Source organism: Manis javanica, chromosome 8 (assembly GCF_040802235.1).
Source record: "Manis javanica isolate MJ-LG chromosome 8, MJ_LKY, whole genome shotgun sequence".
NCBI classification, from domain to species: domain Eukaryota; kingdom Metazoa; phylum Chordata; class Mammalia; order Pholidota; family Manidae; genus Manis; species Manis javanica.
In genome coordinates this window covers 25,632,029-26,723,042 of record NC_133163.1, presented here as the reverse complement: position 1 = coordinate 26,723,042, position 1,091,014 = coordinate 25,632,029, and the positions used below count along the sequence as shown (strand labels likewise).

The 1,091,014-nt window shown below is 42.5% G+C and overlaps 15 protein-coding genes, 9 long non-coding RNA genes and 1 pseudogene across 99 annotated transcripts; 14 read left to right on the top strand and 11 right to left on the bottom strand.

Annotated features, from left to right (window-relative positions):
• Nucleotides 1–31,238: 31,238 nt before the first annotated feature.
• EIF2B2 (eukaryotic translation initiation factor 2B subunit beta) lies at nt 31,239–57,567 on the top strand. 3 transcript variants are annotated; one of them, XM_037026724.2, is made up of 9 exons: nt 31,239–31,482; nt 31,602–31,722; nt 31,881–32,029; nt 32,907–33,070; nt 33,708–33,803; nt 34,412–34,549; nt 35,598–35,664; nt 56,185–56,293; nt 56,400–57,567. In XM_037026724.2, exons 1-9 carry the CDS (start codon nt 31,320–31,322, stop codon nt 56,428–56,430), a joined length of 1,038 nt encoding a protein of 345 aa, XP_036882619.1. In that variant the 5' UTR covers nt 31,239–31,319; the 3' UTR covers nt 56,431–57,567. The 3 variants fall into 3 exon arrangements, with proteins under 3 accessions (XP_036882619.1, XP_036882666.1, XP_017519360.1); XM_037026771.2 differs by lacking the exons at nt 56,185–56,293; nt 56,400–57,567 and adding an exon at nt 36,780–37,365 and having other exon boundaries at nt 31,240–31,482; XM_017663871.3 differs by lacking the exons at nt 56,185–56,293; nt 56,400–57,567 and adding an exon at nt 36,800–37,365 and having other exon boundaries at nt 31,243–31,482.
• Nucleotides 56,667–80,975, bottom strand: MLH3 (mutL homolog 3). Of its 17 annotated transcripts, none has more exons than XM_037026183.2 (14): nt 80,806–80,936; nt 79,405–79,481; nt 76,154–78,849; nt 74,306–74,404; nt 73,375–73,460; nt 72,489–72,593; nt 71,348–71,450; nt 67,628–67,699; nt 66,278–66,389; nt 65,106–65,265; nt 60,540–60,563; nt 60,369–60,447; nt 58,059–58,210; nt 56,667–57,054 (listed from the first exon to the last, which is right to left on the bottom strand). In XM_037026183.2, the coding sequence occupies exons 2-14, from the start codon at nt 79,416–79,418 to the stop codon at nt 56,932–56,934; spliced, it is 3,825 nt and encodes a 1,274-aa protein (XP_036882078.2). In that variant the 5' UTR covers nt 79,419–79,481; nt 80,806–80,936; the 3' UTR covers nt 56,667–56,931. The 17 variants fall into 17 exon arrangements, 16 of the variants coding, with proteins under 16 accessions (XP_036882078.2, XP_036882423.1, XP_036882317.2 ...); XM_037026528.2 differs by having other exon boundaries at nt 78,767–78,849; XM_037026422.2 differs by lacking the exon at nt 79,405–79,481 and having other exon boundaries at nt 78,767–78,849; nt 80,806–80,975.
• A 1,400-nt stretch (nt 80,976–82,375) lies between these two features.
• Nucleotides 82,376–85,645, bottom strand: ACYP1 (acylphosphatase 1). The gene is made up of 3 exons (XM_017663861.3): nt 85,514–85,645; nt 85,021–85,118; nt 82,376–82,792 (listed from the first exon to the last, which is right to left on the bottom strand). The coding sequence occupies exons 2-3, from the start codon at nt 85,108–85,110 to the stop codon at nt 82,577–82,579; spliced, it is 306 nt and encodes a 101-aa protein (XP_017519350.1). The 5' UTR covers nt 85,111–85,118; nt 85,514–85,645; the 3' UTR covers nt 82,376–82,576.
• A 4,629-nt stretch (nt 85,646–90,274) lies between these two features.
• On the bottom strand, nt 90,275–95,918 carry LOC140850722 (uncharacterized). The gene is made up of 2 exons (XR_012133759.1): nt 95,646–95,918; nt 90,275–92,806 (listed from the first exon to the last, which is right to left on the bottom strand). It is a non-coding gene; the product is annotated as an uncharacterized lncRNA (long non-coding RNA).
• Nucleotides 95,620–105,276, top strand: ZC2HC1C (zinc finger C2HC-type containing 1C). Of its 4 annotated transcripts, XR_001853601.3 has the most exons (4): nt 95,962–96,484; nt 97,242–98,584; nt 102,897–103,679; nt 103,773–105,276. XR_001853601.3 is itself a non-coding variant. In XM_037025484.2 (3 exons), the coding sequence occupies exons 2-3, from the start codon at nt 97,262–97,264 to the stop codon at nt 103,158–103,160; spliced, it is 1,587 nt and encodes a 528-aa protein (XP_036881379.2). In that variant the 5' UTR covers nt 95,620–95,710; nt 97,242–97,261; the 3' UTR covers nt 103,161–105,276. The 4 variants fall into 4 exon arrangements, 3 of the variants coding, with proteins under 3 accessions (XP_036881379.2, XP_017519349.3, XP_073098220.1); XM_037025484.2 differs by lacking the exon at nt 95,962–96,484 and adding an exon at nt 95,620–95,710 and having other exon boundaries at nt 102,897–105,276; XM_017663860.3 differs by having other exon boundaries at nt 102,897–105,276.
• On the bottom strand, nt 98,604–104,492 carry LOC118973775 (uncharacterized). The gene is made up of 3 exons (XR_005063302.2): nt 104,355–104,492; nt 102,895–103,026; nt 98,604–101,304 (listed from the first exon to the last, which is right to left on the bottom strand). It is a non-coding gene; the product is annotated as an uncharacterized lncRNA (long non-coding RNA).
• A 444-nt stretch (nt 105,277–105,720) lies between the features above and the next one.
• Nucleotides 105,721–140,079, bottom strand: NEK9 (NIMA related kinase 9). The gene is made up of 22 exons (XM_037025317.2): nt 139,705–140,079; nt 136,754–136,931; nt 134,971–135,026; nt 134,362–134,432; nt 132,998–133,103; nt 131,528–131,659; nt 129,682–129,792; nt 128,804–128,868; nt 126,658–126,708; nt 126,029–126,221; nt 123,855–123,999; nt 123,145–123,345; nt 122,907–122,953; nt 121,318–121,473; nt 119,910–120,018; nt 119,231–119,392; nt 116,014–116,184; nt 115,192–115,251; nt 112,882–113,090; nt 111,583–111,744; nt 110,202–110,414; nt 105,721–108,799 (listed from the first exon to the last, which is right to left on the bottom strand). Exons 1-22 carry the CDS (start codon nt 139,921–139,923, stop codon nt 108,677–108,679), a joined length of 2,940 nt encoding a protein of 979 aa, XP_036881212.1. The 5' UTR covers nt 139,924–140,079; the 3' UTR covers nt 105,721–108,676.
• Nucleotides 140,080–144,311: 4,232 nt separating this feature from the next.
• On the bottom strand, nt 144,312–179,148 carry TMED10 (transmembrane p24 trafficking protein 10). The gene is made up of 5 exons (XM_017669138.3): nt 178,867–179,148; nt 162,550–162,661; nt 158,631–158,704; nt 147,826–147,952; nt 144,312–147,391 (listed from the first exon to the last, which is right to left on the bottom strand). The coding sequence occupies exons 1-5, from the start codon at nt 179,089–179,091 to the stop codon at nt 147,270–147,272; spliced, it is 660 nt and encodes a 219-aa protein (XP_017524627.1). The 5' UTR covers nt 179,092–179,148; the 3' UTR covers nt 144,312–147,269.
• A 36,044-nt stretch (nt 179,149–215,192) lies between these two features.
• LOC140843250 (uncharacterized) lies at nt 215,193–223,494 on the top strand. Of its 2 annotated transcripts, none has more exons than XR_012120857.1 (4): nt 215,193–215,295; nt 218,734–218,826; nt 222,080–222,226; nt 222,695–223,494. It is a non-coding gene; the product is annotated as an uncharacterized lncRNA (long non-coding RNA). The 2 variants fall into 2 exon arrangements; XR_012120858.1 differs by having other exon boundaries at nt 218,734–218,848.
• Nucleotides 223,495–246,864: 23,370 nt separating this feature from the next.
• On the top strand, nt 246,865–250,252 carry FOS (Fos proto-oncogene, AP-1 transcription factor subunit). Its single transcript, XM_017669139.3, has 4 exons — nt 246,865–247,160; nt 247,904–248,155; nt 248,588–248,695; nt 248,807–250,252. Exons 1-4 carry the CDS (start codon nt 247,020–247,022, stop codon nt 249,446–249,448), a joined length of 1,143 nt encoding a protein of 380 aa, XP_017524628.1. The 5' UTR covers nt 246,865–247,019; the 3' UTR covers nt 249,449–250,252.
• A 3,596-nt stretch (nt 250,253–253,848) lies between these two features.
• Nucleotides 253,849–260,331, bottom strand: LOC140843249 (uncharacterized). Of its 2 annotated transcripts, none has more exons than XR_012120855.1 (3): nt 259,853–260,331; nt 255,005–255,124; nt 253,849–254,156 (listed from the first exon to the last, which is right to left on the bottom strand). It is a non-coding gene; the product is annotated as an uncharacterized lncRNA (long non-coding RNA). The 2 variants fall into 2 exon arrangements; XR_012120856.1 differs by lacking the exon at nt 259,853–260,331 and adding an exon at nt 258,207–258,533.
• Nucleotides 260,332–272,714: 12,383 nt separating this feature from the next.
• Nucleotides 272,715–305,095, top strand: LOC108386892 (uncharacterized). Of its 8 annotated transcripts, none has more exons than XR_012133755.1 (7): nt 273,515–274,462; nt 292,822–292,934; nt 298,098–298,190; nt 300,676–300,817; nt 300,992–301,820; nt 302,229–302,434; nt 302,543–305,093. It is a non-coding gene; the product is annotated as an uncharacterized lncRNA (long non-coding RNA). The 8 variants fall into 8 exon arrangements; XR_012133758.1 differs by having other exon boundaries at nt 273,517–274,462; nt 300,992–301,268; nt 302,543–305,094; XR_012133756.1 differs by lacking the exon at nt 273,515–274,462 and adding an exon at nt 272,715–272,781 and having other exon boundaries at nt 300,992–302,434; nt 302,543–305,095.
• A 23,602-nt stretch (nt 305,096–328,697) lies between these two features.
• On the bottom strand, nt 328,698–343,905 carry LOC140843248 (uncharacterized). 2 transcript variants are annotated; one of them, XR_012120853.1, is made up of 4 exons: nt 343,145–343,905; nt 339,836–340,015; nt 335,119–335,251; nt 328,698–329,423 (listed from the first exon to the last, which is right to left on the bottom strand). It is a non-coding gene; the product is annotated as an uncharacterized lncRNA (long non-coding RNA). The 2 variants fall into 2 exon arrangements; XR_012120854.1 differs by lacking the exon at nt 339,836–340,015.
• A 24,944-nt stretch (nt 343,906–368,849) lies between these two features.
• Nucleotides 368,850–406,885, top strand: JDP2 (Jun dimerization protein 2). 4 transcript variants are annotated; one of them, XM_037024778.2, is made up of 4 exons: nt 368,850–368,982; nt 378,566–378,789; nt 399,068–399,172; nt 405,813–406,885. In XM_037024778.2, exons 2-4 carry the CDS (start codon nt 378,589–378,591, stop codon nt 405,996–405,998), a joined length of 492 nt encoding a protein of 163 aa, XP_036880673.1. In that variant the 5' UTR covers nt 368,850–368,982; nt 378,566–378,588; the 3' UTR covers nt 405,999–406,885. The 4 variants fall into 4 exon arrangements, with proteins under 4 accessions (XP_036880673.1, XP_036880740.1, XP_036880845.1 ...); XM_037024845.2 differs by lacking the exon at nt 368,850–368,982 and adding an exon at nt 369,152–369,385 and having other exon boundaries at nt 405,813–406,884; XM_037024950.2 differs by lacking the exon at nt 368,850–368,982 and adding an exon at nt 369,586–369,851.
• A 13,924-nt stretch (nt 406,886–420,809) lies between these two features.
• LOC140850721 (uncharacterized) lies at nt 420,810–424,626 on the top strand. The gene is made up of 2 exons (XR_012133752.1): nt 420,810–422,364; nt 424,254–424,626. It is a non-coding gene; the product is annotated as an uncharacterized lncRNA (long non-coding RNA).
• A 25,973-nt stretch (nt 424,627–450,599) lies between these two features.
• Nucleotides 450,600–470,738, top strand: BATF (basic leucine zipper ATF-like transcription factor). The gene is made up of 3 exons (XM_017666586.3): nt 450,600–450,918; nt 453,224–453,328; nt 470,198–470,738. The coding sequence occupies exons 1-3, from the start codon at nt 450,856–450,858 to the stop codon at nt 470,405–470,407; spliced, it is 378 nt and encodes a 125-aa protein (XP_017522075.1). The 5' UTR covers nt 450,600–450,855; the 3' UTR covers nt 470,408–470,738.
• Nucleotides 470,739–487,567: 16,829 nt separating this feature from the next.
• LOC140850720 (uncharacterized) lies at nt 487,568–492,236 on the top strand. Of its 2 annotated transcripts, none has more exons than XR_012133750.1 (3): nt 487,568–487,677; nt 489,312–489,400; nt 492,100–492,236. It is a non-coding gene; the product is annotated as an uncharacterized lncRNA (long non-coding RNA). The 2 variants fall into 2 exon arrangements; XR_012133751.1 differs by lacking the exon at nt 492,100–492,236 and adding an exon at nt 489,876–490,369.
• A 355-nt stretch (nt 492,237–492,591) lies between these two features.
• FLVCR2 (FLVCR choline and putative heme transporter 2) lies at nt 492,592–539,539 on the top strand. 6 transcript variants are annotated; one of them, XM_017666588.3, is made up of 10 exons: nt 492,598–493,977; nt 514,673–514,814; nt 517,257–517,397; nt 526,724–526,791; nt 528,046–528,149; nt 531,050–531,160; nt 532,337–532,442; nt 532,592–532,703; nt 533,276–533,331; nt 538,837–539,539. In XM_017666588.3, the coding sequence occupies exons 1-10, from the start codon at nt 493,267–493,269 to the stop codon at nt 538,903–538,905; spliced, it is 1,620 nt and encodes a 539-aa protein (XP_017522077.3). In that variant the 5' UTR covers nt 492,598–493,266; the 3' UTR covers nt 538,906–539,539. The 6 variants fall into 6 exon arrangements, with proteins under 6 accessions (XP_073098214.1, XP_073098213.1, XP_073098212.1 ...); XM_073242114.1 differs by lacking the exon at nt 492,598–493,977 and adding an exon at nt 497,864–498,138; XM_073242112.1 differs by lacking the exon at nt 517,257–517,397 and having other exon boundaries at nt 492,595–493,977.
• Nucleotides 539,073–551,239, bottom strand: ERG28 (ergosterol biosynthesis 28 homolog). 5 transcript variants are annotated; one of them, XM_017666591.3, is made up of 5 exons: nt 551,087–551,239; nt 548,553–548,716; nt 546,058–546,148; nt 543,448–543,566; nt 542,576–543,315 (listed from the first exon to the last, which is right to left on the bottom strand). In XM_017666591.3, the coding sequence occupies exons 1-5, from the start codon at nt 551,197–551,199 to the stop codon at nt 543,239–543,241; spliced, it is 564 nt and encodes a 187-aa protein (XP_017522080.2). In that variant the 5' UTR covers nt 551,200–551,239; the 3' UTR covers nt 542,576–543,238. The 5 variants fall into 5 exon arrangements, with proteins under 5 accessions (XP_073098218.1, XP_017522080.2, XP_017522079.3 ...); XM_017666590.3 differs by having other exon boundaries at nt 542,576–542,994; XM_073242117.1 differs by lacking the exons at nt 542,576–543,315; nt 543,448–543,566 and adding an exon at nt 539,073–539,256.
• A 150-nt stretch (nt 551,240–551,389) lies between these two features.
• On the top strand, nt 551,390–966,150 carry TTLL5 (tubulin tyrosine ligase like 5). 18 transcript variants are annotated; one of them, XM_073242095.1, is made up of 35 exons: nt 551,390–551,716; nt 551,861–551,945; nt 553,038–553,206; nt 558,794–558,900; nt 568,158–568,240; nt 569,577–569,683; nt 575,560–575,690; nt 582,221–582,303; nt 588,595–588,664; nt 589,112–589,196; nt 598,292–598,393; nt 600,184–600,275; nt 601,030–601,137; nt 617,270–617,351; nt 618,932–618,993; nt 620,145–620,239; nt 629,332–629,445; nt 629,746–629,837; nt 645,403–645,465; nt 650,209–650,247; nt 656,984–657,141; nt 658,120–658,420; nt 662,949–663,069; nt 665,738–665,884; nt 666,934–667,037; nt 669,539–669,666; nt 672,057–672,140; nt 672,706–673,104; nt 679,975–680,162; nt 698,954–699,108; nt 745,630–745,825; nt 762,593–762,810; nt 779,228–779,310; nt 783,161–783,279; nt 823,360–824,027. In XM_073242095.1, exons 3-35 carry the CDS (start codon nt 553,133–553,135, stop codon nt 823,438–823,440), a joined length of 4,071 nt encoding a protein of 1,356 aa, XP_073098196.1. In that variant the 5' UTR covers nt 551,390–551,716; nt 551,861–551,945; nt 553,038–553,132; the 3' UTR covers nt 823,441–824,027. The 18 variants fall into 18 exon arrangements, with proteins under 18 accessions (XP_073098196.1, XP_073098198.1, XP_073098197.1 ...); XM_073242097.1 differs by having other exon boundaries at nt 553,020–553,206; XM_073242096.1 differs by having other exon boundaries at nt 551,390–551,754.
• Nucleotides 714,484–718,637, bottom strand: LOC108404605 (small ribosomal subunit protein uS5 pseudogene; annotated as a pseudogene).
• Nucleotides 805,755–853,439, bottom strand: TGFB3 (transforming growth factor beta 3). 6 transcript variants are annotated; one of them, XM_073242116.1, is made up of 8 exons: nt 845,731–847,161; nt 838,094–838,257; nt 837,682–837,811; nt 832,934–833,041; nt 831,067–831,238; nt 828,814–828,967; nt 827,794–827,938; nt 805,755–806,377 (listed from the first exon to the last, which is right to left on the bottom strand). In XM_073242116.1, exons 1-8 carry the CDS (start codon nt 846,080–846,082, stop codon nt 806,370–806,372), a joined length of 1,233 nt encoding a protein of 410 aa, XP_073098217.1. In that variant the 5' UTR covers nt 846,083–847,161; the 3' UTR covers nt 805,755–806,369. The 6 variants fall into 6 exon arrangements, with proteins under 6 accessions (XP_073098217.1, XP_073098216.1, XP_017527757.1 ...); XM_073242115.1 differs by lacking the exon at nt 805,755–806,377 and adding an exon at nt 818,067–822,910; XM_017672268.3 differs by lacking the exon at nt 805,755–806,377 and adding an exon at nt 853,302–853,439 and having other exon boundaries at nt 826,729–827,938; nt 845,731–846,956.
• On the top strand, nt 850,535–929,235 carry IFT43 (intraflagellar transport 43). Of its 3 annotated transcripts, none has more exons than XM_017672271.3 (9): nt 850,535–850,637; nt 853,375–853,467; nt 881,547–881,611; nt 906,292–906,324; nt 906,943–906,989; nt 927,815–927,887; nt 928,148–928,220; nt 928,716–928,778; nt 928,932–929,235. In XM_017672271.3, exons 1-9 carry the CDS (start codon nt 850,584–850,586, stop codon nt 929,049–929,051), a joined length of 621 nt encoding a protein of 206 aa, XP_017527760.3. In that variant the 5' UTR covers nt 850,535–850,583; the 3' UTR covers nt 929,052–929,235. The 3 variants fall into 3 exon arrangements, with proteins under 3 accessions (XP_017527760.3, XP_017527759.3, XP_017527761.3); XM_017672270.3 differs by having other exon boundaries at nt 928,145–928,220; XM_017672272.3 differs by lacking the exons at nt 850,535–850,637; nt 853,375–853,467; nt 881,547–881,611 and adding an exon at nt 901,832–904,339 and having other exon boundaries at nt 928,145–928,220.
• On the top strand, nt 906,998–927,808 carry LOC118973583 (uncharacterized). Its single transcript, XR_005063008.2, has 3 exons — nt 906,998–917,982; nt 919,024–919,081; nt 920,752–927,808. It is a non-coding gene; the product is annotated as an uncharacterized lncRNA (long non-coding RNA).
• A 65,820-nt stretch (nt 966,151–1,031,970) lies between the features above and the next one.
• Nucleotides 1,031,971–1,087,421, top strand: GPATCH2L (G-patch domain containing 2 like). Of its 8 annotated transcripts, XR_001851590.3 has the most exons (12): nt 1,031,971–1,032,128; nt 1,034,288–1,034,959; nt 1,049,501–1,049,565; nt 1,053,528–1,053,704; nt 1,055,234–1,055,313; nt 1,058,431–1,058,498; nt 1,061,466–1,061,520; nt 1,063,431–1,063,516; nt 1,074,582–1,074,676; nt 1,078,740–1,078,876; nt 1,079,760–1,079,870; nt 1,082,586–1,082,722. XR_001851590.3 is itself a non-coding variant. In XM_017650017.3 (11 exons), the coding sequence occupies exons 2-10, from the start codon at nt 1,034,298–1,034,300 to the stop codon at nt 1,078,859–1,078,861; spliced, it is 1,410 nt and encodes a 469-aa protein (XP_017505506.1). In that variant the 5' UTR covers nt 1,031,971–1,032,128; nt 1,034,288–1,034,297; the 3' UTR covers nt 1,078,862–1,078,876; nt 1,082,586–1,082,721. The 8 variants fall into 8 exon arrangements, 4 of the variants coding, with proteins under 4 accessions (XP_017505506.1, XP_036879096.1, XP_017505487.1 ...); XR_005062582.2 differs by lacking the exons at nt 1,078,740–1,078,876; nt 1,079,760–1,079,870 and adding an exon at nt 1,087,302–1,087,421 and having other exon boundaries at nt 1,082,586–1,083,070; XR_012133748.1 differs by lacking the exons at nt 1,078,740–1,078,876; nt 1,079,760–1,079,870 and adding an exon at nt 1,063,631–1,063,704 and having other exon boundaries at nt 1,082,586–1,082,630.
• Nucleotides 1,087,422–1,091,014: the final 3,593 nt, after the last annotated feature.

The following is a 1,091,014-nucleotide window of genomic DNA, read 5'->3' as shown; positions in this document are numbered from 1 at the left end:
ACCTTAGATGGCCTATCCTATCAAGGACTTTCAGGCATGAAAGACTGAGCATTCCAGAGAGTTTCCAGGAAGTCCACAGAGGGGGCAAGAAAGGCTTTGCATGGAGAATGTAACGTGTGTGCAGCACCTTACAGGATGAATCAAAGTTTATCAGGAACCAAATGGCAGAAAGCATTGCAGTCAAGGGGTGCTTGGTGAGGTGTGGATTATTTGAGGGACATCAAGGAATCTGGTGGGACTGGACTGTGTGCAGGGCAGAGGAGGGACTGTGCCTGGAGATGCGGCTGGAAGGGAAGGCTGGGGTCAGATTGTGAAGTGCTTTGAAGGCAGTGCTGAGACTTCACAGTTTATTCCAAGGACTCCAGGGAGCCATTGCAAGTCCTTGAGCAGGGGAGTGATGTGGCCAGATGTGTATTATGGAGAAACAACTCAGAACAGGTGAAGGGTTTGGCCTATAGGTAGGAAGACCAGATCTGTGTTTATTGCAGAGTTCAGAGTGGCCTGAATCAGGATAATCGCTGAGCAATTCCTTCTGGGCAATCCTTACCCCTTGAGCTTGTTAGTGTTCTAGTTATAAATGGGAGTGTTGGCTTTAACCTCTAGGAAGGGAGGTATTATTTCTCTATCTGCCAAGCTTTTGCCTGGAACTCAAATATGATGGTAGGATCTCTTGCAGTCATCTTAGACCATGAGGATGAATTGAAAGGAAAACCCCTGAAAATTTTGCATGGTCATCTTACCAGCTCTGGCCTACTTACATGCAGAACTACTTTAGGGATAAATAAACTTCTCATTTAAATCACAGTTATTTTTGAGTTTTCTGTTAACACATGTGCTGTTCCACAGTTTGCCTTATAAAAGTGAGAAAATGAGTTCCACTGCTCTATATGAGATTATAGAAAAAAGCTGCATTCTTCCATGGCTTATCCTGGGGAGTGAGTCATATCACTATTTCCTGGGGAAAATTGGGGCTCTCCTATCCCCTTGCAGCTCGAAGCAGGAATGGGGAGGCCACTATTAAGGATACAGATGTTGTGGCCCAGCTGAGCTGGACCTGCTTCCTCAGCCACATCCCTCCCTTCCCAGCTCTCATCTTCTCCCAGACAGTACAGGAAGGAAATTGTGTTGGGGGCAAGAGGTGCAGAGGGGAGCCAGATTAGTTCCTCTTATGGTTGGATTCCCAGGGGTGGAGGAGACAGAAAGTCTAGCAGAGCCTTCAGCAGACAGACAACGGACCTCCAGCTGGCCATTCCAGCCCCAGGCTCCTCTGTGAGTCAAACAACACTGGGCTGCTTCTCCAAAGATACTCCTCTGCCTCCAGCTCCTTTCATCTTGGGGAACAGGGGCCTCGAGAATGTAGCCCAGGTGACCCTAAAGGGCAGAACTGGTTCCTGCCTTGGGTATGATGTGGTGGGTGGGGGTGCAGGTGGAGTTGGGGCTGGAAGCTGACACCTACAATTTCACTCTGACTTTCCAGCTCTAGCTTTAGGTCAGGAAAGCTTTGGGGAGTCCAGTTCTCCCAAAATTTGAACCAAATGCTACAGATGACCTCATATACCTTGAATCACTTCCTTCCCTATCCTTCTGCTAGGAATGTACAAGAGTTCCCTGGAGCCTGTGCTTACTGAGCCCTCACTCTGTCCACATATGTGATACATAGTGACACACATTATGTCCACAAGTGTGATCTCACTGCATCCTCACAACGGCCCTGAGAGTTGGCATCAGCCCCATTCCAGCCATGAGAATGATGGGCGCAAACAGGTTAAGGAACTTGTCTCAGGTCACCCAGCCAGTAAGTGGCCAAATTGGAACCTGAACTCTAGGCATGTGACTCCAAAGACCAGGCTTTTTGTCCTGGACAGCCCCACGGTAGGGCAGGTCTATGCCTAAAGTCACAGAGGGCGGTTTCCAGGTCATCTCTGGATCAAGTTGTGAAGAAGGCCAGTCCTTGGCATCTCCACTTGGCAATCCCTCCAGCTTCTCACCACTCCCTCTCTCTTCTAGCCTTGTCTTCACTTCTTACTGTCTGCACTCCAGAGGTTTTGAGTGACACTGGATTTGTGATTTGATCGATAATAATATCAATCATCCCTTACAGGATTTACTGATCTCAACCTCCTTCCATAGACTTAGTGTGCTGAACACACGCCCTGTGAGGCAATTGAATCAGGAGATGGAAGGGACTTGTCCAGGGCCACATGGCTGGTGAGCATAGGGGTTAGGACCAGCACTCAGCTGGTATTTGGATTTGACAAATGCCATGCCACATGGAGCCTGACCTCTGACCTCAGGCCTCTAAGCACTTTCTGAATGACACCTACCCTTTTCCAGGCCCTGTGATGGGTACTGGGGAGATTCTGAGGCTTAAGATACACTCTCAGCCCAAGATGCTCAAAACTTCCCAGTACTAGGAAAAAAAGCTGAGAAGTCACCTCTGTGACCCAGAGCTGGTATGAGCAGCTGCCCCCAAGAGTGTCTGCATCATTCCAGGGACCAAAAATCATCCATAACTATGTGCCACATTCATGATGCTCTGCATATCCAAATACCACCGACACTATTATTTATTTGTTTATATTGATTCTTTTTTTAACTTAAAAATATTTTTAAAGAAAACTGCATATCACTACCTTAAATAGAAATTAAATTACAGCTGGATGTTGCTGGTGCAGGCTGTGAGCCTGAGGCCTGCGCTCTTCTTGTTAAGAAGGAAACTTAGCAAGTGTTAATGAGGTGTAGAGATACATCAACCCCTAGCTGAGGCTTTCTCCTTGACTCATTAGAAGAATGGAAAGAGGGTTGGAAAGGGGACAATTTTCTCTCTCTCGTGAGTTAATGTTATTAAAGGCTAGCTAAAAGCATCTGAAACACACACCAAACCATCTCATTCGGTCTCCACACTTTGAGAACCGGTGGCATAGACGAACAGACACGCCCATGCCCACAGTCAGGGGAGGAGTGATGTCTGAGGAGTGGGCCCCTCAGAATGACATGGGAGAGGTCATGTCATCTTCTCTCTGAAAAAGAACAGAAAGGTTAAGCAGGCTTCTCAGATTTGGAACACGCTTTCACAGCTTGCAAAAAGATTTTTTAAGCACCCAAATTTCCCAGACTTGCAAGGCCCACAAGATTCCCGGGTAATTGTCCTCCCTGTTATGGCCTAGAAAGCTCATATAAAGGCCACAGGGCCTACCTAAGGTCATCCAGCAAGTTATCTCCCAAAATACAGAGCAAATGCCCTCTCAGGGAGCAAATGCAGCATCCACTGTGTACAGGAAACTCGTTCCCACTGAAGCAAAGCAGACCCTCGGAGGGTGGCCCTGGGAGACAGGCTTGTGGAGGAGCCGTCTCTGAGTCTGCTCTCTGCCCCTGAAACCGGACTTGCCTTCCCTTAGGGGCTCTCTCTCTTCCTGCGTCCCACTCTCCCGCACTGTTGGTTCCAGTGGGTACTCAGAGGAAGGAAGGACAAAGGGGACACAAACACTGCAGGAACAAGAACGGGTCACCATCCAGAGGCTGAGACATCTGCCCTCCAGTGGCAAGGGCCCAGGGGTCTCAGTTCCTGGCCTGTGCCTGCCTCCACTGGCCCAGCCCCTGGGGTTCCTCCTATACTCTGCACCCTCTTCACGGTCCAGGTCCGAAGAACCCCGTGCCTCTTCCAGTTCAGGACTGGCTCTTGTGCCAAGGGACACACTTTTCATGACTGGCCTCCACAATGCTTCCCCTTCCAGTGAGACCCACCTCTTACATTCAGGGTGTGGCCTAGCAGTATAAACACTTTGTTTTAATTAAACAATATATATCCATTGGAGAAAATATAAATTAGCATGAAGAATAAAATAAAAATCACCCAATCTCGTCACTCAGAGAAAACCCCTGCTAATATTTTGTTGTTTATCCCTCTAGATTTTTTCTATGCACACCTTTTTTTCTTATAAAAATTGTGTCATATTGTTTTGTGGTATTCTTTTCTTCATTTAATCATATTTTGGTAATGCCTTTTCATATAGTGAAAATTCTACAGCCTTGCTGTTCAAAGTGTGGTCTGGGGACCAGCAGCCTCGGTATCACATGGGAGCTTGCTAGAAATGCCCAATTTTTGGTCTCATCTCAGACCTGCTGAATCAAAATCTTCATTTTAACAAGATTCCCAGGTAATTCTTGAGCACCTTAATGTCTGAGAGTGCTGCTTCGTGGCATCATCCTTTAATGACTGTACTCCCAGGGAATACTTACCACTGCGTTGCTAAATTTTTCTTTTCAAATCTACCTATGGTTGTACATTTATGTTTTATCAAATGTCTTCTCTGTTATTAGCAATGCTACAATGAGCATCTTTAAACATATTTGTTGCTCATGTCCCTTAAATTCCCAGAAGTAGAATTTCTGGGTCAAAGGCTTTAAAGCTTATTTTCAAGTTGCCCCACAGGAAGGCTGGTCCAGTTTACACCCCTCCCTGAGATGTCTACTAGTGGTGAGATCCCTACACCCTGGAGACCCTTGGTATTTTCATTCTTTCATGTCTTTGCCACCAGATCTGTGAAAAAAAGCATCTCCTGACTGGCTCTGGATACATTTCCTAGGTCACTAGGCAGTTTCTCCATTGGAGTATTGGCCATTCGGGTTTCTTCTGGCTTCATGGCTGCTGGAGTCTTTTATATCTCAAGCCCACTGAGACAGGGAGAGATGCTGCCAGTGAGGGCTGCATGGTGTGGCCCAAGCCCAGTCCCGGTATAGAGTCCTGCGCGCAGTGAGCACACATTTATGCCTGCCTGAGGGCACAGTGGCCTCGGGGCCAGCTCAGACCCAGCCTGACTCTTTCGTAGACCCCAGTGTCATGCCAGTGGAGACCCCAGAGTAAGTGCTCAGCCAAGCCCCCGCCTCTTGGCCTGTGAGGCCTGGGAGCTGGCTGCCACCCAGGATGGTGTAGGCAGTACTGGCTGGGCACCCCACAGTTCCCCAGGCAGGCAGGTCAGCCAGCTGTGCTGAGGAGAGCTGGTGGCAAGGACAATTCAGGGAAGTGACCCTGCCCCACTGCAGGGCTCCTGCCTTCACAAGCCTTCTGAGCCGCCCACTGGCCACTGTTGCTGGACCTGCTGACTGGTGGCAGCAGGAAGCTGCGCTTACTCAGCCCCAGCTGCACGTGGCTGTGTTTGCTGCCTCCCTCCACCCAGCCTTCCTCCCAGGCCCAGCCTGCCCAGCCAGCAGCTGGGGGAGGAAACAGGCGAGACCACCCCCACATCCCCTGCAAGGCGGCACCTGTGTGCTGCTGTCCTGCCACCTGTTGCCTCTGACTAGGCAGGGGCTGTCCGGGCGGGGGCTGGGAGAGGGGGCACCCTACGGCAGCAGAGAGGTGTGGTTCTGGGACACAGGGTTGGCTCTGGCAATGGGGCAGGCAGGCTTGGAGTGGGACTCGCACTGACATCTACTGAATGCACCCCTCGCTCCCATCGGCCAGTGGGATGTATGTATTATTATCTCCCTCTGACAAAGAAATCAAAGCTTGGAAAATAAAAGTAATAGTAGCCTGACCTTATTTGGTACCAAGAACTCTGCTGAGCACTTTTCACATGTTAACTTACTCAGGTCTCACAAGAATAGCAGATGCCACAGTAGACCATTTTCCTGGAGGAAACCGAGCCACAGAGAGGTCAAGACACCCGTTGTGGGTCACACAGCCTGTAAGGGGCAGACCTCAGTGACTGACTCCAGATCTCACATCCTTGGCGCCCTCAGCCTACCAGGTGACTATTCCAGAACCTTAGCCCTGGCCAGTGAGCCCCTCAGGAGCACCCAAGCTGTCTCTCATGTGGCAGTGCTCAGCAGGAGCCCCTGACCCCTGGCCTCTGTCTCACCCTCCTCTTCTGTGACTCCTTCCCGCCGACCGGTGTCCCTGGGGAATCTCACATGCATGTCCTCTGGATATCTCTATCCTGCTCTTTGGAGCCCTGACTCTGGGTTTCTCTGGCTCTCATTGCAGTCGAAAGGGACAAGGAGGGAATTTGCATGGAATGTGGCAAACAAATGGTGGTACCCAGTTGCCATGGGCAGCAGAAAAGTGTCTCCAAGCTGAGTGGGAGCTGAATGGGTAGAGAATAAAGCAGAGGGGAAGGGAGGGAGAAGCCTGTGCAGGGGCTGGGGTTGCCAGCAGGGCTGGTGTCTGAAGGATCAGAAGGTGCCTCCTCCCAGAACTAAAGAGAGTGCAGCATCCCTGGGCCCCCTTTCGCCTTCCACTGTGGTGGTGATGGTGGCCTGAGGCCACCCTGAGGGCAGCAGCAGCTGTTGCAGCTGATACAAGCTGTTGGCTGCTGAGGGCGGGGAGGAAGGAGGGAGTTGTTCTCGGAGTGAGGGTCTCTGCGTAAGCCTGTTGACAAGCTTTCAAGTCTGTGAGATGGGACTCCGGGTTCTCAACCAGATTCATTTCTGTCCCAAATGGGGCTCAAGGCCAGACCTCCAGGCCTTTGGCAATCAGGGTGCAGTCTAGCTACCAGCTGTCATGACAACCTGTATCTCTTCGGTACTGCGCAGTAAGGCCTAGAGTCTGCAGCCCAGGGGACCAGGGGCTCTGAAGGATGTGGCAATAGGCAAGCTCATGAGTGTGCCAGGGGGAACCCTACAGGGTAGGCCCAGTAAGGGACCCAGTTTTGGTCCAGCCACTTCCTTCCAGTTCTTGCCTGTTCCCAGCAGTGTCTCCTGGATCTGGCCGAAGTTGGGCTTCAGCCAAGCTGGCTGGCCTCCAGGTGGATTTGGGACAGACAGCTGGGATGTGGTGTTTCCCGCTCTGAAGAGATGGAGGCTGGAGATGGGGCCATGGAGGGGCTGGAGTCTGGAGCGCTGCGCCCCTTGGCTATGGATCTCAGCGGGATGGTGGGTCATGGGTGGGTGGAGGCTGGCCAGAATGTCTGTAGTGAGGTTTCCCAGGGAGGCGCTGTGTCAAAGGAGCAGGGCCAGGTGGCCCCATACCTCCACCCATTCTTTATTCGGGTATCCCTGAGACCTGAGAGGGTCCCTCTGAAAGGTCAGCCAGCTGGCTCTGACACTGCTGTCTGTGCCCTCGCCCCATGACCCTCACTCACTCAGGAGAATAGTTCCTCTCCTCCCCGAGGTCAGGTCAGCCTGCCCCAGGGTAGCATCAGGCACTGTTCACACACGTCTTTTTTGCATGTCTCAGTGGACTGGGTCATAGCTTCCTGGGCTCCTGATTCTGGCAAAAACAGCTTCTCAAGGCAACCTGTGCTTGGCTCTACAAGGTGCACATGAATAATAGCACAGCCCATCCCTTGCCCCAAGCTACCACTTCAGCTTCTGTCCTTCTTCCTGTCCTGCCTTGATTGGACAACTCCTATCCATCCTTTGAGGCCCATGTCATTTGTGGAGCTGTTCCTGCTTCCCCCCATCTGTTCTTAGTATAAAGCACTGAGAGAATGAAGCTTCCCAAAGAACCAGTCTGCTCTTGACACTCTCCACCTCAAACACTTTCCATGGCTCCCCATCGTAAAAAGGCCTTTTGCACTTTTTGGCTTGATCATCCCCCAGGTTGCACCAGAGAATCCTTCACTATAACCAAGTGGCCCCCTAGCTGTCCTGTCCTCTAAACTTGGCCTGAATTTCCCCTCTCTTCCCTGTGCAGGCCATCCTTATTTCTGGAACACGCTCCACCAAGCTCACCTATTAAAATCCTATCCACATTGCAAAGGCTCTCTTGCTCTGGTGGCTTCTGAAATGGCAGGAGAGAAACCTCACTGGGGCCCCAGGGTTCCTCTTCTACCCACTCCCCTGCTGTCCACAGCCAATGGCTTTTGAACAACTCCCATCATATATTCCATGATTTGAACCAAGCAGCAGCTGACAGCCTCCCATTAATATCCCATGTGGGTACGCACAAAGTGTGTCATTATATATGTGGATGAATATATACATGTTCATGGGAAGATAGAAGCAAGCATGTACAGGGGGATCTATGTGTGTGTGTGGAAATGTGAAAGTGTGCGCATATGTGTGTGAGCATGTGTGCTTGTCAGCCTGTGCAGGCAAACCTGTACCGATGTACCAAAGCACATGGACACATGTTCCTCTGTATGGGTGTCTGTGTGTGCTGAAGGTGTGAGCCTGTATATGCGGGTGAATAAGTACTTGCATGCGGTTGACTGTCCTGGTGTGCCTCCTCTGCCTAGCCCCAGGCAACAGCGGAAGGCCAAGGCCAGTCAGTCTGCTTTCCACACATCCCCAGCCTCTTGGGGCACCAGGAGGGGCTGCACGCTGCATCTTTACTTTTGACCAAGATAAGGAAGCATTCTTGTAGGCTGGGCTATGGTGATGAGCAACTGTGAGTGGCAGGGGTTGACCCATGGTGACCTGGCCTCTGGCCTCCCACCCTCAGGACCCCCTGTCTCCCACCAAGATGGTAACCAGGACAAGGAAGGCTCAGGAGGAGTCCAGCAGGAGATAATGGCTCTGTCCTGGGCCCTGGGCAATAGGACCCCACCCTGGGCCCTTGGGGAGCTGCATATGTTGGGCTGTGGCAGCCGGGTGCTGATGGGACCAGAGAACACCAGGTTTATATGGTCTCCTCTGGGGAGTGAACTTTGGAAAAATAAAGCAACAAGTTAACATTGAGGGAAGGTCCTTTTATAAGAACCCACCTTAGATGCAACCAGGAGACAGGGGTTTAAAGGGCAGCCAGGAAGCTCAGGCTACACCTAAGGAGGGAGTGACCTTCACTGGCAAAGGCCACAAAATCCAGTCCACAAAGATCCCAGTAGGACCCATATCCACCATAGGGCTGAGGGGGTCGCACACAGGAGACTGGCCGGATGCCCTTTAGAAGTGCCCCACGCCCATCCTGGCTCTGTTCCAGGCAGCTCTGAGGGGCCCAGATGACAGCTGAGGAGAGGCTTAGTCAGGCACACTTCTATGCACTGCTCCCCAGTCTTCCCTCCTCCAGAACCTTCTTTTCCTCTCTTTCCTGCTGCTCCCCCTCCCCTCCAGAGGCTGCCCCAGCCTTGCCCCAAAATGGCCTCCTCATCCCCTCCCTGCTGCTCCAGAATTCAGGGAAGAAGCCACACATTCTCCCAGCAGACCACCCCAAAGGCCCAGCCAGCCTGCGTGGTCCCCGGAGGGTAGCCCTGGGCCTCCCACCCACAAGAGGAGGGGTACCTGGTGGGTGGGGCAGGGGGCAGTGGGCCTGGGTGCAGGACCCCTCACCATGGTGGTCCTCAAGGAGCTGAGGCCAGCTGACCATGAGAGTCTGCCCTGACATGGGGTCAGAGGAGCTCCTGGGCCACCCCCTAAGTTCTGGAGTCCCCCTTCTCTGAGGGGCTTTGGGGTCCCCGCCTTGCTTTCCCAGGTGGCTTCCTCCTGCTCCCTAGGGAGTGGCCCCAGGAGAAGACAGACAGAGGTGCTTGTGGAAGACGTGGAGGCCCTGCCCACACCCTGGCGCCCGCCTCCCCTGCTCCTGGAGCTCCTGTGCTTTCCCTGGGAGGTCTGACCCCGGGGAGCCCAGGGATGAGGGGAGGAGGTCATTAATCACCGTTATTTATCATTTCTTATGTAACTGGTGTTATGAAACATGGGACCTTGTACCAGGCACAACTGGGAAAATGTGAAAGGTGGTCTCTACCAGTAGAAGCTTCCCGTGGGATGACCAGGTAGTCCCAAGACCCATCAGGCACCTGCAGACTAACCTGAGCAGGAGGGGTGCAGACCAGACTGGGCTCTGGCTGGAGGTGGGTCGGGCCTGATGGGGCTGACCCACACTACCTCTGGGAGCACCAAGGTTTGGGGCCTTGGCTGGGTTGGTGGCCTGTGCCATGACAGGCCCAAATCAGCTCTGGCTCCAGGGTGGCCTGGGTCACAGCTGGAGTTGTCAACATATTGACCCAGGAGGAGATAACATCCAAAACGTCTTGGAGTCCCAGTCGGACAAGAAGGGGGATGTCGCCAGAAAAGATCCCCAGCCCCCAGGGGGATCAAACTAAATGGGGCTTTAATAGGTCTCTTCCAGCTCAGATTTCACGGCTAATTGGAAACAGGTCTTAGGCTGAGCAGAGTGCGCTGGCCCTAGTGGCCTGCTGGGCTGGGGACTGCAAAGGGGCAGGCCCTGCTGCCTCCATGCTACCCCCACAAATCACTGTGGCCTCCCTGGGGGTTGCTGGGCTCCCTTTGCTCTGCTTCAGAAGTCTTGCTGTTTTAACCGTTTCAGAGCAAGAAGGAGGGTGAGTAGGGAGAGAACTGAGTCACAGGTAACTTAAGGGGAAATGAGAAGCATGTTCTGAGCCAGACACACACTAGGCCTCCATTCATTCATTCAACAAATCTACATGAACATTTAAAGCTGGCATCAACCCTTTAAGATCAACCCTTATATTCTAATTTACATTGTATTCTTTCTAATTACAAAAGAAGTACACACTTGTTGAAATAAAATTGAATCAAGGTATATTAAGCATAAAGTGAAAATTTTCTTCACCCACATCCATTACCTGTCCCTCCCTCACCACTCCCACACTCCATACGTCACCCCTGTGTCTTCAGTGTATTGGATGTCCTTTCAGAGCACCTTCAATGCATTCTGTTCCACATCCTGCTATTTTCATTCAATGATGTATCACTAATATTCTCCCAAAGCAATAAGTAGAGTGTGGATATCCCTCACACCCATTTTAAAGATGAGAAAACCAAGGTTCAGGGAGGTTTCCTGGCTGTCCCAGGCTACACTGCCAGGCCTTGTTCTCACCCTGCCATAGCTTTCAGCCTTTTCCCTGGGGAGGGTGGACATGCTGGAGCAGAGAGGCTGGGATGGGAGACAAGCCCCCATGGAGAGCTGGGGTGGAGCAAGGAGCTATAGAGTGAGAAGGAAGCAGCAGGCATGGGAGGGGAAGCAGAGTCTGCTTGGAGTATAGTGTGCCCTGGGAGCCCATACCATACTCATGCACAGGAGACCTGGGCTGGGTAGGGCTGGGCAGCTGGCAGTGGAGGAGCTTTCAAACCAAACCGGGCAAGAGGGAAGGAAGGATAGCATTTCAGCTCCAAGCGTTCCTGGTGCTCATACATTCCTCCCCTGGCTGCCCCCTGCCTAGGCCCCAAGACAATTTCTTGACTAATACCACTGGTGGGTGCTGGCCACTGCCCCTGCCTCTTAATGTCAACCAGATGGGCCTGTGTTCTTCCTCCAGGGCTACCATCCTATATTCCCTTGTGGCCTCCAGCATGTCCACCAATAGGGTGAAGGGCCCCTTATCCGAGCTGAGGCCCTGAGTAGCCAGTACCAGCTCCTACTCACAGAGGGCTTGTGGCAGCCCCTCAGGGAGGGGACTGAGGGGACAGGCAGGTGGGAGGCTGGCCCAGCCTGTGCCCCAGCCTGCCATGTAAACAAGACCAGCTCTGGGAAGGTCGTGACCCAGAGGCCTCCACAGCAGACCCCTAGCCTTCATCCTCCCTGCCTGTACCTGCAATCAGAGGGCTCCCCAGAAGCTGAGAGAACACAGAAGATTGGCAGGGAAGAAAATACCCAGTGTTCCTTCCAGGCAGACACACGTGTTCTCACCCTGGCACATGCACACACATGCACGCTCATGATTGCACACACTAATGCAGAAAGGGAGAACTTGCTGAAGTGTAGCACAGCTGCCCATCAGAAACGGCTTACAGGATCCTCCCCATAGAGGCAGGCGCATGGAGCAGGTGGCCTTTGGAGAACTCTCCATTCGTGAGACTGTCTGGAAAAATGTGCCCACAAGGACCAGCCAGACCATGCTGGGGATCACCGAGATTCTCCCACAAGGCTCTCAAGCGAATTGGGGAAAAGTACACTGACCCAATATCCTTGGCAAATCTCTCCTGTGCCAGGCACTGTGCTAGGCCTGGGAGCACAGGGACCACCTGCAAGGCTCAACTTGTACCAGGTGCCCCTGGGCAAATGGGAAAGAGGGTGTCTACCAGCAAGAGAGGAGCTGATCCCGCCGCATGAGGTTGGCCTGCAGAGTGGTCTTCCGCCAAGCTGAGGTCATACCTAGGCTGAAGACCGTCTGCCTAAATCCCAGCTAATGCTCAGCTTAAAAGGAGCCCGGGGGGGCGGGGCTGATGTCTCCTCTCTGCCCACAACCCTCCCCACCCCAACAGTTCGCGCCCTGGCTGGGGCCCCAGAAAGGAAATCACTGAGGAAGATTGAGTGTCAATTCACAAACTAATCCAATCAGCGCAAACAGCTACAGCACACGCTGTTCTGTGCGCTGCAGCCCCCTCCCCTGCTCTACAGACCTTGGCGGCTGCTGGCTGGCAGGCCTGGGCGCTGCCTGGCTGTGAGGCCAATTACAAGCGGCCTTAATCACCATAGTGCCGGCGGCGCGGGGTTAATTCTGTCTGCCCATCAGTCTCCTTCCCACGGCTTCGCAGAGGGGTTGACCCCTTGCAGTTCTCGAAGGAACAGGAGCGTGAAACTGGATCCCAACAACACCCGGTGGCTGCCGTCCAGGTTAACACCCGGCTCCTCTTGCTGCCTGCTGGTCTCCTGTGTGTTTGCCTGGCTCCTCCTGCCCTGGGGTGGAGGCCAGGAGGACAGGCCTGGCGACTGCGCATCCCTTGAACACTAACGCTGTTGCTTGGGGAGGCGGGCTCTCCCTGCCAGCCAGAGCAAATTAGGTGCCCGGACGTTGAGGTCTGCTTGGCATTTCCTGTGTTGGCTTTGGCTAGTGAGGCCAGGCCAGTGGGCTGCCCTCTTGACCTGAGCCAAGTCAAGCAAGCACGTCCTGGACTCTGGAGCCCACTGACTTCTGCTCTGTGCTCCACAGGGAATCGTGTTCCAGAAAAAAAGATCACTCCGCCCCGCTGGGTTCCCACTGAGCTGCCTTACCTTGCCTTGTAGGGTGCTCTGACGGCCAGAGGCCTGAACATTCATCTCAATGTGCGCTCCTTAGGTCAGGAATGGAACCCACAGAATTTGCAGATCTTTGAGCCTCCCAGTGCCTCCTGGATGTGGCAAGGCCCCTCTGCACTCAGGCCTCCAAGGTTGGAGTTCAGCAGGGGATTCTGAGCTCCTCTGATCTGCTTCCATCTGTCCATGGAATAATTTCCCCAGCCCACCTTCTGTCCTTCACGTGGACCCAAGCAGCCATAGGCAAGGGGACCACTCCAGGCATCAGCACCCAAGTTCCAGTGTGGAACCCATGGAGCTTCCATCCTCATCCATGGGAGGGCCAGCTTCACCTACAGACTTCAGCATTGCGGGCTCCAGTTCCTCAGCCTCTGTTTTCTTTGGCTTTGGGTCTCTGGGACATCAGATTGTCCAAAACAAGACGACTTCATGATACTTATTTTCCCAAAGAGCAGAGTCTGTAACACAATCAGTCCTTGGTGTACAAGCAATCCAGCCACCCTTCCCCACTTGCTCCCATACCTGCCCCAGCCAGTCCCCTTCTGCATAAAGCTCTCTTCATTACCAGTCACCAGAGTCTCTGGCCTAGGATTCGCAAGGCTGAGCAGAGGAGGCAGAGCCATTCCCACCCCCACAGACCATCCATCACTGGTCCACAGGTCTTTCCTCTCTCTTCCCTGGACCTGGAGTGCCAGCAGAGTCCATGTGAGAAGCAGGAAATAGAAACAATCTGGAGCACAAGCTCTAGAGCTAGAGACACCTGAGCACAATCCCAGCTCTCCACACCAGCTGTGTGCCTTCAACAAGGTACCAGATGGCTCTGGGACTCAGTTGCCTTGTCAGTAAAATGGGGACAACAGAGGTACCTATAGCACAGGGTTTTTGAGAGGAGCCTGGCCTATATAGCAAGCCCTCAACAAAAGGCTACCATTTACACAGCTATCCCTCTGCATGGCACTGGCTGAGTGGTCACTAAGGGGCCTACAGAATTGTCCTGGGCCAACCCTAAGTTACACCTAGGATGGAGATCCTGTACCCCTACTCCACTGGTTGCACCCTTATTCCCAGGACGGCTCCACACTGCCAACTCCCTAAGTAGGCTGTAGGCCCAGGCTGCCTTCTTCTGACCCACTCTGCTCCCTGGACCATCAAGAACTTACCACCTCAACGGAACAGCCTAGCCCACCAGGGCACAGCAGTCTCGGGGGCATCCGAGGATGGTTGGGCGCCCTGAATCCCCACTTGTGGAAGCTGTCTCCTTTCTCTAAGGAAAGAAAAGGCATGACACAAGCTTCCCTGGCTCCTCAGTGCCAGGCACAAGAAGTGGTCAGAAATTTGTTAAATATATAGTTAAGGAAGGAAAAGGCTCTGTTTTCTACACTGCTGATAGGAGGAACAATAGATGTAATTTTTCTGAAAAGTTTGGGGTGATATTTATCAAGAAGCCTGAGGAATGTTTATCACCTTGATGAGCAATTCCATTTCTGGCACTCTCCCTTGGGCAATGATCTGAAACACCATAAGTCAGACAGGGTTCCAGAAGGATCCATAAAAATTTTACAAAGATGTTCTTCTTGGTGTTGTTTATAATAGCAAACAAACAAACAACACAATAAGATACCTCAGTATCCAATGGCAGGAGACTGGTTAAGTATCTTATGCAATATTTATCCACATAAGGGACTGAAGAGAAAGCATTGAAAACTATGTTTAGGAAAAAATTTTAATGACATGGCAACATCTGAGTTTAAAAAGAAGTTAGGATATCTAACTGTTTTAGACAAAGTACGATCTTAATTATGTGAATGAACAGTTTATGAATTGATTAATACATATATTATATATAGTATATATATATATAATGGGTAAACTATATATATGTAATAGAATATTACTCATCCTTAAAAAGGAATGAATTCTGACATAGTCTACAACATGGATGAAGCTTGAGGACTTGTGCTAGTAAAATAAGCCGAACAGAAAAGGACACTGTATGATTCCACTTACATGAGGGACCTAGGATAGTCAAAATCATAGAGACAGAAGGTAAAATGGTGGTTGCCAGGGGTTGGGGGGAATGGAGAACTATTGTTTAATGGGCACAAAGTTTCAGTTTGGGATGGTGAAAAGTTCTAGAGATGGTGATGGTTATACAAGTATATGAATGTACTTAATGCCACTCAACTGTACACTTAACAATGGCTAGAATGGTAAATTTCATATTACAGATATTTTACCACAATAAAAAGAAGGAGGTCATAGGAAAACACATCAAAATGTTCTTAATGAATTATTTTTGAGTGAAGGGGTTATAGGTGATTTTGATTCTTCTTAATTTCCAACATTTTGCCCCTAGTAAATGGGATATTGTTTGTTGTTTGTTTTAAAGAAGCTTGCTCCAGTGTCTCCCAGATGTGTGGGGATGGGGGAGGGGAGAGGCCCATTCTGCTGCAGGAAGTTAGGGGAGAAGCACAGCCGGCTGGGGGAGGGCTGGCTCAGAGAAGGCGTGAGGTCTCCCCCAAATCCTAGCTCCCTACTGGGTGGCCTCTTTCTCTGCCTGCCTTCCGCACTCCAGGCCTGCCCAGGGGCCTCTCTGCAGGAACAGCTCGGTCACTTGCCTAAGGGGCTGTCCCAGCTCCAGTGGGAATGCGGGCTGGGGCTCAGAGCTTTATCAGATGGTCAGTACCCGTGACGCCTTCTCGCTGCTGCTCCGCCCCAGCCCAGCTGCGAAAACAACAGCCCATAGCCAAAGCCCTGTTATTATAGCCCAGAGAGGAGCCTCAGGGTGCAGCGAAAGGAGAGGGGTTGGGACCTGGCCGGCCTAATGGGACCTAGGGGCAGGGCCGCTCTCTGGAGGCTGCGGGTTCCCTCCTGCTCCCTTGGGAGATCTGGCCCTGAGGGGTGTGGGGAAGGGGCTTGGGGAGGCCTGCAGGACTGGGGGATTGATGGCCAATTTTGCCAGTGGCCTCCCTGCTTCTCTGGGGACTGCAGGGGGTGGGGACAGAGTGGGGAGGAAGTCAGGCCACTTGGGAACTTGCTGAGCCAAGCCGTGGGCAGGAGGCAGCACCACCATGGCTCCCAGGCGGGCCAAGGCCAAGGCTTTCCCACGGGATGCGACTGGCCACCGGGCCACATGGACCCATCCACTCCAGGCTTGGGCTTCCAGTGTAGTCTTCCCTTCAGCAGTTAGGGGCTGGCCAGCAGGATTTCAGAGCCCAGCAGTGCTCTTCCCTGTCTGCTCCCCCAGCACCCTCCGTATGTACGGGGCATCCTGGCAAGGCCAGGGCCCAGCTCTCAGAAGCCTGACACTCAGCTTTCTCAGCCTTCGCTCCAGTCTCATCCATTGGCCCCTGTGGGTAAAACTGTAACATTTCCAGAATACCTCGCCTGGCTTCAGTGAGTTTGCACATCCTCAGGGGTGGAGAGAAGTTCAGCTCCTTATCAGTGGGTAATTACCTGGGCACCCGAGGGCGTGTCTGAACCTGAGAGGTTAAGGGGAGGGGGCTCGCTTGCTTGCTGGCTTCTTCTGGAGCAGAGGAGAACGACTGCCCTGGACCTCAATATTGTAAGCAATAAACGGGTTTTAAACTTAATTTCTACCTTTGACTGATTTCGGTTTTTAGAGGTATTTTGCCCCGGGATTTCCTCTCCCCGGACTTACAGCTGCTTACTCATGTGACTGGGTAGGGACACAGAGCTTACATCCCTAAGATCCTGAAGGCCTGAGACTGGTGGAAGCCCACCCGTTAGACTCCTAGAGGTCATTCCTCCCACTCTAAAACGAAGAGCATAGATGTTGCGGAATCAGGAGGCACTGTGGGAGTCTCCGCGGACAGTCACACCTGGGTCAGTGCCTAAGCTCTGCGGCGCTAGCCGTGCGACTGGGCTTGTCACTTCACCTCTGCGGCCTTGGCTTCCTCCACCGTAAAATGAAGAAGTTACCCTTTACCTGTTGTCTCGGAAGGTTCTGATGTAACGGTCTCTGGCACAGTATAGGTGCTTAATGAGTGGAGGACACTGATTCATATTCAAGCCCCAACAAGTGAAATAAGCTGAGGTAGGAAAGAACTTTTTGATCTCAGTGCTCATCTCACGCAGTTCTCCCCACCCGCTACCCTCTGTACAACATAGACATCGTGCTTGAGAAGTCGCCCATCTTTTCATTTTCCACTGGTCAGGAACCAGTTAATCAAACTGCCCTTTGAAATCAGATGACTGTCTCTTGTTAAGGATGTTCCTGGCCACAGGCATCAACCAGAGATAGAAACTATTCCAGGGAAGGTGGGGAGTCAGATGGCAGAGGGTGAGCCTCAGGCCCCTGGGAGCCCCCAGCAGCCTCTGCTGCATGGTAGTTTACTGAGTGTCACTCAGGCACCAAGTGTGGTGGGAAGCTGCTCAGACCCAGGACCCAGGCTTCCTGACTGGGCTGCGCCATCATGCAAGGTCTGTTGCTGTTCTGGAATGGTCTCAGGTAGTTGTAATAATGGATCCATTCTTAAAAGAGGAGTTATAGAACTAAAAGCTGGCATATTTTTATCTGGATTATCTGGTCTTCAAAATTACAAGCAGATCTTTATTAAGTACATTAGAATCACCTTTTATGGAGATCTTAAAATACTCTCTCAACTATGCAATGGATATCCAGACCTACTACTTTAAAGATCAACAATAGTACAATGTCTTTAAGTCTTTGATTTCATAATCATTTTTTGATTGTCATCTCCACTGACCTAAGATCTGAACTGAGATTTGTGACTTTGGAACACAAGCTTCTGAACAGTTGAACAGTCAATGACACTGATACCACAGCAAAGAGGATAACTGCTTAGTGGACCTTGGTCTCCATATATGTATATAATTTGTTTTTGTCTACCTATGTGCATGATACATTTCTCTTTTAAAATGAACCTATCAATTGCGGAATAACTGATCTCTTGATCAGAACCAGCCCACTTCATGGGACTGTTTAGAGACCAAAAGAGATAAGGAACATGAAAGTCTTTAACTGAAAGGCAAAATCCTCTAAGTGTAAGGAATGATGCTGTCTATTGCATTTGCCCTAGCACAGGGGCTGTTTCCAATATGCAATATGGTGCCTGGTATAAAAATGCTCAATACATATTTGTTACATACTGAGTATGTTGATTTATGAAGAGCATCTGTTAACATGCAGTCCTAATAATAACAGAGTAGTATTTTTTTTTTCTAATCACATGCTCTGATACCACAACCTGTGACTGTCATTAAAATTTCCCTCCAAATTCCTAGCAATTGGCCATGTTCAAATGACAGGGAATCTCAAGACAGAGCCAAATTCCACAAAATTTCAAATTCATGTTTAGACCAAGATTAGCTTCTAGTCTAGCAGAATCAATCAAATAATGATGAATGCCTGCTAGGCTGAAAATGGGGTTGGGTCCCTTGGAGGATAAAAGAGAAGTTGATCAAGGCTCTACCAATCCAAAAAGTTAAGTCAAAAGGGAATTTTCTGAGAAGTCCGAGGGTAGCTCTACCTTCAGGCCTGGTGAGAGCTGAGGCACTATGTGAGCTCCCAGCAAATCATCAGCTCATTTGCTCTTTCTCTCTCACTCTAGGACTTGGCTCTGCTTGCTTCTTCTTCTTCTGGAGCAGTTGCCTAACTGTCTCCATGAGTCAGGAAAGCTAGCCACTGATAGTCTTAAACTGACCTCCTTAGAGCAGATGATCTAAAGAGAGGGACCTGCTTTCTTCCAGGTACCGTATAGCAAATTGTAGAGAAGGAATAAATGGCTTTGTGCAAATAATCAGCATGGAAGTGGGGTGACTGACCATAACAGAATGTTGCCAGGGCCACTTGGGGCACCAAAAGGCCCTGGGATTGACAAGTTCCACTTGAATGTCATGGGATGAGGGGGGCAGTTCCCAAAGGAAAAGGGGTACAAGGCAGACAAAAACAACAGGTGTCCACTACAATAGCACTTGTTCTCAGGTTGCGTAGAGACATGACTTATCCACCAAAACAATCAGGGAAGGATAAAAACAGTAGTGCATTCACATGCCGAAGCATTGAGTCAAAGTCCTTCAGGAAAAGGAAGTGATCTGATGGAGATTCTTTAGAACTGAAGGAGAAAGACACAAATATTTTGGCTGGCCTCCTTTCCCCCAGTTAAGAATTATCGTCATAATCACCCTACTCTCCACATTAAGTTTGAAACTATGATTTGATAATTATGTAGACAATTAGCCAGAATGTTTGAAATCAGATACTTTGGGAAAATCTGTAAGATTTGATCAACATAATCATACTCCTGGTTGAAAGAATGGCCCTGATGAAGGATTTCATATTTTTCTCCTTGTTTTTCCAAATAATTCTTCTGATTATAAATATGTGTTTATTGTAGAAATTTTAGAAAACACTGAACAGAACACAAATGAAAATAATCGTTCTTGTATTTGTTAGGATTGGGCGTGACTGCAAGTAACAGAAACCCATGGATAACAATGGCTTAACAAGATTGGAGTTTATTTTGTTCTCAGTTAAATGAAGTCCGAAGGCTGGACTAGTAAGGGAGTTCTGCTCCACAAGGTGCGCAGGCTCCTTGCAGTTCCCTCCTCTGCAGTGTGGCTGCATCATCTAAGCTGGCAGAGCAAAAAGGCAGCAAGAAAGAGAAAAAGAAATGGAGGCCAAGGACCCACGCCAGCTATCTCCTAGGAGGGTTCTCAGAAGCAGCAACACAACACTTCCACACCATTCTATTGGTAAAAAGATAGTTACATGGCCATACCTACTTGCTGGGGAAACTGGGAAATGTAGTCTTTACTCTGGGTGGCTATTTTCCTAGCTAAATCTCTATTAATATAGAAGAATGGCTTTTGAGGCAATTAGGGGTCTCTGCTAAGTCTGTGATCATACTACCCAGAGATAGCTACTGTTAACATCTTGGTATATGTCATTAACACACACACATATCCATATACCCACCCACATCTGTATATACATATATAAAGGCATATGTAGATATATACAGATACATGGTATATATATTATATAGGTATGTGTATATGTGTATGTACGTATAGTATATGTGTGTATACATATTATATATAATACATATGTAAATATGTAAATATTAAGTGAAATTGAAACCCCACCAAATAAACTTTTTGTATCGTGCTTTTCTGAAAAATTGAAGGCTCTTTTATTATGGCACTGAGTCATTTAACAATTTAAGAGTAATATAATGTAATGCTTCATAATTTCCTTCTAACAAAGAAGTTCTTCTATGAATCCTGGCTTATGAAGTTTTTGTTTAGCTATGCATTTTTAAATAATTGTAGGTTCACAGGAAGTGAAAGGAATGTATCCTAAACTCCCATGCACACTTCCTCCTGCCTCCTCCAATGGTAACAACTTATACTACTATGGGACAGTATCAAACCAAGATATTCATACTAGTATAATCCACAGAGTTTGTTTAGATTTACCAGTTATGCGTTGCAACAGTGGTGTTTCCCTTACAACAATAATAGTATACAGCAGTATAACAGTATTATGCACAGCAGTAATAGTATAACTCCTTTTGGGTTCCCAGACCTAATCCCAATATGTGGAGGGGAGGGGGATCTTCCCACACATACATCACCAACACATTCTCAGACACCAGCAGGATGTTGAAGAACTCAACTCAATTCTGACACCATCTGCCTGGAGACATCACCAGATTCCCCAGTTAAGGGCTCTGTCCTATAAGACTGCCCTCTACCCCCTACTGGAGTGAGGTGGAGTGTGACTCTGGGGACTCTGGTCGCAAACCCCAGGCAGTTACCTGTGCTTCTGACCTATCGGCTACAGATTGGAGGTTCTCACGACCTCCCTCTTAGGTTCCATTCATTTGCTAGAGCGGCTCACAGAACTCAGGGAAACACTTGTTTAATATAAGTTAACAGCCAGATGAAGAGATACATAGGGCCAAGTCCCAAATAAAGGAGCTTCTGTCCTCATGGAGCTTGGGGCCTGGCTGGGTGGCACGTGGAAACATTCTGGTAAGCAGGACCCGAGAGGACAAGCTCTTCACAGGGGTTTTCTTGAGGGTTTCATTGCATAGTCATGATTGACTAAACTATCGGCTATTGGCTGATTCAACCTCCAGCCCCTGCCTTTGGGTGGTGTCCAAAAGTATCTCATTAATATGACAAAACACCCATTTCACCTTTAAGACTGCAGTGTCTTCAGGAACTGTGAAGACCAAATATACCTGGAAAATATATATTTGGTCATGTAAATTCTTATATTCTCACATCACATACATGCACTAGCATGTGTTTGCACATGCACACACAATTATAGGCAATTTTGTCACATGTAGCCTTGCATAACCATCACAAGAGACTACACTGTACTATTCTTTACAGCCAACCCATCCCATGCTACAACCTATCCCTAACCCTTGGCAACCACTAATCCCTTCTTTATCTTTATGTTATTTCATGAATGGTACATTAATGGAATTATGCACTATGTATACTTTTTTTTTTAGAGGGCATCTCTCATATTTATTGATCAAATGGTTGTTAACAACAATAAAATATAGTATAGGGGACTCGATGCACAGTCATTAATCAACCCCAAGCCTAATTCTCAATAGTCTCCAATCTTCTGAGGCATAACAAACAAGTTCTTACATGGTGAACAAGTTCTTACATAGTGAATAAGTTCTTACATGGTGAACAATGCAAGGGCAGTCATATCACAGAAACTTTCAGTTTTGATCCTGCATCATGAACTATAAACAATCAAGTCAGATATGATTATTCGTTTGATTTTTATACTTGATTTATATGTGAATCCCACATTTCTCCCTTATTATTATTTTTAATTAATAAAATGCTGAAGTGATAGATAGATGCAAGATAAAGGTAGAAAACATAATTTAGTGCTGTAAGAGGGCAAATGTAGATGATCAGGTCTGTGCTTACAGACTAAGTATTAATCCAAGCTAGACAAGGGCAACAAAACATCCACGGATGCAGATGATTTCTCTCAAAACAGGAAGGGTGAGGTTCTGAGCCTCACCTCTGTTGATCCCCAATTTCTCACCTGATGGGCCCCCTGCGACTGTGCTGGTCTTAGGTTGTTACTCCCTTGAGAAATCTTACCCGTCTCTGGCTAACCAGTCATCTTCTGGGGCCATACAGGGAAATGTAAAGTTGGTAAGTGAGAGAGAAGCAATATTGTTTGAAAAGGTTAGCTTTTTACTTCTTTGCAGATTTATGCCCTGTGGCTTCTATGCCCAGCATTTGTCTTGAGGTATCTTTACCACTTGGAAGAATTATGATACTCGGTAATTTCTATATGAGGCACCAATTCTACTAAAGGGTTGTAATTAGGAAGGAAGAAGAAAAGCTATAGAAGTAGCAGATGGAAGAAAACATGGGAAGATTGATTATTTCTTTGACGTATCTTCTTGTAGAGAAACATAAGCATGTATAGGTTTTAAACTACTAATTAAATTGCATACACACATTAACATAATAGGAATGCAGCTACATAACAAAAGCAGACCTACAATTACCAGCCATATCCAGTGAAACCAAGAAAACCAGTTAGGTACCCTAGGCATTTGTGAAAACTTATCAATGATATGATGGATATTGTCTAACTGAATTTGAATAGTTTGAGAAAAATCAGACAAATTAAAACAACACATTCCTGGGAACTGTTCACATCCCATATGTTCTTTTAACAGTAGATAGTCTATAGTTGCATGATTTTGGAGCACTGCAACTTGCACTTCTCCTAATTCTTGGTTGAGTTCCAACAGTATAGATCCAGTCAAATTTGTTGTTTTACTGTGTGCACAGGCCAGCTTAGATATCGCCTTCTTCATTCCAATGGCAAGTCCAGGAACCGGTGGGATGAATGCAGCTACAACTGCAACAGCACCAGGATCTTTGTTGAAGTTTTTTGATGATCATCTTCTGGAATGACTCTTCCAGAGGATGTTGATGTTGGAAGTTCTTCTTCATAGCGTATCTTAATTCATTTTCTGGGTAGCCAAATTAGGGTTTGATCCTCTGTATAAACACAAACAAACCCTTTGCCCACACTTTGATATGACCTTTATACCATTGTGAAGAATCTATTGGAGATCACCACACAGGAACTGCTTTTTTTTTTTTTAAGAGAAAGGAATATTATCAGAAAAATGTACTTCCATAGCTGATTATCTGACACCCTTTAAAAGATCAAAATTAAGGATATGTAAAGCATGCATTAATTGTTGATTTGCAGTTAGTTTTATCCTATCAGGGAGTAATCCCCCTTTTCTTTCTCTCTCTTTTTTTTTGTTATCATTAATCTACAATTACATGAAGAATATTATGTTTACTAGGCTCTCCCCTATTATGTTTACTTTTGAGATTGTCTTTTTCGCCTCAGCATGAATTCCTTGAGGTTCATCTAAGTTTTTGCATGTATCAAGTGCTTGTTCCTTTTTATTGCTGAGCCATATTCCAGGATATGGATGTACACATTTTATTTAAATATTAACCAATTGGAGGACTTTTGGATAGTTTCCAGTTTTTGGCTATTATGAATAAAGCTACTAGGAACATGCATGTATACAGTTCCTATTTGGACATAAGTACTCATTTTTCTGGGATAAATGACCAAGAATACAATTGCTGGTTTGTATTATAAATCCATTTTTAGTTTTGAAAGGAGCGACAAGCTATTTTCTAAAGTGACTGTATGCAACCTGCTTTTTAAGCTTAACTATATGTTGTCAACAATTCCCTTATTGTTAAGCATTTCTTACATCATTAAATATTCTTCTTAAACATGATAACCCATTGTGTGGCATTGCTATAATTTCCAAACCAATTTCCTAATTTTGAATATCTAGGAATATTTCTGATTTTTGTGTTATAAATAACAAAGTGAAAAATGTTATTGTGGATTTCTGATTATTTCTGATTATTTCCTTAGGCTAAATCTCTAGACATACACATACTGCTTTAAAATGGCATGAGTGAACATTTTAAAGTCTTTTGTTATGTTTTTTCAAATTGCCCTACAAAAAGGTGTTTCAATTTACAATCCCACAGCAATATACGAAAATTGGGCAAGTTTCTAAAAATACTAATACTGCCACATAAATTTTAGCCAAGTGATTGGGATCCTTAATATATAAATAGACCTTATAAATCAACTAGAAAAAGTAAATACCCCTCAAGATGCTTTGGGCTACAAGTGACAGAAAACTCCATTCAAAATTACAATAGAGAAATATACCACTTACATATAATAAGAAGTCTAAAGGTAGGACAGCTTCTGAATTTGTTGATTCACATAGTGACTTAATAAATGGCATCACAGTACATAGACTAATAGCGCAGGCTCTGAAGCTAGACTCTTCCACTGAATGTGTGTGATGTTGAGCTGGGTGTGTGTCATTGAGCAAGTGACTTATTCTATTTATGCCTCAGGTTTCTCTTTTGAAAATGGTTATATTAATAGTATCTGTAGCATAGTGAGGTAGGGAAGGGACATGCCACAGCATCATGATTAATTTTTCCTGCCTATGATGAAAAACGTCAAGATATAAACAGTAAAGTAAGAACAGGAAGGACTCCATCGTAGGGCTAAGATTCCATTTTAAAAAACAGGGAGTTGGGAGGTAAGATTCCTAACATATTTTATGGTAATCAGGCAATAATGACCCTGTCTTAAGGCAGTCAAGCAGTACTAAATAATATGTCTCCACTGTTTGAAGAAACCACTATCTTGGAGAAGAACAGGATCAAGAAATTCCTTGTGTTAAGTTTACCATGCAGAATATCTAGAGGACTGACTGTGGATGATGGCATAATGTCTCTCACTGGAGTCAGACAACATGAGACCACACGTCAAGCCTGTTCCCCGCTACACACGCGGCCCTTTGTCCCATTCTTGAAAGCCTTAAAAGACAGAATCCTAAGCCTTAGTGTGCCTCCTCTCTAAGGTTTCCCGCACTTCCCTTTGAGTCCGTACTTTGCCTTAAATGAAGACGTTTTGCTGCTCAACTTACTGTGTTTTGTTTCTGCTCTCTTTCAGTCATAAGCATCTTTGTTACTTCACTATTTCATTCTATTTTCTAGACTTAAGCACAAGTCTTCATGTTCTCTATCTTACTTCAAACAAGTAGGGAAGGGCTACTGAGATCTCTGGTTTGGGCTTCCAAGTTCCCATTGCCTGGGTGACCCAGACAAGACTGCAGCTGTATGATCACACTCTTTAGTAGCCTGACCAAAAATCTCCTTTCTTTGCCTTTGGCAAGTTCTCAGAACATAGTCACACTCTATTCATGCTCTGCAGCTCCCCAAATCCTGGGGTGGTAGGGTCTTGGTTCCCAGCTGTGCAGACTCAAGCAGACACTGGACACCAGGTGACCCTGGCTTTAGGAGTTGGCAAGGGATTTCCCCTATGCTGAGCAGGAGTTTAATGAGCTTCCCTTTCCTCCCTCTGTTCTTCCTTACTCTCTGTTGCCTGCATAGCTGCTGCCATCCACCATCACTCTTGCTTTAATGAATTCCTTCCTTACCTACACTCGTCTGACCTGGTCAAGAATTCTTTCCCAATTAGCATCAAGAGCCCTCCCCTTCCAGGCTGAGGTTTCACCTGGTGCAACCCAATGCACAGGAAGAGACCTCCCCAGAGGCAGGTGCCTGACAACAATAGAATTGTTATAAGTATAAAGAGTTAATATATGCAAAATAACCATTTGGTGTTGATGTTATCAAGAGCCTAGGTTCTTCCTGTTTTTCTGTTCTGCCATCCTGTCTTGAGTCCTCATGGTCACAAGATAGCTGCAGTGGCTCTGGCATCATATCCAAGAATATTAGAGAAGACTAAGTACCTTGTCTGTTTCTTTGTTAAGAACAGGAAACCTTTTCCAGGAAGTACCAAACAGATCTCCCTCATATTCCACTGGCTAGAAAATGGGTTACCATAAACTAATCTTTAAAAAAAGAAGAATGAAACTACCATGACTGGCTTGGACCAATCAGGATTTACCCATAGGCTGAAACCACTTTCCCTGTGCATAGAAACTGAACAAGATCAGCAATATGTGAAAATTGCGCAGTTTCTAAAAACACTAATATCAAAGAAGAAAGAAATGGATATTGGGTAGATGACTAGAATGTCTGCCATATATCACCTTAGAAAAATAGGCAAACCACATGCATCAGCAAGTCATAAGAAATGCAAATGGTAAATAAACATGAAAAAGTTCCTGTTGATTAATGAGCAAAGAAATGCAAATTAAAAGGAATTTTTGTATTTTCTCTGTCAATTTGGTAATGGTAAAAAAGAATGATAATCATCTACAATAGCAATAAATACATAAGATGCCTAGGAATAAATTTCCCACAAGTTGTGCATAATTTATATCTTGAAAATTATAAAATTTTACTGAATGGCATTAAAGAATACCTAAATATGCCATGTTCATAGATAGGAAGACTCAGTATCCTAAACATGTCAATTCTCCTCAAATTGAGCTAGAGATTTAAAGCAATTCCAATCAAAATCTCAATAGTTCTTTTTTTAAGGAATAAACAAGTTATCTCTATAATAAATATGAAAGAACAAAGGTTCAAAACTAGTCAAGGCACTTTTAAAGAAAGGAATATGGCAAAGGAATTTTTTTTACCAGATAGCAAGACTTTTATTAAAAATACAACAGTAGTAACTAAGACAATGTGATGTTGTTTCAGGGATAGGTAAATCTGGCAATAGAACAAAATAAAAGGCCCCAAAACACACATTACAGAGATGTGTCATATTACAGTGGTAGCATTGAAAGTCACTAGAGAAATGGAAAAAGAAAATAAAATTGGATTCCCATCTCTCACTCTACACAGAAATTAATTCAAAATATGTGTGAAAACAGAATTTAAAATTATTTAGACTATAGGAGATTATCTTTATGCTTTTAGATTAGGGAAGACTTTAAAAAATTAAACACAAAAAGCATTAACTATAAAAGACAAAGTTGACACATCTGACCATATTAAAACCAAGAATTCTGTTCAAAGGCATCTCAATGTGAAATGAAAATCTATAAACTAAGAGAAGGTATTCATAAAACAAATAACTGAAAAAGATTAGTATTCAGAATATATAAGGAACTCCTACAAATCATTAGAAAAAGATTTTTTTTAAAGCCAAAAGAAAGTAATTTCACAAAGAAGAAAAAACACACAGCCAATGAACATGTGAAAAAATAAACAAGCTCATTAGTAACCAGTAAAACAAATGAACACAATGATATATGCTTTTATATCCACCTGACTCCTCCAAAATAAAACAGTTGATAATACCAAGTGTTGGTAAGGGGGTAGAACAACTGGAACTCTTTAAGTCCTGCAGGAGGGAGCACATGTTGATTTAACCACTTTGCAATACTAGCAGTATTTGTCAAGTTGAATATTCACATAACCTACGACCCAGCTGTTCCACTTGTAGGTATGCCAAAATATATACAAGAATATTTATAGTTTATATTCGCCCACCCCCAAAAGAGATTGGAAATAACCCAAATATCTGTTGAAGGAAAAGGAATACATAAATTGTAGTTTATTCACATGGTAGAATATTATGCAGCAGTGCAAATGAGCAAATTACAGAATGGATGAATTTAGGAATGTCATATTGAATAAAATAAACAAATTGTAGAAAATTACATTATAATACCTGAGTTGTTTTTTTCTTCTTCAAGAAAAGTGTTATACAGCAGTAATAGTGTAACTCCTTTCAGGTTCTTGAACCTGATGTGTCTGGAGGGGAGGAGGCTGGGAGAAAGTCTTCCCACACATAACAGCAAGCAATTCTTGAACACCAGCAGGGTGTCCAAGAATTAAATTGTGACACTATCTGTCTGGGGACATCACCAGATTCCCCAGGTTAAGGGCTCCATCCTACAAGACTGCCCTCCACCCCCTACTCCAGATGCTCGTTTCCGCAGGCAGTTACCTGTGCTTCTGACCTATAAGCTACAGATTGGAGGTTCCCACAACCTCCCCCTTAAGTTCCATTAATTTGTTAGAGTGGCTCACAGAACTCAGGAAAACACTTATGTTTAATACAAGTTAACAGCCAGATGAAGAGGGCCAAGTCCCAAATAAAGGAGCTTCTATCCTCCTAGAGCTTGGGGCCTGGCTCGGTGACATGTGGAGGCTTTCTGGTTCCTCAGGCATGGAAGCTCTCTCACACAGAAGTGGGATCCAAGAGAGTGATAAGCTCTTTGCAGGGGTTTTCATGAGGGCTTCAGTGCATACCCATAAATTAGTGGTCACTGGCATGGAGTCCAAAAGTCTCTCATTAAGATGACAAGACCCTAATTTCACCTTTAAGATTCTGCAGTGCCTTCAGGACTGTGGATGAAGACCAAATATACCTGGGAAATGTATATTTGGTCATGTGAATCACCAAATATGAATTTCTTATGACTCATTATAACACAATACCATTTGTAAAAAACTTAGAAATAAGCAAAACTAAACAATACGTTGTTTAGGAATTGTAAATATATAATATTTTTTTATAAAGCAATGAAATACTAATCAAAATTTAGTTGAATAGTTGTCCTTGGGTGTGGGGAGAAGGCAGGGAAATGGGGTAGAAGAAGAGCACACACATCACTGTGATGGCACTAGCGGTATTTTAGATTTTTTTTGTACATATTACATATTATTTTAAGTTGTAGTAAAATATACTGTGGGGTAAATGGCAGAATTTCCAGAATCTCTGGTCCAGCCTTAGTCCATTTACATACCAATGGATGTTTCAGAGCCTCAGGAAGATCCGGGGCGAGGAGTGGAGAGAAAAGAGCCATTCTCTACCCATCTCCATTCCTGGTGTGTTATCAGTCTGGTGTCTGCCAGTCACCAAGGACCTGCCCACGGAGTTCCTCCTGGAAGGAGTGGGCAGGGAAGTAGAGAGTGTACCCTGGCTGCAGAAGAATGGAGCACGGAGCAGGTTTTGCTATTGGGACTAGAGACAAAGGACTTGGGCGGAGTGCGTGCCATCGCCAGAGTGGACAGACAGAGCAGGGCGCAGGGCCTGGCTAGTGAATTCGAGCAAGCTGTGAGCAATAAAAACGGTTTCTCCCAACCTGCCCTTTCCCTTGCCTTACTTCAATTTCACTGGATTCATAGGGGAAGTTGTTCCAGGAGGGGAACCCCTTACTTCTAGAGCTACATATACACATAACATAAAATTTATCACTTTGACCCTTTTAAAGTGTGCAGCTCAGTGTGGCATTAAGTACATTTATGATGTTGTGCAATGTAAGCACACATCCATCATCCACCATCCATCATGAGAACTCATTTTGTAAAACCAAAACTCTATACCCATTAAACAATAACTTACCCTTCCCTCCAGACCCTGACATTCATCATTCTACTTTCTGTGTCTATTAGTTTGAAAATTTGAGTTTTTAAGTTGAGAGATGGTTTCATGGGTGTTCATTTTGTTGTCATACTTCATAATGTGCATATATATATATGCTAAACACACACATGCACATATATTCTTCTGTATATATAAAATAGTATGCACCTTATTTTTTAATGGCTTGATATCTAGAAAAGTAAAGAACAACAATATCCAAAATTGGCCAGAGCGCTAAGTGCTAGTAGACATGTGAACTAATATAATGTTTAAGACACTTTAAACTTACACAGTAAAATTGACAATATTTATGGCTTTGGGGAGCTATTGTGTTTTTAGGTTTGGTTTCTGATTATTCACTGCTAGTGTATAGTTATAGATTGATGTTTGTTTGTTGACCTGTATCCTTGCTAAATGCACATATTAGTTCTAGGTTTTTATTGTTGTTGATTCTTTGGGATTTTCTGTATAGACAATGTTGTCTTCTGTGAATAGAACAATTTTCTTTCCTCCCAGTCTGTATGTTTTTAAAATTTCTTTTTCTTGTGTTATTGTACTGGCTAGGACTTTGAGTGTGATATTAAACAGGAGTGGGTGAGAGTGGAAATCCTTGCCTTATTCCTGGTCTTAGGGAGAATGCAGTCTTTCTCCATAAAGTGTGATGTTGGGTGTAGGATCTTGTAGATGCTTTTTATCAGGCTGTGTAAAAGTTCCTTTTCTTTCCCAGTTTTCTGAGAGTTTTAAAAACTCATTGGCTTTTGAATTTTGTCAAATGTTTCTTGTATCAACTGACATAATCATGATTTTTTTAGGTTAATGTGGTTTATTAAATTGATTTTCAGACATTTAAACAGCTTTGCATTTCAGGTTTAAATTCTACTTAGTAATTATGTATTAATCTTTCTATATATTGCTGGATTAGATTTTTGCTAATACTTTGTTGCAGATTTTTGCATCTGCATTCATGAGGGCATTGGTCTGTAGTTGTCTTGTGCTATCTATCTGATTTGGTATTGGTATACCTTTTTGGAGGACAATTTGTATTGCAACAAAAGTTTGCATGTACCCAAATTTAAAGAATTTATCTTAAGGAAATAGACATTTTCATTACACACAGAATTTGGGTCTAGATCTACTTGGCTTTGAAATATAAACGCATCCTCTTACTAAATGCTTAAATTCTGTGGCTGTTTCCTAATCCGCAAAAAGGATAAGAGGACCTACCTCATAGACTTGCATTAGATAAGGCGATTCACACAGTGCCCAATACCTAGTAAGCTTTAGTAAATGGTAGCTCTTGGTATTGCATTATACTCTCGAGCTTTTGTAGTGTGTCCATATGTAAGGACATCATATTTGCTCATATTAGCTCCCACTATGAATCTCCTAATTGGTTAGTATTCGCTCTCATCCCTGATTCTTGTTTTTATATTAAGTGCTAGGCGTTGGGAATGCAAAGGCAAAAAAGACCATCGTCTCTACCGTCAGGGAGCTGAATCTATTTCACGCAGGCGCAAAGGAACCAGTACCGTGCAATGTAACAGCACTGTAATGGGGCATCTGCCCAAGGGGCAGCGGCCCTGGAAGTTCTCTCTTGAACATTTCTGTCAGGAGACTGGGAGGTCACCAAACAGGGGAGACCGAGAAGGAGCGCCGCAACTTATCCAAAGTAGGGTCGGATCGTGGGGAAGGGCTCAGAGACAGAGTTTCCACAGAAACGGCACTAGCCACCCTTTTCAAGCCTCACGGGTCACCTCCGCCGAGCTTCCGAGGAGCCCAGAAGTCACTGCCAGTTCTCCCACCCCGAGAGCGCACAGACCTGGCTGTAACTGAACCACTCGAGCTCCAAGTCTCCGATTGGCTCAGGCAGAAGAAGTAGGGCGGGGAGTCAGCGAGGGGCGTGGCCTGCCGTCTCCTAAAAGGGGTTTTTTTTTTTCTCAGAACGGAAGCCGATCTCGCTCGCCCCGGAAGTGTAAACCCCGAGCTCTCGCAGGTGTGGATTTCGCTGGCCAGGCGGTTCCTGTAGCGATGCCAGGAGCGGCGGCAGAGGGTGTGGAGTTGGCCGAGAGCATCGAGAGTTTCGTGGAGGCGCTAAAGCGGGGCGGCGGGCGGCGCAGCTCGGAAGACATGGCTCGGGAGACCCTGGGGCTGCTACGCCGGATCATCACGGACCACCGCTGGAGCAACGCAGGTGGGGCAGGCCTGACTTCTTCGCCTTCCACCCCACTACCTGTTCCTGATACCCAAGCGGAAAGTCGCCCAGGCCTCACCTCGCGCTTGCTCCGCTCACCCTCTCTCGTTGAACTGCAGGGGAGCTGATGGAGCTGATCCGCAGAGAGGGCCGGAGGATGACGGCCGCGCAGCCCTCAGAGACCACCGTGGGCAACATGGTGCGGAGAGTGCTGCGGATCGTCCGGGAGGAGTATGGCAGGTCAGGCCCACGTCCTGGGCCCTGCGTTGGACCCAGTGACGCCTTTTGCACTGGCCCCTGCCCCTTTTTGGGGCCTTTATTGGAGCTGAGCAGCTCCTGTGGCTTAAATGACCACACCTCCTCCCCACCTTCCCCTCTGGGTCTTGTTGCCTCCGTAGACTGCATGGACGCTGCGACGAGAGCGATCAGCAGGAGTCCCTGCACAAACTCTTGACATTCGGAGGCCTGAACGAGGATTTCAGTTTTCCTTATGCCCAACTCCAGTCCAACATCATTGAGGCAATTAATGAGCTGCTTGTGGAATTGGGTAAGAGTCCTTGAGTGGACAGGACAGGTTGCAGGCAAATGAGGGAAAAGAAGACCAAGCAAGTTGCTCATCAGCAGAGATGGGATAACCGGTCCTGTAGTTCTCACAGGTTTGTCTTACTTCCTGATTAGGAAGGGTTGGAACAAGTGGCAGGAGGAAGGTAGTTAACTCTTTCTACCTTTCCTTGCAGACCAGCCCTTTATGGAAGGAACACGCGGTGCACAGGGACTATTAGGAAAGAGCTTTCTGTTCATTTTAAAGAAGATGAATTCCCTAAAACCACAGCTGATAAAGCCTCCTTCATTAAACTTCCTTTTGAACTTCTATACACACACACACACACACACACAGCCTCCAACCGCCTTGTCTTTGTGACCCAGGGGACCTACAGATATTCATTACAGTCAGAGGAGGAAGGGGGGAAGCTGGGCCTGTCTGTGCCCTGACCTGCTGCCTCCAAATTCTCCCATTTTTCTTATGTGGCCTCCCTCTCTCAGATGGAAGGGTTGTAGCCATCTTCCAGAGGAGTTCTTTTGGGGGAAGCTTTGTTTACTTCACTCTTAGCACTTTAGGATTTCCCAAATTGGGCCATTTCTTGCCTGAATTCATTGTGTCAAAATCAGTATGGAGCTAGTGTCATGGTAGCATGTAAGGGGATGAGTAGGGGTACTGCTGGGAAAGAGGTTAGGCTGAGAACTTGGGAGGTAGAAGGTCCCAGCAGAGCAGGGCTTTTAAGAAAATGTGACATTTCACATTAAGTCCATTATCAGGGTCTAGTGGGTGGGCATAGGGCCCATGTCTCTTTCCATGCTCTGTTATGTCCATGCCGTAGCATGGCAGTTTCATATTTTCCTTGTAAAATGGACTGTTCTTGCAGAAGGGACAACAGAGAACATTGCAGCCCAGGCTCTGGAGCACATCCACTCCAATGAGGTGATCATGACCATTGGCTTCTCTCGAACAGTAGAGGCCTTCCTCAAAGAGGCTGCCCGAAAGAGGAAATTCCATGTCATTGTGGCAGAGTGTGCTCCTTTCTGTCAGGTAGGGGGACTGCTGGAGTTCCTAAGAAAAATTAAAAATGAGGAGGGAGTAAAGGAGGTGTAGATGAGCTCTATGCCAACTTTGAATTGATAAGCAAGACACTGAGAAGATAAAGGAAAACATTAAGGGAATTTTCAAGTTGTTCATCCTGTGAAAATCCTCAAACTTGGGTGTAAGAAGGTTGGGTGAACTGCTGGGTCCAAGCAAAGATAAATATTGGTACTTTTAGGAATCAAAATAGGGTAAATTACTTTGGGGATGACCGGTGCTTGGTCTGACCTCATTCATTCCCTAGGTAAACAGTAGGTCCCAAAAAGGGAAATATGTAAGGATGTGGGATGTTGTAAAATAATGAGCCAGGAGCTGTCTTGTCAGATATACCTGATTATGCAAGCACGTAATATTTCCAGTTTTGTGGCTGCTCTAGTGATGCTGTGAGGAATTAAACATTTATTAGCTTCCCCTGGGCTTCCCTGCAGTGTACCACAGAATACATAGGCAGAAAAATGAGTTACTTGTAGGAAATTATGTGTTGGGTATGCCCAGTGTCACAGAATCCCCCAGTTCAGTTATGTTTGAGAGGTCTTTCATGCTGTCACTCTTTGTCCCATCTATCAGCCTTTCTCTCCTCTTGCAGGGTCATGAAATGGCAATCAATTTGGCCAAAGTAGGTATTGAGACAACTGTCATGACTGATGCTGCCATTTTTGCTGTTATGTCAAGAGTCAACAAGGTGTGTATATTTGGAGTTATGTTGAATTCATGAAGATTATACTTACATTGATTCCCACTCCCCCAATCCCTGCCTTTAGTATCCATGAGCAAAGAAGAAAGCTTCTAGCAAATTTTGAAAATACATCCTTTGGCCTTTTTTAAATCCATTAACTAAATTTCTTCTCCCTTTATCCGTATCATCATTCCTCACTTGGAGTTGCCTCTTTTTGGTGCAAGCATTGAAAGGAATGAAGTAGGGCTAAGCTGACTATGTCAGCTGCCAGGGATTTGGTAGAGTGCTCCCCACCTTTTGCTCAGAGCTTGGCTGTAGTGAATGGTAAATAGAAAGGTTTCCAGCTTCTCAGGAGGTATGGCATATAGACTTTCAGAAAATAAAGGGCTAAGAGCAGTAGATACTGCCGTTTCCTGTCATGTACTATGTTCATTCTTTCGTTGGGAACCCACTCTTATGCTGGAACTTGTCCTGAGTCTGGAATCCCTTACCCTTTACTGGTGTGTGACCCCTCAGGATGCCAAATCTGAGGACTAAGCATGCAGCCTGTTGTGCCCAGTGGCCCATTTAACATTCTGTTCCAAGAAGGCTCATGGTTTTCTTCCTGTCCCAAGGTGATCATTGGCACAAAGACCATCCTGGCCAATGGTGCCCTGAGAGCTGTGACAGGAACTCACACTCTGGCACTGGCAGCGAAACACCATTCCACCCCGCTCATCGTCTGTGCTTCTATGTTCAAGCTGTCCCCACAGGTATGTTGGTCTGTTTGTAGTCAACAGAGAGAAGGAAGCCAAAGTACAGGCTTGAACTCTGGGCCTTAAACCTACTCACAATGGGGCTTCTTTTTATCTATGTTTATGCTATAGATCAGACCCAGTGGAGACTGGAAAAGGACACAAAGTCTTGAACCAGAAACAATTGATAGTGATAACCTGTTCAGCTTTAAAAAGATGAAATTGTAAGGTCAGGACAGTACAGTGTTGGGCAAGGACCTTCATTTAAGGTCAGGACAGTACAGTGTTGGGCAAGGACCTTCATTTACTCCCCGTTACCCTGACCATTTCTGAAAATGCCAAGCCAAGTAGAAATGAAGAATGTAGAATTGGTTGATTTGTCATAGTTCCAGGGACTGTCCTCTGTAGCCTGACTACAAGCAGTTAGTAGGTGAAAAGCCATTTCATTAGTGATAGAAGCTATCTGCTTTGAAAATAGCCTATTTAAAGGTCTCAATTTTTTTTCAGTTGAGCTGAAATTCACATAATATACCATTAACCATTTAAAAATATACAGTTCAGTGGCGCTTACTACATTCACAGCATTGCACAACTACCACTTCTCTAGTTTAAAAACTTTGTCATCATCCTGTGAAAACACTCCATGCTTGTGAAGTAATCACTCCCAGTTCCGCCCTCTCCCCGTCTCCTAGTAATCGCTAACTGGCTTTTTGTCTCTGGGTTTGCCTTTACTGAATATCTCTTAAAAATGGAATCATACAACATGCCCTTTTGTATCTGACTTCTTTCACTTAGCATCATGCTTTCGAGGTTCATCCGAGCTGTAGCGCAGTACTTTGTTTCTTTTTCTTTTTATGAATAATACCCTATTGTATGGGTGTATGCACTTTATCCATTCATTTGTTGATGGACATTTGAGTTGTTCTACCTTTTGGCTTTGTGAGTAATGCTTCTGTTGGCATTTGTGTACAAGTTGCTGTGTGAACATACGTTCTTTATTTACCTTGGGAATATACCTGGGAGTGGAATTGCTGGGTCCCTGTTACTTTTTTTTTTCCTTTTCCAGTTCCCCAATGAAGAAGATTCGTTTCACAAGTTTGTGGCTCCTGAAGAAGTTCTGCCTTTCACAGAAGGTACAGAAGTTTTGTATGTGCATGTGCGTGTTTTGGTCGTTCTGTTTTTGTTTTGGGGGTCAGTGGGCCTGGGTGCCGCCAGGTTGTCCTTTTTATGATACTGCTTGTGGGGACTGTTCTCTTTAGCAGTTGGAGTGCTAATCCATGTTCATTTTGCTCTGAGACTAATATATTTGAGTTATTGGGGCCATTGTGGGTCAGATGACCGGGATTAGCTTTGCACTTTGTTTGAGACACAGGCAGCAACCTGGTGGGAAAATGTACTTGGTTTCAGTTGCTCTAGGAGTCTTTCTGATGATGTGGCTGCCAGAGGAAGCAGGCTGTAACTGTTCCTACTTATAAAACTTGCCTGTGCCCTGGATGCCTGTGTGGGTTAGGTCCTCTTCTCTGACTTCTGAAGGAAGCAGCTTTGCTCAGTGAGCCTGCTGCCTCACAAGAGTTAATGTGGGAGCAAAGCATGGCTCTTGGTGTGCTGATTCTTCTTGGAAGTTGCACAACTTTATCCGTTTATTCAAACATGCATTCTTTAAAGAAACATGTCTGTTGAGTACTCACTATGTGTCAGCACCATTCTAGGCACTAGGGTTGTAACAGTGAACAAGCCAGATAGACACAGAGCATATACCGTGTTGCAAAAGACAGACAAGAAAATGTCAGGTCATGAGATGTTTCAGGAAGAAAACCAAGAAGGATGATGTCATGGAAAGTGCTGAAGAGACTGCTTTAGTTTGGGGAAGGGTCTTAATGAGATGACATTGCAGCTGAGTCCTGAATGTAGCCTGCCCTTTGAAGATCAAGGGAAGAATTTTCCAGGCATTAGTGCAAAGGGCTTGACTTAGGTACATGCTTAGCCAGTTAGAAACAGATTATAATTAGTGTATATCATTAGTATAGTGCTGTGAGAAGGGGCCAGATTTCAGAGGTTGCAATCCCGAGTTTGAATTTTATTCTAAGGGTGCTGGATAGTTGTAAGCAGAGAGTATCAAGGTCTGAAGTCATCTCTTCTGGTTTCACTTTGCTGCAGCTTCCCTTCCTTGGGGTAGCAAGTATGTCTTTGTTTTTGAGCCTAGACTCTCTTCTAATTACTAGAGCAGAATCTTTAGTTTTATCTTTAGCATTTGTGATTACCTTTCAGGCGACATTCTGGAGAAGGTCAGCATTCATTGTCCTGTGTTTGACTACGTGCCCCCAGAGCTCATTACCCTCTTTATCTCCAACATTGGTGGGAATGCACCTTCCTACATCTACCGCCTGATGAGTGAACTCTACCATCCTGAGGATCATGTCCTATGACCACCCCTTCTAAGCAGAAGCTGCTTAGGCAAAGGCAGAATGGGGAGGAGACCTCAGTACTACTGCTGAAACACACCTTCCTTGTAATGCGGGAATGAACTGGAGTCAACGTAAAAAAAAGCTTGATGCTGTTTGGTCCCTGCCTTTTTTAGTCATCCCATAACAAGGATGTACATCCAGGACTGTTTCTTGCGTTACAGAGTCTTAACAGAGCAGCAGGGCTTGACCGATTGATTTTGGAGCCTCTTAGTGACCTGGGCGTCTGTTTCAGGAACTTAAGCTTTGTAGTTCAGTGGTTCAGTGGTGTGCTAGATAATACTCTAACTACCTTGCTGGGATACAGGTTTTGCCCAGAAATGGCTACCGCACCTTTTCCTAGGCTGTGCCAATAAAAGATGTTTGAAGGTCCCTGAGTTGGTTTATTTATTGTTCTGCTCTGATTGAACTTCATGCAGCAGCTGCAGAAGAGCCCTTTGTGTTTTCACAGAGGCTGTAATTAGAAGTAACACAGTCTAAAACAAATGCAAATCAAAGTATTTAGTTTCCTTTATAATTCACTGGAGATGGCCCCAAACAATTTGTTAATAATCTAAGACAGTGATTCCAAAACCTTTGATCATCAGAATCATCTGGGAGCTTAAAAAATACACAATCTTGTGCTCTATCAGAAGCCTACTACATCTGATCTCTCGAATGGCACCTGGGAATCTGTTTAAAGTTCCCCAGTAAAGGACCCTCTCATGTCCTGTGCAAAGGATTGTATATTGGTACAACCTTTTCTAGGGCAGTGTTGAACCTGCACTTCTAAGATTATTTGTACAAGCACACAAAGATATAACAAGAATATCTACTGTAGTAGCCATACTATCACAATGAAAGTGTATAGCAATGGCATTTTGCATTCCATTAATTAAAAACAAGAAAGGTTTTTAAGTACAAGTATGACATACTAAAACAATAATGTATACACTGCCATAGAAAGTTTCAAAAAGGTGACTTGAGGGCGGTGTCTGGATTGAACACATTTTCACTGGTTCAAGTATTTAATTACTAATATTTAAAAATCCAGAGATTTTACATTAAATTCATATTTCTTTCTTATCCTAAAAACAAGATTTGGCAATTCTGGGCCCACATTCCCAAATGGCAGCAGTTGACTGTAGTTGGGTAACTTCTGACTCCATTAAATGGAAAACTCTGTTTTCTGCAGTTCCTCCCAGGTCCATTTAACTCACTAATGTTACCTAACCCCTGTAGACCTTTGATTTGTGTCCCTTGTGTTAAAAGAATGGAATAGATTTGTAAGGAAGTCCATCTTATAGTCTGTTAATTAAAAACAAGCTGAGAAAAGGCAATATGCATAGTACGACTCTTAATTCATTAAAACAAGACAAAATGTCTACATGTATAGGATAAAAGTCTGGAAGAATAATAAGAGTGGGTGGACATCTAATTTTACTTAGTATTGTTTCCATTTTTCATATATACTACTTTAATTCCATTTTCAAAACTTTCCCCAAGTAACCCAAATGGTCTGCCACATTTGGAGCTAGCGGTCCAAAAGGCTCTGAGGGAAAGTCCTCTACTCTTTGATACCTGCTTGAGAAAGATCTGTGTCTTCAGGCGCTTGTCTTCCCTGGGAGAGGAAAAAAGGAAGATGGAAGAGTGTCAGGCTAAAAGACCAACCTAAAAGCTCCATGACTCAGAAAAGCCTGAGTCACTCAGGCCTCAGGCTGTCAGTCACTTCTTAAGGCATCTAAGACCACGTGCTTTCTCAGTGAAGTGGCTTAGAGCCACCAATTAGAGCAGTTGGCTCCTCTGAAGCCACTAGTTCTAGCAGCAGCTCACTTGGGTACAGCTGTGGTCTGCAGTAAGAACAGCAATGAGTCAAGGAACTTAAATCTGTTTCTGGCTCCGAAAATGCTTTGATACTTGTCCTTTGTGCATCTTAGTCTCTGTCTAAAATTAGCGCCCACATTCTTCCCAGGCATAACTGAGATGGATGAAGGTTACAAGGGTAGAGGCTCTGTTTCTTTCTGGTCAACTCTTACAGTGCCTAGAACAGAAGAACTGCACTAGGATGTATGCTTTGGAATCTTTAGGACCTCCATTAAGTAAATCACACAAAGCTATTTATATGCCTCACTTTTCTGTTTCCCACTTTCTCTTTTGCTGTTGAGGAGGAGGAAATATTGAAAAGAAAGAACCTGATCTGAACAGGGAGAAACTGAGGCATTCCATGTCAGCTTTCTAGCTATCAGCCTTTGTGCCTGCTTCTCACCCCTGCCTTTGCAGGCAGGACTCAGAAACTAAGAAAAAAACCTGTCGTAGCTTGGAGAGACTTAATAGAGGATTCCGTGGATGTAAAAGACTTCATGAGTATGCTAAATAAACCAAGTTAGATAACTTAATACAGTTTGTAAAGATACTTTTTCCCACGGTTTATATCTTCTAGTTTGGGCGGAGGGCAGGAAAGGCTCAATTCTTGGAACTCAAATAAGGAACAGAAATTCCTAATTTAGCCTCAGAAGAGAAGTCTCTGAAAAATACCAAGAAAAACTTAACTGTAAAGTGATACCTCAAAAGAAAGAAATGTACCCATAGGATCATAAGTACCACAGATGTGCTTCAAAACCATTTCTTAAAGCAATTATCTTTGGGTTAATGAAAGCCCCCATTCACACAGTTCCATCATTGAGCTACAAGACTATACCACTTACATAGAACTCAGTGCATCAGAGCTGTTTTGCCATAAAGGTAGTACCAGGTAATTATGTAATTATAGTAAAGGCCCCATGCTATCCACCTGTACTCACAAAACTCCCTGTGCAGACATGCATCTAGTTGACACAAAGGAGCTTTTTGAAATGTGGTTGGAAGTGTTTTTTTATCCAGCCTACTTTGCTTTGAATTATTCTTTCAGGGAACAGCTGTTCCAGGTTTTTGTGCAATGGCTAAGCAATCATTATTAATAAAGAGCTACAGTCAAAGCTTTCAGTCTTTACAACACTCACAGAATGGAGGGCAGCGTTTGAGCCTAACTGCACTGGAAACAGTGACGGCTTGATGTTTATATTACACACTGTGCTGAAGAGAAGGAGCCTTTCAGTAGTGTTTTTTTCAGGCATGTTATATTTAGAATTAAGATCTGTCTAGAGTAGAAGGAAGCTACTTAAAAACTTGACAAGATTCCTAAAATTCGTAATTTATACATAAGATTCTGCAGTTGATTAGTATCAAAGAGAGGTGATGACATATCTTGAAAAATGATAAACTAACAGTATAGCTAACTCCACATCACCTTTTTTTGGGGCTGTGATTGGATACTCCTTACTTTTGAAGTAAATAAAAGCAAGCTGTTTAGTCAGGCAAGTTGTAAGGGTAAAGTTAGGCCAAATCTAGCTTCTTGAGACTGCTACTTGAGTCACGCTAGCTTACTGACTTGATAGATTCCAGTATGTGGACACTCAGATTCCTGTGGCTTCGGTTCAGTTGCCTGGACTTTATCAGATGTTTCTGGGTAGGACTGTATGCTCTATAATAAACGGGCAGGTGGTGAAAATGATCCAAGGGTTTCAAAAATCCTAAGCCACAAAAGAACCCCTTTTTTCTTTATATCCCCCCAAACTTCTGATACATTTAGACAGAACTCAATAAATAATTACTGAATAATGAATAAATGGAAGGCTAGAAGGAAGGGTTTATTTAGTGCAGATTATCCAGAGTTTTGGCTTCTTAGACTTCTTTTCCTCTCTTCTGAGCTACCTTTTTGCCATCTCATTGTTGCTGAGCAACTTCAGCTGAGAAAGGGTGAAAGTAGGCATAATACACAGTGGCAAACATACCAGTCAGTTCTCCTTGTTAGTCTGCTTTATTTTTTATTTTTTTATATTTCTTATTTTTTTAATTTTGGCATCATTTATCTACAATTACATGAAGAACATTATGTTTACTAGGCCGCCCCCTTCACCAAGTTCCCCCCTCATACCCCTTCACAGTCACTGTCCATCTGCATAGTAAGATGCTGTAGAATCACTCCTTGTATTTGAGCCCAACCCCTCCACAATATACATGCTAATTGTAATGCCCCCTTTCTTTTTCTCACCCTTATCCCTCCCTTCCCACCCATCCTCCCCATTCCCTTTCCCTTTGGTAACTGTTAGTCCATTCGTGGGTTCTGTGATTCTGCTGCTGTTTTGTTCCTTTGGTTTTTCTTTGCTCTTATACTCCACATACGAGTGAAATCATTTGATACTTGTCTTTCTCCACCTGGCTTATTTCACTGAGCATAATACCCTCTAGCTCCATCCATGTTGTCGCAAGCGGAAGGATTTGTTTTCTTCTTATGGCTGAATAATATTCCATTGTGTATATGTACCACATCTTCTTTATCCATTCATCTACTGATGGACATTTAGGTTGCTTCTGTTTCTTGGCTATTGTAAATAGTGCTGTGATAAACATCGGTGTGCATATGTCTTTTTCAAACTGGGCTGCTGCATTCTTAGGGTAAATTCCTAGAAGTGGAATTCCTGGGTCAAATGGTATTTCTATTTTAAGCATTTTGAGGAACTTCCATACTGCTTTGCACAATGGTTGAACTAGCTTACATTCCCACCAGCAGTGTAGGAGGGTTCCCCTTTCTCCGCATCATCTCCAGCATTTGTTGTTCTTAGTCTTTTCGATGCTGGCCATCCTTACTGCTGTGAGGTGATATCACATTGTGGTTTTAATTTGCATTTCTCTGATGATTAGCGATGTGGAGCATCTTTTCATGTGTCTGTTGGCCATCTGAGTTTCTTCTTTTGAAAAGTGTCTATTCAGATCCTCTGCCCATTTTTTAATTGGATTATTTGCTTTTTGTTTGTTGAGGTGTGTGAGCTCTTTATATATTTTGGATGTCAACCCATTATCGGATCTGTCATTTATGAATATATTCTCCCACACTGTGGGATGCCTTTTTGTTCTATTGATGGTGTCCTTTGCTGTACAGAAGCTTTTCAGCTTGTTATAGTCCCACTTGTTCGTTTTTGCTTTTGTTTCCCTTGCCCGGGGAGATATGTTCATGAAGAAGTTACTCATGTTTATGTCCATGAGATTTTTGCCTATGTTCTTTTCTAAAAGTTTTATGATTTCATGACTTACATTCAGGTCTTTGATCCATTTTGAATTTACTTTTGTGTATGAGACAGTGAAGCAGTTTCATTCACTTACATGTAGCTGTCCAGTTTTGCCAGCACCATCTGTTGAAGAGACTGTCATTTCCCCATTGTATGTCCATGGGTCCTTTATCATATATTAATTGACCATATATGTTTGGGTTAATGTTTGGAGTCTCTCTTCTCTTCCACTGGTCTGTGGCTCTGTTCTTGTGCCAGTACCAAATTGTCTTGATTACTGTGGCTTTGTAGTAGAGCTTGAAGTTGGGGAGCAAGATCTGCCCCACTTTATTCTTCCTTCTCAGGATTGCTTTGGCTATTTGGGGTCTTTGGTGGTTCCATATGAATTTTTGAACTATTTGTTCCAGTTCATTGAAGAATGCTGTTGGTAATTTGATAGGGATTGCATCAAATCTGTATATTGCTTTGGGCAGGATGGCCATTTTGACGATATTAATTCTTTCTAGCCAGGAGCATGGGATGAATTTCCATTTGTTAGTGTCCTCTTCAATTTCTCTTAAGAGTGTCTTGTAGTTTTCAGGGTATAGGTCTTTCACTTCCTTGGTTAGGTTTATTCCTAGGTATTTTATTATTTTTGATGCTATTGTGAATGGAATTGTTTTCCTGATTTCTCTTTCTATTAGTTCATTGTGAGTGTATAGGAAAACCACAGATTTCTGTGTTTTAATTTTGTATCCTGCAACTTTGCTGAATTCCGATATTAGTTCTAGTAGTTTTGGAGTGGAGTCTTTAGGGTTTTTTATATACAATATCATGTCATCTGCAAATAGTAACAGTTTGACTTCTTCTTTACCAATCCGGATGCCTTGTATTTCTTTGTTTTGTCTAATTGCTGTGGCTAGGACCTCCAGTACTATGTTGAATAACAGTGGGAAGAGTGGGCATCTCTGTCTTGTTCCCAATCTCAGAGGAAAAGCTTTCAGCCTCTCGCTGTTAAGTATGGTGTTGGCTGTGGGTTTGTCATATATGGCCTTTATTATGTTCAGGTACTTGCCCTCTATGCCCATTTTGTTTAGAGTTTTTATCATGAATGGATGTTGAATTTTGTCAAATGCTTTTTCAGCATCTATGGAGATGATCATGTGTTTTTTGTCCTTCTTTTTTGTTGACATGGTGGATGATGTTGATGGATTTTCAAATGTTGTACCATCCTTGCATCCCTGGGATGAATCCCACTTGGTCATGGTGTATGATCCTTTTGATGTATTTTTGAATTCGGTTTGCTAATATTTTGTTGAGTATTTTTGCATCTATGTTCATCAGGGATATTGGTCTGTAGTTTTCTTTTTTGGTGGGGTGTTTGCCTGGTTTTGGTATTAGGGTGATGTTGGCTTCATAGAATGAGTTTGGGAGTATTACTTCCTCTTCTATTTTTTGGAAAACTTTAAGGAGAATGGGCATTATGTCTTCTCTAAATGTCTGATAAAATTCAGCAGTGAATTCATTTGGCCCAGAAGTTTTGTTCTTGGGTAAGTTTTTGATTACCGATTCAATTTCTTTGCTGGTAATTGGTCTGTTTAGATTTTCTGTTTCTTCTGTGGTCAGTCTTGGAAGGTTGTATATTTCTAGGAAGTTGTCCATTTCTCCTACATTTTCCAACTTGTTAGCATATAGGTTTTCATAGTAGTCTCTAATAATTCTTTGTATTTCTGTGGGGTCCGTCATGATTTTTCCTTTCTCGTTTCTGATTCTGTTGATGTGTGTTGACTCTCTTTTTCTCTTAAGTCTGGCTAGAGGCTTGTCTATTTTATTTTCTTGAAGAACCAGCTCTTGGTTTCATTGATTTTTTTCTATTGTTTTATTCTTCTCAATTTTATTTATTTCTTCTCTGATCTTTATTATGTCCCTCCGTCTGCTGACCTTAGGCCTCATTTGTTCTTCTTTTTCCAATTTTGATAATTGTGACATTAGACTATTCATTTGGGATTGTTCTTCCTTCTTTAAATATGCCTCGATTGCTATATACTTTCCTCTTAAGACTGCTTTTGCTGCATCCCACAGAAATTGGGGCTTTGTTGTCATTTGTTTCCATATATTGCTGGATCTCCATTTTAATTTGTTCGTTGATCCATTGATTATTTAGGAGCATGTTGTTAAGCCTCCATGTGTTTGTGAGCCTGTTTGCTTTCTTTGTACAATTTATTTCTAGTTTTTGCCTTTGTGGTCTGAAAAGTTGGTTGGTAGAATTTCAATCTTTTGGAGTTTACTGAGGCTCTTTTTGTGGCCTAGTATGTGGTCTATTCTGGAGAATGTTCCATGTGCACTTGAGAAGAATGTGTATCCTGTTGCTTTTGGATGTAGAGTTCTATAGATGTCTATTAGGTCCATCTGTTTTAGTGTGTTGTTCAGTGCCTCTGTGTCCTTACTTATTTTCTGTCTGGTGGATCTGTCCTTTGGAGTGAGTGGTGTGTTAAAGTCTCCCAAAATGAATGCATTGTATTCTATTCCCTCCTTTAGTTCTGTTAGTATTTGTTTCACATATGTTGGTGCTCCTGTATTGGGTGCATATGTGTTTATAATGGTTATATCCTCTTGTTGGACTGAGCCCTTTATCATTATGTAATATCCTTCTTTATCTCTTGTTACTTTCTTTGTTTTGAAGTCTGTTTTGTCTGATACTAGTATTGCAGCACCTGCTTTTTTCTCCCTGTTATTTGCATGAACTATCTTTTTCCATCCCTTGACTTTTAATCTGTGCATGTCTTTGGGTTTGAGGTGAGTCTCTTATAAGCAGCATAGAGATGGGTCTTGCTTTTTTATCCATTCTATTACTCTGTGTCTTTTGATTGGTGCATTCAGTCCATTTACATTTAGGGTCATTATTGAAAGATATGTAATTATTGCCATTGCAGGCTTTAGATTTGTGGTTACCAAAGGTTCAAGGTTAGCTTCTTTACTACCTTACTGTCTAACTTAACTCACTTATTGAGCTATTATAAACACAGTCTGATGATTCTTTCTTTCTCTCCCTTCTTATTCCTCTTCCTCTGTTCTTCATATGTTGGGTGTTTTGTTCTGTGCTCTTTTCAGGAGTGCTCCCATCTAGAGCAGTCCCTCTAAAATACCCTGCAGAGGTGGTTTGTGGGAGGCAAATTCCCTCAACTTTTGCTTGTCTTGGAATTGTTTAATCCCTCCTTCATATTTAAATGACAGTCGTGCTGGATACAGTATCCTTGGTTCAAGGCCCTTCTGTTTCATTGCATTAAATATATCATGCCATTCTCTTCTGTCCTGTAAGGTTTCTGTTGAGAAGTCTGATGATAGCCTGATGGGTTTTCCTTTGTAGGTGACCTTTTTCTCTCTCTGGCTGCCTTTAATACTCTGTCCTTGTCCTTGATCTTTGCCATTTTAATTATTATGTGTCTTGGTGTTGTCCTCTTTGGGTCTCTTCTGTTGGGAGTTCTGTGTGCTTCCGTAGTCTGAGCAACTATTTCCTCCCCCAGTTTGGGGAAGTTCTCAGCAATTATTTCTTCAGAGACACTTTCTATCCCTTTTTCTCTCTCTTCTTCTTCTGGTACCCCTGTAATATGGATATTGTTCCTTTTGGATTGGTCACACAGTTCTCTTAATATTGTTTCATTCCTGGAGATCCTTTTATCTCTCTCTGTGTCAGCTTCTATGCGTTCCTGTTCTCTGGTTTCTATTCCATCATTGGCCTCTTGCACCTTATCCATTCTGTTTATTAATCCTTCCGGAGATTGTTTCATTTCTGTAATCTCCCTCCGGACATCATCCCTTAGCTCTTGTATATTTCTCTGCTGCTCCATCAGCATGTTTATGATTTTTATTTTGAATTCTTTTTCAGGGAAACTGGTTAGGTCCGTCTCTGCAGATCCTCTCTCAGGGGTTGTCTGGACTATTTTGGAGTGGACTAACTTTTTCTGCCTTTTCATGGTGATAGCAGTGGCTCTAGGCAGGTTGCGGATGTGTCAGCTGGGAGAAGAAAGTCTTTTCCTGCTTGCTGGATGCCTTGCCCTTCTCTGCTACCTGTGTCAGCTACCCGCACTCCTGGAACAGCCACCGGGTTAATCCCCTAAGCTCCTGTGGGCGGGGTCTCCGTCAGAGCAGCGCAGAGCCCTGTGGGGAATGGCAGGCATGCCAGGTGTGCTCCTCCGCAATAGCAGCGCCCCTTCTGGGCAGCTGTGTGCCAGCAGCGGCCTTTGGGTCTGGCCTGGGCGACTGTGTGTCGGGCTAGGATTCCAGTTGGCTTCTGGGAGCGCGGCTGCTCCCTGTGGCACCGTTGCAGGTACACGCAGGCCTCTCCCGTGCCCCTCTGGTGCTGCCACCGCTGGCACGCATGGACCTCTGGCACCAGTACCACCGGCGCGCGTGGGCTACTTGGTCGCCACCGCAGCGGGCTCACACAAGCTGCTCCTGGTCCCCTCTGGTGCTGCTGGCGCATGCGGGCCGCTCCCAGTCCCCTCCGGTGCCACTGCCTCTGGTGCGCGCTGCCACTCTCCCACTCCTGGGCCGGTGTGTCGGGGTCCGCGCCAACGGAGGAACGACCGGCAGGCCTTTTAGTGCTGTGAGGGGCTTCAGAGCTGCGCTGCCGCCCAGGGGGTTAGGGCGCCTAAAGTTCCCTGGGATTCCCAGCTGCTGGCTAAGTGTGCCAGGATGACTTTCTCCAGTTGTGGGGTCCCTGTCTCTTTAAGACTTGCAAAAAGCACTCGCTTTTCTTTTGTCTCAGGGGCGCTGGTTGCAGGGACCTGCCTGCAGGTTTTGCTTTTCCGTTTCTCTAATATCCAGCACCCCGTGCACCTTGTGTCTGCATTCTGGGTGCGGATTTCTAGAGCTGGTTGTTTAGCAGTCCTGGGCTTTCACTCCCTCCCCGTTCTGACTCCTTTCTTCCCACTGGGTTCTGGGGTGGGGGTCGTTCAGGTCCCGCCTGGCCATGGCTTGTATCTTACCCCCTTGTGTGATGTTGAGTTCTCATTAGATGTAGATGTATTCTGGCTGTTGTACTGTATCCACTGGTGTCTCTTTTAGGAATAGCTGTATTTATTGTATTTTCATAAATATATATGTTTTTGGGAGGAGATTTCCACTGAACTACTCACGCCACCGTCTTGGCTCCACCTCGTTAGTCTGCTTTTATAAAGGGTTTTGATGGATTGTGTGGTACTTCAGGTGGAAAATGTACAGGGAGAGTCCGGTTCTCTGTGCCAGAAATTGCTCTTGCCTTCATTCAGACAGGCCAGTATCAGCTCCTGCCTGAGGCTTCACATGAGCTTGGTTGTCAGTGCTTTTGAGGAACCACTGGGCTGCATCTTCTCCCTTGCCTCTTCTCCCACTGGGCTGTTCTTCTCCCTTGTCATGGCCTCCTCAGCCACCACCACATCTTTAGAACTTGGCCTTGGACCCTCCTACCCTACCTCTGCTTTGGCTGGCTTTTTTTTTTTTTCACTGTTAGGTCCAGATCCCAGCTGTTCATCTGGGTCTGTCCTTTGCCTTGATCTGACATCCAAGAGCTGGAACCTCTCCATACTCAACTACTCATGGGGTTCCAGATCCCCACCTAAGTTGTGGACCTTGTCCTGGTCCCCTGCCCAATCTGTCCCCTTGCTTTTAGCCTATACTCTAAGCTTTTCTGATGCTAGCTCCATTGCCATCTATAGTCTTAATTCTGACAGAATTATCATCTCCTCTTATCTCAATAATAAAGATGTAGCTGTAACTCAGTGTTCCCTAAACCTAGAGGAAAGTTATCATAATCTATCACCAGCTTTCTTATCTCCCTGACTAAAACTAAGATTCCTGAAGGCACACACATCTTTTATTTCTCAACAAAATTGTGAAGGATGTTACTGAAAAAGGAACTCTTAAGAATAGCTTTCCTGCACATCTTATCTTTCAAATCTTGACTCTGAAGTTAGTGAAGCCTCGACCAACCAGTATCTAAAAAAATTGACCCACTAAGTTTACAAACCGATTAAATCCCTAGTCAGTTAAAAATATATAAAGTAGGTTACATGATGTAATAGTGGGAAGGAGTGTGCAATGTCAAGTCACACAGACCTGGGTCTGAATTCTGGCATTCTTAGCTGGGTGCTGAGACATAGCTAGGTGCTGAGACCCAGTTAACATCTCTGAGCCTTTGTAGTTTCACTGAAAGAAAGGTAGTGGCTTCCTAGAAGGATTGTTGTGTAAGGATTAGAAGTAATGTATACAAAGCACTCCATATGTAGTAATCCCTTAATAAATGATAACTTTTATTCTTGTGAATACCTCTCTCACCTTTACTACTTACTAGCTGTGTGATCTTAGACAAAGCAGTATTTTTTTGGCCTTAGTTTCCCCCTTTGTAGGACGGTGAGAAAAATACCACCTTACCTCATGGGTGGCCAAGAAATTCAAATAAGATAAGGTATGCAAAAATTATTTTGTAAATCTTAAGGCATCATATAGATGGTGTTAATGATTACTGTCATGTATTAGAAGACTGAATGTAGCTATTCTCATGGCACCTGAGTTAAAAACAAAACAGAGCAAAACAAAACCCTAACAGGAAAGAAAAATAATGTTAGATTTTTTGGCTGATAGGTTGGTTTTATGCTGATGCATGCTACTGAGTTTATATATTACTGAAAAAGAGTAATTCTCTCTTACATTGCTTGAGTTAGGGAAGCCAGGAGGATTGATTTATGTAATTTATGGAGAACTTTTTCTAATCTGCTATTATCAAAAAACCTGGTTTGGGATTATAGCAAATCCTTTTGAAATTGTACCCCATCATCCTAATATAAGAGGTATTTTAACACTTTTTTTAATCCCATAAATTGATCTGACCTAAAAAGGATTTTGAAAGCTCCCAGGACAGCTGGCCTTCCTGTAGCTCTGGAGAGTGGAGGCAGAGGTCCCGAGGCCATGGCAGAGCCCCTGACAACCCTGCAGATCCCTTGAAAACACCCTCCTTTCTAAGGTCATGTTGTCTTCCGGTCTATGAAACCATTTATATGTATTTAGAAGAATAAAGGCCATTTTTAGACAGTGGTGCCTATTCTTCAGGGTTCCAATTATATAATTCTACAAGGATCCTCTTGAAAACCAGTGAAGGCTCCCTGAACCTTCTCTGAGGCACACACTAATGAATGCAATACTTCATTGCTCCTGTAAGATTCACTGCAGGGCTGCTGGCAAATGAACTTTTCTTCCATGAGCACAAATTTGTTCCCTGGGTTAAAAAAGGGGAAACATCATTCCATTGATACAAAGGCCAACTTGAGCAGGCTAGTCAAGAAATACAAAAGTGGAAATTCTCACTGCAACATCTTTCTCATAGTAAAGCTTCCCAGTTGCAGTAAATGTTGCCAGCTTTTTCTTTTCCTTGTCTTTTTATACAACTTTAGTCTATTGAGACTTACTAACCAGAAATCAAGTCATCTAGAAAGTTGGGAGAAATGCAGATTAATAGTAGCATAAAAAGCATTTGCAGAAAAATCAGTCCTTGTCCCTAATAAAATCATGAGGCCATTAGACAGACATACTCTAATAAAACCAAGATAGCATCTGAAAGAGACCAAAAGAACCCATCTCCTGAAAAATGTAGAGAACATATCTGGTTAAGGTGAAAGAATAAATGCTGCATTTTGACATGAAAATTGCTTTCATACAAAGAGAGATACTTTATAAAGCACAAAAAATATTTAAAAAACAAGCTTAGAGAATATAGTCAGTAATTCTGTAATAACATTTTACTATTTTGATAGATAGTAACCACACTAGAGGGGGTGAAGACTTAATAATATGGATAACTGTTCAACCACTGTGTTGTATATTTGAAACCAATGTAAGATTGTATATCAATGACAGTTCAATAAATAAATTAATTAATGAAACTCCTGGTACTTGCACCACTTTACTAGTTTGGGATATGAACAATCTCAGTCTCTGAGTTTTTTTTTTTGTATCATTAATGTACAATTACATGAACAACATAGTTACTAGACTCCCCCCATTATTAAGTTCCCCCCATATACCCCATTACAGTCACTGTCCATCAGCATAGTAAGATGCTATAGAATCACTACTTCTCTATGTTGTACTGCCTTCACTGTGCACCCCCCTACATTATGTGTGCTAATCGTAATGCCCCTTTTCTCCCTTATCTCTCCCCACCCTCCCTCCCCAGTCCCTTTCCCTTTGGTAACTGTTAGTCCATTCTTGGGTTCTGTGATTCTGCTGCTGTTTTGTTTCTTCAGTTTTTGCTTTGTTCTTAAACTCCACAGATGAATGAAATCATTTGATACTTGTCTTAATCTGCCTGGCTTATTTCACTGAGCATAATACCCTCTAGCTTCATCCATGTTGTTGCAAATGGTAGGATTTGTTTTCTTCTTATGGCTGAGTAGTATTCCATAGTGTATATGTACCACATCTTCTTTATCCATTCATCTACTGATGGACACTTAGGTTGCTTCCGTATCTTGGCTATCATAAATAGTGCTGTGATAAACATAGGGGTGCATATGTCTTTTTCAAACTGAGCTGCTGCATTCTTACAGTAAATTCCTAAGAGTGGAATTCCTGGGTCAAATGGTATTTCTAGTTTTAGTTTTTTGAGGAACCTCCATATTGCTTTCCACAATGGTTGAACTAGCTTACATTCCCACCAGCAGCATAGGAGGGTTCCCCTTTCTCTGCATCCTTGCCAGCATTTGTTGTTCTTAGTCTTTTCAATGCTGGCCATCCTTACTGGTGTGAGGTGATATCGCATTGTGGTTTTAATTTGCATTTCTCTGATGATTAGCGATGTGGAGCATCTTTTCATGTGTCTGTTGGCCATCTGAGTTTCTTCTTTTGAAAAGTGTCTATTCAGATCCTCTGCCCATTTTTTAATTGGATTATTTGCTTTTTGTTTGTTGAGGTGTGTGAGCTCTTTATATATTTTGGATGTCAACCCATTATCGGATCTGTCATTTATGAATATATTCTCCCACACTGTGGGATGCCTTTTTGTTCTATTGATGGTGTCCTTTGCTGTACAGAAGCTTTTCAGCTTGATATAGTCCCACTTGTTCATTTTTGCTTTTGTTTCCCTTGCCTGGGAGATATGTTCATGAAGAAGTTGCTCATGTGTATGTCCAAGAGATTTTTGCCTATATATTTTTTCTGAGTTTTATGATTCAATGGCTTACATTTAGGTATTTGATCCATTTTGAATTTACTTTTGTGTAAGGGGTTAGACAATGATCCAGTCTCATCGTCTTACATGTAGCTGTCCAGTTTTGCCAACACCAGCTGTTGAAGAGGCTGTCATTTCCCCAGTGTATGTCCTTGGCTCCTTTATTGTATATTAATTGACCATATGTTTGGGTTAATACCTGGACTCTCTATTCTGTTCCACTGGTCTGTGGCTATTCTTGTGCCTGTACCAAATTATCTTGATTACTGTGGCTTTGTAGTACAGCTTGAAGTTGGGAAGCGTGATCCCCCTGCTTTATTCTTCCTTCTCAGGATTGCTTTGGCTATTCAGGGTCTTTTGTGTTTCCATATGAATTTTAAAACAATTTGTTCCAGCTCATTGAAGAATGCTGTTGGTATCTTCATAGGGATTGCATTGAATCTGTTGATTGCTTTAGGCAGGATGGCCATTTTGGCAATATTAATTCTTCCTAGCCAAGAGGAAGTGTCCTCTTTAATTTCTCTTAAGAGTGTCTTGTAGTTTTCAGGGTATAGGTCTTTCACTTCCTTGGTTAGGTTTACTCCTAGGTATTTTATTCTTTTTGATGCAATTGTGAATGGAATTGTTTTCCTTATTTCTCTTTCTGCTAGTTCATCATTAGTGTATAGGAATGCAACAGATTTCTGTGTATTAATTTTATATCCTGCAACTTTGCTGAATTCAGATATTAGTTCTAGTAGTTTTGGAGTGGAGTCTTCAGGGTTTTTTATGTACAATATCATGTCATCTGCAAACAGTGACAGTTTGACTCTTCCTTACCAATCTTGATGCCCTTTATTTCTTTGTTTTGTCTGATTGCCATGGCTAGGACCTCCAGTACTATGTTGAAAATCCACTATGAGTGGATATCCCTGTCTTGTTCCCGATCTTAGGTGAAAAGCTTTCAGCTTCTCACTGTTAAGTATGATGTTGGCTGTGGGTTTGTTATGGCCTTTATTATGTTGAGGTATTTGCCCTCTATACCCATTTTGTTGAGAGTTTTTATCATGAATGGATGTTGAATTCTGTCAAATGCGTTTTCAGCCTCTATGGAGATGATCATGTGGTTTTTGTCCTTCTTTTTGTTGATGTGGTCGATGATGTTGATGGGTTTTTGAATATTGTACTATCCTTCCATCCCTGAGATGAATCCCACTTGGTCATGGTGTTTGATCCTTTTGATCTATTTTTGAATTCGGTTTGCTAATATTTTGTTGAGTATTTTTGCATCTACATTCATCAGGGATATTGGTCTGTAGTTTTCTTTTTTGGTGGGGTGTTTGCCTGGTTTTGGTATTAGGGTGATGTCGGCTTCATAGAATGAGTTTGGGAGTATTACTTCCTCTTCTATTTTTTGGAAAACTTTTAGGAGAATGGGCATTATGTCTTCTCTAAATGTCTGATAAAATTCAGCAGTGAATCCATTTGGCCCAGAAGTTTTGTTCTTGGGTAAGTTTTTGATTACCGATTCAATTTCTTTGCTGGTAATTGGTCTGTTTAGATTTTGTTTCTTCCGTGGTCGGTCTTGGAAGGTTGTATATTTCTAGGAAGTTGTCCATTTCTTCTAGGTTATTCAGGTTGTTAGCACATAGATTTTCATAGTATTCTCTAATTCTTAGTATTTCTGTGGTGTTCATCGTGATTTTTCTCATTTCTGATTCTGTTGGTGTGTACAGATTCTCTTTTTCTCTTAAGTCTGGAAGGAGTTTATCTATTTTGTTTATTTTCTGAAAGAACCAGCTCTTGGTTTCATTGATTTTTTTTTCTATTGCTTTATTCTTCTCAATTTTATTTATTTCTTCTCTGATCTTTATTATGTACCTCCTTCTGCTGACTTTGGGCCTCATTTGTTCTTTCTCATTTCAATAATTGTGACTTTAGACTGTGCATTTGGGATTGTTCTTCCTTCTTTAAATAGGCCTGGATTGCTATACTTTCCTTTTAGCACTGCCTTTGCTGTGTCCCACAAAAGTTGGGGCATTGTGCTGTTTTTTTCTCCATATATTGCTTGATGTCTGTTTTAAGTTGGTCATTGATCCATTGATTATTTAGGAGCATGTTGTTAAGCCTCTGTGTTTGTGAGCCTTTTTGTTTTCTTTGTACAATTTATTTCTAGTTTTATACCCTTGTGATCTGAGAAGTTGGTTGGTACAATTTCAATCTCTCTGAATTTACTGAGGCTCTTTTTGTGGCCTATATATGGTCCATTCTGGAAAATGTTCCATGTGCCCTAGAGAAGAATCTGTATCCTGCTGCTTTTGGGTGTAGAGTTCTGTAGATGTCTGTTAGGTCCATCTATTCTAATGTGTTGTTCAGTGCCTGTGTCCTTACTTATTTTCTGTGTGGTTGATCTGTCCTTTGGAGTGAGTGGTGTGTTGAAGTCTCCTAAAATGAATGCTTTGCATTCTGTTTCCTCCTTTAGTTGTGTTAGTATTTGTTTCACATATGTAAGTGAACCTGTATTGGGTGCATAGATATTTATAATGGTTATATCCTCTTGTTGGACTGAACCCTGTATCATTATGTAATGTCCTTCTTTATCTCTTGTTGCTTTCTTTGTTTTGAAGTCTATTTTGTCTGATACAAGTACTGCAACACCTGCTTTTCTCTCCCTATTGTTTGCATGAAATATCTTGTTCCATCCCTTCACTTGCAGTCTGGGTATGTCTTTGGGTCTGAGGTGAGTCTCTTGTAAGCAGCATATAGACGGGTCTCACTTTTTTTATCCATTTTGTTACTCTGTGTCTTTTGATTGGTGCATTCAGTCCATTTACATTTAGGATGATTATTGATAGATATGTACTTATTGCATTTGCAGGCTTTGGATTTGTGGTTACCAAAGGTTCAAGGGTAACTTCTTTACTATCTAACCGTCTAACTTTAACTCACTTATTACACTATTATAAACACAGTGTTTCTTATCTCTCTCCCTTCTTAGTCTTCCTCCTCCACTATATGTTAGGTGTTTTATTCTGTACTCTTTTGTTTCCCTTGACTGCTTTTGTGGATAGCTGATTTTATGTTTTGCCTTTAGTTAGTATTTGGTTTGTTTACTTTCTTTGCTGTGATTTTATTTTCTCTGGTGACATCTACTTAGCCTTAGGAGTACTTCCATCCAGAGTAGTTCCATTAAAATACCCTGTAGTGGTGGTTTGTGGGAGGCAAATTCCCTCAACTTTTGCATATCTGGAAATTGTTTAATCCCTCCTTCAAATTTAAATGATAATCTTGCTGGATACAGTATTCTTGGTTCAAGGCCCTTCTGTTTCATTGCATTAAATATATCATGCCATTCTCTTCTGGCCTGCAAGGTTTCTGTTAAGAAGTCTGATGATAGCCTGATGGGTTTTCCTTTGTAGGTGATCTTTTTTCTCTCTCTGGCTGCCTTTGATACCCTGTCCTTGTCTTTGACCTTTGCCATTTTAATTATTATATGTCGTCCTATTATTGGTGTTGTCCTCCTTGGGTCCCTTGTGTTGGGAGTTCTGTGGGCTTCCATGGTCTGAGAGACTATTTCCTTCCCCAGCTTGGGGAAGTTTTCAGCAATTTTTTCTGTAAAGACACTTTCTATCCCTTTTTCTCTCTTCTGGTACCCCTATAATACAAATATTGTTCTGTTTGGATTGGGCACACAGTTCTGTTAATATTCTTTCGTTCCTAAAGATCCTTTTCTCTCTCTGCCTCAGTTTCTCTGTATTCCTGTTCTCTGATTTCTATTCCATTACCAGTCTCTTGCACCTCATCCAGTCTGCTCTTAAGTCCATTGATTGTTTAATTTCTGTTATCTATCTCCTGACTTCATCCCTTAGCTCTTGCATATTTCTCAGCAGCTCCTTCAGCATGTTTATGACTTTTATTTTGAATTCTTTTTCAGGAGTATTGGTTGGTTATATCTATCTCACCAGGCCCCCTCTCTGGTGTTGAGTGATTTTGGACTGGACCAGGTTCTTCTACCTTTTCATGGTGATAGAAGCGATTGCTGGAAAGTGGTGCATATTTCAGCTGGGAGAGCAAAGTCCCTTCCTGCTTGCTGGTCACCTTGCCCTTCTCCACTGCCTGTGCCGGTTACCCGCACAAAGGGAGCAGTCTCTGGGTTAATCCCCTGAGCTGCTGTGCACAGGTGGCCCTCGGGATAGCCTAGGGCACTGGCAGGGGTCGCAGAGTGGCATGTGTTCTCCTGTGAGAACAGCACCCCTGCATGCCTTCCAGACCTTGCGCCACCTTCCTCTGCCTGTGCCAGGCAGCTGTGTGTAGGCAGCAGCCTCTGGGTCTGGCCCAGTTACCTGCACGCTGGGAGGACTCTTGTGTGGTTGCTGTGGGCGGGGCTGCTTCCTGGGTGGTCCGCATCAGTGGCGGGTCAGCTGGTTTGTTTGCATTGCCAGGGGTGGAGGGTGGGGGTGAATGAACAGCAGGTAGCTTATGACTGTGAGGGGCTTCAGAGGAGCTGCATTGCCACTGAGGAGGTTAGGGTGCCTTAAGTTCCTTAAGATTCCAGCCTGCTGGGCTGAGTGTGCCAGGGCAATTTTGTCCACCTGTTAAACCCTTGTCCCTTTAAGACTTTTAAAGCACCCGCTTTTCTTTTGTCTCGGGGAGCTGGCTGTGGGGACCCGCTCAGTCTCCATCTTGGATTTTACTTTTCTGTTTCTCTAATATCCATCATGCAATGTGTGTCTGTGCAGATTACTAGGGCTGGTTATTTAGCAGCCCTGTGCTTCCACTCCCTCCCCACTCTGATTCTTTTCCTCCTGCTGGTGAGCTGGGGTGGGAGCAGTGCTCAGGTCCCGCTGGGTCACAGCTTTGCATCTTATCCTTTTCGTGAGATGCTGAGTTCTTGTAGATGTAGATGTTGCCTGGCTGTTGTACTGTATCTTCTCGTCTCTCTTTTAGGAATAGTTGTCTTTGCTGGATTTTCAAAATACATATGGTTTTGGGAGATTTCTGCTGCCCTACTCATGCTGCCATCTTGGGCACCCCCAGTTCCTGAGTTTTTAAAGAGGTAATAAGACAACCAACGATGAACAGGACTTTAAATTTTCTCTATTATATCCCATCCTTGTTTATCTTTATCAATTGTTTTTATCCCTAACGTAACCTAACTACAGGCCTGATGGAAGACTGCAGAGAAATTCCTGAAGCCTGAGATTTAGAATGTAAAGCAACAGCAGAGAGAAGTGAAGAGGACATGAAGGAAAGGAGGGAATGAAGCCCGGCTGTGGGCAGTCCAGTGAGGGAGACTGGGCCCTGAGAGTTCAGCATCATGTAAATCACATTCATACAGATGATGAAGCTGGAAAAATTGCAAAACAAAACCCCAAAAAGCCCTTATCCCCCACCCCCAGAATACCACAAACCAGTCAACCAGACAATCAGACAATTCATCATTAAATTTTATCCCTAAATAAGTTAGAAAAAGTAGATATTATAGGGCAACCTCCTGGGACCATGGATGAAAATGAATGAAATGTCTTCAGGCTTGAATTCCATCTGGTTACCCAACTAGAGGAATTGTCTGCTCAGGGAAAATTGACATGTTGCTTGGACCCATGGTGCTGAGTCAGTCAACTGCTGGTGCTCTCTGCCCAGAGGTGAGCAGTTAGCATCATTATGGTTCCTTATAGAGCAATAATTCTGTTCTCATGGTGGCTCACAAGTAGGCAGAGATGCCTGCAGGCTTTGCCTAGTATCACATCCTTCTGCTTTTCCAAAGAGACGCCAGGCCTGAGCCATTTTGTGAAGTTTAGCAAGATTGGGTTTCATCTATTGGAAGAAAGAGAGTAACTCCAATTAGCAGCATGAAAAGCCAAGTAGCATATACATATTTACTTATATGAAAACACTTACATTGAGTTATGACTATTCAAATCTGTTTAGATTTCTAATTTCTGGATTCATTATAGATTTCCTTAGGATAAATGGGACTGAAAATTTAAGTCTTGATTCCCATCTCTCAAGAATGAGGACAAAACTTTTTCATTGTCAGGTGAAACAAATAAGTTTTAATGGAGTAAAATCTATTGGATGAGTCAGAAAACACAAGTACCTGAAAACTCCTTGCAACAAAAGATTTTATAGCCCTTAGTGGGAAAGACAAGCCAAAAAAAAGAGTTTGGAAAGCGGCAACATGGACATTCCTATTATGCTCTCATGTTCTGTTTCATTTCAGTTTATAACAAGGATAGAAAATGTTTTTTAACTTAAATCACTCTGTGCCTTTATTGCATTATCCACATCATTGTTCTGGGCTGCTGAGTAATCTGGGTCAAACCACAATGTGGAAGTCTCCTAAATTTGGTTCCCCGCCTGATGATCCCCAAACCGTAAGTATAGAGAACCTCATGAATGGCTACCATTTCCTGCAAGGCCACCAGTTCCAGCAAATCCCATCAAGCAACTGGCTGTTTAAGCTGTATTTGCCAGCAGTGAATTTGCTATGTTTCTACCAACTTTTTATAGCCCCGCAGAGAATTTCTACATCTTATCAAACTCAGGGCCAGTAGGAAACAGATGTTCAGATTACGTCAACCTGTATGTGTTAAGCTTAAAAAATACAAAGGCATCATGAATATGACAATTCAGCCTAAGCTCCATTTTGAATTTGAGCTAGAAAATGAAATAGCTGGACTTTACATAAAACTTCCAATGCATATTTTTCAAAGCTCTCATATTTTGGGAAAGATAAAGATAGATTACATTTGGATAATAGGAGCTGGAAAAGAAAGAAGATAACTTTTTCCCTCTTCTCCCATTGGTTATTACTATACCTGTTTTTCCTGCTCCAAGTGGTCTATGTCAGCTAACGGCAGCATGGAAGGCCTCCCGTGAGCACACTGGAATGGCAGCTGGCACCGGGACAGAGCTTCAATAAGGCGATAGCTCTCCTCTGGGCTCAGGCCATCATTAAACTTAATGGCCCCTAACCAAAAAGCAGAAAGAAGGTTATGGTGTGTACAGTGGCAAACCAATGCTGACCCTAGTGAGAGCCAAATATTGGGAAAAGTAAGATGTTTTTCTTAGGCTCCTTTCCTGTTACCTTAATACTGCTTGAAATTGGCACTTATGGCCATGGATGAAACTAAGGCTTCAGGACTGATTTGTCTCAGCTTTTCCTTGTGTAGTCATTGTCTTTCTAATCTCTATAGGAGACATTCCTTAACTTGTTAGGATTTTGCCTTCAGAGTTTTTCCCAAAGAGGCAAGAGCAATATTTATGCCTGTTGCTTACAGGTTTGTAAAATTGAGGTCATCTTTTGTCCATAGCCAACTTACCACCAAGCTCTCTGATTATTCCCCACAAGGTCCATTTTATTTGCTTCTATTTCCATAATAACCTTCCCAATATAAACTCTCATTTATCAGAATCTGCTTTTATGCATATGCTAATTCACTCAGTCAACAAATGTTTGTTAAGTATATACTTTGTATTAGGAGCTACACCAGGAAGTGAATGAGACAGATGATCTCTGCCTCATGGACCTTATAACCTGATAGGTCTAAGAGGTGAAACAAACATTAAACAAATAGTTACACAACAACTTACATTATAAATTAAATTATAATTTAAATTATAAATAAATACTATGAAATACAGAGTATGAAACAATATATATTAGGAAAACCAAACCCAGTTAAGGAGGTCAGGGGAGGCTTGCCTGGCTAAATTTAATTTAATAATTTTAAGAAAGATAGGGCTACTTGAAAAAGCAGCAGAAAAGTATTTCAGACAGGAAAAGGGCAAGTACAGAAACTTAGCACACAAGAACAAAACCAAGGAAGTGGGCTGGAATGTGAAGGGCAAGGTGGAGAGTGACACGAGATGAAACTGGCAGGGGTGGATCATGAAGACCCTTGGAGGCCATGGTAAAGAATAAAATTTTTATCCTAAGAACAATGGGAAGTCATTGACACATGTCAATTAGAGGAATGGCATGCTCAGAGGGATGTCAAAAAAATTCCTCTGGGTGCTGAAGCTTGAAGGGGAGCCAGATGGGACATAAAGAGACTAAGTAAGAGGACTCACAGGGCAAGAACTAGGGAGGTGGCAGGTATGAGGAGTAAAGATAGGATAGATGGGCAAAGGAATCTTTAGGACATCTGCAGGAGACACACTAATGAAGGACTATGGCTACTGGGCCAGAAGACAAAGTGAAGAGAGGAACAGGTTGATGAAGAGAAAAAAGGGTGGGAGGGTGTCAGCACACTGGAGATGCCAGTCTGGTCAAATGTTAGTTGCAGGGGATTCTGGAGCTGTCATGGTTCCTAAAGTAAGTTCCTCCAAAAATAGCAGTAGACTCATAGACACCGAGAAGGGACTAGTGGTTCCCAAAGGGGAGGGGTTGGGGAAGGTGGGTGGGGAGGGAGGAGGAAATTAAGGGGCACTACAATTTGCACAATGTAGGTAGGTCATGGGACAGTAGCACAGCACAGAGAAGACAATGACTCTATAATGACTCTATTACAATTAATGTTGACAGACAGTGACCACAATGGAGGTGGTAAGGACTTAATAATATGGGTGAATGTTGAACCACGGTGTTGAAACTGTAAGATTGTATAACAGTGATCCTTTAAGAAAAAAATAAGTTTCTCCAATACCATTTTCTATATTTTATCATATTACCCTACTCAAGAGCCCTCAATAATTCTAATGCCTTTTGTATAAAATCAGAAGATTTTATTGTGACTTCCTAGGCTTCTATTCTTTCTTATCAGCCTAATTTCTTGACACTTTGCTGCTCTTCAAATAACTAATTTGTTTCTTTCTTTGAGTCTCTGCACAGGCTAATTCCACCCCCTGTAGTAAAGTTCCCCTTCTAACCTATGAACGATGTCCCTCAGCTCATTTAAAACTTGACTCAAAATTCATCTCCAGGAATTAATTACTCCTCCACTCATGTAAATCCATCTGCATTCTGGTCAGATACATGTGCTGGTATTTTGCTTTCTAAAGTAATCTTCTAGTGTACTCAGTCTCTTGATCTAAGTTGTACCCTCAGAGGTGAGTAGTAAATGTGCCTTTTACTCCTTGCCAGCATTTAGCAATATGGAGACACTCAATAGCTGGCTGAGTCTTACCATGGCAGGCTTGGGACGCCAACACCTTCTGGACAGTCAGTGGCAAAGTCCCTTGGATGCCTCCTGTGGTCTGCAGTAGCTAATGCATAAACACATTCTTTATTAATGGGAAGAGGAGCCTTTTGTGTGTGGTGCCTCTGTGTGAAACCCCCAAATAGGAGAAAGGTTTACCTCCACTTGTTCTCGAATAAATTCCTACAACAGAAAGAAAAACAGGCATTAGTCCACTGTTGTAACTGCCCTTTGATAGTTTAAAAAAATGTCTCAATTTTCTTCTTTTTAAAAGACACCTCCTAAAGGGAGAGTTCTCAGCAACATAGCACTTAGGTACAAATAATTTATTTGTTACAAGGTACTTTGAATATGAAATAACAACACAACACAATTGAATAGAAATCTTATTAAATAGAGAATATTTTTAGCTACTGAAACTTCCTCCAAACATAGCTCAACAACTCATGAGGTTATGTAACTAGTGAGAGTAGCCTTGAGGATTCAACTGATCTAAATATCTGGGAAGCTTCTCACTGGGAGGCTGTCTGTCTGTATTTATAATCTTAGCCAGAACAAGTATAATATTACACACAAACAGAATAAATATACAACAGTCATCAACCCAACTGTGCACTCAGTGTAATACTTGCTTAAATGTCATAAACATAAATAGTCACTTTAGTTCCCACAGGCTTTTTTGTAATGTTTTGTTGACAGTTCCCTTCAGGTTGGAAAGCTTATTTTCTGAAGCATTTCGTTGAGAAGTTTCTCCCCACTAGCAGTACATCTCTGTCCCTAGGGTAGTTCTTTCAATAGTTATCCCTGCAGATGACAACAGTTACAAAAGGACTTTAAAGAAATTTAAAGCAGACACTATTTCATGCTACTAATTTGTTTAATCTCTGGAGATAAGAACAATTTTGAGATATGGTACATTTAACAAATTCTTTATAAGGAAACAGGATTTCTTTACTCTTAGACATGGCTATGTATAAAACATCTTCCCAAGATTACAACAAAGTAGATTTTCTTTTCAGACAAGATTGGGTGCATTCAGGGTGGTATGGCTGTAGACTGATTTTCTTTTCAAACTAGTCTCAGAAAATTCTCTCCTTTCCCTCACATATTCTCTTGTCCACCATGCTTACAAATGAGCACAGTTAACAAAAGCTACATGGTAGATACATTTTTAAGTCACACATTTTCCCAAACAAACCTAAAAAGAAAGATGTCTCATAATACCGGACCCACTAAAAAGCTTTGTGTGGGCAGAGATCTGACTTAGCTCCTTTGTCATTTTCTCTTGTGCTTGTGTATCTGGGGCTTGCAAAACATCAGTCTGGAAGACCGGTGAGGAGGAGACAGATCTTATTCTTTGTTTATTCCATATTTCAATGGCTCAATTACTGCTAGATGATTTAAGTAATATTAAAAAGGCTCATTCATCAGTCTAGAGTATAGAACTTTATAGAAAGATCTATTAGTGACCTTTCAACTGCTAGGATCCAAGCAGCTACTACCTCTTCAAGACAACAAAACTGTTCCAGCTTCTTCCAGAATCAACAAAATCTCTCCTGATCAGCCTGACTTAACATAATCAAGATTTTCTGAAGCCATAGCTTTGTTTCAATTTGAAGTAAACTCCTTACCAGCAGTGTTTGAAGTCACTTTAGAAAAAGTTTTTATTGTAATTTTCTGGTTAAATACTTAGGGATTGAATTACCAGAAAAGACCTTAACAGATCCTATCTTTTGGATTTAAGACAATTTGGAGGAGAAGCCTTGGAGAAAATAAGTTCTGTTAGGAAAAAAAGCACTGCTGAAAACAAAGCAAAGGTTGTCTGATCAAAGGGTGATTTGGGACAGGGTAAAATCAAGGTAATCTAAAAGCTGGCACTGTTAACTGCCTCTTCCTCTCCAGTGTCTTACCACACTTAGCCTGCAAACATGCGGAAGCCTCTCTCACCTGAAAACAAACAGAAATCCTTCCTCAGCCCTGAGTCCTGCCCCATCCTTCCTGACCTTATGACTTTCTCTTCTGAATGCAGCCGGAGTTCTTGAAAGAGCTGTCTACTAAGCCCCTCTCCCTTTACTCCCTGATCCACTGCGATCTGTCCTCTGTCCCACCCCAGCCCCAGACACAGATTCCACAGGGTAACCAATGTCTGTAGGATTGCCAGATCCAATTTTTCAAAGGGCTTTACTCTATGGCCACTGTTGACCATTCCCTTCTTGCTTACAACTTCTCTTGGCTTTAGCAATATTACTTTTCTGACCAAATATTTTCAATCATTGCTTAGTTTCCTCTTCTCAGACGTTTAGTTTTCAGACATTTACCCAAACATATACACCCTGAATGCTGGTATCCCACAGGCTCCACCCTGTGCTCTCCTCTTTTTTTCTTCTTTACATTCTCTCTGCACAACCTCATTTCCTCTAGACCCTTCTCCATCTTCTGATATTGTCCAAAAATATACATACTGTTAACTCCCAAATAGATACATACAGCCCAGAGGTCTTTCCCAAGTGCCGATTTTTGAGTCAGCCTATCCACTGGACAACCCGTCTAAGGCACATACAGTGTGTCTAAACCTAGGCTCACAATCTAACTCCCCAGCCAGGTGTAAGTACTCCTCCTCCACTTCCTTTTTCTGTCAGTGGCGCCACCATCCTTCCAGTCATCCAAGCTAGATGGATGTATATAAAATATAAATATATTATATTACTGGGCCCTCCTGATTCTGCCTTCCAAATCACGTTTCAAATATGTCTCTCCTTTTCTCCATTCCCACTGCTGAGTTAAATTCTCATCCTCTCTTATTTGAATCAGTGTAACAGCCTCTCAACTGTTCTTCCTACCTCCAATCTTTCCCATATCAATCTATTCCACATTTATCCACTCTATCTTCTAATTTTTATTTTTAGATATTACTTAAGTAATTCAGATTTCTAGAAAATTGGTAGACTGAGTTCATGTGGATTTGCCTGTGCTGTAAACAGAAAGAGCTATCGATACAGAAGTAGAAAGCATAATGAATTAAACAGGACATCATGAAAAAAGTGCAGATAGATTTGAAAACCAAATAAAAATTCTAGAAGTTAAAAATATAGTCACTGAGATTTAAAAAAACTCAGTGGACAAGTTAAACATCTAAAAAATAGGTGAGGAGAGAATTAAGTTCACTGGAAGTTCAGTGAGAAAATTTCCCAGAATGTACCACACAGATAAAACACTGGGAAATACAGAAGTCAAAAGACAAGGAGAATAGAAAGATAAGATCCAGGAGACATCCAACATGATTTCTAGGAGATGAGAGAGACTGGAGGAAGAGGCATCGTTTGAAGTGACAATAACCATACATTTTCCAAATTGAAAAAGTATAATGAATCCCAAGAAGAAATGAAAATAAATCTATACAAAGATACATCACAGCGAAATGACAGAACCCCAAGGACAAAGAAAATCTTAAAAGCAACCAGAGAGAAATCAGATTACCCCAAAGTAATGATAATTAGATTGACAGTGGACTTTGATGGCAAAAACAGAATGACAAAAGTAATGTAATGTTTTCAAAATGCTGACAGATACCTCACAATGTGAAATTCTATTTTTAGCTAGATAATCATACAACTGTGAAGGCAAAGATATTTTCAAAGATATCTATCATTTATGGACTCTTCATAAAAGAACTTTTAGAAGATTTATTTCAGTAAAGGGAAAATTGAATACAGTAAGTAGGATGCAAGAAGCAACAGTGAACAAAGATTTTTGTTAACTAAACATTTTGGTTAACTAAACACTGACTATAAAATTAATGACTACCAGGGAGATTCAAAACAAGGTAGAATTAACGATACTAGGCAACAACATGGAAGACAGGAGGGGAATGATGGAAGATAAAGGGCTGTAAGGTTTTTGTAGTGTAGGAAGGGAACAGGAAGGAATACATATGGAATATGTAACTTCTAAACCAGTAGAGGAAAAAAAAGAGAAATAAAACTAACAGAAAAGAAGAAAGAAAAGGCAAAAAAGACAAAAAAAAAGTTTCTTGTAAAAGAGTGCAACACATAAGAAGTAATGATCCTCTTCAACACCTCCAATACCACATCCCAACAGCAGCTTTCCAGACCTTCACCAAAGCATCTAAGGAGAGTAATCACATTTAAAGTGCAATGCTTACGTGTATCTTTACTCTTCATTGGCTGACTATAGGGTGAAATACAAACTACCTAGCAGACTATGCTAAATCCCTTTATGATTTAGTCTTGACAAACTATCTTAGCCTCATCTAGTCCCACAGCTACCCCGCAGATATTGTATTGTAATCCAAGCCGTGTGTGTGTGTGTGTGTGTGTGTGTGTCCTAAACACGGAATCTATTCTGATATCTGTTGCTATGTAAAGAATGCCCTTTTCCCCTCTTCTGTACTTGGGCAGGAAGACTTTTCCTGAAAAACAGCTTTTCTGTGACTTTTCCTTGACCTACATCCCACTGGGTAAGGTTATCATTCTGTATTTCCATGGTACTTTTGAATATATCTCTACAGGGCAAATTTCATAGTATTTTAATTCTTTAAATATACTTCTTCACCTTGAACTAATTCATCTCTGAATCCCTAGCACCTGTCACACAGCAGATATTTCATAAATGTCTATTGAAATAAAACATGAATAAAGAGAATTTCTAAACAAAATAGGTTACTGTCACTCAGCAATTTCCTTAATATCTGCTGCTATGTCTTACCTCCACAATACTCTTGGTTACAGTAGATCTTCCTCTTCGAAGTTCATTGGCTTCTCTTTCTACAAAACAGAGTGGTACTTTTCCTACAAGGACCAGAGAATCACTAGTGTCTGGAAATATAATTTCAAGGCCCAAATCTTCCAGATTTTTGTGGTAACACCTAAAGAGATAACCTCAAATGTCAAAGTATTACTTCATTCACATTTCAGTACTGGCTGCAAATACTTGATAGCTTTTCAAAAGCTGCCACAAGCTTTACAAGTTGTACTGTTTTTCTCACACTTGTGGTTATTTGTTTAGAATTTAATTATCAAATTTCCCTTTTGATTTAGAGTAACCTTCATTTGTCTTTTTTCTCTTTTCCATTGAGAGAATCAACTTGTTTCTAAGTCTTGTTCCTAAGTTTTTATTCTTCACTGAGGAACTGCTAACTTCTCCGTGTTGCTGGCACTGAAGAGAGTTTGGCACAAACAAAAGGGCTGAGAATGTTTTGAATCAGCATTAAAGCAGGGAGGTAATTAACAATCCCAGGAACTGAGAAGTCTGATTAACGGGATGTAAATAAATGGATCTGCCTCTAATATAAATTATGCCTCAGGGAAAAGGATTTTTCGGCAGTAGCATATTCGCAGACCTGAAACAAATTCAGAGACAATTTTCTCTTTTTCATTTCCAATAATTTATGCTGCCCCAAAGTGGGAAAACTTCCTATCTTGTGACTCACTATATGATTTGCTCCTTCCTTGTGGCCCAGTGTTTTACTTTCTTCCCAGTATGATTATGGTAATGAAAACTAAGAGTCTAGAATGCACCAAGGGAAAGCAGAATGGAAGCAATTACTGCAGTAACTTTGCTTTCAGAAACAACACAGTATAAACACTGACTGTTCCAAGAAACTGTAAGAGTATTCTAAGCCAACTGCTGGAAAACATTATCAGGGCAACTCTATCCTATATTCAACAGTTGTGATATACTAGGAAGAGCAACATTTGAAGTTGGAAGACCTGCATCTGAGTACCTGCTCCACTACTTAATAGTTGTTATGACCTTGAACAAGTCATGCAACCTCTTTTGGTCTCAGATACCTCATCTGAAAAAAGGAACAATAGTTATGCTTATACCTCATAGAATTGCTGTGAGAATTTACACTCACACACACTCTTGATACTAACCATAAAAGTCTCCTTTGTTCCTCTGTCACTGTTACCTCTAGCGGAGGACTTACAGTGGAAGACAGTAATTTTTTCCGGCCAGAGCCTTGTGGCTGTTGCTTCTCATAGGACTCTATTCGAGGAAAGATGAACAGGGTAAGAGTAGAAAGTGAAATTGTCAAAACTCAGACAAAAATGAAGCATGGTAAGAGGCACAGCCATGTTCACTGGAGTGCTTAGCAGTGTGTTCCATGTTGAATTTTATGCTTTGAATTTCCATTATTAAAGTCAAACTACTAAATGGCCACTCTGTTTATTCATTTTAGCAGTATTTTCCAAAATAAGAAATATGGCTTCAATCTTACATTCAAATGAACAACGCAATATTCCTGTAGCTAGTCAATAAATGTGGTTTTATAACAGGTGAATAATGTGGATCACTGGGGAGCTAAAATGGGTTTACTGCACAAATCCTGTGGCTCAAGGAGGCATCCCCATTCCTTCAGCAGGGTTTCCCAGTCTCTGAAGAAAATCAATTAGAACTACGGTCAAATGGTCCAGGGCCTCTAACAAGGAAGTTTTTTTTGACACCGTTTTTAACTGTATCTTTCCCAACAACTAGATCTTCATTTTATAAGGAAAGTGAACATGAAAGTATTACTACTGTCAGCCTCATCCATGAATATCTCCTTAGGACCTCACCTACCTCTTTGACAGTATTTTTCATTATTTGGCCCCAGGAGTAAAGATTTTCCTGGCATTGTACCACTTGGAGAGCACACTGCCATATGATGAGAAAAAAGGGTAGCTACATTAAAAAGTACTTTGGAAGGACACACAACAAATTAGTGATACTGGTTGCCTCTGGGGAGAGAAACTAGGTGAGATAATGGACAAGGGCAGAACAGAGACTTTATTATATTTATATTCCACTTGTACTTCTCAGGTGAACCTATTTGATTATATCACCTATTCTAAAACAAATTAAAAAAATATGTTGGACCTTCTGAGTTGCTATTGTTTTCTGCCTGATGACCTGCAAAGAAGGTATACAAAGATAAGATGGGCATATGAGGGTCTATCTTTGTGCCAGATGTTATAATAGAGTAGCCTAATATTAAGTATCTAATCCTAGGGGCTGGTGATAAATATATAGCAAGTCTGTCTAACCGTATAAGACCCACATGTTTGACTTCAAGTGAATGACTACATTCTTTCCCCTATAAAAGAAGTCAAACCAGAAGACTTCAGCTTAATTTTTTAAACATTTAATTCATCTTTCCTCACAAGTCACAGTTTGAAAAACTGTTTGAGGTATACTAATTCTGCTGTGCTGTCCCACATCTTTTTTAGTCCCATTCAGATCCTTACCAATAATAAGCTGCTCCAAACGGATACGCTCATGGGCAGCATGCTGATCTACCAGGACTAGCAGGTTACCACCTAGAAGATCAGCAAGGATTACCGGAGTGTCACATTCTCAGATCAAGATTCAAATAATCATATTGTATTGAGGGAGAAAAAGGTTAATTCAAACTATTTAACAACATGAACATGAGAGAAACATAAATACTGTAAGGTAATAATGATCTTTTATTTCCTGAAAAATATAAATGACATGGTAACTACAATAAATTGATCCCTGATAAAAAAGCTCTTCAGTTCATTTAAAAACAAGGTTAAAGCCCTAAATTCCTAATGTTTAAATACAGATTTTGCTTTATTAATTCAAGTTAGGTACAGTGAAGGATCATTAGACACATTACTGTAATCAGCTGACCCTGATTTTCAGGCCATTCTGGAACTCATGAAAAATGTGATTCTAGTACACTTTACATCAGAGATCAGCAAACATTTTCTGCTAAGGGCCAGATAGTAAATATTTTAGGATTTTTGGGACATATGGTTTCTATCACAATTATGCAACTATTCATTTGAAACAAAGCAGCCACAGGTAATATGTGAACATGGTAGCTGTGTTCCAATAAAACTTTATTTATGGTCACTGAAATATTAGTCTGGTATAATTTTAACGTGTCAAGAAATATTCTTTTTTTGCTTTTTTTCAACCATTTGAAAGTGTAAAAACCATTCTTATCTCTCTAGCTGTACAAAACCAGGTGATGGCTGGATTTGGGTACAGTCCATAGTTGGCCTTGCTTCAGACTCAGGTTTCTCAAACTTTGATGGGCTTACAAATCACCTTAGGATCTTATTAAAATGCAGATTGATTCATAGGTTAGAGGTGGGATACAAGACTTCTGCAATTCTAAAAAACTTCCGTGATGCTATTTACAGACCATGGTTTTGAGTAGCAAGGCTTTCGATTCCCAAGTGCAAGAGAGAAGGCAAAATGTTCTGACCCAAAAAGCCAAGCCTAAAGGGAAATCCCTTTCTTATTGACAGGATGACTGATTCTCAATTACATCAGTAATCTTTTTAGCTTATCATTTTATTACTTTTGGCCAAAGGGTTGAGGTTTATTGCTATTGGTTATATTGTGGAAAAAATGAATTTGATCAAAGTAGATAATGCCTGTTTTTCCTATTTCTACTAAAGATTAAAAAGTTTCTATGACACCAAATTCATGGCATGTCTTAAGGAAAAAAAGTAAGTTTTTCTGCAGCATGTTCAACCACAGGAATAGGCCCCAAAATGCTGAATTTTAAACTCCTTTGAGAATAGGAGGAGTTGCAGCTGATTGTGATGGATACTGAACATCCTGTATTGGGCAAAACAATGGAATAAATAAAAAACTGTGAGGGAGTAACTTCAAACGAGAGCCAGTGAGAATTACCAAGACTTGGGAACCCTAGGAAATCAATCCTACATCTGACTCTGGAGGAAGAGCTCATAGTCTACATAGTGTTCACCACATTTTTGATTCCTGGAATGAAGTAGAATATATGAAGGTCATTTACTTATGTCAGAAGCTATACTTTTATATTCCAACAAGCTATACTGTTCTATATTCAATAGAACAGAAGCTTCATAAGTGCAAGGATTTTTGTTTTACATTTCAGCATGTATAACTGTACCAGGCAAATAATAGGCATTCGATATTTACAGAAATGAATGAATCTTTATTCCACAGGGCATCAGAACTGAACTGTATTTTATTGTAGGTAGAAATATGCAATATAAAATGCTAATATATGGCATTAATTTCAGTATAATTTAAAACATGTCCATTTCAAAAATTTGTGCAAATATTAAAAGTGAATAATTTATAGGAATAGGTTGCTTTTGGTATTCATGAATTATAGTAAAAACACATTTTGATTTAGAAAAATGTATCTAAGAATTCTTTTGGGTGGTACCTAATCCAATGATAATATAGAATTTTAAGAGAAATTTAAATAGGTCCTTTTTGCTTCTTTGAACATCTGGAGATTCTGTGGTTATTAACCATCTCAGGTGCCAGTTAGAGATTTTAGTATTAAACACAAGAAACTCCAGGTAATCAAAATTTTAGAAAAAAATTGATTCATTTTTTAGAAACAGTAAAACTACTAGAATATGACTTTCACTTATTCCATATTTATGACAATTCTGAAAGGATTTTAATTTGCCTTTGATCTATTACATTTACTGAATATTTCTATAATATAAATAAGGTAAAAGGGAGTATTTTGAAATGCAAAGAGAATGAACTTCTTTCAAACTTTAGAAGCACTCACCTGCAGGTTATCTATCAGGAGTTAACATTTCCATTGGTGCTCAGGGTCTCAGCCCTTCAGGCCTTTTCTGGAATCTTACACTATTAAGCATTCCTTATAAAGGTGCTCAACAATCTCCCAATTTAAAAAAGTCTTCTTTCACTCACACCCTACTTTAGTCCCTGTGTTTCATTCATAGATTTCTCAGTCCCCTTGCATTCTCTGTCACCTGGTCCTGCAACATCATCCAGTCAGTTATGGAGGTAAGAAAACTAGAAGTCAATACCTTCCCCATATCCAATCCATCACCAAACCCTGTTGACCTTATCTCCTAAATATCTTTCCAGTGCATTTGCTTCTCTGGTCCACCCTGGTCCTAGCTAGCCATCATTTCTTAGACACTGCAATATCCTCCTAATATCCTTCATCCTAGATATTGCCACAGCCTCCTCTCTGTAGTTACTGGGATTCTACCCCCACACCCAACCATTCTCCCACTGCAATCAGAGTAGTATGTTCAAAATGCAAATACAATGTGACGTGTGCCACTGTGAAAACAAACAATAAAAAAAGAAAATGAAAAGCTTTCAGTATTTCTAATTGGTGCTGGGACAGAAAAAACTTTAACTGGCAGTTACGATCTGGCTACAGGCTTCTTCTCCAGCCTCCTCTAGCTCTCACTCCAGTTGTACTTGCCCTGCCTCCAAACTAAAGGAGAAGAAATCACAAATCGTGTATGTTAACTCCTGCCGCCAGGCATCCTCCTCCCTCCCTCTTACCAAGAAAACCTTCCTTGACCTCTCTGACTAAATTACATCTCCCAATACAGGTTCTTACAGCATCTGTTTCTCTCCTCCCTAACGCTAGAGTCAAAATGTTAATGTTTGTATAATTATCTGTTTCTCTTGCATGTATATGCTTTTCCACCATTGTATCCCTAGGGCCTAGTATTGTCCCTGGCATGCAAAAGGTACTCAATCAATATTTGATGAATGAGTTAACATTATTTACAAACTATTATCGTTTTATTAAAGCAGGTTACCAAGATATTGTATGTAACTCTTGGTAAACCTAGCAGAGTTCATTATATAAATTTTCTATTACTATAAAGGAAATACATGAAAACATTATTAAAAAGTAAAACAATTCAAATATTTTAAAGAGTAAAAGATGGAATTTCCCCTTTGACGACTCCTATTCTTGCTCCTGAGGTAACTACTATTAATAGTTCAACATGTTATATGTGTGTATGTATATAAAACTAAATGTACTTAAAACTGTTATTTCATAATAGTAATTTAGATTGGTTTTCCCAATTGGTTTTTATCTGTCCAAATCATTGCAACTGTATTATATATATTTAAAAAAAAACTTAAAAGGAGGCTACCAGAAGACCCACTGGTTATTTATCAAGGCTAAACTCCATTCTTACCTGCCTCACCATTCTTTTCAGTCTTGGTAGTCATTAAACAGGCAATAAACTTGTTATCCACTTGCTGGAGAACCTGCCATACATTCAAATAAGCAGTAAAACACTAAAAAAAAATTAATAAAGCCTTATGCAAAAAAGAGACAAAAATTTAGAGTTGTTTGCAATACACATTCATATCTAAGATTGAGGCAAGGTGCTGATGAACCTGAGGGAGTCATCAGGATGGGCAGGTAGTGACCAGAAAGCATCAAGGAAGGAGACCTCAAGGGAACACAGACAGAGGCATCTAAGAGGGATATGCTAACAAAACTTCAGAGTAGGCCTGAAATGTTCCCAACAGAATGACCAGGGACTTATTAATATGACCAGAATTGCTAACAAATAGGGCTGAAATGAATTTTGGAAATTTATGCAAAAACAAGGAAAACCAGCTGGGAGTAGATAGTCCTTTAAAGCCACTGGTGGCTTTAGACCTTGGTGGCTTCTCTCTGTCCAAGTACAGATAAGGTTCTCTGCACAGGCCCTCCCACCCCATCTATACCACTGCCCAAGGACTATTTCTGGATCAATTTCAGACTGCTCTGGTACAGCTCATTGCCAGATGAGGAGTTTACTTGGAGTTGCATAACCTCCTAATTTATTTCCATACTGAAAACAAAGAGACAAAGATAGCCTGAGAGGTATAGAGAGAAGGTAAACTAAAAAAGCAGAGAAGACAGGGGTCCCTCTTGTTAATGGAACTCCTCTATCTAGGGTCTCCTAAGCCATGTCATGTGTAGCCTCATACAGTAGAGGGTCATTTAAAAAGGGGCACTGTTGCACAGTTAAGGACAATGCCTCTGCAGTACTTGTTATTTATAAATCATTGTCACAAATCATAAAGTCAATACATAATCCCTGAAACTGTGAGCCTGAAATGCATAATTCATCCTCAAACCTGCTCACACTAGTAAGGACATTTTTTTCTTTGTAATTATAATAAGTCCTTTGCTTTTTCCTCTATGATAAAAGTTCCATTAAGATTTTAAAAAACACATGTGCCTTAACGAGGATGGTTGATATTACTAAATAAATCCAGTTTAAGAGAGTTAGGCTTAGGTCTTATGTATATTTTTATGAGATTTCAAAGTCAATCTGTTACCTGTACTGAATGAATCATTTCTTTGGTGAAACGATAAGGATACAAGATGTTGTGAATTTTAACTGCTAGGCTCTCGGCCTGGCCACTGCTTACATCAACAGCAACCTAGAAAGACCCAGCACAAACATCATATAAATTTTAATTTTTGTGTCTGCATAACTGTTTTGCCAAAATCTCAAAATGCTTTAAAAACATTTGTTTTCACAGAACCTACTAGAGGTGGGTTGAATTCGGGAACTTACAGAAATTCAAAAGGCTCTATGAACTGTTAGTCTTAATAATTTTTTTGTTTATAAACAAAATTACTGACAAAAACTGATTATTGTTTCAGAATAACAATTTGTCTATGCTCCAAGATCAAGTCCTTAAAGACATCTTAACTGAAGAATCAATAATCAAATGCTCATTTATTCTACACCCTCATTACAACACACAAGGTACATTCTGTGATAATCCATGAAGACAGAACATACACTCAGGTTCAATGATGAACTGTTCCTCCAGCACAGGATTCAATGCTTTGTCTAATCATAACAGTTTTTTTATTATCACCACCCTAAATACGTTGCCAAAGCTGTCAGTCAGGGTTTCTAAGAGTGGTAAAAACACAAACACATTCACTATTCACTGATGACACGTGTTTAATCCAAAATGTCTGAGTTCCCAAAATGCTATGAATCCAGATTCTTTCTTTCCACATTAAATATTAATTTCCATACATTATTTGGGAACAGTCATAAGTATACTTTCCATTCATAATTATAAATTAATATAGTTTTATACATATAGTCATATACAAAGTAATATAGTCATTCATGCCCATACCCAACATAAATGAAATTCAAATTTTTAAATAATAAGCAAAGAAAAACTGCAGCAGACCCACCTCTGGATAACGGGCAAATACTGGATTGTCCCATTCTGAGAACAAAGACTGAAGCGATTTGCTACCAGCAGCATCATCCACAGTATCTAGAGCAAGAAGAGACAGGTAAAACTGACATCAAGAGCCTCAAGGAGAAAGGTGAATGGCATCTCCTATTTGGTATGGTGTGGTGTGGCCTCAAGAGAAAAGTTCAGACACATTGTTCCAATATTCTACAAATGTTCCCAGTGTTAGCTTGATGTCTAAATTCTTTTGATCTGTTATTTTTTAAAAATTTTACTTTGATATTGTTAATGTACAATTAGTTGACATTATGGTTACTAGACTCCCCCTATTATCAAGCACCCAACATACCCCATTACAGTCACTGTCCATCAGTGTAGTAAGATGCTATAGAATCATTACTTGTGATCTGTTATTTTTTAAACTAGAGTTGATGACTCTGGCATTTTAGCCTTTTCTCCAAACTAGTTTCAAGAGATATTTCAGAATACAAGTCCAGAAAAAACTGGTTCAAAATTGTTCACTTCATTTAGGTAAAAATGTATCTTATCTATGTTTAGAAACAAAGGAAAATAACAAATAACAAGCATTTTTTAAGACTTTAACTTACATAAAGCTACTGCAATATGGAGTGCAACTCGACCTTTAAAAATAAGAACACTTTCTCAAACACAAGATACCACAGACTGTGCATAATTACCCAGTATTGACCTCAAGTCTGGAAAAGTAATTTCAGATCTAAATGCATGCACTGATTTAGTTAGTTCTGCTGTTTAACAGGACTGTGGGGAATTCCTGGTTGCAGTAAGGCACAGCTGGCACTGATCAAGCTTAATAATACAACTCTTGCTGTTTTTTTATTTTTAGTTTTTGAGTTCGGTGGTACAGTATGTACTAGGTGCCCAGCAATCTCTGTTACTGCTCCTACCTCTGTTATTCTGTCTCATCACAGTCCTCTCTTCCCGAGCTCTAGGAAGGAAAGGAAGAACAAGGTCGCTCCTAAAAGGATGGCACCTGTACTGAGATCCTAAATATGAAAAAGAAAAACCTAGATATTTGAATTCAAAATATAAACTATTAAAAAATTATTACATAAAATCTCTTTATGCAAAAATTGAATCCAGATATGTCAGACTAACCACTAGATTCATCTAAGTTAAAATATCCTGCTAACTTACATTAATGCTTAGTCCCATTATCCATCTATACCAGACAGAACAAGAACTTAAAACAGATCACTGATTCTCAACAGGGGTAATTTTGCATGGAGGACATTAGGCAGTATCTTGAGACGTCGCAGCTTGGGTGAGGGGTGCCACTGGCAGCTGGCAGACAGAGGCCATGGATTCTGCTACAAATCCTACAGTATGTAGGACAAACCCGACAACAACGAATTATCAAGTCCAAACTGTCACTGGTGCTCCAGCTGAAAAACCCTTAAACACACAGTGCTACTTGTCACTCTTCACTACTTGCTGTAACCTTCTCAAGTCCCCAGGTTTTGTCTCTTACACCCAATATATGTGCCTATTATAACATTTACCTCATCATATTATAATTATGTTTAGATAGCTGTCTTCCCTATGAGATTTTGAATTCCTGAAAGCAAAATCAGTTAACCTGTAACAAGGCAGTACCTAGCACCAGTGCGAACGAACAATCAAGAAATGAATGAATAAATGAATAGGTGGGTGAATGAAATGTTCTCAATTTAAACTTCGAAGTCCAGTAAGACCTGGCTCATATTGTCCCCTCCTCTCTGAAAGATGATCAGAATTGAGTTTTAGGAACAATGCTGAATTTGACAGTTTTTGAACAAGGGCAAAACATATTAAATTATTACTTCAAAAAGGGTACATGTATTGCACAGGAACTGGAGAGAAATTAATTCAAAATGATAAAATTAAAGTGTGAGGTGAAAAAAGGTAATAGGAAGGGCAGAGTCAAAGACATTTTAAAGAAAAAATTGCTAGAGCCTGGAGACTTGACACTACTCCCTGAAACTACCTCTAGATCCTCTCTGTATAGTTAAATTTACTTCTTAACAATTCATCTTAAGGTTTTATAAATGGTTCAACAATGTCCTAATGTCCTGCCATTTCAGAAAGGTAACACTGCATATGAACGGAGAGTGCTTAGAGCCCCAAATTCTTCATTTTTTGTTGTGAAACTCTGAGTTAATATGACCCTCAAAAGTTCACAAGGCTTAACCTTGTGTACATACTTATATTCCAAAAAAATTTATGGTCAAATCCTATTTTCTTAAAAAGAAAAGTCGCAAGAGTGCTGTACTGAGCCACATATTTTACTGGGAAAACGGAGGATGGATATGGGATCATTCTGGCCCTTTTACCTGAGAGCAACTTCCAGAAAAATACCACACTGGCATGGCAGGTGTCTTTAAAGACTAATTTCTAGGAGAACTGTGTTTAGGAGCGAGGGGAAAGTAAGACAAGGGAGCACTGGGGATCTTCTCAACTATTAATAGTACCATTTTCATTAACAGCTGTCTCACCCTCTCACATATACACACACCCACAGACACATGCATGTACACTTCCATTCTACATATCAGTCTTTTATTGTACTTCTGGTTTTAAACAGTATTAGGCCTAAAGAATTTTCATAATCCATAAAATACATGTTTTATAATTAAACTTAAAAATGTTCTATCTGCTGAGACAACCTTTCAGAACAATGATTATCTCACTCCTTGGACATTATCCCATTTTCGAAAGCACGTCATGCCAGTGAATAGTGAACACTATGTACTTACCATTCTCAAGTATAACATCCACAGCTACTGTTGTCAGGTCTTTAGTACAAGCAGCCCGAGTGTCCCCAGTAGGAGAAATGAATGTGCTAAGTCCAGTTATTTTGTTGATGTAAACCATTTTTCCCAGGGCCACATCAAAATGCTGCTGCCAAACCAGAGAAGACTCTTCATTTTCAGAACAAGTTCTTGCTGTTGATTCCTCACTCTGAAAACAAGATCCACTTTGGTGGGCTGCAGAATCTTCTACATGACTCGTTAGCATTCCACTGGGAGAATTAGGACTTTCTATCTGTCGTTCTGAGGCTATAAGAACATCTGAATTTTTAGTGATAGCTTTAGAATTATTATAGGATAATGCCAAAGGAGTTTCTGGTATCACAGGGTTCTCTGTTGTGTTGTCATTAGAGTATGTCTCACTATTTTTATTGAAGGAATTATCCTCTGTGACATGATCCAAGATTGGAATGACGCCACTCTCTGTTTTTTTATGCTCATTTTTAAATAACTCACAAGATTCTAGGATTAACGGACGGCACAAGTCACTGTCTTTCCTACCGGAATCTGAGTGTGGACATTCATTAAGATGACTCATCATTTCCATTGTTTGACAGTCTGTTTTGGAGTCTTTCATCCTGGATAATTTAGAGGCTAGAGATTCAGATGACAGCTCAACATCCAAAGGGTTTCTGTTAAAATGAGTTAGCTCCTTTATAGGACTTTCTCTTAAAAAAGGCATCTGTTGTTCCAAACAGTCTTCTTCCTCGGAGAATGGGAACTTCGAGTAGAGGATGTGACTGACTGACTGACAGCTACTATTTGAATCATTATGCTTCATAGTCGTGATATTACAAACATCAGAGGTGTCTACATGGTTCTTGTCTTTCCATGGGATGTCAGGTTCAATTTGAGGACTGAGATTGGTAGAGATTTCAAAATTACCTTCCTCTACTTCAGTATTCAGAGGACTTTTTATCTTTCCATATTGTCTTTTAAACTTCTCTAAAGATCCTAGTTGTGAACGTAAGCTTAGCTTCTTATGGGTTATGGGTTTGAAGGAACCAATCCACTCATCTGTTTTCTTACTACCATCGGCAACATATTTACACCAAGGGAAAGAAAAGGATGTGTTGGGTAATAAGCAACTTGTGTGTGATTTTATACTACCTTTCTGAAAAATATCAACCTTTTTATAAGTTGCTAGAGGTTTGTTCCCTAGCCCATAACTTACATTTGTTCTGCACAATTTTTTGTTAGGTAGTTGAACAAATTCTTTACTTAAAGTACTGGTTAAATCTTTGACCTCTGAAGTCTCAACTGAATGGGGTCTTCTATTTCCAAATGTTTCTTTGGTACTCACAGGCCCAGGATGAACACAATTTTTAAATAAGTATTCTCTTTCAGTTGACATAGTTTGCTCGTTTTGTACCACATGAGTTATAAAGCCAGTGGAACGTAATTTAACTTGCCCATAACTAAAAATGTTTGTTCTTCCACAATCACTAGGTTCTTTTTTTTTTCCCTCTGCCTCTTCATGAGCACCATGTACTCTCAGTGGTGTCTCAAAAGGCAGAGGTTGGCATCCCATTCCATAAGCACCTTTACATCCCTTGAATTGGTTCTGAATTCTATTATTTTTCAGGATGTTGGCAGGCATGCCATTACCAGTAGTACTTATTGTTATTTCTAGATCCTCACTCTCCTCAAAATGATACGATGTTTGAAAAGGGCTTGCAAACATTTCTGAACTGGCTCCACATGGATTTTCTGAAGAGGTAAGTTCCAAGAGAGATTTTTTATGTTTTTCATTTTCTCTGGATTCTGATGTCTCAGCTGTCTCTTTTTCTAAGGTCCTTGATTCTGAGCAAGAGTTATCTTTGTTTTGTAAAGACAACTCTGTCATTTTACTATGGCTTGGGCCATCTGATTCATCAATGTACAAAAATGAATCACTTGTCTTTGGTCTGATAGCTTCTGAATCTCTAGAATTTTGTGTGTTTACATTTCTTATGGTAGCTTTTCTTTTTACAGCTTTTGATTGCAAATTAAACATTTCATAGGAATCCAAAATATTGTTACATGCTTCCTGGAAACTGACCTGGTCACCCTTCCTGTCAGAGGACACATGGTTCTGAAGAGTAGCATTAAATAAATTAAAATCATTATCTTCACTAAATTCTTTAATGTCCTCACCTGATAATTCCACAAATAATTTTTCTTTCTTTAAAAACATTTTCACTCCTTCCTGAATGCAAACCAAGAGAGTATCCCAGTTCTGAAACTCAATCAGAGTCTTTGCTGGCTCCATGCACACATCATACTCACAGAATTGGCACTGCATATTGATTACATATATCCCATAGAGTTCTGGGTTAGACCGATGCCGAGGACTTGAGTTCATCTGCCTATTGGCAGAGCCACTCTTTGGCTTGCATATAATACTTTCTTTCCTTAATAAAAAATCAATGAGTTTATGCAACTTTGTCCTTAAAATTAGTCTTTTGTTCACGAACAAAAATTGCATATTCTTATTGTAATGTGCTTCAGAGCTGATAAAACCACTAAGCTCAAACACCTTATACTTAAAATTTATTTCTCTCAATTTTTGGGACTTACCCAGTCCATACATTTGACAAAATCGGGAACATATGTCTTTGGTTTTAGGAAGTTGAAGAACCATGGAACCGGAAACATCGTTTCTCAAAGAGAAAGAAATGGAAGGGTGCATGAGTGAGAGAGCTTCTATCCTTTGCCTGACCTTCTCAAACTCCAGTCTAGGGTCCATGCATTTCCTCCTTACAGGTAACTGATAAAATAGGTTATACACTGTAACTGTTGTCCCGGCACTTGGTCTACTCGAGTCAGCTTCACAAGCTTTCAGGGCATTTCCGTTCTGAAAGAGTTTCACAAAAGTTTTCATTGTCCTGTTTTTCTTGGATGAAATTTCCACAGCACTGGCCATGTTAGCTATACTTGCCAAGGCCTCCCCGCGGAAACCATAAAACCTTGGGTTCTCCAAGTCTTGTACAGAGTTGCATTTACTAGTGAAATAACGATTTCCCACCTTGTCTACATCATCACTTCCCATCCCGAATCCATTGTCTATCACTTGAACTTGGAAGGTTTCCATATTCACCCTGACAGCCACACATTTTGCTTCAGCATCAATACTATTGAGGACAAGTTCCTCAACACACTGGCCTAAAGAGCACACAGACAAACCAGAACGCAATTTGGCTTGTACTTCAACTGACAAGCACTTGATCATGGCAGGCAGAAAGGTGGTGAGAATGCCAGGGACTGGTTTCCTTCTCTGACTGGAAATAATTGCCTATGGAGGAAAAAAAAAACACACACACGCGCTATCAAAGCTTCAGAGTTATGTAGCATTATCCGTTTCTCTCAAGCAGTATAAATAATAGATAAATTAATCTATTAATTAATTTCAGTATAAATTTCAGATAAATTAAATCTCTTATTAAACCACATTTTAAAACAAAACAAATTCCTGATCTCTAGGCAGATTGCATGGCTTATGTTTCTCTGCAACCAATTTAATATCCAAGGCAGCATTCATAATTTCATAATTTTCACTGCTCCTTTCTAAATCCCACATGCCCTAAAGTGAAATCATTATCACACTTGAAGCTGACCCATAAATGCACTGTTCAAAATTCCAATCACTTCAAAAAAACAGATGCCTAAATTCAGCTAAGAAACATTAGCTAGAAATTATTCATGAAAAAAAGGTTCAAGCTAGTTTCATAACATTTATACATTACAGAATAACCATGACTTTTAGAAAAACTCATAATGAAGTGTTAAGGCTGGTTAAATAGGAAATTAAAAAAATCAAATTGCTCTATAAAGAAGAGATGCCAGAGATTATTACTGGTTAAATGCCCCAGGAAAGAGAGACTGGGAATGGGGTAGGATAAGGTGAGAAAATGCATTATAAGCCTTTCTGTATTACTTGATATTAAATCTTAATGTATTACTTTTTAAAAAAGTTTTCAGAAGTTTCATATTAATATTGTTTTGGTCTTTAGCGATGGCTACAAAATACCGTGGCAATAAAAGTGATGGTCAGGGGCTGTCAGAACTTGATTTTAAGTCTTCTTAGAGATTAAAAAAATTAAGATTATAGTGAAGTTATTAAATGAGTTATAATCTCCTCCCTTCTTCATAGGTGAGAGCGCATGGGCGGGACTGCCCCGCAGGTGGGAAGGTTAGTTTTTCAGACCCGGGAAAATCAGAGCTACAAAAGCTGATCTGATGATTTTTAAGATTCGAACTTGTCAGCCGGCAGCAAATGAGTGGTAAACGTTTAGTAACTATTCCGAGTGTTACCCAACTCAACGATTTCCTGATTACATCTCCAGTCTTTCCAGGGCCTCCCTCAGCTTTAGTGGGGCGGAGACGCTGCCACGGTCCCCCAGGCTCAGGCTCCACCCCGTTCCCTCCCGCAACTTGCGCACTAAACGCCCACCGGCCGGCCCTGATTTAGGCCACCGCGCCGGAGGAAGGCCCGGAGGCCTGCTGGGGCCCTTGCGCAGCCGGGCCCGAAAACTACCCCGAAGCGGTGGTCACGGCCCCTCTGCTGTTAGGACAGCTCCCGGAATCATCCTTTCGTTGCGTGCTTTCCCCCAAGTCACCTCGAGTCGCGCTTTACCAGCTCCCGGATACCAACCGCCTCGGAACGCCGGCCGCGCGCACGCCGGTACTCGAGGTTTATGCACGCGCGAGTCGCGAGCATGCGCTTCTGAGAGTCCCCAAGAACGGACTTTCGTCTTAACCTCCCAATGGGCATGCGCACCAGGTGTTACCCCACCCCCACCCAAGAACGGACTTTCGTGCGTAACGGGGCATGCGCACTAGGTGTTACCCCCCACCAACAAGAACGCACTTTCGTCTGTAACCTCCCAATAGGCATGCGCACCAGTTGCTGCTTAGTGGGGACCGCTTGTGTTCGCGCGTCTCTTCACACTTGTACCCCGAATTCTCAATCCTTGTCCCCATTTAGCATGGTGTGAAAGCTGTTTCTAGCAAATATAACTTTTTCCTCTGTTTCTCCTTTCTCCTTTGCACGTACTACTACACAACTCAATATACATGTATTTTATTTACCTATTGTCTGCTCTCAGAAGTATTTGAAGGTAGAGATTTTGTCTATTTTCTTAACCGCTGTATCCTCGTGACCAAAAAGAATACCTGGTCTGCATTAGGCACTCAATGAATGAATAAATCCAGGGCTTTCCAGTTTATAGAAGTGCAGCATTTTGGAGCTGGAAAACACTTGAGAAACAATCTGGCTCGGCTCTATGTATTTACAGATGAGGACACCAAGGCTCCCTCCATCGACTTTTAAAAATACATTCACACTGCCACTAGCTTCTTTTCTCACTGAGAGTGGAACCTCTAAGAACACTATGAGAATAGGTGTTTTGGGGAAATTGTTCACTGATCCTCAGTTTTTGCTGTCTCGTTTTCATTGAAACCTTTAGGAATTTATGACAAATTTGCTAAACACAGTAAACATTCGATATATACTTGTTTAAAGGCTGACCAAAACAAATCAGGAAACTTGAAGGGCTAAGGAAGCAACATCCTGATTATTGCTTATATTAGTTTGCTAGGGCTGCCATAAGAACATAATTTAATACTGGGTGGCTTAAAAAACAGAAATTGATTCTGTCACAGCTCTGGAGCCTAGAAGTCTGAGATCAATCATGTCAAAATGGTTGACTGCTCCTGAGGCCTCTCTCTTTGGCTTGTGGATGTCTCTCCTCTCTCCCTGTCTTCATATGTTCTTATCTGTGTGCACACACACATCTCTTACAGACAATAAGGCACACTCGATTAGTGTGCTAACAACCTAATTTTAATGTAATTACCTCTTTAAAGGCCCTGCTTCCAAATAGTCACATTCTGAGGCATTTAGAACTTCAACATAAGAATTTAGAGGAAAGGAATGAAAGAAACTCCAGGAAACTAACATCATTTAAACAGCTAACAAACTGAACTTGGGGTATTTGTTCTTATTAGGTGTCCAGTTCTTGAAAACTTCATGGAAACCAGTTAAAGAAATGATTCAAAGTAACTGCTAACTTTTTCTTTCATACCTCTTTAAATTGCCTCAAAATTCTCCTCCCACAGATGTTTATTGAGTAAATACCTCTTTTTTTGCCCCCAAGTCAAGTTCACAAACGGTAAGTAGCCTATGCAGAAGGTTCTAAAGTGTTTTTATTGACTAGAATTGTGTATGATATAATCCTCCTATACACACATAATATACAGTAACATTCAAATATCTGCTCCTAAAATAACTTGACAAATCCTAATAGTAAACACAAAATAGTTTTATCCCAATTAACAATAAAAGAACAAAACCATTGAGTTTATCTTGGAAAATTTAAATTCATATCATTATTTCACAATTTGGAAATCTGAATAATCCAACTTTAAGATGACTTTCTCATTTTTGAAGTTTGCTCTGTCGATGCGTGAATTGGGACTTCCTCTTGTCTCAAGCCATTCCTGCATATGACGCACTTTGGAGATGGGACCTTGTAATTGTCCTTGCACTGTGCCCTGGTCAGTGTTCTGGACCCAGCCTACCAATCCCAGCTTTTTACCCTCAGCCTAAGGGAAAGAGACAAGAGAGAAAAAAAAAGCCAGTGAGACTGAACAAAACAAAATGAGACTACAATCTGTTGCCAGAATCTTGGCCTAGAATCAAGCCACTGAAACTAATTTGATATTGTCCAGAACAGCCAAAATGGAACTACAGCAAGGAGGATTTCACGGCTGATCTTAAGATGAAGTGTTGGCTACTTGAGTCCACTTTCTTCTTCTACTCTATAAAACCCAAACACTAGAATTTTTCACTATGTAGTCAATTTGGTTAAGTACCAAGTACATACAACCAAATCAGATGCGTTGAAAATGATTCCCTAAGACTGACTGTTGTTAGGATACTGGGCTGTATCTTGCTCATTTTCCCTTTTCCTAATCAAGAATCTATTGGGTATATTAAATAGAAAAAGCATGAAGTTATCTGATCCTTCTTTTTATCTTTAACCAGGACCACACCTAAACAAATCCAGATGAATAAATGTCTATTATATCTTTGAAGATCATTATTTCCTGGGCAATTTGTCTAGTGCAAGGTCTTTAAGTTGCCTCGAAAGCCCATTTCTTCCTCCTGGAAAAGGAAACAGCAGCTGGTGATCAGTTTCTCAACATCAAAGTTTCATGAGACTACATAACTCTTCAGTTTTCACTTGCTTTTCTTCTCTTCTGTCTAGTAATCACAATGCCTTTAAAACTGAGTAAGTTTATGAAGATCACCTAATTGTTGTAACTGCTCTTTTCTTAATCTTTCCAATGTTCTTTCCTTTAAGTCATTAAACTATGGGATGACCGAAAATTAGCAATTTTTAGAGGTAATTTTATTTTTGTAAAATTTCCAAGTAAGGATATTATAAAAGTTATTGTTAAATGTATCTAAATAGAAGGGGTTGGATTACAAAAGAATATGGGAGCTAACATTGATTACATGTCCAATTGCCAGAGTAGTGCTCATAAATGTGGGAATTTGCTGCAGTTGGCCAAAGAAAATGTTATGTATAGCAAAACCATGTTTGATGAAGAACTGAAGTATCCAGCAAATCAGTTACATTAAAAGCACAGACATGTTTGCGTGATGAACAAAAGAGACTGAAATAAAATAAGTTTAAGGTATCTAGAGGAAATTATAAAGAAAAATTGCAAATACAGTATGCATTAAGAGCCAAAGACTATGGCATAAAAAATGGACACAGAGAATGGATTTTGAGGAAGACTCCACGTTCAAGTGACTTGGTGTAACAATTACACTCTTCTGCTTCAAATTATACAGGAGTTGGCTACTCCTAGTTCTCAGTTACCTTATATGATAACAAGCTGTAAGATGATTGTGTTGAGTTTTGGGGAGGAGGTTTTAAGAGTCAAATAAATCTTTAAATTGTCATGTGATTTCTCTGGACTCCTGAGAGTGAACAAAACATTCCCAACTTTGGTGTTGAAAATGAGAATTTCCTATGGTTTATATTTGTGCACTCAATTCTGTTCTTATTTTTTAAATGATAATGTTGGTGACTCATGTTCAGTTTTGAATATCTAGCTACAGAAGTATACAGTATTTTTCCCTAAGAAAATTCCAAAAATCTAACTCTCCTTCATAACCATATTCTAGGAACATTTTAAGGAATATAATCACATACTCTCTTCTCAATCTAGCAGGAAAGTTCTTTCAGATCGATGACCTAGACTTCCACCTTAGGAAACTAGAAAAAGAACAGCAAACCAAACCCAAAACAAGCAGAAAGAAGGAATAAAGATTAGAGCAGGAGTTATGAAAATACGAATTAAATGGGGTAACACTGAAGAAGTGAAACAGGTCTTTAGAAAATGCAGCAGCTACAGAGGAAGCAATTATATAAATTACACAAATGTGATGAGTTCATTCAAATGCCATCCCCTGGATCAACATAAGCTTTCCTACAAGAACTGTGACCAGGATTGATGATGCCACATGCGGAGAAATGGGAAAGCTATCTATTCCCCCTCAGCAGAGGAAAGCTCATTAAGGTGTCTAGGTACTCAGGTTCCACTGTTAGAAAAGACCAATAGCAACAGCGGATGAATCTGCCTTTTATGATGTGTTTAACCCATTGCAAAGTATTTTCACACTCATCTCTCTACAAACCACCTCTTGACCATGCAGCTACCAAACAGCCCGCATCTCCTAACGCATGTTTGTCAGGTACATGTCTCCTGTTCTCATGCACACAATCTAGGTATGTCCCCAAAGCCAGTAGGCCACATACCTGAGTGTACTTGCGGAAAAACACCCCTTGCACCTTCCCAAAAATTTCATAATCCACTGATATCAGGGTGTCCCCTTCTGCCATGCTCATGTTCACACCTATCAGAGACCAGGAAAGCAGAAAAGTAAAGGACTCATCCTTTTCCAGGACCTCTAATCCTGATGCTGAAAGGGGTACACCCACACTTCCCCATCCTTAACCACTGCGTCCTCTCCATGACCTCAAGGTCCCCGAACTTGAGAGTTCATAAGCAAATACATGTAAGCGCAGGCATGTGAATTAACAGGAAGACACCTGCTTTGAATCGCAACTGCCCACAAGACGCCTCTTTTGTGGCAATTCCCTGTTTATCCAATTACCTCCCAAACCTATCCCCGGTCCAGCTCCCTGTCCGTCCCTTCATCTTCCAATGCGGCCGCCAGAATCCCCGTCTATTAACATTTCAAGGATAATGGAATCGATGGGCATGCTTCAGGGACCCTCCCAGGCTCACCCTCCTTGGCCTCCTCTCAGACAACCGGGACTACAACCGCGACCACCACGCCAACGATCCCCCGCCCTCAGCGTAACCGTCGTGAAAGGAAGCTTAGAACGCGGCTCCTCTTTCGCTGTCTCTTGTGCCCATCAGCTCCGTCAACTAATCAGGAATGGCACGCTGGGCCCCGAGCCCGCCCAGAGGGTGGGATTTCGGGACGTGGTAGTCTGCGAATTTCAGCAAGCCTCAGTTTGGGTATCTGTCCGCTGTCTCGGCTTGGATGCTACAGGCAGAGCCCTCGCCCCCACCCCACCTCGGTCACTAGCCGCACCCCTTTTCTCACTTTCTCGTGGGGAGAAAGACATAGACAAAGAAGCACTTTAGATAAATCCAGTCATTCTGGGAGCCTTCTGTGTGACAGGCACAATTCTAGATAGTTGACATAATTCGTGAATAAAAAGGATCCTTGGCCTGAATGAGCTTAAATTCTGAAGTTGGGAGACAGACGATAAACATTAAACATAAGAAAAATAAATTGAATAGGAACATACAACCTTTCTGCCCTGATGTTTTCTTTCAGTTCTGCTCAAATTTTGGGTCATGTCTTAAGTCTGAGATTGGTAGGAGGGTAGATAAATGTATAGGAGGTCCGCGTGGAGGTTATTTCTCCTTCTGTGCTTCTAGAGCTTCCCACCAGAGTTTACCTTATTAAGAAGACTCCAAATAACGGTTACCTCAATCCATCCACCCATCAATCATAAGCAGAAAAAAAAAAAATAACCCACAGCTCCAGAATCACAGTTGAATTATCAGTCTAAGCCAAAGACCAAACTGCATGAATTTCATTTTGGAAAAGGGAATCGTGAAGGGGAGTTGTGGGTGACAATTATTAAAAGTAGGGTTCCTTGCAGGCATTTCAATTCAGCTACTTGTATGATTAAGAATGTCTATGAAGGAAAACTGTGGTGTTTACTGTTCCTCCCTGGATTGCTTGTATACATTATATCCCCTTATAACATAAGACTCCAAATGGGAATATTGCAGGGTGGCTGGCTTGGCAAGGTGAGATGGATTTGCAATGGAGATTCATCATTCCACTAATTCCCCGCGACAAAGTGAGGGATCATATAACTTTAGGGCTGGTGCTGGGATGGGGTGAGGTGGGAAGCTGGATTGGATGTTATGCTTGGCAATATTTGAATATAATGCTAAACAGAGTACATAGCTGATACTTCTTTCTCTAAAATTTATTTTTAAAAACTAGTTTCTCTATAGAGTTAAAAACCTATTGAGTGTCTATATTGGACACTGTAGAAAATACAAAGGTGAATAATATATAATCTTTGTCCTCAAAGATTTGTTTCATGGAAGGGACAAATATGCATGCAAACAATGACACTACAGTGCACAACATGCTAATTCAGTTCTATGAACACCCATTGGAGCTCATCCTTATTGTGAGCCAGACCTATGCTATCATAAGGACAGAAAATATTGAGAGATTCATTCTGACTGTGAAGATTGGGAAAGCATTCTTGGAGGAAACAGCATAATATCCAACATTACATAGTCACAACCAGTAAGTGGTGGAGCTAGGATTTTGTTCCAGGCAGGCATGCTGAATGCAGAACCCACTCCCATAAATGCTATGCTCTACCACCTCCAGTATGTGGAGCTTGGGGTAACATAGCACCACTGATGTAAGAAAGTGCAAGTAGTCAGGTATGTCTAAACCAGGATTTCTCAACCCTGGCTGCACATTAGAACCCTAGGGGAATCTTTTAAAAATACTGATATCCAAGTATCACCTTGCTCCCACCCCCTGCCCCACCACCGCCAAATTTCTTTCCAGGTAGTCCTAAAGCATAGCCAGGGTTGAGATCCATTGGACTAGATAATGGAAGGCAGGGAGGCTGGACCCAATCTGGAAGGTTGAAACGCCACATTAAATTGCACACTTCACCTTTATTCTATCGGTAGAGAAGATGACGCTGGATAGGAGACTGATAGGATCAGAAGTATTTAGGATAACTATTCTGACAAGCAGCATGGAGGATGAGCTTGGGGAGCAGAAGTTGAAGGCAAGAATAGCAGAATGATGCTGTCCCCATGAGGAGTGAGGACAAATTCATCTAGAGCAGTAGAAATGTAAAGGAAAGGTCATACACAGGAGACACTGCCAAGTAAATTCAAAGGAGCCTGCTGACCAGTTTGAGGGAAAGGGGTGACAAAGAGGGAGGAGTGAAAATGACTGAAGCTTTTCAGCCGGGGAGGGAACACTGGAGAAGTGGGTTGGGGGAATGGGATCTGTCTTCTGTCATATGGAGTTTGAGGTTCCCCAGGAACATTCATGTGGAGGTGCTAAATGGGCAATCGGAAATTTGAATCTGTAACCAAGGAGTCTAAGCTGGATATCATTTAACCATAGGTGAGACATGAAACTTCAGCATTTGGTTGAAATCATTAAGGAAGAGAATTCTGGAACTGCATATATATATAAGAAACAAGAGGGCTTTGGAGAACAACCTAAATTTAGGGGCAGGTGAGGAAAAGACATAAATGCCAGAGACCTGGAAGAAGACGGAGCAAGGACATGACAAAAGAAACCAAGAAGGCACAGAAGCAAGTGAGAAGAGCATTCCATGGGAGTGAAAAAATCACTATCAAATGAGTAGGCTGAGAAATAGCAGCTTCTGTCTTTGCTCATTGGAATGTCACTGGTAGCCTGGTAGTCAAATAAAGTGGAAGGGGTGGAAGTCCTGCCACAATGGACGGGACAATGAAGGGGAGATGTGAAAGTGGGGACAGAACACATAAAGTTTTCAATTAAGTCTTGTGAAAAGACTAGAACACAAATGCTGGTGAGGATGCAGAGAAAGGGGAACCCTCCTACACTGCTGGTGGGAATGTAAATTAGTTCAACCATTGTGGAAAGCAATATGGAGGTTTCTCAAAAAGTAAAGATAGAAATACCCTTTGACCCAGGAATTCCACTCCTAGGAATCTACCCGAAGAAAACAAGTTCTCATATTCAAAAAGACATATGCATCCCTATGTTTATTGCAGCACTATATACAATAGCCAAGACATGGAAGCAACCTATGTGTCCATCAGTAGATGAACGGATAAAGATGCGGTACATATATACAATGGAATACTATTCAGCCATAAGAATCAAATCCTACCATTTGCAACAACATAGATGGAGCTAGAGGGTATTATGCTCAGTGAAATAAGTCAGGCAGAGAAAGACAAATACCTAATGATTTCCCTCATTTGTGGAGTATAACAACGAAGCAAAACTGAAGGAACAAAACAGCAGCAGACTCAGAGACTCTAAGAAGGGACTAGCGGTTACTAAAGGGGAGGGGTGGGAGAGGGCTGGTGGAGAGGGAAGGAGAAGGGGATTGAAGGGTATTATGATTAGTACACACGGTGTGGGGGAGGTCATGGGGAAGACAGTGTAACACAGAGAAGACAAGTAGTGACTGTGGCATCTTATTATGCTGATGGACAATGACTGCAATGGGGTGTGTGTGTGGGACTCAATAATATGGGTGAATGTAGTAACCACATTGTTTTTCTTGTGAAACTTTCATAAGAGTGTATATCAATGATACTTTAATTAAAAAAAAGTCTTGTGGAGAGGAGGAGAAATGAATGGGACTTTAAGATGAGAGAGCAGCTCAAGGGAAATAAGGTTTTACAATTTGTTAAGCATATTTTAAAATCAAAGTGGAGGAGTATGTGGATAGATACAACTTGCAATTAAAAAATGGACGAGTAGAGTGATGGAGTTAATTCCTGGAGGGTACTGAAAGGGACTAAGTCAAGAGAACTCACTGAAGATAAAGATTCTTCTTTCTTAGCAGCAAGAGGAAAGGAAGTCAAGAAGGAAGAAGGCAATCTGGAAAATTCTGCCAGACTGGGAGACCAGCGAGGACAGGCAGGCCAGATGCTGAGATATTTGGGACCTTGAAAAGAGTGGGTAATATCTGGGACTGCATATATAGAGAAGGCAGTAGAAAGTCAACTAGGAAAGGAAACAAAAAATCAAAGGGCTGCTCTGGAAGGCCCACCAAAGAATTTATTTGTAACATATAAAAGCTGTAATATGTAATGTTGAAGTATTAATACCTCTAATGCTCTCTGAGCATGACTTTTTTGAGCAGTTGCAATTTTAAAAGCCTGCCTGTTCCAAGCAGCTTACATAAATCAATTGAAGCATGAAGACAAACTCTTCCGATATTCACAAGTTATAGAGTATCACTTCTTGTTGAAACTAGGTTATTTTGATTATTTCTGATCTAGCAGTTAACTTTACTACATTTGGCTGAGTCATTCTTGGGTCCTAATAAGAGATGGCCAGAGTTACCAAGTGAGAGTAAAACATTCTATCAAAGTAATTAGATTGGCTACAAAAACTACTCCGGAATGATACTGCGTAGCAAAACCTAGCAGAGTTGCTAAAATTTGACCGCAAGCTCCATACTGGGGAGGAAAAGCACGGAGAGATAGTATATAGCCATACCTGGTGCCCGTACAAAGCAGCCGAGCGTGCTAAGAAAGGCTATCAGCAGGCCCACTCTCGCTAAGTGCACGGACACCAGAATCCTGCAGCAGAGTGACTCCAGGGTACTTCTAGGGATTCTGTCTTTTGCCAGGGAAGGGTACACTCCAGGGTCTGTCCCAGCCCGCGGGACAAACGTGGGGTGTAGCTGGAGACGCCTGCAGAAATGAAACAAGCAAGGGACACAAAGAATGACCAGCAAGACAGGGTGTCTGATCAAGCTGGCAGTTTATTGTTTGCAGGCTTAATTTATACAGGTCAGCAAGGAAGGGGTGGGTCAAAAGACAATTGGACCTTAGGTGGCGCCGGCGGGAAGGTGTAGAGGGGTGATTGGGCCTTGGTTGGTGCCAGTGGGAGCAGAGGACCCAGAAGAGAAGCGGGAAGTACGCCATTTTGTGGGTGAGGGCCCTTTGGTCTCCGGCGTCTCCTCCCTTTGTTTTTTAGGAGGGGTTGGAGCACTACTTAGGGTGCTTTGAGCCACTTATCTTCTGGGTAGACGGTGCCTGTCTTAGGTTTAGGTCTTATACCTGGCCTGTTTCCAGGAGCTTGCCTCCTCTCGGAGTCAGCCTGGTATTTTCAGGGGAGCTTGCCCTAATACTGGATCGGCCTGTACATATAGGAGCTTGCCCCAGTGTTATATCGGCCCCTTTTAACCAGAGGTCTTATATCTGTCCTGTATTCTTGCAGGTATATCCTCTTAATTATCCGTCATTGACTACCCATCTAGTTGCCCAGGAACATTGTCACGGAACAGGATGAGAAAACCTTGACGTGGCTCTTTTTTTATTCCCAAGTTATTGCTGGGTCTCTCCTGGCGCAAGGCTCTATGTAAGGATCTACACCCTGATCAGCTAATGCAAGGCGATGATAATGAACTTGGATGGGCTTTGCTATAAGAGAGTCGATTTGCTGTTTGATTAGCATTGTCTTTTAAAGGCTCAGGGGCCGAAGGAAAGTATTAGTATTAATCCTAGGAGCAGGCCTAATATGGGAAGAAGGTAGGGGAGGAGTCCATTTAGTCCTGTCCAGAGAGGGTTGTCACGGAGCTCTTTTTTCCTTCTTTCGAGATCTTCTTGAAGAGTCTTTATCTTGTCTCGGACGACGCCTGACTTGTTAGCGTAGAAACAGCACTTTCCCTGTAAAGCTAAACAGATACCTCCCTGTTCTGCTGTGAGGAGGTCTAAGCCTCTACAGTTTTGCAAAACTACTTCTGCTAGAGAGTCTATTTGGTCTTGGAGATCATTAATTGTTCCTGAGAGGGCTTGGACGTCGTTGATTAGTTGATGGGACAACTTATGGTAGGAATGTACGGCTATCCCTGCTCCTGCTGTTCCTGTGGCCACTGCGGTAGTAATCCTGAGGCCTACTAGGAGTGGGATAAGCTGGATGGCTCTTTTAGAGCGTGGATGCTCTGCTATATACTCAAGGCTGGGTATAGGGATAGGTTCTTCTCCTGGGATAATATTAATATCTGGGAGAATACTGGCTTGCACACATAATCCAGTCCAATTTGGGGGTAGGGCGGTGAAGGCTAGGTTTCCTCCACAGATAAAGACTTGCCCAATAGCGGGGCAGAGAGATGAGGTATAATTAGAAATTTGGGAGCAATCTGTGAAAGAGGCAAATCCTACATTTACATCATCACTATTATTCTGGGGCTGCTTTAGTATGCATAGGGATGTGTTAAATCCTACAGGCTGTACTCTAAAGGGTGAGTTAAGAGTACAATTTTGTTCTGGCAGTGTATTGGTAGCGTTAGTGGGAATTGCGAGGGGCATAGGCGTACCAAGGGTCATGCATAGCCAGCAATTTTCAGCAAGGCTGGGATTAGTAGCGTTTAGTGCGCTATGGGTGGCTTTTAGAATATCAGCAGTCTGGGTGTCAAGATCTATGCCACGAGACTTGGGCAAGGCTAGAGGGTGATACTCTAGGGGAGGGTATTTTTCTTTGATAAGATCTTCAATTTTTTTTTGAACTTGGGCTTCTCTCACCCTGTCTGTTGGTCCACTGCCATCAGATATGTGAATCGGTGCTTGCAGTGGCCAGCAAATCTCTTTGCCAACTTGGCCATGGCAAGAGGCCTGTGCATATTTAGAATGTCCTCGGGGGTTGCTATAATCATACTCGCCTCCAAAGGAACCAGTATAACTATTTTGTAAGATAGCTGTTAGATATTTTTTGCCATCAGCACCGGTGCACTGTTGGGACAGTGCGGTAACAGGTAGAGTGTAATTCAGTGGCCTTTTGGCAGGGGTTGGGACAAGGCCCTGGTTTGCCATTAATTGTAGGTATAATTTTGGGCTTTCTTACACATTTCCAAGACTGGGGCTTCCAACCTACTCCGTATGAAAATCCACCTGCAGAGATATCTGCTGTGAGGTATGCTATTTTGTCTTGGCAGTCTACGGGTCTTCCGGTAATAAATTGAGGTCCAGCTAAGTATTTTGTCCCTTGAGATGTTATTTATGTCCTCCCAGACTGGGTTCTAAGTCCATTATTCCTCCCTTACAATCACAAGGGCTTCCATACAACTTGGTGAGGACTTCTTATTTACAGGGGGTCCTATTCCTCCTAGGACAACAGTGACTATTACAGTAGCGATAAGGGAATGGATAGTAGACATGATGACTTTTTAGGGTTCAATGAAAATAGTCGAGATCACTGGTAGTGGGCCTACAACTGTGCTAACAAAGGTTAGGTGGGCTTACCTTGTCCAATGATGATGAATATTTATCTTCTTCCTGAAAGGCAAGGAAAAACTGTTCTCAGGGAGGATTCTCCTCCCTGGAATGTATTGGGTTATTATTAATGGGTTTGACAAGGCGCTCAGGTAACCATCGAGGTCCATTTCCCTGTGTATCATATACACAGGCATGGCCTCTACTCCAGATAAGAACTGGGTCAGGACCATGCCATTTAAAGGTTAGAGGATCTTTCCATAAGACTTCTGCAAATTGGTTTTTCGTTTCTTGGTGCCACAACCTGTCGGTGGCAGACTTGTTGTAGTTGTCTAATTGTAAAAAGTTGAGCATGAATAGTGCATAATTAAGGAGGTTTTTTGGAGAGCTTTTTATAGTGTTGGTTTTAAGCTTATTAATTGTATTCTTTAGTGTCTGATGGGTTTGTTCGATTATTCCTTGTCCTTGGGGGTTGTAAGGAATACCCGTGATATGCTTGATTTGGAATTGATGGCAGAAATTTTGAAATGCTTGTTAAGTGTATCCAGGCCCATTATCTGTTTTAGTAGTTTGAGGTTTACCAATAATAGTAATGCATTGGAGAACATGGGCTATGACATTTTTGGTGGTTTCGCCACTGTGGAGGGTGGCAAATATAAAACCACTGTAGGTATCAATAGTCACGTGAGTATATTTAAGAGTTCCAAACTCAGGGATATGGGTGACATCCATTTGCCAGATTTCATTAGGGAGTAGGCTTCTCGGATTAACTCCTAAATGAGGGAGGGGCAGTAAGGTTACACACCCCAGGCAGTCTTTAACAATTTGCCTAGCTTGTTCTCTGGTGAGTTTAAATAAAAGTCGAAGAGTGTGAGCATTCACATGGTGAAGAGCATGGTATTGACTAGCTTTGGTGACTGCATCGGTTGTAATGGAATATGTGAAGTGGGTATTTTTGTCTGCGAGGGCATTGCCTTGGGAGAGGGAACTAGGAAGGTCGGTGTGGGCTTGCAGATGTCCAATATAGAAAGGGGCTTGTCTGAGTAATATAAAGGTTTGGAGTTGTTGGAAGAGGGAAACAGCATTGGTAGAAGGTTTAATATAAGGGACTGTTTCTAGAATAGGAACTGAATATGCTATGTAGGCACTGTCGGTATACAGATTAAAAGGGATTTGGCTCAACACTTTAAAAAACTTGTAAGATAGCAAATAATTCTACAAGTTGGGCTGATTTAAAGGGTGAATGAATACTGTAACTCTGTGAGTTTATAGCATAGGCAGCAATACCAGAGGAGGAGCCATCAGAAAAAACTAGAGAGGCATTTTCTAAAGGAGTGGATGAGGTTATTTTTGGGAAAATAAAGGGATGTAGTCATGAGAATTGAAGGAGTTTATGTGAGGGATAGTGATTATCGGTTTTACCTTGGAAAGAAGCAAGGGATATAATCCAGTCATCTACATTCTGGGACAGCCAATCTGTTTGTTCTTTTGTATAAGGAATGATGAGCTGATCAGGGTCTCTGCCAAAATGCTGGCGGCTTTTTTCTCTGCCTATCTTTACGATCTTTGCAACTAGTGAGGGGTATGTGATAAGAACTTTAGGTGGGGAGGAGGGCAAATGGATCCATAACAAAGGATTATTTTGCCATAAAACTCCAGTAGTGGTATGTGGCGTATTACAGATGATGAGAGCAAAGGGTCTGTCATAGGATAGGAACATAATTTGTTGTTGTTGTATAGCTGTTTCAACAATGTTTAAAGTTTCTTTTGCCTCGGTGGACAGTTTCTGAGGGGATGAGGGATTGGGGTCTCCTTGTAGTATATCAAAAAGAGGTTTTAACTCTCCAGTGGTTAATTTAAGATAGGGTCTGAGCCAATTAATGTCTCCCAAGAACTTTTGGAAATCATTCAGTGTTTGTAAGTGTGATGTTTTTAATTGGATCTTCTGGGTAGTGATTTTGTTTGAAGTTAATTCAAAGCCAAGGTAGTAATAGGGATCTGTTAATTGAATTTTGTTTGGAGCAATTTGGAGACCGAAAAAGGTGAGACGGGTGGTCAATTCTTGGCTACATTTTAAGACTTCAGAGTTGGATGCTCCAGCCAGGAGGATATCATCCATATAATGAATGATACAGATGCAAGGCCACTGGGGTCTGAGGGGATCTATGGCTTGGGCTACTGAAGGACAGGCAGAGGGCGGTCGGGAGTTTTCCATAAGGGCTATTTCTCCTGTTTTAATTATATCTTTAATGTCAGGATCTTGAGAATGGACCTCAAGGATGTCGTGAATAAGGTTCCAGTAAGAAAATGCTGAAACAGGAACCTTTTCAGGGCCAAAGGTCTGATAAAAGTCTTGGAGGGCATCACCAACTCTCTTCCAACGTTTATGATCGAGTGCCTTCGAGGGGAAACCAGGGGCAGGTCTCATGAATAAAGGAAAAAAATTATCTAAGATCTTTTAACCCTTACACCTCGTGTCCTGAGGGACTCCTTGAGTCCGCTAAGAAATACCTTGTGGGAGTTCAGTGAGTTGCCCATTAAGATGGCTGGGATTTCTGCTCTATGTAAGTTGGAATTATACTAATGCAGCCGCGACTACGCCAATGTACTTAACTACTGGAGCTACTCTCATCAGCTCAGACGAGCCCTTGCTTACATAGGGCGGCCGGCAGGTATAATCCGCCTGCTTGGACCCTCTAGGGCAGGGACTCTGTAGTCAGAGTCCCCTGGGTATGCCTTTGAGGTGAACGACCGTTAGCCCAAAGTAAGCACAAGGTTTTCAGAGAGGAACAACCAGAGGACAAAACAAGGAATAAATCGCGGCAGCAAACTAGAGGGAGGGGATCAGTGAGAACTCACAAGAGGTATTTAAGATGCTTGCTTGGGGGATTCGTCTACTCACCTCTCCGAGGATCTTTATTACGGACGGGTGAGCCGCAGTGATCCTCAATGCAGAGTCGACATCAGGTGAGTACCTGTGCGATGACTCAAATGAATGCCTGGCCAGGGCTTCAAGCAGACGTTTCAGCAGGAGTCCCGGGGTGCCCCACGTTGGCCGCCAGTTGTCCCGGCCCGCGGGACGAACGTGGGGTGTAGCCGGAGACGCCTGCAGAAATGAAACAAGCAAGGGACACAAAGAACGACCAGCAAGACAGGGTGTGTGATCAAGCTGGCACAGTTTATAGTTTGCAGGCTTAATTTATACAGGTCAGCAAGGAAGAGGTGGGTCAAAAGACAATTGGACCTTAGGTGGCACCGGCGGGAAGGTGTAGAGGGGTGATTGGGCCTTGGTTGGCGCCGGTGGGAGCAGAGGACCCGGAAGAGAAGCGGGGAGTATGCCATTTTGTGGGTGAGGGCCCTTTGGTCTCCGGCAAGGGTCTAGGAGCATCGTTCTGGGAATAATATAAATTCTTTGACGAGGCCCCAGAAAGGCCTCTCTTGACTTCCGCCGTTCTGCAAGCGCAAGGCTAGACGGAGCTACACAGTTGGACGGACACCCGGTCAGGCTAACACTAAACCGACCCAGGCAACGCGCGATCGCGTGAGCATTGCGATGCGCGCGCTTCCGGCGCGGCTAGAGGCTGGGCTGCGCGCGCACGCGCTCCCGTCACTAGGCAACGGGAATAACAGAGGCCCCCTGAGAGCGCCTGCGCGGCAGTCAGTTGTGGGGCGGGGGCGTTTGGTCAGGAAAACTAAGTCCTGGGGTTTCCCCTGAACTGGAGCGGTCAGCGAGAGCCTCAGGTACGCGGAAGGGCGGGGAGACGTGGGGTTATAACGTTGACCTCCCAGGGGCCCGATGGACAGAAGAGCAAGGGCTTGTCCCCAAAGCTGAGTCCCCAGTGGGGGCGCCCTGGCTGCCCCTCCAGAACAGAAGGTGACTTCCGCGTGTCGGATCTAAAACCCCGGGCGGCAGGGCAGGTGGTCAGTGCCTTCCAGATTACAGACCAGCTGCGGTCGGCTCCGGGGGAGCTCGTTAGGTGAGGGTTTTACAGCCAGGCACCTGCTGTAGGGCTTGAGCGGCCTCTCTCAGGAGGGAAGCCCGGAGAGCTCTTTAAGCCACTCATTTATTTCTAGGCCAGTTGCTCACCTGTAAAATGATGAGGCTGGACTTGGAGTCTTAAGGTCCCTAAATTCCAGTCGTAACTCTGGGAGAATCCCTCATTTTGTGAGTGAAGAAACTGGAGCCATAAAGGGAAGTTGCCTGTCCTGTGTCGCAGGCCTAAAACCTGACTTTCAATCCAATAGGAGCATCACTGTGTATGGAGAGGCTGGTACTGGTATACACGGAAAGCTAAGTAGTATCATACTCATTTTTCTATCCTTAGGACCTAATAAGCACTCACAGGACATAGTAAGCATTCACCAAATGCTTACTGAATTAAAGCTATGGCAGACCACTGTCCCTAAAAAGCACCACTGGACAAATGTAGAAAGTTTGCTTTAGCAGCTTGGGTGAAATTCAAACTCCTCACATGTATCTGGTTTAAATCTCCCCTAGGCTTCAATCCAAGCCCTTGAATGGCTGGTCTCCAGCTGGCGCCAACTCTGCCTGTGGGCGTTATCTTGCCATACAATAAAACGGAAGCTTCAGGGCTCTGCTCAGCTAATCAAGACCCTTACGAAAAGGGTGATTCTTCCCAGCGGACCCCAATGGGGCACCTGAGAAAAAATTTCCAGCAGAAGCTTTTAACCAACAAAGAGCTGATGCTGGATAACCTCTACACTCACCCCAAATGGAACACAAAAGCCCGGAGCTACTCCTATCCCTGCTGTGCTGGAATTAGCCAGCAAGATTCAAGAAGCAATCCCCAGGGCCAAGCAAAGGGTTTGTTTTACTCATCAGGCCCTCAATTCCGGTATCCCAAAGCCAGTAATCAGGAGTTCATCCCCTTTACAAAAAAGCAAGTTGGAGTGGACCGGGCATACCCATTGAAACCCGTGTTCCATAGGAAGCCTCACAGTCCAGGCGAGGCTGGCACTGATGTGGACCAGAATGTCTCTCCAAGATCTCCTCAGCCAAGAGAGTTTTCATACAGCAGCTTTGGTTCGAGGAACTGGGTGAATTCATCTGTGGTTAGTACTGATGCTGCCCCACAGGAAGAGAGGGCTGTGGTGCAGCCCAGCAGCACTGAGTGGATGCAGATCCAAAGACTAGAAGCTGCAGGGGAGAGCTTAGGGGAGGAGATCCGAAGAAAAGAGACCCTTTTGAAGGCAAAGCTGAAGAAGACAGAGGAGGAACTGAGAAGGATCCAGAAGGAAAAAGAACAGACTGAGGAAAATGAAAAAAGAGAGCTACAGAGAATGATACTCCCCAGAAGGAGACTTAAAGGTCATAGCAACCCCATGTACAAACCCGTCTGCTCCCTGGAATCCAGGTCTGAGAAGGTCTTTAGTAGAGACAGGGCAGAAGATGAAACCTGGGGACAGTCTCACAAAAATTTGAGTCCATTCCAGTTCTCTAGTCATGGAATTCAGAAGCTTAAAAGGGAAAGACTTATAGCAAGCAATAATAAAATCCGAGACCATGTCTCAGGGCCATTGAAAGAGAAGTTTTCTCAGCCTTCAGAGGCACAAGGCAGTGCTTTGCAGAGATCTACCAACAATTCTGGTTTGTCTAGGGCCCCAGACTCCTCAGATTCCGGCCATTCCACTGATGAGCCAGAACTTGGCCAGTGCAGCCACTGTGGACGCAAGTTTCTCTTGCTCAGGCTGGAGAGACACTCCAGCATCTGCAGCAGGATGCAGAGTTCCAAGAGGAAAGTGTTTGACTCCTCCAGGGCCCGGGCTAAGGGCACAGAACTAGAGCAGTACTTGAACTGGAAGGGACCAGCCTCTGTCAAGGTAACAAGGGTCTTACGGATTTAACTTGAGTAGGGATCATTGCAAGGGCCTCATACCATTTATTAGAAAAATTCATGTGTCATACAGGGAGGGAGGGAGAATTACCATTTGTTACTACTGGGTACCAGTCACCGTGATGGGAGCTTTTCATACGATCCTCACATCTCTGTGGGGATTTCATTATCTCTTATTTTTTCAATTCAAAAGTCAAATCTCGGGTTAAGTTGCTTGAGATCACAAACAGCTTTGAATAGCATTCAGCATATAAATCTGGGTTGGAATGACTCCAAAATTTAGATTTAAAAAGTATATGTCCTTTTGATTATGAAAGTAATGAATGTTTACTCTAGAAAACTTAAACAGCCACGAAAAATATAAATAATTGTGCAGCATTTCACCCCCGAGAGAATTTCTTGCTCTTTTCAGTATACTCTGCCACTTCCCAAGAATAGGATCTGTTACCACTCCTATAACTGTGTCAGCTTTCTCAGGATTAACTCAATTTTGAAATACCTTCTTAGTAAACAGATGAAAGTTTAAAATTCTTTTTCTACCATTTAGAGTGTAAACACTTTAAAGGTAAAGGACTTTATTTTTGGTTAATATTCCTAGCTGCAGAAAAACTATGCTTTAAAAAGAAAGGACTTTGAAACACTTTGATGATAAATTTAGGGGAACTTCATAATTCCCCTAGTTTGGACAGTCAGATCTAGAGAAGATTTTCTCCTGAAATAAGTCCACCATCCTGTCAAAGTTATGCAAGGTTTGTAAATGAGTGTTTTTCAAAGTGTGATGTGCTGACAAACATCTTTTATTTTACTGGTTTTAGTGTACATATCAAGCCCTTGATTTCTAGGAACCATGAATTTAAAGAAAAATAGTAAATAATAAATAGTAAGGGAGATAAAGTGGCAGTGGTATGCACATGATCAAAGTTCAAGAGCCTAGCCCACATGATCTCAAAACACCATCCAGCTCTAATATTCTGTGTGAAAGTGTCATCCATTTTCATTTCTTTCCAACCCTCCCTTTGTTGCACTAGTACCTCTTGTCCACTAACACTTTCCAGTTTATGTGGGTGTTTGATGGGGCCTTTGAAAACTCACATTTATGTGATGACTATTAGAAGTCATTTGCAGTTAGAGTTATTTCTAAAGTACAGTTTGGGAGATCACGAAGTCCCTTTCATGTTCAGAGATAATCTCCCTTAAGTCCAATTTCCAACAAGAAGTCAGCCTTTTGCTCTTGTAAATAATGATATGATCACTAGTTTCTGCTTTTTCCTGTTTTCTTTCTGTTGAACTTAGTAATCCACTGTCCCCCTATAGCAGTTTATTTCTGGCCAAAACCTAAAAGAATCTGTGTTTTGTAAACCCTGAATACAGTAGCAGTGAAGCTAAGGAATTGGGTTTCTGAGATCAGACACCCTAGCTTTGTGTAGACTTGTTTGGGGAAATATATTGCATTGAGGCAGAAAGGATCTGAACTGAGATGTACTTCCCTCCTTGAAATGTCCCACTTTGTGCCTTTGGAAGCTGAGTGGTTTATGTCTTCCGGTTATTCCTCTAGTGTATTCACAAGAACAGGTGATTTTCCTTATATCCTTTTATCAGCATATAACTTTACATAACTTCCAGCATACTCCTACCTCTTGTCTCTCTACTGGATCCTAAGTATTTGAGCACAGGGTCCACATCATTGTGCTTTGTGATTAGTGTTAATTGAATAAAATTCCAATGTGATGAAGAATTAAAGTGTATGTATCATAAAGGTGAGGAACTTTCCCCCAATTCAATTCTCTTAAAAGGTTCCGGGACCATCTGACACTCTGATTCTCTGCCTTCTTGTCTGTTTCAGTAAAACTCTTCAGATGGCCCCTTCCTTTTCCCTGGATAACATCTCTTCCTACTGTTCATCGGTAATGATGTTAGATGACCAAGCAGCTACTTACTTGCCTTTTCCTCTTTTTAGAACTAATTTTTAAAAAATCTAAATAGTACTTGAATATTTTTAAAATCATGTAGTACTTAGGTGACCTAAAATGCTTATCAGCAATGTCCTGCCTCATCCCTCTCCAGCCTCTAATCTAGCTCCAGAGGCAGCCAGTTCTGATAGATGACTCTTTTGCTATACATTTCCATATTTGTAAATAACATGCTTATTTTCTTGATTTATCAATTTTGCATATTATTTATTGACTGCCTCTTATGGGTGCTTTGCCTTAAGCTCTCTTTCTATTCCCTCTCCTCCTATTTTTCTTCTTCTTTCATTGTAGTAGATTCACAATTTTGGGTAAACCAGTAATCACCTTTTACATTTTAATAACCATGTAGCTTTTGTTCACTGGTAAGTGGAAGAATGCTGCCCTTGCCTGCATACATCTGGAGTTAATAATTTACTCATGTCTTCATTTGCTTGGCTTCCTTCCTCTCTAATTGTTTCTATTTCTTTTTTGTCTAAAAGATCCATCTGCTGTCAGACACCTGTTAATGTTTTTATAAATGCTCTAACACTTCTTATAATCCATCCATTTAATTTTTTATGTTCTGGAAATCTCCTTCCCACCGCTTTTTTCCCTCCTGCTCCGTCTGGGCTGGTTATTCTCTAGGCCTGGTACAGACCTGTTGATTTGGGATTTCTGTTTCTCTTCTGTGTTGGGTCCCATTTCCAGTAACCTGTCTTCTTTTTTCTTGTTTCACTCCTTGCTCTGCTGAAGGTTACTAAGAAAGATATGGGAGGCATATTTTTTGTCTTGGAATTAATGAAAATATTTATATAATAGTTTTATATTTGATGATTTGGCCAAGTATAGAATTCTAGATAAAAATGATTTTCTGTTAGAACTTTTAAGGCATTTTCCCACTGGTTTTAGCATCCAATGTTATTGTTGAGAAATCTGATGCCATTTTGATTCCTGCTCCATTATATGAAACTTATTTTTTCTTTTTCTGAAAGCTACAGGATTCTCTATTCTGAAATTCTGAAATTTTACAATGTCTGTGTTGGGAACTTGATAGGCCATTTCAATCTCAAGAGTAGTGACCTTTAATTCTAGGAATGTTTACTGTATTATTTCTTTAATAATTTTCTCCTTGTGCTTTGTGCCTTTTGGAACTCCTACTGGTCAGGTGTTGGATTTCCTGGATTTATCTTCTAATTTTCAAATCTTTCCTACTTTCACTTTATCTTTTTCCCTATTCTGAGTAATTTTCTTGATATTATTTTACATTTCTATTTTCTTTTTAGCTATCACAGCTTTAATTTGTAATAGTTCTTTATGGTTCTCTGGTTATAAGTTTTCTTCTACCTGCCTAGCTGCTGCTGCTGCTGCTGCTGGGGGGGGGGGGGGGGGGGGGTGTGTGTGTGTGTGTGTGTGTGTGTGTGTGTGTGTGTGTGTGTGTGTGTGTGTGTGTGTGTGTGTGTGTGTGTGTGTGTGTGTGTGTGTGTGTGTGTGTGTGTGTGTGTGTGTGTGTGTGTGTGTGTGTGTGTGTGTGTGTGTGTGTGTGTGTGTGTGTGTGTGTGTGTGTGTGTGTGTGTGTGTGTGTGTGTGTGTGTGTGTGTGTGTGTGTGTTCATGTGCTTGTTTTGGTCTCTCTTGCTAGAGCTTTATTCAAATATCTGGTGATCGTTGGCTGACAATTGATATTTAAGCCCAGTTTTAGTGGGCTTGTTGACTAAGGGCCTTCCTGTTAGGATTTTCAAGTAGTGAGCCTTTTAACTGGCATCCCTCAGAGTCAGCATCTGATAGCTTTTCTCTCAACTGCTCGGTGCACCCAGAGGTCTTGTCTCCTATGAGGATGCCAGCGTGCTGGGTCCTCTAGACGCTGAGTGGAAGGAGGCTGACAGTTGCACAATTTGTCATGTACACTGGCACTTTATCCCAATGTTCGGCTCCAAGATGAACCATTCCCCACTGAGTCTGTAACCTGGATGGTTCAGTTTCTCCAGAGAATAAACCCATTCTTCTGTGGGAGTGCTGGAAGTGAAGGACACTTAGATGTAGGAGGTGGGAGAGGAGCCCTGAGGTCCAGCCTATTTCAGCCCTGTGTCTCCTCTCTTTCTACTACCTGGTGCTTGTAAGCACTGAGCCTCTCACAGGTTCTGCTGGGAAAAATGGCTTGCCTCTCAGTATTATTATCTCCCTTTACAAGCCCTTAGTTTAAGTGCCTCCACTCTGGCAAGTCAGTTACCACTGCTCCTTTCCTGTTATTTGATCTTGTAGATTCACACCCATTTTTTTCCTTATGGTCATTCTATTGGAGACGCAGATGAGATAATGACAAGTTGAATATCAGCCTTCTTTCTACTTACAGGCTGAACTTCCTCGGAAGAGCAACTGGAGACAGAAGCATGAATCTTTCATCCATTCCCTCCGTCAGAGTCGAGAGGTCCAGCAGGTAATTGCCAAAGGTGGACACCCTTCAGACTTGCCTCCCATCCTGCCTGCAGAAAATCCAGATTATATTCAGTGCCCTCACTGTAGCCGCCACTTTGCTCCCAAGGTGGCTGAATGGCACATTCCCAAGTGTAAGACCATCAAGAACCGTCCTCCACCTCCAAGGAAGTATTACGATTGAGCATTCAACAGCAGAAACCTTGATAGTCTGGGAGGCTCTGGTTCTCTTCAGCACTAAATGGAAATAATTTGATGCAAGTGGAAGTAAAACTTTTACATTCTCCAGATCTGCCTACAGAGATGAAATCAGTGAGGAGAGACCCATTGCTAAGCAGCAGGAGGCAGATGGAAGCCTCAGCTTCCCAATCAATTACCACTTCAGGTTGGCATGCCTTTTGTTATTGCCCTAAGAAGTGATGGGTGAAGACACTTAAAGTGAGCAAGCTACATTAAAGCTCTCTTCTCACGAGCCTGACTTGTGGTCTGTGCTAGTTAAGTGCCTTCCTGCCACTGCCTCTGCCTGTATGCCTGTGGTTCCTGTTAACCCTTCTTACTCTTGCAAAGAAGTTGGCTCATTAGGGTGAGTTGGTGTCAAGATCAAGGTCACCCAGATGGTATCTCTTATAAAAGAAAATATGATTTTGCTGTAAGGCAAACTGTCCTTCACCTCCCTTGTGCATGGTCCTGGCCAAAAACCAATGTAAGTATGTAAGGTTAGGGCACCAGTGTATCTTAAACCCTCCTTGTGGTGTGCTATATAATAAAGGGAACCTCATCTTTATGTACTTTACAGGGGGAAACACACCATCTCTCTGCAGTTGTTCTTTTCTAATGGATTTCACATGCCAAAACAGAACAAAACAACTTCAGCTTCAGCTATTCCTAGCACTCTGCTTTCAGATCAGGTTGGCTGGATGGCTTTTTAAATGAGGCAGCAAAATCTACTATCAAAGTAAGCTTGGGACACTGCAGTGTCACATCCCTGCTGATGATGCCACAGTAAGCTTCTGTTTTAGAAAGTAATTTTGATGGAAAAGATGCCCTATCTTTTAGTTTCTCTGTGCAGATTTGTGGCTACTCCAAGTACCTTCATAATTAGGCCCTCAATAAATGGGGTTTGGGACTTAAAATTAATGAGTGAGTCCTAGACGTGTTAAGTGAGAGAAGGTTTACGGTTATTGTCAGGGTATATCAGTGCAGACAGGATGAAGCTAGCACAACAGATATGAAATATTGTGGGACTGCTGTCCTGAGAGCATCACTCAGATTGTGTTTTAATATACTGGAGAAAAACCACCCAACCTGACCTGGGCAAAGGGGACTGTGGAAGACAACAAAACAGAAATATTTGACCAAGTAACAAATGGCCACTCACTCTTGATCCATTTCCGCTGCAGCTTCTGCTGTGTGGCTGGGCTAACAGATCAGACCACTTTGAAATGTGAGTTTAAGGCTTTATATGTGAAGCTGCAGAATGCTAGGCTGAAAAAAAATTATATTAAAAAGTTTATATTAGATTACTTTATGCTCTTCTTAATATTACAAAGAAAACGAAGTATCACATGATGGTGTTTTGGCTGGCCACTTAAAGTAACCTCACATACAGACACTGGATAGTTAACCCAATTTGTATACCCCACCCCCCACCCTCCAGGCAAGTTTAGTGAGGTGCACACTTTAAGGTTCCCACTTGATGGTAAAAGTGATAGCAAGAATGAGGTATGGCCAAGGTCACAGTGGTAGCCTGTGGGCTGCTTTGTACTCCGTATCTTTGACTGGCACAGCATTAAAAATATTTGACATTTAAATACTGGGATATGTAGGAACCCTTGAAACACTGCAAGTTCTGGAAACACCAGTTTTAACACTGAGTGGGTTTGAGAATCAGTTGCTCCTTCAGATGGGTCAGAGCACTGACCACCAGTTCCACCTGGCATGCTTCACTTGTTTGCCCATCTGCCTAGCCCCCCAGGCCTTTGGGTTTGGGATCCCTGGATGATGTTATTAAGGTCACAGATCAGGGCCCTCTAGGAAGAACAAATGTGTGTGGAGGGAGTGCTTTCTAGAGACACAGGAAGCAATTATTCATTCTTATGTTGCTAGAAAAATAAATAGTCATCAATTGTCTTACTGTTCCCTTCAATCTCAACATTAGTTAGGCCTTGATTGTACTAGGAATCTCTATTAGTCTTTTAAATTTAGTTTGTTATGATTTTGGAGTGATGCTTTTTTCTATCTAGTCTCTTCCTGGTTAAGAGAGGATGATAATGAATAAATAAATGCTGTTTGTTAGTGTCCATTTGTTATATTACTTTATCCAAGAAACTATAGTGCAAGTAAATGTTATAAATTTTAAAGCTGAAAAGGTTAGGCAATAGGAAAAATCTCATGGTGAAACTCAGTTCATTTAGAAGTGTATGCAGACCTGCTGATAAAATATTTCTTAACAGCAGCGTATTTAGTGAAGCACAGTACCTTTTGGCCAACATTTGTTTTTGGTCATCAATTTATCACTCTTCACAACTACACAGGAGGTAGCAGAGATATGGTAAGGGTGTTTTCTCCCTAATATTCATGATTCTGTGAAATTAAGCTATCGGTATGTTTATTTCCATCGTGAATCATTGAAGCAATAAATGATTTTTGGCTTTGCAGCAGGAAGGAACATGTTTTCTACTCCTGACTACAATCTGCTTTGTCCTGGCACTATCATGAGTAACACTTTTTTGGAGGCCCGGGGATTCTCATTTGAAAATTATTTATTTATAATACATCCTTGCTCCAGAGTTGTTCTATTACAATGGTTTCCAAATACATAGCAAACCAAATGAAATGTGAGTTTAAGGCTGCTTTTGCTTTAACTTTAGTGAAATGCTCAGTCACGAGAAGTTATAACTTGGCTGTGCTATGCCAGGGAAACCACAACAGTTCAACCTCTTGAAGGGAAAACTTTAATAAACATAAACTGGCATTATCACTTGAAAAAGTCCACAGTGACTGAGGAGTACAAGTTGTGATCTTTTCTCTTAATGGTTCCCCCCCCAATTCCTGCCCTTCTGCATTTTAAGCACTGTATTTTTTAAGTCTTGGAGGAGAAAAGTTGTAGCAGCAGAAATGATTCTGTAAGCAAGAAAAAGAGTGGAAAGAGGCAAAGGTTATTTCTGTGTAATGTCCCTTGTGTTGTTTCTGTTACAAGACCTTTTATTTTTATAAAGACTCACTGACTCAAAGATTCATGAAGGCCTAAAATCTGGGTGTTTCATCCCCATGCCTAAGGTCCGTGTGCAGGCTTACTGAGGCACAGCACTGATTGAGACTTTAAATGTTTATTTGGAACAGAAATGCCAAACCACTCCACCCTCAACCTTTCAAAATCTGGCTAACAATAAGCTAGTTCTTTAGCAAACAATGTCAGAGCAGAGGAGTAACTCAGGTTATGCTATAACTCAAAAGCAATACTACTGGAAAATTTAAAATACCTAGCACTGAATAAAGAAGAAAAGTATGACAAAATTTAAAAGAATTAGCTACAGAAAACCATTCGAAGGCATTCCACTTTTTATCTAAGGCATGGCCTCCACCTTTGAACTGGTTTCTGTTTGCATAGCTGTTTGGTGGGAAAAATCATATGGCTGTCCCAGGCACAATTTGGGAAAGTGCAAATTGTCTCTAAGGCACAGAACTTAAGATTCCCAGCCAGATTAATAGCAAACCTAAACTTCCCAAGGGAACATGCTAGAGAAAATGACCACAGTGTTCCACTGCAAGAGAATGACTTCCCTCTGGAACAAGAACAGGCTCTTACCCTCCCTTCGATGCTCATTTTCATCCCAGTCTCAGCAACATGCCCATATTCCTTGGTTTCATAGCAGAAGCAATACTCATGATTAACACCCAAACTGACCCTGCCTCTCAGGCCTGCTGAGATAGAGAGTATGAGGGATACAGGAACGTGAAAGGCCAGTCAGTCTTTAAAAAAATCAAAGTTGCATTTACATGGTGAGCTAAAACCCATTGTTAGGGTTTATAGCAAACCCCCAAGTCCCCAGAACTTGTAACTTTAATCCAGGGTTGGCCCCTTCCCTTATTTTAAGAAAAGGCTTTGGTGATTACATTAGTACCACTGTACTAGGCTTCCCAGAATTGAGAAAACAATGGGAATATCAAACCAAAGATGATCCCATTGAACAGAGTTGCCCATCCCCAACCATCAGGTTTTCCCCAAGCTTCACCCTGTACACTACCGGTTTTAGGGAAATGGCAAAATTTCCATTACACAGGTCCTTCCAAAATACTAAGCAGATACCAAACATTCTTTTTTTTTTTGGTTTGGGGAAAATGAAAAATAATTAATTTTAGCTGTTTCTAGGGAGGTAGGATGTGAGACGTATCAAGGGAGACCCAAAACACTAAAGGAACATTTTGTAAGGCTAGGTAAAACACAGAGCTCACATCCTTATGTAAAACCTTCTAGGATGCTTCCCCTCGTCGGGAAAGCTAGCTTGCTCCTGTCTACACGGACATAAGGACACAATGACTACGGGCTTAGAAGGGAGCTCACAGCCAAATTCCTTTCACTTGGCAGGTTCTACCTGTTCTGTTAGGCTTCAGGGACTACCAGGTTTGGTGCTGGCTTTGGGCCACTCAAGTAGGAAAGATTGATACCGATTCACTCATATGGCTTCATAAAACACCAAAAGGGGAAAAATACTGATAGACGTATAGAAAGGGAGCAGATGGGGCTGCTGATGTCAAGATTAGACCGCTAAGAGCCATGAAGGCAGAGGCACAGGAAGCCTGCTCATGGGTATAAGACTTGAGTCCCCCTAGGTCCTCTTGAAGATGCTAAGTAGAGGCAACTAAAGAAGGACCTCTCCCCCTTGTGGTTTTCTCTTAAGGCTGTTTCTCTTGCCCACTGACCCAATTCTCCATAAGACACCTCATCTCTTAGAGGTATCTCCAAAGCTAGGAAACCCCACCCTGCGTCAGCACAGCCTGAAGCTCCAGCTGTGGGATGAGGAGGGACCTGCCCTTCTTTCCCTACTCCTCACTGAAGAAATATCAATTAATCCTCAGGGGAAAAGCAATCTAAGCCCACTTTTCCTCCTAAAGCACTTAGCTGCACGAAGTAACTGAACTTTCTGAAAACAGCCCTAGATTGACTCCACCAGACATATTTCCCTGGACTCAGGGTTCCTGAAAGGGCTCAGAACACTTCACCACTCTCTAGATGACCCTGGATAGGCCACACCTGGTTCCAGCCCACTCCAGCTTTACACTTTGCCCTCCTCCACCCAGAGGTGCAATCCTGGTGGTGAATTCCCAAGGCAGCTTCCAACTAATGGTGAAAATGATAAATGGGACATAAACTGCTACCAGCAAAATTAAGGTGAGCATTGTGTCTCCTCTTCAAAGGTGGGATCACCAGATGAGGTACAGAGCTGCTGCTGTTATGGCAGTCACTGAGGACAAAGTCAGGGCCATGGGGCCCTTCCATTCCCCAAAACAAAACCACTCCTAGATCCTATCTAACAGGCAATGCCACTCTCCAAGTGTATATGGAAAGTGCTTCAGAGCCTCCGCCTCGCACTCCTTGTCTGCAAGTGAACAAAGCCAGGAAAGCGCGCTCTGCATTCGTAAGTGTGCCGTGAAGTCCTTTGAATCCCCATTTCCTGGAGGCTATACAGGCTCAGGAGACTAGAGGCTGGGTCGACAGGAGTCTGTTCCCAGGAGGCACCAAGAATCTGAATCTAAGTCAGGCTTTGGATCCATTTCCATCTCTTCCTTTGCTGTTTGAGTTCCTTTGGAATGCATCCCCACCTGTCCAAATAAAACACAGTTCCACATTAACACTGCCACCTAGTCACGGCAGTTCCCGACTAGATTTTCAGTGTCAACCTCTAAGGACTTGTAGCAACACTTGTGTGAGAAGCTCATACTACTAAACTTGGATAATACTACCTTAGATAAAGTCCAGAACTTTACATTTGCTGCAGGAATGGTGACAGGTTGTCCTGGTTGCCTAGGACTGCAGAATTTTCTGGGATGCAGAATTCTCAGTTTAAAACTGAAAAAACTCTAGGCAAAACAATCCTCCTGCTTGCTACAGCCACCAGTCACCTGAGGCTTACCTCAAGTGTTATAGTACTTTCATTGACCTGATTTCATTTATTTTCCCACCAATACAAGATGGGTGGTGTTACTTTCTTCTTTTAGGTGAGAAATCGGGGCTCACAGAAACAAAGTAATTTGTGCAAACATATAAAGCTGGTAAATAGCAAAGCCAGGATGGTTCTAGTTCACTCTGTTATAGAGAGTAATACTATGGCTCTTTAAAAACCATGCAAGCAGCATCACCTATATAAGTATTTTTTACCAAAATGTTTAACTTGAATCTAGCCAAACCTTAAGTCCAACTTCCAGTTTACAGATGAGACAGAGTTACAAAGGAACAAGTTAAGCAACATCCCAAGAAAACAGGACAAATCCACAATATGGGAAGTAAGAGCTGACCCTATTTCTTCAATAGGTCAATGCCATGAAAATTAAAAAAAGAAAAAGAAAAGGTGATGGTGGTGGAGGGAACTGTTCTAGAGTTGTTTCTAGAGAAACAAAGAGACATAATTTGGGGTTCTTGACTGGATTCTGGTCTGATAAAAACAATCATAAAGGACATTTTTTGGTGGGAAACTAGGAAATCCATGTATCAACTGGATACTGGATGAGAATTGAGAATATCCATGTTAATTTTGTTAAGTGTGGAGATAGCATTGTGGTTATCCAGAAGCATGAATGTCTTTATTTCTGGATATATGTAACAGAGTATTTAGGGGGGTGCTAAGTCATTACTTTTTTAATTTAACTTAAAAATGGTTTAGCAAAAAAAAAAGTACACACATATACACACACACATATATATAAATACACAATTTGAAACAAATACACATATTGACAATTGCTGAATCTTAGATGTGAATATATGGTGTTCACTGAACTGTAATGTTTGAGCTTTTTCATAAGAAGTAAAAGAAAAAACAATGAAAGTTAGGTGATGAGAATGATTCAATCCAGGTGCCTGAACAAAGCCCAAAGCTTCTGGGATTAATTATGAAAATCACATCACCAAAAGATAAAGCAGTAAGTCTATTTCAGTCCTTGATGTTTTGTTTCTGTGATTCTTCAAAACAACATAAGAAACTGAATTTTCTTTTAATGTTCTCACCTGCTGCCCTCCTTCTAATTTCTTGTTCAGCTTCTGTAGTTGGGTAAAAATCTGGAGGTTTTCTTGCTGTAGCTTCTGTTGTTCAGCCAGACACTTTAACACCAGACCCTGTAATCTCTCAACCTCAACCTGTAGAGTGCTGCACGTACAGGTGGGGGGAGTCAATGGTGTTCCCTTCTCAGCACATGTTTCTGCAGTATTCAGCCGATGTGGCTAAGGAGAGAAGAGAGGAAGGTAAAAGGAGGTTCTGTTCAGACACCACAGCTCCCCAGTCTGAACTACTTCTATGTGCTATCAGATTTTACTTTTAAAGTTAACAAGATTAAACATACATACACATGAAGCAAATGCAAGAAAGATAGAAAACTACTAGGATTATAGTAGTACCTGGACCTAACATAACAGGGCAAGGCAACTCTCAGTGCCTTTGACTCATTATAAGGTAAAAAGAACTCATATATTTTGAAGGACTTTGTGAAAAATTTTAAAGTGCACTGGTATCTTCCATTTATAATGCTAAACTGGGGGAAAACATGATTTGGTTTAACAAGTCTTTCTGATCACATTGAGGACACTGTGACCAAAGGGTCAACAGTCATAAAATGCAGTGGATTATACTTTAGAAGAGATTTGAGAACTGTTCAATAAACAGGATCACCAAAACAATTCAAGAAGGCTGACTGACAGGAATTAAAATATTCACTTTGAAGTTTCAAAGGTTTTACCTCTTCTGGGAAACTTCAATTATCATAGTCTGGATTTGCATCTCTCCTTCTACCATACTTTGTTTTTAACAAGGGTCAGCAAATGACAGCACATGGGCCAGCTCTCACCTACCACCTGTTTTTATAAAATTTTACTGGAACACAAGCATGCTCATTCATTATGTATTATCTGTGGCTACTTTTGTACTACAGTGTCAGAGTTGAGTAGTTACAAAAGCGACTACATGGTCCTTAAGCCTAAAATATTTGCTGTTTATAGAAAAGTTTAAGAACCCCTGGTTGACAGTTTTATTGAAGTGTTTACCACAATTTGATTTCTACCAAGGTTATTAGGTATATATGTGTTCCTCCCTCACTGGACCACAAGCACTGTTTCTTAATTATATTTAAAGCCTCCAACCCACCCTAGCAGTGTCATGAAAAACTGGAAATGAATTTTGGAATTTCAATTTTGGTACTTCTGAGGCAGAGAAAAGAGATCATCCTCTGGTATAGAATGGTGTTGGCCTGTCAGAAATGTGAAAAGGTAACTACTTCTCCAAGGAACTCAGTTTGGCCTTGGGTAGTGGCTTTAAAGCACTACCGAAGAGATAGTATAGTGAGTTGATGCAGCCACTGTTTACCTAGTTGTGATTTAAAGCAAAAAGCTCAGTTACCCAGGCTCCTACTGGGGGCTTATGTTCTGAAGGAGCTTCAGAGGCCACTTTGAGTTCTTGTAGCTCTTCATAGGGCAGGGTATCTTTCTCAGATTCTGAAAATGCTGCACTTAGGGGAGATGGGCTGTCAGGCATGGGGATGAATTCTGCATTTTCCAACTCCTGTGTATAAGACAAAGAATCTCATCAGTTCTGTTGGAAGCACTTACTCTCCCAAATTCCCATTTTGCTATAGCGTTCACTCTGTTGTGACATCAGCACCCTCTAGTGGGGCAGGACATTTGTGGTTACAACAGAGCTCCCCTACCTGTTAACAGCCTGCCATCTTTTCTCAGAGGGGTAATTAACAGTGATGTAATTCTAAACACAAATTCAAGAACATAGTCTGGAGTGTCTTCACTACTTTCCATACTTGCAAATTCAAGAACACAGTCTGGCACATTTCCCCAACACATTTCTTCTACACAGGCTATCCAGTGAGTGGGGAAGCTTTAAGGTGATGGCTCTGAGGCCCCTGCCAGCCTGCTAACTAAGGGCTGAGGCTGAAACTTCAGATAGAGCAGTTGCTGCTTCTTCCATTCATACTCCTAAATAGCTATCATGTTTAGTCTTATTATACAGGGAGCTTTAAATCTATAGGTACTTTATTTGGGGAGTAAAAAAAACTTCGCAAACTATATATGATCACTGTAGAAAATGAGAAAATACAGATGGGCAAAGGGAAATGATTTAAAAAATCACCAAAATTCCATTACTCATCGATAAGTAATGATAAAGTGATCAATATACAGTCTTCACAGTAGACATTTTTCTATGTAATGCCTATTTGCTAAAAGAATGGGATCATACTGCACATGTATTCCATCCCTTTCTGCACAGCCATATGTTGTAATCAACTTTCTATCATCTTTTGTCTGAACTTCAACTTTCATAAACCACTCCTCTATTGTACGTCGTTCCAACTGCCCCAATATTCCACTTCTACAAACCACAGTACAAAATCTATAAGCTTAATCTTTGCACACATGCATTACAAAAACTGCCTTCAAGAGATGTTATACTAATTTACATTCATTTAAGTAATATAGCTATGAGAACATTCTGTACCTTTTCTTGTCAGGAAGAAAAAAGGATTAGAGATTTGGCTATTTCATTCCAAGTGGAAATCAGAACCTGGAGGCCTGCTGTAAAACACTTGCACAGGGCGTGGGACACTGAGAGATCCTGACAACTCCTTTCTATCGTCTCTGCAAAGGGCCTGATCTTAGTTATCTAAGGTACCTCTACCAAAGGAATTACCTTTCGAAGCCAGCCAGGACAGGAGCTGCTGGCCCCACTACTGATCCCCATGGCCTCCGTGGGACTGACTAAACCTTCCATTCCTCGGTCTGCTTCCATTGTTCCTCGGAAGCCTCCACTTGGATCCGGAGTTTCAGATTCCTGCCGACTGTCCTCCTCTTCTCCCCCACCACTGCCGCCGCCACCTCCTGGGCTAGAGCTCTGAACCACTGACAGATACACAGCACAGAAATAGAGCTTTGCCACGCAGCAAGGAAGGTTTACCACCTTATAGCCCCAATGACGCCTGGAGAGGTTCCTAGAGTTGCAAGAGGTGGAACTGCACCAGTCTAAGTCAGATATATGGGACTAAGTTTTTACTTTTTACACAAGGTATTATATGTCAGTATCTCCATAGTGATAATTCACTACTTTTCATAGTCGCTTATCTCTATGTTCTTAGCAGATTAGCAATGTTCTAAAGCATTAGTGAAGAATCTCTCCCACCAGATTTTACCAAGTCTAGCACCCATGCTTTAACAGATATATCCAGACTCCAGCATCCTCCATAGAGGTTAATCTTATATACAAGATTGTATTTCACATTTGAGCCAAACACCTTTTAAAGTAGCCAGGAAAACTCACCAATAACTCCCTTTCTGGGGAAACACACAAATGGAGAAGTCTTCAACCGTTAAATTCATTAAATTTTTTGATGACTATTTCCAAGTGTTTTTAAAATATGATGGTTGGTTCTTTCATATTATGTAGCATGTTCCAAGTTACCTTTATGAAGGTATTCCCATGGAATTAAAATGTAGACAAAATCCATGATGATGTAGTCAGGAAAAGGCTAAGACTATTTTTAACATATTCGTAAGTTTTGATGCCTAACAAAATTAACATATGTGAATCTATCACTTGAAAAACTGAAAGTACTTTCCAATATGGTGGCCACTAGCACTATATGGCTATTTACACTTAAATAAAAATTTAAAACCCAGTTCCTCAGTCACAGTAGCCACTTTTTAAGTGCTCACTAGCTGCAAATAGCTAGAAGCTATCAAACTGGACAGCACAGATATAGAACCTTTCTGTTACTGCAGAAAGATCTATGGGACAGTACTGAACTAGAACACTACCTATGTCATTCTACCTGCTCCTTCTCTGGCTTCCCACTCAGATGTAACCACTGATTAATTTTATATCTATCATTTCTTCTTTAAAAAAAAAACCCAAACTTTATCCCATGTATGTATCCTTAACAATGTATTATTCTGCTTGTTTTTGAACTTTATAAAAAGGCATGTAGTCTTCTGCAACTTGATTTTTACATCTCACTGGATGGCCATAACACATCCAAACAACAAATATTTATTAAGCACTTACCATTTGTCAGGTGCTCTTCTAGGCAAAGTGGTAAAATTAATGAATTTTATTAGACAAAAATCCCTGCCTTTAGAGTTTACATTTTCCAGCCAAAGGATATGTGCTTTTAATCTTGTTTTTCCTTTAAATACTGTTCAATGAAACAAAGCTGTTAACAAAACAGCTGTGCTTATTATTAGCAAAACAGTATTTTATCATCTGTGACATATTAATATGCACAAATAGATGCTGAGCAATGGATTACTAAATGACACTAAGAAAAGACGTGTGTGTGTGTACAAACTAGAGTTCAACACATCTAGATTAGATTTCTTTCTTTTTGGAGGACTGATCTGCTTTTATTTTGGGTCTTTTTCTGCTTTGATTCCACAGAAAGTCAAAATACAGATTCTGAGATATCAAAGATTAGAGATGCTCTAGCATATGGAAAACCAAAGAGGAACACAGAGCAAACTTCCTGGCAGGTCCCAAACAACAGAGAAACATGAAGAAAGCAGCCAAAGGAAAACTATCACAGAGCTTTGGGCTGATTTTCCTAACCATATTGACAATTGAGCCAACTTTCAATTCTGAGGCCTTGTTTTGAAGGACTATTCCTATAGACAGAAATACCCTTGGGGATACTACGGATTTAATGGGTAAACAAACCCCGTTTGTTACTACCCTATTCCCTAGGATAGTAAGGAAAGGAACCACACATAAGTCATCTTGCAATGCTGGGCAAGCCACTTGATGACTACAATATGCTTGGTTGGCAAAGATGACCACCATGTCAAGTTATAATTTACTATGACATCTACCAAAATATGATCCTCCCTCTTGATCACTCTATTCCTCACTTCCCAAAGATATTTCCTATTTCCTTTTTTTGGAGACTGCAGGGAATCCAACCCAAAGACACACACCCAGAAATCCCCTGGTACCTGAGACAGTGTTACTTACCAGTTCCAATGGATAAGCCACTGCTATTGGAGCGGATGGTCTTAGAATTCAATACTTTCTCTGAGGAAAAATATTCAGTTGGTAAGGAAAGTAGAATTACAGCCAGGAAAAGTGAGAAGACTAGGATAGGGAGTTAACCTAGGAGATAATTGTCCTCACTCTGTATAACTTTATAATTACTTATTGTTTCAGGTATTAATATCACTAGCCAAGCAACACTAGCTACTCTTAACTATATTCCCTAGGTAAAGCAGTAATTCTCCACCTTGACTGTTCTTTAGAATCATCTTCAGAAAGTAACAATGGGACCCTAGGTTCCACTGATTTAATTGGTCAGGACAATGGGATTTCTAAAAGCTTCTCAGGGGATTCTAAGGGGCAGTCAAGGTTTTGAACCACTTATCTAAAATAACTGATTTGTAAACCTTCAAAAAGGCCTTTATAATGTAGCATAATTTTTATGAAGGAACCAGTTATGACCATTTCTTATTAAAGGTGTACTGAATGTTTCTCACAAAAGCACGAACACCGGCAATAAATTAGTGGCTAACTAGAAGTAACAAATTCTATGGCAAGAGGTGCAGAGCCCCAAGTTATCATGTGAAAAATGGACAAGAGGTTGCAAGTGACAAATCTCAGGAAACGACAATGTTCTGCTCCTACCACTTAGGTATGGCATCACTGACCATTATACGACTTACAGAAGTACCATCTTTTCTTCAGGACACTTCTGTTTCCAAGAATGTGATTCATCATCAGTACCCTACGTGTGGGTCTTTCCTCTGTCAAAACCACCACAGCCCACACATAATAAACCCTTACCAACAATGAGAATGGTATGCCAGCCACGGCAAGATAGATCTGGGACATGATGCAGAGATCCAAAAATTGGCCGAGGCCACGAGGTGCAGATATCAGAGCCATGTGGTCTCTCTGTGGGGGTCATTGCCAGGCGACCATTACCACCATTGCCCCAGGCAAAAATGTGATTATCTAGAAAAAAAATTAAACAGCAGATAGTTTAACAGAACACTGGCTTCCCAACTGTTTGGGCTCCATCTTTATGCCCTAGAGCTAGAAAGATTTCCCATGTACAGAACAAGGGAAAGCTGTTTATTCCCCTACTGAAGGCCTAAACAATTCCTCATGCCTTGAGATAAAATGACTACAACTCCTACATACTGTCATCCTTCCATTCCTTCATTTGCTCATTCAACTTCTTTTGGTCATTCCTTCAAATATTTATTGGGCATTTACTTCATGACAGGCACTGCTCAAAGTGCTGGGGATAGAGCAGTGAACAAAAAATGTCACTACCTTCGTAGATCTGACATTCTAGGTGGGGAGGCTGATAAGTAAATAAATATCTAATACTTCAGGTAGTAGTAAGTCTTACAAAGGATGATAAATGGTAAACAAAAGTAAGTGGAAATAAAGAATAAGAGGGGGGTACCATTATCTTAGGGTAGTTTATTATGATGGGATAGTCACAGAAGTACTTGTTGACACTTGAACAGAGATCCGATTGAAGTGAGAGGGAGACAGCAATGTGTATTACCTAGGGGAAGAACTTTCCAGGCAGTGGGAATAGTGAGTGCAAGGTCCTGTGTAGGTAACATGAGTATCACAAACAAGGAACAAGAGCATCCTAGCAGCTGAAGCAAAGTAAGAGAGGGGACAAAGATCAGAGAAGAGGTGAGAAGTGGCTGGAGTCCTAGTCATGTAGGGCCATGTAGGCCATTGTAATGAACACGGCTTTTATTGATTGAGATGGAAAACCACTAGAGTTTCTGAGCAGTTGGTATTTAAAAGGAAGATCCCTCAGGGTACCAGGAGGAGAATCAGTTGCAGGGGACCAAGGGTGGAAGCAGGGAGACCAGTTCTAGCGGTGCTGCTGGTGAGAAGTGGCTGGATATATTCTGAGGATAAGCAATAGGATTTGCTGATGGATGGGATGTGGGTTGGAGGTTGGGGCTGCCACTTACTGAGAGGGAGAGGAAGGTAATGAGTTCACTTAGGGAATAAAAGGGGACAGAGGATTGAGTCCTGGGTACTCCAGGGCTCAGTAATTGGATACTGCTGTCATGAAACCTGAGCTATTTGCCTGTCTATTTATATTATGTCTCCCCTGCCCACTAGTTAATGAGCTCCTTGAGGATATGGACTTTCTGAGACTCACTTCTGTATTCTCAGAAGCTATAAGAAGACCTTAGTAGGCACTCAGTTATGTTTGCTGTGTGAATGAGGTGGTCAAGTTCAGAGGAATACAGGAATGTTTATCAAGAATGACATGCCCAGCCACAGACTCCAGTTCTACCCTCCTCATTCTGAAGTTAACTTGTGAAATACACAGACCTATTGAAGAACATTACGTCTTTGAGACTCTGCCACAAAGTGCTACTGGATCTGCTACACTAAATTTAATTCTCAGTGATTCTGTCTTTCTAGGTAACATTTCCATTTATCTAGTCTGATCTAAACAGTTTGCTCCCCAAAATCCCTTGTTTTGGGACAAGCAAGGAAGGCTAATGTGCCACTCTGAAAGGTGGTTCACTTACTTAAATACAGTGATAGATTACTTATCTGACATTATCCCTGGATCTCTCATGTGTGTACAATAGGCACAGACCAAAACAAAAAACATCTGAGAGCATGAGCAACAACAAAAAAGGCTGAAATGAGTCAGAAGATAGTAAGATGAAATATGATTTGCTGTTTACCAATCAAAGAAGTAGCTAAAAAAAAAACTACCGAAAAGTTCAGGAAGAAGAGAGAAAAAAAGAAAGCAGAAGAAAGAGGGCAGGGAATGAAAAACAGCAGAAGTGACAGTAAAGAGAAGCAGTGAGAGGATCAAGAAGATGGCTGTGAAGAAGAAAGAGCTGAGATGAAAGAGAAAAGAAAATTTGATGAGAATGATTCAGAAAGCAGAGAGACACATAGTATACAACCCTTCAAGCCTTAGCAGCCTGAGGATCACTGCCAAGCAGCTGGCCCCAACCAAGGAGCAAAGTAAAATTATGTTGCTCTCCTCATCAGCGACCCAGCCAACATTTACTGAAACCAACATGGTGCTGGGCAAAGTATAGATAGAACCATTTAATAATTCTTAAAACATTTTGCCAAAAACGTTAAAGTGAAAAAAGCAGGGGCTTAGATTATTAATTTGTCATTATCTAGAGATCTGACCTTTTTATTTTTTTAAAAATAATTTTATCTGTGGCATGTTCCCATTTATGAGGTTACATTACAAAAGTTTTCTGTAAATTGATTATTTGCAACACAAAGTGAATATTCCTATAGAAACCATTGTAAAAGCAATGGTTAGTATCCTTTAGGACCACAGAAGCTCATGGAACATAAAAGGAGGCAATTCTGTGTATTTTTCCTTGAGTGTCTTAATGAGGGGACAGCTGGTATGCATTCGTTTCCTACTTAAGACCTCCGTCAAGACTCACATTTTTCCCTTTGTTGCCAATGCTCTCCTGATGGTTCCTTCACCCCTTCTTCCCTTGCCTGCTCACTCTTCTCATTCTTTTTTTTTATTAAGGTATCATTGATATACACTCTTACGAAGGTTTCACATGAAAAGCAATGTGGTTACTACATTCACCCATATTATTGAGTCCGCACCATACCCCATTGCAGTCACTGTCCATCAGTGTAGTAAGATGCCAGAGTCACTACTTGTCTTCTCTGTGTTAGTCTTCCCCATGATCCCCCTCCACACCATGTGTACTAATCATAATACCCCTCATCCCCTTCTCTCTCACCCTCCCCCACCCCTCTCCTTTGGTAACCACTAGTCCCTTCTTGGAGACTGTGAGTCTGCTGCTGAGATGTGACCATTTTAAAACAATCACTATGTTGGACACACAAAAAGTTAATGAAGCTCCATATGCTAACAACTGGCCACCAATCTAATACAATAAAAGTTAACATATGATCCAGCTATACAAATAACTAGTCCACCTCTTTTCTAACCCCAAATTAAAACACAGCCATCCACCCAGAAAGCATGAAGTGATGTGTACAGACTCACCATCAGTGGCAGCAATGGTGAACTCATCACCACAGGAGACTCTGATCACTTGCTTCCCACCTAAAGGTCCCCCCAAAAGGTTGATTCCTAGACGCTTCTTGTAATTCCCAACACCCAGCTGTCCACACTTGTTGCAGCCAAAGGTCAGCAGCCGGCCTCGCTCTAAGAGAGAATAAAAAATAAACAGCCAGGTACAAACGGGTCCTTGCAGAGAGGGACAATGCAGCCACCGCAGTGTTCCATGGACCAGCCTCTGGTTGTCAGATGGCACAACTACTAAAGCTGGTAGCCACATGATCTTGCACTAGGGCAGCTACAGTACCTACAACTATGACTAATTAGACTCTGGAAGTGACTCAATATTGTATTTTCTCTCTAATACTGTATTTTAAATGTGGGAAATGGATATCACCTAACTCAGAAAACTTATAAACAGTGCTAATTAGAGACAGTAGTTGCCTGGAATTCTAGGCATGGCATTGTCAGTACAGGACTTATTGATTATACATTTATAATAATATCAACAAAACATTTACTTGAATGACTAACTTGTTAAGAGAATACTGGAAGCTATGGAGAAATCAGGAAAATATATATATTGTTAAGAAAAGCTAATACTTGATGGAATAAAAGCGCCTGAGCTACTAAGGCCTATATATACAGTTATAGATCAACTCACCATCAATAGCAGCTGTGTGAGTCTTGCCTGGAGAAATTGTACGGATCTTATAAAAGGACAACTGTTTGGCCAAGGTAAAGGAGGTTGTGTAGGGAACTTCATGGTATGCCTGAAACAAAGTAAAACAAACAGCGGACTCATTAAGTAAAAAATGGAGGGCTAACAGGCTGAGAAAGTTGTCATGGTGACCAAAAGGCCTTTCAAGCAAACTGTATTACTAAGAAGGTGCCAGGTAGCTTTTCATCTCCCACAGAACACAAGAAGAAATAAGCTCCCTATGTGATCAGAGAATTTAATTAGTACATGAGACAGGACTTTCTGACAACAAGTTTTCGATTCCTAAGTAAGGTACGCAGAACATAAACTCTCCACCCCAGAAGGTATCTATGTAAGGATAGAATTGTTGACATTTGTCTTGGTTATGCACTCTGCAGACCTGACAAAGGCAGCGTGAAGAAAGAAAAGAATCCTTTCAAGTAAGTTTAAAATTCACAGCAGATCCAATGTTATAATAAAAGTCAAATCAAGTAATGGTAATTTTGAATATGCCTTTTCAAACTACATACACACCCTCTCCAGGCTTGCACTGAATATGTACTCTCCCATTTGAGAATCACTACGTCAGAGACTGCTTAAACATTACCTCTTATCTTTTCCATTGGGTTAGGAAACTTTTGTATCTTAATTTGATTCTTCAGAAAATGACAAAAACTCATAATACTAACACAAAGAGGAGATTAAGACTTAATATGAGTGGTGAATTTCATGATATCCTTGAAGGAGATGAATGGTAATTACATTTAATAAGCCTATACAGGATCAATGGTTTGGGATCAATAAATCTAAAAGACTCTTCAGGGAGGTGATACATGGAAATATGTTTCTTTTCATAATGTTCATTTTCTTGCATCTATTTCAGTGATAAGGTAGAACCTGAATTCTATCCCTTGATTCTTTGTAATCAACTTACTGAGGTATAACATAATCCTATACTAGGACAGCTACAGTATCTACAATTTACAATTATGTAATATAATACATATATGGATACATTTTTCTGTATCCATATAAATGTAAAACTACCACCTAGATCAAGATATAGACCATTTCCAAAACCCTAGGATTCCTCCTACCCCTTCTATTAATATCCATGTCCTTCTTCCTAAAGTAACCACTACTTTAACTTCCACCATCATAAGTTAATTTTGCCGTTCTTAAACTTCACATAATTGGAGTCGTGTAGTATGTTCTCTTTTGTGGCTGACTTCTTTTGCTGGACATAATGTCTGTGAGATCTTCACTTTATTCTTAAGTCAAATTCTATGGTCACTACCAATAATAGCATTCCCAAAGAAATTCCAACCTAGATAAGCTCTGATAATGTTAGGACACTCAAAGGGATACTCACTTCATGGTTGATAATTCCAGACATACACTGATTCAAACCTAGTTTGTTGAACTCATTGAGTCCACAGGCCAGCACTTTGCCTGACTGGGTCAGCAGAAATGTCCCATCACAGCCACACTGAACTGCAACAATAATCAAGGCCTTGGGAACATCCACCTGCAAGAACAAAAGAAAAAAAAATCCCGAAAACGTAACTTGCATTAGGAAAAAAACCTCAAAGTTTCAAAAGTGATGTCCTGCATTTAGCAGAGTGACTACAGCAGAGTACAGGTTGCTCTATGCTCTTCAGATTTGCCCAGCAGCTTACAGGCTACTGTTTTCAACAAGAAGCTCAAGTTTTATAATAAAGTAAAAGAAGGCAGTTCCTGGCTGGCCAAACACAGCCCCCTGTCAAAGTTTGTTTGAGCAATAGGTCCTACTTAGGAAGATGTCTCAGAAAACGTTAGGAAAGGAGAAGAATCAATCCATTGCTCATTTTATCCTCTGGGGTGGCAAAACCCCATAACAGTTTTAGAAGAAACTCAGTAGCTCTGTGAGGTCCCAGTGTGGTCATATGATAGGTGAGACGACAGAGTCCTGAGGTAGCAGCCAGGACGTCCAAAAGCTCACCTCCCTTGGCAGCTAACCAGACAGGGCTGGAGAATGGTGGGGGGCTGTGATGGATGTCTGTGCAGCCTGAAAGCTCAAGCCTCAAAGTTCCTATTACAGCCTTTACAGGAGAAAAGGAATGGCTGTGAATCCCATTGAGAATGGTCCTACAAACATCTAAGTTAATAAAAATGTGAATGTACATTGTTGACAGTGAATGGAATAATCAATTACAGTCTACTTTCCAGTGGGTGAGCCCGTGTCCTACAGTGGGTATGATAGAGATGTGACCATGCTCCTCCCACAGCTGGTTTCAGCTCCTGTGCCAGCTCCTGCAGCTCTGAGAATCATCAGATATCATGTTTCATACAACATGACCCCTCAACCCAACTATTTCCTCTGTTGTTCAACTGCGGGAATAGGAGGAGGAAATAGCTGTGTTGCGGTAAGATATAGCATACTGCTTTCAAGTATCTTCCCAAGGAATTTTCCAGGGTACATTTAGCTGGATATGACTTTTTCATTGTACATGCCGATTTTAGCTCTCATCCCTGAGAAAAATGTGACTCCAGAGTGTCCACAGTGGCTGGATCTTCTTTCTCAACTTATTATGACTTGTCAGATGACAAGACCACATGGTGCTAAATCAGGAATTCTGGATTTTGAGTCTCCCAGACAAGCAATATCAAAAATAAACACCTTGAGAATACAGTATGAAGACATGTAATGACTCTACAGCCTTACTACACTGATGGCAGTGATTGCAATGGGGTATGTGTGTGTGTGGGGGGGGGACTTGATAATATGGGTGAATGTTGAAACCACAATGTTGCTCATGTGAAACCTTCATAAGATTGTATATCAATGATACCTCAATTAAAATAAATAAATGTAGAAAGAATGAAAAAAAAAACCTTGATATAAGGAGTCAGGGAAAGAGGACATATTACTGGAATCTGTGTGACCTAGAAGCTTTAGGAAGAAGCTGCTTCTGATTTTACCTTTTGAGGTGTATAATAATCCTCTTCTGAATCCAAACCCAGTCGTCCTGAAACACACATAAGAAAGAAAATCATTAAAATGAAGACCTCTTTCCTAATAAAAATGTTCTGTAACATTCTCTTTCACTGAATTAACACTTCTCAGGTAGAGGCTGCATGATATGTGTTTAGAGGCACACAAGCTTGAAGTCAGGTTGTGTGCAAAGGAATAATTGAACAGAGACAAGGTTATACCTACCATATTCGCCACAGCCCCAGGAATAGACTTCTTTGTTTCGTGTCAAAACCACCACATGATTATCTCCACAGGAAACCTGCTCCACAGGGTTGTTCAGGAAGAAGTTCAGCTGCATGGGTTCCAGTACTTCAGGGCCAACAACCTTATCTACCCCCATGCAGCCGTAATAATCAGACCCAAAGGCATAGAGCTGACCCTCATCTGCAAAAGGAAGAAAAGCAGGACCCATTACAGGAATGACTTACTTTGTCCAATCAGAAAGCAGGGCTGGAATGAGGACTACCTCAGCCAGTGATCTCATACGAGATGATTATATCAGAGAAATCAAGAAGACAGACTGTGCAAGTCTAGAGTGGTTTGTATTTAGGAGGTCAAATGTATTATTACAACAACAGTTTAAAAAGTAGTAGTATTACTTGATAATATGGACGAATGTAGTAACCACAATGTTGCCTATGTGAAACCTGAGCATAAGATTGTATATCAGTGATACCTTAAAGAAAAAAAAAATAGTAGCAGTATTATCTTGCTAAAAAAGCTTAACATTATACTGGGGGCAACTTCAGCATGTTGTCTTCATGTGTGTATTTGCTCCTTGACTTTGGTTCTTTGAATACTGTCTTTTGTTGCACAATTCCAATTAAAATTGCACAGTATTAAGTACAATACCCCACATTAAATGCACTTTGGTGCTTCTGCTGGTGGCTTACCCGTCACACAAACAGTGAAATCATCGCCACAAGACACCTGATGGATAGCTTTGCCTTGCAACTTTTCCACATGCTTTGGCTGTCGGTAGGAGGCTTTGTCTCCGTGGCCCAGTTGACCATGGAGTTTTGTACCCCCTTGCATGTTCTGTGAAATAAAAAGGTATTATGAGGTTTTAACTTGTCATGCTGAAACCTAATCTTCATTATAACTTATTAAGAAAAATATAGGAAAAAAACTATGGAAATTTGGAATTAAAAAAAAAATGGGGAAGGGTTAAACCTTTTAATGGTGTATAGGATAAAATCCCTGCCAACAAGATTTTAAAAGTATACAGATTATTGCAACAACATGCATGGACCTAGAGGGTATTAGGCTAAGTGAAATAAACCAGGCAGAGAAAGACAAATACCATATGATCTCACTTATTTGTGGAATACAAAAACAAAGCAAAAAGAATGGACAAAACAGCAGCAGACTCACAGACACTGAGAAGTGACTGGTGGTTACAATGGGGGAGGGGCTGAGGAGGGGTTTGGGGTGCATGGGTGGGGAGGTTGAGGGGGATAAAAGGGTGTAAAAATTCTCAATCATAATGTAAGTTGGTTTGTAGTACAGCATGGAGAATACAGCCAATGATTCTGTAACATCTTCCTATGTTGACAGATAGTTACTGTACTAGTGGGGATGAAGATTTAATAATATGGGTTATAAACCACTGTGTGTATACTTGAAGCCAATATGAGATTGTATATCAATGATACTTCAATTAAAAAGGAAGTATCCAGATTTAAACCCCAGGCCTAAAAAGACCCATTCCCAATTTTGTCCTCCTTCAAATTTAAGGTGAACTACATATTTAATGATGGGTGATAGTGAAAAGAAATTCTTTATATGCAATGATTATTATTATTTTTTTTACAAGAGTACAGCCTCTTAACAATCCTTTCTAAAAGTTTTACAAATTTTGGTCACAGTTTCCCTGAAAAATAGAACAATTATAAAGAATCTGGCTACATCAAAGGTTGCTACATAGCACTGAGAATAGTCCTAAATTACTTTTCAACAGTTTGATATTATGTACTTTTTTTCATTCAATAACTCAAATGTAAGTCCTTAATAAATTTTTTTTAAGGTACTAATTTCATTCCACCTCCAGCATTCCCCCAGGGGTTGGTTCTTTAAGGGATAGGGTTTTAGAAAATAAAAGTAAGTTTACACTCAGTAACAGAGGCCAAAGCATTCATTCATTCTTTCAATCAATCAGTAACGGAGTGTCTACTCTGTCGCACACTAGGATAAAGCCTGACGCCCTGGAGAAATTATCTAGGAGAAATGACCTCCTTCAGGAAGAGGAGGAAGAGTGAGAGGAACTGAAAGCCCAAGAGGAGCAAAAGCAAAGCAGCCTGACATAAGCCTGAGAAGACACAGCTGAAGAGACAGGAGGAAAGCCAAGACAACATACTCTCACGGAGGCCAAAGCTCCCAGGAGGAGTGGGCAACAATGTCAAATGTTGCCGGGAGGTCAAGCAAGGTTAGTACTAAAAAGTATGTTTTATTTTCAAAATTTATAGATTATTTTGTCAAGAGTAGTTTAATTGAGTGGCAGGGATGGAAGCTACCATTGTAGGTGAATGAGGAGCAAGTGGGACATAAGGAAATAGACAGTAAATAACGGGCTCTTTGTTCAAGATGGTGAGAGACATGGTGGAATCTAGAGGGATCACACGAAAATTCTACTCCAGATATACCTAGCCATCTTCAATCAGAGGGAAGTCTTAGAATTTTCCTGACATGTTACATTTCATTTGTTTCATTTGTTCACAAAGCAAATTCAGATACTTGTGGCTCTGAATCTTATCACTAGAACAGAATAATTAAATGACTTTCTGAAATCACCCAGTTGTAAATGAGACGCCAGTTTCCTGAGTCTAAACCTAGGGTTCTTTCAATCCTCTCTCCTTTCTCTCTCATTCACTCAAAATATTTATAAGCGACCTACCATGTACCAGGCATACAAACCAAGACAAAATGCCAGCTCGCTAAGAGCCTCATTCCACTGCCCCATGCTGCCGCTCCTGCAGCACACTTTCAGCTAACAAAATACTCGGGGCTCCTGGGCCCAGGAAACAAGAAGGTTTACATCACTGTTCCAAAGTAGTGAGCTTCCACTTACCACCCAGGTGTAGAGTTCCTTCTCCACTGTGACCACAGCAAAGTGGGTATTCCCTGCACACACCTGCCGGGCACTACAGCCACTCTTGATGACATCCAGTTTCTGGGGAGTGGATTTCCCACCACCCCAGACATAGACTTCGCTGGTTCGCGATGTTACCACAGCAATGGGTGCTTCAGTCACAGTGCTTGACCTGCCAATAGGCCCCAGAACAAAGGCACATTTAAACATAAACACTGTTATCAAAGAAAAATGTTTCCAGTCTGTTCCCTGAGAAGAACTGCCATTTATGGTATGAGGAAGTATGTTCTTTCTTGACTACTACTTTCAATCCTCTGTCATAGCAGGCTTGCAATTCTTGGTTTCATCACAGATCAGTCCAATCAGATCCCAGTCTGATCCATAACACCCACACTTTTCAACTTTTCAACATTCATCATGGCAATTATGTCCACTTTAGGATGAGGGTGAAATTATAGTTTTCTTTTTCTCAGAAATGAACTAGCTGACATTCAAGCAGATGTCAGCTTCTGAAAAGCTACTTGCTTATCAGGATCAAATCATGCATAGACCCAAGAAAGACCCTCTGATGGCAATTTATTAGTTTTCAAGAGTCTCTTGAGCATTACCTTGGTCTCTTTGTAGGTGCATTAAGCAGCTTGACTTTTTCCTCCATCTCTCTACCAAAAGAAAAGCAAAGATATATGAGGAAAACAATAGGTTCCTTTATTGCACCAGCATCTCTTTAATACATTTCATAGGTTTAAATCCTCTATAAACCATATGCCTCCTACATTAATAACTCAAACAGTTATACTGGCCCTGGCATCAGACAATTCATCAAATATGAGAGGGCTGGCATTTGGGGGCCATTTGTTTTCTCTTTCCAAGAAATGTTTCAGGCTAGAATGGAGTGCCTTGAGTACTTCAGACGCACATTTTTAAGTACCTGCTGACATCTCCATCTAGTCTGCCCACTGACTCCCCAAAACTCAACATCTCTCAATCTCAGCTCATTATCTTTCTTCCATGCAGTTTTTCTTTCTGACTCTATTCCTGTATCTGGCACCCCACATTCTCCTAGTCAACAAGGCTTAAAATCTTAAATCATCTCTGACTCAGCTCTCTCCCTTTCTTCAATATTGAAGTTCTACAGATTCCACCTATACAATGGCCCCATATACTCACCTTTCCTTTCCATTCTCACCACCTTAATTCTGGGAAGCTTTACTTCCCACCTGGACTGTCACTTACCATGGTTCCAATCCACTTTAGTCAATCCTATACTTACTAGGCTCACCTCTTATCACATGAACTGCTCTCTCATAAACATCCCATAGTTCTGTACTGTCTTGAATTAAGCAAAAATTCCTTTATCTGGCATTCAAGATTTCTACCTGCTTTTCCAACCTTCCTTCCCTCTGCTTACTTCCATGTTAGCCCAGCGTTCTTATTTGGCCTCAATCAGTTACAGCTGAGTTCTTGGGGTGGTACTTAGGCATCAGTATTTTTTGAAAGCTCTTGAGGTGTTGCTATTACTGGTGTAGCCCCAGTTCTATAGCCGCAAATCTAGCCAAACAGGACTTACTGTGTCCTGAATATTTTCCAAATTTCCTGTGTCTGTGCTTTATCTGGAAAGTTCATTGTCTTATCATTTTCCACTAAAATACAAAGTTCTAATGGTATTACTTTGTTAGAAATCTGTAATTATCTCAATAAAAACTGCAATTAAAATTATTAATAGAAATATTTAAATAAGAGGTTAAAAGAGTGATTATATTGTTGGGAAATAAGCCAGATAAAAGATTTAAATATGCTTAACCAGCCCCAAAGGGTAATACTGCCTAAATATGCCTTGAACCTAAATGGAAGGTGATGGTGCTATGTCTCTAAATTATTATGCATAATTCTAGGTACTAAAACACTAGCTAGAGATCAACTGGAAAAGAACCAGAAAAGATTAAATGACAGAACAGAGGAAGGGTACTGACCAAACAGCAAATATTATGGAATCAGGTATATACTTACTGTATCTAAGAACAAGTTGAAAAAGAGCACAGTAAGTGTTTGCATATATTGGGAAGATATAGAAACAAAGAAATGGTAGGGGAGGAGGAAGGGTGGTAAGGCCAAAATAGTGTAACAGGATAACATACAGACTAGAACATTTAAGAAGGATAAAGAACTTCTTTAGGGGTTGGAACTTCCTACAGGAAGTGAGGGCTAAAGGACCTCCTTCCTTCCTATCTCTAGAGACCTCTAACAGAAAAAGTCTCAGAAAACCACCTGTCAGGAATCAATCAAGCTCAAAGGCCTGGTCCAAATCCATACTACTAACCAACAACTGCTGGACACTTTATATGCATTACTTCCTTTAATCCTCACCCTACTTTACTTTAGAGAAAGCTAAGGAACAGAGATGTTAAATAACTTGAGCAAGACAGTAGCAGGGCTCACCAACAAACCTAGGGATGCCTGAATCCAGAGCCCTCCTCTCTTACTCATTACACTCTATTGCCCAACTCTAGCTTAAAACTCACAGGTGGGGCCAGTGCAGGGCTCTAGGGTCTCATCAGTATAAATTTTGAACAAAATAGCACAGGCTGAGGAGGTGAAAGCTAGGAGCTACCTTTAAGAAATGAAAACAGCAATATTGGTAAAAAACAGCACTACACTGGCCAAGTCAGGAGGCACCACCCTCTCTTGTGGTACTCTGATCAGAGCTCTAACAATCAACCATCTACAGGACAATGAAGCAACCTCTTTGTACTTTACCTCCTGCGTTTCCTGAGAAGCAGACGATCCAAAAGTTCATCTGCAGTGGGTCTCTGCTCAGGATCCTAAAAAGTACAAATGGGGTTTGTTTTAATTTAAAGGAAAAGGGTGAAATGGGATCCAGAAAGCATTTTAATTCTTCTTAGAAGCCTATAGGTTAATTATTCAAAGGCTACTGTATATTATCCTTTTATTTCAAAAAATATAATTTCTTATATCACATCCCCATGCTTCTGCTTATCATTTCATTATCATCAACACTTGTACATGAATGAGAATGCATCTTCCTCATTTGCTCAGTTAGGGCAGTGGCTCTCAAATTTCTATATATATAGCAAACATCTCCTTGAGTGCTTATTATAAATAAAAATCTGGGGCTTTATTCACATAGATTCTGATCCAGCTGGTCTTGGGTGGGGCCCAGGAATCTTCAATTAGTTTACTTGTGAAACTCCCCCATCCCCTGGCAGTTCTAATGCCTATGGTTCAGAAACCATCACTGACCTAGAGCCACACTGCAAGGCAAGTTTGAGAAATTAGAACTAAATACATCCTGAAGTCCAAATTACCTCTGGCTATAATATGATAAAATCAGTTTACAAAAATTAATCTTGATCATAAAAAATGGAGCATAACTTAGATGATAAAGTCATTTCACAGATTAATAAAGTGAGAATAAAGCAGAATAAAGTAAGAGTTAGTTGGCTGAAACACATAGCTATCATGAATTGCCAATATCTATCCTGGGTACAGCCACAAATACATCCTACCCTGGGGAAGTGGATGTGATTTTATGCAGGTTCATCTATGCCATACCCCAAACACTGAGGCTGGAAAAGAAAACACTAACCTGAAATCAACATGTAAGTTACACTCACCTGGTCAAGGCATGCATGGACCATTTGGATCAGTTCCAAAGAGTACTGGCTAGAATCAACTTCCATGGCCCGGATTCCTTGTACAATTTTCACACACAAGTTCAGTGGGTTCTATGAGGAAATGATGATTACATTGTTCTTGGTTATATAAAGATGACATTATAATCTACCAGAAGGGGCTCAGAAATGTCTGTAACTATTATTTAAAGAAGTGGCAATAGTTCTACATTAGGTCTGACTTTTTTTTTATTAAGGTAGCATTGATTTACACTCTTATGAAGGTTTCACATGAAAAACAATGTGGTTACTACATTCACCCTTATTATCGAATCCCCCCCATATCCCATTGTAGTCACTGTCCATCAGTGTAGTAAGATGCCACAGAGTCCCTACTTGTCTTCTCTGTGCTACATTGTCTTTCCCCATGTAGGTGTGACTTCTTTTTATAACTATTAGTACGCATAAGCAGGAAATGGTTAGGGATGCACTCTTGACATCAGATGGAATGAAGCCAACTGGCCAACATGGAGACTGTGGCCAATAGCATAATACTCAGAGTATATTATAATCTGACCCTTCAACTCACTCCCAAGAAAAAGGAAAGCAAGGTTAGCCATGCTTTTTGGCTTTAAGTACTTCCTCTGCCAACTAATCTCCTAATTTACATACCCTAGTAATAGTTATACAGGTGATACTCTGTTGCAACAAAGCAGTGAATAATAACAATAATTTTAAGATGATATTATAATAATACCACCACCATCACATTTATTGAGACCATTACATAGTAGGCAGGCATGTTACATATACAATCTTTCTAAAACCCTGGTAAACATCACATAAGGAGGTTATTATCATTACCAATTCAGAGGTGTAAACTGACTTGCCAAAGACTATACAGATAGTAAAAAAAGGAGCCATAATTCCAACCAAAGTCTAACCAATGCCAAAACTTACTTTCCTTCCACTACGTTATTTAGGAGAATTATGATATGCCAGAATAAACTTAAAAATTTCAAGAGATAAATGGTCTCATGAAAGGCCAATGAATTTGCATTATCTTATTATTTTTCATATATACTATCAGAGCATTTCTATGAGATAGATATATACATTTTTCCTTGCTAGAGAAATGAAATGGAGGACCAAGAAGATGAAGTGATCTGCCAAAGTTTTCACACCTGGTTTGTACAGGATATTGGATATGAATCCACATTTGCTACTTAAATTGTGATTCACGGACTAGCAGGATCAGCATTATCAGACAGCCTGTTAGAAATACAGAATATCGGTCCCCACCACAGACCTACTAAAATGAAGTCTACATTTTAACAAGATGCCAGGTGATTTCCTATGCACATTAAAGTTTGAGAAGCACTGCTTTACAATGGGCTTTACTTAGGAAGGAAAGAAAGACTTAAAAGGATTTGTTGCCCATAAAAAATAACAATCTTTAGTCATAAACAATCTTTATGTAATTTTTCATAAAAAAGATCAAAACACTTTAATGAGTATTATATAATTTGCCACAGCCAAAGCATAAGACATGAAATGGTTTATCCAAGCTGATCCTAGAGTCAGTTTTACAATTATAGTCAACAAATACAATACAGCGTTCAACTTGCTGCCTGATCCTTATTATTTCCATAGAGACTTCACATTGGAGATAAATCTGGTCTATATTTTAGTAATACACTACTAAGCCAGTACTTGAATACTAGTTGTCATTTTTGCCTATAGTTGATTTCTGTTAAAGACATCAGAAGCTAAGGAATAAATGAGGTTCATTCTCTCAACCAAGCTGTATCATTTGCAAAGACAACTTGGGGGTAATGCATCAACTTACTGTAGCATCAAATGTTCTCTTTAGCGTAAGCAGTTCAAAAATGACGCAGCCTACTGCCCAGATATCAGATTTGAAATTGTATTTAACTCCTTGGCAGAGCTCTGGAGACATGTAATACGGAGTTCCCACAAGCTGAACAACAAAGACAACAATCAAAGAACAACTTCTTTTCTGAGGCAAAACTGTATTAATATTTCTACAACTAAATTAAATTTCTTAGGAACTAGTTGATAACACCTATAAAACATTCATCAGCATATCCCAAAGTGGTTTTTATGAGATGACACCCCTATGGGGAGAAATCTTATTCATATTAAATTTCTTGGGACAATCTCTGTGGTAATTTGTGAGGCACAACAGCTCTGTGATTCATAGAAGCTTTAGGCCTTCAAGGCCCACAGAAAACTTCATGCAGATAAAGACATGACAATGGAAAAATACAAACACTGGCAGTAAGGAGATGGTAATTCAATAAAGAGGTTAAAAGTTCTAACTGAAATAAATGCACAAAAATGAAACTTTGTAAATGGCTCAATCTAACATTTGCAATACTAACACAGCCACTGAATTTCTTTTGAATTTGAAAAAGCAATTTTCAGATGGCTTTCACAGCATTTATAAATTTTCCTATCATTCTTTCTTTGCACTTAACTGGCTAAAAGAAGTCAAATCCTAATTTTTTCAGATTAGTCTTGATGAGAAAAATCCATATAAAGACATGATTTCTTCCTCAGATGCTCACTATGACACTATTTACAAACAGACTGAGTGCCTCAAGCAAAGACTCCCAACCCTGGCTATCAGCGCCCATGGGTATCTCTAAATTGCTTGCAAGAATATCTCATTATTAATTTTATCAACCTAAATTTTCAAATTCTTCTAAAGACAGAATATTATGAAACCAGAAGAGTAATAATTGAGTTTTATAACTCCTAAAAGGAGGCCATTATTGTTCTTAAAGATCACCTCTTTGCCATGGTCTTTCTTAGGATCAGGTTAAAAGGGAGCCCAGTAGTTCAGACTGTGTATGATATTAAAAATCAGAATGTTCTCTGAGCATTAGTCTTTATTTGTAATACAGGGCCTTCTGAACCACAAAAATTCAAAGGAAACACAAAAAAGAGATGTCTAACATCCTAAGTTCACATATTAAAAAAGAGATAAAGTGAAATCTAGAAATAAAGAACCTAGGCTGGGAAAAAACAGTAAAGCATTTTATTACTTTTACTAAAAGTCCCTAGTTAGTGTTAGAATGGGCAGTCAGAGCTCTAATGTGGATTATGGCTCTTGAAAGAACACCTGAGCTGTTAGTAAGCTCAGGAAAAAGGCTCCTGAAGACTTGCTTTGTAAGTGTGGAGAACTTGCAAGAATATTGAGGAAAGTGTGCAAGATTTAGGGGGGTATAGTTATATTTCATGGTGCTGTACAGGAAACGAAAAAAAATTTAGGACAAAGGCAACACATACTTACCGTTTCAGCCATGGAATATTCAGAATTAAGTTTCTTTGCTAGGCCATAATCTCCAAGTTTTATCAAGTTTGCCTTGGTCAGAAAAATATTTAATGTCTTTATATCTCTGAAAAAAGATGCTGTATATTAAACCTATATAATCAATTATTTTATCTCATCCCCCACCCCACCCAGGATTAGTACAGAATAAAAATGTGTTACCACTGCTCACTGTTACAGGATCCCAAATGAGTGTTATCATTTTCACATGCACCTTAACATTGAAAAGGGGATTTGAGGGGGGTGGAGGCAGAGAATGAATTTCATCCTCTAGACTTCATAGCACAGACATGTCTCCCGTACCAAGGAAGCCATTAGGAAAAGTTGAGAGGGTCAGATGGAAAAAAAAAAAAAAGGTGCCATAGATAATCATAGTTCTTCTAAGTTGTACTGCCTCACCAGTTATCACATGTCTTGAATTAAGTGATATGAAGGCAACTTTAACACTTGGTTGGTGTTAAAGTTTTGAATCTGTTAAGGCAAGAGAAGATGCTGCTCAAATCCCTGCAGCAACATAATTAGGCTGTGCTGATTACCTAAATAAGATTATAATTTTTCTAAAGATGAACTGAACATGCAACAAATAAACTGCCTGGTTCATACTCTGGCTTCCTTACTGAAAGAAGTTAAGAAAAAAAAAAGATATTCTTTGTAACTCTGGAAAGAAAATAACAATACACAACTGTAGCCATTCAATAGCTATCCAGAAATACATGTTAACTGAATGAACAAACCAACAAAAAAAGAAATACTGGTGTATTAACATTAATCTCTAGCAAAGGTCAATGACTCACTTAAGAGGGGTATAACAATATGGAAATGTTCTTTAATGGTTCTCTCCTATAGTTAGAAACAAATAGAAAAATGTCCTTCCCCACAATCCTACCCCTGCCAAGAACTGGTAAAACTGTATAATTAATTGTACAAAATTAACAGTTTTTTATTTAAATACTTAATTATAAAATTAAAAACAACTGCCATTTACTATTGCTCAGAGAAAACATTTACTATGAATTCCAACCAATCTAATACCAAGAAGGTGGCTTCTTGGCTTTACTGAAGAATCAATTAATTGAACTCTAAAATCTCTCTTAAAGAAATGACTGAGCAGTACTTAGCTACTGAAGAGATTCTTCCTAGATCACATAGCTTAACTTCAGGAAGTGAAGATAACAACCCTCATTACTCATTCTTCCCTTTCTAAATTATATAAACGGAAAAGCCTTGACTGCTTAATCAAGAATATAATAGTGCTGATGGGAGGCACCCAAGGTGGGGGTTGGACTGGTGGGAAAGAACCTATCCCATATTACTTCACTCATTACCTGTGAAGGATTCCAGCTTTATGGATACAACTCACTGCTGAAACAATTTGAAATAGGTACCACACCACCATCTGCAGAGAAAAATTAATTGTATTTGGACTAGAAACAAAAATTACATTCAAATAAACACACACTCTCTCTCTCAAACAAAACAAAGGAAGCTGCAACCGGGGGTTATGATTCAACTTGAATTGATATCTCTTGCTTGTAGGTTGTGTAGGCAAAGAAAAGTCATAGGGGTAAAAAGAAAAAACAGGTCATCACAAAATAGTTCCAATGTCATTATAAAATACAGTATGGTAAAGCAGATTTGTGGAAAGAAATCCGGGAAGAATGCAAAGATTCAGAAAACTGGGCATACCAGAATGCAGTGATAGAACTGGGAAAGAAAGCCCATAGAGAATCATGATGTACAAGTAAACAGTTCAGGAAGCAGCTATAGACAGCTTCCTTGTTGGAAGTTTCCTTTCTCTTTAATGTCAATCAGAGCCTGGAAGGAGTCTGAACAAAAGGAGAAAAACTCTTCATTGCTAGAAGAGTAAATACAGAACTAGAATTCAAGAATCACAACATTCAATTCTAGCTTCCTTCCATAGAAATATGAATTACCTCTTCCTCAAACAACTTGTCCTTCTGACGAAGGATTTTGTCATACAGGTTCCCTCCTGCAATTAAATAAGAGACAGGTTTGAATTGCTTGATAGAGATCAAAGCATGGCTCATGTATCTACTATAGTTTTAAAAGGTGACATAAGGAAATGAAGGATTCTGCTTCCTCTCCAAAGGAAACCTCTTCTTCCCTCTTGGCTCTTAACAAGAATAAAAAATTCCTCCCATCTCTCAAGGATTGTATCCAAAATATTCTTCTAAGGTTCCCTCCCTAACAGAAGAGGCTCAATATAAAAACAGAAGTACGACATTTTTAGAAATGAGAGTAAATATTATTCCTACATTACTCTAATTAGTAAAATTACCTTGTATGTCTTCAAAATGAGATGATTTTCTTTTCAAGAATTCCTTTTAAAAAGAAATCTGCTATATGTTTTTAACAATTCTCTCAATGTGACTACTAGAACGTTTGAGTTACACCTGTAATGCAAAGATATATATATATACAGGTGTATATGATTGACAAGTTCTTTTTCTTTCCACCTCACACTGAAAGGTTTCCCCAAATTTAGGGTATACCCTGGATTGTTTCCAATCATTACTCCCTTTACTAAGGCCTTACTGCAGAGTAAGTCTGAATTTGCTTCTCCTTTCCTTTACCAAGAGACACAGACTGGAAATGATCATGGTTCATTTTACTTTCTACCTGCAACTACAACTTACACTAAGTTTCACAACTTCCTTGCCCCTGCAGTTTAGTAAGGTGGAGTTTGAGTAAATGTGCCATTTGTTCTAGTTCCTCCTAACCACAAAGGAAGTTAACTGCTTGAGGCTTTTGCTGCTTCAAAAATCTCTAACATAGTCTTGTACATTTAGGGTTGACTATAACCAGGAATGATCATGATATATAAGAGCCTAGCAAGAAAGTCATAAGTCTAGGAACTTTCTCTTGGAGACTAAAGTAAAGAATATGCTGTAACCTCATGAACATGCAGTTTAACAAAGGGCTTTGGAGGCTCTTTTAAATATGAAGAAGGTAGTATAGCATGTACCAAACATTTACTACACACCAAGTACTATGTTAGAAGCTTTACATATTTATTTAATACAGCAACACTAGAAGGCAGGTACTGTTTATTAACAAACTCATATTAAGATGAGGAGGCTGAGGGAGTGAGAAGTTAAGTTTCTTGTGCAAGGTTAGAGCTAAAAAGTAGTGGAGCTTGGGATATGGATTTAGAGTCTATTTTCTCAACAACTAGGCTATAGGGCTATCTTAAAAGCAAAATGGTCCAAAGAAATCAGAGACCAGATAAGTAAGGCCATGCTTTACTACATCATTTTCATTCAGCTATGATCATTAGACCAATTTTTAATAGGACAGCTTTGGCTGCAGTCAATATAAACAAATGCCACTTATAAGATTTCATTAAATATTATTACATCAGGCCAGTGTCAAGCCACACTATGTCTCTAATGCCTAAATCATGTCATTTCTTGAGAAAAAAATCTTGAAAAATGAATGTAAATTCAACTGAGCAATAGTCTGAACATGGAACTATAATCACAAGGGAGAATTTCAATATGCAGGAGGAAAATCCCTCCCCTTACTTTGTACATCTCTTCAAAACTCTCCAGGGCCTCAACCATTTCTCTTAAAACTCTAAAAATCCATTTAACGTTCTTTATCATGGTATATGCCTCTTCTTTTTCTCTCTCCATCAAGGTAAGTATGAGCACAAGAATGTCTTGCCAGAGGAAGCCTCACTGAATTCTATCTTACCATTACAGTACTCCAGCTCAATCAACAGGGTGGTGTTGTCCATGAAGTGATTGTAGTAGGCAATAATGTTGTCATGCTGCAGCAGTGCCAGAATAACAATCTCATTCAAGGCATCACGACGTTCCTTCTCAGACAGTCGGGTCAAATCAACTTCCTTCCACACAACCAATGAGTCATCCTACAACACAGTAATAGAGGTATGGTGCTTTCCTCTTGCCTGGCAGAGAATGAATCCACATCTGCATTTGTACACCTAGAAAGAACATTTCCTAGATGGGCAGAACCTCACTCCTTTTTCTTTTTTTTAATTAAGGTATCATTGATATACAATCTTACGAAGGTTTCACATGAGCAAAATTGTGGTTTCAACATTCACCCATATGATTAAGTCCCCCCTGACCCCACTGCAACCACTGTCCATCAGTATAGTAAGATGCCACAGAGTTATTACTTATCTTCTCCATGCTATACTGACTTCCCCATGACCTACCTATATTGGACTTACTGTTTTTTTAACTGTTTCTTTAAACAAAACATGAACAGACTTTAGAGGCTATGCATACAGCTGAGCATCATAATTTACTGCAAGACTGGGAAAAGTAAAGGATTAAGATGCTGTCACATTTAATTTGAATGACTAAAAATATGAGATGGAGGTAGATGCCAAAAACTCTAATGAGGGACATTACGACAGACTGCTAATCACAATGAAGACTGCAGTAGGGCTAGAATATGGGGAGAAACAGAACTGGAGAGTGGCTATTTATAGCTGACCAGTTTCTTATAAAATGTAAATATTAAACTTGCCTCTAATTTTATACATTTATACTTCTATAGTGATTTTAATTTGTCTTTTTGGGATAAGAATAACTCATATTGTATAACAACGAAGCAAAACTGATGGAATAAAACACCAGCAGACTCAGATCCAAGAAGGGACTAGAGGTTACCAAAAGGGAGGAATGGGGGAGGACGGGTGGGGAGGGAGGGAGGAGATTCAGGGGTATTACAGTTAGTACACACTGTGTGTAGGGGGTCACAGGGAAGACAGTTTAACACAGAGAAGACCAAGTAATGACCCTGTGGCATCTTACTATGCTGACGGACAGTGACTTCAATGGGGGTATGGGGAGGACTTGGTAATATGGGTGAATGTAGTAACCACAATGATTTTCATGTGAAACTTTCATAAGAGTGTATATCAATGATACCTTAATAAAAATGAATAAATAACTCATCTAAGGGCTCTAATTCACTTCCCTCACCTTGCCTCGTTTTGCAACTCTATCTCCTGTCCCTTTCATGTATCCTTTTCCTCTATTCATGAAAACTTATCTGCAGCTCCCAATACCACTTCCATTTATAATCTAATTCTCTATTGATACTGCTCTGAGCCCAGGAGCATCCCCACTTAAACAACCTTTAGAATGGCTCTGCTAAGGCCTTTAAAACTTTGGGGAAGATCCAGATGAACCTTCTACTGTACGTTTACTCAATACAATAATCTCCTTAATTTTCAGAGCTCATACACTGAAACGATATTCATCCATTCTTTTTCATTTATATACACATATAAGGTAAGAGCTGTTTTTTTTTTACTAACAAGGCTAACTGGCCTTCCCAATGAAATGCAAGCTTCCTGAGGGAACAGGCTGCTTCTAATTAGACCTTTGTATTGCAGATCTAATAAACTTTTGGTGGTATGCAGAATGCTGTGCAGTTTTTGAGAAGGGCAATCAAGCTTAACTTAAAACAGCCTCAGTAATCAAGTTCAACATAACAATGGAAAAGGACTGGCAAGGGATGTGCAACTGTTCTAGCTCAAGATTTATTTCTAATTTAAGTGGGCAAATCATTTAAATATAGTTTTACTGTAAAATAGGAATATCAATGCTCATCCCCTCTTTCTCACATTGTGAGTATATCTAAGAAAACTGAACACTAACTCTAGCATCATACAATAATGTTGCACTAGAAATCCTTTTCAAACTACCTCTCTCCTCCATCTCTCAAACTTAAAAAAATGCCAACTTAGAACACACACTGGCAACTGCAAATGGATCACTTTCAACAACCCCACCAAGTTCTCATTAAATGCTGAACTATTCCAAAGCCAGAGTTTTAGGACTGTAGGGATCAAACCCAGTTGATGGTTAGTTTTTGGGAAAAAAAATCAGCACTACAGGGTTTTAGATCAGTATACATTTTGAACTTTAGGGTCAGTGATCCATGAATCTCTTAAAGGATGCATATATGTGCAGTAGTGGATGGGGTGGGATTATGTTTACATTAGGTTTTCAAAGGAGTCCACAAACTTAATGGCTTAGAATATATCAAAAAAGTATTTCCCATGCATAGACGCTGCTGGGTAAACACTGATGGAGAAACCAACACACTAAGTTTTTCCAGCGATCTTCAAAAAAACCCTCCAGTTGAGTGTTCATATCTGAATGGCAAAGATAGTGGAGTTGCCACTGATGTGGGAATTTTGAAGCTCTGTCCCCTCCTCCCCAACCCGACCCTGGAGAGAGCTATACAGCATGAGAGGAAGTTTTGACAATACCTTACATACGTATACCATTTTGCTTTACAGTTTGCAAAGTACCTTAGTTCGAGTCTCAAAATAACCTTAAAAAATAAAGATTATTTTTGAGGTAGCTATCACTAACCCCCATTTACAGATGGGAAAACTAAAGCTCAGAGAAGGTTCAAAGAGTTCCTCAGTAACGCGGGCTAAACAAAAATGACCCGTTAGTAAAACCAGTCATCTAGGAATTCCTAGTGTGCAAGAGAGTTGGAAGAGTGGAGAAGACCCTGCGGCATATACGCTGCGGGCGCCCAAACACTTGCGAGTCCGAGGCGCGGGACGCAGGGAAAGCCGGGAGCCGGTCGAGGCTGGAAGGGCGGCCGCGAAGGACGGGCTCGGGGCGGCCGGGGCCAGGGCCCGCTACCTCGGTGCGGCGGTACAGCGTGGCCTCCCCGAAGGCGCCGCGGCCCAGGACGCGGATGGGGATGTAGTGCAGCTCCTCCTGCTCCGCCGCGCCGCCGCCGGCTCGCGACCCCGCTCCGGCGCTGGGCCCCGGACCCGCGTCCCCGCCACCGCCGGACTCGCTCCCAAAGTCCGAGTTGATGGAATCGCAGTGTCGCTCATACTCGCCCAGTACCGACATGGCGGCGGCTGCGGGACCCGCCTGCGTGTCCCGAGGGCGCTGGCGGCGCTGCCCCTCTCTCGCTTCAGACGCCGGCCCGCGGCTCCGTCAGCCCCACCAACCCGCGAGGCTCCATGGTGGCTGCTTCCCCCTGACCCGGAAGCTGTTCTGGATGCTTCCGGCCCCGCGGGGCCTCCTTCTCCGCTTAGCTGGCCCACTCGTTCAGTCTCAGGGCCGTGGATTGTTGGCCTCCCGGGCGCCGTTAAAGTGAGGCCTCGGGCAGAGGTTTGGGGGGCGCGTGGTGGGGACCGTGGCGCGCTAGGGCTCCGGGAGGCGCAAGAGTGTGCCCGACGGGTCTGTAGGACGCCCCCCTCCTGCCTCCTCGCCGACTTCTGGCCAAGTTCCCAGTTTTGAGGTCCAGAGATCGTCCAGTTTCATCTTGGCGTCAGGCCTTTCTCAAGGGCAGTGATTGGGGAAGCAGTACTTTCCCACGTTGGACAGCGCTCTTTGTTTAGAGGGATATTATAGTAAGCGGAAATAGTAGCCTCCTACCATCTCAGTCAGTGGACCCAGTTATTTCTCCCAGAACCACCCACGGTCCCTTCCACACAACCCCAAAAATATTTTGAGTCAACCCTCCGATACCTTGCTGCCCTTTTTCTATATTAAACATTCTTCGTATGTTTTTTCAAATCTTTGACCATCTGATTTCATGCAACATTTGAGCTCTAGGTGCTGACACTGTATTTGGGGGTGGGGAATCTGCAATAAAACGCTCCTTGCCCTCAAGTCACTAAGAGAATTGCAGTACAGTGAAGTCAAAAACAAAAACGTGTTCCAGTTATGTGACCTTGGGCAACTTCACAACTCCAAGCTTGTTTTTCAATCTGTAAAGTTTTGGGAAATAACAGGTAACGTTTATTGTTAGGTTCCTGGCTCTCTGCTAGAGGTTTTATTTTCGTGTGTCATCCCACTGAATTTCCATTCTAGAGAATTGAGATAGAGAGAAGCTAAGTAACCTGCTCAGTGTTAAACAGTAAGGTGAGCTAGGAGTCAAACCCAGCAATCTGGCTCCACAGCTCTTTCACAAAGGATGTGTTGGGGTTAAGAGAGGTATGTGTGGTTGGAGGTTAGGGGTGTGTGGGGTGGAAGAAGGAAAGATGGAGCCTCAAATGTTTTATGGAGTTTGGCTTTTCCTGTAGCCAATGAAAAATTATTCGAGATTTTAAAGTGGAGGAGTATATGATTAGTGTAACTATGTCCCAGTTTTCCGGGGAGGTCCCAATTTATGCATTTTTCCCAAACATAATTAATAAAACCTTCTTTTGCTCAAGTGCTCAGATCACATTATAAATAGGTCACCTTCCATAAAACTGAAGTTGTATTTTACAAGGAACTCTGGTATGTGGAGGCCAAAAACTGAAGCTGGGGATACCAGTTAGAAGGCAATTTATATTCTAGGAAAAGAAGAGGCATTGAGGTACTATCAATGGGAGAGGAGAGGTGGTCCAGATTTAAGAAATACATCCAAGAAACATTTAGAACTTTATGATGATCAGTTGACACACAGTTGATGAGGTATATGTGAATAGAGAAGACTCACTTCCCAGTTTTCAACATAGTGGAGAGTAATGGGAAAGATAGGAGGAAGAAAATTGGTAGAATGCAGTGAGATATGAGGGCTAATGAGCTCACGTAATTCTGACCTATCGTTCATCAGCGTTCCTTCCAAGGTATGATATCCTACACTCTGCGTAACATTCCACATCGTGTCTGACTAGAGGAGTACAAGGGGACTTCTGTCTGCCTTGATCTGGGTCCAATATTTCTATTCGTGTACCAGCTTTCATAATTATGGTCAGCTTATACCATGCTTGTACTTAACTAAGCTTCTTTTCCACATCCAATTCAAAGTAACACATCTTCCCACCCTATCACATCTCATTTCTTCACAATGCTCAGCTCTAAAATACTGATGTCTTGTTTATTATTGTTGAGTTTATTGACTATCTCATTCATTAGTATATGAGCTTCACAGGAGCTTGGATTTTGCACTCTTGTTCACAGATCTGTATCGTCAGTGCTTTAGAAAAGTGCTTGGTATTACAGGTTTAAAGAATGAATGAATGAATGAATGAATGAATGTCAGGTCATTACTGCCTCGTATGCTTGTATACATTTTTTAAACCTAAATACAAAACTGACTAACCCGTTAAGTATTTTTTTGTTGGTTTCCTTCCAGGGTTATAGATTATACAGGTATTTTTGAATTTTCAATTAATTTATTCAACACTGACTACCAATTTATGCCAGGTGCTGGGTTACGACACAGAACAAAATAAACATGGTTACTCCTCTCATAGAGTTCACAGCCTATACAACAAATAATCAGGCAATTACAACAATGTATAAGTGCTATTATAAGGAAAGTACAAGCTTTGAGAATGGCATTTAGGAGAAGGGTATCTTTCCAAGCCAAACTTGCTGGGTTATTAGCAAAGGCTTCCTGGAAGAGTATCCAAAATGGTTAAGTCAATGATAGATAAACATAGTAGGGAGATCTGAATCCTTAAATTTGTGCCTACCCTTAGACATAGAAATCCCTCTCACAGGAATTTATTTCAAAGGAAAAAATCATGTATGTGCATAAGGATATTGCTGCATTTGGGTGCAACACTGAAAAACAGAATCACCTGATTATTAAAATTGGTTAAATGAAAAAAAAAAGTAGGGAGATCATTCCAGGCAGAGGCCATTCTATCTACTTCCTCCTATTGATTAGAAGGCACGGTGGGAATAGGTATTGCTTCTTATTTACCTGGTTCTACTACAGAGTTTAGCTTAGTATATTCAGGCAGAGTAGATGGTCAATAAATGGTTTTTTGAGTTAAAAGAATGGAAAAAACAATTATTAAAATCAGAAGTGTTGACTTACTTTCAGAGAAGCTGAATAGGTTTCAGCCAACTTGAAAATTTTTTTTTGACATATTTGCAATGAAGGGCTAACTAGTTTTCTGTAACTTGGCTAGCCTGGTATTTTGGATTTTTCTAGTTACAATGCATATACTTAATAGGCGTCCTGTTCCATCTTAGAGAATACAGAACAGAAACACTCCTGCTCAGTTCTTCATTATACTGCATGTAAATGAAACTAAATATCTGACCTTTGATTATTTATCATTAAGTCCAGACATACTCAACATTCTAAAAGCATGACTGATATTTAAATGCCTTTGTTAAAAATGTGTATTTCCATGTTACATTTTAATAGAATAGCTAGTAACTTAGGATACCTAAATTCCCACTTGTGAATGGCAGATCCTATGGGCCACAGAATTAAGTAATCTACTGAAGTACCAAGCAAAGACTATACCTTCATGTTCAATGAATCACTAGCTACATACAGCTTCGAGAATCTTGAATTTTGGCTAGTCTCTATGGAGATATGTGCTGTAGCTGTAAAATGCATACTGGATTTCAAAAACTTGATATGAAAAAAAAAAAGTAAAAGAATCTCATTTTCATATTGACTACATATAGAAGTGCTATTTTGGATATATCAGACTAAATATATTATTAAAGTTAATTTCACCTGTTGCTTTTTACTTTTTAGATTATAATTAAAAATTACACAGGCTCGTTATATGGGACACCACTGATTAAGTTTGCAGGACATGTATTACTATTTAACAAGTATGATACTATTGAGATTATTAAATTTAAATCCATTTATTGTTTTTCTGTATTATTTATATTCTCTAAAAGTAAAGGATCAGTGAGAGGTAAGACATTTTTGATGTTAAAATATTTAACTCAAATGCTGGGAACTACTAGTTTATAGACTATAGATTCACTGATAAATTTATTATGTTTTTGGGGGAATGGAGGTGGAGGGTAAATAAGAGACCAGTCAATGAATGTGCAAAGCACTTCAGACTGACTCTTGGAAAGGAGCTTTATATGAAAAATGTTGAACTGTAAGTAAAAGGGAGAAAATGGCTTTTACCTGTTGGGAGGGGTTTTGCATAGATGCGATGGTTCAAAATTGCAAGTCCTGAGGAGTTGTAAATTGGGACAGGTATTTTTTAAAATAGAGGGCAAGGGAGACGACCCTCTATAGGAATAATTCCAACAGCACTTTCCAAGAGAAGCCATAGAGAATGCATGGTGTATAGAACTGTATTTGGTTTTCCTGAAGATATATTATGTGTAATTTATATATTTATAAAATACAATAAACTTTTACTGGCTCACATAAACTTTATGCATCTGAAGAAAATTATGGACACTACTACTTTTTCTCTAGTTCATCACATAAAATTTGCCATACTTCAAAACGGATAAATAGAGGAAGGATTGCCATTCCAGACAAAGAGCTACTCAACAGTAATAGGAAAATACAGCTAAGATGGTTTCTGCTAGCCTTTATTTGAGAAAATTTTCACAAAAAAAATCCCCAATCCAACATTTACAAGTGAATCTGTATAAATTTCACGTGCCTCTTTCCAAAACAAGAAAAATAGCTTACAACAGGGCTTTATGACAGTGGTATAACAGATCTTAATTAGACTGTATGTATCATTCTCGTCTACATTATACAGACTGTTGAATAACAGGCTCAAAAATGGAGAAAAGCAGGTAAACTTGTTTTTAAAGCTGATTTGCTCTTTTACTCGCCTTTTATCAAAGGCAAATAATTTTATTTTCTAGGTAAAATCAAGGTGGGACATCAATGAACTTTAAAAGTACAGATGGCTGAGTTGGCAGTTTTGGCATGAGTAAAGGGAAAGGAGATGAAAGAATTTCAGTTTCACAAAGTCATATTTGGGAAAAACATCAGCAAAATAAAGTATCTTCCAGTTTAACTATCTTCTTTGACATTTTGTCAGAATAGAAGACTATAACCAAGTCACTTTCATTGCTGCTGAAAAGGGGAAAGGCACCAGTCAGAAATACGAGAGTATCCTGTTAGGCTAATGGCAGAGAACAGAATTTCACCTTTAAAAAAACGTCTAAGGATGAATCTTAACCCAAAATCTGGTTAGTCTCTTCGCTATTGGTTGCATTTCTGTGTCATTTAGCACATATAATACACATAGACTTTCTCAACATCTGCTGCTCTCCCTTACCAAAAGGATTCGGCTGCCAAGTTCTCAGAAGCTGTACCTATCAATTCTTAACAGCAGATGGCAATGCTGCACAAATTAATGAAAGAATCACTTTTATGCCACATCAGAGGGATTCATACAGGGAGTCAAAAGAAGAAACAACACTTTTGGGTTCAGAGTATGTGGGACATGAACAGAACAGCTGGAGATTTTAACAACACAACTCACTCCCTCTTCCATCTATGTACTTTATCCAGGTCATCCCAGCAGTGTTCTCTGTTAATTCTAACATGCTGCTTCTTAACTATAAGCTGTATAGCCCTAAGTCCTATAATTCTTGCCACTGCAATTAGATGAAGCCCTGTAACAGTCAACAGAGTTAAAAAAGAGATTACAGAATGGACAAATTCCTATCCTCTTTACTGGGAGAAGCAGCGATAATTTCAAGTGACAGTATTTTCATAAGTGTTTACAAACATGGTCATTTGTATCCAAGTTTCTCTTATTTACATCAGTATTGGCCTTGAGGCACCACATATACTAACAGAGATTCTTGGCTTTGCTTTCACAGCATGTATTTTCGAGTATTTAATCTATTCATGTTCCTCCCAGATGTGTTATTTTTTTATAACTCATGTTTTAATCCTCTAGAGGGAACAAACATGTCAGGACAAGAATTAAGTCAGTGAAGTGATGGAGCACATAAAAAGACTTCGTAAATTTTACTTATTTCTTCCTTGACAGAAATTGTTAAAAATTCAAGCAACCACAAGTCCTCTCTGATAAAGGATTCATATCTAGAATCTGTAAGGAACTTTCAAAATTCAACAGTAAAAAGAACAATCTAATTAGAAAATGGGCAAAGTACATGAAAAATATTTCACTGAGGAAGACATACAGATGACAAATAAGCACACAAAAAGTTATTCAACAATATTAGCCACTAGGGAAATGCAAATGAAAACTATAATGAGGTATTACTACACAAGCCTATCAGAATGACTAAAATAAAAAAAATTTTAAAAAGGCAAATGCTGTTGAGGATGTGGAAAAACAAGATTGGTCATACACTCCTGGTGGGAACATAAAATGGCACAATCACTCTGGAAAACGAGTAAGATGGTTTCTTGCAAAAACAAATGTGCTTACCATACAACCGAGCAACTGCCCTCTTGGGTGTTTATACCAGAGAAATGAAAATTTATGTCCACATAAACACTGTACATGCTGTTCACAGAAGTTTGTTAGTAGTGGCCAAAAGCTGAAAACAACTCCAATGTGTTTCAATGGGTGAATGGTTAAACAAACTGTGGTATATCCAAACCATGAGTATTACTGAGCAATAAAAAAAGAGTGAAAAATGTCAATCTCAAAAGGTTATATATTATATGATCCCACTTACATAACATTCTTGAAAGGACAAAATTAGAGAGATGGGAAAAGATGGGTGGTTGCCAAAAGCTGGAGCTTTGGGCTAAGAAAGGGAGGTGGCTGCTGCCATCAAACGATAGCACAAGGAATCCACGTGATGCAACGGCTCTGCATCTTGTGGTGGGCACATGAATCTACACATGATAAAACTGCATGGACTAAATATGCATAAATGCAGAAAATGAAAAAAATTCCAATAGTTGACACAAATATTATAATTCTCTAAAATGAAATTTGCCTTAAAAGTTATCCACAGGTCAAAGCTCACTTTTATGAGATGTCCCATCCATCACACTTTTAAGAGACATAAACTTATGAAAGAGGATCACCAGAAGCTACCTAAACATTTCAGCTAAGGTTCAAGAGAAAGTTAAGCGTGTTTTCACACGGCAACCAAAAGAGGACAATCAGAATGAAACAAGTTCAACATGGTCATACAAGTCTTAGTAAAGGAACCAGAGAGGAAGCCCAAGATGTAAACAAGTGGGAAAAGGAAAGAAAACACGGTTCAAACAGATCACATGAGGAAACCCAGTACAAATGCTGGCTTTGGCATTATCTAGGTAACCCCTATTTTTTTGTCATAGGTGCCTAATAACAGCCCAACTGTTGCAAAACCAGTCCAAATCCTACCAAGTTAAAAAGAAGTCCCTTACTGACTTGCTGGGTGTAGGTGGTAACCCACAGCCTCCCACACCAAAAGAGATTAGTTCTGGCAAAACTAATGTTCCAGTGTTCCTTGATGATGCTGTTGGTAGGATGCCTTAGGCCACGCAAGTCCCAGTGATGTTCTGCTGGCTGAGACACAAGGTAGGATACTGGGCCTGATTACTCAATCAACTTCTTGGCCTTGAAGAAGCGACGCAGGTAGAAGACCTGCCAGGTGGCTAGTCCAATGAGGCAGAACATGGAAAAGATGCTGAAGTATAGGACCCGAGTGTTTGTTGACTCTGAAAAACCAAAACCATTGTAAATATAAGGAGCAAGGTTCAGCAGGTACAACAATAGCTGGGGGAAATGGCAAAATAAATCATTTCATCCTAGGCCTCACAGTAGGACTTCAGATAGTTTTTTCTTAAATACTCACTCTTCTATATATAAATATTAGAAACTACAAAGATGAGTACTATCAATTTGATACACTGTTATAAGCTATATGCAGTTATGAGCCTATATAGGTCAACTGCCTATCACAGAAGAAATTTCTATTCCCTTGAAAACCTAACAAGGCTTGTTTACAGCAGCATCACTGAAGTAAGCAATTATCCTTCCACACACTCCCTCTTTGGTAAAACTGAGAAAAGCCTATACCCAAATTTAAAGTTCAGGGATCTGCCTCCCTTATGGTTCACCTATTAAGAAACAAGAGCCGTCTCCCCCTCACCATTGGTATCACGCATCTCCTCTTCTCTCTTCTTCATGTAAGCAAAATCATTGACAATGGATTCCGAAAGGTCTTCAAGGCGCCGTAGCTCCACCTCTAAAGGTTTCAGCTTCTCAACTTTTGCAATCTGGAAAAGAAAGAAATTATGAACCATTCCCTGAAAAAACTGCCTTAGTCAAGAACACAAGGCAATGGGGGAATCTTTCAAAAAGTTTCACCAAACTTAAAATCTCTTATGTTATTATTCTAATGTATTTGAAAACTTCGGCTTCTTCTCTTCTCTACTAATTATTTATATGTGCTTCCACCTCAGACTTTCTTATACTTTAATTTTGATTTAAACCTCCTTAGAAGTACTATAATATGGTAGGCTGTAAAGTAAGACATACTGTTTTCCCAAGATTTGATTTTAGTAAAACATTTTACTTTGCCCTTAGACTCATATCTAAGAAATAAACAATATTATTGGCATAATAAATGTGAGTCACAGTATTAGTTAAATGTGGTTTGAGAAGAAAACCTACAAAATTCCCAATAGGGAATGCACAGGAATGAGGGAGAAAATGTAACTATAGCACTGAGATAATAACCCAAACTACCAAATTAGAGAATTCTGGTTTGCTCTATTTAAATCCCACAATAGCTTTAAGGTTTACATCAGAATTCCAGATCCCAGAGGAATCCCAGGTCTGCTAGAAAAAGGCTGCACTGTGTTTTTAGAATTACACAGCCTGTTTTCAAAAGAAATTTCCAAGGACTTCCTTGTATACTAAGAACGAAGGGTGTTGAGAAAGAAATGACTGTCTTCCTTTTTCAACCTAGAGAACTGTGAAGCCTCCAAGAGCTTACTCTATCTAGTAAGTACAGTTATATATGACAAAAGCAAGGATTTCATCATTCTATTTGTTTTTAATTTTCAGGCTTAAATTATGATTTGCTTTAAAAGGTGGGGAAATGCCACTAGAGCTTTCCAGATCTTAAGACTCATATATAAATTGCTCTTAAAATTTTCCCCACATAGCTACATATACACAATGGAATATTACTCAGCCATAAGAAGTGGAAAAATCCAACCATTTGCAACATGGATGGAGCTGGAGAGTATTATGCTCAGTGAAATAAGCCAAGCAGAGAAAGAGAAATACCAAATGATTTCACTCATATGAGGAGTATAAGAACAAAGGAAAAACTGAAGGAACAAAACAGCAGCGGAATTACAGAACCCAAAAATGGACTAACAGGTACCAAAGGGAAAGGAACTGGGGAGGATGGGTGGGCAGGGAGGGATGGGGGGGGGAAGATGAAGGGGGGTATTAAGATTAGCATGCATGGGGGGAGGGAGAAAGGGGAGGGTGGGCTGCACAACACAGAGAGGACAAGTAGGGATTCTACAACATTTTGCTAAGCTGATGGACAGTAACCGTAATGTGGTTGTTAGGGGGGACCTGATATAGGGGAGAGCATAGTAAACATAGTACTCTTCATGTAAGTGATGAAAGATTTAAAAAAAAAAAAAGAAAGAAAGAAAGAAAGAAAGAAAAGGGGGATTACTCCTTGATAGGATAAAACTATTGGTAAATCAAAGATCAATGCATGCTTTAAATATCCTTAATGTTGATCACTTAAAGGGTGTCAGATGATCAGCTATGGAGGTACTCTTTTCTGATAATATTCCTTTCTCTTAATAACAAACAAAAAAAAAAAAGCAGTCCCTGTGTGCTGACCTCCAATGAGTTCTGCACAGTGGTATAGAGGGCATGTCAAAGTGTGGGCAAAGGGTCTGTTTGTTTCTATGCAGAAGATCAAGGCCTAGCTTGGCTACCCAGAAAATGAACTAAGACACGATATGAGGAGGAGCTTCCGGCATCAGCACTCTCTGAAGGACTCGTGCCGGGGGATGATCATCAAAAAGCCTCCACAGGGATCCGGCCGATGCTGCGGTTGTGGCTGCGTCCACCCCACCATTTCCTGGACTTGCCATTGGAATGAGGAGGGAGATGTCTAGGCTGGCATGTGCATACAGTGAGACAACGAATTTGACCGGATCTGTACTGTTGGAACTCAACCAGGAGTTGGGAGGGGTGCAAGTTGTAGCACTCCAAAATCTTATGACTATAGACTATCTACGGTTAAAAGAACATATGGGATGTGAACAGATCCCAGAAATGGGCTGCTTTAATTTGTCTGATTTCTCTCAGACTGTTCAAGTACAGTTGGACAATATCCATCATATCATAGACAAATTTTCACAAATGCCTAGGGTGCCTAAATGGTTTTCTTGGCTTCACTGGAGATGGATGGTAATTATAGATTTGCTTTGTTTATGTCACCGTATTCCTATTATGTTAATATGTGTGTGCAAATTAGTTAGTAGTTTAAAACCTATACATACTTAAGGTACTCTACAAGAAGATATGCAAAGAAATAATGAATCCTCCCATGTTTTCTTCCATATGCTACCTCTATAGCTTTTCTTCTTCCTTCCTAATTACAACCCTTAAATAGAATTCGTGCCTCATATTAAATTTACCGAGTATCATAATTCCTCTTAGTGGTAAAGATACCTCGAGACAAGTGCTGGGCATAGAAGCCACAGGGCATAAATCTGCAAAGAAGTAAAAAGCTAACCTTTTCAAACAATATGGCTTCTCTCTCACTTACCAACTTCACATTTCCCTGTATGGCCCCGGAAGATGACTGGTTAGCCAGAGACGGGTAAGATTCCTCAAGGGAGGAACAACCTAAGACAGGCACAGTCGCAGGGTATCCATCAGGTGAGAAATTGGGGATCAACAGAGGTGAGGCTCAGAACCTCACCCCCTCTGCTTTGAGAGAAATCTTCTGCATCCGTGGATGTTTTGCTGCCCTTGTCTAGCTTGGATTAATACTTAGTCCATAGGCACACACCTGATCATCTAAATTTGCCCTCTTACAGCACTAAACTATGTTTTCTACCTTTATCTTGCATCTACCTACCACTTCAGCATTTTATTAAAAATAATAATAATAATAATAATAAAGGGAGAAATGTGGGATCCACATATAAATCAAGTATAAAAATCAAACGAATATTCATATTTGACCTGATTGTTTATAGTTCATAATGCGTGATCAAAACCGAAAGTTTCTGTGATGACTGTCCTTGTACTGTTCACCATGTAAGAACTTATTCACTATGTAAGAATTCGTTCACCATGTAAGAACTTGTTCGTTATGCTTCAGAAGATTGGAGACTGACGAGAATTAGGCTGGAGATGGATTAATGATCGTACATTGAGCATTGACCCCTATACAGAATTTTATTGTTGTTAACAACCATTTGATCAATAAATATGTGAGATGCCCTCTCAAAAAAAAAAAAAAAAATTTTCCCCACATAGATACCTCTTCAAAATTTCTTTTCCTACATCTGTTTACCATATATTCTCTATGGAAGTTCCTACTTCTTCTCCTTTGTCCAAGTCACCTTTCTTGTTCTTTTTCTGTTAAATATTAACAGCAGTTAACATGGGATGAATGGGAAGAGTATAAGGATGTTCTTATGTTCTCTTTGCTTATTTATATTTTTCACTAAACATGTGAAGAACAAGACAAAAGTTATTTAAAACTAGAAATTGCTATTAAGATTAGGGTATAAAAATTGTATTTATATTTAAGGTACATAAAATGTGGTGATACATTTGCAATGACCCACCTAAATTTTCTTTCACTGGATGTACATTTTCTTATATTTGTAAAATGTTGGCTAGAGTTAATGGTGTGACTGACATGTACAGAAAGGCTAAAGCTAACTGTGTATAAGATTTACCCAATGGCTACTTAATGCACTGACCTAACTCTTCTAGCTGAATGTCCAAATGCCAGGTTTTACCATTAACCTAGAATATATACATTGCTGACTGATTTCATATAGAGCTGAAGAGCAAAAAAATTCTCTAGGAAAAAGACACCGATACAAGAGATAAATAATAAGCTGAACCTTGGTCTGTTTGACATTTTCCCTCCCTGTGTCTACTTTATCTTCCAAAGGTTCCTGAATCAGTCAGTACAAAGGCAATGGCATGATACTTCATTAAAGATAAATGATATAAGGCTACCTAAATAGAAACTTACAAAAAGGAACAGAAAGTAAAACTATAGCTGTACCTCTGCCTGCTGAAAATAGTATTTTAAAAAATTACACTGAAGAGTTCTAAACACCCCCCTAATATATACACCTTTGTTTTTGTTTAAGTGAAAATAGCTCAAAGACCTAAAACCTGAAAGAGGATGATGGAATTAAAATAAACTTGGTACTGAGGATGGCCTTTGTAGATTATAGCTCTTCCCAATCCTTTTTGTTTTTAGTGTTTCATTTATTTTTTAGTTGTACAAGCAACACACAAATATGTTCTCCTGCTAAGGAATTAAACTATCCAGAAGAAAATTAATAAAAACAAAAGCCCACCTTCATAGCTCCTCAATTCCTTTATTCACACATTCCTTCCCAGAGGTAACCATGGTTATGAACTTGGTGTATATCTTTCTAGACCTTGTTAAAAGATACACACTATTTATGCTTTTGTATGTATACAAAAGTATACAGAAAAATGTAACTAAAAACATATTTTTAAATCAGATCATAATATAATATATACATTGTTCTATAGTTTGCTTTTTTCACAAGCTCTTTCAAAAAACTTTAGTGCTTGCAGATTCACCAATTCACCTCATTCTTCTTAACAGTTGTACAGCATTCCATACTGCATACAGGCCACTGCCTGCTTTGTCATCAACTCCCCTTTTCTAGTATAGATCCTAATCCAGATTATACCTCTATTCTATTCATAACCAAACAGCCCAATTCCTATCTTCCAAGTTGATTTTATTTCCTCAATGAAATCCCTACTCAATATTGTCCATAATTCAGTAAATTATTTTTAATTTTCAGACTTTTGTGACTGGGATGAAGGTCTCTTTTCCTTAAAAAAACTTCTACCTAATAACTCTATTCTTGGTATTAATTTAAAATCTAAGAAACTTAAAGGAATTGCCGAGACTAAAACAATATTGAAAACCAACTTGCTAATTCAACCATCTAACACATCCTGGATACTCAATGGTAAATATAATGGATATATTTCAATGTTGAATCTAAACTTAGAAATCAAACAAAAAAATTTTTTTGAACATTTTAAGACCCTAATAACAATGTTTTCTTGACTGCTTACTATGTGCAAGGCACCAAGATAAAGTATGATCTCTGCTCTTAAGAAGTCCAGTGTGGTGGAGAGGCTCCCATAAAGAGCTTTAATGATAATATGAGGCATTATGCATTTGAAGAATAAAGGAAAGCTTAATAGGAAGTGAATGAGTTGGGTCTCACAAGTTGTGCAGGATTTTGAAAGAGATGAGAGAGAAAGACATTCAAGGTTGAGGGGAACCTGCAAACCAAAACACGGAGGGAGGAAAGTGCAAGGTGTGCTCAGGAGACCATGAGTAGGTCTAGTCATATGGAGTCTGATAAACCTGTGTGTGCGTGTGTGTGTGTGCATACATGCGTGCACTCATAGATCAACATACACATGTGTTTAAGGGGAAGGTCGTGGGTAAAAGCAAATGTAAGATTCAAATGTTAGGCTGGAGTTAAACTGAGGCAGAGAATTAACAAATTAGTATAATGAACTAGATCTCTTAGTAGATACCCAGAATGTGATGTGTATTTTATATCTTACAATCTTACTTAATCCTTATAACCTTACATAATGTAAATATTATTACTCCTCAATTTTTCAGATGAGGAAATTAAGGCTCAGAGTATTAAATAATTTGCCCAAGGTCTCAAAGCTTGGTGGAGCTGGCAATGGAATCCAAGTCTGGGTTTATTCTGTAGGTACTAAAAATTTGATGAAGAAAACCAGATGACAGTGACACAAAGTTTTTGTAGATCAAAGGTGAAATGAATAAGCTATATTAGGCTGGTAAGAATCTAGGTAAGTTGTCCAGTTTATTAGTAAAATTTCTTGGGTTTCATACCATTAGTATTTTAATGTTTACAGATAAATAGAGCAAAAATTTAAAACAAATCATCACAAATATTCTCAGGAAAACCCTCTTTGCTTGCCCAGGACTAACATTTAATGAGTATCATTAAGACTATGTATCATAGTCAGTACAAAAAGCTAATAAGAAAACCTCCAACAAAATCCCCACTGACTATTGTTTTACTCCTCTAAACATCTGATATAATGTTCAAAGTATCTTTAAGAGTGTGAAATTACACAGATTTCATGAAGCCAGGCCATTATTCTTCTAATCTACTTTTCTTTTCCACGGATGGCGATGATAAAAGAGTTTTGCCAATAGCTTGATGAAAGCAAAGCCTACCTGACAATGTGCAACGCAGGTTCCCCACTAGGGGGCAACATTCCCCTTGCAGGCTACACTTACCTACTATCAAAATATAGCTACAAAGGACTTCATTTTACAAATAAGGAAAATGAAGATTACATAAAGTTACTCAGTAGAAGGCCAAAACTAGCAGAACATGGTCTCTTGACTCCCTACCTAGGGTCATCAAAGCATTTATTCAGTATCAAAACTACAAAGCTCTGCTATAAAACGCAAGCAAAACCAAACCTGACTTCAAAAGGCATACTCTCAGTGTGCCCAAATCCTACCAACCTCACAAGCATTAACCACCAAGCCTCCTTTAACCACTCCTGTCCACACGGATTCCCTCTTTCCTAAAGCTCTACAACACTCAGACTGTGCCACACAATTAATATATTCACATTGTTTTTTATTTTGATCATTTTCTTCCAAACTACTTTGGCCCTTGAACTCAAGGAAAACAATGTACACTAGTTCACATATCTGACACATGGAAAACACTTGCAACTGACCTGCTATGTCCCTTATATACCTTCTTCAAGGAAGCCAACTTTCTTATACCAGATAATAAGTGCTGCTGGCCCCCTGAAGCAAGTGCTTTCCGTATGTTAAGAGTCCTCCGAGTCTACTTTCACTCAGCATTCATTTTCACAAGGCCCACTGCCTAGGTGAAAGCCCTCTCTACCAGTTACCTATCACACTCATTTGCAGTTGTAGGTACTGTTTGGAAAAGCTAAGTTATAAAGCCTTTCCCTGCATATCTACAACACCTCCAGAATAATGTAAATTTACTCTTTTTAAACCATATCAAAATCTTCCACTCCTCTAATGATGATTTCACTCTAAAGATTTCAGAGTTAATGTAACTGTAGCAAGGAAAGGTATTAACTCTGAAAAATTACATCTTAAAACACACATGTGAAAGTAGCTTCTAGAGAATCGCTAGATTATTTTTTCTGGTGGAACAGATACTTAAGAGAGGCTTTTTGTGGTACACCAAATTCAGGGTAACGACTTTCTTACCTCCATGCCCCCCCCCACTACCTACACACTGTAGACTCACAGCATTAAAAGCAACCATCTAGTCTAACACAATCAAGATAAAGCAGACAGACCTATACCCAAGAACAAGTGTACTTGTGCATGGGAGTATGCAAGCCACTTCACAGATGCTCAAAAGGGCAATATGCCAGAGTAAGTCCAGATAATACTGCCAATCTTAGATCTGAATGAAACTTAGCAAGATCCTATTTACTCTGTCATAGACACTTGGCAGTCTCCAGAAAGGGAAGAGAAGGGAGCTAAAATCTACTGAATTGACCAACTATGTGTCAGATGCCTTACCCATGGTATTTCATTTAACTTATACCAAGAAAGTGATTTTGGATCTGGTATGTAGAACCAGAGCTCCTCCTTCATGAGCACATTCAGGGAAACAGAACTTTTGTAAAATCTTCAGCTGTTACTCCGGTGAGGGCAACTGTGTTTTTGGTGTATATGTTGACAGCAAATACCAGACTAATTAAAAACCCTAGGCAAAATAAGATTTTAGTCATGTTGAAAACACTGACATCCATGGCAAGAAGGAACATACACAGCCCAAGAGTTAGAGGATATTTGAGATAGCTAACTGCCTTCATTCCCAAAACTACACAATTACACAGTAAGTCCCTGCAAACAGCTGCTCTAGTTCATGGACCACAAACTAAAAAGAAAGTGACTCAATTCAAGTATCAATTCTACAAAGATGCCCCCCTTCTAATGGGCAAAACATAGTGGCGATAGGTCCTTAAAAATATAACAGAGAGAATCAAAAGTGCTTTATTTCTGAGGACATGAACATTCATTCTCTCAAGAATCCAAACTACAAAACTATAGTTCTTTACAATATGGCAAGCATTCTTTCAAATATCACTTTCATTTCTATTATGTTTACACAGCAATTCTATGTGTATTAACTAATTAAGTCCTCCATAATAATTTATTAGGGAGGAAGTGTGGTACTCTGCCTAGCTATTAGGACACTGATTACTACTCAATTTTACAGAACCAAATGGGAATTCAGAATTATGAAGGCCACAAATGTGAGGGAGAGAAATGTATAAGAATATTTTTAAATGTGCCACCTTCCTAAATCTAAATAATACTGATGCCAAAAGACCCAAATCCTCTGGAGAGAAAGGCTCTCCATTACTTCAAGAGCCTGAAAATAATGCCTCAAAACCTCTACATATGCTCAGTGCTCTCTGGTAATTAACCAAGGAACAAGCTCTTTCATTATTCATTTTCTCGTCACAGGCATTAGTCCAGAGACAACTAACAGCTATTTCTCAGTAAGGTTCAAGGGAGCCTAGCCATAAGCTGAGAAAAGGCCTGGTCTTTGGCCCATGTCATAACCACTTCTCCTGTGTCTCAATTTGATCTGCCTTTTTTGTTGTTGAGGGGGGTGGTGCAAGGAGTGAGGAAAGGAGTTTTGTCGCCAAAGAAGTAGTGGCAGGGGTTTCTTGATTAAGAAACAGTATGTAGAGCTGTGTTGTAACCATGTACGCAAGTAAAGAAAGGTTTAGGATGTGCCAGACTTCCAAAGCAGGAAGCAGGCAAAGGAAGTGCTGTGGTTTCCTTTCTGCTAGGGATTCCCCTCTTGGGTTAAGCAAAAGGTCAGGAAAGATAAAGGCCTTTTCCCGATGTCAACAAAGTCCAAGGATGGGGAAATTCCAGGAAATATAGGGGTTCTAAAATGCTATAGGACAGTGATGTCCACACCACTCTATATGTAAACTCACAATACCATCTGTTTTAGTAGAGAACAAGCTATGCCTAATGTCTAATCAAGTGCCCTGTTATTTAATATATACCATTTAGTGATAGCCATCATATTAGGGGAAAGTTACAACAGGTAAAATGGCACATAGTAGGAATTCAATGAGTGCTTCCTTAGAGAATGGTTTGAGGTCAGGTAGCAGCAGGAGTAATCAAAAACCGAAAATCATTTTACCTATTTCTCCACCTCATAACAGCTATTTTACTTACTCTATCTCACAGCAGCACTTTAATATACACTACCTTATTTAAACATAATTAAGATCCTTCTGAACTGTGAAAGCTTTAAAAGTACTTTTACATTTATTCTTAAGTTCATCAAACAGGATCTCTTTATTTCTTTTAATTAAACTTGCCTGAGACAGAAATAAGCAAATCAAAGTCTCTACTGGGAACTATCTTCCATTCACTACTGTATCACTCACTCTTGTTTACTGCCTACAAATAAATCAATCTAATTTGCTCAATTGAACACCTGAAGTGGAAAAAGAGGGAAGACTGGAAAAGCTGCACTATCCTACTTCTACTTCCTGTTGCAGAATTAGCCAGTCACTTCCGATCTTCTTCATCTGAGGATATTTCCCTTCCAAGTCCTGACCAAAGACAGGGCAACTTCTGTTCCGTCATTCCCAGAAAATTCTCTTATATCACTTAAAATAACCTCCCTTCATTTATTTAGCTTACATTCTTCAAAAGCCATTTACATTTCTGGTATGCCACGACTTCTTCATGCCCTCACATACTCACCGTTGTAAAAAGACTCTGATCTGGGTAAAAATACTCTTATCTTTCTGAAAAGATCAATCCTTCAGTCTTACATTGTTCTTGTGGTTTTTCAAAGGTGCTTTTCATTTGAAGAATCATTCTGTGCTGCCCCCAAAGTCTATCTTAATAGAAATCACAAAGGCTCAGTCTCCTTTCCCCTTACTCTATGCACACCTCTACTTCCCTACCACCCAAATATCAGTTTTTATACTCTAAAATACTTTCTGTTCACAAAATTTTTATTTACTATCACTATCCCTAGTCTCTTGAATTTTCTTCTTCCATCTTGCTCTCTTCCTTAAAAGTTTGAAATAATTTTAACTAAAAGCTACTTTTGACTATTATTTTTCTCAACAGCAGAACAGTTGTTCAAGTCTAAACGGTACTGAATTTGTGCCCTGGACATAGAGACAGGGACATATATGTATATGTATATATGTATGTATGTATGTGTGTGTGTGTGTATATATATATATCTGTCAGTTTAAGAATAAAGGCCTTAGGAATTAAAAACAAATCATTTTTCTTAACCTTGGACGTTATCACAGAAATGAATTCCAACTTTAAAAAATTATAAATAGTACCTGGCTTCCGTCTCAAGAGCACTATGGCCTGTGCTTGAGTGTTTTATCGCACCACATTTCTATGACACAGTTGGTTCAGTCATTTGGCTGACAGCTCAGCCAGAATTATTGTTCAAGGCTGTTAATACAACTTTTTTGTATCAAGATTGTAGCTGGTTGTCACAGGACTGCTGAGAAAACCACAGCCTGTTGGCCTGACTAGGTCCCAGAAACCTCCTAGCACAGCAAGCTGCTGCCTCCTCTGGCTGTTAAAGCAGGATGTACCTCTTCGTAGTTTTTCGCCTCCACTCCATGCTTCATGTCTAGGATCACGAGCTGGTCAGGTATCCGCCCTGTTCCTGAGAAAGAAATCAAAGGATTCATTGTGTGGAATATTTAAAATTCTGGGAAATCACCCAGCCGCCCTCCCTCTCTCCCTAACTCCTACCCTCTCAATAGAGGGAAACAGCCGCAATGCCTCCCCCACCTCAGCTGCAGAAAATTCCTGGCTCTGGCTAAAATCACAAGCATTCCAGACAAAGCCTCTATCTGTGTGGGGTGCCGGAAAGCAAGAGAACATGCTGTTGGCAAACATCTCTGAGTGGGCAGGACACAAGATACTGTAGCTGGTACTACAGAGAAATAGAATAGGAGAAGAGGAAACATATAGGCTTATTGGGTTAGGAAATAAAACTCACAAGTCAAAACAGTATACAACTGAGTGGCATACTGACCAATAGGCACCAACTGAGGTTGAAAAGGTACTCTTCCATATCTGAAAAGGTTGCCCTGTCAAATTCTGAGAAAAGGACTATTGAGTACACGCTAAGCTTGGATTTACTTAATACAAACATGAGTACTGAAAAGAACACACAATCTAATATTCCACTTTAATTCAAACGCTTTGGTCAATACAAGACCACTTCAATGGATAAATACAATGTTACAGATAAAACTATTTCCACAAACCCCTTAAAAGAGAAAGCCCAAGAAAATACTTGACAATAAGAGTATATTTCTCAGAGATGCTTCTTAGGAAGAGAAGTGTTTATTTGGGATAGTAGGGCCAGCAGCGCCTGTTCATATTAGAAAAGGTAATCTGATGCAGTGTGATCAAAACAGATTTCTTATCTTAAATCATCAAGGAGATGAAAGGGACAGAGTCCCAGAAAATTACTCAGCCCCACTCCCCTGGGATTCACCTGAAGATTTATAAAAATAAACTGCCTACATGAAATTAGGAGTTCTGAGAAACAGTGTCACTTAAGCACTGGGATTTCCATGAGACCATAAAGTACAGAGAATGGTACTGTACCCTCTGCTGCCTGAGAGATACTAGAGGTTTTCTGAAATGAGCCGAAGTCACTGGGTGCCACAACTGTGCTAGAAATTATCATCTCTGCCCTCAAATATTTTGATGGGGATCTAAGACATAAAATATATGTTAACAGTTATAGTGAAAACGTAAAAGCAATATAAAACTTTACAAAATAACAAACTTGGTTCAGAGAATCACTGCTATGGAGCACAGATTAGAGAGGGGAAGAGACATGGACAGGCTCTGCTAACGAGGGAGCCACGTGAAGGGAGGACAATGTATTCTATTCAGAAGGCAGAAGAAGCACGGCCAAAGGCTCAGATTTTGAAATAAGTATATGTTTTCAAGACAGTAAAGATGTTCTTTTGGATAGACTAGAAAGAGCAAGTTGAAAGCAACAGAAATAAGACTAAATAGGTAGTATTACGAAATTAAGACAGTTGTACATCTGAAACCAATAAACTAAGACAGCTGTACAACTTTATTCCAATAAAAAAGAAACTATGACAAGTCACAGATAACTTCTGGGCATTAAACTACTGTCTCCAAACAAAACTAACAACACAAAACGGCACCCAGAGCGTCTCTTCTCCCAAAGCCCATGTGTAATCCTGGTCAGAGCGCTGCCCCTAAGAGATGCAATGCAAATTTTTGCTTCTCCTTCCTCTTTAAAAAGTTGCGAAATCCAAACAGCTTACAGCCCCACCAGGTCCAAATGATCAAGATATTCTCTACCTAAGACTCTTCCCACTATCTCTGCCACAGCACAACATTAGCACTGTTCAAACACAAGTGTAGCCACAAAACCACATGTCCTCCGCTGCTGACTCCAGACCTTGCAATCTCTTGCACTGAATAGTCAGCCTATCCCTTAGCTGACATCATGGCCCGAAAGGGTATTCCTTGTAAGAAGACCCTTCAGTAATTATTCTCTTCATTTGCCTGGCAAATAGACAGTCTTTTAAAAGTTCTGAAGACTGTAGGGCATCAGGTCTTCATTTAGAAACAAAAAGAGCACAAATGAAATTAGAAATCAAATGCTAACACACATATGCAAATATATTTTAAATTAGTTCCTAGTTATCTACATGCATAGCACAGACATATAAGAAATTCAGAACAAAAGATAATCTCTACCTTCAAAGAGTTTAAAACTGGGAATATAAAACATAAAGCTTATACACATGAGACATTCAAAGAAGGCTGTGATACACACACACAATATACATAAATAAATACTTCAATCAGTAGGTGACATACTATTTAGAGGAAGCCACTAAATGGTATTTCTGAGACATGCTTAGCATCTCAAGGTATTTGCTTTTTCTCCAAAGCCCTCATTACCACCTGGCTTACACCTATTTCCTGTCTGTTTGTTTCAATGAAAATATAAGCTCTATGAGAGCAGAGACTTCTATTTTATTCACTGATATCTCTCCAACACCTAGAAGAGCTCTTGGCACATAAGGGCATTTAATAAACAGATATGTTTCAGGAGATAAATCTGATACCAGTATTTGGATAAATTAAAAGCAGGGCCATCAGTTAGAAGGATAATGACATAATTCATAATTAAAAAGAGGTCAGATTTGTATGGTAACAAATAAAGAAGATATTTTGAAAGAAGTATCAGTATAACTTGATGATTGACTGGAAAAGACAAAAATAATTTTAAAATTGTGAGCCCAAGAAACTGGAAGGATGGTGGTAATACTGGTGAGAGAGGGGAACTAGTCTGAAAGAGAACACACTTCTATAGACAGCATCTTGTTCCATTTCTCCAGTTTCTGTAAGTTATCTAAGATATCTTGGTTTTGAGGCAAGAGTGGCACAACCATGTGGACATGTCTAGAATATTGTTGACACATCCTGGAACTGGCAGGGGCAGGGGTAGGAAGAAGGCTATTAGTCATGAAATCACTGTTAAAGTCCTTTAATTTTCTATTCTTAATCTATTATTCCATTTACCTCAGGCAAACTCCCTTAGCTTTTAGACTAAACTGACCAACTTTAGATCATGAGAGTCGATTCTTGGTTTCTGTCAAAAGCAGACAATTGATCTGCTATTCCTGGCAATCTGCTGGCATTGGTGGTACCTGCTCTTCTTCTAGGATCATATGTTCTGAACAGTCTATAAATGTAAAATTGGTAGAAGTCCTTTTCATACCACGCAAAGAAGTAGTACTAAAAGAGAGGTGGGGTTCCAATAATACTGTTAAAACTTCAAGATCCAGCAGTGCCCAAGGTCAGCACCACACTGCCGACTTCCTGGTTCAGAGAGTAAGATGGTCTTTTTTTTTCCTTTAAGCCAGTTTATGTTTTTTGTGTCTTGCAGCCCCAAAGGGTCTCCCAACTAATACTATAAATATAAATGCATACAGTTTTTAGAGTCTAGTGTCCTTGAAGCTAAAAAATGGGGAGTGAAAAGGAATCTGCTTTTTCACCTACCACTGAGCACAAAAGCCATCAGGTAATCAACCAAAAGGTTGCTAGGGGATCTTGGCCTTGAGATACACAGAAGAATCCAGAGTAAGATATTAAGACTAGGAAATAGCAAGTGTTCTAGATACCAAACTGCTTCTACCTTGTCATATATTGTCAGACAGACCCTACTTCTAAACACAGAAAAAAACCTGTTATTAGCATATAAATGCACTATTTTCTGGCATCTATACCAAATTCAACTCTATCATTCAAGTCAAGTACATCATACCATTCAAGAAATGCCTACTTTTGCATGCAAAGAACTCTACCGAATAGCCAACTTTCACTTATATATGTGTACAACCCAGCAAATGTAGTTTTCATTTCCTCTTTCTGCTGGCTGAAGAGGGAAAGTTAATGCTCTAACTTGAGGGAAGATCCTAATTCAGGGAAATTACTTACCCTTGCTCTCAAAACATACTTCGAACATGTCATAATCTTCAGTGGTAAAGGCGAATTTCCCCTTGGTTGCATCTTCCTTGGAGTACAGAATATGGCCAGCAGAATCTGTGATCTAAAATAAAAAGAGTATGAAGAACAGGTAGCAAGTAAAACACAAGAAGAGAACTTACAGAAACTGGAGAAATGGAATGAGACACTGTCTATACAACTGGTATTTCTCCACATTTCAGGCTAAAATACATTGCTGCTCCTCAATGTCTTACCATATCAAGAAGCTGATGTAAATAGGACTTATTTGCAAAAGTTCCCTATATAGAATGCAGACCCAGTATCATTCCCTAGAAAGGGAAATGCCACAAAAATGGAAGCCTACAATTACCAAAAGAACAGACTACAGAAAGGAGAAAGATATGTATGAACACATTTCTTCTGTAAAACAAATCTTGATGCATTGGAGGTGAAGGCACAAAGTGGAAATGAAACACCTGCTATAGAAGAGTAAAGGAAAAGAAGGTGTGCACAGAGAAGAAAAGATCTGGGAGATTATTCCCACAAATTTCATATCAATTATGTCAATGGCTACATGGGGTGGGAGAGAGACAAGTGGGATAAACAAGTTTCTCTTAAGAGAGACATTCTTGGCTTCCTCCAATGGTAATTCCTTAACAACTTGTTAGCTTTAGTTCTCCAAACTTAGACTGCTCCATTCCTGAAGAATGGCCTATAAGCACAGAAGTAGTAGCATATATTGGTAAGTGAATGGTCACATATAAAATACAGGAATGACACAGTAATATGACAGATCAGATCTCAGTCTTCTTTTGTAGAGCACATGGCTGTCCAACAGAAGGCACATTTCATTACTTAAGGTAGGAAGCTACTTGCAATGTGGAACACAAAAGTAGTGGCTACATTATATTACACTGGATGTTTTAATGATGTTCGTAAAACAAGATTCATTTATAAATGAAATTTTTAATACAGAAATTTGAACAGCACACAGATAAGCTTATGTATTGAAAGCACTTTAATAACATTAGTTATTTCTTAGTGAGATTTCTTCTTTATATGTTGTTTTCTTTTGATTTTTCTACAAAGGCACATATAATTCAATTACAGTCAGAAATAGTTTTATTTTTGGGGAAAAAAACATACTAACTGAAGAATAGTTATCACTGCTAGACAAACTTGAAGTGATGAGTTAATAAAAAAGGTTTTATGGCACAACTTTTACATTTCCCCAAAATAACAGCAGTAATATTAATCAAATATCTTCTGCCATGAATGAAGTGGATCATTCATTAATATGTCAAGCATCTAAGATGCCTAGATCTGTGCTGATCACTGGGGATACAAGGATGTGTAAGATAGTTCATGAGAAGACTCCACTGCAATGTGAGAAGTGCATGCCTACACATATGTGCAGATGCCACAGGATTATAGAGGGCCAGGTTGTATATCACGGAGGAGGGGGACATAGAGCTGGTTCCCGAAGGATGAGCTGCAATCAGGGGAAGAGTAGGGGTAAAGACATTCAGTATAGAAGACATGGCAAATACGAAGGTGTGGGGTCCAGAAAAAACAACAACAACAACAACATGGTATCATCATAATACTAATAGCTAATATTTACTGCACACCTACTAACTGTTGAGTGCTGTGTCAAATGCTTTACATGCATTTTAAATTTAGCCTTCATTATAACCCTGTGAGAACTATTATTTCCCCCATGTTCCATAGGAGGAGACTGAAGCACAGAGAGCTTATAAGTGGCTAGAGAGGTAACAGCCAGATCATGTAGAACTACAACAGCATTTAGTATAAACTAGAAAGACAATGAAGAATTTAAAACAAGAAGGTGATGTGACTCAGTTTGTAGTTTAGAAAGATGAGCCTGACAATACTGCAAAGACAGATTCAAGAGGGACAATACTAGAGATAAGATGATGGGTTAGGACACTATTCCAGTTCTCCCACTTAGATATGGTGAGATATTTGGGTATGGAGGAAAGAGGACATATTTGAAAGGAAGGAGGGGGAGCCCACAGGATGAGACTCAAAAGTGAATGCCATAAGGATCAAGCAAGCAATGTAACTGAGTTTAATGGACTAGTGTTAAGTCCACAGGGTGTGGTGGACAGTGGGGTAGACAAGACTAGATAGGCTTGTCTCAAGGGAGAAACCAATGACTGCCATTAGCATGCCAGGTTTTCAGATAATCCTATTTTTCAATAGAAGTTAGATAATTTAACTTTTATTTGAAATCTCCTTATTTTTAAATAACTTCCAATTAATACCAAATTTGAAAAACTATCTCAAGGCCAAACAAAAGATGTCTACAGAATCAAGTTCTTCTGGGCCATGAATTTCTGACCTCTGCATGGGACAGGAAGAAAGCTGACTAGAAGCACATAAAAGAACTGCTAGGTACCACTGAGGTCTCAGCTCAGATCACAGACCACAGATTTCTAGTGGCAAGCCCTAGTAGCCAGGATGCAGGAGCAAAGAAAAGTATTAGGTGATTTAGGCTTGCAATTAAGTGGTTTAGAAGGATAAGGGGATCAAGAAATTATGTTATCAACTTTACATATATAATTGTTCATCTTCATGACAATCTCACAGAGGCCAGTCTTATTATCCCTATTTTATGGATAAGGAAACTTAGCAACCCGTCCATTCTCACACAGTTAATACATTGAGTAGGTAGATTTGAAGCAGTCTAAAACCATGCTCTTTCCACATTTAAAGTTGCCTCCCCACAAAAGGAATGTCTGAAAGGAGTAGAATGCACAGAAGTCAACAAAGACCAACAGAATATGTTAAGATTCTTTAAGTTGGAGTGAGTCAGAGAGTCTGAGAGTCCTGTCGAGTGGGACTTAGCACTGTCCAGTTTGCGTTCTCCACTTTAGAGGGATTAGCAGGCAGGCTAAGGTAGAGGCTGTGAAGTCAGCAATTACCAAATAATCTGCAATGGAATATTTAGCTCTGAAGACTCCTAAAGGGCTCTTGTTCATGTGATACTTTTTCTGAATCATCAACTAAAAGAAAAAGCATAACAAAGAACTACTTTAGATACACACATATAAGCCAAAAAGACTTGGGAACTCATAAAATCCTAAAGTAATGTGTAGTCACATGTGTGAGGTGATTCTTTCTTGCTTCAGAATCTGTCCACCTATCAGATACTCACACTTCCCATTCCCTAGCCCCCACAAGCACAATGCAATTTGTAAAAGCAAAAGACAGGCTGGAGGAATAACAATTTTCACATTCCAAGCTGACCTAAAAATTCTAATTTGGATTTGCTCCTATGAATAAAGTTGCATAAAATGTAGAACTTCTCCAAGGCATATCTGAATAAAAATAAACTCACTGCACTAGTTTAACTCTTAAAGGGGAAGGCAAGGACTACAGGTTGCTAGAAATGTTTAAAGGTAAATGAAACCAGAAAAGGCTAGCAGGGAATAAGCATCAAGGGTGCAGCGTTGAACAGTTATCACAGATGTCATCATCTCCATGGTCAGGCAAGCAAGGAGGACAGGTTACTGGCCTAGGACAAACAACCCAACTTAATCTGGCTTACAAGATGTGGCACATATTTGCCCAACTTTTTATTTCCTAAAATGATTGTCATTCGCCTAAGATATTAAAATGGTTCTTCGAAAAAATTATTAAAGACAGGAGACTCTCTAGATGATAAAGGAGCCTGCCTAGGTGCAGATAAGAAACCTCTCATTAAGGCACTGGCAAAAATCTGTCATCAAGTACTATACTTGATGTAAATTAAATCAAGAAGTCTGCCATGTGTGTGTGTGTGTGTGTGTGTGTCTCTCTCTCTCTCTCTCTCTCTCTCTCTCTCTCTCTAGCACAGTCCACACCTCCGACTAGTACGCAGAAGGGGTAAAAATTGTTCGTGTTGTCCTCTCCTACATTGTACTGAGGAGCTACAATCATGGTAGAACCACTGCTTTGTTGGTTCTTTCTATGATATCCGAAACTGTATTAGGCATTCATGCTAGGGCAAAGACTCAAATGCCTTACAAGAGGCTGAAGGCAAAGGACCCATCATTGCCTGTACCTTTTATCAGCATGAAATTCAGCTCTCAGAAAACGTGCATGATAATGATCACAATTCCCTAAGGGACTCCATATTTTTATTCTTCTTATGATCTGAACTCTAGCTGACACAACTATATTAGAGCATTTACCCAGATATCAAGAAATTAAAGCAATCTGACAACTTAACCTATCATGTAAGGCTCTTATGGACTCTTGGACATTCTATGATTCTAGGATTTTCCTGAAAAATCAGTAGGTCTCTCATGTAGTTCATAACTTTGCCACAATTTAGGAACTAAGCCACTGACCTTGAAGTAAAGAAAAAAATCACATGCCCTAAGCCCAACCTAATTACATAAATGAGCAGGTAACTAAAATTAGAGAATAGAAAACTGGGCCAAACTCAGTGACTTGCCAAAACTGGCAAAGTCTAATAGGCTGAAAAGATGGTTTAAAATTTCCTCCAATTAAAATGTTCTGGTTACAGATCACATTAAAAGATTATCTGGTTTCTCAAGAATTGAGAGGTTGTATTTTTTCTTCTTAAATTTGACTAACAACCACCTTTGTAATATGACGTGACACTCTCACCTACTCTAACAGCAAGCCTTTAAAGGATTCCCTTTTAACAGTAAAAAACACTTACAGTATTTATTATACAGTTCTTAATCAAACAAAGGTAGTATTAAGCCATAAAATTTGCCCATTTGACATCAAGGAGTGGGAAGTAATAAAGATTTATTTCTAGATAACATCTTCTGAATTAAAGCAAACCAAAGTTCACAACTTAAAAATTAGGTAAAAAGTGTTAACTGTATATGCAGAATAGCTGATGTTAAGAAAATGTGAATACTCACACTGAAACTGTCAAGTAAGTGAGAATACAGGTCACTGGGAAGATAAAACTCATTTAGAAATGGATTTTTTTGGACCATTCTAGGCAGTGGCTGGAAAACAAGATCTTGAGCAGGTCCTGCTTTTGAAGTCTGCCCCCATTCCTTTACCAAACATTCAAGATAATACCCTACCTACTTCAAAAGGATCTTTAAGAAGGTTAGGCCCCAACACCAGGCAAATAAAGCAATAAAGAATAAAAGAGAATAGAGTTCACCAAGAGGAAGAAATAACTAGGCACTAAACGATACTGCACAATAAATCTGGCTCTAAATTTTCTGCGAGCCAGATTAAAAGACTAAAAGAGAAACAAGTTGGGTTACACATCATTTATTTTCTGACGAAAACTCAAATTTATCTTCAAAGATAACTTTTCTGGAACTAAACACAAAGAACAATTTATCAGGAAGGTACTCATAAAGGACTGTGACCAACCAGTATTAGACTCTCCATTTTCAACTATGGCCTTGCTAAAGATACAAATACAGTTAAAATGGATGCTTTCACAGTGACCATATGTAACAATCTGCTGGACCTAATGCAGAGGAGGGATCTGATAAACTAGATGAATGCTCCTATGCCCTGGTCTCTGCTCTTTCCAGCACTACCACTTCTCCCTTGCTACTCACAGAATTCCCAGCCTTATCTTAAACTTGCAAGAAGGATGGGACTACTTTTGGCCACTTGCTGGTATCCCATGTGTTTAAAAAACAAAAAACAAAAAAAAAACCAGGAAAGATTTTTAAAAAATAATACTATCCACCCAGATCTTGGTTTCTAATACCATTAACTAATAAAAGGAACCAGGGCTCCTTGGAGAAATGGCTGATCTCAAGACTGGAGCAGGAAATATACAAGATGAGCCTGGAGTACCTTGTAGTGCCAGAAAGCACAGTGCTCAAAACAAAATGGAAAACAAGAATGGGGCTATGTCAAAGGGATATAGGAGCCAAATGACAGCACTTCCCGTGGTCAAAATGGAAACAATTTGAGCAAACAATGTGAACAAATTAAAGTAGTATTGGGTTGTAATCTAAAGTATAAAATAAATATCCATGAATCCATACTGATACAAATGGTTAAACAAACAAATGGGAGAAGAGACAAAACTCCCAAGCAGAAGACTCTCAATTTACGTATAGTCAGGTCAGGCCTAATATCCCACTCCTTAGGTGTGCGCTGCACGTAGTGATGTCCTGTCCTCCCACAGAGCACAGTATGGAAAAAGGAAAAAAGTAACTTTACAGTAGAGAAACTTGACAAACACTACCTCTGCCAGATGACCAAGACCAGTATCAGCGGTGATAAATCATGTTGACAGTATATATCCTTGATATGATGTGATGAAAATAAAAGCCTTTACCTCTTGCAGTCTTCCTCCCCCAGACCTGCAATCCCAGTTTTATCATGAGGAAGACATCAGATAAATCCCAACAGAGGGGCATCCTGCAAACTACCTGACCAGTACTCCTCAACACTCACAAGGCCATCAAAAACAAGGCAATCCTTGAGAAACTGTCATAATCTCTTTGCAGCCCAAAGAAACATGACTGAATGTAATATAACCAGGATAGGATCCTGGAACACAAAAAAGGGTGTCAGGTAAAAACTAAGGAAGTCTGAACAAAATAAGGACTCTAGTTAATAATAATGCATCAATACTAGTTCATTTACTGTGACAAATATACCATACTAATATAAGATATTAATAGCAGAAACCAGGTGTAGGGTACAGGGGAACTGTATTACCTTTACTGTTTTTCTGTAAATCTAAAACTATACAAAAAAGCTTATTAAAAAAATGCTATGCAGAAGGATGAAGTTAAACACATATACATATACACACGCCTATCTCGATTCCCAAGAAATTTACAGTCTACTCAGAGCCAAGTAACCAAACAAACATTTCACAAACTTTTTATGAGGCCAAGTCTATACCCACTCCTGTAAGATGACAGGTGTCCATGGGGGATGTGGCAAGTCTGTGTCTCCCTACTGGCACACGTCACACATTGCTTTCATTTGCTGAATCGGCTGCCTATCCTACTAGTCCAAGAATATGTTAAAACAAGACCACCACCACTTCTTCGCCAGGAGTGCTACCACTGCAGCAGAGGTCAGCAAACTTGAGTCTCGGGTATAGCTGGTGAAAATCTGAAGATGTAACTTCCTTCAAATAGCTCTAACCTACACTCTTGTCTTCCTCAGGTTTATGAAGTCTGTGGTGTAACACTAAGTACACAATGTGTACCTATTATTTTAAGGATAACCATCAATCTTGTAGCTCCTGTATAACCAGCTCAGGAATTTCAGGAGCAGGAAGTCCCTTGCAGAAGCTCGATACACTCAACAAAAATGAACAGCAACAGAAACACCTATCCTTTTCTCCCTTTCAGAGACAATACAGCAAAGCAGTTAGACTGAAGGTTCTAGAGTCAGACGTCAGGTCTGTGTTCAAATCACAACTGTGCCACTTACAGGCTGAAGCCTTGGATATGTTCCTCAACTTTCTGTGCTTCATATGTAAAATAAGAATAATAGAACATACTTCATGAGGCTATCATGGGGATTAAATTTAATATACGTAAAGTGCCCAGAACACTGTCTGGCACGTGGCAAGCATTACCATTACTGTCATTGTTATTGTTAGCATTACTGTTATTATGATAACTTTCTTTTAGTGGTAACTCAGAATTCCAACATTTAGGTCACTAGCCATTCTTTCAACCCAACAGTCCTAATGGATGGCAAACTAGATAAAGTACACTACACTGACTCAACCAGGGATGATTAGGGCCTGAATGGTTGCTGCATACAGAGAGAAAAAGACTGATAGGTAAACTCTCAAGGAAGCAGCAGCAAAATTTAGAAATTGAAGGGATACCAAATGCCTAAAAGAATAAATATTCAAAAAAACTTGTAGCTGTTAACAAGGGATAGTGAGAAATATAAAATGACTCCAGCATTTTCTGCATGTGTTTTTTAACCTGATAAGTAATAAACTATACAAAGGACCCAACAACATTAGGTGTGGGGAGAGGGAAAGACATGATTGGTTTGCATACATAATGATCAGGGGGTGTGGGTCTATACTTTTCATTTGGTAAGTGAAATTTGAGCCATGGGGGTTTTAACTCTAATATATAAAATTTTTTAACTAAGACATCAAAGAGTAGAAAGAACACCAAATCATTTAAGATGCTATAGTGTTAGACTAGAGAAATAGTACAGTAGTCCTCTCTCTTATCCATGGTTTCAGTTACCTGCAGTCAACCATGGTCCCACAAGCAGATGATCCTCCTCCTGACATATCATCAAAAAGTCAATAGTAGCCCAATACTACATCACTCACCTCCCTTCATCTTATCAGTAGGTATGCTGTCATGTCACTTCATGAAAAGAAGAGTGAGTACAGCAACAATAGGATAGCTTTCAGAGAGAAAGACCATGTTCACATAACTTTCATTATAGTATATTGTTGTAATTGCTCTATTTTACTAGTTATTGTTAATCTCTTCTGTATCTAATTTATAAATGAACCTTTATCATAGATACGCATGTATAGGATAAACACAGTATATGTGGGGGGTTTATTCAGTTTTATTCAGTATTATTCAGTTTCAGACATCAGGGGTCTTGGAACACATCCCCCCACGGATAAGGGGGGACTTACTCTTATTAGAAATAACTTCAAAAGGCTACCACAAGTCACCACTGTTCTCAAACATGAAGTACACAGACAACTCTGCTAACCTAGAAGCTATATTAAATAGGCATAACAGGAATTTACCCTCATCTTTCAAATAAGAGCAAGTACCAAGTCTATCAACCACATCCTTGAAATCAAAGGATCACATCTACATTTTGCCCAGAACCAAGTGAAACTTCAAGAGGCCACAAGCAGCATTTAGCAAAACTAAATTCTTTCAAACTTCCAACACAATTTAGCAATGGAATAACACAACACGGAAGTAGGTATTGCTTAAGGAGGCTTTTGGAAGTGTTAAGAATTAGAAATGGAAAATTTCGAGGCACTGGTATAATGGGTAGATGCTCTCTTCCTGCCTCTATCAACATTTGCTACACCAACTCAACACAAGCAAAACGTCACCCCTGACTGGCTGGGAAGGAGGAGTTAGGGGGATAAAGGGGAAAGAAGAGAGGGAGGAAGGGTAAGAGGATGAGAACGAAAGACCAGTTGCTGCCCTAACAATACTACTGCGGGGGTGAAGCCAGATCAAATGTTTTTTTTCATACTGTGCCAAAGTTATTTACGGTAAAAACCTCCAGCGTGACCCTTTTAGGCACAAACAAAGCCTTGTTCTTTCTTAACAACTAGTCCCTTGATTTCCCACACTTTACGCTGAACAATGAGGTTGGGGGCACAGGATAAAGCAGATGACATCAACCTCCCTCAAGTTGAAGGCTTGTTTGGGAGCCCAAATTCTGGCCTGTGGCCAGCTGGCTGATTTCACAGAGAGCTCTACTGTCCAGACTGCCAGGCTGAGTATGCATGAAGGAGAATGGCTCTGGATCAACCACCAGTCAGCAATTCACAGAAGAAACAGCACAGAAGTCACTGCACCCCACTAGATTAACTTTATAAATCTGTTCCTTTTCCTGGAAACTAGACTCAGTCTTCAGAAGTCATCATAAAGATATACAGTGCAGCAATTTCAAAATCTAGCAGCCCCCTTCTCCAGATCAGTTCAAAACAGAGAAGGCTGTGGACAACTGCTCACAGAATAAGAGAGACTTAAATGAAGTAACCTATTGTTTAACTTTCATGGAGAAGGAAACACATGGTCAGGTTTTAATTTAAGGCTAGAAATTTTGTATATAATACAAAAAAAAACCTAGATTTTAATACTATTAAATGTTTTAATGTACCAATTAGCCTTCTATACTAAACCATCTATTTATGGACCTGTTTCTAGCCATTGGACAATATTATCAATATAACATCAAATATAAATTTGAAAGAGACATATTTTTCCCCACAGAAAAAGATCATCCCTCAGCACAGACAATAATAATAATCTGAAATATAATTGTTCCAAGTGAAATCACCTCAAAACTATAGCATAAAACACACATACACAATCTTTTCATACAGTTCTTTGTGTGTGTATGGGGGGGAGGGGTTGTAAGCCAATGGTTTCCCAACTGCCAAGATGCTTCTTAAAAATTTTTTGGCTTAAACTGCGGTAGGCCTATGACTCAAGGCTGGACTCTTCAAATGATCTGCTTGGCTGTCTCATCTATAAGCTAGTTAGGAAAGACTGGGACCATAACTGGGCATAATATCCAAAATAAAAATAATCTTATTTAACAAAATGAACTGTTTAGTTAGCAATAGCATTCTGGGAAAAGGACAATGAAAAAATATTAGAACAATTAGATTTGGAAGAGGCTGAAAAGGTGTAAATGATTTAAATTATTACCGTTAGGCTTTTCCTTCCTTTCTGGTGACGATTACGACAACTCACAATTGTTTTTTCTCTTTCTGCAATCTATTTCCAGAGTATAAATTGCGCTCAGGCAACAACTCATCTCATCCCCTAAAATTAATTCATCCTCCAATTTTCACTATTAACAAACATTCTAAATAATAAATGGCACTGGAGCCTATTAAACAATTATGATATCAATTAGTCTTAATGAAAATGTGGCTTTCAATTCAATATCAAAAGGATTGAGATTCTCAATCTCCACAACAGACTTTTATTATGGACCTGAAGTGATGAGGAAATTTCTATATTCACTGTGAATGATGAAATGGTACTTCATGCTTCAGTTTCATGCACCAAAGTCTTTGAATCTGATACTATTTAGCCTGGTTTATTTGTGAAATGCTTTTGTGAAAAATCTATGAGATAAGTAGGGAAGGATGGTATGGGATAAACTCAACTGGACATCTCAACACAAAACACATCTCAATATAAGCCAGAAGCAGAAATCTTTGCAGTAGAGACCCACCCATCATTTCAATACATTTCTCTCTCTGTTCAGAGAGGCCTTCCCTGACTACTCAAATACTTGTTGCCCAATCAACTACTCCCTACCCACCACTGCTTGATTTTTCATTATAATTCTTATCACTACCTGAAATCGTGTATATTTTTTAATTTGCTTTTTGTCTTTGTTCCCCACGAGAGATCATGAACCTTGCCAGCCATTCACTCCCATGACCTCAGTTAGGTTTCGCATATGCTAAATATTAAATAAATATTTATTGAATGAATAAGAGAATCATAAAATACTCAGAATTCCTCTCTTTGGTCACTGCAATGACATAGGGCAGAAGAGTCAGATTAGCAATTCAATTTTCATTTAACAGAGAGGACAGAAAAGACTAATATCTATGGCCCACTATAATGAACTCTGAACAATAACCATCTCAATCAATCATTCTAACAATTCCATGAAATCTATCATCCCCATCGTACAGACAAGGGACCCAAGGAGAAAGGTTAAGTAATACCCCCAAGGCCATATATCCTTTAAGTGGAGCTGCTGAGATCTGAACCAAATCTGACTCCAGAGCCAGGCTCTTTCCACAGGGCTTCACAATAAGACTACAATATTTAGTACAACAATGTGTACAAAGTACAATAAACTGAAGACACAAAGATGAAAAAGGAGTTCACAAAATGCCAGGTAGAACAGGATGTAATGGAAGCACACAGACTGGTTCAGGTTAAGAGGACCCTGTATTCAAAGAACTGCAAGGTGTTTAGACGTTTAGAATGGGGAGTGGGAGAGAAAAGTAAAAATGAGGGAAAAAGATGAAAGTTCAGAGATGAGGCAAGGACAATGCCAATTCATCTGCTCGTTCATTCCTTATGCTACTGTATGCCAGACCTACTGTATGCCAGACACTGTAGTAGATACAATCATTTCAATGATGAATGAGACACAGTCTCTGTTCAAGGAGTCTACAGTTTATCGGAGGAGACGGGTAAACACACAAGTACAACATAGAGTGATATACAGCACTGATATATTTGTTGGACGTAAAGGTGCTCCTTGATGAGGGAAAAGGTGTATTAGGTCAATCAAGGCACTACATTCACAAAGGAGACTGCCTCATTCAAAGCAACAACTAAATGCCAAGCCCAGCTTGCCAGGTTTTGCATTACAGGAAGTCTCCAGTTCTCCTCCTAACCTCAATTCAAACCACGGCTGCTTGAACCAGGGACAGACATATAACCAAAGACGACAACAACAGTCTGTTCAAAGACCTAGAATGTGGCTTGGCATATAAAAAGGAGCTGAGCCAATCAGATTTCTTGCACACAGGAGCTGCACTTCAGAAGCCGAAATGATGCATAGAGAGAATCCTTGAGGCACAGTCTGGGCCACGAGAAGTTAAAATTTAAGAGCAAGTGGAACTAAGGGAACAGACACTATGGTACAGGCTGCAAACCATGCTCAGGGATGGTTCAAACCCACAATTTATTCTGTGCTCTGCACAGTTTATTAAATTGTTAAAAATGACACCTTGAGGTCTCTATAATACCATTCCCCACAAAAATGAACCAGAATTCCTTGGAGGAATAGCTGCTACCAGGTCAGAGAATGGACATACGAAAGATGAGCCTAGGACACCTTGCTGTTCCACAAAACAGGGAAGCTATCAAAACCTAATGAGGTTGTGTCAAAAGAATACAGGAGCCAAAGCGGTGTGTGAGCACAAAGAACAAATGCAACTGATGCAACTGACACGACGACTCTAAAAAGTGAAGCAAACAACAACAAAAAACGATTTCAGTGTAACACTTAAGAAAAAAAAAAACTTCTTTGGACTACATTGGGAATGACAAGGGCAACAATTCCTTATTCTGAAAATTGCCAATTAGAAGGAATGAATTCTGTATTTATCCTGCCTTTCTTACATGAATTACAAATCTCAGGGTAACCAAGCCCCTTGATTGATGAATTCTTAAGGAATAATTCCAGCTAATAAATATGGAAGGAATAACAGAATTAGAAAATCAGCATTTCACAACCTTAATGCAACAATACATTCAGAGAACAGTCATCAATGGATTCCTAAGTGAAAGGTTAACGGGATGCTTTACAATGGAGGCTTCAGACTGTTACCACGTTGGTGGGCAGAATAATGCCGTCTCACCCAAGATGTCCATATCCTAATTCTCAGAACCTGTGCTTATGTTCTTATGTGGTAAAAGGGGTTCTGCAGATGTCATTAAATTAAGGGTCTTGCGATAAGGAGGTTATCACAAGGGTCCTTGTAAAGAAGAGAGGGAAGCAGGAGAGGTCAGAGAAGGAGATCATTATGGAAGCAGAAGGGGAGAGGGATGGCTGGATGGGAGAGAGAAAGATTTAGAAATTCTATGCTATTGGCTTTAAAGATGGAGGAAGGGGTCATCAAGTACCAAATGACTTCACTTATTTGTGGAATATAACAATAAAGCAAAACTGAAGGAACAAAACAACAGCAGACTCACAGACTCCAAGAAGGGACTAGCAGTTATCAAAAGGAAAGTGGGTGGGGAGGGAGGGAGGGAGAAGGGGATGAAGGGGCATTATGATTAGCACACATTATGTAGGGGGATCACAGGAAGGCAGCACAGCAGGGAAAAGAGAAGTAATGACTCTATAGCATCTTAGTACGCTGATGGACAGTGATTGCAATAGGAGGGTAAGGACTTGATAATACCGGTGAATGTTTAAACAACAATGTTGTTCATGAGAAACCTTTGTAAGATTGTATATCAATACGATACTTCAATAAAATAAAGAAAAGAAAAGAAAAGATGGAGGAAGGGGTCATCAACCAAAGAATTCAGGCGATCTCCAGAAACAAGGAAATGTATCCTCCCTTAAACCTCCAGAAGGAATACAACCCTGTTGACACCTTGATTTTAGGAATTCTGACTTCTACAACTGTTAATGTGTCTTTTAAGCCACCAAATTCATGGTAATTTGTAATAGTAGCAACAGGACACTAACACATACACACCTGAACCCACTGATCAATCACAGCAGCTCTAAGGGGCACAAAAGATACTGCTGCTCTGCCTTTCTGCCACTTGAAGTACACACCACAACCCATAAGTACCCTCACTGAAAAGGTAAACCCGAATCTAATTATATCTTTACAGCTAATTCTTTTTACAAGAAATATGGGGGACAGAACTGGTTAAATGATACCTCAAGTAAGCAAAGAGACCAAAATGCAGGACATTCTTTAAGGAAAATGACTCTAACAATACAACTGCAAGCAAAAGAAAAAGGGAAGGAAAGTAGTCTGCTGCAGATTAGAAACACTTGAGATACAACAAATTTTAAATAGGTATGTTTGAGACAAATGGAGAAATCTGAACATGAACTGGGTATTACTTCACTGCATTATTGTTAATTTTGTGAAGTATGATAATAGCCACATAACACTGTGATTATGCCCATATTTTTAGAGATTCACGCCCCCTTTAAATGAACAGTTTCCACTACTCCCAATTACCCTCATTTATCAATCAACGCTGCTGTTTTTCTTATACTTGACCCAATTCATTCCCTTATGTTCCCTACTTGGCATTTGGGTTTAGGACACCAGGAATACTCCGATTAAGCAAGAGAACAGAGCAGATATAGGGAGAGCAACTGAGTGACGACAAAACGCTAGCTTGTAGATGAATGCACTTCTGCTGCTGAGGTCCCTTTAGCCACCTTGGATACAGATGTAATTCCCAAAAGATTACACTATACTTCCTGTATTTAAGTGCTTACTAGAAGCAAGGCAGTATGCTTGACATTCTGGAAAATATGAACATGAAAATAATTCCTGTCCTCAGGATACTAACAGTCATTAATAAGGAAGACAAAATATAAAGTTACAATACAGATGACAAAAATAAGTGATCTTAGGGTACTATTCATGGTGGCTTATATGAAAAATGCAAAGTGGGGAGTGACCAAGTACCTAAAGTGACCAGATCATGAAAAGCACTACAGAGCATGCTGGGAAATTTAAACTTAATCAGATGAGCAACAGTGAGCCACTGAAGGGTTTTAAATAATAAGGACACTCAGGGGGAGCAACAGTAAGAGGAAAGTCCCCACTGCTCAATTCTTTCATTTTATGCACTCTATCCTTTGAAGAGTCAGAAACGTGACCCCCAAAACGTTACATCTAAATCTGTAACATTATGCCATCACTGCCTTTCCTGGCCAGACAGAAATTTGGTACCAGGAGAGAATAATAAAAGGATGAGTCACTGAGCAATAGCCCTGAAAACAGTTTCTATCTCCCAAACAAAGTAAAAATAGCTACCGGGTTCCAATACCTTAAACATAAATTACAGTCTTATTATACCTGAAGCTATTAAAAAGTAATGTTTCTTCCTATTTAGTCTCAGATCCATTCTGTTGCAAAACAAAAAAACACGTGGTTATTGTGAAAGAATAAAATTACCTAAAATGCAATAAAATCTTGACTAGTATCAAATTACACTTTTGTTTCAAAGATCAGGTCCCATCATCCAAATTGCAAAATGGGACCAACTGACATTATGGTACTAGTTGTCACCATCCAAGAGTATCGTGTAAATTTACATAAAACTTGGCCAAGTTCAGACTCCTCCGGAGACCAGAAGGGTAAAGACTAGAAGAGACAGACCATTTTGTGGCCAATGCTCAACTTTAAATCAACGACAGGCATTACAAAAAAAAAGGAGCAAGGAGAGAATAAGATTGCAGCACTTTTCCTTTATCTTACCTAATTCCCAAATTAAGAATCAATTCCAGCTCTGACAAGTTTTATTTCGTTAAGCCCCACGTTCCTCATGTGTAAATGGGGCTAACTCTACCTACTTCACAGACTAGTGTATAAACTAAATTGCAGTGTATGTAAACTAACACAGGACCTGACACAGGTAATGGTCGAAAAGTAGTAGGTTTTATTCACAGTAAGCTTCAATGCCTCCATTTTCCTCCAGTTATCAACGTGTCTTGTTATGCCAATCCCCACGAACACTCAACACCCAAAGACTTCTTTGGAGAACCAAGTTACAGTTCAAGATAACGAAGAGCAAAACAAGCACAGGGCCCTGTAAGGACCCAAAGTCGAGGCCGCCGCGCCTCAGCCGTTACCACATCCACCAAGGCGTCGCGGCCCTCCTTGGGGTTCCCTAGCGCTGGCGCTGAGCCCCGCCCTGCGAACGCCAAGTAGAGTGAGGGGGCGGACTCGACAGCCCGCCCTCGAGCTCTGAAGGAGACAGGCCGCCCTCCAGGCCTCCACCCGCCTGATCACCACCACCCCGCCCCCACCGATTCTCGGCCTCCCATCGCGGACGCCGGTGGTCTGCTCTCCCCGCCCCGCGCCGCCCAGTGCCGCACCTTGAGGTGGGTGCGCAGACCGCCAGCGCCCCCAGACTGGTCGGTGATCTCGTACGCGCCCGTCACCAGCAGGTCCTTGTGGATCTCCTCGCGGAGGCACTTGCGCGAGTTAATAGGAAGATGGAAGGAGATGGCCAGGACCGAGCTGGGGCCGAGCAGGAGTAAAAGCAACAACGCTAATGGACAAGGACCACGCTGGGCTTGTGGGCCAGAGAAACCAGACATGGTGCCGGAGACTGTCCACCACCCCCGGTCTCTACTGCGCCGGAACCGAGAGAGTCCACGTGACTCACCTTTGACCTACTAGTGCCGTCAGCGCCATTTTGGAGACGGGCAAATAGAGGGAAAAAATATATTAAATCTTCCGAAAAGGAAGAAAGGATATGGTACCACGTTATAACCACAAGTTAAAGTGGTTAAATGAGGTTTTCCAGAAGTTTCCATAAAAGTTTTGGTTTTGTTCAGCCTAGTGCCTACTCAGTCGGCCATGACGAATATAGGAAACCTTGGAAGTAATTCTCCTTTAATTTCCGGAATTGGTACCCGCGAGTTTTAAGGTCGGTGATACCATAGCAACCAAGTCCCAATAGGAAACAGCCACAAGGCTCTCCTCTGGGTCCGCCCACCAGCCTCGAGGCGCACGGGGCGGGGGCGGGGGGTGCACAGTTACAGCACGTTGCTGCCTTGGTGATACCTGGGACTTTGCGCACTTGAGAGGAAAGCTTTGAGAGGCTGGGCGGAAAGATTCTGATTTGGTTATTAAACCAGTACTTAAGAGAAGATGTAGAGGTTACCTCGTGAACTGCAGAGAGCAAGTTATTTAGGCTCAAACCTTTTGCTTTTTGAATGTGCGTTTTATTTAGCAAACATTGGGCGCCTGTTACACTAGGTAAGATTCAAACTAAATTTGGATTTTGCATTTAAATTGAATAAAAGTTTCAGTCCAGCCTGAGAGAGGTACCCAATGCAGTTTACCAAATAAGCATTGTCAAGGGAAGACAAGTATTTGTGTTTTAAATGAACAAACACTTCCTAGAGATCAAATTAGCTAGTATATATACGTAAATTTACATGGTAATCATTCATGTTTTCCTTTAACAACTATTTATTGAGTACCTATGTGCCATACACTATACCATGCATATATTGCCAACATGTTTGTTGATTTAGCAAACTGCTCTTGGGATGCTATCAAATATTTAGGACAAAAGAAAATAAGAACATGAAAAAAAGAATACACAACAGCCTGTTTGGAATCATCTACTCTGATTAATGTTTGTTGAACATCTACAGAAATAACCAGAAGAGGGACTATCTTAGTAATTTAAATGATTGTTCTGTATATACAACCCTTTTCCTGGAACTGAAGTCCTACAAACAAAACAAGAATAAACATAAAAAGCTATAAAGCACTTTAAAAATTGACAAATGTCATATAATAATTATTTAATGAGGTGTCCACTTAGGAACATTTAGTTTGATTATTTTATCCCTGATCTAAGATAAGATTGCTAGTCTATTCAGTACATACTGATAATCTGCATTGGCTTTTTCCCTGCACAGTGCAGGGAATGAGTACCAAGAAGTTATGTAATTCATTATTTGCTCTCAGTCCTGAGGCTCTGCTGACCATCAGTGAGAGATTTGCAACCCATTGAGTACCTGAGCGTATTTTTTTTTAGATTTCCATCTTATATTAATATAATAGCTTATATGTTTTTTAATTTTTTCACATTTTATCTCATTCGACATTTTCAAGAACCCTGTGACAGTCTGGGCAAATCTGTTCATTTTACACATGAAGAAACTGAGATTCTATGATGCTAAAGAACTTCTGTACCCCAAATCCCATAGTTTAAAAGTGACAAAGTCAGTCTGAGGGCCTAAGCCTTTTTCAGGAAGGCACTATAATTTATTATTTTACAGATGAAAAAAGTGAGACTCAGAGAGGAGTTATTTTCTTAAGTCACAGCTCTCAAGTCCTTTCTTGTCCTGTATTCTCACTTATCCCCCATCTCAACTCTTTTTGTGTCCCTTTCCCACTTCATGTTTTTCTCTTTAGCATTCACCACTATCTAATACAGCATACATTTTACTTATTTATCATGTTTATTTTTCTCTAGGATATCTGTTTTGTGAGTGGTAGGGATTTTTGTCTGTTTTATTCACTGCCTTATCTTCTGAATCTAAACTAAAATATAGTGCCTGACACTTAGAAGTCACCATAAATAGTTTCATGAATGCAAGATTGATTCCATAGCTCCTAGCAAATTCCTTCCATTATTCCCTGTTTACACACAAATTTATATAATCCATGTGTAGGTACATTTCAGTTTCACCAACAACATGCATATCTTTTTTTTAATTGAAAATTGTGTTTTGTTTCCAAAAAAAAAAAAATTCTTCTCTCTGCTGTGGAACTTAGAGTGCAGAATAAATACACTTAGCAACCCAAACTGTTAAACTCTGCATCTGTCTTAAAGAAAGTACTGTTTTTCATCTATGTGGGGAGAAGAACTCATTCTTAATTGGAGAGCAAATGGGAAGTGTTCCACAAGCAGAGAAAATGTTTCTTCCTGGCCTAACAGTCTTCTGCCGTCCCATCATCCTGAAACTTTCACAGCCAGACCCACCTATGCTTCTGGAAGCCCCCAAGCCTAAGGAGGACACACCTTTTACCCAGTCTATCCCTAAGTCAAAGGGTGCTCAACCTTCTGTTTATATGAGAGGAAGCATGTTTAAAACACACCTCACCCCAAACAGTGAATCAGAAGCTCTTAATGAGAATCTGCATTTGTAATAAGCTTGCTTGGCAATTCTGTGTTGGGAGTCCTTGGAAGTGTTTCAGTCCCCTCAATGCCTCCGTTAGTCATCCTAATCCTCCCCTGTGGCTTAAGGCTCACCAGCTCCAATTCAAAAGCAGTGAAGGAATCCTAATTCCCTTGTCCTTGCCCATTCATGTGTACAGCCCCACTCACAGTGTTAATAGCTAAAACAAGATGGGTTCTGGGAAGATACAAAAGACCCTTTTGAAAATCAATTTGGTGATATTTGTCATGTGTCATACTCTGACCCAGAGAGTGATTCCAAGGGCCTCTTATGGGTCCTCTCAGTTCTGGAGTCCCATACACCCTGGTCCTGAAACCTCCGAGCTGCATTCTGAGTGATCTCATCCAGTCCTATGACTTTAAATGCATCCATAGGCCAGTAACTCCCAAATGTGGATCTCCAGTCCTGACCTCTCCCCTAAACTCCATAGTCTATGTCAGGTTCCTTACTTGACACCCCTTCTTGGATGACTAATAGGCAACTCATACTTAACTCTTAGTTTTTCCTCTTCCCCCACTCCCATATCTACTTCTTCCCCATCTAAGTTAATGACACCACCTTCTACTTCTTCACTGAGGCCATCCCTGTTTCCTCTTTCTTTTACACCCTCCCCGCACAGGGCCAGTTCATCATCAAGTCCTACCAGTTCTGTGTCCTAAATACATGCCAGTCAGTTTCTACTTCTCTCCAAGCTGGAGGTCAGCAAACTGCTGCCCCGCTGGGCAGGACAGATCTGGCATGCAGTCTCCTATGTTTGTATCACCAAGAGCTAAGAATGGTTTTTACATTTTTTGAGGGTTTTTAAAAAAAGAAGCAGGAGAGAGAGGAAGAAAAGAATGTTTGGCAGCTTATGTGGCTCAGAAAACCTAAAATATTTACTATCTGACCACTCTTTGAGGACAAAGTTTGCTTCTCTCGCCTAAACAAAACAACAGCCTTCTTACTGTTGTCTCTGCTCCCATTCTTGTGTCACTATAATCATGCTCCTTAATACATCTTGAGGGTTAAAAAAAAAAAAAGTAAATCAGTTTAATCAAAATAAAGCCCCAAACGCTTTCCACAGCCCAAAAGGCCACTGTGGTCTGGCTGCTACCTACCTCTCTAATCTCATCTTATTGGATCGTCACTCCCCACTTCCCCACCATTCACTCTCCTATAGTCATCTGGCCTTCCACCTGGCCACTTGTCTGTATCAGGGCCTTTGCACTTACCTTCTACCTGGAGCTCTCTTCCCCCACCTTAGCCTGTGGACAATGGACTGCTGGTTGCTCCTCATCATTCAGGTCCCAACTCCAATGTCACCTCCTAGAGCCCTGTCCTGGGGTTACTTTCTATCTATCACATGATCCGATTTTAGTATCTATATGGCACTTGTCACTATTTGAAAGTATCTTGTTATTTCTTGTTTATTATCACCCAGCCCTACTGGAATTTAAGCTCTAAGAGAGCAAAATCTTCATTTGTGCCTGATATATACCTGAAGGCGACACAATATCTCATATATAATGGGGGCTCAACAAATGTTTGTTAAATGAATGGTGAAATGATACAATATAAAAGCATTTAGCCCATCATCATAGAGCAGTTGCTTAATAAATACTAGTTCCTCTATCTAGTATTTTAATTGTCATTTTTCACATGGAGAAGCTGAGGTCCAAAGCTGTTAAGTGATTTGCCTTAACCCACACAATGAGTCAAGTGTAAGAGTTAAGAATAGAAATGAGAGCTCCTAACTGCAGACCAGTTCAGACATAATTATCATTGCATTTGACTAAACATGGTATTTATTATTTAGCTCCCACTTTACTAAGAATTTTGATTCCTGGGGAGTCTTTTTCTACCCTCCCTTATACCCATAATACAACTTTTGTGGGGTTTACATGAAATTATGTCTCCTGGAACATCCCTGAAGATATTAATAGTTAATGTGAAACTTGTAGCATCTACTAGCATTTCCCCTCAATTCACTTTGATTGAAAAAACAAGATTTTTCTCCCTCTCCAGATTCCCATGGTGCTAAATTTTCATCTTCCTAGGTGGGAAACATGAACCTCTCACCAACTCTGCATGACAATGCCCTTCATCAATGTTGTGTATAGAATACTGTCAAGATATATTATCAGGACCCTGCCTTGTATATTCCAGCCTGTAAGATTGCCAGGATCAAAGTTCTAGTGATACATGCGAGCTGAGAGCACTAAGAAGTCTGGATCTAGCAAAAAATGTATTAGGAAGAATTTTAGAGATGATGCAAGCAAAAGACACCAAATGTGTCCCAAAAGAACATGTTTCAGAAGATGTAAGGACCATCACATGAACCGTTACCACTGTCCAAAGGCCTTGAGAGCAAGCCAAAGTTGAAAAGGACAGAACTAGAAGGGAGACATCTCCTCTGCCCCATAAGCGCTTTTTGCTTATGGAGGACACCAGCCCTACAGCCCAGTGCAGAGATACGAAGTCTTGAAGGACAGGAAGGCAGAATTCGAAGGCAGGAATGAGATGGAAAAAAAACCCCACTGGGCCAGGTGAAGTGAAAGAGCCTGTGAAGAACTGTGAAGATGAGACTCCAGGGGTGAAGGAGGGAGGGTCAGGGAGGTAAGATGGGAACTGCAGGGGCCCCCTGTTTACCTTGTGTCTATAGCCACTTTATCTACAAAGAAGAAAAAATTATTGAGAAAGGAAAATTGCCTAGTTCTTTGTGCAGTAGCCCCAGAATTGAGGCCCTCCAAGGAAGGAGAAGTAGAGAGCCGCATGGCGTTTCCCCTCAAACATTACGTACGTTGTGCACCGGGACATGTGCAGATCCTCAGAGGGCTTGAGATTGTTTGAAGAGTCCTCTCCAATCTTAAAGCCTGGTAACCTAGAGCTGAAAACTATACTGTTTTCAGCCTTCACTCTTGATCCTGACAAAGTTTTGGATTGCCTCTCCACTGTGTTTTCCTTGGTAGGACACTAAGTGGTCCATATCTGGTGTCCACCACCACCAACTGTCTCTGGATCCACCCAAAATTCTCCAACAAAAGCTCCATTGGTGAGAGATGTGGACCATGAACATGGGAAAAAGCACCAGCTGCCATCATCTTGATAATGCCCATAGGACATCCCCTTTATTAGTACCTTCAATAACCCCTCCACATTGGAATCACCTGAGCATCTTTTTAAATACTGCCAATGCCAGGACCCAACCCAAACCACTGAAAACAATATTTGGGCATAGTCCCTAGGAATAATGTATTTCAGTGAATCCCTAATCTTGCTGCACACTGGAATCATCTGGCATTTTTAAAAAATGTTAATGCCTGACTGCTACCCTCAGACAATCTGATGTAAATAGTATGGGATGCGACCTGGGCATTGGGGTTTTTAAAAACTTCCCTGTGATCCAACATGATCAAGGATTGAAAACTGACTCCAACCTAATCCTTCCCTTTTCCTATTTCAGCACCAAACTTGTCCATGTCTTTCATATAGAATGCATCAGTTTGATTTACATCCTGTTTCTCCTGCTGAAGAATGGCTGCCCATTCTCCTAGAACATGACATGAAATTAGCCCGCTACTAATTAGGGTATCTGAAACACCAGCTTGGGCACAAGGTTCATTCCTTGGCTAGTCAAGTTTCAGCAAAATGGCAGGAATGGGAAGGAGGAAGCTCTGCAGGCACATGAGGGAGGCTTTTTCTTCTCCCTTGCAGAAAATCATTGTGGCACGTGGACAAAGGAAGTATTAATAACCTTTCTAAAGAGATACTTCTCCAAGATTTGGTGTTTCACAGACCACAACCAGTGCTGTCAGTGCTACAGATGGCCAACTTCTGCATTTCAGATAGCAGCTTCCAAAGATAGCTCAACTTGCAGCGTTAAAGCAGAAGACCCTGTTATGGGGGAAGGAACCACCAGAGTCTCTAAGCCAGAAGTCAAAAGCCACCACCCACATGTTGGTCAGGGGCAAGAAGACCTATCACCAAGCAAAATCATTAGAGATAACTGACTCTTTTGGAGTGAAATTAAAAGTAACAGCTTTGCAACATTATAATAACCAGGCCTTCATGGCAAACCCACATTAGAAACCATGGACTGGGTACCCCATAGGGCGTGTGCACTCTTGACACGGCTCCTGGCTCTACCCTGCCACACACTCAGTGGGTGACCTTGGGCTGGAAATTATACTTTCTAGGTGTTGATATCCTCCTTTGTAAAATATGAAGCTGGAGACTGAGGACAGAGCCTTTCTTTGACTTATTACAAGCCTGCATCCAAAGAGAAGTGGACAAATTGCAAGCCCGCAACGGCGATGTCACTCCATCAGTAAGAGCTGCACTCCACCACCCTCCTTTCAGGGACTGGTGTCCCAGCTGGGGACATCAGTAAGCTCAGTGGAGCTGTCTGCAGGCTGTGACCTCCACAGCTCAGTCTCTCATCACAGACTTCTCCAGGGTGAATGATGTGACTAGAAAGCTGCTGTATTAGTTTCCTAGCACTGCTGTAACAAATTACCAAAACTTGGTGACTTACAACAACAGGAATGTATTCTATCATAGTTCTGTGGCCCAGAAGTGTGAGATCAAGTGTTGGCAGGGATGTACTCCATCTGAAGTCTCTCAGGGAGAATTTTTCCTTGCCTCTCCCAGTTTCTGGTGGCTGCATAAGTCCAGTCTTTGCCTCTGTCTTCACGTGGATGTCTCTGTGTCTCTTCTCTGTCTCTTATAAAGACACTGGTAATTGGGTTTAGGATCCATCTGGATCACCCAGGATGAGCTCATCTCAAGATCCTTAATTACATTTGCAAAGACCTTTTTGCCAAAGATCACATTCATAGGTTCCTGGGGTTAGGACTTCAACATATCTTTTTGAGGGACACAATTCAACCCAATAGAGCCTCCAACTGGAGAAAAGTAGAGGGATGTACAAAATCCTATCCATTCTTAAAGCCCAGGTTATCATTTCACAATGTATACAAATATCAAATCATTATGTCATACACCTGACACTAATATAATGCTTTATGTTAATTATACCTTAATAATAATAATAATAATAATAATAATAATAATAATAATAATAATAAAAAGCCCAAGTCAAATGCTACCTTATCCAATGTATTTGCCACTTTACGCCACCCAGATGTTATCCACTGGGCCATCTAGTTATTCCTGCACTGTCCATGTGTTCTCCTACCTCTAGACCACCTGCATCAGAATCATCTAAGGAGCTCATTAAAAATACAAATTTCTGTCCTCCCTGCCCCAGCCCTACTGCTGTCACTACTATCCGAGCTAGGCTTTCTGGGCATTGGGCCCTGGAGTGTGTATGGTAGATCATGTCCTTGCAAGATTCTGAGACACCAGAAGTTTGGGAAGCCTCATGCCGTGCTGTGACCTCCATGACCTATTCTCTGCTCTATCTCTAGATGTCTTCCATGTATTCAAGCTGACGAGAGGCAGCATGTAAGGGTGCAGCCCTGGAGTTAGAGTGCTCAAGCTCTGCTACCCACTGTGTGACTTCAGTCTAGACACCTAAACGGTCTGTGCTTCTGCTTTCTAGTGTAAATGAGGATACTTACAGTGCCTACATCATAAAGTTGTAGTGAGGATTAAATGAAATAAAACATATAACATATAAAACACATACAACAGTGTCTGGCACATAGTATGCCCTCGGTAAATTAAAACTGTCATGAAACAGAACAGGTTGACAGTGGCTTATTTTTTCACTACATGTCTAGATATATATTTCTCCCAGGAACATACCCCAATCTTTTCCTCCTCATCAAATATTGCTAACATAAAGAAAACATTGACTCGTTTTCTTTTCCAGGCACTGTGCTAGGCTCAGTACATGCTTTATCTCATTTTACCTGCACATCAATGGTATAAGGCAGCTGGTATTATTATCTCCCATTTTATGGATAAGGGCACTGAGGGTCAGACAGTTTAGGTAACTTGCTCAAAGTTACCCCAGTCAGTGAAGGGTGAGGTGAGGATATGAAGTATCAGCCTGGGTTACTGCTACCCTGCACATCTTCTCTCACCCTCAACCCCAAAGGCATTCCCTCTACCCTCATCAGGCCCAGCTATCTCTCTGAACCAACTTCCTAAAACTCCCCTTATGCTGCTTCCCCATATCAAGTTCCTTCTTTTCTAATCCTTTCAAACCATGCCTTTTCCATGCTTTGCCTTCTCGGTCCAGGGCTCTCCAAGAAAATGTCCTCTTCTTAGAGGCACTGAATCAAACCATATTTCCCCTCCATCTTTTTGGGGAGCTCCTTCAGGTCCTACATCTGTCCCCAGGAGCTTTCAAACCCAAATCCCTTGCTCACGCACAGGCTGGTTTCTCCCTCAACCCCTAGGTGGCCCTTGTGTCCATCAAGAGCTTGCCTCCCTCTTCCTTCCATCTCCATAGCTCCTACGGTGGGTGAAACCTGTAGGCCTGCATGCCCCAGAAGCCAACAGCCAGTCAGCCCTTGAGATGTAGCTCCCATCCTCCACTAAATCCCAGGTCTCCTGGCCACCCCATATCCTTCCCTCAGCCCTGTCAGGGAGGCCTCTCACCCTGCCCCATGGGCTGCTCACCCTCCCTCTTCTTGTCCCAGGCCCAGTGCATGGGGCCACCATTAGGCACACAGGCCTTATCACTACGCAAACACTTCCTCTTTCCTCAATACGGGTTCTCACACAAGAAGTAATCAGAGTAAACTTCCTCTGACAATTTATTGAGCAAACACTCACTGTGCCCCTGACCTCTGCTAAGGCCTGGGGGAACCCAAACCTGGTCTTCACCAGGAAGAGCCTTGAATCTAGCTGAGATGAAACACAAAATGAGTATCAGATGCCCTGATGCTTTACAGCCCAGCACACCTGTGTTCTAATGCCATTTCTGCTCTTTACAAGCTGTCTGTTTCTTGGGGCAAGTTACTTATGCTTTGTGATCCTGAGTTTCCTTAGCTGTGAAATGGGAATAATACAGCCTAGGTTTGTTGTAAGAATTAACTCAGGTCAGGTCAGCAAATAGCCTGGCAAAGCACCTGAGATAAGGACATTGGCTCCTGAATTGCTGGGGGAAAGGGATAGGAGGGGGAAGGCTCTGCCAGGAGCTGAACGAGGCAGCCTTCAGGTGGGAGAGGAATGTGATTATGAAAGCAGCTTCCTCCAGGGACTGAATTCTGCCTTAAAAGCTAACACCATAAAGAATGGATTTTTTCTCTAGTCTCTGCTCTTTTGGTCTGTGAGTAGGTATGGTGCCACCTTTCAGGTATAAACTGAGTGGTCACTCCAATATGACAGGTCAGCCAATCAGTTAGTCAACAAGCATGCATTAGCAACTCATGTGTTTGGAAACACAAATGAAGGATAAAACACAGCCCTTAGGTTAACATGGGGCGGTGGTGGTTAGTCATAACAGGTCCAAATGCTACAAGAGAACATTTCCAGATAAGTTGATTTCCTAGGTAAGTGATAACTCTGTGGGCATAGCCTGTAAATCAGAGATCACTGTAAGCCTGGAGTGGTTGGAAAATTTCTCACTGTTGAGGAATTGACATGAAAAATCACAGCAACCCATGGAAAGCAGCCAGGGACATGTTAAAACACAGGAGTAAAAGTAGTTCCCTCCTTTTGCCCCTCCATCAAGTCATGCATGCAAAATGGACAACCTTTAAACCTCCATGTTTGGTTCTTTCTTAGTCCTGTTTGCTCTCTTGTCTGGGATTGTAGGAAACGGATGAGGAAGAGGAGAGGGGCCAGAAGAGCCTGGGAACTAGTAGAGGTCATGGCAGGGTGGGGCACCCAGGGATGGACAAGGAATTGGAGAGCTGGCTTCTGGTCTCAAGTGGGGTCCCATGGGGAAAGGCTCACAAGATGCTGATTATCCTTCCACTGAAGGAATATTCTAGAAAAGGATACCAAGAGGGAGCACAGTGCAGTGGTGGACAAAGACTGAGCTTTGGTGTGAGGCCAGCTGGTTTTCATCAGGCCCTTAGCACTGACTGACTATATGACGTTGGCCAAGTTACTTCATCCCTTTGAACCCCAGTTGCCTAATCTCTAAATGAGAATAACAACATCTGGTTCATGGAGCTTTTGTGAGGACTGTAAATTATGGAACACAGAGCCTGCCAGAATGTAGGTTATCAAGTTCCCTTCCCCCATCTCAAGCTTCTAGGAATGCCCCAGAAATACAGCACTGATTATATATTTAGTGTCTGGCTCCCTCCTCCACTAACCCACGGATAAATTAGAATTAAACTACTTAAGCTAACGTCCCTTCCAGTTCTCAAATCCTCTAGCAATACTTGTGGACTGGGTGGGAGAGGACAGTCATCAGCTCACCTCTTGGGGACTTGTTGGTCACTGCTGCCACAGGGTGGGCTCTGAGCAGGACATGCGGTGCCCCTGCATACAAGAGCCTGTTAGATGGGGCCCTGCACGGGTGGGGGGAATGCCCAGAAGCCTGACAGCTCCTCCTTTCCTGTTCAGTCTTCCGGGTGTCTGGGTTCTTTCACTCCCCTTTGCCCGATTTGCCAGGTGATGGTGGGTGTGGCGATGGGCGTGGAGGGAAGGGTAGCTTTAGTAGAAGAAAGAGAGGTGCTGGTTGGCCCCACAAGAAGCTACCTGGACGCTGAGTTCTACCCAGTCTAGAAAAAGAATGTTGTACTGATGGAATGTCCAACGCTGGAAAGGTATCTCCACCAACAGGGAGAACTTGGGCCCCAGAAATTTTACACAGAGTGATTCTCAACTCTGAGTGCATATAAAATATCCCCATGAGTTCTGTAAAAAATTCCATTTGCCTGGTCCCTATCTGTGGGATTCTAATTCTCTTGGCCCAAGTGACAGCTGTGGGTCTTTGGAATGTTGTTATTAGTGCCCCCAGGTGATTGCACTATGCAGTGGGAATAAGGACATCAGTGTCCCTCAGGCTGGTAACCCCCCCAGGCATTCCTGCGCCTTTGGGCCAGAGCTCCTTTGAGCTCCTTTCTGCAAACAGGGACAGTTTAAGTTCTTCCTTGCCCATCTGAATGCCTTTTATTTCTTTGTGTTGTCTGATTGCTGTCCACAGGTCTGGTATGGTGTGTGTGTAGTAGTCACATGAACTTGCTTCCATCCTGGCCCATTGCATTCTGTTCTGAGGCATAGCAGACAGAGTGATGCTTTTAAAATATAAGTCAGATTCCATCCCTTCCCTGTTACAGCATCTCCACTGTGGTACATTTCAATCCCTGTTCCTCACTAACAGGGCCCTGCCATTCTCCCTCACCCCACCCCACCCCTGCACTAGGCCCTTTCTGCTCCTCAAACTCCAAGCTGCTCCTGCCCTGGGGCTTTGCACTTGCTGTGCCCTCTGCTCTGGTTGGCAGCTCACTCCTCCTCAACCTCTGGGTCTCACAGGCCCCCCTTTCAGAGAAACCTTCTGGGCCTAGTGCTCGTGCCCCCCTCCCCACCACACGCAGTGCCTCCCTAGCATGTCACCAGGAAAACTCCACTGCTAGACAGAAAGGTCTTTGAGAACAGGGAACTTGTCTAACTAGTTTACCACAGCGACTGCCACAAATGGATTCTCAATAACTATTTATTGAAGAAATGAATGAATATGTTTATACAGAATAGGTTTATATATAAAATCATGTGACTTTATGTACCTGTACCTGTTTATAATGTGATTAGAGTTCTGCAGTGGAACTGGTATTAGGGACAAGGGCGTCGGAGAAGGGAAAGGAACATTTATTGTACACTGACTCGATGCCAGGCACCATTCTAGGGTTTTTCTTACATTTGATCCTCACAACAATCCACTATGAACAAAATTCCAAGGATCCACAGCCACTGTGGGCCAACAGAAGCAGAGTCCTGGAGATGGGAACAGCATTATTGTCCCTGTTCTGTAGCTAAAGGAACTGAGACCTAGAGAGGGGAAATAACTTCCTTGAAGTTAAATCACTAACAAGTACCAGAGCAGGATATAAACCCAAGTTTATTAGACTCTAACGCTGTCTTGCTCATTGCATCATACTTGAAGGAGAAATCACCTTAGTCATTACCTCTCTCCATTATCAGAGAATAAAAACCTCTGGTGAGTGCAGCCCCAGGTAGCAATGGCTAATTGGTGACTGGAGCTAATAACCTTAGTAGAGGGAGCATGGTAGATAAGGAAGGGAGAGAGAATTTACTAATCATTTTGCCATCAGATCAATTTAAAATGAACCTTGTTTCTCAATTTTTTTTGTGATCAGTCAAGAATTTGCACTTCTTTTGTTTTGTTTTAAAAAATATGTATAGTCTACTTGATTTAAGTTTCCAGAACTCAACACTTAGGAGTAATATTTCCTGGGTAATCAGGATGTCCTCAGGGTACAAATAACCTTTCTGAACAACAAAATGAATAACCCAGAGGTGACTGGCTTCGTTGAGTGTCAGTGGGCTATCTATCTATCTATCTTAAACTTACAAATCTAACTTAAACCCAAAAGAATAAAATATAAACTTCAGAATATATTTCTAAAAATATTTCCAGAAATTGGTTTATACCCAGATTCCCTAATAATCGTAGTCTCTGGGGACCATTTCTGCTCTGAGCCACAGAATATGTTTTGTTATTTTTAAATATCAGAGCTGGTTCTCAATTAAATCTGATCAAAATACATCACACCATCTAGCATGGGACAAAGATGTGCTAGACATCCTCCTTGCCCATAAAATGCAAACAAGCTAATAGCTAGTTTGCTGAGATTGTTACACAGGGGCTTAAGCTTAGTTAGGGAGAGGCCATTAAGTGAGATATAAACACAATGTGGAGGATCTCTAACACAGGATGAGAAGTTTGAATGCTTCATTCTGTAGACAATGGGGAGCTATATTCGGTAAGGCTCTTTAGTTTCAGAAGACAGAAACTGTTCTGGACTAACCAAAAAGAAAAGGGACAATCTTTTGAAAGGATATCGGGAAATTTACAGAATTGAAGGAAGAAGTTACCAGGTAAGAAGGATGAATTCATGACGACTTCAAACGTCTTGTCCTTTCTCCATTCAAAATTCAAATTTCCAGGAGAGAGTCTGATTGGCTTAGCTTGGGTCATGTGCCCACCTCAGAGGATCTGGGATTGATGTCCTCCAGAACAGGGAAAGGGAGACAGCTCCCAACGGAAAAGATGCCAGACGTCCAAGACATGTCTGTCCTTAGTACCTGTTGGATGCGAGGATGCGCCTGATCGTAGAAATGATGTGATTAACTTAGATCACATGCCACTAGGTGCTTGAATCCATAGTTTAGTTTAGGTCCTTATAACAACCCAATAATGAGGGCACATTTATTAACCCATATTTTTAAAGATGAGGAAAACTGCAGTTTCAAGAGTGCCTTTTCCCAAGAGATAAAGCTCTTTGGGGACACTAAGTCCTGTTTATTAAATCTCTTTACTATATAATTTTTCTGTCCTTTAGTTATTGGTTTGGCTCTAACATGTTTAAAGAAAGGGAGATGCAGCTGATGGGTTAGCAACCAACATGGAGTCCATTTCTGACCTGAATCAGAATCCTCTCTGGGTGGTGACTGGGTTTAAAACACACACCCATCCTATGGCGGTAATCACTTTGTAATATATAAGTATATCAAATCTACATATTGTACACCTTAAACTTACACAATGTTATATGTCAATTATATCTCAATAAAGTGGGAACAGATTAAAAAAACACACACCCATCCCTGATATAGGTGATTATTCTGTAGTCAGCTGGACGCTGGTCTATAGACAGGCAATGGAAATCATTGACCTCTTAGATCCTTTTTTCTAAATGTCCTCTAGTCCAGTTTCTTGTCTTATCTCTCTGCTATTGCAGTTAAGCATTATCAAGGTATAGCTTTTGAGTAGTTGCAATTTGTACTTACTGCATTTAGAGTCATGTATCTGCTGTATCTGAGGTCTGAGGGATGAAAACAAGGACAGAGAGCGTGGCTCCTAGCCATCCCCTTATTCTGTTAGTGTGTCTGGGGTTTGTGGCTTTTTGATAGGGACTCTTGGGAAGTGACTTTGCCAGCTTTCCCTCTGAGGAGAATAATCCTGGATTCTTACCCTCCCTTTTGATATAGGAAGTCTCCATAACAAACACACCCAAGTCTGGTATTTCTTAACTTATGGCTCTGTTCTGAATACATGCTGTTCCTGGAGCTTGGCTCTCTTTGCAGTTCCTCCTCCCCACTCCACCCTTTGGTCCTGCTGATGCGCTGCTCCAGTCTCCACATGTGATAACCCCCAGGTTCTGGGTGTTCTCTGTATGATATTGCAGAGCAATAGCTGAAGCTAAAAATAATGGTGTCTTTGGGAGTGGGGGTCTGGCACAGGTCGGACAACAGGAGTTATGGTCCAAGTCGCTCCCACATTCATACAAAGAGGGGACTCACTCCTAAGAATGAGTAACTAAGAAAGGGTTTCCCAAACCTCAGTCATCTGAATACTATCCTCACGGTATTTGTGAAGTCTGTGTGCCATCTGTTAACTACTCAGTATTTTTTGTTAAATTAATTAAATGTTTTGCTGGAGTACTCATTATTCACTCTAGCCTTGCCAGAAACAATAACAATATTCATGAAGTTACTGTTTCATAAAATCAGATCTGATACACTAACTGTAAATTTTCTTCTCATACACATTAAAATAAATGCACATTTATTAAAATTGTTCAAATGTTCACCCATGTACTATTTAAGAGTTTCCCATACATTATCCCAGAAAAGCTCGTGTGCTAAGAGGCATGTGATTCCAGACTCCTCAATTCATCATCGTTCGGATGTCATCTGTAAGACTGTTTTTTGAGTTTATTTAGTGAAAACCTGTGCTTTTATATCTTCTTCCTTCAGAAGTTAAAGCTCAGAGCAAACAATAGAAGCCACCCAATGTATTTTAAAAAGGAAATGAATACTTTTATAATGATCAGAGCATTGGAGAACTGACCACCCTCTGCGAATGAATGTAAGAGCACTGCAGAACTGACCTACCAGGAGAGCGGCAGCTCCTTCATTCCAAGGAGGCTACTAAAGAGTGGGTTGGTTTAAGAATGCACCACCATGACTGAAATCCAGGAATCAGATACTACCTCCACCTCTTCTACTACAAATTGCATTTGATATTTGTGGACCTGGAAATTGAACAATGGACTGCTGCTATAGATGTCCACATGGCCTTGATATTGCTCATCAGCAGAGCATAGCCAAAGCACCAGGAAGATGACCCCTGACTCTCTTCTGCCTTTTAAATCCCTCATGAATGCATCTAATTATTGGAACCTAATTTGTATCATCCAGAGCCCTAGCCACATGGGAGTCTGAGAAACATCATTTATAGCTAGCTAGCTAGCTTTTAAGAAGGCCCAGTAAAATGTGGGACTGGATGCTGAGAGCCAATTAATCATATCCAGCTCATTGTCTGTCAGTGGTGGTTCTGCTGCTGATTCCCTGTGAACTAAGGAATCACTAAGACAAAGGGGAAAAACAAGATCAGTGCAGGTTCTTCTATTACCAAACAGTTGCTCTTTCATGAATTGGAGGTGTGTGTGTATGTAAAGGTAGGTTTTGTGTAATCTGAAGGTATATACTTGCTAACATACTGGCTAAGTCAATAAAAGTGACCTTGGCAGCACAAATTGACATGCCACACCAAGAACCTCAATGGTTCCTCACTACCTGTGAAAGTGAAATCCAGTAATAACTTTGTGTTCTATGCCTTTTACAAGTTGGCCTTAACACCCAGCATGTTCTGTGACAGCTGTCCGAAGAACAAGAAGCAGCCAAGCAATTCTCCTCCCTGCCTTTCATATTCACCAGGGCCCTACCTGGAAAGCCGTTTCCTCTTCTTTTCTGCTTACTCGAATCTTAATCTTCCTTCAAGGTCCAATTTGTGTTCTTCCTCACTTCCTAAAACAGGCTTTTCTCTCTCAATTTCTGTTCCTTCCATTAGTAAAAACTATTCCCCTCAGTTCAGACCTGGTTTCTACTCTCCAGCCACCCATTCAGGTGTATCCTTCCCTGTAACCTCCCTGGGGAGGTGCTCACCTGGCACTTCTATCCATAACGTGAAACTGGAAGGAGGAAACCACATTCACCCTCACACCCATAGGGAGACAAAGACTTGGGAGGAGGGTGGTCTTGACTTAAGGACTGAATCTGGGAGATCCTTACAAATGGGGACAGCAAGGCTTTAGCTAAATAATTAACCATGCAGAAGAAGGTCTGGAGCTGGAGAAACTGGAATTGCTCTGCATATGGTAAAGAGAGAAACAGGGCTGACTTGAGCTGCAGGAAGACATAAAGTAATGTAAGAAGGGAAGCTGGAGAGAGAAGAGAGCCAGGCATCAAGAAGGACCATTAAGAGAGAGATTTAGTGCTATCGGGGGAATGGTAAAGCATGTGTCTCATACCTCAGTAAGTTCTACTGCTCCCACCAAGGCCATAGTGAGCGGCTTTTTGTGCCAAGACTGCATGGGACTGAAGGACTGAGCTCCAGATCTGGCTGGCATGGGTCAGAACAGAGACCCTTTATGGGGATGGTGAGAAGAGTCACAGACTGACCTAATTCAGAGGAAGGAGGATCTTTGCCCCAGAAATAACCATGATCACCAAAATCCTGCAAGAGATCAGATAAATCAGATGGTGAGATCTCTGACTGCACAAGATTAGAACAGTGCAAAGACACAGCTCCTGGGAAGTCACCAAAATGCACACTCCACTTGCTCCCCACCATCAGTCTCATCGGGGACTTTGGCTGCTGACCAAGGCTGCCAGTTAGGATTTCAGACCTCTATTTTGATCCCTGGCTCTTATAGTAGATGGAATTTCTAAAATTCTAAAATTTCTAAAATGGTCCCCCACACTGTCCCCACAGATGTTCTAATCCCTGGAACCTCTGAATATGATGAGATATCACTCCTGTGACTGTGTTATAAGGAACAGTTGACCTTAGATAGGGAGGTTATCCAGGTGGGCTTGATCTAATCACATGGCCCCTTAGGAACAGAGAGCTTTCTCTGGCTAGCAGCAGAAGAGGACGTTGGAGATTCAGAACAGGAAGGTGATTTGATTTGACTGCTGCTGGCTTTGAAGATGTAAGGGGCCACTTGAGAAAGAAGGTGGGCCGCATATAGGAGCAGAGAACGGTCTCTGGCTGAGAACCAGCAAGAAAACAGGCAGCTAATTTCTACAGCCACAAGGAATTGGATTTTGCTAACACCTGGATGAGTTTAGAAGTGAGTTCACCCCCCCTCAGGCCTCCAGATAAGAGCCCAGCCTGGTTGATACCTTGACTTCAGTCTTGTGAGAACCTAAGCAGAGGGCCCATTTGAACCCACTGGACTTCTGATGGACAGAACTGTTAGCCAATACATGGGCATCATTTGTGGTGACTTATCATGCAGCAATAGAGAACCAAAATATCTCCCATTCCCTGCAGAAGTTGACATAGACATCACTTCCTGGCTCTTTGGGATGCATGTACTCTTTTATTATGGGATGTTTACAGTACAGCCTCTTTCTATATGAACACAGGCCTGGCTCCCCTTACATTGTTCCATCTGGGGGATCCTTGAGTGGTACCTGCAAGACCTCTGATGTATTGGGCACCTCTACTCTCCAGTTGTTTAGATAATTGCAACATCTAACTGACCTGGACTGCAGTCCCATATTTAATGGGACTGTGACATTTATTACCCATATCCTAAACACCTATTATGATGCCTAACATATAGTTGGTGCTCAAAAATATGTGTTGATGCTAAGATATAAAGTTGATAAATATAGAAAAAAGGAAACCGCTGGACCATCCCCATCAAACATTTCCAGTGTTGGCACTGAATGCTTTAGCCACGTCGCACTATGGGTGATTTCCAGGAGACACCATGGTCTCCTTTGCTTCTTAGTTCCTTCATCCCTACCTGCTTTTCCTCCACTTTCACCTCCTGTACCTTTCTCCTTCTCTCAAGAATTTTACTTTTCAGGTCTCAGCTCAAATATGACAATCCCTGAAAAGCCTTCTCTGGTCATCTTTTGTTCTCTGGCAGTACCCCATCGCCACAACTGCCTTTGTAATTGTCATTTTGCTTGTCTGGAATTTCTACTAGACTGTATACTCTGTGACAGTAAGATATGTTTCTTTTTTCCTTTGGAGACTTCAGTACCTTACAGAAGGTACATTCTCAATAAATATTTGTTGAATGGCTATACTTCTTCATCACCTGAGGATCCTATAAAAGTGCAGATTCTAATTCTTTGATCTGGGTGGGTCCTGATTCTCTGCCTTTCTAACAAACTCCAGGAGATGCTGATGCTGCTGGTCCATGAACCATACTTTAAGCAGCAAGGTAACTGAGTAGGCACTCACTCCCACCATTGCCCCATTGTGGCAAAAAGTTCGCATTTAAGAGAAGATAAACAGGATTTAGAGTACAAAGAGTGGCCATAGGACAAAATTTCCCCTGTCATTGCTAAGCCAGCTGACTCATTTACAGAGAAGAAGCCAGTAACCTTGGCCTTATTTGCAACTGAGCTAACTGCCACAAACCAATAAATAACAACATTTGGCTAATTTACATTTTAAAATTGTTTCCTTGCCTTGCTCACACTCTAGAACAGGTGCTAATGAACCATGAAATGTCTAAAACATTGGCAGCAAGGAGGAAAAGAGGCAGAGTTGACCCACGTCTGTAGAATAATGATCCCTAAAAGTCAAGAGCTACAAAATGCAATGCGGTATCCTCGATTGGATCCTGGAACAGAAAAAGGACACTTAGTAGAAAAACTGGTGAAACCAGAATAAAGTAAAGTTTAGTTAACAGTAATGTACCAATGTTTGTTTCTTAGTTTTGACAAATGTATTATTAGGAGAAACTGGGCAAGGGTTCTGTAGGAACTCTCTGTATTATCTTTGCAACTTTTCTGTAAATCTAGAAGTATTCCAAAATAAAAAATTTATTGAAAGAATCAAGAGCTAGACTGTATAGGTTTTCTTTACTTTGGGTAAAAGAACTACAATCTTCTGAAAATGCTGAACAGTTGCCATTGACTTAACAAAAAAATTGGACTTGTGTGTTCATGGGAACAAAGCTCCAACCAAAACTAAACAGCAACCAAGGAAGGAGTTAGAGGGTGGCTGGTGGCAATAGCATACCCGGCAAGGTAGTATACAAGTGATACCTGATTCTATACTCTTAGGACTTAGGGTATCTTTTGTTTAATTGTTTGTTTATTTGTTTGTGTAACTTACAGACTTAGTTATGGTATCACATTTTGCCTTAACTATGTTTTCTTATGTGCTAGAGACTCTAAGCCTGCTGAGGTCATGGACTTGAACTTTCATCATTAAATGTCTAGCACCTGACTCCAAACTGGGTGCATCGCAGATGCTTAATAATTATTTGTTGGATGGATGAATAAAGGAGGAACTTCAGCATTTCAAATGAATTCCTGCCTGAAAAACTTGAATTTTCCAATGACATTTCATTATGTAAATATATACCTTTGGTGGAGTTTGATAGAACTTAAAAGGTCTTCAGATCTTGTAAAAGAACTTATTAGCAGGCCTTTGCCCACTCTGATGAATTCATGGAGAGCCATGAAGACTCTATTAACTTGTACAGAAACCATGGTTTTAACAAAACAATGCATTGTGTGTATGCTCTGGTCTCAGGAAGTTGCTCCCTGGTACCTGCACTGAGGCCCAAGGTTCTGGGCAGGCCACGGACGTGTGGTCAGAGGCTGTGTGATCAAAGGTTTGTGTACTTACAGCTTCGTCTGTCCTGCAGCATCTGCTCCCCCAAGGAGGCTGCTCCTCTCCCACTGCAATGTGGTAGGAAAGGAACTTGTAGTTTGTCTGCCTCCCTGGTAGATCTGTAACCTCTGCCAGGCCAATTAGAGCCTTCTTTGTGGTTTTGAAAACTTGAAGCTGGAGGAGAAGAGGCTTTTGCCTTTTAGAGCATGGAATTGAGAAGATGTGATATAAGGCCAGCTGTTGGCCACTGTCCCTGCAGTGCAGAAAAAGATCTGTAGAAGAAGAGAAGGGCCTTAGTCAAGATATGGAAATGGAAAGAGAAAGAGGGACCCAACATCCATCTTTGGGTGTCTGGATTCAGTTGTATGTTAAGCCACCTCAATCCCTTGAACTTCCCAGTTATGAGAGCCAACAGATGCCCTTTTTTCTTAGGCTGATTTGAGTTTCTGTTGGTTGCCACAGCGAGTTCTAACATCCTGGAGAGACGTGTAGTTTTCTTTCCATGCCTAATGGAGACCAGCTCAGTCAGAGAGCCAGCAGTGCGGGCCTCTGCTTGGACTGGGTGCTGTAGCAGCTGCCTTCCCATGACTCAGGCTTTCCCTTTCATTACATGACACTGTCACTGAGAGTTGGTCCTTCACCCATGGCTGTATCTTCTCTCATATTTTTGGGAACATATGATTAGTTCTCACCAAAGGAATGTGAGTGGAAGTGACCCATGTTGCTTCCAGGCTGGGAAGCAGTTAAGAAACATGTTTCCTTCACCATTTTCTCTCTTTTTTTTCCCCACTAGCTAGATAAGGAAGCTTCTGAGGCCCTCAAGTAAGGCAGAGCCACAGCTGGAAGAAGCCTGGGTTGTGTCTTTAGGCCAAGAAAACTCCCATCTGACTGTTATTTGAGTGAGAAACAAACCTTAATATGTTAAGACCCTGAAATGTCGGCGATTTGTTTGTTAATAGCAGCTAGAATCATTCTAATACATTTATAAGAGCTAGAGCTGGATTGAGTTGAAGATTTTCTAAGTAGGAAGAGTCATAAGCAAAGCTTAAGAAAAAGAGTTCAAGACTTGAAACAAGAAAAGGTGAACTCTATGGTCAAGTCCAAGGGATGATTTCAAGGATGGAAACAGGAGACAAAGTTGAAGCAACCAGATGGGCCTTGAAAGAAGTGGTGAGTCGGGAATAAGAGCAGGGACAGATACAAAGTGATAGCAAACCAAGTAGGGGTGTCTGTGGCTTGGTTCTGTGGCTGCCAGCAGCATGGAACACGGGTGGGTCTTCCTAGTTTAGAGGGGCAGGGGCAGGGTGGGCAGGAAGCACAGGTAATGTGGGGGAATGGTATTAGGTGTTGGGCCAGAGGGATGAGTGGAATACACAAACAGGAAATCAGTCAATGACATCAGTCCATCCAAGGCTTGGGAACATGTTGGGTTGGAGAGCAGGAAACAGGTCAAGGCAAGTAAGTGGTTTAGAACTAATAACCATGGTATTTTGGAAGGCTCATTCTCTGTGAAGTCTAAGGATGGGCCTGGTAGGTAAAATAAAGGAAGTTAGCAGGCCAGGCAGGGATAGGGCCAAGGGAAGGGCACATGCCTGGTCTAAGAGGACAGCTGCTGCTCAGCTATGGTGGAATATTGCCCTGTGGGCATGCAGCTCCAATGTCTTCAGATCTTCCAGTTATTCAAGAAAAGCAGGAAATCTGGATATCTTTTTTGGGTGAAATCTCCTGATTTTTAAATGCTGGAAACTAATTGAAAATTTTAAAAACACCTGTAGGCTAAATAAAACACATTCACAGGCTAAAATGGCCCACAGGCTGCCCGCTTTGGCCTCTAGCTTAAAGGAAATGAGCAGAATCAGAAACATGGAAAAAACAAAAACAAAAAATGTGAAAATCATTCAGAGTTTCCTCTGATTTCCAAGCACCACATGATCCTACTGGAAAAAGAGCTTTATGATAACTGCTCACAAAACCTTCAATACGTTTGGTCTTCCAAAAAGCTGTGGGCTTCTGGACGTTGCCAGAGATATATACATTTTTGTTCCCCAAAGCTGTTGCAGTTTCCTCAAAATTGGATCTACAGCTTTGACAGTGTGAGCTGATTTTCTTTAATTTTTCTGTTATGTGCATCTCCTTTTAGGTTTAGTTTCTTTTCTGAAACACCATCAACTCTGTCTTCACAGCTGAGTTTCCAGTAAAAGCAATCACTTGAGTGAAGGCAATTTAGAGAAACAGAACTTGAGCCAAATAAGAGCTTGGCTAACTAAATTTTATGGTAGGAAATGCTTTCAGACCCAAAACCTCAAAAAGTGATCAAAGGTTTTCAAAGACTGGATCCAACTAGTTCAGTTTATTAACCTTGGCTTGTGTCCGAGGCAGGGTCAGGCTCAGAGGAAGTGGCACATGTGGAATCTGATTTTTTTAAATACATGGTCTCTTAGAAGGTATGTATTGACATGACTGGCTGCTGAACCATTCATTTTTGGTGCCTCAACTTATTATCTAGCTCAAGGCTTGAGCACATCCCGACTGTCCAAGACTGAGATGTGTCTTGGGATGTGGGACTTTCAGTACTAAAACTGTGATGGTTGGGCAAACTAGGACAGTTGGTCACCTACATCCCAGAGTCCTTTTCTCAGGGTTCCTGCTATGAAACCTTGACACTTGTTAATTGTCCCTTAAAAACAAACAAACAAAAAAAACCTTCCCTCCTCAACTGCAATATTGCTATGCTCTCTAGGTTTTCTTCTTATTTTTTCTAATTGCTCTTACTCATCTCCCTTGCTGCATTCTCTTCCTTCTCCTACCCCTCAGCTATGAAGTACACCTGAAGGTCCAGTCCCTCGGTTTCTGTTCTATTTTCTGCCCATCTCAGTGGACTCATCTTTAGGTTGAAGATTTCCACATTTAGATCTGGAGATCATATTCTCACCAGAGAGCCAACCTTCCAGCTTCAATAACTTCATGAACATTTTCCACTGGAATGTCCTTGATCATCTCACGCCTTGAGTCATTGTCTTCCAGCTCAATCCAGCTCCCACTCACTCACCTAGAAACCTCTTCTATTAGAGCAACACCATCTTTTCAAGCCTTCATCTCAGAATCATAGATTTGCTAATCCTGTTAGCATCCATGCCCAATGTTATATACCCATAGCATCTACCATACTGCTGAGCACACCGGAAGGGCTTAGCAAAAACTTGCTGAATCAAATCAGATCAGGGAAAGGAGTCCAATGAGGACATATAACAGCATTCTACCAGATGCTCAAGATAGTCAACTAAGTACCTAGGCTCTGTAGGTAGAAGGAAAGTGAAGGTCTGGCAGATTTGATCCCTGCAGGCATAGTTAATTGAAATCTTCATTGATGCAACAACCATAGACATTTGACCATACATTAGTCAAAGCAACTCGAGTGTTAGTGAACTTCTAGTTCACCTGGTATTGGGTTGCTATAGTCTCAGGCATAGCGAAAGATATTTCCAAGGACCCAGACAATTATATGGGTTAACACTATAAATACGGATTCTACTCTTTTGCCTTATTTGCTGTGTTCCTCCCACACACAAAAACTTATCTTAAATTTTCAAATGCTCACAATAGAGCAAAGCTAGTGGCCAGAATCCTGTCTGAGGCCCTTTGCCATATTCTTCTTTTTCCTCAAAAAAAAAAAAAAGAAGCGGTGGGAGGGAAGAAAGGAGTACTGGTAAGACAATCACTTAAAAATACTTTTGAAATAGAGCTAAGCATGCTTTGATGGGGGCCAGCAGCTAGGAAACATTGCTCTTACATTTAGGAAAATCCTCTTCCCAGTGGGTCTTCCTGTTCAGATAGATACCCCCAAGTCTGGGGATTCCCCAAAACCCCTTTCCTTTGCATCTATAAAGCACAAAACACACTTTAGACCTGAGTTTCCAAACCTTGGTACTACTGACATTTGGGGCTGGATGGGGAATGGTGCAATTCTGGGCATTTGGGGTGTTTAGCAGCATCCCAGACCTCTACCCACTGGATGTCAGCAGCACCCCTCAGCCCCCAGCCAAAATGTCAGCAGACATTGCTAAAGGTATCCTTGGGGACAAATGGCCCATGGTTGGGAATCACCAAGTTTATTTCTTTCACTCAGAAACAAAAATGGAGCCTGTGTCCCTGCACTTGTGAAATGTCTGTTCTTTGAGTCCCTTCACGTTGTGCCCCGGACAGTTGCATTCCCAGAGCTGGGAGGAGAGGATTATCTCCAGGCAGGGCGTAAGGCTAGACCTGACAGGCCCATCAATCAGGAGGCTCTGATTGGACCTATTACCTTATCTGAGCAAATTCTCCTTTGGAAGATCACCCTGCACCACGTGCCTCTGGGATAATTAACCTTCCCTTAGGGGGGTGGGATGGAGCAGGTGCTGGAGAAGGAAGGTCGGCTGGGATCTGAGGCGCCATCAGAATGGGTGGCTTGAGTCAGCAGAGCTCCTCTGTGCCTCGGGGATTTCCAGGGGGAACTGTGTGGACAGAATTCCCCCTGGATGGTGGTCTAGACAGGGCTCACCCTTCCCTCTGTACACCAGGGTTTTTGCTTCCCCTTTAGGAAGAGGAAACACCCCAGCTGTTTATTTTGGGGCTGAAGATCTGCTGTGACGAGTCCCAGGAAGGACACCACGACAAATCTTCCCAAACTCATGTGAGGGCATTTCAGGAACCAGGCATCCCTGGCTGCAACCCTTGGCCATAGTGATCCAGGAGGTCCAACAGATCAATTTGGGAAATAAAGGGATTTAATTTAATCAGGACAATTCCTGAGATTAAATCCAGTAAATAAGAAAATGTAATTTAAAAACATAAGAATTCTTGCGAATTTTCCCAATCTTAAAAAAAATACCTACTTGTCGAAAAAATATAATCCCACAGCCATTGACAGCTATTATTGAAGTGCCTTTCATGTGCAAATTAACGTAAGGAGCTGGGCTCACATATTTACTCTTAAATGATTTTTTTCCACTTAAAAATTACTTCTTCTAAACATATATCGTGGTAGTTATTACGCACTTTCTTCATCATTTTTCAAGGCTAGAAAGTTTTCTATGGTATGACTATGCCATAATTATTTTAACTAAAATACTAAACATTTTGTTGTTCACATTGCAAAGTATGCCTGTAACAAACATTTTTATACATACAGTCTTATGCTGTACCCAACTGCGTTCTCTAAAACTTTCTGTTCCTTTTTCTCCTGTGTTGCCTTCCTCCTGTCTTTCTTGCACCCTCCTCTGCCCAGATGAATGTTGACAGCATGGTACACACTTTTTACACCGTTCTGTATGCCTCAACAGCAGTATGCAGCCTATAAGCACACAGAGGGCTGAGTTGTTTGGTCACTTGTTTACGAGTAATGGCGCATTGCTCCATATTCTTAGTGACTTGGTTTTCTCTCTTGATGAGAAGTCCTCTGTCTCTACCCGTGGGTTCTTTCTCAGATGTCAGCACCTATGGGCTTCGGAGCACTTTCTCTTTCCTATCTTCCACTGCTACTGGGAAGCCTTGGATAGAAATCATTATCGCCTCAGACTTCTAGTTTCTCCACCTACGAAATGGGAGCTTGCTACTGCCTCTCCACTTCACAGCATTACTCTGAGCCAAAGTTTTAAGCAAAAACAAAATGTTTATATTTATATAAAATAAATCTTTACTTGTTACCTGTGGTGTCCAAGAAACAGAGCACCCTTTATTTGCTATTTTCCAAACACCCCTAAGATACCCCTGCCTCTGTGCGTTTGCATATGCTGTTTACCTTGTCTGGAATACCCTTTCACCTGCTCCCCTTATCCAAGTCTTACCCACCCCTGCTGGCCCAGTTCAAATTCCATTTCTTGCATATAATGGCCTTGGGTGCCTCCAGCTGAAAGCCATCTCATCCTCCTCAGGACCCTTTATTTTCTGCATTATTTATTTCCTTGCAGTATTCTGCTTTAAGTTTTTACAATCTGAATTTAAGCTCCTGGGGACAGGAACTGTATCTAATTTGTCTTGTGTTCTCATAGTGTGAACAATAATACCCATTATGTACTCAAGTAATTGTTGAATAAAAGAATGAATGAAATGAATGAATGAGTAAATGAATAGGTTTTACTATCAGTCTCACACAAAAATTCCCACAGATACAGTTTCAGAAACAGATTAGGATCAGGAAAGACTGAGCACTTTGAAAAAAAGACATTTTGGAGGTTTCTTAACTATAATATTTTGCCTCACTGGAAAAACACTACATTGTAGAAAATACAAAAAAGCATAAAGATAAAATTGAAAATTACTCATAGTTGAGCCACCCAGAGAAAACTCATCTTTAACATTTTAGTGTATATCTTTTTAGTCTTTCTATGCAAACATGCTTGTAAAATATGACATATATGTATGTATGTATGTATACCCCCCCACACACATATATAACTTAAAAAAAGATTTGCTCTTGTGCTCCGTTGGGGGCGAGGCAGACAGGAAGAGCAACTCTTAGGTGTCCTGGCCCCAGCTCATTGGTTCTGGTTACAGGAGGTCCCGGAGCATTTCCCCTAAAGGCAGGCTGAGGCAAGTTCCTGGGGCCCTTTGTGCTCCCTGAGTCACTGAAGTAGGGGAGGAACCCTGGGCCTGAGCAGCCCATTTCTGGGGGTCCTCCTTTGTCCCTGGGTCCCATTTGAGACAGAGGAGTAGTGCCTACAGGCTCCCCCTCTTACTGCGCCCCTCTCGCTCCCACCCCTCTGAGGGGAAGTCTAGATCCCCTGGAGCTCTGGGTCTCATCATCCCAGGAAACCTTAGCCGGGGGGCAATGATTTCCCTGTCATTTGAGCCCTTTCTTTTGGAAGCACCAGAAGCACAAGAATTACCCAAAAAGTGAGCGGGTGAATTTGTTCTCCCTCAGAATTGTGACACTCCCAGTGGTGAGAGGAAAGTACACCCACTCCCCCAAACCTGCAAGGGTGGATCCACAGACAGGTGGGGCTGAAGGGTGTTTTCGGGGTGGGGCAGTGGATAAGAATTCATATTCATTGTGTGTTGATTCCATGCCAGATACTCCTGGCCCTTTACACACTCTCTCATTTAACCTTAGAAAGAAACCTTCAACATACCCATTTGGTGGAAGAGGAAACTGAGGCTGGGGTGGACGTCTTTAAAACAAAACTATGCGAGCATAGCTGACTCCACCTGGTGTCAGGTATGGCCACACTGCTGGCGCTTTCTGATCACCTCCCCTGCCACTGACACCTCCCTCATTCTGTAAAAGTGCTGTTTCTCCTCCTCCTAAGAACTGTCCTTGACTCGCTCACTTTCAGGTTCAGCCCCTCAGCAAGACCTGTCGACTCTGGTTCCAAACATCTCCCGCATCTTCCATATTCCTCCATCTTCCCAGCCCCCACTCTGGGCTAAAACCCTATAATTCTCTCCTGAACCATTCAGTTGCCCTGCTGCCTCATGGTTACTTCCCACACCACAGACCAAAATGATCTTTTATACAGATTATATCAGTTCCCTGCTTAAAAGCCTTTAATGTGTACCCAACAAACCTCCAACAAAACCCCAATCCTTGCCTTGGCTTATAAAGCCCAGCAGGATGTGGCCTGCTTGCTCCTTGGACCTCAGCTCCTGCCACTTCCCCTGGCCTCTCGCTCCAGCCACACTGCCCTTCTCTCTGTTCCTCCAACGTTTGTCAGCTCCACCTCAGGGAAACTGCAGTTGTGTTTTTTATGCCTGGACCACTTTCACCCCTCAGCTACCCACACTGGTTTCTTGTGCCCTTCAGGACTCAGTTTAAAGGTCACCTCCTCAGAGGGTTCACTCTAACCTCCAGGACTAAGCAGCCACTCAGTCACCTCCTATCACATTGTCCTGTTTTAATGATCTGGTACTTATCACTATGGGGTATTTAAAAAATGCCTTCATTCCTTCATTCATTCCCTGTGTTCTCCAGCTACAATCTATCTTCAGTGCCAGCAGAGTTTAGCATACAGGTAGCTGCTCAAAAAGTCTTTGTTGAATGAATTCGTGAATGAATGAATGAATGACTTTTTTTTTCCTGATTAATTCAATGAACATTCATTATCCGTTTGGGCTATATGTTAAGCTAAGGGCTATGTGAAAAGTAAAGATGAACAGGACACATCAACCCTCAGACAGTGCTTATGGTATCTGAGATATGCTTTAAAATAATGTAGGGGGAATAGGGGAGAATGGATGAAACAGGCTGACCAGATGTTGGTGACTATGAAGCAGCACGATGGGAAAAGCAGCTCATTATTCTTTTGACTCTTGTGTCTCTCTGAAAATATCCAAAATAAAGAGGTTTTATTTTTAAAGAAGCTTAGGATTAAGGTGAAAAGTGCACACAAATAACCACTTTGCTGTAGACTGCGACAATGCTGTGCACAAGGGACTTGCTGGTTAAAAAATTTAGTACATTGACTGAGCTTCAGTGGGTATGCCGGGCACTGTGTCGTGCCATGCGTCAGGGATGTACCGATGAATGAGACACACACAGGGCCTGATTTCTTGCAGCAGGCAATCTAGCCTGTAGACATAGGGATGGATGGACAAAAGTAGCTCAGTGGTATGGAAATGCCTGGTGCACCTCAGGAACCAGAGAAATCCAGCGTTCTAGGGCAGAGAGAGCAAGGACGAAAGTGAGAGACAAGGCTACACCAGTGAGCGAGGGCCAGATACCACAGGGGTATGAAGGTCCCATTAAACATCTGGGACTTTATCTCCTACCACTAAAGGAGGGCACAGGAAGGACTCTTAAAGTAGGTTATCTATGAACTAGGCTTTGAAGGTTGGGGAGAATTGCAACAGGCAAAGGGATCCCAAAAGGCATTCCTGGTGAAGGTAATGAAGTGAACTCTGACCTGGAGGGAAAGAGTTCAAGGTATGAGGAAACAGTGGGTGGCCTGGTGTAGGAAGGGCAATCATGCATGCAGTAAGGGCAATAAGCCTAGATTGGGAGGTCAGAGACAAGCGCCAGACATGGTATGCTAAGGAATTTGGACTTTATTCCTCAGACAGTGGGGAGCCACTGAAGGTTTTTTGACCACTGCACAAATCTGATCAGCGCTGCCCTTAGGAAGGATGGATTTGATGGGGCAAACAGGCAGGAGATTATTATTTATGTGAGAGGCAATGTGGGTCTGACTTTAACACTCAATCAGTTATTGAGCACATACCACGTGCTGGGCATTGTACTGAAAACCAAGATGCAGAGAGGACAAAGGGACTGCTGCTGTCCTATGTCATGGTGCTCATAGATGGCTGAAGTGACAATGCTAATTGTGTGTGGTCATGACATGACCAGGATACTGTGGGAACCCTTAAGAAAGGGGCCACTGAACTCTGCCTGAAGTAGGGCTGGTGTCCCCAAAATGCCCTCGGAGCGATATGAAGCTTCCCTGAGCTTCCTGGAGGGATGAGTTACCAGGAAAGGGCGGCGTGCAGTGTTTCAGGTGGTTGCAGCCCTTGTAGAAAAGCTTGGAGCCTTGAGAGCAGCATGATTGTAGACTTGTGCTGAGGATGGGGAAGCCCTGTGCTGAGTTCAGCAAGTCCCCCAGGGAGATTCGCAGGACACAGAGTGAGGGTTTTGCATATCAAGCTAGGTTGTTTCTTGTCATTAAGGTAAGAGAAATGCATTATCCCAACTTCTTCTTTCTCTTCCTGCACCCCTGGGGGTGGGCGGTATCTTCTTCGTGCAGCTGCTGTTTCAGGGATACCTCAGCGTTCTCTGTGTTTTTTCAGTTTCTTGATTGACAATTTTAGATTTAGCAAACCACTGATCTGGAATTAATGTTAAATCTTAAATGAGGTCTGGTAGAATAGCTGGCGTGATTTCAGTTCTGTGGCAGGATCCTGACCACAGAGAGGGCTTGAGGGACTTGAAGAGGACATTTACCTTTTAGAAAGGTCTTTCCTCGGGCAGTTATGGAAAATGAAGCCTGGAGGCAGGAGTCCACTCAGGCCATGGCTGCAGCATTGAGGGTGAGATAGATAGCCTGAATGTAGGCATCTGAATGGTACTGGAAAGGAGGGAGTCAGGAGAGACTGAGGAAATAGAAGCAGCAAAAGATAGAGCCCGTAACTGAAGGTTTGCTTAGGCTCCTGGCTTTGCATGGCATGCCATTTCCTGGGGCACAAAGGACAGATGAGTTAAGTGGGTGTTGAGGAAACTGAGTTTGAGGGGCTGTGAGACCATTGGTAGAAATGTTCCAGCAGCAATATATACACAGATCTATGGGCAGAGGAGGAGTATGAACAGATGGGTGGATTAGGAAATCAACAGGAATTGTGGTTGAGGTCCTGGATGAGAGCATCCAGGGGACATATAATGGAGGATGAGAAAAAAGGGCTGAGGGTGGAACCCCTAGAATCCTAGCACTTAGGAGACGGGCTAAGGAAAAGGAACCCACAGAGTGTCCTGCAGAAAAGCCTGGGAACCACAAAACCGGTGGTGGGAGGACCACTCAGGGCATTCAGAAGGAGGACGATGGTGCCTGGGCACCTTAAGGAGGTAGATTTATCAAAGGGTGTGTGTTACAGGCACATAGATACATATGCATTTTTAAAGTAATTCCTTCTCATAGGTTTGGAGTATTAAACAGAGACTATTTCACATCAATCCTGGTGCCACCAGGTGAGAGGGCCCAACCCTTCACCACTGTCCAAGTACGTCAGGGGAAGCCACCTGGCAGGAAGGAGCCAGGTGGAGTAGAGAGCAGGGAGTCTTGCAGTCAGTAACCAGTGATAAGGCCAGATGTGTGGCAATACCAAAATAATCAAGAACCAGCGTCATCCCAGGTAGCAGGTAGTGGTCAACTATCTTCAGCCAGGAGACAAGGAAGGGGTGGAGCACTGTCCCAGACAACTGGGAGGGGATGAGGGAGGGAGCACACATTTATGAAGTGGAGTCAGGTTCTGTGCTGGGCTCTTTGCATGTAATCTCAATTAACCCTCCCAATAGCCCTGCCCCTTTCAAAGATAAGGAAGCTGAGGCTCAAAGAGGTTGAATAATGTGCCCAAGGTCACATAGTAACTGGATGACCTAAGATTTGAACCCAGCAGGCCAAAGCCTGTGCAGTCTCAAATAAGCTCTTAGTCTCTATCTGGATCTACTTCCCTGGTGACCTGAAGGGCCACATTCTTTAATTTTTGGACACTGATAGAAATCTTCCCATGGAAGCTTGGGCCGAGTGATAGCTCAGCACCCAGTTGTGCCCTGAGTTAGGTGTGCTACATGAGTAGCTTACTGCTGGCACTAGCTTCCAAACCAGACTTCCTGTTTCATCATCCACACCTATTGTCTCACTCCCTGATTTCATGCCAAATGCCTTCCTTGCCACTCCCAGTACAGGGGTGAGGTGACTGTGGAACAGGCTAGTCAAACATACTTATCTGTCAGACACCCTAAGACCTGACATGTAACCAGCAACTCTTTGGGTAGGCCCATTTTTAAGACCCTGAAAGACCCCCTTGAGCTAGATTACAGGCCAAATAATTATAACAGCCAAAGGATGCTGTGTGCCAGGCTTTGAGCTGTGTGCCTCTCATGCATTGTTTCATATAATCCTTAAAACAACCCCACAAGGTAAGTCTTACTATTACACCCACTCAGAAGCTCAGAGAAAGGTGTCTACACCCAGTAAGCATCAGGAATGTTGGAATCAAAGGCACAGAGAGGTGGCTGCCATGCCACCCTTGCTTCTTCTTCAAGGTCCTTAGCTTATTCCCTGATCCATGAGAAATCCCTCCTCCTCTTTTTTCAAGGCAAAAGGAAATTCTGGCCAGGGTTGCAAAATGGTGGCAAAGGAAATGTGCACCCAGAGTGCCATTCAGAAGGTTTTACTCCATAAATCTTTTTATACCGAGAGAAATAAAAAGCTCTGTTATCCTGTTATAGTATTTTATATTATCAGTGGGGCTAATAAAGAAGGGCTGTATGTGCATGCATGTCTGTGTATGTGTACATATGTGTGTATGAAGATGGGATAGGAATGAGGCAAATGAACCTTATATACTTGTCCCCTGTTTCCACAGTCATATGTGGCTTTAGTGACAGCCAGAACATATGGACTGGCTGGTATAATTGTCTTTGAGGGGACAATACAGCAACAATGAAACTGATACCATCCACATGAGAACAGAGGCTGTTGGCTAACAGATCAGTAGAGATGCTCTGGTGTGCTTTGGGGATGTCCTAGAGGCCTCCAAGAGAGACAAAATTTGGTTAAGAGTTGAAGCCTGGATGCATAAGTATAGGTTTGCCAGATGCTCATGACCCATTAAGGGTTTGCATTTTTACATGTGATTTTAAAGATGGTGTTATGGAGGAGCTGATATTCCCAGAACATTCAAGAGAAATACTACAACCTAAAGCTAGAGGGAAGACCTGAAACAATATACTGTTTCAGGGGTTATGGGATGAATTACATTAATAATTGAATCTATTTATATACATACAAAATGTCATGGAGAATTGAGCCAGCCCTGGCCACACATGAGGTCAAAAAGACTACCCCGGCTTAAAATACCCAGTGAGTGGAGACAAAAGTGATTTTTGGTTTTGTTTGACATGAATTCAACAGACATATATTACTCCCTACTATTACTACTCCCAGTTCCCAGATATTAGGTGCCAGGCCCACAGAAACCTGAGAGTAGAATGGCAGTGATAATGGGGATGACAGATATGCAGGGGATCATTATGATATGGTGTAAGAAGGGTTATAATACTGGTGAGCACAGTATGCTGTGAAGTCCAGAGGATGATTACTTCTTGGAAGGGGGTTGGTATTAGTTTTCTATTGTTGTATAACAAATTACCACAAACTTAGTGGCTTAAAACAGCAAATAATTATTATCTCATTGTTTCTGTGTGTCAGAAGTCCAGGCACATCTTAGCTGGGTCCTTTGCTCGGGGTCTCACCAGCCTGTAATCAAAGTATCTTTTGGGCTATATTACTTTGTGGAGCTCAGGTCCTCTTCCAAGCTAATGTGGCTGTTAGCAAAATATAGTTCCTTGTTCCTATATCACTGAAGTCTTTGTTTGCTTTCTAGCTGTAAGTGGGGACCAGTTAATTAGAGACTGCCCTCAAGTACTTGTCACACGGCCCCTTCCACGGGCCCTCTAACAACATGGCAGCTTCTTCAAGGCCAGCAGCAGAATCTTTCTGAATTCAGAAGTGCCCAGACCTTCTTTTGAAGGGCTCACCTGATAGGTCAGACCTATCCCTGAGAATCTTCTTTTTGATGAACTCAAAATCAACTGATTAGGGACCTTAATTACACCCACAAAAATCCCTTTTGCCACAATCAAGGAAGTGATATCCCATCATAGTCACAGACCTTACCCATACTCTAGGGTGTACAAGGAATGTACACCAGAGGGCAGGAATCTCGGGGGCTATCGTAAACTCTGTCTGGCAAGGGTGGGGGAGGGAGAGGAAGGGAAAAGTGCCAGGGTAGGTAACCTTTGAGCTGAAAGGTGAAAGTTGAAGAGTGAATTTAAATACTCTAGGCTGCCAAGGAGGGAAAGCAGTTGGGAAGGGAAGCAGAAGGGTGGAAAGGTCATTATGGAAAGATCTAAGACCACAAGCAAAAGCACAAGGGCATGAAGAAATCTGTTCAGTGGCAATGGAATTGTCCAGTGCAAACACAGGTTTTGGTGGGAGGTAGGGGTGGCTGAGAAAGGGTAGTCAATATTAAATAGTGAACACCATATTCTTTCAACGAGTTCTTGGCTTCAATTACTGGTAATCTTACAGGGTAGCTAGAGACAAAAACTGCCAAACAGCAAAAATTTTCCTCCACTTGCATTTCTCCATCCCTGAGCATTCCATCTCCTTCAAAAAAGTCCTTTCCGCATAAGTGTCTCTCCAGGGATCCATGACCCCACCCATCACGGCATCACAGTTCTGTAGGTCTAACAAGATGAAAATCCATACTCTTCCTGGGCCCTTATGCCCGGGGACCTAAGCAAGAACAGGTTCTTGCTTACTGAGCCAGCTTCTGGTTGCTCCTTTTTTGTGTGTGGGGAAGCCAAACAGTGGGCATATGGGTGAGGACTAGAAGAAGCCAGAGATGTCTGTCAGTCTATACACAAAGAGCTAACAGAAGAAGCTGGGAGAGGGAGAGAAATGTCCGTGAGGACTGGGTGTCTGGAAGTTTTAGGGAGGTCCAAGCAGCTTTAGAGAGGAGGTTCAGAGAGGAGAAGAAAAGGAAGGTTGAAAGTGTAGCTATGTTTACTGAACAAATCTTTCTTCTTTTTTTTCCTCTTCTCAATATTTAAATAAAAATGAGAATTAAGTTTTAAATTAGCTTTTAATTTTAATTAATTTAGATTGTTTCTCCTGTGTATGTGTGGCTTTGTTTTTTGTTTTGGAAGATTGATACAAAATGTGCATAACCTGGGCACCTGGGAGCTCCAGGATTTATTCAGGTTTTCTTAAAAGGAGAAGGATCTGATAAATCACTGATATCACCATGTGAAATAATTTAATACGTTATCACTCTGAGTACTTTAAAGAGAACTCCAAGGACAGAAGCCCTGCCCCGCCAAACCCAGACATGAAGGTGTACTGGTAGAATTTCAGAGATAATGGTGTAGGATGATGACTCTTTCTTCAAAGAACAATCCAGTTTCATTCTGTCTTATCTGTACTATTTATACATTTTTCTCTGGCCTTTGGTTTCTAGGGTCAGCTGCACTTCTGCCCTTGGAATTTATATCAGGTACCTGGTGATCAAGATAACAAACCCTTAACTACTTACTTTTTCGGGAAAAATATTTTCCCTGCCTTCCCTCAAGCAGAAAAGAAAAACAAATCACCCAGCTGCCTCAGCTGGATAGCATGTCTGCCCATACACCTTTGAGCAGTGATCATGGCTCTAAGACAAGGTCAAGCCCTGAAGCCTACAGAACAGTCAGCCAAATTCACCCAGTCTTGTCTCTCCTCTTGACTTCTTGGCACAACCTTTTTATTCCCAAATTCAGTGTGTTTGGCTGGACTTAAATAAACACAGTAGGATTTTGTTTTTGTTGCTGTTTGCTTCTGTGTGTTGCAGAATGGGGTCCTGAAGTAGAGGATATCCCCGCCAACTCTGACCCCATAGTCCAGAGAAAAGTGGTAGAAGGAAGTGGAGAGGAATTATGAGGGAAAAGAGGGAAGGTGTGGGAACTAACTTCCTCCCCCAAATCCTGCAACATCCTTCTCAAAGCCCCATACAGCCAGGCTCCTTGTACCAGCTCCTGGCCATTCCCTCGAAATGCTCTCAGAGCAGGGCTCTGCATGGGGCATATGTACAGCCGGTGCGTGCACACACACCTCTGTCTGGTGGCAGATTGGCCCTGAAGAATCTGGCAGGCTGCGCTGCCTGTGGCAGTGTCAAGTCTGTCCACGCTGTCTCCCTGGAGTCCCACTGCAGACGCAGGTGTGCGTCAGTGCCTGCTCTAATTTTATCCCTGGTTGATGGAGGAGACTGACTGAGCAGCAGAGAGGCTGCTATTTTGGGTCTCTCCGTGGCTCTGGGTTATATAAAGCCTGCTTCTGTGATCTGCATTACTCTGTGGCTGTGCCTCACTCTTGCTCGTTCTGTCACAATATGTCATCAGTTCAAACATTCACACACACACACCCCCGACACTCTTGGGGAATGAGAAGGGAGGTGTGTGCTGGGGGAGTGTGTGTGTGTGTGTGTGTGTGTGTGTGTGTGTGTGCGCGCGCACACACTCCTGCCAGCTCTCTGGGGGAGGAGGCCTGCATATACTACTAGGAGGAGAGATTGTATGTGAGGGAGGTTTGTTTTTGAAGGAAATGGAAAGATCTTTCTGATGGAGAAATGTGAGTATATGTGCTTTGGGCTTTAGGACAGAGCACGTTTGTGAGATGATGTTGTGGGTCTGCCGTTAGCATGGCAATACGAATAGCTTCTATTTCAGTAACTCTTTTCATTTTAAAGGAACCCAAGCGTTTCATAAATTATACACAAATGTCTGCCTCTGAATGGCAGGAATTTTTTCATCTCGAACTAAGAGCAGCAGCTAGATGCACAATGGAAAAGTCTGAACTTAAGGATGAGTTGATGGCAGAAGACGGCATTTCCTACAACACTGGGGACAAATCTTACCTGAAAAATTTTACTTACAGATCAAAAACTGTTTTGGTGCTGGTATTGTGACTGTTGTATGAAGATAGGTGTTTGCTAGCTTTAGTCATGTAGGATACCAAGTTTATCTTTGTATCCCCCAGTACTGAATCTTACAAAATGTTTTTAGATAACGTAAATTTTAATGGATATGACAGAGCCTAATATAATACAGCTCATCAGTCTATGAATTGGAAAGAACCAGGTTTCCCAAAATATAGACTCTTCACACAGAACAAGCCTTATGGAGTCCCATGAGCTTATCACACAGGTATTTGTCCTGCCCCCCATAAAAACAGGGGAGAGGAGATGTTCTGCGCTTGGTGAGCTCCGTGTTTCCCATATGTAATCTCCCAGGGTATATTCTGGCTGACATGATGAAGCCCTTAAGGCATTACCCAGAGGAATGAAGATTTGGCATGCACACAGCCTGACTCCTGGAGTCTGGCAGAATGTGGGGCCTCAGGCTGGAGCTGGCGTTTCTGATTTAGGTTTTCCGGGCAGGCACCGGCAGCAAACAAAGCAGGCGGGGCGCTGGAGTACCTCAGTCTGCTCTTTGAAAGAACCTTCTCTTCCACTGGCCAAAACACCTCTAAGGGATTTTAGAGAGAAAAACTTGGGAGCTTTCCATGAAGTAAACCAGAAGAATCTGGCAGCATGCTATGCAGGGCCAACGGGAATGGGCATCTGAGAACATTCCAGGGCAGGGGGCGGCTGAGGGGAGAAGGAAGGGGAACCGGACCAGAGCCAGAGGCAGGGCTGCAGGGACCGGATGCGGAAATGAAGTGAGGAATGGGGAAGGTGTATATGAATCACTGTGTGTCTGGTTTATTAATAATTGACTTAAGAAGACTCCTGCGACTCTTGCCCGTCCCTCTGCCTCTGGCCTGGGCAGGAGCTCATTACTTGGACTCCTTGGCTGTCTTCCACTGCCCTCCACCACCCCAACCCCCAGCTGTCAGAGTGACCATTCTAACACACTTCTTTAAAGGCTCGTCATTTCTCTCTCTCTCTCTCTCTCTCTCTCTCTCTCTCTCTCTCTCTCTCTCTCTCTCTCTCTCTCTCTCTCTCTCTCTCTCTCTCTGGAGAAAACCCGAATGCTTTAGTGGGTAGACAAGGCTCTCTGATCTGGGTCTGCTTATCTCTCTGGCTTAGGTCACACAGCAATCTTTTCAACCCTCCCACCCCTTTACTGCACTCCCTGACACCTCAAACCTCACTGAACCTCTTGCAGTCTCCTGAATGCGCTAAACTCTCTTGTCCTCTATGTGTTAGCATAGACTGTTCCATCTATCTGGAATGCCCTTCCAGGCATTAATTTCCCCTGGGTTTCTTTCAGGCCTCAACGTAGGCATCATTTTGTCCAGGAAGTTGTGTCAACCCCTCTACCCCTGGATCAGGTGCCTCTCCTCTGGCAATTTTGCATAGCTCTGCCATAGTGCTTAAATGCTCTGTAATCTGTCCTGGCCAGACCATAGGCTCCTAGAGGACAAGGACTACACAGCTTCTGACCTGGTCCACGGCTCAGTCTGCAACAAGTGTTTACTGAATGAATAACTGACTTTGAGCAGACACCATGTTTCAGAACTAAAAATTCCTCAAATGTCATGAAGAATAGGATTGGTGGGACATGTCAATGATGCTGAAGAGGAAAGGCCAGGTCCTGGGAAATCTGGCCATGAACTACACCAGTGGGCCTGTGTCTCTGAACCTAAGACAGAGCGGCCAGCTCTGTCCCACTGCTGCATCATGTGAGTGGAACAGTTAGAGTGACACCTGTGCCACCAGAGGTTTGGCCCTCACCGTGCGGCATTCTGCCCGCTTGCTCAGTGCCTGCCTTTCTGTACTCTACCATGCAATATGGGGTGTGGAGAGAGGACTTGCATAGGTGCCTCCATGTCCCTCCTGGAGGACCACAGGCCTCCATTCATGTTTTCGCCATGGTCACACCAAGAACTGACAAGTCAGGTGTGTTTCTACCACAACCAACCGAACCTCACAGCTCCAACCCACTGGGCTGGCTGCTTCCTCACCCACACCCTAGTGACGCTGGCTTCAGGCACAGGAAAGAAGCCAGCCTACTGAGCACCTCATACTTGACCTAATTTGATAGGCCACGTTGGGTCAGGGAATTCAGCTCAGCAATTCTGGTGGTAGTCGAGGCTTGGTACTTTAAGGAAACAGACACAGGATTTGAGGAGACTCCAGACTATAAATCCGATTTCAAATGGACTGAGGCACTTCAGTTAAATCCCTGATATGGCCTTCACATAGGAAATACTTTTTAAAAAGATGGTTAACCACCATTTAATTCAACTGTCTTAATATTCACATCTTTATATTGGGCTTTATTCAAGTACAGTCTACCTTTTCTATACTCTCAAGGCATCATTGCCCTAAATATTTCCATTTAATGCTGTGTTGGCAGGTGCCTACTGATTTTCCAAAGACAAATCTGTGTGTGTGCCTGCACGCCTGTCATCCTAAGCCCTTTGTCCCTGTTCTCAGAGTCGCCCTATGATAATGGAATAACAATGCTATTAACCCAGGAATAAACTGGCTATGCAGGAGGTGGGAACATGCCTGACATTTTCTGGGAAACTGTCAGAATTTTCAACAGTGCTTTTCTCAGGCTCACAAATCCTGACAGACACTCACCGCGCTGTGACAGAGAAGGAGCGGGAGACAGCCTGTGTGAATGGGAGCCAGGTGGGGAGCAGAGAGGAGAGAGGATGCCTGTTGGCATGCTCACAGTTTTAGAACAGCTGCAGTGGTTGGAGTAGCTCCTCCTGAATGAGATGATGCTGGGCACTTAGGGGAAAAAGAGGGAAGATTCCACAACCAATGATGATGAGGAGGAAAGGGGATTCGGTTGCATAGCTGGTGGGTGTTAAAGAGATGATGTGTATTAGGCACTATTACCATCACCCAGAAAGGCATAAGGCTTTAACTGCATATGAATATGAATAATGAATTGGAACACCTTCCCGGGATGAGAAGAAGTTAAAACAATGTATCCTGTGCTCAATATATAAGATAATTCAAAATCAGCAGCACATTTGACTTTATGGGGCATGATGAGAGAGAAACTGTAGAGGATCTCATATTTGTCATTTATTTTGGTTTCTTTTTAGAAGTCACATAACAAGGCTCTCCACAGCAAGGATACCAGCCAATGTTTATTGAACCTTGTTGCTCTTCTAAATGTTCTACACCCATCAACTCAGGTAATCCTCACAACTTTATGAAGTAAGTACTCTTAATATCCCCATTTTACAGATGGGGAAATGAAGCCACAAAGAACTAAGTGACATGCCCAAGACCACACAGGGGGCAAATGGCAGAAGTAAGATTTGAACTGAGGCACTCCAGATCCCAAACTTGTAACCCCTATGCTACACCACCTTTGTAGCAGCCCATATGCTCTTTTAAAACTGTCTGTTAACCCCTCCTGTTTTGAGAGAAATCTTCTGCATCTGTGGATGTATTATTGCCCTTGTCTAGCTTGGATTAACACATAGTCTACAGACACACACCTGATCATCTACATTTGCTCTCTTACAACACTAAACTATGTTTTCTCCCTTTATCTTGCATCTACCTACCACTTCAGCATTTTATTAAAAATAATAATAATAATAATAAAGGGAGAAATGTGGGATTCACATATAAATCAAGTATAAAAATCAAACGAATATTCATATTTGACCTGATTGTTTATAGTTCATAATGAGTGATCAAAACCGAAAGTTTTTGTGATGACTGCCCTTGTACTGTTCACCATATAAGAATTTATTCATTATGTAAGAATTTGTTCACCATGTAAGAACTTGTTCATTATGCTTCAGAAGATTGGAGACTGACGAGAATTAGGCTGGGGGTGGATTAATGATTGTGCATTGAGCATTGACTCCCCTATACAGAATTTTATTGTTCATAACAACCATTTGATCAATAAATATGAGAGAGGCCCTCTCAAAAAAAACCACAAAAAACTGTCTGTTAATGGTATGCAAGATGTGTGTTTTATCACAATGCATAAGAATGAGAGAAATTATGTGGAAATCCCGTGTGAACAGCATGACACCATTATTAATAAATGCTTATGAACCTAGGCCAATTCTGTCACTCAGAGCTTAGCAGCAAACTCCACAGAGGACTCAGAGTGAGTCTCATTTCTAGATGCCCTGCCCAAAAGTATTCAACAAGTGATGCCTTAATCTGTTCACTCAATATATGTTTACTGAGTGCTTACCCTGTGCCAAGCCTGTCAGGCACACTGACTAGGCTGTGGAAATAAAACTGGGACTAAAGCCTAGTCCTTGCCCTTAAGAAGAATGAATATGTGGATGTCTCCCAGCCAATGGCCAACAGGTTAAAAGCACAATAATATCTTAAAAGCTGATGACCACCGGTTGTTCATTTGTTATCTGCCTCAGATATATGGGTAATTCCTGTTTGCTGGAGTTCTTAGGTGCAGCTCAATGGACTGCTACCCCCAAAAGTCACCCATGGGCATAAATATTTTCCTAGCAGTCCACCAAGAACTTGAAGTTCTTATCAGGAAAGTGACATGGGATGATGACAAAGATGGTAGTTAGGACAGAGTAATTATGAATAGTGTGTGTAAAATGAACCAGTGTGGTTTAAGTATATAGAGAGGTTTAGGACTAATTTCTACAGAGCAGCAGCTTGTGGAACTGAAAAGTCCAAAAGGGGGTCCCTGTCAGGCAAGGTTTTATCTAGGAGTCTAAGACCCTCTACAGAGTCAACTCCACTTAGAGCATGGGGATTGAGAGTGGGGAGGGGTGATTTCCTGGAGGAAAATGAGAGTTCAGTTGCCAGGAGAAGCACAGATGAATGCTGGGTGGCAAAACCAGAGGCCTGCCACATCAACTACGGAAAATGCACAGTTCCGAGGAAGTCTGATGGGGCCATATCTCCTCAACTGATTTGTTCCTTCAAAGTTTCTTTGTAGCTACCCCTCAAATCCAGACAAACCCTGGAGTGGAACAAAGAAATGGCTTACTTTCCTTGTGCTCAGGCCAGGGCAGATTACCAACAACTGTCTGTAGCAAGAGTAGTCAGGACTAGTGACCTTGAATCAGAGACTAGTCCAGGGAAGAACAGTTCAGAGTGGAAAGCTACAGGAGAAAGCCAAGCACAAGGTACCTCTCCTCAGGTGTGGCAGCTTTGTGACTGTCTTTCGGAGTCACAGAACAGAAGCCTGGAATGTCAAACGCCCCTGACACAGACAGGTAAAGCAGATGAGTGCAGGGGGCTGATGCAGGGGACCAAAGACAAGTGTCCACCCAAAGGGGGCAGCTGTCTCCTACTATCACCGTTTTCCCCTAAGGGAAGCTATAAATCCAGATTGGATGTGTTTGCATGCATACACATGTGAAATCTCTCCATTTTTAAACGTTGGCAAAATAGTAAAATTTAAAATACATTATGTGGGCTGGAACAGAAAAACATGTCAATGGGTCAGAATCTGCCTGTGGATCCCTCTTCCTCCCTCAGGTTGTTACATCTGATAGAGCCATATTGTCAGAGGGTGAATGAAAGCCCCTTCTCCCTTTGTGCGATATCACATCTATGTGTTGATCTGTACCCAAATCAACAAATACCCAATGACAGCCCACTGCCCCAAGTTCAGCCCTTTCATCTACACTATCTAACTAAAATCTGAAAAACACCGTGTGGGCCACGAAAGGAGCGGGAACATCGCTATGAGAACTGTACTTTCATTTCCTGGCGGGGGTGTGGTTAAATTCACAACTTCGGTGTGATACTAACCGTCTCGGAGGGTTTTACATTCGATTTCCTGTTTCCTTTTCTTAATAAAGAGAGGAAAAGCTGGCCCCCGCAACGGTACACTGGGTTCCATAGGAAGACACCATGGGGGTTCCGACTTGACCACCAGCAAAAACAAAGCGTAACCCTTGAAACCCAGTAAAAGCACAATATGCAGAAGACTGTAGGTCACATGATTGTTTAGGATCGTTTCGATCTACTCTTCCAGCAATTTTCCACCTCACACTCATCAGACTAGTGACCCAAAGTCCTCTGTTTTTGAGTTGCTGGGCCATTTCCCACATAAGGTTTAGAAGACAGTAGTGGTTATAATGATAATTATGGTAGCTACCTGGTCAAGGACTCTAAGAGGACATGCCTCACATATCTCTAATCTCACATAGACTCTCCAAGAATTATCCCCATCTCACAGATAAGGAAACTGAGACTTGGAAGAGTTAACACAATTTGCCCAAGTCACGACTAAATGATCTGGCTGGAGTTTCGTTCTTTGTTTCATTCCTCGAATATTCATTGGTCACCTACTTACTGGGCCAGGAATTACAAAGAGACTCACAGCTGGAAGTAGCTGAGATCAAAATGATTTTCACTTGCTGAAAATGACCTCTGTGTAGAGGCCATATTTGGAATATTTATCTTGAGGTTTTTCTTTTGTTTTTTCAGACCGTGACCATCTACTGAGGCCACAGTTCCAGGCTGAATGCTGGAGGGCAGTACCACCTACCCTGACTTTTGGAAACTTGTAGTTTCATCGGGGAGACAGAACTTTTGCATTAAAACATTTGAACAGTAATACAAGATAATGCATAAGTAAGTACCAAAGCAAATGGTCCGGATGAAAAAGTTCAGAAGACTGCGAGACTACTTTGGGATTGAATAGTTGGGACAGCAGAACAGGGAAGGTTTTTAGGGGATGAACAAAGTGGAGGTGACATCCTTGGGAGGAGTGCAGGAGAAAAGGGCAGAGCACAGCATAAGCAAAGGTGTAGGAGGGAAGACTGATGCTGCTGCAGAAGGCAGCCCTGAGCACTCAGTTTGAGCAGTTGCGTGGTGTGGTCCCAGGCTGAATCCAGGCTCAACACCTTTTACTTGTGTGATCTTAGATCGATTATTTTACTTGTATTAAGCTTCAGTTTCCTAACGCGTGAAGTGGGCATCGTGAGTGACATGGGGCAGAGAAAGCAGCGTCTGGCACAGGGCGTGCCCTCAGTAGCAGCTACTATGGTTACTATGGAAGCTACATTATTGCTATGGTCTTTTTGTGGGGGTGTCTTGCAGCTGTTCCATCTGAACAGTGGAGAGAGATGTGTGGCCAGCCTGAAACCATAACGTAAGAGCCTAAAGGAGGACTGGAAACTCTACAGCCCTGAACTGAACGCAGCTTATATCAGCCCCAGATCGGATAACACAACCAAACCACAAATGCACTGCTCAGGTCTTTAAAGTGCTCAGGCAGGGTAAGACCCAGGGTGACTCTGTGTGATGGAGTCAGACCACATCTTTTTTTTTTTTTTATCTTTTTCTCATCAGACTTCACAGGAAATACACTTCTTTGTTCAGATTGGAGATAAGGTGCCCCTTCACCTTGACTCTCCTTTGCGGCACCAGCTTACCCATTAAGGTGTTCACTTTCTATCCTAGGCCTGCATCATCATAAGCTTATATTTAGTAGGCGTGCGGGTTTGTATTGCCCTAATGTTGGAAGTCAAATAGCAGTTAAATCTATTAAGACGTAGTTTATAGTCGGACTGAGATGATAATCTAAGAAAAGAAGGTGAGAGTCTTCAGAGGGGCACAGCCAAGGGGGGTGGGGTTATTTAAAGGTGGCTTATCTTGCCATCAGTAATCCCCTACATTGCTGTTGTTCCATAATTATTTTAGGTTTCATGACTTTCAGCCTAACCTTGGTACCTAATAGAGAAGATCTATATTGAGGTGTTGACAATGATTTCTCAGCAGCTGTTACAGAGTAATAGCTTTGGCTGCCTTCCCAAGTTGACCCATTAAAATTTTCAAGAAATTTGGCTTCAAGGCATTTCTCAAGAACCCCTGACCTAATCTGATAGGATTTCTCCCCCCATTCTAAGACTACTCATTTCTAGATCTGTTAGAAAGGGCTACATAAGGACTGACAACAGGAGCACGTGGGAGGAGGAGTATGAAAACAGCCCCATAGGTGATGGCTTAGAACCAGTTTTCAACAAATTAATCTCATATCCAGAGAAAGAAGGATGCATAGAAATAATAATAAACTACCACAACAATAATAATGTCTAACATTTATGGAGCATTTGCCACACACACACATTATCTCACTGTCCTTGTAATAACATTATAAGAAAGGTACTATTATTATCCCCATTTTACAGATAAGGAAACTGAGGCATAGAAAAATTAAATAATTTGGAATAAATACAGTTGACCCTTGAACAACACAGCCAACAACGACTTCAGCCAAGCCAGGTTCAAACACAGGTTTGAACTGCACAGGTCACTTGTAAGCGGATTTTTTCAATAAATGTATCAGAAAATTTTTTGGAGATTTGCAACAATTTGAAAAAATATTTTCTTTTCTAGCTTACTTTAAGTATACAGTACACAAAATATGCATTAACTTTATTGATAAGGCTTCTGATCAACAGTAGTTAACTTTTTGGGGAGTGAAGAGTTACACACAGAATTCTGACTGTGCTGGGGGCTGGTGCTCCTAACCCCCATGTTGGAGGACCAACTGTACTTTGCAAATGAATCACAGAGCTACTAGGATTAGAATCTAGGGAGTCCAGCTCCAGGGCTGGTGTTAAATACTACCAAGGTGTGTGTGTTTTATTGGGAGGGAGTGTAGGGAAAGGTGGTACAGAAAAGGGCTAGGAATAGAAGGGTGCCTCTGGGGCTTTGGCCTTGGCTTTCCATGGTGCCATCACAGAAAAGAGCCCAAGCCTAGACGGACAAGGGGATATCCAAATACCCAGAAATGGGACATAATTTTGTACCTAGCCTCTGTCCCTATTCTTTCTCTCCTTGTAGTACCAGCCAGATTACAGCCTAGTTTTAAAGTTTTAGTATGGGATCTAGTTTGCCTAAGGGAATTACTAGAGCCATCTCTGGCTCATGGAGCTCAATAATTATGGAGCTCCAGAGTGGCCAGTAAAAGCCTGGGGGCCAGCATCAGATGACACTTCTGGAGGCGTGGACCTAGTGGTCCTGAGGATCCCCTTTAGGCTTTGAGCTACCCAGTCCAATAAAAAATGTCTTACAACTTCTCCCTGGTCCCATGTCTCTACTAGTTCCAAAGGAAGGGCCCCCATTTTCCTTTAGATGGTTAAGAGCACAGTCTTGGAAATCAGCCAGTCCTGGGTTTGAATCTCACTTAGCTTCTATGCAAACCTGGGAAAGTTAACATCTCTGTGCCTCTATTTTTCATCTATCAAATGGGAATAATAATAGAACCTACTTCATAAGATTGTTTGAAGGATTAAATAAATGAATCCTCATCAGCCACATAAAACACACTAAGTGCTCAATAAATGTGGGTGATGGTAATTGTTTCACATCTTGCCCCCATTTAAGAAGTAATTCTAACTGCCTCAAGTCCACAATGTACATTATCACATCCGGCAGGGAGTGGCCTGGTGAACAAAGGCTGTGGCCCTGCCAGGCCCTGCAGCCACATGCTCTGCCGCTCTTGAAGAGGAAATGGTTTCTGTACCCGGCTGTCTAGGTCAGGGCCGCTTTCTTCAGGGAAGAGCTCTGGTTACACCCAGCACCCTCGCCTGGCTCTGCCACCTCCCTCTGTGGGAAGAAGCACAGAGAGGCACATGCCCACCTGCCCAGTAAAAAGGGCTTTCATGACAGATCCAGGCTGTGGTTGTGCAAAGCGTTATTCTTGCTCCTGGGGCTGGTAAGGAGTTCATGGAAGCCAACGCATGTTTGGAGACTTACTGACCTGGCTGGATGACCATGATTGCCTCCTTCACCTAGGAAGTGCTTGCATTCAAGAAAAGGCTATCCCAGGCTTGGTAGAAAGGCCCTTTATAAGTTGACTTGGGAGCCTTGAAAGTAAAGTGTGGAGATGACAGGGTGGGGACTAGGGGTTATGTGTGCACCTGCTCTCCATGGCATCTCCAGGCCTTAGCGTGGTGTTGGCTCTCTAGGAATGGCACTACCAAACAGTGGTTGAGCACATGGGTTCCAGAGCCAGACTACCTTCTGTGGAATCCTGGCATTGTTGCTATTAGCTGGGTGACTTTTGACAATGTCCTCAACTTCTCTGTGCCTGTTTCTCATCTTTAAAAGGTGATGATAATTATAGTACTCATCTCTTTAGGTTGTTTTGAAACTTAAATGAGTTTCCATAAAAATGCTTAGAACAATACCTGGCGTGTGGTAGCATAAGTGTTAGCTGTTATTTCCACATGATAGAGATTTTGGTTCTAGGTAGAGGCTCAGATAAATATGGGGGTAAATCCAGAATTCTAAACTAAGTATTTGACCTTGAAATGTGTTCTCTTTGAATGCTACTACCTTGTATGAAAAGAATCCCTACTTTGGATGCTTTAAGGAAAGTCCAGATTTCATCTTTGGGAACATGAGTCCCCCAAAGTAGAACAAAATTGTCAGACCTTGGATTTTTGTTTTAGATCTGGGAGTTAAAGTGCCCATGGGTAGTAGGGACTCAGGATAATCCAGCCTAAATGGACAGGTTCAGTCATCCCCTGGTCCCTGGATCCCAGAGCAATAGGAGTCTGGTAAGCCTGCCCTTTGACCTGAATCTTGGTGACGATAGTAATACAGGGATAGGTGCAATGTCAGCCACACCTGGCTGGCCCATAAAAAGGAAATACTTCCCATTCCTGCTTTTGCACACTGAGGGCCTCCAGGTAAAGGCATCCCTGGTGCCAGCCGCTTACTTTAATGCCTGGGTGTGGCTCCAGGAAACACCCAGTACAAACCAGAGTGAACCTGCTGCCCTTTCCTTTCCCTACTGCCAAGTCAAACAGAACTCAGGGAACACGAATAGAATCATCACAATCAGCCAGTTGTTGGAGCCAGACACAAGAGAACCCACTCCCTGGCACTGCCACCCACTTGTCAGGTCCAGACACGAGGAGGTGCTCAGAGGGCTGAAGAAGGTGTGGCCCATGGCCATTCCTGCCCAGCAAGAAACCCTCTGGCTTGTCTTTACTCATTACCACCCACATGGATCTCTCCAGGGGCTGTTTGCCAAGGCCAGGAGGGAGGAGGGTCTCCCCAGCCTCCAAGCTCTGGATCACCGGGAAATGCCCTTCACACCCACTCGACTTGACTAATGCTGCTTGTCGAGGAGGGAACTCTTTAGACACTTTGAAATCCTAAAGGCATCTGAGGTTTGGAGGAATTCATGCTGGACGTGCTTCTCTGCAGGGTCAGGCATGAGGGAGGAGAGAGGGGAAGGAGGGGCCAGTCCTAGATGACAGCTTCAGAGATATGTGGGCAGAGCTCTCCAGGCAGCCAGTGAACTCAGGTAGTGGCCTCCCTAGCCTGGGGCAGGTCAGAGTCTCCCAGAACTCGCCCCAACCTTTTTGCTGTGTGTGCTCTGGGGCATGTCTCTCTTTGCCTCTTCGGATCTTGGGCCAGTGAGGAAATATAGGTTAATCCCAGGAGGCAGGGATGGATCCATGTTCTTACTTTGTGGTATAAGCATCTTTTCATGAAGTTCTAGCCCATCTCACAAAAGGCCTTCAATCTCCCCTCTGCCTTTTCTTTTTAATAAATTTGGAAAATGGGGCTAGTGTCTTCCTGTAGAAAAGTAAACATGTGAAGTGATCCCGGTGGAGGTTTTCTGTGTATTCCACCTCATTTTGGGGATGCAGGAAGAGAAAAATCTCTGAAAAGGGACACCTGGGGTGGAAGCCTGGCTCTGTACTACATCCTTGAAGAAGTTGCTTGATTGTCTGAATCTCAGTTTCTTCAGCTGTAAAAATGGGCATAGTTCCCAGGGATGTTGGGAAGATAAAATGAGATAACATATACAAGACATACTATTCAGTCCTGGCACATCAAAGGACTAGATAATTCTTGCTCTCAGTTTTTTCCTTCCCCCACATTCTGTCAGTAGCTTGCTGGGTCCTTGACTGGCCTGAAAAACTAGAAGAAAGACCTAGCCAGACATGGAATCTTACAGTAAACAAAACTGACTTATCCTAACTTAACTCTGAGTTTCAAGTAGGGGAGATAAGCACTGCTACTTCAATTTTTTTCTAGATGGCAAGATAGGTAATTTATGTGCCTGGGGGTAAATTATACCAATGCTTTGCTTTCCCATCTAAAACAAAACACAAACCATTCCATTCCCGTGCCCAAAGTGGTTCAATATAATCTACCCTCAAGTCAGGCTCAGGCCTTCCCATTAACCTGAACTTAAGGCTTCCCTCTTTTTCGTCTGCCTTATGTTCTAGATGGAATACTGGGGGTGGAGTTAGGAGGGCAACAGATGCTCCCAGAGGCGTCTAGCTTGACCATCAGCTGGCAGAAAAAAGTAGAAATTATCATTACTTCCCTGAAAATGCCAGAATTAGTAAACTGCCATCTTGTCCATAGTCCTATAATAAGCAGAATTTGCATAATGCTTAGATATGTGGCCTGTATCTCAATTATTATCTGTTGGTGACTGTTGAGCTTACTGTGCCCTTCCTCCTGAGTTTGGCCGACATTTACAAAAGGCTGCTTGTCTTCATTAAGCAAGGACTAGACAGGAAAAACATGGTGACGATGGGTGGATGGGTTTAGGGAGCACCGATCAACTGGGTAGAAACCTGGGGAGTGGCAACAGAGTAGGAAGGGAGTTAAGGGAGAACTGTTTAGAGAAGGTTTTCAGAGAAGTGAGTAATAAGTAGGTCAGAGGATGGAGCAAGGGAATGTTGAAAAGGAACGGATATGCTCTGTGGGCAGGTGGTAAATATCTGAATGAGGCCCAGTGGGGGCTAGCATGGAGTCAACAGGGAGGGAACCCTCAAGTGCTGATTTGTCAGAGCTGGATAATAATGGGATTGAATATGCACTTATGGAGGAACACAGGGGTCCCAGACCAACCCCAGATGCCATTCGTTTTAATGAAATCCTTCCTTATGCTCCTGCCTTTGGAAACAAGACACTGCATGCTCACTCCAATGGCTTATTTCTAGTTCCAGGAGATAACACCCCCCTCTGCTTTACCTCAAAAATAAAAGACACAGTTTAAATTCAGCTAGGGTGGAAGATGATATTTGGAGAAAATTCAGTGTCTTGGGCCATTCAGCTGTTCCTTATCATTCAGGTGTTACATTCTGTTCAGGATGGTTGCCTTCACATGAATTTCAACCTTTTACTCCTCTGTTACTTGATCTGGTTTTGTTTACAGTGTGTTGCTGCAATCTTTCCATAACTGTTTCCAGAGTTGTGTGAAGAAAAGGAGGCTGGCACACTGAGATTTCTCACACTCTGCTAGCTTGTATAGTCAAGACAAAATTAAGCAACACAGAAATCAAAGCTTCACTTCCCATTGACCTAGGTTTTTCAGGCCTTAACATTATTCAGTTTCACGGTACTCAGGTATTTGTTTCCTTTCTGTTCTTGAATGGGGTTATTAGGTACCCCTCCCTCAAGCCCTCAGCCAAGCTCTAAGGTGTGAACATCTAACGTTCTGCTGCTTGTGAAGTATGTAAGACAAATTAAAACTTCTTTCTGATTCCTCTGGCTTCCAGACTTTACTCCAAGAGTGGGAAAGTTTTCTACACTGGGTTTGTTCCTGTCTCAGGGGAAAGGCACTTTGGTCAGTGGTTGTTCTGTGGGCTGCTGTCGAGAGGAGTGGCAGGTTCGGGGAGGTCACCCTGACAATTATGGCCCACTAAGCGTGGAGGGAGTAGTCTAGGTTTGGCCTTAGGTCTGGAGTCACAGGCAGCAGAGAGAGATCTTGGCTCAGCATCTCCGGCTGAGGCGTGCTGGGACAGCCTAGGGGGTGTCCTGGCCTTCCAGGGCCTGGGGAACCCTCTCTGGCCCGGGGGCGGGAGACGCTGTTCCCGAAGCGGTTCTGGCTGCACTGCAGCCTCAGCACTTTCTAATTCCAGTTACAAACAACAACCACGGCGGCTGTAGCCGTGGCAACAGACCCCGCCCACTAGGCCTCACTCCTGGTCTGCAGCACGTGACGGCGACGTCTGCGTCGCTCCCTCCGCCCCTGGCGCGATGGGTGGGCGTGGAGGGAGTGATGACGTTTACACTGTCGTCTCCATGGATATAATGCATAGACGTCAACGCCGCCCAATGTTTAGTGTGTAACGTTCCTCCGTCTCCATGGGAACGTCAGGCGGCCAAACACCAGGCCCTAGCAACAGGCTTTGGATTGGCCTGAGGCTTCCAAAGGCGGAGCTTCGTCTACCGCGCCCGCTCTACTGTGTTGCTGTTTTGGTTGTTTGTCTCTCGCTTGTTTATTTCTCAAACAGATCCTGGAGGGTGAGGTCTGAATCCGTTGCCAAGGATAGGTTCCAGGAGAAAACATGCTCAACGTGCAGCTTGAGCCTACCGATTAGAGCCCAAGAATGGACATAATTTCTTTATGACCAAGTCAGGGCCCTCAGGCCTGGAGTCTGTCACAGCCCAATATTTGGGGTTACATCCCCCCACACCTCACCCCACATCACGTCTCAGAAATGGTACTACCCTCCTAAGCCTCATCCCAGAGACTGCTGCTTTCACAGTTACACTTGTTTACGCTCTCAAGTGCAGTCAGAGACCTTTCATACCTAATGCCAGGATTCAGTGCTACCCCCTGCAGGATTTGGCTACATTTTTCCGTCTGGTCCTAATTCTGTTGAATGACATCATTTATCCGTATTCCCAGAGATGCCCAGATTTCTTGTAACCTGAGCAGATACCAAAGAATCCCAAAGGACCTGGGCTGGTACTTCTATTCTTGGACTCAGTGAATCTTAGGCTTTTCTCTCTGCCCATTTAATTCAAAACTTGATTTCTCCAATAGAAACATAAATAATTGAAGACAGAGGTGGGGATGAGGTGGGGGAGAATTCTGGTCTGAAAATCTCAGATTTCTTGACAGGTAACAGTAAAACACAGATGAAGTTAAACATTCTTGAATTACAAATAGTGTCTCCAGAAACAGATTTAACCTTACCCTGGGCTCCCATCAGTGAAACCAAGTTAACATCTGGCAAGAGATAGTGATCTAGCCTCAGGGGTATCAGTCAAGTTCTGCTTAAAAGAATGCCTTAAAACTTTAGTTATGGTGTCAAATAAAATAAATCTTCACCAGCTCATGCACATACAAGTCTGAAATATTTCACAAAAGGTTTAGATGACCTGATAATATGTTTTCAAAATAGAGCGAGAGAGTGAGAGAGCGAGAGACTGATGCAAACCTCAAGTTAAAAACAAGAAAGTAAAATTACTTTCAAAGCCTGGAGTTGATAAGGAGAGTGTCTGTTCTCTCTGCTCTAATGTTAGACTACTAGCTCCTCTCCTCTTTATCTGCTCTGGTGACTATCCTTGCTAATTGTCCTCCTTGGCCAGCCTCAGAACCTGAAATTTCCTTTGGAGATGTGAGTAAAATTAAATGAAATTGGGGGCTTGCTTAATGCAAATAGGACCAAAGGGCACAGCACTTTATAGTAATGAACTTCATTCTGATTAAGTCACAGAGGCTGCAAGTGCCTACTATTTACCCAGTAAATATATTAAATTGCCAGGCAAGTCTCCTTTCTGTGCTGACATTGCCAGGGAATATTTGAAAGTCTGATTTAAGATCATTTTTAGATCATCAAACATCCCTTTCAAATCCTATCATCTCTCTTTACATTTCCAGGAATACAGAGTATCTTTGTCTCTGGGAGCCGGTATATCTGGGTTACACTGAAAAATAAATAATGAGACAAAATTTACATCGTGCATTGAAGATGACCTGAAAAGCTAGAAAAGTTAACTGAAGGCATTTTCCCAGTGTGGATGAGGAAGAGGGGCAGAAGATGGACGATGACAGAGTCTCTAAGTGCCTAGATTTTTGACTCCAGCATATGAACTGGATTTTATGATTCTTTCCAAGGACATTAGTTATAACTTCAAAGCTTCCATGTGCTTCTCCGTCCACCAGACTTAGTTCTTTCTGTCTTAGTTATTTCTTTTGGTTCTTTTGACCATGACCCAAACATGGTTGTGGGCCATGGTGTGTGACCTCAGGAGTTTATAATCTAGGAAATACCAAATAGATTATAGTTTTGATGGTACTGAAAATAGTTTGTTTCATGTGTGCTTATGTGCACAGACACATGCACAGACCCTTCTTGCCCTGTGGTTTGGCTGAGCTGCTCCATTTAGTTGACCAAATTCAACGTAAGGATTGTGCTCTCCTGCTAAGCTGCTGATCTCCTCAAATCACAAGGCAATTTCTCTCCCCAGTCTATTTCCTTGCCTATAAAATGGGATCTGGAGAACTCACTGAGTCTACATGTTTGCTTTGACCTAAGAAGACTGTAATGATATAGTGATTATTAGTTGGCACTGTGGAAACAAATGTTATATTAATGCTTGGTTATTATTGATGGGCACAATTTTCCCCAACACTTCCCCATCTTAATGCTGAGTGGAACCTCTGCCCACCAGGTTTCTGCAGCAAAGAGGCCTTGTGTCAGGCCAGGAGGACCTACTTGCCTTCTCAGCCCAAGTTGCACACCCTACCTCTTCCACATCCTAGCCACGACTGAATTCAGCTTCTCAATTTACACTCCTCCAGCCTAGCTTTCCTCAGTTGTAGAAACAAAGACAATGCTGTCTGCCAGGCTTACCATTTAGGACTGTTAAGAAGGTCACACTAAGTAATGCTTGTGAAAGGGTTTTGAAACCCATAAAGTAGAAGGTATTTTAAAGTATAAAAATGTTAAAAACAATATTTTAAGGTGGACATGAGGGGTATAATTCATGAACAGAAAGGATGAATGCCCACCTGTGTGATTGCAAACATCCTATACCAAGATATGCTTCTTCACTGCCCCTAAAATCCCATTAGCACTGGTGTATGCCTTTGGAGTAAGCATTTCTCACTCTCTTGAGGTCTTAGTTTTAAAATACAGATTCTTCTATAGGTAGTAAGCTCCTAAAGTTGAACATGAATTAGGTTATCAGACATGTTCCTCCCAACAGGTGAGACAGCATCACATAGGAGCACTGGACTCTTGGGTAGGCCTAAGAAACAGGCTGCTCTGGGAGCCTAGAGAAGATATTCATGTGTTCAAAGTCAGTCGTCACAGCTGTGCCGGTTGCTGACAGAGGGCACTCAGAGCCCACCCAGCAGACCTGTAGCTCTATTCATACATGTGAGGAGAGACTCTTCTCCCTATCCTGTTGTTCCCCAATTTCTCACCTGATGGCCCCCCTGCGACTGTGCCTGTCTTAGGTTGTTCCTCCCTTGAGGAATCTTACCCGTCTCTGGCTAACCAGTCATCTTCCGGGGCCATACAGGGAAATGTAAAGTTGGTAAGTGAGAGAGAGGCCATATTGTTTGAAAAGGTTAGCTTTTTACTTCTTTGCAGATTTATGCCCTGTGGCCTCTATGCCCAGCACGTGTCTTGAGGTATCTTTACCACCTGGAGGAATTATGATACTCGGTAAATTCGATATGAGGCACGAATTCTATTTAAGGGTTGTAATTAGGAAGGAAGAAGAAAAGCTATAGAGGTAGCATATGGAAGAAAACATGGGAGGATTCATTATTTCTTTGACATATCTTCTTGTAGAGTACCTTAAGTATGTATAGGTTTTAAACTACTAACTTGCGCACACATATTAACATAATAGGAATACAGTGACATAAACAAAGCAAATCTATAATTACCAGCCATCTCCAGTGAAGCCAAGAAAACCATTTAGGCACCCTAGCCATTTGTGAAAATTAGTCTATGATATGATGGATATTGTCCAACTGTACTTGAACAGTCTGAGAGAAATCAGACAAATTAAAGCAACCCATTTCTGTGATCTGTTCACATCCCATATGTTCTTTTAACCGTAGATAGTCTATAGTCGTAGGATTTTGGAGCGTTACAACTTGCACCCCTCCCAACTCCTGATTGAGTTCCAACAGTACAGATCCGGTCAAATTCGTTGTCTCACTGTATGCACATGCCAGCCTAGACATCTCCCTCCTCATTCCAATGGCAAGTCCAGGAAACGGTGGGGTGGACGCAGCCACAACCGCAGCATCGGCCGGATCCCTGTGGAGGCTTTTTGATGATCATCCCCCGGCACGAGTCCTCCAGAGAGTGCTGATGCCGGAAGCTCCTCCTCATATCGTATCTTAGTTCATTTTCTGGGTAGCCAAGCTTGATCTTCTGCATAGAAACAAACAGACCCTTTGCCCACATTTTGACATGCCCTCTATACCACTGTGTAGAACTCATTGGAGATCAGCACACAGGAATTGCTTTTTTTTTTAAATTTTTATTAAGAGAAAGGAATAATATCAGAAGAGAGTATCTCCATAGCTGATCATCTGACACCCTTTAAGTGATCAACATTAAGGATATTTAAAGCATGCGTTAATCTTTGATTTACCAATTGTTTTATCCTAACAAGGAGTAATCCCCCTTTTCTTTCTTTTTTTTTTTTTTAATCTTTAATCTACACTTACATGAAGAATACTATGTTTACTATGCTCTCCCCTATATCAGGTCCCCCCTGAAAACCACCTTACGGTCACTGTCCATCAGCATAGCAAAATGTAGAATCGCTACTTGTCCTCTCTGTGTTGTAGAACCCTCCCTCCCCTTTCTCCCTCCCCCCCATGCATGCTAATCTTAATACCCCACTTCTTCTTCCCCCCCCTTAACCCCCCTGCCCACCCATCCTCCCCCATTCCTTTCCCTTTGGTACCTGTTAGTCCATTTTTGGGTTCTGTAATTCCGCTGCTGTTTTGTTCCTTCAGTTTTTCCTTTGTTCTTATACTCCTCACATGAGTGAAATCATTTGGTATTTCTCTTTCTCTGCTTGGCTTATTTCTCTGAGCATAATACTCTCCAGCTCCATCCATGTTGCTGCAAATGGTAGAATTTTTCCTCTTCTTATGGCTGAGTAGTATTCCATTGTGTATATGTACCACATCTTCTTTATCCACTCATCTACCGATGGACATTTAGGTTGCTTCCAATTCTTGGCTATTGTAAATAGTGCTGCGATAAACATAGGGGTGCATCTGTCTTTCTCAAACTTGATTGCTGCGTTCTTAGGGTAAATTCCTAGGAGTGGAACTCCTGGGTCAAATGGTAGGTCTGTTTTGAGCATTTTGATGAACCTCCATACTGCTTTCCACAATGGTTGAACTAATTTACATTTCCACCAGCAGTGTAGAAGGGTTCCCCTTTCTCCACAGCCTCGCCAACATTTGTTGTTGTTTGTCTTTTGGATGGCAAACTTGTCCTTACTGGTGTGAGGTGATACCTCATTGTAGTTTTAATTTGCATTTCTCTGATAATTAGCGATGTGGAGCATCTTTTCATGTGTCTGTTGGCCATGTGTATTTCTTTTTTAGAGAACTGTTTGTTCAGTTCCTCTGCCCATTTTTTAATTGGGTTATTTGTTTTTTGTTTGTTGAGGCGTGTGAGCTCTTTATATATTCTGGACGTCAAGCCTTTATCGGATCTGTCATTTTCAAATATATTCTCCCATACTGCAGGTTCCTTTTTGTTCTATTGATGGTGTCTTTCGCTGTACAGAAGAGCTTTTCAGCTTAATGTAGTCCCACTTGCTCATTTTTGCTGTTGTTTTCCTTGCCCGGGGAGATATGTTCAAGAAGAGGTCACTCATGTTTATGTCTAAGAGGTTTTTATGCATCCATTTTTTTGTGCCAGTACCATATTGTCTTGATTACTATAGCTTTGTGGTATAGCTTGAAATCAGGGAACATGAAACATCCAGCTTTGTTCTTTCTCAAGATTGCTTTGGCTATTTAGGGACTTCTGTCAATACAAACAGATTTTAGGATTATTTGTTCTAGTTCTGTGAAAAATGCCATTGGTATTTTAATAGAGATTGCATTGAACTGTAGGTTGCTTTGGGTGGTATGGACATTTTAACAATATTAATTCTTCTGATTCATGAGCACAGTTTATCTTTCTACTTATTTGTGTTGTCTTCTATTTCTTTCATCAATATCTGATAGTTTTTAGAGTACAGGTCTTTCAACTCTTAGTTAAATTTATTCTTTGGTATTTCATTCTTTTTGATACAATTGTAAATGAGATTGATACAGTTGTAAACGGGATTGTTTTCTTAATTTCATGAGAGAACATTTTAACAGTAAAGAAGTCAAACGTACATAATCTAAGACTAAAGGACAGCCCTTTTAAATTGAATATACATAGCTTTATAAAAATTCCCTGCTTTATCTTTATTTTTCCTATCTTTCTTTGATAGTTCTATTCCTTCTTCAGTCTCCATGGGGATGGTGTTGATAGTGGTGAAGAGCAGAGAAATCACAGAGAGGTAAAAATATAATTCAAGAATTGTTTAATTTTCCTAATCTGACCACTTCTTGCACTGGGCACCCTTGTGTCACCAGTTCCTTTGTAAAGGAGAGTAACATAATCTCACCAGGATGGGTGAGAATATAATATGGTGGTGAGAATATAATACTTTGAAATTATTTCTACTCTGGGGCAGGTCAGTCTGTTTCTAGTTGGTATAATCCCTGCTTTGACCATGCCACACCCACCTAAACACTTCAGGTTTTACCTGAAAAGGTGGATTTATTGACTGCCCTATGCCTGATTTGGCCAGATCAAGTGGGGCTGAATGGTGGAGACTGGCATGGTTCCCAGAGGGGAGAACAAGCCTGCCTTCCCACTGGCGTCCCAGGCAGGTGCAGGAGACACTGGTGGAGCCAGTTTAACCAGCATCTTGGGCGAGATTTGGCCCATACTTTTTCCTGTTTCCAGTTTCCTCTGGGCAGAAGTGGAAACACTCTACATGTTCTGTGGTTGCACATGAGCCAGATTCCACCAGCTGTATATATGTGTGTGTGTGTGTGTGTGTGTGTGTGTGTGTGTGTGTGTATATACACACACACACACATATATGCAACCAGCTATATATAATTACATATACATACACACACATATATATACTTACACATATATATCCAGCACTATATATATAATGTTATACACAATACTATATATATTTTCCTTCCAAAGCCCAATGTAAACAGAAGCTGAGGCTATAATTTAATTCTCAACAGTTTAAGCATAATTAAAGCCTATGAGGATAAGTTTCTCTTTCATCAGTCACTCCCTAGTAGATACCTAGGGAAATACATTTACTTATTCAGGCCACCAGGGTACTACCTAATACACTGGGGAGAAAACAGCCCAATCATCCATTGTGGATTAGAGAATTATAAGACCATTCTTTAAAAAAATGTATTTAACTTACTTAGCCAAAATGGCATAGTAATATACCCATGCCATTGAATTTTGATGAATATTAAATAGCATAACAATATCTATAAAGCATTCAACATAATCCCTGAGCAAGCACTTAATAGTAACTATTATTATTTCCATTTACTCAGAAAGTGTTTTATGAGAAGCTAGTACATGGCCAGTTACTATGTTAGAGGCTACAGAGTCAGTGATGAGTAAAATAGGCAAGTTTCTGCTTTCCTGGAGTAGAGAGACACTAAACAAATTCTGTCAATAATTAACAGCTACTAATACCAGGTCTTTGGGGGTCCATCAGTGAACAAAGCAAAGATCCCTGCCCTTGTGGAAGTTATCTTTTAGACAGTAGCCCACTCACTTTCTAAATATGGATATATTATTAGATACAGTGTTAAGTGTTATACATGCAAAGCCTGGGGTGGAAGTGGGGCTTCTCGGGGAATCTGAATCAGCCTGGGTGCTCAAGGAAGTCCTCTATGAGGTTATGATATTTTAAATTTAAGATCTGAGTAAGGATAGGTTTAATTGAGATGAGTGGGAGATGGGAGCAGAGAACATGTGTGTAATACTACTAACTCATATTTAATTAGTGCTTTCCATGTTACAATGCCTTTTCACAAAAGTTCTAGAGGCCGGAACTACCAAGAATGGGAGACAGTCTCTGTACCAGAAGTTTGCAACTGGATCGAATTTAGTCCTCAGCTCGAGAACACAGGGCAGCAGCTGCCTAGTTTGCTCCTGCCCAGGAATCACTGACAGTTGCCGGTCACTGCCTTGGTTTCCCTTGGTCGCCATTGCCTGGAATAATTAGGACCAATGAGGACAAGAATGACCTCTGAGAACTGAACTTGGCTTCTTTTACTTGCAGTAATGAAAGTCACCCTAGTGCTCCCAGGGATGTGTCAGCCTACATTTGCTGCTTGATTTAAATAATCAAATGTGGGCTGAATAATCAATCTCTGAGGGTTGAGCTACCCTCTTCTCCCAACACATGCATGATCTTTAGCCCACTTTTCTCTTTGCTATTGAATTTTCTCTCATGTAGGATTTAATGCTCTTCTAGAGTCATTCCCATTAACAGGTTTTCACAGCCTGGTTCATATTCCAGCTATGAAATACTTCACATAGTTCTGGGTAGACATAATATTTACGGGAACTGAAGATGGGTGGATTCTGGTAATGGCTTGTGGAATAGTCTCCAATACAGTTGAAATAACAAAGAAATGAATACTTTGTGAGTTTAGGCCCCCATAAACTTCCCAAATGTATGTGCTTAAACCCTGTGTAAGTATCAGTAGAAAACAGGAGTGTATCCTGGGTTAGAAAGCTTGGTTTGCCTGGTGTTCTGCTGTCTTACAGCACAAATTCTGAGCTGAACTCTGTTTTATTGTCAATAGCTCTCTAACAAAGGGCAAAATGGAATGTGCCTGTTTTCAAATTCCTGTGTAAAAGGGCCCTGGAAAACCTCAAATGCTGGTTCAGGGCAACTTACATCACTATTTCTCAATGCTTTCATTTAAGACTATAGAGAGATCTTACCAACCATTGATTTTACTGTGGAGTCATCTATATGAAGGAACCATAGAGGTTGTTACCTCGTGAGATTGAAATAAAACCATCCGTATCCTACTTGAAGTGTAGCGACAGCTAGGGGGGAAACTAACCTGAGAATTTTAGTTTACTTGGGACATTTCCAAATTTGGTAGCACTGATCCAAAAGTTGGTGTTTATGTTCTGGGAGAGGGAGAAATGGTTGTTGGTAACTCAGACACTAAGGCTTGAGGTGCAAATCACAAGGACAGAGGGTTGCTGGGTTCAGAGGTGTCAGGGAATCAGCAGTACTGTTTCTCAATACTTTACATTGGGAAGCATTTCCTCCGGAATGCTCTGCTCCTTGTCCTTCCACAGATGGTTCCTTCTTGACATTCTCTTCACAGGACAAATGTCATCTCTTTCCACCCAATCCAAAGTAGCAACACAGACACTCAGAACATATCCCACCATTTTAACTACCTGCCTAGCACTCACTTTTATCTGCCATTTTTGTTTGTTTTCTTGTTTATTACATTACTAGACTGTGAGCTTCATTTTAGTAGGAAGTTTATCTGTTTTCTACCGATTCCAGTGACTGGCACATAGTAAGTGCTCAGTAAGGGTATTGAATGAAGAAAAAGGAATAGGATAATTGACAATACCTCTTAAATTATGCAAGGATCTAGTTTGCAGAGGTCATACCTAGCACCTGTAGGCAGTTGGTCTTTTTTTGGCTCTTACGCAAGGTAATAATAATATGAGGTATGTGAAACCCCCTTCTTCCCTGGAGGGAATTCTGAAAACAATGGAAAAATAAACAACAAGGTAGAGATATCTTATAAAAATACAACTAAATTAGCCTCAAACCAGATATGATATAAAAACCCCAAGTCTGCTTTTATCTAAGCATGCAATCTAAAATCACTTAATTTGAAACTCTGATTTTCTCCATTATCATTATCATTGTTTTTCACGTGCTTCTTGGGTCATTTTAGTATATGGACCAGAAATGGGTAAGAAGTGTTGAAATATTCACTGTGGGTCCGAGCTGTTGTTTGGTGAGCCTGTTGACTGGCAGGCCAATGAGTGGAGTGCTATTTGGAGAACATCAGGTTTTCTCCATTTCCCCAGCTTATTTCACAACCCTGTGCTTCACTCTTTTCCAAGTTCCAAGCTCAGACACCAGCTCAGAGAAGCCCTGGGTTCACATAAACTTGACTTGGGTGGTGAAATGCAATAGCAAATGAACTCCAAAATCCCCACCTACTGTGGAAGTTTCCCATTCATAGCAAACAGAGACTAGGGGAAAGCAAAGATTCTTCATCCACAGACACCCTCTGGCAGATAAGCCATGATTTATTCCAAACCACCTGCTTAATCTATAGAAGGAATAGAATTGTTCTGCCAAATGATTGAAATGAAGAATCCTGTGGACAGACACCATCCCTAGACGCTAAGCAATCTGAACTGGCCTGGAGCACGTGGTGCTCTATAACTGGAGATCAGCTCCAGCCCAGATGGGGCTGATGTAGGCACTGCATCCAGGCCTCAGGGGCTATGTGGTATGGGATACTCCATTCCTTCTGTCTGGTGAAAGTCAAACAGTCAGCCAGTACTGACCCGGCCCCGGCTACCTGCCCAGTCATGGCTGGATTGCCCAAGAAGCCAAGTAAGCATGTGGGGGAGCGGGGTCAGGAGCATGGGTGGGGGTAAGACGCATTCAAGAAGGAATTCAGAAAACTGTGTCTAGCGTTCTATTTGTTGAGTGCCTGCTATTGTGCCTGGTGCTTTTCCTGGCACTGAGGAACCAGAAATTTTTTCCTCCCTCATGAAACTTACATCCTGGTGTTATTTCAGCATACTTGTAAGTTTTTATTTTTCTAAATAAAAATTTATTTTGCAATTTAATATGTTTAAAAATTTTTTAATTGAAGTATAGTTGACATAATATATTAGTTTGAAGTGTACAACATGGTGATTTGACATTTATATACATTATGAAATACTTCCCATGATAAGTATAGTTGCTATTTGTCACCATACAAACAATATTGTTTTTATTTTGAATTGCTTGTGAGGGTACCATAATTATTTTAGTATTGGGGACATAAAACTTTTATTACGGCCCTATTCTTGGTGCTTTTAAACTAAAAAATTGGTTCGGTTTTTACCTTAATGCCCAAATAGTAGGCTGAATTTGTGGAAAGGAAAGGATCTAGGGGATGGATAATCCACCCCATACAAAATTTCTCATTGGGCAGATCAGTGTTTCTGGGTGGGGTGGTTGTGAATTTAAAACTATAGCACCCATACCCTCTTGGATGGCAGGTAGTAGAAGCATTTAGACAGTAGATATGATGGGTCTGTATAGTTCTAATGATGGGTATACTCCTTGGGTTTATAAGCATCTAAATTATTATGCCTGATAAAGAAGGTGCTGGTCAGGATTTTGGTTCCTCTCACCTGAGGAAGGTAGAGGAAAGAAGTCACCCATCAAGCCCCATTATTAAAAAAGAATCCATGCTGCCTTCTTAGCCACGTGGACAAAGCTGATGAGCTTTCTGTTTAATGTCCAATCATTCCACAAACACTGGAGTGCTTACTAGGTTCAAGAAGCAAGGCACCCAGAATAGGTAAGTACTGAATAAGACAGATAAAGTCCCTGCTTGTGTGGAGCTTATGTCCTAGCAGAGGAAGACAGACAATGAAAAAAGTAAGTAAACAAACAGGGTAACATTGTGATAAGTCCTAGATAGAAAATAAAACCAGGTAACATGACAGAAAGAGACTGAGGGGCAAGAAGGAGGGATGCCACGTGGATGGGGTACAGGACCAGCTTCCTGGAGAATGTGATTTGTGCAGATATTGATTGTCAAGATTGGGGGTGGGGGGGGAGCAGAGAGCAAACAGTGAGTACAAAGGCCCAGCTACAGAACCAGCTTGACATTATCAGAGGAACAGAAAGAACGCTGGAGCAGAGTTAATGAGGAAAAGTGGTTCAACGTGAGGTTGGAGGACTAGGCAGGGGCCAGGTGACACAAACTTGATAGACTTTTAGATAAGGGGGGTGGATTTGTTTTCTAAGTGCAATTTTGTAAAACGGCCACTAAACAGGTTTGGAGGGATTTAGTGTTTAGTGTTATGATTTAATTCAGAGCTCCACTAACCGGGACAGTTGACTTTCAGTGTCTGATTTGTCCCTATCTTAATTGATTACTTCTCAATCTCAGGTGGGCCAGAGTCTGAAGGTGTAATTCGTCAGTAGAGGCATTTTTGGGATTCCACCAGTGATCTCTAACTCATTTACGCTCCAGGTAAAACTTCAGCGGAGGAAATCAGATCTCAGCTGGGGAAGTTTCCCTGTAGAACACAATCAAACATAAACCTGAGACAAAAGGTATTCACATCTGAAGATGAATCTGAAAACTCTAGATTAGAAGGCAGCCTAACTGTGAATTCCTACATACTGGTCAGGATTTTCTGTTGTAGAAAGGGAATTTTTTTTTGCATTATAATATTAATCTCTCTTTTAAAGGCCTTTCTTGTTGGGTAAGGTGGTGGATAAAATGGAGTAAACTATGCTTAAGAGGTCTTAACACCACGGGGCATGTGATATGCCAGCCCATTCTAGCCTACTCAGCCCTGCCCATGCTAATTGTGAGACTTTCTCATTGGATGGGAGCCCTGCAGTTGAGGTTTCTTAGTCAGCGTGTGTTGTTTCCCTATAGGTTTAGTGACGTGGTTGGGGTTCTTCTGGAATTCTAGCAGCTAAATCCACCAGAAGGTCAGCTCAGGGCATCTGAGGAGCTGATAGCCTGGAGAAAACTCACTTTTCATCTGAAGGGGGGCTCTTGTTTCTGTAGCAAGGTTTAGAATGACTGACAGATGAGGGTCCGATAGTGGCGACTGAGGTGAAAGATACTGTAAGTTTGGGCTGAAATGTGTTCTTCTTGGGCACTACAGCGTTTCCTCAGTTTTTCTGAGCTCCAGATGGAGCATGTTCCAGAGACCACACAGAGCTTTGTTTAAGTGCTCACTTTAGCAGGATGGGGATCCCACTGAATCATCATCTCCTGTCAAAAAGCCAAGAGTTGTTCAGAATGAAAACAGTTTTTCCCAAAGAGACAAAATCCCTAGTATTAATTAGTGGTGGTGGTGGTGTGCTGTGTATGTGTGGCAATGACGGTGATAATCTTGTGCCTTCACTGTTTTAAAATAGGGGCAGTCTTCCTGCTCCCTGAACCACAGGGTGAGTAACCTTGACCCCAAGACCTTTCACTGGGCTCACATGTGTGTGAGTCCTGCAAGGATTGTAGAATGTCTCTCTCCTTTGGGTCCAGACATTTAGAATGAATAAGTTAGAGGGTGGTGGTAACACGGTCATTGTCACTGCAGACAATGTGGCATTTATGTATGGGCACTTGCTGTCTTTCTCATGGGGCTCAATAACAAGGGCAAGTTTGATTTTTCATCACAAACCACTGGGGTGTTCTTTATACACAGAGGCTGCACCCGCTGAAAATAGCCCGAACATCTTGTTATTTTCTCTTTCCCAGTTTTTGCCTATTCGTACCCAAGAATAAAAGACTCAGCCTGTTCAGCCTTTCCAAAGATTTTAAGAGCATTATCTATTTGACTTCTAAGCACCTATAAAGGACAATAATATATATTTGCCTTGCTTGGATGAGAGCATTCATTCATTCATCCATTCACTAACTATTTATCAAACATCTACCATGGGCCAGGTAGCACGTTAGGTGCTGAGTATCAGTACATGAAAAAGATAAGGGTCAAAAGCATGTAGATGCTAAACTAGTCTAAGAAGTGACTTCCCCAAGTCCCTAAAGGAGTTGGTTTTGCTATACGCATCTTCCTGACTTCTGGTCCCGTGCTCTGACCGCAGCCCTTCACCACTGCACCACACTTCCCCAAATAAATAACTACTTCTGCATGCTGGGAACGGGTTGTGTGCGGCAGCATTTACGTAGGCGGCACAGACAGCAGCCTTTCACTTAATGTTGCAATAAAACCAGGCTAAACAACGTGCACTGACTTCAAGAGTTTTTGAACAAATGCTCGATGGGGATCAGGTCTTTTAACTCAAATGCCAGAGAAGTACAAAATAGGAAAAGTCTCTACCTGATAAGTAACAACTGCTGACAGGAAATGGATCTGTTTTCAGTTTGGGCTAAAATCAGGTGGGATTTTACCCTCCTTTTCGTTTTTGGATCCCCAGAAAGGAGGAACTCAGCACATAGATAATCACAAACTACGTATGTTATGGTTTTATATGCTCAGACTTGTCCAGAACACGGAATCCCAGCCCTGCTGGAAGGCAGCCTTGTGCTCCCAGAGGTACACACACATCTGTCTTAAAGTCACCCTGACCTTTGCAAATGGCAAAAATAATTACACATATTGGTTCTGATTTCTCTTTTTTAAGGCTGCATCCTGTGAGCTCCCTATTAAAAATGTGATTTTGCTGTACTGAAATGGATACTGTAAATAGATTGAGACATGAGAGTCTGAAATGGATACTGTAAGTAGATTGAGACATGGGAGTATGTCAGAGTGATCATAGGTTCAGCTGTTAGTGGATGAGAGGAGGGAGTCTGAGGTGGTATCATCTGGTATTACTGCTTTGGGTTGAGTCTTGCTCCCCTAGGTGATACTCCAGTTTTCAATCTTTATCATGTCATTTCCTGAAGACAGTGGACCCAGGGCCAATCTCTGAATTGTAGTCACTTCCTCTGATACCTGTTTCCCAACTCTCTGCTGTGTATCATAGCACCCTGTTCTTGCAACTTTCAAACCACTTACTACTGCTCAGAACTTCTCATTGATTTGTCGGTGATCTCTGTGAGGCTGGAATCTCTCTGAGGGTAGGGGCAGGCCCATCCTGTTCATTACAGTAAGAAGCAGCTCCCAGCACACTGCCTGGTCGTAGGACGCTCTCAATAGCTCTTTGCTGAATAAATAAAAGAATGAATGAATTCATGGTTCTACCCTTTTCAGAAGATGGATTTAAATCTTCAACTCTCTAGTTACACTGGTACCAAGAAGGAAAGAGTTAAGCTATCCAAAGAAGACAAGTTCATCCAAAGACCCTTTTCCTATTTTATTGGCAAAGGCAGGGTAAGCGATGTATGAGATAAATCCTGGATATAAAATCCTGACACATCCTTTAGGTGATGGCCGAATGCGACTTCAAGATTCTGAATGGGAAGTAAATGAAATCATTTTAGGTTCTTCTCTCTAGTGGTGTGAGATCCAGTTATGAATGGAAAATCAAGGCCAGACCAAGGAATTCAAAGCTTGTCTTACTTTGTCGGAAGCTAGTAAGAAGAACAGAGATGTATTTTTGCCTTCATGACTTTTTAAAAAAAATAATAAAGGACTGTGAAGTAGCCTGACAGATGATATAATTAGGAGAGCTGAAGGCCGCAGGACTGCTTTAGGATTCAGAGCAGCTCTGAGAAGTCTGTGTTTATGTATTGTGTGTTTCTCCTTTTCCCTCTCCTTTTTTAAGTGAGAAAAAAAGCGCCTAAATTCCCACCAACATAAACCAGTGACATACAATGATGAAACTTTGTTTTCACCTCTGCCTGTGACAGGGAATGCAAAAATAGCAAATGGCCCAGTTCCACGAATCTCCGCCTCTCTCGGCTCCCAGCTCCCGCCGGGTTCCCATCTCTAAGAACGGAGGTTAACGCACGGCCGCGCGCGGGCCGCACTCAGCCCCCCGGACCTGCGGCTGATGTCAGGCGGCGGGAGTGGCCGCAGCCCGCCGGGGAGGCTGAGGCCCCCAGGGAACGAGGAGGGAGGGTGGCCTCGCCACGCCGCCGGGGCGCCCGGCCGCGCGGCGTCGCCTGGAGACAGCCCTGGCGGCGCAGTGTTGCTGTAAACAGCCGCTTCCCTGTTACTATCTATAGCTGGATCGCTTGGCTCCGGGGTGCGGCGGCGGGAGGCAGGTTGGCGGTCCTGCTCCTGCGCGCAGCAAAGGATCCGCCCGCTGCCCTAATTCCGCCTCGGCTCTCTTCAGGTGCCCACCGTGACCCCCGGGCGCGAAGAGTGGGGGAAGGGATACAGGGGCTCTGCGGGGACCTGCGGCTTCGCGTCCCGTGGCCAGCACGCTGGGACCAAGCTGGGGTAGTGTGACCCTGCTGTTCTTTGCAGCGGAGCAGAAGGCTGGGGGCGTTTGGGGGGCGCAGCGAACTCTCGAGCACCTTGCCGCTCCCAAACCTGGTTTTTCAGGTCCTGGATACGCGCCTGAGGTCTCCTGCCTGGGCGCTGGTGGGCGCAGTGGTTCCAGCGCCCCTGCTCCTGCCCCCATCAGAGTCCGTGCTGGAAAATCACCAGCTGTGGGTTCCCAGTAAGCCCAGCTCCTAGGGGACCCAACCACTGCCGCCTCCCTAGCTCGGCCTTGAGCCTCCTCCAAGAGCTCAGTACACCTGGTACCCCTGAACTGTCCACCGTGTCCACATAACCTCCCCTGCCCCCTACCCGGGCCCCAGCTCAAAGCCAAGCAAACCAGCCCTTCAGACATCCTTGCATGGAGGTTCTGCACAGTGTTTACTGGCTAGTCTCAGGGGTCTGACAGTAACGCTAATATCCCCCGATGTGACTGAGAAAAAAAACCCGTGCCGTTTTCCTTTGAATAAATTAATTAAAATACCCAGCATCGTAGATAAAGTAGGTTATCGTATTCTCTTCTTTTGGTTCCCCTGACTTTCTTCTTCAAACGCAGTAACAATCCCAGTATTGCAGTAGCCCGGGAGCTTGAGGGGTTTGTTCCACACTTCGAAGTGAATTAGAGCTAGGATTGGGAACGGGGGTTGGTGGCGCATTCCTTCGGGGGCCAAGGCATAAATTCTCGGGCCGTGTACCTGTTTCCCCTATACCTGAACCTCAGGGCTGTTCTTTCCTAGGTTTTTGTACACTGGCAAAGAGACGCCCCGTCTCCCCGCTCCACTCGGGGAACAAGGGTCTACATTGAACCAGGTAAGAATGTTCTCCCGCATTCTCCGCCTTTCCCGCCTCCCCTCCCCCGGCCGCGGCCCCCGCCTCCCCCCGCGCTGCACCCTCAGTGTTGGCTGCAGCCGGCTAGCAGTTCCCGTCAATTCCTCCTCCCTTTACACAGGATGTCCATATTAGGATATCTGCGTCAGCAGGTTTCCACGGCCGTTCCCTGAGGTCGTGGGGGAGCCATCCCCGAAGTCCCTCTTCTTAGGGGGTCCAAGAGACCCCTAAGACCCCTAAGACACAGATTGCTAAACCCTCACACGATGATGAAACATAACAAGACGGGGGGCAGGGGTTCTTGGGGCCATGTGGGCGGCACGGGCGTCGCAGAGGTGTCCAGACCCGCGCGCCACCCCTCTGGCGCCGCGATGGTTGCGCCCATGACGTATAGGCTCATTCATACAATGCTGTTATAAAAGCAGTGGCTGCGGCGCATCGTACTCCAACCGCATCCGCAGCGAGCAGCAGAGGATCCGAGACTGAGCTGGCGGCAGCGGTAGCGAGCAGCCCTCGAGCTCCCACCGAGCTCTGTCCCACAGCTCCTGTCTCCGCCCCTCAGTCCCTCGCCCAGACTTTGACTAACCGCGACCATGATGTTCTCCGGCTTCAACGCCGACTACGAGGCGTCCTCCTCCCGCTGCAGCAGCGCCTCCCCAGCCGGGGACAACCTCTCCTACTACCACTCACCGGCCGAGTCCTTCTCCAGCATGGGATCTCCTGTCAATGCTCAGGTAAGGCTGGCTTCGCACCGCCGCGGGTCCGGTACTCGGGGTCACTGGGGAGGAGACACCGGGGCGGGACGCTCAGGAAGATGAGTCAGGGCTTCCCTTTCACCGGGGAGGCAGGCTGCCCCGGCTGAAGCAACCCTACCTCGGGAGCCCCGGACTTGTTTGGAGAGCGCGCACGCTGTCCTGCACTAAGAATTGGTTCTCCTTTCCCGCGGCAGGCTTATTCTGAGCTGCCCCCGGCCCTCGCTCTGTCACTTGTCTCTGAGTTTAGCTGGGGTAAACGTGTCCCAAGCAAAGAGTCGCTAACTAGAGCCTGGCTCCTCCCGAGAGGAGGTAAAAAGCGGCATTCTCTCCTCCCCTTGCAGCCTGGAGCAGGGAGGAGGTGTGGGGAGGAGGGCGAAGCAGGCGGGTGTGTAAGGCAGTTTCATTGATAAAAAGCGAGTTCATTCAGGAGACTCCGGAGCGGTGCCTGCGTCAGCGCAGACGTCAGGGATATTTATAACAAACCCCCTTTCAAGTGGGTGATGCTGAAGGAATAACGGGAACGCAGCAGCAGGATGGAGCAGAAAGGCGCTGCGTTGTGGAATCTTTGGGAGGAAAGGGGGAGACCTTCCATCCAGGATGAGAGGCATATAAAAAGACACGAGCAGTCCAGGGCATGCATCTCTTCCCTCTCCCTGCTGCATGCGGCACCTGTGTCCCGAACCTGCTCGGTCACACATCTTTCTCCTTTTGTTTTGTTCCAGGACTTCTGCACAGATCTGGCAGTCTCCAGTGCCAGCTTCATCCCAACGGTGACGGCCATCTCCACCAGTCCGGACCTGCAGTGGCTGGTGCAGCCCACACTGGTCTCCTCCGTGGCCCCATCCCAGACCAGAGCTCCTCACCCCTATGGAGTCCCTGCTCCCTCCGCTGGGGCTTACGCCAGGGCTGGAGTCGTGAAGACCATGACAGGAGGGAGAACTCAGAGCATTGGCAGGAGGGGCAAGGTGGAACAGGTGAGCAGTACTTCTGTGCTCTCTCTGTAGGAGGGGTGGGGATGGGCACTGGTGGAGATGGGGCAGTGGTTAGGGGAAGCCGCTGATGACACTGCCTACACATCCTGAATAGGAACTCTGGCTCCAAGCCCTTTACATCCCATGAGACTATCAGACTCTTATAGCCCTACCTCAGCCAATACCGTAGTAGTTTCTTCCCTAATAGGTTCCTATCTCATGCTTTTAGACTGGGCTCTTCTTTGTTCTTTTGCTGAGGATCTTATTTTAAATGCAAGTCACACCCAGCCTGCAACTGCAGGTTAGAAATGGCTTCACAGAAGAGGTGCCAGGAAGCTGGGAAGTAGCAGGAGCCAGCTTCACTGGGGTGGGTGAATGGAGCTGATGGCAGACACTGTTACTGAATGTTGGTCTTTTTAAAAATTATTTTTTTAGTTGTCCCCAGAAGAAGAAGAAAAAAGGAGAATCCGAAGGGAAAGGAATAAGATGGCTGCAGCCAAATGCAGGAACCGGAGGAGGGAGCTGACTGACACGCTCCAAGCGGTAGGTAGAGCCTTTTCAAAACTTGAGGGGAAAGTTGGAGATTGGGCACATGGGGGCAGGGCCCTTGAGTAAGAATGTGTCTTATGCTTTGCTTTCTCCCTGTGTGTATAGGAGACAGACCAATTAGAAGATGAGAAGTCTGCTTTGCAGACGGAGATTGCCAGCTTGCTGAAGGAGAAGGAAAAACTGGAGTTCATCTTGGCAGCTCACCGACCTGCCTGCAAGATCCCTAATGACCTGGGCTTCCCAGAGGAGATGTCTGTGGCTTCTCTTGATCTGAGTGGGGCCCTGCCCGAGGCTGCCACCCCCGAGGCTGAGGAGGCCTTCACCCTACCGCTCCTCAATGATCCTGAGCCCAAGCCCTCAGTGGAGCCTGCCAAGAGCATTAGCAGCATGGAGCTAAAGGCCGAGCCTTTTGATGACTTCCTGTTCCCAGCATCGTCCAGGCCCAGCGGCTCTGAGACCGCCCGCTCTGTGCCAGACATGGACCTGTCTGGTTCCTTCTATGCAGCAGACTGGGAGCCCCTGCATGGTGGGTCCCTGGGGATGGGGCCCATGGCCACAGAGCTGGAGCCCCTGTGCACCCCAGTGGTCACCTGTACTCCCAGCTGCACCACGTACACGTCTTCTTTCGTCTTCACCTACCCCGAGGCTGACTCCTTCCCCAGCTGTGCGGCTGCCCACCGCAAGGGCAGCAGCAGCAATGAGCCCTCCTCTGACTCGCTCAGCTCACCTACGCTGCTGGCCCTGTGAGCAGGCAGGAAGGGGAGGCAGCAGGCACACACAAGTGCCACTGCCCGAGCTGGTGCATTACAGAGAGGAGAAACACGTCTTCCCTGGAGGGTTCTTGTGTACCTGGGGAGGACCTTATCTGTGCGTGAAACACACCAGGCTGTGGGCCTCGAGGACTTGAAAGCATCTGCGTGTGGACTCAAGTCCTTACCTCTTCCGGAGATGTAGCAAAACGCATGGAGTGTGTATTGTTTCCAGTGACACATCTGAGAGCTGGTAGTTAGTAGCATGTTGAGCCAGGCCTGGGTCTGTGTCACTTTTCTCTTTCTCTTAGTCTTCTCATAGCATTAACTAATCTATTGGGTTCATTATTGGAATTAACTTGGTGCTGGATATTTTCAAATTGTATCTAGTGCAGCTGATTTTAACAATAACTACTGTGTTCCTGGCAATAGTGTGTTCTGATTAGCGATGACCGATATTAAACTAAGAAAAGATATGACTTTATTTTCTAGTAGATAGAAATAAATAGCTATATCCATGTACTGTAGGTTTTCTTCAACATCAATGTTCATTGTAATGTTACTGATCATGCATTGTTGAGGTGGTCCGAATGTTCTGACATTAACAGTTTTCCATGAAAACGTTTTATTGTGTTTTTAATTTATTTATTAAGATGGATTCGCAGATATTTATATTTTTATTTTATTTTTTTCTACCTTGAGGTCTTTTGACATGTGGAAAGTGAATTTGAATGAAAAATTTAAGCATTGTTTGCTTACTGTTCAAAGGCATTGTCAATAAAAGCATTTAAGTTGAATGCGACCAACCTTGTACTCTTTTCATTCTGGAAGCTTTGTAAGCTTCTGAAAGCTAATACTGGAGACCAGTTTGTCAAGAAGGTCGCTCCTGGAGGGGGACACACCCCTTTGTTTGATACCTTATCGAAGAGGAGAAAGAAACTCTACAGTGTTGGAATATTTTACAAATATGTGTCTTCACATTGCAATGCTGAGATCCTCTACTTATAGATTCTGGGGGTGGGATCCTACTTTTGTGGGATCATATCTTCATGCTGCTTCTGTTCTGAAAGTCACAGGGGGAAATATTTAACTCTAGTTGTGCTAATATGAAATGTAAATGTCTTGATCTTAAATCCTTTTAGCAAACAGAATTAAGCTTTGTACAAATCACCTAAACTTTATTCACACAAAATCATATGAAGGGTTACTCCCACCTTAAAGGTGGTACGCAAGTTGAAGAATGAGTAACTTTCTCAGTATTCCACTCTTGGGATTGGAATCCTATCCATCAGGCTGAACTGCCCCATAATAATACTTGTTTTAAAAAAAGTTTTCACTTGGTTTGAAAAAAAACTTGTCGGTCCCAAACTCTAATGTACATACAATTAGACTTTATTTTCAGAAGGTAAGGAGGGCTGTTGTCCTATCCCTTAGTAGTAAATGCATTGTAATTCCTGAAATTCCTTAACATGCCTGATACTCAGTTTGCATGGGAGGAAGAAAAAGCTGGCTCTGAGAATATGAAACATATCTCAAATAGTACAAATACTGGTTGATCCTTGGGTAAATAAAAAGTTACATAATAGCTCATTAAGGAGAAGTCAACATCACTTTGAATAAGCTTTAACTTAGAAACTTTATCATCTTAAAGAAGAACATGACCTTTGTCTGGGACACCTCTGTAATGGGACACTTACACGCACAGGCACAAACCATAAAGAAAGGAGATGGCGCCCTTCCTCCCCTGCTCTCAGAGATCATGCAGGCAGCATGCCTGGAAGCCAGAGACCATATTTCCACACATGCCTGGTGGAAGAGGAGCTTTAAGCACCAGCCTTCTAATGCTTTGGTGACAATGAAAATCACTGGGTGGTTATGGGGTGTCATACTCACCTCAAACGGAAACTTTCATATGAAGTGACAGTTCCACTGAGGTTGATATTCTCACCTATGATCTCCCTGCTCCTCACATAATCGACATTTGAAAGCAACTCACTTTAGTCTCTTATGAGCACGGATAGATCACACAGCACTTGCATATTACTTTGCCTGTCTTGCAATAATGGAAGTGGTCTTTGACTCCCTATTTGCTGTTCAGAAGGTAAATTTTCTGTAGCCTTTAAATATGACCTAAATGAAATACAGAATTACTGTAACTAACATGCAGAGATGAAATAACAAGGTGATACACCCTATAAGGAAACCAGCTGGTTTCCTTACATGTACAGTAATAACAACCCACAGAAGGAGATTTCTCAGGTGGAGAAGGGTGGCTGGACACTGAACTCCTCCTTGGGACCCCTGTAAGCCCCATGCTGACAGTAGAGAGAGAGCATTGCTTTCCTATTGACAGCACTGGCCTGGGCCCAGACACAGACCCTTCCTCTAATTCACCACAGTCCAGCCTAGATGAGGCTGCTGCATCAACAAGACTATATTAAAGATCTAGTGAGAGGGACTTGCATACAGGGAATCTCTTGAACAGGCTTCTCAGAGACCATAAGTTCCCCCAAAGGATTGACATCCCATCAAGCTCCCTGCTATTATCATCATGGGATCAGGAGAAGAAAGGAATTCCCTCTCTTTTCAGCCAAAGGGCTCCTTCCCAATTCTCCTTTCCTGACTCAGGATTCAGCAACTCCCATGGATGATGGACACCAGGAATGTCAGCTTTCTTTTGGGAAAGACAGATAGATGCCAACCCACAAGACATGGCCTCACACTGGTTTCACCAGAACAGCTAACCTAGGGCACCATCATTCAACACTGATACAAAGATGCACAAATAATAGAAGGGGATGGGAATAAAGATGGGAGGGGTCATGTCCTTATGGGGAGCATGTCTAGTTTAGCTCGTCAGTGGATCCCAAGAACTGTCTCAATGCCTGGCACATAGTACAGGATTAATGAATATTTGCCTGGTGGATGAATGAAAACATTCTCCCATAATATTTCTACAAGCAGAAATATATTCCATACATAGTCTCCAAATGCTCCTTTAACAGGCCCTGTTATGACATTAAGCAATGGGGATTAAGCATTGTTTATGTCTGGCTTCAAACACATACCCATTTCTATCCTTGGCTCCTAGAATTCATTCACAGCCTACTCTGGATTACCTCTGCCAGTTCAACTTCAAAGTGAATACACTGCCATTATGTTTCCAGCTCCAAAGTAATTTTAGATTGAAGAAGGATAGAAAAAAAAATATTTACCTCTACAGAATAATGGATTGTAGATTCTATATCACCTGTGCACATACCTGCATCTTGTGCAATTATTAAAATTAAAGAGTAGCATTTAACAATTTGTTCTAATACCAGTAATTTTGTATCAACAGCCACTTCCCATGTGTGAATGAAAGTAAATCCATTATTCTATCTTTAAGTAATGGACAAGAACAGACTGAGGAAAAGTTAAAATTCTCAGATGATTGTTCCAAGGAAATCATTTGAAATTTCATTATTTTTCAAGGAAAAAAAACTGAAAACAAAATATCAGTCTTTAAACTGTGTATGAGACCTACACCTAATAGAGAATAACCAAATTCCTCCAAAAATAAATGAGATGTGAGCACCACTTGAGTGCTTTTAAGCTGTGCTGTTTAGTGATTAATATTAAACGGCAAGGGTTTGACTCCTCTCCAACTCCATTTCATTCTTCTTCCGTACAGGTGCTCTCTCACCAGCCTTCCTTCTATTCCTGACACAGAGCTGGCCTGTTTCTGCTGCTGGGCCTTTGCACTTGCTATCCCTCTGCCTAGACCTCTTTCCTAGGCTGTTTCATTCTTGTCATTCAAGACAGCTCAGAGGATATCTCCTTCAAGAGGCCTTCCCATGTCCTGCTACCTAAAGTAATTTCTGCACACATTCCCTCCCTATGACTCTATCCCATTGTGCTGGTTTATTTTTTCACAGAACATACCACAATCTGTTAAATCTAATTTATGTTTTCTTTTCCTTTTAAACACATTTCTGCCCTTTACCACTGGATCCTAAGTTTCACGTGAGCAGGGACATTTTCTGTCTTGGTCACCTCTGTAACCCCAATGTCTATTAGGCACTCAGATGCTTGTTAAATGAATGAAGATGGATGAATGGATGAAGGTAGATGAAAATTACAAAAATATTTAAAGGAAGATAATGAGAAATTAAGAGTGAGTACGAATGGTACACTTTTTCCTGGGCAAAAGAGCATGCCCCTTTGTTTAAAAAAATTCTTATCAAGGGTTCTACGATACTAAGATGAAGAACTAGCAAGCTTGTGAAGGAATTTTAAGGGATAAAAAAATACAAGTGTACTGCAGGTCAGTGACACTTCAAGACTAATTACACATTGAGAAATTTGTTTCAACATCTAATGAAGAATGGTTACATATGTAACTATAGGTCTAATCATCTTCAGAGGAACAAAGAAGCCTATTTTCACTCTAATTGATATAAAATTTTCAGAATCCACTTAAGTTCACTGGTTCCTAGCAATTGGTGTGCTAAATTAGAGATATTACAATTTAGTTTGCATTAAAATAGAAGAATAAGGGTTAGCTGCTTATGATCATTGTCATTATCAATGTAATTATCATAATCATCATTTACTGAGAATATGTCCAGACCTGAGGAAAAGCAGGTGGAGAATAAAGTGCATTGCATCCTGATGAATGAGTTCAAAGTCCTTGAAGGTTGCTGGCTGGATAGATTTCCACATTCCTTGCATAGGAGAAAACATCAGAAGCATAAACTGCTTTAGTGGCAACACAATTCATTTCAGTGGCTTCACGCATTCACTCACAGACTAAACTAAGCTGCCTTTCCTTTGCTCAGGAAGCATTGTTGAGTTGCCCAAGAGGACAAAAAGCATAAAGGGCTCTGTCTGTTGTCCCAAGGAGGCTGTCTGGCCTGATGACCATCAGCTTTTCTTAATTAATAGGCCCTTTCCACTTTCAGCTCACACTGACATGGCACTTGGGTCTGCTTCAATTAGTTGATTAGGATAATAACCCAGAGGGTTTTGACTGTTGGTTACATTAGAAGTGGGCAACGGCCAGTTAAAGGTTGCGGAGAAAAGGAGCACTTTCTTCATAAGGGTAAATGGTACAGGCCCCACTTGCTGCCGTGTTTATTTTGGGGAGCAATTTGTGGTCAGATCTACAGAAACAATGATTCATTTTCAAACTTTTTAGTCATATCATGAGACTGTCATCACAGCTATACTTATCAAAACAATATAATAAATTAATCTGGATTTGAGGCATTAGATCCAATACAGCACAGTGGTTCAGAACATAGTCTCAGTTTTGAATACTGACTCCTTGGTCTTGGGCAAGTTACTTGGCCTCTTTGCATCTTAGTTTCCCCATCTAGGAAAGGGAGATTATACCCACCCGTTTGGGTTGTACCTACTTCTCTGGGTTGTTGTGGGCATTAAAATAAGATAGCATGTCTAGAGCGCTTATTACAGTGCCTGGGCATACACACAGAAGTATTATAGAAGTGTTAGATATTATTTATTATCTTTAGAGTTAAGGGAGATGGGGGTTAGGGCAGAAAATACATACCCTCTGGAGCAAGCCTGGGATTCATTTCCTTCTATGAAAAGTTTCTGGGTATCTACTGTGTATCAGGTGCTGGATTTAGATGTGAACAAGAACAAGTCCCATCCTCAAAGAGCTCATGGTCTAATGAGAGAGAAAGACACATAAACACAAACACTGTAATACACTGTAACAATGAAATACCAGGTGCAGGTGTTTGCACTTCTATCTGTGATGTCTCCGAGAAGGTGACCTCTGAGCTGGGCTTGGAAGATGGAGTTTGCTAGATGAGCAAATGGCAGGTGGAGGGATTCCAGGAGGCAGAAGGATAGCACTATAAAGGCACAGACTCATTAAACAATGCGCTTGGTTTTGCTAGACTATAAAATGTGGGGGATGGGGGAGGAGGGGGTGGGAGATATAAATTATAGAGCTAATGCTCTAAATAAATACAAAAGTACATTTGATTTCATTTACATCAGTACTGCAGCATCAGAGTGAAGGGAGCTGGAGATAGGTCAAGAAGAGGTAACTGGCCAGATCATGAAGAGCCTGGTATTTACTTAGTTCAGTTGTGTGTAGGCTGAACCAAGACAGTGGTATGGGAAGGGAGAGGGAACAAGAGGTAATTAGGGGGTAGGACTGTCAGGACTTGGTGATTGAGTGGATGTGGGAGGTGAGGAAGACTGAGGAATCCAAGTTCACTCCCAGGTTTACTGGGCTTGACACACAAGGAGACTGTAGTTCCATCAATGACTTTGTGACTATAGGAAGAAGAGCAGGTTTGGGGATAAGAAGGTTAAGTTCTGTGTTAGACTAAATGAATTTTCTATACCTGTGGAATATGGGGGGAAGGGGAAATGTGGATAGTTGGAATTACATGACAGAAGTTCTCTGATGTGAGTTTATAGAGTGTGTGGAGGCATGTGGTTGGGATAGAATCTGGAGCCCAAGGATATAATGTTGATAATGGTTAACATATCACACATACTTACTATGTGCCAGGCTGTGCTATGCCCTTTCCAGGCAATGCTGAATCAGGGACCATATTTGCTTTGCTGATCATTTTACCTCTAGTAACTGGCACATAATGGGGTCACAATAGTTATTTTGTTGGATGGATGCTCTCATTAGTTCTCACAGTCCTATGAGGTGTATACTATTATCCTCATTTAACAGATGAGGAAAGTGATCTAGGACAGGTTAAATACACTGACCAAGGTCATGCAACTGGTAAGTAGCAGATCTGAGACTTGATATCAGTTCTTTGTGACTCTTAAGTCCAAAGTGATTAACTGCTTTGCCAGAATGTTCAAATCTGACCCTAAATATGTACTTAAGTAAGCTAGGGTGAGACTCTAACCTCTCTCAGACTGTTTCCTCTTCCAAATCAGGAATGGTTTTCAAAAATTGCCCAATTCCCTTTCCAGCTTCAAAACTCTGACATCAGACAACTACTGTGGAAATGCACAGAAGGGGCCCCCCGTGCATCATTTAGGTGGAAGCCTGAGCAACGTGTGCAGTGCTATGGTGGTGCTCCAAGCACAATGAGGGGAGAGCAGTGTGTTCCCAGAGCAGGCAAAGAGGGTGGGTGGGTTGGTGTGCTCTTTTTGTATAACAAATTACCACAAACTTAGCAGTGAAAACAGCACACATTTATTATCTCACAGTCTCTGTGGGTCAGAAGTCCCCACAGGGTGCGGGTTAGCTCGGACCTCTGTTTAAGGTCTCCCAAGGCTGTAATCAAGGTGTCAGCCAAGTTGCATTCTCAGCTGGGTGCCTGAATGGGGAAGAGCCTGCTTCTGAGCTCATTCCGGTTGTGACAGACTTTATTTCCTTGTGATTGTATAACTAAGGCCAGGCTTTCTGCTGGCTGTTGGCCAGAGGCCACCCTTAGGTCCTAGAGGCTGCTCTGAGTTTCTCCTTATGTGAGTTTCCTCAACATGGCTGCTCATTTCATCAAGCCCTCCAGAAGAGCCAACTAGTGTGTGCTAGAAAGATGGATATCTATCATCTATCTATCTATCTATCTATCTATCTATCTATCTATCTATCATCTATCTATCTATCTATCTATCTATCTATCTATCTATCTACCTAGTCTTATATATTATAGGAGTGACATCTCAAAACCTTTGCCACATACTATTGCTTAGAAGTGAGTTTCAGGTTCCATCTACACTCAGGAGGAGGGTATTACACAGAGACATGGACACCAGCAGACAGGAATTATTGGGGGTCACCCTAGGGTCTGTCACAAGGCATCACATTACCTGCTGAGAATTTAAAAGTAACAGTAAAACCAATGGATGTTGGTCTGCTTTTTAATTAACACCATGAACTGGCAATTTCAGATGTGACCAAGTACTCTTTCCTGAAGGAAAGCTTTTGTTGTTTTAAGTTCTAAACAGTTGCTGGGATTATTGTTAATGTTTCATAATGCATATGTAAGCTTCACTTAAAAAACTTACTTATCCTTTGATACATTGTATTTTACAGGGAAGTAGCTCCCATCGCATGGATTTAGCTATATGCCTTCATTTTAAGTGTAAGTTTGTAATGGTTCAGAGTCATTTGACATCATTTTGGATGCAATGCATGTCTCCACCTTATGGTGGTACACTATACTGAGAGTAAGTATTGGATTTGAAATAAAGATAACTAAGAGCAAAGAAATTGAACTTGAGTTACTTCAGTTCTATTACTCCATTTGATCCTTGGGAGTTTTTGTGTTTAAGATTTAAAATCGTGAAGCTGTGCAAACTGAGACATGCAATGTTTCTATTGCACATTTCAGTTAATACATGAACTATTTTACTAAATTTTAGTTTCAAGATGGAAAAATCTTTTATTTTCAACTAAAAAACAAATCAAGTAAACATAACATCAGCAGTATGATTGCTACAGTTGCCTAATCCTAGGTAAGCTACTGTTGTGCTGCTTAAGAGTAAAAATAATAGCACTAATTTGGGCTCACAATGTGCTAGACGCTGTTTCAAACACACGCACATCAGTATTTCATTAAAACAACCCTAGCAGGTAAGTTCTGCTATTATCTTTATTTTATAGATAGAATAGTCTCGGCGCATGAAAGGATTGTTATCTGCCCAAGATCATCCAACTAGTGTGGCGGAGCTGGAATTTGAGGCCGGGGAATGTGACTCCAATGTGTGAATTCTGAGCCACCGGCAATGAAAAATAAAGCAAAACCGAAGTTCCCTACAACCTTGCAGGCCGATGGAAGCCCTTCAATAGGGACGGGAAGGCTTCTTTCCAACCAGCAGGACTTCTTGCTATTCCTGACCTGCCCCTTTAGGATCCCGGGCTGAGGGCGAGCTGGCTTCCCAGGGGCCTCCCAGACAAGGGTGCTCTCTCTCACGCCCCTCTCAGCACTCTCGCTGCGCCCCTGCCCTCATCTGCCAGGCCCAGGTTTCTTCTGGCCCTTCCCAGCTTCCGGCCCCTTGCTCCAGGCCAGGTCGCTGGGTCAGGCCGTGCCAGGAGTTCGCGAGTCTTCTATTTACTGTTTGATTTCCATGGTGACACGTAGGCGCCGTCAGCGCCTCCCGTCACCAGCCTCGCAGCGCCGCTCCACCCGGCGCCGTGACGTCTACCCGCCGCTTCCGCTCTGCCCATATTTGGCTCAGCCACCGCGACGCGGGTCTGCAAAGGCTGGGATCGCGATTCCCTCCCCGCCCCGCCCCCTGCCCCGGCCACCCTCGCGTAAAGAGCAGCCCGCCGCTCTGATCCGAGCGCCCCCCGCCCCTTCCCGGAGACCCGAGGGGAGGCGGGGGGCCGGGGCTCTAGGGACTCCAGTAGAGGGCGTGGCTGAGTTGATGGATGAGCTCGGAGCTCTAACATTCCCCGACTTGTGGAGGTTGCAGTCAAGGTTTGGGTCTGTCCAGTCTGTCCGGGGTGGATGAGCTGGGATCACGGTTTTCTCTCTTTGCCCGGAAATCATGGCAACAGCCATCCCTCGCCTAACTCTATTTTACATCTTATAGACGTGAGCTTAAAATTCTCGCCCACGGCGCAGTGGGAAGTTTTCAAGACCAAAGTTCTGGGATCAGAGTTGCCCCTTGGAGGGTAAGTGACCTTGGGGAGGTCACTTCCCTTTGCCTGGCCTGGTAAAATGAACTGTGGGATGGGACCGTGAGGGTTGCAGCAGTGTCATCAAGCTTGCGAAGAAAGATGGACCATCACCCCCACCCCCGCCATGACATGGTCGGAATGCCAGTGAAGTTCTTTTGAGGACCCTACAATTCTGACTCCCATGGTAACTGGATTTGTGTGTCTCTGCGCCTTGCTCACAATAGGCGCTTAATTAACTTTAGTTAACTGATTATCGAATGAATCCCTGGCAAATTACCTTCGAATTTCACCTTCATAAATCCGGATCCGCGCAATTCCTCTTACAGGCGGAAGGAGGAATATTGCGATGATGAACAATCGCGTAGCAGGAGTGCTGATGTAAAGCGATTTGCAGGTGTAAAGGGCAATTCACATTCCTGGGAGATTCCAGAAGCCTCCGAGGGAGTCGAGCGTGTCTGCCACCGGGCCCGAGGGCGAGGGTGGGGCGGGCAGTGTCGCAGTGGCTACCGTGGGGGAGCCGACTGCGGGGTCGGCTTTTAAGATGCGCAGTCGCGCCCCCAGCTCGCCCCATCCCCAGTTCCTCGGGCCAAAGGAGTGTGTTTTTTTTTTCAGAATTTCAGAGCTGGAACGCACATCAAATTTTATTCCCTAATTCAGCCTCTCTGTTTCAGAAATGGGGAAATAAGGTTCAGGGAAGTCGGTTCACCTGTACAAACTTGCATAGCTAGTTAGAAACAGATAAAAGCCTGAATTTCTGGCTTCCAACTATCCTTTCCACCTCACCTCTGATCCCCTGTGCTCTTGAGGCTTCAGGATCCTGCTGCCTGGCTCAGATGGTGGAGTGTAGAGAAAAGTTAAATACTGACTTCAGGGCTCCTAAAGGATGCCAGTGGCACGCCTGCTGCCAGACACAGCTCACAGCATGACATCAGCGCCTGATGGTCAGGAGGTGTGGACTCCCAAAGCCACAAGCATTCTTCCTGACAGTGGATGTCATGGCTACCCTTGTCGGGAGAACCTGAGTTGGCTGCCTGAAACAAGTGTTAGATTAGCAGTTGGTCATTTTCGTAATTCCCTAAGCCTTGATTAAGCTTTTCTCAGCCAAGACCACAGCAGAAGGCACGAGTAGCCTGAACCCAGGGAAAACACTATTCTGTCATTGAAAGGTCTTTTTATGGTTAGAGGGAGGTTAGATCCTGTGGGGGAATAACTTCCTTTTCAGTCTCACCCAACTTGCTCTTACATTTGATATACTATTTCTTCCCTAGTTTCAAGGCTGAATATGAAGGCAGCTCAGACTGAGAAGACTAGTGCCCGCAGCTGGCCTTGGGCCCTCCCAACCAGCTGAGTGGAGTCTGGGATCCTTCACTTCCTCTCTGATGGTACTTAAGCTACAGCAGCAGAGTGGCAGCTCTGCCCCCTGGTGGACATGTGGGGCAGTGCGCCCCTCCATCGTGGTGGTACAGGCTAAGGGAAGATTTTCTTCACTCTGAAGAAGTAGGAAAACTTGGCAGGAAAAAGAAATCCCAGTCTTTTTTTTCCCCCCTTCTCTCCAGTTTATTTCTGAGGATCTTGTCAATTTAGGCGCCAAAAGCACTTCCATTGTTTCTCTTCCGGGACTGCCTTTTTCCCTGCTGCTATCCAAACCCTGCTTCTTCCTTTCAGACCCTATTTCAGATCCCACCTCCTTCCTAACTGCTTTTCTAACTCACTTCTCCTATATATATTTGAAATACAGCTGTACACAGACTGAGTACACAGACTATACATTTTTATGATGTCTTTACTATTTCCTTGAGGGTGGGGACCATGTCTTCATACACCTCACAGTGCCCATCTCAGGGCTGGGGACAAAAACTGCTCTCAAGAAGACCTCGCTGATTAATTAAGCAATTAACTGATTATTTTCTACAGAAGAAACTCTAAGCCTTTGCTTCGATAAACCTTCCAGAACTCTTAGTTCTTTGGAGGAACCTAGAGAGTGATCTAATCAAACACAACCTTGCACAACAAATAGTGTTTCACAAAGCAGTTTCACAAGAGAACTGCACCACCACCACCCAGACAGGGATGAGGAAGCTTGGAGTGGACTCTCAGAAAGAGATGAGGAGGCGGGTGGTGATGTGGAAAGGTCAGAGGACAAAGGATTAGGAGAGGGCTCCCGGGATTGGAGAGGCAGCATAACCTCTCGAACCAGGTTTTTATCCTGACTCCACCTAGCTGGGTGGCCTTGGGAGAGTTTACTCTCTGCTCTGTGTGTCAGTTTCTCATCTGTAAGAATAAGTAGGTATCTCATGGCAATAAGATGAGGATAAATTGAACTGATACTTGCAAAGTGCTAGAACACTGCTTAGAACATAGTGCTATAGAACAGTTTGTAAATGACATTTCCAGCTTAGCTATCTTGTAAATTGAATGTGGGAAGATGAGACACTCTTTCAGTTCCCTTCTGCATGACCTTCTAGGGCAGTGTATGAGCTTTGGGGTCAGGCAGGTCTGAGCAGACTCCTGTCTCTGTTAGCAGTTGTGTGACTTTGGGCAGATCCCTGAACTTGGAGCCTCAGTTTTTTCATCTGTGAAATAGGGACAATTGTGTCTACCTCAAAAAATTTTTATGTGCATTACATTCTTGTAAAATGCCTGCCACAGAAGGACCTCACTAAAAAGAAGCTATAGTTATTATTGATGAGAGGAGGCATATATAAAGGAGAATAGGGTTTCCAACATCTTTGAAGTTTCAAGAAAGATAGAACATATTGAATAGCAATGAGACCAGCTCCACTCATGGAGATTGCCGGTAGGAGGGTAGGCCCTGGATCTGGGCCATGACTAAATATCACAACATCTGAAGAAACCAGGACTGGTTTGGCTTGCACATAGCTCTAGGAACACTTTCTGCCCAAGGGCCAAGTTGAGGTGCCAGCAGCTGTAGGCCCCTCCTGCTCTCCTTTCCAGGAGAGGGGACCTTAGTAAGAGGGTGTGGGCAGGGTGGGCCTTGGAAACCTGCCATTGTTGAGTGTGTGCGTATGGGAATGGCCCAGAGACATTCTGCTCCAGGAGCTGGACTCCCAGGCCTGGTGCGGCCTCCCTCATGGTAGAACCTGTCTGCACAGCTCCTCAAAGCTGCCACTGCCAACCCTGACAGAGGACACCCTGGACTGATTGCCTGTGATTATCTGATGGGTGAGGGGAATGAGGGTTATGATAGTCTTAGAGCCAATTTAACATTAATTTCCTTCAGCTGCATGTGTGGAAAAGTACTAAGTGGAATATGTAAATGCTGTATGTATTCCTTTGAGCTTATTTTGAATCAGGAAGGAGAGTTGCAAAATCCAACCATAATAAGCTGTTGCAATCCCAAACACGTTGGGAATCACTCTTACGGTCCTCACACTTGATGGCTCTTGTCTCCCATGACCTTGAGGAGTTGGCCTCAACAGGCTCGGGTCTACACTAAGTAAGTTGATAATTCAGGATCCCAGACCGAGTCCAAGACCTGAGCAAATGCACCTTAAGAGCTGTCTGGGGATGGAGGAATCTGTAAGCTTCATTCCAAACTCAGATTTCCGGTAACAGCAACAGTGTGGGCCCCAAGGACTAGCACCCAGAGCAGAATTCACAGGTAGAAACAATCTTTAAAAAAATGTTGCTTATGAAGAGTCATGAAGGTGCTAATATTGCTTGTCTTTGGGGAAGAGGGAATGTGTTGTTTTTTATATATTTTTGATATCATTAATATACACTTACATGAACAACATTGTGGTTACTAGATTCTCCCCATTATCAAGTCCCCACCATATACCCCATTACAGTCACTGTCCATCAGCATAGTAAGATGCTAGATACTTGTCTTCTTTGTACTATACTGCCTTCCCCATGCCCCCCCACCCTACATTATGTGTGCTAATCATAATGTACCTTTTCCCCCCTTATCCCTCCCTTCTCACCCATCTTCCTCAGTCCCATTCCCTTTGGTAACTCTTAGTCCATTCTTGAGTTCTGTGCATCTGCTGCTGTTTTGTTCATTCAGTTTTTTCTTTGTTCTTATACTCAACAGATGAGTGAAATCATACGATACTTGTCTTTCTCTGCCTGGCTTATTTTACTGAACATAATACCCTTTAGCTCCATCCATGTTGTTGCAAATGCTAGGATTTGTTTTCTTCTTATGTCTGAATAATATTTCATTGTGTATATGTACCACATTTTCTTTATCCATTCACCTACTGATGGACACTTAGGTTGCTTCCATTTCTTGGCTATTGTAAATAGTGCTGCGATAAACATAGGGGTGCATATGTCTTTTTGAAACTGGGCTCCTGCATTCTTAGGGTAAATTCCTAGGATTGGAATTCCCGGGTCAAATGGTATTTCCATTTTTAGTTTTTTAAGGAACTTCCGTACTGCTTTCCACTATGGTTGAAATAATTTACATTCCCACCAGCAGTGTAGGAGGGTTCCCCTTTCTACACAACCTCACCAACATTTGTTGTTGTTTGTCTTTTGGATGTTGGCCATCCTAACTGGTGTGAGGTGGTATCTCATTGTGGTTTTAATTTGCATTTCTCTGATGATTAGTGATGTGGAGCATCTTTTCATGTGCCTGTTGGCCATCCGAATTTCTTCTTTGGAGAAGTGTCTGTTCAGATCCTCTGTCCATTTTTTAATTGGATTATTTGCTTTTTGTTTGTTGAGGTACATGAGCTCTTTATATAGTTTGGATGTCAACCCTTTATCGGATCTGTCATTTATGAATATATTCTCCCATACCGTAGGATGCCTTTTTGTTCTACTGATGGTGTCCTTTGCTGTACAGAAGCTTTTTAGTTTGATACAGTCTCACTTGTTCATTTTTGCTTTTGTTTCCTTTACCTGTGGAGATATGTTCCTGAAGATGTTGCTCATGTTTATATTCAAGAGAGTTTTGTCTACATTTTCTTCTAAGAGTTTTATGGTTTCATGACTTACATTCAGATCTTTGATCCATTTCGAATTTGCTGTTGTGTATGGAGTTAGACAGTAATCCAGTTTCATTCTCTTACATGCAGCTGTCCAGTTTTGCCAACACCAGCTGTTGAAGAGGCTGTCATTTCCTCATTGCATATCCATGGCTCCTTTATAATATATTAATTGACTATATATGCTTGGGTTAATATCCAGACTGTATTCTGTTCCACTGGTCTATGGGTCTGTTCTTGTGCCAAATTGTCTTGATTACTGTGGCTTTGTAGTAGAGCTTGAAGTTGGGAAGCAAGACCCCCCCTGCTTTATTCTTCCTTCTCAGGATTTCTTTGGCTATTCGGGGTCTTTTGTGGTTCCATCTGAATTTTAGAACTATTTGTTCCAGTTCATTGAAGAATGCTGTTGGTGATTTGATAGGGATTGCATTGAATCTGTAGATTGCTTTGGGCAGGATGGCCATTTTAACATATTAATTCTTTCTAGCCAAGAGCATGGGATGAATTTCCATTTATTAATATCCTCTTTAATTTCTCTTAGGAGTGTCTTGTAGTTTTCAGGGTATAGGTCTTTCACTTCCTTGGTTAGGTTTATTCTTAGGTATTTTATTCTTTTTGATGCAATTGTGAATGGAATTGTTTTCCTAATTTCTCTTTCTGCTAGCTCATTGTTAGTGTATAGGAATGCAACAGATTTCTGCGTATTAATTTTGTATCCTGCAACTTTGCTGAACTCAGAAATTAGTTCTAGTAGTTTTTGAGTGGATTCTTTAGGGTTTTTTATGTACAATATCATGTCATCTGAAAACAGTGACAGTTTGACTTTTTCCTTACCAATCTGTATGCCTTGTATTTCTTTGTTTTGCCTGATTGCCATGGCTAGGACCTCCAGTACTATGTTGAATAACAGTGAGGATAGTGGGCATCCCTGTCTTGTTCCCGATCTTAGAGGCTGTGGGTTTTTCATATATGGCCTTTATTATATTGAGGTACTTGTCCTCTATACCCATTTTGTTGAGAGTTTTTATCATAATGGATGTTGAATTTTGTCGAATGCTTTTTCAGCATTTATGGAGATGATCATGTGGTTTTTGTCCTTTTTGTTTATGTGGTGGATGATGTTGATGGATTTTCGAATGTTGTACCATCCTTGCATCCCTGAGATGAATCCCACTTGATCATGGTGTATGATCCTCTTGATGTATTTTTGAAATCAAGTTGCTAATATTTTGTTGAGTATTTTTGCATCTGTGTTCATCAGGGATATTGTTCTGTAGTTTTCTTTTTTTGTGGTGTCTTTGTCTGGTTTTGGTATTAGAGTGGTGCTGGCTTCATCGAATGAGTCTGGAAGTATTCCCTCCTATTTTTTGGAAAACTTTAAGGAGAATGGGTGTTATGTCTTCTCTAAATGTCAATAAAATTCAGCAATGAATCCATCTGCTTCAGGAGTTTTGTTCTTGGGTAGTTTTTTGATTACTGATTCAATTTCATTGCTGTTAATTGGTCTCTTTAGATTTTCTGTTTCTTCCTTTGTCAGTCTTGGAAAGTTGTATTTTTCTGGAAAGTTGTCCATTTCTTCTAGGTTATCCAGTTTGTTAGCATATAGATTTTCATAGTATTCTCTAATAATTCTTTGTATTTCTGTGGGGCCCATTGTGACTTTTCCTTTCTCATTTCTGATTCTGTTGATGTGTTTAGATTCTCTTTTTCTCTTAATAAGTCTGGCTTTGGGTTTATCTATTTTGTGTATTTTCTCAAAGAACCAGCTCTTGGTTTCATTGATTTTTTCTATTGTTTTTTTCTCAGTTTTATTTATTTCTTCTCTGATCTTTATTATGTCCTTCCTTCTGCTGACTTTGGGCTTCTTTTGTTCTTTTTTCCAGTTTCAATAATTGCGACTTTAGACTATTCCTTTGGGATTGCTCTTCCTTCTTTAAATAGACCTGGATTGATATATACTTCCCTCTTAGAACTGCCTTCACTGAGTCCCACAGAAATTGGTGCGTTGTGCTGTTGTTTTCATTTGTCTCCATATATTGCTTGATCTCTGTTTTAATTTGGTCATTGATCCATTGATTATTTAGGAGCGTGTTGTTAAACCTCCGTGTGTTTGTGAGCCTTTTTGTTTTCTTTGTACAATTTATTTCTAGTTTTATGCCCTTGTGATCTGAGAAGTTGGTTGGTACAATAACAATCTTTTTGAATTTACTGAGGCTCTTTTTGTGGCCTAGTATGTGGTCTATTCTGGAAAATGTTCCATGTGCACTTAAAAAGAAATTGTATCCTGCTTCTTTTGGGTGGAGAGTTCTGTAGATGTCTGTTAGGTCCATCTCTTCTAATGTGTTGTTCAGTGCCTCTGTGTCATTACTTATTTTCTGTTTAGTTGATCTGTCCTTTTGAGTGAGTGGAGTTTTGAAGTCTCCTAGAATGAATGCATTACATTCTATTTCCCCTTTTAAATCTATTAGTATTTGTTTCACATATGCTCCTGTGTTGGGTGCATAGACATTTATAATGGTTATATCCTCTTGTTGGATTGACCCCTTTATCATTATGTAATGTTCTTCTTTGTCTCTTGTGACTTTCTTTGTTTTGAAGTCTGTTTTGTCTGATACAAGTACTGCAACACCTGCTTTTTTCTCCCTATTAGTTGCATGAAATATCTTTTTCCATCCCTTCACTTTTAGTCTGTGTATGTCTTTGGGTTTGAAGTGAGTCTCTTGTAGGTGGCATATACTTGGGTCTTGTTATTTTGTCCATTCAGTGACTCTGTGTCTTTTGATTGGTGCATTCAGACTATTTACATTTAGGGTGATTATTGACAGGTGTGTACTTATTGCCATTGTAGGCTTTAGATTTGTGGTTACCAAAGGTTCAAGGTTAACTTCCTTACTATCTAAGAGTCTAACTTAACTCACTTAGTATGCTATTACCAACACAATCTAAAGGTTCTTTTTTTCCCCTTCCTTTTCTTCCTCCTCCATTCTTTATATATTAGGTATCATATTCTGTATTCTTTGTCTATCCCTTTTTATTACCTCTGGTGACATTATTTAACCTTAGGAACACTTCCATCTATAGCAGTCCCTCCAAAATACACTGTAGAGATGGTTTGTGTGAGCTAAATTCTCTAAGCTTTTGCTTATCTGGAAATTGTTTAATCCCTCTTTCAAATTTAAATGATAATCTTGCCAGATAAAGTATTCTTGGTTCGAGACCCTTCTGCTTTATTGCATTCAATATATCATGACAGTCCGTTCTGGCCTGTAAGGTTTCTGATGATAGCCTGATGGGTTTTCCTTTGTATGTGATCTTATTTCTCTCTCTGGCTGCTTTTAATAGTCTGTCCTTATCCTTGCTCATTGCCATTTTAATTATATGTCTTGGTGTTATCTTCCTTGGGTCCCTTGTGTTGGGAGATCTGTGCACCTCCATGGCCTGAGAGACTATCTCCTTCCCCAGACTGGGGAAGTTTTCAGCAATTACTTCCTCAAAGACACTTTCTAATCTCTTTTTCTCTCTTCTTCTTCTTCTGATACACCTATAATATGAATATTGTTCCGTTTGGATTGGTCACACAGTTCTCTCAGTATTCTTTCATTCTTAGAGATCCTTTTTTCTCTCTGTGCCTCAGCTTCTTTGTATTCCTCTTCCCTAATTTCTATTTCATTTATTATCTCCTCCACGATATCTAATCTGCTTTGAATACCCTCCATTGTGTTCTTCAATGACTGGATCTCCATCCTAAATTCATTCCTGAGTTCTTGAATATTTTTCTGTACCTCCATGACCATGTTAATGATTTTTATTTTGAAATCTCTTTCAGGAAGATTCATGAGGTCGAGTTCATTTGAATCTTTCTCAGGTGTATTCATAATTTTGCCTTGAACCAGGTTCCTTTGACATTTCATAATTTGTCTGTGATGCCCTCTAGTGCCCAGAAGCTCTACTCTCTGGAGCTGCTCAGCTCCTGGAGCAATGTCTGGGGTTACAGGGAAGCAGTGTTGGTGCTTGAGGAGAGAAAAGAGCTGTTTCCTGCTTCCTGGTTGCTTTGCCTGTCTCCACTGCCAGAACCAGTGAACCAAACATACAGGTATAAGCCTCTGTGTTTTCTGTTTGAAGCTGCCATAGGCAGGGCTTCCCTCTGGCTGGCCTGATGCCAGGGCAGGGGTTGCCAGTTTGTGACCCTGAGCCAGGTGCAGGCTGGCTGGCGAGCCTTGGAGCTGTGCAGCCAGCCAGGGGGATGGAGCGCCTGAAGATGGTTTAAGCTCCCAACCTGCTGGGCAGAGTGCACCTGGACAATTTTGTCTGCCTGTCCTTTCTCCTGAGCAGGAAGCTCTGTGCAATCCTTGCCCCTTTAGCAGCCCTCTTGCTGTTAGGAAGTCTCTCAGACAGCCCACTCAGATCAGCTGTATATGAATCCCTGTTTTCCATAAGCAGTTGGAATCTCCATCTCTCCAGGTGTTCTGCCTGTCTTAGCTTTCCAACAGCACTAAATCACCAGAGCACCATGCAATGTAGGTTCATGCTCCCAGAGCAGATCTCCAGGGCTAGGTGTTCAGCAGTCCCATGCCTCCACTCCCTCCCTGCTCTGTTTCTCTTCCTCCTGCTGGTGAGCTGGGGTAGGGGAAGGGCTTGGGCCCTGCTGGGTCACAGCTTTGGTATGTTACCCTGTTCTGTGGGGTCTGCTCTTTTCTCCAGGTGTATGCAGTCTGGTGCAGCCACCTTTCCTGTTGCTCTTTCAGGATTAATTGTATTAAATTATATTTGTTTATTATATGTGGTTTTAGGAGGAGATCTCTGTCTCACCTCTCATGTTGCCATCTTTAATCCAGTACCGGGAATGTATTTTTATTTTCTTCTTTTTGTTTGTACTTTCTGGTTTTTTGTTTTTGGCAAGCTGATATTGCTTTTGTAATAAGAAAAAATGTTTCTTAAATGTTCCCAGAAGAGCAGTATGTTTGTTTTTTTTAATAGATAACAGAACATAATAAATGGGAAGCCTCAGACATCTGATATTTTTTTCCTTTCTCCTCTCTTCCCAAAACAAATAAATGCTCATGATGAAACCTTTGAAAATTCAGACAATCAAAATAAAATAAAAATCACCTGTAATCCCACCCCAGAGATAACCACTGTCACATTTTTTATTCTGTTTCCTATACACTTCAGTTTAAGACTTCAGTTTCTATACTGTGGTCTTTATGGAAATGGCACCATGCCCTAATATTGTTTCCCCATCTGCTTTGCCTATACCATGGATCCTGAAGATCACTTTAATAGCTGTTCACATAGGATTCTAGTTATAATCATCCAGCAATTTAATCCATCCTGTACTGTTGGAACTTTGGGCTGCTTCAAAAATTTTTGCTACTAGAGACAAGGCTGCCAATATCTTTGTGGCTAAACTTCTGTGCATGTCCGAGGTTATTTATTTCTTGGTGGGCCAAGTGTGTCCTCCTTTTTAAGGCTTTTGAAATGTAGCTGTGCACTCAGAACAGTGTCACATAGTATAGTGTGTGGTCTCTGTTACAGATGGGGAGGTAGCATCGGCTCAAGCAGTTGTGTAAGCTTGAGGAAATTGCTTACATCTTTTTACTTCAACTTCATCAAATGTGAAACTGGAATGAGACTAACTATCCAATAAGATTGTTGTGAGGATTGGATGAAAAAAACATGTGAAGTTGTGGCTGGCACAGCACTGATGAGCCTTCAGTAAATGGTGTTTGTTTCTGATTTATGGATTTCTTTTTAAAAAATTAATATTAAAATAAATTATTTTTTATTATCAAATGTACATCACACTGGTTCAACAGTCCCCCTCCCCCCATTCCCCTGTGCACTCCCCTCCCTTTGGCAACCACTAGTCACTTCTTAGTGTCTATGAGTCTATTGCTGTTTTGTTCCTTCTGTTTTGCTTTGTTTTTATACTCCACAAATGAGTGAAATCATATGGTATTTATCTTTCTCTGCCTGGTTTATTTCACTCAGCATAATACCCTCTAGATCCATCCATGTTGTTCAAATGGCAGGATTCTTTTCTTTTTATGGCTAATATGTATTTCTTTTTTCAGGGGAAGAAGTTGTCTTGAAATTGAGGTCTTGTTGCCTGGCAAAGTCGGGGGAGAGCTCAAGCAGGATTAAATGGTGAATAGGGAAGATGCTGGAGAGTGGGAGGAAGAAGCGGGCAAGTAATTGAGACAGGCCTGTGGTGGGTAGGGTGAGGGAAGTTCGTGGAGGGGAGAGAGTGGGCTGTGGGGGAGAACAGGAACCCCATGGGCAGGGGTGAGATGTCCACACGGGCCATTAGGAGCAGCAACCCTTGGAAAGAGGGCCGTGTGCTAGTCCGTCCCTCTGTGGCCTGGGAGGATGCCTCTGTAAGACCTGAGGTGGAGCGCATATTCTGTGGTCCTGGCTCCCTGGAGGCAGAGTTCTGCCTACTTAGCCCTGTGCTGCATCCCTCCACGTCAGTCTTCTTTCAGTTCCTGGAGTGTGCCATGTTCCCCACTATTGCATGACCTTTGTACACTCTGTTCCCCTTGGGAGGAACTACTCTTTTTCTGGCTAACTCCTAGGCATCCTTCAGATCTAAAGCTTAAAGCTCACTTCCTCAGTGAGCCCTTCCCTCACCATTTGGTATAAACTAATATACCAAATTCCCTGTTTACCCTCTCATTGCCCTCTGCATCCACACAGCAATGTCAAGGTTTGTGGTTATGTGTGTTCATGATTATTCACTGTTGATGTCCCCACTAGACTGAAAGCTGTGAGGGCAGGAACAGGGTCTGATTTTTACTCACTATTGTATCCGTGATGCTCAGCCATTAGTAGACACTCACAAGCAGTCACTGAAATAGAAGAAAAGCAGCCAGTTCATCTGTGACTGGCACAGTGCTCTCACACCTCCTCCTATGGCTTAATCCCTCTTGATTGGTGCTGCCTGGTTGAAGGAACAGGAGATTTGCGGGCTGCGAGGGACGACTTAGCGAGCTCCTCTCCCATCCCTCTTTCCCTTGAGGAAGCAGGCATCTCTTTCTAAGTCTAGAAACTTTAAATCGTACGGTTATATTTTAATTTTTTAAAAAAGAAAATTTAAACCAGCGCCTCTCAAATCTTCATGTGTCTATAAGTGACCTGGGCATCTCACCACGTGAATTCTGATTCCGAGGGTCCTTGGTTCTCCCTAGGGTCGGGTCCAAGATTCTGCATCTCTAACAAGCTCCGGGGTCATTCCCATGATCTTGGTGCAGGGCCCACTCTGAGCAGCGCGTTTAGACTACAGCCTCTCTGCTCTTGCCCGCTGTAGTGATTCCCTCCCGTAAGCTTGGGTCGCTGCGCCCTCTGTCGCCCATCAAGAGGCATGACAACCCTTGACCAAGTAGTCAAAGACCACTGCATGCGTTGTGAAACACAAAATTCTTCGGGGGAAAAAAAGCCTTCTGCTAAAAGCAGATGGGCACCCAGATTCTGATAGCGTTAGGAAATGTGCTCTTAGGAATACACTCTTCCCAGGGTCCCTATCGTGAGGAGGCGAAAGAAACTCTTGGAACAGGATGCCAGGGTTGGGAGGAACCCTTAACTTTTTCTTCTTTTGCCATTGTTCCCTTTTCTCACTTTTTTTTTTAATAGCAGAGGCCTTTCTTCAGCAGAGCTGCATTATGACTTTTGTGGGCCTTAGCCACTTCGGCCTTTGTGGGCCCCTTTCTCTATAAAAAGTAATTCAAATTTAATTTTTACTGCATTGATATAAAGATGAATATATTAATACTAATATATTAAGTCATTTTTTCGAAGTACAGGTTAATTTTTTTGTTCTTATTTTTAAAAGAAATTAAAACATTTCTGTGGGTTCCTAAAAAGTATCGTGGGCCCTAGGCACCATGCCTCCTGTATCAGCCCTGCTCTCTGCAGGTGCCCAAGGCTGTACTGGATGGCTTGAAGGCTGTATTGCGTTTTAAACAGGTGACCAGGTTGACCATGTTAAACATTAGACATATAATGTGCCATTTACTATATGCCAAGGGCTTTAAACATATTTAGTTTCAGAACAGTTCTGTTTAGATGGGAATCACTATCCACGTTGTACCCCTGAGAAAGCCAGTGGGTGGCAGATCTGAGGTTTGTACCCCCGGGCCTGTCTGATCCCTTCCGCAGACTGTGCCCTTGATGTGACAGGCTATGCAATGAGGTGCCTGCCTGGGTATAAGTTCCCAAATGTATGTTACAGATTCCTGCTTATACAGTTATCCAAATAATAGAATGTCAAGGCTGTGGGGGTGGGGGTGCGGGCAAGATGTCAGGGGGTCCTGGAGAGTGTTAGGGAAGAGGGAGACTGGAGGCCAGCTTTGGAGAAACAGTCATTGCAGAGATGAAGTGGCAGGGAAAAAGCACCTGAAGCCACAAAGATGTGGAGGTGGGGTCCCCTGGTTTCTTGAGCCCTGAAATCCAGTCCTAAATTATCAGTAATGTGGCAGTGTTATCCCTCCTTTGTCTCAATTCCTTATCTATCAAATGGGAGTTCTGAAGCTTGCCCTGCACTCTCAGAGAGGTCAGGAAGTGCAAATGACTGTCAGCACCACAAGGATGGGAGCCTCCTCTGATTCAGGCTGAATCTCGGGGGCCTGGGTACTCTATACTGCTTTGATGAAGGAACAGACGTCATAATGCACAAATGTCTTTAAGAGCAGCAGCAAGAGGCAATGTGGCTGGAGGAAGGGCCCTGAGCCAGAAGAGGGTGCTCTTCAGCGAAACAAGGTTTGCTGTAAGGAACCACAGGGATCTTTCTGTACGATTGTGGATTGAGACTTTGCCTCCCTAAGTTTTGCTTTAAGCCTTAGAATTTAGGCAGCCAAATAATTTCATTCTAAATTCTTATATCTAAACCCACTTTAACACCAGTAGCTTAACTAGGAAGAGGCTGAAATGTAGTTTCTTTCCTCTATTTCATGTTCTCTTAATGCTTTAGGCACATAGTACAGCAGTAATTATTTTTATTTTCAGGGAGCTAAAACAACAATCAAATTATTATAGCTCATGATTTTGCAGGCCAGGAATTAAGGCAGGAATTGCCTGGGAAATTTAGCTCAATGTGGTGAAGACTGATGTCCTTTCTCCTATTCAGCTGGGTGTGGGCTGGTCTGGAGGTTCTGAGATGCTTTCACTCATACAACACAGATGTAATTTTACATATTGTGTGGTTATTTTGACTAATATCTGTCTCCTTCACTAGTCCAGAAGCTACCGAAGGGCTGGTTCTGTGTCTCCTTTTGTCTATCATTTTATCCCTAATGGTTAGCACAGGGCCTGGCCCATTGAGTATTTGTTAAATGAATCAATGGTGTAATTCTTGCAAAGTGTCAGGATTCTCAGAAAAAAGACTTAGGTGGGAGTTAATGATGATGATAGTAGCTCAGTCAATGCCAGGGCTGAGCTAAGTACTCTACAGCCTGGCTGCCTGCCATTACCGACTCCCATTGTACAGATGAGGCGATGAGGCTGCCCTGACACAGCTTCAAAGGGCCACACATGAGAAGCATCTTTTATAATAAAAATCAGAGGGTCTGAGGTAAACTCAAAAGCCCCAGAGTCTAAGCAAGTTATTCAATGGGTTATTCGGGAGATAAAAGCGTGATGAAATGACAAAAAGCTAGGTGTGTTTTCAGATTAGTCACAATGTTCCAGATTCCTGCTTATACAGTTATCCAAATAACAGAAACAAAACTTCCCCAAATGTTGAGGTGAATATTCACTTGGGTGTCTATCACCATATTCACTTAAACTATTCCTCAAAGTCCTCATATTGTTTCTTCTCCTTCCTGGAGTGAGTTATTGGTGTTTCCGCACAGCTGGACTGTTCTGTCAACATGTATGGCGTTTTTAGTTTTATCAAACAACAGGCTGGCCCTTTGTCATGGGTATGGCAAAACCAAGCCAACACGGGTTAGTCATAGTGCCCTTGACTGGAGTCAGCTGCGGGGTCCGAGCATTAGGGGATTATCAGGTGCCCCAGCTTCCTGTGGGCTCTGCCTCGCCTGAAGGGCTCTTCTGGTCTTGTTTCCATGAGGAGGAAATTCCTCAGGGTGCCAGGAAATTCCTGCCCGGGCAGGGAGCTGACATCCTGGTATCCCAAGTCCCCTGCAGCCAGTCAGCCATGGAGCTGCCTCCAACTGACAAGCACAACGAAGCCCAGCAAAAGCTGCTGGAACTCAAACAAACAGACTTGGGTGAGGCTGGGAGGGGAGTCAGGCCGGCGTCATCCAGGCTCTGGGCCAGGCCATTGTCGTGGTGACGGCCAGTCCGTTTACCAGCGCGGAGCCCAGCCAATTCTTTGAGGGGGAAACCCGAAGAGGGAGGCCTGCGCTTCTCCAAGTAGCAGAAACCCCGGAGAAGGCGTGGCAACTTGCAGAGAGCATTGCCTTCTCTGAGGAGGCAGTAGGTAGGTGGCCTGCGGGGGTCAGTGGGCTTGGAGAGCCTGGCCAGCTTGAGAGGGAGGGAAGTGGCCACTGAACCACAAAGCGGCCTCTGGAAAGTCTGGAAAGCTTTCCGGGCAGAAAGGATTTGCAGCTGTGTTAGCTTCCTGGGCAAAACATGAATTGAAATGGATCACAGAGTTCTTTAAAACAAAAACCAAAAAACAACACATGCTCACGCAGCCGCCAGCGGAGGAGAGCGAGGCCTGTGGGAATCTTAGGGGTGGAGCTTGAAAACGTCTTATGTCTTTTTCCAGGAGCTTTCTTTTTTCTCTTGACCACAATTCAAGGAATTACCTGGAGGGCATGAGGAATGAACAGCATTCAGTATAAAACAAAACATTGGAAAACATCTGCTTTGCAGGGCAGGGCCTGAAAGGTGTTCATGTCCTTGAAGGTGGGTTACTTTAGGGTAAAGAATAGGTACCCTCTGGCTAGTGGGCAACACTAGCCAGAGCAAATGTAGTGGGGAAAAGAATCTTGGTACCTTTCTGAAGAAATCTTGCTGCAAAAGTGTATGTCATACAAAAGGGCAACTCCTGGATGATTCCTCTTACATGATGGTTCTGATTTCCTGCACAGTCACGTTCATAGCTTTGGAAAGTGGAATGGTGGTAGCGAGGGGCTGGGGAAGGGGAAGATGGAGATTCAGTGTTTCAGGGTACAGAGTTTCAGCTTGGGAAAACGAAAAGGGTGCTGGGATGGTGGTGATGGTTGCACAACAATGAGAATGTACTTAATGCTGCTGAACTGTTCACTTCAAAATGGTTAAAATGGTAAATTCTATGTCATGTATATTTTACCACAATTTAAAAAAAAATGTCTGTCAGTTAAAGATTGTCATCTTGTACCAGGAGACAGTGGCATTTGCTTGAAGGCTGACATGCAGGACTTGTTCATGTCTCTGACCCTCAGCTTGTCATCCTTCGAGTGGACTTAAGTCTTGCTTCAGCCAAAAATGAAGGATGTGAAAGCACTGAGCGAGCAGAAATGCACCATAAGAATATGAAAAATGATTAAGATACTATTTAAAAATTGTTAAGTTACCCAAATGCCTAGGGGCAAGATGAAAGGACAAAGGGGAAGATTTGGAGGAAATTAAGGATTATATTTGGCAATTAGAGGAATTACAGGAAGCTCAAATACTTCAGGAGAGTAGAAGAGAATTTTGGAGTCATTCTTAGGGGCCAGAGGTAAGACCATTTTGGACTATCACAGCAATTTAAAACACTTCTCCATTTTGCTCTGCCTACATTGAGAAACAAATTAAGCCCACCCTTCTGGAGGAAATGAAATGAAATGAAACAATGTCAAAACATCACCTCTCAAATTTCATGAAGGGAAATGGTACAGTTACAACACAGTGCTGGGTGGAAGTTTATGGGATCTGGAACTTAATGCATGGGTGGGACTCAAGTCACCATTAGAGAGTCCCATCAACTGTCAACAATTTATCCAAGGCAACTCCCCTCCTACCCATTTAAAGGAATGCACCATTCATTACCACCACTCACCCAGCATGCTGTATTAGCATTTATTAGTATGTGCTAAGCACTAATCTAAATGTGGCATGTCTTTTCATTCCTTGTAAGAGCCATGCAAGGTGAATCTTTTTTATAGATAACAACATGAGGCTTATGTTCAACAGTTTCTTTCTGGTTCTCTGTTTCTTCACCCATAAAATAAGAAGAAGGTTGTGGCTAGAGAAGTTTAGCAGTGGGCCCCAAGTCACACAGCTGGTAAGTAGTAATGTCAGTAGTGGGACTCATGTGTATTTGACTCTAAAACTTTGCATGAAAAGGCCATTCTGCACTGGAGAAGACAGTATTTCTGAGAAGCTTATGAAACAAAATTGGTAAAGAATATTCTGCCTTGAGAGCAATTGGTAAATTGCTTTATCAGGACATTGCCTGATGTCACAATGACATAAAATGGGGAAGAGCAATGAGCACTGAGTGTGGGTTAGCAAGGATTTGGCTCTAACATTGGATGTGACCACCAACTGTGGATATGAAACAATGCTTGGCTTTTTTAAGAATGTCTATGTGTGTTGTGTGTCTTACATGTTTTGTTCTATGTGTGTTGTATATTGCATGTTGTGGATATGTAGTGTGTGTTGTATGTTTCTGTTATGATGTGCATGTGAGTTGCAAAAATGAGGGAGACATTCATGATGACTGATTTCCTCTACCCTGAAGACCAGACATTTATTTATGTGTTTATTATGAGCCACACACTCCCCTCAGGGCTTTATAGAGAATAACTCATTCATCTTCACAAAAGTCCATGCAGGAGTGAGTAATAGTATCCTCATTTTATACACCAGGAAATGGAGACTTAGAGAGATCAATCAACTTGCCCTAGACACCCCCCAGACACTAGGAGCTGGTGCTGGGATTTGAATCTAAGGAGATTGGTTTCAAATTCTGTGATCTTCCAGTCTTTTCTTAATTGGTAGCCCCAGATCACCATGTGAGAAATGGTAGAATTGTTGTCCTCATTCTATGACGAAGAGCCTGTGGACATCGTGAACCTGTGTTGTCTAAGACAATCAGCACCCTTAACTAAAATATTCACTGAGGTGAGCTGGTCATGGCTGAACTTGTAGAGCATGTGTGATTTTTATCAGTTTAATGATTATTAAAAATTGGAAAGGATTGCTGTCAAAATCTTCCTTATTACATTTCTGAAATGTGTGTAGACAAAAGGATTTCATTGATCTGTTCTCTCTCAAATGGGGGACCACCTAGAGATGGCCAATGTCTGTGGACCAGATGTTTTCTGCAGACAACTAAATAAACATAAAATAGTACAAGTCCAGAAAGAGATAAGCACTATGAAGGAAATAAAGCAGGGAGAGGGAGAGAGAGTGAGGCGTATTTTAGATAGTGCGGCCAGATGGGCTTGTCTGAGGGTCTGTAAAGAGGTTAATCTAATTGCATCAAGAATCTGATATATATACTTTATCCCAAGCCCAGACCCCACTCAGTGGGGCTGCTTTCCTCTTGTTTCCCTTCTCCCATAGGATCTGAGAGTAACCCACTTCTCAAACCCTCAGCTGCAGGGATGAAGAACATGTAGGCCGGGGATGAGGAGAAGGTGAGCCAGACTCTGGGGAGGTGAGTGAAGGGGCTCCAGGGCTTGGAGGCCCATGGGATGAAGAGTGTAGTGGATGGTCATTGGTTTCCTTCTCAGTATTTATTCCTCTTCTCCTCCCTTCCTAACAACACCAGATTCTCTTCTGGGTTTGGGTGCATATCAAGGGTGTTCCCTTGTGTCCTAAACCAATCAGCATAATATCAGTTCTTCTGCCTCAGTGATTGGTTCCGACTGTGAAGTGTCAACTGTGATGCTTGAGTTTTCTGATGGCTACAGAAGTAAAGTTCTCTCCCCTCCTGGTGCAGACATGAATGCAGGTAGCCCCAAGTCCATCTTGTGACCTTGACAGAAGCCATCCTGAGGACAAAGCCAACACATGCAGGAGGACAGAGAGCAGAGAAGTGGAGCCAGACTCCTGATTGCTCTTGAAACCCATGGCACTGGATTTTTCCCTTTGTGAACCAGTTCATTCATTTAAAACATTTTTGATCGCTTGTTAGGTGCTGGATACTGTTCTCCATGCTTGGGAAAATTCCCAGTTTAGTTTTGTTGGCTTTTATTTTAATAGCATGGGAGGAGTGTGGGTAAATAATCATCAGAGTCAGACTGTCTGAGTTCAAATCCTGGCTCCACCACTCCCGAGCTGTGTGACACTAGGTAAACTTACCTCTCTGTGCATCAGTTTCCACGTACAAATAGGAGATAATTCAAGTGCCAACCTCAAAGGATTGCTGCAAGAATTAAATGAGATAATGTGAAGGGTGTACGACAATACCTGGCATGTAGTAAGTGCTTGTGGGAGGTGTGATGTCTACCCAGATAGTACTGGGAATAAAGGACTTATTCCTCCAGCTACTGGGAGTGCTTACTTGCCAATCCTTTACAAGGATTGTCCCATTTGAAGATGATTACATTGCCCAAGGCCATGGCTTCTTTCTGGGGGAAGCCTGCATCCAATGGCTGATCTATGAGGAGCTAGGAAGGCCTGGACCCCTTGCCTCAGCCGCTTGCCTCACCTCAGACCACTCTGAAAGGTCTCCAGTTCTAGAGCTCTCCATGGGGTTGATGGAGGCCTTTGTTGGGCTTTCACCTCAGTTCAACTTCTCCCCCTTCCCCTGCCCCACTGCCCTGCTTCGTTTCCCTCTTTTTCTATAGGTATTGACTCATGGAGCACATCTTGCCTGCTGGTCTCGGAGTTTGCATCCCACAAACTCAACCTGTGACTCCATAAATGTTAGCTGCTATTGTCATTGTCATCCAAAAGCATCCTAAGTGATAGAGAAAATAAGGGAAAAAGTGTGAAGGGGAGCAGTTTCCCACTAAATGGGAAAGGGTGACCACATGTGGCAGTCAGAACGGCTAAACGAAGATCCTGCACCTTCTGAGGAGCTTGGAGTTATTCAGTGGAGCAGGGGAGTCGTCAGATCCCTGCCTTTGGTTACTTCTGTGTGGGTGGCTCGGAACTGGTGACTTGAACTAGAGTAAAGCTCTGTGTATGAGCTTGACGGGCCAACAGTAAGATTTTTATTTCTTAATGGGCCCTATCTCCCCCTCTTCTCCAGTATTAAAGGTGTAGTACAGGGACACACTTTTACCTCGTTATTCAATTTCCTGCCATGGCTATTCTGGGAATTTGGCAAGCTCTATTCACATATAAAAGCTCAACTTTAGTGCTGTTATGGCTGGACCCACTGGAAAGGGACAGATGCTCCTGGATTTACAGTCGCACGGGGGCAGGATTTTGCTTTCTTGAATCTGGAGAGACATCAGGACTCTGGTGTTCACAGTCTGAATTTGGCAAATGAAAACCAGGATTTAGCACGTGCTCTGTTCAGAGCTTTGCTGGAGGGAAAAGCTTGTGTCTCCTCTGGCTTTTTTTTTTTTTTTTTGAGAGGGCATCTCTCATATTTATTGATCAAATGGTTGTTAACAACAAAATTCTGTATAGGGGAGTCAATGCTCAATGCACAATCATTAATCCATCTCAAGCCTAATTCTCGTCAGTCTCCAATCTTCTGAAGCATAACGAACAAGTTCTTACATGGTGAACGAATTCTTACATAGTGAATAAGTTCTTACATGGTGAACAGTACAAGGGCATTCATCACAGAAACTTTCGGTTTTGATCACGCATTATGAACTATAAACAATCAGGTCAAATATGAATATTCATTTGATTTTTATACTTGATTTATATGTGGATCCCACATTTCTCCCTTTATTATTATTATTTTTTTATTTTTAATAAAATGCTGAAGTGGTAGGTAGATGCAAGATAAAGTTAGAAAACATAGTTTAGTGTTGTAAGAGAGCAATTGTAGATGATCATGTGTGTGCCTGTAGACTATGTGCTAATCCGAGATAGACAAGGGCAATAAAACATCCACGGATGCAGAAGATTTCTCTCAACACAGGGGGGGGTGAGGTTCTAAGCCTCACCACTGTTGATCCCCAATTTCTCACCTGATGGCCCCCCTACGACTGTGCCTGTCTTAGGTTGTTCCTCCCTTGAGGAATCTTACCCGTCTCTGGCTAACCAGTCATCTTCCGGGGCCATACAGGGAGATGTAAAGTTGGTAAGTGTCTTCTCTGGCTTTTTAAGTCAAATGATGATGACACAGGAAAGCAAACTGGCAGTGCTCTCTCTTAAGTGATGATGGGTTCAGTTGGACCCCTCAAACATAATTCAAGGGCCCAAGCACTCTGCGTGTGTGTGTGTGTGTGTGTGTGTGTGTGTGTGTGTGTGTGTGTGTGTGTTTGGAAGAGAGAAAGTGAGGTAGAGGGAGAGGTGGCATGAAATACAGGGACCCTTCCATCTGCAGTGGAGATAAGCCATGTTCCCAGACAACATGTTACGTGGCACAATTATATGTACATTAGATTTAGAAGTGGAGCAAGCCTCAAATTCTGAGTTGAATCCTAGTTCCCTTACTAAAGAATGTGGTTTTATAATAGGGGTGACACCAAGAGCTATGGGACCAATGAGGAGGAGATAGTAATTCTGGAAAAAATAACTGTCTTGTGTTTGCTGTGTTATTTAAGAATATTCATTTTTGCTATAGAGAATCAGAGAAATTAAGTATAGAAGTAAGTCATATATGAGATTTCTTAGACAATGAGAAAATAAATAGACTGTATTTGGGTTGAACATAGAATGATGGAAGAAATGAGAGTGTTACTTATAGAGAGGAGTGAAAAGATCAAGTAGACTTTATATACTTAGAAGGCATGAATCATGTCTTCTCCAGATTGAAGCAATGTCACTCCTACATTGGCCACCCAATGGTCACACTCATATTCAGGAAACAGATCAAATCCTTAGCTGCTCAGCAGGTTTACTGGGGAGCTGCAGTGTGAACAGGTGTGCGTGCCCCCAAGTCTTTGCAATAGAGGCAGTGGTGTATTTACTACAGATACTGCTTTCCACTTGTTCCCCTTGGCTTTTCCTCAACTCTGACCCTTGGACCTGCACCATCAGGAAGGAAGGCAACTGAGGCAGAGAGAGAACAAGGTATATGAATGTTGTGAAACCCCTGGACTCAGGTAGGGGGAGCCTTCCACCTGCCTGTATTTGTCCTAAGTGTGTTCACCTGTCTCATCTCTTTCCCCTTGCTTCTCCCTCTGTTTTAACTTGATTAAAAAAATGGTGTGATTCAAGCATCTCAGTTTGGACTATGAGCCTCTCTGTTCTGTGATCTCTGGGATAGCTTGCCTGGAAATAAAGTGGAGGCTGCCATTGCCTCAAGGTGACTTCCCAAATGACAGGGGAGTCTTAGATCAGGCTTCCTGGAAGCAAGGAACCTGCTGAGCAGCTAAAGATTTTATCTGTTTCTTGGACATGAGTGTTACCATTGGGTGACAGAGATTCTTGTGCAGGTGATTTATGAGGGAGTTCTCTCTGGAAAAAAGTCTGTGAGGAAGTGAAAAACAGGACGGGAGAAGGGAAGAGATGATGTTCTGCAGAAATATAACCTCTGCCTGGTCCTGTGGAGAGCTCTGGAGGGTGGATGGCAGCACAGATTTGACCCCCCTTAAGGCAGGAGGGCCAGCTTTTTGTACCTCTCATCAGAGGATGGTCCACCAGCCTAGTGCTGGGAGTCTGGGTGGGATGCTGGCAGCATCTGATAACAGGTGATGCATCTGAACCCCTCTCCCAGGTGAGTTACAGTGGCAAGAGGGGGAAGAAAGAACTTAGCATGTTGGGAAAGTAGTGGGAAAAAGGACTGGAAAGGCAAAGTGCAATATGACTTGGAAGATGTGCGGGAAAATGGAAGTTCCTATGGCCATGATCCTCACCTGACCCTAAACTACTTGATGGTGTAACTGGCCTACTGCTATGCTAATGCTTCAAAACCTGTAGGCAATAAGCTATTATTGACTGAGTCACTATAAAGAGCTCTATGTGGTCCCCTGGGTGAAGGCAGAGTTAGAGGTGGATTATGGACCTGCAGACTGCTGGATGCAGACGTGATTCTAGTGCTCAATCTATTGTGGGGAGAATAAAGCTGGTTATAAACCCTTTTACTCCAAGAATGTTCCCATGTCATTTTTTGGTCCCACTGAATCCACAGTGAACTTGCCTGGGGCTGAAACCTTCAGGTAAGACAACTGGTATAATCAGCAGGATTCATTGCAGACTGAAAAATGGAACAGGCTTCCCTCATGGGAGGGGTGCTTCAGTGGGCTGCCCCTATGGATGGGGAGATATTCAAGTATCCCTCATTTGTTATGTGGTCTGAGATGGCTTGCCTTCTAGAGGACTGGGCCCCACCCCAGGACTAGGGGCAGGTAGAGGTGATCCCTGAGGCAGTAGAGGTGGCTCTCAGCATAATAAGGAGTTCCTTTGAGAGACAGAGTGCCCACGGGGCAGCTGGAACTATGGGTTGGCTGTTTCTCACAGTATTAAAAAAGGCTACAGAAGAGAAGAATGTGCTCCTGTGAGAGACATGAGAAATGACAGCATGAGAACATGAGCTGCAAAGTGCTGTAGATTTGTTGAAGAATGAAATGGCATTGATAGGAGGAAAGGCAGCACAAGAATGCAGGCTGTGAGGTGCTGTGGAGGAAATAAAAGATTTATTGAAAAGTGAAACGGCATTGCTGTGAGGCACTGTGGAAGGGGTAAAGGTCATGAGGGAGCAGGATGTACCCCTACAAGAAGCGCAAGATGAGGCAGCACAAGAGCATGAGCTGCAGAATGCTGTGGAGGAGGTAAAAGATTCTTTGCAGAATGAGCGTGGCACTGCAAGGCGCTGTGGAAGAGGCAAAGGCCATGAAGGAGAGGGGCGTACTCCTGAGAGAAGCCCAAGAAGGGGCAGAATGAGAACATCAGCTGCGCCGTATTGAGGTGAAGGTAAGAGTGTGGTTGAAGACTGAGCTAGTGTTGCTGTGAAGCACTGTAGGAAAGGTAAGGGGTGTAGCAGAGGAGGCACTCAGGGGAGTGGCAAGAAAGGTGCCATCAGCCCTGGAAATGGAGGAGGGGCCAGGAAAGGATGAAGAGGTGGTGCTGAAAGCACCGACCCCTCCTCTGTTGAAAGCCCCCACCCAGTTGTAGTCAAGAAAATAAAGATGCAGCAACCGCAGTTTCCTCTGGGAGAGGGGCAGCCGCCTGCCCAGGTCATGGAGCACTCTATGCTTTGCCCCTATACTCAGAGCTGGTGGATTTGGGCTCCTGGCTTCGGTAGAAGCCCTCAGAGTCAATATCAGCTTGGTTCCTGTGGCTTTGGGATATACTGGGGGATGGAATTGTTCTTCTGTCTGGATCAGAGATGGGAAAGCTGGCTTCCCTGACAGTTCATCCTGCCTTGAGGCAGTGATTACAAAATGCACATCAGACCCCAGAAAATCACTCCCTCCTTGATTGCATTATGGCTGCACTTCATGCTGTATGGCCCAATCAGGATGATTTACCAACCTCCCCCACTAGATGGCAGACATATGCTGAACTTCAACAGGTGTTATGGGAGTTAGGCATTAAAAATGTCATTTATAGTCCAGAGAATTATGGCCCAGATGAGGAGCCTTTTACTGTGGGAATGAGAAATGTGGTGCTTCAAATGGCTCATGTCCCTCTTTGGGCTCCTAGTGGCCATTCTTGCTCCTCACTTATGGGAAGCCCGTAAGTGAGATTACATGTATGGTAGCAGACTTGGGAGAGGCTGAAGCAATGAAAGCATGGAAGGAAATACTGTCTGCCACTCAGAGAAAGAATTTAAAGGGCCCTGTGAAGGTTATGAGGGCCCAGATGTGGGTTGATTTAATAGGGGCAGAGGCAGACAGAGAGAAACTGGATGGAAAATCAAATAGAATCTTACTGGAGCTGTGGCAACAACTAAAACTGGAGCAGTGGTTCTGGCAGCTGAGGACAAAGAAGCAGAGACCAGAGATGGAGCCACATGTGTGGCCTGTGTGTCTGCAAAATTTCCTGCTGTAGAGGGGGCCGAACTTGCCTGAACCCACATAGGAAGATGATTGGAGGATATGGTTTGACTGAAGGGAGGGTCAAGGTATCCACCCTTAGGTACTGAGTGCAGGGGGGACTGGAGGCCACATGTTGAAATATCAGTTCATTGGTCCTCAGTGAATGAACAATGTATCCTGGCTTTTGTAGACACAGGGGCTGAATTTTCACTGATTAATGGCAGCCCTGAGACCCCCGGGACCCCTGCTGTTATAGATAGATAGAGGGGTAAGGTTATCAGAGTGAAACAAGCCCAAATCCTGTGGGGAATAGGGCATCTACCCCCAAAGGAGTATACTGTGTATATCTCTCCCATCTTGAAATATATTTTGGGAATAGATATCTTGCAGGGTCTATGGTTGCAGACCACTGCAGGTGAGTTCAGACTGAGGATACATGTAGTAAAGGCAGTTCTGAGGGGACATGCTAGGCACCCACCTGTAGCTTTGCCTGTGCCTTTGTGGGTGACTAAAACCCAACAATACAAAGTGCCTGGAGGGCATAAAGAAATTGGAGAAACCCTCCCGGAACTAGAGAAGGTGGGTATTATAAAGCCCATCCATTGTCCTTTCAGTTCCCTGGTGTGGCTAGTAAAAAAGCTGGACACCTCCTGGTGTAAGACCATGGATTACAGATAATTGAATAAAGCCTCCCCCATGCATGCTGCTGTCTCCTCTATTGCAGACCTGATGGATACTCTCAGTCATGAACTAGGAACATATTGCATTGTGGATCTTGCTAATACCTTCTTTTCCATTGACATAGAAAAGGAAAGTCAGGAACAATTTGCCTTCACGTAGGAAGGATGGCAATGGACTTTCACTGTCCTTCCACAGGGATACCTCCACAGTCCCACCATCTGTCACGGTTGTGTATCCCAGGATTTGGCAGCATGGGAGAAACTGCCAACAGTGCGGCTGTTCCATTACATTGATGATATCATGCTCACGTCTGATTCTCTTACAGATCTAGAAGGTGCAGCACCTAGACTGCTGCAACATCTACAGCAGAAAGGATGGGCTGTGAATAGCACCAGGTTTCAGGGACCTGGTTTGTCATTCAAATTCTTGGGGGTTGTCTGGTTGGGTAAGACTAAAGTTATACCATAGATAAAGTCCAGCCATAGATAAAATCCCTACAACTGTGACATTGTTACAGGAGTTTTTGGGTCTTAGGTTACTGAAGAGTGTTCATCCTGCACTTGGCACAAATTCTGAAGCCCTTACACCATTTGGTATGAAAGGATGTCAGTTGGGACTGGGATGAGATATGTGTATCTGCTTTTACTGCCACAAAATGGGCAGTTAAGGCCATTTAGGCCTTGAGTGTGATAGACCCATAAAGGCCCTATGAGCTGGATGTTCATGTAACCAAAGACAGTATGGCTGGGGTCTCTGGCAGCAGCTTGAACAAACTTACCAACCTATTGGATTCTGGTTGCAGCTCTGGAAAGGAGCAGAGGTATTGTACACCTTTATAGAGAAACACTTGGCTGCTGTGTGCCATGCCTTGCTGCCTACAGAACCCATCACTGGAATGGCCCCGATAAAGGTAATAACCATATAGCCTATTGTGGGGAGGGTATTAGACTGGACCCAACAGCTACAGAGTGGTATGGCACAGATGCCTACACTGGCCAAGTGGGATGCGTGCCTACAGCAGTGTAGAGGCCTCTCTACTAGCTCCTTGAGTGAAGAACTCCAATGCTTATTGGGGCCAGTGCCAATTAAAAGCAGGAAGAACTTACTTTAGAGCCATTAGTAGCACAGAGCCCTTATCGGGGAGGAAGAGCCCCCACACCTGAAGATGCACAATACACAGATGGCTCCAGCCATGAGCAGCCCCAAAAATGGAGGGCTGTACCTTTCCATCCTAAGACTGAGACAATATGGGTGTAAGGTGGTGAGGGGAAGAGCAGTGGGCTGTTGCCTGTTAGTGGGGCCTGCCTTTGACCTTTGAAGAAGTCAGCAGAGCTCAGTAGGAGTGCATTGTATGCTCTAAAAAGTACTTACACCAAGTCCCACAGTAACATGGGACTATGCAGATCACCATCCATCAGGTGGCAGATAGACTGTATTGAACCTCTGCCTGTGTCAGAAGGGTACCAATATGCCATGACTTCTGTGGACACGGCTGCTGGATTTCTGACTGCATTTCCTGCATGACGTGTAGACCAGCAGACAACCAAAAGAGGCCTAGAGTGTCTCTTTGCAGTCTCTGGGCAACCACAGGTAATTGAGAGTGATCAAGATACCCACTTTACTGGATATACACTACGAGAATGGGTACAACAGTTAGGAATCAAATGGAAGTTTCATGTACTATAAAATCCTACTGTGGCAGGCATGATAGAGAAGTACTATGGTTTGTTAAAATCTGGCCTGAAGTTAGACACCAATAGTCTATGGTGATGGTCAGTCTGCTTATGGACAGTGCTACAACATTTGAATAAGAAACCCCAAAAGGGGGCATTGAGCCCATAGACATACTAACATATATTGCTGCCTCCCCTATATAATCGCAAGTACAGAACAAGGAGAAATCATTGAAGTCGAGGTTTGGCTGCCGGAATAATATCTTGCTGCCAGATCAACTGCAGTAAACCCCAGAGACTCTTTCAGTGGATGTGGACGTTTCTACACATGGTCCAATGACGACTGGCCTTCCTGGCACTGTGGGGACAAGGTCTGGAAGCTGGCCTCCTGTGTATTACTGGAGTAACAGCAGACTGAACCCCAAAGGTCACAGTAGTATATCCTAAATGGCAGGAAGGTAGGAGCATCTTACTGGGGAGTTTTGTTTTATCATTATGGCCAGATCATTCATCTCCAGTAGCACTATATATAGACCCCTCAGAAACCCCCATAGGATAAAGGGTAAAGGAATGGTATACTAGACTCAGACAGGACCCCCTTCCTGCTATAGTCCAATCACAGGACCACTCTCTTGCATGCATCTTACCTGATGGACAAGATTTGCCTATGTTGGTGTCATTAAAACATGTATCTTATTGCCTTTAAGGTTAGTCTCCTCTTATGTCTTTGTGGATTGGGCACACACTCCAGCAAAAAACTGCTACTTGCTGGGGTGAATGGAGCTCCTTATCAGTACCACTACTGGCCTCCTGTGGAAGTGCGAGTTGTAAGCTGGGACTGGTTTGAGCCCATAGACATACTAACATATATTGCTGCCTCCCCTATATAATCGCAAGTACAGAACAAGGAGAAATCATTGAAGTCGAGGTTTGGCTGCCGGAATAATATCTTGCTGCCAGATCAACTGCAGTAAACCCCAGAGACTCTTTCAGTGGATGTGGACGTTTCTACACATGGTCCAATGACGACTGGCCTTCCTGGCACTGTGGGGACAAGGTCTGGAAGCTGGCCTCCTGTGTATTACTGGAGTAACAGCAGACTGAACAGTAGCTGGGATGACTACTTGGTGGCAATTGATCTCCTTGGGCTTGAGAATGACTATTATTATAATTTTGGTTGTCACAAGGTTCTAGGTTTCTTGTACAGGACTGTTGCAGAAGATTGATTTCTCCCATAGAAAGTGTGAGTCATAAACTCATCTGAGTAGAGCTGGTTTGAATACAGCTGGAATAATTTTCTCAGGCTTGAGGATTATTATAATTTTTGTTATCTGTATCATAATTTTTGTTATTGTCTGTATGTTGTTATTGTCCTCTGTTCTGCTGTGGGATCTGGTTACAATGCACCAGCTTTCTTACACAGGGACCATTGTGGAAGATTGAGGGCATATAGATTGTGAGGTGAGAATCCTGGAGGGGTGGAGTGTGGGGGAAATTGAAGTTCCTGTGGCCAGGATCCTCACCTGACCCTAAACTACTTGATGATGTAATTGGCCTATACTGCTAAACTAATGCTTCCACACCCATAGGCAATAAGCTATTATTGACTAAATTGCTATATAAAAAGCTCTTCCCAGTGCTCTGGGAGGAGGCTGAGATGGAGGTGGATTATAGACCTGCACACTGTTGGATGCAGGTGTGATTCTAGTGCTCAACCTACCACCATGAGAATAAAGCCAGGTATAAGCCCTTTTACTCCAAGAATATTCCATTGTCATTTCTTGGTCTCACTGAATCCATAGTGAACTTGCCTGGGGCTGAAACTCTCAGGGCAAGACAGAGAGGTTTGAAAGCCAGAACACCTGATTCCATGGGAAGGAAGCTATAGGGAGCCACTGTGTGTTCTGAGCACATGCATGCTTTGGAACAGTGCTTGGGAAGAGCCATATGGCAGGGACATGTGCTTGGAAGGGGCTGGCAAGGAGAGCAGCAGGGCTTGGGTTGAGCAATAATACAGGTAGCTTCAAGCATCTTTCTCTTCTGTGGCCTTTGGGATGCTCTCTACACTCAGAAGGCTACCTACCAGGCTCTAGTTTTGCAGCCATCTCCCTAGCCTTAACCTTACAGAGTCTATGTCCTCTTAAGAATCAGCCTTGTCCTGAAGGAAAAGGGACTGGTACCATACACCCAAGAGGTAAGCCAGACTGCAGGTAGGCAGGGGTGGGGAGAGGTGCATTGCTGAAGGTTCTCCCTCAGAAGAACACCCCATAAAAATCTCAGCAGCAGATTAAGGCTGGCTACAGAAGGCTGATTAACGCTGGAGTTGTACAAACTAAGCTGGCTTCAAGTGAGGTTACCTGATCTCGAAGTAATACAGAGCATTTAAACCTCTGGCTTTTATCGAAGGCATTGTGACCACCTGGTCAGTAGCAGGCTGAAATTGTGGCCTTAAAGCAAGCTAGCCTCTATGCAATGGTTCTTTCTCAGTGCAGAAGTTTTGACTGCCTATCAAAACCTTAGGGGTGGTGGTTCTTAAACTCCAGCATGCAGAAACACTACCCTGAGTGCATTCCAAAAGCACAGATTTCTGGGCCCCACTTGTGGAGATGTGGACCCAGTATGTCAGAGTGAGGCATTTGCATTTTAAATAAGTACCCCAATGACGTGGGAACAGGTGGTCCAAGGGTCATAATTAGGGATAGGGAAGAGCCAGCATTTATTTACTCAGGAAACACATCAGCTCTGTGAAGTAAGTAATATTATTTTCAATTTACAGATGGATAAACTTAGGCTACACAAAGGGTTTAATTAAACTGCCCAAGGTCTCAGGATTAGTAAATGGCAAAGCTAGGATCCCAACCCATTTAACTACAGCCTGAGCTGTTATCTGAGATCTGGAGAAAGAACAACAGGGGATCTTGTTGACTGCATACATATGCAGGCTTGTCTTCTGACGCCCCCCATTATAAACCCTTTGTTGCTAGGCCAATGGTATCAGTTAGGAACAGGCTTTGTTTGCTGCAGTGACAAATGAGTCACCAACTTCATTTCTTCCTAATACCACATGGCCATTTAGACAGCAGGGGGCTCTATACATTATAGTCATTTAGGGATCCAGGCTGATGGAAGCTCTAGCTTGACATGTGCTTCCACCATTGCAGAAGTAGGGAGAGAGGACACTGGGTTCTGAACCATGCATTTGTCTGGAAATGTCATTGGCCAATAAGTCCTACCGCCATGCCTGAGTTCATCAGGTTATAGAAATGTAATCAAGATTGTAGTTCTCCACACCAAACCATTCATAAGACCCTGAATGTGCCTTCTTTTCTCATGTCTTTGCATGTGCTGTTGCATCTGTTTGAAATGTCCTGTACTTGCATCTCAGCCAGGCTAACTCAACTCTGGGTCTAATTCTAGATACACCTGCCACCAGCTCTGGGCAGCCATTCCCCAGCCTTTCCAGGTCAGATCAGGTGCCCCAGTCTCCAGGCCTCCAGAGGGCCCTGGGCTTGTCTCTACTAAGGCGCGTGTCATGGTGCATTGCAACTGTTGGTTTACTTGTCTGTCCCCAGCATCCTGGGCTGTGGGCACCTGGGAACAGACATGTGCAGCAGCAACAGGCCAAAACAGCACAGTGATTGGAGCTAGGTTTTGGACTTTGCAGGGGCTGTTCTCCTTTCCCCACAGGATATCTAGGGGCTTTAGAAAATGGGGAAGAGGAAGGCAAGAGTTCTGTGACTTCAGGATGAGCCAACTGAAGATGGGGGAAGAAAAGTGCCCTGCAGAAGGAGTAAGCTTTTTCCAAGGCTTCATTTCCCCATCAGGGAACGATTCACCTCCAACCCGGGTTAGTCACTGTCTGGAGCTGGCTGTGTCACCACGGGTGAATTTCAGGAGTGCAGGTGGAGGACGTTCTGCAGTGGGGGGAAAATCCTCACTGTCTTCCCTCTGGGGCCCCTGATGCCCATTAAAGGTCACTGTTAGCCAAGGGGCAGGGGTTAGAAGCCTCCTTAGAGGGAGCTTTGAGTCCTGTCAGGCCACAGCCTCTGGGGTCTGGGAAGGCTATCTGCGGTCAAGAAAAAGGGATAAGGGCCATTATGGCAAGGGCATTAGCCTGACTCTGATGTGGGGCTCTGCAAGGTCTGGTCCCATGTTGGATGCCCACACCTGGAGTTAACCCAGAAGAGAGGCAAAGAGGCCCAGAACTGTGTGTGGGAGTGAAGTACTGGGGCCTCGAGTCGCGCAAGGCAGGACCCGTCACCGTCAACCTCGCTTCTGGGGCTCAGTCTTTCTCCCACTTCCCACCTCCCACCTTGGGCTCTGGGGGACGGGCCATTTCCAGTTCTCAGGACACCCCAGGCCCTGTCACTTCTGGGCATTAACCATCACACAAATCTTGGCTTCCTCACTATATTTCTCAGAAGAAATTAAAACTCCTCAAATGTATTTCTCTTAGTGGTGTGACTTTTCCTGGAGTCTGAAGGAGGGGACTGTTCCCAGGCAGGTGTTCCTGTGCGTGCCCAGCACTCAGCCCACTCCGTGCTTCCCCTCTGCCGGCCCCCCACCTGGATTCCCTGGGAGCTCCCAGTCCCTCTCCCTCCATCATGCCCAGTAACCCTCCCTTCCTTTAAAGACACAAGACACCCTAGACTTAGAGACACCCTTGGACTTCAAGGCCTTAGAATTTTGCCTCAGTTAAGGCCTTGATAGAGAAAGGACTCTCTTAATAATACTCTCTGTGCTCAGCTGCTAAGATAACATATTCTTTCCCCCCTTATGTACTGTTTCCTCTGCCTGGACACCTGGTCCCACTTGGCCTTGCTAATCCCACCCCTTTGGTCTCAGCTGGCCTGACCATCTAAAGTTTAGGTTAGCGCTTTACCTATGTATCTCAAAAGAACTTACTGTTAAATTTTCAGGGAATTTTGTGAGCTGGTTGTTAAACATAGCCATTAGTAAAAATTCAACTGTGGTAACAAATACTCAAAATTCATCACGTTCTAATCACTTTAGTGCATTTTGCTATTACCTATGTTACTTATGTTGCTTGTATCCATATGGCGGAAATACTATATATTTTATAGGCTTCTGTGCATCTCTCTCCAAATCTTCTTCAGTTTAGGGATATTACCTATAGCTTAGTCCATTCAAGCTGCTCTAACAGAATGCCAGCAACTGGATAGCTTATAAAAAACAGAAATTTATTTTTCATAGTTTGGAGGCTGGGAAATCCAAGATCAAGGCACTAACCTGGTTGTCTTTTGGTTCACAGTTAGCACCTTCTGTCTTCTATGTCCTCACATGGTGGAAGAGACAAGGGATCCCTCAGGGGACTCTTTTATAGGACACTAATTCCATTCATGTGGGCTCCACCCTATGACATAAGCACCTCCCAAAGGCCCACCTTCTAGTGCCATCATCCTTGGGGGTTAAGATGTCAACATATGAACTTTGAGGGGATTCAAACATTCAGACCATAACACACCAGTAGCTTGAAATCAGCCTTTGTGGGTATGTTTACACCACGAAAACTGGCAAATAATATAAATCAGGGATTGACTTACTATTGTGTTACTGTCTAAATTTAAGTGATAGGGAAAATATTAAAAAATGCAAATTACATTTAAAATTGTGCTTATAGCTATGATATTGTGAATAGCACAAAAAATTGAGGAAATATTCATTCAATATTCAAAACCTATTATCCAATTCAGCAAAGAAAATTTTCATGTCATTGACAAATAAAGTGAAGTTCCAATACACATTTTTATCTCTCTTCCTTTCATCTTACTTATTAACATAAACAACATTACCAGCCAATATTCTGTTGGAACCTGTTCATCAATATGTAACAACAATAGCTTGGCTCCAGACCCAAGTGTTAGCAAAAATCAATGACATCGTTCTGTAAAAATCTATTGATTATATGGAATTTATAATGAAGAGTATTGTATATTTTGTTATTTATAAATTGTGTGCTATACATACTTTATGTCAGTGAAATTCATAAACATACACACACACAAACAAACACATATTTTTCTGGAGAGTCAGTTGTTAAACATTTACCAGCAATCACTGCCCAGAATGTCCTGCTCTGCCTCCTTGGCAGAACTTCCCTGCTGTGCTCGAATTGTCTGTTTGCGTATCTGGATCCCCTCAGGACTGTGGGCTCTGTGGGGTGTTCAGTTATGGATACCCAAGCACTAGTCAGAATTTAGTGCTCAGGGATTACAAAATAAATACGTGAATGCAAAAGTACTTACGGATTGCATGGTAATTTGAATATGTGAATGCAAAAGTACTTCTGGGTCCTAATGGTAAGGCAGTGATTCCTGCCCTCTTTGTCAACCTGTGAAGAGGTGGTGGGTTTTTAACCATGGAACCCTGCATGACTGGTCCTAGGTGGGCAGCCAGCACAAGCTTTCCCTTCTCTCTGCTTCTCTGTCCAGACCCAGGGGGTTGCCCTGTGCTGAGTGGGCTCTCTGCAGTATCCCACCTGCCGCCAGATGGCTCAGAGGCCAGCAGGGGTGTGAGGAGAATTCAGGACACCAAGTACACCCAGGTAGGTGGGAGTAGGATGCAGTGGGTCACAGAGTCGGGCTGCAAGCCCCTTGAGGGCTGAGGGCAGATCTCATTACTGTCTCATCCCCAGAAACTGCTCTGCCTATGACCAAGGTGGCCCTGCGTCATGGGGCCCATGCTCACTCTGTTCACCTCCACTGGCCTCCTCTCCTCCCATTCTCACTCCTCCCTGCTCCTGCTGCATATCACAGGTCCTCCAGCCTCAGGGTCTTTGCATCTACCATCCCCTGACTGCTCTTCCCCAGAAATCCACATGGCTTGCTAATGAAGTCAGTTCCCCTTATCAGAGAGGATTTCCTGACCAGTGTAGCCCTCAGAAAATGTGCTCTGTGTTCCTTATCCTGCTTTTCTTCATGGCTTTTCCCACCAGGGGATGGTACACTTGGTTATTTTCTGTCTCCTCTCTCTCAACTGTACACTCCATGGGCACAAGATTCTTTCTGTTCTATTCCTCACTCTATCCCCAGAATCTAGAACAATGTAAGTGGATGTATGGTCATCACTGAGGCAATGCTGACTGGCTCATAGCCTAAAAGAATACAGGTTCTGTTGTCAGAACTAGACACCAAATCCAGCTCTTTACTCTCCTAAATCTATTTGGTCCCAGCTCATGTTTTCTCTGACTGGTAATCTGAATACATATATAGCTTTTCTTCTTCCTCTGGGGTTAGCCCCCAGTCCAATGGGAAGTGTTACCTTTTCTCCAGAGGAGCCTGGAACTCCCTACCCATTGCCAGGCAGCATACCAAGTGGTACACCGGCAAGCTGGACAGCCCGAATCCAGTCCCGGCAGCCCCTGAGGCCAAGGGCGCAAGCTGGTCGGTCACATTCAGCCAGGAGGGGTGTCTCTCTGACCTGAAGATGCCTTTATTTTATTTTTAAAATGCATCCAACATTCAGAAACTGAAACATTTCACAATTCAGAAGATCCTGCCATAGCAGGCCTGCGTTCAGCATGGTGCGGTCCTCAGAGCTGAAAAGCTGGCCCAGTTTGAGTTCAGCTCTTCAATTATCCAAGGTCCTCACCACTCTTCTAACATTTGCTTTGCTGTCCCTGAAGTAAAGCATGCTTGTGGTAACTTTTCTCTTCACACTAGCTGAGGGACTTGAGCAAGGCTCTTCACTTCCTTGAGACCCCTTCATCTGTGAGTCAGCACCCCCAACTGCCCCCCTCAGTCTGTGGTGAGGATTGGATGAGAAAGCTGGTGGGAAGCAGAAGGTGCTCTGCCATTCCCGCACGTGCTGTTTCCCCACTTCCTCTCCGCTGAGCCCGGCTCCCAGACCCCACCGCTTCTGTCTATGGACGCTGCTCCACAGCTGGACCAGGTGTGTCCCTGCTTAGCAGCTGGTCTGTCTTCCCAGGTGGGGAGAACTGTGTGCAGTCCCTTGCTGCTGGCACACCTGAGTCACTGTGTGGTCTCCACTCAGGAAGAATGCATACGTCATGGTGAAGGGATGGCTGGTGTGTAGGAGCTGGGCCTGACCTCAGAACAACTGAAAATGAGTTCGACCAACGGTCAGCCGCCTTCCTCTGGTGACCACTAGACAGATGATTGACACTGAGAAGTCTTCCCTTTCCAATCCTACTGTCCTTGTTCTAGAACCAGGTACCATAGCAACTGCCAATGAAGTGAGCTGAGTTAGCTCAGCTTTGCTAGGAAATAGCTACTTCTTGCTTCTGGGGGCTGTTAAGCTAGTGCACCTTTTAAAAGGTTTTAAAGTTTTAATGTTTCTTGAAATAAAGCACTCCTCCCATTCCAAAATAAACTGCACTTTGCGTGGATTTCCCAATATTTTCTTTCTTTTAATCACAAAAGTAATCCATCCATATATTTTATAGAAAAATTTGGGAAATATATAAAAACACAGAAGGCAATGAACCTACCATAATCATTGTTAATATTTAGATTTGTATCATGCCAGACTTTTTTTTCTGAATACTCTCAATCATACTATATATATATATATATATATATATATATATGTATGTATATATATGTATGTATGGTCTATCTATATATCTTCATGTGTGTATTTTCCATGTGTACATGTCAGAGTCTTATTATATATACTTTATAGCACACAGTGTAAGGGTGTAAGGCCTGGAAAATAGTAGACAATAAACAAATATTGCCACTGCTAGTATATATCACTTATTGAGTGCCATTTTATGGATGAGAAACTTGAGGCTCAGAGAGATTATGCTTCTTATCAAAGGTTACAAAGGTAGTCAATGAGATGGACAAATATCTGTTTTTGTATTTTGTACAAGCAAAATGCACATTTATTGGTTTAGAAGTTTTTCAAAAATTGATTTGAGTGTCTTACTGCCTACCTAGATGAGAATTTTTACTGAAAATGATGTAAAAACATACAGGATTTGTGTGGAGAGAAAATAGGAATGTTGATGTGTCTGACAAACGTTAGTGTCAGCTGGAAAACGTCAAGAAATTGCTAAAGCACATAACATGAAGCCTGCTTTAAAAGGCTCACCAGTGACATTTCATGGCAACATCAGCCATTGTGGGTGTGACGGGAGAGGATCACGATCTTGGTTGGTAATGAGTCCGCATGAAGATGGGCTTACTTCCTAGAAAGGACTTCGAATGCTGAGCTGCCATAAGACCACTTACCAATTTGTCTTTGAGAAACAGGTGATATTGAAATGTCACCAAGTCCTCAAATAGCACATTTACATCTCTAAAATCTTTGTGGTTCAAAAAGATCACTGGCAGATGAAAATGAAAATGCTCAGGGTACCTGAATGTGAAGTAACTTGAATTGTATTGCAGTTAGATGTCTCCTAATTTCCTTCCATCTCTGAGCCTCAGTTTTTCCAAATGTCAGTTGGGAATTATAATCCCTGCCTCCTCGGGATAGTGTGGGGTGGAGAAACAATACACATGTAGGTTTTAGCTCAGGGTCTTGGTCACAATAATAATACCCTTTATGAAGCTGTAAATGTAAGGTGGTCTAGAGCACAGGCTTTGAGGTTAGATCTGGGTAACAATCTTGGTTCTATCATTCACCAGCTGTGTCACCTTGGGCGCGTTATGTAGCCTTCCTCAGCCTTCCCAGCAGGGTTAGTAAAGCCTAAGCACTAACATATGTAATTCCTGGCCCAGAGCAGGCATCCAACAGCAAATATTATCACGAGGCCCTCCTTGCTTTCTCCTGGTCACATCTATCTTGCCTTTATGACTCTTGTAAAGCTTGAACTGCATAACGTAGCACTTGATTATACACTGCCGTGCATTGTCCTCTTGTCTTTTTCTCACGTGGTTAACTTGGGTTTTTATCTCGAGGCTCAGACCTTTGAAGGCACCATCTGGAATGCAGACTTTTTTAGTACTCCCTCCAAGGACTCATGTATGTGCCTGCTCAATAGATCTTTGTTGCCTTGAATTGTGTCTGATAGGTGGCTCTTTCCTTGCTGATTTCTCAGGGTTTCACCCAGATTGAGCGGAAAGCTTTGGGAAGAATCGCAGCAGCCTGCCCAAGTCCCCAGGGACCTAAGCTCTTGGCACTGCTGAAATGACAAATGGAGAAGCCGAAGGGCTCGAGCACCACCATGGGCGTCGTCGACAGCCGGGGGCAGGTGTTGCTCAGTCCCTGGCTCCAGCCCTCCTAGCTGCCTGACTCCACAGCAGGGCCTGGGGCTTTGCAGACAGCTGTGGCCTTAAATGGCACCAGGGTTTAAGATGCTTCTCTTATTTACATAGCTGCTGTTTTAATGCCTACAACAGGTCCTTCTGTGGTCCCAACAGGCAAAGGGGAGGAAAAGTTAAACATGAAAAAGGGAGGTGGTGGGTAGAGTAAGGATCTGGCTGTAGATTTTCAACATTTGCATTTGATTTCCCCAGCTGCGTATAAGTCATTAAAAAGGGGACTTTCCACACTCACAATTTCTCAACTATTTCTAGTAGTTTACTATTAGAAGAGGGACTAAAGACCCATTAAAATTAAAGAGTCGACCCTTGGTATAGCACAGAGGTGAGGGGTGGATGTGCTAATTTGTTTATCTAAAGTTGCCTGTGAACATAGATTTATAATCCAAATTATTCATATTTCTGAGCATTGGGCTACTTTGTAGTTGAAATTTTAAACCAGATATTTTTTTCCTTGTTTGATTTTGGGGAGTGCGAAGTCATTCATTCATTCATTTAACAAATGTATACTGAGTTATGGGCTAGGTCCCATGAACACCAAGTTTGTTCACTGGGCAAATTTTGGTTAATATCCTACATATAGGCACATTGGCGGGTGCTAGGGATAGAGCTGGGAGCCAGATAAGCATGGGTCCAAGCCTTGCAGACTGAGTGGGGAATAAGAAGCAAATGAATGGCCAGTTAAAATATATGACCCAAAGTGCTAAAAGGGATTTTATAGGGTGGTAAAGAAGTTCTTAGTAAGAACCCCATGCCCAGATTTGGGGGTTTAGGAGGACGTGACCACTAAGCTAAGCCTGATAGGAAAACAGGAGTTGGCCAGGTGTAGCAGTGGGTGGAGGAGAGGCAGGAGGGAAACTGTTATAGGCAGAGGCAAGAGCATGTGCAAAATAACTAGTGAAGATAGACTAGATATTATGCTGCAGTTAAAGAAAACCCCTCAAACTCTAAATGGCTTAACACAAGAAAAGTTTATTTCTCACTCAAGCAAAGTCTTATACCAGTTTGAGGCAATGTCCTCTATGGGGTGACTCTGACCCAGGATGCTTCCATCTCAAGACTCCCTCATCTGAACACGGGACCTGGGAAGACGAGGGGAGAGAGGTGCACTGCAGATTCAATGATTTAGCCTGGGTTTGATCACGCACCTTTTGCTTTCAATCCATTGGCCAGAACTAGTCACATGGCTCCATCTAATTGCTACAGGGCTAGAAATGTAGGGGAGCACGTGTGATATTTGGTGAAGGATGCCACTTGTGCCACACAGAGTATAAGGTGTTGGGAAACTGCAAGTTGTTCTGAATGGCTGGGGCTTACTGTGTGTGTGTATTGGGGGAGAGAAATTGTAGGAGTGGGATAAGCTGAGGCCAGTCACAAACGGTCTTGCAAGTCATGTTAAATGTTGAGGGAATTGGACTTTGGGGAGACATAGGAGAATTTTATTAGGGTGTGATAGAATTATATTGTCATTTCAGAAAGATCATCTTAGAAAGATCAGGCTTTCGTGTGGAGACTAGGATGGAGGGAGCAGGACTGCAGAACAGTTAAAAGCTCTTGAAGTTGATCAGGTAAGAGATGATGGTGCTTGAACAAGAAAGGGGCTGTGAGGATGAGCCAGGTGGGTACATTCAAGAACAAGGTGGATGTGGACAGGTGGAGCAGAGAGGAGGGGGTAAAGGGTGCAGCTCTGAGTGGGTTCAGCAGCTGGATGGACGGTGGCTCCATTCACCTGCTTAGGAATAGCAGGAGGAGTAAGTTTAGGGGAAAGACGGTATGTTCTGTTTTGAATTTACTGAATTTTAGGGGTCTGTAGAACATCCAAGGGGAGAAGTTCAGGGGCATTTGGGTCCAGATCTATGGCTCTCATGCTTGGGAGAGTCTGGCTGATGATGTTAATTTGAGAGTCAAGAATGTTAAAGATAGTATTTGAAATTATGACAGTGGCAAGTTGAATAAAAATATTATCCCTGATCCTGAGTAGCTAAAAGTCTCATGTGAAGTGGGTGCCAGTCATGTATATAAAATAAATATTAGAATTCAAGGTGAATGGTATAATACAGAGGTGTGTACAAGGTTCAGTGGTAGCCCAAACTCTGGGAGCCTTAGAGAAAGCTTAGTGGAAGAGGGGATAAGCCTGAGAGAGAGTCAGGGAAGGGCAGGCTGCATGGAGGGGGCAGCGTGCGCAAAGGCATGGAGATACATAAGCAGCATTGCCCAGCCAAGGAAGTCCTCAGTCTTCTGGAGCATTTCGGTGTGTGCTCCTCTGAGAGCAGAGGCGGCAGCTGCATTTGAAGCCTTTGAGGAAACACCTGTCTGTCGACATTTCAGCAGTGCACGCTGAGTACAGAACGGATTTACACACTTGAAAGGTCCGTGAGAAGGTGACATCTTTTAAAAGTTTTAAACATTTTTTTATCTGGAAGTTACTTTTCAAATACATGAAAAGTAGAGAAAATAATACAACGAAGCTACATGTACTCATCACCTAGCTTCAATAATTATTAACATTCTGTCTTTGTTCTTTTACTGATATCTTTCTCTTTTGATGGCCAGAGTATCATCTTAAACCTTCTGTTACAGAGAAAGTAGGTGGCAGAGTGTAATGAACCCACATGTACCCATTGCTGAATCCCAGGAAACTTCATTTCAATCCTAGGCCATTCCCTCTGCATCCACATCCCCATCTGCTTCTTCCCTTCCCATCACGTCTCACCTGTAAATATTTCAAAATATATATATCTGTAATAGATAAGGACTTAAACAAATATAACTGCCCTATTATTATCACACTTATCGAAATGAACACTCATTCATAAGATGGCATTTTGGAAACTCTGGGAAGGTGTTTGGAAAAGCCAAACAATCCTATGGCCATGAAGAAATGTACTTCAGGTAGCAGTTTTGGATGTTCAGATTGGTACAGAGCTGATTCCTTCAACCAGACAGCACTGGACAAACCAGGGTGTCCAGAAATGGAGAAGGAACTAGAGTGAACTTAGGCCAGAAGGAGCGGGAGTGGGGGGTGGGCAGAGAAAGCCCCCTCAGTCCTACTGGGTGTCCCTGGCAGGCAGAAGGCATCCATCCCAAGGAGAGAAAGTGGGAGAAGGGGTGGGTGGAGTGGGAAACAGAGAGAGGAGGTGGGAGGAGAGAGAGGGGCTGACACTGAGAAAGAAAAAGAGGAAGGGGAGAGCAAAAATAAATAACGACTGACACCCACAGCGTGCCAGGTGTCAGGGGTGCTGCCTCTGCCCCTCCAGGTGTCCAGAAGAGGGGCTCCTCCAAACTCGCCTGGTCTCTTGCTCACCCCTTCGGTGAGTTACTCTGTTGGGGGAGCCAGAAGAGGAGCAGGCCTGTGTGCGTGTATTTATAAGGAAAGAGGGCTGCGTGTCTGGCACAGAGGGGAAAGGCCCCACCAGTGCCCACGGGGGCAACCTCCATCGGGCCTCGGCAGAGCTGAGCGGGTGGTGTCTGCAGGACGGCGTCTGCCAAAGGGCGGGTGAAGGAAGGCCGAAGAGCCGAGCAGCTGGTCCTCGCGTCGGAGGGGTGCTGCGAGGCAGCGGTCTCCCCAGTTGGGCTGGTGTCCATGCCGAGGGGTCCCACATAAAGCATGCCCCAGCATTTTCCAGCCCGGGAGGCGGCCTCACTGGTTTGGGCCGCACACCCCTGCTAGGGGGCAGGAGCGGCCCAGGGTCTTGGGAGGTGACCTGGGGAAGCAGGGGTCCTCGGGTCTCTGTAAATCGGTGGGGCGGTGGTGGGGGTGGCCCACGGGGGGCATAGCCCCGTGGGGAGGGACTTGCGGGCCGGACAGGGCCTTCCTTCCTCGAGGGCTTGGGGGCGGGGGTGATGGGAACACCGCCAGCCGGTGCGGCCAGTTCCTGATGAAGTCCTAGGCCCGCGCCCTCCTGGGGCTTTTTCAGTCCACCGATCAGGCCTGCCTTAAGTGCACATTTACAAAGGGCTTCTTTCTGGACGTTGTGGACTGCACGAGCTCGGCCTGTGGCCCAGTGAGGACCCTGACCCAGGGAAGTCTCTTTCTGCTCTTTTTTTCACCAGACAAGGCACAGGTTGGAGGTGAGTAGCCTTCATTAGAATCAGCACAATGACTGGTGGCCACCGGAGGCCCTGGGGATGAAGTCACCAGCAGTGCGGCTTCCCAGGCAGGTAGCTGATGTTGGTGAGCACACAGCAGAAGGAGGTAAGTGGAATTAACCAGATCATGGGACTTGTCATCTTCTGCCAATAGTAATAAATGAACACATTCTGCTCTTCTTATATACTTGGGACTGTTTTAAGCATTGTTCTATTGCATCTCATGGCATGTTCTAAACATGCATTATCTAATTTCATAACATTCTTCCTGATTTTACAGATGAAGAATCTGAGCCGCTCAGAGATGACATCACTTGGCCAAGGTCACACAGCTTCTGCAGCCAGTGCTCTGTTTGGCCTTTGTGAAGCAGAGGGAACACACATTGCACTTTTCTGAAGGAAAAACAAGCTGATGTCAGGGATTCCTTCAAGAAAGCAAATTTCACGGCCATTGTTGAGATCACCACCCAAATGTCCCAAACGCTGAATGCACTTCTGTGTCTCAGCACATGGCATAACTGATGTTCACCATAATGACCTTCAACTACCAAGGAAAGGTTAATTTATATCTTGCAAGATCTATTTAATAAGGGGGTTGGTGGTGGTGGTGAACAACAAGTTTTAAAAAGATCTCTGTCAAAACCAAATTACCCAAGTTAAAAACTCCTTCTAGAAGACACTTAGTTTTAAATGTTACGCCCTCTGGAGGGGCTCTGCCCTTATGTTGCCAGTACTGCTGCTACATCTGAGAAACAGGAACGAGCAGCGTCTCGCCATTATTTCTCTGACAAGCTCTCCCAGAAGATGGTGGGGATCACGTGGTGAAGTTCTCTTCCTTGCACCAGCCTCAGTCTGAAATTCCCCACACGCTTGTGGCCTTGTCCTGCTGGGCAGCCGGCAGTTTCCCCAGCACTTGCCCTGGCATCTTGCCCCCTTTACACAAAGCAATCACTGTTGCAGAAAATGAGGGTCCTGTGACCATTTGGCACCATCCCCTGCCTGGCATTTGCGTGGGAGAAGGAACTTTCTCTCTCCCTGACAATGGATTCTGATCACAAACCAGCCCCTTTCAGAGAAACAGCTTCCCATAGAATGACTTTCACCCACAGGTAAGAACTGAGTGGTGGAACAGAAGCGGTTTCCTGCGGGAAGCCTGTTAATGTCACTGAGAAATCATTAGAAGGCCCCTGAAGGTCTCATATAGCTTTCCAAATTCCACTCTCACTGCCATCAAGTCTGGTCCAGGCCTCCCTTCTTTTTGCCCTGGTCCTCTCCTTGAATTTGTTTCAAATGGTGGCATATCTAGTGCCTGGCCACTGTGACTGGCACTCTGTAGTTAGTGGTCTAGAATTCCAGACTTACCTCTCTACCTACAGGTGTAATGATCCTTTCTTATTAATAGCATTTCTTTGGGTTACCTTACTAAGAAATTAATATTGACATAATGCTGTAAACCAAACTACAGGCTTTACTCAGATTTCCTTCATTTTTCTATTAATGTCCTTTTTTTGTTCTAGGAGACTGCATTGCATCATGTCTCCTGTGATCTGTATTTTTTTGTTGTCCCTTATTTTTAATGGCCTTGACCTTTTCAAGTGTTTTATTGAAGATCCCTCAAGTTGACTTTATCTGAGGCTTTTCTCATGGTTAGACCAGGGTTTTGGATTTTCTGGAAGAATGCCACACAGGTGAAGTGCCTTTGCTCTTCAACCCATATCAGAAGGTACGTGATATTAATGTGACTAATCAGTGGTGAGGCTAACCTTAATCACACAGGTAGGGTAACTGCCTGGTTTCTCCACTGTAAAGTTACTGTTTTTCCTCTTTCCAGACTTTGCCTATTGGAAGTGAATCACTAAGTCCAGCCCACACTCAAAGAGAGGGAAATGAAGCTATTCTTCCTGAAACAGGGATAATCTACATATATAATTTGGAATTCTTCTGTAAGGAAGATGTGTCTCTTCTCTGTAGTTTATTCATGTATTCAGTTATTTATATCAGTATGGACTCACGGATGTTATATTATTTGAGTTATAATCCAATACTTTCTGAGATTCTTGCTTAAATTGTTTCAGCTTTGGTCACTGGGAACTCTTTCAGGTTGGTTCCTGTGTCTTCTTAACATGCTCTGAATTAAAAAAAAAGTTTTACTTACCTTCTGGCATTCTAGAATGCTCCAGGCTCACCTGGTATTTTCCCCTCCTCATCCCTGGTTCCTTTTACTGGAGAGTGGTATTGGGAAACCAAGCTCTGAGTGCTCGGTGTGCTGGTTGCTGTTGGGTGTCATAGCTTCTATGCCCTATTAGTGGACAGAGTTAGGGACTATATGTATGTATACTAACCCATATGTTTGCATATACCTCTATGCATTTCTGTCTACTGTATATTAAAATAAAAATGAATTCCTATGGACATCTCAAACTCTAATCCAGCCCCACAGGATTCATGCTGCCTCCCCCCTTCCCTCATTGACAGTTCTTTATCTGACAGGGAGAAACCTGGGTTCCATTGCCTGCAATTTATATACGTACTTGTTTCAACCCCAGTTACGTGCAGCTTCAGAACTGCTATTCTACATCCCTATGAAAAACAAAATTTCAACTAGAATACAGTATGCTCATATCATTCTTTTTGTCTTTAGCCTTACAGATTCCAGTCAAAACATCATCTTCCAAATTTACTTAGGTTAGCTCCTTTTTTCCCCTTCCTGATGGGCACATCTTTATATTTTCCAAGCATTTCTGCATCTGGCTTCACCTTTGATGGAGTCACTACCGTTGTGTGAGGAAAGAGGGATCCTGCTGTCTGGAGGTTGCATTGGTTGCCTCCTGTCCCAGGATCAGTTGAATCCATGGTTAGAACTTGAAACTTTGGGCTTTGCCGGACCACACTGCCTTTCCTGCTGCCGTTTGCTTGGTGGGTCCAGGCTGCAGGGACAGCTGTGACATATATATCTGGTTAAAGGAGAAAGCGCAGTTGGCTGAACAGTTGTCTCTCCCTGAGGCAGAATCATCAGATGTCAGGGGGAAGGAAGCTGAGAGATTTCATGGCTTAACCTATTGCCCTTACAGGTGGGGAAACTGAGGCCTACAGAAGTGATGTGACTTGTCCCAGATGAACTGGCTGGTTAGAGCCGTCAGTGGGGACAGGATCCATGGCTTGCTCTTCCATATCTGTGCTCTCCTCACCACTCCGTCGGGGGCTACAGGGTCAGAGGTCAGAGCTCTGCAGGAAAAAGCCCTTTGCAATTGCTTAAACAGGTGAGCCAATTCACCACCATTTCCTGAATGGAGAGATAGGTCTCAGAGTGTTCCTTCATACCTTGTACATTCTGAAATGGGGAGAGAGCTGATGAAGAAATAACTGATAGGTCTGGAAATTTGGTTCCTATATGTCACACAGTAGTGACTTCATCCAAAGTGGTGACTTGAGTTATCTTGTGAATTTCAGAGCTACCATTTTTTAATTTATTTTTATCAGTGTCATATCCTCTCTTCGCATCTCCCAGTACCTAAACAAACGGATGAGTATAGTGTCTGTTCTGCCCAGGTCACGGGGTCATTTTAAGGCTCTCTACCTAATTGAAGGAAAGAATCAAACCTTTTTTTTCTTTTTCTTCACTAACTGCTGATTTCCTGATCCCCAGCATAGTACATGGAACACAGTAGGGATTCAGTATTAATGGAACGAAACACAAGAAGATCACATGAGATGCTTCCGGTCAGAGTGCTTGGTTACCTCTAAAGAACTATGCACATGTAAGGGGTTGTTAATGCTTTAACTGACGCTCTGGCCTTGGGTGAGTTGCTTAACCACTCTGGACTTTTCAGTGTCCCCATTTGCAATATAAGATGCCCCAGGCTCATCTTGTATTTTGAATTAAACTAGATGATCTCTAAGGTCCCTTTCAGATCCCTAATTCTGTAAGTTCAGTGTTCATAAAGAGTATTGTGAGGATTTCAGACAAATTTAGAATATAAGAGTATCACAAACCATCATGGGCTAGAACAAGGATTCTTTCCCTGTGTGAATTCTAGTTGATTGGCTGCATGGAATGCTGTGTTGTGAAGGACTCTGAGGGTCTGCGGTATAGAGTTATAATGATTGATAAGTGATATCTGTCATGGGCACAGGATACAAAGCAGTAGCAAGAATGCCAAACATCTGCTCTCTCTCCATAGATGCTCAAAACAGTAGCTGGAATTTCTGGGAGAAATGTTATTTTTCTTTGCATGATAATGGAGAGACCACTTGAGTGAGGCTGGGGTTACCTGGAGGTCAACCCAGAGCTCTGTAGACTTGTAGTAAAACATCTTTCTGACTTTCATTGACTCTCTTTTTTTATTTATCAGGCAAATAAAGTTAACATGATTGATTAACTGATCCTACAGATATGAAATCCACTTTTACCTCCCTGAGACTCAAATGGATACATGGCCTCTGTTTTGAGGTAAATGAGAATGTAGAATGGTATAAAAATTCTATACATAAACATGAACCCATTCACCCATTTAATACATGCCAAACATCTCCAGCGTGTCAGGCAGGCCCAGGTAAATGCATGACACCGAACACACAGATGACCCCTCTGGGATTAAGACCTTTCCCCCTTGTTTCCTTAAGAGTGAGTGGTGGCCAAACCACTGACTCGTCAGTATGTGTGGGTCCATGAGCTTTCTGAATGTAACCCTTCTTTCCTCCAGTTGACGCTAGTGATGAGGAAATGCTAAGTTTTGGGTTTAACTCTCATAATTCCTGAAGGAGATATGCAAATGAGGATCCTTGCATCTCTCATTGCAGAGAGGATGCCAGCTGGCCAAGGAGAGACCTTCACAGTCCCCTGGTACCATCCTGTTGCTCAATGTGCCTTTGAAACCCAAGGATGTCCCCATTCTTGCCTGCCAATGCAGAAGTGTAAAGTATCCTCTGCATCTTGGTTTGGGGGTTATGTGTATTGATCTCCACCTGTCATCACTTTGTGGCTGTCCAGAAGTCTATCACAGTGGATGAGTGACATGGCAGCCCTGTTCCTCTCCTCCCTGTAGGGTCTCCCTTTGCATAGCAACATCAGCTTCCAGTTACCCTCCCTCAAAACTGGTCTTTATCTACTATCCAGGCAGTTCCTGAAAGGGCTTCACTGAGTGAGTGAGTGATTACTCCAGGACCTGAAATAGCTTTTTTCCTGTTCCAGATATGACACAGTCACTTCCCCAATAGAGCCATCACTCCAAGAGGAACAGGACGTCCTTGTAACAGAGCCAAGAGAGTCACATGATCAGACAGCCACGGGCCTCCTGGGACTTGTTCCTCCTTAAGTTGTTGGCCAGGACTTGTCCACAAAAGCATATGTATGACAGACCCTGGGAAGCCATCCCAAATCTGCCCTCTGATAGGGTTTCAGTCCAGAGCAATTTCTCCAGGGAACGAATGTTAATGAATGAATGGCTGGGAGGGTGATGGGGGAGAGTCCTGTGGAGCATCTTTGGTGGCCATATGCACGCGTGTACCTCTGCACTAGGAGAACTGGGCAATCCTCTCTGCCATTCTTCTTGCTCCTGGCAGCACCCCTCTAGGAGGACATAAAGTTTGGACAGGCAGCCCAACTTGCTGATTGGGGAATTGTTGGCCTAGTCTGGAGCCAGCTGGAGTAGAGAATGGGAAGCAGAGGGAGGAAAGGTTTTCCATAGAATTTGGGTCAGGCGGAAGAGAAGAGACATTTACTCAGGATGAACCCCAGCCCTAGCTCTAGCTTCAGACCCCCCGACTTTGTAGACAGTCAAGTTTTATTGGGAAGTTACCAGGCACTCCAGGGGGAAAATGTGATTTAGGCAGCTGCAAAGGAGCAGTGGTGGGGGAGCTGAGAAAAGTCTTCAAGAGGCCCAAAGAAGGGGGAAATTAGCTGAGTCAGAAGCCAGTAAGAGGAACCTGAACTAAAGGAACTTGGTCTGTAGAGTCAGAGGGAGCCTCACCCTGGGAGAGTTGATTTTTTTCTTTAATTTTGAATTTCTGGTGCCATAAAAATTTTTAGGAGACATAAGTGATTTTATGTTTATTTAGTCAAAGCTTCTGGTCAACTAAAAGCCACCTAATGGGTGAATGTGAGAATTCCCAGTCAGACTAGGAAAACCCTCCAGAATGCCAGGAATGTGGATCGATTTTCTAGGGCCATGCGGTTTTGCTGCTCAACTCTTTCTCTTCTCTCCAAGAATGAAAGAGCAGATAAATCCAAAAGCAGATAAAATCCAATAGCAGATGATATTTTGACCTCTGGAGGAATTGAAGCTGACCATGAGCCAGGCAAAGTCACATAACTTGGAATCCATCCTGGGAAGGAGGGGAAGCCATCAGGGCTGCATTGGTTGGAGTGCACAGTTGCAGACAACAGAGTTCACTGTAGCTACTTCAAGCAGGAGGGAATTTATTTAGAGACACTGGGAAGCTTGCAGAATCTTCTGAAGGACTGGAGACGCAGGCTCTAGGCTGATCCTCTATGAACAGCTCCTGAGCCACACTGCAGGACCAGGGCAGTTGGGAGCTGTGACCACTGCCAATCACAGAATGATACTTGCCTCTGCTGCAGGCAGGGTTCTGTCACTGCTGCCTCCAGTCCCAGAAACCTGCCACACCTGCCACCACCTGGTCCCATAAAATATGTGCCTGCATCCCTCCTGTTTCCTCATGTAGCTCACTTCCAAATCAAAGTCTTATGTGTGCACATCTAAGTGGCAAAATCTTCGCCACATGTCTATACTCAACAGCAAGGAAAGCTGAGAAATGTCTACACACACACACACACACACACACACACACACACACACACACACACACACGGTCAATGTGAATATCCTTAAAATATGGTGAGATTATGCACAGTCTTTTGAGAAGTCAGGAAAAATATACTGGCTACAAGGGGTCTATGAGCTGTGGCCTGAGATACTCAGGAAAAGACAGTGTGAGGAAAGTGCCCCACTGTGTGGGTGATGTGTGAGCCTCCCTCAGTAGCAATATGCTCGGTTGGTCTTAAATGAAATGGAGAAGTAAGAAATGCTTGTGTTCTAGGTTCTTCACTCAACCAACTCAAACTGTCATCACCATTTATTTATTTTAAAGATAGTTCCAAAAAGATTTGAGTCACCAGGCTGTTGTTTTGCATACTACAATAGGAGTTCATTTTGGGCATTATGAAAGAGGCGAACAGTTGCACACATGGCTTCTGATCTTGATGGAGAGTCAGGAAAACATCTACTTGCACCAACATTGTAGAAATGTTATGAAAAGTACCAAATGAATGGTGCAGATAACAGCCATCAAGGAGCTCAGGGGACCTGTGGGTTGGGGGTGGTCAGGGTGGCTTTTTGGAGGAGGCAGGACTGAAGATGGACCAACAGTGGGCTGGATTTAGATAGGCAGTCCTGAAGAGTGGGAATGAGGTGGGTGATGCTCAGAGCGGGCAGGGGTGTGTATATACACTGCCCATTGGAGGAACCATCAGTTACAAGCCTAGAAATAGTGCTATGTTTGCATAGAAGAATTGTAGGCAATAACAATAGAAACTTGACTTGGGAGCATGCTTTGGAGAGTCTTGATTGCCCCATGTATTAGACCTATTTTAGTTTCCCGCAATAGAAATCAAATTCAAATTAAGATAAAGGGAATTTATTATTTAATGGAATTAACAAGTCCAAGGGCATGAATTTGAGGTATGACTAGATCCAGGTGCTCAGATGATGTCATCAGGACTCAGTCTTCCTAAATCTCTCAGCTCTGGGTTCATCTGTGTTGGTTTCATTTTCCCATAGGCTTTCTCCTAGTGGTGGTTCCTGGCAGCTCCAGACTTACATCATCTCAGTTCAGCCATCTCTTGCTTAATACTTCTAGCAGAGTTCTCAGGACTGAGGCTTGTTGATTGGCTCAGCCTGGGTCATGAGCAACCACCCCCTACCCCCACCAGAACTGTAACCACAGCCAGGGGAATGTGGGGTTTCTCACTGACCAAGTCTGGGACATGGCCCAAGACGGCAAGTTCTGCTCTACCCTAACCACATGGAGGGATGGTCACTGCAGCAGATGCTATTGGTCCCCTATCCTTATCCCTGTGGCCCTTCCCATTTCAGTGAATGTTGGCTCAGTTTCCAACTCAGTTTCCAGTTAACATCTGCATCTCTTTGCTTGAGGGCTTTCTCTGACCACCTGAGCCCACCTGCACATATTCCAGACAGGGCGGAAGTGCCGAGAAATGAACACCTCCTAGGATCAGTCCTCAGCCAATGGCTGATGGAGGTGGTCTACAAATACTCCAGCTCTCTTGTCTCTTGAATAGAAATACTCCAAAGCTCATGCTATAGTGCTTCTACGAGATCCCCAGTAGGATTAAGCTCCAGTTGCCCAGAGTGGTCTCTTGAATTACAACATACCATTTATTGACTTCCCTTCCCTTCCCATCTCATTTTCCTACTTCCCTATTTGTGTTTCCTAAGATCACCTTCTAAGGAAACCACTCACACTTGAACCTGTGTCTCAGAAACCCCAACTAAAGTATTCCCCAATGGAAGACTGGGGTGCTATTGTCAGAGTAAAGGGAAGTGGATACTGAGTAGGCAGAAACAAGTGATGTCAGCTCCCCTTGGTTGAAAGATTGGGCCCTTTTGTTTTCTTGTCTGTGAGTTGTCTTTCTCATCCTAGGAATGGACAGCAAGTCCCCTAAGGGGAAGGACACAGCTTGTTCACTGTGGCAGTCCCAGAATTGGTGCACAGCAGATGCTAGAACAATATTTATTATACTGAATTGAGTCTTACAGGCAATGAAGAAACATTACAGAATTTTGTGAATACAGAGCTGGCAGAACGTGTTTTGTTTTTCCATTAGAGGTAATAACCTGGAGGCACTGTGCAGGATACATCAGAGAGACAGAAGCCAGGGAGATTCATCCAGTGACAGTCATAGTTTGGACATGAGGTGGTAAGGGTCTCTGGTGTAGAACACAGTGACTGGTGCATGATAAGTGCCCAATAAATGCTTGTTGAATGAATGAAGGCTGGCATTGTGTGGGGGTCAATGTCATTCAGCTGATACTTAAAGGTAAGTTGAGCGACTGAGAAGGGGCTGCTTGGTTGAACAGAAAGCTGGAATACTTCAGGTTAAGGGACTTCATGAGGAGTTAGGCCACAGACAGAGCACTGCAAGTGGAGAGCCCTTACTTTCAGATTATTGCTGTGTGACCACCGATCCACATTTCCTTTTCCTCCTGGGCACATAGCTGGACTACATTTTCAGACTCTCTTGCAGCTAGGTGTGGATATGTAACTGAGCTCAGACCAATGGAGTGTGGGTGAAAGTGTCATATGCCACCTCTAGACCTGGCTCCTAAAGCATTCCCTGTGATCTATCACAATCACTCTTGTCTTTTCTTTGCTGGCTGGATGTTGAAGATGCAGTGGAGGACTCCACGGCCTTAGGAGAGGACAGAGCCACCAAAGTGAAGGGGTGTGGGCCCCTGAATGTCTGTGTGGGGCAGAGATCCTCACCCTTAATTTCTCATTGGTCTGAACAAGACTGAGAAATAAATCTATACTGTGTTAAGCCACTGAGATTTTGTATTGTTACAGAGTAGTCATTAGTTATCCTATTATAGGACAACTCATTTCAAACCAGGAAGGAAGAGAGTGGAGGCCAGTATCACCAGTTAGGGCAGAGTCCTGGCTGTAATTTTCCTACCATGAACTGAAAGCAAACAGAGATGCCCACAGACCTAGGGAGTTGGGAATGAGAGCTGACTGATGGGGAAGATTGGGGCCCCTTCTAAGTATGAAGGTTTTGAAGTGAACAGGATGTCCAAGCGGAAGTTCAGCAGGCAGTCGGAAGGATGCCAGGCCCGAGATTTGGTTAAAATTGGTACTCATGGAAGTTGGTCACTGAAGCACGAGGGGAATGGCCTACCTGAGGGAGAATGTGTGAAGGGACAATGGTGGGGTGTCCAGGACTGACTCTTTCCAGAGTCAGAAGTGGCAGAGGAGCTGGTAAGGGTGCAGTATGAAAGGCAGTGGACATACAAGCCAAGGGCGGAGGAAGATTTAAGTAGTAGGAATCATATACTGAAGAGATTACACTGTCACATATGGGAGAAAGTCAGAGAGGACCTTACTTCCCCAAGGACAAAGATGAACTGAGAGAAAGGTCATGGTGTGAGAGTGGAAGTAGGGAGGAGCTAAGAAGATAAACGGATGGTTTCTAAAACTTAATAAAGCTGCCCACATGGTGATTGGCTGGCAATTGTGTGGTGGGGAGCTGGATGACCTTGCTGCGCTCTGGAAGTGAGCTTGTTGGGCGGAGGCTCTCTAGGCATCCCTTGGAGTGATTTGCACCAGGGGACAGGGAACGGGGAGTTGCTTTTGTATACGGGTGTCTGAAGTAGGGGACAGAGAAGGACAAAGGAGGGGTAGAATGAGGTCCCTGTGAGCAGAAAAGGGTCAGGGCTCAGCTAGATTTGGGTATAATTGCTAATGTGATCTTGTCTTGTATGCAGAATCTGGCCAGGTCCAGGAGATTAGCTAGATTATATACTCTGTGGTTCCTCTGGTCATATGAGCATGTAACAAAGGCAAGCTGTTTCACCCTGTATGAGCAGTGTGGATTTGGGCACACTTTTATTAAGCCTCAGTTTCTTCATCCATAAAATGGGGCTTAAATTTACTACTACCTCAGAGGACCATTAATAGTATTAAATCCACTAACATTCAGTAATGCATATAAAACACATGGTGCCGAATAGGGCTCAGTGAATGGTAGCTTAGTTTCATTTCACAGCTTGACATTAGGGATGCTAGGAATAAGTGTTATTAACTGACATGTTGCATAGAATTTTGCTTTGTGAAAAACTTTCATATATATTATATCAAATAATCTTAGGCTCCAAGATTTCGTTCCTTATTTACAATTCACATTGTAGCAGAGGCATGCTGATTTTAAAGAGGAAGAAACCTGTAGTGGCTCTCATTCACATCTTCTGACACCCAATTCAGCAGGAAAGAGAGCATGTCTTCTGCCATGTCTTCTTGGGTAAGAGCCGGAAAATCTCACAGTTAAGAGCTACCTCTACACAGAGAGGTTCAAAGGTCAAGGGTCACATATACTGTGAGATGAAGGATGTGGCCTGGGGTCTGCAGTGAACATTTTGTGCCTGGCTCTGTGTCAAGTGCTTTCCTGGGTTACCATATTTTATAATCCTCACGGCCACCCCCAAGGGAGGCACCATTACTAATCTCCATACTGCAGAAGAGAAAACAGGCAGGCTTCCAGAGGTTAAGTAGTTCTCTCACCCGAGGACACATGTCAGTACGTGCCCGATCAAGAGCTTGATCTGAAGGGTGTGATTTTTAGACTTTCAACGACTGATCATCCTGGGGAAACTGAGGCGGCACCTGGTGACACTGGCTGTTGGGGGAAGAGACCCCACTCATCCCCAGCACATAGGGGACTGCTATGTTGGTTCGAGGCAGCTGGAAACAATCTTTAATAGACAGCACTTCAGGACAATCAATGACTCCCTTGCAGCAGGTAAGGAAAGGGCTTCTGGAAAGTTCATTCAAACAGTACCAAACTCTCTTTAAGGGAGTGGGATGGCTAATGATAATCCACCTGCCCCTCTGCCCCCCACCCCATCACCTTCCACTCTGTGTGAAGGCACAGCCAACATCCTAGTGAACATGCTATTCTGGACTCAGCCCTCTTACCTTGGGGTATGCAGGTAGCTATTGCTCTGTGGCCTCCTTCAGACTAGATAGAAGCCTCTCACCCTCATCTTACTTCATTCTTTTCATGGTACATGATATGTATTGTTTATATATGATCTGCCTCCCTCAGTGGAATGGAAGCTCCAGAGGAGCAGGATTTTATTTTGATCAGAGTTGTATCTCTAATGCCTAGAACAGTACTTGGCACACAGTAACTGCTGTTAAATATTTGTTGAATGCATGCCTGTTTCCTAGGCACTGGGCTCAGTTCTGCCTATGCATCTTCTCATGGAATCCTCAAAACTCCATGCTTTGCCCACACTGGGCTCTAGAACCAATTTCAGTACATAGTGAAGTGTATATGTTCCCCATACTTCTTCCTGCACTCTCCTAGCAGGACGTGGGGGTAAGAAGCCCTAAGGACAGGCCAACCAGACTTAGCAGGTCATGAAATTCACAAGGCCGGGTGTCCAGGGGGGTTCCACCCTGGCTGCTGTTAATGGCACCATCTGATCCTAGCACCTTCACACCTCCCTTGGTGTGAAAGTCTTTGGGAGTACAGGACAATCACAGTTCCCAGAACCTTCTTTTCAGAAATTAGCAACAAACCAAAGAGGAGAGAGCCATCCATGGAAGAGATGGAAGGACTTTGGCCCCTTAATGCATGCTCACCCTGGGGAGGGAGATCTCAGAACCATGGGGTGTGGAGTGGATAAAAGAAAGCTCTTTTGGTTTTCTTCTCCTCCATGCCCGCTGCTTCTCCCCACGGCCTCAGGGTCGGAGGGAATGAGGCCGTTGGCATGGCCAGAGCTGCCCAAGGAGAACTGGAGTGCATGGCCCAGCTCTCAGCTCATGAAGGGCTCCCTTCCTAGGCTGGACCTTTTCAGACCAACAGGCAATCTTGCCATGACGCACCCCAATAGCTAATGGCCTATCCCTTTAATATAATGTATTTAATGCTTTGAGGGAAAACAGACACTTCAGGTGGCTCTCAAGATTTCTGGGGTGAATGCTTAAGATTCCTCAAAGGCTATAACCCTCCATGCAGAATAGCCCCTCTTTCCACTTCCTTCATAATTTTGACTGCAGTGCCTTCTCTCTGGCCTGGTCCTCCTTCGACTGTTCAATTAAAATAAAGTGCCCACACGGCACTTTATAAAACAAGTTTATAGAACTTGTTTTAGTTCTATAACAAGCATGATGAGTATTTACTGAAGACCTCTGGATGTGAAGCCATGCCCACCACAGTGGGCAAGACAGACAAAACCCTGGCCTTCTTAGGGTTTATAATCTGGGGGCAGAATAATTTATTCAGCCCACGATGCAGGCCAGATTCTGCGTTCTTAGTGTATCCTGGATCAGCCTCTAGATGTGTGTCACAGAAACACATCTATAACTTGTTAGAATTATAAAAAAGTCACTCAACCATCTGGAGGACCCCCACGCTGTACTATCACCATACATAGCTCTCTCTCTACTTAATCCTGAAGGCCGAATTTGAACACTAATACTTAGGAGGGGCTTTTTCTGACTGTTTTGTGGCCAAGACTACAGCCGGCAAACCTTCTTAGGGGCCGCCCAGCATTAGCTGCTCCAAGAGGGTGGAAGCCAGAGGAAAAATCCTCACCCCCGCTCGAAGCCTGCTGTCTGGGCCTCCAGGGATACAGAGATGGTAGGTGAGGAAGGGGAGAATCAGCAGCCTTGGCAACCAGCCCAAGTGCCTCCTGTGGAGGATGCACATCATGCCGTGAATTTGTTGTGTGGTTTGGACATGCTTCCAGAGGCGTCTGCGTTTTGTTATGATACTATCAGCTGTTTTCCTCATAGTTTCAGGGTAGGAACATCACTCTGTTTATACTCAGCAGCATGAAGCGCTGTGAGTCTGTGTACACAGGAGGCCACCAAATGTCTGGAGAAAGAGGAGGGAGGTGACAGTGTGCAGACCTTTACCAAGGGGCAACTTCATCCAGTTCTTCCCTAAGAAACTGCTCAGAGGTTCCCAGCCGTGGGGCTGATGGTACAGGGCCTATGAGGACTCAGGGCTGGTTAAGGGACAAAATCCCGGAGATCCAGTGTAGACTCTCTGATGCGAATCTGGTCTTACCCTGCCCTCCAACAGAGCAGCAGCCTGAGGTCCAGAGAGGTAAGTGTGACCAATTTACTGGCCAATGGAAGAGCTGGTCTGGAATTGAGGATGCCTGTCTCTTAATTCACTGCTTTCCATTGCTATTTTATACTTAACCCATCAACAGTGATTTTTTTTTATTGATATACAGCCTTATTTTAGTTTCAAGTATACAACACAGTGGTTCAACAGTCACCCATATTATTAAATCCTCACCCCCACTAGTACAGCTACTATCTGTCAGCATAAAAGGGTGTTGCAGAATCATATGCTCCACATGGCTATATGCTCCATGCTGTACTACCATCCCTGTGACTAATCTACATTATGATTGAAAATTTTTATTCCCCTTTATACCCCTCACCTCTCTTCCCACCCACCCCAACCTTTCCCCTATGATAACTAAACAGTGATTAAATTTCATGCAGACACATGTTTACATGTTCATGGTCAAAAATAACAAGCAATATCTTTTTGGTAAGAGGCTTAAGTAGTCCCAGTAGCCTGAAAAGAAAAGAATACAATTCTCCCCAAGGCCTGTATCACTTCCCTGGAGGGACATCACAACCCCTTCTCAACAGAACAAAACCTGCAACTTTGTACTGAACAGTGCTTGGATACCCAATCCGATTCTCACACCTTGGAAATCTTTGTGGCAATGTATGTATACCTGTGTGGATGTATGTGTGCACATGTATGCACACTACCAAGAGGTTGTTGCTGTACTAGTTTTTATTGCACCAATATCTCAAATGCAGTATCTGGAAGAATTCCACAAGTGACCGTTTTCTGGAAGAATCTGTCCTTAGAGGCTCAGGCCTTACTCATTGCCAGTGGTAGTCAGTATTCCCCATTCTTGCTGTTCACAAGTGTAGCTGATACTGGATAGGAAGTACACAACTTTCTATACCATAAAATAGTTATGGGAACTGGGAATACATTTTCCCATAAAAACAATGTTATATATGCCTGTATGGCTTAGTTAATCCCTGAAACTTGCTTAACTTCATACACAGCTGAAATGCTGTCCATTTGGAATTAGTACAATTATGAAACAGTGCTTTTTCACCATCAACGCTTCAATAGAAAAAGTGTGAAAACAAATAAGAAATTCCTTTTTAATAATCATGAATGTTGGTGGCAGGCGTGAGCAGTTTTATTAGAAGTAGAGGTAGATGAAGATTTTGTGAGAAGTTTGAATGGGACTATTAGATATTCTAAGGGCTTTGGGGGTTGATGGTCCTGGTTTTTGAGAATGGCTAATTTGACTACTACACTTACGGCTTTCTGTTCCTTCTCTCAGACATCATTAGCCCTACTGTTTAAATTGAGCAGATGAGGTTAGGGCTTTGCTGTCAAATGACAGTAAAGTGAAGGAAGAGAGGAAGAGGGAAACATTTTTCCTCCTGAGATCACTAGGTAGGAATTGGGAGAAAGTGGACAAATAAACTGTGTACTCATGCAGGGATGCCCTACAGTGTGCAGGTCCCTGGCACAGATGTTTTTGGTGGAGGAAGGGAAGCAAGAGAGAGCTGATGAACAGTCTACCCACAGGGCTCAAGCCCAGAGGTCAGTGGTGATCACTGACAGCCCAGAGCCCTGGACTCTCCCTATGTCTGATATGAGCAAGTGACCCCAAATCAACGTATCAACACCATTCTGGCAGCCGAGTCCCATGCAGTTCCATGAAAGAAATATTCATCTAGCCAGCAGGGGTGATCTGCTTTCCCGGATGTCCTCCTGAAACCTGGACCAGGCTAGAACCCCAGAACGACTCCACAGATATGAATCCCAAAACTCCATGGGATATCTGGTCAACCCCATATGTTTGGGGAGTGGGAAGTGGATAAGGGAGTGGGTACACAGAGGGACTAGAGAGCACCCCAAAGGGAAGATACAGAGTCTGGGGCAAAGGAAGGGGATTTTCAGACAATTTTGGGACTCCACTTGTCCCAAGGCAGTACTGCCTGAGAAGGCTGTTCTGAGACAGGCCCCACTAGGCCTTGAATGGCAAAGGTGGAAAGGGAGAGAACTTGGAAGTTCAAGTCTTCCCAGTAAGAGAAGAAAGGGGACAGTGAGGATGCGGTGCGGTCACTCTCCTGTGCTGTCCACCAGGGACATCGACCCTACTACTGGCTTGGCTCAAGTTAGAGCAAACAGGATGATGTGTAGGTGGCATCACAAGTGCTGGTGAGGGGAGGGCAGCCAAGAAGTCATTGTGCTCATGATGCTTACAGACGCTTGGTTTCGAGAAGTAAAGTTTGATGAGGATAGTCTGAAGATTACACAGTCTACCTGTTCTTTTAGTTCTTAAAATCTATCCTTGAATTATACCAGCTGTGCATTTGAACTATGGGCTTTTGGTCTCCAGTGGAAATGCTTTTTAACAAACTCAGATTCCTTAAGTCATCAACCTCTATAGAAAGGTGTTTAAAGAGACAAAAATTATGGAATTGCTTATCATATTTATGGTAAGAATGTTGTTTTTATTATGAGAATCAGTAGAAGAAATTTCTCATAGGTTTTCATTTCAGGAATAGTTGCTTTTCTCCTTACTACCTGACTTTTAGTGTATGGACATTATAAATCATATGACTGACCATGTCTCCTTTTTATTTATTTTCTGCTTATATTAAAATCTGAAGCAATCTTGCGAAAGTGTACAGATCCTCACAACCTGCAGAACTGAAATTTTACCTTGAACATTTTTGTGTTCCTTTTTTCCTTTCTTGTTTCCCTTTTTACATTATTTCCTTATGTACCTGTTGTTCGGCTTTCACTATATTGCATGCATTGAAAAAGTCATCCTACATATTTTTGGGAACAAGATGGTTAGATAAATACAAAGGTGGTGAAGGGGTGCTAGCTCATGTGAGCCCATTTGCTGACTGTAGTTGGGTGGCTTGAACAACAGGCTATTCATAAGTACAGGAAATTTGCAAGACTGATGTTAGGAACTCTGGAAGTACCTGCACTATTTATAGTTGCATTTTTAAACAAATTCTTGAATCTGAGCAGTGAATATGTGCCATTCTAACTGGAAAGGTAATTATTAAATTCCTGAGTAGTCATTTGGCCATGGTGTAGAAGTACCCCTGTGCTCAGGGGAGCAAGAGGTTGGTGATTTCTTTCATTTAAGCAGCACTGTTTTCTTTTTAAGGTTAATTCCATTCAAAGATCAAAGTCCAAATACTTAATCAAAACCACTTATTTTGCAAATCCTAAGTCATTCTTGGACTAGGTTTTCAACCACCAAGTGTTGAAGAAAGCAAAGGAAATGGAACCAGGCCCTTACAAAATACATAGTGTATTGAACACTTTTCTTTTTCCTGGTTAGCACTCAACACTGAACCCTGTTGCTCTTCAAATTATCTCTTTCTTCTCTGCTGGGAAAAATAAAACAAGCTGAAGGTAGAAATGGTTTGAGTGGGGCAAAAAAGGGTATTTATTTTCTAAAAAACTCTAGTCTCAGTATTCCTTGCATTTCTCCCTGTGTTATCTAGTCTCAAGAGGGAATATGGTACACTTACCTGTTTCCAGACGGTACAAATACTGGGTACAGCTCCATGTCCCATGGGTGGGCAGAGCATAGGTGTGATTTATGAAAGTGATTCTGTCTTCTTGGGCTTGCTTCTTTTTTTTTTTTTTTTTTGAGAGGGCATCTCTCTTATTTATTGATCAAATGGTTATTAACAACAATAAAATTCTGTATAGGGGGGTCAATGCTCAATGCACAATCATTAATCCATCTCAAGCCTAATTCTCGTCAGTCTCCAATCTTCTGAAGCATAACGAACAAGTTCTTACATGGTGAACGAATTCTTACATAGTGAATAAGTTCTTACATGGTGAACAGTACAAGGGCATTCATCACAGAAACTTTCGGTTTTGATCACGCATTATGAACTATAAACAATCAGGTCAAATATGAATATTCGTTTGATTTTTATACTTGATTTATATGTGGATCCCACATTTCTCCCTTTATTATTATTATTTTTTTATTTTTAATAAAATGCTGAAGTGGTAGGTAGATGCAAGATAAAGTTAGAAAACATAGTTTAGTGTTGTAAGAGAGCAATTGTAGATGATCAGGTGTGTGCCTGTAGACTGTGTGCTAATCCGAGCTAGACAAGGGCAATAAAACATCCACGGATGCAGAAACTTTCTCTCAAAACAGGGGAGGGTGAGGTTCTAAGCTTCACCACTGTTGTTCTCCGATTTCTCACCTGATGGCCCCCCTGCGACTGTGCCTGTCTTAGGTTGTTCCTCCCTTGAGGAATCTTACCCGTCTCTGGCTAACCAGTCATCTTCCGGGGGCCATACAGGGAAATGTAAAGTTGGTAAGTGAGAGAGAAGCCATATTGTTTGCAAAGGTTAGCTTTTTACTTCTTTGCAGATTTATGCTCTGTGGCTTTTATGTCCAGCACTTGTCTCGAGGTATCTTTACCACCTGGAGGAATTATGATACTCGGTAAATTCTATATGAGGCACGAATTCTATTTAAGGGTTGTAATTAGGAAGGAAGAAGAAAAGCTATAGAGGTAGCATATGGAAGGAAACATGGGAGGATTGATTATTTCTTTGACATATCTTCTTGTAGAGTACCTTAAGCATGTATAGGTTTTAAACTACTAACTAACTTGCGCACACATATTAACATAATAGGAATATGGTGACATAAACAAAGCGAATCTATAATTACCAGCCATCTCCAGTGAAGCCAAGAAAACCAGTTAGGCACCCTAGGCATTTGTGAAAATTAGTCTATGATATGATGGATATTGTCCAACTGTACTTGAACAGTCTGAGAGAAATCAGACAAATTAAAGCAGCCCATTTCTGGGATCTGTTCACATCCCATATGTTCTTTTAAGGGCTTGCTTCTTAACAGGACTAACCAAAGGTGAAATTGAGAAGGAAAAGATTGATCCTTGTTCCTTTGGCCCTTATTCCACTGGGAGTGATTCTGATTCTCAGCTGCTTAGAATTGAGGGTGCCAAGGAGATTTTCTGGTACAAATATTAACAGTGCAGAAAATTGGCCTAGAGTATGGATGGAAGTTTGAAAAGAAAAGAATCAAGCCCATTGTAGTCTTAAAAAAAATACTTTGAAAAAAGTCACAACCTCTAAATTTAAAAGAATATCTTCTTTTAGTGTTCCTTTTATGAGATATGTATATAGTAAATACTCATGTGTATATACTTGCCTTAAGGAAAGCCTCCCAGAAAAGCATAGTTATCTCTGAGCAGTGGGATTCCAGCGGATTGTTTTTCTCTTGTTTGGCTTTATGGTCCAATTTCCCCACAATGGATGCAAATGAAAACATGGTTGGATGTTAAGTGGGGGTCAGGTTCTAAATTCAGTATGAAAGGAAGAATATCATGACTAGCAAAATTACCCTGGAAGATAATTTGCCTCTTAAGATAGGACATAATGTGGCTTTGTGCATCACACGCTGCCTTGCATTTAGGGGCCAAATGTATGAAAATACACATGTATTTATTTATCAGACTGCACTTAAGCTGCCAAATGGTGCTAAGCTTTGTGGGAACTGAAACCAGCTACTGAGGGAACCATCTTGTTCCTCAATCTGTGGAGCCTGTACACTGAATGGAATGGGGTGTGGGGAAACATCTTCACTCTTCAGATTCCCCCCTCCCCTCCCCTTCCCTCTCTTCCCTCCCTCCATGCCTCCCTCCCTCCTTCCCTCCTTCCCTCCCTCGTTCCCTCCCTCCTTTCCTCCTTTCCTCCTTCCTCCCTTCCTCCCATCCCCTCCCCTTCCCCCCTTCATGCCTCCCTCCCCTCCCTCCCCCTCCCCTCCCCTCCCTTCCCCTCCCCTCTTCTCCCTCCCCTCCCTTCCCCTCCCCCTCCCCTCCCTTCCCCTCCCCTCCTCTCCCTCCCTCCTCCTCCTCTCCCTCACCTTCCTTCCTTCCTTCCCTCTCTCTCTGTCTCTCTGTCTCTCTGTCTCTCTCTCTCTCTCTCTTTCTTTTTCTTTCTCTCTCATTTCCCAGGATGTGGTGTGAAGGCTTTTCTTAAAGCTGAGTTTGCAAGGCAAACCATTATATTCACTTAGATTGCATATTGTAGAGCAATAAAATTAGCATTTTATCCTGAGGTAGATTTATTTAATTGATTAAATTTAGTCTTTAAAAATTCTAAGGTGAATTTATTCCCGCTTCTCGTGAGATTAAGAAAGCTTTAAGGTATGGGGGGGTAGGAATGGGGTAGGACTGGCTGTAGAAAGAAGCAGGGCCTTTTAGGAAGCTGGTGGCTGCCTGCCCACATTTATGTGGAAACCAGCCTGGAAGCTCTGGAATGCTACAGCAGAAGTCACTGGCAAGAATGACTGTTTTTGTTTTCAAAAACTTATTGTTTATTTATTTATTTGTAATTGAAGTATAGTTGACATACAATATTGTATTAGTTTCAGGTGTACAACATAGTGATGTGACATTTATACACTATGAATAGTTTACCCCGATATGTGTAGTTTCCATCTATCATCATACAAAGTTATTACCATATTATTGACTATATTCTCTATGCTCTACTTTACATCTCCATGATTAATTTATTTTATAACTGAAGTTTGTACCTCTTGATCCCGTCAGCTATTTTGTACATCCCCAGCCCCATTCCCTCTGGCAACCACCAGTTTATTCTGTGTATTTATAAATCTATTTGTTCTGTTTTGTTTATTTTGTCTTTTTTTTTAAGATTCCATATATAAGTGAAATCATATGGTATTTGTCTTTGTCTGACTTATTTCACTTAGCATAATATCCTCTACTATTATATATGAACAACATCTTCTTTATCCTTTCTTCCATTAGTGGGTACTTAAGTTGCTTCCACATCTTGGCTATTGCAAACAATGCAACAATAAACATAGGAGTGCATATGTTCTTTTTTAATTAGTGTTTTTGTTTCCTTCAGGTAAATACCCAAAAGTGGAATTACTGGATCATATGGTATTTCCATTTTTAATTTTTTTGAGGAAACTCCATGCTGTGCTCCATATTGGCTGCACCAGTTTATATTCCCAACAACATCCTTGCCAACACTTTTTACTTCTTGTCTTTCTGATATTATAGGTGTGAGGTGATATCTCACTGTGGCTTGATTTGTATTTCTCTGATGATTAATGACATTAAGCACCTTTCCATGTGTCTGTTGGCCATCTGTATGTCTTTGGGAAAAATGTCTTCAGTTCCTCCGCCCATTTTTAATTGGGTTGTTTGTTTTTTTGGTGTTGAGTTGTAATGAGTTCTTTGTATATTTTGGGTATTAGCCCTTTATCAGATATATTATTAGCAAATATCTTCTCCCATTCAGTGTGTTACCATTTTGTGTTGTTGATGGTTTCCTTTGCTGTGCAAGAGCTTTTTAGATTGATGGAGTCCCATTTGTTTATTTTTGCTTTTATTGCCCTTGCCTGTGGAGAAAGATCCAAAAATACTGCTAAGTTCAAAGGCTTACTGCCTGTGTTTCTTCTAAAAGTTTCATGGTTTCAAGTCTTATATTTAAGTCTTTAATCCATTTTGGGTTTAATTTTGCATATGGTTTAAGAAAGTGATCCATTTTCATTCTCTTGCATGTAGCTGTCCAGTTTTCCCAATACCATTTATTGAAAAGACTGTCTTTTTGCTATTATACATTCTTGCCTCCTTTACCATAGATTAATTGTCCATATCAGCATGGGTTTATTGGGCTCTCTATTCTGTTCCATTGATCTATATGTCTATTTTTGATTCAGTACCACTCTGTTTTGATTACTATATTTTTGTAGCACAGTTTGAAGTCTGGGATTGTGATACTTCTGGCTTTGTTCTTTCTCAAGACATTATTTGAGGTATTTTGTGGTTCCACACAAATTTCAGGAGTATTGGTTCTACTTCTGTGAAAAATGCTATTGGTATTTTGATAGGGCTTGCATTGAATCTGTAGATCACTTTGGGTAATATGGATATTTTAACAATATTTTAAGAAATTGAAGTATAGTTGAGACACTTTAACAATATTAATGCTTCCAATCCATGAACCCAGTATATCTTTCCATTTATTTGTATGTCTTATAATTTTCAGAGTACAGGTCTTTCACCTATTTCATTAAATTTAATACTAGGTATTTTATTGTTTTTGATACAGTTATAAATGGGATTGTTTTCTTAATTTTTCTTTCTGCTAGTTTCTTATTAGCATATAGAGATACAACAAATTTCTGTTTATTAATTTTGTATCCTATGATTTTATTGAATTCATTTATTAGTTCAAATAGTTTTTGGTGAAGTTGTTAGAGTTTCCTGTATAGTATCATGTCACCTGCAATAATACATTTTTACTTCTTCCTTATCAATTTAGATACTTTTTATTTCTTTCTCTTGTCTGATTGCCATGGCTAGCATTTCTAACACTATGTTGAATACAAGTTGTGAGAGTGGTCATCCTTGTCTTGTTCTTGATCTTAGAAGAAAAGTTCTCAGCTTTTCACTATTGCATATGATGTTAGCTGTGGGTCTTTATTATGTGGAGGCATGTTCCCTCTATACCCATTTTGTTGAGAGTTTATATCACGAATGGATGTTGAATTTTGTCAAATGCTTTTTTTTCATCTATTGAGGTGATCATATGACTTTTATCCTTCACTTTGTTAATGCTGTATATCACACTGATTGATTTGTGGATATTGAATCATCCTTGCATTCCTGGAATAAATCCCACTTGATTGTGGTAAATGATTCCTTCAATGTATTGTTGAATTGGGTTTGCTAATATTTTGTTGAGAATTTTTGCATCTATATTCTTAAGGAATATTGATCTGTAATTTTCTATTTTTGTAGTGTCTTTGCCTGGTTTTGGTATCAGGGTAATGCTGGCCTTATAGAATGAATTTGCAAGCATTCCTTCCTCTTCTATTTTTTGAGAAGCATAGGTATTAACTCTTCTTTAAACATTTGATAGCATTAACCTGTGATGCTATCTGGTGCTGGACTGTTGTTTATTGGGAGTTTTTTGACTATTGATTCAATTTCATTACTTGTAATCAGTCTGTTCGGATTTTCTATTTCTTCTTGATTCAGTCTTGAAAGCTGTATTGTTCATAGCAATTTATCCATTTCTTCTATATTGTCCAATTTGTTGGCATACAATTGTTTGGAAGTAGTCTCTTATGATCCTTTGTATTCCTGGAGTATCAGTTGTGGCATCTCCTCTTTCATTTCTGGTTTTATTTATTTGAGTCCTTTCTTTTTTTAGTGAGTCTAGATAAAGGTTTGCCAATTTTATTTTTTCAAAAAACAGCTCTTAGTTTCATCAATCTTCTCTATTTTTTTTTAGTCTCTATTTCACTTATTTCCACTCTGATCTTTATTATTTTGTTCCTTCTACTAACTTTGAGCTTTGTTTGTTCTTTTAGGTGTGAGATTAGATGATTTATTTCAGACTTTTCTTGTTTCTTGAATTAGGACTGTGTCACTATAACTTTCACTCTAAGAACTGCTTTTGCTGTTTTCCAAAGACTTTGGAACATTATGTTTTCATTTTCATTTATTTTAAGGTATTTTTTAAATCTCCTTTTTGATTTCTTTACTGACTCATTGGTTGTTTAGTATTATGTTGTTTATCCACATATTTGTATTTCTAGCTTTTTTTTCTTGTAATTGATTTCTAGTTTCATACTGTTGTGGACAGAAAAGATGTTTGACCTGATTTCAATCTTCTTAAATTTATTGAGACTTGTTTTATGATGTAATATGTGATTTATCCTGGAGAATGTTCCATGTGCACTTGAAAAGAATGTGTTTTTGGTGTTTTTAGATGGAATGGTCTGTATATATCTGTTAAGTCCATCTGATCTAGTGAGTCATTCAAAGGCACTGTTTCCTCATTGATTTTTCTGTCTGGATGATTTGGATAATAGTAAGGGTATTAAATTCCCCAACTATTATTTTTATTACTGTCAAATTCTCCCTTTATGTCTATTAAAGCTTGTCTGCTCTATAATACATATTTACTGCTCCTATGTTGGGTGCATAGATATTTACATTGTTTTATCTTCTTTCTGGAGTAATTCCACTAATATTATGTAGAAACTCTTCTTTTGTTTCTTGTTACAGTCTTTGTTTTAAAGTCTGTTTTGTCCAGTATAAGTATAATTTGCTATCCTAGCTTTGTTTGTTTGTTTCCATTTGCATGGAATATCTTTTTCCATCCCTTCACTTGCAGTCTGATTATCTTTAGGTCTGAAGTGAGTCTCTTGTAGGCAGTATACAGATGGGTCTTGTTTTTATATCCATTCAGTCACCTTATGTCTTTTGATTGGAGCATGTAATCCATTTACATCTAAATTAATTATAGATAGCTCTGCATCATTTGTTAATTATTTTCAGGTTGTTTTTGTAGCTCTTCTTTGTTCCTTTCTTCTTCTCTTGCTGTCTTCCCTTGTGATTTGACTACCTTCTTTAGTGTTATGCTTGGATTACTTTCTCTTTATTTTTTGTGTATCTATTATAGGCTTTTGCTTTGTGGTTACCATGAGGTTCGTATGTAACACTCTATGTAAATAGCACTCTATTTTAAGTTGATGGTTGCTTAAGTTTGAACACACTGAAAGCACTACATTTTTACTCCCTCTCTCCATGTTTTATGTATTTGATGTCATATTTTACATCTTTTTATTTGTGTATACCCTAGCTAATTATTGTAGATATCATTGATTATACTACTTTTGTCTTTTAACCTTCATACTATCTTTATAAGTGATTGATCTACTACCTTTACTATGTTTGCTTTTACCAGTGAAATTTTTGTTTCATAATTTTTTTGCTTCTAGTTGCAGCCTTTTCTGCTTAAAAAAAGTCCATTTAATGTTTCTTGTAAGGCCAGTTTAATGCTGGTGATCTCTTTTAACTTCTGTTAGTTTGGGAAATTTTTTATCTTTCCTTCAGTTCTAAATGCTAAACATGCCAGGCAAAGTATTCTTGGTTGTAGGTTTAGTCCTTTCAGTACTTTTTATATATCATGCTATTGTCTTCTGGACTGCAAATTTTCTGCTGAAAAATTAACAGATAGCCTTATAGGGGTTCCTTTGTATTAACTAATTGCTTTTCTCTCACTTCTTTTGATTTTTCCTTTAATTTTTGGCATTTTAATTATTATGTGTCTTGGTATAGACCTCTTTGGATTCATCTTGCTTGAAGTTTTCTGTGCTTTCTGGACCTCGATGTCTGTTTTCTTCCCATGGTTAAGGATTTTAGCTATTATTTCTTCAAATAAGTTTTCTGCCTCTTTCTCTCTCTTTTCTTCTTCAGGAACCCCATATAATACAAATATTAGTATGCTTGATGTTGCCCTAGAGGTCCCTTAAACTATTCAAATTTTTAAAAATTCTTTTTTGCTATTCAACTTGATTTCCACTAATCTATCTTTCAGATTCCTGATCCATTCTTCTGCATACTCTAATCTGCTGTTGATTTCCTCTAGTGTATTTTTCATTTCAGTTATTTTATTCTTCAGCTCTAATTGGCTCTTTTAATAGTTTCTCTTTGCTGAAATTCTCACTGAGTACATCTACTCTTCTTTCAAGTCCATTGAGCATCTTTATGACCATTACTTTGAAGTCTTTATCAAGTAGATTACTTAGCTCCATTCCACTTAGTTCTTTTTCTGAGGCCTTATCTTATTCTTTCATTTGGAACATATTTCTCTAACTTCTCATTTTGTCTGACTCTCTGTGTTTGTTTCTATGTATTAGGTAGGTCAGCCACATTTCCTGGTCTTGAAAGTAGTGGCTTTATATAGGAGGTGTCCTGTGAGGCCCAGTAGTACAAACCCCCTGGCCACCAGAATCGGGTACTACAGGGATAGGACAACTCTTAATTATGGGTCATTTTCCTACTTGGGGTTCTGCTCTGCTTGGGTTAGGGTAGTGGGCAGGATAAGAGATAAACTGGAAGGAAGGGGTGGAATCATTTTTATGTAACCCCCCCTCACTCTCTTATCTCCAAATAGAAACAGGTCCCTGTATGACTGGTATGCCACTGGGAGATGTCTGAGGTCCCAGAGGGAACATTATCAAAAACTCAACACATATTTACTGAGCATCTGTTATGTGTGAGGCACTTGGGATAAGTACTGAGTCTTCTTGGGGGCAGCCTGTACACCTTCCTCCCTGCCATGGAGGCAGGAAGAAACTAACAGAGAAGAAGCAATTATGGCTTCTTAGTGCCCTCTCATTCAGTGACTTGTCCAGCCCTGCTGAGCAAGTCAGTGGAGTTAAGGCCTAAGTTTTAGACAGAAACACCTAGGTTCAAATCCCACTTCTGGCACTTGTGAGCTATATGACCTGGACAAGTTATTTGGTCCTTCTGAACATCAAGCAAATCATTGAGTCATCTTGTAAGAGGCAATGATACTTATTGAGAAACTATTATGTGCAAGGTAACAAAGTTCCCTGACCAAGAATTGTACAGACCATGGGAAAGACTGACATTCATATTCATAGGTAAAAACTGATAAGTTCTACTGAGACGGTATAGCCCAGGCCCTAATTGGGTCATTTTATAGAAAGAGATTTAAGAAAAGGGCTCTCTGAAGAGCTGCCATTTAAGTTGAGAACTGTGGGGTGAGAAGGTGCTAGCCAGATGATGAGTGCAGGAGAGAGCCTTCCAGCAGAGGGTAAGGCTGATGAAAACCCCTCTGACTCGCCTTAGAGTGGAGGTAGCCCTTCTTAGCTAAAAATAAAGTTGCTGAGCCTCTGGGGGAAATCCTGTCACTGCCAAGAGCCCCCCATAGAGACAATTTTGTGGCTCTAACCCTCTGTGTCCCACCTCACAGGATGTGTGGGGCTGGTGGTCCTCAAACTGCAACCCCCAATCTCCCATGCTATTTTCACCTCCCTGAGAGTGTGTCTCCAGTGAGGCTGGGCTCCCAAGCTGGGCGTCTGCCAGTCAGTCTGGCCAGGGAAAGAACTATTTTGGGAATTTTTATGATGGAACAATTTTTTTTGGTAAACAAATGGAAAGCTGTTAACCAGGGACGCTCATCTCCTAGCTTCTGGTTCACCTTTCTTCACGTAGAAGTGTCACAGAGGCAATACTGTCCATTGGAGAATGTCCCAGGGCTACCCACCTTTAATGCACACCCGATTATTTCTCTCAGAATAAACATCTACAGCAAACGGGGAGGCTGCCCCTTCCCCACACCCTGCCTTGGATTCCTTGAAAATAAAAGCCCTTGGTGCAGTCTGGGGTAGTGGGTGCCAGGCTCAGCCTAATCAACTCCTTGGGGTTTGAGAATGGCCTGTATTCAGAATGTTTGTGCTGGAAAGGACCTCAAAGAACATTGGCCACCCACCTTCCCACTCCCTTAACAGGAGATGGAACAAAGGCCCAGAGTGGGGAGACCCCATTTCCAAGGTCACAGAGCTCATCAATTGCAAATACGGCTGCAGTTCAGACACCAGACTCTGGTGCTGTTCTCTTTCTACAGCAAAAATAAGTCAGACCAGTGGTCAAGAAAAGGAGATTCGACTCCACATTTGGTATTTTGCCGAGAGCCTACAAACTATATAGTGATAGTAAATCATGAATATACTAAGTTCCTAAGCATGGAATCCACCCTTAAATTCACCTGGGAGGGGACCCTCCTTACTTCTGAGGACTAGTCCTTTACCCTGGCTCCAATATGACCTGGCCTGATGTCTCTAGGGGTTGACACCTCAGTCTACAGTGGCCCTTGCCTCTGATTGGCGGCTGTGGCAGCTGGGACTTTGTAAATGAGGGCCCCCCTCTTTGTGCTGGGAGACCACCCTCACCTCACCCAAGCATTATTGATTGCTCCAGCAGTCCCATCATTTCTTGTTGTACCCAGTGACTTCCAAGCATCCACAGCTGTCCGGTATTCTCAGACTGGTCTATGGTCATTTTTTAAATGTTTGAGCTCAGAGAAAGATAATTAGAGCCCCAGTTGAAAAATAGGATACACTGCTTTCCCCCTACTGACAGAGCTAGGAGGGCACTATATAATAATAATAATAATAATAACAACAACAACAACAACAACAACAACAACAACAACTACCTCTTGCTGAGCCTCCACTCAACCTTTCTAGATATCTTTTCATTTGATACTCACAACAGCCTTGCATGGTGTGGATTATTTGTTGTACTTTACAGATGAAAATACTGAGGACCAGAGAAACCCAAGACTACATAACTGATGAGTAAGTAATGGAGCCAGGCTTCATTCCAGCTCTGTCCAGCTCTAACCCCACAGGCCAACTCCAAGTGAGACAAAGAGAGTCTGGCCAGGACTGTGGCAGAAAAATGTAGTGGAAGGATTATGTTTATAGGCTCTAATAGATCAAATGTAAAAAAAGGACAAACAGAACATATCACCTAAGTTTTGAGTCTTGTATTGGTCAGGAGTGTTCCATTTTTGAGTGATAGAAACCCAAATGAATGTAGCTTACGTAAAAGAGTTTGTTTTCACTGTGTGCCTGGAAAGTCCGCAGTTGCATCTGGATACGGGAACAGCTTGATCCAGGACAGTCTTCCTCTTTTTCCTCCTCTTGACTCTGCTTGGCTTATTCTTCAGACAGGCTTTATCCACATCACGGTAACAGCGGTTGCTGGAGCCTCAGAATCACACCCTCTCAGCAGAAAGGGGCCCTTTTCTTTTACAGTCTTGGTGAGAAAATCCATGAAAGATTCCAATTGGCTGGGGTCGTGCCCATCTCTGAGCCAATCACTGCAGCCAGGGGAATGGCGACCCGTGAGCCCAGAATATGTGCCACGTGAACTGTGCTTCCCACAGGGAAAAGGAGCCTCAGTATCTGATGACGGGGGGAAAAGGTCTCGAAAGACAGAAACAACAGATCTCCTTAGGCTTGGGGACTGGGAGAATGTTGACAAGCAGAGGGAAAATCTAGGAGGAATGGTTACTTAGGAATAATACTACTAATTATAACAATGGTAATAAGCGACATTTGTTACTTTAAAGCTTACAATGCCCTTTTGCATACCTCATTTAGTCCTCTTTTAACCCTGAAAGGCAGGCAGAACAGGTATTATTACAGACCTCATTTTACAGATGAGGGGACAGGTTTGGAAGGGGCAAATGATGTGCTTATGGCTGACGGATGGTAGGTCTGGGACCCAGATGGTGGACCCACACTCATGTTCTTGGAATCTCAGTTCAGGAGGGAAGATGTGCCAACTATGAAATGCCTGGTGTCCTGAAGGCAGGTGCTAGTCCAAGGCACATCAGAGCATGTGACTTTGGGGTCTCTTAGCTTAGTATGGTCCCTCACTAGGAGTTATCTGCCACGTGGACAGGATCTTATCTGTCTAGTTTACTCTCTACCTTAGTGCCAAGCACTGTGCTTGATACACAAGGGGCACTGAATATAATATGATCCAGTCATGCTTTGTGGAAGGGCTGAATCTCCACTGACTGCTGAAGGGTGGGGACCTGAGAGCTGCAGGTCAAGGACTAAGCCTTGGGGAGTGAGGGTGGGGAGACAAAAGGAGTGGGAGCCCCAAGTGCAGCATGCTTGGCCCCAGCTGCAGACCACCTTTGCCAAGTGCATGGCAGGCCTTGCATCTGTTGGGCACACTAAGCTGAACATATGGGATCTATAGACTCTGAAAGTCCCATTGGTGTAACTGGACTGGGTTGGCACCAGGTGAGCAGTGCCTGATTGCAGTCTCTTTAATTAAGTTCAATGTAAGCCAATCAGACTCCATTTATTGCTATCAACTGTACGTCAGGCACTGTGCATATCTTGTGCACCAGGTATATGGTAATAAGCAACACACACAATTTCTGCCATTTTAATGGTCATTCTTTCATTTATCCCCCATTATTTCCCAGGTATTGTGTTCAGCACTGAGTGTACAAGATTTGGTGAAATTCTTATTATAGGTAGGGTGGAGTGACACATTTATGCCCAACTAGTCATAATGCATACAATGTGATTTGATCTGTATATAAAAATGTCTTGAGATTATAGTGATAAATATGGCTAATTTTTGTTTGGGAGATTCAGGAAACTCTTGATAAGGAGGCGTTACCTGAGCCAGAGGAGCAGAGCAAAGGGAAAAGGTAAGTTAATGCACTGCATGCTTAGAGGATGAATGGTGAGCTGTTTGGAGAGAGTCAGGGAGAGTCAGTGCACAGGGGGAGGTGACGGGAAGTAGAAGTTGGGAAGAATAGTAAGCTTGAAGACCAGTCCAGGGATTTTCACTTTTCCTGTAGGTGCCCTGGTCCCTTGGAAGGGAGCCCCTCCCTGGTATTTATGTCTCTTTTGCTATTTGGTCATCTGTTGGTTTCATACTTTTTTTCTGGTCAGCATGTCCTGTTTATGTTTGGCTTGGTCTCCTCTTAAAATGTAAGCTCCCAGGGGGAAGGATTTGCCCAGATTCCATGCGTTTATTTCTGTGCTGAGCCCAGTACAATGTGAATCCTAACCAGGTCCCCCGGTACTGCTGCGGGCCAGGTGTATCAAGGGCAGAGGTGGGCCGTGAGTCCTCCTGAGTGACCAGGGAGCAAACTTGAGGACAATCAGAGCTGCTGAAATCGCACTCTCCCTGGGCTTCCCTCATCTGCTACCTGTGGAGCTGTGCATGATGGGCGTGCTGGAGTGTGCCAGTTGTCCACTGACACACATTCTCCCTCAGCTGATGTTAGAACTCCTGAGTTTGAGCTGGGCACAGGCCACCCAGCGTCCCTTCCAGCTATATTCCAGTCACTGGGATATGAGTAGAAGGGACCTCCAGTTGAGTTGGCCCTAAAAGGAATGCATGACCATTCCCCTGCCCTTTCACCCTTCCTATAGTGGAGGGTCAGGTGAGGACCATGAGAGAATCCATCAAAGACACAGCACTGGAAGCTGCGTATTGAGGATGGCAGGTCACCTAATGGCCTGGCCCACCTATTCATGTGCTGGCATATTTTTAAGCCTCTGTCTCATGGCAGCTTAATTTGTACCTAAATCTGTTTAGAAGAAGGAACCTTGGACTACTAGTTCTTTGCCCTGTGGTCTTGGACAAGTTGTCTAATCTTTCTAAGCCTCAGTTGCCACATCTGACAGATGGGAATACTGCTAACTCATTCCTTGCTCCATGGGAAGCATCTAAGAGCTGCAGATATGGCTATGATTTCAGGAGAGATCAAGCCAAAGGTGTGTGGAGAGCATTTTCACAGGAATGAATGATAGTCTCTGATAATGACTTATCACTCAGCTGTTTCCTCTTCAGGAGTTCTTGAGTGGCTCAGTTAAACTGCTGACCCAGCTAACCAGAGCCAAGGAGGGCTGTGTGGGTGTTCACCATCTGCCCAGAATAATTCTCCCCAACCTTTAAAGTGCTCAGAAAACACAAAGTTTGTCTTGGCTCTACTGGGCCAGACCTAGGGAAGTGATCTGGGTTGAAAGCTTTTACACCATTGTAAGTAATGGGACGTGTTGAACCCAGTTGAACCTCATTAACATGCCACGGTGGGTTGAGTGTTTATGTTTCATGTTCATGATGTTTGAGTGTTTAAATTCACATGGAAAATGTAAGCACCAAGATGAAATAACTGGCAGAGTCTGGGCCACCCTTTCAGGACGAAGGGTACTTGATGGTGACAGCAGTGCTGACAGAACACACTCATGGTGCAGTACCTGGAGGGCCCCAGCTCAGGCAGGACCACGTTCCCTACTCTGCCGGCCCACCCAGCAGCACGGGTTGCCTTTTCTCGTGTAACCCAATGCTGGGCACTGGTGCTTGCTCAACATACACCTGGTAGACTCATGCACATGAAGGAGAGAGTCTGTGTGATTTGGGAGAAGCAGGGAAGGAGCAGAGTTTAGGGGTTTGTTGGGGGAAATTAAACAAAAAAGGCAAAAAGAAAGGATATGCAGAACAGAAATAAGGAAGGCAGTGTGTCTGAAAATTGGAAACAAATTCCTTACCATGAGAATACTATTCTCACAGTGAAAGAACAGTACAGCAAATTATGACCCAATCATCCATTCCACTATTTTACAAAAAAGTATTAATTGTTTGTGTGTGCCAGTGAGGGTCCTGTGCTATTAATTAGGTTCTGGGACAAAAATCCCTGACCTCATATTATGCATCTATTTAAAGTGATAGTTACGAAGCCTAGGTAACAACATGGAAAATGCTTGACTTAATGATATTATTTAACAGAAGATTCAAGGGTCAAAATTTAGGTACAACGTGATGACAACTAGATAAAAAAAAAAACAGATCTAGAGGAGAATGAAGTGAGAGAAAATATGGCAAGGAAGTAACAATGGTGTTAGGGGTGGAGTTATGGCCAGTTTGTCTTTATTTTCCTAACTTTCTGTACTGTAATCATATTCCACACATAGACCTAAAAAATATTTTTTTTTTAAAAATAAGAAGGACATTATCTGACTAACTTATTCTCTCACATTAACCCCATGGTCCAGCTAGCCTTTGAGGAGGACTTCACAGGGACAAGCCATCTTCCTGCGTGTCTTGCCAATGGGTTTCAGCCTCGGGCAAGTTTGCTATGGATTTGCTGAGACTGAATAACAACGGATGTTCTGGGGGTGAAAGGTACTACACCAAGCTCTAGTCTCCTGTGGCAGGTCAGCACTAGAATCACCTCTGCCTCATGGCAAGTCCACATGCAGCAAGCTGGTCTCTGCCTCTGGGCGCCTCTGTCCGCACAGCCATCCTCCGGGCCTCTCTGCACAGTTGCCCCACACAGCCATCCTCAGGGCCTCTCTGCACACTCCCTGACACTCTCCAGGTCCCGCTGTTCAGACTCTGAATCACAGCCTTTAAGTTGGGGAGGGCCCTGGATATGCAAAAAAGCACCCCTGTTCTCAATGATGGCAAATCCAGCAGCTTTCCAGTCGAAATGGAGAGGCAGGTCCCCCAGCCGGCACAACGTGGGGGCAGGTATTTCCCCAACTCCCAGGGCCCTGGCATCCGCCCACCTGGGACACGAGAGGAAGGATCTGGCCAGCTTCTTGCCTTGGGAATGGACAGGCCAGGCACTGCATGCCACATCAAGGCCAGGCACTCAGGGCAGTGCCTACCCCCCCTGGAGAAAGTGCAGGTTCTACCGGCCACTCCAGACAGGCCTGCCTGGGCCGGGACTCTGGGATGTGGCTTTGAAGTCAGACCCCAATTTTTTTTTTTAACTTTACAAAAATTTAATGGAAGAACTGCATGCACATGGTTAAAAAAATAAAATGGTATGGAAGGGCTTAGAGTGAAAAACAGACCTCAGTTCCACTCCCTTTGGATTTAGTCTTGTGTGTTGGAGGCACCTGATTTTAACTGCTTTGGTTTTCGGTCCTGACAACTCACCTTCCTATCTGTACATCATGTGCCAACACTGCTGTGTGCTGGTGGCGCCTCTGGGGATGTTATCTTCATCTCCCTGCTCTGATAAAGCAAGATTTAGCCCATCTGTTCACTTGGGTAGACATTGAGAAGGGCCATCCAGGCCCTCCCTTCAAGTTGGACTTGCTGCCCAGCTGCAGGGACTGTGACTGCTAGCTGCTGGCTCCTTCGGGATCAGCCTCAGAGGTACAGAGCCCGGGTCATGCCCTTTCTGGGGCAGCCTGCATCCAGACTGAGCACAGTGGCAAGAAGGCCAGTCTATTTCTGCTCAGCGCCATGCTCTGCTGGTGACCACTCACTCCAGTGCTCTGGGCCTGGTCGACAGAGACTTTGTAGGGTTTGCATTACAGTTTGACTTCTCTTCCGCCCAACCTTCTTTCATCCCCTTCTTTTCACAGGTGTGCATCCTAATAAACATCATGCTCCCTGAACTGCCTCAGTGTTCGCTTCCTGCAAACCCAGCTGGCAGCAATCACCATCACACCTCTCGCAAGTCTTCAGAGTACATCAATGTGTACTGTGTCAATTTAACTCAATAGAACTCCTTTTCCCCACATCCCCTTCCCCATGTGGTTCCAAGTTAGGGTTAACCATAAGGGATATTTGTGCAAAATTGGGAAGGCAGAAGTGAAGAAACAGGCTGTGGATAAAATGAGAGTTCCTGTGGCCAGGATTCTCACCTGGCCCTGGTTGACTAGCTAGCTCAATGCACACTTGTGGGCAATACATGGCTATTGACTCTATATAAAGAGCTCCACCCAGTGCTCTGGGCACTACACGGTGGCACAGTTGCAAGGCTGCAGGAGAGCAGAGGCCAGAGGCCCAGAGGATGGCTATGTGGGATGACTGTGCAGGCAGAGAGGCCCAGATGACAGCTGTGCAGACAGAGGGGCCCAGAGGCAGAGACCGGCTTGCTGCATGCAGACTCGCTCTGAGTGAAGAGGATTTAAGCGACTGACCTGCCACCTGGCAATAAAGTTGGGTATAACCCTTTCACCCCAAGAACGTTTTGCTGTCAATTTCTTTGGTCACATTGAATCCATAGCGAACTTGCCCAGGGCTGAAACCCACTGGCAAGACACAGGCATTTTTATTCTCTGAAAGTTGGCGTAGGGTCAGCTGCTGTCAGAGCTTGCATGCTGTCACTAACAGGCAGCCTACCTTATGCTGCCCAGGAATCCTTCAGCTCCTTCTCATTCTCTTCCTTCAGTTCTTCTGTGTCCTGGGCCAGATGCGCCTTCAGGTCCATGGTGGGGGTGCCTGCTTACCTGGAAGGTCACCCACATCATGGAGACTGGAGGCAGAGAGAGACAGTTACAGATTTCAGGCTCTCCTTCCTCACTTCCATTTTCTTTTCTCATCTGCTGGTCCTACTGACCTCAGGCCTGACACCAGACACAGAGGCAATAGTCTTACATAAACTGTTTAACCAGGTCCCATAACTGCGGAAGGTCTAATCCCCACAACAGTTCCCTTTTTCTTGAATTCTAACTGATGCAGTCACTATTTCTACTTCCTCTGTTGATAACTGTTTCATCAGCCTTCAACTGTACTTGACCCCTTACCCTACAAGGTGAGATACAGTATCACCACTTGCCTTCCCCCTCTTCCACTCCTTTTACCTCTTCTATCAGCTATTTTTAAATGTCTACATTGTCAAATGTGATAACATGACAGCCTGTCCTGAAATCATTGTGAACCTTTCTTTGTTCACGGTACATTGTAAAAAACTGAAGAACAGTACACAGTCATGGGAGTATTGCATTTTGTGTGGGAAAATGGGCATTGGGCCTGGTGATGGGGTCTGATGACATTTCTTTCCCTGTATTTGCACGGGCAGACAACTGTGTCACTCAAAGGGCGATCTTCTTAGCCCGAAGATCAAATAAAGTTTCTTGTTTTATGTGTCACCATTTGCTCAAATGCATCTTACCTCTTAGGTTATTTCATTTTCAGACCATGACTTTCTTGTTTAGTGGTTTGTTTTTCCCAGAGATTTTGGTTACTTTCTTTTTTCTGTTTGGGCAAAGAAAGTTATCTGTTTGCCACCATGTCCCAATTCTCATCTAGCTTTTGAATCATATTAAGTATTTCTTGGGATCCATTATCTTCTTCTAGAAGACATACTCTTTGGGAACCATGGATATATTAGACACCAATTTCTTTGGAGTCTTGCTAAAAAGCTGTCATCCTGGGATTTCTTTTCACTGGACTCTTAATTCCACCATGTCTTGTATTCTTACATAATCCTTTATTTCCTTGATGTTCACTTCAATTTTGCTGGAGTAAATTCACACTTAGCTTATCCATGAGAAATGCACAAAAAGGAAATATCAAGCACTTATATGAAGATTTAGCTGTGTGACTTGGGCAAGTTCCTGATCTCTTTGCACTTCAATTTCCTCATCTACAAAATGGGAATTATGTTGCCTACCTCAAAATCACTGTGAGGACTGTATGTGGTAACACCGACAGAGTGCCTGATCCTTGGGGCTGAGCAAATTTTGGTTTATTTCCCTAATGAAGCCACTTTTTTTGCTAAGAGATCTTAAAATGCTCCAATTGCCTATGGAATAAAGTCCAAATTCTTTAGTATGGCCCAAGGCCCTCCATAACTGGATCCTAATTGATCTTTTCAAATGTAAAACCTATTACTCCTTTCATGTAATTTGTGACCTACCAGACACACCTGCGTCTTCCAGCCATCAGGCCTTGACTCTCTGTTCTCTCTGCTCGGAAAGCCTTTGCCATATGTAATGTCTTGTGTGCACACCCATTTCCCTTCTCAAGCCCTCCCTTTACCATATGTCCTTCCCTCATCTCCAGCTATAAGCCATCCTGCTCTCTGCTCTAGCTTTTATCCCTTTCTCTGAGTATTAGAGTTCTTATGGTCACACACTTGGCTGGTGGCCTGTGGATGAACCAAACTCTTTCAATGTTTTTCTGCGGCTGGGGGCAGCCACAGTGTTGAATGATCCTCTTTTTGCAGGCTGGGCAGAACCCAGGATGCCTCTAGCAACGTTTGCAGAGCCAAAACACTACTGCTTCCTTCCCCTCTCCTGCCAGAGCAGCTTTCCTCCCCCCGTAGACAGCCCCTCCTCACCCTCCTCCACTCTAGGGCCCACTTGACTTTTAGAGAAGCCACCTATTTGGTGAGGTCTTATGGCCACTGGGAAAGTGCTCTGCCATTAAATTTCTCTTCCACTGGGATTTAGTTAAAGGAACAAAATGCACATACCCTTGGAGGGGTATCACATTAAATGTAACTTACTAACACTAGCATTCATTCACTCATTCACTCAATCTATTAGATGACTCTGGTGGGTCAAGCACTGCGGAGGGCTTGATGGACACAGAGAGGAAAGACAGAATCTCTGCCCACAGGAAAAGCACGAGTTTAGTTTGACTTAAGATCACTTTTCTGGCAGGAGGCCGGGGAGAGGGTGGAAAGGAAGATGATGCAGCCTCTGAGTACATGGTTCTACTCATCCCAATCATGCTACATACTCTCTCCTGGCCCAGGTGAGCCCCTGGACAGTTCCCATATGTTACCTGGGGAGGAACCACAGAGAAAGCAGAATCCCTTAGCTTATACATTCCAGCCATTTCTGTTCATTTTCAGGATAAGCATGGGAGGCTGGGAAAAGCAGCATGGCCCAAGCTGGTGCTCATCCCAGGCCTACTCTTCAGAGCCAGCCAGACCCAGTCACCCTGGCCTGGACTGATGCAGAGGGCATCCAGCACAGGAGGTGCCGAAGCTTGGAGCTGTGTGTTTCTGAGCAGACATTGCAGTCATTAAAGGTTGATTCCATCTGGTGGTCACATCCTGGACTGGCTGCCCCATGGCAGACAAAGCTCCTTTTGTAGCCAGTGGGACCAAGGGAAGGGGGAAGCTGAGTTCTTAATGTGGCCAACCGACTTCCAGCTTATATCAATAAGTTTCTCCCTGGATCTTTCCAAAACAAACCTTTGCTAATGTGGAGTTAGGGCTGTGGGAGCTGGCTGAGGCCTGACAGTACCCACAGGCCCAGGTTCTCCTTTGCCTTTTTTTTTCTTCTGGATCTCAGATTTGAAAAGAAATCAACTACATCTCCTCCTTCTCCCTATACCTTCCACACATTCTTGGGGCTTTGCAGAGATGCAGGGATAAAGATTATGCTCAGGTGGGAGCAAAACCCATGGTGCTCGCTTATGATGCAATCAGAGTTACAAACAAATACTTGTTGGAAAGTTTGCCTATGAGAGCAAAGAAGAGCTTTCAAGGAAGTAAATTGATAAATCACTTCAGGGTCTTATACACATTGGGGGAAGGCAATATAGCCAAATGGTTTAGTCATTGGAGCCAGATATAGACCTGGGTTCAAATTCAGCTCTGCCATGACGTACGGGCTCTGTGACCTGTGGACAGTTACTTAATCAACTTGTGCCCCAGTTTCCCCATCTGTAAAACAGGGATAATGTTAGGGTTGCTTGGGAGGACTGAGTTAATTAATCCATGTGAAGTACCTAGAATAGTGTCTGGAGTAAAGTAAATGTTCAATATGTATTAGCTATTATTATTATTGGAGGAATAAATGAAAACAATTAGTATCTGGTGAGAGGTTGGGTGAGATACTGAGATGCCAAGACCTTTGGGAGAGATAAGGGTTAAGAAGAAGAATGACATGGGCCACGCTCTTGAAGTGTTTTTAGTATATGCAAGAAGAGAAAAGACACTAACATGTCAAGAGGGAGGAATGCCATGCAAATGAGACCAATTTTAGAAACTGAGTTTTGAGGAAGGGGGTTGACTCTTAGAAGGGGAAGAGTAGAAATCAGGCCAGAACCTGAACATTCTGAGATCTCAGAAATGGGAAAATCACCTTGAGTAATTTGGGGCATTTGGAAAGTGAAAGTTTTCTCAGGTTAGGAGCTTGGTGTGTGTGTGTGTGTGTGTGTGTGTGTGTGTGTGTGTGTGTGTGTGTGTGTGTGTGTGTGTGTGTGTGTGTGCGCGTGCCCACTCACAAAAAAGAAAGGCCAATTTCTTTTTTTAAGAAAGAGAAAGGAACTTTTCCAACACCTTCCTGCAACCTCATTCCCCTAGGCTGCTTCATGAATTCATTAGCACATCAGCTGTGGCACCGAAGTTTCAGCACCCCTCCCAGGGGACGTGGGAGAATTCTGAGAGGCCAGCTCTGCCTGTCAGAGAAAGGAGCCCAGCAGAGATCCCCGGGTCAGAGCAGAGCTGGGGGCCTCTCCCTAAGGGAGTGGACTGGGGACTCAGCCTCCTGCCCCCAGGAGGTGTATGGCTCAGAGGCCAATTACATGGAGGCTAATTTATATATAAACTTCTAAAGTATGGTTTCCTAGATAATAACTAAGAAAAGAAAGGAGGGCTTCAATCTGATTTAGAATCTCCTCACTTAGTTATTTTGAGCCTGTGTGGTGAGATCTATTTAGAACCCCAGAGGGATAAGTTGTTCAAAAAGGTTGAAATGTGGGCACCCAAACTCTAAGTCATTTTGATGGGATTTAAAAATGTAAACATGCTTCTTTGCTTTTTGTTTGTTTGTTTTTAGGAGAGTGTTTGGAACATTCAAGGTGAGTACATTCAACATGTACCTACTATAAAACATGTAATGAGATACTTTACATTCTTTTTTTGGGGCACTAAGTCAAAAATCAGTGTAGATCTCTCAGTTTGTACTAGCCACATTTCAAGTGCTCGATAGCCACATATACTGGGCAGTATAGCCCCAGGGGGTTGTGTTAGGCTAGAATTAGGTTTGGCTGCTAGGGTCAAAAGTGTCTTAAATAAGACAGAAATGCCTTTCTCTAATATAGCTGTTCAGGTGGGCAGTGATGGCTATCTGATATGGTACTTTGTAGTAATATTCACCCCAGGATCCTTCTGCCTTGTTGCTTCTATCTTCTGTTTTCTTGCTCCACCAGGCATGGGTTTCATTTGCAAATTCCCCAAGAGGCCAAGATGACTGCTTCAGCCCCAACCAGTGCATCCACAGAGAATCCAGTGCATTCTCCAGCCGGCAGAAATGGAAAAAGAAAAGAGAAGGAAATGCTACTCTTTTCTAATGGCACTTCCAAGAAGTGACACATGTATTAGTTTTTCTTACATGCCTTTGACCAGAATTTAGTCACATGGCTCTACCTAGTAATTGAGACAGAGAGATACAATCTATATTTTAGGTGACCATGTGACCAGCAAAGATTCAGAGGTTCTGTGACTAAGGAAGAAAAATAGAACAGATACTGGAAATCAACTGGTAGTGTTGGTCTCAGAGACCAATTCACACTAAAAAAGTGCAGAGTAGAATAGCAAACCAGAAAGCCAATGTATTAAGAAATTATGAGACTGTAGCTGCCAGCCAGGCGGGAGTGCCTGCATCTGCTGACCATTGCAATCTCTTCCCAGTAGGATGATCTAAATAGCTGGAAGATTAATGGATTAATGATGGCCAGATAAACCCCTTTCATTTAAGGATATACCGACCTGCCAAGGGAACTAAAACACTCCTGTTAGCCAGGAGGGAGCCCTGTCTCCAGGATGGCACTGGAGGCACTTGGGCAAACTCCTGCCTGCAGCATTCCTAGATCTGAACTTGTTGGGGGCTCCATCCTTTCCTCATCATAGCTTTACATGTTACAACTCTGCTTACATTTGTTACATTTCAGACTTTGGGAGGATGAGATTTTGAAGACACATTAGCTCCTTGTAGATTCTGGGAAGGCTGTCGTCTCATCATCAACACTCATTTACTGAACAAGCATTTATTGGACACCTACTGTGTGCCAGGTTTTGCATTATGCTGAGAGAGAAAAAGAATCTGGCTTCTGCCATGAAGGTGAACACAGTATCTAAAGTATAGGGAAGGTGATGTTGAGCAAGGGCTTGCAAAAGGAGCAGGCGTTCACTGAACAAGTGGAATGAAAAGGCATCCCGGGTGGAACGGACAGCATGCGCAAAGGGTTAGAGACATCAAAGAACACAGCGTGTTTGGGAGCAGGAAGTAGCTGGGTGGGGCTGGAAGGGAGGAGGTGCTGGATAGATGTAGGGGACACTGTGGTGGCCTCCTCAACATCCATTCTGTCTTGGTAACTACCTCCTTCTCCTTTGGGTATCCACCCTCCATACACTTCCCATGCACTTTGGAGGAAGTTAACTCCACCCTAGTCCTAGGGGTGGGGCAAATGGCCCAGTATAGACTCATCAGCAAATCCTTTCTTGCCTAAGGATGAGCAAGTGACTCAGTTTTGACTGGAGAGGCTGGAGAAGACTTTGCCAGCAGCTTCAGGGAAAGAATCTCTCTTTCTGTTTCTACTTCTACATGGTACAGTGTGTAGGTGTGAGACCAGGAATCACAGCAGCTATTTTGTCACCATGAGAGAAGCTTGTTCAAGGATAAGGACAACATCATGGAGGATAGAGAGGACATCCAGGAAGAAGTAGGAGCTTTGACTGCATTGTTGAGCTACTGAGTCAAAATTACCCTGAAGCCCATTCTACCCCTAGGCCTTAGGCAGATTTGGGCCACAATGTGAGGGATTCTGGGGCTTACTTAGGCTTTATTCTGAGAGCAGTGAGAAACCATATCAAGTTTTCCCAATCTCTCTCTTTTTTTTTTTATGACATCACATGTTTATTGAAGACTTAAATGGGCAGGTATTGTTGCAGAGAAAATTCTAGTAGAAGGTATTCCTTAAATATCTTCTAAAGGTTCCTGCGAAATTTATTTCATGTAATTACTTATAAGGAAAAAGAAAATAGTTTTTTATAAGTTTTTTTGCTTTTTTTATAACTATACTTGGTAATTCCCTTTGGGTGCTGATCTCCTTTTGCTTTATAGTCTCAATTTTCCTTTCTTACACCTATCAACCCCAGAGATTTTCATATTCCTACTACCATAATCACACCTAAATTCCTGGTGCTGTCCATCTCCTTCTGCCAGCCCCTTTATTGCCTCTCTTCCCATAGAAGGTTTCCAGGCAGGCAAGTGAGCTGATTGGACCTGAGTTGTAAGAAGTTGCTTCAGGTGCTGAGTGCAAAGGACCTGGACCGAGGCCAGAAATGGGGAGCTGAGCCAAAACAGGAGAAGAGGGGGAGAGTTTGAGGGGCACCCAGGAAGCCACACTGATGGCATAGGGGGGTGTGAGGATGAAGGCATGCTTTGGGAAGACTCAAAACCTCTTAACTGGACTACAGGGATAGGAAACTCTCCTTCCTCCGTCTCGGCCTCCATCACTGGGCTCCCGTGGAACTGTTTCCATCGCCAGACTCTTTGGTGGGTTCATGCCTCTGATTACAGTTCCTATGGGCATACCTGGTCCTCCAGAGCAGGCCCCAGGCCTCATCATCTTCACATGCCCAGGTACTAACCTGCACATGATTGGCACTTGGTCAACGCTGAATTGGATTGGGTTGATAGTGTACCAATTCTTGCTGAGCTAGGCGTTAGCTGCGCCCTCCTCCTGCCCCAGGGCTTAGTCATCTCTTTCATAAGTAGCCTCCAAATGCTGCGGTCACAATACGCAGCTTCCTGGCTGTTGGCAGGTGTCTGCAGCCTGAGTGCCAGCATGCCAGGGAGCCAAGCCCCTGGGAACACACTAAGGTGGTGATAGTGAGCCAAGGAATCAGGGCTCATATACATTTACAAGAGGCATGTGTGTGCTCCCCAGCACATGTGTAACAACGCCCCCTTTCCAGGAAGCAGAAACCAGGCCTCCTTCCTTTCTTTTTTTTCACCTGTCATGTCTTGCGGCCAGAAGTACATTCACTGGCTTTTTAAGCTTCTAAAATAAATCAACTTCAGAACCACACCCTTCCAAACTACCCCAGGTTTGTTTCTGGGAGTTTAACCCCTTGCCATCTCACCAAACCTGAAATGCTGAAGTTCCAATTCACAAAATATTAACCCTTAGCTCCTTTCAGAAGAAGGATCTCAGTTTCCTGATTTCTGCCCCCCACCGCTTCTTCCTGTGCTACTAATTCAACCACAGAATGCTGACTGTATTTGGGGATGGCCGTGGGCTGAGCAGTGGCATTGTGGGGAACTCTGTTAGCAATCTTTGACCAACTCTGCAGGACACCCCTCCTTATATGTCACCCTCCCCTGGGTTTCCTTTTATATCAGCCTCCATTGGGTTTTTGAGATGGTCCTTCTTCCTCCAGCCCCAATGTTTTCCTCCTTACCTCTCCAAGATTTCAAGCTTTTCCCCTGGTCTGTTTTGTTATGGAAATTCCTGGCTCCCCACTAGCCTGCGCTTCTCAGAAGGGCTCTCAAATGCAGCTCTCATCTGCCCCAGTGTTATGTTGTTTTCCCTGTCGCTATGGCAGGGATTAAGACGCGAGCCAGGAAAGGAGGGTGGAGGGAGGAAAATGAGTGGGGAAAAGCAGGATGAGACGGGAGAGGGCCTGATTGGAGGCTGGTGGAGCAGGAGAAAACGGAGAATGAGGCTGAGCGTGCCAAGGATGGAAGAGGGATCCCTGTTTTGTTTTGTTTTATTTTGGTTTGGGTTTTTTAGTTTGGGTTTGTTTTCCAGAGGTGAGAAGACATGCATTTAGTGCTGAATCCTGCCCCTACTGCAGATTCATAACTAAGGAACCCTCTCCCATAGTCAGCAATCCAGAAGCAATCGGCAGACTCCAGATCTAATAGGAAAAACTCTCAAAATAGCTTCCAGTTGTTCTCCATTCACTTTATGGACAGGTCTGCTGGGTCAATGTGACAATGTGACCCAGTACCAGCCTGAGAGCCATGTAAGAGGGCCCTGACCTTTGGGAATCCTTTGGGGAGATGTCCAGCCAGAGCCCATGTCCATGCCTATCCTTGTCTACACCTTGCTCCTGGTACTCAGGACCCCAAATATTGTTAAAACATTGTTATGACAATTCGTTAGCCTGACTAGTGGCTCTTACATGTTTAGATGCATGGTGTGTGGGTCTTATTTGAATTCTTGCCCTGGTCTCACAAACTTGTGAAAAAAAGATTTACTTGGTGTGAATGCCTCTATTTCCAGCTGTGCCTCTGGAGCTCTTTTTCTCCCTGCCCCATGGCAAATGCTTTCATTCAAAGGCTCCAATACCATGTGAGCCAGTTACTAAGCTAGCCATAGTTATAGTAAGGGCAGCAGTAATGGAGTAGTGGCCTTTTGGTTCTCTCTTTATTCTCTTTTCAGCTTCTGAATTCCCTTCCTGTGTTTGGGAAATAACCCCATCCAGCATACACCCTTTTGTGAATGTTGGTAGGGAACAGAGCTCACATCCCAGTACAGGGGAAAAAATGCTAGGACTTGCAAAGACAGACATGACTGGTCATCTCCCCTAATATCCATTCTCTCCTTCTTTAGTAATAAAACCCCCAATTTTAGCTAGGCAAATGGATCTCTGGATCAAAGACTATATTTCTGGGACTTTTTCTGCTAATGCAGCCAAAGTTTCAACCACTGAGGTATAAATAATGTGTATGATTTCCAGGAAGTGGTTGTGAAGGGAGAGGGTCATCCTTCTCGCCCCTTTCTCTTTCCTGTTGGCTGGAATGTAGACTTGATGGCAGACACTCAGGCAGCCATCTTGGTCTACAAGGTAGCATGCAAAGGCAGAGTTAAAGGAGCTTCAGAATAGCCTCTTTTCCTTCAAATGTTTTTACATGGAGAGAGAAATAAATTTCTATTTTGTTTAAATTCCAATTATGTGAGTCTTTATTGCATGGCATGGAACCAAGCCTGAATAATGCATGTGTCTTCCCAGCCTCTCTTGCAACTAGGGTGCAGCATGTGATCAGACTTTCTGATCAAGGCAGCCTCAGCAGGGAGCTTGAGCTCTTGCACTGAGTGGTTGCATTCAGTGACCAGTGCTAGGGGAAGTCAGAATTTCCAACACCCTATGGAGAAGGCAAGATGAAGTGCCCAGTTCTTGGTGGTGGTAGCACTAGGCCAGTTCTGCCTCATGATTTTGGGTACTGTTCTCGGTTGCATGGTATCAGATCTGGTCTTCCAGTCCAACTGATGACTCTTAATTACCCAGTATACTGTTAATCCCTTTCTGCTCACATCTACCAAAGTTGGTCAGTAATCCACAGCTCCTGTCAAAATACTTTTTTAGAAATGAAATTTTTCCAAGATAGTTGATTTTGTTATCAAATGAGTTCATTGAATAATCTGTGAACTGAGACTCAACATGAGGCATGAATTCCATTTAGAAGTCAGAATTTCCAACACCCTTCTTTTAAAAAAATTTTATTGAAGTATAGTTGATGTAATATTATATTAGTTTTAGGTGTACAACATAGTGGTTGTCAACATTTGTGTACATTATGAAATGCTCACCATGGTAAGTACAGTTACCATCTGTCACCACACAAAGTCATTACAATATTATTTACTATATTTCTATGCTGTACTCTTTTCCCATAATATTTATCTTATAACTGGAAGTTTGTACCTTTTTATCCCCTTCGCCTATTTTTCCCATCGCCCCATCTCTCTCTCCTCTGGCAACCACCAGTTTGTTCTTTGTATTTATGAATTTGTTCCTGGGATTTTTGTTCTTATTGTTGTTTTGTTTTTTAGATTCCATGTATGAAATCCTATTGTATTTGTCTTTTTTTGCCTGACTTACTTCACTTTGCATAATACCCTCTAGGTCTGTCCATGTTGTCAAAAATGGAAATATTTTATATTTTTATGGCTGACTAATATATCATTGTATATATCTACCACATCTTTATCCATTCATTTATTGATGGACACTTAGGTTGCTTTCCAATCTTGGCTTTTGTAAATAATGCAGCAATAAACATAGGGTTACATGTATCTTTTCAAATTAGTGTTTTGTTTCCTTTGAATAAATACCCAGAAGTAGAACTACTGGATTGTATGGTGGCTCTATTTTTAATTTTTTGAGGAATCTCCTCTGTTTTCTGTAGTGGCTGTACCACTTTACATTCCCACCAACAGTGCATGAGGGTTCCCATTTCTCCACATCTCACCAACACTCATTTCTAGTCTTTTGGATACTGGCCATTCTGACTGGTGTGAGGTGACAGCTCATCATAGTTTTGATTTGTGATTCCATGATGATTAGTGATGTTGAGCATCTTTTCATGTGTCTGTTGACCATCTATATGACTTCTTTGGAAATATGTCTATTCCGTTCCTCTGCCCATTTTTAAATCAGATTATTTTTTTTTGGTGTTGAGTTATATGAGTTCATTATGTATTTTGGATATTTTTGGGGATGTATCATTTGTGAATATCTTCTCCAATTTGGTAGGTGCCTTTTTATTTTGCTGATGGTTTCCTTTTCTGTGAAGAAACTTTTTGGTTTGATGTAGTCCCACTTGTTTATTTTAGCTTATGTTTCCTTTTCCCGAGGAGACATATGCAGAAAGAAATTGCTAGGGCCATGTCTAAGAGTTTACTGCCTATGTTTTCTTTCAGGAATATTATGATTTCAGGTCTTACATTTAGGTTTTTAATCCATTTTGAGTTTATTTTTGTTTATGACATAAGGAAGCGGTCCAGTTTCATTCTTTTGCATGTAGCTGTCCAGTTTTTCCAGCACCATTTATTGAAGAGACTGTCTTTGTTATAGATTAATCTATCAGGTAAGCACCAACACTCTTGCTTCTAATGATGCTTCCAGTGGGAGCAGAATTAGGTTCTTTGAAAAAAAAATTATATATATATATATTTTATTTTATTTTATTTTATTTTATTTTGGTATCATTAATCTACAATTACATGAGGAACATTATGTTTACTAGACTCCCCCCATCACCAAGTCCCCCCAACAAACCCCATTACAGTCACGGTACATCAGCATAGTAAAATGCTATAGAATCACTACTTGTCTTCTCTGTGTTGTACAGTGCTCCCTGTGCGCCCCCCTCCACATTATGTCTGCTAATCATAATGACCCCCTTTTTTTCACCCTTATCCCTCCCTTCCCACCCATCCTCCCCAGTCCCTTTCCCTTTGATAACTGTTAGTTCATTCTTGGGTTCTGTAACTGTTTTGTCTGCTACTGTTTTGTTCCTTCAGTTTTTTTCTTTGTTCTTAGACTCCGTAGATGAGTGAAATCATTTGGTACTTGTCTTTTTCCTCCTGGCTTATTTCACTGAGCATAATACCCTCTAGCTCCATCCATGCTGTCGCAAATGCTAGGATTTGTTTTCTTCTTAAGGCTGAATAATATTCCATTGTGTATATGTACCACATCTTCTTTATCCATTCACCTACTGATAGACACTTAGGTTGCTTCCATTTCTTGGCTATTGTAAATAGTGCTGCGATAAACATAGGGGTGCATATGTCTTTTTGAAACTGGGCTGCTGCATTCTTAGGGTAAATTCTGAGGACTGGAATTCCCAGGTCAAATGGTATTTCTATTTTGAGTTTTTTGAGGAGCCTCCATACTGCTTTCCACAATGGTTGAACTAATTTACATTCCCACCAGCAGTGTAGGAGGCTTCCCCTTTCTCCACATCCTCACCAACATTTGTTGTTGTTTCTCCTTTGGATGGTGGCCATCCTTACTGGTGTGAGGTGATATCTCATTGTGGTTTTAATTTGCATTTCTCTGATCATGAGCAATGTGGAGCATCTTTTCATGTGCCTGTTGGCCATGTGAATTTCTTCTTTGGAGAGCTGTCTGTTCAGCTCCTCTGCCCATTTTTTAATTGGATTATTTGCTTTTTGTTTGTTGAGGTGCGTGAGCTCTTTATATATTTTGGATGTCAACCCTTTATTGGATCTGTCATTTATGAATATATTTTCCCATACTGTAGGATGCCTTTTTGTTCTGCTGATGGTGTCCTTTGCTGTACAGAAGCTTTTCAGCTTGATATAGTCCCACTTGTTCATTTTTGCTTTTGTTTCCCTTGCCCAGGGAGATATGTTCATGAAGAAGTTGCTCATGTTTATGTTCAAGAGATTTTTGCCTATGTTTCTTTCTAAGAGTTTTATGGTTTCATGACTTACATTCAGGTCTTTGATCCATTTCAAATTTACTCTTGTGTATGGTGTTAGACAATGATCCAGTTTCATTCTCTTACATGTAGCTGTCCAGTTTTGCCAACACCAGCTGTTGAAGAGGCTGTCATTTCCCCATTGTATGTCCATGGCTCCTTTATCGTATATTAATTGACCATATATGTTTGGGTTAATATCTGGACTCTCTATTCTGTTCCAGTGGTCTGTGGGTCGGTTCTTGTGCCAGTACCAAATTGTCTTGATTACTGTGGCTTGGTTCTTTTGTCACAGGGATATGTGCCATCTGCTAGTTGAAGCCATGGTGTTTGGGAAGAATACCAGCAACCAAAATTAAATATAAATTTAATTAGATTTAATACAAAATTAAATTAGAAGTATATTCAAAGAGCAGCAGCACTTCAACTATCCACAGATGGTTTGTACAGCAACCTCAGTTATTTGGAGCACAGTCAGGAACCAGAAAAGGAACAAAAAATAAACAAAATCCCCAAACACATGAGGAAAGATGTAACAATCTTCAAAACAAAACAAAAAAGACTGTTCACAGCTAAAATAAATTCACAGAATTCATCCCCTACAGTTTATGTACTTACTCACAGGCAGGCCATTCAGACCCTCCTTCAGAGACCACTTACTCTTTGTGCAGACACAATTCAAGGGAAAATTTTTGTAAAGAATTTCCCATTCCACAGCAGATTTGAAGGGCAGGGGAGGTTTCTGGAGACTTAGTGCTCCAATGGGAATGAGAAGGTGCTTGTTAGTTTGTGTTAAAAGCAGAGATAAACTTGGAATGAAAAGGAGACAGGAGAGTGCAGCACACCCTCAGAGCCCGTTTAGTGTAACAGGAACAACACTGTGCTACAGTCCAGTCCAAGAACGTGGGGCTGGGAGAGAGTGCTTGTTATGGTCTGTTTGTGTCCCCTCAGAAGTCAATATGCTGAATCCGAATGGCTAAGGTGAAGGTATTAGGAGGTGGGGCCTTTGGAAGGTGATTAGGTTATGAGGGCAGAGCCCTCAAGAATGAGATTGGTGCCTGTACACAAGAGGCACCAGAGAGAACCCCAACCCTTCCACCACATGAGGACAATGTGAAGGCTGCAACCTGGAAGAGAGCTTTCACCTGACCATGCCGGCACCCTGAGCTTTGACGTCCAGACTCCAGAGCTGTGAGAAATAAGTCTGTGTTGTTTATAAACCACCTGGTCTGTGATAATTTGTTATGGCAGTCTGCCCAGACTGACAGCACAATTCATGAAAACTCTGGGCATCAATAAAGTTAGGAAAACTTAAAAACTGGACTGGTTAGCAGCACCTTGTACAGATGACCATGTGCAGAATCCTTTACCAAGCAGTTCTGCTCCCAAGTATGTATAGAGAGAAACCTTGCACATGGCCATGGGAGACATGTGCCAGAAAATTCATGGCAGCACTGTCTGTAATAGTATTCAAAATCACTCAAATGCCCATCAAACAATAGAATGAATAAATGCATCCTGGTAGAGTGTGTAGTGGAATATTATACAACAGAGAAAATGAACACACTACAGCCATATGTAGCAATATAGATGAATCTAAAAAACAACACTCAACTGAAGGAACAAGTCACAAAAAATACAGAAATAGGATTCAATTTATATCAAGTACAAGAACAAGCAAAATTAATTATATTGTTCAGGGCTACATTCATAGATGGGAAAACAAGAAAAGCAAGTACATGATTAAATTGGTGTGGTGGTTGCCTTTAATGGGGAAAGATGGGGCTCTTGAGGTACTAGAGTGATATTCTTTTTCTTATCTGGGTGGTGGGTTTATTGATACTCACTTGATTGATGTTCTTTAAACTGTATATGAAGGATTTATTCATATATATGATATACATCATTAACAATTTCTTAAAAAAAGAAAGAAAAAAATGCAAGAGTCAGGTTCTGTCCAATTTACTCTGTTTGAGAGGGGAAGATAATATTTAATAACATTGGAAACATTTCTACCAATACCAATCAAAAAATAATTTTGACCACTTGGAGAGCTAAGTTTCATTTTCATCTGGGAAGTTCATTTATACATGACAGCTGCTCAGCTTTTTTTCTGTACAATGGGGATACTATGGTAATGGCTTACAGTCCCATCTCTTTTTTTTTCCCCCTTTAATTCTGTTAGTTATTTTCTGAATTTCCTATTGGTTGAGAAAGAGAAGAGGAAGGAGCCTTGGGGGAAGCTCCCAGGTGTGGGACAGAGAACCTTCATCAAGCAGCAACAAGGTCTGCATTTTGGCCACCCTCCTGGCTACCTCTCCTTGGGCACCACCTGGGAGCCTGTGTGCAGAATCTCCGGCCCCACCCTACTGGTCAAGTCTACACCAGGGACCAGATACTCAGCTCTTCCTGCCCCGTGAACAAGCCCAAAGTGGACCCGCCTTGTACTGACCTCCATGTTGCTGTAAATAGTGCTCAGAAAAACTCAAATTCATTCATTCATTCCATTAATGTTAAGCCAAATCATATGACGTTGCTACTCTGTAGACCAACGATGGGTAAGCGTTGTCAGTTTGATATGGCTTAGGTCTTAATATTTATTGAGCTCTTAGTCTATGCCAGGCACGATGCAAGGCACTGGGTGGGGATCTAGCAGTGGGCAAAAAAGGAATTGCCATCATGGATCCTACAGTCTACCAAGAGAGAAAGACATTAATTAAAAAAAATATCCACACGAATAGATGTAAAACCACAACTGTGCTAACACCTACAAGGTGGGGGTCCCTGCTGCATGGACCATCCACAAATTGACATATTTCTGTGTCGGGTTGGTCAGAAGAAGCCTCCCTGAGGAAATGTGGCCAGAACTGAAATTCGGAGGGTGAGGAGGGAGTGGGAGTGAGGAGCACGCAGGCTCAGCAGAAGAGAATTCCAGGCAGAGAGCACCGTAGATGCTAAGACCTCCTGTGAAGGATTCTGTGAATGCAGAGGCCTGGCTGACCCTGACTGCAGGACTCAGCAGGCCAGGACTGGAGCCCCTCCCTTCCCCAGTGACTGAGCCAGTGAGGTAGCTGAGTTGTCCACAGAAGCTCCCGGGCTTTCTGCTTCTCCTGCAGCGTCTGTGTTTAAAGCGGCTGGCAGTGCTTTCTCTCCCCCATGGGAAGGGACTGGCAGACCACGGCGTAGTGGCCCTGCTAGTCAGATTTACTCACTTCACATCTGTGTGCTCCACTCTGATCTCTCTTGTTTGAATAAATTTTAGCGGCCTTGGGGAGCTTCTTTCAGTTCCCTGAATGCTTGCAATGATCTCTCTTGCTGCTAGGACTTTGCACATGCTGGTCCTTCTTTCTGGAACACTGCATGGGCAGGTTGTCCACCTCCTTCCCTTGTAAAAATACCTAGCTTACTCCTCGTCATTGTCAGCAACCCTCCAGGAAGCCTTTTTTACTCTCTTCCTCTCAAATCTGGGACTATTCCCACAACCCCCTGCACCCAGACATGTGAAGCCCTCATCAGGTGAATCATCACCTGAGTCTGATTTTACTCACCAGTCCTCTGCAGCACCTGGCTCAGAGCACACTGATGCTCAATATTCACCCACTGAATGAATAAGTGAAACATTGTATTCAACCTGATGCACAGCTGTGGTGGACACTGTGGATTGGTTTACTCAACTGCCATTTCTTCATTTCTTTTTTTCTTCCTTGCTTGCCTCCACTCCAGAACTGGTTTGCTCTCCCAGCCTCCCTTGTATATACAAGTGACCGCGTGACACAGGCATGCCAATAAGACATCTGCTGGAGGTTTCTGGGAATGTTTTTCCTTTTTCAGAAAAGGAACTCTGCTGCCCTCTTCTTTTCTTCTTCCTGCCTGGAATTGAGCTGTGATGCTTGGAACTTCAGGAGCCACATTTTAACCATGAGGAAAGGTCAACAGAAACAAAGAAACAACATTCTGAATGTTGCTGAGCTATAGAAACAGAACCAGTAGCTACTTATCTCTAGACAGATCCTTATTTGAGGAAAATAAATACCTATTTAGTTCATTGTTATATAGATTTTCTGTTATTTGTAGCTGAGAAAATGGGAGAGTCTACTCTTTGGTTTCTCAAAGAAGGAACTGGACATTTGTTGAGTGCCTATATGTCCCTAGTTATTGCACTAGTTGTATCATATATGCCACATTTAACCTTGCAGTCCATCCAAGTATAATTATCCTGACTTTACATAGACGAGTCAACTAAGATTCAAGACCTGAGTGAATCTCCCTAGTCACTCAGCAGGCAGTGATAGAGCTAGGATGGGGCTATGCTCCCTGCCCCATCCTGCCACCCTGAAGAGAAGGGTGGCACCCTTACCAAAGTCAGCCAAGTGTTATTGGAGGTGGGGGCACCAGGGGTTTGTCTCAAATCTAGATCTCCCTCCAAAATGATTAGGGTTATTCTAGCTCAGCACCCTTTGTGTCTAGTGGCTACGCTAGCTTTATAAAAGTCAACCCGCTGTAGTTAGAGCAGCAGTTGATAGCTCTGTAGTACAGCTACTCACACATCACTAGTATTAAAACCAGTCACTGCCCCTGCCAAAAACATCCCGAAGAGAAACAAGTCCTTTGCCCAGAGCTCAAGCATTTCACGCAGAGGTGCCTGCACCTTGGGGGTCCCCAGGCTAAGCAGTGACTGGGCAGGTGGCCCTTACTGCTTATGTTTCTCTGTCCCCTAAACACCTTCCCTTCCTCTTCCCTGCTTTAGGCGCCTCATGCTTTCAGATTTTCTCAGTCTCTCCTACTGAGAGAGAAACCCAAATGGACAAGCATAATGGCATCAAAGTGTTGGTGGTTTGATTTGTTCTTTCTTTAAGGCCCCTCTCCCTCTGTCATCCAATCTGAGTGGCTGGACCTATTGCTACTGAGAGCGCAATCCTGGTCCTTGGCAGGGGTGTTTCACAGTCCTCTCGGCTGATCCTACCCTGAGACCTTGAGACATTGGGCCAGGCTCACAACTGTGCTAACAGCCACAGGAGTTCTGCAGCATGGCCCATTTTATATACACAGGAACTGAGGCTCCCACCCAAGGTCATACAGGGGGCACTCAAGCCCAAACCTATTGGGTTTTAAACCTGAACTATGATCTTCTTGGCAAGGTGTTTCTCACCTGGTCCCTCAACCAGCTCCCTCCTGCTTCTTACATATCCTCACCCCCAACCCCACTCCCAGGGTTATATATCTTATAACAAGGGAGTAGGGAGAGTTTAATGGGCCAGCCTCATGGGGACACGGAAGGGAAGGCCTAGCAGCTGGGAAAAGAGGTGCAGAATGAAAGCGTTTCATTAGCTCAGGGCTCCTTTTCCCTGGGACCTTGCTGAGCCCAAGCTTCTTGCTTGATTCCCAGGGGCCCTAACACTGATCATTTCCAGTGAGCTACTTTGGAAGGGCATTTACCCTGAGAGCACTTTCATTCCCCTCAAATACAGCCTAATAAGGGTCTAGGAGCCCTGAGCGTGGAGAGGCAGGGTGGCAGGCCCACATGCTCTCTCCTTATTAAGGAACCCAATTCCTGCACCTCAGAGAGCCAGGGTCCTTTCAAGGTGGGTCTGAGCATGTGGTGTGTGCACATATGTGTTGGGAGGAGGGCTTCAAGTTCTGCCAGCCACCCTGGCCCCTGGGTTGTCATGGTAACCTCTCCTTGAGCCAATGTCAGGTTGATCTGGGTATGCCTGAAGGCAAGCTGATAACTTCCTGGCTGACAGCCTTGATTCAGGCTAGGCTGAGACCCTCTAGATGAAGGGGCCATTACATTTCTGATTTTGACACCTTGGACTTCCAGGATTCAACCTCAAGAATCAATATTTTTATTTTTGGCTTGGCACAGAAGTCTCTTTGCTGACCTGCAGGAATAAGACTGTCCCTTGACACTCTGAGTCAAGGCCTGAAGGCAAGTGGCAAAGGTCCCCTGAATGTAGGAAGAATATTTCCTGGACGCCCCTTAGCTGTTTCCTCTCTCCCTTGCTTTAATATGGATCCACCTTGATTGCTCTTTTTTCCTGTATATTTTCCAGGAAATAGGATGCAAGTTTTCTCATAAGGACTAAGCAATAGTTCATCAACATGCCAGGCATTGTGCTAAGCACTTCACATGCATCATTTACCCTCACTACAGTCACAGAAGGTACAGATGAGGATACATTTTATAGGAGAGGGTGCTAATGTTTGGAGATGCTAAATGGCTCGCTGGGGTCACAGAGCCAGTCTGTGGTAGAACCTGGATTTGAGCCCAGGTTGTCTGATTGTCAAGCCCGTGCTGGAGCTGCTAGCACACTGCACTTCTGTCTAAGTCCTGTGAGCAAGCCATAGAGAAGTATGTATACCTGGTGAGACGTACAAATGTAGCCAAAGGAAATATAAAAGCTGCCCAGGATAATGGGACTGCCATTCCACATTGCATGCCCTGCGGAGAAAATGTGGAAGAGGCACCCTTCCCACAATTTAATTATGTGGAATAAATATCAACCTGCCTCCTCAAAAGTTCAAATTTGGTTTAAAATAGCAGCACAGTGATTTCCAGTCTTTTTAGATTTGCAGTGCTCTGTTGCTTTTGGTTGCTTTTTTTTCTTTGTTTTTGTAAATATCCTTTTTATAAAGGGACATTTATCTGTATATGAAATTCAATTTAAAAATGTTTGCCTTGAAGTCTCAATGAAACCCTTTAAGAAAGCTGGAGATGCCTAAAGATGTTATTTAAAATAAGTGGAGCAGCTATACATGGAAGATCCTAAAGACTCCACCAAAAAACTATTAGAATTAATATATGAATTCAGTAAAGTCCCAGGATACAAAATCAGTGCACAGAAATCTGTTGCATTTCTATATACAAATAATGAACTAGTAGAAAGAGAAATTAGGAAATCCATCCTATTTCCAGTTACATCAGAAAAAAAAATACTAGGAATAAATCTAATTAAGAAGGTGAAAGACCTGTACTTTGAAAACTATAAAACACTGATGAAAGAAATTGAAGAGGACACAAGTAAATTGAAAGCCATTCCATGTTCATGGATAGAAGGAATTAATATTATTAAAATGACCATACTGGCAATCCCTATCAAAATACCAGTGGCATTTTTCACTGAACAAGACCAAATAATCCTAGAACTTGTATGGAACCACAAAAGACCTTGAATAAGCAAAGTGATCTTGAGAAAGAAGCACAAACCTGAGAGTATTGCATGCCCTGATCTCAAACTACACTACAAAGCTATAGTGATCAAAACAGTATGGTAGCAGCACAAGAATGGATACATAGACCAATGAAACAGAATAGAGACCTCAGAAATAAAGCCATGCCTATATGGTCAATTAATATATGACAAAGAGGGCAAGAATATACAGTGGGGAAAAGACTGTCTCTTCAATAAATGGTGTTGAGGAAACTGGACAGCTATGTGCAAAAGAATGAAATTGGATCACTGTCTTACACCATACACAAAAATAAACTCAAAATGGATTAAAGACCCAAATATAAGACCTGAAACCATAGAACCCCTAAAAGAAAACAAAAGCTGTAAACTCTTGAAATTGAACATTAGAAATTTTTTTCTGGATATGTCTCCCCAGGCAAGGGAAACAAAAGCAAAAGTAATCAAGTAGGACTACATCAATCTAAAAAGCTTGTGCACAGCAAAGGAAACCAGCAACAAAATGAAAAGGCAGTCTACTAAATGGGAGAAGGTATTCACAAATGATGTATCCAATAAGGGGCTAATATCCAAAATATACAATGAACTCATACAGCTCAACATCAAAAAAAAAATCTGATTCAAAAATGGGCAGAGGAACTGTATAGACATATTTCCAGAGAAGTCATACAGATGGTTGACAGACACATGAAAAAATGCCCAAAATCACTAATCATCAGGGAAATGCAAATTAAAACAATGGTATTTCACCTCATGTAAGTCAGAATGGCTAGTATCAGAAAGATAAGAAATAACAAGTATTGGTGAGCATGTGGAGGAAAGGGAAACTGCATGCTGCTGGTGGGACTGCAAATTGTTGCAGCCACTGTAGAAAGCAGTATGAAGGTTTCTCAAAAAACCAAAAATAGAAGTACTATATGATCCAACAATTCTACTTCTGGGAATCTACCTGAAGAAAGTGAAATCATTAATTCAAAAAGATATATGCCCCCCTATATTTATTGCACTATTATTTTGCCAAGATTTGGAAGCAACTGAGGTATCCATCAACAGATGAAAGGATAAAGAAGATGAGGTACATACATATAATGGAATATTACTTAGCCATAAAAAAGAAAGACATCTTGCAATTTGCAACATGGATGGACCTAGAGGGTATTATGCTCAGTGAAATAGTCAGAGAAAGACGAACACTGTATGATTTCACTTATATATGGCATCTGAAAACAAAACAAAAGAACAAACAAACAGCAGAATAGGCTCATAAACACAGAGGACAGATGATTGGTTACTGTGGGAGTGGGGGTAGGGGTGGGTCAAATAGGTGAAAGGGATAAAGAGGTACAAACTTCAAATTATAAAATAATTTAGTCACAGAGATGGCAGTATAGCATAGGGAATATAGCTCATAATGTAAAATTTTTGTATGGTAACAGATGGTAACTACAGTTTTGGTGAACATTTAGCAATGTATATAATTGTTGAATCACTAAGTTGTTCATCTGAAACCAATATAATACTGTGTATAAACTATATTTTCATAAAAAAATAAGTGGAGCAGGTTACCAGATGTGTTCACTTTGTGACCATCTGTCACACTTTTTTGTTTGTATGTTATACTTTGATTAAGAATTCACTTAAGTATTATTTTTTATTAAAGTATCATTTATATACAATCTTATGATGGTTTTACATACAGAAAGTGGTTCAACATTCACCCATATTATCAAGCCCTCACCCCCTCGATTGTGTTCACTATCAATGTAGTAAGATGTTAGAGAGTCATTAATTATATTCTCCATGCTGTACTGCCATCCCAGTGACCTGCCTATGTTGTGATTGAGAATTACGGTGCTCCTCAGTCCCTTCTCCCTCCCCACTCAACCTCCCAACCCTTCCCCTTTGGTAACCACTAGTCCTTTCTTAGTGTTTATAAGTCTACTGCTTCTTTTGTTCCTTCTGTTTCGCTTTGTTTTTATACTCCACAAATGAGTGAAATCATGTGGTTAAAATTTCACTTAAGTATTAGAAAAATAAAAGAGTGAGGGCTTTCTCTGAATGGTGTGCAAATTAGAATAAAGTATAGGCATCCATGATCTCTGGTGGAGATGATGGGCTCTAGTTCTGGGCCTCACATACAATTTTCAGAGTCCCTACGAAGGCTTCCTTTACAGTCATACCCCTGCAAAAAGCTTTTTCAGGACAGCCTTCTGGGGGCCCTTATTCTACTTTCAGGGTATAGGGTTTGTTTGCACATGGTTGAGTGGAAGGACCTCAGCGTGTGTGCACACACATATGTGCAGGAGACAAGCTAGCTAACAACTCTGACAGCAGTTAGGTTGTTTTTATTTGCTTGGTAGCTCCAGCACATAGTAGCTGTGTGACCCTAGATGAGTTCCTTAACCTTTCTGAACCATTGTTTCCACATTTGCAGAGTGAAGATGTCAATAGGGCCCACATCGTAGAATGGCATGAGGAAGGATTAAATAGGATCATGCATGTAAAGAGCTTAACCCAAGACCTGGTACATAGTAAGAATTAAAGTAATGTATAGAATCAGAATGCCTGGGCATAGGGCTCATCATCCATGGGTGGTGCTGACACATAGCAAGGTTAAGAATTATACTTGGTGTGACTTGGCCTCAGCCCCTACCATTCCACCGTGGGAGATCTAGTATATTAATTCTCTTCTTTCCCTCTCTCACAGATTAGCACAGAAGTCAGAGGGGCCTGCCCTTGTAAAGTCATTCCCTCCCCCCTCCCACAGATATTCACTGAATGCCAGGCACTGTGTGGGGATTGGGTGTGACTCCTGTCCTTGGGGTGCTGAATGCTCATAAAGGAAGTTGCCCTATGATATGCGCCATGGTGGAGGAGCCCTGAACTCATGGGGCCTGGTCCCAGCTTTGCCCTGCCTGTTTCTATGGGCCTTATTTTTCACGTCTGTAAAATGAGGGGGATAGACCGGATGATTTCCTTCCATCCTTGACGTTCTATGAATCCATAAGTATACTGTTAAAAGCATATTGCATTGTAAAACTCAACAGTAAGAAAATGAGTACCCAAATTAAAAAATGGTCAAAAGACCAAAACAGACCCCTCACCAAAGAAGATATACAGAGATAAAGAAGTGTATGAAAAGATGCTCCACATTATAGATCATTACAAATTGCAGGTAAAACAACAAGATACTGCTCTGCACCTGTTAGAATGGCCCAAATCCAGAACACTGATGACATCAAGATTAAGAACCCTAAATGACATACATTGCTTTCAGATAAAAAAACAAGCCAGGTATTAAGGGAATTAAGAATAGATACTACAGTCAGTCTTGACTAAAAAGGGTCACTTAGTCACAGCCTGTAAAGACTAAGGATTGAGGGCCCCAATGGGCAGCTGCAAACACTTTCCCTTCCATAGAAAATCTCTTCATGTCACCTCACTTTTATGGACAGTGATAACTGTGATAAAGGACATCCTATAGTGTGGGATGTCAAAGTCTGCCAAGGGCTCGCATGAACATTAAATTACCTCATCTGAACCTCACAACAGTTTTGTTAGATGAATCTGAGGAGCTCCGCGGCCAAGAGTCCTATTCAAGGATTTCATTTGGTAAGAAGCATAATTTGGATCCAGCCCTTTGGCTTCAAAGCCATGTTCGATCCCTTAATTTGTAACAAATTCTCCCTTTGCCGGCTGTGAACTGGTTGCTGGAGGTGATATCAGTGGTTGCACTGCTAACAACCCACCTCCCCCTTACTGATGGGCAGAGCCCCAACTTATTTTGTTCAGGAACCATGCCTCCTCCATTTGACTAAGCCAGTCACAATCATTCCAGCACCCTGGCCTAGGACTGGGCCTCAAGGTGGGCACGTGACCCAATCTGGCCAATGAGATGTGAAAGGAAATCTAAGGAAGAGGTTTCTCAGACCTTAAAAGCTGAGTAGGTAAGAAAGAGCCAGTCTTCTTCCATGGATGGGCAGAGCTCTGTATTTTCACTGGACTCATTTTATTTTAAGGCCCGCTTCATTGCTCATGGCCCTCTTTTAAAAAGCACATGGCTGACTTCCTTTGACTCTGGTCATATGGCCTTGGTGTATTTCTGGATGGTACTCAGGCTGGTCTGCAATTTGATGGCACTTGGCTGCAGTTGCACACTGGCCGGAGGCAGAGAGCCTCCCCACGGGGAGAGAGTGCAGCTGTTCCAGCTGGATGTGCTGCATACGTGGCTGACCCACGGTAGCATCTGTGGACTCAGGCCCCCCAGTTGCCAAGCTCCCAACCATGCATGTGCTTTACCCTGATGCTTCAGTAACACCAGGAGAAGGGGTGATGGGGATAATGATGCCCTCCTTAAGTGAGTTTCCTCCATGACACCATGGTTACTAAGCACTGTGGCTTGGAAAAGTCCTTTCTTCTTTGAAAGGCTGGTCCCAGATGAGACCTCCAAGAACAGGAAACTAAGTTTTTACACATGGACATTAACCCTTAGTTCCTAGTACCCTGACCAGCTTCCCAAATGGGGTTAGTGAATTTTAACTGAATGAGCAACATTAACAGCAGAGAATGATTACGTGGCATTTCTCTTGTCAGAGTGAGTCTTCCAATGCTTCCTTGTATTATTTTGTCAACCCAGTGGAGAAGCTAAGAAAGAGACTGCCAGCAAGTCAGGTGACCCTGGGAAATGCCCTTGTGGGGGCCGACCCCACTGTGAACAGGCCCTGGCTAGGTGCATCTCCTGTGGTCTCAGTTAGTTTTCATGGTGACTCTGTACAGTAGGGATTCCTATCTTCATTTTACCTCAGAATATAATGAATCTCAGAGAGGAGATCAAGTTGTGGGGCTGGGATTTTCCATGCCACATGCCATTTCTGGGTCTCAATTTCCTTGGATGGAAAATAAGGTGGTTGTAATATGAGCTCTGTAAAGTCGATTTTAGCTCCAACTCTATGATTCTATGAGTACTGTGTTCTGCCATTAAAAAATGGATTGTAGCATAGACATGATTTTTGTCTAGGGCCACACAAGAAGCTACAGGTAGGTGAGCCCTGCTATAACCAGGTCTCTGGGCCCCCTTCTTGTCACTCGAGCAATGGACAGTTGGAGTGGCTCCTGGTGATGAGGAATGAGATCACCACATTGCACATCCAGTTGGCTTCAGTGCCCTCATCTATTTAGGTCCTGGGCAGTCTTCACTGCTGCCGGCACTTAGCTCTTTAAAAAATTCCAGTCTCTTTCCCAGGCAGCAGCAGCAGCCTGAGACTCACCCAGGCTGGGTACCAGGAGCCAAGGCTGAACACCTTGTTGGGGGGGATCCAACCCAAGGCTCCCTTCCTGGGCCCTTGCTTGTGCTAAGAACTGTTCCAAGTGTTTCACAGGCAGTAACTCTTCATATATTTATATATTTAAAGCTTTATAATACCCTATAGGTTGTGTTTTATCCCATACACCCCATTTTAATGAGGGGGAGATTGAGCTCAGAGAGGCTAAGTAAGTTACCCAAGGCCACACAGCTAATATGCATCAGAGACAGGATGCAGACAGGGACAGTTTGGTTCCAGAGTCCACACTATTTACCACTATGCTCTACTGCCTTGCATGCTGCATCAACCTTAAAAAACCAGATAACTAGGTGAAAACCGCATATTGGGCCATGGATGACAACCTGAAGCCCCAAGATGGTGACAGGTCTGGGAGAGTTAGGGCTGGGCATGAGAGTATGAGATCCCCTGCGGCGCTAAAACTTTAGCCTATGGGAGGAAGGAGCAAATCCCCAGGAAGGCATTTTAAAGGACCCCTGCCAGTGAGTGGGGTAGGCCTGGGGCACCACGCTGACTGGGATGAGTTTCTGACACAGAGAGGAAGGTAGGTTCCAATGTCTCAAAAAAAAAAAACCCTTTAATTCTCCTTTGCACACTTGTAATTATTTAGTTAATTAGCTAATTATTCATTCACCAAAGAACTGGGCCAGCCTTGTTCATGATGGTACTGCCACAGCCCTGCACATGTAGATCATCAAATATTTGTTGACTGCATAAGTAAAAGTCAGGCCCAGTGGTCTGAAGTCTACTTGCAGTCAGAGCTCCTGGGGAAGGCTCTCAAAGGGGAGGGCCCCAAAATAACAAGTTGGCATTTGAGGAAGTATTTGAAAGGAAAGGCAGGCTTTAAAAAGGAGGAAGGAGAGGATTAGGGAGGTGTATTTAAGAGATAGAGAAACACTGGCGGAAGTTTAGGGCAGGAAAATGCGGGCATAAAACCTGAAAGGGAGCCCTGTGAGGCTGGTCAGGCTACCAAAGAAGCCCTTGTCCAGAGGCGGCCCTCTGCAGCAGAGCCTCGTCCTGAGGCCAGCCCCAGATGTGGCCTTGTACAGCAGGGAGTTCTAATTGCAAACCTTTTTCCTCAGTGCCTAGGGACAGCAGATTCTCCCCAGGTTCTGAGTGTGGGAACGTTTCTGGTTCCAGATGAGGTTCTGTGGGTCCAGCCTGGGGACTTGCCCAGCGCAGGTACAGAGCTGGGATAGTGGGGCTCTCTGGAAGGGACACTTGAACCAACTTAGGGCAGTGAGCTCAGAAAAGCAGGCGTGGATTACCTGGAGCTGGAAGAGCTTTCTTAGAAGTGAAACCCACCCCCCACCTACCCCAGGCCCACACAACGGCCCAGTTATAGGGCCCCTTGGCTCCTGCCCACATCTCTCTCCACCCCACCACCAAAATTGTTGAGTGTTAAAGGAAACGCCACCTCCCACAGAAAACCTAGGGGACTTTTTTCTACCTTCAATAAACATTTGCTGAAATAAGTTTTTATTGGTGGTTGTTTTAAACACATAGCATAAAAAGAGTCCAAAGAATTATTCCCATTATAACTTCTGTTCAGTGAGATCTGTGTCATCAATGTGGGCCTCAATTTCCTCACCTATAAAATACAGCCCCCCCCATCACTTTAATATCCTACACGTGTGTGCTGAACAAGGCCAGAGTGATTGATCACTACATTCTGCTCAGCATCTGGTCAGTGGATATTCTTTACATTGTGCCAAGAGCCCCACCCAGTTTCAGCATTACTGAGGATACAAAAGAAATGATTTCCTGACCCTTGCCCATCATTTATTTAAATGCCCACTGAATGTCAAACATAAGCTCAGTACACTGTAGGTGCTGTGGGAGTTTTGAAAATGTAAGCTGCTGTCCTTACCTCTAAGGTAACTTCAAGCCCATTGGAATGACAGTACATATATGAAATAAAGAGAACAATTAAAAATAGCACACAATTGATGTTAGATGGCAGGGAAGTGCTGCTTCAAATTGGAAGAGGGGGAAATCACTGTGGGTCTGACAGATCTAAGAAGGCTACCATAGCACTAGGACTTGGATTGGTTAAAATGTAATGGTGGACATAATGATAATAATGAAGACAGACACATTTCTTGAACTTGAAGTATGTGGGAGGTACTGATACCGTGCTTCATAGGTATCACACTTAGTCCTCATACCAACCCTCTAGTGTAGGCCCCATTATTTTCCCATTTAACAATTGATAAAACCAAGGGCTAAACATTTTATCGAGGAATCTGGCCAATCATAGTAACACCTTCTGGGAGGAGGGTGGCCAGGGACTGAGGAGAAGGGAAGGAGTGGAGAAGGGTCTCAATCCCTCAAGAAGCAGCATAATGTATGCTAAGTGGAAACATCCTTGTAGCATAATGTCTATGTTTTCAGATTAAACTCCCTCTTTGAAAAATGACTGGAGGATTCTTGAATATATATACCTAAGGTTATAATGTACCTTCCAGATCTGAACAAATACGTCGGAGTCACCACAGATCTCATTTCTCTATGTTACGTTCAACCACACCTACGACCCATTTCGGCTTCCACGGCATGGGAAATCTCACTCCTGCATTAAGGGAGACAGGATTTGGGGAGCTTTGAGGTTCTATGATTTTATGTTTGTGACTTTATTTCTTTTATCTTCTGGGGCACCTTTTGTCTACTAATTTCTTTACCTCCACTTATTTCCCCAGTTTGTTAATTATCAGTATTTCCTAAGATTGGCTCCTAGACCAGTTTCAGTTCAACTCAAAATTCATTAACTCAAAATCTGTTAATCACCTATTATTTGAAATTTAATATTTCTAAAAATCATCTTTGATCTGAAGGTGTTTGGTGATTCTATCTATAACTCTGGTGTCGACCTCAAGGAACACCCATATGTGGATGACTTACACAATGGCGTCCCCAGCATGGATCATTCGCCTTCTGCCTAAGTGTTTTCAGGACACATTTTGATACACAACACTCTGGGAATAGAATGCAGCAAGTCTCCCCTAGGTCACTCAAGTCCTCATTTCCCCATTTTTATTAATATTATCCATCTTTCTAGGTCTTTGGTCTGTCATCCTTTAAGGGCAGGAATGATAATCTTTCTGCTTTGCCTCCTCAAATAGAGTAGCACATGGTATGTGGCTCAGAGAAAACATTCAAACAAGGTTGTCTGAATAAATTATTTAAATGACTAACTGAACCCTGAGCTGTAAGAACGCAGCTCAGTGCAGTTCTGTATTTAGTCTCAGATGGCTGAGTGGCATTTGATAGATGAAGCAAGAATAGTAAGCAGATAAAATTCCACAATGTCAGTTCAGCAGTCCTTTATAAACTTGACTTTGGGCCATTTTATTCATGTATTCTTCAACCTTCCTTTGGTTCCAAGTGTCAGAAAACCCAACTCAAACTATCTAAGCAAGAAAGAGAAAGGGGATGTATTGACTCCATCACTGTGGAGTCCATAGACCGATTCAGCATGTTCTCATGGGACGTTATGTTCAGGGACTTACATGATCTCATGGCTGCTTCTCTCTTTACATGGCTTGACTCTCTGTTCTTCTGTTTGTTGGTTCCATTCTCAGTTACTCACATGACAGGAGAAATGACATACAACTACATCCTTGCACTGGTGTTTTAAAGGAAAGTGACTCCTCTTCCTTAACATTCAGCAATTCTCGGGGAAGACTCTGATTGGCTCGGTTTGGGTCATGTGCCCATTCCCGAACCAATCACTGTATCTTTGCAATGGACTACTCGGACTAACTTACTCGGGTAACACATTCACACTTGGGGTGTATGGATGATGGGGCCCCTGCCCTCTCCTGGGGCCACACGGAGAGGGAGAGTAGTAGTTCTCCAAAGAAAGGAATGAATGCTGAGGAGAACAACACACATCCACTACACTCCTCCTCTCCCTAGCTCCACCTGGCCAGGCATTTTAAGCAGACGGTTTACTATCTCCTCATTTTCTAAAGACTTAGTTTGAGGAGACTGAAGAGAAGCTGCTTGGCTTTCCCCAGAGACGGCTGCATTACTATGGTTGACAATTTATTACTAAACCTTTAGACATGATGCCTGTTCTCACTGGTGATTATTGGAAGAGAGGCCTTCCCATTCCCAACTCACAACCTTTCTTCTCAAAGGTTGTGTGTTTTATTTATCTCATATATGTGTTATTTATCTCATATATGTGTGTGTGTGAATTTTTAAAAACTTTGACCCAGGCCGCTCCCCAAAATCACTACTGTGTAACTTCTCCTCCCACCCTAGGGAGGCGAGTGGGAGGCTCATCTCTCCCGGCCTCTCCTGGTGGGTATTTGATGGAGCAAGGGAAGAGCAGGGGGAAGAAACCATCACAAACAACTCTCGAATTTGCAGAATATGTAACAGCTAGTCTCAACTTATTTGATTTTATGATACCATCCTGCCCTTCACCTAGGAATTCTCAGTGGTGTTTTTTTTTTTTAATTAGCAAATTTTTAAAAATTATTTTTGAAAAATTTAGGTTAACTCCCTAAATCACCAGGGGCACCTGAAAGCCTGATGTTGAGATTAGCTTTGTCTATACCAAGAGCAGCAAAATCAAATGTCCCCAGGGACCAGACAAGCCATGTAAATGACCTGGCAGGCTGGGTAATGACTGTGTCAAACTGGGGTGTAAAAGTTCCATCTCAAGGCAGCAGCTTCTAGAAGGCACAGCCCACTGTTGCCATCAAGGAGTGCATGCTGTGGCAGATACTAATTCACTGATACATGATTCCCTTCTCCTCCATGGTAACATGGGAGGACTGAGCTTCCTTGATGTCCTTGAAATTAAGAATGGCTATGTGACTTGCTTTCATCTATGAAATGTAAGCTAAAGTGACGTGTGCGATGTCAGGAGGAAACACTTAACTGCTGGTACCTGGCCCTCTCTACTCTTTCCCTGCCACTGTGACCAGGAAGTTACTTGCTGATGTGGAAGCACAATGCTAGGCCGTCACTTGGAGGACAGCCATCCTGAACCATCACCTGGATCCAAGTTATCTTGTGTGGCCAAGAAAGAAACTTTTCTTGTGTTAAGCCACTGACTTCTGGAGGCGCTTGCTATTGCAGTATAACCTATCCTATCTTGACTATTACATGTTGCCTGACTTTTGACTATTTTCAAGAAAAGCTGGAGATTTTTGTGTGAAATTTTTGGTATGTTAAAAAAAAAAGAAGAAATTCAGGTTGAGCCAACAAAGCCAAATTCAGCTTTCTAGCTACTTGTTTGCAATTTTTGGTCCACACCGTTTTGAGTAGAGAATGGAGTAATTAATGAATCATTTTTCTCTTGTGTAGCAATCCTACCTGAACTCTTACAGTCCTTACAGTCAGCATCACATACTGGCTCTTAGCTACTCTTGGTCTTGCTGTTCGTTAGTGCTCAAGTCACCCTTCCAAACTAGATGGGAGGTGGGGATGGGTGAGGATCATGCCTTAAAATCTGTGTACGTCACAGGCGCACATATGATTTCAATACATACTAGTATAAAGACTAGCTGAATGGTTGATTTCTCAGAACAATCACTTTCTCCTTTGATATTGGAGGAACATGTCTGGGGAATTCATTTTATTTTACCTTTTCCTGTTTGCAAAGAGCGTGAGGTACATCAACATCCATTAAGTTTTAAAACATAACAGTATAAATAAGTCAGAGATTCAAAACCCAGTGTAGTAATCAGGACTTCTCTAGCTGGAAATTAAAGATCTTCCTTGGCTTACAGTGGGGTTACAATAAACCCATCCTAAACTGAAAATATCTTAAGTAAAAAATGCATTTAATATACCTAAACCTCCCAAACATCATAACTTAGCCTAGCCTACCTTAAACATGCTCAGGACATGTACAGTAGCTTATAGTTGGGCAAGATTATCCGATACAAAGTCTATTTTATAATAAAGTGCTGATTGTCTCATGTAATTTATGAGTACTGTACTGAGATTGAAAAACAGAATGGTTGTATGGGTCCAGAGTGATTGCAGGTGTATTGGCTGCTCACTCTTGTGATCGTGTGGCTGACTGCGGGTGGCTGCCTCTGCCCAGCATCATGACAGAAGATTGCATTGCAGATCACTAGCTCTGAAAAGATCCAAATTCAAAATTCGAAGAACAGTTTCTATTGAATGTGTATCGCTTTTGCACTACTGTGAAGTTGAAAAATTGTAACTGTTGTAAGTCAGGGACCATCTGTAATAAGAAACCTAAATTCAAACTGCGTTAGGTAAGATATAATTTACTGATTCCTGTAACTGAAAATCCAGAGGGAGGGATGACATCAGACATGGCTGGATTCAGGAACTCAGACAATTCCATCTGAACTTGGTCTGTCTTGCCCACCATTGCTTGGCTCTACTCTTCCCTGCTTTTCTTTGCATTAGCTTCACTCTCAGCAGATCATCTCTGTGCAGGAGCTTCTGGCAGTTTCAGGTCCAGCTTCTGGCGCTTCTCTTCCCAGCAGATCCACAAAATGCCTAGCTTCATCAGACTCACTTGGGATATGTGGCAATCTCTGAAACAGCCCATTGCCAAGGGCTGGGTGTATTAATCAGGACTTTTTTTTTTAGTTTCTAGTGACAGGAAAACTAAATCCAAACTGCCTGAGGCTAGGTCACTTGTTTGTGCCTGAGAGCCCATGGTATATCAACTATATCTAGCAAGGCAGGGAGAAGCACACCAATGTCCACATAAGTGAGCCAGTTTATGGCCTTTCCCTTCAGCTGCTTCCAGAGGCAGTGACTATATAAGAGGGGCCTGGTAGGAGGCAAGAAGGGAGGTCTTGAAGCTGTGTTTACACATCATTCTACATAAAATTGAAAAACATCCATATCAAATAATAGAGGTGATCTAATGGATATTACAGGGAGATGGAGGGGGTTAACAACCTTCAAGTTACCCCTGGTGCTATCCCTGTAGAATGTTTAATGGTGGAGGAAGCAAAAGCCCCGCAGGACTGCCCCAGCCATGTCCAAAGCAGGTCGTGGAGAGGACTTATTCTAATCACACAGATTATTAGTCCCCACACAGATATCAGTTTAGTTTTCTCAAAGCTCCAGATGAAGATGCATAAAGTAACATTGCCCCTGTTCAGTATTTTCATTCACATAAATGTCCAGACCTCAGCCTCATGGGGCAAATGTCCTAAGGCAGTTTCATAGTACCCCACTTTGATCTTAATGCCAAAGTAAAGGTGCCATTGGCCTTTCTGGGGCTGTGAGCCATGTTCTTCTACAAGATTATCAAATTACTCATTTTCTGTATATTCTTTCAGGTCCTGACTTTATTTTTACTTGCCAATTTCAGTGTTTGAGGGAGAGAGCTCATGGTGAAGGTGCAAACGATCAGTCTGTGTCATCGGGACTTGTCTGTCCTTCCCTCCCTAAGGCCCGTCTTCTTATCCAGAAAGATTTCACTGCTCTGGGAAATGAGAACAAAACCTTCCTGTGCTCACACTGAAGGGATGTGCGCATTTGGCTTTGCTCATTTGCTTCCATCTGTTTCAAGTCTTGTTTCTTTCGCTCTGAGCATCTGCACTCCAGGAAGGCATGCACTTTTTCTTTCACTTCCTTTCTTGGGCGATGACCTGACATCACTCTGAGAAGGAGGCTGAAGGTCACCGAATATAAACACTGTCACCCATCTGGCTTAGGCAGAGAGGTAGGGGGTTGGCGGAGCACCCAGGGGGTCTGGAGGTAGAAGATGCCAACTATGGTACCAAGGTCTCAGGAACCTGGTGTGTTTGAGGGCTCCGTGTCTCTGCTCCTTTATATACTGCAGGGCACCGGGGAGGACTCCTTTGGAGCCGCCGTACCACTACCAGTCTAGTGGTAGGAGGAGGGAAGGTGGAGTAGAGTTGGCAGTGGAAGGTGTAATAGGAAAGGGGGTCATTTGGTGTGGGCTCAGGGCTGGGTCGGCTCTCAGAAGTGTCCATGAGCAGAAAGGGAAAGCCTGCTGGGGTGGCACAAACTGCTCAGCGGTCAAACTGTGAGAGCCACTGAAAAGGCAGCTGGGCTCACGCTGCAGCCCAGAGGAGGGCAGGCCTCTTGCAGCGCTTAAGGGCGCCTGTGGTGGCCAGATGGGCCAGTGGGTGGGGGCAGTGGCACCCAAAGGCCCATCCTTCTCCACGGAAAAATAAAACAGGCCTGCGAGAGCATTTCTTCACTCATTCAGTGAAGGGTCCAAAGATGAAATTCTCTCTCGTTTGACGGAAAAGCGCTAAGGACTGCGGAAGATGGTTCAGTGCAGGCTACACACGCTTCGAGCGGCTTCTGACTTGTCTGCCCGGCCGCCGCCTTCCCATTTCTGTTCCCTGAGCTGCCGTTTCTGCCTCGGGGTGGAAGCCGGGCGGCGGTGCGCGGGGATGCTCTTACATAACCGCTCGCCGCGTCCTGCTTTCTCGCGCGCTCCTGGGAGAGCCGGGGGACGCGATGAGGCCCGGGCTGGCGCTGCGGGGCCGAGGCCACCCCTGCGGGGAGAGGAGCGCGCCGAGCCGGGGGAGGAGGGCGCGAACGGCGGCGGGGGAGGTGAAGGTCAGTCGGTGTGAAGCGCCGGATCCACACCCCCTCCTCCCCTGTCCCCTCCTTCCCTTCCTCTCCGTCCCCCTCTGACGTCTAGAGCTGGCAGCTCGGCGGGTTCCGCATTCCCGACCCCTCCCCGCCGCCCAGGGGCCGCTATATAGCCGGGGCTGATGCAACCCGTCCCGCCGCCCGCCACAGCCTGCGGGAGGGACGCTCGGCGGCCGCGACGGGGGGCGCTGGCGGCGGCGGACGCTGCAGCGGCGGCGGGGCTGGCGCCGCGGCGGCTCCCGGGCCGGGACGGGCCTGGGCACCGGGCGGAGCTCGGCGGCCGGGCGGCAGCGGCGCTGAGTGGGCACGGCGCCTGCAGCCGGGCCCCGGCCCCGGGGGCGCCGCCTCCGCCCGCGGCTTCTGCACGGTGGGTGCGAGGGCGAGCGCGGGGGCCCCCGGCCGGGCGGGGTGGGGCGCGCCAGCCGCGGGCACCTGGGACGGCCGCCCCCATGCGGGCGGAGCGCGCCGAGCCCCGGAACCGTGGCCCCGAGGAGAGGCTCCCGCAGTCCTGGGATCCCGGGCTGTCCCGGCGGGGGGCGCTGCAGCCCGGCCCCCTGCCGCGAGGCGCTTGGGAGCCAGTGGCTTCCCTTTGGTTCCCGCCTTGGGACGAGAGACTCCGTCCGCTCTTGGGGCAGCCCGGGCGCTCCTTCCGTCTCCCTTCGGCGCTCTCCTCCCCCGTCCGTTTGCAGGGAGGTGCTCTCCTCGGGCGGCGGGGAAGGCGGGCGAGTCGGGGGAACACTGCCCTAGGCAGACGGACTGCGGGGATGGAGACGGAGGGTGAAAGGCCAGGGAGGTGCAGGGTGGTGGTGCTGGAGGATGACAGGGACCTGCTGGTAAGTCATGTCCCGCCACAACCCTCTCAGGGAGGAAGCGTGGCTCCCTGAGGACCTGGAGGAGGGTACTGAGAAGGGCTGGGCCTCTTGATCCAGTGAAGAGGGCTTCTCTCGGGGCCATTGCTCTGGGGTTCTGGGCTGGGAGGGGGCTTACGGGCAACGCAGCTTCCCAGTGGGGTCTTGCAGCTCCCAGACCAGGTTACATAAGGTGGCAAGCAGGCTCCTTTAGGAAACCAGCCCCTCCTCTCCTGCCCAGCTCAGTTTAGAAGGCTGTTTCTTCTGTTCCCCTCAAAGGAGTAGAGGGATTGGGCCTTACAGCCTGGACCCCTGGAGTCTGAGGTGGCAGGACCAGGCTTTGCCTGGGTGAGTGGGAGGGGCTGGGAAGTCAGGAGGGCTTGGCTTCTCTGCAGGGATGGATGGGCCATGCAGTTGGCTGGAGATGGAGAGGCTGGTAGAAGGGGAACTCAACTGAACCCTTGGGTAAGCTCCATTTGCAAGGTTGCCTGACCCTTGCCCAGTATGCCGCCCTCCCTACTGGCATCCAGGGCATAGGGCTATGCCTGAGCTCATGTGCTCAGAACAGATGTGCTCAGGTCTGTCAAAGAGGGCTTGCAGACTGTGTGGTATGGGTACCCAGGTTTAAATTTTGGTGGACTCACCTCAAGGTCTTAGTTTGAGGAGTCTCAGAAACTGAAGCTTTGAACCATAATTGGGTGTCTGCTCATCCTTTAAGATTTGGCTATGTGAACTGTGTTCACATATCATCTCCCTTCCCCCCAGTCTTCCTTCCCTGGGGGTTTTTAAAAACACCTCCCATTGCTTTCATCTTTCCAGCAAATCTGGCTGCAGTTTGGATGAATGCCTTATCTTCCTTTGCAGGTTTCTAGGGGAGAGTTTAACCAGATATCAGGTGTGAGCATGACTCTGATTTTATATAAATCTGAGGACCAGCGAAAAGAAGCAAGATCTATTCTCGTGCCTCTGGCTAGTTAAGGTTTTGCCCTGTTGAAAACAGGGAGGATGGATTTCTCAAAGACTCTTCTGTTCCTCCTTCTACTTTGGCTTTGGTTCAGAGCTGCAGGCAGTTCCAGAATCTTCCTGAAGAACTGGGTGCTATGAGATTTGAAGGGCTGCTGGAAGGAATGGGTGTGGAGGCCTCTGACTTTTCTCTTAGGTTGGCTGCAACCACCTCCAAGGAGATGTGTTGATAACTGGTAACAGCGTCCTCGAGAAAAGGATTTGAACAAGGATCTTCCCACTCACCGCCTAGCTTTTGCAGCCACCAGCATCTGTTGTCTCCCCTACCTGTTTGCAGGATGTGCAGGCTTCACCTGCAGAACGCTTGGCAGGATAAGAAGGCTTCAGCTCTCTAGGCCTTGTCTGTCACGGGCTGCCAGGCTGCAGTGGGCTGTCTGTCACACCAGTGTCTGTTTCCAGCCCTGCTCTGTAAGAGAGGGGCCAGTGCAGACTCTAGGTTGGCCTGCTCTGTATTCATTCAGCTCCTGTTCAACTTGAGCAATCAGAGCCAGGGCTGAGGGCAAGCTACATTCTTTTCTGCTTTTCTGCTGCAGGATGTAGTTTGCTTTTTTTCTGTGTGAATGAATTATGTTTGAAACCAAAATGAGAGGAAGAGAAAAATAGAGTGGGTATATATGGGTATGTGTGTGTGCATACTTATATAGGCAAGGGGAGAGCAGCAGGCACATTATTTTTCCATTTTCCTTTAATTAAGGCTCTGTGGAGGTGTGTTTGAAAACAGAGGGTCTCCTATGCCTTTGAGGAGGGTGAGAACACTGTTTTGGCTGCGTCCTGGGCCATATGCAGCGTATGGTGGCCAATGAAACTGGGCCTGGCTCGTTCTGTTGCTTGTCTTGGCAGTCGGTTCCATGGCTTGTGTTACCAGCTCTGGAACTTACAGGCTGCCAAGCTCCATGCGCCTGTATATGTGTGTGTGTGCGCGTGCACATGCACGCATGTGTGTGCACACTCTTGTGTGTGTGGTTTGGCCTCAGAGCTCAGCAGAGACAAATGCCTTAGTGACCCAGGGTTGGAATTTTCAGCCTGTATTTCTTTACACTCATTTCTGGCTGTGGGAGGCCAGGCCAGAGCCCACTGTTCTGGGGTTTTTTAAGTCTGTTTTCTTGCTTCAGCCCATGGGATTCCATATGTGGAGCTCTATTTCCAAAGCTTTAACAGACCAGTGGCATTTTTTAAAAAGGGCCAAAGGACTTACCACACACTGTGTGTATGTCTGTGTTGTGTATCATACTGTGAACTCCTGACACCAAGGAACAGAGAAGAGGTGAGGTGGGAAGCAGGAATAGGAGGCTTGTCCAGGGGCTGTACCTTCCCAGCTTCTTGCTGCTCAGAATAAGAGTCCTTGCAGAAAAGACTTAATGTACATTTATTGAGCACCTACATTAGGCAGGGGAGAAAGTTGTGTTTATAGGCAGGACCTTGTCAAAAGCATTTCTCTGATCTCCAGGAAAGAACCTTTCCTGGGGAGAAGTTCCACTTTCTTGTATGGCTGAGATGGCTTTGCAGAAATCATGCATTTCAATGTACTATCCTTGTGGCTTCTCCTGACCCCTATGAACCCTCAGCTTTTTCTTTTGAAGATCTGAGGAGTGTCCTCTCCCAAGTATTGCAGGGATAGAGTAGACTGCAGGACACAGAAGCCCTCTGCTTCTGGAGGCAGGGGTGGAAACTCAGCCAGCTGCTGGTGCCTCACTGCCAGTGACCTATGAAGCTGTGTTATGGCCTGAAGGAGGAGGCCTTGGGAAAAACCAAGGCAAAGGGCCTCCTTTCTGCATCTTTGTACCCAGTCCTGACCTGGCACCCTTTGTTTCCATTCTGCAGTAACTGCCTGGATACAGGATGGTCCTGCCTTCTTGAGGTTTAGAGCTGGAAAGTGGGAGAGCAATAAGTCCTCTGGGGGAATCCTCTCCATGACGGTGGGAAAGGGAGATGAATGTCCAATGCACACTGTACAGAGGGGACCTTGAGGGGTCATCCAGCAGCAGTGTCCCTCCAGGAAGGAAGGCCCTCATGGCTACCCTGACTTCACGTGAACTCACTAGGTATAGGCACTATTCCAGGTACTTTCCAAGTATTGACTAATTTAATCCTCTGCCGCCTTATGGGGCAAATAATGTTACTATCCCCACTTGACAGCTGAGGCCAGTGAGATGCAGAGAGGTTTGGGAACTTGCCCAAGGTCACACAACAGAGCTGGGATTCACACTCAGATGACTTGGCTCCAGAGTTTCCACTCTTAACGCACCTCACTCGCCTGCACGCAGAGCTGGGACAGCCACTGCAGAGAGTCTTTGCCTCTTGCCCTTTTTCTCAGTCTTGGGGCTTTCTTCATCCTTTTGCCTCTTGCCTTGTGGTTCTCCTTGTCTTTTGGAAGCTGGTTGACCTACACTGTTTCAGATTCCAGGAGAGAGATCATCCCAGATGATTTCTTAGCTCCAAGAACAGGTTTGGTATTTAATTCTCCAAGATCCATGATAGTATAATACTATGCTTTGTGATCACTGGCCTGGCACCTTTCTCCCCCACGAACCTCATGGACTTTTGCCCTCCACATCTTCCTGCTGGGAATCTTCCTGGGCTCTGGCTCCCAGGACTTCCCACCCTCTCTTGCTAATTGCTGGCTATCTGCTCTTGACCTCCAATCCCACTGGTGCTCCTGGGGTCTGACCCTGTGAGCTCCCTTACTCCTTGACCCATCCTCACCCAGAGCTGCTTTTCTCTTAGCTCAGGCCATCTGCACTCACTTGCACACCCATTCCTGGCTCCTGATGCCAGCCCAGGCCAGCTGTTTGCCTGGAGGAGAGCTAACCTCCTTAAAAAGGCCCAGGGATTTTAGAGGCCTTTAAGCTTTTGTTTCTGTGGAAAGTCCATGAGGCAGCCTTTCTCTTCACCTGTCTTTTTTTTTTTTTTTTAAGCTATCTACCATTCTAGATGAAAATGATGATTATTGGGCACTTTCTAATAAGAATAGCCTTTTACAAGTTCGACCCATGGAAGCAAGACTGTAATTTATTTGTAGATACTTCCATTGAAAACAATGGTATCTTACAGATTTGCAGACAGTATAAAGAGAAGAAAATAAGGGGAAAAATTTAAGGTAGCTCTATCTTTTCTTCTTTCAACTGAAATGATTCTTCATGTTAATATCTCCCAAGAGGGCCCATTTTTCTGGGCTTGTAAGTGTTTTATGTCTTTTCCTCTGTTTGTACAAGGCAGCACCTCAAACTGTACCTATAAATCCCTGAGGAATTCAGAGTAGATACAGATATCAGATCTTTTCTTTAGGTTCTTACCACTTGGATGCATCAGGTCCCTGTTTCTTTCAAGCTGGCTTTTGGGTAGCTGCATCAAATCACCCAAAATCTCAGGCTCAGCAACAGCTTAGGGTCCACTGTGACCTCCTGAACATTTTCTATCTTATTCAAGCCTTGCTTGTCAGTGTCATCATGGATCTGCACATTTCCCAGTTTTACTTCATTGGCTAGTTTCCAAGTTGCTCCTGGTGTCTTTTTGGGATTTTAGGCCTGTTTTTTGAGGCACAAGTCCCATTTGCCAATTTTGGTCTTCTGCTGATGTATAGAGCTTGCTCTATTTGTGCATCCCAGTTACCAATGGAGATATGGAGGGTGTTTAGAGTTTCAACCTCCTGGGCCCTGAAGGGAAAAAACTCTAGGTTCTCCTAAACCTTTTAGTGCATAGTTCTTCTTTTCTACTGAATTGTTTCCGTATGGAACAACCAGCTGGGGAGATGATTTCACCTCTTGTCATCTTTCCTGCGTCTTCCTTGAAGTGCATAAATTCCCTCTGGCTCAGTTCCCTGCCACTGCCCCCGATCCCCACCCCACCCCCACCACTGACCCCACACCTTTATAGATCCCCATGTCACATCAAATTGTTTTATTTTTCAAATCACCAAAGTTGCCTTTCTGCCTTGGATTGTCAACCAGCTCTTTGCAGTTAATGAGGATCCAGTTATGAAAGGCAGCCACTCCAGCTCCTCCATCTTCTGCCCGCCCCCCGACCCCCAGGAGCCATTTAGGATGACTTCTTGCTGGTGAATGTCAGCTGTTGCGGTTGTCTCCTAGGAATGGCATGTGTTAAGGACTTTGTGGTTTGTTTCTGAGCAGTTAGGGGCACCCTTTAGGAGGAAGGGAAGAGAGGGGGGGTTTTGCTTCTGAAAAGGAAAGCCTGGTGCCTGATCCCCTGAGTGAGGTTTGTCATTGGGATGGGTTCACAAAGGAGTAAGAATGGCAAGAATTCATGGGGCCACTACTCCTAGGGGATGGTTACCCTCTGGGGGGCTTCCACAGTAGCAGAGAATTCATTATATTTTGGGGTCATTTGTTAGTGTCTCATTTATACCATCTGTATGAAAATAAACAGAAGCTGCAAGCAGAGCCTATCATTCCTGGAACAGAGTGGGGTCTGGCTTCCATCTCCCAGAGATGGCTTAGGCAGGGAAACATACAGAAGCTTCTGGAGTATTTTTCTGGGGGTCTACTGTGGGAGTGAATAATCTGGAGGTAGATAACGAGCATCTAAACTTCCAGAGACAGATCAATATTCCACTCACTGAATTTCCTCTGCCATTAATTTGTTATCATTTGTTCATTCATTCACTCATTCATTAGTTCAACAAATATTTGTTGATTACCAGTTCTGTGCCAGAAATGATGCTAGGCACTGGGGTCTCATGGGGCAACAACTAGCCATGACTCATGCCTGCCCCTGGAAATCACCCTTCCACTTGCTGAGTGGCCACTTGGCATATTTTGCCACACACCGTAATGTTCTCACAGTACAGGGAGCTTCTGGGGGCTTCTGGCCAACAAGGGGATTTTGCTCTGTATTTTCACGTTGCTCCATACCTGAGGTATGACATCTGCATCCTCTGTTAGGGGTTTGTCTCCAGCTGAAGCACCAGGCATAGAGGAGATTCCACCCTCTCATCTCCTGTCCATTTGGCCAGCTCAATTAAGCTTTTTTGGGGTCAATGATTCCTTGTAGCATCAGTTCAGGGCCAGAAGAGGGGATTCTATAGGGTTTTCTCCTTTTCTGAGGAATAAATGTGAGTTTCCTTTCTGGCTCAGGTAGCCTGAAATCACCCCCCTCTGCCTACTAAGTGTCCCCCTGGCTGGGCCCAGGCATAATTCTGCCACATAGGAATGAGTCCTTACACCTGCCCCTTTCTTATTCTCCCTGGAGGACACCCAGGGAGACATGCAGCTTATGCACCACATCCCAGAGCAGCCTCCTGGTGTGGCAGCCTGCAGCCCTCTTTGCATTGCAGATCTGGCTTTAGAGGGTGGAAGTCATGACTCTCTCACTGACCCTGGACTCCAGTCCAGCTCAGGTTTAGGGAAGGTCACAGCACATTGACCAACCACCTGTGAGATGTCTCAGGGGCCTTTTCTATGTCTGGACTCCTACGCAGGTTGCCATGGGGTTATTTGAGCAACTTCCTCCTAAACCTGGATCTCCATGGGAGTCAGAGTAGAGGGTCCTCTGTGCAAGAGAATGTTCTTCCATTATAGACCAGTGTCCAAATTCACTATTAGAAGATCGTTCCTTCTGCATTAATATCTCTTGAACCTCAGGAGGGGAAACAAAAGGGCAGGGTGAGAAAGTTTTTTGTTCTAAAATCAAGGAACCGGGAGTCCAGCACTGGCTCTTTCCCTCTTTAGTTGTGCGACCTTGGGCAAGTCATTTAACCTCTCTGAGTTATAATTTCCTCATGTGTAAAATGAGGATGTGGTTTAGGTAAGCACAAGACCACCTCCAGCTGTAAGACTAACTTGATGTGAATGAGTCTCAGATCCTTTTCTGAAAGGGCCCAGGGGACACTGGGTGCTAAGGAAGAGGAGAAAGGACGTGGGGTGGGAAAGAGGGGCTGAGGGGCCAGATGTGGGAGGTAGAGCAGGTGGAGCATAGATGAAAGAGCTTGGTGACCAAATGTAAACTTGGGCCAAGGCAGGGAGCTCTGGCTTCCTGGGCAGATGTGTGCTGAAGATGACATGGCCCGCCCACTGTGCACTCACAAGCAGCTTTCTTTAAAGAAAGGGATGTCCAGTGAAAGTCTCTGTGGTCGGGGGGTGCAAATCACTCACATGCTTTCCCCATCAGTGTGCAGAACCTACTGAGAAAGGGACACAGGATTAGACTGGGAACCACATTTCACCTCTGAAAATGGAATGGAGATGGAGAATGTGGCATGTACTTGTGGCCAAAGTGGGCCCCCGAATGTGCCTTTCTTAAAATCTAGACCTGAAAACCTGGATGGGGTCAGAAGTTGTGGGTCACCCTCCAGGGCCACTCTTGTGGGAGGCAGAGAGCCCAGGACAGTGTAGCCATATGAGTACGTTCACTCTGCGCAACAGAGAAGCATGGTTCAGTGGATGTCACATCCCCTCAGTCTCACTCAATGTATCCCTTTAGGTTGGAAGAGACATGGGAAGATGGAAGGATAGGCCAAAGTTTCTCCCTCAGTATTTCCAAGACAGTCAAGGTTTTGATTTTTATGGCCCTAGGCAGGAAGGTGGGAAGGAAGAGAAATGATTTCCTTTTCAGGACTGGAATCCTGGAACAGCTTTGTACTAAAATGCTACTTACAAGGCTGTTTAGAAGCCAAAGCTGTGCACATCTGATCCCCATATTCTTGGTGCCTCCTCGCTCATAGTAGGTGGTCAGCAATGGGATGGACAGATGACTGGATGGATGGGTAGGAGCCCTGTAAAAGACTAGATAAGTCTGGTGTGATTGGCAGACAGGCTTTCTTCATTTCCATCTGTGCCTTGAAGTGACCATTTCTTACCCATTTGCTTCCCCCAGTAAAGACAAAGAAGAAATAAGAATTCTCTTGGTGTTGATATGTCTAATTTATGTCTTTCTTTCATGTCTGAATCTGTCCTCCCTTGCAAGCCTTCAGGGTCTGGCAGAGCCAGAATATGTGTTTGCTTTGAGAATGAAGAGATCGTGGAGGACTTTTCTGGTGCTGGCCTCCACTGGGAAAGCACATGCTAATTAATTCCATTTCCTTTGCCCCAGTCTCCTCCTCAAAGATAACAGATGCACATAGTCACACATACACTCACCTTTAACTTTGATTTGCTTCATTTCGCATTCAGGGTGTCTTGACAGCTATGCAGAACAGGATGCGTGATTTGAGGGGAGGCACCATGCCAGACCAAAAATAGCTCCCTCTTAAACAGGTGCAAAGGTGCTTGAGATTCCACCATTATAATCCATTCTCTTTAGAGGCAATATGTTGCAGTTTAAATGCTGGCTCCTCCAGTTTTGACTGTGCAGTCTTGAGCGTGTTACCATTCTAAGCCTTGGCTTCTTCCTCTGTGTAATGGGCTCTGACTCAGTATTATGGGGCTAATGGAAGGATTACCGCAGTGCCACAGAACAAATGCTGAATTGATGTGACCTATGACAGGGTTAAGCACTGCTTTAAGTGCCAAGAATAACCTTGATGTGAATTAATAGATCAGTGTTTCCCTCTATATCAGGATGGACTTAAGGGCAGGAGGAGCAACTGGGTGGGGAAGGGGTTCAGGGAACGTTAGTAAAAAAAAAAGGCTGAGGCCCTCCCTGGCAAGACATGGGGGTTTGAGCTCCTCAGCAAACCTCTTACCTGGCTGACAGCGGCTGTCCTGCTCTTCTCCCACCAACAGGCTGGATTGCTACTCCTCCTGCTATGATGCCTGGGCAGATCCCAGACCCTTCCGTGACTGCGGGCTCTCTGCCAGGGCTTGGCCCCCTGACTGGACTCCCTGGCTCGGCTCTGACTGCGGAGGAGCTGAAATACGCCGACATCCGCAACATCGGGGCCATGATTGCTCCTTTGCACTTCCTGGAGGTGAAACTGGGCAAGAGGCCCCAACCTGTGAAAAGTGAGGTGAGCCAGCCTTGTTCCCTCAGGCAGAACCAAAGGCAGGAGGCCTGGGTTAGCATCCTGGGTCTACCCCTACCCTTGCTGTGGTGTAACCCAAGTGTTGCTGTTCATCATGGAGTCTGAGGACCCCCAGGTTATTAGAAATGCAGAATCTCCTACCGAATCTTGTAAGTCAAAATCTGTATTTTAACAAGCTCCCTCTGGGAATTTATGGACATGTTAAAGTTTGCGAAGCCCTGGGCTGGAGCAGGGTGCTGAACCTGTTTCTGATTCTTCAGAGGTTAGGAAAGAGTGATTAATAACAACAATAATGTTATATTGACAATCACTCCGAGGCACTGGGAGGATCAGGGAAGATCACGAAAGCATGCATATGCTTTGAAAAGCATACAAGAAATGCCAATATTGGGTTATTTTTAAGAACTGTTATCATTAGTCACATCACTGCGTCTGTTCTCTTGGGCCTGGACTGGAGTAAAAGTGGGAACTTGGAGGAAAGGTGCTGTGGCCTCCCTTCCTAAGCAGCTGCTGCCAGAGCTGGGCAAGGCATCCGTCACCCAGTACCTTAGAATAAGGAGTGCCCCTTCCTCAGGTCCCTGCAGCTGGGGCACTCCGGAGCCTATTGCAGAAGAACAGCTTTTCCCTGGGGACTGGTGGGAAGCAGAAGTCCCCAGCGTGCGTGAGCATCGTTGCTGTTCATGCGTCCAGCCACTTTCCCAGGGCTGGCAGTTTGTCCAAAGGCCTGCCTCAGTAAGGTTCCCATCAGGGCCATTTCTTCAGAGGCCAGCACAGCTGGAAAGGCAGAGTCCCGTGGGTGGTGGGAGGTGCAGAGGTGGCTGGAGGCAGATTGCCTGAAGCAGCTCAGATGAGAGGGAGCGTTCACAGGCAAAGGTGCACCTGCTTGGGGGCTCATCTTTAGGATGGGCTCTGAGGGCCGGACATTCCAGAGAGAGGGTGCTTGACTTGGGAAAGGTGTCTGAGAACTCGAAGGGGAGATGGGTATGTTCTGCAAGTACTGCTCTGCCCTCCTTCCCCTGCATGCCATAAAACCTGCCAAGGGCTGCCGGGGGCTTGGCCAGGGGTGGCAAACTGGCCCTTCGCTGGCTGGATCTGGCTCTCAGATGTGTTTTGTTTGGCCTGCACTGTGTTTTAAGAGAAACTTGAAAATTTGGATTTTAATCTTTGATTAAAAGTTGGGAGATCTGGCCTCATGGTGCCCTGTTCGGGCACAGCAACAGCTATGTGGAATTGAGAGACCCACTTTACTTCTTTCCTCTCTCCAGTTTGCCACAGGCCCCCACACCTCCCTGTTATTCTTGCTTTTGCTTATATTGTTGGGTTTGCTTTTGCTACCACCAGCTGCCTTCTTTTTCCTGAATTGCTTGGCCCCTACTGTTGACTGTGCTCAAGACACCTGGATTAGGTGCACTGTAGATGCCCACTAAAGACTGTTGATTACAAGATGGGATTTGACGCTAATTAGTCTTCTGATTTGATTTTGTAAATCAGCATGCTGTCAGTGGCACTTCCTGGCTTATTTAGTGTTCTGTTTTCTCTATGGAGGGCCCTTTGGTCCTTCCCTAGTCACTTTCTCAGGCATGTCATTTGAAAGCAGCTGTTTCTGTGTTGTTCTGCAGTATAACTGCCATTTAAAACCAGTAGCTGAGCAGTTTTACTGGGGAGCTGAGGTCCTGGGATTGACAGAGTCGGGTGCTCTGGTCTGGGGTTGGCCCGGGGGGAATTTGCCTGGGGTTCTGAGTTCCCACCTCTTCCCTGGGCAAAAGGTGAGAGGAGCTTTCTTTCTTTCTTTTTTTGGAAACGGCTTTTATTTGGGTTGAGTATTTTTACATTTCACAGCCTCCCCCAGATTGGTGGCATATGCCCTGTACCTGACAGCAACGCGCTGTCTTCACAGGCACCCACAAACACGCACCATCCAGGCCGTGAAAATAACAAGCCTTTTTTAGGGCGGATTTGCATGTCCTCTTCCTCGCTGTCAGACTGCAGCTTTGTGGGGGCGAAGAGGCAGATGGAGAAGTGGGGATTGTACTGCTGTGGCTAAGGTCAGCGCTGCATTGGGAAATGACCTCTACAGACTTCCAAGGTCAGACCCAAGGTGGTGGGGGCAGTGGCTCATTCTTAGAGCAACTGAAAAATAAAGGGGGTGGGGAGAGAAACTTGTAGCTGGAGAACCTTATGTCCCGAAGATTTATTTGCATATGGCAAACTGCCTTTGCTGCATTTTCATGTTGGCATTCTAGATTAGTAAAAGTTTCTTGAATAATAATAAGATACTAGTTCACATTTATTAAGTATTTAATATGTACCAGACCCTATGCTAATTGCTTATCATGTATGATCTCATTTATTTCTTACCTGATCCTGGTGACTGGGTTCTCCTTATTTGAAAGAAGAGGAACTTGAAGTCCAGGGAAGAGGAGGTCAAGTCACTCAGGGTCCCACTGCTGGAAAGCGGCAGAGCTGGGGCTGGCATGGAGATGACCAGGCAGCTGCTGTGAATAGTGGTGTCCCCATGGCACTGCATGCTCCAGCCACCATGCTGGGTGCTCCTTGTGGAGTATCTCATTGAACCCTGCACAAGAATGCTTTGAAGTAATTACTGTTACTGTTGGTTTGCCTACATTTCGGGTGAAGTCAACAAGGCTTAAAGACATCCAAGGTCATACAGCTGGGAAACAAGCCCAGTGGTCAGAGCCAGAGCTTTATTTATGCTGTGCTGTGTCCCATGCTCTCAATGTCCCTTATAAGCTTCTAATCAGTGCTCTGGAGATCTGGGGATGAACCTGGCCCCAGAACCTGCCTTGATCATTTTGATGACATGGCCCGATTAGTGCTGAGCCCTGCTGTTGCTGCAGCCGCATCATCTCCCAGGCCCCAGAGAGAGAGCCAGCCAAGCTGCTGTGCAGGCAGCTCTGTGCAGGCTGCCCACTTTGCAGAGGCCAGTGTTCTCCTGAGCCATGCCTACATGCATGAAGCAGTTTGGTAAAAGAAAACTGGAAGAGTTAAGTTAAAGGACAGGTTTTGTAAGCGATAAGTGCTTTGTGCTGATGTTCTTGTTGTATGGTTGACACGTAATGTTAAACTGTTCCAGTGTCAACTGCTTGCCTGCAGTCCATTTGTCCAAAAGATATTTGCTAAGCACCTAATGTATGTTAGGCAGGGTGCCAGACACTGGAAACTGAACCATAAACAGAGTAGACGAAACACTCCCTTTTCTTGGAGCTACATTTTGTACTGGGGGCATCCAGAAGTAAAAATAGGCAAATTAATAGTCAGTAGAAAAGGTCAGGTAGTGGTGAGTATTGTGAGGAAAATTTAGCAGACCAACTGGATGGAGAGTGGCTAGACTGCTCATTTGGCTGGCTGGCTAAGGAATCTGGGGATGTTATTCTGGGTTGTGGGATTTTTAGAGCCCACGCTTTTCTTTCTTGCCTTTGTTCTTTCTTTTCCAATGTTCCTTTTTAAGACAGCTTTGCTCTCTGGCTTTCTCCCGAGCTTTCCTTCCTTCACTTTCACTCTGCAGCCGCTTCCAGCTAGACTCTTCAACCAGCCAGCCCCTAATGACCTGAAGATCGTGGCCCCTCCCAGAGCATCTCTAGTGGAGAGGAAGCTGGAGCTGCAGTGGCCACACCCTACCTCTGGGCCTGGAATGCATTTCTAGCCGGGAGGGTGAGGCCAGAAGCCCCACCCTTGCACACACAGACTCACACCAACCACTCTTAAGAACCTGCTGGACTGGGCCCCTCCCACCCTGTGCTACTCCGCAGGGCTCTAGAGGGAACTCTAGTTCAAGGGAGGATGGACTGGATGACCTTCTCGGAAAGAGGCTAACTGTCATTCCCTGAGCAGGAGTCAGCCTACAGATGAATCGCACTTGGCCCTCAGTGTGGTTTTCTTTTTTTTAAACTGAATGAATTACTATATTTGAAAGCCAGGAAATGTGGACTTTCTGGCTTCTTTAAAGAAACCAGACTATCTGGCCACCCGAGGCCCACCCTTATATGCAGCAAGAAGCTAGAGCTGAGCAGCAGATGCTCACTGTATTAGCCTGCAGGCTTTAGTTCACCCCAGTCCCCATTACTCCCTGTTGCCTTATCCCTAGGCCACTTCACACTGTGTGTGACAACAGCCTGCTTTTGAGTTTGTATCCTGTGTTTAGGTCCCAAGGACAAGGACTGCATCTCACTTTTCTTTTTACTTTCACCAGACTGGGTGTAGGGCCTTGCATGAAAGGTATGTTTAACATGTGCCTGTTGGTTTGAACATTCATCAGCTGTGTCAACTTGGCAAGTCATGTAAACTTTCTGTCCCTTGATTTCTGTATCTCTCAATTCTTACTTCCAAGCATTGTCCACTTGTTATTCTGTTTCTGAACTTAAGTAGTTTCAGGCAGAAAAAAAACCACAATTGTTCCCAAAGTTAACAGATCACCAAAGCTGCTTGGAAAACTTCTTACAGACTTCCAGAACCTGCCCTGCGCCCGAGGACTCAGAACCTCTGAGGGAAGAGTCCAGGGAATCTGTATATTTTATGGGCTCAGAGGTCACTGGCTCTGTTTGGGAACCTGACTTTAGCTGTTTACTCCTCTCCTCAGGCTCCTCTGATTGTTGTCAGGGAGCATTCTGGTGGCTTCACCTTGAGAAGCCTGCACATTCCATCATGGACTGCCTCTCTGCACATATTCCACCTGGGGACTGGATGCCTGTCCTTGTCATCTTCAGAGTGGGAAAGGAGACATAGCCATCTGTAGATTTCACACAGGTCACTTCCCAAATTCTCTGGGCATGCTGGAGAACATTGAGAGTGTTTTCACCTTTCGATGAAGGGTAATTTTGCATCCGGGGGCTATAGAGTAGCTTTGGAAGGTGGCTCACTCTCCCTCATTGGTGATTGCCCCAGAGTTTAGTTTTTTCATCAAAAAGACCAAAATGTTTGCTCATGTTTAGCCTGAGCATAAAAACTTGCCCATAACCAGCTGATGTGCTGGGTGAGTTGGCATAAACATGCTGTGTCTTTAGTGATTTAAAACATTAAGGTAGCTCACTGACATTTTTTTAGCAAGCTTTGCATCATTGGTTGGTAATTTGTGGCTCTTTGAAATAGCATTGGCCCTCCTCCCCTGACTCAAGATGCTTTTTCTGTCTCATACTTGTTTGGCACAGAGATCCAATCTGTCCCTTCTTGGAACACAATTTCCCAACTCATCTTTGAAATCTGAGTTTCTGCATTAGTTCCATCACTTTGCTAGCACATTTTAAAAAGCAGTTAGCTTGTGTTTTTCCTGTAATAGTTTCATTTACAGGAGAATGAGTGGTGGCTCAAGGCAGCTGTGACCGTGTTTAATGTTGGCCTGTGTTACTGAGTCTTATTTGATACAATACCCCAAACCTTTACAAGGGTTCTGAAGCTCTTCTGTAACATCATAGGTTGGTCACACCCACTGTCATTTCTAGCACAGGGTCTCTTGGAGGTGGTGGTGGGGACATGGCTGGATGTGTATGTTCTCCGCAAAAATCATACACCTCTGAAAAGTTCTGGGAGTCCTGTGCTGCTGTCTTAGATTCTCTGTCTTAAGATGGGGATAATATTAGTACCTCCTTCAGTGTTGCTGGGATGATGAAATGCGCTAATGCAGGTGATGGGTTTCACATAATGCCTGGCATTTACTAAGGTATACAACAAATGTAAGATATGATTGTGATTCACTTTTCAAATATGTCGATTATGTTAGCTTTTATAATTGATTCAGAAACTGTTCCTTGGGCTTCCATTTCCTTGAGGGGGTATTTTGCCCTTGAAGGTGGGTGAACAGCCTGCAGTTTGGAGGTGCCCCCATGCAGGGCACCCATCCTGGCTTCCTAACCAGTGAGGCTGCTTCTGGGCCCTGGGAAGAGTCTGGGCTTGGGTTCAAGCTTCTGGGTTCAAAGTCTGGCTCCTTTGCTTCCTCCCTGTACGACCCTGGACAAGTCAGCTGCTCTTCTGAGCGTCAGTTTCCTCATCTATAAAAGGGGGAAGCTGAAACTCACCGAGTTTTCATCATGAAGATTCAGTGAGGCACTGTGTGTAAAGATGACTGGCCTGCAGCACAGTACACCTTAATTAGGGACAGAGTCCACGTGCAGTGAATCACGGTGCAAATTTGGACAGTATTGGCCTTTCTCTGTGCGTTGAGCCTATGATCTGGGTTTCAGGGAAGCAAGCAGACCTTCCTGTTTCTGGTTGTTTATGCAGTTTAGATGCAGTCAGAGTTTTAGTTACTATCATAAACTGTAAATGAGAAGACCCTTCAACCCTCTGTTTTCCCCTGAGCTGCCTGGTGTGACCCCTTATCTTGTTTCCTGTGATGTTAAGGCCATTGCTAGATTGCCATGAGCCATCAGTTTTTCAGCAGCCTGATGAAGTGGCCTCTTCTGTCAATGCAAGTTGTCCTGCTTTGGGGTGCCCAGGTCTGCTGGCAACATAGACTCAGAGTTGGAAAATTGAGTCCTGTCCCAGGTGAGGCTCCTCTGGCCAAGTTCCTCTCCCCTTTACTGTGCCCAAAGGGCACAGAACAAATTGGCCCTAGTTTGGAGCTCAGAGACCTAGAAGGACAAATGGAAAGGTTCAGGTGGGCTGCAGAGGTGCCAGGAGTGAGGTTGAGGCTGCGCACACCCTACCCTATGCTGGAGCTCGTAGACTGTGCTGTGCTCTGTGGCTGCGGAGTTCCCCTTTACTAAGCACGGTGTGTGTCCATGTTTTGGGTGACAGGCTCCCCCATGGTTTGTCACAGGCCCTTCTCCCTGCCGCTGCCCCCGGCCACCATCAGTAAAAAACGTTGGTTCTTTAAAAGTATTGTAGCAAAGAAGGACTGCTGCATGGGAACCTCTGGAGAGGTTACTAGACATTTGAGCTTCAATTTCCTCCCTTGTTAAAATGAGAGAGATAGAGCCCTATCTTACAAAATATACAAATATCAATCTAAAATGGATCGAAGCCTAATATAAGTGCAAAAACTATAAAACTCTTAGAAGAAAACAGCTGTAGATCTCTGTGACCTTGAATTAGCTGATGGGTTTTCAGATATCACACCAAAAACACAAGCCACAGAATGAGAAAAATAGATAAATTGGGCATCATCAAAATTAAAAACTTTTGTGATTTAAAGAACCCAAAGTAAAAAAGACAGTCCACAGAATGAGAGAAAACTTTTGCAATTTATAGATCTGATAAGGGATTTATGTCTAGAATATACAAAGAACTACTGAGACCGGGACCATAGATGTAGTCAGAATAAAGTGAGAGCCTCCGGAGGGGTCAGGGCAGGATATCTGCAGTCAGAGCAATGTAACTACATGCAAGGAACCCCCCCCTACTAACACTCTATGTTAAACATTAAGCTCTAGAACCATTCTTCAGTGAAATCAGTTAATGTTCCCCAGATAAAGAAGAGTAGCACATATTTTATTATGCTAATCATTTGTAACCATGTGTAAGATTCACTTTAGCATACTAAAAGGCCCAGGCCTATGTGCTGTCTTTCCTCCTTCAGATCTGAGGAGGTAATTCTGCAAACTGAGCAACTAACTTAGCCTGCAGACCCAGCTATAAACAGCATAGTAAAGGGCAGGAAGAATTCCATCTTGAAGATAAGATTGCATTTTAACACCCAGAAAGTTCAAGAGGCAAGATTCTTCAGCAAGTATACAATACCTCAGCCCACCTTGGGAGCTGGGCAGAGAGCCTTTTGATATGCTCCCAGATCAAGGCGCCGGTGTCCCAGAGAGAAATCAAGGCAGGAAATTCCTTACAGTTAAGTTAATTTTTAATATTCAAGAACCACTTAACAAGTCCCCACCCCTAAGTTTCTTCATGTTCTCGAAAAATCCTCAACTGCCTATAAAACCCCCTAGACAACACACCACTACAGACTCTCTTGTCCCCTCCTGGCGTGAGCCAGGAGCTCTGTCCTTTCACTTTATCTCTAAATAAAAGCCTGTACCTTGCTCTCCTACCTTGACTGTTTGTGAAGCTCATTCTTCGGCTCCGCAAACAAGAACCCCGGCATCACTACTACAATTCAATAAAAAGAGAGAAATAGCCCAATTTAAAAATGGGCAAAGTACCTCAGTATGAATGACTGAGCACAAGCAAAGAGGCTCAACTTCACTAGCCATCAAAGAAATGCAAGTCAAAACCACCAACATACTACTTCACACCCACTAGGATGAATATAATGAAAATGACAGATAATAACAAGTATTAGGATGTAGAGAGGTTGTAAAACCTTCATAAACTGCTGGTGGGAATGTAAATGGTACAGACACTTTGGAAAAACAGTCTATAGTTTCTAAAAGGCTAAACATAGAGTTATTATATGACCCAGCAATTCCACTCCGGGATATATACCCAATACAAAGGAGAACATGTTCACACAAGAAGTGTGAACATGAATGTTCATAGCAATGTTATTCATAATATCTCAAAACTGGAAAAAACTCAAATGTCCATCAGTTGATGAAAAGATAAGTAAAATAAGATATATCCACACAATGGAATATTATTTGGCCACAAAAAGGAATAAAGTACTGATACTTGCCTACAATATAGATGAACCTTGAAAACATTACATCAAGCAAAAGGAACAGGGCACAAAGGACCACATCTTGTAGGATTTCATTGATATGAAATGTCTAGAATAGGCAAATCCATAGACATTTGAAGAACCAGTTCCTGGTACTTAGGAATGTGGGAGATGGGAGGAGTGGGGGTGACAGCTAAGGGATAAGGGGTTTTTTTTGGAGGTGATGAAAGTGCTCTAAAATTGATCATGGTGATAGTTGTATGACCTTGTGAATATACTAAAAGCTGTTGAATTGTATACTTTAAGTAGGTGCATTACATGGTATGTGTGAATTTTATCTCAATAAACCTGTCTTTAAAATGGGGAAGAATAGTATCTACCTCACAGAGGCAGGGAGAGGACTCAAAGGGATAATGTATGTAAATCATCCAGCATGTTTCAGTGCTCCAGAATTAGTAGCTATAGTTATTACAACCATGTTTAGGCCAACAGCAGTCAGAAAGCCACGATCTGGTTAGGAGCATTTTCTCCTCTTACCTTTTTTTGCTAGTGACTATCCAGAAGCAATGAGAGCAATCTGGCAGGATTTTGTAGGAACTTGGGAGGAAATAAAAAGTAATCCTGGCTGCTCATTACAGTCCCCTGGAGAACACTAAAAAAAAAAATTGATGTGGAGCCCAGAGATTGTGATTCACTTGGACTGGGTGGGGCCAGCAGGTGGTTTTAGCCTGTAGCCATTGGTTGAGCCCCCTGGTGTGGTATAAACTGGCCCAGGTCTCTGAAGAAGTAAGGACATCTGCATTCAGGGCAGAAGGTTTACACAAGCAATGCACTTTGTGCTTTGCAAACTGCTTTTGTACACATTATCTGCTTTGGTCTGTTCAACAGCTCTCTGAGGTAGGTGCTGTTAATACCATTAGTTGCTCAGAGAGATTAACTTGCCAGGGTCTCATTTTTAAAGCATAATTTTAACTACTTAAAAGACAACAACAAAGCGAGATACACACACGTGCTCTTAGTTATCAAATCTAAAACCTTGGAGAGCACTGCCAAGGTGATGTCTGGTGCCAGGTTCCTTTTGCATAGACATCAGGACAAAGCTCTTTCTGCTGCTTCTCTAACTGATGCGCATCCTGAGTGTGCAAGGCAAGCTGATAGAAAATTATTCACATGTATGTATGTGTATATATATGTGTGTGTGTGCATATATATATACACATATATATGCACACACACACATACACAGCATTTGTAACTACTAATCTGTGTGTGCAAGGGAAACAAGACAGGAATAATTTAGATCCTGAAACTGTCAGAAACCTGCAACCTTCTCCCATAATTTCTGAGTTAAGTGTTAAATGTTTTGCATCAACCATACACATTTTATTGTTCCCACTGCATGACTATAATGAATATATGACACAATTTTGAGCTCCATAATAAATACCACCTTTATTTATTTAGTATATTGTGGCATCGTTTGAACAAGAGAGTTCTGCTGACACCAATCTGAAATCCACTGGTTTACATCAGCACTACTCGAAGTGGGGTCTGTAGGCCAGTGACCAGCATCTGGGAGCACGTTAGAAGTACAGATTCTTGAATCTCACTTTGCATATGAATCTATTTGCATATATGTAAATAATTTTCTATCCGCTTACCTTGCACTCTCAGACGTGGGTCAGTTAAAGAGAAGTGGCAGAAGAGCTTTGTCCTGAAGTGTATGTCCTGAAGACACACGAGAGGGTGGAGGCCAGAAATCTGTGATGTAATAAGCCCCCCAGGGGATTCTGATGCTCTCTGCATGTTTAGATGACCTGAACATTCCTTCCAGCTCTAACTGGCAATGATTCTCCCTGAGAATGGCTACCAGGGTCTAAACCACATTTTTCTCCAGACCGGTCTCAAGCTTCCTGAAGGAACTGCACACTGTCAGGTATTCATTAATGCGTGTGGCTCTCTGAGTCAGCAAACACCTTAGCATCTCCAAACAAGTTATTTCCAGGTCTTGAGATCTTCCGGTTGCCAGCCTTCACACCCTAAGGGGCTTACCAATTAATTAAGCTGCTGAGCTTGTCATTAGGCTGACTCCTTCATTGTTTTACAAGTGAGAATCAGATCAGCGGCTCCCATGCCAAAGGAGCCCTCATTTGGGTATCTGGCGGGAGTTCTGAGCAGCTCTGAGCTCTCCACCCCACCCCTGCATCTGCCTGCTGCTTCAAAGCTCTTCCTTCCTTCCTCCCTCCAACCTTAATTGCATCCATTTCATGACATATATCATTCATGGTGAAACCCTTCCAAACTCCAGGCCAGGTATCCCTGGTTGGGAATTCATCAGGCCGTGTCACCTGGGTGGGATTTTTATTAGCTGGCATTCAGTGCTGGCAAAGTGGAGGTCGCTGTTCTGCTCCACGATTTGTCTGTTATCTATGCCTTGTGCCTGAAGGAAACTGGCTGAAATCTGTGTTTTAGCTGCACACCCTGCATACAGATTAAACGAAAATGCATTGGTGGAGAATAATTAAGCCAAGGACCTTGCTTTTCACCTTCATGATGAAAGACAGATGACTTCCAAGGCTTTAATAGGCTAATGGTACTTGAAATGTTCTACTTTGGCCAACTTGGGACTTTTAGAACAGCCCTGTTCATAAATATTCTTCACAGGAATATTTTCATTTAATTGTAGATAGTCATTTTGCAGGAGCTCTTGTATCTGTTTTATTTTTTTGCCCCAGTGCAATTATGCATATCACAAGGCTGCTGCTGTTGCTAAAGAATCAGTTTCAACTATATTATTAACTTTTTTTGAGAAGAAAATTGATTTTTCCCTGCCAGATATATTCTACTTCTTTTAAGTCTTTTGGAAAGTGGAGAGAGTCTTGTGGGGCCCACCAGTTCCCTTCTTTTCTCCTCTTTTGAAGCAATCTGTCAGTTGGAAAAGAAAATTGATTGCCTAGTAGGAAACCACTTCACTAAACCGTAAATGTGAAATGGACCTGAAATAGACATTTTCAACAAAAGCCATCATCCTTTAAATAACTCTTTCCAGCAAAAGGATTTCTCCGTAGTCATCGTCCCTTTTTCTCTTCCATGTGAGGTTTTCTGCCCATGCCAAGCTGATTTTTCCTGTCTCCTGGCCTCTACTACTCTCGTAGGAACAGTGTCTGCTCTTTCCTTAGCAGGACCATCCACAAATGGGTGTCACCCTGCCCAGGTGGCTTTTTCAGGCTTTGTTCCAAACACAAGGCTGTCTTTTCTTAGCAGTAGAAATGGGCTGTTCTCCACTGCTCTCAGAGGAATGGCTCTTCCCGATTCTGCTCATATACACCAGCCCCATGCCTCAGCGGCCTATTGTTTTATGCATTCTCCTAACCTAGGAGATGGCTTTTACTGAGGACAGGGGGGTTGGGAAAGCCACATCAGGGAAATGCTTTATTGTGCTGATTTGTGAGGAGACAGAGAAGTCCATTCGGATGGACCCCCCCTGTAGGTGCTGATGCCCAACAGAGAAAGAACTGCCAGGCTCTCTCAGTTCACAAAGGTGTCCCCTCCCTCCTTCCAGAAAGCAGTGGTATTCTGCTTGGTCCTGCCACTGTCCAACCCAGGGACCTGGGTAACTTATTCTCCTCGGAACTTGAGTTTCCTGGCCTGGGATGCACAGGGACCTAGGATTTCAGCCTCTTCTCAGTTCCTGAACGTCAGGATGGAGCTTAGTTTACAGCCCTGTGGTGCCCTACCCTTTCCTGCAGAGGCAGAGTGCACTGCGCAATCACTTACCCACCTGCGCCCCCAGCCAAGCGAGCTGAGTGAGTCATCTTGGCAGGTGGAGCCACTGGCTCTGCCAGCTCTTGTTCAGAACCCTCACCTGGTGGTTGGCTGGGCTGGTTTGATGCTTTGAGTGAGCACAGTGTCCAGTGTGTGGGTCTATTCATTGGTGAACGTATTTGACTATAGCCTGGCATTGGGGGCAGCCAGAGTGAAGTGGAACGGGTGCTGGGTGGGGAGTCGGGAGTCCTGGATTTTTGTTCAGGTCATGGACTCTGTAGATCAGGCTTCCCTTTAGCAAACATTTATCGAGCACTACTGATGGCCACAAACTTGGCAAGGTGCTGGGCACACAAAAAGTTAGCAAGATGCAAATTTTACCCTCCTGGAACTCCCAGTTTAGTGGAGGAGGCAGAAATGGAAGGGAGAACACAGCACAGTTGGAGCCAAGATAAGCCCAGAGCAGTGGGACACCTCCCCCCAACCTGGAGGGAATAAGAATCAGGGAGGACTTCCTATAGGTGGTGATGCTTGAACTGAATGTACAGGATGAGAGTGATCCATGGGGACAGCAGGGACAAAGGCATCAGGCCAGGAAAGTGTGGGGGCATAGAGAGGCGCAGTATTGCAGGAATGTGGAGTGTAGGATAGGGTGGACAGGAGGTGAGGCCAGAGCGTGGGGGGCCAAGTCACAGAGAATCTTGCTTGATGCATTAAGGATCTTGGGCTTTGTCCCGAGGAGCCCACCAAAGGCCAATAACTGGTTTGGATTTTCATTTTAGAAAGATCCCTCCAGTGGCTGGGATGGAGGATAGTTGTGCAGGGTCAGGAGGCCTCCCAGATGGTGGCCCAGGAAGAGAGCGAGAAGGCCTGGCAAGTGACAGTGGGCATGAGAGTGGGGAGCAAATCTGAGGAAGATCTGGGATGTAGAACTGGATGGCCTGTGTGGTCAAAACTGGAGATAAGGAGAGGGGCGGGAGAGGGGGGATGCCTGAGTTTCTAACTCCACTGAAAGTGTGGGTAGTGGTGCCAGCCAGGGGTGCAGAAAGGAGATGAAATGTGAAGATAGAGATGCCAGGGGGCCAAGGGCATCCAGAGTGGATGTCCTGCTGGCAGCTGGGTGTTTTGGGCTGGTAATAAAGATGGGGTTGGTATTTGTGCCTCAGTGGTAGTTAAAACCACTCAAGTAGATGAAAAAGATGACCATCAAGGATGCACACAGGATAAGAGGAGGATACAACCCGGGGAGATATTGGCCTGAAAGAATCAGGAAGAGGATCTTGAGCAAGGCACAGAAAAGCAGAGGTCAGAGAAGTAGGAAGAGGACAGACAAGATCAATGTCATGCATTCAGGGCTTGGAGAATTCCAGAAAGAGGGAGTGATAGATAGGCAGGTGGAGCCAGGAGGCCTGGGGGGCTGACCAAGCAGTGTCCTTTGGAATTGTGCAAGAGGACCCAGCCCTGCCCTCGAGTGTGAGCTTTGGAGCAATCTGCTTCTTGCCCTGAGCCTCAGTTTTCTCATCTGTAAACTCTATGGATTGGCCCAGGTGCTTAGTAAGAGTCCCTTTCTGGCTGTAAGAAACTGTGAAATGACTATTTTTGAAACTTCTGAAAAGGGGGAGATGTCCTCCTCACATCCCCTACCTCTCCTGTCAATCAAGCGAACACTGGCCCTGAATTTGGGATGAAGAACAGCCCGGGGAAGTCAGAGCCGGGTGGGACTTTGTGGAGATTTGATGCAGCCCACCGTTTGGAAGGCAGCATGATGTAACGGGGTTGAATTCCTGTCTTTTCTAAGTGTAGTGACCTCGGGCACACACTTTGTCATGCTGAGCCTCACTTTCCTCACCTAATACCCACCTTGGGTCCCTAATACCGACCTTGCAGAGGTATGTGAAGGTTAGCTGGAATCAGGAGCTACTGGGCTTACTAAAGATGAGCCACAGGATGGGAGAGACAGGAGGGAACTGCTTGGCCCAAGGTCACAGGATAGGGCGTCATGGTGACTAGAACCAGGTGTCTGATGACCAGCGCTGCCGGGGTCTGTCATGGGCCATAAATTAGCAGCCCATGGGCCAGTGCAGCCCACAGATATGTTTTGTTTGGCTCATAAAGTGTCCTTTCCAAGATGGAATTCATTGCCAGCACTAAAAATTGGGAGATTTTACTGATAGACTTGTATTTTCAGCTAGTCCTGAAAACTTGGGAGATTTGGCAACCCTGAGCCTGCTCTGCAATGGGGCCAGTTGGAGTGTCCCCTCTGGGGGTCACAGCCCCATCCAGCCCTTCTCCCTCCCTAAAGGTTACTTGCTTGACCCCTGGAGGTGACCTGTGTTTTGTAACTTCAGCCTTCAACTGACAATTTGTCTTGAATTTTCTCTTACAGCTCTGTCCTCTGTTCACAGAAACTGTCCAGTATTTCACAGCTGAGGTCCAGACCTTGGCCATTTGGAGTGAGGGCCTGGCTAGAGAAGATGGGAGAGAAAGAAGGGCAAAGAGCTTCCAACAGCTCAGCCCTGGAAGGGATGCTGGTGGGGAGGGCCTGCAGGGGGTCAGCAAGGGTGTTGGACAAAGACCCCTGGGGTTTCCTCATTCCTCCCTGTGGGAGTGGGAGGAGGTAGAGAGGATTATGTGGCCAGTCGGGCTGGCTGAGGTCTTGCTCCCCGGCTGCCCTGCTTTGTTGACACTGAGGGGAGTGTGAAGGGGCCAGAGCCCCTGGCTCAGGGCAGCCGTGTTTATGTGGGGGAATGTCTGGTATGTTTGGTATTTGGGTGTTTACTTCCCAGGGTGCTCATGGGTCCCTGGTGTTGAAATGTTGCTCCTCCATGTAGTATGGTGGTAGTGGTGGTGGGGGGACCCTAGTGGGCCTGGGTGGGGCTAGATTTGGAGGCTGCAGAGCTGTTACTCCAGGCCTGATCATTGATAGCTTGTGTGCCCTGAAGCACACCCCTCTCCTGCCCACCCCCAGGTCTCCTTTCTCTGCCAGATTCTGCCCATGCTGGAGGCTGGGTGTGCCCTTAGCAGCGCTAGAACTGCCCCGGCGCCTCACTCGGGAAGCTGGCCGGGAGTTGGCCTTTACAAAGCTCTTCCTGTGTCCCAGGCTCTGGGCTGGGACTTAGTTCTCGTTATAACCCTGTGTGGCAAGGCTCAGTGCCTTCCTAGTACATGTGAGGATCAGAGAGGCCAAGTGACCTGCCCAGGAGCACACAGCCAGTGCATAGCAGAGCTGCTGCGAGACCCAGGCCTCACAGACCCCAAAGCCTATGCTGACAACCCTGATGCCATGAGCCTCAGGTAAACCTGGTTCTCTGCACCCACGTGGAGTACAAGATAAAGCCTTTCAGACCATCACTACTCTAGTTAGTGCTGGGGGCTTGCTTGGGGGTTTTCCTCTCACTATCTGCTTGCTGCCTCCTTTATTGCTTTGTCCAAGTGAGAGTTTGTATATTTCAGTGTGTCAGGTTAAAAAGTGTCACTGCTCTTTCATCCTCTCTCTTTGTGGACCCTGCAAGATATATTTTTGGAAACGGTTATGAAACATCAGAATTCAAATCCCATCAGGGCGAAGGCTGCCACCGTGTGAAAGCCACATGGCCGGCAGACGGGGCCTGAGAAGCAGGGTCACACATCAGGGCGAGGTAGGAGAGGGGCCTGGGGGCGCCCTCCTGTGAGCTGGGCAGCTTTCATGTTACACAGTCAGTGTTACTGTGTAATAAATCATTTTTATATTAAAAGAACCAAATAAGAAAAAACAAAACAGCCATTGCCCTCAGAGTCAAAAGGCCCTGCTTTCTGCTTTAGTCCTATTGCCAGGATGGAGCTGATAGGTGGGGGCGCACAGACCACCTGTCCCAGGAGCAGGAGGCGCTTGGGCCCCAGGGCCCAAGGCCTGCATTCAAAGCTGTCACGGACCTTCAAGCAGCCTTCATATCTTTAGTTTCCTCATCTGCAAAAGTTGGGAGGGTAATAGGATGGTTCTGGATGGTATACTGAGACCATTTAACCCACTGGGATTTCTGATCCAGGAGATTTGATACCTACCAAGGTGACCCACCTCTGCGCAAGGGCCCTTCTGCATCCAGGCTCTGCTCCGTTCTCAACTGGTCTAGAAACATGGTTCCTGGGTAGCAGTGTTTCTCCCCTGAGTCACTGAGGACCATGTTCTGCTCCTCCATTTCACCTGGCATCACCTGACTTCACCTGGCACCACTTCACAAGGATGGGACCCTGTGTCCTGGGCACCTTTCTGGGCAAGAGGCAGAAACCTTCTCAAAGTTCCATTTAAGGAGGTGCTTACTCTTAGGGGCTGCCTTTGCCCTGGCACGAGCCCAAGTGAGCGCCTCTTTAAGTGCCTGTCCTGGGCCCCTGGCTTGTCTCACCCTGGCCCAGGCCCTGCCTTTCTCTTTGTCATCATCCCGCTCTGTCTCTCTGACTCCCTGCTGGTGCAGAGCATTTGTTCCTGCTACCATGGGCTCTGGTCTCTGCTCATCTCCACACATCAGCAGCCTGATCTTCCTGCTTCTCTGGCACGTGGCTGAAGCTGGTTGTCCCGCAGACCGGCAGGGGCTTGAGAACAGGCGCCCTGAGGAGGGGCTACTCAGCACAGGGCCCTCTTGGCTGTGGGTCCCCAGGTCTGTCCCTCCAGTGTGAAGTGTCACACAGGGGTACCCTCATCCAGAACACAGACAGCTTTGCCTCAGCCTTCCTGGGAATCTGGTAGAAACACAGCCAGAACTAAGTTTGAGAACAGGCCCACATCTTGTAGTTCTTTATGTGTGCCGAGCTTCAAGCTGCCTCCTCCTCAAGCATTCTGGTTCTTCCAGCTGTATCTGCAGGACAGAATGGTCATCTCCCATTGTGGGTTCCGGTTTCAGATGTCTGAGCTTTGTGTGGTGAAAACTCTCTTCTATCTCCTACCCACTCATGGCCAAATGCTTTAGAGAATCTAGAGTGTCTTGCAGGGAGGGCAGCAGCCTTGACTTTGGGGATGAAAGACTGTAGGAGGGCTGGGGGTGGGAGTGGTGGGGGGTGTCTCCAGCCAGTCCCAGGCCAGGGGGCACAGACCATGCAGGCATGGGGAAAAGGAGCCAGAGTTAGCAATGGGGATAGAGTAGGCTGAGGGGCACTGCCAACTCCTACATGATTTCTGGCAGGATCCCAGCAGCTGATTTCTACATCTCCTCTGGCAGCTCTTAAAGTAGCAGGAAGATTTGGCAGAGATGCAGCACAGTATCAGTGGGGAAGGTGTGGTGATGGGGCTTTGGGGCCATGTCTTGCCGTTTTGGGATATGTCAGCATGAGCTTGGAGGCTGGTGGTATTTGTGGAACTGGGGGCTTTAGGCTTAAGAGCACAGCTTGGGTATTTTCAGGCCTGCTCAGGATTTGTGCAGACATGCCCCGTCCGTCAAGGGCCTGTGCCCTGAATCTGGACTCTGCCTTTGGCAAGTATGCTTCCGGGAGAAGCAGGACCCAGTCCCCAAGCCTTGCTGGCTTCCTGCAGCAAGAAGAGGCCATTCTTGGCAGAGAAGGCTCCTTATAGCATGGGGGTAAAGTTAAGCAGTTGCAAACATAGGTAATAAATCACTTCTCTAATTATAGAACCCAAGCCTGTGGCATCTTTCTCTGGCATCCTTTGTTCAATTAGTTAATTTGATTAGTATTTGCTGAGCCCCTAATAAGTGCCATGTTCTGTGCCAGGTGCTGGGGATGCCCCAGCCCCCCAGCAAGGAAGACAGGTACCTACATAAACAGAATTACAGGGAGATGTGATAGAGACTCTTACAGCGAGGTACTCAAGAGTGCTGTAGCGGCACAGAAAAAGCAGTTAATTCTATCTGGGGAATCAAAGGAGCCATCCTGGAGAATGTGACATTTTCTCTTGAAGACTGAGTAAACATTTACCTGCATCTCAGGAGGGCCTGGCCAGCTTTTGGAGAAGGGAGAGATGTTTCAAACAGAGGTTGTTGGCTGGAAGGGATTGATGTGGCTGGAGGGGGAGGGTGCAGCAGCCCCCTGTCTGGGCATCAGTCCTGCCCAGCTGATCTCTTAAACTTCCAGAGCTGAACCCTCTTGCATCTGCTATTAGAGCAGCGTCCCCTTGCCCCTGGACTTTATGTAGATGAGGCCCTGCACGGGGCGGGGGTGGGGAGCTGGACCTTGGAGGACAGAGTGTGTCCTAGGAAACGGGGACTCTGCCAGGCCAGGCCTTGCTCCAGGGAGGGGCTTGAGGCCCCATGAGCCCAGCAGCACCCAGGTTGCACACATCACCTTGGCAGTTTGTGGGCAAACCCTCTTGGCCGAGGGGAGATTGCACTGCCAGCCACTTCCTCCAGTTCCTTCCCTCTGCCTGTCGTCACGGTTACCTCAGCCCTGTTGGGAGTGAGGTTGAGGTTGGGTGGGATCAATTTTGTCAGGTTTTTCTTTTCCCAGATGCGGGTCAGCCAGAGGAGCTGTCACTTCTGGTTCTGTTTCAAAAGAGGCCAAGGGGCCAGGAGGTGCTTGGGTGTGGCAGGGTTGACAAGGCGCCTCTGCGGTCAGCCTCCTGGGCAGGGTGGGAGCTGGTCAGGGAGAGGCAACAAGGCGGTGGAGAGGGAGACCGGGCTGCTGGGCCAGAGTGTGCTGATGGCCGTGGGTGCTGGTTTCTGGCCAGACCCTTCATCCTGAGCTCCTAGAGCATGTCGGCAGTGCACAGAGAGAGGCGATTTATTTTCCTGGCCTAAAACTCTTTCAGCTGAGACCTTGTTCCAAGCCCCAGGCTGCCAAAATCACCCTCCCTGGCTGGAAAAGTGACAGAGTTGGCAAGCCCAGGGCAACCCAAAGACTTGTCTATTGACCTCTGACTTAGGCTGTCCCCAGGCCAGCTGGTCGTCCGGATTCTTCTGGGAGGTAATGGACAGCGAGAGGCACCATGTCTAAGTGATCCTGATGGGCTGGGGCTGTGTGGGCTGGTGGTCACAAGCAGGAAGGCTGAAGTCAGAGAAATCTGACCATTTCCTGGTTGTATGGCCTTGGGCAGACTGAGCTGTTGAGCCCTGGTCTCACCATCTGTAAAATGGGACAGTAATGGTATGTTCCTCATCAGGCATTGGTTACGTGACCTCTGTTAAAGCATTTAGCAAAGCAGACAACCAACAGCAGCTCTTGCTACTGATGAAGCAATGAAAGCTGTAAATGGGATGAAAGTCAGTGCTGGGGGGCGGTAAGTTTCCTCCTTCCCACCTAATGGGCCCTCTTTCATGCGAGGTGAATTTCCTGTGTCCTGGGGGAGAAACAAGCCTGGAGACTGAGGAGGCCCATTGACTTGGGTCCTGTGCCGGGCACTTTGGGGAACCCCTGGGACTCAGGGATACAGGTGGGTTCCCCGGGGAAAGAACATGCAGAGGCAGGGAAAAGGATTAAAGCCGGGTGAGGAGGCCAGGGAGACAGTTCAGTCGCACCAGGAGGTAGATGGGAGCATTTGGAAGGACCAAGAGGGAGAGGAAGATGCCTCAGGAAGGTGGAAGTGGGTGGGGGCAGGATGTGAACTCTCTGCCGGTGCCCAGGGAAGTGCCTGGGAATCACTGGCCTGGAAAATAGTGCCAAGAGGGCTTGGGCTGGGCAGGAGAACAAACCGTCACCGCTCATCAGGTGCCACCTCTGTGCAAGGAGACTCGCCAGGCTCCAGGCCTCCTGAACTCTGGCAGAACCCAGGCAACCCTGCCCTTCTGGGGCACTAACTCCTCGGAGCGATGCCCGCCTGCTCCAAGAGGATCCTTGGGCCGCTGGGAGTGTTTCCATGTCACCCGCTGAGAGGCCAGGGGACTGGCAGGCAGGGACAGCTTGCTTACTGCCGAGGTGTAGGTTAGGACTGGGGATCGTCTGTCTGTCTGTGAGTCAGGGGGAGGCTGTACTCCAGGCCTGCCTCAGTGTCTCATCGGTGGCTCTTCGCCCTCACAGCTAGACGAGGAGGAGGAGCGGAGGAAAAGGCGCCGGGAGAAGAACAAAGTGGCGGCAGCCCGATGCCGGAACAAGAAGAAGGAACGGACAGAGTTTCTGCAGCGGGTGAGCAGGGCAGCTGGCCTGGGCGGGGTGGCTGCCTCGTTCCTGGAGCGGGCTTATGTCCTTCTGGACCAGGAGGTATCATCAAAGCTGCAGAACCCATGTGTACCTCCTGGCATCTGCCCACGTAGCCGCAGCTCTGCCCTGCCTCCTACCGAATGCCCCTTCCCTGAACCAAGACAGCCAAGGGCAGCCTGCAGCAGGTCCTGCCCATCCAGATGCCTGGAAGCCCAGGGGAGGTGAGAGGAGCCGAGTTCCTGCCACTGAAGTTAGACCCTTGGTGCTGATGGACCCAGATGGCCCAGAACCAGTACTACCCATTTTGGTACCCTGGTGGCTACCAAAGTTGTGTGGGATGGGTGCTAATGAAGTAGCTGGTAGCGCATGCACATGGACAGAGGACACAGTACCTGGAGGTACTTAGCTGCAGGAGCTCTTCCAGCACTGCATCCCGTCTTGCTGACCTCACTCCCACTGAAGATGACCCCTGAGCTCTTGTCTACTACCCTGGGGACCAGAAGTCAGCTCTCTGTGCAAGGGCTGCCTTTCTTCATGGCCCTCAGAGCAGGTCCCTGCCCTTCCTCTCAGAATGTGCTGAGCATGGTGTTTGTTCTTTCTCCCCTGAGTCCCATCTCTCAGGTTTTCTCTGCTTCTCAAAAATAGTAGATGACAGTGAAGGAACATAACCAGGCAGCTAATTAGCTCAGACCACTAGTGTTCAGCCTCCCCTCAACGATCATTTGTTCATTGCTAAGGAATTATATTAAGGATACATAATAACATCATGAGTCAGGCTCTGCTCCACAGTACACAGCTCTAAACAGCATTGTAACATTTGTGAAGTTGGGCACTATATGAAATACTGTAAGTGCATTATCTCATTTTATTGGCATATTAACAGTAAATGAGGTGCTTTCATTGCTTTCTTCCTACAGAGGGGGAGGTTAAGTAACTTGCCCAGGTCCCTCAGCCACTACATTGTAAAACTGAGATTCAAGCCTGAGGCTAACTTCAAAGCAGTTTTTCTGAACACTCTGTTATATGGCTCTTATTCATTCGTTCGTTCGTTCATTCATTCATTCATTCATTTGGGCATGCATTCTTTCACTCATCATTGCTTTGTTGACAAGCATTTTTGTACCTATACTAAATGCCCAGCTCTGTGCTAGATGCAGTGGGGGGCACCCAAGAAGCAGCAGGTGTGGTCCCTCCTATGGGACCTGGAGAGACCAGGCCGGATTGGCCTTGGCTTTCTGGGACACTGGGGAATCTATGGGTCTCTTCTCATGCTTGCAACAAGCAGAGAGTAAATCTGAGGTTACATATGCAGACAGCATGGTGACACGTGTACCACTCCAGCTATGGGCATCTAGGGCAGGAGAATGGCCATTAAAGGTGGGAGACTCCTAGAGCTGGGAACCCCCTTGGAAGAGATGGTGGACCAACATTAGGCCAGCAATTTTCAAGAAGTTTCTAATACATGGGTCTCCCATGGGCTTTTAAGATGGACGGAATTTCTCATACCTGATTTCCAGCCCTGAATGCCTGTAGAACTGAGTGAGGAACAGAGAGGTCTCACATCAGATCCCTGCCTTCATGGGCTTGTCAGCCAGTCTGTAGGCAATATATGCCAAGTGAATACATGTTAGTGCATAAAACAGTGCCAGAAGAGTGGTGCTAGCTTCTCTTCACATTCCAGTAACACTTGCTGAACACCTACTGTGTGCCAGGCATTTCACATGGCTCATTTAACCTTCTAACATTCCAATGAGATAGACATTGGTTATCCCCATTTTAGAGATTGACCTGTAGCTCAGAGAGGTCAAGTTACTCACCCAAGGTCACACTGCTAACAAGTGGTGGAGCTAGGATTCATTTTATCTTTCGCTGATGCATCTGTCCAACCAATAAGCGAGTGAGTATCCTCTGTCTGCACTGAACAAGCCAGCGACATATGCAGTGGGCTGGGAGATGGTAAACAAGGAATAGTAATATATACTGACTGTTATGTTGAGCAAGCCCAGAGAGCTCTCAGAACATACAGAGAGACCCTATCCTAGTCTAGGCTGAGGAAAGACAGATGATTGAGATGTATCAGAAGCATAGGCGCTAACGAGAGGAAGGCCAGGGATGGAAGGGGTTACCAGAAATAGCACAAGCAAGGCCAGAGGCAAGAGGTGCTCGAGGATGTGATTAAGGAATTGAAAAGAATGCCAGAGTGGCTGGAGTGCAGAGGACAAGTCAGGGAATGGAGAGGCAGGCAGGCCCCAGGTGCTCACTCTGAGGGTGGGCCTCCATGTTGGGCAGTCCCAGGTCATGCCTGCTGTCCTGGCCTACGGGTTAAGAGCACCTTCTTCCTCCCACACATGTCCCCACTAGGATGATGAATTATATGGTCTTGGAGAGCTGTGGAGGGCTTCAGGAGGAAAGATACACACCTTAGAAAGATGCTCTGGCTGCCGCATGGGGCACGAATGGGGCAGCCGAGAATAGAGTGGGAAGATCAGTGACATGGCCATTGTGTCTTCCCGGTGCGAGAAGGCAGCTGTGAGGACAAGGAGGAGCGAGCGGTCTCGGGACTCAGGAGGGAGCTTTGGGCAAGTCTGTGTGTGCCAAGGCCCAGTCCTCCCTGCCTACCTTGCTCGTCTCCCCCTCTGGCCTTGGAAGCAGAGGTTGGGTGTGAGGTTTAGGGTAAGGATACAGATGGCTGTGTTGACAGTGTCCATAGACCTGGGGATTCCCTTGTAATTTATTTTTTAATAGGTAAAAATGTTTACCCAGAGCTCAGAGGTACAAAGGGGTATGTGTGTGTACACACACATATATACGTATATATGTATAATGTAAAGTTACCCTCCCGTCCTTGCCCCCTGGACACCCAGATCTACCTGGGAGATTCTCATAGCATCTCAGAGGCCGCCTGCCTGAACCAGCCAAGGACGGAGGTTGCCAGGGCTTCCTCAGTGCCTCCTCTGTCTGCAGTCAGAAGCAACAGCCCCAGGCTTCTCCTTTCTGTAAGGCTGGTCTCTGTGGCTGCTGTCCTGCTGCTGGTGGCAGTACAACCATCTCACTCCCATGGGATTCCGAGCCCTTCACAGCCCCTCTCCTCCATGGTCACAGTGACTCTGGGAGGAGGCAAGGCAGCCCCGTCCCACCCACGAGGACTCTGAGACTCTGAGGGGTTAATGTTTGCTTAAGGTCACACCGTGGCCGAGTCAGGACTAGAACCCAGTGCTTCTTCTACTTCCCAGGCTCAGAGAAATTGGGAATCTTGTGTGCAGTGGCATAGTTAGCAAGTGGCAGAGTCAGGATTTTAATTCAGGCAAGTCTTTTGGGCTCAGGAGCCACAGAGGCTTCTTCTCAACTTACTTTACTCTATTGTAAGTGGATTAGGGTAACTTAAAAAAAATAATAGAGAATCTTAATGCTTTAAGTCTCCTGGGCCAACCATTATATTTTCTAGGAGGAAACTGAGGCCCAGAGGTGGCAAGTGACTTGGCCAAGGTCATACAGCTAGGATGAAAAGCCCAGACACCCAGCCCCTCACCTTGTATTTTTCTATTGCCTTTGCTGACCACAGTGGAGGAGACAGAACCCTCACTTGTACTTATTCTGTTCTAAAATAATAAATGGTTTCATTTTCTCTAGAGCAATAAACATCTGAAAAATGATAAACAAAAATGTAAGCAGAGTTATTCACTTCATAATTAACATATGAAGATCCTAGCCCACATTCCTTAATTAATTAGGGTAACAGATCAGGTAATTGCTGTTATAAAACCACAAACCACTTGTACAAGCATGATTTTAAAAAGATTCTTCTGAACTCAACTTCTGCCTACACAATAAATAAATATGCAGCATGAAACAATAATTGTTTGAGTCAAGAAGGAAATAAAACAAAAAAGCAGTGACTTCCTTTCTGACAGGCAGAGTTCAGGCTATTCCATGATGTGTTCTAACATTTTAAAACCCACAGAATATGATGCTGTTCCTCTGATAAATGCATGTGTGAAGCAAGTAGCTGTCACCGCCTCGATTATTTTGTGTGATACAGATATTCACATATAAAGTCAGTGGGATATGCAGCCGTTCCAGGAGGTGGGTCTGCACACAGCAGTGAGTATGGCATGTCAGATGCCACTCCTTACATGTCCAGTTTAATTTCCACTGGCTGCCCATTCATTCCTTGGCCCCTTCCCCCAGGCTCACAGGCAGCTCTCGGCCCGGTCTTCCATTCCTCAAGCCCAGGCAGTCACCAGGACCTCCCAAGGTTTCTTTGAAGCAGCCTCCTCCTTTGTTTCTCCTCATTCTCTTTCCTCATATTCTCTTACTCATCACTTAAAGTAAAAATCCCTTAAGCCTCCTAACTGGTTTACAGAGTGCTTTTCCCCTGTGAGTTCATTTAGTCCCTACGATCATCGTCTTTTTACAGATGAAGTAACTGAGGCTCAGAGAAGAAACTTGCTCTAGATTTCTGATCCTACACCCTGCAAGCTTTTCTGGGTCTGGCTCTAAGCCCACCTTCCCAGCTTTCTACCCTACTACCTCCTACAGCGTGGTCACAGTGGAGGAGTGTATCTCCTGACTACAGCTTAAGCTTTCTCATGCCTGCCTCCTTGTTCACTCAGGGGTCCCTTCCTGAAGTCATTCCCCACCCCCCACCCAGACCTTCATTACTCAACCAGCATCAACCCATTTTTCAAACGCAGGGTCAGACCTGGCCATCAAGCCCTCTCTGAAGGTCCTCCAGACCCTGCATGGCTGATGGGCACATAGTTCTGCCCTGCTGTATAGATCCTCCTTTCCCTTCTAGGGGAAGCTGCACAAGAGCCATGCTGGGGGCTCATGGGCCTTTGGATTCCCCCAGAGGCTTCACTGTGCACAGCAGGTCCTCAGCAAATACTCATGAATAGGTAGATTGAATGGAGACTTCTAGAGGTAGAGACTCAGAGGATTCGAAGTTGGAGCTAAATCCTTGGCTGGGGGAAACAGATGGTCTGAGGGTTTGTGAGAAGTTCCCAGGGTCACCAGCGCATCAGACCTGGTGAGCAGGCAGCTAAGATTAGCACCTACTTGCCCCAGAGTGAAGAGTCACAGACTCATGACTTCACGTGGGGTCTCTCCTGGCCCTCAGAGATGGACTTCTCTTGGAATTCTGGGAACAGTGGACCAGGCCAGCCTCCCTGTCATGCCTCATCCTGTTGAACCAAAACCACCAGAGCTGGTTTTTAATATTTTCCCCTGAGCATTTTTTTCCTCTTTGGAGGCTGTGCTCCCTCGGTGTCTGGTCACGAGGACTGCACGTCTCAGCAGTTCTGAGATCCCCAGGCCTCACCCTGGCACCTCGGAGATGAGCACAAGCAGCAATTCAGATGGACCAGCTGGTGTGAGGAAGACAGCAGCCCTGACAGAGCCCAAGACCCCTAGAAGAGGCCGTGCACCCAGGCCCCGGCAGTGAAGGGGCAAGCTCACAGGCCACAGCGGGGCCATGCAGCCCAGGTGTCACACAATCTGATAGCGGTTGCTCAGCTTGGCACTGTTGACATTTTGGACTAGAGAGCTCCTGTGGGCTGCCCTGTGTGCTGTAGGCTGTTTAGGAGCATCCTGACCTTTACCCATGAGATGCCAGTAGCACCCAGCCTCCCCAGTTGTGACAACCAAATTCGCCTTCTGGAAGGCAAACTCACCTAAGTTGAGAACTGCTGGTCTAAAGCTTCGCTGGCCCTTGAGTAAATTCCAGTTCTCTAATTGGTTATGTTTTTAGGCACAATCCAAGAAAAATCATTCAGGTTTTCCTTTTTTTTGTTTTACTGTTTTGATCCTTGAGCCTTGAATTGCTATGCCCATCACCTGTCCACACTGTGAACTTGTAAAGTCCCTGCAAAATCAAATCAACATTCCTTGCTTTCCCTGGACCCTCTCCAACTGAGCTGGGAGTTCTTTGGAAATCTCAGTTGAGGTCTGTTTGAAACCCCATTTTGGATCCAGAAGGATGATTGATGATTGCTTCCCAAGGGGCAAAACTTCTAGATAACAGAAGGTAAGGAAGAGGCTGTTTAAGCAATAATTATGGGCTAACAACCAGGAAGCACATGTTCTAGGAGGAATTACATGACCACACTGGGGCTTATAGATCCCACGGGCCAAAGTATTCCCAACATATGTCTATCACACATCAAAGCACTTTGCCATTGCACTGCCATCCGTGGGCCACCTCTACCCACTCCATCGACTCTCCATACATCTGCTCTAGATCCATTTGGCCTCCATTCTTCTCCTACCCTTTGTTTCTTGTGCAAAGGCCCTGAGGCAGGAGAGTGTTTGGCGTATTTGAGCAATAGCAAAGAAGTCACTGTGGCTGAAATGGACTGAGTGAGGAGATGGGGGTGGGATATGAGCCAGGCTGGCCTCAGCATATAACCTGGGCTCACCCCTCTGGGGACACAGGCCAGAGTCACAGGTGTGATGGGCACCTGCAGAAAGTGTTCCCCCCAGGGGCTCAAGGCTGGTTTTGTGCTTCCTCCAGTGGGAACCTGGCAGACAGAAAACAGACAAATGCCAGCCTGGATGTTTGTACCAACCCAGAGGCAGAGCCGGTCCCAGTGAAAGCTTAAAGCTGTGTTTCTGTGTCTGAGTACAGGAATCTGAGCGGTTGGAACTCATGAATGCAGAGCTGAAGACCCAGATCGAGGAGCTGAAGCAGGAGCGGCAGCAGCTCATCCTGATGCTGAACCGCCATCGCCCCACCTGTATTGTCCGGACAGACAGCGTCAAGACCCCTGAGTCAGAAGGCAACCCGCTGCTGGAGCAGCTGGAGAAGAAGTGACCATGGCTGGGCAGAGGAGGAGGAGGAAGAGGAGGATTTGGGGAGAGGGAGGAAGAGGAGGGGTCCCAGAGGGCCCCTCCTGGCTGCATATAAAACTTTGTAATGAGGCTCAGTACAGCCAGTACCGGCCAGGCTCTTTTGTGACACTCAGATCAGCCACACGAGGGGAAGAGCCTGCTGATGAACCCCGGAAGGACCCAGCGCTGAGACCAAAGTAGACCCGCGGGTGGGGCTGGCCTGCCTGGGGCCCGGATTGCAGGAGGCAGGGCATAGACCCCCCCGCCAGAGAGATGCCCAACCATTCAGCCTCTGGCCTCTCTGCCAGGGTGCCCACCCGAGGGACCTCTGAGCAGCCAGGAAAAGCCATGAGTTGCAACCAAAATGCCGCTGAGGATGGAACTCAGAATGAAACTGCCATCAGCCTGCCCCCAGCCCTGACCCTGACCCTGAGGCAGGCTGGAGAGGGGCGTGAGGGGGCCCTGCCATACCCGCCCACCTCGGTCCAGCGCGGCCCTGCCGGAGCAGCAGCCGGGGCGCACCGTCGCCGGCCCTGCTGGAGTTTGCTGTGGGCACGAGGCGCAGGCGCCCTTCCAAAGCACATACTCACTGAATGTTTACAGACTGGCTGTCCTGGCAGGGCTTTCAACTGCACATGTTTTTTATACTTTCTTTTTTTTTTTTTAATATTTTTTACAAAAAAAAGATTTTATACAAGCAATATATATATGGATTTCTATAATCACTTGATGTGATACAGTATAAATATGCTATGGTTTGTTTGTTACGAACAGATATCCAGCAGTTATGGCCGTTGTGTGTAACTCCTAAGTACTGTAGTCTCTGGGTGTTGGGGGTGGCCGGGGCGGGGGTGGGGTGCATTTCCATCCTGGTAAACCCTTCATAGTACTCAGTCCTGTATCGCTCAGTAAACGCTACTCTTACTTACTCAGCTGCCTCTTGTGGTGTCTGCCTAGGGGGTGGGATGCAACGCGTGCTCTGTGGGCCTCCTCACGTGCTGCGTCAGAGAATGTTCAGAGCATCTGCTGTAGGCTCTTGGTTTTCACAACAGCGCTCCCAGGTGCCTCTATGCCCATTTTACAGATGAGAAAATCAAGGCTCAGAAAAGTTAAAGAAATCTTCAGTCCTTCTTTCATTTGTTCACTCCACAGATGTTTATTGAGTGCCTGCCAGGGGTGTGCTACAAGGCTCTGTGTGGGGAATAAAACAGGCCAAGGCCCCATGCTCATGGAGCTTACAGTCATGAGCTTAAATCCTGTGCTTGCTCTACACAGTTCATCTTTACAACAGCCTTGCCAGGGAGCAATAATTGTCCCCAATTCACAGATGAGGAATTAGAGGCCCAGGGAGATTAAACTTGCAGCTACTACCTATTGACTTACTGTGTGACAAGCATATATAGTCTCATTTACTTCTCCCAACAGAGAATTTAACTGAGGCTCAGAGAGGGTAAGTGATTTATCCAAGGTCACCCAGCCATCATAGGGCAGAGCAGGTGTCTGAACTCTGCCTCCAAAGACCCATGCCTCTCTCCACTTGTCACTGGTTGATTATCCCTGTGGTTGAATATGTTGCCTGATTAGAACAGGAATTCTGTGAGGCTACAGGTATAGGTTTAGTTTCTGGGAGGGTTAGATGGAATTCCTGGCTGTGTCATGATCACGGAGTGAACCAGTGATCCAGGTAAATGTGTACTGACCCGGCAGAGAGGCTGTGGATGACCAGCCACGCCCTCAACTGCACAGCTGAATTCCTGACCGCAAGAGCAAGAGCAGCTTGTGTGATGAGCTGTGACTGCCGTCTACGTAGGATCCGACAGTTCCCAAGGCACTTGCATGCATGCTATCACTTGATATTACAGTTCTGTGAGGTAGGTGTGGTAGGTGTTTTTCTCCACTGTATAGCTGTGCCATCTTAGACTTGGGAAGATTCGGGTTCTCCTAGCTAGGAAGAGGCAGGACTAGGAGTGGAGCCCTGCCTCCCTGCCTTCTGATGGTGTGTGCTTGCTCTCTCCCCCATCGCTGGGGCCAAATAACTCTTTGTTGAGGCTTCATGTCAAGAACAGCAGTGACCTGGTGTTGCTTCCCAAATCTAGAACAAGGCCTTCTGGGATGGATGGAAGCTGAGGAAAGGTCATTCATATACCTGTGGCCCCTCACTTACCCACCTCAGATCCCTTCCCCCCAGCTGGGTGTGGATGCCCTGAGCCTGCTTTAGAAGCAGAGTCCCGTCAGCGTACCGCCGGCTGGGACAGCACATGGCAAACCCTCAGCAATAATCCTTTGACATTTTTAAGATGGTAGAAAAATGAACATGTGGACTTAAAATGTGCAAATGAAATTGAACAAGGACCCCTCCCATGACCCGGCAGACGTTGCTGCAGGACTGCCGCCTGCCCCTGGCCGTGGTTCCCCTGGTCCTGGTCTGTGTGCCACGAGCCCGTACCTCCAGAATAGAGCCCTCCTTGGCATTTCTTCTGCATCAGGGCCACTGCCTCTTCATGTGAGTAGCCAGAAGTCATGTCACAGAGCTGATGTTTGTGTGTTTTCTGTGTGCCTGCCACTGTACATGTGTTACTGCGGCCAGTTCATAAGACCCTGCTGGGAGACGGTTGCCCTGTCACCATGTTACAGATGAGAAAACTGAGGCACAGGGAAATAAATGCCTTGCCCTAGGTGACAGTCCTGTTGGGTGGCAGTTGGGATGTTCTTCTGGTCTAACTCCAAGTGTACAAAGACTGGGCTGGGCCTCATTCTGAGGGGAAATGTCCGTGTTTGTGGTGTGACCTTGTTGCCAGGAGAACTTGCACAGGGACCAGAAGAAATGACACCTACTGAGAATCCCCCACTTTCAGACCCCATCACCAAGCATAGGTACAAAAGACATACTTTAAAGACAAATAGGTTCATGATCCAATCTCCTACTGACAAGCCATGAGCTTCCCTTTTCTTAACTGTTAAATGGGAACTGTAATAACCCAAGTCTTTTTTATGGGGTTGTTGTCAGGTCAAAGGAGGAATGCATATAGAAGTGTTTTGTGAAACAAAGTTCCATAGAATTTTAATTATCTAGATCTTGCCCTCTGTTAGCCTGGATAATTGTTGATACTTATCTCAGTATAAATTATTTGAATATTTCTTATTCTTTAAAGGTGGCTGCAGAGTTTGTGTTCTGGCTATGTGTCTGGTTCCATGGTGATGAATGCCTGGGATCCGAGACTCCTGGGTTCACTTGGCTACCTAATGGCCGCAGCCACCTGCGTTGGGCGCATCCTCACCTCACCTCCCCGGGCCTCCTTATGCCTTCCTTCCAGGTGGCCATAAACAAAACCTGTACCACCTCTGCCCAGGGCTGCTCTGAAAATCAATTGTGCAACTTGAGAAGGACAAGACCCATTAGCAATCAGATGGGTAGAAACTTAAATGTGTTGTTCAGGATGTGGATTAAAGGAAATTTACATACACTGCCAGTGGGAAATTGGTGTGACTACTGTGTAAAGCAATTAAGCAATAACCAGTGACACTAAGCTAAACATCCTTTGACCTGCAATTTCCCTCTTAAGTATATACCTTGGAGGAACTCTAGCAAAGGGGCACAAGGAAATGAACAAGAATGTTCACTGAAGCTTTGTAATAAAGAGAAACTGGGAACAACCTAAATACCTATGAACAGAAGAGCAATAAACAAATTGTGTTTTCATATAATCAAATGTTATTCATCAGTTAAAAAGAAGGAACCAGAGCTACAATTATCAGTGTTAGACAGGGGAGCAAGTTGCAGAAGGATATAGGCAGTATGCCATTTATGTAATCTTTCTAAACAGGCAAACTCTATTTCATTGTTTATGGGTACACACAGATCTGGGTAGTAGAGGTATAAAAGCATAGGAATACTATAAATATAGAAATCAGTGCTATGGAATGCTCCTGGGGGTGAGGAAGACGGGCTGGGGGTGGCATCTGCGAGGATAAGGACACTGGGTTTCAACTATTTGTGTAACATTTCACTTATATTTAAAAATCTGAATCAAATGTAGAATAACATTAGAATTTGTCAGAGGTGGGTGATGTGCACACAGACCTTGGTTATATTCTTCTTCACACTTTGTATGCTTGGTATATTTCATAATAAAAGAGAACAAGCCACAACACAAAGAGAAGATTTTGGTTTTCCTTTCTTTCCTTAGCAAATTCAGGAAATAAAAACAAAATCTGAAATTACAATGGAGCTGCAGCCATGCTCTTTGAACTGATGCAAATTTAATTATATGCCTAGAGGGAGAGAGAGATCATTCAAAGGGTGTGATTTATTTAGCTGGCTCTTGCAATGAGTAAGCCCTGGGTGCCTGGGGGAGCGAGGGCACCTTGGGAGTGTCGATCTGCTCATTTCAGGGAATCCTGGTTCCTGCTCTCTACAGAGTGGGCTATTGAAAGTATGTTCAAGGTTAATTCAGACTGTATCTCATTACATACTGACTTCTCAACCCAATACAAAATGCAATCCACTGCACCTTTAAACTAAAGCTAGTAGCAAAGCAAAGGGGGACATGAAACCCCCCTTTTAAAGACTGGTTTTAAAGACATGAAACCAGTTTTTACAGGTATCTTATGCATGTCCTATTGCTGCCACAGCAAATTACCATAGATTTAAGGGTTAAAAAACAACACAAATTTTAATATCTTAGAGTCCTGGAGATCAGAAGTCCAAAATTGGTTTCACTGGGTTAAAATCAAGGTATCAGCAAGCCTGCATTCATTTTGCAAGCTCTCAGGAAGAACGTTTTGGTGCTTTTTCCAGTTTACAGAGGCTGCCCTCCTTTCCTGGCCCCTTCCATCCTCAAAGCCAGCAAGGGCTGGTTGAGTCTTTCTCTCTTCACATCATTCTGACACTGACTCTTCTGCCTTCTCCCTTCCATCTTTTAAGGACCCTTGTGATTATACTGGACTGCCTGGATAATACAAGATAATCTTACTTTACAATCAACTGATTAGCAACTTTAATTCCATCTGCAACCTTAATTCCCCTTTACCATGTGACATAACGTGTTCACAGGTTCCATCTTTAGGAGGCCATTATTCTGCCTACCATAACAGGAATTTAAAAGTTGGATGTTCTTAACTGCGGTCTTCCTCACTCTCTGGCAAGATGGGCTGTTTTTCATGTAAGCGCTATGAGGATGGAGTCTCTACATGGGGCACCCCAATGCCTGGCACAGTGCTTGGCACATAATATATGGTCTACACACACAAAACAAAGACACACAATACACACAGACACTCATATAAACTCACAGATATGTGATACAATAGAGGTACAGACACAGTTACATATACAACACACAGATACACAGACACACACATTTATTCATAAAAGATGCGGCTAAGCATAAAGTGATAACATTGATGTCTGTCTTCTTACTCCTTTATATTACATTTCTATGACTTTGAAATGAGCTTGTTCTCTATATTAGCAAACTGTCTTTCTTTGGGGAGGGTTAGATTATGGTTAATGAGTAAGTTAATTAAGCTGGGCATACTGCTTTGGTTTAAAAACTAAGTATTATGAGAGACTGAATTTCTTATTTGGCTTCTAAACTGGCTTTGTAGGTGATTCCTAAAGAAATGCTTCCTAATGGTTTGGGCCATTTGCAATGAAGTTAACAGTTAAGCATCCACCTGTACTGCTCTGAAGGACAGTATTCACCAGGGTGGACTGTACTGGGCACCTGTTGTGCTCCATTTAAAACCCTCTGACTCCAGTTCTATCATATGACCAGCTCTGAGTGCTGAACAGCTTCACACAGGTGCAAAATGATGGTGCTTCCCCCACAGGTGCATGCCTTGTACCTCCTACTTCCTGTCTTGGGGGACATCCATGGCCACCCTTTGGCACTCACACACATGCAACCTGGATATTCAGGGGAATCAATGCATGTAGGAACTCCATAGACTAATTGTGGGGAGAGGACAATGGGTAAATGCTTTGCCCTTTTATGCTCCAGGTGGAGAGTTCTGTTTCCTAAGTTTCCTCAAAAGGTCTTGCAGGATTAAGCAAGACCTGTGGGAGTGACCTGTAGAGATGACCCAACTCAATAACGCATCTTGTATTGGTTCTCTGTCCTTCTCTGTTTCCCTGCCCTGCTCCCTGGGATTGCTTCCTAACTAAACCACCTGAACACAAGCATTTGTCCTAGGTGCTGCTTATGAGAGAATCTGGGTGAAAGCAGTTGGTTCAGAAGTAGTCCTAGAAATCAGATGGATATTTGGAACTGAGTCACATGGAGGTCAGATGGCAGTGGTAGTAGGTGGGGTGGGGTTAATCCCTGGCCCAGTGCAGCATCTCAGTTACTTAGACCTTCTCTTATGCAGACTGGGATGTAATTCAGGTGAAAGGTGAAGCAGTACCTGTGGCACCTGAATGGTGTGGGGTAAGTTATAAAGCTTGAGGGATTGCCTTTTGTTAATTGTTTTGGAAGCCTTGAAATAAGAAAATGGAAAACTTAGCTCAGCCAACATAAACTCAAGACATGCTGTGTGAAGTTGCCCACACAACTTACCGTCACACAACTCAGTGAACACTTCCAGAATGCATTTCTGTCAGGATTTAAGAAGACATTTGTCTCTTCCAATCTCAGGACACTGTACTGAGGAGGAGGCCCAGAATTTAATTGTAGGGGTGGCAGACAGTAAGGAGAATGAATGTGCACCCTTGAAAATTTTTCTGTATCAAAGTCAGGGCCCTAAATGGGAAAAATGTAGGATCTTGACACCTGAAAGGGGGATATCTGGGTAAAAACCCAATGTCTTGAGACCCTAGAATCCCTTGAACTGTCTGGACTGGCAGAAGCAGCTCCCTACCCCTTACTAAAGGGGGGCATCTTCCCCTTGCTTGGAGATCCTGCAAAGATTACTCTCAAAGCAGGTACCCTGCAGCATGCTTATCCTCAAAAATCCAACTCTGCCACCAGGCAGGTAAACAGGGTCACGTCCTAGAACAGCCTGAGTAGGGGAAATACAGTCCCTGCTCCAGAAGTAAATCACCTTCTTGCAGAAGAAACTGCAGGACTTGCTGCTATGGATTAGCAGGCACCAGGGGAAGAAGACATATGGGAATGGCTGGGTCTTGAGGGTGTTGAGCCAAAGGGGCCCAGAATAAGCTTGGAAGGGGAGAATTTTTTACATAAGCATACTCACCTGTGACCCACAGCATGGCTGCCTGGAATGATCTTACTACACTGCAGGTGTTGCTCCTCAAAGCTTACACAGGCTATGACCCAGCAGTAAATAAGGTGGAAGTGTTCAAACTGCCTTGGCAGAGAATTCAGGAAGGGGTCTAAAGATCCAGGGAGGAGGCCATGTTCAAATGGATTTGTTATGTGAGCCTGGAGGCCCCTTCTCTTTACTGTGCTCCTCGGGATGGCCAGAGGAGTATTTGCTAAGGCAGAGATGAGGTACAAGAAGGGGGCCACTAGCATCCTGGAGAAGCTCTGAACTGGATGCTTCTGCAGGAGGGGATGCTGCCGTAGGACTGGGAGCTCCCTAGTATCAGTGAGGATTATGGAATTCCAGAAGGATAGAAGCCAGGTGAAGGTAATGATTGGCATGGACAGCAAGACCCTCCTCCACTTTCTAGATCAAGTCATCTCACAGACCCAGCTTAGGCCACTAATCAAAGAGTAGGCTGGGCCCCCTTGAAAAAAAACCCTGCATTACCATCACACAACTCAGTGAACACTTTCTAGATCCTTCCCTAAAGGGTAACCACACAGGGGGAAAAGGGGGATTTTCATATCTCTTGAGGACCCAGCATCCCTATTAAAACTAGGGGTCTGAGATGACACTGCTACCAGGGCATCTGAAGCCCTATCATGCTCCTCTGGCTGGAGATGGGCTTATGGAGGCCAGGCGCTGCAAGTGTTCTGGCCCAAGTCTGCCCCTCGGTGTGTTTAATGGCCCCACAGACCCTCTCTGTAGCTCGTTCCCCAGCCCCTGACTGATAAGAGGGTTTGATAGGAAAAGCCGAGTGAAGTGCTTGAAACTATCCCACCTGCTCCCAAGTTAGTAAGTCAGAAATGATGCTACATCCTAAGAGCAATTACAGAAAACAGTGCCACCATCAAAGACTTAGAGGACGCAAGAGGTGGCAATCCCTATCAGCTCCCTGTTGCATTCACTCGTTTGGTCCCTGTGACAATCAGATGGATTGTGGTGGATGATGGTGAAGTACTGTGAACTTAACCCTGTGGTATTCCCATTGCTGCTGCTGTATTTGATGTGTGTGCGTTACTATAATGGATAATATAGCCTCTGGCATTTGATAAGCAGCTATTAATTGGTAAATTCATTCTTCTCAATTCCTATCATAAGGAGAATCAAAACCAGCTCACTTTTACATGAGAAAAGCAGAAGTGCCCATTCCCTGTCTAGCCTATAGGGCTATATTAACTCCCCTGCTCCCCAACAACTTCATCCAAGAGCTTTGATCTCCTTGCCATTCCCAGGAATCCATCTGCTTCCATTATACTGGTGGCATGGTGCTAATAGGTGCAGAACAGAAAGTGGCCAGTACTTGAGATGCCCTAGTAAGGTACATGGACATCAGATGATAGGAAAGAAACCCCATGAGGATCAGGGACCTTTCACATAGATGGAGTTTTAGAGTGGTCTTCTGAAGCATCCCCTTCAAGGTAAAGGACAGGTAATTGCAGCTTGCCTCCCACCACTGAAGGAGGCACAGGGCCTCCTTGAATTTTGGAGACAATATGTATATCTCACTTAGGAAGATTGCTCTAACCCATTTCTCAGTTTCTTGGCAAGCCACCAGTCTTGAGTGGGGCCTGGGGCAACAAAGTGCTTGGCAGCAGATCCATGCTGCAGCATGAACGGCCCTGCTATCTGTACCATGTGACCCTGTGCCCTGCCACCATATCACCTGGCAGGCCCAGAGATGCTAGAAGTATTCATAGTACATAAGGAGCTGACTATTCTGAATATACAACTCATGACAAATTAAAACCCAACTTTATATGTTATCTCCCTTTGAAATAATCCAATGAGGGTCATCTTTCTTTGTCTCAGATTAAAATTCCAGCAGTTCCAGAAACTTTTCTGCTCACTCTCAGGTAAGGGTAAACCCTGCACCAGTCTAAGTCTCAATTTGTTAATTAGAAATTCCAGTCTAAGAGACTGAAAACCCCAAACTTCGTATGTTCAAATCTCCCTTCTCCAGCGTAGGCCTGCTCAGGTTGACCGCCTACAGCCCGGAGGGAGAACAAGGTGCCTCTTCTCAATTTCCCTGGCCTCTCTTCTGCCGTCCCCCACCCCAAGCTGACAGGCCAGTGTCTGGTCCCTTCCAGGGATGGAGTGGAAGGTGGGAGCACTGGTAAGTGGGTAGGAATGGCCAAATGACCTTGCACTGTTGGGTCTAAGCTAGCTTTGAACATGCTGGTCCTGGCAAATGTTTAAAGCTGATTCTTTCTTTCATAGGCTCTTTTCTGGGTTCTTCTGAGGTTTCTGTCTTCAGTGACCTCTCTCCTGCGTGTCCCTCTACCTGGGCAGATACAGCTGCAGCCAGAGCTTTCCTCAGGCCCTGGAGACTGTCTCTCTCCTCCAGCTTCATTCTGGAACATCCCAGCATCCTCTAGATGGCTTTACCGCACAGACCCATGCCAGCCCACACCAACCCCTGCTGGCTTGGGAAGCTCTTGGTCATCCCTGCCCAGAGACACTCTGCGCACACAGGCCTGGCCCCATGTAAGTGCACCTCCAAGGGGCCCCCGAGGCAGCCCTCCTCCTAGCTTGGCTTAAGGGAAAGGAGGGAGCTGTCCATCCCTCCCACCTGGCAGAGGGCAAGGATGTGGTACCATCACAGTTCCCTCCAAACAAATGGCTCTACACATGCTTTTCCCAACTCTCCATGTCTGGAGCTCTTTATATACCCTCAGCTGGATAAGGATCCAGTCGTTTTGGAATTGGTTCTTTAAAATTTGTTAAGTCTCCACCTGGGGGTGTGGCTTCACCTCTATTATGTTTTGGTATGTCCATCAAAACTTTAATTTTAGTTTCCTGATACACTATTTTCTGAGTTAAAGTGCAGGTCACGATTTTTGAGGTTCACAGACTCACAGCTGTAAAAAAAAAAAATTGCCACATGATTCCCGCAGACAGTATCGCTCCCCGATGAACCAAAGGATGGATATAAATTTTTATTGAGTCTCTACCATATGCTGGGCCATTGAGAGGCAGGTGTTATAACATTAAATCCCATTTTATGATGAAGAGACCGAGGCACATAGCACCCCTGGATTCATCTGAGCAACACTTACATGAGCCAGGCTGGAAGATAAATATGGCACTGAGGAAATCCTTGCTTTTAGGGAGATCACAGTGCCTTGGGGAGGGAAAGAGGGGTAGGTCTAGGACAATAAGGAGAGGTTTCTACCTTGGGTCCAGTCTGAGTTCTTCCCTTCTGAAAGAAAATAAAACCCCATCTTGGCTGGGCCAACACTACAATTTGGTGGCCATCTCATCATTTTGCTGACAGTGCAGGAACTACCGACCTAAGCCGTCGTACAGTTGTCTCTCTTCGGTGAGGCTGCCCTGCTGTGGTGGCCACGTCTGCAGGGAGGCTTTCTAATTGGTGCCAATTACAGTCACTCAACCCAGCTCCTACCGTCCTTCCTGTGGGAAGGAACCCTGATGAATCAGCCACAGGCCTGACAACAGATTCGAGCTCCTGAATCCCTCCCTTCCAGCCCTGTTTACTGTGGTATTTATAGCCGAAATGTGAAGGGGATTATTATTCTCTTTCCTCTTCTTTCTTTGCTTGCAATAAAGACTCAGTCCACCCATGTATTAAGCCAGATTTGCATAACATGGCCTGGGAAGAAAGCTCCTCAGGGCCCAGGGGTGCGCTTCTGAACTCTGTCTTTATACAGGGTTTCTGAAAAAAGCTCTGTTCCTCTGTGAAGGCACTTGGGAGACCAGGAGAGACTTCCCTCAAATGCATTCCCTTCAAGTGGCTGAACCTTTGCATTTCTAAAGCAGCTCGCCACCTGAAGCTCTGTAGATACGCCTTCCCTCATTAGAAGGGGAGAGCAAAGTCACCCCTGTGGGTCTCATGGAATAAGCTCCAGTGAAACATCCACCTTCTCAAGGAACTGAATTTCAGGGCCTCACTCTGCACAAGATGGTGGAAGTACAGGCCCCTGCACTTGGCCTCTGTCCCTGATGGGGCTCCCCACCAGGGAGCAGATGCCCCATGTGGGTCTCCTGGAGTCCAGTCCCTATCCCTTCCACAGACTGGACTGCTGTTCTTTAATTAAGCCTTGCAAAAAAAGGTTTCTTCAAATCATAAACTATAGGTAAATCATGAGTGGGTTTTACTAAATTAGCTGCATAAATACAAAAACTCTTCACAAGTATACACATAGGTGTGGAGTTCATTTTGCTCCTCCTCCCCAGGAACTAGTATTAGTGTTGTCGGGCAGCTGTATCGGAGGAGGTCTCTCCCTGTGCAGTAGGTGAAACCTCAACCTGGATGGGGGAGGGCTTTTGACTCTGAAGGAGAAAGAATTCTCAAGCAGGTCGGATGAGCGTAGGTAAGGAAGGAATTCATTAAAGCAAAAGTGGTAGTGGATGGCAGCAACTATGCAGGCAGCAGAGGGAGGAAAGGGAAGCTTATTGACCTCCTGCTCAGCGTAGGGCAAATCCCTTGCCAACTCCTGAAGTCAGGGTCACCTGGTGTTCAGTGTCTGCTTGAGTCTGCACAGCATGGGAACTAAGTCCCTACCACTCCAGGCTGTGGGGAAGCTGCAGAGCACTGGATGGAGTGAGATTATGTTCTGAGAACTTCCCAAGGCAATGAAAGGAGATTTTTGGGCAGGCTGCTACAGAGCATGATAACACAGTGGCAGTCCTGTCCAGGTCACCCAGGTGATGGGAACTTGCAGACCCAAGCCAGAGATCTCAGTAGCCCTTCCCTACTTGTGTGAAGGAGTATGTAGAGAGTGAAGACTTGTGCTTAGACCTAGAAAATTGAATGAAATAGCACAGTAACAAAGACGCTGCTGGGAAAAGGGGTTCTTACTAACCTCCTGACAGGCTTGGAAGAGTGCAGTGACAAAACGCAGTAAGTTGAGCAGCAACAAGTCTTCATTTAAGACAAAGTACACACTCGAAGAAAGGGAAGTGTGGGTGACCTCAGGAGGCGGGAGTGTGGGCAGCCTCAGAGAGGAGGCCCACTTAAGGGCTTAAGATTCTGTCTTTTAAGGCTTTCAAGAAAGGGGCAAACGGCAAAGGGTGGGGGGCGGGGTTGACATAGGCTTGACATGTAGTCTATTTTCAGTGAGAGACATTGTGCCATCATCCACAGTTTGTCCTCTAGATATTCTGTAAGATAAACTTAACACAAGGAATTTCTTGACCCTGTTCTCCAAAATAGTGGTTACCCTCAAGAAGTGGGGATATATCATTTAGGACTACTTGTCCTGCCTTAAGATAGGGTAGGTTATTGACTGATTACCATAAAATATGTTAGGAGTCTTACCTTCTAACTGTCTGGTTTTTAAAAATGGAATCTTAGCTGTAAGATGAGTCCCTCCAGTTCTTACTATACTATTTATACCTTGGGAATTTTCATCACAGGCAGGAAAAACTAATCATGATAATTGTCCCATGTCCATACCCTATCTCACTAAGTAGTCTAGCTAGGCAAGCAGGGCTAAACCAAGTCATTCCTGGTCACCTTCATCGTCTTTACTGACACAGTTCCTTGATAAACACAGAAATGTTGAAAATGACCTCTGATTGAGAGAATGAAAAGACAAGCCACAGACTGGGAGAGAATATTTGCAAAGCACATCTCTGAGAAAGGACTTGTATCCAAAATATACAAAGAAGTTGTAAAACTCAACAATAAGAAAACAAACAACCCAATTACAAAATGGGCAGAAGATCTGAACTAACACCCCATCGAAGATTTACAGATGGCAAATAAACATATGAAAAGATGTTCAACATCTTTATGTCGTTAGGCAGTACAAATTAAAACAACAATGAGATACCACTACAACCTATTAGAATGGACAAAATCCAAAACACTGGCCACACCAAACCTTGGACACGTTATGGAGCAACAAGAAGTCTCATTCACCTAGGGTGGGAATGCAAAATGGTATAGCCTCTTTGGAAGATAGTTTGGCGATTTCTTACAAAGCTAGACATATTCTTACTATACGGCAATTGCATTCCTTTGTATTTACCCAAATGAATTGAAACGTATGTCCATCCAAAAGTTTATAGCAGCCTTTTCATAACTGCCCCAAATTGAAAGCAACTGAGAGATCCTTCAATAGGTGAATGAATGAATAAACTGTGGTTTATCCAGACAGTGGAGTATTATTTAGCAATAAAAAGAAAGGGGCTATCAATTCATGAGAAAACATGGAGAAAACCTAACCTATATTACTAAGTGAAAGAAGCCAGTGTATAAAAGGCTACAGAGTATATGGTTTCAGTTATATGACATTCTGGAAAAGGCAAAAGTATAGAGAAAGTTAAAAGTTCAGCAGTCACCAGGGGCTCAGGGTGTGGGGGGATTGATAAATAAGGGAGCACAGGGATTATTAGGTTGGTGAACTATTCTGTGTGATGCTGTAATGATGGATAATGACGTAAATATGATGTTATACATTTGTCAAAACCCATAGTGCTGTACAACACAAAGAGTGAAACCTAACGTAAACTTCAGGAATGGACTTTAATGAATAATATTGCAATAAATGTACCACACTAATGCAAGTTATTAATGATGGGGAAACTGTCAGGGACAGGGTGCAGTACTGGGGAGAGGAGTATATGGGAACTCTGTATTTTCAGATCAGTTTTTCTGCAAACCTGAAACTGCTCTGAAAAATAAAGTCTATTAATTTTTTTAGAAGTCTATAATCCCATCTTTTTTTAAAATTACATAAAGTAAGAACTAGACATTCCAGACCATTTCATCCCCTGACTCCACACATCCCTAATAAATAAGGTAACCATTGTTTATGATTTGGTGTGCATGCTTCTTGAGTTTTTCTTTACATTTCTACCAACATACCTATAGCATCCCATTAAAAAATTAAAGATGAAATCATGTTTTACGTATTAGTCTGCAACTTGCTTACTTCATTTATATGATGGACCCCTTTCCAGGCTGCACATGTAGATCTAAGTCTTTCTTGGAAGCCATGGCTGTTTACCATCCCATGGGCACTAACAGTGGGTGTTAAGCAATTTGCTAAAGAAGATTCACAAGATCCAAACTGACAATGCCGGCAAATCTATGGTTATCTCAGGAGAAGCACTGAGAGCATTAAACTAAGACAGCAAAGGCCCCAGAGAGGCCAGGTATAAATTCCAATCGTCCTCCTTGTGTAAGAGTCATACCAAGCCCACTTTCTCTCCAGGGTCACAGATGTGTCACAGAACACCTCAGAACCATAGGAAGCCCATAATGGGGTTTCCACCAGGGCTTCTTATACCCCTGCTGGTCACATAGGCGTATTTCTTGCTGTGTTACCAGTCCCATCAGGAGACATCTCCAGGGGCTCAGTAAACCAGGTACAAATCATCAATTTCACTATTTTCAATAAACAGTGCTGAACAACAAAAACAAACAAACACTAATGGCAAGCTAGTACGAACCACTCCCAAACTCCTCAGACCCACGGTTACAAAACAGCATTATTAATCAGTACATTTAATGCCTTGACTAGAGGTCTGTGTTGTGCACGAATGTCATTTATTTCAGTAAGTCAGCTGATACTAATCCCATGCCTACTGGAATCAGCCCTCACAACACAGCATGGTATGTATAATCATTCCCGCGTTGATGGGTATTGAGGTTATTACTCCCGTGCACACACACAATGCTATTATTATCAACCAGGCCACACCGAACATCCCCATACATATGTGCCTTCAAGTATTCATGTTTATTTCTGCAGCATACACCCCTCAAGTGAGGATGTTGCCAAATCACGTTCTTTTGCTCTTCGATCTGTCTTTAGTGTCTTCTTTTCTCTGTATTTCAGGAGGACGGGGGACCCACTATGCAGCATTGCTGTGCTCCGAGGCTCACATTCCTGTTAGAGTTCTGCTGTACTCACTACAAATCCCACCAAGTGCGCTCCCTTCCCTCTGCACCTGCTCTGGCACCCCACTGGCTTCTAGCTTTCTGTGTCTTGATTCTCCTACTATCTTCCTTCAAGCCATAAGGAACGCGATTACTTCTTCTGGGGTCAGGGCTCTCTGCACAATGAAAGGGTTTGTTTCTCTCAGCCAGTTCTATTATTTTAAAAGAACAGTGTTACCTGTGGAACAGATACCAACATAACCCACAGACATAAGCCTAAGGAAACAAAAGAAATCTCCTACTTAAGGTGCGGTAACAGATGAATCCCGAACCTTACTGGCTTCATTTAAGAAGAATTCAATTCCTCTCTTTTGTACCCTAACTGGCTGCAGTGGGCAGCTCTCCTCCAGGCCTTGCTCAGTGATGCAAATTCCTTCCATTTCGTGCCTTTCTCCTCCTCTAGGGCTTTAAGCCTCTCCACTCAGCCAACAGATGGAGAGAGAGGGAAGATGACCGCATTGGAGGTTTTATGGCCAAGTTGGAATGTGGAGCAGATTCTGGAGGTTTTAAGATATATCTAAAAAATTCTCTAATAGTCTTTCCCTCAAAGGGGAAGCTTAATTCTCTTCCCCTTAGAGGGTGTGCTGGACTTACTGACTCACTTCTAACAAATAGAATTCAAAAGTGATAGTCAGTTTCAAGACGCAGCTATAGAAAGTCTGCAGCTTTTGACATAGGTGCTGTCAGTCTCTCTCAGCTCTGGGGGAATCCAGGTCCTGAAAGAGCCCGGGCGGCAAGGACCTGGGCAAAGAACTGACACCCTCCCCGAGCCAGGCGAGTGCTCTTGATTGCAGAACCTCCGGTCTCAATCAAATCTTCAGAGACTGCAGCCCCAGCCAACAGGTAAGCTGCAACCCTGTGAGAAACGCTGAACCAGAACCACCCATGAAGGCGCTTCTGGGTTCCGGACTCTCAGAAACTGTGAGATAATTATTAGTTGTTTCGACCTGTTAACTTTTGGGATCATTTATTACACAGCAGCAAATAAGCAATACCCTTTTTTCTGCCTGCATCTTATTGGCCAGAATTCAGTCACATGGTCACACCTAACTGCAAGAGAGGCTGGGAAATATAGTCTCGCTGTGTTCCCAGGCGGAAAGGAAAATGGGTTTGTTGAACAGCTAACCTGCGTGTGCTACTCTGGGGATTCCTCTCCCACTGGCAGAAACAGGTCAGTTTCATCAGCTGACATAAGATCCTGAACGTAAGAGCCAACGGTCTCGCTTTGGGCTCCTTGTTGCCTGTTTTATGTGCACTACAATAGCCTTGGTATCTGGAAGGAAGTAAGGAATGCTAAACCCAAATTTACATTTTATTTCATATATTTTAGTTATAGTAACAACAATTCTAGTTGTTTTGTCAATTATTTTCTTAAAGGTTCTCCCAAACTCTTTACCAAAAACCTATATTGTATGTGATCACAGTGTTGCAGGGGAAAATATGTATTTGGATGCAATGAAAACACCTATGAAGAAATATACCAAAAAAGCACACGAGGTTATTCCTGCACGGTGAGCTGACAGTGGCTTTCACTCATTTTGCATGCATGCATATGGATTTGTATTTTTCAATTTTTCTAAAATGAAGTTATGTGTATTATTATATCATCAAAAATATATTATAAAAATAATATAAATAATAATTATTATTAAAAAACAATGCCTTTGACAAGTTGGTGCTAGCTACACAAAATGAGCAGGCAGGGAAGGACCAGTTGAGAAGCACCTGTTCTGTTCGGGTTGAGCCTGGACAACGCTTGACCTCTAGGGATCCCTCTCCGGGCTTGTTGGTTCCCCTGCCTCAGGGGACTGGCTTCCCAGAGTGAATGAACCTTTGATCCAGTGCAGGGAGAATCGCTGTCATGCTTGACGGGGTCAGATCATTCTCTCTGCCTAAACTTTTCCCCCTTCAAGAGTGGAAAACATTTGCTAGGAAGAGCTTTTCCCTAGCAACACCACACCTCCATTTCACAGCACCCCACTCAGCAACAAGTCTTCATGTCAGTTTATCAGAATCACATTAAGAGCTGGCTTCCTCTGAGCCATATGCACCCTCAGGTACCTGCTTCTTCCCCCTCTTGTCTGGAAGACTCTGGGCTCTGTATCACAGATACAGGCTGCGGGTAAGAGCACAGGTCTTGGGGTTCGAACCCTGACACACACACACACACACACACACACACACACACACATACAACTGTGATTTTGAGCAAGTCACTTAACCATTTAGCCTTAGTCTCTTCATTTGTAAATGGTGCTAAAACCCTTTATAACTGATGTTGTGCCTTTAAAGCATTTAGAACAACACAGTCCACCTAGTAAACACAGTGCAAGTGTTATAATCAGGGGTCATGAATTAGGCAGTGTCTCTGTCCTCATGGAGCTTACAGCTTAGTGGGAAAAGACAGACATGAAATGCACAATTAGAAATGAAATGAGTGATTTAAAAAGGTGGGGATGTAGTTCAATTCAGTGATCTAGGAGGGAGGATTTACCTGTTGACCCTTCAGATGAAGAAACTGGTGCTCAGGAAAATTAAGTACTTTCTTTAGGTCACACTTGGCTCAGTAGTGGAGCTGGGATTCAAACCTCATCTGTCTCACTCCAAGCCCATTCACTCAGGGCTGCACTGTGATTTTCCTGGGCCCTAGGCACTTTGCCTTCCTCCATTGAAAAATATATTAAAATCATATTTTTAAAAAGTGTCATGGGCCCCAGGGACTATTCATGCTGCTTCTCATAGGAAGCTGAATATGATATCATTCTGGCCCCCAAGGAGGCCAGTAGAAGAGATATAAAAACAATATTATATTAGTAAGAGTAATTCTAGTTTAGACATATTAAGTGCTTGTTTGTCTCATTTACATCTCTCAGTAACTTAAGAATTAGTAACCAATATTATTTTCACTTGGCCGCATGGAAACTGAGGCCCCGAGAGCTGACACTGCTCACTCACAGTGATGAGCTTGTGGGAGACGGGGCAGCAGCAATCACGCTGACGGGGCTGGGCACCCTGAGGTCTGCGGGAGACTTCATTTTTGACCATTGTCTCTCTACTCAGCACCCAGATGTCCCCAACTGCCAGGAAGGAGGCCTCCTCCCTTTCCTCCCTCCAGCTTCCCTCCCCCCTGCACTCCAAGGAGGCTGGGCTTAAGCACGCCTGGAAGAGGTCAGAAACATGGTCCAAGCTGTGAGTGCGACCACAGTGCACCTGAGCGAGGGGGAACCACACACACTGGACGTCCATGGACAGGACTGGGCCGGGACCTCAGGGTGGGAAACTCTCCTGGTCGCACCTGGGAGCCAGTAAGGGCCACCTGAATAGAAGAGAATGCCAGAGACTTATGGTTCTAGTTTACAAGACTTCCCTTGAATGCATTCTGTTGATTTTTGCCATAGCCCTTGTTAAGATTGGTAAAACAGCTAATACTATACATTATTGCATGATTTAACCCTTATTTAAATCCTGCCATGGCTGCTGGTGGCCTTCCCCGGTGTGGCATGCAGAGCCCTCCTCCCGGCTCCCTTCTGCCCTGGCTCCTCTCATCCTGGGCTCCTGCCGGGCTGCTTCCCCCAAAACTGGTCCAGCATTTTCACCTTGGCCGGACATTAGAATGCCCAGAGTTATGAGACTTGCCAAAGGCCACACAATTAGAAAGTGGTGGCATTGATTCAAAACTGCATTTGTCTCCCTCCAAAGCACACGTCAAAGAGAAATTCCCATAGGGGATCCGTGGCGGCCCACCTAGTCGTGTGAATGAAGCAAGTGCTGCTTATGATCCAGGCAGCACAGTGCCCCTCCCTTCACCTGGTGAGCACCTGTGTCTAATTTAAGACCCAGTTCAAGCACCACTGCACTTTCGGTGGGTTTTTCTGGTCTGAAGCTCATTCATCAATGATGAAGGGTGTCGCAGAGTAGGGATGCTACGTTTTTCTTTGGGAAGAGATTGGTCACACCTGAAGACAAAGAAAGGGTTACGGAGGCTTTGCATCTGAGAGGGCAGGCATGCCCATGGCTGCCGCCTGAATTCCCACCGCTGCAGCACCTCTGTCAGGGGTAAAAGGATGGTATGCTGGTGTGGCAGCAGGAAGTGGTAACTCCTTAAAACTTGTCACTCCTTCACACCTTTGATGTGACTCATTTTGATGAAACTCAACGAACTCTGAGCACCTGCTCACCCGGTAAGTCTTTTTTGGTGCCCCTCCCCTCCCCCAAGATTTCAGGAGGCTTAGACCCAAGCTGTAAAGAGACCCAGCAGAGTGACCAGTGGGCCTCAGAGGACACAGCTCCTCCCCAGGCACCTGTCACCATGCCAGTCCCCCTACCCCTGTGTGGTGCAGTGGGGGCTAGCCTTTGGGGGGCTCACAGATGAGCAAGAGACACTTGGGCAAAAGGATGCCATATATATAGCCGTGTGTATGTGTGTGTGTGTACATCTATGGCTGCACATATTTTTGTGGTGGCTCTTTTTAAAAATGGACCACCACATACTGACTGATACCAGTTTCATAAAGCCAAAATATGTGTAAATGTGTACTCATATGTGTTTCTGTATTTAAATCTACATCTCTTTATGTATCTATCCAGAGGATATTAATTAAAATGTTAACTAACAACAATTTCCTCTGGGTTATGGGATATAATGGTTTGATTGATATATTCCTATATCTTCCAATTTTTCTACAATTACCATGCATTAATTGCATGATATGAAGAAAAAGCTCAAAGCCAATTTTTTTTTCAATGGCTGGGATCCCAAGTCTAGGGGCTGCTCCTTGAGTAATGGAGGAGGAGGCCCTTTCTCATTTTTCCTGTCCATCTCCCATCCTTTGGGGATGATTCCAATAGACATCAAACCAGTCTGTCTTCTGACCAGTGTCTTTGCTGCCCTCTGCTGGTCATTTTGGACCTCAGCAAGTCCAATGACCAACCCCTCTTGCGGGTAGTCACTTCTTCAGATTTGCCCTCTGAAGCCCCATTTCCTAGAACTGTCTTCCCCCTGCCCCCTGAGGTTGAGCATCTTTTTAAACTCAGTGAGGTTTGCTCCAGTGTAAGCTTTAAAGCTCTCGTGGAAATGTCATTGTTGTAAAGACCAGAGCCCCTCAGCCTTGATTCCACAGCCAGAGGGCTGGGGTTTCATCTGGCCAGGCTCCGGGGACGCCCACCTGCTGCTTTCTCATGGTTGACCAAAGCAGTATGTGCTTTTGGTCAGCATCATCACTGCCAAAGCCACCAGTACACCTGCAGAAACGCAGGAGGATGGTGATTCTCACGGTCCGAGACTGCTGCTCCATGCTCCCCCAGATCACAATAAGAAGTGGCTGTTTCTAGGGCCCCCAACCAGGGACAATTTGAGATTGTGTGGCTTTAAGCAAATTGTGTCACCTCTCTGTCCCTTCATCTCTAACAGGAATTTTAACCATGGCCACCTGGACTTAAATCCTTAACAAGGTTAACACTTACCAGCTGTTAACTTTGGACACCTTACTTAACAGCTCTGTCTTGGTTTCCTCATCTGCATAATTAGGGGAAAATAGTGCCTGATTCATAGGGCTGTGAGGATGGAATTGATTCATATATGTGAATAATTATGTCAGTGCCTAGAATATAATTATTTCTTAATAAATGTTTATTATTATTACTACTATTACCAGTTACCGAAGCATATTATTAGCTAAATGTCATTCTAAGAATGCATATAGTTAGGAGCAAGGGATTTATTGATAACTCTTTTATGTGTTAGGAACCATTAAGTACAGTTTATTTAACAGTCTCAGCAATGCTTCAGGGATGGTGTTATTATCTTCATTTTACAAACGAAGAAACTAAGATTCAGAGAGGTAAGTAACTCACCCAAAGATCACACAGGTGGGAAATGTGCAACCAGACTTTGTTGTTATTGGTTTGACTCTGGAGCGTCTATTTGGTTGACTGCTGCCTCCTAAGCTTGAATTGTTTTTACTAATATATTTTTCTGAACTACTTTACCCACCTTCCTACTTGGTTATAAGTTAGGGTGATGCCAGTTGCTGTAACAGACAAACCCGAAATCTCCATAGCTTTACACAATAGAACATATTTACTAATATGTATGCAATAACTCACGAGAGCACTGTCATTTGGTGGGCAGAGCCTTCCACATGCTGATTCAAGGACCCAGGCTCCTTCCATCTTGTGTTGTGTTCTCACCTGGGGTTTTGGAGTCCTCTGCATTTGGCTGGTGAGTGAGCAAAGAGCATGGACCAGGCCTGGAAGTGATGCTTATCAACTCTGTCCACATTTCACTAGCTTAAAGCTCAGTCACATGGTCACACCTAACTGCAAGGGAGGCTGGGGAGTGTAGTCTTGCTCTGGGTCCAAGAGGCAGAGGAAATTTGACCTGCAAGCCAGTCTCTGCCACAGCTGGTTCATGTCTTAAACAGCCTAAGGTCTTGGTTTAAATTTTAATTCATCTGCTAAGAAATCTTGACCTGCTGGGTCTGGATTGGGTGCTCCTCTTCTGTACTTCCTCTATGGTGGCATTCGCTGCATAGGATTGCGTGGGATTACAATTACTCATCTGTCCCCCACCCCCTTATGCTGTGGGCTGCATTAGGGCAGAGGCTATGCCCATCTTGGTCACTGCTGGATTCCCAGTTCTTACACAAAGCCTGGCACATGGTAGGTGCTCAATAATTGTTGAGTGGATGATGTCTGGGGCAAATAACTGAGCGGGCAGAGGAAGTGCTTAGGAGTGGTCTCTTGGGCTTTCCCAGGGTGCTGTGCCCACTAAGTTTCAAAACCATGGACAGCTTATCCCGGAACAGGACTGGAAAGCCCTCTGAGGTTGAGATTGGGACACCTTTTTGTAAGAGTGGAACTGAGATGCCACGTGTGGTCACAGGTTGTTTGAGTCTCTGCACCTGCCCCCAGTGAGGACCCGTACACATCTCCTCCTTTGGTCTATCCTGGCACATGTACCAACAGGGCTTGGCTTCAAATTTAGGAAACAAACCATCCCCACAGTGATAAAACAATGTGTTGTATTTATGTGTTTATAGCTTACATCCTATCTGTTTCCCACGGAGCTTTGCAGTAGCTTACAAAATGATCACAGTAAGAGAAAGAAACCTGAATTAACAAAAAACTAGTCAAGGTGATATTAGATTAATGAAAATCTGGTGACTCAGGACATAATGAGTTAAGTGTTCTTTCCTTATAAGCCAAATCTTCATCTGGGGACAGTATTTACCACTTTTTTATACTGATCCCTTTTTGTTTTCTTTCCCCTCACTGTCGCTGGGCGTCTGGCATGCAAGAGGCTTGACCTGGGGCTGAGATTAGGATTGGAGAGAGAACTGTGATGAGCGCATAGCCTCCCTTTTTGGTATTCCGAGGACCTTTCCAGCTCCAGCCCCTCAAGATCATCCCTGATCCTCTCCCCTTGCTACAAATCCCCTTCCACAGGCTGATATAAGATGGAGGTGGTAGCCCCAAACAAAAACACAGTCCTAATGTAATAAGACTGCCCTGACATAGGAGAAACCCAATTTAACAAGACAGAAGGGAATGGTCAGTGTGGTGATGGGGCAAGAATCCTGGCCTGGTGCCTCCTGGCTGGTGGCCTTGGCAGGTCACTTCCTGGTTCCGAGCCTCCATCATCTCATCTATGAAATGAGATAATTGAACCCAGATTCCCTGGGTGGGTATGAGAGCTCGATGGCACAAAATGCCCTCAGAATGGACAGCACGTAGCAGAGGCAAGTGTATCAGGCTACTGTTCTCATGCCAGCTGGGGTTGGGGGACCCTGAACCTGGGGGATGGTGGGGAAGGAGAATGGACTTAAGAGTCACCTGGCTCAGGGTTCTTCCTGGAGAGGAGGCCAGGGTATGTCTCATGGGGCTGCAGGAGAAACTGAGTTTTGGGGGAGGAGAATCACAGTTTCCCCATGGTCTTTTCCCTTTATGAGCATGTAGATTACAGAGACCCTCCAGATCATGTCTGGGATGGGGAGCTGGGAGTCTTGTCTCTGGGCCCAGGCTTCTGGGGGACGGCAGGGCAGGGGGTAGCTTGGAGCCTGGGCTGGAGCAAGCCTGAGCCAGTGAATCCAAGGGAGGGGGGAGATCTGTAAGTCTGAGGAGCTCTGACACCTCAGCAAGATTTGTATTCCATAAGCTTCTTTGACTCACACAGGACAATTCTCTGCAGATTCATAAAAGGGAAGGGAAAAAAAATACCCCTAGGTTCCAAAGGAGCAAATTTGCAGTAAGTTAGAAAAAAGAACCAAAGCCAATCTGAGCTGGAGAAGGGATTTCCCCCGAACTCCCCCTCCACACACACGCTCAGCAGTTGACAAAGATGCTGAGAAAGTGCTGGGAGCTGAGCCGGAGGGGAGGTGGCAGGGGAGGGGCCGCTGGGGACTAGCCTGTATCACCAGCTGACAGCCCACAAGCCCTGCCTCACAGACTTCCCAGCTCTCACCCCTGCGGTGTTTGAAATCAACTTCTCTATCCTGCAGAACAGTGAACCACTGCATGAAAACTACAGAAAAGTTTACCAAGAAAAAAACCCCATAACCTTACCACCCTGTCGCCTCGATCGTTTTCATCTTCCTGGGCTTCCTTCCATCCTGGCCCTCATATCATAGTTCAGTCATAGCCCCGCTGTACTTCCAATACCAGCTTTTTCTTTCTTTCTTAACATTGTGTGATGTTGGGCAAGTGTCAGCTTCCTCACCTGCCAACCAGATCCTCTTAGCACCCACCCTGCAGAGGGGTGTGGGCCTTGAACGAGATTGTGACTGTAGGTTTACAGCACACAGTAGGTGCTCAGTAAATAGTTGCCATTGTTATTTCTAGAAACATATCTTTGGTTTCCATGATAAGTTCTTCTGAACTACTAGAATTTTTCACTTCTTTATATGTATTAATGTGATAAAGAAGAGCAGAACTACTTGTAAAAGAAGTCTGGCTGCAGTGAAATATCTCATATGGTTTGCCTTTCAAGAGTCACATCAGCAGGTGTACATGGGTCCCTCTTCCGCAACTAGGAGACCCAGTGCCTGTTCACATGCTCGTTTTGACCTGAGAAGACTTTGCTGGGGGTGAAGGTGTGTCCCATTACAGCTGAGGCCTTTTCTGGCCTGTGTGGACAGCAATTGACCACTCACTATGTGCTCCTGGAGAAGTGCCCTTTTGTCCTTGGTGCAGGGAAATCCAAGTGCTACACTGCCCCTCCAGGCACACACACTGCAGAAAAGGGGCGGTGATGGGAAATTGCTAACTGGTACTTCTCTGCATAGATGAGAGGCTAAGTGGGGACATGGCTGCTGGGGGCTCTTTTTCCCTTTAGGTGTGGCTTTGGTGAGCCCCAGTCTCCCAGGGTTGGCGTCTGTTACAGGCATCTGTGCTGCATTTCCAGCCTACCTAAGGTGAATGGGTAGCAGACATACCCAGGATGCTAATGGAAGAAAAGGAACAATATACAGGTATGGAGTTTAAGACTCAAGATGGTCAACCCAGACGAGGTCCATCTCCTCTCACAGACTCCATTCTCTTGTCAGTGAATGCGGTCTGCAAGACTGACCAGTCGTGGAGTTAAATTACTCTTGGCTCTGTGAAGGGACCTGGGAAGTCACTGGACATTTGCTCTCAAGACCTGTCACATGATGTAACACCCCCCCATCTCTCTCACTCTGAGTCAGAGGACCTCAGAGGCGCAGGGCCGTTTGTTCCAGGACTTTGCCAATTCAATCCCCTGAAGGAATGCTATGTGCCTGGACTGCCCTGGGCCCGACCTGATGAGGCCCTGTCCTTAGGAGCACACAGTGAATTTCGTAGGAGAGACAGGATGTTGCCTATGGTGGTATTAGCAATGGCAATAGCTGCTATTCACCAGGTGTACCAGTGCAAGACCTCACGGCATCCTCCGAACAGCTCTGTGATGTGTATACTGTAATATTTGCACATTTCAGGTAAGAAAACTAAAGTGCTGAAGCATGAACTGATTTACCCAAAGTCACCTAGCTAGCAAGTGGTGGAGCTGTGATTCAATTCAGTCTATCTGACTCTACAACCCTTTCTGTCAGGGGAGGAAGGATTATAATCATACTTTGTTGATTTCATTTAATGCAATTTCAAATTCACTCTGTGCATATGTGGACATAAGAGATAGGCTGAAATCTCAGTGTACAAGGCTTTCCTTGCATATCACCTCTCTGAGTCTTAAGGCCCTCCAATTTGCTGGCACCTGACATTGGACACCTTGAGATTTTATCTACAGGCACCGAAAGGGGCGGCATCCTCCGTGTGCAGAGACCCAGCTGCGTGAAGCTGCAGTGTACGTATTGGAGTCACTGCCCTATTCCTGAGGGGTTAATCATCGCTTTATTTCTTTGTCTCAAATTTCAGGGCCATTTTCCTCTTTGTCACCTCCTCCCCGCTCCCTTTCCTCCTTCTGTTTCTTCTCCTCCTCCTGCCCCTTCCATTCTTCCTCTTTCCTATTTCCTTTGCCCCTTCCTCCTCCTCCTCTTCCTCTTCTATAAAGTATCTAGATATTCAAAAATACGTAGAATCTCTGTTCCCATTGCTCTTCTTATATTAAAGTAAGAGAAGCTGGCAGATTTCCATTCCCACAGCAGTCCAAATGATCACATATCATTGATAGGATTTATTTAACATTGTAATTCCAAGTTTGGTAACCATCCTGGTATCAGAAATAGAGGCTACAGGTTTAAGTTTTCCAGTTGCCAAACCTTGTGCCATAATGCAGGTCAGGATCCCAGAGGTAGCTAGGAAAGCATAGATGTTACTTGCATCATCAGAGCTGGAATGTTCCCAGGTGTGCAAAACCACTGGAGGTGGGAGAGTTTCTGCTTCTGCAAAGTCTGTGATACCTCAGGAAGCAGCCAGACAGTTCATTCTAGATCATTCTACAATCAGAAGAGACTGCACAGCATGGACAAGTCACATCCTCAGAGCCCATGCTCTTAACCAACGCACCATACTGCATTTTTCACTTTGATACAATTTATAATAAGAAGAAAAGGAATTTTGTCTCATAGACTTTGCATTCTAAGGAAGTTCCAAAGAGTTGGAGATTAAAAATGTGATAGGCCCTTAAAGTTTTGGGTCTCCACAAAACTCCCTGCAGTAGATCGAGCATCCTTAGCCCATAGATGAGGCCACTGAATGAAGGGCACTCTCAAGGTCACACACCTAGTTGGTGGCAGAGGGAGGGCCAGGTGCCTGGTGACTGGTGCTCGGTTCTTGACTCTCTCTGCCACACCACACTGTGTCCCTCTCTACACGAAAGCACATGTAAGGGAAGGCTTCATGGAAGAGAAAGAATGTGACCTGGGCCTTGAGGGTTGGATGGCGTGTGGGTGGGCTTTGAGAGCAGTGGCTTTCCTAACTGAACTGTTAACTCCTTAAGGCAGGTGCTTGTGTCCTCCACTTTCTGCCCCATCTCAGAGCTCCTGGTGTGGGGCTGGCACAAAGGGACCATTGGGGAACTGCATGAGGCTGGCTTCGCCACATCTTCTCTAGAGATCTGATTTCTTGTTTTAGGATATTTGCTAAAACATTTCACACTGAAGAGAAATTCAGCTTATGTTTCCTTTCTGCTTCCTTCTTTACTTCCTATGGATGACACTTTGAGAGAGTGTGCTTAGCCACAATGTCTGAGAACTGCCAGCTCCCTGGCCCCATAGGAATGGCCCTGGCAGCCATGCTGGTAAAACCAAACCTTGACCAGTTGTAATGGCTGAATGGCATGGGAGTAGAGGGGGGGGGGGGGTTCCTGACTTAAACTGGACCCATTAGAGCCTCTCTCCCAATTTGGAATTGTGACTTTGAGGGCCTCCTCAAGGCTCTGATGGTTTGAGCTAAGGATGTTAGCTCAGGAACTGGGAGCCACCATCTTCAGACAGAGAAAGAGGGGATGAAGATGTTGGGGGAACCCAGGACCCCAGAGAGAAACCTTGAGAAGCCAGCCACCCCATGCCTGGGAGGCTTCTGCTCCAAGGAGGCCTTTGCCCCTTTTGGAGGTTCCTCCTCCAGTCATAAGAAAAAGACACTGTTGCCTGGAACCCTTACCGTACTCTGATGTTATCGAGTTTCTGCAGAAGGAACTCGCCCCGCCAGGGCTCTGACAGAGCCACTAGGGGAAGTCCTTGGTTATGCCCTGTGCTGGAGGAACCACACTCTGGGAGCAGGGCCTGTTGGTGAAGGGGAAATTTCTTATCTTTCTTGAAGGGAGACCCTTGGGCTATTGGACACCATTCAACCCAAGCTCCAGAAGGAATGGGACTGGAGAGATGATGTTCATTCCTTTTTTTGCAAAGGTTTTTTAGTGAACAGTCTTCTCAGTGGCCTGAATGGGAAAGGAGAGGCCCCGGTTTAAAGATGGCCCCCTCCACTTTGAATATTGAGGAATTTAATTCAATTATATTTCACCTCATTTTTTCCCTCTCAATTTTAATTTGTATTTTTATTTTCAGTCTATTGGGTAGTCCTTAAACCTTTACTTTAGCCACGGTGCAAGATACTGGGAAGCAGAGACAAATTAGGTCTTCCTGCCTCATGGTTGGTGAGTGAGACAGTGGACAAAATTTCACAAATTATATCTCGACAATGAACTACAAATGCCATGATAAAGAAACACACAGGCAGGGGTGGTTCCCCCATGAACATCCAATCTGGGGGTCAGAGAATGTTTCCCAGCAGGGATGACATCTGAGCAGATACCTAAAGGGGTACGTAGGAGTCAGCGGGTAAGGGACAATCCAGAGGAAACAGCAAGAATAGAAGAGCAGAGCTGAGAAAGAGAACGGTGACTTCTGAGAAGCACAAGTGGCCGGAACAGCTGGAGCTGAAGTCTCCAAGCACGACACCTTGCCAGAAAGAAGAGTGACCGCATCAGGGAGCTGGGGTTTTGTCCTGCAGAGCTGTGATCTCCAAACCTCTTTGACTGTGTGATCTGTCAAGTTTTTTCCACTGTGCAAGAAATGTTTGTATGTGTGTACTTATTACATAAATATGCATATGTATAATTGTTTACACAGCATTATATGTATATTTTTTTACAAAATAGACACTGGCTCTTGTACTAATATGTTACATATGATTGTAGCTTAATTTCCTCTTGCCTTTTTTTTTGGATAAAAATACATACACATAGAAATTCTAAAATATTTTCTACACCCCATGGTGCAAACGGAGAGCTGCTGTGTAGGTGTGATTAGAAGCCCCTGGAGGGTTTGGTGCACCATCTCCCTCCTCAGAATCAGCCAGATGTGTAGCTGTGGCTTGAGCTGTCACAGCCACAGCTGATGGCTGCCGGGTGATTCAGATCAGGAAACCTCAGTGGCAGCCCAGACTCTGTAGCCTCGGCCTGACTTCTAGAAACCCTTGTGTCTGGTGATTCCCAGAGTGAATTTCTGGATGTGCATGCCACCGTGATAGCGCTTGTTTGATTTTTTTGAAGTTCACTGAAATGTGGACCTATGACTTGAGGGCTACCACAGAAAACTGTAGAATTCACCTAGGCTGCTGTTTCCTGTCTGTCCACCTCGTGACTTTTCCTGTTCTTTGCCTCTGGCCTGAGAGTGAAGCCCCGGAGCTTCCTGCTGTCCCTGGGGCCGAGCTCCTCACGGAGGAAATGCCTAAGGAGGGCTTGCTGATGGCACCTCCCCAGCTTTAAACAGCTGCCCAACGGCACAAACGGCGTTGATGGAGTTGCGACCACGTGCACTGTGCTAATCTCTTTGTGGTCACATCTCATTTAACTTTCCCTCAGTAACAAGCTTTAAAGTACACAACACCATTGCGTTAACTATAGGCACTGTGTGGATAGCAGATCTCTAGAATTTATTCATCTTGTACAACTGTAACTTTACATGCATTGAACAAAACTCCCCTTCTCCCCTGGGCCCCGGAAGCCACCATTCTATTTTCTGCTGAAAGAAATAAATAAATAATAGTTAAAAACAAAATTTTTTTAAAGTTTCGAACCGTAGGGCACCTTGTAAGCCCGGTCCTAGCTTGCTTCCCTGGTAGTCCTTTCCCGCCAGGGATGAGGCAGGAGGAGCCGGCGTCCATCGGACGGACAGAGGGGAAAGGAGGATCTTTTCCCACGAGGTTAATAAGGGGAAGTTGTTGTTGTTGCTATTGTTTTTAACTACCATAAAAATGGTGTGTGTGTGTGGTCCTAAAATGTCAAGCAATTACAAAAAGGATGAAGAAAATGTGCAAGTTTCCCCCATCTCCGGGCCTATCCCTACACCCACTCTCTACAGATCCACATTTAAAACCGGATCTGGGGTTTGGGCTTGTGGTGCTTACATCCGGAATTCTAAAATAAGTCTATACTGCTCTTTCTCCATTTCTCTACTTTAAACATTCTTTAAAGATGGCTCCCTCCACGTTGAATATTGAGGAATTTAATTCAATTATATTTTACCTCATTCCCCCCTCCCAATTTTAATTTAATTTTATTTTCAGTCTATTAGGTAGTCCTTATTACTTTAAACAATTTACTTAAATCTGTATTTCTCAGTTTGTCGTCTTTTACAGTGTCTCTTCCTCACACTCTGTGAGTCATTTGAAAATCATTTCAATGGGATTTTCCTGTCAAGCACATGGGCTAGTCCATCTTGGACCAGAGAGGTGTGAGGTCATTTGAAAAGATATTTTTACATATTAACAGAATTAGAAACCCACTGGTGCATCTATTTCCTCAGCTCCTAACCCCTACCAAGTACCTAGATGGAATGGGTCCAAGGAAACTACGTGGACCAGTAGAATGAGAGAGGAATCATGATCTTGTGTCCTTGAAGTGAGTGGTGAGCACAGAGGGGCTCTTACATACTCTTCCCCACTTAATTCCATGGTGGTAATACAAATACAATGTCCCTTAAGTTAATTCCACAGCTAATTCAGATTCTGTTTACAAATACATTCATGAGCGTTTTCTCATTCATGTGAATTCCTCTATGTTTAAAAGAATGGCTCACATGGAAAACAAATTCTTCCCTTCCTGAGGGGCCCTTAGTAAGAAGCTTCATGGGCCTGGCCGTTAGTCTTGTCATTTAGGTTCCTGAGGATGATTACCTCCACCAGGGAGACTAGACTGAAGGGACGTGGAAGATCACAGGGAACATGGGCAATAGGGGAACAGGCAGGTCCAAACATGGAGACTATGAATTAAGGTGAATCACATTCTGTTTGCTGAAGAACCGGAGTGATAACAGACTTCCATGTGATATGAATTGGGAAACTGGTAGGTGTACGCCTGAGGATGATGGAGGGGAGGGTGGCCAATCCTGTAAGAGTTCATCAGTTTTTTTGAGTTGTTCAAACCACCAATCTATCCATATAACGCCATAACCTCCAACAGCCTGAGTCTTTAGAAATGTATGAAGATATTCGAAAATCCCAGTCTCTTATGTGTTGATAATAGCTTAAAATCACTTTTACTATTATTACAACGTACATGTTTACTAGAGAAAATAGTGAGATAGTCATTGTTACCATTTTGGTGTTTAGCCTCCCAGTTAAATAAATATATAGATCTTTTATTCAGAAAAATAGGAACATGTTAAACAATGATTTTTAACCTGTTTAATTGAAAATATTGTGAGCATCTTTGTATGTCATCACAATTTTAAACTAAATATTCTTTTGTAAGATTATTTTTAATGGCATCATAGTTTTCTATTATACCCTTTTCTCTCTAGTCAGCCTCTTTCCATGTGCTATATTGGACTTCTGCTCATCAGCTAAAGAAAGCATATTTCCAACATTCTCCTCTGACTTCCAGAAAGACATCAGAATCTCTGGTCTGGGGATGTCCTCTCCTTCCATTACCAGTTTTGCTATGAGTCAATTCCTCACTGCATATCTTTACTGTCATTAAATGGGAACTGGGGGAGAGGGGGGTATTTAGTGATTCTCTCAGTCAATAGTAGTTCAGTATCAGCAGCTTTGCCTCTTCATATAGCAGTCTTTTTGTGCAATCAGTTAATATTTTATTGCATGTTGCCTATGATGGTTCATTTTGTGTGTCACCTTGATTAGGCAATAGGGGGCCCACATATTTGGTCAAACATTATTCAGAGTGTTTCTGGATAAGTTTAACATTTAAGTTAATACAGTGAGTAAAGCAGATTGCCCTCCTGTCCTGAGTTTAGCTAAATCACTACACGGTATTGCTGCTTCAGCATGCCATTTGTTTGGCCAAGTGGCCTGTGGGGGCTTTAAACTGTCATTAGCCCCTCATGCAAGTATGTGCCCTACATAGCAGCCTGCAGAATCCCAGGCAAATGAAAGTTCCTGAGATGATTCCCCTAATATCCCTTGTGATGAACAGTATCCCCACCTCTCAGGGCTTTTTCTTTGTACACTTAGATAGACCCTCATGAACGAAAACTGTGTTCTTTTTAGTTTGAATTGACCAATCTGGCCTTAGTCTGGGAATTTCAAAGCACTTTATCCACAGACTCTAATAAAGGCATGTGCTCCAGGTCCTGTCATTCTCTCTGCCTGCACCCTGCCTTGACCTCCCTATATGACCCTTCAAGGAATGCTGTATATTTCCTCCAGGACCTGTGAGTAATAAACTCCTTTATTTTAATTTCTCTTGTGGCCTTTTGTTGAACCAAGGCCCACCATCTTGTACCCCATGCTTCACTTAACAAATGTTAATTTAACAAAGTCATAGCACCTCCCTTGTGTGGTGGGCCTCATCCAATTAGCTGAAGGCCTTAATCAAACAAAAGGCAGACCATTCTCCAAATATGAGGGAATTCCTCTTACCTGACTGTCTTCAAGGTAGGACATTGGTATTTTCATGCCTTCAGACTCAAACTGAAATACCAGTTCTTCCTGGCCCTCAAGCCTGCTACCGTTTAGACTGGAAATACACTATGCGTCTCTTGGTTCCCAGGCCTTCCAACTCAGACTGGAACTACCCATCAGCTCTCCTGGGCCTCCAGCTTGCCAACTACAGATCTTGGAACTTGCTGAGCCAGTTCTTTATAATGAATCTCTCTTCCTCCTTCATACCAATTGGTTCTGTTTATTTGGAGAATACTGACTAATACATTGCCTTCTTCTTTAAGAAAAAAAAAAAGTAAAGACTAGAAAAGTGAAAGTTCTAAAACAAATCACAAGGAATGAATGTCCTTTAGCCTTATACCAACTGATGCAAAAATGGAAATCACTGAGCATGCAGCAAGACTTTCCCCATTTGATGTAAGTCAGTTTACTGGATATTCAATTATAAGGGGAAAAAAGAGTTAATAGGATTGAGTACTAGAAATATGTTTTCCAAATTGTGCCTAACAACCCCAAAGTCCATCACCAATTGAATGGATAAAGAAATTGTAGTATATTCATTCACTAGACTATCAATAGCAATTAGAAGAAATAAATTTCAACAATAGACAATAAACAAATAGAGAAAATGGACAAAGAATAGAGAAAAATAAAAATAGAGAAAAATGAAATTAAAAGATGATTCTTTTGAAAGATCAATTAAATCAACAAATAGGCAAATCTGAAGAGACAGAAAGAGATTAGTAGTTGTCCAGAGCTTGAGGGGAGGAGGCAAATGAGAGATTTTGGGAGTGATGGCTAAGGGGTACTTCTTTTTACAGTAATGAAAATATTCTAAAATTGATTGTGGTAATGGATGCACAACTCTGTGAATATGTTAAATGCCATTGTATTACAGACTTTAAATTGGTGGACTATATGGTATGTGAATTACATCAATAAAACTGTTAAAAAATGAAGGAGAAATTAAGACATTCCTGGATAAGTAAAAAGTAAGAGAATTCATTACTAGCAGACCTTCCTTACAAGAAATACTAAAGGGAGTCCTTCAGGCTGAAATGAAAGAATGCTAGACAGTAACTTGAATTTGCATGAAGAAATAAAAAGCACAGGTAATGTTAACTACAGAGGTTAAAAGACAATATAAATGTATGTTTTGTTTATGATACCTTTTTTCTCCAACCTTATTTAAGAGATTATGGCATAAAGCAATAAGTATAAATCTGTATTGATGGGCATATAAAGTAATAATTTGTATGGCAGAATTAGCACAAAAGAGGGAGGACTGGAGTTACAAAGGATAAATTTTTTGTATATTATTGCAGTTAAGTTTGTATTAACCCAAACTAGATTGCTATAAGATGTTAATTGTGATCCCCAGGGCAACCACTGAGAAATCACTCAAAAAGTATGGTAAAAGAAATCATAAGGGAATTAAAGTGGTACAAAGAAAATACATATTTAACACAAAAGAATTCAGTAATGGAGGGGTAGAGGCACAAAAAGACACAAAATATGTAGAAAACAAGTAACAAAATGACAGACATAAATACTACCTTATTGACAATTATATTAAATGTAAACAGATTAAACACTCCAGTCAAAAAACAAATTGTCAGAATAGATAAAAAGCAATATGATCCAACTACATGCTATCTATAAGAAATACACTTTAGATTCAAAGACAAAAATAGGTTGAATGAGATGGAGCTAGAGGGTATTATGCTTAGTGAAATAAGCCAGGCAGAGAAAGACAAGTATCAAATGATTTCACTCATCTGTGGAGTACAAGAACAAAGAAAAAACTGAAGGAACAAAACAGCAGCAGATTCACAGAACCCAAGAATGGACTAAGTTACCAAAGCGAAAGGGACTGGGGAGGATGGGTGGGAAGGGAAGGATAAGGGCAAAAAAAGGGCATTACGATTAGCGCACATACTGAAGGGGGGGCACGGGGAAGGCAGTACAACACAGAGAAGACAAGTAGTGATTCTATAGCATCTTACTACACTGATGGACAGTGACTGTAATGGGGTATGTGGTGGGGACTTGATAATGGGGGAAGTCTAGTAACCATAATGTTGCTCATGTAATTGTAGATGAACGATACCAAAAAAAAAATAGGTAGGATGGGAAAATATACACCATGCAAACAGCAGCCAAAGGCAAGCTGGAGTGGCTATGTTAATATCAGACAAAATGGACTTTAAGACAAATATTGTTACTGTGGAAAAGAAGGACATTTTACAATAACTAAAGAGTCAATCCATCAAGAAGACATAATTTTAAGTATACGTCCATAAGAATCTTTAAAGTACACAAAGCAAAAACTGACAGATTAGAAGAAATAGACAATTCAACAATAACAGTTGAAGACTTCAATATCTCACTTTCATTAATAGATAGAACAACTAGACATAAGATTAATGGGGAAATAGAAAACTTGAACAACACTCTAAGCCAACTAAACCAAACATCAAAAGAACATTCCACCCATCAACATCGGAACACACAGTCTTCTCAAGTGCACTGTGGAAAATTCCCCAGAATAGACCATTTATTAGGCTAAACACAAGTTCCAATAAAGATACACTGGTTGAAGTCATACAGAGTGTGTTCTCCAACTAAATTAAAATGAAATTAGAAATCAGTGACAGAAAAAACTTTGAGAAATTCACAAATACATGGATACTAAATAACACATTCTTAAACCACCAGTGGATTAAGGAAGAAATCACAAGGGAAATTAGAAAATATTTTGAGATGAATGGGAACAAGAATATAATAAAACAAAACTTATGAGACAGCTAACAGTAGTTGGAGGGAAATATATAGCCATACATGCCTATATTAGAAAAAAAGAAAGATCTCAATAACCTAACCCCTCACTTGAAGAAACTAGAAAAACAAGGGCAAACTAAACTGCAAGATGGGAATAAAAAAATTAGAGAATGAAACAGAATATTTTGTATTATTCTCTATTTGAAATATACTTTACATGAAATAGAGAATAGAAACACAATAGAAAAATTCAGTGAAACTAAAAGTTGGTCCTTTGAAAAGATCAAAATAGTTGAAAAACCTTTAGCTAGTCTGGCCAAGAAAAAAAAGAGAGTGAGTGAAAGAAGACAAATTACTGAAATCAGGAATGAAAGAGGGGACATTACTAGTGATCTAACTAAAATAAAAAAGGATTTGAAGAGAATATGGCACACAATTGTGTGCAAATTGTATAGCCTAGAAGAAATAGAAAGATTCTTAGAAACATAAAAACTGCTGAAATCTAATGAAGAAGAAATAGCGAATCTGAATAGACTGAAAACAAAGAGACTGAATTAATAGTCAAGAGCTTGCCACAAAGAAAAACCTAGGAGCAAATGGCTTCATTGGAGAATTCTTATCAAATATTTAAAGACACATTACCACCAGTCCTTCTCAAACTTGTCCAAAAATTGGAAGAGGAGAGAAAGCTTTCAACTCATTCTATGAGGACAGTATTACCCTAATACCTAAGCTACAGAAATAAATCACAAGAGAAGAAAACTGCAGACCAATATCCCTTACGAACAAAGAGACGCAAAAATCCTCGACAAAGTACTAACAAACTGAATTCAACGACACATCAAAAGGATTAAAGACCATTACCAACTGGGACTTTTTCCAGGGGTGCAGAGCCACTTTATTCATAATAGTCAAAACCTGAAGACAACTCAAACATTCCATAATAAGTGAAGAGATACCAAGTTGTCCTGGAGGAGGCACCTTTGTTCCAGCCCTGAAGCTGTGGAAGCTTTCCTCTGTGGAGCCAGGAGACAGGGGGAGAGGAAGACACCAGAGATACAAGGTGAGCATATTAGCCTGGCCTGGAGGTGTCCAGCTGAGGAACAAACAACCCTTGGTTGGGAGGGGGAGACTGGAGCTGCCCAGCAGGAAAGGAGTGAAGGTCCCACAGAGGTCGGGGAGATTCGGGAAGCAGGTGCAGAGGTGTCAGAAGAGAAGGGGCAGATTGGCCCCACAGCCACAAGGAGGGTGATTTGGGGAGGATAAGTGTGCAAAGAGAATTTTTTTAAAGTTCGTATGTGATGTGATTTCCTTTTCTCAATACTTCTTTTGGATGAGACACGGTACTGGATAGACCTAGTTTTATGAGGTCATGTGAAATAAATATACCAGCAGCAGTAATAGCTATAGGCACTACAGGCTTATTAGGCTAAGCACTTTAAGTATGTTCAGTACTATGAGGTGGCACTGTAATCCCCATTGCAGAGATGAGGAAACTGAGGCACAGAGCCTTTTTAAGGCCTCTGCCCAAGAGCGCATTAAATTACCAAGAGACAGAGCCAGAAGGTTTTGTTGTGGGGAGAGGCTGGTTTGCAGGGAAGTCAGGGTGCCAGGTGAGGAAGGAATTTATTAAAGCAAGAGTGTCAGGGAATGACAGATTCGAATGGTAAAGGAAGTTCATTGAACTGCTACTCAACGTGGGGCACATCCCCTGCTAATTCCTTAAGCCAGTGTCACCTGGCATCCAGTGTCCCCTTGGATCTGCACGGCATGGGAACTGGGTCCCTACCACTCCGGGATTTGGGGGAGCTGCAGAGCACTGGATGGAGTGAGATTATGGCTGTGAACTTCCTACAGACAAAGAAAGGAGACTTTCAAGCAGGCTACTACAGAGCATGACTGTAGGCAGTTCCGTTCAAGTCACCAAAGTGACGGTAATTTGCAAGCCCAGATCTGAGCTCTCAGCAGCCCCTCCTTACTTATCTGAAATAGAACAGAGGGACTGAAGGTTTGAGTCTAAATTTGGAGAATTAGAATGACAAAGAAAAGTAATAAAGCCACTTACCACTGGAAAAGTACAGAGACAAAATGTTATAAATTGAGCAATGAGAAGTTTATTTAAAGCAAAAAGATGCACACTTGGAGAAAGGGGAGTGTGGGCTACCTCAAAGAAAAGGTGCCCTTAAGGGTTTAGGGTCTAGGGTTTTATAGGCAGTTGAGAATTTTCAGGAATGTGACAAAGGGCCAGGTGCAGACCGGCCAGATTGTCCCAGAATGTTCATCTTTGTTGAAATATTAAGTTTCTTTTTTTTTTTTAACTTAATACAAGAAATATACTGCTTTGATTCCTTTCCAGGATATCAGCTTCTGACTGGAAGCATATCAATCAAGACTGTCTGCCCTGCCTCCAATGTGGGCTGAGCCACCATCCATTTGATTACAGTGCAATCTTAGCTTTAAGATAGAATTCTTTCTGAATAAGCTGGGCCTTTGAGCAGGCTAAATCTTACAATGGTATGTTCTAATTGACACAGAGAAAACATAGGCTATGCTGAGATACTTTTCCTCATCTGGGGAGTATTCAAACTTCTAGGCCAAGTTTCTCCTGGCCTTCCGAGCTTTCTATTTTTAACTGGTTAACTCTTTGAGTCCTTCTAGTGGGCTTTACTGGCCTTATTCTCTTTCCACCCGGCTCATATCTGTTTTCCTGCCTAACAGTGTGATTCCATGTTCAAACTCAAAGCTAAGAAGACATTTCCCTTTCCTCACTTGCTTCTCTGACCATGGGTCTCTCCACACCCACTTGGGATTGGGTGGTGAGACAGAGGCACTAAAAAGTGATTTGGTTCAGGCGTCACATTCCTAAAGTGCCTCATCTACAAATGACAGCATATCTTCAGCCTGAGATACTAGGGCCTGAGAGAAGAGGGGATTCACCAGCTATGTAGTTACTTCCCACTGTGTGACAATACGACCTTCATTGAGTCATGAATTTATGATTGTGTAAATCCCATAATTACCTGGTTCTAGCACAAGCACATTGTTTTTAAAATACAGCATACCATAATATATCATTTCGATATATCTTCATTTTTAATCTAGTGGGAAACTAAAAAAACATGGAGTAGCCTCTCTGGACATTTGAGAGGCCGGGCTCCCTTCTTCCACCCCCCCCCCATCCCAACTGGAAGGAGCAGTTAAGAGGGGAACCTGCCGGCAGCAACCCTGAGGCCCACTCAGGGGCTCAGCTGTCACCATGGACACACACACGGGCTGAAGTAGGTCCCAATCTGGAGACTCAGAGACTGTATGAAGCAAAGCGCATCTGCCCAGAGGAGGTTCATGAGGAAGCCACAGGGTCCAGACTGAACAGGGGAACAGTTGCTTTTGGGTGCATGTTCTTTAACTCAGTGATTCTCATGGAAGACAATTTTGGCCCCCTTCCCAGAGGACATTTGGCAAAGTCTGGAAACATTTTTGATTTGTACCGAGTGGGGAGGTTTACTGGCATCTAGTGGGTAGAGACCAGAGATGCCCCTAAACCTCCTTGAATACACAGGACAGCCCTGCAACAAAGAGCCATCCGCAGGAATGTCACTGCTGTAGCTAAGGACCTACTCTAACCCTTGGGGGCCACTGCACACTTCACGTGCCTCCTTCTTTGGCCTTGAAGCCTGGGAGGATTGGCCTACAGACCATGCCCTCAGGGGAATTTCCCTGCCATCACCTGGCCACCCACTCTGGCCCCTTTGCTAGGGAGCTCTGCCCTCAGGTACATGTTTTCCCTACTTGTTTGGGAAACTTCTAGAAAAATCCCCTTTTGCCATCTTGTAAGTAACGAATACGTACCACACTCTGCTTTTTCCACCAAAAAAAAAAATTAAGGCGGCTAGGGGATTTTTGTTATTTTAGGCCAAATAACAAAAAAGTGGTAGTCAATCCGTAAGATTTTGAAGGTGGCATATTCACCGGTTGGCCATCCAAAGGGCACTCAGATCGGGCTGGGGTGGCAAGGAGTGGTTTACTGTCAATGAGTTAATGGTCTAGACTGAGAGGGGTGATGACCTAGGAATTTTGTCCTGGGAGGAGGTGGTGTGGAGGGGTGGGCAGTGCTGATGGGAAAGGCCTCTCCTTTCTTCCCCCAGCCACAGGCCACATCAAGTGAGGGCCCCTGGGGAACCCAGGGACATCTGTCTCTACTCTCAGGAGGTTCTTTCCTTCTCTTCTTTCTTCTCCCTGGGTTTCATCTTTACTAACCAGAGTGGGCTACAGGATATGTAAGGCCAAGCACTCCAGCAAGTGAAACTGCCTCTCAAGGGAGAGGCTCCGAGGCCTAGAAGGTGGCCTGTGGTCCCAGGCTGCCTTGTTTGGGCCCCTAACCCCACCCCCATGATTGCCTGCATGGAGAGGGTTGGGCTGCAAGCGTTTCCTGAACCTAACACCCCCTCCGAAGGCCTGCTCTTGCTTGGCAGGCTTTGGTGCACTGGGCTCTGGGGTTAACACGCACAGGTCAGGTACCAGCTCTCAAGCAGGTGCTGGGAATAGATTCAGAGCCAGTCGAACCAGGGTGTTGGAGCCTGGTTGGTGCCTGTGTGCCACCCACCCCCAGGTTAGAGACTCACTGAACAGAGATGAAAGAGCCAGATGGAGTGTACTCTTGGGCCGGGAAGCTTAACTCGACTCTGGGGCCACAACTGCCCCCTCTTGGAGGAATGTGCTCCGTGCTTTTCCTTATATGAAAATGCTGCATGTTAGAACTACCCTGGGGGCTTTTAAAAAATACCCGTTGTTAAAAAACAAAATTCATCCAACTAAGTTCAAAAATCTAATTGGCTTTATTAAATGGCTCATGAAGCAGGCAGCATCCCCTTTAGCAAGCAGAGAGATGCTCCAAAGTGCAACAGAAAGGGAGAGGTTTTTAAAGGCAGGAGGAGGAAGTCAAACAGAAAGAAAAGATTATTTCTAGTGAGGTCACCTTCATCTGGGGACAGAGGGGTCTTATTAGGTGAATTCCTTTGGGAGAAGGAGAGATCACATATGCATTATCTTATAGATGTTGACTGGAAAATTCCTGACTGACTACATTTCTAGGGCAGGTTGAAATTGCAGTTAGGGGTATTAAGCCACTAAGGGGTATTAAGTCACTGCTAGATGACGTGGCCTAGCAGAAGTGACCCCATGTTGGGTCTGTATCTTTCTTTTTAACACCATGCTCAGATCAGTTAAATTAGAACATCAGGGTGAGTCCCAAGTGTGTATTTTTTTCCTTCTTTTGCCCTTGGGAGATTTTGCACCTGTTTCCTGGGAGGGATGCTTGACTTTTGAAATGACTCTCCTGAGGAAAAGTACCCAGTTCTGTAGCTCCCTGCCTCCACCCTGGGGGACACACACAGACATTCAAGAGGTTTCTGCTCTACTTGGTTTCTTTGTTTCAATCCATTTCCTTAATGATTTGGTGGGAGCATTCCTGATCTTGTAAAACACAGGTCAGTTTGAGCTCAAAGTCTTGGAAATGAGCTGAGTCAGCAGGCATTGGACAGAAGTATATATTTGCCTTGACACTGGGAACAGCAACATCACAGGGGTGAACATAGCAGGTTTGTGGCACTCTAAGAGACACCACTTATTTTCAATTACCTTATGCCCATTTACCTACAATTGTCAATTTTAAACAAGGCCGGTCCAATAGGCACTGGTATTGTGATAACAGATATTAAGACACTGAAATATAGATGGTCAAATAGCTGTTGCCCTAAATTCTTGGGGTTCTCCCTGTCCCCACCTGTCTCTTTACTTCCCTCAGGATTGCCTTCTCTCCCACCTCCTATGGTCCAGCAACTCAAAGGTCATTTGCCCAATACAGCAAAGGGCCAGGCTCTGTTCTGACTGGCAGGTGCCCATGCTAGACAGTTGTCAAGTATGTCAGCCCTGATTCTAAACCATTCCAATCTACTCGTAAAAGCAGATTATTCCAAGGCTCTCTGCTTGTCATTTAATTAGAGCAATACAAGTTGGGTTTTTGTTTGTTTTTTACAAAAGCTCAGATTGTGACACTGTCTGAAGAACTTTACATACTTGAACTCATTTCATCCTTATAACAACCCAATGAGATTGGTAATATTATATTATATTCTTTCATTTCATAAATGTGTCACTAGCTACCAAGTGGAGCACTGGGCTTCTGGGCCAGTCTGGCTATGAGTCTATTGCTCTCAACCACAGAAAATACAACCATGAAATAATGAGGTAGGTTTGTTTTTTCTTTGCCAAACTTAGATTCATAAGGTAGACTCTAGCACTCCCCTCTTCTCTCTACCATCCCCTTCTGCCAGATTTACACCTGGGGCAGAGGCCTGGAGAGGAAAGGGACCTTCCTGAGGTCACAGAGTGAGTTGGAGGCAGAGCTTGAAGCAGAGTGCTGCCTCTTGGTTCTCTCCTGATCTCACTGGGTGGTTTTCATCCAGCTAAATGTCCTTTCAGGAATCAGTTTGGGAAGTGTGGTGGTTTTAAGAAATGTCCACAGATTCTTTAATGCTCCTGTCTTTCAGAGGCGGATACTCATTCACCTCCCGTGGAATGTGGGCTGGACTTAGAGCCTTGCTCCTCCTGAATAAAATAAAGCAGAAGGGATTGAGACCAGGTCATAAAAGGTACTGTGCTGTCATCCTCTCTCGGGCTCTCTCTCTCAGGTTGATTGCTCTGGGGAAGCCAGCAGCCATGTATGTCCTTGAAAAAGTTGTTAACCTCTCTGTGTTTCAGTATTCCACATGTATAAATGGGGCAGTTGGGGGGAATAGTACTTACTTACCTGCTATGGCTGTTGTGAGAATGAGGTGAGTCGATTTATGTGCCTGGCATATAGTATGTGATATAGAGCAAGGATGCTGGGTACTGTTGTATGAATTGTTCACTGTTCAAGACCCCTTACCTTAGAAATAAAACAGGGGCTCACCAGTTCATGCCCTTTGGCTTGGGATTGCCTACCAAGAGGTGGCACTGTTCTCTAATTTGTGCCAGGGCCATGCATGAGCCAACAACTGTCCTGGTCTGTTAGCTGTTATCATAAAGGATTTAAGTATCTAGCAAATGCTACCTTAGCATTATCCTTAGGCTTTTGGGTTGATGTTAACTGAGCTGATGCTCAACTGTTACTTGATGGCTTTGTGAAGTTCATCAGACAAACCTCAGTGGGATGCCTGTAACCAAGCCTTGCCATGAAATAAGAAAATTAAGTGTAAACATATTGGCAGTATAAAAAGTTTAAAAGCATGCATGGTAACACTAAGTATTGCTTTAGGGATAGATAGATAGATAGATAGATAGATAGATAGATAGATAGATAGATAGATGATAGATAGATATAGATATGGTTCAAATATAGAGAAAGCAGAAGAATGAAAAAGACCACATTCCAGAAAGTGGTTATCTTTTGGGGAAGGAATAGGATTAGCAAGGGCCCTCAGCTCTATCCTAATTTATTTATTAAGTTTAATGGTGGATACACAAGGGTTTATTATTCTTTAATCTTAAATATTTAAAAATAATTTATAATCAATACTATTTAAAGACCATCTTTCTATGTAAAAGCTTATTTTTCATTCTCTATTCATTAGCTGTTGTTAAATTTAAATTAGTAGATTGATTTGGAACCGTGGAATGAAGCAATCATTCATTCAACAAGCATTTACTGTTGAATGTGGAATGTTCAAAGAGCAAAGAGCTTCATCTGAAATTATAACACTTAAAATATCCTGTTTGGTTATTTGACTACTTCTTATTTCTAGAAGGACAGGGTCTCTGCCTTATTCATATTTGTGGTTTCTGCTACATAATAGGTTTTAATAAATGATAAACTGAATAAAACATAAATATGACTTTTTAATCCTTATGGAGCTTTCAGTATGCTAAGGATAAGAAAAGATATAGGACAATGCAGGTCATAATAAATGCCATAAGTTCTATGAGAATTCATTCATCCATTTATTCCTTTGCCCTCTGGTAGACATCTACTAGGCATGGGGTATATAACTGGAAACAAGACAGACATGTCATTGGTTTCTACGTGTCCCACTTCCCACGTCTTCATCACTGCCTCAGTGGCACGTACCACCACCACCTTTTACTTGGATCATTGCAATAATCCAATGCCCTAACCCCAGCTGGTCTCCTTGCTTTCGTTTTGCTCCCCTACAGTAAAATCTCAGCTGCTACTGGAAAGATCCTGTTAAAACCTAAATAATAGCTTGTCACTCCTCTGCTCTGAAACCTCCAGTGGCCTCGCCCCCTGATACCTTGCTGACTTCATCTCCTGCCACTCACTGCCTCTCTGCTCCAGCGACCCTGGCCTCCCTGCTGTCCCTCTTTCACTCCAAACACACTTCCACCTCAGGTCCTTGCTAGAATGTTCTTCCCCTAAACACCCACACCATTCATTCCCTCCTTTCTTCAGTCTCTGCTCAGATGTCCCCCTTTCAGTAAACAATTCCTGACCACTCTGTGGAAATAGCAACTCATGGACTCCCAGAATTCCCTAACCCCTACCTGCTTTATTTTTCTCCATAACACTTGTCACCATCTGATGTATTATATATTAACTTCTTTGTTTACTGTCTGCCTTCCCCACTCAAATATAACTTTCATGAGAGAATGAATTTTGTTTTTGCTCAATTTCCCCTTAAGACAATGTATTATGTTAGGGCAGCAATTCAGCCAGTAGATATAAAATCTTTTGGGGGCCATATTTCCTGTCAATCGTAAAGCTAAGCAAGGTAAGCATTTGGCTATGAGCCATAGGCGGAATAAGGCAAAGCTGCTTTTGAAAGCTAGAATGTCCAGGTGAGTGTTGGATTGCTCACTGAGAATTCTACAAATGTGCTCATGGCAAGTCTAATGACACTACAAGTAACAGTACCTTTTACAGTGTACTGGAGGCATCAAATCCATGTGCCATTATCTGCTTCTTGAAACAGCCCTGAGAGGTGGGCAGAGCACATTTTATCACTGTCCCTCTATTACAGGTGGAGGGCGCAGAGCTCAAAGGAGCTCCCCAAGACCACAGACGGACCAAGTGGAAGAGGCAGAATTCAAATCCAGGCTGGTCTGACTCCAGGTACGATGCTTATTCCACTGTTACCTACTATTCCTCCAGTCTGAGTTCTGACCTGATGACCTTCGTAAATCACGAAGATTCAAAGCCTTTCTCCAGCTCCTGAAAGACCCTCACCATGTGAGGCCTCCTTTCTCTAAAACAGCATCCTGCCAAAAGGCATAGGTGAGGAGCAAACTTCTAGAGCATCAGTTCCACAGCCTCCCGGGTGGTTTCAGACCGACCACAGCCTCTTCTGGTTGTTAATAGGGAAGGACCGTGCCCTTCGCCCACTTCATCCCAGCCTGGCACAAGGGTGGCATGGCTGCAAGGAGTGAGGAAGGCCCCCCCAGGAGACAGGGTGGGCGGCTGTCTTCGGGTGAAAACCAGAAAGAAATCCCGGTCTCAGGCTTTATTATGGTTTAAAAATCAAGTTGGGTGACAGTGGAAACTCTTTCCCTGCTCTCCTCTCTTTTCTGCCCATGTTGACAGAAGATCGACTTGCTAATTCTGGCTGGGGTTTTTCCCTGCCTGAGCTGTTTTTCTCTTTTATCTTCATCAATTGAAGAGAGCTGCTCTGCCTTTCAAACTGTCGGAAGGTATCTGGGGTTTTGTGTATTTTTTTTCTTTCTTTCATATAATTCTGTGGGTCTTTTCCCAGATATGTATTTTCTTTCAAATTAACTTCTAGCTTATTTAAGTTTCCGCCCATGTGACTTCCAGCGTGAGTTACCAGAAACCACAAGAGAGAGAGAGAGCGCGAGCCCCAAAGCAAGCGACATGTCCCTGTGGGGAGCAGTGCCTCTGCACCCCAGAGTGAGGAGGACGCAGGGGTCAGAGGTGGCTGCAGGGCAGGCCGAGGAGGGACCTGGGGAGCGGGGTGGGCTCGTGTCCTGGGAGCAGTCAGGAAGGGAGGCCAGCTGGTGACGAGAGAGCCGAGGGGCGCCTGGGGCTGTGTGGAGAGTCCGGAAGATTGCAGCCATGCCTCACAGCTCCGACAGCAGCGACTCCAGCTTCAGCCGCTCTCCTCCCTCTGGCAAACAGGTAGAGTCCTCCTTTCCCTCCAACCTACTTTCTGGTTCTCCTGGGGAGCAGCAAGAGGGCCCGGCTTCCTCGTCCTGCCCAGGAGCCGAGGAGCAAGGAAGTGGCTGGTGGCAGGAGCACTCAGACTCAAGACACGGTCTTTGCAATAAGCTGTGCGTATCGGCAGAGACCCCTCAGCCTTCCACCCATTCTGCCAAAGCCCCTCTTCCTCTCCATTCCCATGGGTGCCCACTGCCTCCGCTCACCTGGGTTCCCACCCCGTGAAGCTTTCTAGGAAGCCAAGAGGGGAGAACGCGCATCGCAGAGCCCTGGTCTCAAAGAGGAGAGGGAGTGCCTTTTTCCAAGGTAGTAGAAATGTGGAAGGAGGAACATTAAAGTGGGCTGTTAGCATGAACAGCAGACAACCATCGGGGCAAGACAGGAAAGGGATCCGGAAAAGTAAAGAAAAAAAAATCCAATTAGGAGGAGGAACCCGGGCCAGCCCGGAAGAATCTGTCTTATCTGCTAGGACACTGCTCCTGTGGCTAACACGGCTAGAGGGAAGGGATGCTGAAGTCAGAACCAGTATCCTATTCACCTGCGGCTTCTGGACAGGAGGAAGGAAATAAATCAGGAGCTGGCTTTGGGGGCTTGTTAGACACATTCACCAGTAGCTCAGCTCAGCTCTGGGGAAACCAGGGAGATTGAGGTAGGGATTCTTGGAGGGTTGGAGTCTAGGTTGTGACTTCTAAGTCAAACGTTTTCAGCTTGAGGATTGCCAAGAAAAGGGCCAACTGCCTGCTTCACAGCTTCTGGAGCTTTCTTTTCACCACTTACCTTGACATCCCTCTCTATAGAAAGGCTTCTTCTTTCTCACCCAATACATCAATGGATTAAAATTTCTTCTCCAACTTTGTGATTTAAAAACTGCACTCTTTCCTTAGCACAGATGGCCAGAGGGCTTTCAAAATGATGCAGCCAAAATTAAAAAAAAGAATATAAACTTTCAATACAGCATCTGACATAAATATTTAACAGAACAGCAGGTTGGAAGAATCTTAGTGGAGACCTCTAGAGGGCAAACAATCCAGTCATCTTCTCAAGATGGTATCCGGGTGGCTCAGATGGGCTGGATGGAAGTCTGTACTCTTCTCAGGAAATTACTCATGGCTTCCACGGTAACTGGCTCTCCATCCTGTTTAGAGGAGAAACACTTCCTTCCTATCTAACCCAATGCCCTTCTACTGCAATGGCCCAGAAGATTGGGCACAATGGTGAGACATATGCTTGGTAAGCGCAGAGTCTTGCCGTAAGAACCTTCTAGCCTGTAGGCACATGTGAGAGGGCACAGGGCAGGAGCTGCAGACAGGTTTCACTCAGGCTGCTGCTCTCTTATCCTGCAGCATCTGGGGGGAAATCCGGAGCTAACCTCTCTGCCCAAGTCCAGGACATGCCTACCTGTAGGATGTACTTGGAGAACACCCAAAGGTCCCCTTGTCCTCCTAAGCACCCATTCACTACCTTCCAGGGCCAGATAATCTCTACCATTAAAGCCATTCTTGGCCTCTCATTTATGCTAGGCATTGTGCTCAGGGCCATGGGGAATGTCAAGGTCACCTGGCATAATGAAAGGGGTGCAGGGAAACAAGAGGCAGGTCTGGAATGGGAACCTCAGTGCAGGGATACAACAGAAGACACATGGGGTGCAAACCAGTGAGGTGGTGGTGGTGGTGGTGGTGGTGGGTGGCTTGGAAAGGCATTAAACTCAGCCTAGGAAGATGAAACTCCCAGATTACTGTGAGCTCTTGGACAAGCTCTTTGAGCCTCAGTTTCCTTACATATAAGATGGAAATAATATCAACTTCACAGCACTGGGGAATTAAGCAAGAACACCTCTGGAAAGCACTTGCACAGAAGCTGACACATAGTAGATGCTCAACAAAGCTTTGAAAAAATACAGCAAGAAGGTTCTAGGCCAAAAAGTGAAAAAGCAAAAGTGGAATAGCCCTGAAAAGGAGGAGAGGTGATAAAACACACTTCATAGCTTTAACCATTTTTTTCCAGATACAGCCTTACTGAGGCCTCATGATCTCTGCCCTCTTCCTGTAACTTTGGGCCAAAAAAATCCTAGAGACTTAAGGGAGCATAACAGAGTGTGGGGACGAGTTCTCTTGGGCTCAGTGTTTTGGTGAGTAGGGGGTGGATGGGCAAATGAAAAGATGAAGAAAAGGAAGGATGGATGGATGGATGCCAAGCGACATGAGAGCCTGCTTTAACTCTGAAGAAGGAGCAGACTTGCCTAATTCCCACCATCTCTGTTTCCCAGGACTCCTCTGATGATGTGAGAAAAGTTCAAAGAAGGGAGAAAAATCGCATTGCTGCCCAGAAGAGCCGACAGCGGCAGACACAGAAAGCTGACACCCTGCACTTGGTGAGTGTTCAGACCTTTCTTCATCCTACTGAGCCTTAGGCTTTGCTCCCTGCCACCCATGGACCCTTGTGCCTTGGCTCTGGGTCTGCCTGTGGAAATCGGAGGGGAGAGGGGAGGCACTTCTATGGGTATATTGAGACGATTCTGTAGTAGGGATGGGCCAGAGGCTGAAAGAGAAATAAGCCCTTCTTTTTGACCCTGGAGAGGGCATGAGGGGTAAATGGGTTGAGTATGGGAAGCCAGAGGCTGGATGGAAGGCAGAACTGCCTGCCCGGACATGGGGTAGCCAGAGAGAGCTGTGAGCCCCGTGAGTCTAGCGAGTAGAAGGCAGGACTGTCTTTGAGAGGAATTTAGAAGGCATTATGTGTTTCCGGGGAGCCCATTATCTCACAGTGCGAGGATCACATACAGTCCCATCCTGGGAGGCCACCTGCATAGCCACCCTGGGCCCAGCATCTGAGGCAAGAAGGTCCACACTGTGCTTCACCTTACTCATCTTTCCTGAACAGCAGTTTTACTTTGAATTTTCTCTCTTTAATGACACCCCCAGGTATCTGTGAAAGATGCAGTTTTAACAGCACCTATCTGGAATGGTTACCATCCTGGGTGGGCTGCATCCCGTCTCACATTTTCCAGATTAGGCCCTAACCCCTGGCTTGGGCAGAGGCCTTGGGTGATGCTAAGATGCAATTCTACCAGCAGCCCAAGGCCCTAGTCAGTGTTTCTAAATCCTACCTGTGCCTCCTAAAGCAATACTTCCTCCCTGTCTGCCATGCCTTGCCGTCTTATCCCTCTTCACCCTTCCCCTCAGTTTGGTCCATGTTCAGCAACTCTTAATTCAGTGGCTCTTTCCTCTTCCATCCCCTCCTCCCTTCTTCTAGCAACTTTGCCTTCCTGTCCTTCCTCCTGTACCATTCCCAGATCCCTAACAGCCTAGTAGTTTGTTTCAATGGCAAAAAGGGCAATTGGCACAAAAAATGCTTCTGTTTATTTGAAAATGGCAACCAGCTGGTTAAACTAGCTGTTTTAATCATATCAAGAAAAAACAAGATGTCATTTTAGGAAAAAAACAGGATGCTTTGTGAGGAAGCAGAGAGCAAGCTGCATCAACATCTCTGATTGGATATTGGTGTTTTATTTGAAATGTATTCAGCATATATTCCGTTGCGTACTAACGTAGTTTTAAATTCATAAATGTTCGGTGAATTGGAAAAAGGAATGAATGGAACACCAAATCAGTTTTTCTCTTTGATAATTATGATTTTCAGTCTAAATGTTAAATTGTTGGTGGTCCTGATTCTTATATGTCCTCTCAGATTTCATTATGGCTGAGGATCTTACAACATTCTAGTTTATTTTTTAAGCTTGATAATCTATGATCGCTCAAGATCACTTTGTCTCTCTCACAGTCTGATTCTAATTTAATATTCTTTAGAGCAAGCAAGCAAACAAACCAATAAATACTAATTAGAAAGGATAAAACTTTCCTTTTTGTGCCAGTTAGCAACTTCTTGAGATTGGAAAATTGCTACCGGCTTTATAAGTTGTAGTATTAAAAAAGAAGCAGCCATAGAAGAAGCAGTGGCAACTAAGTATTGCTCAGCAGTTTGTTACTCAGAAGGATGGGGTTTGAATCCCAGCCCTGCCACTTGCTATCTGTGTGACCAACATAGGAGACATTCTCAACCTCCCTTAGATTCAGTTTCCTTATCAATAAAATGGGAAGTAACAATAACTACCTCATGGAGACAGTGCATATTAAGAGCTCAAAACAGTGCCTGGTGTATAATAAATATTCCAAAATATAAGTGTAGTAGCAGTAATATTAGTAATAACTATTATTGTAAGAAGCAAGATAAATAATCACAACTAAGATACATGTATATCTTGTGATTTTATATATATATCACAGTTTCTCAGGGCTGAAAGATTTCCTAAAGGCTGGAGTGTTCAGACACACTTTGGTGCTTGAGATTCCTCTACAACACCCCGTGGAATGTATGCCCCTGGTCACGTCTTGGGACAGAGAGCTCCCTCCCTCCCTCCTCACTTGAGCAGAGGAGTCTTCTCTATTTTGAGCTGTGCCACTGTCTCCCGGTAAATTCAAACCACTAGTCTTCGTCAACCCCATGGGGCTATATCAATGAGGGTGATATATGGTTCTTCACGTGGCGAGGTTTTCAACTCTGACTCAGCCTTCTCTCTGTGTGGGACGAGAGTTAGAACCAGAAGATTTAGCCCATCTGATTATACTAGTCATGATTAGACTGAGATAATCTCTGGAGCCTGGGACCCATGGAGTCCCCAGTCACGGAGTTGCTATGTCCACACCCACATCCATGCCTCTATCTTCGCCACACCTGGCCACCAACTTCCCCACTCTTTTCTTTTGAGCACCACTGCGTTTATTTTGACTTTTTGCCCAGTGAGTAGGGTCCTATCAGAGTTTATACCACAAGCCTGGGGATCACAGCCAATGCAATGTATACTTCTTGACTTTGGGTAGAAGCTTTTGGCAATGACATATAAATCTGCCACCGTAAAACACAGTGTTTGGCTGTGGTCTGAAATGTTCATTTCCTTTCAGACGGTAATCACCCATCTTCTCCATCTATTATCCTCTCAACTATGCTGTGATCAGATAGAGAATCTTCTGGCTTACCACCAGCAATCGGAGGGCTGAGTGTTTCGTTTGCTCTTGACACCTTTCCATGCTTAGCTCCACATGCTGAGGTTCTGGAACCATTCTCTGGCCCTCAGATTAATATCCATAGAACTCATCTCCCAACACTTTAAAGACCAGAGGTTAGAAGCACTGAGAGAACAAATCAAATGAGGACCATGTTTCTGGTAGTGTGCTCTCTCACATATGCTGGGGCAACATTGTTTTTTCAGTTTCAACTTTATCATTATTATTTCTCTTAAAATGAATTACCTTGTTTCTCCAGTGAGAGTGTGAGATGTTTACTGCTTAACATTTTCAGTATCTATCCTATTAATGGTTTATACCAAAACAAGGTCCACTGATTGCTTTTAAAATAGCAGAGCAGAGAAGGAGACTCTTTGAATGATTGTGTGGCAATCATTCAATGTTATAGCCTCATGCCAATGTTATAACATCCTGGCACTGACTACCCCTCACATGAAGCAAATAAGGTGCTTCTCTTCATGACTGTGATGTCCACAGAGTCCACACTCTGTTCTAATTCTCTTTTGATTGGGAGTTTCACACAGGCACCCATCACATTTAGTTCCTTTTCTCCCACAGACAACTACAGAGTCTATTAGACACAGTAAAGTCATTGATCAAAAAGAAAAGCATATCTTGAGCAGTTCATCTCCAAAAGATGTCAGCAGCTAATAAGTGGATCCAAGATAATCAGAGAAACTATTAAAAATAATAAGAGAATCCAGCCTTCAAAGTTAACAAAAATAGTACTAATTTTCCTATATGCAACATAACCAATTAGAAAAATTAATAGGAGGAAAGATTCCATCTTAATACCGACAACAGCAAATGGAAGAAATAAATAAATTTAACAAAAAATATACAGGGCTTAAATTTTTTAAACTTTAAAATTATTCTAAATGACATAAAAATCATTCACATAAATGGAAAGATACATCTTACATAAAGATAACAATTTCCTGAAATTAATCTGTTAATTTAATGTAGTTTAATGTAATCCAAATAAAAATGCAGTATGATTTTCTGGGAGTTGGAGAACTAGATTACCTATTCTGTGTTTCCAGTGAAGCATAACCATGTAAGAATTTCCAGGAAAATTGTAAAGAAGGACAGTAATTAGAGAAGATTAGCTGAATAAGCAATTAAAATGAATTATACATATAGAAATCAAAACAACATGGAAAAGACAGAATATTAGACAGAAGAGAATACAGAAGCAGACCCCCAACAAACTCAAATTTAAGACCCAAATGGAAATGTCAGCTCCTAAAACCCAAGCACAAGTGCAAAATGACTAAGATGGAATTTCAGACCAGTGAGAGAAAGCTAGATTATTCAATAGAGTTGGAACAAGTGGCTAGGCATTTGGGGAAAAAAAAATAGATTCTTCATTTCTTATACAACTACACAGAGATTAACTGTGTAAAAAAAAACTACAAAAATTGTAAAAAAAAAAAAGAGCATTAAAAAATGGATCTTGAAGTCTTTTCCAGATAAAATAGAAAACCCTGGAATCATAAAATAAAAGATTGATATACATTACCATTTACATTTTACCTTTACACCTTTTACAGAAAATGAAAATTTCTATACAGCTCAAAATACTATATGCAAAATCAAAGGCAAATGATGGGTTGGGAAAGATATCTGCCACACATCTGACCCAAAATGGACATATTTATTTAATATATGAGAGCTCTTATGAATAAGAAAATGATTAACAACCCAAAAGAAAAGTGAATAATGATGATGATCAGGCACTTTACAGAAAGGGAGAGAGAAACAGCAAATAAATATGGCAAAGAGGCTAGCCCTTGCTTAGGGAAATGACAGTAAAACAACAGTGAGAGTCTCCTGTCAGAGTGGCAAGGATGAAAAATGTTGCTAGGACCCAGTGTTGCCAGAGTGATGGAGAAGCAGGTACCGGCACACTCCTAGTGGGAGTGCAAGTTGACATGACTCCATTAGAGGGCAGTTTGACCATGTCCATACATATTGCAACCACACCTATCCTGTAACTCAGCAATTTTACATACAGGAGTCTATTTACAAACATACCCTCAGACTACACAATGATGTACATGTAAAGATAATCATTGCTGCATTGTTTGTTACAGCAAAAACTGGAACATGTTAAACATCCATCAGTAAGGATCTAATTAAATAAGCTGCAGTGTGTCTGTTCAGTGGAACAACAGAGTGTTAAAATAATGAGTTGCATGTGAATATGCTAATGAAAGATTATCAAGTTTCTATACTTTTAAGCAAAAAAGGTGTGATTATGGTACATAGCTTGTTTCCATATGTGTTTTTAATAAAAAGAAAACATATATGTGCATATGTATATAAACTTAAGATTTTTTCAAATAGGTTTCCCCCCCAAATTGTTAATGATATTTATTTCTGAAAAGATGAAAGGTGTAAAACAGGAGAGAGATACTTTGCACTTTTTTATGTTTTTTATATAGTTTGGATGTTTTTATCACATGCTTTTGTTTCTATAATACAGATATTTATATACTCAACATCAATCATCACAACATACGCATTAGGATTTCTTTTCTAATTTTGATTTCAAGCATTGAATAGTTTTTCTTCTGTGACACATTATCCCCTTGACACCCTCTATAAATATCTCAGTCCTTTGGGAGAATCAACTATCAGCAGGGATTTGTAATGAGTAATCTTAAGGTCTATAGTATTAACTGAATGACTATAAAGGATGGCAAATCAGTTTTATTTGTGTGGCCACCTGGTTGTTTATAGTGGTTCTCTGACACCTTTTAGCAGAAAGGATTTTGAGTATGTGTACCAGGTCAGTGGGAGAGTTGATAGCAACTGAGAAGCTTTGTTCACAAAAAGGCTGAAAGTAGAGGAGATGGTGAGCAGATAGTAATATTAGCCCAGAGCTGTGCTGTTGACAAGTGATACCTGGCCTGGGACTGGAAGCAAGGGAGAGTATGAGGACCAAATCTGAAAGCTGTAACTTCAGGTAGAACTTCACCCTTAGATGGAGGTGAGACAGGTGCTTGCCTGGAACTGGCTTCTGAAGGAGTCTCATACTAGTTTACAAAAAGAGAAAAGTTCACAGGTTCCAGGGTATTTCTTTAGTGCCATATATAACAAACATCAAGACTATAAATTATGCATAAAATGAAGCTTGAAGCTGATGATGTGAGAAATAAGGTATTTATAATTGGGGGAAATTGAGTAATGGAGGAAAAGAAGCTCAACAAAGATATTAACCTCCCAGGCCTCCCTAGAATGACACTATTGTTCCTGGTTTTCTGGAAAGGCCTATAAGAGAATGCTGCTTATGGACCTTTTTCATTCCTGGAGTTCATTGTCTCTCTTTGGGAGACCATGTCCTAAGATATATTGGCACAGAGAAATCATGGGACAAAAAAGAGAAACAAAAACACAGAAGGAATGTTCTAGCTAGCTCCATTCTTAAGAAATTCAGTGTAAAATCAGTGAACCATCTCTGGAAAAGAGGCATTTCTCTTGGGTTGCTATTGCTATGAACTTCTTTTTATTAAAAATACATTAATTGAACACACAACTATGTACCAGGAATGGTGCATTAAGTGCCCTAGTTACATTATTTTATCTGCAAAAAAACTTTATTTTATAATTCCTGTACTAGGTTAAGGTCCCACAGCTTGCAACTAGGTCTGTCTGACTTTAGAACCCATCTTCCTAACCACTCAGTTACCCTGCCTCTTCCTGTGGACTCTTAGGAAGATGCCCTCAGGTTCCCTCACTGACAGCCTCCTTAAATCTCTTCCTGAATTTATTTGCCTATTTTTTTCTTTAAGCAACATCCTCCAAAATTCATAATTTTCCTCCTCCATCATTAGGCCTGGTCAAGAAAGTAAAGCTGTTTCCATGCAACATGTCAATTTACCTGTTGAAATGATTTTTAAAGAAGGCTGTATAGCAATAAATATCAATGTCTTACATGAGAATACCCTCTGGGGCAGCAATTCCCCTTACAAGAGTTTAAAGCAGAAGTGATGCACAAAGATGTTCAATTCATCATTAATTATGAACAATGAATACTTTATCAATACTATAAAATTGGACAGATACCCAGCAAGAAGGCATTAAGCATGCTACGATACATTCATGCACTAGAATTTGATGCTACCCTAAAAATGATTATGTAGATCTGTATTTATTAACACAGAAAGATGTCAATGACATAGTACTGAGTGAAAAAAAAAGATACAAAAGGTACACAGCGAATAAGCCTGTTAATGTAAAATTTGTGGGTTTGGGGCATGTTTGCATACATTGCATACATAAAAAGATGTCTGGAAGGATATACTCCAAAATGCTAACAGTGGTTATTTCTGAGTGGTTGAGTTTTGAGTGGCTTACATTACTTCTAGTACTTTTCTGCATTTTCTTTTTATTATACTGAATGTGTATCATTTAAAAAATCAGAATAAAAAAAGTAGACTATTTTCCTTTGGGAAGGAAAAACATGTCAGGGCAATCCACCACCCTTAACTGCTTGCCCTGCTGATGATGGCAGGACATCAGTGTGGTTAAGGCTGGGAAGTACGTTTGAAAGGAGGCCAGCTCGTCCCAGTCTTGACATAATAAACAATTTGTTTAAATGGATGATTATAGGACCCAGGTCACAAATAGAGCCTGGTCAGCAGCCATCTTTATGAAGCTGTCCTCAGCGGCACCAGGACTTCTTTTCTCTTGAAAACAATGGGAGAGTCTTGCTAGAGAGTCCTGGCCCAAGCTGCTGGGTCAGGTGGGGGCAGTTCTTTGTCTGTAGGACGCAGTCTGGCCCCCTGCTTCCTAGGGGGCATCAGTTGGTTCTATAAGACAAATTCCCCTTCAGACTGTGGGATATCTGTGGAGGTCCACATGGGAGTTTGCAGTGTAATAGTAGGTATAGTCACACTCCCTTGTTTATAGACTCACAAAATTGAAAGGAAACTCAGAGATGCTCTAGCCCAACCCCTGTGTTACTGATGAGGACATGGATGACTTTCTCAAGGACATCCAAGAACCCAAACTTCTTGCCTTCCTACCATTTGCTTTTGCTTCAGGCCACTTTGTTGAGTAGAACTTTGCCAGGCAGGAGGCTTTGCTTTCACATGGTCTCTTGCAAAGGACAAGCCAAGATGTAAGCCACTAACCAGGACACCTGGTCAACCTAGACACTCTTCAGCAGCAGAACCCAGCAAGAGACTAGAAAGAAAGTCTGAGGATGAGAGGGGGCGACTTTAAATGTTCCTGTATTTCAGAAAGGTCTTAAGTTGTAATCCAAAATTAAAAGGATAAAGACACACTGGGGAAAAAATTTGCATCACATTAAATAAAGGCAGATTTTGTATTTACGCTATAGAAAGAACATCCTTTTAAAGAAAAACATTAAGATGCCAAAATGTAAGTGGGCAGAGGCTATCAACAGAAAGCTTACATAACAGTTTTCCTACCAAAATGAAAATAACCCATATTCTATTCTGATTGTGAAAATGACACAAACTAAGGGTTCCTTAATCAGCACATTGACATTTTGAGTTGGATAATTTGTTGGGGACTGGAGGGGAAGGGTTCTGCTATCGACGATAAAAAGTAAAATCTACTCCCTGGGAGCCAGCAGCACCACCTTATCTCCCAGTTGCAATAATCAAAAATATTTCAAGACCTTGTCAAAAGTCCCCTGGCAGGTAAAATTACCCCTAGTGGAAAAGTGTTCTGAAAAGCGTTCTGGGGAACAGACACATAAAAACACCTTCCTCCTTAGTAGTCAATAACTTGTAATGTTAAAATGAAATTAAGAAAACCTTAAAAAAACTAATTGGCAAAATAAATTATTTAAAATTATGACATCTAAATACCATAGAGGTTGTAGTAAAATTGTTATCTGCATTTGCTGCTGGTGATATTGTGTATCGTACATGGTAGTTTTACAACTTAACTTACGTGAACTAGAAGACTGATGGTGCCCTTTACCCCAGTAATCTCACGCCTTGAAATTCATCCTAGGAAACCAGTGTGGATCAAGATGTTCATGGCAGCATCATTCATGAAAGCAGCATATACTGAGAGCAAACAAAATGTCCAACATTAGAAAAACATTTTAAGTAAATTGTGGATAATCTGTTTGATGATGTAGCCATTGAAAAAGATAATTATGGTGACTATGCAAGTGTGATGAAGTTTTGACAAAGCAAAATGCAAATTGTATTATGCCCTGTGATTGAGATTATCTAAAAATAAGCATGCATGTTCCTTAAAAAGGATGTGGCAGTGTGTACAAATGAAAATGGTGATATTAGAGGATGAGGATCATGTGTGTGTATAATTCTTAAAAAATACCTTTAATGCATATGCTGTTATACTGTATAGTTTTTATTTAAAAACATAAGAAAATTGTCAAATACAGAGTGAATCCTGGAGGAAATCAAGGATGAGGACAGAGATGAGATATCGTTGAGATAGAATTTGGGGGTCAGATTTTGGTAGAGGATCTTGTAATTTATCCTCCAAAAAGAAGCACTTTTGAGAGTGAAAAGGGGTACTAGTAAAAATTACACCAGGTCAGTAGGTGTGGACTGAGACTGTCCCAGTGCCCATCTGGTTACCCTAGATTTAGGAAAACCAAGGAGGGTGACCTAAAACTCTTATAAAAATTCAAGAGTAGGATCAAGTTAGAAGCCAAGCAGAGAGGAGATTCCTAAGTCCAAAATACAATATCCTACAACTGAGGACCCTGACATTTGAGATCAAGCAGGAGTTAAAGAGAAGGAGACTGGGAGGATCCGGGGAAAGGGAGCCCTCGGCAGAGCCCTGAGGCCAAACTGAGTGTGGCAAGGGTCAGAAAGATGCCTCGTGGGGCCAGGTGGAGATATCTGAACCTAAATTCTGACCTAAGAAATGGATACATTCATAGCTATATTCACAGCACCTTCCCAGGCTGTTTAAAAGTTAAATGAGCAAGCAAATGTAAAAACACAGCAATATCTGTTTGTTAGTTTGTTTGTTTTGCACTGGGGAGAAGGTTATATTTATTCATTTGTTTAATGCAGAGAGCCTGCATTTCCCCATAAAGCAATTAGATGAACGTATCATATGTATTACCATATATGAAAATACATGCCCTTCTTTCCAGGTTTTTATAAAAACTTAAGGAGTACTAACTACTTCACTGGCTTGGCTCTCCACAATAGCTAGTCAGGTCTCCTTTGCTAGGTTATGGAAGGGGAAGGTCAAGTCTGAGTTAAGGAAATTATCTGCAGAGCATTTAAAGTGAGTAATTCTGCTGCTCCCAAGCCCATAACTTCAGTTTGGGGAACAAAAGTGTTGCTAAGCAGAGGTTTGACCTGGTCTTTTTACAAAAATGAGTATCTCTAACTCATTTGTAACCATCCTAGAGTTCCAAAGTAGAAGTTATTAAATGCTTGCTGAAACACTCCTTTGATGATTCATGAACATCATATGTTTATTTAGTAGACTCTTCATATGCAGGTCTTTCTCAGATTCTGTCAAATTATTAGAGTTCAAGCTAGCAGTCAAACAATATGATTTTATTGAACACTTACTATGTGCCAGGCACTGTCCTAGTCACAGAGAATAGAACAGTGGAGTCTGTAATAGCCTCTGCCCTCATGGAACTCAACAATCTGAAGATAATTCTTTTGATAATATCATAATTCATGAGATGCTATTAAGTGCCCTACCTTTTGTCTTTCCTTCATAAGAATGAACTGTTCTGGGCTACTTGAAATTGATTTCACCAAATATAGTAGTAATATAATAGTAAGATGCTTTGTCTTATATAGGCATTTACTTCTAGAAAATATTTTTTGGCTTAGAAATATTTTCCCATCTCTCTGAAGTTTTTGATATTATATTTCTATTGTTTATTCCACATACCATGAAATAAAATTTACTTAGCAAAACAAAAATATAAAATACATAAATACATCAAGTCAAACATGCAAAATATAATAAATTTCATAAAATTAAGCACTGCCTATATTTATATTCTTATATTGCTTATATTGTTTTAAAGAGGAAGCAACTCTGAACTTGATTCTCAAGCCAGTTGCTCACTAAGCTCACCTGGGGTATTATTTTAAAGTCTTGATGCCTGACACCCTCTCCAGAACAATTAAATTAGAACCTCTCAGAGATGGAGTCCAGGAGTTGAGATTTTTTTTGATTGATGGCCTGAGCTCTTCAGGTGATTGCTGTGTGCAGCCAGGGTTGAACTGGAGACCAGTGATGCTTGAAGCCTGTCAGGTACATGTTGTGGAATGTATAGAGTAGGCTCGGTGCAATTATGGGGTTATATACCTGGACACTCTGTCCCAGAGGTCTGGCAGCTTAAAAAAATTTTTTTCAAAGCTCTCTGTTGATAGCTATTATTAGTTGGTTCTTGTCCCAAACTGGGCTTGCTAGTGATAACCTTACCAACTTGAGATGTCAGTCAGGATGGCATTCAGCTACAAGTAATAGAAAAACTATCACACAGGCATATATAAGTGCCATAGTTTATTTTTCTCATATAACAAGAGGTTCAGAAGAGGACCGACCAGGGCTAGCGCAAAGATGTCATCAGAGAGACAAGCTCCTTGTTTTCCTCTCTGCAGCCGCCCTCAGTACAGTACAGGCATACCTTGGAGATATGGTAGGTTGGGTTCTAAATCATCACAATAAAGTTAATATCACGATAAATTAATTGTGTCAAATGAATCTTTTGGTTTCCCAGGGCATATAAAAGTTGTGTTTACACTGCTTAATCTATCAAGTGTGCAATAGCAATATGTACATACAAAGAATACTTAAAAATACTTTATTGCTAAAAATGCTAATCCCCATCTGAGCTTTCCATCACTCATAACCATTGATCATAGATCACCATAACAAATATAATAATAATGAAAAAGTGTGAAATATTGTGAGAATTTCTAAAACGTGACATGGACACACGAAGTGAGCAAATGCTGTTGGAAAAAATGGTGTTGGTTGACTTGTTGGACTCAGGATTACCACTAAACTTCAATTTTTAAAAAATGCAAAAATTTGCAAAGTACAATAAAATGAAGCACAGTAAAACAAGGTATGCCTATATGTAGCTTTCATACTCAAGGTTGCAAGGTGGCTGCTGACTCTCCAAAGCTTCAGTCTGTGTTGAAAGAGGGTGACCTTTGTTCTAATGAGGCTTTGCCTCTTTAGTTGGGAAGGGAAGTTTCACTCCCAGGGACTTCTGCTTACATCACATTGGTCACAATCTGTCACATGGTCACCCCTAGCTGCAAGGGAAGCTGGGCATTTGATGAATTATTTTCCCAGCCTTTCTAGAGGAAGGTGATGGGAAAGAGTTTGGGATGGAAGCTGAGTGAGCTGACCTATAGTGTGTCTCACACATAAGGTCAGTGAAATCTTAGTCCTGAAAAGCAAGGGACAGGTGACTGGACTCCAGACAGGATCCTGAAGGAAGCTGATGTAGCCAAGTATCTGTTGATGATGAAAGCTCTTATGGTCCTAGAACTTCAGCTTTAAGGCAAGAAAGGAATGATTTCTCCAGAATCAGGCATGTCCGTTATTCAGTGCAAAGACCTGTGGTTCTGTGATTCCTCTTCTGTCCTCATTGGATGAGGAATAGGAGTTGGGCTGATTTCCCCAGGAGCGGTGGGAAGCACGGGCACAGACCTGCCACGGCTTAGGAAGTGTCCTACCTGTCAGTTTCTGACATCTCCAGGCCTGGCGGGCTCCACCCTATACCTACATTTGGTGCACAGGGATTGGTAACTGCTGGAAACTGAAGATGCAGCTGGGTGTAAGGGACAAACTTCACAAAATACTCAAGTATTTAAGTGTGGGTGGGAGCTAAAAGGTCACCCTGCCAATCAATGACTGAATGTTCTGTTGAGGAGGAAACACACAGGGACTATTTTCACCCTCCTGAAAACTATGATTAGAAAATTGAAGGAGAAGGTCAAGGCACTAAAAGAGAGCTGGCAGGAAGGAGGACTAAGCCCTCCTCAAAATGCCTGGTGAGTCCCTTCCAGAGCTTTGGGCCAGAACGTATGGGTAAGGGAACTGCTTGGGGATTCCCCATCATTCAAGAGCTCTTTGAGTGACCCCCTTTCAGCCCCTCCAGTAGGGAATTTCCCAGAATGTTCCCACACCCCCATGAAGCCTCCTCCTTAGCTGCCTCCAAGCTGCTTATGGTTCACGATAGGGGTGACATTAAATAACCTCACAGGTGAGGGTGAATTGGGAACATTAGCATCTGGATTTGCAAGAGATAGGAAAAGAGGGGAGACGGAACTGGAAAACGAACAGGACTAAGGCCTCACAGGAGATAATTATCAAGTATCCTAAGATTTAAACAGACTTCAAAGGCAAGAGATGATGGTAGGCACAGACTCTGAAGCCAGATTGCCTCAACTCAAGTCCTGGTGCTGCCCCTTATATGCTGCGTGACCTTGAACAAGTGACTTAATTTCTTTGTACCTTAAGTTTTCTTCTTCTGTGAAATGTGGGTGGTATTATCTACCACATTGGGTTGTCACAATTAAGTATAATAAAAACTAAAATACTTAGGAAAGTGATTGGCACATGGTAGCATTCAACAACTGTTAATGAAGCCAAGCGAGACTATTCTTTTAAAATGTTGTTTTCTACTAATCTTTCTCATATAAATGAGTTTATATCCCTTTGCCCACAACTCCACCCCTACCCAACAGGTAGGGAGGGGTTAGAAGCTCTAGTTTGCCAAAACACTCAGGTAGTCAATTTGGGATCTGAAATATCTTAGGCTTGGATAGAGTTTGGGGATCCTCTCATCTCGCGGTTTTCAACACTGACTGCACATTAGAACATTAGAATCCCCTGGGAGCCTTTAATAACCTACTGCCCAGGCTGTATCACAGACTGCTTAAATCAGAATGAGGCATCAGTATTGTTACAGCTCCACCAAGATTGAGAATCATTGTTTTGGTCCAGTCTTCCTGTTTTATAGTGAGGCAACTGGGGCTCAGAGAGGGAAAGCAAGTTACAGAGGGTCACCCAGCCAGGACCTCTGTCACCAGTTATCACTGATGGAACCCACGGCTGTTGTGTATTCTGGACCTTGCTCTGCACCTGGAGGAAGATCAGGCCTTGGGTCAGCCCTTGAACAGAGTAGCTGGACAAGGGATTCCCTTCCAACTCATGCAGCAGGCAGATGATCAACTCTGACTGGCAGAGTGTGACTGCCTCTGGGTTCTTGAGGTGTGTTCAAGGATCACCAAAACCAAGACCCAGTTTTCTCTTAGGAGGCTGTAGGGCAGCCAAGGACTCCTTTGTGGTCCCCAGAGACCTTAGGTCACTTGAATTGCCAGTCTCCCAGGAAAAGCAGTTGGGTGTGCTGGAAGGAGCACGGGCTGAGAAAGTGGAAGCTCAAAGCCATACCCTTCTCGGTCTCTACGTGGGGATGGGGCTTTGGCTCAATCACTCACAGATGCTAGACCTCTGAGAAAATAAGCATCTTGAGGAGAATTCCAAAGCCCTTTCTCCCAGCAGCTGCTCCCACCAGCCCGTAGTCATTTGGGGGAGTGGGTGAGACAGGTTTGTCCCAGGGTCTTGGGTGCCTCACTTGTAATGTGGGGAAACTGATAACAGCTGGCCTGTTACATCCATCTCAGAAGGTTATTGTAAGGAGTCTGAAAGACCGAGATGAATTCCAAAAAGCAGAAATCAGGTTAAGTGGAAAGCCCAAATGCAGGTCACCCTTCCCTCACTGTAGCAGAAGACATGTGTGCTAGGAGACAAAAATTTACTTCCCAAACGTTCCTGTCCTCTTCCCTCTCCCTGAGTTCTAGGCTTCCAGCCCACACTGGGAGGTTAGGGGATAGGATCATTGTACCTCTGAGCAAACAGTTGCTCTCATGGCCACCTTTGCCAGCTGTCACTGTGAGGCCCTTCCAGGGCATGACCACCCCACAGAGGGTCAGAGTGGACCAAGCAATGGCAGGTGGAGACACCGAGAGACGAGGCCCCCAGTCAGTCACTTCCTCCTGCAAGGGAAGTCAAACTCTTCTTCTTTAAGTGTCTGGCTGGCTGCATGACCCCTGGGCTAGCAGTGCTGGTTTCTCTGGGGCCCTAGCAGGAAGCAGTCTTGTTTTCCAAAGCAAAGACACGTTTCTTGTCACAGGTGGTTGTTTTCTGGGTAGAGGTGCAGTGGTTCTGAGACCCCTCCTAGAGCAGGGATCTGTAAGTCCGGGCAAGTAGGGAAAGGCAGCCAGAGAGAGCTCAGCAGAGCTTGCTCAGGGAGGAAGAACCTGCAGTCACTTCCCAAAAGCTGGGCCTGCCTCTCTGCAGAGAGAAGGTCAGGGCGGTTGGTCCCTGCAGCCCGCCTACCCCGCCCCTCCCTTCTGCCTTGGGGTTTGCCCAGACTCTTCAGAGCACAGAACTTACAGTAAATGTTGTCACCAGTGGAAACTCTCAGAGGGGGCGAGGAAAGGGCTAGAGGAAGGAGCTAGGGCTCCTGGCCCCAGTTCCCGTCTTACCAACAACCCCCCACTCCAAGCCTCGTGTGTGGCTTTGTCTTACCTTTCGGTAAAGAGGGGATGCCCTCCCTCTGGGATGTGCCCGGAAACAGCCAAATGGTAAGATGAATGAGCTAGCAACACCTTGCAGAAGAAGCAACCAGGGCCTCTGACTCTACCATTGTGGCTCTTGGTATCCCACCCACCCCCAGGCCCCATTTAGAGATGGGGGTTTCCTTTGTACTGACCGAAGCACATTTTCTAGCTCAGAGCCACATACAGGAAATGCCAGAGTGAATCTGACATGTTTGCATCTGGCTTTCACAAACGGATGGAAGCTGGCTTGATGGGTCCGGCTTCTCCACCACTTAAAAAGGAACCCCAGCTGCCGTGCCCCTTCTCCCACCCCCTGCATAGTCAGGGCAGTTGGCAATGTAACTACCTCTCTCAGCCTGCAGCTCATTTTCCTGATGGATTATTTAGGGCAAATTTTAAATGTCAGATTATCTTATCTCTGCCCACCATGATTTTGAGTCAGCTAGTAGTCTAGTAATTGATGTCATCAGTCAGCTAACCACTATTTGAGTTAATAAAATCTCTAGATTTCAGGAAGGGCCTAAAACTATATTTTTAACACGTCCTCAAATTAATTCTAATAATATGGCAGGTTTGGAAAGTGCTAAACTAAATTAAGCAGAACTAGGAAAATAAGACCTGGACTCCCAACTATTAGGTTGCGTTTTGAACTGAAATGTAATTTATTTGCTTCTGCAGTGCCATTTTCTCTTCCTCTGTTGGCATCAATGATTAGCAGAGGTCTATTTGACTGACTCAAGAAATGCAAACCTTAAAATCACAGTGGAAGTACAGTTCCCCTGGGGCTTTCTGATGGTGAGATTGTTTTCCAGTAAATGCTAATTACCAGAGTGTAATTGTTGATTAATTAATGATGTGATCAGTAATCAGCACACTTTACCCAGAGTTTTCCTGATTAACATGTATCTGATGGGTCCCCTAGGCAACAAGGAAAGCTGTTTCTAGAGTAAAGGAAACCTGTGTACTTGGAACCCACTCAGAAGGCTGCAAAACAGGTGAAATAGACAATTAACCATGGCCTCCATCTGTAAGAGTCAATGCAAACACAGGGAACAATGGGAAACATGGGTATAACATAGAATGGAAACGAGTGATATAGTATAAGATGTTCTCACAAACTCTTCTCCATTTTTTTCAGGCTCTGGCCTGCTAGCCAGTTTTCCTTGACATGTATCTTGCCACCCTCAAGCCACATATACGATCACAGAAACCCATGTACATATGCACCAAAGGAACCCACTCACATACACATTTACACACACATTCACCTTTATTAGGTGGGACCATATGAAATTGCCATTCCTGTTGGTCAAAACAGACAAATATCATCAATTTCAGATGATCCAACGTAATATCTATGCATACACATGCACACATATACAGGTACTTATATAGATGCACGCACACAAGACATACGCATGTGCACACTCACATATACAGGAAAATTTAGCAATGCCTTTCTCCATGGCTGTGCTAATGAAAACCTAATCTGGGTTCTTCCTGCTCCCTGCTCCTCCAATCTTGCACCTTCCCTGAAATTAATCTCCATCAATGCCGATCCTTCCCCCCTCACAGGAAAGTGAAGACCTGGAGAAGCAGAATGCGGCTCTGCGTAAGGAGATCAAGCAGCTCACAGAAGAAATGAAGTACTTCACGTCAGTGCTGAGCAGCCACGAGCCCCTGTGCTCAGTGCTGACCAGCAGCACGCCCTCGCCCCCTGAGGTGGTGTACAGCACCCACGCCTTCCACCAGCCTCACGTCAGCTCCCCTCGCTTCCAGCCCTGAGCTGCCAGAAGTGGGGGAGAGCAGAACCCCCTACCCCCAGCTGCTCTGGCAGGCCTCAGGAGGGGCACACGGACTGTGGCCAGGCTGCCCTCGCCCCTCAGAGCCCTCTCTCCATCTGGAGACCCGGAGGTGGAGGCCTGGACAAGGATTGAGCACAGGACTGTAGCAGCTGGAAGTGTGCGAGGCCTCCCAGCAATGTGGCAGCATGTGCTGGACCGTGTGGGCGGGAGGCCCTATCCAGAGTTGGAGTGAGCATAATGCCCAAGTCCCATGGCACAGAGGGAGGAGGGCAGGGCAGGGTCATTTTTTAAAATAAATGTCTTAAAAGAAACCAATCTGGCAAGGCCATTTCCTTTTATACTGTCTATTGAAACCCTAAATTCTGTGGATTTGGGACCTGCTTTTGTTCTTGGTCTCAAGAGCCCTAAAAGCCCCGGAGACTCTGCTAATATCTTTTTTTCCGTGGTTTGTTAATCTCCTGGGAAGCAGGACTTTTCCAAAGCATCTTCAATCTTCCCTCTAGGCATCCTGGTTTTCCTCCTCAGGTCACCTGAGCATGACTTCCCACCTTCCTCACTGCCTCGTGCTTTCTAGAATTGTCAGCGGCTCATCCTCTAGGAGGGAGAAGGACCAGTGCCAGATGCCATTTGGGGGAATGGTCATTCAGGTTGGCCGTATCATCTCAGACAGGACTCACACAGCTACCCTTACGCTGCCCCAGATGACGGGCCAGCCAGGCCCTGTGCAATTTGTCCCAGGAATAGAAGGGCAGCACCTCACATGGAAGGCAGTGCTCTCCTCATGAGGCAGCAGGTGGCTTAGGTACACATGGGCCATTGGGTCCACGTGTCCTGCCGAAGACTCCGCCTCCCTCGGGAAGATGTAATGAAGCACAACTCGGCCTGTCACCATGAGGCTCCATGGGCTGCCGTTTTTGAGCACACTGTGGGGGCAGCGGTGGCTCAGGTAAAACAGGGTTCTTTCTCTTCAAGGCTTCAAATTCTCCAGTTTGGGCAGAGCTGGAAACCAGGGTGTTCCTGTTCCCCTGCTCTGATGTCCACCTGCTCCCCAGAGATTCCAGGTCGTATGCCCACTAGCTTGCATGCCACAGCTTTATCTACACCACTGTGCAGGAGCAGCGGCAGGGCCTGTCCACATGCACAGCCCCTGCTGAGCCAGCTGGGGACACAAAAGACAGGAATCACCTTGGGCGCATCTGATTCAGGTCTTCAGCAGCCACCCTGTCTCATCCTGTGGTCATCCAGAAGGACTACCCTTGCCTGCTGCCTCCCTGCTGGCACCCATCTTGGGATACGGGGACCAAGGGGGAAAGAGAGGAGCAGGCCCACTTCCCGGTACCAGCACCTCCCCAACCTGCTGGCCGATAGCTCTGATTGGTTTGAGGCTAGGTTTCAACTCTGGGCCTCCCCGTGCAAGCCTCTCTACCCGCCGGGCTTATGCCGGTGATAGGCTAGTGTGACTGCTGAGCTCTGCCAGGGCCTGGAAAAGCTGTGTCCTGGCATGTGGTCACTTGACCTCCTTGCTTGTAGCCTATGTAGGGGAGGAGTCCAACCCAAGGGCCTCTGAAGGCTCATGACCACCGCTGGGCCCTGCATCCCTGACCAAGGCCCATGGATGCCCAGAGTGGAGGAACTGGGCTCAGAGCCTGCTGGAGGCAGGCTACTATCTGCACGGCTGCCAAGGCACTATCCGACATTTCAACCCAGGTTCTCCCCAAACCCTTGGTAAATGGGGTTGCTCTTCCAGTGCACGGACCCGGTGTGGACTGGGCTGTGTGATAGGGGCTGTGGCAAGGATCTCTCTCATCAGTTTCCTTCAGGGCCTGGCTTTGGAGCTAGTGCTCTGAGTGGCTCTTCCCTACCCAGAGCAAAGAAGCCAGTGGGTGCTTCAGATGCTGCACGTGTTGAGCAGAATTTGTTTTCCTTGCACAGTCTGAAGAGGCAGAACTTTGGGCCCTGCTTTCTCTATTGCTAGCTCTGCCAGGGCCTGGCCTCTCGTGGGAGGCCAGGACAGGCTTCCTTCCAATCTCAGAGTTTTCTTCTCACCCCTACTGCTATGATTTTCCCCCAGAAACCCCCGCAGAAGGCACATGACCTGTGCTGGGCATCTCTTGAATGACAGTCAGTTCTGAACTAGAAATGCAGAGCTCACGTGCACAGTCCCCCTCTCTCAGCAAGGACTTCTCTTCCCCTTTCTTCCTCCACTTTCTAGTGACCCCGGGCAGTTCCACTTCTCCTTTCTGATCAGTCTGGTAGAGGCAGCACAAGGCTGAGCCTATGATTGAGAGCCAATGCCGACTTCATCTCTACATAGGGCAATTGGAGGGGCAGCTGCGATCTGAACTTCCAGAGCTGTGACCATGGATGTCCCACCAAACAGGTTCTATCCCACGCTCTTACCCATGACAGAGATAGCTCTCTCAGGCTCTAGGTCACTGACCCACACTCAAATGTCTCAAAGGCCCAGGCAGGTACTGTAAATACGGGGAGCTCACCGGACCTGGGACAATTGGGAGTGGTAGGGAGTGTGGCAAACTGAGGAGTGAGTGCTTACCTGCCTGAAGCAGACAGCTGCTCCTCAGTTTTGACCTATGCTGACATGTGGGAATTCAGGCCCAGTGCTGCCGTATCTTCCAATTTGTTAAGAAAAGCTCAGATTAGAATTTCTATCAGAAATCACCCAATTTCTAAAACACGCTGCAGACCCAAAAAATACAGTTGTGGAGCAGGTTTGTCCCTAACAATTACAGGGCCTGGGGTAAGAGTACAAACAGAGGCATGCACCATATGTCTAAATAGTTACACATTATAACTCAAACTTATAAACTATGTTAAACAAAATACATTTTTTTCTTTTACCTCAACAAATACATCTTTGTAACAACCTGGTGGGTGAAGTTTGAATTTAGATTTCCTAGGCATTTGGGAACTTTGTACGAACACCAGGTTGCACAGTGACAACAGTACCCGGACTGCAGCCTGTCGGCTCCTTGTCCCTCACTGGGCTCCTCCTTAGCAGCCTCGTGTTCATTTGGCAGGCATATCAGCCTTGGGCTCCATCCACACCTCTCCCACACAGACAGCCATCCTGTGGCTACCCTCCAGGTCCGGGGTACACATAACAGTGGCCTTGTCTACCCTGGAGAGGAGGTATCTGAGGAAGAGGCCCAGCTCTTGCGAGCCAGCTTGGATTACACAGGCAGGGGATTCTGGTGCCCTGGGTGTGTGCAACGCAGCTTACGAGGGCACAGAGGGCTCTGAGTAGGCATGCCCCTTGGTCCTAAGGATTCCTTGCCCCATGGGAAGGGGTGTAGCAAGAGGAGGGCCAGTGCCATCCCTGTGATGTGGGGAGTCGAGAGCAGGGACCTCTTTTGTCTGTGTCTGAGAGTGGCACTGCAGAGCTACCAGTTTGTGACTCTTATCAAGGTCCGTGGTGTCTCCCCAGAAAGCCCAGGATGTAGGAGGGCTTCACGCAGCAACAGATGGGCACTTGACAGCATCATCATCATCTGCTGTGTTGACACACGAGTTCCTGGAGAATGTTTGTTGCCCCACCTGCCATCCACAGTATTTATCTCTTACTAGCAGTGTTATTCTCTGAGTTAGTATCAAAGCAAATTACGGGAAAGCCAGATTTTTAGGGTCAGGGTTGAGAAGTGTGGGTGGGGAAAGAGAGGGAAGCAAAGTCAACCCAAAGGTCATGGGGTTGCCATCTGCTGGACCCAAACGTACCAGCAATGTTTACTGATACCTCCAGTCATGTTCCAGCGTGGCTGCGGCTTTACAGTGAAGGAGGCGAACCAGCTGAGTGCCCCACTTCTTTTTGGGGCAGATGGGCTGTCTCTCCCTGCTGCCCTGGCCTCCTTCCCCCTCTCAGGTGTCCACACCCAAAAGCCTCTAAGAAAGTCCAAGGGGGTGAAAGGGCTAATGAGCTAAGAGCAACACTAAGGTGGTGGATTTAATCACCTTATTTCTCAGAGGGCACCGGCATTTCGAGAGGCAGCGAGGAAGAGAAATTCCTGACCCAAAGAAATGAGGGCCTAGTATTGGCATTGTAGGCTCTGTAGCAAGCATGTAGAAGGGATATTGAATGTTAATTCTTGCCCTTAAGCTTTCGGTAAGCTACTGGCTACTGTACAGGCCTTGAGTGGTACCAGGGGAATGAGAAGTAGGTGTGGGAGAGCAGCAGGGACATAGCCTTCTAAAAATCATGTTGTTTTCAGCTGCTTGGTATGTAATTTGAGTTACTCTACTTCCAGGAAGATAGGATAAAAACTTGCTCCTGGTTTAAAGAATCTACCAGCAGAGAGAGATAAGGAGCTCTCTCTTAGGGGAATTCACTAGGGAAATTCCATCGCTGCCTGGGAGGTTTATCTGCTCCTTCTGGAAGGTTCCTGAGAGACTGATGACCTTGTCACTGTACCTAGAAACTAAAGTTAGCAACAGTGGCAGAGACTGACAAATGACCTCTCAAAGCCATTTTTCCCTTTTCCCGAATTACAGAACCCTCATTTTGTCTAGCATGGCAATGTGCCCAGCTAAAAAGATCACATTTCCCAGAGTGTTTTGCAGCTAGGGAGGACCACATAACACAGGGTACTGAGAAACAAGCAGAAATTGCTGGTAGGGCTTATGGGAAAGCACTTTAAAAAGTGGGGCCATCTCTGTTGGCACATGTCTCTCTCCTTTCTGTCTGGAAGGTAGATTGCAATGTAGGAGATAGGACAACCGTTTGAGGACCATGAGTCATCAGAAGTAAGATAAGAGATTCTGGGTGCCTGATGATACTGCAGAAATGTGATGATACAGGCTCAGAAGGTCTGCCTCTGGGTTTCTTTTAGGTGAAATTGGAAACAAGTTTATTTTGTTAAGCTACCATGAGTAGCACAATTAAGTACTGCTTACCTAACTCTGTCTAAGGAGTCAAGAGAACAACCAAACCACTCTCCTAGTGATTCCCAACTGGGAGTGATTTTGTCTCTCCAGGGAAGTCTGGCAATATCTGTGGACATTTTTGGTCATTACAACTTGGGAGATGTATGCTACTGGCATTTAGCAGATAGAGGTCAGGGATGGTGGTGTACAGCCTGCCTTGCACAAGGACAGACTCCACAATGAAGAATTATCCAGCCCCAAGTGTCAGCCCTGCTGCTTCTAGAGCACTAGACCTCAGCCTACTAATCTTCTCTGGCACCCTTGTCCATCCCTCCTTTCTTAGAAACAAACTCTGGGTACTGGCCAGGCTGGACAATTCATGTCCTTGGCCCTAGCTTACATTTTCCTTTCCCCAAGCCTTTGCTCTTCCTCCTCTGCCCAGGATTCCTCTGCCATCTTTTCAAGGTTTCTTTAGATGGGGCCAGGAATCTTCACTTTTAATAGGATTCTCTGGTGATTCCCATATAAGTAATGTGAGGTAATTCTGCTTTAAGTGGTATAAGGTGTATGTCTTTATTAGGCCACATTTTGTTTTTGAAATTCTACCCATTTTTCAAAATCCAACTCAATCATCATAGTGCCTGCCAGGAATGTAGGATGATTTTAGGTGACACTTGGATAAAACTTATTTATTTTAGTCAGTATATATTTATCCTAATGAGTTTCATGGGCTACCGTTTATTATAACGATATACATGTTCCTTTATAAGTAATTTACTTTCATAAAAAAGTGAACTGATTTAAAGAAATCTGTTAAAAACTAACATCATTCAGGAAACACCACTTTTGTTAATGTACATAGTATGTACATACTTGCTTTGTTTTTGGATCTTTTTCTTTATTTTCTACATTGCTGCTTTTTAATATGCATAGAGGATAGTGAAGACAGGGGTAAAAGATGAATAAAACCTCTGTGTTGGCCAAAACCAAGATCAGTTATACTCTCCTTTTGTTTAAAAATATATATATATTCAGACTTTTAAAACCTAGCAAGAATAGGTTATAAACACGAACATTTGGAAGCCTAGGAGAATCTCTGAAATGTCCCCCTTTTGTTTTCTCTGGAGAACACCCCGTTCTGAAAAGTGAAAAGCATTGTATCTCATTTCCCTATCTCGTGGCATTTTAAGTTTCTAACACTAAACTTTCCAAACCACCTTGTAACAGGTAGTGGTAGACAGAGGTCCCATCCCAGGAGATCAGCCCTTCATAGCTGCACCACTGGAGCAGGGAAATTAGGTTGAGTGTCAGATCAGTACCAGCCCTGCCCCCACTCCCATTGGTCCACTCCAAGTGAAGTCAGCATCATGCACATCAAACGCTTTATTAATGCCCACTGGCACATGGGATTTAAGAGTTACTCACCATAAGTATCAAGGTAAAGACCTAGATTCTTGATGGGACCCCAGAGACCTTACATCTGCCCTCAGCGCATCTCACGCCACTGTTGTTTCCTCTGTACTGGCCTCTATCCCTTTCCCCAATTCTGTACTCTTCCCTTGACTTCAGAATCTTGCTCATGGTCTTCAGTCTCAACTGACCCACTCTTTATCCTATTCTCCCCTCCATTTATTTAACTTCAATTATCAGTTTAGAGAAGTTTTACCTGATTCTCAGATTAGATCAGATCCGCACTATCACATAGCTTCATAGCACTACACACCTTTCCTTCATAACCATTAACAGAGGGAAATTTCACATTTATCTGTGTGGTTGTTTGGTTAGTATTTCCAACCACAGATTACAAGGCTGTATGAGGGCAGGGATTGCAAAGGTTTTGCTCACTTTTGTATTCTTAGCCCCAAGCACAGTAGCATACAGCTTACCACACCGTAGGAATTGGATAAACATTTGCTGACTGAAGGAAAAAAAAATGGATGGGTGGGTGAAGGAATGAATGAAGCATGTGCCTGCCTTCTGGGAATGTATAATCCAAGACAATTCTTATTCTGACAATGGAACATGAGTAAAAAACTAAAACTCAGAGATCATAGGGACAGTAAGCATCAATTGGATCTTCTAAGAGCAGGGGTCAAGGGAAGGAACTCCTTCCCCTGGAGATGGGAGAAACTGGGGACAGGAGCCCAGGTTGACCAGAGGAGGCTAGGCTGGTGAACTGTGTCTCTTGAGTGAAATTGGCATCTAATTTTTAATCTTGTGTTTAGATGTCACAATCAGATAGAGTCAAGGAACAAGATCAAAGTAAAAGCAAGCTGGAGTCCTAAACAGGGCTCTGTCTATCCTCTTCAGCCTCTGTTCTATTCCTCAAAGTCCTGCTTCCATGATAATGTACAATGGAAGTACAGTGATGATGAACAAATAGAGAGCAACTGAGGCAGGCCTGCCTTCCTGCTGGCCTAGCTGACTCTTTGTGCACCTACCCCTGTACACACAGTCCACAAACCAGTCCTCTGACTCAGGGAGAAAGAGGACACATTCCAAAGAGCCTCTTCAATTGGAGCCTCAAATATGGCAACCATGAAGGTTTCTCCTGAGATCATGGAGAGATGATGATGAAGATGTCCACCCGTATCACAGACAAAGCTGCCGTTGATGAATAATGGGGGACAGCCAAATGGCCACCTAAATAGGCTATTCACTAACCCATGTGCAAAGGCAGAGACCATCTCTGTCTTGCTACTTCTATCCCCAGTGCCCAGAACAGCAGGCACTCATATTTGTTGGTTTGATGAATGAATGAATGAGTGAGTGAGTGAATGAATGAAGTACCTCTTATATTCTTAAGGCTTGTCTACTTCAGGTTAAATTTATCTCTCAGAGGTTTGTGTCTCATTGTTTATTCTCAGGGGGTAGGGAGGACTAAAATCCTGAGGAACCCAGGCTGACTGGGTTGATTTGATAGCCTCCAGAAAGTTTGTAGTGCTACTAGGATGAAGATCTAGTTCTGTCTGCTCCTATCCCCTGGGGGCAGAAGACAATATATCACTGAACTGTGACCTAGAACTGGGATGCAGGTGCTTAGAGGAGTTATTTTTTGCCACCCATAATCCATTCCTCCTCAGTAAAGTACCCTGATTTCTGCTTCAAGAATTGCCTCTTCCCCATATGTAGAGCTGTCAGTCAGATGCCTTGCTTTATCTGGCCAAGGTGCAACCATGTGACCCAGGCTGGTCCAATCAAACTCTGCCCTGGGAATCTGACTCCTGAGCAGAGCAAAGCAAAGACCCAAAAGCTGGTGGGAGCCCTCCAGTCCTACTGTGAAGCCCTGACAAGGGAATTCCTGTGGGGACAACTGTCCTGGTTCTCGCCTTATCCTGAGCCTTTTCTCCAGCCTTCCTTTAGATTCTACGAGCCACACAATGTCCTTCCAACAAGTTCATTTCCTCCTTAAGTCAGCCAGAATAAGCTTCTATTAAAAAACCCAAAACTCAGAAATGGTGAATCATACCTGGGCTTCCTGGGGCAGGAGAGGAGGCAGGGCACTGGATCCTAATTCTCAGGGACCAACAGGAGTAGACTGCTTTCTGAGAGGGCTATGGAATGCCCTGTGCTCCATCAGAAGCTGGGAGTTCAGCCGAAACTTCACCAGCCTCTGGAGGGCCTGACCTGGAAAAGACCCATTACTGCTCCTGGCAAGAAACCCGGGCTCTAATTTGAAAACCATCACTGGGAGCTGCAGCTCAGCTTCCGGGCTGTACTCCCTCCCCCTTCAGTCCTTATGCATGGAGCTCCGGCCAACCTGCCCAGGGACAATATTCAAAATTCAGGGCCACACACTGGCCAGTCATGGATGCCGGAGCCAGGGCAAGGTGTGCCCTGCACCAGCATGGAGGGGCTTTATGGCCAGGGCTCCTGACCGTTCAGAATATAAATATTTTAATATTTTAACAGTCATTTCAGCTGCAATGGGGGCACACTACCTGGGTGTCAGTTCAGCACCTACAGGACTGTGAATGTCTCTGAGGGAGGGACCCTTTCCTGTGCACACAACTCTGCTCTCCTCAACCTTTGTTCCCTGACCTGTTCCTGCCTAGCCAGGGGCTTTGCCCAGAGCAGGCAGTTCACATACACTTGTAAATAAAAAATAAAAATCCTAGGGTAAAATAAAGAAAGTGGAAAGGAAGGGAGAAGGAAGGAAAAAAGGTGGATCTGTTCTAGAAAAATCACACGATGGACCTTCTCCCTGCCTTCCCACTTACCACCCCAAAATGTTTATTTGCATGCTCATTTTAAATAAGTGTCAGGGGCACTCTTGAAAGAGGAAAAAAGGTATTCAAAGCAACGGTGATATATGAAAGAATAAAACGACTATGCTGCTTAATCTTGCTGGGGCGAGGGATGATCGCAGCTGCCCTTTATCAGACACGTCATTTTCTGTTCACTCTGTTTTCGGAACTATTATTATTCCCACTTTATAGATAAAGAAACAAACTCTAAAGTGGTTAAATGCTTTGCCCAAGGTCACACAGCCAAGTATGGAGAGGGGACTCCAAGCTGGAGCTATATACCAAGCTTGACTTGAGGGAATTCTTGTAGGCAGTACTATGGGCACAGCAGCCCGAGTTGGTGCTGCCACCTAGTGACAAGGCAGAGGACTGTGGAGACAAACCATCCGCTCCTTCCTTCCCCCTTCTGGCTCTGTTCCCAACTTCCCAGCTTAAGAGAGAACCAGGCAGTGAGTCTTTCTCCGGCAGCCAACCCGGACCTGTTTTGACAGAACCAGCTTGGATAAAGAGAACTGACTTCTAGATGTCAGCTGGCACCTCATCAGACATCCTCACTACATCCCAGAGCACAGCTCTGAAGACATATGTGTTATACAAATGAATGACCAGGGACGCAAATCTCCACAGGTTTGCCAATCAACCTGGTTTCCATCGACAGCCTCTGAAGACAATTTACTGTGAAGATCAGCGTCTATCACCTCTCCATCCAGGACCAAGACTTCTGCCTCAGTGGTGGTCCTGCACGATCCTTTTGATTGAGTACCTACTAGCTCCCTAGTACCACATTAAGCAATTGTCTTGCATTATTTCATTTCATTCAAGACCCAGAGCGGTCAGTGCGGCATCTCTAAGTTCACAGAACAGGGACCGAAACCCAGATGCCCAGTGAACCCTGATTCTCCAAGTACAACGTTCTTTCTGCTCCACCACTCTGCCCTACAACCCCGTCAACCCATGAAACCTTGTTTTTGGCAGCCTAGTCATCCCGATGTGATGACTCAAGGGTGAATGTCGGGCAGACTGCCAGGAGGAGAAGGGCCTGTGTCAGCACAGTGGCTTTCCTGACCTTTAAGGCAGCGAAGAGTTATCTCAATCTGAAACGTGTGGCTGCCGAGTGATTTCAGTCTCAGCCATAATAGGACATGACAGCTGGGCAGATAAGCAGAAGCAATTCCCACTTCCTGTGCTTTCCAGGACTCCGGCTGGGTCTTCTCCCAGACCAAGAACACCTGAAACATGGAAGCCAGAAGCTACGTTTTCCTTTTAGACCTGGTTCTTGGAATCTTGTTGGAAATGAAGAGAGAAGAAAGGGACACCTTCTAGAAGGCAAGATAGTCTCACCAAACACGTGCTTCATTCTGCCCCCAAATTAATCTGGTAACTTCTCTGCTTGATCTTCAAAGGTTGTCTTTCACGTGCATCATTCATGTCAGAAAATCCATGTTAGATTCTGTGCTACATAAACCGGTTGCCCATGGTGATATAATAAAAAGAATAGTCACCTCTGCCCCTAACACCATGTATCTAGTGAGGGCAGATACATGCTCCAAAGTAGACTTATTTTTTTACCTGAAATATCTAGATTACCCACCTAAGCTAATGGTTTCTTATATCTGCTGGACATTGGACTGCTTTGAAGATCTGGTAAATCTTATGGCCCTCCTTGCCTTCCTTTACAAAATATATATGTACTCATCAAATTTGAGTTTTATGATTTCAGGGGTTCATAGACTGGAAACCCATTTGCAGATCCCTGAGGTGAAAATCTTTCATCAGTCAACACAGCAAACACCAAGACTCAAAACACCCAGCTGCTGGGTGAGAGTGTGGACCAGGGCATTGGAAGTCAGAAGTTCTCCTCAGCTGTAACAATTCCGTGAGCTGGGGTGTCCTCATACTTACAGGAAGTAAGCCTGCTTCACATGAGGCTGAATGCTTGGCACAAGGGTCCCTTTGACCTGGCAAGTCTGATACAGGGTGCCATCAGCGATTGAGAAGAAAGGAGTGGGATGAAGATGGGCTGAGGTTCAGGGGTGGAATAAGGACATATGTTAGGCATATTACTTGACTTTTCAATGGTTTTTAAAAGTAATATATAAAAATGTCTCTCTGGCAAAATGCTCTGTGCTAAAATGGCCATGTCAAGTGCCTTCCAAGTGCAGTGAATGAAAGATTAAGGCAACCTTTGTGAGGCAGCCAGCTGCCCATGCAGTATCATTACAAGGGCATAAGATCTACAAACTCTGTTCCTGTAGCTTAAGGTATTTATTACAACCAAAGTGCAAATGCTCTTCATAAGAGTAATACTTTGTCTTATCAGCCATTTATACTTTAGACAGAATTTTTGCCTGTACCTTCTCTGAAAGTCTTTTGAGTCACAGGAGGGTAGAGTGGGCACAGGAATGCTAGAGATTGGAGGAAAGGGTATGGGAGAGGACTTGGAGGATGGGAGCTAGAGGCATTGAACCAAATCAATTGAGTTGATTGAATCATTTGCCTAAAGAACGAATTCTAGCCATCAAAGTATTAGTCCCTGTTTCTGCCCTAATATCAGTAAGTGCCCTGAGTACAGATTTTATGTTATCAGCCTTTCTTAATGTTTCATGGTGGGAGGATATATTAGTTGTTTACCTATTGACTGTCTTCTCTGTGGGACTGTAAACTTCTGCAGGTTCAAGACCTTGTCTGTGTGTTCACACATAACAGCTATGCTTAGAGCAGTGCTGGATATGAAGTCAAGGCTCAGCAATATTTGTTGAATGAATAAATGAATGAATGGGTATCACTACCTCCTTACCACTCTCCAGCCCTGCCTGCTCCCCACTCCCCACTCACTCTAGCAATGGAAAGGAATGGATGCTTGATGTCAACACCCCACAGATTCCTTCTGCTGTCCCAAACTTTGCCAACACACTGGCCAGGAGCAGGCTTTTGATAGCCATGGAAATGGTGGGGATATGTCAGCTCTAGAATGAATGAGGGTATGGGATCCAGAGGGAAGCAAGCTTCCTGATGGTATACTTGAGTCTGGGCACAGAAGGGAGACTGAGTCCTGCCCCATGTGCCACAGAGGCTGTGGGGGATGGAAACAGGTTGTGTCAGTAGTTTCATGTTGTGGTTACCTGATCTGCAGAGAAAGCAGAGTCATCCCACCAGGTGAAATTATGCAACACGTGGCCCTTATCATGGCCTGAGCCCAGTAGCTGTTTTCCATCTGAGTTTAGAACCATTCTTCTAATTCATTATTTCCCAAACTCAGTCACCTGAAAACTGCAGCCATGAACCACCTGCACTGCTATTAACCTCATTTTTTTAATTGACTCATTTTTATTACTTGAACACACATATTTTAAAGGGAAATTAGCAGATAATGGAGACCCAAAGGAAAGGTGTGGCCAGCAGGACCCGCGCAGCCTCACAGAGAGCACTGCACACAGACTGGAAGGCCAGGCGGCACAGGCGGTGAAGGCAGGGGCTGAGCCTGCCCAGGGAGGGAGGAAGTAAAAGGAGGTGAGGCTGCAGGACCCTGGCAGTCTCGGGGCAGGAGGGAAAAGGATGCTGCAGCCTGGGCTGGAGCTGGGCCAGCAGAGACTGTCAGAAGGGAAGCTGAGGGAGCATTGGTGGCAGGGGGCTGCCTTAGGTGCTGTCAGTGGGGGGCTTCAGAGAGGCGCGGTATGGGTGAGACAGAGCGCTGAGGTCAGGGCAGGGCCTGAGGATGGTGTGTAGGAGAGGTCACATGGGAAGCTGAGACAAGAGCAGGGTGCTGTTTAGGAAGGGGTGCTTGGAAATGAGCTGGAAGGGAAGGGCAATAATAGGAAGAAATGGGCTCTGGGTGTGGGTCCCCATTTACAGAAGGGCTGTGCTGTGCTCCTGGGACTAGACAGGGAGTACATCAGTCTCAGCTGGGCAGTAACCCTTGTGTTGTTCACATGCCATCCGAAACTACCTCATATGCCACTGGTACCTGTACCCCAGCTCTAAAGCAAGGAGCGGCAGTCCAGGACTTGCAGGCCAGAAATCCAGAAACGTGCTCTCCTACTGGACAGCTAAGAGTTCTGGGGAGCACCAGAGACTGAGAGGCGTGTTAATGGATGACAGCTCAGGGAAGACCAGAAAGGAAGTTGTCACACAGTGATGTGTGATAGCAAGATCTGGGCAACTGCAAAGACACAAAGCTGTGTTTGGATTCTAGAGTCATCTGAAGAATCACACAAATTATTATGTGTGAGAGATTAAATGTGGTTGTGCTCCTGAGTCATTACTCTGGCAAATGTGAAGCCTTGAAACTTAAGAAAGTGGGGATGCTTCCAAGCACCAAGAAGTAAGGGAAGGAGGTGCCTCGCTTCCACATGCATAGGAGCTAATGGTTGTGGAAGGCCTGGATAGTTCCATCCGCCTGGTTAACTGCCCCTCTCTTTCTGGGAACTGTCCCTCATCCTCTCCAATATGGTTCCCCCGGGAGCTGCTCCCCCTGCCCCTGAGGTCATGGTTGATGGGTCTAGGAATGGGCATCTGGGAGTTTGTATTTAGGACAGAAAATCAGGGCAGCCTCTCTCAGGCAGCTGAAGCTGTTAAGAGGTGAAACTCCAACAAGGAGAAAACTAGTCTTTAGGAGGGGAGAAAAGAAAAAGAAAGCTGACATGCAGGATGCTATGGGCTATCTGTGTCCCCCCAAAAGTCATATGCTGAAGCTTAAAGCCCAGTGTGATGGCATTGGGAGGTGAGGCCTTCAAGAGGTGATGAGGTCATGAAGGGACAGCCCTCATGAATGGAATCAGTGCCCTTATAAAAGAGACCCTAAAGAGCTCCCTTGCCCTTCCGCTGTGTGAAGTCACAGCAAGAAGATGCTGGCTGTGAACAAGGAAGGGGGCGTCATCAGACACCGAATTTGCTGACACCTATGTCATGGGACCTGACCTCCCAGCCTCTGGAACCGTAAGAAACAAAGTTCTGTCATTTATGAGGTGTTTTTGTCATATCAGCCCCAAAGGACTCAGGGAGAATCTGAGAAGAAAAGAGTCCCGGGCACATTCCAGTCCTTGGTTCTGTCTGTCCCCAAGGCTTCAGCCACACTCTGCCCTTTCTGCCATGATCAGCAACTCTTTGAAGTATGTGAGCTTCCCCCAGCAGTCTTGAAACACATTCTCTTTGAGCTTAAGCTGATCAGGTTGGGCGCCTGTCATCTGTAATCAATGCAACAGTAAAAAGAAAGGGTTATTGAAAAAACTGGGGTGCAGTCAGCACTCTTGGTTTTCCCCATCTGAGACACCAGGAAGCACTTTGGAGACTACTCAGAGCTCAGGGCAGCTGATGGCATCAACACAGGGACTCACACAGCCATGGACTCAGGAAGACTTAAAGGAAATCCGTAAATACTTGGGCTTCATTTCAGACTTGTTTGATTCTTTCTAATTATTTTATTTGTTGACAGAATTAAGGTGAATGTGAACTGTGTTCTGCAGGGCATGATGCCAAAGAGTGAAACTTGAGAGGGTGAATTCAGGATTTGTTACTTTCCTAAAATGTGATTATTGGACTTGCATGGGAACTCACACACTGAACTTAAAGCAGCTTTTCTGGCCTCATGAACTTGCAGCAGCTGAGGGTGCAGAAGGGTGACAGGAACAGAATCAGGGGTTATAAACCAGGGCACTTTTCCTTTACAGCTTCCCATTTCTCTGTAAGATTCACTGGGAGGATGTTACTCTCCCTCCAGACTCCCACCTGCATCCACTCCAGTCCACGTCTACCTCTCACCTGCCCACTCCCCGCATCCTCTCTCCACTGCCCATGTTCAGTTCAAAAACTCCATTCTTACTGGGGTGACCACCATGGCCTCCTAAGAGGTCTCCCTGTCTCCACACTGCCCCCTCCCCAACTGGGTTGTCCACCAAGCAGAGTAACCTCTCCATACTTGAACAAATCTGACAATACTTGGATAAATCTGATAATGACCCTTAACCCTTATCTGCTTAAAACTTCTCAGTGGCACCCCTTTGCTTTCGAGATCAAGTAAAAAAACCCTTAATTATACCTGCACCATCTAGCAGCTGCTGCTGTCTTGGACCTTGCCCTCCCCCTCACTCTGTTTCAGCTACACTGACTTTGTTCAACTATTTAAAGAGCTGTGTATGCTCCCTTCTGGCTCAGGGCCTTTGTACATACTCTACTGTTCCCTCTTCATGGAATACCTTTCCCCTCTCTTTCACCTACTTAGTTCCTCTGTCGTAAAATTCAGCTGAAGATCTAGCTTCTCTGTCCTTCTTTACAAATTCTTACAAATAAACCTCATAGCACTTAGATGATTGTCCTCCCAGCTAGACAGTGAGCTCCACAAGGGTGGGGGTGGGGGGCAGGTGTGCTTTCCTCATCATTGAATCCCCAGAACTGGCCACAGGGCCTGGCCAAGTCTTACCCATCCCTCAAGACCCTGTTCAGACATTCTCCTCTCTGAGAAGCCATCTCTGGCTCCCTGCTTTGTTAATCCGTGAGCTAGCCTGGACCATCGCCTTACATATATTGCACTACCCTGCAATGATTTGCTCACATATCTCACCACCAGTTTGTGGATTCCTGGAGGGCAAGAACAACCGTCTTTGTTGTGCTGGTTTCCCTGACACCCAGCACAGTGCTTGGCCTGCAGGAGATGAATGTGTGACTAAATGCATGACTGTGAGGACAGGTCCCCAGCCTGGGTGTTAGCCTCCGTGAACCGAGGGGCTGGCCAGGTGTTTCTGCCTGGCCTTTCTCTAACAGTATGGTTCCAGCATCATCTAGCCCTGCCCAGCTGGCACTCCTCTGCTTTGCCACCCATGTGCCTTTAACTGTTGCCCTGGCAATCAACAAATCTCACTGTTGCCACACTTCCTCCATTTTATTATGCAAAGAAAGCCTCACACCTCTAGGCTTTCTATAGATTATGCAAAAAAAAAGTGCGCCATTTTAATACTCCTTCCTCTTTGACTCATGGGTTTTAATTAGGTCTGTCTCATGTTTATGGAGAAACTTCTTTTGTTTTCTAATTATTAAGAAGTATTTAAAATACGTTAAAAGGTATAAAGAACAACAGAGTGGGCACTCAGGGACACATCAAAGCATGTACACCCAGGGAAATAAAATGTGACCCATGTACATGGGCCTCTTCTTTAAAAGACTAATACCGTTTGCAGCCTCTCTAGATAGAGCCATGTATTTTCAGGGAACTAAAAAACTGATTCCAATCAGTATGTCCAGGACAGAACATGGCAGGTAGACGTCTAGGCTGGAGGCTTTCATCCCACCTTCTCTGCTAAGGATAATGGGTCTCCCTCTCCTTCAGGTCTCGACAGGCCCCGACCACACCCCCTTCAAGGACGGACCTGAAGACTCTGAACTGAGAGGACCCTGGAGGGGAGGGAATCCAGAATTCCACCCAGCCCCACCGGAGGCCCCACGAGAGACGCGGTGGTGGGCCACAAGTGCTGTCAGGGGGAGCTGCCTCAGACAAGAAAAAGGTGAATGAGACAAAGGAGACATGAGTGTTCAGAAGGAACTGGACATGTTCTCATTCATTCTGAGTCCACCTGGAGGTGGGACTCATCTAGGAATCGCATCCCTGAAGTTGCAATCCATTCACGCCTTTGTTTCCTTCTGCAGGCCAGACAGAGAGCTAGAGTTAGGGTTTGAATATGTAGGACATGATTCACAACCTGGAGAAACTCACGGTAAATGGATGACTTGAAAAAAGTAAATCATCATTTATGATACGGTGTGACAGCTGTCATGAAGGTGTACATGCAGCATGTGAAGGAAGCCTCTGAATCATACTTAGGGGATTGGGGAAGGCTTCCTGGAGGAGGTGGTGCTTGACCTGTGCTGTGAAGAATGGCACATGCAAGGCATGTGTTCATAATGCTGGTGGGGAGCTGCAGGTGCTTTCGCCTGCCTGGAGGGAGAGGCAGTGGTGGGGGTGTGGCCAAAGTGACATCACAAAGGCCTTGGGTGCCAAACAGAGGAGTGAACCTTCCAACCTTCCGCAAGCTAGGGGCAGCAACAGGAGGATGCAAGGCAGGAGAGAGGCCTGAAGAGAATTGGGAAGCAGCGCAGTGGTGAACTGGAGGAGTCAGTGTGGAGGGGCCGCAGGATCGAGGTGAGAGCCATGAGAGGCTGAACAGGGCACACTGATGGGAAAGGGGAGGAGGAAGATGCTAAGGAGACAAGCAGCCAGTGATGCTGAGAGTGAGGGAGGGGAGGGTTCTGAGTAGTTCTCAAGGTTTGGGTTGGGCTGGCTAGGAGCTGGCAGCCATAGTCACTGGCAGCAAGAATCCCAGAGAACAGACCTTGGTGTGTCTTCAGATGATGGGACAGAAGCTGTGTCGTAAGTAGAGGGGTAAGACCCTCACAGAATCTGCCAGTGTAAAAGTCACTAGGAGCAAAAAGAAGGTCAGAGAAGGGTCAAGAAAGACCAGGGTGTGGATAACAGGCCCTCGGACCAAACACCCAATTTTCTGAGGTGACACCCTGGCACAGCTTAGGAGGACACAGGTCGATGGAAGAGGCACCCCGACGTTCCAGGCTTGGAGTCTCTGGAGCCCATTTTAGCACCCACAGTAAAATTCACAGCAGAATTGACCACACCCCTAGAAACCATGTGTGGGCCTTTGTGAACCAGTTGGAGCTCCATTCAATTATATTCCATTTAAGAATTAAAGAGCTTTAAAAACAAAACAAAACAAAGTTATACATAGTTTAAAGAACCAAATAGCCTTGTATCAAAATATCAGTTGCTGAACTCTTTCCTGCTGAGGCAACTGCTTCTAACTTTGGTTAGATGAGTGTCTTGGTATTAATCTCCAAATAGTTTATTAAGCTCTAAATAACCTGTGTATATTGATGCTGCCTGATCTTGTCCCTGTTAGGTATTATCTATTGACTTTCCAACACGGCAAACAAGGTTTAGCCCTGTTTACCCCACCCTCCTCGCTACCATACACATCTGCCCACTTCCCACTCCCCCATCCTCCCAATATAGTTATGTCATATTTTGTCAGATCAACTTTCAGTCTTCACATTGCTATGACTATGTTCATGTTATTCACATCTGAGTCACTTAACATAACCATGGGTGGTTGTTTTTTTGCCCTTTCTGCTGTAGCTTTTTATTTTCTACCAGAATTAATAACTGCCTCTCCCCGCCTGGCTTTATTTATATTTCAGGGTTAGTCCAACCTCTAATTGTAAAAAATTCCCCCTTAATTGTATAAACCCCTTCTCAATAGTTTCAAACACAATTATATTAGTGTCATTTTTTAAAATGTCTTTCCTGGAGTCTTTTGACTAGCTTCAGTCTGAACAGGCTGCTTTCTATGCCTGGCACATAACTGGTATTTTCCTTTATCATGATCTTGGTGATTTCCGTTGCCTGTCTTCTGTGTCAGACTCCCCGTTCCTTCAGTCTTACATCTTACACTCTAGGTTTCCCCTCTTGTTTTGGTGGAGGACATCCTTCAGTAGCTTCCCCAGAAAGAGGACAAGGCAGTACTCTTTTTTTGGAAACTTCGCATGTCTGAAAACATGTGATTCTCTTCTCATACGTTTTTCTTTTAGTTGTTTGGATACAGAATTTTAGGCAGGAAACGGATTTCCTTCAGAAGCCATTATTCCACTGACTTCTGGTTTCCACGTTTAACAACTACTCTGATGACCTTCTATACCTGTTTTTTTTTTAAACGTTTTGTGAAAACTGTTTTAACCTCTGAACATCTTTTGGATCTCTTTGTCCAGGTTCCTGCAATTTTATGGTGATGTACTGTTCAAGACTGAGTGTGTGTGCAGTATAGCTTATCTTACTAAATGCTTCGGGGCACACAAAGGTATGCACTAGTCTTTAGGAGCTGGGAATGTATGGCAAGTGTGGGAAATAGGGAAAACAGGATATTGGTGAGTATGCAAAATCACACATATAAATTATATTTAAGATTTGTAAGGATAACATTTTTTACAAATTCCAATTGTCGGGTTTTTTTAAAGAGGGACTACTCCAGGGTCTCAAAATGATTTATTTCATTAGCAATTTAGCCTTTCTATGCTTGCAACAAACACCATGCTTCCCACATCTACAGCCCCTGTTGAGGTGGTGGGACATTTTGACATAGTCCCGCTCTTACTGCCTGGAATAGCCGTTAGCCTCTAGGGGGCAGACTTTGCTACGTTCTGTCAGGGGCTAGGAAAGCTTGAGTTCAATGCTGGCGGCGGGCGGGGGGGACGGGTGTCGATTGGGATAAAACCAGCAACCAGGACCCCTCTTCAGAAGCAATCCCTAAACTGTATATCTCCTTTCTCTTCAAGGTGTACCTATAGATACCTGTAGATATCATCAATAGACGTAACACACAGTAAACTGTTCAATAAATGATTTTTCAGTGGATGAATACAAAATACTTTTCTCTATGTGACAGCTACCCAATATTTATATAGTTGTCCACCCCCTGGTGGGAATCATCTAAGAGCACTATCCTGGTGGTTGCCAGAATATTATCATTGAAAACAATTTACACACATTATCTTGTTTAATTCACAAAATGATGAAGCAGATGTTTTTAATCCTCACTTTATAGATTCAGAAACTGAAGGATAGAGAGGTTAAGCAACTTGCTCAATATCCCAAAGCTCATAATGGCAGAAGAGGCCTTTAAACCCTTAAACCTATGGATTCAGAGCTCAGAACAGATCCCATTAGCTCCATCACAAATAGCAACCCCAAATATCACTTGAATACCAGGTTGGACCACTTGAGATTTGTCACCAAACTGAAGCCTTTGTTACCCCAGAGGAGCACAAAGGAGAGGCTGTGTGAAAGGGAACTTGGCAAACCTATCTCGCTGTGGCTTGTTCTGGTGTTAATTAGCTGTGAGACTGAGTAATACACTCCAACTCTCCAGACTTCAGTTTCCATATCTGTAAAATGAAGCTAAGAATATACTATGAAGAGTTTGGGCAAAGGTCCATGATGATCAGAAAAACTGTGAGGGGTCTCAGAAGACCTTCCAAGCAAATGGAGGTTTTGTGCTCCCTGGAGAATGACGGTGTGGATATAATGAGAGTTCCTGTGGCCAGGATTCTCACCTGGCCCTGGTTGACTAGCTCACTGCACACCTGTGGGCAATACATGGTTGTTGACTCTATAAAAAAGAGCTCTGCCCAGTGCTCTGGGTGCGACAGGGTGGCAAGGCTGCAAGGCTGCAGGAGAGCAGAGCAGAGGCTGGAGTAGTGGCAGCACCGAGGACAGAGTCCCAGAGGATGGCCGTGTGGGACGACTGTGCAGAGAGGCCCAGAGGACACCTGTGCAGACAGAGGCACCCAGAGGCAAGGGTAGAGACCAGACTTGCTCAGAGTGAATGGGATTTTAGTGACTGACCTGCCACCTGGAAATAAAGTTGGGCATAACCCTTTCACCCCAAGAAAGTTTTGCTGTCAATTTCTTTGGTCACATTGGATCCATAGCGAACTTGCCCAGGGCTGAAACCCATTGGCAAGACAGATGGGAAACACTGTTGAAATTTTGAGAACAGGGGATGTTAAATTAGTGTATGAATTCATAATAGGTATGAGTTTCTTCTTCAAACATTCCATTATAATCCAAGACCCCATAATATCTGACAAAAAGTGGGTGCTTCCAATCAGTGTTCCCTCTCTTGGGAATCAGTAGTTCTAACCCTACCACAAGTGCTCAAACTTGTCTACATGTTGAGATGACCTAGGGAGCTTTGAACATGCAGATGCCCAGGGCCACTCTCAGGGATCATCATTAAGGGTGTGGCTGAGGCATTGGAAATGTTATGATTCCTTCAGTGGGATTCTAATGTGCAACCTAAGTCGAGAACCACAGCCCCACGGCTTTGAATTCTTCATTTTTGATCTGAAGATTAAAAAGGAACACAGAAGAAAAACAATGGCTTTCAAACTTTAACATGCAAAGGAATGAAACACCTGGAGATCTAAAACGCAGCCACTAAGTCTGTAGGTCCCAGGGTGGGCCTGGGCTGCTGCTCTTGAAACAAGCTCCCAGGGGATGTCCATGCTGGTGTCCCCAGGTTGCCCCTGTATAGCTAAGCAGTAGCTTGAATGAATACAGATTTGCCTGAGAAGTATATGTCTTCCGGTCAGCTGGGACCTTAAAAAAGAAGGTACTTCATTTATAATGAGCCTTGATTTTCCGATCTATAAAATTCAGGCAAGCCAACTGTAACTACATTGCAGAATTCTAGTGATGCTCAAACGAGATAAGGCAGCAAACATGTTTAGCACAATGCAACGAACATTAGCTTTTTAATTGTTAGGCTAGCGGGCACTCATGGAATTCTAACCATCTGCCAGGAATTTGCAAAGTGCTTTCAGGTGTTAACTCTTTGGAGCCTCAAAACAACACTGTGAGGGTGGGTACAATTTCATCATCCCTATTTTGTAGATGAAGAAAGGCACAGAGAGGTGGAGTACTTTAAATATACATTACACACGTAGGAGTAGCTAAACCAATGTTGGACCCAGAATCTGTTCTCTTATCCCTCCCCAGGGCTGAAATGGATCAGAGCCAACCGGCACTTCTGCCCCACAGGCCAAACTTCCTACCCACCGGAGTGGGCTGGGATCGGCAGATGGCAGTCTAAGGCTACGTGGGTGCAAAGAGCCCTTACAGATCCCGCTCAGATCCCGCGCAGTGCTGGGCATTTCACCGCACAACCGCCGCGAGCCTCAGCAGGTTCCGAACTCCTTCTCTCGCTCCACCCTCAGGTCCTCGCCCGAAGGCCAAGCGGGGTTCCATCAGGAAAGAAGAGCCCCTACCGACCAGGTGCACATCTTAGTTCCCCAAGATCAGATCACGTCAGCAGGGAAAGCAACGAGGAAAGCGAGTTTTCTGTAATTCCCCTTTACTGCAGGAGCTCAACCAGACCGGAAAATCTACAAATCTCTCTTCATACGCAAAGTTAAGCAAGGGTCTGGGAACCCAGCCAAGTGGGAAAAAGTCGAGAATCTCTCTTGGATTCCTCAGAGCACTTTGGAGGCGCCAGGCTTCGGTGCACGAGCGCAGGGGATGCGGCCCGCCGGCGAGGAGACTCTATTTAGAAGATTACCTCGAAAGTGCAGGGGGGATTTTCTTGTCGGGACCCCTAGGCCGAGGCAAATGAATTTGAGGGGCAGTGCAGGGGTGGGGGTTAACTGGGAGGTTTCCATGGCGCCCGGGGCGTAGGGAAGGAATGCACCCCCGCAAGCTGTGGCGAAACAACTGCGCCGTCGGGCCAGCGCGGCTCTAGAAGGCCGAAGGGCGGGGGTGGGGGCAGGGAGGCCGAGCTGGACGGGGGCGGGGCGGTCACGTGCGCCCCAGGGGGCGAGGCCGAAGCCGGACCCAGAGCAAAAGGAGTCCAGTTGAAGTGGCTGCGCAAGGAGCGAGCTGTTTCCAGGACCGAGGGACTGAACGTAGCCTGATCGTCCTGGGAGGGCTCAAGGCACCGGCGGCCAAGACCGGCTGAGGCGTCTGCGGCCGGCCTGGGGTACGGCGGTCGGGAGCAGGGGACGCCAAGGAAAAGCGGTAGCAGAAGCCCGCGGTTGAGCGCAGGGGCTCCACTTGCAGCTTTTACCCAGGCTCGGGTCACCGTTTATTCTGGGACGGGCGGAACAAGTGCCCGGGCAGCAGCCGAGGCAACTGTCCCGTTAAGAGTGTGTGAGTCCTCAGTCACTGTCCATGGCTCCAGGAGAGGCTGTGGTCGTGGCGAATGAAGATCCTAACCAACAGCAGAGCGATGGCACCCCTGCACAGGAGTCCACCCTTCCGGAGGACCCACGCGTCTCGGCCCAGCTCAGCATCTCGGCCGATCCCAGCAACTCAGCCCACCTCGGCTTCTCGATCCGCCCCAGCATCTCTGCGCACCCAAGCAGTTCGGCCCACGCCAATACCTTAGCCCAGTCCGGTGGCTTGGCTCACCCCAGGAGCTCGGGCCTTGAGAGCCTCAGCGTAATCAAGGTGAGCAAGCGCCGTTGGGCGGTGGTCCTGCTGTTCAGCTGCTACTCCATGTGCAACGCTTTTCAGTGGATCCAGTATGGCTCCATTAATAACATCTTCAAGCACTTCTACGGGGTCAGTGCCTTTGCCATTGACTGGCTGTCCATGTGCTATATGCTGACGTACATCCCTCTCCTCCTGCCCGTGGCCTGGCTGCTGGAGAAATTTGGCCTGCGCACCATCGCCCTCACTGGCTCTGCTCTCAACTGCCTGGGCGCCTGGGTGAAGTTGGGCAGCCTGAAGCCACATCTCTTCCCGGTCACCGTGCTGGGCCAGGTCATCTGCTCTGTGGCCCAGGTCTTCATTCTGGGCATGCCTTCCCGCATTGCTTCTGTTTGGTTCGGGGCTAATGAGGTTTCAACAGCCTGCTCCATAGCTGTCTTTGGCAACCAGGTGAGTAGAGGAGTTTGTGGGTGTTCAGAGGAATGGGATTGAGTGTGTTACATTGTGCCTTACTGTATCTAACTGGGTGGGGACTGTAATTTTCTGACTTCAGCAGTGCTTGTGACTCTGGGTGACCTTGTGGCTCCATGCAACTGACCGTGTGAGCAATTGTGACTGGATGACTGTGTAAGAGAAGAGAGGCATAACAAAAGAAGTGGACCTTTACCTTACTCAGGCAGTTTCTCCTCCAGCAGAAAGCATGCTTCTAGAACATAGGCTTCTTTTATGATCTCATTCCTGACCCTTTCACACCATCAGTGTAGACTTTGGGCTTCAGGAAAGCTGTTCTTTCTCAGGGAGGAGCAGCCCTTGGTTTTAGACTCTTCTAGTGTCATCAGAATCTGGCAGGTGTTTTTAGCCTGACCAACCAGCTTTCCTAGAGCTCAGTATCTCCTGTACATAGAATCACAGAGTGGTGCCCTGGGGGTGGTTGGCGCTGTTCTTACCTTCATATATACACAGCTGAAGCCAGGGCAGTGGGAACAATGCTTGTGCCAAACACTGGGGTTTACAGCCAAGTGCAGCAGGATAGAGTAGAAATCTTGCTCTGAATTTCCAAAGCCTAGGAACTTTTTTGGAAACCATGTCTTAATCCCTTCTCTTTCCTTCTTTTGGGAAAGAGAATCTCAAATTCTTTGCATCTCAATGTGGTTATGACCCAGGAAGTTAGACAGGTTATGAATCTTTTGGCCTTCCCCAAATATTTGAAGCAGATACTCAGGGGGTCCTTCTTTATCTGGACCATCGCTTCCGGGTCTCAGTTCTTGCCAAGCACATGCAGTTCTGGCCATGTGTCTAACAAATGACCAGTAACCCTTAGTTCTGATAGTTCTGTTTTCTCTTACCTTTTCATTGCATTTAGAAAATTTAACCATTCACTTAGACATTTCTCGTTTGGGCCAGAAATTTCCAAAACTTCTCTAAAGGCACATGTCCATTCTGTTCATCCTCACCACCAGCAAGTTACTTGAGTTAAAATTTCCCATGCCCGAAAGTGCTGCTGCTTGGGTACTATGGTGTTGAGTGATCAAGGAAAAGAGCAAGGCCTTCTTGAGCGCACAGACAGGCAAATAAAATCCTTTACCCAGTTTTCTTTCACCTGTGGGTGTGAATTCTGAACATTGAATTGATTTGAGGCTGGGGGAGGAAACAAGATGGATCTTTTGTTTACCGCAATTAGAAAAATAGGAATCGAGGGTGACATTTACTCACTCCATAACCACTAAGGTGATGTGACTGTGGGTTTTAACATCCTCATTGCAGCCTTGTTGGTGGGTTTGGCATTAATTGGGTTTTTCCTTTACAGGAGGGTACAGCTGGCAGGTGAAGGACAGGACCTTTCAAGCTTCCAGAGTTTAAATTCCTCTATTAGCAGCAGAACAGGATTCAGACAAGGTCACCGCAATCCCAAACCCATTGTTCAATTATACCAGGCACTAAGATTCAGATTAAAAAAAACAAAACAGATCAGAATATAGAGGATTTATTTTCAGTTCTCAAGATTTTTAGTATCTTCTTCGCCTGATAATTTCTATGGGGAAAGTGAAGGGGAAGGAAGCTAATACCTTCCAAACACCTGTTATGTGCAAGGCACATCCATTGTTTAGTTTTTCAACTTTGTGAGGTAGGTGGAACTGTCCCCATTGTTACAGGGAGGAAATTGACATGCAGGTAAATGAAACAGCCTTATGCAGGGTCTTACTGCTGTTGAGTGGTCTAAGGGGGATTTGAACCCAACTTACTCCCTCAGCCCATGTCAGTAGGCCAATGATGAGTCTTTATGTAGATAAAGTGTGTATTATTACAAAAAAAGAAGGCAGGTTCTGAGGTTCAAATTTTGCACCTGCAACTTGAGGGTTGTTGTTGGTAATAAAGTGTCCTGTGATTTTCCCCAGAATTGGAGGCCTAGCACCTGTCTTCTGTTCTGAAGTTCCGGACACATTATCATTGCCTCCCCACCTGCTGCACTGTAACCTGCCAAGGAGCTAATTCGGTCTCTTTGAGCCTAGCACAGCTAGAGGCACAAGAAGGTGGGGCTCCAGTCTCTGCAAAGATGAAACCAGGGACTCCTGAGCTGGGAGGAGAGAGAAGGAGTCTAAGATTGCAGCTGAGGCTCTTCCCTTTCACTCTGGCCAGTTAATTGCACAGGTGATAACAGCCTGGCCTCTTTTAGCAACTTGTTCCATTGTTTCCAGGGAAAATGGGCAGCAGGGTTTTTGACTGTTGTGGACACATTGTTATCGCCCAGAGGTTTGGAAGAAGGCCTTGTACAGAGCCTGGTGATACTTGCTGGCACAGGGCAAGATTGATGTGGTTGCAGGAAGAGATCTCCGAGTCAGTCCAGCCCCAAGGAGGAGCCTCCAGCACTGAGGCTGGAAGGGACTTCCTCAAAGACCCTTCAGGAGCGCATAGCACAGCACCATCCAGAAATAGGGTAGGAGAGAACCGGTTTGCTTTTCCAGGTAAAGAAAAAACAGTAGTTTCCCCTCATCCACGGGTTCTCTTCCCACGCTTTCAGTTACCTGTGGTCAGGTCAACTTCAGTCTGTATGCAGATGGTTGTCCAGATGTACCAATGGCAGGTCATTCGTAGCCCTAAAGCTACGTCACAATGCCTAGTCATTCACCCTACTTCAGGCCTGAATCACCTGGACAATTTATTATCTGACGTCATAACAGGAAGAAAGGTGGGTACGGTAAGATAAGTACCGTGTGATGTTTTCAGAGATAGAGACCACGTATACATGACTGTTATTACAGTGTATTGTTATAATTGTTCTATTTTATTATCAGTCATTGTTATTAGTCTGTTTGCCCAGTTTATCAATTAAACTTGACCATAGCTATGTATGTGTAGGAGAAGACACAGTATGCGTAGGGTTTGGTACTGTCAGCAGTTGCAGGCATCCACTGGGGGTCTGGGAACATATCCCACACAGATAAGGGGGACTGCTCTACAGTAACCATACAGAATCAGTTGTGTGACAGTCAAGGCTGGCTGTGCTGTTGAAAATAAGATTGTCCAATAGAAATATAATGTCAGCCACAAATGTAAATTTTTTTAGTAGCCATATTAAAAATAGGTAACATACAAATTTTAAAAAAGTAAAGAGAATGGGTGAAAACTAGTTTTAGTACTATATTTTGTTTAACTCAATGTATCCAAGATATTTTGACATGTAATTAATATAATAAAATTACTGACCTTTTTCACACCGAGTCTTTGGAAATCGGCATGTATTTTGTCTTTAGAGCCTAGCCATTTTTCCCCAGCCATGATGGGATATGTTCAATAGCTAGGTAGGACAGTACAGGTCTAGAACAATGATGCTATTTGTAGAGGAGGAAAAAGTTTTCCTCAACCCTCTTAGGGTACCTGGTTGGGCCTAACAATGAACCTGACAGAGACTGATTAAAAGGAGAATATCACCCAACCTTATTTAATGTAATTGCATGTGACATGAGAGCCTTCATAAGGGAATGAAGGAACAGACACCTGTGTACTTCCGTGCTAGTCTGATGGAGGGTGAGAGCGGGAGGAGTATGACCGGTTAAGTAGCATGAGGTAACTAGGCACCTGGAAACCGAACAAGGCCTGTTTGTTAGGTAGAATTCTTCGTGACTTCCCTTTGTCTCAAGAGGTGAGTGTCACCTCTTCTCCAGGCATAGGGAGAACACCCCTCACGGGAGGGCTTTCAGGCCTGTTTCAGGGAAGGAGGAGGAGGAGGAAGAGCTCAGAGGGACCTTACTGCTTCTGCCATGTTCTCAGACTTCTTCAGCTTAAAATATTCAATGTGCCAAGGTGCCATATGTTGGGGTAGCACGCCTGGAACCATATCGGATTTGAAGCATTTAGAAATCAGATTCTAGCCAATAAAGGTGGGCTCCAGGAAACTGAGTCCAGCCCTAAGGAAGTTGGATCTGCTGGACTGACTGATCATGTGGTGGTAACACCCCGAGAGGGCAGGTTTCCGAGGCTGGTTCAGGAGTCAGGCTCATGGTGTGGGTGGTCAGCCTAGTTCAGTTCCAAAATGATGTTCATGCCCAGGCTTATCCTGGATCTTCTAATGTCAGCAGCCTTTCAAGGCGAGTGAAGCTGAAGGAGGGGAAGGTAAGCTCTTGTTCTCTTCCAGTGATTGTTGGTGTTACTTAAAGCAAAGTGCCTGCCCACATGGCTGACTGCTTTCTGGCCTCCTCTTATGTACTGGGAGATAGGAATTGGCAGGGCAGGGAGGACAGGGCAAGGCTAGTGGTGAATGAAATGAGATGGGCAGTGCTGGGACCATACCGTCAAGTGCTCCCGGGGGCCAGCCAGGTCATATAAGTGTGACATAGTAAAAGTGACCCTGGAGTGTGGTGAGGTCACAGCAAATGTCCCATCCAAAGGCAGCAGCTGCTTCAGCTCCTGCAGATAGTTGATGGACAAGGCATGGCCCAGCGTTGTCAGATTTTCTTCTTTAAAGAGAAACCAGAAATCCAGATTTTTATGTAAATTTTTTATTATGGTAAAACAGATATAACATAAAATTATGATTTTGACTGTTCATAAGGGTATGATTCAGTGGCATTAAGTGCTTTCTTTCACAGTGGCTGTTATGTAAGCATTACCACTTTTCATACCCAGAGCTTTTTTCTCATCCCCAAAAACTCTGTGCCCATTAAATAACAACTTTTCCCTCCTCTAGGCCCTACTAAACCTACCAGAAACCTAGTAACCTAGTATTCTATTTTCTGTCTCTATGAACTTATGTATTCTAGGTACTTCATATAAGTGGACTCTTGCAATATTTGTCTTCTGTGTCTGGGTTGTGAGATCTGTTTTTAAAATGCTGATAGGTAATTCAAAAGGGTTACTATTATTATTATTAAATACTATATTTTGAACCTGGGGGTCAGACAAAACTTCTAGAATGAGATGGGAAGGTTATGTGGAAGTGAATTCCAGTTCTGCTTTCTCTGTTGGAAGTCCTCACCAAGGATGTGGGCAGGTGGAAACTGGAAGAGTGCCTCCTGATAATGGTGATCATTCCCTCACCCGTGGGGTAGGCAAAAACGCAAATGCCTGGGCCCCAGGTGACTTCCTGGACTGAACTCTCTGGGCTAGTGCTCAGCACTTTTTGAAATCATTAGGAGAGGCCCAGCATGCTTGGGAAGGCATCCTCCTGTTTGAAGCCGTGTTCTTGGTGGGGCTGATCTGTTGTGTGTTTGCCGTATGCTCAGTCTGGTGTCCAGGAGGAATCAGCCGGCAGCTCAGCCACTCACACTTCAGAAGAAGGGAGAGGCTGGGCTGAGGGTGAGGTTCATAATTCTGATTCCCTTAAGGTTCTGAAAATATGTATCAGGCCCTGATGGAAGGTGAGATAGAACCATTGCAGATGCTCCTAATCCTTTTGTTTCATTGATGTTCAATTCAGTGCACTGGAGGAGACTTGACTGGGTCTGCCCTGACTTCTCTCTTGGCTTTGTTATCTTGGCAGGCATTGTTACAAGGGCTTGAAAATTCCATGGCATGAAGTCTAAGCCTTAAGTTTAGCGTTCAAGGACACCCTTGCCATTCCTGTGCACCCTGTCTGCTGTTCCCTCCCAGCCTTGTCTGTCCACTCTGACTGGTCCAGCTCCTTAATTCTCTTCTTGAAAATACCCTGCTTGGGAAATAAGCCTTAGGCCCTGGAGGGTGACATAAGCAAGATGGTGGGCCAGGAAGCTCCCGATACTTGCTTGAAGGATGAAGTAAACTAGAATCATTAAGTAAACTAGACACTGGCTAAAATATTCTTTATAGATTTGCAATATTTTTAACCCGATTGTATTTCTGTACATCAACAATGAATAATCCAAAAAGGACAGAAAATAATTATATTTACAGTAGTATCACAAAAAAATAAGTATGAATAAATTTTATCAAGGAGGTGAAAGACTTGTACACTGAAAATCACAAAATGTTGCTGAAATTGAAGAAATAATAAATAAATGAAAAAATCCTCTGTTATGGATTGGAAGACTTAAGATGTCTATACTATCCAAAGGCATGTACAGATAGAAGGCAATCCCTATCAAAATCCCAGTGACTTTTTCTTCTTAGAAATAGAAAAATCTATCCTAAAATTCATGTGAAAGTTTAAGGGACATTGAACAGCCAAACAATCTTGGAAAATAACAATGAAGTGGGAAGTTTCACATTTCTTGATTTCAAAACTAATAACAAAACAATAGTAATGGGGACATTATGGAATTGAACATATAGACAACATATAGAAATAGAATAGGAGTAGAAATAAATCTTCACCTAGATGGTCAAATCATTTTCAATATGGGTGCAAGGACCACTCAGCAGATAAAGGACAGCTTAAAAAAAATGACTTTTTTAATAGCAGTTTTAGGTTCACAGCAAAGTTAAGTGAATGGTACAGAGATTCTCCATACACTCCCCCCCCCCCCGTCCCCGCTATGCACAGCCTCTCCCATTATCGACATCCCCTACCAGAGTGGTTTATTTATTACATTTGACAAACCTACATGTATACATCATTACCACCAGTCTTTCCAAAACGGTGATGGTAAAACTATAAAAACTCTTAGAAGAAAATGGGGGAAAAGCTTCATGATACTGGATTTGGCAATGACAGCAATTCCTTGGATGTGATACTAAAAGAATGGGCAACAAAAAGAAAGATAATTTGAACTACATCAAAACTTAAAACTTCTGAGCATCAGAGGAAACTATTAATAGAGTGTAAAGGCAACCCATAGAATGGGAGAAAATATTTGCCAATCAAATATCTGATAAGGAGTTAATATCCAAAATATATAAAGAACATCCTACAGTTGAACAACAAAAAAGGCAACCCAATTTAAAAATGAGCAAAGGACCTGAATAGACATTTTTCCAAAGAAGATATACAGATGGCCAACAGGCACATTAAATATGCTCAACATCACTAATCATGAAGGATATGAAATCAAAACCATAATGTGATACCACTTAATACTTTAGGATGGCTATTAAAACAAAAAAAAAGGAACAAGTGTTGGCAAGGATGTGGAGAAACTGGAACCCTTATGCATTGCTGATGGGAATGTAAATAGTACAGTCATGTGGAAAACAGTATGGCAGTTCCTCCAAAAATTAAAAATATTATTCCATATGATCCAGTAATTCTGCATTTGGTATATACCCCCAAATAATTGAAAGCAGAAACTTGAACAAATATTTGTACAGCTACATTTATAACAGTATTATTTACAATAGCCAAAAGGGGGAAAGCAGCTGAAGTATCCATAGATGAATAAATGGATAAACAAAATGTGTATGTGTATATATATATATATATATATATATATATATATATATACACACAGACACATACACAGACTGGAATATTATTCAGCCTTAAAAAGAAAGGAAATTCTGACACATGTCACACGTGGATGAATCTTGGAGACATACTAAATTAAATAAGGTAGCTACAAAAGGATAGATACTGTATAAGTCTTTCTGACACCAACCAACTCTCCAGTTCCCTAATACCAACTGGGTGTTCTACAGTTCAGTTCTGACACTTACTACCTGGAGTACGTGCAGACCCCACTAATTAAGGTCTCAGTTCTGTAAGACTGCATCAACTTAAGATGCCATTTCCAAGTCCTGGGGGCCACCCATACTTCTGTCTTACTGGCTGTAACTTGGGGGTTCCCACCACCTGTATTCAGGTTCTATAATTTGCTAGAATGGCTCACAAAACTCAGATAAATGCTTTACTTGTTTACTTACTGGTGAAATAAGTAACGTATTTACTTACTGGTTTTATTACAAAGGATACAACTCAGGAACAGCCAAATGGAAGAGATGCAAGATTCTCCGGGCATACTACTTTTCCAGCACTGTGGTGTGGTGTGTTCACCCCTGGAAAAGCTCACCAGATTTCCTTGTTCAAGAGATTTTGTAGAGCTCAATTGCCAGCTCCACTCCACGGTGGGGGTGCAGGGTTGGGGCTGAAAGTTCTCAAACTCTAACTACTCGGTCTTCTGGAGACCAGCTCAATCCTGAGGTTTTCTAGGGGCCCTACCCTCAGTCGCTGTCATTAGCATCAGCTCACGTGTGATGGAAAGGGGCTCCTTATGTTTGACAAAAAGCACTCCTATCGCTCAGGAAATTCTAAAGGCTTTTAGAGCTCTGTGTGAGGAACTGGGGACAAAGACCAAATACATTTGCATTATACCACCGGTACCTAGAGAGTCAAAGCCACAGAGACAGAAAGTAGACTGGTTGCCAGGGGCTGGGGGAAGAGGGAATGGAGACTTAGTGTTTAATGGTGTTAAAAAGAAAAACGGCAGACCGAACATGGGGTGACATCTGCCTAGGCCAGGTCATCAAACAGGGTTAAAGGCTCAACCTAATTACAGTTGCAGCCTCTCCTAGGAGTAGAATTTTAAACCAATCAGTCTGGAATTTCCTGATCACTAGTGAGGTGATCTGATAAGACCCCCACTCTTCCTCCCAAGGGAGGGCCACCTTATGTGAAGCAACCCCTAATTTTTTCTTTGCTGATCACTTCTTGCCCCACCCTCCTTCCTATAAAAACCTATTTTGTACTACTTATCAGAGCATCTCTAAGCTTGCTAGGGCAAAACCACCTGTTCATTTATTAAGAAATACCCATTGCTTAATAAAGCCAATTAGATCTTCAGATTTATTTGCTTGAATTTTGTTTTCTGGAAATAGGTACAGAGTTTCAGTTTGGAAGATGAAAAAAATGCTGGAGATGGATGGGATGGTTGCACAATAATGTGAATGCTTAATGCCACTGAACCGTACAGTTAAAAATGGTTAAAATGGTACATTTTACTACCACCCCCAATAAAAAATAAAAACAAAAACCACTGCTTATGAGGTGTCCCCTTCTGGCTTCTTGCCTCCTGCCATCATCTCAGCCCCTTAAGTTCTGAGGAGCTCATCCCTGGGCTGCCCGTGCGCTTGCTGAGTTCACTCCCACAGTGGCCTCTGTTTTCTGGGGGTTTGTTTCCCCCTTCCTCATCTCTTCTCTTTCCTTTTCCCACTAAGTGGGAAACGTGTCAGAGGACTAGAACCTTGGTTAATAACATCTCTCATGTATCTTAGAGAAGGTGCTTACAAATGGATGGACAAATTAATAAGCAGGTTTTCATTTCCTGAAAGGAATTAAGGTGACCACTTAGTTAGGGAGCCCAGGTGGCTGGAGGAAGGGACTGTCATGCCTGGGTTATCTTCCTGACATTACTTAATCTTATTTCTTCAACAGAAAGAGCTAATAAGACCTTAGTGTGTGCCTTGAACTGGCCAGACCCAGGGTGGTTGAGAACACCATCTTTAGCTCTGCTGTTACCCTTGGACAAGTCCCTTGACTTTTCTAAGTTTGCCTTTTGTAAGATGAAGATAATATTGGCTACTATGGAAGGCAAAGGAGAGAATTAAATGAGACAATGAGTGGAGGGCATTTAACTAGCAGAGTTTATCAGATAAGAAGTGCTAAATGAAGAACACATGCTATCAGTACTATCAATACAGGTAACTGGCTTCTGTCTTCAAGGGGGCTCCTGATCTAGAAGGAGAGGCCAGCACTTAGACGCTCATGGTACCATCACGTGGCAGGCCTAAGGATCTATGTGCCCAGGGCACTCGTGTCACAGCATGTGGGAGGACGTCACCGGCAGAATGAGTGTAGTGCTGAGCAAGTAGCTTCTCTGAGGGGGTCATAGTCATGAGTGAAGTGGCCAGGGGTTGAGGGACTAGGTGAAGGTGGGCCATTTCAGGAATATTCCAGGTAGCATCCTGAGAGGGACTTGTCCCTCCTGAGAGCTACTGAAACCAACAGCCGCGCAGGTGCTGGGAGTTGCTGTTATTTTTCCAGCGTGTGGTGATGAGCTCCGTTGTCTGTGATGAAGACTTTGGGGTCTAGAATGACACGACACTGGGCCAGCCCCCACCCCCACCGCACATCGGATCTTACTGAAGGTGGGGCAGTTGGGGGGTGCCCAGGCTTATCAGGAGGACACAGCTGTTTTTCACTGCCTGGTTCTTGATCTTTTTCCAGCAATGCTGTTAACAGGATGTCCTTTCCTTGACTTTGACTCCCCCCAACCCTCAACATCAAACAGCTCCGTGTGGATTGCAGAAGAACTGTTGGAACCCTGTCAGGGATGACAAAAACCAGGGGCTTAAGGTGAAAGCTGATGTTTCCTCTTTACGTTCTTTCTATTGACTTCTGTCTAGCACCATTCCCAAACTTAATCTAGCAGCTCCCTTCTCTTGATTCTGCAGAACTAAGGGCATTTTCTTTGCTGAGTTATTCAGAGGTGGGAGGGCATCCTGTAGACTCTGGAAGCCCACCCAGAATCTTCTGCTTCCTAACCTTATTACAGTCATATTCCCTTTTTTATGCTGTGTAAAACCTTGAGCTCAGCCTCTGACCCGCACACAATTCAGAAGGAGGCCCTGCTCCAGTATGAGGCCAGATAGCCCCCGGGGTTTACAGCAGGGGAGAAGGGAGGCAGGGCTGGGCTCCTCCTGGTTACCAACTTCCTGGGATTAGACAGTGTGTCCCAGGCCTCACGATGGAGCAGTGTTTGCTTGGGCTCCCAGCTGATCGCTGTTCTAGAGCACAGACGAACACCAGCCCCTTTCAGAGACTCCACCTCTGATTGGACAGCATTGCTGGCTCCAGAAAGCAGGGCACAGAAGCTGGAGCAGGTTTGGGAGGTGTTTTTTCTCCTTTTTTCCCTTCTCTCTTCTGGAAATTCCTAATGTCTGCCCCAAATCACCGTGTTGGCATCTCCTTTAGTGGCTCTGGAGGCAGCCGTCTGCACAAGGCTATTTCCTATGTCCATCTCCGCTTAGATATGTAGGAAGTGAGCGCCGGGAATCAGGCTACAGCAGGGCCCCTGCCGATGGGTTGTTTGTTGAGGTGGTGGCTGCGCATTAAGCAATCTGTATTTCCCCAGACCTTTGGTCTGGGCTTCTTGTTGGTGCTGGACATGTTTGTGGAACCAGTCAGTGAGCTCACTCAGTGGACCATTTCTTCTCTACCTAGGAGCTAGGCAGGAGCACACACCTTTCTCCCATCAACCCTGCCTAGGACACCTAGGGAAGCCAGCAGCTGAGAATTATCTTTTGATTTCTTTCCTTGAAGCAGTGGAGATCAATTGTTTGTAAGTGTGGTCCATGAAGCCCAGAACCAGCTTGGATGTTTGTTAAAAATGCAGATCCCTGGGCACCAGGGCAGACTGGAGGAATTAGCCAGTCTGGGGTGGGGCTCAGGAATCTATGTTTTTGACTCTCTGCCAGGGATTCCAATGCCTGAGCAAGTGTGAGAGCTCCTGGTGCAGAAGCCACGGAGCCTAGTATCAGCTCCACTAGCAGCTGTGTTTGGGGCCTCCAGCAGGACAGCTGCTTTCTGTGAGCATCAGCTGTATTATCTGTAACAAGAAAGCTTGTGTCACAGGGCTGCCACTCAGATTAAATAAGGCAGTGTGCAAGTGAAAGCTCCGGGAACCGAATAAGCGCTCCATAAACATGGACTGAATCCATAGCTGGGAAGTTCTTCCCCTTCCCTACCAAGCTTCGGTTCCCCAGCACTCTCTGATATCTCTAGATTACGGCTACTTTCTTTCATCTTAGCTTCTACCTCACGAATTTTTGCTGGCAGATCCTCCTCCCCATGTCAGGTGCTGGGAACTTCATCAGACCTGCCTGTCCACTCTCTCTGCTGGTGAATTAGGTTGGGTTCAATGTCACCACCCTTCTAGCTAGATGTCAGCTCCTGCAAGACCTTGTTCAGAGTACACAGGCCAGAAGACCATGCCCAGTATGCAGTAGGGACCGAGAGCATGTGGGTGGAAAATGGATGACTGGTTTTACATTTTATCTTTGGGGCATTATCTGCTCATTGCTGAAGGAAGACTCCAGAACACTTAGTAACATGTTAGCCATGGCCCTAGGAGGTGGGAGAATAATGCACCTTGACCCAGCCCTCTCACTGATCTTTCTTACCTTTTATATGTAACTGGGGACCCTGAGAAAATCCCCTCCACCTAGTCCTCAATTCCTAAAGCCCTGCAGCAAGCAGGTCCTCAGGGAGAGTGGCAGGTGGTAAAGCCCCTCCCTCTTCAGGGCAGGCTGAGCTGGGGGTGGGGCCTGGGGAGATCAGGGCTCTCTTTTTCTCTGGAACCACTTCTTCTCCAACCCCTCATTAGCCTCCCTTGACCTGAGTGTCACTTTCCTGTCACTAAGAGATCATCTTGGTCTCTGGCCTGCTGTGTGGCCTTGAGACAGGCATCTCGACAGCCCCTTGCTTTATTTATAAAGGAGTAAGAACAGTCCTCCTTGCTAATGCTTGGTTCTCTCCAGGATGTGGTGGGGGGAAGGGAGGTTGTGTTTTCAGAGCCCAGATAATTGGCAGGCAGTCTGTTCGGAGGGACAGACTGGAGGAGACATTGACATACCCTTCCCTCACTGGAATGCTTTCTGACTCATTGTCCAGAAAGAACTTTGATAATAGGTGTGGCATAAATGTCATCCATTTTAGGATGGCCCAAGCACATTCCTCAGTTATAAAACAAACCCCATTGCAGGTGATTACATCTAACCCTGGATCGCTTTGAGGCTCGGACCATGTCTTCCAGGGACACACAGCTCTTGGCGTCTTGTGGTGGCTCAGCAAGGTTCTGTGGGAAGAGAGCAGGGCTGGGAATGGGGACATCTGAAGTCCCAGTGTTTACCTCACTGCTGCTTACCTCTGTGACTTGCCTAAACTCAGTTATGAAGTGGAGAAAACAACCCTTCAGAGGCATGTTGCCTCACTTGTTCTTCAGGGACCTGTTGTTCACCTCACTGGATTGTCCAGCGGCTCAGATTATATGATGGATGTACAGATGCTTGGAAATGGTCAAATATTTGTGCAAATGTTGACTTTTAAGTGCCTTTAAATAAAAAAAAAAAGACTGGACTTGCCCTATGACAGTTGGAGAATAAAAGGGCTTGCCTCCCTGTACCTAATCATGTCCTACCTAGTGAAGTGCAACCTTGGATTGCACTTGGATAGGGGCCACACCCTCTGTTTATGGGCTCAACATTCTTGACATTAGAGTCAACTCTTTGTTTCAGAATAAGGTCTGGTCATTTGGCTGTAGGAGCCTTTCCCAGAGCTTCGGGTTCCTGAGCATCCCCACTGATTGGATCCTTTGGAGCTGAGCTCTTCGGCTGCTGCAAGAGTCCTGTAGAACATTCTGATTCCTTTTGACTCCAACAAAGGCCTTTTGTCAACTGTTGTCACAAAGCAGCTTTTTGGTCAATATATGTCTCGGGTGGCTCCTCTCTTTAAGGTAGGAAAATAGTGATGGTGGCTCAGCACAGAAATTATTTAGTCCCTGCCATCAGGAGATAGGGCCTGGGAGTGAAAAGTTTTCTAAGGGCCTGGTGGTCCTGGCCTGCCACTTTTTTTCCAGGCCCCTTACATTTAGCAGGTAGCAGTGATCAATGGAAACAAATGGGAACTAGCAGTGCTTGGACAGTAGATGTTGCATTTTCTCTCTATAGGACTCCTATCTCTCCTCAAGAAAGAGGGTACCCCATTCTCTGCCCCAGGAATGGCTAGCCCTGTGTGCTCCTGCTACTCCACAAATTCCATGACCTCACTAGAACCATGACCACTCTGGGCCAGTTCTCTGTCTCTTGAAAATAACCCATACAGGCCCCTGGCCATCCAGTCTTTTGTCTCTTTCTGAATGCTTTGTCCTGGGTTGCATCCCCTCCAGCCAGCCTCCCTATATCTCCCAGTAACGTAACAAATGAGAGCCAGTGAATGAAGGCTCACATCCTTTTGGCCTGTCCATCTCATGAAGTAAAACCTGGGATTGGTGGCCACACCCTCCATTTATGGGGCTCAGCAAGCTTCCCTTTACAGTCGGCTCTTGGAGCTTTGATTTTTTTTTTAATGCAACACAGCCTTTATTTATTTATTGAACAAATAGTTATTGAACCCGTATTCTGTGCTGAGCATCATTCTGAGCACCAAGGATGAAGCAGTGAATGGGAAAGAAAGGGTGTTTGAGTTCACATTTAAGAGAGGAGAGATTAGACTGTAAGGCTGTCGCTGATGGAGTAACTAATGCTGGAAATGTCAGGCCAAGTAGGAGGACAGGTGATTTCAGAGCAGGATATTGGGAGATGTTTTTGTGTAAGTAGGTCCCTGTGTAACTCCCTAAATGCCACGGCCAGATCTGATGGTGCTGCTATCTTGGGGTGGTGTTAGAATAGGTACCTAATAGTTTTCCTGATGAAAGGTTTAGATTTTCTTTTCTTCCCAGATTTCTCTCTGGATTCATGAGACAGGTTTAGGTAGCTTAAGAAGTTGGCTTCTTAGGAAAAGCCTACACAGGACCCACCCTATCTGTTTCTGGAAGCTCTAATGTAAGAGGAACTGGGTCTTGCTCATGGCAGCCCATTAAGTGCAACTCTTCCAGGACCTGCCCATGAATAATAATCTGGGTCTGAGTTTCACTTCTGAAAATCGGAAGGGGAGGGCTGTTGCCAAGACAGTCCGGCCAGACTTAGAAGAAAACTCAGGAGGATTAGGAATATTTATTGCCACATGAATTTATTGCCACATCGCTACTTTTAGGAATGGTGGCATGTGACATGTCAGGCAGAGGAGACAGGCTGCTTCTGCTTTGGGCTGCTGTAGGTCAGAAGGCAGGGAGTGGTGACGTTGAGCACGGCAGCAGCACACAGGACCCAGCACAGTAGGGTCCATCTGTTGGCGGCTCTGTGCTGGTGTCCGTGTGCTGGCGTCTGGGACAGTTGGTGGGATGTGCCAAAGCATTTGAATGGAGCTTTGCATGTTGCCTACTGCAAATGTGAAAAACTTAGAGAAAGTGAGGCCTGCAGTCTGCCACCTTGGCTGGCTTGATTCTTCGAAAGATGCCTCCTCGTTTTTCCTCTCTCCCAGTTGAGTCATTGGAAGTTCTGTGAGCCTGTGGTCACTGGCCATCTGCACTGTGTGCAGAGGGACCTTGGGTGCTGAAGCCAGCAGTGACTCAGGCTCCTGGTGAAAGGGGGAGCAGAGGAGGCTTCACATCCACCCTCATGTAGACCTAGAGTGACCCTCTGCAGATGCCACCACGAGGACAATTTCAAGAGGAACCTCAACGCTTAAAATGAGGGGTGTGTGTACCAAAAGCCTCCTGTGCTGATGACCAAAAGCAGGCACAACTATAAGGGTCAGTTAAAAAAGTTTTTTATCAGCATCCTTTATTTTTAATAATGATAAAACAAATTTCCTGTAAAACATAGACCCCTCCCCTAAACTTAGCGTCTTCTCTGTTTACAGCCTAGAGTACTTCTGCTCTTCGGCTACCTTGCACCTCACAAAGATGAGGAGGAAACCCAGCACCAAGACTGTAGGTCAAGATCAAGGTATATTAGATAGCTTTTAAGCTTGGTGATGTGAGCTCTTTGTTCTGCATCTCTTGCCTCTTCCCTTACTTTTTAGTTTGGTGCTTAACATCAGCAGATGTTCACTAAATGCTGAGTGTAGTTTTGAGGGTTGGAAATCGGTCAGCCTACATTCCAATGGCTTCCATGTATGATCTTGGGGAGCCCTAAATTTGAGGTCTTCTTTGTGTCATTGCACCTCACATCTGCTTTCTTTTGGTAATGGACTCTTAGAATACAGCAGACTGCTACTGTGCCCAACTTGTTTGCTACAGAGGAGACTGGAAATACTTAAGTTAAGTTTGAGGTGCAGAATTCTGAGAGTCATCTTTTTATTCAGAAGCTACTTCCCCAGCACCGTCTCTGTTCTTGGCATTGTGCTCAGCATGGTGTGGGGAGGTAATTCATAAGAAAATGTTAGACAATGTCCCTGTCCTCAAGGTGCTAACAATCTAGATGGGGAGACAACACCCTACATGGAGAAAACCCCAAATTAAGTAAAGAACAAGTAATCCCATAGGGTGTGATTAATAGTAAACCAGACTGTCTGGAGACACTCTCACTGTTGCTTCTTCCAATAGCTAGATATATGGGGAGGTATTTGAATTACGGAATTGAGCAGATAAGACAGGAGGAATTGTTAGGTCTTTGAGGGCAATCACTTCTGTGGCTTTCACCTTGTTTATCAAGGGCTTTGAAGTCGGATAGCCGTGGGTTTGAGTATCAGTTCTGCTATTAGAAGCTGGGTGACCTTGGGCAAATTAACAGATATTTTCTCCTGTATAAAAAACAAACCTGAGATAATGATGCCAACTTTATGGGGTCATTGTGAGGGATTAAAGGAAATAATGTGAAAAATCATTTAGCACACTGCCTGGCACATAGTAGGTGCTCATTATGTATTAGTTTCCTTCCTTCTAGTTTGGATAATAGCCAAGACCTGAGCCTTTCGCCTGATGGTTACAGACTCTAGTCCAGATGGCATGAGCTTGAAGTCCGGCCTTGTCACTTACTGTTACATGACCCTGGGGAAGCTATTTAAATGCCAGTGTCCTCAATTTTAAAATAGGGATTAAAAGAGTATGTGCATATACATAGTGCTTAATAGCACTTCACGTCATTAGTCATCCTATCTTCCTATGAAATCAGTGATTGCAGGTTATTAGGAGCTACCTCTTCCTACGTTTCCTTCACCTCTTCTCCCCCAAAGGACAGAGGAAATCCAAGGGTGCCTAGGTTGTATAAGCCACCAACATGATCACAGGTTTGAAGACAAACCCTGTGATTGGGGAGGGAGCTCTAAGGACGTCTACCAGCTGTGAGCCTGCTTCCTAAGTTCTTAGAGACCTGAGCTTAGCCTTTTAAATCCATAAACCCCTTTCATAAGTGATTTTTCCCCAACAGTGGGATTGTTTTTGATCCTGAAGGTCGGCTACCTACTTAATCCTCAGTTGGCCTTTACAAGAGGCCCAGGGTTTGGATTTGGGGATTCCACAGATGTAGTCATCTGAGCAGGCTTTGCATATGCATTGTTGCTGCTGTGGAATATTCCTGGGAGCTGTGTGCATTCCTAGGTGACTGGGGGCTCATTTGTATGATTAAATGGCTGTTTAGCTTCAAGTTTCAGTGCCCTGGCAGCCACCTCATTCTCCTTGCTGCTACTTCTGGGACATTCCTAGCCCTGATTTGGTGACCTTGCCCAGGGGAAAGGAATGAGGTAACTGGGGCCCAGCCTTGGGGCTGAGAGTGAGCTTATCTTTCTCTGAATAGCGGGTATGCCCAGGAGAAGAATGGGCAGAGGAGAAGAGAATGGCTGGCTGAGAACCCATTTGCTGAGGTGGTGCCTCCTGCCAAAGAGAGCAGGGTCCACCTTGCCTGTGGCCTATGAGGATGAGGTGCCTGGTACCCTAGCAGAGGGTCCAGATGGGGACCTGTGGTTCTGTCCGTGTTCCAGTAGGACTGAACACCCCACCATGGTGTTGACAAGAGCAGCCTGCCTTCTGTGGAAGCCCCAGGGTCCTGCCTTGATAGTCTGGGCATATTCATGACCAGGCAGTATTGGAAGGGCAGTTTGGTGCTAGGGTTCTGATTCACTCATGACTTGGGGTTTTTCAAGTGCCCCATTGTGGATGGTGATGGGGACAGATGTTCCATGGTTCTCAGAGTGGACATAACACATGTGTTATGGGCTGTGCAGGCATCCTCCCCAGGTGCAGCCTGGTGGTTTGGGGGGCGTATTTTTGCTATGCCAAATGCATGAGCCAGAGTGACAAGTGCTGCATTATAAGGATGGCTTCTTCCTATTACTAGGAGCCCTCAGGCTGCACAGGTGTGTTTGTAACTGGGACATTTGTTCTGGAAGTACTCATGACCACTGGTACTGCAGCAGTGTTTAGATATCATCTTCAAGTTTGCAGAAGGGACAAAAATAAAAAATGAAAATTAAGTATCCCAATCTGTGTCTCCATCCTTTTATTCATCAAATTTTTGTTAAGCACCTTCTTTTGGGGTGAACCATAATGATTAGGCACATAGGCTCTGGATTTGGAACTGCTGTGTGTTAAAACTCAAACTCTGCTACCCATAGCTGTGTGACCTCTGGCAGGGTGCTGACCATCAGTTTTTCTCATTTCTGTTTTTGTTGTGAAGTTTCTTGGATTCAATGGGAACGATAAATTATATTAGAAACTAGTGCATAGTAGATGCTCAAGAAATGGTTGGCCACCTACCCTCCCCCTCTACTCCCCTATACACATCTTTTTTTCTCTTACTACTGTGAGTTCAGTGTGGTTGGTAGAAATAACATGGACCCTAATGGGCAGATATGTGTAAAATTGCCAGCTTTGTGAAGACAAGATCTCCCACCATCGTTTATCCGTCCATCTGTCCAGCCAGCCAGCCTGACTGAGCACCTCCTAGGGACAGACGGAGGAGGTAGGAGATGCACACACTCATTGCATATGGCTCTCAAGAAGCAGGAAAAAAATAAGTCTTGAAAAAAAAAAGAGGCAGCAATTTAGAGTCCAATTCCTATGCTCTGGCTTTCTACACTGGGCACGGAAGTACTACCAAAGCCAATTTCCACCTGGAGAAAGGTAACCTTGAAGTGGACCCCACCCAGCCAGGGTCACCACAGTCCCCTGTGCTGCTGCTGGCTGCAGAAGGTGTCAGTGCTGCTGCCTGAGATGGGTTGATCAGCACTTATTCAGGCTTGGTATGTGCAGAAAATGGCCTCTGGCCTCTGAGGGGTCAGATGTGTAGTGTAGAAATAGCTGGGAGGACTTACTTCTTGAGGCAAAAGATCAGTGGGGCTTAGATAATCCTATATCAGGGTCCTTTGGGGAAAGAAAGAACCACAGGCGCCTTGGATGACGTCTTGATATCTTATCATATCTTCTCTCATTGTTTCCAGGGGACCCTCTAAAAAGAGATTAACTTCTAAATCTCAAATTCTAAAGGGCTTAGGAGGCCAGATGTGGCCTGCAGTGGGCTCAGTTTCCCAGCTGTGGAGGCTGTATTTGCCCTTCTGTCTATGGCTGGTTCTTTAAAGTCCTAGAGATCTGTTGAGATCATTGTGATCTGACATTGACAAACCAGTGTGACTGCTCATCGATTATAATGCTGCGATGACATGAAATCTCTTCTCTTCTGGAGAAGCCTGCTCCCTTGGGCCTTTCTCAAGGCTCTTGGCACAGGCACATGACCAGGCCCGTGGAGTAGACACTGAACTAAGGGGCCAGGAGGTCTGTGTTCTCACCTCACCTCTGTGAGGACTCTGTGTGACCCTCAGTAAGTCACCCTCTAGAGCTTGACCTCACTCAGCCTTCATTTGGCCCTCTAGGAATTGGGTTGTAATAGAGGATGACAAAGGGCTTTCAAACGCTAAGATTCTATCATTTCAACCCACAAGCATCACCATTTGTGGTATCTTTTGTATTTGTTTTAAATACTCCCCATCCCACTAGATTACAAAGCTCCTTGACGGCAGTAACCTTGCCATATACACCTTGGTGCCTTCTGAAGTATCTAATGTAATACTTTCACATAATACATGCTTTAAAGATCTGTTTGGTATTTTGATTATATACTGGCATACATTGGAAGAACCTTATTCTGAACCTATTGATGATGACTTCTGTGAATATTCTAAAGCTTAGAACCACTACTGACCATCCTGAGTGGCTGTAACTGATAGGCTGGAAAACCAATCAAGATGGTCAGCAGATTGGCAGCTGAGGAATGGTATTATAGTGTGGCATGGAAGGAGATTGCTTCTCTACCTGTGGTTCCTTTCAATTACAGTACAGGAAAAGCAGTACTTTAAGACAAAAGCCTTATTCATCTTCCTTCACTCTTAGAATTTGAGGCTTGCCTGAGTTCTCAGGCTATTTTTCCAATTACTGACTTGGTGTTGCACATGGCAGAAGGGCTTGGGGAGCCATATCAAAGCTAATGATTACTGAATCAAGGCATTTCTGACCTCAGAAACACCTAGGTCACATTATCTGTTAGGTCACCGGAGTTTGAACTCCAATACAGACATGAGGTGTACAAGTTTATTGATGTGTGCATGTATGTGTGCATGTGTATTTATAGCCAGTCTGCATATCCCCATGCCTTTGTGAATAAATTTATGCAGTTTCATGTGACTTCACACTACAGGTGCTTTGTAAATTACCAAGTTATTTACACAGTGAATTTAAGCTTTCATGTTTGTAAATGTGGTAACAACTTGAGGCTTCCATCTCTTACTGAATGCAAGTTCTTGAGGGTGTAGGATATAGAATTTTTCCCTCAGCTGGTCTAAGCTCCAGGTTAACAGATTCAGTGAAATGAAGAATTTAAGTGGCACAAAAAAAATCAGCATTGTTTTACTCTGCTATAGAGATGAGAGTATAATGTGATCATTAGTTTGTAGCTAGAAAAGAGCCAGCCTGCATTGGAAACCCCAACCGTAATTTTTTTCCATAGGTGCTTATAGCGTGGTCAGGGGAGTGTGAGTTGACCTGTCAATCAAAAGAAAGATATCTTTGGTGTCTTGGTGTGTGGGGGGATCAGAACTATTGGGTTTTAAGGACTGGGAGTCAGGGATTATGTTTCTTAATAGGAGTCTCTTTAAGTCTGTGTTGTCACTTTCTGGCTAGGGGTAACTGTGACTGATTGTCCCTGTGTTCTGTAGCTTGGAATTGCACTTGGGTTCTTGATCCCTCCTGTCCTGGTACCGAATATCCAAGACCGGGACAAGCTCGCCTACCACATCAGCATCATGTTCTTCATAATCGGAGGTGTGGCGACTCTGCTTTGCATCCTTGTCATCATTGGTAAGGTCATTAGTTGACTGATGAGGAATGGGGAGGCAGGGAGGTTCTGCTGACTTGGGTGGGAACCTTGTGAAGGTGGCCTTAGGATACCATGGACATTTATAGGAATTGGAGGCCGGGCTTCTAATGGTCTTCAAATGTTCAAGCCTGAGCAGTTGCCATCAATACAGTGCTAGCTGCTCCTGTATACTTTACTTTGTAAAGGTTTAATTGTAACTAACCAGTTCCCCAGTATGACCTCACTGGAATTAACAGGCAGGCTGCTGATCCCCCAGATGAAACCCTAGTGGGGCTTCCTGTACCACAGGACTGTGCTAAGCATGCCTGATGTCATTTAACCCTTACCAACCCTATGAGTGAAGGCACCATTATCAGTCAGTCCCATTTAACAGAGAGGAAAAGATGGCTTAAGGGGAGTTAAACAAGTTATTCAAGACTAGATAGCTAGTAAGTAGCAGGGATTGGATTGCAACCTAAACTTGTCTAACTAACTTTGAACTCTAAATTGCTGGAACAAAACAAAACAGAATTGACCCACAAACACTAACACCCTCATAGAGTCACCTGAGAATATGTGGGGACCACATTTTTGTAATGCTTTTTAAAAAATTATACAAGTAATATATGCTTATTATGGAAAAATCTACAAAGCATAAAAAAATATAAAGAAAAGAGGGACCATTAATTTAGCCTTGTACCAGTTAATCCCAAACACTGATCTCAGATAATTACAATTAATTTTATATACATGTACACTTAATCTTTGAGACATTTGGTTAGTACAGTTTTATATACTTTTATCCTCTGAATGGTATTACATGGGCTGTGATACATTCAGAAACAGCATAGTCAGGGTTTTCATTTTCAGCTAGTCACCTGTCTTTAAAGGTTAATCAGCTTTCCTCCTAATATCTGGAAGTTCCACTTCAGGTGGTAAAAGTTTTATTGCTTCCTGCTGGCCTTACCTCCAGAGTCAAAGCAGTTGGATAATGATGTCTGTCACTCAGCTGTTCTTGCTGTGTCATTCCCTCCCCCGGGGCCTGAGCTGAGGAAGGGCTGCCTCATGGCTTTTCAAAGCTGGCAGGGTATCTTGGACAGAGGATGTGGTGGTCTTGGAGTGGTGGAGGGTGTGGACCTGTGGATGAGAGCAGAAAAGAACCATCCAGTCAGGGGCCCTTATTCAGCCAGACTAAGTTTCAAATTGTGTTGTGCCCAGTTCAAATTCTTGTGTTTGTAGTAGATGAGGACCAGTTCTCTGTAGTTAAAATAGTGGAGGTAGACCCTTACTCCATTTGGGCATTTTATTATCAAGCATTGGTAGTAGTTCATTGAGTAAAGAATTGAAAAAAAAAAAAAACTGAATTCTGGTTTGTGGTTGCCAAGTCCTTGAGCAAACACCTGCTATTGCAGAGATAAATAATCTCTTGCCTTGCTTTCTTTCCCCAGATGGAAGGGGAGGTGAACACGCAGGACAATGGGTGAGAGGTTCCCAGTGGCGGGAAGTTATCCAAGACTATTTTCAGAGAAGGAAGAAGCAGGGCTCTGAAGTCAGGGTTGGAGGGTTTTCAGGGGGTGGAGGTGTCCCTTTGATCTTTAAGAGAGTAAATCTCATTTCCAGAACTTCCTCTAACTGGAGGTAGTCTACTGGCTTTTCATGAGTGTTCTGGGGAATGGGAGAAGCCACATGGCATTTACTTGGACCCAAATGGGGGATTAATTACACCAAACAACTGGTTAAACTGATCTCTGCCCCCAGAGAAATGAGCAGCAATCATGCAGTCAAACTTACTGCACCAGAACATAAAATGAATGGTTTTCTCCCTTTCATTCCCCAGTCCTTCACATTGGAGTGACCACTCTTACAGGAGTGTGTGTTAATCCTCTTGTCTCTTTGTGAGGCAGATGTCTGGTTGAGTCTTTGAGAAACTAGGCATGGACTCAGGTTTTTCCAACAGAGGATCCTTCCACTTATCCAGGGAATATTTATGGGCTGCCATGTGCCAGAGCCTTTGCTAGGCATAGACAAAACAGTCCCTTCCCCCTTGGGAGGAACTCTGGTGGTAAATCATTAACTGAGCTCACTAATCCCAAACCCTGAGCCCTCATTTCCTTTCTCTCCATGTCTGTCACTCAGCTGCTCTGTGGTATTTTACCTGCTGGTTATTAGGAGATTCCCTGATCCTTGAACACTGCGTTGGTGGCCCAGTGGCTGCAGCCATCCAGAGGCTGTTAAGAAAAAGTAATCAAAGAACCATTCAGCTCAGACGGTGAGGGGCAGCTTCAAGAACATAGGCAGTGATGGATGTTAGCTGAAGAATTAGTATTTCCTTTTGGAGCCTTAGCTGCTTCTCAGATGAGAGAGCCAGCTCTTGTCCATGCATCAGCTCTGCAAGGATGGGACCACAGGGATTTGCAGTGATCTCTCTGTTTCTTTCTTTTCAGTATTCAAGGAGAAGCCTAAACATCCCCCCAGCAGGGCCCAATCCCTGAGCTATGCCTTGGCGTCCCCTGATGCTTCATACTTAAGTTCCATTGTCCAGCTCTTCAAAAATCTCAATTTTGTGCTGCTTGTCATTACCTACGGTAAGGTACAGATGTGTCCAGGAGTGTACTTGAACTGGGAACGCAAGACAAGAGGCCTGTGTGCCTGTGTCTCTTACTGTTTCCAAATCCTTACCCAAAGTTGGGTAAAGTCAACCAGAAGAGCCAGCTGTGCCCTGGGGCCTTTGCATGTTCTACAAAGTTCACCTGGAAAACCATTCCTTTCCTTGTCAGTTTGTAAGATATGTGCCTCTTGATCCTCCAAGTCTTATTTCGGTCTTACTGCTGTAAAGCATTATTGGGTGACTTTCCTTTTTTATTATGTAGTTCCTGGTACATCTTAACACTTACCATTTTGAAAAAAAAAACTGATTCCAGGTCCATCTTTCCACTAGACTATGAACTCCTGAAAGCAGGGATTTATGTCTTTTCATCTTTATAGTTCCTTAGCAGTGGCCAGTCTGGAGCAGCTACTCCCATACTTATTGAATGAATGAACGTATGAGTCCTGCCACATGAACCAATCCTCCTTCAACCAATCTTCCTTCATCTTGTAATACTGACTCCTTTTTTACCTGAATGCAAGACAACATCCGTCCTTCGTTTTATTTGCTTGGCCTTGGTAAGATACATTTGAATATTTATGCTGATATATTGGCTTGCCTTTCCAGTGGTGCTTTTTGCATCCTCTTTCCAACCTTTGATAAGGATGTTGGACCAGACAAGGGCAAGGACAGAGCCTCATGGTTTTCCATTGTAGTATCTTATAGATCTACCCAATTGTATTGCTGTTCAGCCTACATTCAACCATTTAATCCACCAGTTACTTTGATTAAAATCAAGAAGCAAAGTGTGGAACATGCGTAGTTACCATAAGAAAAAAAGAAATGAGATTGCTTTGATATGACTTAACTCTTAGTGAAACCCCAGCTGGCTCATAACCTCATGTTTTCCCTAGATTCACAAATTATTTATTTTATAACAGCAAAAGCATTTGCTATGTGCCAAGACTTTTCGTATATGATTTCATTTAACTTCCACTACACCCATGTGAGGCAGGTATTATAGTTATCCCCATTTAACAGATGGAGAAACTAGCTCAACAACACATAGTTTCTAAGTGGCAGAGCCAGGATTCAAATACAGGTTTGTCCAACTCCAGTGCCTCTTACACTCTTAGTGCCTGTTCTGTAACTGCCTATACTCCTTCCTAGAATTGTGCTAGAATGCTCTTTATCTGCTGAGGCATTAGATAAGAGGTAGTATCATCCACAGGAAAGGCATGCCTGTCTTTCAGGCATACGCAGAGTTAGGTAACCTCTCACCTGGAATAGTGCTAATTAACTAGATTCCTCTTCAAGGTCTTGCATCTCCATTCTACATTCTTTCTAGTTTCTCAGTGCTGGGTATGTCTCTGCATTCATCCACCATATAAAGACAAAGTTTCCAGTACTGAAGATGTGCAACTCAAGAAGTTGTGAGTTGCCCATCACAGAGAGGTAACACAAGCATGTAGGAAAACAAGTGGGGATATTGTGGGAAATATTAGGTGATACAGGTGGATAATGAAGACAGATGACCTTTGGGTTGCTCCCAGACTCAGGATTCCATGGCTCTAAGAACTTATACTTTTTCCTAGAGTTGAATACCCTGAGTGCATTGACCTTTGACCACCATAAACCTTATTGCATCTGACCTACCTTGGGTATATGCAGCCTACCTTGGGATTCTAGGGCAGATGAGTACGTAATAAAGATTTTCTGTGGATGAGAATGGTGATGGTGGTGATAACTAGGCAATGGTCCCATTCCAGAGGCTGTGGTCTTCAGAGTTGGAAGCTGTTGATGGCAGAGTAAAGTCATTGACCTGTGGAAGAAAGAATGCAATGTATCAGAACAACATTGCTCCTGGTCATTGAGGGGCTTAGCTCTGCATCATGCTGTGGGAGCAAAGGAACTCCTTCCATCCCCTCTTGTATGGCTGGTAGCTTATATGGTCTTTAATCTGGTAGAGTGGTTTCAATCCTGTACTTCTGGATACCCTGTTTGGCTAAACAATAAACAGGAAATAAATCGAGAAACACTTCTGGAATGGTGGAGTGAGGACCTTGGATCATTTGTTCCTCCACAAAGCAATAAGAACACTAGGAAACATGGTCAAAATCAGTTTTTTCAGAACTCTTAACCAAAGGCTTATAACACTCCAAGGGACATTTATTCAAGGAAAGTGGCTAAATAGGTAAGAATAGCGAGCTCTGTATTCTAACTTGCCCTATTCCAGTCCCTCTCTCCTAGGCTCTGTGGTAGCCGTGACCACAGAGCAGCCTCACAGCCATGGTAGTTGTGAAAACCAGTAGACTTACAGTCATGCTAGTTGTGAAAACTAGCAGCTTCTCAGCCGGGCAAAACAGTTTGGGGGCTCCCCCAAAGCCCCATCCTTAGGTCACTATTTGACCTATCTGGCATGTCCCTGGAAAAACCCCATTCAGAGGACTCGCCCTTCTTTGACCTTACTCAGAGCTTGCTCAGTAGGAAAAGCCCTATTTTCAGGGCATATATTTGTCATTGAAAACAATCACTATTTGATGGCACAGCTTCCTGAGGTGGTAATACCAGTTGGGGTAAACTAGAAGCTGACCTTAAATTTTGAAAGGAAAAATCTGGAGAATGAGTTCATGAGGCTTTGAAGAGCTCTGAAATATTCTTTGGAATCTTCAAGTCCACATGCACGTGCAGAGCTGAGCACATGCCCAGGAAAGACCTGAGAAAGCTCTCACTTCTGGTTGACCTTGAAGTTCTGTGCAAGCAGTAAGTGAAGGCTAAGGCAGAGTTGTCCACTGCCTGCTGGAACATTGAAGGAGAGCACCAATGTATACACAGAGGAGGTCCCTGGCAAAGGTGGGAGACTTAATGGTTTAAGGTATCTCAGATAATCTCTGTATAATCATTAATTCGGCACTCAGCTAATGGAGCAGAAACTTTAGTGGCTGCACATGACAAAGAGTACAGACTTTACAAAATGAGCCCAGGAGAGTCACTAAACAAGCAACAGCAATAGCAACATATCCTGGGGAAGGTGGAAAATCTCATTTCCAGAGTTGACATGGTATTTAAAGCATCCAGCTTCATTAAAAAGGTTATGAGACATGAAAAAAAAAAACCTGGAAAAGTATGGCCCAGACACAGGGAAAATGAGCAGTTAACAGAAACTGTTCCTGAGGAAATCCAGCTGTTGGATATAATAAACAAAGATTATAAATCAACTACTATAAATACGTACAAAGAACTAAAGGAAACTCTAAAGAATGAAAGAAGAATAGAGAATGATGTTTTACCAAACAAAGAGTATCAATGACAGAAACAAAAAAAGAACCAAACAAATTCTGGAGTTAAAAATGTAAGAACTGAAATGAAAAATTCATTAGAGGACTTAATATCAGATTGGACTTGTCAGAGGAAGCAATCAGCAAACTTGAAGACGGGTCAAATGAAATTATCCTATCTGTGGAATAGAAATGAAAGAGAAGAAAATGAGCAGAGCCTCAGAGACCTGTGGGAGGCTAACAAGCATACCAACATATGCATAATGGGAGTCCCAGAAGGAGAGGAAAGCAAGGAAGTGATGGAAATAAATTGTCATTTAAGTTAAGATAGTGCTAACCTGGAGAAACCATTCACTCCGGAGTCTCTGAAAGTGTTTGATTCCATTGTGCACAGATAGAATTTATGAACATTTTTCTCAAAGGCTTGGGATTATCCCACTGAGGGAGTTAAACTAATCTGGATGTTTGTATATATTTTATTATACTCAGAGAATTGCAAGCCTTATTGCTATGGTAGAGAATTGGACTTGGTGACAGGGCCTTTTGCCAAGAAGGAAATGATTCTTAGGCTTAATCACAGATTTGAAAAAAGTTTTCTTGAGCCATTACTGTGTGCCAGGCACCATGTTAAGTGCTTTATATGCATTTAGTCTTCATTTAGTCTTCAAAGCAAACCCATGACATAAGTTCTTAACTCCATGCCATTTTATGCATGAGGAAACTGAAGCTCTCTGTAGTTCCTTGCCCACCATTGGACAGCTAGCAAGCAACAGAGCTTAGATTTAAACTTTTGTCTGATGCCAAAGCCCATCTTCCTGACCATGGTGCCATTTTGTCTCCCCGTGTAGAAAGGAGCCTCTTGGAGACAAGGGCTCTTTTCTTTGCTCCATTTTGCCTTAGTGGTCCGGGAGTCTACCTAGGGGAGTATGTTTTTCTTCAGATTCAATCCTCCGGACCAGTTGCCAGGGGATAGCTTTCTACCAGGGTGTAGGACTAGAGTTCTAGGGGTTTGGAAGCAGGATCAGGTCACACTGTCCAGCTGTCTTTGGGATTTGGGAATGATGGGCTGTCAGCCTTAGTGTATCTAAGTTTACAGGTCATATGAAGGCAGTGTTTGGCATTCAGTCCACCTAAGAATGTCTTTTTTTTTTCCCATCAAATATTTGCCCCAAATGAAAAAAAAAACCCTTCACAAATTAAATTAGATGCTTTGAAACCCTCCAGAATCCCCCCATTCTTCCCCCTTCCTTCCTGCTGTTTCAGGTTGGGTTTGGAAGAGGGAGATGTTTCCTACTTTTTATATTGTACATAGAATGTTCATATTTTCCTCCAAATTATGTGGCTTAAGGGCATGTAACTGGGTATCAAGCAGATGATAGCTTTTCACAGGCACATTTGCAGGATGTGGGGGTGAACATGTGTTGGGGTAAGAGCCTTGAATGCCAGACCAGTGAGCTCAGAGTTGGCACATAAAGAATGGGATGTCTGTTTTGGTGTCAGCTCTGCCAGTTACTGAGTGTACTACCTTTACCCATCCTTTGTCTAGTTACTTTCTTCTCAGAAAATAGTAACATTTGCTTGTCACTGGAGTGCTCTCCATGAGAACGAAACCTTATAAAGCAATTGTAAGTGAACACACTGCAGCGGCATGGTGGTTGTGTTGGTGAGTTTGCTGGTTTCCTACATTCTTTTGTTGGTCTGCATTAGATTTTGAGGCTTTCCAAGTGCTCTTCCAAGCTGCTGAGCCAGCTGCCCAGAGCTGAGGTGCAGAGATACAGTAGAGCCTTTGCAGGAGTTCCAGGGTACCAGTGTTCCTGTTTTTTTCCTAGAGGTTTCTGGCCACCCCCTTCTAGACAGGTTTGAAAGGTAAAGTAAGAGCTATCCAGCTACATTTGAATTTCAGATAAACAATGCATTCTTTTTAGTATAAACACATCCCACACAATATTTGAGGCATATTTTGCTAAAAAATTACTTATCTGAAGTTCATTTTTAACTGGATGTGCTGTTTCTTTTCCTAAGTCTGGCAGCCCAATGTACCGGGGAGGAGGTGCTGAGGCTGGGTTTGTGCTTGATGTTGATGAAATATCACAGGCAGGAGAAACTCTTTCCTCCTCTAGTGAGATGCCCTCCCTCCTCCCAAGTCTGGCAGTGCAGGGGGGTGCAGGACTTGGCCCAGGTCTCCCAGGGTGTGGGAGTAGGGCAGGTCCTGTGATGGAACAGCAGAGGGGATGCAGTGGGGTGCAGGAAAGAACCTTTCTTCAGCTACCTTCTTGTGTCTCTAGGTCTTGTTTGCATGTGGCCTCCTGTGCTATCTTTTAATCAGTGGTATAACAACTGCCATGTTAAAAAGAACTATTGAAAAAGGCTTCTCTTCGAGAGACTGCCTTCAAAGGGAATAATTTTCCATATTGTCACCCAGCCTTGTCTCCATCTGTGCTTCTGAATAATCTTCCACTTTGAACATCTCTACTCAGAGACTCAGTAGGTGGCCTGAGGACACCTTCCCTTGGGGCTTTCAAGGGCTTTACTGCCACCCCACTTACATGGGCCTAGGATGGGGGCTGTGTGCCCTCTCTATAATCTTGGCTTAAGAGTGGGTTTAGCATCCTCCTGATTCCCTAGAGCTTTGCTGAGGTCAGGCTGGCCCTTTAAAACAAAGGCTTGCTCTGAGTTCAGGAAGGACCAAGGGGAAATGAACACAGAGTAATCAGCACCTAGATATAGGATTCAACTAGATGCTTTCCCAAGCTTGCCTGATAATGGACTTCCCTGGGGTGCTCGGTTGAATGTGTGCATAGATTTCCATGCTTCTCTTCTGGAAATTCAAATTCAGCATCTGGGTTGGGGCCTGGCAGTCTGCTTTTAACAAGCATTCCCGGTGATTCTGTTTTGATTCACCTCTAAACCAGGTGTGTCATGGGTCAGTATCATGGGAGAAGCCCCTTCCCATCCCAGCTGCCTCCATGTTAACCCCAGCACCTGAGAGCCTGCGCCTGGTCTTTGATCTCCCATATTCCTGAAGCCATTTGTTTCAACCTCCAGTGGGTTTAAGAAGTGTTCGGAGGTTTTGTTATTGTTTATAAAATGAATATTTCCAGATCCACTCCTTGAGAATCAGATTTATTAGGTCCAGGAAGGAGCCCAGGAATCCTCATTTTTAAACTCTAAGGACTTCTTATGCCAGTGGTCTCTGGACCACAGTTGAAAAAGCTGGTCTTCACAAAGGGGAGAAACTCAGTGTAGTAGCACATCCTTTCTGCCTTCCTAAAGCCTGCCTCCTCAATGATATGGGCACTTTGGCACTTCTCCTGGGTGACTGATGCCAGGAATGACCAGGCTTCACAGGAGTATGGCCCCGGCTGGCAGGCTTACCTTGCTGGCGATAATCATAGCCAAATATAACACAGTGACCTGCACTTCTCGAAGAGGTCCTCACACACAGGGAGGAGCAAGCCTTTCATTCCTGCCCTTCAATGTGGGCACTGAACTCCTGGGTTTTGACAGTGGAGTGGACTCATGTCATTTAACCATGCCTGGCAACCTTTGACAATATGGGAAGTGATGTCTAGGTTAAATTGATTCAGAAACCATGCCTAAGCTCCTAATTCCTCTAGGGCTGGACTATAGAAACATTTGGAAAGAATGGCAGCCTTCCCGAGTGAACCCCTGCCCTCCCCCTTCCCCTTCCCTCCACCCTTACCACCCTTGCTTCCCCCCATCCCTGCCTTAGCCCTGATGCAGGCTCCTGTCTGGCTGGGAGCCGGGCTGGCTCTTAGTAAACCACACTAGTCTAACTGAGCCAGTGGGTCTCAAACTTGAACACTATCAGAATTATCTGCAGGGCTGTTCAAACACAGATCGTGAGCCCCACTCTGGGAGTTTCAGAGTAGGTCTGGGGTCAGGTCAGCAGTTTGCACCTCTACCGATAGACCGCAGACCACACTCTGGGACAGATTTCCTTCAACCATGGAGCCCCAGAGAAACTGCTCAGCTTCTGTAGCGTGGGTCAGTCTGCTTCTGTTTCTGTCTTTTTCAGAGCCATAAAAGCTTCTCCATTTTTTGTTTATTTGTTTATTTTTTGCCTCCAGTCCTCCTGGGTAATTTCCCTGTGTTTCCTGTGGCTTCTGTTCTCCTTGTTCATCCCAGTTGGGCTGCAGGCTGAGCGCAGCGGCCCCACCTGGAGCTGAGCATGGCGAGGAGGAGCGGTCCCTTGCCCGTTGTGCTGGTGGGCTGGCCCGGAGGCTGAGAGGGGCGTGAACAGCAGGAAGAGGGGCTGTTTTCATCTTTCTCCTCCCCATCCCCTTTTCAGGAATGCATCTCCTGTGAGCATTCTTGATTCAGGAATGGAATTTCCAAGTGGTCAGGTGTGTGGTATAAAGCTTAGTCAGGTATGCTGGCTGGGTAAGAAGTTACCGAGAACGTCCAAGTCCTCACCATCAGCATGACATTGTAGTGACATTTGGTGGCACTTCCAGGTTTGCCAGCCCATGGTGGCTCTGTGCCACTCAGGAGGTGGCTTTGAGCACAACCTTGTTGCATCTCTGAGGAGACCTGCTGGGAGAGGCTGGGACATGAAATGGCCGGTCACCTGAGCTGGAGAAATCTTTGGGAATCCAGTTGGTGAGAGTGTAAGATAGAGTGATGAAGGTGGAGGACTTTAGAGCCACACACCTGGGTTCAGTTCCAGCCCTGCCTTATACTATCTGGGTGGCTGTGGCAGTGGTAAAACTCCTTTGCCGATCTGCATGAGAATCTGACCTTCACTTAACTTTGTGTCTCATTCCTTTGGGAGCCTGATAAAGGGGGTAGGGCAATGAATTTAGGCAACACTGCTTATGATGAAGTGACCAGTTGTGATGAAAATGACTACAGCTGGATGGGGGGACCTTAGCATATCTGGTAGGAAGAAATTCTTTGTGCTTCTCTGAGCATGGTGACTGCTTTCACTGGCCTGTCCTTCATGGGGACCCTGGAAGTACACCTGTAGAGTCGTTACAAGCAGTAGTGGCTCCCGTGAGGTGCTAAACCAGGGTGGTCACTGTAGTCCCCTTTCCCGGCACCCGACCCATCAGCTTGAGGGCTGAAGAGAATGGCTCCAATGCTTGATGGACTGGGTTCCTGTGGCTTGGTTCCGTTGAAGAGGAGCTCCTGAGGCTGCCCTGCCCACAAGCTCTGTCCCGTCTTAGCGCCTTCTAAGTGGACCTAATGTCAGGTGTGCTGGCGGTAGTCTTGTGAGCCTCAAAATCAGTTAAGATTAAAAAGATTCCTGGTGGGCATTACAGTGACCTCTGTATTTGTTTTTAAACTTTGTGCATTTTGCTCATCTATACAATAGAAACAGTAATATGACCTACCTTCCAGGGTTGTTATAAGGAATATAAGGTGTTCCAATGGGGTCTGGGACAGGAGTGTGTACTGTGGCCACTGCCGCCATCATTATGAAGGGAGGGCAGGTGGCCCTTTATGCTTTGGGTCTTAGTTACTGACTCGCTGTAGGGCTGTGGACAAATGGCCTCATGCTCTAAGGACACAGATTCTCACAGCATATTCTAGGTGCTCCATTTATTTGCTAGCTGAAGCCATGAATTAGGAGAGTCAACTAAATGTTTTCAGAATCCTTTCTGACCTCAAATACAAGATTTTGTGTGATATTGAATCGGAGAAGAAAATTGAAGGAGGAATGGTAAAAGAGGTGAGAAGCCCCTTGCAGAAGAAATGGTGTCAGGGGTCAGAGGTCTGAAGCATCTGGAGAGGGGATAGGTCACCAGGAAGAGGTAGAAGTATCCAGGAGATCCATTGATCCCACAGGTCAATCCTTAAGAGGAATGTGGATGATTCTGACTGGGGAGTAAAACTTTCCATAGCCTGGGTTCCCAAGGCAGGGTTAAAAGGATCAGAGGGCAATGGTGTGTAGCTAAGAAATGGTTAAAATGGTTACTTTTTGTTGTTGGAGTATTTATTGGACAACTTCTTGGGGGAGAGGTCAGCAGTGGCCCCAGCAAAAGGCTGACCCTAATGCTGTGTTTCTCCCTCCCTCCTTCAGGTCTGAATGCTGGTGCTTTTTATGCCTTATCCACTCTGCTGAATCGCATGGTGATCTTGCACTACCCGGTAAGGGAGTTCCCTAAACACGCTGGATCAGAGAATGAGCTCTCCAAGTCCGTCCCAGCAGGAGCTAGGGCAGCCGTGAGCTCTTGGTGCCCTGCAGTTCTTGGCAGCATGCTTATGGTGGTGTGCTTATGGGATTTGGAAGGAGATGGCCCGGAATCTCAACCCCAGCTCTAGTGGTACTAAACTATATGATAAGCTGGTTAGGCCTCTGAGCTCTCATTTTGTCTTTTCTGCAAAGAAGCATACTTTCACTTGTTGAAAGATTATTTTTAGGATTAGAAAGTAAATAATATGTGGTGTATATATATTCATATCTACTATATATATAAAAAACATAGCATGGTGCCTGGTGATACAGTAGGTAATACACATACAGAGAATCACATATGAAATATTTAGTTTGCAAAATTATTTGTAATTGTAACATATGGGCAAGGCTTAATTTTGAACTCTTAGTTGCTCTACTGAAAGCATTTTTTAAATGTTTCTGGAATGAGTGAGGGCTGGATACTGGGAATGGGTACAGAGGTTCCAGGAGTCGGCAATCCCAGGTCCAGCCATCTTTGCAAAGGGTCTCATGCTTACTGAGGTGGTGGGCCACTGTGGCTAAGTGTTCTCATTTTGGACTTGGATGGCTCTGAGTTCAAATCCTTGTTCTGCACTTAATAAATGCCTCATGACCTTAGGCTAGGAGGTTAATCTCATTGTGCCTCAGTTTCTTCATCTGGAAAATAGGGAATATTGATTCCTAACTTTATGGTGGGGACTTAGGAGAATAAATGAGATGATAATGTAAAATCCTCAACATGGTACCTGGCTCATAATAAGCACTCAAAAATCGAACTATTATCTTCCTATTGCTTTTGATAGCTTAAAATACCTAAGTATGGAATTTTGGACATACATATTTCAGTTTCCCCATCTCTGAAATGGAAATAATGACAAGATAAAAGCATTGCTATAAGGATTAAATTAAGAAAAAATCTACTTAAATGTGGCTCTAAAGACAGACCTTGCCTCACCTCAGCATCCAGTATTATGCGCAGATGTCAGGATTGTGTCACGTCGGGACAGCTAATCTAGGATTTGCTCCCTGTTGGCAGCTGCTTACAGGCCACCTTGCCCTGGTACTTTCTGAGAATTGGCTCTAAGGGGGCCCTGGTTACTTGCTTTGCCCCTTTACCTCATGGTGTCTGTGTTCTGTCTGGTGTCTTGTCTTGCTGCTGATGGTCACTGGGGCTGTGATTTTTCCAGGGGGAAGAAGTGAATGCTGGGAGAATCGGCCTGACCATCGTCATTGCAGGAATGCTTGGGGCTATGATCTCAGGAATTTGGCTGGATAGGTCCAAGACCTACAAGTAAGTGCCTTCCTCTTGGACTGAGAACTGAGGATCCCTGTTTTGGAAAGACATAATTCATTAGCAATATGGCTACAAAGGTTTGTGTGTGGCGGCCGTGGTGGGCAGAGTAGTCAGATGGTTCAAGTTTCTCTGAGCCTCAGTTTCCCCATTTACAAAATGAGGGAAACAATACCCGCTCTGTGGGGACCTTAGGAAGATCAGAGAGGAGGACATGAGGCCTGGCAAAGTGCTCCTCCTCACCTCCACCCCCCACGTGGCTGTGGAAGGGGCAGATGAGGGAGAAATGAAAATGGATGTTGAAAAATGTCAGCTGGGAAATTTGTGGAAACTCCAAAGAGTGGAGATGAGTTTCAGCCCCGTGGGTTGGATCCCTGGGGTTAACAAAGATGCTCTGTGTTTCCTCTGGTTTGCATTGTATTATCTTGCAATTGCTTACGCCTCCTTGGTTAATATTGTGATGTGTCTTGGGCCTGAATGCCCAGTGCATTTCTAAGAGCCTAGAGCAATCTGTCTAAGATTTTAGCAAATGCCGGGCTAATCCAGAATGCTTATTAAAAATACAGATTCCTGGGCCCCACCCCCTTGGATACCAATTCAGTAGGGGATTTACATTTGTTAAAGCAACCTGGGCATCTTGATTCAGTAGCCAGGCTTGGAGAAAAGTTTCTGTAGAACAGAGACCCCCATCCTTCCCTTCTTGCTGCATCTTTCCAGCGCTCTGCATGCACTGGGATGCTGCTTGGTAGGGTAGCTGCCGGGGCTGCCCTGGGCTGGGGCAGGGTGGCATTCTGGGCTGCTTTGTTGAGGCCTCCAAGTTCCCAGTGTCTGGAGGCAACAGACAGTGGCAGACCTGTTCTCTGCCACACAAGCCCACTTCTGTGGGGCTCTGGTCAGACCAGGTCTGTCTCTGGATGCCCTAGTCAAAGGCCAATTGAGGCTGTCCCTGGGATGTGGCTGCCTGGTTAGACATGATGAGGAGCCTGGCTCAGCTTAATTACTGCTGGTGGAGCTTGGCCTCCGTCTCGTGTCTGCCGTCTGTCAATTGCTTGCTTCAGCCAGACATGAGAGCAGTGAGGACTGGCCACCCCCCAACCATTGAACAGCAGTGTCCCTTTTTCCAGGACTGGCTTTGTGGCAGGAGAAGGGAGGGATTGGAATGCTGGCTGGGCTGGGATGTGGGCAGCCAGATGATTCAGATGAACTAGAAAATATCATACAAGGGTTGGAGAGGATGCTTCAGAACCTAGATGTCATTAGTTCCTAGTGTCCTTTGATGTCTAAGTCCTATGTCAGCAAGAGACATTTTCCTCCCCGCACTATTGCCCAGGTAGAGGAAGAATGAGAGACCTGTGGGATCTGGTCGTTTTGATGCCAGTCTGTTATCCCTAAGGCTCCCAGATTTGTCCCATTTGGTTTGGAGGCTGGAAATTGGGTGGCAGGTCTTTTATCACAGATAGTTTTTCTAGACGGGTCAGTGGCTTAAGATGAAGCTATGGTTAAACAGATAAGGCAAAAGATGAGCTTGTGGTAAGGTCAGCAAGAGCCTGGTGCCCAAGGAATTGTCCTCTGCAGGGTGGGTTAGACTAGGTGAGGGGAACAGGGTGGAGGAAGAAAGAAGCACCTCTACCCTCAGCAGCTACTTTGAAGCACCAGGTGGGGTCCTTTGGAAGCTTGGCCTAGAGTTTTTTGAAAGATGCCACATAGCATATTCCGGTGCACAGTACAAGAAGGGGCACAGCTTTCAGATTCCAGCTCTGGAATCCCAGCTTGGCATTTACTCAATGTGTGACTTTGGACAAGTAACTTAACTGGTCTGAGCCTCAGTTTCCTCTTAGTAAAATCAGGAATAGTCATACATTTCTTGCTGAGTTTTTGTAAGAGTTGAATAAAATAATAAATGCATGTAAAGTACTTAACAGAATCCCTGGCACCCAGTAAATGCAGTTTTAGCTCATGTCTGCTGGTTTCTGGCTGTGTTTCTGGCTTCAGGGGAGACGAGTGAAGTCTTTAACTTCCATTGTCCTGAGTCCTGATGTTCATGGCAGGAGGGCAGAGGGATGTGTAGAGCTCATGCCCTACCACAACTAGGACATGGAGAAGGATGCAGGTCTATTTGCATGAGGCAGGGTGGCAGCAGAGTCACGAGTGGGCACCAAAGGAGGAGAAGTGCTAGAGGGGTACAAACAAGGTGACCCTGACGGAAACCAGCATGTTGCTGATGGTCCTTCTGAGGGGATGCACGGAGGGGAATATAACAGGGAGTGGGTGGAACTTTCTGTTTTTGGCTTTGATGTCAAGCACTTAGTTCAGGGCTGGAGAATGTTCTGTCTTAGTTCCTACTGTCTGGAGCAGTTCAGATTCAGCTGTGCTGCACCTGTACACATGGCAACAGGATGAACTTCAGGAAGGTGGAATCTGAAAGTCACATCACTGCCCAGCATTGGCATGCATCTTGGGCAAAAGCAGACAAACAGAACTGGACTGCTTCTGGACTGGTCCTGCATGCCACTGCCAACTGATCAAGGCTGATGTTTGTCCTGTTTATTTTTTTGGTGGGGGTTGAGGAGAGGAGAGGGCTGAGCCCTTCTTGCTTCTGGGTAGGGTATAGTGCAGCTTGATAGGATTGAAAGGGTTCTATAGGAGAGGAACACAAATGCAGCCAGAGGGTTTCTGACCCTCCTGGTCTTACCTGTTGTAGCACTGACCACAGTATAATTAAATAATCATTAGTGTGATCATTGGTTCAGTGTCCATCAACCTCATGGACAGAAGTTCTATGGTAGCAGATGTCCCAGCACATAGCACGTGCCCAGTAGATACTTAGAGTATGAATGAATGAATGATTGATCCTATTAAAGTCAGAAGCGTGTGACTGACTACTTTGCCTCTGCTTGCAGGGAGACAACCCTGGTGGTCTATATCATGACTGTGGTGGGCATGGTGGTATACACATTTACCTTGAACCTGAGACACCTGTGGGTAGTGTTCATCACTGCTGGCACAATGGGGTAAGTTTCACCTCTAGCTTACTTAAGTGGAGAGCACTATCCCTGGCTCCAAAGCTTCCCACAGCCTAGGAAGCAATATTGATCCCTTTGCTGCCTTCTTACTGACCTCTGGTGATGTGGAAATGGTGCCCCAAGGTCTTGTTTACTTGTGGCACTTCAAAAGACCGCCTGCGGCTTCCAGGCCCATCCATGCCGTTGGGATAGAGTATGTCCTTCACAGACCTCTGGGAGGCCAGGAAATGTTTAGTCTTTTTTAGCTCTGCTTGGGAGAACATGGGGTCACAGAAAGTACATGGGGCTTAGAATCAGAAAGTCTGGGTCCTGGTCTCAGTTCTGCTGTTGACTGTCTATTAGACCACAGGCATGTCACTTAACTGCTCTGAGCCTCAGTTTCCTCATCTGTAAATGAAGATAAGAGTAGCTTGTCTTGTAGAGGTGTTGGAAGGCTTGAAAGAAATAACAGATGTGAAAATAGGAAGAAGTGCGGTGCTGATGTAAGGATTAGAATTGGAATTTTCTAGACCTGTTATATGAGAAAGTGTAGGAAATAGTAATGAGTAGTAATACTCTTTCCACAGGGTACTCAGCTTTACCTCCTAATTATTTTCCTGTGGGAAGTGTGTGTGTGTGAATGTGTGTATAAGAGAGGGTGTGAGAGTGCATGAGAGAGAGAGTGTGTGTGTGTGTGTGTGTGTGTGTGTGTGTGTGTGTGTGTGTGTGTGTGTGTGTGGTTGTGGGGACAGAGACAGATGCTCTTCTCATCTGCCTGCTCTCTCATGGGACAGAAGAGGATTCTGAGCTCCTCCCTCCAGGTCCCAGAGAGCCATGGAGATGCTGTTCAGTAGCTGGGGATTTCCTGCTCCCAGCCCAGGGCCTGTGTACCCACGGCTGAACACTCCAGACATCCCCACTCCTGTGAATGCTGACTGTCTGTAATTGATGGCTGGAGGAGGAGAAGCAAGGAACCCCCAAAGGCCTCCAAGCACAAAGCCTGCATATGAACTTCTTCCTGGCCTGCAGGGGTTTCTTTCCTACAGGGATGGCTTGATGGCTCAAGGGCCTGGCATGTCTTGTCAGGAGGAAACAAAACAGGAAAAGGAGTTCTAAGGGAGCGGGGGACGCCCAATCTTGTTCTGGAAGTTCTCCAGCATCTTGTTTCTCTGATTTGGCCTTCAGCTTCTTTATGACTGGCTATCTCCCGCTGGGATTTGAGTTTGCTGTGGAGCTGACCTACCCAGAATCGGAAGGCATATCATCTGGCCTCCTCAACATGTCTGCCCAGGTAGGGCTCTTACTTGCTGGTGGTCCCCAGCAGGGGCTCTACGTTCTCTGCCTGGCTTGGCTAGCTCAGGCATTGCATTATGGCGTCACAGTTCCCCCATGGGCTGGTTAGCCGGGCCCTTGTTTCCCATCTTCTTTGTGCCTTTTCAGGTATTTGGGATCATCTTCACCATCTTCCAGGGCCAGATCATTGACAACTACGGAACCATGCCTGGGAACATCTTCCTGTGTGCATTCCTCACCCTTGGGGCAGCCCTCACTGGTGTGCTGGGGCCTCGGGACAAGATGACACTCAGGCTGCTTGTGGGCTGGGGCTTTTGGCAATTTGGGATCCCAGTGTCTTGATTGATCATACAAATGGGGGTCACATGCAGGGAGGCAGAGGGGGGGCTTGTCAGGAAATCTCTTTGGGAGGCAGTAGCATGTTGGGTGGATTAAGTACAGGCTTTGGCACCAAAAGACCCTCATTTGAATCCTCGACTGTGAGGCTGACCTCCAAAGCTCTTTGACCTTGGGCAGGTGAATCAGCTTCTGGGAGCTTCTATAAAATGGAGACTGTTGTGAGGATTAGAGCAATGTGTGCAGACTCCCTAGGAAATAAAAGTGATCTACAGTTGATGGCCAGTGTCATCATGGGACAGGCATGTCAGGGACAGCAGCATCCCCAGGCTTCATCAGGTTGGCTGCTGGCACCCTCAGCTCCCTGGGGTATCTGAAGTAGGTATGGGATGCCTGTGACCTGCGGGAAAGTGAGGGCTCTCTCTCGGATGAACGTGACCACTGGTTTGATAACTGTGTCTTTGTTGTTCTTCCTTCTTGATCCCTTGACCTCAGCATTCATTAGGCCAGATCTCCGGAGGCAGAAAGCCAACAAAGAAACTTCTGGGAATGTGAGTACGCGGAAGCTTACTGGGCTGAGCTCCGGGTCCCAGGCTTTGCCGAGGATGTGGCAGTCTGGGTGGGTTGAGGGGGCTCCCAGAGTGGACTGGCTCTGTGGTGGCTATGAGACCAGCTCAACTTGCAAAAAGCCCTGCTTCCTTTCCTTCTAGCCTCCCTGCTCTGGTTCCTAGAACACATCACTGTTGTCACAGCCTGCTGAACAGCGCCCACCCCTTGGATCCCGACGCAAGTCCTGAGTCCCTCGTTCTGCTGCTTCCAGCCTGAGTCAGGGTTAAGAGAGGAAGGGTGGGCGCCTGTCATGGCAGTGGGGGCTCCGAGGCTTTAGCTCTGCTGTCAAGTGACGGCCCCTTAGGCAGTGCTATGGGCTAGAGGGAGTGGAGCCAATGTATTTCCAGCTGGGTTCCGAAAGGACAAGTCAGGACACAGGAGCTGACGGTAGAGGGGGAGAGGACCAGTAGTATGATCTAGAACAGAAAAGTGTTCTGTCAGCTGGGAACTTATTTATTTATTTAATTTTAAAAAATAAGGTATCATTGATATACAATGTTATAAAGGTTTCATATGAGCAACATTGTGGTTATTACAGTCACCATATTATCAAGTCCCCCCCCACCCACCCCATTGCAGTCACTGTCCATCAGCATAATAAGATGCTATAGAGTCATTACGTGTCTTCTCTGTGCTATATTGCCTTCCCCGTGACCCCCCTACCTTATGTGTGCTAATCATAATGCCCCTTAATCCCCTTCTCCCTCCCTCTCCACCCTCCCCACTCCCTTCCCTTTTGTAACCACTAGTCCCTTCTTGGAGTCTGTGAGTCTGCTGTTGCTTTGCTACTTCAGTTTTGCTTTGTTGTTCTACTCCACAAATGAGGGAAATTATTTGGTATTTCTCTTTCTCCGCCTGGCTTATTTCATTGAGCATAATACCCTCCAGCTCCATCCATGTTGTTGCAAATGGTAGCATTTGTTTTCTTTTTATGGCTGAGTAATACTCCATTGTATATATATATATACCACATCTTCTTTATCCATTCATCTATTGATGGACACTTAGGTTGCTTCCATGTCTTGGCTATTGTAAATAGTGCTGTGGTAAATGAAGGGGTGCATATGTCTTTTTGAATCTGTGATCTTGTTTTCTTTGGGTAAATTCTAGGAGTGGAATTTCTGGGTCACATAAATTTCTATTTTTAGTTTTTTGAGAAACCTCCATATTGCTTTCCACAATGTTTAAACTAATTTATGTTCCCACCAGCAGTGTAGGAGGGTTCCCCTTTCTCTGCATCCTCACCAGCATTTGTTGTTCCTAGTCTTTTGGATGTTGGCGATCCTAACTGGTGTGAGGTGATATCTCATTGTGGTTTTAGTCATTTCCCTGATAATTGGCGATGTGGAGCATCCTTTCATGTGTCTGTTGGCCATTTGAATTTCTTCTTTGGAGAAGTGTCTGTTCAGGTCCTCTGCCCATTTTTTAATTGGGTTATTTGCTTTCTGGGTGTTGAGGTGTGTGAGTTCTTTATATAGTTTGGATGTTAATCCCCTATCAGATATCTTGTTTACAAATATATTCTCCCATACCGTAGGATGCCTTTTTGTTCTACTGATGGTGTCCTTTGCTGTACAGAAGGTTTTTAGTTTGATGCAGTCCCATTTGTTCATTTTTGCTTTTGTTTCCCTTTCCCGAGGAAATGTGTTCAGGAAAAAATTGCTCATGTTTATATTCAAGAGATTTTTGCCTATATTTTCTTCTAAGAATTTTATGCTTTCATGACCTACATTCAGGTCTTTGATCTATTTTGAGTTTACTTTTGTGTATGGAGTTAGACAACAATCCAGTTTCATTCTCTTACATGTAGTTGTCCAGTTTTGCCAACACCAGTTGTTGAAGAAGATGTCATTTCCTCATTGTATATCCATGGCTCTTTTATCATATATTAGTTGGCCATATATATTTGGGTTTATGTCAGGGCTCTTTATCCTGTTCCATTGATCTGTGGGTCTGTTCTTGTGCCAGTACCAAATTGTTTTGATTACTGTGGCTTTGTAGTAGAGCTTGAAGTCAGGGAGCATAATCCCCCCAGCTTTATTCTTCCTTCTCATGATTGCTTTGCCTATTTGGGATCTTTTGTCGTTCCATATAAATTTTAGAACAATTTGCTCTAGTTCATTGAAGAATGCTGTTGGAATTTTGATAGGGATTGCATTGACTCTGTAGATTGCTTTCGGCAGGATGGCCATTTTGACAATATTAATTCTTCCTATTCGTGAGCACGGGATCTATTTCCATTTGTTAGTGTCTTCTTTAATTTCTCTCATGAGTGTCTTACAGTTTTCAGGGTATAGGTCTTTCACCTCCTTAGTCAGGTTTATTCCAGGTATTTTATTCTTTCTGATGCAATCGTAAATGGAATTGTTTTCCTGATTTTTCTTCCTCCTAGTTCATCAATAATATATAGGAATAGTTGGTAACTATTTTATCCACATTGTTAGGTATCAAATATGAGCCAGGATGGAAGGAATTTCAAATCTGAAAAGGAGTAAAAGTAGGATATTTCTTTAATAATAAATAAAACATTCAAAACCTATTAGGGAATATATGTTCTTTGTAAAAAAACAAACAAACCTAAAAGATACAGAAAAGTATACAAAATTTAAAAATCCCCTGTAATACTATGATCTAGAGATGAGATACTGTTTTTTTGCATTTACTTATGCATGTCTTATATCCACACATAAGATATATATATATTTAAAGGAAACAAAAAGAATCTTCTATCTGCTTTATATTATTGTGAACACTTTGTTAGGTCATTCATCTTTTACAACATACTTTATTGACTGCACAGCATTTTAATATGACTGCACATGGATAAACTTTGATTTGTTTAACAGTTTTCCTGTCTGTGGACATTAAGGTTGTTTCCAATTGTTATAAACAATATTATAATTAAGGTCTTGGAAGCTGAATCTCTGTGCATGTTCTTAGGTATGGTATTTCCTTGAGAAATGGACCAGTGATTATGCACCTTTTAGACTTCGCTAGGTACTGCTTACTGTCCTCTGGAAAGGCATTCAGTGCTGCCAACTCATACTGCTGTAGCAGTGTAGGAGTGCCAATACGGGCAATGTATCATTTTGAAAATCTTTGCCAGTTTTCTAAAGTAAAAATGGTATCCGGAAGAGTTATATTTAGCATTTTAAGACTGTGTGTTGCAGACAGATGGTAATCTGTAGTTTTTTACTATTAGTCTTCTGATCTCACACTTTACATTTGGCAGGCAGCACTGGTAGCATGCGCGGGACAGGAAATTCAGTGGGGAGCCAGGAATAGCCTTAGAGAGGAAATGCTCTTCTCCATACCCGCGTGAGGCCCATGGCATCACCACCGTGTAGATCGGTTTTCACCTGTGGCACGTAGAAGGAGACATAATGATTTGGAACATTTTGGTGGACATATAGTGAACTTAGGAAAAGGTGTTTGTGATAAAACAGGATAGATTTGATGTGAAAAGTTTTCAGTTTGGAATGGGTTGTATTATGCCAAGTGATAAGAGATTTTGCTGTATTTACCTTATAATCTGTGCTTACATTAGCAGATATAGGCAAACAAGAAGGTAGGCCCCCTGTGATCCTTGTACCCAGAGATAACCTAGTAATGTTTTAGTCCATTTGCTAGTGGCGTTTTCTATGGGTGTGCTTGTTGCACTTGGTTTTCTACTCTGCTTGTTTACTTAATATAGCTTGACAACCTTTCTACACCATTACATTTTATAACCTCATATCTATATATGTATTTTTTCATTTCCTCTTAATGTTGAGGTTGTTCCACTATTTCACTATTCTTGCAGCCAGATCCTTGTGCTCATGGACCAGGTTTGTTAATCAAGGTTAGACTGGGCGGCTCAGTCACGGTCTGCATGGAGTACTGGCATAGCGCTGAGTCTGAGACAGGAGACAAGTCTGGTGATGGCACTTAAACTGTGTGTCTCTGGATAAGTCACTATGCATCTCTGGATGTCACTTGCATCTGGGGAAGCTTGGTGTTATGGGGAGGTTGGAGTCATGCTGAGCTGACCCCAGGGAAGACAGGGCTGTCCCAGCTTCTCTCTGCTGGAGCCCCTCATTTCAACCCCATGGCAGTCAGTGTCAGTGAGACCTATCCACCATCACACGAATCCACTACCAGAGCAGGAGAAGACTGCGCAGCAGATCTGGTCAGAGCTGCTCTTTCTGACCAGTGAGGAGTATAGTTTCAGTAAAAAGTGGCAGATCTTCTGGCCTGGGGGTAATGATTGACCTAAACTATGAAAATCCTGGCTTGTATTTCCAGTTTTCTTCAGGTTGGTAGTTCTTGGCCAGAGAGACAGTTGGTTGTGCTTCTCTATGTGTTTCTGGTTGTCCTTTCACAGTGATGGCTTTGGAGGAGGTAGGTGTGTGTGGACATGCATGTGTGTGTGTCAGAGAGAGGAGAGAGGCTGGCTGGCTAACATATGTAGGCTGCTAGTTGCCTGAATGAGGGCTTCTCATGGCTGTGGCTGACCTGGTGCCAAAAAGTTAACAAGGGTGGGAATGAAGATTAGATTTTGACAGCTGTTACCACCATCATGGATGGGCCCTGAGACACACCCTGGGTAAGAAGCACCATTTTCTCAGTCGACACTGGATGCTAGCTTGGCCCTGCATAGGGTGGCCATGGCTGTGCCTGAGCCCCCAGCCTTTCTATGAACTAGATCAGCCCCTGAGGTAGGAAGCAAAGTACTCTTAAAGTGGCACACAGATGCAACGGTGGCAGTGTGCACCTAAGGGCCCCACAGGCTATCTTCTTGGACATATTTAATTCCAAACCCACCTAACAAATGCAACCCGGAAGACTCTCTAATCCTGTGCCAGCACTCCCCAAGAAAGCCCAAACCAAACCAACTCAAAGTCTGTCTATGCATAGAGTATACACACACATTTTTAGCCACTGAGTTTACATATGCAATTATACATTCTGCTTTGTTAAAATTCTCTTTGTTGCACATATATAATATTGTCCATCTTGGGGGATACCTCCAGAATTTGGTCAGAAATTCTGAGGGGGTTGCATATTTGGCACTTTGGATGGCTGCTTGTGATGGTCAGTCCAGGTGAGTTTTAGGTTGTCAGAAATGGGGGAGAGTGGGCTCTGCTTCTGTTTCAGTCTTGAGGAGCCTGGAACAGTGGCACTCAGATTGTTTGTGGCAACTGTGGCATCACAGAAAACTGGCCTTTCAGGCTTTTTCCTTGGTGACACTGTGACAGTGTGTGTGTGTGTGTTAGGAAGTGCCCTTGGGGCGTGAGCTAGCCACTCCTTTTCTTGTTCTGTTTGTTCGTTCTTGGGGATGCCAAGTGGCCTCTGTCTCTTGTTTTTCCAACTGATTGTAAAGTCACCAATAGGCAGTTGTTTCAGCCTGGAACAACCCAGAGTCCAGTACTTCTTCACCCAAAGGGCTGCCTTGTTTTGCCTTCCAGAAACTCCAGGAGGAGGAGAGCAGTACCACCAGTAAAGCCCCCACCAGTGTGTCTGAGGAGCATCTCTGAGAGAAAAAGGGGGTGGTGACTCAGGGACCCTGGAGAACACGCCCCACCTCTTCAGTCAGCGCGACTCCCACCGCCAGCACCGAGGGCTTCGCTGGAGCAGCTTTTGGAGGAAACCGGCGGGAATATCTGTGGCTTGGACGGCAGTGCCTCTGCCCTCTGGAACCCTCTCAAGAGCTTGCATGGTCTGCTTGGGGAAACTCGCGCCTTCCACCACCTGCGGAGTCCGTTCCTGCCCCTCCCCCTTGTAGGTTCCGGGAGCTGGTGTTGGGAGAGGCCAGTGGAGACCAATGGAGTCGGTCCTGGCTTGGTGCCTTCCCTTCCCTCTTCACTTCCATCCCTCGTGAAGAAAGTCTGCGAAATTACCACAAAAGAAAGCTCATTCAAGATATTAACTTTTTCTAGTGTCTTAAAGACTCTTAGAAGCCCAATTCTAAGGCGTGTCAGCTGCTGTGGATGAGGGTCACTCCTGGGTCATCAGACTGATGGGCTCGAGTTCTGTAGGAGAGAAAGCGCCTCAGGACAAACCCTCCAGAACCCTGGGCCTCAGTTCTCCTGGCCTAATGGTGGCGTCTTGTCTCAACCCTCTTCCTAAGAGCCGATCAAACCAAACATCAATAAACTTGACAAAAACTTTGTTGTGCCCACAGTGGAGAAAACGGTTTGGGAGAGTTAACCGCCTGGGTGTGTGATGTGGTAGCTTGATTTGGGAATGGGAAGTTCTTTCCTACAAAAGAAGTCCTTGCCCGGGGACTTGTGTGTGTGTCATGGTTGCCTCTGATGCCTTCACATGGACACTTGACCCTGAGAAACTCAGCCATTGGTGTAACTGTTTTTTTTGGAGGGAGGGAAATCCCAGCCAACTTCCTGTAACCTTCAGTGAAAACGAACCTTAATTCCAGCAGATGCCATTCCCACTTGGTGGGCCACCTCTACATCTGCCCCTTTCCTCTCCTCTCAGAAGCAGCTTTGGATTTCTCAGGGTGGAATCAATCAAAAGTGTGTCCCATCTCTGGTGGGGACAGTAGTTGTATACTCAACCCCTCTCCGCACCCCCTTCTGCAATCTTTCATCAAACGTTCTAAACTTGAAGGGATTCCCTTTAAGCCAACCTGAGCTGAACTCTCTTGCCTAGACTCTTGTCTGGCTCTACTCAAAGGCTTGGGGAATATGTCCTGAAAATAAGACATTTTGCTAATTTCTGCTGTGCGTTGAGCAGCTATGATCATGACCACCGTGCTGTTGGCTGTGGCCGCTGCCCGGGCCTCAGGATACTGGAGCAGCCTGCGCTGGCAGCAGGGCTCAGGGGCTTGGGCCACTGCCTGACGGGAGCAAGGGTGTGTGTGTGTGTGTGAATACAGACAAGAACTTTCTGTATGTATGAAAAGAAGTTCACGCTTCTGGTGGGGGAAATGAGTTAGAGGTGTTAGAGGTGGAAAAGTCTTATTTTTTGAAAATGAGAAAAATGTTTACTCTTAAAGCCCCTTAAAATGTGTCAACAAAATGTTTACCAAATCCATTGCTTTATTTTAAAAATAATTTGTATTTCCTATTTGAATGTTTTAAGGCAATGAACAATTCTAAGAGGACTGCCTTATCATTTCCTGGGGCAGAGATGGTATAGTCCCCATGAGATTATCAGAGCATATTTCTGAGGACAGTGACGGTGTGGGGAAGGGATGCTGCAGCAGCTTTTGTGTCCATCTGTAGAAGTGGCCCTCTGTTGACACAGATTCCCTACACTAGTGCCTTGCTTTTTAAAGAGAAGGCTGTGAAGGTTCCTGCTGGCCCACGTCAGGGACTGCTCTCCATGCCCAGCATGTGACCCTGCCCTGTTTCCTGGGCTGTGTACACGTGGAGTCACCTGTGTGTGACTGCTTTTGAGAGCACACTGTGGTTCTGGCTCTGCCTCAAAGGGCGGCTCAAGTGTTTGCTCTCAGATCATCCCAGCGACGTGCTGGCTTACTCTGGCCAGAGTCCACATTCTCAGTATCTGCAGCTCCGGGCACCTTTTTGTTCTGAACTGTCCTGTTTACTGACATTGCTCCATTCCTGACCACATTCATCCTATGTCCACTGCTTGGATATGCTGCTGCTGTCAGCTTTCTGTACATTTCTTTTCCTAGAGAGTTACACCGGGCCTGTGGCATTCTGGCACCCTATCTGTTGGCAATTATTAGCTGGAGACAACATTACAAATTCTACTTTAAATGTGGGAAGGGAGCTAAGTCTGGGCTGTTAAATCCAATATTCAGATTGTCTGCTGAACACTGTATACCATCTCTTTAGGTCCTTGGGGATCTTGCTGTTACTTACCTGGACTATTTCCATGGTACATGCCTTGAGATTCCAAATCCTCTATGCTTTCATCTATTCCTTTCTTAGGTGGGCTTCATGTGGATCTGTGCTCAAAGTGTTATCTCTCTGTAAGATCATTGCTTTTCTTACTACCTCCTTACAGGAGTTGGTGAGTAAAGCAAAGACACTTCATATTCTTGAGCTTCTGTTCTAGGGGCAGTATTGTGGGAATGCAAGGCCTGGAATTGCTGCACCATAAAAAGAAAGCCAGCCTGAGGATGAGGCTAACACAGGACAGAGCTGAAACAATCAGAGATGGAGCTGAGTTCTGATCAAACCATTCCTGAAGCCTGTCATCCTCTTTTCAGTTTTGTGAGCCAATGTTGTCTTTGTTGTTTAAGCTAGTTTCAAGGGGATTTGTTCCTTTCCCTTAAAGAGCCTTAACTGATAATTTCCAATGCAAATGCGTCTCAGTATCAATTTTAAGCTTCCTGTCAATGCCCTGACAAGTCTCCTGCCTCCCTTTCTGACCTATTTCCTACCTTCCACTTCCTCCCTTCACCATACTGTAGTTACACTGATCTTACTCCTTGAACAGGATGGGGTCCTGCCTCCCAGCTGCTGCTCCCTCTGCCCTGAATGCCTGCCTTGTATCTGATGAAATCTGCTGCCAGGGCAGTCAGGACTCAGCTTGACCCCCACCTCCTCAGGGAGGCTTTTCCTGATCATCTAAGTTCTTGATCTCAATACCTGTTTTCTAGAGTTCTTATCACTGTCTGAAGTTGTTCTTTCAAAGGCTGGCTGGCTTGATCATGTTTCCTTGACTACAGTGTAAGGGCCACAGGAGCAGGGATATTGCCTGGGCGGGTCATTTCTCTCTCCTTAGTGTCTGGCATGGAGTATGTGTTCATTAAATACTTGTGAAATAAATGAATGGGCTCCTGAGTCTGTACACTGTGTGTGAGGGCACAGGGAGCACAGAGCCCCTCGGGGTTGTGCTGGAGGCAGCCACCCCCTCCAGCACATTATCTGTCCCTGGTGTTCAGTGTTCTCCTTTTCACGGTCATGCAGCTGGCATGTTTTCTGCCTCTGCTTTCTCAAGAATCTTTCTTCCTTAGGAAGAAAACAAGAAAGGGTCCTGACTATTCAGTTGGGAACTCAGAATCTTGAAGGTGGGGAAGGAGAGGAGGAAGATATGCTTTCAAGAGACAGGAACGAGTGACAGACAGCGCTGAGGGCAGCCAGACTTGTCTGGGTCTTGAGCTGTTCTCCCTGCCCTGGCCCACTGGATGGGATTCTCCTGTGCGAGGGCTCCGAGGAAGGCAGGAGTGCTCCTGGCTTAGAGGAGGTCAAAGTACAAGAACTGATCAGAGAAGAGGGTTTTTCTATTTATTACAAAATTTGTTACACAAATACAGCTGACCAGAAGGTCTAAAAACAGCCCAGACTCTTCCAACCCTGATCAATCTGTAGATACAAGGATTTTTGAGTCATGCTCACTCACAGGGGAGCCCTTCTTTGAAGAACTCCCTGTCCCTCGGATGGTTCAGAGTCTTGGGTCCAGCAGCAGAGAGGAGCCCCAGTGGGGTGGACGACCCCTTGAAGCAGCCCTTGGTGGAAGCTGCTCTGGGTGAGGCAGCAGCTTTGTTTCACAGTTCACATGTTCCCACCGCACAAGTCAAATCAAGGGATAAAAATAAAAGGAAAAAAGCAGGAGGCTGGAGAAGGGATCCAGCAGGAGGCTGCCGGGGAAGGGCACACTGAAGGCTTCGGAGGTGCTGGCAATTTCTTGATCTGGATGGGAGTACAGAGTATTCACTTTTAAATGGTTCTTTAGATTGTACATACACATACATGTTATATACTTTTCTGTATACATGTCTTATCTTCAAAATTCTTAAACGAAAAAAAAAAGTAAAAGGCTAGAAGTGGATAAGGGAGCTGACGATGGAGCATAAAAGAAATGAAAGAGCAGAGAGGAAAAAGGAAAAGGACAGCCAAGGTGGAAGATGATGTCTTGGGGGTAGTAATTTTGGCCTCAGTTTCTCTTCTGTCTGGATACGGGTTCTGCTTCTAGGTACCGGAGCCCGACTAGCATACCCAGGATTGAGAAACCTTAAACACAGAGGGAAGATTAGTGGCTGACATAAACACAAAACCTTCTTGACCCCTTGGATGTCGGCCCTTGTGCATGACCCGAGGGCTTAGACAGTTCCCGTGGGGGAGCTGGGGCGGCTGGGTGCTTACTTGCCACCATCAGGGGTGCCAGGACGCCAATCGTGGGAGCCGCAGTCCCATATACAAACAACTCAGAGAGGAAGTGCCCCAGGGCGAGCAGGAAGGTCCAGAGTGTGACGTGGTAGAGCCTGCAGGGGAGCAGACAGACAGCACCTGAAGGGACTGCTCAGTGCAGAGAGAAAGCAGCAGGCAGGCTCCGTACATACAAGTACAAACCCAGGAAATGAGTGGTAAAGCAAAAGGGGACTTGGTTCTGAGAAAGACCTGTCTGCTTGATCACATCACTTTATTCTCTACCCGGGCAAAACTGATGGTTTCTAGTGCTAACCTGGAGACAGGGCCCAAGCCATTCCAAGCCTAGTCCATCTATAGATACAAGGATACATGAGTCTTGCTCACTCACAGGGGAACCCTTCTTAGAAGAACTGCCTGTCCCTTGGATGGTTCAGAGTCTTGGGTCCAGCAGCAAAGAGGAGCCCTAATCGGGTGGACAACCCCTTGAGGTGGCCCTTCATGGTTCTCCAAGTCTCAGCAAGGTGGTGAAGCCAGCTCTACCAAAGCAGACTCCTAGGTGGCATAGGCGTTTGGATCAGTCATGCTTATGGATTCTACTTACTCAAACTGGCTTGACTCTGTAGTTCCAAGCCCACCTGGCAGGTGTTTGGCCAGGGGCTGGTCAGTGCTCATATGATCGATGCCACAGAATGAAGGGCCTGAACAGGGAAGGAGCAGCAAGGACATCTCTGGGGCTTTTAGATGTTCTTTCAACGTGGGTGGGTTATTTTGTGTCTTAGCCTAGGAAAACTGTCAGATGGAATACACAGTGACAACCTCCTGTGAAGAGAATCTGTTCCTCAGCTTTGACAAAGAGGTGGAGAAGAGGAAAGTTACAGGATGACTGACTACTTGGATTGGGGATAGCTCTTTTTTTTTTAACTATGAGAAATTTTAAATTATGAAATACTTCAAACATACAAAAAAATATAGATAGTACTATAATTTACCCCTATGCAACTATCAAATCTGAACATTTTTGACATTTTTGCTTCAGAGCTTTTCTACAATATAAAATATTACAGCTATCAGTTAAAGCATCCTTATCCCACCCTGACCCCATTCTCCTGCCATCACCTCCACAGAAGGGAACCCTATCTTAAATGTGGTTTTTACATAGTGAATAAATGGGAGTTGATTATGAGCTTCTAGATAGGGAAAGAATAGAAGCGGAGTGCACATCAGTAATGTATGAACCAAAGTCCCAGGCTAAAAAATAGTTGGCAACTGAAGTCAGCATTTGCAGCTGTCCTGTGTTGGGAGAAGGGGAAATGAATGGATCATAGAGGTAAAGGTAAGTCTGAACTGTCTTTGCTCATTCCAAAAGCAGAGCAAATGAAAGAAAGACCTTTTATGCCTATGCACAATCCTTCATTATGGTAAGTCTTTAAAATGATTATTCAATCCTTATTCACTCCCAGTCACCCTGAGGGGTAGAACAGATGGACTAGCCTCACTTTACACATGGAGAGACTGAGGTGTAGACAAGGTACAATGCACCGGCTGCTATGATGCTAGTTACCAACAGAACTGAGGCTAGAGCTCATTTTCTTGTTTTTATTTTTGAGGCCCAGCCTATTTACACTAAACCACACTGCTTCCAAATATACATGTCAATCTAAAACAAGTAAACCAAAGTTCCAAGTGTAAAAAAATAAAAAAAATAAAAATGGAGATCTGAGATAGCCCTGCTTCAATTTCCACAGAGTCAGTCTTCTTAGATTGAATTAACTGGGTCTCTAATACATAGATCTGCAAGATCACAATGAAAATCACTACCTCCCAGAGCTGCTAGACTTAATTAAGGTCATGTAGATGAAAGCTCTTGGCATAATAAAAGGGGCCCAATAAATATCACTATATCCTCTTTTCCCCAGATGCTGAAAGCTCAGATAAGACAGGGAAATATTTTAGTGTGAAGTTGGCATTTTGATGGTCTCACCCACTGACCTGAACTAACTTTTCACCGTGATTGTTGAGAAGGAAGCTCGAGTCCCCTCCAGTGGCCACCACCAGTTACTGCACTATGTAGACAAGAGGCTCTGACTGTGATAGTCTGCAATTGTTGCCCTCTAGTCCTGAGTACACTATAGAGGCAGAATACAGGAGTCCTGGGTTCTCTTACACCCTCACCTACTGATTCTGCATAAGCATACAACAGTTTACTTGTGTTTCTTTTTTCATGGATTGTGATTTCTGTTCATTCCTGCTTCCTAAGGAGGAATGTGAGAAGAAGGTATGTGTGGGTGGCTGCTCTAAAAAGAGCACACTAGTCTACTTCTTTAGTAGAAGAAAGGCTGATTCTTTAGTAAAGGAGTGGAGGGATATGATGCAAGCCACTGGATCATTTGCCATTCATTTCCAAAGAATTTCCAAACTTTAAAGTCCTGTCAGGCCTATTATGTTTTTTAGGCCTGGAAGGAATGAAATCAATAACCTTTTATTATCCACATTCTAGGCTAATGTATCAAAATTAACAGGTCTCCAAGGGGAGGACCACAGTGTGTGTGCCTAGCACCCCATTTCCAACAAAAGGATGCTGAAGGTCTTCCTTCCCTTACATACGTCTTGTTGTGGATGTCTATGGCACAGAGGCAGCGGATCACTGATGAGAGCAGCGTCCAGATCCCAAAGGTCCGAGCTTGGAGGCCATTCACTGTGTAGAAGACAGAAGCAAGAATGTTGGGAGGGCAGGGTCAGGGTTCCCTCCAAACTCCACGCAGGGAGCTGAGGCTGAACTCCCTTTGGCTAGGCAGAGTAGAGGCTCTGGTGCTGCACATGGAAGCCAGAAGGAATTCCAGAATGAGAACTGTTCAGCTCCTCTTCAAATGTTTACAGTTGCGGTGAGGGGAATATGCGTAGGTAGAAACCAAACAAAGAGCCCACTTAGGCAGTTACTCTGGGATATAGTAATTTATGCCTCTGCTCTAGAAGCCACACTGGTGGTGGTAAAAAGCCCAGGAAGTCTGGGATGGGGACAGATTTGGGAGAATGTTTCAGAGAGTGGTCTTTCAATACAAGATGCCTAGCAGGTCAGTAGTCTTTCAAGGCTGATGCAGGGGAGAATTCAGAATACTGGCACCTATCTAGATGCTCACATCTGGGCTTTAAGAGACCTGAGTCTTTTCCTGAATCCAGATCTCTATTATTTGAACAAAGCCCAAGTTGGGTTGGTTTTCCACACACTTGGTAGTGGAACAAGCACTGCTTCTTTGATGTTGGCCAAGGCCACCCTGCTCTTAGTGGCTTTGTTTTAACACTGCTGTTACTAAACATCTTGTCCTGAAAGTGTGGTTCATACTCCACCATAACAGTGCTTCTTGACCCTGGGTGTTTATTAAAATAACTGAAAAAGTTTTATAAAATTACCACAACCTAGGTACTAGACCAATTAAATCATAGTCTTTGGAGGTGGGCCCTGGGATAAATATTTTTTTAAAACTCCCTTTCTGAGTGATTGTAATGTACAGCTATTGATCTAAGGTATCCTATAGTCAGGAATGCCCAAACAGTGAAAGTAAAGACACTTCCTTTGCTGGTCTATTGAGTAAGAGAAAATTCAAAGGAGAAGACTGACGACTGATAGGTCTATTAATGTTTACTTGGCCTTTAAGGATTTCCCATCCTTTGTAAAACCGGTGATACCAATTTCACAATCTTTGGATGGTAGTAAAGTGAGAAAAAATTCCATATATCCAGCAGTGAGCCCCAGAAGACTACATTCCTTATAAACCAACTTGATAGCTTTTCTAATGAAAAGACTGAGGACATTTCTCCAGTTAGTGGGATGTGAAAGTGGAAATATTTCATCAACCCTAACCAGATGAGACATTAGGTGAAATTCTATGGTATGCTGTGGAACACTGCTGTGATCAGCACAGGAACACGGTGGCCCCCACATCACAAGGGAGGAGGCAGCGTGCGCGCGCGCACACACACACACACACACGCATGCACGCACACACTTCTGCTCAGCTGTATGTCCTTTAGCACATCAGTGACTGACACCTGGATGGACACACACACACACACACACACCACTTCTGCTCAGCTGTATGTCCTTTAGCACGTCAGTGACTGACCCCTGGGCTTTTCTGTCTCAACTTTAAATTTGAATGGCTAGACCAGATAACCTCTCAAATCCTGTGAATCTCTACACAGTTCCTGGATCATCTGAGCTCAGGCAGCATTTGAAGGTGTAAAGTAGAACTGTCCTGCCCACTTTTCCAGGTTTTTTACTAGTATTGTTATCTGAGCTTTGTTCAAAATTAGCCTTAGCCTACTTAGTTTCATTTTATACCCAAATGTTGCAGAAAAATGAGCTAGGTCAGAGCCTGAATCTGGGTTAGCTATAAATGTGACACAAATTGTCAGCTGCTGTGAAAGGTGCTGCAGCTCAAGCTATCCCACACAGCAGTGCACGGAAGTGCAAGTAGAAATGTGAAACTACTCTTAGCAGAAGGCTCAGAAACTGGGCAAGGCTACCATGGGCCTTCTAAGTTTCATTTTGGAAGACCAATTTGGCGAGATCTTGGATATTTTCTCAGGGACTGTGCCAGAGTTTGGGAAGACCTTGGATTAAAAACTTCATCTGCAACATAGAATATAAACCATGTGTGGCATGACATGATTTCAGAAGAAGGTTGAGATAATATGAAAATCTTTGTAGCTTTTTAATGGGGCATCACAGGGTCACCAAGTAACTACTTCCTCACTTGCCCTTGTCCCGTGTTTTGTATAGGCTAATTGCCTAGGGCCGTGTAAAATGAATGAAAAAGCACTCAGAGAAGCTTGGAGGAAGACGGGCCAAGGGGCTATCCATAGTCTATTCTTTCAGTGGCTGCTTAAGGCTAGATCAGGCAGTGCTAGAATCATCTGGGAGGTGATTAAAACACATGTTCCTGGGCCCCATGATGGGGATGAAAGTTTCAGTAATTAAATTCGGAGAAGGAAAAGGGCACCTGTTCTTTGTTTTTAAGTTTCCTGGGTTCCTGAGATGCACAGCCTGGCCTAGGAACCGAGGCCACTGCTACCCAGGATACAGTTGTGGGACTTCTTACCAAGGTTTGGCTTGCCGGTGTAGAGTTTTTCATAGAGAAACGTGTGGTCTCGGAAGCTCTGCAGTGTGTTCCCCATGGCTATGATGGACACCATAACCAGCCAGCTTCGTAACACATTCAGGAAACGGCTCATGACTTCTCTCAAACCTGAGAGGGCTTTTTGCCTTGGAAACAAAGGCCACAACAGGAGTCAACAGGCAGTCAGTCCACTTCAACCACAAGTTCTCTTATTTCTGTAGTTAACCTGTGAACCACTCCTCAGTGCTGTACTAAGCTTATTGGGTCAACCACTAATTCCTCTCCAGTCCACTAGGATTCTCTGCCCCCAAGTTATCTTAACACACTACTCTTACTTCACAGGGTTAGTGCACTGCCTTTGAATCTTTACCCTAAACCAAAGTGTGCTGACCTTTACTCAGGGTGAAAGAGGCTAAACAATGCAATGGGTGGAAATGACAAACCCAGCAGGAGAACTGAAGAGAAGAAAGGGAACAAAAGGTGTACAAAATAATAATGAAGTAGTAAATATACTAATATTTATGCAGTAATAAATTTATAAAGCAATAAATAGAGCAATATTTAATTTATAAAATAAAGTAATAAAGTAATAAAATGGATCTGTGTAAGACTTGCAGAGACTGGTCTCCGTATTTAGTCATGCTAATAGTGGTGAATTATACACAACAGTATACTTTGCAGGAAGTGGCACAGTACTTACTTTTGTCTGATTTTTCTAAAATAGTAGACTGAACCAGAACTCTTTTCTCTTGGCTGGAATCAGTCCTCATATGTTTACTTCTAGCCTGGTTTTTTAATTCATTGCTTTGTAATGAAAGTGGCTCAGAGGTGGTTATAAATCTAACAGACACCTATCTGGCTGTCGAGAACAGATCCTTCCAAGTGCACAGATGCCTTATACATTTGCATGGAATCTATGGTGTGAGGGCAGTATTTACATCTTCAGATTTTCTCTACTCTGGTTCTCAGGTATACCATGCTCCATAAACTAGAAGACAATCTAAAAGTTAAAAATAAACTACTGTGACCTAAGAACTAGCAAGAAAATCATATGGAGAAGGAAACAGTGATACTGGTGTTGGGTTACAAGAAAAATCATAGTAGCTAACAGTTATTGGGCACTTGTACATGCCATGCACTGACCAAGCACCTAACATAATGTCATTTAATCCTTGAACCAGGTAGGTCAGCACTATTACTATCTCCATTTACAGATGAGGATTGGCACAGAGGGTTAAGTGATTTGCTTGAGGTTGCACACCATATACATAGCAATAATGAGATATGAACTGCAGTCTGGTGTACTTTGCATTGCAGTATGTCTTACTCTTTGATGAAGTTTCCATTTTTGAGGAAAACAAGCATATCATATCCACTTCTGTCTTCAAGTTCTATACAAAATACAATTACATAGGCCCTTTTTGTTTAACAAAAAAAGCTTAGATCAACCCTTGAGAGCAGTGATCTCAATAAACTTGATTTAAATAAAACCCATGAAGCTAATAATGAAATTACTTCTTCCTATCTTTATTATGGTTTTTTGGCCTATGGTTTATCTGTTATCAGGCTGACTTCTTGGGCCTGAAAGGATGATCCCTTCCTTTGTCACTATAGCAGAAGTTTCAGCATGGCCCTACACTATCCAGCTGAAATCAGTATTAAAGTCAGCGATGGCCCAAGACAGTGTTAAGCACCAAAACAAACGAAAGAGAGCTCTAGAGGAAGGGTGAATCCCTCAGGAGATGGTGAATCACAATGGACTTTGTTGAAGTCCGGAGAGAACAGGGCTCTGGTAGACATGGCAAGCAGTTACAGCATGGGCTTAAGTCCCCCCATCCTTCACTTTATTTTTTCATCCTCCCTCATGGGAGACACAGGCTCTCTTCTCCCAGGATCAGAAAACCTGCACAAATAGTGGCCCCTTTCCAGAATTCACACCCATTTCACAGAAGCTTTCAGAAATCTCAACAGACAGCTGCTGATGGCAGAGCCTGAGCACTTTTCTGAATTGCTCTACCAATCTCTCAACCCCATTTCCCTAAAGTAGGGCCTCCTAAATTAGCCAACATCTATTCTTAAATTATGTTCTGGCCTTGCCCAGCAAAGGTGTGTAATTAAAATCACGGTCAGGAGAAAGAGGTTCCTATCCTGGCCCTACTATTCAGTAGCTGTGTGACCCTGGACAAGTCATTTACACCTTACAGTCCAGGTTTCTCACTTGCAAAATGGGGGATTTAAAAAATACTATCTCAAGGGTTATTGTAAGAACTACACGATAAAGTTAAGGTTCCTTGCCCCATGCTAGGTTCATAGTAGCCGCTCATTAGTTCATTCATTCATTCGTTCCCCGAACCTACCAAGCCGTGTTCATTTTCCTAGTCCTACCATCCCCGGCTTACGGTCTCTCGAACCCCTTGACCCCCAAATGGTTGCCTCCCAGGTACCTTCCTTCCATCCCACCTCCATTTTTCCAGACTCCCCGAGTCCTCTCAATCAGATGCCACACGGACACCTACCTCTCTTTTCTCCCCACCACTCTGCTTATCTGGAGACCAGACCCGAAGCACAGCAGCCCTGGCGGCTTACAAACTCTCCAAGACAGTTGAGGCCCAGGGTCCACGTGAGCCATTTGTTCCCGCCCACGCCCTCAGCCCGGCTCCAGGATTGGGTCGTTTACATCAGTCCTCTCTCTGATTGGTTGTTCCGGTTCTGGTCGAGCTGGAGATGGGGCGTGAACCCCTTTACTGCCAATCAGGGGTTGCCGCTCCCCAAGCCCCATCCTCTGCACGCAGCTCGCGCAGTGAACCCTCCTGTTGAGCGGGGCGGAAGAACCCTGGATTCGGAGTCAACCTTTTATGGGCGGAGGATAAAAGAGAGGAAAAAAACTCAAGGTTTCTGCCGAGAGCGGGACTCTGCGCGCTGCGCCGCAGTGACGACATTCGTCCGCGCCCTAAGCCGAGCGTTGTCCACTCCGGGCGGCAAGCGCCTGCGCAGTGGCTCCGAGCGGGCGGTTGCTTGTTGGTTGTTGTAGTAACGGGGGAAGCAGCCGTCTGCGGCGGCAGTGAGCCTGGCAGGGGAGGAGGAGCGAGGTAGGCGCAGAGCGCGGTGCCCGCCTGCCTGCCCCGAGCCAGGGGAAGATGAGACAGGTAACCGCCCGCGCCGGCGCGCTCCCTGCCCGAGGGAGGTGAGCTCCCGCATCCGGGCGGCGCCCTCCGCTGCACTTTCCTGCGTCCGGGAACCGCTGTGGCTTCCGGGCGCGCCGAGCTGAGTCTCCCCTGTCCTTCCCGTAGGGAGCATCTGACGACCTACCCGGGATTGGGGCTAGTCGGAGGTGGGGCAGAGAGGTGATCCCTTAAGGGCGAGAACGTTTCTGGGGTGAGTGTCCTTAATCTTCTTCCGACCGCCCTGTCTCTTGCTCTGCCGGCAGCCTCGGACAGTTTGGCATCTGTCTCTTCCTTGCTTGGAGGTTTTGTTTGTTTTCACATAAAGGACTTCCCAGCATTTGGGGAAAGATCGAGAAATCCCATTGGCAATCCTCGAAAGAACGCCTTTGAGGTTGTTAGATATTGTCCATTTCGCTGAAGATCCATTAGGGATTTGCTTTTTTTTTTTTGGTCCTATGACCTTATCATATGTATGAATGCATAGAAATATACGCTTTGAAAAGATTGACATCAAATGATTGAGTAATGGGACTATGGTCACTTAGACATTTTATTTATGTGTAATTTCTATTCCATCCTCACACACACAACAAACAAGTACTTTTTTTCCTTATGAAAAATATTTTACATTAGAAGTAACCTAACTTTAATGTCTGAGATTCAGATCATTGTGATTTTTAGTAAGGGGTAATAATTTTTTGAGAGTGTTTAGAAGAACAGCGTTTTGTTTCCCCAGCTGTTTATGACCTTGATTCAGGAGAATGTATTAGTCTTTTGGTTCAGTTGTTGAAATGTTTTAGTGGAAACATGAGGGTATTTTACCTGTGTTTCTCATAGTGTAAAGAAATATTTGCAAGGATCTTAAATCTTGAGTTTTTGTTTTTAGTCCAGGTTAGGTTTTTCTAGCAAGAAATCTATGTTTTAGGCAGTCAACCACCTACCTCAGACTTTACAAAAAGTTAAGTAATTTTACCCATTTGGTGCATGTTAGATAAGTATATAAAAGTAAATTAGAAATTATAATAACAGCTTTTCAAATACAAGGAGGACAGACAGGATTTTTTTTAAAGATCTTGATTTTTGTGGCATCAAAAGTAAATTAGAAATTATAATAACAGCTTTTCAAATACAAGGAGGACAGACAGGATTTTTTTTAAAGATCTTGATTTTTGTGGCATCTGTGAGGTGCTGTGATACAAAGTAGGCTTTTTGAGGTTAGGCAGCATTTAGGTGAATATTCATTTTCATTACTTGTAAAATCACAGAAATAATAAATCAGCAACAGCATTTGGCTTTTTTGCAGGAATCTGTGCCACCCAAAGTGTTTGATCCAGTGAATCTGCAAGGAAAGATCTCTCAGGCACCCATCTGCTGACTGCATGACAAACCCTAAAGGAAATGCCAGTTGTGATGGCCCAGGACCTGGAGGAAACAGCATCATCCTCAGAGGATGAGGAGGTGGTAAGCCAAGAGTAAGTAATAGCAAGCCTGCTTTTGACCTTTTTCCTTTAAGATGGAAAATAGTTTCCTTTTACTCATATCCCCTTTTACCCAGTATCCTTGCTTTGATATTGTCTGACTCTGGTGTTAGTTTTTATCCATGATCTAATTCAAGATCTTATTATTCTGTTGCCTTCAGCTATCTCAACAGAGATAACTCTGTTTCTGGGCTCTGAGTGAACACTGAGTGAATATTGGCTTAAGATTTTGTAGGTAGTAGCTCTTAGTGAACTCTTGATCAGAGTTCCTAGTGCGGGAGATTATGAGATTTGTAGGTATTGAAGAAAAGTGGGTTTGCAAACTGTTGACTTTGGTTATGTTATTTTCTCAAAAGCCTTACAGTGATAGAATGATGATAATATAGAGGTGTCAAATAACTTACCAGAGTAACTGTGGGGCAGGACATTAGAATTCTATAGCCTGTGCTGTGTCTATTGAACCGCATTGCTTTCTTGAGCCCTTTTAGGTAAGAGTCAAGTTTCTTGATTGCTGGATTCTCACAATATTAAAATTAATGATAATAAGTATAACTGCAATAGATGATGGTAAGGGCCTTAACTGCTGTATCTCATTTAACCTGAAGATGTTATTACTCCCACTTTATTAAGCTCAGCCTCACAAATATCAAAGAACTCCTCAGGGAGACATGAAGAGGAAGTGATGGATTGAGATTCAGACCTAGTTTTCCTGGATTTTGAAGCACTTTGCTCTTTTGCCTCTTTCAACATTATTACTTGACACAGAGAACAAAGAGTCTGCCTTAAAAGTTAAAATTAGTTTTTAAGATTCTCTGTTAGTCCTCTTGGATATGTGTGTGCTATGCAACTGAAAAGTGGAAATACTATCTCCCAGGCTTGGGAGTATGGTTAGGATCAAGTTCAATGATATGTAGGATATTACTTTAAAATGACTAAGTGCCATACAAATGTTAAGGCATTATTCTTACTGGCTTTAATATTGAATTTAAAATGCATTTCTTACTATAAAGTAGATTGCATTAATATAATTTGAAAAAACATATTGAAGCAATAATAAGGGTTTAGGGAAAGTCTTCTCATCACTGTTAGGTCAAAGAAAATAATAGAGATTTGGCATTGTATTTGGGTCATTCTTGTTCACGATAATTAAATGGATAATTCTCTCTGGTCATTGCTTTCTTGTGTCTTTTTGCTTTCTGTGTGCTGCCTCATACCCATTTCACAACAATTTTAACTTCTGCCCCAAGCATAAATTAAACATGGGTCTTTCTGATTTCAAAATCACTCTTTTATTCCATGACTATTTCTTTTATTAATGAGCTTATAGGTTGGGCCCAACAAGTATTAAGTTGAACTATGTGAAGTTGTCATTTTGGTAGGTGAAAAACAGTCAAATATTGACAATTTCAGATGGGTCAACCTTATGTTATAGGAGGTACTCAGTAAATAGTTGCTAACTGAATGACTGACTGAATGAATAAATGGAGACTTTATGCTTTTAGATCACCTTTAATCAGGAGTTCTTAACCTTTTTCATACTGTGGATCCCTTAGAATATTTTAAGTGCTTAGAGTAAAATACGTATCATTACAAGGATGCCAATTACTTTGAAATGCAGTTACTAAAAACTGAAGGAACCAAACTTGTGATATAGTAATATGTGCTTTTTAAAATTTAATACATTAAATAGCAAGATCGTGCATGTAAAACATGGGAAAGTTAAATTTTATTTTCTAAAGACAGCAGCATGAAGACTGTTTTTGCTTAGTTTGCGTAAGACCATCACACTGTGGGGTGGTCTTTGATTAACACTTATAAGTGGGGAACATTGGGAAAATCATAGATGTCTGGATCCCTGCTGTGAGATGTCCCATTTGGTAGCTGAATGATTGCTTGGGGGAAGCATTGCCAAATCATCCAGCCTCATCAGGTGAGATGAAGAAGACTGTGATCACAGGTGATCTAGTGGCAAGTTTAATAATTATAACTACCATAACTTAGAAGTAGTGATACATGTAAATGATTTTTTGAGACAGCCGCAACAACTAATGTGGTGTAAAAAAAATTTGTAATTGCAGATAGAGTCAATGGCACAGATAATGCTAAAACTGTGCTTTGTTGCCTGTATTTGTAATTAAGAAACACAAAATTTCTAGTAGAAGTTAGTGAAAATACAGGGGTTATTCCACCTCCCTTGCTCCAATCCAAATTTATGGACCTTTTGCCCTTTGTCCTTTCAAACTCCTACTGTTGATTTTGACTTTTAATGTTCCATCAGCTTGTGTCTTGTCTACCAGATACTTGTTTCATAATTAGGAACCTTAAGTCAATCTTGTCTACAGTTGGAGTAATATGCTTACATTTCTAAAGTTTTGGAAGTTAGAGCTCCTTAAATCATATAAGGTTGTTGATTTGATTCAAAAATGTATATTTATGGATATCAGCTAGATCTGCTCAGATCCCAAGGCTGGTTTAAAGTAGGAATGACTTTTAATCCTTGAAATAGGATTGGAAACTGTCCAGGCAGTCCTTGTTTTGCATGGTATTACTTCAAATTGTAAATGTAAAGGGGTTCTTTTTCTGTATTTTGCTTGGGGATATTATGTACAAAATTATACATTGATGTAGAAACTTTAATAAAACAATTTGATCCAAGGTTTCTTTAGTCACTAAAAAAACAGTAACTTTAATTCCTATCATGAAAGTTGGCTTTATAACAATTAAAAGGATCATCAACAAATACACAGGGAAAAAAAAGGTCAACAAATGATTCTACAGTGGTGCCACAGGAGTTCAGAGAAGGAAGGCATTGCTTTGGGCTGGAGGAGCTGGGGATGCTCCAGGGAGGTGGTGAGAGCCGCTGGCGCTTGGAGAGTGGGATTAAATGAACAGAGAAGTGGGGAAGGCATTGCCAGCAGGGGCCCTCGTATGAGTAAGGCATAGAAGCTTTGAGTCGTGTAGGCTGGATCCCAGGAGTAAATAATACATATTTCTTATGAAATTGCTTCTTAAGAATCAAAATGTTCTTAGGTTTTCAATAAAATGAACCATAAAACTGATCTACTTCAGTAATGAATCTCCCAATTCCATTGCTCTTTCATGCCTTATAAAGGCATATTTTCTTGTAACATACCGGTTTCTGGTATGAATGAAAATTTCAAGTCCCAGTTTTTCAGTTTCCTAATCCTTTTGAATCTTTTCCCTTTAGCACCACCTGGTGAGAGCATGCTCTTAATGACAACGTGGCATCTGCCTTAAGAGCTTTTTAGCTGAACCAATAACTTGCCACCTCTTTTCTCTTATAGGTGGTAAATGAAAAGATTTCTGTGTCAGGGCTTTGGCTCCCCACAGATGGTGTAGTTAGGGCTTTGATTTCTCTCAGCTGTGCATCTGTCTATTGTGTTGCCGACTTGTCAGGCATTTTTAACTCGGAGCATTAATCCATTGTTTGTAAGTGCTAAAGCACAGTGGTGCCAGTTTGTAGCTAGTGCTAGATTGACAAGGAACTTTGGATAGTTTCCAAAGTTTCTGTCTACGGCTTTGTAGTTTAGGCTGCCTATTTTTTCCTCTACCCTCTTACTTAGCGATATGGTAGAAAAATTAAATTGTAATTGCTCATAGGAATCATCAGGCTCCATGCCCACATTTCACAGATGTTTAAGATTAAAAAACAAGCAAACCATAAAAAAATCCTCCTTGCTACAAAATGCACCTATAAACACCATTTCTCACAAATGGGCACCACCATCCAACTCAGAGAGAAAGAACAGTAAGCATCCATGTCTTGCCAATGGGTTTCAGCTCCAGACAAGTTCACTATGGATTCAATATGACCAAAGAAATGACAGTAGAACATTCTTGGGGTGAAAGGATACCCAACTTTATTTCCACGGTGGCAGGTCAATCCCTAAAATCCCGTCCACTCAGAGCAAGTGTGTCCGGCAGGCTGGTCTCGGCCTCTGGGCCTCTGTCCTCGGCTCTGTTCTCCATGCCACTGTGTTGCGCAGAGTGCTGGGCGGAGCTCATATAGAGTCAGTAACAACGTGTTGTCCACACGTGTGTAATGAGCTAGCCGACCAGGGCCAGGTGAGAATCCTGGCCACAGGAACCTTCACTTTATCCACAATTCATGTTTCATTTGTAGAAATCAGGAAATGAACCTAGGTATGGTATTCTTTGATTTTCTTAATACAATGCTTTTGGCAACTCACCCCAAGTCTAAAAGGCTGCCTTACTTCTAAGATTGGTAGTCTGGCAGCCTGTGCATTCAAATGTGGGTCTTTTTAAACTTCGGTTGGGAGGGTGTGACTTGGCCCTGAGATTTGTGGTATGGCCTTTGTTAAGAGGTGTGGTCATGAGAACCTTTGAGAGCAGTCTGAATCTTGGCTAAATGGATCTTATTCCATTTAAGGAAATGATTAGTTTATGTTTCCAAAGGGTTGAGTTTAAGGTGTTCCATATACAAAACGTCACTGAAATGTGATTAGGAAGATGGAAGGAGCACAGACACTTAGTTCAAAGACCTATTCCTTTACTTAACTGCTGTATGACCTTGAGTAAGCTACTTATCCTCTCTGAGACATCTCTTCAGTTCATAGTGTGGAAAGAGGATTGAAATAACATGTGAAAACTCTTTGTTTTATTCCTAGCACACAGTAGGGAACTCAGGTCACTTCCTTCTCTTTCTACCTCCCTTCACTAAGGAGGTTGAAGATTTTCCTAATCTGTGAGTAAATATATGTCTGTTTGAGGTTGATTAAACAGAAACTTCCTGAGGATAAGGAAAGGGAATAAAGTCAGATCCTTTTCTGGAGGAAAATATCTATTGTTCCATTTAGTATAGGCTTGTTTTACAATACAGTGATTTTAGTTGGAGTACTTGTGTTAATTTAGGGTTCCTAGCTCAGAATTTTAGGGTGAGTCATCAAACTGGGTTAAAAGGGGACTGCCGGGTGTAAAAGGTGTATAAATTATTGTGAATATATTAGTTAGGATTCTTTATGTGTGCTGGGGACTAAAACAAAATTTCCTAAATAAAGGGAATTTATTAATCATGTTTAGTAAAGCCTTGATTTTGCAACTCCGTGTTTGCCGCTCAGGATCTCATTTTTCTCATTCTGTCTGTCAGGCTCCCACTGACTTCCTCCCTTTCCCCACAGCTCCAGGCTTTCCTCTCACAATTGTACTTCCAGACCTTATTCTCTTATACCATCAAAGGCAAGAGGCTCTCTCTCCTCCTGTAGCTGTTACAACAGAAGAGAAAGAAAGCATCCCTTTCTCAGAGGGTCTCATAACATATCTCCTGACACTCACTGGTTCCAGCTGGGTTATGTACTCCTCCCTGAACCAGTAAGTGGGGGATAGAAGGCCCTGATTGGCTAAAGCCTGGAGCAGGGAGGAAATTAATCTTAAATAGACCACATGGCTAGGAATGGGAGACTAATAGTTTCCCAGAGGACATTTGGGATTCTTGTTCTAGAAGGAGGGGAAAGTTGCTAAGCAGCAAACCACAGTAATCTGCTTCAGTCATTAGTTCAGATTTTGAGCTGTAAGTTAATGAAGCCTTTTGTTGCCATTGTAGGGACCACCCCTGTATCATGTGGACTGGAGGCTGCAGGAGAATTCCAGTTTTGGTATTCCATGCTGAGGCTATTCTGACAAAGGACAACAATATTCGAGTAATTGGAGGTAGGTGTGACCTTCCCCTTAGAGGGCAGGGCTGGTCATGGCCCAGATAACCTCGTCTTGCAGAAATCATCACATTTAGATAGGGAAATGGCCTTCATCATGAGAAAAATATATTGATATTTTTGTACTTGAAAGGATTGTTTGATTTCTTAAACTGTTTTCTGTGTATTGTTATTTTCCTCTAAATTCTTTTTTCAGAATTATGTGTACATGTATTTATTAGTTTTTGAATTGTAAAATACACGTAATAGAATTTACCATTTTAACCATTTTAGAGTGTACAGCTGGTGGCATTTAGTATATTAACAGTGTTGTGCAACCATCACCACAATCTAGTTCCAGAACATTTTCATCATCTTAAACTGTGTACCCATCAAGCAGTCACTTCCTATGCCTTCTTAGCCCAACTTCTGGTGACCATTGATCTAGTTTCTGTCTTAAGGATTTGCCTAAACTGGATATGCCATGTAAATGCACTTATACAATATGTAGCCTTTTGTGTTTGGCTTCTTTCACTTACAGTAATGTTTTCAAGGTTCATCCATTTTGTAGTCTACATCAGTACTTGATTTCTTTTTGTCACTGAACAATATCCTCTTGTATGGATATACCACATTCTGTTTATCCAGTCTTCAGTTGATAGATGGTTGTTTCCACCTTATGGCTGTTGTGAATAGTGCTGCTATGAACATTCATGTACAAGTTTTTAGATAGGGAACACCTGTTTTCATTTCTTTTGGTACATGCCTAGGAATGGAATTGATAGGTCATATGGTAGTTCTGTGTTTAATTTATTATGAAACTGCCAAAGGATTTTCCACAGTGACTGCATAATTTTACATTCCCACCAACAATGTGTGAGAGTTCCAATTTCTCCATCCTCATGAAAACATTTGTTGTCTTTTGTTTTTTAGGTGATAGCATATTAATGGGTGTGAAGTAGTATCTTAGGGTGGTTTTGATTTGCATTTCTCTAGGACTCATGACATTGAGCATCTTTTCATGTGTTTCTTGGCCATTTGCATATCTTCTTTGGAGAATTGTCTATTCAAGGCCTTTGCCTATTTTTCAATATGTTTACTTGCCTTTTTGTTGTTGAGTTGTAAGAATTCTTTATTCATTCTGGATACTAGGCCCTTATCAGACATATGATTTCCAAATACTTTTTCCTGTTCTTTGTCTTTTCACTCTCTTGATAGTATTCTTTCATGAGCAGAGTTGTTTATTTTGGTGACATCCAGTTTATCTGTTTTTTCTTTTGTTGCTTATGCTTTTGGTATCATACCTAAGAAACCATTGCCTAACCCAAGGTCATGATCCCTGTGCTTTTTTCTAGGAGTTTTATAGTTTAACCTCTTATATTTATGGTCTTTGATCCATTTTAAGTTTTTTATGTAATGTGAGATAAGGGTCCCCTTTCACTCGTTTGCATGTGGGTATACAGTTGTCCCAGCATGATTGGTTGAAGAGACTATTCTTTTCCTATTGAATAATCTTTGGCACTGTTGTTGAAAAATAAGTTGACCCTAGATGTATGGGTTTATTTCTGGGATCTTAATATTCCATTAATCTGTACATTTATCTTTATGCAAGTACCGTATTGTTTTGGTTACTGTATCTTTATACTAATGTATAAAATTGAGAAGTGTGAGTTCTTTAATTTTGTTCTTCTTTTTCAAAATTCATTTGGCTATTCAGGGTCCCTTGCAATTTCATATGAATTTTGGATTAGCTTTTTCATTTCTGCAAAAAAAGACTGTTCAGATTGTGGTAGGAAGTATATTAAATCAGTAAATCTCTTTTGAAAGTATTGCCGTCTCAGTGTTAAGGCTTCTGGTCCATGAACATGGGATGTCTTTCCATTATTTAGCTCTTCTTTAATGTCTTTAGCAAAGTTTTTTAGTTTTCAGTGTACAAGTATTGTAGCTCCTTGGTTAACTTTGTTCCTGAATATTTTATTTTATTCTTTTGGACACTATTATAAATGGAATTGTTTCCTCAACTCCATTTTTGGGTTGTTCATTGCCAGTGTATATAAATACAATTGATTTTTGTATATTGATCTTGTATCCTGAAACCTTGCTGAACTAATTTATTAGCTCTGTAGTTTTTGTGTATGTGTGTGTGTATTCTTTGGATTGTCTATAAACAAAATCATATCATCTACAAATAGCCATTTTACTTCTCCCTCTCCAACATGGATGCCTTTTATTTCTTTTTCTTGCCTAATTGCTCTGGCTAGAACTTCCAGTGCAATTTTTAATAGAAGTAGTGAAAGTGGGCATTTTAGGGGGAAAGTTTTCAGTCTTTCACTGTTCAGTATGATGTTATCTGTGGGTTTTTCATTAATGCCCTTTATTATGTTGAGGATAGTCCCTCCTATTCTTTTGTTGAGTGTTTTTATTATGCAAGGGTGTTGAATTTTATCAAATGCTTTTTCTCCATCAATTGAGATGATTCTGTGTTTTTCTTCATTCTATAGGTTGGTGTATTACATTGATTGACTTTTATATATTGAAATACCCATGCGTACCTGAGGTAAATCTCATTTGGTCATGGTATTTAACCCTTCTAATATGCTGCTGGATTTGGTTTGCTGGTATTTGTTGAGGATGTTTGTATCTATATTCATAAGGGATATTGGTCTGTAGTTTTCTTGTGATGCTTTTATCTCGCTTTACAGAGCAATGCTGGCCTCATGGAATAAGATCCCTCTTCTGGAAGCATTAGAGAAGGATTAGTGTTAATTCTTTAAATGTTTGATAGAACTCACCAGTGAAGCCATCAAGGCCTTTTTTGTTGGGAGTTTTTGATTATTGATTCAACCTGTAATTGTTACAGGTCTATTCATTTTCTATTTCTAATTAAGTCAGTTTTGGTACTTTGTATGTTTTTAGGTTTTTGCCATTTTATTTAGTTTATCTGATTTGTTGGCATACATTTTATTCATTGTATTCTTTTATAATCCTTTTTATTTCTGTAAGGTCAGTAGTAATGTCCCCACTTTCATTTCTGATTTTAGTAACTGGAATCTTTCCTCTTTTTCCTTAGTCAATTTAGCTAAAGTTTGTCAATTTTGATGATTGCTTTAGAGAGCCAACTCTTAATTTTCCTTATTTTCTCTATTGCTTTTCTATTCTCAGTTTCATTTCTCTCCACGTCTCTGATTTTAAGCAGTGCTCTGAATCCTGGAGTTAGCCCGTAACTATCTTCAGAGGTTATAGTACTGCCATGGGATATAGTGGAAAGAACCTGTCCATGAGTTCTCAGCCATTGGTTCAAATCCCAGCCTTAGCATTTGCTAGCTGTGAATGTTGGGCTAATCACTTGAACTGTTTTAACCCATTTTATTGTAGAAAATAGAGATAATAGCTACCTTACAGGCATCGTGAGAATTAAATGAGATCATTTAGTGATTGGCATATAGTAGGCAATCAAAACGTGTACTGTTTACTTGTTGAACAGGATCAGCTGTACTTTGAATATACTTTAAGGTCTTCCCTTGCCCCATAATAAGCCAGGAGTTGAGAGGACTGTGAGCACCTGCTTCTGGGATTGAATCCTCCTCCATCCCCAAGGGTTCTTGTGTTCTAATCCCCTCAGCAAGTTGTTAGGTTACCACTTGAAGGGAAATGGCTCATTCATGTTTTCTGAAGCCTGAGTAACTGGAGATCTGCTAACATTTGTGGATAAACTCCCTCTAAATATGATTGGAGTCAAACATTCAATGTGGGTAAAAGCAACAGAAGTAAATAATCTCTCCCAAAACATACTTCTATTGGTATGCTTGTCATATAATCTATGTTGCAGTCCCTTCTTTTTTAGAATGCCTAACATTTATTGGAAATTGATATCCATCAATATAAGCACCCCATTATTTAAACAATCATTATTTTAAGGTTTTTTTTCCTTTACAAATTCCTACGAATAAAGAAAAAGCAACTAACTTTTTCCTTAAACTCTGTTTTTGAATTTTCTGTTATCTTCCCAATTCCTTGAGGTTTAATGATTTCCTTCACCTTCCTTTATAAAAAGAACAATTTAAATAAGTTTTTCTAGTTGCTGTTTCAGATTTTTATTCTGAATTGTTCGACACTCTTGGTCTATTTTTTTTTTTTTTTTTGGCTGTCTTAAATAGCTGACATAGATCTGCTCAGATCATAATCCTATGATTAAATCCCCTTGAGAAGAGTTTCTGGGGCATTAGCTCTCTTCTGTTGATCCTAGAATGTTAGATGCCAACCTTGTTTTTTCTGTTATCTATTAAATGTTTCATTGAATTCACTGTTTATATATTACTTCATCTGTATTATTTGAGAAATATTCCAGGAACATTTTTTTCCTCACTAAAAACATGTTTTTTTTTTTCAGAATTGTATATACTTCAAACATGTAAATGAGATTATATTCTAGAGGCAGCAGAGGTATTTTCATTTTAAAGTAATCTTTTCCTAGAATGAAGTATCATTTTATAATTTGCCTCTGAATGTGTCAGTTTCATAAGTTTGCATTTGTATAGACTAGCACTGTCCAATAGAAATATGATACAAGCTATATATGTAAATTTTCCAGTAGCCTTAAAAAAAGTAAACAGAAACAGGTGAAATTGGTTTTAATACTGTATTTTGTTTAATCCAAAATACCATTTCCACATTTACTCAATATAGAAAAATCATTAAGACATTTTACATCCAGTATGTATTTCAGTTAGAGCACATCTCTATTATGGTATAAAATTTTCATTGGAAGTGTTTGATCAGTATTTAAATTTCATAAAATGTTACAGTTGAAAAAGTAAGTACATACACTCAAGTTGTTCCAAACAAGTTTTCCAATAACTGAATCTAGTATCAGTTTTAAAATTTTAATTTAAATTAATTAAAGTTAAATGAAATAAAAACTTCAATTCTTCTGTCACATTAGTCACATTTCAAGTGCTTAGTAGTTAAATGAGGCTAGTGGTCACCATATGCATCAGAACAGGTATAGACCTCATTTTCTGACAGTAAAGCTATACTGCATTTGCCATTGAAATGGTTATTCTTGTATTCTGCAAGTCAAAAACATCAGTTTTATCTTCATTCTAGTTTCCCATGCTATTTTTGATCAAACCTCTTATGGCGTGTCAGCACTCCCTATGTGCTTCTGTGCTGACAGTTAGATTATTGGTTCCTTGTTTTTATTACTCTGCTACTGTCAGTCCTGGAACTTGCCAGGGATCTTAGCACTTCAGATTGCCTCCTGAGATACACGTGAGTGGTTGGAGAAGAAGAAATTCTGCAGTCTCATGGTAGAGTTGATGCGACGCTTATTCAGAGGCTCAGGCATAGGATGTTAGGTAGTTTGCTAGTAGGACCATGTCCTGCCTCTTGTTTTTATTTGGAAGGAAACATGGATAGGGTGGTTTTCTTTCTTGGGCAGCTGGGCAGGTTCAGTTTACAGTTGCAAGTCTCCATTTAATTCTTGCCATGGGACAGCAAGCCAAGGGTTGCTAGATTTTTCAAGAGAAGCCCAGTAATCTAGGTTTTTATATGACTTGTTTAAATTTTAAAAGGTTAGCAACTAACTCAATTTTATGTTTAAAATACCACAGGGAATGAACAGACCATGTCTGCAGGCCGGATTTGGCCCTTGGAGTACTAATTTATGACCTGTGGTCTAACACACTGATAATCAGCACTATTGGACACAGGCTGTTGGACACAAAACATGAATGTGAATTATAATCTTCAGCAGTTATACTTGCTTTATGTTATTTCACCATGCCTTTCTTGTATTCCCCTTTTGGAACTTGTTCAATGTATCTGCACTGGGTTATAGTTAGTTGATACAGATTAGAAGTAGCTGGTCACTGCTTATTGCTTGCATTCTATAAGAATCAGGTCTGCCACTGAGCACAGTGGTAATTACATTTTTCTTTTATATTGGAGAAGTAGAAGAAAGTGTTAATAGCATTTTTATTTCTTAATTTGCTTATATAAAATGCATAATTCACTATGTATACTATGTATTAATATTTTACTATGTATTTACTTTTTTACTAAATGAAAATTTTTACTGTGTATCAACAAGTGTTCTAAAAGCTTTACATGTATTAACCCATTTAGTGCTGACAACACCCCTATGAGGTAAGTACCTTTATTTTCACCCCCATTTTGCAGGTGGGGAAACTAAGCATAGAGAAATCGAGTAACTTGTTTGTGATTACAAGCAGGAGGTGTAGAGCCAGGATTTTAACCCTGGCAGTTCTGCTCCAGAGACATGCTCTTTCTCTACTATTGCCCCTGCTCCCTCAGCCCCCAGGTAATCACTGTGTAATCATTCCCTATGGCCTGGTGCTGCGAAACCAGCACAGGGGAAGGCCAGGCAGAGCATGGCTATAACCCTGGTCTCCAGTAGCCAATGATGCTTTGGCTTTTGCACGCGCCAAAACAGAGATTTCAGTGATCACAGTTATCATAACAAAAAGCCCTGACTTTCTTTCCATATTCTGAACATTCGATTTAGAAAACTTAAAAACCTTCTGACAACTTGTAAGAACAGTACAATGAATGCATGTATATTTTTTCCCTATATTATTAGGTGATTATTAGCATTTTGTCAAATTTTCTTCTCTCTTTCTCTGAACCATTTGAGAATTTACGTTTAAATATTTATTCAACATATATCTCCTAAGAATAAGGGCATCCTCTGTGTAACTACAGTACAGTGATGACACACAAGAATCTGTCATTGGTAACATACTCTGAACTAATACAAAGTCCCCATACATATTTCCCTAATTGTTCCAATTTTGTCCTTGTCCTTTATAGCTGCTTTTTAAAAAATCCAGGATTCAAAGACTATATTTAGTTGTCATATTTCTTTAGTGTCTTTTAATCTACAACTATTTCCCAGACTTATTTTGCCTGTGTCTTTCTTGATCCTGACATCTTTAAAGATTCCAGCCTAGTTGCTTTGCAGATATCCTTAAGTTTGGGCTTGTCTGATTGTTTCTGCATGTTTAGATTCAGGTTTAAACATTTTGCAGGAATATCATTTAGTGAGATTGTGTCCCAGTGTAGCATGTTAGAAAGCATGTGAAGTCATTATATTGCATTATTGGTGATAGCAAATTTGATCATTTGGTTAAGATAGTGTTCACCAGATTTCTAATCAGCTGACCTTAAGATAAGGAGATTCTCCATGTGGGCCCCGTGTACTCACAAGGGTCCTTGAAAGTAGAAGAAAGAGACAGAAGAGGAATTGGACTGATGCTCTGTGAGAAGGATCAGACCTATCTTTCCCAGCTTGGAAGAAAGGGGAAGGTGAACACAAGCCAAGGAATGGGGGTGGCCTCTAGAAGCTGGAAAAGAAAGGGAAGTAGACCTACCCAGTCTGTAGAAAAGAACGTAGCCCTGTTGGTACCTTGATTAGACCTCTGACCTACAGAACTATCAGACGATACATTTGTGTTGTTTAAGCTGCTCTGTGTGTGATAATTTGTTACAGCAGCAATAGCAAACCAGTATTCTGTCTGTGTGGATTCACGGACTCTCTTCATAAGGGAGTTATAATCTACCTCTGTCATACATATCTTTATTCACAAATTGTCTTAAATTTGGCCATTGGGGGTACCCCTTCAAGATCCTTGTGACATGTCCCCAGTCAGTATTTGAATACTTTACTCTTTTTTGGCATAACAGGATATTCAAGGCCTATCTTGTGCTTTACCACCCCAACTTGGAATCAGAACACACACTCTTAAGCTATGTACTATACTGCTTCTTACGTTATACTCTGCACCAGAGTGAACCCACATGACTGTTTCTTTTATAACAATATTTCAAAGACAATATGATAGTGATTGACTATTGGGAAAAACCCGATGACCCGGCTTTAAAAGGTTGACAAGAATGAGAAGTATGGAGTGTTTGGCCTTTTCATTCCAGTCCTCCTGTGCTTTGCATGGCACTTCTGCCAGGACTGGGCTAGTAGCAGGCATTTATGAATATTTTCACATGAATTCCAAAAGAGAAGTGGTTATCTTTGACTATAGAGGATGAATTTTGTTCTAAAGTCTGTTGGTCAGTTTCTGTATTATATTCATTCAGAAATCGTTGAACATGCAGTTGTAATGATGCATAGAAAGAGATTGAATTTAATGGGCCAGAGCAAATGTTAGTCTTTGGGGAATATATAGAAATCTCACATGATCACAGACTTTCCTCTTAGGGATCACAAGCGCAGAATTCTTACAGGGGCCTGCCCAGAGGAAAGAATGAGTGAAGCAGCTGGGTGGGGACTGTGCTGAAGTGGACAGTGTGCGCCTGTCCTGCAGAGAGAGAGTTTGCACCTCTCTAGTTGACTCTCGCCATGGCAGGGGGAGAGAGAGAGAGAGAGAGAGAGACCTACCACACTTGTCTGGGTTTTCAAGAGAAGCCCAGAAATCTAGATTTTTATATGGATTCCTCCAATTTCAAAAGGTTAGCAATTAATTCAGTTTCATTTTTACAGCACTTTGAGAGACAGACAAACCATGTCTTCTGATTGATTCTGGCCCTTGGGCCGCCCATTTCTAACCTCTGGCCTAAGATATACTGGTAACCAGCATTATTGCACACAGGGCTATCTAGAGTGGGGGTTCTTAACCTTTTTGGTGCAGTGGACTGAATGTGCAATGGGAGTGTGGAGAAGCCTATGGATCTTAGAATAATGTATTTGATGTGTATAAAAGGAAATATGTATGATTACAAAGAAAATCAATTGCATTGAAATACAGTTATCAAAGTATTTTTGAAAAACTAAATTTGTGATATGTATGCTTTCTCGTTAGTGCCTTAAGTAACATGATCTATGGTGCATCTGTTAACTACAAATAATTTTCAAATGCTGTGAGAATAATTACTATTTTGTGATAACTATAACAACTGTAAAATAATCTTAGAATCCCTGTTGTCCATTGGTGGCAGGGTCATGGGTACTGCTCAGACTACTGCACTGTGTTGCCTACATTCCTAATTGAAGGTAATGTTAAATTTCAAGTAGAAGTCATTGAAAACAATGATGTTTTTTTTTCCCCCATCCATGTTTAATAACCCCCAATAAATGTCAGGTTAAGAACCTTTGGTCCAGAATAATCCATAACCTTGACAGTAGCATACAAGGAAGCAGTGTAATGTTATTGAGTATAATTAAACAAGCCACCAACTTACAGCTTATTTCTGTCTCTCAGTGAACTTTCTGGTTACTGAACTTGATCCTGTGTTTTTCCTTAGAACGTTATCATTTGTCTTACAAGATTGTGCGAACAGACAGTCGCCTGGTACGCAGCATTCTGACAGCCCATGGATTTCATGAAGTAAGCTCACTTCTGCTTCCTCACCTGATCTGTTCAAAAGCTGAAGATCCTAGCTACCTAATTGACTGCAAATTAACAGGGCCAGCTTTAGAAAGTACATGGGACCAGTGCTTAGTGGTGTAGCAGAACTTGCACTGAATTTCTGAGTGGCTTTAGCAGTTTTTCCTTGAAATACATAGAAAGCATTTCCACAAGATTTTTCGTTTTCTTTTTTTTTGGCAAAGAAAACAAACCCCAAACATTGTTTTCTTATTAGGCTTTTAAAGCTTGGGCTGGACTCATAGTTGTCCTTGAGGAAACTGTCTGATAATAAACAACAGAAACAGACACTGCCTAACTTTAAAAGGGATTTGTAGGAAAAGTTTATACAGGGTGGCATAATCAGAGGAAAGGCTGAAAAGGCATACCTTTGGAAGGAGAGACCAGGCCAGCTCTGGGGATCTGGGAACAGGAATTTTCAGGACCATCTCCTCAAGGTACTGCTATGGAGGTGACTCAACTCCATTTGTTGTCATTGTACCTTTCTCTCTTCACGAGTTACACTTTGGATCAGATTGGGTCACGGATCCATTCCTTGGTGGAAGGGAGGGTGGGTGATTAGCAGTCCTTTAAAACCATGAAGTATGTTCTTCCTAAAGGAAATTGGGAAAATTGGGATGTTGACCTCAAAAGGGACAGGCAAAAATGCTGGACAGACTTCCACTGAGTTATTTTGAGACAATTGATACAAGTCTGTTTGCTAGCTCTTTATCCTAGGTTGACGTCTGCCAAAGATGTTTTGAGGAAGATCTGGTACCAGTTTATGTCCTGTCTTATTGCTGTTTTATCTCCAGGGCTTCACATGGTACCTTATCACATCATAGGTACAAACTACATAATTGTTGAATGAATGGACAAATGAATTCTTAGGAATGAATGAATGGATTCTAAGATGGTTTGCTATTATAAGGTTTTAGTTCTGATCAGTACTTTATACCCAGCATCTGCAAGGACATACGACATTCTGAGAAGGGAGTTTCGAAGTTGGGTCCTTGTCTCATACTTTGAGTATTAATGCAGAAAGCAAGAATATTAAGAGACACTATGGATTTCTGTAGAAGGGTTAACTTATTCTATCTACTCTTTGCATTTGGGATTTGGCCAACTCTCCCATTCTTTAAACTTGATTATCTCCATATTTTGTTTACTCAGTTTTTGTCTTACTAGGCTCTCATATTAACTGGGCCACCTCTGAGGGCCCTGTGACAAAAAATCTTCATAGCCTTCTCTGCCAGCACTCTTTCTGGAGAGGGCCTGTGTCTGATGGTTCTTGTCCTGTCTTTTTACCTGCTCTCAGGTTCACCCAAGCAGCACTGACTATAATCTAATGTGGACCGGCTCCCACCTGAAGCCCTTCTTACTTCGCACCCTCTCTGAAGCACAAAAGGTTAATCACTTTCCCAGGTAATGCACTTGTAGTTACCACTTAGAGGTATCTGACGTTGGCCATGTAGCCAGTAGAGATACTTAATGTCTTTAAAAAAAAAGTCTGCGATATAGCGCAGCAGTCTGCATATCCAGCTAAAGTGTTCATATCCCTGAGCAAAGGGGAAGCCTTTCCAAGGACCCTGTAGACATAGATGGTTTTAAAGGAGGCTGTTTCTGGACTGCAAATCCCGTAAGTTCTGTTTCCTGAAATTGAGCTGCTTGATAGCCCTTCGTGTGGGTGGGTTCTCCCTTCTCACGTCCTTTTTCAGAGTCACTCTTTTCCTCCTCTATAAAGAATGGCCCACCTAGAACCTTAATATGATACATTGTCCTTGGGTGTAAAAATTTCCAGGGTTCCAAACAAGGGTACAAAAAAATCGATGTTTAATTGAGTTCTAATAATAGCCTAACATACCCTTTTTGCTTTCCAAATGATAGTGATTTCCATTTTTTTTTTTTTTGCTGTTAACAGAATTAATTATAGGAGGACATAAGCTGTCAGCTGATCATTAAATACAGTTTTTCATGATAGATAATCTTGTGACTTGTGACATAAAATTAGGAAAGAGTGCAAAGAATTGCGGGTCATTGCTATAGAAAACACCTTCTAGTCACATTTGTTAATGGCAGCCTAGAGAGGCATTATTGCCTGGTGGCTAGAAGCACAAGTCCTATTGCCAGTTACTTGGGCCTGGATCCCACTCTGCTGAGAGATGTTGGACAAATGACTTTTCTAAGCATCAGTTTCCTCCTTGGTAAAAAGAGGGTGCTAATGACAGACACATACTTCCTAGGACTGTTGTGAGGGCTTAATACATTCAGATGCAGAGTGCTCTTAGTGCCTATCTGTCACATAGTAAACACTAGGTAAGTGCTGTCTGTTGTTTTTGTGAACAAGGTTTCTTAGTTTTTACATCTGTAAAAAAGAAAATAGGAATAAAATTGATGCTGAACATTCTAGCAGTATGTAATATTCAGCTATGGAAAGATACATGATGTAAAGGAGAAGGCATAAACTAATCTCATCTATCTAATGGATGCAAATCCAGTTACATTTCATTTTATTTCCAAGACTTATGACCCAGTTATTCACTTGTGCTAGCAAGTTTTATTTTCAATTACCTCATAGCATTTTCTCATTTTCATGAAGTTTCTTTCTTGATTTTTGAATTCTGTTGTCTTCTACCCGATCACTCTGTATAAATCCCTGGCCTATGCTATTTTTATTGTCAAATAGTTTCTCATAATCTTAGATAAATGTGTATTTTGAGTCTTCATAATAAGTTCTAGTTTTATTTCATGTCTGAGCTTCACTAGCAGCAAGTAATTTCAACCTTATTTTCTTCCTGAATGCCTGGAAAATGTAGGTTTGCTTTTTAAAATGTGTGACTGGATACTTGATGTGAATCAGATGCACCTATTTTAAACAGGCATTTAAATGGTCTTTAAAATAGCCCACACTGTTCCTAATTCATGTTACTAGTGTATTATTTATTTCAGTAGTTCTTGAAACATTCCTGTAGGGTTATAGAAATTCTATCTCAATTTAGACTCAGTATTAGTAAGTTCTAACCCATATTTTCTTGTCTACTGTTTGAATGTGTTGTCTTGTATCTTTGAGAACATTAATAATCTGTTATCTAAATGCAGTATACCTTGTGGTTTCTGCTGCTATTTCGTGTTTTCAATCCAAAGACTTCCAACTCACATGCAAGAGCAACTCGAGCACTCCAAGTGTTTCCAATATTATTGTGAACTCTTTCTTAATATATTTTGTTAACTTTTTATTTTTAAGTAATTTTAGGCTTATAGAAAAGTTGCAAAAATAATATAGAGAGTTGCTGCATAGCCTTTACTGAGTTCTCTTGATGTTAACATCAGTTCTAACTGTAGAATAATTACCAAAATGGAGAAATTAACACTGATATAACATACATTTTTATCAAAATTTGTTAATATTTATAGTGTTTTGATGAACTAATTTTTGCAGTGATAATCAGTTCAGTTTAAATAGTTAAAACCTTTTGACCACAGGAAATTTAAAAATATTACATATTAATTCATATGCATATTTTTGTTGAGGAGAAGGTAAGATATAATGTAAAAGACTTAAGATCATTAAATATGTTCTGTTAGGTTAAGCTGTCCTTTGGGGAAAATGGAATGGAAGAAGTAAAAAAAACAAGGTTGATTGGGGGACAATGTCTAGGTGGGAGTATGAGGGAGGTTTTGGGGGTGTTGGCAATGTTCTCCACTGAATCTGAGTGGTAGTCACACAGGTGACAAAAATTTATTCTGATCTTCATTTGTGATTTGTGTCCTTTTATATATATATGTTACCTTTGGTAAAAAGTGTATTTAAAAAAGTGAAGAATTTGCTGACAAAAGATCTTTTTCTTTAATAATATTTTTTAAATGTATAGTAGCTGTTGAAGTTAGTTAGTTTCCCTGAATATAATTTTAAAAGATAGTGTTACAGTTTTATTTTAAAATGGTATTTGCCATGTGCTGGATCCTTGGGAACAATTTAACTTTATGATGAAAAATCTTAGATGCCAACTAAAAGAATATGCGGTTTCCCAAAATTTATATAGGGAATATCAAGCCAAAAAGTTTAGAGACCACCAATATTGGGCATCCACAGGAGAATTCATTCCTTTTCTTACTCTCTGGCTCAGTTTTTCTAATTCCTTAATGATCAACATCACTGGGGATACTTTTCAAAAATACACATTCACAGGCCCCATTGCAATGTCATGGAATCACCATGTCCACGGAAGGTGTATATTTAAAAAGCACCTTCTAAATGCTTAATCTTTCTAGGTAAATATATACCTAAAAAACTATATATAAGTAAAAAGCAATGAAGTGATTTTTATCTAGGAAGTTCAGAAATTACTTTTCTAGACTAACTCAGTGTTACAATGTGGCCTCTGGATCATCTGTACCAAAATCACTGGGGGGTATTCCTTTCAAATGCAGAATTCTAGACTTAATCCCAGAATTTTGAGAGATTGGGCCCAGGAACATTTTTAAGAAAATTTCTGGGAATTCTTAAATGTACACTAAAATCTAAGGACCTGTGTTTTAGAGTTCTGAAGAGGACAGTGGGTAAAAGAAGTGTTTGTGATACCTAGATTTGGCAAAGCAACCTTTGAATTTGAGAAATCGTAGTAAAAAATTTGAACTGAAGAACAGATGGGATAAGTTTTTAATGGTCACAGCAAAGATTCTGAGATGATTTTTAAATAGTGGAACAAAGCACAGACTCGTGAGTCCAGTTGAGGCTAACTGAAATGCCTTTTTGTAGTACTCCAGAATGTACTCCCTGATAGGTAACAATTACTGCCCTCGTTTTAAGGTGATCATTTCCTTGCTTTTCATTAAAATTTTACCTCTTGCATATCCATCTTCAATGACAGAGTTTAGTTTTCAGTGGGTTTCTTAATTTAGTGACCTGGGACTTCACCAATAGGATCATTGTGGTCTAAAATTAAGGTCTGTCTTGGGCCCTATGCAAGAGAAGCCTCTCAGACCCTTGGTACCTTTATTACTAGCAATGCTACAAGCTCCATGTAGTTATTTGGGAGTTTGAGCAATTAGTGCTAGGGCATTAGGCCTATAAATATGGATAAGATAGTCACATGTTTTATTTTCATGGATAGTCCTCTTTTCAAATATGCTAACCTTTTTTCTAAAAACAAATTTCTCAGAATTTCTTGTATTTTAGTATCTTAATCAGTCTGCATCTCCATTTGGAATTAACTCAGCAATTTTTTGTCAGACCATGTTTCTCAGCAGATGACATCCTCTGGATACCTGTTGCATAAAACAATCCCAGGATGCCTTGGGTTTGGAACTTGTTACTTGGAGTACAAGTGTTCTTCCTTTCTTTGGGTAATCCAGACTATTTTGTACTGTGAAAGAACTGTGATTCAAAATAAAACACATAGTATTCCTAAAATATTCTGTAATGATTTGTAGTAGTGAATAGTTATAGACTATTTATGAGGCTAGAATTTATTTGATGATTTGGTTTCCAGACCCTGAAAGTTTGAAAATGTTTATCAAAAGTCAAACTTAGAACATATTCTTCTTTGGTTGTTTTAGATTAGCTTTTATACTTGTAAATCAATTTTTAAAAACCCATTTGGCAAAAATAATCAGACTTAAAGATTTCTTAGCTGTATAAATGCACAATCTGTAAGAAAAAAACTGATAAAGTGGACTTCATCAAAATGTAAAATGTCTTCTCTTTGAAAGACACTGCTAATAAAATGAAAAGATAAGTGACAGACTGGAACAAAACATTTCCAAAACTCATATCTGATAAAGAATTTGTATCCAGAATATATAATAAACTCTCAAAACTCAATAATAAACAACCCTTTTTTCAACTGGGCCAAATATTTGAACAGATACTTCACCAAAGAAGACATGAAAAGATGACATGAAAAGTTCAATAGTTATCAAAGGAAGGAAATTAAAACCACATGAGGTATTACTACATATCTATTATAATGGCCAAAAACAAAACAAAAAAGTGCTAGTCAGGACACGGTACACTAAAACTTTGGTGATGGGATATGCAAAATGGTATAGGCACTTTGCATAACAAGTTGGCAGTTTCTTACAAAGTTCAAAATATACTTATATGGGGGTTTTAAAATGTGCCTACAAATTCCTCAACGTTGTCTCCAAAAGGTTATGCTTAATCTCTGTGTTCATGGGTGTGGGCTGGACTTAGTGACTTACTTCCAGAATAGAATGTGGCAGAAATGACTGTCATTTCTGAGACTAGGTCATAGAAGACATTGCAGCTTCTTTGTTCTCTTTCTCTCTTGGATCACTTATGCGCATGAGGAGAAACTGAGGCTTCCTGCCAACAATCAGCCCCATATGTGAGAGCCACCTGGAAAGTGGGTCTTCCCACCCCAGTCAAGTCTGATGACTACAGCTCTACTCAACATCTTGCCTATGACCTCATGAGAGACCCCAAGACAACTACCAAGCCCTGTCACTTGCACATTCCTGACCCATAGAATCTATGTGAGATAGAAAATGTTTATTATTTTAAGCTGTGATGTTTTGGAGTAATTTATTATTTATCTGCAGCAGTAGACAACTTTTACTAAGTGATTTTACTAAGCCCAGTGATCCCATTCCTAGAGAGATGAAAACAGATGTTCACACAAAAAGTTATATTCATATAAAATCTGTATGCAAATGCTTATTGAAACTTTATAATCTTCAAAAAGTAGAAACCCCTCATAAGTCCTCTAGCTGGTGAATGGACAAATTGTAGTACACCCAAACAATTTACTACTGAGCCATACATAAAAAAGGAGTTAAATACTGATACATGTAACAATAAGAGTAAGTCACAATTGTGTTATGCTCAGTGAAAGAAGCCAGTCTTAAAAGGGTATGTCCCATATGATTCCATTTATTTGACTTTCTGGAAAGGCATAATTATAGGGCCAGAAAACAAACAAATGTTTGCCAGGGCCTGGAGGTGATTATCAGGGTTGCCTACGAAGGGACTTAAGGTGACTTTTCATGATATTGGAACTGTCCTATATCTTGATTGTGGTGGTAGTTACATAATTGCCTGTGTGTTTAAACTCACAGAAGTACACACTAAAAAGGGCAACTCTTACTGTACATAAGTTATGTCTTAATGAATAAATCTGACCAAAGGAATCCAGTTTGTGGAAGTGATTAATAACCACTGGGGTTGACAAAGTAATTTGGGATATAGTACTATCTTCAGGAACTTTTTAGAATGTGGTAACACAGGAAAACCTCTGAGTCAAAGTTTAGTGAAATGGAAATACTTTTACAATTTTTAGGTCATATGAACTAACCCGGAAGGACCGTCTGTACAAAAACATCATTCGAATGCAGCATACACATGGATTCAAGGCTTTTCACATCCTCCCTCAGACCTTCCTGCTGCCAGCTGAGTATGCAGAATTCTGTAGTAAGTGCTTGACTGAGAACGCCCCAGTCTTTAGTGACTGAACTGGAGGCAGACTCACTGCTGGGCTTACCCCTTAATCAGTGAGGACTTGTCACTTCCTTAAAAAGTTGTGTTTCTTTAGTAAAACAGCTGAGGGATAACTTTAAACCTGTTTTTATTCTGAATTGTGTACCTGTAGGTTTATTTTTAGTAAGCTTGTTAGTGTGCTTTATATAAGGACACATTCGTGTCATATACATGTGCCCCTGTCTCATACAAAGAGTCTCTTCTCTTGATTGATCCTTAGTGCCTTTGTAAGGGTTATTCCTGTCACCTGGATTTATGTTTTTGGGGTTGTAAGCATCATGCATCTTTTGGTGTTAAAGTTTAATCATATTCTCTTTCCTTAGAGTTCAGGCTAATTGAAAAATACATGTGGGAGCCAGGTAGGGGTCTCAGTGTTAGCTCTGTCGCTGGCAAAGCTAGATAGGAACGTGTGGCCTGCATCCATTAGTCTTCACGGGCTTCTTATTTCTTTGATCATTAAGCAAATTTAGCTCCCCAGATCCAAGCAGTGGAAGCTTTTCTCCATGGCGGCAGAGCCTGAGTCAGTAGGCTTAGTGTACTGATGAGGCATGAGACAGAAGTGTGAGGCAGGTCTTTTGTTTGTGAGAGTTTAAACAGTAATAATAATAGCTAACACGTGATGAACATTTCCTTCCTATTGGGCCCTCTTCTAAGCGGCACCTCTACTCTGAGGTAGGTACTATTATTATTCCTGGTTTCACAGATTGGTAGACTAAGGTACAGAGAGGTTAAGAAGCTTACCATAAACTATGCAGCTTGAGAATGGTGGAATTAGGATTCTGAAGTTTGGCTTCAGAAGCCATGCTCTTTACCACTATGCTTTACTGCTAAAGACACTGGGTCATATGCCAACAATTTCCTAATATCGCCAATGAGAGAATTCACTTCTGTGAGGAGGATCAGGTAAGACACAGAGAGGACAGACATACAGATAGTTTTCTACACAATGAGTCCTAGACACTATGCCTATCTTATGGGTACAGGAAACTTGGAGAGAGGAAGAGAAAGTTCTCTCTAGATTTCCCAGCTTTTGATTCTTTTAACCTGTTAGACTTAGCAGTCTGCTTGGTGACCCAGTGGGGTGCTCATCCTCTGGGACTTTCATCATCAGGGGTGTTCATCAAGATCTCTTGCTCCCACCTTGGCAAGGCCATTTCTTTGATAGCACTTGTGCTCCAGCTGGGACCATTGGTTGGCACTGTGTCCATGGAAGGCTCTGAAAATGGGTGAGAAGAGAATATTAATCAGATGAAGCCATAGTGCACTCAAAGCTGAAAGTTTGTAGTTAAAAATTTTTGTTACGGGACATTAGCCAAGTTGCTTCAAGCTGTCTGTGCATTAGCTTCCTCTTCTATAGGATAGGACTAGTACTAGTACTGACCTTGCAGTATTAGAATGTTTGGACAGGTTAGCACATGGAAAGCTCTTGGGATGGTGCCAGGTAGGTACTTAATAAATGTTCGACATGATTTCCAATTTCAAGTTATGTTGAGCTGTGTTCTTATGTAATAAAAGTAAAAAGTTATGGACTAAGCCAGTATGATAGCATAGAAATGCTTCAACTAACATGTCATCAACATAAAAGGGTTCCAGATTGAAACTCCTGTTGTTGAACTCCTAACAGGAAATTCAAGTCCAGAATGATTCCCTGTTAAAGTCTAAAAGAATCTAAGCTACACATTCCCCGTCTGCTCTCTAGGCAGTTTCTTTCTCTGCTGTTCTCCCCAACCTTTGGAGGCAGGTTGGGCAGTGGGGATGCTCAGTCAGATGATTGGTAGAGTTAGGTGTCCTCCCTCAAGTGTAACCTGTCTTCAGTAGAAGAGCCTTTTCCAGCATTTTAGTCAAACTCTTGTATGTTCTATTCTTTAACAAGAATGAATTCAAAAGGTCAGTAGAGCACAGACTTCACACCCAAAAGGTACAGCAACCACATTGAGCCCCTGGGAAGTTGATCCAGGCAAATGGTGTTCCTCAGTGACCCAGAAAAATCACTTATTGATTGCCACCAGGCACAAGTAGCAGGGACCTAACCATGCTTGTGGAAAAGCAGTGCAGGGACTACATGATAGTGAAGAGGAATCTTCTTGGTTTCAGTCTGGCCAGGATGCCAGTCATTCTTTGCCAGATGTCCAGAGTTCCTGACCCCTTAGCTGAAATCCATCTGGGAGAAATCCAGCATCATTAGGTTAGCTCTGTTGCTAAGGTAATATATTAGAGGAGAATCCTATCTATTTCTACCGGTTCCTCTTTCAAAGAGACATTCTTCTTCGAAAAGTCTGTTTTAAATTCTGCTCTTCCTTTGGGGTCCACGTAGCATATTATAACTTGAAAATTCCATTTTCTCCATGACTCTTGTTTGCCTGACCCTCCATTTCTTAGTAGGCAATAGGAGATTTTTGAGAAGGAAAGCGACAGGAACAGGCTAGCCTTTAGAAAAGTAACTTCATGAAATGAATTGCAGGGAGCAAGGAATACAAGCACAGTGGTGACTTTGAAGGTTGTTTCAGTAACCCAGATAAAGCGTAGATGCCCTGAACTGGGTAGTGGAATGGAAGAGGAGGAGGAGGAAGAACAGTAGAATCAACAAAATTTACTAATTGGCTGTGAGTAGAGAGGCAGGAGCTGAAGCTGTCTTCGAGGTGTGAGTCTGAGAAGCTAGGGGATTGTCGGGTATTTAACTAGAGAGTGTCACAAGGGCCTGAAAGGAAGAGCTGTTCAAGGGCATGAGGAGGGTTAAACTTTGGGCCAGATACGGGTTTGAGGTGCCTGCAGGCTTCCATATGTGGTGATGTGGTGACGTTTTGCAGGCAGTTGTAAAGGCGGTGCTGAGTCCTGGCCAGAGACAGAGATCCTGGAAGTTGCAGTGTGCACATGGGTGTGAGTAATAACCAAGTGAGAGAGAAAGGAAGCGGCAGCACCCCAGGGAAGTTGGAGGGGAGAGAGCTTGAAGATACGGGCAAGGGAGTCGCGCCCCAGAGGAGGCAGTGGAGCTTTCAGTCAGGAGCGTGGGTGGAAGGGTCAGCTGTAGGAAGGAGGTGGGCACGTCTCTCCACCAACGGAGAGAAGGACGAAGGCCAAGTGGTGACTCAGATGAAGTTTTTGATGGTGAGAAAGCAGGAGATGGGTTCATGTTCATCAATCCCCAGCCTGCTTGGTGAGGATGGTGATGAGGACATGTGCCAAGACCGAGGGGCTTAAGGATGGGTTTGGGTGTTTGAGAGGGGCAGAAAGGGCTAGGAACGGACATGAGGACTGCCTAAAGATGTGCAAGAGACCAGCCAAGGCGTATCTCATGAATTTATGGCTTTTGGTTCAAGTAAGAGAAAACCTTAAATCCATCTCTGTAGAGATAAATTACCCCAGAGACCAATCACTCGAGATGTGAAAGCTTGGATACTGCCAAACTGTTCCCAGTAATTAGACTTGGAGGGGGGGTTGGAATAAATGGCATAGATCTTTCTAGACTCCTGGTGTCTCTGTTGGTAGTTACACTGTGTAGTAGAATTGGAGGTCTGTGACTCTGAGGAACCTAACTCAGAATCTCTTGCCAACTGCAGCCATTTCCCCACAGTGGACAACTTTCTAATGGGGAAGAGGGAAACAACAAGGAATATAGGATGGTGTCAGTATCAGCAAAGCAAAACTTCCCCCAGAACCCCAGCAGATTCTCCTTACTTCTAATTGGCCAAAATTGCATCCTTTGGCCATCTTTAGCTACAGGAGAATCTGAGAAATAATTTTAAGGAATGTTTTGATGTTCATTAGTTAATTGCAAATGGCTAGGTTTCAAAGCAATCAGCAAAGTTATAGAATCATGATACTAGAATTATAAGAGATCTTAGCAAAATAGACTAAACCTCTTATTTTAAAGATAAGACTGGGTATTTTAAGCAAATTATCCATGGTGTAAACACCAGAATTAGAACTCAGATCCTTCTACTTCTGGCTCAGTGTTTTCTTTCCATTAGACCAAGTATGCTGCCATTGTAAGACCTGGAAGACACTAGAAAGAATTACAGATCCTGACTGGTACATCTTTATCCTGATAGACTGCTGGACTCTTTGCCCGACCTTTGCCTCTGGTTTTTCCTGCTTCCTACCCATGTTTTTAGAACCTGTGGAAAAACCCAATCCTTGTTCTGAGATATAATAAATCAAGGAGGAAAACCTAGCATGAAAGACAAGTTTTTGATATTTAAAATTTCCACAACAGATAAAAGTGAAGAAGCAGAAGAAGTAGAAACTTCCAATAAGGTAGTTCACGAAGTAAGGCTTATTAAACATGTTAGGTGGGAAAATTGCATTTAGCTAGATTTTCCCTTTCCTGGAAAGGAGAGTGTCCTACATCACCTGATCACTGTAGAGCGTACTGGCTCCACACAAGTTGAGTGATTTTTTTGGGCATTCCTGTAGAAGCCTCCACTTGTACAACATCAGTCTTTTCTGCTAGGCTGATGTCTGTGAGGGCAAAGAGTACCTTTCTTCACTGTTGCATTGCTCCTCACCTAACAAGCTAATTGACATAGAGATTAGGTACTTACAAGTGTGTGAGGAAGGAAGTTCAGAAAATTTTGGAATTTTTTGTTTTCTTTTACTATTAACATCTCTTTCTGTGTTCAGTCAATCCATTGTGTCCTCAGAATATGAGGAAAATGGAAAAATGGAAAAAATGTATGAATTCTGTATGTATACATGTATTAGTCAGTGGCTTCACTTCCTAGAGATTTAATTTGTCATGTACAACTATAAATGTCATCTATATTATATTTTTCAAAGGTATTATATTCCCATGGCACCAAAAAAATACAAAGCAATAATCAGTGAAAAGCCGCCTCTCTCCTCCTCATCCTCAGTCATTCAGTTCTCCTCCTCAGAGGTGATCAATGTGAATAGTTTTTTTTTTACACAACAGGATGTTCTCTGCATTACATGGCACATAGCTCGTATGTATTTATGTGAACAGATGGGAGCATGTGGTACACATTGCCATACATTTTCTTTTTTTTCACAAAACATTATGTCTTTGAGATTATTGCTTATCTGTTCATTAATAACATTCTTGCTTTGTGACTTTGCTTAATATTCCATTTTATAGATCATGTGTCTGCAAACTACAGCTTTTGAGTCAAATCCAGTCCTCTGCCTGTTTTTGTATATCCTACAAGTTAGAAATGGTTTCTACATTGTAACAGCCAGAAAACATCAAAAGAAGAATAAAATTTGTGCATTTTGAAATCATTGGAAATTCAGTGTCCATAAATAAAGTTTTATTGGAACACAGCCATACCTTTGTTTATATATTGTTTATGGCTGCTTTGAAGCTACAAGGACAAAGTTAAATAGTAGCAACAGAAATTTGCATGATCTACAAAGCCTAAAATATTTGTGATCTGGTTTTTTACAAAAAAAGTTTGCTGGCCCTTCATATAGATGCAATGTAATGTATTTAATTGATGGACATCTTTTGCTATTAAAACGCAGCATTGAATGGTCTTGTACATACATTTCGCAAGTGTGAGTAAAACTAAAGGATACATTTCTGGAAGTGGAATTGCTCATAGAGTTTTAAATTGTATGTGGCCTAGTACTTTTTCTAATTCTGTTAAGTTGCATCAAGGGAAAAGGCAGGGGAAGATGTGGAAGAGTAGAGGAGATCTTCTTTTTCTCCTGGTGAAGTAGTTTTTGGCACAAAGTCAAGTTCCTGTTGGGAGTCCTTGAAAAGAATTTGGTTCCTGTAACAGGGAGAGTCCCTTGTCCCTACTTCTCTCTCATGTCTCTGGCCTTCCTTAAGTAGAGGGCAGAGCCATCTGCAAGCCTCTGTGAGGCTTAGTGTCAGCTGTCTGGTTTCTCTTTCTGTGATCCAAAGCTGGCAAAGGAATAACAGGAAAGCATACCTTTTAATCACTTATAAATTATTGTCCTCCCTCTTCACGTGTGCATGGCTTTATTCAAGGCATTTTTTTCTTATAAGCTAAGAGATATTGCTTAAGGAAAGGAACTGTTTTAGGAGACCTAGCATTTGATTTACCTTGTCACTGTGGTGTGAGCCTCTGGTGGTCCTTGAGTTAAGGGAGGTGAGGATCTCAAAGATTCATAAAGTAGTTGACACAGTAATAGACAAACATCCAGATTGTTGCCCTATTTTGTTTTCATCCTCTCATTCAAGACAGAGGGGAAATGGTGGCAGAAATGCATTATGTAAGTTTGCTGCCTTCTCCCTCCTCTTCCCTCTTCCACCCCACTGTGTGTCCGTTTTCATTTTTAAGGCTATTCCAAAAATACGGGTTATTTTAGTCACTGCCCTCCACTTAGAAATTTGGAAAATTCTTGGGTACCTGAGTAAATAACCATTGTTGAAATTTAAGATAATAAACTCATGTCCCTTCTTTCTCTTTGTCTCTCTCTCCCCCTTTTTCTCTCCCAATATATATATGTATTTTTTTATCTCCCAATATTTTGAGCAGATTCCTATTCAAAGGACCGGGGACCTTGGATAGTAAAACCAGTGGCCTCTTCTAGGGGGCGGGGCGTCTACCTGATCAGCAATGTAAGTATGCAGCCGAGGGCATCTCTCTCCTTGTTGCTTCTTCTCTGCTGCTCCCTTTTATCCAGCTGCTAACCTGGTTCCTTCCCACTGGGAGCAGGTGTTCCCTTCTGAAATCTGCACTCAGAAGTGTGAATTGAGGGTGATATGAGTCGGCTGCTGTTCATCTTTCTGGCAGTAAACTCCTCTCACGCCAGCAGTTACTATATGGCTAAAAAGAGACTTGATCAAATTTTAGGGGAGGGCATCCTTTGGTGTCAGCAGAGAGAGGCACACTGTCATGTTGATTTCCCAGTGCTAAGCATTAACTGTCAGCTATACTGTACATTCAGTTTTTACCATGAGCCCAGAAGATCATGAAGGAAATTAATTTGGTGCGGCATCCTTGCTGCTCTTCCTTCCTTCCTTCTCTCCTCCCCTTTCCTCCTCATCCTCTAATTTTTTCCAAAAGTCATTCATATCTTGATGCTTTGCAAAATCCACATTAAAAGTTGCTTTTAAATCAAGTACATATACACAGTAAATAAAATCCCAACCACAGGCCCACTCTCTAGAACAGTGGTAAGTGATCTGATATAGTTGTTTGGTTTCTTTTTTTCTTAACTTTGCTCTGTGTTTGTGAATTCCCAAACATTTAATTGTTGCTTAATGGTTGCAGTTTGCCTGCTGGTCTTTTTGAGGATCCCCACTGAGATTTTAAAAGTTCTTTTCTGATCCATTAATTTTCTTTGGATTGTCTTTTTTTCATGGTGATGGGTTTTCTCAATTTCCGTGACTTTGGGTGTTGAGTTATGTTTATGAACAAAAGATTACACCAAAATGGCCAGCTAGCCAGCTGACCTGGGTTTCCCCTCCTGTTGTGCAGGACTGATTCCCTAAACAGCTTCTCCCTGGACTGAGTGTGAGTTTTGCACGAGGACAAGCACATTGACTATTGGGCTGCACCTTAGGTGGATGAGGGTGAGGAGTGTGCCTCTTCCTTGCCCTTTGCCAAAAAGGCCTTATTGTGAATATAGAGGAAGATGTGGGTGATTTCCCTTGTGGGTAAGGCTGCCTTTCCTCCCCTTTGTGTCTGTTGTAGGGGCGGAGTGGCCCCAAGTTCTACTCTTTGGTCTGATCTTTGCAATCACACAAAATGTCCTCCCCCAGAGTGTCATCATTCAGTTTTATCCTGAGGCTGAAGCTTGGGGTGTTGGAGGAGGCCACTGGCCTCCCTGTTCCCAGTGCTGTTTGTGCATTAAGGATCTGGTTCTTGTTCTTTGGCCCACTTCTGCCCCTCAGGTTTGTTCACTACCAGCTTGGGACTTCTCCGAGGCCTCCTTGGGAAGTGCACCCTCACCTCGGATGTTTTGGGCTGAGGCTTCCTCTGCTGCCTTCTCTCAACCTGATCCCATCTGCTTGCTATCTTTCGGGATTTCCATACACTTTTGATCTGTTGTTGGCTCCTTTAACTGTTTTCTAGCCTTATTGTCATTCATTCTTTTAAAAATATCTTCTGTGCCCTTACACTGGGACTCTGAAAGGGAAGAGAGGGAGGTAGATATGTTGTGTGTGTGGTCAGTACTCCAACCTTAAATTCCCCAATTCTCTTTTTACATGGTCTGAGCTGTGTTCTATACATGCAGAAACTAACTTTCTCAAAGGTCTTTCATACTGGAAACACCCTTAAGTTCAATCTGGACCAAGAACTGTACAGTAAACACTGATGGCCAGACCTTTTGTGCTGAAATCTAGGATCTGCTTCTGATACAGCAACTACTACAGCCCCAGACCCAGGCTACAAGTCCTGGTACCTGGCTCTGGGTCACCCTGGAGGCCTTTTGCCCTGGGACTCTTGTGACACTAGGCCTTGGTCATATGCCTTGGATCTCTCTTGTCTGTGTTCTGACCTTGGCATGGATGCTCCTGTCCAACAGCTTTTCCTTCAGCTCCATGCCAGCAGCTCCAGTGTTGTTTGAATCTCATAGACGGCACTAGTTTGGGTTGCATTTCAGCTGCCAAATGGAATTGCTATTGAAAGTCATCTGTGGTACAAGTTTGCTTTTTATTTTCTTAGACATGAGTCAAAAAGAATAGGATCTATTCCCAGCTCATCTGGGACTTTTTTCTTTTGGAATGCTCTTTTGCCATAGTGATTTGTTGTTTTGAAACCGACAACTTAAAGAAAAGAAAAGCTAAACTTTCCTCATTGGGACTGAGAACCCCATGCTCTAACTCTTCCCTGGATGCCGAGTCTCATAAAGGGGGTGACAAGTCTTTAGAGAATGCACTTGGCAGGCCCCCCTTCTCCCTCCCACCTCTCCCTGGCTGAATCCCTAGAGACCCCCTGCATAGATCAAAGTACTTGGCAGGACCCTTTGCCTCCCTCCTTCCCCTCAGTGGAGCTTTGGAATGACTCTGATTCTTTGAGGTATTTGGTGGAGGTGCCAGACAGAAGCCTGGGAAGATGCCAGCAGGCACCAGGGGAGCTGGCAGCATGTGGGCATAATGGGAAAATATTCCCATTTCACTCCAAAACTGGCATTTTATCACCTTTTACCCAGACCTACAAACCGTGTAGTTAATTCTCTCCTCTCCCTCCTTTTACAAAAGGCCTAGCCATCCCCTCTTTTCCATACCTGGATCCTTTCCCATGGAATATGTGACCCATTAGCCAACTGGATGAAGTAACTCTTTCCGAGGCTGACGCCTGCTTTCCTTTTAGGTTTGAGGGGCAGGGGGAGGAGAGCTCAGATGGAGGGTCTGTGAGTAGCACTGATGTGAGGGGGTGAGGTACACTGGGGGGGTGGGCAGAGTTAGGTGTGGGGGCCAAATGAAAACATCTTTCCCTGTCTTTCCCTTGGGAGTAAGAGAGCCCTTATTAAAAATACCTAGTAACAGTCATGACCTTTTGGAAAATATCTCGCAAATAGCAACTTTTACCATTACACGAACAGGAGAAAGGATAGGAAAAGCATCACTTTTATGTAATACTAAAGAGAGAAGTGTGAGAATAATGGAAGCATCTAGACTGATTGACTAGCGTGGTCCCTTAATAATGTGCTCTTTAGAAATAGCGCATCTGAGCATAAAGGAACAAAGTTGTGGTTGCTCCAGTTCCTTCAGTAACCGTGACTAAATGCCATATTTTCCCAATTTGGTATATTCACATCAAGGAGGGGAAAGATCTGGTGTCTTCTGATGAAGGTATGAATTTGATTATGGGAGTCAAATTTAGGCATCCTTGTCTTGCACATTATCCATGGTAAAAACAGTATTTTCCCTGAGATTTTGAAGTACCAGAAGAGTATTTAGGTCACTCTATTCACTCCCCATATCTGTGAGCATAATTCTATATAGTTGTCTTGTTCTTCTTTGTTTATATGTTGTTATCTATGGGCTCTCTATTTTTTTCTCATTTTCAACAAATACTGAGGAGGGTGTCCCTGCTGTGTGCCAGGTGCTGCCACTCTTTGAAACCTTTTGAGGAATAGGGACTATCTCCTAATTCTTTCATGTCCTCATCCTAACAGTGCACTGCCCCGAATACAGTGGCATGTGGCATGCCATGATGAATGCTGAGCTGTGGAACAAAGTATATAGCACCACATAGATGCTGTTGAGTTTGCTGTAATAATAACTGTTCTTTCTCAAGTGTTTAATATGTGCCTTCCAAATATAAACTAATTTAGCCTTTATAAGAACCCATGAGATGGTTACCATTTTTCATTATTTCCTTAGTGGTAAAGAATTTAACTCAGGTCTCACTGATTCTAGAGCATACACTTTTAACCATTGTGCCACTCTACTTTACAGTAGTGCTTCAGATACTATGAACTTTAATCTTAAAGTCCAGTTAGAAAAATGGATGTGTTTCCAACTTTTCCAACAATTCAGACTCTTGCTTTAGCACCCTTTGGAGGGCAATTTGAGCTTGAAATTGAAATCATTTAAACTGAGTCAATTGTGGATTGATGTAAAGGAAATAGACTTAAAGATATCAAACAGCCTTCATTATTTGCTATGGTAAGAAACTGTACCCAACGATTCTTTTCTTCTATGAACTTACAATTTAATTCTTCATACAGGTACAGGTAGAAAATGAGAGGTACAGACCATTGAACAAATATTAAAGTTACCTAAATAATGTAAGAGATTATGTTATACATAATTTAAAGGACAGATGTGTATGATGAGGAAGGGAAGAGAGGAAATGGGCAAGGACGTTAGGTGTGTCATGGAGTGAAGACCGTTACCAGTGTTTTCTGGGTCAAAGGAAAGCTGGGTAGTCATTTATCTATGGTAGCCTGTAGGTGTTACTCAGTAGGAAGAGACTGTAATTGTTTAATTTTAGGTTTGAAACACAGCCTCCAACTTTGTACTGTGATTGCATCCATTCTTTCACACTAAGCTGACTCAAATGGGAGATAGTACTTGTGAGAAACTAGTTGAGAACTCTAAGGGAGTCAGGAAATGGTGTGGGTGATCAAGGCCATGAGTATGCATCAGTCCTGATGTCATCATGCCCATGTGATGCATAGAGATGGAGTGGGAAAGTTGTGCTGTGAGTTTGAGATAGTAACAGTGGGAAATGAGAGGAGAATCTCATTATCTTGATTCTGAAATTGCGCATTGTGGTCGTGTATAATGTTATGGGTCACAAAATTAACCTTGTTTTATGATAACTGTAGTGTTTGGGATAACAAATGCAGTTTTATAGAAACACCTTTTGAATTAGGGGGACAATTTCTGTAGGTCAGAACTTTGGGGAAGGATATGAATAGTGCTTAAGAGTTAAGCCTCTGATGCAGACTGCCCAGGCTTAAATGCTGTTCTATCATTTATTATATGTGTGACTTTGAGCAGATTCCTAACCCTCTCTGACCCTCCTCATTTATAATATTTGGATGGTGATATACCTATCTCATGGAGTTAGGTAAGGATTAAATGAGAGTTAAAACAGTACTTCGCATGTAACAAATGTTCAGTATATTTATTAAATTTTATTTTTTTCAGCAAATGTTAGTTTTTTCTGTTGCTATTACTGTAGCTATTATCATCACAGTTACTGTTATAGACACTTCTCTTTTGGGGTCCTTTTGTCCTGTGTGGGTTATGGTGACTTCCAGCTGATTTCTCTGTCTAAATCTAATCTCACATAGTCTTGTTCTAGGCCATATATTTTAATCTTACTATTTACTTAATCAAGAATTCACACTAATTTCCTGCTTCCCACCATGTTCAGTCTAAACTCCCCTTGCCAGGGGTTCAGATCCCTTCGCCAGTGGGGTGTCTCCCTCCTGATGGCCTAATCATACCCTTCTTTATTTACCAGTTCAGTCTTTTAGCCCCAGGTCAATGAATCTGCCTGCTTTCCTTTCTACTGGGCTTGCTGCTGTCTTCCTCCACCTGCCTCCTGTCCTTTCTGCCATGTGCTCGATAGCTTTCAGTGCTCACTCCTCACCTACTTTTCTAGGACAAGCCTTTCCTGACCGGACCCTGCCAACTGGTCTGCAGTGCTTTGTGACGTCACATCTTGTACTCGCGGATAGGCTGCTTTGTTTTCTTTTAAATTATATATTTTACTGTCCCTCTACCTAAATAGTGAATTCTTGGGAGTTGGGACTGACTTAGGCTCTGTGCGGGCAGGGATTGTATCTGTTTTCCTCATCACTGTATTCCCGGTGCCTTCTGTATTATCCAACAATACGCATAATTATTTATTGTGGCAGCAACATTTTTTATTGAAAAAAATCTTAAAAGATTTAGTTAAGTCTTTACATACGACGGCATAACAAGTACCATGGAGTGAAACAATGAAATATCTACCCCTTTTCACTTGGGAAATGCTAGGATCCATTGCAGAAAGATCTGGAAGTTCTCTAAGCAACTTGATGAAACCTTCATTTAAGAATAATAGCAGTATTTAAAAATTTCTATCATACTTTATATTTGGGAGGAAGCAAGTTTTAATTTATTTTTTAAGTGGCTTTTATTTTCTTGGAATGTATTTAGTGTCATGTACAAAATGATATGTAAAAGTAGTTAATGACTAAAGATGTTTAGGTCTCTTTATTATGTGAGAGGTACTGTGTAAATTAATTTTCACCCCCTTTGTAATTGGATACCCACAGTGTTTATTGTAGGGGGATGTTATGTGGTCAATTGAATATATGGGTGGCTCAGAGGGAAATTTTTCTTAGAGTTTTAGTTTTCTGCATCATTATTCCTAAAAGGTTAAGAATTTTGCTCCCTTATTGTAAGTTAGGATTCCTTTGCATTCCTGTCCCTTGATTCTTTCTCTTTACTTAATAGCCAAACCAGATTTCCCTGGAAGAGAACATCCTGGTCTCCCGTTACATTAACAACCCCCTGCTCATAGATGGTGAGTTATGATTAGGCTCTTGACTGGATTGGGTTAGATCTTGCTAATTTTGAAACATTTTCATAGTCTTCTCTAGTAAGCCTTTATTAAGCTAGTGTGAAATTCTTGATAACCAGAGATGAGGCTGTTTCCTTATCCACCGGAAAATGAAATTTTGAAGATGAAATGAGATAATAAAAAAGTGTTGTACAGGTTTTACAATGTGTATAACAGCTGTAGAGAGTACATATATATAAATTCTCTCTTCCTCTCTTATTACATATATTACATATGTCTTTGAAATGTGTAATTATTATTTATCCTCAAAGGCAAGATGTGTGGGCAGTGTGTCTTTTGCGGGGAGAGGACTGTTCCTTCTTTCATGTTTCTTTGTTACATTGTCTTGTTCATTCATAACAGAAAACAAATGAATTTAGTTTACCCTGTGAATCCATTTTTTTCCTCTAGATTTCAAGTTTGATGTGCGCCTCTATGTGCTTGTAACTTCCTATGATCCTCTTGTCATCTATCTCTATGAAGAAGGATTGGCTAGGTAAGAGGCTTTTGGTAGAGGGAGTATTATTAGCATGGACCCACTAAGTGTGTTTACATCAGGCCGTTTTTTCTGTTATGTTCAACTCAGGAAAACAGAGTGCACAGAGATGGGCTGCAGATTGCAGAAACCAGTCTCACTTGTATGTCCATACATATGAACAAGCAGTGAGTGCGAACACCCACCTTTCCCAGCAGGGACCCATGATCACATTGTATTTTCATGCAGTGGCAATTATTAGGAAGATGCTAAGGTATTAAGATAATTTGCCATTGTTCATCACAGTTGATCTAGAAAGAAAGAACAAAAAAATTCCCATTTATTTACCTGTTACATACAAGACATTAATTTTAATGCTCACAACAACCTTATAGAGTTGATGGACTTTGCAACTGAGGAGACTGAGGCTCAGAGAGGTAAGGGAACTTGTGGTCACTTTTCTGAGCTGTCCAGCTGGCTGCTCATGGAGTGGGAATGTGACCTCAAGGATCTGACTCCAGAGCGCAAGCCTGAGCTGTTTCCTGTTCTCTTGTATTTAGGAGACATTAGTGGCTTCTTTTCTTCTTTTTCACCTGCAAGTAATATACTTTATGATAGTCATATATACATGATTCTTTGTTTTCTTGGGGTACTTTATAAGTTCTAAAGTAATGTGACATTTACAAAATTAAGATTGAGTTATAAACAATTTGACATTTCCTTTCCCATATCCACAGAATTTTATAGGTGACAATGTTTTGCATAGACCCTTTAACTTGTTTCAAATAAGTAACCTTGCTGTTGCTTGTGTTCTTCCCCCCTCCAAAATATACATACATACATGCATATATATATATATATATATATATATATGTATATATGTTAAACCAACTAGCTCATCTTGATGTTCCTTTCATGTACAATGGCCTTATAAAGCATGGCAGTGTAGGAGGTGGTTTGTATCTAAGCAGTAATGACAAGCTAAAAAGCATGGTCTGCATGTTTCTGTGTTTTAGAAAATGCACATTGAAGACAGGAAATACCAAAGTTAAAAGAAGCCTACCTATTTAAGTTTAGGTGCTTTGACACATTTTGTACTCGGATGACTGTTATTTCAGAATATTATTTCATATACCTAAATTTTTTGACGCATCTTGTGACTAACATCAGAGGGTGAGATAGGGCTAGCCAGATCCTAGCTGGTTGAGCTGTGCCTTCCCTGCACCTCTAGGTGGCAGCGACAGCATTTATAAGCCTTATTATATTCTTAACTAAGGTTTATAAATTTGAGTTTGAATCCTTGGAGCACCAGAGGATACTGAAGCCCCCTTATTCTGGCATCTTGTTCCTTGAACATTAAGAAGGGGAAAATTAAAACATTTTTCAGTTTTTAGGTAAAGTAGTGAACCAGGCATCTGAGCACAAATTGACTGCTAGCTCTAATCAGATTTCTGCACTGTTTGTAGACGATGTGCTCTCATACTTTGAGGTACAGGTTTAAAAGCCATATAGTACCTCAAAGAAAAGGAAGGTAAAATATACTCCTTACTTCTGCTTGGCTGTATCCAGTGCTGAGGGGTCTCCATTTTGTAATTTGAGGTGTGAACTTACCCTCTTGTGTGTGGCGAGCCTCTCCGTTCTCCTTCCCTCATATTCACCCACACTTGTCTCCTGTGACCCTCTCAGGACTCATTATGCCCTGTAACACAATGGACCTCTCACATGGGAAAAAGACTTTAGGGTTACACTCCCTGTTTCTTAAAGATGTCATACCAGCATGTTTTGCATATTATTCCAAAGACATTACACCTACGATATTAGTAGCCCTCTCTGTTGGTAAAATTTAGCTTGGTTTTAAGACCTCAGTGGTTCAGACATGAAATGAGAGCAATACTAGTTCTTATTATAGAATTTACTACAGATATGCAAGTGCTTTTGCTACTGGAAGTTAAAATCCCCTGAAGTGACTAACTCTATTTTCTTGTCTTCAGCAGGAACCAAGTATGTATGTATCTTAAAAAGGATGCTTTTTGTCAGAATAATTTGGAAAATAGCTTTTTAAAAACTCAGGACAAAAAAAAATGTGAATTTTCAGGGCCTTCAGACCAATATAGGTGGATATAAAAACTTTACAAAAGGACTGTACATCATGACAGGCTATTAGCCAGAGTCCCACGAGGGTACATGGCTCCGCACAATAACTTCCATGTGCCCAAGTTCCTGTGTCTTAACTCACTGTGTATCTTGGCATTCATCTGCTTCTTTTTAATCCTCAGAATCCACTCAACTGTGTCACTACGTTCAACAATAGTCTGTAGCCCCTCCAGATCTGCAGCCTCTTGTAATCTTGGATCAAGTGTGTTTTATGTAGACGTTACTGAAGATAATCAGTTTGGGATGATATCACTAGGCCATTTTATTTTGATGCTCAACAAGGAAAACCATGGTCTTTCCTAAAGAGACAGAACTGGCAGCAAATATAATTGGTTTCTTTCTTTAGAAAAGAAGTGTCTGTTCCTGTTTCACTTCTGTTTTGGTCCTTAAATTAATACTTAGGTGACAGAAAGATGAAGTTCATTTCAGAAGACAGTTTTATGAAATAAATATTTTGTGTAAATTCTTTACCTTCTTAAACTTCCTAAAGAAGAGGACCTCTTAAATAGTTGCTTTCTAGATTAGTAATTTCAGTGTCTTTGTTGTTTTATTAACATAGGAAGTAGGAAAACTCTTATTTTCCTTACATGTGGACAAAATATTGAGACGTTTAAAAAAATTCTTTCTGGTATTTGGGGTCCAGCGTTTTGCCCCAGAGGTCCACCCAACTTTTGAGTTTTATGGGTATGTTGCTACTTTGCACCAGCAGGGGACACCCAGTATCCAGAAAGGGGTATCGTCCTCTACCAAAATGGTGTAGATTCTTTTTCCTCTCAGAGGTAGAATCCAAAAAGACTTTGTCCTGGATTTTACAGTTTTAGGTGGATCCAATATGTGGTCTGAATGATTTGACGAGGCCTTTTTGAGACGGAGCTAATAGCCAAATGTTCACTGAAACAGGAAAAATAAAAAGTTAAAAAAAAATTGAGCTAAAAACCAAATGCATTGTCAAAGACCCAAGGTAGGTAGCTCTAGCAACGCCGGGGAAATGAAGATGCCCATCCAGGGACCTGGGAGAGCTCCACCCACACCGTGGAGGTGGAGGGAGGACCCTGAGGTCCCCGGCAGGGCCTGCCTTTTTTCTGTCTCAGCCGTATTGCTCAGTGGAAATTCAGAAGACCCCAAAGTGTGTGCAAGGCTTTCCCTCCCTCCCCACCCCCCATTCCTTCTTCAGTAGCCTTCCTTGCTAATTAACACTGGCTCCGCAGGGATATTTACCTTTTCTCTGCTGGATTCCTGCGGTTTTGAAGGAATTCAGGTACTTGTTGGTTGCCAAGGAATTTAGATTACCTCACAGGCTGCACACTGTCCAGAATCTGCCGCAGCAGCAAGAGGCGGGGAAGAGACACCAACAAGGGGTAGTAAACCCTCTCCAGCCTCATTGTCACCCTCCCTGGCAGGCCTTTGCTGTTTGTGAGGTTTGAGTCATTTCTGGCTCTAAAGACAGGGGATCAGGCTGGTAATCCCCTCCCAGACGGCTCTGTAAGGCGCTGCCTAGTCACTGCAGCACTTGGGCAGTCTCCCGGCTGCAGCTGGTTGACAGCAGATCAGAGAGCTCTTGGGCCTCTTGTTCTCTTCCCTAAGCTTTTTCTGGGTCAGGCGAGGATGAAACCCGGTGGCTCCTGGCACAGCTGCCTGAGGTGCTGTCTCTTCATCCTCTAGGCTTTTCTGGCTTTGAATGGCTACACCTGCTAAAGATAACTCACGTGCCACAGCCAGGGTATCTTCAGGACTGGCCTCTTCCCTCTGCATGTAGGTTTGTAGTGAATGTAAGAATCAAAGTGGGGGCGGGGAGAGCAATTGTCCTGCCTCTGGGCTATCTGTGACTCTGACCAAGGTGTCCTCATGTTAGAAGAACAAAATAGTTTTTGGTTGAGGAAGAAGAATTTAAAAGATCCCAATGACTCTCTGTGCTTTCCTTCCCATTTTATTTCCTTGTTGGTGAAGTGGCTGGAAAAGTAACTCGGTACAGCTTCCTGTAGTCCTTATCAAGCACCTACTTACTATATGTCTAACACCAGAATCCTTCCTTCACACAGACACTCAAGAATTTTAGACAGATTATTACCATTGTCTTGATTCTCATGAGAAGCTTTAGACAGCAAAAAGGAAATGTAGCTTTTAAGAATTTATTGTTAGACTAAAGATACTCCATATATGTTTCAGTGTGGTTAAAAAAAATAAAGGGCATATAGTTCTGTATTCATCAGGCTGCAAAATAGTACCTAGCATTTCAGATTTGGCAAAGAAAGTGGAGCCCTCCTCTTTTTTTTGGCTTTAAAGTCAAGGCTATGAAATTCTGTCGTGAGAGCTTTTCCTAAATCTTGATTTCATTAAGAGGAAGGTTCAAGACTCAGTTCATCACGTAAATTTCAGTATGTGTTAAGATAAGTACTTACAAACTTTGTGCTGGGGGTACATAACAGAGAATCAGCTCTTTCGGGTTGTTTCTAATAAATAAATTATGGTGGGTAGTTAGGGGATAGGTGAAACAGGTGAAGGGGATGAAGAGGTACAAGCTTCCAGTTATAAAATAAATAAGTCATGGGGATGAAGGGCACAGCATAGGAAATATAGTCAATAATATAGTAAGTTGGTACGGTTGCAGAGGATAACTACACTTAGCATAGTGAGCATTTTGTAGTGCATATTACAGGTCGAATGACCATGTTATACACCTGAAACTATTATGCTGTATGTCAATGATACTTCAATTAAAAATATATATATTGTGTTGAAGGTTTCAGACCTACGTAAGTTGAAATTTGATATGTGAAGGTCTAAACAGTCACAAACTTCAATGCCTTCAAGGACATTCACTGAAGAAGCAGGCCAGGTGGAGACTAGAGAACTGGTGATAACATGTCCCACATAAAGGGCATTAAGTATTCAGTGCTAGCAAGTCACTGATACTTGCTGGTATTAGGGTCTGAATGTCTGTGTCCCCCGCAAGTTCATCTGTTGATATCCTAACCCCCAAGGTGATGGTATTAAGAGGTGTGGCCTGAGGGGTGATTAAGTGATGAGGTTAGAGCCCTCATGAATGGCCCTTTTGTAAAAAAGAACCCAGAGAGATTCCTCACCCCTTCCACCATTTGAGGACACAGCAAGAAGGTGCCATCTATCTGCATCTTGATCTTGGACTCCTGAACTGTGAGAAATAAATTTCTCTTGTCTAAAAGCTGCACACTTTATGGTATTTTTTATTATAGCAGCCCAAATGGACTAAGACACCTGGTATTGCCAGATCTTCTGGTTTTTGGAGAGAGGCTGAAATCTAGAATTTTTATTAAGAAACTTACCTTTGTTTTTAGACTTAATTTTGAAGCCATTTCACACATATAGGAAAGCTATAAAAACAGTATGAAGATTTGCCTTTTACCTTTCATCTAGAGACTTGCATTCAAATTTTGCCAATTGTCCAAATAATATTTTTGTAACAAAAAGGATCCGATCCAGGATCTGCATGTTATATTTAGTTATGTCTCTTTAGTCTCCTTCAGTCTGGAACATTTCCTCAGTCTTCCTTTGGTTTCATGACCGTAGCACTTTTGAAGATTATAGGACAGTCATTTTATAGACTGTCCCTCGGTTTGTCTGATATTTTCTTATGATTAGACTCAGGTAATGTATTTTGGCCAGAATGCCACAGAAGTGATGCTGGATTCTCACTGCATTGTATCTTATGGCACCTGATAACTTTTGAGTGGTGTTTGACCACTTGATTAAGGTGGTGTCTGCCACATTTTTCCCCTGTAAAGTTACTTCAGTATCTTATGAGGAGATACTTTGAGACCATGTAAAAATCTCAATCCTCATCTCATTTTTAATCAACAATTTTAATATCCATTGGTGTTTCTTTTCTGAATGAATTACTGCTATGATGGTTGCTGAATGATGATTTTCTAATTCCATTATTCCTTTTAATTTTTATTATTTGGCATTTTATTTCAAGGAAGAACTTCCTCTTCTTTCCATTTATTTATTTATTTGTTTGTTTATACCAATGTGGATTTAAGAATTCCTATCTTATTTAATGGGCTATAATCCTATAGTACCATGATTTATTTTGATGCTTACATTGTCCCAGATTTGGCCAAGGGAGCCCTTTTAAGCTGGCTCTTATGTCCCTTCAACTTTCCCTTCATTTTTGAGCACAAAATGTTTCAGGTTCGTCTTGTTTTCCCTTTGCCCCAGCCCTGGCATCAACCATTCTCTCCTAGGAGTGTGGGTTGTTTTTAATGGAGAATAGTGTTTAGAAATCAAGATCCAGGTGCTAGAGGTGCTCATTGTTCAGGTGTGTCTGTGTTCTCAGGTCCTGGCAATGGATAGACCTAGGAACTGTGTGTATGTACTTGCACATACACATTTACCTGTATTTATTTCTATCTCTATATCCCTATAGTGAAAAGGAGGAGTTCATCTAATACCTCCAATTCTAGTTCAGAACTACAGGGTTCATTCTAGCCTTTTCCCTTCCATATTTTTCATCTCTCTTTTCCAACAGTGAGAAATCTGACTCCCATTATCTTCAACATATTCATTTGTTTACTCAGTTCCCTTGTATGTAGCCAATCTCCTGACCTCCCAGGCCAGCGCCTTACTCAGATACCCTTCTTGTGTGGACTTTGACCCCACAAAGAGGTCAAAATTTTAAATACTGGCCGCCACCCTGCTTGGATAACCTCCTTGTAGAGTCTCTGGGCTGCCTTTCCATCCTGTCCACCATCTTCCTCACATGGACCCTAGTTTTCGCTGGGCCGCTGGGAAGAATGTTTAAATGTTGGCCAATAATTCAAGTTTTAAAAAAATACCTTTGCGGGTTAATCTGAACTTGGTAATAGGCTAGATCTGAAACTAATGTGACCTCTGGTCTAGACCATAAAAAGAAAATGTTGAAAAATGGTGATCCAGAGATGAATATGGTCTGTTTGATATGGATTTTTGTGAGAACTGTAATACCTCCCTGGATTAGGAGGAAAATGAGCATAGCAACTACTTTTCCTCTACGTGGTCTTCTACATATCCTGCTGGGCTCAGTGAAATAAAGAGTGCAGCCCTTTGGGTAATTTTTCCATTGAGCTTGAATTTTTTGTTGTTTTCTCTAATTCTCACTTCTTGCTGCTGCTTATGCTCTTATCGAAACCCACTCTTTGATGTTAATAAGCTTGTCCAAGCTAATGTTCAAAATATAAATTCTCTAGCAAAAAGGAAGATTAGGGAGAAGAAAGCTTATTTTTGACAGGCACAGGCCTATTGAAAAAAGGAGCATAGGAATGACAAATGCATTGGGTTACAGTTAACCACCAGGTTTTTGTCAGTCTCATGTTGTTGACCATCTTAGATCAGGTACTCATATTTAGGAAAGATGGAAAACCTCTTTCTCCGAAGCAGAACCTTTCCCCTCCCTCTAAATCATTATTCTTTTGAGGAGAGGATGGCAGGAGGTATGTCACTGTGAGGTCATGTCTGAGATAGGCCGTGTCTGTGGGCCAGCGTGGGCTCCCTTAGCATTTCACAAGAATTCAAAGAATGATACTCCTACTTGCTTGGAGTATCTCTGTGGAAGGAACATTTGGATATATAGGCAAGATTTACTCACCATGGAGTGACCTGGCTAGAAGTTAAGTGATAACTACTAGAAGTTTCTAGAAAATTTGAGGTCCCTCTCATGCATAGACAGAATGCTCATCACACTCTTGTCCTTAGCCACATATACCTGGTCAACATTTTCTCTTTTCTCTTTGTCCACATCCTTCTTCCTGATCTCATGTTTGTTTATTTAATTTGGGTTTTTTCCTTTTTGTTGAGTTGGCTGGTGGGGGGTGGGTGTTCATTTTTTTTCTTCTTTGGCTCTTCTGTATTTCCAGTGCAGGGAATTAGGGAGTGGAGATAGTGGGTGGGTGAGAAGAAATAGAGAAGAGGAAAAAAATTTTAAAGCTGTCCTTTAATGTGGTAAAAATTCATGTTGACTTCATAGTCTGAGTAAGCATATGTAAATAATTTGTAAATCATATGAAAATAAACTTGCGGCTTTCCAGGATTTTTTTTCACACACTTGAAGTGCCTCTTGGGAAAACCACTTTAGTGAAGGGTGATATGGTTATAGAGGTATGTAAACAGAGGCTGATATTTACCATGACCATTCGACTCAAGTGTCCTTTTGTTGATGTAGAGCATCACTGGAAAGTTTTCTTTCCCTGGTTACTTCCTTCAGCGGTATATATATTTTATACTTAAGTCTTCTTTTGACTGTAGTCCAGGATATCACATTGCTGCCCTGTTTTCAGTGGGCTCCATGTTAAATCCCTCTGTCTTTTGCCTTCATTCCAAATTCAGGAATTAGTCCCTGTATGTTGCTCATATTTATGCTGTTCTGCAGACATAGGCTTTGTCTGCTGTCAATGCTGCCATTATTGTTTCCATATCATGAACTTTATAGATCAGTTCTGTTATCTTTGTGGTTGTGAGTTCTGTGCATTGTTCTGTTGTTCTTTTTTCCTTGGAGAATATTAAGCACATGTTAAGTGCTATAATACAGGCACTGTACAGGCACCCAGTGGGTGTTTCTTGACATCCTGCACACAATTTCCCATGTTGTGGTTAACTCTATTTTTGTTTTTTATCCTTCCTATCACTCTATAGAAGATAAGCAGCATCCTGTGGCTAAGAACATAGGTTTTGAGTGTGATTTGGGGCAAGTTACTTAATCTTACTAGTCATATTTTAGTTTTCATATCTATTTTTAAAAATTGGATATTCACAGAATTGCCTTAAGGATTGAGTTAAATGTGATAGTATATATGAAACACTAAGCATGAGAGTTGGCGAGTTGGCACTTACTAAGTACTCAGTATTTACTAATGATGTCATCCTCCCTTTATTAATATCTCTTTCGGAGTTCTTGACTACATTTCTTGGAAACCCCATTCCTGGCATTTTACCTGTGTCCTTTCTATCAGGTTTGCAACTGTGCGGTATGATCAAGGAACCAAGAACATTAGGAACCAGTTCATGCACCTGACAAACTACAGCGTGAATAAGAAGAGTGGAGACTATGTCAGGTACTGGCTGCGTCTGAGCTGGGAGCCGGAGAAGTCAGTCTCAGGCGTGGGTGTTATGGAAGTGCAAAGTCACCATGTGCACTGGAGGAAAACTTGACATGTATATCCATCTAATTTACGGAAGGCTTCAGAGTCGTTTGACATAGTTTTGAGGCATATCTGCTGCTGCTTCTCCATTGCTTGCCCAGTTACAGTGTCCCCTTTCTCTACTAAATATGCCTTCCCACGTTTCATCTTTCTCATTGTCTTCCCTCCCTTAGCTCAGGGGTGGGAATTTAATAGGCATGTGGAACTTTTTAGAAGTGAAGAAATGAGGCCATTTCAGCACTTGGCAAAATGTATCAAAAGCTCTAAAAATATTTGTACCCTTTGACCCAGCAATTCCATTTCTAGGAACTTAACCTTAAGAAATAATGAAGGATGTGTACATAAGGTCAGAGAGAAGGATTCTCATGACTCTACATTGTCAGGTGGAAAACTCAGTTACCAGACACTACATGTAATTTAGTTTCCTTTAAAATATAATTCAAACTTTTATTTTTGCGGAAGGGGGAAAATGGAAACTAGAAGGATATATGAAATTTTAACAGTTTAACTGTAGTTGATGGGATTATAGGTGGGTGATTTCTAGTTTCTTCTCTATGCTTTTACGTATTTCCTAAATTGTTCTGAACTAAATGCTTGTATGATGGGGAAGAAAAAAAGTTAGAAATAAAGTAAGTAAAGAAAGAAATGAGGCCATTTCAGGAAATGATTTACTGGAAGGGAGTACCAACCCAACTGTGTGGAAATAGTCTTTCTCCTCTGTTTTCTTTCATCCTGATAATTTCACCAGAAAGTGGAAAAATAAAAAAGAAACCCAAACAGTTACTTTCTACTAAGACTAAAAATAGGTGCCTAGAAGGTCCAAGGGAAGAAAGGAATCTGGAAGTGGCAGCATCTTTACTGAAGCTATGTAGATTTCATTGAGGGTCGTGGGATGAGGGTTTGGAATTGGTCAGAGATATATCATATCCTTCACTTTGGAAGAGGAGCAAAGATGCATCTGGTCAGTGGTGGGTGGTGGTAGGGAATGAGGGGGCAGCTGCAGAACCCAAGCTCCAGATTGCATGGCCCTTCCAGCCGTCATGAAGGTGAGTCGACTCCGGTTGCGGGTTTGCTGCTGTAGTGGTGGTGTGACTTCATCACTTGCTATTGCTCTAGCACATTCTCCCTTCAGTAATACCTCAAAAGGTGGCCAAAAAAAGCTGTGTTTACCACCAGAGAGGAGGGAGCACGCTTCAGACGCTAAAGCAGTTCTTTGCTGGGCCAGCTCATTAAAATGCTACTCTGGATTAGCTCACTTAGCCCATCCAGACTCACTTCTGGCTGGAAAGTGGCATCAGAAGTTGTTTTGTGGGTTCATGAGACATTTACCTCAAAGGCTAGGTTTGTACGCCCAAACATTTTGATCCATTAATGTATTGTAACCACTCTAAAATTTGTTGACATTCTTTCACACATTTCTTCCACTCTTTCATGATGCATAATTGTTTGGTTAAGGAAGAATTTGCCACCTTCTCTCCGCACCCCCCCAAGAAGCAAAGCTAAATCCATTTTCATTTCAGTGGAAGAAATTGGTACAAAGGGATATGTGACAGAAAGGATCTAGGAAAAGTGGGGGAGTGGAAGTCAGCAAAGGGAATGCTTTTCTGAAGTCTTCAAAGGACAAGAAGACTATTTGTGAAAAATCTTGTTTCTATAGCCAGGCCTAGTTGCATATGTGACCTTGACCCATTGATTTGTTTTAGTTGTGATGATCCAGAAGTGGAGGATTATGGGAACAAATGGAGCATGAGTGCTATGCTTAGATATCTGAAACAAGAAGGCAGAGATACAACTGGTGAGTACCAAGGGTTTTTCCTTTTTGACATCTCTTCTTGGTATAACTTTACCATTGTCTGTTACCAGGAGTAGTTCTCTCTGATTGTAATGGTGTTGCTGAGATGAATAATGGGGTCATTGTTCTTGGTGTTAATTTTTTCTGCGCTTTACAAGATGGAGAACAGACTTTCCATGACCCCCCAGATCTCATTTCTTGTTTCTGGTTTGGAAGACATAACTTTTTCCTTTGATCTTTAATGAATTTATCCTTCTTGAATGTTGAACTGCTAACTAAAATATTGTCATTTTATATAATAAGTTGTCTCCATATTGGCCCTGAGCTCAAATTTTTCTGTTACCTCTCATTTATGTTGCTGAGTTGGAGAATAGGTTGTGTCGTTTGGTGTCAAGCTGGACACTGTTGCTGAGAGCCTTGAGCAGAATGGGAAGTGAGCCAAAAGGCCCTGCTCAGTCCACAAAAGGAAGGGTGATAGGAGAGGAGTGAGAAGGGGGAAGTAGGTTTCTTTTCTTTTGTGTCTGTCTTTTTTCATAGGAGGCCACTTGAATACACCCCCGAGCACCTACATCCTTGACTGTGTTGCCCTATTCACAGATCTGCCTTCTCCTAGAGTACCCATTTGCAAGACTGCCACATAGAAGCTTTTCTGAATGTACACACATGTTTTTATGATTGTATTGTGTTCTGCAATCTCGTCCTTCTAACCCATGTATGATAGTTTCTTCCTTCTTTCTTTCTTTTTTTTTTTCTGTAGCACTGATGGCCCATGTGGAAGACCTGATCATTAAGACTATAATCTCTGCTGAACTAGCTATTGCTACAGCCTGTAAAACTTTTGTTCCTCATCGCAGCAGTTGTTTTGGTAAGGAGACTCACAGAGCTTAACATGTTTTGTAAAAAGGCCTTGGGAAGTTGGGATGGGATCCTGGAATAGAGAGGCTTAGTGATTCTGCAGTAGTAAGAGGTACACAGTAAACTATTTCTTTTTAAGCTCATGGAGCATATGAAGATCCTACTAAGAGGCCAGTCATGAGCTTAGTTGGAGGTTCCCTGAGGACTAACTAGCTTTCTGTGTGGGAAGCAGAGATTGGAACTAAAGCATGGGTCTCTTTGTCCGAGTGCAATCAGAGAAAGTCTGCAACAGACTGTACAGGAATCCAGCTTTAACAAATATATTCCAGAGCTCTTTGGCAGCCAGACTGGGAACTGTTCCAGGAAGCTCTGGCTGGTACCAGTATGTGCTTTCTCCCGTTTTCCAATGACTCCTCCTTTTTGTTGTAGTCTTTTTTCTAATGGGTTCCTCCCCCTCCCACTTGTCTTCTTTTCTTCTCCTCCTCTTTCTCCTTCCTTCCCCATCCCTCCCACCCCTAATTCTCTGATTACACAGAGAAGGCGTAAGAAACCATTCACAACTACTGGATCAGGAAGGCTGTTGCCTACTGACCCACTAGCTGTGACTGTAGGACCAAGGGTGCCCGCATGCCTTTGCTTTCCGTGCAAATGAGAAGTCTTTAGTGATTGACAATGTAAGTGTCCCTAAAGTCCCATAGGTTTTCAGTAGCTGTTAGGCTTGTTTGTAAAACTCCCTGAGGTCATTGATGGGAGGGTCATTAAAATAATACTGTAGTAAGGATACAAGAGTCATGGCTTGCTTAGGAGGTAGGGTAACAGGAGAGCAAAGAACATGGAATTTAGAGGCATACAGAACAAGGTCAAAACCCATTTGCACCTCTTACTAGTTTTCTTATTTTCAGCAAAGTTTCTCTAATCCTGTTTCTGTAACTATGAAATGCGGTAATGATGGTCCTACCTCCTAAAAGTACCATAAAGATCACATGACATGATGTATGCAAAGCACTTGGCATGGCATCTGCCTCTCCATTTGTCCGCCATAAAATTTTTTTGGTTATTTTTATAATTACACATTATAATTCTTGATCTCTTTAGTGGCTAATCATAACAGTACTTGAGGGGCACTAAACAAAGGGATGTGTTGGGACTCTGAATAGAAGATTGTAGATAAGCCAGGACCTAAAATTATATAGGAAAAGAGGAGTTTGTGGTACCTTTTTAAATGCAAATATGTTTGTATCTTCTAAAACCCTTAAATGGCTCCTTGGGCTTATGCTAGTAAATAGAAATTTGGTATGACTTAAAGGCTTCTAAGTATCTGACCCCAGCTGACTTTTCTAGAATTCCGTGTCCCCTCTAACACCTTATAATCCAATCATACCACTGAGCATTCCCTGCCTGTGCTTCGTGTAAATTCTCCTGTCCAACCAGGAAGCACTCCTCCTGTTTGCCTTGCACACCTTGCACACTGCTGTTTATATTCTAAGACTCCGCTTGACTTTGTCTCTTCTAGGAATCCTTGCTTAACAAAGTGCCCTGCTGTGTCTGGCTCCTCTCTCACACTGCTCAGAGATGACTGGGGAAATATATGTGGAAACAAAACATCACAACACAATAGCAAAAGAGTACAATGGAATAGTAATTTCCTATTGTATTGTGATGTTTTGTTATCACCTACACTTCCCCAGTCCTCTGAGTTTATCTTCTTGAATTCTCGGTAGTCACTGTCTCTCCCCTTCCTCTCACCCTGTTTCTGCTCAGCCAAACCTTTCCCCATCTCCCTTGACCTCCCACATCCTTTCTTAACTCTTTGCCTTGCCCCTGCTTGATCTTGTGTGCAAAGTACCTTTCTCATGTTACTCTACCTACCAGATTACTGACATTTTTTGAAGATGAGGTCAAGTATCACTTTAGTGAAGTTTTTCCTAAGTCTTCCAGTCCGAGTCAGCCTCTCCCACTCCCAGCCCTCCATTCACAATCTGTAATGGTACCCGCTTGTCATCTGGTACCCATTTATGTGTCTGTCTTCCCTACTGGACTGAAAGCTCTTTGGAGACAGTGCCAATGACTTTCTAGTTTCTGCCCTTCCATATATAGCGGCATTTTTCTGCTCTTAGAGGATGTTGAAGAAATGTTTGTTGGAGGAATTATTGGTAGTTGGCTTTAATTGCCTTTGGGGAACTGACAATGGGCTTCTCAATAGATTTGGTTTGGTAAGGGCCCAGACCTCCAACAATTACTTTAAACTGAGGAGGGGGTGCAGGATCTATAACTCCAACTTCAGAAAGCATATTAGAGTAAAAAAATAAATAAAAGTTTCTTTCCCACATGTACTTGGCTCTTGATTTCTTGGTATAAAAACCTTTGTTCTAGAAAGCATCACAAGATTTTCTGAAAGTTTCCTTTTCTGTTTTGTGTTAGTACCTGATTGTCTTTGGAAACTTAAGAATTTCTTGAATTTAATGGCAATAGAAATTCTGATGTGAAATAAGCAGTGATTGTCTCTGACTCAGTCAAATCACCCCTGACTCCATTCATGAGTCATGGGTCTCCTTTCTCCCCTCCCTGCTTGTGTTCAATTTTAATGAAGTGAGTGCATCTGGAGTTTTTGAAGTTGACTGTCTTCTTGGCTTTTGCGGTTCTACTTCCCCTTCCTGTCAGCCCTGGGATTTTGGATTCTTCATTAACGGCCCCCTGTCAGATATGATTCTGTGTACATGTGTGTATTTATTTGTGTGAGTCTCTTTGCCTCTTGCTGACTTCTGACTTCCCCTGGGGTTTAACTTACAAGGAATAAGCTGGGTTTTTTCTTTCTTTTTTTATTTGTTTTAGAGTAAACAGGAATTGAGAGCTTCCCAAAAGAATTTGGCTTGAACAGAGCATTGATGCTTTTAGAAGAAGCCAACAGTCCAGTGATGGGGTTTGTTATATTCTTTTAGTTGTTGTTTCTGTCCTTTCATGTTATTGATCGTGGGCCAGAAGCATTCCATTATTATCTAAGTGTTTCTGTCCTATGATTTTTTTTCCCTACCCATCCACCTGTGAAGTCCAACTGTGTTTCTAGGTGCTTTCAATATTCTCATTTATATGTTTATTTATGCATTTAACTTTTTTTTTTTTCAGTTCATGCTTTGTGTACGGGGTGAGTTATAAGAGTTTGTTCCTCTCAAACCAAATTTTACATGGAATGGTTATACATATATTTGCATTGTGTTATTATCATTTAAGTATAGACTTAGGAATGTCCTACAAACTACCTGAAACTAAATTAAGCCATTTAATGCCTCCACATAGATCTGTATGTCTGGAAGGGACTCCTGAGAATCATTAACCTGTATAAAGAAATTGAGACCCTGAGAAATTAAGACCCCTGGGTTCTAGAGCTAGAGAGTGAAAGAACTCAGATGAAAGAGACTCAGCTTGGAGATCAGGAGTCAGAAGATGAGTTTTGGCAACCAAGTCATCTTGATCATAGGACTTCATAGAATTTTTTATGCCTCTCCCCCCAAAGAATTTCTTGACACTCTAATTTTTACTGCCTTCAAGATTGTAAAACTGTGATACCATGTGCAATGTATGCTTAAACAGCAACCCTTTAAGTATGCTTAGGAAATTGGCACTGTGAAATAACTGGCAATGAGAATAGCTTTTTTGACCAGTTGGAGAAAAGCAGCCAAAAACAACAGGATGTTAGCTATCTTTAAAGATGCTGCTGCTGGCAGTGGTTTTATCTGTGTGTGTGAAAATGGCTGAAGTGACAGGCTATGACCCTGGTCCTCTGCAGCCTGGGGTCATATGAATCAGCTGTCATGCCACTTGAAGGATTGATGAGACTGGCTTGTGTAGGTACATGCCCGGGACACCCCCCTTTGTTGATTGCTGATTTGGCCGTTCACTGCCATCATTCTAGACCATTCGCAGCATAAGCTGGCATTCTTAATGGGAATCTGTCCGTAAATACTTCTTCAAGGAATGAAAGCAGGTAGCACACATTCTCCAATAATGTAAACTATTTGACCACCACCAACAAAAAAATAATGGAAGTCATCATCAAACAGTTCGCTTTTTGAGATAGTCTCTTTTACTGGTTCATCCCATGCTCCTATTTAGATGGGAAAGGAAGTTTCCTGTGGGTGTGACTTAGCAGGAAGTACCTGCTGTTTGTCAAGCACTCTCCATTGGTTATTTCCTTTAGTCCTCTTAAGAGTTTTGTTGGTATTTATTACTCATGTTTTATAGACAAGGAAAAAGATTCTGAAAGATTCAATAATTTGTCTTAGGCCATGCAGTTAATAAATGGCAAAGCCAAGTTTGGGAGCCAGATCTCTCTTGTTCTTTCTCCACTCGCATAAAGGCAAGTTCTGATGAGGCCACCACTTTTGCCATGCCAATATCCTGGGTTCTCCTCTACTCTCCTGTAACTGGATCTTAGGAAAAGTGATATCATCCTTTCTATCAGATCAGGCTTGAAAAAGGCAGTCTTTCTGCTCTAATCAACAGCACCTAGCCCTAGATACCCTTTTCAAATCTGCCTTTGCATATGGTAGCCAAATACCATATTGATTTATTGGATTAGTTAACAGATTGGCTCTGGGCTTTTTCTTTTATTTAGCTCATTTTCTTGTAGGCGCTCGATCTGCTTTTTTCCAAATTCTCCTTTTGGAGCCCAGATAAAGAAGTCCTCCTTAGGTTTTCAAATCGAAAGCCAAGGTTGAAAAGAATTCCCTGTATACCATAGCACTCAACTGACAGTGTGGACTGGTTCATGTCAGCACTCTCCACTGCCTCTGGGATTGCATTCTCAGCTGGGACTTCATTTTTGAGGAGGATTAGTGGATTGATTCCGAAATTAGTGGTGTGACATGTTTAGCAATCTCTTAGGCCTTGAGAGGCTATTATTATTTTCTCCATCAAATTTTTTTCCTCCCTTCCTATACCATCTTTTTTAAAAATATTTTGTTATCATTAATCTACAATTACATGAAGAACATTATGTTTACTAGGCTCCCCCCTTCACCAAGTCCCACACCCCCCCCCATTATAGTCACTGTCCATCAGTGTAGTAAGATGCTGTAGAATCACTACTTCTCTTCACTGTATTGCACAGCCCTCCCCATGCCCCCCACTACATGCTAATTATACATGCTAATTGTAATGCCCTTTCTTTTTCCCTGCCCTTATCCCTCCCTTCCCACCCATCCTCCCCAGTCCCTTTCCCTTTGGTAACTGCTAGTCCATTCTTGGGTTCTGTGATTCTGCTGCTGTTTTGTTCCTTCAGTTTTTCTTTATTCTTATACTCCACATATGAGTGAAATCATTTGATACTTGTCTTTCTCCGCCTGGCTTATTTTACTGAGCATAATACCTTCTAGCTCCATCCATGTTGTTGCAAATGGTAGGATTTGATTTCTTCTTATGGTTGAATAATATTCCATTGTGTATGTGTACCACATCTTCTTTATCCATTCATCTACTGATGGACATTTAGGTTGCTTCCATTTCTTGGCTATTGTAAATAGTGCTGTGATAAACATAGGGGTACATCTGTCTTTTTCAAACTGGACTGCTGCATTCTTAGGGTAAATTCCTAGAAGTGAAATTCCTGGGTCAAATGGTATTTCTATTTTGAGTGTTTTGAGGAACCTCCATACTGCTTTCCACAATGGTTGAATTAATTTACATTCCCACCAGCAGTGTAGGAGGGTTCCCCTTTCTCCACAACCTCGCCAACACGTGTTGTTTGTCTTTTGGATGGTGGTGATCCTTACTGGTGTGAGGTGATATCTCATTGTGGTTTTAATTTGCATTTCTCTGATGACTAGCAATGTGGAGCATCTTTTCAGTGTCTGTTGGCCATCTGAATTTCTTCTTTGGAGAACTGTCTGTTCAACTCCTCTGCCCATTTTTTAATTGGAATATTTGGTTTTTGTTTGTTGAGGTGCATGAGCTCTTTATATATTTTGTATGTCAAGCCTTTAGCAGATCTGTCATTTATGAATATATTCTCCCATACTGTAGGGTATGTTTTTGTTCTATTGATGGTGTCCTTTCCTGTACAGAAGCTTTTCAGCTTCATATAGTCCTACTTGTTCATTTTTGCTTTTGTTTCCCTTGCCTGGGGAGATATGTTCATGAAGAAGTCTCTCATGTTTATGTCCAAGAGATTTTTGCCTATGTTTTTTTTAAGAGTTTTATGGTTTCATGGCTTATATTCAGGTCTTTGATCCATTTCAAATTTACTTTTGTGTATGGGGTTAGACAGTGATCCAGTTTCATTCTCTTACATGTAGCTGTCCAGTTTTGCCAGCACCTTCTATTGAAGAGACTGTCATTTCCCCATTGTATGTCCAAGGCTCCTTTATCGTACATTAATTGATCATATATGTTTAGGTTAATGTCTGGAGTCTCTATTGTGTTCTACTGGTCTGTGGCTCTGTTCTTGTGCCAGTACCGAATTGTCTTGATTACTGTGGCTTTGTAGTAGAGCTTGAAGTTGGGGAGCGAGATCCCCCCCCAACTTTATTCTTCCTTCTCAGGATTGCTTTGGCTCTTCGGGGTCTTTGGTGTTTCCATATGAATTTTTGAACTATTTGTTCCAGTTCGTTGAAGAATGTTGTTGGTAATTTGATAGGGATTGCATCAAATCTGTATATTGCTTTGGGCAGGATGGCCATTTTGACGATACTAATTCTTCCTAGCCAAGAGCATGGGATGAATTTCCATTTGCTAGTGTCCTTTAATTTCTCTTAAGAGTGTCTTATAGTTTTCAGGGTTTATGTCTTTCACCTCCTTGGTTAGGTTTATTCCTAGGTATTTTATTCTTTTTGATGCAATTGTGAATGGAATTGTTTTCCTCATTTCTCTTTCTATTAGTTCATTGTTAGTGTATAGGAAAGCCACAGATTTCTGTGTGTTAATTTTGTATCCTGCAACTTTGCTGTATTCCGATATCAGTTCTAGTAGTTTTGGAGTGGAGTCTTTAGGGTTTTTTATGTACAGTATCATATCATCTGCAAATAGTGACAGTTTAACTTCTTCTTTACCAATCTGGATTCCTTGTATTTCTTTGTTTTGTCTAATTGCCGTGGCTAGGACCTCCAGTACTATGTTGAATAACAGTGTGGAGAGTGGGCATCCCTGTCTTGTTCCCGATCTCAGAGGAAAAGCTTTCAGCTTCTCGCTGTTCAGTACGATGTTGACTGTGGGCTTATCATATATGGCCTTTATTATATTGAGGTACTTGCCCTGTATACCCATTTTGTTGAGAGTTTTTATCATGAGTGGATGTTGAATTTTGTCGAATGCTTTTTCAGCATCTATGGAGATGATCATGTGGTTTTTGTCCTTTTTTGCTGATGTAGTGGATGTTGTTGATGGATTTTTGAATGTTGTACCATCCTTGCATGCCTGGGATGAATCCCACTTGGTCATGGTGTATGATCCTTTTGATGTATTTTTGAATTCGGTTTGCTAATATTTTGTTAAGTATTTTTGCATCTACATTCATCAGAGATATTGGTCTGTAATTTTCTTTTTTGGTGGGGTCTTTGCCTGGTTTTGGTATTAGGGTGATGTTGGCTTCATAGAATGAGTTTGGGAGTATTCCGTCCTCTTCTATTTTTTTGGAAAACTTTAAGGAGAATGGGTATTATGTCTACTCTGTATGTCTGATAAAATTCCGAGGTAAATCCATCTGGCCCGGGGGTTTTGTTCTTGGGTAGTTTTTTGATTACCTCTTCAATTTCTTTCCTGGTAATTGGTTTGTTTAGATTTTGTGTTTCTTCCTTGGTCAGTCTTGGAAGGCTGTATTTTTCTAAGAAGTTGTCCATTTCTTCTAGATTTTCTAGCTTGTTAGCATATAGGTCTTCATAGTATTCTCTAATAATTCTTTGTATGTCTATGGGGTCTGTCGTGATTTTTCCTTTCTTGTTTCTGATTCTGTTGATGTGTGTTGATTCTCTCTTTCTCTTAATAAGTCTGGCTAGAGGCTTATCTATTTTGTTTATTTTCTCAAAGAACCAGCTCTTGGTTTCACTGATTTTTTCTATTGTTTTATTCTTCTCAATTTTATTTATTTCTTCTCTGATCTTTATTATGTCCCTCCTGCTGGTTTTAGGCCTCATTTTTCTTCTTTTTTCCAGTTTAGACAATTGTGATGTTAGACTATTCATTTGGGATTGTTCTTTCTTCTTTAAATATGCCTGGATTGCTATATACTTTCCTCTTAAGACTGCTTTCACTGCATCGCACAGAAGTTGGGGCTTTGTGTTGTTGTTGTCATTTGTTTCCATATATTGCTGGATCTCCATTTTAATTTGGTCGTTGATCCATTGATTATTTAGGAGCATGTTGTTGAGCCTCCATGTGTTTGTGAGTCTTTTTGCTTTCTTTGTACAATTTATTTCTAGTTTTATACCTTTGTGGTCTGAAAAGTTGGTTGGTAGAATTTCAGTATTTTGGAATTTACTGAGGCTCTTTTTGTGGCCTAGTATGTGGTCTATTCTGGAAAATGTCCCATGTGCACTTGAGAAGAATGTGTATCCTGTTGCTTTTGGACGTAGAGTTCTATAGATGTCTATTAGGTCCATCTGTTCTAGTGTGTTGTTTAGTGCCTCTGTGTCCTTACTTATTTTCTGTCTGGTGGATCTGTCCTTTGGAGTGAGTGGTGTGTTGAAGTCTCCCAGAATGAATGCATTGCATTCTATTTCCTCCTTTAGTTCTGTTAGTTTTTGTTTCACTGTGCTGGTGCTCCTGTGTTGGGTGCATATATATTTACAATGGTTATATCCTCTTGTTGGACTGAGCCCTTTTTCATTATGTAATGTCCTTCTTTATCTCTTGTTACTTTCTTTGTTTTGAAGTCTATTTTGTCTGATACTAGTACTGCAACACCTGCTTTTTTCTCCCTGTTGTTTCCATGGAATATCTTTTTCCATCCCTTGACTTTAAGTCTGTGCATGTCTTTGGGTTTGAGGTGGGTCTCTTGTAAGGAGCATATGGATGGGTCTTGCTTGTTTATCCATTCTATCACTCTGTGCCTTTTGATTCGTGCATTCAGTCCATTTACATTTAGGGTAATTATTGAAAGATATGTACTTATTGCCATTGCAGGCTTTAGATTCATGGTTACCAAAGGTTCAAGGTTAGCTTCTTTAGTATTTTACTGCCTAACTTCACTCGCTTATTGAGCTATTATAGACACTGTCTGGTGATTCTTTATTTCTCTCCCTTCTTATTCCTCCTCCTCCATTCTTTATATGTTGGGTGTTTTATTCAGTGCTCTTTTGTGCTTCCTTTAACTGCTTTTGTGGGTAGTTGATTTTATTTTTTGCCTTTAGTTAGTATTTGGTTGGTCTGCTTTCTTTGCTGTGATTTTATTTTCTCTAGTGAGATCTGTTTAGCCTTAGGAGTGCTCCCATCTAGAGCAATCCCTCTAAAATACCCTGTAGAGGTGGTTTGTGGGAGGCAAATTCCCTCAACTTTTGCTTTTCTGGCAATTGTTTAATCCCTCCTTCATATTTAAATGATAATCATGCTGGATACAGTATTCTTGGTTCGAGGCCCTTCTGTTTCATTGCATTAAATATATCATGCCATTCTCTTCTGGCCTGTGAGGTTTCTGTTGAGAAATCTGATGATAACCTGATGGGTTTTCCTTTGTAGGTGACCTTTTTCCTCTCTCTAGCTGCCTTTAAAACTCTTTGTCCTTGATCTTTGCCATTTTAATTATTATGTGTCTTGGTGTTGTCTTCCTTGGGTCCCTTCTGTTGGGAGTTCTGTGTACTTCTGTGGTCTAACGATTATTTCCTCCCCCAGTTTGGGGAAGGTTTCAGCAATTATTTCTTCAAATACACTTTCTATCCCTTTTTCTCTCTCTTCTTCTGGTACCCCTATAATGTGAATATTGTTCTGTTTGGATTGGTCACACAGTTCTCTTAATATTGATTCATTCCTGGAGATCCTTTTATCTCTCTCTGCATCAGATTCTGTGTGTTCCTGTTCTCTGATTTCTGTTCCATTAATGGCCTCTTGTGTCTTATCCATTCTGCTTATAAATCCTTCCAGAGATTGTTTCATTTCTGTAATCTCCTTCTGGATATCATCCCTTAGCTCTTACATATTTCTCTGTAGCTCCATCAGCATGGTTATGACCTTTATTTTGAATTCTTTTTCAGGGAGATTAGTTAGGTCTATCTCCCCAGATTCCCTCTCAGGGGAGGATGTCTGGGTTAGTCTGGTCTGTATCAAATTCTTCTGCCTTTTCATGGCAATAGAGGTAGTTGCGGGAAGCTGGTGCATGTGTCCACTGGGAGAACGTCCCTTCTTGCTGGTTTGTGGCCTTCCTCTCCTGGGATAACAGCGATCCCTAGTGGCTTGTGCTGGGCAGCTGTGCACAGACGGGGTTTCTAATTCTTACCCAGCCGCTGTGGAAGAAGCTCTGCCCTGCTGCCTCAGGCTGCAGCTCCACCATGGCGGAGTGGTGTCAGAGGGGAAACTGGCAGGAGGCTGTTTATCCCTGTGAGGGGCTTCCGAGCTTCACTGCCGCCCAGGGGGTTACAGCGCCCGGAGTTCCCCGGGATTCCTAGGTGCTGGGCTAAGGGTCCCGGGACGCTTCCGTCCAGCCGTGGGGTCCCTGTCCCTTTAAGTCTTTCAAAAAGCACTCGCTTTTTTCTGTCCCCGGGGCACTGGCTGTTGGGACTCGCTCCCAGATTTTACTGTCCCATTTCCCTAGTATTCAGCACCCCACGCACTGTGTGTCTGTGCTCCTGGTGCAGATGGCTAGGGCTGGGTATTTAGCAGTCCTGGGCTCCCTCTCCCTCCCTGCTCTGACTCCTCTCCTCCTGCCAGGAACTGGGGTGAGGGGCACTCGGGTCCTGTCTGGCCGCGGCTTGTATCTTACCCCCTTCGCCAGGCCCTGGGTTCTCGCAGGTGTAGATGTAGCCTTGCTGTTGTCCTGTATCTTCTGGTCTCTCTTTTAGGGATAGTTGTATTTGCTGAATTTTCAAAAATATATATGGTTTTGGGAGGAGATTTCCACTGCTCTACTCATGCCACCATCTTGGCTCTGCCCCCCAGACCATCTTTTATCAAGTTTGTACTTAATATGTTTTACTGTGAAAAAATCAGTAAGAATTTCTGTTTGTCTTTATGATTGGTGGCTTTATTATGAATATTTTAAGCCTTGCAGTCAGGGTTATTTTGGGTGAGTAGCTGTACATTATTCTTTCTTTCTCAAGAGTTGTACAGTGGTTTTCATTAAAAAAATTTTTCCTTCTCTTTTTCCTTCTCGTGTTTTTCTTTCAGTATTTCTTGATTGCTTCTTGTGTACTTCCTAAGCTGCTTGGTATAGAATGATGACAGGGACATGGCTCCTGCCCTCAAGTCATGGAGAGGAGCAGACAAGAAGTGATAAATGACAGTACAAATAGTAGAGTGACTCAGGTGCCCTTGGAATACCCAAGAGTTATTAGCTATGCCTAGGGGAGCCAGAGAAAACCATTCCTAGCGGAGGGAATATGATAGGCAAAACATTGTGTTATGAAAGGATATGGTATTTTTTGAAATGGCAAGTCCACCGGGACTAGATGTAGCCTACATAGGATGGGGTGGCAGGAGAGAAGATTATGGAAGTAGATTGGGGTATGATATTAAAGGACAGAGGTGTTTAAATTCATCCTGTACACAACAGACAGCCACTGGAGTTTCTCAAGCAGGGGAGTAATGGTATTATTATTTTCTTTAACTTTTATCATGATGTGACTCAAAACTTGATATGACAGAATTACAACAAAGGGAATACTGTGCAGCATTATTAGAACTATCTAATTTAAAATCTTCTGGGAACTGACCTGACATCAGTGCTTATTTCTGGGCCAATTTACTGCCTTAGATTTACATCTTAGAAAGATAATTCTCATGGCAATGTGGAGAATGCACTACAGTGCAGAGAGACTAGTGCTAGGGAAATGATCGGGGGATAAGAGGTTTTCAGTGATAATATCCATGTACAGACTGACCCAGCAGTTCCACTTGTAGGTATTTACCCAAGAAAAATGAAACCATATGTTCACACAAATACCTGTTAACAAATGTTTATTCCAGCATTGTTCATAATTGCCAAAAGTTTGAAGCTACCCAGATAAATCCATCACCTGTGAAAACAAATTGTGGTATGTCTGTAAAATGGAATTCAACTCAACAGTAAAAAGAATGAACTACACTACTGACACACATGTAATGACATAAATAAGTCTCAAAAACACAATGCTAAGTGAAAGAAACCACTCAGAAAACTAAATACTGTATGATTCAGTGGTTGCTGATGGATGGATGGGGAGTGAGGATTAACCTACAGAGGGGCACAGGGAAACGTCTGTGATAGAATTGTTCTGTCTTGATTGTGGGGTGGTTGGTTAAACAGCTATGCATTTGTCAAAACTCATCAAATTTTATAATTTAAAAGGGGGAATTTTATTGTATGTAAATGACAGCTCCATAAGCCTGTCTTAGAACAAGAAACAATGATAAATTGCAAGAACCTCAAAAACATCCTAAATGAAATAAACCAGACTCAAAGGAGTATACACTGTGTGCTTCCATTTATATGAAATTCTAGAATGGGCAAAACTATTTATGGTGAAAGAAATAAAAACAGTGGATTGCCTGGGGGTATGACGAGGGGAGCAGGTTATTTACCAGGAAGAGGCATGATGGATCTTTCTGGGGTAATGGAACTGTTGTGTGTGGACCGCTATGAGGATGGCTTACATGGGTATGTCCAGTTATCCAGACTCTTCAAACTATGGCTTGAGAACTCTCCATTTCATTGTATGTGAATTATACCTCAAAAGGGAATGTAGAAGTCTGGATTAAAGAGAACAAAGAAGAGGTCTGGTTATATGTTGGATTTGGGAGGTGGTAAGGAAAGTGTTTCTAACTGTGGAGATGTGTGGATGGGATTACCAGTTTCCAAGATGAGTAATAGGAAGCCAAACAGGTTTTGGAGCAAGATAATGAGTTATGTTTTGTTGCATGTTGAGTACCCAAGGGCTGTCCTAGTGAAGTTGTCTGGAAGACAATTGAAATTATGGATTTGGTGTCTAGGAGACACTTGACTAAAGATAGAGATTTGAATATCATCACCATAATATTAATTGTAGCCATGAGAATACATGAGATCACCCAAGAAGAGAAATAGATTGAGAAGGAGAGAACTGAGGATGCCAGCCTAAGCATACATACCAGTGACCAGCTGGGCAGAAGAGAAGGAATGAAAGGAGGAGGAGAATCAGAAGAGAGCAGTGTCCTGGAAACAGGGGAGAAGAAAGTTCCAATAAGTAAGGGTGGTCAACAGTTTGAGCTGCTTGGGCTTAGCAGTAAGGTGGTCTTGGGTGATCAGAAGGAGAATGGTCAATTGTTGGAGAGTGGCGGCAGAAGCAACTTCTTACGGGTTGGCATGTGAACAGGCATGAAGAAAGTTAAGGCAGTTAAGTGTAGCTTGCTTGTTCAAAAAGCTGCATTAAAGAAATAGGGAGGTAAGGGCACTAAGGTAAACTAGGAGATGGAGTCAAGCTTCTTACCATTTACTAGTATAATTTTCAAGTTTGTCTTGATTTGACTGGGGGCTGAAGGAAATGTATCTAAGGAAAATTTTCATGTGGAAACATTGTTGCATAAGGTGGTAACAATATTCCTTCCAACATACTTTCTCTTCTGTCATGATGAAGATGACACAGAGGAACAAAGAAAGTAGCTCTCCATATAGAAAAGCGTCGCTTGCTTGCACCCTTTAGTGACAGAAACCCTGGGATGTTTTGTCCTGGATACTAAAGTTTTGAAGTTTTAGACACTGCTGCTAAAACATACAATTTTAAAAGGTGAGGTAGTTTAATATTCTCAGTACAACATACTTACCTGTAAAAATCTTTACGGTCCACAGAAAAGACCAATCGTAAGTTAAAAGGACCATTATAAGGACTCTAGTAGCCTGTCAAGGACTCAAATTAGTTTTCTGACGCTGAGTAGATAGTTTCAAGAGAGAAACCTGAAAGATATGCTATCTTTTCACCCTATTCCTCTCCCCCAATTCCAGCCTCTTAAGTGAGCTGAGCTTTGCACTGTGTTTTGATGCTATCACACACTTACCCCACTCTTAAATGATAGATCCAAGCCTGGTGCATGGTGAGATGCAGTTAGATTCAAAGCTGATTTTGAGATAAGTTGACACTGACAGGTTTTATTCACTTGAGTAAACATTAAGTTGGCCCTGCAAAGGGCGTTTTCTTTCTTTGGGTCATTTTTTTTTTCTTCTCTGAATATTGATTTTCAGCCTTTCATCTGAGATGCTTGTAATTTGCCTCCTAATTTGGGAAATGGTTAAGCAGATGTATTGGCTGCTTAATGCAAGGTGTTTAAATGATAGGTCTCATCGATTGTTACTAGATTTCAATTTCTCTTCATTTATGGCTGATTCTGCAAATCTGATCAACATGTACATCAATCATTATTTTCACCCTATTCCTCATGCAATTATTATTAACATTACCACTTGAAATAATCGAATCCTGTGCTTCAGTTTTTAAAAACTGAAGAGAATGTTATTTTTCTTGAATCAGGCTCACATTATATTCTCTCTTGCTTATGTAATGTTAACTGGAATTGCAGATTTTGTAATAGGTTTTTCTTTTCAAATGGCTTATTTAATGCTCTAAAAATATTTTTCTCAGGTTGAAAGGGGGATATTCTGTGGGATGACTGAAGAGTAGGTAAAATACTCAGAAGAGTATACTGCCCATAAAAGCTATGAATTTGTTACCAAAAGAAGATAGGTGAAGGAGCTTTCTTTTCTTTACGTTTTAAAGCATAAGTAATATGTGAGTTTTGTGTAGTTACCGGAAGGTGAATCCCATCTCAGTATCTTACAGTTTGTGATTATTTCTGCAAATTAAATGGAATCCTCCATAATACTACTGAATCCAACTCATTCATGGAAACTTTTCCCGAGAGAGAGAGAAATCCAATATGAATGTTACCTGAATGTTGCATAAACAAGAATTCTGGATATAGGTTTACAGAGCGTACAAATATTGACAAATGGTGATTATTAGAGAGGATAAAGGAGACCAAAGAAATAGAGACAGGAATGGTTTCCCCAAGTTTCCACATGGAGTAAGAGCTAGAATCATAAGGAGGATCCAGGTCTCATTCCAGGTTCTTGGTAGTACAGCAGATTGCGTATATTCTAGAGGAGAGTCTTTGGCACCATCATTTTAGAAGCCTGTATTTATTTTTCTGTGTTTTTGAGAGGATGAAGAAATGGACTATGCTTCTTGAAGTAAAGAGATTTATTTCTAAATAAGTTCATGGTTCTTGCTTTGCTCTTTCCAACAGTTGGGGAGTTAGGGAAGACAATCAGCAGAGAATCTAGAAGCTGTGAAACTTTGATCTCTAACTCCCTCCTTTCTTAAATAATGTTAGTGGTTCAAGGTGGTTTGTCACTGTCCTGCTCTGCTTCCATTAGTTTCTCCTTCTTCTGTCTTTCTGTGCTGGGCTGGTGTATTTTATTTTCTATCTTCAAAGGGAAATTTAAACCATAGAGGGAGGGGAAACAATAAATATATTTTACACTTAGATGTGTTCTTGACCCAAGTTGCAAAAAGCAAGATCTTGGTTTACAAAAATGTGATGGAAAGATGCTAGAGAGATGCCTTCAGTAAGTTTTTGTTTTCAGAGTGTGGTGGGGAAGTGGTGGAGGACAATCCCGAACAAGCCCAAGACAAGCATTGACATTGGATGTACTTACTGCGTTCCTTTTCCCGGCATTTTTTTTTTTTACACATAAGCACAGCAGAATCATGCCATTAATTTCTAGTGTTGGGTCACTTTCTGTGTAGAGCTCAGGAATGTCAATAGAGTGGATGATAAAAACAGTGGAATTTTATAATGTAGTTCTGTCATTATCTCTTGAGCCTCATTAATATCTCTTGAACTTGAAAGGTTGTCAACTTCCAGTTCTGCCTACTACTTATACTCAGCAAGTTTCTAGGGCTCTGATGGGAGTTGACTGGGTTGACTCTTCCAGATCTTTGTTCAGTTGTGACATGGAAAATAATCTTGCATATTGTGTTATGTTATATTTCTAGAACTCTATGGCTTTGACGTGCTTATAGATTCTACTCTGAAGCCATGGTTGTTGGAAGTGAATCTCTCTCCTTCTTTGGCCTGGTAAGTAGTCTGTTCCATCAACTAGGAGAGGACAAACTCAGTGAGGAGCACTAGGACACTGGGTTTTTTTGGTCATTTCTCTGGGCACTAGGAGATTTTTCCTCCTAGTTATTAGGTAGAGATGACTAGAGTTTCTAAATTTGGGTGATTTGTGTTATGTTGTTGAAGTCCATATGGCAACCATAGATCCCTGTCTTACTAGTCAACATGCAATCTATATTTACTGTCTTATTGGGCTTCTAAGGGATGCTTTTTGCATCCATCTTGATCCCCAGTTCTTTCTTTCTCTTTTTCAAAAACTTTGTAGGTGTTCTGCTAAGGGTAAAAAAACACACAAGGTATTATATTTCCTTTATTACCAAAGGTTTATGCAGACTCAAATCCACATATACTGTAAAGGAATAGAGCTGGGCCTATGGTAATATAGGTAATATTTGGTCCATTTTCCCCTGTCCTTGTCCTGGTATGCATCTAAGATTAAAGTCTAAAAACTTCCAACAATCTTTAAAAAAAATTTTTTTAACCTATCTATTATTTGGAAAGAGAGAAACATATTACTCAATACCAGAGAAGATTCTGCTTATATCTGCAGCTGCAGCCAGAGTTTCTATTAGTTATATGCTTCTCTAAACATCTAGAGAGCCCTTGAGATTTATGCCAGACCACCCAGCTGCTGCATTTTTAAGGATGAGAAATGTTGGCAAAATGCCAAATAATCAAATCAAGACAAATTGACTGTTTTGTGGGTTGGGAGTTTGGTTTAACCCCAAGAATAAGGTGTAGAACTAGATATTACAGATGCTCAGATGTTGTGCTACACTTTGTTAAGTAAGCTTTTTGCAGATTGCCCTCAAGGTAAATCATACACTATTAGAGAGCCCAGCAGGGTACTTTGGGTCCAGCAGCCAGAGTAATCTGGTTCATGGAGGAATATCTCAACACCAAAGCTGACATGGCATTCATTGCCACTGGGAGGCCTCCTGTCTCAGCCCATGTTGTTTCTGTTTCCATGTGGGTTCCTGGTATATGATCTGGTGATATTTTGGTGTAACTTCTGTTTTTCTGTGTGTGTGTGCCCTCATTTGCAAGCCTGCAACCTTAAGAAGGTTGATTTGGGACAGAAAATGAAGAACCAAAAAAATACAAAGATGGCCTATGTTTTTTCTCTTGATTGTGAATGTGATTTGACTATTGCAGCAGTGAAAAATAATTTGAATGAAGGGTTCCCTCATAAAAGAGCACACTAAAAGTCTGAACCTCTGAAATCCACAGGGATCATGAAGTATTCTTGACTTGTGCAAAATTCAAGTTGCATAAGACCTTCTGGAATAAAAAGATTACATGTCAGGAAATCAATGCCTTGATGCTGGGCCTGCCTTACAGAGGATGAGTTTAACACTGGGCTTTTATTTCTAGTATTTTTGCCCAGACTTCTTTTTATTTTTCCATGGATTTGATGAGCTTTATGTGTTGCTCCTCATTGACATTTGGAAGCTTTGCTATATTGGGGCCCATTAGGGGCAGCTAATCTGTTAACCTATAAAGTTATCGATTGCCCTTTTCTTTCTCTGTTCTGTTAGTGATGCACCTCTGGACCTAAAGATTAAAGCGAGTATGATTTCAGATATGTTCACTGTTGTAGGTAAGTAAGAGTGTTTTCTGAAAGTTCACATAAAAGTTAACCAGAGCACCCATTTTGTCAGGCTCTATAGGTGTTGCCAACTGGCTGTTCCTAAACCATGCTGAATGTCTTGTACTAAAAAGTTATATTTTCAGGGAAGTGTTTATATGTTTATACTCCCCCTGGCTCCATCCTGGCCTGAAGCTGAACCACAGCTAGGGCTAAGACCTAATTCCTAGGGCATAGGAAATATGGGCTGAGGAAGAGAATTAAACAAAGATCTGGAGAAAGTGTATTTTTCTCTGAGCTGGGATAGTGAAATTCACTGACGAAGCTTTGTTACAAAGGAGACTGGCTGTATTTCTGCTAGACAACCTCTGTTGGTGTCAGCATGATCCTCCTGTAGTGTATAGCTGAAGCAGCCCAAAGATGAAATCCCTTTTTGAGCGGACAAGCCAGAACTTTGAGATGGAGATGGGTAGTCAGGTGGGTATGCCTGCGTTTGTTGTTGTTTTTTTAAGTTCTCTAAAAAGACATAATAAAATATATTTGAAGTGAACTAGTACTTGGCGTACCAGCAAATGCTGTAAAACTTTGCTACTCTATTCTTTTTGGATGGGAATCTGCTTCTTTTTAGGAAATAAGTGAAATTAGCCCAAGCCTAATTTCTTAAGCCATAGAAAGTCTATAAAGCCCATTTTGGCTAGTAGACCACCTGCAGCAATTCCAGAAGTGGGCCCTGTAACAAGACAGCACCCCTCCCTTGCTTCTGGATTCTCCTGGTAGAAACATCATCTTCCAGTCCCTATCCAGGAAGCCACTTTAAAATAATTTGTTTTTCTTAACAGCAGTGTTTTTAAATGGCGGTTTGCGACTTTACTCTGATGGTTGTCAAAAAATCTACATCTCTTTTTCCATCAGAATCATATTTCAGCTCCCCAACAAGGAAGGTTGATTTGTCTGCACATTTTCCTTTCTGCTCTTTCCAGTTATGGTAGTTTGAAGTTCATGCAGTGTGTGTGTATGGGGGAATCATGCCCAGTCTTCTTGAGGATGGATCTCAACATTTATGACAGTGAAACTGAGTTTGTACAAATAAAGAAAAGGTGCAGCTAAACCTGCTAATTTCTTAGAAAATGGCAGGTTTTTAATGTTTGCCATTCCCTGTTCAGGATTTGTGTGCCAAAATCCTTCCCAGCGGGCATCAGCGCGGCCAATTTATCCTACCCTTGAGTCTTCCAGGCGAACTCCCTTCCAGAAACCTCAGGTAAGCAAATTCAACAGCAGGGAGCCCAAAGGAGGCTTATTGGAAAGTGGCAGCTGATGTAAATGAGTGAGCTGCTGCCCTGTGGGTATGAAGTCATTGAAAGCAGGAGAATTTGGGGCTCATTCTAGACAGGAGGCAGTTATACTCCTCTGTGGCTGATAGCTTTGAAACTAACTCTCTGGTTTTTGTTTTTTCTTTTGGCTTCTTTTTCATTATCTTTCTTTTTTAAAAAATCATCCTCTTTTTTCCTCAATTGGTATACTCATAAAGAAGGCACAGAGAGGGAGCTACAAGTTCCTAGTTTACTACTCTGCTGCATTCTTTTTGATCTCCACAGAGTAGCTTCATGAAGAAGATGCTCAACTGAAATTATATCTTCTCTACAAGCAATTCTCTTCAGAAGGTGTTTAAGTTAAATGCGATAAATGCCTGCAGAAACCTGTGCATGTCTGAAACATCATTTCATCAAGCACTGCTACAGTCCTTGTGTCCTCTGCATTTTTGTTCCAGTTAAAGCAACCAGCTAATCATTCTGTCTCCTCATTCCTTCATCTAAGCAATCCCTGCCTGTCTAGACCTGGCTAGTTTCCACTTCTGTTTCTTTGCCTTAGACATTTCTTCTCATCTAAAAGATCCACCTTCCTCCTGTCTGGATTGATTATCTTGCCTGCTCAGAAGTTTGGAGATTGTTTCTTTTTAAATCCATCCCACTCTGTCATTTCCTTTTCTTTTCACCATTATCTGCTTGTTTCTCTGTTGTATTGTTTTGCATTCACTGATTTGTTGCCTTTAGGTTGTCCATTGCTCCTCTGCTAGATTGTAAACTCTTTGAAGGCAGAAACAGCTGCGCCTTCTCCCCATCCCTTTTCACTTTCTTATCCCCTCCTTGTCTTCACTCCCCACCTCTGCTTTAACCTTCCATTTACCATCACCACCCTCCCCACCCCACCCCCACTCCGCTTCCTCCTCCTCTGTGCGGCTTGCTGCTCTCACCTAGAGTGGTGCTATTTGTTTACCAAGGTCATATTCTCTTATTTATTCAGGCAGCTTTTCATTAGAACTGGGTTTGCAAACTCAAATGCCTATAGAGGCTGCAGGCAGACAATGTAAATGAGTAACAACGGTCAACGTATAGTCCAGCTGAGGATGGTGAGACTGCAGCAAACTGGAGAGTGTGTGCCTCATGTACGCACTCTCAGCCCTGTGTAAGGGGCGCCTGTTGTACGGATGTGCTCCAATTGATCGTCAATGTGGTCAGAGTTGTCAGATCTTTACTGTCAAGAGAATTCTTATTTATAAATATTGGCAACCACATAGTTCAATTGAAAAAATATTTTACAGACCAAACATTACATGTCTTTGAGCTGGATTCAGTCACTGGGCTGCTTACCTGTGACCTGCTCTAGAACTGTTGGCCTACTAGTATTAGTGTTGCGATGTGGAACAGGGTGTACTCTATGTTAAGGGGCATTATCTTGGATTAGAAGTAAAACCAGGCAGCAGGGTTGTACTTGATCTGTGCCTCATCACAGATCAAAGAGTTTTCTTTAATTTTTAATAATAAAAAGTGGAGGATTAACCTAGGTGAACTAGGAAAACTGAGTTTAGGCAAGTCACATTCCTTTGCAGATTGTTTCCTGCAGTATCTGTGGCAGGAGCCACAGGGTGGTATATAAAGGTTTGTGAATGTTCCTGTGCAGCGTTAGCAGTTTTGCCAAGTTTCACTCTAGGGGTAGCTGTTTGTCAGTCTTAGATGAATTGATCCCTTTTCTTAGTTTGCCTGTCAGTTTTTATTGGCAACTCTGCAAATAGCAGAGAATCTCCTCACTGTTTGTTTTGCTAACCGGTAGGTAATGGCATGACTTCATCCATAAGAGGCTTACAGAACACTTCTTTAAAGGCTAAAGAAACTATAGCTCTGGCGCTGTGTGAAACAAATTTCTCAGGGAGTAGTGAACTCAGGAACTTGAGTTTGTGACACTAGGATTGTGCTCTCACTGGTAAAAAGATGAAACTGGAATAAATACACCTTAGGAGAAAGCGGTGTGAAACATAATAAATGCTCAACTCTTCCAAGCACAACATGTAGGGCTCTGGCTTTTGGTTTCTGTTTGGAGATTGTCTTTTCCTTTTTGATATCAGAGATGTAGGAGTTGGGAAATACAGATGCATTAGGGGAACCTAAGGCTTTATTCCATTTTTCTGTCTTTTATAGCATCTAGTATCTGCACAGTTTCAGTCATCAAATGCCAAACAGGTGAGTTCTGGATCATTTAGAGACTTAATCGAATTATTATTTCCATTTTCCAAATGGAAAGCCTTTTAGCTTTACTCTTTCACAGTACATGTTTTAAACACCTGCTATTTGAACAGTTTAATAGTATAAGGTAAAAGTGAAAATGAATGCACAGAGGTCTTTGTGGATATAGAAGAGAAAAGTAGCAGTTGGAGGAATTTGCTAATCCTCTTTCCCTGATAGTGATTGCTGTGATGGAGGCTGTCAGATTCAAATGATGAACAGGGTTTAGAGGCATATCTATTTGCTTTCACCAATATATTCCAGGAAGGAAATATCATAGTTCACAAATAGCCTTTCTTTTTGTTTGGACATCTTATGAAACATACTACTGTCAGCAGCTTAGTGTTGGAAATGATTTCACATTGTGTATTGGGCCTGTGTTTAAGTTTCTTAACAGATGACATTTCTTATATGTAGTGATTTGTAGTCTTATGAATTTTAGAAACTGCCGTAATTAGTGTCTAGATGTCACCTTTAAATAAAGACAGTATTCTGTCTCAGTCTCCTAAGGATCAGCATTTGTCCTCTAACTGTTCTTGTTAGTAGCATTTGATATGAACTGTGGCTTTCCACTTGGCAGATCTTTTTTTAACATCTCTTTTGAGGTGAAGGGTATCAGTGATGTTGCTACTCCTGCTGTGTTGATGTGAGAGATGTAGGTGTTTCACACACAAGTGTGTCACCTGCAACTTAGTTCTTTAGCCAAAAGCTCCAGTACGTTAATTTTGGCATTTGTATTCTCCGATGCAGTTCCTGGTAGGCTCAGAAGCTTGAATTTTAACTTTCTTAGCTACTGTTTTTGATAGTGATTTGCATGGTTTATGTGAATCCAAGAAGTGAAAAAGAGACTTAATGTCTGTCTCGTCTAGTATTTGGTAACTGGTTAATATGGTTCTGTAATGAGTTTTGGTGTTTAGTTGGTAAAATGCAAAACTCTGTAATGTTTAGTGTTTTGTATTTAGTAAGTACCTAAGTGTGCACTGCTCTTCATGGCAAACAAAAACCAAAAATACCCCATGCCCGTTGAGTTCAAAGGGCTTACATTCCAAATATCTCTTGAACTAATCTATTTAAGGTGAACATTCAAAGTACTAATTCAGTCTTCTGAATTTGACTGCAAAGAAATGTCTTTGATAATGTAATTCCCTTTCCTATTTTAATTCTATTTCATCTCCATCACTGCAATTACCATAGGTTGCAATAGCCTATGGCCGAGCAAGGCCTCTCTCTGGTAGTTCTGTATTGGAACACTGCTAACGTGACATAGAATGTCTTCCTGGCTTAACTCAGCCAACTCTGTTCATGTTAAATTCTTCCACTCTTAATTGTTCTGTGTTGTACGTTGTTACTGTCTTTCTGTTAATGAAGTGCTTTCCACTCCACAGTAGTTTTCATCACAGCCAAGTAAAAAAAGAAAAGAAGTTCTCTGCTCTGGTCATTTAGACTATGTCAAGTTTTCTTTTTCTGTTTCTGTTGGATTGTGAAGTCACAGTTCTTTGCCTCTTGCCTGACTATTCCTTTTAAACCCATTCTCTCTTTGTACATTTCTTCCTTCCCTTGAATGTCTATAGTTCACATCTTCCACTCACCAGAAATTTTCAGCATTCCAAGGCAGGTGGCATGGTTTTATGGAAAGAACATAGACCTTAGAGTCAGAGAGATCTGGATTCAAACTTGCCTGCCAATCTCTAGTTGTTAGACCTTGGGCAAGTTCCCTTAAATCTGTGAGGCTCAAGTCCTGCCTCTGTCAAGGATAAGAATACATAAATGGAGTTGTGGAGAAAGAAATGATAAAACCTAGGTAAAATATTTAGGAAAGTTCAGGCCACATAGTTTACCCTCAGATGTAGTCCCTTACACACTTTTGAGTTCTGTTGATTTTCTTTTTACCATTTTGATGGCCATAATCTAGTGTTATTTTGATATTTATTTATCAGTAGTCAGTTATGTCTTTTAACTGTTTTCAGTTTTTGTCAGTGTATTTTGTTCATTATGTCATGACACTAAGCCTGACTGGAAATGTAATTTAGAATAAGTAACTTTATGAAATTTTCACAAATGCTTCTATAAAATCTGAAGACATTAAATATATTCACTATATTCCCCTCTTTTGTAGTTTTGTCATAAAATCAAAATATTAAAGCACGTTTTAAAATAAATAAATCCATCTCCATACTACTATTCTTTATGAGCCCATTAAACTCTAAATGTTTATGGATTTTTTTTTTAATATTTGTTCCATTATTTTACTAGGGATTCAAGTTAGACTTCCCAGGCGGTAATCACCAGGAGCATACTTCTTACATTTTTGAAGATTGGTACCTCATTTGTTTTTTTCTAATCCTCTGGTACCTCCTCAGTTCTTCATGATTTTTCTGACATAATTGTAAGTGGTTTTGGTAAGTTTTTTTTTCTAAGCCAGTTCTGTAAACAACCAGATGCATGTCTCAGACCTGCTGACTTTAATTATTCCAAATTTCCAGATGTTGCATATCTTTTTTTAGTGTAACAGAAGCCTACTTACTCTCTTCCTCCCCCCCCCCCCCCCACTGCTAATTTCAAAGTATACTTCTGGTTATCATTACATTTAAACTTTCTCTATTAGCCATTTTTGTGTCTATTTCCCACCCAGGTTTATTCACATCATGTGGTCCTTTTTGTTTATCTTCTTTCATTTGATAGCATTAGTTTGTTTTGCTTTGTAAACTTGGCTTTGCCTTTTGTTTTCTAAATGGCAGAATATATCACATATAAATTGAGCCATTTCTAGTTCATTCGTTTTTAACACCGAATTCCAAACTTTGTAAAACTGAATCAGAATATTTGTATTCTTTACATGTATTCTCAGTCAAACAGATTTTCTCTTTGCCTCTCAATTATGATGTCTTTTAGGGTATCTCACCTTTTTTCATATTCTGTATTTTGGCCAGTTCTTCTCATTACTGGTACTTGCTAGCTCTCTTTAGGTTGAGGATCATTTTTCTGATTCACCATCTGTTTCTTACTGCTTTGAGTGGGGACAGGTGGTTCCTTGTCTCAGTAATTTCACATTCTCAGTTCTTTCCTAGCCAAAGGTTAGACATGTAAAGGTTTCTTCTCCAGGTATATTTCTGAATCATAAGTCATACTAATGATAATGTAACATTTTTGATGCGTGTTGCATGGTAGGATTCTTACCCAGACAGTAATTTTTCAGTTTAAATTTAGTCTGTATGAACACAGTAGTTTAAATCATGTGTCATCTAGCCAGAGGCAATGGTTCTCTTTTAAGTTCAGAGGAGCCTTATTTCCTTCGTGCATTCAGTCAATCCATTGTAATACGTGTATTTATTTTACCTGCCACCCAGAGAATGCAGCTGAGCTGATATGCCCAAAATCAGAACTACAGAATGGCTTGCATTTGGACTCTTTTGCTCTTGTATTTGATAGTCCTGATGGCCTGATTCTTTTTTGCTTTTGCTTTGCTTTGCTTTGCTTTTAATTTCCAGGTATGTCTCCTTGGCATTCATGAGCACTACTATTTTCTTTCTTTTTTTAAAAATTTGTTATCCTTTCTTCTCCCCTTTTCTCTCATTTGTGTCTAAAATTCAGGCCACATTCCTTACTAGCTCATTTCATTAACAAATATTGGTAGGATTCATCCAATGGTTCAGGAAAGTATTGTTACTGTATAAATATATTTCTCTATAAATCAGTACAGCAAATATTATGTTGATTTAAAAAATTCTCTCCAATCTCAAGTTTATTGAAAAGCTGAGATTGGCAAAATACTTCTGACTTTCTAATCTGTTATTTTCCAGTAGCTTCCCCAAAGATACAGAAAACTTGGGTGGAGACGCATTTGAGGTACTTAGACTTCAATAGCTACAACTTTTCATGTCTTTTCCCTTGCAGCCTTCTTAATAGATTAGATTGAAATAAATAGGTGAAGAGATTAAAGGAGCTTCTAGCCACTTTTTTTTTTTCTTGGAGTAACACTGACTTGTGCTTTGCAGCCTAGTGATACTTGTGGCAATAAAAGAGTAAAGCCATCGGCTTATAGGGCTTAACAGCTGGGGCAGTCATCTAACAAGCTCCATTACCACTCAGCCCCTTCCTTTTCAAACCTCCCAGATGCCCCAGCCAGGAGCCCCACCCACACAGCCCACACAGAAGCATATGGTGCTAGAGTTAGAACTGTGGACTCTGAGTACAAAAGAGTGGTTGTGAATGTGTATTGGAGACAACTCACTGGAAGTGACTGGGAGAGAAGGTTAAGGGTTTTTGGGTGCTAATTCATTGTTTATAGGAGCAGGTTTAGATAAGTAGTGGAAGGTTGCAGCATCGTTATGATCTCAGTCTCTGAAAACCAGCATTATCATTCCGTCATGAAGCAGTTCTACAAAGATGAAAATTAAGTTCTAGAAAAAGCAAAACAAATTTTAAGATTAAAAAAAAAGGCATAACAAATAAGAAAGCATGAAGAAAACAATAATTAAAAAAGGACAAGAAAAGGAACAACAAAAACAAAAGGACAGCAAAATAAAATAAAAAAACTAAAAATTAGAGGTATTTATTACATGTGATTCAATAGTGATTTGATCCATGTTCTTATAAGGATGACTATGCATTCCTTAAAAGTATTCTAATAGGTAATAACTATTCCTTAAAAATTTTTTATTTTGACCTTTTGCTATGGATTTTAGTTTTATCAACATCTTGACTTAGGAGGATTTACTGCCAGTGGCTTTCTTTTCAGAGCCATGATCACATGTGGATCACTGTGTGAAAATGAGTGAAGTCCTCAAAGCATTCATTAATATCTTGACTTTTCCAAATTACACACTAAATAAGAATTCACACATACTTATTTTTAAGTAAACATTAAAAAATAAAGATTTTTGAATGATGATATTACTTATACTGATTCCCTTTCTAAATCTTTAAATTTTCCCTTTGATTCCCTGCTCACCCCAGTACATACTGTTTAATGTAGTCTCAGAGATTGGAGAGTTAAATTTTTTCCCAGAATGCTCTGCAAAGTTTAATTCTAACTATGACTGATCTGTGTGTCAGCACATTGATTCATTTGTTTATTTGTGCAATAAGTATTTACTGATCTCCTTTTTCATACCAAGTACTGTTTGGGATGCTGAAGATAAGCAGAGGAAAAGCTAAACATATGAAAGTCCTTTCCTTCATGTGTTGCTTTTATCTGCTGATTTCATGGTTTTCCTTTACATAGTGTCTCCTCAGGAAGTTGCCTGTCAGAAAATCTATTTCTTATAGTGCCCGTGCTAGATTTGAAGGTGAGTATATATTGGTCTCCCTTGAGTCCTAAGGAAAAACCATTCATAGTTGTTTGTATACAGGTGTGTATTAGTCTGCTTGGGCTGCCATAACAAAATACCACAGACTGGGTGGCTTAAACCACAGAAATTTATTTCTCACAGTTTTAGAGGCTGGGAAGTCCAACATCAGTGACAAGGTAGGTTTTATTCTGAGGCCTCCTCTCTTGGCTTGTAGATGGCTGCAGGCTCCCTGTGTGCTCACATGGCCTCTTCGTGTGCGGTTGGGCAGAGAGAAAGAGTACAGGCTCCCTAGTGTCTCTTCTTTTGCGGACATTAATCCCATCAGACCGGGGTCCATCCTCATGACCTCATCCAACCCTGATTACCCCCCGAAAGTCCCATCTACACATGCCATCACATGGGACTTAAACATAGGAATTTTGGAAGAACACAAACATTCAGTCCATAACAATGAGTACTACTGAAAAGGTAAAAAATCAGTTACCAAAAAGTCTTTCCATAGGTAGCCTACACAAAGCAAACAGTAAAAACAGTTTCAGACAAGAGGATTTCTTCTCACTGGTCAAAGTTACTTCTAGGAATCTAGGCAGTTTGCACCCACATTTCTTGAATTATTTCTTATTCTTACTGCTTAGCTGATTTGTCGTATTTTATCAGCTGCTACATCTGTTTCAATAATAGTGTATTGTCATGCTTCGTATGTCTGACTTCCTTTATTACCTTTATATTTCTTGGCTCGAAATAACTTAAAACTTTGGTTCTCAGTCGACCTTCCTGATGGTCATTCAGAAACTGAAGTAGCCTGGGTCATCTTGGGGGATCGGTGAGGCCAATGGCCCTTTGGCTGCCTCCTTGGAGTGCCCCGGGCAGTTATCCTTGGTCCAGGTCTCTTGAAAGCCAGCAGCCACAGTATTTCTCAAGAAAATAGCCTTTTGATCACAGCTCTTTTCTTTGTCACCCATGGCTCTCACCTCAGTATTTATCTCTTCTAGTTCTAAAACATCTCACAGCTGAACTTTGTCATCTGTGGCATTATAGATTATTGCTCCTTGGTTTTCTGTTTTAGGTGTCAGTTCTCCTAACTCTCCTTCCCAGAGCTGAAAAGAATGTAATTATTTAGTGAAATAAATAGACATTTAATCTTACATTGAGATTTTTTTCTTATTTTTTCCATATTTTTGAAAATATTAGAGGTACTCTAAAACCAAAATTACGAGTAAGTACTAGCTTAAAAACTCATATTGTAGACATCTTTTATTCTTTGTATTTCTCTCTCAATCTGTAGTGTTTTCCTCCTCTTCTGCTTTTTCTTCTTGCCTTGGAATTTACTAGCTTTTATCTGTTTCCCAGGGTTTTAGTCTCAGATTAATTAGAGAAAATGGGCTTTGAATTTGAACTTATTCATATTAGGACAGATAATGGTGTTAGGGGGCTGGATAGAAGGAAATAAAGAAAGGTGATAAAACGTGTTTTTTGTTTGTTTTTGTTTTTCCTTTCTTTAGCGTTCCCGTCCACTCTCTGCCAGTGATGCGGAAATGAAAAACCTTGTGGGCTCAGCCCGGGAGAAGGTGCCGGGGAAGTTAGGTGGTTCTATGCTCGGTCTGTCAATGGAGGAGGTAAAGATGACTCCATTTCAGGTCTTTGTGGGCTGACACGGGGTACAGTGAGTGATTCATAATGTTCACGACGTAATATTCAGTTCATGACATAATATTCAACACATATTTTAAGTTGAAAAGAGAAAGATTCAAGATAGGAGAAATTTTTCTCAGAAGACAGCATCTAATATGGAATTAATTCCTCCCTTCATGCTTCTTTCGTATTTTGGGGTCATAACTCTCTTCCTCTTTTCAATAACCACTTGGATTCCAGTTTTCAAAATAGGTACTCATTTTATTTTCTATTCCTCCATGTAGATAAAAGTTTTACGGAGGGTGAAGGAAGAGAATGATCGGAGAGGTGGATTTATTCGCATATTCCCTACATCAGAGACATGGGAAATATATGGGTGAGGTGACTACCTTTTTAAAAAATCTGTACCCCAGGTCCACAGAATTATATGAATTGTGACACATCATTGCCATCAGTACTCTGCATGTGGTGGCTTTATTTTATTTACTTACAGTAGTATGAATATTACTCAACCCAAGAACTACAGCATTAATAGGAGTTTAATCTACCTGTGCATATTCCTTTTTTTTAAAGGAATATGCACATTCCCCCTTTTTAAAGTCCTCTGCCCCTTCCTACCTAGCCCTTTAACCCAGGATTAGACACTGTCCTAAATTTTGTATCTGTTACCTAGATTTGAAAAAAAAAGTTTTATTATCTATATGTATGCCTCAATAATGTTTTATTTTTTATCATCATTGAAATCTAGTTTATGTACAATAAAATGCATCCATTTTGAGTGTTACAGTTTGATGCTGAGTTTTGACAGATACAAACTCCAATTTAACCACCACCATCACCACAATCAAGATATATAGAACATTTCCATCATCTCTAGAAATCCCCTCAGGCCCCTTTATAGTCAGTCATGCCCCCCTCATAAACCTGAGCCCCAGAATCTACTGATTTCCTTTATGTTACTATAGTGTTTCCAGAACTTCATATAAATAGAGACATATAATATATTCTCTGGTGTGGGTTCTTTTGTTTGTCATAATGTTTTTGAGAATTATACACATTGTGCGAAGCAGTGGTTCATTCTTTATTACTGTTATGTTCTGTTTCATTTTATGAGTATATACCACAATTTGTTTATCCATCCACCTAGTGTGGAACATTTGGGTTGTACACAGTTTTGAGCTGTTACGAAGAAAGCTGCTATGAACATTCATGCGTAAGTCACTCTGTGGATATATTTCATTTCTCTTAGATAAATACTTAGGAGTGGAATAGGTGGATCATATGATAAGGGAGAAGGGATAGTACCATTTTATATTTTACCAACAATGTATGAGAGTTCCAGTTGCTCCCTTTCTTGGCAACACTTGGTATTGTCAGGCATTTTAATTTTAGACATTCTAGTGTGTGTGTACAATGTATCTCTGTAGTTCTAATTTGCTTTTCTCTGATACTGAGTATTCATGCACTATTGGTCATTTTTGTATCTCTTATTACATTTTAAATTTAGGATTTGTATCTTTTTATTATTGGATTATAAAGGACTCTTGATACAAGTCCTTTCTCAAATATTTATACTGTGAATATTTTTCCCAAGTCTGTGGCTAGGTTTTATATTTTTTAACAGTGGCTTTTAAAGAACATAATTTTTAAATTTCAGTCAAGTCCAATTGACCAACATTTAAAAGTTTTTGCATTTTGTGTTTCCTAAGACTTCTTTACCAACCACAGCTTCACAGAACTTTTTCTCTTATGTTTTTCTCCTTGAAGTTTTACAATTTTAACATATACTTTTAGGTCTCTGATATGTGTTGATTTAATTTTTGTGTCTGGTATAAGATAAAGTTGAGGTTCTTTTTTTTCCATATTGATGTCCATTTGTTTCAGCACCATTTGTTGAAATTACTCCATTGAATTACCTTGGCATCTTCATTGAAAATTAATTGATGGTGTGGGTCTATTTCTGGACTTTATTCAGTTTCATTTATCTATGTGTTTGTCTTGTTTACTGTAGCTTTATACAATGTTTTGAAGTTAGGTATTGTGAGTCTTCCAACTTTGGTTTTCTGCACAATATTTTTACTATATTGTGTCCTCTGTATTTCCAAAGAAATTTTAGATTTTGTCAATTTCTATGCAAAAGCCTGCTGGCTTTTGATTGGGATTGCACTGGGTGTATTGATTGCTGGAGAGTAGACATTTTAACAATACTGAGTTTTCCAGTTCTTGAACATGATATATCTCTCCATTTATTTAGATCTTTGATTTCCCTGATCAGTGTTTCACAGTTTTCAGTGTGAGGATCCTGAATACATTTTGTTAAATTTATCATTTAGTATTTCATGCTTTTGGATGATAATTGTAAATATTTTTTAGCAGCCTTATTGAGCTATAAATGGCATATAATACATTGAACATATTTAAAGTGTACAATTTGATAAGTTTTAATGTATGTATATATCCATGAAACTATCACCACAATCAACATGATGAACACATATATCACCCCCAAAAGTTTCCTTGTGCCCCCTTATAATTCCTCTCTCCTGTCCATTCTTCCTTGCGTATTTCTGTCCCCAGACCACTTCTGATCAGCTTTCTATCACTAAAGATGAATTTTCATTTCCCAGAATTTCATATAAATAGAATTCTATAGGTTGTGTGTGCTCTTTTTAGTCTGGTCCTTTTTGCTTGGCAAAATTATTTTTAGGTTTACACATGTTACAGCATGTATCAGTGGTTTAATTCCTTTTATTATTGATTAGCATTCTATTATAGGCATACACTTGAATTTGTTTATCATTAATCTGTTGATAGATTTTTGAGTTTTCAGTTTTTGGTTATTACAAATAAAGCTTCTATGAACAATTATATACAAATTTTTGTATGGTCATGTGCTTTCATTACTCTTGAGCAAAATACTTGTGGAATTGACTGGATCATATGGTGTGTATGTAACTTTTTAAGGAATTGCCATATGGTTTTCTAAGTAAATTTGAAGGAATTAAAAGGTTGCACCATTTTACATTCCCGTCATAAGTGTATGAGAGTTCCAGTTCCTCCACATCCTTAACAACAATTGGTATGGTCAATTTAATTTTATCTCACTATGGTTTAATTTGCACTTCCCTAATGAGTAATGTTGAACATATCTTCATGTGCTTATTTGCTGTTTGTTTATCTTTGATGATAGATATTTTGCCAGTTTTTTATATGGTTATTTGCTTTCTTATAGTTCATTTGTGAGAGGTCTTTCTATATTCTGGGTATGTCCTTTATCAGATGTATGCTTTGCAAAGATTTTCTCCCAGTATGTCACTTGTCTTTTCATTCTTTAAATAGTTTATTCTGAAGAGCAGAAGTTTTAAAATTTTGAGTAAGTCCAATTGGTCCACTTTTTTTCTTTTAATTACTGTGCGTTAGATATTGAATCTAAAAAATCTTTGCCTATTCCAAGGTTTCTTTTTTTAAAAATAGAAATGTAATAATTTTAGTTTTACATTAAAGACTTTGACCAATTTTAAGTTAATATTTGTATATGTGCAAGGTATGGATCACAGTTCTTTTAGCACCCCTTGTTGAAAAGACTACTCTCTCTACATTGAATTGCCTTTGCACTTTTGTGGGAGATGACTGTGTGGGTCTATTTCTTTACTGTCTGTTCTTTTCCACTGATCTTTTTGTCTTTGTGCCAATACAATACCATACTGCCTTGATTACTGTAGCTTTATAGTAAATCTTATTCTAACTTTGTTCTTTTTCCAAGTTGTTTTGGCTGGTTTAGGTCATTTGCATTCCCATTTGGATTTTAGAAGTAGCTTGTCAGTTTCTTCAAAAAAATACTGGTTGGGACTTTGATTGGGATTGCATTGACTCTCTGCATCAATTTGAAGATAGTTGACATCTTAACAATACTGAATCATCCAACCCACAAGCAAAGTGTGTCTGTCCATTTGTTTAGCTCTTTCATTTCTCTCAGCAATGTTTTGCAGTCTTCAGTGTACAGGTCTTTTTACATCTTTTGTCAGACTTATTCCTGAGTATCTAGTATGTTTTGATGCTGTTGTAAATGATACTGTTTTCTTAACTTCAGTTTCTGACTGTCGCTAGTATATAGAAATACAATTGACTTATGTATATTGATCTTGTGTCCTGCAATCGTGCTAAACTCACTTATTTAGTTTTCAGTTATGTGGGAGTTTTTCTAATGATCTTATAGTGATTTCTAGTTTACTTTCGTTATGTTCAGAGAACATACTTTATATACTTGAGTCTTTTATAATTTACTGAGACTTGTTTTATGGTCTGGAATATGATTTATCCTGGTAAATGTACCATGTACATTGAAAAGAATGTCTATTCTGCTGTTGTTGGGTGAAGTGTTCTATAAATGTCCATTGGTTAAATAGGTTGACAGTTCTGTTCAGATTTTCTCTATTTTTCCTAATTTTGTTAATATTGAGAGTTTAGGGTTGAAATTTCTCACTGTAAATGTGAGTCAGTTTTTCCTTTTCATTCTCAGTTTTGCTTTTCATGGATTTTGAAATTCTGTTATTAGAAGTATGTGCACTAAACTTATGTCTTCGTATAAATCACCTTCTTTATTGCTGTGAAATGTCCCGCTTTATAGTTATAATGTTCCTTTCCAGAAGTCTACTTAAATGCTATGATATACTTATGCCAGCTAGCTTGTGATTATAATGTCTGCATGGTATATCTTTTTTTTTATTAAGGTATCATTGATACATACTCTTATGAAGGTTTCACAAGAAAAACAATGTGGTTATTACATTCATCCTTATTATCAAGTCACCCCCCATGCCCCATTGCAGTCACTGTCCATCAGTGTTGTAAGATGCCACAGAGTCCCTATTTGTCCTCTCTGAGCTACACAGTCTTCCCCGTGACCCCACACACACCATGTGCACCAATCATGATGCCCCACAAACCCCTTCTCCCACTCCTCCACACCACCTCCCCCACCCCTCCCCTTTGGTAACCCCTAGTCCCTTCTTGGAGTCTGTGAGTCTGCTGCTATTTTGTTCCTTCATTTTTGCTTTGTTGTTATACTCCACAAATGAGGGAAATCATTTGGCTTGCCTTTCTCTGCCTGTATTATTTCACTGAGCATAATACCCTCTAGCTCCATCCATGTTGTTGCAAATGGTAGGATTTCTTATAGCTGAATAGTATTCCATTGTGTATATGTATCACATCTTCTTTATCCATTCATCTACTGATGGACACTTAGGTTGCTTCCATATCTTGGCTATTGTAAAAAGTGCTGCGATAAACATAGGGGTGCATATGTCTTTTTGAATCTGGTAAGTTATATTCTTTGGGTAAATTCCAAGGAGTAAGATTCCCTGGTCAATTGGTATTTCTGTTTTTAGTTTTCTGAGGAACCTCCATAGTGCTTTCCACAATTGTTGAACTAGCTTACATTCCCACCAACAGTGTAGGAGAGTTCATCTTTCATTGTTGTTCTTAGTTGTTTTGATGCTGGCCATCCTTACTGGTATGAGGTGATATCTCATTGTGGTTTTAATTTGCATTTCCCTGATGATTAGTGATATGGAGCATCTTTTCATGTCTGTTGGCCATCTGAATTTCTTCTTTGGAGAACTGTCTCTTAATATCCTCTGCCAATTTGTTAATCAGGTTATTTGCTTTTTGGGTGTTGAGGTGTGTAAGTTCTTTATATATTTTGGTTGTTAACCCCTTGTCAGATATGTCATTTACAAATATATTCTCCCATATTGTAGGATGCCTTTTTGTTCTGTTGATGGTATCCTTTGCCATACAGAAACTTTTTAGTTTGATGTAGTCCCATGAGTTCAGTTTTGCTTTTGTTTCCCTTGCTCAAGGAGATGCGTTCAGGAAGAAGTTGCTCATGCTTATATTCAGGAGATGTTTGCCTATGTTGTCCTCTTTTTTTAAAATTTTATTTTGGTATCATTAATCTACAATTACATGAAGGACATTATGTTTACTAGGCTCCCCCCTTCACCAAGTCCCCCCCACATCCCCATTCACAGTCACTGCCCATCAACATAGTAAGATGTTGTAAAATCACTACTTGTCTTCTCTGTGTTGCACAGCCCTCCCCGTGCCCCCCACCCCACACTATACATGCTAATCGTAATGCCCCCTTTCTTTTTTTCCTGCCCTTATCCCTCCCTTCCCACCCATCCTCCTCAGTCCCTTTCCCTCTGGTAACTATTAGTCCATTCTTGGGTTCTGTGTTTCTGCTGCTGTTTTGTTCCTTCAGTTTTCTTTTGTTCTTATACTCCACATATGAGTGAAATCATTTGGTACTTGTTTCTCTCCTCCTGGCTTACTTCACTGAGCATACTATCCTCTAACTCCATCCATGTTGTTGCAAATGGTAGGATTTGTTTTTTTTCTTATGGCTGAGTAATATTCCATTGTGTATATATACCACATCTTCTTTATCCATTCATCTACTGATGAACATTTAGGTTGCTTCCATATCTTGGCTATTGTAAATAGTGCAGCGATAAACATAGGGGTGCATCTATCTTTTTCAAACTGTAGTGCTGCATTCTTGGGGTAAATTCCTAGAAGTGGAATTCCTGGGTCAAATGGTATTTCTATTTTGAGTGTTTTGAGGAACTTCCATACTGCTTTCCACAATGGTTGAACTAATTTACATTCCCACCAGCAGTGTAGGAGGGTTCCCCTTTCTCCACAACCTCGCCAACATTTGTTGTTGTTCGTCTTTTGGATGGTAGCCATCCTTACTGGTGTGAGATGATATCTCATTGTGGTTTTAATTTGCATTTCTCTGATGACAAGCAATGTGGAGTATCTTTTCATGTGCCTGTTGGCCATCTGAATTTCTTCTTTAGAGAACTGTTTATTTAGCTCCTCTGCCCATTTTTAATTGGATTATTTGCTTTTTGTTTGTTGAGGTGTGTGAGCTCTTTATATATTTTGGATGTCAACCCTATATCGGATCTGTCATTTATGAATATATTCTCCCATATTGTAGGATACCTTTTTGTTCTATTGATGGTGTCCTTTGCTGTACAGAGCTTTTCAGCTTGATATAGTCCCATTTGTTCATTTTTGCATTTGTTTCCCTTGCCCAGGGAAATATGTTCAAGAAGAGGTCTAAGAGATTTTTGCCTATGTTTTTTTCTAAGAGTTTTATGGTTTCATGACTTACATTCAAGTCTCTTTAATCCATATCGATTTTACTTTTGTGTATGGGGTTAGACAATAATCCAGTTCCATTCTCTTGCATGTAGCTGTCAAGTTTTGCCAACACCAGCTGTTGAAGAGGCTGTCATTTCCCCATTGTATGTCCATGGCCCCTTTATCATATACTAATTGACTGTATATGGTTGAGTTTATATCATGGCTCTCTAGTCTGCTCCATTGGTCTATGGGTCTGTTCTTGTGCTAGTACCAAACTGTCTTGATTAATATGGCTTTGTAGTAGAGCTTGAAGTTGGGGAGCACAATCCCCCCAGCTTTATTCTTCCTTCTCAGAATTGCTTTGGCTGTTTGAGGTCTTTTATGGTTCCATATGAATTTCAGAACAATTTTCTCTAGTTCGTTGAAGAATGCTGTTGGTATTTTGATAGGAATTGCATTGAGTCTATACATTGCTTTAGGCAGGACGACCATTTTGACAATATTAATTCTTTCTATCCATGAGCATGGGATGTGTTTCCATTTATTGGTATCTTCTTTAATTTCTCTCATGAGTGTCTTGTAGTTTTCAGAGTATAAGTCTTTCACTTCCTTGGTTAGGTTTATTCCTAGGTATTTTATTCTTTTTGATGCAATTGTGAATGGAATTGTTTTCCTGATTTCTCTCTCTGTTAATTCATTGTTAGTGTCTAGGAATGCCACAGATTTCTGTGTATTAATTTTGTATCCTGCAACTTTGCTGAATTCAGATATTGAATCTAGTAGTTTTGGAGTGGATTCTTTAGGGATTTTTATGTACAATACCATGCCATCTGCAGACACGGACAGTTTAACTTCTTCGTTCCCAATCTGGATACCTTTTATTTCTTTGTGTTGTCTGATTGCTGTGGCTAGGACCTCCAGAACTATGTGGAATAAAAATGATAGAGTGGACATCCTTGTCTTGTTCCCAATCTTAAAGGAAAAACTTTCAGCTTCTCGCTGTTAAGTATTATGTTGGCTATGGGTTTGTCATATATGGCCTTTATTATGTTGAGGTACTTGCCCTGTATACCCATTTTGTTGAGAGTTTTTATCATGAATGGATATTGAATTCTGTCAAATGCTTTTTCAGCATTTATGGAGATGATCATGTGATTTTTGTTGATGTGGTGGATGATGTTGATGGATTTTTGAATGCTGTACCATCCTTGCATCCCTGGAATAAATCCTACCTGATCATGATGGATGATCTTTTTGATGTATTTTTGAATTCTGTTTACTACTATTTTGTTGAGTATTTTTGCATCTATGTTCATCAGGGATATTGGACTGTAATTTTCTTTTTTTGTGGTGTCTTTGCCTGGCTCTGGTATTAGAGTGATCCTGGCCTTGTAGAATGAGCTTGGCAGTATTTCCTCCTCTTCTACTTTTTGGAAACCTTTAGCTGTTCAGCAAATGTTTGTTAAAATTCTGCAGGGAAACCATCTGGACCAGGAATTTTGTTCTTAGGTAGTTTTTTGATTACCAGTTCAATTTCTTTGCTGGTAATTGGTCGATTCAGATTTTCTGTTTCTTCCTGGTTCACCCTTGGAAGGTTGTATTTTTCTAGAAAGTTGTCCATTTCTTCTAGGTTATCCAGTTTGTTACCATATAATTTTTCATAGAATTCTCTCATAATTCTTCATATTTCTGTGTTGTCCATAGTGATTTTTCCTTTCTCATTTCTGATTCTGTTTATGTGTGTGGACTCTCTTTTTCCTGATAAGTCTGGCTAGGGGTTTATCTATTTTGTTTATTTTTCTCAAAGAACCATCTCCTCCTTTCATTGATTCTTTCTATTGTTTTATTCTTCTCAATTTTTTTATTTCTGCTCTAATCTTTGTTATGTCCCTCCTTGTACTGACTTTGGGCCTCATTTGTTGTTCTTTTTCTAGTTTTGTTAATTGTGAGTTTAGACTGTTCATTTGGGATTGTTTTTCTTTACTGAGGTAGGCCTGTATTGCAGTATACTTCCCTCTTAGCATGGACTTTGCTGTGTCCCACAGATTGTGTGGTGTTGAATTGTTATTGTTATTTGTCTCCACATATTGCTTGATCTCTGTTTTTATTTGGTCATTGATCCATTGTTTATTTAGGAGCATGTTATTAAGCCTCCATGTGTTTATGGGCTTTTTTGTTTTTTTGTAATTTATTTCTAATTTTATACCTTTGTGATCTGAGAAGCTAGTTGGTACAATTTCAATATTTTTGAATATACTGAGGCTGTTTTTGTGGCCTAATATATGATCTATTCTTGAAAATGTTCCATGTACACTTGAGAAGAATGCATATCCTGTGGCTTTTGGATGGAGTGTTCTGTAGATGTCCGTTAGGTCCATCTGTTCTAATACATTGTTCAGTGCCTCTGTCTCCTTACTTATTTTCTGTCTGGTTGATCTGTCCTTTGGAGTGAGTGGTATGTTGAAGTCTCCTAAAATCAATGCATTGCATTCTATTTCCCCCTTTAATTCTGTTAGTATTTGTTTCATATATGTAGGTGATCCTGTGTTGAGTCATAGGTATTTATAATGGTTATATCCTCCTGTTGGACTAACCTCTTTATCATTATGTAATGTCCTTCTTTGTCTCTTGTTACTTTCTTTTTTTTGAAGTCTATTTTGTCTGATACAAGTACTGCAACACCTGCTTTTTTTCTCCCTATTGTTTGCGTGAAATATCTTTTTCCATCCCTTCACTTTCAGTCTATGTATGTCTTTGGGTTTGAGGTGAGTCTCTTGTAGGCAGCATATAGATGGGTCTTGTTTTTTTATACATTCAGTGACTCTGTGTCTTTTGATTGGTGCATTCAGACTATTCACATTTAGGGTGATTATTGATAGGTATGTACTTACTGCCATTGCAGGCTTTAGATTCGTTGTTACCAAAGGTTCAATGGTAATTCCCTTTCTATCTAACAGTTCAACTTAACTCACTTAGTATGCTATGACAAAGACAACCTAAAGGTTCTTTTTTTTTTTGCCTCCTTTTTCTGCCTCTTCCATTCTTTATATATTAAGTGTCATATTCTGTAGTCTTTTTCTATCCCTTGATTGGCTTTGAGGGTAGTTGATTTGATTTTACATCTGCTTAGTAATTAATTGTTCTACTTTCTTTGCTGTGGTTTTATTTCCCCTGGTGGCAGCTGTTTAGCCTTAGGAATACTTCCATCTATAGCAGTCCTTCCAAAATGCATTGTAGTGGTGGTTTGTGAGAGGTAAATTCTCTCAGCTTTTGCTTATCTGAAAATTGTTTAATCCCTCCTTCAAATTTGAGTGATAATCTTGTTGGGTAGAGTATCCTTTGTTCAGGGCCCCTCTGCTTCATTGCATTAAATATGTCATGCCACTCCCTTCTGGCCTGTAAGGTTTCTGTTGAGAAGTCTATTGATAGCCTGATGAGTTTTCCTTTGTATGCGATCTTTTTTCTCTCTCTAGCTGCTTTTAAAAGTCTGTCCTTATCATTGATCTTTGCCATTTTAATTATTATATGTCTTGGTGTTGTCCTCCTTGGTCCCTCGTGTTGGGAGATCTGTGTACCTTCATGGCCTGAGAGACTATCTCCTTCCTCAGATTTGGGAATTTTTCAGCAATTACCTCCTCAAATACATTTTCTATCCCTTTTTCTCTCTTCTTCTTCTAGTACCCTTTAATATGGATTTTGCTCCCTTTAGATTGTTCACACAGTTCTCTCAATATTCTTTCATTTTTAGAGATCATTTTTTCTCTCTGTGCCTGAGCTTCTTTGTATTCCTTTTCTCTAATTTCTGTTCCATTTACTATCTCTTCTACTACATGTAATCTGCTTTTAAATCCCTCCCTTGTATGTTTCATTTCAGATATGGAATTTCTTAATGATTGAATCTACATCCTCATTTCATCCCTGAATTCTTTAACATTTTTCTGTACCTCCATGAGCATGTTTGTGATTTTTATTTTGAATTCTCTTTCAGAAAGATTGGTGAGTTCAGTTTCATTTGGCCCTTTTTCTGGTGTTTGTGATATTTTTGTTTTAACCAAGTTCCTTTGACATTTCATGTGTGTATGTGGCTCCCCCTAGTGCCCAGAATCTCTAGTCTCTTGAGCTGCTTAACCCCTGGAGTGATGTTCAGGGTGGCAGGAGAGTGGATCTGGTGCCTAGCCAGAGGTAAGAGCCGTTTCTTGATTCCCGGCTGCAGTGACCGTCTCCACTGGAACCAGTGGGCTGAGCACACAGGTGAAGCCTCTGTCCTTTGTGTCTACAGCTGCCTTAGGCAGGGCCTCCCTCTTGCTGGCCTGACTCTAGGGCAGGATTCGTTGTATTAACTATATATTCATATTATATGTGGTTTTGGGAGGACCTCTCTGTCTTACCTCTCATGCCGCTGTCTTGAATCCTAATCCTCAGGCTGCATGGCCTATCTTTTTCCATTCTTTCAGTCTATCTGTATTTAAAGTGGATTTCTATAAAAGAAGGAAACCCTGCCATTTGTGGTAACATGGGTGAACCTGTAGGGATAATGCTAAGAGGAATAAGCTAGACAAACAAAGACAAATATTGTATGATCTCATTCTTATGTGGGATACAAACTTTCAGTTATGAGTAAGTTCTAGGAATCTAATGTACAGCACAGTGATATGGTTGGGTTTAAAATATACTATGTCATTATTTGTTTTCTATGTGTCCAATGTGTTCTTTGCTCCCCTTTTTATTTTCTCCTGCTTTCTTTGATTAATTAACTTTTCCTGCATGTTTTTTTTTTCTTTAGTGTGGTTGCTCTAGAGTGACAGTATGCATCTTTTACTTAATCACTGTATACCTTAAAACAATATTATACTCTTTTTTGTATAATTTAGGAATTTTTCAACCAGCCTGCTTCCATTTTCCCCTCCTGTCTTTTATGCTGTTATTGTCATACATTTTACTTCTCTATAAGTTATAAATCCCAGAGCATGTTGTTATTTTTTCTTTGAGCAGTTTAGGGGAATTTAATTGTGAGAAAAAGTCTCATACTTATACATGTACTGCCATTTCCAGTGCTCTTCCTTCCTTTGTGTTGATCCAGGCTTCAATCTGGTATCATCTTCTTCTATCTGAAGAACTTATTTTAGGATTTGTCATGGTGTAGTGAATTCTCTCAGCTGTTGTTTGTGCGAAAAAGTCTTTCTTTCACTTTCATATTTGAAGGATTTTTTTTTAATTGGTTGTAGAATTCTAGGTTGACAGCTTTTTTCCCCAGCACTTTCAAAATACTGTTCCATTACTTGCATTTTTCTGATGAGAAGAATACAGTAATTCTTATCTGTGTTCTTCAGTGCATAATGCCTTTTTTTCTCAACCTGCTCTTAAGACTATTTCTTTATGACTGCCTTGGTGAAATTTTCTTCATGTTTTTCTTCTTGGGATTTGTTGAGCATCTTGGCTTGTGGTCTTACAGTTTTTATCAAATTTGGAAAACTTTTTACTGTTATTTCTTCAGTTTTTTTTCCCTTTCCTTTCTCCTTTGGCACTCTGGCTACATGCTTAGTTGGTTGATGTTATATTCTAAGTCTGGCTTTGTTCAGTTTTTGGAGTCTTTCTTTCTTCATTTTTGGATGGTTATCTGTTTCTCTTGTTTCTTAATTCATTCATCTTTTTATCTGCAGTGTCAAATCTTCTGTTAATTCCATCCAATGAAAATGTTTATTTCAGATATTTTTATTTTTCATCTTTAGAATTCTCATCTGTTTCTCCTTATATCATTTTCTTTATTTATTACTTTCATAATTTCCTTTAGCTCCTTCTGCATACATTATAATATTCCTAGTAGCTGTTTTAAATAAAATCTTTCTTGCTCTTTTTTCACTGTCATTTCTGAGTCTGTTTCTATTGAATGATTTTCCTCTGTTTATGGGTTACCTTTTTCCTGTTTCTTCACATGTATTGTCATTTATTTTTTTAACTGGATGCTAGACATTATAAGGTTGTATTGTTCAATTTTGGATTTTATTACCTTCTTTAAACCTTGTTGTAGGTGTTTTTGGTTGCTCAGTTACTTATAGATCAGCTAGATCTTTCTCAGGCTAATTTAAAAGCATCTTTGTGGTTTGTTTAAAACAGCTGTTTCTTTAGGTCTAGGATAGTTCCACTACTGAAGACTGTTTTTGGTGTGTCTGTTAAATGACCCCCACATTCAATGAGATTTCTCTAGTCTTGCTGGTGGGAACTCAATCAGTTCTCAGCTGTGTGAATTCTAGAAAACATTCAGCTTACACTTTCTCCTCAGTGTTATTTACAACAGTAGTAGCTCTTTGCGCAGCCTTGTGGACTGTCACTCTGTGCCTGAGTAGATAGGTGTTCCTCCATTCTCCTGTTGATGGTATTTGACTTCTTTCTGATCTTGTGCTGTTTAAGCTATGAAAGTCTTGTATCTGTCTCCTGTATTCATATCTAGGAGTAGAATTATTGGACTATAAGACATGTGAATATTCAACCTTAAAACAATGCTTAAAAGAAAAGATAGTTTTCCAAAGTGACTGTGTAAATTACATCCCTGACAGCAATGTGTAAGAGATCCTATTGATCTATGTCTTCTCCAATATGTGTTACTGTCATGCTTTCTAATTTTTGTTAATCTAGTAAGTGCAAAGTGGTATCTTTTGGTCTTGATTTGCATATCTCTGATTATTAGTAAGGTTGGGAATTTCTGTACTTGTTCATAGGTAACACATTTTTCTTCCTCTGGTTTTTGCTCTAGTAAGGGTATTAGTAGTTCTAACTGTAGAGCCAGAACTTAGAAGAATAAAAAAAGAGCTAGGTTTTTGTTTGTTTGTTTTAAACACCCAACTGTTTATAGAGAAATCTTCCTTTTATCTTGCATAATAATCTATGTCTATTTAGTTGGACCTTATAAAGACCTATGAATTCAACAGAAGTTATTGCTTGGGTTTAACTTCAAAATTAGATAAAAGTATGTTTGATATGTGTTTGAGGAATTTGAATATTTGTAATTCCTAGAAAGCATATATTTTAATTAGTGAAAGTGAAACCTTCCACCCTTGAACACTTCAAGAGTCAGACCTTAATCTGAGTGCCTTTTTTCTACCGAACCAATTACAGATAATGTTGTGGTTTCTTGGCAAGTCCGTTAATGATACCTTCCTCCACTGGTTTGGTTCTGAACCAGTTGAGAAATAAAACAAAGATCAATGGAGGCCAAAATACCACCTTCCTTACTATAGTCTTGGTTGTGAGACTTAATTATATCTCTCTGCAAGCAAATATACTTTCTGCTGAATTCAGAATTGGATAGCTTTACATACCCATTCATAGGCAAGGTGAGACTGAGTTATATGTAGGGAGCACCTGACCCCTGTAGGAGCAGCAGAGGATATGTACTTTCCAAGAGGAGATTATCTCCTGGGAGAAAGAAGGTAACTCCTTGAAGCATGTTCTGTTTATTCTTCCTGAATTACCAGTCCACTAAGTCACTTCACCTCTCCTCCAGCCTCTGGGAAAGGAGGCAGAGAGAGGCCAAGAATATTAAACTACTTGAGCTGCCTTCATGTACACTGAGGAAGATGTGTTTATCTACTGACAAATATGCCTTTTTAGTAGTGTATACTTACTGAGTATCAACTAAGTGTCTAGCTCTATGCTTGATGCGTTGGAGTCTAAAACAAATGTTAGATGGGAGTTAACAATATAATTAATGGAGCAAGTATTTATACATCTAATAAAAACAGCTCATATTTGTATAGTTCTTTGTAATTGTAATGTACTTTATACACATTGTTATCATTCCTATTTTAATAATAAGGAAAGTAAGGATCAGTAAAATAATGTGCCTTGACTATTAGCACACAGTGGGACTTGATTCAGGTATTTTGACTCCAGATTCTGCTTTTTTCCCTGCTGCATCATGCTGCTTTCTGAGGAGAAAAATTTTACTCTGTGAAACTGTGTATGCAGGCTCCTGAGGTGTACAGTAAAGGCCAGGCTAGTTCAGATAAGGGCAACTCTGTAGACTTAGAGCAGTCGTATCAGGAAAGGCTACACGCAGCAGGGTGGACTTGGGTTGCTTCTTGATGGATAGATTATGGACAAGTAGAGAGAGGGTGTGAGGAGAAGGTATCCAGACAGAGGCAAAAGGATCCGTGGGAGGTATGTATGAGAGGATTAAAAGGAGGCTGGTCTGGAGGCACTGCAGAATTCATGTTGGAAAACCAACATGGTGGAGAAACTGCAAACGAATTGGTCGTGCAGATTATCCAACTTTTGAAAGCTTGAAAGAGATAGTGTTTGCTTCCTGCAGTAGGCTTCCAGGAGCCATTGAAAGCTCTCAGGAAATAACATGATTCAAACAATCATCTGACTCTGTCTCCATGCCATTTATGCATCTCCTATTCCCAGCTTCATTTGAGCTCTCTTTCCTAGCTATATATAAATTTTGGTGGTGGTTTTGTTTTTACCTCCGAGGGTTTTCTTCTGAATTTAGTATATCACCTGTTACTAATCCAAGAAACCCTGCCTTTTCTTTCTTTTTATTTTCTCAGTTAAGTCCTCTGTAATACTCTTTTCATCTTACTGTATTTGCTACTACTGTAGTATTTTATATTTTTAACTTGAACAACTGTTCCTCTTTTGCCACTTTAGAGAAAGTGTCCTTTTTTTAGAAACAGTACATAAGTAACCTGTCTCTTTTGTCCTTGATTCATGGTTTTATTTTTATATTTTCCCCATCAACTAATCTTAAGAAATAACCAGATTCTTTTTTTGTCTTTCAGGTCCTATCTTGAACACAAGACCTCCATGAACTATATGTTGGCAACACGTCTCTTCCAGGACAGGTGGGGATTTGCTAATCCTATAAATTCAGTAGGACTCTAGATCACATGACTAGGAGAAAGTACATGCAAAAGAAGGAAGAGGCTTTATAAAAGTCTTAAGTAAAATCTCTGCTAGAAAGGGCCTTGCAGAAAACAGAATATAATACCTCATTTTTCCAGATTTAATAAATTTTCAGCATTTTGTAATATATCCAGAGGCCATAAATTAAACCATAACTATCTTTAAGCAATTTTAACGAATGTCCAAAACTTTATTCTTCTTAAAGGAAGGCCCTTTTTTACTTTAGACCCAATTTTAACAGACATGATCATCTGTTTTTCTAGACTACAGAGATTAGAATGATCAGATTAGAAGAGGTGAAGGGGAGGTAATTCACAAAATAAATACACTTAAAGTTATAAGAAATGACAACTGATAACCTCAATATAAGGAAAAATAGCAGGAAATGATGGAAAACAGACATTGGAATTCAGCTAGCACAGCTATCAGGGACGGCTTAGTGCCACATACTTTTCTTGCCCCTGAGACATAATTGCATTATAGTGCAGTTCAGTAATTGACTCTCAAAATAAGGTTACTTAGAGAAATCTATATCATTTTCAAGGTATGTGTACTTTTCTGCAGGATTCTTAAAATGGAGATGCAGATTTCAACCATTTCTTGGAATATCATGACCTATTATCAGGAAATAATATGGGACTTTTAGTTTCTCTCTGAATATTTGTAGTTATTACCATTGACTAAATAATACATGGCATAGCTTCTGATGAAAGATCTTCAGATTTACTTTGAAGACGTAGAAGCTCATCTATATATAACCTGTTTTTTTCTCTCCTTTCCCTACCCCCTAAAAAGTTTTGCAAGGCTCCTTTATCTTTAGAGTTCAGGTATTTTAACAAGATGGGTTCTGGTATATTGTTTTCATTATTTTGGTTTTGCAGTGGGTGAGTTGATTTGATCTGAAGATTTAAGCCTTCCAGTTGTGGCAAATACTCCCCTCATCCTCTCCTTCCTCTCCTTGTAAAAGTTCTGTCAGGTGAATTTTGGATCTTTTGCTATATCCTTCATATTTCTTTACTTTTTTTCAAACTTTTGATCTTGTCTCTTAGCTTTAAATTCTAGGAGATTTCTTGAACTTTGTCTTCTAAAACTTTAAAGTGACCTTTAGCCTTATCTATTTTATTTAGGACCAGCACAGGAGGGGGTTGTTCAGTTTACTTTTTTTTTATTTTGGCAAGTATGATTTTAGTATCTAAGAACTGTTTTTGATTTCTGACTGATTTTCATAGTTTATTGATATAATATTAAAATGATTCTGGCACCAATTCCAATGTGGGACAAGAGGGTTTCCCCACACTTCAGTACCCTGCTAGTGTCTGAGAATTCAACTCAGTTCTGACACTGTCTACTGGGAGAGTAGCATCAGATTCCACAGTTAAGGGTTCACTCCTACAAGACTGCCCTCCCTGCCTCCGTGGACTCCAGTTCAGACACCAGTCATGAGTCCACACTACTGCCTGTACTTCTGACCAACTGGCTATAAATCAGAGGTTCCTGTGACACATTGTTGGGTTGGATTAATTTGCTAGAGCAGCTCACAGAACTCAGAGAAACATTTTACATATACTAGCGCGTCAGTTTATTATTAAAGGCTGTAACTCAGGACCAGCCAGATGGAAGAGATGCATAAGGCAGGGTATGTGGGAAAGGGATGCACAGCTTCCATGCCTTCTCCAGGTGTACCATTCTCCCCAAATTGCCACGTGCTCACGAGACCAGAACTCTCCAAACCCATCCGTGTGGGTTTTTATGGAGTCTTTATTATACAGGCTTGATTGAATAAATCATTGACCATCGGTGATTTAGTTCCATCTGCAGCCCCTCTCCCCTCTGTGGAGGTTAGGGGGATGGGAAAGTTCTAGTCCTCCAGTCATATGGTTGGTTCTTTTGGTGATCAGCCCCCATCCTTAGGTGATCCAAGGGTGTTGCAAAAGACGCTTTTACTACTCTCATCACCTAAGAAATTCCAAGGGTTTTAGGAGCTCTATGCCAGAAGTGAAAATGAAGATGAAATGTTTTTCTTAAAAAGCACAATATCATGAATGTTGTTTCACATCTCTCTAAATTAGTTTGCTTAAAGTACCTTTCTGAGTTTTGCCATATTTAATTCTCTTTGATTAGTTCTGTTTGTTCATCTCATTGTTCCTAGTTTATGTTATTATATTTCCTTAGATATTTGGTGAAGTCTTTGATTGTCCCATCATGGTTTATAAGCAGTGGACTGTTTGCTTAAGATAGGTAGTTTGCACGAATTTCCTCCCAGGTTATATTAGTCTCTTTCTGAACTGACTTGGACTTTATGCTTGAGCTAGATCTTTCCATACTTGGGCTTCCCCTGAGGGAAAAGAAAGACAGAGTAGGCAATCTGGGAACCTCCACCAAAATTAGGAATCATTCTCTTTGGGGGAGCATAACAATAAAAATAATTGAGATGTAATAATATATGTGCTTCTTTATTAACACATTGAATAGCAAGACCTAACTGTAGATCTAATAACTCTCATAATTTCAAAGTATGATAAGTATTGGTAGTATTTTGAGATTCTTGTAACAATCCCAAAGTAATATGAGAAAAGAAGTGTTTTCTTTTGGTAGCAAAATCACGCTAATACTATTATATGTATAGGAAGGAAATGCTAAATTTAAGTTAGAGGATTAATTTTTTTTCATCCAAGTTGGTGCAAGTTAATTCTTTCTTCAGGCCCCAATAACAGTTCCTCCTTATACTTTGTTTTAAAAACTCTGATTAAAAAACATGAATTCCCCTGTTTAGCAAAGAAAGGCCCTAGTGCCTACCCTTGTCTACCTTTTTAGCCTAATCTCTACTTTTCCATACCAACCCATGTTAGACCATATCTATGTGCTCCTTCATCCCTCTTTATCCTTACATACTGTCCCTTGGAATGGCCTTCAGTCCATCCCTAAATTCTTGTTCTAGCTATGTCCTTCATCCTCTTACCCCAACTAGGGGGAGGTTCTCCCAGCCTTCTTATCTCCCTCAGTCTGATGTAGATGCCTATTTTGTATTATAATTGCCTATTTGTTTACTAGACTATGTTACAAGTTGGCTTTTAGGAGTAGGTACTTTATGTTCATCTTTGTCATTATCAAGAACCTAGGACATGATAGACACACAAAAACATGCACTGAAAATATGAAATTGTGTTTGTTAGAAGTCCTAACATCTTCTGTCTGAATTGACATTTTCTCTCTTGCAAAGATCATTGTAGTAGTGTCAGAATTACTGTCAAGCTAATCTCCAGTCATTTCTTTTAGGTTAATTTTGCCAATCTTTCCTCTTCACTCATTTCCCCATCTACCCACTCTGCCCTGGGAAATAGTATCTTACCTACTAACTGATAGTATGACAGTAGTTTTAACCCTGGTGCATACTAGTGGCACCCGGGGATCTTATAAACCACATTTAAGCCATGGCCCCATCCCCAGACTAAAGTATTGGTACATCCTAAAAGCTGCCTAAGTGATTGTAATGTGAAGCCATGCTCAGAAATCACTGTAGCAAACCATTATCTGTTGAGAAACTTAAAATCATCTTGAGACTTTCTGATGATAAGATACCAGTATTAGGATACTAGCATGAATAGAAGGCATGGGAAGGGAAAGACAAAACGTATTAGTGAAGACAGACTTTTCACTTGATTTTCTATAGTTAGAAAATATTGATATTGAATGCATTTATCTCTTTCTTAAAAAGCTATACCAAAAGTTAAATGATGTGTGGTTCTATTTATATAACATTTTTGAAATGATAAAATTTTAAAATGGAGACTAAGTTAAAGGGTCCTGGGGGTAGGTAAGAGGTGTGTGATTATAAAAGGCAAGACAGGGATCCTTTTGGTGATGGAATTGCTTAGTATCTTGTCTGTCGTGGTGGGTAAATGAACCTACACAGTGATAAAATTGTTCCAAACTAAATATACACATTACAAATGAGTACAAGTAAAACTGGGGAAATGAAAACAAACAAAAAGAAGTTTTTCTTTACAAAAAACACAAGTCAATTTAAATAAGAATGGCTTTCACTCCCTATGATTAGAGCCTGACTCTAGGTTAGAGGCAAAGTGGAAAGCATCTCTTTCTTTCAAGGGATTTTTTTAAATTGTAGAAAATCCATTTCTAATTCCTTTTGAACTGTATGAGAATTGAAATCAGTTTCTTCTCCTAATCAATTTATAAGTGAAAGTATAAGGAGCATTGGAGCCTGAGGCCTAAGCCCTGGGTTCACGTTTAAACCCGTTAACGGCATGTCACCAAATGATCTTATCCTCCTTTTTATAAATGGGTCTAGTAAGAACCTACTTCATGTGGTAGTTGTGAATAATAAGTGTGGTATGATTTTCAACTAAATACACAAATGTAGATAATTGTTACGATTGTAACTAGATACACAAATGTTAGGCAATTGTTATGATTTTTCTCTAGAATTCATTTGTTCTTTCCCTTTTGTTTTTTATTGATTTTCCCTCAAGCTAGGTTCTCTACTCTTTTCTGAGAATGTTCTCAATTCATCTCTTTGCTTCTCCTCTTTTTGCTTTTCTTCTCTTCTGGCATAATTCCAGGTTGAGTCTCTGTAGTATGAATCTCAGGAGAGCATCGTGTGTGAACTCAAGAGAGAGTATCTGAACAGGCCTCTAATAGTGTCATCTTTTCTGCTTCCGTAGGGGAAATCCAAGAAGAAGCTTGTTGACAGGAAGAACACGGTAACTGATCTTTGAAAACTGAGAAATTCTTTCCATATATATGTTATTGCGTGTGACCATAGGGCTAAGCATGATACTTTATATAAGCACTTTCAGTTTGGCTTAGCTTGAATAGTAACATAAAAATGTTTTCTATTGAAACACTACTCTGTGGCAACATTTTACAAGCTAAGTTTGGGATTTACTTTTTTGTAACTACAAGTGTTATTTGAACTGATAATAGTATTCTTGTTTGACTGTGTGAGAGAGACCAAAGTATTAATGAGATTTTCAAGACTACTGTGATGTTCTGTTCAAATAAGAGGTTATGTTTTAGCCTTGATATACCCACAGCACACAGCTCTGCACCTTACGGGACTGAGCAGAACTGCTTCCAGTTTGCCACAGAATTAAAAGCATGCAAAATACCTACGGCTCTTCAGTTTCGCAGAGGAGAGAAAGGTCTAAGATCAAGGACTTAGATGACCTTGCCCCACTGAAGAGTGCAGCCGCAACTCTGAAAGCTAAACATACATATGGGTTTGAGACATTACATACATCCCCATTGTGCTGCACTTCTTTAAAAAAACAAAATGACTTTAATAAGAAACAAACCTCCTATATCTAGCTTTTTGTTTTACATTTAAGAATTAAGTAGGATAAACCTAGGCCAGACCTGGTTTGGACCAAACCCTTTGAAGCATAGATCTGATTTTTCTTGATTTTGTTTTTGTTATATTATTTGATTTTTCTTTTAAAAAGAGAACATATGATTGTCATATAATTAATGGAAAACTGGGAGAAATCAAGTTTGTAACCTGTTTCCAAATGAAAATCATAGCTGGTTTATAAGTTTCCTCCAGTTTTTAGATAAGGAATATGCTTCCTAGAGTATATCGCTACCAATTTGGCAATTAGAAAAAACAAGTACCAAAATAAAAAATCTTAAACAACAAGAATATTTAAAGGTCAGTGAGCTCTGTCTTTTTTTCATTTTTGGCACTCATATTGCCATCAGTAGGAGTTTCCTGGTGTTATAGAGGTGTAAGCAAATGTAGGCTGGTGTAAGACAGCCTGTATGCTGGAGCATGAAACATGTCTTAGTACATCTAAAAGGATCAAAATCCTAAAGAGTATATTCTTTAATCACAGTGGAATCAGAAAGCAGTAACAATGGAGACTCTCTAAATATTTGCGAATTAACACATTTCGAAATAATCCATGGGTCAAGGAAGAAATCATGAGGGAAATTAGTAAATATTTAAAACTGATAATTAAAAGATAATTAAAATATGTGGGATACAGCAGAAGTAGTGTTTGGGGAGAAATTATAGCTTTAGATGCTTATATTTAGGAAACAAAGGACCAAATCACTGATCAGTGTTCTATTTTATGAAACTAGAAAAAGAAGAGTAACCTAAAATAAATAAAAGAAAAGAAATAATAAAGGGTCAAAATCAATTTAATAAGAGATAAAAATAAAGAAATTAATAAAATCCAAAATTGTTCATCATTAAGATAGTGGAATTGATAGACTTATGTAGACTTATCTAGAAAATAAGAATACCAAGTACCAATATTAGATAGGAAAGGCGATTTCACTATAGATCCTACAGACATAAAAGAACATATTAAGGGAGTATTTTAAAAGCCTTTTTCCACTACTTTGACAACTTAGATGAAGTGACTGAGTTCTTTGGGAGGGAACACTTAGCAAGACTGACTCAAGTTGAAATAGAAATTTTGAACAGCCTTGTATCTATTCAGAATATTGAATTTATAGTAAAAAAACCTTCCTACAAAGAAAACTCCAGTTCCAGTAGTTTCACTGATGAATTCTATCAAGCATTTGAGGAAGAATAACACCAATCTTCCACAGACTCTTTCAAAAAATACAGGAAGAGACACTTTCTAATTCATTTTATGGTGCCAGCATTAATAAAGACATTTTTTTAAGATGAAAATTACATGCTAATATCTTCATGAACATAGACACAAAATCTCTTCAAAGAACATTATCAAACTGAATCTACCAGTATATAAAAAGGATAATACATATGACTAGGTGAGATTTTTCCCAACAATGCAAGGTTGGTTTAACATTTGAAAATTGGTCGATGTAATTTACTATATTAAATGAGGAAATTCAAACGATCATTTTATTAGATCCAAAGTGGGAGGGAAAACATCTGATAAAATTCAACACGTTTATAAGAAAAATTGTTAGCAAATCAGGAATAGAAGGGAACTTCTTTAATCTGATAAAGGCCTTCTTTGTAAAACCTATCATAACATTATACTTAAGGGAGAAATATTGAAGGCTTTCTCCCTGTGATTAGTAATAGGGCAAGACATCTGCTCTCACCACTTGTATTCACTTTGTACCAGAGGTCCTAAGCAGTACAATAAAGCAAGGGGAAGAAAAAGAAAAAAAATAAAGATTGGAAAGGAAATTAAATGTCTTTATTCTTGGATGGCATGACCAGGTTAGTAGAGAATCCTAAGGTATGTACAGAATAACTCCAAGAACATAGAAGGGCACTTAGGAAGGTCTTGGAATACAAGGTCAATATCCTAAAAGTCTGTTGTATTTTAATATACTAGTAGTAAATAATTTGAAAATGAACTTTAAAATTCATTTACTGTATGTTTTCTGTAGGGATAAATTTTACAAAATATGTTCAATATACAGTAAAAGCTATTAAATATTACTGAGAGATTTAAAAATATCTAAATAAGTAGAGAGAGATGCAGTATTCATGGATTAGAAGACTTAATTCATTCTCCCCAAATTGATCTAAGGATTCAGTACAATCCCAATTATTTTCATAGATTTTTTAAAATAAAAGTTGACTAATTAAAACAGATTTTTTGTGGAAATACAAAGAAGTAGAATATCCAGAGTAATCTTGAAAAAGACATAGAATACCTGACTTAAAGAAATACTATAATGTTACAGTAATCAAGACTATGGCAAATTGATCAGTAGAACAGAATGAAGAGCCCAGAAATAGATCCATATTATACAGCCATTTGAGTTTAAACCAAAGGCCCAAAGTAATCTAATGGAGAAGAGAAATTGTTTTTAACAAATGGGGCTGAAAGTAGATACCGTATTTTAAAAAATGAACCTGATTCCCTATCTCCCACAAAAATTAGAAATGATTCATAGACATAAAAATAAAAGTTATTACTATAAAACTTGTCTTTGGGCTTGGCAAAAGTTGTTAGACATGACACAGAAAGCAAAAAGGAAAAATATTATAAGTTTGATTTCCTCAAAATTAAAAACTTTTGTTTATCATGAGATACTGTTAAGCAAATGACTAGGCAAGCCATACACTGAGTCGGGATATTCATCAAATGTATCTGTTAAAGGACTGTTATCTAGGAAATGCAAGAACTCCCACAATTGAATAATTAGAAGACAACCCAGTTACAATTGGGTAAAATATTTGAATAGACATTTCAAAAAGAAGATATGTGAATAGCTATACACTCATGACATTATGCTTAACAACCTTATTTATCAGAGAATTAAAATCATGAGATACCATTAAACATCCATCAGAATGGCTACAATTCTATCAAATAATCACATTGTACACTTTAAACATCTTGCAAATTTAATTGTTAGTTATACCCAATAAGCCTGGGAAAAAACAAAAACAAAAATGACTGACAACCTCAAAAACGAAAATGACTGACAGAATACTGTATTCTTACAATAAAGTAAGCTAAGAGAAAAGAAAATGGAGCTGATAGAACTCTGATAAATTGTCACTGGCAGCATAAACTGGTGCAAGCACTTTAGAAAGAGTCTGGCAGTTTGTTAGAAAGCCTAGAAAATTCAACTGCAAAATTTTTACCCAGAAGAAATGACAAATATAACCACAAAACAACTTGTACAAAAATATTTGTAGCTTCTTCACTTATAATATTCAAGACTGGAAACAACCTAGGGGACCAACGACAGGAGAGTAGGTGAACTGTGGATTATTTGTAGAGTGGACGAATCCTCAGCAATAAACAGGAATAAATACTAAAACACACAACATGGATGAATCTTAAAAACATGCTGAATAAAAGGAGACTTACACAAAATAATTCATACTGTTTAATTCTATTTTTATGAAGGTCTAGAACAAGAAAACCTAAATATGATGAAAAAAATCAGAACAATGGTTTCCTTTAAGAGTATGAGTGAGGGATTGACTGAGAAGGGACACAAGAACTTTCTGAAGGGATAGTCATGTTAGAGTTTGGATTATACAGCTCTAGGCACTTACCAAAACTCACCGAATGGATATTTAATATTCAGGTGTTTTCATTGTACGTAGTTTTTAGCTCACCAAAACAAAAAAGAAAACCAAAAAACCTCCCAAAAGCCCTAAATTTTGGATACTAATGCTAAAGCATTGAGGAACAGAGTACATTGTATACAACCTTGAAATGCTATAAAAATGTAAAAGTTAGATGGATCGATGGATGAATGGAAGAACAGATGTTGGATATAAATGTGCTGAAACAAATACTGCTGACCCTTGAACAATGTCAGGGTTAAGACTGCCAATCCCCCATAGTCAAAAATTTGCATATAACTTGAGTCCCCCAAAACTCGAAGCCTTACCAATAACATAAAATACTGATTAGCACATCTTTTGTATGTTATATGTATTATATACTATAATCTTACAGTAAGCTAGAGAAGAGAAAATGTTTTTTCAAATTGTTGCAAATATCCGAATATTTTTTCAATATATTTATTGAAAAACAGTGTGTGTAAGTGGACCTGTGCAGTTCAAACCTATCTTGTTCAAGTGTCAACTGTATAGAAACATATTCATTGTAGAAACTAGGCAGTAGGTATAAGGATGTTCACTGTACAATTCTTTAAAATTTTGTTTGTTTAAATATTTTCATAATAAAAAGTTGGAAAAATAAAATGAAAAAGATATAGCTAAAAGGTGTTACAACTTATTTATAGGGAATTCAGTTGTTTATTATTTAAAAAATATTTATGGTATAGCAACTGTGTGCGGGGCAGTCTCATAAGCATCACTGATCAGCAAGACAAGCTTGGTCGTTGCCCTCGTAAAACAGTAATACTGTTTATCAGATTCACACGTTCCCCAGCATTCACTACCTCCATCCCTTGTACTAGTTAGGATTTATCTGTCTATTCGGGGTTTTTTAGAAGCTCATAGTTGTTGTTTTAAATATCAGATCTGTTTGATTTTCTTCATTAATTGCTAAACATGTATTTTCACAGCTGTATGTGGTAGGGGGTAGGGGCTAGTGATATTCAATTGGGCGTATGATAAACTGTGTTTGAACTATTTTTGAAGTTCATTAATTTGCTTCCCATTTCTGCCTCCAGTGTCAGTATCTCCACTGTTCTTGGCTCAATTTCCTGCTAAAGAAAAGGCCTCTTAAAGACTTACTACCCAGTCTGTCTACCCAGAAATCAGTCTTTCCATTCTACTCACAGACTGAAAATTGCCTTAGGAATGAGGATGATTCCTTGACTTCAAAGGGAATACGCTTTGAGTTCTAGAGAGTCTAACTAAGAGAGAGAGTTTGGGGCCAACCAGTTAGATCCTGAGTTTGGGGTATACAGAGCTGGCTGCCTGCTTTCAGACACTAACATGGATGCTTCTTCCGACTCAGTGACCAAAAACCTCTCTGGTGACCTGGCTGTCTCTGCCTGCCCTGCACTTTGCCTGGTCCTTGTCTGGATTACACTGATACTGTCACTTCCACAATTTGTGATTTATCTTACTTTAAAACCTAATGAAGATGCTGTTAGACCCTTTCCCCATCCCCCCACTCATGACCTGATTGGCCTTGTCCTACCTCTGCTGCCTTCTGCTGTCTATGCCTCTGACTCTAACTCCTGTGTTGTACTCAGTGCCTGGAGAGTGCCTGCCACCTCTCCCCACCTCCTCCTGTAACGAGTGGGTGCTAAGCTAGGAGTTAGTCATGTTGAAGGCCTGAGTGCATCCCAAGGTCTTGGTTAACTTTTTACTAAGACAGTTCCTTTGTGAGTCTCAGCTCTGTGCTGTTATACTCACAGATTATCAGGCATTCTTCCCCTCAGCTTAACCCTGCTAAATCTGTATTAATATTGTATACATTCAAAAGAGTACTTGTATAATTTTAAGTTATAATGAATACCAATGAAATAAAATCCTTAGCAACAAATCAAAATGTTACCAGTATCTCCCAGCCATTATTAAGATATAGGATATTGGATAACATTTATTATCTCTGCAATAAATAACAAGTATGACTGAATACTTAAAAAAACACTTAAACATTATCCTCAGATATATTTTTGTTTAGAACATTTAACAAATTCAGACAGGCCATTAGTGATTAGTGAAGTTTTTTATTATTGAAGTATAGTTGACATAAATATTATGTTAGTTTCAGGTGTACAACATAGTGATTCAACACTTACATAATTACAAAATAGTTACCCTTTGTCATCATACAAAGTTATTACTGTCTTACTGACTTTACTTCCTGTGCTATATTTTACATCCCCGTGACTTACTTATTTTATAACTGGAAGTTTATTTTATAACAGTTGTAATGTAGATTCCAGTATCCCCATTTATCCGTCAAACTTTTAGAATTCACTCGAGTTACCATGCCCCGGCCTGTCATCATTACAGAATTCTGTCAAGTTCAGCCTTGGAATAAAGGAGAGAACTTTTTGAAGGCTGTAGCTACCATATTGTTCTTTCCACAGAGTGACTGCTGATGGAGCCCCAGAACTGAAGGTAGAGAGTCTGAATTCAAAGGCCAAGCTGCATGCTGCTCTTTATGAAAGGAAGCTCCTGTCTTTGGAGGTGCGAAAACGTAGACAACGGAATGGCAGATTGAGGTCAATGAGGCCAAAATACCCAGGTACCTGCTGGTGAGCTTTCACCAAACTCCGTTATTTGAGCCCTGCCAGACTGAGTTAATCAGATTCTTAATTAATACTTACTGAATCAGAACCTTTCTGATGACATATATTTAATTTTTTTAATAGTCTTTTTCTTTGAAACAATTTCAAAAAGAAGGATTTTAAGTTTTAAAACCTCCCATTTTATAATATTTGCATTGAAGAATATCTGAAGCACACACATTTTGGCTTTTGCTCTTATTCTTGCATCGTGTAACTAACTACCTGATACTTCAGATATAAAGACATATAGATATAAAGAAATTCTTTAGATATTTTAGCTTAACAGTAATGGAATCCTGGGCATTGCTGTTCAGGTTTTTCATGCTTAGGTGTTAAATCTAGCTCATCTGTTCACATTGCTGAATAGTGTCAGTATTTTAAGCATGAACAGCCAGAGGAATTTCTCTCTCTGATTCTGTCATGTTGTAGGTCTATTTGTCACTGACTGATGTCCTTTTTTGTCCCCCTCCTCTCTTCTGTTGAGCACCTGTATCAGGCACATTAGACACTGGGGTTTCATTGGTGAATAAACAAAATATAGTCCTTGTCCTCATAGATCTTATCAGGGCAGTGAAAGAGAAGAATAATGAGTAAGCAGAGGACAGATATTCTCCTGCTCTTGGTAGCTCCATGGAAGCTGCCTTTCTAAAAATGTCTGAGTCACTATAGGGATTATTCTGCTAAGATAGTTTTTCCATTAAGTTGTGGGAGAGCCATTGGTGGTATGATGAGAAACACTAACTCTTGTGAAGATCATTAATAGGCTTTTTGCATATATAAGATTGGAGAGTGACAAGTGTATGCAGTTAATTTTGTTGCCTTATTTGTGCTCTAATTTAGAAATGGGTTTTTACTAAAAAGATAAAAGGAAGGTATTGGGAGAGAGGAAAATTTAATTCCTTTTTTCAGCAATATTAATGATTCTTCGCATTTAGTGATTACCCAACCGGCTGAAATGAATGTTAAAACTGAGACAGAGAGTGAAGAGGAGGAAGAAGTTGCATTAGACAATGAAGAACAGGAAGCTTCCCAGGAGGAGTCTGCAGGGTCCCTTGGAGAAAATCAAGCCAAGTACACACCCTCATTGAGAGTTATGGTAGAAAATGCACCCAAAGAAAATCCCCCAAAGGTTCCTGAATGGAATAATAAAGGTGACCAGGGCTGCAAAATTGAGACTCAGGAGCCAGAGCCTAAATTTAACCTGATGCAGATTCTGCAAGATGATGGCAATCTTAGGTATGTACCATTTGTAATTATACTAGTAAAACTGATAACAGCTAACTTGTGCTGTGTACTAGGTAATATGCTGGTAGCTTTATAGCCTTTTTTTTTTTCTTATTCACAGCAATTCTGTCGAGTAGTGACTATGACTGATATTATTATTAAGGACACTGAGTCTTGGAGAAGTTACTTGTCCAGTGTATAGATCCAAACTGAGGTCTCGTTGGCCCAACAAATGTTTGTTGAGTTTAGTGTCAGTCACTGAGATCACAAGGAGCTCGAGCAGCTTATGTCTTAGTGTGGGGTCATTAAAGAGCAGCATCTCTGATCCCAGTATGCTCCTAGGATGCAGAAAAAGGAGTGATTTGCCTTGCTTAAGAAGGCTAGAGAGGCATTAAGCAGGAGGCAGTATTTGACCAGGGTTTGACTGACAGAAGGATTGCAGGAGGTTGGGGAGGCGGCAGTTAAGTGTGGGAGTGCTAGCAGTGTTGTGATGGCACCAGTGATTGGTTCAGTCCATCAGCCAGTATTAATTGACCATCTGGAATTGTGCTAGGATATATAGTGTTACAGTGGAGATGAAGACAGACTTGTGGAGCCTGCAGTCTAGTGGAGAAGACAGACATTAAACAAAGAGACAAAGTAATTTCAGGCAGTTAGAATAAAACAGGGTGTAGTTCTAGAGTGTAATTGGACAGAGGGCTACTTTAGACTGTATTGTTTGGGCATGAAGCGGTAACCTTTGAGGTAAGTCCTGAATGATGAGAGGGAGGCAGTTCATGGGAGTATCAGAGGGCAGAATATTCCAGACAGAAAAGCAAGTATAAAGTCCCTGAAATTGCAATGAGCTTGGCAAGTCTTGAGAACTACAGATTATTGTGGTGGAGTTACATGGGGAGAAGGGTGTGGTAACAAATGAAACTAAAAAATTGGATGTCATTTGATCTTAAAGGGCTTTAAGAGAAGCCTGGACTTTATTTTCTGGATAGATCATTTTTAAGCAGATGAATGATATGGTCAGATCTTGATTTAGAAAGTAAATTCTGGTTGCAGTGTGGCACAGTGCTTGGTAAGGGGAGAACTAGATGCAGAGAGGTAAATTAAGGGCTGTTCCAATAGCCCAGAGCCAGGAAGATGAAGGCCTTGACCAGAGCAGTGGCTAAAGGAATGGAGAGAATGCGATGGGCTTAAGGAACTATGCAAGCTAAAATTGACAGGGCTTGGTCTCTATAGATGTAGGAGCTTCAAAGAGAATGGATTTTCCAAATTTAGCAACTTGGTGATGCCATCAGTTGATATAAGGAGCATAGGAGTTGATTTCATGATAGAAACAATGCGTTTTAATTGGGGCACAGTGAGGTGGACGTGCCCTGGGGTGAAAATGTCCCATGGGTAGGGAAAACAGGTCAGAGTTGAACAGGACTGAATAGTTGGTAGTTAAAAAGTACAGAGTGCATGAGCTTGTCTCATTCAGTTTAGTTCAGCAAGCATAGGCAAGCAGAAAAGGAAGAGAATTGAGCCTTGGGGAAAAACCAATTTTAATGGTAAAGAAATAATAGCAGTTCAAGAGTTAGGCATAAACCTGGGAGGGTGGGGTACAGTAGAAGCCACAGAATGAGTTTCAAGCCATAGAGCACCTCTGACAGCCGAGATTAGGGTGAGGAGTGAAAAGAGACTCCTGCATTTGTGACCGAGGGCAGACTTGGTGGACAGAAGAGAACTTGTGAGTTGAGGAAATAAGACAGCAAATGTGGACTAGCTTTTTCAGAGGATTTGGCAGTGAAAGGAAGGTGAGAACACATCAGTGAGTGAGCAAGCCAAGAGTGAAGGCTTTTTGTTGTTAAGATAGGGATTCTGTATCTTATTTATAGATGGGGGGAAGGATATGATGGGAAGAGGATTAGAGATGCAGAACAGATATAGTGACAGAGAGGGGTCCTAAAGGAAGGAGGGAAAAAGCCAGTGGCAGGGTAGCTCTTCTCATAAGTCAGAAAGAAAGCACCATGGGTGCGGTAGTTAGAAATTGAAGGGGAAAGGAGTTTAGGTATTTTGCATGATGGCCTTTATTTTCTAACTTAGAGGTGAGTTCTTACATTGCAAGGGTGGTGGTTGACCTTGGGGTGTGAGGCAGTGGGGGATAGAGTTAAGGTTTGGAACAGTGTCGTGGAGAATAAGAGTAGTTACATTACTGAAGAGCACACTGAACTCTGTCAGAAGACCTGGCCTGGCTTTTAGTGCTTACCAACTGGCTGTGTGATCGTGGGCCAGCCAGAGAACTTTTCTGTGCCTCAGTTTCCTTTGCTGTTTGACCAAGGCATGGGGTTAGACAACTGTTTTCTGAACTGTGCTTTCTGTACTTTTGAAGGGCAAAAAAGACTCCACTGGATTGAAATAGAACATTTGAAAACCACTGGAATATATTGTAAGGTCCTTTCCAGCAATAACATTCTACTTAGCTGTTACAGAAATAAATTATTTCTTCATATATCTTATAGATCTCACTTTCAATAAGTAAACTGTTGTAATTGCAAGGTGGTTAATGTGAATCAGTGGTTTTCAGACTGTTCACTGGAGATACCCATCATTTTGTGGGGCATCTCTGTAGCTCCTGGGGGCTTGGGAGAGGTCCATGGCAAAGATTAGAGACTCCAGGGCCCAGCCGCCTAGTTTGTATATTTTGTATACTGAGGATCCACATAAGCTTTTGTTTTTTTAAAATAGGTTTCTTCAGTGTAAATCATTCTAGGTTTCATTCTTTCCTCTTTTTTTGATTTGTTGCAAATGACTGTCTGGGCAGTGTGTCTAAAAACCTTAGGGACAATCTCAGAATTAAAAACTCATGGACCTCTTCAATGAAATTTATAGAAATGGGAAATTCAGTATTTGTTTATTTGACTTGTAAAAATAATATACAATAAAACAATGATTGAAATCTCAATTCCAAGCTCTTTAATGAAATTTATAGAAATGGGAAACTGAGTATTTGTTTATTTGACTTGCAACAATAATATACAATAAAATAATTATTGAAATCTCAATTCCAAGCAGTAATTACCTTACCCAAAAGACCTTCATGTTTTAGTAGAGGAACAACCAATAAAATTGGGTATTCTGCTGCATTTGGAGGTGTCCGACCTGCCCCTTATAGTTCATGATATTGCAGTTTAATTTGTTGTCCAAAATTGAACATATTTTTCTTTGTTTTGACTTGAAAATTATTTGTCATGGAGGGCAACGCTTATGGGAATGGTTGAGGGGAAAGTGGTATATGGTCTCCAGGTTGAGCAAGAATATAATTGTTGTCCTTGTTGAGAAACATTTGAAAATACAAATTTATTTTTGTAAAATCCTGTTGTGCTCCCATAAACTGTCGCTGTTCGTAACAAAGATGTAGCCTTACCTATATTTCCTGCTCTGAAGATCTTATGTATTAAATTCCCAAAAGCAAATCTACTCCCCAGCCTGACTCCCCTCTCCTCCAGTCCTTCCAACACACACATAGATGGTAGACCTAGACCCTCTTAGGATCTCCAGTTTACTCTGGACAAGTCCTTCATACTAACCTTGGGGGAACAGTGATTAGAAAGCATTCATTGATTGCATGTGTGAGGATTGTAAACAAAGTTTGTGTTGGGCCCTAATCTTCGCTGATGTAATTTTGGCTAGAGTGTCAGAAGGCCGATCAGCTGAAGTAACCAAAATCTCTCCTGAAGGAAAACAGATCTGCTGCAATTAGCAGCTGAAATAAAATCATCAGTGTCTCTCTAGTACTTCTGTCTTCCAAACCATAGCTTGATCAGATTCCCTTGTTTCCATCCTAGACCACCAAGCCGAAATCAGTTGGGTTCTTCCATGATGTTGCCAAGGTGCTTTTTACTGTATGTAAGGATTTCTTTTTCTCACTGAACAGCTGGGCTCGTCCTACCCCGTCAGTTCATCTGTGCCAGACTCTGTTGGACCTCACTCATTTGTTCTGGGCTCCAGCCACTCCTGTCCTGCAGTTGGGAAAAGCATGACCTTAAAATTTGGACTCAAAAGTTCCTTTGTAAGATTTATCTATTTCCTGCTCTGGAGGCTTTTGCACACCAGAAATATTAGTTGCCATGGCAAAAGCCATGCATCTCCACTAACGGATGAGTATGTTCTCAAGGGTCTCCAAGGGAGAAAAACTTTCTACAATCATACAGAGGTTCTTGTGAGGTGCAATACTTCTTCTGTCCATTCCTGCAAGAAAGCTACTAAAAAATTCAAAGAGATAAGGTATAAGAATAGGAAAGCTGGTCTTGTACTTTTGCTTGAGTCCCCCACCATGGTAATAATGAGAAAATAAATAGGATTCTCCACCTCGGATTCTTTTAATAGAAAAAACAAATCCTATGTACTATGGACAAGGTATCTTTGTTAAGTGACTATATGATGGGCTACATTTTTCTCAGCCATCTTAATAAAAGGATTCTCAAAGGCCACTTTGAGAGAAACAAGTACGCGTTTGGTAGGCTTACCATTCTGCCTCATAACGGTATGTTGTTTTGGGTTTCTATAGCAAAGTGCAGGCCCGAATAGCATTCTCTGCCTATCTCCAGCATGTTCAAATTCGCCTGATGAAAGACAGTGGAGGCCAAACATTCACTGCCAGTCGGGCTGCCAAAGAGGATGAACAGATGGTGAGGCTCTTCTTGTTGGAACCTTCCCACTTTCCCTTTTTCCTTTCTTCTTTTTTTTTTTTCTTTTTTCTTTTTTCTTTTTTCTTTTTCTATGAGGGTAAAGAGCAACATATTCTTTTGGTGAAAGAATTATCCCATGGTATACTTTATATATTTCTTTTACTTTAATATGAATTGGATCTTTGATCCAAAGATGTGGTCATCACACTGCAATGTTGAAAGCATCCATTTCTTTCATTCGGAAAGTGGAAATTGATTACTCATTACAAGTCAGGCCCTGTGCAAAGCCCTCAAAAAGAATAACGATTCATAAAGACCTTTCTTAAGCACCTTCATTTTTTTATTAACTCCTTGAGGTAGGCATTATCATCCCCATTTTGCAGCTGAGCAAACAAAGCCCTAGAGAAGGTAGGTAACTCACTTGTTGTTCCACAGCTTATATGTAGTGAAACTGGAACTTGACCCCAGATGTTATAATTGTGTATCATTTGTTCTTCCATTGTTTCCATGCATCATAAGGCATTTACTTTCTGTCCTGAGGGCAATCAAGTTAGTCCTTTGAAAGTCAACACTTTATCATAGACCCTCGGAGAATGTATCACCCTCCATTTTAACATTTATTCTTTACTAGCTATAACTTTATAAAATTCTTAGATTATTATACAACAATCTTGTATAATAATTTTTACTATATATCAATCATTTGAGTATGCCTAGAATTTAATATTCTAGCAAGGTTGTTCTTTTTGGGTCATAATGACAGGGAGCTTTTCAAGCTCTTTGGTAAGGTCAACGCTTATAGAGGAAGCCCTGCCCTTCATAGCCTTATAACCGCAGGGATCTGTCACTGAAAAGAGGGACCTTTCAGTCTAAGAAAACTGCATCCTTTGTCCAACTCAGGGGTGACCCTACCATAATTTTCATTTCTTCACGTATAAGAGGCATACAACTTGCCAGGCTTATTATAAAAACATTATGGATATCCTAGAAAACAACTTGTGATTTTAAAATAGCCAATACAACCCAGAGATAAAACCTTGTATGTTGTGAATAATCCTTCAACCATCAGTGGAAAATGTTAGCTTTGCTCTTTCCAAGTGGAAAATTGAAACTGCCTTTTTGAGAGTCAGTTTGTCTGCTCCACTGTGAAAAAAATAATGTTTTAATGTAACAGCTGAAACCACCCCATAGTAAAGACAGCGGAGTAGAACTCTGAAATCCAACCCTTTCAGTTATGAGGCTATTCCCTTGTGCTGAAGTAAATTGGCACTAAAGGACAATGAACCAAAGTCAAATTCAAGAAGAAAAAAACTCGATCAGAAGAGAATAAGCACTGTGACTGCTGACTTGGAATTTGTGCAGGGTGTCTGTGAGGCTCTTTACAAGAATATTTAGGATCATCTCCGTAAAACTTAATACCAGTTCCAGGCATTCCTTTCTGAAAGCACAGCTAAAAAGTAAACCCTAACCCATTACATGATTATCGTGGCAGTGGTCTTGTGTATGAGGAAGGTAGGTATAGGCTTGCCTTCTCTGGTCCAGATCAGGGTTAGAGAGTCTTTGTGATATAATTCATGGAAGGCACATCAGTAGAAGGTCCCAGAATCTATCATCTTAAGGCAATGTGTTTGTGGAAGGGGAAGAGGAAAGGAACAGCTATCTTTAGGGCCCTTGGCCTTACAAAATGTCTCTTTGAAGCATTTGTGGTCTTAATGAATTATCTGATTGGTATCTATCTGTTCAGATTTCAAAATCCTTTACCTCATGTCCAGTGAGATGTACCCTTTCTTCTCCCTAATGACCTTCCACTGTGCCCTCCTTGCCAAACCCCGACTCTAAAGCTCCCTTATCCTTGGGGAAGAGAAAAAAGCTATCACCTTTCAAGCATAGTAATATTTCTTTAGCTTTGTCACTAAGCTTTTTAAGTCAGTAGTTTCTACTTTTCACTTACATTTTTCATTACCCATAGGTTTCTTAACCTCTTCTTTATATTCCCTTTGCTCTCCTGAAGGTGCTTTCTTGAAATTTTCTCACGTTGGCCAGATGCACAGGCTTGTCGTGGTCAGGGTCCTTTCCAGCTCCAGCCTTTAGGAAGCTTTTGACATGGGACCCTTTCCTCCCTTGGCTTCTGTGACACTGTGTTCTCCGGGGTCTCTTTCTACTTTTGTGATATTTCTATCCTGTTTTTTTTTTTCTTTTTCTAATTCTTCCTCCTCTTTCCTGTCTCTTAGGTATGAGTATTTCTGTGTTCTTTCTCTATCTTACTACCTTTGGTGAATTCATCTGCTCCCATGATTTTTGTTTCATCTTCCTACCCTTGAGTGCTACTTTCCCTAAATAGCCTTCTCAGATCACCTTGTTTGGAGTGGTATCTGCACATTGAATTATTTAGTACTGTCTATATATGAACTTAGTTATAGACTTTTTGTATAGACATTTGATTTTGATTTTCTGCTTGCCGCCTTACAAGGAAAGACAATAAGTTTCCTTTGTTTTGTTTTTCCTCTCTGTGTTCTTCTGATACCTAACATGTCTGCTCTGAGTCTTATTGGTTGAAAGGTATAATATACCTCTTCTCATAAATCTCTGTTGTATAATCCTGTCATAGCTTATCTTCCTTTGCTTGCTCAATCCCTGCTTTTTTCCCCCAATGACTCTTAATTTATAGGAGCTAGTGGTTCATTTTCTCAAGCAAGCATCAAGTAACCTCCAGCACTCACTGAGAATGGTATTACCCAGTCGACGATTAGCGCTTCTGGAACGCAGAAGAATCTTGGCCCACCAGCTAGGTAATTTTATCACTGTGTACGACAAGGTATGTGCTTTTCTGTTAGTCTTGTGCTTTAGATTACCACACACTGTGAGACCCAGCTAGAAGCCTCTGTACAGCCAAGTGGTAGGGCCCTTCTTCTCTTTTCTAGCATTATCATCCCCTATGTAGACTGTTAGGGGAAGTAGAACCTCACTCCTTAACCCAGCTGGCCTGAAAAACTACTTATTACTTCTGAAGGCCCAGTGGCCATAGTTAATTCATATCAAAAGGTGTATTCCTTTTGGGTGCTGTTGTTCCTGAGACGAATCCTGGTCTATATGAATATGCATGGTTGTTATTGTGCCTGTAGACAGTGGTGCATTGACTATTTGAAAGCAAATTTGAACTGTGGATTTAATTAATGATATAATCTCCTTTACTGAAACTTTGTCCTCTAGAGCATTACAGACAATGATACCATTTGGCAACCAAGCCCAGGAAATACTCCATTTAGTTAGAATATTTTGCAAAGCATCTTATATCCAAGGGTCTCAGTCAGAATGCTTTAGAAATATCATTTCTTGGGGGAAAATGTATGCTCATTTTGCAGAAGGGAAAGCAGTGGCCTAGAAATTTAAATGGCTTTTGTAAAGATGTATGGTATAGTTAATATCAAGACACCAAATCCATAGCCATTACTTACTGCAGATCTGTTGAGAATTTCAGTAGGTCTTCTATAAAGTAAAAAGTTTCTCAGTTTGGATGCTGGTATAGGAGACTATCCCAAGACCTATCTTTCCTCCTCCTATTGTAACAAAATACAGTGTCTCTGTAGTCATATTATTAAAGCTGCAAGTGTGACAGACATTACCAAGATACTATAAGCAGCTCTTTTCATGTATTCTGCAACTATTACTTGGAAATTCCAAAATGTTTCATGAAATAATGGCAGGGAGTAATACATCAAATTTATAGGTGACAGAAGTGTATTGAGGAATTAAATGTCTTTACTATAAAGATACATTAACCCAAAGGTAGTGAAACCAGATAATGAAGTAGACATTTATCAACAGTTTTATTTTGTTTTTCTGTGGGGATTGGGGACTGGTTAGGAAACAGAACAAATGGCTGAAAAGAAATCAAAGAAGAAACTTGAGGAAGAAGAGGAAGATGGGGTGAATATGGAAAACTTTCAGGAGTTCATCAGACAAGCAAGGTACAAGACATTCTTGGTTAATAAAAACTATCTTATTCCATTTTCTATACTGTCCCAGTATTCCCTCGTTTCTAAAATGTGGATGCAAATAAAATCACTTTTAGAGGGAGAAAAAGAGTTTCATAGGCTTGACTTCTTCATATCTCAGCCAATTATGTTATTGTTGTCATGGTTTCTGTTATCAAAACAGAGCTGCTGGGTATCTGGGCTCTATTTCTAGACAGCTTTCAGAGTACAACCCACTGAAAGTGCTGAGAGAGCCCTTTGGAAAGCTGAAGTTAGAGGCTTCCAGTGTTTACTGGATTTGAATTTATCCCTGACCTGCTGATGCAGTGGTGATGACCAAATTTTGCCTACATTAAGTGGGTTGAGGAATTGGCAATTTCTCAGCACTGTGAAAGTTATGTTACGCCTAATTTATATAAAATAGAACAAGTCCTTCATGCTTAGGGTTAGCCTATAGGGATTGAAAATCTCAGAATTCAGCTTTTTATTTTGGTACAGATCAGCCAGGCTATTTCATCCATTTACATTGTTTTTCCAAAGGAAGAGGTAGCAAAGACATTTAATTTTAAATTTTGTGAGACTTGTACTGGTGAGCCTTTTCTGCAACAGAGAGCTGTACAGAATCACTGAAATAAAGGATAAAACTTTTGTACAACCCCATTAACTAATTAATCTTCAACTATCAAAGCCTCAGTGGGGAGAAAATATCAACCACCAACATAGTATGATCTGTGTTTAATGCCTCATATGAACAACTGTAGCCTCAGGATAACATGCTTAAACACATAGCAAACAAATCGTCTTTTTGTAGTTCATAATCATGTAATTATTTTGTTGACATTCTTGACTCTTGAATAATATGATTAATAAAGCAGGTATAGAAACAAAGCAAGAAACAGTTTCTCACATCAACGTAAAAATAGAACAAAAAGATAATTATGTTCAGAAAATCGCTCTACTTTGAAAGTTAAAAGATTAATTCTAGTTCTTCCTAGGGATCTTCAAATCCCTCAAAATTAAAAAAAGAAAAGAAAAACCAATCTTTTAAAAAGTAATGTGTATTCCCCTACCAGGCCTAACTGGATACTGGAAATGAATTATATATTCTTAACTAATGATACAGACTTGGAGATAAAATATATTGGAATGTATTTACTACTAATTGTGGATTCTGTGTTGATTGTTGAGAATATGTGGTAGCATCAGTTCTTTTGTCTCATGAGCTGACACGTGGATAGCTTTGTTAGGGTTGGTCAGTCCACATACTTGTAGGAGCCAATCAGGGAAACAGAAACTGTGAGGTGGGCAGAGGATAAGACCAGAGGTATAAAGCAGTGTGTATTTTGACCAACCATGACCTTTCCCTTTCAGTATTCTGTGAAGGGCAAAATAAAAACACTGACAGGCAGAGGCAGCCTCCCACTTGCAACCTCAGCATTTGATTTTTGGTAGTTATTTGAGGTACTAATCTTGTGGTACTCTGCTATTCTGGAGACCTTGGAGTTTCCTTGGAGATTCATAGAGCAGTTTCTTAGGTTGTCAGTAGAGTGTATTCTGAAGATGGGATATAGGTTCTTTGTAATAATGAAATAATATTTTGCTTATTTAAAGTCACTTATCTGGAACATAGCCAGGCTCCAGGAAAAAAAAAATGCAAGAGGCCCTTGAGAAGCCCAAAGGTGTTACAAAATCCACATATATTTACTGGAAGAATCCTATGGGCCTTCAGCAGTCTCCTTATATTTTGCATTTTATGTATGTAATTTCAATACATAAAATGACCTAGAGACCATCTGGTTCAGTCTCCTTCACTGTGTGGATGGTTAGGGAACTCCTCTATGATTATACTCGTGGGTCTCCTTACTCCTGACAAAGGCAAATAAAACAAGTGGCTCCTTCAGTGAATATACTTTAATTGTCTAGAAGTGGTGTAGGCACATTGTGAGGGCCAGATAATAAACAGTTCAGACTTTGTGGGCTTTGTGTGTGTGGTCTTTATTGCATATTCTTCTTTAAAAATATAAAAAAACCATTTTTAGTTGGGAGCCATACAAAAACAGGGCTGCTGATGAGATTTGATCTCCTGTCTGCAGCTTGTTGTCTTTTGATACAGAACCTGGCTGTCCAATAGACCTTTCTGTGTTGTAGCTACTAAGTACATGAAATATGGCTGGAGTAACTGAGGAAAAGAACCTTTAAATTTATTTAATTTTAGTTCACTTAAATTTAAATAGTCATGTATGACTAATGGCTACCATATAGGACAGTTGCAGATCTGGAAAATTCACTGTGGAATGAATAAAGCCTTATCGTGCATTACGTTTTTTAGATTGCTTCATTTATATTCCTATTTAATCATCTATTAATAGGAAATTTTCAGCTTGCACTTTTCATTTTCCCCTTGTCCAGCTTACTCCATTTCCATAATAAAATCTGGTGGAAAGATTTTCCAGAACAGCTTCCTGTTCTTACCATACTTTCTCTCCTCATTTCAGTGAGGCAGAACTGGAGGAGGTGTTGACTTTTTATACCAAAAAAAACAAGTCTGCAAGTGTCTGCCTGGGGACTCACTCAAAAAGTTCTAAAAACAGCCACAGTAATTCTGATAGCGGGGCAAAGGGTGGTAAGTATGTTGGATAATCAATGAAAAATAAGAACAAGTGAAAAAATGAGATATGCAAAGGAGAGCCAAGAATCATGTGCTGTCTAAGCACTAATAGACTCCAGGGCAACGGAATTCCGCAAGGTGGGCTTGGGGGCAGATGAGGAGGCATTACATTTTTGTTCTAAAAGCAGAAGAGGGACATGGTCTGATTTGTTTCTTAAATGATTAACAGCTGAAAGCTTTTCAAGACAAGCTAATAATAGCTAGCATTTAATGAGCACTTGTATTACTCTCTGCTGGACCTGATCTTATTTCTTTACTTCCAAAAACCATATGGAGTAGGTACTCTTATTAACACTTCTTTACAGATGAGAAAACAAAAACTGAAAGAGATTGAATAACATGCTTAAGGGTACCCTTCACTATGCAGTAGGACAAGAATTTGAACATTAGTCTGTCTGACTCAAAGTTTGTCATCTTAATCTATGCTTTTCTGCCTCTCCTGCTGATTATTTCTCACTCTGTTGAATTTTTTTCTTCCTCTAGCTCATCACCATTGGCATTTAGGGAAGAAGTATTCTTTATTGTGTGGGACTGTTCCATACCTGGTGGGTCCCATTCCTTAAATGCCATTGGCTTCCTTCAGTCATTGTGATAACCCAGAATGTCCCATGCATTTCTGAAAGTTCTCACTGCTGGGGACCTCTGTGACAGGGTATTTTGGAAATGATGTGGAGCATACTATCCAGTTCTCATTATGATAAAAAAAAAAAGCAGTGATATTCTATTATAGCAAAGCTCTGTGCTTTAAATGCAAGAGTTATTTGAAATTTAAATGGAATTATGAGACACAGGTAACCAAAAAACTAATGTTGTCAGTGTGCTAAGTACTAGATTCAATGATGGAGACTTCTTCCCTGCTCTTAAGGCTACCATAGTCTAATGTAAAATATCCAGGGTAATCAGTCATTTAAAAAGTAGGCTGTTTTCCCAAGGAAACAGTGTTAATATTTTAAAAACTGTTTAGGTTCAGCAGATAATCTACAAAAGCCTATTTTTAGGTCATTGTATAATGATTATATTAGTAGAAGTCCTCTAAGTCCAGCCTTCTTAAGCCTGCCTGAGTTATCTGTAAGTTCTGAAGCTAGTTTATTCATCTGTTCATTCCTTCTGCACACTTTTACTGAGCACCTATTATGTGTCATACATTGTGGTAGTTGCTAGGTATACAATGGCAAGAACTGTCATACTCCTTGACTTCATAATGTTTGTGGTCCAGTAGATGAAGTTGGGTGCATAAATACAGGGAGAAGGTTGATGGAAGTTCTGAAAAGCTTCTATCACAGTGTTGAGGAAGGGAGGCTCAGGAATTCTTGTAATGAGGTTGGGGTGAAGAAAAGTGTGATAACCTAGGGAGGCGAGGGCCTAGATTGCATTCAGATAGTAACTTCTCCCCTGGTGACAGTGAAGAAGCCCTAACAGCACGTCCTGGCTGTCCCTATTTGTACAGATGGATCCCTGGAAATTCTGGGAATCATGTGTTAAGGACTAGTTTTACGTTAAGACGTATACCTATCAAGGATGACTAGAAGGGCAGTAGGAAGGCGTCAATCAAGGAAACAACACTATGACATTTGATAGTAATCTGGACTCATTTCAAACATGAGCCAACAAATATATGACAGTATTATCACAGCTGGTGGTGATGGAGAGAAGAGAATTCATATGTCCTCTTGTTCTTTCATTCTGAAAGATCATCTGGAAAATGGCCTCTCAAGTTTTTGTATGAACCTAGCACCTGAAAAAGATTCTGGGATATTTCCCTAAGTATATAATTAGCTCTGGCTGTCCTGTTTCAAAATTCTGTGGCATAAAAGAACTAATTTATTAGAGTGGAAATTTATTTGTTAGAGTGATTTTGTTATTGAGTATAGCGATCAACCTATCTCAAGTAAACTTGTCCAACTAACTCAAGTAAAACCAAGGAGTTTAAGATACACAGTTATTGTAGTATCCAAGTATCATGTCAATAAATATTAGGACTGTTCTGTTTCTTGGTAGCTGCTCTGCTCCATATATATATAACTTCTTTGCAGAGGCATCTGACTGCCTTATCTTCTTTTCCAGGTGGGTCCTAGCTGGTTGGCAGTCCATGGATAACTGCCCAGGGTTTAAGTGTCCTTCTCTAGTTCAGTTAGCTGGAGCTGGGGCTAGGGAATCATTTGGGTAGTTGCCCACTCCGTGGGGCTGTGGTGTGGCCACCCTTGCAAAAGCGTGGTGAGGTATGCACTGGTTTCTAGGATTGACTACTAGTTGCGTTATATTTTGGAAACAAAATTTATGTAGAGCGATGCCCTAGCATTTGATTAATAGGAAAGCTTAAGCTCTTTGTTTATTTCCTATTTCAGATCACCCTGAGACTATGGAAGAAGTGAAAATAAAGCAGCCCAAACCGCAACAGACAACAGAAATTCACTCTGATAAATTATCTCGTGAGTGACTTCACACCTATGTGTATTTGCTGCCCTCTGATAAATCCCTAAAAGAAAAAAAAAGTAATCAGATATTAACTGATTCTAAAGCATGAGACATTACCCAAAAGAAGTTCCTTTTCTTTTCCTTTTCCCTTAGAATTTCCTCTTACCTCCTATTTTCCTTTCAGAGAAATTTTCACTTTCTTCATATTTAGAAATTCTGAGCACTTTCTTTTTCCCAGAGGGGTGAAAAGCAGAGGGAGAGTTGTTAGCTGTCACTACTAGAAACTATTCACTGATGCCCTAACATATGTAAAACCCCTGCTCTGCTTGATGGAGGTAGTGCCAACTCCAGGTTTTAGAAAGGATTAAAAACAAACCATTTCTGTTGCCAGGTTGTCTTGGTAGGTAAAATTCATTAAGTTCATTTTAATGAATGCTCATTAAAATCTGTATGTTTTCTTGATTTCTGTCCTATGCTAAAATTATTCTGATGTTTAAGAATGTTTACTTCATGTTTTATAGAGATTATGTGTCAGTTTTTCTTAAAATGATGTTTTCTTTGTTTTGTTTGTTTTAATAGGATTTACCACCTCTGCAGAAAAAGAGGCTAAAATAGTCTATACCAATTCTTCCTCTACTTCTTTTTCTGGTCCTGCTGCTACTCTCCGGCAGAAAATTCCCAACACCCATTTGTCATCTATTATTACAACCTCTGACCTCTCACCAGGGCCAGGCCACCATTCTTTATCTCAGATTCCTCCAGCTATCCTCAGCATGCCTCACCAGCCAACAGTTTTACTGAGCACAGTCCCCAACAGTGCCTCTCCCTCCGTACATCCTGGGACACAGAACGTACCAAGCCCTGCTGGCCTGCCACGCTGTCGATCAGGCAGTTACACCATTGGCCCCTTTTCCTCTTTCCAAAGTGCTGCACAAATCTATAGCCAGAAACTGTCTCGTCCCTCTTCAGCAAAGGCAGGTGAGTGAGAAAATGAAAGGCATCCTGCAATGTCAGCTCCTCCCCAGCCCCAATAAAAAGAGAGAATATCATTCCGTCTCTTTGCCTTTTCTTTTAAAGTAAAGGGACACAGTGCTGCATTGTTCTAATCAACTGAAGGAGAGTCCTGCATTTGGTCCAGTAGCTTTCATTCACTGATACAAAATGAAACAGAACTTATTTTAGGTGCTGGGGATAAAGAGGTGGATGAGACAAGGCTTCTGTTTACAAGGAGCTTACAGTCTAGTCAGGAAATTTCCCATCACAGATAATCATAGACCTATGAGTGTGCTATATGCATTCTTTCTGATTCATGTAGTTATTCCTGACATCAGACAAATGAGTGCTTTTAATTTTCAATGTATTTAAAGTCAAGTATGACTGCAATAAATAGCCAAAGACTTCCTAATATATATAGGGCACCTAATTTTAAACGAGGTAAAACCATATTATCAGTCATTTTTCCCCATTTTTTATTAACAGCTTTATTGAGGTATAATTCACATGCCATAAAATTCACCCCTTTAAAGCATAATTCAGTGGTTTTTAGGTTAGTCACAGAATTGTGCACCCAACACCGCTATCTTATTTTAGAACATTTTCATTTTCCCTAAAGATACCCCATACCTATTAGCAGTCACTGTCCATTTCCTCCTTCCACCAGCCCCTGGCAACCACTGAACTGCTTTCTCTGAATATAGATTTGCCTATTCTGGACATTTCATGTAAGTGGGATGATATAGTTGGTGCTCTTTTGTGACCGGCTTATTTCACTTAACCATAATGTTTTCAAGGTTCATCAATATTCTAGCATGTATCAGTACTTCATTCCTTTTTATGGCTGAATAATATTCCAATGGATGTCTCTACCACATTTTGTTTATCCATTTATCAGTTGATGGACATTTGGATTATTTTCACTTTTTGGCTGTTATGAATAATGCTGCTATGAACATTCATGTATAAGTTTTTTGGGGGGACCTATGTTTTCATTTCTTTTGGGTGAATAGGTAGAAGTGGAATTGCTGGGTCCTGTTGTAATTTTATGCTTACTCTTTTGGGGGTCCAAACTGTTTCCAAAGTGACAAACCATTTTAACACCAGTAATGCATGAAAGCTCCGATTTCTCCACATCCTTCTTAATATTTATTATTATCTTTTTGATTTTATCCATGTTAATGGGTTTGAAGTAGTGTCTCATTTTTGTGGTTATCATTTGCGTTTCCCTAATGAGTAATGATGTTGAGCATCTTTTCATGTGCTTATTGGCCATCTGTGTACCTTCTTTGGGTAAATGTCTATTCAGATCCTTTGCCCATTTTTAAATTGAAGTATTTGTTTTTCTTGAGTTGTAAGTGTTCTTGTATATTCTGGATACAAGATCCTTGTCAGATACATTTAGAAATTAGATTTAGAAATATTTTCTCCCATTCTGTTGGTTGTCATTTCATTTTCTTGAAGTGTAAAAGTTCTTAATTTTTTGAAGTCTCATTTACCTATTTTTTCTTTTGTGCTTAATTCTTTTGGTATAATATCTAAAACTGACAAACCCAAGGTCACAAAGATTTATATGTATGTTTTTCCTAAGAATTTTATATTTCAGGCTCTTCCATTTAGGTCTTTTATCCATTTTGAGTTAATTTTTGTGTACGTTGTGGCAGAGGATCAAACTTTATTCTTTTGCATATGGATATTCAGGTGATCCAGCACCATTTGTGGAAAGAGGATCATTTCCCTGTTGAATTGTCTTGGCACTCTTGTCAAAAATCATTTCATCATAAGTGTAAGAGTTTATTTCTGAAGTCTCAATTCTATTCCACTGCTCTGTATGTCTGTCCTTATGCCAGTACCACATTGATTTGATTGCTATAGCATTGTGGTAAGTTTTGAAATCACCAAGGGTGTGTCTTCCAAGTAGGTTCTTTTCAGATTGTTTAGGCTATTCTGGATCTCTTGCATTTTCATATGAACTTCAGGAATAGCTTGTCAGTTTTTGCAAAAATAGGCAGATGATTTTTGAGAGGGATTGCATTGAATCTGTAGACTAGTTTGGGAAGTATCTTAACATTGATAAAGTTTTGAAACACTTTAGTAATATGTATGTTAAGGTGAGTTATAGCTAAGCTGCATTTTGTAAATATCCAATCTATTATTTCTTAATTAGTAAGTGATTTCAAATGAAATGGATATTTTAGGATGCAGTTGAATCAGAGATAGTAAATGGTCCACTTTAACAAGTCATGCATATGAATGTATGCATATATGTGTGTCTATGCATTTCTAGGTGATTATTCTTGTGATTTAATCTTTTAAAATCAGTAATAATAATAAATAATGTTCTGGTTTGAATTGTTTTCTTCCATTTGAAAGGACTTCAGTAAGATCAGTGTCTCTGGTACCCTGTGTCATCATCAAAACCCTTTTTTTTTTGAAACCTTCCTTTAAAGAGGAATAGGAAACAAAAGCAGCAGTCAATTTAAAAATATTTACTAATTTTTGTTGTCATTTCTTCTTTGACCCATGAATTGTTTATAGATGTATTGTTTAATTTTTAGTTAGCTGGCATATTCTTTATGTAATTGTCTTTTGGCTTGTTTCCACCATGGCCGGAGAACACATAAGGTCTGAATGGCTTAAGCAGCAGTAGACAACAATATGTTGTCAATAACAATATTTAGACAACAATAATAATAGCCCGTAAGTGATGGGAGTTAAATTTTTCAATGGTGATTGAACATTTTAGGAATGAGATTAAGATTTTATTTAACTTGAGACTTTTTAAAGATAAGTATACAATATCAAATTTCAAAGGTCATCACAAAAAATAAAAATATGGAAATTCTAAACCTTTGAGAAGAAGACAAATGGTTTGAATGGGGAATAAAACACCCATAAGCATAAGAATAAGAGCATATAAGCAAGAAGCTTAGAAAAAGCAACAGAAATGAAAATTGAAAAGATAGTCAACCAAGTTACAGTATGTAAAGAATCAAATAAATATACTTGCCTAGAAGAGAGCAGGTTTAATTTGTTAAAAATCCAACTACATGCTGTTTACCAGAGAGATACACCCAAAGATAAGGGCATGGAATGGTTAAAAGTAAATGGATGAGAAAAGAAATGCCTTGTACATACCAACCAGAAAAAAGGTGGTGTAGCAGACTTACAGATATAGAGAGCAATTACTTAAGACAAAAGGTTCAGTTCAGCAGAAAGATAAAACAGTTCTGAATATACCTAATAAAATAACTTCCAAATGTATAAAATAAAAATCGATACAACTACATGAGGAATCTACAAATCCACTGTTAGTGGGAGATTTCCACTCAAATCAATTATTAATAGACTAAACATATTTAAAAATCAGCAAAGATAAAGAGAATTTGAACAAGATGATTAGCTTTATGTATAGATCGTATGTGGAACTGTATATGAAATAATTAGAGAAAACACCTCAGGCACATATGGTATATTTATAAACACCAGTTATGTCTACATCATAAACTAAGAGCAAATTGCAAAGAACTGGTATCAGACAGCCACATTCTGTCTCCATACTGCCGTTAAATTGAATGCCAATAACAAAAAGCTATATAACAAATCCTCATGTATTCCAAAATTAAAAGGAGTCAAAGAGGAAATCATAGTGGAAATAAATTTAAAAGCATTAGAATTGAATGATAATGCAAAACTGCATGTCCAAATGTGTGGAGAGCAATAAAAGTATTTAGGGGATAATTTGCTGCTTTAAATACTTATATTTGAAAAGAAGAAAGGCTGAAAATGAATGTGCTAAGTATTTTATTTCTGACATTATAAAAACAATATCATAAACCTTAATAAAGGTAAGAGCAAAATTCACAGAATTCAAAAATAAAGCACAGTAGAGAGTATCAAAGCCAAAAGTTGTTTGAAAAGCTTAGTAAGATGGACAAACCTCTGGTGAGACCAATCAAGAAGAGAGAGAAGACATGGGTTAATAATATAAGGAATGGGAAAACAGACAGAAAATACAAGTACAGCATAGGTAACAAAAATAATAGAATACTGTTAACCATTTGATGCCAATAAAATAAAAAACTTACATAAAATGGACAAACACCTATGAAGGTATAACAAGTAAAATGATTCAAAATGAAGAAAGCTTGAATAGTCTTGTAAGTACTAAAATAATTGATACAGTAGTTAAAAATTTCTCACAAAAAAATGAAGCCCAGATAGTTTTATAAAGTTCTAACTGTCCTGCAAGGGGCAGATAATTCCAATCTTAAACTCTCTTAGAGAATGGCTAAAGAGACAGACAGTAATCCTCAAGTAATTGTGTTTGTTTATTAAATACAAAAATTTTACTCAAAATATAATCCAGACAAATCTAGCAATTTATGAAAGAGGTGGGACACCATGAGCAAGTTTATCTAAGGAACCCAGGAGGGACTTAGCATTAGGAGTCTGCAAATGGTATCTGCCACATCAACAAATTAAAGGAGAAAAACCTTATTCATCACCTTGGTAGATGCAGAAAAAGAATCTGATGAAATTCTACACTCATTCATGATAGTAACTCTCAGCATACAAGGAAGAAAAGAAAAAACCTTTTAACCTGAAAGGGGATCTGCCAGAATCCTACAGGAGGTATCAGTGTAAATGGGGAAATGTTGAAAGCATTCCCTTTAATGTTTGAAGCAAGAGAAGAATGCCTCTAACAAGGCTTCTCTTCAGTGTTTCACTGGGGTCAGAACCAGCCTAGTAAGACAAGGAGTTCAAAAGTGTGAGGATGAAAAAGGAGGAAGTAAAATTTACTTATTTGCAGATATATCATAAATGTTTCAGTTTTCAGCAAATTTGATCCCTGGATTCAATTCAATTCCAACCAAAATCTCAGCAGGGCAATTGTTTTATTTGATAAGCCTATCCTAAAGTGATAATGGAAAGACGAAAGGCCACCAATAGTAAGAACCTACTAAAGAAGAAAAATAAGGTGAAGTGACCTTTATTAAGACTTAATACAAAGAGGGGACTTGGATATATGACAGAGATGGCATTGTAGATGATGGAAAAGGAGGGGTGTTTCAGTGAATGGTGCTGGGATAACCCATTCTCTGTACAGGCAAAAGTGAAATAAGATCCTGTCTCACACTATGCATAAAATCAATTTCAGATGCAAAACTTAAAACTTCTAGAATAAAAAGAAAATCATCTTTAAGATCTAGAGTAGGAAGCAAAAGTAAAAACAAGCAAAATTCTTATATGTCAATAAGAAGACAACACAAAGAAAAATGAGTGATATCAGAAAAGAAGTAACATAAACTCAACATCATTATCATCAGATAGATGTAAATGAAGTCTACAATGCAATTTTACTCCCTCTTAAAAAATGGCACAATTAAGATATTGACAATACTGTGTTGGAGGGGAAGTGGAAAATCAGCAAGAACTCTTATATTTTGTGTGTAAAAATACCACTTTGGTATTATCACATAAACATGAAAATTGATCTACCCTGCAACCCTACAATCCCCCTCCTAGGCATATACATCAGAGTTTTTCCACATGTGCACCAGGAGATGTTTGCAAGAGTGTTCACAGCTGCACTGTTCATAATAGCAATAAGCTTGAAATAACCAAAATACCCATGGTGGCGACAAGACTAGAAAAATAAGCTGTCGTGTACTTGCAAACTAGAATGCTGAGAAGCAGATAAAATTAATGAATTTTTGCTATACTTAGGAAGCATGAATCTTGGATATATAATATTGAATAACAAAAGCAAGTTCCAAGAAGCTACTACAGTAAGATACCATTTTTGTAAAACTCAAAAACAAGAAAAATTAACTAGTATTTTGTCTGAATACATACACAAGCACGCACATAAATATATAATATAAAACTATATATTTTAAAAGGATGGGAATGAAAAGGGGCGATAAAGGATGGGGAGGGGCACATGGGTTAATGCACATTAATTGGCAATGTGGTTCTTGGGTTGTAAGTTTATTATAAAATGCTTCGTAATTTGTACATCTATTATAAATAATATTTTGTGAGTACACATGATAAACATGAGAAAGTTAACGGTTTTTTTTTAAAGTGGTGTCACCAAATTGTTTATACAGAATGATCACAGTTTTTTAAGCATTAATAAGACAAACAGAAAACTCATTTTAATGTTTCTACTTTCCTGGGTTTCTTTCTTTTCAATGAGATGTGGTGCTTTTATATAGAAAACATATGAGCCTTGACTTTGTATTTAATTTCTTTTTGCCAGAATTTCAGTGCTCAGAAGTAATAGAACTGTCTGATACTATTGAAAGGAAAATTTAAGTCTGAAAGGAAAACCAGTCATTTGATAATATTATTGCTGTTTTTCTAAATATGCTCAGTTCTGCTTTTATCCCTATGTCCCTTATTATCCACTTGAGCCTTGTAAGAGGGATTGTGGATGATATGACAATGAATGCCGCAGACTATTGAGAAGTACTGTCACATAACAAAGAAAGGAAGAATTATATATAATGAGTTTCAAAGCCACAGTATCTATTCATCAAGATTAGTAAATTCTAGGATTGGTTGTTCCTTACTAAATATGGTGAAAATTCTTCTTTGTGAAGCTTTCATAGTAAGCAGAAACACATTAATAAGTGCATGTGACAATTTGGCAGTAGGAAGTTTCTAGGGTATGGTAAATATTTTATTTATTTATCTTTTTTGGGAGCATTTGAAGACAGTCTATTGCTCATTATGTTGTCAGCGCTAGGATTCAGTGAAGTGTCTGTTAGCTGAGGTTTTTTGGTCATCCTCCTAAGGTTTTCAGGGATATTTCCTAAGTGGGTGAAAACTTTTCCTTTTTTTTAGCAGGTTCATGCTATCTGAGCAAGCAGCATTCAGGAGCAGCCAAAACACAAAAAGAAGGGGAAGATGGCTCTTCATACAGCAAATGGTACGACCAAAGTATGGTGACAGCGGAACTTCAGCGGCTGGCTGAGAAGCAGGCAGCAAGGCAGTATTCTCCATCCACTCCCATCAGTCTCCTCACCCAGCAGGTATGCATCGTTTGGGGAGCCAGAGAGCTCTGTGGACCCGAGGATAGGATTAACACAGGGTACTTGCTCTGTCCTTCCCTGTCTTTATTGATTCCCACATCCTGATGCCTGTTGAGTATTAGTTGGTTTTGAGCCCAAGAATGAAAATGTTCTTCAACTTTAAAGGGAATGAATTTCTGTTACAGTTATTAAAAAGCAAGTCTGCTACTCACTCTCGTGCACTTATTTCATGGATAAACAGACTTGAATGTTCAGCTGCAAATATGTATTTTAAAGGACTCTGCTTGCTTTGGTAAAATTTTCCAGGGAGTTCTAGTCTTATAAATCTTTTTGCCAGAATGCCCTAACATTGCCTTTTACTTTTTCTTCCTTTCTTTCATTCTTCTTTTTTTTTTCCCTGAACCACCTTTCAGCTCAGGATGTTTTATGGGTACTGATTAATGAACTATGTCAATACACCCTTACCCAACACAGATGGGGAAACTGAGGTTGAAAGAAGTGATGTAATCAAGGTCATCTGGAAGCTGGCTGGATGGAAATAGATACTAGGATTTGGAAACTTTATGTAATATATATAATAACAGGCTTACAACACAGTGAAGTTAGATGAAACTTACAAGAACTTTTCTTTTTGCCCTCCTTGTTGATTCTCTTCATGGTATTTAACTGGAAGTAGAAACCGTATCATCTCCTTTCCTTAATACGAAGTAACATCAAAGTCCTCCAAAGAAATGGTTGTAATTGAACTCCACACTTATATTTTGCTATTTGTCTGTTTTGTCAAATTTCCTAATTGGTGGCAACTCTGTAATGACAACCAAGTCTAGAAAAAAGTGAAGCTGAAAATTACTTCAAGCCCATGTTAAAAGTAGGCAACACACTGCTCCCTGGTGGTGCCCTCCTCTGTATAAAATTAAAGGTAAGCCTTAGCTCTACTTCTCCTTCACCCAGTGTGTGAGGATGTAATCAGTCTTTTCACCCAAGTCCCCAAACATTTGAAGGAAGTAGATAAGGAGGCCTGTGAAATAGGAAGCAAACACTCTTACAAGGGCAGTGATGAGACTTGAAGGGAGTTAGATAGTTAGTGGTAGAATGATGGGAAGAAGGAATAGAGTATCACAGACATGGTAGAATGGGGAGGGATTTTGAAGTGGGAAGTGGCTATGAGGAAGGAAGAGGCCGGTGATGTGCTATACTTTTTTCACTGGGTAACTGAAGAGAGTATGTGATTCTAACTTACAAATGAGCAGCCAGAAGCACCAAGACATTAGAGAACTTTCTCTGCAATCATAGTAAAAAAGCATAGCCAATATTAGTGTTCACATAGTTTTCAATTCCTCTCATTGGATAGACTGCAAAGCTTGCAAAATGGCAGGATCCTGATCCTTTGGGAATCCTAGGTGGTTGTACCCTAAATGGAAAGTCATTCCCCTTCAGTCCATCTTGCTCATCTAAGAAGAACTTCAGGGAATTAAAAATCCATCAGACTCCTATTTGTAGGCATCTGAGCTTGCTAATAGATGTCAGTCTTAACTTTCAGAGTCCTGATAAGAGGGTGCTTAGTGCCTTGGCACAGTGCTGAGGGAGATGCTGTAGTGTGTAGTAAGCAGGGTGAAGTGGTGGGAAGTGCTGGATTAGCCACTAAAGACTTGCCTTCTTCTGCCACTGACTATCTGTGTGATCATGGGTAATTCACTTAACTTCTGTCAACCTCAGGCTCTTTATTTGTTGATGGGGAAAATACAACAGGGTCATGAGGATAGTATGCAAAAAACCTCTTTGTAAGGTCTAAATGCCATACACTTGGAAAGTATTGTTGTTTCAACCTTAAAAGGCTTTCAATAATAAATGATTTCTGATTTGATTTGAAAAAGTTAAGCTCTTGGATAATGTACAGTGTTCCAAAAGGAATGTTGTTATTGAAAGCTCAGTTCTCTGTGTTGTTTGGCGTCTTCCCCTCAGAGAAAGTAATTCCTTAATTTGGAATTTGCAAAATTCTTCTACTATTCTTTTTCTGGTAAATAACAATATGTTCTAATGGCTTAATATAGGCTCCAGTACATTTGTTTACTAGCCATTTCCTTTTTTCCTAGCTATATTTGAAAAAAAGTTGCCATAGTTTCTTACTGAGGCAAGTGACACTGCCACTGTCCCATGCGAGGTGGGCATTTAAACAAAGTGTGGGAGTTCTATGCTGCTCTTTGAACTTGGGGTGTGAAACCTTCAACTGAGTTTCATCAGAGACAATTTTGTGTCTAATAATCCCTTTAGGTGCTTTTATTTCCTCTTTCCTTTTATTCCCTCATTTTCAATTTCTATTTTGTGTTTTATTTTCTTCTTTCATATATCCGCTAGCGTTAGTAAATATTTTCTTTCTCCCTTCCCTTTTTTTGGTAATTCTCTATCTACTTACCATCCTGTTGTTTTACTGGTTTCTGATTGGTTATTTTCCTGTTTTATCTTTACTTATTTCCTTCCTTCTGGTTTTCTTAGCTTTATTTTGTGATTTCCTCCCAGTTTCTTCAGTTGGGAACTTTATTTCCACTCATTCTTGTTTTTCACTGTATTTAAAGCTATGAATTTTCCTCTGAGTTTTGCTCTAATTACATCTCATTTACAATGATATATCTTCACATTGCTTTTCTGGGCAAGGTGTTAAGAGACACTCTGCTGAATAAGGAATGAAGGTTTTGAATTATTTGTGCTATTTTGGAAAATGAACATAAAAAATTGAAATCCTTGGGTAGTTTAGAAAAAAGATTTTATCTCTAATTTCAAATTTACAGCCCATTAAACCTTTTAGTGGCATTCTCCATAAAAATTTTTATTCAAATGTTTGAATTTATTCATTCAAAAACATTTTCTTAAGCTCTTAAAAGTATCTCAGTCTTTGGTACTAAGCCACGGGGGGGCATAGTCCGTGGCATGAAGTAACCACAGTCTAGAAAGGGTGCCAGCCGCATAAACACATGATAGCACTGGCATGGAATATGCATATCAGGGCTATTTCTAGGGAATACAAAACCACCAAAAGGGGTTCCTAACCCAGCCTGCGGGTGGGAGTGAGAAGAAGGCCAAAGCAGCCTTCTTGGAAGAGATGACTCCTAAACAGAATCTTAAAGTAGGCAGGCGAGCGGGCGAAGAAGTGGGGTAGCGCAGCCTCCAGAATAAAATTGGGCACATGTGAATGTGGGCAAACAGCAAGCAAGCTGGCTAGTGGTATTGGTGGACAGGGAGTCAGCAGGGAACAGGTAGGATGGAAGCTGGACGAGAAGGCGAGTGCTGATTCAGAGAGAGCTTTGAGTGCCCTGTGAAGGAACGCACCCTGTATCTTATGGGTGACAGGGAGCTGCAGAGACATAGTCGGCCTGCCTTTTAGATGGATCACTCAGGTAGCTGGGAAGAGGATGGATTGGACAATGAGGCGGTGTCACCCCTTTTTTCTCCCGGGTCTCTGGTGAAGATGCTGAGGAGCAGTGAATTTAGCCAAAAGTAAACAGTACTCTGTGGCTCAATTCTTACGAATTTGTATGGCTGAAAACAATTTCACTTGCCTTGTAGTTACTTTCACTATTTCGGGTGAGGTTTAACTCTGTTTATGGTCTAGAACATGTAAGAGGAGCAGACTTTCTCTGCCCCACAAAGTGGCTGCTTCAGAAATGTTTGTGCCAGCCCTTGTGTGCTTGAAATATAAAGAGACAACGTTCTTAATATATGGTTATTCGACAACTACCTTACAAATTCAAGCAGGAGCAGGTCAAATTTAGGTCTTTCCCTTGGCACATGAGAGGCTAGTTATCTTTTGGGGATGGGAGCTGTTGGGAAATCAATGTGTACATCCCTGCAAGCAGGGTTTTCTAGAAGCAACTTTGGCCCATGGTAGCTGACAGGGTGCTAGAGTGGCGCTTCTGTGTGAGGTCTCACTATCTCACTCCATGCTGGGAGAGGTGTGCTTTACAACCACAGCTTTGTGCTTACTGCTTGGTGAACAGAAGAATGTGGTGAATTAACCCAGATTTGTGGTGGCGAGTGGGAGGCAGGGAATCAGAGGGAGCACTGGCCCTCTCTGTGCAGGCGAGTGTGAGATCTCAGGACCCAGCTATCATTAGGAGCAGCTCCAGCTCTTCCAGCCTGGGAGTTTAATCAGAGGAATGACAGCAGACCACCCAGGCGAGGGCTCCGACTTGAACGAATATGCTGCGTCAGTCTCTGTTCCCCAGCCAGCCAGTGCCCGGGATGTGGCCAGACCTCTGGAAATGTGCTGACAGATACATAGGAGGGAGGAAACACTTTTTGCTTCTCACATTTTTCATTTAGATGGAGAGTAGAAAAGAAAACCACTCAATTTGTTTCATTTTTTGCTCCTAACCCTGACACTTAACTTCTTAGTCCTAAAGAAGGGCATGTCCTGAGCTATAGAATGTTTGGTTCACACCAGTTACTCATTCATTCTCACTCATTCATAAGCAAAGGAATTCTTTATTGCTTTTGCTTCAGCAGCTACCACTGTAGTCAGACTCATTTCCTCAGGGTCCACGGGGGACCTTGAGTGAATCTGAATTTCAAAAATTCTAATTTGAAGGTGAATTTGGCTGAGTGGGAGCTACATTTTTGAGATGACTACCCATGTTCTCTAGGATTGGGGCAGACAGTTTATCACGAGCCTGGGCGTTTGGCACCAGAAACTCTATCCGCCCCCTAAGTGTATCTGCACACATTTGAGCTATTGCACATGTGTGTTCTGATGTGGTGGTAGTTTTCCAAGTCTAGCTTCTTTGGTTCTATATTCTTTCTGGGAAGAAAGAGCTGTGCTTTTTTGTATTATTTACATTACTCGTAAGTCAGTAGGACCTTGGACAAGTTGCACCCTGTGCCTTGATTTTCTTTTCTGTAAAATGGGGTGGTTTTAGACTAATTCAAGATTTATTCTCCTCCTGGCTCCTTGTGCTTCCCTGCTCTTGGATTTAGTTCCAATTGAGCCTGTCAGATTCCCTAGCTCTTCTATGCCTCTCCAGTCTTTAAACCCCCAGTTTTCCTTAGTTGCTTGGGCTCTACTGTATGGTCTCTTGTTCTGAAACAACCTTTCTTTTGCCCTGCCATCCCCCTAAGCTCTTGTCTTCCCTGTATGTCCAAACTTCTTTCACAATAATATACCCTTGCTGCCTCTAGTACCACCTCCCCAGTTCCCTCCACACTTACTCTTGCTGTCTGGCTTTCACGCTTACCATTTTGTCCAACTGTCTCTCAGAGGTCGCTGATGACCTTGGAATTGCCAGCTTTGGTCACCTATTTTTAATCCTCATTCGTCTTTAGCATATGGCACTATTATTGACCACCTCCTACTTGAAAACTTTTCTTAGCTTATCCAGCCCTTCAGCAATTCTAAGAGCTCAACCTCCTCTTTCCCCTGAAAAGTAGATTCCATTTTCACCATTTTTTAAAAAAGCCTCAGGTATATAGACCTCGAATATGCGGAGCTGATGCAGCAGGGTCGCACTCTGGTTAAAGCATGCAGGGTGATGCCTGGCACCTGCTCCTCCCTGCTTCTTACAGGTGTCCTGCATATATCTGAATTCCAGGGTGCAGCCACACTGTTTTATTTTTCTTCTCTATAATTTCCCCTTGGGTAAATTTTCTCTTGCCATAGCTTTATTTGGTACTGGTCTGTGGATTTCTCCCAAATAGGCATCTTTAGTTTGAACCTCTTTGCTAAGTGCCAGGTCCAAATTTCCAACTGCTTGCTAGACATTTCTACCTAACTATATTACCAACATCCAAAATATTCAACATATTTTGAACATATTTTTTTAAAATATTCAATGTATCTAAAACCTATTTGTTGTTCTCTCTGTATTGATGACACCGTAATTCTCCTGGGGATTAATCACTGTCTCTTTGCTTCCTCATTCTATGTCTAAGCAATTGCCAAGCCTTGTTGATTCTGACTCTACAATGTCTCTGATACTCTTGTTTCACTCTCACATCTGCTGTCCTGCTTAAGGCCTTAATTATCTCTCAGCTGGACAGCTGCAATTACCTCTTAAATGGTCTCCCATCCAGTCTCCTTCTGTTCACCCTAGGCTTTGCTCTAAAGGAACCTTTCTAAATCCCAAGTCTGATAATAAGTCTCCTCTAACTCATGAACCTCAAAGGGACTTCCTGTTATCTACAATGTGAAGGTCAAGCTTTTAAATGTTATTCAAAGCCTTTATTTAGAATCTGGCTCCAGGCTCCTTCTCCAGCCTGTCTCCCTACCATCACACGTGTTTTTGTGCAGCTCACCCAGAATTTCTGTTAGCCTCTATGCCTTAGTGTATGCTGTCTTCTCATGGCACGTGTTTCCCAGTCACCATGTCTGACCTCATGCATCCATCCACTCTCAGTGAAGTTGCTACTGCCCTTGTATGTGTGCCATTTCAAAACTCATCACACTGTGTATTTCCAGATAGCTGTCTCTTTCAATAGACAGTGAGCTCTTTGGGGTCAGTGTCCTTTGCTGCCTCAGAACCTTACTCATGGGTAGTACTCAGTAAATGTGCTGATTCTACTGGATGATAATATACTCAATTGAGAATGGTGCCCATATCCATTTTTTCACCAGTTTTTTTCCAGCCTGGGATATAGTATATGCTTAATACATAGTTTTTAAATAAATGAATGAATGAATTCTCTGCTGCCCTAGAAGTCATTTTTCCATTCTCAGCGCTCTAGCCCTTCCATTAGTCACTCTCTATCATAAATCTGTTAAGTTACTTTGCAACTCTCCTTTCCTGTTGAGTTATAAACAACTTGGTGGCAGTTCTTTCTAACCCATCGCCTAGCAGAGCACCATTGCACTTGGTTAGGCACTTATCACACGCTAAATTGAAAAGAATTTCTATTTTGTGCTTTGTTGGTTTCTGTCTTCATTTTTTTAAATTATTGCTCTTCCATTTTTTTTTCACTGACAATACCACACCTGCCTTTCATTTTAAAGCAGCTGACATTAATTGAATATCTACTTTGTACCAGGTACTGTCCCTAGCATTTTATGTGCACTCTGTCTCTAACTCAATGAGGAAGATACTTATTTTTCATAGATGAAGAAAGAAGCTAAAAGAATAAGTGACTCTGCTAAGGTCACACAAATGGTAAGTGATTGAACCAGGACTAAAACTCACATCTGTCTGACTCTTGACTCTTTTCTGACTCCTGTTTGAATCAGGACTCTTACCTCTCATCAGACTGAAATGACGGAGCTCAACACTGCTTCAGACTTATAGCCAAGCCTGTGCTTGAGCCTACAGAGAGAGGGAAGGAACTGAACTTCCTGTTGGGATGATTAGAAATGATTTTCTGCTCCCCAAAGCAGGTTGAGAAGTGGCTCTATTTTGATTATCAGTAATTTGTTGAATGAACTCTTCATCAGATTATTTTATGGTGAAATAAGCTGATCGTTTGAACAGGCAAAATTCAGCCTTTTTAATCCCCAGAGATGCAATAAGATTGGATCTATTTATCATGGCAGTGGCAGCCCCCACTGATGCACAAAAACTGAATGTTTGAATTGGAAATACTACAAAGTAATATGGCCATTTTGTTAGGTTTCCCAGGAATGTCTCTGGCAAATCTTGATCTGGAACTCCTGCATTTTGGAACACTAAAGTATATATACATGTATGTCTGTTATGTAAATGGTAATGTTCAACAGGGAGGGAAGATCTGACAAGAGAATATAGTGCTAATATATCAGAACTGCAGAGATTTCCCCACTTTTCCTAAGCCCTTTTAAAATTTGAATAATATTACTCCTCTTATTTCATGGTGATTAGAGTATAAATTTCTCAAGGTTCATTTATCAGCATCCAGGATTCATAAAGGAGTTGAAACCCCCTTAAAACTTGTTGGTTGTTGCAGCTTAAAACATTGGTTGTTCTGGCTAATGATGTAATGCATGATCAGGAAGTACCTTTGAAGAATGGTTAAAAAGTATATGTTTAAGGATGATTCCTTTCATCTTCTTGACTATAGAGAATAGACTATATTCTCTAATATTTCTCCAGTGTTGAAAATTTGGAACAAGTGCACAGCTGACACTTGGTTTTCCTTTTCTTCTGAGTGGATCAGATCTTGGTCTGCTGGTGTTTCCTATTCAAGGATTGCCTTTTGTTCCAGCAACATACACCAAAACCAATCAGAAGGACTAGCCACTGCGTTTCTGTATTCCATATCATTCAGAACCCCATGGTCGGGGAATGAAGTGACCATGCCATGCTCAATTGATCCAGTCATATTCTGATGAGCCTTTTTATATGAATGACACAGAGAACATTATTCTCAAGATATCGGTGTAGTTCTGAGCGCAGTATGAATGTAGATTTAGACAAATTTATCTTCACAACAGTCTGAGTGATTATTAATCTTATTGGAGTCAAAGATCCCTTTGAGAATTGAATAAAGGCTATATTCTTTCTCCTGAAAAAAAAATTGCATGCTCAAACTTAGAAACCTGCATTAATTTCAGAGGGTTCCTAGACAGTTCCTAGACACCCCCACAACTATGCTTCAAGAGAAGCATGGATGCCTAGTGGATCCATGGTCTCAAAGTTAAGAATCTCTGAAAACTTTGAGGTAGCAAATGGCCATTAATATCAGTAATTTGGCCAAAAATGATTGCTTTAAATTTGTGACCATTTTGCTTTACACATGCTTTATGTATTTCTGTGATATCCCCCCAGTAAGCTGTAATCTCTGTGAGGCCAAGTATTTTTTTTCATTGTTCTATCCTTATGCTCAAAAGAATGCCACAAAGTAGATGTCTGATAAACATTTGTTGGATTAATGAAATACTCTAGTGAACCCAATCACTAGACCTCATCAGACAAGATTTGTCTAAGATTTTATGGACCGTCTATCATGAGGAAATTGAGCTATGCCAAGACTTTAAGCTGCTTTGGGAATGCTGTGCCACTGATTTGCGTACTCATTAATCTATTATTAATTCTTTAATGTTGAATTTTCATCTCCATGTTGATAAATAAGAAACATGAAATTTGCAAACAGCCTTAGTGAAACTAAATGAATCTCAAATGGGACTCAACTGCCTGTTGCAGTTTTGGTGCCAAGAAGAAGAAGCAAGTACAGTATATACATTGTGCAGACAAGGAACAAAATCTGTATGTCAAAGCTGTTATTTCACCCATTTGAGAATCTTGCCCAAGGCTTAAAGAGCAGGCAGAAATCATCTCTAAAATGATGTAGGGCACTAGCAAGAGCAACACTTATCTCTCACTCTAGGCACTGATGATTTTTTTTTATTATTAAGGTATCATTGATGTACACACTTATGAAGGTTTCACATGAAAAACATTGTGGTTACTACATTCACCCATATTATCAAGTCCCCCCCATACCCCATTGAAGTCCCTGTCCATCAGTGTAGCAAGATACCACAGAGTCACTACTTTTCTTCTCTGTGCTACACTGTCTTCCCCATGACCCCCCTCACACCATGTGCACCAATCATAATATCCCTCAATGCCCTTCTCCCTCTCGCCCTACCCACCCTCCCTCACTCCTCCCCTTTGGTAACCACTAGTCCCTTCTTGGAGTCTGTGAGTTTGCTGCTGTTTTGTTCCTTCAGTTTTGCTTTGTTGTTATACTCCACAAATGAGGGAAATCATTTGGTACTTGTCTTTCTCTGCCTGGCTTATTTCATTGAGCGTAATACCCTCTAGCTCCATCCATGTTGCAAATGGTAAGATTTTGCTTTCTTCTTATGGCTGAATAATATTCCATTGTGTATATGTACCACTTCTTCTTATCCATTCATCTACTGTTGGACACTTAGGTTGCTTCTATATCTTGGCTATTGTAAATAGTGCTGCAGTAAACATATGGGTGCATATGTCTTTTTGAATCTGAGAACTTGTTTTCTTTGGGTAAATTCCTAGGAGAGGAATTCCTGGGTCAAATGGTATTTCTATTTTAGGCACTGATGATTTTATTTCCCCTTATTCCAGAGCAGTTCCTCCCTTGTGGTATTTGCAAAAAGAGGTAATTTGGAACCTTTAATTTCCTTGCTAGCCTTACAGTGACAATCATTTTTCTACTCACTGTTGAAAGTAGCTGAGGCAGGGTATGAGCATGTGTGTGTGTCTATTTGGGAGTAGATGGAACCCACTTCATTTACTATATAAATGCTTTTATGCATACTGGGCTATGATCTAGGGATATGACAGTAAATTAGGTACAGTCCCTGTCTTAAAGGAGCATGTAGTTTGTGGGGCAAGATAGGCAAATAAACCTGCAGTTACAATACAACATGAACAGGCATGAAGCTCTTCAACTGCTATGCTCTTGAAGCAGTTTTATGGCAGGAATCCTTTACAGCTGAGGGAGATCTTTTATGAAAAATAATTTGACATTAGGAAGCAAAGTGTAAAGCAACAAGATTTCAGGATCCTGCTGTGCTGAAGTGTTTTAAGGACCTTCCTAGGGCCAATGATAAAAAACTGAATAAGCTGGTTGGGGGAAATTTCCTGTCTCTCCTGGCATAGCTGTATATATGTTCACTGGTTTTGTTTTCCTAGGCAGCAATGATAAACCTTGATACTGTGTTAAGAAAGGTGAAATTCACATGAAAATCCTCAAGGCCCAGGCAGCTGACAGTTGTTACCACTGCATTTGTAGACAAACCATATCTATAAATATGTAGAATTCTGTGGTCTGTTATGAGTAGAGAGTGTCTTGTCCTTCAGGGACTAGATCGCACAGGCATACACAGAAGCAGATGGCCAGCTTATGACTGATCTGTTGGAGGGTGCCAGGTCTCATGTTGGATACTGGCATCTTATTTTTCATTACCTGTGTTGTCTTTTCAAACATCTCCTAAAACCCTCACCATCCTTAAATGTCAGTTTGTTTCATTTTGTGGTTCCATAATAGAGCTGGAAGTTACTGCGCAAATCATCATTAGACACTGATTCATAAAGAACTGTGGCTGGAACCCAAGATTCCATAGTCGCTACCTTGAGATTCGGGAGAAGATGCTCAGAGAGGGTCTGCCAGGCCAGATTACTATAAGATTTTTGGCTCCAAAATCCTGAGTGGAATTTCTAGCTTTGGTGACTTGGGCTAGCTAGTATATGATCCAAAGTGGTCTTTGAGCCACCAGGCCTAAGGCCTAACCCCCAGCCATCAAGTTGTACTCCTGGCACAGTTCCCCCAGACTCATCCCCTAATCTTGGGCCTCATACCATTTACTGTTGGAGAGAGGCATGGAAAGATAAATCTAAGGAAATTGTTTTCCCATAAGGCCCTGGAACAAAGCTGGCCTCAAATACCAACTCTTTGATCTTCCCTTCTTAAAGAGCAGGCAGTGCCATCTTGTCCTACCAGTTGCATGAGAAGATGTAATCCAACAGAGGGCTTACTCCAAAAACAAAATACGAGCAATCACCACATGAACTCAAGAGCTTTTATCATCAGATTAGAAATGCAGTTCTCTAGTTCCAAGGCCCAGCAGCTTCATTAGCCTAGGAGGGAAATGCAGGGAGACCAGCATTAGTGTGCCCTGCATCCCAGCCTTATTACCTCTTGCCTGACTGTTGTGACTCTCAATTGGTGTACACTTGCCCTATTAGCCCCTTTCAGCCCAGTTCTACAGAACAGCACTAGATTTATCCACTTATACCACAGTTCTGACATAACACTGCTCTATCAGAACCCTTGAGCAAGCTAACTATTGTCTACTAGATCAAGAGCAGGGTCTTTAGCCTGGCTTTCAAGGACCTCCTCAAGCTCTAAATTTTAACTAAATTACTTTCTGTCTCAGATGTTCTTCTGCTTATCTGCCTCTGCATTTTTGCTTAGGCTTTTTCTTCTCACTTAGGAACCACCACCACCCCTACACACACCAGTCCTTCCACCTCTGCTTTTAGGCCCAATTCAGACACCTTCTTTGAATTTCTTGAGTACTTTATTATGGCAGTTAGCACATTCTGGAGGCCATAATTATCTTTATCTAGGTGTCTTGTCTCACTAAATTACCAATTCCTTCATGGCTTGAGGGCAGGGACCACATTTTAGTCTGTGTATGTCCTTAGGACTTTACCCAAGGCCTTGCCTATACCAGGCAACACAATAAATATTTACTGAAATATATTGGAGCTTTGGACTTCTTTTGAGCATTCAGTACTGCAGCTTTTCTTGTGTGCCCCAACTAGAGCAACAGTGATCTAGATAGGCCTGGCCTCAGATACTCTTAGGATATCAAAAGGTTATGAGTTTGGATGGGTGGTGGGTGTATATTCAGAGAAGCTATCAGGGCAGTACCATCATATTTTAATTATAGCACTGGTAGCAGCACTACTTTTAGCAAACAGCAGTAATGAGCAGTAACACTTGGGCAGGCAAGCCGCCGGAAATTGGCCTCCCTATCTGTGTTCTCCTAACCCCTTTCAATCCATCACCTGTATTTATTCCCCCCTGTAATTTAAACACCTGTCTAGATGGAATTCATGCAGTGTGTCCCTACCCCACACATCCAGTTATTTGCTCACCTGCCTTATTCGGAAGACTGGCTCTAAAATAAACAGTGTTTTGGTACTAAAAGAAAAATGCACTGAGGTCATTGTGGCAATGGACATGAAGAAGGGAGCGGGAGTAGAACCTCTGGATCAGCTACTCAAGGAGAGTGGGGGCAGAGGGAGAGGAGGCGGCAGCTGAGGAGAGCAAGGGGTGAAGCGTCTGCCAATAGGCCCCAAGGCTTAGGCAGTGGTGGGTCCTGTGACTGGATTTTCCCACAGGCCATCATTCACTTAACCGACCAGCTAGAGAAAGGCAGGGGTGGAAGAATATTTAACAAGCTGATTGTTTTTCAGTTTAAATGTCTTGGTTTATTTTTAATGACCACTGTTTCTCATGGGAACATAAAAAGTAGACTTGGAATTTTCTAAAGCTTGTTCTAAACTGTTTTATCCATTTTTGCATCCTTGGCATATTTACCAGTTACTCATGTTAATATTTGAGCATGCAGATAACACTGAGAAATAGTAAAGTTCCTGGTAGAATTATTTTTGCTACCCCTGCCCCTTGACTGCTTTGTATCTTGCTCCTCACCCCATGAGAGCATTTCTGCTAGTTTGGGGAAGATCCCCTGAGCTTTAGGGAAGAGAACCATTTAATGGGTCCTCTTGCCTGTTCTCCCCTTCCCTTTCTACCTTCCCTTGTAACAAGTGCTTCTCAAAAGTTAAGATACAGGAGAATTACCTGTGGATCTTGTCAAATGCAGATCTTGATTCTCTGGCACTGAGGCTCGGCTGAGAGTCTATTTTTAACACGCTCGGGTGCTGCTGGTCCACAAATGGGATTGTAAGCTCCAGGCTCAGTGAGACTAGGCAGTGGGAGTAACACTGTAGTTAAAACTACAAGATTGGGAAATTTTGCATCAAGCACACCAGGAACTGAAACTAGGGCCAACACGTAACAATTATTTGTTCTTGAGCAAGTTATTTTGCCTCTCAACCTCAATTTCTCCATCTACAGATGAGGGCAATAATTGTACCTAACACAGCTGTCTAGAACTTCAAAGAGTTAAATATATATATATAGCACTTAGAACAATGCCTGGCAAAAACAGTGTTCATTAAATTTAGCCATCATTAGTGCTAATATGACTTTGTTATTACTAATATTATATAGTAGACTCTGAATGGTTTCATGTTTGCATAAAAATTGTTGATGATAGAACGTTTTGGAGATCCAAACACAGACTTAGAAGGTTCTTATATGTGTGTAATGTCTTATAAAGATGTTGATATGCATTATCCATAAGGCATATTCTTTGAGGCATCATTTCAACAGTTAGGATAGGTTTTAGTTAAACTGTGCCATCTGTCTTCCAGACCCCTTTGTGATGAATGGCAGAAATTCATGAGTTGGCCAGCCTAGGTTTAGAGCATGGTCTCTGGTTATTAGCCCAAGAGAAGCCAAGTGGCCAAATAGCCACAGTCTCTATCTTAATAGCCTAATACTCCTAACTAAAATGATAAGCCAGCTATTTTATGACTAATGCTACATCTTTATGTGCTTTAAGTCTGTCTTTGTTTAAAATTCTTTAGCAATGAAACGTTAATCATCATTGCAAGTCAGGTATATAAAAGTGCCATTTTCTCTTCATCTGATCAAAGCTAGTTTTGTTGTGTTTCCTGGAGAAATATAGATGGAGAAGCAGCTGCAGCCTGGTGACAGCCATATTCATCATCCCTCTGTCCTTCTTAGGGAAGAAACATCCAGGTGTGAACTTTAATTGGCTTGTAGAGTTTAAAGTCTGGTCCAGTGTTGAGAGACCTGCCCTTCCCTTAGGTCTTCCCTGGTTAAAACAAGGTGCTTCTAGAGCCAAAACTGATGCTTGGTCCATTTTAGTTTGGCAACTTCTGCCCATCCTAGAAAAAAACTGAGAAGCTGAACAGAAGGAGCAGAGTCTTTCTTGATGTGTTTCATCAAGAGATAATTTGCTTGGACTAAACTTGAGCCAGGCATAAAGGCTTTAGAGCTGTTTTGATAAGGTAACCACTACCTACACTTTAAAACCAGTGCTTTAGTCATACCATCCACATTTCACATATAGCTAGTGGCTACTCTATTGGACAGTGCAGAGTATAGAACATTCCCATCATCACAATGTATTCTGTTGGATAGCAGTGTTCTAGAACAGGAATTGAAAATAGATCATCTCCCTTGTTACTTCTGATTGATTGGTGGTTGCTTCCTGAAGGACTATGTAAGGAAGATTCTGAGGCCCTATCTGAATGAGCCCTAAATTGTTTAATTATTTGTTAGCAATGTACGTGCTAGGGAGACAGAGGTGGGTGGGGTTGGAGTAGTTGTGGTACTGGTACGAGCGTCTTCTAGACAAAAACCACAAAAATGAGAATAGAATATTGAAAGTAGAGGGCTAGGTTGTTATTACCTAATAGAGGCAGGTGATTTTTTTAGCAGGAATCTTTTGGAAAAATAGATGAGAAGCTTTAAGAGTTTTCTTATTCCTTATGTAATCTCTTATTTAAGTAGTGGTCACTTCTGCTGTTCCTCAAAGTACATTAACAGTGTTGCTCTGCTTTGTATAGAAAGAAATCACAAGGGCTCCCATGTCTTGGTTTATTCATGAAATAAGGAATGAATGTTATATGAAAAACAAAACCTACCCAGAGTCCAAAATTGGTTCCATGTTCATGCCGCCTTTTACTGTGCACTGTACCTGCTAAGACACAAAACTGACTGAGGATGATGTTTCTTTGCTTTATTTCATTACTCTCCTCTGGTAAAGGGTAACACATGGGAAATAAAATTTAAGAGAAAGAAGGAAAAGCTGCTGTAGTTTGGTATAATTGCTGCCTGTATAATCACTGTATTCAGAATTTATGGTCTGTATCTGATATTACTTTCAACAATCCCGAATAATTAAGGGTAAGTAGGACTGTTGCCCTATTAGTTTCCAAACTAGAAAATGGATTTTAAGATAAGAGTACCAGTTTTGCAACTGTTATGTGAACTTAGCAATTACTTACCAAACCCCTCTGAGCCTTAGGTTCTCCGTCTCTGAAAGGGAGTGTAACAGTATCAGCCTCTGTGAGGAATGGTAAGAAGTGAGGCACCACTACTGTAAGGACTCAAATTCAACCATATTTAGAAAGAATATACCACATACGCTTGTTCTAATCGTGGCCCTGCCACTTAGTAGATATGTGACTTTTGTCTAATTGCACACCCTCTCTAGATTTTAGTTTTCTCTTTTGTAGAATGGGAGAAAAAGCAGAACCTACCTCAGAGGGTTTGCTCAGGTTACAGGGGTCGGTGCACAGCAAGGTACCGCGAGGACGTCTAGTACATGGCACCTAGTAATCAGTCAGTAACTGTTAGCTATTATGATGAAAATGCCAGTGTTGAAATTGGGCAGCCTTACCAAAGAGAGATTTACCAAAATTGGTATCTCTTCTCCTTCCCATTCACTAGTCTCCAAACTATACAGTTTATACTAAACATGGTAAAGTGTGTACATTTTGTTTATTTTATTGCTGTTCCACTGTAAATTATTAATAAGCCTCTTTTATTAGGTTTTTGGCACAACTGACTGAGGTGGTAACTGGAGAAGCCGTTAGTTATCATAAAGACCTTTCTCACTGTAGTATTTTTACAAGCTCATGCCTAATTTGAAAGGCCGGGTGTTTAAAGCCAGGAGTCAGAGCAGGAAAGAGGAGGCTCGTTGTGGCGCAGAAGAGTTCAGTTCTGCAGCCAGTCTGTTTGACTGTCTGAGAACCTCATTTGTGTTGCCTCCAAGGTGCAGGAAGAAGTCGGGGCTCTTCAGAGATACCAGGGCTAGACAATACTGCTGTAAACTGCCCTGAAGTCTTCCTTGTCCTTTAGTGGGTATGTATCTCTTCTCCTCCTGGTAGCCCCAGAAAGGGGCAGAAATGATAAGCCAAGATTGGCTACCGAGGCTTCTTTTAAAAATGCATCCACCCATGTTTTATTGCCCTTGTCTAGCTCGGATTAGCACATAGTCTACAGGCACACACCTGATCATCTACAGTTGCTCTCTTACAACACTAAACTATGTTTTCTAACTTTATCTTGCATCTACCTACCACTTCAGCATTTTATTAAAAATAAAAATAATAATAATAATAAAGGGAGAAATGTGGAATCCACATATAAATCAAGTATAAAAATCAAACGAATATTCATATTTGACCTGATTGTTTATAGTTCATAATGCGTGATCAAAACCGAAAGTTTCTGTGATGACTGCCCTTGCACTGTTCACCATGTAAGAACTTACTCACTATGTAAGAATTCGTTCACCATGTAAGAACTTGTTCGTCATGCTTCAGAAGATTGGAGACTGACGAGAATTAGGCTTGAGATGGATTAATGATTGTGCATTGAGCATTGACCCCCCTATACAGAATTTTATTGTTGTTAACAACCATTTGATCAATAAATATGAGAGATGCCCTCTCAAAAAAAAAAAAAATGCATCCACCCTAGAGAGTACGGCCCGAGTGTCCCTTGCCTCAGCCTCCATAGACGCTAGCAAGCACTTTTCACTTATGGAAAATTGCCCTTCAAGAAAAGCACTTGGGTCCTTTGGTATGAAGAGAGTCCTAGGCTGTTGTCACTTCTTGAATTCTGTAACTAGGAATGAAGCACTATATTGTTGCTAAAAATGACTTTTTCTTCTTTCAGAATTTTCAGGGGCTTTTTAAATCCAGAATTCTTCTATTTGTAAATGTCAAAATTATTAGGTTCTTAGGACATTTTATAGGAGAACATTTTTCTTGGTATTTACAGATCTCTACAGTATCTCACACCCAACACCATGCATTCAGCTTTGTGTCCTCCCCTCTTTTCAGCATCCACTGTGCATCATACTGTGAAATGCTTGTCAAACCATCCTCTCTTCTCTGATTCCACTCTTACCACCCAGGTTGTAAGTTTACCACCTCACATCTGTATTTCTCATAATAACTTACATTTTTTTCTTTTGGATTATGAAAGTAATACATGCCTGTGTGTATATTACTACGGGATGTATATCCATGTGTGTGCGTGTGCATAAAGAGATTTGGATCTGCTCTCTGCAATTTCATATTGTGATTTTTTTTAACTTGAGATATCAGCACGGTTTTAATCACTAAGTATTTTTCAAAAAATTCTAATGAATACATAATATCCCCTTATATGGATAAAGCAAAATTTATTTAATAATCTTTTAGCTGTTCAGATCTTCCTCCTTTTTCAATATCAAGATCAATGCTTGTTTTCAAAATCTGTTCCCAGTACAGTGTCGTGAGTAAGAACATGGGCTTTGGCATTCCAAAGACAAGATAGCTCTTGCCAACAGAATTATGTCAGTGTACATGGGATGCATGTTTTGTACTCATTTACACAGATATTGGCACATTGTAAGTTCTTCTAAATAGTAAATTGTTATAATAGTCACCATCATTAGTCATCTGTGATTATTTTTTAGCGTAGTTCCTGGAAGTTAGATTATAGCATCAAATAAACACATATTTTGATACCTTTAATACTATATTGCCAAATTTATTTCTAGAAAGATTCTATCAATTTATAGTCACATGAAGAGTATTAAGTACTTATCTAATATCACCCCTTGCCACGCGTAAGTACTTTGTTTTATTATTATTGTATGTCAGTGTAATAGACAAAAGTGTTACTTTGATTATTATTGGAAATAACATTTTAATAATTTAATTGGCTGATTATATTCCTTTTTGTAAATTGTTTATCGAAGTCAGTGCCCATTTTTCTATTGCTTGTATATCTTGTTTCTAAATCAGTGGGTTCTATGCAAGTTATAATTATTATTTTGTAACTAAAATTTATTGACCATTTAGAACTTTCAGATGAACAAACAAGGGCCAGAATGGCTAAGTAAGTAGTTTGCCTAGTTCTTAGAACCTTGCCTGGCACAGAGTAAATACTCAGTAAGTATTTGCTGTTTTTGTTATTAAGCTTTCTATTTCACAGCACCTGGCGCAGTACAGTGCTTTGCACACAGTAGGAGCAGAATAAATGCTTAACTTACATTGACTCTAGCCCCCTCAGTTGTGCTTTTCCATATGCACAGAAGCCAGCCTTTAATGTGGGCCATTGTCACAGCCACCATTAGAGCTCAGATGAGTCGGTACCTCTTAGACTTTACTTGATTTTCCCCATATGTTTTTAATGATACTTTTCTAAATCTCTGTAAAATCAGGTTATTTCCCTCATTTCATTTCTAGGTAACAAACCTGAACATGGCAAGTGACGTCACAAGCAGAAACAGTGCTTCAACTCCCCCAACCCTTCGACCAGTCATCAGGCCTAGTGGCCCAACTTGCTCAATACAGTCAGACCCTCAAGCTCCCGAGAGCCACTCCACCCCTCCTGGAAGCAGGTATGTAAAGGGCCATGGTGCTAGCATTCAGGTCACAAAGGGACAGCTTGGGTCCTGAGCAAACCCTTCCCGCCTGGAGCCCCCTGCACAGACACGAGTAAGATGGATGCCTTTTCCTCTGGCACTTCAATACAGAGCCTCATTTTACTTGTAAGACAGTTTGTGGGCAAATCAAGTGAAAAGCAAATGTCTGATACAGTTCACTTCCGGGTGAAGAGCAAGAATTTACGCTCTGTGTGATCCTTGCCTGTCCTGTAGTCAACGTTTCCATGTATTGACTTCTGACATTTTCTCCTTATCTCCTAGTTCTTTTTTATGTTTTACATTGTGTTTCAATAACTCTGGACTCCTTCCTTTTGAAGAATATATTTTTTTATGTTTTCATCTAAACATTTATATAAAACTCAAACTGCCTCCCTAGACAATGTCCATTTGGGAAGTGGGAAGGAAATTTCCTTTATGTAGTTGAGTGAAGTGGCAGAGGATAAAATCCAAATAGGTTCTGGCCATGAAGTAAGCAACTTCTGAATTAAAAGAGAAATAATGGTGTTAAATTCTTGTCTTCACCCTGTTTTCAGTCCTTCCATATAAAAAATACAAGAAATGGATCCCCAGTGTATCGTACTTTCAAGGTTATTAAATATAGGGTTAATTGCATCTGTCCCTTAGTCAAATGTGACTATTAGAATGAAATATTCTGACCAGTTGAGATACTGTTCCTTCCAAAGACACCCTGCCTCAGGTGTCCTACCAAGTCCCCACCCCTTGGTCAGCACTTCCAGCCTCTGCCAGCTAGCTGTTTCTTAGTCTGCTACTTTGACCTGAGGTTGGGAGAGGTGACCAAAGACTTGAGCATGGAGGAAATACCTAATTGTTGTTAAAGTATCTGTTACTGTTAGAATTATTACTTCAGGAACTAATTTGGGAATCAGAAACTCTGCCCAGGGAGCTCCATAAACATAAGCACATTACATCATGCTCTGGTGCAGTGTCTTTCATACCAGTAATCATTGTGGTCAAGGGTGAAAAGAATCATCTCAAGTGAGATTTATAAAGAGTTGAAGACCAAGAGGCAGGACTTTTTATGACAGGACATCTTCCCACACAGTTCTCTTCACAGAAGTCTGTCATTTGGTGATTTACAATCTACAGAACAACCACATTCCTAAAACAAAACTCATAAAAAAGAAACTCTGTTTATACCATAGAGCTTTATTTTCCATATAAAATATTTCCAAATACTCCATTTTCATTTTAGAATCAGAGCCTTGTTTCTATGGAAAACATTTTCCCTGTAATCTTGGATATATTATCTATATGACAAAACTACAACCATTTTCCATACTATAAACAAAATGTCAAGCTACACAGTTTGGAGAAGTGGAGTTTTATCATTTTTTATACTTGTAGATGGAATGAGGGAAATTTTTTAAATTAAAATTACAACCGAGTTTAGATTCTTCTCTTGTTAGCACCTAGTAGTGCTGAGATACAGAAAGATAAAGGTCCGAGTCTAGCACTGAGTGGCCTTCTCCCAGCTAGCCTGTGCTCCTGAGCTGTGGTAGATTGGCATGCTGTACAATCAGCTTCAGAGCCACTGGCACCAGAAAACAGTCCCCACAAAGTCTCCTGGTCTTTTCCCTTGAAGATTTGTTATATGCACAACAGCCCTCTGTCCACCTACTCCTCAAGCTTGAGGGCCAGTTTGCAGGTCCTCTTCCAGTTCAGCGTGCATCGGCCTGGGACTTCTTCCTCTGCCTCTGGGTAACCTCTGGTTACCGGGGCAGCCTGGAGGCTCAGCTTGGGAGTTCTAGTTCCATGCAGAATTCCCAGAGGTACCCACCCCAAAGCAGCCCTAAGTGAATTTTCAGAGTTCCTTCCAGACCTGGCTCTGGTGTGGCCCCCACCAGACCTCCAGCAGGCATGCCACATGGTACCATGCCCCCTGTCCCTTTTAACCTGGCAAGCCGCTGGTGTGGGTATTTAGTCTCTTTTTGTTCCTCCCTTATAGTAAGGGTGACTAAGTCTAATAAACATGAGAATAGTAGCTTAGAGATGTGAGTTTTATTATGGGTTTTGCTGCTAAGTGACCCTAAACTATTCATCTTTTTACTGGGTAAGCATACTTAGATACAAACTGGCCTGTTTTGAGAGCTTTTAGATTGGCTTTAAAGCACTTTGATCTCCCTGGAAGTGGATGCTAAGTAAATAAAAGGTGCTCTTACTAGTTCCTTTACAGTGGTAACAGTGCATTCCAGTGCTGATAAACTCTGATAACTCACTAAACCAGGGGCTGCCCTCTAAACAGTAACAAGAGGTAAAGAGAATCCATTGCTGGCTCTACTTTTCATCTACATATTGGAGGATTCAGTGACTTGGTAGCCACAGGAATGAAAACTGGTGACTCACAAGAACTCTGCAAATAGTGTTATTTTTCATTTCCCTGTGGTGTTGCTATTGTTCTCAATTTTATGGATCACACAAGTTTTCACCAGACAACCTTGTTCTTCTCCCGCTGTTTTGAAACCACCCCAAATGTAGCCTCAGGGCTGTCATCTCCCATTGGGTCAGTGTGAGCTCAGGCCAGCTCCTCAAATCCCCTGGTTCCTTTGGTCTGTCTGGAGTCCCTGTTCAAGCTTTGTTGTGGGAGAGGGAGGCAAAGAGCCCACGACTTGCCCAGACAGTCTGAGGCCTGGCCATGTAGCTTGCAGTTCCCTAGACACTCTGGAGTTGGACTTGGCCAGCCATTCCTCTGTTGTTACTTTTCAGAGGTAATAAGTGAGATTAATTGCAGGCCATTCTCCAGGAGAGAAAATAGTCAGGGCCAAATACAGTCACATGTTTAAAAGTCTGAGGTGTACTTCCAAGCAAGGCCAATTTAGAATTATACAATAGGCCTGCAGGGTGCAGGTACCAAGTGTTCGTGACCTTTTTTCTTAAAAGGATCATGTTTGGTTTCTAGATACCTAGGTATTTAAGCTTTTCTGTAGCCAATGAGATGGGTAGGGATTTTCAAGCCACCTTTTAACTATTCATTTCCCGGGCTCATGGAAAGTTAAGAGCTGAGAATCCATTTGGAGAGACATCCGTTATTGCGTGGAGCTAGACCACGTCAGAGAGGGACATTCTCCAGGTGAGGACCAGGCGGTGGGTTCATGCTGCATCTTTCTTTCTGAGACCTGGAAGGGTTACTGTAAAATCTTGGCTGCTTCTTGGAATGATTTAGGAAGGACAGGGCCTCAGACGGCTTGGCAGGAACCTGAGGCCCTGTTTTTTTCCAGTCCAGCCCTTCCTTGTGGATCGAGCTGTCAGGGAATCCCACGAATGTCTGGCTTCTGCCCCTTTGTATGTTTTTCCAGCATTTGTCATTGAATTATTTTTATCCATCTCTGGCTTTTTCACACATATAACCTGGGGATTTGTCTGTTCCTCGATATTGAAGGTGGGGAGGTTGGAAGTGCAGCCAGGAGTTTGTCCCTCCTTCCGTGACAGGACAACCGCACGGGCAGGGGCTGCTTGGCCTGACTGGCCCCCTCTCTACACAACAGCTGTATGGCAAAATTTTAAATTCTGTACTGGGGAATGGGATACAATGAAGCACCACATCTTGGAAATTTGGGCCATATTTCATGTCACTCTGTCCCTCTGCTCTCTAATTCTCCAGTAAAAAATTATGGAGAGTCCAGTAATAAAATTATAGATTGTATATTTCATATATAAAGGTACCCTGCTTTACATAATTTTTTAGGAGCAAGTTTTTTAGAGATTCTATTCTAGTTTAACTAATACTTTTCTCCCTTTTAGATAATTTCTTACAAGTGTTGCTAGAGATTTCCCATCTTTTCATTCCCAATCCGTCTGACTTCCCATCTTTTCATTCCCCAGAATATACACATGGAACAATTAGCGAGCAGTGTCAGGCAGCATTTAGCAAAGATTTAAATTTTATGGCCCAGGCAGTCAGGAGAAGGAATATCAAGACAAGTATATAGGGATTTAATCCTGTCACATGTTACAAGATGGGTGAACTTTGAGGACATTATATTAAGTGAAATAAGACAGTCACCAAAGGACAAAACCTTTATGATTCCACTCATATGAAGTATCTAAAGTAGTCAGAGTCATAGAAACAGAAAATAGAAAGGTGGCTGCCAAGAACTGGAGAAACAGGGGATGGGGAATTAGTGTTTAATGGTTAGAGTTTCAGTTTTGCAAGATGAAAAAAATCCTAGAGCTCTGTTGCACAACAGTGTGAATATACTTAACATTACTGAACTGTACACATGAAAATGGTAAATTTAAAATTGCATGTCTTTAATGCAAACAAATAAAAATAAAAAAGAATAGGAGGAAGAAGAGTTTGTAAGGATTTAGGAAAGAGCCCCGTAGCTTGGCAAAAATTATTCAGTGACAGAAAAGAGCCAGACTTTGCTTGTATCCGCTGCCTCTCCCTGTAAGGGCATTATTCTGAACCTAGTCTGTTAAATGCTTCAGTTTCTTTAAAAGCATGTTAAATTTATAAAAAAGGGGACCATCGACCCCTGTTAGGAAGATGGCATGATGTAGTAGAAAGAGAAAGGACTTAAGAGTCAGGCAGACCTGGGTTTACCTGACTCAGTATGTGACCTTGGGCGAGTTACTTAGCTTCTCTGAGCCACAATTTCCTCAGCAGCTTAAATATGCAAACAATGCCCACCTCATTAAGTTGTTACAAGATTTAATTGAGTTGTGTCTGTGAAAGTAGCCAGTATAGTGCCTAGTTTGGGAGTAGGTTCTTAAACTTAAAATTGGATTTGCTTGGGATATGGTATTGCTCCACCAGTTAGTTTGGTATCTAATTTAGAGGAAACCGGCCATCACCCATGCGGTGTGCTCCTAGAGCTGAATTGCAGAAATGTGGCCTCTGCAGCTGAGGAAGGGAAGGCATCAGAGGAGGGCCAACTGGAGACTCTTGCTTTTCCTCCGAATGACCCCTTTGTTGAAGGGTGACTTCTTTCTACTCAACAGGCCCTTCCTCTCTGCTATCTTCTTCTGAATGTTGAAATTTCCATTGCAGCTTGATGTTCCAGCCAGTAAACACTCATATTTTCCATCCATCCTGGGGGTCGAGCTTTGGGAGAGCTTTTCTCCGGAGGAGTTTGGAGCTTATAATTTTGTACTTTATCCTGTTATATAAACAACATTCTCTAGCCAAAGAGCACAATCACAAAAAGGAACCACTCTTGGGCCGGGGTGGGGAGGAGGGGCTAAAAAAGAAAGAGAAACACTTTCATGTTCAGAGTTCTGTTGATGGGATATTTCACTCCTTGTTCTCCCCTCTTCCTTCCCATAAAATCAGGTTTACCTGACCTTTCTGTTCCCTGGTCCCCCTCCCCTGAGTCTCAGCTCTCACCATGCTTTCCCCTTGAGTAAAACATATCTCATATCTCCAGAACGAGTGATGAAGGCCTGTGCTTCTGTCTGAAATACCTCTGTTTCTTTTCTCACTCGGCCAGACACATAACCTTTCAAGGGTTATGGTCTGTGTCAGTTCAAGATCTGTGACAGAGTCAACAGTTCCTCATACACCAAGGGAGCTGAGTGCCACACATGTTTGTGCCAAGGCCAGAATGATTGGGTTTCTGCCTATTGAAGGAATGCTGGTAAAATTCGGAAATGTGTCACAGATAGCTGGCTGGACATCATACCAGGGCCTAGGCAAAGTACATCTGGGCATGTTTAGGCCTAGTGTCAGGAGTGAAAGAAGTGGGTCTGGTCTTAACTAACTTCAAGCCAGAGTAGAATGCACATTGCTCTGTGGTGTGCTGGTGTAGGGTATTTCCAGGCAGTTTGCCTCCTCACCTCCCCACCAAAGTATTAAAGATAAACTACTTCCTGTTGCCTTAGGATTCACACACAGGGTACAGACACAGTCATCATTAGAGGAAGACCCTATCTTATTGAAGTGTTTACTTTGTAACGTTGTATCTGTCCACAGTTGATGATTGTTTTAGTTTTAAGAGGACTGAATGACAAAAATCCTTGTGCTAAGTTGATTGAGACTCCGTTTCTAGAATTAGGAAATTATGTCAGTTACTTAATTTATAATTCAGTTTAATTTTCACGTATTTTTTCTATCATCTATCTTTCCAAGTTGACTCTGTTTGACAGCCTTGAAAGAGCTTAGAAAGAATCACAGTGGTGAAGAAACACTGTATCTTTCTTTCTGACTCTTGTAGAGAAACATTGATGATCCATATTTAAAGTTTCCTTAGTGTTGACTCAGGGTTTTAGCAGACCAACCAGCTTCCCTGAACCTTTAGCTAAAGACCCCATCCTACCCTCCTGACCTTCTTTCTGCTCAAAGATTGTAAGCGTATAACTGACCACACACAACTTAGAATCAATGCTTATTTTTTAAAAGTCCTAGGATTTAAGAGGCTGAAAGGAAAAAACTTCTGTATCTATGTCTTAATAAAAGAAGACAGTAGACTTGTAGTGTCTGAAAAGGAGTAAGGATCTTCTCTTCCCGGCAGCCACTTTGAGGAGCCGTTCTGGTGTAGGTTCTGACTTGGGTATAGGTTCTTGATAACTCTCAGTCCCCTTTCCAGAAAAGAGAGAAACATGAAACTAGGCTTGCTTAGGATATAGTAGTACAGCACCATTTAGTTTAGCATGTAGTGTAGATACAGCTGGCCATCACTCACTTACAGTGCCGTACAGTACAATGGTGGGGCAAGCAGTTATACTTAATCACAATACTGAGGCTTACGTTATTTATTTTTATTGTATACTGTGTATCCATGTATTAAAATTTAAATTGCAAATGATTAAAGTGCCCCTAAAGAAAGATAACAAGGGAAGCTAAATTTAAAAAGCAATTAAAAAATGGAACCATGTATTCTTTGGGAGATGCCAGTGAGACTGGAGGCAAGAGAGAGACAGTATAAGAGTATCGTTACATAGTAAGAGTGTAAGAGGCAGTATAATTCCTAAGACATCTTAGGAATTCAAAATGTCACATCATACGTCATTCCTGGATGTTCAGGTAACAGTAGGACTCTTGTCCTAATGGAACCATTTTTTTGCTTCAGAGTCAGTAAAGGGACTCTTTTGTCTTTCATATATTAATCAGGCTAAGAGTTGTATTAATTTGGCTTCAAAGCCAGTAATCAATCATGTTTGGCCTGGTTCTTAAAAATCATTTTTACTATCTGTCTGTGACAAATGTGAAATAAGGGAACATCTCGGTAATGTGACTACAATCTAGAAGGACTTAGATGAGAAAAGCAGCTTTCTGGCACAGCAGGTAAGGAAACCATAAAGGGAGTTAATAAATAGGATGTACTTAAAGGCTAGAGGAAATCAAATTATGTTCTTCTGAAATTTTGCACCAAGGAAAATTGAGTAGATGAAATAATCTGCCTATATTATTAGTGTTCTGAAATAATCTTACTAGCTGCTTGAACAAATCCCTGACATTTGAAATATAAGCCCCCCAAAAAAAGAGCTTTGTTACCTTCTTCACCAAATATTTAATATATTGAAATATTTAAAAAGAGGAGAGGAAAGGTGAAACTGGTAATAAATACGGTACCAGCTGGGAAATGGTTTCATCTGGCAGTTGTTAAAACAATGTTATCCCAAAAAGGGTAACACACATTTACTGATTATCCCCTAAATGCAGGGCACTGGGCTGAACTACGAAGGGGATATGAGACAGGGTCTGTGCCTTCAAGGAAGAAAATTAATAGGCATTTAAGTACTGTAAAACAATTTGCTTAATTGTTGAATAAGAGGATTATGTTGTAAGCGGTGCGAGTTTAGAGGAGAAACTGATCACTGACTGGAGAAGCTGGCAAAAACTTCATGGAAAAGAAAGGGGTGTGAGCTGAATCAGGAGGGCAGATGAAGCTAGTTAATAAATGAAGAGAGAAGTGTTCACTTTGTGCTTCACACTGAGGATCTATGAGAGGATCAAAGAATGTGATCCACCCTCCTGCTCAGTCAGACAGCTGAGCAGAGTGGTTAAGAGAGTACTGCCCTGTTTATTTACTTAATTTTGTGTGGGAAATGAGTAATTAAAAGAGTGCATATAGGGTCAGAGTTCACAGTTTAGGAAAGGTACCAAAGAGGAGTAGAAAGATAAGCCTGTGGTGGAGCAGTTTAAGGCAGGGTTTAAATTCAGTCCTAGATCAGGTGTAGGCTACATAGGTGAAGGCAAGGTGACTGGGGAGAGAACAGTAATGTGCAAGGTGTAAAAGCATTTTCAGGGGGCAGTGAGCCGGAACCAGTCTGGCTGAAGCGGAGTGTTTCTGTCAGAAACATATTAGTCAAAACACTTTGAGTTTCAGGTGAAAGAAACTGAAGGCCAGCTGGTTCTAACTGTGCAGGAGAGTTTTCAGTTCATATAACTAAAAAGTTTAGAAGTTGGTGTTGGGGGCTTATGAAGTATCATTCGTCATACTTTCTGCTTTCCTGCAATTCACAACTAAATGAGACAGTACAGAAAAAAGTCAGAGGGATAGCCAAATACTGGTTTTATTACTGATAAGGATAAAGTGGAGACTATAGCTTGGGAATATGGCACAACTGGGCTTCTACCACTCAAGCCTAAGTCTAACTTGTTTCATTTAATCTAAATATTGTCTTTATTGATTCTTTGTTACCTTTGATAATTAAAAATTATAGGGAAGAAATTAGAAGACTCCCCGACCACCCCACCACCACCCAGGGCACCATAATCTTAAAAAGAAAAACAACCAAAAAAACTTGGCCTGATTTTTAAAGTGAACACCTGCATCTGGCCCTAGTGCATATCCAGTTTTATTTCTCTTTACAACATCAGTTCCAGCCAAACCTAATGGCCCAAAAACAAGCCTAGTGTATTTCCCCATCACCACTTCCTTGCATATCCCATTCTGTAGCATTTCTCATAGTAATTTACTGTCACTCCTTTACAAAAGCATAAGCTGTCTTACTATACCCAGTGCCTTGCTAAACAGTAGCACTTAAAGAACAAATATTAAATAAAGGAATGAGTGAATGGACACCCTGCTCCTCACCTGCATCTCCACATGTGCAAACCCTTTTCTCCTACAGGGCACAACTCAACCTTTCTGCAGTCTTCCCTGACTTCCCAAGCAGATGTCACTAGAATTTCTTGTCCTTCTATTCCTCACCCACTGGACTAATGTTCCTAAAAGACATAATTCAGAGGAAGCTCTGGCTAAAGACACAATTTGAATTCCTACAGAATGGATTTTTGTAGTCCTTGCTGTCCTGGTTAACTGAACACTAGGAAAAAAGCCTTGTTCCTCTCCATTGAGCTTAACACTCAAAACCTCCCCTTCCCAAGTCATCAGGTACATATTACATCTCCTTTGGACCCTACTCTTTTCTTTCAAGGTATCCAAAATCAAGAGTGCCCAACAAGCAAGAGGCCCTCCCCTTCTGGGGGATAGAGGCAGGGTGTGGCAGAAGAAGAAGGGTTAGAGAGCCGTTCTTTTCCCATCCTTCTCCCCACCCCTCCTAGCCCACAGGAGTCTTAAGGGCTGCACTTAGAAGATACTTGAGAGCAGAAGGGCATCCGCCGTTTTTGACAGCCCAGGGTAGGATAGCTGTCTCTTCTCCAGCCTTTGAACATTGGTTGCCTAATAAGTTAGTGTTTGCTGAATATGTGTTTCTGTTCACTTTTGGTTATTTTTTATAGTAGCACCTGTGTCCTCACTGTCCTTTTCTTGATAGACTCACTGGCATCCCCTACCTGAGTGGTTAGCATGGAACTGCATAATGTCAGGCCACCATCTCCCTACTCCATATTCTTATATTATCTCTATTTCTGCTGTGACAGTTACCACCCCTCCTTACATTATGGTTGTTTGCACCCTTGTTTTACGTCCTATATTAGATTGTAAGCTTTTTGGAGGGCAGGGACCAAGTCCTACACATCTTTATATCTTCACAGTGCCCTGCACAAAGTCCTCAGTGAACGTTTGGTGAATAAGTGATTAGATCAATGCTCTCCCATCTAGTAGTCGCAAGCTACGTGTGGATATTTAAATTTCAATTAATTAAAATAAAAGAAAAAATACAGTTCCTCAGTCACACTGGCCACATTGCAAATGCTCAAAAGCCACAGGTGGCTGATGGCTTCCTTATTAGGCAGCATAGGATTAAATGGTTGACCCAGAAGGTGTGACAAAGAACCAAACTTTGTCAGGAGATTAAAAAAATAAAAAGGAATGAATTTCCAAGAAAGGCATATTCTTGATTATTCTCTTAGACTCTTCTGTAGATGTCAAGCCTCTTTTGTTTAGACCTAGAGATTTACCACAGATGCTGTTCTTGAACTAATTTGTGGTGCTGGGAGGGGCATATTCTAATGCCTTGGGAATCTCAAAAGCCAAGCTTCTGTATTACTAGTGTCTAACCAGTCAGTCCTGGGCTGACTGAGAGGAAGGGGATTTTTAAGCAGATCCCAGCATTACCATTTTATTTTCTAAGGTATACCCATGGCTAGATATTGATTGGGGGGGAGATCTTACTGCCCTCCACTGACCCAGCCCCCAGCTCCCCACCTGCTTGGCTGGCAGTTCTGACTCGGCTCATAGAGCTGCTATAGCCCTGGGGAACAGAGCCAAACATGCGGAAGTGGTTACGTGTACCAGCTCCCAGGGAAGCTGTGGCCAGCCGGGGGAGCGGGTGGGGTCCTGCCTGCTGGCTTTTCAAAGAAGCCAAATCTTTGAAGTTTTGTTTTAGCAGCTGCCAGGTATGCTGTTTCAGCATTTCGCAGACTCTCTCACTGTGTTCCCCTATCACACTCTTTCTTTACTGTATATGTGCATTATACACAATGGAGCTTGAATGTTGGGAGGGTAAATATAAAATTGTGTGGTAAGTTGCTAAACACACCCTCTTGCTTTTTCTTTTCACTTATGTCTCTGCTGTGAAATAGCTACTTTAACGCTCCCTTTTCCCTTCTCAGCTCTGACCATTTCTGATCACCTGCCAAAGGAGAGGCAAACAGTCTTTCTATTTGGGGAAAGTGCTAAGTTTTGAAAAACTGGAGGTCCTGCATTTCTCTGATGGTTTGGGTCATTACTCTGAGAATAGGACGTTTCCCTTTCTCAAAAGAAGAAATGACACCTCCCTAGAGAGCAACCCTGATATGTTTGGTCTTGGAGTAAATTTCCTGAACATTGACTTGCTCACCACTGGATCCTCAGCACTGATCCGCAGGGTCAATGGTAAGCATCTGCTGAACGATCCTGCTCGCAGCTGCCGTGCCACAGGGTAGGGACTTGGTTGGTGGAGTACCTCTGAAGCCTACACCCCAGACTTTCTCTGCTCCCCTGCTGTCTCGCTTAGTCATCCCTTCTCCTGTCCCATCTACAGTCACCTCAAGCCTTTTCCAACTGCCCCCAAATATGCTCCTTCCTCTGAGCTCATCTTTTGGAGAATAGTATCTGCTCCTTTGTGTAATTATCTTTTATGCCTTTGCTCCTTCTCTCCTAAGATGTAACTCTTTTAAAGGCAAAGCCTACATGTTACTCTTACACAAAGAAACCTGGACCAGAAACGGGAAGACCTAGGTGCCAGTGCTGGGTCCACCTGGAACTTCCGGAGTTGGGGTAAATCATTCCACAAAACTTGAGCCTAATTTTGTCATATGGAGAGTGATGATGCCTGGATTGTCATGGGAATTCAATGAGATCATATGTGAATGTGCTTTGTAAACTGTAAAGTACTACACACGATTAGGCCTTTTCAGGATTAATAATCTTCAGCACTATAAAATAGTAATGTTTGTTTATGCTGCCGATGATACACAGACTAATCTCTCCCAGAGTCGAGGTAAATCACTATTTCAGTCCCACATGACTCAGCTTGGCACAGGTTTAAAGCACTCATGGTTCATTCCAGGCACTCTCTGTCACCACCTCTCTTTCAGTCTGCAGGTTCTTCCTCTCAGACTGCGAGGTCATTGTTTTTCTTACGAGTCTCCCCTTTCTCCCCTCAGACCCCGGCTGAGCTCTGTCTTTTTATCCCCTCAGTTCTTGGAGAAGCAAGGTTGCCCCATCCCATTTCCCAGGTTGAGCTGGAATTGCTATCCTGGTGGACGCTTCTCTCCTCCTCATGGCCACCCCCTGCTGCTGCAATGCTGTCAGCAGTGGCTCAGGGGCCCTGCCTGCTTTCCTCTCCCTGCCCTTGCTTTCCTGCCAGGCTGCCCCTTCAGTTCCTGCTTTCCGTGTCATCTCATCCTGCATTTTTCTTCTTTCTCTGAGCTCAGGCCTTTCGTCCGGAAAGGCTGCTCCCTCTCTCAAGACTCTGATGTTTGGTGCATCTCTACTTGCCTGCTGCCTAGACCCCATCACCTTATGTGGATAAACAAATACTGCTTTCATATGGCTTGAGAAGGTCCAAATTCTTCTATTTTAAATTATCTAAGATCTCACATTTAAATGTTATGACCTGGTGTTTGAGAGCACATACTTTAGCAGCAGACCAATTTGGATCTCTCCTTTTTTTAGCCACTTACTAGCTATGTCACTAGGGAAAGTTCTTTGACCATGATATTCTTATCTCTAAATAATGATCAAATGCCCACTTCTTAGCGATTTGTTTTTAGGAGCAAATGAAAATTAAATGACAGAAGAAAAACATTTTTATTTAGTGCCTGCCACAGAGTAAGTGCTTAGGAATTACTGTAAACATCTTTGTGTCACCTAACTATACCCCTGTTCTACAGGTATTAAAAATTGAGACCCAGAGAAGCTCAGTGGTTTGTGCAAATTCTCACACCTGATGATAAAGGAAGGACTGGAACCCAGGGCTTCTAATTCTCTGCCTGGTGAACTGTCCATGTGATCCCTCTAATACCTCAAAGGGTCATTTGTTCTAGTTTTCTTTCTTTGGGTGGAGTAGACTGTCCCCCAAAAGAGGAATGTTCATTTATTCATGCATTTGCTCCTTCAGCAAACTGCATGACTGTGGTGTTGCCAGGCTCTGGGAGGACAAAGGCCAGAATGATGAACTCACTGTCTTAATGGTTGGTCCAGTGGGTAAGAAATAGTCATGGTGAAGAACAACCACAGTACAAAAAACATACCAATAAAAGGCATCTTCATCTCAAGGAATAAGCTATAGCCAAGGAAGACCAGAGTAGACAGCACAGACATTTTCTAGTGATAATGGCAGACACATGCAAAGTCAGGGAGGCATGGAAGGACACCCCTGAAGTGCAGCATTATTAGAGCTTGGTGTGCAAGTAGGAGATGGCAGAAGATGAGGTGGGAATGGTAAAGTGCCTGGTGAGCCATTCTAAGGGGATCTTATCCCATTATCTGCCCTTTTAATTAATGTCAGATGAGAAGTCGGGAGCTTTTTGTTTTATTGTTGTTATTGTTGTTTTACCATTTCTGGGTCTTTATACCTAACATTTCCTCTCTTTCTCTTCCTCATTCATATCTGGCCAAGTCTTTTAGTCATTCTGGCTCTGGTTGAGTGCTAACCCTTACTCTGGGCACCTTCTGCTATGTCACACAGAGGTGGCCTGCTTGCCTACATCTGTAGCATTTACATTGTGTTACATTAGATTTTCATATCTTTTCTCTACCACCTCCTGTGATGTCAAGACATATACATCTTTATATTCCTTTCCCTTAATGCAGTATCTGACAAATTGTATCCACTAATTTAATGTATACTGAATGAACTTAAATACCTAGGTTCATAGTAACAAACTGGACTTCCACCTGGGCAGTTCTTTAGCCAATGCCTCTCTTTGGCACCAAAAAATATAGATGGGTCAGGACAAAACTTTCTCCTTTAGCCAGAGCCGTAACTTGGCATGCTTGCCATCTTTAGGATCTGAGTTTCATCCTCTTCTAGGAGGGACCCCTAACCCTAAGCTGGTCAAAAACCTGCTATAGCAGCAGTTGTCACCCTTTTTGTGTTTGCAACACACTTCCACATCCTAGAACTTTGCTCAAAAAACTCAAAACAATACTCAACGCAGTGAACGCCACTCAGTAGAATCAATACTGAAGTCATTTACTATCTCACAGTGTCCACTGAACTGCCTACTGTTGACTCCTCACTTGGCCATCCTTCAGGACTGTGTGGCTGGCTGAGTGGTACTATTTATTTATGACATATTAGACTCTAATATGTTCTCAAGGAAAAGCTTCTTCATATTCTAATCAACACACAATCTGTATTTGGTACCAGCTTGATGTTACATTTCATCTTCTACAAACTGCAAATATACCCTGTGCTGCACTGTCACAAAATCTAGCCAGCTCAATGATCTGCCAGACGTAGCTGTATTAAAATATGTAGTTAAATGTATTTTACATACTGATCAAACTTTATATACTTGTGAAGTTTTCTTAGTACAGAAGAGTTGAGAATCTCTCTAAAAGCTTTACTGGAGAGCTGCAGTGTAACCCATCAACAGACCATCATGATAACGTACCCTGGTATGTGCTACATGGTAAGGTAGTAGGCCACTCTGATATGATAATGTTTTAAAGCTAAGTTTCCTATTCCTTTTCACATTTGTTATCTAAGTAATTATATAACAAATTATCTCAAAATTTGGCAGCTTAAAACAATAAATTTATTATCTCAGTTTCTGTAGGTCAGGAGCTGAGGAGCTAAACTGGGTGGTTCTGGCTCAGGTCATTTCATGATGTTAAGGTGTCAGCCAAGAGGCCTGCGGTCATCCAAAGGCTTGCTGGGAGATCTGCCGCCGTGGTGGCTCACTCTCACACAGATGATGAATTCATGCCTGCTGTTGTCACAAGGCCTCAGTCCCTCACCTCATGGACTTAAGCACAGGACTGCCTACGTGTCCTCATGACATGGCAGCTGGCTTCCCCCAAAACAAGTGACTCAAGAGAAAGGCAGAAGCCACAATGTCTTTATAACCTAGCCTCAGAAATCATACACCATCACTTAAAAAATTTTTTTTGTAATTGTGGTAAAATACAGATGACATAAAACGTACCATTTTAACCATTTTTTAATGAATGGTTCAGTAGTACATCACGTTATTATTGTACAGCCATCACCACCATTATCTTCCAGAACTCCTTCATCTTGTAAAACTGAAACTTTGTACCTATTGCACCCCAACTTTCCAGTCCCTCTTCCTCCTGGCCTCTGCAATCACCATTACTCTTTCTGTATCTATGAATTTGACCGCTCTAGGTCCTTCATATAAGGAGAATTATACTGTATTTGTCCTTTTGTGACTGGCTTATTTCATCTAGCATAATGTCCTCAGGGTTCATCCATGTTTTTTATATGTGTCGGAATTTCCTTCCTTTTTAAGGATGAATAATATTCCACTGTGTGTGCATGCATGTGTGTGTGTATATAGACCACATTTTGTTTATCCATTCATCTCTTGATGGGCACTTGAGTTGCGTCTGCCTTTTGCCTGTTGTGAATAATGCTGCTGTTACTGTGTACAGATAGCTGTTCATGTCCCTGTTTTCAGTTCTTTTGGTATGTATATCCTTCATGGACTTGCTGGATCATGTGATAATTCTATTTTTTTCCAAGTTTCATTAATTCACTTCATTTTTCTTATATAGATGCATTATGTGGTGGCCATAGCTGGAGCCTGGGTCTTTGGCTCAGAGACTGTAGTGTGGTTCTTTACTAGAGGGTCAGTGAATTCCTCAGAGGGAGACTTAGCGAGTATGTTCTCTTTCCAGATCTTGGGATGAGATGGCTATAGGTCTTGGAGATAGCATCAAAGGTGGCCTTGGCAAAGTTGACAAGGGTGGCAGTTCAGCCCCTGGACAAGGTACAATAGTCATTGATACCGATCATTAGCAGCAGCTTCTTGGGCACAGGAATTTGAGACAATGCCAGGGCCTCTCAGGGTAAAGATGAGGCATGTCAGCACTGAGCTGCAGCAACTGGTCACCTTGCAAGGGGCAGTAGGAGGCTTGGTCTCCGAGTACTCTCACTGCATGGTCATGGTAGAGAGCTTGGCCAGAGCGATGGCCCTGCAGATGGCAGTAGCTACCTCCTTGGAGCAGCTGCCCCGATTGATGTGGCTGTTATAGTCCCCAGTGTGACTAATGCCTTGAACCTGGTCCATTGGCCAGCACAGACCTGCTTTTGCACAAGCATGTTCTTCAAGCTCACTCTTGATGGTTGTCTCCAGGATCTCAGACTCCTTGATGGATGAGGAGAAGAGAGAGATTTCCTCCAGGAACTTGATCTTTGTGCCCTAGACTAACTTGCCCATCTTGGGGACCAGGTGCCACTTCTTATCCTCAGCCTTGCCTCTCTGAGCTCTGTGGCCTCTGCCCCAGGCTAAGCACAGCTGTGACCCTGGCCCCAGAAGCCATTGCCCAAACTTCTGCCAAAGCTACTGCAGCCACCACCCAGGCCTTCAGGCTTCCTGCAGCATTGGCATCATCTGCCATTTGGTGTTTTCTTGGAGTAGAGGGGCAATTCTATTTTTAATTTTTTGAGGAACCATCATACTATTTTGTACAGTAGCTAAATCACTTTACATTCCCACCAGCACAAGGGTTTCAGTTTCTTCACATCCTCACCAATACTTGTTATTATTAAGTTTTTTGATGGTAGCCATCCTAATGACTGTGAGGTAATACCTCATTGTGGTTTTGATTTGCGTTTCCCTACTGGTTAGTGATGCTGAGCATCTTTTCATGTGCTTTTTGGCCATTTATATATCTCCTTTAGAAAAATGCTATTCAAGATTTTAATGGACTTTTTGTTGTTGAATTTTAGGAGCTCTCTATTTTTTTGGATATTAATCCTTTATTGTATATATGATTTGCAAATATTTTCTACCATTCTATGGGTTGCCTTTTTACTCTAATGATAGTGTCCTTTGATGCACAAAGCTTTTTGTTTTGAAGAAATATGGTGCTTCTGTTTTTTCTTTTGTTGCCTGTGCTGTTGGTGTCAAATCCAAGAAATCATTGCCAAATCCAATATTGAGAAGCCTTTGCCTTTTCTTTTCTTCTGGGATACTTGTAATTTTAGCTCTTACATTTAGGTGTTTCAGACACACCATTGTTGCACCATCCTACTGTTTACACCATAGGCCAGCTCTATTCAAGGTTGGAAGGAATTGACACAAGGATATGAATACCATGGGGTAGAAATCATCAGGGGCCATCTTGAAGACTGAATCTCACAATAATTCAGGTACATAGTTTTAAAAGTTAAGTAATTCTGTAAGGTTTATACAGAAAATGGGAATCCCTTGTACCTTCTCTCCCCACTGCTACCCAATCTGAATTTCCACACATCCGAGAAAACTGCTTTCAACTTTTTTTTAAAGCCTTTTCTTCTGTTTACTTTCATATTTCTAAATTATATGTTTATTCTCCCATTTGGGGGCTTTTCAATTTATATGTTACTCATTGACTCCCTATCAGATGCCATTTATTAACATCCACTGAGAACTTCAGCATTCTTGCACTACCTCTTCCTGGCACACACACACCCCATGCCACCTGCCTCCCTCACATACATGCACACTTCCCTTCCTCCTATCCTTGCAGTAGACATATAGTACAATTTTTGTTTGATCATTGTTCACTGTTTTCATTATCATGACTATACCCTTGGAAGTTTTTGGGCCTCTTAGAGTCATCATTTCTTCTATTTATTCATTCCTCTGTCATTCTGTCTGACTTTCTGGGGGATTCCCTTAGAAATTTTCTTAGGGAAAATTCTTAGAAAGTCTACTTCCCTAAGTCTGACTTGGTTCCTGTTGTGAAGTTAAATGTTCTGAGTTTAAAATGTTTTCTAGTTCAAGACAATTAACACAGGGCTGCAAACTCGGGGGAAAATATATATGTGTGTGTGTATAATTAGTTATTAATATATATTGCCTATAAAACTATTATACATGATATATATTCCTATTTTCTATAGGCTGAAATATTTATTTCTATACTTTAAAAACTTAGTTGTATAATACACACGTAGCCACATCATAAAATAATCTAACATAAATAAACACAGATTATGAGGCAATAAAGTCTTCTCTTCAGAGGTAGCCACAGTTAGAAGATAGATTTATAAATTTTTCTGTGACTTTTTTCCTTCCTGATGTCTCCATGCTTTTTCAGTGTGTTCATATAAATGTAAGTATTTTTAACCACTATATAATTTTCCAAAGTATGAATGTACCATAATTCATTTTACCATTCTCCTATTAAACACTAAGTAGTATTCAGTCTGAGCATCTGCAGTGAGAGCACCATGTGCATATATCTTTGTGCAGAAGTGCAGGTATTTCTATAGGATACATTCCAAGAAGTGGAATTTGTTGGATCAAAATGCTATTTGTCCTTTGATTTTTGTACAGAAACTGTCAAATTGGCCTCTAAAGAGGCTATACCAGTATATGCTCCACCCTGGAGTATGGAAGCATGCCCTTTCTCCACACCCTTGCCAACGTTGCATACTATTGATCTTTCTGCCTCTTCCTCAGGCCTTCCGTCTTTCATACAAATCTGCCCTCCCCATTTTTACTGAAGGTGAAATTAGGAATAGCCAGCCCTGTCTTCAGAAATACTGCTTTAAGGATGCTTTGTTGAAGGGCAGGATCTGAGATGGGGCCAAGAAGCAGGAAGATAAAGGAGTCTCAGTGGGCTCTTTCTTTTCTTAATGTCAATTAAGACTAGAAAGAATCCTTGTGAGTCATTTTCTTTCCAACACACTGCTTAAGGTGCTTTTCTCTCCTGGTTTTGTTTTTGACTGATTTCATCCAAGAAGTCTGACCCTTCCCCCTCCCTAAGTAATGAATAACCAGAAAAGTTGCAGAACCCAGCAAACTGAGTGAAGGAAACTTAAGGAAAATATTAAAAAGTAAGAAAAGTGTTTGATGTATTTTTAATATAAAATGTGGAAAAAGTAGAAAAAGGGTGGGGGTTGGGGAAAGGAGGGAGGAAAGAGATTATTCGCTGTAATGGGAACCAAATGTTGGCTGGGAAAGCTGCAGCATTCTCACACTCTTCCTGTAAACCCAGCGGCTTTTCAAAGTGATAATAGTGGAGCGCCAACAGCCCAGGACATTCCTTAACCCTTCCATACCTGCACAGCTCCTTCCAGCCAGCTGTTCAATGGTGGTGCCCGCTTTGAAGAAGTCCTGGTACGTGGAGAATTTCTGCACCCCTCTTGACACTACGACAAAAAGAAGGAAGGTGGAGGCGAGTAGTAGAACAATAAGGGAACACCTGTTTGCTAAACCACCTTACAATATGCCTAAATTTCTCTATGTTAGGCTTTAATATTGGACACTGAGCAGCCTGCTTGCCCAATAGCTTACTAGGTTTAAGTGATGATGTCTAAAGGGGAACCTAAAAGGAGATGAGAACCCCCAGGTGACAGACAGGCAGTCTCTTTCCATCAGTAAGAATCCCACTGCACGAAAGCCCTTGGTGGAGTCTGAAGTCCTCTTGGCTGCTGACAGAGAAGTATGTGTGCTCATCTGGAGGCTTGGGCCTTTGCTTCTTTTGGAAGTCCACTTCTGCCACCATGAAATTGAGATGTAAAGACTGTTTGGAGCTGAAGGTCACTCCTGACCTTAAGACTCCCAAGTGGTCAAGGACAGGCACCTTCCCTGTAGCCTAGCCATTTATCTACAGCAGGAGAATGTGAAGGGGAGAAGGAATGAAGTTCCTGGTTCAGTTGACTCTTCACTGCCGTATAGATTTAAACTTTGTCAGGTGCCTTTAAAAGTCCATCTTTCACAAGAGAGAAAAGAATCTTATTTTTAATGACAAATATGTCCCATTTCAGAGAAGCAGCCCCCAAGTGTAGGGCAGTGGTAGCAGTGGGGTAGGCAGCACTACAGAGCCGTGCTCAGCATCAGCAGGTAGCGGGGCAGGCTGTGTGGCCTCTCTACGCCAGCTGTAATGTGAGTATTGTTAGTCTGCCTCCTGGGAGTGGTACAGGTTTAAGTGAGTTAAAGCACGGAAGACCTTTCGCACACTGCCTGGCATCTACTCTTTTCTGCCTTCATCATTATCCTCTTACTGCCTATAGCCAAAATTGAAGCACCTCTTTTACTCCAAATGCTTTTAAAAGTAATCTTTGGGGTGGTTTTATACTACTACATTTTACATTCAAGTATATGACCCATTTTGAGTTAATTTTTGTATGAGGTTTAGGTTGAGCTTTATTTTTTTTACCTTTGGACATACAGTTACTCCAGCACTGTTTGTTAACAAACAAATGAATTAAAATGGTTATCCTTCCACCATTGTATTGGGTTTTTCAGCATTTTTGAAACTCCATGGAGCAGATTTGTATGGGTCTTGGGTGATTTTAGTATTTCTAAAACAAAGGCCTATAGTGATAATTGTTAGAAAATCTTAGCAAGGACTGTTTTAGGTTCTAATTTCCTGTTCTTCATTGTAACTTTGAAATCATACGGATTTAGATTCAAAAGCAGTGCTTTCACTTATTGTGTGCATGAAGTTAAACCTGTTATTTTACCTAAGTCTCAGTTTTCCTTGCCTGTATAATAGAATAATAATAATAATACCTTTCTCAGTGGGTCACTATGAAGGCTAACCACGATAAGGTATATAAGGGGCTTAGCCTGGAGTCAGGTATTAAGAAGCCCTCACACTCATTGTAGTGGTGGTGGGGAGACTTGGCTGTCTGTGCTTGGCCATCCTAAGCCACACTCATGCCCTCTGCCTTCCTCAAACCTTAGCTTTTTAAAACATTTTGCTTGAAGCTTCATCATGAACATGAGTGATTCCAATTAAAACTGCTGTGCTGTGCTTTGCTTACATGACAGATTTGACCAGTAGCATTTCTACTTCAGAATATATGAGAGAAATATGTCTTACCAGCTTTAGTTATAGCGTCTCTCCACCATCTGCCACTCCAGCTATTTAGGTGCTTTGGATACCCTGTTGTTTCCTGCTCTGTTATATGCCGTTCTGTCTACCTGGTTATCCTTTCCAATTGTCAAATTCTAGGTCATCTTTTGAAGCCATTCCCACTTTGAAGGCTTCCTTGATTTTCCCCCATAGGAAGTTCCTCCCTTCCTCTTGTTTTCTAAAGCTGGTGTCCTGTTCCCAGCACAGTGGCACACAGAGTTTGGGGAGTAGAGAAGTATTTTTCTTAATTTAACCACACACATATTTTTAAAATGCATAAACAAAATATGTCCATATGTGTTAGCATTGGTATTAAGTGATAAAAGCAGGATAGTATAATTACTCTGTGCTGGAACAAGACTGGAAGGAAACATACCAAAGTACCATAGTTGCATATTTCAGTACTTAATACATTTTCATAGTTGGCATGTAGTAATTCTTAAACTGATTTTTATGTTGTTTAATGTGCCCTACAGTTTGTTGTTGATTCAGAAATATTTCTCCCTTGTTTTTAAAATGATAAGATTTGTATTCTGCCATTTGTTAAAGAGAGGAACAAAAGGAAGGGAAGAAAAAATGGAGTAACGTTTATTGAATGCCCAGTTCATGCCAAATCTTATGCTTTGTATGATTTATCCTATTTATTCCTGTAAACGTGGCTGTAACATGAGTATTGTTATCCTCAATTACAGATGGTGAAATAGTTTTAGAGACGTTAACATTGGAGTCCAGCTCTTTCTGATGTGAAAGCTCCTGCTCTTCTCACCATTTTAACATCCTTACTTGTAGGGAGAGGAAAACCAGGGCCAGTCTTTTCACAGTGGCATCCTCAGCTAGTCTAAGCCTATTTATTAATGATGATAATCCACAGAGGTGAGGTGGAAATATTTCTGAAAATAAAATACTATGCATGGACTATAAGAGACAATCTGAACAAAAGTGAAGAAAAATTTAGTAGCTGGAGGAGTATAATATAGTTCAGGGTTACAAATATCTTTACCATAGTTTTTGAATCTATACAATTTTTCACTTTCTCCAGACACTAAAGTCATGCTTTGTGTGTGGGAAAAAGCATCAACAGCCTGAAGAAGCTAACTATAAGTATATGGCTTGTATTTACAGTTTGAATTAAATTTCTACTTGCTTTGAATGCTGACTCTTCTGGATATAACTTAATTTCTTTCACAGATTTGAACCAGCAGTTCAGGCAGATAAGGATGGCTGCTTTAGATGGTGGGTAATTCCATACAAGGGATATCTCATGACTCTAGAGGATGGAAATTGTGGATTTTTTGGTTCCCTGGGTTTATTACAATGGCCTGATAGTACAGGTGCTGGTCAACATGTCTTATAAATGTTATTTGTCATCTTAGCTATAGTTTAACGAAATTGTTCAATAGCTGTGGTATTTTAGAAGGGACCCAGCACCTCTCAGCCTGTGGCTAAGACCAAGTGTAGAAGAGAACCACCGTACCATGAGAAGGATATAAGGAAAAAGAAGAGATAATGAAAGATGTTCCTTTTAGCCTCCAAACCATTTATGGACTCATTGTGTGGGGAATCAGGCCATAGACAGACACAGAGATGAATCATACATTTCTTCATCATCAAGTGTAATGTCTGGATTTAGTGCTTTAGAGGTAAAGAATTTTTGTTTGATTCAGTCACTAAAATACAAATTTCATATTCCTATTTTTAATCATATTCATACCAAAGCTGATTAGGCTCTCTATACCAAGAGATCACAGTTTACCATATAAGAATATGGTATGTATGTTGATCTGTGAGAAATCCAGATAATGTACCATTGAATCTCAAAAAAAAGATCATATAGAAGAAATAGTGGTGGCTTAGAGTAACATGTAGTGCTTACACAGTATGTACCTTGACTCATTTAATAACTAAGTTGTACTATTTGCCAGGAACTGTTCTCAAACCATACATATATTCCCTGGCTTAGGGCTCAGGACTAGTCTGTGAGACAAGCACTGTTACCACCCATTTACAGATGAAGAGACTCAGCACAGAGAAGTGAAGTGACTTGCTCAAGATGACACATTGGTGAACGGCAGTCAGGATTCAAACCTAAACAAATGGTCATAGAATCCATGCTCTTAACCACTCTACCAGTGATTCTCAGTGGTGTGTGTCCAAATCACCTGAAGGGCTTGTTAAAACACAGATTGCTGGGTCTAACCCCAGAGTTTTTGATTCCACTAAGTCTGGAATTAGGCTTAACTATTTTAATTTTTAACAAGTTCCTTGGTGATTTTGTGCAGATGGTCCAGGAAACACATTTTGAGAATCTGTCCTGGGGCTGGTACTGAATTACTATTCAGTGCAACCATCTGAGGATCAGGATAATGAGTTTCAGTGGTCTGATCCTTTCAGAGATGGGTGCCTGCATTTTGCACTAGCTGTGACCTTGGAAAAAGCCCCTGTAGTAAATCTCAATGACAGCAAATTTTAGTAGACAAGTCTTTAGTAAACATAGCAGAAGCCATGTACTGTGGTAGCCATGCCATGGATTTGATAAATCAGAGGCTGATTCCTAGTATGATGAAGGATTGTTTCTACAGATTGTACCCTGAAGGTAGTTTGTGAATGGGCTCCTAGAAGCAATAACACACACACACTGCAGAAAAAAAAAAGTCTTGACCATTAATATACATTTTTTCCTTTGGCCCTATAACATTTTTTTTTCCTTTCTTGTGATGTCCTAAGTATTTCCCCTGTTTTAAAAACATCCTTATTTATAAAGAAAAGAAGGACAGGTGGAGAAGGTAAAAAAAAAGAAAGAAAAGAAAGATGGAGTTTTTGAATTGTCTCCCATTTCCCTTGGCCAGTTGAAGAAAGGGGGCGGAGATAGGTTACTGAAGCCAGAAAAGCTGTAGACCTGACTGTTCCAAGCTGCGTGCTATTTTGCTTCCTGGGGAAAAGAGAAGAAACTAAAGGAGCCTAACTGATGTGATGAGGCAGGAATTCTAAATCTGCGACACTTCGCAAGCTGTTTGTGTGCACTAGATTTGAACCTAGCCACAATGCAGTGTAGAAGTTCTTGGAAACTGGCATGTCAGCTGCACTAGCCAATCTGCACATTAACTTTCACTTTGAAAGATTTTCCTGGCTTGTCTTTGCAGGGTGTGAAAGCTAGGTGATGGTGGTCCAGTTTTACAAGGGCCAGCTGTGCTCGTGCTCATGAGTACCTGCACTGCTGTCCCAGAGGCAGCAGACTTTCCCCTTTATTTGATAAAAGTCCTGCTGAGCTGGATTCAGTCTTCATCGTTGAGTAAACTGGTGTCAGGGAGTTCTCTTTTGGCTTTCTTAAAGGTCACCCTTTGCTCACCTCTTTTAGTTCACAGCTACATTTTTCAGGCTTCATCTGGTCTGCTGATCATGCCAAAGTAAAGAACTGGATCAAAGACATTTCTTATTAATAAGGCCAAGGATCAATCTGTCTTCTCAGATCCAGACTGCAAATAGATAAAGGACCAAGGAGTCTCCATCTACATAACTGGCTGACTCCCAGAATCCTAAATAGTGCCATGAACTTAACTTTGGAAAGGTTTGGTTTTATATCCAGCTTTGTATTCCATAAAGCTTGCCCCCAGAATCTCTGCCAGGTGCACTGAGAATTCCAGCTCTGTCCTTATTTCCTCCTCCTGGGGATCATTCCATCAATCATGGAGTGGTACAAGTGTGGAAGTGGCAGAAGTCAGGTTCACATTCTGTATCCGTTGTCAGGTCCAGCTGGCTGGGATCTCACTGTGCTTTTAAAGGACAGGCATATCAATTCTTAGCTTTCTGACATGATACCTCAGTGTGTTCTTCCCAAATTTATGTCATTGTCTCAAGGTATTTAATAAGGTCAAAGTAGTTAGCCAAAATATCCCCTAGACATCTTCCAGACATCACTACTGCTTCCTTTTCCTTTTCTGTATCTCTGCTTATTGAATGAATAATCAGAAACTTCCTCTCAATTGCTTGTAATTCTATTTCAAATTATGTATCTTATTTGGATCCTGCTCATATTCTCAATCTTTTTTTCTGGCATCTGTTGAGCCACCTTATTTTAATGTGTTGTCTTACTTCCACTTTTGGCTTTTATATTAAGGTGTGTAGTAAACAATACATGATAGATTTATTTTCTGGGTGCCAATTAATAAACAGTCTCCTCCATACTTCAGTTCTTAGTTCTCAAGGCACATCTTTGTCCTACCTAAATCCTTTCTTCTTCAAGGAAAATGAAACTCACAAGAGTCAAGCTATTGAATCAGTCTTATTTTCTCTACTTAATAATTGAATTACTATATCCAAAGAGAAGCAGTTCTTATGATTACTAATTCATGATTTATGGTTTGAGTTCTTATGATTGCGATTCAGTGATTTAATGTGCAAAGAAGGGGCTTATACACTGGGAAGGGAAGAGATAGAAACAAATTAGATATTGAATATATAAACTGGTAATTGAGATGTCAGTTTCAGGCCAAATTCTAACGGATTAGCAAACCAATGATTTGGCAGTCTTTAGAGCAGGAAGAGGGATCACTTAAGTCCAGCATTGATTCATAAAAAAAAAATAAGTCATGCTAGACTAACCTCATTTCCCTTCATGGTAGAATTACTTTAGTAAGTGAAGATCAGGGGACTACAAAGGAATTTGTGTAGCTAGGTTTCAGCAAGGCATAATGAAATCTTGTAAGCACAAAAGAGAAATGTAAATAAGATGATAATATCATTAGGAATATTTGGTGACTAAAAGACAACTGTACCCAAACAGTGAATCAATGTACATTTGAGAATTAAGTCTCAGGTGCTCTGTCATTGGCTCCAATCCTCCGAAGCATAACGAACAAGTTCTTACATGGTGAACGAATTCTTACATAGTGAATAAATTCTTACATGGTGAACAGTACAAGGGCAGTCATCACAGAAACTTTCGGTTTTGATCATGCAATATGACCTATAAACAATCAGGTCAAATATGAATATTCGTTTGATTTTTGTACTTGATCTATATGTTGATCCCCCATTTCTCCTACTATTATTATTATTTTTATTTTTAATAAAATGCTGAAGTGGTAGGTAGATGCAAGATAAAGGTAGAAAACATAGTTTAGTGCTGTAAGAAGGCAAATGTAGATGATCTATGGACTAAGTATTAATCCAGGTTAGACAAGGGCATCAAGACATCCACGGATGCAGATTTCTCTCAAAGCAGGGGGGGTGAGGTTCTAAGCCTCACCTCTGTTGATCCCCAAATTCTCACCTGATGGCCCCCCTGCGACTGTGCCTGTCTTAGGTTGTTCCTCCCTTGAGGAATCTTACCCGTCTCTGGCTAACCAGTCATCTTCCGGGGCCATACAGGGAAATGTAAAGTTGGTAAGTGAGAGAGAAGCCATATTGTTTGCAAAGGTTAGCTTTTTACTTCTTTGCAGATTTATGCCCTGTGGCTTCTATGCCCAGCACTTGTCTCAAGGTATCTTTACCACCTGGAGGAATTATGATACTCGGTAAATTCGATATGAGGCACGAATTCTATTTAAGAGTTGTAATTAGGAAGGAAGAAGAAAAGCTATAGATGTAGCATACGAAGGAAACTTGGGAGGATTGATTATTTCTTTGACATATCTTCTTGTATAGTACCTTAAGTATGTATAGGTTTTAAACTACTAACTAATTTGCACACATATATTAACATAATAGGAATACGGTGACATAAACAAAGCAAATCTATAATTACCATCCATCTCCAGTGAAGCCAAGAAAACCATTTAGGCACCCTAGGCATTTGTGAAAATTTATCTATGATATGATGGATATTGTCCAACTGTACTTGAACCATCAGACAAATTAAAGCAGCCCATTTCTGGGATCTGTTCACATCCCATATGTTCTTTTAACCATAGATAGTCTATAGTCATGAGATTTTGGAGTGCTACAACTTGCACCCCTCCCAACTCCTGGTTGAGTTCCAACAGTACAGATCCGGTCAAATTCGTTGTCTCACTGTATGTACATGCCAGCCTAGACATCTCCCTCCTCATTCTTATGGCAAGTCCAGGAGATGGTGGGCTGGATGCAGCCACAACCGCAGCATCGTCCGAATCCCTGTGGAGGCTTTTTGATGATCATCCCCCGGCACAAGTCCTCCAGAGAGTGCTGATGCCGGAAGCTCCTCCTCATATCGTATCTTAGTTCATTTTCTGGGTATCCAAGCTAGGCCTTGATTTCAGCACACAGTAACTGCTTTTTTTTTTTTTTATTAAGAGAAAGGAATATTATCAGAAAAGAGTACCTCCATAGCTGATCATCTGACACCCTTTAAGTGATCAACATTAAGGATATTTAAAGCATGCGTTGATCTTTGATTTACCAATAATTTTATCCTATCATGGAGTAATCCCCCTTTTCTTTCTTTCTTTTTTTTTTTTTAATTTTTAATCTACACTTACATGAAGAATACTATGTTTACTATTCTCTCCCCTATATCAGGTTATCAATGAATTCATTTATCTATTCATACTTATTTAGGTGCCTACTATATGCTAAGCACTTATGTATCTAGAAGATATACTAATCCTATTTTCAGATGATACAAAGTAGGATGAAATACTTAATACTTTGGATGACAATCAGAATTAACAGTGATTTAAGCAGGCTAGAATGATGAATCTAGTTTGTGGAATTTAATAAGGAAAAAGATAAAGCTCTTCACATGGTTTCAGAAATTCAAGTGTGAAGAAGGCTTAAGGGTTTAAGTTGACTTTAAGTATAATAGAAGTTAACAGAGGGGTTAGAACTGCCAAAAACCAATATTATCATGTGGGAAATTTTTCATAACATATTTCCTGATGAAAAAACCACTTCTATAAAGCAGATAGTACAGAATCACTCTGTGCAAGGGAAATACAGCGGAAGAATATACATCAGAATGTTTATAAGAGCCATCTTTGCTCACTGGATTACAGCTAAGTAGGTGTTTGGTTTTTGCCTGTTTTTTTTTTTTTCTGTCATTGGGAATGTATTACTTTTGCTCCTTTAAAAAAAATACTAAAAAAAACTACTTTTGTTTCATTTTGAAAAGGCATAAGGGTATGTAGTCACTGCTGGAAACTTAAGTCTTTGTTGACAGAAGTGGGGGTGAGCGGAGATGGGATGGAGAAGATTGTGATACCCTCCTTACTCATCGTGCTCCCGTCCACTGCTCCTCCTTGCTAGTCAGCATTATTAGTGACCCCCCACTTCCACGAAGGGGCCAGCGCCGTGTTCATGGGCAGCGCATCATGCGGCTGGCTTGGCTTGGGGCAGCAGGCCGCCATCGGGAGGAAGCCTCCTCAGACAGGAGCCTACCGCACGGCAGCTGGCTCTGGTGGGGAGACTGAGAGTGGATTGCCCCACCCTGCTCACACATGCTGGGTGACCCTTGGGTCCTTTCTCAAATCCAGTAGGTTGGCTTCCCCATTTGTCACCCAGAGTAACCCAAATGGACGCAACACTTGGTAAGGGGATTATAAATACCACTGTACTTCTCTTCTTTCTGAATTGCTCACACCTATTTAGTTTCCTTTTTGTTTGTTTTCCCAAAGGTTTGGATTCACTTTCCATGGGAAGAACATTCCAATAGCGGCTCATATTGACTGAGCATTTATTATGTGTGCCAGACGTTGTGCTAAGTGCTTTAACATGGGTTATCACATTTAATTCTTAGACCAACCCTGGGAGAAATGGGGTTGGTTTTTATTCCCATTTCACAGCTGAGGAAACCAAGGCATGGAGAGGTTGAGTCTGTTGTTCTAAGCGGGAGAGCCAGGATTTGAACCCAGCAGTCTCGTTCTAGAGCTCAGCTCCTGGTCACTAAGCTGTGCCGCCTCCCATCTGAGGTTCGTCCAGCTCAGAGCCTGTGGTGTGGATCCAGGGCAAGGGCCTCTGCTCTTCCTCCAGAATTCTCTCACTGACTCAGCTCTTGCTTTGGTTTTGATTCCTTTCCAGTATCTAAAACCTTTCATTTCTTTTTGCCTTCTTTCTTGGATTATTTCTTTAATCCTCTCCCAAGAGCCTTTCATCCTCTCAAATACACCAAATATTTAAAGGTTTTCAAAGCCCTTTCACCCTGTTCCCAAGCAAGGAGATCAGCTTGCATTTATAATTTCATATAGTTCTGTGCTTTTGACCTAACATATAGGTCATCAAAAGTTCACATAGTTTTCCCAGATAATTTCTGAGCTTTTCTGTATCTCTAATACTACCTCTCCTGTACTTCAGCTCTTCCTGCGAAAGAACCATCTCAACATAACTTCACAGGTTCAAAACAAAGGAGTGAAAAGTGTATAGTCTTATCTCAAGGAGCAAACTCTGAAAAGTACAAAAAATAAAGTTTAGTCTTTGGCACCTGCATTTTCAGAGATCATTTAAAAATCATATTCCAACACAAGAAGTCTCCAAAAAGCATCAAGGTACTTGTCACCATGAGCACAAAATCTCTTGGCAGGTTCATCTAGCTCATTCCACTTAAAAAATTTCAGGCACAAATTTCATTTGGCTAGCTGTCACTTTCCTAGTCAGCAGTTCCAAAATCAAGCCATAGGATTGTTAGTAGACTGATTTTTATTATGTTGATATCTAAATGCAATTCGACTTTTATTCTTTCACTAATGAAAGGAGTTCTCAATCATTCATTTTAAGTGGACAATTTTTTTTCCTTGGAGACTACACTATACAATTTTAATGCTAAACTTAACTATCACTAAGCACTTGACTTACTTCTAACTACATAGGACTCTTAATTTCATAATAAAGCTTCAGCTCGGTTTTTCAGAGCTAACATTTCTTTGCGTCTTTCATCCAAAGTGCTCATTTACCATCATTATTGTTGCTCTGTGCATTCCTCTCGCTCCTTCAGACCTTCATGCCAGCTTATTTGATCCTAGGCTTTGAGCTCCTCTGGAAATGCCACTGATTCTGAAGTCCTGCCATTGCTGACTTTTTTGTAGCTTTTCATCTTCCATGGACTTACTTAAATGAGTGCACCTCCTCTAGATCATGAGCTTTTTGGAGTAGGAGCTTGTCGTTTTCTTCCTGGTAGTCCCTAAGCACCTAGGAACAGTGTCTGATAAATATGGGTTGAATTGTGCTGAAACAAAATTACTAGGTGCATAATCTTTACATATGATCCCAACATTGCACAGTGCATAAAGAGAAAAAAATTTCTTATGAAAATCTGGAAAATCAAGAAAGGGACGTGACATATACACAGAACAGGAAATGCTAATTAGACTTTTAATGAAAGATGAAGGAAAATGCTATGAATTTTTGTTTTTTTCCAGTTGAGGTAAAATTTGCATAAAATGGATGAACTTAAGTGTTCAGTTCGAGGAGTTCTGACGGTTTTGTATATCCATGTAACCACCACTCAACATAAGATACAGAACATTTCCACCACACTCAAAATTCCCTTGTGTCTTTTCCCAGGTCAATACTGCACTCCCCCAGTAACCATTCTTTTGACTTCTCTTACCATACTTCAGTTTTGCCGGTTCTTTTTTTTTTTGCACTTTTTTTTATTAGAGTGAAATGCACATAATGTAAAAATCAACATTTTAACCATTTTTAAGTATGCAATTCAGTGGCATTAAATACATTCACAGTGTCACACAACCATCCCACAGCTCTTCATCCTGTAGACCTGAAACTCTATGCCCATTAAACAGTAATTCCCCATTCCCCCCTCTTCCATTCCTTAGTAATCATTATTCTACTCTCTGTCTTAATGACTTTTACCACTGTAAGTATCTCATTTAAGTGGAATCATACAGTATTTGTCATTGTGACTGGTATATTTCATTTAGCATAAACTCCTCAAGGTCCATCTGTGTTGTAGCATATTGCAGAATTTCCTTCCTTTTTAAGTTTGAGTAATATTCCATTGTATGTATATGCCACATTTTGTTTATGCATTCATACTTCAATGGATGCTTTGTTTGGTTCCACATTTCAGTGATTTTGAATCATGCTGCTATGCTCATGGCTGTACAAATACAGTTTTCCTATTCTTGGACTTTATTTAAATGGAAACATACAATATTCTTTTGTATGGTCATGCAATATTTATATGATTGCACACTCTTTTATATAATCATACAATATTCAATTTTCACTCAATACAATGTTTATGAGATTCATCTATGTTGTTCCTTATATTGGTAGTTCATTAGTTCTTGTTGAGTAGTATGCTATTATGTAATTCCCACAATTTGTTAATCCATTTTCCTATTGAGGGACATTAGGATTGGTTCCAATTTTTTAATATTATGAATACAAATTCAATGAAAATTCCTTTATAGCATTTTTTGTAGCCACATGTTTTCATTTTTAGGAAGTACATACTTAGTGTAATTGTCAGGTCAAATAAATGTATGTTTAAATTTATAAGAAACTGACAAGTAGTTGTTTGAAACTGTTTTTATCATTTATACCCCCATCAGCAATGTACAATAATCAGAATTCTAGTTGTGCCACATGTTCACCAGCATTTGATATGGTATTATTATCTGTTTGATTTGGGTCACTGTAGTAGATGTAAAATAGTATTTTCATTTTTCTGGTAACTACTTACATTGAAAACTTTTCCTGTGCTTATTGACCATACATATATTTTCTTCTGTAAAGAATCTCTTTAAATATTTTATACATTTTTAAATTGGGTTGTATTTTATTGTTGAAGTCAACAATAAATGATAGGACTTCTTTATATATTAATGATAAGAATCCTTTGCCATATAAATGTATTACAAATATTTTTCTTCAGGGCATGGCCTCTATTCATTTTCTTAGGAGTGTCTTTCGATGAGCAAGAATGTTTACTTTTAATAAAGTTTAACTTGTCAATTCTTTTCATTCATGATTAGAGCTTTTGTGTCCTAAGAAATCTTTGCATATGACAAGCTCACAGAGACATTCTTATATTTTCTTCTATGGGCTTTATGCTACTAGCTTCTAGATTTTAGGGGTCTGTGATCTAACCCAAATTTAATTTTGTATATGGAATAAAGTAGACATTGTGGTTCATTTTTTCTATATGGATATCCAGTTGTTCTAGCAGCATTTGCGTGTTAAAAAAAAACTCTTCTTTCCACTGAATTCAGTTGACACATTGGTCAGAAATCACTTGACCATTTATTTATGGGTCTATTTCTGGACTCTGTTCTATTTCATTGAGTTAATTGTTCATTATGCCTGTGCTGTACTATCTTGACAGTAGTTTTTTTATAGTAGCCTTGAAATCAGGTAATGTAAGTCTCCCTTTTCAAAATTGTTTTGACTACTACATTCTTTGACTTTTCCATATAAATTTTAAAATCAACTTATCAGTTTCTTTGACAACAACAATAACAACAACAAAGCCTGCGAGGATTTTGGTTGTGATTGCGTTGAATCTATAGATCAGGTGGGGGTGGTTTCCAGTCTGGCAGTGGCTAAGTAAGTTTTTATCTGATTAACCCACTTGATAAAATACAAAATACAACTACCTGAAGGCACTGGAGGGTAATACTGGAGAAGCCAGTATTTGGAAGAAGGGAACTGCAAGGGGTGAGTTTTCTGTTTGTGTGTTATTTATTACCTTTTAACCTCAGGGCAAGCCACAGTTTGCACCACTTGGAGCAGTTAAATAGAAATCCAAAGTCTAACTGGATTGACAAACCAAAGGATGGAGTTCAGAACAACCATGCCTACTGGAGAGTAAGAGGAGAACCCTGGAAATGAGACAGCCAGAAAGGAGGAGCCTAAATTCTATGTATATATTTTTCTTAAATCTCTGGATGACCCCTGGACAGTGTACATGTGAGGTATACCCCACACTCCCACACTGCACTGCTAAAGCTAAAAGAACTGAACGTAGGTCTGAGCCGTAGCCCACTGAGGGAAAGAAGGAATTGCAATTTGAGTTCAGCCAAGGTAACTGTCTGTTTAAAACACACACACACACACACACACACGTGTATTCTTTGGAGCAATATATTACAGTCCATTATCTATAACAGTTCACAGTGTCCAGGATATAATATAAAATTATTCAGCATATGGAAAAACATGACCCAGTCTTAGAATAAAAGATAATGGAGACCAATCCTAAGAAGGCTCAGATGATAGAATTCACAAAGATACTGAAGTAGCTATTGTAATTATGAATGACAATGGAAAGGAAAATATGCTTTAATGAATGAAAGATAGGAAATCCCAAGACAGATTTCCAGATTGAAATTGTGGGATTGAGAAAAACAGTATCTTAAATATAGAATAAACATCTTAATAATAATGATGAGCCTTCCAGTCAACATGGTGTATCTCTGTATTTCTTTAGGTTTTGTTTAGTATTTCTCATTAATGCTTTGTAAGTTCGATAGAGATCTTACACATTTTCCAGTATATTTATTTGTACATATTTAGTATATTTTTATGATTCCACAAATACTTAAAGTGTTTTTTTAAGTTTCACTTTCTAATTGTGTACTACTAGCATGTAAAAATATGATTGCATTTTGTTTATAGACCTTGATTCCTACAACCTTGCTACATTTATTCTACCAATGTTTTTATAAAATTCATAGGATTTTCTGTGTAAGCAATCACATCTGTGAGTAACACCAGTATTTTTTTTACTTGTCTGATGACACTATCTAGGTATTTCATTACTAATTTTGAATAGAAGTGGTAGAAAATAGAAGTTAGAAAAAAACAGTTCTGTATTTCTCCAGTAAGTATGATGCTAGGCATAGATTTTCATTGATGTTCTTTATAAGATGGAGGAACTTTCTGTTCCTAGTTTATTGAGAGTTTCTGTCATGAAGGGGTGTTGAATTTTTTCCTAGTGCATTTTACATCTAATGATTCTCATATGATTTTTCTTCTTTAATGTAGTGAATTACATGATAGATTCTTCAATGTTAAACCATTCCTGTTGTAAATACCACTTGGTCATATATTGTCCTTTTTTTTATATAACAGACTTTATTTGCTAATAATTTGTTTAAGCTTTTTGTGTATATGTTCATCAGGCATTTTGGTCTGTAATTTTCTTGGAAAGTCTGTCAAGGTTTGATATTCTGTCAAGTATCAGAAATGTTAATATCATAAAATAAGTTGGGAAGTTTTCCCTTCTGTTTTCTGAAAGATTTTATAAAAGATTGGAATTATTTGTTCTTTAAATGTTTGATAGAATTCATTGAAACCATCTGGGCTTAAAATTTTCTTTGTAAGAAGATTTTTTATTACAAGTTAAATTTCATCATAAGTAGAGAAAGCTGTTTAGATTTTCTCTCATTGTGTCACTTTTAATAAGTTATATTTCCAAGGATTTCTTCATTTCATCAAAGTTGTTGAATATTTGGCATAGAGTTGTTCATAATATCTCCCTGTATTTTTGATCTCTATAGACTCTGTATCATGTCCCCCTCCTTCATTCCTAATATTAATAATTCATGCCTTTCTTTTTTCCTTCTGATCAGTTTGCTTAGAATTTATCAACTTTTAAACTCTTTTAAAATATTCTAATTTTGTTGATATTTTCTATTTGCCCATTTTATCATTGTTTTGATAATTCATTTGCACAACATTGATTTTAACTGGGCAGCACTAAACCAGAAATGTTTAGTATCACTCCACTGGCAGGAGCTAAGGGAAAGCCTCTTTTAAATAGAGCAGACTCCTATAAGGCAAAGCAAGGAAATTATTTGATTGGCTATAACTTAAGCACTTACCTTATTTGGGAAAGCCAAGTTGGCTGTTGATGATTGGTTCTTAAATTTCATCTCAGGTTTGAGAGAATAGACTCTAGCTTAGATTTTGGTTTGCTTATATAGAGCCACCTCAGTCTAATGGCCTCCTTGTTTATTTTATTGACTTCTGCTCTTATTATTATTTTATTTTTTATTCTTATGCTTTGTGTTTTTCTAGCTCTTGTTTTTCTAGCTTCCTATAGTGGAACTATAGATCACTGATATTTTCTAATGTAGATATTTAATACTATAAATTTCTAAGTACTCTTTTAACTGTATCCCAAATTTCATTTGATTGTATTTTCATTACCATTCAGTTTGATATGATTTCTAATTTATCTTGTGATTTCTTCTTTGACCCATAGGTTATTTGGAAGTGCGTTGTTTAATTTCTAAATATTTTTAAATTTCCTATAGAATCCTATGTTATGATTTTTAAAATTTAATGCCATTCTAGTCATAGTATACTGTATGTGATTTTGATCCTTTGATTTTTATTGAGACTTGTTTTATGGCACAGCATTTGGGTTATCTTGGTGTCTGTTCCATGTGCATTTGAAAAGAATGTATATTCTGAAGTTATTGGGTGTAGTTTTTCCATTATTGTCATAGAATACATTGGTTGAGAGTGTTGTTTAAATGTTTTAAGTCTAGGTCAACTTATTTTGTTTTGTTCCTTTCAGCACTTTAAAGATACCTATCCATTGTTTTTTGCCCTTTATTTTCTAATGATAAGTCAGCTAATCATTTGCATTGTTTTTCCCTTGTATGTAATGCCACCACCACCACCACCAGCACCCTGCCACCTTTGACTGCTTTTAAGATTTTTGCTTTAGTTTTAAGTTTCAGCAGTTTGACTGTGCCTGGGTATAGGTTTCTGTGCATTGTATTTATCCTACTTGGGATTTGTTGAGCTACTAGATCTACAGCTTAATGGCTTCCATCAACTGGAAATTCTTGGCCTTTATGTCTAAATATTTTTTCTGCCCCATTCTCTCTTCTCTTCCAATTGTATATATGTTAGATACTCTCCTCTATTGTGTGCAGTCTGCTGCTAAACATTTTGAATGAATTCTTTATTTTTGATTTTGTATTTTTCAATTCTAGAATTCTTGTTTGGTTCTTATTTTATAAATTTTATCTCTCTTTTAAAATTCCCCATCTGTTTATACATGTTCCCCACCTTTTACACTATTCCCTTTTACATATTTATTATGATTATTTTGCAGTCCATGTCTGGGAAGTCTAACATCTGTGCCATCTCTTAGTGTCCTTCTGAGGCCTGTTTTCTCTCATGGGTCACATTTTCTTGCCTCTGCATGTCTTTTATAATTATTAATTGTGTGGTAGACATTTTATGTAAAACCAAAAACTTAAGTAAGTAATATTTACTCCCCTCTCCCCCAAAACGAGATATGCCCACCCTTTTCACAGTCTGTTAATGTGTGGGAAAGGCAGGTGTAGAAGGGGTGAAGCCAATCGAATGGATCTTTAAGCTGGGTCTGGACTATTTTGCAGCTTTAGTTAGATTCAGTTCACCTCTGGCTTCAGATGTTTTGAGGGGAGGATGGGACCACCAATAAGATTCTTAAGAGCCTTTTATGCTTTACAGTAATGTGGCCAACTTTCTGAACCACGGGAAATCTGCTTTTCATCCTGTATGTCAACTTTTGGGTAGCTGAGGAATTCTTTTCTTTCAATCTCGCTCGCTGTCTTCTCTTCTGTCCCCAGGCTGTGGTAGCCTCTGTTGTAATATTTCTGTGGTTCTCAAAGTGTTGTTCATGGATGTAGGGGCCAGGAGGGATCCTTAAGACCAATAGGGTAGAAACATTTTTCACAATTATTCTATGATGACTTTTTTTGTTTTTTTCACTATGTTGACATTTGCACTGATAACTAAAAACAGTGGTGGTTTTGCAAAACTCCTTAAGTCTTAGCACAAATCAAGGCAGTAATAATCACTGTATTCTTTACCACCAGAGCATCTATAATTAAAGAGAAATGCCAGTGCTACTTATGAGTATCCTTGATAAGCAGTATTATTGAGTCTAAACCCTGTGTTTTTAAAAATATTCTGTCTGACAAAACGGGATATACACATGAAGCCCTTCTAGTGAATATTGTATGATAGATGTTGCAAGGAAAAGCACTTGTGTGACTGAGTTGCAGTCTAAACTAGCCACATTTTTCATGAAACATTTTTACTTATAAGAACGACTGAGAGACAAACTCTAGTTATTCAGATTTAGATATTTAGCAGACATTTTCTCAAAAACAAACAGTGAATACATCACTTTATAGAAAACAACTGACTGTATTTGTCAATGATAAAATTCTAGCTTTGAAGAAAAAGTTAGAATTATGTCCACCACTCTGAATTTTTAGCTTCCTAATACATACTTGAAGACTTTTCTGATGAAATTGGAGTGATATTAACAATATAATTTTTTTTACTTTGTATAATGAAATATATCAACATTTGGAAGTCTGTTTAACTCAGTAATCAATATTCCTAAAGACTAATGCATGATATTACATGCATTACAAATCTTGCATGGATAAAAAGATCCCTTCAAGCTACAAGATGGACCAACAGAGTATGAAAAGTTTGTTGATTTGGTTTCAGATCTACATTACAACTTCCAGACTACTACCTGTTGAGTTTTGGTGAATATCAAAGAATAGCATTCTTAATTTCTCTGAAAGGGACTTCAGTCATTTTCCTGCCATGCCCCAGCCTTCAGTATCCCTGTGCACTTGGGGAAGGAATTGATAGGTGGGTACAGACTTTGTAGTTGGGCTTCAAGAAATCTAAAATATCATACCATCCCGCATGCAAGTGTTAAAACTTTGTCAAAAGTTTAGCTGTCTGTACTGTAACCCTTATCTGTAGTAGATTCTTCATCTTCCCGGGGTCCATCCTGGTTGAAAGCAAAGGGCTTCTTACTTCTTGAGATTTTGTTCATTTAGGTTTCTGTGTGTACATTTTGTTGACTTTCAAATAAGTATGATGTACAGTAGCTTGTTCTTTTTGTTAAGATAGGAGTGATGGACTCTTGAAACTTCCTACAGATTGCTTGGAAGCAGAAGTCCAACAGAAACTTTTTAATATTTTTTGTTTGTTTAGCCTCTGATTTAACTAAAAGAGAGATAATATCCAGGATGGAGAATGATAAAGCTATATTAACACAGAGAGTGTTCTAAAGAGAATAGTAAGGTTCTGTTTCATTATTTTTAAAAGAGGATAATAGGATTCCCCTTTGGCACCAAAAGTTTTAAATGAGTCCTGGAAGTCTGTCCAGCTCATTCTCACTCTCCCTCGAACACCCTCAAAAACAGAAAAAAAAGGAAGCCACTACATTTATATAGCTGGAAACCAGATTGAAAGACCTTGGGGAGAATGTTGAAACAGGAAACAAGCAGTGAAAACAGACAGTCATTTCTCCAAAATCACCAGTAAAAAGTAGAAGAAGGTAGGATGATGGTTGCCAAAAGATCATACCTTTAGTCTCTGGTATTATGATCAGCTCTGAGTGAGAATCCGGAAGTACATTCGAGCATAAAACTGAATGCTTAGAAAGGTGGATGTAGGGCCCCCATCCCTTTCTATTGTGTAAAGGATTGAAGAAAAGGCAAATCCATCTCTCCTCAAATAAGCTGTCTTAGTCCTCAGCATAAAGCAGTTGCAGTGAAATTATAATAACACTTTGGATGATGTTATTCAGCAGGGCTTTTCTTTTCAGTAACTTGGAGACCTGACTAGATTGCGCTGGCTTTGCAACACAGTGGTGAGAAATGGCTAAGTTTATGTTTTCTGTATACTACCTTAAAAAACTGTAGAGCAACAGTGAAACGAAATTGTTTGGTAGGGAAAAGAATAGTAATAATAGTAGTAGTGGTAATATATTTTTAGAGCTCTTCTATGTGCCAGTACTTTTACTCATGCTAACTCTTTAATCCCCACAACTCTTTGAGATATGTCATATCTCCAATTTACATTTGAGAAAAGTATAGCAATGAACAGAGAAGTTAGTGTAATGAGGGCCACAGTGGAAAGATGACTTCCTTGCTTATTCTCTCCTTATCCATTTAGTCTTTGGGAACATGACCCAATCCCAGCTGCCCTGGGAGGCATAAGGAGGGGGACACACAACATTCCGTGCAGAATCACTCTAATTTTGCCCTTTAGCCCTACCACATTTTGTAATGCCTCTCTGATCACATAACTTACTTATTCTGGCCTTCCTTATTTAGCACACTGCTTTGTACTGCTCATGGGAGCCCTTCTTTCATCTGTAAGACTTTCAGTGTTTACAGCACCTTCGCAGCATTTATTGTGTGCCATGACAATTTTGTTTGAGATTAAGAATTACAGATGAAGAAAATGTAGCCTCTGCTGTCGTTAAATAACTACACATTTTTAAAAGTGCTATAGAAGTGTGTGGCTATTCTTTTTTGTGAAGAAATAGTAAGATTGTCCCCAGAAAGCATGTCCTTCATGGTCTTATAGTATTTCTTATTAGAAGCACCATTAGCATTTTGAGCAGCACATATTTTTCCTAGTTCCGAGTTTTTTCTTGCATTTCTGGACATTTAATACCCTTGACTTCCACCTATTAAATGTCAGTAATCCCCCACCCCCACTGTTATGACAGTTGAAAGTATACTCACATACTTCCTAACAGGGGTATCCCTGTACATGGTAGCTCAAGTTTTACTGGGATTGGGTAGAGGAGGCTGCGGAAATGTACTTTAGAATCACACTGTGTGTGACTGTCACATTCCTCTGCCTCATCCTACCCTACATTCTTGTGGCATTACATCATCCTAAGAAAATCTTGACACTGAAAGCATATTTTTATGGAGAATGCAACTACTGGTGAGATTTGCTTTGCTAAAGACTAGTACATTTTACAGGGCGCTTCAAAGTTCCTTAGAGCCAACCCATTTGGTAGAAGAGATATTAAACCAAAGGAAAAGGACAGCCCTTTAGTATTGGCTGTAGGTTGTGGGGGTGAGGGGTGGGGCATGGGGTGTGTGGTTCCAGAAGGGTAGTTGTAAGAAATAGTTCTACAGTGCCTCAGTGTAATACAGAAAGTAGATGAAGTTCTGCTGAGCAGTTGGTAGTACAAAATTGAACTGGTAATCAAAAAACTTTCAACAAAAAAAATGCTAGCACCAGATAGCTTCACAGCTGAATTCTACCAAACATTTAAAGGTAAGCTAATACCCATCCTTCTTAAAGTATCCCAAAAAATAGAAGAGGAGGGAATGCTTCCAAACTCACTCTACAAGGACAGTATAACTCTAATTCCAAATCCTAATATACTACAAAAAAAGAAAGCTACAGACTTATATCCTTGATGGACATAGTTATAAAAGTCCTCAACAAAATATTAGCAAACCAAATTAAAAAATACATCAAGAGTATTATTCATCATGACCAAGTGAAATTTATTCCAGGGATGCAAGGATGGTACAATATCCTAAAACCAATCAATGTGATATACCACATTAAAAAAAGGAAGGATAAAGACCATATAATCATCTCAGTATATGCTGAAAAAGTATTCGATAATATATTCAATATCCATTCATGATAAAAACTCTCAAAAAAGTGGCTATGGAGGCAACATACCTCAACATAATAAAGGTCAGATATAACAAACACACAACCAACATCATACTAAATGTTCAAAAGCAATTTTTCCTCTAAGATCAGAAACAAGACAAGGATGCCTACTCCCACTACTTTTTTCAACAAAGTACTAGAAGTCCTAGCCATGTCAATCAGACAAGAAAAAGAAAGAAAAGGTATCCAAATTGGCAAGGAAGAAGTAAAACTGTTACTATTTGCAGATGACATGGTATTTATTGTATGTAGAAAACCCTAAAGATGCCATCAAAAAACAATTAGAATTAATAATAAATGGATTCAGCAAATTTGCAGAGTACAAAATTAATATACAGAAATCTTTTGCATTCCTATATATTAACAATGAACTAGCAGAAAGAGAAACCAGGGAAACAATTTCATTTATAATTACATCAAAAAATAAAATACCTAGGAATAAACCTAATCAAGGAGGTGAAAGACCTGCACTCTGAGAACTATACAACACTGATGAAAGAAATTGAAGAAGACACAAATCAATGGAAATCTATCCCATGCTTGTGAATAGGAAGAATTAATATTGTCAAAATGGTCATCCTCCCCAAAGCAATTTACAGATTGATTGCAATCCCTTTCCAAATACCAATGGCATTTTTCAATGAACTAGAACAAATAATCCTAAAATGTATACAGCACTACAAAAGACTCTGAATAACCAAAGCAACCTTGAGAAAGAAGAACAAAGCTGAAGTATCACACTCCCTGGTTTCAGGATACACCACAGAGCCACAGTGATTAAAACAGTATGATACTGGCCCCAAAACAGAGCAATAGATCAATGGAACAGAATAGAGATTCCAGAAATAAACCCATGCATATGTAGTCAACTAATATATGACAAGGGGGCCTGAATACACAATAGGGAAAGACAGTCTCTTCAATAAATGGTGTTGGGAAAACAGGACAACTACATGTAAGAGAATGAAACTAGATCACTGTCTTACACCATACACAAAAGTAAACTTGAAGTGGATTAAAGACCTAAATGTAGAACATGAAACCATAAAAGTCTTAAAAGAAAATATAGACAAAAATCTCATGAACATCTGCATGAGAAATTTTTTTTCTGGAAACACTTCCCCAGACAAGGGAAACAAAAGCAAAAATAAGCAAGTGGGACTTCATCAAGCTAAAAAGCTTCTTCACAGCAGAAGAAACCTTCAACAACAAAAAGGCCTCCTCCTGTATGGGAGAATATTTTTGCAAATGATATACCTGATAAGGGGCTAATATCCAAAATGTATGAGAACTTATATATACTTACATATATAAGAATTCATACAACTCAACATCAAAAAAACACAAGTAATCCAATTTAAAAATGGGCAGAGGACCTAAATAAACATTTTTCCAAAGAAGACATACAGATGACCAACAGACATGAAAGGATGCTCAGCATCACTAATCAACAGGGAAATGCAAATGAAAACCACAGTGAGATCACCTCATACCAGCCAGAACAGCTAGCTATCCAAAAGACAAGAAACAGTAAGTGCTGGTGAGAATGTGGAGATAAGGGAACCCTCCTCCGCTTTTAGTGGGAATATAAATTGGTCCAGCCATTGTGTAAAACAATAATGGAGATTCCACAAAAAGCTAAAAAGAGACATACCATATGACCCAGCAATTCTAATTCTGGGAATATACCCAAGGAAACAAAAGTCACTCATTCAAAAAGATATATGCACCCCTATGCTTATCGCCACATTATTTACAGCAGCAAAAATACGGAAGCAATCCAAGTGCCCATCAATAGATGAATGGATAAAGAAGATGTGGTACATATACACAATGGAATATTACTCAGCCATAAATAGGAAGGAAATCATTCCATTTGCAGAGACATAGGTGGACCTAGAGGGTATCATGCTAAGAGAAATAAGCCAGACAGAGAAAGACAAATCTCATATGACTTCACTTATATATGGAATCTAAAACACAGAACTGACAAAAAAAGATATAGACCCATAAATATGGACAACAAATTATCGGTTACTGAAGGGAGGGAGCTAAGGGGATGGGTGAAATGGGTGAAGGTGATATAGAGGTACAAACTGCAAATTGTAAAATAAATTAGTCCTAGGAATGGAAGTACAAACATAGAGAATATTTTAGTATCTTGGTATGGTAACAGGGTAACTGCATGTATGGTGGCAAGCATCCAGTAATGTATACAGTGATCAAGCTACTGTGTTGTACACCTGAAACCGATACATCAGATATTGTGTATCAAATTTTTTTCTAATTAAAAAAAAGATGAATTTCTAAATGAATAGGCTAATAGGAGAATATGGTATTCAGAAAAATTTGCCATACTGTTAATCTATTTGCTACATATGTAGTAAGGGTGAAATACAGCATAGTTCACTCTGAATCTTTGAATTTGAATCAACTATTAAACATTCTGAGCATTCCAACAGCTCTTGGCTCTATATACTCTGTTCCAGAAATAATATTAAACTATTAGTTATTTACAGGGAATATGTGTGATATTTTAGTGTTAAAGCAAAGAATAATGTAAGAACTACATTTTAGAGAGAATAATTGAATCTCAAAATTGTGGTAAAACAATTATGGTAAAAAATGTATTACAAGTAAACTGGAATGAATTGAGGTTCAAGCAAATGGGGTGGAATTTTAGGTGGAAATAGAAACTATTAAATGCCATAGAAAGGAATATGTTGATTGTAATCTCAGGCAAAGCCCAAGGGAGAGTGTACCTAGCCTCCTCTGTCTCAGACATTGTAGCATTTGCATATTACAAACCCCAAATGCTTGTGCTCCAATTGTGAAATACCATGGCCTGAGTAACACCCACTATAATTGAAAGCAAGCAGGTTTCTCATGGCACTTACCACTTGCCTTACACAGCTGAGCACTCTCACCCCACCCAGTGTTGCACTGTAAAAATTCCTGTCTCTGCTAAAAGCCTCTCCTTGCTTGAGAAACTTCCTTTTGTGATTTGGAGACTGGGCTTGTGTTACTGATGAGATTAAAAACAGCTTTCCATGTAAGTTTATGATACTGCAGTCTGTTCACTTCATGCAGCTGGATGAATAAGCCTCCTCTTATCCAAAATGCCTGATTTGATCTTTCCTACTGTCCTACCCTTACACCCACAGACCCCGCTTCATGTATACACACCTAAGAATCTGTCCCTGGTCATGTCCAAATAAGAGGGCCTAGTAACAGATTCTGATTTCTGATACACAACAAGAAGGCATTAAAGTAAATTCCTCCTAGGGATATTTGTTATTAAAGCAGTTTTTAGAAAATAAAACCAATCTAGCTGGCCAGTGAGATGAATTCTGATAGAAGCTACATAGTTACAAAACTCTTTTAATATCTCATCCCTGAGTCTAGATTGCTACTTGTGGCTAGAAACTTCTGTAACTTGAAAGAAGTGGAAATAGGATCACAACTGATTAATTTTCTTACTTCTGGTGCAGTTATCATAAAGAAGGGTTTCATTCTAGATTCAAATCTCTGCCCTCATTTGTCTGGCACTCTCCAGGTTATTCAGCCAGGCAGTTCTGGCTCTTTCATCTGTCTCCTCCCTCGTGTTCATTTGTTCATTGGATTGGCCCACTCCTGCCTTGAACCTCCTCTTCATTTATACAACTGTATACCCTTCTCCAGTGTCCCTCCTTCTATTCAGAGCTCACTCTGTTCCCCTAGCGATTCAGTTGTTTCTTGCATGTTATCTTCAGTAAGCTTTTCTCTTCCCTCACTAATGAGAAGGGAGATTACAGGTTCCTCTGGCCCCTCCTTTCCTAGCCCTGTAACTGCTGTTTAACTTCCACTCAACACTTTACTTTGTGAATAATATTTACATCTTATTCATGTAACTTATATTTGATCATTGGTCACCATATTTCTCCATACCTCAGGAAACCACTTGGGAAAGATCATATCTTTTTAGTTGTAAAACAGCATGCACGTTGAGGTATTTTAAGAGGCATCACAGAAGATTAAATGTCATACTCAAAAGAATTAATAAATAAGCTCTGAGCTTTGCAGTACTGTCCTCCAGGAGGATTAGATGAAAGTGTGTAATTGTGCAACTGAACTGTGGAAGCCAAACTGTAGGAGGAGATGAGCAAGGGATGTGACATATCAGAGGTGAGATTATTTGAGTAGAAAACCTTTCATCCATGGACACCAGAATACATTACACAGGCTTTCTCTTAACTAGGTATTTGGAAATCTCTTTGAGAGAGGCAGAGAAACCAAAGCAGAGACCTGAAATGACCAAGCTATGAGGGAGATCACAGGCAAGCGAGGCACATGGACCTCTGGACTCAGCAGACATTCCACTTTGCTCCCTCCCCCAGGGCTCTGTTAGCGTCATTAGATCCAAGCTATAAATAACCAAGTGGCCTGCAGGTCAGGACTCAGGAAGGTCTGCATAGCCTCACCCCAGGGTTGCTGCATCTCTGCCATTGAAATGACCAGTAATGCCAGAGGAAATGTACAAAGGAAAGAATAGCACAATGATTTAAAGCCCTATGAACATTTCTCTTAAATTAGGCACTGTTTCTTTTCCCTAAGCCCCATTAACCAGGCAGGGCTTGGGGTAAGGTTGTTCACTGTGAGGTTCTTCATGTTTCTTCTATGTACAATTTTCTGGTCACTCTACTTCAAAAAGGAAAATAAAATACAGGGTATTTAAAGAAGGCTCAGAAAATAACCAAAAGAGTTAAGGAGATAAAAGGGCTGCCAAATAAGACTATCCTAAACACAAGTGGGGACCTTTATCAAAAATTGTGGCAAAATACATATAGCCTAAATTTACCATTTTTAAATGTGCAATTCAATGGCATATAGTACATTTACAATGTTGTGCAACTGTCACCACCCTCCTTTCCCATAGCTGTTTCATAATCATCGTGAACAAGAACAATGCACCCATTAAACACTAACTCCACATCCTCCTCTACCCCCAGACCTAGAAAACCACCATTCTACTTTCAGTCTCTATGACTTTGATTCTTCTAGGTACCTTATACAAGTGAAATCATACTATATTTGTGTTTTGTGACTGACTGACTTCACTTATCATAAGTGAATTGTTCTTAGCATGATGTTTCCTTGGCTATAGTGAATAATGCTGCTGTGAACATTGGTGTACAAGTATCTGAGTCCCTGCTTTCAGTTATCTTGGATCTAGACCTAGGAGTGGAATTGCTGGATTAACGGTATTTCTGTGTTTAGCCAGGAACTGCCAGAGTGTTTTCCACAGTAGCTACACCAGTTTACATTCCCACCCAGCAATGCACAAGCACTGCAATTTCTCCACATGCTTGCCAACACTTGTCATTTTCTGTTTGTTTTGTTTTGTTTTGTTTTGTTTTTAATAATAGCCATCATGATGGGTGTGAATTGGTATAAGGGGGACTTTTCTACCTGGTAGAAATGAACTGGAAGGAGAAATGTATAAGCCTATAGTTGTGAAGACTTCAACTTGGGTGAACATACATGTGTTCACCAGAATCTAAAATTGTAGAATTTGGGCAAGGAAGATAGTAAAAGTGTTTGACAAATAGCATGGCATAGGTACTAAACAGTCTAAAAGCCCACTAGCCCTTCTCCTTCCTCAGGTGTACAGGCTAAATGTCAGCTTGGCTGGAGACACTGTTGAGGTAAATTTAGAATAATAAAAAAATACCTTCTCAGATCAGTTACGTTGTCCTGTTTTGGGAACATAAACGCAAATGTAAACACTTCTTTGAAAGACTTAGATAGTTCACTAATGGGTGGTTAAAAAAAAATGAAGAATTCTGTATAATTCACCCCAGTACTTTTGAAGTTGATGTGAGATTGACTGTACCTCCGTTCCTACCGTAAATGTAACCTACCCTTCTGCATTTGAAGCTCTCTGGGCTCCTCTGGGAAGTGGTAATCACAGGGGAATGAAATTGCTGTTTTAATTATTTAATATTCAACAGATATTTATTGTACACTGCCATGTGCCAGGCCTTATGATGAGCACTACAAAGAGAGTGGAGAGCATGTCCTCATGGAAATTTCAGTTTAGTGGGCAAGTCAGATAATTTATCACACAAATAGATTTGTAATTCCAAATTGTGTTTAGTTCTAAAAAGGATGAGTACCTGAGATACTGCTGTTCTTTCCTTTGGGTCCTTCACATGACAACTCTCAGAAATACACTTTCTTTTCTCTTCAGGAGCCTCCATACAGGTGGCTTTTCCTGGGAGGGAGAGATAGAGAACGACGCGTACAGCAAGGCTGCAGGGGTGGCTCCCCAGCGCAAGTATTACCCCCCAGCCGGCAGTTACCAACTTCATTTTGCCCTGCAGCACCTTGAACAACAAAAACTTCATTCCCGGCAGCTTCTGGACCAGAGTCGAGCCCGGCACCAGGTAATTCAAGATAAGGCTTTTCCGTGTGCTAATATCTTCCCTCTGTTTGGGGGGTAAAATTATGGCCCATACAAAATGTAGGAACAATTTCCCTAAAGTTTCCCAGTGTCACCATGGCTTGGATGGTTCATGGAAATCTACTTTCAGGGAAACAGTGTTCTGAAGCTAGTTTTGAACAATTCTAAAGCTGAACCAGTTTTGACATTATTTCTTTCACTAGAATGCCTTTCCACACAAAAAATCAGTATTACAGTATTTGCCCTTTCTGTTGCATGATCTTAGTTCAACCTACCAGAAGGACTAATCTCCAGAAACTAAAAGCTAACATTTTAAGGAATATTTTTTCTAAATGTACTCTTTCCTTATCTTCAAAGACTTGGTATACATAAGCACATATTAATCCTTCATGATCTATCAAGATTGTCAAGGAATAAACAACTTTCAAGTTCTTCTGGTAGAAAATGGTCATAAGTTAGGTTGTTGGTCTTGGGGTTTGACAGTTTGTACACAAAACAGTGTACACAAAAATATAATAATATATACACAAAAATCCTTTTGTTAGGGAACTTATGCTCTTGTGAAATACTGATTCCCTGCTTACAGTCTACAAAAATCACAGAAACTCTTTTGAGTATATATATATGAAGAAGCTAAATCAGTAATCTGCGCCAATAACAGAAAGGATGACTTCACAAAAAAGTCAGGCCATAATGTACTAAATATTTTTTGATAATTTCAGGGTTATCATTAAACTCAGTTGTACATAAAATATGTGCTATTGGGCTGAGTTGGCACTGATTCTATGAACTTCTCTAATATTTGGTTATGTGAAAAAATACAGCAGCTTGATCTCTTGTCATTTGCTGTTATAAAAATGTAGTACATAGTGTGCATTAGTTCATGCAAAATTAATACTCAAAGGCTAAGGTAGCATTTCCCAAAGTTTTTTTTTGCCCTCTAAATAAAAGTGATCATATGCTCTCTACCTTTTCAACTACTGCCCAGGTCCTGACATATTTTATTATTTCAATATTGCTCATCACTTGATCATCTTTATCTATGATAGTATGCTCTATGTTGTATTTATTCACTGTAAGTGAGAAATTATAAGTGGAGGCATTTGTAAAGGAGTTCTTTAGGTAGTTTTTACTGCCAGAAAAATCCAGACCTCTTACCTGGAAAGCACTGAACATAGCATCCCATTTTGATCACCACACTGCCCTCTGTCATGTAGAAATTTCTTCATGTCAGCCATCTTTGGAGAGAGTAGGCATTAAAGCTAGTTTGCATTTTCACAGTTACAGATATAAATGTGTGTCTTAGATTTTGGTTTAGTCTGTGTAAATCTCTTAAAACATTTCAGACCCGTTAGTTCCCCAACATTCAGAGTACTTGAGAATGCCAACAAGTCAGATGCTGGAGAGTAGAGGTACTACGGTGGCCTCACAGTAGTCCCCCCTTATGCACTGTTTCGCTTTCCGCTGTTTTTTTCCTGCGGTCTCTGACCTGTTGTCAAAAGGTGAACAGCAGCCTACAGCCATATCACAATGTCTGCCTCACTCACCTCATCACTTAGGCATTTTATCATCTCACAGCATCACAAGAAGGGTGAGTACAGTACAATAAGGTATTTTGAGAGAGAGACACCACGTACACATAACTGTTATTACATTGTTCTATTTAATTACTATTAATCTCTTATGTGCTGAATTTCCAAATTAAACTTTATCATAGGTATGTATGTATGTATAGAAAAAATGGTAAATACAGGGTTCGGTATTATCAGCAGTTTCAGACATCCACTGGGGGTCTTGGAATGTAACCCGCAGATAAGGGGGACTACTGTATTTCCCGTATGTGAGTATAATCAATGGCTTTAACAAATCTAGACAGCTGGGCCCTTTTAATGTTTCATGCTTTGAAATGGTGGATGATTTTTTTTTTTTTTAAAGGGAAGCCATTGCAGGTCATTGAAGTTTTAAGGAAGGAGAGACAGTATTGCTGGTTTTCACTTTTAGAAACTGCTTCACTTAAAGTCCTTCTCATTCTTTTGATAAGTTTCCAGCAACTCACATTCCTTTGAAAATTCAGAGTACTGCTATTCTTGTGTGGTTTTTATTTTTTCACTAAGGATTACACCGGTTTAGTTTCACTGAACTATGAAGTATATGGAAAACATGTTTTTTGGAATCTGTCAGAATATCTGTCTTGGGGAGGAATCAGAACTCCCAAGAAGGGAGTTATCTTGTGTCTCCTGGAGAGGGAACAGAAAATCATTCATCATAATTTTATATATGTTTATAACATCATTTTATTTCTACCCCCTCTTCTAATCCACAGTTGAGTTAGGTAAAAATGAGTAAGGAAGAAGTTCTGGGACTCGGGGAGAGCTAAAAAAACTAAATTCTATTAGTTGAAAAATCTATAGTAAAATAGCAAATAAGATGTTAAAATGTTCCCACATGAAGAATATTTAGTAATTTAGAGCAGTTTGTTTCCAAAGACACTAAGAATCAGTTCACAGAAAGAGCAAGGTCTTACTAGATTGTAAGCCGCTATTTCTACCCTTAGCTTATGGCTGTGCCAAATTTGACCATTATAATTATCAACAAATTATTGACTGAAGCATGGTTTGCATTCCTAGTATGTCCTATATTTCTACCCTTGGGTTAACCCTTTAGGTAGAGGTGGTTTCTCTGATGAACTCCTAACACTTTGGGTTAATTTTTCTGAAGTGTAGGTAGCCATTGCTATAACTGACAATTTGGTTATTGCCTGTTTGAGAGCAGTGGGTAGAATTGAAATCTCATTTACCTCACATTCCTCCACAGGAGATACCTGTTCATGGAACAGGACATTAAAAGGAGCTTATATTTTATACATTACATTACATTGTATAAGGACAGTGCTTTTCATAGTGATCTCCTAAAATTAATGTTTTGGGAGCAGTCATGCAGCCTTGCATTATACGCAGAGTAAGTTCTCCATCCTTTCTGCACTTAAATAGCCAGCTTACTGAAGGTATTAACTTCAAGAAGGCAAACTGGTTCAGGGTAAGAGTTTGGAAATGGGCTTCTCTGACCATTCATGCAGAGTAACCTTTTATCTTCATGTCTATCTAACTTTGCACTCATTAAGTCTAGAAATTGACATGCACTGAGTTCATCCTACAAAAGACTGGACCTGTAACATTGGCATGGGAGAGGAATGTAACCCAGAGCCGCTGAAAGAGGAACAGAGACACAGGAAATAGGTGTGATCCAGTCCATTTGAAAGGGCAAAGTAAGACAAAATCGAAACTGAGCTTTTATACACTGATGGATAAAACCAGCAGTTAAAAAAATATATCATTCTAAGTCAGAGCTGGGGTTGGCAAACTTTTTCTGCAGATGGACCACAAATATTTTAGGCTTTGTAGGCTATAGAGTCTCTGGACAACTGCTCAACTCTGCCATGGTAACATATGACAATATGTAAATGAATGAATGTGGCTGTTTTCCAATGCAATGTCATTTATGAAACAGGTGGCAGGCTGAATTTGGTTTGCAAGCCCTGGTTTGCCGACCTCTGGCTTTGAGCAGCAGAACCACTTGGAGGGCTTGTTAAAATACCGATTGCTTCTCCCACCCCATTTCTGATTCCATAGGTTGGGAGTGGGACTCAGTCATTTCCATTCCAGCAAGTGTCCAGGTGATGCTAACTTTTCTCTTCTGGGGACCACACTTTCAGAACCATTGACCTAGACGGAAAGAGATTGTAAATGTCTCCTCTTCGTTATTTGTTTTCTGTCCTTTGGAAGGGAGACTGGATATGTTAAAATTTAGTGTTGCCTATTAAAATTGCAGGGGGTCATTTTTTTTTAGGGGCCTGTCTTAGCGGGGCACGCTCCATTAGCCTGTTTTCAACCTGTTCTGTGTTACACTGACTCCTCACCCCATGCCTGCACCTTGGAAAAATTAGGGACCTAGACTGCCATCACACCCCCAGTCTGCCTCCAAGCTGCGGGTAAAGACGGAAGGCACATCCCTGTCCTTCTCGGGTCAGGGAATGGGGAGGTGGGGGTCATTTTTTTTATGGGAACTTTGTTTTCATCTTTTTCACTCCATCCAGTACAGTCTCCTTCTAAGTAAGTTTTCCAAACTTGACAACCTCTTTGTGCATTCTTCTTATCAGGGTACATTGTGCTCAGCAATCACTGCTCCCAGGATTCAGGTTTTGTGGTGGACAAGAGAGAAGTAATGGAACAGATTCCTCCCTCTTTGTTTTAATAATAATAGCCAACACTTAATAACATTTACTGTGGTCCAAACCCTGTTCCAAGTACTCTACATATATTATCTCCTTTAAAGTGAGTTTCAGGATGGTTGGGGGACTTAAGGAATCTCCATAGTCTAGAGATGGTCAAGTTAACCTGTTATATGGTGATATATCCCAGTGTGTGTCTTTTCTCTGCTTTTCTTCATTGCTTCCCACTTCCTCCTCATACTGGCGTCCTGCCCCTGAAGGATAAAGACGTTTTCTTTCGGCTGAGTCGGGGGACTTAGGCAACCATGACTGCTGGTGACATCAGCGTGAGCAGCCCTCCGTGCTGGGGTCTGTGAGAAGGCTGCCCAGGCCGTGAGGCCCGGCTGACCTGATTCTAATTGCCGACATTGAGCTGATGTTATTCTTGGCCCGGGACAGAGCGATTACTCAGTAGTTTCTGTTAAAGTGATCCTTTGTTAAACTTTTGCTCCCAACCCCCCTCTCCTTCCCTCCCACTCTCTTCTCTGCCTTATCCAGACTGAAAAAAAAAAAAAAAAGCCCAAAAAGCAGAAAAATTAAGGACAGTTTCATGGCTAAGGCAGAACTGCTGAAATTTCTTTTAGCAACAGAGGGGAAATGGAGGGATTTTCAATACATCTCAATTTTTCACTGGTTCTGTTCTCTTTCCAAAGCCCTTCCACTTTTAGTAGACTTAATTTTCAACAGAGTAAGGTAACTCAAGGCAGGAGGAAGCTGTGTACCCTAAGTTCCTGCCGTTCTTCCACTCCAGCTGTTCCTTCCTTTCCCCTTCTCACCGTGCCCAGTTTCCCAGACGGACCTAGATTCATTAAGGGGCAACAGCAATTCATGTTTCTCCAACAGGCAGGGGGCTGGGGGCAGCCCAGTATTCACATCAAGGGGTCTGCTAGTAATATCTTGCATGCCATACATGATGAGCGTTTTGCCAATGGTATATGTGTATATATGTGTACATGAGCCACCTCACAGGTGTGGAAAGGATTCCTATATAAACCTGGCCAAGTCTTGTTCTGCTCCTAAAAGCCCACTGCCGGTGTCTGGAATAATTCTGCTCCCCTGCAGGAATGAAGACTGTTTCTCCAGGCCTTCAGCTGCTGTGTGTTTGTGTTGTGGGGGAGGGGAGGGGAAAGAGAGAAATTGAGCGGCACCGGCTCCTCCAGGCAGCCAGCAGCAACACGCTAGCTCCTCAGCGTGGCCCGGAGAGCCCCCAAACAGCGCCCGAGGCCCTTCCCAGCCAGCGCCCAGGAGGAAGGCCGCGCTGGGGGAAGAGCTCCGCGAGCATGCTGACTTGTGTGTCATAACCTACTGCTCTTCTGTTTTGGTTTTGGGAGGTTTCTGTTCTGTTTTGTTTTTCCCCTGACCTTTATCAAGAACTCCTGTAACACAGCTTTTTGCTGCTGTTTCTCCTTCCTCTTCCTCTACTTCTTACTGATCTTCCTAGAGCCATTTGGTTTAGTCAGTTTTGCCAAACCAAAGCCTTTCCTTCTTACCGAATAAAAACACACTGAAAATACATGACATAACCCACGTAAAACTATATTCAGCTGTTTTGGAAGTAGCCACTCTGGACAGCCAAATAATCCTCCGTTTAAATCTTAGTCCTGCCGAGCCCATAACCTCGGACAGGTTATCCGAACTCCTTTGGACCTCAGTTTGCTTGTCTGCTTTATGGAGATGATAATATGTATCTGTGGATCATGTGGATTATATTCCTCAGGGTGTTACTGTGTGACAAGCACTGAACCACGAGTTTGAATGGTATTATCGTATTCAATCCTCACTACTGCCCTCTTTTATTAGCCCCATTTTCCAGATGAGAAAACAGAGCGTCACATTTGTGACTTTGTCAGGGTTGCATAAGTAATAAATGGAAGAGCTGGTTTTTGAACCCAGATGTGTCCACCTCCGTTATGCAAGCTCTTGGCTCTCATGTTGATGCCACCACCCTGACAATGTATTAAAGCACTCAATAAATTGGGGCTATACATATTATTACATTCACATTCATAGACACCTGTTATGTTTCCTATACCATCATAGAAATAAAATTAAAATAGTAGTTCATACAATCAGGTACTCACTGACATCTGTAGAATCTTATGTGAGACATTATTCTCAGGAATCTTAACAAGTCTTCTACTGTTCATATGTTCTGTTGCAAAAGAAAACTTCACTAAACTTACGTAAATTCAGGCCTAGACATAATCCTACTTACCTTAAAGAAATGTCTTAAAATGGTGTTCCTGGGCTTAAAACTCTTAGGAAAGCCATATTTACCCTCGCTTGTGCTTTTGTTATTTAGTAACAGGGTCAAGGACTACTGAGTCATACAATATCCTGAAATATGTGCTATAAGTTTGGAGATTTGGAGCACTTCTGTGAGTTTTTATAAATAACATAGTGATTATCTCTTCAATTATCACTTTGTCCTTTCAACCCTGTTATTGTTACTGGTCATACTATTTAATTTTATTTCTATGGTGGTATTCTTGAAAAGACTACAAGGAAGCATAACAGGTGTCTACAAATATGAATGCCACAGGTGTAACTTGCATGATTAATAGTATATGCAGGCCTTAACCTAAGTGACCATCAACAGATGAATAGATAAAGAATATATGGTGCATATGCACAGTGCAATATTATTCAGCCATAAAAAGAAAAGAAATCCTCCCATTTGCAACAGCATGAATGAATCTAGAGGGTATGATGCTCAGTGAAATAAACCAGGTGGAGAAAGACAAGTACCATACAGTTTCACTTATTTGTGGAGTATAAAATAAAGCAAAACAGAGGGAACAAAATAACAGTAGACTCGCAGACACCGAGAAGGCACTAGTGGTTATCATGGGGGTGAGGATGGGGCAGGTGGTGGGGGAGGGAGAAGGAGATAGAGGGCACAGTAATTTGCAATCATAATACAAGTTGGTCATGGGGATGGTAGTACAGTATGGAGAATATGGTCAGTGATTCTGTAATATCTTACAATGTTAAAAGAAAGTAACTGCACTAGAGGGGGTGAGGATTTAATAATATGGGTAACTGTTGAACTACTGTGTTGTATATTTGAAACCAACATAAGATTGTAAATCACCAATACTTAAAAAAATAATTTAAAAAAATATTATGCGTTCCTTTTAAATACTATACAAATCTGGGTCTAGTGCTTTATTACAATATACATATCAGTTCATTATGCTGACTCATTACTACTAGTAATAAAAGTCCCTGGTTACCACCAGGTTGTTTTCTAAGCTGCTGCTAGAGTAGTGTCCCTCTTAGACACTACTCTAGAAGGAATCTTAGAGGGAGGAAGGCGAGGGGCAGGGACATGGACATATAATGAGTGCCTTCTGTGTGCTCGATGTAGTATTACCTCCATTCCACTGCTGAGAAACCAGGTGCTCAAACAGTTTGAGTAACTCACACAAGGTTGCACAGCTAGCTCATTGGATAGAGAATATTCAAACCAGGTGGGAGGGCTTCCAAAACTCTTCCAGTGTACTACCCTCTCCCTTGAGAGAAGTGACTCGTCATTTTCTTCTTGTTTTACACATTTATCATCAGATAAGGCATTCCAGTTTTATTGCTACTGCTGCTATATACCAGTGCACCACAAGTATAAAAGTGTCAATGTAATGAATCAAAATTCAGAACTCCTCTTGATTGTGGGTATGCTGAGCAAAGTTTCCCTTATCAGCTGCTTGGATCTACCTTGTGTATTGTATATCCTTAAAATGTAGTCTGGCTACAGCTGCCTGGTGACCAGTTGCATGCCCTCCCTTCACTCCGTGACTTGTGGTTTGTTTCTATTGGTCCATGTGCATATGAGGGACTCACAGCAGTAACTTTGTGTGAGGTGATGAAAGACCTTATCTTTAAGCATCAAGACCCCATCCATCTGAAATGGATGCAGCCACAAGAAAGAGCTTAACAAATATATGACAGTAAGATCTGTGCAAGATATACAGTAGGTCAGCCATGTGATATTCTGAGCCAAGTAAAACAAAGTATGCATTTGAAGACAGAGACAAGTTAGATATTTATAAATTGGAGATTGCCTTATGTAATTATTTCATTTTACTCATAAAGAACTGTAAGACAAAGACTTTTTATTTGGAAAACAAGGGCCTTGATATATAAATAGTTCCCTAAAACTACCAGCAAATAAAAGATAAAAGAGATAATTTAAAGAGAGCGTATAAATTATTTTTTTTAACCAATTATACTCAATCTGGGGTCATTGCTGATCTTTTGAGGTTACCTTTATATAATCTATATACATGTATTAACTTTTAAAATAAGTAACAAAGATTTGCTTAAAGACAAAATTTTTTTCAGCCTTGTTGGAGTGAAGTGAGTGAAATCTCTGTCTTTTAAATGCATCTGGTGAAAATGGAACACACTGCTAAGTTTGCTTTAGATTTTCTTTGGAAGGGAGATTTGACTTCAGTGCATCTGCTTTAAAAGGGTGTCAGCATAGCATAAATAAGAAAGGCATCATAGTATAGTAGGGATTTGAAATCAGACTTCTCCGTGGGCGTGGATCCCAGCTTACTACTTAGTAGCTGTGCCATCATGGACAAATCATGGAACCTCTTTGTGCCTGGTTTCTTCCTCTGTTTATGGAGATGATGATAGGGCCCACCTCACATTGGGTTGGGAAGAGTACATGAGATAATAATATGTAACTGCTTAAAACAATGCTGACCCACTGTGGTAGAAACATATAGCATAAACTTACCCTCACAAGGCTTTGTAAGTGTACAGTACAGTATTGTTGACTATATATATATATATATACATGCATTGTTATGTGACAGATCACTAGAGCTCTTTCATCTTACAGGACTAAAACTCTGTACCCACTTAACAACCTCCTGTTTCCCCCTCCCTTCACCCCTGGCATCCACCCTTCTACTTTGTGTTTCTATGAACCTGATTACTCTAGGTGCCTCAGAGAAGTGGACTCATGCAGTATTACCTTCTTGTGACTGCTTATTTCACTTAGCTTAATGCCCTGAAGGTTCATCCATGTTACAGCATATGACAAGATTTCTTTCTTTTTTAAGACTGAATAATATTCCATTATGTGTATACATTTTCTTTATCCATTCAGCATTTAGATTGCTTCACACACACACACACACACACACACACACACATATGTAGCATTATAATTGAAGTGGGGGGTTTTAGTTAAACCCCCCATGCCAGGGGTAAAAATTGGTTAAAATGATATTAAAGAAGGTGTTTTAGTATAGCTTTAAGGCTCATAAAGTATTAATTGACTACATTTGCTTTTTACTAATATTTGCTTGTTTGGGTAATAGAAAATACTATGCAAATTAATTTATTCACAATTTCTATAAAAGAACCATGAGAAGAGTAGAATGATTACTACCATGATAAAATGTTTAAAAGAATAGTATCTGTGTAGATTGTTAGCATGTTTATCCAAAGGCATAAGTGCCTTATAAAAAAGGAAAGAAACATTGACATCACATTATGAGCAGCTATTCATGGGACACATGCTGTTTCCTTACAATAATCAAGGAAAGATAAGGAAATGATCCTCTCAAACATACTGATGGAAATGTAATTGGTATAACATTTACAGAAGGCAAATTGAGAATACGTGTTAAAAAGATTTAAAACAAGAAGCAGCAGCCTTCTGGTCTAGTTATTCTACTTCAAGGAAATTATTTTAAGGAAATCATCTGGCATTTATGAAAAGATATAAATAACATGATGTTTACCAGAACACTTCTTAAATAGCAAAACAAACTGGTGATAACCTGAATGTGTGAGAGGGGTTCAAAATGGAAGTACAAAATTTGGGGGGGTCTTTTTCCTCACTTAAAGATCTATTATGAACATATTCCCATAATTATAAATACAGATGTACCATGTCAGTTTATAGTATTCTACTACTAGTTAGCTAAGTAAATTATGATAAATCATAATACAAAATATGCAACCATTTAAAACTGATCTAGATCAACCCCTATACATATGAAAGTATGCTCAAGATAGATACTTGAATGAAAAACACAGTTCTCCAAAACATCAGATATCATATGGCCGCCTTATTGTAAGCCCACAGATATACATGTATATGCATAGAAAATAAGTGTGCATGTACACTTAAAAACTCTAAATGTTACCAGAGTCTATCTCTGAGAATAGAATTTGAAATGGCTTTTAAAACTGTTTTCCTTTTTCTAATGAACATGTATGAAAGAAATTCAGGTGTTTCCAAAACAGACAAGAAAAACCTCAGTCTGCCAACCTTTTGTGAGCACATGTGATCAGTGTTCAGCTATTACTGGACATTCAGGAAGAAAGAAATAGAAAGTATAGCAGAGTCCACAGCCGTATGAGTCTAACTTTGTCATCAGAATAAATAGCTGCCTCTACCAATGTATGGCTCATTGGTTCTTTTGCTAGAATGGAGGGTGCACCTGCTAGTGAGTGGGGTCATCTGTGTGATGTCTTAGAGCCAGTTTCTTGGGCTGCAGCTCTGGCTTTAGCTCCCTGACTCATAGCTGGACTTCTGTGGTTGTAACACACACCCAGCCCAAGATCACCTCAAGTGTCTACAGGTGTCTCAATCCTATTGAAAAGTCAACTCAGAGACTACTGCTGGTATCTTGGGTTTTGTTAAAGGAAGGAGTCTGAGGCTCATGAGTATATTGGAGTATCTGTTTTAATAACCATCATTGTTTCTCAGTTATTAGCCAGTCCAGTCAATATAGAGACTGCCTGAAGCACAGGGGTTTCATTGGTTGGTGAATAATAGTTTCTTCTAAGTTGTTCCATCCAGGTGAACACCTGTATTCTCATCCTCAAGTACAGGCCATTTGAACTAGTAAGAGTCTTCTTTCCTAGTTGCTCCAGAAGGAGGAGCTTCTTAACTGGTTTTAGAAATGAAAGGATAAGCCCGAGGACTTGCAATATCTCTGGCAGCTCAACATCCTGTCTCAGGTATTTGTGTCACTGCTCTGTCTACATGAATAGCATCTTCCAGGTTTCTGCCCCGTCCCTGCCGGGGCCACAGCACTGCCCAGGGCCTTGTTGTAGTACCAGCAGTTGTACTCTGTTTCTCTTGCTCAGCCTCCAGTTTTGTTCCTGCTGACAAACATTGTGAATGGAAGATAGCCAAGAACTCAGTACAGTGTGAGACAAAAGCCTTTGGAAGCTTGCTTTTGCCAAAACACAAACAGCCACCCCCACCCTCACCTTGGCCCCCCAGCTTTTTACAGCATCATATGGTTGTACAAAGTGTGTAATGTATTTTTGCATTGAACAGCTCTCAGCCTGGTTGTAATAAAGGGAGTGATTAGCATCTTTACACATTCAGGAAGATACACCATCATAGTGTTAGAGTTGCCAGAGGAAGATTAGTAGAAGTGGCTCTGTGTACTATGCAATGGAAACTTTATCCAGATTAGGACACAATCTCATAGAGGGAGAATAATGCCTAGAAATGTTTGTTCAGAGCAAAAGGGGTGCACAGAGACATCAACCCACTGAAATAGAGATTAACATTTGCATACTTTATCTCCCTTAATTTTCAAAACATGAATTTGGAGTTATCTCACTATAAAGGTCCATCCAGCTCTGCTCCATCACCAATAAGCCTGAGTAAAGACTGAAAGGAGTATTTTTCTGGAAGGAATTAAAAAAAAAAACCTCCCCAAATGTAATCTCTGAGCGGTATTATCCTTCTAGTGAGAGAGCCCAGATTTTGCTTCCCTGTAACCTTCCAAGTTGAAGTCTGTGTTCTATATATCAGGAATTCCTCCTTCCCACCCGCGAGTACCCTTCTGTTGTGGGAGAAGGAGGGCCTTCCCAGTCACTGGCCTGGGACCAAACCAACCCTCAGCTGTGGTTTTCTCTGAGCCTCCGTGCTGAAGTATGGCTGTTTCCCACACCCAATAAAGAAGCAAAAGTCTTGTATTTGTTGACCAGGTCTTGGCTGGAGGCTAGTGCTTACCCAGCTCCCACATTCCCAGGACATTGACTGATGGGGGTGCAGCTGTCATCCCTGAGTTGGTAACCCACCAGAGCTGAGCACTATAATATTGTATAGCCAAACCTCACATTTCTCAGAAGTGATATAGAGAGAACCTATGTAATTCTTCTGTCCATTTATGAATGAATATCAGGACAAAAAGAGTTCACATACTCTATCAGTGGTAGAATTGTAGGATTGAGGCCAGTACAGGCTGTGAGGGCCCAGGGGAGTTGATTTCTGCCAATAGTCTAAACAAATCCATTATATGTCTGCTTTTACATTGCCTGAGTATTTTCCCGGGTTTCTTTTTATCAGATATGATTGCTTTAATCTCATTCCTTCTAGCCTTGACTTTGGTGAAGCACCTATGTGCATTACTGACTATGGGATTTTGAATGGTATAGAACTGTAATCATTTCATTACCCATTGGGTGTGATACCCATTACCCATTAGAGTATGATAACCAAACAACAAATGAGAATCTGGAAGCTTTTTACTGTATTTGGAAAGAGTGTCTGCTCTTTTGAGATGTAAATACATTTATAATATGTGGAGGCTTAAATGAGCTTTACTGGTAGATTGAGAATTATAGCTCAGCTCATTTAGGATTCCATTTGGCTGCATGTAACAGAATCCCCCTCCCCCATTGCTTTAACAAGTTGGAGATTTTATTTCCCCCATATAATCAGAAATCTAAAGGTAGGCTTTCCCAAATTACATATTACCCCAACAAAATCAGTGTAGTTGTACTAGGAAGACAGGGAGAAGTCTTAATAACCAGGCAAATTACAGTGTCCTAAACAATAAATTCTTTTAATTTAATTTATTTTGTTTGAGATAAACATTGATCTTATTACCATGGAACATCAGTGTCTAAGTTCCTGCCACAAAATCTGCATTTAGGAAGATGAATTTTGTTTTGTTTGGGATCTCCAGAGCCCTTGCTTATATTTGGAGGCTGAGAATGAGTTGAACACAAATAACACACCAGGTATTATTCAAAGGAAAGAGAATTGGTCCTATTACAAGATTGTATATCTATGTCAACACAAACTTACCTATTTCTTGTAGAAGAATTTAGTTGTTGCTAAAAAAAAAAAAAGTGACTTGGTATGTGAGTTTTGTTTTTCCATTCATGGAGTAAATGTTTATTAAGCATGTTTTCTGCACAAGGCATTCTACCTGGCACTGTGAGTGAAATCTAAATTTATCAGATGTAAATACAGCCATTTCCAGTCTGTACTGTCCAGAATGGGGAAAAAATACAGAAGTGGCTATAATACAAGGTAGAATGTACTAAATGTGATAAGACGCATACAAATAAATTTTTATAAGCATTCAGAAGAGGAAAAGATTCTTTTTGCCAAAGAGAATTGAGTAAATATGATCTGGGGAACATAACATATGTTTTCATTTTAAGAGTTTGCTTTTGCAGCTAGTGAGCATTATCATAATACTAGAAAAATGTTGAAAAACGCATAACCAGCTGCCATTCACAAATCATTACTGATAGGCATGTCATCCCATCCCTTGGTTCCTCAATAAACTGAGGTAGAGGTTTGGGAAGGAATGGAGCAAATTTGTTGAATGTCTACTGTGTGCCTGGTCCTTTGATTTATTTCAGGAAACCTTTATTGAATGCCTGGGCTAGATTTACATGTGTGATCTTCATTTAATCCCCAGTAATCCAGCAAAGTGGTTATAATTGCTTCTGAGGAAGCTACAGGTCAGATTGGTTAAGTGACTTGAAAAGGTCACCCAGTTTATAAGTGACAGAGCCTACATTTGAGCCCAGACACATTTGACTGCAAACCATGCTCTCTTCCACTTAACCTGAGTCTCTGCCTTTTCCTTAATAACCTAATTTGGTTTTCTAGCCATAGTAAGTGTTGTAACAGCCAATTCAACCTTCTCTGATGGGGAGTCCTTTAACCAGCTGATTGGGACTTGGCCCTCATTGGATACTTGGACTTGTTAATCAGAGTCAGTTTGTTACCTGCTTAAATCTTATTAGAACTTGGCTTTCTTTTGACTTTTTAATATTCTATTTTCATAATAAATAACTATATATAGATGATAAAAATTAAAAAAGATACAAATAAACAGTAAAAAATTAGTTCCCTTCTCCCCTGACCCCTAGCTAACCAATTCTTCACTATGGAGGGTACCAGCTTTTTGTATCTCCTTCAGAATTGCTCTGTGCAGATACCAATATTGCATGTATGTTTGTGTGTGTGTGTATGTGTGCATGCACATGCATGTTGGTGTATATATGTGTGTGCGTGTTTTCTTTTTTTACACAAATAAGAGCTTACTAAACTCACTGTTCTGATCTTGCTCTTTTTATTCATCTTTGTATTTAGATGTCCCAGGAAGATTTAACAACCAAAAAGACCTCAGTGACTTTGAAAATATGGTAGTCACCACAGCAACATGTATTGAATAGATGTTCTTTCTGATGGCAGTTTCTTCACAGCATGAAAAATCTAACCCAGTAAAGAATGTTTTTTATTTCCAGGAGCTCATTACTGACGATGGTTTTTCCTCCTCTACTACTCATCCAGTGAGCCTGTTTCTGGATGGCCAATGTAGAACTCTTGAGCCCTCAGTGTGATTTTTTTGTCTGCATCCCACTCTGAGTGAGGCACCTTCCAGGCACTCTTCAGTCTAAGCTCACTTGTTGGGATGCAGTGGTGAACATAGAAGCCTAGGGTGGCTCTTCCCTGCCTCCCTCCTTACTGCCAGTTGAGTCTCTCCCATGGATTTAGAGACCCTCAGATATGGAAATAGTGCTTGAAAGGAATGAGTTTGTTTTTGAGCCAGTTCCACAAGCCTGGCTTCTTGCTGTCCCCTCTGGTTACCTGTCCTCAGAAGGCTTGCTGAGGCTGATTTGGGGCTCCTGGAGTCTCTCAGACCATCTGAAGCCCTCCCCGCATGTACACACTCCACAGTGCCACCCTCCTGGCTTTGCCCGCGAGCTTGGGTCTTCCTTTGTTCTCCTTCTTTAGGTCAGAGATGGAGACAAGTGAACAGCTTTTGTTTCCGCCTTGGGTGGTTTGCGAAGATGAGGACCTCTCAGTTGGATTAGTCCATTTGAACATGTTCTGATCTGCTACCTCTGAAGTCCATTTTTTCTTTGCCAGGCCTCTCAGTCACACATGTATTTAATTCACAGGATGCCTGAGTCCCCACCCATTTATCTGCCTAGCCTAAGACCTCTGGATACATTTCCCTGAAATGTGACATTCCAGGGCACGAGTATAGAAGGGCTGGTAACATTTTACTAAATCTACCCAGCTTGCCTTTCATATCTTAAAAAATAAAATTCATAAAGGACAAAAATAAAACTAGTGAAGTCTGTCTGGAAGGTGAATGTTTCCTAAGAGCATCTGATCATACTCCTTTAGATCTTGCCATGAGGAAATGCTCTTTCTCCTATGTCCATTTTAATGCAGTGTCTATAGATAGAAATCAGTCATCAGAAATCCTTTTAATAGAAAGACCTATGTCTTTTGTCAATTATGTTATTTTTGTCTTAATGCATTTCACATTTAAAGCTTTTTAAATGCATACATATTAAAAGCAGTGGTAATAGTATTGAAGGATCAATAACAAAGTTTGTTACACAGAAAAATACTTTTAATGAGGTAAATGAGTTGTAAGAATTTTTTAAGCATCTACTTGAGGAAATTGTATTTTACGTCCTAATATAGATATATGTTAGTTTTTGTGATGTTTAGATGACAATTTTTAGGTTATTATTTGTGAGCTTACCCTCCATGCAAAACTTCCCTTGTATTGATGTTGTATTCATTCATATGGTAACTAGTATTCATGTGATAATTTTACCTTGAAAGTGTTTTCAGACATAAAGTCTTGTGTAAATTTTTAGGTCAGCCAGTTGTTACCACACCAGAGTTCCCCAAGCCGCCCGCGAGGCCCTGCATCCTAGTCCCCTCTCTCTACTCTCCCTTTGCTCCTGTGCCCTGGCCACACTGGCTTTTTCCCTTTTCTCAAATGTGCAAACCTAAGAGGAGTTCTGAGCTCTGTGAGTAGGCTGGAATTGAGTCAAGCCTCAAGTCACTTTTGTTCTGCCCTATATTTCTAGTACTTGACACCCAGTAAGAGACATTCATTAAATATTTGTTGAATTTAATGATGAAGGAAACGTAAGACCAGAGACCAGTGCTTTTCTAATTCAGGTGTATGAAGTGGCACATAGCAGCAAGATGCCCTGATTCCTAGGCCAGTGTACTTTGAACAAGACCATCTCAACTCTCTGCTTCAAGAAATCTCCCTTCTCAGAATCTAGACGTGAACTGACATTATTGGAGAATTTTTTCATTAAAAATTACTTTAACAGTTTCCCTTTGCCCCACTTCAGGATTACAAACCAGACACTTGCAGCAAATGGGTCGTGAAGGGCATCTCCATTGATTTTTTTTTTTTCTTTTTCTGGCAGGCAATTCTTGGCAGCCAGACACTACCTAACTCCAGTTTATGGACAATGAATAATGGTGCAGCTTGCAAACCTACAAGTGCCACAGCTAGTGGCCAGAAGCCAAGCACTCTACCACAAAAAGTGGTGCCACCTCCGAGTTCTTCCTCCTCCCTCGTCCCCAAACCCCCATCCAATCACAAACAAGTCCTCAGAAATGCAGCATCCCAGAGGGCTTCCAAGTAAGTTTTCAACAGTCTTCTGTTCTTCTGAATTACATCAACTCTGTGCTAATAGTACTCTTTATTTATGGAGGCTTTGAGATGATTTGTACTGAGTGCTGTAAATACCACCACCTGACGGGGAATAAAGGCTAACTCTGGGACTCAGCCCTGGCGACAAATTCACATCACTGGGAAGCTACTGAAACATGCCAGTGTTTGGGCTGTACCCTTTGGGAGGGGCAGATACTGCCCTTTTAGGTTCTCCAGGGACTGTGACAAGAGCTACCGCTGGCAGGGTTCAGGGCACTGCTGAGTGACTCTTACAGCCTCCGGCAAGAGCTACAGTCAGACGGTGCGCAGGCAGCAGTGCTGGACCTCAGGCCTGGAGAAACTTCCTCCTAGATGTAGTCTTCTCTTGGTCTTTCTACAGAGTCAGATCTTTTCCATTTCCTATAAATTTACACACACACCTTGTTCACTTTGAGGCTTTTGAACAGGAAGACATAGGAGTGAAATTTCATCATGCGATTAACTTAGGTGACTTTAGTCAGCAGGCTCTGTGTAGCAGCAATATTTCTAATATCTTTTGTCTACCTTTTTACCTCAAAAAGACATTTCCTTGCCTGAATCAAATTTTTTAGGTCCCATCTTTCACTCCAGCCATTTTTTTAGCTCGTGAGCCAGAAATAGATTGTTAAAGTGTTGTTTCTAGCAGCCCTTCTCCGTTTAAAATTGGGGTACTTTTCGAAGATGCCTGGAAGAGGCAGACATTCCCTGCTGGATAAACACCTAGAGGAGATTTGTGTATTTCTCTTGCTTTCATTAAGGCTCCTCATTCATTTGTCCTTCACAAAATCAATTTTAGCTGTAAGAAAGAATCCTTGGACATAGAAAAAGCAGTTACTATTTTTCCCCCTTAGATGGTGAATCAAATTCTGGATTTGGGTTGAAAACAATCCCTTGTGACTGTTTTAATTATATTGCTACCATTATTCATTTATTCAACAAATATTTATTCAGTGCCTGCTAACCACTGTTCTAGGAATAATTGACATTGTAATAACCTTATAGAATGCTCTGGAGCAGTAGGGAAGGGCAGTAGAAAGCTATTAGTTGAAGGCCAATAGCACAATAAGAAAGAAGCTCTATGACCCCTCACCCTGGAATGAGTAGAGTTGAATCTTTAAGGGTGCAATCTCTGGAGCCAGATCGTCTATTCCACACTTTACTCACTTGAGACCCTTGGCAAATTACAAGTTACTTAATCTCTTGGCCTTAGTTTCCTTGTTTGTGATGCGTTGTAAAGAGTATAACTTCATAGGACAGTTTATGAATATTAGCTGAATTAATACATGTAAAGTACATAGAACAAGACCTACCATGACATGTAAGAACTCAGTAAGCCTTAGTCACCATGATGAGCATCCTACTTCACAACGTCAAGAACCCATGGTTTTGTAGGAAATCAGTGAGTCGGATGTGAGTGTTGAATTTTTCCATTTTGCTCCTTCTTTGTGGACCATTGCCAATGCCTTGAGATGGCCTGTGGTGGCCTGTGTGACTAGCTGGTCTTCTGGCAAAGAGGTGGGCTCTGTCAGCAGGCAGCAGGGCTGGGCATTTGAAAACACCACTCACTGCTCTGAACTCACTGCTGGCAGAACTCTTCAGCCTTCTGAGATGAAATTGTGGCATTATGGGCAAACTTTGCTTTGCTGCATTTTTGTGGTTTCTTCTCTCTGACAGGCAGGAGTGTGGGAAAACCGGAAACAGCTCAGCACCAAAAATGCACAGAAGGGGTGGGGGAAAGCAAGATTTATTCAGAATTCAAGAAATATAATCCAAGTATCAAAAGGCATGCTGTGAGGCATTGTTCCAGGAAATAGTTTCCAATTTGCCCTTAAAACTCTAGCACAAGTCTCTGCAGCTATATAAGTTACCACTAATGGAGACCTTCACATTCTCTCACTTACATATAAAATGTACAGTGTTGGGAGGGCCCCACTGTTTTCCATATTCTTCAGAATATTAGGGAAAAAAATAGAATTGTTTTGATGGGCACTAACTCAATGAAAAGTTCCCTCCATGAAGTATCGAGGTCAAATTTTTTTTAAGCCTTTTTATTTTAGAATAATTTTAGATTTACAGAAAACTTGTAAAGGTAGTACACATAAACACACCCAGTTTTCCCCATCGTTAACATGTTTGATTGCCATGATTCATTTGTACCAAGAATATACCATAATAAGAAACTCCCATTGGTCTGTTACTGTGAATTAAACTACATATTTTATTTGGATTAATGAGATTATTTTTAATCTAGAGAAACCTTTTATAGTTCCTGAAATCATAATCCAGAGTATCAGTCAATATATTCTTATTGTTCTAAAGTTATTTGTGTTCCTAGTCAGCATAACAAGTTACTTCTATGTGACTTAGTTTCCTATTTAAAACAGAGATAATACTATCTGCCTCATGGGTTATTAAGAGAAATAAATGAATTAATGAATGTCAAGCACAAATCTAGTGCCTAGTACATGATATATGCTGAATAAGTGTTAGGCATTATACTCTAGTATACTTAGGTTAACATACTAAGATGGCATTTCAAGGAATTTTCTTGTGATTTTTTTTACTTTCTTCCTGTAAAATGTGTTGCTTCATTTGCTTGGAGCTTGTTGCAGCCTTCATTATGTTTCAGTTCAGAGTAATCAGAAACCCTCAGTTATGACTGGTGATACTGAGTCACACAGGAATGCCATAGCTGCCCCCAAGAACCACAGCTAATAAGTTGTAATGAGCTTTTGACTGTGCCAAGCCCTGTGTTTTGGGTTGAACTTCAAACTTCTCCAAGCACAGAAGTTGGCATTGGACAAATATAGAAACAGTTTCCAAGAGCATCAAAGTTTCCACATCCTAGAGGGTTGAGTTTAGAGAACAATAGAACATAGAAGATGGAAGTCATTTGGATTCGGTGCAGAGGGAGTTGAGAATCAGTACAGTGGGGTTCTGTTTCTTCATGATGATATTCAAGTCACTTTCCCTCTAAAGGTTTCACGTTCCCATCTATAAAACAAAAACCACTGTCCCCACTGAGTAATTAACCAAAATAACTTGTTGTCTGTCTCTTGCATTGAAAGCTTTTTTATGAGCACATTTGTTTTTCAATCCTGATGGCTTTATAGCCATTTTTCCTCATCTTTTGGCTGAGCAGTTCTTTGTTATGGTTCTCAAATTCATATACTTATATTTTCTTTAGCAAAATCTCATTTGAAGAGAATGATTTAGAATTTTTTTTACCTTTTCCATAGTGCCAATAGTCTTTCTTGATTTTCCTCTCTAGTGTCTGCAACACTTGATAATTTAGTACCCAGTTCAGATCCTCCTTTCAAAATTATTTGTGGTATTTCTTCCAGCTACTCAGCTGACCTGAGATGACAGCCTATGAACAACTACATGCATATGAACTGTCTCTTCCTTGTAAATGACCTTTCTTCAGAGCCAGAATCATACTCTCCAGGAAATACAGAGAAAGAAACCTGAGGAGGTTAAAGTTTGCTAGAGACATAGGCAAAACTCACAGACTAGGAATGAATTTGGTAGGGCTGGGCCAAAGCTGTTATACCTTGGGACTTCTCTGAAGAAAGAAAACTGTAAGAAAAACCAGACTTAAACTGGAGTCTTTTTTTTTTAATAGCTGGGATTACCATTCCTTACCCAGGTTTTAGAATATTCTGCCTCAGGGTGACCTCAATGAAAATCAAAGGTAACTGCTGTTCTGTGTCAGCACCCAGGACAGTGGTGTTTGCTAAGGCTGCTAGACATTAGGAGGGAGGAAAGCAGTCTAGAGTCCGGGTACATCGTCAAACCAAACACCAACTAATATGACCTGAACCTTTAGTGATGTCAGCAATATGATGAAAGATGCTCAGAGAATAATGCCAGAAAAATATAAAAATAAGGATCAGGTTAAAAAATATATACATAATATATATATATTATATGCTACATTTTTTTAACATATGAGTCATTCACATGAGTCAAAGTGATTGGGAGATATAATGGTCCAAAAGTAGGTTCGTAATATGAGCAAGGAAGATGTCATATTATAGGTTAACCATCTTCTGTCAGCTTTTCATCTTTTATTATGTGTAGTTTCAAAAAGTCTGATTGACTCTGTGGCATAGCCATCCTTAAATACAGGATTCTCTGAATTATGTATTTCCAAAATATACAATTGTCTCACCTGAGGGTTTCAGCCCCGGGCTGGTTCACTATGGATTCAGTGAGGCCAAGGAATGATAATGGAACGTTCTTGGAGTAAAAGGGTTTATACCTGACTTTATTATCACAGCAGTAGGTCGAGCACTAGGATCACATCTGCATCCAGCAATCTGCAGGTCTGTGATCCACCTCCCTCTCTGCCTCTTCCCAGAGCACCGGGCGGAGCTCTTTATATGTGACTCAGTCAATAATAGCTCATTGCCAGTGGCTGTGGTAACATTAGCCTAGCAGCAGGCCAATTACATCATCAAGTAGTTTAGGGTTAGGTGAGGATCCTGGCCAAAGGAACTTCCATTTTCCCCACATACTTAGAGACTTTTAGTGCTGGTGGATAAAGGACTGGAGGCATATAGTGCAGAGCTGCAAGGCACACAAATGGTCAGTGGCGAACCCAAAGCTGGCTTTAAAAATCACCTACTGTGTTAATTCCAGACTCTTCCCAGTATATCACTGATTTCAAAGCCAACCCCCCTTCCTACAACCAAGCCATTCAAATCAGTCTGTATGGCAATGACAAATTATAATCATCCTAAAATATTGCCTTTGGGAAAATGCAGTGTTAGCACTTAGGAACTCCCTCCCCTCCCTTTCCACACCAGTTTTATACTTAAATGGCCAATGAAATACTCAAAAGATTTATTGTCAGTTTCGTACTGAGGGACTTTCTGTTCGATGTAGCACAAGAAGGATTGGACTGGAGAACAACAGCATCTAGGGCTTGTCTATCCTGCTGTCCTATGAGAGTGAAGCCTGGGAAATTAGTGGGAGATCTGAAGTACACCAGGCAATGCCTTCTCACCCTGAGGGGCAGGGCCTGGGGTTAGGCAGAAGTAAAGGCCAAAGAGTCTTTCTAAAGGTCCCTTAGACGCTTTCTTCTACCAGCCCTCAGCAATTGGATCTCAGTGATGGCATTAGATTAGGGTTTGCCTTGGGCAGGGACAAAGACATCAGTCAGAGAACTGGGTACTAGTAACCATACCTAACCAAAAGTTGCTGATTTTATTGCTGTTAAGTTTATATTGCTTTTCTTCTTAATTTCCTTTGGTCTGTTTTTCTTAGTTTTGTTTTATTGACCCTTTTCTAACATCAAGAGAAGAAAGCTTAATTGAAGTATAACAAATATGTGGTGTGCATAGTCACCATTTTTGTCATCTTCCCTAACCATGGTAGATACTACTAATCTATCAAAGCACTTTTCTGCTGAGCTCAGAGAAGTCCTCATACTCATAATTGTTTTCAGCACAACACTGGGTAATCAGCTGAAACCAGTGTATCAGCTGAAGCCAATCTGCCATTTGTACCTTGGTTAATTTTTCTTTTCACTCTTTCTATATTGAATAATGAAAATAACTAAGATTGTGAATTTACCTTTGAATACATCTTTGTCTACATTTCAAATAAATTGATATGTGTAATTCTTTTTTAAAACTATCCAAATTGGCTCTTAAAGAAATATTGATACATGAGTAGGCCTAGGAAGCAATTTTTAAATGTCATGTCTATAACAGTTCTTTCAACTTTTTTCTGAAATCTTTGGAGGCTTGTAAGTGCCTGCAAGTTGAAGTAGACATTAAAGCCTTCTGTAGTATGTCCTCTGTCCCATATCCAGCTTCCTCTACACTACCCCCTTGCACAGCCTGCTCCATACATGTGCTTCCATTCATTGTTCCCACATGCACATGTCATCCCCTCTGCACAGAGCCCTTAGCCCTTTTGAATCTACATCTGCCCTTCATTCAAGATGGGGTTTTCATTTATCACCTTGATGCTGCTGCTTTACCACCTGCTCCTCCTCAACTGCTCAGCTGACCCTACCCTCTACCTCTGTCTAGTTTTTCCATTTTTCCTGTGTTCTGCTTTCCATAAGTCTCTTAGGGACACATACTTTGTCTTATAGGGACTATATACAGACTGTCCATTTTGCTCTGCATTCCCCTAGGTATTAGTGATAACCCTAGTGGACAAGATGGACACAAGCCGGGCTTTCAGGAAGTTTGTTTTTGAAAGAGGAGAGAGTAATTCTTCCTCCAGGACCTGACGGAGCTCATATTCATGATGAGTTGTCAGAAATGGTGATGGAAGAGGTGGGCTGATAACATAGTATTTTGCATCAAGGTGTATGTGTCAAGGATCACCAACAATGATCTCATCAGTAATTACTTATTGTCTTGCCAGTGGGTTTCAGCCCCGGGCAAGTTCGCTATGGATTCAATGTGGCCAAAGAAAATGACAGCAAAACGTTCTTGGGGTGAAAGGGTTATACCCAACTCTATTCTCACAGTGGCAGGTCAGTCACTAAAATCCCATTCCCTCACAGCGAATCTGCATGCAGCAAGCTGGTCTCTGCCTCTGGGCCCCTCTGCCTGCATAGCCGGCCTCTAGGCCCCTCTGTCCACACAGCTGTCCCGCACAGCTGTCCTTGGGCCTCTCTGCACAATCCCACACAGCCGTCCTCTGAGCCTCTGTCCTCGGTGCTGCCACCACTCCAGCCTCTGCTCTCCTGCAGCCTTGCAGCCATGCCACCATGTTGCACCCAGAGCACTGGGTGGAGCTCTTTATATAGAATCAACAGCCATGTATTGCCCACAGGTGTGCAGTGAGCTAGTCAACCACAGCCAGGTGAGAATCCTGGCCACAGGAACTCTCATTTTATCCACACTTATACTGTGTGTATATCGGAGGCAGTAGAGCACATTTGGTAAGAGCTAAGATTTCAAATTAGATTTCAATCCTGGCTCCTTCACTTAATTGACTGTTATTTAGGGATACCTGTAAGATTTCCTTATCTGTAAGAAATAACCTCCATCGTGGAGCTGCTCTTAGAATTAACGAGGTCGTGTGTTTCCCTGATGAGTTAAGTGTCCAGTGCAGGCTGGTTGGTGTAATTGCTCCTGCTGCTGTTCCCTGTTAAAAGAAATTGCATTTTTGTTGTTAGTAAGCGGATACTCATGACAGTGATTTGGCTGTAGCTAGCAAGACTATGGAAATTCAAACACTTTCTGATTTCCTGAATGTTAATAACTCTAATGACTATTGAAGGCAAAGGCTTAGTTTCAAACAAAACAAAAGATTAGATTTGGACCTATTGACTTCCAGTCAAGTTGGCTCTGTAAGTTCACTCTTAAAATTCCCTCTCTACTTCAAACACATAGCAGTGCTAGATTAAGAAAAAACTTAGAGGAGGACATAGCTGAGCTTCAAACAAGAGAACATCTCCTTGGCCCGAAAATGTACAGAAATAAGTGAGAACCAGTGAATGATGCTGAAACAACAAACTTTCTGAACTCCATTTTGGAAGCAGGCAGGGGCAGCCTGGAGTTGTTTCAGCTCCTGTGGCATCTTGGGGCCTGAAAGTACCCTACCCAAGAGGAAAGACCAAAGCCAGGCTCATTAATTAAAAATAAAACAGTGATCTTTCAACTGAGGACAATGTGGCCTTCTAGAGGACATTTGGCAACATCTGGAGGCATTTTTGGCCGTCGTGACTAGGTGGCGGAGTGGGGTCAAGAGGGCCTATTGGCATCTAGTGAGTTAGAGTCTAGGGATTCTACTAAATACACAGGACAGTTCCCACAACAAAGAATTATTCAGGCCCAGATGTCAATAGTACCACAGTTGAAAAACCCTGAGCTACAGAATGCAGTATCTCCTAATGGGAAACTGATAAAACTATATGAATCCACTGCCTGGGGCTTCATGTTATATGACCCGATGGGCCTACAGAGTCAGGACAGTAATGGCATGCCCTTGCAACTGTGTATGATGCAGAACACACCTGCATTTCTAAATATCACTGAGTATGGCACCGAAATACCACTGTGAAGTCTGGCTCTGGACTGGGGTCGGGGGACTGGGTGGAGGCAACTGTAAAATCTTCAGACAGGATGGGGAGAGCAAGTGGAAGGACAAGGAGGGAAATGAGTCCTATTCAAAATAAGCCTGAAAACCAAAATTCCAAACTACATGAATAAATTTAATACTAAGGAAGATTGCCAACAAGTCAGCAACTGGAACATGAACGCCTTACAGATGAAATTAATATTTTTGAACAGTCAGATGTGTTAGGTCATGTATCTATTTAATAGGAGTATCTTGTGGACCATAACATGTGTCTCTGATAGGAATATCAGAAGAGAGACCTGAGGACGAGGTGGACAAGCAATACCTTAAAAAATAGTAACTGAAGATTTTCTGGAATTGAGAAAGAAATGAGTCTGTTAAAAAATTCATCCCATGTACCAAAATAACTGCACCTGTAGACTTGTCATAGTGAAATTGCAGAACATTAAGCATAAAGGGAAGTCTTATATACTATCTGAGAGAAAACTCACAAAGGACGCAGACTAGGAGTCTTCTCTTCAGCAATAACAGGTGGCAGAAGACAAGAGCTAATAACTTCCATATGTTAAGGTTAAGTACATTTTGAGATTTTGGTCTAGAATTTTATACAAAATGAACTGAACTTCATTCAAGAAAGAAGGCAAAACAGAAGTAATTTGAGAGACTCAGAAGTCTGAGAACATACCACCCATGGCCTTCACTGGAAGAACTCTAGGGCAAAGACTCTGTAGGGCAAAAGTGAACACGAAGGGTTGGATAACGTGAAACAATTAGGTAAAAAAAATTTATAAACTGTTGAAAAACTGTTAGTGACTATAAAAATAATTGTTGGACTTTTTTTCTCACTGTTCCTATTACCTCTTTTATTCACTTTCTTCAATTATGTTCAACTTCTTTGAAAAAATAAAACATGTTTAAGACAACAGACCGGATTCAGGGATATTGAATGTATGATAGGTCTGGGTCAAGTTCTAAGGGCAAGACAAAAATACTGAATGGCTTTACACTTTCTTAGAAAAAAATAGCTAAATAATTGGCATGCAGTCTATATCTTTCAAATCAACAGAGGGGAGAAGGAGGGAATGTAAAAACTTTATGAATCAAGTGGAAGGCAGAAAAAAAAAACAAAGGAAAAAGATAGTAAATGGAAAAAAACACTATCATAGTAGAAATAAATCCAAATATGTGAGTAATCACAATAGGTGTTAACAGTTATACTCTTCTATTAAAAGATAAGTCATAAAATTTCAGTTTTTAAAACATTCAGTTATAGTTTGCTTAAAAGACACATAGCGAAAGTAAAATCTCACAAGGTAAAGGATTCAAAACAGATAAACCATGAAATACTATTTAATAGAAAGTTTGTATAGCAATAGATTAAGTAGAATTAAGGAAAATACATTAATAAGGATAAAGAAAAATATATGTGCAATTAACTTAAGTTCAAAATATATAAAAATGAAAAGCTGACAATTATAGGGAGATTTTGATAGAGTATCTATCATAGTGGGCAATTTATTTAAATATACTTCTATCAGTAACTGATAGATAACTCAAACAAAAATTTCTGAGGATTTTGAATATTTGAAATGCAGAATAACTTTGCTTTAATAAATGGCTTTTATATTTATTATTCTTTTTAAAATGTTGGTTGTATTCCCTAAATTGATCTTACAACCCTTTTATGAGTCACAAATCACAATCTGAAAAACGTTAATAGCTATGAGTAGAATCCTGCACCCAAAATGGAAAATATACATGCTTTTCAATTATACATGCAACATTTACAGAAATTCATCACATATTATGTCATAAATGAAGGCCCCACACATTTCAAAAAATAGCAAACAGGTCACACTCTTTACAATAAATACACTTAAATTAGAAATAACAAAAATAACCTTTAAAAGGCCTACGTGTTTGGAAATTTTAAAAAATAGAGTATATGTACTCATGTGTTAAAGAGGTAGTCATAATGAAAATCATAAAATATTTCTAATTGAATGGCTGTGAAAAATACTACATGCCAAATTTGCGAGATAGCACTCAAGAGTAAATTTACCATCTCAAAGACATTTATTAAAAAGACAGGAAAGATTGAAAATGAGTGAGTCTATCATTTAACTTGAAAAGCTATGAAGATAATAAATTAATCAAGATCAAAATAACATAATAAAAATACAGAAATTGCCTAGGACAACATGGCATGTGGGAGACCATGAAAGAACAGTGCCTTAAACAGTGTCTGACAGGATGGTAGGAGTTTATTAAATACCTGGTGAAGGAATGAATCCAGTTGACAACAAACAATAGGGAGGATCATCTCTGGAAAGACTAATAAAAGAAGAGAAAATACCCACATAAATAATACTAAGAATAAAAAGGAAAGTAACGACAAATATGGTAGATTAGGTAGTGTGTAGTATATTTATAAAATGGAGCCCTATGCACCCTACTGTACAAAATTGACTTCCTTAAATGTTCCTTGAATTGGTTTTGGAAGCAGACCCAAATTAATAATGTCCTAATTGTTATTTGCTAAGGATTAGCGTGTGAGTTTCTGTTTGTGAGATGCATATATAATGTCTGGGCTAATTGATAACAGGGAGAGGCACACACACCTGTGTGCACATAGGTGCATCCTAAGGAAAGTTCTAAGATATTTAATATGTGAGTAAACGTTGCTGAGAAAAGTCAGAATACATGTTCTTTTTGGGGGGGAGTTCAGATCTTTGTGGGGAATGCAACCTAACTTGCATCGTGGGATTTCTTCTCTCCATTGGGAATAGAAAGAGGTTGATTGTCACAAGTGGTTTATCATAATGATCAAGTTTGGGGTGTTTCTGTTCAGGACCTTCACAAATGCCACCAGGTCTGTTTGCCACTGCTCTGAGAAGGTCAGCATTTCTAGCTCTACTCCTCCTGTAAAATCTGGAGCATTTTCCTTTTGTGAGGCCTTCCTCCTACACAGAAAGGTGATGTGGTGGCATGAATCCAAGGAAAACTTTTACTAAATCCTTAAAACAGAAAACTAGTACCTCTGTGTTTAAGGTGTGGGAAGCCTTGAAAAGAACCCGAGGAGAAAACAATATAACACCAAACCTTGTGAAGTAATGAACAAAACAGATCTTAAAGAAAGGATATTACTTTCAGAAAAGTTTCCACTGATCAAAATAATGGGGGAGAAGACCACAGAGGAAACCACAAATAAAGGAAATAAAGACCCATGAAAAAGCATGTCAGAAGCCTTCCCAACAAAATGGATAAAGGAGATGTTCCACATTCTGATCCTCCTAGACTGGTGAATGTGTGTTATACAGGCTGGCTATGGTGTGGTCCGGATGTCAGTGGAATTCCTAGCCAGCTATTTGATGAGCTTGTATTCCCTAAGTAGAGATTCACACTATAAGAAATCTTTCAAAATAATAAATTTAGGCAATGTGTCCACTTACAGAGATATTATTTGTTTGTAACACATTATTGAACAACAACTTCAAAAGTCCCAGAAGAGCTGTTCCCCCTTACTCAGAGCAGGAATAGTGCCCATGTCGGGCTCTTTCCTGGACTTCAGGACAGTGGAAGAGACAAGGAGTAGATAGGAATTCTGGGTTAGGAAGGGTACACTTAATATTTAAGGACTCTTCAGGTACTAGCTATGAGCACGTCGCAAGGGAAGATCCTTCCTTAGTCGAAAACAACATGTCACTATTAGTGGAATTCTAGTTCTTTATGGCTGTTATACATGGACACGTATTTTATTTCAGTTCTGTAGTGGCTTAGTTAATCAAGAAGCCTGCCCTTTGGCATCTTTAAATAATTATAGGCGGACAGTTCATCTGCAGAGAAGGGGCTGAACTAAGCCCATTATCACAGCTGAGATTGTAGTAAACTTATAATTCTCAGTCTTTGACTACATCTGGCACTTTCCCATCTGCTAGAACTTGCAGCATTTCTAAGAGCAGTTCAGGAACACTATGGGACCATATAGTCACATCTAACCCTCTTCTTGGTTTGAACTGTAACATGTGTATAATATAAAGTTCACGGCGCCTTTCTTGCCCCATCCTTTCAGTATTTCTCTCTGCGAAATCTTAGTACTTACATGTTTTTTCTGAGTTCATCTTAGCCATCTTTCATATTCCTTACGTACTGTGATCAGAAAACAACAGGAAACACTGCTGCACCAAATGCACATTTACACATTGTGCATTCAGCTATTCAGGGAAAAAGAGAACGTACACTGTCAGTAGCAGCCGATTTCATTTGATATTCTGTTCAGGATGAAATGGGAGATGCATTGGAGGAACGTCAGTCTCATTTCCCATGAGGATCTCCACCGTGCTGTGTTGTTCTTACGCTCAAGGCCATATTTTGTATAAGTCAACTACTTCATCTGCTGCACGGTTCAAGAAACGGTGATTCATTCTGATGCTGTGGGAAAAAGTGTGTATGTTAGATTTATTAAGAGAGAGTTTGTTAATCTCAGATAAGACCTCTCTTCCTAAAGAAGTTTAAGAGTAACTTTGACTACGATTTCTTGTATGTTGCCATTTACCTTTTGACTTTAATAGCAAACTGTAACTTCCAGGTTCTGAATATCTTGCACTCATTCTTCTACAGTTTAGCACTAATAATCCATTCTGCTTTAGAGTCAGTGAGTCATCCAATTTAATGTTTCTCTATGTAGGTAGGCTGATAGTGAATACAACATCATCAATATTTCTAAATAAAAATAATACCAAAAATGGTTGTTTATTTAGCCCTTGATATAAAAGCAGACCCCATGCTAAGAGTGTTTAACATCCACCCTCTTACTTCAACAACGCTGTAAGGTTGGTCTTGTTATTGTGATATGAAAGCACAGTAACTGACTTAGACGCAAGGGAACATACACATACCTGACCATGTCAATAGTTCCTAAAATGCAGGTTCTTCCAGGAAAGCAGCTAAGAATCACAGCAGAAGCAGATCAGCAAGTGCAAATTAACATACAGGCTCTAGACAGGCCCTCTTAGACAAGCTGAATTTCAGAATTTCTCATTTATAAGTGGGTTGTCCAGATGCTGGAATTTATTATCTCACGAAATGATGTTATCAAAACAGAAGCACATTTACCCATGATGTGCCTCAAGTTGTTATACCATAGACCAAACCATTTTGGAATACTAGAGGTTCCATGGAAAAATTCACTGAGTTGCCCTTTGGACGGCTGGGGACACATGTCTCCACCACTGGGGAAAAGGAGACCCCGTGCTAGAAACAGTAGAAACATTAGAGATGCTCAGAGTCTGAAACACCCATGGCTCCCAAGGCCTGTGATGGGAGCTGAGCCAGGGAGGAGGATGGAAGAGCAAGTGGCCCCAGGAACACGGCACAAGGGTGGGGGCTGGGGTAGGACTTGCAGAGAGGAGGGGAGGAGTTTGGAGGCCCGGAACTCACCAAACTCCCTGGGACTCTTCTCGCCCTGCAGGGTAGCTCCCTGTTCACTGTGCCTTTCTTTCTTCTAGCGCCTCCCAAATTGTGCCCGCCTGCTTCCCTTTTTACTGCTTAGACTCAAGGGCTTCCTCTGTGATACTGAGACCAGCCCCATGGCTTTTCTTGACTCAGCTATGCCCAATGCAGGTGAATAGCCCAAAGGGTTTCTAACGTCCATAAAGGAAAGTGGGCATCCTAAGCTCTCTAGAACTTTCCATTTTTCACTTGGACCTGTGGAGTCAGTATCAGCCTATAGAAGCTTTGGGTGATTTTTTGGTCCATAAAGGGCTAAAATAAAATGCATAAACATTTCACAGGTAGCTGGGCAAAGCCTAGGCTTGTGGGAAAAGTGAGAAGCCCTCTCCTCCTTCCTATCCTTTTTGCCTCCAGGGTTGCCCTGTTCTCAAAATGACAGTAGAGAGATGCAGATAGGGCCCCATGGCAGCTTCCTAAAGGAAGGGCTAGAAGACAATGTGATCCTTGGGTCACTTCAGGGGTGTGCTCTCAAGGGGCACAGCACTATCGGATGAAGGGACCACCTGGGCACCAAAGCCTCTCTCAGACTGTGGATAAAGTGAAGGTTCTCGTGGCCAGGATTCTCACTTGGCCCTGGTTGGCTAGCTCACTACACACGTGTGGGCTATACATTGTTATTGACTCTAGATTAAGAGCCCTGCCCAGCACTCTGGGTGACAGTGACGTGGCAGCAAGGCTGCAGGAGAGCAGAGGTTGGAGTGGTGGTGGCGCCGAGGACAGAGACTGGGACGGCTGCGGGCAGAGAGGCCCAGAGGCAGAGACCAGCTTGCTGCACACAGACTCGCTCTGAGTGGACGGGATTCTAGTGATTGACCTGCCACTGAGGGAATAAAGTTGGGTATAACCCTTTCACTCCAAGAACGTTCTACTGTCATTTCTTTGGTCACACTGTCATCCATAGTGAACTTGCCTGGGGCTGAAACCCATTGGCAAGACACAGACATTCCAAGTTCTCATTCCCCCCTCCTCTTTACCTGGTAGTCAGGGTGTTTTCCAGACTTCTCTGATGATAGAAATCATCTGTGCACTGAAGGACCTATGAAAAGCCTCAGTTCTCAGCCCGTGCCAGACCCACTGAATCAGAATCTCCAAGGGAAGAGCCTGGGAAGCTGAATGATTGACAAGCAGCCTCAGGTGATCCCTCTCAAGGACACTGGGACATGCTGCCTGACTACCCTCCAGCCCATACCTCGCTGGTCTCTTAAGGCTCCTGGGGCATTCTCAGCCCCTTTCTGCCTCAGAATCATGGTATATGCTATTTCTTCTCACAAAAACTCCTTCCTGTTCCCTATACTTGCCTACTGCCTACTTCTTAGAACTTCACAACTCAGCTGAAATACAGTTTCCTCAGAAAAACCATCTTGACCAACCTCCTCACCATCTGAAGCTGGTTCCCATTTCATTCTCTCATAATACTCTGTGCTTTTTCTCCTTAACATTTATCACACAGTTTGTATCTTATGTGTTTGCCTAATGTCTTCCTTCTCACCAGTACTGAGCACAGGAAATGTCTAGTATTTTTTGCATGAATGAATAAACACAGTACTGGGAGAATGGTACTAAAGGTTGGATTAGATACTGTTCAGCAAAAAAACAAAGAAGTGAGCATATGAAAACTAACTTCCCAGGTAGGATTTTCACACATCGACTAAAATCAAGATAGATGAGCCCAACAAGTATGTGTATTTATGGGGCAATGGGTCAGATTACCTCAAAAGAATATTTATTAAAATTCATCAAAATGCAGTATTAGGAACCATGAATACAGCAGTGAGTAAGACTGAAACAGTCTCTGCCTTTATAGAGCTTACATGCTAGCAAGGATGACATGTTAGGAAACCAGTTATACAGCCTCATAATCATAATTCTGGTAAATGCAATTAAAGAATTACAAAGCTGTAAGAGCCTGTACCAGGAAGATCTGTCATGCTCCATAGGGCATCAAACTCTTTCTAGAATTTCTAAGACATTTGTCTAGGGAACCTGTGCCCAAAGAATCTAACATACTCTGCCCAGTCTCTTGTCAAAGTTGACATGAGGGGAGGTGCCTCTGTATAATGGTTTTTCAACTTAGGCACTATTGACATCTTGGACTGTAAGATTCTTTGGGGGCACTTTGCAGTGCACTGTAGGAGGTGTTAGCATCATTCCCGGCCTCTACCCACTAGACACCGGCAGATACCACAGTTGTGACAACCACAGATGTCTCAACATTACCAAATGTGTCTCATGGAAGGGCCAGGATACGGAGCAAAATCTGTCTCTCCTCCCTCCTCTGGTTGAGAACCACCATTCTACATGAAACTTGGTTTTTAAAAAATGTCTTTATGATTTATCCAACTCAATACCAGGAACTTAGTTTATTCATTCAATACACAAATCTTTGTTAAGTGCTTATGAGGTGCCAGGCATTGGAGACACAGCAGTGAACAAAGCCGGTGTTTTCTGGGAGCTTCATTCCAATGGAGATAGATGGACAGTAAATTTAAAACTGTATTTCAGAAGAAGGGGATAGGTTGGTCATAGAAGTCCTTTCTGATGAGATGGCATTTGAACAGTCTTGACAGAACAAAGGAATTAGCCACAGGAAAGCGAACACAAGGGGGACCCTCTTGTCCCCTCCTGGCCTGAGCCAGGAGCTCTGTCCTCTCGCTTTATCTCTAAATAAAAGTCTCTCACTTGCTCTCCTAAAAAAAAAAAAAGAAAGAAAGCGAACATCAGGAATAAAGGCAGAGCCACTGGAGGGCCCATACTTGACCTCACCTTTCCCTCTGCAGATCTAACCAAGCTGCTTGTGTTTCAGAGGGTCCTCCGCAGAAGGACAGCTGAATGGACTCCAGAGCAGCCTTAACTCCGCAGCCTTTGTGCCCATCGCCAGCTCCACAGGTGAGTGGGCACCAGCTCTTCCTAGGGCAGCACAGCAGGGAGGGTGCCAGACTTGGCACATTTCTGTCTTCTGCTCCCAAAGAGAGCTCCATTTCAAAGAAGGAAGCATCTAGCTTTTGAAGCATTCACGGATAGGTACTTTGTTACATTCTTCTTTCAAATGATACTGAAGTTTTAGGATTAAATGGTTTTCTGGAACTAGTTTGGGGTAGATGGAATTTCCCAGTCTGGCAGAATGCTCTCAGATATGTAGCAAAACTAGAATTAAAAATTTTACTAAACTAAAAATCCAAAAGCCTGCATTTGACTGGTGTTTCCACCAGTAGTATCTCTCACTGTATCCTCATCACAACCCCCTAAGGTGGAGCACGGGGACCCTGCCTGCACATGCAGACACAGAGGCTCAGACAGTTGAGGGGCCTGTGGGAGATTGTACAGGATGCAGAGCTAGAGCCCTGGTCTTTGACCTGCTCCCTGCCCTGCTGATGTAATAGGCAACTGCCAAGTAGCTCCTGAGGGCCTAAAGCCCTGCAAGGTAGGTACCCATATATAAGTCAGGCAACACTGGTCCAGAGATAGTTTGCTGTGAATAATAATTCACAAAAATCCGCTAATAACTAATCAGACAAATGAAAGAAAATCACTTGGATTCAATGCAATAAATACTAATTATGAGCACCTACTGTGAAGAAAGTAACATGCTGGGCACTGAGGTACAGAGAGGGTGACCTTGACAGCCCCTGCCGTCAGTGACCTGACAGACTCAGGCTAATAGAGAAGAGTCAGCAGGGAGCACGCTGCACGGCGGGTAAATGTCAGGTACTGGGAATGCACAGAGTAACGGTAGCCACCATTGGCTGGGCATTTACTCTGTGTCAGGCATAGTTCTGAGTGTTTTACAGGTAATAAGTCATTTGTTCACAAAACAGGCATGTAATTTAGGAACTGTGTTCCCCCGTTGCATGGCTGATGAAATAAAGGCACAGACAGATCATGAAACAATCTTAAAACCTCACAGCTGGTGGATGACAGGGCAGTATTTGGCGCAGGCTCCTTAGCCCTCCAGGAAGGCTTCCTAGAGGAGGAAACGTCCCTGCTGAAGTTTGAGTGCTGACAAGTCAGCCAGGAGAGGAGAGGCATGGGGTGAAAGAGTTCCAGGAAGAGAAGCTCTCCTTGTGCAAAGGTGGGGTGGGGGGTGGGGGGTGGGTATCTGTGAAAACATACTACGTGGGAGCCGTGTCAGTGTGGCTGGGACTAGGGCATGAGCAGGGAGTGGTCAGAGAAAAGGCTGTAGAGGTAGCAGGGCCAGGTTATGAGTGTAGGGAACTTGGTCCTGAGAGCAATAGGGAACCATCAAGGAGTTTTAAGGTTGGGGTGCAGGGGTGTGTGTAACATTATACACCTTAAAATGATTGAAGAATCATTGAGAAGCCTGTTTAGTTGGCCTGTATCATGGGGATGATTACATGCATCTCATAAGCTCACTGTGAAGATTAAAGGAAGCAATAGAGAGAGAAAGGCTTTGTAACTACACCCAGGTCAGGTCGTACTATATGATTAAAAGCATAAATACTGTTCCCTGCTTAAAATCTTGGAACCTGAATTCAGGAAGTATTTGATGGATATCTACATCCCCGCCCCAAAAAAGAAATCACTGTGACATGGTAGTTAGTTTTAAGGAAGTAAAATTTCTACATAAACTGTTACTCACCGAGAGAAGTGAGTGCCTAAGAAAACTGCACTAGTTGGAAAGATTTCCACAAGATACAGCTGTTAGAGCCCCTTCAACTCTTCAAAGCTGCAGACGTTTACTAAGCATGGAATTGAACTCTGTGTGTTGTCTGGCCAAGGAAGCTGGACATTTGAGGGGCCAGGCGGGTCATCCTTTTCAGTGTCTCGATTATGAATTACTGTTTACTAACAAAGTTACTTAGAAGGTTTTTTAACAGTTGCACTGAATTTGGTATCAGCATAAAACCACAGAGCAAAGAGAATAATTTGTACATTTCCCTGGTTTCTGATATCTTTTTCTCCTGCTTCTATGTTAAGATAAACGTGACCTTATTAGACAGACTGCTACTCACTGCCTTTGTCTCCAAATGACTCTGGGCCTCTAGACTGCCTTGAATTTGTTTCTATTCTTGAATTTGTGACTTTCTTGGTGTTCTGATGTTAAGCACTGGTGAGCATAATATAGTCTTAGGCATTTTCCATACTACCCAATGAACATTTTGCCTTCAGTATAACAGTAACCCTGGTAGATAGTTATACAGCTAGTAAACAACCACCTGGCACTTTGGTGTTTCAATTACAAATCATCTGTTTTCCTGTATTACACATAGATTTAAAGGAGTCGTTCTAAGGGTTCAGAAGGGTGTCCTATAAAAGGGAGAAGGTTGCTATTAGAAACATTTTTCTTCAATCCACATGCATCAGAAAGTTTTCAGTCACTGAGAGTTGGGAGGTTTGTGCCTATATAGGAATTACTAAACTAACTTTGAAAGGAATATAGCTCCTGTCTGCTCCAGTTAACTCAGTTGGTTAAACATGATATTATTGAGTCCATGAATATTGCCTTAAAGCCATGTGATTTTGTTCATTAGGCAGTCTGAATAAGATAGTGGTTCAGCCTCAGGGCACTGTTGAAAAACAACTCAGTTTTTTCCCACTGATGATGGCCTAGTGACATTCTTTTTATAATGAGCATGAAATGAGGCTATGGATGTAAAAGCTCCTAGCAGAGTGCTTGGAATGCTCCGTGAATGTTACTCTTCCTTGACTTCCCTACCTCAGGCTATATATTCTGAGTTTGCTATGGAAGGGAGAGTGTAGAGTCAGCAAATTTGGAAATTTGAGAACGAAGCTGTAGTAAGGGCCTTTGGCCATCCTTCTTTATAACTGTGATGTTCTACTTGCGTTCTGAAGTAGTAATGGTGAACCAAAATAGCAGAGAGCAGCCGATTAGATACCTGGCATTTCTCTTGTGCTGATTCCATAGTGCAAACTACCATTTGTGGAGGGTCTGAGGACATACCAGCTGCCCTCATCTTTGCTCCTTAGCTTTGCCTAAGCCTTTCTGGTCCTGGAGCCCGACCTCTACCCAGCCACCCCCACCCACATTTATTTTTTTAATATCTTATTGGTCCAGAGTTGGTGGGAGGGCCCACCACCATTTGAACACCAACACTGGGTTTCATTTACAAGAAGTAAGAAGCAATGCCCATGTTAAATATTATTCAGGGCCCCAGTGGAACGCACTTTAGCTTTCTGCTTTTTGCATGGGCATGGGGCAGTAGCATATCAGTGTGACTCTGCACTCCCACTTCACTGTCTCTCAGTGACACAAGAGAACTTATTTTAATAAAAAATAAACCCAGTGGAGTTTAAACCCCAAGAATCTAGTCACTTTAACTTTTTAGTTAAAAAAAAAAGTGATATCATTTGCCTGGCAGCTCTCAATGGAATGACCTATTTTCACTGTCAGATTCTCATTCTTTTCACCATGCATTATATACAGCTGTTAGAGATCCCGGATGGATCTGTAGTAATAATAGATTAATAATAAAAATAAATAAAGCTCTTTAGATGCTTGCCCTAGTGTCTTATGCACTTCATTGGTCTCAAAATGGTCTCTCCCTAGAGCCAGGGGATAAGAATTTGGGTTGATTACCCACTTTTACACCATTAGAAAGCAGAAGTGAGAGCATGGATTTCGTGTTTAGCAGGAAATGGGGCATCAGCATCTGGGAGAATGATGATCCCCTAAAACTTAGTTTTTCATTTGACCTATTGTCCTTTCAGCCAAGATCAAATAAAGTGTTAAGTAGGGATTCTTTTTTACATTTTTCAGGATCTTTGGAAGCTCCCCGAGTCATTTTCGCCAGATCCAAACCCTTGCCCACACAATCTGGAGCCCTTGCTACAGTTATAGGACAGAGAAAATCAAAGTCGGTTAAGGTAACAGTAAGAGTAAGAGCATATTTTTTAATTATAACTTGCTGAATTTATGTAACAGCAGGAGACTTAATAGCTATCAGGAGAAGTGATAGTTTCTCAAAATGACAAAGAAATTGTCATCTTATAAAAACCAAAGCTCCAAAGGACTTTCCAAAACTGTGGTCCAAGTTAAGCTACCACTAGCTTGCTTCTGTAATGGCCTGCCAGTAGGTGGCGCTATGGCGGTAAAAAATTTCCTTATTATCATGGAGGCTTTTGTTTAAAAATATGGGGACATCGAGGCCAATCAAAGAAATAGACGAAAGCCATAATTAAGTTATTACAGATAAAGTGTAACAGACTATATTGGAGAACATGATATTTGAAGGTCAAATTTACATTAACCTCTAAAGGGAATGAATATTGTTAAAGATATTTCTTACAAAAGAAAGCTCTTAAAACAAGAGTTGGGTAGTTGGTGAACTGGACTTTCAGACAATGGAAGACAGGGAGGGAACAAGTGAGGCTGATTAATCATGGTTTTTCCTGAGTTAAGATAAGCATATGCTAGAATTGAAAGCAAAACAAACTGTTAAGTCCCATCTACCACCCATCCAAAAAAAAGCTCCTACATTGAAGGACTGGCCTGATTTTATCTTCTGAGGCTGTACCCACACTTCACCAGCACTGACCCACAGTGTTTTGTTCCCAGCTATGGCCTTCAAAGTTTTCCAGAAAAATTCTATGAAACCGCAACTTTTGATGATTCCTGTTTGCTCTACCCTATACACTAAAGCATTAGTGGCACACCTGCTAGGAGCTTAATACTCTTCTTACCCCTAAGGGAATATTTATAAACTTATTTGAGAAGCATTATTCATCAAAATACCCCAGGAGAGCAAAGGAGGGAGGAAAATTATTTACCCACCACAGGATTCATTTATGTTGGATCAGAAAGCTTCAAATATCTTTCCCCAGCCCATTTAAACTCTTTACAGCAAGGAATGAGAAGAGAGAAGGGAACACGAAATCCATGGCTTGGTCATCTACCAAAATGCACCAGAGAAACTGGAACCCACCAGAGTTCTGTTAGGGATACATAGCCAGTGGTCCTTGAATTCTGATACTAAGCAGCCTATCCAATGATGAACAACTAATAAAATAGAGAAAATTGAAGTAAAAAGGTCAATATTTCCTACAGGAGACTGGCAGCCAAAAGAATAAATGTGACATCAAGCTCCAAACCAAACTGACGGTCTGCCAAAGAGAACTAATGTCCATCCATTTCCAGACTGTGAGACTTGGACCAGCCACAGTTGTAATATCACTTTCCTTGAACCTATTTCATTAGTATTCTTTACAATCCACCCAGAACATTACATGGCAAAATAGGATCATCAGCCGAGAAGCTCTGGGAAAGAGCCCATCTCTCAACACTTAAATCTTTGTTGCAAACACAGCCCCATTGAGCCTGAGCTGCACATTAGCCCGGGATGCGCAATGCCGTGCTTTGTGATTAGCTGACATGGTGAGACCACATTCCAGGTGTGTATGCGCTCCGACGATTCTGAGAGCGGGTCAGAGGCTCTCAAAATCTAACCTCCCGCCAGTGTAGCAAAGCTGTGGAAAGCTCCAGAGGCAGACCGGGCAGCCTGACAGCTGGCAGCTGGCAGTGAGCTGCCTCTCCATGAGCAGGGGATTCAGGTAGTTTATAAAGTGAGGCGGCAGAACCCCAGAGTCCACAACCCATTACCTGGATGCATGCTTTCTTCCTGTTGTGGATACAGTGTGGGGGGAATCACTGCCTGGACAGCGGTGCCTTCAACCACAGTCATCACCAGTTGTAAGAGTCCTAAAACCGCTTCATATGTAGGTTTAGGCAGTCAGGTTAGATTAGAGGATGTGAGATGAGTTTGCATACACACATGTTATATGAGACTGAGAAAACATCAGTGGTCCATACCAATGAACGAGGGAGCTGCACTGAAAATACTGGGGACTAAAAACCTTCACCGCCAATATGCTGCCCCAGGAAAGGACCATATTTAAATATATAACATTGTTCCATGTCTTCTTAGATTCTCTATAATCTATTTAGCATCTATTCATCATAGGACCCACTAAGTGTATTTTCTGTATTCTTGATGCTTTGGCATCTGGAGGCCTTAAGAACCGCCCCTCCCAGGGCTGGGTTATTCCTAAAGATAATAGCAACTTGCCCGTGAGCCTGCCTTTCATAGAAAACCAACCAATCCCAAGTTTATATCCCCAACTACCTCTAAGTATCCAACATTTCCCATGCCCTGACTCACTCCAGGACCAGATACAAGGCACCTAGAGGCTACCACTATATACCACAGAGCCACCAGAATTAGAACTAACCAGTCCTACATCATTTACCCTGCCCTGCCTTGCCTTCCTCAAGAAAACCCTGAATAAAGCTCTGGCCTAGCCTTTCCTCTCGCTCCTGTCTTCTGTCTCCTGATCACACTGGTGTTTTCCCCTGTGATCATGTGTGGCATGTCGTGTGCCCCTCTCTGGGACCTGGAGTATAATCATCTTCCAGCCAAGCCTCGCTGTCATTTCCTCCTGTGGCTGCACTGACTTCCCCACACCATACCCACCATGTGCTTTCTTAGGACAAGGATCAGTAGGAAGAATACTTTTAATTTGCGGTACAGGGAGCCAGGAAAGCATCTGAATCAATTTGGCTTATATCACCAAGTTGTAAGCAACTGGTCACAGCACTTTGCTGTAGGCTGTACTATACAAGTGATGTTTGAGCAGTGTGTGTTTCACTAGTCTCATTCTGGCTGCTGCTACACAAGAAGGATGTGGATCCCTCTACATGGCAAAATTGCCTGGCTGTCAGCCATTGAAATTTCGTGCTTTCCTGTCCTGAGGCCTCTTTCATTTAATTTAGTAACTGTTTCTACATTCAGAAACAAAAACTCAGGCATGGCTGAACCACCTGGTTGGAAGTGGGGGAGGAAACAAGCTGGCTTTTAGTTTGAGGGCAAGTAGGGGGATATTTCTAAGAACCCATTCAAAGGGGGTTCATTTGCCTTAAAGAAAACCTATTTTTGAAACTCTCTTTCTGAAATGGATTAAGAAATGGACTACTGAGAAAGATAACATCTGAAAATTGATATTGTCTTTTGCTGAGCTGGCATTCTCCCAAGAGGAGTGGTGATTCTTCAATTGTTAACAATTACTACTTTGTTATAAAGAGACAAGGGAAGTGCACTGGCCCCTTTCTCAAATTACGGTGATATTATAGAAGCACACACGCCTCCTGGAAAAAATGCCTGGCACCTAGGTTGTTTGAGTTGTGCCTGTGGCCTCATCTTGTAACAGATTTGTGCCATCCGGTGTCACACCCATTCCCTTTGCGTGGAAGAAGATCTTGTTTATTCTCGTAGTCCTGAACTAGGCACGTAATCAGCATAACACTGCTTTACTCTGTGAGCCTTTACATCTCTCACAAGTTAGCAATCCACTCTGCGGTTACCCGTCCCATGAACCCACACATCGTGCTGCTAGTTTCAGTGAGATGCTTGTTATAGGGCACACACTTTCACTTTCCCATCCTTATATCCTCAGGACATAATTGCTCCTAAAAGTTCTAAAGAAAGAAAACGGCATGCCAAGCCATGCTTGTCTTTGAAAAAAGCATGCTTTGCACATGGAAATATTTACAACTCTTTTTGCCTGATCTGTAGAATTTGAACTGGGCCCCTAAGAGTGTGGGTATATAACTGCAGGGCATGTCTGCAGAGACAACCAGGTCATCTGTTGTCCCCTCAGCAGCTGGCTTCCATTGTTCTCAGGTTAGCAACCCTGCCATGTTCATGACTCAGCCACTCTCTGTGTGATTGTTCCTTTCTCCACATTTTGCATTCAGCTTTCAAAAGACAGAATCAAGTGAGGACTTGGAGTATATTGCTTTGTTAGCATGAATGGCATTGATATTTTCCTTTATTCTTTCAAATTATGACTGTAAAGAAAAAGATACAGATTCTCTTAAGTCCTGAGAATAAAGAGCATCACTAGTAGAAGTTAAACACTGGTCCCTCATACTTCTTTTTTTCTCATCTTCCCAAGATTTCCATGTAGGGCTTCCCTAAGTATCAAGGAGCCCTCTTCTCTTGAAACCTAAATCCAGGGTAACTAGTTATTACCAGAGAGGAACAGCTTGAATGTGTGGAATATCCTCCCTTCAGTTACATCAATAAAACATAGCATGTCTCCCTAGTATAAAATGGGGTTACAACTTGGAAAGCCAACCTGGTTGTAAGATGATGAGATGAAGAAAAAGTCAGCTGGTTAGAAGATGCTATTTTTGTGTTTTTGTTTGTTATTAGGCAGAAGAATCACTCTTTCATATCGATTGGGTTGAAAAGTGACTTTGAGGTTTTCCCCACCTCTGTCACTTCTCATTTGCTTTGGAGGGAAATTAAGCCATGTGACAAACCCAAATGAAGACAATATGGAATTTGACAAGAGCTTTTTTAAACCTATTGTAGCTTAACTATGAAATTTATCAGGCAATGTATTGCTCATAGCTATTAGATAAAGAATGTGGAATTTTTAAAACCACAACTTTTTTGAGAAATATGACTCCTCTCGGGCCTTTTATTTTTTATTTGTTCATCCTCTCTACTCTTCTCCAGTATAAGTCCTCCTTGTCCTCTTCTCTTTATGCAGAGAATTTGAGTCGTGTACAATAGCCTTTTGACTAGCAAAAAGAGAGATATCCTCGGTTCACCTCTGCTAAAGAAAGCTATTGTACATAAACGCAGGAAAGAAACAGTCTCAAAAGCCAGACCTGGTGAAAACCTGCAACCTTATTTGGGACAATTAGCAACTCTAGTGGCTAAAGAGCAAGTCTGTTAGTCTATCCCTGTGACCAGGTCATCTGTTGTCCCCTCAGCAGCTGGCTTCCATTGTTCTCAGGTTAGCAACCCTGCCATGTTCATGACTCAGCCACTCTCTGTGATTGTTTCTCTCTCCACATTTTGCATTCAGCTTTCAAAAGACAGAATCAAAATACTATGCATTCATTCATCCAACAGAATGCCACTGGTGTGCAGAATTAAAGGTAGCAGCTGCTGCCTTCCAGCCAGATGCCAGCCTGCCACTAGGGTAGCATACAAAGCTGCCAACTTGGGCATTTCTGGTAATTTTCTTACAGCGGGATTGTAGCTAGGCAGGTACAGCATACTTCTCATCTCTGACATAGAGCCATAAAATATAACACCACGTGCAATAAAGCATAAAGGGGAAATCAAGGCCAAAAAGGAAGATATTTCTAATTTTTCAAGCATAAGACCAAATTAAATTATAATAATTGAAGTCAAATTTAGTTCTGAGTCTCCTAACAGCCAAGACAAAAAAGGAAACATGATAAATCAAAGTACTTGGTTCTTATTTTCAAAAAGGAAGAGATCCTCTGGAGGAAAATTATGCTTTTTCCTAGCTCTTATCCTAAAAAGTGTATTTCGCATGCTTCTTAGAGAAGACACTGAATGAATAGTGCCCTCAATAAGCTAAGACAGCAGTGCGTTTCACAAGGCTCCTTCTGGGCATGAACTACATAAAGGCCACACATTGCAGTTCAAGTCAGTGAAGACAATGAGGGACAAAACTAATATGGTCCAAGTCTCTCTGTGGTCCAACATTAACAAGGATAAGAGATTGAATATTTAGAGAACTGAGTGGATTGCATGGGTCTTAGACAATCCTAAATATCCTAAATATAACTGCTGTCAGTTGCTTGCTTTGTAAGAGCTGGTTGTGCTCGGAGACAAGGACCCAGACACGTGGACCTGTACATTGTTAGCTGAAGATGCACCTGGATGCTTCGGAAAGCAGGTGGCAGAGGTAACTTCTTGGGGAAGCTGTTGGAGCTGATCAGTAGTCTCAGCCCATCACGTGGCATGTCTGTTTGGTGTTCCTTTATTTATTTACATCTAGCTTCCTCTGCGCAGGCACCACCCGCGTCCTCTTACCCCCTTCCTCCACAGTGTGGCTAATTCCTGTTTGTCTATTTGTCCTGCTTCCTCCTTACTAACCCTACCTGATTCCCACCCCCAGTCTGATTTAGATGCTTTTTGACTATGCTCCGATGGAACTCTGTGATTATTTCCATCTTAGCTGGCTTTTATAACACTCTTATCTTTATGGATTACTTGACCATTCCCCCACTAAGCTGTAATTTCCTGGAAGGTAAGGTTGAGGTCTGATTTGACTCAGAAATCTTGGGGCCTAGCACAGTGCCCAGCCCATAGTAGGGACTTAAGAAATTCTGACTGATTAGATGAATGAGTGAATTTTCATATTTCTACCTTTGTTTTTTCTTTTGCCTATATGTGGAATACCTGTCCATATATGCAAATCTTTCTTAGCCTCTAAGGATCCAGTTAAGTTTTATCTCTTCCTAAAATCCTTATTCATATAATTGCATTTGTCTTGCCATTTTTACATCCCTAGAGCACTTACAATTTATATCACACAGCTTAGCACTGCATTGTATTATATCATCCTTTATCACTACTTCTTGGGTGAATTGTCTCTTCAATAAGACCATGAACTCCTTAAAGGCAGAATTATGTTTTTTGTGTTTCTGAGTCCATAGCACACCAAAATTGCTCCATTACCTTGTAATATCAGCCCTAAAAAAAATACAAAACACAAAATTTTTCTGGAAAACAATCTATTCCTTCTGTTCTCCTGGCTTCAAGTAAAAATGCTTTAACTTAGGAGATTTTGTAAATAATACATTTTATTATTAAACAATCTTAAAAATCAGAATAACCTTTTTTATAAATTCCCTGGTATTTCTAGCAATATTGTAAAACTACTTCCTATAAAATAAAGAATGACTAGTTACTACCCTTCAGATAGTAATTGCTTATACACATTTGCATCCTTACTATAAATCAGTTTGTTACTATACAGAATTCAGTATAAAGATACTCTATTTTAGGCTACATCAAAGGATTTAATTAAAAGGAAACAAAGTTAAAATGAAGTTTAGTCTATTTGACAAACATTCTTCAGCCCATTTTTCCTCTATACCAACTAATTATAGCTCTTTAACTTTATCACACAGATTAGGTCTTGCTGTTGAACACTGAACTTTCTTTTAATTCTCTTCTTCATTCTCCATGAATTCTTTAGGTTCCTCTGAAATTGTGTAATACCTGAAACTGGACACCATACTCTAATGTTAGAGATCAGCCTAGTATTGGGTGTAATACAAAATGTATCATCATGGTTCTAGAGTCATATGTTACACTTTGCGTTTATTTTTGTATCATGTTCTCAGAAACAAAACTAAAGGTCTCTCACCTCTTACCTTCCCTACCTACTCTTGCTTCAAGTTCAGTGCCATATAGTGATACCACTATCATCATCAGTAACAATACCTAACTTTTCTAAGATTCCAGAATGTAGGATGGACAGGGCATAACTCTGAAGTTAGACTGACCTCTCTGGGCTCCACTGCTTTCCACTTGGCAACCATAGGCTAATCAATTAATCTCTGCGAGTCTCAGTTTCCTCATCTATATAATAAGCATAAAAATATCAATCTTACAGAGTTAATGTAAAGATTATAGATTGCCTCAGCAACAAAAATTAAACAATCTAATTTTAAAATGGGCAAAGGACTACAATAGACATTTATTTCAGAGAAGATTTCAAATGGACAATAAACACATGAAAAGATGTTTATCACTAATCATAAGGGAAATGCAAATCAAAACCATAATGAGATACTATCTCACACCCTTTAGGGTGGCTACTATTAAAAACACTGAAAGTAACAAGTGTAGGTGAGGATTTGGAGAAATGTGGAGAATTGATGTTTCATATAAAAGTTCATTTTTAAATTTTTTTGTGGAACCTCCATATTTGCAAAGTGGCTGTAATAAATTTACATTATTGTATATATATGTATACTATTGACTCCTTTGTCATAAATTAATTAACAGTATGTGGATGGGTTTATTTCTGGGCTCTCTATTCTGTACCTTTGATCTATGTGACTGCTTTAATGCCAATACCATACTGGTTTGATAACTACAGCTTTGTAATATAGTTTTGAATACTGCAGTTTGATTACTATAGTTTTGGTATACAGTTTGTAAAATATTACTTTGGGTAGTATGGACATTTTAACAATATCAATTATTCCAACCCATGAACACAGAATATCTTTCCATTTTTTGACATCTTCAATTTCTTTCATCAGTTACTTATAGTTTTCAGTATATAGGTGTTTTGCCTCCTTGGTTATACTTATTCTTAGATATTTTATTCTTTTTGATACAATTGTAAAGGGGTTGTTTTCTTTATTTCTTTTTCTGATAGTTTGTTAGTGTCAAGAAATACAGCTGATTTTTTGTATATTAATTTTGTATCCTGAAACTTTACTGAATTTGCTGATAGCTGTAACAGTTTTTTTTTTTTTGCTAGTCTTTAGGGTTCTCTGTATATAATACCATGTCATCTGCAAAAAGTGAGAGTTTTACTTCTTCCTTTCCAGTCTGAATGCCTTTTATTTATTTTTCTGGTCTAATTGCTCCAGCTAAGATCTCCAATATAATGTTGAATAAAAGTGGGGAGAGGGGGCATCCTTGTCTTGTTCCTGATCTTAGAAGAAAAGCTTTGAGCTTTTCACTATTGAATATGATGTTAGCTATAGACTTGTCATATATGACCTTTATTATAAGTACATTCCTTCTATGTCCACCTTGTTGAGATTTTTTAACATAAATGGTTATTGAATTTTGTCATATGCTTTTTCTGTATCAGTTGAGATGATCATACCATTATTTTATCCTTCCTTTTGTTAAATCCACTGGTTTGTGGATGTTGAACCATCTTTTCATCCCTGAAGTAAAACCCACTGATCATGGTTATGATCCTTTTAATGTATTGTGAAATTCAGTTTGATAACATTTTGTTGAGCAGTTTTGCATCTATATTCATCAGGGATATTGGCCTGTAATTCTCATTTCTTGTGGCATCTTTGTCTGCTTTTGGCATTAGGGTAAATGCTGGTCTCAAAAAATGACTTTGGAGGAGTTCTTTCCTATTCTGGTTTTTGGAAGAGTTTGAGAAGGATTGGTATTAACTGTTGTTAAATGTTTGGTAGAATTCACCAATGAAGCTGCCTATTACTGGGGTTTGTTTGTTGAGAGGTTTTTGATTACTGATTCAATCTCATTTATTTTATGTATATTTTACCACAATTTAAAAAAATCATGGATTATGTATATAATGCACCTAGCACAGTGTTTGGCACATGATAGATAATCAGTAAGCCTTAGTTCTTACAATGGTGTCACTATTCAGAGCACATGGTTTTGTTAATTCCCATTGTAATCCTTGAGATTATATTATTGTTAAATAATATAAAAAGTTAGGTTTCTTAGAAAGCAAACTCTAAGGTGGAAATTAGTGTACAGGACCTTTATTAAGGAGTGCTGTTGGGATCATTATAGAAAGGAATGCAATGGAAAGAAACAGGGACTGGACAATGGAAGAATTTGGGCTGTGATGTAGTGGCAAGAAAGACCTCAACTGGCCCCACAGGGAGCTGTGAAACTGGGATGGCCTTTCAGAGTTGTGAGCTTTGGTGAGGGGGCTGGGAGACAGTTTTTATACATACTCAGTGTTGCTTCTTTATTGGATATGGGCTGCCTGGGAAGAGGACTTGGTAGTGCCCTTCTGTGATGGGGAAATTCCCAAAGAGGCCTCGAAGCAGCAGTGGAGATGGGAAATGAAAAAAGAGGCTGTGTCTGTGATATCCCTCTTTGTATGCTCAGGGTCGAGCATAACACTTGGTGTAGAGCAGGCCTGCCATTGAGATTTGGGGTTGAGTGAGTTAGCAATATTCCCCCTCACCTAGAGAAGAGAAAACTAAGGTGTACTAACTAGGAAATGGCTCAGTTCACATAACTGACAGGTGGTGAAGCCAGATTTGAACCCAGATTTGACTGCAAAACCCTTGCTATTAGTGACTGTAGTAATAAAAATAATTTTATTGAGCACTTGGTATATGCCAGGGACCATGCCAAGCTTTGTGTATTTGTCATATTTTATCTTCTCTAGCCCTACAAAAGTAGGTGGCTTTGTTGTCTGTATTACATATGAGGAAACAAGGCTGAGAGAAGTTAAGTGACTTGTCCAAGCCACACAGTCAATTTTGGTGGAGCTGAAATTCTAACCCAGGCAGCTTTATTCCAGAACCTGAACTGTCTCATCATGTCAAAACTCTAGGTTCCTCAGGGTGATTTCATTTTTCCAGCTTCATCTCCTAATGGACCTAAGTGGCTAGTGACCCGGCCCTCCAGCCTGTACTTCCCCGAAGTGTCTGGTGTTATCGCTAATTGCTCAGCAGGGGATTCCTAGCAGTGTGGGAGCATATGTGGGTGAGGCGGCTTGCCTGTAATCCAACCATTTATCATTTCTTTTTTGGATGGAGCCAGACCTGAGAAGAGGGAGGATGAGGATCAAGCGGGCCACCTGCCTTCGCTCCCATGGGTGGGTGGTGGATGGAGATCATCTTTCCCACACCAAACAGCTCTGAAGGGGCAGCAGTTCACATTGGCAGAGGCATCTTAGATGGGGATGAAGCAAGAAAGCTGGGACCTCTGCAGTAGAGGGTAGATCTGAAGGGGTGTGGGGCAGGGGTTGGGAATCACCCATGGATTAGCAAGGAGAGTGTTCCCTGAAGGAAAGAAACTTAAAACATAAGTAAAAGATTTATTTTTGTTAACAGGTCAAGAAGTTTGGTGACAGGAAGTCAGGGCTGGTGCAGCTCTTCAGTACATAAGCAAAGAGCTAGGCTCCTCTCTTCTGCTCATCTAACCCCAAAGCATTGGCTTTTATTTTTTTGGTCATAAGGTGATTCCTGTCCTACTGGCATTGTGTCCATGTTCCAGGCAAGAAAGGGATGTAGGGGGTAGGGCAAAAGACAGATGCCAGCTAATTCTGTCCATTTTAAAAAAAGCTTTCTTGGAAGCCTAGGAGTTCCAACTAATACCTCACTGGCCAGGCCTGGATCCCATGCCCTTCTCCCTAGCAACAAAGGAGTTTGGAGAGGTAGTCTTTTGGCTGGACACATTGCCTCCCCAAGCAAATTGAGGTTCTTTTATTGAGGAAGAAGGGAAGAATGGATGTTGAGAAATATCCATCAGTTTCTGTTACAACAGGTTTCCTTTCCAGAGTCTCCTGCCCTGTTGAACTGAGTCCATCACCTTTTTGCAGCCCCTCTCCACCAGCTTCTTGACTGCTGAAAATAGAAATGCCATTCTTTGATCCTCATTTGCCCCAGACCTAGCTTTTAGTACATGGGGGTGGGGGTACCTGTTACCTGGAGGTTTCAGAAAACACATGAAGTCCTCATTTTCCTATAAGAAAGGTCATTCATTATAAGTGAGGAAGATGGAAAAAATGAGTCATAGAGAAAAATCCCTATAAATGTGTTCGTTAATCAAAATGATAAATTTGCTCTAGTATAATATAAATATATAGTGTATCACTCATTTACATGAATTATTCACAATTTGCTCCTGATTATCCTGTACCAGAGTGATTATGTATACTCAAATTATGCCAATTAACTTTTCTTGTAAGTTTAATTTTATTACAATACTAAATTCTGTTCATGTTTGTTGTCTTCCTAAGATTTTGTTCCCTATACAGCTACTTTAAAAACAGAGAGAGATTATTAATGACTCCTGTTTCATTTAAAGAAAAGCTCCCTTATGCTCAGATTTTGCTGAGATTCTCCAAAAAGAATCGAGCTGGAGCCTAGTAGTAAAGAGGCAGAGGATTTTAAACTAACAGTGAATACAAAGCTACAGTAATCAAGACAGTATAGCATAGGATAGATCTGTAGAATATGAGAGTCCAAAAGTAAATCCATACATCTGCTTTTCAACAAAGGTTCCAAGACAATTCAGTGAGGAAAGAATAGTCTTTTCAACTTGTGGTTGAAGAGACTGGTGGTGCTAGAACACTTTGTTATCCATATGCAAAAGAATGAAGTTGAACCCCTACCTCACACTGTAGACAAAAACTAACTCAAAATTCATAAAAGATCTACATGTAAGGGCTGATTTAGAAAATTTCTAGGAGAAAACATAGCAGTAAATCTTCATGTTCTTGACAATTTCTTGACATTGGCAGTAATTTCTCAGATATGACACCATAAGGCACAAGCAACAATAAAAATTAAATAGTTTAGATTCATCAAAATGAAAAAACTATGTGCTTCAGACTCACAGACTCCCAAGAAGGGACTAGCAGTTACCAAAGGGAAGGTGTTAGGGAGGGTGGATGGGTAGAGAGAGAAAAGGGGATGAAGGGATACTATAATTAACACATACAATATAGATAGGTCACAGGGAAGGCAATACAGCTCAGAGAAAACACGTTAATAACCCTGTAGCATCTTACTGTGCTGATGGACAGTGATTGCATTGGGGTGGGGAGACTTAATAATATGGGTGAATATTGAAACTACCATGTTGCTCATGTGAAACCTTCATAAGACTGTATATATCAATGATAACTTAATTTTAAAAAACTATATGCTTCAAAAGGCACCATTAAGAAAGTGAAAAGACAACCCATAGAATGGAAAAAAGTGTAAAACATAGCTGGCAAGGTATTTATATCCAGAATATGTACACATCTCTTATAGCTTGACCATACAAAGACAGATAACCCAATTTTTTAAATGAGCAAAGGATTTGAATAGAGATTTCTCCAAGGAAGGAATACAAATGGCCAATAAGCACCTGAAAAGATGCATCGTTAGAGATTAGGGAAATGCACATTAGAACCACAGTGAGATGCCACTTAATACCCACTAAATGACTGTGATCAAATGGTGGGTAACACAATTGTTGGTGAGAATGTAGAGAAATTGGAACGCTAACACATTGCTGGTGGGAATGGAAAGTGGTACAACTCTTTGGGAAAAAGAGTTTAGCTATTTCTCAAACAGCTAAACATAGAGTTTATCTAAGCCAGAAATTCTAATCCTAAGTGTATATCCAGGGAAAATGAAGACATATGTCTACCTAAAAGCTGAACATGAATATTCATAGCAGCATTACTCAATAGCCAAAATGTAGAAACAACCTAAATGTCTGTCAGATAATGAATAAACAAAATGTGATATATACCTACAACAGAATATCATTCAGCCACAAAAAAGAATGATGCACTGACATAAACTACAATATGGATGAACCTTGGAAGTGCAGTGTCAAGTGAGTAAAGCCAGTCACCAAAGACCACAGAGTGCATGATTCTGTTAATGTGAACTGTCTGGAATAGGCAAATTCGAAGTCAGAAAGTAGATTACTGATTGCCCAGGGCTAGGGTAGGGGAAGGGAGACTGTGGAGTGACTGCTAATAGGCCTAAGGTTTCTGTTGGGCATAATGAAAATATTCTAAAATTAGATTGTAGTGATGGTTACACTAAAGACCACTGAGCTATATACTTTAAATGTGTGAATTTTACTAGTGTGTGAAACATCTCAAACCTTAATAATGTTAATAGTTAATATCTGCAAAATAAAAAAACAAAACAAAAAGCCCTCAGTGTAAGCAGTTAAACTGTTTTTACTTCTTAGATAGCCACAATCTTTAATAAATACCTACAGTGCCTCCTGTTCATTAATTCAACAAATATTTGACTCCCTCCTTTGTGCGAGGCCTGCCTAAAGGTTCTGGGCAGAAAGATGCCTGGGCACAGCTTTGCCTCTGGCTTTCTAAGTTTCCAAGTAAGGTGGTGTGCCTGGGAACAGCAGCTGTCCCTGGGCCTGGCCTCGCTTGCTTCTGTCCCCGTTTGGAAAGGTGTCAGACTCCCGGGTATTTCTGTTGCTTTAGTCAGCACAGGGCAAGGAGGGCCTTGACTATAGTTTCAGAGCCTTAAGCTTCACTTCATGCTTCAAATCCAAGACAGAGCAGCTGAGAATGGGACTAACCACGCCACCGATTGCTTCTCTCCCATTGTTAATCCCTTTAATTCTGCTATCCACAGGCACCCCTCCCTTCACACTGCTCTGTTGCCCACTTGTGATATGATTGAACAAGTGTTTTGGGGCTTTGAAAGGTGATTCTTAGAGACACCTTAGGTGACCCAGGCTCTGGCTGGGCAGATGCTCTTGATGTTCATTACATGGGGCACCAGAGATCCAGAGACCACTGGGCTAATACACTTTCCAGTCAACCCTGTCCTGAAAAGAAGGGAACTGCTGCTGACACCCCCTGAGTTCCTGCCTAGCTGCCAGGGTCACTGGGAGAACATTTCATTGGTAAGTGCAGACAGTGAGAAACCCCGAGTCCTTTTGGCTCAGATAAAAGAGTTTATTTTCTGACACTTGAATTATTAAGTCACTTTAAAGCATGACACAACTGGCTTTGTGATTATTGTATTATACAGTGCATCCATCTCTTTCACAAACTGAATTTTATGCCCCACCCCACCCCATAAAATGTCACTTTTCACAGAGCCCTAGAATTATACTAATCTTAATTTCTCTCTCCAAATTGACAAATTTATTAGGGTCCTAAGATGTTCATTACATTTACAAAAGCATACTTCCTAACGGCCTGTGGACAGAGAAATACAGCTGGTGTTAGTCACTGTCATGCGTGCCTCTGTCCATCGCTCCTGTGGCCCTAGTCCTTGCAGAGTGTAAGGAACGCCTTTTCTCCCGTCCTGGGCTCTCCCCTCATTGCCGTAGGAAGGGGAGTAGCAGGAAATGGAATCTGCCCCGGTCGTGAGATTTTTGAAGGAAACAAAGCATGATCTGATGAAGAGCAGGTTAATCCTGCTATTTCATTTCCCTTTCAGAAAGGGTGGGGGCAGGATTGTGATATGAAGTATTTGGTTTCACATCTGTTCCAGGAATTATCCTCAGCATAAATCCATTTTTCTTTTAAGCATCCTAAAGCATCCCAGGGAGCTCCTCCTCCTATGTACCCTCCCCACGCCCACGTTGATTTCATGGCAGCAGAGCAGCTGACAGACTTCCAGAAAGATCATATTGTCATTGCTACAGAAGGAGGGAATCTCTAAGTCTTGGAAGTCAGAATTTCTGTGGGTCACTAGGTCAATTTTGTGCTGTGCTCTCCGTGAAGCATTTAGGAAGAAAAGTACGTAGCATACCAGTAGTCGCAGCATGGGACGAGGACCCGATTTGACAATCAGAGCACCCGGTTTCTCCTCTCAGCTGTGCGGCTCTGTGTGTGATCCTGGGCAAGTCACCCAACCTCTTTGGGCTCACGGCCCTCCTCTGTAAAATTTGGGCAATGTTTCCCAAAATGTGTTCTGCAAAATACAAGTCTTCACAGTTAAATAAGTTTGAGAAATTCCGTTTATGATATGCCATTAAAGAATTGGAGTATTACAGGCTCTGAGGAGTCTTTTTCAATAAAGAAACTTGTTTTCATCCAGCATTTCTCAGATTTATCTGAACTGGAAGTCTTTTTCCCGTAATGCTGATTGCCATCTTGACACTGTGAGAAATGAAATTCAGCTCCAAAATGCTGCAAATCTATAATCTGTTACATGCCGCATTTACCAACTTCAATTTAAAGTAACTTTTCAACCTTCAAGTCTCATTCATAGGAACAAGAAAAATAATTTTATATATGGCAAGGTGACTTGTGGTTTTAAAAACTGTACCTAAGAGTCAAAGCAATTATTCAGACCAACACAGGCTTACAATTAGAGTTTTGAAAAAGTTTCCTTGCAGAGTGTAAGGAACTTACACTCCATCTTGCAGGTATTTAGTGCTCTCATATGGCCTTTGGGGGATGTGGTGGGAATTTTCTATGAATTAATTATGTTCAGCAACTATTAGGTGCACACAAGGAATAACAAACAAATCACAAGATCCCTAACCTTAATTCAAAGAACAAACATACATACAAGGTAAAATAGAATTCCATATTTTAGAGTGAGGCAAAAGAATGGTTACAAACTCATATTTTGAGAAATGTTAGTATATACTATTAATTAAATATCTCCCGAGAAGATGCAAAGAATAAGGAATTGAAGGCAGCCATGGAAGTAAAATAGGAAACAGAAAATTCAAGGAACAACTAGATCAGAGGTTAAATGGGAGAAATATGAGGGGGAAAAATGTGAAAATAAGATGAGGCAAAGACAGTAACTTTAGTACCTTGATAAAGTGGCAGTACCTGGCATAAATAATGAGGCCAGAATTAGCCACTGAGGAAGATCAGCCTTAGCCAGAGAATCCGAACACCCTTAAAAAGCATGGCTAATAATAAATTTTGTAAGAAATAAGTAAGATAGTTTACTTAACCAATCAGAGAAATATCATCCCCGTGTTTAAAGGGTTGGTCTTTAATAATATTGAGTTTTTAGTAATGTTGGCTTTACCCTTTCTCACGTTTCTGACAGCATCTTCTTCATCTCTTTTATAAAAAAACTCTTCATCCTTTGCTTACTTGTGCATTTCCTTGGGAGCCTCTCGAATCCTGTCTTTGGTCCTCTCCTGTAGTTTCCGCTGACCTCCGTATTCGACCTGTACCAATTCCAAACCTGTTCCTTCAGCCAGGGCTGTTATATATGTCTCAACCGATTAGTTGTGCACTGCACACTTCCAGGGGTGCCATGTACATAAACCATGTACATAGCAGTCCTTCCCCAGCCAGACTTCTCCCTGGATCTGTAAACCCCAGCCACCAGTGGACATGTCTCCTGAATGTCCCGTGATATCTCCAGCCCAGCACATCTGAAACCGAGTTCATCATCCTCGCAGACGCACCCCTCCTTCTGTCCCTTCCTCTTCACCTCCATCCAAAGGGAAACCAGAAACCTAAGAATCTTTATAGCTAGTCCCCTCACCCCACATCTAATTATCAGTTATTATACCCTTCCCTTTAAATACTTCTCTGATGTCCAGTGTCTCTCATTTCCACTGCGTTAATTCAGTCACAAAGCACTTCTCATTTGAATTACTACAGTGTTTTCCATGCGGATCTCTTCATCCTCCGTCTCATCCTGCCTTTATCCTCCATACTGCTCTTTAAGTGCCCTTTCAAAAACAATTATAATTATGATACTTCCCTGCTAAAAAGTCCTCAAAAGTTCCCTGTATAGACTCCTTAATTGGGTAGCCAGAGCTCTTTATAGTCTGCTGATATTTTCCATCACTCCTCCAACACATACCTTTAAATTCCAGTCATTTAAACTACTTACCACACCATCTCAAATTTACATATCTCCTCTTCATAGAAAGCCCGTCTCCCCTTGGCTAGCTCTGGTGCATGCTTCCTTCCATCCCCAGATCTTGTCATCTCTTCCAAAATACTTCACTGACCACAGTACCCACCTCCATTCTTTCCCATCAACTCCTATAGTAACCTTTGCCTTCCTCTGTAACAGAACTTGATAAAGTGTGTTATTTTACTTATTGGCCTCTACCTCTAGATTGTAAACTCCCAGAGGGAGTAGAAATTATGTCATTCACTTCTATATTACCAATGCTTTTCACAGGGTGGGGCATACAATAGGTATTCAATAAGTGAACAGGATAAAATACCACTTTCTATTGCTATTATACAATTTAACATTCATCAAATAAGTCTCTGGACAGTGTTAAGATCAACTACACAATATTCATATGTTGTGCATCACAGGTATTTGAATGAATACTTCTATACTTTCTCTCCCCTGGACTTCCCGGGGGAAACAGATACTCTGCCATTTTTGCAACCAACTCCCAGCTGCTCAGGGACCGTTCTTTCATTCACCCAGAAACTTACGTGGGGAAAAAAAGGGGGATATAATAGAGTACCTATCTTTAATAAGCTAAAGATGTTACATCTACTGCTCACTGTTAAAAAGATGAAGGTTTACATACAAATCTTCTGGAATTGACTCAGTAACATATTAGAGTGTATTGCCTCTACTTTATGAATTGACCATTTTCAGAATATAGCTGTTTGCTTTTATCTACTTTTTATTCATCCTAACACAGCCTCCACTAAGGGGAAAATGTAAAATAAAGTGTCAGTTATTTATTTCAATTAGCATCTTGAGTGCCAGGAAAAAAAGGATAATAAACAAATATTCAGTATATTTTTAATCATTGATGAACTCATGGTATTGTTTCTAGAATTCTTCAACATTGTTAGATTTTTCCTCAGTGATTCATAACTGTGGGAGTGTATTAAAAATCACCTTTTATCAAAGAAACACAGTTCAAGACCTTTTCTCAGGCCTGCTGAATCACCTTCTCTGGTGGTAGAATATGTCCTTTTAAACTGTGATTTTTGATGCCCTCACCACCTCTGATCCCACTCCCAGCTAAAAACCTGTCTTCTCCTTGGGCAGGAAGCCATAGCAGTCCAGGGCAGAGAAGCTAAGTTTTGACTGGGACTGAAAAGAAAAACAAGATTTGAGTGATGAGAAAGTGATAATAGATATTACTTCCCATACCCATCATAATTCAGAGTGATTTTCATAATATTGGTGGAAACAGATAACCAATGACCTTATCACCATGAATAAACACCGTATGACCACCCTCTGAGAGAAGAGCTCTGTTCATGGAAAATAATCACTCATTAAAATGTTTTATAGTACATTTAGAAATGTGTTAAGATGCTTTTTTAAAAACCAGATCATTTTTATTAGCTGAGTCATATACCAATAATAGGTATGTGTGATCCTGTAATTGTTTCTCCTTCCTCTTGCCTCCAGGATCTACCATCTGAAAACAAAAAAGGCAATTTTGGAGATGGTCAAATGCAACTTTTTTTTTGACACTATAAATTTATTAGCAAATTGTAGAAGAAGAATATTCCACCTTTAAAAAAAAATCTATACTATATATACTCGTATTTTTATTTGTACATTCCATAAAAACGAAAGTTCAGACTTGGAATCTGAGATATTTTCTTGGTGATTGAATGCACTAATAAACTAAATGGGTATTTATATAGATTGGTTTATAAAAAACTAATGCGAAATCTTATTTTCCACACACTCTACAACCTGGATAATTCATAGTTGATAATAAGCATTACTAGGATATGAGAGGTTAACTCCACCTCTTGATCCCAGAGAGCTGTAGGCCAGACCTTTAGAATTCTCAAAGCAGTGAGGCCTCCTTCCTTCTTATTTAGTTTTATAGGCTCCTGGGACATCAATTTTTAAAGGCCCAGTCAACAGGTTACAGAAATCACTCAAGCTAAATTTTTATTAGAAAAAAAATTCACAATTACCCTTTCCTATGAAAATACAAACTTTTAAACATATCTTCAGCTGGGGAGGAAGAGCATAGGGGGTGGAGCAGAGCACTTGAAAGATTTTTGCAATGTGTATGTGCTTTCCTATGATTAAACAGATTTTCTAGTGCTTCTGCTGAATAATTAGTGTCAATTACCATTTCCAAAGGCATCCAAATTTATTAGAGATAATTGGCCAGGACTCTTAGGGAAAGAGTATCTGGAAGACAACTATTGACAACGATTTCTATTTTTTTAAACATTTTGACCCATAACTTCAAGGAAGGAAGATGCAAACAACAAATACACAAGGTGACATGATACAGAAGAAAAAATCGTAGACTTGGATTCTATTATCACACCTGCCACTCAGTCACTGCAATCTTGAACAAGTTAGTTAACTTCTTTACTCTCAATTTTGTCATCTGTAAAATGGAAGTACCTTCATTTGGAAATATTTTTTGAATGTTTGCTGTGTGTCAGGTGTTTGCTCAGCACCTGCTATGTCTTCTTCGTGGAGTTGCTGTGAAAACTAGAGGAGATGATATTCCACATAAAAATGTTGATAGTTTTTTACTATCAAGTGACACCTAGAGCAGTCTTAATCTTTAGTCATCAAATACTTCATTATTTTTGGCAGAAAAGTACACTGATTCATTTGCGGCAGGGCTTGAAGCAAAGAAAAATGTGTCTTTAACCCTAACTGACAAAAGAGTACAAGTTGCCACAATATACTTTGCCCAAGCATTCCAGTTAATACAGATTTCTCTTTGTTGGTACATGAGGTTATTGGTTGTATTATTCATCACTGCATAACACATTTTACCCCAAAACTTATGACTTAAACCAACAAACATTTGTTATCTCACAATTTCTGTGGGTCAGGTGTTCTAGCTCAGCTGGGTACCTCTGTCACAAGGTCTCTTCACAAAGTTGTAGGCAAGCTGCCAGCTGGGAGCTGTGGCCTCATCTATAGGCCCCACTGGGGGACCTGTCTCCAAACCTACTCACATGGTTGTTGGTGTATTTTTTCCACTTGGGCTTCTCCAAAGGCCTGCTGCTCTGGGCTAGAATGTACCCTCCTGAATTCATATGTCAACATCTTAACCTCCGGTACCTCAGAGTGTGGCTGTATTTGGAGGTAGGGCCTTTAAGGCAGTGATTAAGTTAAAAGGAGGCAGTTTGAAAGGGCCCTAATCCAATCTGACTTGTGTCCTTATAAGAAGAGGAAATTTGGGCCCACAGAGATGCCAGAGATGGACTCACACAGAGGAAAGACTCTGTGAGGACACAAGGAGAATGTGGCCATCTGCAAATCAAGTAACATGGCCTCAGAAGGAACCAAACCTGTTGACACCTTGAACAGAGAGTAAATTTCTGTTGTTTAAGCCACCCGGTCTTTGGTGTTTTGTCATGGCAGCCCTAGCAAACTAAGAGCTGCCTCACAACACGGCAGCTGACTCCACCCGGCAAGCAATACTCAACAGAGTGAGAGAACATCCGAGGCAGAAGCCACAGTCTTTTTATACCTTAATCTTGAAAGTGATGTCCCATACCTCTTGCTGTGTTTTCTTTGTTAGAAGTGAGTCAATAAGTCCATTCCATACTCAAAGGGAGCAGATTACATAAGGGCATGGATACAAGGAGGCGGGAATTACAGGAGGCCATTTAAAGGCTGCCTGCCACACTAGTTTAGTTCTGTTTTTAATAAGAGATGAACAAACTGGCGATTTTTACATGATAAAATAGATTCAGCCTTATCACTTACATAGGTACCCTGACTGATAAAATCTACAGACCAAATACCATTCTGTGAAGCCAAGACTATTCTGATCTGGAAGATAAAAAATTTTGACATTTAGGACCAGAATTTCTGGGGGTAAAAAGAGTATTTATGGATAAAACTGAAGAGAAATGGTGCAATGAATCCTTAGATCTATTTCTTATACAGTGATCCTCAACCTTGGACGCGTCTCAAGAGTAGGTGAGGGTAAAGGGCATGGGAGAGAGCTGAAGTTTAAAAATAAAAGCATAGTCAAACTATGATACAATTTTATGTTTGGAAAGTGAGAAGAAGCTTATAGTTTTCATAAAACAAACTACAGAAAATAAAACTGAAAAATCTTGACTGGTGGAGCATAGGTCATAAAAGGTTGACAGAAACTGCTCTAATCATTCTTTTATTGTTAACAGATAAAAAGAAGGATGAAAGATAGTAGGTTAGAGATGGACACGCAATGAGCCATAATACCCAGTGCAATGGTACATTTTAGAAAATCCAGGGAAGACTAATAAAAATGATTAGTGGGCTGTATGGATTAGTTTGGAAGGTAAATGTAAAGTAACAGACATATTCAAGAGCCTTTCAAGAACTAACAGAAAGAACCTTAAAAAGAAGGATGTATGATAGTTGAATCCAAGTCTTAGTTCAAAGGATCCAGAAGACATCTGCTTTGTGGTGATAGCGAGCTGATATCTGATTCCTCAGTCCGTACACTCTGTTTCCAATAGCTTTAGCCTCTAAAATTAGCATTGTTAGCTTAACGGTCTTGTGCCTGTCTAATGATCAGAGTCTATATGGAAAGCTGTCCTTATTCCCAACCAAAGTTAATCTTCTTTTCACTCCTAACCCTCATTTTGATTTCTTAAATGATGCTAATAGGAGGTTAAATTCTCCCTTTACCTTTCAGGGCACTCTAAGACCTCTTGCTTATAACATCTCCAGATACTAAGTTCCAATAATTTGGCCTCTGCTTCATCAGAACTCCCCCTTGGGTGGCCCTTTGTTTTAAGAGAGGAAGAAGCTGTTTCCTGTTATCTCCTGGTTGCATGATAACAAGATGACAGACTGGGCCCATTTCAGTTTTCCTATCAAAAAGCTGTGAAACCAGAGAGAGATGTTAAGAGGATTTCACAAGATGACCCACACTAAAAAGGTGCTTTAGAATTTCAGTAATATTTCTATGGATTACTTAAAAGAGTCCTCCTGAAATAGAGGTTTATGTTAGTATGGAACAGTTTCTGAGATAATATTTCAAGTAAAAGATTTAAAAACCCACTCTAGGTTATGATCCCTTTTATATAAAAAGGCAAGAAGGAATATAAGTTTATATATGCATAGATTGTTCTGAGAAAGACACACACACACTCTCACAAACCAACCAGTAAACGGGTCTGGGCCAAAAAAGATGCTTTTAAACTCTACCCTTTTGTATTTGATATTCTTCTTTAATTAGTGAAACAAAAATGGAAACACAGATCTTAAAGAGAAAGACTTTGAAGTAGCAAAATTTACTACATAAAGCCTTTGCATTCATGCTGTATTCTCTCACAGGATAATTTGAGTTTTCCAGTTCTCTCTTCTTTTTGTCATTGTTTGAAAAATCATGATAGTCATGGCAGCTCTCTGTGGAGTGCCTGCTGTACCCCGGGTGTTGTCATTTTTACGGGAAATTTTTTTTCACTTAATCATTTCAATAATCACACAAGGAATGTTTCTTCCTCATTTTTTAGCTGAGACTTGATGTTCCTTCTTCTGGTTCTTCTTAGAAAGTAGAGAGGACACAGTTTCAAGATTAATTTTCTACCAAATACTTGACTAACACTTTGCTTCAGAAAAGTTCAGGGTGGCCCTGCTTCTGAGGGGTACATTGGGTCAGTTCTGCCCTGGGATTTTTCTCCTCTGTTTGTCGTTTTTTTCTCTCTGGGTTGATTATTTTTTTCATCTTCAGAACTTCAGCTTTCACCTTCATTCAATGACTCTGATGTCTGAGTCTCCATTGGTGGGATCCAGAATACATTTGGTTGCACTAACAAGTCCCAACTCAGGCACCTAAGAAAAAGGATGCATCTGTTAACTCACATGGCTAGAGAGAATTAAGTTGGATCCATCCAAGTGTGATCAGATCTTTCTTTCTCTCCATCCCTCTCTGCCTCATATTCTTTCTCCTATCTTTATCTCTCTTCATTTCTCTTTACAGCTTCATTAACCTCGCTCTTCCCTTATTTATATGTTTTTTTCCATGTAGCAAGATCAGATTAAGGGGTGTAGTTTGAGCAGCTCCAGCTTTATTCTTTTCAGTTTAGTGACCACAGAATAGAGAGTGTTCCTCTTTCTGTGTTATATATATAAATTCCAAGTTATGATTGGCTTGGCTTGGATGCTATGACCACCTATTAAGGCAATTGCTGTGGCCAAAGGGATGGGGACTTCGGTCAAATCTGAATCACCTGCTAACTTCTATGATCAAGAGGGTATGGGACTAACATTTGTAGTCTGGCCATAATCACCTGATTGGAATAGAGCAGGTGGGCAGCAGTTTCCCAGCAGAAGTAGAAGGAGCTGAAACCACAGCAGATAAGAAGGGATCCTTGGCAGACAAAAACAATGGATTTCCCCCACTTTTCCACCCTTAGCTTTTTAGCATCTATGCAAATACTGGGTTAAATAAGTCAATACATGCAGTAAATACTTGATAGAGTACCCAGAGCAGAGTGAGTGATAGATCAATGTCTACTATTATTGAATACCTTTTTTTAAATTGTGGCAAAATAAACTTAACACAAAATTTACCATTTTAGTCATTTTTAAGTGTATCATTCAATGGATTAAGTACATCTACATTGCTGTGCAACCACCCCACCATCCATCTTCAGAACCTTTTTCATCATGCAAAACTGAAACTCTGTACCCATTAAACACTAATTTCCCATTCTGCTCTCAGCCACTTCCTGGCGAGGAGCATTCTCCTTTCTGTCTCTCTGAATTTGTCTCTCTTCTAGGTGTCGCATACAAGTGGAATCATATAGTGTCTTTTTGTGACTGGCTTATTTTACTTCTGCATAATGTCTTCAGGGCTCATCCATTTTGGAGGATGTGTCAGAATTTCCTTCCTATAAAGCTGTAATATGCATTGTATGTCTATACCACATTTTGTTTATCCATGCATCTGTCGATGGATACTTGAGTTGCTTCCACCTTTTGACTACTGTGAATAGTGATGTGGTGAACAAGGTGTACAGATATCTGTTCAAGTCTGCTCTCGGTTCTTTTGGGTATATACACAGAAGGAGAGCTGCTGAATTGTATGGTAACTCTCTCTCTTATCTTTTGAGGAACCATCATACTATTTTCCATAGTGGCTGCACCGTTTTACATTCCAGCAGTGCACAAGGGTTCCCTTTCTCTGAATCCTCACCAACATTTGTTATTTTCTCTTTTTGATAGTAGCCACCCTAATGTTTGAGGTGGTCATAAGTTCTTTAAACCCTGGTAAACTGAGATATACATATGTCATTAACAGAATTATTGCACCTAGTATTGTGGGTGAGTGAGACAGATAATATTGTCTGTATTTTAGAAATCAAATTTGATGTGATGACTGAACATTAAACTCAGAAAAGTCTTCTCAAAATCCAGGGAGAAATCAGAGCCAGATGTAGATATTAGCAGTCATCTTCATAGAGCCACCTGTTAAAGCTGTGCATGGACAGATGCTCCGAGGGAAGACTAAGAGCAGCAAAGTGCAAAGGAGAAAAAGGAACCAGCGGAGCAGGCCAAGGAACAGCCTCAAGAGGCACCTGGATATTTCAGAATCTCAGAACCCCACAGAGGAGAGAGTCAAGAGGATTGGAAATGATCAGTGAGCTCTGATGTTAAGACAGATGATATTTTTTAATTGCGTGTGAATAAGATTTTGTTAAATTGAATCATTTCATATGAATACTGCCCTACAGAGTCCTGTATAATTTTCAGAATGCCTCACGTGGATTATCTCATTTGGTCCTTTCAACAGTCCAGTGGAGTATTCACTTGTTACTCCTATATAACAAGAAAGAAACTGAAGCTCTGAGAGATTGTGGTTTTCTTAAGGTTACAGCTAGGTGCCACCCACTTTCCCCAAACAATCAGTTTTGGGAAGCTGAAGGCAGAGTAGTTAAGAGATGCCCAAGGCAGAGTGGGCATGAGGTGCTCCCTACTGGTACCCAGGCAGCACCTCGTTCTCATTCACTACCTCCAGGAAGCAATATCTACTCGCCCCTCTCCCCCTCCTGTGAACTACTAAGTAGTTTGATTGTCTGTAGTCTAGAACACTGTTTTTTAAGCTGTGGGTCATGACCTAACAGTGGATCTTCAAATCAGGTAGCGGGTCACAGCCAGGCTCACAAGAGCCAGTGGTGCATGGCCCTTCCCAGTTCCGCCTTCAGTACCTGCATACGGGTCACAGAGCTTGGCTGTGATGGAAGTCAGCCAGCAGCACAAAGTTGGGGCCTTTGTTTGTCTTACCACAGAGAACCAGTTGTCAAACATTTACCAGCACACCACCGGTCATGACTGTCATTTCTCCCCCTTCCCTCCCATCCCCATAATGGAACAGAATGGAATAGAAAGAAAAATACCAAGGTCCATCTGTAATAAAAGTAAGAACATATATTTCATGACACTTTTGTTTAAGTCATAAAGATATTTATGTATGTGTACATATAAGGTGCATTTTTTACTGTGTGTTGCAGTAAAACAGAAATTTTAAAGTCCTTGGTCTGGGGTCCCTTCATTTTCCTTCCTCAAGTAACTGAAAGTCAGCTGTTCTCTTGATCTTTAGGCAAAGAACTGGTATCCAGTGCCCTTTCTGAATTAATGTTGCATCTACTCTAGGAGGAACAAGACTGAATTTTTATCAGGCTAAATATGATCATTCTATAATAGACAAAACCCCTTCATATATCAGTTCTTTTGAACTCAAAACTATATAAAAATTGATTCTTACATCCCACCAAAGATTCTTCTACAGTGAGCATATATCTGTCCTACAGTCAGAAACCAGTAATCATTATTATTAAATCTCAAAGAAGGCTAATAAATAGCAGAAAACAGGTTTAAGCCCACAGCCTGTGTACTCTATCACTCATTACTAGAACTCTCTAGAAAGAAAATAATCCTTTTAAGACAGTAAAGAAACGTTTTGTGAAATTAGTTTCCTGTTAATGATTTAGTGATGTATTTTATAAATCTACACTTTATGTATAAGCATGTACACACACATATATATATCTTATATATAAGCATGTATTTAACATACATATAATCAGATATGCTTAGATTATTCCTCAAAACCAGATAGATCATAGAATTAGATCCCAAGAAATTTGATTTAGATCAGCTTTTAAATTTTTAATTTTTCATAAAAGGGAAGTTATTAAGTATCCCTATGCAAAAAAAGAAAAAACCTCTCTACTAACATTAAATGGTCTACACTTCCGATACTATATAAGTGTAGTTACAAAAAGAAACACTTTTCAATGAGCAACATTTGAAAGTTGTTCAAATAGATTTATATCATTCTATTCCATGATGTAATTTTATCATGCCCATCTAACTGCTTTGTTGTAATAAGAAAATGAACCAGAATAAGGAAAACATGGTTTTTATTGGTTTATAAGTTATATATACTTAAAAAAATGAGTTACGTACATTTTTCATAGAAGAATTAAGCTTAATATATATGTGACTTTAGTTCTTTGCAGTAGAATTCCTTAACATAGCACTTTATGAAAACTATTCAACACTCATTTGCAAGTGGAAAGTAAATCTCCCCCATAGACGGACACTGGAGCCCTTGCTGGTCTTAGCATCTAAGAGTTGAACTAAGGGCCTATGTTTGTTCATTAGAAATTGAGAAAGACTTCTGGGAAGGTAGGAGAGCTCCCTGGTGCTGCTGTGGTCAGCCAGCTCCCTTCTCCCATGTGGCTGCATTTCAGAGTTCGTAAGGGGCTGCTTTTGCTCTGAACAAGCCCTTGCAGCTGTGCCCGGCGCCTTTGTGTCACCCAGACAGGGTTTCGTGAAATGGATCTGATGCTCTTGTGGCTGTGTTGCTCATTCCTACATACTGGAGCTGTGCCCAGAAAGGTGAGGGGCCAGCAGGTTGGCCCTCACTCCCCAGCTGTCCTTTCTCCTCATGTCACTCAGAACATAAATAAATTGATTCATTCACTCTCTTATCTTATACCAGAATGTTGCCAGAAGATAATACCAGGGCCACCCTGATCAGTTGGAAAGGCCTTAGAGACAAATCAAAGAAGCATAATTCGTAAAGTCTTTGGTTTAGGTAACTGCTATAAATTAAGTTTCTAATTTTATTTCTCTTATCATCTTGGAGGGAGAAAAATAACTTGTTATATGTGCATGTTGTTTGAGGTCTGGGCCTTCTTTATTGGCATGCATGTCATGATGAATTCTCTGTGTTTTCTGAACTGGAAAAGCCATGAGTCAGATGATCTCATTGACAATTTGCATCTCTTACCATCATACAGCAGGTGCGTGGCAGGAGCACTCATCTGGAGCACGGATTGCCCCATAACACACCAGGCCCTTTGCTGTGTGCAGAAGTATAGTTTGTACTATTAGTTGGAAGTCTTTCTCTAGCTATGGGAAACACTATAGATCATTTCCCACATCAGCCAGTTGAATGTTTACCAAGAAGCCCCATATAAATACTTGCATGGCAAAATACTGGGCACTCAAGTCAAGATTTGATGTGTTCTCTGCGCTTAAAACAGTGTAGCAGAGGAAACAAGCAACAGATGCAAGACAAAGTCCTCCACTCTTCAAAAAAAAGTGAAAGAAACAATGATTTTAAGAGGTTTAGGAAAGTCTGTTCACCATTCCTCAGAGTGAGCATGGAATGTGAATCTGCTGTTCTCCCGGCAGTTCTCTATTGCTAGGTGCCTCTCCTAGTGTGTTTCATGTTGGCAAGTGTCAATCACAGTGTTTAAAAATATTTTTATTCGTTGTGTTAAAGTAATACAAGCCAGAGATATCACCTCACACCAGTAAGGATCGCCATCATCGAAAAGACAAACAACAACAAATGTTGGCGAGGTTGTGGAGAAAGGAGAACCCTCCTACATTGCTGGTGGTTATGTAAATTAGTTCAACCATTGTGGAAAGCAATATGCAGGTTCCCCAGAACGCTCAAAATAGAAATACCACTTGACTCAGGAATTCTACTTCTAGGAATTTACCCTAAGAATGCAGCACTCCAGTTTGAAAAAGACAGATGCACCCCTATGTTTATTGCTGCACTGTTTACAATAGCCAAGATATGGAAGCAACCTAAATGCCCATCAGTAGATGAATGGATAAAGAAGATGTGGTACATATACACAATGGAATATTACTCAGCCATAAGAAAAAACAGATCCTACCATTCACAACAACATGGATGGAGCTAGAGGGTAATATGCTCCATGAAATAAGCCAGGCGGAGAAAGACAAGTACCAAATGATTTCACTCATATGCGGAGTATAAGAACAAAGGAAAACTGAAGGAATAAAACAGCAGCAGAATCACAGAACCCAAGAATGGACTAACAGTTACCAAAGGGAAAGGGACTGGGGAGGATGGGTGGGAAGGAAGGGATGAGGGCGGGGAAAAAGAAAGAGGGCATTACGATTAGCATGTATAGTGCGTGGGGGGCACGGGGAGGGCTGTGCAACACGGGGAAGACAAGTAGTGATTTTACAGCATCTTACTATGCAGGTGGACAGTGACTGTGAAGGGGTATGTGGGGGGACTTGGTGAAGGGGGAAGCCTAGTAAACATAATGTTCTTCATGTAATTGTAGATTAATGATACAAAAAAAAAAGTAATACAAGCCAGTTACTTTACTCTGGTGCTAATGGAAGAGCTGCAGGCTGGGAGAAAAATTGGGTTTGTTGGACTCTGGTAGTTACCAAACCAGTATAATGTATTTTACAGGGGCTTTAAGATTTTTAAGAGTAATTCTGATGATATTTTATGTTTATGTTGCTTGTTGACTTTAGAACTAATGTACTAAGATGTAACTTGGATTTGAAAAATGCCAAGTGTATAAATATCATATTATCCATAGACATTTGACACAAAGAAAAAATAGAATTTACGATCCAGGACATGAAAGCAAAAAAGAAGATAGGTTAACTTTAATGGCTGGTGTTTCAAAAGTCCTACAGACAAAAGAGCTGGGCTGTTGTGATCATGGCCGTAGAGGCAGTGGAGGGAAAAGACAGTAACATTGTTGTCCTGTGTACCTTTCCTGCCCTTATGACCCCACCACAGGGTCACCAGGCAGGTGTGGGTAATGAAGCAGCTCTGGAGCAGAATTATGGCAGGTGTAAGGGACAGCAGACCAACCCCAAGGTGGAAAGTCTAACTGGAGACCCTTCACATAAAGATGGGACCCCAAAGGACTATATTCTCCATGTAAAGGTCAGCCAGAAATCAATCCTCTCCTCCTCCTTTACCTCTACCCTGTCAGGCACTGAAGGAAAATTGCCTATTTGAAACTTGGTGCTGAGTATTCCCTGATCATTTAATAACCACAATCTGGCCCTCACATAAGCCTGGGCATGGATTCATGTTCCCAGTGCTCTGAAAAACATCAACTTGAGAATTAAGTTTAAGGTGGTCCGAAGCTAGTAGTGGCCCCAGGCACCTAACAGAACCATATGCATATTTTTTTTTCTGAGGAATCCTCTTTCACCTCAAACTTCAAATAATTCTTACAGGTAAAGTTCTAAGAACTGTAAGATCACAGTTTAAAATCACAAAATAAATAAGGAAACCTGGCACCAAAAGCAAAAGCCAGCAAAAGTAATAGATAACAGTATTAGGCCTACGAAGACTAAGATATAGAAATTACTAGACATACAATAAAAAATAAAATTTCTCTTTATGTTTAGAGAAATTGAAGGAATAGAAGTATGAGTAGAACGATGACATTAAAATTATGAACCAAGCATATTTGAAAAAGAACTAAGTAGCACTTTTAGAATTGAAAAAATATATAATAATTAAGTTTTAAAAATCAGTGGATGGGTTTAGCTGCTGATTAGAACTAGCTGAAGAGAGGTTTCATGAGCTTGAAGAAATTATCTGGAATGCAGCACAGAAAGAAAAAAGTAGTGAAAAACCAAGTCTAATGGATATCTAATTGGATTTCTTGGTGGGGGGGGATTGAGAGAGCAACATTTGAAGAGATAATAGCTAAAAACTTTCCAAAACTAATAAAAGATCCACAAATTGCAGTGAATCAAAAGAAAGCCACATCTAGACATACATATGGAAACTTGGGACTACTAAAGACAAAAGATGTTAAAAGCAGAATAGGGAGAAAAGAAGGCTTGCTGAAGGTTTGCCAGTTTGACAGCATGCTTCTTGACAGCAATAGTGGAAACCAAAATACAGGGTAATGTTGCCATTGGTGAAAGAAAAGAATTACCAAACCAGAAATGTATTTTAGGCAAAAATTCTTCTAAGGATGAGGATGAAATAAAGACACTTTCCAACACATAAAACCAGAAAGAATTTGTTACTAGTTTAAAAATTGTAAAGAATGAATTTTGAACAGAGGAAGATGACACTGGGAAAAGGTTTGAGATGCAAGGAAGAATTATGAGCAAAGAATATGTAAAAATATGGGAAAATATAAGCATAATAACCAATGAAGTGGTAATGTTTTAATCAGGTAAAAAAAAGGAGGGGAAAGTGAAGGAATGAAAATATCCAGCACCAATATTATACGAATCAAGGAGGAGGATATGATCAGAGTGACAGTGGTCTAACTTGATAGTAGGCAGTGGAAAAGTAGATATTGATTAACCTTCAGCTTTATATAGTTAATATATACAAATGTGATCATGAAAAAGAATAACTACTAAAGGAATAGAAATATGAAACTTCCAAAGTAGTAGAGGGAAAATGAAATGAGAAAAAAAATAAACACGTTAAGAGGAAAAGAAAAGAGTAAAGTGGAATATAGAAAGTACAACTTAAGACTGTAGAAATAAAAATATTAGTAATTACAAAAATAAGAGTGCTCTAAATGTCCAGTTAAAATCAAAGGCAGATTCATTCAACAAATATTTACTGAGCATCTGCTATGTGCTAGACACTACTTTAGGCACAAGGCACACAGCACAGAGCAGTGAAAAAAGCAGCCCAAAATCCCTAATAGAGAGAGAGAGACAACAAACCAAATAAATAACACAAATAGTACATTAGATAGTGGTGAGTGTTCTAGAGAAAAAAAATAAAGCTGTGAAAGAAGTCGGAGAATGAGGAAAGTCACTATTCTAAATAAAGTCAGTAAGAGTGGCATTGAGTGCAGTCCTGAGGCAGTGAGGGAATGAGCCGGAGGTGGGCAAGGAAATTCCAGGAAGAAGGAACAGCATGAGCACATGGCTTGAATGGGTATCATGGCTGCTGTGTTCAGGAAATACAAGCAGGCCAGTGGGGCTGCAGTGCAGGAGCCAAGAGGAGAGTGGGAATAGATGAGAGTCAGAGATGATGAGGGACCAGGTCATGAAGGACCCAATGGGACAGGGAAAAGACTGGCACTTCTGAAGTGGGAGCCATCAGGAGGATCTGGCCAGAGGAGTGCATGAGCTGATTTTGGATTTAACAAGATCTCTGTGGCTGCTACATCAGGCAGGAGCAAAGTAGTAGCAGTAGAGTTGGGGACAGTGGTCAACCAGAAGTGGATATGTTGTCACCTCAAAAAATTCTAAAATCCTCTTAATGGTGGATATAAATGGAAAATTTTCTGAGTAAAACATTAGTCAAATTCTGAATAAAACTGAGTCAAAAAAGACAATGCATCATGATCAAGTTAGGTTTACCCCAGAGATTCAGTGATTAATATTTAAAAATTGACCAATGTAATTTACTACAATAACAGATTGAAGGGGAGAAAAATCATATGCTTCTCTCAAAGGACACAGAATAATTTTTTTTAAATTTTTTATTAAGGTATGATTGATATACACTTTTATGAAGATTTCTCATGAAAAAAACAATGTGGTTACTACATTTACCCATATTATCAAGTCCCCGCCCATACCCCAATGCAGTCACTGTCCATCAGTGCAGCAAGGTGCCGGAGATCCACTATGTGCCTTCTCTGTGCTACACTGTTCTCCCCGTGATCCCCCACACCATGTGTACCAAACATAACACCCCTCAGTCCCCTTCTCCCTCCCTCCCCTCCCGCCCTCCCACACCCCTCCCCTTTGGTAACCACTAGTCCCTTCTTGGAGTCTGTGAGTCTGCTGCCAACAGAATAAGCATTTAATAGCGTTGAATATCTTCTTGACTTTAAAAAAGTTACTAGCTAACTTATTATTAATAAAGTATATCTACAAAGGAATAACAGTGACCATCTTTCTATTAATTGGGAAACTTTGAAAGCTTTCCCCGTAAGATAAAGAGTAAGACAGGGGAGCCCATCACTTGTGTTGAGTGCTGTGCTAGAAGTCGTAGTCAGCAGAGTAGAACAAGGAAAAGAAATCAGAAAGGAAGAAGCAGGTATGTTGTTATTCTTGGATAACGTATCTGTCTGACTGGAAAGTCAAAAGAATGTTCAAATAAATTATTAGCTTTTAAGATAGTTTAATTACATTGCTGTATATCAGCAACAAACAGAGCGTGTGATTGTAGAAAAGATGCCCTTTGTACCAAAGGTATAATCATCAAAAATATAATGTATCTAGGGAAAAATCTAACAAAAGATATGTAAGACCTATTATTTTAAAAAATTATAAAACCTTACTGAGAGTCACTTCTTTAAAAAAGGCAAATTAATGGAGAGATAGACATGTTCATAGATTAGAAGTCAGTTTGGTAAAGATGTCGGTTCTCCCCAAAATCATCTATAGATTTTGAGAGGGTAGTCATGGTTTATTTAATTTGACAAGCTGATTCTAAAATTTACATGGAATCACCTTTATACTCCTAAAGAATGGGAGTGAGAGATAAGGGGCCATGTGTGGCTTGTCTTACCAGATACCAACAACTGTTATCAAGACTGTTACCAAGTTAAAGTACTGAAGAGAGCATGGTGTTGGTACAGAATAGAAAAATCTAAAACTTGTCCCTCATATGCAAACAGTTTATGACAGAGAGGCACTGAAGTTAAAGGAGGAAAGGATGGAATTTTCAATAAATAATGCTAGGACAATTAGTTATTGTGTGAGAAAAATGAAATTAGACTTGTGCACTATACACAATTTTAGGTTGGATTAAAGACTTAAGTATGAAAGGCAAAAGTGTCCTTCTTTTATGAGACATTTTAGAACAATATTCAGTATCATCTTGACCACAGTGAAAGGAAAGGATTTCTTAAATTAGATCCCCAAAGTACAGACTGTAAAAGTACAAATTGATAAATTTGACTTTGTTCAAATTAAGAGCTTCTATTCTAAGACACCATAAAGATATTGTGGGCTTTTTGTTTGTTTTCCTTAAGTCCTTATCCAGTAGAGATACATTGTGAAGTATTTATGGGTGAGATAATGTGTTATCTTCAGTTTGCTTTGAAGTATTTTAGGAAAAAAAAACACAGGGAGAGAGATGAACTTAAAATGGTACAATGTTGATAATTATTAAAGCTAGATGGTGGGAACATAGTAGTGTCTTAGACATTCTATGTATGTTTAAAATTTTTTACTTTCAGTAAGGTTTTTAAATTTTTTTAAAGCATTTTTATGGTGGATTTTTTTGAAGTCTGAACACTTAAAATCATTTTATGAAAAGGTCACTTGTTAAATGTGTATCTAGATTTGATCTAATTTTCATCTCTGAGTAGGACTTTCCTTATAAATGAATAAATCTTGAAACAACATCTTTAAAAAAAAAGATAAAGACAGAAGAGACAAGTCACACCAGGTGAAAGTGTTTGTAACCAAAAAGTTAATATCCAGATAGTAAGCAAAGGATTTTAAAAATCTATAAGCAGCTTCTTTAATATGACATCAAAAGCATAAACAACAACAAAAAAGAATAGACAAACTGGACATCATCAAAATTTTTAAATTTTGTGCTTCAAAGGACACTATCAAGGAAGTGAAATGACAACACACAGAATGGGAAAAATATTTGCAAATCATATGTGTGATAAGGATGTTGTATCTAGAATATATAGGGAAGTCTTGCAACTCAGTAATAAAAAGACTACTCAGGTTTTTAAATGGGCAAAGGATCTGAACAGACATTTCTCCAAAGAAGATATACAATGCCAATAAGCACATGACAAGATTCTCATCATTAGCCACTTGGAAATGTAAATTAAAACCATTTTACACCTACCAGGATGGCTGTAATCAAGAACACAGTATCAAGTGTTGGTGAGGATTGGAGAAATTAGAACCTTTATACACTGCTGGTGGAGCTGTAAAATGGTGCAACTGCTTTGTAAAACAATTTGACAGGTCATTACACCATTAAACATGGAGTAACCATATGACCCTGCAATTCCACTCTTACATATATATCCAACAGAAATGAGAACATGTATCCAAACAACTTGCATACCTGAATGTTTAAGCAGCATTATTAATACTAGTCAAGAGGTGTAAACAACCCAAATACCCATCAACTGATAAGTAAATAAATAAAATGTAGTATTTCACATGATGGAATACTATTCAGCCACAAAAAGTAATAAGTACTGATACATGCTGCAAAGTGGATGACCCTTGAGACCACTACAGTAAGTGAAAAAAACCAGACACAAAGGATTCTACTTACACGAAATGTTCAGATTAGGCAAATCAAGAGACAGAAAGTAGATTAGTCGTTGCCAAGGGCTGAGGGATAAAATGTTTGGAGGGAATGGCTAAGAGGTATAGGGTTTCATTTTCTTTCAGTTAAAATGTTCTAGAATTGATTGTGGTGATGGGTGCACAACTCTGAATATACTAAAAGCCACTAAATTATACACATTACATAGGTGAATTGTATGGTATGTGAATTGTATCACAATAAAGCTGTTTTAAAAAATATCAGTAAACAACAACTCAGTAGTAAAATAAGCAAAATACGTATCCAGTCATTTAACATAAGAAAAACATGTATATGTGCAATAGATATTTGAAAAGATCCTCAATCTCATTCCTAATCAGGGAGATGCTAATTAAACCACAGTAGGCTACCATGGTATACTCATTTGATTCACAAAAATTTTAAACTGAGGCAATACTACTTCTCCACATGCAGAGGAGGAGAAGAAGCCAGGGACGTTCATCCACTCCAGAGTGGGGGATGAATTGGTACGAGCACTTTGGAAAAGAACATGGCATTATTTTTAGAGAGTTGAAGATGCAAGTATTTATGACCCAGCAATTCCACTCCTAAGTATATATCTAAAGAAGTTCTTCAAGTTGTGTGCTGAGATCACATATAAGAATAGACACAGTAATACTATGAAATTCAAAACCATTGAAATAAAACTAAACAATATAGTATTTAGGGATATAAGAATATGTAGTAAATAAAACTTTTTTAAAAGCAAACAAAGGAAGAATATACATAGATTTCAGCATAGTGGAGATAGGAAGGAATTGGGAGGGTCTCACGGGGAATTTGGGTAATGGTAATACTGCATTTCTTAAACTGGCTGGTGGATGTAGGTGTATATTGTGGAGACGGTGGAAAGGAGGCACAAGGCAAGTTATCTGATGGCTTGACATTGAGGGAAGATTTAGACAAACTCAGAAGTGTACAAAGAGCACTTTCTCCATGCAGTTCAGTATTGAATGCTAATAATGCTGACCCTGAGTTTCTAGAAAAGATTAATACAGCATCTTCTATTTAAGAAGCAAAAGGGATAAAATGTTCTTAAGCAAGAAGGAAAAACAGGACACTAAGAGAACTACACAAAAGAGGAGCAGCAGATGGGGGTGCCGCAGAAAGGTTTGCAACAAAAGTGGCCAAAATAAAAGAGCTTCTACTTCAAGGTGAACTTCCTTTATTGGCCACAAGTTCTTTATTCGTCAGTCATGCTAACTAAACCAGACACTGTTATCAGTAAATAAAAGCCCACACTCGCATCCAGACTGCTAAGGAAGAAGTTAAACTGTCATTGTTTGCAGATGACATGATATTGTACATACAAAACCCTAAAGAATCCACCCCAAAACTACTGAACTAATAGCTGAATTCAGCAAAGTAGCAGGATACAAAATTAATACACAGAAATCTGTTGCATTCCTATATACTAATGATGAACTAGTAGAAAGAGAAATCAGGAAAACAATTCCATTCACAATTGCATAAAAAATAATAAAATACCTAAGAATAAACCTAACCAAGGAGATGAAAGACCTATACCCAGAAAACTACAAGACACTCATGAGGGAAATTAAACAAGACACCAAATAAATGGAAATTCATCCTGTGCTCATGGATAGGAAGAATAAATAATGTCAAAATGGCCATCCTTCCTAAAGCAATCTACAGAGTCAATGCAATCCCTATCAAAATACCAATGTCATTCTTCAACAAACTAGAGCAAATAGTCTAAAATTCATATGGAACCACAAAAGACCCTGAATATCCAAAGCAATCCTGAGAAGGAAGAATAAAGCTAGGGGGATTATGCTCCCCAACTTCAAGCTCTACTACAAAGCCACAGTAATCAAGACAATTTGGTACTGGCACAAGAACAGACCCATAGATCAATGGAACAGAATAGAGAGCCCAGATATACACCCAAGCATATATGGTCAATTCATATATAATAAAGGAGGGGAAGTGACTGCCTCTTCAACAACTGGTGTTGACAAAACTGGACAGCTACATGTAAGAGAATGAAACTGGATTATTGTCTAACTCCATACACAAAAGTAAACTCAAAAATGGATCAAAGACCTGAATGTAAGTCATGAAACCATAAAACTCTTAGAAGAAAACAGGCAAAAATCTCTTGAATATAAACATGAGCAACTTTTTCCTGAATGCATCTCCTCAGCTAAGGGAAACAAAAGCAAAAATGAACAAATGGGACTACATCAAGCTAAAAAGCTTCTGTACAGCAAAGGACACCATCAGTAGAACAGAAAGGCATCCTACAGTATGGGAGAATATATTTGTAAATGACATATCCGACAGGGGTTAACATCTAAAATATATTAAGAACTCATACACCTCAACACCCAAAAAAGAAATAACCCAATTAAAAAATGGGTGGAGGATATGAACGGACACTTCTCCAAAGAAAAAATTTAGATGGCCAACAGGCACATAAAATGATTCTCCACATCGCTAATTATCAGGGAAATGCCATTTAAAACCACAATGAGATATCACTTCACACCAGTTAGGATAGCCAACATCGAAAAGACTAGGAACAACAAATGCTGGCGAGGAAGCAGAGAAAGGAATGTACAATTTACAATGTACAATTTAAAATGCTGGCGGGAATGTAAATTAGTTCAACCATGTGGAAAGCAATATGGAGGTTCCTCAAAAATCTAAAAATAGAAATACCATTTGACCTAGGAATTTCACTCCTAGGAATTTACCCAAAGGAAACAAGATCTCATATTCAAAAAGACATATGCACCCCTGTTTATTGCAGCTCTATTTACAATAGCCAAGATAAGGGAAGCAACCTAAGTGTCCATCAGTAGATGAATAGATAAAGAAGATGTGGTACATATGCACAATGGAATATTATTCAGCCATAAGAAGAAAATAAGTCCTACCATTTGCAACAACATGGATGGAGCTAGAGGGTATTATGTTCAGTGAAATAAGCCAGGCAGAGAAAGACAATTACCAAATGATTTCCCTCATTTGTGGAGTATAACAATGAAGCAAAACTGAAGGAACAAAAACAGCAGCAGACTCGCAGACTCCAAGAAGGGACTAGTGGTTACCAAAAGGGAGGGATGAGGGAAGGTGAGTGGGGAGGGAGGGATTGAGGGGCATTACGATTGGTACACATGGTGTGTGGGGGGTCATAGGGAAGACAATGTAGCATGGAGAAGACAAGTAGTGACTCTGTGGCATCTCACTACACTGATGGGCAATGACTTCAATGGGGTATGGGGGGTACTTGATAATATGCGTGAATGTAGTAACCACAATGTTTTTCATGTGAAACCTTCATAAGAGTGTATATCAATGAAATCTTAATTTAAAAAATGCAAAAATGCTGTATATTAAATCAGAGTAATCTAAAAACTAGTCCCATTAAGAGGAATCAGGGCTCCCTGGCTAACTTCAGGTTTGGGACAGAAAAAACACACGGTGAGCTTGCACCATCAGCTTATTGTTCCAGAAAGTAAGAAAGTGTTTAAAACTGCATGGGGACAAGTCAAAACCACTTAGGAACCTACAAAACAGACTTGTACAGGCCAAGTCTGGAATAATTTGAGCATCCAAAAAATAACGATGACAGTGGATTAAAGCAAATTGAGTTAAGATAGAATCCAGCAGTCCAGGGTCTTCCAACAACATGTAATATTGGGAGAGTCTCTTATTTACAGAAGAATCCCAGCTAATATATATAAAAGGAATGGCTGATCTAGAGAACCATTGTTACTTCAACAATTCAATGACTGATTCAGAGAAGTACGAACTATGGATACTGAAACCATAGGCAAAAACTGCTAGGAAACAAGATTTGCACAATATCTAAGTACCACTACCCCACAGATTGCTTATTAATTGCAAAGAGGAAATGGAGATATCTGGCACACAGCACCTTAGCCAAGTAATCAAACATGACATTCTTGATGTTCAACAAACTCTGTTTATTATATATACCTGCTGATATAATGCACTGAAGGACACAACAGCTCTCCGGCTGGAGTAGTTAAACTGAATTTAATTCTGATACAGTCTACAAAACAACAGAACTGGACTCTGTGTTAAAAGGAAATAAGGCAGGGCAGCAGGTGCAGGCAACAAACTGAAGATTAAATGAAACTATAGCTACTGACAGTTAAATGCAGTACATGTTCCCACACTGGATCCTAAATTAAGAGGAGATGTAAAAAAATCTCTAAACCTCATTTTTGGGACACCTGGTAAAGTTTGATTGCTGGCTGTGAAAGGTACCAGAATATGCCACCCCAAAATATGCCTTTTTGGCATATGGATTATTTTGAACTAATGGCAGATTCAGGAAAAGCTCTAAAAACAGGGCACTTGTTTTCCTTTTGTGAAAAAAAAAGGAAATTTCCATTTGTAAAGATGTCTCCCACTTCCAGTACCAGAAAGAGGAAGTCTCTCTTTGGATTCTTAGCCAAGGAGAAGGCACTGACTTAAATTTGCAAAACAAATCCTACTAAGCAACCCTCGTTTTCCATACTTGTCTTGGTCAGGTTCTCATAATTTGCCTCCCCTGCCTAAAAGCCCAAAGCCCCTTTCCCTCTGTTTGGCCTGAGATTCAAGCCCGAGTTCTAACCACCCCTTTAGATTACTCACTGTTGGGCACTCCCAGGTGTTACATACACGACAGACGTGTTAATACACTTCTGTTTGCTTTTCTCTTCTTGGTCCGTCTGTGGCCAGTCTAATCTACGGGGCTCCAGCTGGAGAGCCTAAGATGGGTAGAGGAAAAGACACTTTTTCTTCCCTAGAATTGTTCTTTGAATATTTTTATAGAAAGTGAGTATTAAATAGTATTATATCAATGTTAAATTTCTTGACTATGATCATGGAGTTGGGTTTTGCAGGGAAAGTTTCTTTTTCTTAGGAGTTAGGGATTAAGTAGTTAGGAATATAGTGTAGTGATGTCTGCAAGTTACTTTGAAATGATCAGAGAGAGGAAAAGAGAAAGGAAGCTAAAGTGGCCAAATGTTAGGTGTTTGTGCATCAAGGGAAGGGGTACATGGGAGTTCTTTGTGCTAGTCGTCTAACTTTTCTGTAGGCTTGAAAGTTTTCAAAATAAAAAGTTTGGGGAAAATTGCAAAAAATAAATAAAATATAATAAAATAAAAGCCCACACTCTTATTTCAGACACTTAGTGCTTGATTTTCTCTTTTTTCAGCTCCTACGCACACAGAAAGATGAACTGCAAACCCGCGGAGGAAGAACCTGTTCACTAGTCCCATTGCTCCTGGGTGCGTGACGGAGGGGGAGGCACCCAGCAGTGGGGGAGGCACCCAGCAGTGCAGCAGGGCGGCCAGAGTATATTTTTGCTGCCTCGGTCCCCAGAGCCTTTGAGCTGATGTGGCAGCAGTTTGTTACCTGTCAGCCAATCCAGATTTTTACTGAGACGACAGAAAATCACATCAGCTGGGTGTTGATGGAACTTAGCAATGGGGACATTGAACTGATGAATTATATACCCCATCAGAGCACATGTGTATCTTTTACCCCTTTCCCCCCTTCCCCGCCTGCGTAGTAGGTCTTCTCTGTCCCTCTCCTGCTACCACACAGAGATGATATAAAACAGGCTCTTTGGCTATTTGCATTTTGCTTCCTCTTCTTTTCCAGATTGCAGTATTAAGCTTTACTGCCTACATGACTAAAATCCCCACAACATTATCTACCAAAGCTGTTCTTGCCTTTTCAGAGGGTCTGACGGGAAGGGGGATGCTTACAGGGTAAGTTGCCCAGAGAGGAGAGAAGTTAGTATGCTGCTGACCACAGAAGCCACAGCAAAGGCCCCCTTTGCAATTACTGATTTCTAATAATAAAGTAATTCTATTTTTATTTTCTTTTTTTCCATTTACTAATTTCCCAACAATCAGTATTCACAAAAACTGAAATGGGATCAAATTCTCATTTTATTTCATGGCTGGGCAATTTTTTAAGCTTCATTTTAGAAATGTGAACTCTAAAGACATGCTTTATTCTTACATTTGGTTTCAACAGATGGTGGGTGCAGGCTGTCCCCTAAGGGCAGCGCCTGCACCTGGGAAGCTGGTGTGTGCAAACGTCCCCATGATCAGGCCACAGCAGGCAGGCCTGCTGGCGGCCTGTGCGTCCATCCAACTGCGCACTCTTCACTGAAACAGTGCATTGGACTGATGCCGCATAGCCTCTGTTTGCTTTCTGCTTGACCTCTGCTCTCTCGCTTCCTTAGCATTCCTAGGTCCTTTCTCTGGCTTCTAGTGGAGAAAAGGTTTAAAGGTGGGCTGCAGAGCCCACCAAAGGATTGATTTAGCTGCCTAGGGTGTTATTGGGTGTGAACCCAGTGTCTGGGGTTTCTACAACAAGGTGCTATAGACTCAGCATTGTCCTTTTCCTGGAGGAAAAATGACACCCAAAAAGGCAGAGAAAAAAGAGACTTTATTGCCTTCTCAGTGAACGAAAACAGATTTGAGCACACTGAAACATTTTGGTTTTGTGAGGAATGAAGTCTATCAGTTGCAAGAGAGAAGAGAGAATGTATTCCAGATATTCCTGGGACTTCTGGTTAGTAGTTAAAAGACCATCTTAACCATTTGCTAACTTGGTTATGTATTGGTTAGGAGACAAATTGGAATTCCTTCAGAATCCGCTGCTAGTGTGTAGAATTGTGAAATAAGGTATTTGGGGAGACTCACCAAATGGATCTTGAGAAAAAGGATAAGGGGAGAATCCCAGCAAAAGAACTTTTGGACCAACTGGAGTGCTTGGAATTGCCCTCAGCAACCATCGGGATTGAAGCCTCAAGCCAATCTCTCACTGCGTTCAGCACATGCCCATCAGGTGTAGGACCAGACTCCAGACCTCTCCCTTCGTTCACCCAAATACTTCCAAGTCACTTTTACTGGTACGGACTTCTATTGGTAATAAACCCAGTAGATCATACCATCCTCCCTCTAGCAACAGTGCCATTTCTGGTGTCCCTCCTGACCCTCCCTGAAAACAAGCATGTATTTTTGCAGATGACAGACAGTGGTTCAACTTTCTGTAGTATCTGTAAAACATGACGTGGAATGGGGAGGCTGGGCTGCAAACCTGCCGATATTTGTATCTGCCAATTAATAGAGCTCTAAGATTCAAAGCACATTTGGGATCCTGGAGTGTTCTGCTTCCTTTGGGGTACTTCTCAGTGCCTTGGTCCATTAGGATGAAGCACAGGCCAGTGTTTTAGTGACATCCTGTGAAGCTGAATGAAAAGGAGCCTATGGCCAGATCATGTCTCTCTTCCTGACTTAAGCCTCAAGTTAGCACCAACAGTGTCAAGTATATGCAGTGCTTCTCAAAATGGAGTTTTCAACAGCCTGGACCCTACCCCAGGCTGAAAGGTATCTCTAGAGCTGCAGCCTGAAGTTGTACATTTTTAGTAACCACTTGGGTGAGTCTTCATACCCACTGAAATTTGAGAATGGCTGCCACAAGTGACTAGGTTCTGAAACCTGGGATTGCAGGAGCCCGTGGCCGCCACGCCGGGTAGGCTACTTTACACTCTGGACCCACTGGCTCCCTTGGGTAATGCAGAACACAGTCCCACCAGCCACGGTCAGGGCAGGAACATACCCTGAAGTACAGTGGAATAAATGGGTGCCACATGGGATGGAGGCTGAGAGAGACGCCCTTAGAATTGGCTAAGCATGGATAAAGCAGGAAAGAATCTTGGTGACCAAATTCAGGAGTTCAGTTTGGAAGAAGTCTGAAAGGAGCAAGAACACATACCTACACACACACACACACACATGCAGACACACAGACATAGACACTTCCTTCAACCTACAAATTTTAGTTCAGACAGACTTTTTTTTTAATCAGTGGTAGAGATCTCAGTAGAGGAACATGTTTTTCAGGAACTGCTAGATGATTCCTCACTCATTGCAGATGGTTTTTTCAGGTGGACAGTAACACCACAGTAGAATTCTGCATCACTCTGGGATCTGTGACCTCACGAGAGAGCAGTGGGTTGTGCCTCACCTGGCCTCTCCCAGTTCCAGATCCCTGACAAGAGGCCTGTTGTCTGAAAGGGGCTCCTGGTGAGCTCCTTAGGCTTACCCTGAAACAGGATGAGCCTCATTTTCTTAGGCCATTTGCCACAGATTGTTTCTCTAATTTTCATTTGTTATGGGGGGGTGAGATGAGACTTTCAAAAACGGTGATGTTGGTAATTTATAATGAATGTACAACCCAACGCATTTCCACAAGGGCCCACACCAAGTGATTTTGCCCAGTTAAATGAAGAGCCATTCATACACTGTCTGCAAATCTGAGCCAATGCCTCCGTGTGTCTGAGAAAAAAATGCTCTGCAAGAAGGAAAGGAACTCAAACAATAGCTCAGTCTTCTCATCTGACAGAAGGCAGCACTGTGTGCCACCATCCAGGGTTTTCAAGCTAAACAAGATACTTGGTGTTCAAGATTATCTGCCCCAGTTTCCAGTTACCTCTGTTTAATAGATGTGGACATGAAATTAAGGAAAGGGTAATAAAGGATATTTATCAAGTCAGGCTCCCACCTTAAAGTTAGGCCTTTACTGTTTTAGAAACAGTTTTCCAGAAGATGAAATGATCCAAGATTCCCCAAAAATATTTATTTATACAAAGATTTTGAGAGTAATATTTGTCTTTATACCTCAGTCTATGTGTCTGGGCCCAAGTCATTATGTGGCACATGTGCCACTGCCCCTCATGCCTCACATGTAGCACCTGCTTCCAGGAATATCAGGTGGACACAGGGTCTTGGGGGCACAGGGAGATCCTTTAATGCCCCAAGGCTGCAGAGACCCCAAATCCAGATCTGTGTACCCTGGCCTGGAAGATGTCTAGCCATATGTCCAAGGGGAAATGTGATTGAAGAAGGAGGTTAGAGGAGGGACCCAGAGGGCAGACAGAAGAGGGTTAATTACCCGCTTGTGCTTCTGAGTTCAGCATATCCATAGGGCCCGCTAGAGTTGATGGCCCAGGAACTACATTACCTGGATTTTCTCCCTGTAATGACCCTCAATGCTGATTGACGTCAAGAGGAAAATTTGCAAAAATAACAGATTTGTCCTTAATACTGGGCAGTATGAGATAGAATTCTGGGACTTTGTCTTGTAACCTGTCTGAAGAAAAAAATGCTTGCCTTGTATAACGTGATCCAGATTCCCTAGAGCAGATGTGGGGCAGCGATGAGCAAATCTGACCTCAGGTCAGAAGTGTCTTCCGGTCTGGCCCTGTCCCAGCCGTTCTCTGCCCTTCCTCCTCCCTAGGGTACCCCAGTTCCCACTGCCACACGTGTCAACCTGCCATCCCTCTTCCTCTGTCCCCACCTGTCTACACAGAAACTCTGTGTTCTGAAGAGTTCGGCCTTCCCCTAACCAAAGCCACACTTTCCTGACCACAGTGATTCTCAGAGCCAGCAAGAAAGAGAAATGTCCCAGAAGGGGACCTCCGTCTCAGCCATCTGCCTGGAGCTGAAGGTTATGGGCCCCAGGCCCCTAGGTGAGAGCTGTTGCTTTTGTTTCCCGAGGAGCAGGCAGTCAGGCAATGGCGCTCCTCCCCTCCTGTGTCTGCTGCAGGCCGGGTCTCAGCTGCACTTACAGGACTTCACCACCATGTTAGAGAGCTGCTCCACCTTGGGGGTCCTCCCGACATAGTACAGGATGGTCAGGGGCTCCAGGTCCTGGGGCACACAGCACGGTGAGGCAGACGCTTCAGGATTCAGGGTGTTGTACAGGCCCAGCACCTGGGGGAGGACACAACATTTAGGGGTTAGAAAGCCACGCCTCAGGCCTGGAGCCCCCCGCAAGTTCTAGGGACCGCTCCGGAGACGGAGCCACAGGTAGAATGGCCGCTGATGCTGCTCCGTGGGGTAAGCGACTAGTCCCTGTCCACCCCCCAGGAAGGAGTGGCGGGCACGTGCTCTGGTCGGAGGACAGCTGTCACACACAAGAACGGCTACTGGGTGACTTTAAATAGATGATGAAATTCCCTTCACTGTTAAGAAAACTCTCCAGTACTGGTCTTCCTAGCTATAAATGGTCACTTCGTTGAGCAATGTTCTCACTGAATGCTGCCTGGGGCCATCAGTAAGTGCCAGAGTGTATGGCCCCAGACAGGATGTAACAAGAATGAGCTACTACAAACATGCCTCACAAATTACTGCCCTATTTTTTTATTCCCCTTGAGGGAAAGACAATCTAGTTTAAGAGATGTGGACTTCCCACTCCCTTTCTCTTCCCATTGCTTCATATGAGCTTCTTCTGTGTGCTTTACGTGGTCTTTCAAACGCTTCGACATTCAAGAGGCTGGAATTTTCAGACTTCTTTGGAAGCCTTTCTGCCCTGCCAGCCACATGCACACATCTCTAACATACAGAGTGGTATATGACAGCTAATTAATTTCCAGTATGGCACTCCAGCTTTAGAGGAAAAAGGTGTGGTTGAAACTATGGAAGATATTTGAAAGGGCATAATGTGGCCAAGAGAGCTGGGCCAGGGTTTCACTCACTCTGGATCATCTTTCACTCATTTACCATTCACTCCTCTGTTCATTCTTTCTAACCAGTGGCCTGGCTGGCTCAGCCCCAGTGCCCCACAGGGCATGAGTCTTGCTCCATACCGTGCTGTGGGTTGTGTCTGCACTGCGGAGGTATGGACAAGGGCCTGAGCAGAAGTTGGCATAGTAGCCCTTAGGTTCATGGACCCATTTCCAGCCCAGGTCCTGCCGGAAGTCAATGTAGAGAGGGCGCACGCAGCAGTTCTCCTCCAAATTGCTACAACGAGAAAACATTTACAGAAAATGAACCTCAAAGGAAACCACCAATGTAAAAAAAACTTCACAAATGGCCCTCGTATTTGCCCTTAGAGTCCCTCCTTGTCACTAAAAGAAATGGCCCTAAACAGTGCAATCCCAGGTTCAAGTACATGGAGCTGTATGAACCATAATGGCATGACCATGATCCCAAGGCCATAAAAGGCAGATAAAGATGATGCACAAGGAAGATAAAAAAGGAAAAGGTGGCCCTACCACCTTTTACATCGTGAATCAAAGTAGAGACATAAATTGCTCCACATAAAACCAAGTACTGAATGTTTATTAGACAACTCAGCTTTGCTGAGGTTGGTTTTATTGTTACCTTCTTAATGTGCACCTGACCAGAAATGAACTTAAGCTCATGTACTTACATACTATAGTAAATGACTGCTTAAACCAAATCTAGAGGCCATCAAATCAAAAGGAGGCATATCTTTCTGGTAGACTCATGATTCCCAGATCACCCCAAATGGATTATCAGGCCACTTCAGTTCTGTTGCCCGCCAAAATCCATTTGGCAGTGCCCCTTGCCATGCAGGCATCTAGCCTGTATTTCAATATCTGCTGAAACCTAGATCTTTCAAAGTCAGCTATTGGCCAAAACCTGGCTGCTGCGGGTTCCAAGGGTGAACCATGACAGACTGTTACCCACCCATTCCCACTCCCTTCTTCGCCACCTCCCATCACCAGACATTTGCTTTCCTGGCCTCCCTTGCAGGTAGGTGTGGCCATGGAACCCAGTGACCAGTCAGGCATAAGAGGGTACAGGGGGTGAGGGTACATTATGGCAAAAATGTTTGACTGTTTACAAAGGTCACAGGCAGAAGAAGAATGCCACTGGCTATGCCTCCTCCCCCTTCTTGCCTGGAGCATGGACAAGACACCTGGAGCTCTAGCAGTCACTGTGACCGGCAAGAAGATGGAAAGGAAGCCAGCCTACTCAGCATAGCATACTAGAGAGAAAGCCTGTGTATCCAAGGACATAATCAGGCAGCAGACCAACCCTGAGCCTGCTGCTACAGGCTGCTTATGAACAAGAAATCCTCTGTGGTTTAGGCGACTGTTGCTTGTAGCCAAGGGCATTCATTCCTAGCGGACTGAGAGCCACACAGGGCTTATCTAGAGGCCAGCCTTCAGATATTTGAAAGCGACTATATAGCCTCTCCTTCACCTTCTGTTCCCCAAGCCCAGCATCCCTAGTTCATTTACGTGTTCCTCATAAAACATGGTTTCAGATCAAAGATTTCCCAACTGATTCTCCCCAACTCCATTCATGCATCCTCCTTTCCAGCCAAACTGGTCCATCCCTGCTCTTTCTTTTACTGGAAGTGCTTCTTCATCTCATATCCTCATTAGTCCTTGAACGTTCAACTTCCACACCCTCCCAAAGCCCTTCCTGTGTCCCTAGATGAACTCCTTGCTCCAAATTCTTAAGGCGTTTTAACCTTAGACCATGTCATGGATGTGGTCATTTTCTACCTTTCAGTAATTGCTATGCATGCTTTGTCATCCCCTTCCCTTATAAGAACTTACTTCCTAAATAAGGGAAAAGGCTCTGTCTATTTTTAATCTATTCAGAGTGACTACACAACTACTTCTGCATTAGTACACTAATTTCTTGAGCTCCAGTGAAGACTGCCCTATTTTCCCTCATCCAAGGAGCCCCCTTGGACCTTTCGTAGGGAAGTGAGCACAACTTTCCTAGGGGTAATTCTTGCATTAATTTCCCGCCCCCCCCACCAAACATACCCTATAAGTACTTTAAAACATGAGAACCATGGAGAGGCTTCAAGCCAAGTCTCTCCAATCCAAACTATCTTAGCAACACTCTCCTCATTTACTTCATCCAGGCCCTACAGAGCTGAGCTGCAGGAAAAGTGGGGCTCCCAGGGAAACGGAAGGAGATCTGTAAGAGGTGGTAAATCTTTCCTGGAAATAACTGGGAACAGCCTCAGGGACCCTCGGGTCAGGGCGGCGTAGGCCTAGGGCTGAGCCACAGCAGGCACACGGTCAGTGTGGTCCCTGGAGTTCATGGGCCCTGCATAGGCCCATGCTCACCGGAAGCAGTAATTGGTGTCCAGGGCCCGCTTCTTCCTCTGACCCCCCTGGCCTGGGTTGTCAAGCCGGTGTGGGGGAATCATCATGAGGATTAGATGAGGGTTGTGGTGGTCCTTCTGCTTCTTGAGGCGCCCCAGATCTCCCCGGCCGTGGTCATCCTCACTGTCCACACCTGCAGAAGGAAAGGGGGATGTTTCCTCATCTAGCCCATCATTGTCAGGAGGAGGGACAGTGTGCGCCATCTTCGAAGAAGGCTTTGGGAGAGATGGGGCTTCATGTTAATGCTCCGCTTCAGGAAGGGGAAGGCTGGTGGCAGAACGGGGGTCAAAGGATCTCACAAGACACCCACTCACAGTCAGATGCCCCCAGGACTCCTGCACATAAATCTTTCAGAGGGCAGACAGCCTTTCCCAAGAGCTTCCTGGGGATCTGCAGGGATCTGTGTGGCATCCCTGTCCCCAGGCTTCCCCACCTAACTCCTTCGGGTTGTCACTTTAGATTCTGAGATTTAGAATCTTGGGGTGTGAGCTCTTCTTATAATCTGAATTGGCAAAGCAGTCCTACCTATAGTTAAGGTGTCACAATTTACAATAGATTCAGTGAGAGCTGAAGGAACAGGACTGAATGGCTGTTAACATTCACATGGCACCTAGAGTTTCACAGTGTTTTCATTATCAAAGTCAGAGGAGATAGCGAAGAGTGTGATAAACAGCTTAGCAAACACACTCGGGAAAGAAAACCCATTATTTCCTCTGAAAAGGAAAAGACAGGCAACTGAATTAGAAAGACTCTCAACTAAAAGCACATCTGTTTTGTGACAGACAACTGCCAACTTTCCTCCCCCACCAAGGACAGGAACATGAGTTTAATTTGCACAGTGACAGAATGGACCTGGATCTCACAAAGGGGCACGAGAAAGGACCTGAGACAGATGGGAAGCCTCGATCTCAAAGTTCCCTGTCTGAAAATCTCTATGAACAAGTTATCTGTTTACTGAAGTGGACGTGTTCCATCCTAACCTGGAGTGTAGGTAGGACTCCAGAGGTCTTTTGAGCCCTGAGGTTCTGTGACTAGATGTCAAGTGCCTGGCTTTTAGGAAAAATAAGCTCTGAAATAGAGCCCAAGAAGCTAAGAGCCAAGAGAGGCCTGCACCTTGCCTCAGACAAGCCTCTGTCCTCGGGCTCTGACTTGGTTGGCTTGAGCTTGACACACCACCTGGCCGCAGGCACACCTCAGTTACCCAGGATGGGACTATGAAAGGAAAAGAGGACTTCCCTGAAATGCGGAGGCTGGAAGATGAGCGCCTTGGAAACATTTCCTTTCTGATAAGCCAGAGAGACTCTCAACTGTTTCACCATCTCAACACAAACTCCCTGAGGCCTGAAGTGGTCATTCAAACCCGTCTGACTCCCGGGTAAGGATCAGGTGGGCCCGCAGCTTCTGGAAAACTCCATCCAGGGCACTCATGTTCAGGGCCACCAAAGTTCATTTCTTTTAGGGAAGAGGAACACAACTATTACCTGTTGAGCATTTGTGGCACTGTGTTTTACCTTTGTTATCTCATTCAATTCACATGACAACCCTGAGAAAGAGGTGCTCTCCTCTCCATCTTGTTGACTGAGCTCAGAGCGGCATCAAGCTTGCCTCCATGACTGCACCGCTCTTCCCAGTGTAACACTGCCTTCCAGATGCTAAGGTCGTCTCTATCTCAACAGAAAATCCCACTCATGGGCAAAGCAGAATTACTCAAGTACAGAACAGTTGGCCATCTCTGTGAGGGAGCCTGGTTCCTTTTCTTGGGGTCTCCTGTCCTATGTTGCCTCATTAACTGCCCGTCTGCATCTTACTATACACATCCACTTGTTACCTTTGAATTTGATTTCCATCACCTCATGAATGTTTTCCAGAATATCTCCATTGGGCTGGAAGGTGTGACATGGGCAATGAATGCTGATTTCCAGGCCTAAATTGGACTCTGCAAAATAAGACACAGAGTTGGTGAGAAAAGCAATTTGTGTGATAGGGAAGTATGCCACCCACCCACCCACTACATGTGTGGGTCAGGGGCCTCTGCTCCCATAGGCAGGCACAGGAACTGAGGTATACTGAGGGTCCTGGGAGACAGAAAGTGCTGGCAAGCTAGAGTGGACTTTCATGCATATGTTGCCACATGCTCATATTTCTGTTACATTATGAACAACCAGTGGAGGCATAAACTCACGGGCATTAGGAAGGAGAGTTTTAACATTTTCAGTGTCCTATTTGCAAACGATGATATTGGAAAAATTGTCACCTGCCTACTTGGGGGCAAAAAAAATGAGGATACAGGAAGGAAGAAAACCAACAGTCACAGCACCTAGGTGTTTGTTGGGAGAAGAGATATTCAAGCCAGCCTGCTGAGGAAGGATGAAGGGAAGACAGGGGGCTGGCAGAGCCAAGGGAGGGGTCACTGAAGGACTCTGGAGCAGAGAGGCAGTGATTCAAAGGGCCACAGGATGAAGGAGGAAGGCACAGTCTGAGCCTGGGGTTAAAGGCCAGGAGGTGATGATGGAGGCAAGGTCACCTGCCAACAGGCAGCAGAGGGCATGTGGGCGGAAGATGCAAGCCTCTGTACCAAGGCCACAGTCGTGGACACCGAGGGAGGGGGCAGCTCCCAAGGAGGTAAGATGAAAATCATGGTTATATGTGGCCATATTTTCCTTACAGAAAAAGACAGAATGAGGTAAAAGTCACTTGGAATTTTCTTCTTTGGGCATCTTTGTTCACTTTCTGGGAAAATTGGAAATGTGCATGGCTCCCTGTGGGACAACGATCCACTCAGGAAGACAGCTGTGAAATGAGAGCACAGGCCGGGGATGGCAGAGGGCCATGGCCAAGGGCGCAGATGACATGAGCTCAGAGAGAATGAGCATGAGGAAGCCTGGAGGCTGTGTGAGCATCCAGCCTTGGGACAAACCTGGGGACAGAAATCTGGAGTCATCAGGAAAAACCCCACATAGTCCAGGCCAACTCAGCATCCTTCTAATGGGCAGTAACGGCCCACCCCAGAGATTTGAGTTACTTATAGGCAGGCCTGGGTGTCCCAGTGCTGCTAGTTAAAAGCCAGCTCAATCCCTTCCTCCACAAAGTGCAGAATCCAGCCTCATTTACCTTGCCCCAAGTCAGGGCAGCCTCAGGGACACACTGACACCTGCTAAGCTTGGTCTGTTCCAAAAAGCTAGATCTGTTGTGGAGGGGGAGGCAATACAGCAAAAAGCTGAGCTCCAGCTACAGAACAAAAAGCGAGTAGAGAGCTTGGCATAAGCAGCGTTCTCTTCCAGGTTTAAGGCAGCTGAAGGAAGGAGTGGAAGTCGCTGAAATGGGCTTCACAGTATACCTCCTCTTAACAAAAGAGTTGAAGCCAGGCCAAGAGAGACCTGGAGTGGGCCAGTTCTACAATTCTGTGAGTTAGAAAGTCAAGGTGCAGACAGATGTGCTGGGGAGAGTTAGGGTTAGGGTACCAGTGCGATAGTGGCCTGGCTTGGCCAATAGGCTCTGTCCACATAGAGGGCTCAGGCAGTGATGACAATAATCACCAACATTTGATGGGTATGACTACATGCTCAGCAGGTAGCTGTCAAGTACCACTTTAAGGATCTACATGCCTTAATCATTATAATAACTCACAATAATCCTACAAAGGCAGAACTAGTATCATCCCCCATTGTACAGATGAGGACCCTGAGGCTTAGGGAAATTAATGGCTTACCCAACCAGTTAGTGGGAGAGCCAAGTTTCAAACATGGGCAGCCTGATGCCAGAGCCCCACTCTTAATTGTTAGAGGCAAGGAGGGACAAAGAGGGGGCAACGGAGACCATCAGGAAGATGCCCACACATTCACTGGGATACACAAGGGCTGTGCTTTCCCAGGATCCCCCCAGCCGGAGCCACGACTCTGGGCATGCTTCCTGCCCAGCCTGCTGTGGGAGGCCTGATTCTCTACCCTGAGAAACTCAGACTGTGTGGAGTAATAGCACAGAAGTACAAGGACTGACCCCCTCCCCCACCCCTGATGGCTGCCTGGGAACTGGGTGCACAGTAGGCTCTCAGATGTTTGCTGAATGAATGCAAGACCATGTGCGCGACTCAGTTTCTTTATCCATCCACACCACGGCTGCTCCATTTGGAATCCATTTGCTGCCTTGTTTGGGGCCAAAAACTGCAGAAACTTATGAGCTCTGCACAAGTAAAGGTCTGTGCATGATTCCCCTGTGTAAGGGGTGGGCAACATCTGCCTGAATGGGAACTGAAGTTTCTAATGAAGAACTAACCTCAGAATTGGCAGCAATGAGATGGTGGGTGGGGAACCCATAGGTTTTATTACGAAATTGTCTTTTTGATGTCTCAAGGAGGATGGAAATCATTCTCAATGCAAACTTCTCATTGAGTTCTGCAGCTGTGAAAATAAGAACTCCTCCTTCAAGTGCCCAGGGCTTCAAAGAAATCCAGGTGGGGCTGATCAAAATCAGACAGGGAAGCTAAGAGATTAATTTCCCTGGCCTCTCCTTTCTGTAGCCATGTCGGGCTCTAGGCAGAGTGCAGTCTGAGTCAGAATTCCCAACAGGACTACTGTCAGCTGATCCACGTGGGTTCTCCTAGGCTTCTGCCTTTGTGTTCAGTAGGGGATATAGGATAGAATTCCTGGGTACCCTTAGAGATAAGACAGCCCATGGAACCCAAGCACATGATCTGCCAGCTTAGCCACCAGGCAATGCCACTTAGATGGGGACTTGGAAATTTGGATGCCTTCAGAGCCCAGGCAGGTTACAAAAATGAGCAAAGCAAGCCGGCATATCATGCTAAATAGGGACTGCCAGCTTTACTCTTGGGAAACAGTGGGTAATGGTGGAGCATGTGGTGACGTGAAGAAGGCATGCCCCACCTCAGCAGGTGGCCACTACTCATCTCTGGTGGATAGTTACCAGGAAATCTGATTTTTCAAGAAAAGCCCGAAGTCCAAGTTTTATGTGAAATATCCTGACTTTGAAAGCAAGAACAAAAACTGTTGAACAGTAGTTAAATTTAAAACAATATGTAGGCCAAATAGTTTGTGATCACTGTCTTAGAGCTTTAACCCCTAATTTCTAAAAACATCAAGGAGAAGAAAGGAACCCATCTGCCCCAAGGACTCTGGACATCAGCATGTGGACAGTGGCTCTACACGGCTGATGGACGTACAAAACTCTTCACTGAGGGGGAGAGAAGGAACAGGTGGAACCGCCATAGGTAACCCCCCCAAACCGAATACCAGACTAGGCTGGACCGCCAAGTCAAGAAGGGCAGAAACAGCAGAGTATGATGTCATGAAGCACAATGACTGTCAGGGAGGAAACTCCAGTTCTCATTCAGGCCAGATGACCCTGCTTAAGCCACTTCTCTGGGCCTCAGTTTCTTTATCTTACTCTCATGTAACAGGCTAACAGCCAGGAAGTTCTCTCTAATACATTCACTCTTTAAAACAGCTCTGTGACGCATGCAGGGAAGGAACCATTCCCTTATTTTCCAGGTGAGGAAACAGAGCGAGTTGGGGAGATACTAGGGATATGTGAAGTTTGGTATGCTCAGCCTGGTGAATACCAGGCCCTTCAAACATGATCATCCACAACAGGACCTGCTCCCAGACCTGCTCTTATCCCAGTCTTCCCCATTTCAGTAAGTGTCACCACCTGAGTGTTCAGTCCTAAATCTTAGAAGTCCTCCTAGACTCCTGCTGTGTCCTCACACCCCAAAGCCCATCAGCTGGTCCTACTGACTTCACCATCAAAACACAGAACAAAGTCACATCATCTGCATACCCACTGCTCCTGCCCTAGCAGAAGCCGCTCTTGCTCTCATGCAGCCTGCTGCCAAGGCCCCTAACTGGTTTTCACGCTTCCTGCAACCAGAGGGGTTTTTTAAAGATGGAAACCAAATCACCTCACCACACATCACCAGCCCTGCTTATAGCACTTCCCGATCTTCTCATCACACTTGGAGTAAGTCCTAAAACCTGACCATGGCCTTACAGGTCCTGATGCATATAGCCCCAGCTTCCTCTCTGACCTCCAGCCTCACTCAGCTCTGGCTACACCAGTCTGCTGCTGCTAGAACAGATCAAGCTTGTCCCCCTGGGGGTCTGGGCTGCAGGGTCTCCTTTGTTTAGCACCTCCTTGATCCTGACCATCCCAGGCTGGTTCCTCAGCATTCAAATCCGCAGTGCACAAACGCCTTCTTCATAGAGCTCCCCTGGAGCTTCCAGTGTCAGATCCCACCCAGTCATTATTATTGCCCTCTTTCTGTTTTCGATGGTACAGATCACTATCTGGAATTTCCATTTGTCAGTGTTCACCAGAGAAAAAGCCCCATGAGATCTGGGATCTCACCTGCCTTTCACTGTTGCATCCCCAGGGCCTGGCTCAAAGTGAGCATTGAATAAATAGTAGCTGAGTGAAGGAATGAAGGATGCAGAGTCAGGGGAAAAGCTTAGCTGTGAACCCAGATCGGTGACTCCCCTAGTTCTGTCCTCTCCCCTGTTTCATGAAGGACCAAGGACCTTAGTTTCCTTCCAAAATGCTACAACCTAAGGGTCAACCTACCTCTTCGCAAGAGCCACTCCCGCACTGTGTCAGTGACATCAAAAGACAGCCACTCAGCGGTGCCCCGTGTGGGTAGGTTCTTGCCGCCGATATAGCGCTGTTTGGCGATGTGCTCATCAGGCCGGAGTATCTACAGGGAAGAGAAAGGACTAAGTTCCAAGGCCAGGATGGAGGACCACAGCGTGGGTCACAGTGCAGAAGGAGAGGTGAGGGGAGCAGGAGGAAGCGAAAAGCCCCTGAGTACTCCTCCAAGAGCCCCAGTTAATCCTTAATCCTCTTAATCCAGACACAGACAGAAAGGAAGGCTCAGAGAAGGCAGGATTCACTCCCAGGTCTGCCGAGGAGCCTTATGGATAATGACAAAGGAGCTGGCTTTCCCATCTGTGTGGCTTCTGTCTGGGAGGGGGTTCACCTGGAAGAGCTCAATCCTCTGCTCATTGCGCTTGGAGCTGGGGTTGGGCACCCGCAGGACCCGGAATTCTGCTCGAAACAGGTTGGTTCCATTTTTCTCCACTGAGGACACATTGAAGCGGAAAACCTTGGAGGTGATTCCTTTGGGGCAGACAGCCAGCTCGTCTAGGAGAGAGCAAGTGGGGATTGGCACAAAATGAGTGAGACCCACAGGAGCAGGGTATGGCCAAGGGGTGCTTGCCAAATGGTCCAGGTCACACCTGTACCTCCCTAGAGGCTTGAGGCCTCACACCTAAAGGTGAAAATTGGAGGAAGATCCCTGGAGGCCCTGGAATCACACACAGGCCCAAGCAAGGAGCAGGGAGGCCCCAGAGCCCCAGGACGCTGCGCCTATGACTGTAATTGGTGCCAGACATATGTAATTGCTCCTTCTCCCATTGCCTCCGAATCCCAAATCTAGCAAGCTCTCCAGCCTGCTTTTCCTACTCTTTTAGAAAATAGAGATTTTCAAAAGATCTCAGCAATTCCCCCTAGGAGGTTAATTATCTCAAAGCTAGTTGATTCATTTATGTGTTTGTTCATTTAGGCATTTATTCATGCATCAAATGTGTATTGAGCAAATACTATGTGCCAAGCATAGTGCTAACACTGGGAAGCCCAAGTGAATCGACACGCCCCTGCCTTCAGGTAGTTTGATATTCAGGGGATTGGGCCAGAGAGCAAGTGTCCAGGGCCTTTGGAGAGGCCCAGGGGTTGCTGCAAAGAGATCAATGCAGGGAGGGAACAGAGCTCTTCACAGAAAAGGAGACATTTGATCTGGGTCCTACAGGAGGGAAGGGTTTGAGGATGGAGAGGAAAGAAATTGGACATGGAAGGTCAGGTGGACGCAAAGGTAGAGAAGGCAGGAAATGCAAGTGAGCAAGAGGAACCCAAAGCAGTCAGGCTAGAGCCAGTGAGACAAGGTCAAGACGGTGGATTGGGGGCTGGTGGTGGGGAGGCTGAAATGTCAGACTGAGTGGTTGGATTTCTCCCACTAACAGTAGGGAGCCATGGGAAGTGTTAGAGCAGTGCAGTGACATCATCAGCACTGTGTTCTAGACCTAATGAGGCAGTACTGGTATGGCACAGAGCCCTCATCTTGAGCCTAGCAGACCCACAGATGTTTCCTCAGATGAGCTGACCCATCACCACTGGGTCCTTTCTGTCCAAGGGTTTCTTCCTTGACAGCATGTGCAGTGCCAGCCTCTGGCACCCCACTGGCTTCTTCATCCCTGTCCACAAAAAAGAAAGCAGCAAATGGTCTTTCCCACCCTTCAGAGCTGGAGAAAAGAAAGAGAAAGATCCTGTCTTTTCTCCTGTACACTTTACAAGGTCTGAGCAGCATTAACACCCAAAGAAAAACTTTCTGCCCAAATGGTAACAATAGCCAGACCTTGAAATTCAAGCTCATGGACCCAGATTCCACACATAATGGACATGGCTGGCATGAGCTCATAATCACCCCGAGGGGTGGTGTAGGAAGTCACGGATGAGGCGGGAAGGATCAGAGGCCTGGAAACAAGCAAATGTGCTACTGAGCTTTAGGAAAGGATGAGGGAGTGTTTCTGGAAATTGCCATCTGGTGGACCTGACACTGGTTCTTAGAGAATTAATGGAACAGATGTTAGGAAAACAAATGTGTGAATGCTAGCTAATGAAGCCTTGATTAATAATTGGCTTTGAAAGAACAAATACTGCCAACTATCCCCTAAACCATTTCAAACAGAACCAGAAAGAGGCATCAGTGCTAGCAATTTAAATTTTAAGTTTGCAAGTCTGTACCCCTCTGGACATGGATAAGCTCCTTGGACTGGCAGCCCTCTCAAGCACTGACAAACTCTGTTCCTGAAGGAGCTGTCATCAGTACGGCTTCAGTTAGAGCAGTGCCTCCATAACTGTTAAAAGAGGGAATAAAGCTTTTGCCAGTGCAATGTGCACATTGCTGTAAAAAGGAAAAGGGGAACGGAAAAGGTGCATGCCAATAAGGAGAGTCAGAGTGTAGTCAAGAAAGCAGGAAGCCAGGAGATGGGGGGAAATGATAAACTCAGAGGGTCTTCAGGACACTGTAGTAACCACCCCCCCTTTATTTCTTCTAGCATGTCAATCAGGTATCTGTTCTCTAGGATGAACCCTCTTGGAATTCTAAGGAGACTTCAAGGAGGTAGGAAGGGCCATCTTTATGACTGAGCTCTATAGATTTCTGATAATTCGAGGGGATGTTAGGGAATCATCTAGTGCAACCCTCTGCAGATGAAGAAATTGATGTCCAGAGGGGTCTTGGCCAGGATCACACATGAATAAGCTGACCCAAGCAAACCGACAGGAGCTCAGCTCAGACACAATCATTAGTGAGTAAAAAAGAATTGCCTAGGAGAGAAAAGAAAATGTAAATGCAATTTTCTTGGCAATTAAATCCACTGTATAAGAATAATGGTGTTTTAAATAATTTGTGGAATGAGAGTGTAAATAAACAAAATGCAGTAAATGCCACCTTACATTTTATAGGGCTTTTCTTAATTTACCTGACCTTCTAACATCCTTAAGAATGAGAATAAGTAAAATTTACCATTTTACAAATGAGAAAAGTGAGTGTCAGGAAAATTAAATGACTTTCCCAAGGTCACTCGGCTAGTAAGTGGCAGAGGTGGTACCCAGGTCTTCTAACTATACCTCATTTATTAAAGTGGAGACTCTGGAAGTTAGAGGGGACCTACAAGATCCTCTAGTGGAGGGATGTTTTCACCAACAAAATGTGGCAGGGCTCCGTGAAATAGGCCTTGAGTACCAGCCTAGGCCTCAGGCAAGAGCCAGTTCCCAGTGGTTAAGACATGCTTCTGCTGACACTAGTGTTATTGAGAGCTGGACTAACGGGGTCCACCTTTGAAGTCAAAATATGACCAACTTTATCCATTGCACAAAACATATGTATTGATGGAGGCCATTTTCTCTTTTTGCTATAGGGAGAGAAAAATAAACAAAGAATTCATATAGAATATTTATAGAAAAACCTGGAAACAGCTGACCCTGTTTAGACCATGCCTTTTCAAATGTTTTCAGACACCTGGGCTCCTAGATGTCCCTTTGCTTGTATGTATCACTGCTGCTGGTTCCAGTGAGGGGACCATGTATAGCAACGCGGCCATGCTGCTTTAGCCTGGCTGCAGATCAGAATTGCCTGGAGAAGAACAGATGCTGTCTGGACCCCCTCAGAGATTCTGACTACACCAGAGTGGGTGGGTCCAGAGATCTCTTTCTCTCTCTCTCTCTTTCTCTCCTTCCTCCCTCCCTTCCTTCCTTCCATCCTTCCTTCACTCTCTTTCTCTTTCTTTTTAAGATTTCCAGATGATTCTACTGTGCATCCAGGGTTGATAACCACCGTTTATACTGCTCTGCAAAGGGTACCATGGCTTCCAGATGCTCTGGAAGTTTGAGAAACCACAGATTTCACGATTTAATCTTTAAATGGGTTAACCTTTAAATGTATTAGACATGTTTTTGGCCACTGCATCATTTCTTAAAATTTTGAATTAGAAGCCCATAACATTTTAAGCCTATGTTAAAAATTGGGAAATTTCACAGAAAGCTCCAGATTTTCTGCTCTTCTGGGAAATAGTAAGATCTGGTCAAGCTGGACCCACATTTCTAAATGCAAAAATCAGCAGAAGCTGAGTAGCAGATGGCCTCTCTCAACGGGGCTCAGGTCTCCCACCTGCCTCCCCTACACACCCTCTCCATCCCCCTGCAGCCAAGGGTCCTGTGCAGTTTGTCATGGTGGTTACACTGTGGCTTTTCTTCTTGTAAATTTGCCCTAGCTGCCTGGTCTCTGTGGGCACTTGTGTTTGCCATCCACTAAGAAAAGGTTTTGTTCCACTTCACTGAGTCTTAAACTTCAGATAATTGAAGAATCAACAGGGAACCTGTTGAAAATGCAGACTCCCCAGGACCCCACCCCCAGAGATTCTGATTCTGTAAGAGTGGGTCAGTTCCTGGGAGCCCACATTTTTCACATTTACCTAGACTCTAGACCACGCTTGGAAGGACACTGACTTCGTGTGCAGTGGGCAGAGGCACTTAGTACAAATGACTTCTTTCAACATGAAACGTCTTTTAATTTCCAGAATGAACAAAATCTAACTGTAACATCCAGAAGAGAAAGGCTAAAATACCAAGTTTTCTTTTTGTTCAGGAACTCTGAGTTTGCTGGTTTCTTAGCACTGCCCTTGGACGAAAACAAGAGTCTCCCGCCAAACACAAAATTACAAGCCAGAAGTTAAGTCAGCACCTACACTGGTTATATCTCATTAACCAGGATGACAAAGGAACTGAAAAAGCTGTGTCCCTCCCCACCACGGCCATCAGAGAAAGCCTCTATGCACTGTCCCAGAGAATAGCAAAACCCTGGCGAATTATACAAGGGATTAGAGTCTTGCCTTCACTCCCCAGCAGAGACTGTTGAATCATCCCAGATTTGTACCTGAAATTGTTTCGGCTGAAAGGGAATTCAGAGATGATCTACGACTTTACAGATAAGGAAACAGGCTGAGGTCACTGGCCCAGTTCCACATGGTGTAGTTGCCTCACTTGCTTGAGACTATTCATTCAACAAAGAAAACCCTTTCTTTGAGTTTGGGAGAATGTTTGGGGCAGCATCAATCTCCTGGCCCTAAAAATAGGCAGAGCTAAGAACGAACAACCCAGTTATCCCTACGCAATCTGCCACCAGGGTTCCTAAGGTAACAGCCCCAACCCCTCCTGCTTGGTCCAACATGTGATTTATGCATGTTGTAAATCAAAGTCCTCTTGGAGCCTACAGGTTAAAGGTGGGACTTAAGGTGTTTGTTTTGCACATTTGCATCAGTGCTTGAAAGCATGCCTTCTGCAGGCAGAATGTCTAGGTTAGAGTCCCTGCTATTTTGGGGCAAATGACTTACCTGATGCATGTTCCGGTCTCCTCATCTGTAAGATAGTGAACTCCAGGACCCCATCTGACAGGGCAGAGGCAGGGGATGAGCCCTATCCTCTTTGCTCTCACCTTGGAGCCCTTTCTCCTTCACCACTGTAACTGACTCCTTGCTGTGCTCTGCTCTCTAGGCTCCACCACCTCCTTGCTCCAGCTCCTGCTGTCACTTCCCCGGCGGTGCGGGAGCGGGCTGGGAATGATGCAATGTGGAAGGGCATGTGATTTCATCACCTCCCCAGTGGAAGCTCTGGCACCCAGGCCTGCCGCGGCCCCATCACAGACCCAGTGCCATCCCCTGCCCGCCCTCCTGAGTTCAGGACAGGTCCCCTTACCCCAATACTCTGACGATGGGCTCTCTGCTCCTGCTCAGCATCTGTTGGGCGTCTGCCTCTGCCCATGGCCTTTTTTATAATTAGTGTGTCTTGTGCATCTCCTCTGCCTCCCAGAGCTGGCTCAGTACCTGAACAGCTGCAGGGCGGGCCCAGGCCAAGTCTGCTCAGCCTCTGTGTCACCTCCAACAGCTGCAGAGAGTCTGGGCCTACTTCCTGTTTGCACCTGCGAGCCTCAGTGGCATCGTGTCCCGCTGGCCCCTGGCTCCTCCACAACGTCACACACAGCATCGCACTTACTGAGCTGGGTTTGTGCCCAGCCTGACCACAGCTCTGTGGCCTCAGGGCCACCCCAGCCTGCTTCAGTTACAAGGTCCTGGTGCTCAGCCCAGAGCTGCCCAGCATCTGTGCAGCCCTGTCCTGACTTTTCTCAAGGTTGTCCTCTGGCGGTGCCCTGAGTCTCTGCACAACACTGATGTCCTCTGGCACCTGTGTGCCCCTGCATCCCTCGGGCTCATTCATTCTCAGCTTGGGATTCCAGGCTGGGTGGGCCCTGGTGACTCAGAATCCCTCCTCCCCAGGACTCCTCCTCCTGACCCGGATCATTAAGGTCCCAGTCCTTCCCGCTCGCCCTGCACTCTCCTCAGATGCCACAGGCCTCCACTTCCCACATCTTTCCGTGTCCGGGCCATTGTCTCCTGCCTTTGCAGCTGCCCAGGGAGTTAGGGGTTCAGCCATTGAGCTACTTGTGCCTCTGGGAGCTAAAGGTCCTTGGCAGACCCTGAGCCAGCCCCACCTAGAGGACCCTGGGCAGGGAGCATGAACTGCCTCGTCCTCCAGCTTCTGCCCCACACAGTAGCCACATCCTAAGGCTCCAGGCAGCCACAGGAAACAGGAGTGGGAACCCCTCGCCAGTAACCACAGGCTCCTGGACCTGGCATGGGCCAGCTCCCAGTAGGCCCTTTTGCACCTCCACCCATCAGCTACCCACTCGTTTTCCTTCTCTGCAGCCAGGTTCCTTTCAACCCCTGCAGTCCCGCTAGTGACCACCCTCACCCGCCTTCTCCAATCCCCCCTCCTCCCCACTCCCAGGTGAGCCCAGGCTGAGGGACTCAGCGTGGTGAGGACACCTGCTGGTAGGAAAAGCAAACAGAGCTGCTCCAGAGTCCCTGGCCCATGAGTGGCTCACATTCCTCCTTCCCGGGCTGTCAGTTTCTCAGCATCTGCCAAGTCTCTCTCTCTCTCATATTGAGGTTTTTTAAACCTCCGTTCAGTAAACACACATGACTTCCACACGTGTGCAAACACACACAGACATCTCACCCAGAAGCCTTCCAGCTTCTCAGCACATATGGGAGCCTCCTGGGAGGACACACTCCCAGACACATGTCCTCTCTGCACCCACAGCCACACCTCCCACCCACTCTTCCCATGACACGCAGACACAAAAGGGCGGCCAGCAATCACATCCACGTCCAGAGCTGCAACCCTGCTCTCCCCATGTCCACAGGCCTGCAAGGCATGAACTGTTTGCTGTACACAGCCAGACTGCGCATCGCCCTAAAGCATATGTACATGTGAACAGAGGCGTGTACCCTTCAGCCACACACACCGTTCATGTGGGTCATGTGTGTGGCATAGACTGGAGGGCCTAGACAGCAAGAAGCTGTCTTTTCCCTAGGCTTGAAAAAGCTTGACAGACATTAATTTAGGGCAGGTATACTCTTCTTTCCAAGAACTGGAAAAACGGAACCAGAGACGTGTCACAGTGAGTCGTGAAAAGAAGCGAGAAGACTGAGGTCTCCATACTCGTGGAACTGTAAGGCCTCTTGAGAGAACTGTCCCTGTCCGTTTATGACACTTGTATGCTTACAGTTACCTATCTGATCACATGTGCCAGAGCCTGCATGCTAATGGGACAGCACAGTGTAACTCCAAAGTAAAATCAGTCCAGAATGTGCACTTGTATGCTTACAGTTACCTATCTGATCACATGTGCCAGAGCCTGCATGCTAATGGGACAGCACAGTGTAACTCCAAAGTAAAATCAGTCCAGAATGTGATGTGAGTCCTGCAAGCCACTCAACTCCAGAGCTCCGAGCCTTCCAGAAGTGCCTGGCTTTTACCAGAATGGCTCTGTGTCCTTCCCACCCACCTACCCAGCCTCAAGTATGCATTGCACCTCCTAATCCTTGGTATGGGTGACCTGGGGACACCCTGCTGTGTAGTCGCTGCTAGGCCCCCCTCTGTGGAACCACTGCTCCGGCTCAGCCCCCCAAAGCAGGCAGCCCAGCGAGAATTTGGACTTACTGTGTTCCGCCAGCCCCTGGATCATGTCGAATTTATGGATTTCTTTGGCATAGTACTCCGACTCAGTGTTTTCCTGAGTGCAGCTGTCTTCCCTCTCCCCCTGCATCTCCTCCAGCAGCTCCCGGGTGCTGTTGTAAAGGGCCAGGACCTGGTAGGGGACGTGGGTCATCACCGATGGCTCGGGGGGACTGGTGAGCCTCAGTTTGCTCAAGATCTGTCCTCTAATGGCTTCCACCCTCTTCTTCTTGATGTGGCCAAAGTCCAAGGTGGTGCAAGTGGATAGAGAGAGGCTGACTGTGGCAAAGTTCAGCAGGGCCAGGACCACCAGAGCCCTTTGCAAGTGCATCTTCATGTGCGCGCCAGAGAGAGAGGCCAGGGGGGCTGGGAGGCCTGGCGAGGAGGAGACCCCAGCAGACGTGCAGAAGGAGGGAGGAAAACCAGGCAGCCTCCCTAGATCCCGAAGACTGAGGCTTGGCAAGAAGGTGCATGAACTCACTGCACTGTGAGAGCTTCAGGACTTCCAGGAAGCGCTGGCAACCCTGAGCACGAAGAAGCCGACTGTGTGCCTTGTAGCTCTGGGTTTCTTCTCCATGTGTCTAAACAGGTTCTGCTGGGCTCTGGCTCCCAGCAGGCCAGGTGGAGGGCAAGCAGAGGGCTGGGAGGGGTGGCAAGGCAGCTGGGAGTGGGAAGGGAGCTGGAGTTTTTCCTTAGGTAAAAATAAATAGAGCGGATATCTGATATTGCCAAATGCTGCTTGGCGATGGGGAGAAAGTGGGTATTTTAAAGAAGAAGCAGAAGGACCATGGCTGGGTCCCAAAATCAAAATCCTTGCCTTGCCCTGAAGGAGAATAAGAAAAGAGAATGGAAAAGAAAAGAACAAAAAAATGTTACAAAAAAAAAATAAGTCAGATCACCAGTGAGTAGGTGGGGAGAGGCAGGGCTGGGCTGCTGCTGGCCCAGCTAAAGGTGGGGGCAGCGCAGGACACACTTGTCTCTCGGGCACACCATTCATGCTTTCTCTTTTGTTTACACTTCCTCGGGGGCTTTCTAAATGACTTTGTTCACGCTGCCTCTTGTCTTCATTGGCTGGGAAGTGGGGTTATGTGCAATTGGAAGGCCGGGAGGACAGGTCCCCGGAGAGCAGCCCCGATAATCCACTTGGACGGCCAGGGTCACCAGCACCTCGGCTTGTCTTCTCCCTCGGCCATTGCTTCTGTCCCCTGCTTCTTTTTAAAAAAGAAAACAGAAAAGAAAAATAAAATAGAAGCCAGTTCCCTGCACGCCCGCTCCGCAAAGCTGTTATTCCTCCTTTCCCAGGCTTCTCCCCCTGTCTCTCCCCGCTCGCTCATTCCCTTGGACTTGGCTTTCTGCTTCCCTCCCTTTCTCTCCCTCCTGCTGCTCTCCCTCTCCCTCTCTCCCTCTCTCACACACACACATGCACACACACTGCTTTCTCTATTTCTCTCTGCTGAAATTTTATACCTCCCTCCCATGACGTCTCTGGCCCGGGGTGGGGGAGGGAGGGACCAGTGCGCTCAGCCTCTTAGGCTGCACGATTTTAATGTTTTAAACAGGCACAGGAAAAGCCGAGTCCATTTGAAAAATACTTTGCGAGTTCTCTCGTTCGACGTGGTAACTGAACTCCCCCCCCCCCCTTGGAGTCACTCCGGCTACACGTTGACTGTTTTTCTGGAAAGTTACTCCGACGAATCCCTTCCCTCCTTCTCCCGCAACTACTTCGCCCTCTCGCCAGCTGTCAGTCCGTCCTCTCCTCCGTCCGGCTCTCGCTCCCGCCCTGGTCTCCCGTTCCCGGGTCGCCCCCTGCCTGGCGGGACACTGGGCAGGGGCAGGGAAGCCGCGGGGCCTGGGCAGGGGAGGCCGTGCCCACCATCGGTTGGGGAGGGGGCGCCCGGCCTACGAGCCGGTTTGGAGTTGGGTTCACTCCGCGGCGATCCTGGCCTCGATTCCTCATTGACAGGATTGGAGTCGGGCGGCTCGCTGAAGCTTGGAGATGCTCCAGGAACATTGAAAATGGTGGCGTTTTCCGGCAGATCGAGGGTGCCCTCTGGCGAGGCGAGGCCGCCAGTGAAGGAGATTCCGCGGGTCGGAGGCGGGAAGGCAGGGGAGCTGGGGGGTTGGGGGAAGCTGGGGACTAGAGAAGAGGGGCTGCGGGAGAGGGCGAGGAGCACCGGACCGGGTGCCTTGGGGAGCTGCCTCCCTCTCGGCCCGACGTGCATGCAAGTGCACCTCTTCTCCCAGAGCCCTGCTCTGCAGCCGCTCTCGCAGAAATGTCCAGCTGTTCGCAGCCGCCCGCCCCGCCGAGGGTTCCGCAGGGAGCTGCGCCAGCCAGTGCAGTCAGCAGTTGGCCCGAGCCCATTTCCCAGATGGGAGAGGGGAAGTTTTCCCTCCGCTTTCGTTCCTCTAAGAGGCCTATACTTCTAGGTCTTTTCCCTGGAGAAGCCTAGGAAGGGCAAGGAACGTTGCTTCCCAGCAGCACAGGTCTCGCCTCTGAAGTCATCGCCATCCTAGGAATCAAGTGCAGCTCCCTGCCACCCCACCTCACTTCACCCTTCCTGGACCCTAACTGGACCCTTCCTGCGAAGTCTGGTTCTTGCCCCTTGCTCCTGGGCGGCTAACTGAAGAGATACAGTGGTTGATCGGTTTGCAGTTGTGGAAACTAAGGCACAGAACTGTTTAAAAGACCACAGTGCTTGCGAATGGCAGAGGTGATAATTCACACAAGCTTTTTCGTTTGGGTAGACACTGTTTTTATTTGAATGACAACTGAGAAAATCTAGGAAAGCTTAAAAGTAACTTATCTAAGGTCTTAACAGCCAATAGGTGTCAACACTGAGACGGGGACCCAGGGAATCTATTGCCAGAGTCTGTGCACTTAACTGCTATACCATACTGCCTATTCAACCATCATTTGAGAAACAGGTTTTGATGCCTGCACCGTTCTAGGCTCTGTGGATACCGCAGTGAACAAAACGAACCAACAAACAAAAGTTTACATTCTGCAGGCAAAGGGAAGGCAGTGGGGAAGGCAATGAACTAAATAAATATGTAAATTAGGTAGTGTGATCAAATACAAAAGCCATGGTTGAAAATAAAGCAGGAAGGAGGATGGGAAGGGTCTCAGTTGGGGACTGTTGAAATTAAAAATATGATGATCAGAAAAGACCTTACTGGGGCCTTTAAGCAAACACTTAGAGGATGGGAGGAAACATTATTAAAGTTACATCCTTCTGGACACCACCTCTACCAAGACTGAGTCTCCAGGGATGGGATCCTGGCACTTGTCTCTTTAACAAACTTCACAGGTGATTCAGGTGCTCAGCAAGGCTTAGAAACCGTTACTCGAGGGCTTTTTCTGCCCAAGTAAGCACCATTCACCGTTTGCTTTCAGGAAGTTAGAGAAGTGGGAGTGAAGGTTTGGAAAATGGCTATACAGTGGTGGGGAAGTGACTATGAGCTCACAAGAAACAGAAAAATCCAAAGATTAATCCCTCTTCCTCATCTAGTGCCAGGGACAAAGGGAATAAGGGATTTGTTGGAGCCTATATTTCTTGGATTTTTAGCAACGAATTTTTCTTCAGGTTAATATCTAACAGGCTCTTCTCACTGAGAATCAGAGTTAGTGAATAAAAGATTTAGGTATAATCTCTTAGGATAATAACAAGGGAGGAAACTGAGGTCCAGAGAGGGCTCTGCTCAGGTACACAGGTAGTTATGGCAGAGCTGGGATGAGGCTTCAACTCCTCCAACAGCCAAGCCAATTTGCTGTCACAGGTGTGCTGACACGTGGCCCTACCCAGTAAATAGGTGAGGGTGATCAACTGAGCTGAATAATTTACTAGGTATTTAAGAAATGCTTGCAACCAGTTTTAGGGGTGCTACTCCCACTTCCAAGTCCTTGCTTTTAAGTGTGGCCATCTAGGCCTTACCCTCCAGCATGGTACTTGGAGATATTACTTTCATGGTCATTGGCCTCCCTTGAGTGGGTCCCAGCTGACCAGGACCAGGGGCTTGGCCAGTGGTGTTGACTTGGGGATCTTAAATGGAGAGTCAATGAAGATCCAACTTGCTTGTCTTATTAGTATGGGAATTTGGGGAACATTTTTCTTTGCTGGCCTAGGAGAATGATTGGCAGCCAGCTTAGCACTCAGATGATTTCCCTCAAGCCATCTCTTTGCACATCAGTGTCCTTGATTATTGAATAGAGATACTACTGCTACTTACTTAAGAGGTTGTTGGAAGGATTATTTGTACTTTTGAATATTATTACCACTCAGGTTTGATATGTTCGTTCAGCCTTCCTGCAAACTTCTTGAAAGCAGAGATTATATATATTGCATTTTCCGTTATAAACCATTTATTACCACCTGATGCCTGGGAGCCTGTTTTACCATCTGTCCAATGGAGACAGTTCAACTTATCTTGCCTCCCACAAAATGTTGTTCTGCCCTGCACGTGAGATAATAACTGTGAAGGTCCTCTGTACATTGCAAAAGGTCATACGAATAGAAGGATCAGTATAATGACAACATTAGTGCTTTGCACTTAATTTATGTATTTAAACCTAGCTACAGATGTAAACAGTTCCTAAAGACTAACATTTTTTCACAGTCCCACAGCAACAGCCTTTGTGAGATTTAATATCTGGAGGTTTCTTCCAGAAGTCAAGCGAGGCAGGTTTAGGAAAGATTTAGTTAAATTGCAGAGTGGCACATAGAATCCAGTAACAGGGCGGCGTACCCTTTAAATTTTGGGATGGACGGGCGGAGCCGTAGTCAGGGACGCCACTGGGCCGCTTGGTTTCCAGGAAGTAACGTCAGGCGGCAGCGAGAGAAATGGAGGACTTGCTGGACCTTGGCGAGGAGCGGCGCCGCGGCTCGGCCACCTTCGTGAGGACCGACATGGGGGGCTTGGGGCCTGGATTTGGCGGGTGGGGAGGATCGACCTCGCAGTCCTCGGCTTCCCTAGAGCGCCTTGGCCCGGCTGGTCCCCGGCGGCCGGAGCGGACGGGCCCTGAGCTGCGCCGGGGTGAGGCCAGGGAAGAGGCGGCCTCATCCGTCCCGCCCCATCCCCGGGGCGGCCGTAGGCTGCGCCGCTGCTGACCTGGGGTTTGCTTTGAAATTCTCAAAAACAGAACATATCCTGCCCCTGGCGGCCTGTGGGACCGGTAGGAAGTTTCCCAGCCCGCCTCGCTGTCGGGAGCCCCACGTGCGATCTTCCCTAGAACGGACTTCTGTGGGATGGCTGGACGGTCCCTGGCCAGGGTCTCACATGGACCCATCCTGGAGCTTTTCACTTGGGACTAAACATGCCAGAAGTTCACGAACTTCTCTTGAACTTTAAAAATCAACTGTTTCATGCAAGGAAGGCCGGCAAATAGGGAGGGCCTTTCTTGCCCGCAATCCCCACAGGGAGGTGGGCGTTACCTCAGTTTTATAGTAAAGGAAATCGAGACCCGGATTTATAACACGGAGGAGTGGCTAGGTATTGGGGGCTCAAGGTCAAACGCAGGGTAAAACTGTTGCCTCTGGAATGGAGATGTTGATAATAGTTGGAAGGAGTTGCAGTGAAGAGGCATGGGATAATGCATGGGAAGCATTTAACACAGTGCCTGGCTTATGAAGTTACTAAAAGAAGGTAGCAGCTCTTGCTTCTGAGGCTGTGATTTACCCAAAATGACAGATATAGATAAATAGATAGATAATAGATAGATAGATAGATAGATAGATACATAGGTAAGATAGATAGGTTAGATAGATAGATAGATGGATAGAGTAAACCCATCTACATTCAAGACCCAAGTTCAGTGTTGTTTTTGTTTTTTGTTTTTAACTCCATCAAAGCCCCATCAAGCCTTTTTTACCTTTGAAATTGGTCAAGATCACTGTCACTAAAAGATTGGGCCACACAGCAGGTCTTTGGTTTCTGCTGTGGAATTGCTAAATATTTTGAAGTGCCATCATAGCATGGGGTCCAAGGTACCAGAGAGTAGCACACTTCTGAGTGAGATATGAGGGACAGGGGCAGATTGTTTTAGGATGAAGCAGGTTGCTTGACTGACTGATCAAGGAAGCCTTTCTGATGTGTGAAATTCAGTCCCTGGGGATGTGAATGTAATGATTCATTCTTTCAACAAAGTGAGACACTACTGTATATCAGACATTGTCCCATGGGCTTGAGACATATAGCAGTGAAAAAAAAAAAGTTACTGCCCTCATTGGGCTTACCGTGTAGTGGGGAAAAATGGACAATAAGCAGACTGTACATTTTAAATACATTATATCAGGTAATAAAGTAGTATTTCCTACCAGTCATTCCCATGGATTTATCTAGGGTCTTCAAAAAGTTTTCAAAACCCTAAGTACTTGACAATTATTTGAGAAGCCATCTGTAAATGGCATTTAGAAATAAGATAACTGGATTTTTGTTTTAGTACAACCATTACACATAGTATGCATTATTCAGATACCAAATACTGTGACAGATGGAAAAGGATAGCCATAGGTGGAGCAATGAAATTGTCCACCTTGGGAAGAAAATGAGCCACTTATCAAAAAGGTTACTTCCATCATCCCTGAAGCCTAAATTATTGATTAGAATTTGGAATGTTAACATTGCCTCAGGGTTTTTATGCAGCTTTCTTGTAAGTCCTCTCAATATATTGGTGAAGTCCGATCTTAGAACATCTTAAAACAAACTCCAGCATGGTATAGTGAAAGGAACTCAGGATTTGAAGACAGAAGATTTTGCTTTTAGATTTATGTCTGCCACTTCCTTGCTTTCCCAGGCCTCAATTTCCTCATTTGTAAAGGGGCATCAGTCCCAGTCCCTGTTATTGTGAGAATTGAAGCTACCTCAGATGAGATCTAAAAGTGCTTATATTAATGCTGGTTTTTAAAAAGCAAACAAATGAAAATACAAATATTTCAACACCCTCTAGGCTTCCTAAATTAAATGTTGTTTATGTGCTGGGAAGCAGGTGAGACACAGAGCCTCCACCCCAGGAAGGCTTTGGGAAACACCTGCAGATGATTCTTTTGATGACTCAGAATTTGAAGCTTTCTGATTCCCAAAGCCAATGTCTCAAAATTCTTGGAAGAGATTTCTTTTAATGTCTGTAAGTGCAAATCCAATTAGTGTGTATGTCAAAGCAAATGCTATCTATTTCTCTGCTGTCAGATGCCATGGAATTTTGTAATTCTTTCCCCCAAAAGCCTTTCTGATAACCATTTTCCTGCCAAGCTGCAGCTTTGAAATTAGGCCTTCCAGAGTCCTGCATAGGAACGTGAAAGTCTTTACCACTCACTTCCCTGAGTTGCGGCATAAGGTTTCTGCCCATTCTAGAGGAATTTCTAGCTGCATTTTTGGGGGTTGAAAAAAGTCTATGACAGGTAAAAGAAAACCTTGTGATCATTAACCTATGGATTTCCTGGCTCCTGTCAAATAGAAATGACATCAGGTGCTTTAAGAGTTTGAAATATCTTCTAAGAATATATTCAGGCTTCTCAAATTCCACCCCCTACCATGTCATCGTAAATCCTGTCTTTGCTTACCTTCCCGGAGTTCTTGTCCTCAGAGTGGCTCAAAGATATTTGGGTCAGCATTGCCCCTCATCTCTCCTTACAGGGAGCCAAGATGGGTCGCCGAGCTCAACAGGTGTCAGCTCAAGCCGAGAATCATCTCAGTGACAAGAATTCCTTTTCAACTCTGACTGGAGAGGTGGGTGTTAAAAAATGCTAAGAGTTAACGATCATGTAATGAGCAAAGGTTTGGTAATCCGTATTTCTTCTCTTCCATGGCAGCCCTTCCTTCTATCTTGATTTGGGAGTTCCTTAACTTGGCATGTGTCTCATTAGCAAGAAATGAAAGAGGGACATTTGTTCTTTCATGCCAGAGTAGTTTCTGTGCTTTGCCTTATAGTCTCACTGAAGAGCTTTCTTAAGTTAGCTGAAGCAAGGGACCAGGAAGTTTCAAGATCCAGGTTTTTATTTCTGCCGAATAAAAGCCAGTGAGACATCCTGGTGACGTAAGGTTGGATTACACAACTGGATGTTTGCTCTCACTGGTGAACTGCACTTTCTACAGTTTTCAGCAGGAAGGGGATCTGCACTGGCCTGACTTTCCTGGAAACTTTTGCGAATGGCCTGGAACTGTGGGAATCTATTCAGCTTCTCTGTGGAGGATGGGTAATCCTGATGAGCAATACTTTTAATGCCAGGGCACTATTTTTGGCAGTGTGCTCAGAGCCCCTTTACACCTTCCTCTGTCCATTTGCAAAGTCTTTGCCCTTTTCAAGAGTCAGCTTCAGGGTAGTGCCCCCTGTCAGCTCTTCCTAACTTCTCCAGGCTGACTTAAGGCCCTTCCCCTCAGTTCCCGTAGGGCCCTATTGTGGAACTTCTATGTGTTCTCACATGATAGGCTAATTTTCTTTTTACGTATTTGTTGTGTCCCATTAGACAGTGAGTTCCCAGACAGCAGGAAACCTGGCTGCTCATTCTTCTAGCTTGTTTGCCCACAGTAGGTTTACAACAGATGACGGAATCCATGCTGGGAAGCTTAATGGGCCAGGCAGGTATGTGAGTAAAGCATGCCAGGGACAAGACTCAGACATACTTCACTTACATATCGTGTATGTACGAATATTCTGCACTTTCATGGAAATAAGTTCTCCACCATGTCCTGAAGCTCTGCACACTGCCTTTTCAATTTATCTTTCATTTTCTCATTTATGGTAGAAATCTGGGTACAGAGAATCATTATTCTGAGATAACAGCCATACCAGCACACAAATGCTGGTGGCTGACCCTTGGCCTTATTGCCTGAAGACAGTAGGGAGAGGGTGGACAGGGCAATTGTGGAAATGAAGGGCACATGTTCCCTCTAAAGAGGTAACCACTACCTAGCCAAAGCCAACTAATGCTGTGGGGAACACAGGCCCAGTATTGCCAGATCTTCTAATTTTTCAAGAAACACTGGTAGTCCAAAATTTTATGTGAAAGCAGCACATTTTTAGAGGTTAGTAACTCATTATAAAAATTGAATAACCATATCGGTTTCATTAGGCCGAGAGTTGTCAGTTTGTGACTTTGGCTGTAGCATCTCCATTATAGTGCTTATTACATTGTGTTCTGATGGAGCACATGACTGGCTGCCTCATAAGATGTGAGCTTATGGAAGGCAGGGATTGTGTTTTGCCATGGTACTCTGGTGACATGGTGCCTAGCACAGAACGGGTGTGCAGCTGACACTGCAGAGGGTGAGGGGTGAGGAACAAAGTGTGCTGAGGATTCTCAGAGACTGAGAGGAGGATTATGGGGAGGACATGGGCAATGAGTGGCACACTGGAGGTACAGTTAAGGGGGTGGTGATATAATGTAGGAAGATGGTGAAAGAAGATGTACCAGACCCAACCCTGAGTTTCAGGGAGCTTGAACTGCAGTAGTGTATGTCTTTGAAGAGCAAATGGGCAAGCAGAGGTCTAGGTTAATGTACTGTTGGCCTCTGGTCACTTTAGACTGGGAGTCTAGGATGGTCCATCCCAACACCAGATCATTGATTCTTTTCTTCAACAAATATCGAAGCTTACTGTGTGACAGGCACCATTTAAGGGGTTGGTATATTTCAATGACCAATAGAGATAAATTCCCCTGCCATAATTGAACTTCTATTCTCATCATCATTGGAGCCATAAAAGCTAATTACAAGTGTACTTAGTTGTGAAGGAGGTTATCACCACCCATAGTGGTTAGCTGAGTGAGCCTGTAGTGGGCCAGGATATCCTGAAATGACCTGCTGGCTTTGAAGCCCTGTGTGGCCCCCATGCTAAATTGGCTTCTAGGCTGGGGTCAGTAGGCACAGTTCACCTACCCAATCCCTTCCCCTTGGCTCCCAGGCAAGAGTCAGTATTGTGAGCACCAAACTCCACGAAGTCCCAGATTATGACAAACCTTTCAGGGTCCCAGCCTTTCTAGAGCACCACCTTACTTCCCCAGACACCTTTACCTTTATTTGACTCTTATAGCCTTAGCATTTTTCTGGGAGGGCGTGATGAAAAGTCATTCCATTCTTCACCCAACTGGTGCCTCTGACAGTGAAATGCCAGTTAGAAGTCCAGGATTCCTTCTCTCCCTGGGTTAAATGAGGCTTAAAGCAGTGTGGGCAGCCTCCCTCAGGGCCACATGCTCACTTGCTGTGTGGGACTTTTTGGCTGTTTCTTTTCTAAAATTAGATCCCAAGCCTTGTGTGTGTGCCCATTTACATTCCAGTTCTGAGTGTTTGACTTGATAGGTTTATTTTTGTCCCCTTGCTGACTATATTCTAGAATGCAGATATCCGTGAAAAAGTAAATATGGTACCTGGGGGCTGTCAGACATACTGGAGTTACTTTAGAGTTAAGTAGGAATTAATTCAAACAAATGATGATTTTAAAGTAAGGTGGTGGCGTTTGGAGCTCTGGTGAAGGAGGCAGAAAAGTGGTCTGCTGGAATGGAGAGAACCCAAGGCTTGGCATCAGAAAACCGGGGTTGAGACTGGGCTCTGTTGATTGTCTGGATCTTGGACAAGTCCACTAATCTCTCTAATCCTCCATTTCATTATCTGTCAAATGGTGGTAACAATACCACCAGGTTGATGTGGGGATTAAGTGAGATATGCATTTAAAAGTGCTTTAAAACCCGAAAAGCACTACACAAACGTTCATTCATTCAATAAGCCAGTAAATGAATGAGTTTTTGGACTGTGCTTCTCTGTTTCTATTAAAGGGCTGCAGAAAAGGAGGATGTAAGCTTGGGCCTCTTTAGAATTGATTTGGAAGTCTTTTCAAGGGCTTTTGCCCGTTTATCCATAGTTCAACAAGTAGCAATCCAAAACAGTTTAATGCTTTTTGGGTGCTGTGGACTTTTCTGATGGAGAGTGGGTAAGAACACAGGCCTTTGGGTCGGGCAGGCCTCAGCTGAATCCTGGCACACATTAGTTCTGTGACTCTGAGCAAGTTACCTCTGTGAGCTCAGTTTCCTCGTTGGTCAAATAGGAATAAGAACACTACACACTCCATACGGTGGCTAGAAGGAAAAAACAAGACTGTAGATATAAAGGCTTTAACACAGTCTGACACACAAGTGCCCAGTTATTATGAGCTAAGCATTATTATTATTGCTAACCATTATTCTTTCTCTAGAACTTGGGTGTTCTTTTAATTTTGCCTTAACCCTCTCTTTTGAGGTTGTAAACTGGTGATCTTCAGGCAGAATTTAGCCTACAGTCAAGTTTTGTTTGATCTGAACAAAGTAAAAAATCTTTTAACTTGGCTGTTATCATTTGTAAATTAGCAAACTTCACATGAAAATCCAGATTTGGGGCTTCTCCTTAATCAGAAGTTGTGGCTCAGTGAAAATGCTGGGCTTACGTTCTGCATGGTGGCAGTCGTCTGGAGCTGGCTGGAGCTGCTAATGGAGCCTGCTTACATTTGGCCTGCCTTCCCCAGTGCACTGCACCACTTCTTACATTAATACACCTGGTCAGGTTCATTCTCGTTTGATCTGCCTGGCCCCTGTTTCCATGTGAGTTTAAAACTCCTGCTTTTTTAGAACATACTGATTTTCAGGTACTCTTGTTTATCTATTAGTGTTGAATTTGGCAGCATGCATTAGAAACTCAACCTGCATACTTGAAAAAACAGGTGTGATTTCTCTCACAGCAGGAAGTCCGGTGGAGGGAGGGCACAGCTGGGCAGGTGCAGTCACTGGAGAATGTCCTGAGTTACTCTTGGCTCTTCTGGTTTCCGGTCTTCTGGTTTCCTGCTCCACCCTCTGGAGCTTGTGACTTGTTCTCATGGTTGCAGGATGGCTGGTTATTCCCCAGGGATCAGATCTGCATTCTGTGTAGGAAGAGGGAATTGTTGAAGACCTTAATACATGCCAACTAAGTGTGTTCCTTCTTATCAGGAAAACAGTACCAGGGACCCCACCAAGTAGCCTTGCACTTACATTTCAGGATTAAGTCTTAAACTAGTTTCAAGGGAGTTTTCAACTGCGCACATTGCAACACCCATGACCTTGGGGTTTTTGATTAGGGAGCTGAGGAAAATGGCTATTGAGTAGGTAGGTTGCAACTGACATGGCAAAGTTTTTAAAAATAGAATTTATACAAAGGTTTTTTTCTTGGGAGGCTTGGGTATGAAAGGAAAGAATTATTTTTAGCAAGAGCGACAACAAAAGTGCACATTCCTCTCTAGTTTTCTAATTTAAAGTTGTGTAGAGTTCTGTGAAAATCAGATGCCCCGGAGTTCCTGGATACCTGGTGGGGTTGCCTGTGTCAACTCTCTTCCTGATGTTTTCTTTCTTCATGTTCACTCTGCAACTGCTTGGGGCTCTCTGCCTGTAGGGTACCGGTGGTCGCTCAGCCAATTAAACTCTTCTCCCCTCCCAGAGAGACAAGGGAAGCTCTCTTTATTTGCTTGGTCATTCTGTGAATTTCCAGTAATTTGAAAGAACTTAACTATTTGTGCTGATTAACCAGAAAGATGGACTCTTGTAGTCTTACTGATTCAGAGTTGATTAGAGTTGTGCCTACTTCTTTAGTGTTGTCAAGAAGATAAAATCAGGCAATGCACATAATGTGCTCAGTGCGGTGTCCAACACAGAGGACTCTCTCAAGAAATGCGAAGTACTGAGAAGGTTTATGACTGTCCTCTTCTGGGTCTTTTTGTTTATGCCACCTGTCACAAATTAGGCTTGGATCACTAGACACATAGTTCAGTTAGCAGTTCAGGCTGGTACTACAGGTACTGAGAATTTCACAGGAAGATGGTTCCATGAGTGTAGGTGAGTGTCTGTAGGTCTGTCGTGTGTAACTGTCTCTGGGGAGGGCAGCTCTGGGAGTTAAACTGGATTTCCCTGCTTGAGCCTCACCTTCTGTCCATTCACATGATTCTGTTCTTACACAACTCCTTTAAGAAAAGACCCAGACACTTACCACCATGAAGTTACACTACTGTACACTGAAGTTGGGGAAAAGTAATCTTGGGCAAAACCTCTCAGGGCTGGTCTATTTTTTGGGTGAGCATTTCTTACTTGGGTGTAGCTCTCTTTGTGGCTTAGCTTTTATTTTGCAGATTGTCCTTTTAATAATAGTTTTGGCTTATATTGAAGCAATTGCTACCTCTCTGTTTATTACATACAATATCTACTTAAGCCTCATGGTAGCTCTTCAAGTAGATACCACTATGAGCTCATTTTAGCAAAGAGGACACTAAGACTTTGGTGGGGTGACTGGTCCAGAGTCATTCAGCTCATCTCTGTCCTAGTCTAGTTTCTCTGATTCCAGCTGGTGCTTAATCAACACCTATTCTCTCCCACCTATTAGAAAGATTGCACAATAGTAGAGAAAGGCTTTTGAAGAAAGCAGAGAGACTTTGGGGTTATTCTCTTGGATTCCTCCTGGAGTGGGAGTAAGTTCTCACTTGATCACCATTATTCTTCCACTTGTCTAGAGGAAGAAGTGTTTGAGTCACAGCTGTTCCCTTTCTCTGGCCACCAACCCCCGCCCCTCACCCCAATCCTTTGGGTGTTCTTCCTAGGATGCAGAACTGAAAGTTAGCCACATTCTCTCGCAGGAATCTGAGAAATGCTGTTGGGCTCATGTTCCCAAATTAGGCCAATTTCCTCATCGCCCAGCAGCTTCGCTCAGCTGGAGCTCCCTTGGCGCTGTGCATTACGTCTCTTGCCCTCCGCCTGTTCCCTGACTGGTCTGCCAGCCCGGCAGTTATTTTCAGCCCAATAGGATTATCTGCTGACCCTTTTTGGTGACATTTTTCTTCTTTCTCACAAAAATAACTTTTCTGATTGGTCACATTTTTCAGCCTTTTTCGTAGTCTCTCTCCAATGGGCTGGATCGAATGATGCTTCTGATAACGTCGTCAAAAAGGGATGCAGGGAATTTGATGTGGAACTGTTCATGAGGAATGCATTTTCCACACTTCATATTTATGTCATGCTTTGCATGCTTCGGTTTTGAACTCTCCCTTGGGGTGGATGATGTGCATCGCTGGCCCTTCCCTGAGGCTGGCCACTGTGTGGGAGGGAATGTCATCTCAGGGTAGAGCCTGTGATGAGAAAAAGCATCTTGAGATTCTCCTATAGCACTAGCTTGGGCTCTTTTGATGTCCCAGTCCAACTTCAATAGCTCATGCCTCATTTTACTACCCGTAGAGCAGAGAGATGCTCTTGCTGACTTCCTGCAAGTCCCAGGGTAAAAGGTGGTGCTTAGAGAGCCCTTTTAAGATCCTCTTCCTCACCTGTGGGGAGGGTTAAATGAGAAATCCATGTAAAGAGTTTAGCCCGGTGCTCCATTAAATTAGCTGTTGGTACCATGATCTCCACAACCTGAGAAGTAAATGGGATTGCCATTTTATCTTCAATCCCAGCTCTGTCAATTACTTGGTGTATATCCTGGGCAAGTTACTTAACCACTTTAAGCCTGTTTCCTCCTCTGTTGAATGGAGGTAATAGTAGTAGCTATTTTATGTGGCTGTTGGAGGATTAATAAGGAATACAGAAAGTTCTTAGGACAGTGCCCAGCACATGCTATTACTGTCATTAGCTGTTTCAGAAGAGAATTAGAAAGTGTTACCAATTTATCTTCAATTGCAATTCTGTTCAGTACAGAGGCCTTTGTATTTCATAGAACGAACTGGCCCTTAGGTCAAAGAAACATTTGGATGAGGAGTTCTTTTGGTGAGAATTCTTTGTCCACTTGAGAGCCATTTTATTTGTCTCCTTCAGTAGCACTTCCGCCAATGCCACTGAGCAGTTACCTGAGAATACCTTTCCATCTTCCTGACAAAACCTAACCCGCTGTCTTAGAGGTCGGCAGTCTTTGCAAAGGATAATCCTTAACTTCTGACTTACATTATTTTGTCATTCTGGGGGAATTTGGATAAAAGGTGAAAAGGGCAGGAGTGACCTTGGAGTAAATTCTAACATCTATTCAGTTATTCATTTATTTCCTTGTGAAACTTGATCAAGAGCTTTCTGTATGCCACGCATTGTGCTTGTAGCTGGCAATAAAATGATAAACCAGGCATGCGCCCTGCCCTCTTAGAACCATGATCTGGCAGCTTGCAGAGAAGTGCATACTGGGTGGGAGTGAACACAGAAAGATAAGGGAATACCTCCATTGAGCCCCTTTTACTCTTGGGAGCATCCAGGAAGTCTGTCCAGGAAAAAGTCATGTTTGAGCTGAGACTTGAAGGATGAGTAGAAGTTAGCTAGGGGAGGGTGGGGAGGAGAGAATATTGCAGTGGAAGGATGAGGATGTGTCAAGTTCTGGAGGTGAGGGAGGGAGTGTGGCATGTTGGATATGTTAGTGGAGCAATCAACTGTACTGGTGATGGGGTAGTGGTTGCAAGTGACTTTTGCAAGCAGTGAGATAGTTTTCAAATATTCGAAGACCCTTGCCTTTTTTGACAAATGAACCATGAGGCCAGAGTTTCTTAAATGACCCTGAAATAATTGGTACAGTTATGAGGGTTAGACAGTGACCTCTCTATATTTTTCTAACCTTGTTTTTCCTCAACACATCTTTAGTGCAGCCATTACATTTCACCCTGTGCATTGGCATTTGCTCACAGGTGTCCTCAAGTACTGTTCAAGCACTGATGACTTGAAACAATTCTGGTTCATCTGTTATAAGGAAGTGCTTAGTAGATCGGTAGTTTGCAGTGTTCATACTTCATTTATGTCCTAGAAATTCTTAGGATAGATTCCTCTGAGGACAGATTGTTCTTAACATTTATAGATATAGGATAGATCCTAGTGACCCTAGGAGAAAAATCTGCCCATTATCGAAGTGATATTGAATCTATGGTGATCTAACAGTGTTTAGAAAACATTTTTTGATTTCACAAAATAAGAGACTATGTCAGCCAGATTCTGCTATTACAGGTATATGCTAGATGCTTAATAAAACGTGTAAATGAATCAATCAGTGATACAAGCCAAGCAAATACCTATGACCTGTCACTAGCGTGTTGCCTTGATTAGGATGATAAGCCCCAGCATAGATGGCTCAGTGTCCCTAATTTGCTTTAAACCAAAACACACGTGATTTAACCACCACAGGTCATATTTGCTTATGACTCATTACAAATCACTTTTCAGATTCTGTTGTAATACTGGAATTTAGTTTGATGCTGTTGGAGTAAGCAGACTACTGGCATGTGTTCAGAAATTTTGGGGGGGTGGGTATGTGAAACTTTTCATGGTAATGATACTTTTATTGTACTGAGAATTGACTTATATTTCAGGCAAGGTTCCCAGAGCACAGACTTCTCAGAATCTATGGCTGTAAATACCATTCTATTAGGGAAAAAATTACCAAGAATTAGAAAAATGGTTTAGGCCACTGTTAACTTGGACAGCAGCAGTAGCCTTATCACTGGTCTCTCCTTTTGTATTCCCCCGCTCCAGCAGTTCAGCTAGAGTGGCCTTGTGAAAATAGGCATCATTCATTTTATCCTCAAAACCCTTTATAGATATCCATTGTGTTTAGGATAAAGAATCCTAAATTCTTACTTAGACCCTTTGTGATTTGGGCATTTCTTACATGTGACATAATGAGTTATAAAAGATCACCAAATGCGAACTTCCCAGGTATATGTGGTCTTCATCCACAGTGCCTGGGAACACTACAGAGCCTTAAAGGTGAGATGGGTGTCTTGTTATGTTAATGAGAGACCTTTGGGCTGGAGGCTGAATCAGCCAGGGACCAGTGATTTAGTCAGGCATGACTATGCAGTGGAGCCCTCCCAAAACCCCTGAGAGGAGCACTTGTCTGCTGTTTTGCATCCTGCTTCTCTGTAGGGGAGGCCTTCCACACTGGGGGAACCAGAGCACTTCCACGTGCCACCAAGCCAGGCCCTAAACTTCACAAGGATAGAGCTCCTTTATTTGGGACCTTGCCCCATGTATCTCCTCATCTGGCTGTTGTATCTTTCACAGTATCCTTTATTAAACTGGTACATGTGTTTTCCTGAGTTCTGTGAGCCACTCCAGAAAATTTATCAAACCTAAGGGGGAGGTTGTGGGAACCTCTAATCTGTAGCTGGTTGGTCAGAAGCACAGGTAACTGGCTGGGGCTTGCGATGGACGCCTGGAGTGGGGGGTGGAGGGCAGTCTTGTAGGTCGGTGCCCTTAACCTGGGGAATTTGCTGCTGTCCTTAGGTAGATATTGTCAGAACTGAGTTGAGTTCTTGGACACCTTGCTGGTGTTCAGGAATTGCTTGATGTCATGATGAGAAGACCCCCTACCCCCACATACACATTGGACTCGGGTCCGGGAACCCATAAGGAATTAGTAGGGAATTCTCTACATCTCCAGCTTCATTTCACATCTGCCACCTTACTGTGGTCACACAGTTGTTGCTTTGCTTATGTAGTTCCCTACTGTCTTGCCAATGGGTTTCAGCCCCAGGCAAGTTTGCTATGGATTCAATGTAACCAAAGAAATTGACAGCAAAATGTTGCTGGGGTGAAAGGGTTATACCCAACTTTATTTCCAGGTGGCAGGTCAGTCAGTAAAATCCCATTCAGTCAGAGCGAGTCTGCATGCAGCAAGCCGGTCTCTGCCTCTGGGCCCCTCTGCCTGCACAACCATCCTCTGGGCTCCTCTGGCCGCACAGCCGTCCTCTGGGCCCCTCTGCCTGCACAGCCGTCCTTTGGGCCTCTCTACACAGTCATTCCACACAGCCCTCCTCTGGGCCTCTCTGCCTGCACAGTCATCCTGCATAGCCATCCTCTGGGCCTCTGTCCTCGGCCCTGCCACCACTCCAGCTTTTGCTTTCTGGCTGCAAGGCTGCCATGCCACGGTGTCATGCCCAGAGCACTGGGTGGAGCTCTTTATATAGAGTCAACAGCCATGTATTGCCCACAGGTGTGCAGTGAGCTAGTCAACCACAGCCAGGTGAAAATCCTGGCCACCGGAACTCTCATTTTATCCACACCTACTTCTTCTAGTTCCCTAGAATACCATAATTCCATAGGCAGCATGTAGACTGGAATACAGAATAGAGTAGAATAAAGAGAATAGAATAGTTCCCTAGAATACTGCCCACTCTTTTCTGGGCTGACTCCTATTTCTCTGAGTTCAGCTTGATTATCACTGCTATTAAATGAGAACATTACCTTCTCATTTAAATTATAAACCCCTCCCACCACCATTTTACTCTCTTGTAGCTTTTCTTAAAAAACTTTTTCTCCAAGCCCTCACCACAGTTTGTACGTTTGTATAATTGTTTAGTTCTGTGTCCCTCTGTAATAGTGAGCTCCAGAAATGCACGTGCTGTGCCTGGAGCCTGCATACTTTGTAGGTTCTCATCCAGTGAATGAGGAACAGGTGTGGGGGCACAGTGCCCTGCTTCTGGGACAGGGTGGTTAGTTTGAGGTGCCGGGGAAAGCCCTAGCTGGGGATTCCAGGAGGCCCAGCTATGTGATGCTTGTGCTCTGGACTGGGCTCAGAGCTCGAGCTAGCGATTTGGGAGTCATTAGTACTGAGGTGGAAGGGAGAGTCGGTGGGGTAAGAAGAGAAGAGATCCTTGGACAGAACCCACATTTGAGGAACACACAGCCAAAGAGTAGTTCCAAAAGGAGATCCAGGAGGAGTGGCCAGAGGGGAGGGGGGAAGCAAGGCCCCTGTGGTGTCCTGAAGCCAAGGGTAAGAGAGAGTGTCAAAAAGCTGGGAGGGGTCAAGAGTGATGTCCTTGTCACTGTTAATGAGAGACCTTTGCCTCACCCCACCCCCACAGGGGCAGGGGCTAGAGGCTGAATCAGCCAGTGGCCAATGATCTAATCAAGAGGGAACCAATAGAGTCCAGGAAGGCAAGACCCACCTGATCTGGGTCTGTTGGAGTTAGAGTAGGGAGGGAGGCCTCTGAAGTTCACATTCAAGTACATGCATGGCTGTTTTCAAAAGGCATCCCTGTACCACATGCAGTGGTCTTGCTTACACCACTGGCATATGGATCTGCTTTGCAAACAAACTAAAACCAGGCAGAGGGGGTCAAGAGGAGAGGTCAGTGCCCAGAGACATTTTTAAGGGAAGATAGATAGGATGTGGTAACAGATTGGCTGTTGGAGGTAGGAGAGAAGGAGAATCTGGAGTTGCCCCCACATGTAGCTAAAAAGACTGAATAGACAAGAATATTTTTGAGACCAAGAATTTAAGACTCTCGGCAGTGGGAGAGCAAGAAGAGATCATTATTTCTATCACATTGGATTTGAGTTGCCGTCAGTATTTTCAGAGAGGTTTGTCAAGTAAACAGTTGAAAATTTGGTCTAGAGCTTAAGAGAGAAAGTTGAAGAGTAGTGGTAACAGATATAGTCATCAGCATACTGGGGCCTCTGAGAAGAACATAATGGAAGCACTCCATTTGGGTGGCACACAGACCCTTCATGATCTCCAGGTGCAAACGTGTGAGGGTTGTAAGCAGAGAAGAGATAGCATCATTTGCATTTTAGAAAGCAAGAGCGCTTTAGCAATAATCGGTCAGGGACGGATCCAGGTTTTGTGAGTCCTGAAGCGTACACAATTTGGAGGCCTTTTTAAAGAAAATTCAGAATTCAGAATGAGATATGAAAGGAAATACTTTACAATGAGAAAATAAATCACAGCTAAGTTATTAGAGCTTTGGGTATTCAGAGATCTTCTCAAACAGTGTACCGGAAATGCATACATAGAAATGGCAGTCTCCTGATTGAGACCTAGCTTTCCCTTCTTGTCTGGAACTCTCTGTAAATTCCAGGGGCCTGTGCCAGGGTGGAGTATAAATTGGAGGAAGGTGAGACTGGAAGTAGGAAGATCAGGTAGAATCCCGCTCAAAGAAGGCAGAAGATAGTTTTGGTAAGCCTAAATATGCATGGTACAGTTTTCTCCAACACCCCTGAGGAGGCTGGTGTTAGCACAGAGAAGGCATATGGTTGACTGGAGTCAGGTTTGGGGGAGTTCTAGGAGAAATGTGGTAAAAAGACAAGTGAGCCATGATGTGGTGGACCTCTGGGTTGATAGAGAAGGAAGTGAAATCAAGAAGGAAGTTCTTAGATAGGAGGGAAGGAGGGAACTGGGTATTTCAGGGATGGCGTGGTTCCAGGTTATACCATGTTTGAAAAAGTAGCAAGGGCATTGGTGTTGAAAGGGTCAAGAACTATTAAGCTAAGCACTGAATGAACTTTTTATGTGAACGTTGAACTTTACTTAGAAATGATGGGACTAGTTGTAGAGCAGGAATGCCCCGAGTTTGGATTAATCTGGGCCCAGGCAGTTGTGGGTGACAGAGGTAAAGAAAGAGAGGGGATGGAGCTGAACGGTGTAAGTTTCAGAAGAAGTGTTCCATAATAATTCGGAAGAGCTTTGGGGAGTGAGGCAGGAGCCTCACTTGGGACCCTGGTTTGTGGGGTTTAAAAAAATGAACAGGCTCTACTTGAAAGAACTGCAAGAATAATGAAGTCCGTGGGGGAAAGCTGGGATTTAGGAGAGGTGAGGAGATGGAAAGAGTGTGCCATGAATAGAGAATATCTAATCTGCTCAGGAACCGTAAGAGTGATCAGGGAACCTCACTGAAATCATTAGCTAGGCTAGATTTCTTCTCATTATGTAGCATGTCAATAATTACTGAGAAGGACCACAATGATAGTAAAATATTCTTTTAATAATGATACTTTACAGAAAAAGAGTACTGACTAATGTTGAATGTCACTGGTGATAGACTGAAACATTTTTGGTCACATGCCTTTACCCAGTATAACAGAGAATTATGTCACTGTTTAGCCAACTGCTTTTATATTCCATTTTAATCCCTCTGGTGGCTTTTTAGGTATAGCTTTTCATACTTTTTTTTGTAAGTGATTGCTCTAGGGAGTAGAATGTGAATCCTTAAATTACTGGCTACACAGAGAGTTAATATTATGCCACTTCAGATAAAATGTGAGACCCTTGCAGCAATAGAAGTCCATTTGTCCCCTCTCATCTTTTGTGCTAGTGATGTTATATACTTTAAAACTTCATATGTCATGAATCCCATGATACCATTTGTCATTTCACTTTAAACAGTTATCATGTAGCAGAAATTAAGAGGAAAAATCGTCTTTTATATTCAGCCACATGTTTACCATTTCTGTTCTTCATTTCTCTCTGCAGATCCAAGTTTCCATCTGGTGTCATTTTTTAGTCCAAAGAACTTCTTTTAGCATTTCTTGTAGTACAGATTTGCCAAGAACAGCTCCTCTGTTTGCTTGATCTGACAGTATTTTTATTTCATTCTCATTTTTGAAGGATATTTTCTATTGATAAAGAGTTATAGATGGAGAATTTTTTTCTTTTAGCACTTTAAAAGATTGTTGTTCCTTTGTCCTCTGGCCTTCATTGTTTCTGATGATTGTTCTCCTGTATGTAAATCTTTTCTCCTTTCTTTTCCTGTTTTAAATACTTCCTTTTTATCTCCTTTAGTTTTCAACACTTTGATTATGATGTGCCTAGCTGTGATTTTCTTTGTATTGATTCTGCTTGGGATTTGCCTGAGGTTCTTGTTTCAGTAATATTTTTCACCAAATTTGGATAATTTTAAGCCATTATTTCTTCAAATATCCTTTGTTCCATTTTCTTTTCTTGTTCTCAGGACTCCAGTTGCATATATGTTAAATTGCTTGATATTGTCCGTAGGTTTATCTTGTGTGTTTTGTCCCTGAAACATTGTTTTCCTATCTTTTTTTCTTCAAGTTGGATATTTTCAGTTGATCTGTCTCCAGGTTCACTACTAATTTCTTATACTGTCCTCAGACTGAACTTTTCATTTCAGATGTTGAAATTTTAAGTTCTGAATTTCGATTTGTTTTTCCCCTGTTTGTTATTGTTGTAGTTTTTACATATATTCTATTTCTGTTGGATTTCCCCATTTGTGCATTCATTATGATTATCTTTTCTTTTAGGTCCTTGAACATATTTATACTAGCTGCTTTAAAACCTTTATCTGTTAAGTGCAGTATCTGAGTCATCTTTCGGTCAGTTTTTAATTGATTTTCTTTTGATTGTGGGTCACATTTTCATGTTTCTTCACATGTTCAGTAATTTTTATTTGCACACAGTACATTGTGATAATGCATTGTAGATGTCACCTTCCTCTGAAAAGCATTTGTTTTGTTTTAGCAGGCATTTTAATTGTTTGCAAGTCACCTTGAACTAATGAAGCCTTGGTTTTGGCTTTTGTTAGGTTTGCCCTTAGTCCTAGAGCAAATCCTATAGTCCTAGTAGAATGTAGTCTTTATTCCCAAGGTATGGCTCTTCTGGGATTTCTTGGGAAAACCCAAGGTGTGTACCAAAGACCTCAAACTTGGTGAAACTTAGACTCCAATCTCTGTCTCATCATTCAGCTTTTTTTTTTTTAAGCTCTTCACTGGGCCCCTCATGCAGTCCAGGTATTGACTAAAAGATTTTAGGGGAGTTTAAATGCAGATTTAGGGCTCCCTACTTCCCAGGACTTCTCCCTCTTTATTTTTAGTGACTCTGGCAGCCCCCAATTTTGTCCTCAAGTCAATAAAACCACAGCTTTCTGCTTGCATCCTAGCTGTACAGTTGCTGCTCAGACTGGAGAGGTCACTCAAGAAGAAAAATCCCTTTAAATATGGATTTTTTACCCAATGCAGTTCTTTTCTTTTGAGAGTCAAATCTCCTCCAGTTTCTGCCTTTTGCTTACCTTCCAATGCCTTCAAATAATTGTCTTAGGTATTTTGTCCAGAGTTCATAATCGTTGTCTGTGAAGGTTTGTTGAATGCAAACTGCTCTTACTGGATCCAGAACCTACCAATTGCTTTCGTATTGTTTCAGAATCTGCTGTGGTTTTTTCAAGTGGTACTGCAGGCAAGAAAAACATGGGAGTGGTTGTTGTAGAAACAGATTGTGTTGGCTTTCTCTTAGGATCACTTTGGAAATTCAGGCACATTAGCTCTTAAGATAGAAAACGTTCTGACATCACTGGTGCACTTGGAAGTAATGATCAGAAACATGGGTATAAAGGAGAACTAGAGAGCTGGGATATGGTCACCACTAGGATGTGAGTGCTTATTCATGTAGACCTGTGCTGTGTACTCATCCATAGAGACTTGTGCCAAGCACTCTGAAAAGTTCATCTAGAAAGGCCTCTAGAGTGGGAGAGGTTGGCCATTTGCTATTTCAAGGGCAGGAGATCATCCTGTACGACTTCAAACTGAGCAGCAAAATTTATGGATGAAGTGACTGTACTTGGGTCGTGCATTTTGTGTCAGGGCACTGTCACTTGGGAGCAGTAGAGCAGCTGGCCTTCAGCCTTTCATTTTTAAGAAACAGTGGGAGAAAAGCCTGAGAGGTGAACCTTGGATTTGGACTAATAAACTAATAAAAAGAGCAGAGCATGATGGGACATTGGTCTCCGGGGAAGTTTTTACCAAAAGGAGGAAACTAAGAACAACCTGGTAAGTTTTTCATAAACTAAATTTATTCAGTTTAAAGGACCAGTCTTTATCTTGGTTTGTGCCCTTCCTAATTTGGGGAAATTGAGAAGGTCCCCTCTTTAATTAAATGATGGTAAGAGGAAATATATATATATACTTTTTAAAAAGATTTCCAACTGCGAACTCTGTACTGCCAGCCACATCCCACTTCTCACAAACAAAATTTGTTTTTCAATATATTGACAGTTCATGAAATCTAGAGGTTTGGGAAACACAGTTCTAGAAGTTAAAAAAACCACTGGGGGACAGAGTGATGTGTGTGCTACTTTGCTAGCCATGGCCGTGCTCTCTGCTTAGAATGTCTTCTCTTGCTTCCACAACCTGAGCGGGATAAAGAGGGATGGCAGTGTGATAGGGCTGATGTGCGGGGTCTCATCACAGTGAACAGAGTGGGACTGGAGCTGGGTGGCAGTGCTGGAGCTCTCGGTCTCCTGTGATGGGGGCCGTCAGTCCATAGCTCAGTACTCATTTTCTGTCATTCACCCTTGAGGAGTCTTGTGAGAGATCAGGTTTCTAAAGGCATCGAGGTTACAGCTTGTTCCTCTGCTCTCAGCTTCCTCCCAGTTATTCCACTCTGGATTTGGCTGAGGTAGCAAGTCTAAACTGTGCTTGTACAAAGTCACAGGTGCCAGGAGGAGTAGCATCTTAGGGTGCCAGGAATTTACACCCTCGATATTGTGCACATTTCTGGCTACACACATGATGGGTGAATTTTAACAAACTGAAGGGAGTTAAGAGAATGACAAAAACATACAGGTTTTGATTTGTGATGAACGTTTAAAGGAATGTTTATTTTGACTGAACTGCAAAAGGTATGGCAGAACAGGGCATTTCTTTAGAAGTGTCTGGAAGGTACAGACACGGAAACAGGGCAGAGTTGATTTAGGATGTCCCAAAGGGATGTAATTGAGATTAAGAGGATGCTACCCAAGGTAGAAAAACCCAGAATGAGTTTTTAGAATGATTTTGGGGGCTGAAATCTGTTCTTTTTGCATCAGTCACATCAGCAAGTACTGTCAGCCCTTTCCCATGAGTCATTTGAAGTGGGCAGTTTGATGGCTATGTTGTGAGCCATGCCATACGGGTCTTTTTATTATGGGGTAGTGGGAATATTTGGAGAAGTCTGACACCACCAGAGTAATCACTAGACACAGTAGTTGTTCTGAGCATCACATTTATTTCTCAGTGAGCAGTGGAACCATGATTTCCTCTTCTTGGTTCAGGCAACTTTAAAGGATTTCTTTTTCTTCAGGGAAGTTGAAATAGGTAAGGGTTGGATCCCTGGCATGAAATGTGTCCAAGGCAGTCCCAAAGAAGAAGCCCTCCAGGGTTTGCATGTTAAAAATGCCCCATTGTCTTAACCCCAAGCATTAAAGATTTTTTCCTCTCAAGTATGCATCTTATTACTTTTATTATTCCTGATAAATAATATAGTAGCCACTCTCTCACTATTTATTGTTTACTGTGTGCCAGAGATTGTCTGCAGTGTTTACAGCGGATCTGTGAGGGATTTGTGACCGTTCTCATTTTACATGCAAGGAGAAGGAGGCCTAATGGAAATGTGACCAGCCCAGGGTTATGCGGCTAGAATGTCGAGATTCTAGAATTTGACTGCCCCTTTTTCCCATCCTGTCCATCTCCTGCCCCACTGCCCACCTTTCAAAGTATAACTTTCTTCTTTGCTTCTCTCTAGCTCTAACCCACTGCTGGTGTGCAGAGAATATCTTGTGATGGGCAGTAAAGTCACAGCTACTTTCCTGGTACAAAGATTTGTATTGCATTTGCCCTAACACCGTTTGGCACAGTGCTAAGACTGTTAACAGTTTATTTTTGGCATCACTTTTTAATCCTGACTTTACCCTTAACCCACCCCTCGGGTCGCCTCACTCAAGAGGTGAGGGTTAGACCAAGCTACTTGCTGGCCGTCCTGTCGTATTGAACATGTTTATATCATCAGCAGGTACCTCTTACTCTGTGCCCAGAACATAAATGAAGGAGGTGGTGCTTTGGGCTTGGCCTTCTCAGGTCGTGTATTTGTCATTGATCCAATCTCTTGTTTTGAGCTTTGTTTCATCCCAGATTTTTTTCAGTAGCTGCTCTGTCTTTACAAGCCTGTTCTAGCTGGCATGCATCTGGAGTCTAAGAAATCATCTGTCATCTGCTTCAGTACAGAGCTTCAGTGTCAGAGACTTGGATTTGAATCCTTGCTCCACTACTTACCAATAGGATAGTTTTAGGCAAGTTCCTCTCTCAGCCTCAGTTTCCTCATTGGTAAACTTGGTATGTGGTAGTGTCCACTTGATTGGGTCATGAAGATTCTTCAAAGCAATCCTAAAGCTTTGGCATATTGTAAACCCTCAGTAGATGTTGGCTGTTATTATTATTATTAGCTATGAATTAGTTGATATGTTCTCTCTCATTGCCTAGATTGGTTTGTTTACCATCGATCAAAGCTTTATGCTTACATGTTCCCTTTTTTCTCTGTATCTTGTCTCTCTGTTTTGTCTCTATCCCTCTTTATACGAGCTCAAACGATAAATGTTCCATGTCATCATTTACATCTGTTTATCTAGATACTCCCTGAAAGGAGTTACCATATAATTCATAGACTGAGAATCACAGAATTATGTAGCACTGGGAAGAATCATTTCTACCATGAGTTAAATCCAGGATCATGGAACTAGTTAGTAGTAGAGTCAGGACTAGAACCCTGATTATTTTTTTATCTAATGTAGTGTTCTTTTCACCACATTTTTTTTTCCTTACCCACATTTCACATATACATATATACACAATTAAAATACAATCCACAGTAAACTGGGGGAGGGCAGTGTAAGGAAGGACTTGTATTTAGAAGCTCATTCTTCTGTCACTTCTAGTTCTGACAGGGATCTCAAGACCTGGCTTTTTGAGTGCAGAGTTGTCTTCTGGTGCTCAGAGTGTTAGCATTAGAAATTCCCAGCCATGCACTGGAGAATGTCCCTGTCCCTGTTCAGCATAGCTCTGCATTGAGCAGATCTATCTGTGAACAACCTCATATTGGTGCCCGTCTCCTCAGCAACACTGCCTTTTTTCCCTTTTGTTAACCCAGACTTCACATGATCTAGTTTCTTCCTTTTTTTAACTTTTTGTTTTTTATGTGTTTTATATATAACTTTTTGCTGAAGTCTTCTGCAGCAAACATCATGACATACTGCTTTAATGCTTCAGCATGTATCTCTAAAGAATAGAACATTCTCCTAGAAATCCATAATTTCACTCCTAACAGTATTAACAATTCCCTGATAGCATCTATTACCCAGTCCGTATTCATTTCTTCCATTGTCTCCAAAATGTCTTTTATAGCTATTTTTTTTCAAACCAGGATCCAGTCAAGAACCACTCCATTAAGTGTCCCTCTCTCAAGTCTCTTAATGCAGAATCATCCCCTGCTGGCCGCTCCCCACCCTTTTAGTGGTACTGACTTCTGAAGAGATTGGGGTGGGGTTTCTCTAGACTGTCCCTCATGCTGGATTTGTCTGATTCTTTCTTCATAGCGCCACTGAACTTAATCCTCTCTCTGGAAATGTAATTGGAAGGCTTGGTTAGATGCTAGTCACACATGTGTGGCAGAAATTCTTCTGGGGTGGTCCTGTGTGCCTCCAGTGGTGCTCATTCCATCCGACCGTCAGGGCTGCTGAGTTTGAACATAGAGTTAGGGTGGTGAAGAGGTACCTCTGTTGTTAACATTTTCTCCCTTGAAATTGTATGTAATATAAGGGGCGATTCTTTCGTGCCGTGAGAGTGTCTAGGTCCCCATCAGTCAGCCTTTCCCCTCATGTTTTAGCATCTATTAACAGGCAAGTTTCTTATTCTTAAAATAGAATTTGCATTTTGATATGTCCAGTTCAGCCTGAAAGAGTTATGTTTACTCACAGGGGTTTGCTTATAAGCTTGGGTGGTCCATTACCATCCATGGCCTTAAATCTATGAGGGGAAAACTCAGGTCTGTGATGAATTAGTTGTTAGATCCAGGGTTGAGGCTGGAAGAAAAAACTGGGAGAGATGGAACAGTGCATGGAAGACAGATCTGAGGAGTAAATGCCAGCCCCTGCGCATATCAGTAAGTGTTAGTCTTCTCTCTCATCCAGCTTGTAAGAACACCTTTCTTGGGTCCTCTTTCAGGTTGCTAGAGAGAGGAAGAGAGCTTGTTTTTAGCCAGTAATCATGATTTGAACATGGGAGCTGTATGTATTGCTTGTAGAAGCTGGAGGATAGGTAGGTGTGAAGTTTGCAATGGCGCTTGCTTAACTAACTGTCTTTTCTGTTGGGAGTTTATGTGTTTACACTGGCTTTTTGAAACAGGTTGCAGTTTGGATTTGGGACTGTTTCATGTTGTGGGGTTTCTCCAGGACCTTTGAGAGTGTGAGAGAAGTTTCTAAACTCAAAAGGCTCCTTTTTTGGCACTGCAGCATCTTTTCTATTTCGGCATCTTAAGAATCTGGGGGAACCATATAAAGATCAGAAATAAGTCTGGCCCTAAAGGCTCCCTCTGGCGTGGTAATTCCAGTTAGTTGAATCTTAGCCCATTCGGATGAGACCATATAAAGAGGTCATTTCCTGAATTTCCCCGCTCTCTGCCTCTCACAGGCTCCTTTTTGTAGAAAGCTGGTATTTCAGGCCCGCAACCACCAGTCACGTGCTTCCAACTCCTTACTCGCTGTCATTCCCGCCCCTGTTTATTTTTGGAGAGAGCACATTTTTGCTTCTCTTCAGGAGCTATGCAGGGTCCTGGCCCCTCTGTCCATCAGGCGGCAGCCCCGGCAGGCTGTGCTCGTTTCCCACACTCAGAGACGTGACTCCAGCTTTCAAGAGAGAACAGGAGGGATGCACTGCCTGAGGGCTACCATCACTTGTTACTATTTCTGTCCCTTCTGGTATTGCACATTGTCTTTTTTAAAGAGAAGTTTGGTTAATGTTACCTGGCAGTAAATCTGCCAAAATTGGAAATTGTTTTCCCAGCAGATATCTTGGGGCTGTGCCTCTGAATTTCAGGAGCAGAGCAGTTTAAACCAGGACTTTTGAATTCTAGGATCAGGTCTTCTCTCAGGCTTTTAAGAGAATTTGAGCTCTACTGTTATGCACCCATCCAGGTTTCCATCACCCCCTCCATCCTTTCCTAACACACAGATAGAAACAGATTTCTTCCAAAGTCGTAATTATTCAAGCAGATTAGTAATATCTTCCCAAGTGCTTGGTCCAGGAGGATTCTGGAGTTGGGGGCCCTCATGAGAAAACCTTCATGACTATTGCAGCCTGCCTCAAGGGTAAGTTTCTAGTTTCAAGGATGGGAGCAAGAATACTCTTTTTCCTTTAAATGCCCTGGCCATTACACAGAGAGCTGAGATGCACAGATTTGAGGAAAATCTAAATCACATGTTCATGTGTCCTCCTATCCTACCCAGACCTGATGGGCAGGAGCAGGGTAGGACCTCTGGCACAGATGGAAGGATCTGTAACTGAAGTCCTACCATTCTTGCAGTGTAACAAGCTTGCAGGACATGTAATAAGCTTATAGTACGTGACTAAAGGCTAAACAGAATTGTACCAGCCCACTTCTCACCACTCCCGGCAATGACTCTGACAGTCAGGCTGGGGAGGGCGTTCAGGCTCTTTGTGAAACAGAGCTAATTAGGTGTCTAGATGTCATTGTAGCTCTTAGGGAGAGCAGCTGGGCATTCAGGGGCTGGACTGTCCATGTAAAAGAACCTACCAGAGCTTTTAAGTTATATTGCTAGAAGCTAATCATCCACTTGGATTTTAAACAGAACATTTGCACTTAATTTCTGCTGCTTTATGATCCAGAGTCACCAGCTTCCACCTACAGCCTGCACCGTGAAGCTACAAATGCTGAGGGGCTCACACTCCCAAAGAGCTTTCCCAGGACCCTTACCAATATGGTGACCAATTAACAGCGTTTGCTGCAGCCTGAGTGTTACATGCTGTCCTGGTATCCGTACACCTTGGGTCTGGGTGCTTCTGGTGTGCTTTTCCTTTTCATCTGTTTTTCTTTCCAATCCAGAAGGAGTCCTGCTTTTTCCATGAAGCTTCCTTGGCCTCTTCTTGTTCTCAGCATTTCCCAACTTGGACCAGTTCTGTTTAGCCATTAGTCATGTACTGTGAGCTCAGCAGGCTTGTCAGAGCCCTGTCTTAAAGATGCCCCGGGAGAAAGGGGCCCAATAAAAACTGCCAAAGGTGATGAGAAAACTGAAGAATTCCGTGGAACTCCCTGTGGTGAGGAATCCTTCTCCGCTTCACCTTTGGACCCTGGGTGCAGCCTGTCCCTGGAATGACTCTCACGCCTCCATCACTGGCGCCTACCTCCCACCTCCACTGTAGCCTCTTGAAGTTTCAGGTTAGGCCGACTTCTAATCACACAGCTTTCACAAGGCCTGGCACACACTGAATTCGGCCTCCCTGCCTCACTAAGTTAGAGGCAAGGACACCTGCTTTTTCTATCTCATCTGGTGCACATAGACTGCCCCCTGCATAGGGAACAGAGTTGAATTCTGGGGAAGAGTTTTTATAACTTGGTAACAGTGGTTAAATCTCTCTCATCTTGACAGGGTATTTGTGTGTGGCCATAATAAGAGTCATAGTGGAGTTCTGTGTTCTTTTTAATTCCTTATCCTTGGACTCAAATACCGAATCATGAACCTAAGGATTCCCCATCAGAGACCAGCCCCTGCTAAATGGCAAAGCCCTGCCATGAAGAGAACGAAGTTCTGCCCGCCCCTCCGATCCCCATCTTCCACCCCTCCCATCCCCAACTGCCCACCCCTCCCATCCCCAGCTGCCCGCCCCTCCCATCTCCAGCTGCCTGCCCATCCCATCCCCAGCTGCCCGCCCCTCCCATCTCCATCCTCTGCGCTCTCCTGAGGTTGCCCAAGACTCCCAGTGCGGAGCGGGGAGAAATGCTGTTGTCTCTACCCCATTTTATGCAAAGGATTTTTGCAACTCTTCCTCTCCCAGGTAACCTGAATGACAAGTTGCTTACATAATTTTCACAACCTTGTGTCAACTCCTGAAGTCTTCAGTCTTAGTGAAAAAGACATTCTGATTTGGGAACTAGGTTTTAAGTTCTGTTGGATGAGAGAGGGTGATTCTTACATGGTGATCTTTTTGTTTTGAAACTGCTGCCCTTAATTTAGCAATGGTACCATTTTGTAATGGGAAGAATATGAGAAAAAAATGTATCTTTGTGTTGCCTCCAGACAGAAAGAATTTTCACTCATCCCCCCAACAGCCATGGCTTCCTGGGGTTTGCAGTAAAAGAAGATAAAGCAGATAATTTTGGTTTTTGGAATCCTAGAGAACTTTATTAAACATACGATGTCTATTATTGGCCAAAGTGACAGCTCAGGCCAGGCTCAAAGGAGTCTTTTTTTTTTTTTTCCTATAAATGGTAGGATACAATACCACTTAAATAAAATAGAATAAGAAAATATATTATTGTACATTATCTGACCTTTCATATATTGATGTTAGTAATAATGATGATGGCAGTGAAGATAACAGTAAAGATACAGGACTTTTTGTGGACCAGGCCCTGCTCTAAGCACCTATTATATAGTCACTACTTTAATTCCCTAGCAGTTTAGCAGTTACCCAAAAGGGTGCATTTTGACAGAGGTTTGTTGCCTGTGCTGCTTTTCCGTGCTGCATGATTGCTTACAGTGCCCTCCCGGTCAGTCTCTGTTCCTCCTATCACCACTGTAATCCCCACCCCATGGTAAAGAGCAGAGGTGGTGTCACGAGACACAAGTTGAGGAATCTTGCCAGTGCCCCACAGGTTCCTCCCCTTCTGGGGACCCTGAGCATCTTACAGCAGTGGGGAGATGCCAGGTGGACTTGGGCACCCTTGACCTGGAGGCACCATGGATTTGCTTGGTTCATTCTTTCCTTCCCAACAACTAGAGCAAAGAGATGAAAGCAGAGGATCCCAGCTGAGCTTTTTGCTGACCAGATGCCTTCAGGAGCCAGGCACAGAGCTTTGGCAAGTAAGTGGGATTCCAGATAAGACACAGGCACACTTCCAGTTTGCACAATGAAGTTGTAAGACAAGAACACATTTCCAACCAAGAACTATGCTATCCTCATTGTTCTCAGAACACCTGATTTCGTTTTCCTTTTCCTGTCTTCCAGTAGATAGTGGAACAGAGATGACTGTACTGGAAGAGAAGCGACTGCACAAGTGCAGTGGTAATAGATGGCAGCTGGCATTTGACTGAGCAGGAAGGAGACCGAAAGGGAGTGTGGGGACTGTGGCCAACTGGAATGCACACATGCTTTCTCTGTAGGGGACAGCTGCTACTCAGCGCCAACATTCCTAGATTGTCCAGTTTTTTAAGAGAAGCTAGAAACTGACACTGTATGTGGAAGCTTCCAACTTTTAAAATTTGTAGCTTAAATTTAAAAACAAAAAGAAACAAAAAGCCACTGGCTGAGCAAAACCTGCTGTTAGAGGTCCATGACCTCCAAATTCAGGAATGTGCATTATCACATTGGGTAGAGAAGTATGGGATGTACCTGCAAAAAGCTCAGGGAAACTAGCTGCGGGCCAGCTTGTTTTCAAAACATCCTTGAAGGGCCCAGTGTGGTTCAGTTCAGTTTAGTTCAACTTAACCTTTGAAGTCTCCCCAGCGTAGTGCCTTTACACACAGTAAGAGCGCAGTAGGGCAAGGTTCTTGGTTTCTGCTTATATGCAACTTGGGTTTGTAAAACCCCAGACTGCCTTGGGTCACTCTGATTCCAGCTGGTCTTTGTACTTTCAGTGCTCACTGCCATCAGCTTCAAGTCCAGATCCCTGGGACAGAGAATTTGATTGGTTCCAGTTGGGTCAGATGGCTGCACCCCTGGGTCAGTCAGCTGTGTCTAAGGGATGTGGAACTGTGAGGTACAAGGCCTGCCCCTTCCAGCCTAGGGGTGGGTAAGCTGTGGGCTGGCAGGTACTGCAGAAAAGATGCCTAAACTGGAAGAGACAATTGGCAGCTCTTAGTACATCTTTGACTTTCCTCGGATAGAGACACACAATAGCTTGTTTACCACCTCTACATTTTGTCATTTCTGAGATAGACAGAGCTCCCCAAACAGCTCAATTACCTAGTATAGAAAACTCAAGTTTGTTTTCTTTAAAGCACTATTTACATTTCCTGGGAGCTAAGTTGAATGTAGGCATTCCAGGACTTGGCTTCTTCAACATTTCCAGCAGGTCTGACTCACCCAGCAGAAAAGCTTAGTATCTAGACCAAGCATGTCCTTGGCAGGCTAGGGTGCTACTGGAGAAGCAGGAAGGAAAATGTATCCTGGTGCAAAACAAACATATCAGAGGCATAAAGGCATTCTGGCACGCTGAAGGGAGTGTGTTCTTAAAAAGTTACAAGTTAGGCTTTAACTGATTTAAAGGGCGTTTCAGTGACATATATTAGTCCAGGGCTCAGCAAACCACATCCTTCCTGCTACATTTGGCCTGCTGCTTGTTTTGGTAAAGTTTTATTGAAACACAACTACACCCATGTGTTTACTTTGGCCTATGGCTGCTTATTGTCATACAGTATCAAGAATTGAGTATTTACAACAGAGACTACATGGCCCTCAAAATAAAATATGTATACCACCTAGTCTTTATAGGGAAAGGCTAGGGAACCTCCTGTTTTAGTCCATTCATCTAAGTATCTCCTCAGACTAAGAACAGCAGTTAAAATTAAGTGAAGCTCTTGGAAAAAGAAAGTTGATATTTCATACAACAGTCCTAGGAGGATGTTGGTTATTCAGAATAGGAAATGTTCTTTGCGTCTATTTTTTTTTAAATTAAGTATCACTGATATATACTCTTATAAAGGTTCCACATGAAAAACATTGTAGTTACTATACTTGATAATACTTCACTTGTATTATCAAGTCCCCCCATACCACATTGAAGTCACTGTCCATTAGTGTAGTGAGATGCCACAGAGTCACTACTTGTCTTCTCTGTGCTACACTGTCTTCCCTGTGATCCCCCCACACCATGTGTACTAATCCTAATACCCCTCAATCCCCTTCTCCATCCCTCTCCACTCTCCCTCCCACACCGCTCCCCTTTGGTAACTGGTAGTCCCTTCTTGGAGTCTGTGAATCTGTTGCTGTTTTGTTCCTTCAGTTTTGCTTCATTGTTATACTCCACAAATGAGGGAAATCATTTGGTGCTTGTCTTTCTCCGCCTGGCGTATTTCACTGAGCATAATATGCTCTAGCTCCATCCATGTTGTTGCAAATGGAAGGATTGTTTTCTTCTTATTGCTGAATAATATTCCATTGCATATATGTATCACATCTTTATCCATTCATCTACTGATGGACACTTAGGTTGCTTCCATTATCTTGGCTATTGTAAATAGTGCTGCGATAAACATAGGGTGCATATGTCTTTTTGAATATGAGAACATGTTCTGTTTGGGTAAATTCCTAGAAGTGGGATTCCCGGGTCAAATGGATTTCTATTTTTAGTGTTTTTAGGAATTTCCATATTGCTTTCCACAATGGTTAAACTAATTTACATTCCCACCAGCAGTGTAGGAGGGTTCCCCTTTCTCTGCATCCTCGCCAGCATTTGTTGTTTCTAGTCTTTTCGATGTTGGCCATCCTAACTGGTGTGAGGTGATATCTCATTGTGGTTTTAATTTCCATTTCCCTGATAATTAGCGATGAGGAGAATCATTTCATGTGCCTGTTGGCCATCTGAATTTCTTCTTTGGAGAAGTGTCTGTTCATATCCTCCACCCATTTTTTAATTGGGTTATTTCTTTTTTGGGTGTTGAGGTGTATGAGTTCTTTATATATTTTAGATGTTAACCCCTGTCAGATATGTCATTTACAAATATATTCTCCCATACTGTAGGATGCCTTTCTGTTCTACTGATGGTGTCCTTTGCTGTACGGAAGCTTTTTAGCTTGATGTAGTCCCATTTGTTCATTTTTGCTTTTGTTTCCCTTACCTGAGGAGATGCACTCAGGAAAAAGTTGCTCATGTTTATATTCAAGAGATTTTTGCCTATGTTTTCTTCTAAGAGTTTTATGGTTTCATGACTTACATTCAGGTCTTTGATCCATTTTGAATTATGGAGTAGACAATAATCCAGTTTCATTCTCTTACATGTAGCTGTCCAGTTTTGCCGACACCAGTTGTTGAAGAGGCAGTCATTTCCCCACTGTATATCCATGGCTCCTTTATCATATATTAATTGACCATGTATGCTTGGGTTTATATCTGGGCTCTCTATTCTGTTCCATTGGTCTGTGGGTCTGTTCTTGTGCCAGTACAAAATTTTCTTGATTACTGTGGCTTTGAATGTTCTTTGCGTCTCATCAAACTTGAATGATTCAGTGGATTGCTTGCTTTTCTCTTGGTATTTCCAGTTAAGAAATGCTGGGCAGAATTCCTGCACTTGTGTTTCTGAATTTATCCAATGCAGGTGAATGCTTCCTGAGCAAAAGTGTCAGTAGATTTTTAATATACCAATTTAGCTTATGTCTTTTGAGTCTCTTTTATATCTTTATTTTATTACTTTCCTGTTTATTAAACTAATAGAGGTGGTTGTAAAATAAAACTTGGAAGATGCATAATAGCACAAAGAAGGAAACTGAAAATTGCCGACAATTCTATTGCTGAAAGTCCCCCTCATCACACACTTACAGCTGATCAACATGAGCTGCATATTAGTAACCTTTTCACAAATTCAGAAGCATATGATTACTGTTTTATAACATGTTTTTAAAAGTTAATTTATATTACACATTCTTATATCATTAAGTATTCTTTTTAAAACATAGTTTGTTATTATTATACAGTATTTCCACATGTATATTCTATGCTTTATTTAATGCCTTATTGCTGTCTACTTTGGTTGTTCCTAATTATTCACAGTTCAAAACTGACGTTATGTTTCTCTCTACTTATTTCCTTGGAATAAATTCCTGGGATTAGAATCGCTGGCTCAAAAAGTATGAGCATTTTAGCTTTCAGTGGACATTGCCAAATTGCCGTGCAGTTCTTGCTGATTTACGTACATCTAACAGAAGGGTATGAAAACATGCAGATTTTCATAACAAATTAGAAAGGTCGCTATATTTTTATTCAAATAGTTTTGATAGGCAGAATATTCATTTAGGAGGCCTTAACCTCAGCCACTGCCTGCTTGAATGCCAAGGGTGAATGATTGTGCTGTTTTGGCTTCTCTTTCCTTGCAGGCTCCGCCTCCCAAACCACCCCGCAGGAAAGGAGGCTGGGCAGATGACTCCACGAAGTCTTCCAAGTAAGTGCCAGGCGCTCAGGAGGTGGAGTCAGCCGCTTTGCTCCTCCGGTGTTGTTCTCTTTATTTTATTTATTTATTTATTATTATTTTATTTATTTATTTATTTATTTTTTGTTCTCTTTATTTTTTACAGCAACTTTATTGAGATGTAATTCATATACCATGTAATTCACCCATTTAAAATGTACAGTAAGTTGTTCTTGTACACTCACTGAGTTGTGCTACCATCACCACAATCAATTTTAGAACCTTTTTCTCACCCCCTGAAGAAACCTTGTACCCGTTGCAGTCTCTTCCCATGTTCCCCTGACTTGGGCAGCCACCAGTCTGCTTTCTGTCTATGATTTGCCTGTTCTGGATATTTCATATAAATGGAATCATATAGTATGTAATCCTTTGTGACTAGCTTCTTTCACTTGGCATAATGTTTTCCAAATTGATCCATGTTGTAGCAATCTGTCCTTTTTTTTTTTTTGGCTGACTGTAATTGACATACAGGTGTATAACATAGTGATTTGATATTTGTATATATTACAAAATGATTGCCACAATAAGTCTAGTTAATGTCTGTCACCACACATAAAGAGAAAAAACGTTTTTTCTTGTGATGAAGACTTTTAAGATCTACTGTTTTAGCAATTTTCAAATATGCAGTCACCATGCTGTGCATGACATCTCTGGGGCTAATTTTATAACTGGAGGTTTGTACCTTTTGACTCCATCCCCATTCTGTGTTCTTCTTAAAATAACTTTCTAAATTGCCTGTTAGTAACTGCTGATTAGAAATAATTTGGGTCTTTAATCCCTTGCACCAAGTCTTAGATGAAAGGTAAACCAAAAAAAAAAAAAACTTCACTAGCAGGATGGTCAACTGTCATACCATGTTTACCTCATTAAGATATACTCTGGAAGAGGATTTCTTTTTCCTAAAGAATAGACATTACTCGTGCTCAGAATTTCCTTCAGTGCTGTTGCCTTCAGACTAACACTGTCAAAAGTATTTTTTCCAGTCCTGTCTCCCTTCTCATTTCTTTCCCCCTCATACACACACACACTTTTTTACCCTGAATCACTTGAAAGTAAGTTGCAGGCATCATGACATTTCACCTCTAAATACTTCAGCATGCCTCTCTCAAAATTAAGGACAGTGTCTAAATAATCACAGTATCATTATCACATCTAAACAATGTTGTAATGTTTTAATATTTAATATATGGCTTATATTTAAGTCTCCTCAGTTGTCCTGGAAATTCTTTTCTAGCTCCGGGATGCAGTCAGAGGGCACACACTGTGTTTGGCAGTTCTGCCTGTTTAGTCTCTCTTGATCCTCCCCTCATACACTGACTTTTTCGAGAATCCAGGCCCATTACCTTGTAGAATGTCTCACATTCTGGTTTTCTCTGATTATTCTTCATGATTTAGGTTTCAAGTTACAGGTTTTTGGCAAGAACAGATGATAATGGTGTGCTTACATCAGAATGGTGTAGAGAAGCACATCCCGAGAGATGTCTCATTCCCGTCCTGAGCCCCTCCACCTCACTCCTGTCATCCTCTCTGGGTTAGTTTCTTAGTTTCTGGTTTATTCTTATTGTACTTCTTTTTGCAAAACTAAACATACATATTTAAAATTTTAATTTATTCTTCTTTGTTTCTATATATTAGGATTCAGAAAACGATGACCCACAGGCCAACTGCCTATTTTTAGAAATCAAGTTTTATCACAACATACCACACCTTTCGTTTAAAAAATTTACATCTCTAATCCATGTGGAACTAATTCCAGTTGGTATGGTGTGAGATATGGATCTACGTTTATCTTTTTTAAAAATTAGCGACTGTCTCAGCACCATTTATTTAAAAATCCATCTTCCCCAGTGAATCTAGAAGCTACTTTTGTCGTATTCTGCTTCTTTGTACCGAGTTTTCTTCTGGACTTGTTACTCTGTTCCGGTGATCGTTCGGTCTGTGCTTATGCCAGTGTCACACTGCCTCCTCTACAGAACATACAACTGTCAAGTATTTAGTGCTGACCGAAAATGAGAAGGTGGCTTTGGTCTAGCAGTGAGAGTCTTATAGAAGAGCCCCATTTTTCAGGTTACAGGGGAGTTTAATACCTGTAATATATCTGGGATTTATTTTGAAATATGCAAATGAGACAGATCCTGTATCTGCTTCCTAAGTAACAAAAGACAATCTCAAGTGTTTATTCCTCAATCTATTTATTAAAGTTTTTTCCAGATCAAATCAGCTTCCTCTTGGAGAAAGGTGCCTTTCCATTTCATTTGTTACTTTTCAAGGTATTCACTTGCTTGGCCTCTCAGTCGGTGACCTATTCCTGACCCCTGTAAATGTTGGGATTCCCGGAGCTCCTTCTCTGACCTCCTCTCTTCTCTGTTAGCACTCACTTTCCACATGATCTCAGTCCATTCTTGGGAGTTCAGCTATTACCTACACAGTGGTGACTCCAAAATGTATATCCCAGCCAGTCCTTTCCCTGAACATCAGTTGTCCACATGATGTTCCCACTTGAACACACAACTCAATTCTAACATGTCCAAATTGGTCCTGTTACTGTCTACCCCTTCTCCCCCATCCCCTAATCCTCACCTCCCAACGTTTCCCTCCATAAATGGTGACTCCATCTTTCCTGTCACTCAGACCGTGAACTCTGGAATCATCCTGGACTCCCCTCTTTATCTCAGCTCATGTTCAGTGTGTTGGCAAGTCATGTTAAGTCTGTACTTGACATACATCTGTTGTCTGCACTGCCGGCACCCAGCTGCAGCCACCATCATTTCTAGCATTGTCTTGAGTGAGAACCTCCTGACTGGTCTCCCCAGTCTTATTTCCACAGAGCCATAGGGAAGATCATTTCACTTGTCTGCTCAGAATGCTCTAGAGGCATTCCTCCCAGTCCAGAAAACCCCAGAGGCCTTACCATGGCCAACAAGGCTCTACCTGGTCTCACATTACGTAAAGTAGCACTCACCATCACTCTTGTGTTCCCCATCTCCTTCATGTATCACCACCTAACGTACATGCATACATACATGTGTGCACATTTGTGCATGTACAAATACAGATGTTGCCTTGTTCTCTCTACTGTAACGTAAGCTCCACGGGAGGAGACACACTCATTTTAACATACCTCCTGTACCTCGAACCGTGCTGGTCCATGTAAGTACTCAGTGACTACTCACTGAGCAAATAAATGATCAGATCAGGGGTTTTAAATGGCTGCTTTTCTGTCACCGTGGGAAGTGGAGATCTGGAAGGCTGGAAGACCTGTTGGGAGGGTAGTACTCTGCGTGGAGGATGGTAAGTGCCTGAACTAGGGCAGTGGCATGAGGGGACAAGAGAGGAGGTGTGGAGATGTTTGGGAGAGGAGTTAATGGAGGTGCTGTTGGTTGGGCACAGGGCAAAGGAGGAGTTAGAGGTCACTGCCGGGTGCCCAGCTGCTGTGACTGGTTGGGTCACGGTGCTGTCGGAGAGGGGATGCAGGGGGAAAGACCTGCTCCGGGGGCTGGTGGTGGTCCGTGTAGATAATTCCCACTTTGGGGAGTCTGGCCGAGAGGTCAGAAAAGAGGTGCAATTTGAGTCATCTCTACAAACAGAAAACGCAGACAGAGCCTTGGGTTTAGGGCTGTTGGGGGGCTACTAGGGGCCTTTGTGAAGCTGGCTGCAGTGATCTGTTTGGGGGCAAAAGCCAGATTACAGTGGGCTGAGAGGAAATGAAGTGAGGAAATGAAGTGAGGAAATGGGGACAGTAATGGGGACTAAGGTGCTACTGTGAAAAGAAAAAGGAAGAGATGGGACAGTATTGGGAAGGGGAAGTCTGTGTTGAGAACCATGTGTGTAATACATGGGGAAAGAGTGACTTGAGATGAAATAGGAGGGATATGAAGGAGTTGGATCCTGGACGGAAGGGCAAAAGCTTCCAGGAGAGACTAACCCTGGACAGAAGGAGGCAGGGACATTTTCCCTGCAGGTCAGGAAGGACCTTGGGAAGGCTCAGTAAGTTATCAAGAAAGGTTGAGGGGAGCAGGGAATTGAGGAAATTTCATTTTGGATTGGACGTTTTTTCCCTTTTTCAAGGTAGGGAGGCAGAGTGACCATAGAGCTTGAAGCAAAGATGAGCTGAACAGACGTGAAACAAAGAGGAGAGGAGGCAGATGAGGGTCAGGAGAGGTGATTGTTGGTCTCCACTGAGGACCTACCCCCCAAGGTCAGAAAACACGATATACCGCTATTCATGGGTGCTCCAGGGAGCACAGAGTGTAGATATGCTTCCTGCCCTGCAAGAGCTTGGATTCTGTTTGGGGAGATGGGGCATTTTCATTCACAAAAACCAGGGATGGCAGACGTGCATGTCCTAAATGAGGAATGAATGGAATGGCTAACACGGGCAATGGGCCACCAGAGGGGAGGGTGACCGCGGTGGTCAGGGGTCTCGTCCAGAGGAGAAGGGGGTTGAGCTGGGTAAGTTCTGACGTATAAAGAAGATCATGAAGAGAGCACTTTGGTTCAAGGACTGAGGTCAGCATTAGTGTTGTGGGGACAGTCGCCTTACTGTCAGTCTAGTTAGAGCAGAGAATTCATGCTGGAAAGTAGTGTACTCGCATTTCTCTGCAGTGACAGTAATAATGGCCCTGTCACTAACATGCTAGGCACCTGTCTCAGGTCAGGCTGCTGGAACAGATATTGTAGCCTGGGGGGCTTCACCAGCAATTTATCTCGCACAGTTCTGGAGGTTGGATGTCCGAGATCAGCGTGCCTTTTCTTGGTGAGGGCCTTTCCCTGGCTTGTCCTCTCATGGCCTCCCTTGGTACATGCATGCAGAGACAGATCTTGGATCTTGTTTCTCTTCCTCATGGTGTAAGGGCATTTAATCCTATGCTCCACTCTCATGGCCTCATCTAACCCTAATTAGCCCCCAAAGACCCCATCTCCAGGTACCATCACACTGGGGATTAGGGCTTCAGCATAGGAATTTCAGGGGGACACAGTCAGTCCATAGCCACACCTTTTGTGTGCATTCCACCAACTCTGTTAGGCCAGGTCCATTCTTGAAGGCAGGTATTCCTGTATGAGGGTGTTGGGAGGAAGTGAGGCTTACGGAGGTCTACGGCTGTGTTGTTGCCAGTGGGAAGCAGAAGTGCTGTTTACAGATCAGATTGAGGAGCCCACAGCCGAGGGCTATGACTTTCTGGGATACCTTTGTTTATGTGCAGAACACTGCCCCAGCAGAGAGCCTGTGTCAGCCACCTCGCTGGCTGGAGATACCGGATGCTGAACTCAAACGCTCACCCCTGAGCCACAGGAAGTGGCTGTGTTAAGGACTGCCTGGGACCTGGCTCGCTACCTGTCCCTTCTCCTGGCACCAGAGTCACAGCTGTGACAAAGATTCCATCCTGGGGCCAGACTGTCCTTGGCTCTGAAGTTGCCTGAGGTAGGGCCCTCGTGGACGGTGGGTCACTGACTTGGCCTTGGCGAAGAGAGCTGAACAGAGGCAACCAGACTTGGTAAAGAGAGGAAGGAAAGGTAGTCTGATTAAGTTTTGTCTCAAAGTGTCTGTTTTTGGGTTTGTCCCTGCATTGATCTGCAAGGGAATGAGGCAAGTAATGGCCCCTCAGGGACTTTCAGGACTTGGCTCTCAATGTCAGCCGTCATTTTCAATCACCCTCTCCCTCCCAGCCATTAATTTTGGCCCAGGATCGTGGGGACTTGTCCATCTATCACTCCTAATTGACACTAAATGATCTGTCAGTTTATTGATGAACGGCAGGAGTGGAATTGTCACAATATATTTTACTTTCTAACAACTCCTCCTGACAATTTTACCTTGTCCATCTCACTCTCCTCACATAAATCTCCATTGGCCGCTCATTCCTTCTCCGGGGCCGTGCTGGTGCCAGCCACTTCCACACCATCTGCACGCGTCAAGGACATCAAGATGGCGGCAAAGCAGCCGTGTGCCGGTCCTGAGGTTGCCCCCTTCCCTCCTCCTCCTTCCTCTTTCTCTCTTTCTTTTTTTTTTTTTATTTTTTAATGGCATAGATGTTCCACGAATACTAAAGGGCTTCTGTCCTCTCCCGCTGTGTCATTGCCATACCAGAGTGTCTTTACCTTCTTGTTAGCAGTGAACAGTTAATTCTTATTAGGCTACAAAAGTGTGAAAGACAAACCCCCCCAGAGCTGCTGGGCTCCTGGACCTGCAGGCACAGCTGCAAACACGTGTTTTGCCCTCTTCGACTAGCACATTAATGGCTGGCTGTCCATCCCCATGGAAGTCAATTTCTTGGAAAGGTGTCACAGAGGGCAGGTTAACGTCCCCGCTGGGTGAGGTGTGCTGAGATGTGGGAGCTCTGCCCTTGTACCTGCTGGGTCAGGCCTAGAGCTGCCAAGCCCCTAGGCTCGTCACTTGGAACCTCAAGCATTCTCATCTGTCCACCTTAGTTGTCCTTTAAAATGTTTTTAAGTGCTCCAAGTCTTGAAAACAACGGGGTCAGATATATATACATATATAAGGGTGTACAGTTATTTAGTCTTAAGAAGGTGTACGCATGGATGTGAAAAATGCTCTATCCTTATGAGACCAAGGATGAATAGAGTAGCTGCCCACTGTTCCCCCTCTGTCTTCCTTTCCTGATGAAGATAATTTTTTTAACTGATAAGGACTGTTTTTGTTTAGTAAGCATCATTCTGTTACATACCTATCAGTATTAATAATGTTTCCTTAATGTCATCTGGTATCCAGATCTCACTCAGGAATATCCGTGTCTCAAAGATGTCTTCTTACAGTTGGATTGTAAAAAAGGGCCAATCAACGTATTTAGGGCCAAACACACCTTGTATTTAGTAATCAGATATCTTTAGTCTCCCTTTATTCTCCACCACTCACCTCCCTTTTTCCCCCATGCTGCTGCTTTTTATTGAGAAACTTGTCCCATAGGTGTTCCCCATTCTAGATTTGACCCATTGCGTCCAGTCATGGTGTTTAGCTTGTTCTTCTGTCCTCCATGCTCCTTGTGAAGCGGTAGCTAGCTGGTAGCTTGATATACATCACCTGGTAACTAGATTCAGGCTCAGTGTTTGGTCAGGATCACTTTGTAGGCAGTGCTGTGTGCATCTTGCTGGGTCCCATCTGAAGGCGCAGGTGGGAGAGGCACAGGTGTGTAGGGCTTGCATGTTAAGTGAGGCTGCAATTGGTCAATGGGGTCAGGCGTGTGCCCTCCATGTTATGTTCCCTCCCAAATGCCTACCTAGTGGTCATAGTGTCCATGATTGTTGCCTAGAGCTGTAATTTCATGAAAGGATGTCAAATGGCTATTTTCTAATTTTCACTTATTAACAAAAATTCTTCTGTAAAGAACTTTGTCTCATCTACTACTTAGTTGCCTGAAGTACAGTTTATACCTGTTCCTGCCTCCCCTCCCCACTTCAGTCTTTATTTTGAAAAATTTCAAACTTGTAGAAAAGTTGCAAGAATAGTACCACAAACACCCATCCAGTTGTTATGTGTTTTATCACATGTGACTCCTCATTCTCATTTTATTTTTGTAAATTTTTACTGAACTGATTGAAAGCTGTAGTTGCCTTCCCACTTGCTCTACTAGTAACTAGTGACTTTGTAAGAGATTTTTGTCTATCCTGTTGGTTTCTGGGTATATAGTGTCTGGCACGTAGATGTACTCAGTGCATATTTGGTCAGTAAGTGAATTTAGACATTTCCTACAGGGCTCCAGTAATCAAAAAGGGACCACATATTCTTGGGTCCTAGTGAGGTGAAAGAACTCAATCCTTGACCTTCAGATTTTCACCAATAAACATAATTTTGTTTATTTCATTTTCAGGAAAGACAAAACAAATCAGAAGTGTTGAGAACTTATTTTCCACATGTTGCTCTTAGCCACAGAAAACCCAGATTTTGCATGGCATGACCAGGGTACCCTGGGTGAATAGTTACTTGGTTCTCGATGAAGTCAGTCATTAGAGGCGACCATCCAGAATGGCGATCGCATGTGAGATGGTGAGAAGGGAAGGTCCTAGGGAAGTAGGCAGTCGTGCACCCATTTCCAGGAGCGATGCCTGGGGCTCAGGTGCCATGTCCCTGTTTCTGTGAGTTTGGGAGATGTCCCACATTTCTTCCCTGCTTAGACCTGTCTCAGCTTTATCATTATGTGCTCCCACCTCTGCATGTGCTTTTCTTCCACATAGCCTCTGAGACATGGCAACTTCTGAAAAGGTGGCTTCAGGGCCAAGCAACATGTCTTTTTAATGCACACGTTACATTTGTTTGTTCTCTGTAGGCTCTCCAAAGATTAATTTCTTAGTTCACTCTCAACTTATGTTCCGAGCTTGGACAGAAAGATGGTAGAAGGTAGATCTAGATAAGTCTTTATTTTAATGAACTTGGAGAATGCACTTTTTCAAAATTTGAATTTAATTACATTGTCTATTACTGGAACTCATAAATGTTCAGTAGGATCTGAAGATGAAAGAGGTAATACCTAGATTATGTATGTTGAGCTAACTTGGGAAGAGTTAGTATACTTATTGAAATAATGCAAAGGGTGGGACATTTCAAGCCCATTGTATCCTTAGGCCTTTCCTGTCATAAACATGTAATATTTTTGTAGATGTCATTTATTTGGGGAGCTGGTGGGCAGGGAGGAATAATAGGTGGGTAATGGCAGGACATAGCTTTCCTACTCAGCCCTGAAGTGCACTGCAGTGAGGTCCTTCCCGAAAGGCCCTGTGTTTGGGCAAAGGTAAAGGTAAGTGCTGGTACTTTCTGTGCACACAGTGACAGAACACTGTCCCTTGGCCAGCACGTGCCCCTGGTCTAACTGTATTAGAGTGAGTCCCTTTTATAGTCATGATACTCTGCCTTGTGTAGGGTAGAGTCTGTTTGGCCTTAAAGCTCAAATGTAACTGAGTTGAAAAGGTGAATCTTTTCTGCAAAGGTACTAAGAGAGGAGGATGTGGGGGCAATACAATCCCTATGTTCTAGTCATTCTGTGATTTCATGTCATCTTTTGAGACGTTAGAAATCTTAGCAAGTTAATTTTATTCATTTTTATTTTTAAATACGTAAGAAGTATACATAGCATAGAACCCAAAAAGTAAAAAGGGTGGGTTGTGGAATATTAAGACTCTCTCTCCCTCCCCTGCTCCCCCATGCACACAGTTTCCCTCCCCGGAGGCAATCACTGTTGATCAGCTTTTTTGTGTTTCCTGCCAAAGATGCTCTATGCATTTACAAAAAAATGCAGGTTCTTTTATCCACTCACATAAATAGTAACATACTTCTTCTGCATTTTCCCTTTATCATATAACCGTTACTTGGTGATTTTCTCAATCTCAGTGAGGAGTAGAGCTGCCTTATTTTTTAAGGGCCACACTGTACTCCAAAATTTCCTATCTGAATAAAAGTAATCATGAGCCAACAATGGGAATGATATTTTCCCAGGCTGCGAAAGCAGACTTTCATTGTATATTCATGTAGGAGCTTTAACATGATCCTTTGGAAAGTATCATAAAGGCTTTAGATGTGATACCTATAGATCCCAGAAGCTAAGAAAGAGGTGTTAAGCATGCATCCACCTTTTCTCATTGAGGTTTTGGTAGGGGGCATATTCGTGCAAGTCTACTTGGATTGACACAGTGATGTTCAATTCAGAGGAGAGATGTTCTTCTGCATTACAGTCACTGCAGTTGAGGGCCCTGAATGGCTAGCTCATGTCACAAAACCAGTTTACTTGCACAAATGACTAAATATGAAATAATTGGAATCTTGCGATTCTGTCGTGTGCCTCCCAGTTGAAGGTGATCGCAGTCTGTTGCCATAAGCCCCGTGCTGAGTAGCATTTGGGTTCTTCACTCCCCGCTCTGAAAAGCAGAGCAGCCTTCCGGACAAGTGGCCCTAGCCAGTTCTCTCCCTGGAGCAGGGGTGAGTACCCAAGGAGGGGAGGAGTGCATGCAGTGACTGGAGGGGAATGTGTTGCCTAAGCTTATGCACCAGGGAGAGGACAGGCAAAGCCCCGAGGCCACACAGTGCCCTCCCCTGTATTTCGAAGGGCCTGCTTCCAGCTTTCCTTCAGGCCTTCAGCTTTTCTTAACAAGTTCAGCTACTCTTGAATTTTATCTTCATAACTGAAAACTGGGAGTGGTTCTGGAATGGGTTCTTAGCATGTCCTGTGAGGGCTCCAGCTTTCGGCCCTTTGCATAAGTTCCTAGTTTTGCGGAAGTGCCAATTCTTCTGTGACTAGAGGTAGTCATTTCTTGGAGCTGAGGATAGGGTTGTAAAGCAGGAGTGTCTCTGAGGGTCAGGAAAGAAGTGATAGGCCCACGGAAGCATCCCATAAATGGCAACAACCCAAAACACAGCATCCTGTGGAATATTCCTTTGTCTCTGAATTATCCCACAGTGCAGAGGTTTGGGAATGAGAACATTAAAGCCGGTTTCCTCCAATCTCCTGGCAAAGTCTGGGGTCTCTACAAGTGCTGGTTGACCCCCTCCGTTGCTGGGGATCTCAATGGAAGCATATTCTTTTTTATAAAGTCTTTTTAGACTGTGCAACTGAACCAAGAGCACTTTTATGATGTCAAATTGAACAAGAGAGACGGAAGCTGAATTTGCCTGAAACTACCATCTCCTCCAAGCCTAGCCCTCTCTCGAGAAGTAACTTCTGATAACAGTTCATTGCTCTTTTACCAATAATAAATATACATTTTTACATAATAGATACATTTTCTAAACTATACTTCTTCAACATAAATGGGATCATAATGAGAGTATTCTACTCCTTAGTTTTTTTTTTCATTTTTCATTTAACGTTGCATTCTGAAGATCTCTTAGTACAGGTAGATTTACCTCATTTTTCTAACTGCTAGATAACCATCCCATGGTATGGATGCACTATTCCCTGTCGGTGGGCGTTTAGGTTATCTGAATTTTATGCCATTATGACCGCCCCCTACCCTGATATTTTGTAAACAGCTCATCTTTAGGAAATTTGCAGCTTCATCCTCTGGTCCAGATTCTGCATTCTGGGGCCATGTTGTGGAACCTGTGTGTGGACAGCTAACATGTCTTACCCAGCCCTCTTGTTGAATTGATGAGAAAAGACACACACACGTGTGCATACACACACATAAATAGTACAAGTAAATACACACACATATCACCATTTACCATGCTATTCATGCTGGACACTGTGTTAAACACAGTTACCTTACTTTACCCTCAAAGCAACCCCATGAGGTAGGTGCTGTCATTGTCCTCACATACGGATCAGAAAATGGAAGTTCAGGAAGGTTAAATAACTTGCTCAAAGTCACACAGCTAGCAAGTTGCCAGCTGGGATTGGAAGGCAGGTGATGTGGCTGTGGGGTCTGCTCTGGTTCCCTAGGCCCCGCTGCCTTCTGTTCGGTGCCCGTGGCCCTGACAATGCCTTGCACGTGGTGGAGCCATGGCAGATGCCCTCTGAGGGCTGTTCTGACACTACCCCAGCATGCTCAGCGCATGCGAGGAGCAGCAGAGAGGGAATGCCTGACCTACACCTTCTTCACCTCCTCTGGCCTGCCTGTCTGCAGAGCTGTGCTCCAGCCAGCTGTCCGACCCTGAGACGGAGGGTGCCAAAGGTGTAGTCCGCACTTAGGGGCGCGAGCCAAGGCCGTGCCAGTCCTGCCATTAAAAGGCCTAATTAGGCTAGTCATTAAGCTCAATTAGGCATTGGAAATGATCGTTCCTTCTAACCCTGCAGTGCCCTCCAAGGACTGGATCCCTTCCCAGCTGGCCAGCTCAGGAGCCAGTTCTGGTTCCCCACGCCTGGTTCCCGTCCTGTGGGAGGCTGAGGGCAGAGCCATCACAGAGACCCTCAGCCCAGAGGGAGATGCTCCACATGCACAGTGAATGTGGTCGAATTTCTTGCCTTGGAGGCCATTTCCTGAACTTATTTCTAGTCTCCCTTCTTTCTTGGGACCGTGCTTGCCCCATGCAGCATTAGGGAGGTGGGACATCTGCCTGTGGTCTAGTCCCCTCTGCCACTGACCATGTGCCTTTGGGGCAAGTCATGTGGACTCTCTGGGCAGAGGTTCCCTGAGGAGTTTAGACTGTGATCTCAAAGTTCCTTTTACAGTGCTAAAATATCTTGATTCTGGGAAATCCCAAATTTCTAAGCCTTGGTATATAGAAGAGCTCTTTTCACTGAGCACTGACCTGGGAGGAGGGGTCTGGTTGACCTTGTGCTGCTAGCTCAGCACCCTTGGGCTCTATCTCTCCAGCATTAAAACTAAGTGGATTCAGAGGCCCTGTACAACTTCACAGAGAATGTTTGAACTTCTGCAGTATGCTTCCAGAGGGCTGCTTGAAATAGTCATTTTAGTCTGTGAATCATTGCCTTGAAATGAAACCATTGACAAACACAGAGGCAGGGGCAGGCCTTTTCGGCACAGGGGCCAGGTGTGTGCAGGCGTGAATGTGCCACAGTGTGTTTGGAATGAGCAGAGCCAGGTGACCTTCAGGCATGTACTTTATTATCATTGAGGGATGAGGGAGCCACATAAGTGTTGACAAGTGTATGACCAGTGGTGCAAAGGACACATCACACCTCTTCAGAACGTCTTTTTGCTGTGGCATGATCTTGGGGTCTTTGCAGATGTAAAAAGACACCCATTTCTCCCAGTGTAGGGTCCCCTTCTTAGGGTTTGGCTCAGCTCCATTCTTTACAGTGGAGTGTCTCTTTTTAGACTAGACAAAGTTGTGGAGAGGGTCTGCTCATCTTTTTCCCTGAGTTTGACACCTTTTTTCCAGTGGATTTGGGTGATGTCACTCATTCATATCTGGAAAATTACACTCCCCTTGTATCCATTTCAAAGTATTGCTCTCTCTTATGAGTCCATATAGGAAAGCGTGAGGTCGGTTTTTCCATAGGCTCTGTGTTCGGCCTCTGCTAGAATGACTTCTCATTTGCCACTGGATGTTCCATGTTAGTTAAGGTCACATTCATCTGCCAACAACAGAGAATCCCATTAACTGAGACTTAAACAGAAAGCAGTTTGTCTCAGCAAACAGGAAGTCCAGGGCTCTGCAGTCTGGGGCTGGTGTGGCCTTTGCATGGTGACAGCAGGGACGGGACTTTTTCCGTCTTCCTACCCACCTTCCTTAATTAGCTTTGGGCCTTTCTCATCACACTCATGACTAATGGTGGCTGCTGCACCTCTAAGGTGCTGTTTTCCGGCAGGATGAAGGGAGAGTGACATGGAGATGCAGGCAGAGGGCTCTCTCTTCAAAGGCATTTGTCTTTTGGAGGTGAGGGAGCAGATGCTTGGTCAGGACTGCCTGCATTTTTCTCGTCGATCAGAAATGTGCTGGATGCCCAACTCTCAATGAGAAAGAGGCTGGGGAATTGGGTATTTTTAGTTGGGTTCATTGCTGCCCCAAACTGGGGTTTGAATCAAGAGGAAGGGGAGATGGCTTGGGTCGGTGCTCCGCTGTTTTCCATGGTGGACCCCGTCAAGCTGAGCTACATGAATCACTGGATGAGACTGTCCTACCATAAAGACTGTGTCATGTGATGTAGAGGGGTAGGCATGCTGCGTAGCACAGAAACAATTCCACGTAATTCTTGAAGCTTCCTGAAAGTGAGGAATCCTGTGGAAAGGATTCAAAAGCCAGAAAAAGTTGCCTTTGGGACAGGGATAAATACAAGTGACTGAAATGAAGGAAGGGAACCAAGAAATCAGAAAAGTAAAGGAAGAGATGGAAAATTCAGGAGGGGTGCACGCTGAGAAACCTGGGGCTAACCCTGGAGGCTAAGTGAATTTTGGTGTAGAAAGCAGTGGCCAGTCTTGTACTTGTAAGCTGGGCAGAACACCTCTCATGTGGGGATGGGCAGCAGCAGGCCAGGTGGTGCGGGCACGCCCCTAGCAGGCTGAGGGGTCCGGGCAGGTTCGGCAAGGGGCAGCAGGAGTGTGGGAAACAGGGAACAGTGGGTCTAGAGGCAAAACGTAGGAAGCGACTCAGCTAGGCACGTCTAGCCAGCACCCATCTCTTCCGTTCTGTTAGAGGACCAAGAAGGAGAAAGATGGCACTGCGAGCCAGGATTAGCAGCAAAGGCAGTGCAGACTGGAGTGGGAATTAGGATGATCATGATGGTAACACAGCTGCTGTTTACTGAGCACTTCCCACACGCCAAGTACTATACTAAATGGTTTGCTTGATTCTTACAACAACCCTGTAAAGTGGAAGGTGGCGTTATCACCAGTTTTGCAGACTTTGAGCGACTTGTCCAAGAGCACACAGCTAGTGAATGGTAGAACTGATCTGAACCCTCTGACTCCAGCACCCATACTCAGAGCCACTGGTTTTAAGCCAGTTGTTCAAATCATGGCCCAAGATCAGAGCTCAGCACCCACCCCTGGGCTGGATGGATCCCGGCTGATTGGGCCCCAGACCCGGAGAACAGAGGGCTGGTTTCTGAGGTGCCCTGTTTGGAGGGGGCAGCAGGTCCAGGCAGACACCCTCTTCCCAGCTGCTTGGAGGAAAAGGAAATAGAGAGGAGTCACAGGGAGCAGGGTTCAGAGTGGGCCAGTTATTCAGGAGAGGAGTGGGTATCCGCGGAAAGTAGAATTTCTCTGTGCAGGTGGGAGAGTAGTGCCAGGTTTTGACGACAGCTAAGAAAAGAGGAGGCCAAGGAGGCAAAAGTCTTCAGCCCTTGGCAGGCAGGGAGCACGTGTTAGCTTTGTTGTCCCAAAAAATGGTGGAATAAAGGGAAGAGGTTTTCCTTTCTTTGTTTTTTTTCTTCTTTCTCTCTCATCCCCTCCCTCCTTCCCTTCCTTTTTTCCTGTCTTGTTTTCCCTGCCATGTGGACCCTGGGACCTTCACACCAGCATTTACAGTGATTGATACTTTAGGACTGGCTAAACCAGCTGTGGGGAGAGGGTTGCTGGGGGTTGTCAGAACAGGGAATGGTGTGAATGGGGAATGGATGGGGGTGGGGCAGGACCAGGGCCATTCACAGGAGAGGCTGGGGCAGTGTCATGCACAGAACTGGAGTCCTGGAATGCGGCCCCTTCAGTTTAGAGACGGAGAAAATGAGGCCTGGGGTGGTTAAGTGACTCAGGTATAGACTCTTAGAGTTAGAAAAGCCCTTAAATGTCACCTTACCCCACTGCCCAAGGTCATCCAGCTAATTGGCCTACTAGAATGTGCCTCTCATTATTCAGCCATGCCCATCCTCAAACCTTGGGAATTGCATGCATTTATCTCAAGTTCATAAAAAGGCCATGCACTATACTATTTGTGCAATAGCGAGTCTAGAGTAAAATTGTCTTTACTGCAATCCTCCGGGACCCTCACTGAAATGAGATGTTGATCATATGAAGCAATCTTATTGAACAGAAAAACTTTCAAGGAAAAAAGTTGTGTCCCTTGAGCCAGCCAGTCTCACTAAGGGACTCGCTGCTTTGCAGTGTGAGCAGCTAAAAGCCAGGATGGAGTGACTGGAGATGCCAGCCATTGGTTAAAATTCTCCCGACATAAATGATCTCCTTGTCTTCTCTTTGATGGATCGAGACTTTCAAAAATGAAGTGCATCTGTGAACATCATACCTACTTCTTCCCTTTACTTTTAATCCTTTATTGGAAAGTAACTGAAAGCAGTCTTAGTATTGAAGAACAGCTTGGGCATATGAAGGTATAAATTTGCACACAAAATAGAGCCCCCTCACATACCCGAGGCTTTTCCCAGTCTAGTGGGTCTGCCAGTGATTGTACTTTTGCCCTGTGCTGCCCTCGACCACGGCTGGTTACTGGTGGCTATGCTGGTTTCTCCTGGCTTCCCAGTGGCCATTGTCCAATGTCCTGGTTTAGAAGTGCCAGATGTCCAGGTTCATCTAAACCAGAGAGTCACCAGGGTGGGTGCCCTACACAATGCCCTGCGCTGCCCCTCTGGCCTCGCGTGCTGGCAGATGGAAGGGGGTCACGTGCAACACCTTCTCTTTGGGTGCCTTATCACTTCAGTGAGTCTCAATAGCTCCATGGGCTTTTGGGGGAACCACAGGATGTAGAAAAGGACAGAGAAATGATGGGTAGGGGACTGGAAGAAAACTCACAGGTTTCTCCATTACAGAGCAGAAGATTCTCTCTAGGAGTGAAAGACCCAACCCAGTTGGTAGTTAAAAATGGACTGAAATAAGGTTTCTAGAAACACTGATAAAGTTTGCTCCCTGACTTGCAGACCCAAGATTTCCTCTTGTTTCAGCCACCTCAACATCGCATGTCATTTCACAGTCTGTCCTTATAGCTGCGTTTTCCAGAGATTGGCATCGAGTCACAAAGCTATTCGCTTTTCCATTAGCTTTCAGTCCCTCTGATCGTGTCAGTGGGAAAGTCTCAATTTGCAACTACTAGCTCTTTAACACCTTTCTAACCTTTACTGATCTACCTTTTTAACAAAGAAAGAATAAGCTGTAGACTCATACTTTCGGCAAGCAGCAGTATCTGGCTATAAGAAAAGAAATTTTGTGATTTTTAAAAAACTGAATTAATGTATACAGTAACCTTCTATATGGCTGGCAGTGCCAGCTTTTCACTGAGGACACAGTTTTCTTTTAACTAAGTTTATTAAAATAAAAGTAAGGAATCAACCTGAAAATATAAAGTAGGTACAGAAAGTACCCAGGTAAAGCAAAATTCATGAAGGTGTCACTTGAGGGTGACAGATGTCTGGGAAACACTGTCCTCCAGCTCTTCTCCTCTTCTGCTTGTCCTTCCCATCCTCTCTCCCAGCAGGAGGCAGAACAGAACTTTTTCCATTAACCCCTTCATGTATTGCCTTTATACCGCAGGATCTGAGGTGAGTTGCATATCATTCATTGTAACCCCTCTTTAAACTGAACTTACACAATTTGAAGGGAAAACGAAGGAGCCCAGTGAAAATTAATTCCTAGCCCCATAGTTCCTCCTGATCCCTGACCAGTGGCAGTGTTTAAATTTATAGAATCGATACCAATGTGCAATAGCATCTTCTTTAAGTCTGGCTGCTTACCCAGCCGGCTCTGATGCCTTTCTCATTTGCAGGCACCACCTTGGCTGTATTTTCAGCCACACCAGGGCCCCTGCTGTTTTCTGAACCCACCTCGCCCTTTCATGCCTCCTGCTTTTATTCAGGCTGTGTCCTCCAGCCTTCCTGCAGTTTTTCTGCCTGTCACAAGCCTACTCATCTTTGAGTTGGCACGTCTTCCAGGAAGTTCCCTAGATTCCCCCATCTGGAGCAGCTAGTTCGCTCTTCACTGCTGCGACATTTTGCTTCTATCTGCCTCATGAATCTTGTTAAGTCTAGGGCATACTAGAACCAGCAGTAGATGCATGATTGTGGACCCTGGTTTGTAGTTCCAGTTCTGTATCCAGCTAGCTCTGGGGCTGTAGTTAGGTTGTTTTAACAACTCTGGTCTCCGTTGCCTCATCTGGAAGATGTACAGGGTGGATGGTGGTGGTAGTTTCAGGCACTGTAGTTCGTGAGTCTCCTGGAGGTATTACTGTTATTTCTATAACGTTCTTTTCTCCAGCTAGATTGTAAAATCCTGAGCAAAAGATCTCTAAATCCCAACACCTCCCATTTGTACCTAGTAGTTATTTATTATTAAGTGTCTGAATAAAATGTTCATTTGAGATAGGTAAGATACAGAGTTCTAAACTCTTACACTTTTTAAATTTATTGATAACAGGCATACACATACATTTGGTATATTCCCATAATTATTTTTAGCTACTAAAAATGTTTCTATATATTTCAATCTTTTTTCCTCTTGATAAATAAATGCTCTTTCAGTCAAAACAAAGGTGTTATTTTGAATATGACCAGCAGGGGGCAAACTTCACCCAGGAATTGCCTCGTAACGCACACTACCTTCTATTTGATGGGGCTCAGCCGTCTACAAACAGGACGTGGACATCAATTTTCCTCTTCCTGCTAAACACCTCATTGATTCTGCTGGCAGGAGCTAAGTCCGGTCTGATATGACCTGAAATGCCAAAGTGCCAAAATGTGGGTGCTGGGGAGTTCTTGTTCATCTTTAAAAGAAGGGAAAAAAATAACATTACGTACAAATATATTCTGGACACTAAGCACATGAATAGCAAGAACTAGGAACCAAGGGAGAAAAAGAGTGGAGGTTTCAACTTCCAGGAGAGAGTTCGGTGAGGAGAAAGCTCTTGGCCAAGGAAAACTTCAGCTCACATGAAATATCTGGCTTTTTGTCAGAAGTGTAGGTGCGGGGATATCTTAGAGCAGAGGGACCCAGTGAACCAGTCTGCTGTCCCTGATACCGAATGCACATTGTTGCCAGAGTTCCAGGGGTAAACTTCTCCTTGCTCAGATTTGAGTTTTCACAGCAAACACTCATTGGCGGGTCACGTGATTATAAAGTAGCGCCTTGATTTTGGATGTGCTAGTGACATGTTACATGATCTGGACAAAGTACCTCCTCTTTCTCATGTGTTGGTAAAATTTACCTCAAAGAGGTTTAGAGGCACTTGTGAGATTTTGATGGGAGTTTAAAACTATGAGATTTGAAAACCTTGCAAGACAACGGTGTTTTGACTTCTTTTCCTCCAGAGGAGTAATATATTTTGGAAACTTAAAGTAGCTTTGGGTCCAGCTTAGCTGGTAACCGATTCCTGCTCTTTCCCTCACCAGGTGTTTCTTTTTGAATTTGGCCCCTGGCTGCTGAGATCTTCTTGTCATGGGAGCCCTGTGAGCTTGTCACTGGGGCTTTTGCTGTTTTTCTCACCGGCAACAAGTTGCAGTAGTCACCATTTGTCCAAAGCCTTTACATGCCTTTCTGGGTCAGACGCTGTGGTCCATGGGGGATGGACTAGCAGAGGGCCTTCCACTGGGACAGCCAGGGCTGCAGACACCTGGCACTTTGGTCTATTTTAAGCGTGTTCTGTCTTGCAGCAGGGAGGTGAGTCTAGGGTCCAGTATGTGCCATGGATATTAAGAGACTTCAAGGACACTTCCCCCCATTTATCCCAGTTATGTCCCCTGCTAAAATAGGTTAATGGTGTCTAATTAACCACTGAACATTGTCATGCTGCATAAAGATAGCATCCTGGCTGTTCTCTGAGCCATGGTACTTTATCTCCATTTAGATCTCTGCAGTATTCCATTAAACTCGAGAGAAACATTTTAACTGAGATGATGTCTACATTAGAGCTGCCTTTCACCCTTCAGCACGCAACCTGCAGAAACCTTCTGTCTGCTGCAGTGGGGAGGACAGAGAAGACAGACTCTGCAGGTGGGGGGCAGTGGAGGGGTTATGTTACAGCATTTCTTCACCACGGAGCCCCAGATCCAGGACGCAGCAGTGGGCCCGCGTGGCTGCGGTCACAGGGTGTGCCGGTGTGATCAAGCTTGTCCTCAGCTGACCATCTCATGCCCATCAAATGTCATTGGCTTCTAAATGCTAAAAGAAAGGGACAGCATGTGAGCAAAAGAACTTAGGAGAGTTCATGGAGGAAAGGTGACTTAACTGGGTGGGATCTCATTTTGCCATAACACAAGTTGTCATGTTGTAAATAAAACATACATAATAAATCACACAGAACAATTAAACCAACATTAACTACCAAATTGTCAGGCCTGGCAAAGCTATAGTGCTACTGTAAGTTGAAAATATATCCTCATCATGGAAAGTATTAATTGGATGTGAAGCAGAGTCTATAGAATGAAGATTTCCCACAGTGTGGAACTACCCAAGTGTCTGTATTGTGTAGGGGTTAAGAACTGGACTCTGATGCCAGACAGCCTAGAGCTTGTATTCTGGCCCTACAGCTTTCTAGCTGGGCGACCTTAGGCAAGTTACTTTTCCTCTCTGAGCTCCAGTTTCCTCATCTGTAAAACAGAGCCAATAAAATAAGAGAGTATGATAATTAAGTAATAGATAATACTATATATAATATATATTGTTATTTTTAGTAATATATGTAAATGAGAGAATATAATAAAAGTACCTGACATCCAACAAGCCAAGTAAATGTTAGCTGTGGATATAACCCATCAGCCTTCCTATGGCAGGCTTGTAGGGGCTGGGGGCTGGTAGTGACTTTCCCCTGAGAATTGAAGGTGGATACATGATTCCATGGAGGGGAAACCTGCCGCAGGTCCTTGAGAAGCAGGGAGGTGGTGGTGGGTGGGGGATGCTGTGAAAACCAGGAGGGACTGGTTGAGTGTTCACCTGAAGGACTGGGCTTTAAATGAAGGTAGGAATACCAAGGTAGTGCCCTTAACCTCAAAGTTCTCCACCTGAGAACCTGATGTTTAAAGAATGGCCTGCTGAGCATTTTTAGTGATTGCAAAGGGCCACACAGAGATGGCTCTGGTTTCCCTTTGCCAGGTCACTGGCCAGGCCCTGTGCATCATTTTCTGGAAACAGGAAGCCAGAGAGTGCTTACTTCTGTCACCTTATCTCCACAAGGTGGGAGGTGAGAGGGAACGTTTAACTCTCATTGTCCAGAGTTAAACTTGATTCTGCAAAATGGCCAAAGCAATCAGCAAGTGATGGACTAGCTTTTAAAAAGAAATTTGGCATTTAATTAACTTCTCAAAGTGCTGGTTCGGCAACCTCTATGTTTTACATTCTGAATATGGAACAAGCATCTCTAATCGGATCTGAATCACTTCTGGGCCTACCAGGATGGAGAACACCTGATTAGCTTTTACAAATGCCATGGGCTCTTGTCTGAATTTTGGGCTAGCCAACTTAGGATCACTCAGGAATGGAGGCTTCAGTTTGTAAAGATTTTTCCTTCCTCCTCTCAGCTTTTATTTGTGTTAAGTCAGAGTTCATTAACACTTTATTTGAGGAAAGCAGGCAATCTAGAAGGGTAAGGCAGAAAGGCTTCCGTTTTCCCACTTAGCAGCTGGAGAATTCAGCCTCCTGTCTGAAATAAGTTTTAGGGCAGTGCTTCTCATAGTGTGACTGGGTCCCACTTCTGGAAATGACTACCTCCCTCAGAGGGCCAGGGCACATGGACACTGGAAAAGCTTCCCTGTGTGATTCTGCTGTGTACCACTGGTTAAGAGCTACTGGTTCACAGGATTCTTCCCAATTTTCAATTCTCTGTCTATACCATTTATTGCCTTCCGTAAGTATGGAAAGTCAGGAATGGACCATCTGCATAGATGTCTGGGTGCCCCAGGGATATCTGAAAACCAGCGGTATCTGCTTTTGAAAAGGTTTGGGGTATATATTGACATCCAGGGTGGAAGTTGGGGGATGAGGACTCTCCTTTTAGCCTCATCACTCACTAGCTCTGTGATGCGGTGACACAGCTGGCACGGTGCCCCATGGCCCTGTGTATAAAGGTGCCGCTGAACCCTGCTCTTGCTCTTCTATGGACCTCAGCTGAGCTAGTGTGGATGGACGGACTGAAAAATGCTCTGCCTGTGTGAGGCATCTCCCCAAAGTTATCATCACCAGGTTCCTAAGCCCTCTAACAGCCTCTTCTGGGGTGAGAGGCATGTGGGCTGGCGTGCGGTGAGAATGCCCGTGGCAGAGCCACTACAGCTCTGCAGACAGCCTGCCGCGGGCTGGGCCAGGTCACCTGGTTTCCTCAGCGGGATGTAAGCACGAGGTGACCCTGAACTCACAGCCTCCACCCTCAACGATCTGTGGAAGGCAGGACTTCAACCCCAAGTCCTTCTTTGGTTACCTGCCCTGTTGGGCTGTGGTCTACCACTGTGTTTGCAGTTTTTTTAACCTGTCACCAATAATTTGAAAATATATTGTGCATGATGACTGGGTATGTCCGTATATAAAACCAGAAAAAAATTCTTGTAAATCTTATTCTTACTATTTGCAGCACACTCTTTTCTACTCTAGGCTATTGAAAAAAGGTAAGAAAGGCTGGTGGTGATCCACTAAATTGATTTTGTGACTCACTAGTGGGCCATGACCTGTAGTGTGAAAATCACTGAGCTAGATTCTGTGTCCTTTTGACAGGCTGTGTGTCATTGTGTGACTAGAGGTGCCTTTGGGGCCAGCCAGGTAAAGTAAATCTGTGAAGTGGGGTTTTATTTTAGGAGAGCTCTTTAATTATATTACTAAGATACATACACAAATTATTTGCATATTCACACTTCTGTAAAGAAATACGCTTTCTACCAATTGTCTTCAAACATGCCCACTCAGTCTCCCATTTGCTTTCTCACTTTTGGTAGCTGCTTAGCTGCAGGAAATGACTTGAGTTGCCTCGTAACTTGTCTAAGAAAAGCAGCAGGCAAGCTTAATGATGGAGAGCTGGTACCGAAGCCCTCAGGGTCCAGGAAGCTGGGAGCCCCACTCCTCCAGCGGGAGCTGCCGCAGCTCGGCTCCCCAGTTTTCTGTGTGGGAATTGCAGGTCCAGTGTTGCCAGGCTTTGTATCTGAAGATTTCAGAAATCTGGATTTTGTACAGGATCTCCCAGTTTCACACTAAAACAGCAGTGTGGTCCAGACAAAACTTATATGCCAGCTAGATGGGGCGGGTAGTGGCAGGTTTTATCACAGGCGGGTGGGCGGTGCCATTTCTCCAGGGCTTTGCCCAGGGTCCCTCTAGCCTTTCCATCTCCCAGGTAGAAGGCTCCCCCGGAACCTGCTGTATCTGGCAGAGAGAGAGACAGATACATGGAGACAGAACACCACCTGAGGGCTCCGTTCTGATCTTGCTCCTTTCCTTGCGGTGAGTGAGATGCGGGAGGACCCCTGGGATCCCCCTGGAGAGAGAGAACAGGATGTGGGCTCAGTAGCAACAATGCTGAGTGTGAAATTCATCCCCATTTCGGGTGTTGAGTGGATAAACGGCCATTAAGCAGCCTTCTGAAGATCAGCGCTATCATTATTGTTTCCTTCAGACAACATCACCACTACTTTTGCCACAGCACATTGCTTAGGAAGGAGTGCCTGAGTCGTAACTCCTGAGGGTCATCAGAGACAATACATGTGTCTCTTAGATACAGAGTGAAGGTGAGGTACTGGCCTAGTCTGCGTAGCATCTTCAGTCACGTTGTCTCCTCTGATCCTGTTTTCATCCAGCCCTTCTACCACTGGTGACATATACTGAGTCATTTGGACTGTGGGTTTATAGAGTTCAGCTTCAGTTTATAGGACAATTAGAGGCAGTGGTCCTGGGACCTGGGGGTAAGCCAGAGCAGAGCCATCTGTCCTCCCACACAGACAGAAGGTGGCTGTAGCAGCTGCCAGGTGCTCTCCATTTAGGATTCCTTTGGCCTGGAGCAGCACTGGAAACCTACATCATCCTGCAGCACCCCGCTCGTGATGCCCCAGGCACCCCGCTGCAGTGACCTTTGGGGCCCTCCTACCCTTTCTGTCCACTAGCTGATCAGTCTCTTTACTTTGCCCCTCCGGTGTCAAAACCTGCAGCCTGGGAGATCCCCTTAGAGTTCTTCCATCCTGTTCTCCCAACTTTACCTACCCATTCTCTTCTCTCTCCCTGACTTCTGCCAAAATTCTTTCTTTTTTAAACAGTGCAGTTGGTATGGTCTAAATTTCATGGAAAGTAGTCTATTTAAACTGGGTTTATTTCTGATTATACTCCGGGTTGTGGAGGAATTACTTGCATTTTGTGAGAATTGCTGGTTGGTTCCTATGAAGCTCTTATTAACGAGGCTCGAGGGCCCAGCACTGTCCGGGGCCTTCTTGTGCGTCCTGACTCCTGGCCGTTATGACATTGCCACCATGCTCATCATGGTGACTGAGTCCTTCTAAAGATTTAAAAGAACTCATTATACACACACACACACACACACACACACACACACACACACACACACACCTTTGTTATTATGGACACTTTCAGACATACAGGAAAGTAATCATCATGTACCTGACACCAATTTTAATAATTGTCAACATTTTTACCAATCTCATTTAGAGGACTTTAGATCAGTGTTTCTCAGAGTGTCAGTAGTGACCTACTTCTATTAGAATCTCCTGGGGATTTGTTTAAAATGCATATTTCTGGGCTGCGCCTCTCCCAGACCAACTGATCCAGAACTCTCTTACTGCCTGGCCCAGGAATCTGCATGTCTAACAAGCTTCCCAGATGGTTCTTATGTGCATGAAAGTTTGAGACCCACTGCCTTAGATGAACATCTGTGTGCAAGCAGGCTTCCCGTTCTCATGGAAAGTCTTAGGGCACTGCTCACCCACCCTCACAGCGTGTTCTGGGCCTTCATGTGGGGAAAATGGAAAGTCATGCCCAGGGCTTGCAGCCTGACTGTGTGGCCAACTCGCCCCTCTTGCTCCTGGGAAGCTACACATGCTAACACCCAAAGTTCCAAGGTCTCTCTAAGTTGGTCAGATTATTTAATTGTTGAAAGAAAGGAGGGCACTGTATCATATATCCATTTGAGTTTTGAGCTGCTCACTCAACCTGCACTTACACTCAATGATTAATTTGGAGCTACTCTGAAATAAGGATGTAAGAAAGCATCACAGTATCTGTAATTCTCTCATGCTCGTTATGGGCCGTGGTCTAGAAAGAGGACTCCAGACAAATGAAGCACGTAGAATATGCTAATTTGCCCTTACTTTTGAAACCCCCTCTCCCGCCTACCACACCAGTGCATGAGACTAGTGGGTTCTCATAAACCTGGTCTTTCTTTTTTTCAGGTCAGGAAGGAGGGCTTCTGAAGAAATAGAAGAGTATGTTTCCAGCATTCTTATGGCATCCTCTGGCGACCTTTGCCCTCAGCGCTGTCCTGGTGGTCATTATCTGTTCAGCCCTTGTTGAGCACAGCATTCAAAAACAGTAGGACTCTGGCTGCACTTATGCATCCCAAATCAAGGGTTTGGTTAATGCTGCTGCCTCAACTGCAGGGCTGGACACTGGCACCGATGTCCATGTCATATCTCCCATGCTGTGGTGTTTAGAATTGTATGTCTAGGTATCTGAGTACTGGCCAGTGGGTTTTGCTTTATTGATACAGATGAGCAGAAGCAACACCAGCTTTCTAAACCTAGCCTTCTCCTAAAGCTTTTATTCAAAAAAGAAAGAAAGGTTTCTGGGTAAAGATGGGCATGTAAAAGGCAGGGCATGTCCAGGGTGGGAGCTGCGTTCCTATCATAGTCTGTGGCTGCTGCCCTGCAGAGAAGTCGTATATGGAGACCCAGTGCCTCATTAGGTTTGACCAAGTTGATGGAGGCAAGTGGGTCCAGAGTCATTTTCATCTAGAAGAAAGAATAGATGCAATAAACATTTGGGTTGTTTCTTTCTGTGTTTGAAACTAATTTTTTGCTCTCCTTTCCTTCTTTTTGGGTCAGTTACCACCTCAGACAGCAGAGCCTGGATGGATCAGATGACAGAGAAGGTAAGATGCCTTTGAAGGCAGTCAAAAGGGTGTCCAGAGAGGCCCCAGAGTTCTCAGTGTTTTCTGGGCTACAGCTGAGGTTCTGTTTGCTGCAGCCTTAATGAAAATATCTGCAGCAGCTCCATCCTATCCCATCCCATCCCATCCCATGTCTGTGCCTTGCTGTGCTATTTCCTCTGCCTGGAGTACCTCACCCCACTTCATCCACTAACCCTGCTCCTCCTTCCAAACTCAGCGGAGGCATCACCTCCTCCCTTCTCACCTCACTCCATCTCTGACTCGGATGTTCTTTCTCTGTGTTCCTACAACCTGTCGAGCAAATCTCCATTGCAACAGCCACAATAGCTGGTATGTATTAGGTGTTTATTAAGTATCAGGCACTGTTCTGCTAGTTTACATATGTTAAAGCATTTAATCAACACATCCTCCTTATGAGACAGTACTGTTATTATTCCTACTTTGCAATTGAGAGAACTGAAGTAGGTTACCCAGGGTCTATTTCTGGTTTGTTTGTTTGTTTGTTTGATTTTTTTGATTCCACTTGTAAGTTTTGTTTTGTTTCCCATTCATTCTGAACTACTCTGTGGTTCAGTTTGGATAGTTTCTATTGCTGTGTAACTGATCTTTTCTTCTGCAATCTCTAATCTGCTGTTAAAACCATCCGGTGAATTTGTTATTGCAGATAGTGTACTTTTCAGCTCTGGAAGCTCCATTCCTTTGTATCTCTCTCTATATATAGATACAACTATGTCTGTCTGTCTGTCCTCCATGTTCTCTTTACTTGGTTCATGTTTTTCTTTATCCTTTCTTTATCCATGATGATAGCCTTTAAAGTCCTTTTCTGCTAATTCTATTGTTTCTGTCTTTTCTGAATCTGTTGACTGATTTTTCTTCTGGCTAGAAGTCATATTTTTCCGCATCTTCACATCATTATTAGTAGTTTTTTTGATTGGATGCTGGCTATTGTGAATGTTACTGTGGTGGGTATCTGGATCTTGTTGTCCTTCTTTGAAGACTGTTATATCTGTTTTAGTAGGCAGTTAATGTATTTGTTGATCAACTTGGTCAGTTTGAGAATTGTTTTTAAGTTGTATGAAGGCAAGTCTGGAGTTAGCCTTAAGTACTAGACACTCAGGTCCTGTCTGTGCCAAGTGCCTGGTTGTTCAGCAAGGACTTCCCGCTCTGCCTGGGTGGAGCTGAGCCTCTTCCAGTTCTTTGTAAGCTGGGGGCTGTTCAGCTCACACCTTGCTGGGAGTAAGTCTTTGCCCAGCTCTGTGGAGTTTGACCCTATACATAGGATCACAGCTCAGTCTACAGTCAGTCTAGATTTCTGGAGCTCTTCTGCTACACAGCTCCCCTCTCTCTCTCATATTCTGCTTCTCAAGTTCCAACCACTTTAGACCCCTCAACTTTGACCCGTGTTTCCTCAACTCAGCAAGACCTCCATGTTCCCCTTGAGGCTTCCCCTGCCCAGTGCTGAAGGGCGATGGAAGGGCTCATTCATGACTTGCTCTTATCTCAGTGACCACAGTCTTGTGCTACCTATTGTCCACTCTGAAAACAGTTGTATCTTATATTTTTTTCCAGTTTTCTGATTGTTTAGAGCAGAAAGGCAAGTTCAATCCCAGTTACTCTCTTGTGGCTGGAAGTGGAGTCTGAAATCTTTCTAACTGACCTCTGCATGTAACTACAAAATGAAGGAGAGAATTAAATCTAGGAAACTTAAGATAATTACCTGTGCTTAACTGCCCCACGGGATTGGAGTCATATAGGACATATATGAAATATTCCTGAATGATGGTTAAAATACAGATTCCCAGGCCACCCGCAAATCAGAAGCTGGTGCTGGGGTCCTGAGTCTGCTCCTTGGATGAATTTTGCACCCTAAAGTTTGGCAGTCCTGCTGCGATGCCTCTAAAGCCAGTACTGAAGACTGAAGAGGATGGGAGTCGGGAAAAGACACTCCTGCCTCATCTCATTCCAAGGGGTTTTAAGGTAGAAGGGTAGTCCCTGGAGGTCAGGAATCCAGTCTACCCTCTACCAATCTTACATTTAGCAAGAGCTTAGGAGCATAGTCTCATTATTCTTCAGCATTTCTCTTTGCTTTTTCCATTATCTCTTATTGACAAGCTCATTTCTTTTTGCCACATCTTCTTCCTTAGCTCTACCCACTAAACTTCTTTTAGTGGCCAAACTTGTCTACCAACTAATAATTCACAGTGACCTATTAAATAAGGTGTGTCCTGCATTTCTGTCCCCAAGTCTCTTTTTCCAGGCACGTACCTGGGATGTCTGCTGCCAGTGCTAAACCTGCAGCTGCGGTGGCTGCTGGCCACACTCTTGATCTGCCTGCCCTCACAGACTGACTGTTGCTGCAGCCGTTGGTTGCCTAAGACAGCAGGGTATCATCCTCCGGGGTGTGCTGAAGGGCTCAAGAAGGCAGGGTCTCTCTGCCAGACAGTAAAAAGCTGTTAGGTGGTTAAGGGGCAGCGTGCATGGAAACTGTGATGCTCGTAACTCTGAGGTGCTGGTGAAATCTACGGCCTGTAGAAGGCTCTCAGCTGGCATCTTCTCCAGGCCTCTCTCCACTGTACCCTGAACCTCTTTACTATTCCCTTCAAAGAACTTCTGAAATCCTACTTTCTCCCTTTTTTCCAATGTGTGAAAATGCTGTATTTCTAGGTGTAACTGTTAAATGTTACAGCAAAACCTTCTGAATACAAAGTTTACACCCATTATAAATGCTTAATTAGAAGTTGTGCTAGCTGCCATTGTGGCGTTGTTACATCAGAAGTGCTGCAGCTTGAAGCATCTCTGGAGGCCATCTTGTCCAAGCCTGTCATCTGACATGTTACGAAGCTGAGGCTCAGAGATTATTCTACAACACAGCAGGTCTCAAAGAGGGACGCTGGTCTGACTCTCAGGAGAACAACATGCCCTCATACAACATGCCATCACCAGTCACACCAAACACCTTCCATGTGGCAGCTACTAAGCCTAGGTCTTATATTTTCTTCTCATTTAAGTCTTGAAACTAATATGTGGGGAAGCTTCTTAAAATCAACTTTATTGAGGTAATTTACATATAGTAACTGCATCCATTTAAAGTACATGACCAAAGTTTTGCCAGATGTATATACCCTGTGAAATGACTGCCACAATCAACATACAAAGCATTTTCATCTCCTCTAAAAGTCTCTCGTGCCCCTTTCCAGCCTACCCTTCCTCTTTCCTGTCTCTACACAACTACTTACCTGTTTTTTTGTCACTGTAGAATGGTTTGCATTTTCTGGAATATTATGGAAATTGAATCATATGTATGTGTGCTTTTGCATCTGTTTTTTTCCACTTACCTTAATGATTTTGAGTTGGTCCAGGTTGTGTGTATCACTAGCCTGTTCTGTTTACTAGTGAACAGTATTCCATTGTATGGACATAGCACATTTTGATTATCTGTTCACCTGCTAATGGACATTTGGATTGTTCATTATCCCCATTTTAAAGATGAGCACACTAAGGCAAAGAACAGTAATCTTGCCAAAAGGCACACAAGTAGTAAATGACAATACCAAGATTTGGAAGGCAACAGGGCTCTGTACCATGGATGGTGCACCACCCAGCACCGGGATCTGAATACAGATCTATACCCCAGAGGCCTTGCTCTTGGCTTCTGGGCTATAACAAATGGGGCAACCCTCAGCATGTTGGCGTCTCCTTCTGCAGATAGGTTCTATTACTGCCAGCTCCCAGGTTTGTCATATAGAGCAGCTAGCATGATTGATAGGATGCTTAATACAATGTCATTATGGAACAAGAGAAGAAAAATATCTATTTTCAGAGAATACCTCTGTATTATTTTCCCCTTCATAAATTTGGAATGTGAAATTAGTGATTTGGCCTTTCTTTGGGCTCTGGAGGTTTGAAGCATAAAACTCTTCCTTGTCAAGAGTGCACTGATTTTACCTTCACAGGGAGGAATGCCCCTTCCCTGGCATAAATCTGTTTTCCATGCAATATGCCTGAGTCCTTTAATGGAAGATCAGTTCATATTGTCACACTTCACACTTGACTTAGTCCATTTCATGTATGTGAATGTTTAGAATCCATTATGTAGTAGGAATCATATGTTACATATAACTAGTTTCTAGAATTATCTTTGCTCAGAGAATTACTTGGTTGGCTGGTGAAGGCTGCTTCTTTGAACTTAGAATAACCAGTGGGTAGGGACACTCCATGAATGATGGCCCTGAGTCATCCATGAATGCTTATTCAGCAGTGCCATTAAACAGATCTTTGGGCATCTGTAAGGGAGGCTATTGGTGCCCTTAATAACATCACATCCAGGTTCTTTGAGGTTGTCAGCACAAGGAGCATTGTCACTTGCAAAGGGGCTGCTAGTTGCCTTATACTTGGTGGGGGTGAGTGAGTGGTGAGCAGTCCCAAGGGAGATGGATCTTGGGGATGAATCAAGGTCCAGGGCCCCCTCCAGACAAGTGGTCTCCCTCCACCACCAGTCTTAGAGGTTAGATTTAATTGAGGAAAGTCAGCAGGCTTTCATACAGCACCTCCTGTGGCCAGTATTGCTCCAGATGCTGGGGAGGGCAATGAGTAAGACAGCCCTTGCCCTCTGCAAGTTTCTCAGGTAGTGGAAAATGCCCTCCCCTTTTTCCCTCCCCATCTTTTATAGAAAACTTCCAGGAGCTATGTCTCTGTAGATACATTTCTCACCCTTCAGCCTCCCTAGCTTCACTCTTGCTACATGTTACTCCTTCCCCTGGGAAGATGCCGAGGGAGAGAAGAGAAGTGCTTCCTCCCCTCCATGATTTCTCAGGCATCCGAAGGAAGTGGACAGAACAACAACAACAAAAAAACAGGGCTTTTAAGATAAGGTGTTTTAATAGAATGAGAGACAGAGTGAGTGACATTTAGAGGTGGTTTTTGGATTTATTATTTAACCATAATGTGCTATATGGGGACTGTTTGCAGGGCCGTGGCAGCCTTCAAGGTCAGATGCCTTTAGGGGCCAGGTGAATAATACCAGCAAAGGAAGAGCAGAAGTATAAGACAGTGAAGAATAACGTGGCGTGTGGTAAACCCAGAGAAGAGATGGCAGGACTTAAAAGTTTTCAAATTCCTATTTCAAAAACTAACAGAATTTCTGAAATCACTTCATAGTCAGAATAAAATGCATCTGCAAGTTGTCTTTGGCCTTTGGCAAGTAATTTGCAAATCCTTCATAAGCCCTTGTGGGGCTGTGCTCTAAAGGAATTGGAACTTTGTTGGGGAGACAAAACGTAAAAGATGAAGAAAAGCGTTACACGCATACCTCAGACATATGGTGGGTTTAGTTCCAGGCCACTGTAATAAAGCAAGTATTGCAATAAAGTGAGTCAAATGAATTTTTTGGTTTCTCCATGCATATAAAGGTTATATGTACACTATACTGTAGTCTGTTAAGTGTGCAATAGTAGTATGTCTAAAAAAAAAACCACATACCTTCTAAAAAATAATTCATTGCTCAAAAATGCTAGCCATCATCTGAGCTTTCATAATCTTTTTGCTGGTGGAGGGTCTTGCCTGGATGTAGATGGCTCCTGACTGACCAGGGTGGTGGGTGCTGAAGGTTGGGCTGGTTGTGGCAATTTCTTAAAATAAGACCACAGTGAGGCTTGCTATATCGATTAACCCTTCCTTTCAAAGTGACTTCTCTGTAGCATGAAATGCTGTTTGGTCGTATTTCACCCACGGGAGAGCTTTCAAAACTGCAGTCCTCTCACACCCTGCTGCTGCTTTATCAGCTATGTCTATGCAATATTCTAACTCCTTTGTTGTCATTTCAACAGTCTCCACAGCATTTTCACCAGGAAGAGATGCCATCTCCAGAAGCCACTTTCTTTGCTCATCCATAAGAAGTAATTCCTCTTCCATAGTAATTTGATCATGAGACGGGCAATTCAGTCACGACTTCAGGCTCCACTTCTAAGTCTAGTTCTCTTGCTGTTCCTGCCTCATCTGCAGTTACTTCCTCCCCTGAAGTCTTGATCCCCCAAAGGCATCCATAAGGGTTGGAATCAGGTTCTTTCAAATTCCTGTTCATGTTGATATTTGACTTCTTTCCATGAGTCAAAAGTATTCTTAATGGCATCTAGAATGGTGACTCCTTTCCAGAAGGTTTTCAATTTACTTTGCCCAGATCCCTCAGAGGAATCACTGTCTGTGGCCACGATAGCCTTACGACATGGTTTTCTTAAACGGTAAGACTTGAAAGTTGAAATGACTCCTTCGTTCCTGCACCACACAATGGATGTTATGTTAGCAGGCATGAAAACAACAGTTCTCTCACTGTCCATCTCCATCAGAGCTCTTGGGTGACCAGGGCCATTGTCAGCAGTAATATATTGTATCTTTTTTTTCTGAGCAGTAGGTCTGAACAGTGGGCTTTAAATATTCAGTAAACATGTTAGAAACAGGTATGCTATCATCTAGGCTTTGTTCCATTTTCAGAGTATAGGCAGAGTAAATTTAACATCATTCTTAAGGGACTTAGGATTTTTGGAATGGTCAGTGAGCATTGGCTTCAACTTAAGGTCACCAGCTGCGTTAGCCCCTAACAGGAGAGTCAGGCTGTCCTTTGAAGCCTTGAAGCCACACACTGACTTCTCTAGCTATGAAAAGTCCCAGATGTTGGTGGAGCGGGGAATTCACACGTGCTCTGTGACTCCCGGTTGATCGCTCTGCTCCCACTGTTGCCTTCTTTGCTGTGAACGTATTTGGTTCGTTTCTCCACTCTGCCTATGGAGGCAGCTTGTCTCCACTCATTTTTCCAGCACCCTGTTGCAGATCCTCTCCTCTCCTGGTTCTCAGACTTACTGCTGGCCCATGTCATCAGCTCTGTGATCCTCTCATTTGAAGTCTTGTCTACAGTGACCTCTTTCCCATAGAAAGCTGATTGATCTACACTGAAAATCTGTTGTGTAGTGTGGTCACCTGCATTAATGATGTTAGCTAGATGTTTTGGATAATCTGCTGCAGCTTCAACATCAGCACTTGCTACTTCACCTGCACTGTTATGTTATGGAGACAGCTTCTTAGTCCTGATGACCCAATCTCTGCTAGCTTCAGATTTTTCTTCTCCCCTCTCTCAGGCATCAGAATTGAAGAGAGTTAGGGCATTGTTCTGGATTAGGCTTTGATTTAAGGGACTGTTGTGGCTGGTTTCTATCCAGACCACTGAAACTTTCCCTGCATCAGCAATAAGGCTGTTTCACTTTCTTACCGTTCACGTGTTCATTGGTGTAACACTTTTGATTTCCTCCAAGAATGTTTCCATTGTATCTACAACCTGGTTGTTTGGTGCAAGAGGCTCAGCTTTTGGCCTCAGCTTTCAATCTTCTGTCCTCACTAAGCTTAATCATTTCTAGCTTTTGATTTAAAGTGAGAAACATGGGACTCTCCCTTGCCCATAAACACTTAAAGGCCTTTGTGGGGTTATTAATTGGCCTCATTTCAATATCATCATGTCTTGGGTAATAGGGAGGCCTGAAGAGAGAGAGGGGAACCGCTGATCTAGTGGAGTAGTCAGAACACACGCAACATTTATTAAGTTCACTGTCCTACATGGACGTGGTTTGGGGGTGCCCCAAAACAAGTATGGTAATAACATCAAAGATCACTGATTGCAGATCACCATAGTAAATATGCTAATAATAACGAAAAAGTTTGAATGTGAGAATTACCAAAATATGACTTTGTGAGACACAAAGTAAGCAAATACTGTTGAAAAAATGGTACCAGTAGACTTGCTAAACACAGGGTTGCCACAAACCTACAATTTTTAAAAAACGGAATATCTGTGAAGTGCTTTAAATAAAATGAAGTGCAGTAAAACAAGGTATGCCTGTACAAGACTTAAATAGCTAAGACAGCAGTATGATGGATGGCACAGGCAGCAAATGGTTGTTGGTATCTTAATGATATACATTATTAAGGGCCTTGAGTTCAGAAGAGGAAGTGACCCCTGTGGCTGAGGGCACTTCAGGAAGAGGGAATAACTAGTACTGGCTCTTGAAGGATGGATAGGATTTGGTTAGGTAGGGAAGAATGTGCAAAACCTTCTGAGGTAAGGCCTGGCATAAGGAGAGACTCCACATGGAAGGTGAATAAAGAATTTACAGCAACCAGAAGAGAAGCTGATAACTCCAGGCTAAGCCCAGATTCTAGTTCATTCTCAACAATAGATACTCAGCACCCCACATTACCTGCCTTTCATGAAGTTTGAAGACTGCCAGTCATCTAATTTGCTGATTATTGGTTGAAGAACTCACAGCAAGAACTGACACAAAGCTTCAGGCCAGTTGGGATTTATGATTATGGAGAACTGCCAAGAATGATGGACAACCAGAGACCCCAGATGGCCTCAGGTTCCCAAAATTGTAGGAGGGAAAGCTCTGATCATTCCTGTTTAGATGACCATCCTTCAGTGGCAAAATTATCCATTGCTCTTCTTAGAATCAAGTTTCTGGTATACCTTAAGGCTTTTGGACTTCTTCTGTCATGGGAGGTTATAGGGTGTTAGAGAAAGAAGATTGGATCTGGAATAGGATCGAACCCAGCCTCTACAAGTCACTGGGCAAGGCATTCATTCATTCATTTATTCAAGCACCGTTTGTTGAATACCTATTGTGTCTGGTACTTGGGCTGGGCACTGGGGATATGATGATGAAGAAAACATTCTGAGTCCTTACATTCAGCCTACAGTCTAGCTGAGGAAATGGGAACTAAACAATTAGTCACACAAATAAGTAAGGACAGACTGTGATGTCGCCCACTGGAGGAAGAGTGCAGGGTGCTAATGAGAGAGACTAACATGGGGACCTGATCTGGACCGGGTGATGGAGGAAGGCCACTCTGAAGTGACTTTTAAACTTCAATTTGAAGAAAAAATAAAGTTTCCAAGAAAAGGGGGTGTCAGTTGAGAGATGGGTGAGGACCCTGGTAGAGGAGACAGCAGGTGCAAAGTCACGTCACATCTCTAACTCCAAGTATCTGCAGGCCTGCTTGGTATCTTCCAGCTCCAAAATCCAGCTCTCAGCGAACTCTGAATAGAATGTGAAACTGCAAAGATGAACATTGAGAAGCAACCCAAAGAAACGCAATTGTCTTTTAAAAACATGAATAATATTCAGGTTGAAATCATCTCTGAAAACAGATGAGGACTCAACTTTCAAATAGGTTATTTCAGAGTTAGGAAAGAACTTTTAAGCGCCAAAATAAGTCTTTTTAAAAAGTGGGAAGCCTCTGAAAACAGAAACTTAATAAAGTATGAGATACTTTCTGCATTTAGCCATTGCATTTTGGCATAACCCAGGACTACAGGCAGAATTACAACTCCCTCTTCCTGGCCGTTCCCAGTACCTCTTGGACATGCTTCATCCCTACTGGAGAGGGCTCTTTGCATCCTCAGGTCCAGTTTTGACAGAATCAAAAACCTCAAAACCTTAAGAATAACAAATCTTTATGGCCAGCCAAGAAGTGTTTAATTCCTAAAGGACACTAGAGTTGAGCCACTTCTAGCCAGGGGCAACTGGGGACTTAATTCTGTAAGTGTAGCAATCTGGATGATCTGAGAGCTCCAAGTTTAAGGGTAATTGCTCAATTTTTATCCATGTCAACAGGGAAAATAGGTAAAAGTGGCTGAATACAGCCAAGCAATGAGGGTGGATGAGATGAGAGATGCTAGGCTGTCAGTGGAATTAGAAAAATGCTATCTATGGAGGGCTATCGCTCCCTCGTCCCTCAGTCTTCCATCTCCCTGTCCCTCTCAGTCTCCAGCCTTTCTCTCTTTTGGGCTCTTCTTCCTTCCTTGCTTAATCCTTCCACCATATCCTTCATCCCTTTTCCTACAAACAGCAGAATCACCACAAGCTTAAACAGCTTTAACATGGAGGAAGAGAAAATACACAAAACGCTTTAAGTGCCGATAAATTGGAACCCTGATACCTCAACTCCTTTCTCCTTTCTCTTGCTTAGTAAGATTGTCCCATTATGTTGGTATTCCCTCCTTAAACTTAATACAGCACTTGGGACTTTGTAGGTGGTCCCCAAGCATAGTTCCTTTGCCTTCTTAATTCCTTTAAGCTATTACAACCAGATTTTTTAAATTAAGGTATCATTGACATACAGTGTTATAAAGGTTTCACATGAGCAACATTGTGGTTATTACATTCACCCATATTACCAACTCCCCCCCACACCCCACTGCAGTCACTCTCCATCAGCATAGTAAGATGCTGTAGAGTCACTACCTGTCTCCTGTGAACCAGCACTGATTTTTTATTAAATAATATTTTTCAAAATTGATTCATTTTTGTAAATTCAAAGTCACCAGGACTAGATGCTAAGGTCTTTCTATACCCATGCCCCCTCCCTTCCCTGACACATACACACACAGAAGCCCCTTTTAGGTAAAGATACCCATTACAGCAATGGGCCAGGGGTAACAGGTGGTGAGTTTTGAGTTTATTATCTCTGTTTTTAATATAATTTATTTAGTTTTAAGGGTATATAATTTAATCGTTAATGATATTTGTGTTTAACAACCTGTATGCAAAATTCCTACAAATGTAGCCATTGGTTTTTACAAGCCAGTAGAGCTGCTCCGGCACATCACCGCCAAGAGTTGGAGGAGCGGGAATTCACACGTGCCCTGTGACTCCTGGTTGATCGCTCTGCTGCCACTTCCACCTTCTTTGCTGTGGGCGTATTTGGTTCATTTCTCTGCTTTGCCTATGGAGGCAGCTCATCTCCACTCATTTTTCCAGCTCCCTGTTGCAGATCCTCTCCTCTCCTGGTTCTCAGACTTACCTGCTGGCCCATGTCACCAGCTCTGTGATCCTCTCACTATGAAGTCTTGTCTACAAGAACACCCAGGCTGAATAGAGAAAAGCCAAAGAAACCAAGTCATTAGGGCTCTGACTTGAAGCAGAATCTTCAGGTTTGACTGTTCTTCTCTGTCTTGTTATGCTTTGTTTGCAATCAGATCCATTGAGATTGCTTTAGTCAAGGAATTCTTGTGCCTATGTGAAGTTATCTGGAAAGGAGAACCTATTTTGGGATGAGAGGGAGGAGTTTCCATGGGCTTATGCAGACTGCAGTGTGAGTATCAGGACTGTGGGAAGTTCATAAGGACCAAACCCCACAGGGCACTACCTGGGCCTTGAGGTGCTATGTTTGTAGCACTCCCACCAGCCCTCCCCTTTGAGACACAGCAGAGCAAACAGATTGATACCACAGAGACATGGGACACTCAAAAGACTGCACAGGACACAAAAGAGCCCCAGCCAGGGGTGCTAGATCCTGGTGTGAGCTGAGGTCATAATGGGGCCAGAGGATCTGTGCAGGTTAATTGCATTCTAGAAAGTGGATTTTTATTGCAGTGATTCCAAACAGATTGGCATGCTTAATTTATAAGCTAGAACTGTGGCTGGAACATTTGGAAAGACTGCACCGGCAAATGTGACAGAAAGGATTGTTGTGGGTGTTATACTGTATCACGAGATTCATTCCAGTGGACACCCCAGAATAAGGATGTCTTAGAGACAGAGTGGACCTCATTTTGGTGATAAGGAAACTTAGGATCAGAGTTGACAAATAATTTGTATAAGGTCAGCAAATCAAGGCAGATCTGGGACCCAGGTTTCCTGATTCCTAATCGTGTACACCCTCTAGTACAACTCTGGACCAAGAATACGGATTCAGTTCCTCCTTGAACGGAAGTCTTGTGCCATGTGTGCACGCATGTTTAAAACAAAGCAGCTTCTATTAACCTTCCTCCACATTCCTGGCAGCCCAAGAAAAATGAGCACTAGGAGATGTAAAATCCTGAGGTTACAGGGGTTGACTTCTTTATTCTCCAGTGTGGGCTTGCCCAGGGCTGCTCCCCAGAGTGAGACTCCAGGGAAAGTACATGGAACTTGCCAGAAGTTTCTTTAATGAGGCGAGAGAAGCTGTTTTTACTTGGTTTTATTTTCTGCAGGAGCTGATTCAAGGTCGCAGGACCCGACCCTAGGAAAGCACATGCCGTCATAGAGGAGGTGTGTAGGGGTGGAGATGGAGAAATGTTCGGTAATTACCTAACTCCGCAAACATGGTAGAGACTGGTTTGGCTGTATTTTTCTGGCTACCCACCCCTCAAAAGGCAGAATGTCAGGGAGTTTTTGAGAGATTTCAGTTCTGCTTTGTCAACTCATAGTCATGTTCTATCTTACCCTGGTCCAGCTGCCAAGCTTAGCCCAGAGTCTTTACCATACCACCTGTTCCATTGGCAGAGAGGGACAGAGTGCTTTGTGCCCCTGAGATCTCTAGGTCACACCAGACTGATCATTTTGGACATCTCTGCCTGACTCACCACTGACCTCTCCGGGGTTCCATTTCCTTTGTTCTGTGAGCACCTAACTTGTATGTCCCCACCTGGAGAGGTAGAATGGGAGAATGAAAACGGAAGTCTTGTGCCTTGTGTGCACGCATGTTTAAAACAAAGCAGCTTGTATTAACCTTCCTCCAGGAAAACAGAGAGAGCTCCATCAGCATTCTGTCATGCTATAGTCTGTTTGGAGAACTGTGATTAATAATAAATCATTCATTGTTAAGCACTGACAAAAGTAAAAGAGACCTAAATCTCCCTGAAATCATTATAGAGATCAGAGTATTTATTCTGTAACTCTTCGAATTCTGTCCCAGTTGAATATGAAAGACAGGATCAGGATAGGATAAAACTGATCCCATTTAGTTTGCTGAGACTTCCCTAGATGTGGCTGCGAGCAGTGGCCCAGCTTTCAGGGGAGGCGTGGGTCCTTCTCCATGCAGTTGTGAAAGGCGTGGATGAATGAGGATGAGAGGACCTGAATGCAGACAGGCCCGTAGTGATAAGAGCCACTGCCCAGGGAGATTACAGATGACTGAACTTTTCATTTGACCAGAAAGAATAGAGGCTCAGAGTTCTAGGATATCTGTTTCAAAAGATGGGGACTGTGTGAAGAGAAATAATGTTCTTGGCAATGTAAAAAGACAGGTGGAATTGTAGAATTGCTCCAAATACTTTTTGTAACCAAAATCACAGTAGGCTGTGACCTGGGATGACTGGTGACTTTTTGTGTTCTCTCAGATAGATGGCCATGGTGCCTTAACAGGGTGAAGCCTGATAGCCAAATGTCACCGAGGTGAGATGGGAAGGGACAGGCATGTTTATGCATCCGAGGTTGGACTTAACACATCACTTTGACCTCAGGTGGAGAAATCTTCTCCTTCTGACACATCCCACATGGAAATTAGTTTCTAAAGAAGGACCTGAGGCAGCCAAACCTAGAAATAGCAGAAATCTAGGGGAGAGGTAACAGGAGCCCTCTTACCCTAGCAAGAGGTGAACTTGACCTGGGCAAATGGTAGATCTTCCTTTTCTAGCTTTAGGTTCTACCAGCCTTCTAGAAATTCACTGATGTTCAGTGTGTGCGTGTGTGTGTGTAGACTCTCATCGATGTATACACATGCAGGAGGACACATTGGCAATGTGATTCCTGAGTCCATAAGCATAGTTGACAGACCGGGTTTACCTAAAAGACCCTTTAAGAGAAAGCTCTTGAAAGATGATTACAGAATTGAGACACCATCATTTAAAAGTGCCCGAGGCAGACGCCTTTGAAAATTGCAGCAGCGGAGGGGCAGAGAAAGAACCACGCAGCCCTTGATTGTTGCTCTGTTCCCTCAGGACCCGTCCTCTCCCTTCCCCTCCGTTCTCATCTGATAAGAGAGCGAGCAGCAGTAAGACTCCTCATCTATCTTATGAAAATCCGATTCGGAATGGCTGTGATCAAAACCAGCTGGCTGTCACCAGCAGTGGCCTTGTGAGGAGGGAACTGCTCAGAAGCATCCCGTATGTGGGGGTGTCACGGGTGGTACCGATCAAAGTAGCATTTTTTTAATAAATATATATAAGGAAAATACAAAACCTAAGGATTTAGAATAAAAGCAGTGTAGTTTGTCTTGTTTTTTTTTTCAGTATAACACAAAGAGGATGAAATAGAATCAGATGCGCCTGATTGCTAACACACGCATACTGGCGCCTCTGAGAAGGTGCTCGCTGTCACATTAACACTGCATCACTCATCTTGGGCCTTATTGAAGAGAGTAGAGAGTTCCTCAGTTTCTGTTCCTTCCGGCTACTGCATTCCTCTTCACTTTTAAAGTCCTTTACCCCTCTTTGTCCCTAACACATCTCCGTAGATCAAAGCCGGACCCACCGTGAAGCTCGGAGAGAGCAAGTGGAGTGGCAGAGAACCTTCCTACTCATTGTTCTTCATTTCCTTCAGTTGTCAGTAGCCAGTGTTTTGATGTTCCCTAGAGGGCACCTCAGTGGGTGACGTCCTTCCAGTGTCAGGCTCCTGGGCTGAATGGGATCTTTATAGAGAATTCTTGTTGGGCCAAGCTTGTCTTGAGACTACCACCTTTGAGTTCCTCGAAAGGCCTGGTCCTGGTTGACCACCCTTTGCATTGCTGATACTGATTCCCGTACAGCACTCCGGGGACTTGGGTGGGGTGGTAGGAAAGAGCTCCTTCTGAAGTGTTGCATTCATGGCTCCTTCAGCAATGTCCTAACATGCCCCTGTGGTTGTAATATAATGGGGTCACATGCCATAATATACCACAAGCTAGGTTGCCCCTCTTATTCTGTGCTCATGATCCAGCCAGCACCACACTGTGCTAAGGCCTGATTATCTCAGAAACTGAAGTCAGTCCAAACCTTCCTCTCCAAACCATCATCAACCAGGAGGGTCATCACAAGTTGGGGGACTGTGAGGACAGTCAACTATTTTGGTCCCTCCTTAAGGTCTGTGATCTCTCCCCAGCAGCATTAGGAGAGATTCTGTTTGGCAGGAGCATGGAGGCATTTCAATACAGAGGCATATGGGACACAGATGAACCCCCCACCCCACCACATGCTTCCTCGGGGACCTGCTCACACACAGCTCTGGGGTGCACACTTGCTGTGCGGCACGTTGGGCCAAATGCCTTGCTTGTGGTCTGTCCTGTTTCTCAGTCTTTGCAGTGTGGGTCTCGAGCCAACATCGCCGTTTTCAGACTCTTCTCCCATGTCTGTTTCCTCCCTTGTCAGTAATGAGTATAGGTGGGACCCGACTTCAATCAGGTGAAATCACAAGGCCTGAGTCTTCGAAGGCGGGCCTGCCAGGGACCTGCCGAAGTGTTTTTGCACCTTGAACCCTGACTCCAGGAATGCAGGAGACCCACAGTGCTGGGCCCAGGCTTGCTGGGGAGCTCCTCTGAGACCGCTCTCTCTCCTGTTCATTCGGGTGTTTGAAGCCTGTTGCCTCCTGCTTTCCCTTTTTCTTCTCCCTTTTAAAGAATTCTCAATTTTTTTCACTTAGAAAAAAAATTATTTATACGATTGAGATCCACTAATTAAAGCCGTTTTCTGGTATTTGGTTACTGGAGCGTTTGATGTCTCTCTGACAAGACCATGAAATGCATGGAGTGTCCACAGGGACAGAATTTGCTGAGCATGGCTCTTTGTAAATGAGGGGACACAGTGTCGCAGCAGCTCATGAATATGAAACGCCCGTGATGCCACCTCAGTGGACTTGGGAACACAGATGAATCCTGTCATGTGCTAAATGAGACCAATTTCTTTCACTTAACTTCATCTTCAATCAGACCTTCTTCCATTTGCCTGTTTAAAATTCCCCATACATGATGCCGAAGGTAACAGCATTCAGTAAAACAAAGTTTTCCAGCTGCAGAGAGAAATTACAATGATCTGATTTAAAGTCGCCATCTCCTAAAAACATGGATGTTATTTCCTTTCTCTCACAAGCTCTGCTGAGGTCTGTTGGCTTTGGGCATGAAAATAGGTGCCCAGTAAAAGCAGTCTGGACTGCTTTTACTGGGGTCCCCTTAAGCAGTAGGTCCAGATCCCTTTGATGTGGATTGGTTAATGATCGTGGCTATGAATGGCAGATGTGAGACCTTAAGGGCCTGTGGATGCTCTGCGGTGGCCAGACCCTGAGTGGGAAAGCATCTGGGCAGAGAGTGTGTGTAACCAAGCAGGGCCTTTGCCATCAGGAGCTCAGTTAGTGGATGAAGTGAGAGGGACAGATGTCGTCAGTAAGCCCCAGAGGAACCTGGCAAGTCAGGCCAACCACTTGTATCATTTCCTAACGTGAGAAAGTGCTGGAGTAAAGAAAAGGCTCTATGTAGCTCTCTGGAAACCCTGGATACAACCAGAAAATTCCACTCAGAAATCCCCAACCAAGGAAATTAGCAAAGAGTAGAACCTAAAGGGGCACAGAGAGGAAGGCCTCCCCATGGGGCCAGGGGCTAGATCGGAGTGCCTGTTTCATTCTCTCCTTCCTATAGGATGTAGATTTACGCTCCAGGAGAAGAGACTGTGTGGTGCTCCGAGTGTACTCATTTCAAACAGCCCAGTCTGAGAAATCCCCTTCTGTTTTAGTTATGCCCAAACTGGCAAACAACAGCTAGATTTGAATGCCGGCTGCTGAACAGCAGTGTGACCCAGCCTCAGGATGGAAGCCCAGTGGTCCATGGGGCCAAATTTGAATGACTTTTCCTCTGTGACTCTGTCCCCACTCATCCACTGTTCCTCATATATGCACAGGCCCTTTCCAGCAGGCCCTGCAGCTCTCAAGTGAGGCAAAGCCTTTACTCTGATGTTATTAAATCCAGGAAGCATCTGAGGACTACGCTTGGTGGTTCTTGTGGAATGAATCCTACTAAGGCCCCTGTAGGACTCAGTAGTGCTGATCCCGTAATTGGAACGATACAGAGAAGGTTGGCATGGCTCTGCCACGTGTGTTACCTTCCAGGCTGAGGGGCATCTGTTGATCGGGTTCTGTTCGGTGTTCCTTCAGTTTGCCAGTCCTTGGGAATGCAGAAGCCCTGGCTTGTGCTCTTCGCTCTCGGTTAGTTCAGCGTCCAGGGGGCAGACTCTCCCCACTGAAGGCGGTGAGCTTACCCTGTGGCCTTGCAGAAAATATTATGGAAAGGTGAAGAAGAGCGTTCTGAATTCTGCCCGTTGGATTCTGAGCTGCCTCACAAAGGAAGGGATGTGCATTTTCCTTACTTTGCTCATTTATGATTATTTTTTAATATATAAACTCTCCCTTTGCAATCCGCCACCCTATCCGTCTTGGTTTTCCTCTAATGTGCCTCAGAAGGGGTCTTGTGAATAGAAGACACTCAGCCGCTGACTTCCAGTGGGTTGATTCAGGTCCTTCCTCACCTGGTACCAGGTACCCTCTTCCCCACCTAACCCCTTGCTCCTGGGCCCTCCGTGCCAACCATACTGGTGCTCCATGAAGACAAGGACCATGCGTTTTATTTGTTGCTGTTACTGGCCCCAGTTGGTACAGTACTTTACCCATCATAGGTGCTCAATCATTATTCCTTGAATGAATGAATAAATGAAGGAAGGAATGAACAAACAAAGGAACAAACATAGGTTCCCCACCATGTGGCAGCAGAACGACACTCAGCGGACAAGCAGGTTGAGCAGCACATGAGGTGGCTCACAGGAGAGGCACGGAGCAAGTGCAAAGAGCCAGGAAAACCTTTTGAAGGAGCTGGAGCTGGGAGAGAGCAGTGGATGTCTGCGTGGGGATGGTGGTCTTCATCCGGAAAATGGGCAGGAGTAAATGAGAAAAAGAAGGTAGAGCCACATAGCTTCTCCCCATGGTCAGTATTATATCTGTGTAATGAATAAAAATAGTCATAGGCCATTATGTAGTGAACATAGTGCTTAATATTTTATAAAGACTATTGCATTTAATGCTTGCAACAACTGTATATGAGGTGGTTATAATTATCCCCATTTTACACATGAAGAAATTGAGGCACAGAGAGAATAGTCACACAACTGGTACATGGGGGAACCAGGATTTGAAGCCAGTCATTCTGCTTCCCAATCTTGTGTTCTTAAGCCCTGGGCAGGAGTCCTACCCACGTTCTTAACTAACTCATTGTTTCTGTTAACATTCTTCTTAGCGGCATGGAAGAAAATGAGAATAAAGTTCACGTAGCTATTGAGTTTTTTTTAAAATAGTGGTAGCTTTTCAGCAGTACTAGAGTGACCTTTGCTCCCCTTATTTTCTCTGTTAAGATTGTATACTTTTGAATGTCAAACTTGACACCCTGAGTCAGGCTGGGCCCCTGTCCAGACTTGCAGGGCAAGTAGTTGTCACTGGTTTGAGGCACGGCTGGATCATCCCGTGGAGGTAATTTTGTGAAGAAGTAGATTTTTCCAAGTCCATTTTCTTTTTCTAGGTTTGTTTGTGGTGTGTATGGTGTGTATGGTGTGTGTGTGTGTGTGAGGGTGAGAGAGGGAGGGAAGGAGAGAAAAGAGAACAAAAATTCCCAAGAACACATTATATATACATAGGCAAGCACTTGTCTGTGTTTGTAAATCACAAACTGTAAAATTGTGAAGTTCTTTGAAGTTTGCCCCAAACCTGCTCCATGGCCACCTGTTCCACTGAGGGCTGGAGTTGGATGGCCTGACTGTGCTGTGATGGCTCAAGCTGTCACTACACCGGAATGTTCCAGCCTGCCTGGGCCTGGCTGTCATCTCTGGCTCTGTCCCACTCAGGCAGTTCACGGGTTCTGTTGGGCACAGGGCTTCCAATTAGAGAGAAATCCCACTGTGTGGCCAGCCCCACCAGTGCCGCGCTGAGAGGCGCCTTTGCCAAGGCCCGAACTGACCTCTGATCTGTCACAGATGGGCCAGCCCCACACTCCCCTGTGCGCATTTGGAGGAGGGGGTGTGGATGAAGAGGGAAGCCTGTGGGGAGGGAGAGTAGACATTGGGCAGAAGTGCAGTTCCTCAGAGCCTGGGAGAGGCAGGGCAGAATTGACAGGACCCAAATGCTAATGTTGTGGAGGGAAAGGGGACTTGGGGAAGACCCCATCCTGAGCCCTGAACTCAGCATGGGGCATTGTCTTACCAACTTCTGAATATTCATCTCAGGCTGGACTCCACGCCCGCCTGAGGAGAGCCAGGAGCAGCTAACTGTCACAGTGCTGATGGCACATGGCACAGCCAGCTTCCTGCCTGCCCTGCACAGGCTCCTTGCAGCCTCATCAGCCTGGGAGGCCTGCTTGCCCTGGGCTCCGGTGCTGTTGCAGCCCTCACTATGAATTGTGTTAGTCACATAGAGCAAGAGTGAACAAGAAAGCTGAATCTCTATTATCCTGAGAAATAGAATCTTGGAGAACTCCAGCTCTAATTATCCAGCAGGACAGGGAGTATAATCTCAGCTCTGAACGGCCTCTTTCTAGATGACTTGCTGATGTGGTTTGTAGGGTGGCTTGTGTGTCCTTTATTTCACTTCTCAGCCATTTCTTTAATTTTTAACCCTTTTCATTCTTTTAATCACTCCTCCTCTGCCTGTCTCCTTCTCTCTCTGTCCTCTTTCGGGATCTCTGTCTCTCCCTTGAGTACTTTCTCTCTTCCCAGGTACAGCATCTGTAACCCAACAGTTTGAAGCAATAATAAAGGCACTAGGCTTGGAAGGGACATTTATATACTCGGGCTTAGCTTGACTAGAGCAGGCACCAAGTCCAAGTTACGAATAGCCTGAAGTGGCAAGGGTCTTCCCAGCTGTTCTGAAATGACTCTGGGTTTCTTTTAAAAATAAAACTGAATTCAGTCCATGGAAGCAAATACAAAGGATGTCTTCACTCCTCTCTGGGATTTTCCCTTCTCCGCATGTTTACAGTAGTTTTGGAATCCCAGGACTGCCTCCCACTTGGCCTGCCCCACCCCTTTTTTGACTCTGACAGATTAAATGAACAAAACTCCTCAGCCTGTCAGTGATGCTCATTTGGAAAAGGAAATACTTCTTTAGGTTGTTAGATTGTCCCAGTGAGGAGATGGACTGTTTTTGGTATCTTAAACTAGTTGCCACAATTAAAATTGCTGTCTCTTAGTTTCTCCATTTGCATGACTTTCTTAGACTGGTGAAAGCAATTGCCTCATGTCTCTTTATATGTCCGAATGTGTGTCTCACATGGAGAGTTCACACAAGGAAAATCTCCATGAGATAGCAAAAAATGTGTCATTTCAGATTGGGTATCTTCTTTTATACTGAACCTGGCCGTGGGGACTCCGAGCCAAGGGACACTGATATGAGCCAGGTCATATCAGTAGGTATAAACTGTCCTTAAGATGCAGGCTCAGGGCCATGAGACAGATGGCTGCAAAGACTAGGAGGAGCTAATGTTCATGTGGACCATGGACGTGAAGAGGTACATGCGTGGCAACACCCACCTCGTGACACTGCTTTCTCAGCTCCTTCTGTCTCTTACCATGCCAGGCTCACGCATCAGTTCCTCTGACACTTCCCCAGGTGCTATCTGGGACTCTTCTCATTTCCTTACATTTCTCCTTAGATATCCACTCCAATGGCTCCTAACCTGGAGCATACTTTGGGATCACCCAAGGAATCTTAGGGAAAAGTACAGATGCCTGAGCCCCACCCAGGAGGTTCTAATCCAGCAGGTGCCTGGGGTAAAGACTGGGATTCAGAAATTGTTGAAGTTCTGTTTGTTTCTAATGTGCACCTGTAGTTCACCCCACAGCCTAGACTGTCAGCCCACGGATGCCAGAGACTGTGTTGGAGAGTCCATCCTAGCCCCAGCCTGCAGCCCCACGGCAGGCCTGTTGAAGGTGATGAGCAGTAATGGAAATGCAGGCAAGATCCCCATTCATTCTGTGACCGCTTTGCTGCCTCCTCTCATTGCAGATATTCCTGTTATTCCAGATCTGGAAGAAATGCAGGAAGAAGACTTTGTTTTGCAGGTGGCAGCCCCTCCCAGGTACAGTAAATTAGGTATGAAATCGACAGGAGGCAGGGAATATGGAAATTAATATGCTCCAAATACTGTCTACAGTGGTGCTGCCCCCAGGGGAGATCTGGCTGTTCCGGTGATGGGCTTCATCTAGGGTTCCCATTTTATTAGGCATGTTCTTCCCATTTTGGTCCTTTCCAGCTGGAGCCCCAGGACTGGTGGCCCAGCAGCGCTCCTGGAATGTCCTGCCTGTGGTCCCTCCTCATGTTCTGTCTTGCCTGCAGCAGCCAGGTAAGCTGGGTGATGACCTACCGTGACCTGGACAATGACCTCATGAAGTGCCCAGCCTTTCAGACCTTGGTGAGTGGAATGGCTTCTGCAGAGAGGGACAAACTCCAGGCAGCATCCCTAGGGTTCTCAGTTCCTCTTAAGCTGTACAGCATCTCCTCCAAGGGTCTCTAAGGCTGCCTGGCAACAGTCCCTCTCTGGGAGGCATCCTCCTTAGGTACTACACCATGCCTGGACCCAACACATTCCAGGGTTTCCCGGGGCCAGGCTCCCCCCTGCTTCTATGGCTGCCCCTTGGCATCAGTAGGTACGCTGGCCCTAGAGAGATGCTGTCGTCATGCCCTGGGCCCTGATGGTGACCTCACCCCAGAGAATGCTCCACCTGCAGGGTATCATGGTATCCCTTCATTTCTCAGTGGCCGTGTTGTCCACTCAGTTTTTACTTTTATAAGGCATTTCTGCAGGTCTGGTTTGGGGACACACAGAACCTGATCTTCCTCTCTGTGCAAGAGGTAGCTGTCTGAAGGCCCCTGAGGCACACAGCATGCCTTTTCTTTTGCATCACAGGATGGAGAGATTGACCTGAAGCTCCTCACCAAAGTCCTCGTGCCAGAGCATGAAGTTCGAGAGGTGCACCGTAGCAGTTCCTTACTCTCTCGGCTGAGTCATTCCTATAGCCAGCTGGCTCCCCAGGGTGACCCCAGGCCAGATGGTGTGGGAGGTTGGCTGTGATGGAAGGGAAAGGCCTCCCATCATCTTACCCAGCAATCGCTTTCGTGGCAGGATGACATCAGCTGGGACTGGGACCATCTGTACACGGAGGTGTCCTCAGAGCTCCTCGCCGAGTGGGACCTGCTGCAGACAGAGAAGGAGGACCCTGTGGGACAGCCTGCACACACCTGAGTGCTTGGGGGATGGCAGACTGCACTCTCCCTGCACAGAGTAATCTCTGCTTTGGACTTCTAAGCCTAAAGCTAAAGAAGCTTGAAGGCAGCTTTTAATTCTTATATGCAATATTTTATAATAAAAGCATTTATTAGAAGACCACATTGGATCATTCAGTCTTAATAAATTGCTTTACTCTGTGGCCATCTCTTCCACTTCTTTCCAGCACCCTCTTGGAAAGATGCGTCAGGAGTAAAGGAGGGCAGCTTTTAAACAATGTGCTGGAAACTCTCCCCTCTGCTGAAGATGTGGGGGGGAGTTAGGTGCAGGGGGGAAAGGCCTGCCGCTCCTCCTAGAAGGTGTTTGGTTCACAGAGGCCAGAGCAGTTCCCTGGAGCACCGCTCTACCCGAAAGCACCTGGACGCAGGGATGGGGGGGTGCATGCAGCCGCCTCCTGGGGTCCAGGGGAGGCCCTGGTGGGATGCCTTTCTCCCTGTGAACGTTCAGCTGCGATAGTGAAGTTGCACCATCTCTTCTGGGCTTCCAGGCAGTTTAGCTGAGGGGACAGCAAGAGGTGGGTGTGATAAGGTGACCCATTCCTCACATTAGGTTTTGGGGGCTCTTCTGACCCCACTTCCCTGTCCCCCCTCTTCATGCAGCCCATGCCTGGGGCTCTCCAAGTCCGTGTTTCCCCTTTTGCCGCAGGTTCCCAAGGCCTTACTTCTGGTTCTCATTAGCAGGGCCAGCTCAGTCACCCTGAGAACTCCGTGAAGCACCCTGGGGCTGGGACTCCCTCCGGCCTCTCAGACGCGGAGCTGTGTCCGTTGCTCCTCCAGGCGTCATCACTGCCTGTGTCCAAACTGCGCCAAGATCTGGAGTGGGGCTCAGCTCTTTTTCTAAACAGAGACATCTTTTGTTCTTGTTGTGTTTCTCTCTTGCTCCCTGAGACAGCTCACCTGAGGACAGGGACGTCTCCCTGCTTGCCTCTCCTCCATGCCGCTTTGGATCAGCCCCAAGCAGGTGGTAGCAGCTAAGTCCCACTCCTTGGCCGCATCCTGCCTGGAAAGCCCTTCATTAAAATTCAGAAAAACAAAGAGGCTCCACACTTCAAAAACCCACTGGGGGGTTATTTTTGTGTGAATACAGTGCCCTTCCCCGGTGAGCCGCTAGGCTCCAGAGCAGCAGCGAGAGTGCTTGTCTGCTAATTATAAACTCAGGGAGAAGGTGGCTCTGGGGTCCCTTTTCCTCCTTTTTCCAGAGTCACATTTTAGCCCAACAGCCCCTCTTGGAATCATTCCCACAGTCACTGAGCAGTTTCCATCCAGGCTGGTTTTTCTTGGGCTTGCGTCACTCTGAGACCCAGAGGAAAAGGGCTATATCTCTAGCACTTTGATTCCTAGCAAATTCAGCTGCCTCAGGACTCTGACAACCTTGGAGGTCTTCAGCCAAAGCAAACAGGTAGGGGCTGACTTGCTCCCTCTCTGTATTTTATAACAGCAGCAGCACCGACGTTTGATGGGTCTTGAGCGCTCACCACATGCCAGGCACTGGGCTCCATACACATGAATTATGTAGCTTCACCCTCACAACCACCCAGTGAAACAGATGCTGTTGTCCCATTTTACAGATGAGGAAACTGAGGTGCAGAGAGGTAACGAGATTGCCCAAGAGAAGCCAGCTACTTGGTAGCAGAGCTGGAATTCAAATCCATGCTGTGTGGTCACTGTACTTTTAACATCTGTGGTTTTGCTTCCCCTCAGCTGCCCTCAGCTTGGAAAGCTGTCTAGTTTATAGCAGGCAGAATTCGCAGTACACTGGAAAAAGCTGTCTGCCACTCCCTCTTCCCCCAAGCCTAGACACCCATTCTTTCTGTGGGTGACCACAGATCCAAGGGCTACTGTCAGGCCTGGGTGTGAAGCCTTGCACCATGGCTGAGCTCCACAGGCCCAGCCATAAGCAGGTGGGGTGAGGATAAAGCCAGTGGCCCCAGGTGAGGAGCAGCTCTAAGGTGCATGAGCTAAGCCTGGACAAGAGTCAGGTTAGGCTGTGTGGGGCCTTGTCTCCTGCCGGCTGCCTGTGCCCTGGCCATGCCCTGTCTGCGCTTCATCCTGCCCGTGACACTTGAGCATCACATCTTCAGAGTTCCTGGGGAATGATAGGTGGTTCCAGGACCTACGTCCTCCCAGTTCTTACCCGACCTCTGTGATACCTTCCTTATGTTCTAACCAGTGGTGTCGCCCATGCCAGACTTCAGAGGGCCTCCCCAGAAGATGGCCCAAGCGGTATGACGGAACGAACAAACATCCTGCAGTATCTGTGATGTGGTTTTCTGCAGACGTGAGGGGAGGCATGGAGTGGGTCTTGGTGCCGCCTCCTGTGGGGGGCATTTTGACTGGTTCCCTACCAATATCTCCTAGGCTGGCTCACGTCACCTCTGACCAAGCTTGAAAAGTCCCAGCTGGTCTTGAACAAAAATCTCCCATGGTGTCTTCCACATTGGGTGGTAGCTGCAGAGATGCTGTTCATAAGCCAAACCCTGGTGGGGAAGCTTATTCCTTCATGAGATGCTGATTGAGACAGTACCTGCCAGGCTCGGCCTAGGCACTATGGGGGTAGAACTAAGAAGCAAAATTCCCTCCCTTCATAGCATTTGTATCTGGTGCAGGGATGGCAAATAGGTACAATAGTATGTCGGATGGCAATGGATGCTATGGAGAAAAATAAAGCAAGAACGGGAAGGGAATGCTGGGATCAGGGTTGCAATCTTAAATGGGGTGGTTGGGGGGGGCCTCACTAAGGTGACATGTGAGCAAAGACCTGAAGAAGGTGAAGGAAGGCTCATGACTGGTACCTGGGAACAGTGCTCCAAAGAGGGAGAACAGTATTTCCAAAGCCAACGGGAGGACGCTACTTGGCTGGTTTGAGTAGCAGCAGGAGGTCAGCATGCCTGGGGTGGTGGGGACGGGGGAGAAGAGGCACTCTGTCTTACTGTGCCCAAGGCCTGGGTGTATCACAGAAAAGGCCTTGGGGTGTGTGCGGTCCGCTCCCTCTAGCCATATAAGCACTCAGGCCTCGGCTTGTCAGGTGGCCATCAGAACACTTGCTCAGATTGCTGCACAGTCTCTTTGTGCCTCAGCCTGGAAGAAGGGGAACGGTTAATGTCGCACTGAGGGAGAGGGAAACAATGAGCACTGTTTGCACGGACCAGAGGTCAGGAGGCTGCCGCCAGCTCCCTGCCAGGCTGGGGTGCGCTGTTGTGCGTGGCAGACAGGGTGGCATTGTAAGGCCCTGCATGGAACACTCCCCAAAAACCTGCAGCTCTGATGAAAAGGTCAAAGCAAGAAATTCATCTGGGTAGGTCTGTAGCTGAACTTGAGGTCATCTCTATCCCTGATTGTTGCCTCATCTTTGCCAGACCCCAGGATACACCAGACAGGCTTTTGGAACTTGTGCTCTAGACGGGAATGGCTGCTAGTGCCTGGTCCATGGTGCTTGACCCAAATATGCTGCTTCCTAAATCAAGGCCTTTCTTCCTTTGTGGCTGGGGGACTCCTGGGAGCGTTGGTGCTGGGGACCCGAATGAAAGGTCATGTTTGCTACAGGAGGATAAGGGAGCTGAGCATCCTTGCTCTGCTTGCCTCCTGGGGGCCAAGAAGTCTGGGGAGGCAGGTGGAGGGAGAGGACAGAGAGCAGTGGCAAAGAATATGGACTCCAGAATAAGGCAGGCCTGGGCTCTGCCACTTGGTAATGTGGGTGCTGGACAAGCTGCTTTCCCTTTCTGATCCTGTTTTCTCATCTGTAAAGTGGGGATAATAGTACTGCCTCCTTGGATTGTGATGCCCGTAAAAGTTGGCTGCTTGTTAGATTTTAGAACTGGAAGGGATCGAACGGGAACGTGGGGAAAGCCGCGTTGGATGTTGTTTTGCAACAACCCCTGCCTTTTGCTAGGGCATACCATCTTCATGCCCCACCCCGCCCGGGCCTCCTTTCTCAGCCATGGAGAGAAGCATGGTTTGGCAACAGGGCTTTTTTGTTTTGTTTTTATAACAACTTTATCAAGGTGTAATTTGCCTGCCTTAAAATCCACCTAGTGAAAGTATACAATTCAGTGCTTTTAGTAAATTTATGGAGTTATGCAACCATCACCATAATCCTGTTTTAGAACATCTGCGTCTCCCTACAAAGTTCCCTTGTGTCTGTTTATAGTCAATCTCTGCTTGCACTTCCAGCCCTAAGCAACCATTGATCTGCTTTCTGATGCTATAAATTTGTTGTTTCTGGAAATTGCATGTAAATGGACTCACACGATAGGATAGGTGGTCTTTTGAGTCTGGCTGCTGTCACTTGGCATATTTTCAAGGGCCATCCATGTTGTAGCATGTATCAGTAGTCCACTCTTGGTTGCTGAACGGTATTCCATTGTACAAATACATACCACAACTTGCTGATCTGTTCATTAATTGAGTTGTTTCCAGTGTTTGGCTATTATGAATAATGGCCCCATGGACATTCATGCACTTGCCTTTGTGTGGACATGTTTTTGTTTCTCTTAGGTAGATTCATAGGTATGAAACTGTTGGGTCATATGGTATGTTTATGCTTAACTTTTTTTCCCAGTTTATTTAAAGTAAAACACTGAAAATTTCAAAAGCTTTGAATGGTCAAACAAAATAGTTGCAAAATTATTTATGTCTAACTTTTAAGAAACTGCCAAACTGTTTGCCAGGGCATCACAGTTTTATTGTTTGTTTGTTTTTCAGTACTTTAGAGTATCAGGATTAATTAAGTACTTAATTTTTTCTTGTCTCCTTTCCTTAAGTTTTTCAAAGGTCCTAATTAAGTTTATAGGAGGCCCATTCTCCTGATACCTTCCTTCTTCCTGTCATTGAGTTTATCTCTGTTTTGACAATACAGAGTTCATCTGTCTGTTTTTCTTAAAAAACTGTAAGTTTCTTCAGGATAAGATGGAGTGTTGTTGGAGTTTCTGTCAGGCCCCTTGCATATTCCTGGAGTTCAAAGGCAAATAAGACAGGGTCCTGACCCCAAAGAGCTCACAAGCTAGTAGAGGAACAGACAGGTTTCATCTATGATTTCAAAGCATTTGTTTTGAAAATCACAGCAGTTTCCTGAATGAGTGGAGGAACCCAAATGATTATTGCAAGACATGGATACAAGGAAGGAGAGAAGGAGCTTCATATTTCCACCAAGAAATACAGAGGTGGGGTTGGTTTGCTTAGAACAGGGATCAGCAAACTGCAGCCCATGGGTCAAAACCAGCACACAACCCGTTCTTGTAAAATTTTACTGGATCATAGCCCTGCTGCCTGTTTACATATTGCCTGTGGCTGCCTTTGTGCTACCACAACAGAACTTAGTCATGACAGAGCCCGTTTGGCCTGCGAAGCCTAAAAATTTGCTCTCTGGCCCTTTACAGAAAGTTTGCTAACCCTTTCTCAGAGGAAAGAACGAAGATTAGAAATAACAATACCTACCTGCTCCCAAAGTTCATCTGCTACTGCTGTCCAGAAAGCCAATTGCAGCAAGAGTGATCTGAGTTAGATGTAAGGAAAGACTGGAAGGGTGGGAAGATTCTGGCTCCTAAAAGACAAACTTCCCTTCAGAAAAGGGGGAAGAAATGCTGTTAGTTCCAGCAAAGTTGGGACATAAGCTATCTGGAGACAAAAAGCTGGAAAGAGTAACTCTGGGTTCCTTCTCAGTCCTTTGATCCTACTTGAGATGTGGAGGGAAGAGAGGGTGTCTAGGAGTCAAAAACCTTTGGCAATGGGCTCAGAATAATGACGAGAAAGCCCAATGGAAGGTTAGGAGCAAGGGAGGGGGGAAAAGTCTGATTTTTATCTTTTGGTGAGGTAGAAATCAGCAAGGAAGGGTGGTGGGAACAGACAGAGGAAGTGGCTGTCCCTCTTGTGGCTCTGGCAGAGTGAATTAATTCCCGGCATATGTTCCCAACATCTGTCATGGTGACCTGGACCGGAAGGGTCAGTGAGAGAGGGGACGGTGCCAGGGCTGAGCATTAGCCCAGAATTCCCAGCTGCGGGGCTCTTGGCTCCTGCAGAACGGCGGCTGGCCAGCGTCTGCTGCAGCGGCAGTGAACAGCACTGCCTTGGGGTGGAGGGGGGCCCTCCAAGTGTTCTCTGCAAGAAAACACCTGGCTATAAAGGGGCTGGGAGAAGACCGGAAAGGCCCTGCAAAACTGTCTCTTCCAGATCTCAGGCTGCAGTAGATGCCATCTGCCAACCACACATCCTGCCAACAAATGAGGTGTGATGCCAGGTACTGCAATGGGGTTGGGGGGCAGCCCTGGATGGAAAGAATGCATAGGGCTCTTGGGACATCCTCTTAAGTACTAGCCCCAGAACCTCCGTGGATGCATTGGGGCTGCTCGGTGCAAAATACGCCTTAGGAGGCAGGGATAAACTGAGAGGAAGCAAGGCAGGAAGGCTTGGTGGCTAAGGATGCAGATGACCCAGGTCTGTGTCCCTGCTCTTCCACATCATACCTGCCTGGCCTCCACCAGGTTCCCATCCCTCTATGTGCCTCAGTTTTCTCATCTGTATAGAGAGGTAGAAAATCATTCCTGTCTCATGGAGCTAGTGTGGTGATTAAACGACCTACTACATGTCAAGTGCCTGGCACAAGTAAGCACTCAACAAGAATTCATCCTGATCCCATTGACCAATTGATGTCCCCGATGGTAAGTCATGGGCATTGGGCACTGGAGGAACTACACGGGTATCTACCCCAAAGTCATTAGCTGGAGGCCCACAGGCTGACTGACTCACAGGACATGTTCAATTTGTTCTGCACATTATTTTGAAATTGTTTAGTTCATTATCAGCATTGAAAATGGAAAGGTTTCACATTAAACCCAGATTTCCAGCTTCTCTCAGAAAACTGGGAGATCTGTCCACTCTGAGGCCACAGGCTCTGTGGCAGTGACCTACTTGAGCTGAGAAGCAACAGCTCCTTTAAGTAGGGGTGGTTCAGCACAGCCTCACCCCGCCCTCATTTATATTTCTGCCAGGCCACTGCAGGCATTGACTTGAGACCCCTGTGCAACCTCCTCATTTTGCCAGTGAGGGTTCTGTTCCTCGAGGGCACTTCCCAAGGTAATGTGCTGAGACTGGAACTCGCATCCTGACTTGTGGGCCAATGCCCTAGTGGATAACTGGGACCGTCTGCCTGATGCATAACCTGAAATCATGTAAGCTCTGGAGAAAATCCAGTTTACCTGCCATGAGTTATCCTCCTCTGACCCGTGTCCAGCATGAATCTGACAAGAGTTTGAGCAGACTCCTGGGACATTTCCAGGGCCAATAACTGGCTAGCCATTTGCCCTCCACTGAGCTGTTTAAACTCCGCCCTGGAGCTAATGGTGTTTGTTCAGGACGAATGTGCAGCTCAGCAGCCCTCAGTCATGCTGAGGCGTTAGGAAGTTGGCGTAGCTGAGGCTAAGGGAGCGCGTCTGGCTTTTCAGGCCTCAGGGGCAGGGGAGCAGCCCCATCCATCGGCCAGCAGGGTGTCATGCTGGGCTCGGAAGGGAGAGCCCAGGGCGCACCTCAGCTCACCCTCCAAGAGAAAGCCTGGGCAAGGAATGCAGTTAGCGGACAGCCCCCAGCAGCGGAGCCCTCAGGAGGTGCGTCAGCGTCCAGACAGCACCCAGTCCGCTCTTCCCGGCCAGCACCGGGCTCCTCCAAGCAACCTTTCTGCTGGAGCGCCCCCTGCTGGCCGGGACTCAGAGCGGCACGCAGACGGAGACGCACGTCTTCCTCTCTCCGCAGGTGTCGCACCTGCAACACCCGAGGGCTTTCCCTGCTCCTCCAGCTGCCTCTCATTCTGGCCCAGGAGTTGTTTGGTTTCTGCTTCCCCGGGGACCCGAACATGGCCTGGGGTGGTCCAGCTAGACCGGCCGGGCCGTGTGGAGGTAGCCTTTAATGAGCTCGTCAGCAGCCTCTTCTCCAAAGCCAGATGCCTCACGAACGCCAGTGGCTTGGCCAGGGTGTCATGTGATTTGGAGTGGGGTTGCTGGAGAGGGACAGAGGAGGCTGGCCAGAGGGAGAGCCCTCTGTCACTCATGTCCGTGCCAACTTGGAAATGAATACAGCCGAGGAGGCCCGAGAAGGACAGGCATTTGGCAAAAAGAACACAACCTCCTCTCAGCAGGAGGAGAATACGGCTCTCTTTTTTCAGCTGAAGTTGGGCATGAGGGGGCCTCTGTTGGCGGCTTTATGGGCAGAGAACAGGGATGGCCTGCCATACCAGGCCTGCTGGGAGACAAGGATCCCAGAGGGATCTGGGAGTATTCTGGAAGCATCACTGTTGCAGGTAGGAGAAGAGATGGAGTTTAGGCAACTGGACCCCAGCTGTCGCCGGGGCTGGGGGCGGTCAGCAAAGCCGCCTCTGCCAATGCTGTGAGGCCTGAGCTGGCATGTTCTCTGCCAGCACAGGGGAGGCTGCTGCGGGGTTTGCTAAGCACCAGGCTTGTGCTGATGGGATTCCCATGGGCAGCGCTCATGCCCTCTACCTAAGGCACAACGCCCTCCAAGGCACTCTTGCGGTTTTCAGGACAAAGGCAACAAAATAAAGACTGAACAAAATGGATGTCTCACAAGGTGTAGACGAAGTGGGTAGTACTTAGGGGAAGCTAAGCAAAGAGAGAAAAACAGTTCAGTGCTTTAACTAGAGAATGGAAAACAAAATGCCAGGGTGGGGCAGGGTGGGGATTTACTGCAAGTGGGGAGGAGGGAAGCTTTGGTGCGATAGAGATGTCCCACAGCTTGATTACGGTGGTGGTTATATATGTGTTTATATTTTTAAAACTCAAGCAATCCACTTAAAAAGGGTGATTTTTATTGTATGTAAATTATACCTCAACAAGCATGACTTTAAAATGATTCTCCCCTTCTCCCCTCACCATGTCAGGTATGTGAGTTGAGGGAGTTTCTGTTTGTCTCACAGCATCTGCCCGGTTTGTGCAGCGTCTGCTGTGCTGGGCACCAGGCAGCCTGGCTGTCCCTGAGAACGAGGTCAGGAAGCAGAGAGGCCCTCCCATGCCACCTCAGCCCCTGACTCCAGCCCCAGGGGTTGCTCAGACTCCAGAGCTAGCTCCTAAATCTTATCTGCTGTTTAATTTCCCATGATTTTCCATTAAAGACAAATTCGGCAAATTTGACTAATGGGAACAGCAGATGGTCCAATTTGAAGTAAAACACAGGTGTTTGGAAATCATATTTGACATTCTACTGGAAGCTCAGGTCTGTCGAGCCCAGCGTCAGGAAGGACACAGAGAATCTGGTAGACCCAGGACTGCTTAAAGGAGTCATGACCCCAGAGAGGAGGCTGTGCCTTCTTTTGCATTGCAAAGTTCTTTTGACCTAGAGGATTGAGCAGGGTTATAAGAACTTCTGATACCAGATCTTAAAAAAAAAAAAAAAAAAAAAGTTTATCTCTTTAAAAGCTTACAAATCCTAGTTTTAAAATATCATCTTAAACAATTCATATGTACTCACTCAATTAAGAACTACATATCTAAATATCCTTTTTCACTCCCTGCCTTCATCCATTCCACAGCCCTCCCAGTTTCCCCTGAAGCCCTAGCTAGGAGTGGGCCAGAGCTTGGCCACCCAGTCCTCCCCAGTCCCTGCCTCGTTGATCTGGCTTCCATGGACATTCTGAGTTTGTGACCACTGGTACAAGGAGATGGCAATGCGTGTGTCTGTAGGCACCAACTCCAGGGACCAGAGCTTGACAAGCAAGGCCGATTCTGGTGCACACTTCCTCCCTGGATGCAGGCCTGCTGTTGCCCTGCTTTGCAGAGCTTGTTCCGTTCACCACCACCCCACCCGTCTACTCTCTGTCCTTCGGCAGCTGCTGCCAGATGTGTTTTTGGAATGATCTAAATATGAAATGTGCCCCATACTCCAGGCTGAATACCATCTCTGGCATAAGATCAGTGTTTCTCAAAGCATAGGTCCACCTGCACCAGATCCTCCTGGGGAGGCTTACAAAATGCAGGTGCCCAGTCTCCACCCTAGACCTGGGGAGTCAGAATCTCTGAGGTGGTACCTGGGAAACCGCAGTTTAATGTAGTGCCCCAGGTGATTTTGATGCACCTCAGGGCATTAGGACCCCTAGTCATCTGGAGGAAAGAGAGTGAATGTAGGTCAGATGTCTCCTGGGTCTTTGACCTCCCTGGAAGAATAGAGTCCTTTGCCCAGGCCTGAGCCCCCACCACAAACCCTGCTCCTGTCGCCTCTCCAGTCCCCAGAAAGCAGGCCCCCAGGGCTTGGCCCTCTATCTGATTCCATCTCCTGTCACTTTCAGAACCAGTTCATTATTCCTTTATTATTCCCATTCTCCTGTTTATCATTTTTAATAATCACTCTAGACAGGCCAGGGTGCTGACAGCTCCCCCCTTGTCCATTCTTTCTGTCTGTTTTAATCCTGCCTGCTTATCTGGCATTTACCTGATCTTTCCCCCTATTTAATTAAGCAGTGCTGGTCAGTCCACTACTGGCCATGTGGAGTTGGAATGATCTGTTCTCCTGATAGGCTGTACAGCCTAGACATTCCACCTCCCCAGAGGGGCCTTTGGGCAGGGGCATGAGTCCTAGGAAAGGCCACATTGGGTCTGGAGGGCTGGAAAGGCTGATGTGGCCGACGACCAGCACCCACTGAAGAGTGATGCTTCTTAAACCTTAGTGAGCCTCTGCGGGCCTGTTAAAACACAGATCACTGGGCCCCTCCACTCTCCCCCACCCCCACCATCCCAGGATTCTAATTGAATAGGCAACCCTGTATCTGAATTCCCAGTAAGCTCCCAGGTGGTGCTGGTGCTGTTTGGATCGCTCACTCTGTGAATAGCCAATCTCAGCTTGGTGTGGACACTGGCCAAGCCCAAGTGTGCCTTGCTGGGAATGGATCGAAGAGGAAGAGACTTGTGCGGGGTGGAGTTACTGCAATCTCCAGATATAAGGTAGTGAGGGACTGAGCCAAGAGGTGCTTGGACTGAAAAGGAAGGGATGCTTATGGATTCAACACCTGGTTGAGAGAGGCAACCATCTTAGTGACAGTAGGGGCAGTGGAAAAGAGGAAGAGTAAAGATTCCCCATGGTTTTGAGCAACTGGCAGCAGGGTGGTGCTTGACAGCAATAGGTACAAGGGGGATACGTCGGGGTGGGGTAAGGGTATGCTGCGGTCAGGACAAGCTACCTAACTTGCAGGGTCTAGTGAAAAATGAAAATTCTGTGACCCTGTTCAAAATTATTAGAAGTGTCAAGACAGGGACAACAGAGCATCGGACTAAGTGTGGGGCCTCTCTAAAGTGCAGACCTTTGTGTGACTGCACAGGCCATATACCATGAAGTTGGCATCACTGAGATTCTGACAATAGTATAACAACTAGATAGAATGGGCCTCTGCAGTCTCTTAGATGACTGGCATGTCCACTTCTGATACCACAAGAGATAAAATGGGAGGTCTTGGGGCCCAAGATTCACAATTCAGAGTCTTATGAGGGAAAAGCCCCAAATAGGAAAACACAATAGGTAAAATCCTCGAAGAAGTTGCTCACAAGTAAACCGCAAGTACTATGGCTGGTATCTATGCAAAGTGACCCATGCTCAGGAGAATCTGACATTGTCTGTGGATGGACCTTTAGTTTTTTAAGCTATTTACCATTGATTGTGCATTTACCCTGTTTCAGGCATTCCACAAAGCCTTTTAATATTTTACTTCATCCTTGCAACAACCCTATAAAGCATATATTACTGTCCCCTTTTTGCAGATAGAGAAACTGAGGTGGAGAGAGGCACAGTAACTTGCCTAGTCAGTGAGAGAGCCAGCTCATTGGGCTGAGTGTTGGCGGAGGGGCTAGGATATGCTCAGTGTAAATGACCAGAGAGTTGGAGGGCTGATGAGGATGGGGGCTCCAGGGGACAGAGCCGCACCGTGCCTGGGTGTCGCAAGGAAATGCAAAGATACCCAAGTGCCAGCCAAAGATGGAAGGATTTAGAGCAATTAAAATGTTTTGCCTGGGAGCTGTTTGGAGCCTCTATTTTTTTTTTTTTTTTGAAGCCAGAGTTTTCTGACTTCAAGGTGTTAACAGACTTTCTAAATGGTTTTGTTTTTTAATTGCAGCAAATGACTGCGGAGCCATTAGACTTTGCCTCTGTGCAGTCGCGTCTGCGCCTCTCAGTCCTCCTCCTCCTATTTATTCTGTTTAATTCAGTCAGGTAGCTCCGGGGCAATGGAGATCAATACTTCTCTTTGATAGAAAAGAGTCAGGTTTGAAACCTAGAGATAAAACTGACACATTTTGTATAAATTTAATTAAAAATGCACCTTTAGTGGCTTGTTGCAGGCACAAAGCCGAGGGTCTATCTCTCTATCTCCCTCTCTCTCCCCCTCTCTTTCTCCCTCTCTTCCTCTGTCTCTCTCTCTCTCTCCTTCCTTTCTTGTTCTTAATGGGGAGATCTCTAAATCTGCCTCGCCACAGTCTCATCTCATGATTTTGGACTTGAAACTTCTGTGCCGAGGGAAGGGCATGAAATTCTAAGCGCAGCAGCCTGGCCTCCTTTCTCCGGGAGAGGCTGGGGAGAGTGATGCTGAGGGGAGCAGAAGCCCCAGTGGGCCGACTTGTCTTTTCAAAACCCTTTTGTTTTTGGCCCCACAGCCTGTAGGCTCAGCTGCTGCTCTGGCGGGTCTGCCATGCTGCTGTCTCCATGTTGGTGAGCGGCCTGCCATTGCAGCTGCTCGGCCTCCGGGTGCAAGCGGGCCCGTGCAGACTGGGGGAGGCGCAGAGCCCGGAGCCCCTCTCTAGTGACCCCAGGGCCGCTGCACACATCCGTCTTGTGTTTTACAATCCACCCCTTCACCTCCTTCCCTCAGGCTCTCCTCCTTTCCACTCCTCTCAATCCCATTTGGGTTTCCTCATTTTTCACTTGAGTGGGTTTCCTATCCCTGACTCTGCTCTGGCCTCACTCTGCTCAACACCAATAAAACACACTCAACACAGGTAGAACAAGGTGCCCGGGCCCCGTGTGACAAATGACTCACCAGCTCTTGCTAAGCGCGGCTGTAAATCGCCTCTCCTGATGCAGAGCCTGGGCCTGTTCTCCGCAGGCCCTCAGTGGGGACGAGGCAGCCCAGCCGGCCAGCCCCCAGGGCCTCTCCTGGGATCGTGGGCCTCCAGGAGGAAGAGGGAGGGCAGAGTTGAGAGGGGGGACTACAGAAATGTTTACACCTGTGGCTGTGACTGGAGTGACTCAGACTTCCAAACTGAGTCACGGCTCCAACAGCATTTGCCGTGCACCTCATGTGTGCTGGGCACCGTGATAAGGTTTTCCATAAAATACTCTTAAATCCTCGTAACACCCCGATGAGGTGTGGTTACCATGCCCATCCCTGTTTCACAGATGAAGGCCCTGATGAAAGCCTGGCAAGGTCACATAACTCATCCAAGGTCATCTGACTGGTGGATGGCAAGCTAGGATTAGGGCAGACCTCTGGGACTCTAAAACCTGGGCTTTTCATGGCCACATCCTGTGTGCATGGCACCAGGCTGGGCATGTTGGAAAGCAAGAAGTAATCTGCATGCTCCAGTGTTTATGGTTTCCTGCTGTGGGGATCAGGGAGACCTGAAAAAGAGCATAGACAGTTCACAGCTGGTTTCCTTCTGTATTTCAGGAGGGTTCCCAAGGGGGCCCCACAACCCATGTACACAGGGGAGGTGATTTGCTCCTTCTTCCTAGAATCAGTGATCACGGGTGGGCAAATCCATGCTTGTCCCTTCTGGAACCATAAGGAAGCAGGGGAGGAAGCGGCAGCACTGGGGGAGGGCGAGGAGGGCTCTCTGGCACATTCTGTGGCCAGGAGAGCCTGGAGGCTTGCATTTCAGGGAGCTTAGAATCTAGGATTTGTAACTGTGACCTTGTTCCCATGGGCTTCAGGGAATGTGGTGATGTGGCTTCTTTGAGCAGGCCTCCTCTCTTGCTTTGGGTACCTTTAATTGCCACAAATGACTGTTCATGCTGGAGAGGCAGACATACAGTTTGGGCCACTGGACCTTCCTCTCTCTTGCCTCCTTCCTCTCTGGCAATTACAAACACCAGCAGTTTTGTGTCTGAAATGGCTGAGATAATTGAAACGGAATTTGGAATCAGGGCCCTGCAGGCAGCACTTGTTGAAAGAAGAAATAAAGATAGTTCGGGTCACTGTCTTTTGTAATTTGCGTTTAATAATCGTACCAGGAGGTGCGCACAAAGGGATGGGCGGCGTGTGAGCCTGCTCCCAGCCTGCCCACCGCTGTGCCGGGGAGGGGTAGACAGAGGAGGGAGGGTGCTAGAGGGAAGCACACAAGTTGGAGAAAGTTCTTTCAACAGAGGGCAGTGACAGAAGTGAGGGCAGGACTTGGGATGGGCCTGAGAGATGGCATGCTGGGTGCCCTCACCTCCTGTCCTCCATGCACCCTCCCCTCCCCCCTGTGCCCATCCTCTGCATGGGGGAAGGCAGCAGGAGTCCAGAAGACCCATGCAGTGATTTCAAACAGGCTGCAGAGGGACTCTCTTTGGATCAAAAACTTGAGACGCTGCCACTACTCAGTATTGCCAGTCCCAAATGGAGCTGGGGCAGGAAGTGCCACCCACCTAAGGGCAGATGTCACATCCAGGCTGTAGGGCCGTGGGCTCTCAGAGTGTTCTGTGGAAACCCTCCAACCCTCCTCTCCCTGGAATCACAGAGACTCCCATTTGGATCCTCAGGGAGTATGCCACTTCTATGCTGATCCCACCCCACGGCACTGCTCATAGAGAGAGCCATACCCACCAAAAACCGTTTCTCCCTGCCCTGGGGCTGCCTTCTCCTGTCTGCCAGAACCTGTGGACTCGAGATCCGTGGGCTCCCTGCATCACTGTAGGTGAGGGAGGCTGTGAGGAGCTCAGATATAGGGGTGGATGGTGGTATGAGCTGAACTGTGTCTCTCCCAAAATCCTGTTAGAGTCCTAACTCCCCAGTACCTCAGTGTTTGGAGAAGGACCTTTAAAGAGGTGTTTAAGGTAACGTGAGGTCATAGAGGTGGGTCCTAATCCAGTAGGCTTAGTGTCCTTATAAGAAGAGGGAAAGACACCAGGGATGCTGGTGCGGAGAGGAAATGCCATGTGAGGACACAGCAAGAAGGTGGCTGTTTGCAAGTTGAAGAAAGAGGCTTCGGAGAAGCCAACCCTGCCACCCCCTGCCCCGATGCTGGACTCCAGCCTCCAGAACCATGAGAAAACAGGATTCTGCCATTTAAGCCACCGGTCTGCTGTCTCTCAGTACAGCAGCCCCAGCAGATTAATGCAGACGGTGACCTGTGGAGATATGCCTCTGATGCTCCTTGCCCTGGGTTTCCTGCCTCCCTTGCCCAGACATACATACTGTGTGCTTGGAACCTAGCCACCTCCCTTTGCTGGTGGAGCCAGCACCTAGGTGACACATGGCTCAGGAAGGGCATTTGCACACGTGTCTTTGCCTGTGGCCCTCTCTCCAAGGCTTACTGCTGCTGAGCACCAAGCCCTGGGATGCCCGACTTCAGTCTCTTCTGCTCTTAAGCCTCTTCTCTTTTGCCACTGATCAGAAAAAGTATCCCGTGTTGGCAACACAAGGGGACGCTTGGTCTTTACAGAAGCCAGAGTCCTGGCACATACTAGAGATCTGGGATCTGGGACCTCCCAGTCAGAGTCAGTAACATTCCTGAGCAAAGAAAAGGAGAGGTGAATGAAGAGCTTTTCACTCTCTGAATGTCTGGTGTGAGCCGTGTGAATTCCTCCCCTGCCTGAAGGCTCTGGCATGGGGTGGGGCCAGGGGTCGGGGTGACACAATCCTCTCAGGACAAACCTGCGGCCACAGGGTCCCAAGGCAGCTGCCAGAGAGCACTTGATTCTGGGCTCACCACGGTGCATGACTTATCCACCAGAGAAGCATCTTCTCGGAAGCAGAGGTGACCCAGGGCTTGGGGACAGAGAGAGGAGGCAGCACCAAAGCATGAGCAAGGGCCACAGTGCCTTGGACTTTTCATCTTGGAAAGGCTTTGTGGGGAAGAATCATGGCCCTGCTAACATTGCTGAGGACCGTTTCTGCTGCCAAGAGCTGACTGTATGCTCTTGAATCATCTCATATTAATGCTTTCTTACTACAGTGTAGATGGGTGCATCTTCATTGTACGCAGGAGGAAGTGGGGTCCAGAGAGGTTACCCACTTGCTCATGATTGCACAGCTTAGAAATGGCAGAGCTGTACTTCTTAATTCCAACCCAGGGCTTCCAGACTCCCAGTCCAAGCTTTTCCTTCTGGAACAGGAGTTGACAAACTATAGCCCACCAGGAAAATCTGGCACGCCCATCTATTTTCACATGGCCTGTGGACTAAGAAAAGTTTTTACACTTTTAAATGCTTGGGGAGAAAGCCAAAGAAAAATAGTATTTCATGACAAGTGAAAATTATTTGAAATACAAATTTCAGTGTCTGTAAATAGTTTTATTGGCACACAGCCACTCTCATCTGCTTATGTATTGTCCCTGGCTGCTTGCATGCTACACCAGCAGAGTTGAAGAGTTGTGACAGGGATTGTATGGTCCTCAAAGCCCCAAATATTTACTTTCTGGGCCTTTGTGGAAAATATTTGCCAACTTCTACTTTAGAATCACATTACTTGGGAGATGGAAGAAATTTTAGAAACCGTCTAGTCTAAAAACCTTGACTGCCTATTACTCTATCCACCCATTTTCCAAATAAGCAGAACAAGGCCCATTGCATCTAAATAGCCACAGGCCAAGGCTGCCCATGAGCCCCACTCTCAGGAAGCTGGGCTCATGGCCACCTATGCCAGCCTATACCAGGAAAGCAGCGCAGGGGGCTCCATATCTTTGTTCCATGTTGTTTATGCCTGAGGCTTTTATGGGCTCCTTTGGCATGAGGTTAGCTGTGGCCTCAGGCTCAGGAGCTCGCAGCCTGCAGGAGGCACCGAGCCCTGGGTCCCGGAGGTGACCATGACCTGGCCGACAGGGAGGGGCACACAGAGTGAAACATGGTGTGCCATGGGACAGTAGAATTACAGTTCATGCAAGTTCAAGTCCTGTCTCTATGGTGACCTTGGGCGGGTGGCTTCAGCCTCTGTTCCTCAGTTTCCTCACTTGGAAATGGGGAAAATAAAAGCGTTTACCCCATGGGATTGTGTGAGGATTAAATGGTCAATGCGCATCAAGTGCTTGGAATGGCACCTGGCCCATGGTGCGTGTTGTGTGAGTGATGATGGCAACAGCGTTGATGGTGGTGATGATGATGATGGGTGTGGTCCGGCCAGCTCCTTATTCCAGCCCTGCTGCAGATGCAGACATTTCTTCTGGGCCTCCGCCCACAGGCGCTGGCTTTCCCGGGGCCTTTCCAGGACCATCAGCTGCAAAGGGAAACAGGCCACAGGACTTAACTTGAGATTTTCCACAGAATTTCCCCTGGAGTCTGTGTCTGACCTTAGGAGGATGTGGGGAACAAGAGGGTCCAGGCCACAGACTGAGCGCCTTTCTGGGGATCAGGGTGCTGTGGAAGGATGTGGGCAAGCTGGCACTGAAGGCGAGTAATCGACAACATACTTGAATCCCATAAATATAACATGGGGCCGAAAGAGTGAGTTGCAAAAGAAGATGAATTAAATTTATATAGAAATTTAAAATGTAAAATAGCGCATTTTGTTTAAGGATATATTCATAGTAGTAAAAGTTTAAAGAAAGGTACGGGGATGATAAACACTGAATTTAGCATAACAGTTCCCCTGTAAGGAGGGGAATTCACATGGAGAGGGGGTGCCCGAGGGCCTTTGCTTGAATTTGGTAAAAAACGTGATTTCTGAAGCTGAAGGGTTGAGTGTATGACAGTCCCTCATATTATTCTCAATACGTTTTTGTAAGCCTTAAGTGTTTTATGATATGTATGGGTGTGTATTTAAATATAGGCAAGGCTAATTTTGCAAAACCCAGTAGAATTTTGGCGGCCTCAAAACCAAGAAGCTCCATGGATGGGGCAGGAGGGAGGACTGCCTCCCGGTGGGCAGGGTGCCTTGTGGTGTGGGAGCAAATCCCTGACGCTCTGCTCCCTTTGTCCACGCCCACTGGCCCCCTTGCCAGCACACACCACCGGTCCCTCTTCTACTCTCTTTGCCTGTGCTTAGCAGCCCTTCCCCATCTGCTAGCTGTGTCGTTCCTTGCCCAGCCATGTGTCCTCTCTGGGCTGCAGAGCCGGTGGAGAACCCGGCCACCTCCCCAGGGAGGCAGAGGGGCTTTGGAACATGTGTTTCTGGGAGGCAGACACCAGCTGGCTGGGGAGACATTTGCATTTTCAACTGAGCCCCCCAGAGCCGAGCCAGGTTTGCGAGGAGGAGGCTGTGGCAGGACAGAGGGAGAAGGAAGGCTCTGGTCAGCTAGGGGTCAGGTGGAACAGATTTCAGATGGGAGAGACAGATGGTTAAAGCAGAAAAAGAGGGAGGGAGCAATTCCCAACTGCTTCATGAAGGAAGCCGTTCCAGAGCCCTAAAATACCCTATTTTTTCACAGGGCCTGTGGTTTTCAAAGCACTGTCACATCTTTCACTGGATTCCTCATCCTAGTCCTGCAAAGTAGATAATAACATCACCCCCATTTTACAGATGATGAAACTGAGTCTAAGAAAAGTGAAACCCCTTCTTCAAGGTGACAGGGCTAGTGCATCGGGGAGTCTTTGGACTTCTAGTTCTCATTTCATTATACCTCGGAGCCAGTAAAATCCTCTGGGTGTGTCCACTTGCTCAATGCACATTCTTCTTTGACTCCATTCCATTGAAAGCACTCGCCCCTAGGTCACCAGTGACCACCCCTCTTCGATGCCAAATCATAGTCACTTCTCTGTGTTCACCTTACTTGGCCTCTGCAGCTCCTGCTCGGGTGACAGCTGACCTCCCCGCTTCCTGATACAGCCTCCTCCTTGGTTGTCATGATAGCGGAGGCGGCTGGTTGCCTTCCCACTTGCCTGGCTGCTCCTCTTCCTTTCTCTTGCAGGCTCCGCCCCACCTCTGACTGCTGGAGTGCCCAGGGCTTGGATCTCAGCCCTCTTCTCTTTTTCTTCTCTTTCTATGTATGCCTCAACCTGAGCCATATCATCCAGTCCCGGCACTTCCATCCTCAAGGCTCCCCAATCTGTTTCTGTAGTGTTTCCTTGCCTTAGACTGCCGTTCTCAGCGGTCAAGAGCACAGACTCTGGAGTAAGACAGGGCAGATTTGGATCTCAGCTCTGTCAGTTATGTGATCTTGGGCAACCTTTCTATGCCTCATTCTTGCCATCTGTGGCAAGAACAAAGCCCTGATTCCATAGGGTGGATGTGAGAATTAACCGAAATGAAAAGGGCTTAGGACATGTCTGGCTTAATGTTTCCCCTACACATCAAGCATCTTCCTACCCCAGGGCCTTTGCTCTAGCTTATCTCTCTATCCAGCATATTCTTCTGTTGACTTTCCTAACGCTGACTCCTTTTAATTCAGATTCTCTGACCACCCAGGCTAGTCCCCTGGATAGTCAGTGCCACTTCATTCCATTTACATTTTCTGCCCAACACCTATTGTTTTGGAATGTTTTCTTATTTATTTTTTATTTAGTGTTTGGCTCTCCCACTAGAATACAGTCCTCATAAGAACAGAAATTTTGCCTATTTTGTTCACTCTATCTTCCCAGTTCCTAGAAGGGACACCTAATAGGTGCTCGATGCACATTGTTACATGGATGTAGTGAATAGTGGCTTCAGCTTCCAGCCTAGGAATGGCCTGACAGGTGCCCTCATGAACTGACTTTCTTGTGATTGGTAGCTGGGGAAGAAGGTGCTTCCTGCTGGGAAACTGCTGAGAAGACATTCACTTGTGTCTGAAGCCCCAGAAATGCTGGAGGTCTCATAAATTGTCCACCGTCTCTTCCTAAAACATGATCTCACGACAAACACACTCTCCCGCTGTCCTGACCCAACCTGAGCAAATCCTCCCTGACTCTCTGCTGGGGTAGGACCACCAATGCTAGCATGTGGAAGTTGGAGAGGAGGGGCAGGAGCGCAGAGCACAGCCCCTGGATCACCTGCAGGGGCAGGAGAGAGTCTCAGCGCAGAGCCTCCATCACCTCCAGGGGCAAAATGCCCCCTCAGGCAGACACACCCTAGGAATGGGGATGGGGAATTACCCATAAACCACTTCCTGCAGGTCCTACCTCTTTCACCTCAGATTTTGCCTTATCTTTTCTCTTGCCTCTAACGGCTAAGAATAAAAGATGGCAGTGGGAGACCTGTATTTGAGATCGTTTGGCTGGCCCTTTGAGGTATAGGGCCACTCTCCTCACCTTGGGTCCAGGACCATGCTCAGGTGTTTTGTGTTCAATCAGGACCCTGCACACTTCGTAGATAAAGCATTTCCCAGATGTTCTGCGAAAGTCCAGGTTGCAAATCCCGGATCTCAGTGACTGAGCCAGTACAGCACCCAGGCTAGTGTGTAGGCACTGCTAGTATGCAGGCTGTGATCTGGAGGCTCTGGGCATGAGCAATGAAGGGACATGGTGTGCACACCCGGAGATCCAAGTGGGTGGCTGTGAGGGAAGAGAAGCTGGGCAGAAAGCAGAGACTGCCCCCCATAACTTCATACACCAAAAATACAGTGGCGGGACAGTGAGATCCTCCTGGGGACAAACCAACATGTTCATTTTGTGGTTGCTGACACAATTCGGCCCTGCTTAGGCCATCGTCATAATGTGGCTGCAGCCGCTGCAGCTCTAGGTCCTCAAGTCCATTGGGAAGAACTTCTTTCCAGATTCCCAGATACAGACTCATTTTGTGGCATCAGTCCTGACTGCGCTAAGGGCCCATTCAAGAAGCAATTGTTGTGTCCAGGATGATGGATTGAGTGGGAACTAGATTTCCTGTTCTGAGCTGGCACTGGGACCCTCCATGCTCAGAGCCTGAGAGTCAAGGAGGGCTGGTTCCCCAGAACTAGGAAGGAAATAAAATTCCCTTAAAAAAAGAATTATCCAGTAGTCAAAGAGTGGCTTCTCTTCCACTTTGAACATCTGGTCACCTATTAGGGAAACTCAAGAATTTATTCCCCAACAGGGAAGTGAACCAGAAGCTCTGAGGCCTCCAAATTCTTCCTCAATATTTATTGAATTGAACATGTGCTCAGGCGTCCAGTGGGTTGATGGCTGGGGATGGGGTGGGGAAGACAGCAACAGTATTCTCTCTCTCTCATGGCTCTCCCCAACCCTTGCATTTCATCTGGTCACCATATACTGACTAGATAAAAGAGTAGATTCTTTATTTTTTTTTTTGAAAGTTTGGGACAGCTGAACAACAGAAACGATAAAGTGTTCTATTTCAGTTTTTTTCTAAAGCGATTGATTCCAGTCTTTTCCCCTGTTTTGGAGGAACAGGTATCATATGTAGTATAATTATGTTATGGGCACATGTTCCCCCCCACACAACTTCTTTATAATAATGAATCCATTTCATGTACAGTTTTCCAAAGTGTTTGACAACTGACTTGGATCAGGATCAGGATGGGTGAGGATCCAGACAAGGTGCTGTGTGAGGAATGGCCTAAGGACGCAGGGCTATTGGTCCTGCACAAGAGTTTTCAATAGTATTTGCAAAGGCATCCTATGAAAGGCTCCATGGATTTACCTTGTGTGAGAAAGAAAGTTAGAATTGATGGTTCAAAGTTCAGTGCAGACAGATGACAGCTTATTGTAAAGGGGACCTTTCTGTGGATAATGAATGGATGCCTGAATTGTAGGGGAATGTGGGGATGGAGGCAGTGAATCCCCCACCTTGGAGGCATCCTACCTGAAGCTGGATGTTATCCAAAAGACTCCAACATCAGAAGTTGGTGCACAGGATCTTTGAGGGTCTTTTTGTTAAGTTCTTTAGTTGTGAAGATGGAAATGCAAATGAATGCAAAGCCCAAATCTAGGGGAGAATCAGAAGTCCTTCTACCCCTCTCCCCCCCTGGTCCTGAGAGTTGGGGGTTCTGTAAGCCCCTGTGTAAGAACAAAGGGAGGAGGCCAACTCCTGCACACACATGGACCCTGCACCCAAATGGACCCTGCATACACTCAGACCCTGCACATGCTCAGACCCTGTACATGCTTGGACCCCACACATGCACAGACATGGACCCTGCATGGACCCTGCACACACTCAGACCCTGTACACGCAGAGCCTCTGCATAAATGGGCTTCCTGCTCATTCATGCATATTGAGCGGGCCCTGCCTCCCACACCATGCAGCCACAGAAGGGGCCCTTGAGGACTGACCATGCCCTGGGAACACTCCAGTTCCCTGAGATGTGCTGGTTCCCTGACACACTCCCCACAGAGGAAGTGTGAGGCATAGTGGAAAGAGGTGGACTTTGAATCTGACTGATCTTGACTTAAATCTTGACTCCAGCCCTTCCAGCCCTTGTATGCCTCCATATCTTCGTTTCCAAATAAAGAGACCTTCCTGATGTGAGACACAGAATATTGTGGAAAGCCTAGAAGAGGAAACAGACTGGGAGAGTTTCAGCCCCTCTGGCCACTCAGCCAATCAGAGGCAGGGCCTGGACTCTGATCAGGGCTCTGCCTGAGCACCCTTACACGCTCCAGGCTGTTTCCCACACCTCGGTGAAGAGCCTGGGCTCTGGGCCAGCAGGTCACCCGGCAGCTGCTCAGTCCCACACAGCCTGGCCCGGCCCTGCCTCCACTTTGCCCACTTTGAGTTTCTGAAAGCAGGGTCCTGGTGGCAGCCTTCCGGGCAGCCACCTCTCTGCAGGGCATCCATCACTAGAGGTCGCTCTTCCTCTGCGCGTGTTGTCTGGAGGGCGGAACCCAGGCTACAGAGTGGGTGCTGGACCCCGTGTGTCTCCTCTTATGAGGGCGCATTCAGGCCTAGCTTGCCAGTAGTGAGAGCACTACCGCTTCCCAACATCTCTGGGTCTGAGTGTGCGAGCTGTTTCCCCGCCAGAGGCCAGGCCAGCCAGGTGTCTAAGCTTGCCTGGGTGCAGGGGGATGGGGCTCAACTGACCTGGTGGGTTCGCCATAACACTTTCTGGTTAACACTTTCCAGCCAAGCCTGCTATGAGGAGGCTTTAGGAACACTCAAGAATTGGATTATGTAACCAAATTGTCCTGTTTTGACCTGTCCCCTCTAGCCTGGGTCGTACAGCCAGGCAGTAAAGTTCAAGTCAAACTTGGACTAATTTTTCACCCCTCTAATTTCCAAAAGTTGGACAAGTCTCTCCACCTGCAGCCCTAGCCTCCCCCCACTCACCTGCCCTAAGATCGCACAGCAACCAGACTCAGACCCAGACACACTAGTCATTGCATCACCTGGGTTCCTTTGGAGCTGCTAGTGGCATGTAGGGGGTGGAGAGTGGGGTGGACCTACACAGACCAAATGTAAGACATCTGAGGGGAATGGGGACCTTGCTCACTGGGGGAGCCCCAACCCAAACCAGGGAGTACAAAGTTCAGGAACCAACCTGGGCGCCAGCCTGACTGGTGGGGCCCTGGACTAGGAGCCCCCACCCCTGGGCGCTAAACTCAGTTCTTCTCTTTAACTGTGTGGCCTTGGCTACTCACTTAGCTGCTCTGAAAGCTAAGTGAATATAGTAATTATGATAGGAGATGACATGATATAAAAGAAAAATAAAAAGTAAATATAATATAAATAATATACATTTTAAAATAATTCTGCTGTAGCAAGAATCAATAATGCAATAATACATGTAAGTAAACTTAGAAGATTAGAAAGTGCTCTGGAAGTAGTGGGTGGGTCCAAGCCTTCGCCTCACATTTTCCATCTTCTGCTGTGCCTACGGTATCTGGTGAGTCAGGTCTCGCCAGGCAAAGGGCGGACATTTGGCCTTAGTGCTGGTGGCAGGCATTCCAGGTATTCACCATATCCCACTCTTCTTTCCTGGCATGTCAGAGGACTACCTCTCTCCACCCTCCTTGAAGTTAGGTAGGGTCCTAAGATTAGTCCAGTAGTTTGTGGGCAGAATGCTATGTGTTGCTTTGAGGCTGGAGCATCTATCTGGGGATGCAAGACCATTCAGCTCTGCTCCTCACTGGCATGGTGATCATAGACATCTGGTCGAGATGGGATTCTGTCAGCCTCAGTCTCTGAGTAACCTCGGTGGACAGAGCCTCCATACCAACTTGCACTGAGCATGTTGCTTCAGTAAGAAAGGAATTGTTTTAAGCCACTAAGCTTTGGGGGCTGTTTGTTATGGCAGTGCAACCTAGCCTAATCTAAGTGATACATCAGTGCTCCATCAGCAAAGTATCTCAACTTTGGGGTTCAGGCACCATCTGCCTGAGAATCACATGTAACAGTCCTTTAAATGCCGATTCTCAGGCCCTCCTCCAGATGCACTGAGTCAGAATGCCCAGGGGTGGGCCCCGGAATCTACAATCCTAACCACAGTGACTGCACCTTCAGAGGCAGCAGGCAGGCCTATATCTCAGCCCTTCATGGGCTTCTTCTGCATCTGGATCTTGTGGCGTAGGCTAGGTTCTCCAGGTGCTGCTGGGCTCAGCGCTGAGAGGTCCCTGCCAGGGCTTATGGCCCTAGCACTCCACTTTTCTTCCCTGCCCCCTCTTCTCCCACCTGGCAGGGCAGCACATACGCTGGGCTGGGTGCTGGGGGAGGGGCTCACAGAGGAGTCTCACAGTGAGAGTGATAGAGACCCTGTGTGATGGATTGAAGGAGACGAGATCATTCCCAGCTGGTGGCTGATGTGCAGCACCAGTGACAGGCGGCGGTGGTGTGCTCTGAACCTGCAATCTCAGCTAATGGGAAAGATTGAGGGCTTTGGGACAAGATGTGACATGGGCTACAGCCCCACAGGCAGAGGTGCTGCTGGCAGAGAGCGGCAATAGCTTCATGGCTTCCTGAAGGAGGGGCTGGGGGACACCTTCCTGCACCAGGCGCTGAGCAGCTGGAGAACCTCTCTGGGAGCTGGGAGCTGGGCTAACCCAGCAGGCCTTAGGCTGCCCCTTTGGCTGCTTGTGGCTGCCAGGAGAGCCAAGCTGAGGAGTTGCGGGAACAGGCAGGCAAGAGGGTCTGTTTATTGCCTCTTGAGCAGTGTCTGCCCAGTGCCTCCCACAAGGGCTGCCAGGCTCAGACCCACACTACTGCAGTGCCCAAGGGGGGTGAAGCCTAGCTGGGGTAGTGCAAGGAGGGGACAAGTCTGAGGGTCCATAGCAGCCCTTGAGTAACCCTGCTATTCCCTCCAAAGGAGCTTCAGGTGTCCTTCTGGGGAGCAGCCTGGTTGTAAAACAAGAATCAAAAGCTCAGAAACAAGAGAATCAGCTTGTAGACCTTCCATCACTTATTTCTTAGTTTTGAAGCCATACACTCTGGGCTCAAATTCCAAAGCTGCCTGTCTTGCCAATGGGTTTCAGCCCCGGGCAAGTTCACTATGGATTCAATGTGACCAAAGAAATGACAGTTGGGGTGAAAGGGTTATACCCAATTTTATTTCCATGGTGGCAGGTCAATCACTAAAATCCCATTTACTCAGAGCGAGTGTGCGTGCAGCAAGCCGGTCTCTGCCTCTGGGCCTCTCTGCGCACACAGCCATCCCTGTCTCTGTCCTCGGCACCACCACCACTCCAGCCCCTGCTCTGCTCTCCTGCAGCCTTGCAGCTGTGCCACCGGGTCGCCCAGAGCCCTGGGCAGGGCTCTTTATAGTATATAGAGTCAATAACAACGTATTACCCACACGTGTGTAGTGAGCTAGCCGACCAGGGCCAGGTGAGAACCCTGGCCACAGGAACCTTTATCCACACTACCATTCCCTCCCTGTGACTTTGGGCAAAGAACTCCTCCTCTCTGGGCCTCACTTTCTTCATTTGTAAGATCTGAAGAGGAAGAAACCCACGTCCTGGGAGTGTTGTTCTCAGGGCTGGATGAGACCAGCTGAAAGCGGTGCCTGTGCATCACCTGGAATCTCGTTGAAATGCAGCTCTGGCTCTCCAGGGCTGGGACTGCACCTGAGAGCCTTCATTTCTAGTAGCTCCCAGGTGATGCCAATGGCTCAGAATGTTAGTAATGAGAATAGAGAAGAGAAGAGCAGGTTGTGTTCACAGCAAGTACTCAAACAGTGGTACCGTTGGTTGTTTTCATCATCACTGCCCATGCAAAACAGGTGAGACCTTTCTGTACCTACCATAGCCACATCCTCCTTCTCAAGAAAAGAACTTCCTGGTCCATTCATGGTTTCCCTTGAAGCCACCTGGGCTCAAACACTGGGAGGTGCAAAGCCTCGACTCCAGGGCTCTCCCGTGGGCCTTGAGCTCACCATGGGTGGCCCGGTGGCCAACCTGTTCATTAGGCATCTTTAGAGACAGCCATTGTCGCCTTGACCAGAGGGTGATGGGCCCAGTCATGGGGGTCCCCAGCTGGGTAAGCTGCGAGGACAGTGGGTGTTGCCCAGCTACTTCTCCACTCCCACCATCATGCTGCCCAAAGGTATGACAGAGGTCATTACAGTCCCTATTCCACATCCCAAAATAAGACAGTTTCTCTCCTCATGGGAGGGAACCCTAGGGGTTCTGGGGCAAGCTCTTCCAGCAGCAGTGGAAGCAGCATGGCTCCTGGTTAAAAACCCAGGCCCTTGGGCAACCTGTATAATTACTCAAGAGCCTCAGTTTCTTTGACTACAAAATGGAGCCAATGCTGCCACCACAGCTTTGTTGTGAGCATGAAATGAAAAACTGGGTGTAAACCCCTTTTCACATGGTGCACACCAAATGCATGTCCTTGTATAATCATTGGTGTCTCCACCCTTCTGGGCCCTGCCATCTCATCGCCTTCCTCCAAATGCAGGCCCTGGAACCAGCTGAGTGTGCTAGCAACCGAGTTTAGAATTGGCCCTTCTCAGACTTGGAGGGGAGGTGGTTCCAGTTCCCGTGGTTTGGAGCCCCATTAGGCATAGCGGAAACATGAAGCAAGAGGAGCGGAGAAGGAGCAGCTGTTTGCAGCTCAGGCTCAGGTGAGGAGGACGGGCACTGCGGAGAAACCGGCTGGGGGAAAGAGGGGAAAAGAGAAGGGGGAGAGGGGGCTTACCTTGGATCGGACATCAGTGCCACCTCAGCTGAAGGCTGACCTGTGCCTGGTCTGGGGGAGTCTGGGCAAGGGTCAGGGTGGGTGGTAGCTGCAGGAGGGCCAGAGAGAGATGCTGAGGCCTTGAAATCTGGATCTTCTGCAGCCCTCTCTGGGGATACTTTCTGCAGGCTTAACTCTTCCAAACCCTTCATTCCATTTGCACTTGCAAAGTACACATCTTAACTATTTATTTTTTTCTTTCTTTTTATTGAGGTATAATTGACCAACAATATTATGTTAGGTTCAGGTGTAGAATATAAAGATTTGCTACATCGTGAAATGATCACCCCACTAAGTCTAGTTAACATCCAACCCATACAGTTACAGAATTTTTTTTCTTGTGATGAGAACTTTTTTTTTTTTGTATCATTAATCTACAATTACAGAAAGAACATTATGTTTACTAGGTTCCCCCCTTCACCAAGTCCCCCCCTCATACCCCTTCACAGTCACTGTCCATCTGCGTAGTAAGATACTGTAAAATCACTACTTGTCTTCTCTGTGTTGCCGAGCTCTCCCCGTGCTCCCCATGTACTATACATGCTAATCGTAATGCCCTCTTTCTTTTTCCCCGCCCTTATCCCTCCCTTCCCACCCATCCTCCCCAGTCCCTTTCCCTTTGGTAACTATTAGTCCATTCTTGGGTTCTGTGATTCTGCTGCTGTTTTGTTCCTTCAGTTTTCCTTTGTTCTTATACTCCACATATGAGTGAAATCATTTGGTACTTGTCTTTCTCTTTCTCCACCTGGCTTATTTCACTGAGCATAATACCCTCTAGCTCCATCCATGTTGTTGCGAATGGTAGGACCTGTTTTTTTCTTATAGCTGCGTAATATTCCATTCTGTATATGTACCACATCTTCTTTATCCATTCATCTACTGATGGACATTTAGGCTGCTTCCATATCTTGGCTATTGTAAACAGTGCAGCGATAAAATAGGGGTGCATCTTTCTTTTTCAAACTGGAGTGCTGCATTCTTAGGGTAAATTCCTAGAAGTGGAATTTCTGGGTCAAATAGTATTTCTATTTTGAGCATTCTGAGGAACCTCCATACTGCTTTCCACAATGGTTGAACTAGTTTACATTCCCACCAGCAGTGAAGGAGGGTTCCCCTTTCTCCACAACCTCGCCAACATTTGTTGTTGTTTGTCTTTTCAATGATGGTGATCCTTACTGGTGTGAGGTGATATCTCATTGTGGTTTTAATTTGCATTTCTCTGATTATTAGTGATGTGGGACATCTTTTCATGTGTCTGTTGGCCATCTGGATTTCTTCTTTAGAGAACTGTCTATTCAGCTCCTCTGCCCATTTTTTAATTGGATTATTTGCTTTTTGTTTGTTGAGGCATGTGAGCTCCTTATATATTTTGGATGTCAATCCTTTATCGGAACTGTCATTTATGAATATGTTCTCCCATACTGTAGGATAACTTTCTGTTCTACTGATGGTGTCCTTTGCTGTACAGAAGCTTTATAGCTTGACATAGTCTCACTTGTTCATTTTTACCTTTATTTTCCTTGCCTGGGGAGATATGTTCATGAAGAAGTCACTCATGTTTATGTCCATGAGATTCTTTCTTTTTGAGAGGGCACCTCATATTTATTGATCAAATGGTTGTTAACAAAAATAAAATTCTGCATAGGGGAGTCAATGCTCAATGCACAATCATTAATCCATCTCAAGCCTAATTCTCGTCAGTCTCCAATCTTCTGAAGCATAACGAACAAGTTCTTACATGGTGAACGAATTCTTACATAGTGAATAAGTTCTTAGATGGTGAACAGTACAAGGGCATTCATCACAGAAACTTTCGGTTTTGATCACGCATTATGAACTATAAACAATCAGGTCAAATATGAATATTCATTTGATTCTTATACTTGATTTATATGTGGATCTCACATTTCTACCTTTATTATTATTATTATTTTTATTTTTAATAAAGTGCTGAAGTGGTAGGTAGATGCAAGATAAAGGTAGAAAACATAGTTTAGTGTTGTAAGAGAGCACTTGCAGATGATCAGGTGTGTACCTGTAGACTATGTGCTAATCCGAGCTAGACAAGGGCAATAAAACATCCACGGATGCAGAAGATTTCTCTCAAAACAGGGGGGGTGAGGTTCTCAGCCTCACCACTGTTGATCCCCAATTTCTCACCTGATGGCCCCCCTGCGACTGTGCCTGTCTTAGGTTGTTCCTCCCTTGAGGAATCTTACCCGTCTCTGGCTAACCAGTCATCTTCCGGGGCCATACAGGGAGATGTAAAGTTGGTAAGTGAGAGAGAAGCCATATTGTTTGAAAAGGTTAGCTTTTTACCTCTTTGCAGATTTATGCCCTGTGGCTTCTGTGCCCAGCATTTGTCTTGAGGTATCTTTAACACTTGGAGGAATTATGATACTCGGTAAATTCGACATGAGGCACGAATTCTATTTAAGGGTTGTAATTAGGAAGGAAGAAGAAAAGCTATAGAGGTAGCAGATGGAAGAAAACATGGTAGGATTGATTATTTCTTTGACTTATCTTCTTGTAGAGTAACTTAAGCATGTATAGGTTTTAAACTACTAACTAAATTGTGCACACACATTAACATAATAGGAATACAGTTACATAACCAAAGCAGATCTATAATTACCAGCCATCTCCAGTGAAGCCAAGAAAACCAGTTAGGCACCCTAGGCATTTGTGAAAATTTGTCTATGATATGATGGATATTGTCCAACTGTACTTGAAGAGTCTGAGAGAAATCAGACAAATTAAAACAACCCATTCCTGGGAACTGTTCACATCCTATATGCTCTTTTAACCGTAGATTATCTGTAGTCGTAAGATTTTGGAGCACTACAACTTGCACTTCTCCTAATTCTTGGTTGAGTTCCAACAGTATAGATCCAGTCAAATTTGTTGTTTTACTGTATGCACAGGCCAGCTTAGATATCTCCTTCTTCATTCCAGTGGCAAGTCCAGGAAACAGTGGGATGGATGCAGCTACAACTGCAGCATCGCCTGGATCTTTGTGGAGGTTTTTTGATGATCATCTTCTGGTATGAGTCTTCCAGAGAGTGCTGATGTTGGAAGTTCTTCTTCATATCACATCTTAGTTCATTTTTTTTGTAGCCAAATTAGGCTTTGATCTTCTGTATAAACACAAACAGACCCTTTGCCCACACTTTGATATGCCCTTTATACCATTGTGTAGAACTCATTGGAGGTCACCACACAGGAACTGCTTTTTTTTTTAAGAGAAAGGAATATTATCAGAAAAGTGTACCTCCATAGCCGATCATCTGGCACCCTTTAAGTGATCAAAATTAAGGATATTTAAAGCATGCGTTAATCGTTGATTTACCATTAGTTTTATCCTACCACGGAGTAATCCCCCATTTCTTTCTTTCTTTCTTTTTTTTAATCTTTAATCTACACTTACATGAAGAATATTATGTTTACTAGGCTCTCCCCTATACCAGGTCCCCCCTATAAACCACTTTACAGTCACTGTCCATCAGCACAGCAAAATGTTGTAGAATCACTACTTGTCTTCTCTGTGTTGTACAGCCCTCCCCTTTCTCCCTCCCCGCCTATGCATGCTAATCTTAATACCCCCTTTCCTCTTCACCCCCCCCTTATCCCTCCCTACCCACCCATCCTCCCCAGTTCCTTTCCCTTTGGTACCTGTTAGTCCATTTTTGGGTTCTGTAATTCCGCTGCTGTTTTGTTCCTTCAGTTTTTCCTTTGTTCTTATACTCCACAGATGAGTGAAATCATTTGGTATTTCTCTTTCTCTGCTTGGCTTGTTTCACTGAGCATAATACCCTCCAGCTCCATCCATGTTGCTGCAAATGGTAGGATTTTCCCTCTTCTTATGGCTGAGTAGTATTCCATTGTGTATATGTACCACATCTTCTTTATCCATTCATCTACCGATGGACATTTAGGTTGCTTCCAATTCTTGGCTATTGTAAATAGTGCTGCGATAAACATAGGGGTGCATCTGTCTTTCTCAAACTTGATTGCTGCATTCTTAGGGTAAATTCCTAGGAGTGGAATTCCTGGGTCAAATGGTAGGTCTGTTTTGAGCATTTTGATGATCCTCCATACTGCTTTCCACAATGGTTGAACTAATTTACATTCCCACCAGCAGTGTAGGAGGGTTCCCCTTTCTCCACAGCCTCGCCAACATTTGTTGTTGTTTGTCTTTTGGATGACAGCCATCCTTACTGGTGTGAGGTGATATCTCATTGTGGTTTTAATTTGCATTTTTCTGATGACAAGCGATGTGGAGCATCTTTTCATGTGTCTGTTGGCCATCTGTATTTCTTTTTTGGAGAACTGTCTGTTCAGTTCCTCTGCCCATTTTTTAATTGGATTATTTGTTTTTTGTTTGTTGAGGCGTGTGAGCTCTTTATATATTTTGGATGTCAAGCCTTTATTGGATCTGTCATTTACAAATATATTCTCCCATACTGTAGGGTTCCTTTTTGTTCTATTGATGGTGTCTTTTGCTGTACAGAAGCTTTTCAGCTTAATATAGTCCCACTTGTTCATTTTTGCTGTTGCTTTCCTTGTCCGGGGAGATATGTTCAAGAAGAGGTCACTCATGTTTATGTCTAAAAGGTTTTTGCCTATGTTTTTTTCTAAGAGTTTTATGGTTTCATGACTTACATTCAGGTCTTTGATCCATTTTGAATTTACTTTTGTGTATGGGGTTATACAATGGTCCAGTTTCATTCTCCTACATGTAGCTGTCCAGTTTTGCCAGCACCATCTGTTGAAGAGACTGTCATTTTGCCATTGTATGCCCATGGCTCCTTTATCAAATATTAATTGACCATATATGTTTGGGTTAATTTCTGGAGTCTCTAATCTGTTCCACTGGTCTGTGGCTCTGTTCTTGTGCCAGTACCAAATTATCTTGATTACTATGGCTTTGAAGTAGAGCTTGAAGTTGGGGAGTGAGATCCCCCCTACTTTATTCTTCTTTTTCAGGATTACTTTGGCTATTTGGGGTCTTTGGTGTTTCCGTATGAATTTTTGAATTATTTGCTCCAGTTCATTGAAGAATGTTGCTGGTAATTTGAGAGGGATTGCATCAAATCTGTGTATTGCTTTGGGCAGGATGGCCATTTTGATGATATTAATTCTTCCTAGCCATGAGCATGGGATGAGTTTCCACTTGTTAGTGTCCCCTTTAGTTTCTCTTAAGAGTGACTTGTAGTTTTCAGAGTATAGGTCTTTCACTTCTTTGGTTAGGTTTATTCCTAGGTATTTTATTCTTTTGATACAATTGTGAATGGAATTGTTTTCCTGATTTCTCTTTCTATTGGTTCATTGTTAGTGTATAGGAAAGCTACAGATTTCTGTGTGTTAATTTTGTATCCTGCAACTTTGCTGTATTCCGATATCAGTTCTAGTAGTTTTGGAGTGGAGTCTTTAGGGTTTTTTATGTACAATATCATATCATCTGCAAATAGTGACAGTTTAACTTCTTCTTTACCAATCTGGATTCCTTGTATTTCCTTGTTTTGTCTGATTGCCATGGCTAGGACCTCCAGCACTATGTTAAATAACAGGGGGGGAGAGTGGGCATCCCTGTCTAGTTCCCGATCTCAGAGGAAATGCTTTCAGCTTCTCGCTGTTCAGTATAATGTTGGCTGTGGGTTTATCATATATGGCCTTTATTATGTTGAGGTACTTGCCCTCTATTCCCATTTTGCTGAGACTTTTTATCATGAATGGATGTTGAATTTTGTCAAATGCTTTTTCAGCATCTATGGAGATGATCATGTGGTTTTTGTCTTTCTTTTTGTTGATGTGGTGGATGATGTTGATGGATTTTCGAATGTTGTACCATCCTTGCATCCCTGGGATGAATCCCACTTGGTCATGGTGTATGATCCTTTTGATATACTGTTGAATTCTGTTTGCTAATATTTTATTGAGTATTTTTGCATCTATATTCATCAGGGATATTGGTCTGTAATTTTCTTTTTTGGTGGGGTCTTTGCCTGGTTTTGGTATTAGGGTGATGTTGGCTTCATAGAATGAGTTTGGGAGTATTCTCTCCTCTTCTATTTTTTGGAACACTTTAAGGAGAATGGGTATTATGTCTTCTCTGTGTGTCTGATAAAATTCCCAGGTAAATCCGTCCGGCCCCGGGGTTTTGTTCTTGGGTAGTTTTTTGATTACTGTTTCAATTTCTTTGCTCATAATTGGTTTGTTTAACTTTTGTGTTTCTTCCTTGGTCAGTCTTGGGAGGTTGTATTTTTCTAGGAAGTTGTCCATTTCTTCTAGGTTTTCCAGCTTGTTGGCATATAAGTTTTCATAGTAGTCTTTAATAATTCTTTGTATTTCTGTGGAGTGTGTCGTGATTTTTCCATTCTCATTTCTGATTCTGTTGATTTGTGTTGATTCTCTTTTTCTCTTAGTAAGTTTGGCTAGAGGCTTATCTATTTTGTTTATTTTCTCAAAGAACCAGCTCTTGGTTTCATTGATTTTTGCTATTGTTTTATTCTTCTCAATTTTGTTTATTTCTTCTCTGATCTTAATTATGTCCCTCCTTCTGCTGACTTTAGGCCTCATTTGTTCTTCTTTTTCCAGTTTCGATAATTGTGATGTTAGACTATTCATTTGGGATTGTTCTTCCTTCTTCACGTGCCTGGATCGCTATATACTTTCCTCTTAAGACTGCTTTTGCTGCGTCCCACAGAAGTTGGGGCTTTGTGTTGTTGTTGTCATTTGTTTCTATATATTCCTTGATCTCTATTTTGATTTGTTCATTGATCCATTGATTATTTAGAAGCATGTTGTTAAGCCTCCATATGTTTGTGAGCCTTTTTGTTTTCTTTGTAGAATTTATTTCTAGTTTTATACCTTTGTGGTCTGAAAAATTGGTTGGTAGAATTTCAATATTTTGGAATTTACTGAGGCTCTTTTTGTGAGCTAGTATGTGGTCTATTCTGGAGAATGTTCCATGTGCACTTGAGAAGAATGTATATCCTGTTGCTTTTGGATGTAGAGTTCTATAGATGTCTATTAGGTCCATCTGTTCTAGTGTCTTGTTCAGTGCCTGTGTGTCCTTACTTATTTTCTGCCCAGTGGATCTATCCTTTGGGGTGAGTGGTGTGTTGAAGTCTCCTACAATGAATGCATTGCAGTCTATTTCCGTCTTTAGTTCTGTTAGTGTTTGTTTCACATATGCTGGTGCTCCTGTGTTGGGTGCATATATATTTAGAATGGTTATATCCTCTTGTTGGACCGAGCCCTTTACAATTATGTAGTGTCCTTCTTTATCTCGTGTTGCTTTCTTTGTTTTGAAGTCTATTTTGTCTGATACTAGTACTGCAACCCCTGCTTTCTTCTCACTGTTGTTTGCCTGAAATACGTTTTTCCATCCCTTGACTTTTAGTCTGTGCATGTCTTTGGGTTTGAGGTGAGTTTCTTGTAAGCAGCATATAGATGGGTCTTGCTTTTTTATCCATTCTATTACTCTGTGTCTTTTGATCGGTGCATTAAGTCCATTTACATTTAGGGTGACTATTGAGAGATATGTACTTATTGCCATTGCAGGCTTTAGATTCGTGGTTACCAAAGGTTCAAGGTTAGCCTCTTTCGTATCTTACTGCCTAACTTAGCTTGCTTATTGAGCTGTTATGTACACTGTCTGGAGATTCTTTCCTTCTCTCCCTTCTTATTCCTCCTCCTCCATTCTTCATATGTTGTGTGTTTTGTTCTGTGCTCTTTTTAGGGGTGCTCCCATCTAGAGCAGTCCCTGTAAGATGCCCTGTAGAGGTGGTTTGTGGGAAGCAAATTCCCTCAGCTTTTGCTTGTCTGGGAATTGTTTAATCCCGCCATCATATTTAAATGGTAGTTGTGCTGGATACAGTATCCTTGGTTCAAGGCCCTTCTGTTTCATTGCATTAAATATATCATGCCATTCTCTTCTGGCCTGTAGGGTTTCTGTCGAGAAGTCTGATGTTAGCCTGATGGGTTTTCCTTTATAGGTGACCTTTTTCTCTCTAGCTGCCTTTAAAACTCTTTCCTTGTCCTTGATCCTTGCCATTTTAATTATTATGTGTCTTGGTGTTGTCCTCCTTGTATCCTTTCTGTTGGGGGTTCTGTGTATTTCCGTGGTCTGTTCGATTATTTCCTCCCCCAGTTTGGGGCAGTTTTCAGCAATTATTTCTCCAAAGAGACTTTCTATCCCTTTTCCTCTTTCTTCTTCTTCTGGTACCCCTATAATACGAATATTATTCCTTTTGGATTGGTCACATAGTTCTCTTAGTATTGCTTTGTTCCTGGAGATCCTTTTATCTCTCTCTATGTCAGCTTCTATACGTTCCTGTTCTCTGGTTTCTATTCCTTCAATGGCCTCTTGCATCTTATCCATTCTGCTTATAAATCCTTCCAGGGTTTGTTTCACTTCTGTGATCTCCTTCCTGACATCTGTGATCTCCCTCCAGACTTCATCCCATTGCTCTTGCATTTTCTCTGCATCTCATCCCATTGCTCTTGCATTTTTTCTCTGCATCTCCGTCAGCATGTTCATGATTTTTATTTTGAATTCTTTTTCAGGAAGACTGGTTAGGTCTGTCTCCTTCTCAGGTGTTGTCTCTGTGATCTTTGTCTGCCTGTAGTTTTGCCTTTTCATGGTGATAGAGATAGTTTGCAGAGCTGGTACGAGTGACATCTGGAAGAGCTTTCCTTCTTGTTGGTTTGTGGCCTTCCTCTCCTGGGAGAATAGCGACCTCTAGTGGCTTGTGCTGGGCTGCTGTGCTCAGACAGGGCTTCTGCTTCCTGCCCGGCTGCTATGTAGTTTATCTCCGCTGTTGCTGTGGGTGTGGCCTAGGCTCGGGCTGCTGCTTCAAAATGGTGGAGCTCCGTTGGTGGGGGAGAGGCCGGCAGGCTATGTATCTCTGTAAGGGGCCTCTGTGCTCCCTGCTGCCCAGGGGGTTAGAGTGCCCAGAGATCCCCAGATTCCCTGCCTCTGGACTAAGTGTCCTGCCCTGCCCCTTTAAGACTTCCAAAAAGCACTCTCCAAACCAAAACAACAACAGCAACAACTAAAGAAAAAAACTTTTAATAAATAATTTTTTAAAAAAAAGGAAAAACGAACGATTTTCTTTGTCCTCAGGCACCAGTTTCAGGCACCCACTCACCGGTCTTGCTTCCCTGTTTCCCAAGTATTAGGGTCCCTGTCCTTTTAAGACTTCCAAAAAGCACTCGCCAAAAAAAAAAAAAAAAAAAAAAAAAAGGCCGCTCCTATTTCTTTGTTCTCCGGCGTCGGCCTCAGGCACCCGCTCACCGGTCCTGCCGCCCTGTTTCCCTAGTAGTCAGGACCCCACGCATGCACTGTGTCTGTGCTCTTGTCTGGATGGCTGGGGCTGGCTGTTCAGCAGTCCTGGGTTCCCTCCCTGCTGACTCCTCTCCTCCCACTTGGAGCTGAGGGGAGGGGCACTCGGGTCCCACCAGGCCAGGGCTTGTATCTTACCTCCTTCATGAGGTGCTGGGATCTCGCGGTGTGGATGTGGTCTGGATGTTGTCCTGTGTCCTCTGGTCTCTATTTTCGGAAGAGTTGTCTTTGTTATATTTTCATAGATAAATGTGGTTTTGGGAGGAGATTTCTGCTGCTCTACTCACACCACCATCTTGGCTCCCTGTTCAGAATTAATATTCTTAAAATGTTCAAACTACCCAAGCAATCTACAGATTCAGTATAATCCTTATCAAAATTCCATTGGGGGAGGCGGAAGCCAAGATGGCGGCGTGAGTAGAGCAGTGGAAATCTCCTCCCAAAAACACATAGAGCTATGAAAATATAACAAAGAAAAATCTTCCTAAAATAGAGACCACAGGACACAGGACAACATCCAGACCACATCCACACCTGCAAGAACCCAGCGCCTTGTGAAGGGGGTAAGATACAAGCCCCAGCCCGGCGGGACCCGAGCGCCCCTCCCCCCGGCTCCCGGCGGGTGGAGAGAAACCGGAGCAGTTTTTTTTTTTGGCGAGCGCTTTTTGGAAGCCTTAGAGGGACGGGCCCCCGTTGCTGGGGAGGCAGGGTGGCGGGACCGGTGAGGAGGTGCCTGGGAACAGCGCCGGAGGACAAAGAATATCCCGCGTTTCTCCCTGCGAGACCTGGGGGCGGGTGCCTGAGACCGGTGCCTGAGGACGGAGGAGGTCGCGCGTTTTTCCCCTTTTTTTTTTTCTCTTTATGGCAAGCGCTTTTTGGAAGCCTTGAAGGGACGGGGACCCCAGTGCTAGGGAGGCACGGTGGCGGGACTGGTGAGCGGGTGGCTGGGACCGGCGCCTGAGGACAAAGAATATCCCCCGTTTTTCCCTGCGGGACCGGTGGGCGGGTGCCTGAGACCGGCACTTGAGGACAGAGGAAATCGCGCGTTTTTCCCCTTTTTTTTTTCTCTTTTCTGCGAGTGCTTTTTGGAAGCCTAAAAGGGACAGGGACCCCGGTGCTAGGGAGGCAGGGCGGCGGGACTGGTGAGCGGGTGCCTGGGACCGGCACCTGAGGACAAAGAATATCCCGCATTTTTCCCTGTGGGACCGGTGGGTGGGTGCCTGAGACCAGCACCTGAGGACGGAAGAAATCGCGCGTTTTTCCCCTTTTTTTTCTCTCTTTTTGCCAAGTGCTTTTTGGAAGCCTTGAAGGGACAGGGACCCCGGTGCTAGGGAGGCAGGGCGGCAGGACTGGTGAGCGGGTGCGTGGGACCAGTGCCTGAGGACAAAGAATATTGAGCGTTCCTTCCCTGCGGGACCGGTGGGTGGGTGCTTTTTGGAAGCCTTGAAAGGACAGGGACCCTGGTGCTAGGGAGACAGGGCAGCAGGACCAGTGCGCGGGTGCCTGGGACCGGCACCTGAGGAAAAAAAAAAAAAAAAATCGCGTGTTTTTTCTTTTTTTTTTCCTTTCTGTTCCCTCTCTCATTGTTGCTGTTGTTGTTTTGGTTTGGAGAGTGCTTTTTGGAAATCTTAAAGGGGCAGGACAGGTCACTTAGACCAGAAGCAGGGAATCTGGGGATCTCTGGGCACTCTAACCCCCTGGGCAGCAGGGAGCACAGAGGCCCCTTACGGAGATAAATAGTCTCCTGGCTGCTCCCCCTCTAACGGGGCTCCACCATTTTGGAGGAACAGCCCCAGCCAGGCCAAGCCCACAGCAACAGTGGAGATAAACCCCAAAGCAACTGGGCAGGAAGCAGAAGCCCTGTCGGCGCACAGCTGCCCAGCACAAGCCACTAGAGGTCGCTATTCTCCCAGGAAAAGGCTACAAACCAACAAGAAGGGAAGCTCTTCCAGCGGTCACTTGTACCAGCTCTGCAGACTATCTCTATCACCATGAAAAGGCAAAACTACAGGCAGACAAAGATCACAGAGACAACACCTGAGAAGGAGACAGACCTAACTAGTCCTCCTGAAAAAGAATTCAAAATAAAAATCATGAACATGCTGACAGAGATGCAGAAAAAAATGCAAGAGCAATGGGATGAGATGCAGAGAAAAATGCAAGAGCAGTGGGATGAGATGCAGAGAAAAATGCAAGAGCAGTGGGATGAAGTCCGGAAGGAGATCACAGATGTCAGGAAAGAGATCACAGAAGTGAAACAATCCCTGGAAGGATTTATAAGCAGAATGGATAAGATGCAAGAGGCCATTGAAGGAATAGAAGCCAGAGAACAGGAACGTATAGAAGCTGACATAGAGAGAGATAAAAGGATCTCCAGGAATGAAACAACACTAAGAGAAATATGTGACCAATACAAAAGGAAAAACATTCGTATTATAGGGATACCAGAAGAGGAAGAAAGAGGAAAAGGGATAGAAAGGGTCTTTGAAGAAATAATTGCTGAAAACTTCCCCAAACTGGGGGAGGAAATAATCGAACAGACCATGGAATTATACAGAACCCCCAACAGAAAGGATCCAAGGAGGACAACACCAAGACACATAATAATTAAAATGGCAAGGATCAAGGACAAGGAAAGAGTTTTAAAGGCAGCTAGAGAGAAAAAGGTCACCTATAAAGGAAAACCAATCAGGCTAACATCAGACTTCTCAACAGAAACCCTACAGGCCAGAAGAGAATGGCATGATATACTTAATGCAATGAAACAGAAGGGCCTTGAACCAAGGATACTGTATCCAGCACGACTATCATTTAAATATGATGGTGGGATCAAACAATTCCCAGACAAGCAAAAGCTGAGGGAATTTGCTTCCCACAAACCACCTCTACAGGGCATCCTACAGGGACTGCTCTAGATGGGAGCACCCCTAAAAAGAGCACAGAACAAAACACACAACATATGAAGAAGGGAGGAGGAGGAATAAGAAGGGAGAGAAGAAAAGACTCTCCAGACAGTGTATATAACAGCTCAATAAGCGAGCTAAGTTAGGCAGTAAGATACTAAAGAAGCTAACCTTGAACCTTTGGTAACCACGAATCTAAAGCCTGCAATGGCAATAAGTACATATCTTTCAATAGTCACCCTAAATGTAAATGGACTTAATGCACCAATCAAAAGACATAGAGTAATAGAATGGATAAAAAAGCAAGACCCATCTATATGCTGCTTACAAGAAACTCACCTTAAACCCAAAGATAAGCATAGACTAAAAGTCAAGGGATGGAAAAACATATTTCAGGCAAACAACAGTGAGAAGAAAGCAGGGGTTGCAGTACTAATATCAGACAAAATAGACTTCAAAACAAAGAAAGTAACAAGAGATAAAGAAGGCCACTACATAATGATAAAGGGCTTAGTCCAACAAGAGGATATAACCATTCTAAATATATATGCACCCAATACAGGAGCACCAGCATATGTGAAGCAAATACTAACAGAACTAAAGAGGGAAATAGACTGCAATGCATTCATTGTAGGAGACTTCAACACACCACTCACCCCAAAGGATAGATCCACCGGGCAGAAAATAAGTAAAGACACACAGGCACTGAACAACACACTAGAACAGATGGACCTAATAGACATCTATAGAACTTTACATCCAAAAGCAACAGGATATACATTCTTCTCAAGTGCACATGGAACATTCTCCAGAATAGACCACATACTAGCTCACAAAAAGAGCCTCAGTAAATTCCACAATATTGAAATTCTACCAACCAATTTTTCAGACCACAAAGGTATGAAAGTAGAAATAAATTCTACAAAGAAAACAAAAAGGCTCACAAACACATGGAGGCTTAACAACATGCTACTAAATAATCAATGGATCAATGAACAAATCAAAATAGAGATCAAGGAATATATAGAAACAAATGACAACAACAACACTAAGCCCCAACTTCTGTGGGATGCAGCGAAAGCAGTCTTAAGAGGAAAGTATATAGCAATCCAGGCACACTTGAAGAAGGAAGAACAATCCCAAATGAATAGTCTAACATCACAATTATTAAAACTGGAAAAAGAAGAACAAATGAGGCCTAAAGTCAGCAGAAGGAGGGACATAATAAAGATCAGAGAAGAAATAAACAAAATTGAGAAGAATAAAACAATAGCAAAAATCAACGAAACCAAGAGCTGGTTCTTTGAGAAAATAAACAAAATAGATAAGCCTCTAGCCCAACTTATTAAGAGAAAAAGAGAGTCAACACAAATCAACATAATCAGAAATGAGAATGGAAAAATCACGACAGACTCCACAGAAATACAAAGAATTATTAAAGACTACTATGAAAACCTATATGCCAACAAGCTGGAAAACCTAGAAGAAATGGACAACTTCCTAGAAAAATACAACCTCCCAAGACTGACCAAGGAAGAAACACAAAAGTTAAACAAACCAATTATGAGCAAAGAAATTGAAACAGTAATCAAAAAACTACCCAAGAACAAAACCCCGGGGCCGGACGGATTTACCTCGGAATTTTATCAGACACACAGAGAAGACATAATACCCATTCTCCTTAAAGTGTTCCACAAAATAGAAGAAGAGGGAATACTCCCAAACTCATTCTATGAAGCCAACATCACCCTAATACCAAAACCAGGCAAAGACCCCACCAAAAAAGAAAATTACAGACCAATATCCCTGATGAACGTAGATGCAAAAATACTCAATAAAATATTAGCAAACAGAATTCAACAGTATATCAAAAGGATCATACACCATGACCAAGTGGGGTTCATCCCAGGGATGCAAGGATGGTACAACATTCGAAAATCCATCAACATCATCCACCACATCAACAAAAAGAAAGACAAAAACCACATGATCATCTCCATAGATGCTGAAAAAGCATTTGACAAAATTCAACATCCATTCATGATAAAAAGTCTCAGCGAAATGGGAATAGAGGGCAAGTACCTCAACATAATAAAGGCCATATATGATAAACCCACAGCCAGCATTATACTGAACAGCGAGAAGCTGAAAGCATTTCCACTGAGATCGGGAACCAGACAGGGATGCCCACTCTCCCCACTGTTATTTAACATAGTACTGGAGGTCCTAGCCACGGCAATCAGACAAAACAAAGAAATACAAGGAATCCAGATTGGTAAAGAAGAAGTTAAACTGTCACTATTTGCAGATGATATGATACTGTACATAAAAAACCCTAAAGACTCCACTCCAAAACTACTAGAACTGATATCGGAATACAGCAAAGTTGCAGGATACAAAATCAACACACAGAAATCTGTAGCTTTCCTATACACTAACAACGAATCAATAGAAAGAGAAATCAGGAAAACAATTCCATTCACCATTGCATCAAAAAGAATAAAATACCTAGGAATAAACCTAACCAAGGAAGTGAAAGACTTATACTCTGAAAACTACAAGTCACTCTTAAGAGAAATTAAAGGGGACACTAATAAATGGAAACTCATCCCATGCTCATGGCTAGGAAGAATTAATATCGTCAAAATGGCCATCCTGCCAAAAGCAATATACAAATTTGATGCAATCCCTCTCAAATTACCAGCAACATTCTTCAATGAATTGGAACAAATAATTCAAAAATTCATATGGAAACACCAAAGACCCCGAATAGCCAAAGCAATCCTGAAAAAGAAGAATAAAGTAGGGGGGATCTCACTCCCCAACTTCAAGCTCTACTACAAAGCCATAGTAATCAAGACAATTTGGTACTGGCACAAGAACAGAGCCACAGACCAGTGGAACAGATTAGAGACCCCAGAAATTAACCCAAACATATATGGTCAATTAATATTTGATAAAGGAGCCATGGACATACAATGGCAAAATGACAGTCTCTTCAACAGATGGTGCTGGCAAAACTGGACAGCTACATGTAGGAGAATGAAACTGGACCATTGTCTAACCCCATATACAAAGGTAAACTCAAAATGGATCAAAGACCTGAATGTAAGTCACGAAACCATTAAACTCTTGGAAAAAAACATAGGCAAAAACCTCTTAGACATAAACATGAGTGATCTCTTCTTGAACATATCTCCCCGGGCAAGGAAAACAACAGCAAAAATGAGCAAGTGGGACTACATTAAGCTGAAAAGCTTCTGTACAGCGAAAGACACCATCAATAGAACAAAAAGGAACCCTACAGTATGGGAGAATATATTTGAAAATGACAGATCTGATAAAGGCTTGACGTCCAGAATATATAAAGAGCTCACACGCCTCAACAAACAAAAAACAAATAACCCAATTAAAAAATGGGCAGAGGAACTGAACAGACAGTTCTCCAAAAAAGAAATACAGATGGCCAAGAGACACATGAAAAGATGCTCCACATCGCTAATTATCAGAGAAATGCAAATTAAAACTACAATGAGGTATCACCTCACACCAGTAAGGATAGCTGCCATCCAAAAGACAAACAACAACAAATGTTGGCGAGGCTGTGGAGAAAGGGGAACCCTCCTACACTGCTGGTGGGAATGTAAATTATTTCAACCATTGTGGAAAGCAGTATGGAGGTGCATCAAAATGCTCAAAACAGACCTACCATTTGACCCAGGAATTCCACTCCTAGGAATTTACCCTAAGAACGCAGCAATCAAGTTTGAGAAAGACAGATGCACTCCTATGTTTATCGCAGCACTATTTACAATAGCCAAGAATTGGAAGCAACCTAAATGTCCATCTGTAGATGAATGGATAAAGAAGATGTGGTACATATACACAATGGAATACTACTCAGCCATAAGAAGTGGAAAAATCCAACCATTTGCAGCAACATGGATGGAGCTGGAGAGTATTATGCTCAGTGAAATAAGCCAAGCGGAGAAAGAGAAATACCAAATGATTTCACTCATCTGAGGAGTATAGGAACAAAGGAAAAACTGAAGGAACAAAACAGCAGCAGAATTACAGAACCCAAAAATGGACTAACAGGTACCAAAGGGAAAGGAACTGGGGAGGATGGGTGGGCAGGGAGGGATAAGGGGGGGGAAGAAGAAGGGGGGTATTAAGATTAGCATGCATGGGGGGGAGGGAGAAAGGGGAGGGTGGGCTGCACAACACAGAGAGGACAAGTAGTGACTCTACAACATTTTGCTAAGCTGATGGACAGTAACCGTAATGTGGTTGTTAGGGGGGACCTGATATAGGGGAGAGCATAGTAAACATAGTATTCTTCAGGTAAGTGTAGATTAAAAATTTAAAAAAAAAAAAAAAGAAAGAAAGAAAGAAAAGGGGGATTACTCCTTAACAGGATAAAACTATTGGTAAATCAAAGATCAACGCATGCTTTAAATATCCTTAATGTTGATCACTTAAAGGGTGTCAGATGATCAGCTATGGAGGTACTCTTTTCTGATAATATTCCTTTCTCTTAATTAAAAAAAAAAAAAAAGCAGTTACTGTGTGCTGACCTCCAATGAGTTCTGCACAGTGGTATAGAGGGCATGTCAAAGTGTGGGCAAAGGGTCTGTTTGTTTCTACGCAGAAGATCAAGGCCTAGCTTGGATACCCAGAAAATGAACTAAGATACGATATGAGGAGGAGCTTCCGGCATCAGCACTCTCTGGAGGACTCGTGCCGGGGGATGATTATCAAAAAGCCTCCACAGGGATCCGGACGATGCTGCGGTTGTGGCTGCATCCAGCCCACCATCTCCTGGACTTGCCATGAGAAGGAGGAGGGAGATGTCTAGGCTGGCATGTGCATACAGTGAGACAACGAATTTGACCGGATCTGTCTGTTGGAACTCAACCAGGAGTTGGGAGGGGTGCAAGTTGTAGCACCCCAAAATCTCATGACTATAGACTATCTATGGTTAAAAGAACATATGGTATGTGAACAGATCCCAGAAATGGGCTGCTTTAATTTGTCTGATGGTTCAAGTACAGTTGGAAAATATCCATCATATCATAGATAAATTTTCACAAATGCCTAGGGTGCCTAAATGGTTTTCTTGGCTTCACTGGAGATGGCTGGTAATTATAGATTTGCTTTGTTTATGTCACCGTATTCCTATTATGTCAATATGTGTGTGCAAATTAGTTAGTAGTTTAAAACCTATACATACTTAAGGTACTATACAAGAAGATATGTCAAAGAAATAATCAATCCTCCCAAGTTTCCTTCATATGCTACATCTATAGCTTTTCTTCTTCCTTCCTAATTACAAACTTTAAATAGAATTCGTGCCTCATATCGAATTTACCGAGTATCATAATTCCTCCAGGTGGTAAAGATACCTCGAGACAAGTGCTGGGCATAGAAGCCACAGGGCATAAATCTGCAAAGAAGTAAAAAGCTAACCTTTGCAAACAATATGGCTTCTCTCTCACTTACCAACTTTACATTTCCCTGTATGGCCCCGGAAGATGACTGGTTAGCCAGAGACGGGTAAGATTCCTCAAGGGAGGAACAACCTAAGACAGGCACAGTCGCAGGGGGGCCATCAGGTGAGAATTTGGGGATCAACAGAGGTGAGGCTCAGAACCTCACCCCCCCTGTTTTGAGAGAAATCTTCTGCATCCGTGGATGTTTTGCTGCCCTTGTCTAGCCTGGATTAATACTTAGTCCATAGGCACACACCTGATCATCTGATCATCTACATTTGCCTTCTTACAGCACTAAACTATGTTTTCTACCTTTATCTTGCATCTACCTACCACTTCAGCATTTTATTAAAAATAAAAATAATAATAATAATAGGAGAAATGTGGGATCAACATATAAATCAAGTACAAAAATCAAATGAATATTCATATTTGACCTGATGGTTTATAGGTCATATTGCATGATCAAAACCGAAAGTTTCTGTGATGACTGCCCTTGTACTGTTCACCATGTAAGAATTTATTCACTCTGTAAGAATTCGTTCACCATGTAAGAACTTGTTCGTTATGCTTCAGAAGATTGGAGACTGACGAGAATTAGGCTTGAGATGGATTAATGATTGTACATTGAGCATTGACCCCCCTATACTGAATTTTATTGTTGTTAACAACCATTTGATCAATAAATATGAGAGATGCCCTCTCAAAAAAAAAAAAAAAAAAAAATTCCATTGGCATTTTTCACAGAAACAGGACAAACAATCCTAACATTTGTGTAAAACCATTAAAAACTCTGAATGACCAAATCAGTCTTGAGAAAGAACAAAGTTGTATCACAAGCCCTGATTTCAAATTATATAACAAAGCTTTAGTAATCAAAATAATATGGTATTGGCAATGGAACAGAATATAGAGCCCAGGAATAAACCCACTCATATATGTCAATTAATTTATGACGAAGGAGACAAGAATATACAAAGGGAAAGACAGTCTATTCAATAAGTGGTTCTGGGAAAACTGGACAGCTACATGAAAAAGAATGAAACTGGACCATTTTTTTACACTACACAAAAATTAACTGAAAATGAGGTAACGACTTGAATGTATGACCTGAAACCATAAAACTCCTAAAAGAAAACTTAGGTGGTAATCTACTTGACATCAGTCTTAGCAATGATTTTTTTTGGATTTCATAGCAGAAGCAAAGAGAACAAAAACAAAAAATGAACAAGTGGGATTCATCAAATGAAAAGCTCCTACACAGCGAAGGAAGCCATCAACAAAGTGAAAAGGCACCCTACTAAATGTGAGAAAACATTTGCAAATCATATACCTAGAAGGGGTTAATAGTCAAAATATATAAAGAACTTATACAACTCAATAGCAAAAAATACCCAAACAACCAATGAAAAAATGAGCAGAGGATCTGTATAGCCATTTTTCCAAAGACAACATACAGATGGCCAACAGGTACATGAAAAGACGTTCAGCATCACTAATCATCAGGAAAATGCAAATCAAAACCGCAATGAGATATTACCTTACACCTGTTGGCACAGCAATTACCAAAAAGAGGAGAGTTAACAAATGCTGGCAATGATGTGTAGATAAAGGAACTCTTGTGCACTGTTGGCAAAAATGTAAATTGGTACAGCCACATGGAAAACAGTATGGAGTTTCCTCAAATTAAAAAGAGAACTATAAAATCTAGCAAGTCCACTTCTGGGTATTTATCCAAAGAAAATGAAAACACTAATTCTAAAAGATATATGCACCCCTATGTTCACTGCAGCATTATTTACCATATCCAAGACATGGAAACCTAGAGGACCATCAGTGGATGTATGGATAAAGAAAATGTAGTATATATATACTGGAATGTTATTCTGTCATAAAAAATGAAATCTTGCCATTTGCAACAACATGGATGGACTTTAAGGACATTATGCTGCATAAGATAAATCAGAGAAAGACAAATAGTGTATTATCTCATTATATGTGGAAACTAAACAAACAAAAAAACCAAAGCTCATGGATACAGAGAACAGAACAGCAGTTGCCACAGGCATGGTTGAGGGGGAGGGCAAAATGGGTGAAGAGGGTAAAACTTTCAGTTATAATGTAAATCATGGAGATATAATGTAGAGCATGGCAACTATAATTAATAATGCAAATACAATTAATAGTAATTAAATTGATGTTTGAAAGTTGCTAAGAGTAAATCTTCAAAGTTCTTATCACGAAAAACAAAAAAGTTCTCATCACGAAATTAAAGAGGCCACTAAAAAATGGAAACTCATCCCATGCTCATGGCTAGGAAGAATTAATATCATCAAAATGGCCATCCTGCCCAAAGCAATATACAGATTTGATGCAATCCCTTTCAAATTACCAACAGCATTCTTCAATGAACTGGAACAAATAGTTCAAAAATTCATATGGAACCGTTAAAGACCCTGAATAGCCAACTCAATCCTGAGAAGGAAGAATAAAGTGGGGGGATCTCACTCCCCAACTTCAAGCTCTACTACAAAGCCATAGTAATCAAGACAATTTGGTACTGCAACAAGAACAGAGCCACAGAACAGTGGAACAGATTAGAGATTCCAGAAATTAACCCAAACATATATGGTCAATTAACATTTGATAAAGGAGCCATGGACATACAATGGCGAAATGACAGTCTCTTCAACAGATGGTGCTGGCAAAACTGGACAGCTACATGTAAGAGAATGAAACTGGATCACTGTCTAACGACATACACAAAACTAAACTCAAAATGGATCAAAGACCTGAATGTAAGTCATGAAACCATAAAACTATTAGAAAAAAACATAGGCAAAAATCTCATGGACATAGGGAGCCAAGATGGCGGCGTGAGTAGAGCAGCAGCAATCTCCTCCCAAAACCACATTTATCTATGAAAATATAACAAAGACAACTCTTCCAAAAATAGAGACCAGAGGACACAGGACAACATCCAGACCACATCCACACCGCGAGATCCCAGCACCTCATGAAGGGGGTAAGATACAAGCCCTGGCCTGGTGGGACCCGAGTGCCCCTCCCCCCAGCTCCAAGTGGGAGGAGAGGAGTCAGCAGGGAGGGAACCCAGGACTGCTGAACAGCCAGCCCCAGCCATCCAGACAAGAGCACAGACACAGTGCATGTGTGGGGTCCTGACTACTAGGGAAACAGGGCGGCAGGACCGGTGAGCGGGTGCCTGAGGCCGACGCTGGAGAACAAAGAAACAGGAGCGGCCTTTTTTTTTTTGGCGAGTGCTTTTTGGAAGTCTTAAAAGGACAGGGACCCTAATACTAGGGAAACAGGGAAGCAAGACCGGTGAGTGGGTGCCTGAAACTGGTGCCTGAGGACAAAGAAAATCGTGTGTTTTTCCTTTTTTTAAAAAAATTATTTATTAAAATTTTTTTTCTTTAGTTGTTGCTGTTGTTGTTTTGGTTTGGAGAGTGCTTTTTGGAAGTCTTAAAGGGGCAGGGCAGGACACTTAGTCCAGAGGCAGGGAATCTGGGGATCTCTGGGCACTCTAACCCCCTGGGCAGCAGGGAGCACAGAGGCCCCTTACAGAGATACATAGCCTGCCGGCCTCTCCCCCACCAACGGGGCTCCACCATTTTGAAGCAGCAGCCCGAGCCTAGGCCACACCCACAGCAACAGCGGAGATAAACTACATAGCAGCCGGGCAGGAAGCAGAAGCCCTGTCTGAGCACAGCAGCCCAGCACAAGCCACTAGAGGTCGCTATTCTCCCAGGAGAGGAAGGCCACAAACCAACAAGAAGGAAAGCTCTTCCAGATGTCACTCGTACCAGCTCTGCAAACTATCTCTATCACCATGAAAAGGCAAAACTACAGGCAGACAAAGATCACAGAGACAACACCTGAGAAGGAGACAGACCTAACCAGTCTTCCTGAAAAAGAATTCAAAATAAAAATCATGAACATGCTGACGGAGATGCAGAGAAAAAATGCAAGAGCAATGGGATGAGATGCAGAGAAAAATGCAAGAGCAATGGGATGAAGTCTGGAGGGAGATCACAGATGTCAGGAAGGAGATCACAGAAGTGAAACAAACCCTGGAAGGATTTATAAGCAGAATGGATAAGATGCAAGAGGCCATTGAAGGAATAGAAACCAGAGAACAGGAACGTATAGAAGCTGACATAGAGAGAGATAAAAGGATCTCCAGGAACAAAGCATTACTAAGAGAACTATGTGACCAATCCAAAAGGAATAATATTCGTATTATAGGGGTACCAGAAGAAGAAGAAAGAGGAAAAGGGATAGAAAGTCTCTTTGGAGAAATAATTGCTGAAAACTGCCCCAAACTGGGGGAGGAAATAATCGAACAGACCACGGAAATACACAGAACCCCCAACAGAAAGGATACAAGGAGGACAACACCAAGACACATAATAATTAAAATGGCAAGGATCAAGGACAAGGAAAGAGTTTTAAAGGCAGCTAGAGAGAAAAAGGTCACCTATAAAGGAAAACCCATCAGGCTAACATCAGACTTCTCGACAGAAACCCTACAGGCCAGAAGAGAATGGCATGATATATTTAATGCAATGAAACAGAAGGGCCTTGAACCAAGGATACTGTATCCAGCACAACTACCATTTAAATATGATGGCGGGATTAAACAATTCCCAGACAAGCAAAAGCTGAGGGAATTTGCTTCCCACAAACCACCTCTACAGGGCATCTTACAGGGACTGCTCTAGATGGGAGCACCCCTAAAAAGAGCACAGAACAAAACACACAACATATGAAGAATGGAGGAGGAGGAATAAGAAGGGAGAGAAGGAAAGAATCTCCAGACAGTGTACATAACAGCTCAATAAGCAAGCTAAGTTAGGCAGTAAGATACGAAAGAGGCTAACCTTGAACCTTTGGTAACCACGAATCTAAAGCCTGCAATGGCAATAAGTACATATCTCTCAATAGTCACCCTAAATGTAAATGGACTTAATGCACCAATCAAAAGACACAGAGTAATAGAATGGATAAAAAAGCAAGACCCATCTATATGCTGCTTACAAGAAACTCACCTCAAACCCAAAGACATGCACAGACTAAAAGTCAAGGGATGGAAAAACGTATTTCAGGCAAACAACAGTGAGAAGAAAGCAGGGGTTGCAGTACTAGTATCAGACAAAATAGACTTCAAAACAAAGAAAGCAACACGAGATAAAGAAGGACACTACATAATTGTAAAGGGCTCAGTCCAACAAGAGGATATAACCATTCTAAATATATATGCACCCAACACAGGAGCACCAGCATATGTGAAACAAACACTAACAGAACTAAAGACGGAAATAGACTGCAATGCATTCATTGTAGGAGACTTCAACACACCACTCACCCCAAAGGATAGATCCACTGGGCAGAAAATAAGTAAGGACACACAGGCACTGAACAAGACACTAGAACAGATGGACCTAATAGACATCTATAGAACTCTACATCCAAAAGCAACAGGATATACATTCTTCTCAAGTGCACATGGAACATTCTCCAGAATAGACCACATACTAGCTCACAAAAAGAGCCTCGGTAAATTCCAAAATATTGAAATTCTACCAACCAATTTTTCAGACCACAAAGGTATAAAACTAGAAATAAATTCTACAAAGAAAACAAAAAGGCTCACAAACATATGGAGGCTTAACAACATGCTTCTAAATAATCAATGGATCAATGAACAAATCAAAATAGAGATCAAGGAATATATAGAAACAAATGACAACAACAACACAAAGCCCCAACTTCTGTGGGACGCAGCGAAAGCAGTCTTAAGAGGAAAGTATATAGCGATCCAGGCACGTGAAGAAGGAAGAACAATCCCAAATGAATAGTCTAACATCACAATTATCGAAACTGGAAAAAGAAGAACAAATGAGGCCTAAAGTCAGCAGAAGGAGGGACATAATAAAGATCAGAGAAGAAATAAACAAAATTGAGAAGAATAAAACAATAGCAAAAATCAATGAAACCAAGAGCTGGTTCTTTGAGAAAATAAACAAAATAGATAAGCCTCTAGCCAAACTTACTAAGAGAAAAAGAGAATCAACACAAATCAACAGAATCAGAAATGAGAATGGAAAAATCACGACACACTCCACAGAAATACAAAGAATTATTAAAGACTACTATGAAAACTTATATGCCAACAAGCTGGAAAACCTAGAAGAAATGGACAACTTCCTAGAAAAATACAACCTCCCAAGACTGACCAAGGAAGAAACACAAAAGTTAAACAAACCAATTATGAGCAAAGAAATTGAAATGGTAATCAAAAAACTACCCAAGAACAAAACCCCGGGGCCGGACGGATTTACCTGGGAATTTTATCAGACACACAGAGAAGACATAATACCCATTCTCCTTAAAGTGTTCCAAAAAATAGAAGAGGAGAGAATACTCCCAAACTCATTCTATGAAGCCAACATCACCCTAATACCAAAACCAGGCAAAGACCCCACCAAAAAAGAAAATTACAGACCAATATCCCTGATGAATATAGATGCAAAAATACTCAATAAAATATTAGCAAACAGAATTCAACAGTATATCAAAAGGATCATACACCATGACCAAGTGGGATTCATCCCAGGGATGCAAGGATGGTACAACATTCGAAAATCCATCAACATCATCCACCACATCAACAAAAAGAAAGACAAAAACCACATGATCATCTCCATAGATGCTGAAAAAGCATTTGACAAAATTCAACATCCATTCATGATAAAAAGTCTCAGCAAAATGGGAATAGAGGGCAAGTACCTCAACATAATAAAGGCCATATGTGATAAACCCACAGCCAACATTATACTGAACAGCGAGAAGCTGAAAGCATTTCCTCTGAGATCGGGAACTAGACAGGGATGCCCACTCTCCCCCCCTGTTATTTAACATAGTGCTGGAGGTCCTAGCCATGGCAATCAGACAAAACAAGGAAATACAAGGAATCCAGATTGGTAAAGAAGAAGTTAAACTGTCACTATTTGCAGATGATATGATATTGTACATAAAAAACCCTAAAGACTCCACTCCAAAACTACTAGAACTGATATCGGAATACAGCAAAGTTGCAGGATACAAAATTAACACACAGAAATCTGTAGCTTTCCTATACACTAACAATGAACCAATAGAAAGAGAAATCAGGAAAACAATTCCATTCACAATTGTATCAAAAGAATAAAATACCTAGGAATAAACCTAACCAAAGAAGTGAAAGACCTATACTCTGAAAACTACAAGTCACTCTTAAGAGAAACTAAAGGGGACACTAACAAGTGGAAACTCATCCCATGCTCATGGCTAGGAAGAATTAATATCATCAAAATGGCCATCCTGCCCAAAGCAATACACAGATTTGATGCAATCCCTCTCAAATTACCAGCAACATTCTTCAATGAACTGGAGCAAATAATTCAAAAATTCATACGGAAACACCAAAGACCCCAAATAGCCAAAGTAATCCTGAAAAAGAAGAATAAAGTAGGGGGGATCTCACTCCCCAACTTCAAGCTCTACTTCAAAGCCATAGTAATCAAGATAATTTGGTACTGGCACAAGAACAGAGCCACAGACCAGTGGAACAGATTAGAGACTCCAGAAATTAACCCAAACATATATGGTCAATTAATATTTGATAAAGGAGCCATGGGCATACAATGGCAAAATGACAGTCTCTTCAACAGATGGTGCTGGCAAAACTGGACAGCTACATGTAGGAGAATGAAACTGGACCATTGTATAACCCCATACACAAAAGTAAATTCAAAATGGATCAAAGACCTGAATGTAAGTCATGAAACCATAAAACTCTTAGAAAAAAACATAGGCAAAAACCTTTTAGACATAAACATGAGTGACCTCTTCTTGAACATATCTCCCCGGACAAGGAAAGCAACAGCAAAAATGAACAAGTGGGACTATATTAAGCTGAAAAGCTTCTGTACAGCAAAAGACACCATCAATAGAACAAAAAGGAACCCTACAGTATGGGAGAATATATTTGTAAATGACAGATCCAATAAAGGCTTGACATCCAAAATATATAAAGAGCTCACACGCCTCAACAAACAAAAAACAAATAATCCAATTAAAAAATGGGCAGAGGAACTGAACAGACAGTTCTCCAAAAAAGAAATACAGATGGCCAACAGACACATGAAAAGATGCTCCACATCGCTTGTCATCAGAAAAATGCAAATTAAAACCACAATGAGATATCACCTCACACCAGTAAGGATGGCTGTCATCCAAAAGACAAACAACAACAAATGTTGGCGAGGCTGTGGAGAAAGGGGAACCCTCCTACACTGCTGGTGGGAATGTAAATTAGTTCAACCATTGTGGAAAGCAGTATGGAGGATCATCAAAATGCTCAAAACAGACCTACCATTTGACCCAGGAATTCCACTCCTAGGAATTTACCCTAAGAATGCAGCAATCAAGTTTGAGAAAGACAGATGCACCCCTATGTTTATCGCAGCACTATTTACAATAGCCAAGAATTGGAAGCAACCTAAATGTCCATCGGTAGATGAATGGATAAAGAAGATGTGGTACATATACACAATGGAATACTACTCAGCCATAAGAAGAGGGAAAATCCTACCATTTGCAGCAACATGGATGGAGCTGGAGGGTATTATGCTCAGTGAAACAAGCCAAGCAGAGAAAGAGAAATACCAAATGATTTCACTCATCTGTGGAGTATAAGAACAAAGGAAAAACTGAAGGAACAAAACAGCAGCGGAATTATAGAACCCAAAAATGGACTAACAGGTACCAAAGGGAAAGGAACTGGGGAGGATGGGTGGGTAGGGAGGGATAAGGGGGGGGGAGGAAAGGGGGTATTAAGATTAGCATGCATAGGCGGGGAGGGAGAAAGGGGAGGGCTGTACAACACAGAGAAGACAAGTAGTGATTCTACAACATTTTGCTGTGCTGATGGACAGTGACTGTAAAGTGGTTTATAGGGGGGACCTGGTATAGGGGAGAGCCTAGTAAACATAATATTCTTCATGTAAGTGTAGATTAAAGATTTAAAAAAAAGAAAGAAAGAAAGAAATGGGGGATTACTCCGTGATAGGATAAAACTAATGGTAAATCAACGATTAACGCATGCTTTAAATATCCTTAATTTTGATCACTTAAAGGGTGCCAGATGATCGGCTATGGAGGTACACTTTTCTGATAATATTCCTTTCTCTTAAAAAAAAAAAGCAGTTCCTGTGTGGTGACCTCCAATGAGTTCTAAACAATGGTATAAAGGGCATATCAAAGTGTGGGCAAAGGGTCTGTTTGTGTTTATACAGAAGATCAAAGCCTAATTTGGCTACAAAAAAAATGAACTAAGATGTGATATGAAGAAGAACTTCCAACATCAGCACTCTCTGGAAGACTCATACCAGAAGATGATCATCAAAAAACCTCCACAAAGATCCAGGCGATGCTGCAGTTGTAGCTGCATCCATCCCACTGTTTCCTGGACTTGCCACTGGAATGAAGAAGGAGATATCTAAGCTGGCCTGTGCATACAGTAAAACAACAAATTTGACTGGATCTATACTGTTGGAACTCAACCAAGAATTAGGAGAAGTGCAAGTTGTAGTGCTCCAAAATCTTACGACTACAGATAATCTACGGTTAAAAGAGCATATAGGATGTGAACAGTTCCCAGGAATGGGTTGTTTTAATTTGTCTGATTTCTCTCAGACTCTTCAAGTACAGTTGGACAATATCCATCATATCATAGACAAATTTTCACAAATGCCTAGGGTGCCTAACTGGTTTTCTTGGCTTCACTGGAGATGGCTGGTAATTATAGATCTGCTTTGGTTATGTAACTGTATTCCTATTATGTTAATGTGTGTGCACAATTTAGTTAGTAGTTTAAAACCTATACATGCTTAAGTTACTCTACAAGAAGATAAGTCAAAGAAATAATCAATCCTACCATGTTTTCTTCCATCTGCTACCTCTATAGCTTTTCTTCTTCCTTCCTTATTACAACCCTTAAATAGAATTCGTGCCTCATGTTGAATTTACCGAGTATCATAATTCCTCCAAGTGTTAAAGATACCTCAAGACAAATGCTGGGCACAGAAGCCACAGGGCATAAATCTGCAAAGAGGTAAAAAGCTAACCTTTTCAAACAATATGGCTTCTCTCTCACTTACCAACTTTACATCTCCCTGTATGGCCCCGGAAGATGACTGGTTAGCCAGAGACGGGTAAGATTCCTCAAGGGAGGAACAACCTAAGACAGGCACAGTCGCAGGGGGGCCATCAGGTGAGAAATTGGGGATCAACAGTGGTGAGGCTGAGAACCTCACCCCCCCTGTTTTGAGAGAAATCTTCTGCATCCGTGGATGTTTTATTGCCCTTGTCTAGCTCGGATTAGCACATAGTCTACAGGTACACACCTGATCATCTGCAAGTGCTCTCTTACAACACTAAACTATGTTTTCTACCTTTATCTTGCATCTACCTACCACTTCAGCATTTTATTAAAAATAAAAAAAATAATAATAATAAAGGTAGAAATGTGGGATTCACATATAAATCAAGTATAAGAATCAAATGAATATTCATATTTGACCTGATTGTTTATAGTTCATAATGCGTGATCAAACCCGAAAGTTTCTGTGATGAATGCCCTTGTACTGTTCACCATGTAAGAACTTATTCACTATGTAAGAATTCGTTCACCATGTAAGAACTTGTTCGTTATGCTTCAGAAGATTGGAGACTGACGAGAATTAGGCTTGAGATGGATTAATGATTGTGCATTGAGCACTGACCCCCCATACAGTATTTTATTATTGTTAACAACCATTTGATCAATAAATATGAGAGATGCCCTCTTAAAAAAAAAAAGAATATTTAATCTTCCAGTCCATGAGCACAGAATATCTTTCTATTCTTCTTCATTTCTTTCCTTACTATCTTATACTTGTTGATGTACAGGTTTTTCACCTCCTTTGTTAAATTTATTCCTAGGTATTTTATTCTTTTTGATGTAACTGTAAAGGAGAGTTTTTTCTTAATTTATTTTTCCTTCTGGTAGTTCATTATTAGTGTATAGAAATAATTGATTTCTGTATATTGATTTTTGTGTATGTGTGTGTATTTATTGTAGGTTTTAGTTTTATGGTTACCAAACGTTCAAGGATAGCTTCTTTACTACATAATAGTCTATCTTAAATTGCTGATTACTCTCTGTGGCATCTTACCACACTGATGGACAGTGACTGCAATGGGGCATGGGGGGGACTCGATAATAATGGTGAATGCAGTAACCCCGTTGTTTTTTCATGTGAAACCTTCATAAGAGTGTATGTCAATAATACCTTAATAAAAAAATTGGTGAATTCTTTATTTCGAACAATCTAAACGTACTTTTTTCCTTCTACCTCCTTCACACTTTTCATATTAGATGTCATAATCTGCATTTTTTATGTATCCCTTCACTAATTTTGTGTATAGTTTATTTTACTTCTTTTGTTTTGTTTTAATTTCATCCTTGTGTGCAGTTAGTTGGTCTACTACCTTTAGTGTGGGTTTATTTTCACTGGTAAAAGCTATTTTAGCCTTCAGGTTATTTCCATCTACAGCAGTCTCTTTAACATGTCATATAAGACTGGCTTAGTGGTGGCAATTCATTCAACTTTTGTTTATCTGGAAATTGTTTAATCACTGCTTCAAATTTAAATGATAGTCTTGCAGAGTAGAAGATTCTTGGTTAGAGGTTCTTCTGTTTCAGTACATTAAATACATCATGACACTCCCTTCTGGTCTGAAGAGTTTCTGTTGAGAAGTCTGCTGATAGCCTGATGGGCTTTCCTTTATAAGCAATCTTTTTTCTGTCTCTGGCTGCTTTCAACACTTTTTCAACCATTTTAATTATTATATGTCTTGGTGTTGTCTTGCTGGGGTTCCTTTGTTAGGGGATCTCTGTGCTTCCATGACCTGAGTGTCTAGTTCCTTCCCAGATTAGGGAAGTTTTCAACAATTATTTCCTTAAAGAGACTTTCCATCCCTTTTCCTCTCTCTTATCCTTCTGGTACCCCTATTACGTGAATATTGTTTTGTTTGAATTAGTCAGATAGTTCTCTTATCATTCTTCCCTTCCTAGAGATCCTTTTTTCTCTCTGTTACTCGGCTTCTTTGTTTTCTTGTTCTCTGATTTCTATTTCATTTACCATCTCCTCTACATGGTCTAATATACTTTTAAATCCCTCCATTGTATGTTTCATGTCCGATACTGTATTTTTCAGCTCTGAGTGGCTCTTTTTGAGATTTTCTATCTCTGTTGGATCCTCCCTGAGATCTCAAATACTTTTCTGTAAATCCATGAGCATGTTTATGACTTCTATTTTGAAATCTTTATCAAAAAGATTGGTGATCTCTGTTTCATTTAGCCCTCTTTCTGGGGTTCTGTATTGTAGTTTTGATTGGATCAAATTCCTCTGACTGCTTATTTTGTTAGGGATTCTGTGTTTCTTCCTTTGTATTAGATGTCTCTGTTATGCTTTCTGATCCTTTTCTGTGTGGTCCTCTCTTCTTCCTCAGATGTAGGGGGTCTGTTCTGCAGTCTTCATGTCATTTTCAGGCCTAGTTGAATTTGCTGTATTTTCTTCTTTTATGTGTTTTTGGGAGGAGGTTTCAGTTTTGCCTTCCTATTCCACCATCTTTAATCTGATAATCTGTCTGTATACTGACCTTGTACCTTGCTACTTTACTGAGTTTAATAGTTCTAACAGTTTTTTGATGGGTTCCTTAGGGTTTTCAATCTATAATATCATGTCATCTGCAAATAGTGACCTTTTTACTTCTTCATTTCCAATTTGGATGCATTTTATTTCCTTTTTCTTGCCTAGTTGCTCTGGCTAGGAGTTCCAGTAGTATGTAGAATATAAATGGCTAAGGTAGGCATCCTTGTCTTAGAGTTCCCAATCTTAGATGAAAAGCTTTTGGCTTTTCCCCATTGAGTATGATGTTAGCTGTGGATTGTCACATATGATCTTGATTATGTTGAGGTATGTTCCCTCTGTACCCACTTTGTTGAAAGTTTTTATCATAAATGGATGTTGAGTTTTGTCAAATGCTTTTTCTGCATCTATTGAGATGATCATATGATTTTTATCTTTCACTTTGTTGATGTGTTGTATCACATTGATTTGAAGGTGTTGAACCATCCTTGTGTCCCTGAAATAAATCCTACTTGACCATAATGTGTGATCCTTTTAATGTATTATTGAATTCAGTTGGCTAATATTTGTTGGAGATTTTTGCATCTATGTTCATCAGGGATATTAGTCTTCTCTTGAAGTGTCCTTGTCTGATTTTGGCATCAGAGTAGTCTGGCTCATAAAATGAGTTTGGAAGTGTTCCCTCCTCTTCTGTTTTGGAAGTGTTCCCTTCTCTTCTGTTTTTTTGGAAGAGTTTGAGAAGGATTGGTATCAATTTTTCTTTCAATCTTTGGTAGAATTCACCAGTAAAATCACCTGGTCCTGAGCTTTTGTTTGTTGGTAGGTTTTTGATTACTGATTCAATGTCCTTACTAGTAACCATTGTGTTCAGATTTCCTGTTTCTTCATAATTAAGTCTTGGAAGGTTATAAGTTTCTGGAAATTTATCTATTTCTTCTACATTGTCCAATTTACTGGCATATTGCAGCAGTCTCTTATGACCCTTTGTATTTCTGTGGTATAAGTTGTAGCATCTCCTCTTTCATTTCTGATTTTATTTGAGTCCTCTCTCTTTTTTTCTTAGTGAGTCTAGCTGAAGGTTTTCAAATTTTATTAATCTTCTCAGAGATCCTGCTGTTGGTTTCATTGATCTTTTCTATTGTCTGTTTAGTCCTTATTTCATTTATTTCTGTTCTAATCTTTGTTATATTCTTCCTTCTACTAACTTTGAGCTTCATTTATTCTTTGTCTAGTTCCTTAAGGTGTAAAGTTAAATTGTTTACTTGAGATTTTTTTTTTGTTTCTTGAGCTTGACAATTGCTATGAATTCCCTCTTAGATGTGCTTTTGCTATGTCCCATAAGTTTTGGTATTTTAATTTTAATTTTCGTTTGTCTCAAGACATCTTTTGATTTCTCCATTGACCCATTGATTGTTCAGTATCGTATTTGTGAATTTTCCAGTTTCTTCTTGTAATTGATTTCTAGTTTCATACCATTGTGGTCACAAAAGATGCTTGATATGATTTTAGTCTTCTCAAATTTATTAAGACTTGTTTTGTGGCCTAATATATGATCTATCCTGGAGAATGTTCCATGTGCACTTGAGAAGACTGTGTATTCGGTTGCTTTTGGCTGCAGTGTTCTGTATACATTTGTTAAGTCCATCTGGTCTAACATGTCATTTTAGGCCAATGTTCTCTTATTGATTTTCTGTTTGGATAATCTATTGATGTAACTGGGATGTTGACATTCCTTACTATTATTGTGTTGCTAACCTATAACAAACCCTTTAGGTCTGATAATATTTTCTTTATATATTCAGGTACTCCTGATTATTATTATGCTTTAATTAATAGTATATTATACATGTTACTATACTAGGTACCCCTAATATATAAATATGTAACCATTTTAAGTGTCCAATTTAATAGTGTTAAATACAGTCACATAATTCTGCAATCAATCTCCAGAATTCTTTTTATCTCCCCAAACTGAAACTTCATAAATTTGACTACTGTAGGTACATCATATGAGTAGAATCATGCAGTATTTGTCTTTTTGTTATAGGCTTATTTCACTGAGCATAATTCCTCAAATTTCATCAATGTTTTATATTTTGATTTTAAGTCTAACTTCACTAGTTGTTCTTGGCAATCTGGTTGGCCAAATACAAGCTAGTCATCCAAAGCCAGAAGCAGAAGTGCAGCTCCATGTGAGTTTACTGCCAGCTCCCCCATGGCAGCTACCCATCACCTCTAGGAGGCTACTGTGAGAGTATCTCTCTTACTTAGCACCTCATTTGTAGTTATAGCTTCTAAGGGCACCAAACTGGTGAGCTCAGCTGGTTGCAGTTTGGATTCATGAGATTAAGTTCATGAATTTGCAGGCAGTAAAAATTGTGGATGGGTGGGGAACTTGGGCTCTGGGGTCAGGTGGCCTGGGTGTGAATCCTGCTATTGTTACTTACTGTCTACTAGTTCCTTTATAAAGTGGAGATGATGTTGGGGTTGCTGTGGGGATTTGATGAAATGACCTCTCTAAAATGCACAGCCAGGCCTGGTACAGAGAAAGTGCTTGGCAAAAGCTTGAAATGACTGCTTTTATCAGTATTTCATGAGCTGAAACCTCATGAAAGCCATATCTATGGCTTCTGACATTGTTCAGCTTTAACTGAGATGAGCAAGATGTGGTCATTCCCAGACCAGGCCAGTAGTTTTCAATTTTTTATCTATTTGTAAACAGTACAACTCTGTGGGAAAATTCTTTTGTGTAGCCTCAGTATTGGAATGAAAAAGGAGTTGCTCTGACTGAGGGGAAGGAAGCCCAGCCCTCCCTGCACTGTAGGCACACATACACCCACCTACACACAGGTGTACACACACACACACACACACACACACACACACACAACACTCTAGCTCAGCCTCTCCACTGCCTCTTCAGATAGAACCTATGAAGCCCTGGGAAGGACCAAGTTGGAAACTACTTCTTATGGGAAGGTCCCTCCTTGGAGAGAGTTCTAGAGGGTTCACTGGGTCCCCATGAGCAAGGAAACACTGGGCTCTGTGGAAGGCAGGACAGGGCCCCTGCCTGATGGGGCCTCAACATAGTCATGGGCAGGCTGGGCTGCCAGGGGACTGAACCAGGGCCACAAAGAAGGAATTCTGGGCATCCCCCTTATCCCTTTGTCTTCCCTTTTCTTAGGTCCTCACAAAACACCTTTCCCTTACTTCTCAAGAGGAAGCATAACTTAAAAAACAAGGGTTCTGTTGGTGGGTCTCAGGGTCACCTGCATGAGCTGACAGTATGTTTATTTCTAGCACCAGGACTGAGCCAGCCAGAGAAAGAGGTGTGTCAGATGTTAGTAAATGGGTGTGTCTGTGCGTGTGTCTGTTTATGCATGCATGTGTGAATATTTATGTATTGTATGTGTCTATGTGTGTCCATCTACAGGTGTGTGTGTTTCTGTGTGTGTGTGTATCTGTGCCTGAGTATATATGTTCATGTGTGTATCTATGCATGTTGCACAAATTCCCAGAAAGGTCCCCATGTTTCATCATGTTCCCCTACAAAATTCTGATTAATTCACTAATTCACTCACTCATCCATTCATACATTCCTTGAACAAACAAAATAACAAATCTTAAAATGATGAATTATAATTTTGTTAAATGCCTTGGTGCCATGAGAGCATATGACCATAATTTTGTTATATCATAAGCTTTGAGGTCTCTATAGGGGCGTGTGTCTCCCTGATGTCGAATATTGCCAGATAGGTTAGCTCCTGTTTTTTGGCAACCCTCACAGCTCTATGTGTGCTTCTGAACTTTATTTCTTCCTATTTCTCCCCATACTTTTGACACTGGGCCACACCTGAGTGTGTGGCAGTTCCTTTTGCTGCTTTTTGTCACAAGTCATACATGGGTCTCATCAAAGGGTACCTGTGTCGGCTCCAGATGTGTGTGTGCGTGTGTGTGTGTGTGTGTGTGTGTGTGTGTGTGTGTGTCTGGAGAGGTGTGTTCTTGGGTGTGAGGTATAGGGGGATACCGATATCCTTCTGTGGGGACATCTCTGAGTGTATGAATATGTCTGAGTTTGGCCTGGGCTTGGACCCATCCCCAGCCGGCTCCCAGAAGCCCCCACTGCATTGTCCTGCCAATAATTACAGCATATAAAGTGCTCCAGTTGAGAGTTGCCCGTCCGTCCCCGGCTGGCTGCCAGCCATGCGGCCCCAGGCTGTACTGTGGGAGTCCATTCATTTTAATAAGAGGTACACCCTGTGTTATTAAGAAGAGTGTTTATTACTGTCGCTACACACTGACAGCAGCTTCCATCATCGTTAAACAGCAGATGGGGGGGAGGGTAGGGGGGCTGTGCACTGCAGCTCTTCAGAAGCACCGGCCCAGCTGGTGAGGCAAATGAGGGAGGGTCTCTCTCTCTCTCTCTCTCTCTCTCTCTTGCCCAAGGACTGTGTGGCAACCCCTTTCCGAACAAGAATGGAGCCCTTCAGCTGAACCTGACCCTGCATGGGATTGGGGTCAGGGCTGGCAGAGGGATGAAGGAGGGAACTCTGCTCAGCATCCAGATACTTCCCCAGAGTGGGAAAGGGACCCCGGGTGTGGGCTTCTCCTTAGGGCTGGGCAGGGGGACCCCTCGACTCACCAGTCCAACTCCTGATTTCATCTGGAATATTTCACCCAAGATTTTGCTCAACTGCTTCTCAGACTCCTGCAGTTTCAGCTCAATCTACGGTAGCCCACAGCCCTCCACCCCACCACTGGTCACTCCCACTCCTTCATTAGTCAGCCCCCTTCTCTCTTCAAGGGCACCAAGCTCCTTACCCTTCTTGTTGTCTTTCCGGATGTCTGAGTGTGGACAAGTGTTGGGTGCAATAATGAGAAGTATGATGGAGTAGAAGAGAAAACAGAGGTTTCTAGACTTCCTTGGTTTATGGCACTCTTTGTATCTCAGTAATTTTTTCACAAAGACCCTTGGCCAAAAGAAACACCTGAAAGTTCTGTTTATTAAGTGGCTGGGTCTAAAAAACTTAAGTATTCATGTCTTCACAACTGATTGGCCATTTGGAAAAACAAACATGAATTTAAATTCAAGTTTTTATTGTATTGTTATCCCAATTATGTACCAATGGGATATGTGTGCCTGTTAGGCACTGCACATTTCAGATTTTTGAAATCATATTGAATATTTCCACCCTCTTTTCTAATTACACATTGATTTTTTTTTGAGAGGGCATCTCTCATATTTATTGATCAAATGGTTGTTAACAACAATAAAGTTCAGTATAGGGGGGTCAATGCTCAATGTACAATCATTAATCCATCTCAAGCCTAACTCTTGTCAGTCTCCAATCTTCTGAAGCATAACGAACAAGTTCTTACATGGTGAACGAATTCTTACATAGTGAATAAATTCTTACATGGTGAACAGTACAAGGGCATTCATCACAGAAACTTTCGGTTTTGATCACGCATTATGAACTATAAACAATCAGGTCAAATATGAATATTCATTTGATTTTTATACTTGATTTATATGTGGATCTCACATTTCTACCTTTATTATTATTATTATTTTTATTTTTAATAAAATGCTGAAGTGGTAGGTAGATGCAAGATAAAGGTAGAAAACATAGTTTAGTGTTGTAGGAGAGCAATTGTAGATGATCAGGTGTGTGCCTGTAGACTGTGTGCTAATCCGAGCTAGACAAGGGCAATAAAACATCCACGGATGCAGAAGATTTCTCTCAAAGCAGGGGGGATGAGGTTCTGAGCCTCACCTCTGTTGATCCCCAATTTCTCACCTGATGGCCCCCCTGCGACTGTGCCTGTCTTAGGTTGTTCCTCCCTTGAGGAATCTTACCCGTCTCTGGCTAACCAGTCATCTTCCGGGGCCAAACAGGGAAATGTAAAGTTGGTAAGTGAGAGAGAAGCCATATGGTTTGAAAAGGTAAGCTTTTTACTTCTTTGCAGAGTTATGCCCTGTGGCTTCTATGCCCAGCACTTGTCTCGAGGTATCTTTACCACCTGGAGGAATTATGATACTCGGAAACTTCGATATGAGTCACGAATTCTATTTAAGGGTTGTAATTAGGAAGGAAGAAGAAAAGCTATAGATGTAGCATATGGAAGAAAACATGGGAGGATTGATTATTTCTTTGACATATCTTCTTGTAGAGTACCTTAAGTATGTATAGGTTTTAAACTACTAACTAATTTGTACACACATATTAACATAATAGGAATAAGGTGACATAAACAAAGCAAATCTGTAATTACCAGCCATCTCCAATGAAGCCAAGAAAACCATATAGGCACCCTAGGCATTTGTGAAAATTTGTCTATGATATGATGGATATTGTCCAACTGTACTTGAAGAGTCTGAGAGAAATCAGACAAATTAAAGCAGCACATTTCTGGGATCTGTTCACCTCCCATATGTCCTTTTAACCGTAGATAGTCTATAGTCATAAGATTTTGGAGTGCTACACCTTGCACCCCTCCCAACTCCTGGTTGAGTTCCAACAGTACAGATCCACTCAAATTCGTTGTCTCACTGTATGCACATGCCAGCCTAGACATCTCCCTCCTCATTCCAATGGCAAGTCCAGGAAACGGTGGGGTGGACACAGCCATGACCGCAGCATCGCCCGGATCCCTGTGGAGGCTTTTTGATGATCATCCCCTGGCACGAGTCCTCCAGAGAGTGCTGATGCCGGAAGCTCCTCCTCATATCATATCTTAGTTCATTTTCTGGGTATCCAAGCTAGGCCTTGATCTTCTGCATAGAAACAAACAGACCCTTTGCCCACACTTTCACATGCCCTCTATATCACTGTGCAGAACTCATTGGAGGTAAGCACACAGGGACTGCTTTTTTTTTTTTTTTATTAAGAGAAAGGAATATTATCAGAAAAGAGTACCTCCATAGCTGATCATCTGACACCCTTTAAGTGATCAACATTAAGGATATTTAAAGCATGCGTTGATCTTTGATTTACCAATAGTTTTAATCTATCAAGGAGTAATCCCCCTTTTCTTTCTTTCTTTCTTTCTTTTTTTTTAATCTTTAATTTACACTTACATGAAGAGTACTATGTTTACTATGCTCTCCCCTATATCAGGTCCCCCCAACAACCACATTACGGTTACTGTCCATCAGCTTAGCAAAATGTTGTAGAATCCCTACTTGTCCTCTCTGTGTTGTGCAGCCCACCCTCCCCTTTCTCCCTCCCCCCCAATGCATGCTAATCTTAATATCCCCCTTCTTCTTCCCCTCCCCTTTATCCCTCCCTGCCCACCCATCCTCCCCAGTTCCTTTCCCTTTGGTACCTGTTAGTCCATTTTTGGGTTCTGTAATTCCGCTGCTGTTTTGTTCCTTCAGTTTTTCCTTTGTTCCTATACTCCTCAGATGAGTGAAATCATTTGGTATTTCTCTTTCTCCGCTTGGCTTATTTCACTGAGCATAATACTCTCCAGCTCCATCCATGTTGCTGCAAATGGTTGGATTTTTCCACTTCTTATGGCTGAGTAGTATTCCATTGTGTATATGTACCACATCTTCTTTATCCATTCATCTACCGATGGACATTTAGGTTGCTTCCAATTCTTGGCTATTGTAAATAGTGCTGCAATAAACATAGGGGTGCATCTGTCTTTCTCAAACTTGATTGCTGCATTCTTAGGGTAAATTCCTAGGAGTGGAATTCCTGGGTCAAATGGTAGATCTGTTTTGAGCATTTTGATGAACATCCAAACTGCTTTCCACAATGGGTGAACCAATTTACATTCCCACCAGCAGTGTAGGAGGGTTGCCCTTTCTCCACAGCCTTGCCAACATTTGTTGTTGTTTGTCTTTTGGATGGCAACTATCCTTACTGGTGTGAGGTGATACCTCATTGTAGTTTTAATTTGCATTTCTCTGATAATTAGCGATGTGGAGCATCTTTTCATGTGTCTCTTGGCCATCTGTATTTCTTTTTTAGAGAACTGTCTGTTCAGTTCCTCTGCCCACTTTTTAATTGGGTTATTTGTTTTTTGTTTGTTGAGGCGTGTGAGCTCTTTATATATTCTGGACGTCAAGCCTTTATCAGATCTGTCATTTTCAAATATATTCTCCCATACTGTAGGGTTCCTTTTTGTTCTATTGATGGTGTCTTTCGCTGTACAGAAGCTTTTCAGCTTAATGTAGTCCCACTTGCTCATTTTTGCTGTTGTTTTCCTTGCCCGGGGAGATATGTTCAAGAAGAGATCACTCATGTTTATGTCTAAGAGGTTTTTGCCTATGTTTTTTTCCAAGAGTTTAATGGTTTCATGACTTACATTCAGGTCTTTGATCCATTTTGAGTTTACCTTTGTATATGGGGTTATACAATGGTCCAGTTTCATTCTCCTACATGTAGCTGTCCAGTTTTGCCAACACCATCTGTTGAAGAGACTGTCATTTTGCCATTGTATGTCCTTGGCTCCTTTATCAAATATTAATTGACCATATTTGTTTGGATTAATGTCTGGAGTCTCTAATCTGTTCCACTGGTCTGTGGCTCTGTTCTTGTGCCAGTACCAAGTTGTCTTGATTACTATGGCTTTATAGTAGAGCTCAAAGTTGGGGTGTGAGATCCCCCCTACTTTATTCTTCTTTCTCAGGATTGCTTTGGCTATTTGGGGTCTTTGGTGTTTCCATATGAGTTTTTGAATTATTTGTTCCAATTCATCGAAGAATGTTGCTGGTAATTTGAGAGGGATTGCATCAAATCTGTATATTGCTTTGGGCAGGATGGCCATTTTGATTATATTAATTCTTTCTAGCCATGAGCATGGGATGAGTTTCCATTTTTTAGTGTCCCCTTTAATTTCTCTTAAGAGTGACTTGTAGTTTTCAGAGTATAGGTCTTTCACTTCTTTGGTTAGGTTTATTCTTAGGTATTTTATTCTTTTTGATGCAATGATGAATGGACTTGTTTTCCTGATTTCTCTTTCTATTGATTCATTGTTAGTGTATAGGAAAGCTACAGATTTCTGTGTGTTAATTTGTATCCTGCAACTTTGCTTTATTCCGATATCAGTTCTAGTAGTTTTGGAGTGGAGTCTTTAGGGTTTTTTATGTACAGTATCATATCATCTGCAAATAGTGACAGTTTAACTTCTTCTTTACCAATCTGGATTCCTTGTATTTCTTTGTTTTGTCTGATTGCCATGGCTAGGACCTCCAGTACTATGTTAAATAATAGTGGGGAGAGTGGGCATCCCTGTCTGGTTCCCGATCTCAGAGGAAATGCTTTCAGCTTCTCGCTGTTCAGTATAATGCTGGCTGTGGGTTTATCATATATGGCCTTTATTATGTTGAGGTACTTGCCCTCTATTCCCATTTTGCTGAGAGTTTTTATCATGAATGGATGTTGAATTTTGTCAAATGCTTTTTCAGCATCTATGGAGATGATCATGTGGTTTTTGTCTTTCTTTTTGTTGATGTGGTGGATGATGTTGATGGATTTTTAATGTTGTACCATCCTTGCATCCCTGGGATGAATCCCACTTGATCATGGTGTATGATCCTTTTGGTATACTGTTGAATTCTGTTTGCTAATATTTTATTGAGTATTTTTGCATCTACATTCATCAGGGATATTAGTCTATAATTTTCTTTTTTGGTGGGGTCTTTGCCTGGTTTTGATGTTAGGGTGATATTGGCTTCATAGGATGAGTTTGGGAGTATTCCCTCTTCTTCTATTTTTTGGAACACTTTAAGGAGAATGGGTATTATGTCTTCTCTGTGTGTCTGATAAAATTCCCAGGTAAATCCGTCCGGCCCCAGGGTTTTGTTCTTGGGTAGTTTTTTTGATTACCGTTTCAATTTCTTTGCTCGTAATTGGTTTGTTTAACTTTTGTGTTTCTTCCTTGGTCAGTCTTGGGAGGTTGTATTTTTCTAGGAAGTTGTCCATTTCTTCTAGGTTTTCCAGCTTGTTGGCATATAAGTTTTCATAGTAGTCTTTAATAATTCTTTGTATTTCTGTGGAGTCTGTCGTGATTTTTCCATTCTCATTTCTGATTCTGTTGATTTGTGTTGATTCTCTTTTTCTCTTAATAAGTTGGGCTAGAGGCTTATCTATTTTGTTTATTTTCTCGAAGAACCACCTCTTGGTTTCATTGATTTTTGCTATTGTTTTATTCTTCTCAATTTTGTTTATTTCTTCTCTGATCTTAATTATGTCCCTCCTTCTGCTGACATTAGGCCTCATTTGTTCTTCTTTTTCCAGTTTCGATAATTGTGATGTTAGACTATTCATTTGGGATTGTTCTTCCTTCTTCAAGTGTGCCTGGATTGCTATATACTTTCCTCCTAAGACTGCTTTCGCTGCGTCCCACAGAAGTTGGGGTTTAGTGTTGTTGTTGTTGTCATTTGTTTCTATATATTCCTTGATCTCTATTTTGATTTGTTCATTGATCCATTGATTATTTATTAGCATGTTGTTAAGCCTCCATGTGTTTGTGAGCCTTTTTGTTTTCTTTGTAGAATTTATTTCTAGTTTTATACCTTTGTGGTCTAAAAAATTGGTTGGTAGAATTTCAATATTTTGGAATTTACTGAGGCTCTTTTTGTGAGCTAGTATGTGGTCTATTCTGGAGAATGTTCCATGTGCACTTGAGAAGAATGTATATCCTGTTGCTTTTGGATATAGAGTTCTATAGATGTCTATTAGGTCCATCTGTTCTAGTGTGTTGTTCAGTGCCTGTGTGTCCTTACTTATTTTCTGCCCAGTGGATCTATCCTTTAGGGTAAGTGGTGTGTTGAAGTCTCCTAGAATGAATGCTTTGCAGTCTATTTCCGTCTTTAGTTCTGTTAGTATTTGCTTCACATATGCTGGTGCTCCTGTATTGGGTGCATATATATTTAGAATGGTTATATCCTCTTGTTGCACTGAGCCCTTTATCATTATGTAGTATCCTTCTTTATCTCTTGTTACTTTCTTTGTTTTGAAGTCTATTTTGTCTGATATTAGTACCACAACCCCTGCTTTCTTCTCACTGTTGTTTGCCTGAAATATGTTTTTCCATCCCTTGGCTTTTAGTCTGTGCTTGTCTTTGGGTTTAAGGTGAGTTTCTTGTAAGCAGCATATAGATGTGTCTTGCTTTTTTATCCATTCTATTACTCTGTGTCTTTTTATTGGTGCATTAAGTTCATTTACATTTAGGGTGACCATTGAGAGATATGTACTTATTGCCATTGCAGGCTTTAGATTCATGGTTACCAAAGGTTCAAGGTTAGCTTCTTTGGTATCTTACTGCCTAACTTAGCTCACTTATTGAGCTGTTATATACACTTTCTGGAGATTCTTTTCTTCTCTCCCTTCTTATTCCTCCTCCTCCATTCTTCATATGTTGTGTGTTTTGTTCTGTGCACTTTTTAGGAGTGCTCCCATCTAGGGCAGTCCCTGTAAGATGCCCTGTAGAGGTGGTTTGTGGGAAGCAAAATCCCTCAGCTTTTGCTTGTCTGGGAATTGTTTAATCCCGCCATCATATTTAAATGATAGTCGTGCTGGATACAGTATCCTTGGTTCAAGGCCCTTCTGTTTCATTGCATTAAGTATTTCATGCCATTCTCTTCTGGCCTGTAGTGTTTCTTTTGAGAAGTCTGATGTTAGCGTGATGGGTTTTCCTTTATAGGTGACCTTTTTCTCTCTACCTGCCTTTAAAACTCTTTCCTTGTCCTTGATCCTTGCCATTTTAATTACTATGTGTCTTGGTATTGTCCTCCTTGTATCCTTTCTGTTGGGGGTTCTGTGTAATTCCATGGTCTGTTCGATTATTTCCTCCCCCAGTTTGGGGAAGTTTTCAACAATTATTTCTTCAAAGAGACTTTCTATCCCTTTTCCTCTTTCTTCTTCTCCTGGCACCCCTATAATACGAATATTATTCCTTTTGGTTTGGTCACATAGTTCTCTTAGTGTTGTTTCATTCCTGGAGATCCTTTTATCTCTCTATATGTCAGCTTCTAAATGTTCCTGCTCTCTGGCTTCTATTCCTTCAATGGCCTCTTGCATCTTATCCATTCTGCTTATAAATCCTACCAGGGATTGTTTCCCTTCTGTGATCTCCTTCCTGACATCTGTGATCTCCCTCCGGACTTCATCCCATTGCTCTTGCATTTTTCTCTGCATCTCCGTCAGCATGTTCATGATTTTTATTTTGAATTCTTTTTCAGGAAGACTGGTTAGGTCTGTCTCCTTCTCAGGTGTTGTCTCTGTGATCTTTGTCTGCCTGTAGTTTTGCCTTTTCATGGTGATAGAGATAGTTTGCAGACCTGGTATGAGTGACTGCTGGAAGAGCTTCCCTTCTTGTTGGTTTGTGGCCTTCCTCTCCTGGGAGAATAGCGACCTCTAGTGGCTTATGCTTGTCAGCTGTGCGCAGACAGGGCTTCTGCTACCTGCCCGTTTGCTATGGAGTTTATCTCCGCTGTTGCTGTGGGTATGGGCTGGCTGGGGCTGCTCCTCCAAAGTGGTGGAGTCCCGTTGGAGGGGGAGCAGCTGGGAGGCTATTTTTCTCTGTAAGGGGCCCCTGTGCTCCCTGCTGCCCAGGGGGTTAGAGTGCCCAGAGATCCCTAGATTCCCTGCCTCTGGTCTATGTGTCCTGTCCTGCCCCTTTAAGACTTCCAAAAAGCACTCTCCAAACCAAAACAACAATAGCAACAATGAGAGAGGGAACAGAAAAAAAAAAAAAAAAAAAGGGAAAAACATGCAATTTTTTTTTTTTCCTGAGGCGCCGGTCCCAGTCACCCGCTCACTGGTCCTGTTGCCCTGCCTCCCTAGCACCGGGGTCCCTGTCCCTTTAAGGCTTCCAAAAAGCACTCGCCGAAAAGAGAAAAAAAAAAGGGGAAGAACGTGCAATTTCCTCCGTCTTCAGCCACCGGTCTCAGGCACCCGCCCACCGGTCCCGTAGGGAAAGACACGCGGTAATCTTTGTCCTCAGGCGCTGGTCCCAGGCACCCCCTCACTGGTCCCGCCGCCGTGCCTCCCTAGCAATGGGGTCCCTGTCCCTTTAAGGCTTCCAAAAAGCACTCGCCAAAAAGAGAGAGAAAAAAAAAGGGGGAAAAATGCGCGATTTCCTCCGTCCTCAGCCGCCGGTCTCAGGCACCCGCCCACCGGTCCCGCAGGGAAAAACGCACGATCTTTGTCCTCAGACGCCGGTCCCAGGCACTGCTCACCGGTCCCGCCGCCCTGCCTCCCTAGCAACTGGGTCCCTGTCCCTTTAAGGCTTCCAAAAAGCACTCGCCAAAAAAAAAAAAAAAAAACCCGCTCCGGTTTCTTTCCACCTGCCAGGAGCCGGGGGGAGGGGCGCTCGGTCCCGCCAGGCCGGGGCTTGTATCTTACACCCTTCGCAAGGTGCTGGGTTCTTGCAGGTGTGGATGTGGTCTGGATGTTGTCCTGTGTCCTCTGGGCTCTATTTTAGGAAGAGTTTTGTTTGTTATATTTTCCTAGCTCTATGTGTTTTTGGGAGGAGATTTCCACTGCTCTACTCATGCCGCCATCTTGGCTCCGCCTCTACACATTGATTTTTATCAAAGCAACCACTGAAAAGCCAGCTTCTCAAAGGCATGATGCCATTGCAAAGAATGCAGTGTGATCTAATGTTGAAGCTGTGAACTACCTCAAGCTAGTTGTTCACATGGTATCTGACAGATGTCAAACATTACCACATTTGCCTGGAAAGTTAAAAATGTCCTACAGTGACCCCATGTATGTGCTCCAGTGCCCAGAGGCAACTTGGCCCAGTTTGGAAACCATGGTGGTAGAAGACCTAGGTTCAAGTCCCAGTTTGTTTGTTTGTTTACATATGTATTTATTTCAAAAACACTTTCATAGTACTGATTCTGTGCTAGGCCTTGTTCTAAGAGTTTTAGAAGTATTAACTCATTTAGTCATCATAAAACCTTATAAGATAGGTAATATTGTTTTAAAACTGGTTAATTTTATGTCAACTTGGTGAGGCTATGGTGCCCAGTTGTTTAGTCAAGCAGTGGTCTAGATGTTGCTATAAAGCTATTTTTTAATGCAATTAAATTTAAATTAATAAACTTTGAGTAAAGCATATTACACTCTGTGAATAGGTGGGCCTCATCTAATCAGTTTGAAAATCTTAAGACTGAGGTTCCGTAGGAGGAATTCTCAAGAGGGCAACATAGAAATCCTGCCTGAGTTTCCAGCCTGGTACTCTGGAGATGTGGGACTCAAGACTGCAATATCAACTCATCTGAATTTCCAGGTGGCTGGCCTGCCCTGCAAATTTTAGACGTGTCAGTCCCCACAGTTGCATGAGCTCATTCCTTAAAATTAATCTAGATAGATAGATATAGATAGATGATAGATAGATAGATAGATACATTGATACATAGATACATAGACAGATAGATATAGATAGATGATAGATAGATAGATCAATCAATCATTTCTCTGGAGAGTCCTAGCCTTGACTAAAACATATTGTTATCCTCATTTATAGATAAAGACACTGTTCAGCTACTAACTAGTGACTAACAAGCTATATAGCCTTGGGAAGGTCTTTTTCTCTTTGGACCTTTGTTTTATTATAGTCAAATGAAGGAGTTGGACAAAATGAATTCAAGGTTGCTTCCAGTGCTAACATCTGGACTGTGACAGGGTAGATAAGTAGGACCATGATCTTGTCACAAGTAACACTATGACATTGTGGTAGGCCTTGTTATTTGGCCACTGAGCAGCTAATCCTAACTCACTTATCCCTTGCCACCGTTCACTAGACTCTCCTGTTCCTAGTGTCACTTATGGCTGGGGTAGCCATGCGACCTTCTTTTGGCTAATGATGTGCAAAGGGGAAGTATACTGGGGACTTCTAGAAAATATATTTTGCTTCCCCATAGAAAAGGTCAGAGAAGAAAATTTATTGAGACTGATCTTTCCACTTTCTTTGTACTTCATGATGTCTGGGGCTACAGCAACAATCTTGTGACTGTGAGGCACAAACCAACAGCTAAGGACGGTAGAATAAAAACAAAAAGAATCTGAGTCCTTGATACATGGTTAAGCTGCTAAACCATCCCTAAAACCTGTTGCCTCTGGACCTCCTGGTATACAATACACACAAATCCTTAAGGCTAAGACGTGGTGGCTGAGTGTTCTGTTATTTGCAGGTCACAGCATTTTTAACTGATACAAGTGCCTTCCTTTATTGCTAGAGGCCATAGCTCAGTGTGGTGAGTGGTTAAGGGAAAGGTCCTGATTTGGGGAATTGTTTTGGGCCTCAAAGCAACTGAATTTACTCTTCTTGATTATGACTCTGACTTTAAAAAAAGAGATACTAATACCATGTTTGACTTTAAGGAGAGAGACACAAATAACATGTTGTCCCAAATTGCCAAGTGTTGGTGCCATACATTCTTGGTCATAAGGTTGATACTCCCCAGTTTTAGAACAGTGTGCTTGTCAGTAGATGGGTTTGGAGCTCATAGAAAGGTATACTGGTCCAATGGGCTGCAATGATGGGGCTCAAACTATCAAGCTGAGATTGAATAGGATTACATATAAAACCATGCATTCTTGTTTAAAAAAAAACTTTATTGTATTAACTCCAAGCAGATTGGTGGCTAAATGACAGTGCATGTAACAGAATACCTAGGTGTGTTCATTGCCTGCAGGCTCAGGGAGCCAGAACTGCAGAGTGGTCACATAATAACAGATAGGACTCTTCATGTTTGATGAAAGTGGGTGTCAGGAGTGGGGTAGGGTAGATCTGGGACCCACTTTTCATAGTTGCCACCACACATGGGAGCTTGGGTTCTACTCTCTGAACTAACCCCTGCAAGGAAATAGCAACACACCAGAGAGCACACAGGGAGAGTGACTGAGATGGGCTGGGCCTTGAAACCATGATTACTATAGTGGGCATGGTTGTTTTGTCCCAACCTCCATTCTCCCTTGTTCTGGGAAGAGCTCCATGATTTTTCCTTAGAGCACCCACCCTACCTTACTGTTCACATCATGTAGGTGGGACCAACCGCTGGAGGTGGCTGACCCCAGGCATGACCATTCAGAAATTTGCATCTCCCTGGACACAGGGTCTGGATCAGGGGTAGACACATGAACCAAGCCCAGCCAAAGAGAGCCCTGCCCACTGCTTTTCTGGAATTATTGGGAAAGAGGAGCTCTCTTTCTGCATGTGTTGCATTTGCTAAGCTGGTGGGATTTAGGCTGAGTCTGCCAAGGGGTACCACATTGGGAGCACCTGCCTGGGAACAGTGTCAAAGCATAGGAAGGCAGGGCCAAGAAATGGAAACAGGGTCCTAAAATCATTGCCTGAACCCTTGAGTCCCATAGTGGCTAATCCGGGATTTTGCCGGTTACATGAGCCATTAAATTCCCTTCGGCATTTTGTCCCTTGTGATTCCAACGAACACAGCTACCAAGGCTGCTGGGCCTGACAAAAGGTCTTCAAATTCTTAACGTGGGTGAGACTTTTCCATGTGGGTCCTGAGAGCAGCAGAAGAACTAATAGTGATGGTGAGAGGATCCCACAGATTTGGGCTGCAGGAAGATGAGAAAGAATTTTTTAAGGGCACTTGCTGCCCAAGCATAAAACAAACCCTCCCTCTAAGGTGGTGAGCTCCTTGGGTCCAGATGGTGCCAGCAGGGGTGTGGGACCATCTATGATGGGGCTATGATGAAGGCTGTGCAGAGGAAGAGGACTGGACCAAATAGCCTTGAAGTCTGAGACGGGATGATTCAATGATACACTGGGTGTGCTGGAGGCAGCAATACAGTAGAATTGGGATGAGGTGGAAAGGGACATCTGCAATCAGATTCTCTGGGTCCTCATCTTACTCTCATTGAACAGCTGTGTGGCCCAAAGCAAGCCAGTTAACCCTTCTGACACCTGTTGTGCATCTGCTCAAATGGGGATGATGCCGCCTGCTCTCTCAGGGAGGCACTGCGAGGCTCAGAAGCACTAAAAGCTGTAAGGGGACTGAGGGAGTTACTGTGCTGTCCAGACAGATGTAGGAGGCTGGCTAGGTGGGAGGGAGAGAAGAGCCACAAGCAAGACAGATGGTCTGAGTCGGACCACCCAGGAGCCAGGCCTGGGCTGCAGGAGCTTCCTCAGGGGTCTTGCTGCCCATAGGGAAGAGGCAGGTGATATAAATGACCAGAACTGTGTTGAAATGGCAGGTGTCCTGTCCGTGGAGTGTGGACCAAAGTGAGCCTGCCCTGTCCAGCAAATTCTGATTTGTTAAAACAACTTCAGATCAAATAAAAGACAACCCTGGGGCCATATTTGGCTTATAGGCCCCAGTTTGCAGCCCTGCCACTAGATGGATAAGTGAAGGAGGACTTGGAAGCTGGCAGTTGTTTTATGAATGAGTATGTTTCAGAATTATCAACTCATTACAACTCGAGGGACCACCCATGGAGGGGGGCATGGCAGCCCAGGTGATGGATTCAGGTCATCAGTTTCCACTCCTTCTCAGAGGTCTTAGTGGGTACAAGCCCCTTCATGCTAATCAGTGAAGCTTGGAAAGGCTCTGATGAGTCCTGCAGACAACCCGTGAAGTCATCCCCTCCAGGTGACCTCTCACCAGGTGGGAGGCACCACACAGGGCTCTCTCTAGAAACTGGGGGACCTCCAGGCCTTATTTTGCTCCTGTCCCTTTCAGGAATAAGCTCCTGACTGAGCTGCTGAGTGAGCGCCATCCAGGAAGGCCAGGTCAGACATTGCCTGACTTGAGGCTGATTCTCCTTCCTCCTTCCCGCCCTCCCCTCAATGATGCGGGAAACCACTCTATGAGTGGGGTCCATAGTGCTGCTGCCTTCGCCTGTCCCACCCTCCCCAGGGACTTCAGGGTAGATGTGACATTGGGACTCGTGCAGAGGCTGCTGGCTTTGGCAAGGTTGATTGGGACCCACATGTCAGCCCAGGCCACTTGCTCATCACCGTAACTCTGCACCAAATAACAAGACCACAGGAGTCTGCCAGCACGGGCCTGGGGAGTGCACTCCATTACTCTCTTTTATTCACTCAGGAGATTTATGTGGCCTATCTCCCTTCCCTTTGTCCACCTGCGAGGCCCTATAAGTCATGTCCCCCGGCTGACAGGTCACAGGGCCTGTGCTGCTGCTCTGTCAGAGTGAGTGATGCCAGGGGGTGATTAAAAGGGAGGAAGGGTGAGAGGTCAGCAGCAGATGGCATGATGGGAGTTTGGGATGTAATTATCACTCCTGTGACATACTGCTGGCTTGTTCTCCCCCTTCTTATAATAGATATACACACGTGGGTGCAGCTCAGAGAGAGGGGGAGTGTAGGAATGCAAGAGGTGCAGGAAGTACCTACTGGCCCTGGCCACGTGTAATGGGCCTCAGGAGAGCTTGGAGCACGAAGGAACAGGTCGCACCCAAGGGCCCCCCAGGATGGCAGCACCCTCCATGAGGTGAGATGGCTCACCAAGTCCACAGCACAGAGCTTGGAACACAGGAAGCACTGTTTGCTCATGATTGTCCCAGCGTTGAAGGAAGTGATTAAGGAAGGCCCAGCCAGAGCAAGCTGAGGGAGGGCTGCAAAGGAAACTCCCCTAATGTCCTGGGTCGAGGGTTCACTAATTTTCTGGACAGCTTGGCGCTTCACAGGGGCATCTAGTCAGACAGAGATACCAAGCTACATGCATGCCCCAGGACGTGTGAGCCCTCCACCTGCTCAGAACCTGTCCTTCACCCACGTGCCGCAGAGCCTGGAGTGCTGGCTGGGAGCTGCGCTGGACCCTGCGGCTGCCTGGGAGGCTGGCTGGCACAAACCCAGTACTTATCAGCACACTGAAGGGCAGGTGAGCACCCATCAGCATGGTCAGTCGTCCTGGGGGTAAGTTTTAATGGGAGTTGGAAAAGGTCAGAAAGGGTTATTCTTGGGGGTGAGTTTGGAGAGTCCTGGGGAGAGCAGGCCTACCCAGAGCCTCAGACAAACTTCTCAACTTCTCTTTGCTTCTCTTTTTTTTCTCCATAAAATGGGATTAATAGTATTTTTTACCTCATTAAAACTGATGTGAGACTCAAATGAGTCAATATACATAAAGAACATAGACTCTGGAATATATATATTTTTAATTAACAGTCACTAATATAGTGTTGTAGGTAGGCACTTTAACAACTTGACAAATGCTAACCCATTTAATTCTTCCAACAATCCTATAAAGTGGATACTATTATTACCCCAATTTAATAGATGGGAGACCCAAGAGTCAGAAAGGCTAAGTGACTCACTCAGAGTCACACAGCCAGCAAGTGGCAGACCCAGGATTCTAACCCAGGTATGTACCCCCAGACATAGATTTAACATCTATGCAGGACTCCGCTCAGTAAAGGTCAGCTATTATAATTTTACCCAGTTTCCCCTGAATGAGCCCCAGAGTTTCCCCTGTCTCTGTTTTCACTTTTATTCCACAGAAATTATACTAGGGACCCTTTGGTATAAATAAGCACATGAAAAGGAAAAGCAGAAAAATTAAAACAGGTATGACTTCTACCCATCAAATAGGTAAAAATTTTAAAGTATGGTGATATCAAATATTGTAAAGACCAAGAAAAAATGGATACTTACACAGCTTGCTGATGAGAATATTCATTGTAAATCTTCTTTGAAAGGATCACCTGAAAGAGACCACTAAAATTAAAATCATGTACATTTTAATTTGATCCAAAAATGCCACTTGGTGTCCATCCTAGAGAAACACGTGCTTGTGTGCACAAGGTGACATGGCACAATGTCCTCTACTGGATCGTGACAGTGGTAAACCAGGAACCACCTAAGTGCCCATCATCAGGGGACAGCTACACAAAGTACAGAGCCATGTCCTGCCCTGCCCATTATGGAGCACCATGCAGTGCTGAAAAGAATGTGGTAGCTCTAGGCACTCCCATGAAAGTCTCTCTAAGATTTCTGTTCATTCATTCATTCAACCAACAGTCATTTACTGAGTACCTACTATGTGCCAGGCACTCTTCTAGGTCCTGGGGACACAGCTGTGAACAGGGCAAAAACCCCTGACCTAATGGGGCTTCCAATCACTGCTCAGTAAAAAAGCAAGTTGCAAAACAACACATAGAAAGCCATTTATGTCAAAATAAAACCATACCACAGAACAATGATATATCTTTTCTAAGGGTATTCTTATCTGTATGAAAGAACAAAAGAACTGAAAGCTTACACACCAAATTACTAATGGTGATAACCTCTGGAAGATCAGTAGGACACCAAGACCTAAGGTTGGTCAAACAGTACTGATAATACTTTTTTTATAATGAGAATTTTATTTTTATATTACTTTTATAATGAAATTTTAATATTAAACTGGGAAAAAAATTGATCAAAGAGTATGGCTTTCTGTGGTGTAGACCTTGCAGTTAGGCAAACCTGATGTCTCAGTCTGCTCAGGCTACCATAACAAAATACCCTAGACTGGGGAACTCACGCAACAATGTTCTCACAGTTCTGGAAGCTGGGAATCCCAAGATCAAGATACCAACCAATCTGGGTGAAAACCCTCTTCCTGGCTTTAGAGAACCACTTTCTTGCTGTGCCCTCACAAGGCAGAGAGAGGAAGAGAAAGCTCTGGTTTCTCTTCTTCCTTATAAGGATGGTGATCCCATTACTACCCAAACGCCCCACCTTCAAATACCAGCACATTGTGATTTAGGGCTTTAGCATATGAATTTTCTGGTGGGACACAGATGTTAAATCTGTAACACCTGAGCTGGAATCCCAGCCATTTACTGTGTGGCTTTGGCAAATTACTGTTCTCTCTCAAATGCTCTTTACTCAGCTGTAAAACGGGGCTCACAACCTACCCCTTGCTTCATTGGATTGTGGTGAGTTTTAAAAGACTCATACTAGAAATGACTGACCTATAAATGTGAGTCCTATTTTCCTGATGATATGAACCCTACTTCCCTACTTAAACCCTACCACACCACCCTCCACCCTCATCTCCCTGCCAGGTTCCCTAACCTCATGCACATGGCTGCCTGTCCTTGAGCCCCTGCATTAAAGTTTGTGAGTGGGGGAAATGCAATGTGTGTGCCGGTGTCCTCCAGCCAAGCCCTCAAAGTTGTAGTTGAACAAAGTTGGGTTTATTGACTTGTTGCAGTGAGGCAAATGCAAGCTGTGGAGAACTGGGAGATGTCTCAATAAGAGAGTGTCAGAAATGAATTATTAAAGGACTTGGATTCATGGTAGGTGATTTGTGGGGAGGCTCAAGAAAGCAGAGTTTTGCTCTGGGTTAGATGCTGGCAGGAACTTAAGGCAATTCTTTAACTAGGTATCTTAATGAATTTATCTAGAAGAAGACAGGAATAGATCTAGGCTAAAGCTATAACTGGTGAAGAAACATTCATGCAATTAGTCAGGATAGGGCGATAGCTGGTTATTTTGTGGTTTGGATTGTGTGCCTGTTTTTGTCTGTGCTCAGACGTAATCTTGAAGCAGTCTTGTTTTCATCTGGATTCATCGCAGTCACAGAACGGCTTTGTCTGATATTGGTGTTCTGTGAAATTGTTTACAGTCACGAGGAAAGCACCACAGTCTACCAGTGAGTTTCAGGCCAGCTCTCTGATGTCAGAAGCTGCTTTTCTTTCTCTCATGTGTGAACAATTTTGAGGTCAATCGAAGTACTTGTAGTATCCTTGACCATCTTGGCTTGGGTTGGAGGAAGAGGATGATGTTAGCCAAGTTTCCATCCCTTCTTGTTCTTCCACATTTGCCCAGGGAACTCCAAGGGTCTCTCTGCCCCCGAAGAGTCCCCAAGATGATAGGGTGCCCCAAAGTCAGGAATATGTAGTCTCAGTAGCTGCCCAGGCAGATAGGCCTGAAGTCAGAATGAGAGTGTGTGTGTGTGTGTGCGCGCGTGCACATATGTTTGTGTTTTGTGTGTGTGTGGGGGGGGTCTCTGTTGAGAAGGTGGGAACCCTATTCCCAGCCCAGTGCAGGGCCCTGTGAAAGTGGGAGGGAGTGAAAAAGGTTCTGGGAAAACAGACGGTGGCTAGAGAATCTATCTATCTATCTATTTATCTATCTATCTATATCTATCTAACATCTATCTATCAATCATCTATCTATCATCTATCTAATCTATCTATCTATCATCTATCTCTATCTATCTATCTATCTATCTATCTATCTATCTATCTATCTATCTATCTATCTCTATCATCTGTCTATCATCTATCTCTATCATCTATCATCTATCTATCTATATCTATCTATCTATCTATCTATCTATCTATCTATCTATCTATCTATCTATATCTATCTCTATCTATCATTAGTGCTGCCAACACCATTTGGAGCAACAAGGGTAGCACACTTTTAAGCTACAGAACTTTCTCTTCGAATGAAATCCTGCACAGAAACCCAGTAGATGGCACAGATGTAAGTGGAGCCACTGAAGCTGAATCAGAGGAGTGGGATGTCCTGAGGCCTGGCCACTTTCCCTCCTGGAGCCCCTCATCAGTAGCCTGTGAAACATCTCTGGGGATCCCTTAGAACTCTGTGGGTTGCAGGGCTAAAGTCCCTCATCTCACTCCACTTTTTCCTTTCTAGAAGCTTAGAAAGCAGTGGTTACTTATCCAAAGAAATCCCTCCTCGCCAACCTTCTAGATTCTTCTAGGTCCTCCACAGCCTGAGAGACTTTGCTCAAATCTCCTCCAGGACTTCTTCCAACAAGATTTGACTCTCAAAAACATCTCTTGGAGAGATGTTGGTCACAGGGGACAAGGGTGTAGCTATGTAGGATGAACATATGTAGAGATCTAATGTGCAGCAGGGTGACTATACCCAATAATACTGTACTGAACACTGGAAATACGCTGAGAGACTAGGTTTCAGATGAGCTCACCGCCCACAAAATGGAACTGAGGAAGGAGATGACATGTTAATTAACTTGACTGTGGTAATCACTTCACTATGTGTATGTACACCCAATTGTCATGTTGTACACCCTGAATATCCATACTTCTTATTTAGAAATGTGTAAATTTTAAAGAGGTTTTTAAAAAATCTCTCAATGGTGAGGGGGCATGAGAGACACTTCTGGGGTGCTGGAACTATTTGTTTTGATCTGACTATATGAGTATATTATACAATGGACACAGGGGTGCTGAATCCAATCAAACTGGATCACACTTGCTTATAAGAGCCAATTGTGCACATCTTTTCCCAACTCTGCATTCAGTGACATCACATTTATCACTTGAAATCAACCACAGTAGGAGTATTTACACCACAGCAATGGGCAATGTTACAGTAGGGCTTTTCCCCAGAAAAGCCAGGTAAACATCTATCAGCCCACCACTGGAGTGTGTGTGTGTGTGTGTGTGTGTGTGTGTGTGTGAATATTAATTGAGTTATGCACCAAAATTTGCCCATTTACCTCAGTAAAAAAAATCTGGTTCTCCAGTCTCCTAGTTGTATGATTGCAACCTAAATTATCTTACTGATCACCTTTCTTCTTCCCCTAAGTTCTATGAGGGCAAGGACCTCATCTGCTCATCTGCTTTGTTCACTATACAATAATTGGTTACATGAAAGAAGGAATTTCCATGATGCTAATCAGTTTGGGCCAACTCAAAGGTGTGCCTAGTGATGACCTGCCTAGGTTTATGCTGCCAACGGCTGTGATGCCCACTGGGGTGCCTACTATTGGCCCTACACAACCTGGAACTGTAGGGTTGGCATAGCTTTTTATCCCCACTACTCTGCCATTTAAAAAATATCTGCCATATTTGCCTTGAGTCCTCTTCCACACCATGCAAGTAGAATTAACTACTGTTTCCTTTCTGCCTCTTTTCCTGTCTCTTCAGAAAGCACTTACTTTGTTAGCCCTGTTGAATAGAGACGGTTTCATGTCTATTTCCCCTGAAAGATTAGAAATTGTTTAGGAACCATTACCTGCAAGGATAGGACTGTGCGGCTTACACCCAGCAGAACTTTAGAGGCCTGCTGAATGGATGAAATGGCTTTAAGAGATGAGAGAGACAGATTAGGTTTGGAGGAAGAATAAACTGCTTCTCTGACAAGGCGGCAGATTGCTGAAACGGGGATGATTCTTAAGAAACTGGAAAGGCCTGTGTGGCTGGGATGTGGCCCAGCTTGGTGCTGGGGGGCTGACCAAGTACGCTCTTGAGATCTTTTCCCCTCTTGCTATCCCACTATTCAAAGCAGAGGAGATGGCTGTGAATATGAGCACAAGGCCAGAAGTCACTCTGCCACTCTGGCTGTCCTGGGCTGTGTGTTTCCAACTGGCATGGAGATCCCGCCGTCCCCGCACGCAGCCTTCTAAACACTTCTGGGTCCTCCAGGCCTGAGGGGTTTCACTCACATCTAACCCAGGTTTCCTTTCAACAAGGGTTTTTTCTCTCAAAGTCTCCTCGACGAGGGGGCAGGGTGTTACATGAGGGGAGCAGCGGAATGTAGGAAAGTTCTATAGCTTGATCTGGGTGATGGCCACGGGGTCTTATATCTGTAAAAAGCAACTGCTCCCTATAGCTAAGAAGTGTGTATTCTGTGTGAGTTATACCTCAGTGGCAAAGTAAAAGAAATAAAATCAAACCCTCCCCCTGTTTAGGAAGGAATTAGCCAGTGAGGGGGAGCCTAGGCCAGGGGCCAGAGGGACTGGGGTCGCCCAGAGGCTCGGCTGACCAGCAGAGAGAGAAGAGGAGGAGATGGCGAAAGGAAGAGCCTCTCAAGCTTCCCAGGGAAGACAAGGGCGCTCAGGCCACTGAGGGTCAGGCCAGAGGAAGGCGCTGGGTGCGGAGGAAACCCTTGGGAATGCGGAGGACGAAAGGAGTCGGCAAGAAGCGCGCGGCTGGGGCTGCGCGCGGGCGGTGGGTGGGCGCGCCTGGAGCCAGCGCGCTGACCGCGGCGTCTCCTCGCGGAGGAGGGCCCGGGCGGGCTGGGGAGCAGAGGAGCGGACAGGCAGCGTGACTGCGTCTGATCTACAGTGACGAGTACCAATGTTAACTGTCACCTCTCATCTCCAAACTAAATCACACCTGAAATTGGAGGCGCCGAGGAGCTGATAGAGTCAGCCTCGCAGAGGCTACAAGTCAATCAGCTCGGAGATGCGCGCGGAGACACCGGCTGCACGAGACCGGGCGCCTTCATTCATTCTGGGATTTACACTTGTCAGGCTGCCGCCTCGGGGTGGGCAGAAGGAGGGGTGGGCAGGAGGCTGGTCTCACTTCAGCTCCACTTAAAACGGAGTGACTGGCGGCTTCTCCCCGGGGACACTGCAGGCCGGTCCACTTGCTCTTGCTGCCCCTCCACTTCCTTATCCTGTGGGTCCTTCCCCAGGATCAGGGGACTTCAGGCTCAAGGAGTGGGAGGAGGCCCAGCATTAGGCAGACTGGGATAGATGTGCAGCCTCAGGGCCAGGGGGTATTGGCAGCCGAAGCAACACTGTCTCACAGGGAGCATGTGAGGGCAAAAGAAATTCTGTCCTGGGTGCTGGTTCGTGAGTTTTGGAGGAAGACAGGGGCCTTGTGGGGACAGAGGGATAGATTTAAATAGACTACTTTGGAGCAGTTCTATTTGTGTTCAAATGGAAAACGTCTTGGCTTCTCTTTTGATTGACTCTTTTATTCATTCAGTAAATGGTATTCAGTAAGGCTTTATGCAAAGGGCTGAGAAGCCACCATATCCTCAAAAAAGGGGAGACTTGACATGTTAAAAACCTCTCAGGCTACCATATCTGTCTTAGAATTAGGTTATGAATCCATAGCCCCCATCCCTCCACCTCTGACCATACCATCATAATCCTCAGCGCAGTCTTTTATAAAGTGCTTTTCACATATAAACATTACTGTGCTAAGTGCTATGCCAAGGAAAATGTCTGGAGATATAAATTCCAGAGGGAGAAAAAAACACTGAGTTTCCATTGCTGTTTAAACATCTTTTATTTTTGTCACTACGAAGTAATAAAACTTCATTACAGAAAATCTGGGGCAATAGAGAAAAAAAAATCACCTAAAGACAGAGCTAGTATTTTGATGTGCTTCCTTCTAGTCTTTTTTCTTACAACTCTAACTTTTTTTCTCAACTTAGCCCAGGGCATGTCCTATGTCACCAACTGTGACGTTAGGGTGGAAACTTCATTTTCCTCTCTGATCCCTGTTCAGAGTGGGCCCTGAGGACAAGGCTTCATTCTGCCTTGTGCCAAGGCACAGAAATGGTGATACAGGCATTCAGAAGGCTGATCTCTTAATCCAGATCGGTGTAGTCATTTGAAACTGAAAGCAGCTCCTTTTTATGTCGCCTGCTTCTCAGCATTAACTTCTCTTTGATGTAATTTTTGCTTCCGATGCTCTCTCCCTTCATGGGTTAGATTAGTGTGAAATTGGCCTGGCTCCTCCAGAGACCGCAGTGTTAAGCTTCAAATACTTGGTCCTTATTGGAAATCCTTAACCCACATCAGGGAAGAAAAGTGGCAGCATTACTTGGGAGTGTGTGTGTGTGGTGGGGAGACAGGGGGATTGGGGGAGGATTGAGTATAGGGCAAGAGGGAGAGAGGTGAATGCTGGCAAGAGGTGGATGGGAAAGTTGAAACTGTTCTCCATTTATTAGCTGCTGAAGATCTGCTCACCTCAATCTTGTGGGTAGGAGGTAGGACTGGAATTTAGGGAAATTGAAAACGTGATAATAGGGGGGAAATGTCTGATTAGTGACTGCAGCTCTAGCTGGAGCTGTCCAAAAGTCTTGGTGCTGAAAGGAAGAAAGAAAGGTAACACTGGGAAAGTAACAGGGCAATGTTACATATCCCTGTTTAAATCCCTGGGATTCTGCCTCCTCCCATGGGTGTTCTACCTGGTTCAGATATGACCATGAAGCACACAGAAGACACAGTTACCAGCATTCTGTGAAGACTGGCAGAAGTGGGTTCCTCCACCAGTTCTGCCCTGCTCTCTTGCTACCTCCCAGGTGGCAGAGAAGAATGGCAACTTGTAATTGGCGCAGGCTGCTGGATGGAAGGACTCAACTGCAAAGCAGACTCACCTGAGCCCCTGACCTAGGAGAAGTTTTCCTCCACATTTAAGGCAGAACTGGGGGTGGTGGGGGGTGAGGGAGGGGTGCTCCTGCAGTGATTTGGCCCATTCCAGAAGGAAGAGATGCTCCATGATTTTAGGGTCCTACCTCTAACTTACTCCCCCAATAACCACCTCAACCCTTTACCCCCAAGATTGCTGTCTGAGGATATCACCAGCAGCTGCCAAAGGTAATTCCGATGGCCAAGCTGGCCCACACTGTCCATGGAGGAAGTGATCACCAAACTGTCTGATCATCTGGCCATTCTGTGGGGAACTTCAGACTCTCCATTCAAAGACAGTTAAGCTCCAGATATTTCAAATTTCTTATCAGCAAACATATACTTTCCCCCTGAAGTCCCCATCTAATTTTCTTTGCTGGACTAGCCTTAACCTCTACTTGTACCCCCAGCTTCTGTCTCAATTTCTTTGTTTCCCAACAATGCCCAACCCAAGCTTCTGCCCAGTATGTCTGTGACCTTTCTTTTTTTTTTTTTTTGGCATGTTCTCTGTTCCTTCCTCTCACTCCTAGTGGGTCCTACCACCCACCTTCCCACTCACCTGGATCCTCTGCTCTGCCCCCTCTTCTCCCAGCTTGGCCCACATGTCCCTGCTCAGTGTCCCTGCCCCTACCAGGTCTCTGCACAGTGGAAGGGCCTTGGCCACCTTGGTTTATTTAGCCTTGTGCCTCCTTGTGCATGGGCCCTCCTCTCCCCTTCTTGAGTCCGCAAATCACTCCTTCCAGTGTCAGCCGGCAAATTGGTTTATCCTCCCCCCAGCCCGGCTTTCATTACCTTGCCGAAATGAAGCGATATCTCCTCGGAGGAGGCTTCCCGTCCGTGCCGCCGCTGGCATAATAAATGAAGACAAAGTGCCGGCGGCACAGACCATCTCTCCCACCGCACCACCAGCCGCTGCCAGCTTCATTATTCGCTTAAGTTGCCGGAGAGAATTACTTAACCCTGACCCGTGTATTAGGGGCCTGTATTAATGCCGCGACAGGCGCCTCTTACGGCAGAGAACAATTTATTAGTGCCGAAACAGGCTGCTTTTCTCTGTCATTTTTCCAATCTGAGCTTTGAACACACATCATTAAACTTGTCTGACTCTCTCCCCTTCTCCATCATTCCTTTTTCATTTTTTTAAACAGAAGGCACCGTAGAGAATGGAGATTGTTCTGAAAATCTCCAAGTGCCTCTCCCTCTCTTTTTTTCTTTTCTCCCCTTTATTTTCTTCTTTTCCTTTTCTCAGTTCTCTCCTTGGCCTCTTAGGTTTTGGTCTCTTTGATGGTGGCTCTCCTACTTTTAAAGTCAGAATATGATGGGAGAGAACATTTGGTTCCTGGACAAGAATTCTAATGTCCTTTGGGTGTAGGAGTTGGCAGATGTAAGAGGTGGTAGATACGTGGAATGGTGGCAGGATATATTATTGATGCCACCTCACATCCTACCGGCCCATCTCTGATTCCAGCCATAGCTGTGTTGGTCAGGTCCGTGTGCACCCATCCCCACCATCCCCACCTGGAGTAGGAGCCTCGCATTTCTCTCCAGTTTTCTGCCCTGGGACTTCTCCAAGAAGAAAGTGCTCAGGAGTACCCTTCACCCAAGCATGAACAACCTTCACACTCTTATATCCATGAACAATCATAGCTCCTGGTCCCTTGAGCCCTTTTCCAGAGACAGCCTCTGCCTCTCTTTGTGCCTCTAGCTGGGAGGATCTTTCTTTGAAAACAAACATTGCAATGGATTCTGGGAGTGAACAGACCTGGATGTAACAAAGGCCTGGGTAGGATTCCTCCTTATCACGGGAACTTTAGTATGTTCACATTTGGAAGAGAAAGTTTGGAGGGGTTTGGGAGCACCTACAGATGGCCATGCAGTGTCTGAACCAGCCTGAGTCCTGGTGCAGAGGCTGGCCACAGACTGGGAAGGTGGCCATTGGGCTGTGCTGCTGCACAGCCACACATAGGGCCCTCCCTGACCAAGGAGGACCAAGTGTCCGTTTCTAGGTGTTCTCATCTCCAGCTCCCCATGGGGCTTTGTGTCAGCACCTGAGCTCAACCCATAGCTTCCACATCCTCCCTGGCTCCCCTGGTCCTGGCTCTCCTGGCCTGTACGTGCTCTTGTCTCTAACACCACTGATGCCCAGAGCCACATGGAGCCCTTCTCTGACACAGTGCTTGTCTCTTCTCCCTGGTGACTCTCTCCTGCCCTCCATACTGGGGACACATATGGCCACTATCTTAATTTGTGTTCCCCTGAAAGCAGAGCTTGAGAAGACTTGAGTACATAGTTTGAGAGATGACCCCAGGAAGCAGAAGTGAGGGGTGGGGAAAGTGAGGCCAATAAGGAAGAAAAGCAAATAAAGAATATGTTACTGAGAGGGCTGTTACAGGCAGTGGGGCTGGACTCCAACCTGGCCCTCTGAGCCAGGTATAGAATGCCTTCCAGAATTATCTTTCTTGAAAGTCTGGTCTATTTGTTCACAGGCTCCTTGTTCCCCACTGGCAAAGTGTTGCCCCTGGGGTATAAACTCTGCTATACTTCATGGTGCTTGCACTTGGGTAAAGGGTACTCCTGAGCACCTTCTTCTTGGAGAAGTCTCAGGGCAGAAAACTGGAGAGAAATGTGAGGCTCCTGCTCCAGGTGGGTTTGGTTGGGATGGGTGCACACGGATCTCACCAGCACAGCTATGACTGCTCTCAGAGGTGGGCTGGGAGGACTCACCTCCCCCTGCCACCATCCCACATATCTCCCTCCTCTTATATCTCCTCCCTCTCAATCCATAAGCCTCAAGGCCTCCAGTAGTTCTCAGCTATGCAGCCCCAGTCTGACCGGGGGCTACATATACAAAAGATGTCACAGACCAGGCAGGCACATAAATAAGGCAGGATAGGGGCATTCTAAGCAGGAACTGGTGGGGAATGACAAATCAGAGAGTAGAGGCTATCTTGTGAAGGCAGTGACATAATTTAAAAAACACGTGCTATTAGACTAATTTATTTGGGGACTAGAACATCTGACCTGCAGCCTACTGGTAGCATCAAGATGGATGGAGTCTTTAGAAAAGATGTGACTTTGTGAAATTTTCACCCACTCTTTTGTGTTCTTCCCAACTCTAGCTGATGGTTTCAGGGACTGTTTGGAAATGACGACTGGGGAGAAGGGTCAAGGGGCACAGAAGAATAGGAAAGCCCATCTAAAAGTCCAGTGGCTTTCCCCTAGCCTGGACCTTCCCCAATTCCCTTGGCCTCCAGATCCCTGTAACCCTCCCTCCTGTTTAGCTCAATAGCTCTTGAAAGTTCTCTAATCACTTCTCTGCTTCCTGCATTAATGAGCCTCTCATCTCACTGATGGCAATCAGAATATTTGCTTATGAAAGAGACACAGTTAATAACAGGATTGCTCCCCTCCGCCTTATTCCTTCCTTTCCTCCCCCCTCCCCTTCCCTCGTCCTCCGCACAATTCTCTCAACGATAGGCAGAAATTAATTTTTCCCTTCGATCGAAACAATTGCAGGGAAGCCGATTGCCAGCGTCGCTCCAGATAGGGAGGGCTCCCAACAGAGTGGAGAGAAAGGAGTGGAGATGGAGGAGATAGACACGGCCCTATCTGCAGGCACAGGACAGAGTAATACAAATGTTATCCTTAGAAATGTACTTAAAGAGGATATGTTTATAATTCGGAGGGGATTTTCAGGGGGTCTCCTGCCCTCCCTCCCTCTCCAGGGCACTCCACTCCACTCATTTTCTACACAGCAGAACCCATAGTTGTTAGGAATTTTGCTCTTTCTGCCTCAGCGAGTGCAGTAGGCTAGGGGTAAGGAGAGAGGCTAGGGTGACCAAGGGGTCACAGCCCTGGCCCATGGCCCCAAAGCTTATGCCACTACTGATAGTGCTCACTTTGTGGTCAAACGCCAAACCACCGGGTGTCCAGTTTGGCTATTGCATGCGTTTTCCAGGTGAGGGCCTGGCTGATCTTCCATCGTTACCACCCCTTCTGTGCCTGCCTGCATGTTTTGGCTTGGGCCTCCCTCCCCTCCCAATCTTCTAACCAGGCAGAGAGGCAGGGGACCTTTGTGGAAGTCCAGATCATACCCTCGCCAAGTAGTTATAAGAACATAGACTCTGGAGCCAGAGAGCCTGGGTCTGAATCACAGCTCTGCTGCTTAACAGCTCTGTAATCATAGGCAAGTTACTTGACCTCTATCTTGGTTTCCTTATCTGTAAAATGGGGATTACACCTCCCTCACAGGGGAGTGATAAGGACTAAATGAGTGGACATTAGTAAATACTTAGAATAGTACCTGGTAGGTAGGAAGTACTATTTATATGTTTGGTAAAGCAGTTATATTTTTAAAAGTCCTACACTCCTGGGCCTGTCAGGAATTTTTTGACCTGTTCATTCAACAGACATTGACTGTACACTGGTCCTATGGTGGACATAGACATTTTAAAGGTTTGGTGGTCTCTATATTTGAGTTATAAACAACCGTAATGTGGGCGAAATTCTCCATCAAAGAGGTGTGTGAAGCGCTATGGATTTCAGGAGGAGGGAGGCAAATTCAGGCAAGACAGGGCAATCATGTTTGGCTTCAAAGCGGAGGTGCCGTCTGAGCTGAACTTTGAAGAGTAACTTGAGTCTGTAAATTGGGAAAGGTTGCTGTCGGACAGAGGGGCCAGCAGAATGAGTGCACCTACTTGTAGGGCCAACGGTCAGGAAGGAAAGTTGGAGAATTGGGCGGGGGAAGGGGGAGTAGGGTAGTCCCTTCGGTCATCAACACCCCTGCGTGCTCACCGCACCCCCGCCCCGTCCCACCTCACCTCTTTCTCTCAACACCGAGAAAGATTAACTTCTCTCAGTCCGAGAGAGAAAGTTATCATGAGCAGAGAATTACGAGTGATTGATGACGCCCCCCACCCCCCGCCATAGGCCTTATCTGGTGGCGGTGAGCTGGACAATGGGGCGGGATGGGAGGGGGGACAGAGCGGGAGAGGGAAATGGAAAACAATAAATATTAAGTGCAAGAAAAAAGGGAGCGCAGCGCCGTTCCCACTTGTTAGACTGAAGGCGCCTCTCCAGAGGGGGGAAGGATCCAAATTGCTAATTAGCGCCTCTGAAAAGGCCTCGCTCTGATACGCGCGCCGCTGAAAGGCAGCGTTAATGAAGCCGCGGCGCGCCCGCCTCCCTTTGACTGGCCTTCGTGCCTCCTCGGAGCCCGGGGCCGGCCGGAACAATGAGGCGGGGGGCGCCGGCTCCCCCAGGCCTCGCCGGGACGGCCCGGGCAGCGCGAGCCGGGAGCGGCGCGGCGCCGGCGAAATGTGGAGGGGGAGATAAGGCCGAGCGGAGGGAAGAGGCTCACTCCCAGGGGCCCAGGGAAAATTTGCAGTTATTATGAAGGAGATGAGACAGATTAAAAGCCCTTGTGTTCGCCGCTTTGCCCCTTTATTTAGTGGCTTCATCTAGGAGATGAAAGAAGTTGGAAATGACTTTCTCTGCTTTGAGCTGCAAGAAGCTTCATGGCACATTTCTTGACTTTATTCCTTCTTTTGTTTCTCTCTCCCTTGCCTTTAACCCCTGAGAGACTTCAACGTGCCGCCACAGGCATTGGAGGATGAGGAATAGGGACCGGCGGCCCCCCCGAGCCCCCGCCTTGACCACTGGCAGCCCGACCGTGGAGGTCTAGGGCTTCTCCCTGACCTCTGGGGGCAGTGGCTGAGCTAGAGAGGGATGAACTTGCCACCCGTGGAGGACCCCAAAAAGGGGCTGAACCCGTTATCTGGATGGGGTAGAGGCTCCCATAATGCCCTGGCCTATTCCCAGAGGGCAGTACAGCACTGTGCACAGGGACCCCACAGCCAAACCACCTGGCCTCAAACCCAAATTCCATCACACAGTAGTTGAGACCTTGGGCAAGTCACTTAACTTCTCCGAGCCTCAGCTTCCTATCTGTAAAATGGAGATGATAATCATAATATGAACAGCTACTCTAAAGGGTAGGATAGACTGACTGCATTACTGTCCCTGTTTTTGTTTGTGCCTCCCTGTATCTACACCTTTTGTTAGTGCCTTTCCACACTGACCCTGGGCTTCGCCACATCACTAGCTTTGTCCAGTAGGTCACCTACAAGGTTGATTCAAGCAGAGGCATGAGTAAGTGCTGTTGTGTTTCTATCTTAGAATGTGTACCTCTGTGTGTACCTCTCTTAGAATACTGCCACAGTCATGAGAACATAACATGACTCCCCTCCAATCATGAGAACATGACTGTGCCGCCTTGCTGGAGGCATGTAGGAGACATGGAAGAGAGCCACCCTGTCCCAGACAAGGGGATACTAGAATACCAGCCCCCAGCAGACTGTAGGTATGTGAGCAAGTCTAAGCCAGATCTGCCAATCCTAGCCCAGAAGGGCAGGACTTTCCAGCCAGCCTATGGATTTGTGACAAACAATAAGTGGATGTTGTTTTAAGCAACTAAATATTGGGGTGCCTTGTTATGCAGGATTATTTTAAAATAGATAACCAATACACAAATTGATGCCTAGAAGTTTCGTGCTGCCTAAAACAAAAACAAAACTCAACCCTAAGATACATGGCTTCGGGATTAGAAAATAAGCAGAGGCCAAAAAAGATGATAAAGAAACTGCTATAGCAGTTTGGAAAAAAAGGTGACCCATTTATGTATAGTAAAACGATTAGTAACATTGTTGTCTGAGGTAACTTGGAAGGTAGAAAAAGTACATAATGAACTTACGAATTTGAGTTATGAGATTTTTCAGGTAAAATGTTGAAAGGATCAGCTGGATCTTATTAACTAAATGTGATGAGGGGCTATACAAAAGACATGAGCTAAAAGAGGAAACAACTAGTTTGTCAACAGAATTTAGAGGGAATATAAAGGGCTTAGAACTTGCTGGGTTGGAAAATAAGACTGTTACTCATCTCCAGTCACCTTGGCCAGTAAAAGATTCTCAATGTGATACAAGGTCTGGGACTTCTTTTTTTGGCATTTATGGAGTAAAAGGAACTGTATTTATTCTCCTGCCTTAAATCATTAAAGGAATACAAAAATTTCCAGTATCCAACAAGGTAAACTGAGTATTGTCTGTAAAACAGTAAGAAATTACCAGGCGCAAAGATGCAGGAAAACATAAGCATAATGTAAAGAAAAACCGATCAATAATAACATACCCAGAATTACACAGCTGACAGAACTATTCGACAAGGATATTAAACATCTTCTATATTTCATGTGTTTAACAAGGTAGAGAAAAACATGAGTATATTAAGGAGAGATACAGAAGTGTTTTATTTTTAAACCTCAAATCTAACTGCTATAAAAATACAATATCTGAGATAAAAAAATTCATTGGGTAGGATTAACAGCAGATTAGAGGGTGCAGAAGAAATGATTATGGCTTTAAAGAGATAGCAATATAAACTATCCAAAATAAAACAGAAGATAAAAAGGAAAAGAAGAGGAAAAGAAAGGAAATATTTTTTAAAAAGGAACAAAAGAACAACTTAAAGTAACCTAAAGTATGTGTAAGTGGAGTCCCAGAAGTAGAGAGGAAGTGAGAGGAGAAAAATATTTGAAGAAATAATAGCAAAACATTTTGCAAAATCAATGAAAATTATAAACCCACAAATATATGAAGCTTAATAAATGCAAAAGTCAGGAAACATGATGAAAATTACAAGACACATCATAACTGAATTGCTTAAAACTAGTGATAAAGAGAAAATTATAGCAACAACAGTATAAAGATAACAGAGCTAAAAAGATAAGATTGACAGCAAACTTTATCTCAGAAATAATGTGAGTCAGAAGACAGTGAAGCAACATCTTTAAAAATACTAAAAGGAAAACACCATCAACCTAGGATTCTATTCCCAGTAAAATATCTTTCAAAATGAAGACAACATAAAGACTTTCAGACAAACCTGAGGAAATCATCACTAACATACCAGAACTACAAGAAAAGTTAAAGAAAATGCTTTAGGCAGGAGGAAAACTATACTACATAGAAATCAGAACCTATACAAAGGAAGGGAAAGCACAAAAAATAGTATTTGTGAAAAAATAACATCTCTTTTAATTAAAAAAATTCCTTTAAATGATATTTGACTGAGGCAAACAAATAACAGTGTATTGTGGGATTTCTATCAGATGAAGAAGTAAAATACATGACAACAACAGTTTCTGTAGTGCAGTGGCTATCCCGTTCACCTCACCACACATGCCAACAACACTGTGAAGGCTGGGAGAGAAGAGATGGAAGGATACTGTTTTAAGTTTTTTATACTAGGTATAAAGTGCTATGATATTACTTGAAGGCAGACTAAGATAAGTCAAAGATATATGCTATAAATGCTAGAGCAACCACTAAAAATATAAAATAGAAGAATAGCTAATAAGTTAATAAAGGAAATTATAAAATATACTCAACCTGAAAGAAGGAAGAAAAAGAGGGGAAGAGGAACAAAGGACAGATGAGACAAATAGAAAATAAATAACCAGATGGTAGGTTTAAACCTAACTGTTTTGGGCTGAGCTGTATCCCTGCCAAATTCACATATTGATGCCTTAACTCCCAGTACCTCTGAATGTGACTGTACTTAGGGTATTTACAGAGGTAATTAAGTTAAAATGAGGTTGTCACTTAGGCCCTAATCAAATGTAACTGATGTCCTTATAAGAAGAGGAATTTGGGACATAGACACATACAGAGGAAAACAATATGAAGATACAGAGAGGAGACAGTCATCTGTAAGCCAAAGAGTAACCAAATCTGACACCTTGACCTTGGACCTCAAATCTCCAGAATTGTGAGAAAAATAAATTTCTGTTATTTAAACTACCCGGTGCTTTCTTATGATAGACCTATCAAAACAAACATACTAACCATATCAATAATCATATTAAGTATAAATATTCTAAAAGACCCTGGGCCCCACCCCACACCAACCCAGCCAGACCAAAGCCAAATTTGTCCCTTTTATTAATAAATATGTGCATCAAAAGGAGCCACATTTAAGGAGTTGCATTTGATCCAAATGTAGATCACAATGTCTTAGACTCCTAGCTTGGTGATGTGGTTGGATGAGACTTGGGTGTCCTACGATGGGGTGTGAATATTTCACATGTGGGAAGGACATGAATAATTGTGACCAGAGGGTGGACTAGTGGTAAAATGTTGCCATTAATGACCCCAGTTTTTCATGTGTCCTCCCAAAAGATATGCTCAAGTCCTAAACTCCAGTACCTGTGAATGTTAACTTATTTGGAAATAGAGTCTTTGCATGTAATAAAGTTAAGAGGAGGTCATACTGGATTCGAGTGGGCCCTAATCCAGTGTTCCTATGAGAAGAGACAGAGAGAGAGCCACACCCAGAGGGAAGACTGCCATGTGAAGATGGAGGCAGAGACTGGAATGATGTATCTACACACCAAGGAATGCCAAGAACCACTAGAAGCTACAAGGAGATAAGAAATTATCCTTCCCTAGAGCCTTTGGAGGGAGCATGACACTACTGACACTTTGATTTTGGGAGTCTAGTCTCCAGAACTGTGGGAGAATGAATTTCTGCTCTTTAAAAGCCACCCAGGTTTAGTACTTTGTTACAGTAACCGAAGGAAGCTAACATGCCACCTCATGGCCCTTTTCCTGGCTTTTCCCTCTACCTGGAATGTTCATCATGGAGGTGGTTGTGGTTCTTCATAAAGAAATACCACCTTTCTTTAGGTATTTGCTCAGATGAGCCCTATCAGAGAGACCTGTCCCAAACAGTGGCAGGTCCCTAAGCCCAGCATTTCCTTCCCTTGTTCTGCTTTGTTATTCTTCGTTGCCTTGAGCAACTACTTAACTTCTCTGTGCCTTAGTTTTCTCATCTGTAAAATGGTGATAATAGTATTTACTTCATAGGATTTCTGTGAGGATCATTGAGTTAATCCAAGTTGATGTATAATAGTGTCTGGCACCTACTGAGTGCTCATAGATGTTAACTACTATTATTTTATTAACTAACTTAATCTTCTATACATTTCTGGGGCACTTCCTGGTGTATTGGTGCCCCATAATTTATTTTCCCTTTCTGGCCCCTCCATAAACAAGCTGCCATTTTATCACACTTCCTTGTGCTCCCCCAGTGAATTGCTGCTTAAACAGTCTTGGCCCAGCCCTCTGTGCACTCCAGCTTCTTGTTTTCTTTACTTCTAGTGCCTTCCATGTAAGAACAAGCTCAGCCAAGCAGAGAGGGTGAGTAATTTGTGCTTGGTTACTTCAGCCCCTCACTACCTGTCCAGATGGTCCTGCATCTTGTGCAAGTCCTTTCAAACATGATTATGCTGAGCAATTTTTATACAAGTAAGCACCAAAGGCTGGGTACTGTCATTCTGTAAAGATGGCAAGAAGGATATAATTTAGAGGAGCTGCAGGTATTACCAGTGTGTGCAGTGACAGAGCACTTTTGGTCCTGATGGTGGGCACCTAGATGGTGGTGGGTACGGGAGGGTGGGCTTAATGATGGGCAGGTACAAAAGCTAGGATGCTCTCAGCTGCAAGTAACAGAAAACTGCCACCGACAGTTGCTTAAACAATAAGGGCTTCTGGTACATCCCATACATGAACACATGGATTCTGGAATAGATCTTTCAGGGTTGGTTGATTCAGGGCTCAAGAGTATCATCCAAGATCCAGGTTCTTTTCAGCTCTCTCCTCTACTATCCTCAGCACTGGCTTCATCCTCAGGATGTTAGCCAGAAAACAATGACAGTTCTGGATTTCACATCCAGACATAACAATTTCCGGAGAAAGAAGAGACACGGCCTCTTCCTGTGATCCTGCCTAAGAGTAGAAGCTTTTCTCAGAAGGTGCCTCAAACAGCCCTGCCCTCATGCCCCATTGCTCATTATTACCCCTGAAACAGTCTGCCCGGGGAATGGGACTGGTGACCCTTGATTTGCGGGTAGGGGTAGCATCCTGTAAGCACGTGGGGTTGTGGGGTGCAATGGGCTGAAATTGTGCCTCCCTGCACCTTCAGAAGTAGAAGCCCCATGTGTCGAGCTGCAGAATGTGACTGTGATTGGAGACAGGGCCTTTAGAGGTGACTGAGTTAGTATGAGGCTGTGCGGGTGGCCCTAATCCAATCTGACTGGTGTCCTTTTGAGGAAAGGAAATTTGGATGCACAGAGAAAAGAACATAAGAGAAGGCAGGAAAAAGGCAACCATCTGCAAACCAAGGAGAGAGGCCTCCAAGGGAACTAACTCTGAAGGCACACAGATCTGAGACTTCTAGGCTCCAGAACTGTGAGAAAATAAACTTCTCTTGTATAAGCCACCATTTTGTTGTGGCAGCCCATGAAAACTGATATACAGGGGAAGGATCTGTTAGCAAGAGGGCAGGGGAGTGTGGGGTAGGCAGCCAAGAGCATCAGCTGCAGCGGTAGTGAGGAAAGAAAGGGGTGGGAATGGATGAAGCCTAGAGGTAAAGTACATGTTTGGAATCAGATAGAGCTGGATTTCGGTCCTGGCTCTTGTTTTCTAGCTGTGTGGATTTAGGTAAGCTTCAGTTTCCTAATCTATAAGATGGGGATAATATAACACTGTAGTAGGCAGAATAATGGCCCTCTGGAATCTGTGAAAATGCTACCTTATATGGCAAAAGGAACTTTGCAGATATAATTAAAGTTAAGGACCATGAAATGGGGAGATTGTCATGGATTATCCATGTGGGTGTGTTGTTTTAAGTCATTAAATTTGTGGTAACTGTTATAACAGCAACAAGAAACTAATACAAACCCCTGAGTCAAAATGCTTATGGAGAGGATTAAATGACATAATGAATTTAAAGCCTTCAGCATGAAGCCTGGCCCACAGTAAGACTTCAGTAAATGTTACCTCAACAAAACCTCAAACTTCTGTAGTTGAGGAGGGTATGGAGGGAATAGGAGACGTGTGGCATAGGAAGAATTTGTCAAACTTCTGCCAGCTGCCACCTGCTGCCCCATGGCTGTCTGGTCTGGACACAAAATAGCCTCTCCCACTGTCCCCTCACCTGGTATGCTCCATAGGAGCTCTGTCCCAGCCTCCAGAGACGTTTCCTACAAGGCAAAGGAGTCAGCACCAGGCGTGTTGGGCCCTGAAGGAGGGTGGGTTGCTGGGAGTCACTAATTTTTCAAGTAAATGTTGATACTTCCCACCTTCCTTGGTGGACACTGCTTCTATTAGTAACATCTTGCCAGTAGCCACTGGAAAAAATTTCTGGAGAGATTTCAGTGTCTTGGATCAGTTTGCAGAAGATCTCATCAAAGAGAGGGGGAATGGAAAAGAGTTGTGGAGATGAAGGGATGAGGAATTTATTCCTTTGTCAGGCATTTAGGTACTCATCAAACTGTTCTAGGTGCCACCAGATACAAAGGCAAAAGAAAATTACAGTTCCTGTTCATATGATATATACTTTCTAGTGGGAGGTGACAAAATACAAAGTATACATCAAGTAAACAAGGTCATGTTGGATTATCATACAGGCCATCAGGAAAATAAAGATGATAAGAAAGAAAATGGCCATCCTGCCTAAAGCAACCTACAGATTCAATGCAATCCCTATCAAAATACCAACAGCATTCCTCAATGAACCAGAGCAAATAGTTCTAAAATTCATATGGAACCACAAAAGACCCCAAATAGCCAAAGCAATCCTGAGAAGGAAGAATAAAGCAGGGGGGATTATGCTCCCCGACTTCAAGCTCTACTACAAAGCCACAGTAATCAAGACAATTTGGTACTGGCACAAGAACAGACCCATAGACCAGTGGAACAGAACAGAGTCCATATATTAACCCAAGCATATATGGTTGATTAATATATGATAAAGGAGCCATGGATATACAATGGGGAAATGACAGCCTCTTCAACAACTAGTGTTGGCAAAACTGGACAGCTATACATAAGAGAATGAAACTGGATTACTGCCTAACTCCATACACAAAAGTAAACTCAAAATGGATCAAAGACCTGAATGTAAGTCATGATACCACAAAACTCTTAGGAGAAAATATAGATAAAACTCTCTTGAATATAAACATGAGCAACTTCTTCATAAACATATCTCCCTGGGCAAGGGAAACAAAAGCAAAAATGAACAAGTGGGACTATATCAAACTAAAAAGCTTCTGTACAGCAAAGGACACCATCAGTAGAACAAAAAGGCATCCTACAGTATGGGAGAATATATTCACAAATGACATATCTGATACAGAGTTGATCCAAAATATATAAAGAGCTCACACACCTCAACAAACAAAAAGCATATAATCAAATTAAAAAATGGGCAGAAGATCTGAACAGAAACTTCTCCAAAGAAGAACTTTAGATGGCCAACAGACACATAAAAAGATGCTCCACATTGCTAATCATCAGAGAAATGCAAATTAGAAGCACAATGAGATATCACCTCATACCAGTTAGGATGGCCACCATCCAAAAGACAAACAACCACAAATGTTGGAGAGGATGTGGAGAAAGGGGAACCCTCCTACACTGCTGTTGGGAATGTAAATTAGTTCAACCATTGTGGAAAGCAGTATGGAGGTTCCTCAAAAAACTAAAAATAGAAATACCATTTGACCCAGGAATTCCACTCCTAGAAATTTACCCTAAGAATGCAGGAGCCTAGTTTCAAAAAGACATATGCACCCTTATGTTTATCGTAGCACTATTTATGATAGTGAAGAAATGGAAGCAATCTAAGTGTCCATCAGCAGATGAATGGATAAAGAAGAGGTGGTACATATACACAATGGAATATTATTCAGCCATAAGAAGAAAAGAAATCCTACCATTTACAACAACACGGATGGAGCTAGAGGGTATTATGCTCAGTGAAATAAGCCAGGAGGAGAAAGACAAGTACCAAATGATTTCACTCATCTGTGGAGTATAAGAACAAAGAAAAACTGAAGGAACAAAACAGCAGCAGATTCACAGAACCCAAGAATGAACTAACAGTTATTTACCAAAGGGAAAGGGGCTGGGGAGGAAGGGTGGGAAAGGAAGGATAAGGGGAATAAGGGGCATTAAGATTAGGACACACAATATGGGGGTGAGGCTTGGGAAAGGCAGTATAGCACAGAGAAGACAAGTAGTGACTCTATAGCACCTTACTACACTGATGGATAGTGACTATAATGGGGTATGTGGTGGGGACTTGATAATGGGGGGAATCTAGTAACCACAACATTGCTTATGTAATTGTATATTAATGATGCCAAAAAAAAAGATAGAAAATGGCTAGATGTCTGGGATTCCTTCAGATGTTATTAGGAAAGACCTCTTTGTGAAGGTGACATTTTAGCCAAGACTTCAAAGATGAAATTCCCCAACCCAGGCCTGCAAAGCCCTACAGACAGGTGTTCTTGGTTGCAGGAGAGCATATGCCAAGGCCCTGGGAGTGTGGGGGTGCAGGGAGAGAGAGCTTGGGCTAGTACTGAGAGCACATGGAAAAGGGTCAAGATGAAGCTGAGAGGTGGTCAGGGGCCAGATCACAGGCTGTGCAGGCCATGGTGAGGGCTCTCAGTTTATTATAGCTGCAGGGAATCTAAGGAATCAATAGCAGATGTGCTTTTATGATGTATGTTCTTTTTCTGTTTGTGGGAAGGACAAAGGAGGGAGAAATGTATTATTTCTTCCTATATTCAGATCCTTTTCAGCTGTCGATATTCTCATTCAGATATGAGTTTCACACTAATGGTCAACTGAGGGACATTTGTTGACTAGACTCTCTTCTTCTTAGTAACTACTAATATTCTGGAACATTTAATTTATGTTGGGCTCTGTGCTAAAGGCTTGGCATTCATTATTTCATTTAATCTCCACCTAAGAAATGGGGTGTATTCTATTATTGCCTCCACTTCACAGATGAGGAAGTAAGGGCTCAAAGAAATCAAGCTGTTAGCTCTGGACACAACTAGTCAGTAACAGAGCTCCACCCTTGGCCTCCCGCTGCCTCCAGTGTTACCTGCTTGCAGTCTGACCAAAATCCATGTCATCAGTGATTTATTCTGTCAGTAAGGGTGATAGCTTTTCCTTAGAACTGTTATTCCCCAATTTTTCTTTCGGGCCTTCTCTGGCGTCTATACAATGGTTCTCTTCAACTGCTCTCTTCCTATTGAACTGTCCCCTTCATTCCCCACAGGCTTCCCTTGCCACCCTCTTTCCTTGAGTGGTCCTGCCCATGATTACCACCCTCACTTGAAGGTGGAGCTTCATTTAAATTTCTCTTAAGACTGAGACAATCACTTCTAAGTTCTTGTTCTGGCATTTAGTAAACAGATACTTGTTTTTCTTAGTTGACAGTAGTTACCGAGCATCAACTATGTGCAAAGCACTATACTAGGTGCTGGTGAGGATACACTGGACAGGGTAGGATCTCTGGGACAGTGGAGTAGGCTTTAGTTTTGCTCCCACAGCTATATCTCCAGAGCTTAGTGTAGGGCCAGACATGTTGCAGGCATTCAGTAAATATTTGTTGAATAAGTAACTTAGTTGGGAAGGCAAATTTGCAAATATTGACTCTAATTCAAGGTTGAAATAAGAAAATGCTGTAGTAAAGATACTGGCAATTACTGCAAGAGCCCCACAAGGTAAGTTGGGGGAAGGCTTCATGGAGGTTACATTGACACTGAGCCATTAAATTACCCTAAATTCTAGCGGTGTTCAGGAAATAGCAAGTGGTCTGATATGCAAGCATGATACAAGAAGTAGTAAAAGATGGATGAAGTGAAATTGTATTTCAGGAATCTCACTGGTGCCTGTGTAGGGAATGTCTTGTTTGGGGAGAGACTGGAAGTGGGAAAAATCAGTAAGCATGCTGCTGTACCATCCAGAATAGTGGTTGCATACCCAGGCCAATGGCAGAGAGAAAGCAAAAGATGGAGGGTAGATGCAGGAATGCTATAAAAGTAAAATTTGTGAGGCTTGCAGTTAAATAGATGGAGGCATAATGAGGATAATGATTTAAAAATGGCTTTGAGGCTTCTCATCTGGGTGACTGCATGATAGTGGTGACATTTCCTAAACAGGCTACAGTGGAGAAAGGGGAAGATTTGATTGGAACTATGGAAGCAACTAAGCTTTGTTTGACATCTTAAATTGGAGGTGCTGGTGGAGTAAACGATTAGAGATAGCTAGCAGAAAGCTGAAAATAAAGGCTAGATTTTAAGGAATTTAGGAGCTTTTGGAGCTGATAGAGGCAACTAACATGGGAGATAATATGGTTTGTGGGAAAGAGCTTCACTTAAGCAGAAGAGGGTTAATGGCTGTGAACACCTTTTGAACGTTTTTATCTTTCTGTCCTGTGGGAGTCACAAATTCAGCATGTCCAAAGTGGAATTAATCATCTTCCCACCAAACCTGTTTCTCTTCTTGACTTCCGTAGATGTGCAAATGGCACGGACCACTCTCTTAGTCAAACTGGCTCAAAACCTCTCTGTATTCTTGACCTCCTCCCTTAATTCTATACATAATAAGTTTCACCTAAAGGAAAATTTGAAAATCCATAAAAACTGCAGGAAGGAGATAGAGTCATTTATAATGGAACCATTTTGGATGGTGTGCAGTGTTATCATTCTGGTTCTATTCCTATGTTTAAGTATAGATTTCTTATACACATGAGTAGTGTCATATTCTATATTTGTAGAGTAATATTTTTATTGGCATGTAACAGTCATGCAGAAATATACACAATCAGAAATCAGTGACTTTTCATGTCATTAAATATTCTTCCATATCAATTTTAAAAGGCTGCCAAGGCATTCCATCCCATAGATGTGTCATAATTTAGATAACTAAACCCTGCTGTAGGATTTCTGGCTTTTTTCCCAGTCTTCTCATCCCTTTCTCCACAGTGCTGCAAAGGTGAATTTACCTGTATTTAACATTTTTGCATCCATTTCCAATTTTTCCTTAGAATAAAATTCCTAGAGGCAGAATTTCTGGGTCAAAAGGCACGTGCATTGAAAAAATTAATTATTTTAGAATAGTTTTAGGGTTACAGAAAAATTACAAAGGTACTACAGCCAGTTCCCATATACCCACATCCAGTTTTCCCCATTATTATATTACGATAGCACATTTGTCACAATTATTTAACCAATATTGAGACATTATTAACTAAACCCATACTTTATCCAGATTTCTTCAGTTTTTACCTAATGTCCTTTTCTGTGCCAGTATCTCATCTAGGATACCACATTACATTTAGTTGTCATGTCTCCTCAGGTTCCTAGGGTGTGACAATTTCTGACTTTCCTTGTCTTCTTTGACCTTGACAGTTCTAAGGAATACTGGTCAGGCATCCTATAGAATGTCCCTCACTTGGGGTTTGTCTGATTTATTTTCTTATTAGACTGGGGTTATGTTTTGAAAGAAACATATTATAGAGATAAATCGCCACTCTTATATCTAGTCCACATCCATGTTCAGCTTGGTCACCTGGCTGAGGTAGTGCATGTCTGGTTTGGCCACCATAAAGTTATTCATTTCCCCTGTCTTTTCATGCTGTACTTTTTGGAAGGAAGTCACTGTGTACTGCCCAGGTTTAAGGAGTTGGGAGGTATGGAGTATCTACATAAATTATTTAGAAATCTGCACCAGATTTATCTCTTCTTCGCATTTATGAATGCATTTATGTCATTATTCACTTCATTAATTTATTTGTATTATTATGGACTCACAGATATTACTTTTATACTTCGAGTATAATCCAGTAGCACCTTTTTGTGCTCAAGAAATGTTTATTTTTAAAACTGAGTAACTCACTAGAAAGCTTCTCCTCCAGAGGCTGTATCAGCTGTCGTGGTTAAGGAGGTTCCATTTCCCCTCCATTCCACCCACCGTTTATAAAAGTATCAGCAAGTAAGGGCGGGGCCGACGCTCCTCCCTAAAAGCCCAATTTCCTCACCCTCCCAAAGATGATGAGGCTACCCTGGCCGGTGCAAGGGGGCTCTTCCCTCGATGGGCTTCTTTTCACACCTACCCTGCCCAACCCTAAGCACCGCCCTGCGCGCCCCGAGTGTGTTCTCCCGGTGCCCAGCCTCCTCTCCCAGCTTCCCAGAGGCCCCGCCCGCCGTGAGGCGGAAGTGGGCCCGGCCGCGGACCGGAAGCGCTGGCAGGGAGGGTCCTTTCGCGCAGCCGAACCCTCCAGCTCCACCACCGCCCCACCCCATCTGCTCACACCGGAAATGAGATCAGGGAGGGAAACCCCGGCGGGGAGACTCGGCCCCAAAAGCGGCGGCCATTGGAGGTGGCTGCGGCAGCTGGTGAGGGGGAGGAGTGGGTTGAGAGGGTCGGGGTCCAGTGGGCGGGCGTCAGTGGGGATCGGAGCTCCGGGCGGCGGCTGAGCGCCCAGGGGCGCCCTGGGGTCTCTCAGTCCGGCGGGAGGGGCGAGGGTGGCCGGGCCTGGCTTTGCAGCATCCTCGTCCCCATCCTGGGGACTGAGGGTCGTGTCGTCTCCGGGGCAACAGTCACCTCCTATTTCTTTCAGTTTCTTTTGGGCTGGCGACCGTGTAAAGACTTCGTGTCCAGAGCCGTGTTCTCCCTAGTCCTCGGGGGCGGGCCGGGGCATGGGGGAGAGGCCTTCAAAACAAGCCTTTTCGCATATGTGTGGCCATGTTGCGGCCGTTGATCTCGGAGGGAGCTTAGTCGCCTTGCATTTTGGCAGTTTCAGCTCTAGAAGGGCAGACTCTCTGACCCTGGTGAGCCCGATTAAGAAGTTGCCTCCTGCCTCCCCTCCGCCCCCCAGCTTTACCCTACGACTCTGCGTCTGCCTCTTTTTCACTTGTACCAGTTTCCCATTCCTTTTTTTGCGTGACTCAGACAGCCTTTCTTCTCCCCGAGTGCTTGCTGGATCCGGGGTCCTTTCGGACTGTGCACCAGAGACTGGAGGCGTGGGAGTCCCGCGGTTCTTGTGTCACCTACTGTTCGAATTGCTGTCTTAGACAGGAAGGAATTTTGCATAGGCGTTCGCGTACAAGCTGGTCGGTGACTTCATAACACGTTAAAGTGTTCTGCCTGAGTTTTTAAACCAGTAGTTCTTTATTAGGGAAGTAGGTTTAGATGTGATGTTCCCACTTACCTATTTTGGTCTTAGAGACAATTGTCTTCCAAACGCCATTCATGGAGTTTTCAACTACTTATTGCTTAAAGGGACGTGGTCATTTTATATGTATGACTTTTGACACTTTGAGTTTTATTTGTTGGATAGTTTTGGAACTAGGTGTCCTCATTGCTTCCATCGATGTGGCAGACAAGCCAGTCGACTGTTTTCCTGCTGTTGAATACATTGGCTTAGGGATAGCTGAAAATAGGTTTTAGAAAGTCCTTTCCACAATGTAAACTGCATGAACGGAAATACGGTCTGAGAGTGGCGCCACACAGAGTTTTAGGTTCTAATTATGGTCTTGAAATAATTTGGGCTTAACAAGGGCTCGGGGAAAAGTGCTAATTTAATATGTATTTAATTAGGTGTTGAGCAAATTATATTAGACATTTCCCTTTAAAGGGGCATTTTGAACATTGCTCCTGCTGCTCACATCCTTTGGGTTGCCTCTGAAGTGACCCCTTTAAGTATGTTGGTTTCAAAAGAATGAGTAGAAAAATTTGGTTAGCGGTTAGCTAGAAATCTGAGAGACTCCACCCATTCCTGTCATTTCAGCCTTAGTTAGATCTTGTTTTTGTGTCATTGATTGTATGGTATTAAAGCTCATAATTAGAATGATCACTTAATTTTTTTTCTAAAGGATGGGGAGAAGAGCTTAAAAGTTGCTAATTATTAAGTATATGACATATTCTAGAAGATTCTTTACCCAGTAGCTTCCAAGTGGTAGTTGGGACCAGGGTGGGTCTCTTTTTTCCATTCAGAATACAAACCTGGGTCACTTCAAATGCTTGGATCATGAAAACTGGTTAAAGTGACACTTAAAGTGTCACTAAGTTGTTTTTCTTTTCCCTGCCACAAACCTTTTAACTGCAGACCATAGAACAATACTTCATCCATGGTTATGAGGTTCTGTTGTGTTTTTCTGCTCCTGTCTGAAGAGACATTCTCTAATCTTTTGATCCCATCATCAGATAAATTAGTGACAAGTCTAAATGGGGAAAAGAGGAAAAGGTTTAGTCTCCTGTGTTTGTTTTTGCTTACATCCTGTTGTCATCTGGTGAGCATTTCAGTTTTTTTCCTTAAGAACATGTTGACTTACGGTGCTTAACAAGGGTCGTACACCTACGTTTAGTGGCTTGGGAAAGCATGGATATTAGGAACATAGTCTAAATATAGCCAGATGAAAGCTGATTTTATTTTCTACAGATAGGGAAAACTGTGCAGCACCATGATCTATTTTATAAAATACTCAAAAATAACAGATCCTATTCAGGCTTTCTTTTTCTTTTTCTTTTTTTTTTTTTATCTTCCTTTTGGCAGATGAGGCCTCATGGATGAGCTGGTACATGACTTAGCCTCAGCTTTGGAACAGACATCTGAGCAGAATAAGCTTGGTGAGCTGTGGGAGGAGATGGCCCTGAGTCCTCGGCAGCAGAGGCGGCAGCTTCGCAAGCGGAGAGGCCGGAAGCGCCGCTCAGATTTCACTCACCTGGCAGAGCATACCTGCTGCTACAGTGAGGCCTCTGAGTCAAGCCTGGACGAGGCCATTAAGGACTGTCGGGAAATGGCCCCCATTGCTAATTTTAGTGACTCTGATGACACCATGGTAGCCAAACGGCACCCAGCTCTCAACGCCATTGTTAAGAGTAAGCAACATTCTTGGCATGAATCTGACTCCTTTACTGAAAATGCACCTTGTCGACCACTCAGGCGCCGGCGGAAGGTGAAGCGAGTGACATCAGAGGTGGCTGCCAGCCTTCAGCAGAAGCTCAAGGTATCAGATTGGAGCTATGAGAGAGGCTGCAGGTTCAAGTCTGCTAAGAAGCAGCGTCTGTCTCGCTGGAAGGAGAATACTCCCTGGACCTCATCAGGTCACGGGTTGTGTGAATCAGGAGAAAATAGGACTTTCCTAAGCAAAACGGGAAGGAAAGAAAGGATGGAGTGTGAAGCAGATGAACCAAAACAGGGCTCAGATGAGAACATGTCAGAATGGTGAGATCTCCCCTCCTAAGTCACAGATTTTCCTGGTTAATTTCACCCAGGGTACACATGCATAGTCCGATGAGTTCAACTTTCTTTCAAACCTGCCACTAATAGTGACTTTGTAGTCCTCCTTTCACCAACCAGCCAGTGTTTATCTCTGGCTTTTTAAAGTACATTTATGGTTCTCCTTCCCTGTGTCAAGAAGGCTACGTGTAATGAAAACACATTTGTTTCTAAACATTGTTTAAAACATGTACCTCAAATGCAAAGCCAACAATTTTATTTTAAAAACGATCTGCTGCTGTTTACACCATGTAGTTCATACATAGACGTTGTTCTTTAGAACCAGAGTCTCAGCAGAGGCTCGTGTGTAAATTTGTTGTGTGTGAGAAAAATACTGGTGCCAGGCACTTGGATTTTGTAGATGTTCCTGCTAAGCTGGTTTTGCTCATTAAGAATCATGGCTTTAGATACTTCTGGGCTGTAATTCTCTGCTACTTACCATTTGGCTATTGAGTTTATTTTTTATGGTTGACATTTAAATTGTCTGAACACATGGTGGATTTTGAAAATGACAGTACTGAGTTCCATTAGTCTTACACCAGATGTCACTGAGCCAGAAAAATTTGTCTCTAATGGGTACATGTTTAAAATGTTAGTGTGGTTTTGGTGACTTTTTATTTTTTACCTCACAGATAGTCCTAGAAATAGTGATACTCCACAGCTTGATACTTTAATATTGTTAATCTTGATGTGTGGTATCTGTTTCTCAATGAGGATGCAGTTGGTGTTTGGATGGGTCAGTTCTTCATGGTGATGGACTGTCATATGCCTTGCAGCATATTGGCATCTCTGTATTGTTCTCACCACCGCCATTGTGCCAAACCGAGTGCCTCCCTGGGTGCTCCCTAGGTGGATTGAGTAGTCCCTGAGAACCATTGTGTTCTATTACAGGTTTCCCCCACCATCGAAAGTTGAGCATCCTTAGGAAACCTTTCATGAACTTAATGGTTAAAGCCAAAGCAATTACCATTAATTTATATGGAAACATTTTTGAGCATTTATAGGCCAAGAAATGCTCTTAACCTCTCTTAGGCTTGTCTGGTACTTCAAGACACGTCTTTCTAACAGATGCATGAATGGAGATAAAGCACAGATGCCCACAGACACAGTTAAAAGCTATGTGGGCTTGATGCTGAGTGTAGCTCTTGAGGAAAGAGCTTGGCAGAGCAACTGTGATTGCTTCACGTTTGTGCTGCCTCTGTAAGGGTTCACTGCGAAACAAACACCAAATGCTCTTTACACTTCTTGCCTTTTTTGTAAAAGTGAAAATCCTCTTTGAGTGAGAACAGGTCCTAATGAGTCTGTCTATAGTAAAAGTGATACTGCGAACTTTTGAAAATTAAGGGATACCTGTACTGTAACATTGGTTAGCATTGATTAGCACTGTTGTGCATAACATAATATTCTTATTTAATGTTCACAACTCCACTATATGGTAGGTACCACTGGTATTTTATAGAAGAGGAAATGGAGGTTAAGAGCATTTAGATAATTTGTCCAAGGTCACCCATTAGCAAACTTAGAAATCAAACCTGATTCCAGAGATCATACGTAATCATCATGTTTTGCTGCCCTTTGAGTTTGCCTTTTCTGTGGCTCTTTTTCTGTCACCTCTTAACTTTTACAACTGTAGATTGTATGACCTTTCTTAGGACTTCGATTCTTCTGAAGTTAGTCTGAAAAACGAAGATATAAATCTTAGGAACTCTGAGGTAAGGCTCTATCAGTAACAGGAAAAGCTGCTTAGATCTGTATGCCTGTACCTTTCATGGGTGGTTTTTAATCCAGCTTAAAAAATTTTTCTTACTAAGTTCATGTTTGCCAGTCTGCACAGCTAAGTAGGCTTATAATTTGGCTTTCCTAATTTTCTGCTAATGTATATTCTAAGGCCTTTTTACCCAATTTATATGTGTAGTTTCCAATTATAAAGATTTTTGTCCTTACCATGCTATTTTTAATCAAACAAGAACTTAGTCAACTTGTAGCCTTTTGCAATATTGAAGCCCTCACCTGAGGTGTTAAAGTTTGTTTCAACATAGAGCGTATGTACCAAATAGTAGAATCACTGCTGAGAATAACAATTTAAAAAATATCTTTTTGGGATGATAGCTTGTATTCTTCTCCAGAATTTCTTGTTAAACCATGACGTAGTGAGTGTGTGAGAGAGACTGTTAACTCTGTCTACTCTAAGATGACAGCCCAGCACGTTTCCAAAAGCAGAATCTGTAATCTAGCGGTGAGGCGTTAAAGTTTTTCCAGTTTCTTCTTACCTCTGACACATCTGTTGCAAATTACAGTCAGGTTGTGATGATATAGTCTAGTAATTTGAGAGCCTGGATAAATTGAAATAGGTAACAATTGTTATAGAATTCTTATTCTTCAAATGCAGGAAACCGTGTCCCCCATTCGGACTATCTCCCTGATCTATGACTTCAGAGTTATTTCAACAATGCTGATGCCAAAGTCTTTGTAGCTGTGAGGGAATAATGAGTGGAAAACAGCTACCCATTATGAGAAATTAGAAAAATTCTTCTTTAGAATCTAATTATTTGGGATATTAAATTTGCCTTGACTTATGTTCACTCATCTGTAGTTACAAACAATGCTTTGTATTTTTTTCCCCTTAAGTCTACTCTATGGGGAAAGGTGTTTCTTACTTTTTGACTGTATTATGTTCAGCCTCACAATAGTAAAGTGTAACTAAAGTCTTCTGCCCTCCATTATTAAGCATACCTTATAAACAGGACTAGCATTAGAAGTGTGTTTAAATAGATAGTAGTTTATGATTTGGATGTTACACTACCTTGGTGAGTCGATTTATCAACATTTTCCTACTTTTTTCACCTGCATTAGCAAATATTTTTAAGAATCCTCTTGGTTACTCTTTTCATAAATCTGCTTGGATGTACCAGTTTATTCACATATGGCTCGAAGTGTAGAATTTTACTTTTTTTCAGTGACATTGAAGGTTGTAAGAGTATATGATCCAACTGTAAAATTATTAGGATGAAGTTGACCATTAAGCTTAATTTAGCCTGTCTGACAAATGGGTGGAGTTCTTTCGAAAAGCATGTATTAGGTTCAGAAATGTATCTCTCAGTCAGAGCTTTATTTCTGATACCCTTAAATGCACTCTGCTAACTAAACATGGAGTAGTTTGAAGCTTAATAACCTGTTTTTGCTTCTGTTGATGTTCTTCCTTCAACTCTATATCAACCAATTCCTCAAGCAATCTAAGGAACTGAAAGTGGTTGTGTAATAATTTTTTATGCTTGCAAAGAGATTAATTATTTTTTATTTTTTTATTTTTTAAGATAAGTATTTTTTATTGAAGGGTAGTTGACACACAGTATTACATTAGTTTCAGGTGTACAACACAGTGATTCAACATTTATATACATGATAATTCTAGGTACCAGCTATCACCATACCAAGTTGTTACAATATTTTGACTAAATTCCTTATCCTATCTATACATTACATCCCGGTTACTTATTTATTTTACAATTGGAAGTGTGTACTTTTTTTTTTTTTTTTTGTGAGGGCAAGGAGATGAATTATTTTAATATTTTTTGTGCATATGTTCCGTTCTCAAGTGGAAGAAATCTTTTGTAGAACTACTTTCTACTTATCTTTATGCAAATTGTCCACATAGCTGCTATTAATTAGGCGATACATAACCTAATTTTGCTCTGTTCTTCACTAACACATTTGTTTGTTCCCATTGAATGTAGTTTTTCTTTTCTTTCATATGTGAATTGGTTTGGTGGTGGCCTGAGGAGCCTTCCTGAGGTGATATATTAGAGGCCTATCTCACAGGAAAGAAAATACTCCCTTCTGTTGGAAGGCAAGTGACAGAGATAGAGTGCTAAACCTTCCCCCTCCTTCTTTAGCCCAAGCTGACCTTCTGCGGCCCCTTGGTGCTTCTTGTTTTCTTATTTTTATAGAAAATCAATATCCCTTCTGACACAAACAATAGCTCAGAAGCAGGAATAAATGGGAGAAAGCTGAGATCTCTGTCCATCACCTCTCACTTGAACTCCCCCAAACTCTTTAATTATGAGCATGCTTTGCTCCAGGTGTTTGTGACAGTGAAATTGTTAAATGAGGACCATTTTAAGCAAAGATTGGGTGATCAGTAAAACTCTGTAGCAGTAGCTTGTTGGATCAATAGCATTCATTATTTCATGGTTAAGGTAAGTAGCCTCCTTTGCAAGTGGAGGTCATTAATCAGGGGTTACTGGAGCTTTGGAAAAGAATATATGTGGTAGGTTGAGGATGCTCTGTTTTCTATTCCACAAATAGGGATGCTGACCAAGAATATATTTACCATTGTTGCAAACGGTACTATTGCATTTGAGAATATTGAATGGCTAGCATAGTGTGTTTATATAGATTAAATCAAAGTTCTGAAAAAGACAACTTGGGAAGTGGATTTTATATTATGTATTTGAAGATCTGTCTCTTGAAAGAAATCTTAGTATTATTCTTTGTGATTCCAGAGGAAGAAACTAGGGCTCATAGAAAGTATGGAAGAAAAAATTATTGCCTCAGTAGAAAATAAAACATTCTAAAAATTAGAACGCTATAAAAATGAAGTGAATTATTTCACTAGGTAATGAGTTCTAGATCACTGGAGGAATTCAAACCTGGGCTTGTTGACCAGACCATTTACTGAGTTATTGTAGACTTGGACAGGTTGACCTGAATTACCTCTGAGGTCCCTTGCAGCATTGAGGTTCTGTAATTTTCTTCAGTCACAACTTCCTTCCAGTGCATCACTGTAATTAACTGCATATTTTAAAAACATCTGATTTAGCAGCCTCAACTGCCCACTAGAATATTTATGAAGACAACACATTGCAAACTCATGTCACCAGAAACTAGGACTTATAATTGGCATATATTGCCAAGATTTCCTCAAATGACAAGGCTGATGGAACTGCACTGGAGAGCGCACCCATCAGCAGTGCTGAGCCTGCCCTGAAGATAGTAGTGAGACCCTGCATCTCTTTCTATAGTCAGCCCTGGGTTCAGAAATGCAAGGTACATTTCATTCAAAATCGGGCAGCTGCAGTTTGGGCCAGAGTGTTGTTCCAGCCTTTACAGCAGTCCCCACTTATCTGAGGTTTCTCTTTCTGCGGTTTTGGTTACCCAGTCAACCATGGTCCAGTCTGGTCCTGATGCAGTTGATCTTCCTTTCTGACTTATCACCAGATCAGTAGTAGCTTAATGCACATCACAATGCCTGTGTCATTGACCTGTCTTCATATCATCATGTAGGCACTTTATCATCTCACATTATCACAAGAAGGGTAGAGTACAGTACCATACGATGTTTTGAGACAGAGAGGGACCACATTGACATAGCTTTTTTACAGCATATTGTTACTATTGTTCTATTTTATTATTTGTTACTTTTAATCTCTACTGTGCCTAATTTTTAACTTAAACTTTATCATAGGTATGTATATGTAGAAAAAAACAGTATAGATAGGGTTCGGTACTATTTGCAGTCTCAGGTATATGTGCGTGGGGGATCTTGGAACATATTCTCCATGGATAAGTGGGGGACTTACAGTGCTTTCCATTCAGCATCTTTCAGTTTCTATTTGGAGACTGTAATTCTCAGAATGTATTTGGATGGGGAGTCTTAGTGATTTCTTTGTATTTGTGGGTAGGAGGCAGTATCACGGCATATTGGGTCCTAGGAAATAGTCTCCAAGAATAAAGTTTACTGTTGGCATGGGCAGAGAAGGAAAAAGCACTCTTAGTAGTATATTCTAAAAACTGTAGTATTTTACATAGCTTCATTTATTGCAGTCTCCTAGAACGGTGTCAGAATCAGGCAGTGAGGGTTAGAAAAAGAACCTGTGAGATAAAAGCCTACCAGTGACACTGGGAATTTAGCTAGCAGCTCTGCACATCTTTTTGGCCAGTTGTAGGTTTGAGATAAGCATGTTACCCATATTTAGGGGAGTAGAGAATAGGACCAATGGTAATTTACACGTTCTATAGGCAAATACCAGATTCTAGGTAAACCAGTTCTCAGTGAGAGGCCTTTGAACAGATCCTGCAGAATAAAAGAAAGGGAACATAATCCTGAAAAGTTCAGAGGATGAATACATCTTTGAAAATGGTTGCCATTGGAAATGAGAAGAACGTTTTAGAAAACCTTCAGTATGATGCAAGCTTTAATCACTTTGAAGCAGCAGCAGTGTCATAAGGACAGAAAGGCAGCTATTTGAAAATCTAATAGTATGGGAGGAAAAATGGTAGGGAAATTTGAAATGTAACTGCAATGTTAAAATGAAGGACAATTCATTCTGCAGAAAATTGAGTTGATGATGTGGAAAACTTCAGAAGCCCTCCCAAAATGCAGAGAGGAGATGAAAATGAGAGAGAAGGTGTTAGGTCTAGAGGACAGAGAATTAGAGGCCTCTAGAGACAGAGAAACCAAAGCATTAAAAAGTGTTCCTGGGTTGAAAAAATTAAGTATAAAGGTTAAAGGACAAAACTAATGAAGGGACCCTCTACCTGGACATAAATGTTGGCAACATTTTCCTTTCTGCCTTGGTGGTGAAGGTGGAGCAGGTATAAAGAAACATCTTAAAAGGGATGAAAATCAGGCTGGCATTAATCCCTACAGTCCTAAATGTGGGGGGTCTACATTTTCCTATAGAGTTTTGAGAGGAAAGGTGGTTCCCCTGGCTCTCCCCACTACTGCCTGTATTTTTATACATAGCTAAGATAGATTGCATACTGAAAAGTCAGGAAGACATTCTCAGGTATTCAGGTCTCAGAATATATGCTCTTTAAAAATTTACTCTGAAAAGACATTTCATCAAATGGAAGATGAATCACTCTTAGCTCTTAGAAAGGGTGTCCTAAAAAGAGGGTGTACTCTGAGGCACAGCCCTCAGCTCAATAGCAGAACCCTGAGGAGAATCATCATCTCTGCAAAGTACACCTGATTGCATTGGCCGCATTAATGAACCTGTGAAACTGAAGAGGTTGCTGCCTTCTTTTGTGGTGCAGTCTGAATGAAACTGAAAAGCAATGCTCTCATTCTCATAACTTAAAATTTTGCAATTGATATGATGTATTTCTCTGAGAAACTTCTCCCTTAGTCATGGTTTACTTTCAGACTAAGAAGTCTTGGTTACAAATATTTATAGTTTTAAATTTCCTAAAGTCAGGAATCTGGGAGCAGCTTAGCTGGGTGGTCCTGGTTCAGAGTCTCTCATCGTGTTGCCTGTATTGTTGGCTGGGGCTGCAGTTGCCTCAAAGCTCAACGGGGGCTGAAGGATCCACTTCTGAGTTCACTCAGGGCTGTTGGCAGATCTGATTTCCTTATAGGCTGTTGAACCAAGAGTCTCAGTTCCTTTCCATTCCATGTAGGCGCCTTCACAGGGCTGTTAGAGTCCTCAAGATGCGGTTGTTGGCTTCCGCTAGAGTGAATGATCCGAGAGGAGAGGGAGCAAGAGTGTACCCAGTGCCCAAGATGGGAGCCACAGTTTTGATGATCTAATCTCAGAAGTAATACGCCATTACTTCTGCTTATGCAGTTGGTGTCACAGACCACCCAGGGTGTGACATACCAGGAGGCTGGGATCATTGGGAGTCATCTGGGAGTCTGGATACCACAGATGACTTCTTCTGAAAGTTTTTCCTAACTTGGTGTGAAATTAAATTCAAGAATAGTGTTCTCAGACTATTTCCCCAGAACCTACTCCCCTGATAAGTCTGATTTTAAAGAAAGGGCATTCAGAAATGATAAGGGCAAGCAAAGTACAGATCACTGAGAGTATATTTTGTTGTATTTTAAGTAAGTATACTGAAGATGAATGTTTATTTTAAAATTCAGTATATACAAGGAAGAGCACTTCTTTCTGAAGTGAGTTCATAGTTTTCTTCGTTTTCAGCATGTAGGATGCATTTCTAGCTGATAGGCATTAGTAGTCAAAGCACAGCTAGAGTTTTAGCTGTGTCGAAGTGTTTTAAGTAGCAAAAAGCATTTCTTTGAGAAATGCCGAAATTCAAAAGTGTCTTGTGAATAGAGAAACATGGCATTGGCTTTTGGCAAATGAGGTGAATCGGTCTGTGCACCATCCATGTTTCAGGGACCATCCAGCGAGCACATGGGCTTTGGCGATACACCACCCCGGCTCTGATGTTTATTTGCTGTGTAATGTTGGCCAAGTTGCTTAACCTCTCTAAGCCTCATTCCTTCATCTGTAATATGAAGTTGACATAGTTACCTCATAGAGTTTTGGGATAGAAGAAACATACTAATGAATATAAAGCACTTAGTACTTCGCCTGGTCTGTAGTAGAACTCAGTAAATGATATTACTGGTGTCAGTAATAGTAGCATTCTTATTAATAATTTAATAAACTCAATTCAAGTACCAACCTTTTTGAGACACTTGTAGCTTGGATACCTGTTGAGAACAGTGTTTCCCTCACTTGGATGAAACCAGTGCAGGGGAAATGCTAGATTTCATAGGCCACATGTCATTTTTCTATTTAAAATGAAAATAGATTTGAGTCCAATAGAGTATTTTTTTACTGAGGTATAATTGAGAGTCCCATAGAATTTAGATTACTGTTTTAATAAGAAGAATGTCAATGAGGAAACTACTTCTGTGAGCCTCAAACAATATTTGGTACATATTAGCTGTACCCTGGAAGTAGCTTTTGAATTTTTCATCCTTTGCCTTTGTGTAATGCTCTAGAGTTCACAAAGTAGGTTCTCATGTCTCATATCATCACACCCTTAGAACAATCTATACATATTTTACGTGCAGGGAAATAGCATTAGAGAGGTGAAGTGACATGCTGCAAAGGCTATATAAGGGGAAGCAACAGAGCTAATTTGAATGAGTTTATTCCATTTTAGGAACATTTACTGAATTCCTGTTGTGTACTAGGTGCTGTGCTAAGCACTGGGGACACTGAGAGGAGCAAGATACTTCCTTTTCCAGCCTGAATCTCTCTTCCTTGGTTATAGGAACTTCTTTCTGCCTGGACGAGGCTGGGAAGGATGATTTGTACAACTCTTGAGTAATTTCAGTTCTGTCAGTTTGTCTGAAGGTTCAGCTACTTTCTCATGGCTCCTAGGATCTGGAGGTCTTAAACTGTGGTGAGGGAATGACAGTGCTGCTTTTATGGGATGGTGACCTGTGCCCTTGAAGGCTGGCTCTATCCCACAGAAGTAAGTGCACAGGCTCCTATCCTCCTCTGAAGTGGTTTCCTTTAACATAATGCCCTGCCACCTCTATCCCTCCGCTTTGTTCATCACTCTAGATGAGGGTTCTCAGCTGTGGCTCTACTGACATTTTGGACTAGATAATTCTCAGTTGTTCGGGCTGTGCTGTGTATTGTAGGGTGTTTAGCAGCTTCCCTTGACCTCTACCCACAGATGCCAGTGAGATACCAACTCCCTCTTTCTCCAGTTCCTGAGAAACAAAAATGTATCCAGACATTGCCAAATGACCCCAAGGCTGGGGTAGGGGATGGGGGAGACTCTAGAGGGGATTGGCGAAATTGCCTTCAGTTGATAACCACTGCTCTAGATGTTTCTGGTACTGAGATTGGGTTATTTCATTGACTCCGCTTTGACCAAGAAGCATGAGTTTCAGATTTGAAAACAATACCCTTAATTGCTCCTCAAAAGGGCAAATATTCAGAACTTGGAAAGAAGAGCTGTTCAGAGGAAAGCATTCTAAAGTTTGCACCAGAGTTTACAATGTTTAGTTTGCCCTAGAATTAATACTTAAGTGGATAAGAGGAATCAGTAGTATTTTATTAGATTTGATTTCCATGATAATCTGCTCTGAAAGTAGTGGGTTTGAGATGCCTTGCCCAATCGTATGGTCTGCCGAGAGAGTGCCTTGAATTACAGAAATCTCGGGTGGGAAGGCTAGATGGATAGATGTGTGATAACACACAGTGTTCATTGCAGTATTTACGTGATGGAGTGTGAGTGGTAACCGGAACTTCTTCAGACTTTTTTGAATGTTTGAAAACTCTAGTAATAAAATGTTGGGGGAGGAAAGTCTCTGGAACTGCTTTCTTGGTGGTTTAGTTTCTCTACACTTTTGTTATTTCAGTTGAATGCAGTTCTGTTACTTTTCTAACATTATTATATATATAAGTAATACAATTGGTGGTCCAAAATCAAGGCTTGAATTTTGTGTCTTATTTAAAATGGTGGCTCTGCTGCTGAATTAAGTATGGGAACATTTTTTAGTAAAAACCACTATAGGGAAGTGTGATGCATTATTCTTTTTTTCCCACTTAGGAATATTTTTGAGAAATTTTCTGGCTTCTAAACTGGGGTGATTTCCTCAGTATTATAAAGTTAAAGTCTAGGCTTGCACCACCCTTTATTTGCAGAGTATTCTTCATTGGAAAGCCTTCTATCTTTTCACACCTTTCTTCTGTAGTCTAGACTAAGTTTTTTATAAAATGCATGCATTTAAATCATGATTGACATATTTCTTTGTTAGTTTTAGTGCTAGTTAGAGGAATATCTGGTGTGTGGGAAATGCTTACTAAGTGGACTATTGAAAGGTTAGGAGAAATGGAAGGTGGGGGAGAAATCCTTTTTCATCCTTTTCTTGTTAGAGAACTTTTATTGCCCCTGTTTGGGACTGAGGTTTTTTTTTCTCAATGATGTATGAGTTATTTGTAGGGTTAACATATTTCTGTTCCAAAATACTTTAGAAATATTCTAGGAAGATTTTTATATATGCAAGCTATTTAGAATCATGTGAGGACAGGGAGTACAGAATAGCTCCAGAGGCAAAGACAGGAGGCACTGGTGCCTCTAGGAGTTACTGCCATTTCAGGAAAATACAAGATTTCATTACCTGCTGTCTTTGTGGGCTTTCTCTTGTTATTTTTTCTGGAGATAAATAAAAGCTGAGTTTCTGTCTTCCTGACTAAGCTTCAGAGGACCACAAGTGGAGTGGACACTAGGGGTAGGATCACATTTTAAGTCTTGTAAAAATGAGGAATAGAGCTTTTAAATCCCTTACCTAATAAAAAGGCACATAGCAGAAAAGTTATAAACAAATTTGAAGGTTTTGGAATAGGAAGCATATGTAGGAGCCTGACATCTTTTGACTTTTTGGCCATGTGATCTACAAAGATGCTAAAAGAAAACTGTCTTTATTGAAAAGTAAAAGCTTATTTTTAACAGAATATTAAAGATTCTGTTTAATTTGCAAAATCAACATATTGACTAATGATTATTAAATTCCTCCTAATCTGATTTTTTTTTAAAGCATGATTTCTGCACCAGAGTGAATGAAAACTGCTGTATTCAATGATTTTGGCCTATTACTTAGAAGAGGAAATATTTGCTTCTACTTTACAGCTAACACTACATTTTTGCATGTTGTATCATAGTGTTTATGTGTGAACATGCCATGAAGTCCGCACTTTTTTTCTCTCCAGCAAATTATGCTAACAATTTCTTACATAAGCTTAGATTTCCACAGTGAGCATTCTTCTGAGGGAATAAATAGAGTCAGCAGATGCTATCATATGTAATAGTCATTTCTAGATTGCTGGTAGAATGATGATACTTTACCAAGTGTTCTATAAGACATAAATTATTTTCTTGATGAAGGAAGAAACATGTATCCCTTGATCATAATCTTAAAATCCTAGTGATATTTCTGTGATATCATTGCCATTACTTTAATTAACTGTATATAGAAAACTTACGGGCAAGTTTACTCCAAGCTCTTTCAGGAACAGTGAGTCACTTTAGATGCTTTTGACAAAAATAGAAAATGTACAATGACAGGAAAGTTTTAGATTACCATACCTTTCTTGATTCAGCAGATGTCTTTGAGCTTGCTCCCTTTATTTAGAATATGAGGAGAGAATGGAATCCATGCAAATAAGGATCAGGAAGCCGTGTATCTTGTACAGATGGCTGGAAATGAATGGGGAAAAGAGTTTATAGACTTTGTAATAAGGCCACAGTTTAAACTTTTTTACTTGGAAATATTCAAACAGGGAACCATAGACATTGCAGAGTGTCTTGCCAATGGGTTTCAGCTCTGGGCAAGTTCACTATGGATTCAGTGAGACTGAGGAATGACAATGGAACCTTCTTGGGGTGAAAGGATTTATTTCCTGGCTTGTTCTCCGAGTGGTAAGTCAAGCACTGGAATTACATCTGCAACCAACAGTCTGCAGCTCTGTAATCCTCCTTGTCTCTGCCTCTGCCCAGAGTACTGGGAAGAGCTCTTTATATAGTGACTCAGTCATTAATAGCTAATTGCCTGGGGTGTGGAAGCAGTAGCCTGGCAGAAGGCCAGTTACATCATCAAGTAGTTTCGGTTCAGGTGAGGATCGTGGCCATAGGAACCTTCACTTTGTCCACAGAGTAAAACTTGTAATACTTGCAGAGCAGAGATCAGCTAACTTCCTCTGTGAAAAACCAGATTTTAGGGCTTTTTGAGCAATATGCTGTCTGTTCCAACTACTCAACTTTGCAGTTGTAGTTTAAAAGAAGCCATAGCTGATATGTGAATAAATGAGTGTGGCTGTGTTCCAATAAAACTTTATTTATGGGCACTGAAATTTGAATTTCATGTAACTTACCTATATCATAAAATATTCTTTTAACTTTTCCCCCCAATGGTTTAAAAATGTAAAGACCATCCTTAGCTCATAGGCCACATAAAACAGATGGCAGGCTGTTGTTTGCTGACACCTAAATCTCAAGTTAGTGATACTGTTAACCTATAAAGGATATAACATAATGGTAGAGTAGAATTTATCTGTCCCGTGGCCTGATGTGCTTTGCTAAGCTCTCGTTAACATCAAGAGGAGTTAAAAATTAGCAAATTTGCTTTATCTTTGAGGCAAGATGATAAGTAGTAAAATGAGAGGATGTATAGTAAGACATAATGGAGTTAGATCACTAATATTCTTAGGAATTTGCTGAAAACACAAAAACACCACCGTTGAATTTAGCAGGCACAGTTCTTTGAACTCAGAAGTAGGAAGAATGCACTACTCAGTGAAAATGTCTTCTGGATTTAACTTGAGAGCACCTTGATGATTCTAAATCCAGTGGTTTAGTTTTGTGAGACATTCCTTACAGTGGCTCCTGAGAATGTCCCCACTTATCAGTATGGAAGAAAATAAAATGAAAGAACCTTGAAAGAAATCAAGTATTTTTTATTGGCTTTTGCAACAGATCTCTTAGATCTATTCAGAGATAAGTTTAAGTGAGGAAAGTGTTGCTATTTAACCAACATTTTTAGGATTTACTGTTGGCAAGGTATTTGGAAATGTTGCAAAATACAAAATATTTTCAGATTTTTGATCCAGAAACGTAGACTGGGACTTCTGCCAAGCTTGTTCTTATGCAGCTTGTTAGGAATGCTTCTTCACTGCTTTGTTTGGTTTCATCCATCTTCTAAAGCAGGTGAAAAAAATTGACTAGCTTGGAAGTGAACACTTCCCCCAATCAAGGACATATTTAACATTGTAAAGAATAGAGAAATTTTGCTTGAACCAGATAAATCAAATTTGATGCAAATTTAGGTGAAAAACCTGCAACATCAGGAAGAGGCAGAATCAATTGTTAGCAATAGCTCAGCTGGTTGGACAGAATTCTATGGGGCAAAAGTTTTATTTCAGTGATTTCAAATGGGGTTTTTATATTTTTACTTTTAACCTTTTTTGAAAATGAGTTTTTATATGTTTGATATCAAGGACAATTTAGACACCAAATTTAGAAAACATAGCTTTTGTTATACTGTTTTTTTTTTTTTCTGCACGTGGATTTTTGTTTGCTGCTTTGTAAATGGGGTCAGAATTTGAGAGCTGTTAGATGTTGCCTTGCCAATGGGTTTCAGCCCCGGGCAAGTTCACTATGGATTCTGTGTGACCAAAGAAATTGACAGCAAAATGTTCTTTGGGGTGAAAGGGTTTATTACCCGGCTTGTTCTCCCAGCGGTAGGTCGGTAGGTCAGGCACTAGCATCTCTGCCTCCACCCAGAGCACTGGGCCGAGCTCTCTATATAGCACAATAATAGCTTATTGCCTAAAGGTGTGGAAGCAGTAGCCTAGCAACAGGCCAGTTACATTGTCAGGTGGTTTAAGTTCAGTGAGGATCCTGGCCATAGGAACCCCAACTTTCCCACAGATGTCTTAAGGGTGGATAACTTTATTTGAAACTTGACAGTTGACAGTATTTAAAAATAACATAAGTTGGCGAATTTGTAAATTAGTGTTGTTTGATATACCAAAGCAGGTTGAGATTACTTCCATGAGCCTTAATAAATAACTTCCTAGTGCTAAACTAACAGATTTATACTTCTGATGTACTGATTTTAATTTCTGAGTGAAATTAGGGAAACCTGAGATCTTTTGAGTTGAAAACCAGGAGTACGAACAGTACTTTGTTCTTGACTGGAGCTGATGTGTTCTTTTGTGTATATTCTTTTTTCAGTGAAACCAGCAGTGTGTGTAGCAGCAGTGACACAGGACTCTTTACCAACGATGAAGGACGACAAGGTAATCTTGATCCCAACTTTGGGATTTGGGTTCAGTGTTTCTGGGAAGGCTCTGTGATTATAGGAGTAACTCAGAGAATGTGATGGTCTATGGCAGTGCTTCTCAAACTTCAGGGCATGTAAGAGCTACCTGGGGAACTGTTAAAACTCCAGATTCCTGAGCTAGAAATTAAATAGGTCTGGAGCTGACCCCTGGAATCTGCATTTTTCACAAGCAGTGATTTTAATGTGGTAAGCTTAGATATTGAGAAGTGTAGGTCCAGGGGGTTATCATCTCAAAGTAAGGACTTTGTAAAGTTGCTTTTTGTTAGAGCCAAAAAATACCAACTTGTATTACTCTTTTTTGGATGTTAAGACACTTTTATTTTCACATAGGGAAAATCTGTTCTTACAACCTTATTTATAAATGATCATGTTTATAAATAATGGGTGAATATACTACAGAAAACATCTTTTGTCTAAAGTTAAGACTCCTAAAGTTCAGTATAGATCACTGTGAATAAGCTGGTATATGTGAATTATCAGTTTTTTATTTGCCACACCAACTGTTCACCAGTAAGAATTTCATGTAGCTTCTTTGGACTGTAGTGTTCTTAATATAAATAAGGGATTTTTAGCTCTCTGAAGTCCCTTTTAGCCCTGAAATCCATTAATTTTTCTCCAAAGATTGATTGAAGGACAGGCATGGTGGCTACATGTCTAGGCTGATCCAGATAGGTTCAGTGGTAACTGAAGGAATCCTGGAACTCTGAGGCTCAGGATCTGAGTCCTGATTTTGGAGAGAAATTGTGAGGAGGATATCTCATCCATGCCTGAGAGTTGTGGGCATGTGTCTTGCCAGTGGGTTTCAGCCCTGGACAAGTTCACTATGGATTCAATGAGACTAAGGAATGACAGTGGAACATTCTTAGGGTGAAAGGGTTTATACCCAACTTTATTCCCACTGTGGCAGCTCAGTCACTAGAATCCCGTCCACTCAAAGCTGGCCTGCATTCAGCAAGCCGGTCTCTGCCTCTGGGCCTCTCTGCCTGCACAGCCATCTCAGTCTCTGTCCTTGGCACTGCCACCTCTCTAGTCTCTACTCTCCTGCAGCCTTGCAGCTATGCCACTGTGTTGCCCAGAGCACTGGGTGGAGCTCTTTATATAGGGTCCGTAACAATGTTATTGCCCACATGTGTGTAGTGAGCAAGCCGACCAGGGCCAGGTGAGAACCCTGGCCATAGGAACCTTCACTTTCTCCACAGCATGGTTGGAGTTGTTGAACTTCCTACTGTAGTGATGGTTGTTGGAGGACATTTCCATCCTTTCCTGATTCTGAGGGAGCTAGGTGTCATTGGAGGCTGTGTACATATACTCCCAGGTAGGCCCTAGCTAGGGTCTTGATTCTCTTATCTCATACCAGGAAAGTACGTGTCTTTCCATGAATGAGCTGGTATGTCCTTACCCCTTGTGACTTCATTCAGGTTTCAGCTCTAGGAATGGTAAAGACTCCCTGCTCTTCTGGCCCAAGGGTGCTTTACCATCCTTTGCTGGTTACTCTTAATACTGTTTACACCTTTGAAATAGTCACTTTATTAAAGTCTCTTCCTCATTTGAATGTGAGTTTCCTGAAGAGATTCTCACTAATAGGCTCAGTATAGGCATCATCTCCTAGAACCCTTAACTCTTTTTTTCCTTATACTTACTACTTTCGTATCACTTAACATCTTACACTACTATTTATAAGTGTGTCCCTTTTACATTGAGCTTATCAGAGGCAGGAATTCTTATTATTTGCAACCACAATAGGTAACACACTGCCTTGTATGTACTAAACTCTAAGTAAATAGTGTCTCTTCTGAGGGTTTTAGCCCCAGGCTGGTTCACTGTGAATTCAGTGAGACTGAGAAGTGAGAACAGAACATTCTTGCAGTAAAAGGGTCTATAACTGGCTTTATTCTCACTGGTGGTAGATCAAGCACAAGGATTACATCTGCATCCAGCAGTCTGCAGGTCTGTAATCCACCTCCATCTCTGCCTCTGCCCAGAGCACTGGGTAGAGAGCTCTATATATAGTGACTCAGTCAATAATAGTTCATTGCCAATGGGTGTGGGACCATTTGCCTAGCAGTAGGTGAATTATATGATCAGGTAGTTTAGGGTCAGGTGAGGATCCTGGCTATAGGAACTTCCATTTTCCCCACAGATAGTTATTGGGAAACTCAGATAAGGGAAAAATTTTCCTTTTCAGAGAATCTCAAGTTACAAAATAGCTAAACCTATTTTGTTTAAGGCAAGATACTAGAGGAGCAGGAGGTCAGGAGCCTGACCTGCTCAGCCTCTGCCTTATTTTCTGGCAGCACTCTTTTGAGGAGCTCCTGCATTAGGCATCTTAGTGAACCCAGGTTGAAGACTACTGGTCTAGATGAGCTCATAAGGTTCCTTTCAGTTTAGTGAATCCCTTTTTGTATTATCAAAAATCTTGAGTGAAAAAATTCCATTTGTTATCAGGAAATATGATCTAGCCAAATATGCTATTTTAATAAATGGCCCAAGGAATGCTTAATGAATAAGAAAGGAGTTAATATATTGATATGCAGAGAAACTGATCATTGTTAATTCTAATGCCTATCTTAAATTCATTGATGTATCTGGTTTGATGAGATGATTTTAGAGTAGTGGGTCTCAAAATACAGTCTTCAGGCCAGCTTAGCATCACTAGGAAACTTGTTAGAAATGTGAATTTTTGGTCCTGCCCAGACCAAAATCAGAAACTTTTTGGGATAGGGCCCAGCAGTCTGTTCTAACAACCATTCCTGATCCTTCTGATCTACACTAAAGGTTCACAGTGGCTGTTTTAAAGAAATAGCTGTTGGTGGTGTGTTTATGAAGGACCACTTTGAGTAACATCTTTTGTGGAAATACCGTTTCCCATTTTAGAGATCTCCACAGTGATTAAGAGTTATCATTATCCTGGGTGTTAGTGGCCCATGAATCTGGTATTTCATGTGATTAGCTGGCCTGAGCAGCTTCCTGGGAACCAGTATACATTAGAGAATGAAGAGATTAATAACTCTTTAGATGTTCTTATAATCATTTCCTTCATCCTTCCTATTTTTAGTGCAAGATGGGGTGGCAAACATAAAGTTCCTCTTTGTGGGCAGGTATGAGCTCTATTGGAACTTTCGATGATATCATTGTAGCCAGTAGAAAGAAGTTTGGACCCAAGAGCCTATATGGGTCTAGTCTTGATTTTGTCTCTAATGAAAAGAATGGCCTTGGGCAAATGGTAGAACTTCTTGATAAGCCTTGGGAGATTATACTGTCTCTGTGGTTAGTTTTTTGATGGTAGCTTGGCTTGCTAGTGTCAAGATGATTTTCTATCCCATTAGTAAGGTACCAAGGAAGAAATGAGGTATGGGTATATGTTCTTTACCTTTTTTCAAGAAATCCTTCAGGGATAGTTTTGATTGAGGAACATATATGGGCTTTGAAACCCGTATTCATTTATGTCACTGAGAATGGTAAATGCAGAGCAATTTATTTTTGTGTTGAAGGCTTTGGAGTTAGCCAGACTTTGGGTTCAGATCTTGGTTTCATCATCTAAACTTGACCTTAACTGTTTTGGACTTTAGTGGCCTCATGTATAAGTTGAAATTAGCATAAAGTTTGGAAGAGATAATGTATTTATAGATTTTTAGCATGGATCCTAGTAGGCGTTAGGCCTTAGTAAATGGTAGCGTTATTAGATTTTACTATCAAAAGCAGTCCAGTGTAACACTGTATGACATTTATATGAAACTAGTTTGGTGTCCCAGTTTTCATCATAATATGGATCAAGAAGAAGAATCAAAACAATTTTTTTGTATTTTGACTTTTATTTAGAAAATATAATCAAACCCATAGCATTAAGAAATCATCCTCCCATTTGTTTTTTCATGGAGCATGTTAAAATTCCAGCTTGTGATATGATCTCTACTTCAGGGGATGATGAGCAGAGTGATTGGTTCTATGAAGGAGAATGTGTCCCAGGATTCACTGTCCCTAATCTTCTGCCCAAGTGGACTCCTGATCCTTGCTCTGAAGTAGAAAGAATGGATTCTGGACTGGATAAACTTTCAGATCCCACATTCCTTTTACCTTCTCGGCCAGCTCAAAGAGGTGAGTTCTGAAGAGACCAAAATATACTTGACACTTTCATGGTTCTCTTTGGGGAGAATCATCCCTTGGCAAGCAAACTCATGACTCTACACATGCATTAACTATCTGAATGGTGTAGCTAGTCTAGGGATTTTTTTTTTCTAGAGGAGTCAAAGGTGAGTCTCAAAGCTTAAGCTTCTTCATTTCTACCTCAGTCAATCTGAGGAGACTCTTGGGATAACTGTTAGCAGGGTGTTCCTGCAGCTTGCTGTTGCATTTGTGCCAGTTTCAGGAAGCCTAGCACCATGTCACTGCTGCTTATCCTACTATGAAACTCATGGGCTATTGAGTGCTCAAAGGAAGCCTGAAGTACTGGATCTTGGAAGAGAACAGATTTCAGTAGGAACATTCACATACCAGGTGTAATGGCACTTTTTAAATAGATGATTTAAAAATATTTCTTTAGATAATTTTATTTTAATAATTCTATCATTGTATGCTTAAATACACATCCTTTCCCTTTACTTTTCTTCAGTTATGATGGGTGGAGTGCAAAGAGCCTAGGGCAGGAGGAAGGAAATGTGATGATACTTGATGGTACTGTCTGCCTAGCTGGCTCTGTGATAGTTACAGAGTCACTTTGTTTCTTGGGACATCAGGGTCATCAGTACAATATTGTGACACTGAACAAACCTGTTCCAGAGGTTTCTTTTGGCTCTGTAAATTTATGATTCTTGGATTCCCAGTAGTCAGTAATCAACCAGTTAGTCAGTTATCAAGTATTTGTTAAGCATCTATTGGTGATCAACTTCTATAGCACTTTGTTATGATGAATTTGGGTGATAGGTCTTCTCAAAGCGGTTTGTTCTTGGTAAAGGTTATTGCCTGGCTGAGGCACATTGTTTGCCTCCTTAATAACTCTCATCAAATATTTAGATGACCATTTCTGAAAGTTCTTTATGGGCCAATTAACATAGGCGCAAATCAGCAAGAATAGGAAGAAGAACAAACTTAAACTGGCCTGTAATCCCACACCAGTGGCACTCTCATTGTTAACCTTTTGGTGTGGGTTCATCCAGTGGCCTTTTTATGTGTAGAGCGCATACAGCAATTAGAAAAATGGGATTATGCTCTACATAATATTTTTACCATTATTTCATGAATTAGAATGCTTTTGAGATAATAATTAGCATTAAATTTATAATTAGAAATTGTTGATAATGTCATAAATTTGTGTAGTGTTTTCAGTTAATGAAGTACCTTCCATGTGCTATTTTATTGAGTCTTTCAAGAGCCCCGTAAGACTGGACTGGGCAAGTAACTATCCCTCTTTGTAGGTGAGTAGCCTATGTCAGAGGTAATTGGCATGCCTAAAATCATACTGCTGGTGGCAAAGACATGGGAATAATAAATTCCTGGCAAATAGCCTGGTGACTAGTTTAAGGTCTAGTCTAGTAAGATCCTGGGGAGGAAGGCCTTTGGTGTACTAGAAGTACATCATTGCTAATGAATCTTCTGCATTCAGTTACTGAAGCCTTTCTTCTTTTTAGGGTACCATGCTCGCTTGAATCGCTTGCCTGGAGCTGCATCTCGATGCCTCAGAAAGGGGCGAAGAAGGCTTCTTGGGAAGGTGGTAGTTTTCACTGTTTACAAGGCTCAGGGGGAGGATAGTACTCTGTATGGGATATGTGTATCCTACTGATAATCAAAGGTGCTACATAACTCCCTGGAGTTAATTAGCCAACTGTAGTATTTTGTGAGTTCACAAGAGTGAACATTATGTAGGATATAAATTGATACACACATAAAAGATGAAGCTTAATTCATACAGAAGTTCTGACAAAGCAAACACTGTTATGACAGTATCTATTGTCTATAAATGTACAGACCTGATCTCTGTTTCTTTGACTCTTGATTAATCTTATATTATTAGTATATGAATTAATATTCTCTTGGCTTCTTTAGGACTCTCTCTGAAATTCATGAATGCTTCTTCTATCCTAACTTTGGTCTTTTATTCTAGAATTCATTACAAAGAAAAAACTGGAAGAGAAACCTATTACCAAATTTCAAAAGCCCTCCTTGGTCATGATGGAGGAATATTTACCATTTACTCAGTTCTGCTTTTGCCAGGGACTCCAGGCACTGAGTCCATTTAATCCTCCCAAGAACCTTGTAAAAAAGGTTATATTCCCCTTTAGCAGAAGAGGAAAACTTGGATTCAAAGAAATTAAGTAATGTCTGATGTTACCCATGGAGAAATGGCACAGTAAAGAATTAAACCCAAGTCTTAACTTCTCTTTTATCATTTTTAATTTAAATTAAAAAAATTATTTTTTAGTCCATCTCTGAGATCAAAAGTAGGTTAAGACTGGGGCTCCTACCCATCAGAGAAGATAGGGGTGAGTAAAGAATAAGTAAGGGAGAGGTATGTTAGAGTATTCATTTGTTCCCTCCATAAGCATTTAGAATGCCTACTATATGGTAGGCTCTGTGCCAAGTCAGGGGTATATAGTGGTCAGAGCCACAGTCTCATTGCCCTGAGGAAGCTGTTATTTTATAGTTTAATCAGGGCACAGTTTTTTGAAGTTCTAACCATGCCAAAGAAGTGAGGCTGTTTATTTCCAGATGAACTCAGATTTTTTATCTTTAAACTCAGTTTCAAATCCCTAAGGAGAAAGACATTTGATTATTGGAAGAGTCATGACTTTTTCTTTTGGAGCACTGCTTCTGCTGTTCCCAGAGCTTATTCTTAACAGGATAGGTAGCAGGGGTACAGGGGTTGGAGAGTGGCACAGGAGGTTGCGAGTGGGAACAGAAAGCTGGTTTTACTCTTTACTGGTTAGGCTTGGCAGATAATGTTCTCTCTCTTACCTATCTTAGTTTGTTTCAGCTACTATAAAATGAGAGCCTCCTTCTTCTATAGAATTACATCAGGTCATCTCGAAGGCTCCCTTTAGCTGCGTGGAAGGAAACGAGGGCCTATTGGTCCTGTCTCTAAGGATTTCAAATAATAGGTTAATATTTACTTGTTTAATTCATCTTCATCACCTTAAAGGGATATTCGTCATTTCTAGAAGAGGTCACTGTTCTGCCCCCCTTCCTCCCTCCCATATCTCTCTTCTCTTTCTAAATTGTGATCATAAATAATGAGTTTCATTCACAGCTCCCTGCCAGTGAGCTGCTAATTACGCAAAGTACTGCTTGTAATTTACACAGTAATAAACTGTAAATTCAAACATTACGGCACTTTAGGTTAATAATTTTTCTACTGTAACAAATAGCTCATTTTTCACCCTTTTCCCTTGGCCCCACTACCGAGGTTCTGTCTGTGACCACTAGGCGTAGGCATAAGGTGAAGAATATGAATAATATAGTATGCAAACCTTTTCATTAAGCTTCACTCCCACCTAGAATTTGACTCAAATTAATTTTTCTATAGCCCTGCTAAAATGTATATTCTAATATTTAGGCTAATCCACACACAAAGAATACAGATAATAACAGTTGCCAAGAAACAAATGTATTTGAGTAGCAGGCTTGACATTCTTCATAGCTATGCCCATGGCTTATATTCTCTTTATCTTTTTTTTTTTTTTTAGATAATTATTTTTTATTGAAGGGTAGTTGACATACAGTATTACATTAGTTTCAGGTGTACAACACAGTGATTGAACATTTATATACATGATAATTCTAGGTACCCGCTATCACCATACCAAGTTGTCACAATATTTTGGCTATATTCCTTATGCTATACATTACATCCTGGTTACTTACTTATTTTACAATTGGAAGTGTGTACTTTATTTTATTTATTTATTCATTCATTCATTCATTCATTCATTTATTTATTTATTTATTTATTTATTTGTGAGGGCATCTCTCCTATTTTTTTTGATCAAATGGTTGTTAACAACAATAAAATTCTGTATAGGGGACTCAATATTCTCTTTATCTTAACACTTAGTCATATATGTGTGTGCCTCTTATTCATGTACCACTGGTATTTCTCCCCAGATAATGTGATAGGCATTCTTTGTAAATGTACTTAGGTTAAATGAAGGGTGAGTGCCTTCTGCCATTTCCCAATTTTTGGGAGATGATTTAATTTCTGAATTGCTTGTGGTATTACAGGTAAGATTTCATATATTGAATGGCCTTGAGAATCTCAAATTTAAGAACCAGTTTATACAAACTGGTTATTACTCTAAAGAGATGACGTTTAACAGACAAAACCCAGGGTAACAATTTTTGTTGAGGTACAGAAATCCTTTACGTGTATACATTTGGTCAGCAGGCACTGGAGTGTTTCCAGTGAGGACTTGGTAAATGTCCCATTGTGAAGGCTGTTGAGGCTATAATCATGTGACTTTAGGGAACTTGGTGTGCTGGCCTGTTAAAAATTGGCTGCTATGGATTTTTTTCAAAAGTGCTTCTATTTCTATATACTTTAATAACAGGAGGTAATACTCACTGTATTACGATTCTATATATAGTGAACAATGTTTATAATGACTTTTTTGGAACACTAAAGAAAAATAAGTCTAGAAATAACCTGTAATACCTTTAAGATAGATTTCCATAAAAAGGAATACAGTTGCTGTTGGATTTTAAGATTGACATTTGACATGTGCCTTTGAGGTTGCTGGCACAGTTATGGGAAAGTGTGAGCTTGAAGGCAGATCATGCTTTATATATTTATTTCTGTGGTTAGAGGACACTCTTGTCTTGCTTGTCTTTTCAGGATACCAGCCTAAGTACTTTGGGTACTGAGAGGATAGGCCACGTCATTAGTGACCCTCGGCAGAAAGAGTAAGTGCTTATATATTTATGGGCTTTCCTAGCCTGTTTCTTAGAGTAGCAGGCAGAGGGAAATTTTATGAAGGATCTAGAAATCTGACTTGAGTACTGAAAGAGATCTTACAAATTTGTAAGTTAATGAGTTAATACGGCTAGAACCCTCAGCTTATGAGAATTGATTTTTTTTCCTTTCTAGACAACTTTTTATTTCTATAGGTGTAGCATTATAAAAGCAGCTTACGATAAGATGTTATAGTTTATTTTTAATTGAGGTAAAATTGGTATATAACATTATATAAATTTTAGGTGTGCAGATTATAATTCAGTATTTGTACACATTATAAAGCGATCGCCATAAGTCTAGTTAGCATTCGTCACCACACAGTTGAGCCCCTTCATCCATTTCACCCATTCCCCAGACCCCTTCCTCTCTGATAACTACCAGTCTGTTTTCTCTATGAGTTTTTTTTTCAGATTCCACATGTAAGTGAAATCATGTGGTATTTGTGTTTCTCTAACTCATTTCACTTAGCATAATGCCCTCAGGAGCCATCCATGTTGTTACAAATGGCAAGATTGCTTTATTTTTTATGACTGAGAAGCACTCCGTTATGTATCTATTCCACATCTTTATCCATTTATCCAACACTTCAGTTGTTTATGTATCTTGGCTATTGTAAGTAATGCTACAGTGAACATAGGGGTGCATATGTCTTTCAAATTAGGGTTTTCTTATTCTTCAGATAAATATCCAGAAATGGAATAGCTAGATCATATGATAGCTCTATTTTTAATATTTTAAGAAATCTCCATACTGTTTTCCATAGTGGCTGCTCCAATTTACATTCCTGCCAACAGTGTGTGAGGGTTCTGTTTTCTTCACATCCTCTTCAACACTTATTATTTCTTTTCTTTCTGATAATAGGCATTCTCACAGAAGTGAGGTACTATTTTATTGTGGTTTTGATTTGTATTTCCCTGATAATTAGTGATGTTGCACATCTTTTCACATGCCTGTTGCCCATTTGTATGTCTTTGGAAAAATGTCTATTTAGATCCTCTTTCCATTTTTTAATCAGGTTATTTCTATTTTTGTTGTTGAGTTGTATGAGTTCTTTATTTATTTTGGATATTAACTCTTTATTGCATGTATGATTTGCAAATATCTTCTCCCATTCAGGAGATTGCTTTTTCATTTTGTTGATGGTTTCCTTTGCTGGGCAGAAGCTTTTTAAAAAAAGTTTGATGTACTCCCAGTTGTTTATTTTTGCTTTTGTTACTGTTGAGTCAGACCCCCCAAAAAATTGCTAACACCAGTACCACAGAGCTTACCACAAATGTTGTCCTCTAGAAATTTTATGATTTCAGGTCTTAACATTTAGGTCTTTACTCCATTTTGAATTAATGTTTGTGTATGGTGTAGGATAGAGGTCTAGTCTCATTTCTTTGCCTGTGGCTGTCCAGTTTTCCTGACACCATTTATTGAAGAGACTGTCTTTTCTCCATTATATTCCCCAGTATATTTTTGGCCACTTTCTAAGCCAAGAATATACTGGGGAATATAATGGAGAAAAGACATGACCATATTATGTGTAGGTTTATTTCTGGCTCTCTGTTCTTTTTCATTGATCTGTGTGTCTGTTTTTATGCCCGTGTCATACTGTTTTGATTACTGTAGGCTTGTAGTACAGTTTGAGATAAGGGATTGTGATATGGCCAGCTTTGTTTTTCTTTTCTCAAAATTGCTTTGCCTATTAGGGTCTTTTGTGGTTCCACAAAAATTTTAGAATTATTTGTTCTAGTTCTGTTAAAAATGACATTGGAATTTTGATAGGGATTGTATTCAATCTGTAGGTTGCTTTGGGCGTTATAGATATTTTAACAATGTTACTTCTACCAATCCATAAGCATGGATATATTTCCATTTATTGTATCATTTTCAGTTTCTTTCATAAATGTTTTGTAGTTTTCAGTATATAGGTCTTTTACCTCTTTGGTTAAACTTTTTCCTAGGTATCTCATTCTTATTGATGCAATTGTAAGTGGAATTATTTTCTTAATTTCTTTTTCTAATAGTTCATTATTAGTGTATAGAAATGCAACAGATTTCTGTATATTGATTTTCATCCTGAAACTTTATTGAATTCATTTTTTCTAATAGTTTTTTGGTGGAGTCCTTAGGGTTTTCTGTGTATGATATGTCATCTGCAAACAGTGACACTTTTATGTCTTCCTTTGTAGGATGTTATATTTTAAACTCATTTTTCTGTCTCTTTGAAGTTTGTATGTTCAGAATGGTGATTGCTTCTATATTCTCCTTCATGCTTTTCCCATTTTTAGATCTTTATATAGAAAAGTATCTTTTTGTCCTAAGTATTGTGATAAGAGCACCTGGAAAGCCTGTGTGTAGATATAGGAAAATCATACCACCCTTTTGTATGACAGCTAACATGATTTGTTCTTCGATTTATCCTGAATATGACATGGTCAGTATCCAGTTGTGATCATATACCCATCCAGCCTGGTTGAATTTTTAATTTACAAAATAATAAAGATGTGTGGGTGGTTTGTGCCCTTGTTTAATTGGGGATCCTGTTGTGACTGTGTAGCTGAATGCCTTGGTATCACACTGTAATCTTGGCTTTGTTTTTAGAGTTTCCAGCCTTTTACATTCCATTGCAAGGCTTTTTCCTTTGAAGAGTTATTTTTCGCACAAAGGTTCATACACATTTAATATCTCTTCTTTTCTTCTCCAGTTCCATGTTTTTCTCATTTCTTTCTTTGTCTTTACTTCAGTATCCCAACATTTTTTTCTCCTCCTCCCTAAAAGTTTTCTATGACTTTTTATTATTTTCTTCCCTGTTATTCTCTCCCTCTCTTTAGTTTCTGGTTACCGTCAGCTGGGAAAAGAGAACGAAATCAGGTAAGATCGCTTTTCTTTATCATTTTTATTTTATTGTTTGATTTCCTTTTCTTTAGAAAGAATAAAGCGTTGGCTTCTGATTTTCCTCACATTTCTGCTTGTGCACATGAGGTAAGGTTCCCACTCCCTGTGTCACTCTGATTTTCTTGGAGTACTGTTTTCTCAGAATATCTGATACGCACTGATAAGAACTGTAGCTAATTCCCCTTTTTTGGTTCAACTGTGATCTTCAGTTAATTACTTGTAACATTTCATAGGAATCCTGTCTTTGTTTTAGTTTTGAACTGTTCATAAGAAATGAGAAAGAATCTCATCTGCTGTGGTTGAGTTCAATCCCAGTACCCTTTGCTGAGAAGTGCAGTGTTGCTTAAACATATGAAACAGAAGAGGGTAGAGCTCGCTGCTTTGGGTGACATGGGGGTGAGGCCTTAGAGCCTTGCCTTCTTAGTCTTTTCCCTGCCTACCCACTGAGAGGGCCCTGAGCGTGTCTAGGCCTTCTTAGGGGTCATAATTCAAAAGTTACCAACAGTGGCTATCAATATGTTCCTTTAATGTGTAAAGCTTTTCATTTTGGGGGGCAGAGAGATTGCTTTATTTTGGTGGCAAGTTGTAAAATAGATGAAGACTGATGAGTAAAAATTGTCAGTCTTCCTATTGTTCTGTTTAGTTTTTAAAAGTACTTGGTACCATGTGAAGCTGACGTTCATTTTAGACTTGAACCTTCATCTTGGAGTTACTGTTTCAAAATGAGCTAGAGCAGTGGTAGACCTAATTGGTGTGTAGTTGTGAGATGATTTTAGATGGTATGTGGACATACAATTCTTATTTTAAGTTATAATGATTTATGTTAGAAAAAAATGGAATCATTTTATCAAACTTGTTATTTCATAGAAAAATAGTAAGAACAAGTCTAAATAAAAATAACTGATAGGAAGGAAATAGTAGGTAAATGATAGTGCAGATGGTGGACAGATAAAGAAAAAAATCATTAGGGTACTATGTAAGTGACTGAAGTCTGAGGAACTCCCAGCTGGAGTACTATTTGCATCAGAGAATCTCAAGGCAAAAGAGGACCTGTGCAATCATCTAGTCCAGATTTATTACTTACAAATAAGATTTACACTATTTGCCCAAGGTCATACAGCTAGTAGAATTGGGACTGGAATTTCTGTGATAGACAGAACAGTTGTTTAGTTTGTATTCTTTTAAAATTCTTTCAGAATTACCATTCAGAGTTCTTGCAGTCTTAAGATATATTTAGTTCTGAAATTTGTGGGAAGGATTATTTATTGTGGAAAAAGTCCAAAGAAAGCTGGCAGACAGAAGTGAGGTACTTTTATACAGAGAGTTCCTTTTGATCCTCATAACCATCTTTTGAGGTGAATAGATGTTTTATAGATGAGAAGCTGAAATTACTTTATAAACTGGAAGCAATATTTCATTTTGAATAATCTGTGAAATAGGCAGGACAGAGAGCAGTACATCCATTTTGCAGATGAGGAGAGTAAAGCTCAAGGAAATTATGTAATTTGGAATATATGGCAACAGTGGTAGACTGAAATTAAATGTTAGGTGCTCTAATTCTTAATGTAGCTCTTTTTCCACCACACTCCTACTGGTATGTGCTAACCAGTTATTCATTTGCCAGGATAATGAAGTAACAAGGTAATTCCATGATAGTTTTCTTGGGAACAAGTGCTGACATCTAATAGGTGTGAAGTTCGTATTATGTCAATTAGAAAGTACCATCTTTTGCCATTTAAGTAATTATCGTATATCAGAAGTTTTTGAAGAATTCTTATTTACCAAGGAATGATCTTTTTTTGAGGTGTTCTAGCTCAGGTATGCTGCATTCATAATAGGTACAGTATTGAATATGCACAAATTTATTGAGTGATGTCTGTGGTATGGCAAAAGAGTTGGACAGTCAAAGGGGAAAGGTAATCAAATAGCCAGTAACCCATTAGGATCAGGTCTGTTTCACATATGTCATAATAAAATAATCTCATTTATTCCTGCAGTTTAATCCCCTTTCTCCCCTTTACTCCCTGGATGTCCTTGCTGATGCTTCTCATCGAAGATGTTCACCAGCACACTGCTCTGCCAGGTAATTGTCTTTCAGTGGCTTTTTCCTTCTGGACAATACCATTTTCCTTTTCATAACACTTTTTAAATTATAAAGTATGTTTGCATAGTATCTGATCTTCACAATGACCTTTAGAGGTCAGTTGGTATTTTACAGATGCAGAAACTGAGGCAGAGTCGTGAAGTAGCTTTCCTGTGGACACATGGCTAGTATGTGATTTAAGTCTCAACTTTGACCTAGGTCTTCTGGCTCATATTTCATATTCTGCCTAAAGCTCTGTCTTCAAAGAACATTATTAATGGTCTTTACCATGACCTGCAACATCCTGCATAATCTGACTTCTGCCTACATGTCCAGTCTCCTTTCATGTACCTCCTCCTCGCTGGGGGAGGGTCCAGCTGCGCCAGACAGCTCAACTGCAATTTGTTCTTTGAAAATAACACCCCTTTCCTGCCTCTGGACTTTCACATTTGTTCCCTTTGTCTAGATTGCAGTCTTAGAGCTCATCTCATGAGTGACTGCTTCGCCTCTCAACTTGGTTCACCTCTTCTGGGAGGGCCTCTCAGACTACCCTATCTAAAGGGGCCACTGTCACTACTCTCTGCTCATTATTTCCTTCCTTTAGAGCTTTTATCATAGTCTGTAATGAAGTAGCTTATTGGGCCCCCACCTCCCCCTACGTTTTCCCCCTGTCTCTCTCACTAGAAAGTAAGCCACAAAGTGCAGGGATCTTGTCTTGTTCCCTGGTAATCCCCGGCACCGAACAGTGTCCAGCACTTGGCAGACCTTCAGCATATATCTGTCAGAATGAACCCTGTGCCTGTATAGCAGAATGAGTGCTATGCCTCTCCACATAATTTCTCTTAAGTTAGGTGACATGGGAAGTAAATACAATTTTAATAGTAGCATCCTCCAGTTGGGTTTTGCACAAAAGGACAACTAATAGGCTAAATCATAGAACTTTTATTATTTCTAGTGACACGAATTTCTTTTGAAGGTTCTGATGATTTTTTCTGCCTAATACATTATTATGTGGATATGTTCATAGATGTGGGGTGCAAGTGGCACAAAGAAGTCATCCTTCCATGGATACAGTTAGAACTTCTGCTGTGGGCTGTAATAATAAACTGTGCCCCATAGCCTGCTGCCAGACCTTCTGTTGGAGCAGTATTTCAATGGGAAAGTCTTTTGAAAAGAGACCATCACAAATGGTGTTACTAAGGAAATTGTGGGATGATAAGTAAACTATTTCTATAAAGCCTGTTTGTCAGTAGCATTCTGTTTACTCATCACGGATTCATTCAGCATTTGCTGACTCCCTACTATGTGCCAGACTCTTTGTTTCGGTACTACATTCAAGGAGCTTGTATTTTCTTGAGAAAGTCAGGTGTGGAAATGCACAATTTCAATATGGAATGACAAATGCATAGAGGTGTGTACCAGAATGATATGAAGCACAGAGGAGGGTTTTCTAAATTCAGAGGCTCAAGGGAGTTTTCTTAGAGATGGTGGTGCTTAGGCTGTCTTGAAAGACACAAGACTTCATTCATAGGAAAGCATTTTCCAGCTTTTTGTGTAAATACCAAATAAAATAATGACTGTGTTGTGGAGACTGTAGGAGTAGCACCATGTCATGTCATATGCTGCAAGTGGAATATTTGCACTCCTCCCTTTACATCTGCCATCTAGAGCCGTGCTGTGCTGAGTTCGGTATCCATGTTTTTACCAGGTTTCCTGTTGCCTTTAAAGCCTCATCCTAGGTGGAGTAGGTGTCAGCTTCTTGTTCCTTTGTGTATCTCATTATCCCCATCATTATCTTCATTCTCTTGCTGGCACTGCTTGTGGCTGGACTTGGAAACATAAGGAAGTCTAGGCTGTGCATTTGGTGCACTCAACTCCAGGGAAATACTGCTTATTGCTTTAATGAGAGAATGTGGACAATTATACCTTAGACATCATTCTCAGCACAGTGGATACCAAGTGGGCTGCATGCATGAAGTTTCTTTGGGGTAAGGGAAGACAATTTTTAAGCTTACATTTATTTATTATTTTACCTTAAAACAGATTTATTTCAAACAGTACATTAGTCTGGTAGCACATGTTTTTATTTTATGTTGTATGTGTTACATACCTAAGGAGTGCTTGCTCAAGATATACTCATGAGGGTGCACAGTCAATAAAGTTTGGCAACCATGACTCTATGGGAAATGGTCAGCACACGTGACCTCCGTGCAGTTTTTAGGAAATGTGTCTGATGAAACACGGAGTCTTTAGGGCTCCCTGTCTGTCCTTTGACATAACAGGGTTCCTGCCTGTCAGGGGCCAGTGCTGGAGGAGCTGTCAAGCTCCAGTGTGGCCAGGTGATAAGATCCGATTCAGAACTGGCTGGTGGGCTTTGCAAAAAGTGGGCCATTTAACACAGCCTGGCACCTGGAAAGGAATGTTAGTGTGGTGGTGGTAGGGAAGAGGCAGGTGAATGACTGTATTAAAACTGTTTCGAATGGAAATTTTATCTTTTTCTTGTTCTGTTTTATTTGTAGTGGGAAAAGATTTCTTTCAAAGCATCTGGGCAGCCTTGGGAATTTCACATCCATCATTAGAATGATTTGTGTGTGTGTGTGGTGACTATGTTATCATTAGTGGTATAATTTTATTTTGCGAAGAGAGAAGTGTTTCCTGTTTTATCACAGTTTTCCCTGAGGAGGGCTGGTGTATTAATTTGCTGTATTGCCTCCTGGCTGTTCCCAGGCTGTTTTTCCTCTTCATCATGGAATTTTTAATGGCCCTTGTGCCTCTTGGGAAGCATGTGAGGAAGAGTTCCTTGGGGAGTGCTTCCCTTTTTTCGCATGCCTATAATTACTCTCCTTTAAGAGCACAAAGAGTTTGATACTCATGCCTGAACTGTGAAGGTTTCCTCTTGTCAGGTTTCTGAGTTGAGGCTGCTTCCTGCCTGGACACTGCCAGTTCCACTCCCGCAAACACTCAACTGCAGGAGAGAGTGGACTCCACCACTTCCCCACTTCCTCACGTACACTGTGCTCCATCCCAGGGTGAGGCCTAGGGGCCCCTGGGGCTGATGAGTGACCTCAAGGTACTCTCTTGTTCAGTATTTCATTGCTGTAAACAGGAAAAAGTGGGTTCATGATTTTAAGAGAACACTTAATTGATATATCATTTTAATATAGCCCAGATGGCAGCTGCAGTGGATGAGAGACAGGGAGTTTTGTGGTCTTTGTTCTACTAATAGATTTGTGGGTTAAGAGGTTTACAGAAATACCACTCTAGAAATACTTAAGTTTGGTGGTTTTCAACCCTGGCTGCACTTTTGAATCACTTGAGAATATATTATACATTTGTACTTATATATTTAAAAATATATCCATGCTGAGCCCCACCTCCCAAAATTCTGATTTAATTGGCCTTGGATGAGGCCTAGGGATTGGCAATATTGTAAAGCTCCCAGGTGACTCTAATATGCACCCAGGGCTACGAACTGTTGCCTTAAATGCATATGGTTTTATGACTGATGCTTTGTAATTTGCCCGTTTCATAATTGGCATGAGCTCTGTGCTTTGGTATTGTGTGCACGATTCTTTGGGGAGGTGGGACACTGGACTTCTCTCAGCTTTGGAGAACTGCTGCAGGTGAAGAAGAGTGTTAGGGTCTAGCCCAGCACATAGTGCTTAGTTAATGGGAGGGTGTGGGGTGGGTGGGGTGTGTGGATAGTTGGGTAGTTGGCAGGGCACGTGGATGAAATTCATAAACCAGCTGTTTTGGATTGATTATTTTGGTTGCTAGTATTGGGATGTTGCCACTCAAGTAGTAACACTAGGTATTGGTGTTAAGAATTGCTTCCACTCAAACAGTGGGTGGTGTGATTGGTGTTCGGGTGGAGAATGTAGTATTGCTGTCAAGGACCCAGTCATAGAGTGGTAATAAGGAGCTTGTGCTTCAGGTAGTTTTCCCCCAAATGAGAGATATATTGATTGTGAAGGATAGCTTTTCTTACCATTATTGCCTTAGAAAACTGTAACTAGAACTTAGCAGTTGCTACATCTCTATGAGGCCCAAGTCACCAGAGACAGTTTCTGAGTGTCTCTTCAGCTCTCCTGCCCTTTTCTCTGTTTTGGGTGGTGATTTGGTAATGTATCATCACCACTTCCATTTATTCAGCCTTCAAGTTCTTAATCTCATATTAGCAGATCTTAGTGTGAGGCAGACCTAGGTAAGAATCTTTGCTTTACCTGGGCAAATGACTTACCTCCCATACCTTGATTTCTTTCTTTAAAATGGAAGTATCAATATTTTTTGGGCTAATGGGACCAAAATGAAAATAATGTATTTGAATATTTAGCATACTGGTAGCTAATAATTATTTTTGTTATATAATTAGTACACTATCCTGTCCTTCAGATAATTGCAGTTATACAAACTTTGAGTTGGCTCCCAAGTCATTTTGCTAATGAGATGTAGTACAGATTCTTGAGGTGCTTAAATGGCCTCAAATGGACTATAAAAGGAGGCGTTTGGACAGTGTTTGAGTGAAACAGAGAAACCTTCCTGCCCGTTAGAGAGTTGAAATATGATAGGCTGTGCTCATTGTAATTCATTTTATCTGTTCACAAACGTTATGATCTGCATATCAGAGTTGTGTGCCCAGCTGGCTGTGCCACTTGACAAGGAGTTTCAAAGAGCAAGAAGCAGACTCAATTCCTGCTATTAATTTTGACCTTTGGAGCCACAGTAAACAGCCCCGGGTTTTACCTCAGGGCTTGGGGGAGAGAACCTTTTGTGAGGCCTGTGTCTGTTGGGGGTGCTGCGGTGCACAGCAGCTCTTGCTTACTTCCTTGGTGCCTTAGTTTTGGCCATGTGGGAGGAAATGCTCCTGCTATAATGTTGTCCCTAAGACTACCCAATCCTACTGGAACTCCCCATTGTGTAGTACACAGTTCTTGGATCTTTTGTCCTCCATTGGATGGGCTTGTTTACAGCAGCTTTCAAGCTGGCTGGCATCATGCTGCCCAAGTGGAGTGATGACAGCATTTTGTTTCTGTTTTGCCATTGTAATACACCTGTCTTTCCAACTGATGTGAAACTGTTCTGCTCCTGTGGGTGTCATGAAACAGTTTCATGGTAAGCCACCCTTGGCCTAGCCAAGGGAAGTAGATTGTGGAGAATTTTCAGGTACTAGGGAGCAGGTTGTTCAGACTGTTGAGGGTTAGGTTTGAGTGAAAACAATAGTAGAATTGCCAGGATTACTTCCTATTAGATAAACCTTCGTTTCCTGTCATTGTGAAGTGGTTTTCTCTCCCCAGCTGCTTCTAGTGGCATAGACCTGGTCCTTTCCTGTGTGTATGTCTGTGGAAATACTTCCCATACTGGGTATTTAACAAATGTCAGTTAATCCTGAAGGTAAAGTCACATGTTGAGGAAGGGGGTCTCTACTTCCCTAGATTTAAACCTCTGTCCCTTACTTTACCCTAGCACTTTGCTAGTCCCTTGATTACAGCCCAGTGTCTTGTAGCTATTAGTTCAGTACGTATTGGCCTTCCTCACTGTGTTGTGGGCTCCCACCGACAGGCCTTCAGCTCAGTCATTGTGTATGTACGCTTCTGCATCCAGCATAGTGTTTTACACAGGGTAGGCCTCCCTCAGTTTTTGTTAAAAAGAATTGAGATAGTAATTAAGGAGCCTAATTGGAATACATGCTGTATATATCCTTTGGTCCTTAGAAATATCAGTAATTTTTTCCTGATGTTACTTATTTGTACATGTTTAAGAAAAATTACAGCAAACAAGTTCTTTTTCACTGTATATTTTATTTTTATTGCATAGAAAAAGTGAACTTTTCAGTGGGTTTTTTAAATGAGTGATTTTTGAAGGTGAACTATTTCTTAAATTAGCTTGCCATTGGCAGATAGACTGTTTTTTCTGTTTTGGAGTGAGTCTAAACATCTTTGTTTGAAATCTAAACAGTCACTTCAGTTATTTTTTTAGCCAACATTGGTTCTATTAAACATGCATAATGTTTTTCTCAAAGTAACTTTTTTCCCCCTCAAAGTACATTCCTGCCCCAGGGACATAGTGATCTACCCAGTTTCCTAAGTAACACAGCAGTTTAAGAACTCACCTGATCTTGCAGTTACCTGCAGTAAAAAAATAAAATAGAAATGTGTTCATGTGTGGATGTACATAGTACTCTTTGAATTAATGGTTAATCTTCAGCACTCACCTTCACATTTATGAAATGAATTTAGTGACTTTTCCTGAAGTAAGAATTTCTAACGAGTTCTTTAATGCTTTGAGTGCCGATTTCTGCCCCCATCAATTCTTTTCTGCAAATTGCCCCTTAGTGTAATGCTTTTAGGGGACATACTGCCGCAGCGCTCATGCTGTGGAGGAAGTAGTGCCCGAAGGATATTGCATCCTCCATCAGATGAAGTGGAACATGTAGCACCTGTCTTTTCTCTAGGTTAATTGCTGGTATGCTGGGGAACAATATTTTTATCTAAATTTATATTCATTTCATCATTCTGTTTTTCTTTAAGTTAAATATTTAGATCTTGTTTATTGACCAGCTTGGCTATGGAAATTTGGTATATATATTTTTTAACTCGGTGACTTTCACAGTAGGTAGAAGCTTATCAGAACTTCCTGAGGAGAAATTTCATATTAAACATAAAAATAAACTTATTACTGATTATTCTCCTACCCCAGCTTGTTTGGAGGGGGGGGGTGTTTTGTGAGAGCTCCTTATGTGATTCTGGTAACCATTGCTACTCCAATTGAGAAGGAAGTTGAAGTTGGTAGAGACGTCAGCTTACCTGATTTCTAGCTTTTTTTGCACCCTGCCTAGTTAAAGGGCCCCCTCCCTCACATGGAATACATGGTTTGCAGCACAAGAACAACTGTATACTGCTCTTTAAAAAGTTCTTAAAAATCTAGTTAAATCTTCTACCTTTTCTACCTAATAGGGAGGGGGTCCAGTGCATTAGTGGGAAGGAGAAGCTCAGACTCTTTCCCTGTCCTGGGCGATGCTTTTCTTGTGTGTTGCCCGTTTCAGTTTTTATCTGTGAGGAGACAGTGGTACTGTCAGAATAAAATAACACAGACTAAGGAAATACACATTGAAAAGAAAGGGAGCCGAGGGGGTTAAAGACTCCAACAATATGGAGGAGGGGGGTCAGTCTCTTCATTTTTCCTTCCTTTTTCCTAATTCTTATGTCTACAATACTGACCTGGGATTATCTTGGGATAAGCAAAGAATTGGAGTTGCTCTTGAATAGGAAGTTGAGGCTGCAGCAGTTGCCTGCCCCCATGCTGAGGTTCCCCAAAATAATGCCAGGGGCCCTTCCAGCCCTACACAAATCATTCTTTCCTCCTGGACAGGGCTGTCCTAATGTTCTGAATGTTCTGTACCGTGTGGCGGGCTCCATTGCCTGTCCCCTTTAAATTGTCCTGCTCCAAGCACCCAGTTTGCCCCTCTTCCCTGTTCCTAGGCTCCTTCTGGGCCCTCTTCCTTCGTTGTCCTCTCAGGTTCTTCCCAAGCAGATGGGGCCCTCACAGGGAAAAACAGATTTTCCCAAGCTGCAAACCCTCTCATTACCAGTGTTCACTTAAAGATGAAAAGAAGGAAAATGTCTGTAGTAATTTGACTGCTTCTCTTCCTCCTTCCCCAGATCTTTACTAGGAAGGGACATAGGGAGAAAAAATACCCCTCCTGAACTCAGACCTAATGTACTGTTACTCTACCTCTTATGAAATAGCTCTCCAACTTGGAAATAGTCTTAAGAGAAATATTTTAAGAGGGAAGGAGCCTTAAACTGAGTTTTAGGAATTGAACATGACTTCTCTTTATCCCTGCCTCAGTTTCTCTTTTATCCAGATTCTGGAACTAGAGAAGCTGTGCAGCTGGAAATAGAACTAGGCGGCTATAAGGTTCTTTAGGAAGAGACTGTTGTGTTCTCTCCCGTACCCCCAGGGCTCAGTAACAACCAGGTGCACAATGAAAGAAAGCAGCGCAGAAACCACTGAGTAGAAAGGAAGTAGTCCACACAAAACATACTCTTATAACAAAATAAGGCAATTGACTTAATAAGCTTTATTACTTGGGCTCCTTGGAAAACCTGCAGTTCTTTCCTAAATTACAACCAGTGGAATTTACAAAATTTGAAGGATTTAGGATGTTGCAAGGTAACCATTAGTGAGAATGGGGTGGTAGAAGTAGATCATTTACTGCAGAGAGGAGTAATGGCTCGAGGCTCAGCAGTTGGGGGTCATTTAATGTAGGGACAATTAACCTTGAAGCCCTTAACATCGCTGAGCAGGGGAGAGTGGGATCCAAGAACCATGGCCCAGAGGGCAGGGCATCATAAGGACAACTGAACCTTTACATCCACAGCAGACCCCTAAGGACATATAGAAAGAATATCGTGCAGTGTACGAAACTATGTGCATAGTGATAAGTAATACTTCCTTTCATTTTACTAAAATAAATAAGCATTTGAAGAACTGCCCATATTTCCATTTTAAATGGTTAAAAATTTAAACATTTTGGTACATGATTTCATCTTTTTACTCCAAAATGTGTCATTCCTTTTCTTGAAAATGTGAGATAATTGTTACTGACTAGGTCCATAAAGGAGTGATAATATGTGTTCTTACCCATCTTACAGACATGTATCAAACATGCAAAAACTATGAAAATGATGGATGGTATGTAAATAAAAGGAAGTAGTTACTTAGTTTGGCCCTAGTTGATAACTCTGAGAATTAATATTTTAGAACCCTTTTGAATATTTTTCTTATGCTTTTCACTTTGTATCTGTTTTGTAGAACTCAGCATTTGGTCAGTATTGATCTTGAAGAGGCAGTGTTTTTATTGAAGGATAATACACATGCAGGGAAGTGTACAAGAAATGTACATTCAGTGAATTTTCATGAAGTCATATCCAAGTAACCAGCATCTAGAATCAGAAACAGAACATTACCAGGAAGAATCCCAGAATCCCCTTGTGCCTTTTCTAGTCACTGTCCTTTCTTCCCCACACTCCACAGCTCAAGGGTAAGCACTGTTGCATCCAATAACATAGTTTAATTTGAAAACATTATGTTAACATTTAATCAGAAGTTTTGGAGAGCCCTTTAATGGGCTTAAGGTAAAGAAGAAAGGAGCTTGAATATAAATGGTGACCCTTTGACTCATTCCCCTTTCTGAAGTACTTTAGGGGAAGCATGATTGGAATAGAGCAAAGTGCTTAGACAGTTTGAGTTTGGGTCTTTATGCACTCAAGTACCTTGTTTGTGGAAAAGATAGAAGCTCTCTCCTGTACATTTCTCTGTTTTGACAAAAACAAAATCTTGTAATGTCACATTCTTTTCTGTCTATGTTTTTGGCTTCAAGGGAATTACCACCTTTTCCTTTAGACCGAAGGCTGTCTTCCTTTATTTAACATTCTGTCATCTGGGTTTTTTATTATTAAATCAGCACGTTGATTTAGACTTATTGCCAGGGCTTAGGTAAGGTATGAAAAATGAATTGTTTTCCCTGCTTTACACATTTATACTTAAGTTTCACTTTGGAGGTTTGGGATGAACTATTCACAAGGTACTTATTAATTTAACTCTTTCCATATAGATGAGAGTTTCAATAAAAGGTGACTTGGGTGGAATTTTACAAACCACCAACTTTACATTGTAAATGTGCTTGTAGTGTTCTTTGCATTCTAAAAAATTTCTTGTGATGTCAGCTAAATTCTTATCTTCTTGTTTATAAATTGAATTGACTCTTAGGCTTTTGCCATTTAGAGAAAACAAGTGTGTATATGCATGCTTTAAACTGTGGGAGTTGCTAGATTGGGGGCCCTCTGAATAGGGAAATTTGTCCATTCAGCTGTTGTTTTGGTGCCTAGTTAACGAGGTTCTCTTAAATTTGACTGTGGCTCCAATTTTAAGATTATTAAACCACAAGACCTGATCCCCAAGTAGGACTACCAATTGGGAGTTCATCTGGTATAATTTTACTAAATTCCTTTTTAAATGTTATATATGGCTATTTTTTTTAAAGTTATGGTAAATTATACATAACACAAAATTTACCATTTTAACCACTTTTAGGTGTACAATTAGTCATTTGGTTTTTACAACTTTTATTCATTCATATCAGCTCTAATCATCAGATACATGTAATGACAGTCAGCTACATGCCTATGCTGAGGTTGGTAGTCACTGGAAAATTATGAAAGAAGTATAAATATGGTCCCTGTTCTCTAGGAAATTAAGCCTCTCTAGGGAAACAAGATTTATGTACACCAGTTATATAATGATTCATGGTAAATAAAGCCTTGACTGGTCAGGGAAAGTTTTGTGTAAAAGTGAGACTCAACTTGGTCCCTAATCAGAGGTAGGATCTGCCTAGTTTGAGAAGAAAGAGGAAGTGGGTAGCTAAAATAGCATACCAGCTACTTCAGTGTTCAGTCCATTGTCTTTCATAGAATCATTTCCTCTTTTAGCTTTGAAGCTCTCACTTAAAAAAAAAAAAATAAGCTGAATATTTAGATGAACATATTATTAGCTCATAATTAACATACTTATAAAATCGTAGAAACCAAACTTGCATAACTTGCAATACAGACACTATTCAGAATCTAGATTTATAGTGATAGAAGGGTTAAATTTTTTATTAAAATTCTGTGCGAATACCTGTATTAATACAGCATTAAATTTTTTAATATATTACCACTTGGGAGTATGTATTTCATTAGTGAGTTTGGAACAATTACAGTTACAGTTTTTATGAAAAATAATTGTGCAGAAAACAGCATGTAATGAAACATATTTATTGAAGTTAATCTTGAATGCCTGCTATTCTGAAATCAGGTAAAAGTTTAGAATGGATATACATTGTATGTAAAGAGTGAGTTATGATTAGTTCTGAATAATCTTGTACTGACACGTGATTGCAAAGGCTGCTGCACATTTTGTTAGTGGGTGTCTCTAATGGGTCAAGGGTTTCATCGGGGCTGAACATGTCTTACAATAAGAATTACTAAATTGAAACAATATTTTTTCTTTCTCATGTCTGCAGACAGGCAAACATACACTTGGGACCCCCATGTTCACGTGACATCAAGAGGAAACGGAAACCTGTGGCAACAGCATCTCTTTCTAGCCCAAGTGCAGGTACTTGACATTATCATTCCTTGAGCACCTGCTGTGTATTAGGCACTAAATTCCATGTTTTATATACCTTTTCATATGACCTTTGTGATATGGTAGGTCGTTTTTTTCCCACTTTACATGGGAAAACTGAGAATATGAGAAGTAATTTGCCTAAGGTCATGCATGTATAAATTTTTTCTATTAAAGTGTCATTGATAATACAATCTTATGTTGGTTTCAGATGTATAACAGTGGTTCAGTAGTTACCCACATTATCAAATCCTCACCTCCTCTAGTGCGGTTACTATCTATCAATGTAAAAAGATGTTACAGAATCATTAACTGCATTCTCCATGCTGTACTACCGTCCCCATGACCACCTTATATTATGATTGTGAATTATTGCTCCCCTTTATCCTCCTCACTCTCTCCCCACCACTGACCCGCCCCAACCCTTCCCGTCTGGTTACTGCTAGTCCCTTCTCGGTGTCTATGACTCTACTGCTGTTTTGTTCCTTCTGTTTTGCTTTGTTTTTATATTCCACAAATAAGTGAAATCATATGGTATTTGCCTTTCTCTGCCTGGCTTATTTCACTGAGGATAATACCCTCTAGGTCCAATCCATGTTGTTGCAAATGGCAGGATTTTTCTTTTCTTTTTATGGCTAAGTAAAATTCCATTGTGTATGTATACCACCTCTTCTTTATCCATTCATCTATTATTGATGGACTCTTAGGTTGCTTCCATATTTTGGCTATTGCAAATAGCATGGTGATAAACATAGGGGTGTATATATATGTCTTTTCAAATCAGGGATTTTGTTTTCTTCAGGTAAATTCCTAGAAGTGGGATTATGAGATCAATGGTATTTCTGTTTTTAGTTCTTGAGGGACCTCCATACTGCTTTCCACAGCCACTACCAACTGCCATTCCCACTAACAGTATAGGAGGGTTCCCGTTTCTCTGCATCCTCGCCAACATATGTTATTTCTTGTCTTTTGGATAGTGGCCGTTCTAGCAGGTGTGAGGTGATATCTCATTGTGGTTTTGATTTGCATTTCTCTGATGGTTAGCAGTGTGGAGCATCTTTTCATGTGCCTGTTGGCCATTTGTATTTCTTTGGAGAAATGTCTGTTCAGATCCTCTGCCCATTTTTTGATTGGGTTATTTGTTTTTTGGGTGTTGAGGCGTATGAGTTCTTTATATATTTTGGGTGTGTAACCCCTTATCAGATGAGTCATTGACGAATATATTCTCCCATACTCTAGGATGCCTTTTTGTTCTGCTGATGGTGTCCTTTTCTGTATAGAAGGTCATACGTATTTTAAGCATTCAAACCTATTTCTCTCTGACCCTGAAGTCCAAGCCTTTTCACTGTATCACATGGCTTTCTTGTGTGTGAGTCCCCGTATTCCACTATCAGCAATCCTTAGTCATTTGGGCTTTTGTTTAACACAGACAGGAAATTAGGTCTGTGTTAATGAAAATCCAGTCAGGGTGGCAGTTTGGTCAGTAGCCAAAGAGCCACATGGATTTATGTCCTTTCTTATTTGGTATACTGTATAATACAATCTCAACTGTTTTTACGTGTAGTTGAGTACTAATATTTTACCTATCATGAAATTTCTAGTTAAAAAAACAGTTTTCAAGTTAAAACCTTTTAATTTTCTGGGCAAAACCAGTTGGAAGAAACCAAAATACTGGTGATCTGTGGTGGGGATACTGACCAGGACAGGACATACTCTTCTGGAATGCTGGGAATGCTCTATATCATGGATGAGGTGGGGATTTTGTGGAAATATACATACATAAGGATCCATTGAGCTGTACATTTGTGATTTTGTGCACTTTACTATATGTTATCCTGAAATGAAAAAGAGGAGGATAGTTGTATATTTATGTCTACCATAAATATGTAACTTTTCTTTTTATGCAAGAATATTGGATGTCTGCAGATAATTTTCTTTGGTGTTAAGGAAAGATGGTTAAATGTAATTAGTAATCAGAGGAAATCCTTTGTGTTATTTCAGTATAATTTAGGGTGAATTGCTTTGGATAAAAAAAGTCATATCTGTTTGAAGGACCTATCAGAAGTAACTACAGATAGGTAGTTTTCTTAATGATGGTGAGTTCATTATGAAGGAACTGAGTATATCTTAAGTTACTTAATTTTCTTCAGAAAATTATTCATATAGATCAGAGCAATTGATAGCTAATAAAGATTAGACCTCAGACAGATAGGGGATTCTTCCCCCCTACCTCTGCTTAGTAAGTTTCAGCATACTCTGAAATCAGCTTCTTTGAACTGCTGTTGGGAACAGCTTCCTGATAATGGTTCATACTGGACAATGTTAACACAGGTTGATGATTATAGTAAAAGTATTTTAGTGATTTCCATATGGCCATGCCTTGAGCTGAATGCTTTGTATGCATTATTTCACTTAATCTCTGTAGCACAGTTTTATAAGGTACATGCTATTTTTTTTTTTTTTTTTTTTTTTGAGAGGGCATCTCTCATATTTATTGATCAAATGGTTGTTAACAACAATAAAATTCAGTATAGGGGGGTCAATGCTCAATGTACAATCATTAATCCATCTCAAGCCTAATTCTCGTCAGTCTCCAATCTTCTGAAGCATAACGAACAAGTTCTTACATGGTGAACGAATTCTTACAGAGTGAATAAATTCTTACATGGTGAACAGTACAAGGGCAGTCATCACAGAAACTTTCGGTTTTGATCATGCAATATGACCTATAAACCATCAGGTCAAATATGAATATTCATTTGATTTTTGTACTTGATTTATATGTTGATCCCACATTTCTCCTATTATTATTATTATTTTTATTTTTAATAAAATGCTGAAGTGGTAGGTAGATGCAAGATAAAGGTAGAAAACATAGTTTAGTGCTGTAAGAAGGCAAATGTAGATGATCAGATGATCAGGTGTGTGCCTATGGACTAAGTATTAATCCAGGCTAGACAAGGGCAGCAAGACATCCACGGATGCAGAAGATTTCTCTCAAAGCAGGGGGGGTGAGGTTCTGAGCCTCACCTCTGTTGACCCCCAAATTCTCACCTGATGGCCCCCCTGCGACTGTGCCTGTCTTAGGTTGTTCCTCCCTTGAGGAATCTTACCCGTCTCTGGCTAACCAGTCATCTTCCGGGGCCATACAGGGAAATGTAAAGTTGGTAAGTGAGAGAGAAGCCATATTGTTTGCAAAGGTTAGCTTTTTACTTCTTTGCAGATTTATGCCCTGTGGCTTCTATGCCCAGCACTTGTCTCGAGGTATCTTTACCACCTGGAGGAATTATGATACTCGGTAAATTCGATATGAGGCACGAATTCTATTTAAAGTTTGTAATTAGGAAGGAAGAAGAAAAGCTATAGATGTAGCATATGAAGGAAACTTGGGAGGATTGATTATTTCTTTGACATATCTTCTTGTATAGAAGGTACATGCTATTTTTATTTCCAATTTACACATGGGAAAGCTGAGACTTAAGAGAGGTTAAATCATGTCCCAGAGGTCACATGTCGATAAATTGCAAAGCCAAGGTCAGACCAGTTTTCCCATGACACTAGAGCTGCCCTCTTACACACTGCAGGTGTTCTGTCTTATATAAGATAGAGTTGATTCCCAAGGATGGCTTCACATCAAAACCCAGATCCTCATCCAGTCTGTGGTATTGGAAGCATTACAGCACAATCTCCCTTCTTTATCTTTTAGTTCTTGTTTTTCTCCTTAATATCGAGCTTCTATTTCTAGCTTTTAATTGTTTATAGAAGAAAAACTGTTCAGAAGAGTTTAAAATCCTTATTCCTTATTTAAACTGGAAAGTATACTAGGAGGTCTTAAATAGGACTTGAGCACTGAACATTTCCCTTGCTGAGCCCAACTCCTCTCACTTGTTGACTAAGGCCTGCTTCACTGAACATTTTCCTTTTTTTTCCTACCCACAACCTGAGTGCCCCACGGAGGTGAAGGACATAGCCCGAGCCCACACCATCAGTCAGGAGAACAAATGGGCTTGCTCTGCCTAACATCGGGCCATCTCGGATTCCACCTCTTTTATAGAAATGAGTGATGAAGAGAGGTGCGTTCCGCTTTGCCGCTGTATTAATACACATCAGGGGCCAGCTCCTGGCACTAAATCACGGTGCTGCATACATCTGTTATCGGACTCTTCACCAGTGTGATGAACAAGACTGCAGGTAGAGGCTTCCTTGTGTCATTCTTTATAGGATTTTCCTAAAAGAATAAATAGCTCAGATCTCTGCCAACACTCTCCCCTGTCACTGTGATGAATTCAGCTTCTTTCTTAAACATGCAGCCACAAATCTTTTCTCTTTTCCCCTCCTCCACTGCTGGAAAGTTTTGAGTTGAAATGGACTGAATTTAAAGATACTAACAAGGCTAGAGAGGTGAAGAGCAGAAAGTAGCAGCATGCATGTCGTCCTTGTCTTTTGCTCTAGTATTAACAGAAGGCTAGGGAAAAGGACCTTTTCATAGGGTCATTAAGTAGATCTTTCTTGAAAGTGTAGCACCTTTATTTTCTCCTTTGTGTCCCCACTCCTCTTCCCTTTGCAACTTTGTTATGTGCAGGTGTCTGATGTAGAGAGCCACCCCTGGACCTTAGTGAGGAGCTGTGTGAACCTGCTTTCAAGTCTGATACACAGGAACAGGGAATGCCCTGCAACTCTGTGCCTCATGCTAAAGTGAATTTGCTGTATGTGATCTTAAAGAATGTAACTGGACAAGAAAAAATGGGTTGTTTTCTCTAGCATTTGAGATTTTGTAGCGATAAGAAACATAAGGAACTCACGTAAAAACCAGACTTCATTTCCTTGAGATGATTTTCTTCATCAAAATGGCAGATCAGAGCCCTTGGTGTACAAATCCCATTCCTTCAAAAAGTGAACACATGGCTTTAGGTAAAGGAGAATTGGGATGATAAAATGATATATTTAGAGCCCTGACTATTTTGTTCATTCCAAAAGCCTTTGCTGACCTTCCTCTCTCTGGGATAGGACATGTATCCTTAGAGCATCAGTCAGAAGGGTACCCAGCAGTTAACCTGTTTATTATTTATGGCAGATTCTGCTTACCAGGCCAGTGGTGCCAGAATTTTTATTTGTTTTGCTGACTGCTGTATCCCCAGCATCTAAAATAATACTCGGCTTGCAGAACGATCTCACTGTTGTATGAGTAAGTGAACAGAATCTTAAAGTTAAAGAGGTTATTCTCAATATTTTTCTAACCCTGTGATAAGATTCAGTAACTCCATTTTAAGCTGGTCCTTGTCTTAGGAGTCATAGGGCAGATTCTCACTGCACACAAAGTCTTTTTAAAGTTTAAATGGTTTTTAAAGTTAAAAAATTTTTCTAATAAACACTGAATGGCTATAAAAGAACACTTATAGAAGATATGTAAGATGTAAAGAGAAATGATACAGCAAATATCCATGGTCCCTCCACTCACTTTAAGAAAAAGAATGTTACCTTTAAAATCTTCCCATTTCCCTCCGAGATAACCATTATCCTGATATATCTTTTTGTTAATCATTTATCATCCTTTTTTTCAAATAGTTTTAGCAGACATATATATCTCTAAGCAATATGTTGTCTAGTTATGCACATTTTTGAGCCTTGTGTAAGTGGAATGTCATATTTTAAAAGTCTTAAGTTTTGCCCAGTTATGTTCTTAAGATGCATTCATGTGTTTTCCTGGTTGCCAAAATCCATTCCTTTTTTTTTACTGCCATACATATGGTATTCCAGTGTACAAATATGATAAATATACTACAGCTAAACATTCTTGATGAACATTTGGATTTTATTCCGTTTTACACTATTGTGAAAAATAGTGCATTGTTCACTGGGAGAACATGTGCAGAAGCTTTTCTTGGGCCACTTCACACTCCTTGGGATGGCTGTATTTAAAAAAAAGCCCAGGAAACAACAAGTGCTGAGAAGGAAATAGAGGATTTGCTTCTGGGAATGTAAAATTGTACAGCTGTCATGGAAAACAGTATGGCAGGTCCTCAGAAATTTAAACATCAAACGATCTAGTGATTCTCCTTCTGGGTAATACCCAAAAGAATTGAAAACAAGGATTCAAGCAGATCTTTGTACACCCATATTCCTAGCAGCATTATTTGCAATAGCTAAAAAGTGGCGACCCAGTGTATACTGTTGGATGATCAAAATAAGGTATAAACATCCAATGGAATGTTATTCAGCCTGAAAGTCTTCATTATTCAGAATGAAATTTTGACAAATGCTACATACTATGGAGGAAGACATATGCTAAGTGAAATAAATAGCAGACAGCAGAACAAATATTGTATGATTATGGTTATATGAGGTACCTAGAATAGTTGAATTTATAGAGACAGAACATAGAATGAGGGCTGGGGAAGGAGGAAAACGGAGAGTTAATGTTTCATGGTACAGAATTTCATTTGGGATGATAAAAAAGTTCTGGAGATGGATGGATGGTGATGATGGTTGTGCAACAATATAAATGTACTTAATGCTGCTGAATGTTACACTTTAAAATTATTGAAATGGTAAATTTGATGTGTATTTTACCAAAATAAGAAATATATGGCAAAAACAAGAGTTTCTAGGGTAGGGTTCTTTTCATTGTGGTTGATGACTTTATGGTAATGGTAGGTATAGTTTTGTGAAATTTGTTTTCAGTTAAGTATGAATGAGTGAGTGTGTGTGAGTATATGTGTATGTGAGAGAGAGAGGGAGGGATATTTGGGTTGTAATGTCAAATGTATTTCTTGTTGCTGTGGTTGAGATTTCAAAATGTTTGCAAGCTGCTACCCTCAAGAAACTCTTGTATATGTACCACAGAGTAATAGCTTTAAAGATTTTTTTTTACAGTAACTCACAGTAAGAAATTCATATTTGAACATATATGTGGGTATATATGTAAATTGGAAATAAATCCTTGGGTGCACTCTGATATTTTTTATCCCTTATCATTAAGAAAAAAAAAGTACTGATCATGACCCAGTAAATTGATTTTGTGACCCACAATTTGAAAATTACTGCCTAGGTTACATTTCTGGGAGTGGAGTTACTGAGTGATGGGGTAAAAATGAAACTTTCCTAGATTTTGCTATATTCTAGTGTATATTCACTCTCAACAGAGTGTGTGCGATGGTGATTGGTACTCTGCTCAGGGGGCATTTGGAAATGCCAGGACAGTGTGTGGTGGTCACAATGACTGGGAAGTGCTTTTGGCATTCAGTGGATGGGGTCCAGAGTGTGTCTTGAAATACACAGGACAGCCTGGCACAAGCAGTGATTATCATGTCCAGAGTGTCATTAGTGTCCTCGTTGAAAACCACTTGGCCCAATGATGTTATTTTTTCTACTGTTTTCTTTATTGTGCACTGTCTATTGGTGACACTGTCATGTTGGAGGAATGGGGGTGTGATAGAAAGAGCAAAGGGCTTGAAATCTAGTATCTGAGTTTGAATCTTGCTACTTGGCCAGCTGTTTTGTGCCCCTGAACAATTTATCTGCTCTCTATGTGCCTCAGTTTTCTGACCCAGAAAATGGCAATGACAGTGTCTACCTAAGGGTTGAATTAGGAAATAAGATTGTAAGTGTGCAGTATTTACGTAGTGCAGTGTTTAGCACGGAAGTACTTATGAAGTGGTAATTATGCAGTATAATTTTGTAATACTGAATGTATTCATTTGTTCACTTAAACCCATTTTCTCAGGTGGAGAGGTACTCCTTGCTTTAATTTTTTTGTAAGGAAAAAGCAACCGTATGTGGCCACTTGGGTTAATAGGGCTTTAAACAGAAGGATTAAGATTTTGTGTTAGAGTGTCTCTCATTCTAATTTGTCTCCCCTTGATTTTTTTCCTCCTCACCGTTGTTGTAACAACCTTGCCAGTTCACGTGGATGCAATGGAACCGATCACACCAGAATCACAGGCCCAGAAATCTCCAAACTCTGAGTGGTTGGCCCGGACCTCTGCCTCAGAGAAAGCCACTGACTCAGCTGCAGCTACGTTTTTTAAAATGCCACAGGAGAAGAGCCCTGGATACAGCTAGAGAGCAGGGCTAGAGAGCAGGGCTTCACCCCGGGAGCCGGCTGGGGGTGTCAGACCCATACCGCACTCGGTGTTACAGAGTCCTGCATGTCCTGATTGCCATCCCAGTCCTTTCACCTCCAGAACTGACTGCTCTTCAAACAAAGCAGTGGACTCTTTCTCTTGGAAAATCACGCTGTGGAAGCTGCTTTGTTTGTTTTTTAACTAAAATATTGGGGCAGCAATTTTTTTTAAGAAAAGGCCATCCTGTGCTCTGTTTGCTACCCTATTATTGCTGTCCCAACAGTTCCCTGCAGCTCCATTTAGAGCTGTTGCTTTTTTGCAGGTATGTCTTTTTCTTGAAACTCTAGGAACTGCTTTTGCATACTGTTTGTGCTTTTAATAATCATTTGAGGAAGTCCCAAATTTGCAGCCAGTTCCAGACAGCTGTAACACTGAGTTAAGACCTGTGTATGGAATTGTGTTTATACAAGGTAAAGCTTGCCTGTGAGTCTGGTCTTCATTCACTCACCAGAGTGCCAATAAGGTAAGTTCACCAGATTCTCAATCTGGAGCCTCAGAAGAGACACCAGCGGCAGGGGCCTTGGGGCTTCTTCCCTCCCTCTGGTTGGTCTGATGGGATTGCCAGCAGCTGCACTGTGCTCTGCTTCATCTCCAAAGGTCATGTTCTACTGAAAGAGGACCTTATATATATATATATATATATACACACACATATATATGTGCATACATATACAGATTGGTGTGGTGAAGAAGATGGTGTAGATGTACAGCAAACTTAAAATAGTGGGTTGTGTCTTAATACTTCTTGTGGCAGTGTAAACCTTTATATACTAGGGACTTCTGTTGTTCATTTATAGGTCAGTAACCAGCAGAAATTCACACTCTATTATAATAATGGCTTCTTGGGGCCATACTTTGGGGAGGAAAAAATGTCTTTTTGACATGCCTTTATGCTTGGTGTGTTTATGATGGCTCAGCTGCATGTAGAGTTATATATATAGCCACGCCTGAAGTTGGATGCTACTTTGTCAAAATGAGGAATAAGTGATTGCCTAGAGCTGCCAGAGAAAAGCCACCTTTCTAAAAAGGTGTTATCAAGAGTGTCTGTCATTCAGGGGCTTGGTTGACAGAAGGGCCCTTTTCTGTCTGAACTGAGTACATTTACTCTGAAATGTACAAGAATCGTTTTCTAAGTGTTGCCGCTCTGATGATGTTCTGGAGGAGCTGTCTCTCCTGCTCCTGCGTATTTTCTGTGCTTAAATAGGTGCTGAATGGGACAGTCTCCTTTCCCTGAAATGTGGTTGTCCCCTTTTCTCATACAGAATGCAGTCGTGGGCTGCTCTATCATATTCCCTTTAAAATTTACTGTCCTTACCAGTGATGGCTACAGAATTTCCTTGTTGACATGAGTCTAGTTGGAAAGGGGGACTTGAAACTAAGTTTACATAGTACTTTATGTAAAACCAAGAACATGTCAATTGTCAATAATAAAGCATAGGACAGAGGGAGGGGCTGATGGAGACTGGGGTGAGGAGTAGTGCTAAAGCCACCCCAGCACCCCTGGGAGTCACCCCTTCCTCATGCAGTAGTGAGTTTACTTCCCTTCCTCTGGGCTGCACCCATAGCAGCCTAGAAAATAAACTGTCTGCTGTATGTAAAATGGCACTATGTGCTCTCTCACCTAGTTCCCACAGTGTCCTGAGGCACACAGTTCTAATGTAACATGTTGGACTTAAGGGAGAAATCCACGGGCATAATTTTCTATGCACTAAGCCTGTAGCTCACGCAGAGATCGGTCCTGTGATTGTTGCCTCTTGAGACCCCCATAGTTAGGGTAGCATCTTTTTTTCATGATATGTTACCTAAACCTGTTAACATGACATGTTACTTTTCTACCTGTGATTTTAAAAAATCTATTTATACAATTTTATTTGCATTTTAAACATCTCTATGATGTAAAGGTAGGTGACTGCCACCATTTTACGGAGACAAGAACAGTCACAGAGTTTAGTGACTTGTGCAAATTCACATTATCAAGCCAAGACTAAATTCACTGAGAGTGCCAATATCCCAGACTTTCAGACTTTGTCTGCTCTGGACTATGATCTTTTGTTTTTCATTGATAGACCTGAGTCACTCTGAGATCCATATATTTAAAACAGTATGTTATGAATATTTATCATGTTTCTTGGGTATGCTTTTCTAAATGTTTTGAATACTTTGAGCAGGGATCACCCAACAATGTCATTATCTACCTGTAATAAGTAGGGAAGAAAATTAATTGCCTAAGAAAATAGCCACTAAACACACAAATACTTGGCAATACAGGGTTGTAAATCGTGCTCCTCATTTTAAGCTGCTGCAAGAGCATGCTTACAGAATTATTAACCAGTTGATTTTGCTTGTTTTCTGTATGAATGCGTTCCAGAAGCATAACCCTAGAACTGAATGTATTTTCAATCTTAAATTTTAAATTTCCTTTTTAATATGTCATAGTGTAGAATGTCATAAGTTAAGAAAAGTCTGTTACCTTTCAACAGAAGATAATTTCAAATTTGGGTTTTGTAATCTGCTGAAAAAACTTTGATAGCCCGACTTCCTTGGGGGAAAATCCTTGAGCTCACATGTATTTGGTCTGCTCAAAAGAAGTAACTGGAGCTGAGTTCCCAGTTTTTACTTATTTCAGGGTTCTGATTTCTCTCCGTTGGCTACAGTCTGCCTGCCTGAATCTTAATCTTGTATATTTTCCACAAAGGGCAGAAATTAAGACATTATCGACTTCAATGGGAATCATTCATTAACATTAGTTTTGCTTATGAGATTAAGGGAATTTGTGATTATTTTTCAGATGCAACTTCATTTGTATCAAAACTCTTGTGTTGCTTTTTGGTAAGAAGAACTATTCAGCAGAGGAAATTAGTAGCTGTTCACGTGTCACCAAATTTGGGAGAGACAGAATATATCTTTGTAGAGTGGTGTATACTTGATAAATAGGTGACATTTAACCTTGAATTCTTTAGAAATCAAATGAAGTTAAAAATTGAGACGACATTGTTTTGCTGGACTATGAAACAGGATGCAAACAAGCCTGTGTGGGCAGCAAAATGACCGAAAGCTGAAATAAAGCTTCTTAATCTGTTATGCTTAGGGCATCCCTTGCCAAGTAGCACTCCATATGTCAGGCAGGTATTAAACTATTTATGAATCCCAAATAGATTAATCTGACGTATCATGGCGTTTTGGAATCAGACACACAATCTAGACCACAGCATTGGGAATTCTGACACTGCAAAGTAAAGCGGCAGAGTTAATCATGAAAGGCACATAGAGCTGAATAAGTTAGAGTGTCACGGGGAAGGAGGTGGGCTGGCCCTGTCGTTGCTGATGTGATGGGTTCTCCAGTTTGTCTCTAGGCAAAGATTCCTGGTGATGTATGATTCATTTCAGGTCTTTGTTTTATTTTGGCTTTATTACCATAGTTCTGAGCCGTACACTTTTGGTTGCCTGGGGAGAAGGCTATGTAAAAACCTCAGCATTAGAAGCTGTATTCAGTGTTCTGTATGTCTGGTGAACCTTGTCAGAGCTGGGACGAGAACAGAGTGGCTTACTCTGGCAGCTGTGGTGTGGTCTCAGTGGGGGTATAGCTTACAGCGTGTGTCGTGGTTCATGGGCTGGGGGGAGGGATGGGAGAGGCAGTTTGCTCTTGCTGTCAGCTGCTTCCTTTGTTACTGCTTGAGCCGCCCATTTTCCTTGTCAGTATTTCCTTATCTCCCACTCCTGTCATGACAGTGGAGTTACTGATGGTAGCAGCCATCAGTATGGGTTCCTTCTCCATCAGAAAACTGGTACAGAAGGTAAAGGTGAGGACATCGGTGAATTCTGCTGTTAGCATTAAACCTAAAGTGGCCCAGAAATGCTTTCACCTATGTCAAGATTGCAAAACAGCTAAAAGTCAAATTCCTGGAAACAGCGACACCAAAAAGACACAAGGAGGACAAGTGATACTGCTGAAGAGTGTGGATTACAAGGTTTTTAACAAGTCCAGCAAAACAAACTTAGGGTCAAAAGAAGACATTTTTCTGCCACTGCAAATAGACATAAGAAACTGTGGTAAAATTGCCAAATTTTGGGAATAAAAATTTTAAGCAGTTATTGATGAATGAGGCAGATCCTAAAGATTCATGAAGGACCACAATCTTGGCAAGGTCCAGAAGTGGGAAAGCAAGGGGAAGAGAGTGGAAGGTGCTGAGGACGGATGCCTGGGTCCCCAGGCCAGCAGCATCAGTACGTTCTCCCCCTCAAACCTGCTGAGTGAGAAGCCCTGTGGCTGGGGCTTGGCAGGCCACTACAAGCCTTCCAGGGACTCCGGTGTGCCATCACCCGAGACCTACAGGCTCTGCTGTGGTTACAAAGGAACGTTTTAATATGCTGGTGTCTGTTCCCCTGAGGTCTGAGGTGCTCTTATATTTCCCTCCCTAAGTGTAGAGATGTTTTGTGTATGATTCTTTGTAGAAACTGTTAATGTCTTTATTTCCCATACTTTTTCCCTCAAGCTCCTGAAAGATCCCCTGGAAATACTGAGAAAGGATGATGTGGAAAAAAAGATGCCATCAAGGCCATATTTAGATGGATGGAAACAACCTTTTAAAAGTGGATTAAAATATATGAATGAATTTTTAGTCTGTGAGTGACAGTCATTTTTCACAATTGACAGTAAAACATTTGTGTAAGATACTACATCCATGATTTTTCAATTTGTTCAGTACATGTAGGTTTCATGGGAAAATGTCACATATTTTCCAGCATCATAATGGTGAAGACTTTAAAGTATGGCTCACAAGAATGAAAGAAATAATTGGAAGAAAAAAATCACCCTGGGTACATAGTGTGTAATAAATACAAGTTTAGTTATTGGTAATCTTTTGCTAAGACAATCTCAGTACTTCAGAGCATGTAAAAATCAATTTTCAGTGATCCCACTTAATCATACCCTACTGTCTTTGTTTTACATTTCAGCTAGTGATTCTGCAGAAGATGGGCACTAATAGCAACAGCATGTTTTATTTTTTTGTTGTCTGAGTCATGAATTCAGCATTTCAGAATATGGTACTCTAAAGCTTTAAAATGAAATAATGTCCTTTTTTTTTAAAGATTTTATTTGTATGCATTGGTCTGGGCCCTAACTTGTTACTCAAGCTTGTGAACCTGAATTTTCTCTTTCTGGGAATATGTGTGGCTAAGTATCATTTCCTCAGGTGTTCATGTTGTTTTGTCCCCAGGTCAGTCTTTAGAAAGGTGACTAAGTAACAACATGGAGAGGTTAATGCCATTGAAAGAAAAATTTATAATGTTACTCCTAGTTTCTGTAGAATAAGAGACGCAGCTTGCCAGGCAGAGCCAAAGGATGGACACTGGGTTGGAGTCAGGAGGCAGAAGACAGGACTAAGGGATAAGTTGAGGCCTGAGCCTTAACTGGGGTTTCCTCCAGAAAAACAAGGCAGGGCATGGTGAATGGTTTAGGAATGGCTAGTTTTAAATAATTCTGAGGACTTTGGGCCTACAGTGTGGTATCCAGTTGCCTGGTACCTGGCCTTAGGCTGATTGCTTCCTGGGGTGTACAGGCTGGCTAGAAAGGGAATATGGGTTCATCATACCTGGTTAGGTTACACATCAAAAACATGCTGCTAGCTGAGTCCTTTGCTATTTCTAAGAATCAGAAAGCTCTGGAAGGGATGGTCTCTCTCCAGCCAGAAAGTTTTTTTAAGGTTTCAAAATGTAATACACAATATTTTTTTAAAAATTAATTTTTTTGTGGTCTTTTGAAACACCACGCAGTTTTTCTCTCCATCTTGAAAACTAGTTAAATGTACTTCTGGCCAAAAATGTTATGTTATTAGGTGTTATGAAATGTAGAATATTAACAAGATTTTTAAGATGTAATTTTTGAAAATTAGTGTTTTCTTTCTCTAGAAGTGAGTTCTGACCCTTGCAGATCTCTCGTTCAACTGTTTTTAATTGAAAAAGGAAAATACCAGGGGACTTACAAATGGCCTTGGTGGCTTAGACTTAATTCAACCCATTTCACTATGTATAGATTCCACATCTTGCTTCTCCCCGTGGGCCATGTATTTCTCAATGGAAAATTGTCATGAATATGCAAACTCCTGCCACCCCAAAATCAATGGTGACACTTTGATTACTTCTAATATTTATCTCACTCAACCTCCCACCTGTTGTCAGCAGCTATTACTAGGCTATGCCCATTTTAAACCCTTTCTTCCTCCACCTTCTCTCTACTTTAGCCACCAGTCTCCTCTCCCCTAACAGATAATAGAGCATTAGACAGGAACCCCCCACTTGTACACATTCACATACACCCTTTCTCACTTCTTAAAAGTACCTGGCCTGCCCAATATGTTGTAGTTTCTGTCCATTAATTCTCAGTCCATTGAAGCAGTGGTTTTTAACCCTGCCTGTGCATTAGGACCACTTGGGGAGATCTTTTTAAAATCCTGATTCCCCCAACTGAACCACACACCAATTACATAGGAATGGGAAGGTAGGACAGGCTTCTTCAGTCTTCACAGCAACATGCAGTTGGGGCTGAGACCACCATTCCCATTCTCATTGTCATTCTCAAAGACTACTCCTGCCACCATTAGCATTGTTGTAGCTGGGTTCACCAGTGTCTTCTGGTTGCCAAAATTTAGTCCTTAGCTTATCTTAATGACTTGACACAATATAACCACATCCTTTTTGGAATTCTTCCTTTTCTGACCCAGCTCTCCTGTTTTTTCTCCTACTTCTTTGCTCTTTCTCAGTCTCCACTGGTGGGCAGGTTAGTTGGTAGGTCAATCCAACACAGACTGCATGTTTCTCTCCACGCTCACTTCCAGTACTTAACAGCTGTGTGCTAATGAGTTCCTTTGCCATACCACCGTAATACACTGACTAAAAAGCACAGGCTTAGAACAAAGCATTTGCATTCATTAATTACTGTGAACTAGGAAAGCATACTCAAGGTCTCTGTTCCTTCTCTTTGTTCCTCTTCAAGCGCACTGGGGCAGGAAGGATTGCCAGTCACATTAGTCCGAGTCTGATATGGAGCACCCTTGTTTACTAGTGGGGTTGCTATTCATGCAAAGTCAGGCCTGAACTATGGTCCCTCTTCGGCTTTCTCCTTTTCCGTGTCTTGGACTGGTAAGGCGCCCTGGGCCTACTTCTGTATACAAGGAGGCCACCCCAACCTAGTGCTCTCTTCCGTTTTTTACTTCCTGCTGCTGGTAAGATTTTAGTTTTAGTGGGTGAGACGGACCCATTTCTTCACTACTTGTTGACTTTGGGTACCATGTTGGATCTTTCTTTATCAGAGAACTTTTTATTGAGTTTCAGGCACTTGTCCTAATAATAATAAACAGGAACTTCCCTATGTCACCACCATCACTGCATGCTGTCTCTGGAACTGTATGTGAGGGTTCCATCCTCACCAGAAGGGACCCCATGTCTACCTGGCTTCTTTGAATCACAAGTTTCTGATTCAGAATCTGGGAGAGGTGGATCTCATTAGTAGTCCTGTGCCTGTGTCCTGGCTCCCGGGAGTGAGAAAGAGGTGATTAGGAATATTTAGCTTCCAATGATGATGGATGAATTCCTCAAACAGGAGGGCGGTTCAGATGCTGAACAACTGATAAGAATAGCAAAGATCCACTGGAGTCATTGCCTTAGTCACCTGTTCAACACTTACTGAGCACTCACTAAGCCAGCCTTCCTCTGGGACCTCTTGGGGAAGAGGGTGCTGCCCCAAGGCAGAGTCTTCCTAGGCTCCTTAGGTGTACTCCGCTTGAAACCAGTAGAACCCTCTCCAGAGCCCCTAATAATGATGTTGATGATGATGCTAGTGTCTATTTACTGAGTGATTATTATATGCCATTTGCAATAGCATCTCAGTCCTCAACTCTGAGGCAGGTACTTTTTGTCTCTTAAAGCAATGAAATGTGCTTACAGTTATTGGTTAACTTGCTCAAAGTCACATAGCTCATCAGTGTTAAAATTCAAGTTCCAAATCTATTTGATGCTAGAATTCTGTTCTCAATGAATACCTGCTGCTGCCCCATTTCACAATATAAATGAACTGTTGGTGCCCATGCTATATCTGAAATAAGCTCTGTGCCACTGGACCTGGGAGTCTGGTGACACCCCTTTACTCCATTTACCTGTTTCTTCTAGTGGGCTGTTTCTGCATCAAAGCAACTATGACTAGTTCTGT

What these genes read in the sequence shown, in the direction of transcription:
- ACYP1 (XM_017663861.3), bottom strand. Translation starts at nt 85,110, where the DNA reads ATGAGCATGGCAGAAGGGGACACCCTGATATCAGTGGATTATGAAATT. An exon ending in TTTTCCGCAAGTACACTCAG is followed by an intron (nt 82,793 to 85,020) that starts GTATGTGGCCTA and finishes TCTTTCCCTTAG; the next exon opens with GCTGAGGGTAAAAAGCTGGG.
- TMED10 (XM_017669138.3), bottom strand. Translation starts at nt 179,091, where the DNA reads ATGTCTGGTTTCTCTGGCCCACAAGCCCAGCGTGGTCCTTGTCCATTA. An exon ending in GTCTGCGCACCCACCTCAAG is followed by an intron (nt 162,662 to 178,866) that starts GTGCGGCACTGG and finishes TTTTTATTTTAG; the next exon opens with ATCACAGATTCTGCTGGCCA. An exon ending in GGAGATGCGTGATACCAATG is followed by an intron (nt 147,392 to 147,825) that starts GTGAGGGGGAGA and finishes TTGGTTTTTCAG; the next exon opens with AGTCAACAAACACTCGGGTC.
- JDP2 (XM_037024778.2), top strand. Translation starts at nt 378,589, where the DNA reads ATGATGCCTGGGCAGATCCCAGACCCTTCCGTGACTGCGGGCTCTCTG. An exon ending in CCCAACCTGTGAAAAGTGAG is followed by an intron (nt 378,790 to 399,067) that starts GTGAGCCAGCCT and finishes TCGCCCTCACAG; the next exon opens with CTAGACGAGGAGGAGGAGCG. An exon ending in GGACAGAGTTTCTGCAGCGG is followed by an intron (nt 399,173 to 405,812) that starts GTGAGCAGGGCA and finishes GTCTGAGTACAG; the next exon opens with GAATCTGAGCGGTTGGAACT.
- IFT43 (XM_017672270.3), top strand. Translation starts at nt 850,584, where the DNA reads ATGGAGGACTTGCTGGACCTTGGCGAGGAGCGGCGCCGCGGCTCGGCC. An exon ending in GCTTCTGAAGAAATAGAAGA is followed by an intron (nt 906,325 to 906,942) that starts GTATGTTTCCAG and finishes TTTTTGGGTCAG; the next exon opens with TTACCACCTCAGACAGCAGA. An exon ending in GCCCAGCCTTTCAGACCTTG is followed by an intron (nt 928,221 to 928,715) that starts GTGAGTGGAATG and finishes TTTGCATCACAG; the next exon opens with GATGGAGAGATTGACCTGAA.
- TTLL5 (XM_073242099.1), top strand. Translation starts at nt 553,133, where the DNA reads ATGCCAGTTGTGATGGCCCAGGACCTGGAGGAAACAGCATCATCCTCA. An exon ending in AGATATGTTCACTGTTGTAG is followed by an intron (nt 618,994 to 620,144) that starts GTAAGTAAGAGT and finishes TTCCCTGTTCAG; the next exon opens with GATTTGTGTGCCAAAATCCT. An exon ending in TCCACCCCTCCTGGAAGCAG is followed by an intron (nt 699,109 to 745,629) that starts GTATGTAAAGGG and finishes TTTTCTCTTCAG; the next exon opens with GAGCCTCCATACAGGTGGCT.
- EIF2B2 (XM_017663871.3), top strand. Translation starts at nt 31,320, where the DNA reads ATGCCAGGAGCGGCGGCAGAGGGTGTGGAGTTGGCCGAGAGCATCGAG. An exon ending in CCACCGCTGGAGCAACGCAG is followed by an intron (nt 31,483 to 31,601) that starts GTGGGGCAGGCC and finishes GTTGAACTGCAG; the next exon opens with GGGAGCTGATGGAGCTGATC. An exon ending in TGTTCAAGCTGTCCCCACAG is followed by an intron (nt 34,550 to 35,597) that starts GTATGTTGGTCT and finishes TTCCTTTTCCAG; the next exon opens with TTCCCCAATGAAGAAGATTC.
- GPATCH2L (XM_017649998.3), top strand. Translation starts at nt 1,034,298, where the DNA reads ATGGATGAGCTGGTACATGACTTAGCCTCAGCTTTGGAACAGACATCT. An exon ending in TTTCTGCTTGTGCACATGAG is followed by an intron (nt 1,061,521 to 1,063,430) that starts GTAAGGTTCCCA and finishes TTATTCCTGCAG; the next exon opens with TTTAATCCCCTTTCTCCCCT. An exon ending in CCAGCACACTGCTCTGCCAG is followed by an intron (nt 1,063,517 to 1,074,581) that starts GTAATTGTCTTT and finishes TCATGTCTGCAG; the next exon opens with ACAGGCAAACATACACTTGG.
- FLVCR2 (XM_017666588.3), top strand. Translation starts at nt 493,267, where the DNA reads ATGGCTCCAGGAGAGGCTGTGGTCGTGGCGAATGAAGATCCTAACCAA. An exon ending in TAGCTGTCTTTGGCAACCAG is followed by an intron (nt 493,978 to 514,672) that starts GTGAGTAGAGGA and finishes TGTGTTCTGTAG; the next exon opens with CTTGGAATTGCACTTGGGTT. An exon ending in TTGCATCCTTGTCATCATTG is followed by an intron (nt 514,815 to 517,256) that starts GTAAGGTCATTA and finishes CTTTCTTTTCAG; the next exon opens with TATTCAAGGAGAAGCCTAAA.
- ZC2HC1C (XM_037025484.2), top strand. Translation starts at nt 97,262, where the DNA reads ATGGCTGGTCTCCAGCTGGCGCCAACTCTGCCTGTGGGCGTTATCTTG. An exon ending in AGGGACCAGCCTCTGTCAAG is followed by an intron (nt 98,585 to 102,896) that starts GTAACAAGGGTC and finishes TTCTACTTACAG; the next exon opens with GCTGAACTTCCTCGGAAGAG.
- ERG28 (XM_017666590.3), bottom strand. Translation starts at nt 551,199, where the DNA reads ATGGCTCACGTGGACCCTGGGCCTCAACTGTCTTGGAGAGTTTGTAAG. An exon ending in GTGGTGGGGAGAAAAGAGAG is followed by an intron (nt 548,717 to 551,086) that starts GTAGGTGTCCGT and finishes TTTGTTTCCAAG; the next exon opens with GCAAAAAGCCCTCTCAGGTT. An exon ending in ATAGACATCCACAACAAGAC is followed by an intron (nt 543,567 to 546,057) that starts GTATGTAAGGGA and finishes GCTCCCCTGCAG; the next exon opens with GCTCTACCACGTCACACTCT.
- NEK9 (XM_037025317.2), bottom strand. Translation starts at nt 139,923, where the DNA reads ATGTCGGTACTGGGCGAGTATGAGCGACACTGCGATTCCATCAACTCG. An exon ending in TCCATGCATGCCTTGACCAG is followed by an intron (nt 128,869 to 129,681) that starts GTGAGTGTAACT and finishes TGTACTTTTTAG; the next exon opens with GATCCTGAGCAGAGACCCAC. An exon ending in CTGGAATTATCAACCATGAA is followed by an intron (nt 120,019 to 121,317) that starts GTGAGTATCCCT and finishes ACTTTGTTTCAG; the next exon opens with GCATACCATGAAGTTCCCTA.
- MLH3 (XM_017663862.3), bottom strand. Translation starts at nt 79,418, where the DNA reads ATGATCAAGTGCTTGTCAGTTGAAGTACAAGCCAAATTGCGTTCTGGT. An exon ending in TATTTGCCCGTTATCCAGAG is followed by an intron (nt 72,594 to 73,374) that starts GTGGGTCTGCTG and finishes GGGTCTTTCTAG; the next exon opens with GTTGCTGTTGATGTAAGCAG. An exon ending in TGAAAAGAATGGTGAGGCAG is followed by an intron (nt 67,700 to 71,347) that starts GTAAGAATGGAG and finishes CTGATCTTCTAG; the next exon opens with GTGGTAACCTGCTAGTCCTG.
- FOS (XM_017669139.3), top strand. Translation starts at nt 247,020, where the DNA reads ATGATGTTCTCCGGCTTCAACGCCGACTACGAGGCGTCCTCCTCCCGC. An exon ending in GATCTCCTGTCAATGCTCAG is followed by an intron (nt 247,161 to 247,903) that starts GTAAGGCTGGCT and finishes GTTTTGTTCCAG; the next exon opens with GACTTCTGCACAGATCTGGC. An exon ending in TGACTGACACGCTCCAAGCG is followed by an intron (nt 248,696 to 248,806) that starts GTAGGTAGAGCC and finishes CTGTGTGTATAG; the next exon opens with GAGACAGACCAATTAGAAGA.
- TGFB3 (XM_073242115.1), bottom strand. Translation starts at nt 846,082, where the DNA reads ATGAAGATGCACTTGCAAAGGGCTCTGGTGGTCCTGGCCCTGCTGAAC. An exon ending in AGAGGATTGAGCTCTTCCAG is followed by an intron (nt 837,812 to 838,093) that starts GTGAACCCCCTC and finishes TCTTCCCTGTAG; the next exon opens with ATACTCCGGCCTGATGAGCA. An exon ending in TAACATGGTGGTGAAGTCCT is followed by an intron (nt 822,911 to 827,793) that starts GTAAGTGCAGCT and finishes TACCCATCTTAG; the next exon opens with GCTCTCCAGCTGGAGCCCCG.
- BATF (XM_017666586.3), top strand. Translation starts at nt 450,856, where the DNA reads ATGCCTCACAGCTCCGACAGCAGCGACTCCAGCTTCAGCCGCTCTCCT. An exon ending in CTCCTCCCTCTGGCAAACAG is followed by an intron (nt 450,919 to 453,223) that starts GTAGAGTCCTCC and finishes TCTGTTTCCCAG; the next exon opens with GACTCCTCTGATGATGTGAG. An exon ending in AAGCTGACACCCTGCACTTG is followed by an intron (nt 453,329 to 470,197) that starts GTGAGTGTTCAG and finishes CCCCCCTCACAG; the next exon opens with GAAAGTGAAGACCTGGAGAA.